Source organism: Neofelis nebulosa, chromosome 9 (assembly GCF_028018385.1).
Source record: "Neofelis nebulosa isolate mNeoNeb1 chromosome 9, mNeoNeb1.pri, whole genome shotgun sequence".
Lineage (NCBI taxonomy): Eukaryota > Metazoa > Chordata > Mammalia > Carnivora > Felidae > Neofelis > Neofelis nebulosa.
The window spans coordinates 106,732,955-107,886,387 of NC_080790.1; the positions used below are offsets into that span (position 1 = coordinate 106,732,955).

A 1,153,433-nucleotide genomic window follows, 5' to 3' on the forward strand; every position below is an offset into this window, starting at 1 on the left:
GTAATCCTTAAAACAATCTTCCAAAGCAAGTGCTATTATCCCCCCCCTTTTTTTCTCGAGGTTTAAACTGAGCCACAGAGTAAGTGGTTCCAAAAAGTCCTCCCCCAAGTGCAACCTCAGAGACGCAAAACCCCCAGACTTTGGTCCCTGGAACGCCGGGGCTCTGCTCCAGCCAGTTCTTGGCTTGCCTCTGTCCTACGACGGCACGCAGTGGATCCGGGTCCCCTTCGCACTCAGACCCTAACAGAGCAGAGTCTCGCATCACTCTTTGTGTGGACCCTCAACGCGTTGCTCCAGAACTCCCGGGAGGGCTCCCTCCTCCCCCAGGCCACTCCACCTCCTCCTCCCGGCCGGCGGGCACCAAAACCCGGAGACGTGGCACCTGCGCATTGGGGACTGGGGCCACGCTCGCAGCTAAACTGGGCATGCTCAGCCGCCTAAGCAGGTCCGGCTGGCTAGGAGGAGAGAGCGAGCCTGGCTGCCCGTGCAGTGTGGGGAATGGACGGGGGGGTGGGTGTCCAGGCTCTTGATGGGCAGAAGCAGTTGTAGATACCAAAGTCTCCTTCCTCCGGCACATCCTGGCCTTTTCCAGGCAGGGCTAAAAGGGGGCTGGCAGCTGGGGGGGCGGGGGGGGGATCAAAAGTTTATCAGCTGGGTATCCTTAAGTGGGAGGGGGCTGAGCGCCCACTGACAACTCCCCAGCTGAGCGGCTAAGCTGGAATTTTAGCTGAGCCCTGAAACAAGCGCCTAAGTGAGCTGAGCCTGTCTGCTTGTGCACAAGCCAAGAAAAATAGCCTAAACCAAGTTTCCCAGCCAGTCTGGAAAGGAAAGGAAGACAGATCCCAGGGAAAAGCTGAGTGGCTCTTCACTGTGCAGGGGTCTTCAAGATGTGGTGATGTTGAGTGAGGCCAGGGTACTCCAGCAGCTCTACTCAAACTGTAATGTGCACACAGATCCTCTTGTTAAAGAACAGGTTTCGAGTCAGCAGTTCTGGGGTGGGACCTGAGATTCTGCATTTCTAACTAGCACCCATGTCACGCTGATTTTACTAGTTTTCAGATCAGACTCTGAGTAGCAAAAGGTTAGGGCAGTATTTTTAGGACTGTTCTCTATTTATATTTATGAAAACTAAGGTTTAGAAAGGCTAAGCAAGTTGCCCTGGGTCACACAGCCAATAAGTAGTGTAGCTAGTGTCAAACCCAGTGCCTCCAGGACATCCTGTTGATGTTACTGTATTCCCCCAGTATCACTCATACACAGATGAGCTACAAGCTATCATCTATGTGTCTTGACCATTTTTACAGTGGAATTTCATTGAGTATGTAGTGCACTTAAACATATAGCATCATTTAGCCTCTGCTGTTTAAAGCCACACCAAAATGTAGTAGCCTGAAACAACTATTTATTAGCTCACAATTCTGTGAATCAGCAGTTTGGGCTGGAATCAACAGATCAGTTACACTGTTTTCTGCTGGGCCCACTCACTCTGTTGCAGACATGGAAAGCTTGGAGCCTCATCAGATGGCTGGGAGGAAAGAGTGTTCTCTCTATATGGCTTCTTCACATGGAGAACTTCTGGTTTTCAGCAGCAAGGCAGGGCAAGCCTCAACTTAAAATAGCATTTCATACTTCCTTTGGCTGATGTCCTATTCACCAAAGAAAGCCGCATGGCTATGTCCAGATGCAAAGCATGAAAAAAAAATAATAATAAACTTCATTCTTTGATGAAAGGAGATGCATGATAAAAGGGTTTGTTTGTTTTTCCAATCTACCACACACACCAACTTCCATAAAACTAGCCCTTTTGCCCTAGAGTTCACTCAAGGTTGCATAGATTAAGCTTATCTTTAATTTTACATATTGCTAAACCATGCCATAGCAATCATTTGTTGTTATGCTTAGGCCTTCAATCTAATAGTGAGTTTATTAAGGAATCTTACTTAACTCAGTTGTACTTAGCACAAAGTACTGAGTTCAATTCAATTCTAAATTCTCTTTCCCTCCCTTTAATGCTATCTTAGATAGCCATTCACTCAAGAAACATTTTTTGAAACTTTTAAATGTGCCACGTACTGTTCTTTGCCCAGGATACCAAGGTAAACAAGAGGCAAAATCATTGCCCCTATGAAGTTTAGATACTATTGGAGGAGAAAGACAAGAAGTAGCATATTATATTAAAAGTATGTTAAGAGCCTAGGTGGTGCAGTAGGTTAAGTGTCCAACTCTTGATTTCACGGTTCATGAGTTCAAGCCCCGATCTCACAGTTCCTGAGTTGGAGCCCCGCATCAGGCACTGTGCTAATATTGTGGAGCCTGGTTGGATTCTCTCTCTCTCTCCCTCTCTCTCTGCCCCTCCCCAACTTGTGCATGTGCTCTCTCTCAAAATAAATAAGTAAACTTAAAAAGTATAAATCAATCAATCAATCAATAAAAGTGTATATAACATCTAGTAGTATTGAGAGTCAGGGTAGAAAGGATAAACAAAAGCTGCATGAGGTGACTAGCAATGGCAGCTATTTTATCTTATTATTATTTTTTTAATGTTTATTTAACTTTGAGAGAGACAGAGACAGAGACAGAGCAGGAATGGGGGAGGGGCGGAGACAGAGGGAGATATAGAACGCAAAGCAGGCTCCAGGCTCTGATTGTCAGCACAGAGCCTGACGTGGGACTCGAACCCACACACCATGAAATCATGACCTAAGCCAAAGTCAGACACTTAACTGACTGAGTCACCAAGGCGCCTGGCCGCTTTTTTAGATAGGGGTCACAGACAGCTTCTCTGAGGATGCAGCATTGAATAGAGACCTAAATGAAGACAGAGATCTGAATATCTGGGGAACAGCATTTTCAGCAGAGGGAACAGCAAAATCTCTGAGATGAGAATGTGATTGGCATATTCAGGAAACAGAAAGGAGGCCAGACTGGCAGAGCAAGGGATAGAATGAGTGGTATTGGGGTCACAGAGGCAGCAGGGGTCAGGACCTGGAAGACCACAGAAAGGACTTTGGGCTTCAGTCCGAGTGTGATATAAACCCATTGAAGTATTTTGAGCAAGCTCAGGACATATTCTTATCAGTGGTTTAGCCAGCTCACGTTGAGATTGCCTGTAGAGACAAAAATTCAAAAGGGGAGCTGAGTAAAAGGACACAGCAGCGGTTCCACTTGGACAGAGTTTATCACTTTCAGGATTAAAACTCAGACTATGCTCGGGCACCTGGGTGGCTCAGTGGGTTGAGCGTCCAACTTCAGCTCAGGTCATGATGATCTCACAGCTCATGAGTTCAAGCCCCGCGGCAGGCTCTGTGCTGACAGCTCAGAGCCTGGAGCCTGCTTCGGCTTCTGTGTCTCCCTCTCTCTCTCTGCCCTTAACCCACTCACATTCTGTCTCTGTCTCTCTCAAAAATAAATAAACATTAAAAAAAAAAATTAAAAAAAAAACCTCAGACTATGTTAAATCTTCAACTTTAAACTCAGTTTAAGTCCAGTCTTCTCTTTATGCCTTGCACACTCTAACTGGGTCCACTGCTCCTTGAACCAGAAGGCTGGTGCTACAGGATCTAGTCCTTAAACACTTTCTCTCATGCCACCTGCCCTTCAAGGTCTAGCTCAGCCAGCATGTTGGGCAGGAAGGAAGAAGAAGGAAATGAATGATTGTATCTACTCTTGACCTGTGGCCACTGTGGTCCTCTCTAAGTTCACTGTAGCTGCTTCTCTAAGACACCAGTGACACTGGGGCAGTGCCCCATTGCCAGTACTCTGCTATAAAGGACATAAGTAAGGCCCTTGGAGGGTCCTTCTGGACCCCACCCCCAGCACTGTTCCTTTTAGTCCAAGCCCACAAACTGTCCACGGTGGCCCAGCGCAGTGCATCTTACTGCCAGGACTCACATGCCATCCTACTGGGTGCGCCTACTGGGTGGGCCACCCACAAGAAAGTTAAGCTGAGCAGCCTTCCACAGTGCCCACTGGAAGCACCAGATTGAAAGGCTGGTAAGAAAGAAGGTGGGTAAAACGGAGTCATTTCTGCCCTGAGGAGGCAGAAATTATGGGGCTTTCTCCAGAGTAAGAGACCCTGAGCACCTCTTTGTGCTCAACTGCAGGTTCTGGTTATCAGTTTCAGGGCCACATCTTGTTATGAGAATTAACATTCACCACCAGAAAGGCCCAAGCAAACTGTCAATGCCACCAGTTCCTTACCATTTTCATAAAGTCTTGTTATTGTTGCTTTATATGAAAGGAGGACAGTAGATAATCAGGACCTTCAGGTTAATAGCCACAACTGTGCTGGCAAAAATCACATTGTATTCTTTTTAGAGAAAGGGCAGCACATCTCTTGTCCTGATTTAAAGTGATACATTAATCACTGCTTCCTCCTAGCTTTTTACATGCTGTCCTTTGTAAATGAAAAGATCACCACTGGCCCATTTGTCCAGTTTGCCTTAATTAGGGACATACAGCTTTGAAAGTGGGTGGCACAGGACCAGCCTGACACAGGCGGTCTTAGCCCCAGGGTATCTCTTCCCTAACCTGCATCCTGTTCCTCTGTGTACTGAAGGAAAAAACAACTTGTTAGAGGCATTGAAAACCAAAGAAAAAGGTAATGGGTAAAATCGCCCAAGGATTAGGTTTATGTAGAATATGACGTCACCAAAAAACCTAGTAAAGTTCCTGTTAAATCAATTGTTGATTGGGGTCTAAAGAAAGAATAGAAACAAAAGCAAAATAAAGAGGACAGTTTAATTCCATTCCAAACAATTTAGCTTAAGAATGGAATGGGGAGGGGGGGGCGCCTGGGTGGCTCAGGTCAGGATCTCACAGTTCCTGAATTTGAGCCCCACTTCAGGCTCTGTGCTGCCAGTTCAGAGCCTGGAGCCTGCTTTGGATTCTGTGTGTCCCTCTCTTTCTGCCCCTCCCCCACTCGCACTCTGTCTTTCTGTCTCTCTCTTAAAAGTAAACATTTTAAAAAATTAGATTAAAAAAAAAAAAAAAGAATGGGATTGTCAGGGCGCCTGGATGGATCAGTCTATGGAATGTGGAACTCTTGATTTCAGCTCAGGTCATGATCCCAGGGTCATGGAATTGAGCCCCGAGTCAGGCTCCATTGGATTCCACACTGAGAGTGGAGCTTGCTTGGGACTCTTTCTCCCTCTGCCCTTTTTCCCGCTTCTGCTCGCGCTCTCTCGCTCTCTTTCTAAAATAATTTTTTTTTGAAAAAAATGGAATTTTCTACCTGTGAGCTAGGCTTAGAATATGACTAGACTGCAAAAGTTCAAAAGCACTGGTGTGATGATGATGATGATTGATATTATGAAGATATAACATATATGCAATAAAATATGAAAATTCCAAGTGAGAGTGCAAGGAATTTTTACTTCCATAAACTCCTATGTGATCACCACTTGAATCAAGATATTTTCAATTTCCAAAATTTCTCTCATGCTCTTTCCCAGTCAGTGCCACACACACACACACACACACACACACACACACACACAGACACTCTGCCACCACCACTAACACCACCACGGGTAATCACTATTCTAACACCATAGAATTGTCTTCTCTGTTTTTGAACTTCATATAAATGGAATCAGGTACAACGTACTCATCTGTGTCTGGTTTCTTTCATTCATTATTATGTGTGTGAGATTCATCCATTTGTGGTTTGTATCTAGTGTTTATACCTTTCTATTGTTGTACATACACTGCATGAATATATCAAAATATATTCATCCGATCTATGATGAGGGTAAAATTTTGCAGTTTTTAAAAAGTGCACTGGAAGGTCCTTGAAAACTGGCCCTATATTCCCATACTACTTCTTTGTATTTCCCATTACTAATACAATATAGTATATTAAGTACTCAGTACTTGTGTTGATGGGTTGTTCTGTGAAAATAAAGGTTATTCTTTGTCATGGTGAATTTCTAAGTGTTTCATGCATGAAACACAGTAAAATTGTGTCCTATAACTGGATAAAAAAAAATAAAGGATTTTTCCCCAAATAATTCAAAAGGCAAATTATTTTTTCTGATGCCCAAACATTTGTAATCATTTCCTTGAAGTGTGATGAATTCGTGCTGTTAGATGTAAATTAAAAAGCCTCACACATGGATGTCAGCATGTAACCTACAGGATGTGATTTACAAATGAGAACACTGTTCCTACTTACCTGATGTTTATGGCAAGATTACATAAACTGAAATGAGAGCGTATGGAAAATATACACACTGCTTAATGAGGCTGCCACACTGCTGGCCTAATTGCATGGCTTTATATTTCTCTCCACTCTTTAAATGTGAACAGATCAGTTTTGTAAATACAATGATTTGTTCTTACCATCTCTGTTATGCTGCAGCAAGATTAGAAAAAATACATTAATTTACAATATAAATATCAATCGCACATTCAGCAAGACTCAATGTTCTTTTCTTTCCTTCACTGACTCCATGTGGTTGGAATCAAAACAGAAGTATAATTCAGTTAAATTTACTGGTCCTCTGTGTCTCAGGAAGCTCAACATTTTCATCCATGCACAAGAATGAATTTCTCTGACTTTTTCAGTCACGTCTGCCATTGTGATTCATGCAGGTTGAGATTAAAACGATGGATTCTTACAATTTCCACCTAGAAGTGACTTAGAGGATCATGTGATCCAGTCACTTCTACTAATTGATGAATGTGTTAAGTCTCAGAGATGCTGTGTGGCTTTTGTTCAGGTTAAATGCCCAGCTGGTAACGTGTTCAGTCCCCAACTTCCATTTCAGAAGTTGTAGGAACATCAGTTCAACAAAATCCAATCACATAACAAAGACAAGTTTAATTGAATATTGACAGAAATCTATAAAGCCTAGAATTTACCTCTTGATCAATTTTTTTTCCTCCTTGTATTTTTAAAAATTTTTTATTTATTTTTGAGAGAGAGACAGAGTACGAGCAGGGGAGGGACAGAGAGAAAGGGAGACACAGAATCCAAAGCAGGCTCCAGGCTCTGAGCTATCAGCACAGAGCCCGACATGGGGCTCGAACCAATGCGCCATGAGATCGTGACCTGAGCCAAAGTCAGATGCTTGACGAACTGAACTTGTGAACTTGCAAGATCATGAGCTGAGCCAAAATTGGATGCTTAAGCAACTTAGCCACCCAAGAGCCCCTCTCCTTGTATTTTATAAGTGTTTCCCCTCTCTTTGTATTTTATAAGTGTTTCCTCAAAGAAGTTTCCCTTTATAAAATAAGGTGACAAATGCATTAGCATAGAATTAATGAGAAGACTGAGTTTCTGGCCCCAACATGAGCTTCTGATACTAAAGAAAGTACTACCTCGGATTTAGGGCTACCACTATGATAGGCCAGGTTGTCCACTGCACAATAATGCAGGGGCAGAGGGGCAACTGGCAGCTGAGGTGCACCCTTTTCCATGCCTTCTCCCTGACACAGGGCTGTATTTACCCATCAGAGAAGGGATACATTTTTCTAATTTCCAGAAAGTCATGGCATAGGCCAGACCCTATAGGGCACACGCAGCCGCCAGACTCCCCTTATATGTATAATATTCTGCTAATTAAAGCAGATTTGCAGGCAAATAATTAACAACAAAGGATCTGTGTAATATTTGTGCTTCCCTCTGCCCCACTCCTATTTCAAAATAATGTCAATGCAACCAGAAATGACTGTGTCCATCTTGGTGGATCACATATTATTCCATCTCAACTTCATGGTGATGACAGAGTAACAGAGCAAGTGCCAATGCACAAGTCCATTTCACACTTCTGTTAGTGCCATGTCTGCTAACATCTCAGTGCCCCAAGCAAGTCACGGGGTGGGGCCCAGTGTTAGGGACAGAGGAGGGTGACCTGAACACGGTGGAAGGGTGTGGCAAAGGGAGAGGTGAATAACTGAGGCCATGATTGCCATCTACCACCTTGTATTATCCAAATTTTTGCATTCCTTAAGGACATGGGCCATTTCTTTTTTAGCTTTTAATCCCCAGGGCTCAACCAGGTGCTTGGAACATAGTGAGGTAGTAACAAATGTTTGGGGAACTAAAAATGAATGGCCCTGCAATCCACTGAGTGGCTGAAACCAGAACCAGTGTCAGTTTTTACTTCTTCCGCAGCCTCATGTTATACTTACAGCAGCCATTAAGTACTATTGATTGACTCCATTTATTATTTTTTTTCAACGTTTTTTATTTTTTATTTTTTTTTATTTTTGGGACAGAGAGAGACATAGCATGAACGGGGGAGGGCCAGAGAGAGAGGGAGACACAGAATCAGAAACAGGCTCCAGGCTCTGAGCCATCAGCCCAGAGCCTGACGCGGGGCTCGAACTCACGGACCGCGAGATCGTGACCTGGCTGAAGTCGGACGCTTAACCGACTGCGCCACCCAGGCGCCCTGATTGACTCCATTAAAAAAAAAAATATCTCTTAAATCATCCCTTTTTCCATTCAAGACACAGGACTAAAGACCAAACCCTCCAGGAGAAATTAAACCTCTTATAGCTCCCCAAAGCACCCTGTACATTTCTATTTTATAGCACTTGCCTCATTGTTGTAGACTTCTCCGTTTGTCTGTTTCACCTGAAAGAAGTGTGAAACTCTGGAGGGCAAAATCAGGATTCAAGCTCATTTTTTTTCTTGCCAGAGAAATAACGGTATATATTTTAAAATAGGGGGTACGCGCACAAGATTCAAAATTCCAAAGGCATAAAAAAGGGTATGTAGTGAAAAGCAAGGGCTGCCTCCCACCACCAAACCTTCGAGTACAGAGAGGAACTCATATTCCCATGCCTTATTTATTCTGCCTGTGAATTTACCATACCAACTTACAATATGTGTTCCTCCCTTTTCTCACACACTACTCTGTTTTTTAAACTTATTCTATTTTAGAAATTATATCTACACATGTAAAGCAGTCTTAATCTTTTGAATAGCTTCATGTCATTTCATTGTATGGATGTGCCAAAATTTATTGGATCTGTGGGATTGGTTACCCCCCCTTGCTAGAAGCAATAACGAAAGCAGTAAGTTTGCACTTCCTTCCCACTCCTCTTACGCCTCTTTTCCATCCAACATTTTAGCTGTTTGCATTATTTTTGTAATATTTATGTTTATAGCTTTTAAATATATCTTCACTTCCTTGGCTTGCTTTATTAGGTGTATAATAATATCTTGGACATCTGACTGATAAGGTTATCAGTAGACTTATACCACTTTTTACCTCCTCCCTTCCTTTCCTGAATGCTATTTCCATTATTCCTACATTTTCAGGGATTGATTGGCATTTGATTTAGTCCTATCCTTAGGAGTAAATGGATTCACCAGTGGTCTATTTGCTCTATTTTTCTTTTCCTTTCAAGTTTGCTGACATTGGCCTTGAAGAATTTCTTTTTAAAGGGATTATAGGATCCATATTCCCTAATGATTGTATGTCAATATGTCTGTCTGTTCACTGTATACTTAAATGATTGTTTGCTTTGTATAAAATTCTTAGTTATCTTTTCCTTCCTTAAGACTTTGTAGGTCTTGCTTCTAGCATCTGATGTTTCTGGGAGGGAGTCTCAGGCCAGCTTGATGATTTCCTCCTTTCAGGTGGTTAATTTTTGTACCCACATTCCCAAAGGAATCTTGATCTTTGAAGTAAAACATTGCCAGAATATTTTTGCATCAATGGTTATATTTAAATGTGAGAGATAGTATGACTTTTCAAGGTGTGAATTCAAAGTTATTATGTCTGCAAGATTTTCCTGGATTATATCTTTAAATATTTTATGTTCTATTGTTTCAGTTCACTATTTCAGAGATGAGTTATATATGCATTTGATTGTCTTGTCTGGTCTTCCATTTATCTTTTTAAAATATTTTTTAAAAGTTTATTTATTTATTTTGAGAGAGAGAGGGAGTGAGTGAGAGAGAGAGCATAAGCATAGGAGGGGCAGAGAGAAGGAGAGACAGAATGCCAAGCAGGCTCCACACCATTGCCATCAGCACAGAGAGGCATGTGAAGCTCAACCTCAGGAACCCTGAGATCATGACCTGAACTGAGATCAAGAGTTGGAAGCTTAACTGACTGAGCCACCCAGGCACCCCCCATTTATCACATTTCTATTCCTTTTTAATTCTTTGTTCTTTTATGTTCTATTCTGCTCGCTGTGTCTTAATTCCATCTTCTTTGTTAACATTCTCTTTCATTTTTTCTCATATCTGCTCTTCTTGTTATGTCTCGTATCTTCTCTGAGATCTTTGTGAAATAAGTTTACATTCTCCTCTTTTCAGCCCACAAAAAAGGCAGCTTCAGGGCTATTCCTGAGGCAGGGTCTCTCTCCTGTCTGCTATAAGAAACTGCTTCCTCCAACTGTGTTGTGTCTGTGTGAATCTTCATCAGCCTTGACTCTCTGGTAACAAACTTGGCCCAGTAAAGCCCTCACCACCAGCTGATAATCCGCCTTCCTGTTGTTCAAAACAAAAATTATATGTAAATTACATCAAAAGAAAAACAAAACAAACAAACACTCCTCCCACCCCACCCCTCCCCCAGTGTGGGCCAATCTGCTTTGGAGAGCTGTCCTCTACTGCCTGTCTCAGATCTATTGCTGGGGTGGAGGGGGAGGGTGGGGGAAGGTGGAGGGTGGGGGAAGGTGAAAGGGGCTGGGGGAGGTTGGAGGGGTCTTCTTTCAGCATTTTCCTGTACCCCTATTTGATCTTCATTGGATGTGGCAACCCTTAGTAACATATTTATAAAGAGTTATGGAGTCATGTTTCTTTTCCTCATTTTCTTTTGTTTTAGGGTGATTTTGAACAGGAAAGGGACATAGCATTTTCTTTACTAGGACATTTTAAAACAGGAAAAGAACAGCAATACTTCTGTTAGAGTAGGCAGTTCGATAGACATGAGCAGGAAGGGAGAAAGGAGGAGGACAAATGGACAATTGCCAGAGTCCACCCAGTTTCCACCCAGAGACGCCCCTTCTCTCTTAGACCGGCCCCCTACGCGGTTTGGGACAGAACAGGTGGCGGGGACAGCCCCAACTCTGGAGCATGCGCACCTAAGACCGTGCTGGCTAGTAACCCTTGAGGCTATTATAATGTCCTTATAATACCATTTGTGCTGTGGTTTGGGCCCCTCCACCGTGGGTTGCACTTAGGCACTCGTGGGAAGGTGACTAACACAAACTTGCACAAAAGGTTGGAGGGGAGGAAACCAAGGTGGGTCCAAGAATGGGAAGGAGGAGACCAAATAAACCCTCATAAAAGGATCCAGGGAGAAACTCATCTGGCTTCCCCATCCTGGGGTCAGCCTGCTCCTCTGCCTCTAGAGTGTCCTGTGACTTGTTGCTAAATGAAAACTCTTTGCTACTTTAAATCTCCCCTGGGTCTCTCAGCAAGACAAGAACCACTGAGGAATTCCACAATCCACCCAGGTAACACTTCCAATCTTGTAACTCATTTTTCTTCTATTTTGTATTTAATAAATACTTGCTAAAAGAAAAGGAAGAGAGGGAGTTATATTAGTTTTCTCTTGCTGTTGTAACAACTTATAAATGTAGTGGTTTTAAACCTTTATTTATTATCTCACAGTTCTGTAGGTTAGAAGTTTGAAATGGGTCAGGCGCCTGGGTGGCTCAGTCGGTTAAGCGTCTGACTTTGGCTCAGGTCATAATCTCCCAGTTCAGGAGTTCAAGTTCCCCAAAGAGCTCTGTGCTGACAGCTCACAGCCTGGAGCCTGCTTCAGATTCTGTTGTCTCCCACTCTCTCTGCCCCTCTCCCACTTGTGGTCTGTCTCTCTGTCTCAAAAATAAATAAACATTAAAAAAAAAAAAGTTTGAAATGGGTCTCACTGGGTTAAAATCCAGATACCAGCAGGCTGCCATACCCTCCAGAGGCTTGGCGGTGGTGAGGGTGGGGGCAGGAATCCATTCCCCTCCCTGTTCTAGCTCCTAGAGGCAGCTGGCATTCCTAGGCTCATTCCTGGGCTTCTGAACCCTTTCTTCCATTCCCAAAGCCTAGGAAAGGGTCAAGCACTTTCATATGGCATCACTAGTACTTCCTTTTCCTTCTCCCTTTTCCACTTTTAAGGAACTTTGTGATTACGTTGGGCCCGCTTAGGTAATCTAGAATATTCTCCCATTTCTCAAAATCCTTCAATTTATTACATAAGGCAAAGTCCTTTTTGCCATGTAAGGAAACACATTCATAGGTTCTAAGGACTAAAACATGGGCCCCTTTGGGGGGAAGGGCATTATTCTGTCTACCACAAAGGGAAAAAGGGAGTGAAAGAAAAGGTAAGTAAGTTCCCTGTTCTTACACAAATTTAATTCTATACTGTAATAGTGAGGTTCTATTTGACATTAACAAGGCTTTAAATTTTCACAGTGTTCAAGCACCTGGCCTACCTGTGAGGTAAGTGAAAACATCTTGTGCTTTCCTGAGGGAAGTTGAAAATTATATTGTGATTCGTATAAACAAATATATGCCTTGATTAATCTTGTTTTTAGGAGAAATAAAATATATGATTTAAAACATACTATTTGAAAATTCTGTTAAAGCATTTCCTAGATGTCTTGGTTGCCAATGTAGTAAACAGGATAAGAGGTCAAATATAAATATAAAATTGACCTTAAATAGAAAATAGTGTATCTAGTTTAAATATAAATATGATATATAAATTAAAATATATCATAGAACAGGTAGAAAGGCAGACAGATATAAAAGAAAATGATAAACAATAAACCTTGAGAATAAATGAGGAAATATTTCAAATTTATGAAGATAAGAGGCATTCCTAACCGTACCTTTTGACATCTGAATTTATCATTGGGAATAAGATGAAACATATGGGAAACTGTACAAAAATATTAACAAAAGTGACAGTCAGAAATTATGCAAATGAAAACATCTAGAACCTAGCTGTAAAATATATTGAAAGAAGTAAACTACTGATTACAACTTGGATTAACTCCCTGGCATGTTATTGAAATAGATAAATTTATTCTTCTAAAAAAGGGAATGAGGAATAGTTCTGAGAATCTCCATGTAGATTATTGAAAATCCCAAGGCAAATCATTTCTCTGAAGTTGCATATAGCATGTGGAAAAGGTTCTTAGTTTTGTTTAGATTCTATTTGAAATGCCAGTAGCTTCTGTGCTGTGCCTGCTTGCTTGAAGAATACAGATCTAGAAGCTTGGGGTGACACACAGCTTGCGCATTGCTCCTCACTATTTTCAATACTGCACTGATGCTTTTTTTAAGTTTATTTATTTGAAAGAAAAAGATCACATGTGAGCAGGAGAGGGGCAGAGAGAGGGGGAGAGAGCGAATCCCAAGTAGGCTTCACGCCCAGTGGAGAGCCTGACGTGGGGCTTGATCTCAAGAACCCTAGATCATGACATAAGCCAAAACCAAGACTCAGATGCTTAACTCACTGAGCCACCCAGGTGCCCCTGCACCGATGCTTTTATAAGGAAGTATGACTCTACTTTCATCTGTTGAATATCCAGAACAGCTCTGGGCACATTTTTCTTTTGCCTACTTCAATGTCATTTCCATGAGGGCACAGCTACACTTTTTCAGTGAGCCAGACCCAACTGATTATGAATATTAAGGCTGAGTGGATTCAGCCCTTGGGCTAAATTTAGAAAAATAACAATAAATAGAAGCAGAAATAAGTAGATTTAAGTAGGTACAGACAAGGGACTCACTAGTGCAATGGAGTTTTCCAGGTGCCCTTTTGGTGAATTTTGGTAATGACCATCAAGGTAGCTTCTCTCCAGTTTCTCTCTCTCTCTCTCTCTCTCTCTCTCTCTCTTTTTTAATAAAACACTTCTCCAAATCACTGTTTTTCCCTAATTACAGAAGGAATGCGTGATTACTGTGAATAGTTTGCAAAATAGAGAAAAACACAAAGAAAAACAACACAAATCGTCTGTGATCCTGCCATCTTGAGATACCCAGCATCCTTTCTCCAACGCCCTCTATACTCTTATCCTGTCTTATATTTGTTTATAGTCCTCTTATTTCATTACTACTACTATTTATTGTCTGACCACCTCAATTGAACATAAAGTCCATGAAGGCAGGGAGTTTATCTCCCTGAGCACCAAAACAAGACCCAGTAAATAAGTATTGGCTTAATAAATGTTTTTTACATGAATAAATACACACTTTGGTGTATCATCTTCCAGTCAGTTTTCTTAAAAAGACATACACACACAGGGGTGCCTGGGTGGCTCAGTCGGTTAGGTGTCTTGATTTCGGCTCAGGTCATGATCTAGAGGTTCGTGGATTTGAGCCCTGCATTGGGCTCTGTGCTAACAGTGGGGAGCCTGCTTGAGATCCTTTCTCTCCCTCTCTCTCTGCCCTTCCCTTGCTCTCTCTCTCTCTCTCAAAATAATAAATAATCTTTCAAAAAATGCTTAAAAAACATGTATACATAAGTTGTTTATAAAGTACTATTTTTGTTAATTTTTTTGTTTTTAAAATTTTGATTCCAGTATATTGAACATACAGTATTATATTAGTTTCAGGTATACACTCCACAGTTTTGTCGATATCAGGAAAAATGTTGGTTCTTTATTAGATGCTCGGACTGATGTTGAGCTCTGTGGTGTAGAGGCAGCTTTTAGGCAAACAGGCTTGAGTGATGGAATGTAAAAAAGGACCACAGTGACCACCTGGCTGAATACAGACAGGCCCATCCGGCGACCCACCCCAAAATATCCAGAGGCCCTACATGCACCCTAATGTTTCTAGCAGCTCTATCAACAATAGCCAAAGTATGGAAAGAACCCAAATGTCCATCAACAGATGAATGGATAAAGAAGATGTGGTTGGTATATGATACAATGGAGCATTACTCACCAATCAAAAAGAATGAACTCTTGCCATTTGCAACTATGTGGATGGACAAATATCATATGACTTTACTCACAAGAAGAATTTAAGATACAAAAGAGATGAACATAAGGGAAGGGAAGCAAAAATAATGTAAAAGGGAGGGGGACAAAACATAAGAGACTCTTAAATACAAAGAACAAACTGAGGGTTGGTTGCTGGAGGGGTTGTGGGTGGGGGGATGGGCAAAATGGGCAAGGGGCATTAAGGAAGACCCTGTTGGGATGAGCACTGGGTATTATGCATAGGGGCTGAATCATTGGAATCTACTCCTGAAATCATTATTGCACTATATGCTAACTAACTTGGATGTAAATTAAAAAATAAATAAATAAGTAAATAAAAAATAATCCAGAGGCCTTAACTGACCAATGGGCTACTTACAACCAGGCACAGTTACCAAGAAAGGGAGAATTCCAGGAGTGGCCATACCTCCTCATCTTCCCTCTTTAAAATACAGCCCCACCCACTGCCTCCTGGCAGACAGCCTCTCCTTTGCTGTCCTGCCCCTGCTCCCTTGGCGTGTATTTACTAAACTTCTATCTCCTTTGTTCTGCCTCAGGTGAATCCTTTCACCTCTTGTGCCACAGGCTTCCACCCAATTGTCACCCCACATTTGGGGGCCCACATCTGATGGGGACAGACACCCCATTATCTAGACAGTGCAAAGCATGCCTCAAAAAGATTTTATCCTCAAGAGAAACTTCATCTACATATAACATTGCTTGATTTATTATTATTATTATTATTATTATTATTATTTTATAATCTGCAAAAGACCACAGTGTCTTTTTTTCCATTTACACAAGAATTCCTGCTTTTGCACCTCCCTGTAAGCTTCTTAGGGACCTCAGGCAGGGCAGTCTGCTGGAATCCTTGACCCACAGCATTCCCCCCCTCCCCATTCTGCTGAGGTCCTCTCGAGGAAATGCCCTTTCCCCTCCAAACTGCCTTTTCACATTCTTGTAGGTATTTCTTTCTTCTTCCATAAAACCAGAGGCTGCTGGCTGGCTGGTGCTAGAGACAAGCTCACCTGGACCTCTTTCTAGCTGGGTGACCTGAATCATATGTAGCTTGCTCATCTGTAAGAGGGGGATAATGAAATCACCTTACTCATCAGGTTGGTTTGAGGTTTAAATGAAATAAAATGCTGTTTTAGTAGGGTTATCCAGAGAAACAGTAGATATACAGAGAAAGAGGGAGATAGGTAGAGATATATAAAGAGATTTATTCTAAGGAATTGACACACATGATTATAGAGACTGAGAAGTCCCACAGTCTGCAGGCAGCAAGCTGGACACCCAGGAGAGCCAATGTGTAGTTTCAGTCTGATTTGCAAGGCCTGAGAACCAGGAGAGCTGATGGTGTCTGGAAGCCACTTTGGAAGTTCAGCAGGCTTTTGAGACCCAAGCTCATGTTTCAGTTTGAGCCTGAAGGCCAGAAAACACCCAGCTCAACGGATCAGGCAGGAGGAGCTGCCTCTTACCCAGCCTTTTTGTCCTGAATAGGTCTTTAAGTGAGGGGATGAGTCCCACCCACATTCAGGAGGGCAATCTGTTATATTCCCTCTACCCATTCATCCAGAAACACCCTCACAGGAACATCCAGAATAATGTTTGGCCGAATGGCTGGGTGTTCCATGGCCCAGTCGAGTTGACACATAACATTGACCATTGTAAGTGCTTAGCACAGTACCTGACACCCATAAGAATCCAGTGAGTACTACTCAGGAGCCTTTGTACTGCTAGTTCTCATGATCTCTTTCCTCCTCTGAGATGTCACTTTCCCTATAACGTTTTGGTGGGAGTACTGTGAAGGAATTATGCTGCATAGTACATGTAGCACAGTAATACATTTTATTGACTGTTTATGTCCATTTTATTTTCCTAGATATGCTGGGGAGGAAAAAAAAGAAATCATCAGCATCTTCAGCTGCTGAATGAGTGAGGAGAACTGGGGCTTTTTCTTCCCTGCCCATGAGAGAATGGAGAGGGGACCTTACCCCACATCAAACCAAGGAAAAGAAAATGCTCTGAACAAACCATGATGAAAGATTTGGATTTGACCATTAGAAGGGAAGACTCACTTTGAGCTACTTACAGTTAAGTGGGGTTTGCGGAGGAAGTTCATGCAAGCTTGAGATGTAGCCCCAGGGTTTGGGAGACTGAATGGACATTAAGTGTATTTTCTGCTTCTCACAAGCAGATAGATATCCATGACGAGAACCAAGGGCACAGAAGAAGGGAGCCAAGTAGGAAGGGACTGTGATGTACTACAGTGATATGAAAGTGGGGCAATCTTCAGCATCCTGTTCTCTGAGACCCTTAGAGGGCACCCAGAAAGCCCTCAGCAATACCCAGGGCTCTACTTGAAGTATGGACAGAAAAGGAAGCAAATCATGTGGCTGCTTTAAGCATTGCAATGCCTGACTGAGTGAAGTGGCTAGGGACAGAGGGAGACTTGCTACTCTCCAAAGGTACCTCAGTGGGTCAGAGACAAAAGGATGCTAGATATCATCCCAAAAAACAACACAGCACCATCCTAGTGAAGATCCCCTCAGTGTAGACTGTCAGCAGCATACCCAACCTGAGTAAGACTGGGCCACATTCCACCATCAAGACAGCCAAGTCTGTATTCCATTTCTCCTTTTTCCTCATCTTCCCTATAAACTGAAGGATTTGAAAACTAGAAGGAGGAAAAGGAAACATTCCCCCCAAAACTATTTCCTTTCCTCCACTTTAGGGTGCTAGTTTGGGAAGAGAAATTAAAGCTTACCATGATGCTTCTCTCTCTCCAAATCTCCAAATCAGGAAGTAAGAAGATACTCTATAAATCAGGTTTAAATTAAAAACAATTTCAAATAGAGCTTTACATTGGACCAGTCTGAATTATTTTTAAATAATAAAGTATAGTAGGATATCACTAGTGTACCACTAGTATTGAGTTTTCTCTTTCTGAGTACACAATAAAACTGTATTTCTCATTCATCCAGGAATTATGCAAAGCCGTGCTTTAATTTGGCCAATTCATTATGAGCAAAAGTTACAAGCATTGTTTCCAAACTGAGAAAGTGAAATTCCTTGGAGCCCCTATAATGTCTTCTTCCTGGGCTGTGGCTCCTTGAAACATACATATTAGATTAAAAAGTCCTAAGAAGTGGGGTGCCTGGGTGGCTCAGTTGGTTAAGTGTCCGACGTTGGCTCAGGTCATGATCTCACAACTTGTGAGTTTGAGCCGCGCGCCGGGCTGTGTGCTGACAGCTCAGAGCCTGGAGCCTGCTTCAGATTCTGTGTCTCCCTCTCTCTCTGCTCCTCCCCTGCTCATGCTCTGTCTCTCTCTGTCTCAAAAATAAATAAAAACATTAACAAAAATTTTTTTAAAAGTCCTAAGAAGTAAGCAGGCTGGATCTCTCCATCTCCTCATGGAAGGGAGATGCGTAGAGTTCTGGGCTTACAGCAGGTTTTTAATGAACAAGAAATAAGTCTTTATTGGAGTCACTGGGATTCCTAATCAATCTGTAACCATGGGATGACAACCTATTGATACTAGAAATGGGGTGCCACCATAACAAAAAACTTAAAATATTTGGTAAAGGCTTATTAGTCAAGTGGTGGACAATAGGTTAACATGTTTCACTAGAAAGATAGTAAAGCATGCATGTAAGAGCAAAATGTTTGTTAAAACATTTATCAGAGGTAACTTGGGGGATATATTAGATTTCTATTATTGCTGTAACAAATTACCACAAACTTAGGCTTAAAACAAGTCAAATGTATTATTTCAAAGTTCTATAGATCAAAAGTCCCACACAAATCTCGCCAGGTTATAATCAAGATGGCAGCAGGCTGCATTTCTTTCTGGAGGCTCTAGGGGAAAATCTATTTCCTTGCCCAGTGGGTTGTTGGCAGAATCCAGTTCCTTGCAGTTGTGGGATTGAGTTTTATATTTTCTTGCTGGCTGTGAACTAAGAGTTGTTCTCAGCATCTGGAGGCCCCTACATTTCTTGACTTGTGGCCCCCTCCCTCCATCACCAAAGTCAGCAAGGGTAGGTATAATCCTCATACTGATGGTCTCTGATTCAGTCTTTTGCCTCCCTCTTCTCCCTTTAAAAATTCATGATTAGATTGGGACCACTAGGTAATTCAGGATAATTTCCCTAATGTAAGGTCCAGGATTAACAATTTTATTCCATCTGCAACCTTGATTCCCCTTTGTCATGTAAAAGAACATATTCACAGTTTCCTGGAATTAGGATGTGGACATCTTTTGTAGTCATTGGTCTGCCTAACCCAGGTGGCATATGAGCCTAATGGACTTGTGCTCCAGAGGTAGAGATTGGAAAACAGAACCCTAGGAGTTGATTGCTATTGGTTGCATTTGGCAAAGATGTTACAAGAAAGACATGAGCTCAGAAAACAATTGGCAATTTGCAACTAGAAATTAGAGAAAATGATTCTAAAAATTCACGACTTTGAAGATTTGGAAAATATTTCTGCTTCCACTCCCCAAAGAAAAAGATGGGATCTAAGAAAGAGATGTTATGCAACAAAATATTAGGATAAACTTCCAGTTGTTTTGCCTCAAGGCAATGAAGACTCTAAGAGTATGGCACCCAGTAAAGCTTTTCAGCTGATTAAAATGACTGAAGGCAAAGATAAGAGTAAGTGGATAGCCTTCTTACTGAAGCCCTATACCTTCAAGATAGCCCTGTTGAGCTGATGATGAGACTTGGCATTGAGTCAGTGAAGTGAAATAGGCTTTGGAATCATAACCAAGAAAACCTCCATTATGGTCTTCTGTCACATGGAACTTGATGCAGACAAATAGATCATAAGGCTGCTAGGTTTTTGAGAGAAATTTGTTGCCAAGAAAACATAAATCTTTAGGTATTAAGCAACCTTTGAGCCCCTAAGGACAGTCTTCTCAAATGTCAGTCTCAAATGTGGCTGAAAAAGATGCTAGAATAAGAACCTTTAGAGGTCAGAGCCCATGGCCACAGTTCTCACGGACATGTTGCCTATCTAAGAACATTCTCCACCCAGGACAGGGCTGGGGCTAAGGCAAGGCAAGTGGTGCACTTGCTTCCGACACCAAATTTAGAGGGATGTCAACAAACTCGGTAATCAGGATGACTAACGTTTTAAAACATTTTTAAAGTATGTAATATTTATATTTTATTATTAAAATTTAATATTTAAAATTTGAAGTATTTAAAAAAATTTTAAATGTTTTATATATTTCTTGTGAGATAGTGAGTGCAAGTGGGGGAGAGGCAGAGAGGGAAGGGGACAGAGGATCTGAAGTCGGCTCTGCTCTGACAGACTGACAGCAGCAAGCCCAATGTGGGGCTCAAACTCATGAACTGTGAGATCGTTACCTGAACCAAAGTTGGACACTCAACCAACTGAGCCACCTAGGTGCCTCTGAAGTATTTCAAATTTTTAAAACATTTTTAAAAATGAAAATTAATGTAAAGAAACCAATAATAAAATATCACCATTTTTTTTAAGTTTATTTATTTTTGAAAGAGAGAAAGAGAGGGAGAGAGAGAATCCCAAGTGAGCTCTGTGCTGTCAGTGTCAAGCCCGATGTGGGGCTTGATCTCATGAACGGTGAGATCATGACCTGAGCTGAAATCGAGAGTTGGCCACTCAGCCAACTGAGCCACCCAGGCACCCCAAAACATCCCCATTTTTTAAAAAAAATTTTAATGTTTATTTATTTTTGAGAGAGAGAAAGACAGAGTGTGAGCAAGGGAGGGAGGGGCAGAGAGAGAGAGAGAAACACAGAATCCGAAGCAGGCTCCAGGCTCTGCACTGTCAGCACAGAGCCTGATGAGGGGCTTGAACCCACAAACTGAAAACATCACCATTTTTAATTAAGACACCATCCATGGACTGAGGTGAGGGTGTGGTCTGTGAAACACTCACTCAGGGAGCTGTGCAAAGGCAAGCCTCTCTCCCCTGTTGGAAGCTTCTGCTGAGAAGCACAGTGCAGAGGCACATAGATTCCCCAATCGCCACTTGGACCTCTGTTGCCCTGAAGAGCCATCAGATTCGTAATACAGTTTGAGCGAGTAAGGATATGTCCTTGACGTGCTACACTGCTGAGATTTTAAGGTTAATTTATCACCTTGGCCTAACCAAGTTTACCCTAAGCAGAAAGTGGGCAGTAAGCTTTCGAGAATTTCCAGGATGTCACTAGGAGTAGGGGTAGCAACCCAACCCAGAACAGTTGGGGTTGCAATGGGAAAAAATAAAAATAATTTCATATTTGTACTCCTATTTGAGACTGTTTAGCTACATGTATATATTTTTAAGGGACTTGGAGGAAAAACCATAAAAATGAACATTTGGATTTATTACATAATGTTTGAGAAATACAATGGTACTGATGAACAAATGGAATGTGTTTCTTGTGAACCTCAGGATTCAAACAGAGTCAAGTTTCTTTGCGAATAAATCAATCGAGGTCTTGCCAAATATCAGCCTTTTAATTAGTTATTAAATGAACTACCCTCTTAAAGAATCTTGGTTTGAACAAGGTGATGGCCAGAATTGCCCAACATATTACTTCATATTGAGATGATTGAGAAGCAAGTGGAGAAAGGTTAATTTTCCTTTTTTTAATCACTTTTCATTTTATAGGTAATTATCACTTGTGATTCAATAATTTGTTATTAACCTCAGTGCAAAATTAGCCCCAATCTTCATTACTGAATTTCAGTTCGTAGGTGTAACTCACATTACTCAGTGATATAGCGCTGAAGTTTTATGAAATGTGATTTTTTTACTGTTAAATTACATTTATTTATGTTTTGGAGCTCTTTTATCTTCTCCTACTAATAATCTTCAAGTGGTAGTATCTTTTAAGCTAATAAATTTCTCTGGATCCTGGTTAATCTGCTAAAAGTTTAAGGATCTAAGTAAACATTTAGATATACTAGGATAATTCATCTATGTAATTCAATCACTGATCACTGCTGATTTATTTATCATTATTATTAGTTTTAGTTTTTGTATACCTGCAAACTTTTTTTTTTTATTTTAGAGAGAGAGTGTGTGTGCAAGGTGGCGGGGGGTGGGGGGAGAGGAGCAGAAGCAGAGAGAGAGAATCCTAAATAGGCTCCACACTCAGCACACTCAGCCTGACTTGGGACTTGATCACATGACTCAGGGATCATGACCTGAGCTGAAATCAAGGGTCGGATGCTCAAATGACTGAGCCACCCAGGCACCCCATGTATACCCATAAACCTCTTAAGAACCTTTTAGCACTTAGAAACCCAGGAACAGAAAAACTGGGGGGGGCAGTCCCTAAAGATCTGGGAAGTTGCCCATGCAATTATCCAAACAGTACCTTTTTTAAAAGCATGTCTCTGAATTCAAAAGAGAAAAAGCCTCTTTAAAGGGCTGGCTTCTCTTGAATATGCTTTTCCAGTTGTTTGTAGCCTTGGAAGATCTATAACTTAGAAGGCCTCATGAAAAACAAATGTTATCGTTTAAAAAAAAAAAAGGACAAGGACAGACAGTTTATAGAAGAAATAAACAAAGAAAAAATGTTCAGCCTCACTTGTGGTAATTAAATAAATATAAAAATTTAAAGCAAGATAGTATCCTTTAATCATTGAATCAGCAAAGGCATTCTTTTTTTTTTTTTTAAGTTTATTTATTTATTTTGACAGAGAGTGCATGCAAGCATATACACTGGCGGGGCAGAGAGAGAGGGACAGATAGAATGCCAAGCAGGATCTGCGCTATCAGCATAGAGCCCAATGTGAGGCTCCATCCTGCAAACCAGGATGGAGTCAAAATCAAGAGTCTGATGCTTAACCAACTATCACCCAGGTGCCTCAGCAAAGACGCTCTTCAATGACCATACTGAATGCAGATGAAATACTGTAACCTGGCTGGTGGGAGTATAAACGTTCCTGACAATACTTTGCAATAATTATATACTCTGTCACTGTAAATTCACTTATAGTAGTCTCTTCCAAAAATATCATTAGTTCTGAGGACAATGACTTATGCATTAAAATAGTCATTTCAATGAATAATGATTTCTGAAAAAAAAAACCCAAAAAACAACAACCATTAGAGCAACATGGATTCTTTGAAATGGCCAGGACTTGATTCGCTTCCTAGCTATAAAACCTTGGGCATAACAGCCTCTCTGAACACCACAGTTTCTTATCTGAAAAATGGGAACGATAATACCTAAGATACATGGATATTGTATGACAAAGGTTTTAAAAAAACTTTCTCCACTTTCCTTTTCTCTAAGTTGACAAATTTCAATGTTTTGGAGCTACGCTCTCCAATACAGTAGTCACTAGCCACATATAGCTATTTAGATTAAATTTATTAAAAGTAAATATAATTTAAAATTTAATTCCTTAGTTGCCCTAGCCACATTCCAAACTCTCAGTAGCCATGCCTTGATGGTGGTTACCATACTGGACACAGTGTGGATATAGAATATTTTGTTATCTTAGTAGTTTCTTTTAGATACCACTATTCCAGAGTCTTTCTGTGTTTAAACTAGAAAAGCCCACTGAAAACACTAAGACAGGAGAATATAGTAGTAAATGGCAAGAATGCTTCTAATGTAGATAAAACATAAAACTTGTGCACCCTTTTCAGGCATTTATGTTTTGACAATATACTTTGACTTCTAAAAATTACTCCTGAAATTCATTTAGGAAAAATTGTAAATTCGACTATAGCAGAAGAATGATCACATTACAACCACTAAGCCATACATGTGATTATAAAACTTTCATTGCTTCTTACTTGGGTTTCCTCATTTTTCTTAAGTTATATTAGACAGAGTCACCTCTTGATTCTTCCGATTTTCAGTCAATTCTTGAAGAAGTTATTGCCGGGGGCACCTGGGTGCCTCAGTCGGTTGAGTGTCCAACTTTGGCTCAGGTCATGATCTCACGGTCTGTGGGTTCCAGCCCTGAATGCTGTTCTGCACTGAGAGCTCAGAGCCTGGAGCCTGCTTTGCCTTCTGTGTCTCACTCTCTCTCTCTCTGCCCCTCCCCTGCACATGTTCTGTTTCTCTCTCTCTCAAAAATAAATAAACAAAAAAAAAAAGAGAGAGAGAGAGAGAGAGAAAGAGAGAAACAAGTTGTTTAAAAAGAAAAAAAAAAGAAGTTATCACTGAATTAGTCACAATCAACTTAGCTTGAAATAATCTCCCTTACTTCTTATTGGATATATTGCTCTGCTTGAACAATTCTATGAATTTGGTTCCCCAATTAATATAGAATTTTCATGTCACCTCAGTGAATAGAATAGATAGAATGGGAAAGATTTTTAAATAATAAGGATATTTGGTGTATCTAAGATTTTAGATGCTTTCTTCCATGTGATTGACGCATACCTTATAGGGTTTGTGTGTGTGTGTGTGTGTGTGTGAAGTATCTTTCCCCCCAAAACCTAAAATATCCTTAGACATAAAAGAATACCATGATAATTCAATCCTTGATTATTCCATTTTATTAAAATTATATTTTTATAGTTTTTCATACATTTTTAAGAAGCTCAACTTAAAATTCACAAAATAAATACAGATAACAACAATTTCAAAACTAACAGTTGAGAGTAGAGATTCATTTCTAGAGAACTTCCAAATTGTCTTCTCTTTCCCATTTGTTTTAAGCTGTGAGGTGGAGCAGGACATGGGTGTTGGGAGAGGCTTTGTTTCTTTCTCTTTCTTTTTTTCTTTTGCTAATATCATTATTATTTTTATTATTTATTTTTTCCAATTCACCCAAATAATTTTCTTGAGCATAGGCAGAACACAACACATGTATAAGTAAATGAAATATGGTTCTTTTGACATCAGTGCAGACCAAGAGCATTTCTTTATTTTTTTATTTAATTTTTTTTTTTACATTTATTTATTTTTGAGAGACCTGGAGAGACAGAGTGTGAGCGGGGGAGGGGCAAAGACAGAGGGAGACACAGAATCTGAAGCAGGCTCCAGGTCCTGAGCTGTCAGCATAGAGCCTGATGTGGGGCTCGAACTCATGAGCTGCGAGATCCTGACCTGAGCCAAAGTCAGATGCTTAACTGACTGAGCCATCCAGGCACCCCGAGCATTTCTTAACCCACCAATTTTATACAGTCAACTCAGCCTTCAGATCCACACTTGACTATTTGGTTTACTCCTGGACGTGTGTCTGGCTGTCTTCCCTTCCCTTTGTTTGCTCACATCTTGCCCATCTTCACATGTCTAGATCCACCTCCAGGTCTTCCATGCAGCCAGAGAGGGTTTACAGACTTACCTGAGTTTGAATTTGGCTCAGGCTCTTTCTAGTGCATTGACCTGAAGAAACACTTCAATTCTTGATAACTTACTCATCTGTTACAGAGATATATAAAAAAAATCACCTTGTTTGTGGATTGTTTTGAGAATCAAATGAAAAATAAGGCACTAGGGGCTCCTGGGTGGCTCAGTCGGTTAAGTGTCTGACTTCGGCTCAAGTCATGATCTCATGGTCTGTGAGTTGGAGCCCCACATCGGGCTCTGGGCTGACAGCTCAGAGCCTGGAGCCTGCTTTGGATTCTGCATCTCCCTCTCTCTCTGCCCCTAACCCACTCACATTCTGTCTCCATCTCTCTCAAAAATACATAAACATTAAAAAAAAAAGCGCTCAGTAGGGTTCCTGGCACCTATGAGAACTCAATTGTAGGTGTAAAGATAAGGATTTCTTCACCACTCATTTCCACCAGGCTACCATCTTGCTACTGATTTGACTGCCCAATGATTCTGAATCTAGGAAGCCGGTGTGCCAACAGTGCCTAAAATATTATACATGCTAGAAAGGTCTACCTTTCATCATACTCTTTTGAGTTTGAGAACTATGAGTCAGTCTTTTGAGGCTGATGTATTTTATGCACCAGCCAAACTGAGTTTTGGAAAATGCACACTTAGGACTAGCCCCTAAAATGGAATGAGCAAGTAAGACATTCGCTGTACTATTAAGCAAAGAGATCAACCTTCCTGGAGAAACCCAGTCTCTTGAGTTGCATTAGCTACAGCTGACACAATAGCCAGTTTTATTATTCATTGCTATCCATCATCCTGTATGCTTAGTGTCCTCCATATACTGACTGATTTTCATCGTAAGGATGCATCCATACTTCTCATTAATTCTTAGGCTTTCCAAATGTTTTATATCACTCCATCACAGAAATAACTCAGTAAGAGTTAAATCTCAAACAGCAAGGCAAAACAAAACAACAACGAAAAACCCAAGGCTAAAAAAAGAAGCACCTGGAATCATTAGTCACGCTAAATGCTCCAGACAAAACTGTGAACAAAAATTCCCCCCCTTGTGTCCTTTCCCTGTCTCCAGAGCCATCCGTCTGACCCTCTTACATTTCCACCTGGTGTTCATGCTTTCTTTATTTTTCCCCGACCCCCATCAAAGATTGCTGTAAGGGGGAAAAATCCAATAACCTCATTCACATTGAGATGTAAATTAGCTATTGCCTGAAAGATTTAATAGGGTCTCTCCCATGGGGAGTTTATATTTTCATGTAAACTAGAGGACCACATCTATAAAAATACAATTTCAGAGATCAGAGAGTGAAGTAGAGAAGGTGGCTGTAGGCATTTCTTGAACCTACATGTGTGAGAGCCTTCAGAGTGGAGCCCAGCGAGGTCTGTGAGGAGCAGGCCAGGGGCTGAAGAGCAGTGGAACATTGTGGGTGTTCCTGGGTGAGGCAGGGCACACTGGGAGGTGGAGCACAGGATGGGAAGGCTCAGTGACAGTTGGAAGGGGTCCGTACAGGAGAGGCCCAGCAAAAGCAACAGCAGTGGGGCCCTTGGCAGACAGGAGGGGAATCTGGGAACAGGCAATATTCGGACATCCCGACAAGGAGAAAGCAGTGCCAGGGAGCACAGACTTCCCTGGGCTTTGGGGTTTCAGACAGGTTCAGTGTTCCAGAGGACCGGGGTGAAGAGTTCTGAAGTCGCATGCCAGAGGTATCGGGGCACTAGCCAGGATAGTGTGGCTAGTGGTCTAGTGACTCTAGACCAGAGTCAGGAGTCACCATTGTCCTTGTAGCGCCTGGCAGCTTAGTGATACATTCTCCCAATTCCTTGGCTTCAGGGCTCACTCAGAAGCAGGTGGTCTGCAGCCCAAATGGTTTAGAACAAGTGGGCCATGGCTCTGACCTGAAAGACCCTTACCTGTCTCCTTTGGCACATGCAGGCCTCACCCATTCTCCAGGACTGACCTCCATGTGCTTCTCAACTCCGGATCTGTTTTTTTCCAGTGTGTGGTTTTGGAGCATTTGCTGCTGCTCTGACTGAGCTTCCTGGGCTCGGCACTTTCGATTCTTGATTCTTGTTGTTCTGGCCTCGCATACCTATTCCTCACCAGCTGACTTCTCTCTGTGCTCCGCACGTGCCACTGCTTCCAGCTTCTTGAATTTGCTTCCCGTGGAGTAATTTATGTTGCACACAGAATAATGAAGAGATGCCTCCGATAGCGTCCAAACTATTAATTACCTTCTTCCAAGCCAACCTTAGGCCACTTTGTTTCAATTCCCGTTACTGGGAGTCCCAGAAAAACTTGCCGTAGGAAGAATCTGCACCATGCCTGGCCGTTAACAGACATGAAGAGGAGGTCTGTCTAGCAGCATGAACCTTCCACCACTTAGAAGATAATCAGCTGCAGAATCCCAAATCCACAGGTCCAATCAGCATCTGTCACTGTTTCAGGGCCTATTCCAGATGCCATGGGTCTTTGTGGACCCTGAAACAAACTTGGGGAAGACTCAGGTTCTATTTGTTTTGTTTGGTTTTTAATTCTATTAGTTTTTGCTTTTTTTTTTTTTTTCTCACTCCATCATGCTGCATAACAGTCTCCAAATCTCAGTGACTTGAAGGAATATGCATTTTTGCAGTCAAATTTCTCTCCTGGAGCTTGCTGGACCAGCTTTAGACAGCAGAACAGCTTTAGATATCCTCCATGTGTCTATCATTCTAGGACTCGGGCTGGAGGAATAGAGCAGACTCAAGGCACATTGTTCTCGTGGCAAAATACAGGAGGACAAGAAAGCAAGCCAAACAAGATGAGCACCTTTCAAACCTTTGAACAGACATGGTGTAGATTATATCTACTCATATTCCATTGGCCAAAGTGTGGCCAAGGTCAAAGTCAGTAAGCTGTGGAGTAGTATTGTCTCCTCATAGTGAACCAAGGCATGACCCCAGAGCAAAGATAGAATTGTGGAGAAACAATACAATCGGCAACACTGGCCTATACAGTATTAAGAAAATAATACTAAGAGGAAGGGAAGGAGAAGGGCAAAGAGGAGGAGGGGGGTAAAGCCTTTGTTGGATGCCTTCTTTGGGCTAAGCACACCGCATGCATTATGTTATCATCATCCATCCTCTTGACAAATCTCAAAAGTAAATGTCTTTTTATCCTTCATGTGATAAATGAGGCACCTTCGGAACACAGAGGCCAAGTAAACTGGTAACAACAGAAACAAAAATAAAGATGAGTTTGTAATCATTAGGCATTACATCAATTTTGAAACTTTTCTGCTATAAATACTGGGAAATTGAAGTGAACTCAATTTAATCATGCCATTAATTACTACTGTGCAAGAAGTCCAGAGGTAGGGGACCCTAGGTTTGATTATTTCAGTAGTTCATCAGTATCATCAAAGACCCAGGGGCTTCTTTGTTTCTGTCCTATGATTCTCTGAATCTGGACATTGTTCATCAGTTTTTTTTTTTCTTTTAATTAAAAAAATTTTTTTTAAATGCTTACTTATTTTTGAGAGACAGAGACAGAGCACAAGTGAGGAAGGAGCAGAGAGAGAAAGAGACACAGAATCTGAAGCAGGCTCCAGGCTCTGAGCCATCAGCACAGAGCCCAGACTCTGTGGGGCTCAAACTCACAAACTGTGAGATCATGACCTGAGCCAAAGTCAGATGCTTAACCAACTGAGCCCCCCAGGCACCTATTGTTCATCAGTTGTTAGCAAGATAGTCACAACAATCCCAGGCTTCACATGCAGGCGACAACTTCCAAAACCTCGCTTTTATGTATCCCATGATTCAAGTCCTCACAAAACACTTTCCTTCATATCCCATTAGCCATAATTATATTCTATATCTATGCTTAAAGCAATCACCTGACAAGAAGGAAATAAGTCAGATTGACTTAGGCAAATTATGACTTACCACTCTTCGGATTCAGGAGAATCCTGGACTTCTAATGGACATGGAGCTCTGAGGCATGTAAATAAAATTGGGGGTCTGTTAATGAGGGAGAAAGGGGAAGTAAGGCTGTTGGGTAGGCACTCAAAATGCCTGTCACCATCTCTTATTATGTGGCAGCCACTGTGCTGAGGGGATCTGAGGGTGAGATGCTTCCAGCAGCTCATGGGAGGGCCTCTTGATGGAGTCCATGGTGCATTTAGTAGTATTTGTGTCCCTTTAATGCTCATGCAGAGTCTTATCTGCTACCCTCCCAGACACTCCCTGCCCCTATGTCATAATTCAGTAGTCTGTATGGGGTGACATAGAAATGGCCCATTTTGGCAATGTCCTGTATAACTAGGGAAGCTGGGCACTCGGTCTTATGCTCTCACTTTCCCCCCATGGGAGAAATCACAGGCTGAGAAAATCTCGCTTGACCCTGAGCTGTGCTACATTGGGGGAGGGCTGATGTGGGTAAAGGCAAGTCATTCCTCTTACCCTCTCCAGCGAATCTGAACCCATATATGTTTTTTTTTTTCTCCAAGAGTGCACTGGAATTTCTCCCCTGGAAACCTGGATTTCCACAAAGACTCTGTAATCTGTGGGTGATTATCTGGGACAGTGTTCTTCAAGGTCTCCCATACTATGGCCAAAGGGGCTGAGCTGCTTCATAGGTCATGGCAGGGTCCACAGCTGAGACCAACATGTCTATGCCTACTACCTGATGCACAGAAGGGCGAGATTCCTCCCATATTGGCATACTGTGCTGGATCCTACAGCTCCCATTTTGTCCATGGATGGATGCCAAATCTTTGTTGTTGGGATGGAGACACAATCGTGGGATGTCTTATTCTGCTGTGTGGCTGATGCCACTCTTTCCAGCAGTTATCTCTCCCAAAGTCAGAGCTCTGAACCAAAGTCTAGATATTCCTGCATTATGTTGGTTGTAAGAGGTATCTTTTTATATTTTATTATCTCTGGAATCATAATGCAACTAACAGCCAGTGACATGTTAAAGCCTCCCTGCCAGCATTTTCCCCCCCTAAAGGCACATAAAATAATAATGTAACAAAGTATCTTAAAAACAAAAGCATACCTTGAAGAAATATTAGACCCAGGTCAAGATAGTGTTTCAAAAAGTGACACCAAATTACCCAGCCCATGTCTCCAAATACCAGTGCCCTGATTCATTAGTACTGGGTATTTGTGGGAGAATTTCCAGAGGCCTCTTTGGTTTGCCTCTTGTCCCTTGTTGACAAGGCATGGAGAAGTCCAGAAACAAGTCATAGTTTATACCCTAATGACACATTCTTCCTTTTATGAGTCTCAACTTAGGATGACATCGTCTCATGGATAGTTTTCTCTTACTTTATACTATACCCTGAAAACCCATGGGGGAATAAGGCAGGGAGCCATACCAGTGCCTGCTGTCCCCAGCTGGCCTCACCAGCCTTGAGACCATGGTCGCTTTCATCTAGAACCTAATTCTGATCAGGATCTGAGTACATTCTGTCCATCTAGTGAGTATAGCCACCTAGTGCCACTATTTTCCTATCATGTGATTGACACAGGAGAAGACTTAGATCCCATCTTCCTATACGGTAAAAGCCTTCTCTGTCCATGAACATATTGTTAGGCTCTTGCAAATCAGGCTTCCCTCTCGTCTCCCCCTTATCCTGTCCCCTTTACCATCAGGATCTCCATGGCCACTTTAGGTGAGTTCATGTCACCTGATTCTTCTGCTCTTCTCTGGGCTTTTCTTCTGGCCAGCTCTGCTATAAGCTAGGGGAATGTAAAGGACCTTAAAGCTATAGCAGAGCCATCCTTACCAGTGCATACTATTGGGTTGCATCCTGAGATGCACGAGATGAGACATGAATGAAAAATAAACTCACTTCTCAAATAGGACATGCATGCTCACACATAAATATAATAACAGAATATTCTAAGGGTCAACACAGAACACTTTATAAACCTAGAGGGTGTAGGCATGGGAGGGAGTATTCGGATGGACAGTATAAAATCCCTTAAACTCAACCAGGTTCTTCAAAGCATTTTAGTGGGAATGCAATGCACTAAAGTCAATTATTCTGTACAGGGAAGACTTGGGTTGTGCACCTTGAGAGGTAGGATGAAGGTAGTTTCATTTGGAATAAAAAGGAAGAGGTGGATATGAAATATGAAGGGTCTAAAGATGATGTCTTAGCTCAGATTCCCTAGAAGCAGAATATGAGATGTTCTCATGAGAAACCTTCAGGATAGCACCAAGAAAGTAGCTAGATACGATTAGCTTCACTGAAAGTCTAGACTCAGCCTAATCTTATGGGGAACTCTGGGGCATGAATACCACCACAGAGATGTTCTTTTCTTTCTTTCTTTCTTTTTTTAAGTGTATTTATTTATTTTGAGAGAGAGCATGTGGGAGGGGTAGAGAGAGAGGGAGAGAGAGAGAATGCCAAGAAGGCTCTGTACTTGTCAACAAGAAGCCCAATGTGGGGTTTGAACCCACAAACCATGAAATATGACCCAAGCTGAAGTTGAACGCTCAACCAACTGAGCCACCCGGACACCCCAGAGTTGTTCTTTAAAGCACCTTTCCTACCACCTTCTCAGGAACTTATTGGAGACTCCTCCAGAAAAAGGCACAGCTTCCCAAGCTATTCCAGATAAAGTGACTCCCACAGGCCAAGGGCAAGTCTCCAGAGAAGGGTGTACCTATGATGTGTAAGCAGCTAACACTTGCAACAGTTGGGCCTCTGGATGGGGCACTAAAATCACTAATAGCAGAAGAATTTTGATAAGACTTAGTGGCATACCACTAAACCTAGTGGTTTTTGTAAAATGAGCTTCTTGTGTTTACATTTTCTGTTTTTATTTATCTATACAACAAATATATGTGTTTTAAAGCTATAAAGAAATATACAGGGAAAAAAAAAGAGTGAAAAAGACTTACTTGCTTCAAACTCAACTAAAGATGCCTTTTCTCTCCCTTTCCACTCTAGTGGAGATATTATAGATGAATTTCTATGACTTGATGATAAGCTACATCAGGAGAACAGTCAAGCATTTCATCAAGGTTGTATATATCAAGACTCAATTCAAACTTGCTTGAGAGAAGAGAGACCTTACTGGCTCAAGTCACTAGAAAGGATGAGTTTGGAACTGATCTGTAGGGCAACTGATGCAGGATTCCAGACAAACTCAAGACTCACTTAGTTGTTTGGCACAGATTTTCTTTGTGCATTGGGATCTTTTTCTTACTCTGTGAGTAGGATGGAAAGGAACAGTATTGGACATACAACTTTAGGCTTATCCAAACTAATGACCTTGAATTAAAACAAGACTTCTTGGGTGCCTGGCTGGCTCAGTCACTGGAGTATGCAACTCTTTTTTTTTTAATTAGAAAAAATTGTTTTTAATTTTTATTTATTTTAGAGAGGGGGAGGGGCAGAGAAAGAGGGAGACACAGAATACAAAGCAAGCTATAGCTCCTAGCTGTCAGCACAGAGACCAAAGTGGATCTCGAACTCACAAACTGCAAGATCATGACCTGAGCTAAAGTCAGACGCTTAACTGACTGAGCCACCCAGGTGCCCCATGGGGTATAAAACTCTTGATCTCAGGTTGTGGGTTCAAGCCCTGCATTGGGTGTAGATATTACTTACAAAATAAAAATCTTAAAAAAAAATAAAACAAGACTTCTTATACTCCATTTCAGTATACGTAAATCTCAGGGAAGAACTCTGATTGGCTGCCTCGGGTCACATGTCCACAACGTGACCCAATCACTGTGAGTGGGATATGTAGACTGCTATGGGTTGACAAAGATCTTTTCTGTTTACATCCTGCCACATAGCCAGGCCTCCTTTCTCAGCTTCCCTTGTAATTGATGCAGCCATATGACTGTGCTCTGAATAATGGAACATGGAAGGAAGTGATGAGGTCACTTCTAGGTTTTGCCTATGAACACCTCCCATCCAGTCACTGAAGGCCCAAGATGGAAGGAAATTAGGTCCCTGATGACTGTGTGGATGGCTGTGTGCTGTCCAGCAGCATTCACCCTGGCTCTTGCATGAGCAAGAAATAAATTTGTGTTAAGGCACTGAAATTTAGGGCGTTACAACAGCCAGTATTTCTTGCTCTAACTACTACAGGATATATAAACAGTGAGACTGGCTTTATACTTAGTTTTGTGAACAGATGAGCAGACAACTGTGACCTTCATTGCCAAGTATTAGTTATTAGATCTGATTGCATTCTAACTGACTGCTTGAGTCACATACTAATTGCTAATGACACATGGATAGTTTACCAGATGTAGCCGAGCCTGAGTCATAAACTTTCATTTGTAACCAAAGGTGTGGGATTCCATGATTGACAGTACCCTTAAGACCACGCACGATGGGAACGGAACCGATCCTTAAAGGAAACAGGAGCACTCTACAATGACATCATCTAAAGGGAACTCATTAATGCCAACTGCATGCACAATGACTGCAGAAGAATAGGAGTATCTTCAAAGAACCTATAATTCTTAATTTAAAATACTGGGGTTGGGGTGCCTGCGTGGCTCAGTTGGTTGAGCGTCCAACTTCAGCTCAGGTCATGATCTCACGGCTCGTGAGTTTGAGCCCCGCATCAGGATCTGGGCTGACAGCTCAGAGCCTGGAGCCCACTTCAGATTCTGTGCCTCTCTCTGTCTGCCCCTCTGCTGCTTGCATTCTGTCTCACATTGTCTCAAAAATAAATAAACATTAAAATTTTTTTTAAATAAATAAAATACTGGTGTTATTTTAACACCCATGAAACATGTTAGAAACATGTTTATAAAACCATGTTATTTTTCTCAATAGCTGAACATAATCATCTTAACCTAATAGTTGATTGCTCTTCTTTCTCTGTGTGATTTTGTGTTATTCTTTTTAAAATTTTTCTTACTATTTATTCATTTTTGAGAGAACTAGAGAGAGACAGTGCATGAGTGGGGAGGGGCAGAGAGCCAGAACGTGAATGAGGGAAGGGCAGAGAGAGAGATGGAGACACAGAATATGAAGCAGGCTCCAGGCTCTGAGCTGTCAGCATAGAGCCTGATGTAGGGCTTGAACCCACAAGACGTGAGATCATGACCTGAGCCGAAGTCAGATGCTTAACTGACTGAGCCACCCAGGTGCCCCTGATTTTGTGTTATCCTACCAGCAGCAAATATTCCCTGTTCCAAGCAGCTAAGTTTCCACCTGTCCTAACATGGAAGGTCCATCCCTATAGCTGTAGAGTGGTGGCACTCAGGTTCAGTGTGCATCAGACTCAGCTGGAAAGCTTGTGTAAATGCAGATTTCTGTGTACCACATCTCAAGATTTTGGTTTAGTAAATATGGACTGAGAATTTGCATTTCTCACAGCTTTCCAGGTGATGCTGATGCTGCTGTTCTGAGGAACAAATTATGAGAGACACTGCCTTATGGAAAATGGATGGAAGAGTCGGCATGTTTGTGTGTTGACAACTGCAGATGGATTTTAGCTGGACATTAGAAGGTCACTGTAGACCTAGACGAGAAATGGCTGGCCTCAAAGCAAACATCAAAGGAAATCAAAAGAATCTCTGTTACAGGGTTGGAACCTCACATAGTCATGGATAGAATTGAAAAGGCTTTGATTGAGAAAGTTCCAGGAGGACTTCATGATTGAACAAAGCAATTCAGCCAAAGACAAGGATCACATAAATAGCCTTACCTTCTTCCCAGTTAAGCCCATGGCTTCACATGTCCTCAAAGAAGCTGCCATTAGCTAAAGAAACGACGCGGGGGCTAGCACAAACTAACAAAAAACAGATTTGAGATCTATGTTTAGGATCAGAACTATGTAATGACGTGAGTGTACTAAATTTTTGAAGCCATTGCATTGCCAAAGAAACTGTGAGCCAGGACTGAAAAAGTTTGGCTTGTTTGAACTTTAAAATAACCTTCTGTCTCCTTCACTTGATTGTAAAATACATGAAAAGAGGGACTTTTTTTGCCTGTGTCTTTAAGCCATTGTACCCAAGGTTCCACTGCACCACAGGGGCTCACACAGAGCATAAGCTTAGTAAATATGTGCTGGGGAAAAATGAAATAAAACAATGCAAAGCTTCAGAGAACTGAAAGTTGTACCAGCTAGAATCAGGCTATGAAAGCTGTGTATCCTAAAGAAAAGCATACTTGCTGTGCACCCTGGATATGGCCATGGAGGCATATGGACAAGACAGAGACACCTTGAGGGCAGATCTGGGGACTTGGGGAACAAGGACAAAAGGGCTGCTCCCAGACAGCAGAATCCAGGCTCTGTCAACATACCCCCTCCGCTTTAGGGTACTTGTGGGGAAAGGGAGTTCACGGTGTCCGCCTAGTAGGATCTCAGATTTGCTACGTGTGTATCTCCCATAATTTCCTTTTATGAACTGAAGGTTTATTTGGTCTCTACTGGATCATTGTGCAGCGTATGTTGTGGGAATTTGCAGATGATTTGTCTTTTCAGATAACAGGGCATTGGACTATCAGGAGCCACATCTAGATGGGGTGGTCTCTGCCGTCACCCATGATCCTAGAATTGGGCTAGAGGTAGGGGATGAGTGGAGCTTTGAGTTGTCTCCCTTGGGGTCGGGATATGTTCTTGCATGGGAAGAAAAGCGGCCAATATTTGAGAACCACAAAGAATGAACTGTGAGTTCACCTCTCTTTTCTGGGCTCACGGATAGCCTGCCTTTCACAGGCTCCTTTGAAGGAAGGTGTGGCCACATGACTGGAATGTAGTTGTCTTAGTTCGGGCTGCTGTAACAAAGTACCATAGACTGTGCAGCTTATAAACAACACACATTTATTTCTCATTGTCCTGGAGGCTGGAAGTCTGAGATCAGGGTGCTGGTGTCAATCCTCTCCCAGGATGGTAGACTGCTGGCTTATCTTGTATCCTTACAAGGCAGAAGGAGAATGAGCTAGCTCTCTGGCCTCTTCTTATGAGGGCACTAATCCCATTCATGAAGGCTCCAACCTCGTGACTCAATTACCTCCCAAAGGCCCCACCCCCAAATACTATCCCATTGGGGGTTAGGTTTCAACATATGAATTTAGGTGAACACAAACATTCTGTCTATAATAGTAGATGATAGAACATTCATGAAGGTTTTCAGGCTTAGAACATAAAGATCTCCCATGCGTGATTCTCCATGCTTTCTTGGTATGTGTACTATGTGGAGGTTAATATGCTGGGCACCCCTCACAGCCACCTGTTGAAATGGCAGCACTTCCATCAGTATGAGCCTCTGAATGATGGTGTAAGGTACCTACCACCTACTAACCATGGACTTTGGGTTTTATGAAAGGGAAATAAATTTTCATAGTGTGAAGTCACTGGAATGTAGGGCTTATTTGTTATAGCAACTAGGATGACCCTTATTATTCTCCTTTAAAATTTTAAACTTTTGCTAATGTAAAAGCAATCCATCCCTGCCCTGGAACACCCTTCAACATTCAAACTAACAAAATCTACCAATTATCTCAAGGTCAATTCTACCTCTTGCCTCAATCTTTTCCTTTTTTTTTTTCTTGACACTGCCTTGTATTAGTTTCCTGTGGCTTTAATTAGTATCACTGGTCCAAAATCAGTGTGTTGGCAGGGCTGTGCTGCCTCTGGAGATTCTAGAATAGAATCTGTTCCTTGCATCTTCTACCTTCTGGGGGCCACTCCTTGCTTTGTGGCCAGGCTTCAAGGCCAGCATCTTCAAATCTTTCTCTGCTATCTTCCCACTGCCTTCTCCTCTGCGTGGGGGTAATCTTTCCTTGCTTCCCTCTTATAACAATACTTGTGATTGCATTTGAGGCCTATGTAGATAATCTAGGATAATCTCCCAATCTCAAAATGCTTAACTTCTCACAGCTGCAAGTACTTTTTTTTTTTTTTTGCTTATTGCACATATTTCTCATAGAATACAAGTTGGAAGCTAACTTCATCTAGTTCAGAATTTTATTATATATTGCTTTGTATTGATCTTGGTTTCACATGTTTCCTATCATATGTAATGCTTATACCATTTAATAATTTATTCATTTATTCATTCAACAATTATTTATTGAATATGTTGTCTATGACCATAATATGAGATTATAAAGGTAAACAGTGGTCAATCACACCACCTAAAGGAGTTCACAAAATGGTACATATTACTATACAGACTCTGGCAACATGGTGTGATGCCAATAGGAAGTGAGTGAAAAGTACACCATGTACTGTGACACATAACACAGACAATACCAAGCTGAGACCTGAAAGAGCTACTCTGGTAAAGTGGGCAGTAACTGGGTGAGTAGAATATGCAAAGGCACTGAGGTTCCCAAGAGGATGTTTTGTACATGGAAGCGCAAGTGGCTCCTGATCCAGCTGGAATACAGAGTGAAGGCAGTGGAAGGTCACAGAGAGGCAAACAGAGGCCAGACCATGAAGGGACACCCTTGTATATCCTGACAAGGATTTGGACTTTATCTCAAAAGCAAAGTGGAGGGAAGGGTATCTGAAAGATGTTAAATGAGGATTAAGCAAGCAATCACATTGGAGCTTTAGAGACCTCACTGTGGCAAGGTTTAAAGGATGGACTGGAGTTAAGCTGCAGTGGTCTCAGGAAGAGAAGCTTCTCTTCTCTAGATACTCCTGGCTTATTTCAATATCAAAACCTTTCTTCAGTACTTCCTATGAAAATTTGGACACTATTTTGAGTGGAATTAAGTTTTTCAGTACCAAATATGTTCAAATAGCAAGATACTTCTGTCATGAAGAAGCGCTGAGCTTGGACTGAATTAGCCATCAAAAGATAAAATGTCAACACTATCCAGTAGAACCTTCTGTGATGATGGAAATTCTCTACATCTGGTCTATCCAACACAGAAGCCACTAGCCACATGAGACTATTATTGTATGCTGGCCCATTTACTGAGGGTAAGTCACAGCTAACTTTGATCTAAACTTTTCAACAAATAGGTACACACTTGAGTGCATGCACAAGTGTTCCTTTCTTTCTTTTCTTTTTTCTTAAGTAGGCTCCACCCATAGCATGGAGCCCAATGCAGGGCTTGAACTTGCAGCCACGAGATCAAGAACTGAGCTGAAATCAAGAGTCAAATGATTAACCAACTAAGCCAACCAGGTGCCCCCATGCGTAAGTATTTTTGAGCATTATTATGTATTGCAAGGGAAGCGACAGAATAGGCACAGGCACAGAGACAGTGGAGGCTGACTGGGGGGAGACCATGGGGCCAAGTTGGAAGCCAGGGTAGGGACCCAGATCCATAAGTCAACCAGTAGACCAACGGGCCTCTTTATGACTTCTTGCAAGTGTGGAGATGTTTAATGTCCTATCTGTGTTTGTTAACCTCTTTCCTCCAGTGGTTGTTCAGATGAAATGTCAGAATACGTGTAAACTGTAAAGTGCTACACAAACTTGAGGTAGGTTTTAATTATTGCTGTTATCTTGGAGTATGATATTAAAAGATTCTTCCACTTGTGCTTCCTTCTGCAGCACATATACTAAAAAAAAGATTCTTCCGCTTGAATTCCTTTAGACTGTCACTTTTGTCATTCAGTTGGAAACTTTCTGATATCCACTGTGATTCTCCTTTGACCTATGGGGTTATTTGTAAGTGTGTTATTTAATTTCCAAATATTTGACTTTTTTCTAGCTATCTTAAGTTACTAATCTAATTCCATAGGATTTCAAGCTCTTGAAATTCATAGAGAGCTGTCTTCATGCCCCAGCAGTTGATCTACCTTGATGAATTTACTGCTTCTACTTGAAAAGAATGTGTATTTAGCAGTTATTGGGTAAGGTGGTTATAAATATCGATTAGGTCAATGTGGTTGATACAGACTCTTTTGTTTTAGAAAAAAATTAAATGTCCAATCGTCTGAGGAATGGAAGTTAAATATGGTACATTCATACAGAAGACTATTTTATTCCTAAATTTTCATGAACAATTTCACCCTGGATATTCTCAAACTTAGAAAGTTCTGTAACTACTCACCATAACTCTGGATTTTTCCCTTCAGAAAAATTCCCTGAGTAGATGAGAATGACAGACAGTTATTGATGGCTAACTTTGCACAAATCACAATGAAGTATTTATCATCAGAACTTCTGAAGCCTCAGAACCCTTCAAGCCTCAGCTTTCCAAGTATTTACCTGAAGGCTTTCCAAAGCTAGTGACCCAGGAATCTGGAAATGGTTACATTTTGGTCTACTTCATGATTGAGCGCACATTCCAATGCATCAGCTAATTCCTCTAAAAGGGTGAGAAGCTGGGGTGGGGGGGGGTCTGAGCAGTCTATCTTCTACAGCTGCTGTTCAACTATGAGCTGTAGCTTCCATATAAGCTAGAAGGATGGCCTGATATTGAAGGTTCAGTATAGACAGAAATACAGGAAACATTCATTTAAAATCAAATGGAGTTTGATGAATGGTGCATTTTATGACTCAGAGTTTTTGGCTACAAGCAGCAGAAATGAACTCTGGCTGATTTGAGTTCCCCAAATTAGGAAGAGTAGGTAGTGCCTGTAAAGAGGAGGAAAGATAGATAAGTGGGATTTGGAAATGGGCAGGAAACAAGGTGAGTCCAGGTGTGAGGACTCCTCTGCCATATTGCAGTTGCCGTGGCCCCTGGGAACATAAGCAGCTGCTGCCTCCCAAGTAGGAAAAGGATTCAGAAATTAGCAGAAAAAAAGAGATAAATGCCCACTGAATAATAGTTTCTTACTGTCTTTATGATAGAATATATTCACATCACAAGGCAAAAAGAGGGCTTTTTTTGTTTTGTTTTGTTTGTTGGTTTCATAGTTTGATTTATCAAGAGAAGTAGGTAGCACTTTAATAGAATACTTACTCTGCACATTGGCCCGGACGTCGGAAGAATGGATTCAGTACTGGATTTCTTACGTACGAGCTGTGTCGTCTCTGTCAAGTCCCTGTTTTCTTGACCCTCATTTCCTCACCTGTAAAGGAGCAGATTAGAGTAGATAAACCCTAAATTATTTATCAACAGAGAAACTCTCTCTTAGCACTATACAATAGAACTTTCTATGATTGTAGAGGTGCTCTACATCTGATCTGTCCAACATGGAAGCCACATGAGACTCTTGAGCACTTGAAGGGTGGCTAGTGTGACTGAAAAGCTGAATCTTCAATATTAATTAATTTTAACTAATTTAAATAGCCACACATGACTAGTGACTATCAGACAGTTCAACTCTAAATTATACACCCTGTAAAAGCAGGGCCTTGTCTGCCTTGCTGATTTATCTACCGTTAGGGCCAGGCACAGTAACTAGCTGAGCATCTGGTAAGTAGCAAGATTCCTTTAAATATTCATTGGGCCACAACGGTGCCAGTCACTGTGCAAGGTACCGGGTGTCAAATGTGAACCCACCCAACACGAATCAACGTTTTCATGGAGCTTACATTCTACTGTGGAAAACACACAATGAAAATATAAGTAAAATTTTTAGTGTGTTGGATGGTGTTAAGACCCAAGGGAGAAAAATAAATCAAGAGGTTGATAAGGAGTATGAAGGCTGGAGCAGGGGGGTTGTTATTTAAATAGGGAGATTGAGCAATAAGAAGGTGACATTTGAGTAAGGACTTGCTAAGGCTAGAAGTTAGCTGTGTAGCTATCTGGGACAGCACACTCTAGGCAAAGGCCCCAAGGTGAGATCATGCCTGGAATGCTTCAGAAACTGCTAGATGCCAGTATGCCTTTGTTGTAGGAGGGAACAAGTGGAGGGATGATAAATAAGGGGATTAAAAAAGTAATGTGGTATATGAGAAGGGTGGGTGGTGGAAAGTGGTCCCTGTAAAACCTGGTAATTTTTTTAAAGACTGATGGAAATTATTGGAGGCTTTTGAACAGAGAACTGTGATATGATCTGATTCATGTTGTAAAAGTCTCACACTGGCTGCCCAGTTAAGAGTGTTTAGGCCAAGGTAGAAGGACCACGCAGGGAGCTATTCCAAAGATCCAGGCAAGAGGTGGTGGTGACTTGGAACGCAGTAGCAGGGGATGTGGTGTGAATGATCAAATTCCGGTTTTAGAGGTAATGCCAGCAGCACTAGCTAATGGGTTGGCCATGGGCTATAAGAGACATGAGGCAAAGATGATTGGAATTATTTTGCCCTGAGCAACTAGACTAATGGAGTGGCTGTTCACTGGGCTGGGCAGGACTGTGGACGAGGCAGATTGGAGCACTGACCAGAAGTTCCACTGGCATCTGTTGAGTCCAAATCTAGAATGAAGAATGAGGGTACTCTCTGAATCCTCCAGCTCCAGGGATATAAAAGTCTCTCATTAGACCAGAAGGTATTGATTGCCCACCTTATGGGACCTAGAGTAGCATGGTCATCTGGACCTTGCTCTGCTGTTGTGCCAAGGTGTGGAGATTTTCCCCAGCCCCCTCCCCTCCTCCTGGAACCCTCAGCTGTCTATGACTGCCCATTTCTCAAAGGGCAAAGCATCCAGCCGGCCACTGTTTATTCTGCCTGAAGGAAGTTGTCTAGACAATGTTTCACTCCATGCTAATAAAGTTTTGCTTTTTTATTTTAAATTTAATTTTAAGGTGGTGAATAGATTGAATACATTGTGTTTGTTCCCCAAGTTGCTTCCACTTTGAGGCTAGAAACCATTACACAGTTTTAACACAAAAGAGACTTTCAAAATGTGTATATCCTGGGGATGGACGTGCCTTATTGTTAGGACATTTAAAAATAAATTTGCCTTTATTTTACAAAAGTTTGCTTAAAACCAGAAATGTATGATATAGAAAGTAAATGCAATTAACTTCAAAATGCATGGCACTTGGGTTAAAAAATACAATTGAGGGGTGCCTGGGTGGCTCAGTCGGTTAAGTGTCTGACTTCGGCTCAGGTCATGATCTTGTGGTCCGTGAGTTTGAGCCCCGCGTCGGGCTCTGTGCTGACAGCTCAGAGCCTGGGGCCTGCTTCAGATTCTGTGTCTCCCTCTCTCTGACCCTCCCCCGTTCATGCTCTGTCTCTCTCTGTCTCAAAAATAAATAAAAGTTAAAAAAAATACAATTGGAAAAGCTTGCTTCTTTGCTTCTTCCTTTCTTCCTCCCTCCCTCCCTCTCCTTTCTCTTCCTTCCTTCCTTTCTTCTTTCCTTCCTTCCTTCCTTCCTTCCTTCCTTCCTTCCTTCCTTTTCCCTGGAAAGGATTTTCTAGGTTTTGGAGTCTTTCATTTATGAAAGTCTAGAAGTCTGGCATTTGTGTGTTCTTGGGGTGGTGCCAAGAAAATGAGATGATAAGACTGAGGGCTCTTTGATTTCCTGAGAGAGCACGAACTTGGAGAAAGAGAAGCCTACAGGAAGGTAATTGGAAAGGAATCCCCCATAGAATGACTACATTCTGCCAAGCTTTCTCTTGACAAAGCAACTGCTGAAGAGGGACTGCATTGTTAGGCCAAGAAGCCACTCAGGACATCTCCCTATTTGCTCACTGGTGAGTTCCTGGCTGATGTTCCAGAATTTGCACTTTTGACACGATTCCTCAGAACATTTTTACACACATGAAAGTTTGAGTACATTTGCTCAAAGATGTCCTGTTGGTGAGTTTTGCATGGTTGAAAACTGCACAAGTTTGAAGCTGACAGTCCACAAAAACTAGAACTCAAGGTGGAATGAGAGCTCAGTTATCTGGAGGTCATTTATTATCTAACTTGAACTGCCAAGAGCAGAGCCTGAGAAACCGAAACAAATGTCAGAAAAATCATAAACCAAAACTCACTTATCTTCCAGAAAATCTCTTTAGACCCTCTTTTAGTGGACATTTCTTTTGAGCTGTGTGCTCTAAAAAGGTTATCTGATCTTAAAGTCTTCTGGAAATTTGAAAGAGCCATTAAAATGGGGAAGTGATTTTCTGGAGCAGTGGTTCTCAAAAAGTCTGATTCTGGTACCAACAGCATCAGCATGCCCTGAGGACTTGTTCAAAAAGCAAAATTCCTGGGACACCCGGGGCTCGCGGGGGGGAGGGGAGGCGCTCAGTTGATTTAGCTTTGGACTTCAGAGCCTTGGTGAATTCAAGCCTCACGTGGGGCTCGCTGCTGCAGTCAACCTGTCAGCACAGAGCCTGCTTCAGATCCTCTGTCCCCCTCTCTCTGCCCCTCCCCAACTTGCGCTCTCCCCAAAGTAAATAAATATTGAAAAAAAATGCGAAGGTCCCATCTAGCCCTCTCCTACGGGATTAGAAATTCTGGGGGTGGGGCTCAAACTTCCGGAGTTCAACAAGCCCTCGAGGTGATTCTGAGGCAAGTTCTAATTTTGCTTCTGCTGTCAGGGCAGAAGCAAAGAGCAAAACTGATGACAAGGGAAAGGACGGGTAAAACAAACATAGGACCCAACAGGCAAAGAGAGGTCTTAGGATCCCATAGGATTGCTTAAAGGAGTGAGGAGGGGCAAATGTCAGTAAGAGGGGCCAGGATGAGTAAAAAACACAGTCATGAAACACTTAATTGTATAGCTGAGGCATAGATTTTAAAAGGATGGTAGAGAAGATTCTAGAAAGGCAGTGAGGGGGGATCATTACAGGCTATATAAAGAATTTGGCTTTTTTACTTCAAAGTAATGTAGAGCCACTGAATTTCTAATGGTAGACTAACATGGTTAAAAAACAAAAAAAAAAGTTTTGTAGTTGAAGGGAAGATTTCATTTCTCCAGAGATGCGGAATAAATGAGGCACTATTACATTCAGTTAAATGGTGAATAGTGCCCTGGGAATAACCCTGAAGTCACAGACCCAGAGTTCTGCTGTAACAGGATCTGGTCTGACCAGTTGTGGTGTACCTGGAACTTTATTTTGAGACAGGAATCTTGGCAGAAAATGAAAACAGTCATGTTAACATTTCAGAGTATCTTTCAGTGTTACGTAAATATAACGATCTTTCTTCAAAAAAGCTTCCATTTCATTCTAACAATATTTCTACAATGTAAAATTTGGTTTCCCATTTTCTCTTCACACCTTTGAGCTTTTACACACAATTTTATTATTCATACTAATAAATGCTAAAATGAAACCACAGTTTTAATATTCATACCAACTGCAGTGGAATTCAGCCTATGGAGAACAATTACTCATTAGTGGTCATGATTTTCTTTCACTTTCTTCAGTTTTTTGCATTTCTTTTTAATGAGTTTTGTAGACTGCCACAAAATTACATGCCATGTTGCTCTGCCTAGTTGAAAGCTGGGTGGAAATACTAAAATAAGATACCCAAAATGTCCTTCAGAGGGGAGAAATACAGTAGATACATTAAAATATATATTTCTATGAGCATTATTCAGTAGCTGCATTGCTTGGTGCTCTATGTTTAAGTTATCAAGCAGTGGGGCACCTGGGTGGCTCAGTCAGTTGAGTGTCGTGCTCTTGACTTTGGCTTAGATCACGATCTCACGGTTGTAGGATTGAGTCCAAAGTTGGGCTCCACACTGACAGCGCAGAGCCTGCTTGGGATTCTCTCTCTCCTGTCCCTCCCCTGCTTGCACTTGCTCATGAGGTCTCTCTCTCAAAAAAGAAAAAACAGGGGTGCCTGGTGGCTCAGTTGGTTGACCATCTGACTTCGGCTCAGGTCATGATCTCACGATTCATTAATTCTAGCCCAGCATTGGGCTCTGGGCTGACACTCCAAGCCCAGAGTCTGCTTCAGATTCTGTGTCTCTCTCTCTCTCTGCCCCTCTTCTGCTTGCGCTCTCTCTCTCTCTCTCTCTCTCAAAAATAAATAATAAAACATAAGAAAAAAAAGAAAAAAAATCAAGCAGTAAAAAAAAAAACCAAATAACACCTTAGTGGCTTTAGGAAGTTAAGATATCTCATTTAAATGCTGTGTCAAAAGGAATAACAGTATTTTAAAACAGTTATGTTAATTTGAGGTAGACTGCTGTCAGGCTAGATGAATATCTGCCCTGCCATGGGTGAGAGAATGTGCACTTTCACACCTATGAAATCCAGCTCTTGGGGTTTCCATTTAGTGCCTTGGCCCCTCTGCCCTAATACAAAGAGAGATTCTACTTCCGGTGACCAGCACAGTCTCAAATGTGTTTTAGTTCTTGCTGGTGCTGGTCTTTTTGAAATAGAAAAGAAAGATGCAGGTTGCATTTGATGGCCTCTGCTAAAACTTCTAAAAGCATTCTTCTAAAATTCACAAAATGTTCTCTGCAGTTTTTCTATCAATGTGGTCTTTTGTTTATTGCAAAATAAAACATCTACTTATATAATTGAAACAAACAAAAAACACATTACTAGCATTTTTTGTTTAATGTTGGTTGCATAGAGACATGATGGATGTTCCTTTCATGATGTAAAAAAGAATATGTATGTGAGTTATGTTGGGGAAGAATGCCTTTAATTGATAAATCTCTCTCTCTCTCTCTCTCTCTCTCTCTCTCTATATATATATATATATGGCTTTAAAAATGGGTTTTGGTCTTAGAGGTTAGTATGGTTTTAAAATGGTGTTACATAGGGGAAGGGAAGCAAAAATAATATAAAAACAGGGAGGGAGGCAAACCATAAGATACTCTTAAATATAGAGAACAAACTGAGGGTTGCAGGAGGGGTGTTGGATGAGGGGATGGGCTAAATGGGTGATGGGCATTAAGGAGGACAAATGTTGGGATGAGCACTGGGTGTTATATGTAAGTGATGAGTCACTAAATTCTACTTCTGAAACCATTATTATACTATATGTTAACTAACTTGTATTTAAATAAAAAATAAAAATACAAAATATAAAAATATTCCACAAAATCATGACAATAAATGTTGTTTCCTACTGCAAAAGAAAGAAAGAAAGAAAGAAAATGGTGTTAAAATTCTCATAGATCTTGAATAACTCACTTGCAGGCACACACACACACACACACACACACACACAGATTTATTTCACATCTTAAAGTGCTATAGTCTAAAAATAGGTAAGGAAAAAGTCATCACCATTTCATACTCTTTACTATTCCTATGTCCCTCCAGAATGAGAAGGTAATGGTTTTAACCTTATTGAATCCAATTTAAAGTAATGGGCACACATATTCAATATGTTCAAAACATTTTAACTTTTTTTATACATGAAGGGAAGTGCCTGATTCATGTGCTGCTTTCTTTATCTAGATTTTTTTTTCACCTTTCCAAAACTTGCCACCCTTCAACTTCTGTTCCATAAAGTCTTATATTCTCAGGATCTCTTGAGGTCACCTCCTTCAAGAAATCTTCCTTGATTTCCTTCTAGCAAAAAAGTCTGAATCAAGAGCCTCTCCTTTGTACTCCCATGAGGCTCCCTCTTGGCATTTACAACTCTGTTTTTTTTTTTAACTTTTATTTATTATTGAGAGACAGAGCATGAGCATGGAAGGGGCAGAGAGAAGGGGAGACACAGAATCCAAAGCAGTCTCCAGGCTCCAAGCTGTCAGCACAGAACCCGACCTGGGGCTTGAACTCAAGAGCTGCGAGATCATGACCTGAGGCGAAGTCGGACACCCAACTGAATGAGCCACCCAGGCACCTCTACAACTCTATTTTAATCTTTAGTTTATCTATCCATCCTCCCTGAAAGACTGAATCCCTTTAAAAGTTGGAAGAAAGTCTTGTTTGCTATGACATCTTCAGGGCTCAAAACAGTAGTTAGTAAGAATTGAATTATCACTTGAATGAATTCCTATATTACTGGGAGGTTTCATCTGGTCATTATGTTCAGGCATCCAAAAAAATCTCCTGAATGATCTACTGAATGTAGCAGTTTGTAATATTTGACTCATCTGTTTCACAGATTTGTAATGAAAACCTTGTCAATATATCTACAGTGGTTAAGAGAACAAACTTTGGAACCAGAATGCTGGGGTTCAAATCACAATCCTGAGACCTTGGAAATTTTGCTTAAATACTTCATGTCTCATTCTCTCATGAATAGAAATTTGTTTTGAGGAGTTAATCAATATATATGTGTGTAGCAATTAGAAGGGTTCCTGGCACATAGTAACCACTGCATAAGTGCACACTGCTATATTTACTATTATTACTATTGGTAAAACAACTTAGTAACTAAAAAGACAATTGACTATGTTTGGAAAAACTGGTTGTCTAAATATATATATATATATTATAAATATATATTACATATCGTATATATTTATATAAATATAAATTTATATTATATATTATATATAAAATAAATTTATATTATATTATAAATGTATATATTCTATTTTATACATATTATATATATTTATACATAAATTTTCTTTATTCTTTTTACTCTGTATCAGTGGTGAGATAAAAACAAGGATTCCAAAATCCATTTACAATCATATTTATAGTTCCTATCTACCAAAGGCATTTTTACTTAGTTTTCTGCAATCATAAAATCTAGGCCCTCCCTAGCAATCCCCTCTGTACTGAAAAGAATCTCATGCTTTGACACAATTTGAAATTCAAACTTGACACAGGTTCCACAGCACTGTGGGCCGTGAACAAAGAGGACATTCCTTATGTCATATCTTTATATGAGCATATGTCTTGTCTGAGTCTGAGAATGAAGTCTGTTACTATTATGCTCAACAAAGTATAAAGCAAGTATTTTGCACACAGGTCGTGTCTACTTAATTCATGCTGTCCATGTGTAAGACATTTTCCCTGCACTCTTTTTGGCTTAATATTCATACAAGGAGGTCAGAGACGATTCATACATCAAAAATACTCATCTTCAGAATTTCCCTATATAGTCCTAGCCTTAAACATTTAGAGACTCCTATTGCTTTGTTTTCAAACTTTTTAAAAAATAGTTTTTGAATTTATTTTTGAGAGAGAGAGAGCGCAAGCAGGGGAGGAACAGAAAGAAAGGGGGACAGAGGATCTGAAGCATGCTCCACGCTGCTGACAGCAGTGATCCCAATGCAGGGCTTGAACTCACAAACTGTGAGATCACGACCTGAGCCAAAGCTGGACGTTCAACTGACTGAGCCACCCGGTGCCCCTGTTTTCAAACTTTTATTCACCTTTTACAGGTTTCCCGTTGACAAGCATTAAAACAAAACTGTCTTCTGATATAGGAGAATATAAAATAACTTCTCTCCTGTATCTAGTCATAGCTGAAATATAACTCCTGCCTTGAGGAACACGGCATGTGTGTTGCCCATAAAATGATCACAGAAACACCTGCTTTCCTAAAGCTTTAGTTCCAGGGCAACAACGCCTATCTACTCACTGTAGAGAAGCCATTGTTCCCGTTTGATACACCAGGAAGACAAAGGCAGCAAAACAGGGACAGAGGGTTATTTTTTTTCGAAGTCACAGAAAGCATTGGAGGCAGAGAGAGAAAGGGGAGGCAAGCTCCTGGGGCTTCCCTTTGTTAAGTGACTTCCCTTTGTTCATCTACTTTGTCAGTTTTCAATAGTAGCATTATTTTTGTCTGTATAAGTGGGACAGAGCTTTAGCCAAAAAAAATAAGGAGCAAGCCTTGAAAATTGAGAAAAACCACTTAAAAATGGATTCTACTTGGAGATACGTAGCTATCACCTCACCAAATACCTGCGTATAGCCCAGGATCAAAACACTGAATAAACGCTCTAGCGCCACCCCATCAACGTTCCTGCATTCCTCCATTCTCCCGTGGATGCACAGGGAAACTTCTGAACAACACAGAACAGAGGGCCACTTAAAATCTTAAGCATCACTTGAGTAGAGACGGCTTTACAATCTATGCTTGCAGGACAGAATTCTAAAAATTAATGTTTTGTGGCTCTGATGTCACTGAAAGAAAACTGCAGCATGGGCATACATTTTCATGCCAGGAAAACGAACATTTTAATGTACTTCTTGAAGACCTTCTGCAGTGCAGGAAGACAAGCTGCTGCCGGAAGAAGACGATACGATGAGAATGTCACCTGGAACACCAACAATCTTATCCAACAAAAAGCGTAATGAGAACACGCTGTCAAATGGTAATTATTACCTTTGGATAACTTAGGCATCTGCAAGCCGTTTTATCTAGCACACCTTTTATGTGTGGACTGTGGTCTCCATGTAAGGCTCTCTGATATAAATTAATGCCTTCTTCAGGAATGTGTTGCATGGTTCAGATGTCCAGCAGCTCTCATTTGCTTGGTTGCGGATCCCCAGGGTAATAATGGCTAATGTTGACCAGGCACTGTTTGTCAAGCAGGGTGCTACATTTACGTGACTTTTCCAATTTTATGCTTATTACGAAGGTACCTTCAGAATTCCTGTTTTGTGAGAAAACAGTATTACTGAGCACGAGCAGCTTGTCTGAAGTCTTGCACTTATGAAATTTCACAATAGTTTTGAAACCAAGTGGTTTGTCTCAAAAAAAAATCTACACCACTAACCACTGGGTAACACTGTCTCACAAATATTACTTTAAATCAAATATGCATGGGGGCACCTGGGTGGCTCAGTCGGTTAAGCGTCCAACTTTGGCTCAGGTCATGATCTCACCCTTGGTGGGTTTCAACCCCGGCTCGGGCTCTGTGCTGACAGCTCAGAGCCTGGAGCCCACTTCAGATTCTGTCTCCCTCTCTCTGCCTTTCTCCTGCTTGCACTCTGTGTCTCTCTTTCTCTCAAAACTAAATAAACATTAAAAACTTTTAAAAATCAAATATGCATAGTATTAAGTCAACTCTAGTTTGTTTAAAACAATTGTGGATTGCTCCCAAATTGCTAATTCTAATATCATTTGCCTCACTTGTTTTGTACATAATATATGCTATATTCTGAGACAGTGATGTGAGGTTTAAGAGTTATGCTTCAAAATTGCCATTTACCCCTAAACGTAAGACAGGAAGCCATCAAAATCCTAAAGGGGAAAACAGGCAAAAACCTCTTTGACCTCAGCTGCAGCAACTTCTTACTCAACATGTTTCCAGAGGCAAAGGAAACAAAAGCAAAAATGAACTATTGGGACCTCATCAAAATAAAAAGCTTCTGCACAGTGAAGGAAACAATCAACAAAACTAAAAGGCAACCACTGGAATAGGAGAAGATATTTGCAAATGACGTATCAGATAAAGGGTTAATATCCCAAATCTATAAAGAACTTATCAAACTCAACACTCAAAAGCAAATAAAATCCAGTGAAGAAATGGGCAAAAGACATGACTAGACACTTCTCCAAAGAAGACATCTAGATGGCTAACAGACACGTGAAAAAATGCTCAAAATCACTCATCATCAGGGAAATACAAATCAAAACCAGTAAGATACCACCTCACACCTGTCAGAATGGCTTAAATTAACAACTCAGGCAACAACAGATGTTGGCAAGGATGCAGAGAAAGAGGATCTCTTTTGCTCTGCTGGTGGGATGCAAACTGGTGCAGCCACTCTGGAAAACAGTATGGAGGTTCCTCAAAAAGTTAAAAATAGAACTACCCTACGACCCAGCAATTGCACTACTAGGTATTTATCCAAAGGATACAGAAATGCTGATTTTACGCTTATTACAAAGCATACGGGCCCCCATGTTTATAGCAGCACCATCAACAATAGCTAAAATATGGAGTCCAAATGTCCATTGACAGATGAATGGATAAAGAAGATGTGGTATATATATATATATATATATATATATATATATATATATATATACAATGGAGTATTACTCATCAATCAAAAAGAACAAAATCTTGCCATTTGCAACTACGTGGATGGAACTAGAGGGTACTATGCTAAGTGAAATTAGTCAGTCAGAGAAAGACCAACATCATATGACTTCACTCATATGTGGAATTTAAGATACAAAACAGGTGAACATAAGGGAAAGGAAGCAAAAACAATATAAAAACAGAGATTAGGACAAAACATAAAAGACTCTTAAATATAGAGAACAAACTGAGGGTTGCTGGAGGGGTTGTGGGTAGGGAGATTGGCTAAATGGGCAAGGGACATTAAGGAAGACACTTGTTGGCATGAGCACTGGGTGTTATACGTAGGAGATAAATCACTGGAATCTACCCCTGAAATCTTTATTGTACTACACGCTAACTAACTTGGATGCAAATTAAAAAAAAAAAAAAAAAAGATCTCCTTCTCTCTGAAAAAAAAATGCCATCACTGACCATTTACTTTGCTAATCGCTATTCTGATTATCTGTAAATCACCAACTCAACCTTAGTGTCATAAAACCACAGCTGGTTTTCACCGTGATCCTTCCTGGTTCTGAGGTTGACTGGGCTCAGCAGGGTGGTTCCTGATGGCATGCAGTTGCAACCAGATAGTGGCTGGACAGTCGGGCTGACAACATGTCTGGAGTCATCCTCATAAATTCTTTGTTTACATGCCTGATGCCCAGGCTGGAAGGATACAAATAGCTGTGGGCTGGAGGAGGCAGAGCTCCATGTCTCTTTATCTTGGTGTGGTCTCCCCAGCATGGCGGCTTGAGGTAGCTAGACTTCTTAGATGGTTCAGGGCCCCAAAGATGTGTGACCCGAGAGAGCCTGGAAAGTCATGCAGGGTCCCTTCTGCCACATTCTATTCATGAGAAGGGAGTTGTGGAGGCTAGCTTATCTCCAGGGGAGGAAAACTAATCTCCATCTCATGACAGGAAAAGTGAAAAGAATTTGCAGACATGTTTTAAAACCACGACAGGCACAATCATGAACAATTTGCAATTTCCTTTATTTAAGTATCAAGTTATCAATTCAAAGCAGACATTATTTTCCCAGTACAGTGGAAGTTTCAGACATTCAGCTGGGAAGTGACAGAACTCAGATACAAGCTCACATCTACCTAAATGCACGTCCCTTTCTCCTATCCACTGCATTCTTAGTACCTTAATCCAAAAGTTTCCAGCAGATTTAAAACAGAAAATTTAGGGATAAAAAGCAGGACCATTCCAGGGGAATAGAGTAAACCAGTATATTGATCATTCATTCATTCATCCATTCAACAAACATGTATTAAATATCTACCATGTGCCAGGTACTAGGAATACAAGGATATACAAATAGGATCCAAGCAGAATAAGGATATAAATTTCTGTGTGCATGCATCAGTATCAGAGTATTTTCCACACTCCTACTCTCATGGATGTTAGTGTCTAGAGGAATGGTATTTAACAGATAACCAAGAGATAGTACTCAGAAAGGAGTGAGGACTATGGTAAACTTCATGGTGGATGTTCCCCATTCCAGGTGTTTCTCTGGAATCGACAATCACCTACCCTCACATGGAAAATAATATAGTTCAGTCTAGGCCACAAATAGTACTCTGTTGCACTGGCAATAGTGATAGGTCCAAGCAGCTGACATGTGATTTAAGAAGGATCCATTGAAATGCTATCTGGAACTCACACATACACAGAAGAAGAGACGTTTTCTTTCTGCTAGGGTCACCAAGCTGGGAGAATATGCATATGGGCGGTAGGTGGCCACATTGAGGAAGCATATTTGGCCAAAGGTAGAATGATGCTGACACAGAGAGAGGGAGGAAACACTTGTGGGGTGGGGAAGAGGAGAGCACAAGACAGGAGAGATAAAGAAGGAGAAGAGAGGAGAAGGGGAAGGAGAGATAGAAAACCAATGTCACCCACTGTACTTGGTTGGGTTGCGAGGTGCCACTGTGTTCCCCAGAGCATGCCTACTTCCTCTCAGAGACCACACTGCCATTGCCTGTACCCTTTCTGCAAGACCCACTCAATCATGAGGTTTGAGAGGTTCTCTCTAGTCCCTCATTTATCTGTATTCCCTGGTACAGAATCTGAGACATACTTGGATTAAGGGAGGGTGCATGACTGGATGACTTGGGAAGGAGCAAGAAAAAGACCCACGGGGAGAGAGTTTGCTTTCCTCTATCTAACTGAAGCTGAACCTGAGGAGTCAGGAAATAGTTTAGCATTTTCATATTTTAAAAAAACATTAATTAATATAGAGTTTCCTCCAAATATTAAAAATAAAACTATTACATGACCCAGCAAACTCCCTTCCAGGTGCATATCCAAAGGAAATGAAAGCAGGATATTGAAGAGATATCTGCACTCTCATGTTCCATGTTGCCTTATTCACCATAGCCAAGACAGGAAAACAACCTAAGTGTCCATCAGTGGATGAATGGATAAAGAAAATGATATACATAAACAATGGAATATTACTCAGTCCTGAGAAAGAAGGAGATTCTGCCATTTTTGACAATATGGACAGAACCCTGGGGACATTCTGCTAAGTGAGATAAGCCAGACAAAAGAATGACAAATTCTGCATCGTATCACATATATGTGGTATCTGAAAAAAAAAAGTCAAATTATAGAAAACAAAAGAAACAGAGAGTAGAAAAGTGGTTATCAGGGGCTGAGGGATGGGGAGAAATAGAGAGAGGTTGGCAAAAGAGTCCTGACTTTGAGTTATAAGATGAATAAGGTCTGAGACTCTGATGTAAAACATGGTACCTGCCATTGATAACACTGTATTGTATAACAGAAGTTTACTAAGAGCTGCACTTAATGTTCTTACTTTGGGTAAGTTCTTACTTGAGATGGTTCCACCCACCCCAAAGGTAAATCTGTGAAGTGAGGGATGTGTTAATTAACTAAGGAGTCCTTTCATAATGCATATGTATATCAAATCACCATCATGTACACTTTAAATATCTTATAGTTTTACATATCAATTATACCTCAATAAAGCTGAAAATAAGAATTAATTTAAAAATGTAGAGTATTGGAGCACCTGGGTGGCTCAGCTGGTTAGGCATCTGACTCTTGATTTCAGCTCAAGTTTGTGGGATCAAGCCTTGTGCTGGGCTCTGAGCTGAGAGTATGGAGCCTGATTGGGATTCTCTCTCTTTCTCTCTGTCTCTCCCTTGCTTGCTCTCTCTCTCTAAAATAATAAATAAGCTTTAAAAAAATAGATTATTGGGCCACCTGGATGGCTCAGTCGGTTAAGCCTCTGACTTTGGCTCAGGTCATGATCTTGCAGTTCGTGGGTTTGAACACCATGTCGGTCTCTGTGCTGACAGCTCAGAGCCTGGAGCCTGCTTCAGATTCTGTGTCGCCCTCTGTCTCTGCCCCACCCCTTGTCTTGCTGTCTCTCTCTCTCTCTGTCTCTCTCAAAAATAAACATTAAAAATATTTTTAAAAACATTAAAAAAGTAGAATATTGATTGTGTTGCCCTCTCTCTCTGCCCCACCCCTTCTCATGCTCTCTCTGTCTCTGTCTCTGTCTCTCTCTCTAAAAAATAAACATTAAAAATATTTAAAAAAAAACATTTAAAAAAGTAGAATATTGATTCTGTATTATCAACAGCATAGATGAAGAATTATAGAAGAAAGTATAATTTCTCTTCCACATGGAACAAATGAATACAACTTAGGTAATATAAAAAATATCCCAAACTGTCAAAATGCATACAAGTTTTAGGATCCATTTAGTTTAAGAGTAGGTTGACAGGTAGAGCGCAAAGTCATGAAAAAATTAAGAAGCATTTAAGACACATAATTCCTAGCTTTCCATCAAGATAGGCTACAAGCCTGTAAAAATAATGGAACTTCCTTCAGAATCAAATAACCCCTTGAGTTAGTACAATCAGAGGAGACTCAGGAAGCTAGGGCCTCAGGACCAAAACATAACCAGATTGGATGTGTCTTCATGAAACCTCAGAGGTATAATTTAAAAATTACTGGGTTAATTTGCTTCTATTGCAAATGGTCCCTGAAAATGGTGGTGTAATTTATCATCTAGGCATGAGGATGAAAAGTTCCTGGTGGGTAGCCAGGCCTTGTCTAGTCTCATAAATTCTGGCATTGTAAGATTTCCTCCATCCCTCACGAGTTTATGGACACAGTAGATTTCCATGCTCTATCACCTTTCACTTCCAGCTCTGGCAATCCAAGCCCTTTTATTAAAAAGAAATAAAAACAAACATAAAAGCCAATAAACATCCAGCGATAAAAACTCACAAAGCATCCAGACATAGGGGAAGTTAGCATCTATTGTTGCTGGTTAGTATATTCTAAAGTCTTTCTTCTTTTCCACCCACCTCAGAAGACTGCCACCCTTACAGAGCTTTCTCCCTCAATCCCTCCTAAAATAGCCTAGTTGCTGAAGGTGTTTCTCTTCCAAAGTGCATTGGTGACACGAGTGAACAAAGAGTCAAGATAGAGCAATTTCTGATGGTGAAAACCTCAGTACTAGTGAGGAGATAGAGGACCTATTTGGGGCCCTAATGTGTTTTTCCAGATGCCTCTCTGGCTTTGTGGAAGAGTAGGTAGGTTTTGCAAATCAGCCCAAATGAAGAGGCTTGCTAGATTTTCATATAATAGAGAATAATCTCTCTTCATTGATTCATTCGTCTCTTTGTCCAATTATTTTTTCATTTATTCAACAAATACCTGGGATTCATTCTTGATTTCATCCCTTCCTAGTGAATAAATTTGGTAGTGAAGTAACCACTTTATGGCTCAGTTTCCTCTTCTGCAAAGTGGGGGTAATAATGGTATTTACCTCACGGGGTATAGTGGGGTGAATCAAGTTGATACACACACAACTCTCAGATTTGTGCCTGATACCTGGCGGTAAGTGTTCTGGATTCATATTAATTAATGAGTAACGACCGTGTGCCAATGACTCTACCAAGTACCAGGTGAATAAAGAAGGAAAACAATGTTACTGTACTCAAATGTCTTCCAGTCTAGCTGGAAAACGGTCATGTTGACAATGACAAGAAGTGCTTTAATATGATAAAGGTTGAGACTGGAAGCCAGGAAAGTACATAGGCTTCCATTGCAAGGGTCAAAGAGAGGAATGTCACAGGTATGAACTAATGGATAAAAAAGAGAAGGCTTAGTGGGGTAGAGGAGAGGGTGGATTCATCCTTCTTTTAGGAAGAAGAATAATGAGGCAGGGAAACCCATTGGGTGTAGGAGGGGAAAGAGATAAAGACCTATAGAGTTACTGCCTTGGGCAACTGAGCTGGAGGGGATTGTTCCCCAAAGATACAAATAAAGGAGGAGAAGGAGGATGGGAGAGAGGTTCAGTTGTGGATACTTGTGTCTCAAGTAGAGGTGTTGCTGAGGAATTGGATATACAGATCTGGAAAGGTTTAGATTCTTGACTGAGAATTAGGAATTTTCAGCTGGTGGGCAGGAGAGAAAACCATTGAATCAGATGAAGTGGCCTAAGGACATATCATTCATTTACTAAGCATGCTACCTGTATCGTTTTAGTTATCATTTTACTTATAACAACCCTGTAAGTTAAAGGCATTAGTTAGAACATGGTTTTAGCCATATGTGGTTGAGGCCAAAAAACAGCATTGACTTAAAGGAGATACACATTGATTTTTCTCTTGTGTAAAAATCTGAACTGAAGGTAGAGGCTCTTTTCTAAGTATGACGCTGCATGGCATGACGGACCCAGGGTCTTCTGTTTTGTTGTGCGGTTCTATTCTGCTCAGATTCACTGCCATGCTTCCACCCAGTCAGCAGAAAGGGGAGAAGGAAGACAGAAGAACAAATCCATCCCCTTAAATCTATGACCCAAAATTGACTATGCCATATCCATTTATAGCCCATTGATAAGATTTAGTCTGTGTCAATACATATCTCCAAGGAAGGCTAGTCTTTCTTCTGGGTGGTGCTTCTACAATGCCCTGTGAAAGCAACATTGGAGACAACACATGTCCATCAGTGGGGAACACGGGCTTCTATTGAAGAGTCCTGTGCAGCTGTAGGAAGGAATGAAGACTCTGGCTCTATGAACTCTTATGGAAAAATCTCTGGGATGAATGGAAGAGAGCACAGTAGAGAAGAGTATATGCTACCATTTATGCAATACGGGGAAAGCATATAAATACACATTTGCTTATACGAAAAAAATTGGAAGATGAACTGTCCAGTTTAAAAATTAGTGTCTTTTTTCTTTTTTTGAATCTTTTATCTTTTTCTTTTCTTTTTATATTTTAATTTTTTTAATGTATGAAATTTATTGTCAAATTGGTTTCCATACAACACCCAGTGCTCATCCCAAAAGATGCCCTCTTCAATTCCCATCACCTACCCTTCCTTTTCTCCCCCCCCATCAACCCTCAGTTTGTTCTCAGTTTTTAAGAGTCTCTTATGTAAAAATTAGTGTCTTATAGAGGGAATAAAGGAACAGGGTGGAAGAGACCAAGGTAGAAGCTGACTTTTCTGCATATATTATATGCTAATTTGAAACCTTGTAAATATTTTATATAATTATAAAAGAAAATTAAAACTTTAAAGGCCAATTCCTAAAAACCAAAAGCAAAATGAAACCGATAAATCTGATTATAAATTCATCTGGTCACATATGACCCTATTTTGCGTGACTTTAAAACATAGGAATTTGATAGTATCTTCCTAGTGGCTGTACCCTGTGGACAAAAACAAAACAGTAATAAAAATTATTCTCATTAATCATATATTGCTGGTGGTGATATTGTCATTCCGAATCTATTTGTGGACAGTGAAATAAAGTAATGGATAATTTTTTTGAGTATCATTGAGAACCAGCATTTTTAGATAGAATGAAAGGGCATAGGGATATAAAAGTCAATATGACCAAAAAGTCTGTAGTACTGAATTTGAATTAGAAGTTTAACTATGAATTTATGACATGGTTTTTTTTTTTAATTATTATTATTATTATTTTTTTAACGTTTATTTTTTTATTTTTGAGACAGAGAGAGACAGAGCATGAACAGGGGAGGGCCGGAGAGAGAGGGAGACACAGAATCTGAAACAGGCTCCAGGCTCTGAGCTGTCAGCACAGAGCCCGATGCAGGGCTCGAACTCACGGATCGCGAGATCGTGACCTGAGCCGAAGTCGGCCGCTTAACCGACTGAGCCACCCAGGCGCCCCTGACATGGTTTCTTTAGAAACAAATAGATGTACACACACATGCACACAAATGTTTTCTGGATCTCTCCCCTGAAAAGGTCTGGGTACAGTGACAAACTCAATAACATAAGCCCCTCTTGTGCCAGAGTCTTATCTCTCAATGCCTTTGCATTTAAGGGACCAGGAATTGTTGGTTCTGGGTCAAGGGCAGGAAATGTCCTCGATGTGCCTGGAACAAGGAAACTATTAAAGCTACTGAGTGCATGTCAAGAGGTCTCTGGAGTGAACTCAAAGAGTCACTGACCAAACATGGGAAATTCAGACCCCTAACAACGTTAGTAACCGTATTGGATTGAAACACATGAATTAGTTTGAACTCCAAAACCAAACAACAACAGAATAAAAACCATCTCTTTGGTCACCTTTGGGGGATGCTAAAGAACAAATTACTATTTTGAAAACAAGTTATATGAACTCTATTTCAGGGTCACCAAACAGTTGCTTACAAGAAGCTTCGCTTTTTAGATGTATTCTTGCTAACATGCACTAGCTAACAAATAAAGAAAAAATCATAGAATCAGAATACTGTCATTCCGCGGTCCCTAAAAATTATATACATGTTGATGTAGTTAATGTCATCAGTACTTGCTAACATCATAAAGAAAAGCAAAGTATTATGTGCTTACTATTTGAAGACCACACCACCACTGTGAAGTGCTCTTTTAAAAAAGTCAAACCTATTTTCTTTTTAGACATCAGCTCTAACTACCAATTCATAGGAAAAACAAAGCAGCATGTTCCACAACACCGAGTTGATATTGGTCATCAAAATCAAGACTCTGGGAAACTAAACAGGACAAAAGACCTGGTTTATTCAATTAAAAAAAGTCAGGGAGCAGATTATGTCAACCAAATACAATGTATAAACCTTACCTAGATCTTGATTTAAACAAACTAAGTTAGGAAGCACTGAGGAAAAGTCAAACACTGCTGGAGTATTAGAAGGTATAAACTATTGTCACTGTTTAAATATGACATATTAGACAAAAAGCCATGCCTTTTAGAAATGCATACAGTTGTAATTTTTAATAAAATGACATAATAGGTGACGTTTCTGAGCTTGGCTTCAAAATAAGTTGGTGGCGTTGGAATGAGGGATGGAACCAGATCCTGCCATGAGATGACAATTGTTAAAACTGAGTGATGCATAGGGGTTATTGTACTAATTTCTATTTTTTAGTACATATTTTAAAATTTTAACATTAAAAAACTTTAATCAATTTCTGTGGAAGATAGAAAGAATGGATATTGGTAGGAAACTAGCAATTTCTACCACAGTGTATATAACAATATGTATCCATTTTGTAGAAGAAACTGACTTAGAAATGAATGGCATCCTAGGTTGGTATCCATAATGGGTAGATTTAGGAAGAGGCACATAGAAGGAGTCAGAGAAGGAGGTGAGGGGCCAATGAAGAGGTCAGGAGAGAATGGCCAATTGATATTAAGTTGGAGGGAGTTTTAAAAGGAAGGATCTCTGTGCCCATAAAAATGAGCTGATTTTTTTAAGTTTATTTTACTTATTTTGAGAGAGAGAGGGAGAGAAGGGGAGGAGCAGAGACAAAGGGAGAGAGAATCCCAAGCAAGCCCCACGCTGTCAGCACAGAGCCCCTTGCAAAACTCGAACTCACCAACCGTGAGATCATGACCTGAGCTGAAACCAAGAGTCAGATACTTAGCCAACTGAGCGACCCAGGTGCCCTGAGCTGATTTTTTTTTCAAAAAGAAAATTCATTAACCAAGAATTATTAAGAATCCATTGTTAAAGCTCACTGACCAGAGCTCCTGTGGAACACACCCTGGGTCAAACAAAAGATTTATTTAGCTTGCTGCCCCGAAAGAGAACATGCTGTGAGGGATTGTGGGGGCTCCACAATGGAAGGGGCTTCTTACGGGATTTAGGTTTATGTTGGACAGTCCCTAGGCGGGTGTAAGGAAATAGGGGCTAGTTCTGGGCGGATGTTGTCCAAGCGGGGGTTTCTGAATAATATTTCTCTAGGAGGTGGGAATAAAGCAGGGCTAGATGTATTTTGTTGGTAGTCAGAAGGGGACCATGGTTAATTGTTTGTTGTGGGTGCCAGGTGGCCTTGCCTCTGTCCTGTTTATTTGCTGTGAGCATTGTTCATGCTCAGTGAGGAACATCGTGGCCTGGTGTTCAGGAGGGCTATTTTTCACTCTCTTAATACTTCTGTGCAGAGCTTCATGCTGGAATTGCAAACCTGGGTAGCAAGGCTCTAGCCCCTGAGGGTATCAACATCAGCTTTATAGTTTCAAGGTCAGTCGGGTGTGTTAGGAGGACATCTCAGCATCTCACGTGGTGAACAAACTTTATTTTTAATTTTCCCCTTTTAGAAGAGCACCCATTAACATCTTAAATGATAAAAGGAAATGGCAGAGACAAAAATGGTTTCCAAATGGCTTCAACAAGTATAAATTTCATGGCCACAACGTGGAATGAAAATAACACAATCAATTACCCAGAGAAGTCCCATGTAGAGAGAATAGATAAACCATTAAGTAAAAAATTAAAAGGAGTCGCATTAGTGGTTACAGCAATCTTTTCTAGACTGTTTTTGAAATTGTTAAAAGAAATCCAAGTTGTATTTCTTTAATGTACTTCACACCATTAACTTTACGTAAAGAGCAACACCATCAAGAAATAAATGAAACAATTCAACCAGCACTGAGTACAGGATTATTTAAGAAAATTACCACTTAAAAACAAAAACCTTAGGTGATTTTGCATTTATATATTGGTATTGGATATATGAAGCAATTTCGGCTGAAAGAAGAAAGAGCAAAGTAATTAAAATAACTTCCCTTGATACTGTAGGTATGTGGGTGCAGCTGCTAGACATTTTTATCTCCTTACACAGAAATGGTTTTCAAATCACTTTCTGTTCTCTACTTCTTGGTATTCAGAATACTGCATTTATAATGGACCTTTCGTCCCTGGATGTGAAATGATTCTAGAAGCCCCGTGTCCAGAGAAAAAGAGGCCCTCTTTCTCCACTTGTCACTGCAGTGTGGACCTTGCACTGAACTCTTTAGCAGGTGGGGGTGAAGGCAGAGGTTAATTCTAATCCTGGATGAAGCATCGTTTTTTCTCAGGAGGAGCTGAGCTCATGGGTCCCTGAAGTGTGAGCCCCTTGAAGCAGAGGCAGGAGAGAAGAGCGCAGAAACATGAAAAAGAAGAGAAACAGAACCGAGACTGATTGTACCTTCAGTGTGCCAGCCAATTTGCTACACACTTTCGACCTGCTAACCCCATTCACTCTTACAACCACCTCCCCCCAAAGTTACATGTTATCACTTATAATTTAGAGGTAATAGAAACAGACAGAAGTAAAGTAACTTGCTCATCCATTATATGGCTGAGACTGTTGGAGTCTAGAGCCTGTATTGCCTAAGGGTTGATGGGGAGGGGGCAGGGTGGATTGCAAACTCAGATTTCCTAAAAGGATCCAATTGGTAACATGAAGTTGTCACTTGGGTTGAGAGTTAAGACTGTGGCCAAATGGAGGATATTTGCCCCAACTAAAGGCATTCAATTAAAAAAAATTTTTTTATCACACTGGTGGCTTCTCAAAACCATTCTGGGTGTCTGCTGGCAGAACTTCAATTTAGTACCTGTGGATAATACTGCTACTCCTATGTTTATTTCTTGTCATCCTTGTTCTTCAGTTCTCTTCCTCCTTACTGTCCTTCCCAATGCTGTTTCCTTCCTTGTCCACCTCTCCTGCCTCTCATCTCCAAAGGTTCATTCCCAGTTAGGATCATTCCTTTTTTCTCTTAATCCACCAGAATGCCTGGGTCGGTTCCAATTCTGTCTGCTTTATTTCTTAACTTTACCAACGTAAATAGTAGATTTTTAACTTGTTGCAGTGAAAGGCCAATTTATTTAGAATCTGAGTGATAAAAGAAATCGTAGGAATTCAAACCTAGTGCAGTGATTTTTACCTTGGAAAAACGTAAGGGCTAGAGCACAGGTGGCTTTCCCAAGTTCGCGTAGGTTTTCCAAGGTCACTTGGCTTTTACTGACAAAGCCAAAAGTTAAAGTTGAGTGTCCTTATTCTTCCTGCAGAACTGTTTCTTCTATCCTTTTTTCAGGTAACAGAAAATCCCTGCTTATTCATTCATAACAATTAGGAAAAGGAATTTGGGTAGGAAATACATAGGAGGAAGGGACAACATGTCATATTTGTATAAACCTTCATAGTTTAAAATCAGCTCATTTGCTCATCCCAATAAGCTTAGGAAATGGAAAGACAAAAATATTATTTCCACTTTACAGACAGAGAAACTGAGACCAAGACAGTATGAGTTATTTTTCTAAAGTTCTATCCTGGAAATGTTAAGATGAGAAATCCAGTCTCTGATGCTTAATGTAATGCCCTTTCTACCATGCCACACTATTTCTCTTCTTCATAGAGAAATCAATACTCACAGGACTTAATACTGTTTCATTTGTTTTGTTTACTTCTTTTTTTTTAATGTTTTATTTTTGAGAGAGAGAGAGAGAAAGAGAGAGACAGAGCATGAGTTGAGGAGGGGCAGAGAGAGAGGGAGACATGGAATCTGAAGCAGGCTCCAGCCTCTGAGCTGTCAGCACAGAGCCTGATGATGGTCTTGATGCTCAACTGACTGAGCCACCCAGGAGCCCCATTGTTCTATTTAGTTCTTGTTTGCTATTTGTTAATTTGTTTTAAGATCATAAGAACTACTCAGTTTACTTATTGCAGTATCTGCTATCTCTCATGGACCCCCAACATCAGTATGTAAACAGTCCAGGCTAGTTGACTAGAGGACAGATTGCGTGGAAGATACTTCCCTTTTACCAGCTAAGGCCATCCTAGACCAGCCTGCAGCCACACAGCCCCCAAATATGTGAGAGATCCCAGCCAAGATCACCAGAACTGCCTCCTTGATCAGCCACCACCCAGAGAAGCATGAATGAGTCCAGCCAAGGCTACAAGTACAGCCAGCTGCCCTGGAGACATAGTCAATAATAAATGTTTGTTACTTCAAGATGCTGAATTTCATGGTAAGTTGTTATGCAGCAGTAACTAACTGATAGGATACTTTATTTTAGCAGCTGGTGGTAGAGGTTTGACATGGACAAAACACCACAATGTCCTCCAATTTCCCAGTTGGGGTCCGAGAATGGGGAGTTTGGAATTTGGCTTCCAAACAAAACTCTAAACCTTTTCTTTTTTTAAAGTTTATTTATTTATTTTGGGAGAGAAAGAGAGAGAGAGAGAAGGAGATAGTGAGCACGGGCACATGAGCTGGGGAGGGGCAGAGAGAGAGAGAGTCAGAGAGAGAGGGAATCCCAAGTAGGCGCCACACTGTCTGCACAGAGCCCGATGCGGGGCTGCACCTTAGGAACCGTGAGATCATGACCTGAGCCGAAACCAAGAGCCGGATGCTTAACCTACTGAGTCACCCAGGTGCCCCTCCCCTTTTTTAATTTTCAAGACTGCTTGCCTGACAATTGATCATGTGCTTCTGCGTAAAGTGAAAATATGAAGAAGTGTTGGTTGCTAGGGCAATGTCTGTCACCTGGCAGAATATCATGAAACTTGAAACCTATCTGGCTATTGATATATTGATAGATAGCTGTGGATTATTTTTCAAATATCTGGTAATTTCACTAAAACAACTCTTAATTTCTTCCTGGGAGAAAATACATTCCATGTATTTCAAGGGATCCAAAAGTTCTGAAGGCATGGCCCAGAATATAGAGTCATTTATGTGCTATTATCATAAAGCATGAATTCCTGCTTTGGTCAGTATTGTCCCCAAAGAGAGGAAATTGCTTCTGGGATGGGTGGTGAAAAAAGATGCTACAATGGCTAGTTGTCCTTCAAAAGCAGTAATACAAAAACAGATATGATGTATCTATTTTAGTAGAATTTCACGGGGGATTGGAGGTAAGATCAATATTTTAAGAAGTCTAAAAGGTCTCCTTTAGGGGAAACGACAATAAGAAGTTGAGAAACACTCTTATAAGCAGAAGTCAGCACCACATTGTCATGGTCAATAATTTTTTCATCATGTCCTCTCACATTGTTTATTTTTCTCTTAATTTTTATCCTTTAACACTTCTGGTTACTATTTTCCATTTTCATTCAAAATAAAATCCATCTCTCCTTATTTCCGGAATAACTTTCATGGTAGAGTCGTTACTAATATTTCCATCATCACCCCCATCATCAATTATTTACTTTTTCTGAGATGCCACTAGCAAACAATCTCTGGATAAATATAGTCCATCTGCCACGGAGTTCCCTATCCTTGTTACCATGGAGTCCCCTAAGATACAAGTCCCTTACACCTGGCTACCTTAGCAGCAGATGTTAGAGAAACCAGCTGATTGGTGTACCCAGAGGAGGAGGTAAGAGAGCACTTTCAGAGTGCTTGGGTGGCTCAGTTGGTTAAGTGTCTGACTCTTGATTTCTGCTCAGGTCACGATCTCACCATGATCTCACCCTGCACTGACAGCGCGGAGCCCGCTTGGGATTCTCTGTCTCCTTCTCTTTCTGCGCCTCCCCTCCTCTCAAAATAAACATTTAAAAAAGAGAGCACTTTCATATTGTGGTCTGCTGGGGCGGTGAACATCTCTACTAGAGTAACACTCTGGCCTCTCTCCACCCTCTTGCCAATTACTCTTGTAAAGAGGAGCGAAGACTCAACTCCAGGGTTCAGAAGAAGCTGAGCATGTTTGGCTCAAGTCTCAAGTCTCACCAGCAAAGAGCATTCATTCACATTTCTTTCATAATGTAAGCTTTTTAGGAGCACACCCCCGTGGGGGGAGGGGCTGGTGTTTCCTCAGGTACCTGCAATTCATATGTAAATTCCAGTCAAAGAAGCCATATTAGATAGCATATAGAAGGCACTTTTTTGAAGTAGCATTTTTTCATTCATAAAGTTATATTTTGATCTCTGTCTGACTCATGCCTGCATCTATCAGTTGGCTCCAAATTTGGGCAGATAGAAAGATGGGAACTAAACATTAGCTTCCTTAAACTCCCACATGAAGTTTCCTTAGAAGAAGCTTTCCTAAAGTTGAGATAACACCCTTGGGTCCAAGATCTATTCATAGCCCTTTAATTAGACCACAGAATGGCTGGATTCTATAATTTATACCCCTTACATAGCTGACCCCCATGTCCGATAAAAATTTAAACTCATGAATTCATGGACTTTATTAGGATTGCCACAAATGAGTCATGTGTGACAGTCTTCTAAATAACTCCATGATGTTCCTAATGTGAGAATCAAGGATTCTTAAAGGAGGAAGTTCAGTATTATGTTTTTTATCTGAAATGCAATTTATCTTACATATGTATTCAGCAAATATGCATGCAACACACATAACAAGCACTCTGCTATCCTGCACTCTTGCAGCAAGGGATGTCCATGAGTCACATTTCTAAATTATGCACAGACTTTTGCTGTGCAACTTATGGAAAGACTTTTGCTTTCATGGAAAACAAAAGTATAAATCTAGCTAGTATTTCCTTTTCTCTTTTCCTCACTTAATTGTAGACATGATACCTGGAAGCACCACCACCATCTTGCACTCACACATGAATAATAATAATAATAATAATAATGAAATGAAATTGATTATGAGCTAAGCATGTTAAAGCAGGAAGACAGAAAGAGCCAGAATTCCTATGAGCCAGAATTCCTATTGGCAATGAAATGATATGGATCAAAACCAACAAGTGTCTTACTCTAGATTCTGTTTTACTCTGAGGGGGCAGAAATCTTTATTTCTTAGGGCTCTGCTAGTCAGGTGCTGTTCTTGCAATCAAATGTTTTCCTAACATTCAATGTGCAACAGTGGATTAGACATACTCCTACTCTGAAGCTACTCATATTCTAGAGTATTTATTTTTTTAAAGATTAAAAAAAATTTTTAATGTATATTGAGGGAGAGAGAGAGAGGGAGAGAGATAGAGAGAGAGAGAGAGAGAGAGAGAGAGAGAACAAGCAGTGAAAGGGCAGAGAAAGAGGGAGAGAGAGAATCCCAAGCAGGCTCCATGCTGCCTGTGCAGAGTTCAACTCAGGCATCTCATGAACTGAGAGATCATGACCTGAGCTGAGATCAAGAGTTGGGCGTTTAACTGTTTGATGAACCCAGGCTCCACTAGGTGAAAAGCTTTATGATGAAGGTAAATACAGGAAAGGTATAAATAGAAAGTGGACCACTAATGTAGTTTAGGATGGGCTTTTGGAATAGTGAAATCCAAGATAAAACCTGAAAATAAAAAGGAGTCTGGTAAGGGGACCAAAGCATCAAGTGGAAACAACAGCAACAAGACAATCAAATTAGAAGTAGGGAGGGGAGGGGCGCCTGGGTGGCTCAGTTGGTTGAGCATCTGACTTCGGCTTAAGTCATAATCTCACCGCTCCTGAGTTTGAGCGAGCCCCACGTAGGGCTCTGTGCTGACAGCCCAGAGCCTGGAGCCTGTTTCGGATTCTGTGTGTCTCTCTCTGCTCCTCCCCTGCTTGCTCTCTCTCTCTCTCTCTCTCTCTCTCTCAAAAATAAATAAACATTAAAAAAAACTAGAAGTAGGGAGGGGAGTAAAGCCAAATGAGTATAGAAAGATAGATAATCAAAGACAAGATGGTAGTCAAAGTAAACCCACCCCTCCATATTCCCCCATGAAAATAGTGCTTGCTTATTTTATGCCAAGTGGCAGAAAGGTATTAGAACCATTATATATTATACACAAGGGGTTATGTTCAATCATTATTTATTTCCTACTGGTCTCTCTCTCTCTTTTTTTTTTTTTTTTAGAGAAATTCATCTCCTTACATATACTGAAAATTCTTTGTGATGATTTAATATACAAATCTCATAAGCTTTCCTTAATCTGTGCTGGATATAATCCAAAATACCAAGCTTTGTATCAGATGCTTAACAATAAATATTCTATTCAATGTTCTTCATTAAAAACAGGTTTTGGACTCAAATCTGTGCTATATAACTTCTTTGAAGTTCTCCAAGCTCTTTTGGCTTTCATGGTCCAGTTCCCTTTCTCTCTTTGATGGTAGTTGAGTGAATCAAGAGACTTGTGGAAGGTACTGGGAACTGGGTATGATTGCCTGAAAGGAGAGAAGGAGGAAACTCAGAACATCCTGGTGAGCTGAGCCAAGCAAGCCCGAAGCTAGGGATGTCTGGAACAATCTCGTTGCCTCAATGATTCTTCTTTCAAGGAGTCACCATTGACCGCAAACAATATCTGCTACCTCCCTGTGATTGCTTAACAAATTCCCCTAAAACTTAGTGACTTAACACAACCACTATTAAACTCACCGTATAACAGGTCAATTCTTGGTTCAGGTTTGGCTAATCTCGGTTGGGCTTGCTCATACTTTTATGGTCAGCAAGTGGGTTGGGACTGGCTATGTTTTTGATGATCATGGTTGTTATAGGTCAACCTAGGTCAGTTGGGGCCTCTCTCTCTATGGTCACTCCTGGGCTCACCCTCTAAGCTGCTTTACGTGGTGTCTCAGGTTCCAAAAGCAACCAATAAATAAACACAAATGTATAAACACTTTCCAAATCTCTGCTTCTGCCATGTTTGCTACCTATCCTAAGGTCGTATTCAAAGGACTGGAGAAACAGAATCCTTTTAATGAGAGGAATGACAAAGACATGTTACAAAGGGTATGGTTACGACGAGGGGCAAAATTTGTGGCCGTTTTTGGCAATTAGCCCATTGCAGCTGCACATTCAAATCAACTGGGGGACTGCACATTCAAATCCTCGGAGTGGGACTTGGCATCAGTGTTTATTCTTTATTTATGTTTAATGTTTATTTTTCGTCAATGGTCTAGAGTTCTATGTCCAGCTCTGGGATGTGAGTTTTTAGAGGAGAAATGGGTTCCCTGAGAAACTTCCTTTACAGTTGGTAAACTTTGCAATAATTCAGGACTTTTTGATATGCAAACACAATTTTTGTCGAGCTAACTTGGCAGGTCACTTCAGTGAAAACAGTGAAAATTGACTGGTTTTCATAGACTGGAGTCCCCCCAAAAGTTAGTGTGCATCAGAATCACCTGCAAATCGAACGCAAATCTCTGAACCCCATTCCAAGAGACTCTGAAAGGGCCCAGTGTGGGGCCCAAGAATGTGCATTTCTGAGACGTTCCCAGGTGTTGCTGCAGCTGTTGACCAGAGATAACGTTTCAGAAACCACTCACTTTGACACTGCCTCAATTAAATATTGTGTATGACCAGCTTGGTCTCATTGCCCTGTGATGGGGCTGTGGTAATCGCTGTAAGCCAAAGTGATTTTTGCAGTCATTTTCAAAATCTTTTACTCTAGTGCATTTTGGTACAGCCAGAGAGTAAGTAATCACTACCACAGGGGAAGGGTCCCCCCATAGGATGAGAGACCGTTCCAACTGCCCAAGTGAGACATTTAAAGTGACTCTACAGGACACTCACTTGGCTAACAATCCAGTTCTCTACCTTCCTTCCACACTTTCTATTAATGATCAGAAAAGATGAGAATTTGGAAGAGCTTCAGCAAAGAAGCCTGGAATCTTTAGTCCCCAACAATGAAAGTCTAAGACTTTACAGTGAACTCCTTCATCCACCTAACAATTATCAATCAGAACTCACAAAAGATCTCCAATGAATCCCTGGGAGTCTATGAACCTGACCTTCTACCAACAGGGAAATAGTGGTAATAGAAAAAATGACTTGCTCTTTCCTTGATAAGAGCAAATACTTTTTAAGTGCTGTTATTTGCAGCTCAGGCCTTGATCATAAGGAACCAATACTCCAGTTTATCCTGATAATTGAATGGAGAATGAAGAGGTTCTTATCAGCACTGTCCAGAAAATTATTTTCTATTCTTTAATGTAATCACACATCTATTTATAAAATTCGCACTCCATCTAAGTATTCCCATCTAATTCTAGGTAACATGAATTCAGCAGTTTGTGAGACACATGGCCCACTCTCTATGGTATTCTTCAAAGAGAAGGATGGTTTTATATAACATAGCATCCTTTGCTTGCTACTCTGTTTTTCTGCTCATTGTGACATTACCAGCTTTGCCAGACCTTGACACCTTAGCCTTTACCCGATCTAACCAGTGCTTACCCTGGGCCACTGAGGTGAGTATCACCTCCCCTTGGCCCGTTAGTCATTTTTTTTTCCCTTGCAGTTCTTGCTTTTCCTTATCCCATGTGCACCTTAATCTGTGTTTGTTTCTCTCTGTGGTCAGTCAGGACACACTTTCTCTTCAACTCCCCTTATGACACTAAGACCTTATAGCAGAGATATTTGGTTCTCAAACCATATGGTTATTTCAGTTTTACCATGTCGCTCTCTCCTTCTGTGTGTATACAGCAATGCCCCAGGGGCACCGGTTCAAGTGCATGCTCATGTAACAACAGCAATTGTTATTAGGGAACACAATGAATTCTTACTGGTCATCATGCTTCACATTAAATTAATATGTTTGGTCTAAGACTTAGAGATTATTTTTTTTTCTATTTTATAGATGATGAAACAAAGCAGAGAGGGACTCCTAGTTTTTCATGTTTCCTGTTTACATAACCACTAAACTTAGGCCCCCTGCCTTTTTCTATATTCAGGACCTGCTGCATGTAGGCTATAGTCTCAGATTATTGCTCAATTAAGGAAACTGCTCTCAAGCTGCCTTGTAGATGTTATAGTGGAATGGCAGTGAGGTTTATGGAAAAGTGCCAACAAACTCAGAGGATGAAATATTTCTTTAAAGGCAAATTGGGGCACCTGGGTGGCTCAGTCAGTTAAGCATCTGAAACTTGATTTCAGCTGAAGTCATGATTTCATGGGTCCATGGGATTGGGCTCCACGTTGGGCTCTGCACTGACAGTGTGGAGCCTGCTTGGGATTCTCTTTCCCTTTCTCTCTGCCCTTCCCCCACTCTTTCTCCCTCCCTCCCTCCACTCTCTCCCTCTCTCAAAATAAATAAATAAACTTAAAACAAAAGAAAGGAAAATAATATGAAAACCTCTGGAGGTGGTGATACTAGACAGGAGAAATCCCCAGCGAACTCCTCATGGAAGATGCGGACTTCTGAAATCCCCAAGTCCGTGCAAGCATCATCCGCTGCTGCTCTGACCCCCGTTATGGCGGGTTCCACCAGGGCCAGCAGATTCCCTTTGTTCTCTCATCAGGCATTTTGATATCTCCCTGCATTTCTCCATTGGTCACTCCACCTGTTTTTTTCCGGAGACTGTTTACCAGGTGTAGTACCCGAGACAAAATAATATCAGCTCATTCCCAAGTGTTTAAGGTTAAAGCAACAGAATGGAAGATCAAGTACCTGGGCCCAGCACCCATCAGCAAGGCCAGATTTAACCCGATTTAATGTTTTCCTGCCCCTGCAGCACGGCCCATCCCCATTCATCCTTGCACACCATCTCCCTGTTTCCTCTCTGTAAGACTCTCAAATATTTGCATATTTTTAGTTGCGAAGTTTCTTTTTAAAAATTTTTTAATGTTTATTTATTTTTGAGAGTGGGGGAGGGGCAGAGAGACATGGAGACACAGAATCCAAAGCAGGCTCCAGGCTCTGAGCTGTCAGCACGGAGCCCAACTTGGGGCTCCAACTCGTGAACCTCGTGATCATGACCTGAGCCGAAATCAGACGCCTAACACATTGAGCCACCCAGGCACCCTGCGAAGTTTCAGTCTAGAAAGATTTTAAATGATTTTCTTCATGGTCTCACTGGTTCACACACACATTAGGAGATGTGGTTAGATGCAGAGGTGGTAACGGTGGCCGCAGGGAGGGTGAGAGGGATTCAAATGGTTACTGCTTCTTACTATGGTATCTAAACCCCAGAGCTGACACCCCCAAAAGCCCCAAGGTGGCATCTTGCTTCAAATATGTCAGCCTAATAACCTGTGACTGACACAGAAATTAAGCCAAACAATTAATAACATTAACATTACTGACTATGCACACTGGCTTTGTGTGGAAAGACCATTTGTAGAGGGAATGAATAAGCATATTCACTGTGGGAGAATAAATAAACAAATATGAGCCAGGCTCTCATATTTATCTCAAACAGCTCAGCTTGGAGCTATTTGGATATTCGAGTTTCATAGAAGCCACATTGCACAGAACAAAATGCTGAGGTTGAGTAAATTGTTTCAAGTGGGCTTTCTAATTCAAAATTTAGTCAATGTCTCAAAAGAAAAATAAAATTCAATAATTTGCAGGACCTGACTTTACCACACCTTTCTTTCTGGGATTTTCAAATTCCATATTTCTTCTGTTTGTCTCAAGCAAGTCAGATGTGACTGACTAGAATATTTAATTTAAAAATTTAGTAATCTTTTAAAACGTGTGTATTCTGATAGTATTTGTGGATTACTTGCAGAGTTAGTTCATTACCTTTACTGTCATTCTTAGTATATTGGAACTAATTGATTCCATTTTATTTTGCTCTTTCTTCTTGAACTATTTTTAAACATATAACTTTCTGTTCTCCTTTCTTGTTTCAAATTGATTTTCACCAAACTCTAACTTTTTCTTTCTACTAGTTTTCTCCTTACTAAAAAAGAAATAATTAATTTCCTTTCTTTTAGAGAATACCCTGGAAATTTTAATAATCACTATTTAACCATAATAATAGCCTAGAATGAATATCAGTATATTCACCTGCCTCCTGAACAATGTAATCATTTTAAGATACTTTAAACCTAGTGACCTATGTAAGTTATATGTACTGTTGTCCAGGATTTTGAGTCTGTCATGAATTTTGTATTTTTAAATTGTTTACACTTTGAATATTTGTTTGGCTTTTTGCATATTTATCCATTTTCCTTGCTCACAACCCTTTTTTGCATCTCAGATCTACCTTTCTAGAATCATTTGCTTTCTTCCTAAAGCACATTCTTTAAATCTTTAGATAGGAATCACTGTGAGTAGACTCTCTCACCTTTGTGTATGTCTCTCTCTCTTGAAAAATGACATGAGAGTATATAATCAATACGTGTAATTTAAAGTATAGTATCAAACTAACACCCACCCAGTTTAAGCTTTCCTAGTTTCTTTTTTTTGTTGTTAAGTTTTCATTTAAATTCCAGTTAACATACTGTGTTTTATCAGTTTCAGGTGTAAAATATAGTGATTCAATACTTCCATACAACACCTGATGCTCATCGTGACAAGTGGACTCCTGAATCCCCATCACCTGTGTCACCTATTCCCCACCCCCTGCCCCACCCACCTCTTTTTTTGTATCCATCAGTTACTTCTCTACAGTTGAGTCTTTTTCTTCATTTCTCTCTATTTCCCCTTTGTTCATTTGTTGTTTCTTAAATCCCACATATGAGTGAAATCATATGGTATTTGTCTTTCTCTGACTGACTTATTTCACTCAGCATAATACTCTCCAGCTCCATCAATGTCGTTGCAAATGGCAAGTTTTCATTCTTTTTTATGGCTAATATTCCATTGTATATTTATATACACCACATCTTCTTTTTCCATACATTAGTCGATGGACACTTGGGTTGTCTCCATAATTTTGTTATTGTAGACAATGCTGCTATAAACATCAGGGTGCATGTGTCCCTTTGGATTAGCATTTTTGTATTTTTAGGTAATTACCTAGTAGTGCAATTGCTGGGTGGTAGAGTAGTTCTATTTTTAACTTTTTTAGGAAACTTCATGCCATTTCCCAGAGTGGCTGCACCAGTTTGCATTCCCACCAACAGTGAAAGAGGGTTAGCCTTTCCCCACATCCTCACCAACATCTGTTGTTTCTTTAGTTGTTGGTTTTAGCCATTCTGACAGGTGTGAGGTGCTATGTCATTGCCCAGTTTGTCTGAAAATATCTATATTTTTCCCTTTTCTTGAACGATTTTCTTATTGAGTATAGAATTCTAGGTTGACCAATATCTTCTCACTTAAAAAAAAAAACAGGGTAGTTAACATACAGCATTATATTAATTTCAGGTGTATAACAGTGATTCAACAGTTCCACATATTACTCTGCTTATCAAGGTATATCTTCTCACTTTGAAGGCATCGCACTTGTTTCTTTCTTCCATTATTTTTTAAAAGAAACTGACTCTCTAAATTTTATTTCTTTGTAGGGAACGTGCTTTTCTTTTCTGGCTGCTTTTAAGATCTTTCCTTCTGTACTTACTAAAATATGTCTAGATGCTAAGAATTTGTTGCACTTCATAAAATTTGATCGATTTTGGAAAATTATAACCATTATCTCTCACATATCTCGTCTCCACATCACTTGGTTTTCTTCTGAAACTGACGTGTGTACTGGAACTTCTCATTCTACCACCCACATTCCTTAACCTCTCTTTTATAATTTTCATCTTGCTCTTTGAATTGTATTTTATATAATTTCTTTGTATCTGAATCTTCAGCTGTGTCTAATTGGCTGTTTAATCTATTCATTAGATTTCAGGTTATTTTTCAAATTTGCCTGATAAACATTAATAGTCTTATTCCTTTGTCATTCCAGTATCCTTTTGGTTTTTTAAAAATAATATTAAACAAATTCATTTCCTATTCCATATACATTAATGTAAACATTTTGCCATTTTTATAGGTTTTATTCTAGTGATGTCTGATCCTACTTTGTCTTACAGTTTGTGAGATCGAGCCCCATGTTGGGCTCTGTGCTGACAGTGCAGAGCCTGCTTGGGATTCTCTCTCTCTCTCTCTCTCTCTCTCTCCTTCCCTCTCTCTGCCCCTCCCCTGCTCATGCTTGCTCACTCTCGTGCTCTCAAAATAAATAAATAAACATAAAAAAAGATCTCTTTACCTGAAGTGCACATCTACCTGGTTAACCTTACCACTTGTAGGGCAGGAGGCCAGAACAGAAAGAGAGTATGGAAGTGTCGTCACATGGATTGTCTGGTGTCCCTGCCACACAGAGTCAGAAACATGGTGCCAGTCACGACTAAGCTGAGGAGCAAAAGCACAGGCAGGAGGACCAGTTGCACTTGAGTTCCACCAGGTTGGTTAAAGAGAGAAAATACAGGTAAGATTCTGGGGACATAGTGACCTAGCCTACCAGTGAAATGGGCCTAATGAAGATCAATATATGCCCAAATGGGTTAGTCCATATTCTTCCTCTGGGGAGAAGCAAATGAGGAGTGAGGGGGAGTGGGGAGAAGCCAAGGGTCAACAGAAGTCCCCTCTGGAAAGTGACCTATAGAAGACATTTTGGTTTCCCACATCCCACTCTCTTGTCTCACCCCTGATTCCAGCTGCAGCTCTGGTGGCTTATTCTGTGTGAGTTCAGCCACCTTGCTGACATTGTTGCATTGGACACGGGTGTGTCTAGCTTTCTGCTTTGGAGCCTTGTCTGAAGCGTCAGGAAGCTGTTCAGCCTTCCAACGAGATGATAACACCCAGGGCACCTGGGTGGCTGAGTCGGTTAAGCATCCAACTCTTGATCCCAGCTCAGGTCTTGGTCTCAGGGTCATGAGTTCAAGACCCACATAGGGCTGGTAACACTCAATCCACAGGGAGGTGCCACTGGCAGGGAATCTGGCTGTTCCTTTAGGAAACTATCAGCAATGGTGTCTTTGGGTCTTTTTTCCTGGGCTGTTAATATTCCCTGCAGACTGTCTTCTCTTCTCCCATCTGGTAGCTGATGTAGGAAGAAGACAAAGTTCTCCATATTGAATACATGTTTATGTAATTTTCTGTTTGCAATTGGGGAATCAGCCACAGCGATTACAAAAATCTTCCACGTCCTCAACAACGTTCACAAAAACCATCCATGGCCAGAACAGTTATTGAGAATTTTCCAGGTGGGAGTTACAGCGTTAGTCTCTGTGTTTCTGTATGTAACACCAAGATATGGGTCCTTATTCTGCATGGCTGGCTATTTATTTTGAGCTTAACTCATCCTCTGAAAAAATGCAGCACATTTATTACAATCACAGTGTAGGGAATAGTAGTTTAAATTCAACCCAGATATATGTGAAAACAGGTTAGTATCATTTCTCTAGCATCAAAATTAATTGTCAACTGTGCTGATGTTTAAAAAGCTTTTTTATAATAAAAAAAGACCTGGGTGGTCTTTTATAATAAAAAAAGCCTGGGTGGCTTGGTCGGTTAAACAGCTGACTTCAGCTGAGGTCATGATCTCGCAGTTTATGGGTTCAAGCCCCGTGTCAGGGTCTGTGCTGACAGCTCAGAGCCTGGAGCCTGCTTCAGATTCTGTATCTCCCTCTCTCTCTGTCCTTTCCCCACTCATGCTCTATCTCTCTCTGTTTCCAAAATAAATAAACATTTTTAAAAAATAAAAAATAAATAAAAACTTTTATTTTGAAAAAATTCAAGTATTCAAAAAATAGCAGAATGAATTTGCATGTATCCACTTGAATCCATCCATCAGTTAACATTTGCCACATTTGTTTCCCTTCTCCATCTCTGTATCTCTGCTTCTCTGTCTCTCTTCTCTCTCTGTATATATGTCTGAATGTGTGTATGAATAGACACACACACACACACACACACACACACACACATTTGATGAATGGTTTGAGAGTAAGATGCTGACATCACCTTTATTCCTAAATATTCCTGCATGCATCTGCACAGAGAAGTGTATTCTCTTACATAACCACAGTACAATGATAAAAATCGGGAAATTTAACATTGGCACATGTTATTATTCAACACAGAGCACATATTTAAATTTTGCTAAGTGCCTTAATGTCTTTAACAGCAATATTTCTCCCCATCCATAATCTATTATAGGATCAGGTATTTTATTTAATTGTTATATCTTTTAGTCCCCTTTAATCTGGAAAAGGTTTTTGTTGTTGTTGTTGTTGTTTTTGTTTGTTTGGTCTCTCATGATATTGATATTTTTGAAGAGTACAAGCCAATTTTTTTAATGCAATATGCTGACAAAAAAAATAACTTAAAATAGCTGATCTCAGAATGGGTAGTGCTTCAAATCTGCAGACACAATAGCAGTTTCTTTAGATTGTCAGTTTGTGGCTTGAATTTTCAAAACTTCCTCATTCTTTGCCTTCAAAGTACTCTGTACTATATGGGTGTATATATATATATATATATATATATATATATATATATATAGTTCAATTAGGAGAAAATAATGAACTTAGGGCTTTGAGACATTCCCTGACATAATTGAGGTCAATCCTGTGGTGCCACAGAGGTGTGGTTAGGAATCAATGGTCTATCGTTAAACAGACCATGCAGATTTTAACATGTTTGGCAGATCAATTATCTCAATGACTTATCCTAAGAAGCCACACATCTGGAAATAAAACTTAAGGTAATATATAAGATTAAAATTGTATCAAGAAAATGATTTTTTGGATCCTAAAATCAAAACATATTTGCATACTTAGAGAATAAGATTGGCGATTCTATACAGTTGGCACGAACAATGATATATGGTAACCTACTTTTTATATGATTTCCCTTTAGAACTAAAATCCTAGTTATGATGAAGAAAAAGGATATTAATTATTTAAAAAATGTTCCAATATCCCAAACCCAGAAGGTAAGCTACATTTATATAGAGCAGTCCACCTCCCTGAGCTTTATCATTGAGTATGTTCCAGTTGAGCCAAAGCTCATTGAGGAACAGTCTACAGAAGGATTTTCCCCTTAAGGATTCTGATTTTCAGAACAAGATGAAAGACAAACATGAGACCAAAATGGATAAGGAAGACAAAGAACTGTCAGCGGTGTTTCATCTCTGGACTCCTACAGGTTAATGGACCGGGAAGCAGGAATTGCTACAGTTGAGGGGAACAGGTAAGTTTTTTATTCTATAAGCCTTAAAGTGTGGAATTTTCTTATTTGTTCTGTGTTCTGTGTAAGTCTAGTATACTCTGATTAGAAAGAACCAAACATCCATTCTTGTCTTTGAGTAACGTTGAGCTCCAAAGTAATTTTTCAGACACAGGTAATGTTTGCGTATTTTAAATATTTCTATCTACCCCTCAGCCCATTGTGCTTTCTGAGTTACATTATAATAATAGCATTATAATTATGTCTCATTTCAGGACATTTCTGCTTTGTTTTAAAACTATACTGATTACTCAAACTCTTCACTGAGTGCCTCAGAATTTGTTTCTGTTAATGGTACTAACTAAAGTCAGCAACTGAATTATCAAAGTGTTTGTCAGACTCAGAGAATTGGAAATAATAATTTGCACAGCATTCCAGATCAAAGGAGGGAAGGAAACTGTTATTCGCAGCCACTTCTCCGGGAACATTATTATTCATTTTGGATTGAAACCATAGGAAGATGCTATATAACATCTGTTCGTAGAATGTGTCATTTAACATGAGATATTGTCATAAAAAGGAAATTACAAAGTTGTGTTTAGCTTCAGGTGTTCTTATTAATCCTTTTAACCCTTTCTTTCATTGTTGAGTTTCTACATTAGGAAGAAAACATAGGTAATTTTGAATTCTTGATTTAAATGAAAAATAGTGAAACCATTCACAACAATTTAACATTTTTTATGTGACACATGTGGAGACAGTGCACTCGAATAAATGACTGTGGTCACATAAATGAATGATTCATTTGATTACCTCATTCCTGTCCTTTTTATAATCGTAATAGAATTATAGAAACTGAAATGTGACTTCTATCTATCCAGTGGGTTTAAAGCCTTTGAGTGAACTAAAAAACAAGTCACCTATAAAATATTTTTGGTTTGTCTGTTTGAATAAAAGGATAAAAAAAGGGAGGAACTTAAAATTGCCTCTTTTTTTTTTTTTGAGAGATTGGGAGATGAAACTCAAACATTGAAGGGTTTTGGATACCTTACAAAGACAACATCAATAACAGAAACTCCACAGCCTGCCTCTATTTTCCATTAAATGTTCTTATTTTTGGAGAACTTTTCTTCCTGTTATAGCAGCAGCATATAGCTTAGAATAAGCTTTTCCATGAGGTCTGACAACTGAAGCTTTAGGAAAGTATTTATGCACTAACCTCTTAAAACTGCTCTCCTAGGAAAGATGAGTGGTGAATTAAGAGCAGGGGAAAGAGTAGGAGGAGAGGGAGATCGTGTAAAAAGGTATTTTTCAAAACTTTTTAGTTTGAGACTCACTTTGTTTAGTTAAAATGCTTTCTTTCTAGATAATCTTTTCTAACTAACCTCTTCTCTCTTCCATTCCTGCTGTATGATACTATGTTGACAATGTTTGTACACACACACACACACACACACACGCATACACACACACCCTGGTGAAAGAGATAGGCCAGCTGAGTATTGCATGGGGACTGTTGTGGCTGGAACCCAGTATGGAGTGATAATGGAAAATGAGGTTAGAGGTCCTACCTGAAGAATCTTTACCCCATAAGCCAGAAGTTGGCAAACTGGCAAACTACAGTCCACTGGCTAAATCCTGCCCTACTTCCTTTTTTTTTAAGTAAAGTCTTATTGGAATGCAGGTATCCCCATTTATTTACATATTGTCCATGGTTGCTTTTAGGATACAGTGGAAGGCAGAGTTGAGTAGTGGTGACAGAGACCATATGGTCTGCCAAGCCTGCAATATTTATTATCTGGCCCATTATGGAAAACATTTGCTGACCGCTGCTAAAAGCCAAAACATTAGTTCACAAAGGGTGGTCCCAAACCAGCTGATCCAGCATCACCTAGAAATTTAATTGAATGCTAATTTTCCAGCCCCATAGCAGATGTAAGGAATAAAAATACCTCAGGGTAGGGCCCAAAATCTGTCTTTTGAGAAACCCTTTGGGTAATTGTGATGCACTTGCAAGACTCTCCAGGGTCACAGCAACCCAACCAGATGTGGCTAATGGGTTGCAGGTGTGCCAAAGATATTGGTGCACAGGCCATGGCTGGCATATCATGTAGGATCACACAAGATCACAATCTGGGGCAGGACATAATTCAAATTATGTTTTAGAACTTCATCTGAGGGGTGTCTGGGTGGCTCAGTTGGTTAAGTGTCTGACTTTGGCTCAGGTCATGATCTCACGGTTCGTGAGTTCAAGCCCCGCGTCCAGCTCTGTGCTGACAGCTCAGGGCCTGGAGCCTGCTTCAGATTCTGTGTCTCCCACTCTCTCTGCCCCTCCCCTGCTCATGTTCTGTCTCTTTATCTCTCTCAAAAATAAAATAAACATTAAAAAATTCATCTGAGTAGATAGATGATGATTTCCATACATCATCTCAGAGATTTTTCCTATCAATGAATTTCTTGTCAATCTCAGAGATTATTTTATAATAACAAAAAGGAGCACCTGGGTGTCTCAGTCGGTTAAGCATCTGATTCTTGGTTTCTGCTCAGGTCATCTCACCATTAGTGAGTTAGTGCCCCACATCTGACTCCACAATGTGGAGCCTGCTTGGGTCCCTCTCTCCCTCTCTCTCTCTCCATCTCTCTCTCTCTTTCTGCCCCTCCCCCACTTGCTTTCTCTGTCTCTCTCAAAATAAATAAATAAAAACAAAAAATTAAAAAAAAGAAAGTTATTGTTATAATAACAAAAAGAACATTTTGATAATACTTTATAGTTTACACAGTAGTCGAGAATGATCTTAAAAGTCATTTCCAGATTGAAAGTGTTACTTGAGAATGCACAAAACTTCTGGATAGAGGGCATGTATCTATGTGTACTGTGTTTGTGTGTATTTAACATCTTTTCTTCAAGAAAAATAATTATCTTTGAGGTGGATTCAGTAGAAGGATATATAAATTTATTTTTTAAAATATCCCTAATGCCCTGTTGTATCAAGCTTTAAACAGATATTATCCTCTATGAAAATCTAGATTGGATCAGTTAGGCAGGGGATCATTCTGAGGATATTCAATAAGTAACTTACTTGAAATGTTAATCTCCCTGCCTGCTTGCACCTATGTAAGATTCCACTGACAACAACCCATTGCAAGTCATGATTTTAGGACATTTCTCTTGCTTTCAGCAAGGCATGCCTGTAGGCTAGCCCACTCATAACTGGCAAGTGCATGCTTAAATGTCAACTAGCGAGTAATAAACAGTGGCTGACTGCCCATCCATCATAAAGATAAGAAATGTTGACTTTTAGTGGTTTTTAGATGAGGGCCGAAACAGAATACTGGCCTTGAAATTGGGCCTGTAGCCTGTTGATGCTAGGTCTTCGGATTCCTTTCTGCAAATTTCTGCCTTGGAATTTAGACTGGTTCCAGAATGCCCAGAACTATCTCAGATCAGTTGGATCCAGGATGCTTTGAAAGTCCCCTGTGGTTTTTTCTATTTAGGGATTTCTGCCACATGCAGAGTCCTGCCCAATGGGTTGCTGTGTTTCTTATTGGTCCAGTTTGGTCTCAGACAATATTTGGACTGGCATGCCTGGCTAATCCTGTCTTTGCCCACCAAATACACGCATCCACACACATATCATGGAAGCACTTGGACATTTGCACCCCCAAAGCCTGTCAGGATGTGAGATAGTGCTGTAGGCCCTCCATGGGATAAATTGATCAGACCCACTTTGAATCATTGCATGGTTAGGCCAAGATCAAAAATGGAGTTTGACCCCATTCCCTGGCTCAAAATAATTCCCACCACTGTGAGGGGCTTTTTTGTACATGCACGTGTGCTCCAGCTGGCATGCATCTTGTTGGGCTTAGGGGTATATGCACTACCAAAGAGTCTGCTATAGGGAGGCAGAAAGAGGCCCACACTGGCTCTGTGCAGGTATTTCTGGGATCCTGGGTACCCACAGTATGGTCTGAAAGTGTGGGCTTTTAGAAGAGATGTGGGTTCTGGGTGAGTCTGTCCCCTTGGCCTAGACTTCTTGCTTCATGGGGAGCAGAACAACAAGAGGACTAACAGACCTGCTGAAGCAGGGGTCTGGACAGAGGCCTGAGATGATCAAGTCTACATGTGGCTCTAGATAGGCCTCTTTAACCTTCTCACCTTGACATCGGCAGGCAGATCATTCTTTGTTAGGGGGACTGTCCTGTGCATTATGGAGTATGTGGCAGCATCCCAGGCCTCTACCCACTAGAAGCCAGTAGCACCCCAACTGTGACACCAAAAATGTCTCCAGACAATTTCTGGTAGATGTGGCCAAATGTCTCTGGAGGACAGAATCATCCTTGGTTGAGAACCACTGTTCTACACCAAATACCACTGAGTCCCAGCACATGGGGGTCTTCCCTGATCAACTCAAAACCAGATTCTCCTTCACTGGGCTTTTAAAACAAGAATGAAATGCAACATGAGGCAGCCCCTTTACATCACAGCCTGTGTTATCAGCGTGCATGATGGCGCTTCCCAGCCTTGCAAGACTTGCTCATGATCACATTGGAAGGTAAAGTCAGAAATCTGCATCCTCAACTTTTGGGGCCAAATCCATCATGCAGATGGTTGCTACTTCAGAATCAAACATCGAAGAAAAACTGTCATCTCATGCACTGATTCTATCAAATGCATACAATGAAACTACAGACTTTGATTCCATTAACGCAGAAGAAAATCTATTTGGTGCTATAAATCCAGAGGGCAGAATGTAAATGTTCAGAATAGAAATGCTCCCTACTAAAATATGCCAAGAATAGTGCACATTACATTCATTTCCAAAGTCAATATGCGTGTAAATCTCATAGACTTGGGTCCAGTTGAAATTACATTTCTATCATTCCCCCAAATGAAATAACATAAAAGTACTTAACAAGTTACCTGCTTATTCCAAACCATCTAAATTTAGATTATTGAGTTTTGCTTGTCTTTTTGTTTTATTTTTGTGTGTGTGGACATGCATATTAAAGAAGAAATTTTGTTTCAATTAGGCAGGAAAAGTGAGGAAATTATATAGGACAGTAGTCAGCCTGTGGGCCAAATCCAGCCAGTTTTTGCTTTCTACATAAAGTTTTATTGGAACACACATGTGTTCATTTACTTACATGTTTTTTACGACTGCTTTCATAGTACAATAACCAACTTGAGTAGTTGTAACCAACTGAGACTTTATGGCCTGCAAAGTTGAAAGTATTCATCAGCTGTTTACATGAAACATTTTTTGAGCTTGAATACAGGAGATGCAGGCATGTGGGATATCTCTTCAGAGGGTTCCAAATATTTAAATTCATGCTTAAGTCACTTCAAGTCTCAGTCCCTTTCTTTGTACATTTAAATTCTTATTTCATGTTGATAAGGGTTACAGCAGTTATTTCTGATAATTTTCTGGACATGCCATAATGTGAGTGATCTAATTTCTGTTACAGCTGCTTGGGCACCAACCACTGGTTGAGGGAGAAGATACATTTCCCAATGAATTCATCCAGGTTCTTTTTACCCTAGATGGTTGGTCACAGAGGGATCTTGGGTAAATTTACTGTTATTCTGATAAAATTATCTCAAATCTAATTACGTCTCCTTTAAATGACTGAAAAAGATATTAAATGTTGAAATGGACTTTGGAATTAGCAATTCTCTTCCTCTATTTTTCTTTTAAAAATTTTTTTTGTTTTTTACATTTATTTATTTTTGGGACAGGGCACAAGTTGGGGGAGGGCAGAGAGAGAAGAAGACACAGAATCCGAAGCAGGCTCCAGGCTCTGAGCCGTCAGCACAGAGCCCAATGCGGGACTCGAACTCACAAACCATGAGATCAGGACCTGAGCCGAAGTCGGACACTTAACCGACTGAGCCACCCAGGCTCCCCTCTTTCTCTCTTTTTCTTTAAAGCCTTCCTAATATTTGGACATTGCTCATGTTTTCTATTTAGTACCAAGAAGTACTTTCAGATGGGTTCTTCAATGTTGCTTATATGGAGGGATGCTAGGTGGTTATTTTGAGGCCTAGCATTTGTCACTAAGATGATTGTCCTGTTATTTGGTGGAATTTTATATTCTGATTTGTCTCTCTGATTCAGGGAAAGTCAGTGGTAGAATTCCACTATGATGCCTTTTGCATTTGTGTTTGTCCCAGTTCATCTGTAATAGTTCGTGAATACTATGTGTGAGAGGATCAAACTGTGGAAAAAACTTAAGAATTAAAAGAAGTCTTAGGGCGGGGCACCTGGGTGGCTCAGTTGGTTGAGCATCCAATTTTGGCTCAGGTCATGATCTCATGGTTCATGAGTTCGAGCCCTGCGTTGGGCTCTGTGCTGACAGCTCAGAGCCTGGAGCCTACTTGTGATTCTGTGTCTCCCTCTGTCTCTGCCCCTCTCCCACTCATGCTCGGTATCTCTCTCTCTGTCTCTCTCAAAAATAAATATTGAAAAAAATTTTTTTAAAAATCTTAGGGCCCCAGTCTTCTTTATAATAAATGTTATATAATACTTACATATCATAGACATATGGCTCTAGTGTACTTAATATATATACCATTATTAGTATTATAATATGTAATAAAATATTAAGTAGCTTTACTATATGTGTGTGCAGGAGGGTGTGTAAACTCTGTTTGTAGGTGTGTGAAGGTATGTGCATATCCTACAGTGCGTGAGAAGTTATAATCTACAAACAAAATTGAGGCTGAGACCTTGAAGCAGGACACTGCCTGTCAAGGTCAGATGTTTCTTGATGTGACTGAACTTGTTTATATTGACTTTGTCATCCTTGCGTCACTTAGAAAATGCTGATTATGTAAAAGGAAACATTCATTTCTGTGTGGGCTTTTAACTTTGAGAAGCAGATTTCTTCTTTTCTTTTACATTTTATTTTTCACTGGATTTTCTCTTTGGCTCACTCCCTAAAATATCGTTCATCGCCTCCAATCCCAAGTGTTCCTTTTCAAGTGTTCAGTGACGTCTCCCACAAAGCTTACCTTCAAGGCAGCACTGTCATCCCCTGGTTGGAGAGGACAGGCCTCAGGCCTCCTCACAAACACATTGTCCTTGGTTCTCACTTCCTTCTGTCTGTTGACTAGTTTGCTCACTCGAGCACAGACAGCTTGTCCCAGGTCACAAAGAGAGCAGCTAGACCAGCCCAAACTCACCACCTCTGATGGAAGTTTCCTGAAATGCAAGCCGAATGTTGATGCCGTCCTGGTTGCCCTTCTGATGAAAGCACCTCCCTCAGACCTCTAGCATTACTTTGTCACCTTGCTTGTTTATCCCCTCCCCAGTTCCCAGACTGTGAGCTGCCTGTGTGGAAGAACTATGTCTTTATTATCTTCATAGTCCCCAGAGGAGTGTCTCTGGACACAGTCAGTGACAAATGAATATTTATTGAGTGAAAAAAAATAACAAAAATTAATTTTAAGCAGTTTCTAGCAGAAAGAGAGCATAACTAAACAGTAGATTCTGTTTCATGCCAATGTAACTGACCCAATCTCTGATACTAAAACGTAACAGAGGTTGTGGAATTTCATACCTGGGGAGGAAACTTAGGTCATACACAGTTGAGTCATCTCAGTTGACTGTTGAGAAGTGTGAGGCACAGAGAGGAAAGGAGAGACAAACAATTATAGGGCACCTGCTGTATGCTGGTCAGTGCTTTGCAATATCTAATCTTCATGGTAACCCTTTGCATACTCATTATTTTCTCTGAGAAGTAGGAGGGTACTATGAGAAGTCATGGTGCTTCAAGTGACAGGTTCAAGTTCACAGACACTGAGCAGAGCTGGTTCTTCCGAGCTTTGAAGTCACTTTCACTTCCTCACAGCCTGTCAAGGCAGCCCCTAAGTACTATAATTTTTCATTGCCTGATATTAACTTAAAATCACATAATATCTAACTAGCCACTTATAAGAAATACAGAGATGGAGATATGTTACAAGGTATCACAAAGAAACCATCAGCCTTATCCAGGATTGGAGAAATCGGATAGGGCAAATGACCCTGCTTCTTCAAATAAATGACATTAAGCCACCACCACCACCACCACCACAACTGGTAGGAAATTATTACAGACAGGAAGTTAAGGGGCATAGTTTCCAAATGCAACCTATAGGACCTTGGCAGCATCCTGATTCACAAACTAATTGTGAAAAGAAAGAAACATTGAGAACTCAGGAGAAATTGAACATGAATGGATACAAGATGATATTAAGAACTATTGTGGATTCTTTTTGATACGAAACTATTATTTTGATTATGTTTTAAAACTCCTGGCATGTTAGAGATTCATACTTAATTATGGGTAAAGAAATGTGATATCTTGGATTTACTTTAAAATATTCCAGATGAATTCATCTACTAATTATTTAATTAAAAGGCATGTTTTTAATAAAAACTGTAATACCCAGAGCCGTTAATTTGGTCTGACTGTCAGGTCAGATATCACTTCTCCTCTGGAGTCTGAGGCAAGATTAAAATTCCTCATATACACTTAGCATGCCTCTATGTTAAAATCAAATTTCTCTAAAATCAAAGTGTATGTGGACTGATAAGCTCAGGTATAGTTGAAACTTTCCACTCCTCCTCTGGGAACAGACTGTCATAGTGAGGTCAGAATGGCTCACGTTCCTTGAAAACCCTTCAAGGTCATCTGACATCTCCAACTTGGAGACATCCCTTCAAACCAAAGCAAGGGCATCCTTGGGGTTAGAAGTGGGCAAAATCCATGGGCAAAATTACAGCTATTTTTGAGAATTTTTGAAAAGTTTTCCCTTGCATAGATGAGGAATGTGAGAACTCACAGCTCATTTTACATAAGTGCTGCCTGAAACCCCTAAGAAACCCCATCTTCCTCTTGGTACTTCTTTCAAAGAGTCAGTGGAGAAAGAAAGGGCTCCTGCTCGCCTCTGCCCACGGAAGTCCTGTAGCTTCCCAGCTCTGTGTTAAAATTTAAAGAGACAGGAGTTGATGAAAGGGAAACAAGAACTCCGTTGTTTGAGGGTGGTCTAGAACCTTCTCTGTCAGTGTGAAGAAAGGAAATCCCTAATTTCCATACCAAGAACAATCTTTTATTGCTCTAAATACTGGTACTTTCTCTGTCTATCGTGTACACACAAAATACCCTGGACATTTTGTTAAAATGTAGATTTTGATTCAGCTGGTCCTGGTAGGGCCTGAGACTCTGCATTTCTAACAAGCTCCCAGAAGGTGTGCTGCTGCTGGTCCACAGACCACACCCTGAGTAATGATCACACGGTCACTTTTATTAAAAAAAAATTTTTTTTTTGTTAATGTTTATTTATTTTTGACAGAGACAGAGACAGGGACAGAATGCGAGTGGGTTGGGGCAGAGAGAGAGGGAGACACAGAAGCAGAAGCAGGCTCCGGGCTCTGAGCTGTCAGCACAGAGCCGACGTGGGGCTCGAACTCATGAGCTGTGAGATCATGACCTGAGCTGAAGTCAGACGCTCAACCGACTGAGCCACCCAGGCGCCCCCACATGGTCACTTTTAATGGTGGGATAGAATTTTATCTTTTTCTAGGGTCCCATCTTTATTACGCAGCATTTGTGAAAACGAATCTGTTAATCCATGTGAGTGCTGTCCGAGAGTCTAATGAAGACTTAAATAAGTGGTGACTGTTTAAAACCCAAAAAATTATGGGACGTGTGGATAGCTCAGTCGGTTAAGCATCTGACTCTCGATTTTTGCTCAGTTCATGACCTCACAGTCTGTGGGATTGAACCCCATGTCTGTTGGCATTCTCTCTCCCTCTCTGCCCCTCCCTTATCTTTCAAAATAAATATGTAAACTTAACACAAAACAATAAATTATAAACCTTCAGAAAGGATTGGAGGAAGAAGTGGTGAATAGGGGTTGGGGACAAACATTTCCTATGTTCTGGGCTTTTGTCATATATTTTTCTCATTTAAGTCTTCTAAAACCCCTGTGAGGTGAATGTCATTGTCCCCATTTTATAATAATAAGAAACTGAATCACAAGCTTAAAACTATCCAGAGCAAAATGTGGGAAATTCTACAGGAAAAATGACCCAGTTTCTTAAAAAAATAAATGGCATAAAAAAAGGAGGGGGGCAGGAACTGTCTCCGATGAGAAGAAACTGGAGAGACATACCAAGCAAATGCAGTATCCAACATCTTGCCTGGTACCTGATTTAACCAAAAAGCCTTCTATAAATAGCATTTTGGGAACGTTTGGTAAAATAGACCATGGGCTGAGTATTACATATTAAGGAATTGTTACTGATCTTGTGAGGTGTGGTAATGTTATTGCAATTATGTTATAAAATAGAATTCTTATCAGTCAGGGACTGATTGGTGAAATTATATCCTGTTTGGATTTGCTTTAAAATACTCTAGCAGAAAAAAAAAAGTGGGGGTGGGTTGGGGAAGCAGTAGAAGAAATAAGAATGAGGGAATGTTGTAAATATTATTTTTTTAGACATTCTTTTGGAAACAATTTTAGATGTATAGAAAAGTTGGGCTATTTTTAGCATAGGGGGCCTGACTGCATATTGGCTAGCTTTCCCTAATGTTGCCATCTTATATAACCGTGGTACCATGGTCAAACCTGGAAATTAATATTGACAGAACACTAGTAACTGACCTAGAGACTTTTATTCTATTTTCTCCTCTTCTCCCCAGCGTCCACCAACTCATGTTCTTTTGTTACTCCAGGTTTCAACCCAGAGACCCCCCCCGCCGTGCATTTAATTGTCATGTCTCCTTAGTCTTCTCGAATCTATAGCCGTCCCTCCATCTGTCCAGTCCTTCATGCCCTTGACACTTGTGAAGAGTACTGATGAGTTATTTTGTAGCATGTTTTCCAATTTAGGTTTGCCTAATGTTTCCTCATGGTTAGATTGAGGTTATGTTGATAATTATTGAAGCTGGGTGATATATACTACTTTGGGATATGTTTGAAAATTTCTGTAGAAGTAAAGTTTTTTTTTTTTTGTTTTTTTTTTTTACAACAGAGAATAAGTTTACATAACTTCTTTACATTATCTTAGTTATTAGATGAACAGATCTGGGATTAGAACCCAGATTAGTTTGACTAAAAAATATGTCACCTTCACATTACAGAGCATGATACAAAGCAAATATCAAAGCATGATATTTGGTTGTTAAGGTTGTATTCATGGGTGAGCCCTGCAAAAGAATTTTTACTGCCCTGAAAATAATTAATCAAGCCACAGGTAATAGGTACATACTAATAATGGATATAGTAGGTCAAGATTGAATTGTCTTGCAGGATGTCTCATTATGTATGAGAAACTAAAAGCCACACAATTTAGCTAAAATAAATATTGAATATATGGTAAAGAGATGGGACATGGAATTGAAAATCAGGAAAATAACAGGCTTCCCATGCAACAAGAATTGGGGAAAAACAAAAGTATAGACATTTACTCTGTCTCTATGTGTCCCTCTATTTATCTGTAGGTCTCTCTGGAGACGGATCAGGAGAGGGTGGGGTCAGGCTAACTTAAGAGGAAATAGGAAAAGTAATACCTCATTCCATAATATTGGCCACTGATGAAGCTTATCCACTTTTTCTTAATTCTAAACCCTCAGAAGAGGTTACAATTTCTGATTTCTGCTTTTTACTTGCAGAAGGAAAAAAAATAATCTATTAACATCAGGTGATGTGATTTTCTTGAAAGTCTGCGATTTTCTGTCAAAGAACAGGCATGATACTAAGTTCTTTGGGTACAATGGCACTATCCTTGTCCTTCAGGAGATCAGTGGCTAGTAGAAGTGAGAGATATGTAATTTAAAAATGACAATACTGGGGTGCCTGGGAAGCTTAGTTGGTTGAGTGTCCGACTTCAGCTCAGGTCATGATCTCATGGTTTGAGCCCATGTTGGGCTCGCTGCTGTCAGTACGGAGCCCACTTTGGATTCTCTGTCCCCCACTCTCTCTCTGTCCCTCTCCCACTCACACACACACTCTCTCTTTCTTTCTCTCTCTCAAAAAAAAAATAATGACCATACCATGTGATTAATGCTACAGTGGAAGTATATACAAGGTACATAGGAATAACATACAAGGAAATAATTAACCATGCCTGTGGAGGGTAGGATGAGAAAGTCTTCAGAAGGAAGGGGACATCTGAGCTAGAATTTGAAGGCCAAGTTTGGAGATGAAACATTTTTCTAAGATGATTCTTCTTGTAGGATAAGCTCTCAGTCCACCATCTTTAATTTGTAAGGAGAACCAAGACATAACCCTCCTCCTGTGCAGGAGAAGTGGGCTTAGTTATTCAGACCTCTCCTGTTTTCTGCTGCCTTAGCTTTTAAGGATTAAGTTATGGGTATTCATATGTGTTCTGCTTTCCTGATTGCTGAGGTATTTGAAATTCACTCCCATTGATTAGGCTTTTTTCCTTGACTTCTTAAAAACAGGTAGTTTCAGGGCACCTGGGTGGTTCAGTCAGTTAAAGCATCTGACTTTGGCTCAGGTCATGATCCTGTGGTTTGTGGGTTTGAGCCCTGCATTGGGCTCTGTGCTGACAGCTCGGAGCCTGGAGCTTGCTTCAGGTTCTGTATCTCTCTCTCTCTCTGCTCCTCCCCTGCTCACGTTCTATCTCTCTCTCTCTCTCTGAATAAATAAATAAATAAATAAACAAACATTAAAAAAATGTTAAAAAACCAAGTATTTTTATCAACTATTTTGGTCTTAGGAAAGTAGATACAAGAAGAGAGCTAGCCACTATTGGCAGTAGCCAAAGTATGGAAAGAGCCCAACTGATGAATGGATAAAGAAGATGTGATATATATATAAATCTATATATTTATATATATAAATATATATATATCGATATATTTATAAAATATAAATATATATATCGATATATATATATACAAATATATATATCGATATATATATATAAAAATATATATATCGATATATATATATACAAATATATATATCGATATATATATAAAAATATATATATCGATATATATATAAAATATATATATATCGATATATATATATAAAATATATATATATCGATATATATAAAACATATATACATATATATAAATATATATCGATATATATAAAATATATATATATCGATATATAATATATATATACATATATATATCGATATATATATACATATATAAATATATATCGATATATATAAAATATATATATCGATATATATATACATATATATAAATATATATCGATATATATAAAATATATATATCGATATATATATACATATATAAATATATATCGATATATAAAATATATATATCGATATATAAAATATATATATATATCGATATATATATATATATACACACATCGATATATATATCGAGATATATATATATACACACATATATATATATATGTGTGTATATATATATATATAGGCATAATGGAATATTACTCGGCAATCAAAAAGAGTGAAATCTTGCCATTTGCGACAACATGGATGGAACTAGAGTGTATTATGCTAAGTGAAATAAGTCAGTCAGAGAAAGACAAGTATATTATTTCACTCATATGTGGAATTTAATATACAAAACAGATGAACATAAAGGAAGGGAAGCAGAAATAATATAAAAACAGGGAGGGAGACAAACCATAAGAAACTCTTAAATACAGAGAACAAACTGAGGGTTGCTGGTGGGGTTTGGGGTGGGGGAGGTGGGCTAAATAGGCAAAGGGCATTAAGGAGGACACTTATTGGGATAAGTACTGGGTGTTATATGTAAGTGATAAATCACTAAATTCTATTCCTGAAATCATTATTATACTATATGTTAACTAACTTGGATATAATTTTAAAAAATAATAATTAAAAAAAAAAGAAGAGAGCTAGGTATGGTAAAGTGAAATAGGTGTATCTGAGCCTGTGAATTCTAAGAACCAGAATGGTTGGCATGGATCTTTCATTGTGTCTCAAAGCATCCATTTTAACCACCAGGCTGTTGAATTTCAGGGTGGAGGATGGATTTGGTTACTTACCAGGAGCGTTGTGTGGAGATGTGTGTGTATATATATATATATATATATATATATACCTACTCCCCTTGTTGTCAATCTGTGTGTAACCAGAAGTCACAACATTTAGATTAACAATATGGGTAAAACACAGCTGGATTATTACAGAACAAGGTAATAGCCACACATCTTTCCCTGGAACATGCACAAGCAATGCCAGAAAAGTGCTAAACAAGTTAAGTCAAGATTTAAAATGGGCCTGTCTATTTACTATCCAAGGATCCATTGGCCATCTGGAACATACAATAAAAGGAAATCCATTAGAAGGAAACTTCTGAAACATTCAAACGTTATAACTTGGCTTTGGAAAGCTTAAAAGAAGGGGACAGCGGAACCAGTTCCTACTTGAACTGGAGTTTGTTTACTTTGCTTGTTTGAAATCAGAGCCAAAGGCCCTAATGGTTTTGACTAGATCTATGTGTTTGTTTCTGTACTTTTGGGCTGGGCCAGTTTCTGCAGATGAGCCTTTGCAGACAGCACATGACTTTCCCTCTGGTTTTAAGAACCTTCAACATTTCTGGGAAATCATCCATGAAATTATGTCTTCTCCAGAAAGCTCCCTCTGCATCATGAGAAAAAAAAGCATTATTTAATTTATAACCATTTACAGGGTCCCTGTTGTGGGAAGGTAGGATCATTGTGCTATGGAGTGGAAAAGACATGTGAGGTGTGGGCAAAAGAGTAACCCTGATTCTCGAAATAGCCTGTCTCCACTTGGACAGACAGGTATCTACCCATGTACCTTGACTTGACCAAGGGAGAGAGGGCGAAAAGGGAGAGGTGGGAAACCCAGCAGTTTAGCGATCTTATAAAGAGGAACATTAGCATTAGGAACAGTGCACTTTTCCATCACATTTTAGGGACAGGGTTGAGCACAGACAGCCTTCTTCACCTGAGTGCTGACAACTCCAGGTGGAAGCCTGGGTGTGCATTTCATCCCCTCGGTGTGCTCAGCAATGGGAGAGCCTTGGGACTTAGGGTGCCGGATGGACCCTTGTCCATGTTGGTGGATGGGTGTCCAAGGTGTCTCTGCTAGGAAATGCTAGAGCTGGGATTAAAAATCCCAATCTGGTTGACTTCAAATCCCACATCTTGGGTGCTGGCACAGATACAAATAAGCAAGGCGTTTACCCTCTCACCCCATATTCTTCATTAGCAAAATAAGAGACTTGGAATCAGTTTCTTTCTCTTTTGAAGCAATGGAATACTTCTTTCAAATAAAATATTACTCAAACCTAGGACAGAAAAGAGATCAAAGTCAAACTGCTTTGGTTGACATTTAAGTGGGAGCCAGAGCCCTGACTTCCATTTTGCCCCAGAGGAGTCCAGCAAATTCTGTTGCATTATTGTTCAGAAAATACTCCCTCTCCTCTACCCCTTCTGTGGGAGAGTGTATTTACCATCCTATTGATGAAGGGCTTGCCTATGTGACTTGCTTCAGCCAATAAAATAGAAGCAGATTTGACATCCTTCCCATTCAAAATGAGCTTCCATAATCAAGATGGCTTGACCTCTTGCACTTCTGGCTCCCATTGTGAGAAAAGTGTGCTCCAAGGAATCAGTGCTCCTGAAGCCTGGAAGGAGATAGATGGGGCACATGTGCACTTTGCTTTCAGCCTCAAGCAGACCCTCTCTGGTAACCCCATGGATGAGAAGTAAAGGTTTGCTTTTGCAGGTAAAATGAGATTTTGGAATGCTTGTTGCACAGGCTAATCATAGCTAAGGCCGACTAATGTAACATCCCAAAACACCTCTCAGCACCTGTGTGGCTCAGAGTATAGATCTAATTGGTGGAGAAAAATGAGAATCTGCAACATGAAACAAAAATACAACAAACACCACCACAACACAATCCCACACTTATTCCCCTGATGGTGACCATACCGGCTAACGTGAGTAGTTTTTGTGGCTTCGATGCCTCGTGTTGCTGTTTTCCTGTCCTGTTTTTCAGCCCAGTTCTCCAGAGTCTGGCATGATTTATGACCTTCTTGTATTACTCAAAGTAAGTTATTCATTAATGAGTCACAAAGAGGTGGCTTCTGTAACTTGAAACTGACACATACATGCTCACTGCTTTGGTCACTATAGTACCTCTATCTATAGATAGACGTTATATGTAAAGAAGAGGAAATTCAGAGATGAGGAAGGTGGTCATATTAGCTCATCCGATTGGCAATTTCACTCCGGCAAAGCTTGAAAAGCTCACTACTGTGTACTGTTGGTGTTTTGCCTTTATCTCCATTTCCAAGCCCTCTACCCTCTCCCGGTTGCTGTGACAGTTCGCTGGACGTGACTCACAGTGGCCCCTTCTCTAGAGACTGGGGCTGATGGAAGTGGCCTCACCTTCCCACCTCTAGCAGCCTGCAGATAGTGACTAACTCACACAGGAAGCTATGAGGCCAGTGCCGGGGTCAATGTGAACCAGCTCTGTGAGGTTGCCTGGGCTCCAGAGCTCCTGTGGGATCAGGCCCAAGCTGAACTCCAACTGTGTCCATATCATTACTCAGCTCTTCCCTCTATCCCATACCATGACCCTCGTCCCCCTTCCCCTGAGAACACTCCCTCAATAAATCACAGACTCCGGCACCCATGTCTCAGGCTCTGATTATGAGGGAAAAAAACGAAGATGCTCTCTCTCCTGTGAGTCACGCTGCCTCTGTGGCTACAACTCTCTTTATGGTAAGCACTCATTTTATAGTGAAACTTTCAGGGCAAAAGGGGATAAGGTATCATAGAGACCCTGCAAGTAATGGACATGCCCCTCATCATCCTTATGGCAGCATCTAGGCCACTGCCCCCGAGGAAAGGTGGCTTTTAGAAGAGAGAGTGCAGACTTGAGAAGGTGGTCATATTTGCTCATTTAATGGACAGTTTCACTCTGGCAAAGCTTGAAATGGTTCAGTTGTTAGCGGCTTTCACACTTCGAGACCAAGAGGCTCCATCCAAGGGGTTCCTATTATCCTGCTTCTGTGGGCTCTAATTTTTTCTCAAATATATGCTGAAAACCAGTCCCTCACTGCATCTAAGTGGATCAGAAAGGGATCCTTCAAATCTTCTCTGCCATTTATTGACCACCTACTGGATGTATCACTGTGCTCTGCACTGAGGATGGGGTCATGAACCCAACCTAGCCTTGCTCTGTGAAAGTTACAGTCAATTGAGGCAATGGCATGTTAGTGCAAAAGTTAGAGAATTATTTTTTAAAATTACAATAGAAATAATGGTTTCCAATGAGAAGAACCAGTAACTGTATTGTGGGGCTCTGTAGTTCTATATGGATCACAGTCTGTACCTGGGCCCACAGCACCCTGGAATTCCTGCTTGCAGCAGCCCATATGAATTTGCCAAAATATGGACCCAAAGAAATGTGTACATGTAATCATAGCCTTCTCTGTTTAACATTTTAAAATTGAATACTTAGAATTTTTATCAGTGCATGTTCTTTCAAACAGCAATGTCTTTGGACATGCATTCTGCTGCTGAAAATTTCATTCTTACTCTCTTCTTTTGTTTTTTAATGTTTATTTATTTTTGCGAGAGACAGAGACAAAATATGAGTGGGTTAGGGGCAGAGAGAGAGGTAGACACAGAATCCGAAGCAGCTCCAGGCTCGGAGCTGTCAGCACAGAGCCCGACGCAGGGCTTGGACTCACAAACCGCGAGATCATGACCTGAGCCGAAATCAGACACTTAATTAACTGACTGAGCTACTCAGGCGCCCCAACTTGTTCTCTTCTGACATGTGAACTCTTTACTTAGCCTTCAAGAAACATTTCAAATCACATGCACTCCGAGAATCCTCCAGTCACACCACAGCTTGCAATGCATTACCTGGAGTTTTCCCTTCTTCTGTGTTTACCTCTACAAATGAGCTTCTCTTCAGGACAAAGATCAGCTGAGGGTGTAGAACCTCAAATAATAATGAAGATAGATAATTATCATTGAGCTCTTACTACACAACACATACTGTTCCAAGATGGTTACACTACCTCATTTAACTTTCTTAATCATTTTATTGTCCCTATTTTGCAAATAAGTCCTGAAGCCTGAGGAGGCTAAGTAGCTTGCCTCAGGTCACAGAGCTGGGAGCTGGTAGGTGGCTAAAGCAGGTTTCTGACCTAGCAGAGTGCCTGTCGTGGCTTCCAAGTCCAGCACTCCCTCTTTTTTCTTTTTAAGTTTTATTTATTTATTTGAGACAGAAAGAGACAGAGCACTAGAGCCGGGGTCTCGGGGTGTGGCAGAGAGAGGGGGAGAGAGACAGAGAGAGAGAATTCCAAGCAGGCTCCACACCATCAGCAGCAACGTGGGGCTCGTACTCGTGAACTGTGAGATCATGACCTGAGCAAAAGCCAAGTGTCACTTAACCAATTGAGCCACCCAAACCCCCCCCACCCCAACCCCAGTCCAGCTCTTGATCTTACTAGGGCATCCTCGCCTGGTGTCCACACAACCCTGAGTCCAAGAACAGAATTCAGGAGGATCCTTACACACGGATGGGAAAGACATCCCACCCTTTGGTAATTTTCAGCTGAATTGTAGCACTTCCTTTGATTGGGAATGCAGGCAACAGACCGCAGCAGTGTTTGCAGAATCAGTGTCGTGGTCACGAGCAGACATCACAGATAGTTTCTTATCACACGATAGTCGTGGCTGCTCTCTTGAGATAGTGTTTACATTCTTCACTACTTAGGAATCACAGTAGTTATCGTACCTACCACTGCATGATGTTGTTTATAGCATTAATAAAATATAAATCACACATTGCTTAAAAATATTTTAACCATTTCAATAAATTATCTTCTTTTATAATCTACGTTTTTAAAAAACTTTTTACATTTAAAACATCATTCTGAATGAAGTACTGATACCTGCTGCAACATTATGTTACGTCAAAGTTCTGAATCACACAGGACCACTTATCACAAAAGTGAGTCCATTTATTTTATTTTATTAAAAATATTTTTGTAATGTTTCTTTATTTTTGAGAGAGAGACAGAGACAGAGAGACAGAGTGTGAGTGGGGAGGGGCACAGAGACAGGGAGACACAGAATCCAAAGCAAGCTCCGGGCTTTCAGCTGTCAGCACAGAGCCCAATGACAGGCTTAAAGTCATGAACCGTGAGATCATGACCTGAGCCGAAGTTGGATGCTTAACTGACTGAGCCACCCAGGTACCCCAAGAGTCATTCCACTTATGTGAAAAATCCAGAAGAGGCAAATCTGTAGTCGCAGGAAGTGAATTGGTGGTGGCCAGTGGCTGGGGAAGGGGATCTAGGGGGTAGCTACTCAACAGATACAGGGTTTCTTTTTAGGGTGAAGAAAAATGCTCTAAATTTAGATGCCAGTGATGGTTGTACAACTCTATAATTGTACTAAAAACTATTGAATTGTATACTTTCGATGTATGAACTTTATGGTATGGAAATTCAATCTCCGTTAAACTGTTTAACCAAAACATTATACTGAGAAGGGGTTCGTAGGCTTCCCCAGGCTGCTGTGGGTCCATCAGCACAGACACAAAGTTTCAAAGCCCTGCTTGTGGTTGTGCTTGGTAACTATGCAGAGAGCTTCTGATTTAAATGAAAAAAAAAAAAAGGGAAGAAGAAAAGGAAGAAGAAAAAAGGTAATTGTGCTAATTGTGCTATTGTGCGTTTAAGTGACTGAATTTATATCATGAAATAAAGCAATGTTGAACTGATAGCAGGGAATGCAAGTGTCAGGGAAAACTTTTCTGGGTCACTTTCAGAGGACTAGAGTAACAAAACAAGGGGCTTGGAGGTCAACATGTGATCCATTGCCCCTTATTCTAGGGTATCACATTTCCTCCCATTTTTCCAATTAAGTCCCTGCTCTCAGGAAACCCCAGAGCAGGAAACAGTAACTTGCTTTCATTTTCAGCTCACCCGCACCCCACAAAGAAGCCTTTGTGAGGAGTGCAACGGATTCCTCTTCTGCCCCTTTCATGGAACCATCATCTTTGCCCACAGAGTTCTCTTTTGTAGCCTGTCCTCTGGGGTGGTTGGTGGTGAGGCCTGAATGAAAAATAGTTGTTTTTGGGGTGCCTTTGCTTCAGACATCTCTCCCTGGAAGGCTCCTTCTCCCTGGCAGGGGCCTTGCCTTTTCCACGACGATTCTTTGATGACAGGTCCAGGCTGCCATGGCGTGAATGGTGTCCTCCTCTCCTCCTTCATGCTCATGGGGGTTCCACAGTTCAGCATTACAGCAGGCCCTGTTGGTGCCCTTCCTGGGGTCCCTGCAGCTTTGGGGGACACTTTTTTGAAAACAGTTGAGTATAGTTGACACACAATGTTACATTAGTTTTAGGTATACAATGTAGTGATTCTACAAGTTCATATGTTGTATGGTGCTCACCCCAAGTGTAGCCACCCCCGTCACCATGCAACGTTATTGCAATACTGCTGACTATATTCCCTGTGCTGTGCCTTTTATTCCTGTAATCTATTCATCCTATAACTGGAAGCCTGTACCTCCCGATTTCCTTCACCCTTTTTGTCCAACTGAGGGACGCTTTCTATTCATGCAGATAGCTTTTTATCTCAAGCACCTGCTTTGCTGTTGGTCTGAAGGGTTTCCTTGGCCAGAGAAGGATGATCCAGGGATTTTAAGAGCACAGGAACAATCTGCAACCAATGACAGATGGGAGTTAGTGGATAAATACCTCATTTTCTTCACCATTCAGGGGGATTATTCTGGAGTGTCTTTACACGACTGAGTCCCAGGTGTCCAAGTGGTAACCTGCTCATCAATTACATTATTACCCTGGCTTCATTTGCTGTCTCACTCCATCACCCCCTTGCTCATGCTTGTTGAAATCATACTCCAGATACACTTGTTGCCCTCATGTTCTTGTTTCAGACTTTGACTTAGGGTGATCTTAACTTAGGCAGGCATGCATGAGATATGGCTACAGGAGACCTTTAAATATGATAAATATCAGAGGGACCCATCATGTAACAAGGCCAGGGCCAAGCAGATCCACCAGGATGCAGGCTTCTTATTCCACTACTTCTGACATTTTTGGAGCTCTTCTTTTTGAACTGCCTTCAGTGCCCACAGAACATTGGATTCCAATCTCCAGAAATTTTCACGTGCTGAGCATGAACAGAATTGTTTTAAACAAAGTTTAAATCCGGCTAAAGTTAAATCAGGCTAAGTCTAAAATGTAAGATTGATTCGAGCAGGTGACAGGACTCTCTTTCCTCCCATTGATCAAAATGACCCCGGAAGGGAATTCCAAGAATGTGTTATCCAATTCACAAGAGCCATAAGGTTGAAACAATCCAAACAGCCCTCGCATGATGAACGGGTAAACAAATATGGTCTAGCCATATGACGAAGTATTACTCAGTCTTAAAAAAGAATACTGGTACATGCTACAACATGGATGGACTTTGAAAATGTTAAGAGAAAGCAGTCAGGCACAAAAGGCCACATCCTGTGATTCTATTTACCTGACACATCCCAAAGAGATAGACCCATAGAGAAAGAAAGCAGATTAATGGTTGCCAGAGGATGGGTGGAGGTGGGAATAGGGATTGGCTGCTTAATGGGTGTGGGGTGATGAAAATGTCCTGGAACTGGGTAGAAGTGGTGGTTGTATCAAAGTGCGAATGTACCAAATGCCCCTGAAATGTGCACTTCAATCTGGCTAATGGTTAACTTTATGTTACGTGAATTTTACGTCAATTAAAAAAAAAAGGTACATATTGAAGTATGTATTACTCAGATGGTAGTGTCCTTCCATTCTTTTCCTGCAGGCAGGGGTGATATGCTAATTATTTAGCAAGCTTCATGTGAACCAGCTCTGGTTCTGGAGAGAGGGTCTGAAACGGGCCAGAGGGGCAGGACTTCTGCGGCTGGATCAGAGAGGCTTGGGAAGCTGGGGCTGTGAAGGGGACTAGTGGTTTACCATGTGGTAGGGAAGTGTTTCAAGATCTTAACAACTGGACAGTCTTTCTGAGCTCTACCGAGCATCAGCTCTGCCCACAGGGGATGACTGGGAGACTGACCTCTGTGTTTGCCCAGTGGGATCTTTGTCCAAGAACCATTCCCTCTTGCAGCTCCATGGTCCAAAATGGGGCAGGGCTGGCACCAGTGACCCCACCAGCCTCTTACCTGGCAGTCACTGCCCTGATGCATTAGGACAGACACTCTGGGGCACGATGTTCACATCCTGTCCATCCTCATCCCCTTCCTCCAAGGCTGGGAAAATCCATATTTTGGAATCCTGTGGAAGTGCAGGTGAGAGGCTGGTTTCTAAAGCCTCGCTATTCCAAAAGTGGTCGGGGGGCACCTGGGTGCATTAAGCATCTGACTCTTGGTTTTGGCTCAGGTCACGATCTCACAGTGCATGGATTTGAGACCCACATCAGGCTCCGTGTTGTCAATGTGGAGCCTGCTTGGGATTCTCCCTCTCTCCCCTCTCTCTGCTCCTCCCCTGCTCTCTCTCTCTCTCTCTCTCTCTCTCTCAAAATAAATAAATAAACTGAAAAAAAAATTAAAAAGTGGTCAGGAATCAGCAACTTGAGTGTCACTTGGGAGCTTGTCTGAAATGCAGAAACTTGGAACTTACCCCCAGTCCTGCTAAATCAGGACCCCTGGGTAATTTCTATGCACATTAAAATTTCAGAAGCTGAGCTTTAAGAAATGATGCCTTCGGACCTCTTCTTATTTTGTCTCAAAAAATGTAGGTTTCTGCCTCCCTCTCTTACAGTTCTCTTACTGCCACAATTTGGAAAAAACATGCCTTAGATCTCTCTGGATACTGTGCAGGGCTTTTCTGGACGGAACCAAACATAGCTCACAACACTCATGATTTCTTTAAAGTCTCTTGTTTCATCTTAGAAATTCATATGAATTTTGCACTCTATTTCATGGTTTATTGATGTTAACCTTAATATAAAATTGTTTGCTTTTTACCTCTCAAATCTCTGAATGGAACTGAAGCTTCAGGAAGATGCAGTGTATTTTTATTCCCCATGGCTTTGTATCTCCCAGAATCTTGTCCACCCTGTAGAAACCACTGGCCATTTTAGGCTTTAATTATTAGGGTAAACACAAGGATGCAGAAATGTGATTAGAAGAGAAGACCTTTCTCTGAATTCTTTTTTTTTTAAGTTTTATTTATTTATTTATTTTGAGAGAGATAGAGCACATGAGAAGAGGTAGGAGTGGGGCGGCAGGCGGGGGGGGGGGGGGAAGGAAAGTGAGAGAGAGAGAGAATTCCAAGCAGGCCCTGAGCTGTCATTGTGGAGCCCCATGTGGGGCTCAATCTCACTAACCATGAGATCATGACCTGAGCTGAAATCAAGAGTCAAATGATTGACCAACTGAACCACCCAGGTGCCCTTTTTTCTTTGAATTCTTAGCTCTGGGTACTGACTACAGAACAGAAACAAAAATTCATGGGAGGTCTTTGCTTAAATCAGGAGGGAATTGGAATAGCTCCATAAAAGATCTCTGAACTCAGTGACTGTCTTAGGATGAGTACTCTTGAAGCAGAGCCTGAGTCAAGGATTTGGGTATGTATGATTTATTGAAGGGCCTCTCAGGAGACAGGAAGCAAGGGAAGCAGGAAGGGGCAAGGGGCAAGGATTGGAGCAAGGATGTGGCCTTAGGGAAAACCCAACTTTGGCTTGGTTCACAGGATGCTCTGGAGCATGAACATACCACAGAGTTGTCTCACTGGAGGCAAGAGCACTGGCGTTTTGCTTCCCAGTGTCAGGCAGTCATTGGTGCATCTGGGCAGCCTGGTTTCTGTTCATCCCAGGGCAATTCTCTGCAGAGAGGGACCTTCTTCGTTAGCAGCAAATCCTCGTAGCAGCCAAGTAAGGAGATCTGGGTAGGCCAGAACATCCCACCATCCGTGACAGTATCTAACATTGATTCCCTATAATGTCATTCTTTCCCTTAGAGACTGTATTCTGCTTGATTTATATATCACTGTCATTGTTTCTTTTAAACTGTGACTGGGCATGAGCACGGTGGACAACCACTGGTTTCTGCTCTTGAAAACAAAATTCCCAAATGACCGTGGTGATTCCCACCCAATACCTCACCCACTTGTCATCTCATTCAGGTGAAGTTCCTGGGGTGGCTCCCTTCCTTCCCACTTTTGATTTCTGCGCAGCCCTGCCCTGGCCACACCCATCAGTCCAGGGGAGCTTTTTCCGGAGCACAGAAGCCCAAGGAAATAACAAAAGAGCAGCCCTGGCCTTATCATTCTAGCTGATTATTTAAACAGCTGTCAGAGAGCTGCAGCTGCCTTGGCAAGAGTCCACAGTAAGGAAGGGAGTGAACCAACATCCAGTGAGCACAGTCACTGCCTACCATGCAGGAAGTCACCCTTGAGTGTCAAGTGGCCATTAGACATGGAGATTGCAATCATCTTGTAACCACCTTGAGCGACTGGGTGTTGGGGAAAGTGGCCTACTTTCAGACTGTACACAATCTGGCAATTGACTTCATTAGTGCAAAATTTAATCAGGGTTCTTATATCAAAATTATCTGGAAGGCAGACACAGTACTTCTCTTTACTCCCATCATTTCTATCCCACCCAGTTCTCCTCTCTGTGCCTTTTCCACTCCCCAAGCTGGGATTGCAGGTGCCATAACTGTTTGTTTACATTCCACGAATGGAGCCTGAAAGAGTCAAAGCAGACCTATTATTCAGAAATAGTTCTGAGATTTACAGTAAAATTTACTCCCAATGCAACAGTTTTATTTTTTATTGTTCCAAGAGCTAACTCTAAGTGAGAAACAGTATGTTTGTTGCACATGTAGATGTCCTTTCTGGGAAGAGCAGCGGCTTTTTTTTTTTGTTTTTGTTTTTGTTTTGTTTTGTTTTGTTTTGGTTTTTAATCATAGATCCAGGTTCTTTGCTCTGTTGACTAATAAGTAATAACACTTGGTCAGAGAGTTCTTTTTCCATGGGTTCTCTCATGAGATCACTGCTTCACAACACCTTTTGGGAAGCCTTGGATTTTGAATCAGTCTGGGTTCTCCACAGAAACAGGACCAATAGGAGATAGATAGATGAGAGATAGATAGATAGATAGATAGATAACTATACGGAATTGGTTCATGCAGTTATGTTGGCTGAGAAGTCCAAGCTGGAGACCCAGGAAAGCTCCAGTCTGAGTCCGAGGGCCTGGGAAATAGGAAAGCCCATGGTCCCATTGGGAGCCCAAGTCTGAAGGCAGTAGACCAATGTCCCAGCTTGATGACAGTCAGGCAAAGAGAGAGAATTCTTTCTTCCTCAGCCTTATATTCTATTCAGGCCCATTCTCATTGGGAGAACAATCTTCCTTACTCAGTCTACCAGTTCAAATGTTAATCTCATCCAGAAACACCCTCACAGACACATCCAGAAGAATGTTGAACCTAGTATCTGGACACCCCATGATCAGGTCAAGTTGACATGTAAAATTTATCACCACAGATCTATTACAACCTCCCCCAAGTTTTAATACCCTGAGGTTTGTTGCTAGTCAGCTCTGTCTGACTAGGAACATAGACATGAAAGTCCACATTTGGGGCCATAATTTGTTTATCTGTGAAATAAAAAGCTTGAATAAAGCAATCTATGGGATTCCAACCATATGATTTAAAATTCTTTCACAAAATTCATAAAAATGCAGTCATGATCATATTTTTTTTAATTTAAAAAAAATTTTTTTTAACGTTTATTTATTTTTGAGACAGAGAGAGACAGAGCATGAATGGGAGAGGGTCAGAGAGAGGGAGACACAGAATCTGAAACAGGCTCCAGGCTCTGAGCTGTCAGCACAGAGCCTGACGCGGGGCTCGAACTCACGGACCGCGAGATCATGACCTGAGCTGAAGTCGGACGCTCAACCAACTGAGCCACCCAGGCGCCCAGTCATGATCATATTTGATCTTTCTTTGGGATATAAAGGTTTGACCCCGCTTTATATTTGAAATTGTGTGTATTTATATGGTACCGGGTCTGGAACTGTGGTGGCAGAAAAAGTAAATTGCCTCTCAATAACTGTAATTTTAATCTAAGAAAAAGACTGTATTCCCAACCTCTCTTAACTATGAGTGGTCAAAAGATATAAGTGGGAACTGGTGGGTGGGACTTGTGGAACAATTTCTTCTTTTTTTTTTTTTAATATTTTTATTTATTTTTGAGACAGAGAGAGACAGAGCATGAGCAGGGGAGGGGCAGAGAGAGAGGGGGACACAGAATCTGAAGCAGACTCCAGGCTCTGAGCTGTCAGCACAGAGCTGGATGCGAGGCTCGAACTCACAGACAGTGAGATCATGACCTGAGCTGAAGTCGGACGCTTAACCGACTGAACCACCCAGGTGCCCCGGAACAATTTCTTTAGATGGATACAAACAGCTAGGGTGGACCCTACTTCTGTCCCCCTTTCTCCCTCTTCTTACCTGGAATAGAGGTGTAATATTTGGAGCTCCAGCAGCCATTTTGAACCATGAAGACATGTGGAGATTGAAAACCATACACTAAAGATGGCAGAGTAGAAAAATAGAAAGAACCTAGGTTTCATCTGACACCACAGAGTCTTCATAGTAGCCAGAATATCTACCTCTGAACTTCTTTTGTATGTTGGTGGAATGAACTTCCTTGTTTAAGTCACTGTTACTTTGGAAGTCTTTAACAGGAAATTAATTTAATTTTGAACTGCTATCAGAGCAAGCCTTGCTTCTGATTTCCTCAAAATAGTATTTCTCAAACTTGAGCATGTGTCAGCTTGTTAAAGCAGATTATTGAGTACACCCCAAGAGTTTCCAATTAAGTAGGTCTGGGGTGGAGTCAGATAATCTCCTTTTTTAAAAAAAGTTTATTTATTTATTTTGAGAGATAGAGTGCATGGAGAGAATGGGGGAAGGGGCAGAGAGCGAGAGGGAGAGACAGAATCCCAAGCAGGCTCTGAGCTGCCAGCACAGAGCCTGACATGGGGCTCAATCCCCACAAACCATGAGCTCAGGACCTGAGCTGAAGTCAAGAGTCAGATGCTTAACTGACTGAGCCACCCAGGTGCCCCAGGATATTCTCCATTTTTAACAAGTTCCCAGGTGATGCTGATGCTGCTGGCCCAGGAAACATGCTTTGAGAACCACTGTCTCAATACATCTCTAATTAATTTGGACAGAGGGAAAGATTATAGAGCGTCATTGAAATGCTGTCTTACAAAACACATTTAAACTTTACTTCTAAACTCACGACGAATGGCATCCTGGGAAGTTTTCATTTAAAATGCACACGAAATGATGGGTCCTGTGTTCTTTTTCGAGAGCAAAATGCTGAGAAGCAGAATTGACATTATTTGGCCTCTGAGTACATGGGCTGAGAAATGGCTATATGGAATGTTGTGTGCATCGCCATTTTAAATGTGTGGTGTTGCTGTTTTCTGCTATCTCAGAGAAATGTCTATCAATGTTTATCATAGTCTCAAATGCTCTTTTTATTGATATCAAGTTCTGAAGCATGTTTTTTCCTGCAGAATGCTGAAGAAGATAAACAATCAGGCCCAATTTAACCCAGTGTTTTGGAAAAATCACCTCATGATGTCATTCAGCCTGAGGAAATGTCACTCTCCCAAGTCTCCACAGAGCAGCACTTTGTCCCATGTTTCCTGAAGGGAACAGTGTGGCTGAGGGTGTTTCCTTCTCCCTCTGCTCCAGCTCACCAGGGAAAACTGGGAAACTCAGTAACCTGTGAAGAAGTCCATGACAATGACCCTGGGATGGGGAGTGCTGCCTGTTGGGGCTCAGAGAAGCATGTTTCCTTCAGAATGGCTTCCTAAGCTTAGCATTTCATCAACATTAGTCACAAGCACCTTCCACTATGGTTGTGGTGGGAAATCTTGGGTTTCCAGGCTGTGGTTTTGTGTTTAGGTTTTTGAGGAGAAAAAGAAGTGTCAGCACAGGTGGGTTCAGGTCTCAGAATCCCTGGTCTTTCCAGTCCCTGTGTCCCTTTGCTGCCTTTTCAGACCTTCCCAAGAGCTCCTTCATGCCAGGCAGAAGTAATCTCATCCAGGTCTGAGCTCTGTGTGTGTTTTTTTTATTAAACATTTTTTAATGATTGTCTATTTTTGAGAGAGAGAGAAAGAGAGAGAAAGAGAGAGAGAGAGAGAGAGAGAGCATGAGCAGGGGAAGGGCAGAGAGAGTGGGAGACAGAATCCGAAGCAGGCTCCAGGCTCTGAGCTGTCAGCACAGAGCTCGACACAGGGCTCAAACCCATGAACTGTGAGATCATGACCTTAGCCAAAGTCGGACACTTAACTGGCTGAGCCACCCAGGTGCCCCTGAGCTCTGTGTATTTAACCTTTTGTTTCCATTCTTTTGCTCTCTAGCCACCTGGCACAAAGTAGGTGCTCAATAAAACTTTGAGGAACAAAGAGGTAGCAAATGTGCAGTGGGTATGGGCAGCCTGAGGTAAGCAACTGGTTTCACCCTTATTTTCTTCTTTTCTTCCTCTCGGTTTTCCTTCTTTTCTTCATGGGATGCTATGGGAGCTCCAAGTCACTACTTTGTCGAGACATAATTCACATACAGTGAAATAGAAAAATATTGGGCGGATTGTTTGGTGTAACCATCACCTGGATTCAGAGAAGAACGTTGCTATCACCCTAGAATATCCCCTCATGCCCCTTTTTACTCATTTGCTTTCCACCTCAAGCCCCAGAGAAAACCTCTGTTCTGATCTCTATCCCTGTGGATTTCCTTGTTTTTGAACTTCATATAAATGTCTGACTGCCTTCACACAGCATAGTGTTCTTGAGATTCATATGGCACCTTTCTTGATTTTCTTGGGAATTGAATTGCCTGACCTTGGGTCCCTGTGACACTGAGCTGCTGCACATTCATCTGTCAATGCAAGGGCCGTCACGCTCAGCCTCAGCTACAAGGTCATGGCAAATCGGTAGTAAGGAGGAGGGGAGGTCTCTGGTCTCAGACCTCAGGGTGAAGTCCCTCCCTTCCTCTTTCCACACTGGTTGGCTCACTGTCTGAGCCTGTTTGGAAACTGAGAGCACTGGGAGCCCTACATTCTGAGATGACGGACCTCTGCTGGGGCTTAGGGCTCCAGTGCCCACAGAATGCCTCCTAGATACCCTTACAGCTGCTGCCTGGAGGTTCTGCTTCTCAAGTCTCCATCTTGGATCCTCAGTAGTGGGGGCCTCCAGACCTCCATTTGCTGTCCACTCTAGGGGAATCTCCTCCCTCTTCCCTTCCTTCTGCTTCTCCCAACCCCAAGAATCTGCCTCTGTGTCCCCTCCCCCTTCCTTTTATAAAAGCCAGGATGAGATTGTCTTTCTCCCAGCAGCTTCTCTATAGCCTGGCCTGGGTCTGAGAAAAAGGAACACAGGCCATCTCTGGTGGATACTCCTGGGAATAGTACTCCAGGATTCCACTTCAGCTGCTCTTTGACCTCTCACGAAAAGTCTCCGGTCCACAATAAATCCTTCCCTTTGGTGGATTCTTAAAGCCACTCCCTTGTGAGCTATTTAAAAAATTTTTTTTTTAACATTTATTTATTTTTGAGATAGAGAGAGACAGAGCATGAACGGGGGAGGGTCAGAGAGAGAGGGAGACACAGAATCTGAAACGGGCTCCAGGCTCTGAGCTGTCAGCACAGAGCCCGACGCGGGGCTCGAACTCACAGACTGCGAGATCATGACCTGAGCCGAAGTCGGACGCTTAACCAACTGAGCCACCCAGGCGCCCCCCTTGTGAGCTATTTTAATTGGTGCTTCTTCATACTCACCTGGCGAAAGAAAGAAAGAAAGAAAGAAAGAAAGAAAGAAAGAAAGAAAGAAAATAACCCAACGCAAAACCTTCCTTTAAACTAAATACCTGCCCAATCCACACCAGACCAGAACCGCAGAATGTTTGTGAGGAAAATGTACAATCACGCTGACTGGTCTTACTTCAAAGTTAAGGCCACAGAACTCAAATGGGTCTGGAATACTTTAATGCTTTCCAACACTGTTCAATTTCCTGATTTCCAAAACAACTGCTCCATATCTTTTTCTCTCTCTCCTCAAGCCTCCTCCCCCATTCCCTTCCCACCACCACACACCATGCATCTCCACCCCCTCAGCCGATAACCTGCTTCAGATTCCTGTGAGAGAAAAAAAAAGCAGCCAACCACAACTCTCACATCTTGCTATTTCCAAATTTGCAAGGCACTGGCACCCACTCCCTTGGCCTCCTCTCCTCCTACCGAGGAGATCCCACGTCTTCTGGATCTCTTGTCTTCCCTTCCTTAAAAACTCGACTTCTGAAATTGAGTCTTTTTTTTTTCTTCTGCATCACTGATTTCTCCCTCTTTACAGGATTAGTCTCTTCAGAGCAATTTATCTTAACAAACATGTTCTCCTGGAACGACTGTATTTGTTTCCCAGAACTATTACAACAAAGTACCACAAATGGGGTGGCTTTGAACAACAGAAATGTATTCTCTCATGTTTCTGGAAGCCAGAAGCCTGAAATCCAAGTGTTGGGAAGGCTGAGCTTCCTCCAAGGGCTCTAGGGGAGCCTACTTCCTTGCTTTTCCCAGCTTCTGGCAGCCCCAGGTGTTTGTGGGCTTGTGGTAACAGAAGTCCAGTCTCTGCTTCTGTTGTCACATGGCATTCTCCCCAGTGTGTGCCTGTCCTCGTCTCTTCTCCTTTTTAAATTTTTTATTTGTATTTATTTAAAAAATTCTAATTCCAATATAGTTAACACACAGTGTTATATTAGTTTCAGGTGTAAATATAGTGATTCAGTAATTCTATATAGCACTCTGTGCTCATCATGATAAGTGTACTCTTTTTTAATTTTTTATTGTTTTATATTGTAGAGACAGAGAGAGCATGAGGGTGGGGGAGAGGGGCAGAGAGAGAGAGAGAGAGAGAGAGAGGGAGAATCTTAAGCAGGCTCAATGCTTAGCATAGAGCCAATGCAGGGCTCACTCCCATGACCCTGGGATCATGACCTGAGCTAAAATCAGACATTCAACCAACTGAGCCACCCAGGCACCCCAGTAAAAAGCGTACTCTTTTTTTTTTAAATGTTTATTTATTTTTGAGAGGTGGGGGAGGGGCACAGAGAGAGGGAGACAGAGGATCTGAAGTAGCGTCTGTGCTGACAACAGAGAGCCCCATGCAGGGCTCAAACCCACAAGCTGCAAGATCCTGACCTGAGCTGAAGTCAGATGTTTAACCGACTGAGACCCAGGTACCCTGATAAGTGTACTCTTAATCCCCTTTGCCTATTTCACCCATCCCCCCCCCCCCCCCCACCTACCTCATCTCTGGTGACTAACTGTTCTCTGTAGTTAAGATTCTGTTTTTTGGTTTGTCTTCTTTTCTCTGTTCGTTTGTTTTGTTTTCTAAATAACACATGAGTGAAATCATATGGTATTTGTCTTTCTCTGACTAACTTATTTCGCTTAGCCTTATACCCTCTAGATCCTTCCATGTTGTTGCAAATGGAAAGATTTCAGTCTTTTTGATGGCTGAGGAATATTCCATTGTGTATATATGCCACATCTTCTTTATCCATTCATCTATCATGGACACTTGGGCTGCTTTTATAACTTGGCTCTTATAAATAATGCTGCTATAAATATAGGGGTGCATATATCTTTTTGAATTTGTGTTTTCATATTCTTTGAGTAAATACCCAGAAGTGGAATGACTGGATCATATGGTAATTTTGTTAACTTTTTGAGTAAGCTCCATATTGTTTTCCATGGTGGCTGCCCCAGTTGCATTCCTACCAATAGTGCATGAGGGTTCCTTTTCCTCCACATCCTTGGCAACACTTTGTTGTTTCTTCCGTTTTTTATTTTAGCCATTCTGACAGGTGTGAGTATCTTATTGTGGTTTTGATTTACATTTACCTGATGATGAGTGATGTTGAGCATCTCTTCATGTGTCTGTTGGCCATCTGTATGTCTTCTTTGGAAAAATGCATGCTCATGTCTTCTGCCCATTTTTAACTGGATTATTTGGGTTTTTTTTTTTTTTTTTTGGTGTCGAGTTGTATAGGTTCTTTACATATTTTGGATACTAACTCTTTATTAGATGTATCATTTGCAAATATCTTCTTTCATTCAGTAGGTTGTCTTTTTGTTTTGTTGATTGTTCTTTCCCTTTTCTTAAAAGATACCAATCATACTGGAGTAAGAGCTCACCTTACTTCAGTATGATCTCATCTTTTTTTAAATTTTTTTATTAAAAAAATTTTTTTAAATCTTTATATATTTTTGAGATAGAGGCAGAGTGTGAGCAGGCGAGGAGCAGAGAAAGAGGGAGACACAGAATCCAAAGCTGGCTCCAGGCCCTGAGCTGTCAGCACAGAGCCCGATGCGGGGCTCGAACTCATGGACTGTGAGATCATGACCTGAGCCGAAGTCAGATGCTCAACCGACTGAGCCACCCAGGTGCTCACCCAGGTGCACACCCAGGTGTATGATCTCATTTTAACTAATTACATCTGCAAACCCCCATTTATAAATAAGTTCACGTTCATAGGAATCAGGAGTTCAGACTTCAACATGACTTTTTGGAGGGCACAATTCAACCCAAAACAATCACCTATCTTCCTCTAGCTATTGTACGATACCTCTACAGTGTCTCCCCTTTGTGGAAGAGTGGTTCATTGTATCCCCTCATTGAACTCATTTAACCTTCACACCGAGTCCACACTTGCCCCACATTCCATGGAATATTGCTCTTGTCAAGGCTACCACTGAATCCAGGTTGCCAAATCCAGACTCCTCTGATCCTGAACTTGGCCTCTCAGCACCATTGCACTGTTAACAACTGTTTTTTCTGGTTTCCCATGCCATAGCACTCTCTTGACCCTTGCTTCCCACCCTTGCCTCTCTTTCTCAGCCTTCTTTGCTGGCATATCTTCCTCTTCTGTTTTTTTGTTTTTTAAGTTTTTATTTATTTAAGTAATCTCTACACCCAGCATGGGGCTCAAACTCACAACACCACTGAGCCAGCCAGGCGCCCCTAGCATCTCTTCATGATTTCTATAGGTTAAAATCCCCCAGAGATCAGTACCAGTCCTCTTCCCTTCTCCCTCAATACATTCTTCTTAGATGACTCCATCCATTCCCATATTTCTAACCCCCTTCTATATCCATAGCCTACTTTGTTTTCTGGACCTCTGGACTCACATAACCCACACATTTTTTTTTTTTTTACATGTCTACTTAGATTTCTAATAGGCATCTTGAACTTAACATGGTCAGACTAGAATTCTTTGATTTTCCTCTTAAACCAGCCCAGTTCTTCCCCCATTCTTCCCAATAAAGGGCATTACTATTTACCCAGTTATTCAAATGGAAACATCTAGGTTTGAGTTTCTTTTTCTTGTACCTCTCTCCCCTAACAACCTCTAACCCACCCCCATGTTCTACCTACTCCATATTCACAGTTTATATTTTATATGTCAACCTTTCTCTGTTCTGGAACAAGCTGTCATCATCTTTTACCTGATGACTAATACAACCTCCTAACTGGTCTGCTTATTTCCAATCTTGTTTTTCAGAATTCACGTTCCTTAAGGAAACCAGAGTAATTTTTTTTAAAGATGAAAATGAAAGGCATTCCCAAGGCACTTTAATGAAAGCTCATCTCCTTGTTGGTTTACAAAGCGTCTTGTAATCTGGCCCGTCTTCTTTCTGGTCTTATTTTGTGCATGTCTTTCTCTCACTCCCCATATACCAAGCCCTGTGGCCTTTTCTCTAGCTAGCTAGTCCTTCTGTCCAGAAAGCTATTTTTCCTGATCTTTTGCTGACTCTTTTCATTCAGACTTTAACCTAAATGTCACCTCTAGAAAAAGGTCAAAGTAAAGCAGCTATGCAGGCCCTAACTAGTCCTACCTTCCCACTCTGCTTTTAATATAATTCTCTGATATCACTTACCATCAGGATTTTTTTCTAGTCCATTTGTTCATTCATTCATTCATTCATTCATTCATTGTCTCTTTGACCCACTAGAATGTAAACTCAGGAAAGCAGAGATCTTATCTGTCATGTTTACTATGTGTGTCTGTGATCTATTGCCACAATAAAACCGTATGACAAATAGCCAAAAAAACTTGTGTTAAACAAATAGCATTTCTTTTCATGCATTTGCATGTTAGCAATTCAGGCTATTCTTGGTGGTGCATTTCTTCTGTCTTTAGTTGGTATACCTCTGGCCAGTGGCTGGCTATCACTTATGACGATTCGGATGACTGGGCTAACGGCTTGTTCACAAGGCAGTGGTAGGGGTGCAACAGTGAGAACAGGCCCCAGTGAAGAAATTCTTTATAAGTTTCTCATTATTTCATGGTTGCTAACATCTCATTGGCCAAAGCAAACCATATTGACAAAGCCAGGGGACAAAGCAGATGCAAAGTTATATAGCAATAGAAATAGACACAGGGGAGGGTGTGGTAGTGAGACCACTAATATAATCAATCTACCCCAACATGATATTCCCAGACCTTGGTATCCACATTTTGTTTAATGAATGAAGGAATTATTCTTTCACAATGAACAAAAGAGCAAAAAATTAATGAAAAAATATTACTCTGGCACACACTGTTGTAATACCACAGTCCCAATGAAGGATTCTCAACTATATAAATTCTCATTTATAATAAGTGTTTCAGAATGGGTTTCTGAGGGCTGGAGGGTCTCTTAAATAGTATGTAAAATTAGGAAAAGGTTGTCCTTCTGGGCAGACAGCAGTATATATTACAGTCCAGGCCATATCCGCTCCTTTGCCTGGGTGCCATTGTGCAGTACACAAATCACACAACTGTATGTAACAGCTGTGAGCACTAGCATCTTAGGATAATTTTGAGCCTTTCTCTTCTATCTTTAGAGTAGTTTACTAGCTTGACGAAGGCTGTGTCTGGGTGTTTGGATGTCCCTATCCTCCTACTTTCAATGTAGATTCTCACAAGTCAATCATTTCTTGCCATAACTATTAGAAAAAAGTAGAAACTCATTCTGCCTGGAAAACACCCAGCCTCCTGGTGTTTCCCCTGGGGCAACTCCTTCTCAACTTCTACCTGGAAATCTACCTGCATCTTACTGTGGCCTTTTAGGGAAATTATTCTTTAAGCCATGAACATGGATCAATTTGCCTCATCTTGAGAAGGTATCTTTGGATCAATACCAATCCCAAATTAATCACAAAGATAGACGCAACTGAGGTTACTATAGGTAATGTCAATCAAACAAGGTGCCTCACATTGGCCTCCCTAACTACCCCATCTGTTTAAAACATTTTTTTTTTTTACAAATTCAGAAAGTCCCTAAAATGACAGATCCTTTTTTTGATCAAGAGAAGTCTCATTCCTAAGGAGATAGTATCTAACTTATTTCTGTGGACATCATAAATGATGTAAAGTCATTGTCTTCTCATTTATAATAAGTGTTTGTGGAAACTCTTTTCCAGTTTCAAAGAGAAGGAAATCCAAACCATGGTAATAGTACAAAATGGATGTTTCTACAAATATGACCATATCTGTATTTTCATGTAGTTTTTAAATTAAATTATATCATGGCATCCTTCTTTTAAAATATTTTCTTAATTTGTTTGGAAACTCTAATGTCTTTTAATCACAAATAATCCACATCACAAGAAAGTATAAATAAAAAAAAGGCAAGAAAAAGTAATACCATTGATAAACATACCAGCTAGATCAGCCATCTGATTGTTGTAGTATTAAGTATAGAGTTCAACTTCAGAGAAGAATATTTTTCTAGGTGGTTTTACTCTCCCTGAGTTCTTCATGGCCCTAGAATAATTATGGCTATCGATTATTCAGGGTGAATCTTGGAAGCTGCAGAAAATAACCGTTTAAAATGCTAAATGAAGTAGCAAATGATGAACTGAGTTCTCCAGGGTCAAGTGGTGGATAATGTGTTTATGGAAAACTTTCCATGAAAGAAGACTGGGGTGTTGCTAAGATGTGACTTCAAAGACGCGGCAACTCTATTAAAATTTCCAATGCTAATCCTGGGATTATCAACCTAAACCCTTTTAGATTATTGTAAGCATCCAGCAGCCTTGAATGCCTTGTCTGGAATTCTAATGTTGCTGATTATTGTGATTTGTTGGAGAACTGACTCAGAGAGTGATCTGGAATCAAAGAAAAAATTATAGGTTTCTTTGGACCACTATCTCACATCATATCCCTAGATTAACTCCAAATAGATTAAAGATTTGTAAGACCTGCAAGTATAAAATTAAAAGAAAACATAGGTGGCAAGCTCCTTGACATTATCTTGGCAATGAACTTCGGGATTTGATACCAAAAGCAAAGGCAAAATAAAACAAACAAATGGCCCTCATCAAACTAAACATAAAAAGCCTCTGCACAGCAAAGGAAGCCATCAACAAAATGAAAAGACACCCTACTAAATGGGAGAAAATATCTGCAAATCATATATCTGATAAGGACTTAATATTCAAAGCATAAAAAGAACACATACAACTCAATAGCAAAAAAACCCAAAAACCAAAAAACCAAAAACCAAACAATCCGATTAAGAAATGGGAAGAGGATCAAAATAGACATTTTTCCAAAGAAGACATACAAATGGGGGTGCCTGGGTGGCTCAGTTGGTTAAGCATCCGACTTCTGCTCAATTCATGATCTCGTGTTTCATGGGTTCAAGCCCTGCGTCCTGCTCTGAGCTGACAGCTGGGAGCCTGGAACCTGCTTCGGATTCTGTGTGTCTCTCTCTCTCTCTGCCCCTCCCCCACCTGTGCTCTGCCTCCCTCTGTCTCTCAGGAATGAATAAACATTTTTTAAAAATTGTAAAAGAAAGAAGACATACAAATGGCTAGAAAGTACATGAAAAAATGCCTAACATGATTGATCATCGTGGAAATGCAAGTCAAAACCACAATGAGATAGCAGCTCACATCTGTTAGAATGACTAAAATCATAAAGACAAGAGATACCAAATGTTGGCAAGGATGTGGAGAAAAAGGAACCCTTCTGCACCGTTGATGGGAATGTAAATTGGTGCAATCACGATGAAAAACAGTATAGAGTATGTAAGTTGTGGCAATATATTATATGCCCACATTGTTTTCCATATATTTATTTACATATACATATTTACACAATGGAACATTGTTCAGCCATAAGAAAAGAACGAAACCTTACCATTTGTGACAATATGAATAGATCTTGGAGCCATTATGCTGCATGAAGTCAGACAGAGAAAGACAAATACCATGTCATCTCACGTATCTTTGGAATCTTATCTTAAAGACAAAACAAGACAACCAAGCTCCTAGATAGGCGCTTGCCAGAGGTGGGGCATGGGTGGTGGGTTAAATGGATGAAGAGAGTTAAAAGGTACACGTTTCTAGTTATAAAATAAGTAAGTCATAGGGATATAATGTACAGCATGGTGGCCATAGTTAACAATACTGTATCATATATTTGAAAGTTGCTGAGAGAGTAAATCTTACAAGTTGTCATCACAAGAAAAAACATACGTAACTACGTATGGTGACAGGTGTTAATGAGACTTACTGTGGTGGTCATTTTGTAATATGTTCAAATACCAAATCATTATGTTGTACACCTGAAACTAATACGTCGTATGCCAATTATACCTCAATAAAAAGATGTTAAAAAAATTATCAGGTTTCGGCTTCATGGTTCATTTTTGAAAAGAGTGCAGAAAATATTGATAGACTTTGTCCCAGTTAAAACTTCCTCTCTATTTCATCTCTCCAGAATTACAGGTCATTACCAGCAACAATCCATGTGACTGAATCTCCACAGAAACACTTGGTCTGAAAGCTATGCTGTTTTATGAGACAATTTTTCCAAGTGACATAAAGTAATTAAAAGTTATGACAGAAAATCACTCTGCCCAGCTAATGTTACCTCTTCTAAACTCAGAACAATCTTCACAACCCCTTGTTTCTAAACCATAGCCATCAGAAACAGATTCTTACAGATCGGGGATTGGCAAAGTTTTTTCATAAAGGACTTGAGAGTAAATATTTTTGTCTTTTTGGGACATATGGCCTCTTTACTACTCAACTATACCTTTGTAACCCCAGAGCAGCTGTGGATAATATGTAAAAGTGTGGATGATGTTGGGCTCACATTTAACTTAGCATAAACTGGGGCAGCCTGTAGGCCTTAACACTAGAGCTGCAAATCCTTCTTTTAGAGTCCTCTAAACAAATGACCAATCTCGGGGGGTTCTTTGCAGGGAGAGACAGAGAGAGAGAGAGAGAGAGAGAGAGAGAGAGAGAACATCAAGGTTGAAAAAGACAAAGGTAAAAGTTTTGGACAAAAAAATGAAGGCCCCACATCAGCCAAACAGCCAAGCAACCAACCAACCAACCAAACAAACAAAAAATCCCCTAAAATGTCAAAAGCTATGCTGGCTTTACCAGAAAAGCAGTCACTTTGCAAACTTACTTTTTAAGTCAATGGAATTTTTTTTTCTCAAAAAATTTTATAGAAAATCTCAATGTATAAAGGAGATTAAAAGGGAGTTGCTGTATTTGAAAGGAGGGGGATCTGACCGTTCACCTTCTGTTTTGCCCTTTTGGCAACTTCCTATTATATTTCCAGAATGTTTCAGGAACTCTTGAATGGAATTTAAAATCCACTGCTTTAGTATAATAGAAAATGCATCTTGCCTCTAATTAGGGTTACAAGATTTAGCAAAAAAAAAAAAGGATGCCCAGTTGAATTTGAATTTCAGATCAACAGCATGCACTGTTTTAGTAGAAGCATGTCATATGCAGTATTTGGAACACACTACAAAGTTACTTGGTGTAAATCTGAAATTCAAATCAAACTGGGAATCCTGCACTTAACTGGCAACCCTATGTCTACTTTTTTATTTAAGCTTTCTGTGCCTCAATTTTCTCATCTGTAAAGTGGGGGACATGATAGCACCTACCTAACAGGACTTTAAAAATAAGTTACTATTTGTAAAGCAAATAGAAGAGTTCTTGGTACATAATGAGTGCTATATTACTACCTATTAACTATTCTATTGTTATATTATTAGCTAATTAACTACTTTTAGTACTGGTATTGACTCTAAACAGTTGTAACAAGACTAACTTGATGTAATTGTTAATGGACTGAATTGTATCTCCCTAAAATTCATATGTTAAACCCTAACCCCCAATGTGACTGTACACAGAGATCAGACCTTCAAAGAGGTAATTAAGGTTAAATGATGTCCTAAGGGTGGGATCCTAATGCAATATGATTGGTGTCCTTATAAAGTAGGAGAGACACCAGGGATGTGTGCACACAGAAAAAAGGTCACTTGAGGATGTAGTGAGGAGGTCGCCATCTACAAGCCAAGCGTAGAGGTCTCAAGAGAAACTAAACAGGTTGACTCCTTGATCTTAGACTTCCAGCCTCCAGAACAGTGAGAAAATACATTTCTGTTGTTAAAACCACAGAGCCTATGGTTCTTTGTTACGGAGGCTCAAGCAAACGAATACAGTGATCGTGCACATGACTTTTTTTCTTCTGAAGCCAGAAAACTTATTTAATGATTTTAACAAGTATTTATTCTTCAAAGGAATAGTACATTAGGAATCGGGCTGGAAGATAGGCAATTTTAAAAATTCCTTGCAGGGAACTAACACTTTTAGAAATAGAACAAAAAGTTCAGTTGAATCTCTTCATTTCTGGTGGAGAAAAAAGGTATCCTACTGAGAAGGAGACCCCAAAGCAGCCTGACTTCCACTTGAGAATGAGCTTATTGGATAATTCCGAAGCCAGTTTCACAGGAGGAAAGGATTCCTCTGGACAGTCTTCATTTCTCTAGTATGCACCTCAAGGATGCAGCTTTGCTCCCTCTACCTGAAACGGAGAAGGACATAGTCACCCAAGAAAAGGATGTAGTTAAGGAAGGCTAAGGAATGCTTCATAACTGAACAAGTCATGAAAGTCAGTCTCCAGTTCACTTTATGGAGAGTGTACACATCCAGGTACTTCATGAAGGCTCTGTACTCCTCCACAGGCATCCCCATTCTCTAGGCCACCTGCTAGAGAGATTCATCATCCATACCGAAGAGTGAACACTAAGCGTTCAGAAACGACTCCAAATCATCTTCATCCTGGATGTCAAGGGTCCTGAAGACACAGTAAGGCTGTTCTCTTCTGCAAGGAGGTTTCCTTGTCTTTAATGATCTTCTCACAGATGTGGGACAGGTTTTCTAAGGGAAATGGCACCCAATGTCAGAGAAGTCCCTATGCAAGGTGTCCTTAAGCTCTGGATAGTCATGCAATAAGGGGTCAAGGCTAAAGACCAGGAATGTGTTGTGTTTACACACCCACTCATTCTGGAGAGTTTCCTGGATATTCTCCATACTTGGAGAATACTCTGCAGGAGTTGTTTCTCCCCAAGGGCACATGTGGTCGGGTCCCTCTCCAGTGTGGTCCAGACAGTGTAGAACCTCTCTCAGGCCCTGAAAGGTTTTGGCAAGCTTCGCGAGATTCATGTGAACTGTGTGGATGCAATGATGATGATACTTGCTAAATGGCATCTCCTCCAGATAGTTCTCCAGGCTTTGGGTGGCAGCTCCTGTGCCGGAGGGCAGGGGGGGGGGGGTATCCCACAGCACCACACTGGGAAAGAGGAAGAAAGAGTAGCATGTGTGAATCTGGGTGGTCCTCACCACCCCAGGAGGAGCCAAGGCCTCATCCTCATGCCCGATTCCCCACGGTGCATTGATGAAGGAGGACATGCTGTTGCCAGAGTCCACACTCATAGTGATGCTCACTTGGGCATTGGACGCTGTATCCAGGTTCCCGTTGACCAGGTTCCCTCTGGACTACCTCCAGAAACTTCCCTTCTCCTAAAGCCTTTTCAAGGTTCATGGGACCTGTCTTGTATAAAAAGATCTAGCTCATACAGTATTGCACAGCAGAGATAAGGATACAAATAACGGGGTGTGAGGGGACAGGGCTGGCTACAGGACACTGCTGACCAGTGAAGTAACCTCACAGGACTTTAAAAAATATATTTCCAGGGCTCCTGGATGGCTCAGTCAGTTAAACGTCTGACTCTTGGTTTTGCCTGAGGTCATGCTCTCATGTTTGTGAGTTTGAACGCCCACATGTTAGCACAGAGCCTGCTTGGGATTCTCTCTCTCTCTCTCTCTCTCTCTCTCTTTCTCTCTCTCTTTCTGTCCCTTCCCTGTTCATGCTCTCTCTCTCTCTGTCCCAAAATAAATGAATAAACTTAAAAGAATATATTTCCATTGGCCACTTCAGAAATTGAAATGGTATTTTAAATATGAGTTAAAAGTGATACTTTAATAAATTGATGTGATGATTCGTTTCATTAAACACACTCTGAAATATTTCTTATTTCTGTACTTTTTGAAGTTTTGTGCCTCTTTGACATTTGTAACTCACTTGAGGTTTATTTTTGTAATTGTCTCATATTATAAAATGTTCCAATAGATGAAAATAAAATATCTCAAGGAAGTGAAGCTTTGGCCAAAAGTGATACAATTCTCATGCACAGATAAAGTAACTGGTTTGCATCTCAAAATGCTGTTTTTTCAAATTTTCTTTCCTTCTTCTTCCTCCTCATCTGTTGCTAGGATTCACGAACTAGTTAAACAGTAGGCATTTACTTTTAGAATTTGGTGGTATTCATTATTTTAGCTAGACCAGGCAGTTAAATATAAAATACATCAATATTCAGTGTAAAGTGCCCATGACAGCATCTTGGAATTGACTCTCAGTATTGTTGAGTATGTTCTTATGCTTTATTTCATATCAAGTTGACTTAATAGTTAATACCTTTCATCGTTTTGTCAGTTCTTTGAGACCTAAATAATTTGCCATATCCCGCAAAAATATAGATTTACTTTCTTTCCTTAAAAGACATCCATGATTTGCTTCAAAATAATGAGGGAGTGAGGGGGAGTGAAGCAAGATTAGTAGTGAGATGACTGTTGTGGATGCATGATCAGGATTATTATGACATTCTGTCTACTTTTGGCTATGTTTAAAAATTTCCATATTGTGGTAGATTTCCAATTCTTCTCTCCCTTTAAGTAACAGGATTACGTATGCATGCCCTTGGCCATTTCTGCGGTGCCTCCCACTCCGCAAGGCAGAGTATATGTCCCTTCTCCTCAGATGTTGCACTTGGCCCAAGGACATTCTTTGGCTAATGGTATATGAGCAGACTTGACATGGGATGTCCAAACAGGGCCTTTAAGTGTGCTTGCATGGTTTGTCTTGGCCTCTTACATTCCCACCCTTTGCCATGAGAAGAGTGTGCCCTGGGTAGCTGTTGTTTCTTCAACTGTAAGTCCCCCAAAGAAGAAGGTAGAGCAGACCCAAAGCTGATTCACAACTTGGGGTCCAGTCCAGCTTAGCCCAGCCCTGCTGAAAATGGCCAACCACAGCCAACCAGCATACCTGTGACCGTAAAATCAATGTTTGTTGTTTTAAGCCACTGAAATTTTGAATTTGTTTGTTATGGAGTGTTATCACCAGAGAAACAGAAGTAATTTTATACATATGTAATTTTTCTAGATTAAAAAACACTATTAAAAAGCTATTCTACTTTGAGAATTGTATGCTACATGGTAGATTGCTATAATTAAACTTGATCTAAGTTGTTGAGCTGGTTTCTTATCTAGAGTTCATCAGTATCTGTTTAGCAAAATTTAATGCTAGTAACTGATTCTACTGTTGACTCCAAGGGTCCTGCCCTATTCATAGCAATTGAGAGGGTCACTTAGGACTTACTTGGTCGTAGCTTTGAAAGCCAGAGATCCACTCAAGTTCTGCTTAAGGGCAGAAAGAATACAGTGGAGATTTTCACCAGAATCCAAGGACAGAACCATGGTCTAGTTGATTCTTAGGAGAATAAGAATTGAAGTTGGAATCAAAGTAAAGGCAGAATCACCACCTATATGGTTGTGAAAGTTGGGTTGTCTTTCACATCTTAGATATTATACATTTCTATATTTATTATGACCATTTCCTGACAAATGACAGTAAAATGGTTGTCCTACATTATGAAATGTTTCAGTTAATGAAAGTAGAGTGTCTTGAGGCAGTGAGACTTTTTTGAAATCTTCAAAAGGTAGCATAGAGGCTTGTAGGGGTTCTGGCAAGTTGATTTCTCTCCTGATCTCTTATTAATTGTTTTTTTTTGGGGGGGTTATACAGAATATTTATTCTTTCTTAATTTCAACTTGTACTTGATGCATCATTTTAGGTCAAAGATAATAGACTGTGAAAAGGGATATGTTTTCTCACTTAAACTTATGTCTTAATTTGGGTTCCCCCAAAGACAGATTCTAAGACAAGGACCTATGCACGAGCAGTTTATTTGGGAGGAAACTCCAGGCAAGTTCAAGTGAAGGAGTTAGAAAGTGAGGCAAGGCAATGAAGAGGGAGTGTTAGCAAGTGATTCCTGCTATGGGCAACCAGAGGTCACCTCACTGGGTGAAGTGGGACTGAATAGACCATGCTTCAGATTTGTTTCCCGTGATGGTTAATGTCATGTATCAACTTGACTAGACCACAGGTTGCCCAGATTTTTAGTTAAACACTATTACTGGGCATATCTGTGAGGGTGTTTCTGGAGGGGATTAGCATTTGAATCAGTAGACCAAGTAAAGCAGATTGTCCTCCCCATTGTGGAAGGGCCTTGTCCAACCCATTCAATACCTCAATAGAAAGAATAAACAGGTGGAGGGAGGGAGAATTTGTTTTCTCTGTCCAACGGTGAGTTGGGACACTGGTCTTCTCTTGACTGGGACTTAGAGTGGCCCTGGGTCTCAATGAGAGCCTTCAGACTAAGACAGGAGTTAAACTGCTCACTTTCCTGGCTCTCTAGCTTGCAGACAGAAGACTGTGGGACTTCTTAGCCTCTCTGATCGCATGAGCCAGTTCCTTATAAGGAACATATATATAAACATAAAAACGTATCTATATCTGTATCTGTATCTTCCATTGGCTCTGTTTCTGGAGAATCTTGACTAATATTCCCCAGGAAATGAAGAAGCTGAGGTATTTATCTTCTGACTTCAGGTTCTCATTGGCTGAAGGCTGCTCCTGGTGGCATTAAATCCCCAACTTCCAGCTGCATTCCAGGTGAGCTGAGCAAGTTTCTCAGGCACTGAAGAAAGCCCTCAAACAGTTGGAAAGAGAGAAGCACCTGCTTGATGTGGGGTGTTGATGGAGCAGTCAGGAACTGTCCACAATGCAGCTGCAGGTGACTCAGTGGTGGGCTGAGGGTACATGTACTGGGGCAAACAGCTGTTGTGATAATTATCTGGCCAGACCCAGAATGGATGTAACTTGGGAAAATACTCTTGTACCCAGTGTTTCAAATGAGTTCACATTTAGGCTTTATATTCTACCACCCGCAAAGTATATCTCAAGTCCTGAGGGAAAGAGAAAAAAAACCAGAAAGGTCAAAAACAAAAATGATAGCATTCATTCCCCCTTGCCCTCCTCTCTTTCCCTGGTGTCCCTCTGCCTGGCAGGAGCAAATAAACAAAATGCAGGTCTATGCAGGGGGAGGCATGGCTGGGATCATCTTCCACACCCACACCCAAGTACATGTTAGGATCAAGTAAACACATCATGGGATGTTTAATCAATGAAATGGGTTCCACTGGGCACCCATCATGACATTCCTGAGTCTATTTGTCATTTCAGCATTGGCTGTTATCCATCAACAGAGTTCAGAGATACTCTGAGAACTGTTTCTTGGCCCCCAGGTGGAGAGACCAGTGGGATGGATCTGGGTCAGAATCAGGTGTGGCATTTCCCTGCAATGCCATTGCTGGGGTGAGGTATTAGAAAGAAGGCAACAGGAAGGAGCCCCGAGTGGAAAGGCTGAATTTATAGTGTTAACAGAGGAAGCTATTGACTAGCCCAGGTCAAGACAGACCAGAAACCAAGGGGTGGACTGTTATGAGGATCCTTGAAGGCACAGATCCAAAGATGAGCTCATACTGATCCCAAGAAATGCCTCTTAAGCATATTTCAGGGGTGCCTCCTACAGCTATGTATTCCTCTTCCTCAGTGTTGATTTACTGATTGCTTCAAGAACCTATACGTGGCCATAATTCTTTGTATTCTTCCTTCTTAGACCTCTGATCTTTGCCTCTGTATAGATAAATGTGTTGGAAGTGAGACTATAGCCACATGCTCTGCACAGAAACTTTCCAGGAAACTTTCTAATCAGAGCATTCAATCAAACTGTTGATCAAGTCTGTCTGTAAGGTGGAAGGGTCAGCAGAAAGCACAAATATTGGTCTCCCTGATGAGATCACAAATACAGAACCCTGCTGCCAATTGGTTGGAAAGAAAGCTGTGTCTGAAGCACTTCCGTCAGAATGCACAAACGTTGCCCAAGTGAGGTGTTCTTAAGACCCATTCATTATTCCAGGGTCTGGACTCTCTTACTTTCTTTATCATGTTATCTGACATGCAACGTTGCATAAGCTTAAGATGTACAACATAGAGTTGAAACATTTTTATTGCAATGTGATTGCTGTATGGTGTTAGCTAACACCTTTGTAGGGTCACGTAATTATCATTTCTTCCAGCACTGGGAAAAATTAAAATCTAGTCTCTTAGCAAGTTCAATGTCTAAAATATAATTTGTTGTCTACAAACATGGAACCATGTATTAGGTCTCCAGGACTAGCTCTGTTTTTAGTTTAAGAATAATCTACTAAATTATTCACAATGCACCATAGACAGATGTTGAAAGTTCTTTTGGAACAGTTGAGTGGATTCCATTTCTGGCTCCCAATCTAGGGGGCCTGAGGCCCCCACTCTAACCTCTCCAGTTAGGAAGGAAATTGCTCTGCAAAATAAGTCCACTCTGAACACTATCTGTTGAATGCCTGAGTCAAATTTCTTTTTTCTTTTTTTAAAAAAATTTTAAATGTTTATTTTTGAGAGAAAGATAGAGACAGACTGTGAGTGGAAGAGGGACAGAGAGGGAGGGAGACACAGAATTTGAGGCAGGCTCCAGGCTCTGAGCTGTCAGCATAGAGCCCAATGCAGGGCTCAAACTCATGAACCGCAAGATCATGACCTGATGCTTAACTGACTGAGCCACCCACACGTCCCAGAGTCAAATTTCTAAAAAGACACTTTCTTCAAAGTCAGGATGGCAGGACCTTAATTTCCTAATCTGTACAGCAGTTACCAGTAAAGATCTTATCTATTCAAAAACAAAATTTAAAGTTAAATTAAAGGATTAGAAAACAGATAAGTCCAGAGTGCTGTAAAAGTATGACATCTTATGGGATCTGCTCCCTAGAGGAGTCTTTTGGGGAAGGCAATATTTTCCCCCAAAGTAATTCACTAATAGTGGAATTTCAAGATGTGGAAATAGGACAGCTCCAATAATTCTTCAGATTGTGCTATAAACCTGAACTTACTTGTTCCAAGTATACTTATAGTTGAGTCTGATATTCTCATGACTTAAAAGACCACAGGCATACTGATTATCTTTTTTTTTAAATTTTATTTATTTATATGAGAAAGACAGAGACAGCGTGAATAGGAGAGGGGCAGAGAGAGAGAGGAAGAGAGAGACAATCCCAAGCAAGCTCCTCGATGCCAGTGCAGAGCCCGACATGGGGCTCGACTTCACAAACCCTGAGATCATGACCCGAGCTGAAACCAAGAGCCAGACGCTTAACCTGCTGAGCCACCCAGACACCTCAAGGCATCTCATTAGGGCAAACCAGAAGCTACACCAGCAATGCCTTGGTCTGCTTCACAACAAAAACTTGCACACTGACTTTGAGTCCAGCAAACATTTTTTTAAGCACACCTTCTATGCCAGATATTATTCAGAGGCTATCTGGGCTGGGAAGTCAGGAGTGGTTCTCAATGATTTTTCCTTTCTGGCTTAACGTAGGCTCCTACCAAATCTGTTGGAATAGAAATGAGTAAGATAATGTCTCATCAGACTGTATGTGGGAGAAGAGGAGATGAAGCAGAATGTAAGCACGAGCCGAGGTTAAGGAGACGTCTCTCATTTCCGACACCAGCCGACACTCTCAGCTACTGACCCCTTAGGGGTGCCCACAGCACATGCCTTGGTGCCCACCCAGCTCTTCACAGACTGTCTTCCTGGCTTGGATTTGATGGCAAATTTAGGTTAGCACCTCTGACAACTAGAGAAATATGAATTCATTTTCTGAGGTCTTGCTAAACCTTTCATTGCCATGGCTGGAACATCCCACAAAAGTCCATGCTCTTAGTAGATGCCCTATTTATGATGACGGAAAATCCTGGTTCATCTTCTTACTTTCAACATTGAAGCCTTAGCCATCACAAATTAAAACTAACCTGCCCCCACAAATCTTATTAAGAATAGATGAGATGTGCTGTTTGTTATGTGAAGCTGTCAGTTATCCTTGGCAAGGGTGGCCAAGCGGGGGTGGGTGGGGGGTGGCGGGGAAATACTGAGTTAAGTTTAATCAAAGGCTGATTCCTGCCTCTTGTTTGTGTTTGGACTTCTTTCCCCACCAGACCTCTCACAGCAGATGCTAATAAGTAGTTATTTTGGACAGATCTTTCTTTTCACGGCCTTTCATTGCTTCTGCCTCTTTTCTTGTTCCATGGCAAAATGGGGCAGGCAGAGAACGGAAGCTACAGCAAGGGACTTATATAATTCAGAGACTTGGAGAAGAGTCGATGGAGTTACATGACTCTATTCTAATAATTTCCCCCTTGGGCTCCAATTATGTGTTAGGAACTTTCAGACTCTCTACAAATTTATCATCTTCAAATTCCCATGGATTATAAAAACCAAAGGGCCTGATCCTGAAGCTTAACATTGTTCCCAGTGCCAGCAAAGGCTTAAAGGATTAGATCACAAGGAGCCCAGAGAGGATAGTTTCTGTCTTAAGTGGGTAAAAAATGACCTCAAATTTGGCAGGGGCTCTCTTGCTGGAAAATCTCCCCTTTCTCATCATTGTCAAAGGGCCTACAGCATTATTATTTCTTACAATGACACTGTGACCTTTGGACACAAGGCAAAGGCTGCCAGTGATCAAAATTATTGCTGCACACACATATGGCCACTTTATGTTAGCATTTTGCAGAGTCCTAACTTTCTTATCCTCTTTTGATGTGTTCTTAAAATATTTGGGGGGAAATTAGGATACTCCCCTCCCCAATATGTTTTCAGTGTGGGGTCATAGACAATTTCTATGAAATGGCACAGATCCAAAACCAAGTCTTACTTGGATAACATTCACTTCTGTTTATTGAGTGCTGATTTAGGGCCAGGCATTGCTTTAAGGTGCTCTGGTCAAGGTGCATTGTATACTTGAAATGGGTAGTTGGAGGATATTTAGTGAGGGGATTATTTGGGGGGAAAAAACGATTGGAAGTTACCCTGCTAGCAATAGCCTTTACCACTCATTGGCCTGAAGGAGATGAGGTTTTATGGCTTATCAGGATTCTAGGAGGCACCAGGCAGCAGAAGTTGGCAACTGCCAAAACTTTGGGACCTCTAGTCTCCTGGATGTGCTTCCCCTTACTCAAATCCAATCAGAAGCCAGAGGCAAGGGATCTGGGTGGTATAGTCATCAGAGATTAGCTGCCTGGGGCACATGGCTAGGCTAAGCTGGATCTCATATCCACTTTATTGTTATCATCATGGTTATACACCACAGAAGAGAGGTTAAATAACCGGCCTAGGTTCACCCAGTTAGGGAGTGGCACTAGAAGTAGAACACAGAGAGTCACTTTCTAGAGCCTAAATTCCTAGTTACCATGCTCTCCTGCCACTGGGTGCCTCTGGGCACAAAATACTTCAAGAAGCCCAGAGTTCCTCTAGATCAATGCTGTTCTACTTATCACTTAGCAATTGTACCTTTGTCTGCACGACTACCAGGCCTCCTAACAGACCCTATGTTACAGGAAGTCAAAGACCAACAAGCATGGAGATCTCTCCTCCCATCACCCTCTGTTCACCCATGGTGCTAATCGTGGGCTGCCTCTCCTCTCAGGGATGGATGGGGCAGCCCCTACTGCTGCTTCTAGAAAGGAGAGCACATGCACCCTGCAGAGGATTTCTGTGTTCAATTTGCTGGTGCCTTTGTTTTCTGCCTCTTTCTTCCCACATTTGTCTTTCTTGGCTTCTACAGCCAAAGAGTGATACTCCAGCTTAGGCTAGACCATATCTGGTCTTTATTTCTCACATTTTTCCAAACTGGGAATATTCCAGCTTATTGAGCAACCAGATTCAGTAACCAAGGCTTGCAGGCTATTGGTTGGACTTTCAGGAGGAAGCCAGCCAGGGAGTACGGAGAGCTTCCAGGGGTAGATTTATCTGCCATAGAACAGAATACTCAAAAACATAGATGCTAAATCCCTCATTTCCATTAGCATTCTGTGTGGGTAAAGATGTGATTCCCTCCCCCACCTTGAGAGTTAAGAAAATCTTGCAGTTCTTTGACGCATTCTGGATTATTGAGGGCTTTCTAAGTATTTCCAGAAAGAAGAATCCCTTGCCCTTTGTTTTGAAGGAAATCCTTCAATTTCCAATATAGTGCAGTAGAGCTGGAAAGTGTGCACATGTGTGTCAGGGAGATGGATCTTCAAGTGTCTTTTGGTCCATGTGCCTGTCTCTGGGCCATTCTACATCATCCAAGATAGGTCTCTTTCCAGTTTTCAAAGAATAAAGTGTCCCAAAGCTTTCTTCAGAGCATGCATGATGAACTGGCATTTGTCGAAGCAATTTAATATGTTTAAAATCTAATTATTTTAACCATACAATATAATTTTAACATCATCTTTTTCTTATGAAGTTTTCCAATATATACAGGGTAGAATGAATAGTACAATGATCTCCCATATACCTATCACCCAAATTCAACAGTTACCAAGATTTTGCCAAACTTGCTTTATCTGTTTCTTTTTTATTCTTAAAAAAAAGTTTTGTTGTGAAACTATTCTAAAGCAAATCCCAGAAATGTCATTTAATGCCTACATACTGAATTATACGTCTATAAAAACTATGGCCATTGGCTTCCATAGCAATGATGCCAATTCATAGTAATTTTTAAAGTAGTAGCAAGAACAATCGTTACATAGTTAAACAATAATTAAGTGCCAGAAACTTTGCTTTTTGGTTTATTCAGAGCATGTTTGTGACAAGAGACTAAAGTCCATTAGAATGAATTTTAAGTTTTTTTTTTTTTTTAAAGAGAGAGTGAGATAAAGAGACAGAGAGAGAGAGAGAGAGAGAGAATCTTAAGCAGGGTTCACAGTCAGTGCAGAGTCCAACGTGGGGCTCAATCCTATGAGCCTGGGATCATGACCTGAGCCCAAATCAAAAGTCGGATGCTCAACTGACTGAGCCACGCAGAGGCCCTGAAACTAGTTTTATAGAGCAGGATTAGCGCACAAATACCTCCCTGAATGAAGGGCACAAAGGTAGTGAGTTTGAACTCAAGGTAATGAAACTTGGAAATGGAAAGTTGTTGGCATTAGGGGCTTCCCTAAGCTGTCTGTGTGTTCCTCTAACAAATCTGTAACAAATCTGTAGCAAATCTTGGGGCCCCTCGTTTCTTTCCTATCTTTTACATTCCTGCACATATCCCACTCTTGCACAGCCACCGGAAAGGCTCAGGCATCTGAGGATACGCAGCCAGGGAGTTACTTGATCTGAAGCACCATTTTTAACAACATGTTCCCAAAAACACTTTCTGAGACTTGCTGGTCTTGATGTTCAAGTTCCAAAGTTCTGGTTTAACTGGACTGGGGCTGCCCATCCCTGTGCGTGGTTGTTTTCTTTTCCAGTCTCATCCTCTGAGGCTGGAGGATTCCAAATAAAAGGGTCTGCAGCACATATCGTGGAATACAAGGGATCCTTTGTCTCCCTGCTCTCTGGCTTATCCATTAGGAGGTGTGGATGTTTGAGAGACGTGGAGGTGGGATAGCTTCATGGGCAGGCCTTCTGACTTTAAACAGTTACTCATCATCAGAGAATGCTAGCTGCCATGCAGAATTGGTGCAGAAGGGCTCCACTCCAACACAGGGGGACTGTTTTCATTCTCTCCACATAAATATCTTGCTATGTGTTCATTATGCTCAGTCTGCAAACGAATTTCTCCCACTTTTCCTCGTGACCCAAACAGGTGGCTCAAATCCAAGTTTGATTTAAATGCACTAACTGGAGTTTCTATGTTCCATTTTCAATTAATTCAGGAGGAAAGATCCAGCTGGCCCAGGACAGCTTTTGCATCAGGTATCCATGCTTTGTCCAGTCACTTGTGGCCAGAGAAGAGGAGATGAAAAGGCCTGCACAGGTTGCCCGTGGAGTTGGGAGAAGAGTTCTCACAGAAAGGATTTTGGGATAAGCAAGCACACCCAAAAAGTGTCTATCACATCTAATTTAATTACCAAAGTATCCTACAAGGGGGATAATTTTATTCCAATTTTACAGGAAGGTTAGTTGAGGTTTAGAGAATTATACTGCCTAAGATTACATATCTAGAGGATGGAAACACAGCTCTACATGACTCCAAACCTCATCGTCTTGCTAAAGCCTGGTCTACAGGATTCTCATTTTAATATTTATTGATTCAGTCAATAATTGTTCCCTTAATTCTAGAGAGGTGAGTAGTTTCTTTTTTATAATCTTCATCCTTTTAGAAAACAGAATGACTATTTTGTATGTTTTGATGTAGGGGCCACAAAAATCACTTTAACTATTAAGTGTCAACCAGAGATTAGGAATATGTCCCCCATTTATAGGAGCCTAAGAATGATAAAAGGCACATTTTACCAGGGGGTCAGCAAACTTTGCCTGACCAGGTAAAGGTAAAGGTCCAGGTAGTATTTTAGACTTTGTGGACCACACCATCTCTGTTACAACTATTCAATGTTATCATATTAGCACAAAGTCACCGAAGCACAAGCACAAAAGTAACATGTTACATAGACAATATGTAAGTAAATGAGCATGGTTGTGATCCAAGAAAATTTTCTTTGTGGACACTGAAATTTGAATTTCATATACTCTTCATGTCACAAAATACTATTCTTCTTTTGATTTTTTTAACCATTAAAAAAAGTAAAAACCAGGAGCACCTGGGTGGCTTAGTCGGTTGAGTGTCCAACTCTTTTCAGCTCAGGTCATGATCTCACAGTTGCTGAGATCAAGCCACATGTTGGGCTCCATGCTGACAGCGTGGAGCCTGCTAGGGATTCTCTCTTCTCCTTCTTCTTCTTCTTCTTCTTCTTCTTCTTCTTCTTCTTCTTCTTCTTCCTCTCTCAAAATAAATAAATAAACTTTAAAAATGTGAAGAAAAATTACAAAACACTCTTAGTTCACAAGCCATACAAAAACAGATGGCAGGCCACATTTGGGCAGTGGGCTATCATTTGCTGACCCATGGTTTACATTATTCTCATCCTAGTATTCATGTATTCTTCAATAAACACTGAGAAGACACCAGCTATATATTAGGTGTTATGTAGGCACTACATGTAGATGGAACCAGATCCCGCACTTGCATTCACAGAATTAAGGATATTTGTCCAATAATCACACCAAAATTTTAAAAATTGCTGTAGTGATAAAGGCCACTAAAGAAGAGGTAAAGGAACATTGGGTGTGTATTACAAGGAGAGGTCATCTAACTAGGGGAGGTCAGAGAAAGCTGCTCCATATTAAGGGAATACTGTCTAGTCATGCCCATGAGCTCCAAAGCTGAAGTTAATATTACTGCCATGATGCTCACCAGCGTTGGTATGAGTGTCTATTATGGTCGTGTCCCGCCAGTCTTACTTACCTGTGCAGTCATGTGGATTTTCACTGCAATGAGCCATCCTACATTTCTTCCCCCTGGGTTTTATCTCCTTTCTAACAAGCTGCCTTTTTAATTTGTTGAGGATCATCCTGAATTCTAGTCTGGTCCCTTGAGCCCTTCGGAACTCCATCTAGTTTCATTTTGCTTGCCATTTCAATCCTTATTAATCCTCAATTCCTTCAGCCAGGCAATCGATAAAGACATTCTATACTCAAAATAAAATCTCCTTCTTTCCTGGTGCACGGTTTTGCTGCAGTTCTAGGGTTCTAAAGATGGTTGATTCCATTTTCTTTGCCCAGTAGAGCAGCAAATACTTCCATCAGTTGGCACTAGTACAATGCCCAACTTAAACAAGTGGGTCAGAACATCTCAGCATACAATGCTAGAATATAAGATATATGGCTGTGGTGATAAAGGCCACTAAAGAAAAGATAAGGAAACGTTGAGTGTGTATTACAAGGAGAGGTCATCTAACTAGGATGAGGCCAGATAAAGCTGCTCCGTATTAAAGGAATACTTTCTAGTCATGCCCAATGCATCCAGGTACTTGATGCAGAATATGTCACTGACATGACTGGAGTTCATTTAAGCTCTAAACTCTCAGAGTCATAGTTGTAAACATTGGACTTAGAGTCAGAAAACCTAAGTTCAAATTTTAGCTCTGCAACTTAAACAGCTAAGTGACTGCAAACACTGCTAGCTTTCAGGGTCTTCACATGGAGCTGGTGGAGAACAATGTTCCTCTGACAAAATTATAGGGTCAAGGTGCACAGAAATCAGTTTTTGTTGGATGGGAGCATCTTGTGGTTTCTGCGATAATAGATCTAGCAGAGCAATTTGATTAGTTGATATGCATTTCTATGACTACTTGTAACATTATGGGTGAAGACCTCAGAGAACATCAGTATAAGGAAGGCAATCACATTTAATTTGCTTATTACGCTGGTCACAGAGTCTGGTGGTTAAAAGATGGTAGAAATATCTTTGCTATTCCTCCCACTGAAAGGTGGGGTCTAATCCCCTTTCCCTGAATTTGGGTGGGCTTGTGTGTCACTTATAGCAAATAGGACACAACAGAAGTAATGCTTCATGACTCCTGAGGCAATATCAGTTCCCCTGCATTCTCAGGGAATGCTCACTATGGGGAAGCTAGAAGTTAGGCACCTTACCTGTAAGAAAACCAATTACCCTGAGACCACTATGCTGGGGAGGCGTGTATCAGTGCTCCAATCATCAGCCCCAGCTGAGCCCAGCTGACACCCTGTACCACCTGCCAGCCATACCGAATGAACCAACTTGGGTGTCCAGCCCAGTTGAGCTTCCAGGTGACTGCGACCCAGCCAACATCTGAATGCAACTGCATGAGAGGCCCCAGGAGATGATTTTCCAGATGGGCCATTCCCAAATTTCTGATCCCAAAAACCAAGGCAAAACAATGGAAGCTGCTATGTTCTGGGGCAATTTGTTATGTAGCAATACTGCCAGCAATAATAACTGGAATCTCTGGTCACAATAGCAAATAAATATGACCGTAGACCAGGGTAGTTGCTAAAGATGCTCCTGGTGGTGACATAAAACAACTTTAAAATGTTAGAGTTACAGATACTGATTGTAACTTCTTTGTGTCACTAGGACAGAGTCAAACGAGAGGACAAAGGGAGTGATGGGTTGAGGTCCAAGCCTTGGTTATCTCCCATTGCCAGTGGGGTGTTAGAGATGACATTTTAAGTGTGATATTGATTCTTTTGAGCATGTAACAATCATAACTGCTTAACACCATCAGGCAAGGGCTGGTTTCACTTCCATATATTATCTATGAAGGACAGACCACATCTGAAACTTAGTCAACACTTTAAAGTGTGTGTACATTTGCTTATGATAAAAAACGGAAAAGGCTGAGAAAGGAAGAGTTGAGTTAGAAATACAACTACCCAAATCCCATTTTTATAAAACTATTTTAACCTGGTTGACTTTAACTGGCAGCATATGACAAAATCCAAGATGGAATTTTTTCATGAGAGTATGTAAGGCGTAATGAGATCTCTCAACTTTGAAGGATCTCTACAGGGGTCCTCAAGTGTTTTGTTTGATTTATAAGTAAGTGTTTTATTGAAGTATTACACACATACACACACACACACACACACACACACATACACCCACACACACAGAAAAGTGCACTAAGGACAGTTCAGTGTATTTTTTACAAGTTGACTACACTTAGGGAATGAGAGTGCAGGTCTGAAAATGCAACATTACCAGCTGTCCAGGAATGCCTTTGTACCCACCTCCTGTCACAACCCAACCTTCAAAGGTAACCATCATTCTAAGTTCTAACACAATAGATTGGCCTGTTTTTGAACTTAAAAAAAAAGAGAGAATCATATATTATGTATTGTTTTGTTCTGGCTGCTTTTGCTCAATATTATGTTTCTGAAATTTTCACATGTGGTCAGATGTCATTGGAATTTGTCCATTTCCACTGTGTTGATATGCCATAGATTTACTTATGCATTCTTCTGTTTGTGGTCTCAATAATATTTTATTCAACTTAATCAAGAATTTGCAGCTCTAGTTGGAACCAGTCCACTGAAGTTCCTGAGCATCCAGTGTGGTAGTTTTTTGGAATATGGTCTCACTGTGGTTGAATTGATCTTCCACTATAGAGACTCTGAATGGCAACCATTATCTTTGATGAATTTTTTAATGGCTAAAAAAAAAACATGCAGAGTTGTCTCTGTACCATGTTAATGACTTCAAGTGCGTCATTGTAGTCCTTTTGGGCTGCATCCTTTGGGACGTGGCTCTAAAAAATGTCAGGGGCATCTGGGTGGCTCAGTTGGTTAAATGTTTGACTTCCACTCAGAAGCTGTGCTGACAGCTCAGAGCCTGGAGCCTGCTTCCAATTCTGTGTCTCCCTCTCTTTCTGTCCCTCCCCTGCTCACACTCTGTCTCTCTCAAAAATGAATAAACATTAAAAATATTTTTTTTAATGTCAGTAGTTCTTGTTGAAGGTAAGTTTACAGCAAGGAAAATGTTGAGTCAAGAAAATCATGCTCATGAGGTTTCTTTCAAAGGATCAAGCAAATCAAATTTCTAAATTACAGTTTATAGTTTTTGTGGACTTGTGAAGAATAAATTCATGTTAGCTTCAGAAGCCATGCCACAAGGCAACTCTGATTATGTGACAATATCATGTGACATTAGACTCATATTAGGAAATAGAATCCATGCAATTCACACCTGTTTGAAAAAAGCAAGCTCATTGACACTTTCCGACAGCAATGATAACTGCAGAAAACAAAGGCAATCAACAAGGGTTTGGGGTAGGAACAGGCTATGACATCTGGCTACAACTTAGAACCCCATCTGACTAGGTGACTCTTCTTTTGTATAAAACTTGGGAACTTTGTGTTAAACCTAAAGATCCTCTGCACATGATTCTTTACTTAGATTCTTTAACACACACCTTTATGCAGTGTTATTTTAGGGAGAATTCTACCCCCAGAAACCTCTAATTCACCCAGCATCGACTGTACATGTTGCTGCAAGGTGAATTCTTTTTTTCAGGAGTTAGTTTCTTAAAACCTAGACACTACTTCTTGCTTGGCTCATTTTTTGTATTTGTGGTGGTGATCTTGCATTAATTGAGGTAATAGTAACTGATATAGCAAATAATCCCCCAAATATCAGTGGTTCAACATAAGACATATGTATTTTTTCCTCATGTAACAGTCTAACTGGTCTTCCTGGTCAGAGGGCAGCCTTCCTGGTGACATTCAGGAGTTCAGTTTCTTTTCATTTTGTGTTTCTGCCTCCCCAGAGCCTCAGGGTCCTTTGCAATTTAGATGGCAAATGAGGGAAGAGAAAATAGAGAAGATACTTAGATCTGGAAAGGACACATATCACCATCACTCACTGGGTGGGAACTAATGATGTGGGCCTGCTTAGATGCAAGGGGTTCTGGGAAAAGTAATCTCCTTCTGGGCAGCTGCTTTCTGGGGAACTACCTGATCACAGTGTAAGGAGCAAACATTCTGGTGGAGAACCAACTGTCAACTGCATTATTTTACAAGAAACGATATGACAACAACTGACACTTGTTTGATTTTAAGTAAAGTACGTGACTCTAAGGCTTCAAAATTGAGTGTGCAAAAAAATATAATTTTAGATCCTATGACTTGAAACAATTTGCATTTTGAAACTCTTATCCTTCCAGTACAGCAGGATGATTTGAGTTCTCTACGGTGTTTCTTTTCCAGAATTTATTCCAAGGTTCTAGAAGACATCACTGAGATATTGGGGGCAAGACAGGAATCTGTCACTGGTCCATCTGTTGATATAGGTTCTCATGAGATGTCTACTATAGCAGAAGTCATGTACTTTTATTCTATAGGTTTTGTCATGCTATTCTCAGGGCATGGAGATCTTCCCATGTCTTCCCCCAGATGAGTCATCTAGAAAAGAAGTATTTAGGTCATAGCGTGCTGTTTCCCTTTTTTTCTGAGACCCCAGATCCCTCTCCAGCACCACTCTCTGAATCCCTACCCCAAGTGGAGGAGTTTAGCTAAAAATTCTAATTTTTTTACTGTTTATTTTATTTTGGGGGAGACAGAGGAGAGTGCAGAGACAGAGGAGCCACAGAATCCGAAGCAGGCTCCAGGCTCTGAGCTGTCAGCACAGAGCTCAATGTGGGCTCAAACCCACGAACTGCGAGATCATGACCTGAGCCGAAGTTGGACGCTTAGCCGACTGAGTCACTCAGGTGCCCTAGTAGCTAAAAATTCTAATGAGAAAATTCCTCTTGTTTCATGTTTCTGATCAAGATGTTTTATCTAACGCCAAATCCTCCTTCTTTTCCCTGAAGTTCAGACTATTCCTCAAACATGCAAGATATATATTACTACCTCCAGATGTTTGCATATTTGATCAGTTATGGATCTCTAGCACTTAAAACAGTACTTAAGACATAATCATCACTCAATAAATATTTGTGCAATGAATTGCCTTCAAGACAGGTGATATACTATGTTTTACAGAACTGAATTTTACAGAAATGAATACTGTGATTTAGAAAGGCTAAGAAATCTGCAGAAGTTTCTAAAGCTAGTAAATTGGAATGTCAGGATTTTAACGAAAACAGTCTACTTTCATATTTGTTAAAAAATAAATATGATATAAATGTTCTACCTTGTTCTAATTCATCTATAGTGCATTAGGAAGAGCCCTGGACTCAGAGTATGAAAACTTCTTGGTTTGCTATATTTGCAACTTTGGGCAAATCACTTTATCTGTCTCACTTTCCCCATCTGCAGAGTAAAAATAATGACACATCTCTTGCAGATGATTGGCAAGTTTAGATGATGATGAATTGAGCACTAAGATGGTAGATAATTATGTCAGTGATCTGTGATTGCAACAATACACACAGTGTAACAGATGACCACACAATCACAGTGGCATACAGCAATAGATTGATCACTAACACATCTGAGGTCAGCTGGGATTCAACTGGGTATCTCAGCTGATCTTGACCGGACTATTTTATGTATTTGGGGTTAGGCTGTCTGTCAGCTGATCTAGGGTGGCCTTGGCTGGGATGACTGGGTGATTCAGCTCTGTTCCATCTGTGTCTCATCCTCTAGCAGGTTAGCCTGAAAGTGTTGTCATGGTGATAACAGAAGCACAAGAGAGCAAGGGAAGCACATAAATTCTCTAAAGGCAAGGCTCAGAACTAGCACACCATCACTTCTCCTGCATTCTGTTAACTGAAGCAAATCACATAGCCTAGCCCAGATTTAAGGACTGGGGAAATTGACTATCCTTTTTTGTGGAAGATATTCAAAGTCACATGGTAAGGAACACAGAGATAGGAAAAATAATTGGGCTGTTAACACATTCAGTCTTTCACAGTGATCAATACATTTTAGTTCAATTTGAGGTACATTTGGGCATATTAAACACCAAATCCACTTAGCAATCCCTCTGGAATAAATTTCATCAACTCAGCCTCTTCCTCCTCTGTCCCATGGGACAAATTTCTAGCTACCTTATGGAAAGGAAAATGATGGATGAATAGTTCTCAGTGGAGAAAGGCCTGCTTTCTAACCAGAGATGGTCCCCTATTGCCCAAATGTCCATTATTAGCAGATTACCTTCTGGTCTAGCTCACCTTCTCTTCTCCCCCAGCAAAAGGAAAGTTACCCTCTGATCTCCTAGTTTAGCATTTTTATATTCAGAGGGACAGGCAAAAAAATTCCATTAACATAGTGATCTTGCATACCTACCAAGGTCCTTCTAGTATGGTCTCAGGGTATAGTAGGCATGGCCTGGTGTTCCCATGGACCTTCACTTCCCAACTTTTGTCCATTACACTGACTCTGAGGATGAGTATAGGGTTAGATGAGCTCAGAAGTCATGGTAGGATGGGGGAGGCAGTCTGTTGGGACTTCTGTTTGTTTTCCTCCAGAATATTTGAAAGAAAACACACCCTACATTACAAAGCTGATTTCCTTCTGAAATTCCCATCTGGTCTTCCTGTGGTATTGACAATCCTTCTAGTAACATATCTATGACATTTTTCTCATAAACAAATTGCTCTGGCCCTGTTTGCTAAGAGAGTATTTGCCTTCTACCTGTTCTAGGTTTCAGTATAAAGTTTTTCTCACATTAACTAATTTTTCTAATAGTCTTGAGGTCTGTGGGTGAGTGGCCTTGGTTTATAGCCTTCCCATAAAATTCATTTCCATATGGCAAGACTTCAATAGATACGTGTTCCTGTTTAAAACTTAACCATATCTTTTTTTCTTTACATACTCCATGATGTAATTTATAAGGATATGTCTTGATGTGTATGCCTTTGACTTAACATAAAATGAACAATTTTCCTTTCCATTAAGCTTACATCAAAAATGCTGGTTTGGGTCCTAATAAAACATCCCATTGCATATATGGAGAGAAATTTATTTAATGGAATCTTTTTGTTGAGAAACTCAGATTATCAACATTCTTAGTTGCTTTCTAGTTTGTCCTGTTCATAAACAAAGGAGAAAGCACTAGGTGTCATATTTCCACAACAGATTCTTACTGCTATGCTACTGTAACTGTATTAGATATTTCCACCATGCAGGTGACAGACTTTAGAAGCTATTATAACAGACACTTGGTTATTATCCCAGAGCCTCAACTCATCCTAACCATGCTGGACTATAATCCTCTACACAGGGGAGTCTTGAAAATCTATATCCATGTGAAGAGAGGGCAGGTGCCTTCCAGCCTAGTTCTATGGTCAGAGTTTTCAATAATTGTACCTTATTGGATTCCCACAATGGTGTTGTGAAGACTGGGAGACAGATGTTATAAGCACTTGGTCTAAGTCCCATTTCTATAAAGTGGGGTCTGTTCTCCAGCTCAGGCTTTCTGACTTGTGGGCTGGGATTTTCCAGTGCAATACACTATAAAAACCTGTTTGTACTAACAATAATAGTGATAGATACTTTTTATTGGGCTTTTATTATATGCTAGACTGTATTCTCAATGCTTGACATGTATTCATTCAGTCAATCTTCAAAACAGGTATATGTTGTGGGTTTTATAATTATTATTAACGTCACCATCATTGACATTTTACTAAGGTGGAAACTGAGAGAGATTAAATAATTTGTCAAGGTTGCATGGCTGGTGAATAAAAGAGCTGCAATTTGAACTCAATTAAAAGCCAACGCTCTTGACCCCTGCAATACATGGATGAATATTGACTGATGTATATGACTTAAGGTGAACACAAAGTCAACCTGGAACCTTACCTATCGATACCGTTGCCATGTTAAATCCTAGTACATTCATCATCATCTTGTTTTTTTCTGTAGGTCTCCTCTGTGCATGCTTGTGCCCGTGCACACACACACATGGTTGGAGTATTACCCAACCTACCTCCAGATTGCAACCCAAAGAATGTTCTTATAATCCAAACAAAGTAATCCCTTCTGGTAATCCTTCTCTCCCACTACTCATCTCTTCTGTGCCAATCTCCTTCAGGCTTACTGTCTTCAGCCATAAATGATAAATTAATTGTTCATCTGGATTTTATCTCTACTTTAAAATACCATTTATTATTTCCTTTTGATTGCAAAAATAGTATACGCTTACTGAAAAAATCAGGAAAACAGAAAAGTAGAGAAAATAAATTAAAACTACCCATACTCTTTCTGCTTCCCTGAGATAAGCACTGTTAACATTTTTTTCTATCTACTTCCACACATCCTTCATATAAGTAGATCATACCACAGTACTATTTTGTACCAGCTCTTTTCACTTAAGGTATCATGAACATTCTCATGTTTTGTTAACTATATGGTGATGTCTCACATCTACATAGGATCCCATTGTATTAATCAGTATAGTAACTTAAGTAATACACTTGAGGGGAGCACCCTTTCACACACATACATGTCCCATTCCTGGTAATTTCTTTAGGAACAAGTCCTAGAAGTGACATTGCTAGATCTAAAGTGTCTGTTTTCAGGGTCTTAGTAACAGTTGTCAAATTCTACTCTAGAAATACATATCATTTGACACTTCCATGAGGGTTTATTTTTTTAGGTTTATTTATTTATTTTGAGAGAGAGAGAGAGAGAGAGCGCACAAGTGAGGAAGGGGCAGAGAGGAGAGACAGAATCCCAGGCAGGCTCTTTGCCATCAGTGCAGAGCCCGACATGGAGCTCGAACTCACAAACTGAAACGGTGACCTGAGTCGAGATCAAGAGTCAGATGCTTAACCAACTGCGTCACCCAGGCCTCACTGACCCTTCTATGAGGATTTAAAGGGAATGTCTGAACGTGTTTTGAACACACCTCTACAAGGACCAAGGCTGCTGTGTACTCTCCTAGTCTACCTCTGGCTGTCCCAAGCCGAGATGACCTATGTACTCACTGTGGGATCACTGATACCCACCTCCCCAAAGGCAGATAGATTCCTCTCTGCTCAGTCTGAGGTTGTTATCCATCCCATTTCACAACAATGGGAAACCTACCTCGTAAGAAATAAGCTCCCTTCTACAGGTTCAGGAGTCAAACCCTCTTTGCTACTGTCTTGGAAGTGACCAGGTGATTCTATCAGTGCCACGCAACCAGCCTTTGATTTTCCTAAGAACACATTCCTCCTGACTTGACTTCTTACAAGTTTAGAAATACCTATGTAATTAGTTCTTCTTAGAACCTACATCATAAAAACTCTGCTGAAATGAAAACTGGCAGTAAAGATGTCAGGTAAATGAAATTTAATCTTCAATTGTTCACTAAAATATTTCTTGGTATGTTAAGATGGTAAGACACAATGTGTGTTTTCCAGGAGGTCACAGTCTAGAAGGGGAGGCAGAGAACTAGACCGATACAGAATACTGGGGACACATGCAATAAGCAGAATGTTACATAGGGCTTGTCTGGTGTCTTTAAACGATCACCAGTGGGAGATAAATACAACCCAGTAACAAAAGTGTTGTTAGACACATTTCCAGACGAGATAGGATGAGCTTTGCTTCTCTAACCATCTTATTCTCCTACAAGCCTATATAAAAGGACTTACTGAGGTTTGTTAGAGAGTTTGGGATTGAGGTTTTGGTGGAAAGTTGCTCCCTCTTGGGGGAAATGGGAAGGGGGTGCTTTCCCTTCCTGCCAGCCAAGTGAGAAGGGCTCATAAAGCTAGTTACCTGGAAGAAAGAGGGACTCCCTCTCTGTGTCTGACTGCTCTGTGCATTCATAGTTCTTCTCACTGAACCTTTTGAGCAGGTTAGAGTAATTGGTGAGAGATGGCAGGGAGAGTGGAACAGCCCCAACTTCATTTTAGGTACAGGGAAGGTTGTTGGGTTTCTGGGTAGGCCAGTTGCACAGTAGAGCCTGATCTGGAGCCATCTTTTCATGACCCTAAACACCAAGGAGGCAGAGAGACAGCAGCAGCAGGATGCTGTGAAGTATACCCTTGGGAGCTGGAGATGAAGGGATGGAGGTGTGTTGATGAGGTCCCCTTGAAGCAGAGAGCTTCTTCCTGCCAGAGAATTGTGCCCCTGAAAACATCTTCATGGGTACCCCTCCAGGAAGTCAGCATTTGGAAACCTAACACAATAGGGCAGGAACACAGCAGCATCAATTAAGATACCCCTTGACCCCACACCCCAATTCTCTGGGTTTCTGGATCACTGGTTGTATTCTCCACCATTCTACATGACTAAGCAGGAATGACTCATCTGAACTATGTATTTCTATGTCTTGTCCAAAGCTATGGCTGGAGACATCATCCAATCTACAGATTTCCAGATTTGGTTCCTGGGAAGAATTTGTTTCCTTTTTTGTCTTAACTGCCAGTAACCTCAGGACCAACTCCTTGCCCAGTGGTGGCAATTAATCTGTCTCTTGTATCTAGACACATCACTGTGTGCTCCCTTTAAGTGGCCTCTGCCCTTTTAATTGTGTTATTTAACAATTCATTTCATTTTGCAAACTACCTCGGGCCACTTTTTAAGTGTTGAGGCAAACCTTAGGCGGGGAGGTGTTTCCCAATGTGAGATGTGAGAAGTCACATACTGACTGTGGTCCTAAAATCTAGAACAAAGGAGATCTGCTATCCAAATAAACAAATGACTGTAGCTGAAAGCAGAAGAGTGTAAACAGGACTCTAATCAGCGGATTTGCTAAGCAAGCATAATTCCTGTTTTTAGGAAATTAGCCAGTTTACTCATATATATTTTTATGTGCTGAGGTCTCCAGTTAGAAAAAGTCCTAATTTGTGGTGCTTGTTTTAGCTTTAACCAAAAACATTACCACTTAAAGCCAGTCAGGCAATATTGTTATTTTTAAAAATTTTTTTTCAATGTTTATTTTTGATAGAGAGAGACAGAGACAGAGTATGAGCAGGGGAGAGGTAGAGACAGAGGGAGACACAGAATTCCAAGCAGGATCCAGACCCTGAGCTGTCAGTACAGACCCCCACAGAGGGCTCAAACTCATGGACCGTGAGATCATGACCTGAGTCGAAGTCAGACGCCCAAACTACTGAGCCACCCAGGTGCCCCTAGTTGTTCTTTTTTTTTTTTAATGTTTATTTATTTTTGAGAGAAAGAACAAGTGGAGGAAGGGCAGAGAGAGAGGGGAACAGAAGATCCAAACTGGGCTCTGCACTGACAGCCCTCAGCCTGATGCAGGGCTCAAACTTACTAACTGCCAGATCATGACCCTAGCTGAAGTCAGATGCCTAACCACTGAGCCACCCAGGTGCCCCGGTCAGAGAATATTAGTAAAAATTCATTTATTTCTATGATTTTTTAATCACCAAAGATTATTTATTTGAAAGTATAAAGCAATAAGAATATTTTTCAAATTTTTGCTTATTGACTCAGTGGGCACCTGCTATGGGCCTGACCCTGAGGATATAAGAAGAAACACAATGGATGTGGTTTTGCCCTGGCAGACTTTACAGTCTGGCAGGACTGTTTGCTTGTTGTACAATGGTTGTTCCCATTACTATTAATTAATTAACAATAATACCTTTGTTTTGTCTCAATACCTCAGTAGCAAATCACCACAAAATGTAGCAACTTAAAACTGCTTCTTAAAATTTTTGCTGGCAAATTTGTGGGTTGGAAATTTAGGCAGGGCTCTCTTAAATGGCCAAAATCAAGCACTGCTGTAGCTCAGGTAGGCTACCGATGGAGGCCCCTTTGCATGGCCTCTCCAGCAGAGTGGTCTCAGGGTAGTTATGTTTCTTGCATGGTAATTGGCTTCCCCAGAACATGCATCCCAAGAGAAACAGCACAAACCACATAGGTTTTCTGCTTGGCCTTTTTCTTTTGTGACCCAGCTTTGGAAGCAGCATTACTTCTGCTGTATTCTAGTGGTTACAATCACATCACCGGGATTAGCTCAGATTCAAGTGCAAGGGACAGAGAACAGATTTTTTTGATGAGAGGAGTCCCAAAGAATTTGAGGTCATGTTTTAAAACCACCACCATCATAATCTGCAAGAGAAACTTTTCAAGGGCATCTGGTCCTGTGAGATTTATGTGATTATTTAGGCGACTCGCTGCAGATAAGGCTGAGGCCATTCTTAAACATGACTGGGATTTGAATCGACACCAATAAAGCCTCCTCCACTTTCCTTCCTCCTACAGTTTCTGTGAAGCTAATTGAGGCAATGGTTTCCCTGCCCCCATTTCCCTATTCCGTTTAATATCAGGCTTCTTAATAGCTATTTTGGGACAAAAGCTTAGGCTGTCACAACCAGTACCAGCATTAATAACTGTAGTATGTTGGAAAAGGAGAAATTTTTACTTTGTTCAAACAAGAGCTCTCTTGTTTGGATTTGCCGGTACAATAGCCAAAATGAACATATTTAGTCTTGGTCCTGGCACAGAATTAAGAGCAGAAAACTTTAGGTTATTAAGAACAGCAGGTGTCATATACGGATCACAATACAGAAACACCTCTGAGACATAGTTACTGAGTCATTAATCTATTTCTACCTGTAAACTTTCTGAGTTCCTTTCTTCCTTTTCCTCCCTTTCCCTCTCCCTCTCCCTCCCCCTCCCCCTTCTTCTTCTTCTTCTTCTTCTTCCTTCTTCTTCCTTCTTCTTCCTTCTTCTTTTTCTTATGCTTCTTCACTTTTCTGAATTTCTGAAGTGTAGACATCCTTGCTGCCACCTGACTCTGGGAGGATTTTACTGAGGAACAAGATGCTCCCTGGTCCAATGTTGAGGATTCTTGCTTCCCCTTAAAAAGATATTTAAGGAAACATTTTGTACCTAACAACCTTCTGAACTAGCTGACGGTATAGATATTATTATATCACTTTTGCCGTGGTCCCACTAAGCAAGAAATCTCTTGATGCCTCTCATTCCTTCCCAAATTGTCCAGACACATAATGCAAGTACAGACACATAATGTTGTAAAATGTGTTTCTTCTGAGGGTCTTGGTAAAAAGGTTAAAAGCCACCTGCTATAAACACCATACATGACTTTCAGAGACTAACCTGGTGCACAATGCTAGTGCCTAAAAGATTCAGACCTGCAGCCCACAGCAGAGGGCAGGTGTTCATGGGGCTGTGTGAGACCCATGTTCAACAGCAACATTATGTGCTAGCTTAGACTGGCTGAGACCTCCAGTCTCTCTGCCTGGTGGTGGGAAATAGTGTTGACCCTTTTGACCTGTCTGCCTTATGAAATTGTACCTCTCTCCTTTGTGTAATCTCAGCACCCAAATTATGCTAGAGGGAACCTGCTTGCAGAGTAGAAGCTGTCCTTCCTGAACTGTTACAGGCAAGAGAAGCTGGTGTCAGGCGAGGGGGTTCGTGTTTCTTCATAAGCCACAAGTGCCAGTGTGTTGCTTCAGCGGTAGAGGTTCTGAGTGTGGCCTGTCTCTCAGGAGGGAACTCGCAGCAAGCTGACCAAAGCAACTTGGGGTCAACCCAGGATTGGGGAGACGGGCGAGACTGTGGTGCTTACTGCCTCATAGGACAAGATGGATGAGGGCTATGTTGAGAGACAGTGGTTTAGGAATAAGCTGGAGGTGTTGTTTGTCAGTTTCTCCAGTGAAGGCTGGCCCCATTCTTGCTGGCAAAGCCATCTGTAATTTTGGGTCAGGACTGCTGGCAGTGGCATCTAAGTCCCAGTTGTCCAGCTGTGGTGGGGGTGGTGTTTCTTAGGCCAAGGACTTTAACTGTTAGATTTGTTCCAGAACCAAGGGTGAAGCTACTTTCACACTGGAGTAGTACCAGTCTCTCTTTGGGATCTCAACCACGCCTCCCCTTTATCTCCTACCGCAGGGCACATGGGAATCTCTCCTCACTACCTTTTAAAGCTATTCAAAACACAGTAAGTCTTTTTAAATCCCTTGCTTTTAGGACACTGGTGCCAACAGATCTTCATTTATATAACTAAAGGCACCACTTATGTGATTTTCTGCTGGTAGAGGAAGACTTGCTTCGTGGTGCATTTTTAGGTCTATACTCAAAGTAGCTAGAAACATCTCTCATTTAAGAGAGAAAAATAACTAAATAATCTCTAATAGTCCATGTTTCTGGTGAAGGCTGCTGCAGCATCCAAATCAGAAGGTTGCTGAGTAAGCAAGAAAACCAAACTACAGTCAAACTCCAGGAGAGCTAGGTTCAGGTTTGCTATCTTCACCAGCCCGAGCAGTGTTTGACGTGGTAGGTACTCAATGAAATTTGTCATGTAAATATATGACCAAGAGGAATTAGAATTAAAGGCCCAAGTCTGGAAAACCTGTCCCTGTTACACACTAGGGAAGTTTCTGGCCTTGGGTTGGACGACAACCCCTGTGTTCATCACAAGGGTTGTTGATCCACTGGTGCTAAGGGGGACACTGCTAAACTTGATCATTATATGGCTATTTCTTCCTGTGTGTCCAGGGCTGAGCTACCTCTGTTTTGCTCTTCACATCCTTCCTTCTGATATGGTAATACATTTAATCAATCCCTCATGCCCTCAAGCTAGTCTGTTCAGCTCAGGTGCCAAGATGAAATTTCCTCTTCTGGAGTTTTGTCTGTTCAGAAGAGCACAGCAGAAAGCAGAACTCAGGTTTAAAACCTAAGATCTCAAGCAGAGGCTATGAATAGGTTTTTAGGGACTTAACAGAATTGTACACAGACTTCCTGATTTGTGTGAGCATTTTTCTAGGGACAGAGTCCAGATTTAATTAGATTCTTTAAAGGATCAGTGACCACAAACTAGTTAAGTTTATAGGATTCTGTTTCTTCCCATATAGTCTCCAACCCATTGGGTATATTGTGTTGCTTCCTAAGAATTTCAGCTAAGAACCACAGAATCATTTGGGATTGATTTATTAGGCATTAATTAAACACCTACTGCATACCACCCACAGTACAAGTGTTTTAGCCAGTTTTCGCTGCTATAACAAACTATCATAGACTGAATGGCTTATAAACAACAGAAATTTATTCCTCACAGTTCTGGAGGCTAGATGTCTCATATCAGGCTGCCAGTATGGGCAGACTCTGGTGAGAACTCTCTTCTGGGCTACAGATTGCCTACTTCTCATGGTATGATCACATGGCTGAAAAACAGTGAGCTAGCTCTCTGGCCTCTTCTGAGACACAAATCCTATTTATGAAGGTTCCACTCTCATGATCTAATTACCTCCCAAAGGTCCCACTTTCAGATATTCTCACACTGGGGATTAGATTTCAACATATGAGTTGAGGACAGCATGGGGCAGGGCACAAACACAGCATAACAACTAAGCACTGAGGTATGAATGCTAACATGGTATGGTCGGTAAACAGCTTGCACCTGGGTAAGGGAGGAAGGCAAATAAATTAACTGATACTGCTTAACATTCAATTAGAGAGAAGTGCAATTAGAGATTAGAGAGATACTGGGTGCAAAAAGGAGAATTGAAATTATAGCACGTGGTCAAGGGAAGGCTTCTAGGAAGAGTAAACTCTTTGGAAAATCTTTTACAGTGTTACAGAACATTATTTAGTCTCAGAAACAGGCTTGAGGGATGAAGGCTATTCTGGAAGAGAAAATAATATGTATGTGAACATGGAGTTGTGAAATGAGATGGCATGTTTTGATTAGGGCAGTGTGAGATAAAGTCACAGAAGTAGTTTGAGCTTTGTTTGCAAAACTGAGTTTAAGCAGACAAAGGTATGATATGAAGTGTGCTTTAGAAACCTCATTCTACAAGCACTATTAGACAGATTGGTTGGAAGTGGAGTGGATGGGGTGGGAACACACCAGTGGTGTAGGGATGGGAAGGAGGAGAATGGAGACAAATGCAATGTTTAGGCAATGTTGACAGAGAAGGAAAAATGGACTTGGAGATTCTTTGTGTGTGGGTGAAGGAAGTTTTGAGTCCCAGTTTCTTTTCTTTTCTTTAAAAATTTTTTTAAAATGCTTTATTTTTGAGAAAGAGAAAGAGAGAGAGAGTGCACACAGGTGGGGGAGAGGCAGAGAGAGAGGGAGATACAGAATCTGAAGCAGGCTCCAGGTTCCAAGGCATCAGCCCAGAGCCCGACATGGGGCTCAAAGTCACAAACCATGAGATCATAACCTGAGCCAAAGTTGGACATCCAACCAACTGAGCCACCCAGGTCCGCCTATAGGTGAGTCCCAGTTTCTACGTGGAATAGTTTGGATGATAAGCAAAGATGTCATTCTATTAAATAGGTTTGGGAAAATATTGTGAGTTTAATTATAAATATGATTAAGGAGGTTGAGGAGCACATGGATATTCAGGTGAAGAGCTATTCAGTAGACATTTGCATATGGGTCTGGAACCCAGGAGACAACATAAATATGAATCTTTAACATATATGTGAGAGTTCAGTTTCAATGAAGGACTCAATGAAAATCTATAGTGAGACTAAGAAAGAACCAACAGAGAGTCCTGAGGAATGCTAGAATTTAGAGTTTGAGGGAAATATGACGATTCTAAAAAAAATAGTGAGAAGATACCCAAAGATATCTAAAGGATGATGGGGAACCAAGAGGCCAATGGAAAAGGAGACATCGATAATGCAGTGGTCAGCCATGTCCAACCTTGCAAAGATATCAAAAAGCCAAAGGCAGAGACACTGTGGGACAGGTAACTAACCTACTGGCACTTATCAGGAATATTTTCTTTTTTCCGGCTGGAGCAAAAGCCAGACTAGAGAAGGTCGAGCCATAAATGGGCGATGAGTAAGCAGATAGAATGAAGAAGCTTGGCCAGGAAGGGAAGAAGAGAGCAAGAACCAGTGGGAAAAGTGACTGATGGAAGGAAAGAGTTTTATTGTAAAGACTGGGAGGGATTGAAAGACATCTACTAATGGAGAGGAGCCCATGGAAGAAATGGCAACAGTGGGATCAACTCTGGGGCAAAGGGTTTATGGAGGGAGGAGGGGCTGGTCCAAAGAAGGGATTCAAGAATTCACCCTGAACTTGAAAACTTATGTTAGGTGAAAGAAGTGGGGGAGCAGATCCCAAAGGCCACACATTGTATGATTCTATTTATATGAAATGTCTGGAATAGACAAATCCATAAAGACAGAAATGAGATTAGCAGTCAATCTGGGGCTGGTGGGAGGAGAGACTGTGGAGTTACCACTAATGGTACAGGGTGATTCTTCTTTGTTTTTTGGTGTTAGACAGTGGGGATGGTTGCACAGTTTAGTGAATATACTAAAAATAACGTAATTTTATACTTTAGAAAGGCGAATTTTATGGTATGTGAATTACATCTCAATTAAAACAAAATTTGGAAAGAAAAAAGGAATGCCCCTTGAGTAGGAGAGACCTCTTAATACCCAAGGTAGAAATGCCAAGAGGAATAGAAATGACGTTACCACTTGGTGGGAGGTGGCAGCCACATGATTTGTGGGGCTGTGTGTTTACAAATTATTAAGAATTTCAAGACAGTTACAGCAGAACATTAGACCAAGCTTGGCACCCTGTGTGATTGAACAGGTCACACACCCATGAAACTGGCTCTGCAGAAGGGAGATCTCACAAGAGGGATTTTTCTCATGAGAGTTGGAAGTGGAGGCAGTGGAGTAGCTAAAATGAGGGAATGGGTAGAAATTTGGAACGGTCCTTGAGGAGAATTGGAGAGAGAACTGACTGTGGACTTGAATCACTTGGTCAGAGACCAGGAACTTGTAGTAATATGATTGTGATTTTTCACTGTTGGATCTCAAAAAATCAGCCATAGAGCTTACAGCAATTAGAGTTGTAGAGGTGATGTTTTTTGAGGCAAGTGTTACTGAAGATCAAAAGAGCAAAAGAATGAAAGTTAATGATTAGACTAACTGTGATTGCAGGATCCCTGAGGATGGGTTAGGGAAATCACCATGCATAGGAGGTGCTCATATAAAGCCGGAAAGTAGAATGGTCTATGAGTCATGGTCTAAATGAAGTGCAGATACAGAAAAGTGAGGAGAAAGAAAGAAACATTGAAAGACTGTGCACTGCTTCGGGGTTATTGGAATTTAAGATTTTAGGTGTGGAATTCTGGGTTTTGCTAAGTCCAGGATCCAAATCTGTTGAGTTGAGGCTGCTTCAAATGGTAATGAGTTGACTCACAGAGCGTCGGGCTTCAAAGCATTTTAATCTTAAGATCTAATTGGGGCAAGTTATTCTCCTACATGGAAGGAATGTCCTCAACCACATACAGTAAATTGAGTGTTGATAGAAACTGCTGCATATGGCGTGACAGATGGGAAAAGTGGGGGAACATGTTTTTCCCTTGTCACAGAAGTGTTTTCTCTTGATGGCTTTGCTCCTTTATGGGGGTAGCTGTGCTTCTCACAGTTCTCACCTCTACTACAGAGAAAGGACTTGCCAGGCGTAGCACTCAGAGGGAGGCAACAAACCTGGCCGGCTTACAACTATCCAAAGAACCACAAAACTATTTCTACTCTATTTTCTTTAAAACACTCTTTCATAAAAATTTATAGGGGTGCTTGGGGGGCTCAGTCAGTGGAGTGTCCAATTCTTGGTTTCAGCTCAGGTCATGATCCCAGGGTCATGGGATTAAGCCCCACGTGGGGCTCCACAGTGAGCACGGAGCCTGCTTGAGATTCTGTCTCTCCCTCTCCTTCTGCCCCTCTCCCCTGCTCACACACTCTAAATAAATAAATACATAAAGTTTGTATCTGTGCAATTCTATTAAAAAAATGTATAGGTGTGTGTGTGAACCAGGAGCTTACACACCATGGAGTTGATACAGAAGGTCCCCATATCCTCTTCTGGTCACAGCTCCTCCACAAAAAGTAATGACTATCCTGATTTCTAACAATATTTTATATTTTTCAAATCAAATCATGTAATATGCACACTTTGGTGTTTGAGTTCTTTTGCTCAGTTTTATGTTTGTGGGACTTCTGTTATTATGTTAACCGAAGCTCATTCATCCTCACTGCTGTATAATAATTCATTGTATGGATACACTACAACTTTTTTATCCATTCTACTATTGCACATTGGAGCTGTTTCTAGTTTAGGTCTACTATGAATAATGTTCTTTTAAACTTTTTTTTTTGAGAGAGAGAGCACAAGTGAGGCAGGGGACAGAGGGAGAAAGAGAGAGAGAGAGAGAGAGAGAGAGAGAGAGAGAGAGAGAATCTTAAGCAGGCTCAATGCTCAGTGCAGAGCCTGATGAGAGGCTCAGTCCCATGAACTGTGAGATCATGACCTGAGCCCAAACCAAATGTCAGATGCTTAACTGACTGAGCCACCCAGGCGCCCTGATACAACTCCTGTTCTAATGATGTAGCTCAGGTTGAGGAAGGAGCAATTCCCCACAATGAGAAGGATAAACACACGTGGTCCTGGAAGAATGCCTAACAGCCAGGCCAGCAATGCTTGGTAAGTTATTCATAAAAATGGATGCAACTGTTCTCTCTGTATCCATTCCCCTTTGCAATGTAATGTTGTACGTCCTCCTATTAGTAGATAGAGTCTATATCCTCAGTCCTTAGATCTAGACTGGCCATGTGACTTCCTAAAGCATTTCCTTTAGAGTATAATTTCTTTAAAATAAGTAGAATGCAAAGAAGTAACAGTTCTGAGCCTATACTCAAGTGGAACTATGAGCTTTTCCTAATTACCTTGCCATTTTTCCCAGTTGTCATGTGAATAGGCCTGGGCTAGCCTGCCGGACAGAGAGAAAACACCCAGAGCATAGATAAGTCTATCTATTTATCTCATAGGAGACCCCAGACACGTGAAAGAGTACAACAAAGTTAGTAAAGCCCACTAATGAGAGAGTCTGGCCAAGATCAGGTAAATTATCCAGCTAAGTCTAACCTAAATTGCCAGCCCACAGAACTGTGAGCTAAATATATGATTATTATTATCTTCTTTACCATGTATTAAGTTACTTAATTTGGGGATTAATGTTGAATGATTCACAATACTGTTATTGTTAAGTTATTATTCTTGTTAAGTCACTTAATTTTGCGGTGGACATTGTATTGCAGAAGCTGATGGTGACACCATCTCATTTTGTGATTTACTCTACAAAAAAAAGTGCATGTTTCTTTACCTCAGAGACTTAAAGTTTTGGTGAGAAAACAAAGCATCCACAAATGAAAATGTTAAAGAACAATGTGAAATAGTGCTGAAGTATAAATAAAGAAAAGAGCAGAAAGCAGGGGCTAATGTCATGAGTGTGGTGAGAATAAGTTTGGTGTACCCAAAGAATGCTTCATGGAGATAAATTTGTTAGCCTTTGAGGAACTGAGAAAGTGAGGTACAGAAGAGGTGATAAAAGCCATTCCAGGTGGCTATTCAAAAACGAACATGAGCAGGACAGGTATGGGGGACAAATGAAAGACTTGCATGGAAGTGTCTGTGTGGCCATTGGGTTAAAAGCAAGAAGGAAGGGGAGAATAAGAGAACAGAGTAGCTCCACCAGTAAAAGCAGGTGACCAAATGAAGGCATAGAGTTTTGGATGTATTCTTTTTAGCATGAACAACATTTTAAAGTTAAAAAAATTATTTTGGTAGAATAGGAAAATGGGCCTAATTCTTTTCTCCTTTCTGTATCCATTGACTTTTACGATGTAATGTATCTCCTGCCATCAATAGATGCAGTCAGTGTCTTTACTGGTGAATCAGAGCTAACCTCATAATTTGCTTTGGACAGCAGAAAGCAGAGGAAATGATTGTGTGCCAAGCTTAGGCTTCCAAAGGCCGTACAAGTTCTCACTCTTGGAGCCCTGCCTCCACGGTGTGAGCAATCCCAGGCTAGCCTGCTGGAGATGAGAGACACATGGAGCAAAGGCAAGCCCCAGAGCTGATCTCATCCTAGAGAAACTAGTTCCCTATGCAACCTGGCATCACAGCGCAAATCCAAAAGGTAGCCCAGCTAAAATCAGATAAACGACCTGGATGAACGCAGCCCAAATTACTCATCTGAAGAAATGTTAACTTAGCTAAAGACTGTTGCTTTAAGCCACTTAAATCAAATTGGTGATTTTGACAGATATCTGGAAAAAAAAATCATACGATGTGGAAATACTGGCCTGCATTCCTGCATAGCAACAACTGGGACTTGGGTGGATTTACCTCTGTTAGAATGAACTGCAAAATTCAATCTGTTGTAATTGTCACCGCTTCCTATTTTCTTACATCTGGCCTGATTGACTCATTTACATGACCTGACTAGCCTCCATCAGCATATTGGTTTGCAACACTAGTTTAAATAGTGGGAATGTTTTGGGGGTGGATTTTGGGTCAGTAGAATAACAGAATAAATGTGATTTTAAAAAAATGCTATCTGGTGGCAGCAAGTCAGATCAGGAGTATGGAAGGCAGGAAGCTAAGAGGCTGAGGTTGTTAGAGAATTTTAGCAAGAGGGAATTTAGAAGACGATGCAAGTATAAAGTATCAGAAGACCTTGGTAAGTGAATGGTTATTCATGATGAAAATGGAGAAATTCGTCAAATTAGTTATGAAGGTAGAATGATGTGTTTGGTTTATGAGCAAAGGCCAAATTCCTCCCTTAGGAAATGGAAGGTGTTACAACACAGCCTAAAATTAATAGCATCTACTACTAATGATGAATTAATTATTTAGGGCAGAAAATTCAGTTGACCAATCAGGATCACAGTCTTCTGTCCTAGTTAGCACAATATATTGAGTATTTTATCTGTTGCTATTCAGTAAAAATAAACCCCAACATTAGTGGCTCAAAACAACCATATGCATTATCTTATTATCTCTTAAAAGGTTGACTGGGTTTACTTAGAGTGGCACAATGTCTCATAAGGCTGTTGTCAGACTGTGACTGGGCTGGAGTCATTTGAAGGTTTCCTCGGGGCCATGTCTGGTAGTTGATACCATTTGTTGGCCAGAAGTTCAGCTGGGATTGTCAGCTGGAACACCCGCATGTGTATGAACTTCCTCACAGCGTGGCATCTAGGATCCAAGAGGAAATGTTCCAAAAGACCAAGGCAGAAGTGAATGCCATTTTATGACCTAGTTTTGGACATCTTACAGTGTCACTTCCTCCATACTCTGTTGGTCAAAGCAGTCACAAAAAATCTGTCCAGGTTCAAAGGACATAGTTCCACTACTTGATGGGAGGAATATCATGGTCACACTGTAAGAAGAGCACACAAAAAAATGGAATTTGGTGGCCATCATTGGAAAATATAATCTGCCACATGCCTATAGTAGGAACAGTTTGAAAATAAATATGGTTCCTATTTCTTCCTATATCAGTGTGTTTCTAAGAATTGACAAGATCATGAACCTGTATGAGGGCCAAATGAATGGACAATGGAATGATCAGAAGTTTGGATTTGTTATCAATGCAATTTAACTTAACAGGTTTGTGATTCTGAACTGAAATGGCTTTCAACCTGAGGAGAAAAAAGTGAACTCAGAGTCATAGAATTACTGTAGTAGTCAGGTCACTAGTGAGTATCTAGACATTCCTTTGACTCCAGACAAAACTAATTTAACACATTTGCTTTTTTTTTTTCATTCTGCCTAGAATGTATCCATACAAGGAGACTCTTCTATGAAATTTCTTGGTTATATGTTCCAGATTCTTCAAAGAATTCAGAACCTTTAAAATTTTTTTTAATGTTATCAGTATTGGTATTTCCCTCGTCATATGTCATGGTATTACTGAAACCTAGGTCTGAATCTGAAATATGTTAACAACTCTACCAACCCCCATGGATGGAAAAATATGCATCAGATCAAAATATAGTTTTTCATTCTCTAAAATGTTTCTCTTTCCTTTCCAGAAAAATCTCAATGCTAAATATTCCAGGATCTAATAACTTCAGGATCTAAACAATTATTTAGGCCAAAATCTGCATACATAGGAGAATATTATGTCCAAAGAAAATTTATGTTAAGAAATATCATCAGACCCTAGGGGTACCTGGGTGGCTCAGTTGGTTGAGTGCCCAATTCTTGATTTCAGCTCAGGTCATGATCCCAGGGTCGTAGGATGAAGCCCTGCATTGGGCTCTGTGCTGAGGGTGGAGGTTGCTTAAGATTCTCTCTCTCTCTCTCTCTCTCTCTCTCTCTCAATCTCTCACTCTCACTCTCTCCCCCCTGCCCCCAGCCTCTCTTTCCTGCTTGCTCACCCTCTGTCTCTCTAAAATTAAAAAAAATAATAAAAATTACCATCAGGCTGTAATACATAAAAGCAATCAAAGCAAAGATAGCTGGGGTGACTAGGTGGCTCAGTGGGGTTGAGCCTCAGACTTCAGCTCAGGTCATGATCTCGTGGTTCGTGGGTTTGAGCCCCGTGTCAGGGTCTGTGCTGACAGCTCAACGCCTATAGCCTGGTTTGGATTCTGTATCTCCTTTTCTCTCTGCCCCTCCCCCTCCTACACTCTCTTTCCCTCAAAAATAAATAAACAACAACAAAAAAAACTAAAAAAAAAAAAAGCAAAGATAGTTAAGTTTCTGTTACCCAACCTCTAGGTATTAACCTCAGCCTGCATGGATATGCCAAATCATTCGTCTGTCTCCCCTCCACCTTCCTATCTCTCTGCGTTACCTAAGACAGAGGGCTCACCAGAACTTGGCTTGAGAATCACCGGTTACTTAGCATTCTGAGCAGACTGGGGAGCATGATTAGAAGAGAGGTTTTGCAGTGCTCTTAGCATAACATTACCATCACTGTCATTATCATTATTGTCATAATCTTTAGAAAACACAAAAAAACCTGAATGTTTATAAGTGTTCTGTGCAAGGTCAAATATAGAGTAAGCTACATAGTTACTTTATTCTAAGAAAGACAGCCCAGGCTGACAAGGCACAGAAAATGAAGCACAGGATGAAATAATTTCACAAATTCCTAGAAGAGTCAGTATTTTTTGTTGCCCCTTCTATCCAAGCACTTATTTCAGCATAGCCAAGTTTTGAGAGAAGAGAATAGGTTTGGGAATGGACTGCCTTCTATCTATTTCAAATTCAAGCAGAAAAATTCAGGAGCTGGGAAGGGCTGCAGGGTGGGGGGTCTCCTCTTCATTAGAAGTCAAACTTTCTTGTCTCAGGCATTGGCTACTTTTCCAGGTATAGCTGAGTAGTTCGTTGTGGAAGCCTATGGACTAGAATCTTGTTAAAATGCAGATTATGATTCAGTAGGTCTGGGATAGAGACAACATTCTACATTTCCATCAAGTCCACAGATGATATTCACAGGCCACACCTGGGGAGGAAAAGTCTAGAAATACATTCATATTGTGTTTGAAGGTGTAGATTTACATCTTCCTAGTTAGGAAATATGATATTTAGGAACTTCTGGTTCATCAGTTGGAAGTAATGACAAATTCTACCTACTTTTCAATACTTAATGGTGGCTAGAAAAAGCTATTTATTTGTTATGGATGCTGGTAAAGAAATGGAAAGGGGAGCCTGGGTGGCTCAGTTGGTTAAGCATCTGACTTCAGCTCAGGTCATGATCTCATGGTCCGTGAGTTCAAGCCCCACGTCAGGCTCTGTGCTGACAGCTCAGAGCCTGGAGCCTGCTTCCGATTCTGTGTCTCCCTCTCTCTCTGCCCCTCCCCCATTCACACTCTGTCTCTCAAAAATGAATAAATGTTAAAAAAAGAAATGGGAAATATTCTTTATTATATATGTGTGTTATACACACATATACATGATATATATATACACACACATAACCCACACATATATAAAGCATATAATATATAATGTATAATATATATCAAGTACACACACACATGTGTATATACAAAACATTTTTCATCCAGCAAGAATATATTATTTAAACTTTCCTGTTCAACTACCACAGAGCAAATCTGACATTGAGCTTTGAAAAGAAAAACTATGGGGGTACCTGGGTGGCTCCTTGGTTAAGCATCAGACTTCGGCTCAGGTCATCATCTCACAGTTCGTGGATTTGAGTCCCACATCGGGCTCTGCTGACAGCTCGGAGCCAGAAGCCTGCTTCAGATTCTGTGTCTCCCTCTGTCTCTGTTCCTCAACCACTCACACTCTGTCTCTCTCTCCCTCTCAAAAATAAATAAAACATTAAATTTTTTTTTAAAAAAAAGAGAAAAGAAAGACTATATAACTTCTTAACTTTGGTTCATTCATTCATTTAAATCAACCAAAAGTTTTTGGGGTATTCGTTGTTTCTCAGTCATTGGAAGAGAAGTAAGATAATGTTTTACTCTGGAATGAAAGATGGTGATTCAGAGTCTACTGCAAAGGACCAACATAAATTTCTAAGCAATGTGGCAACTTTTATAACAGATATCCTTACTGAGGTTTTCTTTCTGCATTAAAGGAAGAATGTTGACTCATTATCAAGCCGGAGAAGACATTTCTGTTTACAAACTTGTTATTGAAACTTTCAACAATGCAAGTGCAAAATGAGAAAGAATTCTTGTCCTGGTTAGCATATGATTCCAACAGATAACTGGTTTTTTATTTGTTTTTTTTTTTTTTGGTTTTTTTAAATAGAGGAGATTGTCTGACAGTGAGAAGTCAGAATTCCTGTTATGTTAAATAGCTTAAGTGAATGAAATGAAACCACCATTTCTTGACAACCTGCCAGATTGAATTTCCTGTGTTTCAACTGATTTTGGTGTTTTTAAAATGTTGACTTCTTTTTTTCTGAAGCCCTCTGCTCAATATGCGAGTTGGTCATTAGCCTTCTCTTGGGTGGGCAATGGCTTCTGTGAAATTTTTGAAAGCAGTTACAGATCTAGTCCACATAATAGCATCTTTCCTCTAAGGAATGCTTATAAGTTTCAGTCTCCCGCTAAGATTCTCAGATCAATATCCAGAAAGTGTATCAAATTCCCCAGGACTGTGGCCAATATCTTTAGAAACTTTGTGGGAATTAAACAAAATTCACCTCCTCCACACTGTTGAGTTACGAAGATGACATCCCTTCTGCCAACCTGCAGCCCTGAGCCATGACTCAGGGCTTAATTTCATCCTCCATTACTTTCTCGGTGGGGGCCACATGCCGCACAAGCCCACGCAGCAGTCCCGAATCTCCTCAGTTCAGAAGACTTCCCTTTGGATTTGACACCAAGTTGGATAAATGGCAATCTATTCCATACTCCAGAGAGTTTGGTTAATGCTCTTAGGGGACCAGACATTTCTGGCACAGTTGAGATAGTCAATAAAATCCGGCAGAGACAAACTGAAGCTCAATTAAGTTTATAACAGCCACCAACATAGCAAACCTCTGAATGGGACTGAGGGATGAGTAGAATGTCTCAGAAAGCACATACTTGGTTCCTTGGGGTTTGCTACACTTTCCTGAGAAAGGATGATCTAAGGTGAGCGAATTCATCCTCCATCATCTTTTTAACTCCAATTTGTGCTCATGTAGGTAACACAGAAAGCAAATCTCCAACACTGGATGCTCTGCCTGTAGAAACTGTTCCATTTCCCAAAGACCACTTCAGTGGACTGGCACTATATTAGTCAGGAAGCTTTCATATTTTTCTAGGAGACAGGACATAAATGAGGAAAATAGGCCCTTTAAGGGATCAGGTACTTTCTCACCCTGACTGCCTTTCAGAATTGGCACAGGCTGTGTGAGTACCCATTTGTGTCCAGATTTTCTTTTCATTGTGTCATGTAATCTTGACAACAATACTGCAAAACTAGATTTTTTTAAATCCCTGTTTGATAGTTGAGAAAACAGGTTAATAAAAACAAAGTAACTTTCCACATCCGAAGAACTAGTTAAGTGATGGGGCTGAGTTTTGAACCAAGGTCTCTAGGCCTTAGTTCTGCTTTCTTAATCACACAGTATGACTTTGAAAATACTACCAGACCAGGAGAACTTTAGAACCAGTGTGAGAGCCAACACCTGTCTTAGGTGTGGAAATTGACTGAAGCAAAGGTGACCAGGACAGAAATTCTCCTGGTATGTATCCCCTGCCTCTGTACCTTCCAGGGCATCCCTTGTTTGTCTGCTTCAGCTCCAGGTCTTTTTTGTGATTTTTCTGAGAAACAGAAGGGAAGAGCTGGGAAAAATCAATTTGGTTCAATAGTTGCTATGATATACAGGACTCTGAGGAGGTAGATGAAGATGAGTGTTTCAAGTTATGCAATAACATTTACTTCTACTTCTTACATCTCTTTGAGTCTTCTTGGAAGATTTAAATTACTTTACTTTTTCTTTTTTAATGAGGGATTTGTATTCCTTTGGAATGTGACCACGTACCAAGATTGGCCATGGGGTAGCCCAGTTATTTCTGAGTCTACAGTAAATGAGAAATCAGAGACCCTGGGAAGGTCTGTCCTATCTGCGAATCCACTTCTGAATAATATTTACTTTCCAGGTTTTTCATACACCTAGGTTTCTCGGTCTGCTACAAAACATAAGGGTGTGTGTGTGTGTGTGTGTGTGTGCTTCTACTCAGGCTTGACTTGGCAACAAGTTCACCTTGCATCATGGTTTCTTCAGAAAAGGATATTTCAAAGGAATTTGTGGCCTATCCCCTCATCCCCTGTGGCTCTGCCTGAAAGAAATAACTCACCATAACAGTGGTTGACGTTAATCCTTACTTGGCATCAAGATAGCAGAGTAAATAAGCAATATTCATATCAAAGAAACTTCCCAAAGCACTACCTACTGCAGATTTCTCACATTAGATTGGTGTCTGTTAGTATGCTTGAGAAGTTTGCCTGCACAGATTACAACTGCAGAACTGGCCTGAGGAATGTGTTCTGTGAAGTCCAGCCTGCATGGGAATAGGGACCTAAGACAACAAGGGGAAAGACAGACCTTAGAGGCAGGGCACAGATGGAATGGAAAAACTGTATGGTAACTGTGCCCAAGTAATTACTAGAACATCTTAAATGAGGCATTTTGAATGTCTTCACCAAGGTCATTAGCTGTGTATGGAGCAAAGGCTTATTTTTAAAGTTTGACGTAGCCCAAGGAATGCTTTGTTCCTAATTTAGAGCGCTTGTACTGAGAGGTTCCAAGCCTTCAGCATCTGTTGCTACCCACCACGTGCTTTGCACCAGGCCAAAGTCCACTTGTGGTGAGGTCCCGGAGTCTGTCAGCTCCATGGGGAGCCAGCAAGGCCTGGGAGAGAGGTTGTTTGAGGGATTATTTAGAAAGAAAACTAGTTTTTAAAAAAGACATCTTGGGTATGAGAGTTTGGATTCTATTTCAGTAATATTCACTTCTCTGCTCTTTCTATTGTGGGTAGAGTGTACTTCCTGGTCCTTTTGATTTTGGGTTTGGCCATGTGACTTGTTTGCACCAATAAAATATTAGCAGATATGAGATGGACAGAGGCCTTAACTGAGATTTTGCCATTGATCTTGCTCTTGCACTCTGGTGATCTGCTGTGAATTCTGGGTAGCTGTTTCTCCTAGGAAGAGCAAAACTGGATTCAATCCACAATCTAGCTGACCCACAGCCCAAAACAGAGTGATCCAGCTGAGCCCAACCTAGATTAGCCAACCCCTAGATCTGTGATTATGGTAGGAATCTGTGATTTTTGTTATAAGTTGCTTGGATATTTGTGACACAGGATGATTATAACAATAGTTGGATAATACATGGAGTGAATGATTTGCATGTTTTTTCCGCACATGGGTGGACATTTATGTGAATCAACATGATAGAGTTCAAGTTCCTTTAGCACAAAGTATAGAAAGGGAGCTTCAATCAGCTTCAATTTGCAATTCTGAGACAAGAGAAAGGAGTGGTTTACTCTCTAACAAAGAGGACAGCTACTCCCAAAGTGAGCCCATGGAGAGCCAGAATTAACAGAGACCTAAGGGTGGCAGTAATATGTGTATGTTAATTTTCACCTATAAGCCTGAAGATTTCATTGAAATCCTGTAGCCCATAGAGCCTACTTTAAAAATTGTCTACAAAGTTTTGAATTTAAATTGAAGACTTTAACTTATTTAAGTTAAATTTAAGTTGAAAAGTTCAACTTAGATTTTCAGATTTCTAGCTTCTCTTGAAAAAAATCAGAATGTCAGGAAATGAGCTCACATTTCTTTCTGATAATAAATATGGGAGCTGAGCTGTTCCCTCTAGACTAAGTGTATGCCTTTCAGTTTACTGAGGTGTCTGCCATGTTCTGTTACTCACTTTCAGCTGTCTGTGTGTTTTGTCACTTGCCCTATCCTTAAGCACTGGAGTTTGTGACATCTACTAGGTCAACAACTCTCCTCCCATTTTAATGAAATCCGCAGAGGTAAAGAAAGACCAAGGTGCCCAGAGTAGATGCTCAAAACTGATCATGCATCCGTTTTGCCCAGGACAGTCCTGGTTTCATGTCTTTTGTCATGGGCAGATTTATCAGTTGGCATCAAAAAATAACAGGGTCCTGTTTGGCAGTTGATACTGACTTTCGGTGCCCCAGGAGCACCTCACATGGCCTCTCCATATGGCCTGGGTTTGCTAACAGCATGATGGCCTCCAGTAGTTAGACATCTTATGCCATGGCTCAGGGTATCCCAGGTGACAAGACAGAAGCTGTATTACCTTGACTGACTTGGCCTTGGAAGTTCCATAGCATTACTACTGTCGCATTCTATTAGTCACAATGCTGCTCAAATTCAGAGCAGAGGATGTAGATACCACCTAGTGCTGAATGACTGAGTAGTTAGTGGCAAAGCAAAGACTAGAGGCAAGTCTGTTTACTTCACCCAAAGTTAATTCTTCCATTCCACGAAGCCCTGTCTCCATTCATCATCCAATTTTTTTAATTTTTAATTTTTTTCAAGTTTGTTTATTTATTTATTTTGAGAGAGACAGAGACAGTGTGAGTGGGGGAGGGGGAGAGAGAGAGAGGGAGACAGGGAATCCCAAGCAGGCCCTACACTGCCAGTGCAGAACCTGATGTGGGGTTTGATTCCACAAACTGTGAGATCATGACAGGAGCCGAAACCAAGAGTTGGACGCTCAACTGACTAAGCCACTCAGGCACCCCTCTCTATCCCATTTTTAACCTCTCCACCTGTATTATACCATTATACGTATCATATTATTAATGTGTGAACACCTATGTATTCTAAGAGAGCTAAGCTGTTAATCATCTTCTGGTGGTCTTACAGAATCTAGGAATTCTGTGCAAAATGTATTTTTTATGCATGTATCAGTCAGAATTCTCTGTTGAAGACATAGTTGAAGAATTTCTTAAAGGTGTTAGATAGTTCACAGCATCCCTGAAAGAGTCTGAGAATCAGGTTTAGAAAAACTCCAGAGTTATACTGTGGACTATTCCAGGGAAAAACTGCTGCCTCTGCTCTTAGACACCCATGGCACCTCGCCCAGCTGCTGTGGAGCATAATGTGCCAGAACATGTGCTAAGAAGGCAAAAAGCATGAGAAAGCCTACTATGTGAATGTGCGCATATGGGTACTTTTCTGAACCATGGGTTCCTATTTTGATCAGATCTTCAAAGAGGTCCCTAATCATCACATATCAAGAATCACTGATGCACCAACTCTCCTTATATAAACACAAATCTGTATGTTTGAGTCCATTTGTGTGTATATTAGTCTGATACACTTTTCAGAATTGAGACTATGAGCTCCAGTGATCTATATCTCTCTGCTCTAGTAATGTAATCAATAAAGCTAGATGGTCATTGAGAGGGTATTTTTGTTTCTTTGTGAAATCTGTTTTGTGTCCCTCTTTGGGATGATGCTAAAGAACAAAGTTCACTGAAGTAGTGGTTAATGAGGGCACTCACTTATTTTAAAAGACCTTGTTTGTTTGACTTCTACTTGGAGGATAGGATGGTGAAAACAAAAGAAAACAAAAATCGTAGAAAACTCTCAACAAAAAATTGCTCTAAAAATGTAATTTGAAGAGTGGCTTAGAGTAAGAACATGTTCAACTTAACTTTCTATACTTAGTAATACTTCATATACAAGCAAATTCCCTTGATAAATGCCTAACATGGAAAAAACACAAACTTCTGTCAGGAATGTAGAATAAATCATTTTGGGGGATTCCACACAACATATAGGATTATAACTTAAAGGAATCTCAAATCTGATACAGAGAGGGGATGAAGTGTTTTGTGCAAGATTAGCAAGCTCATGGCAGAGACTAAACTGGAACTGAGGACTTATCTCCAGCTTGGCACCCTCTCCTCTTAAACACCCTCAGGAAGGCTTGCAACAAAGATTTTGTACAAGTTAGTTACTGCTGTGTAGCAAACCACCCCAAAATTGAGTGGCTAAAACCAAAACCATTTATCATGCTTACAAGTTTGCAGGTTGGCTTTGGGACAGCTCTGCTGCCTCAATTGGGCAGCTGGGTGGCTGGGTGGCTTAGTTAACCTTGACTGAAGTCTATCATACATCTGGTACTTCAGTTGGGGAAATGAGGTCTACTCTGCTTTGTCATTTTCCAGCAGGCTAGTATAGAACCGTACTCATGGTGGTATCAGGGTTCCAAATGATGGAAATTTAGTCTGGGAACTGGAATAATGGAGTTATCTCACTCTATTGGTCAAAACCCATCATAAGAGCAGCACAAATTCAAGGTTTGGGCAGAGACATGACTTCTTGATGGAAGAACTTTGTCAAGTCACATTATAAAAGTATAGAGAGGCTCTGAAGAATTAGTGCCATTTTTTCAATCAACCAAGGGTTAATTAATTCATTCAACCTTTATTGATTATCATCTATTGCACCTGGCTCAGTGTTACAATAAGCTGTGGGGATAAAGTAAGGAATAAGAATCAACCTTGTACTTATTTCGTAGTGAAAAATATGTAACCAAAACGTCTGTTTCCTCAGGCAATTTGGTGACTAGGATCAGGTTTTATCTTATTGTTTTGAAAGCCATTAGTCCTTCAATTTGATATTATACCTTCTATTAAAAATCACATAAGAAATCCAGAAGTAATTTAGCATGCATAAATTAAAATTGGTGTTGGTGAGAATAATTGACTTCTCAGAGGTGCAGCCAATAGGGAACTCTCAGGCTAGATGAATTTTTACACATCTCAGAGAGAAATTGGAGCTCTAAATGCTAAATTTAGCTTAAAAGGATATCATAATATATTTAACAACTTGAAGGTCTTTAGACTATAGGGAGAGTTTTTGCCATCTCTACTGGACATTTCCCTATTTGATTTTTATTTCAGCTAAAATATGTGAGTTAGGCTATACATCGTCCCCAATAGCAAATGAACCACTTCATTTTTAGACTTTGATTGCCCATTTTCACAGGTTATTGATAGTAATATATTCATGCTATCTAGTTGAAGGAACTGGTCTAAGAAGCATCAAAGGTGTTCTTTGGGAAAATAGTTGAAACATTTCAAAATACACCCAATAGAAATTGAGTAACTGTCCCGCAGAAAACAACTAAAATGGTAGATGAAATAGAAACCTAAATACACACACACAGACACACACAGACACACACACACACACACACACATATATATGTGTGTGTATATATATATATATTTTTTTTTAAAGTTCATTTATTTATTTTGAGAGAGAGATCATGAGCAGAGGAGGGGCAGAGAGAGAGGGAGAGAGAATCCCAGGCAGGCTGCACTGTCAGTGCAGAGTCCGGCATGGGGCCTGATCTCGTGAACTGTGCATGATATCATGACCTGAACTGAAATCAAGGGTTGGACAGTCAACCAACTGGCCACCCAAGCTGCTCAAAACCTAAATATTTTCTTAAAGGTAATGAAGAGATGACAAGATAGCAAGTAATTAATGAGCTAAAATCTAAGAGAAAGCTGGAATCCAGAGGAGTAAGCACAGAACTCAAGCTAATTTTATCATGAGAATATTTACCTATCCAGGCAAATTTGGACTTCAATTTTGATGGCCTTACTGAGTGAGCCAGATAAAAATGAAAATGTAAGAAGTCTATTCAAATTAGAGGATCTGATAGGAGACCCTTCACCCACTAGGCTGGGGCCCCAAAAGGTTTGTTGTCAGAATAAAGGAAAACCAAAACTAATTCTAATACTGTATTTATTACAAGGTCTCAAAAAAGTTTCTTTGATTCTCAGTTGGAGGAAAACTATCCTAAAGAGGTTATATCTTCAAACAAGCCTAACAAGAATTTTCATCTTTAAAGTAGACCATCACATACATTAGTGGTTCAAAACATTAAAAAGAACACTAAATGTATCTGGGTTGGATAATTCCATAGGCACCATGCAGAAACAAACACCAATTCTTTCTTTCAGAAAATGTCTCCTTCCTAGGTCTCTGAGAATTCCCATAAATAATTTCTTCAAGGAAAAATAAGCATTATACAGTAAAAATTAATTAAGCACACAAGAAAATGAAGTACCAACAGAAGAACCAGAAGAAATCAAACTGTGAAACTAACAGATATAAAGCAATTTACTACACATAAAGAAAAAAAGACAACTAGAAATAATCTTCAGAGAACAGATACCATGAAAAGTGTCCTTAACAGTTTTACAAGAGTACCAAATAAAACATCTAGATATAAAAAATGCAATAGCTGGAATAACAAACACTCAATGGACAGATTTAATAGCAGATTAGAACCAGATGAAGAGAGAATCAATGAACTGGAAGATAGGCCAGAAAAATTGTAAACTAGAAAGTTAGTTGAAAATGAAAATGATAGTTTTCTCAGAGGTGCTTATAAGATCCATGTATTGAATAGGATGGGAAAAAGAAAGAGCAGAGAGGATTTGGGAAGGCATAGACAGCTGAAATAGCTAATTTTAGCCATGTGGTTTTTCAAACTCCCTTTGAATTATATAGGGCTTAGGAAAGTAATAAGTAAGGTAAACAGCATAGAGCACAGCCTTATATCTCCAAAATTAGAATCCAGCACCTGATAAAATAGAATAATCCAATATATTGAACCACAGCCCACCATGGACCATTGGAATAGAAAAGACAAAATGTGGCCTTGAGTGTATTTAAGTGAAAATTCAGGTATGCTCAGTCTTAGAAGCAGAGAAGAGCAAATTTTGGGATTAAAGGAGAAATTATCACTGAAGTTTCAAGCAGTGAGAACATAATGGATCTCTAAGGGAATCTCTTAAGGAAACTCTTTCTTCACCACAGTTGGCCAGTTGAACAACTTTTTCCTTGCATATCATAAAAGTAGTGTGGTCCTCTAGTCTTTAAGGACATTTTAGATGAGCTTAGGCTTTTTGGGTATAAATAATTATCTTAATTAATTCAGAAGCCTTTGGTAGGGTGTGCATTATTTTTATATAACTCAACTTAGTTCATTTTTTTTGAGTATCCATCTGCTAAATATTCTCAGTTAATTGTTTTCAGTGACAGCTATGTTCCAGAAGGCTTGTATAGTGCCAAGATATGCCAGAAGGAGGACCCACCTGATCTTCAGTTCATCTTTCTATGCAGGCATCCTCTGAGTCATCTGTTGTCTTGCTTTGTTCTTGTACTCCTGGTCCATTTATATCCAATGGTTCTGCTTCATCTGTTCCATCCTAAGGAGTCCTGGAATTCTTTTGTTGTTTTTATGCTACTCTAGGATATGGGAATTTCTTGAAGCTTTCAAAGTGCAATTTGATAAGATTGCACTCCCTCTGGGGTCTTGTTATTTCCTTGGTACTTTGCATTGGAGGCAAAATTCCTCCCTTATTATTCCTCTGACATCTATACTATTAATACATCTGCTAAATCTCTTTATTTCCCTCCAGCTCAGGGAAAAGCTACTTTGTCTCATTATTTCTCCCAAATGTTTTGTCCATAACTGGAATCTTTTCCATTCTGTTGACTGTACAGGTTTTTGAATGACAAAGCCTAGGAGAACAGAACCAGACTTCTAGCTTTCCACCTTGCTATCTCCCTTCCCTGATTTATAGAATACAGAAAGGCTTACCCTTCTAAATAAAGGGAAGATCAGTTGGGGGAAGTATTGGGGAAAGAGATTACATTATTCTATATTTAAAAAATTATCCAGCTGCTTATGTTTGAAAGCAGTACTACTCTAGATCCAGCCAAAGAGAGTCCTTGCTTTGGGCTTCATGATTTGGAGGGCCTCACTCTGGCTGGTTTTCTGGCTGTGCCACCCCCATAGAAGGCATTTGATGAGTGTACAGCACCTGCCAAGCTGGAGGCACCAACCCCTTTGCTTGGCATTCTAGAATTCCTTGCCCAAATGCCCTCAAGCCCAATTCTAGAGCCAGCATAGGCCTCTTCCATGGGTCCATCCCTTTGAGGGTGGACCAAGCTGAGAATATGTTCATTTATAGGTCTGAAACATGGAGAAGAGGCAGTTCAAAGTTTACCAATTAAAAACTGTTATAATTCTGACTCTATAGGTAGCTTTATAGGAATCAGTTCACTTTCTCTTCTGTGTATGTTACTTATAGATGGAATGGGGCCTGTCTTGATGTGCTGAGTGTTAGGAGGTAGTTCTTAGCTTGTCCCAGATCACCTGAGATCATTCTCTATCCATAACCTAAGAAGTTGCCTCTGCCTGAGGATGCTTTTTGGCCACAGGAGCATCTTTGGCCAACAGATGGGACAGGCTGGAAGTGCTAAGGAGCTAATGCCTCAGAAGAGACTCGAAGTTGATGAGGGATGGGCATTCATGGGTAAATATCTCAGATGTTCATGCCTGGTGGGTCGATTCTGAGGAGGGTCCATGGGGAATGATTCCAGTTGCTCACAGTGATAACCTGCTTATCAAAAATAACTTTCCTTGGCTTTCCTCATATCCTTGTCTCACTTTTAAAAAATAGAATAAAGAAAGAAAATAGATTAAATCAAGTGGGAATTGAGAGATATTTTAGGGGCAGATATTTTATCTGTGACAATCGTATACAGGGAGAGAAAAAATGGGAAAAGTATTTTCATACACTTTGTACTATACTGTGAATCAACAACTACTTTGCCATCTTTAAAAATGTTTATTTATTTACCTTTGAGGTGGGGGTGGCGGTGAGGGAGAGAGAGAGAGAGAGAGAGAGAGAGAGAGAGAGAGAGAATCCCAAGCAGGCTCCGCTATGTCAGTGTGGAGCTGGACATGGGGCCCCATCTCAGGAACCGTGAGATCATGACCTGAGCTGAAATCAAGAGTTGAATGCTTAACTGACTGAGCCACCAAGGTGCCCCTACTTTGCCATTTTTAATAGAGGTTTCAGCACAAGTTTATCTCTCAAATAAACTACTTGGACTCAGATTTTCTCTCAGTGGCATATGAACCATATCTTAGGTTCAACAAGTTGGGGTTGCTCCTTGCTGCAGGTAAAAGGGGGATGATTTAGAGAGACTACTCTTGGAGGATAAAAGGGTGTTACCTACCTTTTGACGCTGAAGACCCTCTGTCTAGGCTAGGTATGTGCATGCATGCATGCACATGTATAATTGTAGCACCACCATGATAAAAGGGAAATGGACCTTTCCTCTTAATTCTGTTGGGGTAAAGACATGCAATATGAGTCATTTTGAGGGGGTTGCTTTGAAGACCTCTTCATCTGGGTGTGGTTATGACCGAGAAATCTGGACTTCTAACCTGATTGAGCCTGGGGTAGAACCAGTGCTTGGAACATAGTAGGTATTTATTAAATATGCGTTAACTGGATGTATCACTGGAAAATGTTGACAGGAGAATATTTATAGCCTCTACCAGTAAAAGGATAATTATGTTTTTTTCTGCTTAGCTTGTGAGCTATTTGGGGGCAAATTAATCAAAACTAGAACATTCAGGAAGGATAGAATGATTTACTTTGGAAAAGATAAAGAATTTAAAGAAAATATAATAAATCCAGAAATGAAGATAAGGGGGGAGAGAAGGCAAAAGTCTGCACAGACTGAAGTTTGAAGGAGATTTGGGGGGACAGTGACCTTATTGTGACAATCACATACAGAGAGAGAAAGAGAGGGAAGAAGCAGTTTTAACAGACTTTGTAATATGTTATGAATCAAACCCTATTTTGCTACACTTTTTAAATGTTTGTTTTTTGAGAGAGAGAGAGAGAGAGAGCACAAGTGGGGCAGGGGCAGAGAGAGAGGGGAGCAGATGACCTGATGCAAGCTCTGTGCTGGCAGCAGAAAGCCTGATGTGGCACTTGAACTCACAAACTATGAGATCATGACCTGAGCTGAAGTCAGAGGCTTAACCAACTGAACCACCCAGGTGCCCTATTTTGCTACACTTTACAGAGATTTCTGTACAAATTTATCTCTTGTTTTCAACTACTTTTCTGGTCTTGAACTGGTGTTGTTAATGCTTCCTGGAGATTTGGCTTTTATTGGTTTTAAATAAATTAATGTATAACCTTAAGTTCTCATGAAAGAGATATTTCTTTGAAATTAAAAAAAAAAAGGAAATTATAGTATTTCACTGATTCTAAGATTTACTTTTAGCCTGTCTGAAATCAGAATGTGCCTTTATGTTTGATGAGGAGTCATAGTTTAATTGGCAACATTTTTTTCCTTTGTTATTAATACATTTCTTTTGGACACACTAAACTTTTTGACAGTATAATTTCAATAACATGTTCTGTAATTCATTTCAACTTTCAAAGGCTACATGATGAATATTTCCATGACAATATTAAAAATTTCACTTGTTGTTAGTAAGTTTCTTTCCATAAAAAAATACACTGGATTCCAGTGAATTCAGTCTGCATTGTGAGACTTATTTTGCACCCTGTTTTGAGGAGGATGAAAGAAATCTGGAAAAATAAACAAATATTTGACATTTAGTAAAAAAAAATTAAATAAACAAATGACTTTTTGGATTCACAGAGAAAATAACTAGTACCATTTTCCAAACAACCTCCAAATATTCAGTGGCCCAGGGGAAAATGATAATTGTGAGAGACTTTGTAAGACAGCGATTTGGGGTGGAGAGGACAAAAAAAAGGCAAAAGGGACTAGAGGACAAAAATCAAGAAAGGGGGCCTATATTTTAAAATAAATATTCACCCAATTAAAAAATGGGCAAGGGGAGCCTGGGTGGCTCAGTTGGTTGAGCTTCTGACTCTTGATTTCGGCTCAGGTCATGATCTCACAATGCATGAGATTGAGCCCCACATCGGGCTCCATGTTGACAGCACAGAGCCTGCTTGAGAGTCTCTGTCCTTTCTCTTCTCCTTCCCCCTGCCCTCCTTCTCAAAAGTAAACAAACATTAAAAAATATTTAAAAATGGGCAAAGGATTTAAATAGACATTTCTCCACAGAAGATATGTATGTGGTCAAGATACACAACATCATTAATTATTAGGGAAATGCAAATCAAAACCACAGTGGCATACTACGTTTTACTTACAAAATGATTAAAAAAAAACATGTTGGCAAGAACGTGAGAAATTGGAACTTTCAGACTTTGCTGGGAACGTAAAGCAGGTGCAGCCACTTTGGAAAACTTTTTGGCAGTTCCTTGAAAAGTTAAATGTGGAGATACTATGTGAACAAACAATTCCACCTCTAGGTATGTACCCAAGAGGACTGAAAACATATTTCCAAGAAAAACTTGTACATGAGCATTTATAGCAGTACTACTCATAATCATAACAAAGTGGAAACAACCCAAATGTTCATCAAGTGGTGAATGAACAAATAAAATATGTACACACTGACCTATTACTCAACCATTAAAAGGAATGAAGTTCAGGTATATGTTACAACATGGAGAGACCTTGAAAATTTCACGTTAAACAAAGGAAGGCCATATATTGTATAAATCTAATCATATAAAATGTCCAGAGGATACAAATCTACAGAGACAGAAAATAAATTTATGGTTTCCAGGCGCAAGGGAGGGAGACAGGGGAATGGAGAGTGACTGCTGATGAATATGGGGTTTCTGTTTGGGAAGACAAAAATGTTCTGGAATTAGAGAGTGGTGATTGATGAGCAACTTTTTTTTAATGTTTATTTATTTATTTTGAGAGAGAGAGAGAGAGCGCACAAGTGGAGGAAGGGCAGAGAGAGAGAGAGAGAGAGAGAGAGAGAGAGAATCCCAAGCAGACTCCATGCTGTCAGTGCAGAGCCCAAAATGAACCATAAGATCATGACCTGAGCTGAAAACAATAGTCAGATGCTTTAACTGACTGAGCTGCCCAGGCACCCCGGACGACTGATGAGTAGCTTTTGACTATTAAAAATAACTGAAATGTGTACTGTAAAATGATGAACTTTATGGTATGTGAATTATAGCTCAATAAAAGTGTTATTAAAATATATATGTGGAGAATATTCCAAGAAACAACTGCACTGTGTGTGGACTCCAGGGGGAAAGAATGGCTCCTGAGTTCTCTCTTGTGGGAAAAATAGGCTGTTGTTATCCCTGGAATGTAAAGTAAGCCTAGCTTTCTCTACTCGTGTCCCAGAACATGATATTTGGTGATTGACCTACTTTAATCACTCATTTGCTGTTTTGTGTCTTGGGGTTGGTCCCATAAGTCAAAGGCAAAGAATGTGGGTTCTGTGGTTTCACTATTACAGAGTTGCAGACCCGTGAGGTGCTTAGACAAGACTATAGCTTTTAGTTAATGGCAGTTATTATGTATATATTAATGGTTTACTGTTTTCTATCCTAGAACTAATAGCTAGATGAGCAAGTAATAGCAGTAATAGGTAGGCAAGCAAGCAAATTTATTCAACATAAACTCAGAACAACTGGCCTCAAAAGTATTGGTGGAGTATGCATTTAAGTAAGAGGGTCATTAAATCAGAGTTGACATGTACTTTGTATGTAAAAGAAAGTACAAAGTGTTTGGTGGCTTGATTGCATTAGTGGACACCATTCACGACCACCTTGTGTCCATATCCTTTTCCCTATAATATTGTAGCATCTTTCTATTCTTTATTAGGACTGGTCTTATGACTTACTTTTACCGATAGAATGTAGTAGAAGTAACAGCGTGCCAGTTCTGAGTTTAGACTTCATGAAGCCTGAACAGTTTGCTTATTCTCTAGATCCTGCTTCTGACATGTGAGAAAGCTATTGCTAGCCTGCTGGAGGGTAAGAAATCATAAGAGCAGAACCATGTCACCCCAGTTACTCTAGCCACAGCCTCAGACATGTGAAAGAGTCCAGGTAGGATCAGCCACCAGCCCAGTCATAGCTGACTGCAGATGTACACATGATCCCAGCTGAGATCAGGCCAGCCCAGCCTAGATCAGCAGAAACATCCACCTTCCCCTAGACTCACAAAGAATAGAAAATGATTAAGGCACTAAGTTTCATTAGGTAGTGATAGGTAATTGATGCAAGATACAATGAAAGCACAGATGATGAGGCCTGAAAAACTTGGGTGAATGAAAGAAGGCTTTCTAGAGGAAGTAGCATTTATGCTATAAATCCAAAGATGAATAGGAGTCAGTCAGGGAAAGGAAGAAGAACCCGAGTGTGTGTGTGTGTGTGTGTGTGTGTGTGTGTGTTGGGGAAGGGTTCAAGGGAAAGAGAAACAGAAAGAAAGGGTCTATGTAGTTGAAGGAATGCTATTCAAAAAGCCCAAGAAACGACATGGCCCATAAGGCTGGAATGTGGTGTGGGTGAAGAGTACTAAGAGATAAAGTTAGAGAGTCAAGTAGAAACCAAATCATGTAAGATCTTGAACATTTATCAAGGCGTTTAGTCCTTAGCCTGAGGAAAGTTGGGGTCAATAAAGGCTTTTAATCTCATTTTTTCTTTTGTATGACCAGTCGAGCTATAGTATGGGGAAATAGTTACACAATTTGGGACTAGTGGCAAGGAGACCATTTAGGAAAGCCTTGGCAGGTGGTAGGGGGTGGTGGCCTGAACTTGGCTACTAGGAGGGAGGCCAGAAAGTGAATGAATCTGAGGGCTGTCACAGGGTCACAATTCACCCGATTTGGTGATTCACTGGAAGGGGGATGAGACAGCTGTCAGAGATGATGCCAACATTTTGGTTTGGGTGACTGAGTTGATATTGATTTTGTTCACTGATGTAGAAAACAAAGGTGGTGGAACAGGTTTAAGTGTAACTACAAATTCGGCTGGGTACACACTGTATGTGGAAGATTGTATTTTTCAAGTAAGGCCATGTCTATGTATTTATCAACACTTCATATTCTTCAGTGTGATCCATGCTACTGCCACGGTGAGATGGGATCTATGTTTGTTCCCTCCTCTTGCTTTTGGGCAGGGGCTTGTGACAGCTCCAACGAACGGGGTCCCACATAAGTGATAGCATGTAACTATGAGGCTTGGTCATACAAATTCGGACACAGCTCCTGCCTGGTTCTCTCTCAGGAGGCTCACCTTTGGAATTCAGCCACCATAAAGTGGGAAAACCCAGGTCATTTGGGGAGGACACATGTGGGTGTTCCAGCCCAGATGCCTGGCTAGTCCCTCATACCATCAACTACCAGCCATGTGAATAGTCTTCAGAGGATTCCAGCTCCCAGTCTTCTTCCTTTCTCCCTTCTTTCCTTCCTCTCTCCTCCCTCCTTCCCTTCTTTCTTTCTTTCTTTCTTTCTTTCTTTCTTTCTTTCTTTCTTCCTCGTTTTTAATGTTTATTTATTTTTGAGAGAGATCAAGCATGAGTGGGGGAGGGGCAGAGAGAGGGAGACAGAGGATCCAAAGCAGGCTCTGCGCTATGAGTGCAGAGCCAGATGCTGGCTGGAACTCCCAAACCATGAGATCGTGACTTGAGCCGAAATCAATGGTCAGCTTCTTACCTGACTGAGCCACCTGGGCACCCCAGCCCCTAGTCTTCTAATCTTCCCATCGAGGCCCTGAGTACTGTGGAGTAGAGACATATCATCTCTGCTCTGTCCTGTCTGTATCCTGGACCTACAAAACTGTGAGAGACAAGAGATACTGATCATTTTTAGCCACCAGGTTTTGGACTAATGTGTAACATAGCAGTAGGTAATGGATATATTGCATAAGGTGTGCCTATGGGACATTCTCGTAACACACATGTATATTCCTTTTTAAAAAAAATCAATGTGGCAAACCCTATTTATGTTTCATAAGAAAACTTACACCAAGTACTCTGTCAGTTCATCACTATTTGTCAAGAAACCTTGACTTTTGCTTTCCTTAGCTTTGGTGAAGGAAGGAAGAGAGGATCTCTAAAATGAAATTCATGGGCAGGTGAATGCCACTCCTGGATGGGGTGGTGGAGTGATACAGTAATGACAACTGTGCCCTCTGGCACATGCACTGCAGCATCCTGGTTTCTTGTGCGGCCACAGAAGGGCTGTGTCAGGGTGGGCCTTATGTTCCTAATGACTGATACTAAGCCCACTCACACCATCTTGCCTGTCAAAAAAAAAAAAAAAAAGGTTGGCCCTGACACCAAGAAATAACAGCTGGGATGTGTTAAGAAATTTTTATTGTTTCCTTTGGATTTGTGATGAAAGCACATAAAATTACAAGTGGAAGAAACATCATGCCACAAAATTGCATAGAATTATTACAAAAATGTGAATTACGCATTTTAAATAATTGGAGATAGAAGAACCAAAATATGTACACTTTAAGAGTTTCAAATACTTTGTCCTATATTTTATTGTCTTCTGAAAAGGCAAAAGTCACAATGTCCAATCTGTCACAAACAATATTTATACAGTGCACAAGCGCAACATTAAATTCAAAGTAATGCAAGCAATGGCCCTTTCTTTCAGAAGGATTTAACGACTGCTTATCAATTACAGGAGTATTCATTAATGTATGGCGATGTTGAAATGTTCAAATGAAACGCTGAAAACCAAAACCACGCAGCATGTCATTAGAATTTTGAAAATTGGTTTTCACGGCCAAAACCACGCTAGTCTCAGTAGTGTAAAGGTACCAGAGGGGCACAGTCTAATTTACTACACAGCTCTCTCTATTATAGGAAAGACCACAGTACAGAATTTCACACATTCAACACAGAACAAGGCAAATACATAAAGGCACAAAACTGCACATCATATAGACCCTTTTTCTTTATCTTACTCTATTTCAAGTAATATTAATATTGTTAAATGATAGTATCGCTGTAGTAGTTTCGATGATGCAAGATGGACAGTGTTACACACTACCCCACAACTGCAAAAACTGTCATTGTACAGATATAAAAATGTGATTACAGTAAATGGCCAAATACAAATGTATTGCAAAATGACTATCGAGTCACTAAGATCATGAAATCCAACTACCAGAACAGTTTGTGTTAAGTCAAGTTTTTTTTCCACTTTTGTCTGTCTCTGGCCTAAACTGTGATACAAGGTTCTGTAATAATCATCATTGTGTTTGGTTATGAATGCTATTATTATTTCACTCTTCTGCAATGTTAGACAGTCTGTAATTTTGTTTATAAAAACGCAGCATTCAATTGTGCCCTTTCTTGCTTCCTTACGATTAATGCCTTTCTTTCAAAGTGCAAAAGTAGAATGCTTTACAAAAGAATTCTCTTTCAGTGGAAGATAAGTTTTATTAAGTGTCTAATTAATACCCCAAATCTTTCACATCAAAATATAATCATCTCCAAAGAGGATGGGATTTTTTCCCCTGTGTCTTGCTAGATGTGTGTGTTTTTTTTTTAATCAAACACTCTTGCCTAATGTTTGAACTAAGCCTTCATTTTGATTAAAACTTAATTGTGATCCCTAGTTATTGCTTAAAGTTAAATAAAATAATTTGCATAAAAATATTAAATTCTTGAAACACAATTTTCAGGACACAACTGGTTTTTGCATTTTAGAATGTTTCGCTAAGCTACAATCAGACAGGTTTATTTTAAAGTAAAATAAAGCTGTGAGCATCTTTCTTCAGGGCTTTAACTTCAATGTTCTTTGTGTTACTCTCTAGATTATATTTTCTTCTATATAATTACTCTCTCTTACTTAAGTTCTTTCAATAATACTTTTGATCAGTTTTCCCACAATATAATTTGTTTTTCTTATGCCACCCAACATAGAAACTTAACAAAAGACATAGTTAAGTGCATTAAATGTACATAGTAGATATATAATGAAAGATTTTTTATGTTAGAATAAAATTGAAATCTGTCAGACTTAAAAATTATGAAAGATACTAATAAATTTCCATATTGCTGCCCTATACATTTTGTATATTCTATTAAAACAAGCTTAAAATCTGATACTTAAAATCCAGTTTTTGATCCTGTAAAATATATATCAAATTCATATTCTAAGTTCTAAATCTACCTCCACTCGTATCAATGGTTCCATCAATTGTTTCTTAGAATTTCAATATAATTTAATAGCGACATAATACAGATGTTTGACCGTTTTCTTCTCTAGGTATTTATCCCTGAATTTGGTTTTAAGTCTTGTAGAAGAGACTTGGGTCATTGCCAATTAAAAAACACACAGCCATACTTGTGTATGTGTGTGTGTGTGTGTGTGTGTGTGTGCACTTACATGGCTGAGTGTGTACATATATACATGGAGATAATATATATCATTTATATGTGGGTTTGTGTATTCTCTAGATAAATATTCAATCTTTATCTCTATAGTAAAAATAAATGAACCATATAAAATGTGAGACAGCAAAATAACCACTGGAACCTGTTCAGTCTGATTGAATCTCTGCTCAACATATATCAGCTCAACTATTTTTATTCAACCAGACAGACTCTTTGTAGTTATGTAATAATTTCAGGCCAACAACCAATGACTATCCAGACTTTTTCAGTGTAAACGGTCAACTCAGAAAGCACACTGTCTGGAAGTGTGTGGTCAGTTTGCCCAAGTAACCAAATGTAGGAGCCATATTACTAAGTCTTGGGATAGATTCACTGGGTGAGGATACAATCAAGTGACTTTTTCTCAAGAAAGAAAACCAACTTATTTGAATCACTATGGTATCTAATAAAGCCACGTCAGCAACAAATACACTGATGCCTCTACGATAAATAAATTAGCAAACTGCAAGCCGCCAGTGCTTGCAAAGCAAAGGATGGAACAGTTTAATATGCATGTTACCTTGAAGATATGGTAGTTGAGGGGCAGTTAGGAAAACAAATGCTCTAAGTTGACTGTTCAATAGTGTTAAATAGTGCTATGCATTTCTCAACCTATTTCTATTACTTTGAAATACTTTACACCAGAGCTTCAAATAAAAACATGAGCTTGATTTTCTTCAGAAAAGACACTGTCCTTCATTAAATGTCCCAGGGAGCCTGGAAGTTGCCTGCTTTGAATTTACTATTGGAAAGAAAACAAAAGCCCCACATACATGCACTCTCCATAAGTAGACCTGCGGTAGTGTCCATATAACGCATAGAGCCTGGGCATGAGGGTGTCTGTATGGATCTGTCTAGAACTCCCCCTTTGGTGTGGATTTTAGGCTAAGGGATGCTTCTCAGGAAGATGCTCCTGGGCAGTGATCTTTGTAGTAAGAGAGAGTCCGATGAAGTGGCCATGCATGTTTTGAAGGCCTGGCAGGAACAATCACAGAGGAGTATCAAACTCTTTTCCTGGGTTGTCCCCTTCTAGCTCCTCACTGGAAGGAGGCCTGTGGTTCAGTTTTCCAGGGTCTGAAGCCAGGGAGGGAGGGGCAGAACTGTGATTGCTGTCTTCACTGATCTTCCCTTTCATGGCTTCCTGCACGAACTCCAAGATCTCCAGGGGCAGCCTTTTGAACTTGTCTTGGTACTCTTGCTCCAGATCCATCTGCAGCTGGGAGACATCAAGAGAGGAGAGGATTTTACGTCATTTAGTTTTCTATAACCACCCACGTAGGACCTCTTTGAAAGAGATGTACAAAGATGGGGGAGAAATGACTTAATGTAAATACCATCCACTTGGTTATCTATAGAGACGTAAAACAGAGTGTAGTTGGACACATTGCTTGTCCATAGCTGAAAATCAAGTTTCGGATTCTGTGTGGAGGAACAGGGCTAAAGACCTGCAACATTATAAATAAATCCCATACCCACATACACATACACAGAAGTGAATCTTTCTCTTTTTAATTTTTTTGTTTATTTATTTCTGAGAAATAAAGAGAGACAGGGTGTGAGTGGGAGAAGGGCAGAGAGAGAGGGAGACACAGAAGCAGAAGCAGGCTCCAGGCTCTAAGCTGTCAGCACAGCTCAAACTCATGGACTCTGAGATCATGACCTGAGCCGAAGTTGGACACCCAATCGACTGAGCCACCCAGGCGCACCACAGAGGTGAATCTTTTGAAAAAGTTTGCAGAAGTAATATGCAATGATCTGAAGTTCTTAAATATAAAGGCTGGAAGCTTCTGATAGCTGGGAGTGCCAAGGTCAACCATGCATCAGGCTGGGGAGAGGGCAGAGGCTGACTGGAGAGGACAGGGGAGATATGTGTGGGCTTCGTGAAGTGTGGCCTCACTCAGATGCTGGGAAGCCACAGCTGGGTACTTCTAGAGAGCAGATCCACGCATTTTTACAAAGTGAACATACTTATGTAACCAACTCTAACTTCTGTTTTGACTTCTTTTATCACCTCTTTATTTTGATTCCCTTTTTTTCATTCTAATTTTATTTGCCTTGTAAATTGTTTTAGCTACCTAATAAACTGTCTTTTAATTTACCTCTTTAATGCTCTGGAGAATGCCCAGACTTTTAAAAGGCACAGAACCCTTTCCTCAAATGCAGACACAAATGGAAGCCATAATCATAAAACAAGTGAAAGCTGGGTGCCTCTGTAGATTGGGTGAAGGGCGGGGCTGGCGATGGGTACTGCCTGCTAAAAAGCTCTGCTGTGTTGAGCCCTATCAAAACCCAGAATTTTACACAAAATTTTCTTTCCTTATTGAATGGTAAGCAGGAAGTATAGTTTTAGAAACAGTCTGTGAGACAGCATGCTTTTTCTCCTCTTAGTAGCCTTGAGACAGATTTTCTTAAGACATGTCCTTAAAACCATTAAGGAATTGCTTTTTGTGCTTCTCAAACTTTTAAGGTGCACACAGATCACCTGGGCTCCTGACTTTACTTCTGATTCAGGAGATCTGGGTGGGGTTCAAGATCCTGCATTTCTCAGTGGATCCCAAGTGATACCAATGAGGCTGGTCTACCTTGGACACCTTGGTTATCTTCCTGGCCTGGCTCACCTCGGAGCTCCCCACTTACTTTTTGTTATGATCCTGGCCATATGTCCTCCATCTGTGGCTTCATCTGAGGCTTCATGCTGTCTCTAGTGCCTGTCCTGAGCCCTGGCCCACCCAGGGTCAAGACAGTGCTCAGGGCGTCTGACCCTCGGTGCTGTGACCCCCCCTTCTTTACCCACATTCTGGACAGTGTCAGCAGCGTGACAACACCCTCTTTAGTTTAACTCCTTTTGCTCTTGCTTCTATGCTAGATAAATTCTGCCAAGACTTCGTTCTATAATGTGGGTTCATAATCCCCTATCTGCAATTCTAAAACCCTCAAAGTTCTGAAGTCCAGAACTTTATTGTACATTTGTGGCAAACACATAGACATTAATTGAAATAAACCTATTTATAATCTTTATATATTTCACGGAATGTGAATATCCATGCATGGTACTGTAGACATATTAATTTGTGTGATTATGAGGATGACCAAGCACCCCTCTGGAGTATTATGCTCACAATATATGCATTATATTACACTTTCTAAAATCAGAAAGATTATGAATTCCAAAAAAAACCATGATCCCAAGAGTCTCAGATAATGGACTGTGGATCTGTTTGAATGACCTTTTTTTTTTTTTTCCACATCAAAAAGTGCCTGATAAAAATGGCTTGGCCTGAGTACTGAAAGTCAAGTATTCCTCCCAAATATAAAATGTAGGGTATTTATGAATATGTCATGCTGGCATATGAATTCTAATAAGCCAAGGAGGAAACAAGCTATGAGAAGGGCACCCATGGGGCTCTGAGATTGACATTGCTACAATAGAGCAAAGGCACCTTCACATACAGCTGCACCCTCACTGTTGGGAACAGGCGAGCCATTGGAGCATCGCAGACAAGATGACAATGGCCAATGCTTGCCCAGGTGTCTCAACAATTTGGAAGGGTGTGGGGCTTTTACAAGAGTGAAATCTCAGCCTGGTGTTGGGCAGTTTCCATTAACTACCATCCAGGTCTCACCATCAATTTGTCTCAAGTTTAATTCAGGAATGCATGCTGTTAAAGTTTTGTTTCTAAGGAATATAGGGAAAGGAAGAAAAGCAAGGGGCCCTGTGTTTAGGAAATAGTAGATTTGTTTTTCTTTAGGTTAGTGTAGGGGGCCTTCAGCTTTAGATACATTTTACATAACCAGAGTCAATTTCTCTGAGGTCACTGGTGGACAAGACCCCATAGTGCTTGAGGGTGATGTTTCTTTTTTAAATTTATATGTAAAAAAGAAAATGTGGTATGTGAGACAATGTCAAAGGCTTAAACTAACACTTTTGAATATTTTTTAATAACCTGATTTTTAAAAATAATATAATCTTAATAATTATGATTCTGCAGCCAATTCCAGTGTGTGAGCCTCCCCCGCCCCCCATACCACAAAGCAATTCCCTAGGACACTGTCTGTGTCCTATAATTTAACTCAACTCTGATATCTACCTGGAGAGAGCATCAGATCCCACAAGTTAAGAGCTCAGTCCTAGAAGACTGTCCCTGACCCTCATCTTATTTCATATGTCAATTGCAAGTCCAGGTTGTCACCTGTGATTCTGACCAACTGGATATAGATTGGCAGCTCTAACAATCTCCTCATTGGGTTCGATTAATTTGATGGAGTGGCTCACAGAACTCAAACATTTTACTTACTAGGTTACTGGTTTATTATAGAGAGGTGTAACTCGGGAACAGCCAGGTGGAAGAGACACATGGCGCAAAGTATGTGGAAAGGGGTGTGGAGCTTCCATGCTCTCTGAGCACCCACTCTTCCTGCATCTCCCTCGATATGTTTACCAACTCAGAAGATCTTCAAACCCCATCGTTTTGGGTTTTCATGGAGGCTTCATTACATAGGCATGATGATGATTAGCCATTGGCCATTGATTCAACCTCCTGCCTCCCTGTAGGTTAGGGGTTGGCACTGTAAGGTCCAATCCTTTAATCCCACAATTGTTCCCCCTCCTCTGCCCCACAATTAGCCCCCATCTTTCCAAGGGGCTTTTGAAAAGTCATCTCATTAACATAATAAAAGACATCTTGTTGCCCATTATTTAGGAAATGTCAAGAAATTTCAAGAGTTTTAGGAACCCTGTGCTAGGAACTGGGAAGAAGATTAATATAAATTCCTTATTATAAATCACAATAATAATAATTATTATTATCATTATTCAAAATAATTTTTAATTATTGACCCAATTGTGGCTAAGTTATAATTTTAGTGGACTTTTCTTTTATCATGGGTTAGTGGTAGATTGTATTGTTATAATCAGTTATTAACAAATTAATTACAAAATATCATTTATTATTAAATTTCAAGTTAGAGCTTTCCTTTTATTTATTTTTTATTCTTATAAATGGAATACTTGTTCATTGTAAGAAAATATGAAGGGTAAAGTCTGGCTCTGTTCCCAAAAAATCCTATCCATCAGGAGTCTGGAATTATTCTAGCCTAAGGGTTGCAAACTCAGATGTTTGGGTGGGGGTGGAGGGGGCAGTCAAATCATGAAAATAAGTAGGAGTGAAGGGAGGGCATGCTCTGTCTAACGGGGTGCCAGAAACTTAGCTTTAGCTAATGTTTGCAATTTTCATGAAAGATCTCCTGATTTTTTATTGTTGGCAGTCAAATTGAACCACACTCATGAGTTCTATTGGGCTTGTGAAGGGTTTCTAAATTCTGTCCTAGCAGATTTAAATCTGGCTTAGACCAGAAAACTCAAGAGATTGGGTCTGATGATGGATTTTGCATTTGGATCCTTCCTAGTTATGCCTCCCCACCATCCTGAGCTTCAGATGGTCCTTTACTGAAAACCAGGGCTTGATCTTGAAGATCCTTCTTCTGGAGTTCAGTGCCATCCAATCTAATTCCCTTCTACTTCATATCCTCAAGGCTATTGAATGTCTACTTTCCATAACTCAAGCTGCAAGTTTTATGGGAATGGTAGATTAATTGCACAAATGATAGCAATTCCTCCCCCCCCTCCTTGTACTCATGGCCTTGGCAGTATCTCCCATCAAAGAGTAGAGTGTATTTTTCATTCCCCTGAAATTAGGGAAGGCTTGTGATTTGCTTTGTCCAGTAGAATGTGCCAGCATGCAGTTCTGAGCCTAGACCTCAAAAGGCTTCATGTGCTTCTGCTCTCACTGTTGGAAGTTTACTGAGCCATTATGTGAAGAAGCTCAGGCTAGCCTGCTATAGGAAGAGACACAGGATCCAATTATATCCCTATCACTTCAGCTATGACATGAAAGTGAAGCTGTTATAAACCAGCCAGTCCCTAGCTGACCCACCAGCTAAACACAGGCTTGAGCAAGGCTACTGAGATCAGCTGAGCCTGACTCAGACCAGAAGAATCACCTACAGTTCATAGACTCATGAGCTTAGTAAGTGCTTATTGCGGTATGCTGCTCAGTTTTGTGTTTTTTTAGTTTTTTGGTAGGCAGCAGTATTGTGGCAATAACTACCTGATCTAGTAGGGAAATTCAAAGGAGTCTCATATATGGCCTGATATCACAAAGCACTCATAATTTAATTCAGCTGGCCCCATCTTTTCCTTGCTGTAATCTTAAAACAGATTTTTTTTTAAATTTTTTTTTCAACGTTTTTTATTTATTTTTGGGACAGAGAGAGACAGAGCATGAACGGGGGAGGGGCAGAGAGAGAGGGAGACACAGAATCGGAAACAGGCTCCAGGCTCCGAGCCATCAGCCCAGAGCCTGACGCGGGGCTTGAACTCACGGACCGCGAGATCGTGACCTGGCTGAAGTCGGACGCTTAACCGACTGTGCCACCCAGGCGCCCCTTAAAACAGATTTTTGAGGGAAAATCACCATAGGACTGATAGATCTTCCTGAAAAATCTAAATTTGAACAATATGCTTTGGAGCTTTTCTATAACATTAGCAAACATGAGCTTGCTTGATAAGACCTATTTTTAGAAAATGGGCAAAACAGAGGGAAGAATATGGTGAAATTTAATCTCTCTTTTTAAGGCAAATTATTACATTGCACCCAGTTATTAATAAATAAGAGCTTGGGATGCCTGGGTGGCTCAGTCAGTTAAGCGTCTGACTTCAGCTCAGGTAATGACTCATGGTTAGTGAGTTCGAGCCCCATATGGGGCTCTGTGCTGACAGCTCAGAGCCTGGAGCCTGCTTCGGATTCTGTGTCTCCTGCTCTCTCTCTCCTCTCTCTCTCTCTGCCCCTCCCTTACTTCCACTCTGTCTTTCTCTCCCTCAAAATAAACAAACATTAAAATAAATAAATAAATAAATAAATAAAAGCGTTGCCAGAATTTGTTTCATTTTAGGCTGAGTTCTCCAATTTGACTAGCCAGACTCAATCTCTAAATTTCTCAGTTAACTTGATTTTCAGAAGATGTTGCTTACTCATAGCTTCTGTTTACTCTGGATAGTTAAGCAGGAAAAGACAACACAGTCAAGTTCAAATGTTTTTAGCTCTGCCTGAGTATATTGTCTAAGAGTTTTGCACTTGGGATGCTATTCTGCCTCTGACATTTTTTCAATTGCCTTAGAAAATAAGGTAGAGATTTGATCTAGTTATGCAAGGTTTTGAGATTCATAAATTTAAAGAGGAAGACCAAGGAGAAAGTAAAGTTACTTACGAAGGTTAGTTTACAAATGGGGGTGTAGGGAACTCAGTATAATGTAAATATGGTATAGATATAAAATAAGACAGGTTACTGAATTAGTAAAGAGATATAATCATAGCCAATTTTCTAAGGAAACAAACTGAAATCAGAGTATAATAAGCTACTATAGGATAAAAAGACAAAAGAACTGCTAAAACTTAAAAAAAAAAAGCTACAGAAAAAGCACAGACAGATATTTAAGGAGATTTTTCAGTTTGACCTCAAGTCCGACTCAAGTCATTTTGCCCAAAGGAGTATATTAAAGACCTTAACATAAAACAGGAAGCAAACAAAAATCTTAGGAAAAAAAATCTAGGTGAGTAATTGCATAATCATAGGGTAAAGAGACCTTCTCAAGCAAGGTAGAAAAACTGTAAGCTACAAAGAAAAATTTATTAGGTATATGGTTGATCCTTAAACAATGTGGGGATCCAGGATGCCAACCCTTATAGCCAAAAATCCAAGTCTAATTTTTGACTCCCCACAAATTTGTTAATAGCCTACTGTTGACTAGAAGCCTTACCAATAACATAAACAGTCGATTAATACATATTTTGTATTTTATATGTATATTATATTAACACATATTTTGTATTATTATATGTATATATATGTATGTATATATATATGTGTATATATGTATATACTTTAAGTAAGCTAGAGAAAAAATTCAGAAAAATTAAGAAAATCATAAGGAAGAGAAAACACATTTATTTATAGTACTATACTGTATTGAAAAAAATCCATGTATAAGTGTACCTATTCAAACTCATGTTCAAAGGTCACTGTATGTATCTAAATCAAAATAATCTTTTTTTGGTGAAAAAGATGGGCAAACCTCAAGCAATTCATAGAAGAAGTGCAAATATAGACAGTTGAGAAAATGTTCACTCTCATTGACAAAAAGGGACATTCAATAGCACATTTTTTTAAAGGGATATATTGGTAGAAAAATAGTTTTTTCAAAGGAGTAATAACATCTGGTGAGAAATGGACTTTTTCAAACATTAGGCAATAATCTGATATCTATAATATTTACTAGAAAGAAAATGTACATAGCTTTTCACCCAGCAACTCCACATTTGGGAAGGGAATCTGGCCCAGAGAAGAGAGCACATCAACATATAAGAGGGAAGCACCACCAAGCTTATTGCAGCATTGTTTGTAGAGGTAAAAACAAAAACCACCATCAATATCCCACAAACAAACCCCCCCCAAAAAAACAAAACACAATGACAGCAATGAGAACAAAAGCCCTAGAAACAACCCTAATAATCTTAATATTTTGCCACATATGTATTATTATTGCCTATCACTCTTTTTTTTTTTTGGTGAATCACTTGAAAATAATTTTCAGATATCACAACACTTGACTCATAGATAGTATACCACACATCTCCTAAAAATAAAGACGTTTTTCTACATTATGGCAATATCCTAATCATGTCAAGGAAATTGATAATAATTCCTTAATGTTACCTAACATCCATTCATGTTCAAATTTTCCCAGTATTACATCTCCCAAAATTTCCAGCTTTTTTTTGGACCAGAATTCCAAGTTCTTATATTGCATTCAATTGTAATGTCTTTGTCTTTTTTATTTCTTCCACTTGAATTATTTATTGTTTGAAGTTTTATTATGACTTGGAGTTTTGGAAGAGTCCTGTTCAATTTTCTTATAGAATGCCCACATGTTGAATGTGTCTGATTATTTCCTTGTGGTGTCGTTTAAGTTGGTCCTGGAAAACTGCCTTTCCTGTAAACTAGAAGTTAAACCTGTAAGTTTGATTAGATGGGGATTAAACATTTGCTTGAACAAGAATAGCCAATAGGTATTCTTTTATATCTCATATTGTAATGTATCAGTGAGTGCTATTATTGTGTGGTTGCACTATCAGCAATGCTAAATTTGATCACTTGGCTAAAAGTAGTAAATACCAGACCTCAACTTTGTTAAGACATGTTTTCCTGTGGCTATTGGCAATTATTCTGTAGGAAAAACTCTGGATCTATATAAAGTTTCTTTAGCACCTTTTCATGAAATTGATGATTCTTGCCTATTTTATTAGGAGAAAATTCATTTTTCTATTTTTTTTAAATTTAGCTAGTATTCTTCTGTAAGGAAGAGCTTTCCCTCATCATGTGGAGAGGAACCAGAGTTCCTCCTAAAAAGGGAGAGTAAACATTTAATTCTTTTCCTTTGATTCACAAATACTCTGAGTAAGGAGTTGGGGCAACAGTAATTTCAAAAAATAGCAAATGAGTCTTCTTTTTCTTGTCTTTCTTTCTCTGAGAATAACTACAGACAACACATATTTATTTCTATTTATTCCTTTTGTTTAAATCAGTTACAGCCATTAGTCTTTTTTGAGCTCAAATTGTCCTATATAATGCCAGCAGAAGCTGTTGAAGGGCATGCTCCTGGGTCCTTTTGACATGCTGTCATCAGTTTCTGAGCACTTGCTTGCTTTTCTAGGTAAAATAAGGTAACTCAGGCACCTCTTGTCCTTTCTCTGCCTCAGACCTGGAATCAGCTACTTTTCCAAGGTGCCTTTATTGGAGAAGCATTAATAACCAAGCTTGGGTGCTAAAAGTGCTCACTGCTTTCCAGACTATCATTGTATTTAGGCTCTCAGGAGACAATAGGATGTGTATTTTTGAAAAATCGTTAGTACGTGTTGATATTTCAAATTTAATATAACATTATAGAATTTTTTTCTTAATTCTTTGATTCTATATTGGTATATCTTTTTTATTCTGTAATTAATTTTGTATATTTTGTTTTTTGATAACAATATAACTTATTTGCTTTACATTTTCTAATATATGGAAGTAGTTTCAATATTATGCCCTAACCATACAATAACCACATGAAGCTTAAGACATTTTTGAGGTTCTGTTTTTCATAGAATAAACCCCACCAAGAATGCACAATTATATTACTCTGTAAAAATTCACTTGAAATAATTATATTCTTGTATAGTTGTGTTACTTTTGATATACACATAAAGCCATTTGTTCCCATTGGTTTTCTCATTAGACATTTTAGATCATTTCGCTTTTTTTTCTTTCTCCGGAAGTATCTGCTGTATTTTCAATGTTTTTATTTATTTTTGAGAGAAAGAGAGAGAGAGACAGAGAGACAGAGACAGAATGTGAGTGGGGGAGGGGCAGAGAGACAGGGAGACAGAATCCAAAGCAGACTTCAGGCTCCTAGGTGTCACCACAGAGCCCAACGCAGGGCTTGAACTCCTGAATCATGAGATCACGACCTGAGCTGAAGTCAGATGCTTAACCGACTGAGCCACCCAGGCGGCCCAGCATCTGCTGTATTTTTAAAAATGTAATTTCTGGGGCGCCTGGGTGGCGCAGTCGCTTAAGCGTCCGACTTCAGCCAGGTCACGATCTCAAGGTCTGTGAGTTCGAGCCCCGCGTCAGGCTCTGGGCTGATGGCTCGGAGGCTGGAGCCTGTTTCCGATTCTGTGTCTCCCTCTCCCTCTGCCCCTCCCCCGTTCATGCTCTGTCTCTCTCTGTCCCAAAAATAAATAAAAAAAACGTTGAAAAAAAAATTTAAAATAAAAAATAAAAAAATAAAAAAAAATAAAAATGTAATTCCTCCTAGTCTTGTAACCCTTTTAAAAATATCTCTGGCCTTTGGGAAATGCGTGTGGTAATATGGTACTGAAATCATCTTGCTCAAAATATTTTAAAATTTACTGCTAAGGATTAGGGAAAATAATAAAACTCACAAACAAGCAAAAAAAATCCACTTAAAACAATACAACAGAGTTTCTGTAATAGAAAACATAGGCTTCTGCTTAAAGAAATGTAATGCAGCCAATAAATGTAAGACAATAAATGGCTGTGAAAATGGGGGAAAATAATCATGTGACTGTGATAAATGAAGTAGGTCAACATATGATTTTAGATGTACTATGGCTACAACTATGAGAATATTTTCTAAGAATACAGAATTACTTTGAAAGAAAATGCTAAAATATAAGCTGTATTGGGACTGAGTATTTTTACTTTTTCTATTTCTCATTTTTATGGCAATGTGATTATTTCACTTTTAGCATAAAAATAGCATTCCAAAATAAGAACAAATATTTTTTTAAAAAATCCCAAATAAACAGGAAAATGCAAAACCCCTGAGCATGGGATAGAGTGGCCAGGAGAATTTTATAAAGAATTAACACAGGTATTTTAACCTCAACATCATCAATCAGCTGAGAGATTACTGAAAACAGCGGGAAAAGCATTAAAATACACATATAGAATGGGTGGTTTCAAAATCAGCTCGAGCCACCTTGCAGACTCTTTTTTTTTTTAATGTTTATTTATTTTTGAGACAGAGACAGAGCATGAACGGGGGAGGGTCAGAAAGGAAGACACCGAATCTGAAGCAGGCTCCAGGCTTTGAGCTGTCAGCACAGAGCCTGATGTAGGGCTCGAACCCACGGACCACGAGATCAGGACCTGAGCTGAAGTCGGACGCTTAACCAACTGAGCCACCCAGGCGCCCCAAAACTCCTCTTATTTTTAGAATAATCTCATGAAGTTTTACTTTAACCAAGAACAGACATAACAGGATCATATAAAAATTACAGAGGTAGGTCAGTCAGGTTAAGAGGGGATTGTAGGAAGATCTCATGTGGGAAAATGGAACCACATTACATATCCCAGCCATTACAGATTGCGTTGGTTTATTTGTTTTCCTCTGAATTTTGATAAATTGCAATGAGAATTTGAGTCAAAATGTCTGAGTGGAGATTCCATCTTCTACTCCAAACAGGGAAATGCTGAATCAAGTAGAACACATACAATTTTTATAAAGATTTTATTTTAATTTTATTTTATATTTAAAGTTTATTTTGAGAGCGAGAGAGAGGGAAAGAGAGAGAATGAGCAGGGGCAGAGAAGAGAAGTAGAGAGGAAGAGATGGAGAATCCCAAGCAGGTTCCACACTGTCAGCACAGAACCAGACATGGGGCTTGAACCCATGAACTGTGAGATCATGACCTGGGCTGAAATCAAGAGTTGGTTGCCAGACTAAGCCACCTAGGCGCCCCTAGAACACATACATTTAATTTAAATTGATAACAGAGTTTTAATATGAGAAAAATAAGTCCTTAAGTCACAGGAATAACAAAGGAACACAAAGTCAAAAGGCCCATGAGTGGTAGAGAAAATTCTCCATCTTAAGAAACTGGGGTTTTAATGTTCTAAGAGAATGGGAAAGAAGGCCTAAGCATTTGGGGTATTGAAGTGCTGAAACTATAGTTCCTGCAGAAAGCCACTTGTTTCCACGCTGGATATGCAGACTAGGAGAATTCAATCCATAATCATAGGGACAAGGTGAAGAAGCTAGTGATTCATGGGGCCCATTGAAGGAAAAACTTCAGCCATGAAGAATCAGGAACCCAAACCAGTACCATGAGTGACTGCAGCTTCCAGATTGATAGTACCCTTATAGATGGGTATCCAGTTCCAATAAATCAAAGAATAAACTTAAAAATTGATAAAACCCATACAGTCCCAGCAGAAGCTTGACAGCAGATTCAGACTGTTTGGATTTGCCACGTGCAAGGCAGTAGTGATTCCTATAGGTAAGCAATTCTCACGGAACATGAACTCAAAGTTCAAAGTTACAAACCACTCAAGGCAAATGCAGCATTTGCTTAACCTTGTAATTCCAGGTTGCCAATAGCAACTGAAATCTAAAGAAAATGAGGAAAAGATGATCAATTTATTTCTAGGTCAAAATGGAAAACACCTCAGACCCAAACAGAAATAAATTGGACACTTCATGCCAATGTGGAGGAATACAGTTAATTCACAATGGGTATAAATTCCTGACATTTTTTTTTTTTTAATTTATTTATTTTTGGGACAGAGAGAGACAGAGCATGAACGGGGGAGGGGCAGAGAGAGAGGGAGACACAGAATTGGAAACAGGCTCCAGGCTCCGAGCCATCAGCCCAGAGCCCGACGCGGGGCTCAAACTCACGAAACGTGAGATCGTGACCTGGCTGAAGTCGGACGCTTAACCGACTGCGCCACCCAGGCGCCCCTAAATTCCTGACACTTTTAACCAAGTCTTGGATTATGTTGCATCCTTATAGTTTTGGCAGATTTTCCATAAATTATTATATTTACTTGAAAATGAAAATGACTTTCATCTTTTGAACAAATACCAACTAGCAATAGAGCCCATTACAAAGGGCTAGGAAGACATTACAAATTAAACTGTTGCCATCGATTTATCCAATTGGATAATTCATGAAGGGATAGACAAGATTCTCTGTTCATGAAAGGTGCTTGCATTTTCCAAATATGACCGTGGGCTGCTTGTTTACTCTCTTGGAATTGAAATCTCCTCATATGTAAAGTAGGGATTATAATGCCAGTTTCCACAGGTTGTTGTTAAAAGATTTAAATGACATTACACATGCTAAAGTAATTAGCATATTGTGCTTGCTTATTAATTATGTATAACTTTATTTCTTTTTTTTTAAATTTTTTTTATTTTTTAATTTTTTTTTTTCAACATTTTTTTAAATTTATTTTTGGGACAGAGAGAGACAGAGCATGAACGGGGGAGGGGCAGAGAGAGAGGGAGACACAGAATCGGAAACAGGCTCCAGGCTCCGAGCCATCAGCCCAGAGCCTGACGCGGGGCTTGAACTCACGGACCGCGAGATCGTGACCTGGCTGAAGTTGGACGCTTAACCGACTGCGCCACCCAGGCGCCCCTGTATAACTTTATTTCTAAAGAGAGACAAACAAAAAACATTAACTTGCAGCTGAGAACATATGGAATCCTGTCGAAGTGGTTTTTGTTCTTTCTAGCTATATCATTTGAGTCATTATTAGGTCAACGCAGCACAATTATGGAATGTGTTGGATCTCTCATTTAGATTATGTTCTGGGCTGTTGTTGACTTTGAAGCATTTATCAACAAACAATGTTTTGAACACTCTGATGGGTGCAAGGTCCTGTGTTTGGCACTGTGAAGAACGAAAACTTTAGAATCTTTCCGGGGTGACAAGTGATGTGTATGGTGAAAATAACAAGTTGGGCTGAATGGGTGCTAAGACAAAATATACTATGGATGTTGAAAATGAAGATTGTATTTTAGCCTTGAAGTGATATGGGGAATACTTTATAGGGGAGGTGAGACTTAAAAAGTTGGGCCTTGGGGTGTCTGGGTTACTCAGTCAGTTACTCATCTGACTCTTGTTTTCTGCCCAGGTTATGTTCTCAAGGGTTTTTGAGTTCAAGCCCTGAGTCAAGCTCTGCACTGACAGCACTGAGCCTGCTTGGGATTCTCTTTCTCCCTCTCTCTCTGCCCCTCCCGGGCTCATGTGTGCTCTCTCTCTCTCTCTCTCTCTCTATATATATATATATATATATAATAAATAAACTTAAAAAATTTTTTTTAGGTTGGGCCCTGTAGGATTTGCCAACATCCTTGATATTGGGCAGAATCTTTCAACCTTCTCTTTAGGATACATATAATAGACAACATTTACTAGGGAGATGGAGTTCTCTAGCTGTAACTTCCTTCTTCCTTGCTCTTTTTAATAGTATAAAGTACAAGAACATATCTTTGAATCTGCTCTAATACATAATAATTAAATCATTTCCAATTTCTCTCCTCTATAATTAACTACAGATTACTATCAAGGGGACCTCACAGTCTACGGTTGAGAGCACTTCTTTAAAAGATGGCTGTGTTAAAAGTGACAGGATATGAAAACTTTACATCAGTGCTTCTCAAAAGTTAACATAGATATAAAGTACCTGGTGGCTTTGTTAAAATGCAGATTCTGATTTGGTAGATCTGGGGTGGGTCCTGAGATTCTGCATTTCTTTTTTTTTTTTTTTAATTTTTTTAATGTTTATTTATTTTTGAGAGAGATAGAGATAGAGCACAAGCGGGAGAGGGGGAGAGAGAGAGGGAGACACAGAATCCAAAGCAGGTTCCAGGTTCTGAGCTGTAGGCACAGAGCCTGATGGGGGCTCAAACTCATGAACCATGAGATCGTGACCTGAGCTGAAATCAAGAGACAGACAATTAAATGACTGAGCCACCCAGGCACCCCGAGGTTCTGCATTTCTTTTTTTTTTTTTTTTTTTTTTTTTTTTAATTTTTTTTTTTCAACGTTTTTTATTTATTTTTTTGGGACAGAGAGAGACAGAGCATGAACGGGGGAGGGACAGAGAGAGAGAGGGAGACACAGAATCGGAAACAGGCTCCAGGCTCCGAGCCATCGGCCCAGAGCCTGACGCGGGGCTCGAACTCACGGACCGCGAGATCGTGACCTGGCTGAAGTCGGACGCTTAACCGACTGCGCCACCCAGGCGCCCCAGGTTCTGCATTTCTAACAAGCTCCCAGGCGATGTTCATGTTGCTTGTCTAAGAACCATTTTCTGAATAGCACCACTTTAGACAAAGGAATCCCAACGAAGTCCTCCTTTTGTGTGTCTCCCCCTCAACATTACTTCAGGGTTTGATTTATATAATAGATTTCTCTTTGTAAATCTCATCTTTCCAGACCTCTGGAGTTTGCTAATGTTCAGGTTTGGATTGAAGGTGTTTGTTGGAGGCTGTTGGGTGAAGGTAGAATGAAGGTTGTTAAGCCTGCAGAGATGAAAGATGAGGGATCCAGGATAGGTAGGCAGTGGATCCAAATACTAAATGCTAAGTAGATTCAAATACTGAATCAATAGAAGAGGAAAGATAGAAGCTAGAGATTATGTGATTTATCAAGCTTAGTTCCTAACATGCATTTATTTGAATTTTAAATTTTATTTCAAGTCAAAAGCCAAATACATTCGGACATAGATCTTATGTGTTAACTCCTCTATACACCCATATACTCCATGAAATTGCCCAAAGAGGAAATTTTCTCTTAATACAGCAAAGAACATGATCAGATTCCTGTGACTTTTTTTTCCTAGCTACATCCCCATTCTTTACTCACTGTCTTTTTCCCAATATACCTCTCTTGAAGTGCTTCAGTATCCTAGCTTAACCTATAATTTATACCTCCTTTGATTCTTAAGATGTATTACAGAATTTCTTTTGTGATCATCGTACAAGTGTCTAGCAATTGCTGTAGAAACCTTTGAAAGGGACATATAGTCAACTTCTCCAAAAGTTAGTAGTACTGGAAAGGGATTTTAGAAATTATATAGTCAAACCTTTTCCTTTTACTCACTATAAACCTGTGGCTAAAAGAAGTTAAGTGGGCTTCTCAAGAATTTAGCTTGGTAATAGCAAAATGAGTTCCAGAACCTAGTTGATTCTACTCTGCATTAAACTGGATTAACGGCTTCAATGCTTCATCTCTATATCCACAGCCTTTGCCTTCTGACTTTAAGTTCCTCTTACTAAAGTGGTAGAGGCTAGCTCTCTGCCTTTTGAATATGAGGTGGTCATGTGAGTTATTTGGCCAATAAAATGTTAACAGACATGGCCCAAGTAGAGGCTTGAAAAAGCACTTGTGCATTTCAGCTTTCATTCCCGTTACTCTGCTATGGTCGTGGGAACATGCCTGGTCCAGTCTCATAGAGAACAAGGCACGTGGAAATAACTGATCATTCCAGTCATCCCAGTCACACAGCCTGAATTGTCCAAGATCAAATAGCAGGTGGCTGCTATCCAGATATGTAAGTCCAGCTGAGATCAGTAACGTTACCTATCTGATCCATAACTAACCACAGATGTATGAACAAGCCCAGATAAGATCAGCTATACCCAGCCCAGATTGGCTTAACCTGAAGATTCATGAACTAAATAAATATAATTGAAGTTTTGTGTTTTAATGCAATATTTTTGTAGTTTTTCCCCCATGACCTCCATAATTTCTTTCAAAAAATGTGCATAAAACTCTGTGGCCTTCACATGGAATGAATTGTTTGTCATGTCCCAGAGCCTGACCCTTGCTGCTTTGTATACATATCACTACCATTCAGCATCTAAAAGCAAATTATACTATAATAGAAGGCAATAATTTTGATACTTGGCAAGCCACTTCATCCCAGTGAATGTTGTGTTCTAGGCCTTGAAATTTTGTGTCTGCACTGGAGTATTCTCCCCTTAAGGTGCCTACTATTAAGGCCTAAGAGTTTTCTATTTTATGTAGGTGCTTTCTTTAGGAAGACTCAGCAGGAGGGGCTATCATAGCTGGGAATAAAAATGATTATGAATGAAGAAAGAAATTTGATTTTATTAAAATGAATAATCATAATTCAGTGACACCTTGTCACACTGAAAGTTATCACTGTACTTAAAATACCAAAAGATGGTTCAGATCTCTGAACACTTGTGCTCTGGAACAAGGAAGCTAAGAGACTTATTTCATAACCTTTAGTGAATACACATTTATTGCACTATTAACCATCATTCCTTAAATAAGGAAACTAAAGCCTATCACTTAAGTGGTTTAGTGCATAATCAAGATATGAACACCAATTCTTGCCACCTGATACAGGGCACTATGCCCCCATTCCAAAACCCCTCCACACTCTGTAAAAAGAGCATTTGTGATGATCTCAGTAATCTAATGGCTGTATGTTGAGAGAAGAATCACAGATAACTCCAATGTATTTTCCTTGCATGTCTAGGATTTCAGAGTTGCTTCCACAAAATAATTGGAAAGTGTCTTTTACTGAAAAGTGATGCTGAGGAGGTGTTTTATGGCATAGGGTGTTACTCATATGCTGCCCTCTTAGTAACAGGATACAGGCTCATGGAAACAATAAGGATTGTCACCCAGCTGACCAATAGACCAGTAGAGCAATAGACCAATTAGCCTGGTCTATTTCTAAGCCTTCAGTGGGTTTTTCTATTTGCATCTGTCATGCTTAGAAGACATTGGCTTTTCACTCCCTACTATGTAATTCTTCAGCTTAGGATCTGTTATTTGGTCAGCCGGCTGTTTTCCTGTTTGCCATTTAGCATAGTCTAATTTAACCAGATTATTTCTGTAGAGTCAGATACTACAGGAAGGAATAAGCAAACGAAAAACTGGAAGAAGAAAAACACCCTGGTTTATAAGAAAAAAAGAAAATCTCTTGGGGTAGAACCAATCTAGTAAATATTGCTAGTAATCTACAATGAAAGAACAAGAAAAATAGTAGTGATTTAACTGTAGGTTACTGAGTGGTTATTATGTGTCAGGCACTGTTCTTAGGACTTTTCATGTATTCACCAGTTTAATACATGTTCATTAATTTCAGAATCTCCAAATTCAAATATCTATGGGCCCCAAGAAACAACACAAATCTGTGAATTAGATTTGGTAGAAGTTAGTAGTGAGGTACGAATACCTGTGGCCATCTGGAATTGTATTTCATACTTAAACGCTCACCCATTGGTGAGAGGTAAGAAAGACCACACTAGAAGAATCTTATTCTCTCAGCCACATAAACCCTAAAAGAATCAATAAAAAGCCTCAAGTCAATTGAAATAAACGGTCGTTCAAAGGCTAATTATTTTTAGATGAAGTGTGTATTTCTTTTCAATCAAGTGGAATGCCACCAGCAGGGAAGAATTGAATTTACATTATGAATTCAATCTCTATAGTGAGTCACATTAGAAACTAATGTCTGTGGTGCAGGTGGTGCATACAACCATCTCAGATAAGAGAGACTTCCAGCAAAACATCCTCTGTGGGAAGTCTTGGGCTGGAATACTTTGAGACATCCCAGTAGTCACTGACACTTTATTCTCATGGAGGGTCCTGCCCCTGCATGGGTCTGCCAGGGATCAGAGCGTCCTCATCTGCATGCACCTTTCTTCTCTTAACTCCTTTTAAGACTTACAAAGCATTCGGAATTATCCAACTTGAGCCTTAGCTAAAAAACGCTCTCTCCTGACTTAAAGCCTATGCATTTAAAAAACAAGAGATGGGCTGTGTCAAATGTCCTGGAATGAACTCAGCCGTGTCCCTGGAGAACGCCCTTCTCCTGATCACCTAAAATTAGTTTTGGTTTTTCTTTTTCTTTTTATAAATGTATATTTCAAGAGTGGTTAGCTGTGCTAGGGTTTTATCAGGATAATTGATTTTGATTCTTAGGGAGCAAGTATTTCCTAATTATATACCCACTCCTTCTAAATATAATACTTCTGTCTTCTGCTTAAATCATTGTGGTTTTAGGTTGCCCATTTCCAACTTGATCTGAGAATAAACTAGACATTTGTTGTCCTGGCCTCAGGGGTTTTGAGAAGTCTGATTGTTAATCCTGAATTCTCCATCCAAGGTGAAGTTGGAGCCCATACTGGAATTTCTCAGAGAACAAACTGACACAGGGCCAGGGAAAAAGGTAAATGAGTGGCTGGGGCTGGGCAGGAATTGTGGTGATCTACTAACTAGATTGCTGCCATGTATATGCTTGAGGTTGCTACATCTGATTTTTCAAAAGAAGCTAGCAATCTGGATTTTCATGTTAAATCTTACGGTTTTTCAGTATTGGCACCTACGCTAGAAATTTTAAAAACACTGTGCAGGTCTGGAATGCCTGGCTGGCTCAGTTGGAGGGACAGGTGACTCTTGATCTTGGAGTCATGGGTGCAAGCCCCACATTGGGTGTAGAGATTACTAAAAAAAGATAATTAAATGTAAAAAAATAAAAACACTGTGCAGGTCCATTTACAACCTCTGAAATACCTGGGTAATGTATTCCATGGGTTTGTATTTGGACTTGATCTAAAAGTCTGCTGAGGCCTCCCTACCCAGGGATTAACTTCCATCCTCTTTGCTGAATGAATGGAGACATAACTGCATTGTACTGGTGTCCTGAATCTTTGATAAGGCAACAATCACTGGGAAGATGACACTTCACTTAGCTTTTGAGCCAAGCAGCTACTCCGGAAGGCACTCGCTAAATAATTTGGCATGTCCCTCTATTCTCCCATTTCCTCAGTTATCATTGTGTGGTGATGTGACCGTGCTAAACCTGTAGGGTTTAAAATCAGAAATGGGATAAACCTAATTTCAACGTGTTTTTATAGAAATGTCTTTTTTAAGTGGTCTAGTCTAGATCCTTCTGCTGATGGATCCCTTTTTTTGAGAGGTCCGCAGAGGTGATTTGGAACATAAAGTGGTTACTCTACTGACTTTATCTTTGGGGTCTTATAAGAGTGGCAGTCAATTTAGAGTCATTCTAGACATAGCAGATTTGAATTCCATTGTCTTGATCTACATTGCAGAAAATGACTAGTTATCCCCTAAATTTACATTCACACTCCCATGGTGTCTGCTGTGTCTACATGGCAGCTACCTAGACAGGAACAATGCTTACAAGCCCTTCTCACTATCTTTGCCCTCAGGGGTGGCCATTTGACCGGTTCTTGTCTAGGAGAGGTCAAGGCAGGACTTTTTAGAGACATATGAGGTATCTCTGCTGTTTCCTTCCCTTTTCCCAGCAAGACCCAGGGGGTTGATGGAGTCACATTATGAAAAGAACCTGGTTCTCTGAATTAGCATGTGAAGCAGGCTATGCACCAACCAGAAACACTCACACCGGACTTCGTTACATGAAAAAGAAATAAAATTCTATCGTATGAAGCAAATGACCTTTTGGTACTGCTTGTTACAGTAGCTAGTGTTATGTTAACCAATACATTCTTATATATAATTTAAGTTTCAAAGTTTAAGGTTAGGGGAATGCTGAATATACACGTAGATATTATAAGTGCTTTTCCTATTTATAATTCATCTTTATTAGCCAATTTTTATACCACAAAGATGGCCTCTTAAGGTTGCTTGGGGGCTCATTCGATGATTCCGGATTTAAAGTAGCATTAGAGAATAATCCTAACAATAAATCTTGAATGTTTTATAAGAGAGAAAGAGCTAGTGTTATGAAACCCAAGGGTATTATTACTTTCCATCACTCTTCATCTATTTCCCTTCTACAAGGAAAATGCAGGATTGAAAACAAATAGCCCTTTTCTTCTATTGTTATCACTGGATTTAAAAGCGTATACAGAGCTTAGAGTGTACTTGTGAAGTTACTTTTATAGAGACAGAAGTGGGTGATTTCAATTAAGTACTATCGCAAATCAATTATAAAATATGATTCCTTGGGGAGCCTGGGTGGCTCAGTCGGTTTAGCGCCTGACTTCAGCTTAGGTCATGATCTCGCGGTCTATGAGTTTGAGCCTCATGTTGGGCTCTATGCTGACAGCTCACAGCCTGGAGCCTGCTTCAGATTCTGTGTCTTCCTCTCTCTCTGCCCCTTCTCTGCTTGTGCACGCGCTCTCTCTCTCTCAAATAAATAAACATTAAAAAAATTAAAAAAATATTTTTTAAATAAAATATGATTCCTTTTTCTTCTGCTTAGATAATAAGGCAGAGCTAGTTATCTACATCTTACTTCCTGCTTCCCCCTTCCCATCAACTAACAATCTCCTGGCCTGGGGCTTCTTCCAAAAATTTGGGCGATTTCTTCAGATTATCTAATATAGAGGACTGAAAACCCTTCTGACAGATCATAGGCATCCTTACTTACGCACTAATAATTGGCTTCAGGGAAAGCTACTGGTGACAGAAAGTCTACTAAGTTCTATCAAGTTCTGGTTCTCCATTGGCCTTGCCAGCCAGAGAGCCACAATAATTCCAAATCATGAAATGCAACCTGATACTTGCATTACTGGACTGGATGGCAAAAGCCACTGATTCATGGCTCATTCTCTACATTTACCTACATTTTTGGCCTTTACTGACTCAAACATGTATTGATTTATTCACTCATTTATCTAAAATGTAGTGAATACCCTTCCAGGTACTGTGACTAATACTAGGCATAGAGACATGGATGAGACATCATTCTCGTTTCAAGTCCCCAGATCAGCAGGAGGATACGAAACATAAAATAATAATGTGATATGCTGAGATAAGTACCATGATAAAGTTATAAGCAATATACAATAATAGCACAAAAGAGTTTACCTGTCCCTGGTGTCACAGAATAGGATTATCTAAGACCTGACATACCGGATGTCATTAAACTCCAGTCCTTTTGTATATTTGTCTAGGTGGCTTCCACTTAATTTTATCAAGGCTCCACCTGTGTCACATTCCTCTTACTCTTGTGGCACATCCAATTACATTACAAAATGATTTAAAAAGGAAAAATATGAGAACCCTGAATTACATTTAAAAAACATGACCATTTTGTCTAATTGTATGCTAAGTAAAATAAAACACCTAAAAGTTACAAATATCCCATGATGCGGCAGAGATCACTAGCCCAGCAACAGTGAAAAACATTATTACATATGTAAATTTTCATAGTGCAATACAAAATCCCACTCAGAAAATCTACCAATCTAATCCTCATTTATGAGTCATTACCATGAATGACCATGTTTCAATAGATGTCAATCAAAAAGATATGATAAAATTTTCAAATGTGGACAGAAAATTCCAACCTTAAGTTGTCTGACTTCTTCAGAGGTAGAAAAAAGTTCCTCTGCTGCACTCTTCCAATTAGAATTAGACTGAAAATGTATTTCAACATTTTAGCATTTTTTTAATCTGAAGAATATAATATTCTTCTTTTGGTAATAATGGTAAATACAGAAATGATTAGGGTAAGGCAAGCAAAGTGTGTGAGGTTACACAGAACATTGGTATCACCTGGATCTTGTTAGAAATGCAAGTTCTCAGGCCCACACCAAATGTACTGAAGTAGAAACTCTGGGGTTGAGGGCTCAGTCATCCATGTATCAATAACTCTCTGGCTGAGTTTGAGAACACTTGATTTAGAACATAAAGAAGCTTTGCAGGCGATTCTTACATACATGGATCATTGAGAATCATTCGTACAGTTACCTATTAAATTTTTCCAAGACAGTAGTGTCAGATTTAGAAAATATTTGTAAGCCTAAATACATTTGACTATTGTCAAGGTACATGTACCAGATACAAGGTGCTGGGTTCAATGCCATCAAAATTTGAATTATTAAGGCTGTAATATTAGAATCGGGGTGGGGAGGGACTTCTCACTCAATTCTGAAGCTAACCATAACAGTGACTGTCATTGCCCAGCACAGAACTCTGCAGAACAACCACTGCAGTGCAGACTGCCCTATTTCCAGCTGCCTGCTTTCTCGGGTGCAGAGGCAGAGGGCTAGAAGTGCCGCCCAGTAGTTAGCATATGTGTACCCAGCTCCTTAACCCTTGGGTAGAGTAACTCTAGGGTGCGTGTTCCAAACACTCCTCCGGAGCTCCTTAGCAGGGTTGAGCACCAGTTGCCCACAGTTGTAACTTGCTTGATAAAAAAACAAACAAAAAAAACACAAAAAAAACCCCACGTTTTATTGGCTGCCTTAGGCTTTCCTGCCTCACTTTCCTATCCCCTACTAGTTTCCTGGGATCATTTCTCAGGTCATCATTTGTATTGTCTTTTATTGTTTTAATTTAATTTTAATTCCAGTATAGTTAAAATACGGCATTATATTAGTTTCAGGTGTACCAGATCTTGAGACAAGGAGTAGAGTATAAGGAGTGTTTCTGGGAAGTGAGAAATAGATCCTATTTGGGATCACTTCTCAGAAACACTCCTTGTATTCCAATCCTTGTCTCAGGGTTTGCTTCTGGGGGAACCCAAACTAAGACATCAACTTAATTTGAGTTTATTAGCTGGTATATTTTTTTAGGTATATGTGAATTGCAGGGGTTTTCAGATTGATGTGCTCTCATGTCTGATGCATATTGATATTATTTGACTTGCTGATAAACTACATGAGCTGAAGATCTATCATAAATTATCTAGTGCCTATATTTGAAATGAAAAATATACATTCCTTTCTAAATCTACATAGATCTAATTGGCCTTAAAGCAGACTAAATTCAAGCAGCAATCCAAGTAAATCTGAATGTGGCTATCCTTTGGGCCCCACTGTATAAACCTTAATCTCAGTGGTCACATAGAACATAACAGGAGTCCAAACTGCCCTGAAATTATTTCCATAAGAAGAGAAATTGTTGCACAGGAGAAAAGAAAGGCTGTGGCTGAAATGTGCCCAGCATAGTGATGATGCCCATTCATCCAGGAGCATATGGAATAGAGGGATAAACTCGAATGCCAATTGGTTCTGCTGTTTTTGTTACACAACATTTCAAGTGAAAGAAAGGCTGTCAAGAAAAATTATGCTGAACATGGAGATGAATAAATAATGTATGATATAGTGAGCATATTCTAAAAACAGTTTATCCCATCAAAAGAAGAACCAATGTATTCCACAGGAGGAAATATGTTGCTGCACTGGATTTAATAGTGAAAATATAACAGTATCTTTAAGAAAATTGCTTTTGCATAATAATTGAATCATAATATCAGAGATACAATTAATGCATATTTAAAAGAAAAGGCTTTTGCTTTAAAATACATATTTAATATCTGTCAAAATGCATATTTTCAATGTTTTTCAAATGAAGCAAAAGTTAATTGGCATTTTCCCTCTTTAGCCTACCTTTTAATCAAATGCTCTGTCTCAAAGAAGATGGCCCATCTCAACAATTAATGACTTTTCCATCATTTACATCTCAAACAAACATATTATGTGCATGATTCTTGACTAACAGTTCCTGTGCCTTGATCAAATGTCATTAATACAAATACACAAATTAAACTTGTTTGCTTTATACAAGCATGTTTGCATTTCATACTTGTGGGCCAAACGCAATCAATATTTTCAAGTAGAAATGTCACTGATCAAGACATGAAATCTGATTTAAAATATAATCTTTTGGATTAAAATACAGTCAGAAAGAGAATTGGTGATCTTTGCACTTTACTCGTCCACAAATTTTTGTTCACCTTCTTTTCCTCCTTCCCTAAAACATTTATTTTTATGTCTAATAGTTATTTAATAAGTCAGTAGCCAACTTCCTTAGAAACTATATACCAGAATACAATTGCAAACCTGTCTGTCAAGTCAAACATGGACACCATGATGGTATGGACTTTTCTAGGAAGGTTGTGTCTACTATGAGGTCAAAACAATGTATTGAAAGTCAAGCAACTCGCTGGGATTATTTAGTTTCTAATTGAACTTGGAAACTAATTAATGACTATCCTATCAGTATATGGAATCTTCCTGTGAGTTCTCTTAAAACATAAGGAAAATCATGTTCTAGAAGCAAATGTGAGCACACTGATGCTATGCCAATTTCTTGAAGAGAATAAGCCTTAAGATGCTTTTCCTGATTCACCCAGCTTGGGTCGCTGAGGACATATGTGGATTACTTCAACTAATTATTGAATTGATGAATGAATACTTATTGAGCACCTACTAATATACATGATTGGCTCTGAGGGAGTTGCTTGGGGGATTCTGAATAGTATCTAAGTTGTTTCTCATGGGTTAGAAACTTAAAACATAATTGGTGAGCCAAGGTAAAATTCTATAATAACATGAACTAGTCATGCAAGTGAACTGCGAAATCAGTGAATGTTATTGATTCGGGAATTGTGAATCACTGTGTGGAGACTTGACTCTGAGTTATTCCATGAAACCCAAGTCTACAGTTACCAGACATGAAAAGAAACTAATAGCCAGTGCTTTAAGCACAAAGGTTTTCTTCCTCTAGGCCCTTAGCAACTATTCTGTAATGACTAGGACTATGAATATTTATTGAACATTTATTATATGCTGGGTACTAGGTTAAGTGACTGGCATGGATTCTCCCTATGGATTGCCTCACATTATTCTAGGCAGTAAATACTATTATTATTTAATGGCTAAGTGACACAGCTAGTCACACAGCTGGTAAATAATGAAGTCAGAATTGAAACTCAGTTATTCTTACACGACAGTCTCCAATTATGTATAACAACCTCCTCTTTGACCAAGCATTAATGAGAAGCTTACATATTTGTATTCCCTCAATGACTTGCTAAAATAGAAAGTTAGTGGGAGATTTTTGTAGAATAAAAGGGGACCAAGGGCAAAATAGATATATATTATCATGGTAAGTAGACTGGAGAACAAGATATTATGTTGGTTTTTTTTTTTCTTTCCTCTCCTATTCCCATTGTATTATCCAGGTCTTATCACATTTAAGTAGATATTTACTCACTTGAATAATCCATAACATGTGAATGAAAATATTTCACTTGGTCTAAGAGATTTCAACTTGAGTCTATACTGGAAAAAAATTTTCAACAAGAAATACCTAACACTCAGAATTAGGAAGGAATTTTGAAAATGTCCAGCGAGATTAAAACAAGCAAGCAAACAAGGTTCTTGAATTAACAGAAGAATGAGGTAAAACATTCAAAATGTTTTCAAAAGATAGCCAGCCGGATGTGTGGGATAAAATCACTTTATGAAGTTTTGATACTCAGAGTATAGTCCTAGGACCAGCAGCATTGTCTCATGTTCACCACAGACCCACTGAATCAGAATTTGCATTTTTAACAAGGTCTCCAGGTAATTCATACACATATTAGAGTTTAAGAAATGTGGGTTTAAACATATTTGTTATGCTTTTCATAATGTGGATATAAATATGAACAAGTATGTAGGCTGTGCTATTTTAAAGTATTTTTCTATTTTTCAGCAGATGATATTTATTAAAAAGTTCCAGATCTGGTGCTTCTTTTACTGAGACAATCAAGGATGAGCTCACTATTCCTGAGTGCTGGCCTTAGAAGTACATGAGCCAGTTAGGAATAGAGAGGGGTATATTATCAGATACAGGTCGTGTTATGGGGTTACGGTGATCAAGAGATTGGGGCACACACAAGGCTAGACAAGTTCACCAATGGAATAGACTATGTAGCCCAGAAATTGACCCATGCATGTATGAAACTGATTTATGAACATAGTGGCATGGCAGACCAATGGGAAAAACAAAAGAAATTATTTAACAGATAAGGTTTTAAAAGATGGTCAACTATTTAAATAAATATAAAATTAGATCCTCACCCCACACCATGCACAAAGAAAAAATCCTGATAGATTAAAGATTTACAGGGCAAAACTAAAACTTTAAAATTTTTAGAAGAAGTATAAATAAATATATTTCAGACCTTGGGGTATTTAAGAATTGCTCAAACAAGCCTTAATAGTTAACATTAAACATTAAAGCCAAAATTAAATAATTAAAACTAAAATATTAAAATTAAGAAATTTGTTAATCCAATGACACCTTCGATAAAGTGAGAAACAAGTTGTGAACTGGCAAAGATGTTCACAACACGCACACCTGACAAAATCATAGTATTGAGACTATGTTAAAAATTGCTATCAAGCAATAAGAAAAATAACCCAGCTTAAAAAACAAGCAAAAGATACAAGTAAGTATTTACTTAAGAAACATATATGGCCCAAACCTACACAACAACAAACAAACAAAAAAACGCAAAAGGATGATCATTCTCTTCATCACAGAAAGGCAAATAAAGACCACAATGTGATACTATCTTACGCTTATCTTAATGGAAAATATTAACATGACTGACTTGAATATCAACTGTTGGCAAGTGTCTGGATCAATAGTGCCTCTCATATACTACTGAGGGAAATGTAAAGCAGTACAGTTACTTAGGAAGATAATGTAGTATGATTTTGTAAAACTGAAAACTCATATTCCCTAAGACACAGCAATTCCATGCTTTGGTATACAGCCAAGAAAAACTCTTGAATGGAGTTTGTGTACAAGGGGATATGTGCAGGAATGTTCATAGCAGATCTTATAACATTGACAACCTAAAAATCTCTAAAAATGCCCATCAATAGGAGAGTGGATACACAAACTGTAATACATTCATGGAATAGCGTTAGAAGTCAAAACAACCTAGAGCCACATCCAACAATATAGATAAATCATATAGAGATATAAGTTATTAAAAATTTTTCTTAGTATATACATGGAGAAAAGTGCATAAACCATGTGTATTAGATTGATTTTTTAAAACACTGCTTTTCCTCACTCCTCACTTGTGCCTTTTTTATGTGTGCATATAATATGGCAAAAGTGATACTGTTGCATTCCTCAAAGTGCCTTCTGGGTTCCCGTCCACTCTTGCTTTTTGAGACCAATTACTAACATGTGAACGAGCCTAGGCTTGGCTACTTGTAGATGAGAGACCATATGGGGAGATCTGATTGTTCTAGCTGAGGCCATTTTAGACCAGCCTAAAGCCAGCTGACCCTCAAACTTGAAAGAGGGTCCAGTGAAGATCAGCAGAGTTGCGTACCTGACTCTTAACTAAAACATGAGTGAGTCCAATCAAGAACAGAACAATGCCCCAGCTCACCAACGTGTGACTAATATTGAATATTTATTGTTTTAAGTCGCTGAGTTTTGTGGATGGTATCAACAGTAACTGATATAATAAATGTATGGATTTGTGGGGTTTTTTTCTTCACAAAGTGAACACATCCATTTAACCAGCATCCAGATCAGGAAAGAGAACAACACTCCAGAAGTTCCCCTCTTACCATCTTCCAATCACTAGCCACCCTGTCCCCCACTCCAGGTAGCTATCTTTTTTTTTTTTTCTTTTTTCTTCTGGACGGGAGAGGGGACTGGGGTAGCTATCTTTTTAACTCCATATAAATGCAAGAAATTGTGTGTATTTTTTTGTGTGTGGCTCCTTTCATGCAATATTTTGTTTGTTAAAACCATTCATTGTGGAATGTCCATTTTCATTGCTGTACAGAATTAAATTGTATGAATATATTACATTGCATTTACTGATGTAACACTTGATGGACATTTGCCCAGTTCCAATTTGGGGCTATTATTAACACTGCAGCTATGAACACTCTAGTGCATATCTGTTGTTGAATATATGTGTACATTTCTGTTGGGTTTATCAATATATTTTTAAGTGAAAAACGTAAATGTCAAAAGATTAAATACAGTATAGGGGTGGCCTAGGTGGCTCAGTTGGTTGAGTGTCTGACTCTTGATTTTGGCTCAGGTCACAACTCCAGGGTCATGGGATTGAGCCCTGTGTCAGGCTCCATACCAAGGGTGGAGCCTGCTTGAGATTCTTTCTTTCTCTCTCCTGCCCCTTTCCCCCACTAGTGCTCTCTCTCTCAAATAAAAAAATTAAAAATAAATAAACCTAAAAAAATTACATACAGTACGATACTACATTATACTATATACTATTATACTATTACATATATTATAGTTCAGTATGATACTTTTAACTTCATATGATGCTATTTTATGAAGTTGAAAACAACTAAAACCAAAAAATAATGTGTCAAAGGAATACACATGCATATAATGTAGATATATATGTATATATGTATAATGTACATGTTTGCTTAAAAAAATTATACATACAATATTCAGATTTATTTTGGAGGATAAGAAGGTGGGGAGAGAGAGGCAGGGGTACCAGACCAGGAAGAAACCAGTGTTCTAGTTTTTGTGTTGTGTAATTATATCATTGATATCTATTATATTACAAATAGACCAGTATAGTCTTACATGGACCTATGAGAAGGGTGTATCATTAACTAAGGATTACTATTTATCTAATTCTGTATGCCTGATGTCTATTTAAACCTATGCAGGGCTACCAAAACAAAGTAGATGGTTAACACTGAGGGGTCCTGAAAAGTCACCAATCCATGTGGCAATTTTATATTTGAAAAGACTGAAGACCTTAACGTTTAAGTGACTTGGTCAAAGTCATTGAGATATTTTCATGACATGAATACAGTGTGAAAAAGTACATTTTAAAGGTAGTTTATTTTTTTCTCCATGCTTTATGCTTGGCGTGAATTCTGTTTCCTTACAAATGCCTAGTTCTGATGCTGAAAACATTGCCATCATAGTCTCGCATCATAGGTTTCTCACTTGCTTCTTAAAATAAGATGTTCTTCCTTTCTCTCACTTGAAAAGTATTCTTTCTTTGGTTATGTTCTGAATTTTCCAATTAAACTGGCTAGAATGCAGAAGGAGGAAATTAGAAAGGTGGGGTGTTTTGTTTTGTTTTGCCAGTAATGTCATTAATTACAGAACATTTCTTGCATTTCGTAGAAGTTGGAGGGAATCCTGGGTCAGGAAGAGCTGATGATTTGGAATAAGTTCTGTTGCAGCTGGGTGAACTTGGCCTTTATAGACTTCCCTCCAAGTTAAAGAGGGAATTTTGTTTGTGAAAACCATCCATTGTGGAATGTCCATTTTCATTGCTGTACAGTATTAAACTGTATGAATATATTATATTGCATTTACTGATGTAACACTTGATGGTCATTTGCCCATTTCCAATTTGGGGCTATTATTAACACTGCAGCTATGAACACTCTAGTACATATCTGTTGGTGAATATATGTGTACAAATCCTCCTCAAGAGGGGGATTTGGCCACAGAATTACAATGGAAATAGTAGCATCATTTTCCCATTTCTTATTGCTTACCTAAGAACACAACTTGAAATATGTCCTGGCCTTCATCTCGTATGAGATAATCCTCTAGAATTGGTTGGGGTGGGGACGAAGGACCTGAACCCTCCCTTTGCTCCCCATTTCTGAAATGTCTGAATCTTGCTCTGTTCCAGTCACATGCTCAAGAATGTCAGTAGGGAAAGATTTCCAGATCAATTCTACATTTTGGTCACATCCCCTTATTAATCAGATGTTTTTGCTACTTTCACAACAAAAAAGAAATTCAAAATTCACTGTGCACACATCACTTAAAATTTCCCCTTTCTCTGTTATGTTATTTAAACTTTTCCTACATATCAATTAGTTTGAAATAATAAGTCTTTAGGCTATCCATTAATTGCTGCACTGTAGACATGATCTGTATTTAAAATTATGCAAGGAAAATTAAGCTGCAGCAGGAAGGAGCCTTGGCTAACACCGAAGGCTTCTTAGCCCTTCAGAGAAGCAAAAGGAGATAATGGGGACAGGGAATACACAGGAGGCTCCTCTCTGCATTTGTCATTCGCCAGCGTGGGATGTGAAAACAGACTGCTCCAGCTGTAGACTCTTCTTCCTCGCTTTTCAGTTTTCATTTTGAATTCTTACTGTATTTGGTCATGCCCAGGCAGAAGAAAATGGTTGTCAGCCAAATGTCCTTTTCTAGTAGAAATTTATTATAAATAGTCCGAAGGCAACTGGCTTCATAATGAATTTCTCTACCCTGCTCCCCCCACCCCCGCACTACTCCCTCCCCCCCGCGCAAAAACAACACATCTCAGTCTGTAATGTTGGGTAAGTTTGTGGGAGGTGAAAGGGGATGGATAGGGGGAGAGGAGGAGAGACAGGAGAGGTGTTAGAGCTGGCAGCCTTACCCATGGGTGCCTTGACTTTAGTCAACACTGTGGTTTCATTGGAAGAAATATGACTAGTAAGAAGATGATGTGGCAGGGCTCCCTGTTGTTTGCCCAAAACCCCGTGGGGTTTGAGAGTTCATAAGCTTCCCTCCCTCCCTAATCAAGGCTCTGGGCCATGCTGAAAACATCCTCTAAGATATGTTTGACCCAGTCCCACCCCACTGGTGGTTTCAACAAGTTAGGATCCTAGAACTGGTTTTTAAGAACTGGAAGGAGAAAGGAAAGATGGAAAGAAAGTCAGAAAGTGACTCATGGGCGACATTTTTCATACCCTCCTTACCCAGAACACTTTAAGACCATGGGTGTTTATTTTGCCTATGTGCACTCTTCCCCTTTTCTCCCTGGCTTCTTGTTTTTACCCAACCATGATTAATCATTTTGACTGCAAGTCTGGCAAAGCCAAGCATTGTGGAGTCATTCTTGCCCTCTAGTGGTGAAATGGTACATTCAAGTACTAGAAATACAAGTACAAGTAAACATTTAGAGCTTGGGGGAAGCCTTTTCTTTGTAGAATAATGCTTTGACCAGAGCCCACTCAATCATATAAAATGTCTCAGCAGAGGAGATCGTTGAAGGGGCAGAAAGCATCCCTTCTGTGTGTCATCATTTAGGAAATTCATACAGAAGAGAATGTTTCTTGGGAAATGCATTCTTTTCTTTGCTTGAATTGAATTTATATTTCACAGGAAGTTGTTTTTAAGTCTTTACCTTTTTCTCTGCAGTACAAGTATTCATAATATCACTACTCATAATAGTCAAAAGCTGGAGACAATCCAAGTGTGTATCAACAGTAGAATGGATAAATTGTAATGTATTCAAATGCTATATAACAATGAAAAAAACCCAACTATGGCTACATATAACAACAAAAAATGAAGCCAGATGCAGAAGACTACAGACTGTATGATTCTGTTAAATATAGTTTTGAAACTTCTAGAAAAACTAATCTCAGTATTGACTAATATTAATATCTCTAATATTAAAGTTAGAATGGTGGTTACTTCAAGATGGAAGTGGTATTGATTGGACTGGAGCATAAAGGGAAGCTTCTGTGATGCTGATAACCTTCTGTATCTTGATCTAAGAGGTAATTTCATAACCTTTTATTAAAAAAAATAAAAAAAATTTAATTTGAGAGAGAGAGAGAGAGAGCACAAACAGGGAGGGGCAGAGGGAGAGAGAATCCCAAGCAGGCTCCACACTCAGTGAGGATCCTGACACAGGACTTGATCCCACAACCCTGGGATCATGACCTGAGCCGAAATCAAGAGCTGGACCCTCAACCAACCTTTTAAACAATTTGTCAAGCCATGCACTTAATGACTTGGGCATTTAATTTTTTTCTCACGGGCTTTCACCTATGGACTAATTACTCCTACTCTACTTTACTCCTTATCATTCCTTTGATAAATGCTTTTTTTTTTTTCTTGGATAAGCCACTTCTCAGAAACTTCAACATGTAAATGAGTTTTTGTGTTGTGTTTAAACTCATGCAGTTGTTAGAAGTTGTTATTAAGGACACTTCCACTCAGCAGCTGGGTGATGCTCACTTTACCTCCCAGGCCCTTGTCTCCCCGTTGTTCATAAGGACTGTGGCAATATAAAGACCCTGTAACTTCTGCCCACCACCCAGGAGCAGTGAGAAAATCAGAGCCCACCTCCAGGACACTGGGGATGACCAGGGACATGATCATGCTGTTATGCTAAGCTACCATTACCTACAGTATCTAGCACTGGGGAGATAGAAAGGGCAAGTGAACAACATTATAAGAAAACAATAAACATTAAAAGTGATGAAAGAGCAGTGGAAATCAGATAGAGAAAACAAAGCTTTTGGGGGTTTGTGGTGACTTCTAGCACGTTCTAATCTTAGGCTGTAGAAATCACCCTGTCCACACGTAACCACACTTAACCAGAAAAGGTAAATGTCTCTTTCCTCATAGTTTGCTCTTTGTCTAAGACTGATCCTTGGCTGATATGATTTCTGAAGGCAATGGAACAGTAAGAGTGGGTTTCTTGGCCCCCCAGGCCCATCCTGAGAACACGGAGAACATCAGGATATGGCTGCCTGGGGTCCTGCACATTGAGGATTACCTCCACTTCTTGGGACAGGCCTCAACATCAGTTCCAGAGCAAGGGGAATAAGGTAGTTAAACAGAGTGGGCAGAGAGGCTGTTCTCACTTCCAGGGGAAGAGCCCAAGGCTGGCAATCGACTCTTGCCTGGTTAGAGGGGGTTGGATTTCCTCGGCTCAGTCCTGGAAGATGGTTTCATTGTTCATGAGGAAAAACACTTTGCAATGGGGCGATTTTCTCAAGTTCTTCAATTAGAGGTTAGAAAAACAATCAACCAGTCTTTTGAGAGATGTAACGAGAAGATATTCACTAATGTTGGTAGCTACAGCTTAGAAGCGACACTTAGTAATCCAGATGTGGCTGAAACCTGAAAAATTAAGAGGTGGAAAAGAACTACAAAATGAAGAAAAAAAGGAAGTGGGGATAGAAGCACAGGGCTGATGGCAGCAGTGCAGTGACCATGGCAGACATCACTAATCAATCATGGCAGTCTTTCAGGATGAGCCTAGGTAGCCACGGAATCCTTATCAAGTTAAAGCCCCAGGCATCTACCACCACATGTTGGAACTGGCATGGATAAAGCAAACCATACATGCCATTAGGGTAAAGCACTTAGTGACTGCAGGTCAGGTGGGCACTCAGGGTTATTTTGCAATCTGGTATAAGTCCCCAAGCAATAACCATCTACTAGGCTGGTGTGACCTTTTGAGGCAAGGCTTATACAAGCAAATAATAGGTGTCATAAATTACAAGGGGCCTTGAACAACAGGAAGTTAGCAGTTATTAGTGCTAATGCCTATAGGAGGAAGAGAGGTGAATAAGCAACAGTGATGGTGCTGTGTGGCTATAAGGCAACAATGAGTGGTGGTGATTGTGGCTAAAGGGAGCACATATGCCCATTTAAAGGGGAGCTCACTCCCCAGGTCCAGAGATGTACTGCCAAGTGGGAACTTTTACCCAAAATGGCTAGGTCTTCCAGTATTTCAAAAGAAGCCTGGAAACATTTTAAAATAGGAAATTTCCTGATTTTTAAAAGTTGGAAACCAATTTAAACAGAAAATAAAAGAATAGCAAAGAAAAAAAAACCCACCATAACAATGTGTGAGTCAAATAAATTGTGTCCGCTGGTTATTTCAGCCCAGTTGCCAGTTTGTAACCTTAGGTTTATGGATTTTTGCTTGGAATAGAATTGCCAGAGACTGGGCTCCTGGAGCAGGCTGGGGAATTCTCATTCCTATTTCTTCAGATATTTAGGATGGGAATCATTGAGTGGCTGCCCTGGATAATTTAGCCTTTTGTCTTTTCCTGACCAAGTAAGGAGAGTCCAGTCTGGTTTCTCAGGAATATTGGCCCCTGGGAGCTCCTGCATATCCATGATTCATGAGCACTATTGATACAACTATAGCCCCTTAAATGCTGAGCACATTTCCTGGGTTTGTAAGCAGAAGTAGAAAATGTGCCCATGGGTATTTCTGAGTGGTTTGGTTTGCCCTGAGGCTACAGGGTCTGCTAAGGCTGTGACAAACATGAAATGCACAGTGCAACCTCCTTTGCACTCAAGAAAGGAAACTGCTGGGAATCACACAGCTCTCAACTTGAATCTGGGGTAGATTTAAAACATGTGTGTGTAAGTTTTATTTATTTTGAGAGGCAGAGAGAGGGAGAGAGACAGAAAGAGAGAGAGAGAGAGAGAGAGAGAGAGAGAGAGAGAGAGAGAGAATTCCAAGTGGGCTCCACACAGTCAGAGCAGAGCCTGATGTGGGGCTTGAACTCATGAACAGTGAGATCATGATCTGAGTCAAAGTCAGATGCTTAACTGACTGAGCCACCCAGGTGCCCCTAAAACACATGTGTTTTATAGAGACCATGTAGGCTAATGGGTTTGAGAATAGGAGTTCTAGGGCCAGGTGTCTTGCTTCATATTCACCTCTGGCCAGTAGAGAGTTGCATGAGCGTGGGCCCATGGCCAGTCTCTGTATCTCAGTTTCCTCACATAGCATCAAGATGATAGAGTCAGCCTCACAGACACTGCTTGCACACCCAGAAAGAACTCAATCAAATCAGCTCCTGTTATCTCAAAATCCTGAAGCCAGGGCTAGATTTACTTTCTGGGGGAAAACCCAGCTGGATGCAGTGCCTGCTTGAGTATCTGGCTTCTCTCTTATTTCTCAGACCACATATGACAATAGCATTCTAGCAGAAAAAAGCTCCTAGAAGCAGAGGGTGCAGCCAGCCTAAATCTCTCTAATTTTCTCAAAGCCTGCAGCCATTCTCTCCTGGGATAGACTGTTTGAAGACTCCAAGTGTGTTTGGCTTCCAACTCCCCCCAAACATGATCCATTTGCAAAAGCAGGACAAATTCCTAGCTTGACGTTCCAAGTGCAGTTTCCAGGATCTGACTGGTACTGAGAACTGTTAAGCAGAGGGAGAAAGGGGAAAACTTTTCTTCTTTTGTCTCCCCCAGTGAACCCTGTGCATCACCTGCTTCAGAATCTCCTGGGAGAGACTGTGAATGAGACTCTCCGGCCCACCCCTGACCTTCTAGAAAGCCACCCTTAGATCTGGGCAAAGGGCCCATTGGTTGGACCCTGATGGGCCCTTTCTAGCCTCCTTCACACACACATTCCTCACAGGGCAAGCTCATCTGGAGACACGACCTCTGGAATGTGGAGATACCCAGGTGGAGTGTCATAAGAAATGATTTGGTCTTTGTGTCTAATTCCTGGCACAAAGCTCCTAAAACCCTTGGAATTTCCTAAGTGATAGGAGTGTTTTTTTGTTATTCATAATGAGTCCCTTTCATCACATTTGAGCTTTTGTCAATGAGGTGACTTAAGGTAAGGCCCCTGGATAGCCTCAGGATGAGCTGATGGCCAGAAAGACCAAGTGATTAGAGCATTAGAACTTTCAGCCTCTAGTACCACCTTCTAGAGAAAGGGGGTGGCTGGAGACTGGGTTATAAAAACTCTTGAACAACAGCATTCAGAGAGTTTCTGGGTCTTAGAATGCATTTACATGCTGGGAGGTGGCACAACCCCAACTCCTGGGGACAGAAGCTCCTTTGCTCGGTACCTTCCAGACCTCACCCTGTATACCTCAATAAACATAAGTGCATCTGTTAGTATTGTGAGACATTCCTAAAGCAGGGGGTTGTGGGAACCCCTGATTTATAGCCAGTTAGTCAGAAGTATGGGTGGCCTAGCATATCAAGGGGGGTAGACTCATGGGACTGAAGCTATAGAGTGTGTGCTAACTCCTGGTAGCATCAGAATTGAATTGAATTGAATTGTAGGACATCCAGCTGGTTTCAGAAAATTGGTTGGTGTCAGAAAACACCCCACCAGCTTACCACAATTCCCTTATAACTGGCCCCAAGCCACCTTTACAGTCCCTCACAGTCTGCTTCCCATGGTCAGTCCTCCTGAGAGCAGACCTTGCAGTCATTTTGCACATACTTGAGTCTGAGGGGTTCCCTAAGGGTGGACGTTTATAGGAGAGGAAGGACAGACCTTGGATATATGGGCCTGGGTGTCCACACCTATGCACAGATGATCCTTTATGGCACAGGAAAGAACAGGGGTGGAGTGGGGGTGGGAAGAGAAAAAGGTTTTACTTTTTGTTTTTCTGGTCCTGCAAATATTAGGGGATGGATGGTCCTGACCTCCTAAATCAGAATTTCTGAAGATGGCAGCTAAGAATCTTGCCACAGTGGTTACTAAATTAATTTAAACAGAAGTTCTCTTTTGGTTGAGTGGCTGACTCTTGATTTCAGCTCAGGTCATGATCCCAGGGTCATGGGATCGAGCCCCAAGTTTGGCTCTGCACTGAGCATGGAGCCTGTTTAGGATGCCCTCCCTCTGCCCCTCTCCCCTGCTCACATGCTCTTTCTGTCTCTAAAACAACAACAACAACCGAAAACCAAAAATCAAACAAACAAAAAAAAAACCCATAAAAAACAGAAGCTCTCTTCTTGGCTGCATATTAGAACCATGTGAGAACTTATTGAATGCCCAAGCCTCACCTCAAACCAAAGACATGAAGATCTTTGGATAGGGGACCCAGGCAACAGTATGTCTCAAAGTTTCCCCAGTGATTCCAATATTTAAGGCAAGGTTGAGAGCCCTTGAGATTAGGATGGCAGAAAGAACAAGTGCCAGGGATGATGGACAAGGGGTCAGGGTGATAGAGGTGGGGCTTATGGCAGAAGGTAAATTATGGCCTTCTTAGGGTGACAGCCTCTACTCCTCTCCAGCTAACTGTTGCCATGCATGGAAGCAGGCCCGTTCTGGCCAGCACTTCCTGGATTTCAAGGGAAGCTTCACATGCTTATGTGAAATTTCACACTTCATAAATGTTAGCAGCTAATTCCACACTGTGTGCACCAACACTGCACAAGCCAGGTGTCATGATTTGGTATTTGGGCTGCTAGCTTGGACTTCTGAGTTAGAATCTTCCTACTCAATGTGGTCCATGGACCAGCAGCATCAGCATCATCTGGGAGCTTGTTATGAAGTCAGACTATGAATGTGGACTTCTTATAAAGTCCACCCAGATGTACTCACTTAGAACCTGCATTTTATTTTATTTTATATTTATTTATTTTGAGACAGAGAGAAAGGCAGAGAGAGAGGGAGAGAGAGAAAATCTCAAGTAGGCTCCATGCTATCAGCACAGAGCCTGATGTGGGACTTGAACCCACAAACCATGAGATCACGACTGGAGCTGAAATCAAAAGTCAGACACTCAGCCATCTGAACCACCCAGGAGCCCCAGAACCTGCATTTTAATAGGATCCCCAGATGGTCTGCATGCACACTAAAGTTTGAGAAGCACTGGTGAGTAGGTTACACCAGTATGGTGGTAGCCAAACCCAGACTGTAGATGCGATGCCTTTGTGTGCTCCCAGTTCTGCTGAGCTCATGATTATGGAGGTACATGCCCCCTGAAGTGTGCCTTCAGTAATCAAAGCCTCCCCCTGCAGTGAGACTTGGTGTCAAGTGTACTCGTTCTGTCCCCACTGTTAAAACCAATATTTGTGTCTTGTCAATCATTTTCTCCTACCTCTCTGAAAGGTGAAATAGGGGGGAAGCTCTTTTTTTTCCATCTTTTAAAAAATTAATACTTAATTGTCCCTCCCTCTCTACACTGTCTGTCCTTTAGAAAGACTCATTTTAATGTCACCTCCCCTGTGCTCCTTGTGTTCACAGATTTGCTTTCTCTCAATGCTCTGCCTTCCTTCAGTACTTTTATTATCCTGATTATGCTCTTATATCATTATGCTTCAACTTAATGATGAAAAGCAGGCTTTTAAAAAGCCTGGCATAATGGAAAGCGAATGGATGTGGATGAAAGTTTAGCAAATTATGGCTTCAAAGAACTTACCTGAGCAATGATTGCAATTAAGTTCATTAGAGATAAATCAATGTTACAGGGGGTTTTATCAATTGTAATAACCATTTTTGACTAATAAAGAAAACTTTTTGCCTTCTGGATTTTTTGTATTATTGCCTATTTTCTTTTCTTTTTTTATTTTAGAGACAGAGCATAAGTCAGGGAGAGGGGCAGAGGGAGAGGAAAGAGAATCCTAAATAGGCTCCATACTTAGTGTGCTGGAGCCCCATGCAAGGCTCAATCTCATGACCCCAGGATCATGACCTGAGCCAAAATCAAGAGTTGGTTGCTCAACGGAGTCACTCATGTGCCGCACCTATTTTCTATTTCACTGATTGCCATTCTTGTTTTTAGTACGTGCTTCCTTCTACTTTCTCTGGGTTTTAATGTGCTGTTTTTTTTCTACTTTTTTGAGATGGAAGCTTAGGGCACTGAGTACCACCCTGTCTTCTTTTCTAGTATATGCATGGAAAGCTAGGCATTGCTCTCCAAACATTGTATATATTTCATTTCATATGTGTGTGTATACACACACACACACACACACACACACACACACATATATATATATATATAATAGGCTTATTTTCGATAGAGTGTGTGTGCTCTATTGTGGGAGAAGCAGAGACAAAGGGAGGGAGAGAGAGAGAGAGAGAGAGAGAGAGAATCCCAAGCAACCTCTGCACTGACAGCACAGAGTCCATCGAGGGGCTCAATCTCACAAACACGTGATTGCAATCTGAGCTGAAATCAAGAGTTGGATCTTAACAAACTGAGCCACCCAGGCACCACATTTCATATGTTTTAATATGTTGTATTTTCATTACGGTTCAGTTCAAAATATATAGTTCTCATTTTAATTTTGATATCTTCTTTGACCCCTGGGTTATTTAAAAGCATGTTGATTATTTTCCAAATACTTGGGGATTTTCTACTTTCTTTCCATCATTGATTTCTAGCTTAATTCCACTATGGTGAAAGAATATACTCCACATGATTTTAATAATTTGAGGTTTTGAGACTGGCTTTATGACCTAGCACAGAGCCTATGTTGGTAAATTTTCAGTATGTGCTTAAAAGAATATGTATTATACTGTTGTTGGAGTTAATGTATTAAATGTATGGATTAGATTATGCTGGTTAACTGTGTTATTCAAATGCTCTGTATCCTTATTGATTTTTTTTCCTGCTTTTTGAGGGTAAGCTCCATCTATGATTGTGGATTTTTATAATTCTCCATGCAATCATCAACTAAAAGAAACCAAGTGTAGTTGTTTTAATTTCAGATGAAGTAGCTTAAGCCAGCCTTGTCCAATAGAAGTTTCTGGGATAATAGAAATGTTCTTTGTGCTATACCATAGAGTAGCCACTAACCATGTGGCTCATGAGCACTTGAAATGTGACTAGAGCAACTGAGGAACTAAATTTTTAAATCTGTTTATCTTTAATTTAAAATGAAAATTTAAAATTAAATAGACACACTAGGCTAGTGGCTACTGTATTGGATAGCATTACATTAAGGCAAGAAAAATTGAAGAGGGACATTTTGTATTGATAAAAAAATCAATTTAGTAGGGAAACATAACAATACTAAATAATGTATGCACCTAATAATTATATCTTCAAACTACATAAAGCAAAAATTAACAGATATAATATGCTTAGATCTATTCAAGGAGATAATGCTTACAACATGGGCACTTCAAGTATCTTTCCTGCCTCCCAAATACCAGAACTCTCTAAGCACCAAAAGAACTCATGATCTGTTTTCTCGAGAAGAAAAAAATGATCTAGTATTCTAAACCTGTACCCTCCAAGGAGGCATGTTTATGCTCAGAATATACTTAGAAAAATGATCCAATGGAATATGGGAAAAGAATACTAGGAAACTCCACCTGCAAGAAATTTAGCTTTACTCATACTTATTATAAAGTTTGATGCTGGTGTTTGCCAGATGGCTATGGGTGCCACACAGGGCTAAAGGCCTTCTGAGGAAAGAGGAGGGTCTCACATCTTTGAGCGCTGAACAGTGGAACCCTTGCTTATATGTTCAGTTTTGGCACCTTGCAATATGTTCAGTACCCATGTGGCCAGGTTAAGTGGATTTACGGGCTACTTTTCCTATTTGAACCAAACCAACCCTACAAAAAATGGAGATGGACCATACTACCAATTATACGTGCTAAACATACATACAATTATAAGTGCTAAACAATAAATAACTGGCAGAGTTGACTTTTCCCTTACTATTACATCATGAGATAACAATTAGATACCACAGGAGGATCAGTCTAAAAAATAATATTATTAAGAAAGCTCTTTGAAATATGAATTACTTCTCTTAGTCAACAACAAACCTTGCCTTAAGTGTAGAGCATGTTAACAAAAGTGTGAAGCCAGTATAATTAGCAGAGCACTTAAAAGTTAAGCATCTATTGGTGGATAGGAATGAATGAAAGGGGTGTAATGATGCAATAAACATAGCTGAGATGCATTCTTCCATTTCAATCTTCAAATCTATGTGAGGAATCTTTTCTTCCAGCAGGGACAGTTATTAAACCAAGCACTGAAAAAATACCTACACTTAGAGCCAATGCTTTAAATTTCTGAATCAAAGTGTTAAACTAAGACTGGAAATCATGAAGTCTGTTCAAACACATGTGCTCTCACTTTGAGAGCCAAAGAGGCATTTGAATATTAACAAAGAAAACACTATTTTCATCCTTTTTCATGATTATGTCATTATAATTTTAAAATATATTCTATATTCTATATACTTTTATTCGTAATGAATGTATATGTTAATGTAATATACAATGAGGGGCGCCTGGGTGGCTCGGTCGGTTAAGCGTCCGACTTCAACGCAGGTCACGATCTCGCGGTCCGTGAGTTCCTGCGTCGCGTCGGGCTCTGGGCTGACGGCTCAGAGCCTGGAGCCTGCTTCGGATTCTGTGTCTCCCTCTGTCTCTCTGCCCCTCCCCCGTTCATGCTCTGTCTCTCTCTGTCTCAAAAATAAATAAACGTTAAAAAAATAAAAATAAAATAAAAAAAAATAAAACATACAATGAATAAATAAGTGAATATGCCTAAGGTGGGGGTGAATGTTTGGTTTTTAGGCATATCAAAACTTGTCAAATCAAAAAGTTGGCCTGAAACTACTGGCCTAATATTAAAGTTTGTTCCAGCAGGAAAGTAGAAGTCACTGGGTTGCCAATGTCTAATTTTAATTTTCAAAAAATGAAATTTTCCAAAGCCAGGATGTCCTAACTTTGAAATAATGCCTTACAGAGGTTCTCTATATTCACAATATGGAAGTTCCTCAAACTTTTTGTCTAGATGATGCTATCAGGTCATGATTTAGCCACAGCTTGGTAAAATACAAAAGGGTGAAATACTGTCATTCTCCAAACTCCAATACTCACAGTTTCATTTTGGTGAATTGCGTGTGGTTTCTGATATTAAAAAAAAAATACTTCATGTGTGATTAACATCAATTAAAGAATATATATTCAGAATTTATGATTTCTTCCTTTTCAGATTTGGCCTGTTGTTTTTCTGTAATCATTTCACTGTCAAGTCCATGAATTGAACCTGTTGGGTACTAAATCCTCACACTTTCTTTAGTTCAATATGAAATAATAAAAAATACTTCAGTAGGAGATTTTGCATTTCCACAAAGCACTTTATATGATTCAAAACCACCCTTCTGAATCACTTGTAAGTCTAGACAAATAGTCAAAACCAGTAGTCATTAGCAAGAAATGATAATAAATAGCTCTGACCGTTTATTTGATCTAAAGTTCACGAAGAACACTAAAATTGATCCAAATATTAAAAATCTGCATTAAAAATAACATCATTCACTTTCTATGTAAGCATTTTTACTGATTACCTACCTATCCCTATGCATGAGTAAGCTGGCCCTTACCATTCTCTCCAGGCTTTAAGAATATTGTAAAGCATGGCATTTGCAGTGGTCACATTTCATTCTATTTTACACTGATGTCATCATTTCCTTGTTCTGTTCCAATTTTATTACAGTTTGCAACCGTGACCACGTAAGCCAAGATGCTTTCAAAACTACAGACATAGGCTATTAATTCTAACTTTGATAGCAATTGGACAAGGCTAATGCCTTATTTACATTTACTCCCTTCTTACTCCAAACCAGAGACCACATCAAATAACTAGCTCTTTGCACAAAGCTAAAGAATCAAATTAAAGCCCCTCCAAGCAAGTTCAACATCCCTAAGAAATGACTCCGAGAAGTTACCGCAAGTATGAATCACACATTCAAAGACATGAAACGAGAGTCAGTAGAGAATTTGAATTTGGAACTGCAGAGCCTGTTAGTTCCATGCACAGGAATAAAACCGTCAGAAATTGTGATCTGCATGGTTCAGAACTTATTTCCTTTATTAGCATCTAGCCTGGAATTCCGATTTTAATATCAATTAGCACAAGCATAAGAGCAGAGATTATAAATCAGGAGTTGCATGCACATGCGTACCATGCTTAGAGCCCCTGCCAGCAAAAGGATTTGTCTTATGGAAGGATAGAGCTAGAAAGGCAGTAAAAGCTCGAGATTCAACACAGAATGAAGAGAACTGCTGATTTCCATTAATGTGACTGTACTTATCTCCTTTTAACAAAGATCTATTTTAGAAGGAAAAAGGCAAACACATTAGCCTCATGATTCCCACAAGGGGAAAAAGAATTTGTCTGTATTATAACAGTTATGATAAGGGGTTCTGTTCTTTAAAATAAAGCTACAGCTAAAGGTAATTAAAGTAACATGACAAAGCATATTGTTTTAGAAATAACTCCATAAAATGACTTAATAGCCATTACTCACATGTTTTAAGGAAGGTGCCATGCGAGATAACAGTAGACTACTTCTGCAGATTGCAATAACAGAAAATGCTTATAGAAAGTGTTTTATTGTTAGTTTTTTTTCACTTATAATTATCGTGGGATGCTATGCCTGCATATAAAATAAAATCTAATATCAAATTTAAAAAGGGGTAAATCATTGAGGCACCTGGGTGGCTCAGTTTGGTTAAGCTTCCTACTCTTGATTTCAGCTCAGGTCATGATAGTGAGGGGTCTTCTTGGAATTCTTTCTCCCTCTGTCTCTGACCCTTTCCTGCGCATGTGTGTACGTGCAAATTCTCTCTCTTAAAAAAACACACAAAAAACCATTCACAAAGGCGGGGGGGTAGTCATTCAGTACGATGGGTGAATCAGGTCACATTATTCTTGATGAGATTCAGTATGAAGTAGTATCTACCAAATAAAAAAGAAAATCAAATCAATGAAAGATTACATGCTGAATTTGCTCTTATAGCATATATGAATTTATTGTCTCCAAAAACAAAGAAAAACATACTGGCTAAAGTTATTAAAGTTATGAAAACTTGGAACTTGTGAAGAGGGAGTCTATGATTTGCTCTAAGATAATTTGCTCAAGCCTGTCCCTTTACAGACTTTCCACATTCCCTGGACCTCTTGTAATATCTTTTTCCACTCAACTCACAATTTCCTTTCCCTGGGTACTTTCTGCAGACCAAGTACTCTTTTTTTTTTTTTTAAGCTCCTGTCTACTTATGTCAATGTCACAGAGCCGTCATTTCACTTGGTTGTATCTCCCTAATGAGATTACCAGTGAACTGAAAGCAGGGACCAGGTCTCTTTCATCTTTAGAAGCTCACACTATTTTTGGACTGGCTGATTGGGGTGCAGGGCTGTGCTTGGGCTCATACAGGAGAAGATCCCATTATTGCTACTTCAATTCAGTTTTATGGGCTCTCACAGCAGCCCTACAAATGTTGGAGAATTCTCTGTGGTTCTATGAGGTGTGAACAGAACACTGGGGAAAATATGTTGACCTCCCCACCCCACATACACACCGATCAGCCCTGAATCTTTGGGAGTCCACAGCTCCAGCACATTTTTTAGAAGTACTGAAAAAATTTAATAAATAAATGAAAAGAAAGTAGACTTTAGAGTCTACCATATTCATGTTTGATGCTTAGTTTCTATTAGTGAAACTAGTTACTTAACTGTTTGAGCTCCATTTCTTCATTTATAAGTGAGTGTGTGTATGACACATAATATTAAACCTAGCTACCATTGGATCTGCTGGGTCATCCAATCAGTTGAATAGAACAAAAGGCTGACCCTCCTACAAAGAGAAAATTTTCCTAATGGCCTTTGAATTGAAGTGTTTTCCTGGTTCTCCAGCAACTTCTGGCTTTTGGACATGAACTGGGACATCTGCTGTGCAGATTTTAGACTTTCCAGCCTCCACAATCATGTGAACCAGTTCCTTATAATAAATCTTGTAGCTTCTATTGGTTCTGTTTCTCTGTTCCATCTCTTAAAGGTCACCTTCTCAATAAAGCCTTCCCTGACCATCCTTTAGGAATAGAGAACTTCCACTCCCTGTCCCCCCTTCTTCTTTGAGTTTTCTCTATAGTTTTATTTCCTCCCAACATGCTACATATTTCATTTCTTTATTTTACCTGTTGTTTGCCTATGGAAACTTTACGGGAGCAAAGTTTTTTGCTCATTTTCTTCCCCACCGGATTCCCATTACTCAGAATAATGCCTGGCACATAGTAGATGTTCAACAAGAATTTGTTGAATGAGTGAACTCAGGAAGGAAACAAATCACTAATTCAAGGGTTGTTTTTGATCAAATACTTTTTAAGGTCTGCAGATTTCACACATACAATCTATAAGAAATGTGGTTGTAATGGTTTGTACTACTACCATAGAGTATATTCCAGAAGGATGTGCAGGAGCATGGAAAGGGAAAGACTTTTAAGATACCTCATGCAGAAATGCAGACACTAGGAAAGGTACCAATAAATGGAGGGAATTGAATGTACTACTGGTGTATTAGTTTCTTGTGGCTGCTATAGCAAATTACCACAAATTATGTAGCTGAAAATACTAGAAATCCATTGTCTCACAGTTCTGGAGGTCAGAAATCTGAAATCAAGGTGTTGGCAGGGTCTTCCTCCTTCCCAAGGCTCCTGGGGAGAACCAGTTCCTTGCCTCTCCCAGCTGGTGGCTGCCGGCATTCTTTATTGTGCCTGTACCCCTCCAGTTTCTGCCTCTGTGGTCATATTTCCTCTTCCATTTCTGCTTGTGTCAAATCTCTCACTGCTTTATTCTTAGAAGGACACATGCTATTGGAGTTAGAGCCCACTGGAAAATCCAGGATGATCTCCTCATCACAAAATCCATACCTTAATTGTATCTTCAAAAGCTCTTTTTCCAAATAAGGTAACCTTCATAGGTTCAGGGAATTAGAATGTGGACCTGTTTTGGGGGGGACCATCACTCAACCCACTCCAGCTCTTATAAAAAAAATTGGAGTTTGCTATGATTCCACGACAATTCTTGATTGTGCTGTCCAGCTGCCAACATGGGGTACTTTCTGAGGAACATGGGCCTTTGTCATCAAATCACTAATCTCCATTGTGCTTCCCTAAGAAATCAGACTAATCCATGTGGTAAAGTTTCAAACAGTTCCCTTTTATAGTAAAGATCTTTGCTCAGGAAGCCATCCACTGAAAGAAGGATCAGACATTGTCTTTAAACAAGGGAGTCATCTGTGGGTCAGGCTTTCAATCCTGATACTTTCCTCTCATTTCTCACAATCTTATGATAGGGATTTTTATAATCTGGCTCAGGAACTATCATGAGCTTGAATCCACGGAAAAGGAATCCATCTCACTTTGCACTCAAGCTTATAAGATGTCAGTGGTCATCAAGATCATCTTTTAAGCAATGATGCAGCACAAGGACGTGCAATGAAATCCAAGTTCATAATTTCTGGCTATTTTTCCTCGTGCCAGTCTCTATATCTTACGGCTGCATTTTCACCTTCCCTGACACTCAGGAGACCTGAAACTTCTAAATTAAATTTAATTTGTTTAAAGTATCATAATGGGCACTTTTCAGGACCAAGTGTTCCATGATTTATTTAAATTTCCTATATAACTCTCCATTTCCCTGAGTAAGTATAAACAACTGTTCTATTTAAAATTTAAGGCCACAAAATTTTATTACAGCCAGTAATAGTTTCTTTTTTGCTGTTAGAAATGGAACCAATTACATTTCTGTCCTTACATCCTTAGGTCAATAAAATGTCAATTAAAAGGTCATATGCAAAGGACAAACAATATCTACTAGGTGAATTCATAAGTCTGAACCTGACTTTGAAAATTAAATTTTAACTGGAAGAATAGGGAATAAGAATAAGGAATAATAATAGAAATAAATTTGTGAAATTTGTTTCAAAAAATTCATTTATCAAAAAATAAATTGCCATTTCAACTTTTTTGTTTTGGGGCTTTGCTTTCAAGAAGAAGAGGCATATTATGATAAGAGGAACTGGTGGGATTTATTCAACATCCCAATGTCTAAGGTAAGTCCTGAGGGCATTAATATGACCCCACTCTTTTATAATGATGAGAACATTATAGTGATGATCCTAAGGCACTGGAGGCCAAGGGCAAATCATCCAGCTAGAAACAAAAGCAGGGAAATTTTAAATGAATATCGAGAGACAGAAAGGTCACCATTGAACCTGTGGTCAACATTCTAATGAAATATGATATGACTGTCCATCATGTGGCAGATAGTTGTGTGGGCCAGAGAAAAAGCAGGGTTACTTTCATCTCCCCTTCCAGGTTTCTCTGAACATGAGTATATATTATATGCTCTGAATATAGTGGAGGGTTCTACCTATGGAAAACAGCATTGCTTCTAAAGGCTGTGTCTGGGGTTATCCCTGTGAGATCTGGGCTACAATATATGCTCTGCCTATATGTCAGTCTTTAAGTAGATTTGATTACAATTAATACATGCAGACACACATTCAAGAGTTTCTCGTGAGGTTCAAATATTTCTTTAAAAAAACAACTATAAAGTTAGTTGCATTTAGACAGGGTACTTGATCTGATACATAATTTAAAAAAATGCATGTGATGGGTTAGTGGTCCTGTTTCCTCTATCATCCTGAACCATTTGATAGGGAATATTTTTATCTATCAAACATGCATTGGGTGATCCTTACCTATGCTTTCTTCTCAAGGACATAAATGCAGAATATCACTATTTTATGGAGTAGTCTTCTGTTTTCCTCATTCCCCTTTCCAACTCAGTCCCCACATCACAGAGTAATTCTACTAAAACAGAAATTGGACTATGCATTGAGAATGACTGCTATTGTCCTATGAATAAAGCTCTAAGCCCTTATTGCCTCTTGAAAGGGTCTGCCAGTTCTGGCCCTATTTTCTTTCTCAGCCTCATCTCTCTTCCTTCCTTCCTTCCTTCCTTCCTTCCTTCCTTCCTTCCTCCCTCCCTTTCTTTTCTCTCTGTTTTTTTTTCTTTTTCTTTTTACCCATCTCTTTCTCTGATAAGACTTCCTTCATTTTCTCCAATGGTCCACTTCCTTACATCCTCTAGAAATGATGCATGATGGAGCTAATACCATTTCTTGGTCCAGTGGTTACAAATCAAAGACCACTGACAGTATAAACATTTAAAAAGAAACTTTGGATTATATATGTAGACAATTTGAAGCAATTATCAAAGACAGACGGGCTTCATGATATTTTCTGACAAGACCATCTATCTGGCATTGGATCCTCTATGTGGTGAAAAAATACCTTTTGCTCCCCAAACTGCTGCTATATGCTTCAGGGATCTCCATCATAATTTCAAATCCCATTCAGTAACGCAAAATTTTACTCCAAGAATCTTTTTTTTTTTTTGGTTTCGTTTAAAAACCAAATGGTTTATATGTTCCCAGTTTGCTCTACCCTTTCCATTCATTAATATTAAATTAAGTTAAATAAATCAGATGCATGTCAGCAAGAAAACTAAATGTTAAAAAGGCTGAATTTTAGCTCCCTTTACTATGGAATTACTGGTCCAATGACTCCTTCCAGGCATGCATCAACATGGAATTCTATGTTGATCAGATGTCCTCAAATCTGCCTACAGAACATTCCAAAAATATCTATTTGCCCCAGGATATAAAGAAAGACAGTACAAACCAAAGTAGGTGGATAGGAACCAGGCTCAGAAGTCTTACAGACTGGAAATATATGAGCTCATGTTCGTTCTATCATATCATGGTATTAACCTGAAAAACCCCCTAGCACCCAGTGATTGGAACTGCCACTGGGAGGTCAAGGGTGCACACTCCTGAGGTGGGGATTTGCATTTGTGCCTGAATTTAGCCATGCCCAAGAAAACCTGGACAGCATTTTGTTGGCGACATTCCCTTGGGTCACAGATTTTCCTGATGATTTACTCCTTTGAAGTCACTTAGGCTTAAGGCTAATGCTGAGGACTTAAGAGATTTAAACAAGCAATGCATTTCCTGAGGGTTTTTTTCCCCCAGATACAATCTTGTACAACAACATTATCCAATGGGTGTTGGCTGAGCTTCCTCAGGTACTTTGTCACAGCACCAGTCAATACACAGGTACAAAAGATGCAATCCTGTTCCTGCAGAAATTCTCAATAGCCTTGTGGCATTCTGGCAGGGAATGGCTCCACGAAGATCTTGCATGTATTTAATCCTGGCCCAATAAGAGGTGGCATATTCTTAATAGTGAGCCCATTCTCAAGAGATGGGGAGACATGATAATAATGAGAACAGATTGATGCTGGCTTGGCTCAGGTCCCACTCAAAATAATTTTTCATTGTTTCAGCCATTCCGCCTAAGAGAAGGTTAAGAAGATAATTGGCAATGCCGTCAGGAGGGTAAGTGAATTTCCTTGTTTCATGCTGTCAAGCCTTTGAGAGAACTTAATTTGTGTTTTGACAATGGGGAGGATAGCGGGTTCTAGACAGAAATGAGCTTTCGACAGTATCTTTAAAAAATTACAGAAAGACTCTGAGAAAGCGGAGGTTTTGATGAAGCCCTTTGGATTCATGTTAAAAGCTACCTCCAGCATTTCTGGAGCCCTTACCCCAGTCCACCATCAAATCCTAACATGTAGGGTATCCTCCAGCAAGCAAATCAGGGCATGAGCTCTGAGGACACTATTCCTTCCTCTGATTTCCTTTTCCAAAACCACACAGAATGGTCTCTTTCAAAGTGATTTGTGACACTGCTACGTTCCCTCCTTTAGCTCAAGCATTAGCAAACTTTTCTGTAAAGAGTCGGAGAGTAAACATTTTAGACTTTGCAGACTATCGGGTCTGTTACAGCTACTCATTCTGGCAGCTGCAGTGAGACAACAGTCACAGACAATACAAAAAGGAATGGGCATGGCTGTGTTGAATAAAACTTTATTTAGAAACCCTAAATTTGGAATTTTGGATGATTTTCTTACGTTCTAAAATATCATTCTTCCTTTGATTGTTTTTCAATCATTAAATTTTTTTTTTAACATTTATTTATGATTGAGAGACAGAGGGAGACAGAGCGTGAGCAGGGGAGGGGCAGAGAGAGAGGGTGACACAGAATCCAAAGCAGATTCCAGGCTCTGAGCTGTCAGCACAGAGCCCAATGCAGGGCTTGAACTCATGAACCATGAGATCATGACCTGACCTGGAGTCAGACACTTAACTGACTCAGCCACTCAGGCGCCCCATGTTTTTCAATCACTTTAAAATATAAAAGTCATTCTTAGTTCATCAGGCTACGCAAAACTGGCAGTAGCCTGGATTTGATTCCTACTTTAGTCAGAGACCTTTCAGTTGAACTTTCTGGGACGGTGCAAAAGTTACATACTGGCACTGTTCAACACTGTAGACACCAGCTACACAGCACTATTGAAATGTGGCTGCTGTGACACAAACACTTAATTTTTAAGATTATTTGGTTATTTTAAATTCTAATTGCCACTTGTGGCTAGTGGCTACTGTGTTAGACAGTGCAGCTCCATAATTATCTTTCATATTAATTTGAAAAACACGTTCTTGCCTTTTGCCTACGTTAAAAAAAATAAAGAAACAAATAGATTCTTCTACTTACTGCTTAAGTTATACAGCTACTGTTCCTTCTGAAAAAATCATAGTTGATGTCTTGGTTTTAATTACATAAGAAATATGGGCAAACACACACAGCATGTGCAAATACATGCTCACACATGCATGAAATGCAGCTCTTCACTGAAATGTCATCACTACCAAATTCAGCAAAACAAAAATTGTGGAAAGATGGGGCGCCTGGGTGGCTCAGTTTGTTAAGCATCCGACTTTGGCTCAGGTCATGATATCACGGCTCCTGAGTTTGAGCCCTGCATCGGGCTCTGTGTTGACAGCTCAAAGCAATGAGCCTGCTTCAGATTCTGTGTCCCTCTCTCACTCTGCTCCTCCCCCATTCATTCTCTCTCTCTCTCTCTCTCTCTCTCTCTCAGGAATAAATAAACATTAAAACAAATTTTTTAAAAAATTGTGGAAGGAAAACTATGCCTATCAATAAGGATAGTATCCTCTTATTCAATATCTACTATGAAAACCCAATATTAGACAATGAAAACTACTGTATAATATGAACTTAAACTTTTCTACTAGTTTCCTCGATTATTCGTTTCAAAATCCTATACTTCTATTAAACATAGCTTACAATAATGAGCTTGCAAGACTGACCCAAGGATGTCATGTTCTAAAATAAATGAGGTGGTCATTTCTAAGTAAATGACTGTGCGTGAACCCCCAGCCATCTCAAATAAAATCTCAGACCATCTATGGCCAGTACCTCATGCTAATCCCACAGGTCAAGGCCAAAGTAATTGACTAGTAAAAGACAAACGCATAAAATCACTAACGCTTAAACGGTTTTGGTAACAAGCATCATTTAGCACACATATAAAGTCCTGTTCATTAAAATCTAACCCAATTAAAAAGTATTCTTCATCTTGATTAAGACCATTTATGGTGAAACTTCTATCATTACTGGCAGAGGTAATCTAGAGTTACCTAAGGAAATTCTAAAGCAAGAAATGGGGATGGTTGTCTATCCTTGGTAAAACAAAACAAAGGAAAATAATAGGGAAGAAAGTAGAAGTTCGTGGTGAAAAAAAAAAAAAAATTCTTGCCCCTACAATTCTAATGCTGTGTTCAGAATAACCTCAGGCCAAGATGCTCCTTGAAAGTGCTCCAAGGCTCCATCTGAGGCCTTTTCTTTCTCTTGCTATATTCTGATCCTTGGGAACCTCATTCATGCTCATGTCTCCCTTCCACCTTTATACCTATACCTGTATTTACATCTGATTCACAAATCTTTACTTTCCAGTGAACTTGTCTCTTCATTCTAAATTGGTATACCTCACCATCTGCATGACTTCTCTCTTAGATGCCTCTAAGGCATTTGAGTCATGCCATGTCCAATTCTGCCCTCATGGCTCCTTCCATCTTTTACAGTTTGGCTGTCTTCTGAAATTCCCTGGGCCAGTGATGGGTGACAATAACCACCCAGTTGCACAAACTTCAAATCCAGGTAATTCTAACTCTTTCCCTCCACCTACCACTGACCTAGCACCAAATCCTACTTCTTACATCCTTCTACCTCTCTTTTTCTCCGTTGTTACAAACCAAGTCCACACGGCTAATGTCTCTTGACTGCACTAATAGAATAGCCCTAATCTTTTACATCCTGCTTGCCCTTTTTATCCTTTAATTTGTTCTCTTCAATCAATAGGATTTTTTCAAAACTTAAATCTGGTCATATCACTATCTCCACCCAGGCTTAAGACTTGTTAAGATAAAAACCAAAATTGCTAATGTGTGGGTTTCACTTCTGTCCACCTTTCTTTCCCCATTTTATATTTTCTTCTTTGCTTTGTGTGCACTCTCTACCATGGCCTTTCAGTCCCTTGAACACATAATGGTCCCTCCTACCACACATCCTTTGCATGTACTATTTTTTCTCTCTACAAAGATTTCCCTTCATCTATATACTCTTCCTCACTCCACTGGACCCCACATCATTTATTTACTTAGTTCCTACTCAGCTTCAGCACCCAATTCAAATATTACTTGTTCTAAGAAGTCCTACCTGATCGGGGCGCCTGGGTGGCACAGTCGGTTAAGCATCCGACTTCAGCCAGGTCACGATCTCACGGTCCGTGAGTTCGAGCCCCGCGTCAGGCTCTGGGCTGATGGCTCGGAGCCTGGAGCCTGTTTCCGATTCTGTGTCTCCCTCTCTCTCTGCCCCTCCCCCATTCATGCTCTGTCTCTCTCTGTCCCAAAAATAAATAAAAAAATGTTGAAAAAAAAATTAAAAAAAAAAAAAGAAGTCCTACCTGATCTTTTACCCTTTGATACCTACCCCATCCAGACTAGTCTATTTTTCTGTAATAAATTTTCCTGGAAACATCATCCTTTCCTTCAGAGAAGGTATGTCAGTTTGTAGCTACACATTCCTTTATGTGATCATTTGTTTTCTGCCTACCTCTCTCACTTCTCCATTAGTTCTGCTAGAGGAGGGACTGTGTCTACTTTTATAAACAATGCTTTCCCCAGAACCTGGTATGGTACAGACACATTAAATGAATATAAGAAATGTTTGAATGGAGAAATGTACAACAACAAGGATATGGGGATAGTATAAATATATGGAAGCATCTGGGGACGGGAAGTATAAGATGCCAACCTTCTATGCAAGCCCAAGCTACTCCAGGGATATTTCCTCTCTACAGCTGGTTTTGACTTACAGACTCCGTGGCTCAACACCAACTAATATACTTGCTATTATGGGGTGTGTGTTGTGTGTGGTTTACTAACTTACTCCTTCCTGCCTCCATGTTACATTTCTGTTTTTATTTCCCCCACATCTCATTTTCCCCATTTATTCTCTATTGATTTTTATCTTTCTATTCTGTGTGCACTATTGTCAGCTGCGTTAGCTGTGCAAACAAAGCTACCTCTAAATAAGTAACATTTATAATTATAATAATTAATCCCAATCCTTATCGTACCTTTAAAGCTCTGAAGTCCAAAACCCTGAAGACACATTAATTCCAGTGGCTTTGTGATAATCAAGCAGCCAGTTGGTTACTGGAAAAATAGCCAGACAACCTTATTGTCTCAGTATGATTATTTATTTGCCCTTGAGGCTACATATAGTTTCTATCGCATGCTCTTCCATATCCACTTCATGCTGTCCCTGAATCCCTCTGAATTTATGGGCATGTAATAAAAGTAAGATAAATGAAGCAAAGACAGAATCTATTCAGACTCTAGCATCCAATGAAAATAATAGACAGTGAAATCATATTTAAACTTGTGCTGTGATGCCTTTGGATTTACCTTGAAGACATTTTTCTGGGACAGGTAACTGTCCTGGGGTTTGTGGCTGGTATATCAATGCTGTTTTCCAGGGTCTCTTCTCAGAGATATATTTGCATCCATCTGACATTGATTCATGTAGCCAGATGGCAAAGGACAGAGCTGGGTCATTCCATACAAGGTGTGACCTACTTACAGGTCCAACAATCTGTGGTTTAATACTAAATAAAAGTATTGAGCTTTTGAGTTAAAAAATGCAGTTTGATTACTGTACATGCAGCATGAACAGTCTGAGTGCAGGATGCATCAGGTGCAACAAACAAAGGGATACGATGCTAAACTGATTCTCCAAGGCTGGGTGATAAGGAGTGTGGTGGGTGTCATTGCCAACTCAGTGAGGTGCTGACAAAGCCGTTAAGAACCAGGAATGAACACTGAGGCAAAATGTCAAAGTGAACAAAATGTCACTAGCATATAATGGTGATGACCTTATGACTTGGTCGGAAGTATTCCAGGATATTTTGAATGTGTAAAATCTTCAAGGGCCTTCTGAACTATCTAAGAGGTGGTAGAGACCAAATGCATCCCTGTGTAAAAAGCCTTCCTGGCTTGAGCCTGTTCTCTGTTGAAACAAGGTATGAACCCAAAGGATAAGAACTGAATCAGAGCATCCCATAGAAGCAAAGACGCAGTTAGGGCCTTTGCCCCTAACACCAAGACATAACTGGTTTAAAATGGCCTTGTTTGAAACTGGCCACAGACATGTCAAATCAAATATTAATATTTCAATATGATATAAAACTGGATAAAGTATATATTAATTGATTAGGAAGCTAATATAATGTTGTTTTAGGAAATAATATCATCTCTGTTCTCCCCAGTTCACATACTAATTTTATCGCAACAGATCAAAGGTAGAACTATCATTCTTTTAATTAGTCTTGGAATTCAGAAGTGTTTTCCCAATAGGGGATTTCAATGCCATTTCTGAGAAGTGTTCAGGGAGATGCAGGACTGTTGTTTAGGAAATTTATCCAGCTCATGTGTAGCTGCCTTTTATTTGCTTTCTGGTGGAGACTCTGACTTTGCTACAATAATTGGATTTGCATCCTAATACCCTTCTTACCACTGATCTCATCCTTCAATCTGCACGCTGCCTATAGGCATCGCTATAACTCTATAGTTAAGAGAAATGCCCAGAATCCCACTCCTACCTCTTTGGTAAATTGGCCTCCAAATTGCTCAGGTCTTGATTTTACTCTGACCATTTTAGGCCACTGCTCCTGACAACTGGGAGGCCAGCCCTCTGACATATGTTGACCTTAGTATCAATAGTTGATACTAATGGATTCATTTTTTTAAATCTTATGTTGTATTTTTTTTTTTTTTTTTACAATCTTATTGACTATATTCTCTATGCTGTACTTTTCATCCCTGGGACTTATTTATTTTATAACTGGAAGTTTCTACCTCTTACTTCAAGTTTGCTTGTACTTTTTTTCTTGCTTTCTTTTGGATTACTTTTTCCAACCTCATATTTTTTTTTCTCTCAAACATATGAAGTTATATATTCTTGTAATACTAGACATTTCAATATTTATCACAATCAAGCAAGTGTATATCAATATCTTTACACTCTTGCTGAACAACACAAGGACGTAGGATATTTTAATACCAATGACCTCTTCTTGAATGGTATAGAATTGTTTTATATGTCAGTTCTAATCTAATCCCATAAGACATTACTATCATTTTATATAATCAATGTTCATGTAGAATTATCTACCTATTTACAATTTTCTTTGGTCTTTGTTCAGACTGTCCATCTGGATTGATTCTTCCTCTGACTAGCATAAAGGTTTATGATTTCCTTTAATGAAGGTCTGCTAACAGTAAGCACTCAGCCCTTCCTGCCCCCTCACCCCTACCCCTCATCTTCTGTCGTGTGGGTTGGACTAAAAATGCCTTTAGTGCTGTCACTTTTAAGTGATAAACTCTAGACTGGCAGAACTTCTCTTTCAGCACACTGGATACTAGCCCACTGGCTTCTTGCTTCCATTGCTACTGCTAAGAAGCCAATTTTGCATTTAATTGTCATTCTCTAAAAATAATTTCTCCTTAGCTGTTTTTAAGATATTCGCTTTGTCCCTGGTCTTCTGAAACTGCAATATGATGCATATAGATATGGAATTGTTTAAAATGTATCTTGTTTGGGATTACTGAATCTATGAATTTGTACCTTTCATCCACTCTGAAATACAACCCCTTCTCATATTCTCCTGTCCTCATTGTCGCTCACCTCTTCTTCTCATGTTATCCATCCTGGCTCTTAATCTCTCTACCATATTTTTCATCTCTGACACTCTCCTTGGTATTACTCCTACTGAGTAATATTATAGGTCTCTTTCAAAATCTCCTAAGTCTCTCTCTATTGCTGGAATCTAGAATTTTAAATGTAATTGTGTTTTCATTCATAAAAAGTCGGTTTGTTTTCAAATGTACTTCATCTCCCTTTTTAGTCAATTGCTTTTGAAGCATATTATCAATTCTAAAAGCACTTGTTTAACATTCTGTTCTCATAATTCCAAAATACAAAGTTTTATAGTGCTCATTCTGCTGTCTTTTGTTTCTGCAGGTTCTCATTCATGGACTTTCTTTGTATTCATTGTAATTGCTTTGATGAGCTGATATTTCTTGGAAATTTAACTGTAGTAATGGCATAAGGTCTGGTTTGAGGACGGGCTCCTTTAGAGACAAATAGATTGATTACACCAGGAGCCCCAAAGATTTCTAGGATGAGACATATTTAAATGAAATCCTGAGTGTGTTAGGTGGTGTGAATTGAAGTTTAAACCCACATGAGGGATAGCTTGTGATCATGAATTCTAAGGGAGAAATTTTCCTCCTCAAAACACTAAGCTTTGAGACCAACGATTTTCTTGCAGTTCTTTGAAATGATGAGTTTATTTTTTATTCATTAATACTGTGATGTTGTGTGGTCCTCTGAAATCCCAAGTTTATGTACTGGGGCTCTTATTAGATTCCTCACTTTGTCTACATTTCCTGTTTGTCCACTACCCACACATCATGAGAAAAAAAAGTAAGTTCAATGTCAACTTCACAGATACTTTCAAGGTGAAAAGCAGCTTTACTTCTCTCTCTGCCTCTCTGGGTACCTGCTTTCACTTGGGCTTTGTGCTTTGAGCATTCCTTAATTTCTTTCCCATTTGCTGATGAATTTAAACATATTTTGAAAGTTATACAGAGTTTTTATTGGAAACTCAGGTCTCTACAGTTTGCTTTTTGATGTTTTCAGAGCTTAGATCATCAGCAACAGATGTGGGTTTCTATATGGCTGAGGAACAGGTGACTTTAGGATTGCTTCAGAATCACTGTAATTCTACTAAAAACCAATCAAGTTTGAAGGGCTAATTAACAGAAATGCAGTGATATCAACGAATCATAACAGCTTCTTTTAGGCTAAATTGGACTTTTTAAAACCAGAAATAGAAAGAAAGAGGGCACTTGAAACAAGTGGATCCAGATGAACGGTTAGAGAAAAGCCTCGATTTCGAACAATCTCCCATTTGAAACTAACTTGTAGCAGTAATAAAGTCTTTAACATTAAAATTTGGAATATTTTTTGATCACCCAGATCATATACAAATACATTATTTCTAGAAACACATGCCAACACACAATATAGTTAGCTGCAAAGCATCCTTTGACCACTTCGCCAATCCCAGCCGCCTCCTTCAACTTAACCACGGTTTAAAAGTTTGATGTGGGGGCGCCTGGGTGGCTCAGTCGGTTAAGTGGCCAACTTCGTCTCAGGTCATGATCTCACGGTCCGTGAGTTCGAGCCCCGCGTCGGGCTCTGTGCTGACAGCTCAGAGCCTGGAGCCTGTTTCAGATTCTGTGTCTCCCTCTCTCTGACCCTCCCCCATTCATGCTCTGTCTCTCCCTGTCTCAAAAATAAATAAACGTTAAAAAAAAAAAGTTTGATGTGGGGGCGCCTGGGTGGCTCAGTTGGTTAGGTGTCCAACTTAGGCTCAGGTCATGATCTCATGGTTTGTGAGTTCGAGCGTCGTGTTGGGCTCTGTGCTGATGGCTCAGAGCCTGGAGGCTGCTTTGGATTCTGTGTCTCCCTCTCTCTCTGCCCCTAACCCACTCATGCTCTGTCTCTCTCTCAAAAACAAACATTTAAGAAACTTTTAAAAAGATAATAAGCATTTAAATAAGCATTAAAAATAAAGTAAAAGTTTGATGTGTAAAAGTCTAGAACTTCCTATATATTATTCTTACTTATATTCATATCTATGCACATACACGTAGACACCGAGTTTGTTTTCCATTTTAGAAAAACATGTAGAAGGTATAGTATTCTGCACATCCAGACATGTTTTTGAGTTCTACTTTCTTGCCTAGTAGTTCAGATATAACAATCCTCCATTAAATCATTTCATAATTTTGAAGATTTGACTTCTAGATTTTCTGTAGGAAATCTTGATCCCATCTGACTGTCAATTTGTGACTGGGAGTTTCCTTTCTGGAAATACTTGGACATTTATCTTTCTTCTTAGTATTCCAAAATTTCCCTGCTTTGGGCCTTACTGTGGACCCTTTCTCTCATGTTGCTGGGCAATCAGTTTGGCTCCTCTGTCTGGTAACTAATGTTCTTCAGTTGTGAAAATGTTTCTTACCAGATTTCTTTGATAATTTGTTTCCTTCAGTTTTCTCTTTCTGGTGCCCCTCTCAGTTGGGGGCTTGTGCTCTGGTCACTTAGTTTTTGCCTTTCTTTTCTCCAAAATCAGTTACCTCTTTTCTGTTTGCCTTCTACATTCTAATGATATATTGATCTCCTATACACTATTAACGCTTGTTTTGCATTCTTTGACTCTTTTCTCCCCCTTAACTATCATTCTGGGAGAAACCATTTACATGCCACTTCTAAGAATCTGTCCCTTGAAGTGCACAAGACTCTTTAAGAATACACATAGGAAGGGGTGCCTGGTAGCTCGGCGGGTTAAGCAACCAACTCTTGATTTTAGCTCTGGTCGTGATCTCACGGTTGATGAGTTTGGGCGCTGTCAGTGCAGAGCCTGCTTGGGATTCTCTCTCTCTCTCCCCCCATCCCTCTACCTCTCCCCCACTCATGCTCTCTCTCTCTCTCTCTCAAAATAAATAAGTAAACATTAACAAAATAATATACATAGGTTATATAAATGTGTTCCATATTTTAAAGTTTCTGTTGTTTTATATTATTATATATAATTATATGCTATATATTATCTATATATGAGTGAGAGAGAGGTTATTTCTACTATAGAGAAAAATTTGTTGCCTTTTAAAATTTAAATTGCATCCAGGACAGGGGCGCCTGGGTGGCTCAGTCGGTTAAGCAACCGACTTCGGCTCAGGTCATGATCTCATCTCACAGTTCCTGAGTTCAAGCCCTGCATTGGGCTTTGTGCTGACAACTCAGAGCCTGGAGTCTGCTTTGAATTCTGTGTCTCCCTCTCTCTCTGCCCTCCCCTGCTCACACTCTGTCTCTCTCTCTCTCTCTCTCAAAAATGAATAAACTTCAAAAAATTTTAATTGTGTCCAGTGCATAATGAGACCCTTTTTTTTAGTATATAAATTTTTAATTCTTTTGTAATCAGCAGATAATTTTTAATATTCAGGCCTGTATAGGTCTTATTTCTTTTTTTGTGTTGCATTGTAATTCACTAAAATGGAATAGGGCTGGGAGAAGAGAGTAGCTGGGGGTGAGGTTGGGAGGACAAAATAGGACACTGGAGACTAGATGTCTGGCCTGGTCCTACCACTATCTATGAGTGGACCTCTCTGGGCCTCTTTTCATATCTGCTAAATGAAGATGTCAGCCCAGCTTATTTCAAAGTGCTTTGCATTTCTTATTGTATGTATTTCTTATTCTGTGTAATTTTTCTTTTTTGTTTTTTTAAAATGTTTCTTTCTTTTTGAGAGAGAAAGAGAGAGAGGAGGGGCAGAGAGAGAGAGGGAGACACAGAATTCAAAGCAGGCTCCAGGCTCTGAGCTGTCAGCACAGAGCCCGACATCGTGACCTGAGCTGAAGTCGGACACTTAACTGACTCAGCCACCCAGACGCCCCTGTAATTTTTCTAAAATTCTCTACCTTAGGTTTCTCAGGGTTAGCAGTGGCGTTTACCCCATCTTTGGATGAACGTAAATTCAATTTGCCCATGGCTCAACACGTTTTTGCATGAATAAGGAAGCTAGCAGAGAACGCACTGTAGCCTGAACACAAGACGTTGTCAGGAGTCCAGTGGAAAAATCCCCTGTTAAGTCAGAAAGGATAACGCCCTTCCTGGACACTGGAGGTAATGAAAACAAAACCCTCAAGGTTACATAATCAATTTTTCAATTAATAAGCTTTCTCTTCCCTTTAATAGTGTATACATTAATCGCAGCTGAAAATGAGTAAAGGCAGGAACACAAAGGAAAGTAGACTGGAACGAACAATGCAAAAGAGCAGAAATTACATGTACCTGACATCTGCACAACACACAAGGGAAGCCTGTGACCTGGGATCAAAGGGGACTGGATCTCTAAAATGGTGGGCATTATACCTGGATAGCTAGTGTGGAGGTGGCTGCGCACCAAGACAATGAGGTGGGCTCACTTAAGACTGTGTTCCCCGGGACATGGTAGAGGGATGTGTAGTTTGAAAAAAATATCTACGGATTAACACATTTGATAGGTAATGCACGTGGTACAAATTTCAAAGAGGACAAGACGCTCTCATTCAGGGGTGCCATACAATTTTACTGCCTATAAGCTGTTATGTACCAATATGGGTTTCTTTAGATTAGAGATATGGACCAAAACTATGAGTGAATCTGGCTTTTAAATATGCTTACTTATTTAATACTTATATATTTTATATTTCTATATTATCTTATGTTGATATACTTGATATATAATATATATGTATATATGTACTTGTATATGTATTTTATATGTAATATATATGTATATATACTTACCACGGATGGATGAGGATGGGGAGCTACTTTCAAATCCATTGCTCTCCAATTTCAAGAGAAAAAATATTTTAAAAAGAAAACCTATTGTCTATTCTACTTTGATAAGTGAGTGAGTGCTACAATTCCAAGATTAGAAATCTAGGTGATAAAATAGTTCTCAATATTTAGTTTCGAGGCTTTCCAACTAAATTGGCTTTAATCTTTATATGGAATGCTCCCTAAAGACCAAAATCCTGGTCAAAACAATGGCAAGTGCAGTGCAGCTGATGGCCTCCCTAGGTACCTTCACTTGGCATCTTGGGTCCTGTAAAATCACACATAATAGCTTTTTTCACGTTTTAGTTTATCAGGAGGACTTAAATACGGAGGAATACATAGAAGTGTAAATGATTTATGAGAAAACTCTGACCAACACACCAAACAATATATTTAGGCACCAGATTTAAAGAAAAGGAAACAACGATTTCAGAGCCCAAATCTGGCAGTCATATCAGGATGGAGAGATGTGCAGGTCACAAGGAAAGCTTTGCTGACTCTGTGCCCTTGCGGGGGCATACATTCACTTATGAATACATCTACAGGATAAATCTACTGAAATATCTTCAGAAAAGTGGCTGTCAAGAGCCAGTCTCATTAATTTTTCTGATACGAATATTTTATTTTATAGCTGATCTTGATAGAAAGGTACTCTGAGCAGTTACAGATGAAATACACCTTTCAGAAAAACCACAAATTTCAGGTTATAGCTCAGCAGAATTGAGCATACTTTTCAGCCATGAGATAGTAAACATCTCTTTTACAAATGTGACTTTAAAGGCTTTGACTAAAAATCTTGTCAAAGCTTTAGACAAGAGTTGTGTTTGGTAGAGAAAATTATAAGAGAAACCGGGAGACTGGCCGCACCTGCGCAAGTGTGCTTTTTATTCCCCTGTGACCCAACCTTGGCAAAACTGTTTGTTATTCACTTCATCACAAACAGCTCTGTCACAGCAGGTGTTGGGTTTGGAGGGGACACGGTGTCCAGGAAACCTGCAATCAGGTTAGCAAACTCCCAGGAGACCCATTCCCTTTCAGTTGACTTGGAGTTGTCTGGCACTGCCTACCACAGCCCCTGAGCTGTCTGCCCAGGAAAGGGTGTCATGTGAGTCACAGCGGAAACACTTCCCCAAAACCACTCTCCCTGGAGGTGGAGGAGCCACACATCGAATGACAGAAAGGAAAGCTGCCCAAGCCTTTCTAACTATGAAAGAAAACACCATTTCCTTAGAGTTGCTTCACAATTCCACTTCCCTATAGAACCGGATTTAAAAGCTTCTTGTACAACTCAGTCTCTTTGCATAACGTCCAGCTTTTCAAATATGTCCTTCTGACTTTTAGTTCTTCAAAATGGTGGCTCAGTCTATTTCAGAACTCAGAGTGCTTTCCAAGTGGGAGAAGAGGAGTCAGCAGGCTCAGACTTTCAAGGCTTCCTTCTATATCCTCACAGGTGTCTGCTGTGAAGTGGCTGGCCTAGACTTCTCCACAGATTAATGGCTGCTGGCCATCCAGGGTGATTGATCGGTAACCACCTCTTGAGTCCATGGTCCAAGCCAATTGGCCTGAGGGAGACTTGTCTTGTTCTTAGGCTTCCACCAGCCCCCTCAATACCACCACTTTTTATCACTGGGGCACACAGGACATTTCCTTTTCCCTCTCAGATGTACATGATATGGGAACTTTCCAGATTTGGGCCCAGAGAGTAGAAGTGACAGAGGTACATACAAATATCACCTCCTGCTCTCTTCTCTCTCCCTTCTTTTCCCCACAGTTCTCAGGGTTGAAAGGGACACTCTCCTTTTCCTCCAGGGCACACCCTGAGTCCTGTGATCGCTGGGTGTAGGGTAAGACTCCAGCCCCTTAGGCTATCTGTGTTCAAAGAAGCTAAAGGAATTTGGAGAAATCCCTTCCTCTCTTCAAATCTCTGTTTTTCAAGATTTCTGCCCTGCTAATGAGGACCTTCTCCCTCAGGGAGTCCTGTCCTTTTTCTTTCCTGGAGCTGTGATTCAGGAAGGGTGGGGAGGGAAGGAGGATGCTTAAGGAGAAAAGAAAATATATCGGCTTATTATGTGCAAAGTAGTTTCATTCCTACACAAGACAGAGTGAATTCTAATCACAGCAGGGTAAATGTGGAAATCTCTTGAACTACGGGTACATTGTGTAGCAACCATGCAGGCTTTATGCCCTCGTGGATCAGCTCTGGAGAATCACTCTGTAAGGTGTATCAGAACTACTGTTAATGTATTAAATAGCAAGAGAAAACAACCCAAACATTTAAACAGTGTCTAGGGAAACCCTTTATTGTTCTTGAGAGTTCTGTCTAGGGAAACCCTTTATTGTTCTTCATAGTTCTTGAGAGTTTATGCTGCACACTCATTAAGATATTGTTCTTTCACTGAATACTGATTCATCAGAGAAAAACACAACCCTGCCAACAGTTAAATAGGTGAGGTCCCTTTTTCTCTATTCTTGCCTGGCAATCATTTTATTTAGTAGTCTCATTATAAACTAGACTGGACCAAAAGTTAGAAGTACTGATTCATCTCTTCTCAAATGGATTTTCCTTTATTCCCTACATCCCCCATGACTATTCCAGATTTCTGCTTCCCTTCAAGTCTGGACTTCTGGAAGAGTGTTAGATAAATAGTTGTCCATTCCTTGCCTCCTGTTTATCCCACTCTTATCCAGCCCCCACTCCCACCTTTCCACTGACTCATCACTAATACCAAGGGCACCAGTGGCCTCCTGGTTATTAATGTCAAAGGTGCCTTGCTGTACCATTCAGTCACTGTAGACACTATGCATCATTCCCTATATATTGATGCTGTTTTTTCCTCTTGGTTTCTCTGACAGTCTTGGTTTTCCTCCCATCTCACAGTTGTATCTTTTCTGTCTCTTTCAGGCTCTATCTCCTTTACCAGACCTCTTAAAACTACGAGTTATCTGGAACTAAGTCTTGGGATCCCTTCTCTTTCCCCTCTCTATGCCAAGGATTTTGTCTATTCTATGCTCAAATTCATTCTAGATTCAGGATTCTCAGATTTTTGTGGATGTAAGTTAACCCGGAGAAAGGGGGAAAACTTCAAATCACTTAACCTTTTCAGCTTGAATTTTTTCTTTTATAATTACCCTCATAAGAGTCTCCTACAGTGCTACAGCAATAAGAGATCGTAGATAAACAGGATTTTCATCACAAAGCAAGATGCATTGTGGTGGCAATTTGAAGTGTAGACCTGGGGCAGGAAATCAAGTCCCTTATTTGCTCTGTAAACTTAGGTACTTTCACTTACTGGGCTTCACCTTTTGGAGACCACAGGCATGACTTAATTGGAATTTTAATCAAAGGTTGAACGTGAATTCTGCCAAATGGCATTTCATTTTCAAAATCTGAGTCTCTCTTTACTTGTTTGAAAGTGGTATAAAAGGGTAACAGCAGAGAGAAATGTTTCCAACAGAATATAAAGCTTAATCTGAAAACTGCTATTTACCCCAGCAGTTTTCTATTCTATTTCATTTACTGTCACTTAAAACTTTCAGTGGGAACAAAAATGTCCTCTTTAAAATGAATGAGGCAAGTATAAGCTTAGTATTAGCTGCAGGGTAGTATTAGCAGTGGGAGGGATATTATGTTATAGCTGAGGCAATTTTCAGGTAGAAGACATTGCTGGGTGGGTTAGAAATATGTTAGCAATGCTAAGTGTATATTTCAGGGGATTCTTCTGTTGCCTCAGAATGTTTTATATGGAGGTTCTGAGAGTCCATAGGTCAGCAAGGCAGGACTGCCCCTTTATGGTGAAGGAAACAAAGAAATAAAGGCTTGAAAAGGCAATAAATTAGATCTCAGCAGAAAGCTTTGTTTTGTTTATAAAGGATGGGTAAGATTGTTTGTAGCTGTGGTAAGCTGCAGTAGGAAGGCTGCATAAACCCTGGGAAAACCACATGCCATCAAAGTAAGGTTTATGCCAGTGGTGTGCTACTAAATGTTTAGTACATGGCTCTCCTAGAAAAAGGAAGAGCCTTGCTTGTAGTGTTTCCTGATTTCCGTGGTGTAAATATTCCCATTATGATCAAGTCCAAGCTCTGGAAGCGAAGATCTTGAACGCTGACTTAGTGGAAGGTAAGGTACTCCGTATCACTCCATCGTATAAGTGACCACACAGATACGACAGATGGAAAATACCTTGAGGGCACAGACAATCGTGAAATGTCTTAGCCAGCATGAGCTGAGTTTGGGGTGTTTGTTACCTTTGTTTTTAATACAATTTGTTTAATCGTAAGTTTATGTAACTTACACTTTTATAATGGCCGCATTTAACAACTAGTTCACAGAATCCCTGAAAAATTTAAAAATTAGCTTGTGAGCGAGTTTGTCCAACTGCAAGTTACCATTGGTTTGTCTTCAGAGAAATAAGGAAAATTAATATTAATATTTGCTGGAGCAACATTTAATTACATTTGAGTTCTGAGAGGTGCTCACTTTGCTTTCAGTGTTTTTGTACGTTTTTCTACAACTCTCTGTATCTGTCAATAGGTAAATCAAAGGCAATGATTACAATCATAATATGCTAGGGGATTCTGGGTGGCTCAGTCAGTTAAGTGTCCGACTTCGGCTCAGGCCATGATCTCACTGTTCCTGGGTTCGAGCCCTGTGTCGGGCTCTGTGCTGACAGCTCAGAGGTTGGAGCCTGCTTCGGATTCTGTGTCTCCCTCTCTCTCTGCCTCTCCCATGCTCGCGCTCTGTCTCTGTCTCTCAATAATAAATAAACATTAAAAAAAAATCATCATATGCTCGATCAATAGATGATAGTTTTCTGCAAATTTGTGTGAGCTGAGTGTGAGGTATGTATCATCTCTTTTGAGAGAAAAAAAAAAAAAAGGACCCAAAGAAAAAGATATTTGCTTATTGAATGACATGTTTTATGGACAGAATTGTATCTCTTCAAAACTCATACACTGAAGCCCTAATATATGTGACTTATTTGGAGGTGGGGCCCTGAAGGATGTAATTAAAGTTCAGTGATGGGGCGCCTGGGTGGCGCAGTCGGTTAAGCGTCCGACTTCAGCCAGGTCACGATCTCGCGGTCCGTGAGTTCGAGCCCCGCGTCAGGCTCTGGGCTGATGGCTCGGAGCCTGGAGCCTGTTTCCGATTCTGTGTCTCCCTCTCTCTCTGCCCCTCCCCCGTTCATGCTATGTCTCTCTCTGTCCCAAAAATTATTAAAAAACGTTGAAAAAAAAAATTAAAAAAAAAAAAAAAAAAAAAGAAGAGGCAAAGGGGCGCCTGGTTGGCTCAGTTGGTGGCTCCGCCTTAATTTAAGCTCAGGCCATGATCTCAATGGTTCATGAGATCAAGCTCCATGTCAGGCTCTGCACTGAAAGCACAGAGCCTGCTTGGGATTCTCTCTCTCCCTCTTCTCTGCCATCCCCCCTTTCACTCTCCCTTTCTCAAAATAAATAAATAAATATTAAAAAAGAAGAAGAAGAAGAGGAAGAGACACATGAGCTCTCTCTGTGCAACAAGGGCAGGTCAAAGACCATATGAGATTACAGCAAGAAGGCACCATCTGCACGCCCAAAAGAGACACCTCACAGAAACCAGCCCTACTGATACCTTGATCTTGGATCTCAGACTGCACAAGTGTGAGAAGATGAGTTTCTTTTGTTTAGGCCACGCTGTCTGAGATACTTTGTTATGGCTGCCCGGGCTGACTAACATACCATGCAAATAATGCAATTCCTTGCAGTTCCATAGCAGGAACATGATGCCCATACCTCAGGCTCTGGCACAATGTCATAAAGAATTCCTTCCTGTCTGCTCTTCTGCTGTATAAACTTCTACTTAACCCTACAGGCCAAGGGTTACCACCTCTGGGGAGCCCCTCCCTGGTTTCCCCCAGTATGTGTCAGACTGTAAACAGCTCTATTACAATGATGATCACTATACTGTTTTAGTCCTAACACAAATCCTTTGAATCATTTAAAGAAAGGTAGATTACATATTAGAAATTAAGATCCAGCATGCCACCTACCTGTGCTGCCCATGTTAGCCACTAGCCACCTGTGGCTAGTTACACTTAAATTTAAATAAAACTTAAATATAATTAAAAATTCAATTCCTCAGGTGGACTAGCCACACTCCAAATACTTAATAACTGCCTGTGGCTAGTGGCTACTGCATTGGGCTCTCAGACATGGAACATTCCATCACTGTAGAAAGTTCTATAGCACCGAGCTGTACTGGACTATAAGCAATTTGAGGTGGGGGCAAGCTTTGCATCTCTTTGCATTGTCTTATTGTCCCAGCATCTAGCCTAGTGCCTGCTAGACAATAGGCATCCAATCAGTATTATCTGAATTATTAAAAGAAAAAAATAACACTATTTACCTACTTGCAGCTCTTTAAAGCTATTTATGGTTCCTAGAGATCACAGAAATAAACACACATACATAAATTTGTTTTTATGATTGGCAAGTAAAATGCTAAAAATGAGCAATTATCATTTTTCCTGGGGTGAGAACACAAATGTGCATTAAGATGTAATTATAGAATTCATTTCAGGTGTTAATATAGCAATCTATAGTTGTTAATTCCTAAGGACAATATCGATTCTAATTTAATTTTTTTTAGGTCATCTCTGCTTCATTGCTCTATAAGTGACCCTATGGACTCATTAAATCTTTCAGCATATTTATGCAACTCTATTTAATGAGTCCTCCAACACCTTGAATTCTCTGGATCTCATACCTATTATTTCAGTGGTAAACTTCTGAGTTTAATTAATCGTATTCTTCCTGAGCTCAGAGGAGGTCAGAAAAAGGTCACCCAGTCATACACAACTCTGCTGGCAGACAACCCCTTTGTTGCCACATTTAAAGATCTTCAAAGAGACACACAATAATAGCCCTTGGGAATCTAAGGTATTTAGATGTTCCTATACTAGAAACTTTTCTTTGTTTCTTTAGATATTGTTTTAATGTTTATTTTTGAAGGAGAGAGAGACAGAGCGTGAGTGGGGGAGGGGCAGAGAGAGAGGGAGACACAGAATCCGAAGCAGGCTCCAGGCTCTGAGCTGTCAGCACACAGCCCGACGAGGGGCTTGAACCCACGAGCCGTGAGATCATGACCTGAGCCGAAGTCAGATGCTTAACTGACTGAGCCACCCAGGTGCCCCAATTTTTCTTTGTTTCTTGCTTAAATGTTTCTTAAGTTAGCCCAAAGCAGTTTCCCTCACTCTCTCTGGAACAAAAGGAGAAACCCTGTCCTGTGATATGAACGAGACTTAAATGCCATTTAAATAAAGATGCTTGTCTTCCAAGATGTTTTCCTGTAGATTTCCTCGTAACTTCAGGGCTAAATAGTAGGGCTGAGTAAATATTATTTGAATGAATAAATGAAAGCCATAAAACAACCCCTTAACCCTGGTGCAAAGCCCAATGTGTACCCTAACTTCTATCTCATAGAATTCAGGGCACAACTTTCCAAGCGGGAGAAAGAGTGTGTTCTAGAGGGGAGTGTGCAGAGAGAAGAGGGAGACAAGGAGATCTTCAGGGAAGCAAAACAATTTAGTCTGTGGTTTGAAGTCAGCACCAACATGTGCAAGCTGGATGGTATGGAGTAGAGACGAAGGAGGGGGAGGAAGAAAGTCAGGGTTGGGAGGGGGTGAGGGTGTCTGTCCTCAATCTTCATGTTTTATAGAAGGGAGCAGTGAGCCTTAGCAGCCGTGGACAGAGAAGGTTGTGTCAGAATCCTTTAACCCTTTTGTGCGGGTCACATGGGTCAGTCTCCCCTCTGCTCGGTTACTTGCCCACAGGATGTTTTGAGCACAGAAAACAGCTGCCTGCCTCTCACCCATGAGATCTGCTGCCGATGGTGGCCTCCTGGAGGTGAGTCCTGTGTTCACAGGGCTGGAATTTTTCTAACATCTAGTCCTGGGAGATGTTCTTCTCTAAGACATTAGTTTAAAAACAAATGATTTTGAGAAACTTGAACATCCTGCCTATGAGATTTAATTCCTCTTGCTGTTGTGATTGGTTTGGGAACTAAATTCCTGGCCAGATTTGGTTGTGATCTTATGAAGGCTACAGTATATACCACCAGGAAGGAAACAGCATCTGGTGTATGTGACTGATGTCTATCCCTTGTAGCCACTCAGAGAGATCTGCTTCCTTCGACAGTGAGCCCGCTAGGTAGTCTCCCCATTTTACAGATGTGTGTACTGGGGCACAGATGGTGAACCCTTATTGCTTACTCGTCCGTGAAATAGGAGAAAGAGGTATCACAGCCCTGACATCTAGATCATAAAATCATGGCTTCAGATATTTACTGAGAAAGCTGGAGGGCACAATACATGCATGGAGTCTCCAAGGTTGGACACTCTTTTTAATGACCTCAGGAAAGCTTAGCAACCTTTTTGAAAATTATTTTCCTCAACTGTGCAAAGGCAAGAATAGGAAGATAACACATGTGATGTGCTTTAAAGGGGCTTGGCAACATAGTAAGTGCTCAATAAATGTTAGTTTGTCATTACTTAAGTGTCAGGGAAAAAACCTTTCTAAAGCACTTCTATGGTCTTAAATTGCTCTTAATTATTTAAAAGCATGTATGAACAGTGTTTTTGCTCTTTCATGCTCCCTGTTGAAATTGGCACAGCCCAGAATAAGGAAGGCAGGCACTTAGTATATACTTGGCATAGACTGTTAATTTTCCAGTGCTGTATCATTGTCATTTTTAGGCATTGGTCACTATATACATATATATGTATATATATATATATATATATATATATATATATATATACACACACACACACACACACACATATATATACATATATAACACATATATATGTATATATACACACATATATGTATGTATATATAAACATATTTTATATATATATTTATACATGGGTCATTATGTAAAAGTTCATATATACACAAAATAAGCAAACATTCTTTTTGTTTATTTGTAATCGTGCTATACAGTGATTTGTATTTACTAAAAAATAGACATTACTAGGGTTAAAAGTATGACCTTTATAACTCTATTTATAAATCTCTAGCAGATAATAAGAAATATACTTTTCATCAATGAAGGCTTGCATTCACAAATTTCAGGCACCTGTGTGGCTGAGTCAGTTAAGCGTCGGCTTCGGCTCAGGTCATGAGCTCTCAGTTTGTGAGTTCGAGCCCCACATTGGGCTCCATGCTGACAAGGAGCCTGCTTGGGATTCTCTCTCTCCTTCTCTCTCTGTCCCTCTCCCCATCTCTCAAAAATAAGTAAATAAACTTAAAAAATACATAAAAATGTGAAATTTCAAGTATTTATGTCATGAGTATTCTTGGGATCAATCTTAGAATTAAAAAAACACTCTTCTAGTAAATGCACGATGGCTTTATGTACTTTTTATTCATTCGTTTTGTGTTTAGCTGTAGTCTATCAATGGAAATGTTTGGGGTGAGCAAGAAACATTTGGGGGAAACATTAAATGCAGCACAAAAGTGTACCTTTCATATACTGGTATAAAAGGACTTTTTGTTCTTTTTCAGATACAAAACAGTTTAATTTTTTTGTTCTGTTTTAGCAATGAGACCTATTTTTCCATGGAATGTGTGAAATTGGTTTATTTTTATATTGCCTTTTATATGTGAAAAGCTAAAGGGACCAAACTAACTATGTGATTAAAGACGTTTTTAGTGTCCAGATATGGTGGGAATATCTGGTGGGAAACAACCATTTTTGCTCAGCAGGAGGCTCAGTTGATCTTCTACAGGAAAAACAAGTGGTAGACCAGATACCACAAGCCTGACAGAACATGGCAACCAAAACGTAACACTCAGGTCTCTATTGCATTTGTTTTGGAAAACAAATGTGTTCTGAGCTTCACGGTCATTTACCTCCCTGGAGATAATTCAATAGTCTATCTGTGGTATTAAATGTTTCACCGTAACTTTCAAAAGCACCAGGACAGTAACAAGTGCATTAAAAAAAATCCGGGGTGCCCGGGTGGCTCAGTCGGTCGAGTGGCCGACTTCAGCTCAGGTCATGATCTCGAGGTTCATGAGTTTGGGCCCAGCATCGGGCTCTGTGCTGACAGCTCAGAGCCTGCTCTAGATTCTGTGTCTCCCTCTCTTTCTGCCTTCCCCTGCTTCTGCTCTCTCTCACTCTTGAAAATAAATAATAAAACATTTAAAAAAATAATAAAAAAATGAAATTAAAAAAAATCCAATAATGTTTATAATTGATGACTTGAAAGATACCCTGAACATTTATAGTCAAATGAAGAAGATATTGCCAAAGTCTCCCTGATGCCTTTCTGGAAAAATTACTGTCACTCGCCCCCTGCCTCTCCACCCCACCTTTCCATGTGAGCTTTATTTATCACAAGGTCACCACAGGAACAAGATTGTCACCCCTGGGAGGACATGGAGGGAATTCACAGCCAGGCTATGGCTTTGCTCTCAAATGGCATTCTCTCCTTTTTTCTAGTGTCACAGTTCGTAGTAAAAAATAAAAATGTATTCAAGGGTCAGGGTCGTGATTAGGTCAAAAACTTAAAATACAACAAAAAACTCCATGAAAGCAGCTTGAAGGTTTTTCCTTCCAGGTGTTACAGCCAGGAGGTAGGAATGTACTAGATCCCTGCTTGTCAAATGCAGTCTTTGGAAATGTGGCAGCAAGGGCATCCCCTGGAAGCTGGTTAGAAATGCAGACCTCAGGTCCCACCCAGACCTCCTGAATCAGAATCTACATTTTCATAAGATCTCCAGATAATTGATACGCTCATTCCCGTTGAAAAATGCTGAGCTAGAATATCACTGCTTGTAGTGATTGATGCAGAGGAAGAGAAAGGAATCATAGCTTTTTTTTTTTTTTTTGCAGTAGAGTTGTTTTCACTGATTCTTTGACACGTTTCTAAACTGTACTGCTTCACAGATCAACAAGTGTTTGAGGACAAAAAACATCGTAAGCCTCACTGTAGAACTTTACTTTCAATCCATCAGAATAGATGTATTTTGCTTTCTTTATAATCACAATAACACCTCTTTTTTTTTGAAATGCATTCGCATTGGAATGGCTTAGGGCAGTTCTCTTATTAGCTAAAGGAATACAGTAGATTTCATGATGCATTTAGTCTACCAAGTTAAAGTCCTCTCTAACATCTGAGCTGCATTTTGCTTCAACCAGCAGCCCTTGGCTCAAGCATCCCTATTAGTGAGGTATTTTCAAGAGCTCTTGATTCTAGAGAATCAGGAAATCCTGAGCTATCGCCTTAATTCAAAACATCATGTGGGAATACAATGACTTTTGCTGGATTTTTAAAAGGAGGGGTATAGTAAATTGAGTGGAGTGGGTCAGGAAGACTCCCTGAGAATTAATTTAATCCCACTGGATTTTAAGATAATAAAACTGTGGGCAACCAGTGCTGCAAGAAGCAGGAACTTAAAAATGTCTCAAAAGCAGAAATAACAGTGTGAGTGTAAGAGAAAGATTGAGTTCAAAAAGGAAGTCAGTTTTGCAAATAGAGAAACAAAATGAATAAAAGGGAAGAAGACAATAAGGAAGAATGGAATTTATGTCAAGAAGAGAGAGAAGAATGGTGAAAAAATAAATACCAGAGAAAGACAGGTAAAGATGAGGGCACATCATGGATGTGGCTGGAAACTATAGCAGGAAAAGGATGGGTATGTAGAGAAAGGGGGGTAGTGAAAAACAAAGGAGCAAGTCCATGATGCCTGTAAACCTGATGGCCACATGCCACCCCTCTCTCAAAAGCGACCCCTCCCATCCAGTCCTACCTGGCCGGAAGGATGGTAGTCACCACTTGAGAGCTTGAGGGTTGGGGGGAGTAAAGTTGGGGGAAACAGAGGGATCCTCATGGCAAGTTTCCGACAAGAATGAGGAGGAACCGTCCCCCTGTGTGGAAAAAAAGGGAGGCTGTCATTTTTGTGGCATTGAAATTGATTTCTAATAATCTGTTGTTTCAAATTATTTGTCTGGGAGCTCTCTTGGAGTGCCTTCTAGAATGGAGATTTAAAATCTCCAACTCCTTTGTGTATTCCAACACTTCCGACCACAAATGCAATGGGACTGGCAACTGAATTATCTTTGGTTTCTTCCCATTCTTCGTGGGAATTAGATGCTAAGTATGATTGTAACTAGCAGTTTTGAGAAATTCTCTACAAAATCCCACTACTATCAAGACTTGAAAAAAGATTGTAATGAATCACTGACAGCAGTTGAACAGTGTGGCCCAATGGGACTGGGCTTAATGGCTATGCTTTTCTCTCTCAAAGAGAGAGGATTGAGTTTTAAATGCATCGAGCTAGTTTTGCTAGCCCTCTACATAAGTCACGTGCCAGGCATTGTTTCTGGGTGCCTAGAACTCAAGAGCATCAGTGAGCAAAACAGTCGAAACCCTTGCCCTCCATGTAAATCCACTGGGGAGGGAACACTGAATGACACACCTAAGAAAGAAGTAAATGACCTAATGAGGGAAGGTGATATATACCGTGAAAAACAGGAAGTAGAGCCGAATAAAAGGAAGAGGAGATGCCAGCAATGGGGGAGTGTGGAAAGTGTGGTCATGGAGGGCCTCTTTGAAAAGAAGTCTTTGAGCAAAGACTTGAGCAACAAGAGGGAGTCGCCCAAGTGGACCCTTGAGAGATGAGCATTCTGGGCAGAGGAAATACTCCATACAACAGTCCAAGGCGGCCCCTGTCTTTTTGGGGCCCAGCAAGGAACCCAGGATGGCTGGAGTGGAGAGTAGGTCAATGAGAAAACAAAGAGGGGATGCCACAAAGTGGAGTCAGATCATGTGGGACCTTATAGACTTTTATTCCTGACAGAGATGGGAGCCATGAAAGAGTCTTGAACTGAGGAGCGACCTGATTTATGTTCTAAAAGATGACTCTGGCTGCCCTGTTGGGAATAGATATGTGGAAGTGGGAAGACCAGTGAAGAGGCTATTTAGAAATCCATTTGAGGACTGATAGTGGCTTTGGCTAGAGTGCTGCACTTGGCACCTTAACAATTATAAATAAGTCTTAACTGTTTTATGATACTTTGCAAGTCTTGCGATAGTTTTGATTCCACCTAAAACAAAGTCCCAATAATACATTTAAGAATTGCAAAGCTTATTATGTATTTCATAAAACCTAAGAAATACTTAAAAACAAACAATATGTAAGGTTCAAAGGAAAAGGAAAAGAAATCCTTTTTAAAATATTTTTTTAATGTTTATTTATTTTTGAGACAGAGAAAGAGAGAGTGAGAGTGGGAGGGGGGCAGAGAGAGAGGGAGACACATAATCTGAGGCAGGCTCCAGGCTCTGAGCTGTCAGCACAGAGCCCAACACGGAGCTCGAACCCGCAAACTGTGAGAACATATCCTGAGCTGGAGTTGGACGCTTAACCAACTGAGCCACCCAGGCGCCCTGGAAAAAAATCCTTTTGAACCAAAGCTAGAAGACAAGATATTTCCTATTTTCTTTATGTCACCAAAAACATATAGGTGCTGCTGGCTACTGTCTTAGACAGGATTTCCCATATACTAGCATAATTAGGGAGGGCAAAATCCATGTTGATGCCAAAATAGTTAAACATGCTAAGCTTCCCCCAATTGTATAGGGTTGTTTGGGTGTGAGTGTGTGTGTGTGTGTGTGTATGATGACCATAAAAGGTATGTCATTAAGAATCCATGCAAACTATCAGAATCATCATGCCCTGTTTATTATTCCATCACAAACATCAGCAAAAGTTAAAGCCACCTCTACTGATAAAACTCTTTGAAATGTGGAATTCTTTGAAATACAAAAATATTACTTGTCTTGGCTTCAGCCACAAATTCAAAGATCTCCTTGTCAAATTCAAAGATTATCCTCAGCAAATGATTATAATAAATGCAGAAGACTTGTATCAATTGATTTTTATTGACAGAAAATGCATAAGCAGGACTCGACATGGTAGGTGTTACATTAATTTGGCCTTTGGGCAGAATACGTGCACAATAAAGAATGTGACTCTTGCTCTTAGAAACGGCTTTCCTAGTGTGGACTGAAATTTTCTTCAGCATTGTTCAGTTCAGTGGTCATGGATTTTTTCCTTCTGCAATAGCTTTTCATCTGGTCTCTGCATGCTGCTTCAACAAATGTTTCAAAGCACCAAGACATTTCCCATTTGGATATTCTATATGTAAATATTTCTCTGGGTTTTCCTTTGCCATCTTTCCCCTGAAAATGTTGAGGGCCATGGCAAAATCAGGTAGTGGTTTCCCGAGGTCAATGAAATCTTTAAATTCTTTGTTTTAAAAAGTATTTAGGACGTGTTATGTTCGACTATTTTTATTATTCTAGTTATACCAAAGCAGGGCTTTAAAAACAAACTAGAGGGGCTCCTGGGTGGCTCAGTCGGTTATGCATCCAACTTCAGCTCAGGTCACGATCTCATGGTTCATGAGTTTGAGCCCCGCGTCAGGCTCTGTGCTGACAGCTCGAAGCCTGGAGCCTGCTTCAGATTCTGTGTCTCCCTCTCTCTACCTCTCCCCTGTTCATGCTCTCTGTCTCTCTCAAAGAATAAATAAACATTAAAAAAAATAATAAAATAAAATAAAAACAAACTAGGGATACATTTGGAATAAAACATCTAATTAGTATTGGCAAAATTCACATAATACAAGGGCAGGCACACAGAGTAGAAGTCAATTCAGAAGTTTTCGTGGGCCATCTATGGTTGTATGGACTCTGTTGCTTAGGTAGGTGGGCAGATGAAAGTTAGTGGGATTAAAGTCCATCTCATCCTATTCCTAATGTTAAACCTCAGTTCTTTCTGGGAAGAGTCCAAACCCCATCAACATATACAGTCTCTGCTCTAGCAGGTCATGAGTATTTGCTTTGGATCTCCTCCCCTCTAAACTATACACCCATCACGGCACTCCCACATTTCCTAATCTTTAGGAAAGAAAGTAAAGACAAATGAAGGGGAAAGAAAGGTAATAGGGTAGAGAAAAGGGGGAGGAATCAATGGCAACCATGTGAACCTCCATTCCGATTTTGTTTAAATCTCAAACGCAGTTGCCTTACAGGGGTTAATAGATAAAAGAAATCCATGAGGGGAATGCCATGTGGGCCTAAGGGGAGCCTCTTCTCAGACCTAGGGATTTGTCTACAGGTTGGTTGTCTGTAATCATATAATCTAATTTTTAAAGAGAAATTGATTTTTTTAAATAAGAAAATTTCTGAGTATTAAATATTAGTGTGAGGGTTTTGTAATGTGCCAACTTGGGTAGGCTGAACTACATTTCCCAAAGTTCTGTTTCTGTATTTTTCCAGGGTGAGTTACAAGGGAGACTTTCCCAAGAGTTGGAGGGCTGAGGAGGGAGGCAGCGACCATTCTGTAACACACATGTGTTGTTGCAGATCTGCTGAATGGGTTCTGGAATCACCTTCCCTCCTCTTTGGGTTTTCCTTTAGTTGTTCTGACTCCTGGGCCAGGTGTGTGTGTGTGTGTGTGTGTGTGTGTGTGTGTGTGTGTGTATGTGTGCACGCGCGTGCACGCACAGCTCTGTGATAAAGAGTCTCCTACAGGTTCTGCTTCTCCAGGTGAATCCCAACGAATACAGATGTTAACTAATTCAAACATTTTAGAAACACCATGTGGGGATTTTCTATTTCTGGTAATGTTTGGTTAGGCCACTTGGACCATCCTTCCCACTGAAAATGCCTAAAAAGGCTGGATGTGATATTAAAACTATATTCTTTAAAGAACATAAGAGCCTCAAAAATTTAAAGAACGATCAGGCCCAAACTGCAGGGACATCAAGCCTAGACAGGCAAGCCACTTTTGCCCTGAGGGCGTTTGCTAACACTGGAAATTTTGAATTCATTTTTTGAAGGCCTCGTAGGGTGGGGCCACAACTCCAAGCCTATGGCTTGTACAGAATGAGGAATCTCACAGGAAACTCTCCTTATAATAAGCCAGGCACACAGATTGTTGATTTGAAAATAAACCAGGGGCACCTGGGTGGTTCAGTCAGTTGAGCATCTGACTCTTGATTTCAGCTCAGGTCATAATCTCACAGTCATGGGATTGAGCCCTGCATCAGGCTCTGTGTTGGGCATGTAGTCTGCTTAAGATTCTCTCCCTCCCTCTCTCTCTGCCTCTCCCTCCCCCTCTCTTTCTCAAAAACAAAACAAGCAAAAAACCAAACAGAACTTACAGAATTAAATAAAACACAAAAGCTGGAATTAAAAAACTCTGTGGAAAAGTGTAAGAGCAGTGTACACTTTTGTGAATTTGTGAATTCAAAAAAGGGCCTGAGAAAAATTGCCCACAGGGCAGCACAGAGATATGAAAAGATGGAAAATACTGAAGAATTACAAATCTGAGATGATGGAGTAAAAGGTCCATTTTATTTTATATATAAATAACATGATGGAAGCCATTTTTGCTGACACTATGGCTGAGTTTCTGCAGAACTGAGGAAAGTTATCCATTCGGTGACCTCAAACACATATTTAGACACATTTTAGAAAAACTGCACAGAATAGAAGAAAAAAGTCCTAAATGCAATAAAAGGAGGAAAAATACAAGTTATTATCAAAAGAATTACACTGAGGCTAACAGCTTCTCAATAACAAGAGAAGCCAGAGGACAGTGGAATTTTATTTTCAATACACTAAAAGCAAATAACCGTCAACCTAAAATACGCAGTGAAAGTATCATTTCAGAATGGAGGAAAATATAGACATTTTCAGATGAAAATGAAAACAAAGCCAAAAACCTCAAAGAGTTTGCCACCTGTAGACTGTATAAAGGAACTTCTAAAGGTGTAGAAGGTAATGGTCCCAAATGGCCAGTCTGAGACATAAGACAGAATGCTGAACAAAAAAGTCTTGTGAATATATAGATAAATCTAAATGAACACTGACTGTGTAACAAAGAATAAGAATGTCTCATTTGTTTAGAAATGTATAGAATCGTTAATACATTTCACAAATAAATCAAAAGGAGACAGAGTTAAAACTGTTCTATTGCTCTAGTATTGTGCAGGAGAGTCAACATAGCCAAGTTTTACATCAAGAAAATAATAAATAACTACATTTTTTAAAAGACAATTATTCACATTGATACAAATGACAAAGAAGTTCCTTCCACAGATAAAAACAAAAAACAAACCATTGGGTGGGTCTACCAAGACTTGACAATGAGCAAAACATAGTCCACTGGCAGCCAGTTTACACTCTGTGGTCTGGCTTCTATGAGAGGGTCCAATGGGTGATGGCAGGGAGAATCCACATTTCCCCATCAAGTTGCAGAGGATCGGGGGACACACAAATGAATTGTGTAAGGAAGAAGCTTTTACTTTAAATCTCCTAGTCTCTTTCTCCCTGAACACTGGGAAGACAAGACTACAATCACTACATTGAGAGTTCTGTCTCAGGGCCCAGTGGTCGGTCTGAGAAGACTCACTTCACCCAGAAGGATGAGTCACTCACCCTGTTGGTTCTAAAGATGTCAGAGGAAATGAGGAAAATCAGTCTCTATTCCCCTAATGGAGGGGAAAAAAAGGACCAGTAAACTACATGATGAAATGTTCTTTCTCTATAAATTAAAATGCCCTAAAGCTTCCTGGAATTCTCTCTTATTGATGAGCTCAATTAAAACAGAAAACCTGTGTTCTAAGAAGCATCAAAGACAAATTAAGTGTCAGAGAAAAAGTAAATTCCACATTTATCGACTGTTTTATGAGGTTATGGAGATGGTTCATTAAAAAGTCCCCTCAAAAGACAATTCTTCTTATAACGAGAGCCGGTAGCTGCAAAGTGATCAATATACGTTGGAATATTTGCAGCAGATTCAGGGCAACTCCTGATTAACGATGCTTCAACATGTTAAAATAAATCTTTCTGAAGTGTTCAAGAAAAAGGCAAGAGGTCCTTTTTATAATGAATCCGTTTAGACTTGAATGTGACCACAGAAGGTATGGTTTCTCTCTACCGGCAGTTGGGGTGTGAGTTGCTCCTATCACCTTTTGTACACATATACCCTTTTCCTATTGGCTTTGGCAACCTCAGGTATGGAAATCCCAAGGAAACCAATTATGTCACCGAGAGTTCAAAGACTGGCTGGGGTTTACTGCATCCCTCTTAAGAACTCTGAAGCTATAGATTTCATAAAAAGACACACCTTGAACAAAGCTGAAAATAGCATACACTTAGGGACTGAATGAAATGTTTCACTGCTAGGAAACAGGCAACTGAACATTTCTCCAGAATGTAGAACTCTACTGAAAAGGAGCTGAGTATTCTCTTTCAAGGACGTCTACTGTTGTTTGCAACTTAAGAAATTTCAGAGGGACCTGTGTACAGGAATACACAGTGTAATTTTACATCAAATCGAGGGCCAAGCTATTTATCTATTGTATCAGTTGCCTCTAGAACTCACCTACTTCCAGTTTCCCCAATGCCCTCAAAAATGAATACAAAAGAAATAGACTCATTGATCTCTTTTTTAGTGGGAAAAAAATGGACACTATATATGAAAAAGGTCTGGTACATGTCACAAAGTTGGACGTTCCAAAATAAACTTTCACACTGTGGCTGGCCAAATTTGGTTCCCTACCAAATATGTGCCAGTAGGATGGAAATTCTTGGTCTGAGTATGGAAATGAAAGGTTTTTTTTCCTTAAAAAATTTTTTTTTACCATTTATTTATGTTTGAGAGAGAGCAACAGAGTACGAGCAGGGGAGGGGCAGAGAGAGACACACACACAGAATCCAAAGCAGGTTCCGGACTCTGAGCTGTCAGCACAGAGCCTGATGCAAGGCTTGAACTCATGAACGACGAGATCATGACCTGAGCTGAAGTTGGCTGATTAATTGACTGAGCCACCTGGGCATCCCTGGAAATGAAATGGTTTTAATTGAGGCACATTGTCCTCTGACTGTTCTACTGGAAGGTGGGAATAGTTTTAGGAACTTGAGTTGATACTTACAGATCATAAGCACGCGGTTGAGTAAAAGGTTAGAAGGTTGCACTTTGGGTTAATCTTCATATATAACTTGCTCTAAATCCAGTCAGAACTCCCTGCCATTGAAGAACTGTTGTCTTTCAGCAATTGGCTTTTAAATTTCCTTTGTTAAAAAAATAATTGTTCAATTTTGAAGGAGTTGTTTGGTTATCACAGGCTTGAAAAATTATGCAGCTTGTGATTGTGGTTCAGAATAGCTCAAAACAGTAATACCAGGAGAATATAGGAATGTAAATAGCTTCCTCCCTGTTTAGGAGGAGGTTAGGAACACTAAACACATTATTACATTAGTTAGAATAACTGGATGAAGAGGGACTAAATGATTATATTTGACGATATGGTGAAAGAAACTGACAAACAGGAAGAAATATGATGCCATGTGGTGTATATTTTTGTTGTAAGCAAAAGATTAGCCATTATTGGTTTCTAGATAAAAAAACTACTTATTCCACTTTAAAATACTTGAAGAAGGAATCTGTTACCCTCAGTAACCCTTGGTGAACTTTGTCATGCTTTCTTCTTCATAGGAAGGTTGCAATTATCTTTAATATTACCTACTATAGAGTCAACTCAATTTCTTTGTCCAAAATTCAGTGATGGAACAGCTCATAAATTTCTAGATGTCATAAAATCATTCTACCTTCTCATCTTTCTAACCAAATGGAACTGACTCAGTTAACCTCTTTTATAAACACTGCTGGTCAGTTTCATTCCCTTGAGTTACTGCACTTTCCATATTGTTTCTGCTTTTGTTACTTTCCTTCATATCTATGTCAAACTTCAAAGCTTCATACTGGATGTGAAGAGGGATTATTTCAAAGCTGGTGCTATCCTATTTCTGGTCCACATCCAGCAATTACAGGAGCGTGAATGAATGCTATGTTGGCCTGGACTTTCACTTGCCTACATTTGCTGTCCTGTGCTTTGTTCTTTCTCCACATGACCTGCACTTGATCTTATTCACGTCACTGTTTACTATTGCTCCTTCCTACCATGGACATTTCCTTTGATCAGCCATTGTGTCCTACAATATTAACAGTCATGATTTCTTATTTTATTATTAAAGTCATGGTTCCGAAGCACAAAATTTATCAGCTCTGAAGAACATCCCCTAATAAATGCTTTAGTTTGACATGAAAACAAAAATCTCCAAGGGCAACCTTCAAATCCAGACGCAAGGTGGTCATAAGGGCAACGTGGATGAGAAACAAAGAGATATCACTTGTTCCTATTTACAGTAAAAAATGAAGGCAACAGATATAACAAGTGCTGGTGAGGTTTTGGAGAAAAAGGAATCCCCATGCACTGTTGGTGGGAATGAAAGTTGGTGCAGTCACTGTGGAAAATAGTATGGAGGCATCAGTACATCCACGACTGGGTATTTACCCAAAGAAAACAAAAACACTAGTTTGAAAAGATACATGCATGCTTCCCTATGTTTACTGCAGCATTATTTGCAATATGGAAATATTATAAGATATGGAAGCAATCCAAGTGTCTACCCATAGATGAATGGATTAAAAAAAGAGGTATATTTATATAATGGAATATTACTTGGCCATAAAAAAAGAATGAGATCTTGCCATTTGCAACAACGTGGATGGAGCTAGAGAGAATTATGCTAAGTGAAATCAGTCAGACTAAGACAAATACAATATGATTTCACTCATATGTAGAATTTAAGAAACAAAACAAATGAACAAACAAAAGGGAGACAAAAACAAACGTTAAATACAGCAAATAAATTGGTAGCTATTAGATGGTAGGTGGTTAGAGGGATGGATAAAATAAGTGAAGGGGATTAAGAAGTACATTTATCATGATGAGCACTAAGTAATGTATAAATTGTCAAATCATTATATTGTACACCTGAAACTAATATAACACTGCATGTTAATTATACTTCAATAAAAAATGAAAAAAAATACAATAAATAAACATAACACCTCCCAAAGCCCCTTCTTCATATATCATCACATTGGGAGTTAGGGCTTCAACATGTGAATTTTGGGAGGACACAGTTCAGTTCATAGCACTGTTCGATTCTGATTATTAGCTATATTTGGACAGACTAAACTGATCATGTGCAGACAGGCTCAGAATTTTGCAAAGAAAACAAAACAAAAGTGAAGGCGAAACAACTACTAAAAATTCATAGAAACACTTCAGATCTCTTGCTAAAAGTCCAAAAAAGAAGAAATGGGAAATTGCTATAAATATGGCAGTGGCACACACAATTACCTACCTAACTGATATTTTTATATCTTTGATAAGAAAACATCAGTTTTGTTCCGGTGCCTGTTGACTATGAAACTGAAGAGGAGCTGGACTCTCTCCACCCTTTTGAGCAAGCTTTAATACTCTAAGGCAATCGTGAAGATTACACTCTACTACCCATGACTGGTTTAGTAATGGGTATATGGTACAATCCTAGCCAATGAGGAGAAAGCTACTGGGAAGACATAGGAAGCTTTTCCTTAATCTTATAAATAAAGGGCTATAAGATGAAGACATTACCCTTTTTTGCCTTTGAATGATTTATGTAATGTGATGCATGGAGCTATGGCAGTCATTTTAGGACTGTGGGTTTAAAGCTTAGGCATGAAAGGCAACAAACTGAGATGGCATGGTGCATTCTTTTTTTTTTTTTTTCTTTCTTTTTTCTTTTTTTTCTTTTTTTTAATATATGAAATTTATTGTCAAATTGGTTTCCATACAACACCCAGTGCTCATCCCAAAAGGTGCCCTCCTCAATACCCATCACCCACCCTCCCCTCCCTCCCACCCCCCATCAACCCTCAGTTTGTTCTCAGTTTTTAAGAGTCTCTTATGCTTTGGCTCTCTCCCACTCTAACCTCTTTTTTTTTTTTCCTTTCCCTCCCCCATAGGTTTCTGTTAAAGTGCATTCTTGATGAAGTTGCTGAAGTGTTCAATTAACCATTCCTCAGACTACAATACATCTGAACTTCCAGGAATATGACTTACTAAGTTTACTATTGTGTAAGCCAGTTTTAATTGGGTTTTCTGTAAAACTGCTGCAGAATGCACCCTGACAAGTTATCCAACAGTTATTCTTGTAACATTTACCTATGTCCAGTGCATAAGTTTAAAAGCGCTTTAATACCTACCAAAGTTGATTTTAATCCTGATGACCTAGAGCAGTAACTGAAAAGCCTCGTAGGGGTTTTTATACTGAGAGTTACAGAATTGAAACACATTTGTGATTGCATTGTATCTATGAGACAAGTATGAGACATTTTTGGACCAAAGACAAAAACAAAGTAAAATAAAACTCTATGGGAATAACCATATCTCACTAGAGAGATTTTCTTTTAGAAATATAAAAACTGGCTAATAAGAGATCAATCGTAACCAACGTATATTATGTCAGTGTACAAAGTAATGACATGTTTGCTTTCAGACAGCATGGATTGAAAATGTATATATCTGAATATATCACCTGGGACTGATTATTAGGGTGTTAATGTGCCACTTAAATTCCAGTTGGACCTGAATCTTTTGCTCCAAACATTATAAAAGATCCATCAGTGGATCAATGGAAGGTATAGCCATTTCTGAAATCATCTTAAAATTTATTATTAATGTATAATCAACCTAAGATGGTGGCTAAGAATATTTAAACTGTATGTTTACGTGAAAAACAGAAAAATTAGCAGCATATTTAAGTAATTATTAATTCTCATATTTTCATTACTGCTTCATCTATATTGCCAAGCCTAAAAACTTTAGGAGTTAAAAATATTAAATAATTCTCCTGTCTAATAAATACAAAAGGAGAATCGCAGAAATAACCACAGGAATATATTTAGAACTAGCTAAAAAATTTCTATAAAAAGTAAATTGATGAATGGACTATACAATGAAATGAAAGTAACACTTTTGAGCTTTGCAGGTTTAAAGAGTACTCGTATGAAATAGCTGTACCTTTTAGAGTAGATATTTTAAATGCACATAGGAGAATAATAATACTGAAAAGCATATTTTTCACAAATACTCAGTGATGAATGAAAATATATGTAATGATCTAAAACTAAGATGCTCTTTGCCAACCTAAAAGTATTTGATTTACTGATAATCAAAGTTAATATTCATAAAACAATTGATTTTGACCAAACAATAAGCATAAGGTAATTTGAAAGAGGAGACATAATAAACTATTATTATTGGGGGAAAAAAAGATTTGTTTTTTTCTGGTTTATGAGAACATTTTGTTGGATTAAAAACCAGGGTGATTTTGGTACAGGGCACCCTCTGCTGGACAGAGCCTGACATTACAATATTTTATTCAGTACGCAAGAGGCTTGGCTAATTTCTCTAATTTTCTCTGTTCTGGCAGGGAGAGAGGGGAAGTGCTTCAAAAACCATATCTCAGACCAATTGAAACCAAAATTTCAAGAGGTGAGTTCCAAGCAATTGCAACGTTTAAAGCTCACTGGGTGATAATAAACCTGTGTGGAATATTGCTATAGAAAGATCTTTACCATGGTTGAGAAAGATAACATGAGTTTTACATGTAAGAACTGATCTGAGACTGTGTGCAGGGTACACGACCTACAGAGGTTTTATTGTAATTAAATGGAGGAAAAGTGAAGTTACTGTGTTTTATTATTCGGTTCAGTTTACCTTGGGCTTTTCATCCAGGATCTGCTGACGGATCTCCTTGTGTTTCTCTACAAGTTTTTCTTGCCGTTTACTTTGTGCCTCTTCTAACTATAAGAAAGTTACAAAGAAAGTTATGTTCATCTAACATTAATAAGTGAGTGGTTTTCAGAAAAAAAGTGGAAAGCTTTTCAGATCGATGTCATACATTTAATTATCTCATATCCTGATCAAGAACTTCCCTTACAAGTGTAGGAGACTGTTGGTAAGTGTCAGACCTGGGTGATGGGTACACAGGGTGGGGGTGAGGTGATCAATAGATTATGCTATTCTTCTATTTTTGCTAAAGTTTGAAAAGTTCCATAATACCAATTTTCAAACACTAATATGAATAAGTGCCTTTGGAGATTGCCGTCTTCCCTAACATTGATGACAGCTACAGGTTCTTTTGGGGGATCCCCTATTGATCCTGTGTTTCTGGGCTCCTCACTTTGAAAATGATTCTTGACATTTATTTTTAGATAAGCCTTTTTATACATAGGTTTGCAACTAAACTTGCAGAAACCTTGATTATGGAATGCCTGCTCTGTGAAACAGCTCTTCTGGGTGGTGGTGATAAATAGATACAAGGCCTGGCATTTTCCTCCAGAGGCTCACATTGTGCTTGCTGAACAATCATACGTGGTGTGCAAAGCAGAGAGAGATTAAGCGACATACCCTCTTGATGTACTGTACCACCTCCTGGATGTATGACCGGATCATCTCTGTCTTTTCCCTAAGAGCAAATGACAACTAGATCATTATATGAACTCATCCAGCATCAACAAAGAGGTGAGCTTCAGACTTCCAGATGAAAGTTTACAGAACTTTCAACATTCTTACTGCTGTGGCAAGAAAGGTACAATCTGCTGGTTCTGGACAAAAGTCAGGTTCTGCCCAAGGGCAAACTCTGTGTTCACTAAATGCTGGGAAGTTTGCCTGACAGCAGGGGAACTGAAGATTTGCTTTTTTCCTAAGGGACGCTCCTTACTCAATCTTTAACTAAAAGGCCCTGGGTGCACCTCAGTCCATTATTGAAAGCCCTTTGAGTTCCCTGTTGAAAAATTTACAAAAGGGATCTTTTGAAAGGTTAATTAGAGGAGAAACATCAAAAATGGGTCTTTGTATGTTTGAGAAGCTGTTATTCTAACAGAATAAAAGAATCCCCAGGTAAAAGTTGGGGGAGAAGGGGTTCTTTTTCCTTACTCTTCCATTTGACTTTTGTCTTTGGATTTAGCTTCTGTGATCTTCTCCTGCCTTTTTTTATCCATTTTCTTCTTTAATTCCTTCTTCTCCCTGAAGTCAAAATGGAAGTAAAAGAAAAAAAAAAAAAGACAAATCAAATGGCAATTTGTGTGTAACACATTTATAGGCACAAGCCCATTGTAAAGAGAATGCAGGCTTACTTCTCACAGATTTCTTTGAGCTTCTTCAGCTGATTGTTCTGACATTCTTCGGCAACATCCGTCAATTTCTGAATAAGCTGGGGGAAGAAAATGTGTTTACTGTTTTACACAATCATAAACAAAGACTCTCTCCCCTTGAGCCCCCAGACAACGGTATCTCTAGTTAGGAAATCTGTGACTGATGTTTAACAATAGTTAAAATTACCAAGCATCTCACAGGCAATGGGGAAGTCACTGAAAACCATCACATTATCTAAGCTTTAATATGAAAGTCTTCTTTGGATCCCTTTTGAATTAAACAGGATGCCTTAGACTATTGTGCTGGTTACTGCAGCTTGGCTCAGTGCAAAGGCAACTAACAGTGGAGGGGTGGAAGGCTCAGGTTCCATTCCTCATTCTGTGATATCAAAAATACCATTTGAGTCAATGGTGCTACATTTTCTGAATCTACATTTTCTTGTAATAAATGGGATTATTAATGCCTTTGTCTCTTGGAGGTACAGTGAAGCTGAAAATAACACGAGTATGATACAAATGCAAGTTATAATCAACTGTGTATTTTAATTCTTGGTTTGCGCCTAATTCATTGTTTTTTTTTTTCTTAATATTTATTTTTGAGAGAGACCAAGTGTGAGCAGGGGAGGGGCAGAGAGAGAGAGAGAGAGAGAGAGAGAGAGAGAATCTGAAGCAGGTGCCAGGCTCCGAGCTGTCGGCACAGAGCCTGCTGTGGGGCTTGAACCCACAAATGGTTAGATCATGACCTGAGCCGAACTTGGATGCTTGAATGAGTCACCCAGGTGCCCCCAATCTGATTCATTGTTTAATTGCTTCAAGGACCATGAGTTGCCCATCTTAGAAATCGATGGCTGTGTCCTTGTGTGGGTAACTTCCAAAGAATGTCAGAAATTCTCTTCTATGGTACAGTGCCATTGAATTTTAACACATGCTATGAAAGCAATTAATTTATTGTCTTGCATTCATTATCAAACCAAGCTTCAAGAGGGCAGTGACTGTGTTTGTGTTTGCATATCCTTGGCCCTCTGCACAATTCCTAATATTTAGTAGGTGCTCAGTAAATACTTCTCAGTTATATAAAGGTACATAAGTCCCATCTCTTTCTCTTCCACATGGAGAACCTATGGAAACTTTTGCGATTACTCAGACAGCGGTAGTAATTGGACTCAACCCTTCTTACTGGAGCACCACGTAGACAGCGTGGGCTTCCTATGAAAGACCCCACTGCTGTTCACCCGTGATGGAGGCTCTCAAATACAACTGGGTAAGTTGACCAATTTAACATAAGTGGTTACTGCCACAGTGATAAGGCAACATAATCAGAGTATGGCAAACTTTTGTCGATAATTTATGTATGTCTGGCACAGTTTGAAGAGTTTTAAATGTATTCGATTCCTATTTAATTCTAAGAACTGCACTGTGAGGCTGTGCTTTTATCTTTGTTTTACATGTGAAGATCCTGACACCTGTGGATCAGGTTCTGGGCTCACAGACACAGAGGTGATAAGTGACAGAGCCGGGGACAAACCCAAGAAATCAGGTTCGATGGCTTCCCCACTTCCCCACCTCTTTTCATTATGATTTTAGAAATTGTTTTTGAAAAAAAAAATCCTTCTCATGTAAGAGAATAAAACATCAAAGGAGAAATTATCTTAGAGAATTACAATAAAGAAAGTACATTAACTTAACATTAATGTGAAATTTGATGCATTTGTCTGTGAAGTGGACTAAATCTGAACAACTATTAACTGGGACTTCGGCCAGCAGAAAACCTATTTGATCACTCAAAAGAGATTGCTTGATCACGACCATCACAATGAAAGAAATCATGAAGGGGAGCCTAGGTCCGTTAAGCATCTGACTTCAGTTCAGGTCATGATCTGGAAGTTTGTGAGTTCGAGCCTTGCATGGGGCTCTGTGCTGACAGCTCAGAGCCTGGAGCCTGCTTTGGATTCTCTGTCTCCTACTATCTCTACTCCTCCCCCACTCATGCTCTCTTTCTCAAAAATAAATAAACATTAAAAAAAGAAAGAAATCATGAAATATTACAGCTTTGTAGTACTATTTTTGAAACTCTCTAAATGTAAAATTCTGGTGTGCAAAGACTCTGGAAATTTCCTTGAGGATTCCTGCAATCCCGATTCTAGCTGAGGGTGTGCACTCAGCACCTTTCCTTCCCCAGAGCATCTTTCTTCTTTCTCATTCACCCTGAGGAGTTATAGAGGGTTATGCAAGGATCCCCAACCTTGGTTGCAATATCAGAATCACTCCTGGATAACTTCCTAAAAATGCAGATTCCAGGGCTCGTGCCTATGCATATGGACTCCAAATGTCTCAGGGCAGGGCCTGGAAATCAGTATTTTCAAAACCTCCTCTGGTGATTTGGAAACTTTGCCAGATTTGGGAAGATGTCTGTGGCCCGTCCTCATTCTGCTCAACATGGCAAAACCTCTCAGCAACGCTTTTAAATTCAATGGCCCTCATACTTCTGTTTCCACTTTGTCATCTGGTGTATCATTCACCTGACTTCAGAATGTTATTTTCTGGGTTATGCCAGTATCTGCTCACATTTCCTGCTCTCCTTCCACCTCTTGCCCTCATCCTTAGCCACCTCACCATCCAGTCACTGAAGTCCCTGACCCTGAGATCCCACAGCCCATCTCCCCATCCAATTCTTTAAAAAAATTTTTTTAACGTTTATTTTTTTTTTTGAGAGAAAGAGACAGAGCACAAGTTGGGGAGGGGCAGAGAGAGAGGGAGACAGAGAATCCGAAACAGGCTCCAGGCTCTGAGCTGTCAGCACAGAGTCTGATGCAGGGCTTGAACTCACAAACTGCGAGATCATGATCTGAGCCAAAGTCGAACTCTTAACCTACTGAGCCACCCAGGTGCCCCTCTCCCCACCCAATTCTGACTTTTCTTTTGATTTGGTATCATACCTGACGCAACTGCCAGCCTGCACTCTCTCAAACTTCCACAGAAATTCCCTGGCTGCTGCGTCCGCTGGCCTCCTCCTTGTCCCTCCCTCAGACCATCTGCACTTGCTCTTTACTCTTCTCTTGAAAGAGTTCCCACCCCCTTGGCTCCCAGAACACGCACCTTTATCTAACTATTCATTTTAGCCACAGTCCAACAAATATTTATCAAGTACCCTAAATACATGTCACTATTCTACAAACTCTGGGCCAATGACCTGGTTTTCTAGATCTTGCTACTCAACGTATAGATGACCAGCATGGACCAGCAGCATTGCCTGGAAACACAACAGAAATTCAAGGCCCTTGCCCAGATCAACTAAACCAAAGTTGGCATTTTTAACAAGATTCTCAGGACATTTGTGTTCATGCTACAGTTTGAGCGGCATTGTCTAAATTACTGAGAATGATGGAGACAATTTAGAAGAAGCCCTCTGTTATGGACTGAATGTTTGTGTCCCCCCCCCCCAAATTTATATATTGAAATCCTAACTCCCAATGTGACCGACTGTATTAGGAGGTGGGGCTTTGGGAGGTGGTTAGGTCATGAAGTTTGAGAGCTCATGATAGGATTAGTGCTCTTATAAAAGAGATCCCACAGAGCTCTGTCACCCCTTCAGTCATGTGAGGACACAGTGAGAAGACGGCCATCTATGAACCATGAAGTGGGCTTTCACCAGACACCAGGTCTGTAGCCTTAATCTTGGGCTTCCAGCCTTCGGAACTGTGAGAAAATACTCCCGAAACCAATACTGCACTGTACATTAACTAACTAAAATTTAAAAGAGAGAGAGAGAGAGAGAAAGCTGTAAGAAATAAATGTTTTTAGGGGTGCCTGGGTAGCTCAGTTGGTTAATTGTCCAACTCTTGATTTCTGCTCAGGTCATGACCTCACAGTTTGTGGGTTTAAGCCCTGTGTCGGGCCCTGCACTGATGGCACAAAGCCTGCTTGGGATTCTCTCCCTCCCTTGTCTCTCTGTCTCTCCCTCAAAAATAAATAAACATTAAGAAAAAAGAGAAATAAACATTCATTGTTTGAGCCATTTAATCCGTGGTAATTTGTTATAGCAGCTGAAAGAGACTAAGACATTCCCTTATATTCCCTCTTCTCTGTCTCAAATGATCTTTGGAACTTTATCTACATTCTCTTCATTATCCCAAACTCAGCTTCCCCACTTCTGGTGCAAGGGTAACATTTCTTTCCTGGCATGGCTGTGAAAGCTGAGAGGAAAAACACGCATGTGAGTCCTACTAGACCACTTGGTAGCTTCCTAACTTGGTTTCCTCACCTTTCCTTCCAAGAGGAAGGTTCTTGCCCTGGTTTCCCAGACCTGATCTACCATTTTATTTTCTCCTCTCAAACTTCCTTCTGTGCTGGACACATTCCCTTTGCATAAAAACACATCTCTGTTTTCCTCACCCTCCCAGAACCCTGAAATTTTGTTCCATCTTGGACCTTCCTTTCATTTCTAACCCTAAGATGGAAGACCAATTACCGCTCCCAAAGCTTCAATGTCCCAGCTCCATATTTCAACTCCACCCTCTCACTTCCACTTCAACCACTGGAATTCATCTGATTTTGCTTTGAGATTACAAAAACTTTTTTGTTATTTATATTTACTGGCCATTTCTCAGGACATAGCTTTTATTATTCCAGAAATTTGAAAACTTTCTTAGTTCATAGTGACCTTAGGATCTTTGTAATTTTTTTCATGGTATCCTTAAGCTAAAAGAAATAAAAGGAGGGGCACCTGGGTGGCTCAGTCGGTTGAGCTCCAACTTTGGCTCAGGTCATGATCTCGCAGCTCATGAGTTCAAGCCCCGTGTCAGGCTGTGTGCTGACAGTTCAGAGCCTGGAGCCTGCTTCAGATTCTGTGTCTCTCTGTCTCTCTCTCTCTGCCCCTAACCCACTCGCATTCTGTCTCTGTCTCTCTCAAAAATAAATAAACATTAAAAAAAAATTAAAAAAATAAAAGGACAGTTCATTTGTGAAATAATTAGGTCCAATCTTAATAGTAATACTTTTCACAGCGTCCAACAGATGTTGCTGTTTCCTTAAAAAATGTAAAATATACCATCAGTCCCCAAAGAGTTCAACATGGTACCTCAGTGCCTTTACCCACAGCTAGGGATGATGACTTTATCCTATCCTTCTGACAGTGTGCCAGCTGCCAACCACTCTCACACAAAACTCTCTTTCCTTAATTTATAGTATCTTCAGTAATTAACACAGTTGCTTTTTTGACTCTTTAGTTCATTTCAGCATTATCAACTGCCTTTGCCCCACTCTACCTGAGGATGGCTCACCAGCATCTCAACATTTTATAAGCAAGTTTAGGTTTTGTCTCTCATAGAAGATAGGTCATCGTATTTTCCCACTAATTATTATCATTCAGTTCAAAAGTGGACACTATGTTTGATTTCCTTCTTAGGTACTTTCCACATCTAGTGAGTCATGGAGATTTGTCAATTATTCCTGTTACGATGTATCTCATGGCTTTGTGTTCATAGCATTCTGGTATAGATTTTCACTAACTCTGGTCTGGACTCAGTGAGAATTCCCTTCCTGCCCTCAGTTTCTCATCAGTCTTTCCACTACATCCCAAATATTCTTCCTTTTCGTATGTACCAAAGCCTTAACTGGCCCTCTTTCCTCAACTGCTCCAGCTCTAAATTTCCTGACTAGCATTCACCATATACAGATAAACTAGGCAGTATTTTGTTCTCAGAACTGTCCAGGCACACACCTGCTTCTATACTTTGTCTCATGTTATTCTTCTACCTTGATAATATTTCCATTTGAATGGGAGACAGCATGATGTAGAACATTCCCATGATTGTAGAAAGTTCCATTATACTGGGCTACTCTAACTGCTTCTGATAAGGGAGTGGGTACCAGCCAAGGTGTCTGCCTCTTTTTGCCTCTTCCCTTTGTAAGCCAGCCTTCATTGATACACCCCTTTGACGGCCCAGATAACTCTAGGTTTTGACCCTTTACTGGCTTTTCTGTAAAATATCACTTACAAAAATAAATAAATGAATAAATAAATAAATAAATAAATAAATAACTTACAGATATTTACCTTTGTGTGTATATACTTTATTATCGCTCCCCAAGAGAATGCCACCACTGCAAACTCCTTTTCTTAATATTTTTTCTGGAACCCCAGACACTATACAAAATAGGTGCTCAGAAAATGTGAATGAACTCTTTTTTAAAAAGCTTGTTTATTTATTTATTTTGAGAGAGAGAGAGAGAGAGAGAGAGAGAGAGGGAGCACACGATGCCAGCAGGAGAGGGGCAGAGAGATAGGGAGAAAGCAAGGATCCCAAGCAGGCTCTGTGCTGTCAGCGGAGTCAGGTGCACAATTGACTGAGCCACATAGGCACCCCAAGAATGAATTCTTTTAAGTTTTAAAACCACACTGACCCTGACGTTGATGATAACAATGAAGCATCATGTCTAACGCCATGGACTGTCTTATTAGAAATACTATCAAAAAAAAAATATATATATATATATATTTAACAAGCTAGGTTTTCTTTGGGAATAAATGCCTTATAATGAAATGTTTTTTAAAACATGGCTTTTGCATGCAACTAATGAAAACAGTGTTTCCATAGAATCATAAAGAGTATGTAGTTATAAAACGACAACATCTCTGTGTTTAATATGGCAAATATGTAAATGTCTTTCCATCCTGCTCAGTTCCCCTTGGTCTTTCCCACTCTTCCATACTACAGACCCCTCCCTGTAGCATTCTGCCCTTTCCAGCTATTTTCAAAAGACCATCACTCTCACTGTAATTCTGCCTTTTCGGCATCTACTGTTTTCGTTCAATCTTCCTCTACTTAAGGTCCAGGAGGCAGAATGATTAATATTATGTCTTTGTTAATAATATGCCATTATTGTCAGACTCCCACAAAACTGGCAATGGGATTATATGTATATAATATTTACATATCTCTTTCCTACACTAAAAAGAGAGTTGGGGTTTACCTATGGTTTTCTCTACCCAACACTACTCCAGGAAGAACTTCTGTTTTCTGAGAACTGGTTCTATGCCAAATCAGCTTCCTATGGGAGCTACTGTATTTTTTTTTTACCCCCATCCCTTGGCCAAAGTAACTGGTCTAGGGGAGGCATTGATCCAAGCTGGACCAGTCATACCCTGACTTTAGCCACAGATGATTGGTCTAAGGTTGCAAGTTTGGTTGATCACATGACCTTAACAAGGCTTTTCCTCCAGATTTTTCCAACCTGCTATTGGAGAAAGAATAACTTAGAAGGGTTGGTGCCTATATTTTCTAAGAAGGGGAAGTCTATGTGCTGCTGGAAAAGAATAGTGCTAATACACATTGAAAAGCAGGAGAGAGAGAGAAAAAGAGAGAGAGAAAAGGAGGGAGGGAGAAGGACACACAGAAGAACAGAGAGAAAAGGAGAGAAATACAGGTAGACAGACAGGCAGACAGAAATAGAAAGTTTTGCCAGTCGTTTCTGGCATCTAGTTCTCCATACCTTCCCTTTCCCGGTTTGGATGGACAAACTTTTCTCATGTGATCTACTTTGTATCTTTCTTGTATATAAGTTAGTTCAATATTGATTTCTGTTACTTGCAACCAAGAGAATCCTGACCAAAAAAAAAAAAAATAGAAATAGGAACCTCCAAATAAGATAAAGGAACCTCTCCGAGTATTGAGTCCAGGATTTCTATTGCATAAGATGTGAAAATAGGACCCAGAAGAGGGATTTTTCACACAATAATTGATGTGTTTTTTTAACTAACCTAAGGTACGCTCATTTTTGGTGTATTTATTAGCAGATAGACTCTACTCACAGAACTGTTCAATCACGTATTAATCACAAAACTCACTGAAGATAGGAAAGAAGAAAAGATTAGTTTAGAATTCTTAGGGAAAAGAACCCAGAGAATACATGGTTAAACTGAAATGCAGTAAACAACACTTAATTTTAACTTTTTATATGATTCTTTTTCCTGGCCCAAAGGAATAGACACATTTCAGTCATTGGGCTTATTTGTTTACCACTCATGACAACTCTTCTAGTTAAATGTTCCAAACCTTTTAAGGAGCGAAAAAGGAAAGCCCTGGGGGAATATAATTTCATGCTTATTTTCAGCTCCGTGCTGAAATTCACTAGGGTTAGCCATTTGAGGGTGAGAGAATGGTTTCCATGGAACAGAATAGTTCCTTGACTCTAACTCAAAAGGGATAAAAAAACAAACGTGGACAGAAATTGTCATGTTTGGAGTCTCTTCTCAAGAAGGACAATTTGGAAAATGAACAAAAAGTCAAGTATAGAATGTTCACATTTCAGGCACAACCCATCCTCCTTCCCCTTCCAGGAATATCCAGAAAAGGTACCACCCTCTTTTCCTCTCAAAGCATCCACTCTGAATTTTCATTATAATTTGTTTTTTTTGTTTGTTTTTTTTTACTTCTACAAAGAATTTATTCACTAAGTAATGATCTATGTACTAAATGCATTATTGACACTTTAAATTTTTTTAATGTTTATTTCTGAGAGAGAGAGTCACAGAGAGACAGAGCATGAGTGTGGGGAGGGGCAGAGAGAGAGGGAGACACAGAACCTAAAGCAGGCTCCAGGCTCTGAGCTGTCAGCATAGAGCCTGATGTGGGGCCCAAACCTGCAAACTGGGAGATCACCTGACCCGAAGTTGGATGTTTAACCAACTGAGCCACCCAGGCACCCCTGTTAGTGACAATTTAAATGCAAGGTGAATGTTCACTCTGGTATGTATCCTAGCCATTCGAATTGAGAAACATTCATTCATTCATTCAACCAATATTTACTGAGCCCCTATGGTGTACTGGACACTGCACCAGTATTGAGGGTCTAATTGTGAGCTAACAGATAGGTCTGATCCATGTGGAACTGATATTCTACACTAGCTCTCGATTCTTTTCAGAATGAGCATAAAATCTTGGACTAAAAGGGCAATGATCGTTCTCTGAGATATTCTTTCATACCTATGAAATTATTCTTTTTTAAATTTGCATAGCCACATAGAATTTACAGTAGCTTATTTGGGTCTAAACGTCTAAAGGATCTTTGGAAAATTTTCCTTGTTGGGCTAAATAAATAAATAAATAAATGGGAAAACCTGACCAAGATTCCTAGTTCAATGTCAATAAGTTGGCACAATGAATTCATAACATTTAAAATTATTTTTCATTTTTAAACTATGCTGAGGTAAATATCAGCTTTGCAGCTTTCTGAAAATATAAATCGATCATTGTAACATACTCCCTTGAATGATATTTTGGTATTCTTTCATGAGGTTATCAACTGAAAATATTTTCAAACTTTTTAAAATATCAAGAACTTTGATAAAGGGAGCTCTATTTAAGGTATGCTAATGATGCTTGGGTTTGCCAGTGAGTAAAGTTTGCATTTCATCAAGTTAGTTGAGATTATTATATCTGATTCAATCAATGAAGAAAACAACCAAACCACCACAGTTCTAGGGTAAGTCTTCATAATTTTGAAAGATGTCAAAATCATTTAATGTAGAATAAATAAAATAAATAAATATTGGTTACTACTTACATGTGGGTAAGTAGCAAAAATGCTCAGACTGGCGGTTTTCAAATAATTAGCAAAGGAGATCTGATTAAAAGATATGTGATTTGTCCTGTGGTGTGTTACTAAAATAGGGCAATAAATCATGGGTTGAATATTTCAATAGTCCCTTTGGAATATAGACTCAGAAGAGCTGCCTGTGAAGATAAATACCACAGCATGTCACCTACTTTTTTTCTTAATGCAAAATATATCATATCAGCATCTTGACTTGTCAGGGGGGGAGGCAATGAGTCTTATAATTCCAGAGGGCACAAACTAAATGATCAGACTTGTGGGTTCTATTTTAGAATTTTCCTTTGAGCAGATTCCCTTCTGTTCCCTAAGCTTCTTTAAGTTGACATAAGTCAAAACTATTATTTTCTTTGCCTTTGGGGATGGTTCTGTTTACAGACTTTTTTTTCTTAATGTTACCTAAAGAGTTGCCAATTAACACATAGAAGTACATTAAGATATATTGTGCACACACACAAAATAAAAACCAAAGTTTATTTATTGCTTTAAATTAAAATCCTCATTATTATTTTTATAGTCCCAAGAGTTGGATCATCTCTGATTTTATAATTAAAGGAAACTAGCATTATTGTCAAAGGGAGAGTTTACAGGCATTCTTGTACAAAATTTTTGTTTTAGAAATGAGGATACACTCAAAGAGGTGAAATGGTTTAGCTAACATTATGCAACTAAAAATGGAAGTCATGTCTTCTCACTTTAAATCTTGTGCAAATAGTCCTTTGGTAAAGAATGATGACTATCTTCTAGGCACTGTGTTAAGTGTCTTTGGATTATTTTATTGCACCTCATATCCAAATTATGACAGCTGTGTGTACATTATTGTTCTACTTCTCCACCACTTACTGTGTTCACGCTCTTTGTCATATGACTTGCAGCTCCCCTAAATAAAAGATAGAATCTATTTCCCTAACCCTTAAATCTGGGCAAATCTTACAATTTGCTTTGACCAAAGATGGAGAAAGAAGTTTATGAGACCTCTCAGAACACCTTGCCCATTTCCTCTTGCTCTCAAGTGGAATTCTTTTCTTTCCACATAAACAAGCCCAGGGTAGCCTGATGAGTGATGAAACATGTGGATCAGTCATCTGTCTTGACCTAGCTGACAGTCTGCCAACCTTCAGAAGCAGAGCCCCTAGGTGAGGGGCAGCTGAACCAGAGACACATAAATGAGCACAGCCAACACTAGAGGAACCATCCAGTTGAGTCAAGCTCAAATTGCTACACACAGAATCATGAGCTAAACAAATTGTCATTTTAAGGAAATAAGTTTTGAGGTTGTTGTTATGCAGCAAAGCTACCTAATAAAGATGGGCATTCTATTAGTAGATCTGTCTGACTTCACAACCTGTACTCTTAACCACCTTAAGCCCCTAAGGGCAGGGACTATAGTTAGGCTTGGTCCACATGGAATTCTCCCACCAGTATGAGGCCTACAGTAGGCCTTCAATAACTTTTGATGAATTGATGAATTAATGATTATATAAGTGTATTTCATACTCTAACTTGCCCAACCTCTGAAAATAATAAATGCAAAGATACCACATGAATTCTGTGGGTCAAAAGGAGACAATCCAACAGAAAAGTAGGCAATAGATGTGAATGGGCAGTTTGTAAAAAGAAAAAAGGACTATAATCTGCAGCCAATTAAGCTGAATACGCTCTATCCCCCCTGGGGGCCTGGTGTGCAATAGTTGCAAACAGTGGCCTCTGTGGTAGTGTGTGCAGCTTGTTGTTTGTATTGGTTGCCCTAAGGGACCATGGAGACAGCCCTTTCCAGTGGACACTCATGTCTGATTTGCTATCCCCAGTCGAAGCTCCAGACAGTTTTGCAGGGTGCCTTTGGAAAGCCTCAAGTCACAGTGACCAGGGTCCACATTGACCAAGTCTTCATGTCCATCTGTACCAAGCTGCAAAACAAGGCGTATGTGATTAAGGCCCTATTCAGGGCCAACTTCAAGTTCCCTGACAACCAGAAGAGTCACATTTCCCAAAAGTGGGACTTTAACAAGTTAATGAATTGAGGAATGAGCCAATGATGCCTAAAAAGTGGCTCATCCCAGATGGCTGTGGGGTGAAATACATTCCTAATCATGGCCCCCTAGACAAATGGTAGACCCTCCACTCTTGAGAGTCTTGGTGTTCCCCTCTTCTTGCTCATGCCCACCAATAAATCCTAACTCCTGTCAAAAAAAAAAAAAAAAAAAAGGAATACAAATGGCCAAAACAAACATGGAAATATACTCATGTATGTGCATAATTACAGAAATGGAATTTAACATAAAGATAATTTATACATATATATGTACATATATACACGTGTGTGTGTATATATATGTATATATATATATATATATACACACACACACACACATATGTAAATATATGAGAACAACCTCACTCTAGGGTTACTCAATGATGATCAAAAAAATTTACAAATAAGAACACATTTTGACAATTCTTTCATTCTTTATTTCATTACTAAAGTCTTTATTTGTAATTTCTTATTAGGTGGAAAATGTAAAGTTTTTAGGAAAGTTATTTATTTATTAAGAAAAATAATCCCATGTTAGAGTCAGAATATTGGAGGAAGACAGATAACACTACCACGACTCAGTAGAGTTACTTTCTTCCTAACACTGTAATTACTCCTGGCCCATATACTTTAGCTGGCTGGCCATAGAAGGGAGAAAATTCAAGGTTGGCTTCTGTAGAGGCTGTAACAGCAAATGGTGCTCATAGAAATCATCAAAAGGAAGACAATGATCTCTATCAATCTGTAGCAAGATGTCAAAAATAGCAATACACATTTATAATAGAAGTCAAGATTTCCTAGTCAATTCATGTATTATTTTATTTCATTAATAGCCATGATTTGTGGACATTATCTTATTATTCCTCCTTATAGTTCTATGAAGTGAAGATTATTCTTAGTTCCATTTGATAGATGAGAAAATGGAAATTCAGAGTCATCACATAGTTACTCAGTGCAAGAGCAGTGGCCAGAAATGACATTTGACTCTAGACCCTCATTCATCACTACTCACATCCTGATGGGCCATCCATTAGTAGCTGGTCAGTATTCAACCACAGCTTTTACCATGAAACACATCTTTCAATCTCTGGGATCAGCAAGGACTTGGGGAACTCAGGTGGATGGATACTAATGTTGGTTTGGGTCCATTAAATGATTGCTGGTGAGATAAGCGGGACTATGTAAAAGAAGAATACCAGCCATTAAGGTTGATGTGAAGGGAGAAATGAATGGGACTGGTACATTTGGGAGACCTAAAATATGAGAAGCAAAGCAAAGCAAAACAAAACAAGCCTCTAAAGAGGATAAAGAGTGTGGTGACTGTGAGAGAAAATGAAGAAATCTTTTCTTGAAGCCATGAGAAAGAAGGAAAACAGAGAAGACTAAATGGCAGGCTAGGTACCATTGCAGTTGAGAAGTGACCCCGGCAACATCACCATGTAATCTCCTCTCACTAGGCGGTTTTTCTGCTTGAATGTGATGCTAGGTCTCATTACTGACAGTGATCAAGAGTCCCCAGAAAGACTCCCTAAGACTTTCTATCACTTACCAAAGTCACTTTTAAAATGAAAACCTAACTCTAACGGTATGACCAAACTCAGGGTCAACCAATGGCTGTTGATGAAAAACCGATTAAATTAGAGCAGATTCCCCAATCCTATAGTTGGAACAGGGGTCCCCAGCTAGGGTTCACAGATCCTCACAGTATCTATGGAGAGATTTCAGGGAGTGCAAGAACTTGAATGGGGTTGGGGAATTTATATCTTTATTTTCACTCACCTCTACATGGAAGTAACTGTTTTCTTCTGTTGCCAATATAGGCAGGAAATCACATGAGTGATTTCCACAGGCCCTGTGCTTTTCGCACCAATAGGTATCTCCATCCAGCTTGAGGATCAAGCCGTGAATAATGGAGCACATGCTGTATTTCCCATTTCAACCAAAGGGAACTTTAGCCTTATTCCAAAATACATTTTGAGCAAAGATAAGGATCCACGGCTCTAGAACCCAGCTTCTTTAATTTGAATGTGTAACAAGTCACCTGGGACACCTATTAAAATGCAAACTGTGATCTAGCACGTCTGGGGTGGGGCATGAGACGCTGCTTGTCTAACAGGCAAGATCCCAGGTGATTTGGGAACCACACGTGGGTAACCAGGCTGCAGAGCTATTTGGATACAGAGTTTTAAGGATAAAGATTCTTCTTTGGACAGGTATAAAAATTTCTTTGAAACTATTGAGTCTATGAAGTTTGGTGTGCATTTTACACCTCCTGTGAATAGTGACCTCAAAAATATTGTTGGTATTTATCAATTTATGGAGTTATGTGAATTGTTCCCACATCTAGGGTTTCGTATCAACTTGCTGATACCTTTATTATTTCATTTATCGTATGCTATTGTAACTGTTTGTGGTACCTGCTTCCTGAATGTGTATGATGACCACATCTTCTTCATCTCCATCTCCAGGGTCTATCAGAGTGCTTTGCAAATATTAAGTTTTTAATGGTCATTTGGCAGGGAGTTTATTGATGTAATGGTTTCTTTCTTGATCCTTGAACTGTGGATTCTGACATTTGAAATGTATAATCCTTAACCTAAACACATCTGTATTTAATTCCCAAAGCAATTTTGGGAGATGAAATATCCTGTTTAATTTTCCTCATCACCCAAATAGTCCTTTTTACCTGGGGCCTACTTGCTTTTTAATTACACTTCCGTTTGTCTAATTTAGCTTGAGAGGCCTGTTCATAACTCCGATCCACAACCAAAGATAGAACTGACACTTCTGGGTGCTTCTCGGTCAAGAGATTTCCTGGCAGAACAATTTCTGGTTGAAACAATTGGAGTGATAGAAAATGAAGAAAGAAAGAAACAATTGAAGCTGATACACGCCAGCTCAAGGCATGTGGTATAAATTGTGGATACCCCCAAATGGCCATAAAGTAAACTTCATGTGGTTCTAAATCCTAGGTGTTTGGGCCTTAGCCTTCTTAACAAAAGGATACAGGTTTTGTTCAAAGGCATCAGAACTTTATCTGAAACCCAGACCCACAGTCACAAAGGTGAAGAGGTGAGTTTTTTTAGTATATTTGGCTTGAAAGGGCCAGACTGGGTTGGACATATATGTAGATTTTTTTGAAAACTCTTCAAAATTTTTATGGACACACTCATTGCTTCTTAGGGCAAAGGGAGTTGAAGCACATGTTGTGGGATTGCCACCCACAGTGGGATTTCCACTACCTCTCCTGCTCCGTGTCTCGTCAGGTGCGATTTTTCTACCTATAAGCTCAGCTTGGTCTTCCCTGGTTCCCAGCCAACCATCTCATCTGGGAGAAAATCTTTTGAGCAGCTCTGTGCCCTCCTCTAGTGGGATTTGATATGGTCCCTCCTGCTCAGGTGTTTCTCCTGTGATGAGTTTGTGCTGCACTTCCCTCTGATTTCTGCACTCATTTGTACAGTCACCTACTCCCTGAAAGCTTTTCTGGTATGTCTGGGCTTCTGTTTTCATCCACACTCTGAATTCTTGTTTTGGGACTCTTCCATGAGTATTGGGTTTCCCTTTTACTCTGCCGTGTCTCTCTCCTTGGGGAATGGAATCTGGAACTGGGGCTGGAACTCTGGGGAAACTCCAGATGATTATGGCTGGATTGCCTAGTCCTCAGAGTTATATTCACCCTGTTTGTCAACTGCAGTCATCTGCCAGAGGACCCCAGGACTTCTAACCCCTTGGACTACCATTCATCTGAACTACGCTTTGGGATGGCCCTTTCCTGGGTCCCTACTCTTCACCAGGTACTAGAAGAGTGGTCCATGTAAAGGTTACTTCAGATCATGTCACTCCTCCACTCAAACCCCTCCAGTCATGTCAACTACACTCAAAGTGAAACGCAGAGGCCAAACAGAGGCCCACAACCCTACAATATCTGTCCCTAACACCAAAAGTCCCATCTCTGACCCAAGACCCTATAGTCATCCTCAGACCGAGCCACTCTGCTGGTCCCCCAGCAGACAGGCCCATCCCTGACCCAGAATCCTTGCATTTGCTAATCCTTCTGCCCAGGAAAATCCTGTCCCATGTGTTTACAGGGGTCATTCCTTCACTCCTAACTCAGGTGCTGCCTCTCAGTGAGTCCTTCCCTGGTTACTCAATTTAAAATTTCAAGGCATGCTCCTCATCCTTCCCTCCATCTCCATTCCCTGTTTCCCGATTTTTCATTGATTTTTCTCCTAAACCCTTAGCACCACCTGACATACTATATCTGTTACCAATTTATTTTGTTCATGGTTTGATCCCTCTTCTAGAATGTAATCTCCATAAAGGCTAGGGTTGTTGTCATTTTTATCCTTTTCTATTTTATAATATTTACTGAGTAGGTATCCACTAAATATTTGTTGAATGAATGAATAAATGAATGAGAGTTTCTTTGTGAGGTGATAAAAATGTTCTCAAATTGTGCTGACGGTTGTACATATCTATGAATATATTAAAGGCCATTGGAGTATACACTTTATTTTTATTTTATTTACTTATGAATGCTTATTTATTTTGTGAGACAGAGGGATGGAGAGCAAGCAGGGGAGGGGCAGAGAGTGAGGGAGAGAGAGAAAGAATCTCAAGCAGGCTCCACACTGCTAGTGCAGAGCTTCAGGCAGGGCTCGAACCCACAAATCATGAGATCATGATTTGAGCTGAAACTGAGTCAGATGCTTATCTCACTGAGCCACTCAGGCGCCCTGGAGTGTACACTTTAATGAAATGAATTTCAAGGCATATGAAATAAAGTTGTTGAAAAGAGAGGGAGAGACTGTACTGCATCCTAGTCACTGTAATGAAGGAGTTGGTTGTACATGCCTGGGAGACCTGAGGTCATTATGATAAGCTTGGCTTAAAATCTGAATTAGCAGAGGTATCTGCACAATAGTTACAAGGCAGGGGCTCTAGAGTCAGAGGACCAAGGTTCAGATCCCAATTTCACCACTTTCTAATTGTAGAATCTTGGGAAAGTCACTGAATTTCTCTGTGGTTTTTTTTTGTTTTTTGTTTTTTGGTTTTTTTTTTTGCAAAATAAGCCGACAGTAGTACCAAACTCTAGTGGTTGTTGTTGTAAGGATTAAATCAAACAATTTCTGCAAATGGCTTAGAACAGGATATGGCCCCCATGGTGAATGCTCAATACATGGTTGCTATTTTAATTTTTATTATTGTTATTATTTTCTGGGATAAGCTGCTGGAGAAAATCAGATGGTGTGGTTATAGTGAGGTCTCAAAGCCATTATCTCTCACTAAGATTTACTTTGACTTTCTCTGGCCTGACAGGCAATCCCTTCCTTACACCAAACCTTATCCCTGTCATACTATACTTTCATGGCTTAGATCCTATTTTAGTAGTTCACAAACAAGGTGGCCCACCAAAATTGAGTAGAACTTGTTAAAATCCTCAAGCCTCACATTTAGGAATGAAGCAGGGGTCCTCAAAGTGTGGTCCTGGGACCTGAAGCATCAGCATCACCAGCCCTATAGGAGGCTGGATTAATTGGAAATTTGGGGCAAAGACCAACAACCTGTGTTTTAAGGCTTCCAGGTGGTTCTGATGCATGCCGAAGTTGAGAATAATTGGCCAAGTGGAATCTGATGTTCAATAAGTTCCAATGTGATTCTGACCTGCTTGTTTGCATATTATCATTGTGGAACCAGTGCTAGGTCAACAGCATTACACTGAATCACCTATTACATAGGGATGGCCAAACCATCCACTAATGGCTAAACCAGCCACTGATCTCCAAAGCAGAAACAGCCCCAGAATTCTCTTACATGGACAGGCTCTCGGCAAAGAAACAGGACAGCTCAGACAAACACATACAGACTCTGGCTACACTAATTTCTATTAGCTTACTTACTTGTTTTATTTGGGGAATAAGCTTTTGTTAAAGGCTACTTTATTGTTTGATTCATTTAATCTGTCACCAAATATTTATTATAACCATACTACGTGTCAAAGCATCAACAACAGTGGAGGGAATGTCACAACATGTGAGAAAACATTTTGGAGGACAAAACTGATCACTAATAGAGACTATGGCATTTCCTCTCACAGGGAGCCTCAGCAATTAGGTAGACAACATCCCATACTGGTCACGTAGAAACTGACTCTTAAATGTAGGAGAGAGGACTATAAGCTTTTTTTTAGTGCTCGCAAGGCCCAGGGACACCAAAAAAAAAAAAAAAAAGGTGAACATTTATTTGCAGCATGTTCTTAATTTTCTTGAAACAAGATATGTGTTTTTTTTAATCCCTTATGAGAGTTCAACGACTCTCCCCCCCAAAACTGTTATAACCCCAAAATAAGCTAGTGAAAATGAAAACAATAAAACATAGCCTCATTGGGGAACAGAGAGGAGCTTGGTAAAGGTGCTAGAATAGTGGAACTTGTAAAATATTAGTGTGGTAGACACTAGGTGTCCTTAGGCAATTTCAAGTTCTAAGAAATGATTTTGTTGTATTTTAAAACCCAAGTAGTAAGTTTTGATTGTGCTTTTAAGCATGCATGAAATCACATGTCACAATATGGATCTGAGAACTGCATCTTACTTCTGTCTATACCCTAGCTAATAAGATTATTAGCTAAGGAAACAAGAGGAAGGTGTCAGTCAGACCTGCCACCATCTCTCTAAAGTTACCCAAGAGCATCAAGAATTTTCTATAGAAAAGAGGGTTCCAGCTGTACAATCATAATTCTCAGGCTTACCAGTTTAATATGTTCTCGCTTCTGGTATTTCTCACTGTAATACTGTTCTTGTCGAAGATTAAGCAGCTGCTGCTGTTGTTTGTCCTTCAAGTCTATTAACTTTTGGGTCATTTCAGCATCTAGGGCAGCAAGATCTTGCTCAATTGTTGATGAACCATGGTCAGGACTGCTGGGTTCTGATCTGCAGAGACACAGAGCTTGACTCAAAACATGCAGACCATAACAAGGTGGAGGGAAAGTTGTACACCAGCATTCCTCCTATATAGAGTGCTGTGTTTGGAAACATGTTTTGATAAAATACTCGAGATAGAGGGTGATACCCCAAGGACAAGCTTAGCAGAGGAGGGTCTCCAAACACAGAGAGTGGATGACATTTGTGAGATGTCAGGTAGTGGCAGAAAAGGAAAGCCAGGAGGCTGGGGGTCCTATCGTGGTGGTGGAGAGAATGATAATCCTCCCTTGGGAAAAACAATGTCTGATAAAGATTTTTAAGGCTTTTATCTTTTAATTTTTTTTTTTAAAAGGACATATATAATGTAATTCCCAGTTGTTTATTTATCTCTTATAACAACTTGAGTGGACTTTACATCAGTTGGACTCTGTCAGGAAGGTTGAAGAGGTGCTAAATGTTGTATCCGGGTCATATGGGTAGAAAACAGAACATGTGCAGACACCACATGCTAGCAGACCCTCCCACCTCCACCACCCCAAGCTGACATGTTCTGTTTCTTGACATCTTTTAATATCAAAGATGTATTATTAACATAATTTTCTTTGGGGGATGTACCAACTTAATGGATATTTCTACCCAAAATGGCACTTTCCTATAAATGCTTAGGTTACAAGAGAAAGGGGGATGCATGAGTTCATTGAAAAATATTTATTGAGGGGCGCCTGGGTGGCGCAGTCGGTTAAGCGTCCGACTTCAGCCAGGTCACGATCTCGCGGTCCGTGAGTTCGAGCCCCGCGTCAGGCTCTGGGCTGATGGCTCGGAGCCTGGAGCCTGTTTCTGATTCTGTGTCTCCCTCTCTCTCTGTCCCTCCCCTGTTCATGCTCTGTCTCTCTCTGTCCCAAAAATAAATAAATAAACGTTGAAAAAAAAAAATTTATTAAAAAAAAAAAAAAAGAAAAATATTTATTGAGTGCTTACTCTTGCAGGGTAAATTTCTTTGAGTTATTCATAGTCAGAAAATTATACAGATACTGAGAAGTTTAAGGGTAATATTGAAGTAAATCAAAGCAATTCTCACTGACTTGTTATTGTGCTAAAACATATGGCGTGATTCCTTCAAGTTTTGTGCTCTTTTTTTAGAACACACAGAAAAGGAGAATAGTGTTGAGAATGGGTTACCAAGAGCAGGTCTGTTTTCTTCATTCATATGGAAACTTCTGCGGTAAGAAAACTAAACCACCTAAGACATCTAGCCTATCAGATTCTGCCTCCATGTTTTTCACTTGTGGCCAGGTGGAACAGGTAGACATTTTTAAATCAGCCGGCACTAATCCTTGTTGCTTTCACTTTGATTTAGGTCACCATTGATGGCATTACAGGAAGAGTCAGTTGGTTAGGATCCTATTTTGGCAAATAAGGGATGCAGAATTCCCTCAGAAGTTTCTATTTGTATTTTTATGTGCAATGCCAAATGAGAATAAACACTCTGCAAGGCTCATGGAGCCTGATACATCAGAATAGCATGGCAGCATAGAGAGTGGATGACATTTGTGGCCCTCCATCCTGGCAGGAATACAAGTTTATTTGCCAATATCACTATAAGTAGCATTGGTGGGGTGACCTCCATCTTGGCATGAACATGAGACACATTTATTATCTTTTGTAGCAAGAAGTCAGTGTAGCCAGAACAGAAAGGTGTTTCTTCAATCAGCCACAATCACTACACCCACCATGGCAGAGGCAACAGGGTCAACATTTATTGACCACTCTACACGCGCCAGGCACTCTCTCCTTTTGGCTTTCATAGTAACCCAATAAGTAGGTATGACTATCTCCAGCTTACATTTGAGGAAACTGAGGTTCAGTGAGACAGTTTGCCTAAGGACACAGTATGGGGGGAGTCCAGAGCAGCTTATCCAAGGACAAACATCCAGAGGAAAGTAAAGTCTGTGTTTTTAAAAACAATGCAATCATTGCACGCCAGTGTCTGGACAGAAACTATCTTTGAATAATCTGCTCTTGCCATGATGTGGAAACCTCAGTTGAGACAGTGGATATTTGGATAAGAAACTAATCTAATGGACATTATTTCCATTTATTATTCTGAGGTATTTTCAGGATTTTAATGTGTATCAAAGGTGACAGGAGATAGATGGACATAATAAGACCTCAGTGGCTTTGCCTCTTAAAGAAAAGTTTCTCTTGATGTATCTTTTGATACTAGATGCTTAGGGATTTTTGTTTATTTTTTGAGGAGAAGTATAAAAAAATAACCAAGGGAACAGGGTTTCTGCATCTGCTGTAAGAACAAGGTTGAAAACATTATCCCCTGTTGCCTAACATTGCCTGTATAAGAACCATGAGATGAATTCTTTTGTAATTCGATACTGGGAAAATGTTTGTCTCTCTTAGAATAACAAGAAAGTTTGCTTTACTCCAATAAGGAGAATTATCTAACCCATATTCCCTTTCTCAGAAGCTAAGAGCTAAATTCAGTATTCAAGGACAGAAATTACATTAAATGGTGGGTACCGTCCAATAGAAACGTAACACAGGCCATGTATTCGATTTTTTCCACATATGTGATTTAAAACTTTCAGTGACTACCTTGAAAAGTAAAAAGAAATGAGTGAAATTTATTTTAACAACATATTTTATATAGCCTAGTAGATCTAAAACATCATCATTTCAACATGTTATGAAAATAAAATCAATAGAAATCAATAGAAATACATTAGCTATTTTATATTCTTTTTAAAAAAAATGAAGTCTTTGAAATCTGGTAATTTATGCTTACAGCACCTTTCAATTTTAATGAGATACTTTTGAAGGGCTCAATAGCCACATGTGGTTAGTGACTTCCATATTGGACAACTATTGGAATATTCCATATTGGACAGGTTTAGATAACTCTTAGCCACTCTATGTATGTGTGTGTTGTTTTTCTTTTTCTATTTTCATAGGATTTTTACATATGTGTTCTTTGGTAAATTACTTCAATACTCTGTTAGAAGTTTTCTGGATATGACTTTTAAGTAAACAAATAGGTGAATAAACAAAGGACCACATACATATCACAACAACAAAAGTTTAGAAGTTTTAGGCCAAGCTTCACCTGAACTCTTTGTGTACCTGTGGGTAAATGTTAATGTCTTTAGCTTTTGGTTTCCTCCTTGAAGAAGTGGCAGAAGTTCACCTTGAGAGCTTCTAAGACCACTCTCGTTCTACGAAATGGTGATGTTGTTGCTTTTTAAAGCCCAAGTACTGGGTTATGATTGTGCCTTTCAGTTAAGCACATGTTAAATCATATGTCACAATATGGCTCTGAAATTGCCTCTTACATCTCTCTATAGCCTGGCATCAAGGTAAGATTATTTTGTAAAGAAGTGAAAGAAAGGATGGAGTAGACTCAGCTCAATGACAATGGCTTGCATGTTCCCATAGTTCCCCGCATTGCCATGTGAGCTACTTATGGGTGATAATTGTGTAGGTCATGCTCACTGCCCATGACTCCCCAGGGCACACAGTAGGCACTCAATAAATGTTGTTTGAATGAGTGTGTGAGAGATGCTTCTCCCGGTCAAGGTCTGGGTATGCGGGGCTGGGAGGACCTCTAGACCCAAACACAAGGGTTATCTATACAAAGCGTTGTGGGTTTCAACGAGGCCAGCAAACAGTAGTTGAGACTTCTCTTTGCTATAACAAGTCACCTCTTCAACTAGGTTACAGAACACAGCAAAATTTCATACCTGCCAGGTTGGCAGCTATACTATGGGAAGTCAGCCAACAGGTATTGGGCCCACAGGCCAGAAAGCCAGGAAAGGATTCCTACATATCTATTGTTAGGATGTGGGCAAATAAAGAAATTCAGTCCACAAGTAAAACTGAGCTGAGGTGGCTTTCATTCTTGCAGTGTATCCAAAATGTGGCGTAAAAACATCAAAAATCCATGTAACGGACTCTTTCCCTTCATACTATAAAACAATCTGGAAATACTCATTCAACTTACTTTTTCTTACTATCCTTTTTGGCTGTCTTTTCCAAAGCTGCCCTCCTTCTCAAGTAGTCATTCTGAATTTCATTATATTTTGTAGTGTGTTCTTTGATAAGGTCAGTGGTTTTCTTGTGGTGTCTTTTCACCAGGTCTTTCATTTCTTTGTAGTGCTTCTTTTGAAGTTTCACAAACGGTTTCTGTTGCTTTAGCTCTTCGATAGTCTGTGCTTCCACTTCTGCAACAAACGAGTATAAGAGTGAACAGACGTGGAATGACTGCAAACACAGATGTAAAGAGGGGTAGCAACCTGCCTCTTGAGCGACATTTGTTTGATCCCAGCCAACTGGAGCTTATGAGCAGAGCTTGCATGTCAAATGTATCTTGGTTCCAGTCTGGCTCTGTCACTGCTAACTTTTGCGATTAAGTTATCTAGTGGATAAACACACTCAAAGACCCAATCTCTTCACTCACAATTTTTTTTGAAAGTTTAGGTTCCCTAGAAACAGAGCCCAAGATGGGGGGGTGGGGTGGCGGGGATTCAGGTGTATGTGATTTACTGAGAAAGGCTCAGGTGGAGGAAGTGAGTGCAGTGGACAAGGAAGAGGAAGGGGCGGAGGGATGGTGTGGTCTTAGCTGGAGCCTAGCTTCTGCCTGTCCGATGGGGCGCTCTAGAGTACTATAAAGTGCATCTCACTTTGAGGCAAGAAGGTCAGCCTTTTGCATATTTGAGAAAGTCAATGATGGGAGGCATAACCTCCTAGAGAGGTCTTCCTTTAGGCTGAGGGAAATTTCCAAGAGAAGGGGAAGCTATACTCTGTTAATGGCCAACACTCACCACAGCTGGACATGGGTGCATCAGATTAAAAGGAAACCTAGATGGGCACCAACAGGATCTACTTCAAGGACCTCAATATTTCCACTACTTTTTAGGGTTGTTATGATGATGAAATAAAAGAATCATACAAAGTATTTAACAGTTTCTGGAAGTGTGCTTGTAGAGGCTTAACAAATGATCATACAGGTTGTACAGCACCCTCTCTAAGGGGCACTATTCACATTGTAGGTTTGGATTTATCACAAGTGTTTCAGTAAAAAGCACTTAAAGAGGGGAAAGTCCCTTGATATGATTTACCCAAAGGCGCTATAAGGGTTAGTGGTAGCATACACTACTACATATTTTTTTAATGTTTATTTATTTATTTTGGGAGAGAGAAAGTGCGCAAGTGAGCAGGTGAGGGGCAGAGAGAGTGAGAGAGAGAATCCTAAGCAGGCTCTGCGCTGTAAGCATGGAGTCCAACAAGGGGCTTGATCTCAATCCAATGCTCAGAAAACAATTAATGCTTGACTTTAAACCATTCTGTATTTTACTGACATATTTCGCCAATTCTAGAATATGCATCTTTAAAGTATGTTAACCTTTCTGAAATTAAGAAGCTTTGTATAATTGATGGAGTGTCACAATTTGTTGATGTTTTTCTTTCTTAGCAATCCATGAATAGCAGGGTGACTTAAAATGGATGGTGTCTTAACTTCAATGAATTATCATATATTTGGGCCCAAATTAAGTCATAGTTCACATGTTTCCATCCTTTCATTTGAATTTTCTGCTTCTAGGAACAAAAATATGTTATCATAAATATTTAGAACTGTCAAAAGATTCAGAATTAATATATGCCACGAAAAACAACAGACCTGAATAGAAATGAGTTATCTAATGGATAAACACTAAAATCAGAATAATAATTTATGTTCTTCAATGCTAAGGTCATTAAGCAATTGAAACATGCTCCCCTTTTTTATAATGTGTCTATTCTGCTGACATTCGATTCCTTTTGAGAAAGAGGCCAGGAAGAGAATCAGGTACATTTATCTAATGGTTTCCCTCAGGCCCAAATGGACTCATTATGGTTGCATAATAACTTATTATATTAAGAATTTATAATCCTAAAGAATTGCTGCATTTTTGGTGATAGATTATATCCCACTTCATTAAAATGGTATAGAGCACTTCAGTTACAGCAAGTTTAGCAACAGGGTTTGAAATGTTCCCACCTATGATAAAAAAACAAATTTCCACTGGAAGTACTAATTGTTTTTTATTGTCTGTGGCTGAAAGGCTATTCTTTGAGTATGCTGTTAAGCATAGATGTAGTGTCCATTTACACAAAGAAACAAGCTACCCAGAGATAATCACTGCTAACATACTAGCACACACCCACTGCCTTTTGTCTACACACTTATGTATTCTAAACAACACTGGAACCATGTTGTATTTACATTCCTGTCTCTTGTTTTATGTATTAACATCATATTGTTTCCCATGGAATTAAATCTTTAAGAACATGTTTTAATACATTCCTCAAGTAGTTTTTCTATGCATAGTTTACATATTTTGGGGGGGAAATACAAATACACACGTAAAATACTTAAATCATAAATCCATAGCCTTATACATTTTCACAGAGTGAACATGCTTTAGTAACCACCACTCAGATCAAAATCAGAACATTATCAGTGCCTTGGAGATCCTCTTTTTGGTTTCTGCATCCCCTCTGCCCGCCCAGGTATAATTCAAATCCGTGTTTCTAACACACAAATTAGTTTTGCCTGTTTTTAGCTTTATGTAGTGGGAATTATAAAGAATGTGTTCTTTTGTGTCTGGCCTCTTTTCCTCAACATTATTTATGCATGTGAATTTTATCCATGTTGTGTATGATCGTAGTTTATTTATCCCTACAGCTGTACCCCATTTTATTCTGTGACTGTACCATGATTTATTTACCTGTACTAGTGTTTATGGACATTTGGAGTGTTTACAGTTTTTGGCTTTTACCCATAGAGTTTCTTGTGGTGAACATGTGCTTGCATTTCTTCTGTTTATTGGGTCACATATTGTAAACATTTCCAAGATTCTACTATATGCTGCTCATTGTGTGTAGTATGTACCAATTTTAGTCCCACTAGTTTAAGGAGCTAATGAAATAGAAATTATCCTAACTGTATCATAGTTCTTAAACACGCCATACTGTGTAATCGCAAACGGTTCACATTCTGCATTGCTAAAATATGGCTTATTACTCTGGAAAACAGGGTGGAGGTTCCTCAAAAAATTAAAAATAGATCTACCCTGTGACCCAGCAATAGCACTGCTAGGAATTTACTCAAGGGATACAGGAGTGCTGATGCATAGGGGCACTTGTACCCCAATGTTTCTAGCAGCACTTTCAACAATAGCCAAATTATGGAAAGAGCCCAACTCATGAATGGATAAAGAAGTTGTGGTTTATATACACAATGGAGTACTACGTGGCAATGAGAAAGAGTGAACTATGGCCCTTTGTAGCAACGTGGATGGAACTGGAGAGTATGATGCTAAGTGAAATAAGTCATACAGAGGGGGCGCCTGGGTGGCGCAGTCGGTTAAGCGTCCGACTTCAGCCAGGTCACGATCTCGCGGTCCGTGAGTTTGAGCCCCGCGTCAGGCTCTGGGCTGATGGCTCGGAGCCTGGAGCCTGCTTCCGATTCTGTGTCTCCCTCTCTCTCTGCCCCTCCCCCGTTCATGCTCTGTCTCTCTCTGTCCCAAAAATAAATAAAAAACGTTGAAAAAAAAATTAAAAAAAAAAAAATAAGTCATACAGAGAAAGACAGATACCATATGTTTTCACTCTTATGTGGGTCCTGATAAACTTAACAGAAGACCAAGGGGAGGGGAAGGGAAAAAAAAAGTTAGAGAGGGAGGGTGCCAAACCATAAGAGACTCTTAAAAACTGAGAATAAACTGAAGGTTGATGGGGGGTGGGAAGGAGGGAAAAGCGGGTGATGGGCATTGAGGAGGGCGCCTGTTGGGATGAGCACTGGGTGTTATATGGAAACCAATTTGACAATAAATTTCATATTAAAAAATAAAATAAAATAAAATAAAATAAAATAAAATAAAATACGGCTTATTGTCGGCACTTTGGGAAGGCATGGATTCCTGTTCATTGGGTCACACTTACAGTATGAAACTATCTTTTGATTCTAAAATAGTTATCTTGTGAAAATACATTAGTTTTATACCAATAGAGTCCTATCTGCCAAACACAGTTACTTCTCTGTGATGATATGATTACATTGTGTAATGTGGCTTTAGCTAGGACTGCATACTTGTAGATGTTTTTAGAGAAGAAATATGATGTTATTTTTCAGAGATGAAGGGAAATCTTCTCTCTCTAAATACTTATATTGTATAATATTCAGCTGCCTAATTCCATGGGGGAAGATGGTGACATTTACCTGTTAAAACACTCTGAATAAGATCTTCTGTTTTGGCAGGTGCCTTTACAGAACCTGAAATAAAGAAAAAAAAAAAAGAAACAGTCCCTTTAACTTTAACTTTTAAATTATATTCTTCCCGTATAACAATTAAGTTTGACTCTTGAGTGTAAATCTCTTTATGGATAAATAACAAAATGTAGGAGAAAATAATTTGCAAATAAATAAATAAATAAATAACCCACGACATTCCAAACAAAGTCTTCATTTTGTTACTTTGAGGCAAACCTAAGTAAATGTGAATTTATATGCTTCATAAACACACAGAAAGGACATCCTTCCACTTTGAAGCAAAACTCCTGTCAACAAACTCCATTTCAGCAATGCTATTGCCACCTTTTGGCCAAATCACGAATGGCAAGTGTTTTTTGTTTTTGTTTTTGTTTTTTTAAATCAACTGCTGGGATGCCTGGGTGGCGCAGTTGGTTAAGCATCCAACTCTTTATCTCAGTTTAGGTCTTGATCTCAGGGTTGTGAGCTCAAGCCTCACTTTGGCTTCCACCCTGGGTGTGCAAGCATGGAGCCTACTTAAAAAGAAAAATCAAATGCTGACCAGCAGGCAGTAATAACTGTGGCAGGCAATAGGTGCCTGGGTGGCTCAGTCAGCTAAGCGTCCAACTTGGCTCAGGTCATGATCTCGCGGTTCGTGAGTTCGAGCCCCGTGTTGGGCTCTGTGCTGACAGCTCTGAGCCTGAGCCTGCTTTAGATTCTGTGTCTCCCTCTCTTTCTTCCCCTCCCCTGCTTATGCTCTGTCTCTCTCTCTCTCTCTCTTAAAAATAAACATTAAAAACAATAATTGTGGCAGGCAAAATCCATTCATTGGTGGATACCAGAATGACTGGACAAAAGTTTAAGGAGAAAAAGGGTATTTGCATAGTCTTGAAGAATATCCTCTAAGATGACTATTATCTATAAAGGAGAAATCATAAATTTCAGTTTAGAAACCTGGCAGACTCCTCCTTAACCAAGTGATCCCACATCACCGATGATGAGAAATACTAACATCAGGCTTCCCTGATATCATGCATGGAGAAGGGCACAGCATTGTTTCTGCGATATGCTTGCCAAAATTGCAAAACTTCACTCTAATCATGAGAAAACATCAGACAAACCCAAATTGAGGGATATTTCACAAAATAACGGACCAGTACACCTCAAAAGTGTCAAGGTCATAAAAGACAGGATAGATGAGGGACTGTCATAGATTCAAGGAGCCGAAAGAGACATGACAATTAAATACAATGTGGGATTCTGAGTTGGAACCTGTAACAATAAAAAGACATCTGTAGGAAGTGAGTGAAGTTCAGTTCCAAGTACTGTGCCAACCAGGTCTGTAGTTCAGTTCCAAATACTGTGCCAACATTAATATCCTGATCTGGTAACTGCCACCATGACTCTGACAGATGTTAACACTAGGGAAGAGGAGACCATTTTTGCAATGTATTCTGTTCCATTTTAAAAATGATTCTGTAAGTCAAAGTATTTCAAAATATCAAGTTAAAAAAATCAAGTGCTAAAATGCCAAATTTTCTTATACTCTCCAAAGCATAAGACTATATTTACTCACACATTTCAATGACTTATTATATTCCAGAAGTACTCAAAATGTTTGTATTTGGTATATAAAAATCTTCATTTGAAAATATCACTCTTTATGATCAAATCTTCTCAACCATTATTGATCTCAACAAACTTCTTAAAAGTACAGGCCACAGTTCATGAGCATTTGATACAAATTCCATAGTATTTGTTCTTTTTAAAATCTCACTCTCATGAGAGATACACCTCCCCTCCCAAATCAAAGATCTGGATTTCATCACTACCATGCTGTAGTAGGACAAGGAGGGAAGGAGACGGGAAGCCATACCTTCATAAAAAGAAATTCTTCTCCCTTTTATTTACTTTAATATTAGCCCATTCAATAAAAAGTTATTAAGTACATGATATTCCTCAGGTCTGTGCAAAAGAAGCATCAGATTGAAGCCTATCCTGGGAAGCCTACCATCTATTGGTAGATAGATAGAAAGAGGACATACAAATGACAGAAAATTGCCTAATGCAGTCTTAGATCAAGGTCAAAGTTAGCTGCACTGAAATCAAAGGATTTTTCTAAGAAGTGAGACATGAGTGGACTTCTGGGAAGGAGCAGAATTGCTGAAAGCAAGAACTGAGTTCACAGGGAGCTATGCCCTGCTGGCTTCACTCTTCACTAGCTATGTGGCCTTCAGGAAGTGCTTCTTCATCTCAAAACCAGTTTCAAAAACAAACAAACAAACAAAAAAAAAAAAACCCAGTTTCTTCATCTGCCCAATGGGGACAATGACAGAATCTACCCTTATAGCCCCAGTCTAAGGGTGAAATGAGTCAATCCATTTGAAGAGCTGAGCAAAGTGCTCACCACATGATTGACACCCAAGGTCATTGAAAAATAAGTTGAAGAAAGAAGGAAAGGAATTCTTGGCAGAGACCTAATTGGTGAGGTAGAAGTAAGAAGATGCTTGTAAAGCGTAGCTGTTTAGGAGGTACATGAAGAACACTTCACAAACCCTGCCAGCACGTGGGTTATAAATAAAGACATGGAAATCTGGGTGATGCTTTGTTGTAGCTTTGTAAGTTATGGTCAGAGCTAGATAAGCACTCATGAGTCTCTTGGCATAAATAAATACATTCATTCATTCATTCATTCATTCATCATACATTTCTGGCATTCATTCATTCATTCAATACACATATCCTCCTAAGTCCATGCATCTGTGCTCACTTGATGCTCTGGGGAGCCAAATTGTGCTATCTCCTTCAGTGTCACAAATAAACTGGAGGCTCTCTTTTCAGAGTGTTTACCTGGAGCTGGTTGGCTGTGGGGAGCCTGGGAGGGTGGTTTGGGTGCTAGGGATGTAGTGTGATTCACTCCGTTTTCTGCTGGGGTTGTCCTGGCTTCACTTGGAGCTTCTGATGGTGTTTCCCCAGGATCAGCCTGTAATCATAAACATAGTTTCACTTTTCACATTTTTTCCCCTGTTCTTTTATGACCTTCCTAAACCAACAAGGCTACATTTGATAGGATTTTCACAATTCATTTGGAATCTGAAATATCCAATTGAAGCTGTCTAGAGAGCAGGATAAAAACAGCATGGTGTTTAACTGTGACTATGGTAGGTTAATTGTATTAAAAAGCCCCAGTTTGTACACCTTCCAATGTCTATGCCCTTTTGTAGTGCCCTCTCACATTGACTCTGGATATGATCATGTGATTTGTTTGGGCCAAATAAGAGAATAGCAAATTTGATGCAAGCAGATTGAAAAGGCACTTGTGATTTTTTCCCGTCTTTCTCAGACCCCTGCTACAGCAGTGAAGGGTGAGACTTTGTAGAGGAAAGCTGAGTCATCTAGGTAAGGATCTCCTAGACCAGCCAGCCCCAGGTGATGACAAACATAGGAGTGAGTCCAGCTAAGATGAGCTGAGCCTGGTCCAAAGCAGCAGAACCGCCCCACTGACCAAATGACTCATGAAAAGTAGTACGTAGACGTTGATGTTGCAAGCCGCTACATTTCGGAGTTGTGTGTTATGCAGCCATAGCTAATTGTTACAATGGTTACAAGCATAGAATTTGGAGTCAAACTTACCTGGGTTCAAATTCTGGCCCTGCCACTTAATAGCAGTGCAAGTCACTTAACTCTCTGCCTCAATTTCCTCATCTTTATAGATGAAGATATGTATGTACTGGGTGTCCTAATATTACTTACACTCTAAGATTGTTTAAAGGATCCAATAAGTTAATTAAAAAAATTTTTAGGTGTTTACTTATTTTTGAGAGAGAGAGAGAGAGAGAGAGAGAGAGAGAGAGCATCAGTGAGGGAGGGGCAGAGACAGAGGGAGAATCCAAAGCAGGCTCCAGGCTCTGAGCTGTCCGCACAGAGTCCAATGTGGGGCTTGAATCCATGAACTGTGAGATCATGACCTGAGCTGAAGTTGGACGTTCAACCAACCGAGCCACCTAGGCGCCCCTCAAATAAGTTAATATTTACAAAATTCTTAGAATAGTTCCTGGCAAAGAGTGAATAGGTGTGTGTAAACTAAATAAAGCTTTTAAGCTTGTGCAATACTATCGTTGAATAATCATAATTAATGCACTGGAATTTATGAAATCTCCACTCCATTCCCTCTGGCAGCTAGTCCACTGTGTCCTATGTGAAATAGACTTTTAATAAATGTTTGTTGAATAAGTGTTGTTCCTTATAAAATAATTGCCTCAGTGGTCATCACATACCATTGCAATGAAGCTTTTCAATTCTTAATTGCTCTGCAACTCTTTTCTTAGAACTGCCTTCCAGGTTCATGGCAGACATTACTGACAATGGCTAGCCCAGTGTTCTACTTTGTAGTACAAAAATATATTAGGAAATAGCCAGAAGTCATTCAGAGCCTAACATTATGACATTTTCTCATGTAATTACAAATAGTGGAAGGTCCTATGAAAATATTTGTATAAAATGTAAGATGAAAATGACTGTCACAAGTGGCTTTTACACTGTCCCCCAAAGCATCGTTAAAACATGAGTTCCAAAACTGCTTTAAATGAGAGCAGAACTTATTTTAATTCAGCAAATCATCCCTATGTATCTCCCATGGCCTGCTCATGACTAGTGTTATTGAAATGGAAGAGATAAACCCTGGGACTAGTGGCTGGAAGTGAAGGGGGAAGGCAGGAGCCTAATGGAGAGGCTCAGCCAGCCTACAGAACTCACCATGCTCGAACTCTGCCTTTTGAAAAACGGCTACTTTGGATGGGTAAATTCTGGTTTGGCTGCATTATTAAGTTACATCCATCAGGAAAATTATCCCTAGCATCAATATGCCAAAGAGAAGGATTGTATATTTTTTCTTTACCAAGAAATTGCCAACTGGGGGCACCTGGCTGGCTCCGTCAGAGCACCATGTGACTCGTGATCTCAGAGTTGTGAGTTTGAGCCCCATGTTGGGTGCAGAAATTACTTAAGTAAATCTGTTTTAAAAATTGCAAACTGGAGGCATAGGGTCCAAACAGAGCACATGGAAATATTTTCTTGGGCTCACCTAATTTTGCCAAGTATTTTAATTAAGGAGTTTCTATGTTAATAAAATGAATTTCTTACTTTTCTTGAAAAATACAATTGGCAACACTGTGCCTGCATTCCCCGTGTTGGGCTAGAATCTAGTGGTTTCTGCCCCTCTGTGGATCATTTCCTCTTTACTTATTTAGACTTTTCCTGCCTCACTCCTGCAGGTGTTTGGGTTTGTGGGACACTTGAGAAGGCTGAAATGCCATAGGTGTTTGCCCACAAAATTCATAAAGGATATGTATTTACAATGCACAGGAGGGACTGAATGAAGGGGAAGGTGGGAAACAGCATTGGGACATCAGCAAAGTCATCTTCTGGGCCTTGTTCCCTGGTTCGAATAAGGTAGGGGAAAGCTCCCCAGCTTCCCAGCCACAGGAGGTGCCCATGGTCACCAAACTCAGCTGCCTGGGAGACAGGGAAGGAAGGTGCTCCTGTTCCATGGGCATCTGACCTTTCCCATCGATAGCCTGGTAGGTTTCTGGAACCATGTGGGAGATAAGTCACATTTTCCCCAATGTGATCACTGGCTAAAATCAGCCCTCTGGAGAAAGCTAAGGTAAAAGAAAATTTTGATAGAGGAAAGAAGGAGGTGATGGCAAGCCAGCTTCCATGAAGGCAATGACGTGTGGTTTTTTTTGGCAGCCAAAATTAGTGTCTTGGAGGTATCAGGCTAAAAATGTGCTCGAAATGAATCCAGCCAGCTTATTTTTGCCTTGTATCAGGTTTGCAGACATTCCATGTAGCTGTATGCCCTTGGGAAACCAAGCTCAGTCATCAACTTGAGTCAAGTTGAAGGAAAAATAAATCTTTGCTTATCAAGGTTATGAAAGACAAAGCCCTACATCCCAGAAACTGACAAAATGTATGAATTCAGAGATTTTTTTTTTTAAGCAGATAAATGTTGAGTAAACATACAGGCACACACTTTATAGCTGTAATTGAGGATAAAGAGACCAGCAAGGTTTGGTGCTGGATTTTGAGGTAAGCTTTGGAGAAACGCTCACTCAGTCCAGCGGTCACACAGGTAGATGCCTTCCCAGGCAAGGTGGATTGTATTGCATAATCCCCAGGGGGCGCCATTCTCACTGTACATTAATGGACAGTTAATGGAAATGGTAGAAATGAGCAAAGCGGACCAGATTTAACGCAACAGGACAAAGTAGGGCCATGCCCAGAGCTGGAGAGGGGGCTCCTGGAAAGGGGGCAGCTGCCACTCAGCTTCAGCCTTTAAATGCCCAGGCTTCGAGTAACGCTGGAAAACTTTTTTGCATGAAATCTGCTAATTTTAAATCACTGAGGCCAAACAAACCACATCTTCAGATCGCATCTGGCCCCAAAGCTGGCCATCTGTACACTCTGCTTGGAGGAGCAGAGTTTGCCTGGAATTCTGTGACTGTGTCAGGGCGGGCAATGCACCCACAGTAACAGTGGAGCGAGAAGGGTGTGCTGGAAAGCCAGTGGGCCAGATGATCTGCAGCCCACCACATCCCACCTTCTTGCCCCAGTGGCCGGACAAAGGTGTAAAGAAAAGGATGGGTGAGGAGAACTAAATGTTGGACTAAGGAATTTGGGGGCTCCTCGACATTTTGTTGTTTTTGTTATTTATTTATTTGTTTGTTTATTTTTTGTTAGTTGACACTTGTCAGGTGTCTCTTACGATATTCTGAAAACAAATTTTATTTATTAATCTAGTGAGAATCTATAGCGGCAAATTGAGAAGACTGGTGTTTAAAGTATTTTGCTAACCAGGGACACTACATACAAATTCTAATTGACCCTTCCCTCATGGAAAGTGGTAACAGACAGCCTACAGAATCACCAAGTGCTTAATTACTTAATTAATCACTTAATTAATCACCAAGTGCTTAATCTTGTTAGACACACCAGCCTCACTGAGGCCAATGTAGGCTGCCCTTTTGACTCCACTGTAAAGAAAAGAAATCCAAGGTGTTATTAAAGGTCTTTACTAAAGACTTTATTAAAAGTCACAAAACTTGCTAAAGTCCACCAGCAGCGGAATTGATGTCTGAATATGTGTTAGAGTCTAAAGCCTGAATTTCACTATGGGTCTCCTTCACTCTGTATTCTGCACTAACAGCAACGTTTACAGAACTACAATAGTAACTTCACTTGCTGCTGAAATACAGAGATGTATAAATGTAAACATCATTCTCAAAGAGCTTACTCTGTTACACTGAAAAGGCATTCAGGTATAAAAGGCTAAATGAGTTAAATAGAACAGCTAAACACAAGAGCTGAAAAATTAAAAATATCTATGGTAATATAACATTATAAATGTTTTGACATCATCACTGAAAGGTTGAGTAATTCCCCTTTATAGATATGTAAGCTGAAATGCAAAAGCCAAATTCCTTATCCTGCTCAAAGAATCAGTGGAAGTCAACACCCATGACTTTATTTCTCCCCAGGCTTTTCCCAAATATTTTTTTTTTAGGAGTTCAAATAAAATGAACATGAAATCCTTTCATATTGTAGTGAAAATTACTATAGAAACAAAGAACAAGAAATGTCTGCTTTTTCAGTTTAATGGAGAGATTCCTGGGATCCAATGAAATAAATTCCAAAGAAAGAAGGTTCAGAGAGTTGCGCTGGATACTGCTTAGTTGGGTGGAAACAATTGTGCAGCAGAAGTGGGTGCCTGCCCTCTAATGGCCAAATTGGAGAATTACATTTTTTTCCTTCAAAACATGGAATAAAGGACTTGTTAAAGCCAAGATTTTATGTAAAAAATAATATCCTTCCTATTTCCAAAATGAAAAGAAGTAAGTTTAAAATATAACACAAGTAGGTCAGTAAAAGGATAATTTGAAAAGCCATTTTTATAAGTGTTGGAGGAGATGCCATTTGGTACACTGGTTGAAAAAATTTCCATCCAGGACATTGCAAATTTGGATCTGACAAACAGTAGAAAACTAGAATTTGGGGCATTTATTTGAGTGGCTGATATAGTAAGTAAGGGGTCTTCCAAATACGAAATATTTACTGTACTATTGGAGGTGTTGGGTCATGGGCCACCTAAAGGTATTGGGTGCTGAGTCACCTAGAACATATAGTCCTTTCCATGTAGTGGTTAGAATGACAGTGTCTTGATGCAGATACCAGATGAGGAAGATGCGAGGTCATCAGTTTTTACAGAACATCAAGGGCAAGGCTTATAATGTCATCATGTGGAAATCCAGTCCACTCAGGACAGATAAGGGCAGTGAGGATGGCTTTGTCAGAACTAGCTTTTTCCTCAAGAAAGAGCTTTATTAAATAACATGTACAATTCATACCTTGAATTTATGCCACCTGAATGAAATTAAGTAATGTATCTACTACACATTTCTTTTTTAATTTTATTTTTAATTTTATATTTATTTATTTTTGAGAGACAGAGCACAAGTAGGGGAGGGACAGACAGAGAGGGAGACACACAGGCTCCAGGCTCTGAGTTGTCAACACAGAGCCTGATGCAGGCTTGAACTCACAAACCGTGAGATCATGATCTGAGCCGAAGTCGGACGCTTAATCAACTGAGCCACCCAGGCGCCCCTCTACTGCACATTTCTAAGGAATCAAAAACATTTCTAAAAACCACTTCCCGATGTATGTATTTTGAAGCCTTTCAGGATGAGTATACTAATATTTGAAGACTATTCTGAAATGCATCAAAAAATAAGATAGAATAATGGATGGATAGAGGGATGGATGGACAGATAGCTATAGATGTCATAAAGGAAATGCATCAAAATTTAAATTGTGGAATCCAGGTGATTGATATATAGATGCTCATTATATAATCCTTTCAACATTTGGGTACGTTTGAAAAATTTTATAATAAATGATGGCAAAACCATACTTTGAAAAATCTACCAGAGTGAGTTAGAAGGAGAAGACAGCTTTAAGGAGCTGAATAAATTCATCTGGTGACTTCAGTTTTTGTCGTATCTGTGATCACAGAAAAAAATCATCAGTATTCCCAAGGTATCTTTCTTGAAACATTTATGACAGCTGCAAGTTTACATGTATATGCATGAATTTTAATTGTTAGCTTCTTCCTCTAGATTATATAAGACCTATGACAGCATCTGACTTTTCTCATCATTATATGTATATAGTATATAATGCCTAGCATGGTGACTGACAAAGTTGTGTTGAAAAAATTTTTTATTGAATGAATAAATGAAGAAATCCACATTTTGTTTTCTGCTTGTGCATAATCACTAGATATCTATCAATGACAAGTTCCTGAAACTAAAGAACCACCTAATTGTTATGCTAGCATAAGGAAACAATTTTTTTGAATGAACGAATCACTGAGTGAATGAAGATGCTGTTCTCTTGTCTGTAGAGAATTTGCATCAATTCATAACGACAATAGTTTATTCAGAAAGATTAAAGGGAGATAATATTTTATATATGTGATATATGTTATTGTTCCTGCCAACTTTAACTTATTAGAAATATTTGATATAGTTTCCAAAGAAATCAGAAGAAATGAGCTCTTTATAGGTGGGCATAAATCATGGACTCTTTTTAAAGCGTATTAGACCAACCGCCCTTAACATTCATCTTGTGGGAATGGATCTTTCCAACTAACTAAGCCAAATCATGTGGCAAAGACTAAGGTCAGTTGCTCACAGAACAGATCCTGGACAACTCCCCAAGAAGAGAGTTTCTCCTGGAGCCCTAGTTGGGTTTCTGTGATGAAGCTGACATTTTAGAGTGCCTGGAATAATGGCTTTTTAATTCCACATGGGGAGGGCCCCTTGTAAGACACAGATGTAGGGCTCCAAAGCATTGGTTCTCAATCAGTGGTTCCTTCACCAGCAGCATCAGCATCACTACAAACTCATTAGAAATGCAAATTCAGGGACACCTGGGTGATTCAGTCCCTTAAGTGTCGGCTTTGGCTTAGGTCATGATCCCAAGGTTCACGAGTTTGAGCCCACATCCAGCTCTCTGCTGTCAGCACAGAGCCCATTTAGGATCCTCTGTCCTCTCCTCTCCCTCTGCCCCTCCTTCGCTGGGTCTCTCTCTCTCTAGAAATAAATAAATAAACTTGAAAAAAAAAAAGGAATGCAAATTTGCCCCAGACCTAGTCTATCAGAAACTCTCAGGGTGAGGCCTGGCAATCTGTGCTTTAAGAAATGGGCCACCTGGGTGGCTCAGTCGGTTAAGCCTCTGACTTCGGCTCAGGTCATGATCTCCTGGTTTGTGAGTTTGAGCCCCTGCATGGGGTTCTGTGCTAACAGCCCAGAGCCTGGAGCCTACCTTGGGTTCTGTGCCTCCCTCTATTTCTGGCCCTCCACCACTCACACTCTGTCTCTCTCTCTCTCTCTCAAAAATAAAAATTAAGAAAAAAAAAAGAAGTGATCCAGGTGATTCTGACAGATGCTTAAGTCTGAGGGCCTTGCTACTCAAAATTTGGTCCATAGGTCAGTAGCATCAGCATTACCTGGAAGCTTGTTAGAAATGCAGAATTTTGTGCCCTGCCTCAGACCAATTAAATCTGAATCTGCTTTGTAACAAGATCCCCAGGTGATCTGTATGCACATTAAAATCTGACAGGCCTTGCTCTAGACAGTGAAAAAACTGTCATTGAGAGTCACACTTTTACAGCCCCTATGGTAGGGGACATGGCACGGACTCCAGTATTGAAATTTCTGGATGTATTGCTGTTTTAGGCAGATGAACCTAAAGCTCCTTATTGAAATTCATCAACATTTAAAAAATTGTTAATGGAGGAGGTTTGTGAAAGCAGTGAAAATGAATCAGTCATTGAGTAATTTCACATCAAATGCACGTAAGGGTCTTCTCTGGAGAACTCATTTAAAAAGACTCTTGTTCCTCTATTTTGTGACTACTGATATTAGGCAAGTCGATCTACACTTATAAGCAACTGTTCCCTCTTTTAAAGTTGGGGATTACATGTTATGTATTACGGCTCAGTTTTATCCAGGGCACCCAATAAAATGCCTTGTAAACTCCAAACCTGCACAGAAATGAAAGGGATGGTGTTATTATCTAAAGATCATCTCCAAAAAGGCAAACTTTCTCTTCCTACTTTATTGGATGCTTTAAGTTCAGGGATTGTGAGCAACTATTATTTCTATAAATTGGTAATTTGCTAAATTATTATTTGAGGAATAAATTTTTCATTTAAAGAGATTCCAAAATGTCACGCAAACCTCATCTTTGATTTCAGCACCGAATTCTTGAACCATGGATGAGGTATCATGCTTCTGTTTTAGAAGTATTAAAAGACATTCCAGGTTTTCTTGACTTAAACACTGTAACCTTATGAGAGTACCACCTTGAATTTTTTGCTGTTGGGTTTTGCTGTTGTTATCTTACTGGGGAAATTCACACCAGACCATCAAAACTTTTTCTTGTCAAATAATCAGATCTCATCGAAGATGCCCACAGTGTCATACACTGAAGAAGGAAATAAATTATTTTTGATATATTCCAACTCACTTATAAGAACACATGAGTCTGACAACTTAAAACATAGGCCTCTTGGAATAAATGAAATTTTGGTATTACTAAACAACTATCCCTTTCAACATCAAAATGAGATGAAGGCCACTCCCCCACCTTCACTTGTATAATACGCACAGATGACAGAGAGAACTCTTCAGAACAAAAATTTTGGCCCTGAGGGTTGAGCAAGGTTTGGGGCATCATGTACTCTGTCTTAGATCATAACTTTCTCCAAGGGTGGAAATGAACACTTGGTGAATGAATGCAGCAGCCTTTATAACTTAGAAGGTTTGAGTTGGGGGGTAAACGAATTTTGGAGAAGCCAATGTACAAACTACTCAAATAGAATCTACATATATAAACTTAACTTATTGCAGAACAGTAATATCGAGTGATTTAAAGTGGGGGAAGGAAATCTTGACATTTGATTCAATAAAAATTCAACTCAAAGGATGTTACTATTTAAGGTAAAGGTCTTCTATTCTGTGCTCAGTTAGCCAAGGAACATGCAATAGAGGGCAAAACAATGAATGAAGGGCTAGTTCTTGTTAAAGGTTGCTAGAATATTTCAGTTTTGTTACTGAGCTAGTACAACAGGGTGTAGTATAGACCCTTGCTACTCAAAGTATGCTACATGCATTACCCCATGACTTACTTATGAGAGATGCTGAGCCTCTCCCTACCCAAGACCTACTGAACCAGGATCAGCATTTTATCATAAGGCCCTGGTTTACACATTGGACTTCTAGAAATGCTGGTATAGAATATGACTCCTGGAGCTAGATTGCTTGCATTTCAACACCAACTCTGCTTCTTACTGGTTTGTGTGACACTGGCTGAGGAACTGAATCTCCCAGTGCCACAGTTTCCTCATCTGTTAAATGGGGATAATAATAGTAACTAAGACATATGGATATTTTAAGACATAAGTGTGTTAATAAAATAAAGGGCTCAGAACAGTGCTATGTACATAGTAAGCACTCAGTAAAATGTTTCTGCATATCCTGATGTGTTAAAACAAGACATGTTTAAATATTGCATTTGGACATTAATAATGTCACATAACATTTTGTAATCAATATATTGGATATTTACTTCTTTCTCTTTATAGGTGTATTTTAAAAATAAGAAAGAAGGAGTATTACTGATGTCTCATTAGGCATTTCTATAAGCACATTAAAACAGTAGGGTTGTGAAACCATTTTTAAAAATTAATAGTTTTTTTTAAAGAAAAAAATATATACATAAAAATGTGCTATAAGGATATACACCAAAAATGTTAACAGTTTCTGCAAGACTACTGAGGGCCTTTGTGTGTATGTGTGTGGTTTATTATTTAAAAAAATTTTTATATACTTTTTTAAAATAAAGAAATAACTATGAATATCACAAAGCCTTTGTTATAATTAAGATTAGTCAGCTTTTCACAACCTTATTAACCCAGCATCCTGAATGACAATTGTTTTTACAGAAAAAATGAATCTAGCCATGCAAATCTCTATTATTACATAAATATATGTTGGATATCTATCTATCTATCTATCTATCTATCTATGTATCATCTATCTATCCTTTCACATGATCTGAGACAAATGTGTAGTGTTCAAAGCATGGGGGAATTTTCAACTTGCCTACTTATTTGGTTTGCAAATTACTCTATGAAGATAATTTATTAAAGTCTTACAAATCTGGGAATATTTTGCAGTCCAATGAAGTCTTTAATTTTCAAATAGAAATGACCTTTATAACTACCAAGTTAAAAGGATTATACTAAAAAAGTCTTTGCTGCTAAAATAGTGTCTCCAGTGCCTGCCATGTCCTAGATAGAATTTTCTTTTGAGAAAACCACAGCTACTTATTTTCAGTGGCCTCATTCAAACAAACTTACATCATTACAAGACAAGATAAAGGGCACACTGGTGTTCAAAGGTGTGAAATGACTTTTCCTTCCTACCATTACATGGTAAGGGCAAATGATTTTTTCCCTCCAGCTTCAAAAATGAGGTCACTTAGGGTTTTGACATTTCAAAGGAAGAAAAAATTATATTTTCTCTGTTGGACCATATGGAATTTATGGAATTCAATGTCTCTAAAATTATTTCTAAAACTGGAAATGTCTAAATATCTTCTGAATTAACCAACATTATACATTTACTGAAAATCCTTGCTGATCACTATTGCTAGAGGAGAAACAAAAATAAAGTTGATCTAAAATGCTACTTCTGTATATTTTATATCCATTGGTGTTGCATTCTTTCTACATAGATTTTTGATATGTGATGTCTGGTGCAAAAATAAGGCTTTGAAAGGATGGCAGTGTGAAAGAATCCATGACATCTTGAAGGCCGTGGATCTCCTATTTGTCAGAGTGACATTTTTTGCAGTGATTAGAAAAATGGTCTCTGGTGCATCAGTAAAATACTCCATTAGGAGACTTTTACGTCAATTTTTGTATTATATAAGGAGAAATTGGTAGTGTCTTGAAACGTTCTCTTCAACTGAGTGTTCACTCTTGGAGAACCTAGCTAGTGAATAGATAGAAACTGATGATAGAAAAGTATTGTTTCTAGATAGTGATAGTACATGCAATTTAACTTGCAAATGCTTTCTTTGAACTTCTATTACCTAGAAAATAAAACATATCCAGTTGATTAAAGAGATTCCTGTTTTTCTAATTGAAGGAGAATATTATTAATGATTATTAACATCTACATAAATTATCTTTACTTTGAATTATCTTTTATTTATGTTATATTATATTTTATATTTTATGTTAGAAAGCCAAAGAAGGTAGAAAAGAGTTGCAAAGTTTCTTGTAACTTTCTAAGGAGAGCCTCTACTTCCATATTGGTGTCTACATGAGCAAAATGAGAAATTAGTTGAATCTTTCTCCTCTTAATCTTTTCAAAGACCATCGCGGGGGGAGAAGTACTATGATCTGTGAAGAACCACCAGAATTAAAGACATACTATTGCCAAACATTCAAATTCTGGTTCCCAGGCAAAAAATTCAGAAAGGGCATTCATCCTTGACTTCAAGTATAAAGCAGCAGCTATCTGGCATTGTTGCATTCCCTATAGTCAGAATTCAACACGGGGTGCTTGAACGCATGATTTATTGAGACACTGCTCTCAGGAGAAAACTGCAGGAAGATGAAGAAAGCAGGGTAAGACAGGGAAAGAAGATTAAGTTAAAATATGGTCTCAGCTTAAAAAAAAAAGGGGGAGGGGCGCCTGGGTGGCTCAGTCTGTTAAGTCTCCGATGCTTGGTTTCAGTTCAGGTCATGATCTCACGGTTTGTGAGTTCAAGCTTCGTGTCAGGCTCCATGCTGTCAATGCAGATCCTGCTTGGGATTCTTTCTCTGACTCTCTCCCTTTCTGTCTCTCTCTCTCAAAATAAAAGGATAAACTTAAAAAAAAAAAAAAAAGAATATGGTCTCAGCCTGAGTCCTGCCTTAGTCTGATCCAATGGGGGCTCAGGAGTGTGAACTGCATCACAGAAGTTGTCCACCCAGAAGCAAGGGACCAGGGCTTTTATTCTCCTAGATCTTTCAGTTGCTGGGCATGGGTCACCGCCTTCCCAGAATAACCTGCCAGACATCTCCAGGAAGGTAGCTCCTTTCAGCCCAGGCCAGTCCTCTGGAGAAGTCTATGGCCACAAGACCTTTGTAGCCCACACCTGCAGCAGTGGGTGAGGCAGCCCTTGAAAAGAAGATCTGGGTAGGACCCCAGGAGCACCTGCTTGCAGCATGTGAAGACCCATCCAGATGTGGGCCCCACACGAGCAGTGAGTGCTTGGACTAACCCCTCAAAATTCAAGCAGGGGGCTCAAGTGTTTCTCACTGTTTTGTTCCCCCACCTCTGCAGATGCTAAGAATAGATGTTACAGGCACAAATAACTTTGGAAGCACATTCATATCTTCTGTTAGGCATAATTTTTTGGCAGTGGAAATTTTCCTGTAACCCTAATTATGGCATACGTGAGGTATGTGGCATTATTTATGAAACTTACTAGTCTAACTTTAAATTTCACTGTCTATCGATCCTATAGAATATGATGCCACCAGTGTAAATAAGAGCCTGGAAATTTTTACTTTTTTTTTTTTTTAATGTTCATTTATTTTTTTTTTTGAGAGAGAGAGAGAGTATGTGTGTGCATGTGTGCATGCGAGTGGGAAAGAGACAGAGAGGCAGAGAAAGAAGGAGAGAGAGAATCCCAAGCACACTCTACACTAGTCGCAGAGCATGACATGGGGCTTGATCCCATGACCCTGGGATCATGACCTGAGACGAAATCAGGAGTTGGGACACTCAACCCACTGAGCCACCCAGGCAGCCCTGGAAAATTTTACTCTTATGTTAAATATTTTCCTTCCCTTCCCTTCCCTTTCATGTTTAATTAGCTCAATATCAAAAGCTCAATTATTAGCTCAATAAATCAAAAATTTCTAAAATTCTATACAAAAAACAAGTAAATAACCATAGGTGTGCTCAAAAATGTATTTACATATATTCACTGAAGGTCTGTTTAAATAGTGGAGCACTTCAAATATCCAATAATAGGGGACTGGAAAAATAAATTATGATATGGCTATATGACAGAAGACTACGATGAAGTCATTAAAGGTTATGTCGTATGCAGTATGTGAAAATAAAAAGTTGAAACACAGATTGTGAATATTGTCCCATTTTATGAAAAAGTAATAGTTGTGCATAAAAAGACTAGGTACGTATACACTCCATATATACAGTGTTAAGTCTGGGTGGTTTAGGTGTTTGAATTGTAGGTAATATCTTTAGGATTTTTCTTTTATCATTTTTAATTTAAATTTTTTTCTATGAGAAACCCAGGTTTCTTTTGGAATAAGAAAAAATCAATTTAATAAATAATATTAACTTTAATGGACTTGGTATTATAGTTATCCAAACAATTTTCAAAATGTTTTTCCCATTCTGATAGTTCTCCCTCTACTTTTTCCCATCTTTTTCCATGAATTTATCCTCTGAATATTCAAGTGAAATGTAAAAAGAACTCATTTCCTTCACTCTGTTTAATATTGGTATCATTCCAATCATTAAATCATATTTCACTTTTTTAAAAATTAAAGCTTTGTCAGTCTACATAGAGGCCTTATATTTTTAAATTTCACTTCTAATATTTATAGAACTTCCTTAATTATTCTTTGCATTGTGACATCTAATTTAGAAAAATATATCAATTATTTGGAAATATATTATAATATATAAGTATAAAATGAAATAATAATAGTAAACATTTTATGGCCCATACTATGCACCAAGTATTTGTATTAAGTACTTTATGTATTCTAAGAAGTCACAAAAGCACTTTGAAAATCCTGCACTTTAGATTAAAGACAAAAGAAAATACTAAATGACTTGAGATCATCTTCTTTTCTAAGTGCTTTAATCACCTTTAATCAATATGAAATCAGTTAGAAACTTTCACCTGAAATGGCAAGATGTGGACTTTTCAGTGTAGTCATAAAATATGATGCTGATGTTGGCCACAGAATACCAGAAGATAATGAAATATGAACGATTCAGTCAATCATGTAGATGTTTTATGAGTTAATGCTGAGCTCCATCAAAGTGGTTTTCCAATGTGCTATTTTCTTCTCCTGAGGTGTGATGTTACATAAGCAAAGCCAGCCAGTGGGTGTGGAAATCATGCTTAATGCCATGCATAAGATTAGAACACTCTCTCACCTCTTTCTTTACTTCTTCTTCATCTTCCAGTGTCAAAGCAGCCAGTTGCTTTGCTCTCTGTTCCATCAGATTCACATATCGTATTGGATTTGACAAAGCTTCAATCACATCTAAATACGGAAGAGACATTTTAGGATCAAAGGTCCTAGATATATTGATTATCCACCATTCATTCATCCATCCAGTCATCCATCCATCTATCCTACCTACCATCCATGCATTTACTCATCCATCCATGCATTCATTCATCCTGTCTACTCACCCACCCATCCACTGATTCATCATCGATCTTCCACTATTCCATCTAACCATGTAAGTACCCACTCATCCATGCAATATTTTGGAAATGGACAAGAGTCAAGACTCTTTGCTACAACCTCAGGAAGATAAAACTCAAAGGAGTTCAGCTCTGACAACCAAACTGGACAGACCCCAACCTGGGATGCCTCAATGCTCTGTATTTTTTTTTTTTTCTTGAGAGGTCCATCCATTCCAGCAATGGCCCACACACTTGTTCTATTTGGCCCAAATAGGTCTTTCATAAATGAAGACCTTTCACATAAAAAACCTGCTTTCCAGACTGTTTAAACAATCCAAATGTTTGGCAGTACGAGACTCATTCACATGTGATTCTGTCTACCTGGAGAGAGTTATGGTTGCCATCTTTGGATGGACATGTGCTCCAAGTTTGCCATAGTCTCCACCACTCCCCAGTACCTTACAACTAGGCTACTTAACATTGTAAGTATTTAAATTTATGATTCCTGGTTGACATTGTCACAAGTTAATTCCTCTAAACTTAGAATCTCACCCACGAAAAGGACCTGGCTTCTAAAACTGGCTGAAGATAAATTCATTGTACAGACCTAGATACACTGCTGTAGTACCAGGTAGCCTGGATTAGAAAGTGCTGGCCCCAAAAGAATACTAATACTAGTAGATAAATATGCTCAATACTTTATTGGGACTTAAGTGAAATTAAATTAAAACTTATTCACAAAGTTTTGAGCAATTTAATAAACATACATACACAAATAGAAGCGATTCTGAGGCCAGAATTTCCTGCCTAGTTTTGGTCCAGTTTTCCTTCCACTAACCCACAAAAATATGGATGGCCCCATATGGAAATATCCCCTCGAGTCAGGTTTTTTACCTGCATATGTATCTGGGACATAGTCTTTCACCTCTATGTAGACAAAGACAGCTGGGAGCATCAGAGGCTGGTTCCTCTCATTCCGCAGACAGATGTAGTGATAGCCTGGAGGGTGACATTAATACTGTGCATTGCATATTTTATCCACAATGTTAGTTACAACACAGGAACATCTATGTGATGGAAGCATTTATCTTAGATGACTCTGGATGACAAACAGGTCACTTCTTTCTCATTTTAATTTGCATGGTTTTGAGTGATATTCTTTTTCTCAGCAGACAGGAAAATAATGTCAATTCTGATCATTTTCCTTCCCAGTCATGTTTTTCCCCACAAAAGAGAATTTAAAACTGTATGTCATAGACTGAATTATTGGTCCAAATTCTTTTACATGATATCTTGACTTAGGGCTTAGCCATATGCTTTGCTTTGTTAATGACGTGGTGCAAACAGAGACTTAAAATGAACTTGCAGAGTCAGGCTTAACTTTCTGCATTCCAGTGGGTTGCCACAAAAGTCCACACTGTGAGTGCCACTGCTCCTTCAGCCTGGGCCCCTGAATGAGCACATGTGGAACAGACCTAACTCCAGACCACAGCCTGAAGCTGTGGCTGAGCCCAGCCACACCCTGTGAACCCACAGACCTGTGAGCATAAAGATAAAACACTTGTTATAAGGCATCGAGTCTTCAGATAGCTTCCTAAATCATGCTTTAATAATCACAGATGGCAGTGATGGTTTTCTTTACAACTTTGATAAATAGTTTCTCACCACACTATTCGTACCTGGCCGAATTGCCTGTACAGGCAAGATCCGGTGACCGATAAATTTACCTCCTTCTTCATAAACTGCTATCCTCAAACAGGCCAGAGAAGGAAGAACCACCTAGAGGGACATTAAGGACACTTGTGGTTACAAGAAGGTACAACTGCAAGGAAGGATTAGAAAGGGAATATTCTAACATGCCCTGTGCTTCCAAATTCACATAGAAGTTTCTACTTAACTAACTGATAAAAAGGTAAGTTGTTGCTCTATAACTTTGATTTTCAAAAGGATTACCAGTGATATGGCTTCATCTATGTCTCATCACCTTGTCCTGATGAGGAATTTGTTCATCATGTACACCATTTACTTTAAAAAAAAAAGTTTTTTAATGTTTATTTGTTTTTCAGAGATAGAGAGAGACAGAGCACGAGCGGGGGTGGGGGGTGGGCAGAGAGAGAGGGAGACACAGAATCCGAAGCAGGCTCCAGGCTCTGAGCTGTCTGCACAGAGCCCAATGCAGGTTCGAACCCACAAGCCGTGAGATCATGACCTGAGCCGAAGTCAGATGCTTAACTGACTGAGCCACCCAGGCGCCCCTAGACCATTTACTTTTGACATGAACATTCTCAAGATGGTAATGATAAAGGTTTAAATATATGTTTAAATATAAAGTTAGTAGTCTTATCACTATTTGAGCATTGACTCTTACATTTTCAAAGCAAATTACTTTTATACTTTCAACGCAAAAGCAAAAGTACAAAAGAATAGCTTTTAGGAGAGCTTTCAGAGTGAGATTGCTTTATAAATAATTCCCAAATAATCAACAAAAAATTGCTCATTTTTCCTCCTTCAATGTAAAACATGTGTCAAAAACATAGGGCTAATTGTACCCTTAAAAACTTACTTTTGGTAAGAAGAATAAAGTAACATTTATTGACTATTTTCAAAGTGCCAGATATTTTATAAATGTCTTTATTATATCAGAAAAATTCTTATTGGGGTACCTGGGTGGCTCAGTCAGTTAAGCATCCGACTTCGGCCCAGGTCATGATCTCACAGTTTGTGAGTTCAAGCCCTGCGTCAGACTCTGTGCTGATAGCTCAGAGCTTGGAGCCTGCTTTGGATTCTGTGTCTGCCTCTCTCTCTTCCCCTCCCCAACTAAATAAATATTTTAAAAAATTTAAAAAAAGAAAATATTAATAACTCTATGAAGTAGACACTGTTATTAAATCCAATTAACATATTTAAAATAGTGGGAGCACAGAGACCTTTAACACAAAACTCTCTTCACAGAAGATGGCCTTTGTAGATCTTTTGGCCAGTTAAAAGCAAAGGCATGGTAAATAGTCTATCCCACTTTTTACTGGACTACTGTCCTCCTTTATGTGACAAGCACGTGTGAAGAAGATTTGCTTTTTGGTGAAGGCAGTGAGAAGGCCCAATCATATGAAAAAGGTTTTAACTCTATCAGACAGAATCCAGACAAGATAGAATGATCAGCTACCAGAGGCTAGAGATTACATGAAGTTTAATTTTTTTAATATTAAAAATTTTTTTTAATGTTTATTTATTTTTGAGAGAGAGAGACAGAGTATGAGTGGGGGAGTGTGAGTGTGCGAGAGAGAGGGAGACACAGAACTCGAAGCAGGCTCCATGCTCCAAGCTATCAGCACAGAGCTCGATGCAGGGCTTGGACTTGCAAACTGTGAGATCATGACCTGAGCCAGATTCGGATGCTTAACTGACCGAGTCACCTAGGCGCCCCTAATTAATATTCTTTTTTAAGAAAGTACAGACTTCCTTCTCTCTGCTACCATATTATTCCTTACTTCCCACTTCATTTGAGTTACAATGAAAATGTATCATTTATCACTTGTATTATGAGAGGATATGAGTTAATTTATATGTTTTTCTGGTCTTCCAAATGAGGTATACTAGAATTGATTCACAACACAATTCTGAAAATCCAAACAAGTGATTCACAGAGATCTTGAATAGCTTTTAAGATAGTCCCCCAAAGTGCTATTGCTTTATAAATGTGTAAATTCCCAAATGAAGTTACAATTAATTCTTCATGTAATTTTTCCCTCAGAGTGAAACACCTAGAATATGCATTTATATCTCATATCCAGGATATGTGACCAACCTTTTTGAACACAATGGGCTCTTCTTCCCAGACAGGATTTACAGCATTTCCTTGTGATGTTTTGGTCTTAAATGCCTTCCTCCTTGTGTCCACAGGCAAACCAAACATATCCACTTCCACATAGGTCCCAACTTTCTTATCAGAAAGAAACTGACCTGAAATAATCTAGAAAACAATAAAAAAGGAAGTCTTGATAAATGAATAAGTGATATAAGAGAATACTTTAGGGAGGTACAAATGCTGGTTGGTAGAATTAAAACCAAAATGAAATAGAGGCAAATGTACAAATATAATTTTTCATTTGGTTAAAGAACTGGTAGAGGAACCTTGAAAATGGTGAGTTTAAAAGGAGTCAGTTAATAAGACAAAGTTGTATAGGAGGAAATAAATGAACAAATACCAAAAATTTGATGAGATTATACTTTTTGTACTTGAGATACATCTGTTAAATATTGAAGATTGATCTTCAGAGCCAACTAAATATAAAGGTTTTTCTAATACTTAAAGAGGTTACAAGAGGAAAAACAAAAACCCTCACCTTAGCAAAGCCACAATGATAATAAAAACAAAAACCAAATATTAACTTAAACTGTCTAGTCCAGCTTATCATCACTCCTAACCCCAACCTGTTAGCCATCCACACAATTATGGGTATCCTTGCCTAGCTACAAAATTTATGGATATTGTAGAGTTAACAGAGAGTTTAAAATCACATATTCTGGTGGCCAAGAGCTTTCTGAGCTCAAGTTTGTGAAAGAGAACAGAATTATCAAGATGACAGCAGGGCTAGAAATGGGACACAATGGTGGCCTGAGAATGGCCCTCAGTGGCTCAGCAAGGCCAGTAGCTACATGCTGATGTGGTCAGAAATTCCAAACAGGTTAGAGAGAAAAACAAGGAAGAAGCCATTTGAATTTGCCCAAGATAACTCATTTTTCCTGAATGTTCTCTTTAGCCTGAATGTGTGGGACCTGCTAGCAACATTCTCTGTTTAATTTGAGGTTCTACATGAGAACAACTTAGCAGACATTTTATATATTTGAAACTTCCAGGTTATGTGAGTCACACTGGGAAATCAGATGCACCAAGGATTCTGTGTGCTTAAGATGTTCGATTAAAGCAGAGGTCCTTAGCTAAATTAATGACACTAACCCTCAATGTTCCCATCAGTAACATAGGATGGTGGAACACCTCTTGAGTTCCCAAGTCCATTCTGGCACTATGACTTCTATGTCAAAAGGTCAAAACAAAGGCGCCACTGGACGGACATGAACCAGATCTTGGGTCTGGCTATCATGTTAAAGACAGGATGGGCTGTCCATTCCAAGGACACCAACAACTGCAACAGTGTCTCCATTCTGGACTTGGGCAACGGTTCACATCCATTTGGGTCTCAACTGTTTTCCCTCAACTCACTTTCTATGTTATTTTTATAACTACTTACACTGTCATGGTAGAATTTAAAAAAATAAATAAGCAAGAAAACATGCACAAAACAAGATGAATTGGAGGACAAGAACAAAATTATTAGTTTGATCCAACTACACCAACAATTGACAAGGGTTCTAAAAATAGCATTTTGTCAGTGTGTGTTGCTTACGAGTTTATCTTCATCAAACTCGGCAGGAATTAAACATCCTTTGCTGAAAAGAATTTCCTAAAATAAACATAATCTCCAAGCTCTAATTCTGCCAACTCCACTCTTCAGATACATGGTGTGAAGTAATTTCAAAAGATATAATTTTGAGACACTTCATTGAAATTTTATTTTTGATGTTCAGTATCAAGTGACATAAATTTTAAAGTAAAAATGGGCTCAATAGGCTTAGGGTAGATATAAATTAGTAAAACTGTTACTTTTTTTTTAACAAAGTTTTTCATATGCCTTTGGTTTAAGGTCAGTCTGAAAATTGAATTTATGTCCAATAAAAAACATTTCTTAGTTCCACAGTTATCTAGCTAAACAAGGAAAGAAATAAAACTTTAAAGAAGTAAATGAAACAGCCACAACAACCAAGAGCTTATAGAATTCATGTATAAATCTCCTTATAAAGATGATTTTTCATTCATAGTATAAAATATTTTCTTATAGCTAAAAACATTATATCTGATATAACATCAATTTCAAAGACTGCAGAAATCATTTTGAATTTATATTTTAGGGTCAGGTATATATCTAATGAAGCAATTCTTTTACTTAGGATCATTACTATGTGTTTTAAGTCCCTGATTTTCAAAATGGTAAATTGAGAGCTTTTATTCAGCCTTTAGCGATTTAATGAGAGAATACTTTTTCTCTAATTTTTCTCAGTGTGGATATTTTTCTAGAACTAATGGAGAAATAAAAGACCAGAAGGTTTTTTCCAACATAGGTCAATGATCTTTACATCAAAAGAAAGGACCGACCATGGAGACTCTCCAACTTGGTTTATTGATTTAAGGTCCAATTTATCCTACTAAAGAGTAGGGCTTAGTCCCTTTATCCCATGCGTGGAGCTTCTGAAACTTGTAATTTGGAGAGAATTAGTCCTTAAAAAAATGCAAGAAGGAGGTGGAGATATTGCTAGCAACTAAGTTTTTGATGACTTACTTCTTTTTTAAAATTTTCAACGTTTTTATTTATTTTTTTGGGACAGAGAGAGACAGAGCATGAACGGGGGAGGGGCAGAGAGAGAGGGAGACACAGAATCGGAAACAGGCTCCAGGCTCCGAGCCATCAGCCCAGAGCCCGACGCGGGGCTCGAACTCACGGACCGCGAGATCGTGACCTGGCTGAAGTCGGACGCTTAACCGACTGCGCCACCCAGGCGCCCCGATGACTTACTTCTTTATGCAATGTGGGTAATGTTCAAGACTTTTGTTGGTGACAGTTTTGTAATAGAGAGGTACCTACCTTCACAGATAAAGTGTTGGCCACTATCCCATCTACGATGCCTTCGGTGAATGGATCAAAGTGCTTGTCGGGTCTCCTCATGAACTCTGGCTTTAATCTGTAGCCACTTTTCCCATTGTATTCATACATCCCCATATTTATTTGCATAGCCAGGTCTGAATATCAAAAACACAAACCTTATTGTGATGATATTCATGTTTAGAGCAAGAAAGTAAGATTGTATTATAGTCCATTTTTACTACCCCTTTTAAAAAGAAATATTTCTTCATTTGTAGAAACTTAGGAAACACAGAGAAGAAAAAAATCTAGCTGTACTCCAAATCTAGAGATGAACCACTGCCAACTGGTTGGTGTATATTCTGTTTTTCTCTTCTAATATGTTGTGAAAGTGTAATATGTCCATTTCACTAAATATTTGTCTGCTTTACTTTTAACAGCTGTGCAAACTCTTTTTGAATAGATTCATTTGCTAAATCATTTTGAAATCTTTGAATCCATCATTAATGGCAGTCTTAGGAGTGAAATTTCTAGGTCAAAAGATGTGTTGTAGGAAAATAATGTGTACTTTTTGATGTCCTGCCAAGATGTCCTTCAGAAAGCTCATGCCACTTTACGCCTCTAATCCATGCTTTTGAGCATGGACCTCCCTGCACCTCACCAAAAAGGAAAACATTCTTTTTTTTTTTAATTTATAGGAAAAATGATTTCTTTAAAAAATTTTTTAAAATGTTTATTTTTAATTGTATTTATTTATTTTTATTTATTTATTATTTTTTAAATTTATTTTATTTTTATTATTTTATTTTACTTTATATTTTATCATTTTTCTTAAAAATTTTTTTTTAATTTTTATTTACTTTTGAGAGAGAGAGAGCATAAATGGGGGAGGGGCAGAGAGAGAGGGTGACACAGCATCTGAAGCAGGCTCCAGGCTCTGAGCTGTCAGCACAGAGACCGTCCTGGGGCTCAAATCCACGAACCATGAGATCATGACCTGAGTCAAAGTTGGACACTTAACCCTCTGAGCCACCCAGGCGGCCCCAGGATTTCTTTTTTTTAATTTGCATTTCTTTTACTTACCACCTGTATCTAATTACACATTGACTCCTTTCTAATGAACAAAACTTATTCTTAAAAGTTTTCCTAAGACTCAGTCAGTGTATGAAATGAATGTCCACATGAATTGCAATTTGTAAGGTTAAAAAAAACCACATTTTAAGGTCATAGGGAATCTGGGAAGCTGCCATTTGTTCTAGATTGTTTGAGTCATGACTCATCTCTATTTAGGAGGATGGTAGAGAGGTAATGGTAGGATTATTTCAAAGTTCCATGTAACCAATCATTTTTAGAGCAGGGAAAATAAGTGAAATTTTATCTCTCAATTTATTAAGCTATGGTAACTATGATACTAAAATTGGGCAAAATACCAAAAAAAAAAAAAAAGGAAAAGAAATGATGGATTTGAAAAGATAATTGACATCAAAAGTGTAAAAAAATTACAATAGCAAATTGTATGTTCTAAAAAATAACACACAACAAGAAAGTAACATTTATCCCAGGAACAAAAGGATAATTACTTATTGGGAGATATATTTACTCACAAAAGAAGAAATGAATATATCATCATCCCAATAAATGCCACATGGCATTTAATAACATTAACATAAATTCCTAAAACACTATTAGTCAATTAGGACGGTGCATACAGTAGTCCCCACTTAACCATGGGAGATATGTTCTAAGACCCCAGTGGATGTCTGAAACCACAGATAGTACCAAACTCTACATATATTATGTTTTTTTCCTATACACACATAGCTATGATAAAGTTTAACTTATAAATTAGGCACGATAAGATATTAACAATAATAATAAAATAGAACAATAATAACAATATACTGTAATAATGGTTATGTGAATATGGTCTCTCTTTCAAGATATGTTTAAATTTTTTAGTGTTTATTTAATTTTGAGAGAGAGAGACAGAGTGTGAGCAGAAAGGCACAGAGAGAGCATGACACAGAAGCCAAAGCAGGCTTCAAGCTGTCAGCACGGAGCCCAATGCAGGGCTCGAACTCACGAACTGTGAGACCATGACCTGAGCTGAAGTCAGACGCTAACCGACTGAGCCACCCAAGCACCCCTCAAGATGCTGACCTAATGTACTGTACTCACCCTTCTTTTTGTGATGTTTATGAGATGATAAAATGCCTACAGGATGAGAGGAAGTGAGGTGAATGACGTAGGCATTGTGATGTAGATGTACTGTTAGGCTACTTTTGACCTGACAATAAGTCAGAAGGAGGATCATCTGCTTCCAGATCCTGGTTGACCACAGGTAACTGAAACCAGGATAAATGAAACTATGGATAAGGGAGACTACTGTACTCCTTTAGTGTGTGAGAGAATATCTGTCTCAGTCATAGCCAACATCTACTCAAAGCTGCCCACTCTTAATACTATTATTTAATACGATTGTAGAATGGTCAGTCCAAAGCACTAGGAAGGGAAAAAAAAACATAGATGTGATTACATTGTGATTGTGTATCTGAAAAAAAACAACAGAAGCTACCAGCAGAATAAGTTATTATGAGGGTTTAGAAGGGTGATTATAAAATGAACTTATTTATAAAATAAATATACAAATATCAATATCCAAAAGCAATCTGTTAAAAATATAATGTTAAAAAAAAGGCTTTCATCTAAAACTATCTCTCAGATGAAGACAAGTGATTTTGCTGAGACCTAATGTAAGAATTTTTATTTATTTATTTATTTATTTATTTATATATTTCTATTATACAAACTTTTTAATATTTATTTTTGAGAGAGAGAGAAATAGTGCAAGCAGGTGAGGGGCAGAAAGAGGGAGACACAATGTAAGAATTTTTTTTTTTTTTAACGTTTATTTATTTTTGAGACAGAGAGAGAGAGACAGAGCATGAACGGGGGAGGGGCAGAGAGAGAGGGAGACACAGAATCGGAAGCAGGCTCCAGGCTCTGAGCCATCAGCCCAGAGCCCGACGCGGGGCTCGAACTCACGGACCGCAAGATCGTGACCTGAGCTGAAGTCGGACGCTTAACCGACTGCGCCACCCAGGCGCCCCACAATGTAAGAATTTTTAAAGTGAAGAGAAAAACATTCTTTCTGTGCTAAGAAAAATAAAAAATGAAAGGTGTCAGTTTTCTTCATACTTCTTAAAATTCAAAATTGAATGTGATTTTAAACAAAATATTTTTTTCAGTGGGGAGAGGGAAACAATACAACAATTAAACTAATGTAAATTTAATATGATTTTATGCACAATCCCATTTCTTTCTCAGTGAGGGCAAGGGAAATAACAGTAAGTAAATTAAATTCATTTGGAATAGGGATCCCACTGGCAATGGCAAGACAAGTACTAAAAATTAATAGCCATGAAGGAGAATATCCACTTCCAGATATTAGACCATATAATTAAGCATTACAATAATAACAGTGAGCTATTGGCTCCGGAAGGCAGACAAATTTATTAGTAGAGAAGAATATAACTGGAAAAAAATGGACCCAAATTAATCACCTGCCAAAAAGCTACATCTACTAAGTAATTTCAGTTTAGTGTAAAAAAGAATTGATTTCTTACTGAGATTATACACCAAAATTAAATTTGGATGGTTGAAAGAGTCAAATTACAAATTAAAAGGAAAAAAAAAAAAACATGAGAGAAACAGAAGTAATCTGGGTCTAATCCTGGGGCGGAAAGACTATAATAATAAAAGTAAACCAAGACTCCATAAAATAAAACATGAATCAACCCAATCTCTTCTGTTTCATGAAATATGACAACATGCCCATTATATAAAAAGCGCTGTTGTAAGTGGATAGAAAATTGACAATAGTCCTAAATACGCAGTTTATAAAAACACAAATATAAAAATGGAAACACATATTTAAAATGTTCAACCTAAATAATAATCAAAGAAGTAAAATTAAAGCAACAATGAGAAAATATTTTGTCTGGAATATTATTAGTATTATTATTATTTAATTATAACACTTAACTGAAATCTCAAATGAGAGAGAATACTTCATATCATACACTGCTGATGGAAGAGAAATCCAGTGGAACATTTTTTTTTTGAATTTGTTAAAGGCACAGATTTTTAAAAATCATTTTATTTTTTTTCATCATGATAAATGTACTCTTAATCACCATCACCTATTTCACCCATCCCCTCACCCCTTTCCCATCCAGTAACCATCAGTTTGTTCTCTATAGTTAAGCATCTGTTTTTTGGTTTGTCTCTCTCTTTTTCTCCTTTGCTCACTTGTTTTGTTTCCTAAATTCCACATATGAGTGAGATCATATGGTATTTGTCTTTCTCTGACCAAGCTTATTTTACTTAGCATTATACTCTCTAGTTTTATCCATGTTGTTGCAAATGGCAAGATGTCATTCTTTTTATGGCTGAATAATATTCCTACATACATATATATATATATATATATATATATATATATATATACCGTATGTGCCTTATCCATTCCTCTATCAACGGATGCTTCCATAATTTGGCTCTTTTAAATAACGATGCAATACACATAGGGGTGCATGTATCCCTTTGAATTAGTGTTTTGTATTTTTTTGGTAAATGCCCAACATTTTTGATGGACGATTTTGTATATTATACGACGATTCTTGAAACATTCACATATTTTAACAGAGTAATTCTATTTTAGGAACTTTTCCAAAAGAACATTAGGAAATACACTTGACAATTTATATTCAAGATGTTCTCTGAGAATTATTTATAGTAGAAAAAAAATTCCCTAATGTCCAGAGATAGGAAATGGGTTGAGTGAATTGTGAAACGTGCTTAATATACAGCTATTAAAATTTTTATCTCTGTATAGCATTTAAATACATACAAATTTTAAACAAATGAAAAAGCATGTATATACATAACCCCAAATCCTTACAGATTACAAAGCTGAAAGTTAAGTGTTGATTTTATGAGTGGCAGTGTTCCTGGGCAGTTTTATTGTTTCTTTATGCTTTTCTGAATTTTCCAAATTTCCTACAATATATACATATTACTTCAAAAAGCATAAAAATTTTTGTTTGAAAGTAATATGGAACCGCTAGAAATAAAGACTTGGTTATAAACTATTAAAGATAATTTCTCCATTTTCAAAAGCTATTTTTCTTTTGCAGTGATATTTTCCCTTCATTGAAATCTGCTTCTGTTTGCTTTCAGTCAAGTCTGGAAATACAGCTTTCTAACAGAATGGAAATGAGCTTTAACTGTGCTACTTACCCACAGTTTGAAAATTAAGTGCAACCATTTGGCAACCAGCATTCCAGAAGAGCTGAGGCATGTAGTTGGATGAATCCACACGGGTTCCTTTTGGATATATCCTGCTGAGCTGCATTTTGTTATATCTGGACCATCATGTTAAGTAGTGAATACAATTATAAAAATAATTAGCCCATACCATTAACTTAGAAGCCACCTTCCTTCTTTCTCCATTGGGAAATGAACTAAATATTGATGATCTCATTGGGCTAGTGGATGAAAAATGTCAAAAACTTCTGAACACACAGAATAAATGTGGTTTTATAATATAAATGTACTATAGCACCCTTGCTGAGCCTTGTGGGTGAAAACTAATGAGGAAGAAAAAACGGTTAAGTCAAAGTCAGTGTAATTTGGGGGAGATTTTATTGAGGGTAGACTTAACGATTAAGGACACAGGAGTAAACTCAAGTGTGCCAAAGCACGTGACAGGATGATAACATCTTTGGCGGAAGCAGATAATGTGAACTGCATGGTTGTTTTTGAAATGCTTTCTGCTCATTTTTTAACCTTCTCTGAGAAGGTTATTTGCTATATGCTATTTGCCAAGACTGTGGTACTCTTTATGATTGATAGCAAGGTCAAGATAGCACAGAAGGTTCTGACCTTGTTTTGTATGTTAGTTCCTACTGTAATCAGTTTTCCATCTTGAGAACCTTTTAGTTACTGAGTACTATGTAGCTATTAAACAATGCTATGTTCTTAAAACACGACCCTATTACCAAATTTGGTGGAAGTCAGCTAAGATTTTGAGCTCAGGCAGGGAAATTAGGCGTAAAAGGACCTGCACCTTATTTCTGGAAGTTGCTAGCTATAGGATCTAGGGCAAGTCATTTTGCTCTTTTGCGAGTGAGTTTCCTCCTCTGCTTGATAGACTGAACAATCTTTACATCCCAGGCTTATTGTGAGGATGAAATGTGATCAGACATCTAATGTAAGGTCTATAAAACAGTCGATGCTTAATAGTGTGACTTTGTTTATGGAGTTTACATTTGCTCCCTCTCCTCTTGTTGATGAGTTCTAAAAGTCACTTTTTTTTTTTTTTTAATTTTAGGACTTGTTTCATGAAATTGGGCTGTTTGAGGCATTTACTATTGCTTTCATAAAAAAATTTAAAGACGTTTCATTTTTAATTTATGGATAAAAATCAAAGGTTTTTGTTGTCAGAATTATCAACAAAGCCATTGTTAGTAATATATATTTATATTCTGTTTTTTAAGTTTTTGTTTTGTGTGTGTGTGTGTGTGTGTGTAATCTCTACACCCAGCGTGGGGCTCAAAGTTATGACCCCAAGTTCAAGAGTCACATGCTCTTCCAAATGAGCCAGCCAGGTGCCTCTATATTTATATCCTTGTCATCATTCCAACTGTTTTCTGATTGGACATCTATTACATGTATGTGTATACACTGTACATATATCTTATGTATGTGTAAAGTACATTACACACTTTACACATGCTGTCCCTAACCCAATGAGCAAACTGGTGTCACCATATTCAGAAGGATTAAGCCAATTGCCAAAGGACAAAGATGGTGTGAAAATACCCTTGAAACCTGAGCTTCCTTTACTGCAAGACCAGTTCTCTTTTCCATATGCCAGCCCCCGCCTCTCAGCCATGCATCTGAAGCCAGAAACTGTCTATCACACCCAGGTATCAGACATAAGCCATTTCATACATCTTCTCCTTTTCAAAACAGAAATCAAACAAATGGCACGTGCGGCTTTGGCTGGGTCATTTCAGCAGTCAATCGTCAAATCAAGGATACTCCACAAATTCCACTGGAGACTTTGTCAGTTGCTCGAGTCCTTTGGTTTCCACGAAGGAAGACATTTCAAAACTTCTATTTCTTTCTGAGTTAACGACAACAAAAAAGGGTGAGGAGTAAAATTCAATGGTACAAGTTATAACGTGTAAGATGGAGGCATATGTTCAGTGAAGTTAGGGCAATGAATCCTCATTGTATAACTTTATATATGTATTTCTTCAGTCAAAGCTGAGTCTTCTAAGAAGCTGTCTCTTCTAATACTACCTGAGTCAGATTTGCTTATGGTCATGCAAGTTAGGGATACAATGGCATTAGGATGGGGAAATGGATTTTAGATATGGCTAGAGTGGTCAATGAAAGCTATTTCAAAAGAGGAAGAACCCTGGGGGGACTCTTTTGTTCTAAATCCATTCAGACTGATTTTTCTGACTCTCTCTTTTACACCCCACCTTGTCATTGCCTCAGTTTATACACACCCCCTCAGTTCAAGTAACTAATGTGACATTAAGATTAGGGTATTTCAAAGCAGAAGGATCCTTGGACCTTTTCTAGTCTGATGGCCTCATTTTCAAATTGGATAAGAGAGGCTGGAGAGATGAATGTGTTAGATATCTCAATATAATACAAAAGCAATATTTTGAAAGTGGAATCCAAACTTCTGATTAGAATGGAAGAAACAAAACAAAGTTGTTTTAGTTTGTAAAGTCTAAGAGTCCGACAGCTTCTCTGTCCTCTTCCCAACTAAAATTCAAAGTGTTACACACAGTACTGAGGCAAATGTTATTCAGAGTGGTTGCACAGTTCTCAGTTTTTAAATGGAGTTCCCTTTGATGCATTTCCCCCTCTTTGATGCCCACTTTCCATGAATAAAGCCTCACTGTTCTTTCTAATATAACCTGGAGTCTTTTATGCATCTATCTCCTTGTCTTCCCCAATTTTTAATCAGCTCTAAAGGAAAACCTTACTTCTCTTATTTTGGCCCATCAAAAACCTATTTTCATATGACTAATTATTTTAAGCATTACTGCTAATTAAAATTAAGTCAATTCAGTAAGTGCTTTGTAACATATGTGCGGTATTATTATTATTTTTTTTGATGTACAGTATTCTTTTAAAAAAATAAAGTGATACAATGATATCAAACACAAGGAGAAACGGACTTGTTTGTAAATCTTTGGTCCATGCTGTCGTTACCAGGTTTGAAGGATGTTCTTTCTCAATCTGGCTAGTTGTTTAGGAGCTTTTGACTCATAAATTAGGCAAACTCATTTTACAGCCAACGAAAACTATAGAAATATAAAAATTACTACTTTAGGATGTTTCAAATTGAACAACTTGTGGTAAGATGCACCAGCAATTACAGAAATCAAAAAAAAAAGTTGGAATATTTATATATAAACTGTATTAGAAGTTAAATTCCTCATTGTAGAGATACAGGTACCATATACTACAAAGTATATTTGAAGCTCTTTGGGCAAAATTATACAGTTATACATTAGTGTGTACGGTAGAAGCTTAGATTTTGATGTATCTATAAAACTATGCCTTATAAGAGGCTGTTATATTTCAGCAAAAATTCTGCCTTTAAAAGCACACTCATAAAAGCAGCTAAAATGTCTCAAGGATTCTCTTAACCTGATAGCATCTTACATTTCATACAAAAAAGGGGGGGGCAATTTCACAAAAGAGCTCTTTTCTTCAGGTGGGGGAAAGATGCTATTTTTTTTTTCTTTGCATCCAGTATGGATGTGTAGTTGGAGGAAGAGAGAACACAAAATGATGTGAAGTTAATGTTATAAAACAGGCTGGACAAATGGAATGTGTGTGAAGTGATTGATTTGGTTCTATTTTTCGTTATGAGGGTTAACCACGTCTCTGGCTGCTCCCTGCTCCCCCCCTTCTGGGGGGCGAGTAGATAGTTTATTTCAACACTGTCTCTTATATAACGGAAGGAGCCCATTATGTTGTTGAACAAAAACGACTGTGAAACTCTCAATCAGCTGTACTCTGGCCTAATACCTTTCAGATAACTGTGTGTGGCCTACAACCCCATGACGAATTTTGGGGTAACATCGTGGAATACTTTCTTACGTGGTTTTAATCGTCAACTCAGGCACGTATTCAAGACTTCACAGAATAGTTCTGTTAAGGGTAACATTCTTTGTTCTAACTACCTTGTATTTAAGATATATTCATTATAGTCTCCCCCTCTGTCTGCCCCACCTCCACTTACTCCTTCTCTCTCTCTCTCAAAATAAATGAACATTAAAAAACAATTTAAGATACACTCATTATATATCACATTAGAGGTTCTTCTCCAGGGAAAACTTACTTTTTGAAGTTTCAAAGGACTCAAACTTGACTGGCTGAATATAGTTCACCAGGTTAGACATCTCTTCTGTGGCCATGGCCTCACTGCCAGCAGTACCCTGGAAGCAGAAATAAAATGACATTCCCAGAGTCAGCATTACATTACCAAGGATTATGTTCCCAGGGCAATGATCAAGCGGCTCACGAGAGAGAACACCATCCCTTCTCTTCTGAAAATGATTATCGCCAATAGGAAAATTCACCACAGGAGAAAATTTACTTGTATTTTAGGCAAATATGGGGTGGCATATGGGGTGTTTAGGGGCAGCTCCCAGTGTGCTTGGTGACCAGCAGTATCAGCCTGCAAGCTTATTAGAGACGTAGCATCTCAGCCTCCACCACTGGCCTCCTGAATCAGAATCTGCATTTTACTAAGGAGATTCAAATGCACATTACAGTTTGAGAAGCACTGAGCTATATGTCACTGGTCATAGCAAAAATTCCTTAGCTGATGTCTAAGGTTAAGAAATCAAGAAATCAAGAATTCACTGTACAAGATGAAAATTAGTATGTAGCTGACCGCCAGTGAACCAAAAAAAATTTGTTTTTAAAAAAAGGTTGCCTTGTGGAAATAGGTTGGGGTCGGTGAACAATTATTAGTTTTCTTTATAAATGTTCATCCCTCCCTGCCTTCTTGGTTCCTGTGTGCCTATCAAGCAAGCAGTACAACACAGTACAGGGGTTAGTAGCTAAGATTCTAAAGCCAGATTGCCTCATTTCAAATTCCAAGCCCACCACTTAGAAGCTGTGCAATCTTGGGCAAATTACTTAACTGCTCTGTGCCTCAGTTTACTCACCTGTTAAATTAGAATAAAAACAGTCCCAATAGCATATTGAACTTTTGCGATCATTAAAAGAGATAATTTATGTGAAAGAGCTCAGAACAGTACCTGGCACATAGTAAAAACTCATGTTACTTTAGTATTACTTGCTATTACATATCACTTTGATAAAGTTTTTAATAAAGGAGGAAACCGATACTGCAGTATTGGCATGGACAGACCTCTCTCTGTAGACTGATCTAATATTCTCTCCCATTTTTAGAAGAGAGAATACATGCAGACATGATTTCTTTTGAAAATGCCTGTAGCAATATTTAGGTTAAATGTTAATTGGGAAATATTCATTTGCAAATGGGCCATCCAATTAGTAAGGCAGTTTTGAATGGACAAGAATCAGTGATAAAAGTTATGCACAATTGAAATAATTACCAGGAAGAACTACTTTACCAGGCCTGTTAATAGTTTTCTTCCTGGACACTAACTTGAAATTTAGTGGAGGAACATAATTAATCAAAACTTTAGACAACATTAAAGGAAATAAGTGTAAGAGGAAGAACATTATGTAAGAACAGCTTATTATTTGTTATTTATACCTGAGACAGACACTTTCCAATATATTTGAGGGAATATTCAGTGTAAACTTTTGGATTAAGACTTGCTAAAACAAAGTTTTGAAATTCCAATGGACTTATCTCAGATTCACTTCTAGATCTTGTGCAATTAACATTTCTGAGCTGATGAAGTTATTTGGGGTGTTTTAGCTTACATCATAAGTAAGGAGCTCTAGTGATTTCAAAATTACAACAATGGAATTAATGTCATATTTCTGAACATTTCTCCAAAACCCCACGTTTTCTCTGGATTTGGGGCCTTTTGACCAACAATTTAATTGCCTCAAAAATTGAAGCAGGCATTGGATGTCACAAATTTTGAATTCACCTTCCAGAGACCCCATTTGATGGAAAGAAGTTTTGGCAGCATTGATCATCACAGAGAACTTTTGCTCAATGCTGTGCTTATTCCTTTAGTGACTCAAGTGCACATTTTTAGTGATTCAAGTGCACATTTTCATTTTCCAACAGGGTAGCAGGTTTAAAATGAACTGTGACGCTTTTGACCACTAGATGGCAGAAGGAGACCATGAACTATATATCCAGATGGCACAGCAGGGACTGACAAACTAGGGGATGAGCTTCTGTGACCAGAAGTCAGTTCCTAGACACCTACCTCATCCATTGAAGATTTTTTACAGTCGTCATCATCATCATCGTCATCACTCTCAGTATCAGCTTCCCCTGTCAAATTTTAATAACAGATCATGAAGTAAAAAAACATTTACAAGTTTGAAGCACATGTTAACAGGTGCATTACAAAAAATTTCCTTGGAAATTGGCATAACACTGTTTTAAAATTATTCATTTGGATATTTAAATTTTGTAAATTATATAGAATTGTATTGAGATTTGGAATATGGATATTTTCTCTAAATTTACTTTGTGAATACCATTTGAAATGTCCAAATTCTATTAAAAACTCTTAACATTTTTATCAGTATGTTTAAGAAAATATGGCGTCATCTACATTTAACTTTCTATTGTACACACATCCTATATGGACGTGTACGTTGTCTTTGGGGGTCTCTAGGACTCTGAAAGATAAACTCTCTTTTTCCCACTTTTCCCTCTTTTTCTGAGCCTTGATTCTTCCATGTGATGCTTGCAGCACTCAGTGACTTTACTGCTACTTTTCTGAGGCCATAGAGGACCTCACAGTTAAGGCTGAGTATTTGATCTGGGACAGGAAAAGCAGGGCTGTGGCAGCACACCTGATTACACAAAAATTGTAAAGTAACTATTGTATCTTACGATTTGCCTGCAGGCTTATTTGATGGATGCATTGTCATTCATTTAAACAATGCATGTATCTTAGAAAACGGTGACATTCTGTTTCAAAAAGCAGGATAAAATGCATGAACCCTTAAAATAATTATGCATAGAAATCTGCTTTGGTCAGACATAATTTAGCTGCATATTTAGCCAACACACAGTCATTTCAATGGATTATTTTTCCTCTCTGAAGATTTGGTGGATGATTCCTCTCCTTAAAAATTCACACCAGCATGAAGTATTAAATTCTTCCACAGCCTTGGGTCTCAGTCTCACCTGATAATATCAGTTTTGTAAAAAGATTTTCAAGTAAAATACTAAAGAAGGCATTATATGATTTGACTACTATCTTTCAGCGTTCACACAGTGCCATAACAGTACAAGCCCAGTAGATGGCTATATTGGCTCTACAATGAGGTAACTTGCACTGGCTAGGTCCTCCCCCCTCTCAAATCTTGTGAAAGTTAGCAACCCTGTTCAATCTATGTAAATGACACAGTGTCCACAGCATGTCTTCCAAAAAGCTTATAAATGTTTTCATTTGACTAGCAAAGGTCAATCAATTACTGAATAGTAGCAGTGAGCAAAGTATTCATGAAGTATCTTTAGAGGGAAAAGATTTCCAGGACCAGTAAGTCTTATTATTTATGGCTCGTTTATTGAAAGAAAGCACATGCAACCACTTTATGATACTTACATTGTGTTAGTTAATACAGGGAATCCATTATAATTTGGAAAGAAAACATATCTCATTATATACCAACACATTCTTTTGGAGGTTGGCACTTAATTGTTTTTTATAATCAAATGTGTTGCCCCAAGTTCTTTTTACTTTTTTTTTCTTGCTTTTTAATTAGAGAGGGGATTCTTTTTTTTTTTTAATTGAGTAATTTCAAAGGTTGTTTGGCAAAAGCAAGTAACAGTGCTTCATGTGATATAACAACACACCAATAATTTCATAATCCTCCATCAGGTAATTCTTTAGTTTATGTGGGAAAGAAGTAATTTGTCTTCCTTTACTCTATGAGCAGGACCCTGGTTTCTCCCTCATAAGTCTTCTGAGAGATCTTGGAGGAAACTTAAGACCATAAAACCTTGAACCATAAAAAAAATCGACTTTATCCTAGTTCTTTAAGACAAGTGTACTGGCAAAGGGCTGAATCTTGGAAAAGGTACCTGGCCAACAAGCACCATGATAAGTAAATTAGTTTTGAAATAAGAACCATTCCATGTTTTTCAAGTTACTTGAGTTCCCATTACCAGAGAACATCTACAAACCAAATGGCAAATTAGTAGGGCACATTATTCAAAAGACTACCTACATATTAAAATGTCCAAAATTTTCCATTGAAATAAATAAAGATTGCACAACAGACCATGGGGCTAGCTTAGGAAATCTACCGAATTACTAACAGATTGCTGTTCTTCTCTGTATTAAGCAATAATGTTCAATGCCTGTAAAAATTGTTATTTGTGTTATGCATCCAGTTAATTAAAAGGGAGAGAACTGGTAGTGGGAAAGGGAGATGGGGAAACAAGTTCCTGTATGCAAAGGAAGACTTGGTTTCTTCCCTAGATTCAAGGGTTTCAAGAACTGTAAACCTTCAGAAACAACATTCTTACTGAGAACAAGAGTTAGTTTTGAAAAAAGAATCAGAATAATGTATTAATGCTTGAAATACACACTCAAAAACTACCGCCCCAAAAAACCTTTCAAATAATTATATATTTGTTGGTAAGAATTTTGCTCTAAACCATAAAAGAAATTGGCCATTGAGATGGAAACATACAAGAAAAGATAAATCACCGATTTGGTTAACCTTTTTTTCCTCACCAGATTGCTCTAGAATTTACATTTTAACTTAAAATTATTTTGAAATCTTTTTAAAAATGTTTTTTAATGTTTATTTATTTTTGAGAGAGAGACAGAGTGCAAGTAGGGGAGGGGCAGAGAAAGAGGGAGACACAGAATCTGAAGCAGGCTCCAGGCTCTGAGCTATCAGCATAGAGCCCAACTGACGCAAGGCTCGAACTCATAAACCATGAGATCATGACCTGAGCCGAAGTCATATGCTTAACTGACTGAGCCACCCAGGCGCCCCTATTCTGAAATCTTTTAATTGGTATACAATAGATATGCAGAGAAGTACACATACCATATATATACAGAGTGATGAATTTTCACTGACTAAACAGACCTTAGTAACCAGTATCCAGATCAAGAAACAAAATAAAACCAGTGTCCAGAGGCCCCGTTGGATGCCCTTCCAGGCATTTCTTCAAAGGTAACCATTTCCTGACCTCTAATTTCATAGGATAATTCTGTCTGTTTTTGTACTTTATATAAATGGAGTCATACAGTGGATTCTGTTTTTGTATTTGAGTTCTTTTACTCAACAGTATGTTTCTGAGCTGTATCCATATTGGTGTGTGCGATTTTAGACTGTTATTGCTGCATATTAATCCATGGTGTGAATATATCACAACTAATGATGGCACTCGTCATCCAGTTTCCAATTTTTGGCCATTCTGTGTAGTGTTGCTCTGAGCAATTCTTGTGCATCTCTCTTGGTGAATATCTATACACGTTTCTGTTGGGTATATACCTAGGAATGGAATCCCTGGGACCGAGGGTGTGCATATGTTCAGTTTTGCAAATACTGCCAGTTTTCCAAAGTGATTGTTCCAATGTGAGTTAAACTTTCCATTCAAGAACTTCCTAGATTCAAGCTTCAAGTTTCCTCCACTTACTCACCCTCCAATCAGGAGAGCCCTTTTCAGATTGCCAAGATTCTGATTAAAGCTAAAAAAGAAATCAGACTAAATGACAAATAATTCAAAGGAAATGGGGTGACCACTTGAATTCTTTTCTCATCATCCGTAAAAATCTATTTCAACTTAAATCTAAAAGGAAAATTAATGATACTAAGCATCACCTAGAAGCTTTGATAGATAATTCAATTGCTTTTACCTTTTTACATTTTAAAAGAGATCTGTAAAATATGGATGAGTTGAATTGCCCAGAACTCTTCAGCATATCATCAGTGAGAACACATTCAGTGAACATCTTGTGCCCAGACCCAAGTTAATGTTAAGGTATCATTGCCCTTGAGAAGCTTAAACTCATGTGGTCACTCCAAACATTATTTGGCCGATGTAGTAGACAGACCACAAAACCATACGGCTCCCCCAAATGACCATGTCCTGGGGATATGTTCTGTGCCCTGTGAATATACAGCAAGAGGGGCTTTGCAGATAGATTAAGATTGAGCTGGGGAAGATTATCCTGGTTTATCCAAATGGGTCCAATGTAATGTTGTGAGTTCCTAAAAGCAAAAGAACTTTCTTGCCTCTGGTCAGAGGCAGGTATGATGACAGAAGTGAGATGGGACATTCCTGGCTTGAAACTGGAGGAAGAGACCATAAGCCAACAAATGTGAGTGGCTTCTGGAAGATGGAACAAGCAAAGAATAGGATTCTCCAGAGCCTCCAGAAAGGACAGCAGCCTTGCTGACAACTGGAGGTTGGCCCAGTGAGACCCATGTGGGCCTTCGTACTTACAGAACTGGAGATCATACATTTGTGTAGCTTTTTTTTTGGTTCATTTATTTATTTTGAGAGAAAGAGAGAGAGAGAGAGAGAGAGAGAATGAGTGGGGGAGCGTCAGAGAGAGGAGAGAGAGAGAGAATCCCAACCAGGCTCCACACTGTCAGTGCAGAACCCGGAGTGGGGCTTGAACCCACAAGCTGCGAGATCATGAGCTCAGCCTAGGTCAGACGTTCAACTAACTGAGCCACCCAGGCCCCCCCCCCCCCCGCCATTTGTGTCGTCTTAATGAAGCCACCAAATTTGCAGCAGAAACAGAAAACCCATACCATTTAAAAGTGTGTCCAAATAGGAATGTAAAAGTCCTTCTAAGTTAAATTAGAGCAGCAATTCTTAAAACCACACATAATAGGGAACAAGAGCCTGCCAACCCCTCACCGGCTCCTGGAGATGAGGGCTCAAACACGCTGGAGGAGTCACTGTACGTGTTGGAGGCTTGTTCTGAGAGCTTCTTTTTGCCACTTCCTTCTGATGACTTATGCGATTTCTTCTTATTTTTCACCAAAATTTTGTACATTAAATCCATAGGGCTTGGAAGAGGAACTCCAGATTCCAGCTAATGGAAAAGAAAAGCACCTTCCTTAACAATACTGCCCCTTTCTTTCAGACCCCCTCCCCAAACCCCCAGCACAGTGTTGGACACCAAGAGCTTCTAGATTATTAGTTGCTACGTTCATTACAGCTCATTAGACTGTTCTAAGCGTGTGTCCTGCATGGGGGCTGCTTCATGGTTCTTTATTTTTTCATGAAAGGAATATTTTAATTACAGAACTCTTATTTTTCCACAACGAATCCCCATGAATCAGACCACAGAAATGTACTGGGAGATTTGCTAACCCAAAGTTTTATGAGTTTTCTGATGGACCATAAGTCCAACCGTTTTGGTTTGAGGCAGATAGGAAGGCTCTGTCCTGGATTTTCGAAGAAGGGAAGCCAATTAGTGTGGTGTCTGTCAGGAAGGGTTGGTAAAGAAGGGCATGAGCTTCCAGATGAGCCTACAGAACCAACCTTTCAGATGCATTTTAAAAAGAGCAAACCCCCCATCTGGAACTAGGTAGTAAGCTGCACATGTCCTTGGCATCAGCCCAAGTGGGCTGGTGGTTTCACATTTCCTTGTAGCCCTGAGATTCGAGCTACCCTTATTTGCAAGCATTATTGCCAGTGTTTTCAAGCTTGCACATCTAATGGGAAAATCAATTTCCCATGAGAAGGTTGTTAGATATTATATCAGAGATTATGTGTGCAAGTCCCAAGGTGAGTTATTTTCAGCAAGTCTAGTGAACTCCCCTAAACTGGTCCTTTATTCTTTGCTTACAACAAGTCTGGGGATTGGTATGAAATTGTGTAAGAATGTGTGGAGATGAGGAAAAAGGGTTGAAGAGGGGAAAGGCTACTTTAAGATGTTCCTACTGCTTTTCCTTCCCAAAGCAGGGATGCTTGGCAATAGGAGGCCTGAGTTCTGTTCCACCAAAAGGCACATGCAAGGGAGTGAAGAGTGGATGCAGGGCCAGGTGGGGATCTCATTGTACCACCTGCAATGTCCCATTTTGCTGAACCATGTCTCTCAAAGGGTGTAACGAGGTTCCATGGGAGATGATCAGAACCCTGTCTGGCCCGGAATGTCTCCATGGAAGATATTTGTGATTCTGGGAATTCTGTAGTCCTGCCTGCCAGTCACGTCAGGCAGTGGGGGAGGGACAAGACAGTGAGCAGAGGAAGAGGACAGATGCATGTCTTCCACGCTCAGTGGGGCACACTGCCGGTTTCCTCCTGGTCAGGCTTCATTATCAACTCAATTAATCTTCCCGAGAAACACAAACTTGGAAAGGATGTAAGGAAGTCTCCCCCTAACTCCAGTCATTAGTATGTACATTCCTTCAGCGATAAACCTTGAAACTGCTTACTGGGTATTTTTCCAGTGGTTCCATGAGAAGAGCATCTCCAAAGATCAGTCGGCAATACTCTGCCATCTTGGCTTGCTGCTTTGGGCTAAGGGAAATGAGAAAAAAAGCAAGCAAGGGGGCTTATTTAAAGGGGTTGGACATGATTACTTTGTGTTATTAATTACAAAAAGAAGTGATTTCTTCAACTTACCCTTCAAGACCAATATGTATCACTCTACATCCCTTGTTTACTATCCTGACTTCTGTGAATTTGAATACCACATGCAGAGAGACAGTGAAGGCTATTCCTATGGCTAGCCTCCATAGACACAGATGGAGAGGACAGCAGGTCATTTGCCAGTCACTGGATTCTTGAATGCCCCAGAATTATGGGCTCAGTCCCTTTTGTTCAATTTCCTGATTCTAAGTCAAATGCAAGATGCTTGGGGGCAGACCTCAGCCATGACTCCATGTGAATTCTTGGTTGAGATTTGTCTAACCCACAAAGAGCTAGCTGTAAAGGAATGTTTTTAAGGAGGTGAGGGAGGAGAGGAAAGGAAAGGAGAGAGGCAGACAAGGAGGGAGGGAGGAAGAAAGAGAGAGGAAGAGAGAGAGAGAGAGAGAGAGAGAGAGAGAGAGAGAAAGAGAGAGAGAGAATCTTAAAACATAGAAGGGCAGTCAGGCCGAAGTGTGTTCACTTGGGAGGGGATTCTGGAGGGAAGATAAGAAGCAGGCACCATGAGGAAAGGTGTCTGCAACTCTTATGTGCATAATAGGGCAGCAGAGGTGGTGTGAGCCTGACTAAGTGCTGGTAAGAATCTGATCTGAAAGAGAAAGGCTGGAGCTGTAGGGCTTGCTGAATTGAGCTCCAGGCTCTCAACCACTCTGGATCTATAAAATGAGGATAATCACAGTTCTTGGAAAAGGACAGAGGATGCCAAGAAGATGAAGCAGAGTAATGGATGCAGATGCCTTTGAGGCATTAGGAGAGTGGGGCGAATGTAAGAGGATCCAGAGTTACCAGGCAGCACCCACCAGCTAGACTGGGCAACTTGCAGTCTGGCTACCACATAAACACAGTCGGTACGAGGGAATATCTGCCATCTTTCAATACTCCTGATTCCTTTGACCTTTTAAAAAGCAATAATATTTTTTTTCTCGTTCTGTAGAATGTTAAGTATCATTATAAAGGTATCCAATTCCATTGGGTTTTATGGACTGTGAGTTTGATCTACAGGCTCTCAAACTTGATTTCCAATAGTTGCCTCTACATGCTGCAATGTTAATACATTTTCACAAAACTGGGTTTGCAGTAAGAATAAGTAAGTGATAAAAAGCCTTATTTACCACAATTCAAAACAATCCTAAAGTATGATTCTTAATTTTCTTTCTCTCTTCCATAACTGTTAAGCCTGGATCATGGACTCCCCACCCCACCCCGCCCTAGATGGGAGATGTTCTAGGGATTCAAATTGTATTGCAATGGTCCCTAGGGAAAACCACTATATCCTTTTTAAAAGGCGTATATTTTGGGGGTCAAATGAGTTCTCCGGGTTTCAACTAGAAGCCCGAGGTCACTGCTTCATTGAAACTGCAGGGAGAGGCAAAGAAGAGGTTCACAGAACTTGTCAAACCCTGTACAACAACCCCCCCCCCCCCCAACACACACACACACTTGCTCATTGTCCTTTCTTGACCTGGAGGAGGCTTTATTGTGTGGCCTGTGTGGTCCTCAGAATATTCCTCACCAGTGTCAAGGCGAGAGGGAAACCTGTCAGTCAGAGAACGGATCGTGAAAAGCGTAGGGGTAGTTGTTTCAGAACAACTCATTAGAGGCTGGGGAGCAAGCAGAGAAGTAGCTGATTTGGCAGAGCAGCCCCGGGCATCTGTTCAGATGCTGTTGCTCAAAGGATAACCAGCCCAGGGGCTCAACCAAGCCTACAGGTTCCTCAGCTGAAGCGGAGACAAGTCCATCTATGCCGGGCCCACATGCTCCAGGCTACACAGAAGAAACTGTCCAAACCCTCTGACTTTCACGGATGGCACTACCATGTGTCACAGAGCTTTGCTATTCCAAGTGTGGCCCATGGACCGGTAGCATCCACAGCCCCTGAAGCTGGTCAGAAATGCAGATTCAAGGCCTCCAATGCAGAATCTAAGTCAGAATCTCTGGGGAAACAGGACTTGGGGGTCTTCACAAACCCTCTAGGCGATTCTGATGCACCCTTAAGTTTGAGAACTGTTCTGATAGAGTAAAAAGAGTCAACAGGTGCTGCTGTAGCTGCTGTTTTTCTAGAGTATTGGAACTTGGGGTTCCTTTGATCAGAGACTTGCAGTAAAGAGGGAGACTTTCACCTCAATGCCCTGATTTAGGATTTTGAGGGGAGCCACATTTTCATCAGTGGAGGGATTTTGAGGTGATGTTACAGGTGTTGCTAAGCAGGTAGCAGGCAGAGTCCTCTGTCCTTTGTCAGGCCGTCCCCAAACCAGGCTTTAGGAAGGATTTTGCTGGAGCAAAATCTGACTTTATTCCAGTAAAAAATCACTGAGCTGTTAGTGCTGCAGGTGTTGGGGCCTAGGGCCAGGTCCTGATTCACTGAATTGGGAGAGGAGTCCTGGAACCTGCATTGGTAACAAGCCTGTGGGTAGTTCTGACATGGATAGTTCCACAGTGTTTAAGGTAACACTCTGACACTTCACCCAAATAACCCGAGGTCTTAAGAAAATGTTGCTTCCTCGGCAGCATTGGTATGGGGCCTGAGATTATGGATTTCTTTTTTTTCCTTTTAAGTGAACTCTACCCCCACCGTGGGGCTCAAACTCATGCCCTGAGATCAGGATTTGCATGCTCTATCAACTGAGCCAGCCAGCCGCCCCAACTCTGCATTTCTGACAAGCTCCTCAATGATGAGGCTGCCGCTGGCCCACAGATCAACCACACTCCAGGAAGCAAGGATCTAAGTCTGACCTAGACATTTTAAAATCTACCTCAAGATCAACTGAAATGAAGAGAACAAGAGGCAGTTTTCCAAGAAGAAGTAATATGTGCTACTTGATAATCAGGCTATTCACATTCTCCCCAAACTCACACACCCACCTGACAGGGAACGGACTCAGAGCAGAGAGCAAACTGAATAGAAAAAGTCAGAGGAAAACAAAGCAACTTTGTGGGTCAGAGCTGTGGAAGTAAAAGACATTCACACTGCAGTTACAGAGCAAGAATAAAAAATTCCTGAAGCACTCAGAGCATCCACATCAGCTACCAAGGAGATGAAGTGACAGGAAATACTCACAAATACATTTGGAGTTTGGGCCGTAGCAGGCACATCTGGATATATGAAATACCCCTAAAATGTAGGAACCTGGCCAGGTGGTCAGTTTTCTGACAAAGGAATGCACCCCATGAAATGTCATGGTGTAAACCCCCCACGTTGAACTAAACCAACCTCCTTCTCTATAGATGAGGAAGCTCTTACCCACGGAGATTAAGGACCTTGTCCAAAATCTCACATTATCTGTGGCTGACCCAGAACTAGGGGTTACTTCACTTGAATTCAGTATAGAATTCTTTTAATGAAAATGCTAGCTTACAAATTAGGTGGAGCATCGGAGCTGGCTAGGGCCTTTTTTTTTTTTTTTTTTTAAGATTTTGAAGTCTCATTTCTACAAATTCAAAATCAGGTGTGGGAGTGCAGTTCAGGAATCTGCATTTTATGGGATTCTGATATAGCAGGTGGAGAAGGAAAAGTTGCCAGCAGCTCATGGCAGACTTCCCTTTGTTGTCCACAGATAGGTAATTTCAAGTATTTGGAGAGAAAACCAGAAGATCTAGTGGATTACTTCCTTTCTTCCAGTGTGAGTTTCTTTTGTAACCTGAACCAGAGTTCTGAATCTGGCATTTTGTATACACAGCACACAGGAAAATAAAATGGTCCACTAGAAATGGCAAGCAGGTTGCAGATGTTTTTGGGAAGTGTGTCCCAGGGTCACTGGGTTGAGCAGGATTCGGAGGTTAATTTCTAGGGTTAGTAGGAAATAGGGCTGCAAGTGAAGAACTATGTCTGCCGCTGGGTTCAGCAATGAGGTGAGTGGCCCACACGTCAAGCACAGGGTTGTACCAGCAAAGGGAAAGCTTATAAATTTTCTTTGGGTGTGTGAGTCCTCCCAGGAGAGGACTGAAGCAGAGCAATTTTGATATGTGAAGCTCAAGGCAATGGAAATGGGAAGCAAACAACTGTCTCTCACGAGAGACTCCAGGATCTTAGTATTTCACTGCCATCAGATTATCTCGATGGTTTGGGGTAAATATCATGGTGTCCTTGGTTTTCTTTTGTTACATATGAATTATTAATAAACTTTTAATAGCTAAATTTCTCATTTTTTAAACCAGAAAGGGCAGTATTGTGGTACTATCTTTTGGCTTTTGTGTACAATGCAGGGATTAGTTTTCAAGCCCTGTTTTGGTTCTCTGTATGTTTGATGTTGAAAACCACAAAAAATATCCTGTGGTTAAGGGTCACAAACCACATAAAAGTGAACAGTTACAGGCAGTTGCCTTGTGGATGCTCTGGTTGCCTTAATTCGATGTTTTGAAGGCTCCTGATGTATCTGCTTAGGCACAGGGATAGCGTTGGTTAAATGTGTGAGTTTTGAAGCCAGACCAACCAGGTGTGAATCCTAGCCCTGTCACCTCTTAGCTGCATGGCCTTGGGTAAGTTACTCATTCTCTTCGGGGATGAGTTCCAACATCTGTGAAATAGGGATTATCATAGTAATATTTATTCTTAGGAGCACCTGGGTTTGTGGTGAGGGTCACATGAACTTATATGTGGAAGGCGGCTGGGCACAGAATATAAATTCAATAAATATTAGCTGTTATGTTTCTGGTGGTAGTGGTTGTTGATACCTCTCTGGTTATCTTATAGCAAAGTTCAATGAAGCAGATGTGAGAATCAAGAATGGAACTATAGCTTTTCATCTTGTCTAGTTTATACAAAAACATTTCTCGCAGAAAATAAATGTGCTAGATTTAGAGATATTTCTCTAAAAAGGACGCAATACATCAACAGGTCTGGGAACGACAGTGCCTGAAAGAAGGCGCTGAAGCACTGTTAGAGCTCAATTACAAACGGACTGGCTGAGATGAGAAAATGCTCATGCGCAAGTCAGAGCTGTCAGAGCAAATGAGGTATTAAATACAGCAACGAAAGGGAGGCGCTCCCTTTAGTTCCAAGAGAAATAGCAGTGAAACAATCAATTATTTTCTCTTCAATTGACCCTCAGAAGTGTTAGAAAAACTATCTGCCAAATGATTAAATCATTCATTGGATGACTGTTTCCCAGTGAAACAGAACCAAGAGCTGGTAAATGTAATATGGATTTCCTGAGGGCAGACTAGAAATACAGATAATTATAAAATTGGTTACTTCAAACTAAGGTCTCTCTCCATGTATACATTAACAAATAATCACATTTAAGTACTTGGAAATTCCTCAAGCTGAAATTTGTGCATGACCAAACTGTTTCTTTTAAGATTTTAGTGAATTCTTAAATAACTGGTGAGTTAATGCATGTGTCACAAACTAGTTGGAAAAAGGGAATCAATAAGTGATCTGGGAAAGACTTTCAATGAGAAGGGGGGGAAAAAAGGAACCTGTGAGCCAAATTAGGACAGGTGCTGTTGGCTTTTAGTTGAGAAATCTAGCTTAGGTCATTGAAATGAAAAAGAGGGCTTCACAAATATTCTTTTGAGCAATGGTATACACTATACCAGTCTTCAGACATTAATTCCATGGACTAGAATTTTAGTTTCTTGAATTTTGATTCAATACAAAGAAGACTCTTTCATTTTGGAGGACTTTAAATTGGGCAACTATAGGGTAAACTCATACCCATATTTTAGATATAAATGTGTCTTACTCTGGTATTTTGTGATAAAATGAATATAAAAGACTTTAGGCAAACTATCTTTTCTTTGTGTGGCTTAGCGATAAACACAAGCTATTTTGAAATAGGAACAACTCACAAAAATTAGCAAACAAGGGCAACCAATGGGAAGACGAAAGAGGAAGCATTTGGTGGTCTGAGTTCTGCATAAGTGCAGGTGACAAAATAGAATTTATAGCTTTCCCTCCACCAGCTTCAGCTTGTATGGAACTGGTCATTTTCATGTGGCAAAATGGACTATAAATTTGCACGCAATAGAAGGAGCTAATGAAGGAGGATTATAAAAGTGGCCCATTGAAATAGAGACATGTATTATTCCCCTGCATTGCAAAAAGAGGAGTCCTTAATTTAAAATCCTATTGTGGCCTGAAAAAAGATTCCACAAGTCCAGTGGATTATTATGTTAATGAGATTTGAATGAATGAATCCCATCATATGCAGATGAAAACATGACACTTCAGATACAACATAATTGAGGAACACCATTAATAATATCAAATGGTCTTAAATCTGATGAACAATTATTAAACATGCCCTATTTGGGAAAAAGACTCCCCATTGAATGTGTGGAATACTTACGAATCTACGTGGTTCTCAAATGAAAGCAGAATTGGAAAAGGTGACGTCTTAAATGCACACTCAGCAATTGCTTCTATCACTTCCTAAAAATGAGAACACATGTATATTCAATATGCCAGAATGCTACTGTGTATATACATTTTCCCTTAATGTGGCTGCCTTTTTCATTCATAGAATTGTATGGAATGGCCTGAAATCACCAGGAGGCATTGCAGGAGCTGCCAAACTATACATTTTCTGACTCTGGACTTTAAAAAGTGGAAAGAAAGAAGACTGATTTGGTGGAGGGGGAGACACAATTGTAAAAGAGAACAATTCTTCTATTTGCTAGTTATATTCAGGTATTTTTCTTTTTTAAAAACATTTTTTTTTATGTTTATTTCTGAGACAGAGAGAGACAGAGCATGAGTGGGGGAGGGGCAGAGAGAGAGGGAGACACAGAATCAGAAGCAGGCACCAGGCTCAGAGTTGTCAGCACAGAGCCCGATGCGGGGCTCGAACTCACAAACCGTGAGATCATGAGCGAGCTGAAGTCGGTCGGTCAACAAACTGAGCCACCCAGGCGCCCTATATTTGGGTATTTTTCTTATGAAGGAAATCTAATCACATTATAAAAAATTTGGACTAGAGAAGGCAACAGTTTTCACCCATAAATTCACCCTGGGAACCAAACGACTGTTGGCATTTGGTTATATTTACTTCTAGTGGGTTTTTCATTTATTAGTATAACTTGGTTTTCATTATAGTAAATAGTCTACTTGTATTTTTTAAGCATTGTTTTTGAGATATCACTTTACTTAAAAGCAACCATTTAAAGTATACAGTTGAATGGTTTTTATTATATTCACAGAGTTGTGCAACCATCATCCCCAACTAAATTAGAAGATTTTTATCACCCCCAAAAGAAGCCATGTACCCATTAGCAGTCACTCCCTATTTTCCCATCCCCCTCCCATGCACCTGCCCAAGGCAGCCACTAATATACTTTCTGTCTCCATAGATTTGCCTATCCCAAATATTTCATATAAATGGAATCATACAGTATGTGGCCTTTTTCATTCTGGCGTCTTTCACTTAGCATGCTTTCAAGGTTCATCCATGTTGTAACATGTATCAGTACTTCATTCCTCAACCTGTGTATTTTAAAAAATGTGTATGTCATAAGGTTTAAAATCTGTATAAAATTCTAGGGAGTAGTAGTATTAATTGATTTAACCATTACCCAACTGTTGGACAGACATATTTAAAGAGCTATCATTCAGATAGTTCTACAAAGAACATCTCCATTTTTTCCCCTAGTATTTTCAATTATTTTCTGGGAATGGATTCTCAGAAAGGAAATTATTGAATTAAAGGATATGCATATTTTTATAGTCTCCTACATTTGTCCAAATTGTTTTTAATCTTTGGTTGCATAGAGTAATGTATGAAGGACCAGATATCGATGCATATCCAGCAGCTTTGGGCATCAGTTTTTCAGTATGTTTTCCTTATTGAACTCGTATACTCATACCTTTGTCTTTTAGTTGCATTTAATCTTTTCATAGTCTCTTTTCAAGTAAGAATTTCCACTCTCATTCCATATGCCCAAGACTTCTCCACTATCTTCTCTACCTCTCTTAAACAATGCATAGCTTTCTTGATATCCATGTGAGAGAGCCATTTCCCTGGCCGCAGAGTATAAATAAGACTTTCTAATTCTGTACTACATTTGCATGTATCTTCTGAGACGAATTTCCCTGTACGGAGCAAAAGAATCACTCTCACTGTTTCTTAGAAGTGAATTCACAGATTGCCTTTCATACATTATCAGTTTAACTTTTATGATAGTTGATGCCATCAAAAATAAGTGCACTATAAATAGCAAGCAACACCAAGACTTGAAATTCTTGATTTATTTGAGCAGAAGCTTCAGATTCAAACAGCTTGCATTTGGATCCTACTTCTTGGCTTTACAAACTGTGTGACCTTGGGAAAAATGACTTAATGCCTCTGTGCATTGGCTTGCTGATATGTAGAGTGAAGGTGATAAGCCTCAGTCCACAAGCTTGTTGTGAGGATGCAGGGAGAAAAAGGAAAGGACCCATCTCATGATGAGCATCTATTCTCAGATCAACTCAGGTTACTTACCTTGCTGGTGCCTCCCTCCTTACCTTAAACCTTCCCTCTTAGACTCTTATTAATACAAATAAGAGTTGCCATTAAATGAGCATTTATTAGGGTGCCCAGGTGGCTCAGTCAGTTGAGCATCCAGCTTTGGCTTGGGTCATGATTTCACAGTTCATGGGTTGGACTGCTGTGTCAGGCTTTGTGCAGACAGGGCGAAGCCTGCTTCAGATTCTCTGTCTCTCTCTCTCTCTTTGCCCCTCCCCTGCTCATACACACACACACACACACCCTTTCTCTCTCTTTTAAAAATGAAAAATCATTAAAAAAATGAGCATTTATTATGTTCCAGACACATATTTTAACTCATGCTATAAGCATTCTCTAAGGAAAACATTATCCACCATTTTACAGATTGTAAAATGGAGGTTCAGAGATATTAGCCAATTTGCCCAGGGTCACAAAAAGGAGAATCCAAGAAACCCCAGGAAAATATATCTGACTCTAGACTTTATGCTGTTACTATTGCAGTAACTCTCATGCAGCCAATGATCTTAACCACCAAAGATTAAAGCTGTAAAAAGAACTGCAAATAGATATTATAAAGAAAGTAGGTGTTGAGTGTGAATAAAAAAGGAGCTAGATTTTGTTGATTTCATAAATTTGGCCCCATTGTATCAGCTAAATGCAAAACATATTAGAGCCATTCTTGACTTCTCTCTTTCTCTCATATCTTCTAATTCATCAGCAATCCAGTCCCAAATTTATCCAGAATATAATCACATCTCAGCACGTCTACCTCTATCATCCTGACCCAAAAATCTTTGCAATAACTGCTGCTGTAGATTTCATCATCATTACCACAGAGTCACTATCCTTTCCTGTGAGATCTGTTGGCAATAGACATGGCCATGTCCTTTGTTTTGGCCAGTGAAATGCGTGTGAAAATGACCTGCTGAACATGACATCTTTAAGAGCCATCATGTGATTCTGCCATTTCTCTTTCTCCTCTGCCATGAGCCCAGTGATATTACACGTTGGGCTGTTCTTTCCACATGGATTGCGGACAATATTCATCTGAGCAACAGCCAACATCTAACCTGAGTGAGAAAACCACTGAGCGGCTCTAAACCACTGAGATTCTGGGGGTTCTGTTATTGCAGCAAAACCTAGCAGAGGCTTCTATGTTTACCCCCTACATTACATATCACAGCCACAGTGATTGCTCTTAAACATGAGTCAGATGATTTTACTCCTTTGGAGTAAAACTTTCATTGGCCTTCCATTTCACAGAGTGAAATCCAAATTCCTTATTAGATCTGGCACCTGCTATCTCTCTAAATTCATCACATTTCCTTTCCCATTGCTCACCCAGATATAATCCATTGACCTTTTCTTGCTTTTTCTCAAATACACCAGGCATGATTTTATCTCTGTTCATCTCTTTCATTTATTTGTTCATCTCTGTTATTTCTGTTAGGAACATTCTTATCTGAAAGCAAAGCTTACTCCCTTATTTTTGGGTGGGTGGTCTTTTCTCAAATGTCATGTTACTAAAGTGTTTTTTCCACCACCCTGCTGAAAATAGCATACCTTAGCCCCCTCTTTCCTTCAATACTTACTAATGTTGCCTTAAAGGGCATGTCTCCATGTACCATATTGTGTATTTATTTTTGTCTATTTCTTTCCACTAGACTATTAAGAGCATTTCTTTCCACTAGCTTCTTGAGAGTAAGCACTCAGTTTGCTCCATGACTCTGTTCCTAAGGCTTAGGAAGTGCTAAGGCATATTCTAGACACTCACTAAATATTTTCAAATAAATGAATGAACTCTTAACATTCTTAACAGAAGAGAAGTACCATTTATTCAGTTGTGTTCCAATTCAGTCTTCTATTGATATTTCAGAGGTCAGCATACTTTCTATAAAGGGTGAGAGAGTACGTAGTTTAGGCTTTGCTGGCCATATGATTTTTATGGCAACTATTCAACTCTGCCTTTGTAGACTCAAAGCAGCCATGGATGATATGTAAAGCACACATGGATGTGCTTATGTTCCAACTAAACTTAACTCATAAAAATAGGGGGTAGGTTGAATGTGGCCTGTGGAAGGTAGGTAGTCAACCCCTGGACTAGTGTGATCATTGGCATAAGCAAAGCTTAAAATTCAATGTAACCACAGGCAAATGCAATTTTTATTAAAGAAGTTTGAATATTAATTCCATACACAATAGCTCAGTTAACTTGAACAATTTCATGGCCAAAATTTCCAATCAAGGTTGAGTGCTGCATTAAAGAAAAAAATCTTTCAAATATAAAAGTAAATAAAAGTGTAATCAGTCTTTGATAACTTTCCGAGGATGACTGTTGCCTTTGGCTATTTGAGAACCACTGCAACTGTCTTTATTAATGAAGGCTGATTGTAGACGTGGCCCATCAGGTCAATTTGGGCCAATGAGAGTCAGGCCTGAAGGTGAGAACCCCTCTCTCTTAGGGTGTTTTGCCTCTGGCCAAGGGCCTGTCTCTCTTTACATTTGGCAAATGAGATGTGAGTGTTTTTCTGGGCCTGCGACTTGTGAGGACTTTGTGACCCCCTCCAACTTCCTGGCTCCCTGGGTCTGGTTCTCTCTTCCCACAGCTAGGCTGCTGAGATGACCTGAACCACAGCTGGGCTCTGGGGGTTCCTAGACCATCCAATCTGTGTCTCCTATTTCTCCTCTTTGCCTGCCTCAGACATCCTGGTCTTGTGCCCTTAACTTAGGACACCTTTCTCAGCTCCCACTGGGCTTCTAACAAAGGCTGGGCTGTATTTAGTTTGAACTTTCGGTTTCTTCCTGGAAGTGAAGTGAATACCAGGGGTTTTGTGTGGAGGCCATCTACAGCCTCTAACATAGCAGCCTTACAAATGACTTCATTAACCCCCAACCCTCACCCTGACTTATAAGAATTCTTTGCATATATAATACCACAACCATTACATTGATAGAAACAAAAGCTAAAGTGTGGCCTTTATATTTCAACCATAATGTCAATATCTGACACAGAGCACTCACTACTTGCTATACATGGTTCTAGGCAATGTCTGTGTATTGAGTAGGGTCACTGAATGCATACAACAACCCTAGAAGGTAAGTGCTATTGTCATTTCCATTCTGCTCCTAAGAAAGAGAACAGGTCTGACAGGGGAACTTCTCCAAGATCTTGTGGCCAGTCCAAGGGAGAGCTGGTATATGAACCCTGGCACCAGCTCCAGAACTGCATTCTTAACTTCTACAGTCTCCTTTCTCTTTTCCTCCCATCCTCTCCCCCTTCTTCTGTCCATCTCTCTCCACCTCTACCATAATTTTAGCCACCAGCTTAGGGAACCTTTTTTGAACCTTCAAAGCCAAAGAAAACATTTACTAGATTTCATCTAATAATTTTAGCTGGGAACACCTGAAAAATCTATAAGTTCTTCTATAGAACTTTCATTTTTTTTTTGGCTTTGGAATATTTTGTATGGTGTGCATGATTATCAAGGATGAGAAAGCCAGTCATAGGCTTTAAGTTTTGTTCTTACATATGAGCTATCATTAGTGGACACTGGATGTGAAAGTACCTTACTGCTCAATTGCTCCTTATTGAGCCAAAACTGTTTTTCAGGGACTTCTAACACTGGATTCAATAATCTATAAACCATATGGCTCAATTACTAACCTCCAGTGGGGAAAACTGCCCTTGAAATCCTTTATCCCTGACAGACAACAGCAGGATGTATTTGGATATCCATTTTATGTGAGCATTTATGTAGCTGTTAAATTGCATCCGAAATTATTATTTTTCTCAGAGCTTTATTTTCAGAAATGCTCGATTTAACCACATACTCAAATTGAATATATTTTCATCATCTATTTTATCACATTACCAACTTTTCCATCTTATACAATTGCTGGTAACACAGGCACTGCCTGAGGGGAGAAAGAGGAGCAGTTTGGGGATGAAGGAGCCCGGGGGTGGTGGTGGTCAGTGTGGGGAGAAAGAAGATTGAGTGGGAGCACAGAGAATGCAGGCCAAGTGGCGAATTATTATGTCATGACCATCAGAAAGGCTAAGGCAATGAGGCAAGGAACTAGAACAGCAGATATATGAGGTAAATAATAAATAAATCTGGAGTGCAAAATAAAAAGTCCTCCATGAAGACACTGAATTATAGCATGTCCCTTTTCCCAGAACATAACCTTTTATTTTGGCCCATATAATAAATAAGCAGTAAATGCCAATAGGAACTTTTGCTTTTGGGGATAGATCACACAGAAGTTTCTCAGATTACATAGATTGAGAGCAGATAAACGGTAATGACATAAAAATGATGAACTTTTGTAATCAGTTTATTTTGCTGCTGCAATATGTGCTTTGGCTACAGAACACAGTCTAATTGCACCATGAAGGTCAAGTCCAAATAAATGGGATATCTAAAACTGGCAAACATTTGGAAAATCTTTTCACTGCCCACCAATATATCATACATGGAATGTCACACGTGAAAGTGGAGAAAGACCAAATTCATTTATCCGATGAACAGAGGCAAGGAAGAAAATAGAAAGCTGTGCTGTAATTTGTCTTTTTGCTTTGGGATGGGAAGATTCATTAAAAAAATACACATTTATTCAGCACCTACTATTCACCAGATTCTTTTCAAAGTGCTTGGGACTGATCAGGGAACATAACCAAGAGTTCTACCTTTGTGGTGCTTACATGCTAGTAGAAGGAGAGAGACAATGAACAAAAAGCATAATCATTAAGGAAATTAAGCAGAGTGGCAGGAGGGGATAAAGTGCCACTTGGTAAATAGAAAAAATAAAGTGGTGGTGTGGAGTGTATCAGGAGTGTGGGAGTGGGCAAGGTGGCTTGTTACGGTACTGAAGAGAGTAGTCCCAGTATGCCTCACTGAGAAGGTGGCATTTGAGAAAGACTTCAAAGAGGTAACAGGTGAGCCATGCAGATACCTTGGGGAAGAACATTCCAGGAAGAGGCCAAGAACCTGTGCAAAGGCTGTGATGTGGGACTTGCCTAGCACGGTCAAGCAATCGCAGAGCCCAGTAGAGTTGTAGCCAAGTGAGTGACGGGGAAAGTGGTAATGGGGGATGGATCACACAGGATCTTGTCCCCCATTTCTCTTTTACCCTTTCTTACAATGTCACATACACAGTGGTTTCTGGAAAAGCAGCCTACCTACCAACAATCATGCAGAGCAGGCTGGGACTTATGGTGAGGCAAGTGGGGGGCCTAAGTGCAAAATGTAAAGACACACTCATTGTTAGGTGCCAAGTCTGCATGTACATGACACTGAGAGCAAATGCTTCCTTAAATTTTGCATGTGAGGTACCTCACGAGTCTCACCCCAGTACTACCTAGTCCTGATTCAGAGAATTCCTGCTCTGTATATTTGTGTACAAAACAGGTTGGCATCTCTACTACCCACAGCCATACTAGCCTACCCACCACCCACCCACCCACATCTCAGCAAGATTAATCTATCCTGCAAATGCACATTAGCAGGAAGCAGGGCTGGACAAACCAGCCACCAGGGAAATGAGTTTCCTGCTCTCTTTGGTCATTCCCCAACCCCAACTCTGTCAGGCAGAGAGAAGAAGCAGTATTCTGGGCTAGATTTCGTTTTCTAGTTTCTGTATCTGTCAGAAAATGTGTGGATGTGTTTACTTCCAGAGACCACGAAAAGATGTCCAATAAGCCCATGATTCTGGGGTTATAGATGTGACTGAAGAACCACTTGTATAGACAGGTGCATAGGGAGAGCCACTCTAAGCCAACTTAATGGCTGAGATCAAGAGGCCAATGCTCTACATAAAATAAACATGATTTAAAATGTGCTTGGTGTTTACCTATCTTCCCATCCTGGAACTCAATGACCCTTGAGGATTATAAATTTTTAAGAGTATATAATTGCTCCCCATATGGACTCTGAGGGGACTGTGGGCAGGGGGGTGGTGGGAGGGCCCTCCTGTAGTGGTTCAGTGCAGTGACTAAGGCCTTCATCCCTTAGCACAGCAAAGGCTCCATTAGGATGCGTTGTCTCCATTCCCAGGATTCTGTCCATCCATCAACAGACAGATGAGCCCAAATTGCACTCACTGTGCACCAGGGTCATCTGTCCCCCAATTTTCTCAAAGAGCCCAACCAGGTTAGGATTGGATCTTAGAGAGCTGACAAAGGACAATGGCAGAAGCTGGGAGAGTGGGGGATTATGGAGATGAAACAAAAACCCATTGATTTTTCTATTAAAACCAAGAGAACTTAAGAGTTCTCCCTTTCAGGAGCAGATACAAATTTAAAGATTTGATCAGAATTAAGGTCACTCTCATACTAAACTTTGTTGTAAAATTTAGTGAAGGGTGCTATTTATTTCTAACTATTGTATTGTAGCCTAAGTTTAAGAAATCATGAAAAGTCAAATTCCCTAGACACATCATAGCAAACATATTTTAAGGTGCTAATGATATCAATTCTGAATGCATTTTTTTACTGTCAAATATGATACCTTTGATTAGTAAATCCATTTGTCTCAGTCAAAACCTGGATATCCCTTGAAAATCTTGCTTCTCTTTTGCTACTCTCTTTCAAGTGATAGCTGTTTATTTTCTCACATCCCAGGTGTCCTGGGGCTAAACACTGGAGAGTGAGTTTTTTGTTTTTTTGTTGGTTTTTTTTTTTTGCCCCCAATGCTACTTTTGAGTTTCCAGTTCTCATAAGACAGCCCAACCAGCTTTTACCACTTCCTCTCTTGTGCCATCTGCTAAGCTCTCTCTCATTCAGCAAAGACTTTGGCAAATGCTTCACTGCCTTCTTCGTCCAAAGCTTTGTCACCAATCTTAGTGACATTAACATATAATTCATCCAACATTTTGGTGTCTCAGCACACTGACCTCCCCGTTCTCAATGGCCTTGTCCCCATTCTTCCTTAGCTAGCCACATAGTTGCTCTGTTTCCTTGGTTGCCTAGGGCAAGGGTTAGTGATCCAGACTCAGTTCTGCCCTGAGACCCAGTTAATGCAGGCATGGGGCTCATGCCTTGGGAGTTGTGCCTTAGAGGTTGTCTTCTGGCCCTTCTTTTCTGGTTCACTTCCAAAGAGGTGAGAAGCCTGAGTCAGTAAAAAAACACATGTCCCCTACAGTCCATATACCCTTTTCCCAGATGGTTCTCTGGGTACCTAGGACCCCAGATTTTGTCCACCCAAATGATTCCAAGCTCCTGGGGATGGCTCTTTGTAGGGGATGTGAACATAACTTGAATAATTTGGCTTCTGTGCCCATATGCATGAATATTAGGCCCTTTATGATGTAGGATGGAGCCATGTGTGGAAAGAGAAGGGAGATGACCAAACATACCCTCATTCCTGCTAATAAGAATGGCTGAAGTTCCTTATAAAATACTGCTGTAGTCTTGCTTTCTAGATAGGATTTATTACGATACACAATCACAGGATTATTTCTGCTTATTGGCAGTACCCAATCTATAGCAAAACCTTACTTTCTTGAATCCTCACCCAAATCATCTAATATAAGCCCAAATCCCGTAAGTCTTCTCTATGGCAGTACTTCTGAGACACCACAGTTCTCCATGACATGATGCTAATTACCCATAAATACACCGCTAAATTTTAGCCTCTGAAATTGCAATTAAGTCCATGGACTTAATTGTAACCACTGGGAATTTCTACCTTAGGAGGCTTTATCCAAAAGGGTTTAGGTCTTTTTAGCTTCTTCTGTTTGAAATATTCATTCACTCTACCTTGAAGGATATTTCAGTTGTCATGGTGAACCCATGGGTGATGACTGGTTCCTCTTCTGCAGTCCGTCCTTTCCAGCAGTCCAACTCCACACAGCGACAACCAGACAGGAGCACTTGGCGATACATCTCAACAGAGGAATTTCCAGCCAACTGGCCAGCTGTAAAACACCAACAAAATTATACTTAGACTCCTACAAAGCAAGGAAGACATTGGTGGCTTCCTAGACAATCTTTTCAACAGTGGGAGAACAAGGAGTTCAACAACTTATGTGGTTATTCTCAACCTTCTGCCTCAACATACTGTAAGGTAGTGGCATAATGCCAAATGTAATTGTGGCTCCCTAGCAGTCATTTTAGGGAAGAGAGAATAGAAGGAGGAGAGCATTGGAACAATAACAATAACTGCTTACCAAGTGCCAAGTGTAGTTCTTCAGATTTTACATGTATTACTACATTTAATCTTCATAAAACCTCTCTTATATAACTACCTTTATTTTTTAAATATTTATTTTCAGATAATGAAAATGGCAGAGAGTATGATTATAACTTCACAACTCAATCATTTAAGTCTGAGTCTTTAAGGCTATTCTGTTGTATAAATCAACCTTTCTGTCATGTTTGTCCAAGTCAAAAATGTTTAGAAAAGCTAAGCATTCTCCTTTCAAAAGTGAAATGAGTTTGTAGGAATAAATTCAAATTTAACAAAAAAAGTGCAAAAGGTATTCTCTAATAATTATAAAGCATTAATAATAAAATAATTAAAGAAGACCTTAAATGCAAAGATAGTCCATGTTCATGGAACAGAAGACTCAACATTCTAAGATAGCACTAGAACCCAAATTTATTTACAAGGTCAATTCCTATTGAACTCCTACTTGGTTTCTTACATAAATTGACAGGCTGATCCTGCAATTTCTATGGAAATGTAAAGGACCTCAAATGGCCAAAAAATCAGAACAAAGTTTGAGGACATACATTTCCTGATTTCAAAACTTACTTGCAAAACTCCAATAATCAAGGCAGTATGTTGATGGCATAAGAATAGACATAGATCAATGGAATAAAATTGAGAATACAGAAATAAACCTTCACATTTATCCTCAAATTGACTTACAACAAGGGTGCCACAACAATTCATTGCAGAAAGCATCATATTTTCAAGTAATGGTGCTAGGACAACTGGAGAGACATGTGTAAAATAATGAAGTTAATCCAACCCATCTCACATCATACAAAAAAATTAACTCTAAGTGGATTAAGCTCCTATATATAAGCGATCATACTATAAAACTCCTAGAAAAAAAAACATAAGGCTAAAACTTTGTGACCTGGATTAGGCAATGGTTTTGTAGATATGATGCTAAAGCACAAACAACAAAGAAAAAAATACATATACTTCATCAAAATTTAAAACCTTTGTGAACAGAACTGAAATACTCTAGTAAAGTGATAAGAATTGTAATAATCAAGGCACTTGAGAAGTCTGAGAGCAGGAGTGGAAGCCAAACTATTCCTATTTCATTTAAGTAGTTATTGGAAGTACTTACTTCTTGATAAGTTTTTTTTTGAAAATTTTTAATGTTTATTCACTTTTGAGAGAGAGAAAGAGAGAGAGGGAGAGAGAGAGAGCACTTACGCATGAGTGGGGGAGGGACAGAGAAAGAGGGAGACAGAATCCAAAGCTGACTCCAGGTTCTGAGCTGTCAGCACAGAGCTTGATGCGGGGCTTGAACTCAGGAACCACGAGATCATGACCCGAGCTGAAGTCCGATGCTCAACCTACTGAGCCACCCAGGGGCCCCTTGATAAGTTATTTTTTAAAAAATTAATAATAAATAACTCTTGAGACAGGCCGACCATCAACACACAACGGAAGCTTTGGTTTTCCACATTAAATATTTTCTCTGATTTCTACTCTGTAAGTCTCCACCATTTTTTAAATAGTTAAAAAATGACAAACTGATGAAAACAGTCAAAATAACTTTGAAATAGACAAGATCTGCCCAGGGAAAACATACAGGACAAAGAAAATGGGATAAACCTATTGGCTTAATTTTATTTTTATATGCATGTCACAACACCCAAACATCAGCATAACAAAAGGATGACAGTCTTGAATTCTATAGAGTTCTAGTAAATGCATGAAAGGCTGATTAAGTAGGTTTTCATAATCACTTTTCTCTGCTGGAAAAATAGGGCATTTTAAACACACAAATGTCTTTGTGAAGGAAGAAATGCTGACAAAATATTCTGGAAAGTTCCTGATGCTAGATAATCAATTTGCCATTTATAATTGCCTGAAAGTTTATTGTAATAAAGGTTTTGCTGCATTAAAAAATGGGGGTGGGCAGTGACAGTGAAGGAGAAAAGACAGTTATTTATATGATTTTTAAGCTTAAGGGAGGCTGCTTTAGCTAAAGAAAGTGAAGAATGCAAATAATTATTGGATAACTCATTAAAAATGCTAGCTCCTGCAGAAAATGGTATGCTATTAAAGAGTAGAGAAGATTTTCTTGTGTGCTATCTAGAAAATTGTTTAAATGTATTACTGACTATCCAATACCATTACATAATGTGCAGGTTCTGAGTCTATTTCATGAACAGTTCACTGAGTGTTACTAACTTCAGGAGGGAACTTCCCATGGATACATGAACTAGATAAGATTTAATGGTAGACTCTAGTAGATAAATACCTCAGTCACACTAAAGCTTTCTGTCATAAAAGTTTCAAAAAATTTCTAGAAACATTTCTTTGGATTTGCATGCAAAAACAATTTTTTTTATCACTGAAAGAACAAATTAGCTGGTATTTGATGTATTTTTTGAATGTTAATCAGTTAATGTTTCTAAAGACCTGGTAAGGTATGGGGTTGGGTTTGTGAGATGCAGAGGAATCTGAAGAAAAAAACACCAAAGAATGGAAGATGAGAGACAGAGAGAGAGAGAGAGAGAGAGAGAGAGAGAGAGAGTATGTGTCTATGTTATGTTTATTCCCCAACAACCTAAGCCCAGAAGAATCCTTCAAAGGTCAACTTGTTCAATCTTAAAATGAATACTCTTTATTAGAAATGGAAGCCTCCCAAAGAAAGCATATTTTTAGAAATTCACACTTACCCATAATTGTTCTATTCCTTGGAATGCATTTTAGGTTCCCTGTGTGTTTTCCTTCATTTATGGAGATTTTTCTTCCAAATATGTATATTAACATTCTCCATTATTTCATCTTTTTCTGCCTAAATCCTCAAAGCTAGTTTATTTTTCTTCCCTAACATTCCTAACTCCTCATTATTATATCCCACCACCCATTTTATTTCCATTTGATTACATCCAATAAAATATAGCTTCTGGGCCAGGGGATTGCCTGGGGTTGGGATTAATGATATGTCATGAGTCACTCAACCCTTGTTATTTCTGTAACTAGTATCTGACATCATCTCTGCCTAGCTGTGAATACCCTCTGGAGTATATTCCAAGCCCATGATTGAACTGGAGAGCTGAAGCTCCATCTCAGTTCAATTCATAATACTGCCCCAAGTCATAGCTCTATAACTTCTCACTTGGCTGCATTCATTTTGGTCAGCTGGCTACATTCACTTGTGTTTTGTCTAGGATTACTCAAGGCATCCATGGATGGAAGAGATCAGAAAATGGAAAATAACAATCCTTCTATTAACATAGGCTTCTGAGAAATTGTCTATATTTATAGTTATCATTATGTATTGTCTTCTTTTCAACCTCTATGGCAAAAAATTTCCAGAATGTGATGCATTTGTTAATTCAGTGGCCTTCTTCCATAAATATGATCTCTTTCTGTAAATGGAGACAGGAACCATATCGCCTTTTGCTTTCAATGCTGTGTCAGCCGTTCAAGTCACCTAATTCCACAGTTACAGTTGAGAAAACTGTCCAAAATATAAATTCTATGTTATTCATCTTGACCATTTCTAAGGGCATCATTTAATCTGATGTCTCTCCCAAAGTGTCTGCCTCTTGCCCCAGGGAGACCATGAAGCTGTCTTCAACATGAATCCAATTGTGACAAGATGGCTTAGGTGAGAAAGTGGGGAAGCAACTTTCACCATATGCCTTACTGATTATAGAAGCTTCACCATTAGTGTCTGTGCACATTCTCAAACATGTTCTCTATGAGAGGCAAATACTGGTTCCTGGGGATGCACAAAGGACACTAGACATGTTCCTTACCCCTACCCATCTAGGCAGGTAGGCAAGTACAAATAATGGAGAAGTTCTTAAGTGCCAGGGAGTTTAATTCTCACCCCAATCTTACACTTACACCCGGTTGCCCTTTCTTCCTCTTCTTTCTCTTTCTCCTTGCCAACAGAATATTCTATTTAGGTTCTGGTATGCTTCATGGTCCCCTCCTCAGCCCTGGGGTAAATCTTAATTCTTCCTAATCATTCACAATACTTCTGTGGTCCACGTTAGTGGTTAATGTAGGCATTGCTATGTGGTGTATAACTCTGGGCTGTATCTAATACAGCATAAAGGAAAGTCTACTGGATAGGGGTGGGAGACCTCACTCCTACAAAGGGCCATAAGACAGACCTTTGCCCTGTGCCACATGTGGATCTTATTTCATAGGGAGGCAATGCTCAGGGTGAACAGGCATCTTGCAACCATAAGGAGAGCAAAAAGATAGAAAGTGTCTGGGTCTCTGATGACATCAGTAATTTCTAATTTAATCAACCCTCGACTACTCTGCTTCTGGACTTCTTGCTGTGATTGGTAATAAATTCCTTAACATTCAAGCCATTAAGTAATAGTATCTTATTACTGATGGCCAAAAATACTCTGGCTGTTTCAATTTATCTTCATTTTACAAATGAAGAAACTAAGGCTTAGAAGAGTTAATTTACTTAAAGGGAGATTTAAATGCAGTCTGTTTATTTGCTAAACATGATCTTTTTCCATTCTGCCACCAACTTTCATAGGTTTGTGTGTGCTTTAAACAAAAAATAAATTACAAAAGGTTACACATGGTAAGGGTTAAAAGAGTAAGAGAGATGGAAAAGCAGAGAGTAACACTCAGTCTGGGCTGGTAGTGAATAAATGACAAGGGTAAATAATTTCTAGAACTTTTTTGCAGCTCAGAGCATATATGTGAGGAGTTGAATAATTATTTGATACATTCAATCAGGTGTTTTAATTCATTGGAAGATAACTAAAACCTCAAATCTAATGTGTGTGTGTGTGTGTGTGTGTGTGTGTGTGTGTGTGTGTGTGTTTTAAGCTGAACGGAGATGTTAATTTTTCAGAGACATAACACTTTTCTTGTCCATGAATATGGAGCCATTATCTCCCAAATCGATTAGAGTACAGATTTATGAAGAGCTGAAAAAGTATAGGTTGAAATGAGTGCATACTGTTCTGAGAGAATCTTGTTTTGAGCCATAAGGGTGGGTTCCTCAAGGAAAAATAATAATTTAAAACATAATCACTACTTGATGTACTGCCAAGACTATCCAAAACCCCATGAAAAATGACCATCATAATTAAAAACCAACTCATTCTGTTGATGTGCATACACTTCTTTCAATGATCCCATTTACGTTTCCTTCTGGGCATCCTGATGGTCAACAGAAGGGCAATAATGAATAATGAAATAGACATAATAATAATAATAATAATGCATTTCTAAATTGATTGGCTTTCATATTGTACATTTAACTTTTATAGTTCCTTTGAATGCTCAAAATACAACATTCCAAATATCAAAATTCTCTTTATTTGAATTTAGACCAGCATTCTCAGGAATATAGTTCTTAATGTGCTCCAAGAAAATAAGTAAGGTGGTGACAGTGGGGGAACAGGGTTGATCATAACCTTAATGATTGTGCATCTGTAAGCTTTTTTCCCATATGTTCAAAACATACTGTAATAGGTGCCAACCTTTGTTTGTACCTAGCATTTCTAAAACTCATTTGAATAGGAAAACTCCTTTTTCCACCAAATACCCTTTGTATGAAATAACATTTCTATAGAAAAAGTTTCTACTTGTTCTGGAAATGCCTATAAAGTATAAGATCTCATTTCCTAGGTATTGATTTTAACATTTAATTGGATTTTATTGGGTTTTACTTTGGTTTTAACTTTATTTTGTAATATTCTTAATTGGCTTTGGGAAGTTTGAATTTCTGTATCATCAATGTTTATATCTTACCCAAAGGCCTCTGGGACAGTTCTACATTAGGTTTATCTATAATTAAAGTGAGGATACTAATAATATCATATGAAGTAAAACCAAATTCTCAAAAGAGAATTTCAGACAAAACGTCCAGAGCCTGTATTAGAATTTATATGTAAATTTTTTTGTTAACTATGGGGAATCTTCCTTAATTCACCTGTAGTTAAATGAAAGACTTTTACTAGTGTTGGGATAAAGGAACATAGCAAATATGTGGATTTATATAATGCAAACCTCAGTAAAATAATGTACAGCTCAGAAAAGTAAGCAAGTTAAGACACAAAAAACCTGTAAAGATCATAACATGGTTTCACATAGATAACATAGCTTTAAAATCTGAATATTCAAAAATATGGGAATTCTAATAGTACTTTGGAAATTAAATAATTGGCAAGAGACCTGGTTTACTTGGTCAGAAATCCTGTATATCAGATGGTGGTGATCTGAGACCTTTGTACTGCAATTTGGAGACAGCTCTTTGAATTCTTTTTTTTTAAATTTTTTAATGTTTATTTATTTTTGAGAGACAAAGAGAGACAGGGCATGAGCAAGGGAGGAGCAGAGAGAGAGGGAGACACAGAAGCTGAAGCACCTCCAGGCTCTGAGCTGTCAGCACAGAGCCCAATGCGGGGCTCAAACTCATGAGATCATGACCTGAGCCGAAGTTGGGACACTTGACTGACTGAGCCATCCAGGTGCCCCTGAATTCTTTCTTCATCAAAAAGTAGAGTGGACCCTTCTCTCTCTTAGTAGCTGAAAGCTTCAACTTCTGATAACTATCAACCATTAATTGCTGACACTCAAAAACCAAGCCGACACAACGAAGCCAAATTCTCTACCGCATCTCTACCAAGATATTCAGAGGTAGGGCAAATGAGTGACTCTGGAAGAAATTCAGTAGACTCAAAATCCTTGGTGAAATGCAGTTTAAAAACATCCACAAAAAGGAATTACAGAGAAAAACTGAACAGTATTTTGTAGTTTTATAGTTCCTATTGATACTGAACAATTTTCTTGGAGCTATTATTTTGTTGTTAGCAAAATAAGTGAATTAATTACATAAATTTCATAGGTATCAAGATTGCTAAAGGAAGCACAGTTATAGACTCAGGAATTTAAATAAATTGGAAGATAGGAATGAAGATATTTATATCAACTGGCACAGTTCATAAACAAATGTATCTTTTCTTACTTTGTTCACTGAAATGGTCCAGAGACAATGTTCCATAGTGCAGGGTTCAAATTGCTGTTACCCAATTTTTTTTCCACTAAAAGGAACCAGAGGTCATTCAGGGGAAAAGTCTGATTTCCACGTGTAGTGCAGAAAGGAACAAAGTAAGCCTGGAAGATCTTGATGTGCCAGAAAGCAAGGACATTTTCAAAGATCAATGGGTTGTGTCAAGAGAATATAGAAACCAGCCTAAGAAATGTTTCCATTGACCAAAGCTGAGACAATTCGACTATCAAAAAGAGAACAATGGCTGTGGTTGGTGAATCTACATAAAATTTAAAAACCATAAGTCCATAAAGATAAGCAGAAAGAGAAATTAATGTCCTCGGAGAGAAGGTAAAAAGGATATAGACTATATCTCATCAGTCTTACTATTCCATCATTTTGCTACCATTGCCTCATTTATTATATGGCAAATAATATAGATACCAATGGATGTAAATACATCAGTTGAAAGGCACTTTTGGAGATAAGAAGGACTATTGGTAAAATTATTGCATACTGTGACTTCCAGGCAGATGAAACCACATATAATGTCCAAAATTTAACCGAATGTATGTTTACATATTTTTAAGAATCTTGTAGTCTTAAATGCAAGATTCCATCATGTGTCAGTATTTACAGTTATATTTTTTTGGATGCTATCAAGTGAAAGATCTAGACTCTTTTTTTGTTTTAAATGATTATTTATTTTGAAAGAGAGAGAAGAGAGAGAGAGAGAACGTGAGCTGGGGAGGGACAGAAAGAGGGAGACAGAGAATTCACAGACTCCACACTGTTAGTGCAGAGCCCGATGTAGGGCTCGATCTCACAAACCCTGAGATCATGACCTGAGCTGCCATCAAGTCAGACGCTTAACTGACTGAGCCACCCAGGTGTCCCAAGATCTAGACTCTTAATTTGAGGTTCTATTGACCTCCTCAAACTTGGATGAGAAACCAAGATTACATCTTTAATCTAAACTTCTATGTTAAATTTAACAATCTCTTATAAATGCAGGTCACAAATCAAGCAGTACAAGCAGAACTGTGAAATTATAGATATTTTCACATCCTATTCCATTATTGCAAATAGTCACATCATATTATTTATACTAATTTTTAAATTGTGCTCATTGAAATACATATTATTTTATCACAAATTTGTTTTTTAATATTTGATAAAAATATTTCATTGGAAATTATCTCTTTAATCCTATATACTTTATTTTATGCACTTAATACTACTCTTACAAGGGTCCATAAACTTCACCAGAATGACAAATTGGTCACTGGTACCAAATAGGATTAAGAATCTCCTGAGAAGATAACAAATTAAAAGTATTTTGACACTCTTCCCAAGGAGGACTATGGTCTATGTTTTCTCCCTTTTAATCTGTGTAGGTTTGTGACTGTTTTAACAAATAAGAAAGTGACAGCACAGAACTTCAGAGGTGATGTACAATAAGGCAGTTAAGCTTCCTCCTTGTTCTTTGGGACACTTGTTCTGGCAGCCATGACCTGCCATGTAAGAAGTCCACCTACCCTGGGATGGTCATGCTGTGAGGAAGCCTAACCTACATGGTGAGGCTTCTTATAGGCAACTAGGTCAGGAGTCCTAACCGAGCTCAAGTTCCAGACACGATGGTGGGGAAGCACCCAGACCATTCCAACACCCAATGTGTTCGCATTACCCCCAGGTATTTATTTGGCAGCTGGAGCTCAAGACACCAGGAACGAGAGACAAGCCATCTCCTCTGTGCCCTATCTGCATTCTTGACATACAGAATGAGGATGAAAATAATATGGTGGTCGTTTTATGCCACTGAATTTTGAAGTGATTTGTTATGCAGCAAGAAATGACAAAAATAGAGTTTAGGATGAGCCAAACATGAATCTCATTACTTTTTGGCAGGAATCTCTCCTAGTAGATAATGTCAGTTGAAATAAAACAGGCTGAGAGTAGCCTGATAGCCACCCAGTTTTTATGAAGAACATACAAGTTGCAGTTTAACAGGCTAGAACTCAGACTATCTGGTTCTGATTAGATGCTCTCAGAGTATACGGAATAATCCTGGGAACAGCCCACTCTAGCTGTCTGGAGGCTACTTTGCTCTCTCTATAGAAGGGTCATTTCTATTCTAAGCCATTTTTTCACCAAGTGTGGGATACCGGGCCAATGTTGCATTTGATACCAATACAACATACATTTGTACTGGGATGGATGGATCTCCTTAAACAGTTTAGATGAAAGAGCTGCTTATTTGCTGTATAACTGAATCCTGTAAAATTCTCTTGGACACCCATGAATAATGCCCCTGTCATTATGTTCATAGCATCACTGGTCTACCCTGCAACACAAACCGCATGCCCCTAGACAATGAGCCATGGGCACATCAAAACCTCTCTCAAGGCATGGTGGGCATCTACAACTTATACGTATCAAATGAGACCCCAGATTTCAGGTACATTGTGGGTCTTAAGGTCTGGCTATCTTCTATTAATTTGGGTGAGGACTATCTGAAGTAAGATAGTGATATGGCTTTTTAAAAAGTCTTTTTTTTTAATTAAAAAATTTTTTTAAATGTTTATTTTTGAGACAGATAGAGAGAGAGATAAAGCTCGATCAGGGGAGGGGCAGAGATAAACCAGGCTCCAGGCTCTGACCTGTCAGCACAGAATCCCCCCATGCGGGGCTCAAACTCACAAGCTATGAGATCATGACCTGAGCCAAAGTCAGATGCTTAACCAACTGAACCACCCAGGCACCCCTGAAAAGCCTTTATTTTTGTAACCAGTAGATTTTTTACAAAGTTTTTTCAAGGCTGGTATTTAGAAATCTGCCATATAGAAAGTATTCTTCAAGAAGTGTATTTTGATTATACAAATGTTTTTAGCTTTATTAAAATCTGTATTTATTAAAAATGTTAATTTTAAACTAAGTTGAGGTGATATATATATCTTTAATGTTTTTCTGTTTAATAATCTACTAAAAATATGGCAATGCTCAATTTAGGATCACATTTGGAAGCACATTTGTTTTTTCCTTCATTATTATAATACTTACAATGAAGTATAGATTGTCATTCAGGGGTAAATTTGTTTACATCTAAAGCCCCATTGCACCTTGAGCAAAATTAGCTATTTGCCTTGAAAGTAAATTATTTATGCTTTAGAAATTTTTCTGGGGCCCATGGGTGGCTCAGTCGGTTAGGTGTCTCAGGTCATGATCTCCCAGTTTCGTGGAATCAGGCTCCATATCAGACTCTGCGCTGGCAGCCCAGAGCCTGCTTGGGACTTTCTCTCCCTTTCTGCCCCTCCCCTATTTGCGCTGTTTCTCTCTCACTCTGAAAATAAATATACTTAAAAAATCTTTTTAAATAAAAGAAATTTGCTGTATATGAAAAGAGTCCAGAGAACTAGGTAGTATTGCCAATGGTTTGAAGTCCACTAAAGAAGGAGGTCAAATCCACAAAAATTCCATTGGCCCAAAGATATTAGACAGGATACATTTTAGAAGACTTAAAAACAGGAAAAGATATGTTGTGAAGAAATGATATTCCTCTTACAGGCAGAGCCTCTGGTCCTGGAAGTCAGTTCTCAGAGGCATCTTACATCCAGGAAATGAAAGAAAACACGCCTTCCCTTCTGATCAACAGAAAGTAGAGGTTGATGAAATTTGGTGAGATTGGCTAAAGTCATTGTCAAAGAACTGTGAATTCGTACCTGTGAGGTAGGTGTTGTGTGAGGAATTGATGAAATAGTGAGAAAGGGGCTGAGACATATCTTCATTCAAATCCAGTTTCTCAGGAGAAACGACTCCATTTTCTTCTCCACTCAGATAGCGCATAAAGCCATCCACTGATATCTGTCCTGGAGGAAATGAAGAGTTAAGAAGAATGTGAATGTGTTCTTTTTATGGGTTGCTGGTATCATGGTGCTTTAACTTTTTTTTTTTTTTCCAGAAAACTCTGGTAGCATCCAAGGTAGAAGACAGTAAGCACAATTGCATTTTAACATGGATAACAGTCATCAAGTATTATGTCATTGCACTACAATTATCTCCCAATGCCACAGATAATAGAGAAAAAGGTACTTACATGAGTCTCACTGACTTTCAGAGCATTTAAATACCTAAACACCAATCTTTTGTTCTTAAATTAAAAATGGTTATCAACTTTATGAATGGACATCAAAATGTTATGAGCGCTTCTCTCTGGGTAATAGAATTAGGGTTGAATTTCCAAATTTCCTATTATGAGTATATGTTACTTTTATAATCAAAAAAGTTATTCAAGAATGGGTTTATTATTTAAAATGAAGTGGAAGTGTTTTCAAATAGTGATTTTTTTTCTCTGAAACATAAAATATAGATGACCACAAATGAGTCTTTCCTAGGAATAAAAACTCAAATGCTCATAAACAAGGAGGTCTTTAAATTTCTTATTTAGAATGGCTTTACTTCAAATGGAAGAAATATGACTCACACTTTAGCTTACTCGGATCTTATTTAGAATTTTGTTTTTGTTGTAACCTTTCTGAGATGACTGATGCTAAATATTGAGATAATTCTTTATCTTTATTACATTAATCTTTATGGAATTCCCAGAGAGGTCATCTTCACTATTTTGATCATTACCACAGTTTATTTCTTCAACCTTAACAATAAGAGCCTCAAAAACCTCAGCACATTTGTGAGTAGTAGAGACACTGCTTGTAAACATTGGAGGGTAGCATTTCTTTCTTCTTGCTGAAAGAGTTTTGTATTAACATAAAAGTGGCATATGCTCACTGAAAAAAAAATTAGGAAAAGAGATGAGCAGAAATAAAAAGTAAAATTTTTCTGAATGAGTCTAACTCTTTCTTCAGAACTAGGTGCTGTTAAAATCCTGGTGTGTATGCCCTCCAGGAAAACAAAAAAATGTTTGTGTGTGTATGTGTGTGTGTAATTCTTTTATGAAGGTGCAATCATTTAGTAATTAGACTAACCTTAATTAGATTTAGTGACCTTTGTCTTAGCTGAACAATATGTTAGAAACATTGTCATGTAATTTATAATATTTATATTTTATGTATGTAAGATATGTAACCATAGCACGGCTAAGTAATCTTTCATTGTCATTGGATGTTAAAGTTGTTTCTAATTTTTCACTAGTATAAATAACTTTGTGCTGAATATTCTGATAGTTAAATCTGTGCACAAACTCTTAATTATTTCTTTAGGATGAATTCCCAGGAATAGAACTGTTGGTTTAGAGGCTATACCCATGTTTAAGTCTTTTTTTAGTACACATAACCCAGTGTGCTTTCTTTTCAAGTTCTAGCAATTTACTCTTTCACCAATGGCTTTTCCTTCTCTTTACCCCTATCCAAACCCATAAGTACAAGCATGATCTCTAATAATTCTAATATTTATTGGTTTGAACAATACTCTTGAATGATAAAATGTTGTGTGCCATCCATAAGTGACAAAGCTAGTTTTGACTACTGACCACAATGTAAATCTTTTTACATCCAATAGGTTTCTCAAAGTAACTGATGAGTACTTTTCTCAATTCTGGAAAAATTATAGCGAAACTGCCTTTAATATTTTCTAGGAATAAATACATTTTAAAAGTAAATTCGGTTATTGGTTGTTGGTGAGTGAAGCTGAGTTTTATGAAAAGAAAAATCTCCTAAACAAACTGAAATAGGAATAATTTTTTGCACTATGAACTTAATAAAAACCAGCTCTAATATATACTTTGATATGTTAAATAATGACAAAAGGAAAAAGTGTTAAGAAGGTCTTATGCATTAGAAATGACATAAAGGTCAACATACTGGTATGTTTGTGTGAATTTTAATAGATGCCATAGTTTGTACCATCAAATAAGCATCAACTAACAAAGAAATTGTTCCAATCATGCTACCATTTATGAAAATATTTTGGTTACTGCTCTTGAAGCTTCGTTTTAAATTCATTTATGATGAAATGCATATATCCTTTCAGACTGGTTTCATTTTGGAAACAAACCAAAATCAATGCCACTTAGAGTCAAAGCTATTCCAATAGATAGTTTAAAAAAATATTTTGGAGTCTAGAACTCATTTAGAAATAAATATTTAAAAAAAAATTAATTTCTTCATATTCTTCCTTTTTTTTCCCCTGTGACAAGTCCATCTTGGCATCTTCTCAAACTAATGCCCATTTCTCCCTCCCTCCTTCTCTCCTTTCCTTCTTCCTTCTCTCATTACCTTCCACTTTGTTACCATTTTGTTTAACAAAGATTTATTGAATATCTGCCTACTTGATGAGTACACAGAAAACTGAAGCACAGCCTCTGCTTTCATAGAGCTCATGATCTAATAGAAAATAAGATCATTCACACTTTGAAAATCAGGCATGAGCTCTTCCAAAGCAGGGTGTGCCTTGATATCTTTGTCGTCCCTGGCATCTACCCCAATCCTTTGTGCACAGTAGGCGTTAAATCAGTCTTTTTATTTTGCTTATTAGTGATTCAAAATAGGAAATAAATTCATTTGAAACTGGAAGATCATGAAGGATAGAATAATTTTGATTCTTTTATCTGATTAGGTCAAATCATATGAAATTGCTAATTTTGGCAATTTTAACCTATGCAAATGACAATTTCATATAGCTCAGTCTCTAACTACAGCTATTTCTCAGAGGACACGAGTAAAGGCAAGTGTCTTTAGGGGCCCAGGAAGGAAAGTAATGTGACCAATGGAATAATGTGTGCACCAGGGAGCCATGGAGTGTGGAAAACTCACAAGTGTATGCTCCTTCTGAAGGCATGCAAATGACAGCAATATAATGTTGTGTGGCTAATCAAACCACTTTTATGGTGTTGGTGACTCTAAGGCTGTCAGTTTGTGTCTGTTATCTTGCAGGAATAAATATCCTTTGGCCCGATCAGCAACTTTAAGGAGCAATTAAAACAAAACACACCAATATGGTGAGGATGACTAATTTTAACTTTAGCATCAATGCCCATTTATTGTGTCTAGTGCCTTCTGGGTATATGTTGAGAAAAATTCTGAGCCATGCTTCTCATTAATTTTGATGTCTTTCATAGGTGCAGGACAGAGAATCTTATATGTATAAGCTATATATTTGTTATTCCCAAAGAAGGATATTATAATTAAGGCCAAGTTATACTTTACAATATGCCAAAGAACATGTGTCCAAGTTTCATTTAATTCATTAATGAGAAAGCCAAAACTTGAATCTCAAAGAAGGCTGTGAGACACCAATGTATGCACACATGTGTGTGTTAGCACATCACCCAAACAAAACCCCCAACAAACCTATAAAACCCCCAAACAAAATCTATAAAAATATTGCTAAACTGAATATAAAGCTGGTTAATATTCTATACGTCAAGCAAACATAACCTTTGGGTTATCTTCTCTACCTTTACACTTTACAGGAGTTGAAGATTTTAACATAATTTTTTAGCTTAGATTTAAATCAATAATAGTAGGGGCGCCTGGGTGGCTCAGTCGGTTAAGCGTCCGACTTCAGCTCAGGTCACGATCTCGCGGTCCGTGGGTTCGAGCCCTGCGTCGGGCTCTGGGCTGATGGCCAGGAGCCTGGAGCCTGCTTCCGATTCTGTGTCTCCCTCTCTCTCTGCCCCTCCCCCATTCATGCTCTGTCTCTCTCTGTCTCAAAAATAAATAAAGGTTAAAAAAAATTAAAAAAAAAAAAATAAATCAATAATAGTAAAAAAAACAACAACCCAGAGTTGGGTGAGTCAGTATTTGTGAAGATTATTTACAATTAATTATATTAAATAATTTAAAAGTTCCCAGTGAAGGAATTTACCTAACCTTGAATAACAACAATGAAAGAGTTTGGAAGACAGTTCAGAATATGATTACAGACTGCAGGTGAACAGACACCTGGGAGCAACTTTTCAACCCCAAAGCTCTGCTTTGCTAATAAAGAGCAAATGTGGGGGCGCCTGGGTGGCGCAGTCGGTTAAGCGTCCGACTTCAGCCAGGTCACGATCTCGCGGTCCGTGAGTTCGAGCCCTGCGTCAGGCTCTGGGCTGATGGCTCGGAGCCTGGAGCCTGTTTCCGATTCTGTGTCTCCCTCTCTCTCTGCCCCTCCCCCGTTCATGCTCTGTCTCTCTCTGTCCCAAAAATAAATAAAAAATGTTAAAAAAAAAAAAAAAAAAAAAAGAGCAAATGTGGAAGACTTTTGATGCACCAAATGACTAAGCAGACATATGTCAAAGTCAAGAAAAGTCAATGAAATGGTAAGGATAAGGAATAGTAGGTTTATAAGTTGTAAAGCGTCAGCTAAGGGATCAGCAATTCACTGGGAAAAATGCAGATGTTTTTGGCATAATGAATTAGCTTAAAAAATACTTCTGACTAGTAAAAGCTTTGGGACAGAAAAGAGACTTTTAGAGGATTTTTCTTTTTTGCATATAACCTATAGCTGGATAATTGTTGTTGCTATTGACCTAAATGTATCAGTCCTTTCTCCATCAACCTTGCACTACTTTTGCAAAACTGCTTACATTTTTTTCCTGGTATACTGAGGAGCATAGAAAAATAAAAAACCTTGAGAATTAAGCTAGGAAACACTGTTTTTCTAAACAAATTAGTAACAGAATAAGAAATCTAGCTTCCAGGAGCACCTGGGTGGCTCAGTCGGTTGAGTGTCCAACTTCAGCTCAGGTCATGATCTCACAGCTTGTGAGTTCAAGCCCCGTGTCAGGCTTTGTGCTGACAGCTCGGAGCCTGGAGCCTGCTTCAGATGCTGTGCCTTCCTCTCTCTCTGCCCCAACCCACTCTCATTCTGTCTGTCTCTCTCAAAAATAAATGAAAACATTAAAAAAATTAACACAAAAAAATCTAGCTTCCATTTCTGCCAGCAGTAACTGATAAGGGGCAAATTCCTCAACCACAGGATGGGTAAACTATACAAGCTCTTAAGTCTCTTCTTCCCATAAATTCTGAGTTCCAGTGATTTAATATATTAGGGATGATTACTAGCTAAATCAAAAACAAACTGTCCCATATTAGGATGACATTAGGAAACATCAAACTACAACTAAAAGCAATGCTACAGCTTTCTGGAATAAAACCAAGAAGATAAGTCCAGAAGGATAAGGCCAGCTTACAAAGCCTACAAATAAAGCCCTTTACATATTTTCTTGTTAGAAGACTGGTATGTTTCCAATTGGATATGCCACTCATATAATGACACCTAAAGATCATAGTAAGTGTATGTAGCCTTTGAACCATTCAGAACCAAAGTAGGAAAAATTGAAGTCCCTTAAGGAACAGAAAAAACACTGCTCTATGAGGCTATTTTGTTCAGAAGTTCAGGTGTTCAATGAAAAGGGAAACCAGTGATGCAAGAGTGAAAAGATTGGACTTCAATGGGGAGAAACGATCTTGAAAGTAATAGAAGAGGTGAGTGGCATGACAAAATGATGGTCCCAGTGGCCATTTAGAGGTCTTATAATTCTTCAGCAATATCTTTGCTGCAAAGAAACTGTCATGTGGTGTTGCACAAATGCCATGGCCATCAACTGTTGCTCTGCCTCCTTCTGCCTCCTTTGAAGCATTTCATGAACTATCTCTATGATAATTTCCTCTGTTCTCTCTTTCTGGAACATTATTTGGTCAAAGTTTGCATTTTAATACAACCTCTCTCAAATTTTTAATTTTATTTCTTTGTTCTACTTTCTGGGAGATTTCCTCAGCCTTATTTCCAATACTCTTTTAATGTTTTTGTTTCTCCTGCCCTTCTTTTCAATCTAAGGGCCCTTCTAAGGGCCAGTTTGTGTTCTCTGGTATTTCTTAAAAAATAGCATTGTGTTCTTTTTTCCTTAGTGCAATATGTTCTGTTATCTTTCTAAGGATATAAATAGCACATGTGTAATTAAAGTTTTCTTCTCACTGTTTTCTCCAAAGCTACATTTTCCTTATTTCTACTTGAAAAAAAAGTTTTTCATTTGTCTAGAAATTTTTAATTTTCTGTTCATATTTCAAAACGGTAGACTACAAAGTTTCACTGGATTTTTGAATGCATCTGGATAACTGACTATAAACTTGAAAATAAAATATCATTGCAGAGAGATCAGTCTTTGTCTCTTTGGAGTGACTGCTAATGTCAATACTTTTAGGACTTTCATCCCGGGCTGATCAGAGTCCTGAGAGAAGATCTATTTAATCACTTGCCAGGAGAATACAGGCCTGGATATCAGCCTTCCAGAGCAAATGCGGAAAGAAGGCTGGAGAACTCAGCACTCAGTACATTTATGATCACTTTATCTCCTTGCTTTCAAAATTGTAGCTCTGCCTTCACCTGGGACTGTGTCATCCTCAGACCCTCTGTTTCCTCATCTCCAGAGAGTAAATCTTTAGTCTTTATCCAGGGAGGAGTTCTGACTATCCCTTAAACAGTAGTCAACCTTATTTTAGGCTGTACTCCAAAACCTACTTCCAGAGGAACCTGACACTATCAATTTTTAAGACTTTTAAGGTTTCATGGAGTAATGCAGATTAGTCCCCAGCTTTTTACATGGCAGATGTATGATAGGTTTCCCCAGTCTGTAATAGCAATAAGCATATAACTAGCTGCTGACATTATGTAATTATTGTCTCTTAGCCTATTGTCTCCACCCTTGCCAGATTACGCCTTTAAAAAAAAAAAAACTCCTTTAATTTTAGTGTAGTTTCAAGATAATTTAATTTAGTTGAATATATTCAGACCATCATATTTATCCTGATATTTCATGAGTTTTCTTTTATTTTTTTTAAAGTTTATTTATTTTAAGAGACAGAGAGAGCATGCACATGAGCAGGGGACAGGTAGAGAGAGAGGGAAAGAGAGAATCCCAAGCAGGCTCCACACTGTCAGCACAGGGCCTGACCCAGGGCTCCATCTCACAAACCATTAGATCACGACCTGAGCTGAGATCAAGAGCTGGACGTTTAACCAACTGAGTCACCCAGGGGTCCACCCATGATTTTTCTATTACACCAGACTGTTAAATTTATAAAGTCAGATTTCACATGCTTTGCCCTTTGATCCTAGCATTTTTAGGGAAATCGAATCAGATGGGAGGAGCTGAAGGTCTTCTGTCATTGACCTACTTTGCCGGGTCAGAGACTTATCATAGGCCTCCCTGGTTTTCTCTTACTTACATCTTTCTAGTGAAGAGTAAGCAATGACCAATATCTCACCAGAGAGGGTGCTAGATGGGTAATTTGTCAGTTGGCTGTTCCTTGCTATATCTTTTCCCAGGTAGAGTGTTATCAGAGTCACAGAAGCAGTCTCAGCACTCAGGTACTTATCAGGAAGAAAGGTTCTTGGTCCCCTTTGCTTCTCTTGCCAACCTCACAAGGCTGCTTGTATGGAACAGGTATGTTAATGTGTGTAAGGAGGTGCCAGTGTCTACATGCTTCTAAGGCAGTCATTACGGAGACAAGCCAGCCTTTGATTTTATGGGTGCCAGTGAATTGTCCAACTCCCCTTATGGTGGTCATGGGATGTGTTCCTCATGACTTAATTCAATCAGAAGAAAATACATCCAGATTTAATTTGATGTCATGTAATTCTTTTTTCCAAGTCTCTCATGTAAAATTATAATTTGAGTTCAAAGCACTGCCTGAGAAATTTTCTGATTAAATCTAAAAAAAATTTAAGGAGACTTCTAGAACTAAATTCTAGGGCAGCTGAGATAAATTACATATTCAATTCAGGTGTAGTTGGGAGTATTCAGATGAGATATTTCCTCTCTTCCTTTCCAAGTCCTCTCACTCTTCTCCAATACAGTAGGAACAAAGCATTCTAATTTTGCCTCAGGGAAGGGAGGGGTGGTAGAGGAAAGGATGTTTTTTCTTCTTGGTTCTGAGGGCACTCCTCCACTAAGACTTCCTTATCCCAAGTCTAGGGGAAGTTCCAGACAAGTGTGTCCTGAAGAGAAAAGGTTGTGGCTCCTTTCCCAGGAGATGTCCTTAAAGTTCCAAGCCCTGGTGTTCCCCAGTGGCGAGAAACAGCAGAAAAGTTTTATTTTTACCCTGTCCCTCTGCCTAGCCCCTGGCAGAAACACTAATTAGATTGGCATTAAATGTCTAAAGCCATCAAAATAGACCACAAAGGGGGGACTATGATAATTCAGAATAGGGCAGATCAATTCTTAAACAATAGAAGACTTGATTCGTCACTACATTGCAATGACAAGTCACCTGCCCTATTCAATACAGGGCCTCTTAGCCTCTTTGTTCAGCCCTGGTAGAATTTCTTTTTAAATTCACAAGAAGTATATCTGAAATAAATCCATAAGCCCTCATATTCTACCTATAAGCTTATGAAAGTGACTATCGATAAGGTCAGTTACCACAAGCTGATGTTCCCCTGTGCCCTGAAACTGCTGAGGTTGGTGGTGAGTCCTCAGCACCACACTTTCTCATGATACTTTACAGGAGCTGCATGACCAGAGGAGAAAAGTACAGCAAGGCATGCTCAGAAGCTGATCTCTAGAATTCATGGCACATTACCAAGGTGCCTTGAAAGTCCCGCTATCAGGTTCTTTTCTATTCAGTATGTGTTTTTTACCAGGATGGTGACCTTGGAAATGACCCAATCATGGCATCAAAGCACTGGCATGGAACTGCTCCTGAGGTAGTCCTAAAAGCAGATGTAAGCTGGAGCAGCAAAACGCTAAAGAAAAACATTATGCCGTGGAGGCTCAGGGAAAGAAAATGTAACTGGCTGTATTTACAAACACAGTATTTTTTTTTAAATAATGGATTCTGACTTGAAAGGAAATGTATTGTAAAAGTGCAAGCAGGATAAGAAAGGAAGACAGAGAAGCTCTTTGAAGAGCTTCTTGAGATTTATCTATTTCCAGTATGTCATTTAATGAACTTTTCTGTACTGTTTAGTATGTGCAAATGTTAACTCATTTCATCCTCATGATAACTCCATGGAATGGGTAATACATTTATGCCCCTTATGTGGATGAGAAACCCAAGGCAAGTAGCTTGCCCAAAGTAACACAGTTTACAAGTGGATAAAATGGGATTGGAACCCAGGTAATCAGGCTTTGTGTTCCGTGCTCTTAACTATTATGCTATCCTGCTGTTGAATACCATACATAATCCGGGAGAAGGTAAATAATAACAATGATAATCGCCATCATCATCCTCATCATCATCATTGAAGGAAGTGTTACCCTTACTTGAGCACTGACCATGTGCCAGGCACTAAAATCCTATGAGAAAAATCCTATCCCATTTTTAGTTGAACAAACTGAAGCTTAGAGAAGTTAAGTGGCTTGTCTGAGGTCACAGGGGTACAAAGCGTGAGTGGGGCAATGGAGAAGGACAGATGGTGGTGTGTGCGACTGATGATGTTTGTCCACATAACGTTCCCAGCACTGGGCTGGATAAGGGACACAGATGATGAAAAGGAGAGGGTCTTGCATCCATGGCAGTTGGCTTTAATCTGGGCACTCTGGATTAGTCCTAAAAATAGCCCTGAATGTGACCAAGGAGCAATTTTTCCCCCTGATTTACTTATCTCTCTAAAACGTGTTACTTTAATCTGTGAAAGAAGCTGGGCTCAGGCAGCACAAGTGACCCATCTGGCAGAGGCGTGAGGATTAGCTCTTTGATTCGGATTTGTCTATCAAGGACTAAAATTCTTTTCCAGACTTAATTTACATTCTAATCTCTGCATGTGATTTAAAGGCATCCTCTAACATTTTTATTCTCCAACCCATGAGTCTGACTTTTAGCACGAAAAATAAAATACAACGAGAAACCTGTTATACCAACATGAGGACCAGAGAAATGCTAAACAGAAGATGTGACATTGTTTTGTGGGTTTTGCAAAAAAACAAAAAACAAAAACCCAAAAAACAACCAAACAGCAAAAAACAGGTTAGTTGGCTTAAAAAAAAGTAGCCAAACACATGCAGGTAAAATCTTTTAAAGCTCACAAGAACAGAGATTTCTACGAATGCAGCCTTGGAAGACAGATGGCCTATAAATCCACACAAAGTCATCACACAGTTGAGACGGGCAAACTGGACCATGTGTCTGCCAGCTAGCATGGCCACCAGCCTCATTCTGTGGAGCCAAATGCCAATTAGGCAGGCTCTGGCACTCAAATGTTCAGATGTCCATGGGATTAGGTGGTTGAGAATCCATTCATCATCATTCAATCCCCACTTGTAACGTAATGATATCAGAGAATGTTGGAATGCTACTGGCCCAATGGCTTAACACCTCCTAAGTCCAAGCACAGCACAGAAAAGCTATTTCCTTGGCTCATGTTTATTCCTGGTGCTGTGACCCTTGTGTGAGTTCTGCTAGACCAGCTCAGGGAAAGTAAGTGCAGATGGCTTTCATAGTCCATGGCTCACCAAAATCTATTTGTCTGCTTTCAGAAATAATCTATTAAATGTCCCCTTTTCAAGCACCCTTGCTTGGGCACAAACTTTCCAATTACAAATGTCAACTAACTGTGCTTTTGTAAGAGTATAATGAACTTTGCTGGTTTCTTGATTTTATCTGTTTATTTTCCAATCCTGGAGTCAGTGTTACAGATTCTTATTCATCTTGATTGCGTATCTGTTCTATTACTTTAATCACATTATTGTGTGATAGTGTCATTAAATGGCTACCTGCTCCTCTCAAAGCCTTTGCCGATTAACCTCTCAGCCAGCTGTCAGGGATTCTGTGTCCCTGCCGTCTCCCCTGCACTCAGTTGAACTTGTTGATATGGTTTGTGTGAAAGTTCTTAATGATGACACCTAACTTTGATTTAACACTTTCCCTTTACCAACATGTTCTCACATCTGCGAGTTTATTTACTCCTCACTGTTCTGTTTGGTAGGTAGGACGAAGTTTTATTATTTGACACAATAGATAAACAAGCTCTAACCCAGTGAGATTTAATAGTCCTTTTAAATGGACGTGGCTAGGTAAGGAAAGAATCCATATTAGAATCTTGATCTCTTTTTTTGTTTTGTTTCATGTGGTGTTTTTCTTGTTGCTGTTGTTGTTTTTCTTTGTTTTTTGTTTCCTATTTTTTTTTTTGCAGAACTGTATTGTATTTATTCATTAAAAAATCCATGTATAAGTGGACCCACACAGCTCAAACCCATGTTTTTCAATTGTATATGTATCTTCTCTATCCTAGAACTTGATCTTTCAAACACAGGCTTGGAGTCTTTACACTAGATTTATGTAAAAGGTTAATGGTTAAAGGTTAGAGGTTCTCAGAGGGTTGCGAACAGTTTGTTGCCTTTTATTAGTGTACTGTCATCTTGCTTTATCAGAAAAGACCCTTTACAGTGGCTCCTGACCAGAAGGTAAAGGAGGCAAAAATGTTCTAGATTCTTAACTAGAATGTCATGTTCCTTGGTCAGGTGCAACATTGGCTTTCTAAGTGCAAAGATCACAAACTTCCCTTCATTTATGTCTCTTCCAGTGTCTAGTGTAAAGGCAGGCCTAGAATATGTGCTCACTAATGCTTTCTGAGCTACTTAGATGTTATCTCTTAGTGCCTTATATGTCTCAGCATTCCTGAAATACAGTTTGAATGTCACTTTCCTCTTCAAAAGCCTTCCCTTCTTAGAGCAATTCCCAACACTCCCAAGAACCTCAATAAAAAAAAACTTCCCCTTCCCTCCAAGCTTCCCTGGCACACAAAGGACACTCAATAGATACTGGGTGAATGAATGGAGGTGTATTACATTCTATCTTGTATTATAGTTATTTGTATATATCATTTCCCCTTCAAATTATAGTCTCCTTAAGAGCAAAGACTTTATCTTGAGTTTGTTCCACTTCTTTGGAGTTCTTAAGCCACATGGATAATACATGTTTGTCAGATTAAAGTGTCCATGCAATTACACCAAGTATGTGTGAGAATAAAGAAAATAGTTCAGAGAGCATCAGGTACCTTGGAGGATTTCTCCTTTGACGTGCTGGAGATTCCTGTTATAGTTGCAGAGTTGGATGGAGAATTCTTTCTATACTATTGTGATCATGGTGAATATGGTTTTTGTCTGTAATGACATTGTAGCAGCCTGTGTTGGTGCCCCAGGAAATATGGTTGGGCTGGACTTCCATGTGCAACTCTTTGTCTGGTGGCTTTATGTGATGCAGGCCGGAAGTGCCTGAGGATTAATATTTCCTAACAGCATCTGCAGTGACAATGCTTGGGAAACTCAGGTGTGTGTTCTACATTGGCTTCTAGAATTCACCTCCGGACTGAGTCCCAGTTACACGCATGGATAACTTGCTTGGTTTCACAACCTTACTATCTGCCTTCCCTTCCTTGTTCTCACTTTCTTTTGTATCACCTCTCAAACTCTTTGTACTTGAATTCTCCCAGAGTTGGCTCCTGGGGGGAACCCAAACAAAGACAAATAGCAACATTAATAAGAAACATCTTTGGCTTATTTTCTACATGTAAGGTAGAGTGTTAGGTGAGAAGGTTGATTTTGTCAAACATCCTCAGTTAAGCCTTCATCTTAAAATAATCTTTACTCTGTTTTGCTTTCACTCTGGACTCCTAGAGACCACAGTGGTTCAGAGTTAAGACAGAATTTCTAGAATGTCTATAACGAATTAACGAAGTTATAGATCATTCTCTGCTTCCTGACATTATTTCACCTATTGCCATGGCACATTTTTTAGCTGGTAAGTGTTAGGGTAAACAGTCCACATCTCATATCATCTGGGTTCCTTGTAGACACAGTTTGTTTTCCATGGAGTTGATTCTCTCTGCATTTGAACTGTTTCTTTCCCACTTATTTCGTACAAAACCAACTATTAACAATACTAGGCTATGGGTAACGCAGATGTTGGGGGCCAAATGCCTATGACTTAGTGGCTTTTCTCCAGCAGTGTTACCTACTAAGGCATTCTTTTTAACTGAGCCATAGTCCCACCTGACTTCTGCTGAGAAGGGGGAGGTATCATAGTTAGCAATGTTAATGCTACTTTCAGGAAAGTAGCCACTATCTGCTTTGTCCCTTCAGCTCTCACATGAAACTACAAAGCACCTTGGGAAGAGATAGCTGGCTGAGGGAAAGAGGTTTTAAGAAAACTCAGCATTCTAGAGTGGATTAGGCTACCCAACTCATTTCCCCACACCTTGGAACTGGCATTTGACTTAGTCTTTTACAACTTATTTTTTTCCTGACTGTTTTTTTTCCCAATAAAAGCTACTTCAGCTATGAATGGACATGGCTGTGACTTTCTGGCTACTGCCATGCTTCTCAGCAGACATGGAGGTCACTGAAAGAATGCCTGGAGGAGGGAAAAACCCAGGACTCCTAGGCCAGGCATTGGCCTCTCCTCAGGCCTCAGACTCCTGGGAAAGGAGGAAATGCAATCAAGGAAGGGAAAGGGAAGTATGTTACCAAGTCAACTAATGAACAATGGACTCATAATGGCAATATTGAAACAATTTTTTTTTTCATTTGAGCCAGACTGAAATACAGAGAAGTCTATGAACATAGGAAACACAAAGTTAAGAGGAGTTTGAACACACAGTTGATAATGTCATTCTTCTGTGACCTTCCACAGAAGGCTAGAAAGTCAATAGGTGGAGTTTAAATGGGATCTTAATCAATAAAATACTAGAGTGGCTTTTCAGCCGCTTTCTCACTGTAGTAACTTAATTAAGCCATGAAAAGAACTGAACACGTCACCCAGTTTTCATCTGCCTTTGTCTTTGAGGAAGAGACTCTATATTGTTTGAGTTGACTGTGTACATTCATTCCAATTCTTTTATTGTTTGGATTGCTCAACAGGTAATCTATATAGAAATATTTAAATAGATGCTGTCTTAATTGTGAGGCAGATCTTTAAACCTGTCAATATTTCCTCCAGATGAGTGGTTTTTAAACCTAGCATCCTGAATCTCCTGGGGTTTTGACAGAAGCGCCTGCAGAGAATGAGGTGGAGGCGAGGCCACCACCAGCTCTATTCCAGACTCCCCCTTTCTTCAACCAAAATAGTGCTTTGAAAGGTTTCCCTACACATTGGCCTTCCTTGTGAAACTTTGTTGGAAGAAACAAACACAAATAAAGTAGGTTATGTCAAGGACAAGTTTGAAAACGACCTTTGTGGATGCCAACTGCTAACTTCTAAACAGTTGACCTGTATCTCCTTTCTCAGCAAATCCTGGTGGTGGGCCCCAAGTGAGAGCCGGAAGTGCTAGGGAGGACACTGCATTGGGGCACAGGAAATATGGTCCTAGTCTCAATATTGTCCTTCCTTAGCTGCCTCGTCTTTGGTCTGAGAGTTTGGGCTAAGTAGCTAGGTCCCTCATAGACAGGAAAGCCCAGGATTTGAGGCCGCCAGCCAGACCTTCATGAATGGTAACAATAAACAGTCCTATGACAGGTTGGAAGGGACAGGCCGTGGGCACTGCCTCCTCCCATTTTTTTTTCTTTCAATGCTCAGCTACTCTAATCTTGTCCACTTTTCACTTCTGACTCTGAGGGCGATTTATGAAAAGTGCTTATCTTAGTTAGGGTTCTTCTACAAGTAGGCTTTGAGACAAGGATTTCAGTGCAAGTAACTTATTTGGGAGGCAACCCCAGGAGATAACAGTAGAGGAGTGGAGAAATGAAAAGGGAAGGAAGGAAAGGTGACCTAGTAAAGGGAACATTATCAACCAAGTTACAGTTGTAGGCAACTAGGGTCCAATCCCACTGGGGAACTCTGGGAGAACAAGCATCAAAACCATCCTGCATAAGGGGCAAGGGGGATAAGGTACTACTTCCTGAATGAAAACCACTCTTGGGACCATGAAGTCTCACCCCTTGTAGGCTGACTGTAGCTGGGCTGTGGGAAAGTTCTGGAGAGTTGTAGTGGGACTGCTGACTTGTTGGAACCATGAGTGTCAGGGGAATGGGAAGAGCACCTAGTTCTGCTAGGTTGGTATCATCCCACTTCACAGATGAGAATTCTGAAGCTCCAGCAAGTCAAGTCATTTGCCTGAGGTTAACTGGTTTAACAATTAACACTATGCCAGCCTTTCCCTTTAATTACGGCATGTTTGATCTTTCAAGGATAGACAGTAGACATGAATAAAAATAGTCATTATTTTTTAATGACTTCTACCTAGACTAAAGTGAAATGGTGCTGGGAAAATAATTGTTTTTTAAAAATCTACCAGGAAGGGGCTCCTGGGTGGCTCAGTCAGTTAAGCATTTGACTTTGGCTCAAGTCATGATCTCATGGTTCATGAGTTAGAGTCCCACGTCGGGCTCTGTGCTGACAGCTCAGAGTCTGAAGCCTGCTTCGGATTTTGTGTCTCTATCTCTGTCCCTCCCCTGCTCACACTCTATCTCTCTCTCTGTCAAAAATAAACAAACATTAAAAACAAATTACCAGGAAAATTAAGTTATGAAGTAAATGGTAAGATTCCAGTGTAAATCTTCACATTTTTAACTGTAATTTTATTTTAATAAAAATATTTATGAAAGAATGATTGAGTCAGAAATGAACATTTGTGCACAGATAGGACTTGCCATATTTTTTCAGTTTTCATCTTCAAAGATTCTAATTTATTATTATTTGAAATAAGTGAAATAAGCCTGTTAGCCAAGAGACAGCAACATTCAGGAATGCCGCTGCCCAATGCTGTGAATCGCACTTCCAGATTAAAAAATAGTTTGAGGGGCGCCTGGGTGGCTCAGTCGGTTAAGCGTCCGACTTCAGCTCAGGTCACGATCTTGCGGTCTGCGAGTTCGAGCCCCGCGTCAGGCTCTGGGCTGATGGCTCAGAGCCTGGAGCCTGCTTCCGATTCTGTGTCTCCCTCTCTCTCTGCCCCTCCCCTGTTCATGCTGTGTCTCTCTCTGTCTCAAAAATAAATTAAAAAAAACGTTAAAAAAATTTTTTTTTAAAAAAATAAAAAAATAAATAAAAATAAAAATAAAAAATGGTTTGAAATAATTTGTTATAAATACCAATTACCACTTTTCATAGTTCAAGTCAGCAAAGGTTTTGTGGCCAACCGTTAATACATGCAACCCTCCTATCACAAATAATTTACTTAATTCTCCCAGTAATTTCTCAGGGATTTTTTTTCAAAAAATGAGAAAACTAGAGGGTGGGATAAGTCAAAGAGGTTAAATGGTTTCCTAAGGTGAGGTAAACAGTGATGATGATTTGTTGATTTCTGACCCAGTTTTAGGGGGATCTGCTGTGTTTATCCGCCCGGTCAGGGAATTTTTGCTCCTTCTTCGGGGAAGCACACCAGGACTGAATTTCAGGGAACAACCTCACTCCTACTGTCAGTCCAAACAAACCATGTGGTATGGGTAGTGGACCCCTCATTGGCTCTAAAGAGAGTCATGTGACCTAAGTCTGTTTAATTATTGCACTCTATTCTCCAGGCCATGATGATCCTAGTTCAGCAGTGGCCTTGGGTGACTTAAGACAGACTCTGGTTTCTGGTAATTTTGTTGGAAATATGAGTAAAAGTAACTTCAGTATAGGAGCTACTGGTGGCCTTCTTGTTACTTTAGGAGAGTGTGCCCACGCTGGTATATTACAGCCAGTAGAGAGAAAATGATTGGAGAGGAAGAAAGACAATTCTTTATGACATCATTGGAGCCCTTTGATGTAGTCATGCTTGAAGTCATTAACACCTTGTAGTGTGTGAGTCCTGATAGTATTGTTGTTGTTATTTACTTTTATTTTTTGTAGTGCAAGTGCCTGACTTAAGCTTTGCTGGCTTAGGCATCCATTTCAAAAAGACACCCACTTCAAAGACAGCTATCATGAATAAACCAATTGACAGCCACATGGATAGATAGGGAGCCAGGTCACCTCCCCACACTGACACTCCTTTGATTTAGAAAGTTTGCTTAATTTCAATAACTGGCCATTTAGGCCAGTTGTCTTTTCCTGATCATATGTTTTAAATTCACCAGTAAAGAGTGAGCCCATGAAACCCCAGACACCCACCCTCAACCCCTAGAAAAACAGAACCCAGACTTGTGAGTGTGCTTTCTCTATAAGTGATCTCCCTGTGGGGCCCCAAGTGCATTGTGTGATTTTCAGGTCTTATAAGTAATAAACATCTATTTTTTTCCCAAATTACCTGATGGTTGTTGCTTACGGGCATCTTGAAATCATAATAAGAACCATAAGTGCTGGTCCTACCACAATATTGGTTATTGATAAGCTGAGATCAACACGAAACACAGCTTGACTTTTTGTTCATATGCAACAATAAATTTCTTTCTGGGCTTCAATTTGAGTTAACTTTCTGTCATTTTTCTACTAAAGGAGTTCCACCTAATACTATGGTTGCAAGACTCCCAAGTCCAGTGCTACTTCTAGCACATTCTGGGTGCTTCTTGCTATTGACAATAATGATATAATATAGTTCATTTTTAGGAGAGTCTAATGGATACATATATATTTGTGTGTGTGTGTGTGTGTGTGTGTGTGTGTATACACAATAGTTATTTCTACTGATGTAATCATCAACATAGGTCTATTTAAGGCAAAAATGCTCACTATACCTGAACTTCTATTTGCTTTGCCTAAAGCCAAATCCATTTGCTATTATTTTGAGTTCATTTTAACTATTAAACTATTAACCCAGTGAGTACTGATCAACTACTAAAAGAGATTATATAGCTTCATTTTGATGACTTAATTGCAACAAAGCAGGGAAGCTTTTGTACAGCACACCTTATAAAAATTTAAGAGGAAGAGCTGCTGATAAAAAGGAATGTAGTTAGAAACATCTGGTAATATTATAATCTGATATATTAATTCAATTGCTTAACACATACTCATGAACACCTGCTCTTCACAGAAGGATAAAAATATGAAAAAACTCAACCATTTTCTCTGGGTTTGGTTTTTTTTTTAATGAATTTTTGCCTTCTTTTACAGACAGAACAGTTAAATCTAATCTTTAGTCTGTTACCTAAGGCATCATTTTATTCTTTTTCATGCTAATTTTACTCAAAGCCTTCCTTCTACAGAGTGTAAGTGATTTAAAAAAAAGAAAAGAAAAGAAAAGAAAAGAAAAGAAAAGAAAAGAAAAGAAAAACTCTGGGAGACATTAGTCTTCCAACTGACATTCAGGACCCTTTGGTTTGGAAGAGGCAGGGGTCATTATGTATTTCTGTGTTAAGCATGGGTTAGCATTAAGCATTTTGTTCCAGTGCAAACAACATGGTTAGGAAGAAACATTCCTTGATCTGGGGCCATGGCATTCTTCAAAGTGTGATTTTCAATAGTAAAAATAAATTGAACTCCCTTGAGAACAGTATTTTCTGCAACAAGATTTAAACTTTTTCTTTGTGGAACCCAAATATGTGTACATTTGGCCTTACACTGCACAGAGACCCTGTGATTATTTATAACCAGTATATACATCTGCAGAAACAGAAATTCCAGCATGGAAATGTGGCCCACATGCCAATGACAGCAGGCCCACAAAGCGTCAAAGTCCATTATCCCTTCTGGAGTTTCATTTCACACATCTATGTTTAGTTATCTAACGTACGGTTTAAGCATTTGGGCTTTTGGCCATATTGGAAATTTTTCATTTAATTTTAGATTACCTTCTATGTAAAAATTACGTGAAGTGCATATAAAAACTAAACATTAGCATATGTCAACTTTGTGTAAAGTTTACTTGTTTAACACCTACTTAAAAATAGTTTCTCAATAGCAGAAAATTTATTTATATTATTATTTATGTATATTGTGGATGCATCTTATTCTTAGCATTTTATAACAAATATAAGCAATATGGAAGTGCTTTTTTCAGATAATTGGAATTGAATCTGTAGGTCAATTTAACTAATGCTTGTGCACATTTGAGGAACCAATCAAAACAAAAGTAGCAGAAAAAATTATAATGTAATACACTGATTTTCTATCTTATTCTACCATATTTATGTTAAGTATACTTAGTAATATAAGCATATTACAATGTACTATCATAATATGGTAATAATTAGTAATTGTAATAATTATATCCTACTAATATAGTACTTATTTTCTTACATGTTTATTAATCAAAATGTATTAACTCGTTGACTGGAAGTTAAAAACTCTGCTCTCTAGAAGAGCATCTTGGTACGAGATCTCAGGTAAGTCATTTAACCTCAAAATTTTGGTTTGCTTTTTACAAAATAATAATGTACATTTTGAAAGTCACATAATGAATGCAAGTTAATTTTCTTGCAGATCCGTACCAGTCATCATATTGAAATTAAACAATACTTTCTTAAATTGTACTTTGTTAGATTTTATTTGCAGTTACCTTATAAATAAAGAAGATGCAAAAAAAAAAAAAAGTTTCTGAAAAACTCCTAGTCAGACATCCAATATTGTGAACAGCAAAACCAAATGTTAAAATTGATTTTCATCTTTGGAAAAAAATAATTAAAACTCTTAGTTATTAGCCAACTGAGGTCTAACTCGACAATTTCTTAGTCCTACAAATAAAGATTTCAAAATCATTATCCTTTTGACAATGAAATAATAGTTAACACAATAAAACACTTTTCTCTAGTCTTTGTTCACATAGAGCTGAAGCAGTAAACAAAAAGACTCTCAAGTTCATTTTCTTACAGGAGTTTTTGGGCTAAGAAATGAAATCCATGATGAATGGATAAAGAAGATGTGAGATATATATATATATATACACACACACACACAATGGAGTATTACTCGGCAATCGAAAAGAATGAAATCTTGCCATTTGCAACTACGTGGATGGAACTGGAGGGTATTATGCTAAGCGTAATTAGTCAGCCAGAGAAAGACAAATATCATATGACTTAACTCATTTGAGGACTTTTAGACACAGAACAGATGAACATAAGGGAAGCAAAAGTAATATAAAAACAGAAGGGGGGACAAAACATAAGAGACTGTTAAATATGGAGAACAGGGGCACCTGGGTGGCTCAGTCGGTTATGCATCCGGCTTCGGCTCAGGTCATGATCTCGCGGTCTGTGGGTTTGAGCCCCGCATCGGGCTCTGTGCTGACAGCTCAGAGCCTGGAGCCTGTTTCAGATTCTGTGTCTCCCTCTTCCTCTGACCCTCCCCTGTTCATGCTCTCTCTCTCTCTCAGTCTCAAAAATAAATAAATGTTAAACATGGAGAACAGAGAGTTATTGAAGGGGGTGTGGGAGGCGGGCTGGGCTAAATGGGTAAGGGGCACTAAGGGATCTACTCCTGAAATCATTGTTGCATTATATGCTAACTAACTTGGATGTAAATTAAAAAAAAGAAGAAAGAAAAAAAAAGAAATGAAATCGATGATTAAAAAAATCACATCAGGGCTGACATGGAGGCTTATAATCCATATCAAAGGAAGTTGTAGAAAAAACCAAAATTGCTATTTTACTTACTTATCGATCTATCGATCTATCTATCTATCTATTTTAAACAGTTTTTTAGGTCTTCTTAATGTTTATTTATTCATTTTGAGAGAGAGAGAGAGCACCTGTGTGAGTAGAGGAGGGGCAGAGAGAGAGAGAATCCTAAGCAGGCTCCATGTTCAGTGTGGAGCCTGACAAGGGGCTTGATCCCATGACCCTGGGATTATGACCTGAGCTGAAATCAAGAGTCAGATACTCAACTGAGTCACCCAGGTGCCCCTATGTGCTGTCGTGATTATGGAATTCATCGCTAGTGTTTCCATAAGACAGCACTAAATAAACTTGCAAATGCTAAGACATATCATCTTAATTTCCATTAGAATCTAAATCAGTTCTTCTAGGATTATAGAGTTTTACAATAATCTGTCATAAATTTTTCTCTTTGAGTCTTTTACTGCCTTCAGGTCATCAGAGGGTGATGGATGGAAGTGTCATATGCAGGCTGAGGCACGGACCATCTGCAGTGTGGTGTGAACAGTGGAGAGAGGGGCAAAGTTTGGTCTCTGAAGTGTCTCACTGGTTTCACGAAAGCTATTTGTTTCTTCTGTGTCACAGGCTAACCATTTTTAGAGGTCTTGTTGGCTTTGTTATAACACTGTGCTAGTTATTTTTGGTGAAGTTCAGATTTCAGAAGGGAACTGTCAAGCTGCCCGGGCAAGAAATCTGCAAGGAATTAGTCTTTGCATAATGATAAGGAGAAATCCCATCTTTGTGGCTCTGGGGACTGAAGGGTGTCAGGAGTAACTAGGTTCAGGGGGGTGGGCCTGGCAATGCCGACACACACTGTTGATCACTAGTTTCCATTAACAACCTTACCTTCATGGCAGTGACAGGGATGATGACAACAACAAAGGCAAAGTGCTTGACCAAGAAAATGAACAAAAACCACCCCCCCCAAAAAAAAATTTCATCTGTAAGTTCCCAACTAGTAACATGCAGAATAAAATTAATGATAATAGTTTACTTTTATACTTAATTCATGCATTTTATTTTCATTTCGAGGACTAGTTCCAGAATAAATACAAAGGTTAAAAGACTTTTTAGTCTATTTTTATGATAACCATACTTATTAATGACTCTGAGCTTGCTAGAGCTGTTTCTGTTACTTATGAACTGCCTGCATATTAATATGCAATTAATTTCTTCTTAATAGTTGGTTAATTGTACTTTATTTTCCTCTCTATGGAATATCTAGGCAATGCACAATAACATCAGTAATAACACACCAGTTTTCTCGGTGAAGATATTTCAGTCCAGGTGAGAATTGTTCTTGGTAGTAAAGAGAAAGCCGAAGGGCCTATTCAGGGACTGTGATGCCACATATAACTGAAAACTCCCAGCAAGTAAATCGTCAGAAACTTATTTTGTCAATTCATTTCTCCAGAGTCAAAAACATAAATTTCTTAAGAACTTACAGGCAACGTAGAACTATCTTTCTGATCAATTATTAGACTAATAAATTTTGCTATCAACATTGATTAAAACAAATTTTTTTCATGTTTATTTATTTTTGAGAGAGAGAAAGACAGAGTACAAGTGGGGGAGATACAGACAGAGGGGAAGACACAGAATCCAAAGCAGGCTCCAGGCTCTGAGCTGTCAGCACAGAGCCTGATGAGGGACTCGAACTCACGGATTGTGAGATCATGACCTAAGCCAGAGTTGGATGCTCAACTGACTGAGACACCAGTCATCCCTGATTTTTTTGGTTTTTAGATAAAAGGCCAAATTTTGTATTTCTATAAGTGGAAAAATTCATCAGTAGGGTAAATTAGAATAAGACAAGGGTCTAATGGATTAAAGAGTCTCTGTAGTTTTAAAGATTTAGGAAAAGTTATGGGTCGTTTTACAGAACTTCTAGAAATAAAGCCAAAAAGACAAACTTAAAGATATGGGATTTCTTGTTCAAGAAATATGCATTCAGTCACTAGGTAAATTTAAGATAAAACAAATGACATTTAAGAAAATGTTTTATGTACACATACACATAACCAGACATCGAAGTTTTAAAAAATTCTATCTCTAATTGAACCACTAGTGATTCAAGACAGAAAGGAAAGCAGGCATATAAACATGGGACCTAAATAGTCCTTGTTGTGGATACCTACAAAAGGTGACCCACTGACAATTCGAAACCAGCTTCCCTACAGTGTGGGGCAGACTGACCTTTTTTGGCAAGGCTATCGTTGGGCTCATACTTCTCAATCAGTACTTGGACTTGCTCTTGCTTTAAAGGTGGGTAAAGTATTTCATTTAGCCGAGGATCTCGCTGCTTCAGGTTGATAAAATCCATCATCTGATCAACCGTAAGGTATGGTTTGCTTTTGGCACCACTAAAAGCAATTAAAAACCAAGAAATTAGAAAATTTGTCTACAGAGTTTCATTCATGTATTTGCATTTAGCTACAGGGAAATAAAACCCTGCCATACCTGGAAAGAGCAAGCTATCTTAAAATCCTATCTTGCCCTAAAAACGTGCTGCTCTGTCACAATTGCTGTATTCTATGGGATGCAAGTATGTTTTGCAATCACTGCCACTAAATCGCAATGGCCTTGAACCATACTGGATTCATAAGAAAATTCTGTTGCTTTTTCATTATAATTTAAGCTTAAGAGTTTTCTCCTTCTAAAGGGATTTTAAGGCAATTTTTAAAAAATAAAACATATTGAAAGTATGTTTTGCAATCACTGCCACTAAATTGCAATGGCCTTGAACCATACTGGATTCATAAGAAAATTCACAGAAGGAAAACATTGCATCTTGTGCTTAAGGATGCACCACTTTCAACTGAACATAGAGGTATGGGTGTTTTGGTTTTTTTTATTATGATGCTAAATGTATGGTTTAGTCATCAAATTCCCATATCCCATTTAATTGTTTAGAGATGTATGTATTACTCATTACTAACAAAAAAAAAGGTAAACAATCTGGGTACATTTTTCTTGTCAAAAGTTTTGTTTCAGCAAAAGTCTATAAATCTTCAACATAGTACGATTCAAACTCCCTTTCAATCCTTTTGACAAACCCACAGCAAGTTCAATGGTGCAAATATTGCTGATGTTCAATAAACAGTTAATGGCAATAAACATCACAAAGTGAGTATATCCTGCATCATTCTTAGCGCTGTTCGCTTGTCTTCCACATAAAAAAAATCCTTATTTTGTCAATCAATTTGGGATTGATTTTCTATTGTCATGCAGATTTCAGTATACTAGGAAAGGTGAATTGCTGCTGCTCTGCATTTGCCCTGGTGTTTTGGTTTGTTTCTTTTATTTATTTTTTTCATTTATTTTTTTTAAAGGAATGCCTATGAATTTTCTAAAATAGAAGCAAATGATTTTCAGCTGGGGCAGTTCTTAGCAATCCAAAGTTCTCATTTCACTAATGTGATTCAGAGACGTGACCTGACCGGTTCCCAGGTAAGAGTTCTTCCTGCACCATGGATATACTTCCACTGAGCCAAGATGCTGTGTTCTAGCCATAATCTTCAAACCAAACAGAGCCCCAGATGATTTGTAAACTAAGAACGCCCAGCAACAAATCACAGCAACTTTCACTCATTAGAAGCAGGGGTTGCACATGAGGGGTAGAAATGTTGGTGGTCTCCCAACAAATTACACACAAGAGCTGTTATCGTACACGGTGCATAAAGAGTTCTTCCATATCCCTCTATTGCTCAAAATCCTGCCTGAGCCACCCCGAGCACCTCTGCAAGCCAAGAAAAAGTGGGTTAAAAGAACGTGTTCTCTTACAATTCAGAAAAGATGTTATCAATTTCAGGTCGAGGGCAAAGGTTGTTCAGGAAAACTCTGTACACTTCTGGAGTGAAATCTTCTTGAGGTATTGAATCATTCTGGGAAATAAAGCAACATGGTCAGTAGAATGTCTTATTCTTTCTCTATCTTCCCCCCTCCCTGTTTTCTTGTCTCTCTTTTCCTTCCTGTTTCTCTCGGAGATCAGGGTGAACATTCAGAAAACATCATGAGGTTAGCTGTAGAGTTCATTTGGACACTGGCTTTGAGGTATCAAAAGTCTAACTTTCTGTTGCTTTTTCATTATAATTTAAGCTTAAGAGTTTTCTCCTTCTACAGGGATTTTAAGGCAATTTTTAAAGTACATTTACAAGTAAGTTAGACTTAGCACAAACAGGGTCTGTTTAGCAGATTTTCCTTTTAGGCATTTTTTTTCTTTTTTACTTTTAATCTTTTTAAAAAACTGTCATGAAGTATACATATCATAAAATTGGTCATTTTCACCATTTTTAACTGTTCAGTGGCATAAAGAGAAGTCACATTGTTTATGTGCTGTTTAGCAGATGTTTGAATGAATTCTTTTTTTTGAGGAGCAAAGAAACTCGAGACAGACATTTTCTTTTTTTTTTTAAAGTTTTTATTTTTTTTTAATTTATTTTTGAAGGAGAGAGAGAGACAGAGCATGAGAGGGGGAGGAGCAGAGAGAGAGGGAAACACAGAATCTGAAGCAGGCTCCAGGCTCTGAGCTGTCAGCACAGAGCCTGACGTGGGGCTCAAACCCACGAACTGTGAGATCATGACCTGAGCCGAAGTCAGTCAACCAACTGAGCCACCAGGTGCCCCAAGACAGACATTTTCAAAATGAAAACATAAATTCCAATTTTGTATCTTTTTTTTTTTTTCAAACAATGTTCCTTCTGGCTTAAGTAATCTGATAAATTGTAAAACAGTTTTTGTAAGTAGGACAGCACCAGTCATTATTTCTCACAGACTTTTCTTGGTCCTACTGTTTGGGAACCAAGTCATTGAGATAAAAAGTCATTTCTATGACTTATTTTTCTGTTTAGTCGGGCTGCCATGGAAACCGGAAGCATGTATTCAAGCCTTTGTTAACAGGAAGGACATTCTTCATGCTGCTTTCCTATTTCAGCTATGTGTTTGTATAATTATTTTTATTTTCAAACCCTTAAACCAAAAACACCCCTTCCTTTTACCATATGCATATGTTTTGAAATGTACTTTTATTGAAATACCTAAAATTGTTGTCTGAAATTGTACACTGCTTGGTAACAGATAAGAGACCTTAGCTCACTACTTGGCAGACAGCAGGAGTCTCATATTTGTGGAATGAATGAATAAAATAATATTTCCTTTAGTAAATCCACTTATGGAGCAGGAACAAAATCTATTTTGCAAAACAGAACTTTGATATAACCAAACAACACATACAGCATTACACATAGCAAGGTCCATTAAGCAGCAATGATCCAAACCTCTTATTTTTTTTCTCCTTTCTTGCGTTAGTTTAAAAGCTCTTCCTCCTGGACTGGGTTTTGTCTTCCCTTCTGTGCTACCATTATGTTTCACTGGTGTCATATTTCAACACTCTTTAACTGTATTGTGCTCCCGGCTGTATGGTTCGATTTCTTTCTAACCTGAAGAACTACACAAGCTAGGACCTGTGTGTTGTTTGTTAACTGCTGTGATTGCAGTGTGTAACATATAGTAAGTACACAATAAATATTTACTAAGTAAATAAATGTAATTTATGAGAAAGGTGGAAGTTGATAGAATAGAATTCCCGTAGGATAATCAGATTCAACTGAAGTCATTTATATAAGATTCCATACACATAATTTCAGAACACAATATGCTTTCCTAAAACTCTGACCATTGTTTATTTGCCAGCTCTGAATTAGGACTTTCTATTAAAGAGAAAATATTAATGAGATAATCTCAATAAACACAATATTATTTTCATTGCCAGTTAGATGTTAGCACATAGGGGAAAAAAACCCCATTCAATACAGCTGATTTTCTTTGTCTCATTTTTCTTTGCCCAACTTGACTGATGAGGATATCCTAAAGTCTTTGGTGTCAGTATAGGAAAATGGGAGAAGAAATAATTTGGAAACATGAGTTAAAATGAGCATCTATGAAAGCTAAACTGAAAGAATATAGGGGAGTAATTTTTGGAAAAGCTATGGACAAGTCTTACTTCCTTACATCTTAAACAGGGCTGAAATTCACAAATCTCATTCACATATTTTCTTTTCCTGGATCTCACAATTTGGTAAAGTGGATGTAACAGATTCATTTTGTCCTATCTGAGCAGGAGGAAGCTCTCGGCCTAACATTCTAAAGATCATTCCCACTATTCAAATACTCTTCTGCAGTCTTGCTGGACCACACTAGCTAGAGATGCTGCATTCTTTTTTTGTTTTCACAATCCACATTTATATATCTTCATTATAGCATCTATCATGCAGTTTTCCCCATATTTTTTATATGTTTGATTCTCTACTAGACTGAGTTTTTGAGTGGAGTGACTATCTCTTATTTAACTCCTTTGTGTCCTAAGCACACTGCCAGGCATTTAATAGCCACCTAATTAATGTTTGCTGGTGAACCCAGGATATGGGACCTGACCTTAGGTCTCCTGCCTTGTAGTCCAAGACTTGGCCCTTCACATCATGCTTCCAATACAAAACAGATCATCACTGATTATCTTTGCTATTGTTATAAGAAATTTTTGGAGGTAGGGGCATCTGGGTGGCTCAGTCAGTTAAGCTCCTGACTTCGGCTCAGGTCAAGATCTTGTAGTTTGTGAGTTTGAGCCCTGCGTGGGGGTCTGTGCGGACAGCTCAGAGCCTGGAGCCTGCTTCAGATTCTGTGTCTCCCTCTCTCTCTGCCCCTCCCCTTCTCATGCCACCTTAAAAAAAAAAGAAAGAAAAAGAAATTTCTGGAAGGAAAACTAAGAAGGGTAATGTAGTCTGAATCAGGCCCATTTTTTCCAGAAAAGTATTGCAAACTTTAAAAATGAAGTTGCTTCAATTCCATGCTTGTATCCAAAGAATCTCAAAAGGGAAATTAAAAAAAAAACAACTCAATAGTAGTACTGGTAGCATTTGCATTTCCAGATTCCTTAGACATAGTTATCACATATTCACATACCAAATTAAAAACAGGAAAAGGAAAAAAAAAACCATATACATATGCATGTGAAAAAATACTCAGAGGATAATAAGAACTAATATATATTGAGCACTTACTGTGTGCCATGCATACAGAACTTAAAAATTTTTTTAAATTTTTTAAATTTATTTTTGAGAGAGAGAGAGAGAGACAGAGCAAGTGGAGGAGGGGCAGAGAGAGAGGGAGACAAAGGATTGAAGCAGGCTCCAGGCTCTGAGCTGTCAGCACAGAGTCTGATGTAGGGCTCGAACTCACAAACCAGGAGATCATGACCCAAGCCGAAGTCAGATGTTTAACCAACTGAGCCACCCAGGCACCCCCATGCACACAGAGCTTTACTTGTATGTTTTCATTTGATCCCGTGTCAACTCTATATGTTTGGCATGGCTAGTGACCCTTTTCAGATACAAACACTAGGGACATGGCAGGTTACAAAACTTGTCTAAGGTCCCAAGTGTGTGTGTGTGTGTGTGTGTGTGTGTGTGTGTGTAGGTGCTATGGCTTTGAACCCAGGTCACTTGATTCCATAAGTCACACTGTAATCCAGCAAACTAAATGTTCACATCAATTTATTCTTAATATTTTTGTTCTAAAGTTATAAGGCAAAAGTTGAGTTGGCCATACAGTACATGAAATAATCACAAGTAAATTACTCATAATAAACCAAATTCTTAGTGTAATTTTAAGACAGAATTTTGAGACAGAGTCACAGCTACATAAATGATTATATTTTTTATTTATAAATGAGGATTAAATAAATTTTATTTAATCATGAGGCTCAGGTCATGATTTCGTGGGGTTCGTGAGGCTGGGTATAAGTCATAGGAGAAAGACAACACATTACAGTCATCCTGGGAGAAGTATTTTTACATTTTATTTATTGTATTCTCCAGTAATATTTATAGTATTCTTTAAATCCAAAATAGTTACTGTTTATCTTAGCATTATATGTAAGTTCATAACTATAGTCAACTTTATTATTTAAAACTAATACAGTTGATCCTTAAACAATGCAGGAGCTTGGGGTCCTGACCCTCCATCACATGGTCAAAAATCCATGTGTAAATTTGACTCCCTGGCAAATTTTACTAACAGCCTACTGTTGACTGGGAGCCTTCCTGATAACATTAGCAGTCGATCAACACAGATTTTGTGTATTATATATATTCTATCCTGTATTCTTACAATGACATAGCCTAGAGAAAGGAAAATATTACAAAGAAAGTCACAAGGAAGAGAAAATACATTTATAGTACTGTACTGTATTTACTGAAAAAAAAATCCACATGTAAGTGGACCAGTGTGACTTAAATCTGTGTTGTTCAGGGATCAACTATCCATTATTTATTCCTATCTTGTTCATTACAGTGTCAGTGCTAGGGGCACCTGGGTGGGTCAGTTGGTTAAGCGTCCGACTTTGGCTCAGGTCATGATTTCGTGGGGTTCGTGAACTTGAGCCCTGCGTGGGGCTCTGTGCTGACAGCTTAGAGCCTGGAGCCTGCTTCGGATTCTGTGTCTCCCTCATTCTCTACCCCTCCCCCACTTGCACTCTGTCTCACTCTCTCTCAAAAATAAACATTAAAAATTGTTTTAAAAAAGTGACAGTGCTATGCAGTGACTATAATACAAATCCAAATGTCACTGAACTATTTTCAAGTTAATAAGTCTTCAGTCAAAGGGAATTTGGTTCAAGAAAACCACTTTGAGTTCTCAAAAAGTTTGTGGGTAAAGTGGTAATTTTCTGAATATGGAAAGGTGTTCAAAGGTCTCCCTGGAAAATATGTTTGGGTTATTAATAGAAAGACAGTAATTGCTTTGTCTCTCTTTTTAGATACAGTGCTACTTTTTAACAATTAAGGTAACTTTGGCAAGCAACTGTAGTCTCTAAAGGAGTACCCTCTAAAGGAATGTGTTATTCCAGGGATCCAGTTGGCCAGGATACAACTTCAAGTGCATTAATTATTCCTAACAATGTGCACAAAGATAATGTTTAAAAAATCTCAACAGGATATCCACTGTGTTTCTGGTAAAGTACCTATTTACAGAACACAATTAAATCTAGTCTGAACAACCACTGGCTATGAAATGAGGCTCCCAGATATGCGGCCCTATCTACCATTTATGTAGCCTTTTCTTCTGTGGGGTGTTTGAAACACCTCTTGTCAGTATATCCAGAATCGTTTTGCTAATTAGTGTATTTTTTTTCTAGAATCACTGTTCTGTAGATATGAAATTACAAGGCTTTAAAATATATCAGTTCATGGAAACATTTATTTCCCAGCTCTTAACCTGTCTTTGGATTTTAGATCTTTTTAAAGCATTCTAATTCTACAAGTCCCCCAAGTAAAGTATACTTTACTATACCATGAATAATGATCTTTTAAGACTTCATTATAGAGGCTGATTGTTTTTTTTTAATCTCCAATTTGTTTTCAGGAAATTGTCATAACATCTAATTTACTAAATATAAATATTTTTTTCATTTTTAACAAAACTCTTATTTGAATCTCATTTTCTTTTTGGAATGTCTCCAGCTGATATTGGTCTGAAAGCATGATCCTATAGTAGACATAGTGGATTGTAAAAACTCAATTTATATTTATTGACTGAATTTTCAGTATCCAATTGTTTAGAAAATTGCAATTTACAGAGAATTGCTTGATGGATTTGATTTTCTATTCAGCTTCAATTTCTATTCTTTCTTTCCTTTAGCTAGACTTATAGTAAGTTAAAATTTTTGAGCATTATATTCACAAGATGTTATCCAGTAAAGGTAAAATCAGGAGTAATTGCAGAGGAAAAAAAAATTTCATGGTTTTCTAAATTCATCTTTCAAGGTTTTTTTTGTTTTTTTGTTTTTTTGTGCTTAAATGGAGAAGTCTTTGTCATTGTTATTCAGACCAGTAAATTCGTTCCAGCCTCAGGGTTTTAGCACATATCCTTTCCTTTTTCCTTTTTCTGGAATGATTCTCCCTTATTCACAATGGTAGCATTCCATTCCTTTTGCTCATAGCAACCCCCCAAACCCCCCCCCCATTTACATATATGTCAATCCACGTGTTTGAGGAGCACCCCCGGAAACTGTATGGTCCTTGGATCCTAGGACTATGTTTTGTTCACTAACACATTCTCAGGGCTTGAGGGCAGGTGGTATAAGAGCTCAAGAAATATTTGTTGAGCAATGATGGGACCTGAACTGGCACATCTTTCCTACCCCAAAGCATCTAGGAAAGAGCAACAATGAGCAAATTCGATCATTTCAGTTTACATATTCAAGGTAAGGTTAGCATGTTTGGGGGAGCCTTTCCATGGCTCTGTCCAGGTTTGTAGCATCACCCACTTTTTCCACCTATAGCAGGAAACTCAGAGTGGGGGAACACTCTTCTTTTTCTTTCTGTTACCTATTGAAGTTCTTAATGAACTGCATTTTCCTAAAAAGTATTGACAATAAGAATGGGCTGTTACATTTAATAATAGCACTCAATACTTTTTCATAACCTAACAAGTTTAGGAATGGTTTCTCAACTTCATTCAGTGCAAACTGAACATTTCCAGAGTGTTTCAAGAGGCTAGAAGGTTCTTCCTATAGTTTAAGTGTTATCCTTGGGAAAGAGCTTACTTGTTGCTTAGATACTAGGATAAAAATAATTTGCAATAGAAAGGCGAGTTCTGCATATAGCCTGAGAAAAAGATTTTATATAATAGACTGCTCTCCCAGAAATAATGGTAACAAATCATTTTAGAGCCAGTTATATAGGACTGCACTGAAATGAAGGCAAATTATTTTAGGTGGGCAACATACATTGAGTGCCTTGAATGTGTTGGGTCTCTTCTCTCCTCTATCTTATCACCTTATGAGCAAAGTAGGCAGTCTCCAGATTCATTCTGCACCCCTCCACGCAAAAACTGTGTGAGCACAGCCCAGCAGAGAATGTAGATATATTTATTTATAAACATGTACTCTCATGTTAATTTCTTATTAACCTACAAGTCTTAAAACTAGACATTTTAAATGGTTAGAATAAGATGGATCGATATTTTAAATATCTTCCTAATCACAATCCATACTGATTAGCTAACATCTCAATGGACATCAACAAAGGATTTGTTAATATGAGAAGTTTAAATTCTTAACAATAATACTTTTTGGCCCATATCTTTTTATATTAGATGTTTCTAAAAAATTACTATTTACAAAGAACAAAGATCTTTGTAGATAAAATATTGGGTTTATGGGAATGAAAGAAAATATAATTACAGTGGCCCCATATATTGTAAATATTAATATTAAGTCCTAAGGACTTCTTAAAAAATGTTTGGGTAATATGAGGGCAAGCTATATTTCAGTATGATTATTACAGCTGTTTAATACTACTAATTCCAGAAAAGCAACATGCTCACCCTTGAAGATGGAAGACTACAAGCCTCTAAAGCAGTTTCAACTCGCTTCCGGTCTGCTGAGAACAAGCGGTATATGCTGTGAAGTGAAGTCACAACACATGAGATATGGACCACACACTTACCGATGACACCCATTAGAAACATCCCATTGAATCAAACCTCCTCATCATTCATCTTTAAAGAATTAAAATATATCCATTGCTTCATGCATCTGCGTATATGTTCTAAAAAAGATCTATGTATGTGCTTTTCAAAATCACAACATCTAATATAAAATCAACCTTTTGAGGCAAAGGTGATGACCCAATGAAAAACCATGGCACTAAGTAGCCTCTAATATTAAGTACTTAAATAAATCCTTGATAACTCTTTCTCTTTTGCTGCTACCTATTGCTCTAAAGGTGTAGGTTATTAATATTATTAGTAGATAATGAATTACTCTTAATAATAATAATAATAATAATAATAATTTCACATTGTTATGAATAAGAGCCTACCAGTAAGTCAAAGGTTAAAGACTAAGGACGTATTTCCTTTGGTCAGTAATTTGGCTTTAAAAAATAAAATTTATGTGCATCAGCTATACTTCAATAAAAGAGAGGTCAATTTATTAACAAAATAATATTTAAGCACTGCATTAAAACTAGATTTTATTCAATAATTTGAACTTATGGGTTCTATTTAAACATGACAAAATCTAGCATCCAGAGCCCACTGGTCCCACAAGGAATATGGTAGAGGTGAGCTGTCATTGTCTCCTCTAGATAAGTTTTACTCTAGTTCTTCCCACTCCTGGCCTGCATCATCATGTAAGTTCCCTGCCTGGTTTCTGTTGACATTTGAGTTTGCAGGTCCTCCTTCAAGGCTAGCGTCATCTTGGTAGAAAGAGGCATTGAAGTTGCCCAATTTCTATTCCTAGAATAGATCTGAATCTCAGATGACCTTTTGGGTTTAGCAGTAAGGTTTCCCACCCTTTCTACCCACTTCCTGCTTTGTTGTTTCTTGAAAATGATGCCACAGGAAAATCCCTATGAGGAAACTAGCTGCATTGACATGAACATGGAGCATGAGGGAGAACAAGGTTACCATGCATTTTCAGGCTCCCATTGGGCCAGTGGATAAACAAAACAGAGCCATGGCATGGAGTCAAATCTTTGAGAAAAGCACATGAACACTGGGAAGGGCTCCCGAAGCTTACTTTTTGAGAGGAATGCGCCCTTCTGGAGTGACTTGCAGCTTAAGCTTCGTATAGCTGTTGGAGAAGCAGAAAAACAAGTGTTTAATCTTTAAAATGCTTTCTATTAAGGAATAAAATACACAGAAAAGGGCTGATGCCTATGTACAGTTTATTGAATCTTACAAACTGTTTAGGTCTCTGCAATCAGTACCCAGATCAAGAACTAGAACATGATCACCTTAGCAACATCCCAGAAGCTCCTCTAGTGCCCCCCTCCAGAGCCCAGTCCCCAAAATGGAACCATTATTGTGACTTTAAACAACATAGATTTCATTTTAGCCTGTTTTGCACTTTATATAAATGGAATAACATTCTTTTGTGTCTGGCTTCTCATATTTTTAAAAAATTTTTTTTAACGTTTATTTATTTTTGAGACAGAGAGAGACAGAGCATGAACAGGGGAGGGGCAGAGAGAGAGGGAGACACAGAATCTGAAACGGGCTCCAGGCTCTGAGCTGTCAGCACAGAGCCTGACGCGGGGCTCGAACCCACAGACCATGAGATCATGACCTGAGCTGAAGTCGGACGCTTAACCGACTGAGCCACCCAGGTGCCCCTAGCTTCTCATATTTTTGAGATCCATCCTTATTTTTTGCTTATAGTTGTAGATCATTCACTCTCATTGTTGCAAAGTATTCCATTGTGTCAATACAACTACTGTATTTATCTCTTCAACTGCTTATGGACATATGGATAGAGAGAGAGCAACAGAAATTTTGACTGCTGCTCATGGGTGTGTGGATTGGGATTACCACTTTAGGAAACTGCACATGCTATGACCCATCAATCCCATATCTAGATATATATGCAACAGAAATGGTTATAACATGTTCATCAAAAGGCATGTTCTAGAATGCCCATAGCAGCTATTCATAGGAATAAACTTGTTTGAAAGGGATATCCGAAATAGATAATGATTAGCCAATTAGATGTTTTACTAGCTATATATATATATACATATATGTATATATATCATGCTATGTTTCAGATACAATGTCTTCTTTATCTGTGTCCTCTTCCACTAACTCTACCTGGCACATGAGATGTTCTAGAAAGTTCTCATAGATGAAGGGCGATAAACTCAAAGACAGTAAAAAGAGAGAAGAAAGGCAGCGGGTAGGGAGAGGCATTAGAAAGGTCATCAAGGTGACAAACTAGAGAGGAGATGATCACATGAAAAAGCATTTAAGTAATGACCTGTGCAGTATTAACAGTAAAAGCAATTCATAGAAGAGTAAGAAAGAAATGTAGGCTGGAGTCTTAGGTCTGGAATGGTGGGTATGTCTTACAGAAGAACAGGGAAAAGAGAAAGTTAATAAGTAAACAGAGGACCACCTAGTAATGTTTCTGCTTGTGGTTTTGATTTCAAGGCTTTCCAACCCCCTGGACATCCATAGCCTCCAAAATGAACACAACAAATTTTCCTTGCTGCTCATCTGGCAAAAATCATTATTTTCCTTGGTCAAATTATTTTTAGAAAGACTGTGTAATTCCAGGGTGATTGAGTAATCTTGTTTTGCTTGTCTTTCCTCCTCCTTTTCATTCTGTGCCTTCCTCTGCATCTTTTCTCTTTCTCCTTTCTTACTAACACTTTCTGGGATCTGTGGGCAGGAATCAGGACATCAGTTTATGACTTAAGTAGGCAGGGAAGTTATTATAGAATCTATCAGAGATCTAAGACTCTAGAGAAATGAGTACTGTATGTTGTTCTTTTCCTTCTTCAGATAAATAATTGATATGACACAGGCATATGTATGTAGAAGCAGAGGACCCTCTGAAATTAATAATTTTTGGTTCTGAGCACACCTGCCAGGATTTGGACGTGTCTCCTTATTGTGTGTCAAAGGCACTGACATTCAGGAGAGCTCAGCCTAACACGGATGTGCAGCTTGGAGGAAAGAGCAATCTTTCTTGGAAGTTTACCAATTCTAAACACTGGAGGTATCAGTTCTCTAACAAATCCCAAAGGGAAGTTTATGTTTATTAATGTAAGAAGCCAGTGCAGCATAAACAAAAAACTCACAAAGGAGAAAGGAAACTGACTCAGAAGAAGCAACACCCTTAGCAATAAAATTAGGGCTACTTACACTTTTTCCAGAAATGCGTCTCTGGACATGTTTTGGGCCAGCAGGTTTGTTGCCAAACTGAAAACCTCATTTGTCCATTCCTGAAAGATGTAAATCACACTTGCATTAGCTTGCATACTGTACAGCCTCTAGACACATGTTTTTAGCTAGGCTACCAGGAAGACAAATTAGTTCAATCTGTATGCCTTAGGGACTTTTTCTTTTTCTTTTTCCTTTTCTTTTCTTTCCTTTACTTGTCTTCTCTCTCTCTTTCTTTCTTTTTTATAAAAATGGCATAATTAAATTTAAATCCCTGAGTAACTGCTCCTTTTGAAGGAAATGTTCTTATCACATAAACAAAATTTTGTCTGCTTTTAAAAATCCTTACTGATAGAAAACTGGTATGTTGCCTTTCAGTAACCAAGTACTTTTTACTAGTTTCCTAGCATTGTAAAGAGAGAAAGAGTTACCGAAGAGTTTAAGATAGAGTCAAATATATTTTCAACGCACCTGCAAATGTAATCTTCCTACTTTGCTACTCAAGCCAAAGCAGCTATACCAGGGAACTTTAAAATGTTATAGTTCTACAAGTTCTTAAAATAAGTTGCAGTCACAAAGTCATACTGTATACCATACTCTGTCTCCCCAGCAATTCTAGCAGCCTCTCACAACTCCCCTAATCGAATCCCTACCTCACACTGCTCACCAGTGTTCTCATTTGGCTTCCAAGAAAACAGAAAAGAGTAAATCTACAAAAAAAGTTGAAGTTCCATTCAGGGTGATAATTTTGAACACAGAATTAACATTGTGCCTCCACTCTACACCCCCCCCCCCACCCACCCAATTCTTTAAGAGAAGAGGACATGAGAGCTAAGAAACCATGTTTTTTTAGTTCAACAGCTTTTCCATCTAGTTTATTTCTACTTTGTTTTGTTGGTCTTCCGTATTTTGCCTTCTGACTTAAGGTATTGATAATATACCATCATGTAATGCAGTAACATTTTAGATAGGACTTGGGGTATAGAGTGGTGAAGAAGGAAGAAGGAATTCTAAGTAAAGAAAACTGTCTGGGAGAAGAATCAGAGGTAAGACTTAGAGAGAATGGTGAGTAGTCTCATAGGAATTGCAAAAAATAAGGGTAGTTGCAGTGAAAAAAAGGAAAGTTGGGTCAGAGTATGGAGAGCATTTAATGTCTGTTGAGGTATCCAGAGAAAATCTAGCAAGAAATTCCATAGCACTGAAGGCCTTTTTTAGGGTGAGAGAGGAGGAGAGCTGAGGCTGGATTGTGCATTAGGGGGATTATCTCTTTCTTGGCCATGTGGAGAATGGAGTCGAGGCTGAGAAACCAAAAAGAAGGAACTCAGCTAGGAAGCTATCCCAGTTTAGGAGGTAATTTTGGAGGCCTTGAACTCTATACACTATTGGTGGAAGACTTGGAAGATGTGACCCAGAGTAACTGTGAGGGAAGCAAAATAGCTGACCACGAAACTTCATGTATAAGCAAATAAGCACTGGAATAACTCTTTAATAGCTTTAAAATAAATTTCCTCAAATTTGATCATTTTAAACTAAGAGTAATTACCTACTGGCCCTGGTTTTTACAACATGCTTCTTGTATAATATTTTCTGAGCTAAGGTCAGACTTTAGACATTTCTACCTCCATGGCAACTTTACGCATCAGTGAAAGTATCTGTAATTGAGGTCAATGTACCATATCATATGTTTACTAGGGGCCAATTCCATACCGGAAATAGGTACAGTGAAGGCATTATGAAGAATTGGGGAAACTTAACTGGGTCTGACCTTTTAGGTTGAAAGATAAGATCTCTATTATAGCCAGCCCAATAGAAATACAACATCAGCTATGTATGTAATTTAAATTTTTCTATTTGCCACATTAATAAATTTAGAAACAAACAGGTGAAGCTAATTTTAAATAAATATTTTTAATGTTTTTTTTTATTTTTGAGAGAGAGAGAGACAGAGTGGGAACAGGGAAGGAGCAGACAGAGAGGGAGACACAAAATCCAAAGCAGGCTCCAGGCTCTGAGCTGTCAGCACAAAGCCCAGTGTGGGGCTTGGACCCATGACTGTGAGATCATGATCTGAGCCAAAGTTGAATGCTTAATTGACTGAGCCACCCAGGCACCTCAAGCTAATTTTAGTAGTATATTTTATTTTAACTAATATTTCAAAAGTATTAATCATGTAATCAACATAAAATGTAGCTATTTTATATTCTTTTTTTAAAAAAGTGTTTGTTTCTTTATTTTGAGAGAGACAGAGAAAGTGTGAGCAATGGAGGGGCAGAGAGAGAGAGGGAGAAGGAGAATCCCAAGCAGGCTCCAAGCTCAGTGTGGACCCTGACATGGGGTTTGATCTTATGACATTGAGATCATGACCTGAGCTGAAATCAAGAGTCAGATGCTTAACTGACTGAGCTTCCCAGGTGCCCCTTGTACTCTTTTTGTGTACTTAGTCTTTGAAGTGAGGTATTGGTTTTACACTGATAGCCCATCTCAATTTACATTGACAACCTTCCAAGTATTCACTAGCCACAGGTAGTGGGTGGCTGTGGCTGTGGCTGTGGCTGTGGCGGTAGCCTTTGGTCAGTGCCCATCTTCTAGATGCTTAGCTTTTTATGATGGGTCTTTTATAAAGCCAGCCAAAGGACAGCATCATCACCACCCTCACTACACAGCCACGGTTAGCTAATTCAGAAAGTAAAGCACAATTTATTTTCATCACATTGTCAGAACGTGAACATCTAAATTTCCACGTGTGGAATTCCTAGAATTCATTGGCTTCCTGCAGCTCTTTGAGATATTCAAAAAATCTGACCCAGGCTAAACCAAAGATTCAGGGACTAAAGCAGTGACCAAGGGAACTTTAGAAATAACCCAACTCTTGCCTGGGTACTGGTTTCTGTCTCTATCATCCTGAGCTAAAACAGCACGTATCTTACTTTGGATTCCCCGGAAGCAGACCCTGAGCCAAGGATTGACAAGGAATGGGTTTATTATAAAGTGTTCCATGGCAAATTTATAGTGGACTGAGCAGGACTGAGAAGGTAAGAAGGTAGAAGGGTGTGACACCAAACAAACTCAGGCACATGGGAACTTTGGCCTTCTTCATCCTGATGTAGACCACACATCAAAGTTGAGTTTTGATGAAGAGCATAGAGCTGGAATGTGGCAGTCCCTGTGCCTGTTACTCTTGGTTAAGGGCTGCTGGAAGTGATGGAAATCCCCAGGTACTTCTGCTTTTCTTGATAGTACACAAAGGGGATTCCAGCATTCAGAAGGAACAGCCAACAGAGGCAAGGGTGCTGGCTGCTGGAAGTGAAAGCCATCAAGGTATTGTGTGTGAAGATGGAAAAGGATTGGAAAGGATATGGGCAGAGCACTGCTAGAGTCGGCTATGGCAGGATAACATATTTCAGAACTTTTGGGTACCAGAAGTAGCTACATTGTGTAGAGGATGTGCAACCAATGCCTTGAGGGAATTGATTCCCATATGTTCAGTGCTTCTGAAACTTGCATGTACATAGAAATCTCTTGAGGGTCTTGCTGAAATGCAGATGCTAATTCAGGAAGTCTGGGTAGGAGACAGAGAATGCACATCCCAAGTGAAGTCTATACTGATCCATGCTGTGGGTAGCAAGGTTCTAGAGTAGACTTGCAGCACTGAGGGAAAGTTTGGTAGAAATGAAGGACTTTAAGCTCCACACCAGATCTTCAGACTCAGAATCCACATATTTTTCGAGAAAGCCTTGTATTTTTTAGGCATACTGATGTTTGTTTGAGCATACTGCTAGGCCAGGAAGAGTATTTTGAGTAGTAATGTGTGCCAGGACCTGGTTTAGGAAACATTATTCTAATCTTTGTCTACTTGCTCCCCAAGCAAATAAAGAAATTATTTTGGTTATTTGTTTTAGAATAACCAAAGAGATGTCACAGCTGCGCTAAGAACAGCCTGCCTAAAAAGACATGGCCAAAGTCGCTGAAAGCAGCCTTGGCTCTTCCTGAGATACGGCATATGCTTTGCTGCAGGATAGACTGATCCCACCCTGGCAGTGTTCTCATAAATTCAACACTGGGCCCTGGTGAGTTTGGCACTGGAAGGACAGCTTCTAATTTTAATCTGGAGGGTTTGTTTTTCCACTTTCATAGACAAGGTTCTGATGATTGCCACTAAGCTTGGCCCAACTTCTGCTGTTTCAACCCTGAAGCTTCTTAAATGATGTTTTCTGTCCTATGATCAATCTTTTCCCATGAAGGGGACAACAGAGACCTGAACTAGATAGAGATCTGAACTAGTTGATCTGAAGGTCAACTTCCATGGAATTTCATCTGGAGTTTAAATGCAACTGTTTGTGTCTTAACATATGCAAGACTGTTTCTGAAATTCCCTCACCATCCCCCCCTCCACACCCCACCCCTGCCAGAGGTTCTGGTGCACTTACTGTAAGCACCAGTCTTGACACCATTATGGATACAAAGTTTCCCTACCGGGTCACAAAGTTAAGGCACTTGCATTTCTAAAGGCATTTCAGTTCTGCCATTCTTGGCACAGGATTTAGGTGTTTGCTTAATGCTGCCAACAATTGTTTCACAATTGTCCATTACTCTTAAAAGTACTGTTTGAGTGTTTACTATGCACTGACCTAGGTCCCTTGCAATAATACTGTCATTAGTTCTCACAACAATTCTCTAGGAGGTAGGTACTGTTACTAGCCTCATTTTACAGAGGAGGATTCAAAGTTACAAAGCACTTGTGAATTACATTCTCAGGGCTAATAAAAGTCACAGTTTGGGATTAGATCACTAGTTTCTTGGGCTCCAAACCCCGTACTCTCAGATATTGTGCTCACTGTCATTTTGTTCTAGAAAATTTTAAGGTGGCTGATACAGTTAAACAAGATGAAAAAGACAAGTAAATCCACTTAAATGTATTCCATATAAAACAGTGACTCAGCATTTACCAGGGGCTAGTCTAGGCATTTGGCAAATAATTAGCTCACTGAATCCTCACAAGCACTGTAGGAGATAAATTCTGTTACTACCACCCCATTTGTATAAATGAGAAAGCTAAGGTGATCAATAATTGGCATAAGGTCACACAGCTCATTATAGGCACCCCTGAGATTTGAACCCAGGACATTTGGCCCTGGAATCTGTATACCTTACTGCTGTACTATGATGATGAAGCAACCTATGGAGTTTATGAAGTAAACGCCTTATCGACATGCTATAATGATGAAATTAGAGGAGAAATGATAAGATGGAGACAGGGGTGAGCCCAGTCACAGAGTACAGGTCTAAAGTCTTGGAATTTTGATAGAAGTGGGTCACAAATTCTACTCACACTTGCTTTAACCAATGTAAGGAGAGATCCAATCACAAATGCTCGACCCTTGCCCTAGATGCAAATGCCATTCATGAAGCAATTCAACCATAATGACTAGTTCTGAGAACAGAGAGAAATTTCTCCCTTTGGCATTCACACTCAACTTCTTGGCCTAACTTTTGCTGCAAGGGATATACAGGCAAAGACAGAGTGTTCTGGAAGAAATAGAATTCTTGGAGATGTTTCTCCTCCCAAGGTTCTGAGTTATGCTATCTTTAAAACTTTAATGTATTTGTTCTAATCTTCTTTTTCAGTATTATGTATTTTTCTTACACATAAAAATACAGAGAATAGTTTAAGTAACACAGATCAAAATGTAACAAATGTTAACACTGTGCCATATTTACTTCAGTACTTTTTGAAAAATATATCCTTAAAATTTTGCAGTACAGATTAATTCCACGCTGTGCTTCTCTCTAGTTTTATTCTTCTCCCTTTCTCCAGGACCAGATTCTATATTGATATCTAGATGTCAATACTACATCTATTTTCATGGGGGATAAATTAGGATTCAGCAAACTGAGGACTGAGGGCTAAAGCCAGCCTGTCACCTGGTTTTGTAAATAAAGTTTTATTGGAATACAGCCATGCTTGTGCATTTACTTATTGTCAATGGCTGTTTTCAGGCTACAATAGCAGAATTCAGTAGTTGTAAGAGAGTTTGAAAAGGGCAAATTATTTACTATCTGGCCCTATACAGAAAATAGTTTGCTGGTCCCTGGTATGTACCCTTGTATATTTAAAATATTACATAAATCATATCATACTTTATGCATCTTTGGCCAGGGACTATTTGCAACCAATATTATATCTTTACATGTATCCTTGCTTCTGCATGTGGGTCTAGTTACTAATTTTACCTACGATACTATTCCACTATAGGAATGTATAATTTATTAATCCGTTTTTTTATTGATGAACATTTACAGTTTTTTCCTTCAGAAAGTCTTGTTTGTACAAACCTATTTCTTATTGCTTTAAGCCACATCTGGGAGATTCTCTATCAATACAGAATATTGAATATATTCAATATCATGAATTCCTAGAATCCATGGATCTTCATCAGTACCAGATGCTGATACTTGCTCACCAAAATGATAAGGACACAATGTTCCCATTGGCAGTGTAGGGGAGCTTGCATTTTACCAAATGCTCAAAAACACCTGCTATTATTAGGCTTTCAGAAAATGTTCACAAATCTGATGGATGCAATGTGGGATCTTGCATGGTCTTAATAAACACCCCTGATTTACCAGGATAGTGGAGGATCATTTTATATGTGTTGGGGCTGTTCTACTTTTTCGTTTCTGCAAATTTCCTGTTAACATTCTTGTTTTTAAAGTTTATTTATTTATTTTGAGGGAGAGAATCCCAAGGAAGCTCAGCGCTGTAGTGCAAAGCCTGATGTGGGGCTCAATCTCATGAACCATGAGATCCTGACCTGAGCTGAAATCAAAAGTTGGATACAACCGACTGAGCCACCCAAGTGCCCCCCTGTTAACATTCTTAACCCATCTTTCTTTTAGAGTATTTGTGTTCATTGTCTTTAAAAAGGGGAGAGATTTGTTTGTGGTTTGAGCTCAAGCACAGGCCAGTGGTCACTATCAGCCCTATTGAGAGAAACAAAGTGCCACACAGTGACTGCGTGTTGTAAATGGCACTCAGGGCATCATGGCATGCAAGGCATCCACCCAGGCCATGGCTGTGACCTGATACCAAGCAGCTGGAGTCACACAGAAAAGGCAGACTGTAACCTCCGCCCTCTGAAACATGTCTTCATGCAGTGAGTTCTTTGGGAAAGAAAAATATTCTAAAAGGAATACTGAATACACATAAAAGTTATGAGTCAATGGTTACCCTAATAAAGTAAAAGGACTGACAAATGATAATAATCTAAAAGCAAGTACTTCCAAAGGGCCTCATTCGGATGCCTCAATCTCTCCATCTATTGTATTTAATCAAGTTTTAAAAGGTTTCTGGAATAAATAATACTTTACATAAGATATATTTTATTTGTGAGATATATGAAGGTCCTAACAATTTTAAATAGCTGTCCACCTAGTTTTCATTTTTTGGCAACCCCCCTACTGCCATCACTAATAACAGTATCATTCCCATTACCTCTGTTCAGAGGCAGGTAACGGTTTGGGATTTAAGTAAGAAGGGACATTGTGCAGCTCATTCAGAGTTGCATTGCCTGGCTGAGCACATTTCTCTCACTTACTGGCATGCATCAGAATTCATATCACTGAGCATTTGTCTTAATGGTACAGTAAAGAATCTTTTCATGGCAAAAGATGGTCTATGGGTTACAAAGGCTTTCATTAAAAGCAAAAAGGGGGGCGCCTGGGTGGCTCAGTTGGTTAAGCGTCCGACTTCAGCTCAGGTCATGATCTCGTGGTCCATGAGTTCGAGCCCCGCGTCGGGCTCTGGGCTGATGGCTCAGAGCCTGGAGCCTGCTTCCGATTCTGTGTCTCCCTCCCTCTCTGCCCCTCCCCCGTTCATGCTCTGTCTCTGTCTCAAAAATAAATAAACGTTAAAAAAAATAAAAAAAAATAAAAGCAAAAAGGACTATTGGAGAAGTCACTGCATTAAATGATAGTATATCGAACATTTAGAATTTTGGTAAAATTTCTGGTACAGTTTCTCTTTCTTTAGGTGGCAGTGACAGTCTTATATCTTATAGTCAAAGTGTTCATCTCATCCTCAGCAAGAAATTGTTGTCAAATAAAATATAGCTATCAAAAGAAGACAAAAGATAGGGAGCATATTAGGACCCAGTATTATCACTATTGGGACGCTAGAAAATTATATTACTCAAATGATGTAATATTAAGGAAAGATGCATAATTACTTTCAAAAGACTATGTGATTCAAACAACTTTATGCTGCAATTGACAAAAGCTCAGGTCAAGCTAGCCTAGGAAATAAGAGAATTTATCAAGGACACTGGGGATTTCCTGCAATTGAAGGAAAAATTGTGCAAACTGCAGCAAAAAAAAAAGATACATATAAGACATCAGGAACCTGGGGCCTAAAAGCCAAGATCGTCTTTATTGCTTTTCCATTGCTCTCTACTCCTGGTGGCATTATTTTTTCTACTGATATTATTTTTGTTCCCATGGGCACCAACTGCATCAAAAGTTGTGGCACACGGTACCTCCCACCACCAGAGATAGTCTGACGACCTCACTGTCAGTATGAAAAATCCTGACAAATGTCTCTGATTGGTCTACCTCTAGAACAGTCTAGTCAGGTAAGAACCTAGTAGTATCCATGAGGCCAAATCGTTGGAACTGGAGGAGAAGCAGTGAGCAGAGAATGGAAGAGAATAAGAACAATACATATATCCATTCATTGGAGTACTGTGGAAAAGCAGGTGGAAGAAAAGGATATGTGTCGTTTACAACTTGGATCTCATAGTTCTGCATCCCATTCTTTTTTTTTTTAATGTTTATTTATTTTTGCAAGAGACAGAGACAGAATGCCAGTGGGTTAGGGGCAGAGAGAGAGGGAGACACAGAATCCGAAGCAGGCTCCAGGGTCTGAGCTGTCAGCACAGAGCCCCACGCAGGGCTCGAACCTACAAGCTGCGAGATCATGACCTGAGCCGAAGTCAGACGCTCAACAGACTGAGCCATCCAGGTGCCCCAGCGTCCCATTCTTTTTATAAAATAGGCAATAAACCCACACTTTTGACTTGGGATGACTTCATGAATGAATTAAATGTGTCAAGGAAAGTGAATGACATCCATGCTTTATAATTAATGCCTTTTAAAATTAATTTTTATGTCTTTTTCTTTGTTATGAGTATTCAATCACTATTCCTGGCTACAGCATTTGGGTAATTACTTCATATATTTCTTAATGTAACTTGAACGATGCTATAATAGGTTGTAAGAACTCAGAGTACTGTGTGCAACATTGAGCTCAGGAGGCTCCCCAGTTAGTAAAGTAGAGAAGCTTTAGTGTTAGGGCTTAGGGCATCTACATCGACTTCAGAGACATGCTTTATGTTTTGCTTTATGCTTTGGGCTCTATTCCGAAGAATTGTTTCCCAAGTATCTTTCTCCAGATAAGTGAAACACTGCTGTAGTACATGGGTACCCTGATGACCTAAGGAAGAATTCACACGATTGAAAGTGCAATGCTCAAGATGTAAATATGCAAGTATGCGCATTTTGAGAGGTAACAGGCATAGTATGTCCCTAGTCTTCTTCCAACACCTGTTTGACATTCCCCCGCCCAATGGTAAAAGCTTAATGTGGTGAAATCAAGTTAAAATGAATGTTAAGAGAGTTCTTCTAAGGGAAAAAGAATAAAGCCTCTCAAAAGAACAGCATCTGTGGCACAGTGTGAAAGAAAAGAGAAAGATACTTGGTTTGGTGACGTTCTCCCAATGATAGGTTTTTCAGCTATACCATTGTGAATCTCAGGTGTGTGTTGAGCCTCAGCTAAGGGACATTCTCCTCCCCCTCCAGCTAGTTTACTGAGTCATTGCTCTTTTGTACAATAAAGAAAATGTTGACTGAGTGCCCTGATATGAAACCCCTAAAGCTTCCTTTCCATGGCTTTCATGTCTACCCACCACATTCTGGAAATGGTTCTTTCCAAAAGCCTCATGGCACTATGACGAAAACACTTGCTATTATTTCTTGTAAGCCTAGCAGTATTGATGCTAATCGTTACTTTGGTTTGAACCTGCTGGAGTGCTGTGCACTACAGACAGCAAGTGGGTGTAAGCAGGGTCTGTAATTATAATTGATACCATTGTTTATTTGTTAAAAAATAATTCCATTTGAGGAGATCAAGTGAAAAAAAAATTTAAAGAAAAAGACAATCCAGCTGATTTTTTTGGTAAGATGTATATCAAGCGGAATAAAAGGAACAATCATAATTTCTTGGGAGTAAAGTAGTGTTGCTTTCTCCATTAAGTGAAATCTCACAAAATTAAAACTGCATTCCTTGAAATTTGATTAGTAAGCTACACACAGGTACTTCCTCGTTAAATTATAACAACCTATGGAATTTTGCTAAAATATAATTTTCTCGTTTGGAAATCAATTTGTTTCAAATACTGTAATTATACCTCCCCATCTTTAATTTTTTTGTTTTTCTTGAGAGAGACAGAGACAGAGTGTGAGCTGGGGAGGGGGAGAGAGAGAGGGAGACACAGAATCCAAAGCAGGCCCCAGGCTCTGAGCTGTCAGCGCAGAGTCCGAGGTGCGGCTCGAACCCACGAACCGTGAGATGATGACCTGAGCTGAAGTTGGCTGCTTAACTGACTGAGCCACCCAGGAGCCCCTAAATCTCGCCCATCTTTATTTCAAATCTTTTATAAGCGGGATTTTTTCCCCTTTAAATGCAGGGGTATTTGGCTCTCGGTAAGGACTCTATCTGTCAGCCCTTCCTATACTGGGAAAACTACTCTTTGCATGTGGTTCCAGTTGCCTGATCTTTGGTCATTTTCTTACTGCTTTGGAAGGGTGAATCTTGAATACAACTTGTGTTTGTCTACTAATTTAACATTAAAATACTGTTATTAGTTTATGTAATCATTCTTACTGACTCTCTTATTATTGATGCTTCTGCTAGTTTATTTAAATATAAATTTTATTGGATTTCAGACCCCACTCTGCTACTCTCTAGCTGTGGGACCCATTGCTTAGTACCACCTAATATCTATTTTCTCCTTCTCTCCTCACTGAAACCTGACATTATTTAGGCCAGCAATATATAATAACTGAAAAATCTGTAACTCCAGCGGCAAGGGTGGCAATGTGACACAGGAAACCACATGTTAGCAGAAGTCTGGGAAAATGCGGTTTCTGCTGTAGAGGCTCGTTTCTTTTTGCTGTTGGGAACACACATGTAATGGCTGGAGCCGCAGAGGCATCTCGTCTATGAGGAAATGGCCATGGGAATCACAGGGTCCAGAAAACCTACCTTTAGTCTTCTTGCTGCATGAGCGGAAAAAAATAAAAAAAACAAAAAAACCCAAACCAAACAAGACAGTAATAAATGAAAAATCCTTAATTTATCTAAGCTTCCATTTGGTTTGCTTTTCTATTATTCAAGGTCAAATGTAACCCCTGCCTGATAGAATCATCTTGGACAAGTTTTTTTTTTTGTTGTTTTGTTTTTGTTTTTGTTTTTTACTTGTCTAATATCTAAATAGATAAAAAGGAGGAAATCATAGGTTTTATTTCATAGGCTCTTGTGACAATTAAGGGACATAATGTATATTAAATGTTTAGACCAGTGACAGCCCCAACACATGCCTAGTAAATGGTACTAATCTAAAAATTTATTATTTATTTGGGCACCTGGGTGGCTCAGTTGGTTAAACGTCCGACTTTGGCTCAGGTTATGATCTCATGGTTCGTAAGTTCGAGCCCTGCCTCAAGCTCTGTGCTGACAGCTCAGAGCCTGAGCCTGCTTCAGTATATGTGCTGCTGAAGCGAGCACAGCCTGAGCCTGCTTCAGACTCTGCACCTCCCTCTCTCTCCTTGCCTCTCCCCTGCTCATGCTCTGTCTCTCTCTCTCTCAAAAATAAACATTAAAAAAATAAAAAAAAATTATTTATCAAATAAGCACATACATTGGTTTAAAAAAAAAAGTGTCCAGAGGGGCTCTAACAAAAAGCAATGATTGCTTGTGATACTCTTACCCTAGTTTTGCTTCTTGACAGCTATTTTCATTTCTACTCTTAAATTTCTGGGAGTTAATTCCATATTTCCAAATGATCTATTTGTACTGCTTTCTCTCTTGATTGACTGATTTTAGAATTTAACTATCAATATCCAACTCTGATCTGTTGTCCTGTCTCTCTTCTTCCTTCCTCCTGATAGAATTCTGTTACCACTATCTTTTCTCCTGGTCACCTCTACAACCTTAGCAACATGATTAAACCATTTCTTAATCCACCAGTTAAAGACAGCATCACGTGGCTTCCAAGAAGAGAACATTTACCTGCTAATACTTTTACCTTCAACTTCTGTTAGCTTAAATTTGCTTGTAAAATGATCAAAGTTGAAATGTTTTTATCTTGCTTACTGTTCATAATTGACTTCAATTATTTGCATATAAATTGATTCTAAAAGTCTAAAACCGATAAAATAAAAATTTACATGATTACAAAAATGCAAATATAATTTTCTGCAGGGTCACGTATTAGACTCTGATTATCTTTCTTGTTATATTCCCACACCATGAACTACATGGCTTTCAAAAGACAAGTCTCTTTAGCAAATGGTGCTGGGAAAATGAGACGGCAACATGCAGAAGAACAAAACTGCACCACTTTCTTACACCATACACAAAAATAAATTCAAAATGGATCAAAGGACTAAATGTGAGACAAGAAATCATCAAAATGCTAGAGGAGAACACAGGCAGAAACCTCTTTGACCTCGGCCACAGCAACTTCTTACTAGACACATCGCCAGAGGCAAGTGAAACAAAAGCAAAATGAACTACTCGGACCTCATCAAGATAAAAAGCTTCTGCACAGCGAAGGAAACAATCAATAAAACTAAAAGGTAGCCTATGGAATGGAGAAAATATTTGCAAACAACATATGTGATAAAGGGTTAGTATCCAAAATCTAAAAAGAACTTATCAAACACAACACCCAAAAAACAAATAATCCAGTTAAGAAATGGGCAGAAGACAGAGACACTTTTCCAAAGATGACATCCAGATGGCAAACAGACACATGAAAAGACACTCAACATCAGTCATCATCAGGGAAATACAGATCAAAAGGGAACAATCTCATTACCAACATAGCATACATCCTTTTTGGACTGCTCCTTCAGTTGTTGAAAATTCTGCATGCTTTTAGCAGCGCTTATATTTGTATAATACTTTTCTTATACATTTATCTCTCCTTTTACCTTTATTTTCTTTGGGGGAGAAGAAACTTAAGCTGTTTTCATTTATCTAATATTTTCCATCTTCCTACTCATATTGCCTAAACCTGGTCCATTCCTATGTGTGCTATTTAATCTTCAAGACAGTATCTGTTCTTAGCTCTCATGTATTTTTTTGCCCTATGTCTTTCATATTTTCCTCTCTTCTGTTTTCTCCTTCTCTCTTGCACTCTTCAGATTGATTGCACCTGTATCTCTTATCTTTTCTCTCTCTTCCTGTGTGTGTGTTTTAGTAATCTCTATACATAACATGGGGTTCGAACACACGACCTCGAGGTCCAGAGTTCCATGCTCTTCCCACTAAGCCATCCAGAAGCCCCTTTTCTTTTCTCTCTGAAGGCTGTTGTTTTGTCTTTCATGTTTCCTTGTCTGTTTTCTGCCTTCACTGTGGTTTTTGCTTGGGTCCACACTCTGGGAGATTTCCTTCATTTCTTCTCACTACAGTTGTGTAGAACTTTGACTTTTATTCCATTATCTTATCTTTAGATTTCAAAAAAAAAAAGATTTTATTTTTGTTTCCTATTTTTCATAACATCTTGTTATCTTATGAATATAATATATTCAAAATTCTCTCTGAGGATGGTATCTATTTTAATTTTTTAGTTTAATTATTTGTTTCTTGAATTACCCCTGTATCTTCTGTCATCATTTCTTATTTTGTTCTTCTTGGCCTCCTTCATCATTCAATAATGTAGGCTTTCTCAGTAGCGTGTGGACATTTTGTTGCTACTTCACATTATAGGGGAACAACAGAGGGGACAACTGGGAGCTCTAAGTATGTGAGATTTTCCAACTTGTAGACTTCTCCTTCAGGTGAGCACATGGGGGCCAGCCACTATGGTGTGGTATCCACAAGAGTTTTACTCTGGATGCTTGACTCCAAAGCTGGCTACAATGATGTTTTTCCTTCTTTCTTTCTTTCTTTCTTTCTTTCTTTCTTTCTTTCTTTCTTTCTTTCTTATTTGTTAATGTTTATTTATTTTTGAGAAAGAGAGTGAGAGACAGAGCATGAGTGGGGGAGAGGCAGAAAGAGAGGGAGACACAGAATCTGAAACAGGCTTCAGGCTCTGAGCTGTCAGCACAGAGCCTGACGTGGGGCTCAAACTCCTGAACTGAGAGATCATAACCTGCGCTGAAACTGGATGCTCAACTGACTCAGGCACTCAGGCGCCCTCTGATTCTTTTCTAATAATTTGTTCACTTCCACAAGAAAACAAGTTCTCAGCTTTTTGGTCTGGGAAGTAATTGGTTATCAATTATTCTATATGCAGAGCAAGAGGAGAAGATGGAGGAGCTGACAGTTTTGGCCATATTCCTTTAATTCCTCAGCCTTTCCACCCCTAAGTCTTGCTCCGTGTTCTGCTGGGCTGGTAGTTCTCAAGTTTGGGGGCATGTCTCCACTGCTTCTGAGCGGGGGTCAGTGACCTCATTGGCTACAGTTCTCTATGGAACCTAGACCGTGCAGAATTCTCTCCACTCTGTTTCATAGACACTCTCCTCACAATCTTCCCTGCAGACTTACTGAAAAATGTCACCTTGTAGTGCCATATCTCATTCTCTTCATCACTGCATACTTATGTTCCTTTACCATAATTTTCACAGTATCTCAGGAGAGGTAGCACGTCACACCTGTGCTTATTCTGCTGTTTTGGACTAATAACCATTTTGTATTTTATGTCCAAAATTTTTTATTTTCACTCCCTAATTAGCTCTCCAGCTCAATTAATGCAATTCCAGAGAACCTGACATCATCTTTTGTTCCCTCTTTCTCTCATGCCATGCGTCCAATCCATTAGTGCATATATATATATATATATATATATATATATATAGCTTTACACTCAGAGTATATCCAGAACCCAGCCATTTCTCACCATTCTACCCCAAGCACTCTGTTCTCCTTGTTTCTGCTTCTGCACCCCTACTATGGCTTTTCAACAGAGCAGCCAGGACAATCCTGTGAAAATATATTACACCAAATTAATCCCTTGCTCAAAATAATGCAATAGCTAACTGTGTCACTGGAAGTAAAGCCATATTCTCACAGTGGCCACCCACCACTATTTGGGTCACCTATCACCCCCTCCCCCAACCTCTCTGACTCATCTCTCGCTGCTCTCCTTCTTCTTCATCCCATGCCGAGTACACACCTGTCTCAGAGTCTGCTGTCCTCCATGAGAATTACTTGACCCACTCCATCATCTTCAATTTTCTTCAGCAGTCATCACCTCAGGGTGACCTTATCTGGCCAATTTATATAAAATTGAAATATGCTCCCCCCCTTACTTCCGGCATTTTCTATTCCCCTTCCCTACTTTATTTGTCTCAGCATCTGGCACCGTCTTATTGTGTTTATCATCCACCTACCCCCACCTTTATGGAGGCTTCATGAAGACAATCATTTTTGTCTATTTAGCTTATCCCTGGCACTCAATATCTTGCCTGGTACACAGTAGGCAATTAGGTATCAGTCGAATGAATGAATGAATGAATGACTATTATCATATAGCCATTAGGGAAATCATTGACAAAATATTAAAAAAAATTATTCTCAGGGACGGCTTGTTCATTGAGAAAATTTAATGCATTAGCAACATAAAAATGACAGGTGATATTAAGGCAGTAGATGACGCAGATCAACCTGCCACTCTTATAGGATGCCAGGTGTTTTCCCCCAGTAATTAAACAAGGAAGCCAAATTTTTTTAGAGCTCTTCTCCCTTCCAAAAATATTATGGTTTTGTTTGTCTGTTTGTCTTAATCGCTGTGCCTGCTTCAACGCAATCCACACAAATAGACAATCGGGATTTTACTCAGCTTCAAGGCTCAGAAGATGGAGGCATAGGAACAAGGGGGAAGCAGCTAACTTCTGTGTTATGGGGTGTTCGGAAGGAAAGGGGAGGCATTGCTGCTTAAGCAGTTTTCTGCCTTTCTTTTCTGGGGTAAAGTGGGTTTGTGCTAAAAGCAGCTCATACTCTGAAATCACAAGCATTTCTGTGTCTTAGGGTATATATCTTCCCTTCAGTTTGGCATTCATTCCTTTACGTGGATCCTGTGAATGCTGCCCGGTTCAAAAGAAGCTCTTGCTTAAGGAATGCAGAAAAGACACCCAGAAGATGGAGGGCAGAGCACTTTCCTCCACAATCACAAAAATAGCAATTGCTGGTTCTTATCTACATGTAAGGAAGAGATTAATGTCCAAAATGCCTGTTCCCCCCTCTTTTTATTATGAATGTCTCTCTGTTGACTTTTGAACTTTTAAACTTTTGTACAGTCATTCCACATGGGTGACTTTTTCAACAATTTGAAAGTTTAAGCTGTGCATCTTTCATACTCCTCTAAAACAAAACTGTAGCATGTGGACTGAGTCTCATTTGCCAACAAAAGACATCACGACTACAAAATCACAAGACTAATAGTGCAGTATATTGACTTGGTAAGGCCTTGGCCCTTACTTAGAGTTGGGTAGGGGAATATCTGAAGAAAACAACATAGGCTTTTTGGCTAGCATGAAGAGGTCAGGAAGAACAATGAATGAAGATCTCATAAAATGCATCAATCCAGAAGGCTAACTTTTTACATTTGTAAACGACTATCTTTTTGGCATATATATTCTACCCCCAAGGACGTCTTGCAAAATGTTCTATTATGTGTCAAAATACACTGCTAAAAACAATACATGGTACTTCATTCTATTTTTCTTAATCATTTCTGTTTGAAGAAAATCAGACCTATACCCATTGCTCACTCAACATAAATTGGTCCCAAGTTCAAAAAGGAAATGGGATAAATGACACATTTTGTACAAAGTATATTAGTGTTTGAAAATTCTTTTCTCAATGTATATGTTCCAGAATAAAAAGAATATATATAAGAAACTCATGTCTCTTGAGGCCAGTTTTAAATACACTGTTAATTTGGAGGAAGGTCTAAGAGAATTCCCAGTTTTTGATGAATCAGGTTCTACATCAGAAACAGCTAGTGGTGGTGCTGGCAGGTCCCTTCACTGGATCTTCCTTCTCTTCTCTTTCCCAATTTCATTTTCTAGACTATAATTTCTTTTTCTTTAAAAAAAAAAAAAGGCCCCTTCTCTGTGGCTCCTTTTCTCATTCTCTTCACCTAAAAGGCCTCAACTATTTGGTCATTCAAAGCCATCAGGATTTGGCCATTCAAAGCCATTGTTGGCGGGGGGGGGGGGGGGGGGGTGATAGGGACAATGACTCTCTGAGTAGGAACAAAGCTGAATTTGGGAAAGATGAATAGGATAAAAGCCATTGTGGTTAGTGTCATCCCTTTCTCCTACTGAGAACGTTGGCAAACCATGGAGACAGATCCATGCTGGGAAGAAGGGGCCTGCAGCAACTAGCTAGTGAGTGGGTCTCAATTTCTTCAGCTCTAACAAATGAGAAGATCAGAGTACAAGACGTTCAAAGCCTCCATGGCTTAATAATTTTCATGATCTATCAGTTTTTTTCAAGGGCTCAAATTCCCCTTCTTCCCTTTCTCTCTCTCCCTCTTTCTTTCTTTTTTCCCCAAACACTCACATATTGAAAACCTACTACACACTAAGCTAGATCTTGGGAACACAGAAGTGACTAAGCTGTTGTTTCTGACTTTAAGTAGCTCACAAATCCAAGGTAGGCTGTCAGACACACTAACAGATAATTACAGTGTGATAAACGATGGAGAAAATATGCATGGGGTTCACCAAAGAGCAGAGAAGGAAACTCCATTATTCATGGAAATCATGAGATGGAGGGGGAGATGGATGAGCTGTATTTAAGCTGAATCCCCAAGGAGGCTTCAAAGTTCTCCTGGTGGACAAACTGGAGAAGGGAAGTCTAGGAAGACACACGATTCTGCAAGCACCAAACTTAAAATTATAAAGGTAGAAAGAATCACAAGTAGTTAGGAACTACTGGAGCAGAATTGTGCAAGGGTCCAAGAGGTGAGTTACCAGCACATGAGAGGAGGGGCTATGTTTGTTTTGTCACTAATCTATCCCCAGTGTCCACTGAAGTGCTTGCTACATGCTAGGCCTTCATTAAATATTTGTTCACTAAGTGAATGAATGAATGAATGAATGAAATAATCAGGAAATTTATTTTTTTTAGGTAACAGGCAATGCAAAAGATTTCAAGGAGTGCCTGGGTGGCTCAGTTGGTTAAGCAACTGACTGTTGATTTTGGCTCAGGTTATGATCTCACGGTTTGTGAAACTGAGCCCTGCATCGTGCTCTGTGTTGATGGTGTAGAGCCTGCTTGGGATTCTCTCTCTCCCTCTCTCTCTGCCCCTCCCCAACACACTCTCTCTCCCTCCATCTCTTAAAACAAATAAATAAACTTAAAAAAAAAAAAAGAAAAAGATTTCATGCATGATCAAGTTTAGAGTTTTTTAAAAAGATCATTCTTATGCAGGGGGACATGTATATAGTTGGAGAGCAAATAGAGGGTTCAAGGAAAGTAGGTAGAAGGTGCCTACAAAAGAGAAGGGTCAAGAATTTGAACAACATAGCAGGGGGAAGAGGGAGACAAGGCAGAGATGTGAGAGCTAGTTAGGAAATTTGGAGAGCCTGCAAGTTATTTGGATGGTAGGCAAGCATCTGGTGTGGATGAAGGTAGGAAAATTTCTAGGGAAACCCAGGTCATATCCTCAAAATGAGTGAACTAGATTCTCTATGACATTCATAGCTGCAGAGGTTCCCTGAAAAATCTAAAATAACAGCCATTAAAGGCTGATGTTCAGTTACAGAGCATATTTTTGGAAAGCTCATTATTCTGTAATTTCAAAATGCAATCATTTAACATACAGGCATCCTCGATTAAACATTTTTTTCATATGTGAATTAGTGTTTAAAATACCAATGGGCGCAACCAGTTTGGTAAAGTGCCATTATCTATCAAAGCTGAACATATGAAGATCTGTGATCAGCAATACCTATCTCACAGAAAGGCAAGTTTGTAACAACACTATTTGTAATAGCCTTAAGCTGGAAACTGAATGTCCATCAACTGTAGAATAGATTACGGTATACTATAATTATGGTATACTATTTAGGAAAGAGAATGAACTAAGCTATAACCATATGTAAGAATTATAGTAGGATTTCATATATCTAATTTGAATAATAGAAGTCAGACCAGAAAGAAGACATGTTTCCAGATTCCATTTAAAGATTTTAAAGATAGGTAAAACTCATCTGTAAAGTTGGAGGTCAAAATAGGGGTATGTTAGTACAATAGACATCGGGGTGTTCATGATGCCATTTCTTGATATGGGTGTTATTTACCTGGGCATGTTCTCTTTTCAAAAATCTTTCAAGGGGTGCCTGCGTGGCTCAGTTGGTTAAGCGACTGACTGCAGCTCAGGTCATGTTCTCATGGTTCATGAGTTCGAGCCCCACATTGGGCTCTGTGCAGACAGCTCAGAGCCTGAAGCCTGCTTCAGATTCTGTGCCTCCCTCTCTCTCTGACCCTCCTCCCCGCTCACACTCTGTCTCTCCCTCTCAAAAATAAATAAATATTTTTAAAATATTTTAAAAAATCTTTCAAGTTATACAGTTATAATTGGTGCTGTTTTCTGTGTATATTATATTTCAATCAAAAGTTAAAAAAAACAATGGGTGCCTGGGTGGCTCAGTCAGTTAAGCGTCTGACTCTTGACTTCGGCTTAGGTCATGATCTCACGGTTCATGGGTTTGAGCCCTGTGTCAGGCTCTGTGCTGACAATGCAGAGCCTGCTTGGTTCTATCTCCCTCTCTCTTCCTCTCCCCTTCCTATGAGCACACGCGCCCTCCCTCTCCCTCTCTCGAAATGAATAAACAAACTTAAAAAAAAAGTTTAAAAAACAATTTGGCTGAGTTCCTGCTAATAGCATGGCTAACCAAGAAAAACAAATTTGTTTATTTTGCTTTTCCTATTTATAAATGCTTAAGAGAATTTAGTGTGTGCAGAATTAGGGATTGAAAGCAAAGGCATCTGCCAATCCTTGCGCAGAGAAATGAACACAGAATTTCCCCTGCACAGCTCTGCCATTAGCCATCTCATTCTTTTTTTTTTAATGTTTATTTATTTTGAGAAAGAGAGAGAGTGTGAGTGGGTGAGGTGTAGAGGGAGAGGGAGTCATAGAATCTGAAGTTAGCTCCAGGCTCCAAGCTGTCAGCACAGAGCCCCACACGCGGCTCATACTCACAGACCATGAGATCATGACCTGAGCCAAAGTCGGACGCTCAACTGACTGAGCCACCCAGGCACCCCAGCCATCTCATTCTTATAACCCACTGAATCCTTACTGTTTGCACCCACTGCATCTTAACACACTGGAGCAATGCCTGGGTTGGAATTTGCCAAACTAGGTAGTGGTTCAACAATATGTCCACTGAGGGGGGTTATCAGAGTGTCCAACTATTTAGGACTGAATATGAGAGCCTGGATCTCTAATCCTGTTTCTCAGCGTGATAGGTTATGTCACTGATGTATTGCACTGGACAAAGACTGGAGATAAGACTTGGGGAGGTAATGGAGGGTGTGAGCTTCCAGGGACACAGCCATGGAAAGGGACCAGAACCCAGAGGGAAGATGTGGTGTCTTTGCACCCTGGGATTCCTCTTCACTAATCATGAATCAGATTTCATTCCTTGTTGAGTTTCTCTCAATGAAGAGTCATCTCCCAACAGTTACACACTGAATACCTGAGACCTGAAGGTAAACACTAGCATATGGGAATCCTGTGAACCCCAGCCGTTGGCTTAGAGCAATTTGTTTTACTACCTTCAGAATGCTGTTTAGACCATAGGACTGCAGGAGGTAGTATACACAACTAGAAGTCTCTTCCTGTGTAGCCCTCACCTCAGAGAAAAACAGAAGGGCTAGAATTGGGCAGGTAGAAAACAATTATTTCGTCTTCAAGCTACTTGACCAATGGAAGAATTTTCATTGATCCGATAAATTGGTTAGTATGCTCAAAACGTTATTTTGGGGGCTGATATAAACAATCTGTCTTTCACAGTTCATGTTAACCCTACCAGTTAGATCTTCAAAGAAATGCACTAAATGGTACTGAAAAAAGCTTGAGAGTTCAGATCATCTTTACTTCCAGATGCTGACATCTGTGTCCTTTGTCACTGAGAAAGTAAAGGCAATCAGAAAATGTCTTCAATTCTCTCCACAGCATGTACCCTTTACTAGCATCCTAACCAATATGCTCTACTTTTTCTTCTCTTATTGATTAAATGTCCTTGCTCCTGTCTAAGCCTAGCCACTCTATTTCTGAACTAGGACAGGGTTAGCACACTTTTTAAATAAAGAACCAGATAGTAAATATTTAAGGCTTTGTGGTCTGTATGGTCTATGTCATAACTACTCAAATTTGTCTCACAAAAGCAGCCATAGACAATATGTGAACAAATGGAGGTTGCAGTGTTCCAATAAAACTTTATATAAACAGGTGGTAGACCAGACATGCCCCCAGGGTATAGTTTAGTGAGATCTGCACTAGATCCTACTGCTTTCTACTCAAGGACTTGTTCCAGCAATTCTCCTTATCTCCTAAATTGGCACCTTGTTTTCTCTCTATGGGACCATTCCAATTAGCATATATGTACATTGTTACTTCTCCCATCTGAAAAATCATCTCTGGACCTCACTTCTCATTTCTCTGCTGTCTTTCACATCAAAACTTCTCAAAAGAGCTTTTGGCTTCTTTTTTTCTCTTTACCAATATTCCCCAGAGCCCACTTCAATAGGCTTTTGACTACACCACTCCACCAAAGTTACTCTAATCAAGGACATGAATGACCCCCATGTCACTAAATGTAATGGTCAATTCTTGGTCTCCATCTTGGGCAGCATTTGACCTTGTTGTTGATTCTTTATTCTCCCTGAAACATTTTCTTCCCCTGGCTTCTGACAACACACACCACCTTATTGCCTTCTCACTGGCTACTCCTTCTCAGCTTCTTTTTCTGATTCTTTCTTAGCACAGTTTCTTCATGTTGGAGTATCAATGACTCAGGCTTTGGGCATCCTCTCTATCTATAGTCACTTCCTGGCTGATCTCATCCAGTCTCATTAAATATTATCTGTAACTTGATGACTTCCAAATTGATGTATTAGATTTGGCACTTAACTCCAGGCTTGTATATCCAACTCAACATATCCACTTGGGTGTCTAATAATTATCTCAATCTGAACATAATCAAAACTGAACCTTTGCTATATACCCCCAAATGTATGCTCTACTTTAAATTTTCCCTATGACATAAGTGGTTATTTCCATCCTTCCTGTTTCTTGGGCCAAAACTTTAACGTCATCCTTGATTCTTCTCTTCTTACATGCAACATACAATTTATAAGCTTATGTTCTCAATTTTTCTCCATATATATATATATATATATACAGACTTCCTTTATATATATATATATATATATATATATATATATATATACCCCTTCTCATCTTTTACATAACTCTACTTTAGTCTAAGTCACTAACAACTCACTGCAAATATTTTAGTAGTTTCTTCACTGGTCTTCCCTGCTTCCATTATAGCTTTTCCCCATATGGTCCATTATTGACTAAAAGGTTAAGTCAGGTCATGTTCATCCTCTGCTCAAAACCCTCCAATGGCTTCCATCTTCCCCACAATAAAAACTAAAGTCGTTCAGAAGCCCACACTATAACACAAGGAATGAACTTGTTTCCTTAGCTGGTTTCCTTTGCTGATACCTCCAACTCTGCCACAAGTCATGTAGCTGTGAGTGGAGAACTATTAGAAGTTAATGGTAGAAGAGTAAAAAGGATGGGTGGTGATATTCACTTCCACCCTGTGGTTCCAGGGAGTGGTCAGGGCATCCCAGGGAAGGTGGGGGGGGGGGGGGTACTGAAGTACAGGAGTTCCTGAGGATAGCAAATGTGGATGTGGCCATTGGTCCTTACGGGAGTAGGAGATTCAGGGAGAAGTATTTGACCCAGAGGGCAAACGTGAAACCACCTATCCCTGGCATTAAAGGGAAGTGCCCCTCTAGGGAGCAGGGAAAGCTGATCCTTAGAGTACAGAGTGGTTGGCAAATCAAACTGCATAACAAGAAGTATGACTGAGATATGCAGGAGACACCATGTTTTTAGTCCAACTGTGGAGAAAAAAAGAAAGACAGTGTTCACCCCACTTTTTTAAAAGAGTCACTTGTCTTAAAGGATAAATAAAAGGTTCAAATTCAGGTAATTTATGTAAGAAAGAAAGCATGCAAATCTGGAATAATATATTTAGGAAAGTTCAAGTCCTACTTCTAATTATTTTTTTAAATTGATCCAAGAGATTTCTCAGAAATCTGTGATATTGCTGTAACTGAGCAACTTCCTTCAAATTTTTTTGCCTTCTCTGTGCACCCCATAAAGAAATAGCTTCCTTCTCCCACCCTCATACCCTCTCTTCCTACTTTATTCTTCTACACAGATCTCCATCTGACCTACAATATGTTTATTTCATAACTGTGATTTATCTGTTTATTTCTCCCAGAATGTTGGCTCTGAGCATTCTAGAATGCTGTATCCATAACACTGGAATTGTGGTTGGCACAGAGAAGGCAACTGACAAGTATGTGTTGAATGAATGGATGAGCCAGAATCGCTTTGTAAATAATTTCTTCTGGAGATATTTGAGTTTCAAAGAAGCTCCGGTTTCTGTCAGACATTCTACATAATGAGAGAGGCTGTCTCCTTTGGTGTTGACACTACACAAAGCATCATGTACAATGGCCTCAGAAATTAAATAAAAGGTGTGATGTTATGAGACAATTCTGACAATTAGAAGGGGGGAAAGTAAATTTTCAGAGTAAAATGGTGTTTGCAAATCTTAACATTCCAGCGAGCAATTTCAGTGGGGAAAAAAAATACCCTAAAGGGAAGGCAAGGGAGGCAAAACATTCTGTAGCCTCATTAATTATACCAGGAACATCAAGTTGCTGCTGGAAAAAATGTCTACAGATGCAGTCCTGATGGAGAATATTACAGTGTTCAGAAATCAAAATCCCTAAAGAAAATTAGTGGGAAGGAATGCACAGAGAGAAGGAAATTGAATATGTTTTAAACCTAACTGCACAAAGGTTTAATACAGTATAAGATATGTAGATTGACTTGTAATATAAAATCTATATTCATTCTTAGTAAAAGCCTCCCTGAAAGTCACTGCCATTTTTTGAATGTTTTTGAGAGTTCATGAATCTCGTGAATTGGTTATTTTTTAAAGTGAATATGGTTGCATTTAAGGAACGATATTTCGAAAATATTTTGCAGGTAGTTAATATTTAATTATCTGTATTCATTCATCCAACCATCCAACCAACCATCCGTCTACATTCTGAGAAATGAAGTATATACAACTCACAGATTACCAGCAGTATACCAGAATAAGAACTCATGGTAGGCAAATTAATGCTGTCATGCAGTGTTTCACAGAACTGAAGTCTCTCCAAATGTCTAAGTTATACTACAGAAGCAAATGGGTGACTTGGTTCTTAAAGAGAGAAAATAGATTAGGTCTGTAACACGGTTTTGGAGAGTAGTTTCTAAAAACCTCAGACTGTTAAAAGTGGTTGGCACTTCATTCATTCCATTATAAGAAATGAAGTCGATGTTTTTGTAAATGTTGGAAATAAGCCTCTACCATAATCACTAAAGAATAGAGGTCAGGCCATTACTTCTGGTGTAGTTCAGGGAACTGTCAGACCACTGAGGGTTAAAAATTTATAAATCACAATGATGACTGGCTTGACAGAACTTCATAGTTGTGGTCCTTGACATGAGAAGTTCTGTAAGAGCACAGATATGACATACAAACTTAAAAGTATTTTTTGACTCATAATCTGAAGTCTTGAAGGAAATGTATGAAGGGTAAGAATCATCACTAGTATCCTATAAACTATAAACATGAAAAAAGAAAGTTCTTTCAATATTTTCATTTTAGCGCTCTTTTCATGGCAACTGGACTATTCAAGAGAAAGCATCAAAGTTGAGTCCAGGGTTCCCAGAAGTTCACAGCTTCCTGTTTGATAGAGCTTGCTTATATTATAGTTGTTTCTGTATGTATCTGAAAGGCCTGCTATGTTAGTGAATTAGCAACTCCTTAATGGAGAGGCCCTTTCTAATTTGCCATTCTAGTGCATAACTGAATAATTGTTATTTACTGGTATTATTTGAAATTTTTATTTTAAAATCATTTCCTTCCTTAATTGAGCAGCTACTATGTGCATGGTGGTGAGCTAGGTGCTACTCAGCATAAAAGAGGTTAAAAAGGTGCTAAGGATGGTTGGAAAAGACATGGGGCTGGAAGTGACATGGGATGAGGCTAAGAGAGAATGAGTTGGGATAAGGTGTTTAGGTACAATAGAAAGTTGTTTCACCTGTATTTTCTTCTGCAAAGAAATTGTATCAAATGCCTCATTCTTAATGAAAAATCTCCATAATTCTTAGTAGATGCCATTATTTGGAAGTGTTTGAATTACACCTCCACTTGGCAGCTGAATTATTTTTAGATGTAATTTTAACACATGTTAAATATGACAAAAACCCAGTCTTTTGCAGGCATCAGTACAATATCGTAAGGGTTCAGAGTGAGATGACAAGCATCAGAAGTTTCTATCCACCATACCTTGGCCACTTCTTCTTGGAAAGCCACGAGATTCAAATGGGAGATGTTAACTAAGTCAGGCCCGTACACCACCGTTATCATGCGATGCTCCAAGCGTCCGATGTTCCCCACATCCAAAAGTTCACGTAATTTGGGGTCCTGGATAATAAACGTTGAAAAAGGTTAGTCTATAGCTAGAGATTCCAACATGGTAGCATAGTTCCAAAAGTGTTACACCTACAATGTCTTCAAAACAAAACTGCCTTTTATTAGTACTAGAAAATGGTATGATTGAAGTCCCTAAGCCCATGATGGACTAGAGAGGTGAAGTAACTTGCCAAAAGTTTGTGGAAAGAGAATTTCTGACTCAAGACTTATGGTGTTCATGTCATTATATGAAGAGAAATGAATCAGAGAAAGACAAACACTGTATGATATCACTCACATGCATAATCTAAAAAAAGCAGAATTCATAGAAACAGAGAATAGAGTGGTAGCTACCAGGGGCAAGGGTATGTGGAAAATGGAGAGATTTTGTTTAAAGAGTACAAACTTCCAGATTCAAGATGTAGATGTTTTAAGGACCTAATGTACAGCATGGTGATTATAGGTAATAATATTGCTGGAAAGATGCTAATAGAGTAGATCTCAAGTGTTCTCACCAGAAAAAAAGAATGGAAATTATGTGATATGATGGAGGTGTTTGCTAACTTTATGGTGACAATCGTATTGCAATATATACTTGTACCAAATCATCATGTTGTACATCTTAAGCTTACACAATGTTACCTGGTAATTATATCTCAATAAACCTGAAAAAAGAAAAAGACTTATGGTCCTTGGTCAATGGCTCTTTCTCATACATCATTTAGTAGCAGCATATTTTTATGTGCCATAATTCTCCCTTAATTTCCTCCAATCATCCCATGACTCACATATTGAAATACAAAATCTCATCTCTCTCTTCAGTTCATGACACATTAAGACGAAGAAGATGATTCTTATGGAATCAAAACATGATAATGCTGTCTTGAGTTGAGGCAGAAACATGGCTGAGAATCACAGTTGTGGACCCTCTCCAACACTGAGTTCATTGTAAAGAAATAGGCTGTTAGCAAGATGGTGGCACCTGCCATGAATATGTTCATTTCAATTCTATCCTCAGAATGTACTGGGATTTGGACATAGAGAACTTTTGCTGTCTTTTCAGAGCAAGTTTGATTCTCTGCGACACCGTAAGTGTGGATCCCTTGGCAATCTAGTCATGATGGGAAATGGAGGTTTCTAAAACCTCCTGAATTCAGAGTAAGACCTAAAATAAAACTCGTTCATCTTGGCTGAATTTATTTTCGTCTCATATGAGATGAGAGATCCATGCAGAAAATTAATCAATCCAATCACTTAGCAAACTGCAGCCAGCTTCAAAGCAAGGAATAAAATTGTATTCTTATTTATTTAGCAAAATGCTGGACCAACAAGGCCTGGTTATTCTGACCTCCTTTCTAAGGTTTTAATTTATAGCATCCTTACAAAGAAAAAATGGGCTTAAAAAAAAAAAAGAAAGAAAATAAAATCTTTCCAGCTAAATAATTTGATTTGGTGCCATTAATTATGTCTTAAAAGGTATTAAACGTTTCTCCTCTGTTTGGCTGTGTAAAAAGGAACATTTTCAGGTAAGTTATGAAGAGAGAAAAATCCATTTCAAAGATGTGCCTAATATAATTAAAACCTCAACTCCACTAACAAGTTGAGAACTTATCAAGTACATCAGGCCTCCGAGAAAGATCAAATGCTATTACAAGAACATCAGTTTGCATGCCCTAGAAAAGGAGAAAACTAGAGTAAGTATTTTATTAAGTAAACAACAGCAAAAAAGGAAATTTTTAGCATTCTGGCATTAATGAAAGATTGAAGGAAAATTGTCAGGAAGAATGGACTTTTTTGTGAAGGCTAATATAGAATGATTCTATCTGTTCTGTGAAATGAATTACATCATGATTTTTGAAAATTTTTATTTATTTTTTTTAATTCAAGTGTAATTAACATACAGTGTTATATTAGTTTTGGGTGTACAATATAATGAAGAAACAATTCTGTACATTTCTCCGTGCTCATCACGATAAATGTATTTTTTGTCTTATTCACCTTTTTCACCCATACCCTGACTACCTCCCCTCTGGCTACCACCAGTTCATTCTCTGTTTAAGAGTCTGTTTTGTTTGTTTGTCACTTTTTTTGCTCTGTTCATTTGCATCATAGTTTTTGAAAACTGCTTAGGCAAAGTTAGAAAAGAAAATGATCAGTCCTTTTAATTTTGTGTGTGTGTGTACTTGGAAGAGAAAGATAATTCTCAGAAACCATCTGAGACTTGTAATTATAAATCACAAGTTTTGAATCAATGAATACAGAGTCTATCTGCGATATTGTGATTTATAGGAAAAATAGATTTGGTCATTCAGATGATGAAAATATATTTCTCATAAGTATTTTGTCTTAGTCTGAGGGTCCTGGCTCACAGTCCCTAAAACCCAAGCATTTTCTGTTCAGTCTGCACTACTTTACCACTTGATTCCCATGTCTTTTTGCTCATTTATTAAATAGTAACTGATCAAAGAGTGCCACCTCTGAGAACTATAGAGACAGGAAGTGGGGATCAGGATGTTCACCTGAGTTGTCCTTGAGCTATAGGAATGCAAGGCAAGTAGAGAGCACCCAGCAGAGGTGCCAGAATAGAAGATAATTCTGGAGGGGTGTGTGGTGACTCATTGTTATGCATCCGGCTCTTGATCTCAGCTCATGTCATGATCACATGGTTTGTGAGATGGAGCCCCACATCAGGCTCCATGCTGACAGCATGGAGCCCGCTTGGTATTCTCTCTTCCCCTCACCTGCCTGTGCTCTCTCTCTCTCTCTCTCAAAATAAATAAATGAAACTTAAAAGAAAACAAACTTGTTAAAAAAAAAGAAAATAATTCTGGAAAAGGACAATATTGTTAGGTACAGTCAACAAGAATTTATAAGATGATCTGCTCTTTGTGGTGTCTCTGGAAAAGTTATCTCACTAATGGCTATTAATATATAATTAAAAAAATAATTGACATTTATGTAATTAAAAATGTGGAACAAAGTATTTGGAGGTAATGTCTGGATTTGGGAGGATGAGAAAGGCTAGCAAAATGAAGATGTTATGATTGAATCTGATAAGAAGATATCTGAGAAACCATCCTATAAGTCTCTCTACATCTGAGATGGTTGTACAATAAATAATAAAGAGTATTGAACATGAACTGCAGGCACAGTAATATATGGGAAATATCCCTTCAATATTTAAAATTATGTAATCTGGAAGTAAAGAGAAATTGTTTAAAGTATATATATAATAAGCAAGGTTCTTACTAATGTCCTTTTTGGTGATGGAGTATACCAATTTTTAAACTATATTTTACTGTGTTTGCTACCATTAATAATTTTATTTGTCTTTATAACTATGTCTTTCCTTTATCAGCATCAAACTTGGGTTATGTTAGAATCCTCTCCCTTAAGAAATGACTTTAGGGGCGCCAGGGTGGCTCAGTCGGTTAAGCGGCTGACTTCGGCTCAGGTCATGATCTCGCACTCCGTGAGTTCGAGCCCCGCGTCGGGCTCCGTGCTGACAGCTCAGAGCCTGGAGCCTGTTTCAGATTCTGTGTCTCCCTTTTTCTGACCCTCCCCCGTTCATGCTCTGTCTCTCTCTGTCTCAAAAATAAATAAATGTTAAAAAAAATTAAAAAATTAAAAAAAAAAAAAAGAAATGACTTTACTTTTCTTTTTACCTATACTCTGAGTTTTCTCAATTTGAACACAATATCCCAAGCTGATATGGTAGCTTCAAACCTCGGTTTCATTATTGAGCATGTTGACATCTGAGGGATATACTGAATAAGATATTTGTCCTTTCAAGTACCAAAAATTGCCCTCAGCTGTTTACAGCAGAAGAGACCCTCAGAGAATTATCTGGAAGGGGGATTTATCTGGAAGGATAAACAGCAAAGTGCCATTTGGAAAACTGTACAGGTAGAAAGAGTTTAATGGAAATAGATGTCCAAAAAATGTCTGCTTCTGGGGTACATCAGTCTCAGGTCTGGGAACATGAGTGGCTGCATTTCAAAAACGAATGAATAAAATTAAAACAGGAATAATAAATGCCTAGATACAATTTGCATGAAAAACACCCCCTTGTAAAAACCTATTCTACAAAGGATTTTATGCCTGAGGTTTTTCTTATTGATTGAACCTCCTGACCAGTTTTCAGAGAAGTACTTAGCTACTCAGATTACTACCAGACTCAAACATATTTCTGGACCCCTGCAGTTGATACACATTACTTGAAATTTTTATAAAGAAAGCAAGCTATCTTTACAATTCTGTAAACAAGTTCATGGTCTCTGTTGAAGCATACTAAAGAATATAGCTCACAAAAAAATAAGAGGAGCGATGAACTTGGAATTTCATATTTTCACTAAGTTGACACTCAAGGACTGCTTTCTGCAGAGAATATCCTAGATATGTCTCCACAGTTCGAATTAACCAGAACAGCTAAGAATCCTGGCAGCTATAATTTAACTGCACTGTGAAAGGTAAGTCTTAGATCACTTCCATTTCCCTAAGAGTTACAAAATGGAGACTGTCTCACTGAATAAGTTCACTTTCTTTCAATCGTTAAGATTCATGATTAAATTACTTCATGTCTGTCGCAAAGAAAGTTACTCAACTTAATAATTCTCCTTCCAGGTAATAGACCACTGAAGAAAGTAAAGGCCATTCTATATCTGAGACACAAGGACTCCATTACAGCACGTGTTAGTGTAATTATATCTTTAAAATTTTTTAAATTAATGGAAGGGATAAACACCAGCTACAGGATGATTTTTCAAAGAGGTAAATGCCAGTTTCAACTTTCATTCCTTAATATGACTTTTAAAGAAAAGCTGTCTTATTTGTATCTTTGATATCTACAAAATAAAATACCTTTTAAAGACCTGTACATTTCATTTTTGACACCAGAAACATTTTGGTACTGAAAATATACCTTACTCACCCCCATGAACTAGATCTTTATTGGATTTTAAGTTTATGGAGTAATTTGTATATTAGGTTAATTTTATTCTCGGTACTTAATGCAACATTTTCAACCTGAATTGCAGTTATATGGATATAACTGTAATCCATCATTTATGTAAATGATCAGGGAAAAATCTTTCCCTTAACACTCAATACAATAGTCAAAAATAAACATGACAGATTCCTTGTTATACTCAAGTGACCTTAGTACAACCAAGCTTTGTAGGTATAAAGCTACCTCTTCTTTGAAAGCAGAGCAAACTCTTTTTTGTTCAAATTTTGTTGTAAAAGAAAGATATTAACTTATATCCAGGATGGTTCTTCATCGAGTTCCTGAATTTAACATTTGCCTCTCAAAAAAAAAAAAGACTAACAAATTCGCTTGGAATCAATACTTATCGTCACACCTTTCATTTTAAAAGTTTCTCTCTCCTAGATATTTGCAAATGACATATCCGATAAAGGGCTAGTATGCAAAATGTATAAAGAACTTATAAAACTCAACATCCCCAAAATGAATAATCCAATTAAAAATGGGCTGAAGACATGAATAGACATTTTTCCAAATAAGACATACAGATGGCCAACAGATATGTGAAAAGATGCTCAATATCACTCATCATCAGGGAAATGCAAATCAAAATTACAATGAGATATCACCTCACAACTGTCAGAATGGCTAAAGTCAACAACAAAAGGAACAACAGGTGTTGGTGAGGATGTGGAGAAAGGGGAATCCTTTTGCACTGCCAGTAGGATGCAAACTGGTGCAGTCACTCTGAGAAACAGTATGGAGTTTCCTCAAAAAGTTAAGAATAGAACTACTCTATGATCTGGCAATCGCACTACTTGGTATTTATCCAAAGAATAAAAAAAATACTAATTCAAAGGGATACACTCACCCCAATGTTTATAGTAATATTATCAACGTTTTTTTTTTTTATTTTATTTTTTATTTTTTTTGGGACAGAGAGAGACAGAGCATGAACGGGGGAGGGGCAGAGAGAGAGGGAGACACAGAATCGGAAACAGGCTCCAGGCTCCGAGCCATCAGCCCAGAGCCTGACGCGGGGCTCGAACTCACGGACCGCGAGATCGTGACCTGGCTGAAGTCGGACGCTTAACCGACTGCGCCACCCAGGCGCCCCTATAGTAATATTATCTACAACAGCCAAAGTATGGAAACAGCCACTTGGCTGAAATGTCACTCAGCCATAGAAGAAGAATGAAATTTTGCTGTTTGCAACGACATGGATGGAGCTAGAAACTATAATGCTAAGTGAAATAAGTCAGTCAGAAAAAGACAAATAGCATATGATTTCACTCATTTGTGAATTTAAGAAATAATACAAGAAAAAGGAGAAAAAAAGAGAGGCAAATTAAGAAATAGGCATTGAACTAAATAAAACTGATGTTGCCAGAAGGGAGGGAGTAGGGGGATGAACTAAACAGGTGATGGGGATTAAGGAGGACAGTTGTGATGAGCACCCTATGATGTACGGAAGTGTTGAATCACTATATTGTAAACCTGAAACTACTATTACATTGTGTGTTAACTGAATGGATTTTAAATAAAAAACTTAAAAAAATAAAATAAAAGTTTCTCCCTCCTTTTAATGAATGTGATGAGGAATGTCATGCTCATTAGGATGTAGCTCAGGCAGCTGACACAGCCAGCAAGCCTTTTTAGATAAAACACTACCCACTTGCATGGGCAACTCTGAAATACAGTGCTGTGAACATTCTCCTATGCAGGAGGAAGACTTGGAGGATGTGGTTTATGCTTTTCTTCCTGCAAGTGAAAGATGAGGAGGGCTTGAATGTTTTTCAGCTATTCCTTTAGATGGAGGGAGCAAGAGGAGAGCAGACGTACTATGACAAAGAAAAGTGACTATGGGCAAATACTAGAAAGAAAAAAGAGCAGGTAGAATACTGTCCTTCATATTTCACAGCGGTATTATCATAACAAGATCATTTACGTTTGTTTTGGACAGAGTAGTGATGAATGTATAAAGACATTCTCCATTCCACTCATGGGGAGCCTCAGTGTACAAGTGAATCTACTAATGGAAAAAGAATATAGTTGGCTTGCCTAGGCACCTCCATCCAAAATAAAATAGCTTGAAGATGCCAGGCATGAATTGTGCTAAAATTAACATGCTTTTCAAATCTAAAAAGAAAAAAATAGTTTGGAAAAATGTAAAGGCAACCATCCTGTAAAATATTCCCCTTGAATGTGGACATATCCATGCAGCTAAAAATTTGGTCATCCTTGGGAATAGCCACAGAGAAAACAAAAATAAAATTCAAGGAGAATGTCCAAATAGCATTCTAGTGTCGAATTAAAAAATTTAACTGTTTGATGTTTTTCTCCTTTCCTTACAAGCTCAGAGTGTAGTTTCCTGTATTTTCAAAAGCTAGAAGGAAAAGAAAGAGAAAGAGGATGCTGGAGGCATTTCAGGTGGCTGACACTCAGAAGTAGCAGAAAAAAGGAATTAAAATGAAATGCCTGGATTCCTGGGAACAAGTGAGTTAGTCCCAGAATGTGGAGATGTTCAATGGACATTATCCAAAGCTGGACCAATGTGTCTGTTTTGAGAAGTTGCATTATCTGAGCTGGGTTGGATCATAGAATGTTTGGCTTGGATAACAGAATGTTTGTCTAATAGACAAACTTGGCTTGGCTAATACAATGTTCATCTTGATGCTCCAGAAGCCGACCTGAGTCAAAGATCTGGGGACAAGTAGGTTAATTTGGTAATTTGGAGGTAATAACAAGAAAGGCCATGAGGAAGTGGGAAAGTAAGACAGGAACAGAGAAAGCCAATGAATGATGTGTTAATGACAGGTTTTACCACTTTGAACAACTGAGGCTCAATTCATCCAGGGTCACTCCAAGGGACTGTGAAGAACACACCTGAGAATGTTCCCCAAGGAGCCTGGAAACCAGAGCATTGATCTGTTCAATCTCATCTATCATTGGTGGGGGGTCTCTCCTGGGGGGCTCTCTTGCATTATGGCCAGAAATTCCGCATCCTCAGGACTATATGGGAACGCTGCAGGCCACCCCATGGGCCAGTGGAGTACAAATGCCCTGAAAATGTCCGTTACAGTGTTGAAGTAATGACTAAGAAATAAGAAAATGTTACCCTGATACTGATGAATCTCCATGTATTCTATGGGATCTACTTTTGAAGAAATTTCCGCAGGGCAAATAGATAAATTCTTATCTATTCAATTCTCTAATAAAAATAATACATGTAATGACAATAGGTTTTTAAAATTAGTAACTTAGTTATGTGTCAAGCAGCACTCTCACTGTTGTATATTGCCCCCTTTGTTTAATCAACAAATTAACACCGAGAAGTAACTATGTTGTTGTTGTTGTTTCTTCCCCTCAATTTGCAAATGAGAATTCTGAGGTTTAGAGGAGTAATTTGCCCAGTTTTATAAAATAGGGGGAAGGGAGATTTGACTCCAAGTACATCTGATTGTAAAGTCTAAGCTGCCTCCATATCATATTGTGCTAAAGGGGGTAGCCAATTGGATGGGGTTTCTATAAAAATAGTGCAAATAGTTCAACTAGCAGAAAAAACTTAAATTTAAATGAATCAGCTTCTATTCAAATCATCTCCTGTAGTGATATTTTAGACAGCTCGTAAAAATACAAAATAAACCAAATGTGAAATTAAAATAGGAAAGAAACAGGGTCTAATGACACCACTTGTCTTCCTGGGGAAGAGTGGAAGCTGAAAGGCCAGATTTAATCATCATTTGTACCATCATCCTTACTGAAAGTAAAAGTGCATGAAATACATAGCAGGGGTTTTTTTTTTGTTTTTTTTGTTTTTAAGTCACTGGGAAAAAGTAGTTAGCTTCTGCCTCCAGATCTAGTCAGTATTTGTCAAACTTCAAAATTCTAAAGTATACAGAGCTTGTCACTCATGTTTCAAACTATCCCCCAGCTTTCTCTGACACATGCAAGCATTGAACCACTACGAAATTCATAGGTGCAGCCACTCTCACTCCGGTACATAAAGGTCCATAAGCCCCTGTGGGTTGTGCTGTGTGCAAACCAGGCACTTGGACGTCATTGTTTCCTTCTTATTTAACCCTCTTACTGAGATGGTGAAATGCGTTTCCTTTTCCTTCAACTTTTGGGGAGGGAGTTGGTGCTTCTAGATAAGTCTTAATATCGCTGTGCCCAAATTTGGGAAGAATAAAGAGGCTTCTTTGTTGAAAGAATGCAGCTATATTTACTAAGTTCTCCCTGGTCTGTGCATCCTTTATAGGTGAGATTTTTTTTCTTCCTATTTTGTTGTGATGTCTACTTCCTCACATGGTATTTGATATATGGTACCCCCTAGATGGTACCGAAGGGGCTTCTGGAAGTTAAAATCAAGTATATCAGAAAAGAAGGCCCAATAATTCCTTAATAAGGACAAATACAAACAACATTCCCTTTGCAGTTTCTGGAAAATCCAAGTATACCCATCCTAAAGACTTTTGGCACTTGGAAGGAGACTGTAGAAATTTTGTCCTACCTGTCTGGAGTTTTGGTTCCACCAATTAAAAGGAATGAGACCTCGTGAGGTTTCCTTAACCTTTCTATGCCTCAGTTACTTCATCGGTGGGATAAGGATACTAATGGTGTCCTCTTAAAAAGTTTGTTATGGGAGGGGCACCTGGGTGACTCAGTTGGCTGAATGTCCAACTTGGGCTCAGGTCATGAGCTCAGGTTTGTTGGTTTGAGCCCCACGTTGGTTCCATGCTCACAGCTCAAAGCCTGGAACCTACTTTGGATTGTGTGTCGCCCTCTCTCTCTGCCCCTCCCCTGCTCGTACTGTCTGTCTCTTTCTTTCAAAAATAAATAATAAACATGAAAAAAATTTTAAAGTTTGTTATGGGAACAAATGATTAATTATAAGTTAAGTGCTCTGGGCAACATATAACAAGCTGTGATTACTTGAAAAAATATACTAATAGCTCGAAAATGAAAGACAATTTGGGGGTATCTACTGAATAATTTAATCTCTTATAGGCACCAGAACATCTTGCTGTATATATTTATAAATATTTGCTTACTTTATGACTTATCAAGCAAGACATACATTTGTATTTACATTTATACGTTTATGGCTTGTGTATATTTGGTTGACTTATTTAAAAAAGTATTGTAATTTTTCATTTTTTCATTTTTTATATTTTTATTATTTATTTATTTTTTTAATGTTTATTTATTTTTGAGACAGAGGGAGACAGAGCGTGAGTGGGGAGGGGCAGAGAGAGAGGGAGACACAGAATCTGAAACAGGCTCCAGGCTCTGAGCTGTCAGCACAGAGCCCGACGCGGGGCTCGAACTCATGGACCATGAGATCATGACCTGAGCCGAAGTTGGACGCTTAACCGACTGAGCCACCCAGGCACCCCAATTTTTCATTTTTTTAAATTTACTCTCCCATGGGAAGCATAATTTAAAGAGTGCTAAAAAACAGGTCATTTCTAGAACTTTATGTGTCCGGCTCCTACATTTAACTAGCTTTGGAAATTAAGCAACTTGGTTTTTTCAGAGCTTCAGATTGGTTTCCACACAATATGGGTGATAGTAATGTCTGCTCACCTGAAAGCATTAGTGTGGTGACCCAAACAAAATCTGCAAACTGTAGTGTAACACATAGACAGAAAAACTCATATATATTGTGATCACTGACATAATTAAGTATGACGTGAAAAATTATTAGCTCTGTAGCTTTTTCTTATTTACAATTATAAAGGGTTGTAGAGGTTTATTTTTTTTTAATTTTTTTTTTAACGTTTATTTATTTTTGAGACAGAGAGAGGCAGAGCATGAACGGGGGAGGGTCAGAGAGAGAGGGAGACACAGAATCGGAAGCAGACTCCAGGCTCTGGGCCATCATCAGCCCAGAGCCTGACACGGGGCTCGAACTCACGGACCGTGAGATCGTGACCTGAGCTGAAGTCGGACGCTTAACCGACTGAGCCACCCAGGCGCCCCTTGTAGAGGTTTAAAGTATAGAAATTTTCCTTTCAATTTTCTGTAAATAACTGCAGGAGTTTGAAGTAAATGGATAATTTATCTATAACTGTCTAAATACACATGTGAATATGTATTTTCTTTTCTTTTTTAATTTAATGTTTACTTTTGAGAGAGAGAGAGAGAGCACGAGTGGCGGAGGGGCAGAGAGAGAAGGGGACACACAATCTGGAGGGGAGAGAGGGAGGGGGACACAGAATCTGAAGCAGGTTCCAGGCTTTGAGCTGTCAGTACAGAGCCCAATGCAGGGCTTGAACTCTTGGACCGCGAGATCGTGACCTGAGCAGAAGTCAGATGCTTGACTGAGCCACCAAGGCACCCCAATGAATATGTATTTTCTAAAGCTGCTAAAAATATTCAAGATAAAATATTATTTGACTTTCAGATTGATCTCCTTGTTTTATTTACATCTCTTTTCCATTACTCTAGATAAATGAGTTAACTATATTCCATAATGCACACAGATCAATAATGTAATTATTCCTTCAGAAACACAAGGATACAAAGCTCTTTACAATTCAGAGTCTGGAGGTGGTCTCATGTGTACTTTATAAGAAAAAACTAGTAGCATCTAAATAAACAAATAAGCCCTGTCTTAAACATGCCTTTTCATGTGTTGCTTCTCTTTGAAAGTAAGAAAACATCTTCAGAATGCTTTACTATTCAGGTATCAAAATAATCCAACATTATATATGAAGATCAAAATTGTCAACTTTCAATGAGAAAAAATTATCTCGAAAGTTATACAAATGTCATCTATTTCATTATAATTAGGCAGGTTAACTAGATCTCCATGCTGTTAACACCATCACTGAAATTCTCAGTACAATTCTAAATAAGAATGAAAATGGAATTCAAGGAGTTTGAAGTACTCTTAATTTGATAAAAGCTGTGCAAAAATGAGTAAGTATTCGCAGGACATTATTAGCCTTTTCTTTGCATTTTTACTTGTTGACCTATGCTAATTTAATTCTTAAGCAATTGTTTTTACCATTGTTCTCAAATATCACTTTCCATCTTTTCAGCTTTTTCCCCCCTTCTCACTCTTCTCAGCCATCTTTTGTCTTCCTTATCAAAGTTTTCCATAGGGGATTTAGTAAATCCTTTACAACCTGGCAAGTCAAAGGATTTTACATCACCCCAAGAAGACAGCATTTAATGCATGAAGTGTTTCAGGTTGAATTGTAATGTCACCCAGTTTCCTATCAAGAGAACTCAAGTCATGCTATTATCACAGACTAATTCGAATTATTCCACTTCTTGAGTACTCTAATTAATTCATTCAAATATTAGCTTTATGATCAAAACAAACACTGTCCTAGGTACTCAAGAAACAGAGCAGTGTATGAAGTGGGAATGAGAGGATTCATACCTTTTCCTTTTTCTTTAGTGGTTCCTCCTCAATACTTTTCTTGTGAAATATAGTTTAGAAGATATTGGAGATTGGTTCACAGTTTCATTTCTATCTAGAGAATTCCTAACATTGCTGGGTAATTTCAACAATTAAGGACAAAAAAAAAATAGATTGCATTGAACCATGAATAGGTTGCTTCTCATGGTTTACTGGTACATATTTAAGGCTTTCAAAGGAAAAAAAAGAATCAACAAAACCCCAAAACACAAGCAAACAAATAACAAGAACAAAAACCTTCACAGCCCTGAATTGTAGCATTTACTAATTTTCATGGTGTAAATACTTCCCACAGCCAACTTCAAGCTACTCCAATTCCGTCACTGAATTGGGAAGTGGAAGGAGATGTACTGTAGCATGCTATTATGTAGTATTTCACTCTACAGGTATAAGAGGTATAAATATCCTTAGGATCACAGATGGTGGTAAAATATAGCAAAATAATTAGAAAATGATGAGTTCTCGGGGTGCCTGGGTGGCTCAGTCGGTTGGGCGTCCGACTTCGGCTCAGGTCACGATCTCATGGTCCATGAGTTCGAGCCTCGCGTCAGGCTCTGGGCTGATGGCTCAGAGCCTGGACCCTGCTTCTGGTTCTGTGTCTCCCTCTCTCTCTGCCCCTCCCCCGTTCATGCTCTGTCTCTCTCTGTCTCAAAAATAAATAAACATTAAAAAAAAAAAGAAAATGATGAGTTCTGAATACTTATTACCTTTGTTTCTAAATACAATTTTAGTTGTAAATTTATGTTATTTTATGTATAATAATGATTGTGTTTAAAAACCAGTAGCAGGGCACTTGTGTTGCTTAGTCAGTTGAGTGTCTGACTTCCGTTCAGGGCATGACCTCATGATTTGTGGGTTCCAGCCCTGTGCTGGGTTTTGCCCTGACAGCGTGGAGGCTGCTTCAGATTCTCTGTCTCCCTCTCTTTCTGCCCCTCTCCTGCTCATGCTCTCTCTCTTTTTCTCTCAAAAATGAATAAACATTTTTAAAAAATTAAAAAAATAAAAATAAAAACCAGTAGCATATTTACCAAACATTTAACAATTGGTTATCATGACCTGGTATGAGCTGGCTTCTGCACCTCACTGGTCGTGTCCAGATGTGGTCTGTAAAAGCTGAAACTTAGGAGAGAGACAGCTATGATGCTGGGAAAAAGGGAATGGTGTCAATTTGAACAGCATGGCCCCAAATCTCTGTAAGCATCAATTTTTCCATTTTTATGTACCTTCTGATTTTCTTCTTCTTGGCAGAAAATTGCTTCCCAATTGCCTTATTGTCACAGATCTCTCTACTCAGGCCTATTCAGAGATATGTAAAAGGCCCCCACTCTGGGTACTCCAAGAATGGTTCTGTGGGCAGATCTCAGCTTCCTGGGCTCTGTAACAATAGAGTTGGGTCCTGGACTATCACCTTCATATATGATATAGTCCAACTCAAGAGGAAATGTAATAAGGGCATTTCACTCCAAAGTATAATGACTTGCATGGCTTTCTCCTCAGTAGAGAATCTGTTTCTCTAGGGGCACTCTGCAATTGACTGATGTTCCAAAGGCTCCTTTGGAGAAGATCATTTAGAGTTTTTCTAGTGTGTGGGCCATCTGCCTCATGCTCTTTATCGAGTGAACAAATGTTTATTAAGCACCTACTATTTACCTGGCATTGTGATAGTTGATGGAGCTACACTGGTAAACAAAATGGATATGATAAACCCTCACGGTGCTTACAATTTGGTGAGGAAACAAAACATTAATCAAATAGTCTGTAAATAAATGTAAGAGAGCTTAACGGGAGAGCCTAATATAATTAATGGAATAAGGAATAATGGAATACTTCCTTAAAGAATTATTAGATGAATTGAAATTTGAAACATGGGAGAGTCTTAACCGTATGAAGGAGGGGTAGTGAAGAAACACTACAGGCAGAGGACTAGCATAAGCAAATGCCCTGTGGTAGGAGAAAGAGCAGCAAAGTTCAAAGCTAGTAAGAGAGCCTGGGTGAAATGAATTTGAGAGATACATAGGGGACCACACTATACTAAGAAATATGGTCTTTCCTTGTTAAGGAGTTTTAAGCCCTTGAGCAAGGAAGAGGAATGGTTTCAAGCAGAGGAAGGACTAGACGTGATTTGCTAGAAGTGGACAAAGATTGGAAGGGAGGCACCTGGCAGCATTTCAGGAGGGAAGGGCTGGTAGCATGTTGGTGCAACTGGACAGAGCTGAAGAGGTAAAATTAGCTTGAAGTGTTGGACCGTGTCCTGGGATTGAAGAGATGCCGGTATCAGCGATGACTCCCAAATTCTGAACAACTGAGACAATGGTGTCTCTTTCAGGAGAGACAGTGATGCCTGAAGGAAGAACAGGTTTAGAGGGAGTAGATGGAATGATAACGAGTTTGGTTTTTAATCCACTAAATCTGAGGTACCTTCAAGGCTATTCCTATTTGTTGATCATAAATCTGATTGCAAAGGTCTTATCTACCAGGGGAATGGCTAGAGAAAACAAAGTCCCTGGTTTCAGTTTTATTCTGGATAGGATGCTAAATACAGCGCGCGCGCGCACACACACACACACACACACACACACACACACACACACAAAAACCCAAAAAACCCTGCCCAGAAAGATGTCAAGTAGATTTGTTACCCTTTCTCTTCTTCCATGCATTTTGGGCCATTGTTCTTTAATCCCTCAAATATTTTTCCTTTTATTCCCATGTTAAAGTCATTTTGTATTTATCAAAATGTAGCCCAAGGAAGCCAAATGAAGCATGTACATTTAAAGAACAGTTTTTGAAGGGGCTTAATGAGAAGTGACACATTTTGGATGTGTCATGGAAGTCTCCACAGAGACAGATATTAACAAAGATTTCTGTGTATTGTTATACTCAGTAGTGGAAGGGGACACTTGAGTTATATGGGTACTTTATGAAAGCATTGATTTCTAAGGCTATTCTCTTTTATGAGGGTGGTTTTAAATAGTGATTTAGAACAAAAAAAGCATCTTCAAATTGTGATATATGAGAGGTTTCTCTACATAGTGCTTCGTAAAAGTATGAGTCACTGCTTTCCTTGTGAATTTGATTTCCCCAAATACAAGCAATTTGCAAAATTCTTCAATATTTTAGTAGTATTTTCAGGCCAACGTGTAAAACAAAAATCATTTGAGTACACAGAATGGAATAGTATATAAAGCTTTTAAAACTGATATTTATGAGGAATTTTAAAGAATAAGGTACAATACTTATGGTATAATATTAGCTGTAAAAGCAACACTAAACCCTTGTACATGTGGTGTTATTTCTGTGAAATCATAGGTAGAGAGAGCAAAGACTTCAAGGAAATACAACAAAATTAGCAGTGCTTATTTCTTTTTTTTTTAATGTTTATTTTTGAGAGAGAGAGAGAGAGAGTGGGGAGGGGCAGAGAGTGAGGGAGGCACAGAATCAGAAACAGATTCCAGGCTCTGAGCTGTAAGCCTAGAGCCCAACAGGGGGCTTGAACTCATGAGCTATGAAATCATGGCCTGAGCTGAAGTCAGGATACTTAACCAACTAGGCCATCCAGGTGCCCCTAGCAGTGCTTATTTCTATGTGGTGGATGATCGGTGGTATTTTTTTTTCAGATGAAAGAAACTTCTGAATATGAATATATTGCATACTCTAAATTCAAGTAATTTAGAAAAGTATAATGAAATGAAATTAAGCCTGAATTCTACCAGCCAGAAGCAACCACTGAAAACATGTTGGAGAACATTTTTCGAGACCAACATTGTCTAATAGAACTTTCTATGGAAATGGACCTGGTCTATATCTGTGCTGTTCAGTGTGATAGCCATTAGCCACATGTGTCTACTGAATACTTGAAATGTGGCTAGTGCAACTGAGGAACTGAAATTTTAATCTAATTGAATTTAAATTTAAATAGCCACCTGAAGCCAGTGGCTAGTAAGTTCTAAACATTTCTAGTGTTTAGTGTAGTTCTAAGTATTTCCCTACATAGACACACACACACACACACACACACACACACACGATTTTAAATAAATAGGCTCAAACCACATATAGTTTGATGAAATATTTATAAACACAGGCATATATTGCTTTTAATTGATTCTGCAGTATTCCATTGTAGGAATTTATTTGATATATCGTTAGATAATATATTTAACACCTCTCTTATCATTGCACAGGTTTTACAATTACAAGGAATGCTTCAATGAACATCTTTGTGAATACATTACCATGTACTTTCACATCTCCTTGGGGTAAATTCCCAGGTTTGGAACTTCAAGGTCAAAGGCAACTTGAAGTACCTATTGCGAGAGGCTCACTAAAGAGGCTTCACTAGTTTATGGCCCACAAATAGCACATAAGGTCCCAAACATGGGTTATTGGCCATTTTTTCATCTTTGGCAGGCTGTTAAAAATAATATCTTATTATTTTTATTTGTGTTTTAAAAATTACTAGTGATGGTAAGCATGTCTTCTTGTTTATCGGCATTGACATGTCTTTTACAGTATGAACTGTTCATCCTCCTATTCTATTAGGATATTTCTCTTACTCTTATTGATTTATAAAAACACTTTGTTTTTACTGACTAGAAAATATCTTGCAATATTTTCTCCAAAGGTATCACTTTCCTTAATGTTTGTCATCATGTATTTTTCCTCTAAGAAAATTTAAAATTTTTTGATATTCAAGTCTATCAATATTTTAAATTATCTTTTTAATTTATTGTTATGTGTGGAAAGGTCTTCCTTATCTTGGCATTATAAAAATATTCCATTTATAAGAATGTATTTTCTCTTCACTTTTTACCTACCTTGCAAATGGTTAGGTATAAAGACTATGTACTCTTAATACATTATTGTATTATTGTGAAAAGTATAAAAAAGGTACTTGAAGAAATAACTGTGAATCAAATATTCCTTTAAGTGGAAGTGCTAATAGTTTCTTTACAATCTATAGATGAGGATCTACAAACGCTCGACTTTATGGGAGCATCTTATATTGATTGAAGGCTATGTATTATATACCAGCACAAAAAGGAGATAGCTACTAGTCTGTGTTCTGAATTTCTCCTTGTGAGATTATTACAATACTCACAAGTATGCTTAATTAGGGCACAGCTAATGTCCCTGAAGTTTACTCAAATGTATGTTGTTGAATTTATTACTCTTAGAAGACCTTGAATTGGCTCTGCAATAGTTGTGCTCTGACACATGAACGAAAATGCCATAATTAATGGTGGTCAGTGATGTCACTTTACATGATTGCTGTTTTGGCTATGTGTATGACACATAGCTCTATAATGCACAGAGAGGTTATAAATTCAGCTTTGTGTTATACAGTACTGGACACTCCTTGAAGAGTCTTTAAATGTCTTCTTTTTTCTTCTAGAGAAGTAAAGAGATGCACTTTCAGACATTTAATATATGCAGTAGAGCCAACATTCACAATTCCAAGCTCTATTGCTTTATAGTTAAAAAGAAAGTAAAAAGAATGGCTTTGGCCTACACATCTCACATCTGGATCCACTCCTATTTGACTTGTGTGTGAAGCTGTGTCATGTACAATAGATACACTTGAATGTGATCATCCATTTAGAACCCCCAATTTTTTCTGGAAAGTCTTTACAGACAGTGACTTCTTCCAGATTGTCTCAGAAAATGTCTCTCATACAGAAGGGAAGCATGGCCATTTCATTAATTAGGTTGGTAGTTTTGTTTATGTGTAATGAACCTCTGTTGGGCAAAGGCCACAGGAGAGGGCACAGAGGAGGCTGTGGGAATCCAAATAAACTGGGACATGTGATCCAGTCAGTAACTGGGGCAGAAGGGTCTGTGGTAACCTACCAATCTGTGGAGTTTAGTGTGTTCATGATAACCCTATGCACCTAAGGAACATAGGACATGCAATGCCTCAGGGACATTTCAACCAGAGGGTATGGAGCCTCCTGGTGGGGCCTCTTGGTGAAACCTCTGCAATTCCACTAGGTTATGGTAGAGAAGAGGCTGTTAGGCAAATAAAGCTGCAAGAAGATGTAGAAATGCGACAGGCCACTGAATTGAAGAGGGACAACTACCTATCATTTCTATACCACTCTTTCCCTGCTTGCCCACCCAATGAATAGCAAAGATGACATCTTAAGGACTACCTTCTTCCAAACTGTCTTTTGGATCTCTGCATCATAGAATCCCAAGAAAGCTCTGAATGATTCCTTAAGTGACCTTCAGTACAAGAACCGATTTGCCTATAGACGAATGACTATTCTGGGAGCTTTATAAATAAATACCACAGATATACTTCTTTCATGTGTACCTTTCTTTTTCATTCATTCATCTAACTTTATACTTTTATTTCCATTCTCTGTGCTAGGGTTAAATTTATAAATGATGCATAATCTTTGTCCTCAAAGTTCTAATGATCTGGTAGAGGAAAAACATACATAGACTCTTTGAGTGTAATGAATGGGTTAAGTGCTTTTGGAACACTGAAGAAGGCCACCTAATTGTGTTTAGGAAGTGAAAAAGGGTGAGCTATAAAGCTGGTTAGTTTCCCAACACAGAAAACTTAAGATGACTATACCTTTTAAGAATTTGCAGACACAAGAATAGGGCAAAGGAAACGTTCCCCAAACACCGGTAGTAACACTAGGACAGTTGATCAAAGAGTTGTTGAATATTCACTGCATGCTCAACCAACACAACTCCAACTGTATTTGGCCTATAAAATTTCTTCTAGCCCATGTTACTAGCCCTCCTGAAGAAGTTGTTTTTACAAGTTCTGGAAGTGAAAAACATGGAAATCAAGTTTTCTGGGATTAAGGAGCTCTTAATTTTTTTTATTATGAAAATAAAGTCTTAAGACTTCTAACATTTTAAGATAGTCTGTGCAGGCTGACAACTAGGTAACTCAATGTGAATGAACTGGCTACAGTGGAAACGGTTCTAGGAGATCTCTTTGTTAAAGACACTGATTTGTTTTTAATTTTAATCTTATATAAGAATTTTTAACACTAAGGCTTAACGTTAATGAAGCCAAATTATTTCCCTGTATTTTATAATTAAAAATTCAAGAAGTTGGACCCCAGTGGGCTCATTTTTTGCGTACATCTTTTCTTAACCTTGAAAACATAAGGGCTTAATAAATTTCTACATTCATATAGAGCTTGGTACATATATGGATGTCAACCTCCATCCCACTCCCCTAATTTTATCCTTACTCTCTATAAATTAAAATAAAAATAAAAGTAAAAATTTAAGTGTAAATTTGTTCAGTAGTATGGAACTTAGAGTGATATTTCTGGAAAGCCTGAAAAAAATCATGGCATATTTCCTCAGTGCTTATAGTTTAACATTTATTTAATTTTTTCTTTAAATTGACAAATTTCTTATATTAAAATACACTTAACTTCAAACGAGACATTATCATCATCATAATGAAGCTGGATCCAAATTTCAGACTACTAAAAAAAAAACAAAACAAAACTCAAAATGAACCATAGGGCTAAATAGAAGAGCCAAAGTTACAAAAAATCTTAGAAGAAAAGGTGTAAATCTTTGCAACTTTGCATAAGCAATAGTTTCTTAGACCAAGAACATGTGCAACAAAGAAAAAAATGGATAGATTGAATTTCATCAAACTAAAAACTTTGTGTTTTAAAGGACACTATCAAGAATGTAAAAAAACAACCCACAGAATGGTAGGAAACACCTGCAAATTCTATATGATAAGGGACTAATTAGAAACACTGCTGATGGGAATGTAAAATGGTACAGCCACTTTGGAAAAATTTTTTTAGTTTCTTAAGTTGTTAAAAATGGAGTCACCATACAACTCAGCAATTCCACTCCTAGATATATGCCCAAGTGAAATTAAAACATATCTATACAGGGGCCACCTGAGTGACTCAGTCAGTTAAACGTTCGACTTCTCAGGTCATGATCTCCAGGTTTGTGAGTTTGAGCCCCAGGTCAGGCTCTGTGCTGACAGCTCAGAGCCTGGAGCCTACTTCAGATTCTGTGTCTCCCTGTCTCTGACCCTCCCTCACTCATGCTCTCTGTCTCTGAAAAATGAATAAACGTTAAAATTTTTTTTTTAAATATCCAAACAAAAACTTGCACGTAGAAGCTCACAGCATTAACATTCAAAACAACCAAAAAGTAGGAACAAGCCAAGTGTCCACCAATGGGTGAATGTATAAACAAAATGTAGTACAGTAGTCCCCTTTATTTGCAGGGCTGTGTTCCAAGACATGCGTTCCAAGTGGATGCTTGAAACTGCAGATAGTACTGAACCTTATATACACTATGTTTTGTCCTCTACATACATACCTATGATAAAGTTTAATTTATAAATTAGGCACAGTAAGAGATTAACGACAATAAATAATAATAAAATAATTATAATAATATATTGTAACAAAAGCTATGTGAATGTGACCTCTCTTGCTCTCCCAAGATATCTTACTGTACTGTACTCATCCAACTTCTTGTGATGTTGTGAGATGATGAAATGCTACCGGATGAGATGAAGTCAGGTGAACAACATAGGCATTGTGGTGTAGCATTAGGCTACTAATGACCCGACTGTAGGCCCAAAGGAAAATCATCTGCCTCTGGGCCCTGGTTAACTATGGTAACTGAGACCCTGGAAACCACAGATAAGAGGGGACTCATGTAGATCCTTACAATAGAATACTACACAGTAATTAAAAGCAATCAAGTGGGGCACCTGGGTGGCTCAGTCGATTAAGCATCTGACTTTGGTTCAGGTCATGATCTCATGGTTCGTGAGTTCGAGTCCCACGTCAGGCTCTGTGCTGACAGCTCAGAGCCTGGAGTCTGCTTCAGATTCTATGTCTCTGTCTCCCTCTGCTCCTCACCCACTTGCACTGTCTCTCAGTCTCTCTCCCTCTCTCAAAAATAAATAAACAAAACAATTTTTTAAAAAAGCAATGAATTAAACTTACATGGGTGAATTTTGAAAATGTGATGCTAAGTGAAAGAAGCCAGTTACTAAATACCACATATTTATGATTCCATTTACATGAAATGCCTAAAACAGTCAATTCCATGGTAACAAAGAGTAGGTTAATGGTTACCAGAGTCTGGAGGGAGGTGGGGTGAGAAGTGATTATTAATAGAGTGACGAAAATATTCTAAAATTATATAGTGATGATGGTTGCATAACTCTGAATATACAAAAAATCACTGAACTTTAGAAGGGTTAATTCACTGGTGTGTGAATACAGGTGTTCATCCATCTGTCCCCCAAAGTACTTTTGAACACTCACCAAGGTGTGAAAGAAGCTATTCTATGTCTCAGACAGAAGACATGGGTGAATCACGGAATTCAGTATTTTTGGAGAAAACTTCAAAATATTTGTACTTTTGGTAGGTGATTGAGTTTTCCTGGCCTAATGATAGGTGGTGAATTGAAGGGAAAGAAAATGCTTAAAGCAGCAGAGGCTGACTGGATGGATGCGTTGGAGTCAGCATTTATAATATGAACGGCTTTTGAAGGATACATTTAGCTTAACAAAATAATTTTTAATTTTTAACTCACCAGTCCCACTTCTTCCAAATGCTGGGGAGCTTCCAAACTTTTAATAGCCTCATTCTTATGCTCTAATACAAACAGAAATGCTTGAGCCACAAATAAACTGCTTGAGCCAGCTTCTTTAGGAAATGTATAGTTATAGCGGATGTCCTTCTAAAATCAGTAACTTAACCCCCAGTAGCCAACACTATCTTTGCTCCAGTGACTTGCATGCTGTGTAAGTAGTGGGGGGATCGTAGTGGGGGAAAAGTGAGTGAAAGCAGTGGGGGAAAAAGTTGGAGGAAAAGAATACCTTCCAATCAGTAAAGTCTTTCTTGTTTTGGCAGAGAATAGAAGAAAGGTATTTAACTTCCTATAAGCTGAAAAGTCCCAGAAATCCTGGGGCCAGTTTTTTAGGGTACACTTAAATGATTAGGATGTCTGGGGCACCTGGATGGCTCAGTCTGTTGAGTGTCCATCCAACTTTTGATTTTGGCTCAGGTCATGATCCCAGGGTACTGGGATCAAGGCCCATGTCAAGCTCTGTGCTGAGAATGGAGCCTGCTTAATCTCTCTCCCACTACCCCTCTCCCCTGATTGCAAATTCTCTCTCTCTCTCTCTGTTTCTCTCTCTCTCTCTCAAAAAAAAGTTTAGAGTGTCTATGTTTCAGTATCTCAAAGATTTTAGGAGCTAATAGTGCTAAGTGACACAGCCCATCACTACTATGCAATTAATTGATAGTTGTTACAGCCTTCTGATTATGTAAAGTAAAAACAGAATTCATTCAAATATTAAAATCTGAAAATAAAATAAAGGCTTCTTTGGAACCTTAAATAATTACCTCTAACATTTTTATTTTTTATCCTCATTCATTCATTTATTTGGAAAATATTTGTGTTTCTACATTGTGCATGTCACTATGCCAACTGACTCACATTCATGTTTTTATAAAATGCATTTATGAAGTGTTTTATGAAAGGGATTAGTGTCCAAAGCATGAAAGCACCCTTTAAATCTAAGCATCATTTTCTAAATAACAGAAAATATTTCGTATTCAGATATTCAACAGATGTCACATTATAATGTAAAGCTATCTAATTTAGGTGAGAATGATAAAATGTTTTTGGAGCTGCAACAAGTTTGCCCCATGGCCATACTCTTTTCTTTTAAGCCAGAGATGATTCTCAGCTAATTTTGAGGTCCATTTACTACCTTGAATAAAGAGAGCAATTTTGTTTACCAACCACATGGTAGAGCCCCAAATCTTTATGAAATCCCAAAGCTCATTTCAAAGAAATTTTTAATTTGCATGTGATATTAGATCCTAGCCTATGTGAAAATGGAAGCTTCTGAGTTAGGCATATGATTTAAGCTTTGCACTCTCTCTAGCTGGCTGTTACCTATGGATAACATACATGCATTAAAGAACACAGAGCACATGAATTTTAATTGTACAGCTTGGTATACATATATTCTAGTCATTTTTATCTCTAATTTAAAAAATTCTCATTCTTCAATTTCTCAAATCCATGCATTTTAAAATCATCCTAACTTCATTCATTCATTCAGAGTATATTTTGTGAAGGTGAATGTGTGCCAGACACATGTGAGCAACACATGTAACGTTTACATTGTAGAAGAACAAACAATTATAACAAACAAGAAATTTTCAGAAAGTGATAAGAATATTCATATTTCTTCATATTTTCCATTAAGAAAATAAAATGGGGGAAGGTGAAATAGTGAATGGGTTGGGAGAAAAGACAACTTTAGACAAATGGAGTGGTTAGAGAGGGACCCACATAATAAAACCCAGATAACAGACCCACAGTTTGGAGAAGAATGTTCCAGGCCTGCGATGGGAATGCATTGACTTCTTTAAGGAACATAAAGCCCAGACAGTCTGGAACACAGCAAGAGAGAGGGCAATGATTTGTGATGAGGTGGGCTTGGGCTGAGCCAAGTCACATGGGCTCTTGAAGGGATGGAGTTTAGATTTCTATTTGAAACACAGAAGAAGGGTAGGGTTTAACACAAGGAAGTGACACGACTTGATTTATATTTTTGGAAGTTCACTTCGAGGCAGCAGGGTAATTAGGAATCTGTTTCAAAGTCTATTTCACGGTGGTTAGACAAATGCAGAATCCATGGAGATGGAAGTGGATGCATTCTGGATGCAATTTAGACATGGAGCCAATAGCCTTTGTCAAGGCATGGGATGTGGGGATAGTCCTCGGTGGTGCTGGGGGAAAGGAAAGACCTAAGGAACACTCCCAGCAAGTCGTCCAACAGGGAAGATGGCATTGCCATTTATTGCACCTGAGATTAATTGGGAAAGAGGTGAACTTAAAATTGGGCACTATCATCTCCTGTATAGACTGTCAGAACCACTTCCTTATTGGTTTCTACCTTCAGTTATCTTCTCAGCAATCATTCTAGAAAAATCTCACTTGCCCAAACTGATCCAAAAGAAGAATTTTTTTTAAACAGGTCAAAAAAATCAAAGAAAACCCTGAAATGGTTTTCAAAGCCTTGTCTTTCAAAAAGGTTCAGGGCTCATAAAGGTTTGAGAGAAATTCTGTCAATGTATCACAGTGAAGATAAATTTTACACCTAATAAGATAAAAATAAAAAGATATAGAACTTTTAAAAAAATGAAATTAACAAGTCTTTCATGCAAAGCCTGGCAAAGTTAACACAAGCACAGGCAACACAGATCATCTTACTTATGAATATAAATATAAATACCCTAAAAAAAATACTAGCATATTGACTTGGAGAGGACAATGATAATTAAATAGTACAAATCCTAGTAGTAGTAGTAGCAGTAATGATCTAATGCTGATCGAGTGTTTATTTTGTGTTAGAGACCTGTTAAATGTTTCCCATATATTAACCAGTTGAGGGAAGTGTTGTATCTTCATTTATTCAGAGGAGGAAACTAAGGTACACAAAAGTGAGGTAACTTACTCTACTCCACACATCTAGTCTGATAAGCTTTTGTTTCAAATCTGTGAAAAAAGCATTCTATTGTTCAATAAATGGCGATGAATTAATTTTCTAATCATTTGGAGAAATTATGTTAGATCTTCTTAACATCTTGTAGATCGTAATAATGTTCAAATAAAGAGTCAATGTAAACAACAAAACCTTGGTGATGAAACACATGGGGTTTTTGTTAATACACTATTGGGATAGAAAGTCAATACCCTGAAAGAAAATGTCAAACATCCATTAGATCCTTGCCCCACAAAGGTCAATATCCAAGACCTTTGTGTTGCACAACTGCAGGGGGCATTCTCAGACCATATTATGAAATATATTCTACCTATAGAATATATTTTCTATAATGTATTCTACATTATATTCCCTAAGGAATAAAACTAGTCATGAAATACAGCATGAACTGACCTCCTTAGGTTTTGTAACATGAAGGTGGGGGTGCTATAACACATTTCCTAAAGTTCAATTTTAAAAGTCCGGTTTTTAGGGTGCCTGGGTGGCTCAGTCGGTTGGGCATCATCTGACTCTCGATTTCAGCTCAGGTCATGATCTCACGGTTCATGGAATCAGTTACTGGGATCGAGCCCCATGTCCAGCTTTGCACTGACACTATGGAGGCTGCTTGGGATTCTCTCTTTCTCCTTCTCTCTCTTGACCCCTCCTCCTCTCTATCTCAAAATAAATATTTTTTTATTTTTTATTTTTTTAATGTTTTATTTTATTTTATTTTCGGGAGAGACAGAGCGTGAGAAGGGGAGGGCAGAGAGAGAGGAAAACAGAATCGGAAGCAAGCTCCAGGTATTGAGAGTGTCTGCACAGAGCCCAACCTGGGGCTTGAACCCACGAACCCTGAGATCATGACCTGAGCTGAAGCTGGACGCTTAATTGACTGAACCACCTAGGCACCCACAGAATTTTTTAATCTATGGGTTTATTGTCATAGACTGACATGTCTAAAGTTCTTGATTTCCAAAGTGCTTTCACTTACATTATACCTCTAAAAAGTTATGGTAAAATTCACATAACATAAAATTAACCATATTTTAAAGTGAGGAATTCAGTGGCATTTAGGATATTCGCAATGTTGGACACCTACTACTTCTATCTGGTTCCAAAACATTTTCAACGCCGCTAAATACCTGGTGTGCATTAAGCAGCTGAGACCATTCACTTTTACCTGTACAACATAAAAGATCATAAAAATGAAAGCTGCTAATTTTAAATGGTGGAATTATTGGTTAGTGTCAGTTTGAAACAAGCTACAAAACCAGTTCTCAAACCTTAGTGTTCATCTGAATCACCTATAGGGTTTGTTAAAACACACATTGCTGGGCTCCATGTCAGAGGTGTTGACCTGATAATTTGCATTTCTCCCAAGTTCCCAGGAGATGCTAATGTTGGTCTAGGGACTACACTTTGATAACCACCGATCTATGAATTCAGACTCAGCTGAATTGATGAGCATTGAGTCTATGTTTAAGACTCCTTGCTCTTAGTAGAGGGGGAAATGGCTCATTAGAAGCCAGCTGGTGATGCTAAAACCTACCAGCAGGGAAATCTCAAAAAGTTGTTTGAACTGCATCTCAGAGTCCCACTTCAGGGAAAATGCAAATGTTAACCCGATTTTGGATCAGAGCCACTTTGAAAACCTTAAACATTGGGCTTAGCCATAGATTTAGAAGGATATATACAAAAGGAGGGCACATGATTCCTGAAGTGTATTTTTAGTGAGAGGTTCCATTCATAGTATGTTCAAGTCAATGAGCAAGAAAAAGAAGAAAGAAGAAAAAAAGCAAAGTAAAGCATTCTGGAGCATTTCATTTCTTTAAGTAACACAGGCATTAAGGGGTTAAACCTTGAGTGAAAAATCAAATTTATTTTTCCTAGCGTATTTATCCTATTTCTCATAGACAGTAGATCTTCCTTCATTTTCTGTAGTTTTAGAGTCCTGAATACAGTATAGTGCAAATGGCCGTGCTCTATAACAAGGTAAGACTTTAACAGTGAGTTTTATATAGCCACGCTTTTTGAAAGCAAGGTGTACTGGGGGAAAATGCTGGATATTGGACCCCTAACAGAGAAGCACTCACTGCTTTTGGACCCCAGCTCCCCCTATCAGGCAAACATTGAGAAAATTTCTATTGCTTGGGAAAAACAGGGGAAAATTCTCAGCTGAGATATCAGCTTTTAACTGTGCTTTTGGCTTCTCTGACTTTCATAAACCACAGAAACTAAACTCTCTCTCTCTTTTTTAAGAAGGGCCTACATATTTGACACTACTGTAATTAAAGTAGTCTAACGTGCAGCACACGGTTTTTCTAAATCACAAGAACAATAGATCAAGAAGGGAACAATTAAGCGTAATTTTGAACACTTCTTTGGAAACTCACTCCTCTTGCCCTTTCAGCAACAGAAGCTTTTCTGTTAATATTCTTTGACCTGAATGCATTCGTCTATTAGAATTCTAGAGAATGTGATTGGGTTTCAGCTACAATCCATAACCTCTGGTTAATTGTCATGTATTACACATTTAGTGGGTAAAATACATTTGGACAGGGATAGATAAGTCTATTCATGTTAATTCGCCATTGACATTCAGTGTTAAATTTAATTTTCTGAAGTGATGATATCCCTGGCATTTCAGTAAGTCCATTTTAATTAATATCTCTACAGCTCTTTAAACACCATTTTGTATTCTATATGTCTGCTTTAAATTAAGGCAATTTAAGGTCTGTTAAAAGAGCCCCTCTTTTGGGATTTCTAAGAATCCACCTTGCCTTTGTTTGATTTAAAAAAAAAAAGAACTTGGTGTCAAACATGTCCTTTATGTTGAACATTCTTGTGGAGATTGGAAAATTATACTTTGTTTCTTATGATCAGCATTAAATTAGTCTCATTAGAGAAATTTAATTTGTGGCTAGAAAAGGTAGTGCCCTGTGTAAACAATTGTTAAAAATCCCCTTAAATCTGGACCTTATACAGTCCTGGGAGATGAATGGCACTGGTGCTGGATCTGGTTGGGAAGAGGGAAGGAGGGTGGGAGAGAGAAACACAACTGTGAAGGCACACAGCTTTTGTGCCTCCACAACAAGCTTTGTCTCAAAGCGAGGGGAGATCACACCAGGTAACATTAGGAGGTTTAGATGAATTTTACAATCCAGACGTGGCTCTTCCTTCCTCCCTTCCTTCCTTCCTTCCTTCCTTCCTTCCTTCCTTCCTTCCTTCCTTTCTTTTAAGTTTATGTATTTATTTTGAGAGAGAGAGAGAGAGAGAGCAGGGGAGGGGTAGAGAGAGGAAGAGAGAGAATCCCAAGCAGGCTCTGTGCTGTCAGTGCAGACCCTGATACGGGTCTTAAACTCATGAACTATGAGATCATGACCTGAGCCAAAATCCAGAGTCAGACCTTAACTGACTAAGCCCCCCAGGCATACCTGGACTTGGCTTTTTCTAAATGTCTAAACATTTTACAAAAAATGTTAATTCCTCCACTTTACTCAGGTGCATAGGAAACTTGCACAGAGGCATTCTAGCTCAGGGACCAACCATCCGGTAAGTCTGGCTATGGAAGTGGGGACAGTTGTTCAACTTCTCCATTTCCTCCTCTGAACAAGGGGCAGAGAGTATTTAGCTCAGAGGCTTGCTGCTCAGGGCAGTCATTAGTCCATATTAATACAAAGGAAGTGCTCAGTAGATGTTAGTTTTTAACTCAGCTTTTGACAAGATGCTGTACGAGACCTAACTAGACGGACTCATCCAAGCCCTGTGGTCCTTGACTGGGGCAACCTCTTGTCCAGTCTGCATCACCCGGTTGTGGCAAGCACCTTGCTAAGTCAGTTCAGAGAAAACTCCCCACCACTGATAGCTGGTCACCCTCAACCTTTGATCAAATTCCTCATCTCCTACCCTTGGCATGTCTGCAGCCAGAGTCCTGTCAAATCAGATTAGCCAGAATTCCCCTTTACTCCTGATGCTTCCTCCTCTTGGCAATTTTCCATCCACTGGCCCCCACCTGCTGCTCAGCTGAATGTTCCCTCTTCTCCTTGCTCTGCTCAAATTGGATCCCGGTCCTACATTGAGGTTTCTTTCCCCCCACTGCAGTAGTTCCTGAATAAGAGCTGCTTTTGCCACTTTAATCTCTGTTGGGTTCTTTCTTTCTTTTTATTAAAATTGCAGTTATTACCAGTATTATTTTAAAAATCTGTGGTTATAAACATTGTCACGTTGGGCATCACAAGTCTGGGAAATGAATTAAAATCCAACTCAGTTTTCTCTTTACTTGTTTAGGTATATTTAGGTTAGTTTCAGTCTCATTAAAGGTCTTCTTTTTCTCCATGTATGTTGTAAAGGCTTAATTAATTATCTTTAAAAACAAAAAATCTGTGTTTTTATTTTGCACCTACAAGGTTGATATATACTCTTGAATGAAAATTCACAGATGCATCCTAAAAAAAGTACCTAGGTGTTAGAATATGGAATATAAAATGCAAGACCCACTTTTAAAAGCAATAAAAGATTAAGATAAAATATTTTTCTTTTAAGAAATGCCTTTTTAAGAGCCTGATTTGGGTGAGGACTCTGTTTTCTAAGAATGAATCAGATGCTGCCTTAATGTCTGATGGATAAAAGACACACTAGGTTAAATGTTTTATTCCTAAAAGAGGTAATGTATTTGCTGTTCTAGTTATAAAATTCATTTAAAGCACTGAGCTCTATGTTTGTTTATTTTTGAGACAGAGAGAGACAGAGCATGAGTGGGGGAGGGTCAGAGAGACAGACAGGGAGACACAGAATCCTAAGCAGGCTCCAGACTCTGAGCTGTCAGCACAGAGCCCGACATGGGGCTTGAACTCACAAACCACAAGATCATGACCTGAGCTGAAGTTGGATGCTTAACCATTGAGTTAATGTCATTGTCTACAAGATGCTTTTTTGTTTGTTTCCTCAAAGACATACTAGGGGATTCTTACAAGTCAATGTACAAAAACAGGACACTACATGGAGTAAAGAGTGTTCTCAGAAAGCTTAATTTAGTCAGCGACACCATGTTGTGACTCAAAGTGTAGTTTGTGGACCGGCAGCATTGAATGTCCTGGGATCCAGGCAGGGAATCTCGGGCCCAGGCCTGACCTACTCAATCAGGATCTGCATTTTTAACAAGATCCCCAAGTGTCTCATACGCTCATGAACTTCTGAGAAGCCTTGACCTAAGGCAACATACTGCGGTATGGCAGAGTAAACCTGGAACACCAGGGATGGACAAAAGCTAAAATTCTAGATTCCTGAGTCCCAGTCTAGACTACCTAGTTCAAATTTTCAAGAGGCAAACAAATTGCTTAAGAGGAGTTGATTTTCAGTCAAATTTAGAAAACTAAATGGGGTTGGGGTGGGGTGGGTAGAAGGTGTTATTCTGAAATAACACAGAACTGGGCTTGAACATCAGGTCTGCCCCTTGGATACAGTATCACTTTGGATAAACCAGTCTTTACTCATAATAATAGGACCTTCCCAAAACGATTGTCAAGAGGCCATGCAAAGACCATCAAAATTCCTGGCATATAAAATAACTTGCTAAATTTTTAGTTAATAGAATTAATTTTACAACATTACTGGTGCTATCAGTTATAGAGATACCCCTCTTCCAGAAAATTCTTCCAAACCCAAAATACCAGTGACAGTAAAGTTCCTATTAATACCTACATTCATTTGAAAAAACAATAATCTCAGGTAAGCAAGTTACAAGTTGGGACAGGATGGTGAGAAAAGAATGACTATGCTACTTCTTCCCCTTACAACTTGCAGGATGAATGCAAGTACCCGTGACAATAGAAAGAAAGATCAGAAAAGAGAAAAACAAAGACTCAGGATGTCTTCAGTAAGGAACGGCTTTGCTCTCACCTCTGCTTTCACGTTTTTTCCTTACCTCCCTGGAAGGCCAGTGAGGCCTCTCTTAGATGGGCTAGTATATACTCTCGTTAGAATTCCCCTGTGTTTGGGCCACTATGATATTATTATATAAGAAAGCAAAGAGTGAAATTGCCATGCACCCTCCTAAGAGGGTCCCCAGGCAGGCCACATTAAGAACGGTGCTGTACATGATCTGCTAATTGTTTTCTTCCTACTAATTAATAATAACCCAACTCATTTAGTATAAGCCTTGGGAGAATTCTTTATTGGTGCTGCTCAAAGCTAAGTAGATCCTACATCATCCCCCCTTTTGAGTTCTAAACAGCTTTTTTTTTTTTTTTAATATTTGATAGCTTGGGCATAGTCCTCCAGAGTAGCAAAGAAAGCAGATCATTTTTTGTTCTTAAAAATTTGGCACAACTTTATAAACTATTATAACACTTCTGGTAGCTAAAAATACTTTCATCTAGTAAAAGATATTTCTAGACCTGCAAATTTAATAAAAACATCATCATTATATAACTTAAACCAAAAACTCTACCTTTTCATGTGCTCTGAAACTAAAACATACCATCTGATGTCAAGGATCTCTATCTTAGAGATTCCACGATATACGTATATGAGGGTTCCAGCTTTTACAGCTCAGACTTTTGAGTTAATTCCACAGTGTTGGATTTTAAAATCAAAATTTGTGAGCCCAAATATAAAGGTATAGAGTGGTTGGGAGCAGCACTACATTTATAGACTACTATATACATCTATGGGAAACTTAAATTGTCCCTAACCTAAACAAATTAAAACAATCAAAACAAATTTTGCAGAAAATATGCAAAGATGATGCTTTGAATTTGCAAATTTAATAATCCAAGTTTTTTTTCCTATTTGTGAGTGACCACTAAGGTCTATGGCATGTTGGATTTGTCGTTGTGAATATCAGACTTTACAAGGCCATTAGGGAGTGATATAATTAGCAAGCCTGGACTAGCCACTGGCCCAGTATCTGCTTTTAAATGCAAATTTGTTTTTTCTCTACTTCTCATCATGTTGACAGTAAATCTGCTACCTCTACTAACCAACTTTGTTTCTTTGTGAAAAATGTGCCTGGAACAAAAAGCCAAAGGCTAGCTTTGGTGATGTGATCCAGAAAGATGATTCTTGAGACACAGCCTTTATGATTATGAAGGGCATGTCAACTCTGTAGGTCATATTGCCTTCCCCAAAGTCAGATAATGAAACCAATATAATAAAATGTCTTTGACCCAGTTCAACCAATGTGATTAATCCATCAGGCTTACTTATTCACTCAGGTCTGCCTGCATTCATTCAGTGAGCACTTATTGCATTTAGGGTACTGAGCCGGGTGCTGGAGTGGACTGTAATCCAATGTTGAATAAGACATGGTCCCTCTTCTCAAGGACTTTTCACAAACTACCAGGAAAGATAAAATCTAAGAACCAAGAAGAGTAGTAACAAATCAAATTTGAACAGAGAGGAAGAAGTAAGCTTTGTTGGAGAGGAGCTGCAAAGATTTTTCATAGAGGCAGTATCCTCATTTGAATTTAAAGAATGAATGTACTTGGACACTTGGAGATGGCAAGGAGCAGGGACCACCTCAAATTCAGGAAACAGGGGAAATAATGCTGAAGGAGCACATTAGCATGGGACACAGGAGAAAGGGACTTAACTGAACTTGAGATTCTGGGATGTGACAACTCAGCTTAGACTTGAGAGAAGAAAAAAGCAGCCAGGTCAAGAAAAGTAAAATCTACAGTTCTAAAAAAAGGCAATAAGATGACCAATGGCAGGGAGACAGGAACCAACATAGTAGGTTGGGAACTAAAAACTGTTCAGTATTAATGGAGTAAAATGTGTGTAGAGCATCATGCGAAGAGGTTGCAGTTTTTCCCAAACCCATCATGTCGTGAACAATTCTGCAAGAAGCTGGTACAAGGATGAGCCAAACTGTGACATTTTCTGAGCTGTGCACATGTAAGGTAGGTGGACTGGAGATGTGGCAATGGAATCTGTCCTTCCCGTATGACCCAACTCATATGACAGAATGGAGGCCTTGACTCCATGGCATACACAGGGTCTTACCTCTGGGATGTGAGAGATATTTGAAAAGATCTAGACACAGGTTCTAGAACATGCATCTAAATATGTACCTAGAACAGCAGTGCTGTGATCCTTGGAAACATTTTACAACCAGAAAGTGGACAAAAGATCCAAGGATCACACTGAGAACATGGCCATAGCATGGGTAAGGGTACCCAGTGGGGGCAATGGGAGCATCAGTTTTTCTGCAGAAAAGAGGCAAAAGGCTAGTGATTTCTTGGGATCATGGTGGCCTAAGGGATGCTTTAAATGGGCAGCAAGGGGTGCTATGACTGGATTACTCCTGCTGCTATTTAGGGAAACACTTCTTCCACAAAAACAAGAAAATCCAGGAAAACCTACCATGTAAAGTCAGAATGGTGGTTACCTGTTGATTGGGAGGTAATTGAATAGGCTTTCTGGGATATTAGAAATGCTCTATTTCAGGGACACCTGGGTGGCTCAGTTGGTTGATTGTCCGACTCTTGATTTCATCTCAGCTCATAATCCCAGGGTCATGGGATTGAGTTCAGTGTTGGGGTTCCTGCTGAGTGAGGAGCCTGCTTAAGATTCTCTCTCCCTTGCCCCTCACCCCTGCTTGCACTCTCTCTGTCTCTATCTAACAACAACAAGAAATGTTCTATTTCAATACCTGTGGTGACTTCGCGCATGCCTGCGTGTATCTATAAATTCATCAAGACGTACATCTAAGATTTATGCACTGTACTCAATGTAGATTATACCTTAATACAAAGTAAAATTTAAGAAAGAAGAAACTAAAGGTGAGGGATTCACAGTTTTGGTACTGAATCCTATTGTTGACATGATTTTTGTATCTGCCACATATTTATAGAAGGCAGGACATACCAGTTGCTCTTTCTTCATATTTAGATATTATCAAATATTTTGACTTGATTATAATCCCTATATGATCTTTCCTCATTTTTAAAAACATGAAGAAGTTATCTGAAATGACTATTATTAATAAATTAATTCCAGAAGTGTTCTTCTTGTAGTCAGTTTACAAATGCAGATGGAAACCAATATTGTTTTTCTCTGGGAGAGCGCTTCATTTCATTTCTCCAAGGTTCTTCTATTTGTGCCCCGGAAACACTCATTTAAATGCAGGTGTGAGGATGCATAAGCTTTTTAGCAGTGACTCAGAATGCTGACGGACCCCTTTTTATGATTTTTCCAGACAGAGAGGAATGGTTCAGAATGTTAAGTAGCTACAAATGGTGTAATTCAGCCATAAATGGCTGCTCCACATGATTGCCTACTGCCACTAAATATCTCTACCTTAAATGTCATGTGAATACACTGGAATTTCATTTCTCCTTACAACTTAACTAAATAAAGGAATATCCAAAGTTCAAAATGCAAAACTGAAAACTCCCCTTGAAAGCATTTTGAGGTTTCTACTAGGTATGCAGAAAGTAATGGGAGAGAATTACATCATAATATTCCACCAAGCTCAAGAATCAAATGGATGCTCTTTGCTCAAAGGAAGCATGGAGATCATAAAGTTCTCTCAATGATTTGTTAGTTCTTATGTGAAGATATACTACAGATCATATGTTCATGCCATAGAAATCCTCCGGGGCTTGGATATGTTAGTTCATGTACCCTAAAAGTAAAGCCTAAGCTGGAGATTCTTAAGCCAGTGATTTATTGAGGGATGCTCTTGGGGAAACATAAGGGAAGAAAGGAAGCAAGATAGAGAAGGGGAAGCAGGTGGGCAAGGATGTGTATCAGCTGGAGACTAGTTTCAGCCAGATCCCAAGGGCAGTTCTGGAGTATGCATGGTACCACGGTATTTTCCCAACATGAGATAAAATTTATCAAAGGTAATTTTGATAGCACTCTATGAGTCAATCATTGGCTACAGGCCACTACTGGGTATGGGATATTACTACCCAGGCATTTCCAGGCAAGGTAGCTCCTATCAGCTGAGGACAATTCTCAGAAAGGGGTGGTTATGAATTGTTAGCAGTCAACACACATAGTATCCAGGGGATAGATGCACTGCTTTGGTAAAGGTATGGAATGGGGCACCAGCTGCATCTACATTTGGTTTTCCCCACAATGCAATATCTGCCAAACTTTTTCAACTCAGCTTATGGCAGTGTTGTGTTGGTAAATGCTTTAAAACCAGCTTTGAGGCAGGGGGGGGGGGAGACAGAAAAAAGCCATGATTTATAGTATTGCTGGTTTCCACCATGTACATTCTTCCACCATGACTAATTTCAATCTATAAGTGTGGCCCACTAAATGTGGAAGGGAAAGAAAAGAGCAGAATCAGCTCTTGAGAATTGGTTCCAGCAGAGTACTGGCCTATAGTATCCATACCTTCTTGCCTACTCTGGTACATCAGGATTCATTGTCAACATAACTGAGTGGTAGTTTAGATATAGAAGTTTGGAGAAAAGGAGTCCAGATCTCTCCAATCCAAATTTCTAAGTCCAGAGGAGAAATACTCAATAGCTGTTCCTTGCAGGCAGTAAGACACAGCAGACCAAGGGGGACCAACCGTCCTGATTTGCCTGGGGCTCTCTTGGTGTGGGCACCAAAAGTCCCTCCTGTGTCCTGGGAAACTCCTCCACTCCTGGATGGGCAAACCTGGATGGTGGGCCACTCTAGTAGACTCATAAAGCACTACATGTTTTAACACTTTTTCATCCTGATTGCCCATAGTGATTAATGCCTGTATCATATGTTGTAGAATTAGCTCTATTCCACTTACAACTTCACCCCATAGTCATCTCGAAGGCAGGATATCCAAAATTGAACCAATCTCTGATAACGATTTCTGAACCACTCAAGCAAGATTTTGAGTCATCTTACATTTTGAGAGACTCATCTCTCATTTTCACCTCCTATATCCAAAGAGCAAGCAACTTACTTCTGCCTACAGCCATTGGCCAGAACTAGTCACAAGACTCCAATTTAACCACAAGGAGAACTGGGAAATATAGGGAAGCATAGGGAACATTTAGTTAGCAAGATGGCCTCTGGTCCATGAAAACCAGACTTCTTACTGGGGTGGAGGAGTGAAAAAGACAGACAGGATCCCTACCCTCAGAGAACTTATGATCCTTCACAGTGGAGTCCAAATGACCTTTTAAAAATGCAAGTTGTTCATATGTTTCTCAGCTTACAGCTCATAAATTTTTCCTTATTGTTGGTAGAGTAAAACGCCAACTCCTTAATATAGCATTTAAGATCCTCCCTGAACATGAACTGCTTCCTGTTTAGCCTTGTCTCTTGCCATTTTTTCACAAGTATCCCAGGTTCTGGTCATACAAGAAGTGTTTAAAGTTCCTTATGACATGTTAATTTCAACCTCTGTGCCTTTGCATATACAGTTCCCTTTGCCTGAAATGCTCCCTACAGCCATATGTCAAACTCATCCATGAGGTCCTATCTGAAGGATCTTCTCTCTGAAGCTGTCTGTGACTCAGTTCAATAGAATTGACTTCTAACTGTAGCTCAATCATTTGTTTTCCTATAATTCATGATCACTAAACTATGAGCCCCTTGAGGGCATAAATGGCATTTGATTAAAATCCTCCAGCACCTATCAGAGTGCCCTGTACCTCGTAGGTGCTCAAAAAATCATTGTTAAAGTGCATTAGGTTGACACTGCCTTCTTTTTATCTCCAATTGCTTCCCCTGAAGAAATTCAGAGAGCATGGCATACATTTTTCACACAAATTTAGAGTGGGCACTCAGCAGAATGCTAAGATAGTCCTACATTAATGTTGAACACTGGAAAGGAAATCCTAGAAAGGAGACAGAATAGCAAGAAGTTACTGCTATCAACCTCAGATAAGACTGAGAACTCCTTTAAAAAATATTTTGAGGAAGTCATGGTCATTGTATCATCAGCAGGCCCAATTTCCATGATTTTCTGATATAAAGTTTGGACTCCCCAAACCTCCTTTTCTTAGAAGAGTAATATTCTATTGCCTTAAGAAGATATTTTGAAGTAGGGGTTGAATTAATCATGCTTTTCTATTTTCTGTATTTCTGATGCTTTGAGATCTGGGGCCTTGCTGGCCCTGAAGAGCTTACCCCTCCTAGGGCTAATAATTCCTAGAATAGCAACTCAAACTAGTCTTGTATGTAAACCAATCCCAAATCCATCCCCTCACTTTTCTATTAGTATTATTATATGCCTCTGCCCTAATTACCCAGGGACAGCCCCTGTACCCAAGTCTGCTGAAATTATTTAAACCAACCAATTCTAAGCCTGCATACCCTGTCTTGCTCATTCATTCCAGTGGAAATGACAAGAAAGGCTATTGCCTACATTTTCCCCTCACTCCCTCTGTCTCCTGACTGATCCTGCTTCTTCCTGCTATGTTTCTTCTGTGGTGTAGTGTGCCCCCTCCTCTTGGGAACTGTGAGTGGCAAATTATCTTTTCAATGGCAGTCTTCTCTGATCTGTTGGTCTTACCACACCTGAATAATAATAAAATCTACATTTAAAAAAAAATGTTTATTTATTTTTGACACAGAGAGAGACAGCATGAGCGGAGGAGGGGCAGAGAGAGAGGGAGACACAAAATTGGAAGCAAGCTCCAGGCTCTGAACTGTCAGCACAGAGCCCGATGTGGGGCTCGAACACACAGACCGTGAGATCATGACCTTGGCCAAAGTCAGATGCTCAACAGACTGAGCCACCCAGGCACCCCAATAAAATCTACATTTTAAAGTGGGTGGAATCAGGGGCGCCTGGGTGGCTCAGTCGGTTAAGCGTCCGACTTCGGCTCAGGTCACGATCTCGCGGTCTGTGAGTTCGAGCCCCGCGTCAGGCTCTGGGCAGATGGCTCAGAGCCTGGAGTCTGTTTCCAATTCTGTGTCTCCCTCTCTCTCTGCCCCTCCCCCGTTCATGCTCTGTCTCTCTCTGTCTCAAAAATAAATAAACGTTAAAAAAAAAAAAAAAAAAAAAAAGTGGGTGGAATTGTCTTCCATGCTTAGCTTGTAGGGCTTATTGAATAGCTTGGAGAAATGGGCTTGTGAGGATTCTGGTCTCCCACTGAGAAGATGTAAAGGTGACATAAGAGGAAGACTGTTGGCAAAATGGTGGCCAATTTTGCCTTTATAAGCACCCTCACCCCATGTCTCCCCATACTGATTTTAGCTTTGGCCAATAGGACAACAGTAAATATGATACTAGCAGAAATTTGAAAAGTTTTTACTCATGGGGGCTTACGTCTCTTGCTGCTGGGAATGCTTCTGCTATCATGTGAAGAAGCTAAAGCCAGCCTACTATAGAATAAAAGACTTTAGAGCAAGGTCTCAGCTATCCTCGCTGAGGTCCCAGACATGTGAGTGAGGCTATTTTCGGCTATCAAGGTGCTATTAAGCTATCCCAGACCAGATCTGCCTAGTCAACCCACAGAACAGTGAGAAATGGTATACATTTATTGTTCTATCCTATTCTCTATTCCATGCAGCTGAGCAGATTGCCTTTTAGAGTGTTATTAAAATGTACTGTCATATTATTAGTTGGAAAAATTTTATGTAATTCTAGAAAACTCAAAATGCAGGCCAGGTGGATCCTTCTGTAATTGCTCAATTCTTTTTTTATGGAAAAAAAATGAAGAGACCATAGTTTGAACTTTCTCAGAACTTTGTAGAAAAAAACCCCTCATTTTATGCTTAATTTAATTTGATACCATATCTGTAGAATAGAAGCACTGACATAGTCAAGGAATTGCCATCCATGTCCATACACTTCTATACCTGTGATTAATAAGTAACAATTAACTCCACATTTGAATATTGAAAAATTAAGTTATATCACTCAAGTATTGTCACTTTAATGCCATGTTAACACATTGCCTCAACATATGATGGCTTAAAACAATAGGTAGCTATTTAGCTTACACTTTTGTGGGTTGATTGTGTGGTTCTGCTGGTCTTGACTGAGCATTCTCATGCACATGCAGGTAGATATGCTGATGGCTGACCTAGGATGGCCCTGGTTGGGACAACTCCAAGTATCAGCTCTGCTTCATGTGTTTCCTCCTCTGGCGGGTGAGCCTGGGCATATCCTTTTCATGGAAGTTCAGAGAGCAACTCTAAGAGTAAGCCTAATTACACAAATGCTTCCCATATATCTGTGAATGTCACATTTGCCAACATCACATTTGCCAATATGAGTCACACTGCCGAGCCCAAAGTTAGAGCAGAAAGCAATTATATAGTTACATGTCTCAGGGCATGGTTACAGGGGGCTGGTGATAGTGAAGAACTGGGGCCAGTAATGCGATTAATCTTCCAACAAAGTAAATACCAGCACGAATACCTAAAAGAAAATAGGTGCTCTGAAAACTTATTAGATTAATATTCTATCATCTGTCATAAAGCTCCAGAATCCAGATGTACATTTATTAAAGGTATTTCCATTGAACTAATATTTATTCATATCAAGATGTGACTGTTATAAGAAATTTCCTTTGGTCTGTATATGAATACCCATCTTATTATTGATTCACGCACTTGTTATTACATATTAGGGGCTTAAAGAAGAGTCTGAATCATTGCTTCAAGTTATACTGGAAAATGATAAGAAATAGTGTGATTTTTTTTTTTCTCAAGAATTCAAGTCATGGTTGATTTCTTTTTGATGACCCGCAGTGGTAATGTACAAAGAAGAAAAGTGTAGTGTTTAAAAAACCCAGAGAAATAACTGGGGAACAAGGAAGGGCTGTTTCACCTAAGAATTTAATATAATTTTTGTACTCTGGATAGTTCTTTAAACAATATTGGTTGGAACAATCTTTGCATAGAACTTTCTATCTATAGTATATTTATTCCTCTTATAAATAGTATAGACATCAACATCATAAATTCTAATTGTGGCTCTTATGACCAAACAACACATCCTTTATACTCAATTTCTTGTTTAAGAGAGGTAATTTTTTATTAATTAATTTTTACAGCTCAACAGCTCTGTTTCCTTAACTCACTGTGATGCAACAGATCAAGAACTGTTCAGATGTGATCATTTATTATCTTAATATAATATTAAGATATTATATTAAATATAATATCTTAATATTATTTATTATTATTATTTTAATCCCCCTGGAGGGAAGACTGTATCACACAGAAGTGGATAGCTCATGTCCATCCAAAGGAACTTGGCTCATTCAACAAAAATATTAATAGCAGATATAATAATGCACTGAGTTGGTGTCTGGAACACCCACACACACAAATGCACAAAGTTTGCATTGTCATTGCTCTAACTAAGCCATTAATCAGTGAAGACAAATAAAAGAATTTAGCAAAAGTAAATTACAAAGGCATACAAAGGTTAAGATTATGAGTTAATTGTTAGTAAGTTTTATTAGGATACAGAGATGAAAGAGATCCCTATGGGCTGAAGGGGTCAGGTTTATTAGTTACTGGGGCAACTTTTTAAGACATGTTCACAAAGGCAGAGGCCCCACAGCCCATACTGCTTAAACCCAATTATAATGAGAATCTGGTATACATGTAAATACAAATGGGATTTGCAAGACAACCAAATGCAGTAAATAGTAATAAGCTCCTTGACATTTTAAATGTGAAGATGGGGAGGAAAGCTAAACTTCACTGATAATCTATAAATTAGCTAAGAGAAACAATTAGCATCGTTTATTGTTCATGCATTTACCTTTAGCTTTTTAAATTTATTTTAAAAAACTTTAAATGTCAGTTTTCATCAGATCTTTTAGATACTAAGTCTTACACTTGTACACCAGTAAGGACACCATATCATGAGGGAATTTTTATTTTTTTTTTCTTTTGCCAGGTTAAGATTGCATCAGGGTATGTCAAACTGTCTTATGACACAACATGGCTGTTTTCAAGACTGAAAAATATTTATCTTTGATATGCCTACCGATAACGCATGGTTTGATTATTGGTTTATGTCTTTAATAGTATTTACTATTGACTTTCATTGTTTCACCATCCAGCTCCTGTGTTGGAGTTCTGTACTCACTTTCCATGACCTGGTCCTAGAATAAACGTCAGTTCTGCAATATTACTTCTTTTATTTTTATTTTTTAATGTTTATTTTTGAGACAGAGAGAGAGAGAGAGAGAGAGAGCAAGTGGGAGAGGAGCAGGAAAGAGGGAGACGCAAAAACCAAAGTAGGCTCTAGGCTCTGAGCTGTCAGCACAGAGACAGAACGACACAGGGCTCGAACCCACGAACTGTGAGATCATGACCTGAACCAAAGTCTGGCACTTAACTGACTGAGCTACCCAGGTACCCCCGGCAATATTACTTCTTTACTTCTCCAGAGACCTCTGTTTACTCCTCATCTTAATTACAGGTCTTATTCACCATCACACATAGCTTTTAAAATACCTGGTAGAAATTTAGATGATATATGGATTCTTATGTAGTTATTAATTGATGGCTACAACTTAAAAATATGAAAGCAAAAATGTGGCAGAAAACACAGACCCATATTTAGCTTTAGTTCAGCTAGATAAAATAAAAAAAAAACAAATGAACATTTGAAAATATTAGAAGAGATGAGTAATGAAGTATTTTCTGATTCTTCATTGATACATATTCTACAAATATTTCCAGAATCAGTTTCCATTATTTAAACACACACACACACACCCCTACTGACATTAAAATTTGGAAAATGATACATTTAAATTATGGTCTGGAAATATCTGGAAGGATGTTAATGTTAAGTGTCATCTCCAAACTTTTTGTGAAAACTGAAGAGAGAAATTCTTGAACTATATTTAGAATTAGGAATGTTTGGTCAGAGAGAATTACTCTATTCTCCTTGTTCTCTTATTTATTGCTTTATACTTTGTTCATCCCAGACTGGAGGAATTTCATCAATAACAAAGATGTGCTCTTAGGAATGCCTTTAACAGCATAGCACAGTCTCTGAACTCCTAACTAGCATTCTTTTATTAAGATATGAAATCAGGGTGTTTTCATGGAAATTAGGCAGAAATGTCCACCAGTTATCAGATGTTTTTCAAATATTAATTTGACCAACTGTGAAGTATAAACTTAAAGAAGTAATTATATTTTTTAGCATTTTTTAAAAAGCATACTGCACTTGAAAATATGTAGGCTCGTGTGATTTTAACTGGGATATCTTTTATTGTATTATATAAATTAGTCTATTGTATTTATGACTTAATTAATATGCAACTGTTTGAAGACCACGTGCCCTCCATGAGACAGGAGCACTTGTTTCTTCCTCAACTGGATCAATCAGTTTCAAGTGGTGACTGATAAACATCTCTAAGCTTGTTACTGGTATAAAATAAAGGGATGGAATACATAGCATAGACCACAGTCTCTGGAGGTGGGGTAGATATCAACTCTTATGTGACGTTGGGCCAAAGGGAAATCAAATCAAGATGATTACAGATGCAAATTCCACTTTGAAGTTTGATCCAGCCTTACTATTTAAACAAGTCAGATCAATGTGAATCCCTCTGATAGCACTCTTGGGTGAGAAAAAAACACCACTCTTGGGTGGGAAAAAACAGCTAGGATTTTTCTCACTAATGGTGAATCAAACCTGTCCCACAAAGAGATGATCAAAACCCCAGAAAAGGAGAATTTATCTTCAGATAACTCCTTAGATGGGAACACTACTTGATCCTGGTCTAGTTCAAATGACAAAAGGAATGTCCTGCCCACTTCCCATGACTGTCCTTTGCCAAATTTATGTCTAAGTCAAGAAAGAAAACATGGGCGTCATAGGGACTGTATCCACAGACATATTATGTGGGGACAATAATTAACTTCTGTGGCAAAAGGAAAACTTTTGGGATCTTGATTGTTGTCTAGTCTAATGTCCTTGCCTTTTTCTGAGTCTGGTTGGGGCTACATATAAGCTAAGCAAGTTCCATTTTGAAATGCTTTGTTTGAATGTCTAAGACAGCTATTTCCTTCACCTCTGTCAAGATATTTGAAGACACACAATTTATTGATGATGTTCATCAGATTCATATATGAATACATCAAGATGTCTGATTTCTCTGTTGCATCTGTGCATCCTTGAGCAAGTCACTTAAAATGTCACTGAGCCTCAATGTTTTCATATGTCAATCAGTGGATTAGACTCAATAGCTGACTTCCAAAGTGTTTGCAGGAGGCTGCTTTGTTGTAGTATCAGAAACAAGTACTAGAGGAACACTGTTGTAACTACTATGATGTCTTCCAAGCCTAAGCCTCTGTTGATGCCCCATTCATGGCCCTCTCTTATCATTTTATTGCATTTAGACTTGACTTCCTACTGCCAGCCTTAGGAACTTTTTGGCTGGAGCCTTCTTAATGCCTACCTAGCATGCTGAAAGTGCCACCAAAATAATATTCCCTTCAAAATAATGTTAGCCTTCAACCAGTGAGTAAAGGAGTTGGTGCATAAATACCCCAGCTTCCTTGCAGCTCAAGTGGAAAAACTATCTCTTATTTTCCAAGGGAATTGACTCTGATTGCCCACAATGGTAACTGGCTTGATAACATATCTTTGGTTGACTACATCCCTTCCCTGTCTCACTTCCCCACACCTCTAATGTTATTTCCTGGGAACTCCATCAAAATATACTTTCATTCAGGGGCACCTGGGTAGCTTAGTTGGTTAAGCGTCTGACTTTTGGTTTTGGCTCAGGTCATAATCTCACAGTTCATGAATTTGAACCCCGTATCAGGCTCTGCACTGACAGCATGGAGCCTGCTTGGGATTCTGTCTCCCTCTCTCTTGGCCTCTCTATCTCTCAAAATAAATAAACAAACATTTAAAAATACATATACTTTCATTCAAATCCTTGACTTAGGACCTATATCTGGCTAACTCAAACTAAGATAGTTCCCATCATTAAGCGTTTTGTGATGGAAAATGATTAAGAATCAAATATTTATTATTTCTATTTTTTCTAATGACTCTAAAGAAATATGATCTTAGGACTCCCTAGTCTTAACCTTAGCTGTTTAATCCAAGCACTCTCTGGATCTTGATTCCTTCTCTTTTGCTGTGTAAACTGATTGCTGGGAACTTTTGAGATCTAATCTATATGCTTCAAACGTGAATCAGACTTTAAAAACAAAATCTTAGAGGAAATTCTAAAAAGATCTACATTTCTCTTATTCTTCTTTTGCCCATGAAGTGATGTTCCTCAACTGCAGACTGCAAAATGTACATGCTCAATTACCCTGAAATAACAGGCTTAAAGAGGCATGGAATACTTGCCTTTTGTTTTGTTTTCATTTGATCATGGCCTGAAAGCCATAAAGGAAACTATTGCTGTAATCACCCATTGCTAACCCAGAGTCCAGCTCAGAAACAAGAAACAAAAATCTAAAAAGTTCTCTATGCCTTTGAGAGCTTAGAGTAGAGTCTGATTAGCAGAGATCAAAGTGAAACTCAAAGTGAGATCATTTAGAATATGGGTTTTTATAGAGAGGTCTGAAGGATCATTTGACCAGATTCTCATACTCATGAATTAGAATGTGAATAATTGGGAACTCTTTTCTCTGTTGATGGAGTTGTGAATTGGTACAATCACTTTGGAAAACAGATGTATATATTAAGATTCATGAAAATATTGTTTTAAAATACAAATATATTTAGAAATAGTCCAAATATCCAATAATTTGAAAGGGTATATAAAACTTGCAGTAAGTTCATAGAATGGAATAACTACTACATTAAAATGAACTTCAATAATACACATCAATATCACTCCCTGGATACCTCATCTTTCTGCAAACACAGCCCCATTTCTCTGCTCCTTTTCCTAGCAAAAGTCCTCAAAAAAGCTGTCTTCATTGCTGTCTCTTTCTCATGGCATATCATCTCCTAAAGGTTTAGTAAATAGTTGTTTGCACTACACCAAAGACATCGCTTCCGTTGAGACTGTCCATGACCTCCATGATCCTGAATCCAGTGAGGACATTTCTGTTCTCATCTTACTTAGCTGCTCAGTACCTTTCAATATAAGTAACTCTACTATAAATATTATCTTCCAATGGCTTTTACCATGCTGAAATTCTTAATCACTTTATCTTTGAACATGTGTTTTGTAGCTGAAGTCCAGTGGGACAATACAGAAGGCACACGAGCAGAGGAGGTACATGTGATATGCATGTCCACAGTTCCTCCTTGCCCCAATCACATATAGCATTTGCAATGTCCACAAGCACACAATTCCTGTGGATCCACGATACATGAGAATTCAATGAGACTCAAAGTGAAACAAGGTAAGTTACATCCAGAGGCACTGACAGCCATGAGAAACCATGTTTTCCATTAGAATCAAAACTTGCTTCAAATTCAGAATAAAGGCAACAACATTTTAAGAAACATGAATGACCAAGGAGCCCTACCTTATTTGTGTCAGTAGGAGAAAGGTAGGGCAACCAAAATATATATGTATATATGAACTATGCAATATGAATGCCATAATTTTGGTGATTCTATATATGAGTTAAATGTTCCTATTTGGTTTAAAAACATTGTACGATATAAAGATGAAGGACAAACTCCATGCAAATACTGTACAATCTTAATATTTTAAATTTAAAATGATATTAAATGGCAATTAAAAAATTTTAAGTTTATTTACTTTGAGAGAGACAGAGACAGTGCAAGTGAAGGAGGGGCAGAGAGACAGGAGACAGAGAATCTGAAGCAGGCTCTGTGTGGCCAGCCTATTGCCAGAGGCACGGCTTGAACTCATGAAACCACGAGATCATGACCTGAGCCGAAACCAAGAGTCTTGCTTAACCAACTGAGCCACCCAGGCGTCCCTTAAACAGCAAATTTAAAAATCCCATGACAAGTCAAGAGTAAGACTATAGAAAAAAGAAAAAAAGCTTTATATTTTAGTACCTTTAATGGCACTATTTTCCCTTGCTTTTTGAATGAATAGCCCTCATTTTCATTTTTGCATTGGGCCTGAAAATATATAACTGACGCTGCATGAATGGTGAATAGACATCTCAGGCTTCAAATTTTCATGAAGTGTTCTTAATTCTCCTCTTCCCTCCCTTTCCAAATCTCCTTCACTAATCTTTCTCAGCTTAGTCTCAGCTCATTAATCCACCAGTTGTTCAAGTAAAAAAAAAATTACAGTAGCCTTTATTCTGTTTTCTCCATCTATATGACATATAGCATTACCTCCACAAAGTATATCCCAAGCTGTCCACTCCTCTCCATCTACTCTCACCTCTTAGTTCAAGTCACCACCATCTCTTGCCTGGACTAGTAGAGCTGCTTCTTTTTTTTTTTTTTTTTTAATTTTTTTTTTTTTTTAATTTTTTTTTTTTAACGTTTATTTATTTTTGAGACAGAGAGAGACAGAGTGTGAACAGGGGAGGGGCAGAGAGAGGGGGAGACACAGAATCTGAAACAGGCTCCAGGCTCTGAGCTGTCAGCACAGAGCCTGACGCGGGGCTCGAACTCACAGACCGTGAGATCATGACCTGAGCCGAAGTCGGACGCTTAACCGACTGAGCCACCCAGGCGCCCCTAGTAGAGCTGCTTCTTAACTGGGTCCCCTGTTATTTCTCCACAATCCATTTTATAAGCAGCCAATAAAGAGATCTTTTAAAGACATAAATAGATATTTATCTTTCTCTACTAAAGATATTCCCACGCGTCTCATTGTTCTTTGCATGAAACTCAAATTCCTACAGTGGTTTCCAAAGTTCTACATGACCTGTTATCTATGTACCTGTCCAAACCCTTCTCGGCTGAACCTATTTTCTTTTTTTTTTTAATTGTTTTAATGTTTATTTATTTTTGAGAGACATAGCATGAGTAGGGGAGGAGCAGAGAAAGAGGAAGACACAGAATCTGAAGCAGGCTCCAGGCTCTGAGCTGTCAGCACAGAGCCTGACACAGGGCTTGAACTCACAAACTATGAGATCACGAACTGAGCTGAAGTAGGATGCTTAACCGACTAAGCCACCCAGGGGCCCCTCATTTGAACCTTTTCATACCCAAATCTCTGCCTCACAGGATTTCTTGTGTTTTCTCCAGAATTCCAGGATGGCTTGCACCTTTAGATCTTTTGTACCAATGGGCCTTCTTAGTGTGCTCTATACCCTGATTTCTGCCTGAGTGGCTCTTCTTTTCATACACGTCTCAGCTTAGATGTTTCCTCCTCAACAAGTCCTTTCCTAACCACTGCAAAAAAAAAAAAAATCCATCTTATTATGCCAATAAGCATCTTGCTTTAATTCCTTCGCATACTTTTTATTTTGGTTTATTCATTTATTTGTTTATTGGTGGTCTCTCACTGAGATGTCAGTTCCATGAAATCAGAGACCTTATCTGTCTCACTTGATGTTGCGTCTGCAGTGTCTAGAATAGTATCTGGAACAAGATGGGTGCTGAGTAAATATGTGTCAACTGAATGAGTAAATGAACAAATGAATCATTCAGTAACTTACTTTTGTTTTTTCTGTAGATGGGTGTGTATGTATGCATGTATGTATCTGTGTATATACATACCCACATGTACAAACACATATATACATACATATTTATATATCATTCTTCCTCAACACTCATGCTATGCCTCCCTCAAGTAGTCGCCAGGGATGTACTGTGGAAATGAACTACCCACAGTTGCAGAGGGGTGCCCAAATTGGCTTAAAGCCAATCTCAACCTCTGGCCATAGTTTTTGGTTCAGTGATGGGCACATAACTCAGGACTTTGAGATTTTTGTTCAATGTTTGAAGAAGAGAAGCACTTATTTTGACCCTCAGTGTGACCAGTACAGCATCTAGTTCTAGTTTCTGCTGTGTCAAAGTCACAACCAAGAGGAGAAGTTGCTTGAAAATGAAACAGAAATCACAGAAGGCAGGATCAGGAGAAGGAAGCCAACTGGTTTTAATGACCTAGCTGAGCTGCTGATCAAACCTGAAGCCTTACTGCTGGGTCCCCAGTTACACAAGGCAATAAATTCTTTCACTGCTGAAGCCGCTATGAGCTAGATTTTGTTACTTGCAAGTAAAACATTGTAATTGACACTGGTACTAAATTCTAATCACTGTTAGCCTTTTAGGTGTATTTTCCTCCAGTAACTTCTAATGCTGCTGAAAGTTAAGATAGTTGTAGCCAAAATACATGTATACTTTTATCATTTTTTTTCTATATATAAGCATTTATTTTCATGAAACTCTTCACAATCATAATCTTGCTGGTTATATAAATATCCTTTGATTGCATACAATGTATCTTCATTTTGTGTATATGTATCATTCTTCTCATGTTTTCAGTAATTTCTTTAATACTTATTTCCCAGAAAATTAGTTGAAGGTCCAAGTGTATGGAAATTACTTTACTTATTGAAATGCAGTGCTATTGTGAGGAGCACTGGGTATTACTTGTAATTTAATGATGAATCACTAAATTCTGAAACTAATACTAATTCCTGAAACTAATACTACACTATATGTTAACTAACTTGAATTAAAATAAAATCTTGGAAGAAAAAAAAGAAATACAGTGCCAAATTGCTTTTCAAAATGATTTTAATATTTTTAATACCTCCAGTACCTGACACATTAGACTTTATTGCAATTTTACTTTTTACAAAAATTTGACAATACACCAATAATTGGCTTCATGTTGTCTTTTAATTTGTATTTCTCTGATTACTACAGGGTTTGGAAAATATCTTATATGAATTTTACAACTGAAATTTATTCTTTTGGGAAATATTTGTCACTTTGTAGCTGGAATTCATATTCAGCTTTTCAGACTCATTATGATAGATGCTATCAATGTCCTACAAATAAAATTTGGGTTGTCTTCATTCCTATGTACTCAGACCTATGACTTTCACAGAACACAGTTGAAGTTCTCTGCCTACACGCTTTGTTGTTGATGCCCACCAGGTCCAAGTATGCAAGTATGAGTCAAATGCCCTCTCCTAGAAACCAGAAGCATTACTCAATCAAAGACTGATAGGAGTTTGGTGTATAAACACCCCAGCTCCCTTGCTTCTCATGTGGGATAACAATAAGGTCTGTGTTTTATATTCCCACCCTGAACCCCCTAGTGGGGTTCAGTTCTAGCTGTCCACAGTGGTAATTCACCTGATGAGTTGCATTATATTGCCTGACTTTATTTCCATGTATCACTCCTGCTCCTATATTAGTCCTTGCTGACATCACCTTTCAAATAAATTCTCTACCTAAAACCTTCCCTCAGGCTCTGTGTCTCTAGGGAATCCAACTTAAGACACCCATCATACCAAGATTTACTATAGTGTAATCACTTATGCTTTAAAAATTACTTATTGAATATTGAAGTCTTCCCTACTCCATGGAAAGAAAGAAAGAAAGAAAGAAAGAAAGAAAGAAAGAAAGAAAGAAAAGGGGAGGGAGGGAAGGAGGAAGGAAGGAAGGAAGGAAGGAAGGAAGGAAGGAAGGAAGGAAGGAAGGAAGGAAATCAAAACAAAGCAGTTCATTTTTCTTTGGAAATAAACAGAAGTACTTTGTACATTGTACACTGAGCTTTAAGATTCTTAAAACACTTTCGAGAAAAAGGAGCAGAAATAACTAATGATTTGCTATGATTTTTAAGCCAAAAGGACTATTTATTCGTTATGTATGTGGCTTTGGGCACTGTTTTTTCTGTGGGGTACTTCTTAGAGCTTTTGAAAAGTACAAATTTCTTTCTCCCTAGGCTTTAATCATTATGCTTTAAGGAAATCTTTTGAAATGAAGGCAGCATATGTTGCAATAACTAGGCCCTTTCATTAAATTTATCCCTTAGGAAAAGCCCACACAGTAACTGAATTTTGACCTCAGTTCAAATAGAACTTTGGCTAGAAAATTCTCAGAGGTAAAATACCAAGAGTAATGGGAACTTTTCATATTTTAAGATTTTCCAACAACCACAATATGCTTTATCCAGCATATATTTTGTTTGGGCTGTTTTAAGTTCACTTGGAGTTTAGTTGGTGTTTTACAGATTGCATGAATCGCCTGTTTTCCAAGCATACATGAACTCCTGTTTTAAGGATTGATAACATAAGAAAACAATCTTCTTTTGAAAGCAAGTTCATTGCTAATACAATATCACAGCTATACATTCATACCCTTTCCAAACACTGCATTTTAGAACTTCAAACTTCTTCAGATTTCCAATTTAGGTATGAGATCTGAAACTCAACTGATGATAAATTCCATTTAAAGTATAAATTTACTTCAAAGCTACAGCTTTGGTTGCTAAGTCACAAGTCCTAAATAATGTCTTTTTAAAAAATTTAAAACTCCAAATGGGCATTTCAACACTGGTTGCTTTTAAGCAGAGTAGGAGCCAACACCATGTACTAATAATGATTATTGCACAACCTATTCTTCTGACGTACCATAAAATACTTCTGATGCAAAAGTTACAGTTTTGTGCCTCATAATGTTCACTCAAAATATTTGGAATTTGGAAGGAAGATTTTGCCATCCCAATTTAGATCTCCCATCAAGATCTTGATATTACTGTAGAATATTCAACTTATGAACATCATGTCCTCAAGAGTCAGGCTGTCTGTAAGGGAAAAATGAAGTGGAGATTTGGGGGTCTGGATAAATTAGGGTAAAAACTTAATGTGATTGAGTTAATGTAATTGAGAAAGGGTTCACGAAAGTGGTGAGACAGAATTAAATCACCACAGACCTGTATCAGAGTCACCATGTTAGTAGTCCTGCTATTTTTACTTTAACTGTGGTACCTTTCCCAAGCTCTACTATTACCAGACATGGCCCACCCTCCCTGAGGCTCAAGGTTAAGAACATACAAATCAAGGGGTGCCTGGGTGGTTCAGTCAGTTAAGCTTCTGACTCTTGATTTCGGCTCGGGTCATAATCTCACAGTTCATGGGTTCAAGACACACAAGCAGCCCCACAAGCTCTGTGCTGGCAGTGCAGAGACTGTTTGGGATTCTCTCTCCCCCTTACTGCCCCTCCCCTGCTCTTGCCTGTGTGCTCACTCCCTCTCTCTCTCTCTCTTTCTCTCTCATTCTCTCTCTCTTTCTCTTTCAAAAATAAATAAATAAAGTTAAAAAAAAAAAGAACATACAAATCAAGAGACTACCTTGGAAGCCCCTTTCATTGCAGCTGGCTGAAAGTGCTACTACTTTTCAATGTTTATGAGACCTATTTCCAGGTCAATATCATATAATGACCCAAAATGTCAATAGTATCCTCAGTGAGAAAAACTAAATGTGGTCTGATCAAGTTACCCATCTAATTAGCACAAGGCTAGAACTGCAACTTTTGTGTTTTTTTTCTTCTCCACTTAGCAATTCTAAATTAATTGTCTATTACATACCAATCCAAGCAATCCCTAAGTACAAATGACACTGGCAGAATTGTATTATCAATATATTCTTGTGCTGATAGGATCACCAAAGGAGTCTTATGTTATACTTCCTGAATGTGCAGTTTTTAAAAATCAGAAGCGATTTACAGTTTCAAGATACCTCAAGCTAGATAAGTGAGGTACAGAAAACCTAAAACTGGTTTCATCACCCTTAAGTACTATAGGCAAATGGTCATGTATCATAGCCAATTGTACACTAAATTTGTTACATCAATATGAGCATTCTAAGAAAATTCAATAATGTGTATTTATTAAATTTAGTACTAGAATGACCAACCAAGCAAAACAAAGCTAAAATATATTCCATGGAAAATCCAACTGCTTAAAAGGTGTCCAACGGAAATGTTATGTTTACTTGGTGATATTTAAATAATGTTAATCATCTCATTCATATTCATGTGATTCCTACGAAATGGTGCCTTTCACTTTTCCAAGGATAAGTCACGCATCATTTCTCAGCCTTGTTTGAATTTGAGGGTGCTAGGTTGTCTGTTGTCATATTTATTGGAAACAAGCAACTTTCTGATGAAGTATGCAGTTGGTTCATATGCTGAAAAACCAATGTAAGTTAGGGTGCTCTGTTCATTCATTCACTTGATACATTAAGCAGGAATTCTTTATATTTAGTGATGTCTCCATCTATTGATAAGGCACAGACTTCATCTCAAATGAATGTAACTCATGAGCAGACACTGGCTATTTATAAGGAGGCAAATATATTTTGTAAAATTAGAAGCAGATTGGAGCTTAAAACTAATTTAAAAAATTAAAAAGTAATGATTTAAAAATACCTACATCACATTTTAATTGCATAATTAATATCAAATAAATAATGAAATATATTTTTAAGGGTTTTTTAAATTTACTTTTGAGACAGAGAGAGACAGAGCATGAGCAGGGGAGGGTCAGAGAGAGGGGGAGACACAGAATCTGAAGCAGGCTCCAGGCTCTGAGCTGTCGGCACAGAGCCCGATGCGGGACTTGAACTCACAGAGTGTGAGATCATGCCCCGAGCTGAAGTCGGACGCTCAACCGACTGAGCCACCCAGGCGCCACTGATTTTTTTTTTTTTTTTAAGACAAGGATTAATTTTCCTTCTTATGGAAGAAGCTCAGAGTAGGGATCCAGGGCTGTGTGGTGGGTCCAATCACTAGAGACTCAACCCCTTATTAATTTCTGCTCTATCATCCTTAGCAATGACTTCCAACTGCAAGGTTGCTTCATCCAAATGTCAGTTGAAGCTTCAATCTTCACCTCCCCATTATAAGCATCAGGAAGGAGAAAAAAGAAGGAGGATAAAAAGCAAGCCCAGCTTTCTATACCCACTTGAAACTTTCTTTAAAGTTTCACCTTCCAACTTTTGTTTACAGCACATTGGTTAGAAATTAGTCATATAGCTAAACCCAGTCTTTTAGCCGAGTACATTGCTACCATGAATAAAAATGGGGCATGTTCCTGAAGGAAATGGAGGGAAAAGGATATTGATGGAGCAAATTCCTGATTGCCCATTCAGACCCTCTGTCCAGGCTTTCCCACCCTGTTCTGTCCCCAGGGGACAGATCTCTGTGAAGAGCCTCAGCCAGCCTCAGCCTTTGCCTTCCCTTTGAGTTTGGACAAGTACACCCACCTGAGTGGTCGGGAGGGAAATGATGATGCTTTTATTCCTTCTGCTCTAGTTAAATGACCAGAGCTCTTGTAGATGGAAACTAAATTATTTTTGCAAATGAGACTTTTCAACTTGATTTGTTTTTCTTGATAGAGCTATAGCTGCCACCACACCATTTTAAGAAAATCTACTATTTGTTTGCTAATTCTTAAGCAAACTTTTTAATTTGTTATATGAGTGCAAGTCTTTTGCCAATTCGCACTAGGACTGTTCCAACTGAGAATTATTTACAAATTGGCTACCATCCTACTATGACTTAACATAATATGCACATTCCTTGATTGATTGATTGATTGATTGGCTATCAGTCTCATAGGTCTCTGATTTATACTCTATAAGCCACCAATAAGACATAGTTTCATGCAAGTGGTAGATGTGATGCCATTAATGGCCCCTAGATTGGTCAGCAATATATAGCTTATGAAGATGAAAGGTTATTTAGTTCAAAGTGTCAGTCCTCGACCATGTACTTTTCCTGGTTTAGAATTTATTCTAGTTAGTAAAAATGGTCTATTGACCAAAATGTTACCAAAGGTAGTAATTTGAGACTAGAAATATTCCAGAAGTTACTTCATTTTGGGTATTATTAATGTTCGTATTACCCCTAGTGAAACCACATTGCCTAATTGCTTAGAATTTCAGTTGGTAATATTTAAAATGGGGTTATGCTTATTAAAAATGCCAGACATTATTATTTTAAAGGGCCGTTTCCAGGACACAGGAGTCCACGTACTATGTGGCAAAAAGACTGCACACCATTCTTCTAGGTAGGCTGGCCTTCATAGAAACATTATTAGCATGCAGCTGGAGCAAACACGATTGCCTTGGCACAGTTACTACTTAAACATGCAACAAGACAGAGAAATATTTTGACCAGCAAGGAACACTTAGCTTGCTTTTTGGTTCTTATCGAGACAACCACTTCCCTTTCCTAAAGTCCCCAGGCACACCCTTGCTTTACCTGGCAACAGGTATAACACCATTTCCTATAAAGCAGCAGCTCTCAAACGTGGCCACACATTTAGATTTCTGGGCAGCTTTTCAAATTCCCAGTGCCTGGAGTGCATCCCAGCCCAAGGACATCAGAATCTTAGAGTGGGAGACTAGAATTTTTAAGGCACTTAAGGTGATTCCACTGTATAGTCAAGGTTGAAAAATACTGACGTAAAGAGACAACTCAAGATGTTTTCATAAAAAAGGGCATTCAGAGGGTTATAAACAATGAAACCCAGGGATGGACAGTGAATCCCATTAGTATAAGACTAGGCTCATTCTCTTTTCCACATCAATCCTTATGCTCTTAGTTGAATATATGTTTTCAATTGTTTTATATTCTTAATGAATTGACCCTTGTATCAATATATAATGTCCTTTTTTTGTTTGTTTCTTACAACAATTTTTGACTTACAGTCTATTTTACCTGAGAATAGAATAGCCATGCCAGCTGTCTTTTGGAATTTGCATAGAATATCTTTTTCTGTCCTTTCACTCTCAATCTGTGTCTTTGGATCTAAACTGAGTCTGTTGTAGGGGTGCCTGGGTGGCTCAGTTGGTTAAACTTCCAACTTCGGCTCAGGTCATGATCTCACAGTTCCTGAGTTTGGGCCCCACATTGGACTCTGTGTTGACAGCGTGGAGGCTGGAGCCTGTTTCGGATTCTGTGTCTCCTTCTCTCTCTAACCCTCCCCCATTTGCTCTCTCTCTCTCTTAAAACTAAACAATAAACATTAAAAAAAATAATAATGTGAGTCTGTTGCAGACAGTGTATAGTTGGATCTTGTTTTTTTCTTTTCAAAAATATCCATTCTGTAAGTCTCTGCCTTTTAATAGGAAAGTTTAATTCATTTACATTTAGGTAATTATGGATGAAGAAAGATGAACAAAATGTTTTCAATTATATATTTTTTCTTCCTCAATTCCTCCATTATTGTCTTCTTTTGTTCTTAATTGGTTTTGAAATTAATTCCCCTCCCATTTCTTTTTCTGTATTTTTCTTTTTTTTAGTTAGATTTTTAGTCCTTATTCTGGGGATTGCAATTAACATCCTAAATTTATAATAATCTGGCTTGAATTAATACCAATTTAGCTTCAATGGTATACAAACACTCTGCTCCTTTACTCCTTTATCTGTCTTCCATTATACTACCACCAAGGAATTATACCCAGAAGTTCAGTTCCTGGATCATATGGTAATTCTATGTTTAACTTTTTGAGGAATCAGAAAGTTTTCTACAGTGATTTCAACATTTTACATCCCACCAGCAATGTGTAAAGGCTTCCATTTCCCCATATCCTCACCAACACTTGTTATTTTGTTTTGCTTATAATAGTCATTCTAATGGGTAGGAAGTGGTATCCTGTTGTCATTTCGAGTTGCATTTCCCTAATGATTAGGGATGTTGTGCATCTTTTTATGTGCTTATTGGCCATTGGTATATCTTCTTTGGAGAAATTTCTATTCAATTCCTTTGCTCATTTTTCTAAACTGTTTTTTTGAAAGACTGTATTATTTGTCATGTGTGGTCTCTGAATCTCTTTCCCATTAGCTTGTGATTACTTAGAGGTTTGACAGAAATTTCTTTGAATGCCTAGAGAAAAACAAAAACAAAATCAAGCAAACAAACAAGAACTATCTTGGACTTTTGTAGATAGGCTTTGTGTTGGGGCATTCTTTCAATGCCTAGAGGGGCTGTTTATAACTGTCTTAACTAGAACTTCCTGCTGGTGTGGAGCCTAAAGATGAGCTGAAGATGAAAATTTTAGGTCTTCTCAAATCTTTTCTGAGCTTGAGTCCTACATTGGGCATGCGCATGGCTTTTTAGATTCCTTTATATTGGGATGTTTTCAAAACCATTATTTCCCAAATAATACTCCCTTCACGTTTTCCTCCTAGGTTTTAAAGCATGCCTATTGTTTGCCCCAACTGTAATCTCTTGTCCCCTGTGGCAGCAGCTTGTTCATTTGCCTTTCAAAATATTTGAGGAACACCCTCTGCCTGGCTTCTTTTCTGCCTTGATAGAACTCTGAGTTACACAAAAGAAAGGAAAGCGTCTTGTGTTATTCCTTCAGGGAAACCTCAGACACATCAAAACAGACAAACACAATTACTTGATAACAAAATTCACTCTGTTACTTCTAGAACCAGATACCCATATTGGGAACATGGGCTGCCATCTTTGTCACTGCTGCCATGCTGAGGAGAGAGTGTGGCAAGGCTAAGTTAAAATGCCACAAAGCTCTTTTATAATGTTTAAGTGACCTTTTGCATTTGCTTGTCATTTTAAGCCATTAGCTATATTCCAGGGTTCTGATGGAGTTATTATGGCAGTTTTTGCTTGTTTCACTGGTGTTTCTCTGGGGAGATAGACCCCTGGAGCTCCCAAATTTGCCATTTTTGCTGACTTCACCACCAAACCTCACACTCTTAACCCTATATCCTTAATAGGGTTGAATGGGATTCAAAAGGCAGGGCAAGCAAAGGACCATAATGCCCAGTCAGGGGTCTTAGCTCTGAAGTCAGAGACATTTCTGAAACAATCCGGACACACATTCCCTCTTTTCTTCCCTTCCCTCCTACACTTCTATAACCAGAAGCATGAGGAAAACACCAACTCACAGACTAACACCATCCACTGCAACCTGCAATGCTATACCTCACTCAACATGGGACCTTGGTTTGAGCTTCTAGAGGTAGCTTTTATGATTCAAGCACCTCAGAAGGCATACTTTTTTCCTTCTTGTTGGTTTTAAGCTTCTCTGGAAAGGTGATACATTAGCATTCTATAAATCCCTGGCTTTCTCTCAATTCTTAAGTCTTTCTTCCAAATGTAACAAATAAAAAGCAAGTGGAAACATTTTGTTTTAATCATAAGGAGGGCCCAATGTGTATGTCAGTGTATAATATGGCATGTGCTCTTATCATAAATGTTACAGGAGCTATTTGGTTGTCAGGGCTTCATCAAAATCATCAGAAAATTGCTAAGGTTGGAAGGGAATAGACTATAATTTCCATATCTGCCCCAAATAATCCATCACTGACAACTTAGACAATTCTTACCAATAAAGATGGAGACAATTTTCTCTGTTCCATTAAAATAAGCATATTATTTTCAGAAAGAATTAAAAAAAATCATTTTGAGACCTAACTAAAATTACATGAAAGAGATAGTGAATCATAGGAATGATTTTTAAATGAAGAGAAATTTAATAAATGACCATGAATGTATTTGATATGCTGGGCAGCCCATTTTGCATGATCAAAGACCTGACTAGTAATAAAAAAAACATCTAGGTTAATATTGAGATTAGAAAATTCTTTCAGAGTTTGTGGGTCTGACCACTTGGGTGTCATTGATTCAGCTTTTGTCAACATGACCCTGTGATCACATTCATCTCTTCTCCTTGAGTTTAATCATTTTGGTTTCCTCCAAATTGCACCCATTAGTGGATATTAAGCAACAGGACTAGAGAAATGCACAAGGGAATTATGGTATATTCCATACAGTGAAAATCTTTCTAATATGTGAAATGCTCTAATGCATAGAAAACACTTGTCTGGCTGCCTTGAAAGAATATTAAATATGTGGGAAAAATTTTTGTCAATGTCACATGAGATGACCAATATGGGACCCTACCAAAAGAAAAAAAGGAATCACTGGAGACTGCCACAAAATTGGTTAATTTATTAAAAAAAAAAAAAAAATTAAGGTTGGTATTTGAATGGGGAAGTTTTAATTTTCTGGAGAGTTTCCTTAAATGAAACAGTACATGTCCCAGTAATTGCACTTAAATTACATCCTGCCATATGGTGAATTTGAATTTAGCTTCTAAGCTAATGTAGAAAAATAATGGATAATATCAATATTGTTAAACAGGAACTTAGAAGCTTGATGATAGCTTTTGTTAATGTTACAGAGCTTATTGAGGTATAATTTATGTTCATAAATCTTTAGCCAACAGATCCATGTAATTTGGCAATTGTATATGACATGTAATGATCACCAGACCAATGTATAAAACATTTCATTTCTCAAAAAAGTTCTCATGCTCTTTTCCAATGAATCTCCCTGCATTTCATAGTCAACAATGCTGTTTTGGTTTTATCACTATAGAGTATGTTGTCTGTCTTTGAGCTTAATAAAAATGGTACCACAGAGTACATTCTTTTTTGTATTTCTTCAACTCACTTGAAAAACATGATTTTGAGATTCATTCATTTTGTTTAATGTATCATTAGCTCATTCCTATTTATAGCTGAGTAGTATTCCGTTATCTGATATACCAAAATTTGTTTATTCTTTCAGCAGTTAATGTACATTTGGGTTATTGACAGTTTGGAATTGTTATGAATAGAGGTGCTATGAATAATCTTTTACAAGTCACTACGTGGATGTATATTTTATCTTTCTTGTCTAAATACCTAGGAATGGAACTGCTGGGTCAAAAGGTAGGTAGGCATATATTAAATTGCCAAATTTACAAACAGAAACTGCCAAAACATTTTCCAAAGTAGTTGTATCATTTTGCATCACCACTGCATAAGATTTTAGTTATTCTGTATTATTAACACTTGGTATTGTTAGCATTTTTAAAAATTTTAGCTATTTTAGTGAGTATATCATTGTAGAATAGCTTTTTAGGGGGAAATTAAATGATTGTATTAAAGCTCCAATTTTTTTCTGAATTTATTTGCATGAAATTTTCTTTACTTGGTTTTCCAATTTTTAAAACATTATCACACCCCAAATGCTATCAGCAGTTACAGATGACAATGAAATATTTTAAAAACCTCACTGTGTATGTGTACAAAGACTGCATAGAAGAAAAGCTGTATGTGGTTTACATATACAAGGATCTGTTTTATTTGTTTATTTTTTAAATAAAGAGATTTCAAGGGCTGAGAAGTTTGTACATCTTTTTTTTTAATTTTTTAAATGTTTATTCTTGAGAGAGAAAGAGAGAGAGAGAGAGAGAGTATGAGCAGGGAGAGAGAGGGAGACACAGAATCTGAAGCAGGCTCCAGGCTCCGAGCTGTTAGCACAGAGCCTGACGTGGGGCTCGAACTCACAAACTGTGAGATCATGATCTGAGCTGAAGTCGGAACACTTAACCGACTGAGCCACCCAGGTGTCCCAGAAGTTTGTACATCTTAAAACAAGATTTCTGGGCACCAAAATCTTGCTTTATTTCAAGAAATTATTCCACCTTGAACTTGGAACTGTGTTGACATCGTTTACCAACACTAACTGAAAATTTTGGCATCCTACAAAAACTTTAATAACAAATTTAAATAGTGAGAAACTGTATCTAAATCCTGCCTTGCAACAGCAGAAACCAAAAGGAACCCTGAAATTGCCTTTTTCACACTTGTAAGAGTGTGCCTTTTGAATTTTGTGGTTACTGTGTCACAGGAAACTATAAAATGCATGCAGATTATAAAATGACCCTGATTCTGATACCTGGCTCATCTGTGGGCGTTTGCAACAAAACTCACCTTCTGAAGCTTCTGCCCTGCTCTTTAGAATGCAGTTATAGATGTAAATCAACTGTTTTCAGGGGTCATCAAATCTATGAAGGATGTAGCTTAGAAATAGCTGTCATTTGGACACATGCTTCTGCTCAACAACCCAAGTTTATCCTGAATTGTTAATAAGTCCCTGAAGTGGTTAACACATAATCACCATAAAATGAGCGTAAAAATGTTTTTCCAGTTATAAAACTTACAACCTGGCCAGGGAGCTGGGAGTATGGGGCCAGATGTTACATGTCTGATGCCTGGGGGTAGCAATGTGGGTACTGATTCTAGCATCTGGCTCTGGAATGTAATCCACCACGCATATCTGGCCAAACTGCAAATGTCCACTATGAAATTGTGTGTGTGTGTGTGTGTGTGTGTGTGTGTGTGATGCTTGGTCTTATATTTCTTTCCTCATAAACTTTTTGAATCTGGACAAAAGTAGAGGCAGGAACATAAGTATAATCTCAGGGAAGTCCAATCCATTGTACTCTGGTAGGCATCCCATTGTTTATAAGTACAGGGGGGCTACCAGGCAGGAAATGCCCTATTTATAGGGCCACCTCAAGTTGAAATGTTGGCAAGTTTCCCAGAAGATCATCAGGTATTGATTTGTTCTCTCCATTCTTCCTTCTCTTGTCTCTTGTGTCTATTCCCTAAATATCAGTTGGACAACGAGAGCCAGAGGAAGTCTATACAGAGAAGTAACAAAGACTGAGTTAGGGGAGTAGAACTTCAAGGTCTTCTCTACACAGTCATCAAAGGATAAACTTTACTTTAAGTCTGGACCTAGCAGGTATCAAAGTGACCATAAATAATATTGAAACATTTGATAACCCACATGGTAGATCTACTGATCATTCAAGCCAGGTGGTGCTTCTGATACCAGATGAGTGTATTGGAAAGCTCCCCATTATGGCAAGCATTAACTGTTAATTGCTGAATCAAGGGAAGGAACTGATGACCAGGGCAATGGTCATGCCCTCTAGAGACTTTGGGGAAGCATCTCTTTACTAACTGGCATAACAGCATTTCAATGTTTTAATAATAGTTAGACATAACAGTCTTATAAGCCTGGCATTAAGCCTCAAATCTCATTTTAATTATAGACTTTCATGAATACCAAGGCCTTCTCTTTTAGTTTGGGTTCCCACTCCAGAATCAGACCCTTTTATAGAAATTCAAAGTCATATCCTTTTATGAGACAAGGATGCTAGCATAAGTAGTTTATATGGGAGGTGATTTCAGAAAATACTGGTAGGAGAATGGAGAAGTGAGAAGGGGGAGGAGTCAGTACTACAGAGCACTTACCACTGTGGGCAACTGGGTTTTCATCACTCAGGGGTTCTCTAGGAATGGTGTAGTCATTCACTTAGGGGATAAGGAGCTGGATGTTACCCACCAACCCCTATAGATCGTTGTTGAAGGCTGCTTCTGGGAGTTATCACTCCCCAGCACCCAAATAGTCAATCCATCATCGATAGTCCTCAGGCTAAGGGGTCTAGTTAAGGGGCTGGAAAACAGTGGGTGTGCATAATGACAACCATTAAAAAGGAAAGCTGAGGATATAGTGTATCTAAAGCCAAGAAGGAGAATAAGTATCCATGAACACACACAAAAAAACCATTTCTTATAAATTACAATAAAAGTTTGAGGAGATTTACTTTCTTCAAACCAGTCTGTACTACTTTGATCTTCCAACAGAAAGACACCTTTCAGTAGAAAGGTCTTCCCCCCATATTTTTGGATATAGCCTTAAGGTAAAATTATATACCTTAAGGTAAAATTCCTACCTTTCAGTTATACTAAATTGAAAACCCACAATTTAGCAAGATAAGAATTTATAAGTGGTTTTTGCAAAATGCAGTCACTAACATCTATCATATTACAATCAATTCAATTATTCCTGTTAATCAGTGAAAAGGGCCATGGGAACAGAGGAAAATTAGCTTCAGACCTTACTTGATGCAATGTCTTAATGTCTGTTCTTTGTTCTACTTGGCATTCCCTCTTATAGAATCTATAGAAACTACAGAGAGAGAGAGAGAGAGAGAGAGAGAGAGAGAATGAGTCATCAGCTCGATTCTCTAACCTTTTAACCTATGTAGAGAGTTGCTCTTTCAACTCATTATATGAAGTTTAATTGTAAGGTATGCAGGAAACCATAGGAAAAACTTAAAAGCAAAGCATTGGTTTAAAGTTTGATTTTAAAAAATATACTCAAGGCGTTGTGATAGCACAGAGAATGAAGGGAGGTTTGGGGAAGTACCTGAGCTAGGGCTTGCTTCAGGAATCAAAATCAAACGTTATACAGTCCCTTGGCCATCTGGACTTTCCAATGGGTCCTAAATTGGTCCTCCACTGTTTAATTACTAGGTGCCTAAAAAAATGAAAATACTTAAAAGCAAGTACTGGCATTATGGGCCTAGACAGTCTTCTTTGATTGTACTTTGTCTATTTCCAATATTAGACAAGAGTTGCGGAGAAAAGACATTTATTTTATGTGCCACACAGGCCTCTTCATTCCCTTTTTAATTTCTTTTGGTCTTCAAGAACTATGTCTTCCCTTTCTTCCCTGCTTTAGTGAAAACCATTTGATAAGAAGTACCTCATTTTCTTGAAATCTAATATTTTTCCATTGGTTACTGCTTCTTAATCGACATTCAGAGCTTGGCAAAACACTTCAATTTATTCTACTAATTTTTATTGAGAACCCACCTGGGCCTGGCATTGAACTAGGTGTTGAGCATAGAGAGTTAAGCAATACCAGGGGCACCTGGGTGGCTCAATCGGTTAAGCATCTGACTTCGGCTCAGATCATGATACCATGGTTTGTGAGTTTAGGCCCCACATCAGGCTCTGTGCTGACAGCTTGGAGCCTGGACTCTGCTTAGGATTCTGTGTCTCCCTCTCTCTATGCCCTTCCCCAGCTCGCACCCTCTTTCTCTCTCTCTCTCTCTCTCTCTCAAAAATAAATAAACATTAAAAAAAAAAGAAAAGAAAAAGAAAGTTAAGCAATACCAGAAACAAGCACTGTTCTCATAGAGTTTAAAGTCTAGTGGTAAAGACTGTGGACATAAATAAATATAAATTTATAACTGGAAATAAGTGTTCTAAAGTACAGAGATTCAGTCTTGTTGAATATGTACATATAAATATAGATAGGTAGATAGATAAAGATTGCCCCTGGAGGAAGGCATGTAGGTGATTAGGTAGAATTCTCTGAGGAAGACTTCTGCTGTCTCTTTACTTGACTCGAAATATAAAGGCGGAGAAGAACCAAGAGAGGAACCAAGAGAGATCTCTTCCTTCCGGAGAAGAGGAGAATGATGACAAATGATCTGGAGAAGTAAGTGGTCCTCAAACATTCAGGGCTTTCAGGGTCATGATAAGGATTTTGGTCCTGATAGTCAAAGCAAGGAAAACTGTTGAAGGGTTTTAAACCTGGGGCTTACATGATATACTAGTTAATCTGAAAATAATACTTTAATGCGTGCAGAAAATACTGGGAGGAGCATAAGTGAGGGGTACAGAGACCAGTTAGGAGGCCACTCCAAAACATCAAGGTAGACTGACTAAGTGGGAGCAATTGTAAAAGAGAAAATGAGTATATCCAGGACATCTAGGATGGATTCCAGAAGTAAAACTTCAGAACAGAGTGGGTTGGAAATGGGTTGAACGAAGAAGAAAATAAAAGAATTATTCCGAAGTTGCCAGATTATGAAACTGGATGGATGGAAGTGACACCATTTACACCAATGCTCTTGTAATACATTTGATATGTGTTCCCAGGCAGGACTAATTTCCTGAGACTTAACCTTAGGTTTCATGTGGAATAACTTCCTGGTCCAAATCTGTGATAGAATTAGATCCTTCCTTTGATAACATTCTATTCAAAGGTGCCATAATTGCTTATTAAAAAAATAAAAAAAGATCATCAGCCGTAGGGCTTCAGTGCACACAAGAGCGAACGAACCATGAGCAGACAGAATGAGCACAGAAAACAAATTGCTTGATGCTTAGTAGCCTGAAGAAACAATGAGCTGGCTTTATTATAAGTCTGGGGAAATGAGAAAGTTCTGTAAAATGACAGCCTGCCGCTTCAGATTCTTCAAAGAACGGAAGTTATTATTCTAGAAATGTATGCATTTGTTTTTATCAGTTGGCTATTTCACCAGTAACTTTTAATTAATGCCAAACCTTGGTTTCCAACTAGAAGGTCCAATTATAAATTTTTAGATACATGTGGTGAAATATACTATCTGGAAATAGCAGAGTAGGGGTAAGGCCAAGCTATTACCAGAAGATTATATTCAGAAAAACACAGCTGAATTCAAAAGAACTCATTTATTATGCTGTAAAAAACCTTTTATTTGGAAAATAGAAATGATTTTTTTCGGTGAGGTTTATGATACTAGTCATTTCTTACAAACATGTAACTTGAATAAGGAACAGCCAGAACACAACAATGGTAATGGTGTTTATTTTAATATCATCAACTGAAAATTTCAGCCACAGATCTGAGATTTGTCAGCCATACTCTGAATATACTTGTTTTTGTAGCAAGGTCTGTTTAGGGGATGATTGAGCTTTGAAACACAGGTTACATTACATTACCTCTCCACCAGATCTTAAGTGTATGTTATGGGTTTCCATGAAGAATCAGAGTGGTATTTTGGCAATTAAGAAAATTTCTGGATCATGATGTATTCCCAAAACACAGTTTAGAAACTAATTTGTGATTGTATCATATGTTAGCAAAATGCTATTAAAACATTCATTGGAATGATTTATTGATATCCATTAGAAATGATCATCGAACTAAGAGATCACCCCTACTTCTTCTAGACTTAGTAGAGTATGCAGACTTACTGACATTCCCTGAAATATGTCAGGGAAGGGAAGAAACTAATTTTCCCAATAACTTTAGGTAAAACCACTATGTGCATTCCATGTCCATCTGTCTGCTAGATTTTTTGCAATAGTGATATACCAAGAATATAATATTTAAATTTCTTTTTGAATGATAATTTTGCCACTTAGGCAGATTAATTTACTTCTTGAGCTTCAATTTCTCTATCTGTAAAACTAGTATGATCTTCCTCTTCTCACAAAACCATTTTGAAGATTAAATAGGACAATACATGTAAATGTGTAGAGTACAGAAGGTACTCAATGATATTAGCTGTACCCCCCTAGCACTGCTAACTAGTCATGTCTTAAAAGTAAGTCTACTATCTTTTACCCAATGCACTCTTCCAAGGTTTTTCATTTTGGCTGGAAATCTAGGAGTTTTCTTCAACACTTTCTTCTTTCCTACCTCCCACATCCATAGGTTTTAAAGTCCAGTCAATTTTTTAATACCGTTACTTATATTTGCACTTATCTTCCTTTCCTTATACCTATGATGCCAATTCAAATCCTCATTTTCTCTCCCCTTGATGATTGCATTTGTTTTGTAGCTGGCCTCCCTAATATTGGTCTCTCCCAACATGAATACATACAGCAGCCAGAATTCATTTTCCATTGACATACTTTGAGTCATACCACAGTCCTGCTCAGAAACCTCCAGTGGTTTCTCATTTATAGCCAAGAAAGGCTGGCACAGAAAGCCTTCCATGGTCTTGTCCTCAATTCACCTTCTTCAGCCTGATCTTCCAAATTAGTGCCCCAAACATAAGTTATCCTCCTGCCAAAGGGCCATCACATTATTTCAGAAATGGCTTGTATTTTCCTGATACTTGGCTCAATCCAATCTTCCACCTGGGATCCTTTTCTCATTCTCAATGGATACCTACTCATTTAGTACTGCTCACTTCAAACACCAGCTCTCTCATGAAGGCTTCCAAGAAACAAATGTTTACTCCCTTTTCCACCTCCACTGCACTTAATTTTTTTCTTATTACGTTTTCCACACATGGTTTTCCATTCAAGTTATTTTTAGACCTACTTCCTTCTAAATTACCAATCTCCTTGACAATGAAGATGTTTTATTTCTCTTTGAAAATCTTTCCAAGCCTTCCTCAGTGCCAGATACTCAAGAAGATGTTATTGGATGCACGAATGTGACAATCCTTTTTTTAAAGTTTATTTATTTATTTTAGGAAAGAGAGAGTGAGCATGTGTAAGTGGGGCAGGGGCAGAGGGGGCGGGGGAGAGAGAGTCCCAAGCAGGCTCTGCGTTGACTGTGGAGCCTGAAGCAGGGTTTGAACTCAAGAACCATGAGATCATGACCTGAGTCAAAACCAAGATTCAGACGCTTAACCGACAGAGCCACCCAGGTGCCCCTGAATGTGAAAATCTATATCAAATCTGTTTTGTGACTTTCAGTTTTGTTACATACGCTCTTTACAAAACACATTTTTTTGTCTTTCAGCATTTTGTCTTTTATTGAGAATCCTCTACCTAAGATACATGAGAAATGCGTGTGCTGGACATGTTTTGGGAATACAGCACACATATTCATAATTTTGCATGGCAAAAGTTGACCATGTCCTGAAATTGTGTCAATGTCAGTGATGCCTGATAACTGGAGTCCTTTTCCAGCTTTTTGGTCTCATTGATATGAACGCAACTCAAAGAAGGAAGTCTTAGTAACCACTTCACAATTTTTGAGTGCCTTCTAATTTTTTTTCATTTTTTTTCGTTTAACTTTATTTTTTAGTCTTTAAAATTTACATCCAAATTAGTTAGTATATAGTGAAGCAATGATTTCAGGAGTAGATTCCTTAATGCCCCTTACCCATTTACCCATCCCCCCTCCCACAACCCCTCCAGGAACCCTCAGTTTGTTCTCCATATTTATGAGTCTCTTTTGTTTTGTCCCCCTCCCTGTTTTTATATTATTTTTGTTTCCCTTCCCTTATGTTCATCTCTTTTGTCTCTTAAAGTCCTCATATGAGTGAAGTCATATGATTTTTGTCTTTCTCTAATTTCACTTAGCATGATACCTTCCAGTTCCATACATGTAGTTGCAAATGGCAAGATTTCATTCTTTTTGATTGCTGAGTAATACTCTATTGTGTGTGTGTGTGTGTGTGTGTGTGTGTATATATACACCACATTTTCTTTATTCATTCTTCATCAATGGACATTTGGGCTCTTTCCATACTTTGGCTATTGTTGATAGTGCTGTTATAAACATGGGGGTGCATGTGTCCCTTTGAAACAGCACACCTGTATCCCTTGGATAAATGCCTAGTAGTGCAAGATTTCATTCTTTTTTTATGACTGAGCAGCATGCCATTGTGTGTGTAAGCAGCACCTTTTTCATCCATTCAACCTATTGATGGACACTTGGGCTGCTTCTATAATTTGGCTACTGTAAATAATGCTGCAATAAACATAGGGGACCATATATATTTTCAAATTTGTATTTTCATCTTCTTCAGGTAAATGTCCAATAGTGGAGCTACTGGATCATACAGTAACTCTATTTTTAATTTTTTGAGGCATCTCCATATTGTTTTCCACAGTGGCTGCACCAGTTTGCATTCCCACCAACAGTGCAGAAGGGTTCCTTTTTCTCCACATCCTCTCCAACACTTGTTGTCTCTTGAGCTTTTGATTTTAGGCATTCTGACAGGTGTGAGGTGACATCTCGTTGTGGTTTTGACTTGCACTTCCCTGATGATGAGTGATGTTGAGTCTTTTCATGTGCCTGTGGCCATGTGTATGTCTTCTTTGGAAAAATGTCTATTGGTATGTTCTGTCCATTTTTAATTAGATTACTCATTTTTGGGGTGTTGAGTTTTAGAAGTTCTTTATACCTTTTGGATACTAGCCCTTTATCAGATATGTCATTTGCAAATATCTTCTCCCATTCAGTAGATTTTCTTTTAGTTTTGTTAATTGTTTTGGATTCTCCACTCTTCTATTCTGACAACTCCCAAACACTTTGAGGTCCTGGAATAATCTTTTGTAGTGCACAATCTCATATATGCCACACACATCTTCATCTCTCCCCTACTTTGCAGAGAAGTTTGGTTTCGGTTGTTACATTTTGCAACAGCTCTTCTCTCACCTGCTTTTTTCTTTCACATAATTTGTTATATCCTGGTTTTGATGTGCTTAACATTTTTTTTTCTCTTTATAACTTTTGGGGATGATTTACACCCAATAGAATGCATGCACTCTTAAGTGCACCATTAGATGGGTTTTGACAAGTGACACCTTGATATACTCTGCACAGTTAAGATATAGAATAGAATCTATCACCCTCAAAAGTTTCTTATGTCTCTTTGTAGACCATCCCCCCATTGCCACGCCATTACTTATCTATTCTCTGTCTGCCTAACATGTAAAGCTATGCTACATATAATTTGTAGCTGAGTCATATTATGCCCATACCTTTGCTCCTCGGTTCCAAGACCTCTCTAGGCTTCCCTGTTCCCTCACAACAAAAGTGCACATCCTTCAAATGGCCCACAGAGCATTGGGTACCTTGCCTCTACATATCTCTTTTATCTCATTTCCTGATTGTCCCTAAACACTTCCTATGTCTCTTCCTTAAATTATTTTTCCTATGTCTTCTCAACTTCAATATGCATAGGAAACCCCAGAGGATATTTTAAAAGGATATTCTGATTCAGTAGGGCTGAAGTGGAACCTGAGATTCAGCATTTCTAACAAACTCCTAGACACTGCTGACACATTTTGACCAGCAAGGAGCTGGGCGTTTATCACCCACATAAGGACAAAGACTTGCTCTGTTTTATTTACCACTGGATCCCCAGTGCCTAGATAGTGAGTGCCTGCCAACAGTAGTTGTTCTTTCTTCCTGCTTTAAGCAATTTCTAGTCAGGGGCTCCCAGCATGTGATCTCAGAAGAGCTGTCTGCTGAGGATTATAAAAATGAAAGGGCCCAGACTATATTCACAGCCACAAGGAATCTTAAGCAACTAGACCTTATACCCAGTGAGACTTTAAAAAAAATTTTTATGTTCACTTATTTTTGAGAGAGAAAGAGAGAGACAGAGTGTGAGCAGAGGAGGGGCAGAGAGAGAGAGAGAGAGGGAGACACAGAATCCGAAGCAGGCTCCAGGATCTGAGCTGTCAGCACAGAGTCCGATGCAGGGCCCAAACCCATGAACCTCAAGATATGCTGAAGTTGGACGCATAACCAACTGAGCCACCCAGGTGCCCCTACCCAGTGAGACTTTTGACAGATATGAGCCGTTCATGTGGAGAATGTGGGGGGAACACTGATATTACCTAAAATGATCAAAGCCGGCTGCCAGTTCACCAGCCTATTGCCAATCTTCACAATGACCCCTGCTTTCGCATTTCACTTGGTGGGGTTCAGGAAGTTCTGCCCTTTCCACTTAGACAGAGACTAAGGGAGTACCTGAGGCAGAAGCAGATTGTTGCATGGCCAGGTTCATGTCTATGACAGAACAGGTCATTGAAACACAGGAGCCTGGGGACCATTCACTTCTGGCTCATTTACCTGGCCATTCAGACAGAGCACAGCACTGCAGAGAGAAGACGAAGGGTGTCTGTCTGAGGCCACTACATGAGTTAAATAAATGAGTGCCTGCATTGACAGAGCATCCTGGACATAGTGCTCCTGTTCCATACAGAGCGTGCTTTCAGTCTATTCAAAATTCTACCTCCGATTGGGAGGAAAATTACTCACAGCTGGGTAACGAAGTCGCATCTGTGTTCTGCAGCTAGCTGAAGCCACCTCATTCCTCTTTATCTGATCTAAATTGTACTGCTATTTCAAAATCTTATGCAAATGTAAAAGGGAGGGAAGTTTGAAAGGAAAGTTACATCTAAGAACTTCTGGTGGCTTCTGGATTTGAGACATTGCTCCAAGGGTAGTGTTGATTCAATATTTGATTATTAAACTATTATGTGAAGCATGGAGCAAATATTTTAATCAGCTAATGCTCATGAAATGAATATAAATTATTCAAAAGAAAAGCAAATTATGCACCTCTCCTGAACCCTCATCAGTCAGTCAGCATGTACCCATTTCTTCATCTTTTGTTCTTTACCCGGGGTTGCCCATCAATCATTCAATCATCAGTCATATACAATACTGTTTATAAGAGTAGGAGGAGTCAGACAGCAAGCACTTCTACGTGTCCAGAAGGAGAGCAGAGCTTAGTGACTTTCCATTGATACCTCCCCTTTGCAACTTATCCTGAAGTTTTTTCCCTACCATGTTACTCTGCTGCCCCATGACCTTCAAAGGCTCTCTTCTGCCAGTGGAAGAAAGTCTAAACATCTTGGAATGGCATTCAGAAACTTCCTCGGTGTTTGAAGGGCATAGTGGTTTGCTGGCAGTCATAGCACTACTACATGGTGGGGCCCAAATACCAACCCAGATAGGGTCTTCTCTACAGGCTTGATTCCTAATTTCTAGTCATACAACCTCTCATACATTCTATGCTTAATCCAGGAATGCTTAACCAAGGTAAGATCCTCAATACCTAAAACAGAAGAGACAGTGGGAAACAATTTTGGTGTCCTTCTCTTCTCAACTTTAATGCAAGATCTGTGTGCCTTTTCTCTCCATGTGTTTGTGCAAATGACACACATCCACTGTGCAGAGCCAGGCGGTTGTAATAATAATAATATGCCTCATTGCGTGAGCAGTGGGAGAATTATTTAAAAAAATAAATATAGTGAATCAGGGCTCTAATTCATTGGTTTAGAACAGGCTGGAAAAAAAGGTTGTATTTTTATAAGTGAAAAACAAGTCCTAACTTCAGTAGATCAATTGTAGGTGTAACAATGTCGCCTTTATTCACTGTCTGTCAACAACATGGGGAAGGTGGGAATAATCCTAATCATTAGTTATATCTGACACAACCTCCATCCTACATTTCATCAATGGGGGTCTATGATGAGGTGTGCTCCAGTGGTTTGGAAACATTTCAAAGGGAAACTAAGGTTTGTGGAGTAATTTGAAAGATGGGAGGGAGAAAGGGAGGGAGTCATCTGGAGGCTCCAAATGAATTGGGAAACTTTGTGTGAAAGGACCGTTCAGCCTGACAGGTACAAGGGGCAGGCATTGTGAGATATAATGTGCTTCTGATTGCTGGCTGACAAATTATTTTCTTTTCTGTCTTCTGAAATATGCAAGACTTTTTCCATGTTGTGATTTACAACTGGGTTAGGTTTCTTCCACCTGTGGGTCTCTGCAAACTGTGTGGTGTGTTATTAGTGAGAGACCACGTTTTGAGAGAAGCTTTACCACGTCAAAAAAGCTAGAGAAATGGGAAGTCTGCCCCTGCTTTCTAGATGAGATAGTTATTGACAAAGCAAGAGAATATCAAATAATAACTCATTCATCAGTCACCAAAGCTAAATGAGGACTTCAGTATAAATGAATTTTCCAGATAAATGAAAAAAAAGAGCTATGAACGTTGTCTCTTGTTTTCCTGAGTAAAGTATAAAGAGCATGATTTAATATTCTTGACAAATTGATAGCATCCCTACGAGCTTCAACAGCCACATTGTCCTATGTGGACAATATATCAAATCATTTATTTTGATATCAATTATTAATTGATTACCTCTTTTGACAAGCCACTGGGCTAATAATGCTGGAGGTTCAGTGGGAAATAAGACTGACATAATCTCTAGCCCCATGAGCTCTACTAAGGTATGGAAAACCATCTGGGCAAATTCCAGCCTGCCAAGCTCTTTACGTTCTTACTTCCGTTTATTTCCATCCGTGTTTGTGTTTTTAAAATGTCACTCATTTAAACAACAAAAAAAGAATGAAGGACAAACAGTAGAAAGAAAGATAGGAAGGAAGGAAGAATGGAAGAACATTCTGGAAGACCTACTCTGTGCCAAGCATAACCTTAGGTACTGGAGACATAACTGTCTAACAGCAGAAAAGACAGGTGAGTTCTTCCTCATCCTCTAAGGGAGAGCTTGTAACTAATCATCATTAATTCTATTTTCCTAGTATCAGCATTGCACCTAGAATAGCCAATAGGTCAACTGGGTGACTGATTTGATGAATGATCTTGGTAAGTGAATATGAACTTGTTACACAAGTTCATTTACAATACATCCAAAATCAAAGGCAAATGATTTTAAATTATTTCCCTAAAGAATTTCCTTATGTAGAGTCTTCATGACATCAGACCCTAGCACTCTTAGTAATGGCTCCATTTGCCATCTTAGTGAATGAAGAAACTGTTCTTTATTAATCCTAATTGGTATTTCTGTTAGAGCTGGGATAAACTAAACATGAGGATTAAGCGTATGGTGTGAATATGTGATGACATTTCTTAGAGACAGGTGGTTAAGAAGTTAGTTGTAAAAATTAAACAGGGACTGGGAAGTGTAAGATGGTCTTAATTTATTCTCTCATTTTCTAGTCACGAATTGAGGCATTGTACTTTGATATTAAGAAATAGATTGTTTGATGTCTTTGACATAAAACGTCAGATGTAGCAGGTAACATTCCAGAGAAATGTAAGACAAACAAAGTAAAATAACGGTTAGCGTTGGTTAATGTGGCATACTAGTATGCTTATAATAAGTGGATTGAATCTTTCTGTGTTGCTATTTGCAAATATCTCTTTACTTACTAAATTATATACATATTTTAATTATCTTGACTATTTATTTCCTCATCAATCACAGTTAAGACTGACTGGGTCCATGAAATATCAATCCAACGATGCAAGTAACAATCTGGTTATTTACTCATACATTTAGAAAAAGAGTAAGAATTTTGTTATCCAGCAAAGAGGTACATAGTCAGCAATTCTAATTAATTTAATGCTGATTCAAGTAGCCTTTATAGGGAGTTCTACTTCATTCACTTCTTAGTTGCTCTACCAACCACTCTGCCATCATGGAAAGGTAGTCTTCTTGAGACACATTTCTTCACTAGAAAGTAGTTTGTATCTTTTTAAGAACATCTTAAAAATGTTTATTTATTTATTTTTGAGAGGCAAGAGAGAGACAGAGACAGAGAACTAGCGGGGGAGGAGCAGAGAGAGAGGGAGACAGGGAATCTGAAGCAGGCTCCAGGCTGTGAGAGGTTGGTGCAGAGCCTGACACGGGGCTCGAAATCACAAAGTGTGAGATCATGACCTGAGCCCAAGTTGGACATTTAACCAACTGAGCCACCCAGGTGCTCCTGTCATTAAGAAATTTTTAATTTCTTAGTTACTGTCCATTTCAAAACATTAGTGTCCATTTCAAAACTACAGAAAAATGATATTATTAATAAGTATTTGAAAATTTTAGCTAGAGGTAATGATTGACTCATTTCCATGACAGAAAATTCCACTGGAGGATTTTAGGAAGGTCCCTTTTAAAGAACATTCTAACTAGCAGAATGCTACTTAAGAGCTTTTACTTTCTATTTCTGCTGTCAGAAATGCTCATTCTCTATGTAGATGTTCTGCATGTCGTAGGTATAGATATGTCTTGATACTGTTTTTTTTTGGAATACAATTCAATTCCATACGTAATTATTCCCAGGTGAATCTGCAAAAGCCTTTAGTCAAAATTCCTCATGCTGTTAAACTGCTAAACGCTTTGGGGGAAAGGTAATTATAAATTCCTGTGTTAAGACTCTCCCATTTTCCTTTCTAATAGATCCATTAACTTTTAAAGATTTTTCATATGTGATGAAAGTATAACACAGACTTAAGAACAGAATCAATATGAAGGACAGGAGTAGAAGGGTAAATTTTGACCAGCTGTGGAAAGTCATTTACTAGCAATGAAGACTTTATGTTGAGAAAAGAGACATAGGGACGTGCAGGATGCTAAGACAAGTAATGTTTCAGAAGGCCGGCCATGTAAACTTATTGAGAAGTAAGAATGTCAAAGCTGGACATCTGTTGAGGTTATTCCCAATCCTGTGTGTTTTTCCTAAGAAATGTCCCTCAATTTAAAGAAAACAAGTTTTGAACTTCATACACTTCTAGTTCATGGGCATATGGATATAGCCATATGGTCGGCATTTTTATCACATTGTATTTGTAGGGAAGGTGTCCGTTTTCTATTGCAGACCCTTTCCTACTTAATGATAGTTCCAGAAACCAAATGTTCCTTGCTGTGGCAGTTGTGTTTAAAGATGGCCACCATCAAGTCCTTCCTGGTGTGTGCATGACAGTCCTCCTTGGAGAGAAGCTGTCTATTCTTCTACCTGCTACCCTCTCCAATCTGGAACGGCTTGTGACTATGTGGAACCACAGAATGGGGTAAAGGTGATGGGCTCCCAGTTCTGGGTCTCATTGTTAGGAGAACTTAAGAGGAATGGCACTTCTGCTTCTCGCCTCTGGAGTACTAATTTGCCGTTAGGGAGGCCAGGCTACTCTGCTGTATGTGCAGACAGACCACAGGCAGGAGCACTGAGACACCAGACATGTATGTGCAATCATCTGGGAGCCTTCAGATGACTTCAGTTCCAACCACCATCTTATTGCAATCTTGTGAGAAGCCCCAAACAATCACCCGGCAGAGCTCAGTCAACCCATTAAGTCATGCTTTCTTAGTGAAATAGCTGAACCCTGGAACAAAGGGGAGAGCTGTGAGACCAGGGTGAATTACAAAGCCAGAAAGCACAGCATAAGAACAAGATTTAAATCACAAAAGCTCATAAGAGGGCTTCATCCAGTGGGTTTTCTCCACATTTTTTCTTCTTGTGGATCTATAAACTTTTTCTTAAAAATAATTTCTTTCATTATAAACTAATATAACAGCTTTACAAAATATTTGGGAATGAGAGAAAAGAAAAATGTTCTCCCTAAGCTCACCATCCTTACATATTTTAAGTTAGCTATTTGGTAATTTCCCAGCAGATTTTTTTTTCTTGATCAAATGCATTATGTTTCTCTTCACTAAAATTATAGCCAAAGGCGGATCTGGTTCTGTGGTGCCTGAAGCTTGCATATATTAAGGGGAAAAGAAGAAATATCTTACTTCAAGACAAAATTTAAATAGTATCACTTAAATTTTTTTGTACAAAAATCTATAACCATATGAAACACAGTACTACAGCCTCTCTTAAGAGACATGGAGAAGCTTTGTAAGTGGAGACCCCACAACTTAAGTTTCAATAGCTTTCATGGTTAATTACTGTTCGCCACAACATAGGTATAAATTTGCATCCTGTTATTTTCTTTTATAATGTGAAAATAATTTCCCATGTTGAAACCTAGCCTTTCTATACGAGCTTTAAAGTTTCATATTTCTATACTGAGTATGCTCTAATTGCCCTAATATAGGTTTTTTGAACCTTGACACTACTGACGTTTTGGGTTGAGTAATTCTTTGTGGGGAGAGGGGGCTGTCCTATTACCAAATGTCTTCTTGAGAGAGACTGCCCTAATAAATCCTCTACTCTGGTTACTTATGTCATTTCCTTTTTTATCGCTATGAATTGAAGAATATTTTCATAAATATGATTTTCTTCAATTCTTAACTTTTTTCCCCTTAAACGCTTAGAAATGGAATCATTATGTTAAAGAGAATGATTATTGAGATGGTTTTTGGTGTATACTGCCAACTTCCTTCCCCTAAAGGCTTAGTTTTCTGAAGTATAGGGCAACATATTTTAACTATAGAGGTAGACATATTTATTATAATTAAATATTATAATTTAGTATAATAAGGAAGTAAATTTAGAGAATATACTTAGAAGATATTATAAATAAAACCATTTCTTTTGCTAATACACTGTAATTATTGTCTGAGACTCTACGTTCCTATGGAATGGTCACCAAAGAAATTCTAGGTTGACTTTTTTTACCTTTAAAATTCTAAAAATCATATTTTGGGAAAGAATTGTTCTATTTCCACCAACCATGAGAAGGGGTTTGAAGATACCATTCTGGTTCATAGTTTTTCTTACTCTCTGCCTTGTTTAGGCCTTCGCAGGAAAAGTCTGTATCTGGATTCAGAAAGCAAGTTGTAAAGCTGTTTCAACATAATCGACTTGGAGAGATAGGAAAACCATAGGCTTTCTGCTCTAGTTATGTTTCATGAATAGAGAAGACAGACCAGAATTCCCAGTCTGTGTCTACACCTGTCTGGATGGCTAATTAACTGCAGCTCTCTTTTCCTCTTGTCATCACTACAAAAGCCAGATTATCCACACACACCCCCCAAATAAACAAAGATATCAGTTGTTTTGTGTCATGAATAGAATCTAGAAACATGGCTTTTTGTTCTTGCTGATGCCTGCTGTGAACATCCTGCCTCTTTGAGGGAAAGTTCTCCACCCTCCATCCCAGATGGTTGAAAATACTGCCTTCTGTTTTATTTCAGTTCCACAATGTTTAAGGTGTAGAACAGATTTCTGTCACTTGGCAAGCCCAATAGGCTTTGCTTTCAAGGAGTCCACAAGCCCCTCTTTTTTTTTCTCAATGTTTATTTATTTTTGAGAGAGAGAGAGAGAGTTGAGTAGGGAGGAGAACAGAGAGAGAGGGAAACAGAATCCAAAGCAGGCTCCAGGCTCTGAGCCGTCAGCACAGAGCCCGACACAGGACTCGAACTCACAAACCGTGAGATCATGCATGACCTGAGCTGAAGTCGGATGCTTAACCAACTGAGCCAACCAGGCAACCCCACAAGCCCCTCTTAAAGGACTGCCTCCTCCAGGGTATGATAGCCAAAGCTCTAAATCACTAGAAGGGTGGGGTTTGTCCCTGCTGCAGGAATTGACATAGTACAGGTAGCCAACGAGCTTAAAAAAGTCTGTTACCCAACAGACATGTCTGTTCATGACAGTTCACATTCACATGTAAAGTTTCTCAGGGCTATAAAAAAGTGCAATTTCTCCTTTCATCAGTACCTCCCTTTCTCTCTTCCTTCCTTTCTTCCATTTTTCCTTTCCTCCCTTCCTTCCCTCCTTGAGTCACTATCTTCCCCACTCTCTCTTCCACTTTTTATTCTTCCACTAAAGTTTTTTTTTTACCCAATTTCATGAAAATGGAAGTATAATACAGTTTGTCTCTCTTTTTTAAGGCTTTATTTTTTTATTTTTTAAAGTAAACTCTATTTGTAATGTGGTTTTGAACTCACAAACCAGAGATCAAGAGTTGCACGCTCTACCAACTGAGCCAGCCAGGAGCCTCAAATATGAATTGTCTTTTAATCTTAATATATTCTCATCCACACTCTCAAATTCTTCAAATGACATTATGGTTTTGCTTTACTTCTGTTTAGTGTGAATCTGCAGTATCAGTTAATATAAATCTACCAAATTTAGCTCCCATAACTGTCTCTGATTAAAAGTTAACACACAAATGGATGTGGTCATGAGAGGGAAATGAAACGCCAAGGAAGAAACATAGGAACCTGGGAAGTTTGGGGAGGTTGGTGTAAAATGCAGGTGTCATGAGCCACAGGTCCAGAAAGATCACTTCCCCAATAGATGCCTACCAACCAAAATGTGTACCTGATCTGGCTTTTAATGGACAACATCATGTACTTAGTAACTGATAAATATACAACTCATTCATAAAATATTAGATCGACAAATAAGATATTTTCTAGACTAAGTTAGGAAACAAAACACTAATGTCCCAAAGAAATTTGTTTATAGCCTCTCCAGACCCCAACTTACTTATTACTTGAACTTTGAGAATGAGGATAAGCGGAGCCCAGTGGATCAGATTTCACCATTAAACTCACTGTTATTTTTACATTGCTGTATATGTTATTTTTCATTTTTAGTTTTTTGAAGTTTATTTATGTACTTTGAAACAGAGAGAGCAAGCAAGCACAAGTGGGGGAGGGGGAGGGAGGGAAGGAGAGAGAGAATCCCAAGCAGGCTTCTCATTCTTTGCCCCTGAGCCCGACATGGGGCTGGATCCCATGACTGTAAGATCATGATCTGAGCAGAAATCAGGAGTTGGTTGCTTAACCAACTGAGCCACCCAGGCACCCCATTTCATTTTTAGTTTTTAAAATATAGAAATTAAACTAAAATTATGAAATAAATAGACTTATGCTTTAAAAAATTCATGTCCTAAAATCTTGGATGAGTGGTAACAAATTTCATTTTTTTTTTAATTTTTTTTTTCCAACGTTTTTTATTTATTTTTGGGACAGAGAGAGACAGAGCATGAACAGGGGAGGGGCAGAGAGAGAGGGAGACACAGAATCGGAAACAGGCTCCAGGCTCCGAGCCATCAGCCCAGAGCCTGACGCGGGGCTCGAACTCACGGACCGCGAGATCGTGACCTGGCTGAAGTCGGACACTTAACTGACTGCGCCACCCAGGCGCCCCAACAAATTTCATTTTTGATATAACATCATCATATCTCCAAGATATATATTTTTTAATTTGGAAGAATTTATAAAATCTTGGCAAACAACTTTTTTCACTCTCTTTCCCTTTTACCCACAACTTCCTGGGGTGATCAAGATTCAATTTTTGAATACATAAGGTGGGAAAATCTAGAGGTGGAAGAAGCTTTATGACATTTTTGTTTTTTGGTTTTTTTAAAGATATTTTTAAAATTTATTTTTGAGAGAGAGAGAGAGACAGAGTGCGAGCAGGAGAAGGGCAGAGAGAGAGGGAGACAGAATCTGAAACAGGCTGCAGGTTCTGAGCTGTCAGCACAGAGCCTGATGCAGGGCTTGAACCTACCACCTGCGAGATCAAGACCTGAGCCGAAGTCAGATGCTCAAATGCTGAACTGACTGAGCCACCCAGGTGCCCTGCCTTGTTGACATTTTCTAAGTGAGCACTAATTTGTATTAACTCCCCATAACCTGAAGAAGAGATTACAAATACAAATATAGAACACTGGCTTAATCAACTAGCAGGGAATGTTTCAGATATGAAGAACATGTATATTAACTTTAACATCACATTCCAAATGCAACATTGTATCTTGCCATTTCTGTTCAAAAAGTAAATTTCTTTAATCTACTTGGTTTAGACTAAAGTAAAAACACCACAGAACACACATTAATATTCACCCATTTCTCTGGAGACATGAGTAAATACTGCAAGTTCAATTTAGTGTGAGGCTTATGTCCATAATATAATGCTTTTACACAGCAAAGAATTACAGAGTGCTTTGTTACATGAGTTTAAATGATTGTTAACAGGGGCACCTGGGTGGCTCACTGGTTAAGCATCCGACTTCGGCTCAGGTCATGATCTCCTGGTTCATGAGTTCCAGCTCCGTGTCAGGCTCTTTGCTGACAGCTTGGAGCCTGGAGCCTGCTTCGGATTCTGCGTCTCCCTCTCTCCCTGCCCTTTCCCTGCTCACAGTCTGTCAGTTTGTCTGTCTCTCTCTCTCTTAAAAATAAATAAATTTTGCTTTGAGAAAAAAAACCAACAATGATTGTTAATAATGTATACTCCCTCTGTTGAAACCTGCATTTTCAGTCATTCTTTGTATACTCCTTTTTAGACATAAAGACCATGACCTTATCCACCCTTCTTAAGTCTCTGCTTCACTTTTTTGACTTGAGTCCTTCAGTATGTCATTACATTAAAAGCCCAGTTTCAGTTTTCATTACTGATTCTTATCTAATTTAAAAGTCCCAGGGGCGCCTGGGTGGCTTGGTCAGTTAAGCTTCCGACTTCGGCTCAGGTCACGATCTCCCGGTCAGTGAGTTCGAGCCCCACGTCGGGCTCTGTGCCGACAGCTCAGAGCCTGGAGCCTGTTTTGGATTCTGTGTCTCCCTCTCTCTGTGACCCTCCCCCGTTCATGCTCTGTCTCTCTCTGTCTCAAAAATAAATAAACGTCAAAAAATAAAAAATAAAAAAAAAGTCCCATCCTTACATGAATACAGATCAATAAAATAGGATAGAAATCGACAAGTAAACCAAAATTATAATAATTTTGAATGTAATAAAGTGACATAACAAATAGTGAAAAAGATGAATTACTCAATAAAAGCTATTGTTACAACTGAATACTGAAGAAAAAAGAAAGGTGGATCCCTACCTCACACTTTGCATCAAAATAAATCCCAAATAAACCAAGTGTTTGAATATAAAGAATAAAAGCATTACTTATATTAACAACAGACAAATAAGACTCTTTTGTAATTGGCAGGTCAAACAGTAAAGACATAAAATAGTTGAAAAGTATAATCTATATTTTTGATTTAGTAGAGAATATACATTATGTTCCAGCACATGTGGGTAGTTATAAAATCTTGACCACATCTTAGCAATAAGGCTTATAGGATCAAATTTCAAAGTACTGATATCATACTGAACACATTCTCTGACCACAATGCAATTTAATATAAATAAATAATAAAAATTATAAGAAATACTTGCTCTTTTTTATAAATACAAAACATACTTCTAAACGATTCATGGGTTGATGTGGAAATAATAATGGAAATTAGACTATTTTAAGAAATGAATTATAGTACATATAATAAGCATAAAAATCTGTAAGGTGATGTTAAAATAATCTGTAAAAAATTAAATAGTCTTAAGTATTTACATTAGAGAATAAGATTTGAAATTAGGTAGTGCTGCATCACATTTAGGGATTTTAAAAAACATAACTGGGGGCGCCTGGGTGGCGCAGTCGGTTAAGCGTCCGACTTCAGCCAGGTCACGATCTCACTATCCGTGAGTTCGAGCCCCGCGTCAGGCTCTGGGCTGATGGCTCGGAGCCTGGAGCCTGCTTCTGGTTCTGTGTCTCCCTCTCTCTCTGCCCCTCCCCCGTTCATGCTCTGTCTCTCTCTGTCCCAAAAATAAATAAAAAACGTTGAAAAAAAAAAATTAAAAAAAAAAAAAAAAAACATAACTGAAGGGGCGCCTGGGCGGCTCAGTCAGTGAAGTGTCCAAATCTTGGCTCTTGATTTTGGCTCAGGTTATGAACTCACAGATTTGTGAGATCGAGCTGTGCAGGATCGAGATCCCTGCTTGGGATCCTTTCGCTCTCCCTCTCTGTTCCTTTCCCGCTTGCACGTGTGCGCACACATGCTCTCTCTCTCTCAAAATAAACGTTAAAAAATATGCATATATAACTGACAAATACCTTGATCTAAAGTGTGTGGGGAACATTTTATTTGTCAATAAGAAAAAAGAAAATTACGGACAACCCAACTGAAAAAATAATAGACTAATTGAACAGGCACTTCACAGAAGTGAAAACCTGAATAACCATCTGACTAGATGGTAAATTTTGTTAGTATCCTGAACATGCACATTTTAATCACCATGAGATATGATTTCACAGTCACTTGACTGAAAAGCTGGACCAGGTACTATGGAGCAAGAACAAACGTCCCCCACTCCTAACGGGGCGGTAATTAGATACTTGTCCGGAAAAAAAGTTAATAATTACACAAGAGCTGAAAGTACCCATAACACAGAACATAGAAATTCCACTCCTAGGTATATGACAGGAGTTAACAGAACTTTTGAAAATGTGTACATTGGGAGACATTGTCAAGAATATTCTTAACAACATTTCATTGTTTGAAATAGTAAAAAAAAAAAAATGAATCAACACAAAAATGTCTATCACTAGAATGGATAAACAAATTACAGTGTGTTCCTACAAATGACACACCACTCAGGTGAAAAATAGAACTACCGTTGTACACATCACCCTGGATGATCTCAAAATATAGTGTTCTGAGGAAGAAACACATTACAGAATAATTTATACCACATGGCTCCATTTACATATGGTTAAAAAATAATATCCTATTTAGGAATTCATACATTGAGTGGGAAGAGCATAAAGAGAAAAAAGGGGATCATAAATAAAAATTCAGCACAGGCGTGCCTGGGTGGCAAAGTTGGTTAAGCGTCCTACTTCGGCTTAGGTCATGATCTCACAGTTTGTGAGTTCAAATCCCACGTCGGGCTCTGTGCTGACAGTCCAGAGCCTGGAGCCTGCTTTGGATTCTGTGTCTCCCTCTCGCTCTGCCCCTCACCCACTCATGCTCTTTCTCTCTGTCTCTCTCTCAAAAATAAACATTAAAAAAAAATTCAGCACAGTGCTTACTTTTGTTAGAGATGAAAAGAGTGTCAGGAATGGGTGTTTGGAGGGGCCCACAGGCAGTGTCTAGGGTTCTGGGGATATCCTTTGTTATCACACAATCTCTTACAGAGAGCAAGTTGACAATATTTGCTAAAATTACCGAAGCACATACCCTTGTAAGAATGTATACTGTAAACATAACTCCACTAATAATGTATGTCTAAGGTTATTCACTACAGCACTCTTTGCAATAATAAATACTGGACACGTTCTAACCTTATTCTAAATCCTACTTCTAAGGGATTAGTTGAATAAGTTAAGATTTATCCATGCAATGGAATACAATGGAATTATACAAAAGATTGGTTTTATGAATTGATACATAAAGCAAAGATATTAAGTGAAAAAAATGTATAAAACATTGTGTGTATATTGTCATATTTGTATAAAAATAAGATGAAGAATATATATTTTAAAATGTATGTAAGTTCAAAATAATATATTTTAAAGCACATGCAAAATTAAAATTATTGTTTGAGGGGACGTAAACATGGATAAGAAGGGGGATTTCAGTATCATTTCATACACTTTCTAGGTTTAACATATGTAAATATTACTTCTGGGGAAGGGAACAGGATAGCTGGAGAAGGGTGTGAGGGAAACTGTTTTTTATTATTCATCGTTTATGTATTACCTTTGTATTTTGTGACTACAGGGGCACCTGGGTGGCTCAGTTAACTGGGCACCTGACTCTTGATTTCATCTCAGGTCATGATCTCATGGTTCATGAGTTCAAGCCCTGCATCAGGCTGACAGTGTGGAACCTGCTTGGGATTCTCTCTCCCTCTCTCTCTGCCCCTTCCCTGCTCTCTCTCTCTCTCAAAATAAATAAATAAACTTAAAAAAGATAAAGAATTTTCTTGTAAAAATTTTTTAACATTTATTTATTTTTGAGACAGAGAGAGACAGAGCATGAACGGGGAGGGTCAGAGAGAGAGGGAGACACAGAATCCGAAACAGGCTCCAGGCTCTGAGCTGTCAGCACATAGCCCGACGCAGGGCTCGAACTCACAGACCGCGAGATCATGACCTGAGCCGAAGTCGGACGCTCAACCGACTGAACCACCCAGGAGCCCAGGTAAAGAATTTTCTGACTGCAGTACAATGCTTATATTATTGATAAAATAAAACAAATTCCTGTTAAAACAATCAACACAACCACCCCGGTTCTCATTCACTGGGACTCTGTCAAGAGTGAACTACAAATCTGTCAATGACTAGCCAACGCCACAGAAATGGCACCTCCTGAAAAGATGGAACTTTTCCTTCTTTATAAAAACCTACCACAAGAAGCAATTAAAACCCCTACAAATGGTCCTTGGGCATATGTTGCAAGTTGAGGGGAAAAGCACTGCTCTTTATACCATCTGGAAGAAGGAGTAATAAAATATATTTAAAATGCAGGAGAAAGTTAAAATGATCTATTTCTTCTAGCTATATGAAACTGTTAATAATGACATAAAGAATACAGAGGGACCTTTTGGTGCACATTGCAATCTTTTGGCAAATGACAAGTAGATACATAATTAAATATAATCATACTAAAGATTTTCATAAATTTCTTGATGAGAACACAGCTCAAATTTTATTGTCAAAACCTCCTGAAATAGAACAAGAACAAACAGGTAAAAAAAAAGTTGAGGAAAAGTAAAAACATCAAGTGTGAGTGTTCGGGATATGATAAACATCTGATATTGAAGGGACTGTAAGTGCGAACCACTTACACAATCACAATGAGAAATCATTAGGAGCCTCTTGTGAAGAACTGTATTTTCACTGTCAAAGCCATCATCTCTTCAGCAGCTTCTACTCAAGCTTTCTTATCTCATATTTTGTGCTTTTGAAGCATTGTATAGAAAAAACTCAGTTTCTCTGGGAAATACCACAATCCTTTGAACCTCTTTTCTCTCATTAAGGAGATGGAGAATTGGATGTATGTGATATAATCAAGACACATAACCTCTCTGAGCTTTAGTGTCATTTTCTATAAATGCGAATGCCCCTCGCAAGCCTATCATTCTAGAATGCCACAGCGAGTGCCAGAAGGCTTCTGTACTTCTGCAGCTTTCTCCATGGACACAACTCCTTTCTCCACTGATACAAATTAGACCAGCGTTTCTTTGAATCTTCTCTTAACAGAACGTCATCAGCTACAGTGGTTGGACAAATAGGACTTTACCTTCTTTTACATAAGAAGTATGGAAGCATAATGTGCGCTGGCATTGGTTCACCAGGTCAACAATTTTAGGACTGGTATCTTTGCAGTTCTACTGGGCAAGACCCTCAAAGTCACAAGAGGGCTGCTGCAGATCCTGTCCAACAAGACAAGGACTCTCTCCATCACCAGGTATTCCCCACCTTCTTAGTGGAGGCAACCACTGTTCCGGTATCTACCATCATAGACTAATTTTGCCGCTTTTGGAGCCTCATGTAAATGGAATCGCACGGTATATATCTATTATGTCTGGCTTCTTTCATTTAACATGTTCTTTTGGCAATTCATTCATGTTGTAGTAATTGCTGAGTAGTAAGTCATATGTTATATGAATACACCGCCATCCCTTTATCCATTCTCAATTGATGTGTGCTTGAATCGTTTCCAGTTCTGGGCTACTATGAATAAGGCTGCCATGAACCTGCAAGTGTAAGTCTTTGTGTGGACCCATATGTCTCCATTTGTATTGGGTAAAAACCCAGAAGTAGCATTGCCAGATTATAGGGCCAGTGTATGTTTAGCTTTATAAAACACTGCCAAGGAGTCCTCTAAAACAGCTCCATCACTTTGTAGGAGTGTATAATTCTGGAATTCATGCATCGTCTGCCAATTATGTATTTTTTTTCCGATTACTGGACATTTAATTGATATTGTTTTCATTGTAGCTTCTTTTTAATAGGAGATGTGACAATGAATGCCTTTATGCAAATAATTTTATCTGTTACTGGAATATTTCTGCTGTTGGAATATTTACTTGAGATGATAGGGGCAGAGTTACTGAGTACTGTCACGATTTCTTAATTTCTCAAGTCTGCAGTAGTTTGTATTTCCTCAATAAACTTGAGAAATACTGTTTTTTAAGCCTCTTCTTTCTTTTTTATTGAGTTGTAATGGGCACAAATTTTAAGTGTACAGCTCTATGGATTTTTACAATGTGAAATTCACTAGCGATGGCCTAAATCAAGAAACAGGACATCTTCTGCACCTTAAAAACCCTCATGTCTCTCTCAGACTACTCCACACCTCCAGAAGGACCTGCTATTCTCATCTGAATAGCTTGTGATTGTTTAAGCTTCATATAAATTGAATCACAGTTTATATTGTTTATTTTCATATGCATGATTTGAAAGACAAAATAGAGTTTTCATTCTGAATACAATCTTTATTTCTGATATTGATGGAAGTGAGCTATAACTTTTTTAAATAAAAATAATGATCACCACTTGTTGAGCTCAGGAATGCACATCAGCTCCTACCTAAAGAATGTACATTCATAGTTTCACGTAATCTTTTCAATAACCCAATAAGAAAGATATAATATACTTTCTGGATAATAAATATGAGGCTAAGAGTTGAAGTTAGCTTGCCCAATCTCCCAAAGCCTGTATACCCCTCAGGAGGAATGCATATTCACAGCCCATGCTTTAAACTATTATCAGAGACCAGTCTTTTTAGAATTACAAATGCTCAGTCACCAGATAAAAGATTTAAACAAGCATCAGAGGATGCTTGTAATTGGGTGTGCTTTACTCTTTAATAAAAGCCAAAGGCAAGCTGCTAGAGGTGAAGGATCAAAAGTCAACTTGATAGATGCAATTGCCACGCAGGATTTCCACAATTACCCATGTTCCTCAGTCATTATAAGCTTTACTAGAAAATTGAAACAGTAGGTGTATATTATTAGCGTTGTAGCCCACAGCTGGTCATATTACTGCTGATCGGGGTGATTTTTTCATTAAAATGCAATTATTGCCCCCCAAGACATCACTATACAAAATTATATAGAATGTAATGAACAAAGTAGCTAATGATGGAAAAACAGCATGGATTCACAAAGTATACTGTGAGTAAAGACAACTCTGACAAACACTGACCATTTTACCATATTGGAGGGTAATGAGGAAGCTCACTGCCTAGGAAAGAAGCAGAGAAAGATAAATCAACGCCAGGGCATATTTCTGAAGGCAGCTGGAAGCACCAGGCACCATTTTACCCCAGTGATTTTCTCATACCAACTGGGAAGAAGATATTAATTTGCATAATATATTGGAAATTACAAGTAGATTTTTGCATTACACAAACAAGATCCCAGGAAAAAGAAACAAAGAGAGAAGTGAGGATACATTTAATTAAAATGCATGCATCCAGGAAACACTTCATCGTCAAAGAAAATCATGGCCCCAGTATTTAAATGAATAGAGGAACCCAAGTGGTGTATTATAAATTCCTTTAAAAACTTTTGGAATATGAAAGGCAAAATTGTATGTGCAGAAATCATAAGCACAAAAGTCAAAGAAGTTTCATAAAGTTAACACACTGGGTAACTTCCATCCAGATCATGATATAGAACATTTACTGTGTCCCAAGAGCCACCCACATGCCCCATCCTTGATACTAGCCCACTCCAAAAGTAATCACTATTCTAACTTTTCCTAAGGATAATCATTCATATTAGGTAAAACTTCAACTAAATGTATGATGCTTTAGAAACAAATAATGAAAATTGTTATCTAATCCAATTTGCATTTGAGGCATTGAACAAGTGTCCTAACAATTTAACAAGCTAGAGCTACTGGAAGAAAATTCAACATCTCCCTCCATCCCCCAAGCAAAAAGAAAATTTCATTTTTCCACATTTGTTATTGATTTTTCTGAATTTCATTTTATTTAATTCAGGTGTTAGTAATGGATAACACAGAGTTGATTTTCTTTGAAGTCCTACTTTATCTATATGACAGCAACACAAATGACTGTTGGTAAGACATGAAAATTAAATTTAGTTTTTCCAGTGTCTGTGTGAAGTGATTTCCCTGAGGTCTGCTTTCCAAGATATCCTTGGTGCCCAAAGGCACAACATGGTCAGTAGAGATGCAGTGAATTGTGTCCTCTAGGTAGTGGTTTTTAGTGTGAAACTAACCAGCCTAATTGCCACCTGAACTTGGCCTTATCAACATCACAATCAAATTAACTAGAATATTACCATGCAGACAAATATTGATGACATTTCAACTCTTAAAAATAATTGCAAACCTTGAAAATGCTTTTGAATACACAATACTAATTATAATTGAAGAGCATGCATTTCTGCCAAGGTTAAGCTTCTTCCATAATTGGTCTGCAGCTAGCTTCCTTTTTTCCTATCTATGTAGGGGTTGAGAGGATATTTTATAATAAATTTATGTTCTCCTTTCCATCTGCCAGTCTTCAATCTGGGATTGAAAACCTTACTTTTTTTTTCCTTTACATAAATGACATTACCAGCAGCTTCCTTGAAGACACTGGAAGGTTTTGCAAAAGCAACTGAAAGGATATAGGTTACTAATCATGATTTTCTTTTTATCTATCTATCTATTGTATTTATTTATTTACTTTTATCAAAGCAAGTGGTCAAACATTTAACCTCTGCTTACATGTCTCCAGATATTTCTAACAAGCCCCAAAGGTGCCTACGATGGTGCTGCCATATTCATGGCCATGGCACTCATCACCTCCCTCTCCTACATCCCATCCCTGTTGGGGAATAGTAAAAGTATTCCTGGACAAAGTGCAGAGGCATGAACTACTCAGATAGTATTTTTAGATGACTTATGAACATTGATTAATAAATCTTAGAAAGCACTGTTCACTTACACCAAACAACCCAACTCTGGCTTATAAATAGTGCCCAGGAAAAGTTTTATGACTCCAACGTTTTGTATCACTTAACTAGACCCTGAAGCATGACACTTGGTTTTACTTCTTAATTGCATCTTCTGTTCCATTTAACTTTACCCAACTGGACTTATAAATATTTAATCAGACCATCGCTGTTGGCTTAAAAAGGAAAAAAGAAACCCTGGCTCATACTCTTGGCCAAACATGACCTTGAAAAGACAAAGACACACTTACAATGTTACTTTCATCCTGATTTCCATTTAAGAAGGAAACAGGCCGCACAACTGATTAGCAAAATTGAGTTATTAAATAAGATTGAGCTGGGCTTAGGTAGCATGGGGGAAACTTTTTTAAAAAGCAGTGTTTTTGTCTATATCTAGGGGGCACCTGGGTGGCTCAGCTGGTTAAGCATTGGACTCTTGATCTTGGCTCAGGTCATGATCTCAGTTTGTGAGTTCGAGCCCCACATCATCCTTGCACTGATGGCAAGGAGCCTGCTTGGGATTCTGTCTCTCCTTCTCTGCCCCTCATCGACTTGTGCACTCTTCCTCTCAAAATAAATAAATAAACTTAAAAAAAAAAAAGCAGGGCTCCTGTCTCTACCAGAAAACCGCAGAGAGATTAAATTTTCTCATGACTTATTGAATCTGCTGAATTGCCAAAGTCACAGAGTTGTATTTAAATTTTTTTCTTTAAAATTGTGGTTTATATACACAATGGAATACTATGTGGCAATGAGAAAGAATGAAATATGGCCTTTTGTAGCAACATGGATGCAACTGGAGAGTGTTATGCTAAGTGAAATAAGTCATACAGAGAAAGACATATACCATGTTTTCACTCTTATGTGGATCCTGAGAAACTTAACAGAAGACCATGGGGGAGGGGAAGGAGAAAAAAAGAGGGAGGGAGCCAAACCATAAGAGACTCTTAAAAACTGAGAACTGAGGGTTGATGGGGGGTGGGGGTGGGGGAGGGTAGATGATGGGTATTGAGGAGGGCACCTATTGGGATGAGCACTGGGTGTTGTATGGAAACCAATTTGACAATAAATTTTATATTAAAAAATAATTTTTTTAATTTAATATCTTCTCTAATATTAGTTTATAGATTATTACAGTTGTGATGGAAGTTTATGAATATAACAACCCATTTTTTGGGATATGGAGGTTTCTAATACAAGCCACTGAATAATGAATTTTTTATCTTTTGTATTTTTACTGTTGTTGTTCTCATTTTTATTTTTCAAATTTACATCAAACATTGAAATGTATGCTGATTTTTTTTCTATTTTAAAATTAATTAAACAACTAATTAAGTACCTATTGCAACATCTTGAGTACCAACACTGCCCAGCCTTATTCCATATAATAAGTGCTCCACATGCTGGCCTCTGGGCACAGGAGCCACAAGCATAGCTTTCAGACCCCTCTGAGCAGCTTCTTCCATATCACTGGGCATCTCTCAAGCACTCAGAGTCTGTAGGTCTTACCACAAACTCTCATAATGGAAAAGCATCTCCTTCCCTCTTACTCCATGTTGATCTGGGACCCGTCTTCATCCACTACATGCTGAGTAAATTCCCCTTGTCCCCTTTCAGTGGATCTAAAACTGTGGTGTATTAACTCAAAGGATATTCACTGACATCATCACTATAGCTGAACATTCACTAAATCTCACACCTTCCTGGGACTTTCAATTAAATCCTCATACTATTCAACTTGTTGATGACCATATGTTTTTCCTTTGGAGGTTAGGAGATATCTGTATCTATTCAGTTATGTATGTAATTACGTGTAAACAATATACACATATGCATTTAGTTGGATTAGAATCCTTTAAAAAGCTTCCTCTTGAATCTGTTATTGTTCCATGGACATGCTTATCTTTTTTCTGAATCCTCACTAAATCACAAGCCTCCTGGGACTTATCCATCCTCTTGCTTACCATATCTCAATTGTCTCAACTAGTATCTGGCATAGAGGAGGGACTCAATAAACACTAAGTAAAGAGATGTTTGTATGGGTGGATGAATGAACACAAGCAAGGCAACCAGGCTTACCTTCTTTGTCCAGATACTATATGACACTTTCAAATATGTAAGGCAGTAGGATATCACACTGGACCTATTTTCTTCTGGTGGAAGATGGTGAGAACCTACAGTGATCTCATCCTGAACTGTCTATTCTACTGAGGACCATAAACCATGCTCTATGACCAACATTCAGTTCGATAGTGTGGCTTGCACGTTTCAGCCAGTTAGACTAAAATGCCAGCTTGACTTGGCCTTGCTTTAATTTGAGACTTCCACATTTGGAAAGCAGAGGTCTTCCTCCAATTTTTTGCCTAAGTACATTTGTGTCAAATAAATACAAGCCTTCATTTCATATTCTTATCTTACTTATCCTCCTATGTGTCAAATAATGTATAAGAATATTTTTGAATGTTCTGTGTGGTTTAGAACATTTATTTTGTCAATTTTTTCTTATTCTTGTATTGATTGTGGTTAAGAATTTTAAGTGCCCTGTTTTTCAATTACTCATACTTAAAATGGCAGTGTCTGCTTTCCATGCACTGAGACTATTTCTTTCATCATTGCAAACTTGTTTTCTTGAATATGCCTAATCCCAAGAAAAAGATATTGTGGTGTACTTTGACAGTGAGTATATGATAGAGGAGGAAGTATGGAAAGTGGGGCAGTGGAAAAATAAAAGATGTTGGATTTTATTGGCCCATGGAGAGTGACTCAGTAGATTTATCTCAGTAGAAATTATACACATAATATATTATATAGACTACTCTAGAAAAGTAGTGTTTGCTTATATCTGCATTTCAAGGGTAAAATATTGACTTAGAGGTGAATTATAGAATGTGGCTCATGCTTAAGTACCAGTGTATCTGAACTAACACTCCTCTGGATATGTGGCATTCTGTGTATCACAATTTACTGAAAGATTTATTAATATAGGAGAAAGCATGCTGGACCACCAGCACATTGTAGATTTCAGTACATTTACTTTTTCTTTTCCTTCCCTTTCTTAGGTCTTAAGATGACTCTCCAGAAATTCACATACACATTTGCACCTTACTAATTTGTACACATGAGAAGGAGGGCCTGACTGCATTAATGAAAAATTCTAACTGATGAGTGAACATTATTGAAAAATGAATTTTTGAAGTAACTGATGTAAGGTTAATGAAGCATTGCCTAGAACTGACCCCTAAGGGAGCAGCCTTAATAAATGAGTAAGAATAATTTATAAGACTTTTCTTTTTGCAGTTGAGAAGTCCTTAAAAGGAGCTTATCTATAAGAAGGTTAAATATATCTTCTATTGCCTACAATTTTGTTTCTTTAAAAAAAATTTTTTAATGTTTATTTATTTTTGAGAGAGGGAGAGACAGAGTGTGAGTGGGTGAGGGTCAGAGAGAGAGGGAGACACAGAATCAGAAATAGGCTCCAGGTTCTGAGCTGTCAGCACAGAGGCCGATGTGGGACTTGAACTCACAGACTGCGAGATCGTGACCTGAGCCTAAGTTGGACGCTCAACCGACTGAGCCACCCAGGTCCCCCTGGGAACCCCTTGCAATTTTATTTATACTGTTAATTTGTTACAGGATAGTTTTCTTCAACAGTGTATAGTTAAACCAACATACACTCTTCTTAGAGTCAACTTTCTGGTCAAGAACTGTTAGCTTAATTCTGACAGGGTTATGATAGACAAAGCTGCATATCCATCCAATGTTTACAGAAGCCCTGGCCTATCCTTCACACTGCAGAAATTCTTAAAATGAACAGATTTTGAGTAAAAGAAGCCAGACCCAAAGGACTACATACTGTATGATTCTATTGATAAAGTTCAAGAACAGACAGAAGTAATTTATTGTCACACAAAATTGATAATGACTGCTTTTGGAGGCTGGAGGTTGGTTAGCGGGAACAGTGCAGGATGGAACATAGAGGGGTGGTGTTCTATATCTTGACTGGGTAATTTTTATATGGGTTTGCACATGTCAAAGTTCTTTGCATTGAACACATAATGTTTGTGCATTTTACCAAAGGTAAATTATACTTTAATAAAGTATGATTAACAAAAGAATGCATAGGTTGTTACTTGGATCTTGGATCCAACTTTAGAGAGGAGATTAACGCAGAACAAAAAATGGATATGGAAAACTGGAAGAGCAACTAGATACAAGTGTTTATGCTTATGTGATTTATCCAAACTCTGGTATTTGTCCCACCTGCTAGTATGAACTTTAGATATTGATTAGGATGGGAATTGCAGTTAACAGTCTGCTGTCTTAACAAACTGAATGGTAACTTTTTTTTTTTTAGGATTTTATTTTTAAGTACTCTCTCCACCCAAAGTAGGGCTCAAACTACAATCCAAAGATCAAAAGTCACATGCTTTGCAGATTGAGCCAGCCAGTCTCCCCTGAATGCTATCTTTAAATTAACCAATGGGATACATTAAAATTCCTGAAATTAGATTCCAAAATAAATGCCTCATTCACTAAGTCTTGGTTTCACCAAGAACTTCTCAACAGCATTGCCTCCCCATGTGGAAAATGTTAAGAAGATCCACTAATGGTTCTTCTTCAAGCAAAGTGCTAATAACCCTGAGGTGGACTTTTCTTGTCACTTTGTCACCTAAGTGTGATTTTCTAAGTAGCTTTTCTCTGTGTCTGCCAGGTTTGAGAAAACCCAAATTCCCTCTTGATGAAATCATGAACTCTAAAGCATTCATGATTTAAAAAGGAAACTATATATTAAATAGCTGAGTCAGGCTGTCTTATGATAGAGAGATATATTAAGTATTTGTTCTGGCCAAATTGCACGTCCTTGTTAACGTTATGGATCAGGAAATATCCAGCAAGAAATCTGAGAGCTAAGCATTCTTCAGGATTTAATGAATGATGTCCATGTAGTGCCTTAAAATTATTGAGCTAACCCAGAGTACAGACATAGAAAATTAATTTTCACATGGGGGTTTGAGGAATAAAAGCAAGACATTGGTATAGTAATATTTGTATATCATTTTAATGGGGGTTTCTAGGGTTGTAGAGTTCTATATCTGGCTCCCAGTGTGTCTTCTGTCTTTATCTGCTCTGGTTAAACTAGGCAATTATAAAAAAATAGAAGCAATTATACAAATATTCACATCCCTAAAAGCAACTTCCTTTCCCAAATGTTTAATCATCATTGGATGGGAAAGGGGTTGCAAAGGATGAAGAGGGCTTTGTTACTACTGATGACATTTTATATTTTGTTTTGTTTTGTATTCTGTACCTCCGACTCCCTTTTTCCCATCCTGGTTCATCTAGTTTACTTTCACTCTTTTTTTCAGCTCTCAGCTCAAAGTCCTTTCATCAGAGAAGCTTTTCTTTATCTTTCCCTCCCATAGATTTCTCACCCACCATCCTAAATGCACTCACTCATTTGCTGTCTAGTTCTCCTGTGTAGTACGCAACACTGTTGTAGTATCTTTCTTGCTCTGCAAACTATAAGCTACCAAGAAGACAAGGATTGTGTCCTTTTTTTGTTCTCTTTGCAACCTCAGCTCCAGGTATATTGCCTGGCACATTGTAGTAGATACTGAATAAGTATTTACTGGATGAATAACTGTACAAATAAACAAATGAATTAATGAAACCTGCCTCTGAAACTGACAGAGTTCTGAACTTGAACTGTGAGGAGAATATGAACTTCCCTTAGTGAACAGTGGAAATGCCATCTCATGATAGCCAGTCTCCACTTGCTGTTTTTCTCCAACTGGATTTTCTTTCTTCAGTCCTATCCTGCCTCCCACCTCTTTGAGAGGATCCTTTGTGAAGTATGAGAAAGTTCTTTATCCATAAACACAATAGTATTCCTGAAACTGGGAGAGAAGGTGATAATATGAACATATCTGTAGTGTAGGCTAATAATGCTATGAAACAGCCCCCAATCTATGTGACACAATGGAAATTCATTTCTAAGCTCACATAATAGTCCAAGCGGGTTGAGAAAGGGGTGGTTCTCTCCTACACACAGTTATTCGAGAACTCAGATTCCTTCCATCTGGCTCCTCTGATCTTCTCTAGATGGGCTGGAACTCAGGTGGGCTCCACTGCTTCCCTTCACATTCTGTTAAACAGAGCTCAGTTAGGTGGCCCCCTACCTACAAGGCAGGCTTAGAAATGCAACCTATCGTATGTCCAGGAAGAATAGGAAAGTATATGAATGTTGTTGGAGCTGCTGGAGCTCTTTCTACAACACACGGGATTGTTGGATCCTCTTCTTCATTTCCCTCCAACCTGAATCAAACAAAGATACTCACAGAAAGGTAAACTTTCTCTTGTTGTCAGGCTTGAGTGGCTCTGACACTCCAATGACTGCTATATCATCAATTGGGCAAACGTAGACAATGCCTCTCAGAATATCTGTTTCTTGTCTTCATGTGATGCAGTAAATCATGTCTTGTGTCTGTATCTTGACCAGGCTCTAGACCCACTACATAGGCCCCTTCAGGGGCTAGCACCCCAGGTGTAGGATGTCAGGGAGAATGTACCAGACACAAACAACACCTGCCAACTTCCTGCATGGAGCATGTCATCTCTCTATGCAGAATATCCAACTCCTCTATCCTCCTGGTGAGTTTTCCCTCATGTTTCAATATTCACATCTAGCACCCTATCTTCTGTCAAGTGGCTAAACTTAAGTCCCTTGGGGAAGCAGCATATGCCTAGTACACAGAACTTCATTTGCCTGTAAGCATAAGAATGGTAAAACCTGGGACTGGGCTGGGTTCATCTCCATGGCTATACCAAAGGGCACATGGAAAATCTTTGAGGAATGTTTTTTGTTGTTGGTGAATGAACACCTTATCACCTTGACCATGACTCTACTACCACACTTATTTTGCCTAAGACTTTATTCACCAGACTTTTTAGAATTTAAAATCCTTACATGTGACTAGTAGTACATACAACCAAACAAAAAATAATGCAGTGGATGTTAGGACCATAATTTTTTCACTTTCTATAAAATCCTGAGGTTCTTGAGGAAACAAAGCAGTACCGACATTTCTAATTTGGCTAAATATAGCTATGGTTATTTGGCATGTTATAAAAACAAGAATTCACAGCTTTTAGATACTCTTTGTACTTACATGTATAAAAGGGGAAACTGGCTCTGATAGAGTCAATTGTTCTGAAATAATCACTCATTCCCCTTCACTTCTAGGAGAGGATGACACTTCTCTGATCCGTTCAAGTTGACTTGCTTTGGCCCCATTGTGAGCAAAGTGAGTAGACCCTGGGCTCAAAGGTCTGACTGGCTATGACCATGGTAACACTAGCAGATGTAATTCATCAGGGGTTTGAAATGTGCTCCCATGGCTGAATGTGCTCTAGTATGCTTGGGCCACCCGATGAGGAGATCATGGGCTCAGAGGAGGGGCATGAGATATATGGGGAGCAGAATGGCCTCACCCAATCTACCCAGCTGAGCACTACCAGCTGATTTGACAGGAGTGGTAATAATGATTTTTGGTTTAAGCCACTGCACTAATCAATATTTAATGTGCATATTTCTGCTGTGAACTTTTTTTTTTACATTGTACCTCCCTCAAAGCCATGCCCAACTAGACCTCGGATTATTTCTGATTAAGGCACTAAATTGAATTGGTCCAGTCTGTGAGAAATAAGATTGAAAAGGAAGGGTTTTTTTTAAGTTTATTTATTTTGAGAGAGAGAGAGAGAGAGAGAGAGAGAGAGAGAGAAGGAGAGAATGAATGAATGTAGGAGGGGCAAAGAGAGAGGGAGAGAGGCAGAGAGAGAATCCCAAGCAGGCTCCACACTGCCAGCACAGAGCCTGATGCGGGGCTTGGACTCACAAACCGTGAGATCATGACTTGAGCTGAAATCAAGAGTGGAATGCGTAACCAGCTGAGCTACCCAGGGGCCCCTGAGAAGGAAGAAACACAAATTTCTGGACAGATCTCACATAAGTTTGAATAACTGTATGGGATACAGGAAAATAGCTACATTTGAAAGTGTCATACACTAACACAAATTCACAGAGTATATGTGACAGAAAGAAGGCTGCTGGAGAGGTAATAGGGTAAAATTTCTAATAATTGTATACAACCTGAGTATATTCAGTGCCATAATTACAAAGGTAATTTAGAGTAATAGTGTCTTCATGCCAATAGTTCTCAGCTTAATAAAACGACTGCTGTAATAAAGCAGATGCCATTACTGAAACAGCTCTCTAATTGAAAAGCTACTATTGTAGTCACTTTAAAATAGGAACAGTAAATAAGTGGCGGTACTTTTAAAGTGTGGGGCTTTACCTCCAGGGCTGAATATATTGAAACTTCTACCATTTTCTGTATAGCATTACTTCGTGCCCTGACCAATATTTTGCCTACCATTCTCCCCTGACTTTTATAAGCTGATTAATGTCAGTGAGTCTAAATATTTTAAAATCGAAGACCTTGTTAGTCACAGTGCAGTCTGTGGGACCACAGTGGCAGCAACCCTGAGAACAGTGAGAAATGTCAGATCCCAGGCCCCAACCCAGAACTGTAGAATTAGAATGAGAATCCGATTTTAGCAAGATGCAAAGGTAATTCATATGCACATTAAAAGTGCAAAACACTGCTGTAAAAGAGAGTTCCTTCATATGATACAGAAGATGTATTGTAACCTAATATCCAAAATTCTACGGTAAAAACTTGAAGGCATTTCCGTATAATTAAACGAAAGTCTTGTTACTCCCAGTGCAGTCTAAGGACCAGCCGCTTTCGTGTCACCTGGGTCTTTGTTAGAACGCCGGGATCTCGGCCCACCTCTCCACTAGTGTGGAATCTCGATGTAGCAAGATCCTCAGGTGATTCATTTAAATATTAAAGTTTGAGGAGCACTGCTCTAAGGTATCCTTTCTAAGGAACCACATTGCATATAAAGCAAAAGATAACGATATTAGAATATTCCTTCATAAATACTCAATGGGATACATCTTGAAGCTAATGGGAAAATATCGCTTTAACTTTTTGCCATGATTTTCTTCGTTAGGGCAGAAACAACACTATAAACTAATAAAAAAGGCTTTACTGTAAGGGGCACAATGTTGTTTGGGCATAGGACTTCTTGCCTTGTTTGTTATGGTAGTCTTTCTTCGTAATGAAAACGTTTAAAATGCTTTTGTTTCTTCCACTCTGGTAGCCCTCTGCCATTTCCTCTGACAGTATTTTTGGCACTATCCTGATCTAGTAGGTTTTAGGGAACACTATCTTATTTCAGGAGATATTTAATGATAGCAGGTGGCAGAAAGGGAATAGAATTCTAACAACACTTTAATGGGGATATAACTCTTTGGCTTTCAGCACCTGTTGTATATATTGTATATGTCTTCATTTTGAATTGTTCAATGAATTCCAACACACTTGGTGCATTTAAATGAAGGTAACTGTTTACACTGTAAGCAAATGTAATTTGTCTTACTGCAACTTGCCATGAAAACTGATCATTCTGTGCCTTGATGTCACTTCAGACATTATCTTTCTTGTGTGCAAATGAAGGAGCATATATCATTACTGAACACACATATATAGCCAGGGGCTCTAATACTGAGCACATAGCTTAATGAATTTGTTCACAGCAATATCCCTGTGTGACCTTCTCTGAGATTAAAGAGTATGTTTCTTCTTGTCCTTTCTCTTTGATTAACATTTACTGGTCTTGTATGTCATATACATGGAATAACATACCATGTACTCATTTGTGTCCAGATTTATATATTGAATTATTTTTTTTTGAAACACAAAAGAAAGAAAGAAAGAAAGAAAGAAAGAAAGAAAGAAAGAAGCTACAAAGTAAAAAAAAAAGGAAAGAAAAGAAAAGGACAGTAAAGTTGACATCACGTAAGTTCTCCAAGAATCTTAAACACTTGATTAAAAATAATTTGCATGTTTTAGTAGGCTTATATTTACAAAGGTTTAATACTTTTTTAAAGTTTATTTATTTATTTTGAGAGAGACACAGGCAGTGTGAGTGAGGGAGGGACAGAGAGAGAGAGAGAATCCCAAGCAGGCTCTGTGCTGCCAGCACAGAGCCCAATGTGGGGCTCCAACTCCTGAATCCATGAGATCATGACCTGAGCTAAAACCAAGAGTCGGATGCTTAACCAACTGAGCCACCCAGGTGCTCCAATATTTACAAAGCTTTAATCCCTCCCTCACACACAACCACAGAGAAAAAAGATGTTAAACCATTTAATAGTTACTAGTTTGAAACTATACAAAATATATTAAAAGAACATAAGAACTGTGAAATATAGCACTTATGTCTAAATTTTGATTTTTGATATTGAAATACCTATTTACAGCTTATTTACATAATTTTTCCCCATACACTTTCACACTATCTCAATGAATCAGAAATGCACTGAAAGTAATGATTGTGCACTTGAGTATAGATCTTACTTCTTTTTTAATGTTTACTTTTTGTAGAGAGACACAGACAAACAGAGTGCAAGCAGGGGAGGGGCACAGAGAGAGAGAGAGAGAGAGAGAGAGAGAGAGAATCTGAAGGAGGCTCAAGGCTCTGAGCTGTCAGCACAGAGTCTGAGGCAGGGTTCGAACTCAAGAACTGAGAGATCATGACCTGAGCTGAAGTCCGGCACTTAACCAACTGAGCCACCCAGGCGCCCCACGTACAGGTTTCTGATTAAAACTTCATCATCGTCTTAGTTCCAAAGGAACTGATCATTTAATCCCCAATTCAATAACTCATTCAGTCATATGGACAGAAACTTTGTAATGCAAAGCTTTTTTCCTGCTTCTATTTAAGATAATGGTTGTTCTATCTGAAAGAGTTTAGGTGAGTAGACAGAAAAAAAACCCTCTTCTTTACAAATAGTACAGTTGAGGGGCGCCTGGGTGGCTTGGTCAGTTAAGCATCCGACTTCGGCTCAGGTCATGATCTCATGGTCCGTGAGTTCGAGCCCCGCGTCAGGCTCTGTGCTGATAGCTCAGAGCCTGGAGCCTGTTTCAGATTCTGTGCCTCCCTCTCTCTCTCTGCCCCACCCCTGTCCATGCTCTGTTTGTCTCTGTCTCAAAAATAAATAAACTTTAACAAAAATTTAAAACAAATAGTACAGTTGAAGTTTAATTAACTTCTGCAGAACAGTAATTACAAATCAATTCACTTCTTCTGTGAGAACAGTAAATTTTGAAATTACAATTTATAAAAGATCAGTAATATCCCCCCAAAACAACTCAGATATTTCGTTATCAATATAGAGGACTGCATGTGGCTAGTGGAAAATTTCTAACATGGAAATAACCTGTCCCCAGTTGTGAAATTATTTGCTTGATAGAATAAACAAGCCCCTCACTCTACAGTGATCAGTACAATTATCTCTGGGTTTCATACATCATAGAAAAAGTGATGATTTTACATTCCTAGAAAATCTTAGACTCTTTGCCCCTTATTATCCACAGAATTGACAGTAATCAGTCCATCAATCAAAGTACTGTGCAGGCCTCCACTATGGGTCAGAAATTATAATCACTGTCAGAAATGATGATGAATAAGTGTTCCACAGTGTAGTCCCTCAAAAGAAAGCAGAAATATAACCAAGGATGCAACAAACAAAGCAGGCTTTTTTGTGCCTATGCCAGTCCTTACATGGCCTAATGTAGCAATACCATTTCAAGCAGTGACTTGTAAAATGGACAATTACTTCTGAGTCTTCAGAAGGAAGCCTAGATAGGAGTCACCTCAACGGTCTTCATATTGCCAGAGTAATTTTTTACTGAGCTCTCATATCTTTAATGGCTTTTCTCACACCAGTGTCGTTCCTAGAGGGTGCCTCTGCCTAAACACTAAAACAGTGTTAGGTTAATTTACTGATATATTCACTCTCTCTTTCCTTTCTCTTCTCTGAATTTTATAAGCAGAAAGAATAATATAGTTTTGACGAATAATATTAACTAGCTTTCTTTTGGAATACAAACAAAATGGTAAACATTGGCTGACTTTGCTTTCTAGCCAATTGATTGGTTCTCCTTGAGGGATCTTTCATTTGAATTTGTGTTTATTTCCAAAGCATGCAGAAAATATAATCTCTGTTTCAACTAAAAATGATGACTTCATTTCCAAGTTGTCTTACAAGGATTAGTGCTCTCTCATGTGAAATGTGTTTTGAAAGCACTTTGAATGAAGGTACCATATCTCTTTCCTAGCCAGACACAGGAAGAGGACTTGTGTGATTTCTTTCTGCAGGAGAACCATGCAAAGACCGAAGATATTATTGGAGATCAGTGAAGTTTTAACACTGAGATGCTACTACTGCGAAAAGGCTAGGCTTTGATGGCCAATGGATTATAGTTTTTTTTAATCAACATTAAGGGGAAAGTATAATTAAAACATTATTATATAATTAAAATACACAGTAATATATACCAGACGGAGTTGTCTACACCAGGCGCTGATAACAAGGGAATATATTATTTAAAAGAATTTCTAGAAAAATTATAACTAAAACTTGGTTGTTTTTATTATCAGCCTCCCTGGTAGTTCTTAATGTCAGTAATAAAATACTCCCACATCCAAAAAACAACTTTTTTTGTTGTTTAAAAAAAAATTTTTTTGTTAATGTTTATTTATTTTTGAGAGGGAGAGAGAGAGGGAGACACAGAATCTGAAGCAGGCTCCAGGCTCTAGACTGTCAGCACAGAGCCCAACATGGGGCTCAAACCCAAGAACTGTGAGCTAAAGTCGGGCACTTAACCAGCTGAGTTACCCAGGCACTCCTGGTTTTACTTTTAAACAATTGCTAGGGTTACTGTTGAGTTTACATATATATAAATATATACACACACCCACATATACATATACATCAATTAGAACTTTATCTATAAAATATATTTATAAGTATATATTTCAATAATATGTACATATAATTTATGCATTTATATTATAACATTTATATATTTATACAATTTAAACCTTTATAAATATATGTTTATTAAAATTATATTTTTGTATATTTAAATATATTTATTCGAATTAAATATATATACACAAAATATAAATTCTATATGTATACATATATATGTCTTAAAATGAGAGCATTTTTATTGTGCGTTTTTATTTTAGAGAGACAGCACGAGTACCAGCAAGGGAGAGAGGCAGAGGAAGAGAGAGAAAATCTCAAGCAGGCTCCATGCTCAGTGCTAAGCCCCATGCAGGGCTCAATCCCACAACCGTGGGATCATGACCCAAGCTGCAATCAAGAGTGGATGGACACTCAACTGACTGAGCCACCCAGGTACCCTTATTACTTATTTTTTGATAAGCATTGCTTTCTATGTGCAAGTTCTTTCAGAGAACTTCTACTTATAGTTGATCCCTGACACACATCTGCCATATACAGATTCAACACTCTACATTTGTTTTCAAGACAAGAAACAAGTAACATTTTGGTTTGAATTCACTCAATTAGGCCAAAGGCCCCGTCTCTGGCCTCTGTGGTATTACAGATACCAGAGTTTAAGTAGTAGATTGGAGATAAGCAAGGGCTGGACAGCGATGATGAGAATGAAGGAACAGAACTTGAGTCACTTCAAGTCTGTCATTCGATGTGACCACTTGGTATTTTATCTGTGTTTAAAATTTAAAGCAGTGAAAGAAAGTATGAACTTTGAGGTGTTATATATTTGTTGGGTAGGTCAAATTTTATTTTTTTAATGTTTATTTATTTTGAGAGAGGCAGAGAGACGGAGAGAAGGAGAGCGCAAGGCAGAGGGAGAGGGAGAGAGAGAATCCCAAGCAGGCTCCCCATTGTCAGTGCAGAGCCCGATGCAGGACTCGATCCCACTAACAATACCATGACCTGAGCAGAAATCAGGAGTCAGATGCTTCCCTGACTGAGCCACCCAGGTGTTCCAGATAAGTCCAATTTTAGTTCATATATGAACATATTTGTTGCATTTCAGGTTGCTATTTTTTTCTCCTTTCTTTTCTCCATTTTTTTTTTTTTCAGGTTACTATTTGAATTTAAATCCACATATTGTTTTACTTACAACACACTCAAAATCATCTTCCTTTTTGGTAATGTAGTCTCCATAAACCTATGCTAGCCTTACTGATAGATGGGACTAGTTTCTAAAATGGGGTTGAAAGTAAATACTCAACCATTTGACATGTCTTTAAATTATGTAAAGAGATTTTTTGTTGTTGCTAATTTTGTAATTCTCTAAATTACTTCTCTTTTCTGGGATGTTTTCAAATTAAATTAATTTAGAAACTTTAAAATTACCTTGGACACCACAGTTTGCCACTAACAAAAGATGTCTGGCATAACTACATTCCTTTTCTTTTTTTTTAATTTCTTCTCTTTTGAAATGAGTTGTCCACAAATTAATATGGAGGCTACAGTAGATGCTGCAAGAGTCTACTCTGAATATGTAAATCTCAAAATTACAAATAAAAATTCTGCAAATTCATGGCTTTATAAAAAAAGATACACAAAATTCCAATATTCAGTAAGGGATGTTTGATAATAATGCATTTTCATTAATCCAATCCTTGTGTACTGTATTTGTCAATTCATATTATGAAAACATTTATTTTCAAGTACTACATTCTAAACCTCTTTATAATTGCTTGATTAACTTCTCTACCTAACTTTCTGGTACCCATGTTTACAATTCTTTCCTTGATAGGAAACATACAAATAGCCCTCTGCCTACCCCCATAAGGAAGCTCTAGCATGTCACTTACTTGTGGCAAATTTTTATTGCCTTCATTCTAAATCTGCTATTTCTCTGATATCCATTAAGTCTTGCTTCTTGGCTTGAATCTTAAGTTGATGGGCTTGATCTCTGTGATCTCCATTCTAGCTGCACTTTGATCTTTACTGCTGATTGTGGCATCTGGGAAAAACATACACCTTAAAATTTGCACTGTCTTAAAAGTGTTTGTAATTTATTACTTACTCTGATCCTTGACAACTATTATGTCTCAGTTACTGTTACTTTCTCAGATCCTGAGAATCATAAAGTAACCCCGGATTTACTGAAATCAACAAATTCCTATCTAGTGTAACCAATGTGACCTTAACTACTTATTGTTGGAAACATGACATTTGTGAGACTGAAAGGCTTTTGTAAGAAATTGTTTTTTTCTTAATAGTTTTATATAATAGTTACATTAAAATTATTTTAAAGATATAACTCCAAGAATAATATCCTATTAAGAATTTAAAATGTGGGGCAAATGACAAAGTGGACAACAGATACCACCTGAGATGAGATTATGCCAGGTAGAGTGGTGTAAAAGGGCACTCTTTCATAATTTTTCTGGACTTACAGAAAGTATTTTTAGATTAGTTGTGGTTGGTTAGATGAACTGATTATTTGAATTCCATCTTGTTTGGCAATTCACTCCCAGCCAACACCTGGAAATTCATTTACAATGGGCCTAGTGTCCTTTTAAACACATATACAATTATAGCTCCATTAAAGCTCTGATTTCTGTAGCTATGTGCTTTGAGTTATTAAAATGTGTAATTTTCAAATTCATTATTCATTTTTGCTAGTTGTTTGGCATGTTAAAAGATGGAGTTTCCATGTTCAATATAGAAAACACCATCAAAAAAGTTATAAAGGTAAATTCACATTGAGAAAGAATGATTTGCTTATAAAATCTTCTAGTATCTCAAGACACTATTGGGAAGATAAACAGATTTATCATTAGGTAAGGAAGTTCAGTTAAGTTCAAGTCCATGGAGCTAAAAATGTTAAATTAGAATTACTGAGCAAATGCCAATTAAAAAAAAAAACAATTTTTTAAAATCAAGCTTTTTATTTTAAGGCAAATGATTGCTTCTAAAATTCTTGTAAACCAGAGAAGGTAACCAAAAACCAGATAAGCTGTGTAGCTTGTTATATTAAAGCCAAATTATGAATGACCAGTACCTGAGTAAGAAAGGAGGACAGAGAAATCAGGGAAATGCGCAGACTGAGGGCAATGATCTCCGTTACACAACAAAGTTAAAATTTACATCCACAAAAAGCAAGTTAAATTTTCCTGCTGTGCTGAGTTATTCCCTGGAGAAAAACAGAAAACAGTGCTTTCCCAGTTGTCCATTTTGACAGATCCCTCCAATAATAATAGTAAGTAATTTGCATGTAATCTAACCCATCTTTAATTAAATTGTTACCCCAGTCACTTCCTTAAAAGCCAACTTGTTTCTCCAAACAGATGTGGCATAATTACCAGCTCCAAAGCATTACTTCTCAATGGAGCCAACTGTATTTTTTCTTTTTTCTTAGATGCTAAAATTTCCAGTGGTCTCTTGGAGAAGAGTTAATCTCACGGAGCAATTGGACAATTTCAGAAAATTGTCTCCATCACATCTAGCAAAGCAAGATACAGTTTATGGAGCATTTCCCTTGATATCACAGTAATGAGAAATCCGTCACTGCAAATATTTTAGAGACCTTTATATTTATACTTGAACACCAAATGGATAAGTATGCTGTATTTCTTCTTTCTTTCTACTCCTTTCCTCCAGTAACTGGAGAAGGACATGGCCATTTGATTGCTGCTTTATTCATCAATTGCATTAATTCAAATGTCTCCGGTGGGGTAACTCAAACCAATATCCATTCCCTACATCCCAGTCTATGTTTCCCTATTAGTCACAGTGGGTTGACATGGGGCAAGTTGCTGAGTCTCAGGAGTGTTCTCTGCTTGATCAGGAAAGAAGCAACGGCCTGAAGAAATGGCAAGAGCCCTAGTAGGAACACTGCTGGAAGCACAGTGCAAAAAGAACCACCATTTGTCCTCCTCTGGATACAAGGCTTGCTGTTTCTTTGTGACAGTAAGAATGTCCCAACATCTTCTTTCTTATTTTATTTTATTTTATTCTATTTTATTTTATTAACAATATTTTTAATGTTTATTTTTGAGAGAAAGACAGAGACAGAGAAAAAGAGAGAATAAGCAGGGAAGGGGCAGAGAGAGGGGGAGACACAGAATCTGAAGCAGGCTCCAGGCTCTGAGCTGTCAGCACACAGCCTGATGCAGGGCTTGAACCCACAAACCACGAGATCATGACTTGAGCCGAAGTTGGACGCTTAACCTAATAAGCTACCCACACACCCCTCAATGTCTTCTTTCTGAAGAGAAAAGCTGCAAAAGAACACAACTGTCCACATCTCAGTGCCACACTGGCAATATTAGACAATTCAGTGGTACTTCCAATATTTCTTAGGAGCAAGATATTTCAGACGGCACTCAGGTGGTTTTATTTTATTTTTCTGGTGACTTATGGGTTAAACTGTGTTTTTCAAGGGAAGTCAGAGTAAGACATAAGAGAAACAGAAGAAGAATGCAAGGAAAGAAGAGGAGAAAGTTGGGGTGCAGAACTGAAGCATGGTCATCTACTGTTTTTTAGTTAAATGAAATTCATGTGTGACCCAAAACATCTTGTGGTCCAGATTATGACTAAATCAAAACTTACAAAAAGTTCTACTCTTGACTTATATTTCTCAGAAAACATTTATCAGTAGTATTTGCTAATTTTTTGTGTTTCTGGATATATGGGGGCATTGTCTACTTTGAAGATAGGTATGACTTTGTTTTAGCCAAGGGGATATTACCTGAAGTGGCCTGTGTCACTTCTGGATGGACATTTTAAAAACCAGTACAATGATTTGTCACATGCCCTTTCCTTCTTTTTTTTTTTTTAATTTTTAAAAATGTTTATTTATTTTTTAGAGAGAGAATGAGCATGAGTAGGGGAGGGGCAGAGAGAGAGGGAGACAGAGGACCCAAGCAGACTCCACTCCTCCAATGCAGAGCTGGATGGGGGTTCGAAATCACAAACCGTGAGATCATGACCTGACCCAAAGTGGAATGCTTAACTGACTGGGCCACCCAGGTGCCTCGCCCTTCCCTTCTGCCACAGCAAATGGCAATGCAACAAATTGTGGCTGCCGCATCACACGGACCTTGGAGTGAAGGTATAATGAGGCATCCACTGTCGACACTGGAGCTGGACTGAGAAATACACTTTTCCCATTAAGCTCTTCTGTCGATACCTGATTAAAACTGGGCCTTTCTAATCGTTATCTTTGAGAGAGAGAGAGAGAGAAAGAGAGAGAGAGAGAGAGAGAGAGAAAGGCAGGGAGGGGCAGAGAGAGAGGCAGACAGAGAATCCATCCAAAGCAGGCACTGTGCTGTCAGCACAGAGCCTGATGTGGGGCTCGAACCCATGAACTATCATGACCTGAGCTGAAGTTGGACACTCAACTGACCGAGCCACCCAGGCACCCGTAAACTAGGCCTTTCAAGTGAACTCTTTATGTCATTTGACTCTTCTCTTTATCCCCGCTGCACACTAGAGATGTCAGAAGCGTCATAATGAGTGATGTAGGAAAAATATTAAGACAAGAGGTGGAAATAGTGACAAAGCCAGTCACATTCTTTTCTCCTCTGCAAGCCTATCACTCAGGTAACTTACAAATTAGTTGAGTGAATAGCAGTAGGGGCGCCTGGGTGGCTCAGTCCCTTAAGCATCCGACTTCAGCTCAGGTCATGATCTCACAGTCTGTGAGTTTGAGCCCCACTTTGGGCTCTGTGCTGACAGCTCAGAGCTTGGAGCCTGCTTTGGATTCTGTGTCTCCCTCTCCCTTTGTCCCTCCCCCACTCCCACTCTGTCTCTAAAAAATGAATAAATGCTAAAAAAATTAAAAACCCAAAACAAATTACTGGAGTGAATAAAACTTTTACATTTGACTTTCCTAGACTTTAAAAATTGTATATTACATGTTTATTTAAGTTACTTAATATTTGAATGAGAAATATACTCCTGTGATTCAAAAAGTAAAAAGTAAAAACAAAGTATCTGATAAAAAGTCTCTCTCCAATGCCTGATCATATTAGCCAGGCCCTAACCTCTGATTCCTAAGCATTCTTTTCATTACACTCATGCATGATTCCAGAGGTTTTTAGATGAATGTATGAGAAGCACAAATATATATCTTTTATTTTATTTTATTTTATTTTATTTTATTTTTTAATTTTTTTTAACATTTATTTATTTTTGAGACAGAGAGAGACAGAGCATGAACAGAGGAGGGGCAGAGAGAGAGGGAGACACAGAATCCGAAACAGGCTCCAGGCTCTGAGCTGTCAGCACAGAGCCCGACGCGGGGCTCGAACTCACGGACCGTGAGATCATGACCTGAGCCGAAGTCAGACGCTTAACCAACCAAGCCACCCAGGCGCCCCTCTTTTATTTTAATGGTAGCTACCGTCTACACTCTCATTTATAGTTTTAAATATTTCTAAAAAGACACCATTTTATAAATATGTGATGATCTAATCATTGCAATTTATCAGGGAAAGGGGAAAAGTAATCAACAGAACCTGATTATAAATTTGTGAGATAAGAAATAAAGTACTTTCTTTTCACTCCATATTCATTTAATAAATTGTCCGTGTGACTATATAGGGTTCAATAGGAAAGAAAGGAGAAGGGACAAAAGCTGGTATTTTTTGAAGACTTATTCTGTTAACTGCAGTTCAGGTACATTCATGTGGCAGACAAAAGGGAGTCTGCCAACCCTTCAGGTAAGAGAGATGTAAAAGCGCTTGGAGAGAAGAATGGATGTCAAGGTGGCAATGATGTTGAATCATGTGTAGGAGGAACACAGAAGGTACCTTACCAGGAATCTCAGGGAAAGGAAAGTTCATGTGGAGGGTCTCTAAGAAATAAAAGAAATTGGGGCGCCTGGGTGGCTGAGTCGGTTAAGTGTCAGACTTCAGCTCAGGTCATGATCTCACAGTTGGTGGGCTCAAACCCTGTGTCGGGCTCTGTGCTGACAGCTCGGAGCCTCAAGCCTGTATCTTCCTCTCTCTCTGTCCCTCCCCCACTCACACACACACACACACACACACACACACACACTCTCCGTCTCTGTCTCTGTCTCTCTCTCTCAAAAATACTTTTTTAAAAAAGAAATAGCTGGTCCAAGCAGCCACCAGCCATAGTTAGAAACCTGGTGTCATTCTAATGAGTTTGGGCACACTGTATTGTTAGAGGTGTGTTGAACGAAATGCTTATCTGATTGATGACTAGAAAGATTACTTCCTAGTTCTCTACTACTGGTGGTGGTCTTTGTGGTCCACTACCCACAAAGTAGATGCTTTAATATTTATATTAACTATTAACTACTGCTGCTTTATTAACTACTTTAATCTTCATATTAACCTCTAAGGTGGGTCTCATTCTGTCACGGTCCATATAGTGGTCAACTCAGGTGTCAAAGATGTCACAGCATATAACTGGTCAGTGGAAGGATCACATCCTCCCTCCTTCTATCTACTGCTGCCTAGGATTGTGCAAGGGAGGTGATTAGTTGGAGTACAGTAGAAGAGGAGATTAAATGCGTCCAAGGCTTATGGATTTTCTAGGACTTGGGGAAAGGAGACGGGAAAACTTGAGGCACAGGAATAGACTAAAGTTAAACTAATTTTATAAATCTATTCTCTCTAGGAATTATCAGCAAAATGCCAAAAGTATTATCTGGGATTGGAGTTTTGTATAGCTCTTCTTCCTGCAAATTTTCTAAGGACTCTGCAAAGATGCACGCCAAACAAAATATTTCCTGCAAGGGTTACACACTAGCGTTTGGAGAAGTACTTGGAACCAACAATGGAGTTACCACTTACCAGTCAGCAAAGCTGTGGAAAATTTCTTATCTATGAGAATGCAGTTGTTCAAAGAATTACTAGAACTTGAAAATGTTCAATGGATAAATGAACTTAGGTAGGAAAAAAAACCTGTATTTAATTAATGCAAATCCATGCACCAGAAAATAAATAAGCATTTTATTTCCTCCAAACAAGGACATATGTATATTAATATCTATGCAAATAATAGAATGAAAGATTTTAAACTGTAAACATGTCCATCTGCCTTGTCATTTGAAAGATGTTAGAAAATTAATTTTCAGAAGAATGTATGGCTATTAATACTACCTTTATCATTGACTGTGACAGTGCTGGCAAGAATAAGAAACGATTTAAATGTCAGAATATTTCATGTCAAGTATTTTTCCTTTCTGGAATACTTTAAGAACATGCATTTTTAATAGTTACACTATCTTTAGACCCTACCTGTGACACATGTTAAATTTTTGTTATCAGTTTATGTAACAGCATTTTTTATGCCATATTCACTATCCACATTAAAAAGGAAAATAACTTTAGTTGTAACAATGATATATGTTAAATACATTTAACTACTGATGCAAAGGCATTAACTATACATTTTATTTTTTTAATTGATTACTTGTTTTTTGGAATGGCCTTCCTCATACCCTTAGAAGAAAGTACCAACCTTAGGAAAAATAAAACACATGCACAATGGAAGCAAGAAAAATTTGAAACATGCTTATAGATATCTTTTCCCCCAAAATGGTGGTATATGGTATATAGTGCTGTACTTCTTAATATCTTTTAAAAAGAAGACTATTTGTAAATGCATGTTAAGACCTTAAAACTGCACACTGCAAACCAGAAGCCACTCTCAAAGCCTCAGTTTCCTCCTCTGTAAAACCAGGAAAGCAATAGCTTCCAAGATTGTAGAATGTCTACTGTGTGGGAGTTGAAAACTCTTTCTTGATGTGATCACTCACTTTCTGGTTAGAATGTCTGTGCCCTTGACTCAGTAACCTCAGAACTGCCTTGGTCTAGTCTTAGATAGTCACTGAACTCATCTCCTAACTAAGACTCTCACTCCAAGAGCCCTTCATTTATTTGTAAGGCCCTGTCCAGTTCAGAAACTCTTTGATTCTGTGACTATTATATTAATCTATCCTTTAAAAAAAATTAGGGGAATCTCAAGTCTACAGGAGAGTTATGCGGCAGGCCAGAATCATGGCATGAGGCTGTATCCTATGATTTGTTGCATGGAATTTAGCACAGACTGGTATTTCCCTTCATCCAGTCTGAAAAATCTAGTGGGCCAGGGTTGCTGTCTAGTACCTCAGGGTGGACTGTGCAGCTAGCTGGCAAAGGTTTCTTTCCAGAGTAGCTACAGGTAGGGGGCGGGGGACAGATTTCGGCATGCCCTCATGGAAGACACACTGGAGGTGACTTGTATCCAGCTCACTGTTTCTGATGCAAAGAGCACCGCTGTGTTTTAGCTCCTTCATCAAGCACACACTGAGTGCCCCCGATGCATCGGTGCTGGGCACCTGAGGAATGCTGGTGTACAAGGCACTGGCTGACAGAGTCCTTCTCAGTCTGGCTTCACTACAGAGGAGGGGGTTACTGAGCCCCTAAGTGAAGAAATGAATTTGCAGTTAGAAATTATGCCACGTGGTATTGGTTTGGCAGTTGGTCTTTGTTGTTGAAAAGGCATTATCTGTCCCAGGCCATGAATGCAACACGGCCTCTGTCTTGTTGGTCCACGCCTCCACACTAGGTTTCTCTCATGCAGCTGGCAGTGCGAGGAGAAGGCGGGGGGGGGGGGGGGGTGACTGGGGATCATTCTCAGGCATACTAAAGGGAGTGTCTGGATGGGAACTGTCAACATTTCTCAGAAATCTTAAAAAGACAATACACATTGTGGATGAAGGGCTGGGGCCTGAACTTAGGGCAAGAAATCAGAGAGGAAACCCTTCTTTCAGGCTACATGAGGAAACAGTGATGCATTTTATGTTTATTTAATAGAGGTGGTGCATATATGGACACAAATATGAATAGGAATACCAATAGCCAAAATCTGGGGAATGCTCCAGGCACTGCTGTGAACTATTTTAGGCATGATCTCATTTAAGCCTACTAGAGAGTTAGGAATTACCTCATGAATCCCTTGTTGCTGAGGAGGAAACTAAGTCTACTGAAGGGTGACTCACTTGCTCAGGGCCATAAAGAGTGACTCCAGGACTCGGATTCAGGCCAATGACATCTGAGCATGGGCTCGTAATCACTAGCTAGGGGTGTATGAAAAACGATGAAGGACAAAGATTTGATAAAAGTTTACCTTCTCAAACTGCAGAGAAAGCAATGCCTGTGGACTGTGAACTATTTGTGCACACAGTAACCTCTCAGGCATGACTTCTGTGATTGTTATCATTCTGTGATTGCTACCATCGTTGCTCATATCAGTGGATCTTGCCAAGCTCTAGACTGTCAGCAGCGCTGTTAGCATCTTAGGAACAACTGGTTTCTGACGTGTCTTAAAGATCTTTACAATCCTAAAGACTAGAATAGCATACAGAACCCAAAGTAAAAAATGAGTTGTATTGGCTATAAAATATTTGAATGCTCCAGAGAACAATGTATATGGTAAGAAAGAGAATTTAAAGGTATCTTAAATGTTCTGTGTACTTCCTTAGACTCTGCTTCTTTCTCCAGCTTCTTTTTTACCTCATGGGCTGATTTTATAGATGTTTCCATTCAAAGTGACCTGTTCTTGAATTAATAAACTTATAAAAGAATCACCAGCATACCGAATCCAGTTCAAATGTGTCATGTAATGTTTTCTGAACCCCTTTAGTAAGTTTCTTACATCATGGTTTTCATTAAAACTGTTATCAGCAGGTTGTTTTTAAAAAGCAAAAGACTGAGTTATCTACCTAATATCTAATAGACTGTAACCTCAAGGAGAGCAAGGATGCAGCCTGTCTCATTTATCAACGTGTTCCTACCACCCAGAACAATGTGTAACACATATAAGCATTTAATATATATTTGTTGAGTGAATTAATGAAAAAAATCACTAAAAAGAAAACTTTGTGAACCACATAGAAATCTTCACAAATATTTACCTTTAAGTGTGCTTCCATTTTTATCCAAAACACAGCAAATTAACATACCTATTCCATTGTTAGAAATACAGGAGAAGTAGATCTTTTGAAATATTATAACATAATAGAGATATTGACATGCATACCAAAAAATACACACATACCAAAAAAGATTGTATGAATTAAAATAAAAAAAGAGGTTAGAGTGGGAGAGAGCCAAAGCATAAGAGACTCTTAAAAACTGAGAACAAACTGAGGGTTGATAGGGGGTGGGAGGGAGGGGAGGGTGGGTGATGGGTATTGAGGACGGCACCTTTTGGGATGAGCACTGGGTGTTGTATGGAAACCAATTTGACAATAAATTTCATATATTGGAAAAAAATAAAAAAATAAATAAAATAGCAACCCAGATACCCTACATTTTGTGAATCAAAGTCTAGAAATATGTTTCTCTGCTAGACAACTTCTTTACCTTCTCTTCCATGAACATATGACACAAAATACTGGGCATTGATTCTGTATGTATTTCTGGCCTTCTAATGACAAAACAAAACAAATTGTATAGTTGTTTGACTTCCCCCTAATGCAACTCCTGCTGAGTATTCTGCCTTCATGTTGTGTTAGTGTTCAACAGGCCAGGTGGACAGATGAGAACGCATCTCTGCATGATGTGTGCAAAAGAAGAAAACAGGAAAACCCCATGAAAAAAGGCAATGCCTGTGCCTTCCTCAGAATTATTATTTTGTTCTTTTTTTCCCTTACCTAAAATATCCTGTAAGTGCCTAAGCTATTGTAGTTCTTACTCGTTAGGGAGGTTGTAGTAAAATACATATTTTCTGAATGAAAATCACATACTGGTTCAAAATTAGATGAGCATTCATCTAAGCACAGGGGTAGACTCCAAAAAAAAACTCACGAATACTCCATCAGCCATATGAATTTGATTTTTCTCATTGGTTTCCAACCCTGACAAGGGATACCAGAAGGGTTATGGATAATCTGGTCAATTTTTATATGGCATGCACTTACAATAATAAAACAGAAGCCAGAATGTTTGCTTTCCAATGTCCCCTGCTGTATTGGGATCCCTGCCACTACCAACCACCATGTGAAAAAACTGGGCTCAACAGCTAGAACATGAGCATAGGTTAGTCACTATAAGAGGACCATATGTCCTTTATAATGCAGCACAAACAGTAACTCTCTTCTTTATTGGATGTAATCTCTATGAGGACAAGGACCTTTGACAACCTTATTTTAGTGTGGATCCCCAGCTCTTAGAAGAGTTCATACTTATCAGTTACTCAATAGCTATTTGTGGAGTGAATAAATGAATCCATTTCACAGAATTATTTTGAAGGTTAAACAAAATAGTCTATAAAATGAATATTTCAATTCTTGGCATTAAGTTTATTATAAGAATATATTTTTGTTATTGTAAGCTGTGTTATCCACCTAAAAGATAAACAATGACCAACAAATGAAAAGCTATTTAGACAGTCATTATCACATAAAAAGACAAATGTGGAACATAAGTACTTGTGAAGAGTATGATGTGCTAGACAAGCAAATGAATGTAGTGATTAAAAAGAAAAACTCACTAATAAATAAGGCTAAATTTCTATAGTTAATGTGCTTCTTGACTATTTGCTATTTATTAACTGATTTAAAAAATTCATAAGAAATGCAGATATTTTCCATACTTGGTTTTATTCAAAACAAAGTCTGCATCTTTACCAAGAAAAATATATTATTAATCTTACATTTTTTTGATCATTCACACAAGTAATCCTATTAATCACCAATGAATTAAAGTAATGCTTGAATTTACATAAAATCATCTAAAACTATAATCCAACAGCCACAACTGATCCTTTTTATGGTAAAATGCATGGTTAAACCTTTTATAATTAAGTGGTTTGTAACTGCTGTGAGCAGCCTTCAAAAACTTAGAAAAAAATTGACTTGTTTTTCAGAAAATGCCAAGGATAAGATGGGTATTTTGGATAGTAATTTTCTTCTCAAAACATATTTAATAATTGCTGGCAGAATTGTATTCAAATATTATCTTCTGAATTGCTTTCCAAAATTACTTTAGACAGACGGTATTTACCTAAATCCTCATATATTATTTTTAAAGTTCAGTAACAAATATCAGATGGGTGTTTCAAAATATTCAACAGTGCATTTAGTAAATTAACAAAATTTAAACATTTTGCTATTGATATATAGGCAGTAGTTATACACCAAATAAGATGCAGATTTGCTGTTTACTTCCAAATATCAATTATTTTTCTACATAGAGTACATGAGCCTAAATAAAAATTTTGTAGATGTTCCCTTCATTTCCAAGCAATTAAATTCACTAGTACATCTAATGTATACTTATCAGATTCATCACATACACATACATTATATGTACCATTCACTGTAATCATAGTAGTCCTTTAAAATTTTATGTTAGGGCACCTGGGCAGCTCAGTCGGTTAAACTTCGACTCATGATTTTAGCTCAGGTCATGATCTCACAATTAGTGAGATCGAGCCCCACACTGGGCTCTGCACTGACAGCTTGGAGCCTGCTTGGGATCCTCTCTCTCCCTCTATTTCTGCTTTTCCCCTGCTTGTGTGCACACTTTCTATCTCTCTACCTCAAAATAAATAAATAAACATTAAAAGAAAGTTAAAAAATAAGATTTTATGTCAAGTAGGCTTTTAATATGTTCAAAGTAGTTCAAACCTAGTACACAGAGACCCCATATAACCTAGTCTTTCATTTCTTTGACTCAGTTCTTCCATCTATAAAATAAGAGCATTATCTCTTTCATTACAATCAGCTTTATTATAACAAATGAGCATGAAGGCTAATAAAGTATTGACAGGAATATAAAGGTTTGGTGTTAGATATACCACTGACTAAATGACTATATTTTGTGGAATACAGGCCAACTTAGTCAGTGCCAAACTTAGGGTCCATCTACACAGTCTTTCCCTGACCAATTTCCAAGTCACACCAATGGTAGATCACATTTAAGAATGCCCTTAGCGGGGCGCCTGGGTGGCGCAGTCGGTTAAGCGTCCGACTTCAGCCAGGTCACGATCTCGCGGTCCGTGAGTTCGAGCCCCGCGTCAGGCTCTGGGCTGATGGCTCGGAGCCTGGAGCCTGTTTCTGATTCTGTGTCTCCCTCTCTCTCTGCCCCTCCCCCGTTCATGCTCTGTCTCTCTCTGTCCCAAAAATAAATTAAAAACGTTGAAAAAAAAAAATTAAAAAAAAAAAAAAGAATGCCCTTAGCAATCCCATGCCAAATAGTAGCCCGAGAAGAGAATCTCTCTATAGGTGGCTTTAGGGTGTGGCCTGTTTATCTAGTCCATCAGCATTTCCTCAAGAGGCCCATAAGAGGGAACTGAGAAAATCTCTAGTTATTACTCATTGCAAAGTTGGGATGCATATGAAGTATCCCACATTTTTGGAGGATCAATTCTCTTCACTTATTTTTTAAAGTTTATTTATTTTGAGAGAGAGAGAGAGAGAACCAGCAGGAGAGGTGCATAAAGAAGAGAGAGAGGATCCCAAGCAGACTCTGTGCTGTGAGTGCCCCAATGTGGGGCTCAATCCCAGGAACTGGGAGATCATGACCTGAGCTGAAATCGAGTCAGACACTCAATCGAGTGAGCCACACAGGCGCCCCGGATAAATTCCCTCTAGATGTTATCAATCTGGGACATACCTTTATTACAATACAATGTAAAAGCCTCTCATTCAGTTGTTTACCCTGAACATTTATAATGTGTCAGGAATCATACTAGGCACTGAAGATAAAGCAGCAAATAAAAAGGCAATATATATGTTTTGTTACAGCTTACCTCCTTCAGGAGGCAGACTGGAAACAAAAAATAAAACATAACAACTAAAGATGGTAATATCCTATGTGGGAAGTATACTGAAAAAGCAAATAATGGAAACATAAAAGTGGTATGTAGGAAAGGATGCTATTACTTTCAATAAAGATCACAAAAGGTTCTTTGGGGAAATGACATTTTGCTGAGCTGCGAGGATCTGGAAAAATTGCAGAAAGGAATAGCATATACAAAGGCCCGGAGGTAAGAAAGAGGTTGGTTATTGAGGCCAATGTAGTTCGGTGACAAGACTGGTGAGAAAGGTAGGTAAGACCAGATCAAATGGGGCCGGATTGAAATTTCATGGGTATCAGTCCTGCTTCAAACACCAACCAAGCTACAAATGCAGGGTCTGAAGCCAAAATGTTGAGATCTACATTTTGACCCCATTACATACTGGCTGTGAGATCTTGGCTTAATGTCTCTAAGACTTTGCTTCCTTAAATATAAAACAGACATAATGATAGCATTTATTTCATAAGATTGTGAGGAGATTAAATGGATTTATGCAAATGAAGGGCTTAACATGGCAAGCAGCCACAGTAAGTGCTCAATAAATGTTGATACTATCTATCAGTTCATTGTTGATGGTGGTATTTTTCTCCTTCTGCTCATGGGTTCATGTCCCTTCTTCTTCATAAATTTTTTAAAAAACAATTTTGAACTAAATCTCAGAGTAGTTGGAAAAAAATCTCAGAGTAGAACAATAAAAAGGAAAACAAACATACAGTTTGACTTTCTCACATATTGGGACTCAATCATTATTATAAAAACCCTGTGACATAGAGAAGTACCATTTACAGATCAGGAGACTGAAAGGCAAAAGTTAAATTCCAAAAAAGTTAAGGTCCAAAAGAATCCAATGGTAAAGCTAATATTGTAAACCATAGGTAATGGAGAAGGAAGGAGGGAGGAGTAGGAATAAATTTTGTTGGAGGGAAAACAATTCTAAAAATTTTCACACAATAAGGGAAGAAGTAGAGATTTACACAGAAAGCTGATAAGGAGAGCATTTTGACACATTTAAAGAGCACCCACAATTAGACTGAGAAAAGCCTATTTTCTCTCCTTTTTTAGTTCCTAAAGTACTTCATTCAATCTGGCAGCTGGCTTTCTGACTAAAGATCAAGCTAGCTTCTGATGTGAAAGAAAATGTTCAAGTATATAAAATACATTACTAATTTTAAAATATTGTGATGGATCATAGCATTTTCCCCACTACAACAATGCTCGACCTATCTTGTCTAGAATACATTCTTATGTAATTTGAGTTAATTTCCTGGTAATTTTTGTCTTAGAATTCTTAAACACAAAATAATTCAACCTGAGAAACCTCTGAGCATCTACAGAAAAATTTGAGAAAAAGATATATAAACTTTTAAAAAGCAGAAGGAAAACAATGTTCCCAAATGTTTTCTTATAACCTTCCAGTTTGTCAAATGCTCAAGATATTATTAATTCTTTTTCAGAATCTTCTAGGGTGTGAATGTAGACTCTTCTATCTGAGGTTCACCTCTGAATCATGCTAAAGCATGCAGCACTCTGAAAACTATGAGAAACAAAGCATTATAATCCTATTTGCTAGGTTTTAAAAATTATAAGATGTAATAACTTCTCCTGATACCCAAAGCAAACCAGAGCCCTTCATCGATCCTAAATAGTATTACCTTTGGAAGCTGCCATAAAATCAAACCATTAGTTAAAATCCAATGGTCTAAAATTAGGTGAAAATTGAATTCATTGTACAACCTAGACAAGAAAAATGTACCCTATAGTATATTTATTTTGGTTCTGAATTCAGGGGTTGTTGCTGAAATAAAGCTTTTTCAAAAGTCGGTATTCATGTTCTGCCATGTTGTCATCCAAATGATAGAACGAGAAATGGTGTCTTTGACGAACAGAAACTGAGCAGTCATTGAAAGATGGGTGATGCAGGATTGACTGAAACAAAATCACAGTGCAGGGGTAGACTTTTACAAAAAGAGGGAGCTTCCCATGAGTATCCAAGCCTCACAGGTGTCAGGTATGGGGTGCAGAAAGGGATCTTGGAGCCATCATTAGGAGGTACTCACATCAAACTCATTTTAATGACTACCTCTCTCCTAGGAGGTAGATTGGACATAGAGAAGGTGATACCAGGGGAGTTTTATTTTATCTGAATTGTTTGACTTCTTTATAATAAGAATGCTAATACTACTCATACATTTATGTAATTGAAAATAATTCAAGAAATAAACCAAAATAATGGGCATATATAAAATACCCTTTGTGTTTGAGGCATGAAAACAAATTTCCACATTCAAGACTAAATCATTATATGAAAAATCTACCTCTGGGAATATTTGCATTTAGGTTTAATCCTATTATATATTCCAAGGCAGACATTCTTAGTTCCTGACTTAATGTCTACATTATCATTTGTGCACAGAGGAAATGCATCATTTTCCCCCCATTTTATCACACTGAAACTATAAGCCAATAAATTATTCTCCAACAGAGGTGCAGGAGGAAATCTGACTCAACAAAAACAAACATTTCCTGCTTAAATTATTTAGAATTATGCCATGTTATTTTTTAAAAACCAAGAAAAGACACCTAATTATGCCAAACATTTACATAAAACTTTTTTGGTGCACACTTACAAAAGACCCATGTGAACAGTTTATCAACATCACTAGAATTCCACTTGGAAGATGCAGTTAACCATTCAAACTACATAAAAGAGGGTGACTCACACATACAAATAAGTTCTTTATACATCAGAAGGGCCAGGAGCCTAAACAATGAACCCTATGTAAGTAAATAAAAGTGGGCAACAGTTGGGGGTGGATTGTTTTTTAACAAACAGAGGGGCTGGTTGGAAAAAAATGGTTGGCAAAACAAGCATTCATTAAAAATGACAGGTCAGCTAAGTAAATGATGTGGCCAAGATAAATAGTACAATTTGGAGACAACTTCTTTAGCCCACCACACCTTGAAAAAGATTATGTACTCATTTCTAAATCAATTTAGTTATTTCTGCTTCTAGCCATAAAGGAGTAATAAGCATCAGAATTACCCTCCTACCTGAAACAACAGCCAAAATACATGAAACAACCATTTGCAAGATATAGTGAACTCTGGATGAAAGAAGTAAATGAGAATGAGTATGAGAATGAGACTATATATATATATATATATATGCACACACATACATATATATAAGATATAACATATATATACATACATATATATATGATATAACATATACATATACATACATATATATATGATATAACATATATATATACATACATATATATAGATATACATATATATAGATATACATATATAATATAACCCAAATACAGGCACACCCCCCTGGTTTTACTGAACTTTGCTTTATTACCCTTCACAGATAAGACATGGTGGCTCATTTGTTTGTTTTGTTTTATAAATTTAAGGTTTATGGCAACCCAGTGTTGAGCAAGTTTATAAGCGCCATTTTGCCAGCAACATTTGCTCACTTCTTGTCTCCAAGTCACACTTTGGTAATTCTCACAAGATTTCAAACTTTTTCATTATTATTATGTTTGTTATGGTGATCCACAATCAGTGATTATGACTCAGATGATGGTTAGCATTTTTCAGCAATAAAGTATTTTTTAAATTAAAGCAAGTACATTGTTGTTTTAGACATAACGCTATTGCACACTTCATAAACTCCAATACAGGTAAACATATGCTATATGCACTGTGAAACCAAACAATTCCCTTGACTTGCTTTATTGAAATATCCACTCTATTGTGGTGGTCTGGAATCAAACCTGCAATATCTCTGAGACATGCTTATATTGTCTAGAGAAAGCTCTAGTGCAGGAAGAAGGGATTGCAGAGATTCCCTGAGTTGAGGAAATGGGGCTGAGAATCAAGGCAGACTAACACAGGAGTACTAGAGAAAAGAGAGCTGCAGAAAGAAAGAACTCTGGAGATCTGCACATGGCCCCTTCTGGGTATTCACCTGAGTAATACCAGACCATGTGTATAAGGATTCCACCAAGGCTGAGGCAAGAACAACTCATAAGGATTAAAATGATGGTCAGCACTCACACAAGCTGGAATAGTACTTATTCCCACCAGCCAGAGTGGAAAAGCTCATTCGTAGGATATTGGGCAGAGTAGACAAAATGGTATTTTCTCAGTAATGTGGAATAATCAACAGTAGGCCTGACCACCACTGTAGTCTAAAAAAAAAAAAAAAAGCCCTTAAAAGCAGGACTCAGAGAACTAAACAGTTTTTTAGTAGCTTAACTTTGTCCAGAACAAAGCCAAAAATATTGGAGTAGAGAAATATCCAGCATCCAACAATATAATATGTACAATGCCTGTTAATCCATCAAAAATGACCAGATTTTCAAATAAGTGGGAAAATACCATACATAATGAGGAGACAAATCAGGCAATTGAAACTGACCAAGAACTGATACAGATGTTAGAAAGAGCATACAAGGACATTAAAGCAGTTTTCATGACTATCTTACATATGTACAAAATGTTAAGTAGAGACATGGTGATATAAAAAAAGACCCAATCAAACTTCTAGAAAAAAAAATTACAATATGTGAGATGAAGACTCTTCCTACAAAGAATACTTCAAGCCCAGATGACTTCATGGGTGAATTCTACTAACCATTCAAGGGAAATATAATACTAGTTATTTATAAACTACCTTAGAGAAAATTCAAAGACAATTGAACGCCCAACTCATTTTATGAGACCAGTTTTACCCCCATGACAAAATCAGACAAAATGAAAGAAAGCCACAAACCAATGTCTTTCCTCAATAAGGGTGCCAATTTGGAAACAAAATTTTAGCAAATTGAATCCAAAAATACATGCAAAGAAGAACACTGCGTGATCAAGTGAGGATTTTATCCTGGGAATGAAAATGTGGTTTTAATCCTTTAAAAACTCATCAGTGTAACTCACCATAATAATACATTAAAAAGAAAAGTCATATTGATCATATCAAGGGGTATAGAAAAAAAATTGACAGTATCCAACACACATTCCTGATAAAAACTCTCAGCAAAATAGGAACTTTCTCAATTACTTAAAGGGCATCTATGAAAAGCCTGTAGCCAGTACCATGTTCAGTCATGAAATACTAACTGATTTCCCTTTAAGATCGGCAACAAGACACTTGTAGCTGCACTTACACCTGCTCCTCAACAATGCTCTTCTTCTAGAAAAGAAGAACACGGTTATCTTTGTAGAAAATCCAGTGGAATATATAAAAAGTTATTACAATCAATAAACAAATTTAGAGAAATGACAGGGTTCAAGATCAATATACAAAAATCAACTTTATTTCTATATGTTGGCAACAGATAACTGGAAATTGAAATGGAAAAAGCAATAGTGAAAAATATGGAATATTTATGGATAAATCTAAAAAAGAAAGATGTGAAAGACTTGCACACTGAAGAACAAAGAACATCACTGAAAGTATTGAAAGAACTAAAAGATGTGCCATGTCCAAGTTTTTAAACTATACATTTTCTCCAAATTCATCTACGTATTCAACACAATCTCAATCAAAATCCCAAATTCTTTGCAGAAATTGACAAAGTGATTCTAAAACCCCAAACTCTGGGGCGCCTGGGTGGCGCAGTCGGTTAAGCGTCCGACTTCAGCCAGGTCACGATCTCGCGGTCCGTGAGTTCGAGCCCCGCGTCAGGCTCTGGGCTGATGGCTCGGAGCCTGGAGCCTGTTTCCGATTCTGTGTCTCCCTCTCTCTCTGCCCCTCCCCCGTTCATGCTCTGTCTCTCTCTGTCCCAAAAATAAAAAAATTAAAAATAAATAAATAAATAAATAAATAAATAAATAAAAAAATAAAACCCCAAACTCTGGCTGAATGACCCAGGAGATTGCCAGGCAGAACCACTCAGTGTCTCTGAAAACTTCTGCTGGGAAGTGGATTACATTGTTTCTATTATATATCATTGTTCAAAGCAAGACACAGTATTCCAGTCTTACAGTAATGGGGCAGGAAGGAGGATACTTTTGAAGAAAGAGCCTCATTAAGAAAAGACAGATGGGAAGGGACAGCAGATATTTTGACAATATTACAACCTACCAGAGTTCTAGAGTTCTTTCTTGCCTGGTTCAAGACATTTTATATAGTGTGCAACTGGATTACTTCTTTGTTGCCTCTAGAGATGACTGAATCACTGTGAATGAGCCCTCAGATGCCGTAAGGAGGAAGGGTTCTTCATTAAATAAGCCAAGGATCTAACCTAATGGAACCGCTGTGGCACTGGAAGTCAACAGGGAATCCCAAATCTGCAGACGGGACACAGCTCCCCATTAGATTCAGATATGGAAGACTCCAGGGTGACCACGACCAGGCTACAAAAGTCTCTTTCAAACCCGTACTTCGAAAAGTGAGAGCTTTGATCTATCCAGGCACTGCTGCTGGCTGCATGGCTTCTGTTCTCTGGATGACCTGAGACCACCAGGACACTGCCAAGCCCTGTGCTGTTTCCATGTCTTGGACCCACCTGAGTTCTGGAGGCAATTACAGTTTTCATCACTTCCCTGACCAAAACCAGAACTTGCTACAACATAAACATTTGAAAAACCTCCTAAATCAAAGACACCTTTCAGACTCCCAAGAATGTAGTGGAAGAAGGAGGTGAAAGAGAAGGTGTGGAGCCAAGTTATGCTTTTTAAAAAATGAACAGTTATACAGATATGAAGACATTTACATTTCTCATAACTGCTTATCTCTCTAAGTAATCCAGGTGGAATACTGTAGCTATGTAATAGTCACCTTTAATGAGAATAACAGTATTCAGCTCCTGGCAGAGGTTTTCTCTAAATTCCTTTTGTACTTGGCTAATTTCACTGCCAAAATCATACCTTGTATTCTACCATGTGGTAGGCAGGTCTAGTGCACAGATACTTACTTATAAATTATTTACAGATCTGAGCTCACCTTCAAACCCCATCCCCTCCCCATAATAGATTATGGTATCCTCTTGGGAGCAAATTCCATACTAAATTCTATTACTTTAGGTTTCCAGCCCTTAGCAGAGTTACACTTACTTTTCAGGTACTCATTAAATATATGAGGACTAAATTATTTAATCTTGTAAACACTGCTTATCAGCACCTCATAAAATGAGGTATTTTATTTAGGAAAATGTTTCCAAATCTCCATTTGTCTTCTTAACATGCCACTGCTGAGATTAAACAGGACTATGAACATTCCCCATGTATATTTTTCACAATATAAGCTATCAATTAAATGTTGATCTCTATGTCAGCACTGTCCAGGACAAAGTCATTAAGTCTAAAATTTACATAGATTTACTGAATACCTCTCTTTGGAGTTTTACTGTATTAAACTGTGTAGCAGAAACAGTTACCAAGTGCAGTTCAATAAATTTTGGTACTATGTTATGATGAGAAGTCAGAAAAATTCTAAAAATGCCCATTTGTTACCTTCCAGAGCAATTAAGTTTTAAATGATCTGGGTGGGTCTAGGAATTTAAATACTAACCATTGCTAAAGCGAATTAAGGGTTCCTTAGAGAAATTTCCATTACTCAAAAAAGTAAGATAGATTGCTCTAGTTCGTTCAGGTCATTCCAAGCATGAGCCTTTCAGTTGACAGGCAGCCTTGGTTGTAACCCGGTGTCTGATGTTTCCATAGGAGTCATTTTATCTTGGTTGGGTTTCCTAGAATCAGAGGCTGAGATGGAGATTCTTGATTGATGGAGATTGTTGATGGATGGAGATTCTCTGATTTCCGATGGAAAGCTCCCGAGAGATACTTGTAGGGGAGTGAGTGAAGTGGGACAAGTAGGGAAGAAGCTATGCAACGATTTGGAATCTATACCAAATCCTTGAGTAGTTCTGTAGCAAAAGTCCCAAGTATAGGTAAAAGAGTTGCACATTTACACCCTCGTGTAAGTCAGTCATTGCCTGTGTTACCACCCCTTGGTGGAATATAACGTAAGGCAGCTCAGGGGTGAATCCTTAGCAGCCGAGTACATCATAGCCGAGGACTGGGTGCACCAGCCTAGTGACAGGGATATGGGCAGGGTACCAACACTTCTCATATTAAAAAAATCTCTGGGGTGCCTAGGTGACTCATCTGGTTAAGGGTCCAACTTGACTCTTGATTTCGGATCAGGTCATGGTTGGTGAGACTGAGCCCCTTTTTGGGCTCTGTGCTGACATCTCAGAGCCTGCACTAGATTCTCTCTCTCTCCCTCTCTCTCTGCCCCTCCCCTGCTCACGTGTGCAAGTGCTCTCTCTCTTTCAAAAATAAACAAACATTAAAAAACAAACAAACAAAAAAACGCTTCCACCTTCTGCTTACCACAGTGCTGTTTACAACAATAAGGAACTACCAACAACCTAAATCTTTAATAAACTTCTAAATTCAAATATAAAGTAAGCACTAAAGATAAGGTCTTAAATAGTTTTATTACAGAAAATGTCAACTGAACGAAAGTATACAGAAGAAACACATAAAGATCTCATAAGTACTCATCACTCAACTTGAACAAGTATCAACTAAACACTACCTTACTTTATCTGTGCCTCATTTCCCCTCCCTGAATTACTTTGAAGTAAATCTCAAACATCATATCTTTTCATCATAAATATTCATGTAAGGTTTTAAATAATTTCTGATCAAAGGTTAAATTTGCATGTTATAATAAATAAAAACTCAACTTACAAATATCTACATGAAATATTATCCTAATTACTTTTTTGAAGTATGCAGTTTGATGTATTTTGACAAATTCATATACCTGTGTAACCATAAGATATAAGATGTTTCCATTACTCCACGACATGCCCTCACATTTACCATCCAAAGATAAACACTGTTTTTATTTCTTTCTTCATGGTGTAGTTTTTCAGTTCTAGAATTGCATAAATGGAATAAAAAAAAATGCACTGTCTTGTGTCCGACTTCTTTTAATTGGTGTATTGTTTCTGAGATTCACTTGTGTTAATTTTCATATCGGTAGTACATTCCTTATTTACTACTAAGTAGTATTCATTACAAATGATCACACCACAATTTCTTCTTCCATTCTCCTCTGGATGAGCATTTTGTTGGTTTCTAGTTTTGGCTATTATTAATGACGCTGCTCTGAATAATCTGGTAAAGGTATTTTTGTAGACATCCTTTTTTATTTCTTTTGGGAAAACACCTGCATTACTAGGTAGATATATATTAAACCTGATAAGAAATTACCAAACAGTATTATGAAGTGTACTTTGCACCATTTCAAACTTCCACTCATGGTGCATGAGCAGTCTAGTGGCTCCACATCCTCACCAATGCCTGGTATTACCAGTTGTTTTAATTTTAGCCTTTTGAGTGGGCATGTAGTACCATGTCACAGGCTTTTAATTTGCATTTCCCTGATGATTCCCTGTTGAGATCTTTTTCTTGTGCTTAATGGCCATTTATTTATGAAGTGTCTGTTCAAATCTTTTGCCCATCTTTAATTGGGTTTTCTATCTTTTTATTTTTACATTGTAGGAATTCTTTATATATTCTGATACAAGTCCTTTGCCAGATATGTGATCTGCAAATGTTTTCTTACACTGTGTGAATTGCCTTTTCTTCCTTCTTTTTTAAATTGAGGTATAATTGACATTATGTTATATTAGTTTCAGTTATACAACATAATGATTTGGTATTTATATACATTGTGAAATCGCCACAAGAAATCTAGTTACCATCTGTGACCAGTTATATATTTTTTTCTTTTTAAGATTTACTATCTAAGCAACTTTCAAATATGCAATAAAGTATTATTAACTGTAGTCACCATGCTGTACATTTCATCCCCATGACCTATTTTGCTTTGTAACTGGAAGTTTGTACCTTTGGATCTCCTTCAGCCATTTTGCCTACCCCACTTCCCTCTCCAGGCTGGCAACCACCTATCTGCTCTCTGTGTCTATGGGCTTGGTTTTCTGTGTTGTTTTTTTGTTTTGTTTTTTAGATTACACTTATAAGTGAGATCGTATGGTATTGGTCTTTCTCTGTCTGATTTATTTCATATAGAAGAATGCCTTGAAGGTTCACCCATATTGTCACAAATGGCAAAATTCCATTCTTTTTATGGCTGAATAGTATTCTGTTGTATATATATACACCAAATTTTCGTTATTCACCCATCCATCAGTGGGTCCTTACATTGATTCCATATCTTAGTTATTGTAAATAACGCTGCGATAAACAAAGGGGTACACATATCTTTTCAAGTCAGTGTTTTTATTTTCTCTGGATAAATACTCAGAAGTAGAGTTGCTATGGTGGTTCTATTCCTAATTTTCTGAGGAATCTCCACACCATTTTCCAGAATGGCTATGTCAATTTATATCACCATCAACAGTGCACAAGGGTCCCTTTCTCTCTTCATCCTTGTTATTTGTTATCTTTTTGATAATAGCCATTTTAACAGATGTGAGGGGGTATGTATATATAGATCTGCAGAGGGAAAGTGGTGGGAACAAGCCAAAATTTTAAGAAAAGTCTATCTGAGAATTGTGACTTTTATACTTGTTATTTTTCAAATTTTCCACAGTAACTACGTATTTCCTAATCAATCCTCAAATGTTCTTACAAAAATAAATGTTTATGAAAGTTATACCTTAATAATGCCTTTAAAAAACAAAATAAATGGTTATCTTACTTTTTAAAAATTTTTAATATTTATTCATGAAAGAGAGGACAGAGAGACAGAGTGTGAGCGGGGGAAGAACAGAGAGAGAGGGAGACACAGAATCAGAAGCAGGCTCCAGGCTCTGAGCTGTCAGCACAGAGCCCAATGTGGGGCTCGAACTGATGAACCCTGAGTTCATTACCTGAACCAAAGTCAGACCCTTAACCGACTGAGCCACCCAGGTGCCCCTAAATGGTTATCTTAAAACAAAAACAAAAACAAAACAAAAACAAAAACAAAAACAACAACTCACTTTCCTCAGATCCACCTCTGAAGTGGATTATATTGTGGATAATTTCATCAAGGCACCTTATTATTTGAAGAGACAGACCTGGGGTCACTGTAGAAGTTCTCTGAGGAGCTTAAGAACACACCAGACCTAGAAGCTCCACATGTCCCTTCTTCTCCTCCCATTCTGACTCAAACCAGCAAAGAAAGACTTCATGCCTCTTCTGGTGTTGAAGAACCCAATCATCCCAAGAGAAGTAGAAGACAGCCAATCTCACATTACAAAACAGTGCTCACAAAACCTTCTAAACCTGGTTAATCACCACAGATGATTATTATAAGGCAAGTGCTAATCTCCTGCATGAAGCCCAGTATAAGAGTATTTGGAATCATTTCTTCATCCTCTGGAAGCACTAATACAGATGTAGCTGGGAAACCTCAACTCCTTCCTTTCAGAAATTGGCCAAACCAGTATCCAAGGGATAAAAAATATTGTGTATCACTTATTTTGCAAACTCTAGGATTTATTCACAAAACACCTTTGGGAGTCATGGGGGGCTCAGTTGGTTAAGCATCTGGCTCTTGATTTCAGTTCAGGTCATGATCCCAGAGACCTGTGTTGGGCTCTTTGATGGGCATGGAGTCTCCTTAAGATTCTCTCTCATGCTCTCCCTCTGCCCCTCCCCTGCTTGCTTGCTCTCTCTCAAAAACAAAACAAAACAAAACCCCCAAAACAAAAGCAAAACAAACAAACAAAAAACAAAAACAAAGAACAAAAAAACCCACAAAAATTTTTTCAAAATGTTTTGAAGAAGTATTTTTACTTAAGTGTAAAAAAATATGAACCAAGAAAAAAATAACCTGAGAATAGCCAGGACTCCATCCACTGATTTTACCTTGTAACTGGATAAGCCTTTGAATTCTCTCATTCCCCCCATACCTCTCTCTCTCTCTCCCTCTCTATCTCTCTCAAACACAAACACATACATGCACACACTCAAAGTCACATAGCTCATATCTGGTAAGGTGAAAAAGAGAAATGTTAGGAATAAGTTGTCTACACAGAACACACGAAATATTCCCATTTCTGTCAAGATCTGTATTACTGCATATCCAACAAGGTTCTTTTCCATGATAGAGTTTAAAGGGCTGAGACCTCATGAAACAGTAAACCTTATGTCACTTGCATCTTATTTGTGTTAAAATTCAGTGAAATATTTCTATTGCTCAGAAGTACAAAAGTGCCTATACTTTGATATAGAATGTCAGTGAACAAACACAGTTTTACATACCTGCAAAAGTTTCAGCAACTCTGAAGATTTTGGAATAAAATAAGTTGAGAGGAAAAATGAAAAATACATTTAATACATAGCTGATATTTTATCTTTCTGATTCTCAAGTGCTTTTCCAACTTGAAAATCTAAACCGGGGAAAGAACTGTGGCGTTTGACAAATATATATGTCTGGGTGGGTTAGAATCACAGATAAAGGGGAAAAAATGTTAGAGAGGGAGGGAGGCAAACCATAAGAGACTCTTAAAGACTGAGAATAAACTGAGGTTTGATGGGGGGTGGGAGGGAGGGGAAAGAGGGTGATGGGCATTTGAGGAGGGCACCTGTTGGGATGAGCACTGGGTGTTGTATGGAAACCAATTTGACAATAAATTTCATATGTAAAAAATTTTTTTAAATAAAAATAAATAAAGTAAAATTAAAAAAAAAGAATCACAGATATCTGAGATACTCTCAAAACCAATTTGACAATAAATTTCATATGTAAAAAATTTTTTTAAATAAAAATAAATAAAGTAAAATTAAAAAAAAAGAATCACAGATATCTGAGATACTCATGGTGGGATTCACCTTTTTACCCTGTTTTTCTGTCATGAATGGATTAAGATTTTGAAAAATTAGTGGACCAGGATAGCTTGATCAATTTATCATGCATCATCATGCGGTAGGTAAATTATATAATTAGAATATGAATGCCCAGAGTTTGCCACCTCTATGGCATTGAGTTTAATTCATCCATCCAGTAAATATCAAACACTTATTATGTGTCAGGCATTGGTTTCAGTTCCAGAGATACCACAGTGAAAAAAATAAAGAACCTGCTTTGATGGAGTGTGCATTACAGTGGTTTGTTCAAAACACATTAGGATATATTATGAAATTTCATAACAAACTTTCTGCATTCTTAAACAACCACTCAGAAATTCCAAATAATGGGTATATCCATGAAGCTACTTCTCTTTTATTCATTTCCATGAAGAAGAGAAGTTTCACTTCTTTACTCATCAAAAGAAGGATCCTTCTACAAATGCTACTATTGACAAATCTCAGGACCAAAAGCCTTTAACATTTCAAGTAGAAGGTCTTTGAAAGGATTGTAATAAATATAATCTGATACCCTTTCAACACTTAGGGCAATGGGTTTAATCAGTCAATTAGATACAATCCCAGTTTGTTACCATTTTCTTTGGAGAGAATGACACATCTGTCAAGAACATGTTTAGTTTATGCATTAAAGTGAGTAATAAATTAATTTGCCTATTAGAAAGAAACTGATGGAGAAGGTGGTAATATAAAAGATTTTGGGGAAGCCAGTTAGAGAAGATGGATTTGTTATAAATAATAGAATAATTCAAGCTTTAACAATCAAGATCTTACTGTATTTGGCACCTATTCCTTAGCAAGTCAGTTACATATTAACTCTTAGCACATGTCCTCATTTAAAAAGCCATCTGCATTACAAAATAGCACAATGTCATTTATTTCCAAATGGCGAACATTTGAAAATAACACTTAGAACAGCTACTTTTAAGAAATAAATAATAGTACACAGAAACTTCTTGTATGTCTCCCATTGACTGAATTTCCAAGGGAAACAATGACTGTTTGGGTCTTATCCACTTCAGTGCTTCCCATCTGGTTTTTACTCTCAAAACCACACAGTGAGCCTCTGCCAGTTACAAAATCATTAGTATTCAATGTAAAACAAAACGATATACCATACAAGTCACCTAAAGTTAAAGACAGTAAAGGTCTAAAAGTGGTGAGTCAGGCACTTAACTAGGAATTCAAGAGTGCTCCAAATCATGTTCTTAATGAAAGAATTGAAATATCAACTACAAAAATCAAAACATAACCTCTCCATTATAGATGACTACTCTGATAAGAGATTAAAGTGTGAGAAAGTGGACTACTTTTCAATTAGTTAAAATGCGATGGCAAGGGGGAAACCATGGGCTACCTAATGGAACCCTTTGCTGAGTTAAAAGCATTCTGCTTGTTTCTATTAGGTCAATGATGCAAGCCTGTGAAAACTGACAGTTTTGGCTTAAGATACAGTTAGGTAACCGGGGATGATAAAAACAAATGCCAGCAACAAAAGCAACAACAGCATTCTCATTCTCATTATCAAAATGCCCTGGAAATGCTTGGGGCATTTTATTTTCAGCATAAAATACTCCAGAGAATTCTAGGCCTACACTGAAATTAATTTTTCTAACTCCACCCAGTTTTTTACCCACTTGACACTGATAAACATTAAGTGTGCTGACATTTGCATTCAATTCAGTGAAGTTTAATTGCTATATTTTCCTTCCTCATAACAATGGGGGGGATTAACAACAATAGGAAACTTCCTAAAATAGCTACTTTAACATAATTTATATTTGCTAATACAACATTGAAACATCATGTTTTCTGCCATTAAAATGTTTCTTTGCTACATATTCAAATAAAAATTAATCTATAATAAGTTAACATAAGATTAATTTATCCTACCAATCCTATTTAATATACATTTACAAAAAAATGTTTTAAGCAAGCTTTTCTACCACTGATTTTAAAACCATTTCCAATCCATTCTGCATATTCTAGGGTTTGTGGCATAGACTCAGTATTTTGGATTGTTAGAAAACTTTTCAACTCTTCCTCTTGATTTGGTAAGCTGGAAAAAAAAAAGTACTGCTAAAGTTAAATCAAACCAGGATTTCTTAAGGCCTCACTGATTTACTATCCCAGTGGTGGATTACAGACGCTTACAAATCCCTTGACACATCTCTAATGGAAAGAAGGGGTCTATGTCTCCTCCTCTTGATTCTGAGTGGGCTCTGTAGGTGCTTTGACCAACAGAATGCAGCAGAAGTGATGCTGTGCCAGTTTCTGGGCCCCAGTCTTGGGACATTGACAGCTTCCTTTTCCCATCTCCTGGAACAATACCCTGAGCCACAGGAAGTCCCACTACCCCGACCACTCTGAGGTCACCACAGTTGGAAAGGTCATGTAAGAGATTCCTACAGGAGGTCTGAGACCAGGGAAGCAGATACGCTTGACCAGGTTCAGCGGCTTCCAGTTCCTGGGTCACTATGGAACAAACACTGCAGAGTCAAGTCTTATAGACCATGCTTTGTCCATGGCCACAGCAGTAACAATGATAAAATGGTTACGTTAAGCCTTTAAGTTTTAGAGTAGTTTAGTATCTGCAGCAGACAATTGAATAGCTCCATTTTGGTTTCTCTACTTCCTCTGGATATTTCATGTGCACTCTTTGTTTTTCAGTGTATTTCTTCAACATCAAGGGAAGGTTTAGACAATACCTCTGCAGGTTATAAATCTGTGAGTTTGGAGCAGAGGCCAAACATCTACACTTTTAATACTTTTCTTTGTGATTGAGACTCACACCAACATTGGAGAATGACTGGTATAGTATAGTTAGCTGTGCTCATTCAGGCCCAAGTTCACCTGATGAGGCCATCTGGCTCTGACCTCCTGTGCCACACTCTGGCTAATGTCTTTCCCAACTTACCTTAAAAGAGTTTGGGACAATAAAATTTATTTATGCACATAATGGATTTCTGTGTGACTAATGAATCCATATAATGCCATTATCATCACCAAAACCTGATTCTTAGTGAACATCTGCCATGTCCGGTGATTATCTTATGTCCTAGGAATGAGAAGAAATATTTAAGTATGCTACAGTTTCTGCCCTTAAGCAGCTCACAATTTATTTGGCATGTTAAAACTAATCATGAGACTAAGAACAAAGGAAAACTTCTAAAAAATTAAATACTTTATTAAAAAGCTTCCCCCTGCCCTTCACAGTTCCTATCAAAAACCCAATAAAGAGAAATGAGATGTGTGTTGGAACAATTGGAACATACACAATTAAATCTACTCCTTTTATCTAAGTTCTGTGTTTGCATGAATCCAGCCTAACATAAAGTTCCAATGTAGACCATGTACCTTTGTGCCCTATACAATGTTCTATTTCACAACTTTGCCTTTCATTTGCTGGGAGACTTGTGTTCCCAAGTTTGCTGGCATGGAGGCCCTGCTCATTGTGTGAGTCAGTATCCAACTGAATGGGCTCCTGGGCAGTACTATTCTGATAGAGTTAAGTGCTTGTTTTCAAAAGTCTTCTTCCCGGTGAAGCACTGGGAAACACCCTCCTGTCACATTCCTCTCTCTTCATTTTGACTTCCAGCAGTCTGAGGGCCATCGAACAAATTTGTAAGAACACTTATTCACTTGAAACTATTTATCAAGTGTTTTCTTATATACCAGGCACCATTTCCAAAACTGAAGGAGGCAGAGGCAAGCAAGCTCAACAAGACCCTTGCTCTCCTGGCACTGGTATTTGAATTGGGGAAGAGAGGTAACAAAACATAAACATACAGGTGAACAAGAAACTACTTGATTTTGATAAATCCTCTGATGAAAATAAAGCAAAGGGAGGTAGCAAAGATGACTAGAAAGTTATTTCAGACAAGGTGGTCAGTGAGAGCATCTCTGTGAAAGCTGTATCTCGGAAGAGCCACACATGACAAGAAAGAAGCCATCTAAAGATCTAGGAAAGTGACTCTTCTAAGAAGAGGGAAAAAACACGTGTGAAGGCCCTAAAATGGTGAGCCCTCGTGGCTGTTAGGTCTGTGCATTTGTGTTTTATTTTCCTCACTCTTGGTTTCCTAATTTATTTGGTTCCAACTCCTATTTTACCATTGTTTTGTTGTATATAGTTTGCCTCACGTGCCCTTGATCCTTTATGGAATGAAGAGAGACAGTCAAAAGAATAAATGGTTCAAGATACAATTCTTCACCTGAATTGCGGTAGCATTCTGCAACAGTGTTTACCTGGAAAATTTCAAATTGCATACGTGGCTAGCTTTATATTTCTATTGGATTATTTGTTCTAACTTGAACTCAAATCAAATGCCCCAGGGCTGCTTATAATTTTAAGGCATTAACTCAATGCTTTTAATTAGAAGGACTCCAAAGAAGACCTATTTGTTCATATACTTATGATTTGAGGCAGAGAAGGGCTAATCAGGCAAGTTACTTGCCTGACAGGAGGATGTTACTGAACAATACGTCACTGTAAAAAAAAAAATGTGTTGGGGCGCCTGGGTGGCGCAGTCGGTTAAGCGTCCCACTTCAGCCAGGTCACGATCTCGCGGTCCGTGAGTTCGAGCCCCGCGTCAGGCTCTGGGCTGATGGCTCGGAGCCTGGAGCCTGTTTCCGATTCTGTGTCTCCCTCTCTCTCTGCCCCTCCCCTGTTCATGCTCTGTCTCTCTCTGTCCCAAAAATAAATAAAAAATGTTGAAAAAAAAATTTAAAAAAAAAAAAAAAAAAAAAAAATGTGTTCAATCCATTGACTTTTGAGAACCAATTAATGTTAACTGTAATGATTTGATAAAACAATGTGAAGCTGGTATGTTAGCATGTGGCATGTGATTAATGAAAGTATGCAAATATATGTGCATTTATAATGTCCATATGGGTGCCACATTATGGAGTACAACAGATCAGCAGTGGGAAAGAATGAAATAATCAGGAAATTGTATGCTGAAGATGGACGGTTCATCAGTTATGGAGTCCTGCTCTCTGCCAGGTATTTTGTACCCATGAGCTTGAATACTAACTGCAGGTGGAATTATTATCCTCAGGGTATGATTGGAGAGATTGAGGTGCAAGGATAGTTAAATAAAGGTCAAGGGTCATGCATTCTGGAAGAATTAGATCAGTAAACTCAGCAGAAAACGTTTATGGAGGTTTCTCTCTGGACAGAATATGATATCAGCTGTTAGGAGGACAAAACAGGAAGAGCCAGGTTGTCTCAAGAAGCTTATAATAGCACTGGGGAGAGAAGAAATATGTTTTTACTTATTTGAGTTTAATGCTTATTAGATAGGAAATGGGGCTGTTGTACATTCAAATAATGCTGGCCTGGTTAATCAGTAAAAGCTTTATTAGCTCTCTTTATTTCTTATTGTTTCCATAGATGACTAGAGCCATAGTAAAGATTTTGGAGGAGTGGAGAGAGAATTTCTCCCACATTTTTCCTCACCACTGTGTCCCCACTCCCACATAGCTTTCCATAGTTCAGTAGAGACCTTTAGAAAAGTGGTGAAAACGGGGTGCCTGGGTGGTTCCGTCGGTTAAGCATCTGACTTCGGCTCAGGTCATGATCTTGTGGTCAGTGAGTTCGAGCCCCGCATCAGGTTCTGTACTGGAAGATCAGAGCCTGGAGCCTGCTTTGGATTCTGTCTCCCTCTCTCTGCCCCTCTCCAGCTCATGCTCTGTTCTCTCTGACTCTCAAAAATGAATAAACGTTAAAAAAAAAAAGTGGTGAAAAAGAAAGAACTGCCTGCCCTATTTATACCTGCCAAACATCCCTTTGCCACTACACACTCTGTGACTTTCTGATTATGTTTTGAGCGTAAGTTTTCAAAACCCACTTTATTACACACTGTCCCCCTTGGCAAGCATTCCATATTTATTTATTTTTTATTTTTTTAATGTTTATTTATTTTTGAGAGAGAAAGAGAGAGCGAGCGAGCATGAGTGGGGGAGGGGCAGAGAGAGAGGGAGACACAGAATCTGAAGCAGGCTCCAGGCTCTGAGCTGTCAGCACAGAGTCTGATGCGGGGCTAGAACTCACAAACTGTGAGATCATGACCTGGGCCAAAGTCAGACCCTTAACTGACTGAGCCACCCAGGCACCCCAATAAGAATTTTTCTGATATAATAAAAACATTTATAAAATATCTGGCACTTTGATATTCGGGGCTCAAACTCACAAAACACAAGATCATGACCTGAGCTGAAGTCAGATAGATGCTCAACCAACTGAGCCACCCAAGCGCCCCTAGCAATCCACATTTATATATATATTTTTCCTAATATATAAAATCGAGTCCTTTGTAATTAAATTGTTTTTTATTTTTTTGAATGAAAATGAGAAATATAAGTAGCATTTTCAAAAATGGAACACATTTTCCTATACTAGAGAATGTATGGGGTTGACTGGACACTAAAATAATTTTAAAAGTAATGTTCTTTGCTTTCAATAAAGTGGTTATTATAGCATGTTATACAAATATGTTTTTTGAGATTTTTTTTTAATTTAATGCTATAGCTTAATGGGTATGCCACCTTGTGAAGCCAGACAAAACACACAAATTTCCTCGTGGGCTTATAGAATACAGATTTAAAATAAGGTCCTTCAAGCACAAAATAAATTGAGTTATAGAAAAACACAGATATTAGAGTGCCTGGGTGGCTCAGTCAGTTAACTCTTGATTTCAGCTCAGGTCATGATCTCAGCCTGTGGATGGAGCCTCACATTGGGGTCCATGCTGAGTGTGGAGACTGCTTGGGATTCTCTCTTTGTCTCTCTCTCTCTGTCTCCCTCATTGTCTCCCCCCACCACCACCGCCCCTGTTCCCAGCAAGTAAGCTCTCCTTCTCTCTCAAAAAAAAAAAAAAAAAAAAAAAAAAAAGACAAACTGAAAAGGAAAGAAAAGAAAAGAAAAAAAGAAAAGAAAAGAAAAGAAAAGAAAAGAAAAGAAAAGGGGCGCTTAGGTGGGTCAGTTGGTTGAGCATCTGACCCTTGGTTTCTGCTCAGATCATGATTCCAGGGTCGTGGGATCGAGCCTATAATCAGGCTCCATGCCAAGTACAGAGTCTGCTTAGGATTCTCTCTCTCTCCCCACCTTGGTGCCTCTCCCTAACTTGCATGCTCTCTCTCTCTTTCTCTCTCTCTCTCTCAAATAAATAAAGTGAAAAAAAATAAAAAAAAGAAAAGAGAAACACAGATTTTATTAAGCTATGAATAAGTGACACACTAAAACACTTTTTTAAGCTATGGATGTTCATGAATACTCATATCACTATTAAGTGTTTTTTAATTCTAAGCTTGCAAGTTTTCCCAATATTTAATATTTCTTCTTTCACAAAGAGGAAGAAATACTTAAGTAGATGCCAACTCCAACTCTGTAAAATCATTATTCACAGAAAAAATTATTCACAGAAAAAAAATCATTATTCACAGAAAGCATCGACTTTCAGTGGCTTTCATTATCTATGAACTTAGGATCAAAGAACCAATTGAAATTATTTATTTGTTTAAGTGTCTACTAAATGACACTCAGTGTGTTATTGTCAAGGTGAGGGATAGAGAAGAATAGAGAAGGCACACGCATTTTAGTGGGGAAAAACCAACTTGTATATAAAAATAGTTCTCTCCAAAATGGTAATTAAGGGCTAATATAAATGAGCTAGTTTCTGATTAGTTTTGAGATAATTAACTAAATGTACTAAATTAGGCATACAGTGAAGGAAGAACAAATATGAAATGTTTATTAAACATTTAGTTCGGTTAAACTAAATGTAACCATGGACTAGTAGTAAATAGGCTTCCTTATGCCCTACCTTATAAGTGCAGGACAAATAACACACAAATAATCATCTATAAATGAAAGATAAATGGACACAGGTCACACCCAAAGGCTATACTCCGTCCACACCAAAACTACCTAAAAATTGCAGGCAGATCCAAGAGCACCTATTCAAGGATAAATATCCCTTTCTTGGTACTCTACTTTGGAACAACTGTTCCCCTGAGCAGTTTCAGGACTGATGTTTTCCCCATGCTTCAAGTTTATTTCCTACCCTTTACATTCCTTGAAGTAGTACTTGTCAACCAACCTTGTGTTGATGTTTTCCTGTTCATTTTCTACTGCTGGATATGGGTTTAATCGCACTCTTGATTTTATCCTCTGCCTAGCTTGGACATGGGACAGGACCTTGGCTCACAACACACTCATGCACCAAGTCATGCTTATAGAATCTTTTGGTAGTGCTTGAATCTGCTGGCTTCATAAGCCATGTCCTAATGTTGCCTCTTTGTATCTCTGAGCTTCCTTGAATTACTACCTAGAGGCTCTAGAGATAGGGAAGGCTTCTGGTCTACCCAATTTCTCCTCTATCCATGGCTACTCCGAAAACCCACTACTCAGAAAACCTCTAGAAACCAGTATCTAGATAGTTCACCACCACCATCATATGCTAGAGCTCAGCTCACGGGACACTTGTCCCCAGAAACCCCAGAACTGAGACATGACAGCAAGCAAGGTGCTTTGTGCCTATGGACTGGTATCTGCGGGACCTGTACTATTATTGGGTCTACTATTGTTTACTCCACCCACATTCAATCGTAGCAGAGATGGGGAAGAAAAGAATTGTGAACACATTAACACTATCTATATAGGTGCTAGGGATAAGAAAGTGAGTAATACCTGGCTGTGTTGTAAAAGAATCTATAGTCTATTAAGATTTGTATATCTATAATGTTTCATATTAGTGGAAACCGAGATAGAGCACCCAACCATTTCCTCCTAGAACTTTCCAGTGTCAGTTAATAGCTGTAGATTTTATAATATTTAAACTTATATAACCTGGAAATTACTTCATGTAAGCTAGTGTTTTACAAATTCTTCAGAGTTTTAGAAATATTGTATCTTCTATGATACATTTTGGCGCTATCTTATTATTGAGAATACATGTATCTATAATCTAAATATCTAAATTTTCTAAAAATCATAAAGAATGTTCATATACAAATGTAAAATTTGATGATGTACATCTATTCTATAATGATGTAATATCTTGTCAATTAGCATCCTAAAGTAGATAAGTTAAATAAGCAAGTGGAGTTGATAATAAAAAGTAAAGATATTAAACAAATATGTGAATTTATTGGACATATCATTCTACACTAGTTTGAATATATGCACTTATTAACACATTATTATTATTACCTCAAAATAGAGAATACTTGTTTAGATAGAAGTTATAAATCCTGTTTCCCACATTGAAGAGTTAATGACAACAGAAATTCCAAAAAACATTTAAAGAATTAGGCATGACTGCTAGACTGCAAAATTAGCTCTATAGTTTTATAGTGAAGATTTTACAAGTGTGATAAGATGAAGTTCATGAAACATCAGTACATAACATCCAAGCAAATTTGAGCATCTTTAATTTATGGTAAGAACTTGCTCAAATTAACACTTTACAATTTTTGGATCATTACTAGCAGGAAGACATTTTTTTTCCAGAATTAATATTTCATAAAACCTTTATGCTTCACATTTTGAACTCAGCAAAATTACCAGGAAACACCATAATCCATACCCTTGAGGAAACAATAATGAAAATTACAACTATTTAAGATACATTTATTTTCAGAACTACCGTCCTTAATAAGAATTTGAAAAACTGCTACAATTATCCCAACATATGTAAAATTATATGGCCAAAATTAAAAATGTAAGCTATAAAATAGCATTACATGTTTAAGAGCAAGATCTCATACTATTTGTTCATTGTCATCTTTGTGCCATTTATTTATTTTATTTTTTTGGCCTTTGTTCAACCTGTGGCCTCTCAACGGAATGTCTTACATCTGCTCAACTCAAGTTCCATTGGCTCTGTGAAGCCTCAAACTGACATCTTCCATCTCTAATTATTATTATTGTTATTATTATTATTATTATTATTATTATTTGCTCAGACTATCTATGCCCCACTGTTAAGCCTTTTGCTTTTTCACTACTTCAGAACTTGATAATGTATTTGTGTATTATTTGTGAAGTAAATGCATGCACCTTCCACAAGTTTCTAGCAACTAACCCTTTATATGTGTCACCATTACCTTTAGCATAATGCTAGGCACAAAGGAATCGTCCATAAATGCTTGATTGCTTGCTCCTTCCCTTGAGTTTTAGAGCAGTGATAGGAATGCATCACTGCAAAGTAAGCACCACTGTCACTATGGTCCAGCAAGTCCAGACTGGAATTCTTGATTCAGTTCCTTCAGGTAAATGTCTACTCAGTAGACTTAAAGCTGGAAGCAAGTGGTAAAAGTTTCTGGAAAAAAGGCAAGGCATAATAAAGAGGAACCAAAGAAACTGCTGGTATGAAGCACTAGGGACCTAGAACTGGATTTTTTTCCTGTGTCTTGTCCCTGTTATTTTACACCTTCCCAGATACATTAGAGCCAGTCAACATACCAGGCTTTGCATGGGCTTGATATGTCTGTCTTCTTTTGGTTCTAATACCAGTCAAAGGCCCAAACTACTAGAGTGGAAAAGAGGTGTTTAATACAATTAAGTTGCTATGGCAACTATCTAGGTTTGCCTCCCACTTAACAGTGTCTTTTGAAATTTGAATGTGCATTGGAATGCTTGGGGATCTTTATAAACTGTAGACTTAGATTCAGTAGATCTGGATGGGACATGAGATGTCTAATAAGCTTAGACATCTAATCTCTAGACCAGAAGGTGCTGCTGATGCTGGTGGTCTAGAGATTGCTCATTAGATCCATGCCCAGAGGCTGGGATTTAGTTGGTCTTGGGTGGGCCCTTAACATTTATCCTTTCTGCTCTTAGAATCTGCTGAGTGATCTAGAATACAGCCTGATTTCAGAAAAACTGAAAGGGATCATCATCTTACTGACAAAAATCCTTTTTTATACATCTAGTGTTGAGAAGTCCTTCATGGTAAGGAAATGTGATTGTGGAATCTTTGATCACTAGCCTACGTGTTGAGGCAGATGCCTGGTTTTCGTCATTTCAGCTATTTGTTAATATATAATTTCCTCACTACTTGAATATCACACACACACACACACACACACACACACACACACACACACACACAGAATACCTTCTTAATGCAAAGTAGGATCAAATGGTCCAAGGCCTCTGTACTCAGAGTTGCCCAAGGATCTGTTATATCAGACTTACCTAGGAGCTTTTAAGAAATGCCAATTTTCAGTCCACACCCCAGTTCCACTGAATCAAAATTTATATTTTTAATAAGATTCTAAGGTGATTTGTATGCTCATTAAAACTTCAGAAGCAATGCTCTAATGAAGAAATTCTCTTGTACATCTTCAAAAGATTCACACTAAGCCATTTGATGAAATGGACAATTTTAATATAGTGGCCAAAGCATTTAAGAAAATTAACATTAGTATCCAGCCAGAATAAATAATACAAAGGAATGCACTATTGGATTCTTTTTGTTTTGTTTCAGCAAGATAAAACTGAGGTTACACCAAAGAGCAAAATAGTAATTTCTCAAGGTGGTCAATGGCTTTGCTGTATGAGGGCCTGGGTCTTCAGGTTGAAGACCCGAATCAGGTTGACCCTTCTAAACAAGTAGTAAATGATTTGCTTGTGGTTTCTTTAGGAAAAAGGTGCAGAATTCATTATAACATGTTTATTTCTTCCCTTTTGTCCCTTCTACCATGACTTTATACCTTCCTTAAATCCTATAAGCTGCTCCACTAGGAATGTCTGCTCAGCAAACACTCCTATAAAAGTAACCAATAATAGGGATGAGGCCCAAGATACAGCTTTTGACTGGTGCCAGAAATGACTATAACTGCCTTAAAGTCGAAGTGTGCCCACAGACCAGCACCATATGTATCCCCTGGGAGCTTGTTAGAAATGCAGAATCTTAGGCCCCACCTCAGACCTTTGAATCAGAACCTGTAGTTTATTAAGACCCCCAAGAGATTCGTATGCATCTTAACATTTGAGAAGCCGTGGTAAATGACATTGTCCCTTGAGAAGTATGGAGAAGTAGCCATATGCATGATGCTAAGTCATGGAATTATTCACATAGTATACCACAGGTGGGAGACTTATTCTTAAAGAAAAAACCATATATACTCTACCAGTCATCCCAGTGCTACTTAATTTTGTGTTACCAGATTCTACCTTACATTCAATTATCCTCTTAATTTTGTATATACTGCAAGCAAACTTTGCTGTTGAATAAGATGTTAATTATATTTTCTTAGATGCTGTACACCTACCTATGTCATTCCATATGGATGGAAATACTTTATGTATGCCAGTATTCTCAGAAAATTAGTAACTGTGCAAGTATCTGGACTTTGTTTTTGTTTTTTCAAACAAGAGACAAGATTGAGAAGAAGCTGCATTTCTGTTCCAGATCTTTATTCCCAGCTGTGTGGATTGAACCCAGTTGAGCTCCTCCATGACTCAGCTTTCTTGCTTGTAAGACTGGAACAGTCATACCACACTGTGTGGTTTGTTGCAAGTACATCTCTCTTGCTCTTCTTTATATCTTCACTAGCACAGGTAAGTCCCACAACATGGTTTTTGAACAAATGAACAAAATGCATGGAAAAAGCCCTATTTGGCACATTATAGCTACTGCATAAATATTTGTGCCTCTGTCTTAATGATTTAACATTTTCCATGTAGGATCTTTTGATTCCAAGTATATCATCCCATTTAAAATGCATATACTTAATGATTTGTCCTTGTTAAATATATTGAAGAATATATAATGTATGTATATGTGTGTATATATGTGTATCATGTGTATACTCTTCTGTATATACTGTAGAGTGATATATATATGTGCATATATATATATATATATATATATAATCTTCTATATAGACTATATATATATAGTCTTTTTAAATAACTATATATAGTTACTAGATATCTATAGGCATTTGTTTTACTCACTACATGTGTGCACCAAAGCAGTGGTGTACCAAGGGGAGATGAAGGTGGTCTGGCCCTGGGGAGAATAGTATTTTATCACTGGAATTATTTAAGTATTATGATAATAATATTATCATATATGATAAAAAGTAGAGCAATTTTGGCCACACATTTTTTTTTAATTTTTAATGTTTATTTATTATTTTTGCAAGACAGAGTACAAGCAGGGGAGCAGAGAGAGATGGAGACACAGAATCCAAAGCAGGCTCCAGGCTCTGAGCTGTCAGCAAAAGCCCGATGCAGGCTCAAACTCACAAACTCTGAGATCATGACCTGAGCCGAAGCCTGACACCCAACTGACTGAGCCACCCAGGTGCCCCTGGTCACACTTATAAATGGTGTTTCAATTTTTTTCTGGACAAGCCACCTCCTTGTTGCCTGAACCTGGGACCTCCCAACCTTCACTGATCGCCAAAGGCCCAGAAATGGCAAGTTTCAGTCCCCAGCCCAAATGCGGAGCCCAGTGACTACGAAGCATCATTTGTCTGGTGCTCCACATGAAAGAGAAGCTTCGAATAGGGAGGCTTGATGGTTCTATGGGCAGTCCAATAAGATGGTCAACAGCAGTGCTGTGCAAGTGTGGTGCCATCCCCACCATGCCCTGCCCATATTCCCTACACTCTCCCTCTCAGTCACTTTTGCTGGTCTATAAATTTGTCAAGCATGCTCCTCACCAAGGGCCTTTGCCCTTGCTGTTCCCACCAATTGTAATCTTCTTCCTGCAAATTTCCACACGATCTTCTCTCTCATTTCTTAAGGTCTCTGCTTAAATGTCACATTCTCAGACCACCCTTTCCATGACATGCCACTACCCCATCCTTCTCTAGCACTCCACCCAGCTTTGCCTTTCTACATGGCATTTAACTCTACCTGGCATTAGATTGTATCTTTATTTGCTTATTATCTATGAGAAGAGAAATTTTATTTCATTCATGGCTATATCTCCAGCACCTAAGTCACTACCGGGCACACAGCAGGTACTCAGTATTTAAAAAATAAATAACTAACGACCATCTCCAAGTGGTCAACTAAAGACCACCTCTTCGGCCCTTGGGATTGAGAATGAGTGAAGGCAGTAATGATAGCCCTGCCTCATCTATAGGGCAGTCCCGGAGAGACCGATGGGAATCAAGACCACAGCAGAACCTTTAATTCACAAGTTCTCCTAGAGGCATCAGTGGTGCTCTGGAGCACATGATCATTACTTGTTTTTAAAAATAACCCGCCATGTTTCCATTTGAGAAGAAAGTCACGACATTGTGCAAATGAGATTAAAGTTCTACACCAGGTTTATGTACTGCTGCTGGCTCAAAGAATCAGGCTGCTGAGTGTCCAGCTTCTTCTTGGAGAATAATGACATCATGCCTTTAACTCATCTGAATCACATTTTCACCCACTGAGCAGTTCAGACAAAACCAATTACATGATGTCATTTTCTATTTCAAAGGGAGGCTGAGATGCGTGGATGGTATTTACTTCCCATTAGCATGCTAGAGCTATGGCAGGCAGCTTGATCTTTGTGCTAATGGTACCTGTTGAAATGATAACTAACAAGGCTGGGCTGTCAAAATCTATTTCCTAGCTATGTGTGATGCTTACTCAGTCACACATTGTAAGGAGATATAAATAAGAACAGATTATATGTTTTGTAAATGAAGAACAGATCTTTGGCTCAATAAAATTTCCCTTCCAGGAATGCCCAAAATATCTTTGAACTAATTTGAAGTGAAGTTATTAAGGAAATTACTTAAAATGTGGATACATTAATTATTAGTCTGGGATTTAAATGCATAATTAATGTGCGTATGCCATTTTGTTTCCTTTGGAGATAACCAACTCTATTCCATCACTCAAGTTAATTTCAACATCATAAGTATAAAAAGGCAACTATCTGGAGACAGTTGTAACAGAAATAGTTGCATATTCAAAAACTCATTGCCTTTTTTAGGCGTGTGGTTGGACTCCATGTCCCAGAAGTAAGATGTGGTTATATGACTGACTTCTCACCAGCGGAGTAAGAGCTAAAGTGTATATTTATGAAAACCCTCCACTGGTGAGCCTCCATGCTCTTTCCCTGTTGGCTTGCTGCAGCCTAGTAGGGTAAACTAGAAGTAATTATTTTAAGATGATGGGCCTACAAAGTGGAAGGATTCTAGGATGTGAATCATGACTTGAAGAACAGTCCGCCATAAGGAGCATTTTATAAACAACAAAACAAACCGATAGTGTTAAGGTACTGAGATTTGGGAGCTTACCGTTTACAGCTTCTAGCACCAGGGAGGATGATGGCTTCATCCTGGACCCTCTCTTACATCGTATCTTTATTTATTAAAATAATTTGCTTAACATTTATTTATTTTTGAGACAGAGAGAGACAGAGTACCAGCAGGAGGAGGGGCAGAGAGAGAGACACACACACACAGAATCCAAAGCAGGCTCCAGGCTCTGAACTGTGAGCACAGAGGCCGACATGGGGCTAAAACTTACAGACTGTGAGATCATGACCTGCCTGAAGTCGGACGCTCAATCAACTGAGCCACCCAGGCACCCCTTACATCACGTCTTTATAATCTAGAACTTTGATCCATCATTCTTCAATTATCCAAAATATTTGAGGGATCACTATAAGATCTCAAGGATAAAGGGAATTTTATGTTCCAGAGAGAGACATTTAAAAAAATTTTTTAAAATGCTTATTTAATTTTGAGAGAGAGAGAGAGAGAGAGAGAGAGAGAGAGAGAGAGAATGTGTGGGAGAGGACAGAAAGAGAGGGAGACATAGAATCCGAAGCGGGCTCCAGGCTCTGAGCTGTCAGTGCAGAGCCTGATGAGGGTCTCGAACTCACAAACTTAGAGATCATGACCTGAACTGAAGTCGGATACCTGACTGAGCCACCCAGGTGCCCCAGAGAGAATCATTTTTGAGGTAAAGGTATATCTGGGGTTCAGACTAAGTGTTATTACATCAGTTTGGCTGGTTTTATCACATCACTTTAACTGTTATACCAGGGGTAGGCTTATTTATACATCATCATCTGACTCATTTTAACAATCAAACTAAGTAATCACCATCACTGGTGCCATGGTCCAAAACAATAAATAAGTAAATAAAATGAATAATGAAATACATAAATAAAATAAGTAAAATGAAATAAAATAACAACGAAAGAAGTTCTTTTGATTTATATGTAGTGATTTAATTTGGCCGCAAATAAATTCCACAAAGATTTGCAAATAGTAATATCTTCACAATCAAGTTATCTATTGTTAATTTTGCCTTGAAATAAAAGTTCAACTACTTTACCAAAATAAAGCAAAAAATAAGAGCTAAATTTTGTAATGAACACATTGTTCATATCCTTAGGGAACAAGTGTTTAAATGATCAGTTTTGCATTTATTATGAACATGTCTATCCTCAACCTGAAGCAATGGGAACTGACAAAAGCTATTTTCTGCGTTTCTGGAGAGGACAGTAAGAGAGCCACGAACAACTAAAGTCTCAATTCTTATTTCCACAAATAGCTCCATTCCCTAGAAATTTATCAGAAAACATCACATTTACCAAAATACTACGTAAATGAGAAGATTCCCCAGAATTAAAATGGCCGCATTGAAGAAGTTCTTGTTCTAATTTAACAGAGATGGAGAAACCAGCTGGAACACAGCCTATAAATGCAGGCTTTCCAAACTCGCACCTTCAAGAGGGGCCTGTGTTAAATTTAGAGCTCTTTGAAATAACATAATAAAGCAAGCTAGCAAAATCCAATTCACCAATGAAGGGGGTCATTAGGGGCTCTAGTGAAAAATAAGCACATCAGGTAGCTGAAAGGAATCACCAACTGTCTCAAATCTTCACAGGTTTTTCCCTTTTTTTGTTTAATTAATATTAATTTTCATTTGGTAAAATGTCAGGCTCCCTTCAATGTTATTTCTGACTATGTAACAGGCAACTTATTAATTGCTGCTTCTCCATCAGCCCTCCATCTCTGTCCTACTGCCACTAGAGAGCTCTCTATGGCAATGCTCTTTCTTTTAGGGAAATTAATGTTTTTAAAGCAATGCTTCCCAAGTGTGCTCTGTAGAACACAATTCTCAAGAGTATTGGGGAAAGAAATAGGGTTTCATATTCATGCCTGGCCCCCCTCTGGAACACTTACAATGTTCATTTACCTATTAAAGGCTCAAGGAAGCCCTTTAGTTAAGACACTGCATTCCATTTGTTGAGTGTAAAGTTTCCCAGACTTGTTAAGTCATACAGAAAGTCTTTTGGTATATCACCTATTAATATTCAATGGAACAGTTTGGGAAATGTTAATATTAAGTATGGCCCAAAAGATATGAATTAATTGCTATATGAAAACCAATATGTAGGTTGCATATGATTGATATCTTCTTAACTAATGATGGGGTTCAGGACACCCTACCCTAAAGTATTACACCTTGGCATTGAACATATTCAACTGAAGGAGTTTGAGAAAACAAGAAACAGAAAGGTCATTCTGACCTTCCCCTTGTTCATCTCCCCTGAAGCAGGTTATAAAACTCTCATGGAAGAAATGTCCTCCCTATACTTGAAGGAAAGGAGCATCCTTATGTCTGAAGACAAAGGGATGCTCAAAGGAACTGCAACAAACAGGACTTGCCAATTTCCCCCATTTATTACATTTACCAGGTACTCCTTGACTTCTTATATTTCTCCAACTATCCACTCATCAACAAATTAAGCATAAAAATACTCAGGCTTAACTGTTTCTTTGAGCGTTCATTTTCTTATGAAGGCTTGTGTCATATAAAACTTATATTAAATAAATGTGTATGTTTTTGTCCTGTTAATCTGTCTCTGTCACCCAAATTTTCAGGTCTGGCCGGAAGCCCTAAGAGGGTAGAAAAACACTTTTTCCTCCCCTACACTAGTAAACCAAACTTTAATCTATTATACTCAGTGAAACTTGGTTATCATATTTGCAAATATTCCATACTATTTCATTCCTATTCCTTCAAGCCTTCCTTTTTTATTTCATTGTGGCCATTTCAGTAATTACTCACTTTAACCAATAGGAAAGGGTTAATAAAATAAAACAAACCTACAAAAATGTGACTCAATTTTTACAACTCAATTATAAAAACACAAATAACTGAGTTTAATAAATGAATAAAGGGTCTGAATAAACGTTTCTCTAGGGGAGATATACAAATGGCCAATAAGCACATGGAAAGATGCTTAACATCACTAAGATTAGGTAAATGCTAATCCAAGCCACAAGGAGATACCACTTCACACCCACTGTAATGGCTATAAACAAAAAGACAAATAATGACAAATGTTGACAGGGATTTGGAGAAATTGGAATTCTCATACGCTGCTGGTAGGAATGCAAAACTGTATGATTCTTTAGGAAAATAGTCCAGAAAATCCTTACAGCTAAAACATAGAGATACTGGGAACTCACTCCTTGGCCTATGCCCAAGACAAATGAAATGGGAGAGAGGCAGCGAAGGATTGGCCTTTGGAAATGCTTGAGAACTGCTTAATTCAGTCACCAAATTAGGAAGTCGAACAAATCCTGCATGGGGTAGTGAAAAAGAAATCCATACCTGAAGACATTGCAGTGAAACCGCAGAACACCAAAGACAATGTGGAAATATCGAAAGCGGCCAGAGGAAAACAGAGCTTAAAAGGAAGAACAATTGAACTGAGAGCTGACTTGTCAACAGCAACTGGGAGCACCAAACTGGAGGATACTGTTGCTGGTGTGCCAAGAAGCACCAACTGTCAACCCGGAACTAAAACCGGGTGAATCTTTCACTATAAAAGAAGGCCATTTTCACTCAGACAAAAAATGGGAAGTGTTAAACAACAGATCCTCACTAAAGGAAATCCTATAGAATGCACTACAGGCAGAAGGAATGAATTTAAATTATTAACAATAAAAACGAATTTAAAAATTTAAAGTATTAAGAATATCTACTCTGTGTGGTTAAGAAAGATATAATTAAATACTGCACAATAATAGCTGAAGCTTAAATGTTTATCATATTTCTACTATTCAAGAGAAGTGTTATCCATTTTGATTAAATAAAAATTAAGCATCCATATTAAAATCTCTGGGGCTAAACAAGAATTAGAAAAAAAGAGTACAATATGTAAGTTCAAATTAGTTCAACAGGGAAAAAAGAAAAATACTAAACTTGGAAAAACTGAGACACATATAGAGCAATGAAGCATGAATGAGTGTAGCTAATTAAACCAACATTAATAAATTTCAAGTAATGTTATTGAATGAATAATCAAATTTCACAAGAATGTATATAACATTATTCCATTTACATTCATCGATTCTTGTCTAAATCTCAAACACATAAAATTTAACACTATATTTTTAGAGCTGTTATTACGTGGTATGATTATAAAGAGAAGGGTGGGAGAGAATAAGAACAAAATTCAGAAGAGTGGTTACTTTGGTGGGAAAGAAAAGGAAGAGATCAGGATGGGGTACACAGAGGATTTCTAAAGTAGGGCAAGCTGGTGGTAGTTATATGCAGAATCATTTTATTGTCATTCTTTGTATCTTTTGTAAACATTATAAACACTTCAGCATATATTCAATCCACAATGAAAAGCACGTGCATACACACCACATACCACACACACACATGCACACACACACACTAGTATGCTGCTCTATGCCAGGTCAGATTGCTGCTGTAAAAATGCATCTATTTGTGGAAACCTCACTTTAAGGAGACAAATGAGCATGATCTGAAAAAAATCATCAGGATAGCCAGGTGCCTAGAAATCAGAGAGCATAAGAAATAAATGGATGAATTACAATGGTTCATCAGAGAATGGAGAAGTTAAAGAGCTTCAAGATAACGGCCTTCAAATCTCTGGGTGCCTTTTACATGGCCAACTGGTTACATGGATTGAGGGGAAAAGTTACTACGAAATATGGAAATTTATGGAGACGGACAGACTCAGGTTCATTAAAGGGAATATATTTTTGCCCTCTTTCTGAGACATAGCCCAAAGATTAAATCTGATGACTCAGAAGGGGGTGAAATCTTTGCACAAGGACACATTTAAGCTTGCTAGGAAGATTCTGGTATGAGATAAGTTTCAAAGCATAATCCTCAGATATTGTAAGAACTTCCATTTGGGTCACTTTATATTTCATGGAAACATCTCTCTTACTTTAAGGAGATCATGTTTTCAAAGGCTGTCCAGGACCTTTTTATTTTTTTACATTTTTGATTATGTTTTACATTAATATGGTCATTTTTTTACAACATATGTCTACATTGACCCTAATTCTCTGGTTTCTTCTTCAATTGTGAAAGTCTTAGTTATAGATGTTTGGCTCAAGTAACAGAAAACCTGACTAACAGTACAAATGGGTGGTTTTTGTTTTGTTTTGTTTTTTTGTTTTTTTCCTTCATAACATGTCTGCAGATATGTAGGGCTGTTATGGCTGTTAAGATTTGGGGCTGCTTATGTCATTATGCTCTGATATTTTCATCCTGGGGATTTTGTCTCGATGATCACAGGATGGTTACCACACTTCCAATTCTCATTTATTCAAGGTTAGAATAACACAGAAAGGCTTCTCTTCCTTTGCCTTTTACTTATGAAAGGAGGTTCTCCCTTGTTGTTTTCTGCTTATTGGCCAGCCTTAGATCACATGGTCTATTGCCCAGGGTGATTAGGAAAATCAAGTATTTTGCATCCAAACCTTACTGTGGATGCAGGTGAGTGAGACAGCATGGTATAGAGGAGACAAGAGAATCAGTCTAAACTCTAATCGGTTTCCCTGCCCTAAGAGCTACTCCTAATTAACACAGCTTTGATTCAGTCTCAAGAAATTGTTAACAGTTAACATATCACGTTGGCTTTTACATTTATCCATATTGGTTGATTTACTTTTAAATGTAATCTAGAAAGAGGTAAAATGTCTATAAAGAAACATTGATGAATGCAAACAGGAAGGTGAATTCACAGCGATATCAAGTTTTAAACAAAATGTTTTAAGTCATTTAATAAAGTCTACGGAGTTTGTTTAAGATTATATAAAAGCAGGCAACTGTATTACAAGCTATAAACACTTTAACCAAGAAACATAAAATCAATTTGTCTTCTTTCAGAAATGCCTTGATTTGTCTTAATCAATCATTCTTAAATCATTCTGGTGAAGTTCCCAGTTCAACCCATTTATAAATCATGATTGTACAAAGGTCACTGGATGGCTGCTCCATGCCATCACCAGTAAAAAGAGGACTATCAATATTTTCAGAACTCAACATATCAGCAAACATTAAAAGAGATTAAAGCTTTACTTAGTTTCCATGGCAACCCACTGAGTTTATACCAGTGACATGTTTAGAATAGTGCTCTGCATATATACTTGCTAAACGTTAGCTATTATGATTTTTCTTAAGTCCATGAAGCTGGCAATGCTTGTGATTAATATATATACATATGTAAAGAAGATATTTTAAAAAAGCAAAAAAGCTACCCCAAACCAAATCTGCTCAAGAAAAACAAAAAGAAAATGTGTCCTCTATTTGTCTCATCACTGCAAACAAGGGGAAAATTAGGTATTTAGCAAATTAGAATGGGTTATTTTCAAGATGATGCAAATTATTCAGTTCCAATCACACGCAGCAAAACATATATGACACATTTTTTATGAAGGAATTAAATCAAATAATACAAAATCCCAAACAAAAAATATGTTTACTTCCACATACAATAAAATGCAATGCAGTGAAATAACAGAAACTTGCTAAAGTCCTCCTCCTTGGCCATCAAAACTGTTTTCTCCATAGGAGGAAAGATACAAAACTGCACATGGGTTTGTGTTATTATTTAACCACTAAACTAGACTACAATTATGTCCACATAAGGTATCTTTCTATATTTTTCTGCCCCAAATATAAATATTTCAGAAGGAAAGAACACACACTAACATTACAACAAAAACTAGCATTCACAGAGCAGCTATCACTTGAAAAAAATGGTTTGGCAAAATTTCACGTGCATGATGCAGCAACCCTGTGTGGTAGGTATTACCATAATCATGATGGCTATTTGAGATGACAAAATTGATACTTAGAGTAAATGACTTGCCAGAAATTATCCTGTAATTGGTGGAGGCAGAATTACCTACCTCCCAAGTCTTATAGTTTTAAAGTCAAATATTTTTATTATATGAGAGCTCAGTGAATCTTCTCCCATACCTGTAGACTAGATTTCTTAATAGAAATGCCACTTACTAGATATATATATAATGTTCTTGGCCCTATGAAAAATTCTGGAAGTCCAGAGATAAGTACGAAGAAGCCCTCGTCCTTGAAATCACGCTTCTTGAAAATGGGGGAAAGTCAATAAACTATAAAGACCTTACATTAACTCTTCTGGCACAGTCAAATAAGCTATTTAAACTTAAATAAATTAATATTCAATGACATTTAATTTCAATTCCTCATTTATACTAGCCACATTTCAAGTGCTCAATAGCCACATGCAGTAACTGGCCAATGCTTTGGATGGGACAGATAAGAAACACTTCCACCATTGCAGATAGTTCTATCAGAGAGCACTGTTCTAGAGCCTTGATACTCAATGTGTGCTCTCAGCATCATCCTCATCTCTGGGGAGCTAGTTAGAAATGAAGACTCAGCCACCAACCTAGACCTAGTATATCAAACCAATGACAAGAGCTCCCAGTGATCCATATGCACACTGAAATCTTAAATGGCGTGCTATAGAGAAAAGCTTCAAGAGCTTTCCCAAAATACTCAAAATCATTAAAATACGTGGGCTGGTGAGTGGGTGAAGGCAACACTATGGAACATTTAGCAGAATATAGGGAATTTTATATTCAGAAAAAAATAACTATTTTTAAGTCAATATAGCCACTAATGAAGATAAGGTCAATAATGCAGATAATCACCATCAAATACGGATGATCTGTATGGCAGGCATAACATAGAGAGGGACTTTACATGTTAAAGTATATACTTCTTTTGGACACAGAATGCTGAACAGTGATTAGTGCTCATAATAAATTCACTTTGTGTTGTGATAAATGTTTGGAAAGAGGGAGTATTTCCAGTGAAACTTAAACAGGCAGTATAATATATAAGAGGAGTTTACAAAGCTCTGAGTGGGGTGTACTTGAGGCAGGTTCACTGAGAATCAGCAAGCCTTTGCTCATATATCTGAAAATGATATTCTAAACCATGTATAAGAGGATGACTTCCCAGCTCTTAGACAAATGCCAGGAAAGTAGTTCTGGAGTCCTTTTGATTGATATTGGATGATGTCAATATGTAACCATAGCCAAGAATTCTAGAAAAACGCTATGAATTACCAAGAAGGATTCAGGAAAGTACCAGAAAACAGAACTCATGCTGTTAATATCTCTGTCACAGCCTAATTCCAATCTTAAGTTTGGTAGAATCATTTCTACCATTTTCTAATTAACAAAGAAGAACAACAAGTTCTCAGATCTGCACAAATAAATCTTTTCCATTCAAAGGGACCAAACAAAGTAGTTCAGGAATACAAAACACTAGTTTACAAACCATTTCAGAGCTTAAACATGCTGCCAAAATTGGCATAACACAAACACACATTCAGCTCTCACTTATTGACATTCATAATTTGGGGGGAAGATATTACACAATAACTTGATTACATTTCTTCCACTAGTTCTGGGGAAACCTACTGGGGAACATGCCCTCATTTATCATTCCCAGATAATTTCTAGAAATCTTGATGGCTATGCCATGCAAGGTGGCAATTTGTGAAATGACCTTAAATACAGTGGGGAAATGAAGAATGCCCTGGCCTCCACGACTGATCATGGCATGCAATGGTTTCAATGATCTGAGGTCACGTGAGGTTGCTGGAACAACCCTACTAGATAATTTACATGGTCACATTTGTTCATGAGTGTCACAACCATCACATTAAAAATGTTGGTTTAAACAACATCATGTGCCTCTTTTATATTAAATATATTTGATTATCATCCTTTAAGAATATTTGAAGACCTACACTAGTGAAGGCTTCATCATTACCTAAATAAAGTCCATACATACAACTCAAGAGGCTATTGTAACAACAGTGAAGGCAGCAACAACACATTGCTGCCCCTAGTCTGGGTCTCAGGCACCAAGTTATAAAAAAAAAATCACAAGAGTAATTAAGCATTCAACATACATAATTAACTTATATATTGATTCTCTAGGAACTATATTAATCCCTTTCCAAACAATCTGATTGAAGGAAAAAAGATTATTTCTGTGCAGATGCACATTCAGATCCAATACAAGCATTATGCATATGCATAAAGACAAAATTAACTTGCTTAGCCAAAACTTTCCCTCGGAGATGAGTAGACAGATTTTCATGATTTAGCTACATAACTGTCATAAATGCTTTTTGGTTCATATTGTAGCCCATTGTCTTTCTACAAAGATGGATATGAATAAATACCACCATCATCTCCTCCTTCCAAACCAATCACATTCTTCAACAACCAGCTTTTAAGCTGTCTAATGTGATCAATGTAGCCTTATGGGTCCGTGTAAAAGCATGACAAGCAATTCACATTTTATTCTATGTTGGCTTTTAATTCTATTGAAATAGAATCTAAACATTTCATAGAGTAGACACCATGTTATTAGAATATTTGGTAGAGTGTCAAGCTACCAAACAACGTTGGCACATTATTTCATTAGTACATTCATCTGCATGAGCTCCTTTCTGGAGTGAATGATGTGTTATTATTACTGTTTTTTAAGTGGGAAAAGTTAGCTTTGAAAGTCAGCTTCCTTACCTGTAAAGGAAGAGCTTACATAAGAATCCTCAAATGTTTTTCATCCCAGGCATGTATAAGGTAAACAGGTCAAATTGAATATGTAATAGAAATAGACTGTGGAAGATGAAGGAACACACGATCCCAAGTTCCTGTGTCAGCTAAGGATGGTGTCATAGCACAGTGTTCAGGGTAAAGACTTGGGAAATTTCTCTGGGCAAGGAAATCTGCTTTGTCTTGAAGTCAGCACTTTGAGACCTGTGTAGAAGCTCCCTTTTCCATACAATGGGAAAGAAACATATAATTTGTTGAAAGATAAAGAAGTTGGGACATTAGAATTTTATCATAAATAGAAGAGGAAGGAATGAACATTTACTAAAACGAAATGTTTATTTACTCCTTCAACAAATATTGATTGGTCATGAGAAACTGAATATGGAAATGGACCATGGCCAAACCATATGTGACAAGAGAACTCTGACCACAAGCCCTGCACTAACCAGCCAGAAACCAAACTACAACCTCTCCGGCAACCAGACCAGGAAACAAAATGATAACCTCTGCAGCAATCAGCCCCAAATAGTCATAAGTTGATTCCCCCACCCCCTTCCAACTCAGAACCAACCAGAGAAAGCTAAATATGCTTTTCAAATCAATCACATCAGATAACCATTCCAACTTAATTCCAGTTTCCCCATGTCAACAACCTCCAATCAGAGCAAACCTGAAATTTTCCCTTCATTTTATTATAAATTCTATTCCTTTGCCTGCCTTTGAGTCTCTGCCAAATGTAAATGATGGTAGCTCACTCTTTTGTAAGCTATAAATAGCCTCTACTTATTCTCATTTGTGTGGTCTTCATTTATTTCCATGAGCATATATTTTATTTTATTTTATTTTATTTTATTTTATTTTATTTTATTCTTAAAATTTTTTTTAACGTTTATTTATTTTTGAGACAGAGAGAGACAGAGCATGAATGGGGGAGGGTCAGAGAGAGAGGGAGACACAGAATCTGAAACAGGCTCCAGGCTCTGAGCTGTCAGCACAGAGCCCGACGCGGGGCTCAAACTCACGGACCGCGAGATCATGACCTGAGCCGAAGTCGGACGCTTAACCGACCGAGCCACCCAGGCGCCCCCATGAGCATATATTTTAAAAAAATACTTTATAAATTGATCCAGTTAGAGGATGGAGAGGAAGATTTCACAAAGAGGAAAGGCACTGAGAATTATGCACAGGATGGCACGTGGTAGATGCATATGAGTGTGCTAGAGGGCAGGGTGTGTGTGTGTGTGTGTGTGTGTGTGTGTGTGCACACGCGTGCACGTGCCCACACGTGCACATGGGTGTACACGTGTATTTACTTGGGATTGTAAGCATGAGATCAATTTGAATAAAGAGGCCAAGAAGATCACAAAGAGCATTAAATGACAAACTTAGAAGTCTATAAATTTATCTTCCAGTGATGGGCAACAATGGAAAATTTTAAATAGAGGAGTAATAGAATTTAACTTGGATTTCTGAAATGTTACTCTAGCAGCATGATGGAAGATAGATGGATGGTAGGAAATTCATGTGGTGAGTCTAGTTAGGAAACCATTACTCCAGTCACATTAGCTATTTTCCCATGTGTGAATCAACACACCTGTAAAAAACTTTTTGGAGGGCAGATCATTCTGTAAGCCACTGCATAAAGGCATCAAGAGCTCCTTTTTTTTTATTAAAAAAAATTTTTTTGGTCCTCATGTGCCTAAAGACACACATCAAAATCTTACTACTTAACAAATAAGTCATAACATACTAAGTTTCATGAGACAAATTCATAATATGTTCCTCTTGGCCACTTATAAACCAAATCTTTGATGCTCTCCGCATCAATCACATAAGAGATCAGAGTCATTGATTAAACCCTAACACATATTCCTATAATTTACTGTGTGGCTTTGATTTTGATGTAAAAAGCTTTGATTTTGCTGTACACATCATTCTGATTACTGCCCCTGCTTGATTACGGTTCTTGAACACAGATGGGAATTAATACTCAGCACAAAAATGAGAGCCTATGAAGGAAGCAGGAAATCTGCATAAGTGTCCATTTGTGTGACAGTGGTGACTGAGCAGCTCTGAAAGGAGGCGGTTGGGTAGCAGCTACTTCCCTCACTGCTTTCACCCCAACCACATACCCAGAGAGCCACAGAACCACAGGACTAAGAACCACGGTCTTAGAGAACGTCCACCAAAGTGTAGTAAGAGGTAGATGTAGTGCGCTCACAAATAGAACAATAATACTTATAGTATAATCTAACTAAGTGGTACATACAATATTAGCCATTGTATGTCTTATCTCATTTAATCATACAGGCAATAGCCTACTAGAGGTTTCCACTTGACTGTTTAGTAGGCTTCCTGATAGAATTTTTGAGTTCCATTCCCCAGGATTCACCCATTGATTCACCTATTCATTCATTCATTCATTCATTCATTCATCCGTATGTGCAACAAATATTTGTTGATCACCTGTTATGTGCCAGACAGTATTTTAAGCACAATGAACCAAAAAACAGTGAACAAAACAGACAAAAATACATGATCTCATAAACTGTCCACTCCAGAAGACAATAAGTAAAACTGGTAGGCAATTTATATTATATGCTAAATGGGGATAAGTGCTATAGAGAAAAGTACAGTGTGAAGGGAAATGGAAGAGGCAGTGTGGTTTTAAGTAGGCTGGCCAGGGAAAGCCTGGATGCGAAGGTGACATCTGAGTAAACACATGGAGGAGGGGTAAGTGAGCTGTGCCAGATCTGGAGAATGGTGTTACAGACGCGAGAAGAACAGCAATCTCCAAAAAACACCATCATTCACCCAGCTGCTCAGTCCCATGACCTGTGAGTCATCCCAACTTACTTCTGCCCACTTCACTTCCAATCCATCACCAAATTCTGTCAGCTCCATCTCCAAAATTGATCTCAACCACTTCCCACCATCTCTCTGGACCCACTCATCTCTACTCTAGAGTCAATTTTCAACATAGCAGCCAGATTGATCTTTTAGAAATATGTCACATCATTTCACTTCTTAAAGCATATCTTCCAAAGACATCCATCACCTTTGGTATCAAATCCTGACTCCTTATTCTGGAGAAGGTGTCCTGGATTCTGACTCTTCTCTACCTGATTTCCCAGCTTTCTCGTCCATCACTTCTTTGCTGCCTCCCTGTGTCAAGGTCATTTCAGCTTCAGAACCCATAATAGCCTGCTTGGGCTGCCATAATACAATCCCACAGGCTGAGCAGCTTAAACAAATAATCTTCTTTTCTCACAGTTCTGGAGGCTGGAAGTCCAAGATCAAGATGCCATCAGGGTTGGTTTCTGGTGAGACCTTTTTTCCCAACAAATAGATGTTTGTTTCCTCACTATATCCTCATATGGCCTTTCCTTTGTGTATGTGCGAGAGAGAGAGACAGAGACAGAGACAGAGAGAGACAGAGGCAGAGAGAGAGATCTGCCTTTTTATAAGGACATAAATCCATTGGATTAGAGTCCCACTCTTCTGACCTCATTTAACATTAATCTCCTCCCTAAAGGCTTATCCCCAAACACAGTACCGTTGAAAGTTAAGGGCTTCAATACATGTACTTGGGAAGGGGGCACAATTCAGTCTATAAAAGAGCCTTTGCGCTTGCTGGGTTTGCTGCCTAAAATGCTCTTCTTTCAGATTTCTGCATGTTTTGCCCCTTCACTTCATGCAGGTATGAGGCCTTCCTTGACCACCCCTTACAATATAGCTACTCTCATTCTCTTTCTCTATCTTTCTCCCTTTATCCTTTGTTATTCTTCTTCCTGCCTCCAATCCTGATAATACATTATGCAGTCAATTACCTGTTTTCTTTTCTGAATCCCAGGAGGCAGGGACTTTGTTCTCTGTTGTATCCCCAGGACCCAGAATAATAACTTGTATATAGCAAGTGTTCATATTTGTTGAACGGAAAGTCTCAGGGCAGTTCTACCAAGTAGGTACTACTTGCCTCACCATACAGATGAGAAGTTAACTTGACTTGGCTTCCTCAATTAGAGCCAGGATTTAAATACAACTCTGTTAACCTCCAAAGTGAACATATGCTCCATATGTTATCACCTCTGTTCCTCACAACAGCCCCATGAGGTAGCTACAGGAGCTAATGCTATTGTTCAGTTTCCATCAGAACATACAGAGCACTATGCTGGCTTCGTAAAGGAAACACTGGGACTCAGAGACAGAGGGATTCCTGCCCAAGGCCTAGAGGTGAAGGCTAATGCAGGAAGCAGCACCCTAGGAAGACTGCTGTGCCAGAAACGGGGTTACCATTTTCAGTTGGATTATCACACTCGTATCTGTTACTTGCACTGCATAAAAATTTGTCAAATGTTTTAATCAGATATAAGCCTCCTCTATAGCTTAGCAGCAAGGTGATGCACTCTAGTGTGAAGACATCTACTAGTTGGTGTTTGTTCTGACACCACAGTCATTTCACAAGACTTTTGTTAACTGTCCAAGGTAGCATTAGCTTCCAGGAACCAGTTCTTATTTTTAGCCCGATTTTATTCAGATGGTCATATGCCATGAATGGAGAATGGTAGACTCCCTCAAATAAAATCCTACAGCTAGGTTAGTTGTTGTTACAAAGTGTGGAATTTCTGGTGGATACTCTACTAAAAACAGAGTCATTAAGAAAGATCCTGCTTTCCATTAGGCAAAGGAAAAAAAGGTATACCACTCTGGTACTCTGCCTGAAGTATGAAGAAAAGTCACACAGGTATCTGAGGAGCAGAGACTAAAGACAGCAGAGATGAAAAAAAACAGTAGTACATTGGAAGAGTTCTGATGTGACAGCTGGATGCAAGTCTCTAAGTCCAGAATTGTACTGTTTTCACATGTAACACACCACCTAAGAATGGTCCCAACTAATGGATACTTCTACCTGTCCTTATTTTCAGAGAATGACGAGAAATTGAAAGAAAAATGAATGTGATGACTTTGGTCATTGCATTCAATAAAACTCTTCTCCAAATCGATGTGGCTTTTTTTTTAAATTTTTTTTAACCTTTATTTATTTTTGAGACAGAGAGAGACAGAGCATGAACGGGGGAGGGGCAGAGAGAGAAGGAGACACAGAATCAGAAGCAGGCTCCAGGCTCTGAGCCATCAGCCCAGAGCCCGACGCGGGGTTCGAACTCGCGGACCGCGAGATCGTGACCTGAGCTGAAGTCGGACACTTAACCGACTGAGCCAACCAGGCGCCCCTCGATGTGGCTGTTTTAATTCATTAGAGCTAAATATTAGGGTTGGAGTAGATGGAAAGAGATTTGGAGTGAAATTTTCAAAAGGAATGAGAACATAATCATTTCATCTACAACCTCTGACTCATCTAAGACCACAAAGGAAATTAATAGCAGACACTTCCAAGAGTGGGATGGGAGGAAGGCTTAGAAAGATGATCTTGAAATATTCATGCAAAATCATTAGGTATTTTGAAGACTTCAAAGTCATGGTAATGTGTGGTGGAGCTTCTCTTTTATTTTATTGAATAATTGAATTCCAAAGAGCAAATTTCAATCTATTATCATTAACTTCCATTGTATAATTAGAGATCTGATGCTAGAGAAATATTTCCCAATAAACTTAGCCTTTGTGATAGCCAACCCCCTGGTGCAACGGACGTTGTAGTTCATTTCTGGGATTATGCTCATAACAAATATAGCAGTTACATATTCCTAGGGAGTGTCTTAGTTTGGCTTCCTCTCAAAACAGCACCTTAGACAAAGACATGAGTGCAGGAAGTTTATTTGGGAGGTGATCCCAGAAGCAGAAAAGAGGAATGTGGACAACAAGATAAGGAAGGAAGAGTTACTAATAAAGGATACACAAATAAGTTTGTTAGTACTTTGCATTGAATGAGGGCTAACTCTTGCTAGGGGCATTCTGAGGAACCTTGTCTCAGAACTGTTCTTCCAGGAAATAACGAGGCCGTGTATTTGCCCAGAACCCCCCCCCCATCATTCCATTGAGTTGAGGGCTGGCCCTTGAGGATGTTAACTCCCCTGTATTCTATGCTACACCTGCCCATGGAGTGTTCTTCCAGTTTCTCTCCCACATGAACTTGAAGCGAGGTTCTGGCAGCATGCACTGAACGGTCTATGACCAACACTATGAAATCTGGTGGGCCAAGGAGATGTCCTATGTGGTGAATCACTCATGTATGCTTTAGGGAAGCAGGATGATATAGTTGCTGGGAGAGTATTTGTTAGTGTCACCTTCATGACATTACTTTAGATCCACAATCCTCAGTTTCCTCGTCCATAAAATGGTGAGAATAATAGAATCCATAATGCATATAAAATGCCTGATAGAGAACCTGGCATATGATAAGCATTCAGTACAAATAAATTGTTTTCATTTTCCTAAGTACATATTTTTAAACATCTTTTTTGCCGCTGGCAATGCTCACTGAACCAAAGAAATATATCCAATTTCTGTTAGTCTTTTCATTGAATTTTCATTTAAGAATATTCTATTCCCCTTCTCATTTAGGTGGCATTTGGAATAGCCAACTGATGCATTGTGAGATGTCACAGGCACTGGTATTGCTGTGCTCAGGGAATCAGAAAATGCCAGGACTGGAAGGGGCCTCCAAGTTCGTCCCATTCAATCGGCTGGGCCATGCCTTTTGGCAGATTTTGTTTCAGCAATTTTATTTCTTAACTAGAAGCCACCTGTTGACCTCAAACAACTGAGACTCATTTGAGTGAGATGATTTCTTTACTTTGTTGTCATCACCACTCATACAGACAGTTAAAATCCAGACAAGGGAGGAAAGTGAAGTTTGAAAAGCTAACATCATCCCTCCAAAAAAGAGAAAAAAAAGTGGTCAGTAGAAAGTATGCTCATTTTTCAAAAATGAATAATCCCTGAGATATTACATTGACATTTTCTCCAAATTTGCTCAGAAATGGTAGACGTTGCTATTTCCATCCCAGTAGGAGCTCTGATGTCGGAACAAGTTTTTATAAGACAGGGTTTTCACAGTCTTGGGCACACTATTTGTCTTCAGTGGCGCCCTAACACAGCAATTACTCTGCCAGCTCAGACTTCTTCCGCTGCCTTCTAAACATAACACATCCACAGATTTACTTAGAAGTATGTCAGCCACTTTTCCACACAAAGGCTCTGCTCCCACCAAACCATGGCATGTGCTGAGTATCTTTGAAAAGCTATAATTATCAACTACCAGTGGTGCAATCAGAGGTAGGCACAAGACTGATGTGTGCTCAACATTTCCAGAACCTACTCAATTAGGGTAAAAATACCTACCTGGCAGAGCCAAAAGAAAAACACAAATACTGTGAGGTTTCTTGCCCTGCACAATGCATTTTTCATTCTGGTCAAGAAAAGGAATCCCTTTTAAGGGAAATTTTGTCCAGTTAGTAAGCTCCTATCCCCAAAGCACAGTTTCTTAAAGATGTCTGCAAAGCTGGTGACATAGAAACCATTGTGTGCCACCTAAAATGTCTCTGGCAGGCAAAACTATCTGAATGGGGAAATATAGGTGGGATTGTCAATATCAACTTGGCACAACATGTCTCAGGGCTAGTGCCAAAGGGCTGATTTGAAAAAGGCCAACCATGAACACAAACAAAGGTTGCAGCCATTTTCCGGATATTCTGTCCAACATACACATAGAGTCCCAAAGGGAAATTAAAGGTCATTTTGTTACCTTTCCCTCTTCCTGCCCCTCCCCCACCCCAATACTCATTGCAGGAGTTCCTGCTAAATCATATACCACATAACAATTATCTAACTTTTGTTGACAAATGACTTAAAAACACATTGCTCATTAGCTTGTTTCCTTGTTGGACATCTAGAAACTAGAAAGGTATTTCTGATATTGGGCCAAATTATATATCCCTATGATTTCCACTGAGAGTTTCCTTCTGACTTCCTAGGGCAATTCTCTTTTCTACTGGACAAGCTTTCACATTTTTAAAGACTACTCTCTTCTTCACACATCTTCTCTCCCACAAACTAAATTGTCCCCAGTTTCCTGGACTGTTACTCATGTAACTTGTTTTCCAGACCGGTCACACCCTAGTTAGTAGTATTCAAGGTATTGTTTGTACAGTATTTGGAATGTGCTGGGCATCCCTTTCTGTGCATTTAATGAATATCCACAAAGTCTCAGGAACCTCAGTTCAGAGAAGAGGAATATGAGGTATGTAGCTGGTCCAAATTTCACAGCTAATAAGGAGCTGAGAGTCAAGTCCAGGCCACTAAAATTCAGCACTCAACACCCTGTGCTAGGAACCACTTGCCACACAGGTCTCTTGCTTGTTTACTTGTTCATGGTAGTGCCCCAAACTGGAAACATGGCTCTAGATGAGGTCTGATTGACACAGAGTATAGCTGGTCTTTGATCCTTTTAATGGTGTCTAAAATGTGATGGATATTTCTAAGTAGCCAAATCACAATGTTGCATCACACTAAACTTATGATTTTAAAAAATCATGCAGGGAATGTACATCCCTACATGCATATTGTGGTTTGTATGCAATTTCAAGAAAACTCCAATTCTATATATCCAGGATTCCAGATCATTAAGGCCTTTGTGAATCTTGATGATATTATTCAATGAATTAACTACATCTCCAAATTGTGCATAGCATAGAATTTGAAAATAACATCTTCTAAGATGGCTTCATGGAATTTCTTGATCAGAAAGAGAAGAAGGATATAATACTGAGACATAATCCATCATAAACACTCATTCATTGGGGATGGCCATAGGCAGACACTAATTTGACTAAATAACCTCCTCATACAGACTTTTATTGCTCACTTTGTTCTTCTATAATTGTTCCCCAAATGGAAGACTTAAAAATCCTGTATCAGTCATGGTCCCAGCCCCACTCCATCCTTTCTAAAATTCAAATCATATAAATTGGGCACAGAGACTTTAATGAAAGGAGAACTCCGAGATTTAGGCAGGTTAGAGGAAGCAACAAGGGAAGCTGGTGCACCCAGTATTAGCCACTGGGGAGCTATCATTACCCTTAAGCCTGGGAAGATGGGGTGAAGTGAAAAGTAGGAGTGTGATGGGAATAGAATCCCTGTAACTAGTGAGAGTTGAAGCCATAAAAAAGGGCTGCCTGTTGGGAGCCACCGCCAGAAATGTGGTGCTGAAGGAGAGGGGGTGGAAGATAAACACCTCACATCTCCTTCCCCCTGCCCTCCAATAGCCTGGTAGTGCCTCCCATTGGCCAAATTCACACTGTCCATGAGCGTCACCTTCCTAGGGCAAATGTGGAAACTGGATAGGAGTGGGAAGTGACATGGGCAGCAAATAGAGCAAAATAAGCATATATTCCTTCTCTGGCTTGGCTAATGGTTAATAGGTTTTTTGCCAATTTCTTTTCCACACTGGTAAATGTTATTTTTAAATTCATACTGAATGGTATACTGTTCCATTGCTATATAAAAATCCGGGGTCTTGGTGAGCCTGGGTGGCTCAGTACGTTAGCATCCAACTCTTATGGCTCAGATCATGATCTCACTGTTTGTGAGATCGAGCCCCATGTAGGGCTCTGTGCTGACAGTGCGGAGCCTGCTTGGGATTCTCTCTTTCTCTCCCTCTCTGCCCCTCCTCTGCTCTCTCTCTCTGTCTCTGTCAAAATAAATGAATAAACTTTAAAAAAAAATAATAAAAAATAAAAATCAAGGGTCTTATCAAGATGGCTGAGCTTCCATACCAGTCAACAATTTTTTTTTTTTTTTTAGAAAAATACAGCCCAAGCCAGGCCCAAAATCAAGTGCCATTTGCACTGAACTTCACAATATACTTTTATAATCAAAATGTCAAATGCAATTTTCTCAACTTTCCAGAAAACTGGGTTTTACTGAGGCTTTCTGATTTGTACTAGTGTTCAGAAGAATAATAATGACTCAGTGGTTATTTCATAATTAAATAGTATTATCCTTGGTTTTCATGCTTGAATGTTTCACTGGTTTCTACAGCATGGGAAAGGTACTTCAATCTCTTTCACTTTATCAACAAAATCAAGAAGAACTGAATAGATGGTATTATAAATCTAGATAATTTATGTCATGAAAAATCTATCTGAATCACTTGCAAAAAAGATAATTTTGGTTTGGGGCTTTCACTAAACTTTTAGTGTAAATATTCATTCAACTGGGCTTTAAATTTTTAAAGATCATGGGGCGCCTGGGTGGCTCAGTTTGTTGAGCAACGGACTTTGGCTCAGGTCACGATCTCGTGGTTTGTGAGTTCGAGCCCCGTGTCGGGCTCTGTGCTGACAGCTCAGCAGATTCTGTGTGTACTTCAGATTCTGTGTCTCCCCCTCTCTCTGCCCCTCCCCTGCTCATGCTCTCTCTCTCTCTCTCTCTCTCTCTCTCAATAATAAATAAATGTTAAGAATTTTTTTTAATTTTTAAAGATCAGGAAAATTCTTTTAAAGATAAAGAGGTAAAATGAAGTACTTAAAACATATACAGAGTTTCTAGATGATTTTCAAAATAAAAATAAAAAATGACCACAGAATCATTAAAACATGGTATATACACACCTACACACACAAACAGAATGCATTTGGTTATTTTCTTTATATAAATATTCTAGATTCAATTATACTCAGCATGTCTTCTCCTGTTTTCCTTTATGTGAAATCAGAACTAGAACAAAGTGTATTTCTTGAAAACCAAACTCTTATTCCCCATATTTATTTATCTTGATACAAGGCTTCTTTATATTAATTATATGACAGCTCCATGGTAAGGTGCTGTATTGTGATTGCTCATTTAACCCTCCTTTACTGATGTTTAAACTGGCTTAAGGAAATTTTCCAATAAAAGATGATTCACAATTGAGCAAGCAGCTGGATGATCATTCTTCCTAAAGACAGTCTTAAGAGGATCCTATTTCCTCCCCCTCCCTCATCTCCCCACAGGACTTCTTCTCCTGGAAGCATGAATAATTTTAGAGATATCTTCTATTGCGATCAGTCATTACTCTTGTTCCATATCTGCCTGGTTCAATGGTAAGCAAACAGTGTTTCATTCAGTCCCTAGTGTTCATGCAAAACTATCTGTATTTAGAATAAATATTGTCATTCAGCAAACTTCCAGAATAAGTAATATTTATTTCCTATTGATGTGAGTTGGAATTACAATGATCGAATTTCTTTTTTTGTGATCAGATTATCTTACAACTAGTACACTGCAAGGTATCAAAGCCTTCGTTGGAAAGTGCATTCAAAGCAATTCTTTCTTATAGAAAATCACTCTACCTTTCAGAACTTCATATCATATTCAGGAAGCCTTTGGCTGATGGCCTTTTTTTTAATCAGCTTCTTCTGTAAATATCCTATTATGATCTACAAGTTTGAAACTGATTTTAAATTTAACTATAACCATGTAATTCTTGACTTATTTTTTATTAAAGAGAATCATACAAGAGAACTGATCACTCAAATTCTGTATAGCTAACCATAGATGCTTGATGTCAGCAAAGAATTGATACTGCTTTAGTTGAAATAACACCAGTTAGAAACAATGACTTCATTATAACTGTAGACAATAGTAATAATTGGAACACTGTCAAGAAATGTACCTACTTACTTGCAGGGACATAACTAGATTTCTTATGATGACGTTTTTTGGAAAAAAATACTCTATTGAAAGACAGCAATAACGTTTCTTGAAATTGTTCTACAAGTCTCTCTATTGTAAAATAGTGAGGTGGGTTAATTTCTTAGCTCTGTGTCAGCTGTAATATACAAACATTCCAGAAATATGGAAACATGAGTAAGCACCAAAAAGACAAATATTTTAGTGGTTGAAAGATGTGTGATGGAATAACATATAGCAATCAATTTCTGCAGCAAGTCCAGGAAACATCAAGAATCACTGCTCTGAGTTTCCCTTCTTTCAGTTTTCCAGCTATGAATGTTATGCAGTTTTCTTAGACAAAAATGTGAATAAAAAAGTTGAAAGGTGTTTGAAGAATGAAAGCATAACAATATAAAGAATACATCCTCATTTCCCATCACCCATATCACTAGTAGCTATAGGACTCACAAATATTTAAATCTTTTTTTTTTTTTGCCATCAGAATATTGGTTAACATAAAATGATTTTTCAGCCTTAGAGATATGTTTTCCAGCCACTGATGGACTGCTGGCTTTCAAGCTACAAGTTATTTATATCTAAACACAACTAGTTTCAATCATCCCATTTATGGTTACTTTGATGTATTCAACTTATATTCCAAATGCTCTTACGAAAGAAGTTCTGAATATGTGAAATTCTATTATTTAGGAATCTTATTATTACTTTAGTTCAACATTCTTTGAAACTAACAATCTCTTAAGTGACTCACTCCCATGCACTTAAGAAGATAATATATATGCAACCACAAATAAGCCTGCAAATCTATAAGATATTATTAATTAAGATAAAATAGAAAGTAAAGGTGATTATAGCTTCAAAAGGGGACACAAGATGATTTTAGTCAGAGGGAAAAAAAATTTTTTTCGTTAAATTCAAGTTAGTTAACATACCTTGTAGTATTGGTTTCAGGGGTAGAACCCCATGATCCATCACTTACATATAACACTCAGTGCTCATCCCAAGTCTCCTCCTTAATGCTCATCATCATTTAGCCCATTCTCCCACCCACCTCCCCTCCCGCAACCCTCAGTTTGTTCTCTGTAGTCAAAGGAAATTTTTAAAAATTTAAGAATTTGGCACATGATAAGAGGAGTTTTCTAGGCCTGTAAAAAGATCAATAATTTAGAAAATAAATTTAAATCTAACCAATCAAAAGAAGGGAGAAAAAAGGTTTAAATCAAATACAAGGCAGAATTTAGAAAATATACTAGATGAAGGTTAATATTAGAGATGATCCAAGTTTTAGTGACAGATCTGCTATCCACATATCATCCAAATAGCATCAATCTAAATACCTAAATGTCATGGATCTAAATATCCAAATACCACACAACTTTAAAGAGTGATATATGCCCATCTGGGATGTTGTCTGAATAGTATGAGCCATATAAGCCTTCAAAAAAAATTTGACAGAAAATCCAGCTCCCTTGGTTAAGTATCTGAATCTTTCTATAACTCAGTTTTTCTCATGAAATAGTAACAGTTTATGCTACTTTTATTTATTGATTTTAGAGAAAAAAATACATCCTGCCACCTTTTGAAGCCTTTAAAAGAAGTTTCTTCTTAAGATATTTTTTAAAAGGGGCCAAGAAATGAATTTCTTAGTCATAAGAAACACTTCAGTGTGCTAATGCCTACTAGATGCCTCACAGCTTGGCATCTTTACGACAACTACTTCAGGCACTGACCCTGAACCCTGTGGATGGAAAAGATAGAGGAAATCAGCAATTTGCTCTGTTGACTGTGAAATCATTTGCTCACTCTTGCCAAAATATTTACTGAATGCCAAATTTGCACAAAGCACTGGGGATACAAAAGTAGATTAAGGGAACCCTACAGTGTAGAAGTCTCTCAAGAGATGCTTAAAAATAACTGCAAAGAGGAGGATTCTGAGAAGACAGCCTTCTGAGAGCATGTTCCTGACCCTCTTTTCCTCTCAATTCCCTTCCCAGAGTAAAGTCAACAACACAAGGGCAAAAGGCAGTGCCTGGAGGTCACATGCTATGCCAGGTGTGCTGTCCATGGCCAAGGAAGAGCAAATGTGTGGTTTCCCTTATCTTGTGGTCTGGTGAGACAGTGGCCATGAGAGTCAGGTGAGATAGCCAGTGCGCAGTTATTAAGGAGAGAGTCTTCCTGTAGCTTAGGATGAAGACAAAATTGTGTAGCCGTGTCCAGAAGGAAAGCAAAGACCTGGGTCCCAGGAAACCCTTGGGCAAGGGACTGCACCTGTCCAGTTGCTGTACAGAAGCTATAGAGAGGAACACTATCCGGCAGAGCCCAGAGTACCTGGCCAGGGGATGTAGTCATTGATTGCTGAAGCACTCTAGACTTTGTGGCCAGGAGAAAAGTAAGGCTTTATATTCAAAGATGCCTGAGAACCTTGTTTTCTTATTGACTTGTGAGAGCCACTTGTATGTTAAGGATGACATGTATGTAATTTCTTTCTGATATACCTTGTGTTTTCTTCCAACCTGTAACTTGTCTTTTACCTTTGTCAATTTTGTCTTATGCCAGACATTTAACAGTGCTAAGTAGACAATCTGTCTCTGTTTTCCTTTCTGGTTTCTGGGTTTTGTATCATGTCTAGAAATGTCTTCTCCCACTCTGCTGTTATAAAAAATATTTTTCACATAGTCTGGTAATTTTGGATTTCCCTCAAAGTTTTAGATATTTATTCCATCTGGAGCTTATTTATTTATATAGTGTGATATAAGGTGACAAAATTACTCACAATACATATGAATATCCATTGTCCCCAAACTCTTACAGTGGACACCATTTCCTGATTAACTGGAAATGTCACTTATACCTGATGTTTAATTACCAAGAATAAATATATATGAAATAATGTATAAATATATGAAATAAATATAAAAACATATAAAATAAAAATTATATAGATAATATAAAGACATAAAATATACAAATAAAATAATTATATAAACATAAATTAAACATAATAAATAAGATATAATCATAAATATATAAATATATTCACATATATTTATTCATGTTTGAGGGAATTATGCCTCATCATGGTATCATCTCTAAGAAGATGTATTCTCAGTATCACTTATTGGCAACTTTTTTCTTTTCTTCAATCTTCAAAAGCTGCAGTTATGTTTATGAGCCTCACTAAGTTTTCAAAGATTTCTTCTAATACCTAATAACCATGTAATTAGTAATTTTACCTAACATTCCCCTGAGAGCCCCCAGATCCCAGTAAAAGTGGCATTTTAACATCAAATAGGGTATTTTTCTTTGCCACTCTTGTGGACCCTGCCAGTGCTAACATGCACACATTTTTGTCAGCCATCTTGGTTTAGAAACATTCATAATAATACAAAACACTGGTAGAAGTAGACAGCACACCAGAGAGAACAAACCAATGTTGAAAACAACAGGCTGTTACTCTGTTATGCTGCATGATCGGCTATTTGAGAAATACACATTAACTACATTGCTCAGTACTACTATAAGATTTGTGTTCATGTGTTTGTACATAGTTTAATAGAAAAATTTCTCTTTTTTTTTAAAGTTTATTTATTTATTTTTGAGGGAGAGACAGATAGAAAGCATGTAAACAGGTGGGGTAGGAGCAGAGAGAGAGAGAGAGGGAGAGAGAGAATCCCAAGCAGGCTCTGCACTGTTAGCACAGAGCCCAACATCTGGGTTCAATCTCATGAACCGTGAGATCAAAGCCTGAGCTTAAATCAAGAATCAGATCCTTAACTGACTGAGCCACCCAGACACTCCCTAAAAATATTTCTAAAACAATAGCAGTATAGTGAAGGCTGCATTTCGTGCAGCCATTTTAAATAAGTTATGTCTATCTGAGAAGTTTCTAATGTCTTCTCTTCCACTAATCTGATTATCTATTCTTGTTTCTAGTAGATGATATTTTAGTAAACACGTGTTTTAAAATTTTCTTTTTTCTAGCCCAAACTCCCTCTACTTTGGTGGGGATGATTCTAAATTTGTTTCCCAACTTCCACCCTAGGAAAACTTCCTTTTTTTGGGGGGGTGGGTGTTCTCAGTAAAGGAAACTTTTCATCCATTTCCCCCACCCCCTTTTTTTCCTGGAAACAGAACTCCAGTCCACAAGACTCTGATAGACGGACTGTGCTCTTGGCTATCAGAATGGGCATGAATTCCAGGTGTGGGATACCTGAGCATCAAAGCCCATGGCCACAGTGACTAGGTCAAGTGTTGGCCCACTATATAAGTTGGTCCAATGAAAGGTACACCAGGGGTTTTGCTGGAGCAAATGGAACCAGACATCCTTCTTGGATTTGGAGCCAGAAGAATGAAACCCTACAGTCAGGATGGGGGGTGGTTTACATGGAGTGGGGAGCTAACAGATACTAAGATTCATTAAATGATGGGGAAGAAGGGGGAAGAAGAGAGGGAGAGAAGGAACAAGAGCATTTTTAGGTGATAACATTTCTTAAAAATCTCTTTCCATGTAGTGACAATGTAAAAGCATTACTTTTACATGTTTGCCTGTTTGTTTTACTGAAGACAAAATGAGATTTCTATATTTACTGAAGCAGAAATAGTCATTGCTCTAAAGTTAATGTATGAATACACATATTCAATATTTTTAATGATGGAACTTTCCAAAGAAGCAAGGAACATATCATTGTCTTCCACATGTGGAGAGGAAATTTAGCACATCACCTAGCATTATTCTAACTTACCCTTAGAGGTACTTGAAATCTCATTATAGTTCATCTTTCCACTTGGAGGTTAGTCAGCCACAATGATGGTATTTCAAAAAGTACTTAAACTAGTCACAGCTTCCTTGGAAAACTACTTGGCTTTTTATTTATTTATTTTTTTAATTTTTTTTTTTCAACGTTTTTTATTTATTTTTGGGACAGAGAGAGACAGAGCATGAACGGGGGAGGGGCAGAGAGAGAGGGAGACACAGAATCGGAAACAGGCTCCAGGCTCCGAGCCATCAGCCCAGAGCCTGACGCAGGGCTCGAACTCACGGACCGCGAGATCGTGACCTGGCTGAAGTCGGACGCTTAACCGACTGCGCCACCCAGGCGCCCCACTACTTGGCTTTTTAGTTTATCTAACAAGGGGAAATGAGCTATTATCATTTAATTAAATCCAAAAGCTTGCCTGTGAGAAATGGAGCCACAGGAATAAGAATGGAAAATGGTGGCACTGGTTAACATGTTGAGATTACAACTGATATTTCCCCAGGCACAAATATTAGATTTCTACTGCTGTGTAATAAATTGTCAGAAATCTAGTAGCTTACAACACACATTATCTCACTGCTTCAAAGGGTTAGACATCTGAGCATGGCCTCCCTGAGTCCTCTGTCAGCAGCTCATAAGGCTGCAATTAAGGTGTCAGCCAGATTGTGTTATCGTCTGGAGACTTGGTTGGGAGATAATCCTCTACTAAGATTATTCAAGTTGTTGGCTAAATTCAATTTCTTGAGGTGTATGACCGAGGACCCTGGCTTTTTTCTGGCTGCCTTTGATACCAGAGGCTGCCTGCAATTCTTAGAGCCTACCACATTTCCTTACCATATGGGCTCCTCCAACATAGCCACTAACTTTATCAAGTCTGTGAAGATAGTATATCACTTTAGGAAGGACCCAGTCTACACTTTTTTAAGGGCTTCCACCTACTTAAGTCAGACCAACCTAAGATGACCTCTCTTTTGACTCCCTCAAAATCAATGGACTTGAGGCTTTAATTATATCTGCAAAATCCCATTCACCTTTGTCAGATTCTATTAGTTTGAAGTCCTAGATTTTTCCCACATTCAAGGAGAGAGGATTATAGAGGGCATGGACAACAGGGGTTGGGGGTCATGGGGCTATCTCAGAATTCTGTCTACCACATCCACGTTCCATAATTTTATAAGACAAGGACAAACTCTGCCTTAATGTTTTATAGTACATCCACATAAAAACTAAGAAGTATAGTGAAGAGTGATGAATTCAATCACTGGGTAGCTTGTAAGTATCAAGCCAAATTTCATCCCCAACAGGTAACTTTGTAGCTCAATTCATTTTAGCAGGTATTCTATTATAACCATGTTACTTGCCACATAATCATGGGCTATGGCTACATAACAAGGTCTTAGTGCAATGTGTAGACTTTTGTTAGAACATTTATATGGCTAATTGTCTATGCATATGAGAGGCTATGTGGTAGACTGAAAGAATGCACCCTTTGGAGTCCTCAGAGCATCAGTTTGAACATACCTTCCACTAAAGCAGGTCCTGTCTCAGGAAATCCATTTCCTGAAGTGGGGGAAGCTGTCCCTTTACCTCTGCAGTATTAGGATAAGACAGTGCAATAGATGAAGATATTGGTTAAGGGTCTGGGCTGTGGAGCAAGGTAGACCTATGTCTGGCTCTTACTGTAAGTTGTGTGACCACGGGCAATTTATATAATCTCTCTAGACCTCAATGTTCATTTCTGTTTCATAACATTAATAACTGTTTCTTATTCCTGGTATTGTTGAAATGTTCAGCACAGTGCTTGTCATATAGATATGAGTTGCTTATGAGTAAATATTAGTTTTAATATTTTTAATTTATGTAAACTGCCTGGCACAATAATTTATTGAAGAAATATTCCTTGAGCATCTGATCTGTTCCAGGCACTGTCTTAGGAATGGAGATAAAACAGTGAATGAGAAAGGAATTACCATCTTCCTGATCTTACATGTTCATATACATGATAGATATTATTATTATTATTATTATTATTATTATTATATAATTGTGCCCTCCGCCTTATGCTAGCACCATTAAAGGTAGACACTATGTCTTATTTTTCTGTGAAACCTGTCTAGTATGTTGGACACATGTAGGCATTCAGTAAAGGTTTATATGAATGAAAACATGAAAAATAACAAGATAGAGACCATGACTTCAAAAATGTTTCAAATCCAGAAGAAAGAACAGATATAAATTAACTGGAATGAATACAGGAATTAATCATTTGTCAACTAACTTCATGCTTCATTCTAAAAAGTGGTACATACAAACATATCTAATGTGTTTTTTAGTTTAAGGATAGCATATTAAATTCATATGAATGAGAAAGAAATAAACATATTAGTCACAAAAACTAGTAGTTACTGTGATTGAAAATCGCCTTGTAATAATCTGTAATAAGGGCAAAAACAAGAATATGATGGGTTGACTGATATGTATTTTCCAGTAGAAAGAAGTGTACCATTCTTCCAGAGAAACAGCTTATCCCCTGGTGCTACCCATGACAATTCTAGATGACATACTGTTAGAATCAAATACTTTCAGCATTTACGTACAAACAGCCTTCATTCACACCACTCCCAGGGCAACTAGCAGTGGAACATTATCAGATGGATACAACCATGATCGTCTGATAAAACTCATTGATGATGATGACGATGATGGTGGTGGTGGTGATGATAATATCCATCATTTACTGAAAAACCACTTGGTGCCTGCTCATTCTTTGTGCTCTCTCTCTATTTTCTCATTTAATCCTTGCAAAAATTCTATGAAGTAGTTACTTTTAGTCCCCCTCCCCCCCACCATTTACAGATCAGGACACTGAGGCACAGGAGATTAGGGAAATTACCAAAGGTCACACAGATAGAATATGACACCAGCAATTTCACTCCATAGCCTGCACTTAACCTTGCAATTCATAGGTCCCCTTTTTACGGGAGACCCACAGAAAGCATGGGCATGAACTGCTTCAGTGTTGCAAATCAAAATAACAATATTCTCCTCAAACTTGAAAAATCATTCGGCTTTTCATTAACAATCTTCCAGAGATTTTTCTAGAATCCATTGTTGCTCTACAGGTATTAGAGAGTTAAATTTTACTTTGCAGTTATTAGAAAGCTTACAGTGAAAACTTTACAGTTGTTAAAATGTTAAATATCCAGATGTTTATACTCATACTCCTGATTCTGAGGTCTGAGGCTTTCCTTGTTGATCAACTAACATGTGCAAAAAAAAAGAAACTGTCTTCTGTAAAGCTAATTGCATTAATGAACCTTCCTGGGTCTAATTAGAAGTTTGGTTAACCTCTGCTGATTATGTCCATAATGCTGAATGTGTTCCCTCCAAGAACCTGGTTCTTGTCAGGGCTGGTGAATGGATCCCATGTGTAACGGAGAAACCTACAGACGACAAAGCCCGAGAGGTGTCACACTGTCCTGCCCCCGTGGGCACAGCTGGGAGAAATCATCCAGGCATGGTGGGTTCATCGCTAAATTTAACTCAGGACAGGAAATGTTTTCCATGCCAGCTGGATTTCTGTACCTCTCAGTTGTGATTTTCGATGGATGAGCGATACGTCTCCTTGTTCTGCCAGCCACTAGCCTTGATCAATCAAAACTTTAATGTTGGCAACTTCAAATGCCACTTCTAGTTCCTGTAACTTCAATCATGTGGGAATGAATTTCTTAGGAAAAAGCAAACAAACAGAATTGGCAGAAAATAGGGTTTAAGAAAAAGGCCACAAATTACAGAACATAATGATCTGGTAAAGTAGTGAGAGACAGTTCTAAATTTTAGCATTTGCTACAGATTGATTGTGTCTCCACCAAGTTCCTAGGTTGAAGTCCTTACCCACAATATGACTGGAAATGGGACTAATAAGGAGGTAATTAAAAGCAAATGAGGTCATAAGAGAAGAGTCTTGACCCGACAGGAGTAGTGCTTTTAAGAAGCACCAGAGAGCTCTCTTTCTTTTTCTTTGCTTCTCTCCTTCTCTCCTGGTGCACACAAAGAAGAGGTCATATGAGCACACAGAGAGATGGCAGCTGTCTACAAGCCAAGAGAAGAGACCTCCAAATGAATCCTACCTAACTGGCACCTTGATCTTGGACTTCCCAGCCTCCAGAACTCTGAGAAAGAAATTTCTGTGGTTTAAGCCACTGTGTGGTATTTTGTTCTGGCAGTCTGAGCAAAACGATACAGCATCCACGCCCTTTAAAATCAAAGTTTTAAATTAAATTTCAGCTAATATTTTGTTCTTTCCAAGATCCTCACATGAAAACTCAAGACTGCAAAGTAACCTTTATTGGCACTAAATTATCTGGAGGACTTTACACAATTGCATAGAACGCACCTACAAGTAGAGAAACCCTGAGACGTGGGTCATCAGAATGAATGCTGAGGACCCCCAACACTGCACATACTAAATGCAGGGCTTTAATCTCTAACTTATAATTTGGAAATACTAAAGCCACCAAAGGCCACAAGTCTGGCCATGAGTTTGCAGCAAACTTGTTTGGTGGCAAAACTTACTGAATAAGGATGTGAAACAATTTGTAGTATTTAACAGTCACATGTGGATTCATGCATTCACTGCATTTTGTTAGAAGGCATTCTTCTTCTTGTCCTTGTCCTGCCTCTCACTGCTTTTTTCTCTTTTGTTTTGCTTTTTCGGGGGGGTTCCCCCCAAAAGTAAAAAGGGTGGTATTTCCATCCAGGTAACCATCCTTCTATGGTCAGATCGTTACCATAATCCAGGCTTCAAGCATACCAGGTAACGGTGAAAACAGCCTCTTGATATTAATCTTAGAGGTTTTGTTAATTAACATCCAGAACTTCAACATTTGGAGTAGTGTTTGAAGTTGAGTAGTTTTTTTGAGAGTTTGTTTTTCTTTTCTACCTCAGATGGAGCTTAGAATTAGTTGAACAAGACAACAATAAAAGTTTATTAACAATATATTAATGCATACTAAATCAATATATAATATGATTAATAATTTTATGTAATAAGAATATAACATAAACTCTTTCTATGTCAAACCAATAAAAATTAAACTATGGGGTAAGAGTTTTTTGTTAATTTCTACTGTCTCTTCTCTCTGCTTTTTTTTTTTTTAATGTTTATTTATTTTTGAGAGAGGACAAGTGGGGGAGGGGAAGAACAAGAGGGAGACAGAGAATCTGAAGCAGGCTCCGCAAGGTCAGCTCTGAGCCCAACGTGGGGCTCGAACCCACAAACCCTGAGATCATTACCTGAGCTGAAATCAAGAATTGGATGCTTAACCGACCTACCCACCCAGGCTTTCAATGAAAAATAAAAATAGGGGCAGCTGGGTGGCTCAGTCAGTGATCTCGTGGTTTGTGGGTTCGAGCCCCGCATCAGGCTCTGTGCTGACAGCTTAGAGCCGGGAGCCTGCTTCAGATTCTGTGTCTCCCTCTCTCTCTGCCCTTCCCCTGCTTGTTCTCTACCCCCCGCTCCTCTAAAAAATAAATAAATTTTAAAAAATAAAATAAAAATAGAAATCTCCATCATCAGCACTGCTGTAGTTTTGTTCGCTTATTCTTTGAAAAGGAAACTTTCACATCAGAACCAGTTTGGGTCCTAACATCCTTAGCCCCCTACTCTTCTCAGCTAGATTAATTCAACATTCACCTGCAACCTGCATGCTCAGCCCAGCTTTGGACTATCCTGTTCCCAGGGAGGGTGATGCTGAGACCAGTGGTCCAGGGACTCTCAGCCTGCTGTTTCCAACCATGTACTCAGTTTTCCTGAAAAATAATTCTGGCCTTAAAACCGACCTGGCAGAAACTACCTCCTGTTCTTGCTTCAAAACACAGCCTCTCTCCAGTCACCTAGGTCTTTGATGATCACCTGTGTCCTTTCTACCTTAAGGAGGTAGTCTTTCATCTTGGACTCAGGTTTGATCTTTTCAAATATAACTCAAACTTGTGGCATACATTGCTCTGTCTCCCATGGACTTATCTATTTTCAGACCGTTCACACTCTTAGCGCATCCAACCACAAAGCAAATAACCCCCAGCTTTACTCCAGGGTTCAGGCTCACAGCCTTCCTCATGCAGCATGCATGTATTTGGAATATGCTCCCAGTTTTGCCATCTGTTCTGTCGCCTGACCTTGAACTCTGACAAACATATGTACTTGGTGTGACTAATGCAGATCCATGTTCAAATTCAGGCTCTGACACCTATAAGCAACTGGGAAGACTCAAGTTAATTTATGTTTTTAAAGCACTGAAAGTTCATTCACATTTTAAATCATTGTGGACTCATCCATCCAGAAGCCCAGTGAAACATAATGCCTACTTCAACTGAAAGTTGAAAGGATTAAAAAACCTGTACAAAGTAGACCCTTAAATTTTTTAGTGTTCTTCCTTTTACCATAAAGAGCTTCATTTTTAAATATAACAGAGATACATTGATGTAGATCAGTAGTTTTGCATTATTCTGAACATGGTCGTCAGGTGAAAGGCACTCTATATCATCACTCAGTACACTCATATGGATATGTATACATGCTACTCAAAATAACGTTTCACAAACCAACATTTAACTATATTATCTGTGATCCACTCTGACATTTTCTACTGTATCGTACATGACTCCATTATATTCTGTTTCATTTTGTTAAACTGTAGTTCCAAATCCACAAAATTAAATTCATAACCCACAAATGGGTCACGACCTGTAAAGCAATAATAAATAACATCATTGTATCACCTCAACCACCAATGGCACTGAAATCTATTAGCTCTACTCCAGATATTCAGGCATGAAATTCTCTTGTTCTTCCTACCATGAGTTATTTCCTTTAGTTATTAAGGAGCTTAAAAAAAATTTTTTTTTGAATCCAAGTCAGTTGGCACTATTCTGGAAATCAAAATCAAATGAATAGATCCTTTTGGCAGTCACTTTGGTGTTCCCGACCCATACCTAAAATGTCCAAGGCTGGCCCCAATGTGTGTCTGGGTCATTTCCACCTGGAGTATGTTTGCAGGACAGAGAAGATAAGAAACAAGTAAGCAAAGGGATCCACAGACACCACTTGTATAGACACTGGGAACTCCCTCTTCTCTTTCTGGGCATAATATTGGTTTCCTGAGGACTTTTAAGAAACCCATCTATTTCAGGAACCACTGGTGGCACCCAAATCACACAACTGATCTACAATCCACAAACCATAATAATCTCTACTAATTGCCATGGGATAGAATGAAAACTTTTTTCCCATTTTAATCCTAATGTTTTGGAGAACTATTTGACAAAAATGCCAAGCACAATTCTAGATGGAAATCACAGAAGCTCCTAACTTCTCACCCTTTTGTTCTCCATCATTTCTCAAAGACGGTCTGGTCCTGCTGTGCCCACAGTTACCTGCATCCCTGAGATTTCTGAACTCATCTAACAGGATGAGGTACCTTTTTACTTAACTCATCACATTTCCTTCTTCATGAAGCTTGGTATGGCTTTGCAGTTGAATTGTGTTTTTTGGGACAGAGAATACAAACCAGGAGTGAATAATCCTGCCCGTTCTATTGACACTACACATTTTTTTCCAGTGCAATTTTCTTTTCTTTTCTCTAAATATTGCCATTAAAAACCCTTACCATTGACCTCAGATTTATTTTTTGAGACTCAAGCCATGGAAGCTCTAGCTGAGGATATTCCTGAATCATCTGGGTCCTTCCCTGGTTTTATCCTCTTTCCTCAGTTTAATTCAAAGCAGTCTCTTTACCTGTCTTCCTCAACTGACCCACCATGTACAGCTTTACCCATTGAAGCTCCATCTGACCCTCGTATTTTCCAACACAGCTAACACCATTTGTCACTGGAGAATCAAAATTCAAGGTTTCAATCTTCCAATCCTCAGAGGTGGGGTTTCCTTTTAGACTTTCTGGATGGGAGAACAAACTGGACTTTCATCTTTCATGAGTGTAAGCTACAAACCAGGGTATGTCCAGATCCCCACTCTTCATTATCATAAAATCATCCTGTTATAATAATCTTCTTCGCTTTTGCTGTTTTCTCACTCTTATCCACTTCATTTTTACCCTCTGTGTTCTGAACATCTCAGTCTGTAGTTTTGAAGGTCTAGAGCTTAGACTGTGAAAGAAGGGCTTAAATTTAAATTCCATTTTGCTCATCAAGTTTCTATTTTGAGTTTCAAATTTGTGTGTGTTATGTGTATGCACATGTGTATGCAAACAAACAGAACTAGTTAGCGTGTTTAGTTTCCCATGAAGTGAAAATCAAACTCATTATAATGAGTTTCCTATTTTCTCAAAAACCACTGGAAAGAAATACAACTTTTCTTTCCTTAGGATTATGATTTATTTTAGACCTTGTCCAGAAACTATGAAAGTTCAAGTACCACATTGCTCATGGACTCGGCCCCCGGTGAAGAATGATCACGGAACTATGTTCCATTTTTCACCAATCATCTTTCCACGTTTCAAGGAAAGAAATGACACTGTCAGTAGTCTCTGCTTTTCCAGACAGAAATGAAGCAGTTCTTCCCATGGTCCTTTCAATTCCACATAAAAGTGGGAGCTGCTAAGGATGATGCCAGAAAAGTGTCACCATAAAGCTCATAGTGAAAGAGGGATGAGCTTAAGCAGGTTTCCCCGCTGCCCTGCTGGAAGATACCAGATGCATGGGAAGGAAGTTTTAAAAACAGCACAGAAGTGCTCTCTCATGAAGAAACTTGCAAAAACTTTTTTTTTTGGCCTAAAACGTGATGTAGGCATACTATGCCAGCTCCCTGCATGGGCAAATCCAGAAATTAGGCCTCAAATATAGTGCACATTGCTGCTGATGGTGGGTACTATCAGTTTGTGCTGCACTCATTGCTTGGGGGTTTATATCCACCCACTTCAGAGGCAAAGGGTATGCAATTATGTTTCAAGGATGAGGATGAGATTCCTTGAAAAAGAAAAAAAAAAAAAAAAAAGGAAGTGTATCCAAAAGAATGACAAATGTATTTTCCTCTAGACCTCTGCTAGATCCGTTATCACCTGGGACCTTGTTAGAGATACAGAATATGAGTCCCTGCCCAGACCTGCTGAATCAGAACTGGCCTTTTAAAAGTTTGCCCAGGGAATCTGGACACACATTGTACTTTGAGAAGCACTGTCCTAGATTACTTGATTCGGTCTCTCTGAGCACAGGTCAGTGTTGAGGAAGAACCTTTGTGGGGAGTGCTAGGCCATCTTTGCTCAAATCGGGCCCTGGAAATGATGTGGGGGAAGGCAAAAGACAGCCCAGAGGCCTGATGTATCCTTATGTTAGAAAAAAATCAGAAGCACAGGTCATTGGAGATAGTTGAAAGGAGACACTCATTTAGTCTTGTATCAAATATTTTTCCACTGAAATGTTCGTGAATGCTAAAATGAGCCACTCCATATTAACACAGTGCCGCATGGTGGGAATCAGAGGAAGTGGATAAGTCCTAACAAAATAATAAATACTTAATGTGTTATTGAACAAATACCCTGTTGTCTTTCAAGTGTAAATGTGTGTTATCTGAGAAATAAACATTTGAATTGCCGTCCTATGACTCAAACATAAACCCTCAACACAACATATCTTGCAGTCTTGTAGACTCTTGCTCCAGGCAGCCTATCTTATAACTCATAATAAACCAAGGAAACCCACTGTTCATCACTACGTTTTGATGGGTTTTTTTGTTGATTTTTGTTTATTTTTTTTATTTTATTTTTTAGAGAGAGAGAGAGGACACGTGAGCTGGGGAGAGGGGCAGAATAAGAGAGAGAATCTCAAGCAGGCTCCATGCTCAGGGCAGAGCCTGATGCAGGGCTCAATCCCAAGACCCTGGGATCATGATCTGAGCAGAAATCAAGGGTCAGACACTCAACCAACTGAGCCACCCAGGCGTCCCATTTTTTGTTTACTTTTAAGTTTAATTTAATTTTTTTGTGTGGGGATAAACTGCAGGCAGACTTAGCAAGGTCAATAAGAAAATTATGTTACTGCAGCATTATTTACAATAGCCAAATTCTGGAAGCAGCCCAAGTGTCCATCAGTAGATGAATGGATAAAGAAGATATGGTATATATACATAGTGTGTGTGTGTGTGTGTGTGTGTGTGTGTTACACACACACACACACACACACACACACACAGTGGAATATTATTCAGCCATTAAAAAGAATGAAATCTTGTCATGTGTGACAACATTGATGGAGATAGAGAGTATAAGGTATAAATCAGAAAGACAAATACCAAGATTTCACTCATATATGGAATTTAAGGAAAAAAAAACAAACAAAGGAAAAAAAAAGAGAGACAACCCAAAAACAGACTCTTAACTATAGAGAGCTAACAGATGGTCACCAGAGGGGAGGTGGGTGGGGGATGGGGGAAACAGGTGAAGGGGATGTAGAGTATACTTATCATGAGGAGCACTGAGTAATGTGTAGAAGTGTTGAATCACTGTATTGTACACCTGAAACTAATATAACACTGTATGTTAACTATACTGGAATTGAAAAAAAAAAAAAAAGAAAGAAGGAAAATTGTGAGATATTTACAGTGGCTTAACTTCTGGATTGTGTGGGTGACCTCTCTGTCTTGCCAGCAGACAGAGTCTTAGTAAAATCCTTTCTTTAAATCCTGGCTCTCAAGCTCTTGTGCACGTGGTCTACAATCTGAAATTCAAATCATGTAACTTGATTCTATATTAACTATGCTTATTAAGTACAAGGCATTCTGGGAAACTTCTAACAGATACATAGATGAACATAATTAGGTCCTTACCTCATGGAGTTTGAAGCCAGATGCAAGGGTTAATGGAAGTAGAGAGTTTGCCAAACTTGAAGGTCAGCTTTTTCTGTTGTGAGTTTGGCTTTACTCCCAATCATAATATAAATTGCTTGATCTTAGTTGATGTACTATCTTTTTTTTTTTTTTTTTTTTAATTTTTTTTTTTAATTTTTTTTTTTTATTTTTGGGACAGAGAGAGAGCATGAACGGGGGAGGGTCAGAGAGAGAGGGAGACACAGAATCGGAAACAGGCTCCAGGCTCCGAGCCATCAGCCCAGAGCCTGACGCGGGGCTCGAACTCACGGACCGCGAGATCGTGACCTGGCTGAAGTCGGACGCTTAACCGACTGCGCCACCCAGGCGCCCCTGATGTACTATCTTAAGAGGGTAAAAGGTAAATCTACCATAATTAGATGGCATAATACATATCTTAGCTATGCTGCTAAGTACTCTTAAAAGCAGTTTTTATTTCTCTAGAGACAAACTAAAATCTTCGTCCAAGCATCAACATGTGTACCTTCAGATTCTGGGACATGCTACAGCTATTCAATTCTCAAGGGTTTGCACTGGCAGTTCCCCCTACCTGGAATGCTCTTGTTTGGCTTTTCTAATTACTGGATTTTTCTCATTATTTAAGGCATTTCTTTGATCCTATTAAGCCAGACACCTCAGCCCCTGTAAGGTGTTTACTTATCACTAAGTAAACATGATAGGTGCACAGTAACTTATTCAGTACTTAAGAAAATGACATCTCAGGATTCACTTCTTTAAGAACTGATTTTGCTTAAACTTTTTTTCATTTATTCATTCATTCAATATGTCAATAGGTCATTAACTATGTGTCAGGCACTGTTCCAGTACCTGGGTGGGGCAGTTACATTGTGAATAAAACAGATCATCTCTTTATGTCCTAGGGCTCTCCAAGTAGGTGGGTGGATAACAGGCAATAAAAATGCAAAAATATAATTCACAACAGGATCATTTTAAATAGTGATAAGTGCTCTTAAAGAAATTAAACTGGATGAGATGATAGTAATAGTGGTTGTAGCTTCTTTATCAGAGACTTTTTATTTATCCAGTGAACACACGTATAGTATTTGCTCTGTGCTATGACTATTCTAAGTTCTTTACAAATACTAAATAATTTAGTCTTTGAAACGTCATTGCCATTTTACAGATAAGGAAACTAACACACAGACAGGTCAAGTCATGCCCTGGATTGAAGGGGACAAGAGACAGATTTGAACACTGACAGTCTTTACCCAGAGCCCACGTTGCAAACCATTATGCATGGCTTCTCTGAAGAGCTAGCGTCACTGATTGGCCTGCTTATGAGATCAATGTAAACTAGCCTACCAATGCACATAGCCATACCCTCCAATAAAATACTCTCCATACACCAATTGAAGGGCATTTTCAAATGCATGATTTCATCAAAGTATTGTTGACAGCCCATCTTGATGCATCTAATATCAGTCTCACTCAAATTTCTTAAGACTTTCCTAAGACTTACTATTTCATTAAGGTATAAGTAACACACAGTAAAATATATAGATCTTATATGAACAATTCACTGAATCTGACAAGTGCATATATCATGCAACCTCTATCAAAATACTATTTCTATCACCCCAGAAAGGTCCCTTCTGCCCTTTCTAGGTCACTTGTATATGTTTTAGTTGCTCTTGTAGAGATAGTTCTGCAGGCATTTTGCATAATGAGCAGTGTTTTGATTTAGATTTGATTTTCATTGTGATAAATGTTTCACCTGTCAGAACAAACCAATAATCACCTTTGAAAGTTGTAATATCAGTTGCAATTTTCAACAGCAAGCTCCAGTTCTTTACTCCCTTGCCCTTTCTGTGCATATGCAAATCTTCTTCTTGAAGTGTTAGTCATGCCCTGTCTTCTGTTAAATACATCTAGTTCTATAAACTCTACCGGCTGACACTGTGCCTGGGCAAAGGCAGACATAGGCTCATTTGTCTGCTGTCTGTAATCTAGAGGTTCATCTCTCAGAACCCGATGAACAAATGGAGCAGGTTGTAAAGGCTAGCTCAGTCCTCTGAAGACATCTCCTAACATCACAGAAATGGGAGAAAATATGTGCAGACTCTACATGGGCTCAACTTCTCAGAAGTTCCCAAATTATTTAAGTTCTGTGCATTAAATATTTTCTCAGCAGGTCCCTAACCTCACTGAAGTAAAACTGGTATATTGGAATGAATACTATTCCTGTGCTTCTCAAACTTACACATGACTATGAACCACCTGCGGATCTTGTGAAAATGCATATTGGGCCCAAGACCATGCATTTCTAACAAACCTTGGGTGATGCTGATGCTGCTACTCCAAGGACCACAGATGGAGTACTGGGGACAAATGCAAGTTTAGATTTAATAAATGTTTCCCAGTATGCAAAGGTTTTAGGGCATAAAAGGGATTTCTGGTCAAATCAGTTTGGGAGTCACTGGGTTAAACTTAAAATGGTTTCATTAATACACGACTAATCAAAACCTTTAACATGTTAATATGGATCGTTAGTCTCCAAGAAAGCAATATGGTATACGAGGATTGCCCCAGTTTATTAGTGGTGGTTTATTAGTGATGGAACACTTTCTTTGCAGAGCATTTGATGGGTCCGTGACCTCTTCAATAGCATGAGAGGAACTTGTAGATCTTTCCTGAACCTAAACTTCTTTATTTTCAAGGAAACTCCTCAAGGGTTTGATTATTGGAGGGTGGGGTGGGAAATGAAAAATAAACCAAAAACTTCCCATTGGTTTGTACTCTTTATTTTTGCCTCTGTTTTTCTGAAATGACAGGTTCTACAAACTTTCAGAGCAAGAAGGCGGAGTTTGTACGTTATTGGCAATTTATTGTATAAATTCAAGGAAAAGTGGGTACATATAAAACTGTGTAACATATACACTATGTAAACAAATTCATCACATCAATGGGTTTCATAAGTAATGATAAAGTTATATGATTAATTTTCCCCCCACGCTGTAGCAATGCTGTTTTATTGCTCACAGTAGCTTAACTGGGAAAGATGAGTCCTGTGTCTTATTTCTCTAACTTGCATCTTTACCTCAGTCTGTCTCTTACTAGGAACATGATATTTGTCCGCAGCTGAGTTTTCAAATTTGTTTTACAGATTCTCAAACTGGTCTATTGCATCAAGAGATTTAAAACAAAAACAGACCTTAAAACTATCCACTGCCAGTAAGCATAAGAAATCCTGAATGGCGATGGTAAATTTTTCTTTCTGGTTTGGATCTTGTGTTACTCTTACAGATGCAGTTGGAATTCCTGAATTACAGCCTTGCATTGTGTCACGACATTCTTGTCTCAGCTACTTAGGTACATTGATCTAACATACAGAGCCGAAGCTTTTAAAATTGTATTTACTGAAAAAGGCAACATTTAGAAAACACTACTATAGCCATTCCGTAGAAGCTTGTCACTCTTAGATTTAATATTTATGGTTTCAGATAATCCTGAACAAACCTGAGCATTCACAGAATATTTAACAATTAGAAATTTGAGTCATTTCCTCTGTCAGCAGCAGAGGCAGGGGCAGGTTGCTTCGACAAGCAAGTGGCTAGCTGACCACCCCACATGTGTATTGTAGCTGTGCTTGGCTGTTCTCCTTGAGCTAATTTAGGAACTTCCCTCATATTCATTAAAATCCATAGGGCAGATATTATTATCCATACTTTACAGGTAACGGAATTAAGGACATTTTCTGTTATGAAAGCATATATTTATAAATGTCTTGGAAGTGTCCTCAGAGCTGTCAAGAGTCAGCTCCATTAATCAGCATTACTGCTGTGACCTTATTTAATAATGGAATGTTTGCAGGCTCATTCCTACTATGCCAATTCATTTATTATAATTGCAGATACAAACTGCTGCTCGCATAGATATTTGAGGCCTAGAAATCAAGGACAAGGATAAACCTACCACAATTCTAAGACAACTAATATAGTAACCTTAAAATATTCATGCATTGTAAGTAAATTGGATACATAAATATCTGAGGTACAAATAGACTATACTTCACAAAAATGGTCCCATTTCCTACTACTGCCTCCATATAAAATTATCCCCATAATCACTAACAACGTGGATGCTTTTTATAGGCCAGGCACAGTCTCATGCTACATTTTGGAAAATATAAGCTGATTCAATAAAAAGACCTTTCCCACTGATGAGGTTTTGGAGTGGTGGGGAAATGTGGAGCTGATGGCCAAGAAAGAATTCCTGGAGACATCGTTGGTTCAAAAAGGTGATTTTATTAAAGCACAGGGATGGGACCCATGGGCAGAAAGAGCCGCACTGAAGTTGTGAAGAGTGACTGGTTCTATCCTACGGAATTGGGGAGGTAAAGACAAAAGGAGGCCTCCAGAAGGACCTAGATATGCCCAAGAGGACTCCTAAGATACCTGCAGCCTAGCTATTGTCAAGCTAGGGTTGTTCTCCCTCCAGTAAGGCATTAACGTTACGACAGTTGGGCGTTCCTGGAGAAATGGTACACTCTGTATTTGTCTCAGGTATTTGTCAAAGGGCTGCAGGTTATAAGGAAATTTAATTTTATCTGCCATTTCCTTCTTGCCTTTGTTCCCACATCACTATGGAGAGATGATGTGAAGGCTCCAGAAAACAGAGTCCATAGGTTTCTGGAGATTAGGCTATTGATAAGATTACCTTTTTCTTGTCGTTTACTAAGACATTTGAAAAATGATGGAGACTCCAGTCTTGTATCACTGTGATATCTAACAGTTAACCGTTTTTCTTTTCTTTCTTTTGTTTTTGAGCAGCCAGGAGTACCTGAGGAATATCACACCTCGGGCGGAAGTGGGGGGGCAGGCAGGCAAGGGAGTGCAGGGGGCTAGCTTGCGTTTTGCCCTCAGCTTGCATTATGCAACCTCATCACCATGACAGATACAGGAACAACATAAAAGTATTACAAAATACTGTTGAGCATTGTTTGAAGTTCAAAATGTGTCATGCGTTTAATTTTACACACCAAAGCCATGTTACTTTTGATTTTCAAAAGATTAAGGAAAAAAAAGTTTTCAAAACACAGACATGTTATCAACACCCATTACTTACAATATCAGTGTCAATATTTTCATTTAACATCTTTTCATTTTCCACATGATCAGGGATGCTTACATAATCATTAGCTGCAATAATCACTGCAAATTACATTAATGAGCTTATCTGTAATAGTCAAATGAAAATTACATTAATGAGCTAATGGAAGCATACAAGAAATATTTTATACAGACTGAGGGGTTTTTTTGTTTTTTGTTTTTTTTTTTTTAAGTTCTTTTGGAACTCAGAATCTCAGGGCTGTCCCCTCCCCTCTGTGTAGGCACTGGAGAAAGAGTATCATTTCATGTAGCTCTTTCCAAGACAGTTGGGTCACAGGATAAAGACACAGACACAAAGTCATCAGTGTGTCTGAGGTCACCTATGCATCAAGGGTACTTAGTAATTGTATGAAAATTAGACTATAATTAAATAAGAGATTCACAGACAATGGAGTTACCTGTTTTCTAAAAGTGTAAAGATTTTGATTTTTTCATTTTAAGATGTTTGCAAAACCTCAAAGATCATCCTTGAAAAAATGATAGAGAACAAAGAAAGCTTTTAGAAGGTGTTCCACTGATACTTAAGAGACTGCCATTCATTACTCACTACAGATTTGAACATAGAACCTACATATAATTGTGTGTTCATTTCTGAGGACTTTTTGGGACAGGTGAATAAAAAGCCATGATCTGCAGGCTCTGAAGATAATTCAGTCGCAGATTGGCACCACGCAGTACGTAATGCCCGGAGGTGACATGATGGCCAGGACAGAGCAAACAGCTAATTCAGCTGGCACACGTTTAGGGAAGCAGAGCCACTCAGAGTTATGTGGAATAAGAGTTTATGGCAGTGATTTTTTCTCACTGTACTGTGGGAGCTAATGCAGAAGTCTATGGAAGATTGGTGCTGATGCATCCCCTGGTGGGACCCAAGTGACCTACTGGTGGGACCCAAGTGACTGTAGGTCAGGGATGGCAGTTGGGAAAGAAAACTGCACATGAAGCGAAGGAGACTAAGGGCAGAGTCGTAAGTCTGCTCTCACCACCTCCAACCCTGACAATGCAGTTGACCTGCAGAAGCCCCTGGCACCCTTTACCAGGGAACTGCCCACAAACTTTGGCTTTATAAAAGAGATCTAGCTGGAGCTTGAGGACTGCAGGTTACAGCCCCATGCTAACCAGGTGACTATGGATTTGTGACACCCTGTTTGTGATGCTTGTAAGAGGCCTGGTTTTTCTAGAAGATGGGTCTGTAGGCCCATTTAAGTATGCATCAGGACATCCTGCTAGACAGAAGTATTATTCACAGATAAAAAATGGGCTTCTAATATTTGACAAATTAGATTTTCTCTCATAAGATTCTCCACTCAGACATTCTGTCTTCTTACAAAGTATATAGGACTCCATTGAAAATAGGAATTAAATAACAAATGGATTAGAGAATCTGATTAGACTGTATATAATTTCATGGGCACATCTATTAAGATTTATTGCATTGAATAATAATCATTTGTCTACCTGTAGGGTGAGCTCTTCTACAAGAGATAGCATGTCTTGTTCACTGTTGTAGTTCTAAAACAAGGTACTCACCAAAAGTAAATAAATATAAGAACTCATTAATGAATAAACCCAAACACTATTTTGATATGGAACTGAAAAGAAAATGAACTGCTGGGGCAACTAAGTCCTGTTGCCATGATCAATTCCAGAGAGAGAGAGAGAGAAAATCTGGTATGTTCTGCTGCAGCAGAGACAGCAAGAATAATGCCCCTAAAATTCTATGTTTGGCTGTCGTGTTCCTCCCTGGCTTTTCCAACCGCATTACCTCTTATCTTACTATTTTCTTCATGAGGCTATCTCCATATGGCTCCTAAACCCAATACAATCATGCCCAGTTTTATTTGCATCATTTCCGAGAAGCTTCTAAACCTACCTTTAATTCTTCAAGACTCGAGTCAAATGCTCCCATCTCCACAGGAGCTTTTACTGATCATCCTAAATTACAGCACTGTGTCCTCTGCTCTTTCTCCCAAATATCCACAGAATCTCCTTCCAATCCTACTCAAGTGACTATACATCAAATGTGCCCCACTATAAGCTTATTTCACTTGTTCTTGGGGACATATCTCACCTTTCAAAAGAACATCAAGTTGCTTAAGGTAAGTGAACATATCTTTGCAGCCTGTATAATTAGTATGACCTTATGTCTTAAATTTTTTTGTAGACTTTAGAATTTTGTTTTATGTAGGAAAGTCAACTTGATAACATGTAAATAAACCTGATTTAATAATATTTTGATATCTAAAAGACCTTTCCTATAAATACTTGGCTTTATTTTCTCTCCATACAGAACATCCTATACTATACAACTATGTAAGTTGTTTTAAATGATTCTTGAGGTAAACATAAATAAATGCATAAAAAGAACAGAAAACCTCCTTTGTCACACCATACATTCCCATTCTCTTGGTTTTGAAAACATAATTCAAATACTCAGAATACCTTGAACTTAGAAGTAGCTAAATACACATGAGCCAAAGGGAATTTCCAACAAATCATACTTGTGTTCTGGAGCTTCATTAGCAAGTTACTTTCATTGTAGGTTATTTTTAGTATTCTCTCAAGGGATAATGAAAGAGAGGGAAAGGGCATGTCTCAGTAAAATAAAGATACAGATGCTAGTGAAAAAGGGTACAGAAGAATATGGACAGGAAATAATCTCTCTGGTTACAAAGTCCAACAACTCCACTGTGCTCTGTGGCCCAGAGCAATTTACCTGAGCCAAATAATTAAACAACAGGAGACCTAGGTCAGATTTGGGTGCCATGGTTCTTGGTTTCGCTTCCCAACAGCCCTTTCCATCTTTCTGCAGGGTGGTATCCTATTACATAAGAAGAGTCTATTATGGTGTAGAAGACCCTGCTGGTGTCCCACATTATACCCACCACTTAGGCGGTCACTTGAAGCTTAGGTGGGCAGTCCCCAGACGTGCTGGCATCCTCCTCCCTCAAACACCCAAAGTCTCTCAGATGGTCCTCAAGAGGGACTGAGCCCCACCTACCCACCTCTGTGACAAACCCAGCAATGTCCCTGTATTGACCTTTGTTTCATTCTCCCCACTCCATTCACTGGGGTTCTTGAGACCACTGCCAAATAGACTTCTTGTACCCAAATTCTGATCTTAAGGTCAGATTTGGGGGGAATCCAAAGTAAGACATATGGTAAGAAGCAGAATGCAATAAACTGTTCTATCAACATCATTCTCCAATTCTGGCTCTTATGGTATTTCCTTGCTTTAACAATTTTGAATGCTAATTTTTAAAACCCAGCCCAAGACTGAATTCAGTAATCTGTTTATTTCCTTCTCTTTCCTTTCACTGCAGAGAAATAAAGCACATGGTCGAATTTAACAGGAGATACCCAATAAACCACAGGCAGCACATGTTATGTAGGGACTCTTTCGTGAATGGATGGATCGATGGATCAATGAGGCACGTTTGTTCACATTTGGAAAAGATTTAAAGTAAGCAATTCAAACACTATTGCAACTCACCCCTACTGCCTCACATACTTATCTGTGGACAAAATAAATATGTTGCTAATGTTCATTAGCCGTGATAAAAATAGAGGATTCCCAGCTCTTCTCAATGGGTGATTAATTAGCAAATGAAAATTGCCCTGGGGCAAGGCCTCTCAAACTTATACCACTCGCTTAGGGATGTTGTAAAAATGCATATTCTGAGTCAGTAGGTCTGGGTGGGAGCCAAGATTCTGCATTTCTAATAAGCTCCCGGTTGTTGGTACTGGGGCAAGGACCACACCTTCAGTGGTGAAGCTGTGAACCTGTGCTGTCCCATAAGGCAGCCACTAGCCACCTACTTCCTTAGTTACACTAGTCATGTTTCAAGTGCTCAATAGCCACATAGAGTATTTCTAGCAATGCAAACAGTTTTATTGGATAGAATTGCTTTCGACACTGGAGAAACGTTCTCAGATATTTTACTTTTCTTTGATTTTTCACTCTTTTAACCTTTCCTTTCTACTTTCCCTATTCCTCACATCCCTGCAATTACCCACACTCTGTTAGGGAAGCTTTTTCTTCTCTTACATTTTCATCAGGATTCTGAAATGGGGGTCCTCTAAGGCTGCTTGTGGATACATTTCTTCTAAAAGAGTTGGTTGAAACGCCGTAAGCTTTCAAGACAATGTACCCACCATAACTACCCTTATTTTCAGCCTGTTTTTTTTTCCTTCCTTCTTTCCTTCCATTCTTTCTTTCTTTCCTTTTTTGTAGATTTGGTAAATAATAAGTATTCAGTCAGATAAATAGTCTGGGGCAAAAACATTAAATTTGATGTGGCTTAAATGTCCTCAGAATACTAGCTATAGCAATAATCTTTACCAATTTTATTAACTAAAATGAAAATATTTGCAGAAATCACTCATCCTCTTAAGTGTCAAGTTTGAGAAGACAGGGTACTTCCAATAAAAGATTCCTGGTTTCTGTCCTGATAGTGCTCTCCCAATTTGTTTCCATAAAAATGACACTTTTTATTGATTCACATAGTAATTTATCTTTCTAATAGCTGAAAATGCTTCAAAAATATACTTGTTTGTTTCTCAGTTAATCTGTAAGCATCTCAGAAAGTCAGAATTGGCTATTTGGTAACAACCTTCCTGGAAAATAAAGACCCATCCATAGTTCAAATGCAGCATGAGTTGCTTGATTATAATTAAATTCAATTCAGTTTAGGAAACCACAGTTGATGACAGAATACACCGTAGGCAACACTTCTCTGGGGGGCCCTGGAGATGGCACCAGTTCCATCCTCTAGCTCTTGAGTTTTAAAATATAATTTGAGATGGAGAACTTTGCAAAAAATAAAAGATTCAGAACATGTTACAATGCTTCTGCAACTTCAAATACACAAGGATCTAAGAACTGGGCTACCAGGTGTCCCTTACCTACATGGTCAGATAGCAGTGATGGGAGCCCTCTGGGGCTAGTCCTTTTGTATTTAGTTAGAGCATTTTGCATATTTAGCTAGAGTACTTTGGAAAGGTATCTGAAAAGTAGCAATTAGTGACTGACTCAACTCTAAGATCTGTACCAAATTCAGCAGAATACTCAGCCTATTTCAAATATTTGATAAACCTTCTGTACATTCCTTATCAAGACCACTAGTGGAAGGAGAGCCTCATATTTTAAAATTGCCTTTACTGGGGTGCCAGGATGGCTTGCTGGTTTAGCGGCTGGTTAAGTGGCTAGCTCTTGGTTTTGGCTCAGGTCAAGATCTCATGGTTTGTGAGTTCAAGCTGCACCTAGGGCTCTAAACTGACACTGCAGAGGCTGCTTGGAATTCCCTGTCTCTCCCTCTCTCTCTCTGCTCCCTCCCCACTCCCTACCCCCACTTGTAGTCACACATGCCCTCTCTCTCAAAATAAATAAATGAATAAATGAATAAATGAAAATAAATGAACCTGGGAGACCCTCCATATAATGAGGGTTTATTGTGGGAGTATGCCTTATCTTTGGCCATGAGAGGAAATAAAGTAATACTTGATATTTAAAAAAAATATCTTTGTTAATGTTTATTTATTTCCGAGACAGAGTGTGAGCGGGGAAGGGACAGACAGAGAGGGAGGCACAGAATCCAAAGTAGGCTCCAGGCTCCAAGCTGTCAGCAAAGAGCCCTCCATGGAGCTCGAATTTGTGAAGATCATGACCTGAGCTGAAGTCAGACACTTAACTGACCAAGCCACCCAGGTGCCCCATCTAATACTTGATATTTTAAACAACAATTGGGTAGTGCAATAAAGAAACGGATGATTTTATTGGTTACTGAGTTTAAACAGATGTAATGCTGAATTAAAATTTGTATCAATTATTGGAAATCAAATTCATAAATATATAAAAAAATTAAATACTTCTAGAAAATTCCAGGTGAAAACTGTGAAAACAAAATAAACTTTAATGTTCGCATAATTACCTACATAATTTGGTGAAAATCTTTAGTAAACAAATATTGGAGCTGGAATTTCTCAATTTAATCTAATACACTGGGTAAATTACCTTTTAAAATGTTTATTGATATTTTTTTTAAAGTCACAGATGATCACTGTAGAAATTTTAAAAGCCACCAAACTGCATAAGGAGAAAAAAATGCCCTTCATTATGCCAAAACCCAAAGGTACCATTAACATGCTAATGTGTTTCCTCCATGTTGTTTTTCTTTGCAATATATAAATAAAAATATAGATCTATTTCATTTTTTTAAAATTAAGGTTAAACTGCGTAACTAAATGGATGACTACATAGGCAGATACAGACAAGAGCTATAATCTTTATAATCTTTCTGTGTCAGGTGTTGTGCCCTTCATATGTGTTACCTCATCATTCTTTGTGATGACCCTATAAGACAGGCAACAGTGTTATCTCTGTTTTACAGATGAGGAAGCACAAGGTATTAAATATTGGCTATTAAAATACAAAGTATTCTCTGTTAGACTATAAAATCCTATAATGCAAGGAACATAGGAAAGAAGAGGCAAACCAAAAAACCTTTAAGTACAGAGAACAAACTGATGGTTACCAAGGCGGGGTGGGTAAGGGGATGGGCAAAATAGGTGAAGGGGATTAAGAGTTCACTTATCTCAGTGAGCACTGAGTAATACATGGAACTGTTAAATCCAACTAAAACTAATATAACACTACACTTTATATACGAGAATTATATTTTTAAAAAAAATCCAGTAAAGCAAGATCTGGTTCTTTGCTCATCTCTGACTTTCCACTTTTCTCCTAGTACAGAATTTGATCACATGTTACATAGTCAATCAATGTAAACCTGATAGAAAGCAAAGTCAGTTAGATGAGGAAAACAGTGTTTTCTTGTATGGCAGATGGGACCATTGTTCTCAGTTCTTTACCCTCTCACAACTGGGACCCTGTGGTAGGATCCAGTAGGAAGAACATACATCCCTGCCCCACTGACTTTGGGGTGGGTTATCTGACTGGTTTTCACCAATTGAATTTGGGGGAAGTAGGAGTGTTCCAGGCATGACTCAAGGTCTTAAGAGTCAGAGAGGATTGTGTTCATCCTTTTGACTTCCTGCCTGTCATGGAAAAGGAGCCTCAGGTAGGTAGGTGCTTCATCAAAGAGATTATAAAGACCAGAAGAGATCATCTGAACCCAATGTTGAGTGAAAAAAAGCCAGATACGAAAAAGTATAACAGTATAAATTTATTTCTATAAAATTCGAGTTTTTGTTAATCAAAGTGTACTAAATCAGATTCATGGGGTAGATCCCATACCCCATCCTTCCTGTCCCCTTACTCTGTTCTATTCGTTTTCATAGTACCTGCCATTCTCTTAATTGATTTTATTCATTTGCTCACTTATCTATTGTCACCTCTTGTTCAACCCCTAGTCTTAATAGAATTTTAAGTTCCATATGAGCAGCATCTTCATCCCTCCTCACAGATGTCAAGTTTGGTTCAAGGGTGCAATATTTGTAGACCTCTCTGATTGTTAATGTAAGTTAGTTTGGAATGGGGATGTAAGTCTACCATTAAAAGGTTTATAGCACAGCACGTTTCAGTTATGCTCTTTAATTCTGTCAGGATCCTACTCGTGCAAAGAATATGATGGGCAGTTCCACATCCTCAGAGGAAAGTCCTTTCCCTACCAGTTTAATTAATTTTTTTTAACGTTTATTTATTTTTGAGACAGAGAGAGACAGAGCATGAACGGGGGAGAGGCAGAGAGAGAGGGAGACACAGAATCGGAAGTAGGCTCCAGGTTCTGAGCCATCAGCCCAGAGCCCGACGCGGGGCTCGAACTCACAGACTGCGAGATCGTGACCTGAGCCGAAGTCGGACACTCAACCGACTGAGCCACCCAGGCGCCCCTCCATACCAGTTTAAAACACCACCAATATGCATTTCTTCTACCTCAGTTCCAGCTTCATGTCCATTGGGTTCTCATGTGTCAGCTTGGGTAGTTGGAAGCGCATGGAAAGTGGATGAGGGTATGATCTCTCCAAATTGATCTCTAACTTATTAGAATAGAATGCTACTTGTTTCTGAAACTTTTAAGTTTCAAAGCTCGACACTATATAAAATACTGAAAATTATATTAATTTGATAGAAAATAAACTGTACTTTGAATTCTGGAATCCTTATTCAAACAGAACATGAAGTATTAGCATTAGTAATGAAATTACATAGTTATTAACAGCAGAAAGATAATTATTATGAGGGTTACTAGGTATATATAGCTATCAAGTATCCTGAACAGGCAGGGATACATGTGTGGCCTGGGCAGAAAAGCTGATGAGTGTGGGATGTAGTATTTTTTTCAGTTGCCACACTGGGTAGTAGTGTAGCTAGAAATAGACCTTAAGACAGTTGACTTCTTTATAAGTGTGATTTCAGCTACTTAGATAAAAATGCTAATATGCTTAGAGATGTGAAGCTTTCCAAAATTAAGAATCATTGTACTAATATGGCTGTACTGCAGTCTACTACCTACAGATTTATACTTCAGACACTTGACTTTAAAACTAAGCACCATAATACATCCAAGCATCTTCTAGACATTTTAAGAAAATTTGGTAAGAGAAGTATAATACTTATGTCATTTACCTTTAAAAGAAGATAAATTTCCTTCACAATATATACAAATATCAAATCATTATGCTGTACACCTGGAACTAATATGTCAGTTATACCTCAATAAAAATTTAAAAACAAAATAAATAAACTTCTAAAATGGAATATTTTCACAGAAACTCTATATTAGCTTTCTGTCAATAGATTTACAAAAAGTTGCAAACATAGTAGAGAGAATTCTCCTACACCCCACCTCCAGTTTCCTCAGCTGTTACTATCCTGTATATCTAACACCTATGCTGTTTCAACTAAAGAACAAATAAGGATATATTATTTTGAACTTATGTCCATAGTTTATTAATATTTACTTAATTTTAACCTAATCTCCTTTTATGTTCCAGGATCCCATCATGGAAACCACATTACATTTAGTCTTTGTGTCTCATTAGTGTACTCTATACTATGAGTGTTTCTTATACTTTCCTTGTTTTTGATGACCTTGACTGAGAGTTTAGAGAAGTACTGTTCAGGCATTTTGTAAAATATCCCTTAATTTGGGTATGTTTCATGATTTTCTCATGACTAGACTGGAATCATCAATTTGGAGGAGGAAGACCACAAGCTGAAGTGTCATCTTCATGACATGATATAAAGGCTACTTACCATCATCATGACTTAATACTGACATGTTGACCTTGATCACTAGACTGAGACAGTGGTTATCAAATTTCCCCACTGTAAAGTTACTCTCTCTCCCCCTTTCCATAATGTTCCCTTTATTTTTTTAATTAAAAAAATTTTGTTAACGTTTATTTATTTTTGAGAGATAGAGACACAGCGTGAATGAGGGAGGAACAGAGAGAAAGGGAGACACAGAATCCAAAGTAGGCCCCAGGCGCTGAGTTGTCAGCACAGAGCCCGATGCACGGCTCGAACCCACGAACCGTGAGACCATGACCTGAGCCGAACTTGGACGCTTAACCAACTGAGCCACCCAGGTGCCCCCATAATGTTCTTTCAAAAGGCAGTCAACCACGTGAAGCCCATACTTAAAGGCTGGAGTTATGTTCTACCCTTTTGAGGAGGGTACATAAAATCTACATAAATTATTTGGAATTCTTCTGTTTGGGAGATTTGTCCATTCTCTCCCATTTTTAAAATTTATTCAATCATTTAATTTTGTCAGTGTGGATTTATGGATATTTATTTTATACTTTGGATTATAATACAATATTACATTGTTTATTTTGTTGCTCAAATGGTTCCAGCATAGCCATTGAAAGCTCTTTCAATTGGCTCTGGTATATCTTTGATGTAACCTCAGTCTTATGTTTTTTGAGTACTTCCTTACTGGTCTGGAACTACAAAATGATCCAAAGTCACCTTGTTAATCCCATGCCACTACCCTAGAATCAGCCATTTCTCCAAGGACCCCTGGTTCCTTTTATTGGAAAATGGTATCAGAAATCAAGATCTGGGCACTGGATGTGTTTATTGCTATGCAGGATGTGGTTGCTTCCAGGTTCTGTTAGTGGGCTGAGAATATATGTGTGTATACTAACCTGTGTGTGTATATCTGCATGTATTTCCATATATATATATATATATATATATATATATATATGGAAATATATATATATAATATATATTTATATAATATATATAATATATAATATATATATATACACACACACACGCACAATAATTTCTCTGTTTCTCCACTTGTATCTATATTAAGCTAACCGTGGTTCACAGTGATGTCTCATTCTAGCATCCCATGATATTCCAGCTTTTACTCCTTGGTTATCTGAAGTAAATAAAATATCCACAGGCTATGGATTGAAAGTTGAGAAAATGACTGTATTAGAGCCAGAGGAGCTTGGAAATATATAGGTACCAGTATCATTTTTCCCACTCTGAAACATCACATCATCTTTTCTAAGTTCCCACAGTGCAACACCATATTCCAACAATTCATTAAAACATCCCTAATAAGTGGATTTAAAATAAGAATAGCCCAGCCAAGAGGACTCCTCATATAAAACTGCTCCAACTCTTGCTTTTTTACCATGAAGTTGGTATAACCAAAGAACAGAATTTGAGCAGCCTTACTCTGCATTTTCTCTACTTTCTAATGTTTCCTATGTGAGTTTTCTTTCTGAAAAGACTCATGGCTTGGCGGGTCCTTGTGTAGGTTGAATGACCTTTTGCTAAGTTGAAATATTGGAAGACAAACATCTAACCATCTGGCTCAGAAAAATGAATAAGCCCTGGTCTCCATTAAAAAGGAGGTAAAACATTGTGCCTCACGTGCCTTTTGTTGCTTTTCAAGACATAAAACTCATCCTGAAATTATTGTGTTGAAGACACTAAATATAAGACCACTTTTCCCTGAATGTATGCACACTGTTTTACGACTATGGCTGTCATTGGAGATATTAACTGCCTTGTCTCCCCAGATTTTCTTAAGGTTAGGCAAGTACCTTAACACTAGGGAAGTTGAATGAATTTATGTTTTCATTTAAAAAACGTTTGAGTTTTTTGGGGCACCTGGGTGGCTCATTTAGGTAAGAGTCTGACTTCAGCTCAGGTCATGATCTCACGGTTTGTGAGTTCGACCCCCGCGTCGGGCTCTGTGCTGACAGCTCAGAGCCTGGAGCCTGCTTCAGATTCTGTGTCTCCCTCTCTCTCTGCCCCTTCCCTGCTCATGCTCTGTCTCTGTCTCTGTCTTTGTCTCTCTCTCTCAAAAAATAAACATTCAAAAAAAAAAAACTTTTGAGTTTACTAAAGAAATAAAGAAGCAACTGTTACCACCATGTTTCTCACTGGTTTAAAACTGCACTATTAGGAATTTTAAGTTTTGCAATTACTCCATATTTTTCCTACTTAAAGCAATAGAACAGACAAAAATAAATAAGGTGAATTTGCTACAACATGGAGGGACCTTGAGAACGTTATGCTGAGAGAAATGAGTCAGACAGAGAAAAGACAAAAACTGTATGATATCACTTACATGTGGACTTTAAAAAAAACAACAACAAGAAACAAACTCATAGATACAGAGAACAGATTGGTGGTTGCCAGAAAGGAGGGGAGTAGAAGAGTGGGTGAAATGGGTGAAGGGAATCAAAAGGTATAGACCTCTAGTTATAAAAAGTCCCGGGATATAATGTACTGGGTGGTGACTACAGTTAATTATATCGTATTACATATTTGGAAGTTGCTAAGAGAATATATCTTACAAGTTCTCATCGCAAGAAAAAAAAATTCTGTAACTGTGTATGGTGATGGTTGTTATCAAGACTTTTCATGGGAACCATTTCACAACATACACAAATGTTGAATTGCTATGTTTTACACCTGCAATATAATGGTGGATGTTAATTACACCTTAATAAAAAAAAAGAATAAGTAAGGTAAGTCTGTAACTCATGCTTCAGAGTGGAGGAATGACTTGATGTGAGCCTCCAAATCCTCCTCTTACAGGCAGTGATGTTTCGGTAAATGTTAACAAGCGGCCGTGAGAAAAAAAGAAAGAACAGCCCTAATTAGTCATGTTTGCCAATTTCAGTGGTGTACCTACTCCCATGGTCAAATTCAAGCTACCAACATGATATCACTGAGCACAGATTTGGGCAGAGATATGAGGCAGTACATCATTCATTATACAGCATTTCTGCCATTCAGATATGATCATTGTAAATGACCTCGAGAACACAGATAATAATAAAAATAACCAGGAAGTGATGGGTTTTAGTAATACTACCTTTTTTTTTTCTAATGAAGTGCAATTACTTTTCAGTGTATGTAATTTAACAGTTGTGTTTAATCACTGGCGTGAGCTAGTAAAAGTCAACTCTAAAATACTAACTACAGGGAAGGTTTTTGGTTATTTTACTGTCCAGGTTTCAAATGGCTTTGATTTTGGTGAAAGCAAGGAGCTTCTGGGAAGGTGGAAGTAGATGGATTGCAAAAATGGCCAAAATTCTCCATCCTTCCTGTATCTATACCATTTTGTAATAGGACTTTGCAACTCCTTCTACCAGGAGATAGTCTGTTTCCCCAGTCTTGAATCTCAGCTGACCATGAGATTCGTTGTAGGCTAAAGAAAGTGGCATAACTGATGGGATGCCTGTTCAGAACCTAGACCTCCAGAGGCCCTGTGTGCTTACAATCCCTCTCCCTTTACTCTTCTGCTTTCACCTTGAGAATACTCCCAGTCTCCCGTTCTTACACCCTAGGCTCCAGCATGAGAACACGCCCAGGCTAGACTGACTTGGAGGGAATGGTATGCAGGACATACAGAGAAAGGGTGGGTTAGACCATATCAGCCTACAGCCAAGTGAGTCCAAAACACGTGAGAGAACGAACTCAAAATCAGCAGGGCGAGTTTGCCAACCCACAGCTGACCACAGACATGTAAGAGAAGCCCGCCTAAACAGAAGAACCACAGAACTGATCTGCAGATTCATCAGCAGTAATGAATATATCCTTTTTTATGACCCTGTGTTTTGGGAGGTTTGGCAGATCTTGAGGATAAAACTGATTTCTGCCTTCCTGTATTGAGACCAGAGCAAAAAAGAATCAGCATTTTAGTATTGCTGAAAGTGAGTAAAGGGCTCCTGAAAGTACCAGAGGAAATTGTGCTGGCAGGTAAAAATTAAGGGTTGAAAGAGAGAATACTGCTGTTTTTGCTCATCTGGACACATGTGTCTTTCAAGAACTGTAGTCAATATATGGATTAGATCCCAAGCTCTAGTTATAGTCAGCAAGAATTCTATTTTGAATGCTAGAATCATATTTCTAAAATATACTTACTATGTTTTATGGATTCAATACCTGTGAATACATCTTGAGAAGAAATAAGATTTGCTTCAAAAAAAAAATACCACTGGCAAATACTAATATTTCTGCACAATTAAAGGGATCTTTGCATTTTTAAATTTAGAAACTTCAAATCACAGAACGGTACCCCAGCCACCACATCAGGCTGCCAACTGAAGTATGAATTACTGTCTCACAATGTATCATTTTCCTCAGTAACAGTAAAAATGATATAACAGTCGGTTAAGCATCTGACTCTTGATTTCAGCTCAGGTCATAATCTCACAGTTCATGGGTTCAAGCCCCTTACTGGGTTCTGCACTGACAGCCAGAGCCTGCTTGGGATTCTCTCTCTCCCTCTCTCTCTACCCTTTCCCCCAGCTCTCTCTTTAAAAATAAATAAATATTAAAAAAAATTAAATGATATAAAAGCCAGGGAAATATTTCATTCATACTTTTTTAATGCAATAAGTGTTTTAAATAGTATAACTAATATGATCTTATTCATGGAATATAGATTTTCTTACCCTGAGGAGTATTCAAAAGGACAGGAAACTAAGTGATAAGGCATTTTAATTTATCCCAAGGAAGAAGATTCAACGGCCTAAGCTTTAAAATAAAGAGTGTGATGGGGAAGAAATTCAAATATCTAAAGACAAAATCCTGGAATATTCAAGGTCCCTTCCATGATTGAGTCTTTGTGGATTATTCACAGTCTTGCTAGGGCATCTTTCTAGAGAAACACAAAGTGAGTTTCTAGCCAGGAACAAAAGTGAGAAGGCTTCATCACCAAAACAAACAGGTGCTGTGAGGAAGGTTTAGAGTCATGTAATAAACCTAAGATAGAATGGCAATTTACGTTATAGAACTTTAGAGTTTCCCAAAGAGCTTGATATCCTGTTTCTCAGAGGAGTAAGGGGAAAAGAAAGGAAGAAAAGGGAATGCAAAATAAGCTTGAGAATTGTCCTTTTTATCCTCTATGCTAGGTACTTATTAATTCTTAAATGTTTTAAAATACTTTGTTTGTTTGTTTGTTTGTTTGTTTGTTTGTTTTGAGAGAGAGAGAGAGAGAGAGAGAGAGAGAGAGAGCGAGCATGGGAGCAGGGGAGGGGCAGAGGGAGGAGGGGCAGAGGGATTGAGAGAGAATCCTAGGCAGGTTCCACAAGGTCAGCGTGAAGTCTGACTCTGGGCTCCATCTTAGGACTGTGAGATCATGACATGAGCCAAAATCAAGAGTTGGACGCTTAACCAAGTGAGCCACCCAGGCACCCTTTAATTTTTTTTTTTTTTTAATTTTTAAATCATCACCAGGAGATGTGCTTTATATGGAGAAGTACCAGGCAAAATTGAGATTGGTTAAAACCAGTCTGAGGACAGAAGGAACCTAGGAATTTTGTGATCCAAATCTTAATTGTGCACAATAGGAAATTGAGGACAACCAGCTTTGCACTCACAGATAGGCAGCTATTTGACCAAAACCCTGAAACAAAAACTTAGGTCAGTTAACTCTTAGCATGGGGTATTCTTTCCAAAATATCACAAAACTCACTGCTTTTAATGAAGGCCCACTGGCAGTATTCCTTAAATTAAACTTGCCTACAAAGAAAAGATTTTATTCTTGCTACAAAATTAATGTCACATTTTTCACTTATTAAACATACATAAAAAGCAGACAATTTCTGTCCATACTTAAACACTTAGAGCCCCCCACCCCTCCAAAATGCCTGACTTGTAACTCAAAGTCTAGAATAGATTTTGAACAATCAAGGAAATTAAAGACAGCCCCACTATGCTTAACTATTGAGAAAGAAATGGTCCTAAGTTCTGATAGAATGGACACTCAAATTTCTTTTTTTTTTTTTTAATTTTTTTTTCAACGTTTTTTATTTATTTTTGGGACAGAGAGAGACAGAGCATGAACGGGGGAGGGGCAGAGAGAGAGGGAGACACAGAATCGGAAACAGGCTCCAGGCTCCGAGCCATCAGCCCAGAGCCTGACGCGGGGCTCGAACTCACGGACCGCGAGATCGTGACCTGGCTGAAGTCGGACGCTTAACCGACTGCGCCACCCAGGCGCCCCTGGACACTCAAATTTCAAATTAAATCGTGTATAAATGAGTTACTAGTATCCCCTTCCCACGTAAGTGCAGTCTCCGAATAATATTGAACATCCATGGGCAAGATGATTCTAGGTGCTAAATAAAATCAATCTTTAAAAATAAGTCTAGATTGGTTCCTGGCACCTGGAACAGTGACCTGAGCCAAGCACTTCCTGTCTCATTTCTGAACATCTATCAAGATTCTGTTTACCTGCTACCTTTGTATGAAGCCAGGCACATTCCTGCTATCCCAGCTCCTAGCTGCTGGGGCAAAATTAAAATCTTTTTATCCCCAATCATTTCCTTTGCATCCCACTTGTATCATTTTCATATTTGACTGTGAATTATAGACATCTGCATAATTTCTGTGCTTTCTTATATCAAGTATAAGAACTATGAGAGCAAGGACTTGTTTTATTTATTTTTACATCATTTGGGACAAAACACAGGGATTTTCTCATGGGAGATGTTCAATATTTTTGTGGAATTAAATAGTTCTAATTCACAAAGAGTTCAGAATCGAAAAAAATGACATCATATAAAACACGAATTAATTTTTGCCCAACCACAAAGGGATGAGAATTTTACCAAATTATCAAAATACATAAACTTAAGGTCAAAGAGAAAAAGGTATAAAATTTAGAGGCAAAGGGACAATATTATCATTTGTTATGCAGGGCATGGTTGAATACTTGGTAGGATGAAGAAAATCAACTGAAAAATGTTACAAAGAGATTCAATGAAGTTCTAAATATACAATAAGAAATCAAAAATTAGTTTTCCTTTATTAAATACAAGGCACTCAGAAATCTTCACCTAGGACTGCATCAAACTGATGGAATATCCAGGTAAACTTAACTTTAAGTGTGTAATATCTATATGATGAAAATTTTGAAACATCAAGAGGGTATATAAAAGACAATTTGGATACATATATCTTTACATAAGACATACTGTTTATTAAGCATGGAAATACTTTGTATAAGAAGCATATGAACTGTCACTATGTTAATCTAGACGTTTAGAGTAATATCAATAAAAATCAACAGAATGTTTAGAAAAATAATATAAATATATTATAATAGAAATTGATTCTCAAATTCATATGAAAGTATAAATAAATGAAAAGAAAAACTAATGAAGTAGGACTATCTCTACCAAATAATTTATATTATAAAGCTATTATAACTAGTCTAAAATATATAGAAAGGTTGAAGATATGAAGGGAAAGAATGGAAATATAGAGGAAATTTCAGTATATAATTAAGACTACACTTCACATCAGTGACGAAAAAATGGATTATGCCATAATTTACGTTGGACAGCTGGGCCACCATCTAGAGTCAAATAAAATTAATACTGTGGTAGACATTACCAGTGCAGTAATATTTGGTTCCACTTTCTTTCCTGAGCATATTGAAGACTATATTTTCCAACCCCCCTTGCAACTGGACTGGGCCATATGACTAGATTTGGCCAATGAAATGTGAACAGAAGAAATAATGTATTGCTTCCAGGCTGATGCATTGAAAAAATCCCTGTTGGTTCAACAGGTGTTCCTGTCTTCTCCTGCCACAGCGAATGAAAAGGTCTCTTATTGGGATGGCAGAGCCCACGTTAGAAATAGCCTATATTGCTGAGGGTAGCTTGGAACTTTTCAAACCTTCAGCTGACTGAACAAGAAAAAAACTTTTGGTGTGTTATTTCACTGACATTGAGAGTTTGGGTCATCATGGACTGCCTTAGTCTATCCTAATAAAGATCCCTTTGTTACTGTCATAAAATAAGATCCAGATGGCTCAAAGATACAATCATAAAAATTAAAACATAAAACAACTGGAAGAAATCACAAAATTATCTTTATTATTTTAGAATGGATAGGTCTTCTAAGCAGCACTCCAAATTAAAAACTCATAATGAAAAGAATTAATAAATTTGGCTACCCAAAAAACTCTGAAAAGCAAAAATTCCACAAAGTCAAATAAAACTGAAAAGCTGTAGATAATACATGATGAACAGGTGTTAATATATCAAAGGAGGCAAAAAGAAAAAGTACAACAATCCACTGGAAAATGGGCAAAGGATATGGTTGGAAAGACAAATATATTGCACAGGAGAAAAGGTTCCTCTCTACTCATAACTAAAGAAATACAAATTTAAATAATAAAGAGGTAACTTTTTCATCTATCACATTTATAAAATTCAAAAAATGGTTAATGAAACATGGTGTTGGTAAGAATGTGAACAAATAGGTGATTTTGAATGCTACTACTGAAAGTGTAAATTGATACGACCTCTTTGCAGAGCAATTTGGTAATATATTTCATAATTTAAAATGGACATGCATTTGGATAAAGGAATTTCAGTCATAGGAAATTCAACTATACTCATATTATGTCCAAAGATATATGTAGTAAATATACTGAAACATTCTTTAGAGCAGCAAACCTGGAAACAACAAAACACCTGTTAAGAGGCAGCTCAATAAATAAATTTTGGTGTATTGATAAAATCAAATAGTCTACACTCTCCAAAAAAAGAATGAAGTAGATATATGGGTGCTAATATAGTGCAATTTGAGGCATATTGCTGATTATATACTACTTGATAGTATGCCATCATTGGTGTAGAATCAAAAAAAATTTAATGGGCTGGTATATGCATAGGTTTTTTGGGAAATAAAAATAAGAATACGGAATAGGAATAAGAATAGGGCTATGACTTACTGCCTCTGGGAATGAAACAGAAAAAAAATGAGGGTGGGAGAGTATACTTTTTAATGATAACCTTTAACACGGTGAGAATTTATTTTTTAGTAGATGCATGAATTACTTTTTTTTTTCAAAAAATAAAACACTTTAAATATGTTAAGCCAGCCAAATTCCACTGCTATCCAAATGGCTAATATCATTTGTATTTTTCACATCCCTGAGGTCATAAAATGGCAAAAATGGTTATGTTCCTCGTAATCACTGTCAAGGAAATTTCTGTCTCAAAGAGGAGTATAGACAGGTCGCAGACAGTTGCTACTCCTGGAATTCATTTAAAAGAAAACTTACTCAACTTGGAACCTCATTCTAACAGTTAGGAAGTGAAACTGGCAGCTCTCACCCTCCTTAGATAAAAATCCAATCATGCAATGTGACATTCTCACCCACGTAATGCAGCTAAGGTACTTCCCTGCCACCACAGGCAGCTGAGAATGTAAGAAAACTTCTGACATTATGCAAGATTTCCCTCCCATAAAATTGATAGACTTAAAAAGCACAGGGCAGATGCAGCATTAATGTGTTCCCACGTGTTTTATGGCTATTTAAAGGGCCTGTTAACATGAATAATGCACCAGAGTTATTTTTATATTAAATGTGCTCAGAAATTATAGAATGAACACTTGATGGCATAGATTTCTAAGAATAAAATTTATAAGATAGACTAGCCACAAGTGTTCTTTTCTTATTTATTTATGTATTCATTTATTCATTTATTTATTATTTATTTCTTTGAGAGGGAGAGAGCAGGCACGGGGGTGGGGGGCAGAGGAAGAAGGAGAGAGAGAATCTCAAACAGGCTCCATGCCCAGACAAAGCCCAACGGGGAGCTTGATCTCTAGACCCTGGATTCGTGACCTGAGCCAAACCAAGTTTCAAATGCTTAACCGACTGAGCCATCCAGGTGCCCGCCCCTCTTTTCTTAAAATTTTTATTTCCTGACACTTGTGATTAAACTTACAAGAAAATTTCAGTTGCTTGACTGATAATGATTTTGTTTTCTATTTTCTAATAGTTTTTTTTTAAAATGAAATTTAAAAGATTAGATTTTTAAATTAGAAAATGGAATATATATATATGAAACCAAAAAAATTGCCTTAGGAAAAAATAATTTTTTCCATGGGGGGTGACTGTTAAGAGAAAAGGAAAGAATAGTACTGAAAACAAAATTTGGTAGATCTAATGGGCTCATAAAAACTTAATTCTATTTGTTTTTTGTTTTGTTTTGGTTTTTTTGGTTATTCTGGAGTAGAAATCCAAAGTGTTCTGATATACATGAATAAGCCAGCCTGAACAATAAAATAAAGTACATGGCTAGAAATAGACCTAGGTACATAGGGAAAGACTGTATATGAAAAAGGTGGTGTCTTAACTCTCTAGGACAATAGCTGGACTTTTAAATAAATTGTGCAAAAGATGAACTTTTTATATAAATGGTGTTGGCACAACTGAATAGCACACTGAAAATGGGTTCAGTTGGATTTTTAAATTAATGAAATTAGAACACTTAGGTACAAGATTAGGACAAAAGACAGACTTCAAAAAAATAGTGTTGAAACAAAAGGATATCAAGTAAGAAAAAGATAAAATGAGATGCATACCTCATAATATACAACATAAGAAATCCCAGAAGATCATAAAACCATACTTGAGAAAAACTGTGGGTGAATTTCTTTATGAACTAGATATAGAAAAAGAACTTTATGTGACTCAACATACAAAGGCAATAAAAGAACATTTTAATACATTGACCGCATAAAAATACAAACAAAAGCTTCTATGGCAAAGAACACTGTAAGGAAATTCAAAAGGCAAAAGACAACCTGGAGAACATTTTCTGTGATAAAGAACTAATTCTCCTAAAAAGCTCCAAAAAAGATCAAATACTTGATAGAAAAGTGTGCAAGATACTCGGGCAGAAATTCATAGAAAAAAAAACTATAAATATATATACATATTTTCTCTTAAACTGTGAAAGGATGCTTAATTTCATGCATAGTAAGAGTAAAGCTATAGCATTTCTTACCAAGCTGACAAAAATAAAAAAGTTGACAATCCATTATGTGGTAAGGCTGGAGGTGAGGGCACCAAGATCATCTTATATATTGCAAGGAGAACAGAAAATGATCAAAACAAGGCAAAACAGAGTAAAGCACCTATGAAAGAGAAATTAGCAATCAACCCTAAATTAGAAGTTAGGAATTTACCCTAAAACTGGACCTCTGCACAGTAGGGCAAAGCATGCATAAAGTTTGGTTTTGGTTGTTTTTTAAATTCAGCCTCACACAACATAGCACAATATTGGAAACCACCTAAATGTTTGTGCACGAGAGACTGACTGAACAAAGTACAGGATCCCATGCAGGGGAATAATGGGCAGCTATATAATGAAAAAGATCCCCACACCAGTATGGAGTGGTTTTGAGGTTATACTAAATGAGAAAAGGCAAGCTATAAAAGCATACAGAAGGAATGCTACATTTTGTGTAAGAGAGATAGAAATGTTTTATATATATTTTGAAAAAGTGGCATCTCCGATTACTGGGAAAAAATGACATGAAGGGACTAGATAGCTGTGTGTGTGCGCGCGCGCACACGCGCGTGTGCGCGCGCGCATGCGTCCTCATTTTTGCGAACAGAAACACAGGAAGGAAGTAACTCTACGGTGGGTAGGAATCAGTGAAAGGGATATGGATGGGAGTGAGCCTTCTATGAGTATTCGTATATACTGTATGTATTAACACTGGGTTTTGAACCACATAAATATTTTACTTTTTCAAAATGTAAACTTAAGAAAAACAATGAGGAACAGTAATCTCCAAAATTGAATATAACTATAAAAAAAAGAAATCATCTCATTATGCAGCAAATTAGTATAGCTCTACAGAAAATAATAAATTTTAATAAATGTGGAACCTATATTGTGAATGAAAAATGTTCTAAGAAATAAAGAGAACTGCAAAGAAATGTTGAATTTTCACTACTAGATTTGTTATTAGTGACACTAGTATTTTTATTTTGGAATTATTTTGTGTAGGCTGTAACAAAGAAGTACATGTATTAATGCAGTAAGGAAATACAACTGCTACCATGAGAATAAAGAAATACCTACATGGGGGCACCTGAGTGGCTTAGTAGGTTAACCGTTCGACTTTGGCTCAGGTCATAATCTCATGGTTGGTGAGTTCAAGCCCTGCATTGGGCTCACTGCTGTCAGCACGGAGCCTGCTTTGGATTCTCCATCCCCCTCTCTCTGCCCCTCCCCTGCCTGCTCTCTCTCTCTCTCTCTCTCTCTGTCTCTCAAAAATGAATAAACATTTTTTGAGAAAAAATTTTAAAAATACCTATGTGAAAGAAGAGAAAATGAGGAAGAACCCTGTAATAATAGATTAAATCAAATGTATTTAGACAGGTAATCCCAATGCCAGGACTGTTAATTTAAGGAAACAACAACAAAGAGGAAAAATGATAAATGAAGGCAGGTATTTGCTTCAGGGTTACTTACAATAGCAACACTAAAATGAGAATTGTGTCACTATTACATAGTAAATAGATGGTAAATAGTTAATATGATTTCAAATTAATGATTATTATTCCGGCATAAACTGATAAATATGAAAAATATTTAACATCATGGCTGTGATTAAGATACGTTAAATAAAAGAACTTTAAATATGTCATGTGTGTAAATGCATAGATGTACAGTTTGATCTCTTGGAAGATAAAAGCATGACTGGGATTTTCCTTTGTGTATCTGGAATTATTCAAGCTCTAAGGCAATTTATTTAGTCTCCAATTCTTTCAAAAAACATTTTGGTAGTAGCTTCAGATGCTGCCAACATTAATGACAGAACACCCTTCCATTGCTCTCTCCACCTTGTTCTTAACTGTTCTTTGTGCAAGCTCCCATTTTGGGTGACAGAGCCTTTACTGAGGCAACAATTCAAGACTGGCCCCCAAAATAATTGGTTTTCTCTTGTCAGTCATACAGCCAAAAGGATTTATTTAGAGCCAAAGATGCATAATTCTAGTGTTCCAATGTAGTGCTAGAATTAATAGTGTGTGAAATTTTTGCCACATGCAACTAATACCAACTAATGCTATTAAAGCAGTGTGTGTTGTCAAGATTAAAAGAAATATTTTGAATGGACTTAGATTCACCACGGTCTGAATTTCTGCCCTTGAATTCACAAAGCCACACCTTATTAATTGTGGTGAAGAGGCCATCAACACAGTCAGATGACACTCTTGAACTTCCTTACTTTCCTCTGCCTCTGCAACTATACGATTTTAGATACATGATTTATTGTCTAACATCTTATTGCCAGAGAAACTAGCTCCAGCTTACAAAGGCATGATTCAGCTCCATATATTAATTCTCTTTTACAACTTCATGGTTTCTCAATTCATCTTGAATTGAGCATGAATATTGGCAAATGAAAAGCAGGACATTTAAGGACATGATTAAAAGAAGGTTGATGAATTTATAGTTACTTGGAGCATTTCTAAGAATTTACTTAAAGAATTTAGAACAATGTAACACAGTTAAGTATCAGGGGAAATATTGGCAGAGCAGAGAATCTATCTCTTATGACTTTTTGTAATTTACACACTAGAATAATAATTTACTTTGGGTTTTTTTTTTCTGTAAGAATGGAAAAAAAATAAGGGCTCTAGTCAAACTTCTACAGTATTTCAAATGCTCTACAGTATCCTTGAAGTAAATTATTTGACTTAAGATTTATCAACTGGAACCATGAAATTTTGAGCAGCTAGCCATAAAATTAAATATCGAGCCTACTTGCTCTTACTTACACACTTTATTCAGCATAGGTTCGAAAGGTTATATCAACTACTACCTCATATAAAATACCTACTCTTTATTTTAAACATTCTAAGATCTATTCTTTTTCAATATTATGCACTAATTTATTTGAAGCATTATTGACTTTAAAACCATGTAAACAAAAATTTTATTTGCATTATTCAACTATTCCACATTCCTAGGTATATGTGTGGGACAGAACTAATATAAGATCTGAAATTAATTTTATTCAGATTTTCATCCATCTGGTATTCACATACGTAAGTAAATATATGGAGACAATGCCTTTTAATAATCTTTAATCTTCAAACAAAATTGCACGAATGGAAAATGATTACTATAGACTTACGCTTTCAGACTCCCCTAAAATAAAATAAATCTCTCACTAACCTCTATTTTTGACAGTAGAGATTTGCCTATGGCAAAAATAATCAAGTGAGTAGTTAATTTCCCAGATCATCTGTATGTGTCCCAACACACAAAACTTCTTGCTTAAGGGTGCCAGGGTGGCTTAGTTGGTTAAGCATCTGACTTCGGCTCAGGTCATGATCTCATGGTTTACAACTTCAGCCCAGTGTAGGGCTCTGTGCTTACAGCTCAGAGCCTGAAACCTACTTTGAATTCTGTGTCCCTCTCTCTTTGCCCCTCTCCCACTTGTGTTCTCTCTCTCTCTCTCTCTAAAATAAATAAAACTTTAAAAAAAAGCCTTTTTAAAGTCTTATTAAATTCACACTAAGGTATTCTAACAATGAAAGTAACTGTAATTCATACACAGATACCAAATGACTTGTTTATTTAACTTCAAATAAAGACAGTGAAATTTAATTTTTAATTAACACTGATAAAAAGAAAAATTATGTTTGGCAAGTAATTTTTAATCAGGTATTACAAATCCCAGTAAGGAAATGCTTAATGTAAAATTTAAACATTACCTTAGTATTTTAATAATACGAATAATGAACAAAGCTCTTTTTTAAAAAATGCTGTTCAAGATATCATGAAAAATGAAAACTTGGCCAGAGAGTGAGAAGCATAGGTAAGATAGATGGCAAATGTAAATATCTAAGAGAAAAAAAATGACACTACGGCTGATGCAGCAATTTGTCTAATTTGTCAAATAATGACACTGATCGCAAGTCTATTAAAGCTATGAACTCGTGACTTCAAGTTTCAGAGGAACAAGCTACCATGCACAGAGGCAGGACTATGAAATGTATCATAGCCGATCATCCTCACAAAAACTCTCTGAAATAGCATTATGAACTTCATTTTATGGATGAGAAAATCTAGATATGAAGAAATGAAGCAATCAACTGTGGCTACAAAGATAACATTGGTGGAGCCTCTTAACCACTGCTGTCCCCTCCACATGAGGGGACAGAGTTCAAGTCTCACTTTCAAGACATAAAGTCAACTCCTGGAAACACTCTTCTATAGGGAATCAGGAAGAAGCTACAGCTTTTGAAAACTGTTGCTCCCAGAGTAACTTCCAACCACTTTAAATGTAACATCAACTCAAGCTTTATCTCAACTTAAGATCCTTCCAATAAAACCATGTGGCATCAATTTTACACTAGTGAGAACTGGGAAAGCCATTGGAAACTGGTCCCTAGAAAGAATTCAGTGGACCTGGAATTAACCTGTAGTGGTATACCATGCATTAAGCTGGCCTAAATGCCAAACTACATTCCAGCTACCGTGGAAACAAATTAAACTGTTATGCTTTGAATGATATACTAAAAGTGCTGATGGCTTTCTGTCAAAGCCAAGGTCTAAATTTGGAAGAAAAGACAAGGCGGACTAATGCTAATACAGTTTAAAATTAATAACGATCCATGATGGAGCACAAGATAAACCTCTGCCGTATATTACCAATGGATTTTTACATGAAGAAAGACCTTTCTGGTTTAGATCACCCAAGAACCTGGTCTTTGAACATCTTTAATTAGGTATCTGCACTATTGTGGGAATAAGCATCACTCTTAAACTGGTGTTCCAATCCCAATATGGTGTGTGATAGACATCTTAAGAACCGACTACAGAATCATTTACCAAAGTGATTCAACAGAACGTTAATCCTGTGAGATGCTTGACAAAGACGCCCATTGTCAAAAAAAAAAAAAAAAAAAAAAAGGAAACTGGCCCCAATCCATGTCCAACACATCAGTCTATGAGAAGTTCTGTAATAATAATAATAAAAAAAAAAAAAAACAAGCATCTTCCCAACATATTTGACCAGACAACACTTTTATCGGAAAACACCTGTTAGTATTCCAAGGAATTCACTTGGAGAAATGTTGAGTTACTGTTTTTAAAAAGTATTCTCTGTTCTTGAGAGAAGATAAAGTGACTCTTCACAGGGTTACGCCCATTTATGGTTAACAGTGATCAGCAAATTCTTCCAGCGCCACTGGTCTTAACCTGAAATCGGTAATACCTGGATACAAATTAAAATGTCAAGAAACATCTGAATGATGAAGTACCAAAAGGCACAGAGAAAATGTCTTGGTAAGTGAAGCTGAAAGGTGAATTCTGACCTGTTAGACCCAGTGATCCTGTTCACAGTTAAACACCAACAAATATTCTGCTTAGTTCGGTTAATCCATGTCTTAGAAATCTCTACACACATTAATTTTGGCAGTCTTAGAAAATTTCATTTCTACAATTAGCAAAGATCTGTGAAGAAGCAAATTTTACAACATGATTTTGACTTTTAATTGGCACTTTTTAAATAAGATCAATACTATTTCTCTGGGTACTTGAAATTTCACATTTTAGACAGCTACAGATGTTGTGTTCACATTCAGAAAAGAGGAAAAAAACCAAAAAACTATGCTGCAAGTCTTCTTTCCTCCCGAAACATACCTACTTTGTGTCAGGTATCATACCCAAAGTGTGCAATGCAGGATTTCATGTTTTTATGGTAAATAGAATAAACGTAAGAATTTTCAGCCATTTCCCATTCAAAGATGATGAAAATGAATTTCTCAGAATAAACGAGCACATACTCTTAAGTTTCTTCCACTCTACCAAGCTGCCTCACAAATTAATACCACTCTATCACACTTTATGGCTGGCAAAGCCATTTCAGGTATGTATATTATTTGACTGTCACAATAACTCCATGATAGACATAAATATTACCGTCCCTCCCCAGACTTTTTCTCCTGTTCACATCACATGTCAAATTGCCTTCCAGTTTTTTCCCCTGTTGAACCAGGTGTCAAACTGCATGCCAAATTACTATAGGACATACTCTTTGAAAAGGAAACAATTTAAGTTCTATATATGCTTAATTATCTATCAGACACTACAATAAGTGCTAAGAAGAATAAATTGAAAAGTGAACATAAGGCAGATAGTTAAGTAGCCATGAGTGAGCTCCCAAAGTATACGACACTACGATTTGTGTCTTGTTATGAACCATAATCCACCTCACCAGACAACCCTATCCTTGCAGGAGTTATCACTGCATAGAGAAACTAAGAAACCTTCCTGGCATCTCTCAGTTAATGTGTGCACTGGGATTTGAATCTGGGTCTCTTTGACCCCAAATTGTGTTCTTCCATTTCAAAATACTGTTTCAGATTTTGCTTCCATGGCTTCATAATGTAGAAAAATATGTCAACATGTTCTCAACTGTAAGTAAATTGCTCTGAAATTATTTTGATGGTTGAGAAAATCTATTTAACCTTTGGAAAAATCTAGACAGTTTTTAGAAAAAAACAAAACAAAACAAAACAGTAAGCCTTTTTTTAATGTTTTTTTTTTTTTAAACGTTTATTCATTTATGAGAGAGAGAGCGCGCGAGTCGGGGAGGAGCAGAGAGAGAGGGAGACACAGAATCTTAAACAGGCCCCAGGCTCTGAGCTGTCAGCACAGAGCCTGATGCGGGGCTCAAACCCACAGACTGAGAGATCATGACCTGAGCTGAAGTCGGCCGCTTAACTGACTGAGCCATCCAGGTGCCCCCAGAAAAACAGTAGGTCTTAATGCAAATAGATTGCTGATGGCCCTCTGTGGGCAGGTGTTTGGCTCCAATGATAAATGTGCTTCAATTTTGTATTTATACAGTTAACATATAAAAATAGATTTCCATTGGTAGGTATAAACACCAGAGCTACAAAGGTGTAAATCTGTCATTCTGAAGCAATCCAGAGTAGTGCATGGAATTCCACCGTAAATAGGTAAATTATCCAACTCTACCTTGGCTTTGCTACTACAACACATCATATGAACATCAGTGATAGATGTATTTTATTCACTTACTAAAACTCATCCATAATGAAAGGTAAAATGTATTCATCATATACAACAGATGTGAAGGCTGTGGTATTTTAGATGCATTTTATCATTGAGTCTTGCGGCAAGCAGGTAAGGAAAACATGGAGATTCTTTCCATAATTCAGACGGGCAAACTAAGTCTCAGAGGTGTTGAATAACTTGCTGAGTTCGATAGCTGGTTATTGGCTTTGAGTCTTGGCCATCTGACCTAACAGCTTGTGCACTTAATGACTATACTTTATTAAACACTTACAATGCACAAGGATACATGTTGGGTGCTCTGGCATACAAAAAAATGAGTATGAATGTGCGGGTAATAAGAAAAAAAACATTCTGAAATAAAGGCACTTCTAAAAAGCAATAATGCCTATTTCTGAAATGATTCCTACTGCCCATTTTATCCACTTTGACAATCATATTGATTATAAAGAACAAATCTATTTATATTAGATCAATTTTTAAATAATCTTACAGGAGTATTCCCAATACAGAAGTAAATCATGAACTTGGCTTTGTAATGCAATAAGGAAATGCTGTCATAGGCTGAATTGTGTCCCCACAAAATTCATGTGTTGAAGTCCTAATCTCTGGCACTTCAGAATGTGACTCTATTCTGGGATAAGCTCTTTAAAGAGGTAATTAAGTTAAAATGAAGCCTTCAGGATAGGCCCTACTATGATAGGATGGGTGTCCTTACAACAAGAGGGGATTAGGACATTGATTGGTTTAGAGAGAAGACCATGTGAGGACAAAGAAGGAAGACAGCCATCCAGAAGCCAAGGTGACAGACTTCAGAAGAAAACAACCTTGCTGATACCTAGATCCGTTCCAACCTCCAGAACTATGAAGAAATACATTTCTGTTATTTAAACCACCTAGTCTGTGGTACTTTGTCAGAGGAGATTAATACAAGCACCTTGACATACTTTATGTTAACTAAAGCCAATCAAGTTTAAGGAAAAGTATACTTAAAACTAGTCTTTTTGACAAACAAATACTCTAGGAAAATTCTCAATACCTTACCACATAAAATCCCTATTTTAAAAAGAGAGACCATCCATTTAACCTGGTGCTCTTTTTCCTTAGATTAATTGTTTTCAAACTTTGCCAAACACAGGAAACTCTGGGAAATTTTAAAGAAACATAGTGGTGCTTGAGCCCCACACCAGACATTTTGATTCAACTGATCCAGGGTGTGGCCTGGACATGGAGATTTTAAAAGCTCCCCAAGTCCTTGTCATACCTCTGCGTTAGAACTCAAGATTAAAAACCCTTCAGAGGGCAGTTCACCGTGCAGAATTAATTTAAGAAATAAATATCAGATATTTCCACAAGATGGCGTATTATTGCATTTGAAAGAAATAAAATTGAGTAACATTTTCAAAATGCAACTCTATACCATTACATGTAGAACAAATTGGGTTTAGACTGAAATTATTCCAGATAGGAGCAATGATAAAATGAATCACAGCCTTCTGAAAAGACGTGGGGTTTAAGTAACATATTACTAACCTTGTCTTCAACAAGGGGTCCACCCTGGGCCAATGAGAACGTCCATGGCTGCCATGCCCTTAGCCTGCTCTTCCCCCTTGGCAGAACTGTGGTCCCCTGTTCACTCTCCACAACCCGTCAGGAAACTTTCGAACTCTTTGACAGTGGGGTGCTAAAGACACACACTTGCTATTATATAAAGCATAGAATCTTTATTCAGCCACACACATGTTCAGTTAGTATTTTACAGATGAATATACATATATACTGAGTTATGTAGCCATTGCTCAAATGTTCAAATCTAACTTAACTCTTGATAACAGACACACTCTTCTCCAATTTGGGAATTTACACCAACATCCCAGAAAAGACTTAGCCTGTCTGTGATTGTTTGAAAATAAAAGTAAAAAGCTTTTAACCATTAGAAAAGATATTCTATACTTTAATGGTAGCTTTTAAAACCTCCTCTTGTTCACTATTGAATGGCCATAAGGGTGAGAGGAACATGGAAAAGGCAGAAGAGTTTTAAATGCAAATATGTATCTACCGAAGGAACCATTCTTTACCCCCCTCGGCATCCTGATATTTCTGCTACCAAATCTCTGACTAGTTATATAAAGGTTTTTGTTTCCAAGGAAACCAAACCACTGACATCTATGGAATTTAATGAACATGAAAAAGGAACCATGCCATATAATTTACATCTGGAGATAAATGTGACTGGCTGTCAAAACCATTACACATACACAGATAATTCTGTGAAGTTTTAAGCTCTATTTTTGTCCATTTAGTAAAGATGTAAATAAATACTTTTATGGAAACAGGATGACAACAAACAAACAAAAATTCTTGCATCATGTCAGGTAAGTTGAGAAATAGTTAGAACCAAGAATATATGGGCTGAAGGTAGAGCTCCTTAGCGATTGAGAGAAAAAGAGAGAAACCTTTATTTTATTCTACAAAAGGTTTTCTTCTTCCCTCAACTTCAAATATCTGTAACAAATTTTATGACCGTGGCTTCACACAATGGTGGAATCTGTACAAAGTTAGGGAAATAGCTTATAATCAGCAAAGGGGGACAATAAATAAAGCACTCATTTCAACTCCCGGCCTCATAGATGATTCATTGAAACCACTGTTGTAGAACATCCAAATAACAGCTCATTATGAGATTTATATATTGGCATCCGGATCCTATGATGAGCTATTTGGGATTCGACAACCCTTAAATAAATAGCCTATTTTGGATATTAGCAGGGAAGGCTGATAATATGTGGGAAAAAATAAAGCGTATATAAAATGGTAACTTCAATAAAATTAAAAGTGTACAAAAGTGAGAAGAAAAAGCTAGAAGGAAATTCCACCATTTTATGTAAATGACTACTCCCTCCTTGAAATCCTTTTTTAGATGTCCAGAAAATACTCTCCTCTGATTCTTGTCCTCACTGGTTGTTCCTTCTGTCTTTTCCTTTTTTCCTTTTTTTTTTTTTAAATTGTGGTAAAATATGTATGCCATAAAGTTTACCATTTTAATGATTTTCAAGTGTATAGGTTAGTGACATTAGGTAATAGTCATTGTTGTGTTATGCAATCATTAACCACCATTCACCTCCAGAACTTTTTAATGTTGTCATAACCAACTCTGTACCCATTAAATAATAACTTCCCATTCTCTCATTCTTGCCTCCTCCCAGCCCCTGGAAACTGCCATTCTACTTTCTGGCTGTATGGATTTGCCTACTCTATTTACCTCATATAAGTGAAATCATACAGTATGTGTCCTTTTGTGTCCGGTTTATTTCATTTAGCATAGTGTCTTTAAGGTGTACCCATGTAGAGCCTGTGTCAGAATTTCATTTCTTTATAGGTTAAATAATAATCCACTGTGGTACATATATATTGTGAATAATGCCACTATAAACACTGGTATACAGATACCTGTTTGAAGCCCCTGTTTTCAGTTCTCTTAGTTATATACCATTCTTGGCCTCTTTCCTGACTCTTTTTCATCCATTTTTTAAAATGTTTTATTTATTTTTGAGAGAGAGAGAGAGAGTACGAGTGAGGAAGGGGCAGAGAAAGAGAGGGGGGGGACACAGAATCCACAAAGCAGGCTCCAGGCTCTGAGCTGTCAGCACAGAGCCTGAAGTGGGGCTCGAACTCGTGAACCATGAGATCAAGACTGAAGCTGAAGTCGACGCTCAACTGACAGTCACACAGGCGTCCCTCTTTTCCATTTTTTAAAAGTTTAAGTGCTGGAGGTCCCAGGGCTCAGACATCACCCTGCTTTCTTCTACACCTACATTCCTTAAGAGTCCTCATTTAGCTTTGAGATTTAAATATTCACTTACAACTCCATGGCCAACCTTTCCCCTGAACAGCAGATCTGTATATCCAAATACGACATCGTCAGGTATAAGTGGAACAGACACCTCAAACATTAAATATCCAAAAACAAACAAACAAACAAAGAAGCAAAACTCTGAATTTTTCTATTTAAATGTGTTTCTTTCTTCCTTCCCAGCTTAGGACACAGCAGCTCAGTCCTTCCACTTTTCCAGGTCCAAACACTAAGCATTGTTCTTGAATCCTTTTTTCATACCTCACATCCCACACATTAACAAACCTTGTGGTGCCACCTTCAAATTCAGATTCTGACATTCTTTCTCCCCCTTACCTTTACATCTCTCAGTTAATATAATTATCAGCACCACTCAGGATATTAGCAATAGCCATTTGGTTGGCGTCCCTACTTCTTCTTTCTCTTCTATGGTCTATGCTCCATGCAGTGGCAAGTGATGTTTTGAAAAGCAAAATCAGATCTTGTCACTACTCTATTCAGAACTCTCAGATCCCTTCTTCGTTCTCGCAGAAGAAAAAGCCACAGTCATTAGCCTGGTCTACAGGGCCAGAATAATGTGGTCCCTGGCTACCTCTCTGATTTCATCATCCTTTCTCTCTTGCACGCCACTGTCGACAACTGGCTTCCTTGCTATTCCTCAAATATACTAAGTATGTTCCCACGTCAGCACCTTTACTCTTGCTCTGCCCTCTGCCTGGAATGCTCTTCCTTTTCTTAATTAGTATCTCTACTCCTATCACCTCATCTTAAAAAGAGAACATACTCCATGATGACTCTACAAAGCAGCAAGCCTCTCCACCACTCATGGTCAATGATCCCTGTCCTGTTTTATGGGTCCCAGTGGGACTGATCTGTTATCTGCCCCCCGCCCCCCCAGTGGGATGCTGGAGTCTGCTTGTAGGGCTAGGCACTGTGGTGTATGTTCCTTTCCAAATATGCTTTTAATTATTTTATTTTATCTTATCTTATTTATTTTTTGCATTTAATGATTTTAAAAGCCATCATTTTCATTTGGGGTTTCAGAAAACTAAAACTGATCAATTTTTAAAATTTCATTTTACTCTAATCTGCCTTATGTGGTTGTAGTGATACTACTTGCCACATAGAACTTAATTGTAATCTAGATATTTACCAGGAATCTGTATTCCAATTAACATTACACATCTGAAATAAACTGCCCTTTATCAATAGAATGAATTGGTTAATTGTCAGCAAAGCACATGAAGCAGTCTTCTTTGGATGAAACACAATTTGGAAGTTAAACTATAGAAATATTTTTCAGTGGCATTGCTGCAAGTATTATTGAGAGTGAATGTCAACAACAGAGTTTTCATGTTCAAAGCCTAGGAGAGCCTCCTTAAGTACACAGTCTCTATGGAGTCCACAGCAATCCTACAATTGCTTTCGAGAAGCCACGTGCAAAGTTCGGCATAAATCTTTCTTTCTTCCTTCCTTCCCTTTTTTTTTTTTTTTTAACTTTTCAATGTTTATTTATTTTTGAGAGAAAGAAAGAGTGAGAGTTGGAGAGGGTCAGAGAGAGGGAGACACAGAATCTGAAGCAGGCTCCAGGCTCTGAGCTGTCAGCACAGAGCCCGACGCTCAAACTCACGAACCAGGAAATCATGACCTGAGCTGAAGTCTGGCGCTTAACCGACTGAGCCACCCAGGCGCCCCTTTTCCTTCCTTTTATTTTTGTTTGCATTGCACCTTACCTTGGTTAGAATGTGACCTGATTTTTTATTAAGTGCACCTGGTTTCCTATGACCAATGCAAGAAGTTTTAGTTGATACAAACTTGTTCAACATTAATTTTATAATCTACAAGACGGAGTGCCTTGGCTTGATTAACTTCTCATTTTAAAAGTTGGAATCAAGGGTTAACCCAACTTCCACACCTAAAACCCTGTGGCCCCCACATGCCCCATTTCATCGATGAGGAAGTAGAGGCACAGAGAGAAGTAGGTTACTGACTGAGCTGGCATCCAAACCCACATCTCCAGTTTTCTGGCTCCATCTACTTTTCAAATACACCTATAGATAAAATACATCCCGAGAATCCTGAGGATAAAGAAACTATCTTTCTCAGCAGCATTTTTAAACCTTTATGACATGGTGTAGAGTAAAAAATGCACTTTTTGTTGATCCAGAACACACATTCACATGCATGAAAGAAGTTTCACCAAACAAACTTATTCTGCACAAAACGCTGATATTTTTCATTCATTCTAGCCAGATCTATTTCATTTTATTAATGCTGTACATGTGCCACTAAACTGATCTGCTGGGTCAGCAACCCAGAGAAACCACAGGGATAAACTTTACTTTTTTAAAAAAGCTCCTTTTGAAATGAACATGCAGAGAATATGTGTACCCAGCACACGCAAGAGGCACATCCGAGAGCACCTTGTCTCTACACGTGCTTTATAAGCCCGGGAGGCAGGGAGAGAGAGAGCAAAGAAGGAAACATAAATACATTTTTTTAGATTTCAAAGGACAAGATGTTTTTTTTTTCTTTTACGTTTTTATATGTGGATAAAAATCTTCCAATTTCTCTCCAGTGAGAAATTTTGAAACTGATAACTAGGACAAAGGCTGTATACAGAAAAGCCGATCTGGAATTTCATATACTGTGCTGGGAGTCGACATTTAAAATTCATTAACAGGGCAGCACATAGACACTTCTCCATTTCTTCTAAATGTTATTTCCAATCACAGCAGGCATAGAAAACAGTTCGTCTTCAGTTAGATTGTGAATTTTTATGTAATGAGATGCTGTGGAAAACAAAAATAATATGCATGCACAGATAAATATTTGAGGGGTGCCTGAGTATTTTGATAAATAATATCTGCTCCACACATGTTCTTCCTTCCTTGATGGTCTGTAAACCCCTGCAGAAAGTCTTCCACTCAATCTGTCTTCATGTTCCATTGACTCCTCATCCTTACTGGGCTTGTCTCACTCCATACTGCTATCCTGACACTTTTTATTCTTATGCCATCAGTCCTACTGCTTTTGTTCCAGCCAACACTATGGTCTCCTCTTATTTAGTTTTCCTCCTCCAGCCATAGGCCTCCTTCTACAAGGTGGTTATACGTGGGAAGCTTGTTTCTCTTTTGGTCCCCATACTGAACTGCTGCTAATGTGGGGGACCCGGGAGGTGCCAGTGATGGTGAGTGGAGGATGGCCACCAACGGGATCCTGAGGATGGAAGAGGAATTGCCTCTGGCACCTTGGAAGCCAGACTGGCAAGAGAAAGAAGTATCTGTTCCCTGGTGATAGTCTTTGAGCAGCTGAGTGAGACTTCCATTGGAATTTTCAATACATTGCAATCATTTCTAATAAGTTTTCTTTTTAATTATTTATCCAGTTTGAGCTGGGGTTTTCTTTTGCAACTTAAAGACTTTTTTTTAAAGTTTATTTATTTTGAGTGAGAGAGAGAAAGAGAGAGCAAGCAAGCAGGGAAGCAGCAGAGAGAGAGAGGGAGAGAGAATCCCAAGCAGGCCTCATGCTGTCAGCACAGAGCCTGATGTGGGGCTTGCTCCCACAAACTGCCAGGTCATGACCTGAGCTGAAATCAGGAGTCAGATGCTTAACTGACTGAGCCGCCCAGGCTCCCCTTGCAGCTTAAAGACTTCTAAACTGAGAGTCATATCAACTTCTTTCTCGCCTATCAATCCACAAAGCCACTTTCATCCAAGCCCTGCAATTCAATCTCTCTTTACAACATAAACTTTTCCACATAAAGTGAAATTAAAACCTGACTTCCTGGAAATATGATTGAATTTTTTTAATAATATTAAATATAAAAATAACAATGATAATACCAACAATAGTGGCTAATATTTAATGAGTGCCTATTAAATATCAGTGATCTGTTAAGTCAGTGGTGCTCAAATTTTGCTACAAATCTGCTTTTCAAAAGCCCTGATATCCACACTACAACACCAGTTAGAATCTTGTAGCACCAGAATCTTTGGGATTAGGAAACAGAAATTACCATTTTTTAAAGCTTTTGAGGTGATTCCACAGGCAGTCAAATTTGAGAACTCCTCTGCTAAAGATTTCCTAAGGAATTATTTAATTTAGCCATTATAGTAATGATACGAAGTGCCCATTCATTATTATCTTAGTTACTATTATTGTTGTTATCATTATCATCATGTAGCCAATGAGGAAGCCTGAGTCTCAGGAAGGTCACACAACAGAACCCAGGTTTTAAAATATTAAAGTAGACTGAAGTTCTTGAACACCAGCAAGGAACAGAGTGGAAAAATGCCAAGGACACAGATAATCCACAGAGAAAGCAATCTTAAGGGGGGTCGGGGGGACAAAAGAAAACAAAACAAAACAGTAAAGGTCAGAGTATTCCGAGTATCCAAGTCTGTCCTTAAGAGAAATATTTTAGGACCTAATAGTGGTTTATCAGCTGAGCATAGCACAGACCCTAGTTCTATTCATTTATCCTCATTCAATAGACACGTATCCAACCGCGTCCATAAATGAAACACTGAACTGATCAGCAGGCTGAATGCTACAATAAAAGAGAGAGAGGGAAGCCAGAAAGAAACTCCAGGTGGCAGAGATGCCAACTCCACCTCTGATGCCTGCAGACAAAGGGGGCTCTACGGGAGTGTAGGCAGCAGTAGTCTTTATCATCAATATTGATCATCAAATTTCAAGTTAGGCCAATGAACTTGCATTTAAAGGCAAACTTTATAACTCTGCTATCAATGCAGTTCTTGGAACTAACAGGCTTACTTGAAACATGGTTGGAATGTTTTGGGGGAAAGAATAAGAAAGAACTTCTTTCCTCCACTAAACATTAAACAATTCTGAATCATCAAGGAAGCACTAATAATGATAAGCTTGCTACAAAATTAAAAGACCAAACTACTAAAATTTGATTATATTATGAAGAGAGCAACACAACTAATAGACTATTTGCACATGAAAACAGATCTAGAAACCTTCTTGAAAATAATTCAGATTTTTCTGTCTTTTCATTTTTCACATTTTCCTATAGATCAGCTTAACTCCTACAGCAGTAAAACCAGTATTTGGGTGTTCATTCCATGGCAGAATTTGCCAGCAAATATTGCACTGTTATGTATCTGAAGAATGATCCTTCCAGGTGATTTTTTTTTCTTTCTGTTTCTCCACAGCAACAGATAATTTTTGATGTCAAAGAAAGTATTTTGACTTTTAAAGAATAAAACAAAAGTTGCAGGCAGATACTCAAATAGAAAATCGCTAGTTTTACATCAATTTTGGTAAGAGGTAAGAGTTCCTGAATGGCACCTGTACTTCCTTATTTGACAATATTATCTTTGCTAGAAAGGAAGTATTTAACGTACTAAAATTTGAATACAATAAAGAGTAGTTTCCCACTGTACAGGCAAGTCAATGCAGTTTGTTACTATACTCAACCAGAATCTAAGTTTAAAAAAATTTGTATATTCTTTACTCAACATTTGTTAAATAATCTTCAAAAAAAAAAAAAAGGAAATAAAATCACAAACACTGCTTTGAGTATTTCTTCAGTAAGGTTTTCAGACAAAAACAAATTGACAGGCCACACAACTGATCCCAAACTTTGGCCTCATTATATATTTTTCAAGCAACATGAAAATTAGAGGACAGAAAGCAAGTCCCCGTGTCCAACTGCCTATATTTTTACTCACTGTTGCCTTCTTTGAACAAAAGTGGAAATGTTTAGGGCATACAGGCTTCTGGAAGGACTGGCTGTTTTATTGTGTTTTACAACATCTACAACAGAGAAACTTTTAACTGGGACAATTAATTGATACCATGACACGGCCAAATCCTCAAAGCAGCATCTGGCGGGTGCACAACACTCCACTTCTTACCTTGGGAGCTTTGGCATGTTTCCCACATCTGGCATCCTTGACAAGGCTGAGATCTAACAGCTCCGTCTCCTGGAAGGCAAAAATGTGAAATTGTTAAGCATCCCCACAGATCTCCTTTCATTATTTTATATCATTGTCATCTCTTTAAAAAAAATCATGTTATCTTGAGACCTGCCTGAAGATTTCTCTGCAGTTAGGATATTTTTTCTTTCACATTCTTTATCAATCGAATTGGAGTGGAAACAACAAGATAGCTAACCGCTAACTGCTCAATTTAATATATATGCTGAGACATTTTGAAAGTATAATGGGCATGGTCAGGATCCCTGGTCTATACTATGAGCTGTCCCTAAATCATCATGAACCATGCCTTCCTGCCCCGTGGTCAAAAAATAATCCTGAGAGTCAGTCTGAGTGTGAGGACATGTGAGTGGCATGGGAGATGGGGATAGGGGGTGGTGGAAAGAGATGTTCCCATCAGTTCACCTTGCCAAGGGAAAAAGATGAATCTGCCTCACCTACCTGCCCCCTCTCCAGCCTTTAGCACTCATATCTTATGCCTCGATCTTTTCATTTATTCATTATATATTACTGAACACCCATAATATGCAAGTTACTCTAGGATACAAGATACATAAAATGTGATAGCTCCTCTGGATGGACTTGCTTTCAAACAGGGGAGTAAAGAAATGTATATGCATAAGACAAGGGAGGGTGTGTTAATGCCAACTATAAAGTTAACTGCTATGGGAGTCAACAGAGAAAAGAAAGTTTTTCCCCCAGGGCTCAGAAAAAGTCCATGAAGGAGTCACTGAGCATGGAGAAAAGGAGTTGGAAGGCATAACACTGGAAAATATCTAGACAAGAAAGGACCAGAGGTTTGGACAGAACCTTGAGGTATGGGTGCTTAGAAATGCTTAGAGATGGAGAACACTGCAGGGGAAAAGGGTAGGGAGGCAGAAGGGGACAGAGAGGCACCCGGGAAGAAGGAACAGCACAGGGAAAATGTAATGGCAGCGTGGGAGGGGATTTTCACAGGCAACATTCAGTGTTCCATTACTGGGGCCTAGAACGTATGAAGAAAAGTCATGGGAGATGATACCAGAAAGGGATATGGGCAAAAGGATGGAAACCCTGAGAGTCCAGCTAAGGACACTGAGCCATGAGTGTTGTGACAATGCACATCGCCAAGTTAACAGGAGACTCTACGCTGGCGAGATGGAGCTGCATTGCAATGAACAGTCATGCATCTGACTCATGCTGACAATGAGACAGCTGGACGCAGGCCTCTAATCCCCTTCTTCTTACAGGAGGCAATGCAGCATCATTCTGCTGCTCGGAACCTCTAAACACGAGTGGGTGTAATTTCTTATGGTCCCTAATATCCCCAAGTACTTGTAGTTGGGGTTCTCAGACAATTCCTTCAAATAGCTGCCACCAGTTCCAAATGTTCCATGTAAAAGGGTCTGATTATTTTCCTGCACTTGAGGTTGATTTCATGATTGCAGTCACAGGGGTGGGGGTGGAGTCTGTCCACTGGCATGAAAGACCACACAGCAGGTCCAACAGAACACGTGGCTCCAGCGCACTTATATGTGAAGCCCAAGCTTCACAGCTTGTTCTTGTGAACAAGAAACAGGGCCTTCTTTTCTTTTGCTCACCCTGGACTTATAAGTTTGCTTGTCCCCATTTTAGTGGATCCCTTAACCCATTCCTTGCCAGGTGTGACTGTTGGAAATCCTCCCAAACCCTGGGGTGTGAGGAGAGCAACCCAGCAAAGATCTTGCAGGATAGAAGATCTGGTACTATAATTCCTCTAAGGCTGTACCGTCCGCAATAGTGAAGGTCACCTTATCAGTGTTAGAAAAGAATGGTATCAATGCTGGACTCAATGATTCACTTAGGCAAATGCATAAGGAAGTCCTCAGACTCGAGGCGATGGAACAGCTGGTCTGGGTCTGTTACCTCCACAGCAAGACAACCAAAACCCGTGCTGGAAGGAGAGAAGCAGGAAGAGCACTAAGCTTGAAGAAGCTTCAACCAGAAGACCAGAACCAAGTGGACATTTGAGAGACAGGAGATCAAATGAAGGTAGACGTAACTGGAAGAAAGATGAAAGCCATAACATGGAGGTAGAATTGTCTACAGGGAAGAGAGGAGTCATAAACAGCCCTAGGGTTTCCATATTCCCCATTGGGACTTGGAAGTTTGGGCAAAATGATAATGAATTTTGGAGATGTTGGTTTGAGGGGTTCATCCAAGTAGAAATGCCAGTCATTAGTTCAATGGTGCATTATTTGTCAAATGCTGCTATGTGGCAGGTACCGGCAGGTACATTGTTGGTACTGAGGAACAACACCAACAATGCAGAAACAGCTGTTTTGATCAGCTCATGCACAAAACCACTTATTATACTTTAAAGGAGACATTTCAAAGTACACTGAGACATGGGCTACAAAGGACTATGGCATCTTTTCAGCTAATACACGAGGGTGAGAAACAGTTTGCCAGCCTTATAATTCTGTGTTCTGGTCGGGAAGGAGGGTTAGAGGAAGAGGAAACAGTAGGTGCAAATGCACAGAGGCAGGAATTGTGTGCAGAAAACTACAAGCCATGGGAGACACACAGCAGGGATGCGTGGACAGTTATCACAAACGCTTGGGACTTGGTAGTTATTACATGTGTGTCCTCTTTAAAATTATCCATAAAACGCTGACATTTATGTTTGTCACACTTTTCCATATATGTTACATGATGTTTTCCATATATGCAGAATAAAATCATACACACATACATAACACATTTACCTCATCTTATATCATGGTTTTCTATCGAAGGAAATTCCTTCCAGTTGAGCAAACAAAGCCTTAAACTCTACTTGTTTATACACACAAAACCCAAAGTGACTTCACAAAGAACTAGATCTTAGCAGGAGTCATTATATAGACTTTTATATTACAGATAATGAACACTGTTTTCTACTCTCAGCTCAAGAGGAAACGTTCATTCCCCAAGTCACAGAGGGGTACTTAACGCTAGCTGCCCTGGGGATTCATTCCGATACCACAGCGTCTAAGAAATTTCTCTCGCCTGTGTGTAAAATTGTGTGTGTAGGAAAACCACCGCAGGGCACTATCAACGTGGGTAATGTGGCATGGGAAAGACCCAGGTGGAAAAGCTGTCCAATGGACTCATTCGAGTAGAAAGCAATGATTAAAATAGTGTCTCCCACTTCTATTAACACGCAACAGCTACCCCCCTGGGGTTTAACTACATTCTATTCTCGCTTCCACTAAAAAGAAAATGAGGAACCCAATGCACAGGACCACAATATGTTGCTTATGTCATTAAAACTTTTTCTAGGTTAATTTTCTCCAGTTAATAGTTTTAACAATTTACTCTCATTATTAGAAAGCAGTGAAATGGTCCCTTTCTCGGTTCATTTAAGAGATACTGATTTCCGGCTTTATGGAATTCACTATCTTTTACTCATTAAGAGAGGAAGGTCACATGATGTTTAAGTAGAAAACCTGAGTTTGAGGAAGGGCCCTAAAATTAACTGGTCATGTATCCAACCAATCATGGGACACATCAAGCGTCAACTGTATCATCTATAAAATGAGTATGATAACACTTTCTATACCCATGGCTCTCAAAGCTTAGCTTGCATGACAGTCATCTGGAAAACTTGTTAAAACAGACTGGCTGGGTGCCATCCATCAGTTTCTGGATCAGCCGGACTGGGATAGACCTGAGAATCTGCATCTCTAATAAGTTCTCAGGTGATGTGGATGCTGTTGGTCCATAGACCACACCAGTGCTTGTCAAAGCACTGATATATACTCATTCATGGGGTTATTATAAGGCTTTTTAGGTGAACATGATTGATAAAATTATACATTACTTATATGTTATAATATGTTGTATGAAGAATCGACATCTGTCATTTCTTTATACAGATAAGTATGAAATAAAAATATTTTACCTCCTGAGTGCAAAAGTGTGCCTCGTGGTGAATCTAGGCTTCAATTTAATTGAAGAAAAACTACTGAATGACAAATGGCATCAACACCTACTCTAATAAGGGTTCTTAGCATTAAATTTCACCCTATAAAAGCAAATGTCTCTGTTCAAAAATTCAAGCAATCACTGAAATTGCTCTATGTTTGCTGAAAATGCTATGCTATATAACCTTTGCTTTATACTTAATAGCATTAAAGATATCTTTAGAAAAGCAAAAGAAGGAAATTGGTTCTCTTTCACCTCTAAGCCCATCCAACAATGAAAAGAGGATTGGGGTGCCCTACCTTGGCCAGTAAAGGAAGGATGGACTAGTAGACCCGCTTTATTTCCAAGGCATACAGTGGCCCCCTACAGAGCTTGGAGACCACACTCCTAGGACCCCCCATCCCCATATATCCACTAAAGTGTTGACAGATGTACCTTCTCCCTTTGTCAGTACAGAGGAAAGTGAATTAACAGTAATCAAGTACTTATTTTTGATATTTTGAATGAGTGATGAGAAACGCTAAGGGAAGACCAAATTATCTCTGATGTTTACTATTCAGCAAAAAGATTTCAATCCATCAGCCATGAACCCACTGTGAGGTAGATGAGCCATGAAATGCACTGCAAACTCAGGAAAGAATACAGTTTAAAAACCAACTCTTTTCCAGAATACCAATTTCTGTGCATTGTCACCAAATTCCATTAGTCACCCGATATAATAACGTACTTGAAGTTCACACAATATATAATCAGAGCAGCAATTACAGTCACAAACATTTCACAGAGAAGATATTAATGGCTGGGCATGTGGGGAGGGTGATTATGGATACCTCCGCATGTGGTATATTCATTAAGTTCAACTTCAATCTACCAAAAGTAGAAGACATTAATATGTTTTATTGACTGTCAAACCTCCCTAAAATCCCCAATGTTAAAGAAAAAAAACTATTTTGGAATCCTTTAATGAAGGGTTTTAATTTAAAGAGAAGCAGATGAAGCAGAGTCAATTCTTTGTTCCTTTACTTTATTCCACTTCTGAGGGAGTAAAAATCTGTGTAGTGTACCTCTCAATAAAAAAAAAGAAAAATCCCCGCACTCTCTCCCACTCTCTTATTTCCTTTGTTCTCTAGCCTTCATTTTTGTCTTTTTTCCCCAAAGTCTGTATTGGATCCTCAGTGTATGGAACACCAATGGAAATGAGGTGCACAGGTTATCAAAACCAACCACAGCAGAGAAAAGAGAAAGATGATACATCTGGGTTTCTTTATTGAAACCAAGCTAGGTTTAAAATGGTGAAAATGCCATAAAACTAGGGAGCAGAAAACTTGGAATTATCATTTGTAATCTGTGCATTATTAAGCCCCTTACTACAGATGTTTGTGCCTTGTATCTTTGTCTGTCAAACAGAGAAGCAGATGCCAGCAACACCTTCTTCATCGGGCTGCTATTAAATCAAGTGAAGTATTAAGCTAAGATCTCCACTTAACAGGAAAGAACTATTGTGTACATATAACATCTTATGCTTGCAACATTTCCCATTCTGGGTGAAAGAGAAAAGATGCTAGTGGAAAAGGCTAAAATGGATAGGTAACGCATCTAGAAGAAAAACACAGAATGCAAATAAACAAAAGAATAGTATCTGAAAATCTAAAACCCCAGAGATATTTTATAAAACCTTGAAACCAAAATAAGAAAGACCACTTCTAGAGAAAACCAATTTTCACATTTGTGTGTCACAGTTAAATGCAAAATTAGATTAACATTTGAAATGGAGAAGAAACAATGACATAGTTCATGGGTTATGGGTTGTATTGTAATTATTGACATAGTCTGAGCCAATAAAACAAAAACTGAAAAATTACAGTGATTCAGTGAGAGGTTCCTATCACTAAAGGAGGCAAAGTCAAAGTAATATACTAATAATAGCAATAGTAACCATGACTATTAACAATGGACAACCAACAATATGCCAAGAATTGTAAGAGATAATATTGGCATACATTATCTCATCAGTCTCTGCAACACCACTGTGACATGAGTATGACAGCTTCCATTGTGCAAACGAGAGAACTGATGGAAAAGTTGAGTGACAACTGTTGTTCAGTTCTACAATGGCATCACAAATCTCAGCGTCTTGCCTACCTGATGTAAGCAGAACTCCTAGGTGGCCACCATGATTCCTGTGCCCTGATCCAGGCCTTTGTCCAATCTTCACCCTTTGAATGTGGTCAGCACCCAATACTTGCTTTCAGCCAACAGAATATGGCACAGGTGAGAGGCTATCATTCCCGTGATGATGTTACTTTATATGGCAAATGTGAAGATTTTGCAAGTATAATTAAAGTCTTCAATCAAGTGCCTTAAACTTAACCAAAGGGAGGTATCCTGGGTGAGTCTCTCCAAAGAGGATTTAGGAGTGAGAGACCTGAAGCTGCAGAGATGATCACCTGTTTCCTGTGTTGTGTGTTGTCTAAGAATTAAAGGGCAGAGTCTGAACAGAATTGTGTCAACAACCTGAATGAGCTTGGAAGAAGAACTCCAGCTCCAGATGAGAACACAGCCCAGTAGACGCCTTTAATGCAGCCTGTAAGACTCCAACTAGGTGAGACCCTGAACTACTAAAACTGTAAAATAAAAAATGGTTGTTGTTTCAAGCCACTAAGTTTCCAGTAATGTGTTTTGCAGCCGTAGATAACAAATATGCTGCCCCCATTGTTTCCATATTTTAATGCACTTAATTAAAAAGGGATGTAAATGAATTCACATACCTTGGCACTCCACCCAGCATAAAAATGATTGCAATACTGTCATCATTTTTTAATATGACCTACAGGAAACAATTACTCTAATGGAATCACAGACTTATGGTGCTGGGACAGATTGCAGATTAGGAAACTGAGACCAAAAGAAAACATATCAATTACCCCATATCACTGAGACTGAGTAAAGAATGGAAAAAGAATCCCCGTTCTCCCAGACCTATTTTTTTCTTCTAAAGAATTATTTTTCAATATTGACAAAGTAGCAGGAATATTAACTGAGTGATCCAATTTTAAAAAGAACACAGTTTTGTTCATGTACAAGGAAAAAAATATTATGATACATAGAATATGGCACTAATTTTAACAGGCTGTGTCCCCACGAGGCAGTGTGAAATTTATTGGCAAATATCTAATTTTTTCTGTGGAAAACCAAAAACATAGTTTAGCCCCTAGTTATGAAAGAGCCAAATTTCCTTCTTACTTCCTTCTTTAGCTCCCTGAGAAACTTCTATATATTCATGTAATAATAAATATTGTTTAAGTTAAAGCTGTTGTAAGTCAACATAAAATTATATCCATAGCACCAAAGCTTTATTAGGACATAAAATTAATAAAACAATTCCAACAGCATTTATGTCTATAACTGGATGCATATATAACCTAATGCATCAATGGACTAGGCAGGTCAGGGGAGGGAGGTCGCGGATGGGGTGGAGCAGGGACAGAAATGCCACACATGATTCCAAGGTTCTAGAGCATTAGTATCTTCTCGCAACTGTTTAAAATGATGAATGAAAACGGGTATAATTTAAAACAATACTAATTGGCTTTATTTTAACTTTACATCGCTGACACTATTAAAAAAAAAACAGAAAAACCTCTGCATAATCACTGTGGAAACCTGTATATGCTCTAAAGTTGAATAAAATCAGGAACATACTGGATGCTTATAACCAATATATTTTATTTTCCTATGTCTAAGTTATTAACAGGCATGGAGGGATTCACCACATTCTTACAGAGAAGTATGGTATCGCATTTGTTACGGACTGAAAATATTTTTTTTAATTATGACAACAGTGATAAAGATTGCATTGTCACAGTTTTCTATTATGCCTGTGCTCAACAAAAGTCCTCATTTCAGGCCAATAAGATTAATTAGAAAGAATATCCATCACTTGGCAAATAGTTTCATAAATGCTTAAAACTCTCTTTGTGGATATTTTGTGGGAGCCTACAATCTGATCTCCATAAAAAGTCACTTGCAATGAAATATGGAAGTGATATACATTAATCAGGCACATAAGCTGTTTCCACTTGAAAAGTCCAGATGATGTACATGTAGCCAGCTTTTCCCTTTAAATCGTCTAAAATGTTATCTCTGGTCTACACCTATTTCACTATGGATAAACAGCCACCTAAGCTTTTTTATCTGGTAGTGCAAGCTACTTTAGTCCTTTAACCTTACCTTAATGTAATATTGGAGCATAGCACCTATCTGCTTATATGAATTAAATTCTTTCATTTCCCTAACTCCGTGGTTCTTAAACTGTGGTCCCTGGAATACTATCAGCACCAATAACACCTTGGAATATGTGAAAAACACAAATTCTCAGGTTCCACCATAGACTAGCTGAATCAGAACCTCTGAGGTGGAGCCCAGAATCTATACTTTAATTAAGCTTTGGGGTGATTCAGATGCAAAGTGGAATTTAAGAACTGTGTCCTAGATATTAAATGAAGACAGCAACTGCCCATAGAAAAGACAAATTAACCAGGGCTACAGCTTATTGTAGGACAGTCTGTAGGACACTGGACATGCTACCCAGATCCATTTAAAAAATAACTGCCTCGGAGTCATATAAGCAATTACAGATCTGATAATATAACTGAAAAAAGTCTTCTTCGGACTAGTGTCTTCAGCAGTACCATCAATATCACTATAGACTGAAGCAGTGATTTCACTTTGGACCCTAGAGACTAGAAAAGTCAAGGGGAGGACCTAAAGATGCTTGGCCTATTTCCAGATGTGTTGATTCAACCCTATGCATGACACATCTGGGCTGACAACTGAAATATCCTTTTTCTTTTTTTTTTAATGTTTATTTATTATTTTTGAGAGAGTACAAGCCAGGGAGGTGCAGAGAGAACAGGACAGAGTATCTGAAGTGGGCCTGGACTGATAGCAGAAAGCCTGATGCAGGGCTTGAACTCACCATCCGTCAGATCATGACCTAAGCCAAAGTCAGACGCTCAATTGACTGAGCCACCCAGGTGCCCCACGCCCCACATTTTCTCTTTTTTTTTGAAAAAAAATTTTTTTTAATGTTTATTTATTTTTGAGAGAGAGAGATAAGACAGAGTATGAGTGGGGGAGGGGCACAGAGAGAAGGAGACACAGAATCTGAAGCAGGCTCCAGACTCTGAGCTGTCAGCACAGAGCCCTACACAGGTTCAAACTCACGAGAGTCTTTTCTCTTTAATCACATTCTCATGGCATGCCTAGTGACCTCCAAATTTTCTTAAGTATGTGAAAATGGTATTTATTCTTGCCTTCCCTGGTAGCCACTTTGTAAATTCCATGCAGATAGACTCATTTTTCTCCTTCAGCTATTTATTCCAACATATATCACATATTTTTCTGCCTTAAGGTATGTGTTTTATCCTGCCAGGCTCCTCCCCATGTACTAGCAACTAAAAGATTTTTTTAAGGCTTAATAGAAATTTACTGCTTCATCAAGGACATTCTAAGGCTTAAAAAAAACCAAAAAACTATGATTCATGGAAATTAAACAGCACACTCTTGAAAAATGAATGGATCAAAGAAAAAAAATCAAAGGGAAATTAGAAACTATCTTGAGATAAACAAAGATGAAAACAAAATATACCAGAACTTATGGGATGCAACAAAAGCAGCAACCACAGGATTTTGATGACCTTTTAATCTCACAGGACATCCTGAATATAAGGAGTTAATCTACCTTCCAAAATGAGATTTTAAGTTGACATATATTTTTTAAGTTGACATATATTAAGTTGACAATATTTTAAGTTGACAGGTATGCAATAATATGGCACTTATTTTTTTCTTTTCAAAGAAGACTTGCTTTTTCAGATCACTTGTGGTTTTCTGGTAAGACAAAGAAATCCAACTGAGATTTTCCCCATGCTAATTAATAGGGATAAGGCCTGGATATGTCTAATGGGGAGTGTTTTCCCCAGAAGAACATTCACTGAGTTGATCAACAAATCATCCTCAATGTCCTGCCTATGTGCTGTAAATTCATCAGAAGTAAACTCCTTTTCATTCAACTGTTGATCAATCTCAACACTAATGCAAGTACACAAAAGAGGCTAGCTCTTCATATCAAGAACTATAAATGATTGAATAAGCTCACTAAATCAAGGCTCATTTTCCAGTTACTCAGAAAATTTTCATAAAGCTCCTCTAGAAAGTCTGATGCCCACCTGGATCATTGCTGGTCCCCTTTACCAGTTAAATACACCCCCCACCCCAGTGTTTGCACACTTCTTTCCTAACAGTTGACAGCTATAGCCTTTGATTACCTTTGGCCTAGTAGAGCCACTAACCCAGATGCAGAGACAGCAGGAACTGTCCTGGGAGACTATTTCCCCTCACAGAGCTCCTATCCCATGACAACCAGGTACAGAAGCATAAAAGCCCAGCAATCTTGCCTTTGGGCAGAGCAAACCCCCAGGTTGAGGTGGGGACTTCAATTCAAAGCTCACCATTGGTTGGCTTCTTCCTCTTAACTCTCCTTTCCTCCATTCTCTGATGGCTTCTCTAGGAGCCCTTGCTTAATAAATCTCTTGCAAACAACCACTTACATTTGGGTCTGTTTGGAGAATATGACCCAAGACAGCTATCATTTACAAATAATCAACTTAGAAAATAACGTTAAACTTAAAAATATTCTGAATCATGGTTTTTAAAAAATCACATTTTTATGTTAATCCTTCTCTTCAGCTTTTGATAGATTTTTGTATATTTCTGGAATTCTCAAATTTTCTGTAAAAATAATCACAATCATTATAAATCCACTAAATGAGCATTCTTTCAGAGAGTTCTCAGTCACTGTATGCTGTATTTTATTTTGTATTATTCTTTTTTTTTTTTTTTCAACGTTTTTTATTTATTTTTGGGACAGAGAGAGACAGAGCATGAACGGGGGAGGGGCAGAGAGAGAGGGAGACACAGAATCGGAAACAGGCTCCAGGCTCGGAGCCATCAGCCCAGAGCCTGACGCGGGGCTCGAACTCACGGACCGCGAGATCGTGACCTGGCTGAAGTCGGACGCTTAACCGACTGCGCCACCCAGGCGCCCCTATCTTGTATTATTCTTAATCAGATTTTAAAATACTTTGTTTCCTGGGAAATGGACATATGAGTATATATCATCTAATCTGATGTGTAAATAGTTTTCTCAAAGGTTCTGCCACACCACATCATAATCAAGAGTCAGTGCCTGATTCTAAAGGAGAAATATTTCTTCCCTGAAAAAAAAAAAAGTAAAACTATAAAAAGCATCAGCTTACCTAATTCCCAAACCAGAGTTCATTTTTGTCATATTCAGAGCTAAAAAGAAGTATGTTCTTATCCACTATATTTTAGGTCACTTTCCTTTTGGTAAAGATTTATTCCAGTTTCAACCACCTACTACTCGAGCTTTTTTTTTTTTTAATCGGAAACACACAAATTTTACTCTAAAGATGGATAAAAAAGATTCATTTCATAATTCCATCAAAACTTTGCTGAAAAATGAATGAAGATGACTTTTCACAAAGCTTTCATATAGACAGCATTACTTTTCTAGGTATTCTCACAAACAGTATTAATTTAGAATTACCACCTCTTTGTGAATGGAGAGGGAGTAAGTGAAACACAATCAGAGTTGGACTCAGAGTGGGATGAGGTCAGATTTGAAAGACAACACATGGGAAGACTGTGAAACTGAAGAGTTACAGTCCTTGAGAGGAGAGAGCTGTAGGAAGAAGGGAAAGAAAAGACCTGGTAATCATTAAGAGATCAAGCTAATATTTACTGCAAGGCAAAAGTTCAAGGACAAGTGACTACAGAAGACTTACCCACCAGGAATTTTGGGCTAACTCAGAGTTGGCCCAGATGTAGAAGAGAGAGATGAAATTGGGAGTTAAAATTGTCCATACACAAATAAGACTTCAGTTGCTAATGTGGAAAGGAGGGAATTTTTATGATCTTTCTATGAGTTCATTAAAAAGTGAAATGTTTTACAAGAGAGTGAAAGATTTTGTTACTAGAGTAAGATCTGGACAGATCTGGGAGGTGGGCAGTGGGCTACTTGTCAAGAGGAAGTTTGAGCAAATGATCTTTTTGGAGTTCTTGAGCTTAGAGCCAAAAAGGGAACAAAGGAGCAATATAGCTATACGTTTCACATTTGTACTACATAACAATGAGAAGGAAAATATCGTGTAAAAACTCTTTTACAAGGCCTTATGTTTACTCCAATTTCAGTTTCAGAACAGTAGGCAGGAACAAAGCAAAGAAAGACAACTAATAAAAGACATTTATCTCCTTCCAATACATCTTGGTCTTGACTTTCACAAGAAATTCCCTAAGGGAACCAACCATTTACTACCTTTATTAAAAAGGTTGCAAGGTGGCAACACAGTGAAGCTTATTTCTATCAATTGGTGAGAAATATAGAATCTCTCAAAAATTCAATGACAGGAAATTTGAAATGAGAATAAACAAAGATGGAGTTAAGGAAAGAGAATGCTAGTACAAGTGACAGAGAGACCAATGTATAAGTTGAATTAAACTGCAGCCTGGAAACAAAAATAAATGAATTAAGTAGGTTCTTAGCTAATGTGAACAAATAAGGCAAAAGCATTTAAAATATTTTTTTCTGTAATAGTCTATAGTTTTCTGATATATGTCAAAAGATATTCCTGGAAAGAAAGCTCGGAAGGAAGGAAGGAAGGAAGGAAGGAAGGAAGGAAGGAAGAAGGGAGGGAGGGAGGAAGGAAAGGAGGAAAGGAGGGAGGGAAGGAAAGAAGAAAGAGGACAGGAGCAAGGTGGCTAAGGAGGAACAAAGGAGCATGCCATCTCTCCTAGCTAGTGAGATTATGGCACTAGAGTACACGGAAAGCCAATACACTGGGAACATCTCCTAAATTGGCCATTCCTATAGGGAGTCAGGGCAGGAAGGAGGGACACAATAGTGTAAATGGGGAAGAAGGGAAAGAAACAGAAGGGCCCCATCTGCTCCTTGATGATGATGGCAGTTGTAAAGAGATGATTCCTTGAAAAACTGAGGGCACTGACCTTGAGTTTCTATACATGCTTACACATGAACTTCACCTATTCAAAGGCAGAAGAATACTCTGAAAACACACAGAAGCCATAGAATGGTGCCAAGAAAGACAACCACAAAAGTCAGTCTTTGGATAACTTTTCTGAAATATTAACTTGGACAATAAAATAGGGAGCAGTTGAGAGTGGAATTGCTCTAAAAGAAAACTGTCTTTGGCAAAATGCTCGGGAGAATTTCTTTGTATCCTCTTCTTCCTTCAAATCAAGACATTCTCATGTTTAATGCCTCCTTTGTAAATAGGGTTAAGAAAAAAAAATAATTGTACTAGACTTTTTCATCAAGGGCAAAATAGAAGAAATAATCATTAGCTTCCTTTGCTGCTTGATTACTACCTTCCTAGTGTGTGAGGGATCTCGTTCCAGGTCATCTCCTCAAAGAATCACATTATTGATCAACATCATTGTTCGTCTTTGGAAGTGAGTCCTATTTGCCAAGTCCATACTTTCAAAATGGAATCCACTGTAACTCTTGTCCCTTCATTCCACAATTTTTCATTTTATGATAAATTAATTTATTCTCTAGAGTCTAGAACAACTGAATTTCATAATCTCTTGTGAAGCCTAAATTTTGACCAGGTTCACTATCCCTGGGTATATAATCTTTCTGAACAAATAACTCATGAGTCCTTAACATAAGTATTGAACATTCAAGGGACAGATCATTTTTGCATTATTGCACATTATATTTCTTCTTCTTAGATAAAAATAAATAAATCTTTCTCAGAATTACTTACTCTGTAAGAAAGTAAATACCCAGGACAAAATTCTTAAGTTTGTATAGCTCAAATCCTGGATTCATGTTTAGTGAAAATATTCCATATTGTAATTTTCTTGCTACTTTCCATAATGTGTGAGCAACTTATTCCCTATACACCTTTGGCCTAATCCTTCCAATCACTCAAATAACCAATTTGTCTTCTTTTGGCACCATTATAAACACCTATTGTGTTTCACAACCTAGGTTATTTGGGTTTTCAATTTTGAGTCAGATGAATCACATTTGCTCTATGTGGGTCAGTCAAAATTAAGTACAGAAGTCTCCACGTACTAAAGTTGGTACTACTCTGCCTTATGATTATGGAATTAAATTAACTTGAGTCTTAAGCACTTTATGTCTTTCGGCATTATTATTTTTTTTTTTTAGTACAAAAGCTGTGACACATTAAATAGTCCAACCTTTGAGAAATTGCGTGGATATGATACCTTTATCATTACCTTTTTTGGTATTACTTCATAGGAACATCAGTGGTTCTCAAAGAAGGGTTCCTGGAACAGCAGCAGCAGCATCACCTGGGAACTTGTTAGAAACACAAATTCCTGGGCCCCATCCCAGACTTACTCAATTGGAAACTAGAGGGGAACCCAGCAATGTCTGTTATAAAACACTCCAGGTGATTGTGATATACTCCGAAGTTTGAGTACCACTGCAATGGACACTTACAGATTGGAAACAGCATGTGGAAAGAAATTCCAGGCTTTCTGGTTCTTTTTTTAAATTTTATTTTTTACTTTTTTAATCTTTTGAGAGACAGAGCATGAGCAGGTGGGGGAGAGGGGCAGATTAGGAGAGAGAGAAAGAGAGAGAGAGAGAGAGAGAGAGAGAGAGAGAGAGAGAGACCCAAGCAGGCTCCATGCCCAGCATGGAGCCCAACTCAACTAGATCCCACAACCCTGGGATCATGACCTGAGCCGAAATCAAGAGTCAAACGCTCAGCTGACTGAGCCACCCAGGTGCCCCCAGGCTTTCTGCTTCTTAATAGTTCCCTTGCTTATAAATAGTCATATTTATATTAAAGCACTCAGAAAAGTTATATAATGTCATCTAAATAAAATATTTTATTTTTATGACTATCAGATGCTACTTTTTAAACAAAATATGTGAATTACTAAAAATTAAGAGGCTAGAGGAGAAAATAAGCAACGGTAGAGAGACTATATCAGTGCAAATACAAAGTAAAATATATTCCAGACACGTTTCCACTTTATCTCTTATCTATTCTGCAATTCTATTTTTTTACTGTTTATTTATTTTTGAGAGAGACAGAGACAGAGCACGAGCAGGGGAGGAGCAGAGAGAGAGGGAGATACAGAACTGAAGCAGACTCCAGGCTCCAAGCTGTCAGCACAGAGCCCACCACGGGGTTTGAACTCACGAACCGTGAGATCATGACCTGAGCCGAAGTCGGACGCTTAACCGACTGAGCCACCCGGGCATCCCTCTGCAATTCTATTTTTAAAGTTAAGAAAAATAGAGTATTAAAAGGCTCTTTTGTTACATGAAAGATCATTTAAATCCTGTGACTGTATGTAGGTAGTGGTTTTCTTAATATTATTTTGGTAATACGTAAGCATTCCCAAGTGCTTTAAAAACATTTTCTGATGGAATTATTATTAAACCATTGAAAAGGCACACAAACGTAAAGGGTTCATGTCACCAATTTACTTGGTGATGACCAAAGAGGACTGTATTATAATGGTACCACTCTTTTCTTCACACAGGTGAGCGGGTTTGTGCAGGTCAGCATTAACAGGCGGTGCAGACCTTAAAGCAGAAGTGGCTAACTCCACCAACTTTTACACTTTGCCTTGCACAGTGTAGACAATTGCAGAAAATCACTGCCTAATCATGAACCACATTTCACAGCACCCCTTTCTTTTAAGGAGGGTCCTATGACTAATTCTCACAAATGGAAAGTAATGGAAGAGATGAGGGTCATTTCCAAGTCGTTTTCTTTCCCATTTTTCTTCTATCTAGTGGTCAAGGAGACCCTAAGAGATATCAGAACCACTACATTGAACAGACCCTAGGTCTCTGAATTACCACATAAAAGAAAGCCATCTTCAGACCAGAAACACATTCACCAGACTCTTAAGTATGTGAAAAATACTTGTGTTAAGCCATCAAAATTCTGGAGTTTATCTTTTATAGGAGTATACTCCAGTTAATATAGGGCTAATAAGGCCTTTTGTTTTAAAGGCCAAATTCCACTATCTCAGATCATAAAACATCACAGAACATTGTGATGGGTATTTTTATGTGTCAACTTGACCAGGCCACACTGTATCCAGATACTTGGCCAGACATTAATTTTGGGTATGTCTGTGAGGGTGCTTCTGGATGGAGATTAGCATTTGAATCATTAGGCTGAGGAAAGCAGATAGTTCTCCCCAATGTGGATGGTCATCAACCAATCCATTGAGAACCTGAATAAAACAAAAAGGCAGAGAAAGTAAGAATTCATACTCTGCCTGACTGTTTGACCTGCGAAAACAGTCTTCTGCTCTCAGATTAAGTCTTATGCCATCAGCTCCTCTGTTTCTCAGGCCTTTGGACTGGACAGGGCATTGTGGGATTTCTCAGCCTCCATAACCATGGGAGCCAATTTCTTGTAAGATAGATAAATAGAGAGAGAGAGAGAGAGAGAGAGAGAGAGAGAGAGAGAGAGAGAGAGATTATTTCTCTAGATAACCTTGAAACATACATGGAAAGCTAAAAAAAAGATAAAAACTGTGAGAACTAATTTAATCTCCATTTTATACATGGTAAAACTGAAACCCCTAGATGACTGCGGACTCTGATATCTCAACATACCTGGCTTAACCCAGTTCTCTGATTTAGGCAGAATATAATTACAGTTACAGCAAGCATTCACTAGTATAAGTGTGTTGATTACTGTGGCTTTACAGTGAGTCTCAAAATCAGAAAATGGGAGTTCTCCAACTTTGTTCTTCCTTTTTAGTATTGTGTTAGCTGTTTTCAGTTCTTTTCATTTCCATATAATTTTTTTAAGTTTGTTGATTTTTTTTTGAAGTTTTCTAGGATTTTAATTGGGACTGCACTGAATCTAGAGCTCACTTGAAAAGAACTGACATCTTTATCACATTGAACCTTTCCATCCATGAGCATAGAATGTCTCCCAATTTATTTCATTTTTTTATCAGAAAGATTATTATCAGATCTTTGACTTTGTTCATCAGTGTTTTATAGTTTTTTACTTGCAAGATCCTTGACATACTATGTTAAACTTAATCTTAAGCATTTCAAATTTTGGTATGATTATGAATAGAGTTCTCTTTTTTTGGCAGAAAGAGAGAGGGTAATAGCAAGAGAGCGAGTGGGGGAGGGGCAAAAGGAGAGAGAGAGACAGAGAGAGACAGAGATAATATATTTTTTTAAATGTTTGTTTATTTCGAGAGAAAGAGTGCTGCGAGCAGGGGACTGGGGAGCAGCAGAGAGAAGGAGGGAGAATTCCCAGCAGGCTCCATGCTGTCAGCATAGAGCCCGATGTGGGGCTTGAACCCACAAACTGTGAGATCATGACCTGAGTTGAAATCAAGAGTTGGACACTCAACCAACTGAGCCACTCAAGTGCCCCAATGGAGAGAGAATCTTAAGCAGGCTCCACACCCAGTGCAGTGCTCAATACAGGACTTGATCTCAGGGCTATGAGATCATGACCTGAGCCAAAATCAAGAGTCCGGATTTTTTGGTAGATACTTTAGGGTTTCCTACATAAAATATCTTCTCATCGTGAGTAAAGACAATTTTATTTCTGTTTCCTATGTTTCTTTTTGATTCTCTGATTCTCTTCCTCCTCAACTGGACCGTGTTTGGTACTTTTCCCACAGCCCGTTCCAACCTCCCTATTTTTTTCCTCAGTGTACTGATCTTCCACCTGGTCTTACCAAACCTCTTTGTCACATTTCTCCCTCTTCCTTAGCTCCTCTCGCTTCACCTTTTCAAATGCTCTAACTTTTCCAATTTCCACGAGCATTGCAGCCAGCAATAACGAAAGCGTGCTGCCGAGCTTTCCTCCTTTCCAGACATGGTCACCACACTGCAATCATTCCCTCATCTCTTTGACCACAGAACTGCAAGTGGATATAGACAAAGTCAGGATTCTTCATAGAAAAAAATGCAGACACTAACTGCATAGTTTTCCTGAAAATGCCACCAGGGGAACTGTGTGGTCTGTCATGGCAGCTTATGCATTCCATTGAGACCGACTGAGAGAAATGAATGTTAGCAAAAGATCCTTTAACCAGAATTTTGACTGCAACTATGTCATATTGAGATAACCTAAAATTCTTTCATTTTGTTGACAATATATTCACTGTATCCCATTTCCCCTTCTTGTCACCTGTCTAATCTTTCCTTCTAATCTTCAAAACCTAATTCTCTGCCAAGACTCCCTAGTCTCTTTGAGCTGTGTCCTCTGAGCAGCTGAGGATTTCACTGTGTGTGCTAATCTTTTGCTCCTTGCTCCACTGGTTCTATTGTATTGAACTGCTACACAATGTAATGTTCTACATTGTTTTGCATGTGTGTATGTGTGTATATAAATGTATATGTGTGAATGTGTGCATGTGCGCACATTTTTTAATGTTTTGTTTTTTTTTAATTTTTTAAATGTTTATTTTATTTTTGAGACAGAGAGAGAGTGCGAGTGGGGGAGGGGCAGAGAACGAGGGAGATACAGAATCTGAAGCAGGCTCCAGGCTCCGAGCCATCAGCACAGAGCCCAACGCAGGGCTCGAACTCACAAACCGTGAGATCACGACCTGAGACAAAGTTGGACGCTCAACCCACTGAGCCACCCAGGCGCCCCATTGTTTTTTCATTTTAAAGAAAATCACTCGAGGGCCAAAATTCCATTTCATGCTTCTTTGTAATTCATACACGTTCAAATACATTTGAGTGATTGATATCTGTTTTTAAGCCAAGATATTGCCCTAGTTTTAGCACAAACTGAAACAATAATATAACTTTCTAAGTAGTAATTAAATGTCTTTTAATCCTACTTTAATCATAGTGGATGTGTATCAGTTAAGTTTATGTTCAAGTAAAAGGGGATAAAAAGGCCAAGATAACAGTAGTTTATATAGGATAAAGACTCATATCTCTCCCCCTGGAAGGGTGCCTTGGTGACTCAGTCAGTTAAGTGTCCAACTTCAGCTCAGGTCATGATCTCATGTTTCGTGAGTTCGAGCCCCACGTCAGGTTCTGTGCTCACAGCTCTGAGCCTGGAGCCTGCTTCAGATTCTGTGTCTCCCTTTCTGTTTGCCCCTCCCCTGCTCATGTTCTGTCTCTCTCTGTCTCTGTCCCTCTCAAAAATAAATAAGCATTAAAAAAAAAAAAAAAAAGAGCCTGGAGATAGGAGTCCAGGCTGGGTAGGGTTGTCCCAACTTTTACGATGGGATAGTTTCTCAATTCTCCGCATGTGGTTTCTACCTCCTGGTAGGGATGGCTGTTCAAACACAACTCATAATGGTGACGGAAGAGAAGGAAGATTGAAGGAGTACATGCCCTTCCCTCTAAAAAAGTTCTCCCAGACACACCTAGCTGCAAGGGGGGGCTAAAAAGCATACAAGGAGAATGGACACTAGATCAATTGCTAGCAGGCTTTCTCTATCTAGAGGAAGAACATTCTCTCTGTGCATGTGTGTATCACCAGGACTTGTATGTTCAGTAGTAATCAGATGAGCATTGGTAAAAGACGATAGAGTCCCTGCGCGAATAATTCTCCTTCTCTGAGAGTGCTTTGTGGCTTGCTCCAGAATGTTATCCCCTACTCACAACTGCGTACACCTCTTCTTCAACAGAAGCTCGCAGTGTGTCCTCCCAAAATCCTCCTCATCTTTTTCTCCTGTGGCATGAGATTTACCATCTTGCCACCGGGCTACTTAAGGAGCCAGGTCCTTTTTTTCTTCTACCACTTCAAACTAAAGCAAACCTGATATTTCATAGATATCTCTTCATAGAATTAAGTTGAGGTATAACTTAAGAAATTCACCAACCTTATGCTTTGTCTTAACTTTAAGGTCTAAATCCATCCATTGTAATAGTAACAATGTAAGAATCTCTGAAAGAAACAGTAGGTATAACAATATTTTGATAGACCACTCCACTTATATTTTTGGACCATTTCAACTCCTCTAATAAAGCCACATTCTCAAATTTACAGCAAATAAACTAAGACTTCTGTCCATTCTGTGCCCAGTCTCACTCAAACTCGTGGAAATTTCCATGAAAACTGAACCAAGAAAATGAAAAAGAGAAGCACACATAGAGTGTACTTTAGACACATCATCTAGCTCCAATTAGATTCTCCCTTCATTCTCTCTTCTGCCTTCTGGTTTGATTTCGGCCCTGCTCCTCAGAGCTCATGTCCAAGGTTTCTTTACTAATGAGCAAGCATGATTAGAATAAGGCACCTACCCTTTCAAAGGTTGCAACAGATTATGCAGTAGACATTTCAAGACAATGGACTCTACCCCTTTTTTCCTCCAGACACTCCAGAATTTTAATTATACAAAATGCTTGCTCTGACATTCTTGCCTTTTATTCCATAAATAGTAAAATCCAGAGGTAAACCATGTTTGTTTCTCTTAATCAGCATATTCTTAATCCTTTCCTGTTTATAGCTTTACACAGGAATCCTTTTGGAGCTGTTTTTGCTGCTTAGCATCAAAGCTCAGGCTATCCAGGGACCTAGGGCTATTTATTTCCATGGTTTCTATATTTAGCTCTTGGCTTTGTTTACAGTCATCTCTCCTACACCCCGCAAACACTTTAAAATTCCACTTTTTCTGGGGCGCCTGGGTGGCGCAGTCGGTTAAGCGTCCGACTTCAGCCAGGTCACGATCTCGCGGTCCGTGAGTTCGAGCCCCGCGTCAGGCTCTGGGCTGATGGCTCGGAGCCTGGAGCCTGTTTCCGATTCTGTGTCTCCCTCTCTCTCTGCCCCTCCCCCGTTCATGCTCTGTCTCTCTCTGTCCCAAAAATAAATAAAAAACGTTGAAAAAAAAAAAAAAGTTTAAAATTCCACTTTTTCTGCCATTCTGCATCCTTCTTCTATCTCTCCAGCTAGCGAGCTCTCTACCTAGCTGAGCATTTTCTTCTTGAGTTCTTGTCCAGAGGATGTCTGTCTCGCCTTCTTTGATTTCTTCTGGAGAGAAAGGAAATTGCCTTTCGGAACTGGAGAAGCCTTTAGGGGCACGACTGCTACCGTTGCCCCCCTTTTTGGGAGAAGGAACACACTTCTTACTGCGATTCAAAGGCAACTGTCGAAGGCAATTTGAGCTCCTGGGACAAGACAATGCTTTTCACCCCAAAAGCCCGGGGGTTGGTTTAACAGCTCATTTAAAAGCACATGTTAGTTTTACTATAAGGCAGATTAAGAGTTCCGGGACTAAATCGTGCTTGTCACTGCCTTGATAATTTAAGAACACAGTACCAGTTTAAGGAGGTGTGTGTTTAAGAGCTCAAATAATAACTAATGATTATTTGGAGAGAAGGCTCAAAGTGGGCGGTGTAAACTAAAAAGAAGAGAACGTTAGGAAACATAAATGACATCTTTATCACACTAACGGCCTTGCTCTGATGCATTTAATTTTTATCACTGAACAAAGAACAAGGTCAACAGAACATTCTTAAAATGCCAAAATCATAGTTATTAATTATTCAAGCCTTAAAAATCTGACTGGCTTAATTATCTTTATCTTATGTAGGCCTCCGATCACAGACAAATACGAAGGAGTTGGGAGGTCAGGCCAAATTGAGGAAGAACATTGGAAGGGTGAAGTCTGTCAGCAGGAAAAGGTTTAAATTCGCTTAGTCAGGCCTATGACTGGGGGGTAACCATTTGAATAGTGTTCCTATCTCCATCTTCATAATTCCAGGAAGTTATATTCAATAAATTATTTTCTTCTTGAACAGATACCAGAAATCTGGGACACTATTAAACCTGCTTTAAAATTGTGTATCCTGCCACAATCTGACATAAAACATCCATGTGCTCAGCCTTACTTTACAGGATAATTCTTAACCTCACTGAACTCCTCAAAATAGAAACCACGGAGTCTTTCCTCTTTTGCTATTTTAAATATTGCGTTTGTTGTTGTTGTTTGTTTGTTTTGAGAGAGAGAGAGAGCAAGTGCAAGAGGGGAGGAGAAGTGGGGGGGAGAGAGAGAGAGAGAGAGAGAAAGTATCTTAAGCAGGGTCCATGCCCAGCACAGAGCCTGATGCAGGGCTCAATCAATCGCACTGCCATGAGATCATACCCTGAACCTAAATCAAGAGTCAGAGCCTTAACTGACTGAGCCACCCAGGCTCCCCTCTCTATTGCCATTGTAGATGCCTGAGGAGCACTTCATTATAAAAGTCTGGCTAAAATGAGGGGGAAGGGAAACGGTGATATCATGAAAAGAATGTGGTCTCTATGCTCCAGAATACTCGACTTTTCTTCATGGTTGGACAAGTTTCAGGGACAGACCTGGCTGTCACCCATCTCACTTTTAGACTCTCAATAGACCAATGGTTCTCCACAGGGAGCCATTTTGCTGCCAGTGCTCTTCCCTCCAGCCCTGGGCATTTGGCAGAGTCTGGAGACATTCTGGTTGTCACTCTGGTGAGTGGTACTGGCATCTAGTGGGCAGAGGGCAGGGGGCTGCTGCTGAACATCCTCCAATGCCCAGGACTTGTGTCAGCACCTGTCACAGCAGGAGCTGGGAACACTGACCCCAAAGGTGGTCTGGTCAGGTGACTGACCTCATTGCTACTCAAGGCTCCGGATTTCACAGCCTTGATGAGGGAAGCTTCCGTTCAGTAGTATGCTTGTAATTAAAAATAAGCTATTTTTTTAAATATTTATTTATTTTTGTTTATTTTCGAGAGAGAGAGACAGACAGCAAGCCGGAGAGGGGCAGAGAGAGACACACACAAAATCTAAAGTAGGCTTCAGGCTCCAAGCTGTCAGCACAGAGCCCAATGCAGGGCTCAAACTCTCAAACCGAGAGATCATGACCTGAGCCGAAGTCAGACGCTTCAACTTACTGAGCCACCCAGGCGCCCCAAAACTAAGCTATTTTTAAACATCAGGTCTGATGAGGCTTTAGCTCCCTTTTAGGTATATGGACATTCTAAGTGTTTACTGAGAACATCACAGTTCTAAATGGGGATTTGTCCCCTGACATGAATAATATATAGTATCAATCAAGGATACCTATGGCTGAAAACACAAAAGACAGTAAAGAGTAACAGGAACTCAAGTTTCAAACTGTAATCCATTTCACATCCTTCCAGTGAACCTGTGTCAACGCATAAAAAAAAAAAACAAAAAAACAAAAAAACAAAAAAAAAAACAGCCCAGCTCTTTCCTTTTTTCTACTGGAGGGTAGTGAACAGTGAAGGAAGAGCTGACTCTGTTGTCGAATCTTCCTCACTTTCAAAAACTCTAAAAATGTGAGGAAGGAGTATACCATGTACCAAGTATACCAAAAAAACAAATGTCAGGTTGGTTAGAGTAGTTTTTTACTTTTAATGGCTCCCGGTCTTACAAACAGCAAGCAGAGATCATTAGGGGCAAACATTCCTTTCAACATGCCAACTCTGCATTGACTATGCCCGCATTTAACCAACCCTCATCTGCTTCTCCCCCCGAAGTCGGCCTGAATGTTCAAACATTTGCCTGCAGCAAATACCTCCTTCCTCCCTCACACACATTCCTATGAAAACCAGACCCAAAGGAAAAAAAAAAGAATGAGACAAGTTAGAATCCATTGCCTTTTGGGGACACACCACCTGATTTTCAATGGGCTCAACAAGATTCAGTTCAAGATCTGGGTAGGACTGCCTGTGTGGGTGTAACCAGGTTGGAATGGAGATCGGGAGAGGAGACACCACAGAGGGCATTTTGGGAAGGGAGCTAAGTGAGTAAAAGTAGGAAGGCACATGACTTGATGGCTGCTTAGGCAGTGGCTATAGTAGAAGCACCACCGTGCCGGGATCTGAGGCTGAAAAGGAAGACCAAAGCCACAAAGGCCTCAAATGCTATCAGAAGCCCCAGAAGAACCTGGGCATGAAATGACAAAATAGTAATGGAGGTGGATTTACCAAGAAAGCCAGAACATTGTGCAATGAGGAAATCAAATTTTAGCTCAGACTCCGTAAATAACGTGACTGTTCTGATCCAAGGGAGAGGAGTAATAGGTTCCCTTTGGTACTTGTGTGCAAAGAAGGTGGACTAAGGACATTGTGCCCTGCTGGCACAAGTGGCGAGACCAAACAAACCCACAAAATCCATCTCTCCGATCAGTTAGCAAAACTGGAAGCCAGCATCTGGCAGTGCATCCTGGAGGCAAGTCAAGGCTCTTTATGGACTGCACTTGGAATATTCACAGATTCAAAGAAAAAGAATTAGGACCCAAATCCCCACAACAAAACATACAGCAGCAGCAACAAATAACCCTTGCATCTAGCGGCTGGGAAAAGAAATGCATGGGTCTCACAGTAGACACTTAGAAGAACTATACCAGAGCAAAGACAAGTTCGGGTCACAACAGAATAGTGCAGATTCTCTTGCTGACGCGGGCCAATTTCTCAAGACAATGGCTTTGGGAGTTGACAGCAGAATTCTGCTGTACAGCATGATGAGTTCGTAGTTGATATTATGTCTTAGTTATGGATCACTAAAACGTTGTAGACGTCATTCTGGACTGTATGCTTATTCCTTCTCGACAAATGCTTTTGTAATCTGCCTAAGTCGCCGAAATGAAGAACCACTTAAGGCATTGTTAAATACAGATAAAAGTGCACTGGGTGAACTGTATCTCACAGTTGCCATTAGACAGACAGGGTCCTGACAAAAATTCTGTCTTAGGGCTGCTGATTATTAACCATGTGTTACAACATGTTAGAGTCTAGAGGTGTATTAAGTGACCCATCACAAACCATTAAGCAGTTTTATAAACAAGGTGAGAAAAAAAACACAAAATTATCATTTGGAATTTGAAGGATAATTCTGGTGGTAGGGAAACAACAAAGTAGAGGGAGAAGAAAGACAAATCAGGGGTTCCTGTGATAATCTAGGACAGTGGTTCTCAAAGTGTGGGTCCCAGACCAACAGTATCAGCATCACTGGGGAACTTGTTAGAAATGCAAATTCCCGGGCTCCATCCAAGATCTACTGGATCAGAATGTCTTGCAGTGGGGCCCGGAAATCTGTATTTTAACAACCCTCGGTGCCTTCAGATGCATGCTCAGGATTGAGAAGCATCAGCACCCCACACACACACCTCCCAGTGATGGCTCCACCTCAGACCCAGTAAGTTAGAATGTGTGTGCTATCCAGAGCCCATGTGTGTGGTGGGTACATTCCAGTCCAAAAAGCTGGACAAGAAGATTAATAAGATCCTCAAAGAGGGGGTCACCATGAGAATAGGGAGGAAGTACAGACAAGAGGAACATTTTGGGAAGGTTAATGAACAGCTCCAACACTTTACTGGGAATCCAGTTGTATAAAGCTAACCCTCAGATACCCAGATGGACTGGGTTACTGGCCGGTTGGGATTTGAGGGTTCTCAAAGTCTATTGTAGCCAAATAATAAAGACTTTTCACCTTCTGTGGCTCCACATCTGCCTCTGTAATTGTCCTCTTCCTCAAAATGCAAACGATTCTGGGAGGGGCTGTCTATGAGTCATTAATATAACACTTCCAAAGAATTGTTGGTCTCTTTTTGGGGGGAGAAGCAGCAGGTGGGAGATGAGGATGCCTTAGGGAGTCACTCAAGAGGCAGAGATGGGATTTACTGGAAACAGGTTAGGCCTACGTCATGGTTTCTGGGTGGGTTGGCTCTGGCTCAGAGCTATGCAGTCTCGGCAGCAACAAGCTGACAGTTTACAGGAGCACTAACAAGCCCACGGAGTGTGCTGTGGATTTGTGGAAAGAAGGCAAAGTTCAGCCTGGGAGTTGAAACCGAACAGGTGGGAAACACCTGCTCTCTTTAGCTACGAGATGTGTTACAACCTGCTTTCCCTTGCCAACAGTCCGTGAAAGCTTTGGCTTTAATGATTAAGTGGAGTCAAAGAAAAGAAACTATAGACCAGCTTATCTTTCTTATTTTGTTTTAACTGGGAACTACTTCTGGCTCGTCTTAGATTAATGATTCATGAACAAGTAAACTAACATATATCTTATTTATAAACTATGAGGTTTAGAAATTTATACCCCTATTCTAAGACTTATGCAAGACTTACCATGCACTTTATTATTTCATAAACGCTTGCCCCACTCAATGCAAATTGAGATGAATACCTCACTGTGTATGATCTATTACTTCCTAAGTCATCACAAAGCCAAACCTTGAAATTCTCAGGGCTCCAGAGGAAACATAAAATGTTAGTTCTCTCCAGTTGGTGTCATTTTAAGATGTTCTGTTCCACCCAATTTCTCAGTGTACTCTCGGAAAGCCTGGGGGAGCAGCATAACCCAATGGCTTTCATCTTGGTAACGTTTATCACAGATCTGGCCACCAGAGTGGCCAGGTCTGAATTCTCACGCTGGTACTTACAGCTTTGAGACCAAGTGCAAGTCACTGAACTTCTCTGTACCTCAGTTTCCACATATGTATAATGAGGAGCCCAATTCCTACTTTGTAAGGTTATCATGAATTTTAAATGAGCTAATGCCTGCTTAGTGCAGTAACTTGCAAATGGCAGGTCATCAATAAATGTCAGCTATCATTTTTGCCAAATGTGTGATTTGATAGTTGCAAACTCTCCTATGAAATAGTAATATGTATATAAGTAAATGAGAACATCAGGAATGGACAAGTGTTGTTTGTGTTGTTGTTGTTGTTGTTTTAAGTAAAAAGTGAAGCAAGGAGGTGAAGGTGGCTGTTTTGGTTAGGACAGTCTGGAACTTGGAAGGCCTCCAAAAACAAGTTCAGTCCATGAGGAGAAGTGACATCAACACGAAGATCTGGGAGAAGAGAATTCTAGCCCAAAAAGCAGCAACTATGGTGTCCTGGAAACTGCAGGGCCAATTTCAAGGAAGAAGGAGACCCATCAGCCACAGCAAGTGATGCTTAATATTTTTTAATGTTTGTTTATTTTTGAGAGATACAGAGACAGAGCAGAGAGGGGCATAGAGAGAGGTAGACACAGAAACCGAAGCAGGCTTCAGGCTCTGAGCTGTCAGCACAGAGTCCAATGCAGGGTTCGAGCCTATGAACTGCAAGATCATGACCTGAGCCAAAGTCGGTCGCTTAACTGACTGAGCCAGCCAGGCACCCAATGCTTAAAGAGCCAAGTGAGATGAAAACAGAAAACAACATGTTGGACTTTGGTAACTGTGATAAGAACTTTTCAGCAGAGTATGTGAGTGGAGGTGAGAATGGGAGGAGAGGGAGATTCTGTGTGAAGACGACTCTCTGAAAGAGCTTTGGTGTGAAGGGAGCAGCAAAACCAGGGAAAGAGCATTTGGCAGTGCTTTCAAGTTGGTGAGAGGAGGTCCTCACTAGCCACAGGGGTGCCGGGTATAAAGGCACAGAGAAGAGAAGCATGGGATGTATGTATGTATGGCGGGAGGGATCCCATGGGGACAGGACAAAGAGGGATGCAGGCTGAGGGTACCAAGCATAACGCCGGAGTGAGGCAGCAGGGAATGAGAGCGAGCAGCTAGTCTGGCTGGGTGGGGGGTGGGGAGAGTCCTGCCTGAACACTGCAGAATGAAGAGCTTGGAAGAAATCGTGCAACTATTAGATGACAGTTTAAACCCTCTCTGTTGTGAATAAGAAAGGCACCTGATATCATAGGAATATCAGGAATGAAGAATAACAGTGTCCAGGTCCTCCACATGTGCTAACAAGTTTTAAAGGAAGATGCTCTTTATGTGTCAAAATTAGAGTTTAATAATATATTAAAACCCTTGAAAATGCACAATGGAGATCTATATTCAGCATACAATCCTTAAAATTTAATCTTCATCTTGGAAATATGGCATAGGAAATCCACAGGAAATCCAGATCAAGCTGGTAGGAATTTAAAGTTTGCAGTAGAAATGTTTCCTGTGTCCTATTAACCACTTCTCAGAGTGACACTTTGGGGCTGAGCCTTGGAAAGGGGGACACCTCGGCAAGAATTCCTAGGGCAGTTCCAGAGAGGGTCTTTTGCCAGAATTATCCATTCAGGAGACCAGGGCTGTGGAGAGATGGTCATATATAAAAGTACAGCCAGAGGGGCCATGCTGGGAATAGAATAGTCAGCACTCACTGAGCATGCACTATGTGTGCTGGAGCCTGTGCAAAAGCCTTTTTAGGCATTCCTAGCTGTGATAACTTGTTAATGCTCATGGCATTCTTATCCCCATTTTATAGATGAGGAAACAGAAGCTGAAAGATGTTAGATAATTTGCCCAAAGTTACACAACTGTTATTAAGTGGGAGCACTCGTGACGAAAAGTCTTCAGTGATAAAGAGGACCAACCAGCTAATTGCCAAAAACAGAAGGGCAGACTTTGTAGAGCTAGATGAATGCAGTGTGGGTGTGAGAGAGAACAAGCAGAGATGAGGTCAAGGTGCAGGTGGGCTGAAAGCCAGTCTCGGAGTTAATTCTGTAACACAGCCAGTCTGCTGATAGTGGAACTCTTAATGGAAGGTTGGCAGGCATCACTGGGCTGAGTAGTAGTTCTGGGAGCAAATGTGCTCGGCCTGCTGGCAGTGGAAGGATGAATTACCTCTCCAGTGCACTGGTGCTCTAATTCCATTGCCTCCCCTCCCCAGCCTGTTACTCCCTCCTACTCTCTCCAGCTCAGTGACATTTCAGACTGAGGAGCTGCCCACATAAGGAGCAGGTGACAGCTTCTCATTATGATCAGGAGCATTCTTGGTCACTCATTCACTGCTGGTGAGAATGTGAAATGACACAAACACTTTGGAAAATTGTTAGGAACTTTCTAATAAAGTTAGATGGACACCTACCCTATGACACAACAAGCCCACTCCAAGGTAATTACCCAAGAGAAACGGAAATGTATGTCCACAAAAAGACCCATGCAAGACTATTCACAGCAGATTTCTTTATAACAGCTCAAACCTGGAAACAACCCAAATGTCCATCAATTGGAAAATGGATAAACTGTGGTAAAAATCATCGAAGAAATAGTACACGGCAGTAAACAAGAATAACACAGCATGAAGCAACACAGATGGATCTTAAAGCATTATGTTGAGTGAAAGGAGTCAGATGTACAAAAACATGCCCTGTGATTCCACTTAGATGAAGGGCAAGAATAGGTAACACTGAGCTGGGTGATAGGACGATAGTTGTCTGTGGGTATTCATACACGTGCAGGGCTAGCCAGGAGAGACACTGCCTGGAAGAGGGAAAAAGAGAACTTTCCGGGGCCATAATAATGTTCTTTCTTGACATACTTTATGGCTACACAGGTGTATAATCTTGTCAAAATTCTTTCAGGGAGATATTTGAGATTTATGCATTTCACCCTGTATAAAATATATCACAAAGAAGAACCATTAGTGTAGAAAATAAAAATTTTAAAAACCACCCTTGTTCTGACAGCTGGGTAAAGAAAATTTCTTTGTTGGTGGCTTTCAAGTTTACCATCCTCGTTCCAGCTGTCGAATTGGGCTCTTGACCATCACATCCCTACACATCACAAAGTGCAAAGGGAATCAATACAACAAAGAACCTGTACCACAGCTACACTCGACTCGACAAGTATCCTGGTACTGGGCTATTTTATTGCTTTTCCTTGCAAAAGGGTATTGATTAAAAAAAAGGCCTACATGTCATGAACATTAACAAAATAATGACAACGGGCAGGATATAATCCCATGGAGAAACCGGATAGTACTTGAGCTTTTCCGATGAATGTGCCAAGTTCTGTAAATAATTGTCATTGTTAAAATCCTGTCTTTCATATTTTAGAATCATGTGAATGTATTATCTATTAATAAAATTTAATAAAATTAAGTATTTGAGAAATAGAAACAAACAGCCACTGATAATTCTTAGCACTGTGAATTGCTCCGGAAGAACCACCACTATCCCACATCACTGACACTCTGGAGCCTCTAGTTTCTTGGGCACTAGAGCCTTAGTAAAAGACTGGACACTGACTGCCCTTATTTCACTGCTCCCCTTCATCTGTAACTAAGCAGCAATAATCACAATGTACCAAAACAGGCAGATCTCCTTGCTAAGGACACCTGTGTGGCTTGAGGTGCCAGGAACTCACTTTTACCCATGTAATTACTCTTCCTCATCTTGCGGACAGAAAAAAAAAAATATTAAAGTGTAAATATTAACACTTAAGCATAGTTTCCTTACTGAGAAAATAAGTATCTTTAAAAATTATTTTATGTTTATTTATTTCTGAGAAGAGAGAGAGAGAGACAGAGCATGAGCAGGGAGGGACAGAGAAAGAGGGAGACACAGAAACAGAAGCAGGCTCCAGGCTCTGAGCTGTCAGCACAGAGACCAGCTTGGGGCTTGAACTTGTGAGCCACAAGATCCGACCTGAGCCAGTCAGATTCTTAAATGACTGAGCCACCCATGTGCTCCCAGAATAAGTTTCTTTAGAAAATAAAGTGTATGTCTGAATTAATTTCCCGCTTAAGAACGGTATGGAATACTTCAGGCATTAGGTGTAATTTTGCCAAAAAAATTTTTAATTAGTCAATTCAGTACTTAAACTCAGATATCCTTTACTTTTTAGCAAATGGCATAATATTATAATTATGAATCTTAAAAAGTCTCATATGCATTTTATAAATTTTTAAGTCTATTTCATGGAATCGGTTACTCCAGTAGATTCCATGTGTTTAAGACAATTCCATAAATAAGTTAGAATTTATAAAATGCAGCACAAATGCTTTCAAAGCCTAAAGAAATGCATGACTTAGTTATTACCAAAAAAGTTATATTCATGATAATAAAATAGAAACCCACACTATGATATAAGTTTAAGTTAATATCTTGTTTCATATCATCCTATTTAGTTTTCCCAATGTGGCTATGAGATTGCCAACTCAGAAGCCTGGGTTCAAATTTTGCCATTCACCAGCTGGGTGACCTTGGGCAAATTACTTAATTTTCTTGCACCCCACTTTCTTTTTTCTCTATAATGGGATAGTAATAATGACTATTTCATAGGTCTGTATTTGATCAAATACATTGATTAAATCATCTGATGCATAGAAAATCCTTAAAGCAGTGTTTAGCATGTAAGTTGTGGTTAATTGTTCTTAGCCATTGTTATTTGTTATTTTATTATTATTATTCTGGTTCTGTCTATTAGAATTATTAGGGACATCATTTAAATACAATGCTTCTAGGAGACGGGCCAAGATGGAGGACAAGCATGGAAGTTTTTTTTGCATCTCTCATCCCTGAAATAAAGCCAGATCAACACTAAACCATCCTGTACACCTAGAACACTGATTTGAAGATTAAAACAATAATCTTTACAACCTGAACTACACAACTCAGCAGGTATGCACCGCAGAGAGGTGAACTGGGGGAAAGAGAAGCCACGGAGGGTAGGGAGCAGTTTTTGCTTGTGGAGAGAGTTTGGAGATGGGGGCAGAGTACAGGAAAGCAATCCCTCCACCAAAGAGCAGCTGGAGACAAAAGAAAGAGTATACAAGGGACTGAACAAAAACAGGGAGAAAGTAGAAAGGAGAGGGTATAAATTCCAATCAGACTCTATAAACAGGGGGAACACAGAGTCTGAAACTCCACAGCTTGATACCTGGCGGTGCTCTGGTGGAAAGAGAGAATCCCCAGTTGCAGAGAGCAAAATCCAAGGAAGCCTCGGGCCACACGGAGAGAGGCAGTTCCCCTGCTGGGAGGACACTTGGTAGAGGCTATGTGGCCTCCCCAAAGGCAAAGGTCCCAGCGGACCCTGGAGAGCAACCACATCATTGGTGTTGGAGCATGGACATTAAATGGGAAGCCTGGTGCCAGATGTGTGTTGTGATTTACAATAATCCCTGAAACGTTGCCACTACATGATCCTGTAAACTTTTTCTGGGGCGGGCTGGCACCCAACCACAGTCTCTGGGCATCGGCAGCAGCATGGTCCCACAAAATTTCTTGGGGGTGGTAGGGTACCCAGCCATTGCTTGGTGAGACCCTCTCCCAGAGGATCAGAACAGGTCAAGGCTGCAGTAACTCGAAAGTGAGTGGTTGGGAAACACAGCACACAGTTTTATCCTGAGATAAAACTCAGGAGGGAGGTGCCACCTGGCAACTTGATGGCTTAGTAATGGATAATGTAAAAGCGGGGAGTGGACGGAAGCTGGAGACAAAGGAGGGGTGTGCAATTGCTGGTCAGGGAGAACAGAGTTCTGATACTAGAGACTGGGTAGCTGGGTGATGCGATTTTCAATGCTCCTGTGCAGCGCATGCGTGCATTCATACCTACAAATGCCACAACAATCCACCCCAATAAGCTAAGCAGTGCCATCTAGTGGAGAACAGAGCCATTACACTGAGCCCCACCCAACTGAGCCAACCAACCTCTTCCAGAACACAAGTCTATTCACCTGCTTAGTTTACAGACTTTAAAGTGCTTCTTAGTTTGACTTCTAGGGGAAACCGATGTAATTTCAATTGTGTTTCAGTCTTTTCACTGGTCCATATATTCACTTTTTAAAAATCTTTTCTTATTCTTGAATACAGAAAGAGAAAAAATTTATCTTTATTTATTTTCAATTTTTATTAACAATATTTTTCTTTTTTTTCTACTATATATTTTACTTTTTAAAAAATTTTCAAATTCTATTTTAATTCCATCATTTCATTGTTATTTCATTGTATTCATTTTTATAAATTTTCAAATGTTTTCCTTTCTTTTTTTTTCTTTTCTTATATTTCTCTTTTTTCTCTGATCTATCAAGCTCCTTTAAACAACCGTACCAAATACACCTAGGATCTAGCATCTTTTATTTGATTTTTTGTGTTTTTTAATTTTTAAATTTTATTTTTTTTACCTTATTAATTCCTTTTATTCCTTCAAGCTGATGAAATGAAGGAATTCACCCCAAAAGAAAGAACAAGAAGAAATGACAGCCAGGGACTTAATCAGCACAGATACAAGCAAGATGTCTGAACCAGAATTTAGAATCACAATAATAACAATACTAACTGGGGTTGAAAATAGATTAGAATCCCTTTATGCGGAGATAAAAGAAGCAAAAGCTAGTCAGGATGAAATAAAAATGCTATAACTGAGCTGCAATCTTGAATGGATGCCATGGTGGCAAGGACAGATGAGGCAGAGCAGGGAATCAGTGATATAGAGGACAATGTTATGGAGAATAATAATAAGCAGGAAAAAAAAGAGGGAGACAAAGGCAAAAGAGCATGATTTAACAATTAGAGAAATCAGTGACTCATTAAAAAGGAACAACATCAGAATCATAGGGGTCCCAGAAGATGAAGAGACACAAAGAGGGGTTGAAGGGTTATGTGAACAAGTCATAGCAGAAAACTTTCCGAAAGTGGGGAAAGACACACATTAAAAATTCTGGAAGCACAGAGGACTCCCATTAGATTCAACTAAAACAGACCATCAACAAGGCATACCATAGTCAAATTCACAACATACTTAAGCAAGGAAAGAATCATGAAAGCAGCAAGGGAAAAAAAAAAGTCCTTAACCTACCAGGGAAGACAGATCAGGTTTTCAGCAGTCCTATCCACAGAAACTTGGCAGGCCAGAAAGGAGTGGCAGGCTATATTCAATGTGCTGAATCGGAAAAATATGTAGCCAAGAATTCTTTATCCAGCAAGGCTATCATTCAAAATAGAAGGAGAGATAAAAAGTTTCCCAGACAAAAAAATTAAAGGCATTTGTGACCACTAAACCAACCCTGCAAGAAATTTTAAGGGAGACTCTCTGAAAGGAGAAAAGCTGGAAAAAAAAAAAAAACCCAAAATCAACAAAGACTAGAAAGGACCAAAGAACACCACCAGAAAATCCAACTCTATAGGCAACATAATGGCAATAAATTCATATCTTTCAGTACACACTCCAAACGTGAATGGATTAACTTCTCCAATCAAAAGACATAGGGTAACAGAAGGGATACGAAAACAAGATCCATCTATATGCTGTTTACAAGAGACCCACTTTAGATCTAAAGACACCTTCAGATTGAAAGTAAGGGGATGGAGAACCATCTATCATGCTAATGGTCAACAAAAGAAACCCAGAGTAGCCATACTTATATCAGACAATCTAGACTTTAAAGAGTGTAACAAGAAATGAAGAAGTGCATTATATCATAAGGGGTCTATCCACCAAGAAGACCTAACAATTGTAAGCATTTCTGCTCCAAATGTGATAGCACCCAAATATATAAATTGATTAATCATAAATATAAAGAAACTCACTGATAATAATACCACAATAGTAGGGGACTTCAACAACCCACTTAGAGCAACGGACAGATAATCTAAACAGAAAATCAACAAGGAAACAATGACTTTGAATGACACACTGGACCAGAGGGACTTAACAGATATATTCAAAACATTTCATCTTAAAGCAGTGGAATACACATTCTTCTCCGGTGCACATGGAACATTCTCCAGAATAGATCACATACTGTGAGACAAATCAGCTCTCAACAAGTACAAAAAGATCAAGATCATACCATGCATATTTTCATAGCACAATGCTATGAAACTCGAAATCAACCACAAGAAAAAAAAATTTGGAAAGATAACAAATACTTGGAGACTAAAGAACATCTTACTGAAGAATGAATGGGATAACCAAGAAATTAAAGAGGAAATTAAAAGGTACATGGAAGCCAATGCAATGATAACACCACAACCTCTGGGATGCAGCAAAGGCAATCATAAGAGGGAAGTATATAGCAATCCAGGCCTTCCTAAAGAAGGAAGAAAGGTCTCAGATACACAGCCTAACCCTACATCATAAATAGCTGGAAAAAGAACAATGAATAAAACACCAAACAAGCAGAAGACAGGAAATAATAAATATTAGAGCAGAAATCAATGCTATGGAAACCAAAAAAAAACAAAAAACAAAAAAAACCAAAAAACAGTAGAACACATCAAAGAAACCAGAAGCCGGTTCCTTGAAAGAATTAACAAAATTGATAAACCCCTAGCCAGTTTGATCAAAAAGAAAAGGTAAGGACCCAAATATATGAAATCAAGAATGAAGGAGAGATCACAACAAACACAGCAGAAATACAAACAATAATATGAGAATATTATGAGCGATTATATGCCAATAAAATGAGTAATCTGGAAGAAATGGACAAATTCCTAAAAACATATAAACTACCAAAACTGAAAGAGGAAGAAATAGAAAATTTGAACAGACCTATAACCAGTAAGGTAGTTGAAGTAGTAATCAAAAATCTCCCAAAAGCTAAGTCCAGAGACAGATGGCTTTCTAGGGGAAGTCTACCAAACATTTAAAGAAGAGTTACAACCTATTCTCTTGAAGCTGTTTCAAAAAATAGAAATGGAAGGAAAACTTCCAAACTCATTCTATGAAGCTAGCATTACCTTGATTCCAAAACCAAAGACCCTACTAAAAAGGAGAACTATAGACAAATTTCCCTGATGAACATGGATGCAAAAATCCTCAACAAGATACCAGCCAAGTGGATCCAACAATACATTAAAAGAATTATTCACCACAACCAAGTGGGATTTATACCTGGTTCAATATCCACAAAACAATCAATGTGATACATCACATAAATAAAAGAAAGGACAAGAATCACATGATCCTCTCAATAGATGCAGAGAAAACATTTGACAAAATACAGCATCCTTTATGGATAAAAATCCTCAAGAAAGTAGGGATAGAAGGAGCATACCTCAAGATCATATAAGCCATATATGAAAGACCCACTGCTAATATCCTCAATGGGAAAAAACATTCCCCCTAAGGTCAGAAACATGACAGATGTGTCCACTCTCACCACTGTTATTCATCATAGTATTGGAAGTTTTAGCCTCAGCAATTAGATAATACAAAAGAATAAAAGACATCCAAATCGGACAGAAGGAGGTCAAACTTTCAGTCTTTGTAGATGACATGATACTCTATATGGAAAACCCAAAAGATTTTAGCAAAAAACTGTTAGAACTGGGGCGCCTGGGTGGCGCAGTCGGTTAAGCGTCCGACTTCAGCCAGGTCACGATCTCGCGGTCCGTGAGTTCGAGCCCCGCGTCAGGCTCTGGGCTGATGGCTCGGAGCCTGGAGCCTGCTTCCGATTCTGTGTCTCCCTCTCTCTCTGCCCCTCCCCCGTTCATGCTCTGTCTCTCTCTGTCCCAAAAATAAATAAAAAACGTTGAAAAAAAATTAAAAAAAAAACTGTTAGAACTGATCCGTGAATTCAGCAAGTTTCAGGATATAAAATCAATGCACAGAAATTGGTTGCATTCCTATACACCAATAGTGAAGCAACAGAAAGAGAAATCAAGGAATTGATCCCATTTATAACTGTACCAAAAACCATAAAATACCTAGGAATAAACATAACCAAAGAGGTGAAAAATCTATACACTGAAAACTATAGAAAGCTTATGAAAGAAATTGAAGACACACACAAAAAATGGAAAAATATTCCATGCTCCTGGATTTGAAGATTAAACATTGTTAAAATGTCAATACTACCCAAAGCAATCTACATATTCAATGCAATTCCTATCAAAATGACACCAGCATTCTTCACAGAGCTAGAACAAAGAATCCTAAAATTTGTATGGAACCAGAAAAGACCCTGAATAGCCAAAGCAATAGAAAAAGAAAACCAAAGCAGGATGCATCACAATCCTGGACTTGAAGCTGTATTACAAAGCTGTAATCATCAAGACAGTATGGTACTGGCACAAAAACAGACACTCAGATCAATGGAACAGAATAGAGAACCCAGAAATGGACCCACAAATGTATGGACAGCTAATCTTTGACAAATCAGGAAAGAATATCCAATGGAATAAAGACAGTCTCTTCAGCAAGTGGTGCTGGGAAAACTCAACAGCAACATGCAGAAAAATGAACCTGGACCACTTTCTTACACCATACACAAAAATAAACTCAAAATGGATTAAAGACCTAAACATAAGACAGAAAGCCATCAAAATCCTCAAGGAGAAATCAGGCAAAAACCTCTGTGACTCTGGCTGCAGCAACTTCTTACTCAACACGTCTCAGGAGGCAACGGAAACAAAAGCAAAAATGAACTATTGGGACTTCATCAAAATAAAAAGTTTCTTCACAGCGAAGGAAACAATCAGCAAAACTAAAAGGCAACTGATGGAATGGGAGAACATATTTGCAAACGACATATCAGATAAAGGGTTAGTATCCAAAATCTATAAAGAACTTACCAAACTCAACACCCCCCAAAAAATAATCCAGTGAAGAAATGGGCAAAAGACATGAAAAGACATTTCTCTAAAGAAGACATCCAGATGGCCCACCAACACATGAAAAAATGCTCAACATCACTCCTCATTAGGGAAATACAAATCAAAACCACAATGAGATACCACCTCACACCTGTCAGCATGGCTACCATTAACAACTCAGGCCACAACAGATGTTAGTGAGGATGTGGAGAAAGAGGATCTGTTTTGCATTGCTGGTGGAAATGCAAGCTGGTGCAGCCACTCTGGAAAACAGTATGGTAGTTCCTCAAAAAACTAAAAATAGAACTACCCTATGACCCAGCAATTGCACTACTGGGTATTTATCCAAGGGATGCAAGTGTGCTGTTTTGAAGGGGCACATGCACCCCAATGTTTATAGCAGCACTATCAACAATAGCCAAAGTATGGAAAGAGCCCAAATGTCCTTCGATGGATGAATGGATAAAGAAGATGTGGTGTATATACATATATAATGGAGTATTATTACTCAGCAATCAAAAAGAATGAAATCTTGCAATTTGCAACTACATGGATGGAACTGGAGGGTATTATGCTAAGCGAAATTAATCTGTCAGAGAAAGACAAATATCATATTACTTAACTCATATGAGGAATTTAAGATACCAAAAACATTTGAACACAAGGGAAGGGAAGCAAATGTAATATAAAAACAGGGTGGGGGACAAAACATAAGAGACTTAAATATGGAGAACAAACAAAGGGTTGCTGGAGGGGGTTGTGGGAGGGGGATGGGCTAAATGGGTAAGGGGCTTTAAGGAACCTAGTCCTGAAATCATTTTTGCATCATATGCTAACTAACTTGGATGTAAAATAAAAAATAAATATAGTATTTGAAACATTCCAAAAAAAAAATAAAAACTAAAAGAAATAAATATAATGCTTCTATTACTGTGGGAACTTAGACACACAGAAATGATCTTAAAATTTATAGATACATATTTTTCAAAATAAAGATACAAGGAACCAGTGGAAGTTAAGGACTACAATGTTTGCTCAGAATGTTATTAATCACAGTTAATCTAATAGTGTTACAGACTGTACTAATGAACAGAGAAAAAGAAGAAAAGAACAAACTGGTGAGTAATGGTATGACTGTAAATGAAGACACTTGTATATACAACATCCTTCTCCATAAATGTATATGTCATAAAGAGAAAATAAATCGTTCAAGTTATAAGGGAACTTAGAAGGATTTTATTCCAACCCAAGACAGGCATCTCTTCTAAGGGTCCCTGGAGATGCTCAGACTCTTGCTTCTCAAGGTGTGGTCCTAGGACTAGCATCACCTGGGAGCTTGTTAGAAATGCAGAATCTCATATTCCACTCCAGACCCAATGAATAATATTCTGCATTTTAACAAGACTCCCAGGGCATCTGCATGCATATTAAATATGGAGACATACTTGCCCACACTATTTTAGTTACTTGCACTCATGGCAAACTCACTAGTCATGATGCAGCTGTTTCATTGTGAGGTATTCCCAGTTCTTAAGATGTTTTTATAATATGGAGGCCAAGTTTAAGAAAAATATACAGGCCACAATCCCATTTTAAAATGCTGATAGGCATGATATAAAATATGTATATATGCATGTATGTATATAGACATAGGTTTAGGTCTACATAGAAAAACTTCTGGAAGGATAATACCCAGTTGTTCACACTACTAAGCAATCCCTCAAATGTGTTGTTGGAATTTCTGACTGTGACTCCTTTTTCTTGTACTGTCTAGTCTTAGTTTGGTCAGCTGGAGAATTCAAGATCAGTTTTATTAACTCTGGAGCTAAAAACAGCTTCCTGCCTCCCCCTGGACTTCTTTTCTCCAGGCTAAAGGCTCCAAATGTTCCCAGCAGCTCCTGCTGTTCTACCACCCTTACCTCACCCTTCCAGATCCCTCCAGGCTATCAACAGGTCTCCTGGAAGCAGGGCCAGAACCCAGTTCTCCATGGCTGGCATGAGTAAAAGCAACCACTTGATCTCCTGGAATGCTTTCTTTGTTGATTAATAACTTCTTAATTTAAAAATGTCATTTGAAAAGTCATGGCAGAAATTAGTTCTTAAGTCACATAAATTATTGTAGTGCTTTTCTTCTGAGATGTTCTGAATGTATTAGAGATGTTAGGAAGGGCCCTGCAATGGCATTAATTGCACAGAACTCAATATTCATTCCTGAAGCAGAAGAATAACTATCATGTGTATAGTGTTTGAAGAATGACATTGCAGGGACACCAAGCAATTACCAAGACAGGAGAAAAAGAACTGATCAGGAAAAGATCTGTTCATGTGCATAAAAAGACACTCAGTGTAGCCAAGAGGGATAATTGTGAATCTTGAATTGAGCTCCTACAGATAAGGTGACAATTGATAAATAACCCAGAAAATAAGAATAGAAGACAAAGCTTTAATGGAAACTATGTAGGAGATTGAAGGTAGAAAGAAAAACTAGGTAGAACTTTGTGTTAATTTTTTTAATGTTCGGTCTAGAACAGAGTTCCCCAACAAGTCAAAGTGTCAAGAATGTGTATAATGAGTCTGCCTCTTGGCACAACTGGGTGAAGCCTGGCTAATAGAAGACCTCAGCTGGCCACCTCTAGCACCAACAGCTTACAAACCCAAACCTATATATTTCTCCTGTGTTATGTTGTGCTACTGGTCCCACATTAAAAAAGGTATTTATTTAGAACCACTGGTATAAAAGATATCCCTTTTCTGTCAACTTCCAAGGCTATTTGGAAAACTTACATCACAGCAGTGGAGCAAATACAGCATCTTCTAGGCAAAAGAAAAGACATTTATAGTGCAAGCATTGATGGGCACACTCCCATTCGTTAAGGCTTAGCATTGCATTAATCTGTGCTGATACCATTTGGTACAGAAATAGCTATGGTCATAGGAAAGTTGGTGAAGACTCTGTCACTCCATGTCTGGATGTTGAGCTATTGCAAAGAGCACATGAGAATGTTTTGCAATGGTGTATCAACCTTGATACAAGGACATGAGAAGTCACATGTAGAAAAGCATAGGTCAGAGGTAGGTGTGGAACATAGCTTAGCATGTGAAAGCAGAGCAAAAGAAACAACATCCACACACAACCAGAATGACCAAAGAAGAAAGAACTTGGACCTGTATCAGGATAGTCACATTTCCCTAAGTCACTGGCAGAGGGATTAGCAGTTCTTTGTTGTGAAGGAACTGGAATTAAAACTGGAACTGTAGGAGCTGGGGTTGAATATTAACTTTAGTTTAGCTTTTTTTTTTTTGAAACAAGTTATTTATTCAACCTATAAACTGACAACATATAAATATATGGGTGAGCACATTATGTCACTCAGTAAATTATTTCTGATTTATTCCACTGTATGATTTCAGATCTTGTTAAGTTATTTTTGTCCCATTTATGAAATCTTGGGAAGGAAAATAGTATTTATACTGAATGCTTATTATAGGCTGGAGATTATAACAAATGTTTTAGTGCGTGTCATTCCATTTAAAGCTTATAAACCTATGAGGTAGGTAGGTTGTAGCAAACTTGTGATATTATTCTCTTTTATAGATAAAAGAAGTGAATCTTAAGGAGATTTGTTAATCTTCCCAAACTCATAACAGCTATTAACAAGAAAGATGTAGCTTTATAGATAAAGTTTTCTACTCCACCCAATGTTTATTCCACCACAACCTACTACTTAGGACTGAAAGAGTCTTGTTAAGACTGAATGATATACCTTGTGAACGGACCCCAACAGATTAGGGCTGGACAGGATCACTATCAGTTCTTATGCACAACACGTCACAATAGCACTGTGTTGGTATCTGTGGCTCCAGATATGCTTCTAAGGCAGAGTTTCTCAATGTTAGCACCACTGACATTTTGGGCCAGATGATTTTTCTTTTGTTGTAAGGAGCTGTCACATGCATTGTAGGATATTGAGCACTATCCTTGGCCTCTACCCACTAGATGCCAGTGGCACCCACCCTCAAATTGTGACAACCAAAAATGTCTCGAGACATTGCCAAATGCTCCCAGCAGGGAGTAGGGCAAAACTGTTCCCATTTGAGAAACATCGCTCTGAGGCCATGAAATAAATATTTTCTTTTTAAAAAAAAAATTTTTTTTAACGTTTTATTTATTTTTGAGACAGAGAGAGACAGAGCATGAACGCGGGAGGGGCAGAGAGAGAGGGAGACACAGAATCAGAAGCAGGCTCCAGGCTCTGAGCCATCAGCTCAGAGCCTGACGCGGGGCTCAAACTCACGGACCGCGAGATCGTGACCTGAGCTGAAGTCGGCCGCTTAACCGACTGAGCCACCCAGGCGCCCCATATTTTCTTTATTGAAGAGTAACACAAGGCCTTGCTAAATTCAATGACTTGCTCAGCAATTTAAAGGCTGGACATTAATAGAATCTTCACTTCTTTACTTTGGACCTTGATTGAAGCAACAACACTTCCGTACTTTGCTTTTAGCAGTAGTTAGGCTAAGTAACTCCAGCTGCTATGACAGATAGACTCTCAGTGCATCAAATCATTGCAAGATTATTCCTTACTCATGTTACAATACAATGTAGATGTGGCTCCAGGTGATCATTCAGGAACCCAGGCTACTTACATCTTTGACTCCACCACCTTCAACCCATGGCTGGAATTTCCTCCACTCAGTCAGGGGTGGAAAAGAAAAAAAAAAAAAAAAGAAAAAAGATGGCGAGGAGAACAGATCATTTCTGAACCACATCAGCCTAGAAGTGTCACAAATCACTTCTTTTCACATTTCCTTGATAGTCCTTCACCGGGAAGATTTTTTCCAGCAATGATCCTATACTATGGAAGAAGTGTATGCAATTTTAGTGCTTTTTTCTAGGCATCTGTGCCACAGTTCTATACATTTCAAAGCAGGTGCATAAATATTTCAGCCTGATAAGAAATTTGCAACATAGGCAAATATAATTCTAATTGTGTGTGTTATTTTCCCATTTTATAATGGGAAAGTTGGACACAAATACTTCCTTTAACTTGGGATTGATATCTTAGGATTAGAACCCCAGACTCTCACTCTTGAGTTGAGAGTTCTTACCTAAGAAGGCAGGTGATGCATATTCAGAAGAATAGAGAGTGCTGTTAGCCAAAGATAGGGACAATGTTATAAGCATTGTCTCTGGAATCTGATCAGGTCAAGTCTTGGGCTTTGCCATTGAGTAGTTGTATGTGACTTTAAACAAAAAATTTAGTCCCTCATAGTCTCTATTTTCACATCTCAGGACTGCCATAGTTACCATACTATAGAGGGCAATAAAGTTTAAATGAGATGATACATAGAAAGTACTTAAAAACAATGTTCAGTAAATTTTGGTTATTGATATGCCACAAGAAATAACTAACATATGATCTACATATTTACAAGATTCTCTTGCTACTCTACATCACACTTAAGTTCTATCTATTTTGGAGTCTATTTACGTTTCTCCACGTTAGCCTGTTTACAAAGAACAAATCAATTCTCATTGACTTCAGCTGATTTGCTCAATTCTACAGTGGAAACTGGGAGAGGAGTCATCTGGGAAAGCAAGTGTTGATGAATCAGCATAAATCCATACCCAATCCTGGAAAGCAGCCCAGAGTGAGAGCCCTAGTGACAGCAAGTCAGTAGAATCATGTTCATTGAAACACCAAGGGCAGCACAGGGCATTATGAAAGATGGAACCAAGGTCAAATGTTTTGTGTGTTCTTCTGCAGTTTAGCTGCCAGTGACTCTTGGGCCAAGAACAGAAACCCAGCACCAAACCTCACTGTCCAGTTTGTGGTTTTGAATCATCTTGTCTCACAGATGAGAAGACAAATGCCCAGCAAGGTTGGTGGTTAAATAGGAGACATGAGTCCCCAAACCATGTTTTTGTTCATTCTTGGGTCAACTGTCTTACCTGTGTTGCCTTCACATGTGTTACTTTATATTCCAGAATTCTATAGCCATGCAGTGATATCAAGCCCCACGAGGGAAACGTGAAAGTTTACAGAGTATCTTTCTGAGAACTGCCAATTTTTCCCATACACAAACACCTCTTCAAATTTCTTCCCAAATGGAAGGTGAGTCCCACCTTCTGTGAGGACTTTGCTTTATTTATTTAATAAACAGAAAGAAAGGGGGGAAACACTAAAATTTACCACTTTATCAGCAAGCCCTTTGTTTGCCACCAAAATATTTCACAGCCCTTCTTTCAGACAGGTGCATAATAACAGAAGATGGAATGGTTTGTTGCACATGGACACCACACCTCAGTAATTTCTGTCAAGAGGCTGGAGCATGAAAACCCACACATATCAGTGCGGCACAGACTTCCCCCCAACCAGAAACCCCTCTGAAAGGCATCAACCTGACAAAGGAAGAGGTTTCGCCTTCAACGGGCTAGTGTGAAAACAACTCAAAATGTCAGCTTCGGGTAACACGTTTCTACTGATTTTAATAAGGAAAAAGAAATTCACATGGATTGAGTCTCATTCTTTGAGGTGTAAATTATGCTTTGAGAACATGACGTTGGGCACAATACTCCAAAAACATGTCTGTGTTGGAAACATTCCTTTATTATAGAAACCTAAGAGTGGGTTCTTAGAACCACCTTTTAATTTCAGTTACGCAAGATTTTAAAATCGCCTAGAAGCTAAGTAAAATTCCACTGGGTAATTTTGAGCTTTGTCTATTTGTTTTACCTACTGAGTTGGCAGCATAAATACATTTAGATATATATGTACATGTGAGTCTGTGTACATCTTTGCGTGTATATAGATGAAATTTCTGCTAGTCAACTGTTTTTAAACTACAAAAATGTCTATTTCATAGGGTTCAACCTCATATATTCAAGAAGCATCTAATTAATATTAAACACACAACATACAGAAAACATACTTTATGACATCTTACTTCCTACTTCTCTCCTTAATAGTTCATTCCATCTTTCATCCATCCATATGACACAGCAAAGGACCTAGATTATATTCCTTCAACTCAACCAATAACAAATGCTATCAAAGTGCCCAGAAATTGTCTTTCAGAATCTGCTATGCGCCAATGAATGTCCTCAAAATAGACTTGCAGAACACTCTGCTGACTTTGCAGGAAACCCTGAATGTTATCAAGAAAATAGAAACTCTGAACTAGTCTTTTCTGCAGAAACAAGAAAGCTCCATAGACTGACATATGTTCCTCAGGATTACAGAACTGAGAGCTGGCCACTGGATATGAGGTATGAGCACTGGATGTAGCTGAACTAGCAGAAAGAGGACATAGAATCCAATCCAGTAAGCTAAAGTAACTTTGGAGAGCCTTCTAAGCAACACTCTATGTTTTTTTTTTTGTTTTTTTAAATTTTTTTTTCAACGTTTTTTTAAATTTATTTTTGGGACAGAGAGAGACAGAGCATGAATGGGGGAGGGGCAGAGAGAGAGGGAGACACAGAATCGGAAACAGGCTCCAGGCTCCGAGCCATCAGCCCAGAGCCCGACGCGGGGCTCGAACTCACGGACCGTGAGATCGTGACCTGGCTGAAGTCGGACACTTAACCGACTGCGCCACCCAGGCGCCCCACAACACTCTATGTTAATACAGCATGACTCTTCTATGGCTATACATTGCAGCTTCTGGAACATTTATATGCAACATTTGGAAAAACCAGGTCCTTGTTCCAATAATTAAGCACATAGTTTCTAGAATCAGACTGTTCAAATCTCAACTTTATAACTATAGCTGTGAGGCCTGGTACAAGTTTTACTGTTTAACTGTAAAATGTGTTCCAGCTTCCCATCTAAAAATGAAAATGAAAGAAATATCTGCCCCTATAGTTGCTACATTATAGCAATCATTAATTGAGTTAATACAGTGTAACGTGCTATAAGGCCCAGCACATGATAAGCAATTAATAAGTAATAGCTACTATTACTGACTCAGTACCATTGTATCCACTCATTTTAGGGTCCCATAGTTGTATCCTACATTTTTTACCAGAGGAAGGGGAGAGAGATCTTTGACTAAGTGAATTTTTCCTCAGGAAAGAATTATTCCTGAAGACCTGCTTGTTACCTGCCTATTTTCCTATTTGCAAGTACAAAATATGTCAGCATTTAATGACAAGAGGGAAAGCAGAAACACAGCTCCTTTACAAATATTTAAGTAATACTTATTTTAATGTGCATTTCTGTTATGTAGGAGATTTCATAAAGCAGGATCTTCATGAACTTGCACTGTGGTGGGCCAGTGTGGGGTTAAAGAGATCTAACCCTCATTTAAGAATGTGCTGGGGCACAGCTCTGAGTATTGCAACATGTGGACTCTCTAAGTGAACTACAGCTCATACCAAATGATGATTTTAATAACGGAACAATGCTGAATAGTCTCATTGTAAATCTAGCAGAGGAAGATGCCATTGTCATTAGTGGTGCTATTGTTGCACATGGGACAAAACATGGTAGCTTCAGAAAGTAGCCTGGGTCACTGACATTTCTGACAGCCGACAGGAAGAAATGTTCCAGTTGCCTTCATGCAGGGGTGAAAAGGAAACAGCGGCTGTAAATGTGGCAGATAAAAACAAGTCTCTATTTTAGGCTGATGGGACAAAATACTGACTGCACTCAAAGGACCTAGCAGCTCTGGTTGAAAGGCTTTCAACCATTTCCAAACGAATTTGGTAGAAAAGCAAGTAAACATTTTAGAAGTCTTGTCTGGAAGAGGCGAAGGTTAATGGGGATGCATGTAAAACAGCTTCCCCAAACGTTTCCTTTTATAGAATACTGGATATAAATGCAGGAATACAGACTTAAATGTTGTCATTTAGGATCTCCCAAAGCTAACTGGTTGAGTAATAGTAATGAGTTAGATCATCCCTTGAATCCTGCATTCTTACTTGACACTAGACTGTGAAAAAATTGGGGCTGTTCAAGGTTGGCAGCTTGTCCTCGATTTTGCACCCAGCGCTGTGTCTTAGGCATATCTGGCTAGTCAACTGATTAGGTGTCCATGACTAGCTGGCCATAACACAGTATTATGGTTGTGGTTCATTTTCCTTTCTGAGCAATCTCCCCAGTCCCTCCTTTAGGGAGTCTTCTAGAAACCCTGAAGCAGCAAGCTCTCTCTGAGAGATTATATTTGGGGACATCTGTCTTCAGAGCACACCAAAACTCAAAACAGCATCAACTTTAATATGCCCCAAGTAGTAGAGTAGTAGTGAACTGTTGTTTTGTATGTGTATATACTTTATTTAATTCATAGAACTACGTAATCCCTGTACAATGATACCTAAAAGGTACATTTATACATCTTTCAAGAATGAAGAAATGACAAAGAAAACATATTAACTCAAATAATGAAGAACAACAAATATTAAAATTAAAATGGAATGGTTAGGACCACCATCAGGTAATGCTCCAAAAAAACACTACTTAGATGCTTTAAAATTAAGATAAGCAAAGCTAGCACAGTGACAAGAGACACTGGTGCAGACACTAACAACTCCTGCTTCTGCCTCCTCTTTCCATTTTGAGTACTCTGCAAAGGCCACAGAGGTCAAATTTATGACCAAGGAATTCCACAAGAGAAATGACAGAAAAAAGATTCGGGGAACAATATAAGAAAAATTACCCTTAGTCATGGAACCTTTAAGTGTTGGTTAGATTCCTGGGCACTGAGATAGAGACTATGTTCCCCATTTTCCCTTTCAATGAAGCATGGTCATCTAAGTTCTGGCCAATGAGAGGTGAGCATCAATGATGTAATGACATTCTACATCATGTCTTTAAAAGGAAACCACTTCCCCTCCACATTCTACCTTCCCACAGTTGGAATCAGGACATGGTGTCCCGGCCCATGTTCAGCCACGTGAACACTCTGGCATACATATGCTAGAACAAGATAACGAAACCAGGATATCAGGAAAACCACACAGAGTAGAGTTAAACTGCCCGCTGGCTCAGATGTTAACATGGAAAGAAATAAACCGTACATCTGTTTAGATCTTCTGTTTCAGTACTGTGAAATAACCATGTTAACCTTGTGGCATATATCAGTTTGATATCATATTGTGTGTCAGTCTTGAAAACCAGGTAAACCTTTGAGAAACTTCAGGAAGACCACAGAAGTAAATTGAAAAATAAGATAAAATCTGGCTCTGATATTTTAAAATGGTTGTTTTTATAGAGGACATTAGCAGATGCTTTGACAGAAGATCTGATTAGTAATAGTTACTTTGTAGCTTCAAAATTTCATGGGTTAAGTCACTAGCCAAAATTTCATAAACAAAGTCACTAGCCAAACTTTGAAGTAAATAATCTACAGCAAAAACAATCTTCTGAGTCAGGAGAAAGAAATGTCTTTTCAAAGTCTGGTGAAATCATAACCTATCATTCCTAGAAAGCTTTAAAACAATTGGAAATTTCCTACTCCAGTGCGTCTGGGTAGTTCAGTTGGTTAAGTGTCTGATTCTTGATTTCGGCTTAGCTCATGATCTCCCACTTTGTGAGAACAAGACACACGTTAGGCTCTGTGCTGTCAGCTTCAGATTCTCTCTCCCTCCCACTCTTCCCCTCCCCTTCTCTCTCCTCTCTCTTCTCTCTCTTCTCTCTCTCTCTCTCAAAATAAAGAAAATTGCCCACTCTGGCCTTCAGGATTGTTCTGCTATGCCACAGGAGCTGGGCAGGAATGCAAACATTGCATACTCAGTACATGAGTGAACTCTTACAAGCTAGACAAATGAGCGGCGACACAAAATTAAAGCCACATGTTATCTTGTATTAAAAATCTATTCTGTAGAGGTCAATCATCACTCCATGTTTCCCAGAGAATTAATACGTAGTGTCAAGAGCTGGAAAAAAATGGGTTAAGAATCTTTCTGATGTTGGAGAGACACATGTAAACACATCAGCAGATATTTACACTTCCAAGTAGGATCACTTAACAGACAGCAAAATATTTACTTAGACAAACCTAAAGGGTGAATCTCTTTTAAAATAATAAACTTTTAATTACTCTTAAATAGATTACAAAAGTGGGTAGAAGTGCTTGTAGCATCATACAGATTTTAGAAATATTCTAAAATATTTTGTTCCCTGGAAACAACAGCTTGTCCGATGAGCTATGCCCTTTCCAATTCAGGTCAAGGGTGCTGTCCTCTGTGGAGCTTTCAAATCCCCCAGGCAAAGTCAAGCCTTTCATATTCTGCTTTCTAGCACTTCCTGAACATTCTATTGCACTGCTCAATCCTGTTAGCATTTGTTTGCTCGTACTGCTTTCCAGTTAACTAATAATTCCTAGAGAACAACCACAGGTGGAGCCTCACATATGCCAAGAGTATGGACTCTAAAGACTAGCAGGGTTCAAACCCTAGCCCAAATCATATGCACATACCTTAGGCATGTTACTCTACCTTCCTGAGCCTTGTTTCTAAAATAGGTGAAATTTTTTCTTAAATGAGCTTCTGAGGATTAAATGAGGAAATACATGATAAATGTATTGGGCTGGCTGAGTGACTCAGTCAGTTGAGTATCCACCTCTTGATTTCAGATCAGGTCATGGTCCCCGGATCATGGGATTGAGCCCTGTGTCAGGCTCCTCACTGAGTGTGGAACCTGCTTGGGTTTCTCTCTCTCCCTTCCTCTCTGTCTCTCCGTCTCTCTGTCTCTCTGTCTCTGTCTCTGTCTCTCTCTCTCTCTCTCTCTCTCTCTGCCTTTGCCTCTCCTCATGCTCACTCTTTCTCAAATAAAAGAAAATTCAAATAATACATGATAAAAGTATTAGTACATGGTAAATTTCTCAGACCTGTGCCCAGCCCACAATAAATGCCACATAACTGTTTTTTCAAGTCAGTTCCTGACTCCATAGGTGCCTAATAAAAAGTTATACAAACAAATGGTGGGTTAGTATCATGGAGGCCAACTTCAAGAATGGTATGGATTTTATAAAAGCAAGTGTTACTTGGTAAAATATTTGAAACTTTCCAATGAAAAGATGACTTCATAAAACACTGGGATCATCACAACTCAACAAAATCATCTCAAGGGCTTATCAAAGATGATTCCAGAATATTGGTCTAAAATGCACCAATGTAACTCAGAATATTAGTCCCTCCTTTGAAAATCTGGAACTTGAAATAAAAAAACACGGCTTTTCAGAATATGCCATTCATCTAACCAAGAAAATTTATGTTGCAGTTCTGAATTATTCATTCATTACAGAGAACGCCTGAAATGTCCCTTCTTTTCAATGTCACCTATCAACTTCCATGACTTCCACTCCTGTGAATAGCTGGTGTTTTCTAATTGCTTGTAAAACATCTGTTTACATGCAGCATTTCACAAGAAAAGTGCCTAAAACTCTGTCTGTATCTTTACCGTATCAGTATCCAATATTATCAAAAACTTTCATTTAACATTTCATTCTTTGAAAATTATTTAGAAATTCTTCCCAAGTGAGGGATGTCTGGGTGGTTCAGTTGGTTAAGCATCTGACTTCACCTCAGGTCATGAACTCATGGTTCATGGGTTTGAGCCCCATGTTGGGCTCTGTGCTGACAGCTGAGAGCCTGGAGCTTGCTTCGGATTCTGTGTCTCCCTCTCTCTCTCTGCCCCCCCCCACCCCCCATGCACTCTGTATCTCTATTTCTCCCTCTCAAAAATAAACAAACATTTTTAAAAAAAGAAAAAAATTCTTCCCAAGTGAAAAGTCCACATAACCACCTGGAAAATACCCAGCACTACAGTCACTGTCCCTTAGTTTGGGTTTCCTCAGAAGTAGCATTTGTGACAAGGATGTGAGCTAGGAATTCTTTTTGGAAGGTAACCTCAGAAAATCCTAGCACAGCAGTGGAAAAGTGAGACATAAAGGGAAAGAAAGCCAATGAAAGTATGGCATTAAGAAATGCAGCTCTAGGGGTGCCTGGGTAGCTCAGCTGGTTGCACGTCCAACTCTTGGTTGTGGCTCAGGTCATGATCTCATAGTTCATGAGTTCGAGCCCCAAACTGAGCTCCACTCTGATAGCTCTCCCTCTTTCTCTTTCCCTCCCCACTTGCTCTCTCTCTCTCTCTCCCTCTCAAAATAAATAATTAACTTAAAAAAAAGAAAAGAAATGCAGGTCTGTATACCCTCAGTGAGGTCATATCAGAACTCTGGCAGATTAGAACATGTGTCCAAGTTTTCATGTCCAAGGCAGAGGAAGCCAAGACATTTATACACTGATTCACAGAAGTCATTGTTTGAGGATTGTTTCATGGTTATAAACATTCTATGGCACATGGGCTGCCACATGCTCTAGCAGAGCAGACTTTAGAGTCTCAAGAAAAAATAAAAGGAGCAGCATTCAGGCACGCACTGCAGATCGTGGCTGGGCTGGAGCACAGTGATGGCTATGAGGGATATGGGTGGAATACTGACAGCATTTTGCTACACCCAGCAATCCTATGTCCATGTGTAAACTCAAGACAGTAAAATCGCTTAATAATTACAGGAAAGATCCAAACAAATGAACACAGCCTGTGTGAGTAAGTAATTCTGTAAATAGGTTGGGATGCTGATGTTTATGTATTCATGAGCACAAAATAACATGGAAAGCTATTATAATGGTCTCTTAGCATTGATTACATTTTTCATAAAATAAATGACAGGAAATGAATGTTCTTGATCTCCTTCAACACCTCTACCTCAAGATAGTTCAGGAAAATCTCCAGTCCCTAAACCTGTGGATGTCAGGTTTTGTCCAATGATACTACATAAAGTCTCATTCATTCAACAAACATCCGGGTGATATTTGTCACACAGAAATCATAGTTTATAGTATAGAAAAAATATCAACCAGGTCATTATTGCCTGATGTGATCAATGCCCTCTCTACTCCATACAAAGCCTGTGGTTTATAGTTTCCTTTGGATGGAGTATTGATAGTATGGATGTGGGAGAATATTGGAAACTGTTAGCTGACACTTCTGTAGAACATCAAAACTAAATACATGTCCTTCAGTGATATTTCATTATTGCTACCTCTGTAATAGCAGAGGTAATAAATTGCACACACACACACACACACACATGCATACACACATGCATGCTCTTTAGGGATTATGAGCTCCTGAGAGAGCCAGGACTGAGTTCTGTACATAATTCTAAGGCCTCCTATACCTAGCTGTATTAATCACAGCCACCTGGCATAATGTTATGTTTATAGCAGTCACTGGCAGGGTCAGTTAAATTCAAAGAAAAAAAAGCAATAGTGCATATTTCTTCTTGATTTAGAAGTCAACATTTTCTTTTTTAAAAATTTTTAAAAATTTTATTTAATTCCAAGTTAGTTTACATGTAGTGTAATAACAGCTTCAGGAGTAGAATTTAGTGATTCATCACTTACATACAATACCCAGTGCTCATCCCAAGTGCCCTCCTTAGTGCCCATCACCCATTTAGCCCATCCCTCATCCAATACCCCTCCAGCAACCCTCAGTTTGTTCTCTGTATTTAAGAGTCTCTTATGGTTTGCTGCCCTCTCTGGTTTTATCTTATGTTTCCTTTCCTCCCCCTATGTTCATCTGTTTTGTTTCTTAAATTCTACATATGCTTGAGATCATATGATATTTATCTTTCTCTGACTGACTTATTTTGCTTAGCATAATACACTCTAATTCCATCCACGTTGTTGCAAATAAGAAGATTTCATTCTTTTGCTGGCCAAGTAATATTCCATTGTATATATATACACCACAACTTCTTTTCCATTCGTCAGTCAGTGGACATTAGGCTCTTTCCATACTTTAGCGATTGTCGATATCACTGCTGGGGTGCATCTTCCCCTTCAAATTAGCACTCCTATAACCTTTGGATAAATACCTAGTAGTGCAATTGGTGGGTCATAGGGTAGTTCTATCTTTAATTTTTTGAGGAACCTCCATACTGTTTTCCAAAGTGGCTGCACCAGTTTGCATTCCCAACAGTAGTGCAAAAGGGTTCCCCTTTCTCCATATTCTCGTCACCATCGTTTTTCTGAATCTCCAGTTCTCTCACTTAGCCCATCCTTCTGGATAAATATGTTTAAAAGAACAGCTGGACAGCATATAAAAATTAGCAACAGTGTTGCTATATTACAATTTTGACATATTAAGCCACCATTTTTTTTCATCTATGACTGAGTGAGCTATTGGGACAGATGCAGCTCGACTTACAAATATGGATTAAGGTGCTGTAATGATGAAAAGAAATCATTATTAAATATAGTGGTTTAAAAAAAAGCCTGCAAATTCTTTGGCAATCCCCCCACCAAGAGGTGGAATCTGTCCCTTTTTTAAACACAAGCTACCTTAGTGGTTTCTTGCTAACTTACAGAAGCCTAGGTCTTAAAGGGCAACATAGCTGTTACTTGGTACTCTCTCGAGACATGCCTCTTTGGAGCAATGAGGCACCAGGTGAGAAGCCCCAGCCATCCTGAATCCACTGTGCTGAAAAGACCACATGGAGAGAGGAGACAGAGACCCAAGTGCAGAAGCACCAGGTTTCCAGACCTCAGTGATCACTCCTTAGCTGGCCTACTTGACCCACAGAACCAGAATAGAGAACAGTAGCAAAAGATAGTGCTGTTTTACAATATCAAGCTTGGGGTGGCATGTTACAAATCAATTGATAACTGGTACATTATGTACTTTGTAAATAAAGTTCCCCACAAAACCTTACCTATGATTATATTTTAGATGGGACATAAAACATATTAGAAAGAAAAGAATGGCCAACTTCTGCAAACGTGTGTAGCAAAGTTCATTCTGGCATCAAATCCCTCTTGGCACTGTGTTTCCAAAGCCATTAGTGAACTGGGTTTGACTGGGAACCCTTCTCACCCTGTGGGATGGTGATCTGGCTGCAGCAGGTGGCTTTTTTGAAAAACTTCACCTCTCTAATGAACAAGAGTTGTTCCTACAATTCCAGCACAATGTGAGGTATATTTTTTATGTCAGTTCTGTCAAACCTTGACATGCGATACAGCCCCAAACAATTCAGCACATGCCTGGTCAGTAATAGCTACTTCCTTTCCTCCAACAGTCCACGTAGGCTGCCCGCTCTATCAGGCGAAGAATTTTAAGGACGTTTTTCCAGATTTATGCCTTTGTCTGTCATTTTTAATTCAAAACACTGGAAGTAAATTTGGGGCTCTTCTGCTTTCTGAGAAATACCTTGTGTTGATCTAGATAAGTGGGGTTTTTTTTGGTTTTTTGTTTGTTTTACTTTCTGATGATGTACATCTCTTTAAAAACTAATTTAAGAAATACTCGTAGAATATCGTTTTATTCTATATTCGTAAGCATCTTCTATCTTGAAATTTAATGAGTTTTTTAGGGCACCATCCACAAGACCTGTAAGATTCCAGTATTGTATTCCACAGTGTTGTATTCTACTTATTACTCTCTTATTTTATACTTTATTCCTTAGCTGGTGGTGTTCCTTATACATTATTCCAAAGAACTTTGCTTTGTAGGATGGGGCTATATAACCTTAGAATTCAGAGGGGAAAGGAGAAATGGAAAAGGGTTGACAGAGGGGGGAAAAACAGAAAGAAAATTTTAATAAAGTAATTAGGATGGCTTCTGTAATCTAAGTTTTGGAATATCATGGTAGATATTTTCAGCAGGATTCTCCTAAAAACACACCTGAGATAGAGGCTTAGGTGCCAGATGTTTATCTGGGGAAAGCGATACCAGGAAGCAATGATAGTTGAATGACAATGCAAGGCAGAATAGTGAAGGAAGCCAGAAAAGAGTGTCTAATTAAACAGATAACTGTGGCTGGCAACAAGGCTCAGTCCTGCTGGAGAGGACATATCTCAGATCTGTCCCAACTAAAAGCTGAGGGCTCAGGGTCCTGTGTTACCAAAACCCATCTGTAATTGGTAGAAGGCTGCTTCCAGGGGCTTTAATTTTCTGACACTTTCAGCCTGCCCAGCACATGGCTGAGAACATTCCAGAGGCCAAAGATATCTCTTAAACAAAAAGTCACAAGTACTTGTAGCAAGAAGCTAGCAGCATAGACTGGATGCTGAGGGAACATGACTGGGGCACTAACATGTCTGCCGTGGTAGCTGAAGTTCTCCCCAACACCATGCTGGGGCAGAGCGGATACATGGTGGTCGTCTTTATTTGGGGATAGTTACTTACTTAGATACATCTTGATGACTTAGTAACAGAGTTTTAGACTTTGCATTATTATCAAAGCCAGTCTAATTTTGTTGTTGATCCCATACCACCAGAGTTTTTTAAATGTGATTTTTTGAGAACTACAGAGTATTGGTAAAATATTTAAGGACCCCTTGCCCTCTTTGGCTTGTTATCAGAAACCTACTGTTCCTGGGGTGCCTGGGTGGCTCAGTTGGCTAAGCGTCCAACTTAGGCTCAGGTCATAATCTCATGGTTTCTAGGTTTGAGCCCCCCCCCCCCCCCAACCTGTGCTGACAGCTCAGAGCCTGGAGCCTGTTTCAGGTTCTGTGTCTCCCTCTCTCTGCCCCTCCCCTGCTCATGCCTTCTCGAAAGAAAGAAAGAAAGAAAGAAAGAAAGAAAGAAAGAAAGAAAGAAAGAAAGAAAGAAAGAAAGAAAGAGAAAGAAAGAAAGAAAGAAAAATAAACATGAAAAAAAAAAAAACATAGCAGCTTACTGTTCCCATCCCAGGACCCATATCACCCCTCTGGTTTTTTCAAAGTCTTTCCTAAACTCCAGGGCAGCAAAAATGTTTATTTTAAAAGTCAATATTCATTAACATATACCAAACACATAGGCAGCAGAACATGGAAGTTTATATGAGGAAACATAGGACCAAAAAACACATTTATGAAGTGCTTGGGGGAGCAACCATAAGGAGTTTGATGAATAGCAATTAGGAGCAGGAAAAGAGCCACCTGGTTTAAAATCTGCTTTGAATCAGAATTTTTCTCACATATGTTTACATTTTGCTATAAAAAAGAACAAGTACACATCCATACAAATAAAAAACACCAAAGAGAATACTTTTATGAGTTGCAGGAATTGGGTACCATCTTCTCTGAACACTGAAAAATTAGCTTACTACCTAAATAATTTATATCAATAATGTGTGCTAAAAGAGAAGTGCAGAGGGATAAGCGGATGCACCAAAAACTGGGGATGAGAGAAAAATCTAGCAATGCACAATGCTTGCTTTATTTCCTTTCTTGTCTTTTCCTCTCCCTTCCTCCCTTCTTCTCTTCCTTTGCTTTCCTTTTATTCTTCCCTTCTTTCCTTTTTTATTTCATTTCCTTCTTTCTTTAGAGTAGTGGTTACCAGAGGCAAGGAGGTAAAAGAAAAGGATTCCAAAGGGTACAAACTCTCAGTCATAGGCAAATAGGAGACCTAATGTACAGCATGGTGAGTACAGTAAATCATAATGTATAGTTGAAGTTTGCTAAAAGAGTAGATCTCACATGTGTTCACCATTTTTAAAAAGGTAATGGTGAGGTGATGGATTTGTTAATTAGCTTGATTGCAGTGACCATTTCACAGTGTATAAGTTTATCAAAACAGTATATTGTACCCTGTAAATATATTCAACATTTGTCAACCATACCTCCGTAAAGCTGGAGAAAAAAAACCTATTTTTCATTAAAACCATTCTACATTCCTTAATAGCAGGTATATGGATGGCAAAGGAAAGTCTCATTAGCTAGGTACAGAGTGGGTGTCAGGACAAAGCCAGAGTGGGATGAGAAATGCCCGTGGAATGATATGCAAGTCACGATTTGGTTTCCCTGAAAGCCGGCTTAAAGGAAGACAGCCAGAATAGCAAGAGTGACCACATATGGAAGTCCTAATTGAAACAGCAGCACAGGGCAATGGTTTCTAGGGCTCTGAGCCTGGGACAATCCTGCCTGAAGGCAAATCTCCTTGTCATTTATTAGCTGTGTAATGCAGAGCAAGACAATGTCTATGAACCCGAATTTCCTAATCTACAAAATGGCGGAGTGCATCATGCCTAATGCCTAAAAATCAAAAATCAAATGTGCTAATAGAAGGATCTTCTAGAACAGAGACTGGCATACAGCAAACGCTTGGTAAATATCAACTGCTGTTCCATGGGCTCCCAGATGTTTTGTATTTGATTCCCACAATCTTCAATTTCTTATGACATGTGTCTATGCTGCTCTGAAAACACACCTACTTTATTAATTACAAGAGAAGGACATTTATTCATGTATAGATAATTACTGAAAAACTTGTGTGCATCATGTTAAACCTTGCTATACACAGGCAGCCAAGGTACTGTCATGTATCTTGCACTTGTTGCTGAAAAGCTGGTGCTAACTTTCAATGACACTGCTACTTCCATCATAGCATGGCACAGCGGCACCACGCATGTGGCTCATTCAGTGCCATGGCTGTGAGTGAGCAGGGTGTTTATTTCACTGGAGAAATGTATCATCCATGGAGTCACAATAAGGAAAAGTGAAGCTTTAGGAAATTGCTCAAAGTTGGCTTGTGAATAGCTCTGGTAGCCTGCATCAATGGTCCCCAATTCACCACCTTCTTTGTACTTATACCCTTTGCCATCAAGAAACAGAATCTCTTCCATAACCCCTTGAATCTGGCTGGCTTTGTGATTTTACTTGACCACCAGAATGCACTAGAAGTGACAGCATGTCATGTGGAGGCTAGACCTGTACTACTTTTTCCAGCCATCATATGACCACACCTAGAGACACATGCTTTAGCCTCCCCTTTTATTACAGTCACCCAACTGCCAGACATGAATGAGTGAGCCTAGAAGACTAGAAAAAAATTGCCCATCTGATCCCTGTCCATCCCCCCCACACAGATATGTGAGCTAAGTAAACACTTATTGTTTTAGCCTATCAGGTTTTGAGGTAATTTGTTTTGCAGTATTATTTGGCAACAGACAACTGATATAATAAGGAAGTGAGATTCCAACACTAGATTTGGGGACTCCAAGACTTATGTTTTTGAGGCTGTAAAAAGTAGTCATAGAATAATTAAAATATATGTGTATATGTATCCATATAAAATATATTTACACTATTAAAATATGTTGTGTAGATACACATATCATAAGCTACTTTATTGTGAGTAGGGATTGGCCGTAGGAAGAAATGGTAAAAATATTTCCCTTTGGCCAAACAAACAATGATCATTTTATAAAAACAAGGAGGGAGCACCACTCTCACTTTTAATACTTAACAAGATTATAAGTTATAAATTATTTTTAAGGCTTTCACTCTTTGATTCTCATACTAAATTATGCCACAAAAATATCCACAAAGAAAAGCATCAGACTGGCTTACCGAAAACATCTATTTCCCAACTTTTAAAATTTGCTTTTCAAGGAACATAATGTCATGGAAACCTACAAAATACACACACAAGAAAATATAGTGCCCTTGGGTAAAGCATAATAATAAAACTTTGCTAATGGCAATCATTCAATAATTATTTACTGTGCCTCTACTATGTAGAAAGCACTGTAGTAACCTCTGGGAACCCAGAGATGAATAAAACAAACTTTACCCTTGCCTGTTTATCTATGTAACTGAGTAGCACCACCAATGATTATTATTTTTTATAAAATGAGCAGTTTCTATAAAATAACATTTAGTTTAATACATTAAGACTGTTCTGAAATGAAAGGTTCAGAAGACCTAAAAGATCTGCATTTGACCAGTCAAAATGATCTTAATTCAGATGGTTTGTATTCATTAAAAGTTTTCCCCTTCCAGAAAAATCAAACAATGACTTCATAATGTACTCAAAGTACCATAAGATCAGAAAAAAATATACACAAATACATGTCTCTGATGTGGCTAAAGAATTTTTTTTAATCCTGGAGGCCACATAAACTTTATAAAAATTTACAAAAAAAATAAATAATTAAAGACCTAGTATGAATGCTAGGGTGTACTGCAGAGATAAGGCTTTAGAGAAATAATGTCTGGCTATAAGTCTCATTTTATTTATGAATTCCAAACTTGGTATTGGTCTCTGCATTCTAATATAGCAGTTGAGATGCTAAATGAAAAAAAAAAGGAAGAAGAAAAGAAAAAGAAACATTCATAATGTATCCTCAATGGAAGAAAAACAATTCCAATAGTGCTCAAGAGAAAACAAGGGGAAATAATGAGCATTTCACACAAACTAAAAAAGACAGATGAACAGGTTATTTAAAATTGCCTTCAAAACTATGGAGTTTTGTTACAAGGTAAAGACTAATATTTTGCTTTACTTCTATAATGAAAAAATAATCAAAAACCTTACTAAACTGAACCAAGATATTGAATAGCAGGTACCAAAAGAGGCTTCAACAATAACTTGGGTTGGGTGTCGAACTCATCTTTACAAATCAAATCTGGTGACAACTGAGAGATAGGAATGCCTTAGGATTTGCATTTTCATTTTATGAAATTTCATTTTCATTTATGAAGAATTTGCAAGTTCTCCAATTTCACACATTTGCGTGGGATTTGGGGGGGTGTAAAACTGCTCATTTATAGATACTTGCTGAGTACTCACTTGTGCCGAGCATTCCAGTAGGTGATTAGAGATGGTTTTTGTGCTTACAGTGAGGCAGCCCCTGCCACCAGGGAGCTCATAGTCTAGGATGGTAGATGTTCCTTAAAGACAGGATTACCCAAATGAGGCTCTGATTACAGGATGCTTATTGCAGTGACTCACAGAGGGTCCTATGCTAGACTGGGAGGCCCAGGAAGTCTTCCCCAAGGTCTTCCCAGGTGAGCTGAGATCTCAAAGGTGTAAGGATCCCAAAGCCTAAGGAAGATAAGGAGAAACAGCACATGCCAACTGCCTTATTCAGAGAGGACCTTGATCAATTTGCGGAACTGGAAAGAGACCTTAGCGAAGGTAGCAGGGTAGAAGGATACGGCTGAAAATCTGGGAGGAAGCAGAGGCAAGTTCTTCTAGGCCATTGTGAACCCCATATGAGCTGGGCAACATCTCCTGGGAACATGTTAGAAATGCAAATCATCAGGCTCCACTCCAGACCTCCAGAGTCAGACACTCTGGGTGGAGGGAGGAGGGTCCAAGAATCTGTGTCTTCACTCCTCCAGGGGATCTGATGTACCCTCATGTTTGAGAATTTTCTGTGTTTTTTTTAAAGCACTTCTGTGTAGTCTACTTGCCCCAAACCCTTGGAATCACTTCTCAATTCTATCCTGTCATGTCACTAGCTTCTATTGCCACTCACTTTCGTTGTTATCACAACCTCCCGACTGGTCGCCCTGCCTGTATTTGTCTTTTCACTCACTAGTTTGTTCAGTGATTCAGTATTTATCGACACCTACTATGTGTTTTAATACAGTAGTGGACAAAACAAAGAAATTTGTCTTGGTGGGTTTACATTCTTGTTTGTAGGTATATGGGCAAGGCAGAGAGTGGACAGAAAGTAAGCAAAAAAATATAAAACATAATCAGTGAGCAAATTCTATGGGATAGAAAGCGATAAATGCTGTTGGGGATAAAAAGAGAGCGTTTACGACTACAGCAGAGACTGGAGATCCGTAGTCACTGAGCTGCCTTTAATCTACTCCTCAATATCCATTTAATAAATGGGGAAAGAAACTCAATTTCCCAAGATCTAAGAGTTAGTAGGCTGCTTCCACCTCAGATGTTTCTGCATCCCAACCATTGATCTCCCTTCATGTCATTGCACGGGCACCTTTGGTTACCTGAAAAATAGTCACCAAGATAGAATTTTTTATACAAGCATTTATTAGGGAATGCTTATGGAATAACACCTATTGAAGTGAATGGATGGGAAGGGAAGGGAAAGGCTGGGGCAAAAGGAGAAGCTAGATAGGCTCTGATACTGTTGCTAAAGAAGTCTCAGCCAACCCCGGTGGAGTTTTGAATTGGGATGGCCCTACAGAGTCTTCCTGAATTGGGATGAGGAGCCTGGGTCTTACAGCTGGAATCAACACTGTATTAGATGTGTGCTGCAGGAAGGAGGTATGACTATAGGCAAGCTAGTTCTCTGCAGGCAACATCAATTGCCAGAGAGGAGACTGTCAAGAAAAGATTGTGAACCTGTACCTAGTACCTTACCAGGACTGGTTAATTCACTAATTCTAGGAGGAGGGCAAAGATATGGATAAGAATGCAAATAAATCAACACCCTTCAGATTTCTTGGAATCTTCTGTTCCAGAGTAATCCATGATAACATCTTCCCCTAGAATGCTCAGCAATGTTGATCTGTGACTCCAGCACTTTGTAGAGTTAGAGTCAAAACCATAAGTGAGTCTTTGCATGGAGGGAATCAGCCCTGCTAGATATCAATAAAGTGTACAAGTGCTTATTCAAGGAGAGTAAAACTGCCAAGATTATAATTGCTTGTAACTGGAAGTAGGCAAAGAAATTAATGTTGCTGAATAGCATTCAGCCCCCTGAGAGCTGACAAATTTAGTCAAGATTGCATATCGTTAGAAAAAACTGGAGTGAAACATTTCAGTCAATATGGTCTGCTTTCTCTGAAATCCACGAGTGGTCATAGTTAACACGGTAAATATTTAATTCCATCACTTACGATTGCCCTTTGCCCCCAGCATTTGACTTGGGCAGCTCTGGGAGCTTAGGCAAACACTTGCAGCTCCTTTTACTTGCCTAGCACTCATTCTGCCTTAGCTGACTGCCTGGGGACAGAATCACAGGAAATACATGAGTAAGACTGGCAGGCACAGGAAATTTAATGAAGTGGTTAGTAGAATGACTAAAGTATGCACTCAGATCTGGAAGGGATCTTAAGGATGAAAAGTCTACCCCGCACTCCCTATTGTACATGAGAATATTAAGACATGAAACCCAGAGAGACAGACAGGGTCGCACAGACACACCTTCCAATGTGAAGGCCAGTTCTTTTTCTGTTGTAACACATGGTCGCTAGGGGTATGTGGTGACTCTGCCTTGTGGTGACTTAGCTGAATGGAACAAAATTTCCCAGTTGCCTTCCCTGTATGTGTCTGACTAGGATGGGCCACAAGAGATGTTATTCAGGAGAGCTAGAAGAAGAAAGTGAAGAGGAAGCCATATTATTCTTCACACTCAGAAGGTCACACAGTATTTTGTAGTCCCTGCCCATTGTTGCTTCTTTGATGGCTCCCTTATTGGGAATGCAATTGTTCCACTTTTTCCTGCTCTCTCATGTTCTCCACCTCCTTGATCATCATGTGTTCAAATCCATGGTGAAGCTTCTCTTGCAGGGTACCTGTTCTGCCAAGGTTGGAGGAAGTGAGAACTGACATTGAGTCCAGTCTGTTTTAGTGGGGTCCAATTCATGCTTGTCCTTGTTCTCACCCCCACTTTATGCCCATCTTCCCTCCCCTGTAGGCTTCAGACTCCAGCTTCAGATGTGAAAACAGCAGATCATTCAATATCTCCCACAATTGCATACAGTCAAATTCCTGTAACAAATCCTTATTAATGGTTCTCCATCTCAGACTGAACTGGACCGAAACAAGGTGCCTGCAGCTGATAGAATATTTGCTCTAAATGGTTCCTGGTATTTCAGGAATGGCCTCACCCACTGTTAGACCCAGTGTCACTAACCCTCCATTCTTCTCATCAACCATCATCTAAGATCTCCAAATTCAGGAGTTATATTTTATTTCATTTTAAAGTTATTTTTTGAGAAAGAGAGAGAGAGAGAGAGAGAGAGAGAGAGAGAGAGAGAAAGTGCACATGTGCACATGTGAGCACACAAATGGGGGAAGAGCAGAGAGAAAGAGTGAGAAGCCACTTGATGCAGAAACCATGAGATCATGACCTGAGCAGAAACCAAGAGTCAGATGTTTAACCCACTGAGCCACCCAAGTGCCCCTATTTTCATTTTATTTATCTTTTTAAATTTTTTTAATGTTTATTTTTGAGAGAGAGAACCAGAGTGTGAGCAGGGGAGAGTCAGAGACAGAGGGAGACACAAAATCCAAAGCAGGCTCCAGGCTCTGAGTGTCAGTACAGAGCCCAACGTGGGGCTCAAACTCAAGAACTGAGAGATCATGACCTGTGGTGAAGTTGGATGCTTAACCAACTGAGCCACCCAGGCACTCCCTATCTTCATTTTAAAGTTATGTTTTATTTATTTGTAATTTTTCCTACTGACTAATAATAAATAATATTTTAATAATAAAATAGCAGCTAGTATTTACTGAATGTTTACTGAATGAACCCACGACCAATGTTAAGCATTTGTGTCATATAGTTGCATTTTTTTAGCATAGGGGGAAACTCAGGCAAACAAAGTTATATAGCTTTCCTAAAGGTACAGAGTCAGAAATCAGCAGAAACAGAATTTAAAGTCATGTTGGTTGACTGAAGGCCCCAATCTTTGCACTATACTTCCACTTACAAAGAGATTTTGCTTAAATGTATGGTTTCTCACATACCTTATATTTTGGCATTACCATAGTTTTCCTAAATGAATATCACTACTATTTTCCTCCAGAGTTTAGAAGATGTAATGCCACTCAAAGAAGAATTAAGAACTACTTTGGTACCAAATTTGAATGGCCTATCCCATTCTTTTATCTATGGCAGACATTACTAATCTATGAGGGTGCTCATTCTAACTTTTCCTAGTTGTGACTGCAGAGGTGTTCTCAAAATGCAGCTGTTATTAAATGACTTAACTGAACATGGCACTCAAGATGCTAACTTGGACATAGAAGAATATTAATGTTGGTAGAGACAAGGATGAGGAGATTAGCATTGAATGTGGAAAACAAAACACCAGTAAATCAGCATACTTATTCAGCTCTTACTGTATAACAAGCACACTTGGGGGATACAAATAATTATAAGGCATGATCTCTGACTTTAAAGAACCTATGCTATATCAGAGTAGTAAAACATTTATACACACAAAAATAATCATTAACATAAAGTAGTTTGTAAGTGTTGAACAAAGACACAAGCATCAGGTTTTCAGAAAACTATGCATTTGAGTTGTGTTTGGGGAAATATTTAGACGTTGGATAGATAAAGGGAAAATAATAAAAGATATTCCAAGAAGAAGAATGATGCATGCACAATTTCTGATGATAAATGAAAAAGGTCAAAATGAGTAGGGCAGGGATCTGGAAAGGAAAAGACAAAGAGAAATTAAGAAGTTACAACTGGAGTTTTAGGGTTCTAGCTAGTAAGGTTCATATTTCACTTGATAAAATTCTATATATATGCCTCAATGTCTCCAATTATTTGTCCCTCCCAGTATTCATATTTCTGACTATTAACCTTGCAGTATTCTCCTGCAGTGACCCTCGGCTTGACTATGTGACATGCTTTAGCCAATGGAATCTTAGCAAATATGATACAAGCAGAGGCTTGAAAAGTGTTTGGGTAAGTGGAGTTGCTTACTCTCATCCTTGATTTTCTGCCACTATCATGAAAACATGTTCAGGCTAGGCTGCTAAAGAATGAAAGAGAGGAGGGTCAGTTGTCCCCACTGCCCCAAACAATAACCAGTTGACCATCAGGCACATGAGTGAAACCAGCCAGGACCAGAAGAACCTCCCAGTGAGCTTAGTCCCTATTGGTGAGCCACAGACTCCTGAACTAATTAAATGAACTGAATTCGAGGGGGTTTTTGTTACACACCACTGTTTTGCAAATAGATCACTGGACACAGTTCTTTTTTGTCACTTTCCCTTAAATAAAAAACTGCTAGTGTTTTCTGCTTTAAATAAAATTTAAAGCTGCAGGCAGGCTGAGAGGCCTTCCATGGCACCAAAATTTTACTCTAAAGAGAAAGAAATGGTTTTTCCTTCCTCTCACATATCATCAAAAAACAAATACACATAAACACCATTCTCAATGTAAGTAAATAAGCAGTGTAAATAGTTATATTTTTTTGTGACTCTATAATCCCAGATATTTGGAAGAGAACAGTCACTCTTCAGGAAATAGTGCCACTGCTAGGAATTTACCCAAGGGATACAGGAGTACTGATGCATAGGGGCACTTGTACCCCAATGTTTATAGCAGCACTCTCAACAATAGCCAAATTATGGAAAGAGCCTAAATGTCCATCAACTGATGAATGGATAAAGAAATTGTGGTTTATATACACAATGGAGTACTACGTGGCAATGAGAAAGAATGAAATATGGCCCTTTGTAGCAACATGGATGGAACCAGAGAGTGTTATGCTAAGTGAAATAAGCCATACAGAGAAAGACAGATACCATATGTTTTCACTCTTATGTGGATCCTGAGAAACTTAACAGAAACCCATGGGGGAGGGGAAGGGAAAAAAAAGGAGGTTAGAGTGGGAGAGAGCCAAAGCATAAGAGACTCTTAAAAACTGAGAACAAACTGAGGGTTGATGGGGGGTGGGAGGGAGAGGAGGGTAGTTGATGGGTATTGAGGAGGGCACCTTTTGGGATGAGCACTGGGTGTTGTATGGAAACCAATTTGACAATAAACTTCATATATTGAAAAAAAAAAAAGAAAGAAATAGTGCCACATTGAAACACAGGAGAGCCTACCGAATGTTGAAGCCATTTCCCCCCCTAGAGAGAAAACATGGAGACACCTGGCTCCCAGGTGCTACAAAGTCTCTAGCATATTCTAATGACACAAGAAGAAATAGGGTTTCTATTTCTTCTGTATGGGTCCTTCCCACTGAAAATTCTACATGACTATAAATTATGACCTTTTTCACATGGATGGAGTAAGGAAGCAAGAGGAGAAAAATGTTTAAAAACATGCTTTTTTCTGTTATTAACATGTGGGACGGTAATTACTCTTGATTCTGTTTCATGCAAGAAGAGTCACACTCTACAAACACAGCATACCACTGGTTTCAGAGCAGGAAAAACATGAAAATAGCCAATACCTAATTACATGTCCCAAATAACCCACACTTAAAGTCATTTTAGAGGCATTCATTGTTGCATTGTTACCTAGGTCCCTTCGAAATTCTGCTGATGATCTTCATCATTTTCTTGGGGAAGATAAACAGGAAGACAAGTACTTGACTGTAGTCTTTAGCCTGATCCCACAGGGAGCTCTGGAGCATAAATCACACCACAGAGTTGTCCCTACTTGTAGCAACAGGACAGGCCTGTTGGCTGGGGCAGAGGGGAGCATGAATGTGTGTGTGTGTGTGTGTGTGTGTGTGTGTGTGTGTGTGTGTGTGTTGGGAGGGTGGATCTGTAACCATCCTGATTAGACATTTTCCACCAGCCAAAGGTAATTTTTTTGAGAGGAGAGGCAGATGTGAGCCTGAGAAACCATTCCTCACAGCAGTTGAAATCTATGAAAAGATCTGGGTGGGCTACCTACAGTACCTTCTAGAGTTTTTTTTTTAATATAATTTTTTGCAAAATTGGTTTCCATACAACACCCAGTGCTCATCCCAACAAGTGCCCTCCTCAATGTCCATCACCCACTTTCCCCTCTCCCCCACTCCCCTCAGTTTGTTCTCAGTATCCACGAGTCTCTTATGGTTTCCCTCCCTCCCTTTCTGTAACTTTTTTTTCCCTTCCCCTTCTGCATGGTCTTCAGTTTAGAGTTTTAACTATTGTACAAAAAGAATCATGGACTCAGAGGTTCAGTGATGAGAAATGAGAGAGAACATCAACAGAGAAGAACATCCACAAAGAAAGTGCAGAAGAAGGACTCATTCTCCTCCTGCATAGACATTATTAATGTTGACTCCATTGCTCTCATTCTAAGCCTACATACATCTGTACATGCATGTTTCTGCCAATCACATAATACAGACCAGCCATGACTTTAGGACAGGGACTCAGAGCCACCTTCCACAAGGTGGAAGCCCCCTACCCAAGTTCAAGTGGCAACTTAGAAAACCCAAAGCATTTATAAGGGCAAAAGATCACTCTGGAGTTATGATAACATTTGCCAAGACATGCCAATGTCTGAGAACTGATGCGTTTAACAGAGTCAAAAGCTAAACTTTCCTTGAGTAACAGTATTGTCAAATACCTCCTACTCAAAGGCAAAATCACAGATGCCTTTCTTCTCATTTCAAAAAAGGAAGATGGATCAAAATGAAGTCCAAATGATCCACTTTCCAACTCCAGCAAATAAGTGCTGACCTCACAAAACTAGAAATCAAGGCAGTGCTTTCCGGAAGCAGATACCCTTCCACAGGTATCTAGAGATGCAGGTAAATATTTGAAGTAACACAATACACATATCCACATATAATTTCCAATATTGCTGATGGAACTGCCACTAATGATACCGTTTTTGGTCAGTGTCTAGTTTTTCTAAATCTCTGATATAATAACCCTGGATTTTACAATGAAGAACTCTATTTTTTACTCTTCTGAGGTAAAGTTTATATAGGTTGAAATGCACAAATCTTACATGTACAATCACGACCTATGAATGCACACACACATCACTCAAACCTCATCAAGATATGGAACATTTTCATTACCCTAATCCTTGCCCCCAACACCCAGAGGCAAGCACTGTTCTCTTTTTTTCACCATACATTTATTTTCCTTATTCCAGAAATCCATCAAATGGAATCAAACAGTATATACTCTTTGGTAAATGGCTTCTTTCACTCAGCATCATGTTTTTGAGATTCATCCTATGGTTGTACCACTCTGTCATTCCTATGTCTTGATAAGTATTATTCAATGGAGAAATTTTAGAACCAAACATCTTGCAGCTTTTGTTCTGATGATTAAAGCTGATTTAAAATGCTGATTTAGATAATGGATAATTTATTTGAAAAAAAAACATGATGTCTTTCAAGAAAATATTTCTTGGGGCACCTGAGTGGCTCAATCAGTTAAGCATCTGGCTCTTGATTTCAGCTCAGTTCCTAATCTCAAGATTTGTGAGTTCAAGCCCTACATCGGGCTCTGTGCTGACAGCATGGAGCCTGCTTGGGATTCTCTCTCTCCCATTCTCTCTGCCATTTCCCTGCTCACATTCTCTCTCTCTCTCTCTCCCTCTCTCTCTCTCTCTCTCTCTCTCTCTCTCTCTCTCTCTCTCAAAATAAATACATAAACATTAAAAAAAGAAAATATTTCTTAGTAAATGAGGCAGAATATTCCAGTAGACACCCACAGCAACAAAAACAAACAATATCTCCAAAGCTAAGCTCCAGAAATCCATTCCTGCCCCACAATAAAACCACATCCACACATATAAAAGTATCTTTTAATCATTTACAAACTGCTTAAAAGATATAGTAAGAAAAAACCCACTACAGATCTTACTGTAGACATTTTATATTTAAGACTCAGTGCTGGTCTAACAAAACCAATCAACCATGTTGTCAGTTCTTGGACATAACAGCAACAAAATAACCTGAAGAACAATTCCCTGGGTGCTTTATTTCTGGCAAACTCTCTTAATTGGCTAGCATGCTAATCCCTTTCTTAGAAGAACACTTAGCACTGGAAATGTGTGAGGCAAACACAAAAATACAAGTCCTGGTTTGGTATGCAAATCAGCACCATGGAAACTGGCATAGCATTGCTGAGCTCAGGGCAATCCACAGGGAGCAGATGAGCTATGAATCAAAGCCTGAAGAAAAGTGCTGTCAACAGGATTATGGACACAGATTGCTCCTCACCCTATGGCTTCCTTTAACTCTGAACTAGGAGACTTAAACTTGACACTTCAATGGACTACATCATCATGGGGCCTCTATTTGTCATTTATAGCTCCCACTAACAAAACTCTTAGCCATTTAGAGTACAGATATCAAAGAATGACATATTTTAGTTACTATTCCCAATTATAAGTAATATTTGTAGAAATCTTCAAAATACTATGTTTTCTTATTCAAACAATCAAATGAATGTTTTTCTGTGTCAGCTGTTAGGTGAGCACAGGAATTCTCTTGCCCTTGTTTTATTTGCAGGACTTTGTGGTCCAGAAAGGTCTGGGGCATTTGTCTAGGGGCAGTGAGAATTTCACTCTTAATGTGTCATGGAGGGATATTTCCAAAGACTAATCAAAGTGCTCTTAGAAAGCCATACTCCCTTGTTCACAAATCTTATTCCATGCGCCTCACCTAGTCCACTCAGAAAGATAGCCACAGGCAACTTAACTGATCTATGAAACCAAAAACTTATGAAGACCTCTTGGCTATCAGTTCCCATCCACGTGTAAGACAGGAGGTGGATGGATCCAGTTGTTCAGCCCCCAAAGATTGTATTAGAGGTTTCAAAGGCCAAAAATAGTGAGGGAATAGCCAACGAGCCACACAGCCAGGAGAACCATCCCATGTAACAATCACATAGTACCAGAGTTTACAACATAGTGCCCATGGAATTCAGGGGGGTCTGTGAACTAGAATGACAAAAATATCTTTATTTTTACTGGCTGCTAACTAAGGATTTTTACAATTAAGGATGTAAGTAATAAACCACATTAATATTGGTAATACTTGTTATTTTGCCACCATGGAAAAATGGCATTACAGATGTGACAGATGTCCATCACATATACTCATTGCTACTTCCAAATTACAGTAGTTATTAGACCTACTTCTCGAGCTTGCTATTAATGTATTAATAAAGAAGCACACATACTAACCTATACAATATGTTTTCTAGAAGTATGCTGACAACTGTATTTCAAAATAATTAGTTTCCCCTGTATGTGTATACTTATATACTTAAGAATTTTATTCAATTATGCAGTAATAAAAACAACAACTGATATGTACAATAACAGGATTAAACTCAAAAATATTACAAGGAGGGAAAGAAGCTGTATGCAAAAGAGTCTCTATAGTAAGGTTCCATTATATGAAGTTCAAAACTATCTATGGTGATAGAAACTGTGTAGCAGTTGCCTCTAAGGTAGGGAGGGTTGATTGGGAAGAGAATGGGGAAACTTTCTAGCACGATGGAAATGTTCTTATTTTGGTCTGGAAGATGATGGCTATGTATACATTTGTCACAATTGAACTGTATTGTCAATTATACGAGACAAGTCAATGTGATAACCATCAACCATCCATCTTTTAAAAAGACAGATGCCACCTCTCTGCCAAAGAATGGATACTACTTGCATCTACCAACTACTAGGTCCTGGGGACAAATAATGAAGCTGCTTGGGAAATATAGAAAAGACCAAAGATCACAACAGATTCAGACTTCAGTATATCCTTGGCCTGTCTTCTGGGCTGTGATGTTGGAAGGTATTTCAGGCAAATGCCTCACACACTAGGAGCCATGTGTCCAGGTAGAGTGATATCACCTGTGCCCTGGTCCAGCTTCTCTTCCATCACCAACTCAACATTCTTCATCTCTAAAGATAAAGGGATGAGAAAATCCGGAGCCTCCTAGCCCTAACAGTTGATGAACTGAAGGACCACACTCATTTTTTCTCCCAATAAATGTTTGGTTCTAGGTCCACGCTTTTTAAAATTTCTATTTGGATTTTAATTTCAAATCACCAAATTTGAGACATTGTTTTAACATTAAAAAGAAAGAATATGAAAGTTTCTATCTGGGATTCAAAATGAACAGCACTAAAACAACAAAGGAGGTAGAAGGCTAATGTTGGCAGGCTTTATTTTTGTTAGTTTATTTTTTAATTACACTTAATTAAAAAGTAGACAAAAAATACTGATAGAGTACTAATTAAGCTCACAGACAGAGCCTGGGTTCAAATCTCACCTCTTCCACTTACTAGCTACACAATATCAGGCAAGTTACTCAACTTCACTGTGTTTCTGTTTTCTCATCTATAAAATGGGAATATTTGTAATGCTTTACTTACAGAAAGACATTATGAGGATTAAATTCATTAGGGTTTGCAAAGAACATAAATTACCCTGCAGATGCATATGTTCAATAATAAATTAAGATCAAGTGTTTTGCTCAGAAAGAATTTGGGTATGGTCTTCCGATCTTGTATGGTTTTTAATTGCTGGCTCTTGAAAAGCTCTCCCCTCATGAGAAGGTCTTGTGCATAAAGCACATAAAGCAGTAATGCATTTTGATTGTTCAACCCACATTAAAAGTGGATTAACCACTTTGATATTTAAAGCTCCCTTAATACATACAATAAATAGCTCTACTGTATAATTTGTAGAAAAGAAATAAACCACCATGAGTCAAGTACACGTGTTCTTAACTAACAAATTAATGATTAATGGGGTGGGGGGGGGGATTGCTGAGCCAAAACAAAAAAACAAACAAAAAAAAGAAAAATCCGAAAAACTTATTAATATGCAAATACTCTCTGAAGGCTTAAGGGGAGCAGTCAGGTCTTGGGCTGACTATTACACGATAGATACTCTGTAATAAATCAATGGATTGTTCAATTCCTCAGCTCATCTTATCTCTACAGATTCAATCTGTAATTTATTTGAAGATGACACCAGGGAGGGAAGGAAGACCATTTTTACTTCATTTTATGGATCCAATTAAAATCAAATCCAGAGACAAAGAACCTTTTAACTGACCCTTCAGAGTGTCCCTGCCCGCAAGCCATTCACCCATCCCCACTGGCACCCATCCCCACCCTTAAGTTTCCAGGCATGCGGTGACTAAAATAAACACTACTTTTAACCACTGAAACGTGGTTGCTTTTGTTAATTCTATTTAGAGACCATGCAAGATGCCAGCAAAATGTCCCATTTTACATCATCCCTCAACAGACCTGACAGTTGGAAAAGCTTAACTCTGCTCTGCTTCCATTGTGTTTCTGAAGCCATTTGAATGATTTAAATCATAGATAAGTATTTGCAAATGAGGTGGAGAAAAAAAGAAAAAGATGTGTCTGAAAACTCCAAACTGCCTTGTTAAGAATGCACTCAGTTCTAGTTTAATTCTTGGAGATTTGGTTAATGCTTGTAAAGTGCAGTAGCTGTTCTCACTGATGGTAACATCTCACAGTAGAACTTTTAAAGATTCTGTTTCCAAATCAAGTATGAAAAAAAATTCCATAAAATATGGGAGAGAAGACTGTATAAGAGGAGGGCTCTTTATTCACTTTTCAATAAATCCACAAACTAACATTAAAGGAACAATAATTTTAATCGTATCCTATTTTATTGAACATCTATTATGTGTCAGCACTAGTCTGTTCACTAACACCATGAGACACTAGCAGATTTAATTCCTAAGATAGTCTCAAAAAGTATTACTAGCTTCACTTTCAGATGAAAACACTGAGGATTGCAGACATCAAGGAATTTTCCCAAGCTGAGAAATGACATAGGATTCAATCTAAAACTTAAGTAAATTTGACCCCAAAGTAACAAGTTTCTTTCTAATACTTGACTGTGTAGAAGATTCCACACTTGATGTACGGAAGTATTGAATCACTACATTGTACTCCAAAAGCTAATATTACACTGTATGGTAACTAACTGAGACTTAAATAAAAACTTGAAAAAAAAAAAAAAAGATTCCACAGTTGGACATAACCAATGAACTGCAGGTGGTATTTCTGGGAAACTCCTTCTACAAGTCACTAGGAATCCAACTGAGACCTCCCGTCATAATGAATTCATAATTAAGTTGGAGAGGAAAGAACTGGAGAAAGCCAAGGGAAGACGTGCCTGAGACATTGAGTCTTTGATCTTTCCACTCTATTTTGTTCCTGCTTTTCCAACAAATCACTCATTCCCTGCAGGCAATCTTTGCAAACTGCAACCCAATAAAGCAATTCATTCTATAATGAGAACTGTCCACCGGCTTCACGTCCTCTGAGAGTGTTTAAACTTCAAAAGAGGAACGCATTAATCTCCATAAATCCTTAAACATCCCACTGGTGGTCGATGTAAAAGAACAGGCCCTCTCTTTTGCTCCTGGAGCTCCTTTTAGGTAGCATTCCTGCCCACTTTCTGCTTCTACCCCCTCATCATTAGGGTGCCACATATATGCACTCAATTTACTTTAGCAGCCCGCAAATCAGGCCTCCTACTCTGAGACCCTCTCTTCTTTGCATGCTGCTAGCTCTATAAAAACCAAAGCCAACTACTCCATTGGCACAGAAGTGAGCATTTCATTACATAATTCTGTCAATTGCTAAGGACTGAATCTATATTGTAACAGATGTGAGGAGAAGGCCTCAGAATTGAGGAAGAGGTAAACATCAAGGTTCCCTACTGATTTTGCCTCTGAAGGCCCTAGGTCAACTAAAATCAAAACTCACCTGACCCCTTTTCTCATACCACTAGAGGGCACTAGTCATGGACAGCAAGGCTCTGCTTCTCAGGAAGCTCTGATTCATTCACCACAGGTGGTTGGCAGCTAGAGCAAATCTCAACTGAGTAAGGCTCTTTTTTTTTTTTAATATTTATTTTTTGGGTAGAGCGCAAGCGGGGGAGGGGCAGAGAGGAAGACAGAGGATCTGAAGCAGGCTCTGCACTGACAGTCTGACAGCAGTGAGCCCGATGTGGGGTTCAGACTCATGAGCTGTGAGATCATGACCTGAGCCAAAGTCAGATGGGATGCTCTGACTGAGCCACCCAGGTGCTCCTCAACTGAGTATGGCTCTTAAAGCAGGTTGGTAGAATGGAAGCTCCATGCTTTTGATCCAGAAGTGACTGGGTTCAAATCTTGATTCTGCTGCCTTCTGTTATCTTTAACCACTTTGAGTTCATTTCTTAACAGAAAAACAAGGCAGACATTTGCTGAGGGTTGAGAGGATGAATCCAGACAGCACATCTAAAGTTGCTAGCACATATCCAGTGTAGAGTAGATGTTAGAAATGTCAGTTTTTCATAGGAAGTTGAAAATGACTCCTGCCTTCTGCACAGGCATGGTTGAAATAGACAAATGAGGACAGGAGAGGCTTTAAAATGTGACTAGGACTGCGAATTCTTCAATCAAATCCCAGTAAGCAAGTCGCTTAAGCTCTCTATGCCTCATTTTTCCTCATCGGCAAAATGGGATAATCCTAGTAACCAGCTTATACCCTTGTGAGGATTATATGAGCCCTTAGAACACTGCCTGGCCCACTCCAAGCACTCTATAAGTATTGGCTATTTCTGATTATTATAGTTATTATTATCATTTGCCCAAGACCAAGTAGACATACACACAAATCATGCCTCAATGAAGCATGTTTAAGAGATGTGGGACTGTTTTGCCTATAGGAGAAGTCCCTCAGGGGGGAGGTTGAGACCTGCCTTCCCTTTTATTAAAAAGCTATCAAGCACAAGGTTTTTGACTCACTGTGTTAGGTCCTCAGGGATAAATCAGCCTCAATGGATCAAAGCAGCAGGGGATTTGTTTTGGCTCAATTTTAAGAAAAAAAAAAAAAAAAAGGAAACTGGCTGAGCTGCTTAGAGATGACACAGGACATTCCTGAAGGAAGGGAGTTTCTGGTCCCGGGAGAGTTCAAGCAGCACTTGGACACAGCTCGGCATTAGTGGCCCCTACAAATATTGACTGAGTAATGGGAACAGCCAACTTTTGAAAAGCTTCCCAAGACAGAAGTTCATGATGATAAGGGAAATAATGGGGCAAGGTAAATAGATGCCCCATAAATATTATAGCTTTAGTTCTGGGGACACTGAAAAAATGCCTGAGCCCATCAGATTTGGCCCCCATTTTCCCCTGGGCCAGAACTTACTGCTCTGTGATTGCCCATACTGTCCACCCCTTACAGTCAGAGCTGGCTCCAGAACTTGCTCACCTCTCAGTCTGACATGATCTTGCAAGAAAACAGCAAGAAAAGCCATTCATTTGGGATGAGAACCTGGCCTTTGGTGCACTGTTCCATTTTAATTCATGGCTTATTGGCAATCACTCATCTCCTGCTGGAAATTAATTAAGGCTTGTGTTCAGCAGGAGCTGGTATTTGCTTTGAATCTTAGACTCTACTGTCGAAACTTTGAAATGACAAAAACATGTCTCCAATTTGGGGCTCGATGAGGCATATTTGAAGAGCCCCCTGTCGTCCTTAGCTATTCTGTTCTGAACAATGTGCTATAAATGTTCTCGGCAACAATGCACAGGGTGGATTTCAGCCACCTGCAAGTTCCTGCTGATTTTGCCAGGAAAAAAAAAAAGTCTACCTAGGACTGGACATAAAAAGCCAATGTAAAGGAAAAAAAATTAGTATTTTCACTGGGGATTTAAAAACTACCCTCCTCATATTGTGCTTCTCTGGTACTTTTATAAAGTACTTTTATAAAAGAAGCAATGCACCACATGTAATAAGGATAGTAAAAAATTAATAATTTATCACCCATGAATTTCTCTTGTTTCTCTCCCAACCTCTTTTAAAATCTATATCCGTCTTTGTGGTATTCTTCTGGCATCCATCTGCTCAGGAGGGAAAGTACAGCCCTTCCAATAGTGACAAGAACTAACAGCTCCTCTTGCCGTAAAGGCAAACAGGGCGCAGAGACAAAACAACTGACAGGATAACATCATGACCTTGACTCTGAAACCCCAGATCTATATAAAGAGTAAGGTGACAAAGAGGGAACAGGACACCTTTCAGCCCAGATGCTCTTCCCGTGTTTTTAAGAACTGCTCATGGAAGCAGACATTCTATTTCAGGGACACACACAGGACATTAAGGTGGGGTCAACCCTGCATTTCCAAGGAAAGGCTATTCCTCGCCTCTACTCCTTCTCCTAGTAGAGACCACCAACTCTTTCCAAGTGCACCAAGCTTTGGAATAGATTCCATACCTCACCACATAGCAGTGTAACCACAGTAAGTTTCCATAATTCTATTTGTCTATTTACAGTTTAATCTTTTCATACCAAGACTGTCTTCTACCATCTTCAAGTCTATATCCCAATGGCCAGATGCCATGTTATGACACCATAGGGCATTTGATAGATGAAACTGTTCTTTAGGGGGGAAAAATCCTCATTTTTAATCAAAACAGAAGAGAGAAATAATTGCTCTTCTGACACAGTTTGTATATGGATAAAGAGACACGCTAAAAAATGAAACTTAATAGGGTAAAAAGGTAAAGCAGCATTAGAGCACAAAATAAGCAACTTCTATCAACAGCAGTGATTAGAATGCTCTTAAAACAAAGGGAGAAAAAAGCTAGATAGTCACATTGGGAACACACAATGAGAAGATGCGATGCGGTGCTATTAAATTTCTAATTGAAAGCCAAGGTTTTAAATACCTAAAGTACAACACTGACTACTCACATTAGATACAATATAATTAAAAGGTTAATTCTTACCCAACTGAGTCTATTTAAACAATGGGACTCAGCTAATTTAAACTGGCCACCTAACTGAGTCATATTATCAAGTTGCCAGGGTCTTGAATAACTGTCATGACATCTGCAGATGGCATCATGAAAGAGAAGCAGCTCCCCAAATTAGAGACTTGGCAAGGGTTCTCCTGAAAGAAATGAGTTTAGTTTAAGAACCTACATTGCTTTTCCTGACAAGTTAACGATTGTTCATTGAACATCTCTGCTAGCTAAAGGACCAGGAAAAGATTGCAGAGAACACAAAGAAAAGAGTCTAACTCTGATATCAGCAACTGCAGCAAGAAAACAAGAAGAAAAATCCACAGATAAGGAAAACAGTAAGTGCTTCCATGTACAGAGTTCTTATTGGGTGCTAGGCACTGTTCAAGGTACATTACACTTTACTGACACTTTCAATCTTCCCAACATGTTTAGTGGATAGTTGCTAATATTAACTCCATTTTATGCATGAGACAGGTGGGGCAAAAAGGTTAAGTGATTTCGCCAAGGTCATATAGCCAGCCAACAGTGGCGCCAGGATTTGAATCTAGGTAATCTGATTACAACGCCACATTCTTGACCTCCAAATTCCAGCTCCTGAAGACAACATAAATACTGCTAATGTTTTGGAGTATTGCCATGCAGTCTCGAAGCACAGCTCCTATTATGTCCTTAGAATAAATCATTCAAACAAATGTACTGGTCAAAAGGTATGCCCATTTTTAAGTTTCAGTTATACCTGATGCCTAGATGTTGAGTAGACTCGACTGGCAGGAAAGGTGCAGGAGAGTATTCCAGATGGTGGAAACAGCATGAGCAGCAGGAAGGATGGGCATCATGATCCAGCAGCAGCGGGAGCTCCATTTGTCCCATGTGTGGAGGACGGGAAAGAATGCATAATGGCAGGTCTTGGTAGAGCAGTGGATGGGGGCTCTCTTACCATCATTCTGAATGTTTTGTGTTTTTTTTTTTTCTCAAAGGATTTAGATTTCCCTTGAATCCATGCAACTGTCCCCAACTGTATCAATAAAGCTTGCATTAGTTATTTGGCAGAAAGAAAAATAGGATTGTGGATCTTTCAGTGCTTTTTATTCTTAATGAATTATTCTGAAAACTCTTTACCATACAGCAAATGATTTCACTATTAAATTGTGAGTTACTGAGCAAAACTCTTTGAAAGGGCCTACTTTCTTTGAACTGCAAGAAAGTTTTACTAACAATAATGCTGCCCTTTGAATGGAGGATGATGCCATTGAACATGACATTAGTAGGATATACTGTGCCTTAGGTTACGTTCTTTGAAGGAGAGTTGAATTTCCAGAAGCAGTTAGGGTTTCTCCCAATCCTTTGACTGGTTCCTGTGAATCTAACAAGCAGAAAACAGGCAAGAAAGGCTTCTTTGCATACAGTGTTATAGCACTGACTCCTGCCCCCAGCTTTGATCCAGGGAGAGAAGAAATACATCAAAGTCACAGTATCAGGAACTGGGACATCTCTCAAAAGGCTCAGGGTATCATGGGCCTTATGGTAGAAAGGCTGATTCATTAACCTGATGTCCTAATCTCTGGGGCAGATCTTTGCAGAAGCATAGTATAATACCCTGCCCCTTTACCCCAAGTTCAGAAATGTGATTTGCTTCAACCAACAGGATGTTAGGAGGCGTGACATACTACAGCACTGAAAAAACACTTGGTGTCTCTACTTGTGCTCTTGTGCCTCTGCCTCCCCCATGAGAATATTCTCTAGCTAGCCTGTTAGACAATGAGATGGGGAGCAGAATGGAGTCTTCCCAGGCTTCCTAGCAGAAGGCATCCTGATTCAGCCAACAGATTGCTGAGCACCAGTCCCGCGAGTGAGCTCCTCCAAGACCAGCAGCCATCAAGTCAACCCCACCCCACCAAATGTGTGAAAAACAAATGTCTACTGCTGCACTGTAATGCCAGCAATGTTTTGTGGTTGTTACACAGCATTACTGTGGCTAGAGATAATTGATACATAAGGTGATATTAAAGCTGATCCCTGATGGGGCGTCTGGGTGGCTCAGTCAGTTAAGCGTCTGGCTTTGGCTCATTTTCTTGCAGTTCATGGGTTCAAGCCCCACATCAGGCTCTGTGCTGACAGTTCAGAGCCTGGAGCCTGCATGGGATTCTGTGTCTCCCTCTCTCTGCCCTTCCCTGCTCGTGCTATCTCTCTCTCTTTCTCTCAAAAATAAATAAACATTATGGGGCGCCTGGGTGGCGCAGTCGGTTAAGCGTCCGACTTCAGCCAGGTCACGATCTCGCGGTCCGTGAGTTCGAGCCCCGCGTCGGGCTCCGGGCTGATGGCTCGGAGCCTGGAGCCTGTTTCCGATTCTGTGTCTCCCTCTCTCTCTGCCCCTCCCCCGTTCATGCTCTGTCTCTCTCTGTCCCAAAAATAAATAAAAAACATTGAAAAAAAAAAAAAAAAAAAAAATAAATAAATAAATAAATAAACATTAAAAGATAGTTTTTAAAAAGCTATCTTTAAAGCTGGGCCCTGAGGAAGAAGCATCCAACTAAAACAAAGGAAGTCCTTGAGTCTTGGGAGAAAGTTAAGGTAGAGAGAAGTGGGTGTATTTTTAGATGTATAGTAGATATAAAATCAACAGGATACTGTAATAGATTAGCTAGAGTGAGATAAGGGTCTAAAATGTACTCAAGGATGACCCATAGGTATCTAGTTTGGGCCACTAAGTAGATAGCTACAGAATTTATCAAAAAAGAAGGATAGAGGAGGGGCCAGTTTGGGATGTATGAAAACTGACAGTTCAACTGTAGATGAATCAAGGTGCATGAGAGACATGTAAGTGGCAGCATCACACAAAGAGCCTCAAAATCAAAAGTGGCATAGAAAAATGGTCATATGAATTTGGGAGCGGACAACAGGTGTATTTCCTTCAATGGGATGGAATGACATGACCTTGAGCAAGAATATTGACTGAGCATGGAAGACGACCTGAGCCCAAGTAGTGTGAGTGTGCATGTATGTGATACTTATTTGTACGCGATAACAGATAGGTTTCATTGTGACCTCATCAGAAACAAACAGACAAAACCAAATGAAACAACAACAACAAAAAATTCAAAAACACTGTTCTAAGGTAAGTTATTGCATTCCTTGGTTCCTAAGCCTCTAATTCAGGGTAATGGGCAGAATAGTCTAGAAAAGGAGACTAGTCTACGAAGAGAGTCCAAATTGTTTTGCATTAGAAATGACATGGAGACACTACTGGAAGAAAAGACATCTAGAAAGCATAGCTGTGGGATGAAGCATGTGAAAACTAGCTGCTCTAAGAGTTGGACTTTGCCTGAAGAGGATTTTAAGAAGTTTTGCAGTCTCTCTTTTGCTACCTTTTCAGTAAAAAATAAATGAATAACTATAGTGCTTCCCTCTTCCTCTGTCTCTCTGTCTCTCTCTCTCTCCCTCTCTAATTTAATTAAATATGTTTATAGTTAGAGTGGTACTTTAGATATCTTTTCTATTAGCATAACATATGCCCCATGCATCTGCTTAGTTGTTTTGGATGCTTCATGGCATTTAAATTCTCGTGTGTTATATAATACCATCAGAGCTTTGAATTAAAGAAATGCTAAATAAAGGCTGAAATTAAAGAATAGATAGTTGTTACATGCAAGTACTTGATTTTCTGAGCAATAAATAAATAACACACAAACAAAAAACAAAAGCAAAACAATATTCAAATATTCAAATGAATAATTTTAGCCAGCATTTTACACTGGCTCATTCCACGGTGAGGCAAAAAAACTAAGAAGTCCAGATCCCATACTTCCAAACAGAACTTCTCTGTTCAGTCAGTAAACAAAGCCTTTCTCAGCACATTTATTCTAAAGTATATCACTTTAAAAAATAAATATTAAAATAGAGCCAAGGTAATATTTCTTAAAATAATGAATGGTTTGAGAAATGCGAATGCAAAATGTGTGGATTTTCTTCCTCTGCACCTGTGAGCTGCAAGCGTTCTTGAAATGAGAATGTAAACTCTGGCAATGACTCTTCCAGGTTTTGAGCTTTATTATCTTGATTCAAATTCTTACTTCATCTTACTAGAAAGAAGAGACATTCGGCGGTACCATGATTTAAAATGGCAAGAGAAGAGCATGGGAGTCTGCAAAATCACACAGGGCAGCTTTTGGTAACAAAACTGAAGAGAGAGCTCCTAAGCTAGTTAAGACAGCAAATGGACATCAAGGCTTAGGACTGAGGGTGATCCCTCAGAGTGCTGCTCAGGAGGCACTGAAATTAACAGCTCTTGACCAACACGACTGCCATGAACATTCCTGAAACATCATTCCTTCTCCTTCTAATGGCAGTGTCTATATCCCACCTTTTAAAACCCTTCACAACAGTTGTGCACCAATGATAGGGACTTCCTCAGAATCCCAAGAAAGCTTTCTTTTGCCAGTCAATGGTATCCACTCTCAACCATCCCTCAGTGGTTATAATTATTATGTCTTGGCATTAAGGCGCTCTTCCCCATTTTTTCCCATTCCCCTTTGGAAAGTTTATCAATAAACAATGAAAGAGAACATGTTATTTTAGCAGCTTTTTCCTATGCTGCTTTGGTACGATTGCCGTCATCAGCACTCAACTAAATCTCTGAATATTGAGCATTATTACTGCTAATGTGACTAATCACCTTTTCTGAGTTTAAATTTATCTTTCTTGCAGAAAATGGAGAAGGCTAATGGTTTTCAATACAGGAAGAAAACCAAGATCATCTAATCCTTGATTTTATATATACAATTTATGCATAGATATATAATATACATTTACATATACACATAAGATATGTATATATCATATATATATGTAAACTCACTGTCACCCAAGTTCTTTTAAAACAAAGGAAAAGATGGTATTTGGGTAGAAATTATTTCATTTCAAAAAATAAACTTTTAAATTCTCATTTTCCATGTAAATGGCACTCAAATATGGTTGCTTCATCATATATAAATAATGTTGGGATGAAGCTACAGCAGGTGCAAAGCGATTGTGCACCTTTACAGCCTTCCTCAGTACCTGCCCTACACTTTATGAAGAATCCTCAATTGCTCCAAAGCTCTTCCATCTGTGCCACAATTTGCTGGTGAAAGAGAATCAATAAAAGGCTGGGTATGCCTTGGTTGACTCTACAGAACACTCAGAAGAAGGAACACAAAATAAGGAGTCATAATTCAAAAGAAAATTACTGTGCACATGTTACCCCCCCCCACTTTCTTCGCCCATTTTCCTCAAATCATCTTTCCTCCTAACCTCAAGACAATTGTTTACAACTACAAAGTTAATGGGAAATGGGACCAAAAGGAGGTTTTCTGGGCCAATAACCTTGTTATTATCTCAGATGGACAAGATGTAGAGAACTCCCAGTTCTTGGTGAGCACATACCTGTTCCAATTCCCCTACCGTCACAATTATATGAAGGTTTAAGGGGGCAGGAAACAATAAAGAAATGAGGACAATGATAAGCCATAAGATTCCCTAAATAACACTGATGGGCTATGGGAAATGACTCCAGATAATTTTGCAGGATGGGTAGATACACTCTACAGACACACACAGACATACACATACACTCACACATCATTTAAGATACAACATTGCACTAAATGAACTTGTAACTTGCTCATATCAAGCTACCGCAAGGCTTACCTGATGTAATTAAATTAACATATTAATGGCTAGTTACGGACAGAACACTACATATTTGTTTTTTAAACGTATTATTCTGACAGCAGGTCTTAACATGAAAATAATCATAGTAACTATCTTAGCATAGATGTCAGTTCCCTGTATTATTTGGTTGAAGCAAGTGCACTTAATAAACTAAATCAAAGTCAGTTCAGTAAACTTTCTATTAAAAAAAAGTAAAATGTATTCATTGTCTTATTAAGTTGAACACATATTAAACCAAATACAAAAAGACATTACTTCTGGTTTTGTGTGAATGTATGTAAATTAGAATCCTCAGAATATTTACCTAAAAGCCTATATAGAAAAAAATAATTGAGGATTGTACGTATATTCTAATGGTCAAATGATAGCTAATGTCTTCACATCAAAACATATATGAAAAAAATCAGTAAACTGTTTGGCTATAGATCAATCCAAAAGATAGATACATTTATTTGTGTATGTATGTACATATCTATGTATGTATGTAGGTACACATTGCTTATTTATTTGAATTCATTTTGGTAAGCAAAGACTTGGTGCATAATATATCCTAGGAATTATCTTTTTTTAATGTTTATTTATTTATTTTTGAGAGAGACAGAGACAGAGAGAGCATGCATGTGTGCACACAAACCAGGGAGGGGCAAAGAGAGAGGGAGAGAGAGAGAATCCCAAGTAGGCTCCATGCTGTCAGCCCCGAGCCCAGTGTGAGGAACCCACGAACTGTGAAATCATGACCGGGGCCAAAGTCAAGAGACAGATGTGTAAGCAAGTGAGCCACCCAGGCATCCGTTCTTTTTTATTTTATTCTGTTTTAAAGCGGGATGTAAACATGGGTAAACTAAGGTTTTTGCCATGGAAGTTCTCATAATTATCAGGAAACATGCAGATAAATTCATATTTACAATACAATGTATAAAATACAAAAAAGACTAAATACTGAAGTAAAGCCTTGATGAAGAAACATTTCCTATTATATTTTAATATCATCTTGTTACAAATACAATAGGACACATGATCTGTCATTCAAATGTATATTCTAAATCATTATAATAAAATAAACACCCATTTATCCCCATCCCCAATTCAAAATGCAGAAGATTACTAATATCATTGTATATTCCTCCCATATCACATCTTTCTGTCTATACACCTGCCAGAAGAAAGCACTTTTTTTAAATTTCTGGGTTGATTGCAGGCCTGTTTTACTTTTGTATAGTTTTATCAAATAGGCATACGCCCATAAATAACATTTTAAATTGTCTTTGCTTTGAACTTTATAAAAAGTGGATCAGACAGTATGCAATCTTCTGGAGTTTTCTTTTTTCTTTCAAGCTAGTAAGATTTCCAGATTATTATTGCATATAGCAGTTCATGCATTTTAATTTTAGTACAGTACTCCAGTGTTGGAATATGCCACGATTCATTCTCCAATGGATGGTCATAAGATTGTCCCCCTCAACGTTTTTTTTGGCCATTATAAACATGCTATTATTCACCTTCTTGCAGAGTTATCTTGGTGTCCCTGCACTAGACTTTGGGTAGAGTATATCCCTAAAAGTGAATTTTCTGGATTGCAAGAAATCTAATGTTCAATTTTGCAAAATAGTGTGAAATTGTTTTCAGAATGGCAGTACCAACTTAATCTTCCCCCCAGGAGACAATAAGCCCTCTTCATAATGCACTTCATTCTCAACCTTTGATTTTTGTCAGACTTTTAAATTTTCACCAATCTATCGAGCAAAAAACATTTCACTGTCATATTGATTTGCATTTTCCTGATTACTGATGAAGAATATAACAACCATGTATATTAATCTGACCGGAGATAAAGGGTGGATGAAAAACGATAAGTCACTGCAGGGGGCAGGAAGGAAAATGTCACCTTTGGCAAGCTAAGATAACATTTCATTGTCCTGCACTGTGATAGGCTCATAAAAAATTTTTCTTCTAAATACATGATTTAGGTTACCTTTAAGAAAGCTTAAAATTTTACTAGGAAAGTGACTTTTGCATGAAAAAAGTTTAGAATAAAATACATTCTTTTTTTCTGAAATACATTCTTATCATCCCAGGCACATAGTGGGTGCTCTTTAAATTTTTTCCAGAATGAAAATTGCACAAGATGTCCTAGGATAAGCAATTCAAATAAGATATCTTCCACCTGTCTCATGCCCTAAAATAGAAATAATCTACCCCAAACTTACCCTTTCTCTAGTCTTCCCGTCTAGTGGCATCAGTGCCTGCCCACATTCTTAGAAGGGAAAACTATGTCATCCTTGACTCTGCTGTCCCTTTCACGTCTTCATTCATTAACAACAGCATGCCTCCAGTTTTACCTACTGAATGTTTCCACAGCTCAGTGATTCTCAAAGTGTGTTCCACAGATCATTGTGTTTCTCTAAGACCCTTTCGGACCCTGCCTAGGGTTATTCCTCTTTTCAGTATGTTGACATTTGCCCTTTGTACAAGAGCAATGGCAGATAAAACTGCTGGTACCTTCACATGAATCAAGACAATGGCACCAGAGTTCTAGTATACCAGAAGTCAGTCACTGGATTCTTCATTCCCACACACTCACTGTTAGAAAAAATACACCTAAGACAGGTGCCTGGGTGGCTCAGTCAGCTAAGCGTCCGACTTTGGCTCAGGTCATGAGTTCGAGCCCCACAACGGGCTCTGTGCTGACAGCTCAGAGCCTGGAGCCTGCTTCAGATTCTGTGTCTCCCTCTCTCTCTCTGCCCCTCCCCCATTCATGCTCTGTCTCTCTCTGTCTCAAAAATAAATAAACGTTTAAAAAAATTATAAAAAAAAGAAAAAATACACCTAAGAATATTCTTCTTGAAGCAGTAAAAATGGTCAATTTTATTAAATCTTAACTCTTATGAGCATGCTTTTTTAATATTCTATGTAGCAAAAGAGGAAGCAGGCAGAAATATACTTGCAGTATAATGAAGCACTTACTGGGTTGTTTGAGTTTTGAACTAAATAAGTCATTTTTCCCATGTAACATGATTTTTCCTTAAAAGAATGAGTGACAGGCAAAGTAGGGTTGTTCAGACTTGGGTACACGGCAGATATTTCCTTGAAAATGAATGAAATGAGTCTGCCACTTCAAGATAAATTACTGGCAGTATTTGTTGCCAATGATAAAATTAAGCTTCCATGCAGAAATTCAAATTTTTGAAAACCTGGGTCCATCATCATGAGCTTGACAGCTTGTCAATATTTATAGACTTTTCTGATTAGTCGTAACATAAATGTATGTGACCACATATGAAATTAATTCATGCTAAGACCAAATAATATGTCTTTGGAATTATAGTATCAATGAAAAGATGACACTTTAATGTGAAAAATTCCTCCCTCCTGTGGCTATTGAGTTCATTCACCCATTTCACCATCAAATATTCACTGAGCATCTACCCTGCACTGGGTTCTGGGATGGAGCAGTGTTAACAACCAGACAAAATTCCCAGACACCATCTGAGAGGCTTTGCATGTATTAATGAACTTAATGCCCATAACAAACTTATGAGAAAATATCAATAACCTCATTTTGCAGCTGAGGGAATGGAGCCATAGGGAGGTTGAGTGATTTGATTAGGTCACAAGCTTGTAAGTAATGGAAACCAGCACTTATTAAGTATATTCATCATGGTAGTATTATGCATGATGACAATATGATACAGTTGAATGTCATCAAATATGCTTTAAATTAGCCCCTAACTCTATAATAATAATAATAATATCTGACACTGAGAGCATCCTTACTAAGTGCAGGATACCCTTTAAAGAGCTGTGTGAGAATTAATGCTGGTATTAATCTTAAAAAGTAAGTACAGGGGCGCCTGGGTGGCGCAGTCGGTTAAGCGTCCGACTTCAGCCAGGTCACGATCTCATGGTCCGTGAGTTCGAGCCCTGCGTCAGGCTCTGGGCTGATGGCTCGGAGCCTGGAGCCTGTTTCCGATTCTGTGTCTCCCTCTCTCTCTGCCCCTCCCCCATTCATGCTCTGTCTCTCTCTGTCCCAAAAATAAATTTAAAAAGTTGAAAAAAAAAATTAAAAAAAAAAGTAAGTACAGATTATGTGCCATTTTAAAGATAAGGAAACTGAGGTCCACATTTTATAATTTATCAGTGTTAAATAGCTAAGAAGGGGCTGGAACTCAAACTCAGGCTTCCTGCTCCTTAAGATCCTTTTCTTAACCTATGAGACTACACTTCTTTACAAAGCACAACTGCGCTTGAGTTCTCATTCTCAAAGTTAATGAATAAACCAATTACCAGGTATTAAGATTTTAGAAGCTTGATGTGAAAATAGAAAGAAGATGACTTTTCAGGCAATCAAAACCTTTTTGATTCATTCATCCGATCCTCATTTATCCTTAGGGATTTGAGGGCTATCTTAAAAATTGCTGATTTGAAAACCCAAACATCCGTCTAGACCATCTTCTTGTTCCTTTCTTCCGTCAAGTTCTGTTGTTCTAGAACTTCGGCATCTTTAGAATTACCACAGATGGTTACACACATTAAAATCACAACACAGTGTGGAAATCTGGAGGTGTGTGAAAGCACTGCCAGGGGTAATTTTGACTCTATGGCATTTTTTCATTTAGGTACTGACTGTTCCACCTATTGTTTCCTGTCACCAAACCAGGGCAACATTTTTCTTATACGAATCCAGAGAGAAGACAGATAAACCCTCTAATATGGATTGAAAAACATTCCCAAAGCCATCTGGAGTGGGAGCGGAAAGGGGCAGAAGGATTCATGTAGGAGTCAAAATTCGTTAATTTATACATCTCACCAATCTTAATGCTATTTTCATGAGCGTACCACCATGACAATCTAGGTGCTTCCATTTTCACATCTTTAAAATGGGGATAAAAACAGCACCTACCTCATGGCCAAGTTATAAAGACTAAAGAAGATTAAGTTGCCAAGTTCTTAGGATATTGTCCGGCATATGGTGAACACTATGCTTTGGTAGTTAAAAAGGAAACGTGTTCATTGAGTTACATAATGAAGCACACAGAGATGGACATACATCTCCAAATATCACAGAGGAAATCAGAAATGGGCTTTGATAGGTTCTCTGGTCTGTAGTGCTTATAAAGTCACATTATTCCTAAGGAATTGGTTGAGGAATACAGGGTGCTCCTGGGCTTCCACAAGGAGCTTCACAATGGAGAAGAACAGAACCAGAGGGGAAAGCTCTTCTCAAACACTGAGCCTGTTGTCAGTGACAACACTGCTTCTGTTCTGTTTTCCTTCCCGGGGGCAGGAGGAAGGCCCACAGGTGGGCAAACAGCAGCAGGGCTTGGAGGTGGCAAGACAGCCCATGTGGTGCCAGTGAGAAGACCTAGATAATGACACCACGGACAGCAGACCCCGGGAAGGAGCTGGATATATTTCTCTTTGGCCTGGGATGCACTTTGCTATTCCTCCTTCGTCTCTGACAGTGCTAAACATAAATGTTGTATTTTCAAAATTAACTCTTAAGCCCATTAAAAATGACTGCAACACAGAAGCTTCTATTCAATTTTCTGTTTGGCTAGGGATTCTTCCCCCCCCCCCCCCACCACACACACAAAATGGTTACTGAGGGTCCACTCAAAGCCAGATAACCACCATGATGGGCATCCTGAAAAAACTGATTAACAAAAACCCCAAGCACTATAAAGTGTTTTATAATTTTTTAAGAGAGAGAGTGTGTGTGTGAGCCAGGGAGAGGGGCAGAGGGAGAGAAACGGAGAGAGAGAAACACACACACACACACACACACACACACACACACACAGAGAGAGAGAGAGAGAGAGAGAGAGAGGATGAGAATCTTAAGCAGGCTTCACACTCAGCCCAGAGCATGATTCAAGGATCACCTCCACCTGAGCCAAAATCCAAAGTCAGATGTTCAACCAACTGAGCCACCCAGGCACTCCTGCGTTTTGGTCTTTATAGTTTGCATAATCTCATCCATAGTTCTAGGTTAATTTATACTCTTCTAAATTGGGATACACTATTGTATTATAAAATGTAAGATGAATAACTGCCTTAGTTAAATGTCTTCACGTGAGGGGCATAGGTTGGCCAGACGATGGCTCCATGCAAGGTCAGGAGCAAGAGGCTGGGAACTGCAGGGAAAGTTGCTGGTGTGAAAAAGAAGATCAAAGTGACACAATTTACAGATGGGTACTTTAATAGATGCTATAGGGGCCCTGTGCACACCCCTTTGACATTGATCGTCCCCATGTGCCATGTAGGCACACCCTACAGTTACAAGTGCAAAAGCACTTTTGTCTCTGGCTGCCATTGCCTGCCTATGCCCAGAAATTCTGGGGGTTAATGCCCTTTCACTCAGGGAGGAGCCCCCCACCCATGACTGATGGGAGCAGTGAATAAATATCCCAGGTGACTTACTTGTTCCTTAGTTGGAATTGCTCTGAAATGCAAGATCTACAGTGTCTCCCAGAGAAGCCCAGAGGCAGAGCTGTCCCAGTAGTAACTAGTTCGGTAATGTACTATTAGTGTTGTTGACTCTCCCTTCCCTGTCTCTTTTCCCATTCCTGGCCCCACCTTCCAGAAAACTACTTGCACAGAAACCCTTGTCTCAGAACTCCTCCTAGGGGAGCTCAAATCAAGACAGGATAATCCAGGGTACTCTTCTGAGTTTTAGCATCAATTTTCCTCCTTTATGTCTGAACCTCAACAGCAAAATCAATTTCTATTTACCTGCCAAATAAAAGGCAAGTCTCGATTTTTCATAAACTGTTATATAGCTGCCTTCTAACAGCCTTTAAGAAGTCTTATGCACCATTTTAGGGTACACAGGAAAAATTAATTGGACCCAAGGAAGCCAAGAAATCAATTAGAGTGAATCAGGTAATAAATCTCCAGTTGCCTGCTGTTTTACATCACATGTTGAAATATCACAAAAGACCAATCAAATGATCTTTGAGAAATTATAACTGTTGGCATTTTCCTCTATTAGGCCCTGGCACTTGCTCATTAGTTACTTGCAAGCAGTTGGGAAACACTGTCAGAACACAGCAAGGCTAATGGTTCAAAGTCATGGGAGGCTGGAAGAGAAACAAGGTGGAACAGTCTCTCTGAGTCACACACGCTCAGTGACTAAGTGTACTGAGCAGTATCTAGACTTTATTCATTCTGAGATCAACCACAGTAATGCCCAACTTTGTTTATTGGCCTTATCAACCTCACTTAAAACTTCGCCTTCCAGCAGAGACTTCATAGCATTTAAGGTGCCATACTTGAGAGCCAGCTGTCTGGGTTCAAAGCCTAGTTCCACCTCTAACCAGCTGTGAAATTTTGAGCAAATGACTTAACCTCTCTGTGCTTCACTTTCCTTACCTATAAAATGGAAATTCTAGTAGAATCTACATCTAGGAGCTGCTATAAGGGTTAACGAGTTACCCCCTTGCAACTCACTGGAGTTACAGTGGAGACACACAATATCAGTATCCCCAGTGGGGCAGGGTTGGGGGAGATGGGGAGTTAGATAAAAATACAGTTCTTCAGGCCTTGTGACAGATCCACTGAGAGTCTGCATGTTAACAAGATCCTCAGGGGTTATGTGTGCACATTAAAGCCTGAGAAGCACTGACTTAACACACGTCAAGTCCTCAGAGCAGAACTTGACAGGTTGGAAATGCCCCATCAATTTTAGCTATTATTATCTCAGCTAATGAGACACTTCCCCAGGAAAGTCTTCAATGATCTCCAAGAATCAGGTTAAGTATTTCCATAACACTATTCATGTTATGGCACAAGCCACAGTCATACTTTTACTACTTCTTCTTCTTCTTCTTCTTCTTCTTCTTCTTCTTCTTCTTCTTCTTCTTCTTCTTCTTCTTTCTTTTTTTGTAGTTACTTGATTCGTGTCTTTCTCATGTTTTTATTTCATGGAGTCCCAGAAGCAGATTCTTGAGGGGAAGGTAGATCAGCACATGACTTTTAACAGAGTGCTCAAAGGAGAATCAGATAGGGGAGAGGGGGACACCAAATGAGATAGAGAAGAGAAAGAAGAGAAAGAGAAAGAAGAAAAGCAAGTTATGACCTCAGGCAAAGCCTTGGTCTTACCCTGATCCTATAGGGAACTCCATATCTTATTTTTTTTTTACATGTTTAGGCTCACAATTTTATTTTATTTTATTTTATTTTATTTTATTTTATTTTATTTTTTTAATATATGAAATTTATTGTCAAATTGGTTTCCATACAACACCCAGTGCTCATCCCAAAAGGTGCCCTCCTCAATACCCATCACCCACCCTCCCCTCCCTCCCACCCCCTATCAACCCTCAGTTTGTTCTCAGTTTTTAAGAGTCTCTTATGCTTTGGCTCTCTCCCACTCTAACCTCTTTTTTTTTTTCCTTCCCCTCCCCCATGGGTTTCTGTTAAGTTTCTCAGGATCCACATAAGAGTGAAACCATATGGTATCTGTCTTTCTCTGTATGGCTTATTTCACTTAGCATCACACTCTCCAGTTCCATCCACATTGCTACACAATGCCATATTTCATTCTTTCTCATTGCCACATAGTATTCCATTGTGTATATAAACCACAATTTCTTTATCCATTCATCAGTTGATGGACATTTAGGCTCTTTCCATAATTTGGCTATTGTTGAGAGTGCTGCTATAAACATTGGGGTACAAGTGCCCCTATGCATCAGTACTCCTGTATCCCTTGGATAAATTCCTAGCAGTGCTATTGCTGGGTCATAGGGTAGGTCTATTTTTAATTTTCTGAGGAACCTCCACACTGCTTTCCAGAGTGGCTGCACCAATTTGCATTCCCACCAACAGTGCAAGAGGGGGAACTCCATATCTTAAACTATATTAGTGTCTCCAGCCTTGAGGCAAAGGAGCTGAACATTCATTATCACGCCCCAGTCAATCACGGACTGAAGACTTCCCCATGAGGAAACTTGCAGGCACTCCTGGCACCTTAGAAGGGTAGCCCAAGGAAGGTCTTCTGAAGAAGAGAGCAGGTATTAGGAATGAAGCTTGCAATGCTGGGGGATGGGAACCCAGGATCAAGAAACAGGAATCTGAGGCCATTTGGGCAAGGCACTGAAAGTGTCCACTATAGTTGGGTACTACACACACGGTCTCAAATGGGTCTCTTTGCCATCCTACCTCACCGCACCCCCACTCACTCACTCATGCATTCAACAAATTATGTCCTGAGTACTTGCTATGTGTCAGGCACTGTTGGTGATACAGTATTGATGAGATATGGGGCTTATGAAATCTAGTGGAGAAGAAACAGTTAAGAAGCAGTAAACAAATCAGAGATTTCCAGCTAGTGATAAGGACCGTGGTTCCTACAAAACAGGCTAATAGACTTCATGCGACAGGAAAAGGAAGGTCAAACTGGTAACTGGAGTTGATGCTTCAGTGCCCCAGTCAGTCCCCCTGCATGGGTTGGCGCCCCTATTCCCCAGATGCTGCAAGTGCTGGATAACAGTTCCCATCTAATCTTCTCAGGAGAACTGCCTTTGGCTGAGGAGTACCACTTTGGCTAGAGGTGGCTGGAAGGTGATGTACTCACTCACCCCTGGGAGGGGGAAGCTGTTGGTGGCCAATGACATGCTGGTGTACTTGTGTTACAACTCATACTCCAGAACTTCTTATGGGGCCAGGCTGAGGCGAGACCTCTCCTGCTCCACCTTTTCTTATCTTCTATTGTTCCCCTATTCCAATTCCCTCACTCTCATTCTTCTGAGAGCATTTCAATAAATCACTTGCCCGAGAATCCCCATCTCTGGCTCTGCTTCTAGAGAATCTGACATAAGATAGTATGTTTTCTCTCCAGAATTTTCTTTCCCTTCCAGCATCCCAGGACCAGAGTTCCAGCTCTCCAGATGAACAGCCACTTCCCATTTCCTTGTAGCCTCTGGGCCCTCCAGGTGGGAAGCAGGGTAGCAAAAGGCCCTTTTCCCATTTACATTGGCCTCCTGATGGAATCCAAGAGTGGAGAAGGACAGATCTAAAACATAAATGTCATGATTTGTTGAAAACACCCTAAGTCCTGGTTGGAACATGTCCCTATGTCCCTATGTCCTGCTGTCCAGCTGGCACTAGCCTGAATCATGGAGACACACACAGTTGACAGTTACATCTTGAATAGAGAAGTCTTCTAGTTTATAGTGCACTTAATGAGCTGTTGCCAACCATGAGCACCAAAATGGCCAAATTCACCACATACCTTCTTCTGTTTCTCAATGAAAACATCTAGAATCTTTCTTAAGGGTAATATCAGTATAAGCTACCGAAACCCTCAATGCTTAATTTTCACTGGTTATAAATAGGTTTTTAACTGCCCACTGGTTTCTGAAGCTGTAATGAAGCAAAGATCATTGTCACATGTAAATGCCATAAATTCCTTGAGCAATTACTAGTCTGTGTAGGTGACATCGAGGTGATGAACAAGCCAGAAGGGTCCATGCTGATTCTTTGTACATCCATCAGGCAGATGCTATGATTCTGTTGGCTTAATTATTACACCTTGTAGAGATGAATGCAAGGAACATGCTTGCCTTGTCGACAGCCTCCCAGGGGACTGGTACTGAGTAATTGCTTTCCATCCCTGTAGGAATCATCGACATGGAACCACAGGAACCATCTGGCTCTCTGTCCCTCCCCGCATGCCCAGCAAGCCTCCTAGGGACTGAATGAAGTGTTTTGGGTGACAGTTCTCATCAATACACTGATGACATCTTGTCTCCTTTACTCTAATCACAAACTCTGTATTTTTAAAGATCCCTGACACTTGAAAAACTGTGCTAAATACACATATAAAATTATATTTGCATTATATCTAATAAGATGTAAATAATATTATATAGCAGCATCATGAAGAATTGTACCAATATATGTACACATAAATAGAAATATATATTATATATATAATGATGGAATGTTGAAGTGTGATCCTTTGGGGTATAGATAAAGAAACTCACACAAGAACATGTAAGAAATATTTAATAAACAGCACTGTAAAAATTGGCTGGTGATCTCTGAAGAAAATATATTCATTTGAGTCTCACTTATCACAAAAAATCAAACTAAATTGTTGGATTAAGAAAAGATAAATACTAAAGTAAGAGATAAAAAGCATGGATCTGAGTATCTATCAGCTTTACAGATGTCTTGCATGACTTTGTTTGGACATAAAACAAATGGGAGAAATATAGAAAACTTTACTGGTAATTTCAAGAGAACAAGGCTTTCAACCTCTTCAGACTAAAACCATCTATATAGTCACAAGGAAAACAGAAAACTAGGAAACTATTTTATTACAAATATAATAGATTAAAAAATGATAATGGCCTAATTGTAAAGAGATCCTGTCCTTAATATAAAGAACTCTAAAAAATGAATCCCTGGAATTTCATTAAAAGAAATCTAATAGAAACATTCAAGAGCTCTAACATTTAATAGGCAACCAGTAACTATCTGCTCAATAACTAACAATTAATTAACAATTGACAAAGGGGAAAATGGGTAAAAAGTATACACATGCAATTCACGTGGAAGGAAATGTACAGAATTCATACATGGGATGCTGTGAATGGCGATCCCCATTCTCTAGCTCCTCAGAGTGTTGGCTGCTAACAGCTCAGAGTTGCCTTTTCTAAAAAACTGCCCTCATCCAAATGGGAGCCACCTCACCTGGGAACCTACAAATCTATCCTGGGGCCAACCTCAGCAAATCACTGACTGTCGTGAGTGGGAGAGAGCCAGACAACAAGAAGAAGTAGAAAAGTAATATATGATACTTCCATGTACTGGGGGAAATCATTAAAATAATTTTTGCCAGAACACCAAATAATATTTAAATCACATCATCATATACTATGGGAATTACAAAAGTATATATATAAACTTGGCACTTACACATAAGATGGAAGCCTGAAAAAAACATTATATTACCATTTTGTGCTATGCCTCTCAGATCCATTCTAAAATGGCCAATAGACTACAAAATCGACTACAAATGCAGAGAATACTACATCAGCCCTGACACAATACCAGCAATATTCAACATCAAACTTCTGCTACATATAAGTGAGAAGGGAAACATTAAGGGCTATCTTGCACACCTCCATCTTGAGAAATAAACACAACATTATTGGAATCAATCTTTGCAGGATCCTAGGAACCTTGCCTCCCCTAGTTGGTGGGTACAGGTGAGGAGGCCATGGGAGTAGCATGCCCCAGCAGAGAGTCTTAGGAAGAAGCTATTCAAGCAAACTTTTGATCATCTTTCTGAGATGGAGTGTATTTTGATGGTGTAGCAGGATGGTGTAGCAGGTACAAGGTCATACATGGGTCACACTATGTACCTGATAAGGAGGACAGGCCAACTAGAAAGTTAAATACAGAAAGCTACCATGCCCTTCCAGCAACTAAGTCACTGAACTAGCAGTATAAATATATTAATACAATATCCAGAAGATTCCTTAAAAAATAAACAAAAAAACCCTTTTTTAAATATAGACACATTCGGGGCACCTGGGTGGCTCAGTCGGTTGGGCGTCCGACTTCGGCTCAGGTCACGATCTCGCGGTCCGTGAGTTCGAGCCCCGCGTCGGGCTCTGTGCTGATGGTCAGAGCCTGGAGGCTGCTTCCGATTCTGTGTCTCCCTCTCTCTGACCCTCCCCCGTTCATGCTCTGTCTCTCTCTGTCTCAAAAATAAATAAACGTTAAAAATTTAAAAATAAATAAATAAATAAATAAATAAATATAGACACATGAAAAGATCCAAGAATCAAACCATTTTTTCATGCTTATGGGTAACGGTCAGATCTACATCAGAGACAACTCTTTGTTCAAGAATGAGTAAATTGAGTTTCCTGGGTGGCTCATTTGGTTAAGGGCCTGACTCTTGATTTCAGCTCAGGTCATAATCTCCCAGTTCATGGGATCCAGACCTGAATCAGACTCCAAGCTGAAAGCACCGAGCCTGCTTGGGATTCTCTCTCTCCCTCTCTCTGTCCCTCCCTGCTCAAGCACTCACTATTAAAAAAAATAAACAAACTTAAAAAAAAGAATGGGGCATCTGGGTGGCTCACTGAGTTAAGTGTCTGACTCTTGGGTTAGGCCCAGGTCATGATCTCATGGTACATGAGTTTGAGCCCCGCATTGGGCTCCATACTGACAGTGCAGAGCTCACTTAAGATTCTCTCTCTCTGCCCCTCCTCCCCACTCTCTCTCTCAAAATAAATACAGAAACTGAAAAAAATGAATTAACTATTGAAAGGTATAATTTTTTTTTAAAACCTTGAGCCCTAAAAACACAGCATCATGTATATTACAAAAAGGCAGAAAAACCAAAACAAGGAGAAGGAGCATACATTTGGGGAAATATTTACTAAAGCAAAATAAGTGAAGCATCTGCTTTACAGGATTAATAAAATTCCTTAAAACAAGAACGATATAAACAATGAGAAGATAAGGCCTGAGAATGCGATAAATCAGGAGCTAAGACATAGGCAGAAGCAAAACAAGAGCTGGATAGGCTAGAAATACAATGTCAAGAAAGAAAAGTACCATAGCAAAATTAAGATCTTTGTTAGAAATAGGACACACAATTGTCAGAGCAGAAAAATCAAACCATTGGTGCAGGAACAAGCCTTTTAAACTCTTCCAGAATGGGGGAAAATATATAAAGATGATGAGAAAGTAGATAATACATACAAAAAGTAAAAGTAAACCCAAATAGTGTAAACTGATACTCCAGAGACATAGGGTCCAGACAGACCCTATAAAAATAAAAATTAAAGACAGAATGGAAGGGAACATTTCCAAGTCTGTCTATAAAAACTAACTCTTGAGATTCCAGGAGAAAATTATGAAATATTATTAATATCCACACATGTCATATTGAGTTGGTTTCTTTTTTTAATATTTCACGGAAGAGAAAAAAATCTAAAAGCTTTTGGAAAGACAAAACAAAAATAGCAACAGTATCTAACAAAACAAAAATAATAAAAATCACCTCTTCTATCCCATACCAGAAGGTAAAAGGTCAGCAGAGTTCTGAAGGCAAACAGCTATAATGAAGGATTCTATACAATCACCCAAGCATGTGGGTAAAGTCAAAGAAGGATATTTTGATATGCTTGAGCACCTCAAGCATAACATAACATATATGCAACCTTTCTCAAAAGTATCATTAAAGTATCTACTCTAGTCAACCAAGATACAAATCAAAATTAAAGCTTCAGAATAGGAGAGTCTTGATTAAAGAAGAAAAAGCTAGCAGTAAGCATTAAGTACAGTAAAATGGGGGAATAAATCTTAATTGTTAACTCTTTGATTTTCTCATTAAATGCACATTGAGTGATTGCTGAGTGAATATAAATAAAATCTTTGTTGTAAACATGGCAACAGAATACATTTCCAAGAATACAAATATTTATCAAAAGAGAAGACTAACCTCCAAACTGGGAAAATATTTAAACATATTTAAAGAAATATAAATTATAATATATGTAAACAAATTATAATATCTGTATCACACAAAAAGCTCTCATAAGTTAGTAAGTTGTAAAAGAGAAAAACATCACTTAAAGGAAATTCAAACCAGATGCCCAAATTGTCAAAAACACATTTTTAAAGTTTCGATATTTTTCACTATCAAGGGAATTGAAATTAAAATAATAATAAGACACCACTTGTTAACTCTCAAGTCTTAAAAAGTATGCTATTGAGTAGTGGGAAAAGTTTAGGGCAGTAAGTACTCTTGACTTAACTGAGGGAATATAACTTTGTATCACCTTTCTGAACTTATTAATAACCTTACAATGTTCATTGTATCTAAGTTAAGGAACTTAGCCACAAAAACATTTATAAATATTGGTGTCTTTAGAAAAAGTTCTTAATATTCAAAATTATGAATTTAGTTAAATATATTATGATATGTACATAGTATGTAATATTATTCAACCATTAAAATAATGTTTTGAAGGTTGTTAAATATTGACAGAAATATTCAGGGTGTGTTAGTACATTAAACAAAAACAGCATATTTTAACATATAGTGTAATACGGTTTTACAATACTGAATGCATTAAGATAATGGAAGGAAATATGCCAATATTTGGTCTTCCTTTCTTCCTATGGTACTAGTACACTACTTTGACCTGAGCACATGACCATATGAAATTAAGACTAGATTTTCCAGTTTTCCTTGTGTGACTGAGCCCAGAATAATGGAATTTAGATGGTAGTGATGTATAAGACTTCTGGGAATGTACAGAATATTCTTTTCTTTTTTCTGCTTCTTGCTGGAAAGCTGGAGTTGAAGCAGCCATCTGAGACCATGAGGTTAAAGCAATGCTTCAAAACGGCAGCATAGTAATAAGAAAAGAGCCCAGGTCCTGGACACCGTGGATACCAAATCAGCCCTTGACTGCTTATCTCAGGGTAAGTAATGTGGGATAGAAATAAACTATAATCGGGGCACCTGGTGGCTCACTCAGGTAATCATCCAACTCTTGATTTTGGCTCAGATCCATGATCTCACGGTTCATGAGATGGAGCCCCATATTGAACTCCATACTGACAGCACAGAGACTGCTTAGGATTCTTTCTCTCTTCTCTCTCTGCCCCTCCCCCCACTCGAGCTCGCGCTCTCTCTCTCTCTCTCTCTCTCTCTCTCTCGCACGCACGCGTGTCCCTCTCAAAATAAATAAGCATTTTGGGGCGCCTGGGTGGCGCAGTCGGTTAAGCGCCCGACTTCAGCCAGGTCACGATCTCACGGTCTGTGAGTTCGAGCCCCGCGTCAGGCTCTGGGCTGATGGCTCGGAGCCTGGAGCCTGTTTCCGATTCTGTGTCTCCCTCTCTCTCTGTCCCTCCCCCGTTCATGCTCTGTCTCTCTCTGTCCCAAAAAATAAAATAAACGTTGAAAAAAAAAAATTTAAAAAATAAATAAGCATTTTAAAAGAAAGAATTAAATTTTGTAATTGTAAGTCACTGGGATCTTTGTTACAGCAGCCAGACTCATATTCTAACTAACATGCACACTTTCCAAAATTTCTACCTTGATCCCTTATTATTTCATGGGAGAAAATAGTATTAAACAAAGAGAAACAGGGGTTTAATTAAAAGCAGTTAAAAAAAAAAAAGGAGTCGGGACAAGACCTAACTTGGACATACATAGTCAAAAAACAAAGCAAAACAAACTACAACCCTTGCCATTGATTATATTCCTTTATTTTGCTTGTTTTTTAAATAAGCGAATTTAAGGCAATAAAAAAAATATTTACATCCTGCCTCCGTATTGTGGCTGTCATTTTTTTTTTTTTTTTTTTGCTGGATAGCACACAAAATGAAAATTATTTCATCACTGACCAAAATCAGAACAGAGTTAACTTATTAAAATACCTTCCTTCTAAAGATCTAGAGGAAGAGTGAATGTTTGTGATATTCCTTCATTGCCTTCCAATGCAAATCTGAAACACCAGACAGCTAGCTTTAAAGCAGAGAGCCAAAGAGCTATCTTTTGCCTAACATGGCCAGCTGACCTAATCTAGGTTTAACAGTGTGGGCACATACAACCTTGTTCCTCAATGAGGCAATAAAAGTCAAGATTAGGATCACAAGGAGAGAAAGCACGATTTACACACTTTAGATTACTTCTGTTTCATCTTTATACCCTTCCTCTTTTTATTAAAAATTAAAACCAGCAGGAAGTGGAACATTAAATGCTTGACATACAGCTGATCCCCATAGCTGGTATTATCTGTGTTGTCAGAGAAACTGCACCACATAGAAATAGCACATTCTAATGGGAGACCACGCTGACCCATATGAGACACAAATCAATATATACAATAGTTACAAGTTGTGAAATGTGAAATGACATATTGAGTGCTGAGTGTTTTAATTGTATACATACAGATATTTATTTAGAAAAATATTTTAATATTTTTAAATGTTCCAGGTCAGATTTTCCTATGAGAGTTTATCCAAAGTTTCCCTTTTAAGGCAATGAGTTGCTGCAAAATATATTAGATATACCAGGAATATGTAACAATAAAGTGAAAAACATCCCTAAGTTTCTGAATGACTAGGCAGACTGCATTTCAGGCACGCTGTATCTTCCTCAACTAAAATTATAAAGGATAAAAGAAAGGCACATTTATTTATTTTTTTTTAATTTTTTTTTTTTAACGTTTATTTATTTTTGAGACAGAGAGAGACACAGCATGAACAGGGGAGGGGCAGAGAGAGCACAGAATCGTAAGCAGGCTCCAGGCTCTGAGCCATCAGCCCAGAGCCCGACACGGGGCTCGAACTCGCGGACCGTGAGATCGTGACCTGGGCTGAAGTCGGACGCTTAACCGACTGAGCCACCCAGGTGCCCCAAGAAAGGCACATTTATAAACAAAAACACATATTTGTTGAATGATAAGCACATTAGCTTTATCTGTTAATTTTAAAGTAAATTAGGGAAAACATAAAAGGCACAAGTGAAAATACAACCATATGAAAAAAATAACACTATGAAACATCTTCTACCTACACTTTTAAGAATTTTTTTAGGCCAAAGTCACAAAGTCAATTTGGGAATGAATTCAGAAGCATTACCTTATTGAACTATCTGTGTAGATCTCTGTCCTTTAGTTGTGTAAAGATTTATTGATAAAAAGGGCCCGAAAGTTTAAATAGATCTTATAAATGAACACCTTCATTTTCTATGCACTTTTAAATATCTGATCTTTGCTGCTGTATTATTTACTGAAGGGAATTCACGGTTTCTACAATAAGGTGTTCAAAAATTATTTAATCAAAAAAACAGCACAGGAAAAACAAATGCTTTAAAAAGAATATTAGGTTTGGGTGCCTGGGTGGCTCAGTTGGTTAAGCATCTGACTCTTGGTTTCAGCGCAGGTCACAATCTCAAAGTTTATGAGTTCAAGCCCTGCATTGGGCTCTGCACTGACAGTGTGGAGTCTGCTTGGAATTCTGTCTGTCTGTCTGTCTGTCTCTCTCTCTCTCTCTCTCTCTCTCTCTCAAAAATAAATAAATAAAACAAGCATTTAAAACAAAAAAGAATATTAGGTTCACTTACATGACTTCTTATTTTAGTACAAAAAGAGGTCCCAGTGATTTCAAGTGAAAATGGATGCCCAGAAATAAACCACAAGCTCCCTAAAACATATCTTTTCCTAAACTGACCCTGCTTGATAAGCTGTTCTGGACTATGCTTGATAAGCTGCCCTACAGATTCCCAACATCCTTGTGCTTTGATAGCTAAACACAAAGTCTCCAAAGAAACAGGCTGACATTGTTTATCCCAATTCTTACTCAATTTTCAATGCCATGTTGCCCCCAAATAAGATTTTACTCTTAGGCAGGGTTATTAATTTTTTGTGCAGTCATAAATAGAGACACCTGAACAAAGCCCATGGACCAGGGAAGAAGTTGTTGCCTAATGAGCCAAGAGTAACAGGTGATATTCTCACAGAGGAAGCTTAATCTTCTTGCCCACAAATGCTTCCTGATTCTCTGCAGGGAAACGGCTTTATTCAGAAATTTAATGCATGATCCAAACAAGGAAGTTAATTTGGCTTGCTGGGAGACTTCTCTGTGGGAAGAACTGCTACCCAGATTAAGCCTTGGCCAAGCAGTGTTAAGTCTCAAGATGGAACAAATGAATCCATTTTCCTCCTTTTCCTTCCTTCCTTCCTTCCTTCCTTCCTTCCTTCCTTCCTTCCTTCCTTCCTTTCCTTTTTCCCTTCCTTCTTTATTCCTTCCTTCCTTCCTTCCTTCCTTCCTTCCTTCCTTCCTTCCTTCCTTTCCTTTTCTTTCTTTCTTTTTGTAATATTTAAATGCCTGATTTTGAATGACCTAGGTTGGATTCTGAAGATAAATTTAATTTAATATTTGTATTTAAGATATATTGGTTTTGATACTTACTCAAAGCAAGTCTTTGTATTTTCTGGAAGGCTGTATAGGTTAAATATGTAAAATCAACATTTTTTTCTCCAGTTATCTAATCCAGGTCATTTGATAGCTTACTGGTATAGTATTTCAAATAAAAATAAACAAATGTAATATAACCTTAGAGTTAAAAAATGAAATAGAAATGGCATAAAATTAAAATAATCATGCTTCCTATATCTGGTTCTCCCACTAACTTACTCACGACCTAACTGCCTTTATTACTTTTTTAAACATTTTATTATGAAATACAATACCTACTGAAAAACGCACTTAAAATGTACACTTAAACAAAGCATTATACAGTGAATACCTAGATAAAGAAATGGAACAGCACCAGCATCCCAGTAGACCTCTCGTTGACCCCCTGATCTGTACCCATTCCCAGCCTTGGACCTGCCTTCCATGGTGGTTGTTTCAGTACTTTCTAATGTAATCACTTCATTCTCATCCCAATACTCTGTAGTTTAGTTTCACCTATTTTGTCATTGATATGTATGTACTTACATCCATTTAATGTTATGCATTATTTTGTGTATAGCTTTCATCAGTAAATTTGAGACATTCATCATGTTGAGTGTAGCTGTAGCATGTTTTCATCACCATACGATATTCTTTTCTATGCACATAGTATAATTTGTCTTATTTTTTATTATGGGAAAACATACATAACATAAGATATACCTTTTTAAACATTTTATGTGTACAATCCAGTGACATTTAGTACATTCAGTATTGCAACCATCATTACAATTTATAGAACTTTTTCGTCATCCCAAAGAGAAGCTCTGTACCCATTAAATAATGACTCCCCATCCTCCCTTTGCCCCAGGCCCTAGTAGCCACTATTCTACTTTCTGTCTCTATGAATTTGCCTATTCTAAATAACTCATATAAGTGGAATCATCAATATCTGTCCTTTTGTGACTGCCTTATTTCATTTAGCATAATGTTTTCAAGGTTCATCCATGTTGTAGCATGCATTGATACTTTATTTACGTTTATGGTTGAATAATATTCCACTGTATGGATATACCACATTTTGCTTATCCATTCATCTGTGTGCACACTTGGGTTGTTTCCACATTTTGGCTATAACACTGACAATGTTCGTAATAACACTATGAACGTTAGCATATAAGGACCTGTCTTTGCTTGCAATCTCTTTGTGTGTATACTTAAGAGTGGCACTGAGGGATTGTATAGTAACTTTATTTTGAACTTTTTGAGGCACTGCCACATTGTTTTCCATAGATGCTGCACCAAACTTTTACATTTTCACCATCAATGCACAAAGGTTCCAATTTCTCTACATAATCTCCTACGCTTATTTTCTGTTTTTTGGTTATTATTGTTTTCTTTGAGATTTGTTTTGTTTTGTTTTTTTGAGAGCCATGCTTATCTGACTGTTGTTGGTATTTGTGTTGTTTCCAGTCTGGAGCTATTGCAAATAAGGCTTATGCCTGTTTCCTAGAGTCTATAAGAATACATTTCCATGGGGTATATACCTGGCACTAGGATTGCTCATAGGAATGTGCATGCTCAATTTTAGTAGAAAATGTCAAATAGTTTTTCAAAGTGCTTATACCAATTTACACTGGACCAGCCCATTTCTGTGTCTGGTAACTTGCTGCTGTGAAGGTTTTTAATTTTGGCCATCTGGTAGGTGGAGACTGATAGCTCTTCTTGGCTTGAATTTTCATTATTATTATGAGGTTGAGCAGTTTTTCATCCATTTATTGTCTATTTGATATTCTCTTACATGAACATCTTATTCAATAATGAATGGTCTGTTCAATGATCTTGTCCATTTTTTCACCAATACACCTGTCAATTTTTTATGGAGTTTTAGGAGTTACCTATAGGTCCTGTCAAGCTCTTCAACAGTTACATGTATTGCAAATACCTAACTTGTTGCTTATGTGTGCTTGCAGAGTTGTTGTTGTTGTTTTTTTAAATGCTCATACAGGCTAACTCAAATATTTATTTTTGGTTTTGTTCCTTTGTTCACACAAAAGTAACAAATACTATATTTATTTTTCTGCATCTTGCTCTTTTCCCACCAATTCGCCAATTCCCAGCAATGTGAGTGTGAGTTTCCCCACAGTCCACAAGCATATTGTCATCCCTTTGCATTTTAACCAATCTATTAAGAGTATTTAGTTGTAGTTTTGGGGCGCCTGGGTGGCGCAGTCGGTTAAGCGTCCGACTTCAGCCAGGTCACGATCTCGCGGTCCGTGAGTTCGAGCCCCGCGTCAGGCTCTGGGCTGATGGCTCGGAGCCTGGAGCCTGTTTCCGATTCTGTGTCTCCCTCTCTCTCTGCCCCTCCCCCGTTCATGCTCTGTCTCTCTCTGTCCCAAAAATAAATAAAAAATGTTGAAAAAAAAAATTAAAAAAAAAAAAAAGAGTATTTAGTTGTAGTTTTAAATTGCAAATTTTTATCATGAGTAGGGAGTTTCTGCTTCACATGTTTAAAGGCCTTCTATGTCCATGTTTCTTTTGAGTGTTATGGTTTCCCCTATCAAAGGAGGCCCCAGCTACATCAGTACAGTGACATTAAACATTAATGTGCATGTAAAATTCTGGGGGATCTTGATAAAATTCAAATTCTAGTTCAGTAGGTCTGGGCTGGGGCCTGAGATTCTGCATTTCTAACAATCACTCAAGTGGTGCCAAAGATGCAGGTCCAAGAAATATTCTTGATTAGCATGAAGGCCATGAAATAGTCATAGCACCTTAAAGAGAAAATCCAAAGCGAATCATCAAGTAAAATAATCGTTTATTTAAAATAATCTAGATTTAGGATGTTATGCTCGAAATACTTTCGTATTCGAAATACTTTTGTGGGTGGCTCGTGAAGATGGCCTCGTCGTATAAAAATGACTCAACATAATTTTCATGTGTGCAAAGGGAATAGAACTCTTGGAGAAATGCAACATAGTGCATGATGAGCTCCACAGGAGCTCACAGAAAGGCCACGGATATGCTGTTGCATATGTGATTTTCTTAATGTCCTGGGCCGGGAGACACAGACTCGGAGAACTGTTGCAAGAACTGTTAGGAAGGCCTGTCCCCATCAGAGTTCCAGTGACTTCACTTATATCAACTTTTGACCCAATGAAACCAAGACATCCCAGACTAAAGTTCAAATGGAAAACCCAAAGAGTTTATGCTTTAAAATGCTATGCAAAAATCTCATTTAAGGTGTAAGTTACCTCAAAAGAATGTTCAAGAAGAGCAAAGCCAAATAAGGAAATTTCCATTGGACGATACAACTACAACAGTTGCTGCTATAGGTAATACATACTAAGCATTCACCAAGTGCTCTCTCTCTATTTGTTCACTTTTTCCTTACAACCACATATGAGGCAGGTTTCTCAAGCAGCACTCCACACAGTGAAGGATACGGCAGGGAAACCTAATTATACTTTGTGATCCTCACACATGAAAAGGAATGTATGCCCAGAAAAAAATATTTTCGATAATTTTTCAACTAATAGTGTTTCAAAGTAAAACACGGAAAGGTAGCTCTTTATCTGGAGACGTTAATCCAATGTAATTCTACCTTTCCAATCAGTGAGAATTCCTACAGACACGCATATTGAAAGGGAAAAGGCCTTCAAATTTTAAGCATATTTTACTTAAAACTACTGGCAAGGGGGGTGTTTGTTAAGTTTTTTTTTTTCTTTCAAAACATTAAAGAGGCAGGAGTTTTAAAACAATCTTGATAGTGATTCTTATCTGAATATTCCCCTCTCCCTTCCAATTTGTGAATCTCCTCAGAGCAAGGAAAAATAAATCCGGAGGGAAATAAGAATTTCCCAACAACAAGAAAGTCAGTGAGGTGTGAATCATCTTATTTGGCTTGTAAGTGGTAACAGCAACAACATAACAACAAAAAGCTTGGAGAAAATACAAGATCCTTGACACCAGCAAGAGCTAAGAGTAAGAAAATAAATGACAGAGTGTTCAGTTAAATATCCTTCTCTTAAGCTTGGCTCACATGCTCACACGCTCACACGTGGTTCTACGCCTCTGGACAGTTTCCCCACAGGGACAACACACTATCTTCAAAGGCCAAAGAAGCAACTTTCTGGGCTTACCTCAAAATCCTGCACTGATTTTCAGGTTAACATGGAGGATGAAACTGTCTTGCAGAATACATTTTAAACAGAGTAAAAACAGTTAAACATGAAACAAAAGAAAAACAAACAAACAAGAAATGAAGCTTGACCCGATGCAATAACTCTGACAGCTAAGAAAATAACAGAAGTTTCTGGGACAGAGAGTTGTTGTGAGTCACTGCCTTCAAATACGGATCCCTCCCCCAAGCCGATGGCTGAGTACAAACTCACTGAGAATTCTCATCCACAACCACGAAGTGAGAAAGAAACAAGATGCAGAGGTAGGTGTCCTCATAGTTTTCCTTGTCCGAAGAATAGCAGAAATGCCTCTGAGCCAGGAAAATGGGAGAGAATGATTCTCTTTGAAGCAAGGGCAGAATCCATCAATGCTTCATCTGAATCGAGAAGGCCAACTAAAGTCTAAGGTTGCCTCCCTATGGGAACAAGAAGCACCCCTTCTCCCCTACACATGCACATGCACACGCATATATACAGTGATATAAACCTGGTAAACCTGGTCTAGGACATTTAGCAAAATGTCAGAAGAGAAAATAGACCCTGGTATTCTAAGAAAGAACAAAAATGACATCAATACTCCCTCCAGCCTTCCTTTCTAAGCAGAAAAAACTCAAAACATTCAGGTTTCAAACCATCACTTGTGAAGGGAAAACACTTTGGTCTCAGATAAAGAAAGAAAGTCAAGAAGCCACCAATACTTTATTAGAAAAACCATAATGTTTGAAAAGGGCCATTCAGGCAAGATGAAGAAAACGGCAAAACAACTATGCAAAATATCCCAGTCTAGAGGAAAACAAAGAAAATAAATGCTTTTTATTTATTTTATTTTATTTTTTTGAGAGAGAGCAGGAGAGGGGCAGAGGGAGAGGGGGAGAGAGAATCTTAAGCAGATTCCAGGCCCAGCATGGAGCCTGACCCGGGGCTCGATCTCAGGACCCTGAGATCATGACGTGAATCGGAATCAAGAGTTAGACGCTGACTGAGCCACCCAGGCACCCCAAGAAAACAATTTTTAAAGCATCCGCACATAAACAAACAACCCATTTCAGGGAAAGATTAGGTTCTCCTTAGACTGGTGCACAGCAATACTTGGTGCTAGAAGACCATGAAGCAATGGTTACAAATACACCCTAAGAATACTGCATTGAACTAAAGCATTATTCAGCTTCCAGGTAAAACAGTGATGTTGGCAAAAACAAAAGCCCGCGTGAAACACATGTGCCTATCAAACTTTCCTAAAAAAATCTTTTTAAATAGACCATGAGAATGAAATACAGTGAATTCAGAAAAGATGCAAGATAAATATTTTGGGCATGCAATACCATGGTACATGGTGGATGGATAACATTGATTTCACTGAAATAGAGTGCTGATACTAATCACATATGGAAATTATGGTTCTAGGACATTGTGAATGTGTTAAGAATACACAATGTAAACACAAATAACAACAATTAAAACATGGAGGCAGGTGGAGAGGGAGAGACACATTAGGAAGTGAATGTTCTTGTGCTTTATAGGAAGCCAATTAATATAAAATCCAAAATCTAAGGCTCCATCTTAAAATAATAGCTGCAGATTAATCCTATTACTATAAAACTATGTTTTAATCTTTCTCCCTGTATTTATATCTGCATATATGCTTATAAGTATACTTGGAATGACATTAATCCAATGTTCATGATAGATATTTCTGGGTGGTAGCATTTCAGATGACTTTTTAAAAAAAATCCTAATTTTTGTTTTTGTTTTCATTATGTGACATATAAACAATACATACATATATAAGTGTGTGTTTTACAAAAACAGTGCTGTGCTTTGAAATAAGACTGAAAGCAAATATGGAAAGTTGCTAATACTGATTATCCATCATTTCAAATAAGTTCTTAAATTGAAAGTCCCAATCAACTTTTCTTACTCTTACTTATGATATCTGTAATATTACTAATATCAATATGATGAGGGTTTTTTTTTTCTGTATTTCCCTTTATATTGCTTTCAACAGTGTTTATATATGGAGATATACTTGCATCTTCTAGGTTATTACCTCTGTGAACTCTTGTTATCTGAACATTATAAATCAGGAAACAGCTTTGTCCAAGTACGCCTCATACAGAAGAGGTGAGATCAGAACCCAGATCAGTCTCACATCAGTGCCCATGGTATTCACACCATAACATTTTAGGAACAATTTGTGAGAGATAAATACTATGAAATGATTAAATTACCTACCAAATGTCTTTAAATGCGGACTTGGGTTATTTGCCAAACCACTGCCTCCCCCCAACTTGTGAAAATTTAGTTCATCCAACATTAATGATGGTTACTTCCACAGAGCAGAATTTGAAGCAATTTCTTCTCAGCTGTTGGGCAATTTTTGTTTTCCACTTATTACTACCTCTTTAACTGGGATCAGCCCATGTTTCAGGAACCATTGTTACATGTCTATGATCACTGCTTACCTCTTGTTTGTTCTCTGAGTTCCACAATTCTATCCCTGAGAGAATAACTACATTGAAAACAGGGAAGTTACACATACACAGTATCTTCACCACCAGATGTTTGGTATTCAGAGGGAGCACAGATGCAAATGGTGGCAGAGTAGCTATATGTTGATTATGATGTTGGCTGTTTCAGCAATTACATTTAATTTAGCAGAGACTTTATTTTTTTTTTTATTTCTTGGACTAAAAGTTGTCAATTTAAATTTGAGACAAGCAAAGGCACTAAACTTTTGGTGCCTCATTGAATTGGTATGTGGACATATACCTAACTGGTTTACCAACCTCGGTTGGTTTCTCCAACCTTGGAGAAAACAGTAGAAAACAATCTGGGAAATGATTCAGAATTTTTTTTTTAATTTTTTTTTTAACGTTTATTTATTTTTGAGACAGAGAGAGAGACAGAGTATAAACGGGGGAGGGGCAGAGAGAGAGGGAGACACAGAATCGGAAGCAGGCTCCAGGCTCTGGGCCATCAGCCCAGAGCCCGACGCGGGGCTCGAACTCACGGACCGTGAGATCGTGACCTGAGCTGAAGTCGGACGCTTAACCGACTGAGCCACCCAGGCGCCCCTAGAATTTAATTTTCCAATTTGGGTGTACTCAAAGAAAGAAAAAAAAAAACACGTCTTAATCAAGAATTACTGTTGTTTCAGATTTAATAGCACAGGAATGAGTAAAGTCTTACCAAAACTGTTGTTGAATGAGAAAAAGAAACAACTGTAATAATCATGGCGGTTGGAATGATTCTGCTAGATTGATTGCCCCTATCATAACCATTGATTACCACAATAAAGCCCCTTGTTGACATCTTTCTTTTCTTTCTCTCTTTTGTATCTTCCCATGACATTGTTGGTAATGAAACATACCACATTATCTGCAACAGTGATAATATTACGAAGTCTAATCTTCTGGCTCACACACATCTCAAGGCACACAGAATGTGTTTGTTCTCTATACACCGAAAAACTCTACTTCCCAATACTGAAAATACTTGAAAACAATCCAAATATATGTTCTTAGTTATTGGCTCTTGCCCTCTTTCTTCAGACTTGGTTCTTAAGGGGCAAACACTGGCTATTTCCCAAATAGCAGAGCTATTATTTTTGCCCCAAAGACTGGCTTGATCAAAGCTTTTAAAAAATAAAACCATAAGGTCATAGGCACCTGAGTGATACTGTGCATGATAATATAAAAAAGTTTGAAAGAATGATACCAATGCACGTATCAAACTGTTCTTAGTCATTATTCCTTAGAAATCTTTCCCTGCCCACCTCCTCCCTCTTTCTTCAGAGCCTGTGTAGGTGGAATGTGCTACTTGATAAATGCAGTCTAATTATATAACTTCACTTCTTCTTTTACAAGATGTTATAGCAGGGTTACCTTATTTTGTCCCTGTTATATAATTGGGTTGTAGGACGCTTAAGCCCATACACCTACATAAATATTAATTTTATTTCTATCTTCATTCCAAGATATTTAAGCTCTAATTTTACACTTTTAAGGACAACTTTATCTTTGAATACAAGACACTCTGCCTTGACTCTTTTCTCTATTAATCAAACAGTTTATAAGTCAAATTCTCTCATGCCCCAGCTATTCTATATGCTGTAAGTCTTGGACGATCTTGTACAGAAGCTTCCCAGCTTTCAATCAAAAGAAAGTCAGGAAGTAATAACAATGTAGGGAACAACAACAAAAAAATTAACCACAAACTCAAAGCATTATAAATTGTTTTCCTTAAACTAAATTTAATCTGGTTTTAAGGTTTTCATTAATTTTAAAACATGGGCTTCTAGTTCTATCAAGGGTGAAAATGAAATAAAGGGATTTTGTGATGATACCGGGGATGGGTGTGGACCACAATTGTATGAAGGCACAGAGAGATTAGTCAGATGGCCAGCAGCTTCAGTCACATAACCTACTACTGAAAGCCTTACATGTTAATATAATAAAATTAGCCCAAAAAAAGATGAGGAGAATAGACTAAACTTCAACGGGAAAACATGAGAAGAAGTCAGAATGTAATCTTCCCCATCTTTTTTATTCTGACATTTATTCTAAGCAAGCCAAAAGTGAGAAAGGGAATGATGGTTACCACTTTCAGTGAAACTTATTGTAAAAGAAAAAGTTTAAAACAGCAAACAAAACACAATGGTATGGCAACAAACACACGGTTAAAGGAATGTTCAGTATTTTCATCTTGAGTTTAGGTACAACAATGCATTCTACTGTATGACCCGGGGGCTGGTATCTGCTGTGGATAATTTCTTCCATGTTTGCGTGGGTTTGTTTTGCTCTATCAGCAGAAGGGGTACAAAATGTGATTGAGGCAGCTGCTGTCTAATTTTTAAGTGCTGCTATAAGACTGAGGCACTTAATCAAGACAGATCACTTACTCCAAACATTATTGACAGAAATGCACAAGAATCTCCCACCAGTTTTCACTATCGGAGTAGAAAAGCAAAAGTTGGATTTTAATCCCAGACAGCAGAATTAGCACACACCAGAGGGCAAATGCCGAGGAAACAGGAACTTAAGAACCTTCATCTTAAGAATTCTCATCACTCACGAGGTTTTATTTGCAGAATTCCATCCCCTTATTTTTCTTCAGATTAATCAATCTGTTGAATGATCAGTCTATTTAAAAACATTATTCCCTCATTATACGAAGATGAAGTAACATATGTGCCCAAAGTTCTCCAAACATTGGCAGTATCAGCAATCTCAGAAATTACCACACACCCACCATTACATCACAATCAGTGTCAACCTTCACTGGAATGGAAGTGTGCTAGCATTTTTCCAGTTTCCTAACTTTGTCAAATTCCTGAAGAAAATATTTCCAACAACAACAAAAATTATTTAAGGAAGAAAATATAGTGTGTATTTCAGCAAGTAGAGGAGGAGGAAAAGAAATGGAGTGAAAAAGTAAATACAATTTGATTAGAAAGGTGATTTCAAGAGAAAATCTGTTTGCACACACCAGTGTTCTAAACCTAAGTGTGTGAATCTGGTTTAAAATGCTTTGCAAAACCCCCAGCAGCATTTGATTTTAGTATTAAATGGTTGTTTTGGTGGAGGTTGGTTAGTAACCATTCTGGCCATGACGCTAAAAAGCATTACTTTCAATTTGAACCTGGACTGACCCAAAATACAGGTAAATTTTACCACTGATTTGGTACCAAAACAAGTGTCATTTTCAACTTGAATCTACAATCATAACATCCAACAACTCATAGCTCAGGAGAATTAAAAGCTGAATTTTTTCAGAATATTTTCTACATTTCACAAAGAAAGAATGTTTAAATCATTATTTATTCCTCAAAGCCTACTAATTTTGAAAGTTTATTTTGCCATATGCCTGAAGTAGTATTCAGAAGAGGAAGTCAAAATATAATGTTAAAATGAAATGAACATTCCTTGATCTTACTGAGCTGATGTGATGAAAGCCAAAAATCTGTCTTCATATCCTTTGGATAGAGATACAAAACATGTTTCAATTTTGACTAAATGATAGAAATAGTAAGCAACAAAATCAGCTTTTGAAAAAAAATAGTAAGCAACAAAATCCATTTTTGAAAAACCAGTAAGCAGAAAATCCATTTTCTTTATTACTCCACTGCTATATTTTACTGTCATTCTACAAATAAAAATAACAGCTCTGTAGTCTCTTCACAAAGCCCTTTGATGTGCCTTATCACATTTAATTTAATTCTCAACATTCTCCCACAACAGGAAGTATTATTCCCATTTTGCATACAAAGATATTGAAAGTAAAGTTGAATGATCTACCTAAGTGCTCAGAACCAGTAAGTGGCAGAACTAGACCTGAATATTTCTCCTTCCTCTTTTGTTATGTGGTCACCATAAGAATATGACTAGGCTGGGGCGCCTGGGTGGCGCAGTCGGTTAAGCGTCCGACTTCAGCCAGGTCACGATCTCGCGGTCCGTGAGTTCGAGCCCCGCGTCAGGCTCTGGGCTGATGGCTCGGAGCCTGGAGCCTGTTTCCGATTCTGTGTCTCCCTCTCTCTCTGCCCCTCCCCCGTTCATGCTCTGTCTCTCTCTGTCCCAAAAATAAATAAAAAATGTTGAAAAAAAAAAAAATTAAAAAAAAAGAATATGACTAGGCTGGCCGTGAGGCAGGGGCCATGTGAGAACCCAACCAAGTTCAATGACACCACCTAGCTAACCCATAGCCAACTGCAGATGCATGAATGAGCCCTACTGAGACACGTTTGGACCAGCAGAGCCACCACAACTGTGTTGAAAAAAAAAAAAAACTGTAAGTGGTTGTTTTAAGCCATGAAGTCTGGGAATGGCATGTTACATAGCATTGTTGTGGTGATAGTCAACTTGATACACAATTTAAAGTTGTCAACACAAAGAGCCTCAGCATTGGCACTGACTGAGCAAAAAGAATCCAGAGGCTCAACAGCACATAAACACATCATTTGATAAATAAAGTAAGGGACTCAAAATGTTAGGCAATCTTCCGTAGATTCTACATAAATATCCAGGTCAATATGGTTAATTTTACAATAAAAAAAAGTAATTTTGCACCCTACTCCAGTGATTTATTTCTCCCATGACACATGTATGATTTCTTAATAATGATTATAGGGAAAAAATAAAAATAATAAACAAAAGTTCAAAAATCACTAAATACTGTTCCTGCTACCTTGGCACATGCTTTTATTCTTAAGAAACTGTTGCCTGAAAAAATATTATGCCTTTGTTAATAATATTGTAATAATTTAGCAAATGTGGTTGCAAATAGAGATATGTACTTAAGCTCCAAAATTCTGTTTTAGAAATGACTTATGTGAGCACAGTACAGAATCAAAAGCAATGTTAAGCACAAGACAACATTAAGATATACACTTGGGAAGGGCACCTGCGCTGCTCAGTTGATTAAGTGTCCAATCTGACTTCAGTTCAGGTCATGATCTCACGGTTCGTGGGTTTGAGCCCCATGTCGGGCTCTGTGCTGACAGCTCAGAGCCCAGAGCCTGCTTTGGATCCTGTCTCCTCTCTCTCTGCCCTTCCTCTGCTTGCTATCTCTCTCTCTCTGAAAACTAAATAAACATTAAAAAAAAATAATAAAAAAGATACACACTTGAGATATACCCAGCTAATAGTAGTGCTCCAAAAACATTTTCAAAAAGCATACTTAAAACAATGAAAATGCTTTTGAGAGTCTGGCCTCTACATTCCACCAAACTTCCCTCCTAGCTAAAAATGTGTAATGACCTCAACTTAGTTAGAAATTATCAGTGATATCATTATTTGGATATTAAATAGCTCCGCCACCCTTTGGCACGTCTTAAATGATACTTCATCATTCTGTTGTAAAAGGAAAATTTTTTTTTAACTAGACAATTCCAACAGTCACAACTACACTAGTGCTATCATGTGCCAGATTCAGGGCCAAGTATTTGACATGCATTTGTTCATTTAATCCTCACAACTGTCATATGGGATAGATATTGCTATTCTCATTTTATGGATAAGAAAACAGAGACTGTCCAAAATCACACAGCTAATAACTTGTGTAATTTGTGGAGCTAAGATTGAAGCCAAGTAGTATGCCTGCCATCAAACCCCATGCTCTTAAACTTTTAGAATCACACACAGCGTCAGGCAAACACCAAGTTATTCTCAACATGGCCAGGTCCTGGACATAAGTCCAGGGGAGGAAGAATCTCCTCTCTGAGAGAAGAGTTGGAGAATCAGGATCCATATCTTACAACTTCCTCCTGAATCATCCCCTGCCCCTGATAATGCACCCTAACCACAAATGTTGGGCACTTACATTGAATTGCTTTATTTCCCAGAGCAACAGGAAGAAAGCACCAAAATTTTTTAGAAATTTTATATCTGTCCCTTGCTAAGGTGAAAACACCCTTTGATGCCAATAAATATTGACCTTCTGTATCAAATTAATGAAGAATCCTGATCAAGCACAAAAAGGAAATTAGATATAGATATAGATATAGATATAGATATAGATATAGATATAGATATAGATAGCTACCCATAACTTAGTTAACAAGCATTGAATTCTCAAATTTTGCCTTATATAACATAGACACCCAAACTTCTACTGAATTTAACTGAGTAAATCAATGCTCTCATTTTCGAGGAAATAACCTCAGCATTTAAAATCAGACTTGGGGCGCCTGGGTGGCGCAGTCGGTTGGGCGTCCGACTTCAGCCAGGTCACGATCTCGCGGTCCGTGAGTTTGAGCCCCGCGTCAGGCTCTGGGCTGATGGCTCAGAGCCTGGAGCCTGTTTCCGATTCTGTGTCTCCCTCTCTCTCTGCCCCTCCCCCATTCATGCTATGTCTCTCTCTGTCCCAAAAATAAATAAAAAACGTTGAAAAAAAAAAAAAAAAAAAAAAAATTAAAAAAAAAAAAAAAAAATCAGACTGTTTAATGTTACAATTTGAAATATCAGACCAACTGAAAATTTTGTTGACAATATAATACTCAGCATCTCCTTACTAATGAAGTGATTTTGATTTCTCAATTACCCCAGAGTCTAAGCTAATGATTAAGTTATTGAATATATCAGGCACATTTTTAGGCGCTATAGACATTAACTAATTTGTCCCCATTTAACAGGTGAGGGAATTGAGGCTTAGAGAGATTAAGTAACTTATTCAAGTTCACCTAGGGCAGTCAATTTAAAATGCTAAGTCTAGGGGCGCCTGGGTGGCGCAGTCGGTTAAGCGTCCGACTTCAGCCAGGTCACGATCTCGCGGTCCGTGAGTTCGAGCCCCGCGTCAGGCTCTGGGCTGATGGCTCGGAGCCTGGAGCCTGTTTCCGATTCTGTGTCTCCCTCTCTCTCTGCCCCTCCCCCGTTCATGCTCTGTCTCTCTCTGTCCCAAAAAATGAATAAAAAACGTTGAAAAAAAAAAATTTAAAATGCTAAGTCTATTACCTCTCTAGCTCATTAGTGCCAGAAATTTGGAGGAATACTAGAAATTCAAAAAAATGCAGCTAGGCACTTAGGTACCTAAAAGGGCCCATCACACTGAGTTTTCCAATGAGTGAAGGCAATTCTAAATTTGATTCTTTCCTGCTTAGTCCCATGCTCTAAGCTGTGTCTTGCTGTTTCTCTTCCCTCACTGGAGTTTTCATAAAACGAGGACATCGTGGATTATAAATTCCCCTTTCCTCTAGGAATCTGGGTATTTCTTGTGCTAAAAAGAGAAGGAAAAAGATCCAGCTGCTACCAGGAAGAAAGCAACTTCAGGGTGCCTGGGTGTCTTGGCCAGTTAGGCGTCCAACTCTTGATTTCATCTCAGGTCATGATCTCTTGTTTCATGAGTTTGCGCCCCGCATTGAGCTCTGTGCTGACAGTGCTGGGCCTGCTTGGGATTCTGTCTCTGTCTCTCTCTACTCCTCCCCCCGCTCACAGGTGCTCTCTTTCTCTTTCTCTCAATGAATAAATAAATAAACATTAAAAGAAGAAGAAGAAGAAGAAGAAGAAGAAGAAGAAGAAGAAGAGGAAGGAGGAGGAGGAGGAGGAGGAGGAGGAGGAGGAGGAGGAGGAGAAGGAGGAGAAGGAGAAGGAGGAGGAGGAGGAGGAGGAGGAGAAGGAGAAGAAGAAGACGGAGGAGAAGAAGAAGAAGAAGAAGAAGAAGAAGAAGAAGAAGAAGAAGAAGAAGAAGAAGAAGAAGGAGGAGGAGGAGGAGGAGAAGGAGGAGGAGAAGAAGAAGAAGAAGACGAAGACGAAGAAAGAGAAGGAGAAGAAGAAGAAGAAGAAGAAGACGGAGGAGAAGAAGAAGAAGAAGAAGAAGAAGAAGAAGAAGAAGAAGAAGAAGAAGAAGAAGAAGGAGGAGGAGGAGGAGGAGGAGGAGGAGGAGGAGGAGGAGGAGGAGGAGGAAGAGGGGAAGAAGAAGAAGAAGAAGAAGAAGAAGAAGAAGAAGAAGAAGAAGAAGAAGAAAACAACTGCAAGTGCTCTGCCAGTGATTCTAGTTAATAATACAGTCTTGTATACTTGAAAGTTGCTCAGAGATCTTCAGCATTCTCACCACAAAAAAAAAAAAAAGAGGGTTAACAATACGAGGTGATGGATGTGTTTGTAATCTTGATCTTTGCAATTATTCCACAGGGTGTATGGAAATCAAATCATCATGTTGTGTGTTTCAAATATATATAACTATGTCTGTCAATTATCTGTCCTTGACAAAGCTAGAAAAAATAAGAGTTCCCAGTCAGAGATATCTGGGGGGCTACCAGGATGACCAATACTTAGATATTTGTATTTTGACATAATATGTTTACTGATGAATCTCAGTGACTGCTAACTAATTCATCTCAATACTAATTAGAATATTCATACCCTCTGCATCAGAAGGAAAGCAAGTTTTCTGTCTCAAGGTTAAGGACAGAGATGGGATCTTAGAGGAAGGAAAGGGGTGTGATTGACGTATGCTCTCTTGCCCTAACTAGTTTGGTTAGACATCCCCTTCCTACTCTGCTAGCATGGTTTCTGACCCTTCAACTTAGTGAAGAGATAAGGGGAGGCAGGGAAGTTCTATCCTGACTGCTCTAGCAGTAAACAAAATTACACTCTGTATGCTTGCAGGTATTTAAAATGAGGTCTCTGTCTTTGTCTTTATCTCCGTCTCATTCTCCATTTTTTCTCTCATGCTTTTGTGGGTTCTTCAGAGACCTCTACCTTGGGTCAGGTCTCAGAGGTAAAGCCTAAGACAGTGATTCTTGTGCAAATGATTTTTGGGAGAGAGCCCCTGGAAGAAACCTCAGAGGGACTAGGAGTACCAAGTTGGGACAGGAGAAAGAGCTTGGCAAAAATGCTGTTTTGGCTGAAGTTTAGAGTTCAAGTTCAGTCTCAGTCTGATCCCGTGGAGAGTCTGGAGCGTGCACTGCAGCACGGAGGTTGTAAGGCCTTGAGGCAACATGGCTCCTCTGCGCTTTCAGTCACTGGCCATGGCAGCCTCCAGATTGGTGGCAGGCATGCACTACAAAGCCTTCCTGGCCGCGGGGGCTCCTGTCAGTCAAGGGCAGTCCTCCAGACAGTGGGTACAGCTGTGAGTGGCTAGTGGCCGGTACCCACAGCTGCTTGAGGATGGTAAAGAAGACAGAGACAGAGCAATAATGGAATCTGCTAACCCCACTCCCGTGACTACAGCTGTTTTGCCTGCAGGTCTTTTGATGGGCTTGATGCCATTTTCCTGTAGCTCATCTTTTATTCCTTCCCCAGCACTAAGGACAGATACCCTACCTTTGCTCTGCTCTGCTCTGCTCGCCCCTCCTGGTAGCCCTTTGGAAATGATATAAATAGACCCCATGCTGGCTATAGGCTAACCTGAAAATGGTCCTATTGGACTCTGCCTCATTACACTAGAGGTGTATGATAGGGATCAGTACCAACTCTCCCCAAGGGTCCTTCATCAGGCTCCACTCTCTACTTTCTCAGCCTCTCTAAGCCTCTCAGCTATGCTGGGTGATCTTCAGGAAAAAATGCAGCAGACATTGTCTTCATGCCTTGACCAAAACTGGCACAAGAAGAGTCCTGTTGTGACTTCCTAATAGGTTAATTTGAATATTTTCCATACAACATACTCTTTTTGAGTGATGGGGCACCTAGGGGTTACATGATTGTGTGGTACACCCCCAAAATTACTATATTAAACCTCAGGAAAATCAGTGTAATGATTTTGTGCTAAAGCAGGTACCATTGTAAGCTCTGCGAGATACCAGAAACTTAAGATTTGGAAAAACGGTATGTATCAATGGTGAAAAGTTGGAAAAAAAAACAAACTGGCTAATCTTGGATTTAAGCAACAACAGAGCAGTGGTGACTGTTGGGAACATAGTCTGAGAATTATTGACATGTCTGAGTATACCAGTTGGCCGCAGATACTTACTCTAGTAGTACCTTTGTACCAAGACTTCCCTACCCTTCTCCACCTACACCCATAAAAAGTACACTTTTCACCATTTTGTTGGACCTTTTCCGAAACAAATAAAAACATAGAGTGACTATACTTGTTATTACCCAAAATTAGAAACAAATGTCTCTCAGCTGGGAACTGAATAAATGGAGTATGGTGTATCCATGCAATGAAATACTACTTAGCAGTAAAAAAGGAATGAACCACTGACAAATGCAACAACATGGATAAATCTCAAATGTGTTATGCTACATGAAAGAAGCTAGATTCAAAAGGCTACATATTGTATGATTCCATTTTTATGAAATTTTGGAAAAGAGAAAATTGTAGGAAAAGAAATCAATCAGTAGTTGCCAGCTACTGAGGGAAAGAGCTACAAAAGGGTATGTGTGAATTTGGAGAGTGATAAAATTATTCAAATGTTGATTACGGTGATGGTTGCAGGACTACATACATTTGTTAAAACTTACAGAACTGTAGACTTAGAGGTAAATTTTATTCTCTCAAATTATACCTAAATTTTAAAAAGAATGCATGTCTTAGTAATAAGCCTATTGTTACATAAACCAAAATAATACTCATTAAGATCACAGCATAATTAGTATATTTCTTGATCACTTTAAAAAAACCTGCCCACTTTTTTTCCTGACCACTTTTAATTTGCAAGCATCAGAATCCTGAATTCTAAGACAAATTTCAAAATATTTTCTCAAGAAATTAATTTTAATCTATGATAAATTCCTCTTTATGAATAATTAATCCCAATTCATATAGATCAAATTGTTAATTTATTGAAAATCCATTTAAAGCAGCTCTCCGCACCAAAAATAATCAATCCAACTACATACCTGTTTTAATAGGTCCCAATGATTCTTTATTTTTAAGTTTTTAAATGTTTATTTATTTTTGAGAGAGAGACAGAGCACAAGTTGGACAGGGGCAGAGAGAGAGGGAGACACAGAACCCCAAGCAGGCTCTAGTCTCTGAGCTGTCAGCACCCAGCCCGATGCAGGACTCAAACCCACAAACCATGAGATCATGACCTGATCCAAAGTAGGTTGCTTAACCAACCGAGCCATTCAGGTGCCCCTCAATGATTCTTTTACAATGAAATTGCTCAAACTGTGTGTCAGACCTGTTCTAATGACCCAGGAGCAGGGGAAAGCCAAACTGAGCCCATCCTTTTCTGATTTCTTTCTTATGGGAAGTCTTTATTTTATTGTTTTATGGGAAGTCTTTATTGAATCTACATTTCTGGGACTGAGAAAGGAGAGCTGGCACTAGGCAGGAAAAGGTTGAACCCAAGACCTATCTCTTCAATAAGTGAATGAAATTCATACCCCACACTTTTTCCTATGACTGAGCTCACCAGTTCCAAAGCAAATGTAAATTCACGGTAAGAGAAAAGGATAGAACCGGATCAAGAGTACCCAAGTCAGTAGCAAAGATTTTATGGTATTGACACAGTCTGTTCTCCAGGGAAGCTCCACAACCAATCAATGCTTTTCATGGGGTCCAAGGATCTATGAAGAGAATTATAATCACTTCCTTTGCTTTGTGGCAGAGTTCAGTCAATAGCACAGAGGGACCATTTTCAGGAGACGATGAGAAACCACCAAATGAAGATTAAAAGGCTCAAATACTGCAACAGTGAGGAATGGGCCATTTTTCTAAGCCTTAATACACTCTTTGTAAAAAGCATACTTTAATTAATATGGGGAAATTTCAGTATAATGAGTTAATATATTTAATAATATAATATTTAACAATATAATGTCTGTATATATATGAGAAATATAGAGATTGCATATAATAAACTTTTTTTAATGTTTATTTTATTTTTGAGAGAAGGAGAGACAGAGCAGGGAAGGGGCAGAGAGACGGAGACAGAAGATGGGAAGCAGGCTTTGCACCATCCGCACACAGCCTGATGTAGGGCTTGAACCCATGAACTGTGAGATCATGACCTGAGCCGAAGGCAGATGCTTAACCAACTGAGCCACCCAGGCATCCCTAGATTGAGTATAAACTTGAGTAAATCCAACTTACACTTTACTTAACAGCTGAAAAGTATGCACCTTGGTTCAGGGAACTGTATGGATAAAAATCTTTTTTTTTTTTTTTTAACAAGTCTGATGGGCGTTCTGAATGACCTTCAAGCTTGATTCCCTTTAATGAGTGGCATCACCTTGTGCATATCTGTGTGTGTGGTGGGAGGTACTCATCCAATATTGCCAGCTACTTGGGGGCCATACCTTTGTCTTTTTTTCTGTCTCCCAAACCCCTCACACAGGCACATAACACATGAGTTCCAACAAGTCTGGAATGAATCAGTGAAAATGCAATGGTTGAAATAACCCATAAGTATTGATAGTGGGAGTTAACATTTATTGAGTGCTTGGCATGCATGGTCACTGCCCTGCACATTCCATGCATATGGTCTTACTGAATCCTCACAGCTTATGAAGTAGGTACCATTATCATCCCCATTCTACTGGGAGGTTAAAAGGGTTAAGTACACAGTGATACATGATGGAGCTTAAATTCAAACCCAAGCAGTCTGTCCTTGAAGTCAGTTATCCTAACTACTACATAATATTATCTCACTAATTATATTAGACTACAATATTCACAGACAACGTAGATATACACAAATGTCACATTTTGCCCAATTCTTATAAAATGACTACCATATGAGTACATATTTAGTACTATCCTTTCTAATTTTCTTTCTAATTTCCTCTAATTTTCTTTCTAATTTGTCCAAAATGAAACAAACTATTATGTAAAGATCACTCGAGTACCTGGTTATTTCGAGACTTAGTTGATGAACCTATTCTCAGCAGATTTTATTCATTTTATCTGCAAGTTTTAAATGACATGTTAGCCTTTCTGGCCCACGTTTTGGGCTAAAGATAGCAATTATGCTCTACAGGTGAAGGTCACTTCGGGGAATGCTCCATCTAAAAACTAGGACTTTTAGAGACATCTGGAAAGAGAACACATGGCTGTCTTTAGATTTTAGGCTCAATATACAAAATCTGGTTTCAGTTACAATTCTATTTGTCCACACCCTTTCAGGAAAGCATTTATTCAGTAAGGCATCCTTCTTAATGTTCTCAGAACAAACATAGTCCTTCTGTTAGCAATATTAGACTTTTCAAAACACAATATTTGTTATAATCAAATTGAGAGAAAAATTGACCCGTTCAAATAAATGTTCTATTTATTAATGCATAGCTTACATTAATTTCCACATTAATCTTCTTTTTACTAGAAACTCAGAAGCAGGAATGAGAGTTATTATGGGCATTTGTCTGAAGGATTCCATTATACTGCTCCACAGAAAAGGATGGAGGGGAAAAAGCAACTGTGAGGTTGACTGCATGGATGGTCCCATGTATCTCTGTCTTTTGCCCTGTGATGACTTTGCCATTTCTCCTATCAAGAGAGAGTCTATTCCTCCTCCACTTAAATCTGGCTGACCTGTGACTTGTTTTAACCAGCAGAATGCATCCCAAGTGACACTGTACCAGTTCCAGTTTAGGACTCAACATGCCTACGTGCTTTCCATACTTTTACTTTCTCTCGCTCTCCCCCTCCTTCCTCCCTCTCTGTGTCTCCCTCTCCCTCTCCCTGACTCTCTCCCTCTCCTTCTCCCTCTGTGTGTATGTGTGTTCACTCAGAGCCCTGTCTCTGCTTTCTGAATAGTCTATTCAGTTTAGGGTGAGAGATAATTAAGTTAGGGAAGAGCTGAAGTATTCCAGCCAACAGATAACCAACCCTTTAAACCAGAGCTGCTTAGCAGATTCATGGCTGACCATATACAGAAGGGAGTCAACCAAGGCCAGAACAACCCAGGCTAGCCCACCTTAAATTACTGACCCGGAGAATTGGCACCCAATAAATGGTTGCTGTTTAAGTCAGTATGTTTCAGGATGGTTTGTTACCTAGCAATAGCTAACTGATAAAGTCTCTGTTATGAGAAATATAATAACAATAACTCAAACAATATTTTTTAATGTTTATTTATTTTGAGAGAAGGGAGAGGCAGAGGAAGAGGGAGAGAGAACCCAAGCATAAACCATGAGATCATGACCTGAGCTGAAATCAAGTCAGACTTTTAACTGGCTGAGCCACCCAGATGCCCCTGAAACAGTATTTTAAAATTTGTATCGGTCTTTTAAACACCATTTATGAAATATTCATATCCCACAGAAGAAACTATATTTTCATTTAACAGAAAGTATACTAATGTAATCTTAATCTATTTCCTTTGATATATTATTTATATATTCCTAATTCTCAAAAAATGTGTTGCATTGAACTGGATATCTCACAGTCTTTAATAACACTGTTTTATGAGAAGAGTATTAATAGAAAAAAAATTTAGGCTATGTCTGGGTTGAAGAACAATAAGCATATTTTATTATAAAATCCTTAACATTTTTTTACAAAAAAATTAATATATTAATTGCAAAATCTAAGGACAACTATCATGTTCTTAAAAGCATTAATCAAGGATGCACCTAGGTAGCTCAGTTGGTTAAATGTCCAACTCTTGATCTTAGCTCAGGTCATGATCTCACAGTTTGTGGAATCGAGTCTTGGATCTGGCTCTGCACTGACACTGAGGTGCCTGCTTGGGATTCTCTCTCTCCTTCTCTCTCTGACCTTCCCCAACTTGTTCTCTCTCTCTCTCTCTCTCTCTCTCTCTCTCTCTCTCTCTCTCTCTCTCTCTCTCTCTTTCTCTCTCTCTCTCTCTCTCAAACTAAATAAATTTTTAAATAATGTTAAACAAGTTTAGGGCAATGGCATTCATTGTTAATGGCTTTATTTGGGGGGTTTTTTGAGCAGTGATTTGCAATAAGAACATTTTATATTTCTATCCAGTATTTGTGTAAATGTATACATATTTATATACATGTATACCTGGAAATCATCTCAAAACAATATTTATCCTGTCTCTAGTATTTCCTAGTACAATCTAGTATAATCTATTCTGTTTTTGTTTTGTTTTGGTTTTTTTTTAATACTGGTCTCCAACCAATAAAATGATTTCACAACCTACTCATGGGTCAAGACCTCTAGTTTCAAAAACACTGGCTTATGAGTTAGTTTTCATCTGCTATGAATCACAATCATTGGGAAATATTTTCATGATAAAGTACTTGCCTAAGGGTTGAGCTGTTCTTTGCTCACTGTTAAGACTTTTTCTTCATTCTTGGTGGTCACAGGTAGTTTTTCCAATACAGCAATGACAACGATTAACAACTACCTTGAGCTTCTGAGATCACAAAGCATTTTTCTTTTTTTTTTTTTTTTTTTTTTCAACGTTTTTTTTTTTTTTTTTTTTTTTTTTTAATTTTTGGGACAGAGAGAGACAGAGCATGAACGGGGGAGGGGCAGAGAGAGAGGGAGACACAGAATCGGAAACAGGCTCCAGGCTCCGAGCCATCAGCCCAGGGCCTGACGCGGGGCTCGAACTCACGGACCGCGAGATCGTGACCTGGCTGAAGTCGGACGCTTAACCGACTGCGCCACCCAGGCGCCCCGCATTTTTCATATTTATTACCTCAAACCTCCATTGGGTTAATTGGCAAAGGAAACACAATGTTTCACAATTAAGTTCAATTCTAGGTAGATTGGTAATTTTATTATCCAAGATAAAGTGAACCTTCAGCAAATAAGACACATCACACCATTTTCCCATGTCTTGGTAATTTGGTTAGTTTTGAAGGTGTGATATGCAAGGATCTTCTGGAAAAGGTGCACATTATTTGAACCAAAAGTCTTCTCCTGGTCATATAAAATAAGTTAACCATGTTAGATTGCAGTTTTCAATTTGCTGTAAAATTTGATCACCGTTGAACAGTGATCAAAAGATGTTACAAAGCCAAATTTCTATAGTCGGCAAACAATTATAAGCCTACATATAAGTACAGACTTTTCTTTCTTAATAAGTAAGACTCAGAAGAGAGGGGTCTGATTTTCAGCCACATCCTCACAAATTCTACCAAGCCACTCATGTTGCCAGTGTTTTCTTGATTACTTCATTTTGAACAACAGAACAATAATTGGGGAAGATATCTTACCCTGAAATTACCTCAATTAATCTAAGTTTAGATAAATTTAGAGATCCTTTACTTAAAGAGAAATAGTATAACAGCATAAAAAAGTAACATAGATTTAGGAAGTATTCCCAACTGAGCAAGACCTCACAATTGCATATGCTTTATATAAATTAAAGGGGCCTTTTCAGGATCACTTTAAAAATCAACATAATAAGTGGTTTCACAGATTCCGCCCAATATATGCAGGATTAATGGCAAAAAAAATCTTATCCTACTTTATGCAAATGATACTTATAGCTTGGGCTAAAATTTCCCATGGTTGTATCATACAGGGTTTCTAAGATTGGAACATCTCAAACAATATAAGCAGAAGTGGATAACATTTGTTCTGGAAAACTCTATTAGATGACTCCCAAAGATGCTTGAGTGGTAACAAAGGCAGTGTCCCCAAAAGTCATTTGAAGGTTTGAGGGTAAAATGTTCTCTGAAACGAGTAAGATAAAAGCTATTCATTAAAAAGCTATTGCTTGAGGGGCGCCTGGGTGGCGCAGTCGGTTAAGCGTCCGACTTCAGCCAGGTCACGATCTCGCGGTCCGTGAGTTCGAGCCCCGCGTCAGGCTCTGGGCTGATGGCTCGGAGCCTGGAGCCTGTTTCCGATTCTGTGTCTCCCTCTCTCTCTGCCCCTCCCCCGTTCATGCTCTGTCTCTCTCTGTCCCAAAAATAAAAAAAAAAAAAAAAAAAAAAAAAAAAAAAAAAAAAAAAAAAAAAAAAAGCTATTGCTTGATATTATACATGATTCAAATACATATGTAACAGAAACTGCTTCCTGTCAACACTCATCTCTTCTTTGTGAATATAATCCTAATTTCATTCAGATCAGCAATACATTCAGCCCCTGCAATAAATTACAATTTGTTCAAATTGCTGATGCTCAGCCATGATGGCAAATTATAGTCACCTGGGAATAATTAGGGTGGTCTGGGATTGGTGGCAGTGTAGCCCAATGGGTCCAAAGAGAGTCCAGAAAAAGACCCACACATATAAAGCTACTTAAACAGGGCTGCCCAGATAAACCTGGACATATGTTCACCTAAATATAACCAACACGGAACAAAAATATAATGTCACCATAGATAACTGTTTTATCTTAAGCTTATCAAACTGATACTAATTTTACCCTTGAGAGGAAGACCTGGAATAAAGGTTGGTCCCTCCATTCACTCCTCCTTCACATAGTAGGTGTCCTGGCCAATAAATTTCTACACTCAGTGCTCTATACTACAGAGGTAAATGAGGGATAGTGAGAGGGTTAATCAAGTGAGGATTCAATTGGCCTTGGAATGCTAATGAGATATTATTAAAAGCAACCTTAGAAACAGTATAGTCTAGCTGTGTCGCTTATGCGTGAAACAGCTATTTAATAAAACTGAAACCTTCTTCAAAGCAAAGCTCACATTTATTCTAATGTTATTTTAGATCACTAGATCCGAATTAGCCATTGCCCATTTAAAGGACCTGCTTTTCATCTTTTTTTCCTCTATCCCAATGCTGTGCAGGTAAAATAGAAAGGAGAGGCCGTATATGAGTTTCTTGGCGTTAGTGACCCTGCACAGCTCCAACACAGGATTCACTAAAGGGTAGACATAGTTTTATCAAGTGAAACCAGCAGTTCCACACCATCTGAGAGACCCAGAAGACAGGAAGGGCTACACTTCCACTGGATACTGAGACCAGAAGCTGCCTGATGCCCTGAGATGTCTCTTGGGAGTCAAGCTTGGCCAAAAACAGTGTCTCCATGATTATTTGGGCAGCTGTATCTGGAGGCCCCCAGTTCCCTTCAGAGTTTCTTTCCTTTCCAATCTGTGATGGATGTACCACTGTAACCTCACTCTCTCTTCTACCTCCCTACTACCTATTTTCCAGTCTTGAGTATCTAGAGCTGCAACTGAGTCTTCCAGTAACATTATGGAGCCCTTCAGAACTTCCCGCCTTTTCAAAGTGCTTGCTAAGGGCAGTTATCAGCATTGACCTACCAGTGAGAAAATATTCACAACTACGTTCCTAAGTCTAGGGCAATAAAAGTCTTTCATTTGTGGACATTCTCAATTCCAATCATCTTTGCTGCAACAAGAAAATCACATCACCTCAAACTTCCTCATCATAAAGTCTGTTCCAACTCTGAAATTCCTAGGGGTGAGAAAATCTGGCTTTTAGTCCCACAAGTATATAATCTGTATGGTTAGAAAATTCTCTTTCCTGTTCTCTTAGCCATAACAGATGACTCCATGAAGGGTACATGCCCTTCTAACAACTCAAGTAAGATATGACCCACTTTGAACAGCATATACAGCTCTTTCTGATGTCACCTCCACCAAGGAGCTGCAGCCAGTCCCTGCTTTGTGTTTCCAATAACGCAGAATCACTGGTAGATCCTGGAGTTTGGCAAGCCTTTGGGCCTTTGATCGTATTGTTCCCCTATCTTGAATGCTTCTCCAAGCTCCTATCCACCAGGTAAACCCCTTGTATGCACTGAGCCTCAACTTCAAGGCCACCTTCCTTACTTTCCCAGCCTAGCCCTTCATCAGAGTATGCACCTTATCTCTACTACATTGCTTTTGTTTGTATCTCTTATATAAATTTTGTAAATACAAGAAGGAACTACGTCTTTCCAACTCTGAATCCCATCAGCTAGCAAAATCCTTGACATATCATTCAGGCTCAATAAATATCTGTGAACTGACAGCATCAGAGTAAGATGAAATACATCAGTGCCCTTGCCCCTCTGACCAGCAGCCAGCAAGGACCTTGGCATACTGTTGGGGTCAATAGGTATCTGTTGACCGACAGACAGAAATAAAAAAATGAAATGCATCAATTCACTAAAAGTTTAAGATGGAACTTCTGTAAATATAGGTTATTGGTAGTTTTTCCTACTTTGATTAGGCTGTACATTAAGGGATTTTTTTTTAAAAGTTATAAAGGGCATTCAAAGATGACAAAAGATATGATGATGAGTATCTAATTACCAAGTACCTTACAGATGCAAATTCATTTGAAGCACAAGGGCACAAAACCAACAGATCACAAATAATAAAGAAAAATAAATGAGATATTGTAACTTAGAAGATGAGGTATTTATAGTGGCAATATATGCTACATGATTAGTCCATGGTTTTCTCTTTAATCAACTAATGAAAAACTGCAAACCATTAAATGGGGAACATGAAAGGAGTAAGACTACCTTTGACAGACCCCTGGAAAGCATCCTTCTAAGCCTGCATCTCACATCCTAGGCATCAGAAGTTCACAGACAGATACAGGGGGATGCCCATCAGATACGGAATGATAGGCTTAAGCCTAAATCCCAGTTTTCAACAACTCCTTGCATGTTTGATTTTCCAGCTGTGTTGGAGAAAATGCACTCATTCTCAGATAATTCTACACTAAATGTACTAAGCCAGACACTGAAGTGACTTGGCTTGCCTGTTAATACTTTGCACCTAAAACAATGACAGCAAATCTCTGGCGCAGATTTAAGCCTCAATTCCTCAGCCTTCTAATCCCCGGTCCTGATGGTCATAAATTTCACATGGGTAATGCTGGAAGTAATAATTAGGGGAAGGCATAGTTAATACACTCAAACAGTCACATGAGAGAGGTGGTGCAGACAGCAACCTACCTGTAATCAAAAGAAACAAATTGCAGCTCAAGGCCTTCTGGTTACGGGACTGAATAGAATCACATCCACAGACAGAATGTCTCATCTCTGCCACTTCAGGCTGACATGCATGAAGCATGGCTTCAGTGAAGGCACAGATTTCAGAGTGGATGTGACACAGAGAGGCACACAGCAAGGGGAAAACCACGCTCTCCATTTATGATACTTTCTGTCCGTCAAAATAGGTTAAAAGATGCCATATCCTTTCAATAGCCTCCATAAATAATTTTGGAATCTTGCCACCATTCACCAGTTATGATTCTGGTTCCAACTCTCATGCAGCTTCAGGCAAAATTTTCTTTCCAATTGCTTCCACGGATGGACAGGTCCTTAGCCCAGACAGGAATGTAAGAAGGATGAAAAGCGATGCATCACAGATAAAGCGTTTTACCAACTTACCTCAAAAATACTAAAAATTTCTTATCAGTAATTTCTAATTTCTCATGAGACCCCAAAATGAGGAACATTAGAAATAATTACATCTTAAAGTAGTACACTTTTTCACAAATATAAGTACCCTGTTTAGTATGTCAAAGACCATGAATAGCTTTTTGGAAATTTGCTATTTCTAATAACTATTTCCTATTTAAGTCCAACCCTCACATTTTTTTCCATATTACATTTCCTTAACTAAAAGACTGTAACGGAAGATTTATGCCACCAGAATATCTCATTTTGATTTTGGCAAATACCCAGGCAACTCTAATATTTCTCAAAAGAGGAATTTCAAAATTCCTTCTGAATTCTGAAAATTACCTAAAACCCTCTTTGCCTTTCCCCCGTAAGCTGCTTATCCCTGTAAGCTGTCATTAAAACAAAAAGACTACCCCCTTTGAGAAGTAAATCACTGTTTAACCATTCTTTTAGAAGGAATAGTCCTTCTAAATTAATCACCAGTTGTTTCCTTCTACAGGGGATAACAGTAAAGCTGATTCTTGAACATGGTCCTCATTCATCCCTAATGCTCTAATCAAATGCCCATAGCCACATTCACCTCATCTCTAGCGGAAGATTAACTGGAAGGACCGAAGCTTGACACAGATTTCCTGCGTGTCTGATCTTCACAGACAGACTTGTTTCTGTCCGTGGATACTGCTTTAATAGCTGCTCACAAACATAGTGCATGACTTTGACCTAAGTGCTAGCCTTTCCTTTCCACCAAGAAGGTCACCATTTAACAAGAGATTTGCTTATCTGATCCCTATAAACTCTGAGAGTGTGCAAAAGATACTGTTCTTGGGGCATCTGGGTAGCTCAGTCAGTAAGCATCCAACTCTTGATTTTGGCTCAGGTCATGATCTCACAGTTTGTGAGATCAAGCCTTGCATCAGACTCTGTGCTGACAGCATGGGACCTGCTTGGGATTATCTTTCCCCCCTCTCTCTGACGTTTCCCTGCTCTCTCTCTCTCCTCCCCCCTTATTTTTTAATAAGGGAGAAAAAAAAGATACTATTCTAACCTACCCAGATCTGCCACCTCCAACCCTTTTATCAGTTCCATGTATCCACCGCTCACTTCTACATGCTTTATTCTCAAGAGCTTATACCTGCAGCCTTCTTTGAGGGGTTTCCTTGGTCTCCTGAAGCTGCTGTATCAGCATGAAGAGCTGGAAGTGCCTGGGAAGTTACCAGGCAGCCCATAGCCAATGACAGACAGGTGCAAGATTATGAAAGGAAAGCTCCCTTGAGTCAAGGCAGGATGTGTTCTGAGGTAGGGTTATGCCCTAGAGCACCCCTATGGATCATTCAGAGGTTGGGTCTCCTCTGACATGGAGTCTTTATTTGGCTTCTTCCCCATCCCTTACCTGCTCCCACCACTCCCTGGTCATTCCCTCCTGGGACCCTTCCCAAAAACTCATCTGAACACAACCCACTTCTCAGGGTCTGCTTCTGGGGAATCCAGACTAAGACAGAGGGCTGGTGTAAGAACTGTTCAGTCACCAGGAGGAGAGGGAAGGCAAGAAGAAAAAAGCTAGTATTTACAGTGTTGACTTTTTCCAGACCTTGCAAGAGGCACGTCACATATATTATCTCATGGGATCTTACCCAAGGGTAATGCAGGTATCATCTGGACACTTTATAAGAATTTAAGAGCTAAGGTTGAAAAACCCCAGGAAGCCCACACAAGTGATCTTCTGTCCTATAGTGCCACTTCTGATCTAAGAAGTTCATTTTCCCGCTCTGCCCTCTTGTTTTTCTTGTTTCCAAGAGTAATACTAATGATTTTTTATTGAGCATTTACTACAATATGCCAGCCTGCTGTGTGTGTGTGTGTGTGTGTGTGTGTGTGTGTGTGTGTATGCGCGTGCGTGTGCACACGCATGTGTGGGTGTTGTATTGAATTGCCTGAGGTCACACATCCTATAAATGATGGATGTGTAATATGAATCCCACTCTGGCCAGTTCCTGAATCCATGCTTTGATTTACTGTGCCATGTGACTACATACAAAAAAGGAACATGCACTAAACACCTATTAACATGGTTTCCAATGACTTCTTATGCAAAGACACCACGACTTCTCCGTAGCCAGGCCTCCTAGAAGGAATGTTATGTTGAAACAATGAGTTAATGAATATATCACTTTAAGTCTTCAAAAAAATTAAGAGATGTTTCCTAGAAAAACCTGAAACAACCTGAAAATCAAATTAGATGATGTACAGGGCTGAGGGCCAAGAAATTAGAAACTCTCATATCTTAGTCCAGGAACCTATATGAAACATGATACTTTCCTGTGCCTCAGCAGACTCACTTACTAAATGGGTGTCGTTCTTTAGCACAATGGAGCAAGGATGCTGAGAATTGATGTATGAAGGGGTAGGATGCCGAAGGGTAGGAAGGGTACCCCTCTTGGAAAGAAAACATAGCATGCTCTTCAGGAAGTGTACACCTTACACACATTAACAGCCAACTGGGTTTTGATACATTGATTATGTAGCCAAACACTCCCGTTCCCTTGAAAAGCCACAACACAATGTCATGTTCTCTGGCTGCCGGAGAAATAGAGATTAAAATCAGTCAGTGCAGGAGTACTTCAAGAACATGAGAATAGCTCTAAAGCATGGGGAGATGTGGTTCAGCTTAAATATTCAGAGCAAGTGGACCACTATTTCAGAAAGAAATATATCCCCCAAAACCACAAGCTGTTGGCATACTAAAGGATAGATGTATAAAAGATATCTCAGAAGAAATCAACACACACTAACACACACACGGTACTAATAAGAAATCGGTGTCAGAGCTCTGTGGGATGAATTAAACTAATAGGAATTGTTTTCTTTTTGTTCCCACACTGAATGGGATAGCTGCAATTATTCATTACCCTATATATATGCCTCTCTGCCATGTTTCTTGGCAGCAATTCCCAGAAAGTGGCTGAATCTGGGTTAGCCTTGTGACTTGCGTTGACTTCGAGAATGTGGTAGAAGCCATGATGTGCCGGTTCTAAGTGCAGGCCTCCAGAATTCTCATGTTTCCACTCTCCCTCTAGAAACCAAACCACTGCTATTTGCATGAGCTTGCAAAGCCAAATGGAAGATGAGAGTCTCATGGTCTAATCGCCCCCATTATCCTAATTTAAAGTCAGTAGATCTCCAGAGCAGCCTTACCAACTGACTCGGCAGCTAACCACAGATGCCTGAGTGAGCCCAGATAAAACCAGAAGAACTACCTAGCTGAGCCCAGCCCAGATTGCTGACTCACAGAATCATGACCTAAATACATGGCTATTGTCTTAAACCATGACTTGGGATGGTTTCTTACACAGAAATAGCTATCTGATATAATCCTTTCTTTTGTTTTTAAATTTTAATATTGTTCATGATTTACAATGAAATTACATAATTTTCTTATTATATGTTATATTATCCATGCTAATCATGTATAAAATAAAATGACCAGGGAACATATTTGAGAGGCAATGGTGCATGAAAGATAAAATCACAGGCTGTCAAGTGAGATATGCAGGATTTGAATCTGGGATCTCCTGCTGACCTTGTGTAAGCTATCTCAGTTTTTCTCAACTAAAAAATGGGGGGAAAATAATACATAGTACCTCATTTGGTGCAGATTAAATGAATATGCCAAAAGTTCTTGGAACAATGCCTCCCATGCAGTAAAACTGTGACAGTTAACAATGGCAAAGCTCTCCCCATCAGGCTTGCTACTCTAACCTCTATCACCATCGATTAGTTTTGCCTTTTCTTGATCTTCAAAGGAGAGGAATCACATCTATCTTTTGTGTATGGCTTCTTTCCTTCACCATGATATTTCTGAGATTTCATCCATATTGTAGTATGTATAAATAGTCCATTCTTACAACGTGTTTACAATCTGTCCTCTTGTTGATAGACAATTGGATTTTCTGCAGTTTGGGGTGATTGCAAATAAAATGTTCTGAACACCTTCTTTTTGATTCTTAGCACTTGCCTGTAATGCAGAGAAAGACATATATTTATCCTGCTTTGATGGATGAAAAAACATGGGCTCAGATAATTTAAGTGGCATAACTCTGGTTGCTGTTTCCTAGTCTAAAACTCTCCCTGAAGGTCACTAAAAGACCATGCCCAGTCAAAACTCACACACAAAGGGTAACTGAAGAAATCACAGTATATCCAAAATTATTAAATCACGTATATCCAATTGGTATATCCAAACCACTCTTAGGCCCCCATGACATAAAAATTGACTTACAGGGATTTCCATGGAATTTTGTTGGGAGGATAAAAATAAAATGCAGAGAAGTATGTATGATATACCATTTTTTTAGTGTTTATTTATTTTTGAGAGAGAGACAGGCAGACAGAGTGAGTGGGGAAGGAACACAGAAAGGGAGACACAGAATCTGAAGCAGGCTCCAGGCTCTGAGCTGTCAGCACAGAGCCCAATGCAGGGCTTGAACTCACAAGCAGTGAGATCATGACCTGAGTCCAAGTCGGATGCTTAACCAACTGAGCCACCCAGGTGCCCCTATGATATACCATTTTTGTAGCACAAAGAAACTTGCACTTTTCTATGGATGTGTGTGTGTGTGTGTGTGTGTGTGTGTGTGTATCCATACACATATCTCTCCATGTATATATAATAATTATGCTTTATTATGTGAGCTTAAAGAAAATTATGTAGGGCACACAATAGGTTGTCAATAATACGGGAAGCAAAATGGGTAGAAGAAACAGAAAAAAACATCACCCCCAAAAATCTGCCCTAAAAAAACCCAGGGGTGCCTGGGTGGCTCAGTTGGTTGAAAGTCCAACTTAGACTCAGGTCATGATCTCACGGTTTGTGGGTTCAAGACCTGCATCGGGCTCTGTGCTCACAGATGGGAGCCTGGAGCCTGCTTCAGATTCTGTGTCTTCCGTTCTGTCTTCCCCTCTCCTGCTTGTTCTCTCTCTCTCTCTCTCAAAATAAATAAACATTAAAGATTTTAAAAAAACAGAAGCATTCCTATGACCTATTTACAGGAATGGTTATATAGATATAAAAATTTTTAAGGATTAAAAAATACTTAAAATAGAATTTTTTTTCAACTCAACTGATTTAATGTGGTATAAAAGATAAAAATATTATTACTTGTTTTACAAGCCAAAAAAAAAAAAAAAAAAAAAAAACAGACCTCTGCTAAACCACGTGATTTTACTACCTTCACAGTAAAACAAATTTACCTCTTTGCAATAAATACAAGTTAAAGTCCCTTTGTATTTCTCTCAATACTTGAATTGCCTCATCTCCTCCCCCAGTTTGGCCCAGGATCAACTTTCTGCACTACAGTTAACCTCTCCCTTCCCTGAGGAATCAGAAAGAAGACAGTAATTTGTTGTGAATCATTTTGTGTCATGAAATGCATATTCATACATTTACTGAAGTATAACAAACACATGGTTAAGTACACTAACCTCAAGTTCACAGTTGAGTGAATGAATGAATGTTTACATCCATGGAAGCCCAACTTAGACTAAAATCTAGAACATTTCTATAGGACCCCAAAATTCTCAGGTGCCGCTTTCCAGCATTACCCTCCCCAGGAGGAAAGTGGCTTACTACTCTGACCTCTATCACCATCGATTAGTTTTGCCTTTTCTTGAACTTCATACAAGAGGAATCACATCTATCTTTTCTGTATGGCTTCTTTCCTTCAACATGACATTTATAAGATTTCACCCATATTATAGCATGTATAAATAGTTCATTCTTACAACGCGTTTACAATCTGTCCTCTTGTTGATAGACCATTGGATTTTCTGCAGTTTGGGGCGATTACAAATAAAATGTCCTGAACATTCTTCTGAATATCTTCTGAAGAACATATATTCTCATTTCTTTTAGGCTCATACAGTAGACATGTGCATTGCTTTAATAAATACTAATAAACAGTTTTCCAAAGTGGTAGCAACCAATTTGCACTCCCACCAGCAATACATGAGAGCTCCAGTTATGTACATCTTTGCCAAAGCTTTAAATTGTCAGTCTTCACAATTTTCCTCATTCTGATGAGCGTGCAGCACAGTTTAAAGTATTTACCATTATGTTTGCTACATTAATTTTTACCATAAAAATTCTCTGATACAAAGCAGCATGAATCTGGTCCTAATTAGTCAAAACCAGGTCTTTTAATTCTTCAAAGATTAGAAAACTATAGCATTTGCCACATTTAATTTTGAGGTGATATATAAAAATAATGAGGAAACTGAAATTATAGTATACAAATACATTATTAACAATACACTACATTTTGGGTATGAGATAACATTTGCTTTCAATTCTAAGAGAACAGCTAAAAACAATTATTATAAGCTTTTAGTAGTTGACCTTATTACAGGTTACAAGGAGGAAAATTTTCTTGGTTTTTGATTCCACAGCCAAGTTACAAAGCATTCTTACGGGCAATGCATATTGTTAATGAATAAAATAGAGCGGTTTTTAGGAATTAAAGTGATTGTAAATCAGATCTGAAGTTAAATTAAGTAACCACTACAAAGCATATGGCTTGTCTCCTTAAAGGTTCTATTTATATCCCCTGGATGACAACCATTAGGCAGTACATAGTTCCCTTAGCCCGAGTTATAGAGGTCTAAAAATATATTTCCTGGCTTCCACCAGGAACTGGCAGAGTCTCAAAACGGAGTTCGTGGCTTGGCCAAAACACAACCATTCTTTCAGACCAGTGTTGTCTGCATTTGGGAATGGCTAGATCCCATTAGAACAAGAGGAAGAAATATTTACCCCGTGATTGAAAATTTAACCTTTTCTTGTTTGCCTTTGTGGTCTAAGGCACACTTTGGGAATCGCTGGCCATGAGCCAAGCATGGGCTCTAGAGTAGGTTAGTTTTATCCACAGTAAACACTGGACTAGCTTCTAGGATCTTCTATCACATTATTAAGTCAGGATTTTTTTCAGGTGTTTCAGTCTTGAACCACCATTTCATGACTTGACTTACCCATCTGGAAGTTCATTAAAATCCCATCACAAACTCAGAGATGGCATGTGCCACAATGATGTAAATTTGGATGGAAGATGATCAGCCATTGACTCCCCCATTTTCCTCCAAAGCCCATCCCCCATCTCATTTCTCTAACTTCAAGCTAACACGTCTTCATGTCTTATTTAACACACTTTGCACACCTCACCTGTAGCCTTATGGCTGGTATTGACTTACCATGGTGGAATCTGAGACATTTCCCCTAACAGATACATCCTCTCTCCTCACAATCAGATTCCTTCTCCCTCTCCATTCTTTATCTCCCAAAGGCACACAATTTCATCCTTATCCCTGAGGCTACAAGCTCCCCTTTCTTTATAACCAGTTAATGAATGCTGCTTGTCCTTCTTTCCAAGTATCTCCTGTCTCCTCTCAAATCACCATTTCTCGTCAGAATCTCAAAGTCTAGTCATTTTGCCCTATGCTACTATGCCTTAGCTCACCTCCGTGCCTCAGTCTCACCACCCTTTCAACTTGCCTCACATGAACACCTTCATCTTGCAACCCTTCCGCTCTCAATAAGAGAATCAAGTAGATGTGTTTCCACAGGGCCCTCAATATACTCCATAGTTAGTCTGACCATATGGACTGCCTACTTGCTCCTTGTGATTCAAATGCCAATCATTTCCTTCTTAGAGAAGCTGCCTATGCCACACAATCAAAACCCCTGCTCCCAGGCAAAGGTGAATGAGCACTCAAAGTCATTCCCCTCATCACATCTGATTGGACCAGGGATGGACATCTGGCCCTTTGAATCTTGCATTGAGGTTCAGTGATACTAGTGCATCTCTGCCATAGTGAGGTGGCCACACACTGGGCAAAGAAAACAAACGATTCTGCAGACAAACCAAAATGTATGCAGCAGTAAAATCAAAAGAACTAGGAAAGAGACACTAAGTTCTCTAGAGACACATGGAGAGTCATCTGAGCTCCTGACTCCTAATTTCTGGCTGCTGTTTTTCATGAGGCCCCAGTGACTTTCTTGCCAAAGTCCTTTATCCTCCAATATTACACCTTCTAAAGCTAGCTGGACAGGGCTCTGTTCCTTGTAGATAAATCTGAATAAGCTGTATTTGAGCACCATGCCTCTCTTGTACAGATTCTCTTCCCTTCCTTAAACACTATCTCCTTCCTTCTTCGTCTTACTCTTGGCCACATTTTTGGAGTTAACTCAGGCTCTGCTTCTTCCAAGAGGCTCTCTTGCTCCAGCTTTCATTGATTTATGCAAAGGTGGGAGGCAGGGTGGTGGAAAGAAAGAGGCTTGGAAACTTCACTATTTACTTGCTATGCAACCCTCCCCTCTCTCAGCCTCCATTTCCTGATAGGGAAATTGAGTAAAATATAATTTAGTGTATAAGTTTCTTGTGATGCTATACTAGATAGCATACATGAAAATGCCTAGCCCAGTTTCCACCCTCTACTCAGTGCCCACTGAATATTTCATTGAATTCTTGTATTTTTTTTTTATTTTTTACAGAATTTTCATTCATTTCTTGTATTCATTCATTACTGCATGTTTTTATTCTTACAGAAATTTTCTTCAATATCAAGCTGATACTAGCTGGCTACAAAGGTATAATCAGTTATCCAGAACTACAATGATGTAGGCCCAATCATCCGCAAATATGGGAGAGTTCAAGAGATGTGTTCTTCCAGTTCAAGGGGCAAACAGAACCCAAATGAAGTTAAGTGAATGCTCAGCCTGGATCACCACATGTTTATGACCCAACCTGACCTCAGGATATGGAAGGACCCTTGGAGAGTGAACCCAAACTCAATTAAAATTATTTTTTCTAGAAAATAAAGACTCAATTTTTCAAGTATATTACTTGTATTTTTTTCATCAATTTATCTGCATATTTTTTTACATTTGGAAACACATCAAGGAAAGAAATAAAGATGATTCTGTTGATAAGTTGATGAAAATGAAATTTCTAAGCCAGGAGAATTTCAATTACATTAGGAAACACTTGAACCATGAAAATTTTAGCAGATGTAAGAGTACAAGATCACACAACCTGGAAAAATAACTTAAAACAGACAAGTAAAGAATCTGTGTTTATAATCATTTCCCATAACCCCTAAATTGACAAGTATACTTCTGTTATTCTTCAACTCGTGGATTTAAACGACCCTCAGAACTGGTTTTGCAAAGTTGCTGAAGGATAGAAAAAATACAAGGCAAAGTTTCAAGGTGGTTAGTCTCATATATTTTTTCTCTTCTTCTATAAATTTGGAGAAAATTTGGTGTAGGCATTAGAAATATATCAGAATACCTGATTTCCATTCCTTAGATTATTATGGTATTTGGCAAGCTATATAATCTCTGTGTCCCATTTTCCTCTTTCCTTAAATTGAAAGGTTGCTGGTGGGAAAGAAAAGTAGTACCTTAATACAATCACTTTGGAGGGTACTTTGGCAATGCTTATTAAAATGTAAAATGCATACACATTCTGATCCAGCATTTCCCTTCTCTGTGTATCTTGAAGAAAACCAGCACAAGGAAGTATATGCATTTAGAAGCAACAGGAAAATTTTTGAAACAAACCAAATGTCCATCCAAAGGGAATGACATGAAACAAACGATGGGACATCCGTAGGATGAAATATTCTGCATTAGCTAGATACAATGTATGGAGTAAATTAATGTCTAGTAGTATGCAAAGGTCTCTAACATGTATCATTAAAGATAAAAAGCAAATTACATAAAATGCAGTGCTATTTATAGAAAATACACTAAACAACATTGCATATTTTCTGCAGATACATATATTTGTATGTCAATGTTCACGAAAAATTTGGAAGATTGCACAGAAAACTGATAAAACAGTTAACCTGTGTACTCATTTGGGAGAACAAAAAGTGTCAAAGGGGACACTGATTTCATTTGTACGGTTTTCAGTTTTTCACAAAGAACTAAGGAGGTATTCACAGATTACATCTGCAATTGCAATTAATGTTTTAAAAATCAGAGTCATAATCTTAGTCCTTTCCTAGTTCTATTTATATTGGAAAATTATGGATAATTTATTATTTAGAAATCTTAACTTATATGATATATATTAACATATGTAAATGTAACTAGTATCCTTTAGTCTACCAAATATCCCTTAGTCTATGATTTTGTAAAGCCATACCTGTTTTATAAGCAAATCGTTGGGAATTACCTATCATCTCAAAAGGAAGTAACATAAATGGGAAATGGCTTTATAGATTTGTAGCCAAATATTTAGAGCTGTCGACAAGATATTTAACACAGTCTCCAAGTAAGAATCAATAATGAACCCGTTTTACAGAGGATCAGTGGCTACAGTTCTGGGGCTCTTTTGAACTGAAAGAGCTCAAAGCATAGTGTTGTCACCAATTCTATCACAAAATTCTAAGGCATAGAATAAAATGCTATGTGTTTAATAAAAAGGATCTGCTATAAGGCATCATATCTTTCTAAATGGTTAACCAGCAACCCCACCAGTATCCCATTCAATATTCTTTTCCCAAGAGCTAACTCCAGGTATGCCTGGACACCTTTATATTTTTCCCCCAAGTATTAAGAAGAGGAAACGCAGTTATAGAAAACAAGGAAGCACTATTTGGTAAAACTAAATACAAGTTAGTGGAGGCAAAACCTTATACTTTTGCCGACTGCATTTGGCACTATCTCCAATTTATCCAAAGCAATCACTAGCCTATTGACCAAAACTGTTAAGATGGTACCCTATTCCTTACATCTGATGATGACTTTACTTAAAGCATATTATTAGTACTGCTACTCGAATAAGATGACTTCAAATAATTTCTGTATCTACACAGGATAATTAATGACTATGAAAGCTCATGAGAGGGCTTTTAATGACTTGGGGTCTGTCCCTTTATTTCACATTCCAACAAGATTTTAAGTTGAATTTGAAAATATTATTCATTTCTCTTCTGGAAGGAGTTAGTTCCTTGTCCACCTCAGTCTCATCCTGAGAAATTGGCATTCCTTCCCTTTTATAGGGCCAATCCTGGTCGTGGCATATCGATCCCACCCTGTCCTGCCTTCCTCAGGACTCTCTGTTTAATTAACCATCCCCTCTTCCACTTGCTTTTCCAATTCCCCTCCTTTTCCCTGATTCCTTTTGCTCTACACAGCAACACACACTCAAGTTTCCCCAAACAGAAATAAAAGTCCTTCCACCAATGATACCACACTCTGAACCCAGAATCTTCCATTCCTCCCCAGGCACCGGCTTATGCTTCCAGATGCCTTGATTTCTTCTTCTCCTTTACTCAGTTAACTCCACCATCTCCAAGATACAGGTTTCTTTAACTTTTAGGTCCAGTAGCCTGTCTCAGTTCTCACTGCCTTAGGTCTGTCTAGAACATTCGACACCATGGGTTATATATTCCCTGAAATTTTGCCCCCTATCATTCTTCCTCTTTTTACCAGTTCATTGACTTTCACTTCCTCCTTTTCCTGTTTACATGTAAACCTGAGTCTTGTACAGCCCCTGTATTCCTTCTCACAGGCACATGTAAGTGTGACTCTTTCTACCTCTACCCTGCTGAGAGATCTCATCTAGGTTTGTGCCACCTTGCATGATGAAGGGATGGAAGGGATGTTGTTATTCATGTAGTTTATGTGAGTGATTTATGTGAGTTGCATAACTCCAGGAATAGAACAAGAAGCACGTTCCCTGGATTGAGGCTGTGCAAACAAGGGGGTTCTGAACTCACCGGGAATGCATGCTTTCAGTTGTTTCAACTGTCACTTCTGGCAACTGACTCCCACATCAGTATCATCACCACCAATACGTCTGATTCAAGGGTCAATTCCATATTCCCAAAGGCCTGCTAGACATTTTCACCTGGGCAACCTGCCAGCTTCCGAGGTCAGTACTGCACTCAAAGCTGTCTATCTTTCAAAGGTCATCCTTAACTTGTATATTCTAAATCTTTCCTCGATAGATTACACGGTGTTTTACAAGTTAAAAGGATCAATTTTAAAAGTTGGTACTTCACTGGTTTTGTAAAGAAAAAGACGTTCTTTGCATAGGTATGAATGTTGAATCTGGATCCAATTTACATAATTAGTTAGTTAATTAATTCCATAGTTGGTGCTTAGATTATGCTGTGGATGCTGTTTGTGTCTGCCTTGGAGTTAATGAAAAATCTACATTATCCAATTAAGTGTAACAGAGAAACCAGTTAATAGAGACTCCACTTTCAAATTCTGAATTAACAAATTATTCTGATCATTCAATTTCTGATTCCTGTTTTTAAAAACCAAAACAAATCTCTAATAAAATAAAATATAATATGATTTTATTGTAATGAATTTTGAAAGTTATGTATGGTCACTGTAGAAAAATCCTAACTGTGAGGCAAGTACAAATAAGCAAAATGAAATCATTCATAATTCCACCAGCCAGAGAAAACCACTGTTATTTTGGTGCTTATCCATATACTTCTAGGCACTTTCCCTTTTTCAAATATTTTTGTTCATTTTCCTTCATCATCTGCATATTTTTCTTGACAGCGGAACATGAACATTTTTATGTATGATTTCATTTGGCAACATCATTTTTAATGCCTGCATGGGATTCCATTATAAACATACAGCATAATTATTTAACTGATTTCCTACTGTTGAATAGTTTAATGTCCAATTTGTCAGACAGCTGATCAGTATCACGATGAACTTCTTCATAATTTCTGCCCATTTGTATGATAATTTTTTAGAATAATGCATTAAAAGTGAAGCTGTAGGATCAGAGGACTTGAGAACTTTTATGCTTTTGATAAATATGCCTAAAGCCACCCAGAAAAACCTAAACAATTAAATTCTCTTCAAAACAGGTTGAGTGGTGTTCACCCCCACCATTGTCAACCACCGGATCTCTTAGTTTTGGAAAAAAGGAAACTTTCTGGGTGAAAATAATTTTTTTTTAATTTACATTTCTTTGGTTAGTAGTGAAGTTAATAATTTTCTTATATGTTTTTTGTGCTTGTATTTCTTTTTTTCCCTTCTTTGTTTTGTTTATTTGCTTGCTCACTTGTTTTAGTTAATGGTACCTTCATATTCTTTGGTCATTTTTCTGTTTTTCTTATGTTCTAGTTATGGAATAAGGATTTAAAGCTTCTAAATGTCACCTGCTTTGTTTGTTGGGGCACCTGGGTGGCTCAGTCGGTTAAACATCTGACTTCGGCTCAGGTCATGATCTCACAGTTTGTGAGTTCAAGCCCCACATTGGGCTCTGTGCTGACAGCTCAGAGCCTGGAGCCTGCTTCAGACTCTGTGTCTCCTCCTCTCTCTGCCCTTGTCCTACTCGCACTCTGTCTCAGTCTCTCAAAAAGTGAATAAACGTTAAAAAAAATTTTAATGTCACCTAGTTTGCAAAAATTATTCCTAGTTTGCTTTGTTTTGTTTTGTCCTTACATTTGGTCTTTTAATGTGTGAATTATCTTTTGTGGAAGTATTTTTTTAATAATGTTGTCAAGTTTATTTTTACTTTCCTTTTCTAGATTCTGCCTCTTTTAGAAAAATCTACTGTTCCCAACGAATTTAGTACCTTTTTCATATGTTCACTTTTTTTAAAAATAGTAGTTAGGTGGTGTTTATGAACCTTCTGTTCTGTTTTACTGATGTGCCATTTCCATGTCAATAAAATGCTATATTAATTGTTTTATACTCTTTTTCAAATTTGATTGGCAAAATTCCCTCTTTGTGTTTCTCAACTAGTTTTTTCAAAAAAAAACACATCAGATTGACTTGAGTTATTTTCCAAATTTAAAAATAACTTTCCAATTTTGCATTTGCATTAATTTAATTTGGGAATAATGAGTATCTTCAAACTGTTATTATTCTATTTAGAAATACAGTATATGTATTTATTTAAAACTATTTTTTGATTCCCTTGAGAACATTTCAGATTTTTCAGAAAATATGAATTATATATACTTCACCAGGTTTTAAAAATATGTAAGTATTTTGTATTTTGGGTTGCTGTCTTGAATGTCATCTTTACAAACTTTTCATTATCAAACCTAAGGAAATGTCTCCCTTCACAAATTTATTTTGGAAATACTCTACTTATTGAACGCTGCATTAGGATTATTACTTATTTTGGAAATATTCTACTTATTGAACCCTTCATTAGGATTTTTTTTTAGTTGATCCCATGTTTTTAAAGTAAGCAACCATGTCATATGTAAATTATAAAATGGCTTCTTTTTTTCTAATATTTATAGTGCTCATTCTCATTCTATTGAACACTGTTCACTAATACAAGTAACAATGAAAAAATCTTGGCTTTTTCTCAATTTAATAGGAATGCCCGCAAAGTGTTACTATCACGTATGATGATATTGGTGTCGGCTTGAGATAGTACACTTCCATTCTTAATTCCTAAGATATTTTAAAAATTACTAGGAATAGATGTTGAATTTTATCATGTCTTTTGTCTCTTTATTAGTATAGCCATGTGGTTTTCCTCCACATGCAGTGGAGTATATATATAAGTTCTCTAATATTTCAATATTCTTACATTTCAGGATCAATTTCTACTGTATTACATTGTATTTTTATTATACTGTTAGATTTTATCTATAGACACTTTCTTTTTCTTAATGTTTTTTTTTCGTTTATTTTGAGAGAGAGAGAGAGAGAGTCTGCACGCATGCAAGCAGAGGAGGGGCAGAGAGAGAGGAGAGATGATCCCTAGCAGGTCCTGTGCTGTCAACCACAAGCCCGACACGGGGCTCAATCTCACCAACACTGAGATCCCCTAACCTGAGCCAAAATCAAGATTTGGATGCTTAACTGACTGAGCCACCCAGGCGCCCCTATCTATGTAGATACTTTCAATCTTATTCATTCAGTAAAATAATTCTATAGCATGGTTTATAAATAGAATGCATTATATGAATTAACAGGAAATAAGGCATGTAATATTTTCATTTTCTCAAAACTCCACATATATTTCTACACGTTTGAAACAAAGTCTACAAAATTATCTTAGGTAATACTTTTCAAGAAAGTTGCATATAAAGCCTATATATATTCAGGAATGTCTAATGGGGCGTGGGACTCTCCCTCTTTCTCTGCCCCTCTCCCACTCATACTGTCTCTGTCTCTCCCAAAATAAATAAATAAACAAAAAAAAAAAAAAAAAGAAAAGAAAAAAAAAGAAATGTCTAATAAACGAACCCTTAACTCAAAAAGGAGTTACATCCATTCGGCTGAGCAAAATGGCACTCCATTGCTACCTTTTAGGGAAAATGACTGACTTAGAAATCACTAACTCATCAGACACACTCACTATGTGGTTTTGAAATGCCTAAATGTATATCCTAACAAGAAGTAAAAATTAATTCTAAGCATAATATCATAAACAAAAAGGGTTAGACCAGTCAGCATTATGTTCTGGTTGATACACTAGCATTGTGGTAAATAGAAACAGACGCTCACTCACATTGTCTCTTGAGACACTGGTAATCAGCCAAGAGATCTATTTTTAGTAAAATACTGTTTTTAATCTAGTAATCTTCTACTCCAAAACAATTTATCAATTGTCGCCAGATTTACAAAGTGGAAGCAAAGACAATTAAGGCCTCCCCCAAAATCTGGATTTTCAAACAAAAAATTTCATGATCCCTAGATCTTCCCATGAAAACAAGTAAGTGTATGTCTTTGAAGAGAAGGAGCATTTTGAAGTATTATATCCGGTTCTAGGAACAGTATTTAATAGGACGTGGAAATTTTACAGTTGACCTTTAAAGTGGGACTGCGTTGAAAAGGAAGAAGTTCAAAAAGGGTAAAGTGTTACATTCCATTAGTGGCTAGAAATTTCAGGCAAGAATAAGCAAGGCGAACCCATGGCAGGGTTTCAAATACATTCACATGGCTAAACCAATAACAACCAATTTTGACAATCATACACTGCACATTTCTGGAACTCCCTTTCCTGCTGTTTTCTTCTTGTTATCAACATTCTGGATAACTTTCAGTTGCTCCTTACAACTCAGCACAGGGTAAAACAAACTACTTTAGAAAGCTGTTTGGTAGTACCTATTACAGATGGCTATACCCACTGCCTATAACCAGTAGCATGCTGAACAGACTCCCATCAGCTCGTTGAGCTGATTGTACACATCTTTTCTCCCCTCTGCATTCCAGCACGTGACTGCTTATAACTCAGCAATTTCACTGTGAGGTACATGCCCAGCAGACATGCCTTCACAGGTGCAACATAGATGTGCACTAGAAAATCCATAACAACACCATTAATAATAGCTCCGAACTGGAAACTATCCAAATGTCCTTTACAGTACAATGGATAAATACATGTTGGTACATTCACACAATGGAATATTACATAGCAGCAAGAATGACAACTGCATGTGACAATACAAATGAGTCTTACAACACTGCAGTAAGAGAAAGAATCCATATGCAAAGAATCCATAAAGCTCAAAAGAGCTAATCTATACTATTAAAAATGAAGAGATTATTCTTGGGGGGAAGGGAAGTAACACCTGGAAGGGAGCACGAAAGGAGGACAAAGCTAAGGTTGGGGGAGTGAGGACTCTAGGACTCCATTGAAAAAGTCCTGTTTCTTAATCTGAGTATCAGAGGGCTAGTTACATGGATGTGCTCAGGTTGTGAAAAATCACTGAGGTATACACTCAGGAGCTATGTACTTTTCTAACCATATTTTATATTTCAGTAGAAAGTTAAAAAGAAAACAAAGAAAGAAAAAACTCAGTCAGGTATCAATTTCTGGAGGGGTTTCTCCTACTAGAGATACTTGTCCACCTAACCAAATGGTTATGAGACTTTATTATTTTTTTAAGTTTATTTCTTTATTTAGAGAGAGAGAGAGAGAGAGAAAGTGCAAATGGGGAGGGGCAGAGAAAGAGGGAGGGAAAGAATCTCCAAGCAACGTCCTGACATGGAGAGCCCAACACAGGGCTCGATCCCACAACTGTGAGATCATGACCTGAGCCAAAGTCCAGGGTCAGACACCTAGCTGACTGAGCCACCCAGGCACCCTCTGTGAGACATTAAATACAAGTGTAAAGTATATAAACAAATGACCCATGCGGTGCCTGGCATAAAGTACACCCTTAAAAAAGTATATTTATTCTCATCATCATTCTCTTATCTGAGTTACCATATCACTTTGTATATTCATTCTCCACTGTACTGTAATCATGTTTTTGCTTCACTTCCGTTCCCACTAGATGACCAGCAGCTTGGAGCACAGAACAACTTCTTAATTATATCCACAGGGGCTAGAACAGAGTGGGTACTTGGTAAATATTTGATGGAACTGAATAAAAGCCTGTCACAAAGCTCCAAGACTCTGTGATTAGCAGGGTCCCAGGTGACTTGGTGGTCATTCCCTCCCTCCATCTAACTGACCATGTGGTTGAGTCACAAAGGAAGTTAAAAACCGCTGCCCAAGGCCAAGAGTGTGCTAGCACTGAGGCAGGCATCTCCTGGGGTGGGAGAGAGAGCTTATATTTTGTGGTAAAGAAATGTATACATGTTTCCTTCAAATACTGATTGAGATCCTTTAGATCTCAAAGTGAACTTCCATGTTCACGGTAATATTCTTCACAATAACCAAGGAACGGAAACAGCTTAAATGTCCACTAACAGTTGAATGTACAAAGAGAATGTTACATGCATACATGCACACACAATGAAATATAATTTGGTCTTTAGAAAGAAGGAAATCCTGGGGTGCCTGGGTGGCTCAGTCGACTAAGCGTCCTACTCCGGCTCAGGTCATGGTCTCGCGGTTTATGAGTTCGAGCCCCATGTCAGGCTCTGTGCTGACAGCTCAGATCCTGAAGCCTGCTTCGGATTCTGTGCCTCCTCCTCTCTCTGCCCCTCCCATGCTCATGCTCTGTCTTTCTCTGTCTCTCAATAGTAAATAAATGTAAAAACAAAAATGTTAAAAAAAAGTTAAAAAAAAAAAGAAAAATCCTGCCATTTCAACAACATGGATGAAATTGGAAAGCATTATGCTAAGTGAAATAAGTTAGACACAGAAAATCAAATACTGAATGATCTCACTTATATGTAGAATCTTTAAAAAAAAAAAAAAAGCCAACCTCATAAAAACAGGAGAGCAGAATGATGGTTACCAAGGCTGGAGGGTGGGAGAAAAATGGAGAATAGGAAAAAAAAAAAAAAAAAGTAAGTATGATGGTGGTTGCCAGGGGCTGAGTGGAGAGTGTCTTGGGGAGCTATTATTAATGGGTACAGAGTTTCCATTTTGCAAGATGGAAAGAATTCTAGAGGTGGATGGTGGTGATAGTTGCACAACAGTATAAATGTACTTAATACTACTGAACTTATGATAAAGATAGTAAATTTTATGTTATGTGTATATTAGCATACACAAACAAAAAGAAATATATATACACACTTCCATTTACAACAGACCATAGCATCATGGCAGTGTCAGAGAGAGATACCAGCATAAGCTGCTGGAAGGTCATCAGACAACACCTGCTGGGATCCAGGTGGATAAGGTTCTAGGAAGGTCACGGAAAAAGTACTGAACCAAGGCAGGAAGAGGACTTAGCCATATTACCATCAGTCTAAAAAAGAGATGGACAATATCTTGACAATCAGAGCCTGGCATAAAGACACACATGGGAAACCTCTGGGTAGAAGTGGTTCCAAGCATGAAGGACAAATGTCATAAGGTATAGGTTTTCAGAATGTGGAGAGGGGGACTCGATCATCTGAAAGGATTCCAGAAAGAAGAGCAAAGCAGAAAAGCAGACCTAAAAGCCACTGCAGATCTGGCAATAACTTCTGGGTCCTTTCTACATACTTGGCTGGCGAGTACTCGAGTGCCAAGCTGGGTCACCTTTCCATAACATTGCTCTAGTGCCAAGGGGCTTTCTGGTAGGCAGCAGACTACAAAGCATAGGGTTTTCAGACCATGAACATCACTGTCCTGTAACTCTGCATTTGGTGGCTGTAAATAATGCAGCCTCCAAACTGTACATTCATCTAGGACACTAATAAAGACTGGAGCAGGACCTAATGAGAGTACCCACATGTAGATAAAATGGGGAGGCAGGAATGTATAATCTTTTAGGTTTCCTACAAATTCTGAAATCCTGTGCTGATAACTAGTTGAAAACATGGTAGGTTTAGAAACTCTGGCTCTTAGTTAAAATAATAAAACTAAGCATCACAGAGAAACTGTCACCTCAGACTCATTTCCATCCAGTCTTCAGTTTAGGAGGCTGATTTTGTCGGTCTATCTACCTGTGGATCAGCCAACCAAACCAACTGGCCATAATAGATGCCTCTGACCAAGGATTGTCCTTTTGGTGAGGCCCTCTCTTCTAGAGTGGATTCACTCAGGAAATCAAATTAGATATGAGAACATGTTGCTCACTGTGTATAGAAACAGAATGAAAGAAAGAAGGAAAAACAAAGGAAGGAAGCAAGGAATGGAAACATGTGATGATGACATTCACCATTTGTTTGTGGCCAACACAGTGCCATTTGTGTGCAAAAACTGTTTTAAGTGCTATGGATTCAGTGTTGCATAGACCTTGAGAGACTCCCCTTATAGAGTATGTAGGTCTAAACTGGTCGTTCTCAAGCATTGGGGATTTTGATCCCCATTTGACAATATCTGAGGCCACTTTTTTGATGGTCACAACTGGGGATGTGATTGGCATCCAATGAGTAGAGATCAGGAATGCTGACAAATATCCTACAATGCACACAGCAGCTCCCTCTTTCCCAACAAAGAATTATCTGGCCCCAAATGCCAAGAGTGCTCAAGTTGAGAAATGATGATCTCAAGGGAAAGAATAAATCAACATTGACAGAAAGTGCAATGCATGTACATATAGGCTTCTACCTAAGTAATGAAAGGGGACAATCCAAAGTGTGTGTGTGTGTGTGTGTGTGTGTGTGTGTGTGTGTGGTGTATGAATGGTTTGTCAGAAAGTTTTTTGGAGCAGCTGACCCATGACATGAATTTTGATGCAGATTATTTGAAAAATATGGGGAGGGGGGCGCCTGGGTGGCTCAGTCGGTTAAGCGGCCAACTTCAGCTGAGGTCATGATCTCGCGGTCCATGAGTTCAAGCCCCACGTCGGGCTCTGGGCTGACAGCTCGGAGCCTGGAGCTGCTTCGGATTCTGCGTCTCCCTCTCTCTCTGCCCCTCCCCTGCTCGCACTCTGTCTCTCTCTGTCTCTCAAAAGTAAATAAACATTAAACATTTAAAAAAAAAAAAGAAAAATATGGGGAGATAGAGAGGGAAAAAAGAAGGAAACAATTTGTGTTCAAGACGAAGGAACAGCATATGTGAAGGCACATAGGAACTATGTGTTACCATGCTGGAAAGAGGGCCAACCTGAGTCACCATGGGATCTGAAGTTTGAGAGGCAGGCAGGGGCTAGATGATGGTGAAGATGATGCTGAACCAGAGTCTAGATCAGCACTGTCCAATCAAACTTTTTTCAGTGAAAACAAATGTTCTAAATCTTCACTTCCCAATATGGTAGCCACTAGTCTCATATGACTACTGAGTACTTGATATGTGGCTAGTGAGACTGAGGAAATAATTTTTCTGTTTTATTTCATTTTAATTAATTTAAATTTAAATAGCTACATGTAGCTAATGGTTACCATTTTGGACAGAGTTAATCTAGACATCTTTGAAAGGCTAGAAAGGAGAATGGTCAGATTTGGACTTTTAAAAAATTTTTTTAATGTTTATTTATTTTTCAGACAGAGAGAGACAGAGTATGAGCAGGGGAGGGGCAGAGAAAGAGGGAGACACAGAATCTGAAGCAGACTCCAGGCTCTGAGCTGGAGTTCGACACGGGGTTCGAACTCATGAGACATGAGATCATGACCTGAGCCAAGTCACACTCAATCAACTGACCCACCCAGACGCCCCTCAGATTTGGACTTTAGAAGATCTGGAAACATCCTGGAGTATGGCTTCAAAGTTTAAAGTACATATGATTCATCTGGGAATCACCAAACTCACTAAAATGCAGGTTCTATTTCAGAAGGTTTGAGCCTCAGATTCTACATTTCCAATGAGTTCCCATGTGAAACCAGTATCACTGGTCCAGGACCACACTTTGAGCAGCAAGGACCTTCAGCAACATTGTCAAATAGAACTTTCCACAGTGCTGGCAATCCTCCATATCAGAAATGTCAATGTAGTGACCACTAGCCACAAGTGGCTACTGACCATCTGAAATGTGACTAATGCAACTGAGGAAGTAAATTTTTAACTGATCCAATTGAATTTCAATTAATTTAAAATTTAAAAGTCACGTGGGCTAGTGGTTATAGTGCCAGATTATGCAGATCTAGAGCCCTGCTACCCAAAATATGTCAAGTTGTTTACCCAGTCCACAGGGAAGGGAGTATAGAAGTGAGAGTAAACATATAAAAACTTTCATAACAAGTTGTGAGGGTAATTTCAGGTCCATTCAACCTAATAATTTAAAAACTGGATGTATAGTTTGCATGTCTAAGGTTTTTTTTCATTTAATTTTTCTAGTAATTCATTTGTATCACATTTTATAAAAGTATTGATCTATGATGGATTGAGGCAAAAACCGGTCTCGTCCAAGGAGAGTTTGTGAAGCACAGCCTAGAGGACAAACGTGAAGGTAGGGTTGCAAACAGAAAGCATGAGATGTGCTAGGAGACCATTCCAGCAATCCAGGTGGACAGTGGGGGCAGAGAGGAATTAAAAGACATCATCCACAATGTTTGGTGACTGAGTGGATGTGTGTGTACACGCTCTCATTCGTAATCAACGTTGGTCATTAAGCCCAACATTCGGTCACTGGAGCAGAGATACAGGCCAATTGTTATTCACCTTTTATCTTATTTTTTGTGTTTTCTATGTCTCCAAAAGTTTAACATTAGAGTAACACTTCATTCATAAGGGATGGAGAAGCAGATTTACTTAGATTTGCTCCACTTATTAGAATACATTTAATTGGAATGATCACTTCTCTATAGCACTGTCATAGATCATCAGACATACTTTTCAATAAGATTTGGAGTAATGCTAGCCTCATTGTTCTATTGGTAAGTCAACTTTTCAACAGGTTGTTCCAGCAAGTTTGCTAATTTCATATATTTTATTTTAATTTTCATGGGTGTTGAAAGTCAAAGTGACCATTTCTGACTCTCATTCCTAAATCTTTGGACCATGCTTCATATGAGCCCTATACTTTCACTTTTTATCTCCCAGCTTCCAGTTTTCTTTTGTAACTTCAAACCCTGCATAATGATATGATGTTCTTAAAGTGTAGGTATATTGACCTTCAACTAAAAAGCAATTCGAAGTTGTATGTGTTGGCACAGAGGGAAGGTAGTATTGGGGATGTGCTGTCAGATAACTAAAATGTATTCACAAAGAATAAGAGCTAAATTGAGCAGCCAAAAGTGTGCCATTCTATGAGTTTAGTTTATTTACTATTTTATTTTTCTTTTAAAGTGATCTGGAGGCTTTCCTATATACGACTTTGGATTGTCTAGACCTGCATCGCCCAATATGGCAGCCACCAGTCCTGAAATGTGGCTGGTCCAAACTCAGATGTCTTAAGTGTTAAATAAACATACCAGAATTCCAAGAATCTGTACCAAAAAGAAAAAGAAAAAAGTGAAATACCTCAAAAATTTTTTTACTGATTATATGTTGAAATGACAATATTTTGGATATACTGAGTTAAATAAAAATATTTTTAGTGTTTTTTCTTATTTCTTTTTATTTTTCCAGAATGTAACACCTAGAGCATTCAACATTACCTATGCAATTAAAAAATGTTTTTAAGTTTATTTATTTATTTTTGAGAGAAAGAGGGAGAGAGAGCACAAGCAGGGGAGGGACAGAGAGAGGGAGAGAGAGAGAATCCCCAGCAGACTCCACACTGTCAGCACAGAACCCAATGCAGGGCTCAAACTCATGATGTGAGATCATGACCTGAGCTGAAATCAAGAGTTGGACACTTAACAGACTGAGCCACCCAGAAGTCCCAACATTACCTATGTAAGGCATAGGCACTGAATAGATCCTGAAAGATGGAAAAGCACATTTTTGCAACAAGCCAAAGAGAAATAGGAGGTTATGAGGCAAAGAAGATAAAGACAAAAGAACTCAAAGAGTCCTGGTAACTCCTCCAGGCAAAAGCCAGAAGATACGGGAAAAGCACTCAACTATAGTTTAAGAATTCCAAAACCAATGCAACTGGTCCCCTACTTCTCTGTATGTAATGTAAGCTCAGCCATCACAGCGACAGTGTGCTCAGTATGATCCAGGCACAATACAGCGGCAAAGTTGAGGGAGATGACTGGCCTGATGAAGTCTGGCACAATGTAGAGAGTGAAGAGAAAACAGCCAGAAGTGTGCATGTTCCAGGGAAAGCTACAGGATCAATGGACAGATGAAGGTCTGAGGTTGGGGCAAGGAGCTCACAGAGAAAGGTGAGCTTGTAACCAGAGGCACTGGTGGAGGTCATCAACAGGGGGTGCCAGGAGAACCTCCAAATGACACAGAATTCTCAGTGACTGCAGAAGATGTGGCTTGACATCAAACAATACCAGAGCCCACCAGTCACCAACCAGTGACCATTGCAAGGACAAGATGCCTTCCTGTGCACCCAGCTCTCAACTTGTGATGGGAAGGACAAAGAGTACAACTCTTGCACGGGTCAGGTAAGGCAGCGGAAACTTAAGAAGACCAATGGTGACCTGAAGCTTTAATCTGGAAAAGACTGAGAGTTATTCAAATGAAAACATCAAACATTTTCTGTGGTCAGAATATTAGCAGCTTGAAAGTAAGGTAAAATAGAAAAGAAAAATCATTTTAACAAACACTTGATTAAGTCAGCTTTACTGTTAGCTTCGTAAGGTTACTCTCCAGCCCCACTGGCAGAGGTGAGAATTTGAGGGTGAGAACACTTTGGCTCTCTCTACACAGCGCCTTTTAAGGAACATTCTCAGGTCTTAGTGATGAAGTGCTTCACACAAGCTGAGCTAAGATAGCCCATTGTGCTTGTCATTTCGGAGGAAAATCAAATAAGTAAAACAGCAAAAAAGATTAAGCTAAAAGTTCATCTCCAAAGCACAAAAGGGATTTGAAGTATGCTGAGACACAAAATGTCAGGAAATTAAAAGACTACCCCAGTTTTTATGATTCTAAGGTATTGTAAACCTTATGTTTACATACCAATGACAGATCTAATTTGAAAATCTGCAGAATTTTTCTCTCCATATATATGTGTCATAAAGAATGGCACTCCCACTCAAAATATTTGGCAAATATAAATAGAACATAGCCCCCAACCTTACGACTGGTCATTTAATTTTTTTTTTAACGTTTATTTTTGAGACAGAGAGAGACAGAGCATGAACGGGGGAGGAGCAGAGAGAGAGGGAGACACAGAATCGGAAGCAGGCTCCAGGCTCTGGGCCATCAGCCCAGAGCCTGACGCGGGGCTCGAACTCACGGACCGTGAGATCATGACCTGAGCTGAAGTCGGATGCTTAACCGACTGAGCCACCCAGGCGCCCCACAACTGGTCATTTAAAAGAAAGTTGTACATACTGTATTCAGACTCACTTGTGAAAAATTCAACTGGAAAAAGAAATCGCTTCTGAGACTATGGGGAAATGTTCATTCCTGACAGGATATTGATATTACTTAATTACTTTAATATTTAGTTGTGACAAAAAGAATCCTTTTCTTGTCAAGATACATACTGAAATATTTGTGGGTGAAATGATAGAATGTTTGGGGAAAATCATTCACTGCTTCAGAGGCAGCAGAGAATTAGGTGAGTATTTCCATAAAAGTATTTATGAGTTAGGATGGCTTTACATCATTACACCATTAAATCATTTACACCATCACAGTGGCGGACACATTCTATACATTCATTGCACTTTCTCTTTCTTTGCATAGGTTTGAAATTTTCCATAATAAATACATTTTTAAAAATGAATATCATGGGGCGCCTGGGTGGCGCAGTCGGTTGAGCGTCCGACTTCAGCCAGGTCACGATCTCGCGGTCCGTGAGTTCGAGCCCCGCGTCAGGCTCTGGGCTGATGGCTCCGAGCCTGGAGCCTGTTTCCGATTCTGTGTCTCCCTCTCTCTCTGCCCCTCCCCCGTTCATGCTCTGTCTCTCTCTGTCCCAAAAATAAATAAAAAACGTTGAAAAAAAAAAAATTTAAAAAAAAAAAATAAAAAAAAATAAAAAAAAAAATGAATATCACAAATATGCTGAATATCACAAAAATGCTGAGAAGAAGAAACAAGACATAAGAGAGTGCACACTACATGATTCTAGGATTATAAAGCTATAAACAACAGACAAAACTAATCTAATGTATGAGAAGTCAGGAGTGTGACAACATTTGTTAAAGCCATATAATTAATCGAAGGAAAATGTGGGTGTTTTGGATGGGTGCTTGGAATATCCTCTATTTCTTGATCTGCACAAAGGTTACCTGGGTTTGTTCAGCTTGGGAAAACTAGTTTGAATTATATACTTTCTATCTGTGTATTCTTCTATATGAATAACTCCACAAAAAGATTTTTTAAGGTTTTTTTAAAAGCTGATATATTGAGTGATGGTTACTATGAAATTCACTAGTTTCTACATGTATGGTTTATGCCTCATATGTATGGTTTATATGTAACAATAAAATGATTTAAAAATGTATCTCAGTTGTCTCAACCCAGCAACACTACTATGAAAATAAGGTAGTCTAGAAATTATTAGTCATAAACAAAATGCTTTCATTTTCTGGTCTTGTCTATTTTTTTTTTTTTTTTTTTTTTTTTTTTGGGACAGAGAGAGACAGAGCATGAACGGGGGAGGGGCAGAGAGAGAGGGAGACACAGAATCGGAAACAGGCTCCAGGCTCCGAGCCATCAGCCCAGAGCCTGACGCGGGGCTCAAACTCACGGACCGCGAGATTGTGACCTGGCTGAAGTCGGACGCTTAACCGACTGCGCCACCCAGGCGCCCCTTGTCTATTCTTAATAATAACAGCATTTATTGAAAACACACTGGGTGCTGGTTGAATCTCTAACCCCCTAACCCACCCTAGAAGATAGATATTCTCTCATTTATAGAAAACAAATTTGTTGGGGCGCCTGGGTGGCTCAGTCGGTTAAGCAGCCGACTTCAGCTCAGGTCATGATCTCGCGGTCTGTGAGTTTGAGCCCCGTGTCGGGCTCTGTGCTGACAGCTCAGAGCCTGGAGCCTGTTTCGGATTCTGTGTCTCCCTCTCTCTCTGACCCTCCCCCGTTCATGCTCTGTCTCTCTCTGTCTCAAAAATAAATAAACGTTAAAAAAAATTAAAAAAAAAAAAAAAGAAAGAAAGAAAGAAAACAAATTTGTGGCTCAAGGAGTTAAGTGACTTGCCCCAAGCCACAGAGCTGATCAGTCAGGATTCAAATCCACACCTACCCAGCTCAAAAGTCTATGTGACTATTTCCATTTCACCATGACGGTTTGCAAACAAACATCCAACAAATGTGCAAATTAAGTTAATGTTTATTTTACATTAAGCAGGCTGTTTGTTTCAATTTTGGTTTCTGTGATTAACCAAAATAACTCCAAAGGAAAACAATTTGAAATTGTAAGCAACCATTTACTTTTTTAAAAATTCCATTAACCTCACACGTGCCAAATCTCTCTAATTCACCTACTGATTCTATTCCTCTTGTGCTTTCTAGAGCTTGCTTTGCCTCTTTTTAAGCAGGGACATTAGGGATGATATTAATTCTCCCACCTAAACATCAGGCATATTTCATTTTGAAGAAAGGGAGTTCTTTGAATCAGTCTGGGAAAAGACATTTTCAAAACTATTAACATAATATCTTCTTGAAAAGAGGTTTAATCCACATGCATGTGTCTGAATTGAGTCACTGTTAAGAATGTATGATCTTTCTAGATTGTACAAGTATTTGGCTGGATGTTTATATACCCAGAACATAATACTTTCCCATGGAACTTAACCAAGATTTTATGCCCTGGGAAATAAAGAGACCTGGACTTAATTCAACAAAAGCAAATGTGCACAGTAAAACAAGTTTAATGTTCAACTGTTGAATTTCAAATTTAGATACATATTACAATCAATAGTAAGTAGTCATTCTTCCATTTTCTTAAGAAAAAGAAAAAAAGAAAAAGAAAGACTAAAAGGTCAGTGTTGGGACTCTACCAAGCCTTCAGGCTTGACTGTTCAATTTGGGTTCCTCCAAATGGCTGGCTTCCAGGGTATTTGCCAATGTGATGGTAAGAATGAGTCTTTAAGTCTTGCTCAGGACAGAAAAGTCTTACAGCCTGTTCTAAATAGAGCTGTGAGGCAATATAAATGTTCAAAGAAGGCCTGGGTTTGAGCAACTTATTTGAAGAACAAATTCCCTAAAAGGGCAAGACGCCTTAGAACTGCACTATGGTTTCTATAATAGAAATGGAACCAAGTCCTTATACGGCTCATAAACAAGAAAGCATAAACAAGAAAGAAATACTGTTCAGAACCACATTAAGGTTGGAATATTTACCTATGAGTAGAAGTTTGCTCATTGTAACTGGATAAAGTTGTTTGATTTGGAATAGCTAATAAATACTGAAGTATGTACATTGCTCATAAGTAAAGATGATTTAACTCACCAAACACAATAGCTATAGTAGATTTACATAAAAGCCTGGTCACACATACTTGCTGGGTAGTTGAACAGTATTTTTTTAAACAAACAAATAATAACTTACATATACAGAATATAATGAAAGGATTGGGTTTCTTTCAGAGAATACTAAAGCAACAAAGGTCGAGAAAGCAAATTTATTTGTATCTGATTAGAACATTGAAAATGCACGTGGAAATAAAATTATTAAAAATAATATAAATTGGGGCAGCATTTAAAAACCTAACATACATATAATTGGAGTCCCTAGGGGAGAAGTGAAAGTGGGACAAAAGATATTTAAAGGTTAACAGTCAAATTCTTGCCAAATTTGGTGAAAGGTATGAATTTACAGATTGAAGAAGGTCAGCAGAACCCAAATAGAATAAATACAAAGAAAATCATATCTGGACTCATCCTATATCGACGTTAAAAAAGAGATAAGATAAATAGGGGTGCCTGGGTGGCTCACTCGGGTAAGCATCCAACTTTTGGTTTTGGCTCAGGTCATGATCTCACAGTTTGTGGGTTCAAGCCCAACATTGGGATCTGTGCTGACAGCAAGGAGCCTGCTTGAGATTCTGTCTCCCTCTCTCTCTCTGCCTCTCCCCTGCTCACATGCTCTCTTTCTCTCTCAAAATAAACTTATTAAAAAAAAAACAGAGATAAAGAAAAATCTTGAAAGCTGCTAGAATACAAGATATTTACCTACAGATGAACAGTGATTTGAATGACCACTATGGGAACAAGAAGTAGATAAACATCATTAAGGGGTCAAAAGGAAACAAATATGTCACCCTAGAATTCTATATCCAGAAAAAATACCATTCAACAATGATAGTAAAACAGAGTCATTTTCAAAGCCTACGATTAAGAGAATTTTTCTCCAGCAGACCCATACTACAGCAATCCTGAAGAAAAACCTTCAAGCTGAAGGGAAATTACACAAGATGGAAGTTCAAATCTTGAAGAATGAATACCAAGCATTGCAAATAGTAAATATGGGGGGCCGTTTTTTGTAAATTTTTTTAATGTTTATTTATTTTTGAAGGAGAGAGAGACAGAGACAGAGACAGAGCATGAGTGGGGGAGGGGCAGAGAGAGAGGGAGACACAGAATCCGAAGCAGGCTCCAGGCTCTAAGCTGTCAGCACAGAGCCTGACGCGGGGCTCGAACTCACAGACCACGAGATCATGACCTGAGCTGAGGTCGGATGCTCAACTGACTGAGCCACCCAGGTGCCCCTGGGGGGCCGTTTTTTAAAATGGTTTTCCTTTTAATTTCTTTAAAATGCATAATATTGTGGCACGCCTGGGTGGCTCAGTCGGTTAAGCATCTGACTCTTGATCTCGGCTCAGATCGTGATCTCACGGTTCAAGCCCCGCGTTGGGCTCTGGGCTGACAGTGCAGAGCTTGCTTGGGATTCTCTTTCTCTCCCTCTCTCTGCCCCTCCCCCGCTCTTGCTCCCTCAAAATAAATAAACTTAAAAAATGTTTTTAAATAAATAAAATAAAATGCATAATACTGTTGAAAGCAAAATAATGACACTATCTTGTACAGTTCAGAATGTATGTAGATATATAATTAACATACCACTACTATGGGGCCAAGATGAGGTAATGGGCCTATATGGTTGCATGCTTCCTGTATGATGGTATAGCAGTAATGCTCTTTTGCAAACTTTCATAATAAACTTGGAAAAATAACAGATAGCTAAGCCTAAATTTCCAGGTATTTGATCTTTCTGCTTCAATTCAGTCTAACAAAATATACAAGTAGACATTTGGGAAGTAAAAATTAAATACACAAGCTTATGAAATATGGATTTTTTCAAGTATCTTTAAATATTGAAACTCTTTGTGAATTTTAACTTTGACCTTGAACTTCTCCAAAAGCTTCTCTTAATACCTATTTTGGTAATGTATTTGGGTTCCTATTTGAGATTTTAAACCAAATGAAGAACCATTCATTGATCAGGGACAAGAGAGCCCAGCCTGAGCTCACAGGGCAGTGACTGTGTGAGCATTATATGGCCTGCTCATATCAAACAAATGCACTGGCAAACAGCCAGTCCAGAACCTTCTCACGATAAGTAACATTTACCTTGCCTTTATTTTGAAACATAAACTGAGTCTATAAAGCAATTGCATGGCTCAAGAACTTTTTTCAAACTGTTCATAACTTTCCATTTCTAGGTTCTTACTAAATAGTGGCAAAATGTTGCAGTTATTTTAAAAATTTTTTTTTCAACGTTTTTTATTTATTTTTGGGACAGAGAGAGACAGAGCATGAACGGGGGAGGGGCAGAGAGAGAGGGAGACACAGAATCGGAAACAGGCTCCAGGCTCTGAGCCATCAGCCCAGAGCCCGATGCGGGGCTCGAACTCACGGACCGCGAGATCATGACCTGGCTGAAGTCAGACGCTTAACCGACTGCGCCACCCAGGCGTCCCGCAGTTATTTTAAAAAATAGGAAAAGATATCTACAATTGGAATGGAAGTCAGCTAAATGAAGTTAATTGACCAATTCTGGTAATCACCTTCATGACAAAGGTGAATTCAGATGCTCTGAGGAAGATGTGATCAAGAATCCTGAATCACATATAGGTGGAAAAGAAAACTATTTGGAATTATACTATGGTTGCCCCAAGTTACATAGTCTGCATTGTCTATAGTCATAACCAATAACCTTCAGAAGGCATTATTCCAAGTTACACGTATGCATATATGCCAAGCTACATATATTACCTCATATAATCTTCAAATATATAAACAGGATACAGCTATTATCACCTGGACTTTACCGCTGGGAGGTAGAGTGCGCTCAAGCTCCCAGTGTCGCCAATAGTGGAACAAGGTTACCATCTAGGTCTGTCCCAAAAGCCCATGCTTTTGAACCTTATGCTGCCTGCTTCTCTTTCCATAAAGGTCTGGCCAGTAGTAATGATGCCAGGACACCAGGCAAATTTCCAGAAGCATTATTTCACTTCTCATCTTGTCCCTTTCTTCACAAGGAAAACACAATTACCTTCTGCAATGGTTTCGTAAGGCTGTTATAACAAAGTATATTTACAAAGTAAAGCCACCCCATGGCTTTAAACAGCAGAAGTTTATTCTCTCACAGTTCTGGAAGCTAGTGATCCAAAACCAAGGTGTCAGAGGGCCATGCTCCTATAAAGACCCTAGGGAAGAATCCTTCCTTGCCTCTTACTAGCTTCTGGCGGCCCCTGGCAGTTCTTAGCATTCCTTGGCTTGTGGTTACATAAAGCCACTCTGCCTCCATCTTTACATGAGCTTCTTCTTCTGTGTGTCCTCTCCTCTTTACATAAGGACCCCGGTCATTGGATTTTAGGGCCCATCCTAATCCAGTATGACCTCATCTTAATTACATCTGCAAAAAATGTATTTCTAAATTAGGTTACATTCTGAGCTTCTAGGTAGATGTGGATTTTGGTTTGTTTCTTTTTTTAACTTTAATGTTTTTTTTTTTTTTTGAGAGAAAGAGAGAGAGGGAGCGGGGGAGGTGCAGAAAGAGAGGGAGACACAGAATCTGAAGCAGGCTCTAGGCTCTGATCTGTCAGCACAGAACCCAGTGTGGGATTTGAACTCATGAACAGTGAGATTATGACCTGAGCCAAAGTAGGATGCTTAACCAACTGAGCCACCCAGGCTCCTGGTAGATGTCGATTTGGATACTAGTCAGCCCACTACATCTTTCATGGATCACTATTCTTCTATGAATAAACCCAAATCTGACTCCACACTCTTTGTGGGAATTATGAAAACTTCCATTTGGTTAGAGTTGTTTTGGTGTTTACATGGTTCTGCCTTCTCTCTTTTGCTCTTAAGAACAACTTTATACCGGGGCACCTTGCTGGCTCAGGCACGCAACTCTTGATCTTGGGGTTTTAAGTTCGAGCTCCATGTTGGGTACAGACACTATTTTGAAAAATAAAATAAAATCTTTAAAAAAAGAACAACTTTATATATAGTCTGGGCAAGCATTATTAACCTCAGTTTTTGGATGATGATAGCAAGATTTTAAGTCACTTGATCCAAGTTCAAAATTCAGTTCAATGACAAACCTGGAAGTGAAAACCAGAATGCATGACTTGAACTCGGTTGATTTTCCCAAGTCCACCAGCCCCCCACACAAGCGTTCACCCACTCATCAAAGATGTATTGCATTCTTGTTCTATGCCAGGCGCTATTTTAGTTATCAGGGGCACACAGTTATTCAAAATTGACTCCATGTCTGCAAGCAGTTTGCAAACTAGAAGAAAAAAATCACTCGTTAAACTCTCAGGTTGCTTAAACTGGCCATATATACTTATTAGTAGAAACAATAAATTGAACTCGAAAAGAGGAAGTTTTTAGCATATAATTCAATTCAAAATCTCATCTATCCCACCAATCATGGCACATTTGTGTGCAGATGGAAGGGATCAAGGAATAAACACTCTTACATTAGCAATCGAGCTTAACTCCAGAAGTGTGTGAGTATTTAAATAGGTTTGGACATATCTGAAGCTAGTTTATGTGTAGTGACTACTTTCCATCAGAAAGACATTAACTTCAACCTTGTTTATAAAAGTTTAAAGAAAACTGTCAATACCTTACAGAAGTAAACAGAGCTTGGCAAGCCAAAACTACACTAAATCCCTCATGTGACAGTTTGTGCCCATATTAACGAATACCTTTTTCACGGACAGCAGCCACTGTCCAACCCCAATGAACACCCAGGGTCCATGTCTCTGACTGACACTTGTCACAGGGCATTTGCTTGCACCAGTGATTCCCTCCCATATCAGTCGCAGCTTTGCCACTGTCTAACAAATATTTGTAATAAAATAAAATCCACTAATCATATAACTTATATCCAGTGATAGAACGTCTTTAAAAAACAACATAGTGCCATAAGTGTAATACAAAAAAAAAAAAAAAAAAAGGAAAGTAAACTCCTCTAAAAGTACATGTGTTTCATTATATCAGTGCTTGGCCACAGCTTCACTGGGAGACATGGGAAGTCTTGGGATTCTTGTACAAATAAGGAAGAACCACAGTGAGGGCCCCACACTGACGGAGGTGCATTGCATCGGGACTCGTATGCTGGGACTGGTGTTGCATTAGTGGCATTCTGAAACGGTGAATAATTCTTGGTAACGTTCTGAACAAAACAAAGTATAATCATCCCTCAATTTACAAGGCAGCAGCAGTCCTGGAAAATTCAGTGTATAATAAAACCCTGTGAAAATATCTAACCCTTGTAAGTACATGTAAAATGGAGTTATAAGTAGCTTCAAACATTATAAACTGCTTTCCCCCCCACCGTTATGGATATCTGCTAGCAGATTTGAAACTTGTGCAGGATGTGCTAGCCCATTCCCACCATATTCCCCAATTAATGGAACAACTATTCTCCCACAAAATTTTAAAACATATTCTATGGAATGGTACTATCCCCCTTGAGGGCCACTGGTTCACGCTCTCTGTCTAACTGCCTACTTTTATTTGTCAATATTTATATAGTATTTACTACGTGCCGAGACATTTTATACATAGCAACTTATTTAATTTTCAAAACAACTCCACGAAGTAGGTGTTATTAGTTTATACCCAGTTTACGTAGGAGCAAACAGAGATTTAAGACGCTTGGCCCCAGACCACAGAGCTAGTAAGCCTTCATTGGGATCTGAACCCAGGTGGTATGGCTCTAAGGTCAACATTCTATCCCGCACCAGTGCTTCTCACTCTTAATGTACGTAGAGATGCTCATCTCTAACATTCTCCGAAGGGATGCAGACACTGTTTATCTACGCACTGGACTTGGAACAGCAAGGTAACACACTAGATTCCCCATTGATGAAAATAAGGACAACACCTGTGCTACAAGAGCCTTGGGTTTATAATGAAGAGCAATCTAAATATTGTTGAATGGATGGATGAATGCATGCAAATTTAAAATTCACTTCAATAGTTAGCCCAGCCCTTTTCAGTTCTCTTCCAGACCTTCAGCTCTATGCATCATGCTACTGGCAGATGACTTCATTTCTTATTTCGGGAAGAAGTTGAAGGTCATTGATCTCAAATTGCCACAATTCCTTCTTATCTCTTTCAGGTTGTTGCTCAGGTCCACCCGTCTCTCCACCTGGAAGTTTCTCTGTATTGTCCTTCTATCTGCTCTCCTTCTTCTTCTTCTTCATCTCCTTTGAACTTTCTTTCCTGCCAACTAATCCATCAGCTTACTTTTTCTTTAACTCTACCATCTTCTAACACGCCAACCAGTCACTTCATCCCCACCTGTTTTGGACATCCTATCTTAACACTAAACCTAGACACCTTATAGCTAAAGGGATCTTTACTAGGAATTACATGACATACTTTGACGTCTTTGTTAAGGTTCCAGCTGCCTTAAAATGAAGATGTGGATAAGGGATGTTTTCTGGGAATGACAGGGAAACATGTCACCTTCAGTCAAGTGGATTTAAACAAGGTTTGGAATGAAACATTGTGTATTAACTATACCCCAATAAAATACATACCTCACAACCACATCACAGCCTCATACTGGTATATGATAAACCTGCAATTAATGACTGCTGCATGAATAAATACATGAATGTTAATACAAAAACTAAACTAAACCAAACCAAACTAAACTAAACTAATGTAAAATAAAATAAAATAAAGCAGCGTTTCAGAGAGGTAGATCAAGGATTCACTGTAGCCATTCACTTTCAAGTAGACTGAAATTATATAGAGAAAGGGAATGAGTCAAAACACCTCAGCAGTGAGTCATATACAGAGGGCACCTTTGGGAAAATGTATCTGAGGAGGCAGGAGGACAGGGGACTCTGCTATTAATTGTGTCGTGTCAAGGAAACTGGTTGACGTTACCATTTTGGTTTGTTCAGGCCTCTGAATGTTCCATCAGGAAACTTTAGAGCTCTAAGTAGTTTGGTTTCTATACAGCCACAGTAGATAGCAAATATTTTTGTGTTCACATACAGCAAAGGAAATAGTCTGAATTTCTCTTATGCTATATCATTTTTTGGGTGGTTCTGTAATTTATGTTTAAATATAGGCATCTGTGAGACCCTTTCTCTGACCTCTGTAAGGGCAAGGATCTTCTGCTTCCCAGGAAAACTGCCTCGAGCTGAGTGGACCCCATGAGTCTTGATCAGATTTCTGTTTCTACTTAAATATACCCACTTTCTATATTTACTCAGAATTTTATTTTTAAGCTCAAATTTATTTCTGAATTCTGTCTCTGTTTTACAAGTTCCTCTCAAACTGTGGAGGCCAAAGCAAAACACAAGAAACTCTGCCTGGTCTCTAAGGAAGAGAACTTGACAATTCCAGCCACAGTCCCTGAATCCCATTTGTCTCAAGGTTTGGAAATGAACCTTGCAGACTGGTGATCCATCTGAGATCCATAATGCCTTTAGCTCTGAATTTTTACTCTGTATTCTTTCTCTAACTTCAAATTCCATATTGCCCAAAAGCTTTGCTAAATTCATTCTGTGACTACAAGTCCATGCACAAAGTATGGTGGGTGCTTTTAATCCCATTATAAAGATGCCCTAAGTAAAAAGCATACAGTTTACATAAAACTCTGCCAAGAACTCCCAAATATGGCAGTTTTTCAACTGTGAGAGCCTTCCAGTTTTTCTGAACTTGTGTCCCCATGTCCTATAATCATGTAAAATGTCAAAAATATCTTAAAATATCAGCTAATTTTAACAAACTCCTCAAAATCATATAAATAGCTTTTTAAAATAAAAAGAATAAAAAGAAGTAACGAAAGTTCAGCACTGAATTATCAAGTGACTAGGGTATCATCAAAAAAATTCTGCATAAAGTAGATATTTCTCTTACGTATGGTGTGTGTACTGCTCCCTTCTTTGGATTTATATATATATATATATATATATATATATATATATACACACACACACACACACACACACACACACATATATATATAACACACATATATATGTATATATACATACATATAAAAATTTATATGTGGGAGATTAATATTTTTTCCCATTTAAGTACTTTTCAAAGATCTTCAGGCTGCCTTTCAGGGCTGGTCATTTCGTGCAAGTTTTGGATCTGAGCCCAGAGTACTTGGTCTGTATAGCCAAAACAATACTGCTGACAGTCACAGAGCATCCAATGAAGTCAAGTTTGTCAAGAGAGACCAAAAGCTCTCAGTGTTCAGCACCCAGCCTTAGCCTCAAACTGGACTGCAGAAGGAGAATTCCAAATGGATTGCATAATCCATGACTATAGAACTCCAAAGGGGGACGGTGGGGGGAGAGGAAGCAGTGAACTGTCAGCTATTTGAAGGGGAAAAAAAAACTGGCCTTCACCATTTTAAGAAAACAGACTATAGCTCCTGATTGGCTATAATTCAAAGCAATCCTGTGTCCTGCTCCGTGACACGATTTTGCCACTTCTAATCTCTCAACAAACAGCAAAGATGCTCTCCAAACATTGTAGCTTCAAAGTCATCCAGGAATTGGTTTTACTTTTTTTTCCCCTCTGTTAGCTATTTAAATGTGCAGGTTTTTATGGCCTTCTGAGATTAACAAATTGATTCAGAAATAAAAGAAGCAGATATAACCTGGGGGGTGTATGGGTTGGCTTTTATTTATAGTGAAGTGATAGGTGAGAGGAGAAAGGACTCATGGAAGTTTTCAGGACATCAAGAGATCAGAAAAATAAAATAATCTTCTAAGTGGCCTCAAACACACATGGTCAACACAGAGCTTTTGTGTTAGGACTAGCTAACCAAATCCACCTCAGTCCTGAAGAAGCTGGGGTGGCTCTGGGAAAGAAAAAGACTTTCTTGAGCCAGTAGTAACACAGAGGAATTAGATGCTGGGAGGATATATTTCAGCAATAAGTGCACCATTTTCAAGTTAGCTTGGCTTTGTCTATAGACTTAGCGCCACAGACACAATCCTCAAGCAAGAAAGGGCAAACAGCACCCCCACCCCTGCATGTTTAGAAGTGGTTCCTGGGCCCTTTATGTATCTGAGAGGAGAAAAAGAAAGTTAAATAGCACATTACCACCAAAACCACCATCCCAAACCCCAAGATTGCTTAAGGGGCAACTCTTGTCCACATCAGAGGATACTGTCACATTAAGAAAGAATGAGGCTTCATTAGTCCTTGAAACAAAACACATTAGTCCCAAATGGAGGGAAAGCAAGGCTGCAGAAATGCAGTCCCTGGTATGTTTCAGTAGCTTTTTTAATGAATGAAGACACAGCCACTTTCATCAGCACATACTGAACTAATTTCCACGAAGACGTTATTTGTACATCATTCCCAAAACTGAAACATTGCCTCGAAACCTGCTGTTTACTTCAACCGCCTTTGTTTAACTTTTGCTTTTTTAGCAGCCTTAATAGGAAGGATTTTTAAAACACATCGGCTACTCAACCTTCCTTTGGTTGAGTAGTTAAGGATTAAATCATATGGAAACTGTTAGTTGTGGATGCTAAATTGGACTGAGACCCTCTGCCCAATAGGAAAATGACTTTATTAGTATTTCCTTCCTGAACTCTAGGTCATAACTGCACTGTCAAAGAGAACCACCTCCAAAAGAATTATGAACCATTTATAGGGGTGGCTGGTACCAGGTAAGCAAAATCCTAACTTTTAAAAAAACTTATGGGAAGGCAAGCTGGTGCAGCCACTCTGGAAAACAGTATGGAGGGTCCTCAAAAAACTCAAAATAGAACTACCCTACGGCCCAGCAATTGCACTACTAGACATTTATCCAAGGGATACAGGTGTGCTGTTTCGAAGGGACACATGCACCCCCATGTTTATAGCAGCACTATCAACAATAGCCAAAGTATGGAAAGAGCCCAAATGTCCATCAATGGATGAATGGATAAAGAAGATGTGGTGTGTGTGTGTGTGTGTGTGTGTGTGTGTACTCCAATGTATGTGGAGTATTACTCAGCAATCAAAAATAATGAAATCTTGCCATTTGCCACTACGTGGATGGAACTGGAGGGTATTATGCTAAGCAAAATTAGTCAGTCAGATAAAGACAAATATCATATGACTTCACTCATATGAGGACTTTAAGAGACAAAACAGATGAACATAAGGGATGGGAAACAAAATAATATAAAAACAGGGAGGGGGACAAAACAGAAGAGATTCATAAATATGGAGAACAAACTGAGGGTTACGGGAGGGATTGTGGTGGGGGGATGGGCTAAATGGGTAAGGGACACTAAGGAATCTACTCCTGAAATCACTGTTGCACTATAAGCTAACTAATTGGGTGTAAATTTTCAAAAATAAAACAAGTTAAAAGAAAAAAGAAAAAGAAAAAAACTAACATTTTGGGGGCACCTGGGTGGCTCAGTCTGTTAAGTGTCTGACTTCAGCTCAAGTCATGATCTCATGGTCCATGGGTTCGAGCCCTGCATCGGGCTCTGTGCTGATAGCTCAGAGCCTGGATCCTGCTTTGGATTCTATGTCTCCCTTTCTCTCTGCCCCTCCCCCCACTTGTGCTCTGTCTCTGTCTCTCTCTCTCTCTCTCAAAAATAAATAAACATCTAAAAAAAACTAAAAAATTTAAAGATTCTTTTCATATTTTCTGACAATTAATGTTAATGCAAAGGTCACTGTATTGCTTGTGGGTGGAGACAAACACACCCCATCACACCTCTAGTCCACCTTTTGCTTAAATTCTTCACCCCCTTCCTATGCCTCAAAGGTGTAATCAGATCTGACCAACAGGGCAGGCTTGACTCTAGCCCATGTTCTGGCTTTACCTTTCACCAAACTTCACCATCTGTTCTGGGCTCAGCCACATGGCCTCTTTTCAGCTCCTCAAATTGGCTTTGCTCTCTCCTGCCACAGGGCCTTTTTGCATGTTCAGTCTCTTCTGATTAAAAAACTCTTCTTCCCAGTGCACTTTCTACCCACGCCACATTGGGCAGTTAGCTCTTCTTTAGCTTCAGAGCTAGGATCACTTCTCAGTGGGTCCTCCCCTGAAGGCTCTCTCTCACTGCCACCTACCACCATCAGACTGCACAGGTCCTCCTGTATTCACAGGTCTCTCTCCTCACATGTTAAATGTACATGCATTCCTGCCATTATCTAAGTTACATTTTCGTTCCTGACCTGAACTGTAACTCCATAAAAGCAACTGCGGAAGACACCGTTTTATTCACTGTAACTCCATTTTGTTCACTACGGTGGCCTCAGCCTCCAGTACAATCCTGAGCCCAGTAAATTCTTGGGAGAGTTAATGAATACACTTGTTATCCCCATCAAGCTTTGAGATGATAGAGTCCTTGAGTAGCAGCAGGAAACATGGGCACCTAGAGAGAATTTAATGAGTGGAGGAAGAGCCTCAAGAAGGAGAGACCTTGTTTTCCAAATCCCAAATTTGCAAAGAAATATTACAAATCCATAATGTCCATTTTTGTTATAGTTTTCACGGTAATACAGGTGGAAATTTGAATTTTCACATACTTTCAGGAAGTATTTTCACAAAAGAACTCTAAAATATATGCAAGAATGTTCCTTGGGAGTCTCTGTATGGGGTGGAGGGTGTGTGACTGAAATTTGAAAGTACTCCAAATGTCCTTTAATAAGTAAATAAATAATGGTATACTCATGCAAGGGCATATCATTCAGCCATCAGCAAACAGCAGCAAACAGTGCCTTTTGCCAAGGCTTCAAATTGAATGAGATATTTTGCCCTTTGTGTCATGTATATTTTTATGACTTCTATTTTATATTACTTTTATAAACCTAAAACACAATGGCAATAGAAATCACTACTCCATGAGGACCTAAAATACAGAGCTTGGAATGAGAATAATCACCGTGATTCAATCATTTCATTTCATGAATTAGAATGAAGAGACTCAGAGACAGGTTTATTTAGCAAAGGTCACAGAGTGAAAAGGAAAAGTATGTCACTGACTCTTACTCTAGTGCTCCTTCCACCAATCATACATTTCCTTGATGTGAATTTGATTTAGAATAATGGATATAAAATATTTAGATCTGGTTTTTGAAGAAACTATATAGCAACTAATATAATGAACAAAAAAGTCAGACACTGTTCTGAACTTTTTTAAGTTGGCTTCGTATTTATTTATGCTCAAAAGGTTTTTATGTTCTTGAAAATAAAACAGAGTAAAATTCCAGTTTCTCCAAATGTACCAATAACTGAGTGTCCTTGTGACAATTCTTGAAATTTGTTTCCATGATAAATTAGAGAAAAGAAGTAAATCACCAGAAGTAAAATTAAAACATAAATATGATTCAGTAAATACAGACTTCATACCTCTGTATACTAGGATAACGGTTGCTGACATCAGAGCAAAACCACTGAAGATAATTCAAATTTCAGTTAATACTCAAAGCAATAGTATCATATTTCAGCTGCTCACAGTTGCTAATAAAGGAAATTAAGAAGTCTTATAATATGAAAAGGATATTAATAGCTTAATGAAGATTGACCTAGAAAGCAGATTTTTATTTTAACTCAGGATAGAATTATAGATAATGAACTGCTTTGAATAATTTATTTTAGGAAAATTGATACACCAAGAGATTTTGCAATCTTTTCCAATCATAACTCATGGAAGAATGGCAATACGTTTAAATAGAGATTGGAATGAACATGTCTTCAATATAAAATATAAATTTACTTAAAGAATTTTAGCAACAACAACAAAAAACAGAATTTTAGCAACCAAAAACACAGTTAATATTTTCTTATTTTACTTCATCATTAATATCCATAGTTCTGATCTTTTTTTTTTTTTTTTTTTTTTTTTTTTTTTGGAAGACCTTTATAGACCTATCCACAACCTGGACAATTTCATTCTAATATAATTCTAATATAATACAGAGAATCTAAAAGTTCAAAATCAGTAAAATTTATTAATGCTCATCACTGTTATTTTTCTCATCGTAACCAAGTAATTCTTACACTTCAGTGATCTAGAATGCTATTACTCAAATGGAGATATGAGGGTCCACCAACACTTTCCAAGAGAAACACAGGCATGGAGGGTTTTAAGGGAATGGGATCATGGCAAACTGTCAATGTTTTAAGTCTGATTAGCCTCAGGCACCTTCTCACCTACCCTTTCTTTGGCACCCTCTCATTCTTCACAAAGCAAACAAAGCCATGCACCTCATCCAACCAGAACCTTACAAAGGGGACATTATTCCAGAGAATAAAATCCTCTGAGGCACCAAACAAAGTGGTATAAAAACCTCCTTCGGGGCGCCTGGGTGGCGCAGTCGGTTAAGCGTCCGACTTCAGCCAGGTCACGATCTCGCGGTCCGTGAGTTCGAGCCCCGCGTCAGGCTCTGGGCTGATGGCTCGGAGCCTGGAGCCTGTTTCCGATTCTGTGTCTCCCTCTCTCTCTGCCCCTCCCCCGTTCATGCTCTGTCTCTCTCTGTCCCAAAAATAAATAAAAAAACGTTGGAAAAAAAACAAAAAACAAAAAACCTCCTTCATCCCAGCCATCATAAGACTGTCTGGCACTCTGGATCTTCCCTGCATCTGTTTTAAGTATGTTCTGAATCCAGATATACTGCAGAGTAAGACAGCGGGAGAGTAAATGATTTTCACGTACACACTAGCCTCTTCCATCCCCTACACTTAAGGAGTGCGTCCATCCTGACGGAGAGTCCCATAGCGTCAAATGGAAAGAAAGTGGTAAGACATCTTGACAGCAGCAAGAGTATTATTTCACCAAGACAAAAACGCCTGGCGAGGCTTCGTGCGTCTCGTGTCTCACATTCAAAACACCGAAATAAGACGAAGATCATGGCGTGTTATTAACATGTTTATTTGAATTGAAAAACAAAATCAGACTTTTTCTCTCAATGAGGGATGGGTCCCAATTAGGTTCTATGATGAATATTCCCCATAAATCGAATGAGTTAAAACTGTAGCTCCAAGGTTCAGCTACACATAAAATTTTGATTAAAGTTTTTCTCAAAAGAAAATGTGGCATGGTTAAAGTGTATTGAAGTCACTGATATTCTGATTTCCTAAAACCTTTCTAAGTTACACACACTTCCTCTGTGTGAACTCACTGGTGTAGATAATGGTTTCTTGATGTCTTTCCCAGAAATTGAGAAAGTAAAAGACCTCAATACTGGTAAATGAATCCTTTTTACAAGTCAGGCTGTCTCCAATTCTTTAAACTTAATAAAATTGAAGGAACGCCTAATTAACTCGTCAGCTAACAGACTGATGAGATGACTTTTGGTGATGTGTGAATGATGATATTTTTTGGTATCTAACTTAATATTTCAAAGATGTGAGGAGCACTGCTATAAAAAATACTTCCATTATCATTCACTTATTGATGTAAGCATATGTCTCAGCATATATGTTAACAAAAGGAATACTATTGACGTCGAAGCTTATTTCATTTTAGAGAAGCTGATTTCACACCAGACACATGAACTTTTAAGACACAGCCTTGTTCATCTCATTAAGAGATGTATTTCCAAAAATGTTAGACTCTTTATATTAAAATTATTATAATATATAAAGCACAGGATACTTAATAATTATTTATCAAGAAACACTTGTTTCTGCCGATTGTAACTAATAGTAATTGAAATATTCCATCCAGAATAATGTTTTCAACACTAAGAGACTACAGTTACAAAAATTTTTTTTCTAATTCCCATATAAACACACACACATGCGTGCGCACACACACACACACACACACACACACACACACCCTGTTGCAGAAAAATATGATAAAATAATCAGTACAAGAATTTCAGGCACAAATATGCTAGGTTAAAATTCTATGGTAGAAGTACTGTAGAACATTCAAGTTAAAGAAAAATCAATCATAAATCACTTTTTAAAAGAAAACTGACATGTTTTCTAATTGGATAATGTTGGCATGAAATGGCTATGGCATTTGGATTCCATTGGATATGTTAAGGGTGATGAAATAGTCTTCTTTTTCGAATGTTCGTATTAATACAGCTAGAAGTTACACCTTTTGCAGCTATGTCAACTTCAGATTTAAAGGTGTATTACATTAACTGAAACATTTCCAAAGGGATACATAGATTTTCAAAATTACATTCAGGGGTACAGTTAAAATATTTGGTCACCTTGAATCTAAAAGATCAAGCTAAGGGAGGTTCAAGCCTCTGCTGCCCATATAGTGTGACCTTAGGAAAAGTAGATCCACATTAAGAGACCACAAAACATCATTAATTGTGGACTTGCTTTCCTGCACAAATTGCCTGTATCATTTTGTGTGTTTGACATCTATAAATGAATTGGAAGCTTCCAGTAGGAAAGTATCATATTTGTTCTTTTCTGAAAGCATTTCTGAATGCATAGCATATAACTCAATCATTTCTTTAATAAATGATTATATTACTCTCGGATCCTCCTATTACACAGTGCCCTTTGGGTAGGAATGTAAACTGGCAGAGTATCTAAGCAGTATTTTTCACAATTTCTAATCAACATGGTTTTTGATCAAACAATTCTACCTCTAAGAAAATACACTACAGCAATACCTCCATATGAGCAAAATGATGTATATAAAGTAATGTCCACCCCTCTTTGCCTAGGACTAAAAGAGAAATGATCTAAATACCTTCAGTAAAAGAAAGATCCCTAAAACAAATGATGGTATATACAAACTGTGGAATTATTAAAAGTCATTAAACTTAGTAACAATAAGATAGAGCCATATACATAGACATGGAAAGATGGGCTTGATTTATTGTTAAGCAAACCAAAAGAAAAAAAGGAAAATACAGAAGATACACAGAATGGCCTTCATTTTATAAACAAAAATTCTATACATCTGGAAATACATAGATATTCAGTTTATTTATTTGGGGTTTTGTGTGGTAACTGGGCATTTTGGCTCAGAGATTCCGGTTCGAATCTCAATTCAACCTTTTACTAACTATGTGAGCTTGCACAAATTACTTTTAAGTTCTCCCTGTCATGTTTTCTCAGCTACAATAGGAGGTTGAGAATAGCACCTATAATCTAGAAGGTTGTAAAATTTAAATACCTAATGTGTGCAAATGCACTTAAATACAGGCAGGCCTAGGATAAACACTCATGAATGTTAGATATGATGACTAGATATAGATATAGATATAGATATAGATATAGATATAGATTCAGATATAGATATAGATATATAGATATAATGTTTTCCTCTTAGAATAAAATGCATAAAAATGCTATTTTTTGAATAAAATACTATGCATAGCAACACATCAAACTGATTGATCATAATGATGGCCTCTGGGTAGGTCAGGAAATGAAGAGAGAACAAATACTTTTCATGTCACATATTTCAAATACAGGTATGCTTGACTTTTCTTTTCCAACAGTAATTATGATTTTGGAACTTGAAAATCACCACCTACTACCAATTAGCAAGTACTACTTTTATAATTTAAAAACATAACAAAAAACATGCTTTTCCATTCAGAGAAATAAAAGTGTAACACACCAGTAAACTCACCATAAGAATTCACATTCCTTTCTTTTGCTACATTCCATTTACATCTACCCATTGTTTTAAGACAACAACTCACTCCTCTGAGAACAAATGCCATATTTGCGACCGCAAGTTATTTCCTACTTTCACTTGCAATGGAAATGTCATTTGTTTGCTGAACTGAAAACCTGCATACTGCTTTGTTCCTGTAAACTGTTCATTTTATTCTATGACTGTTGACAATTTCCAGGTTAAACACATCGTGTAACCTCATTATTTATTTCAGAAAAAAAAAGCCCTTTTCTTCTGCCCTCAAGTTTAATTAAAATAGCAATCAGAGTTTCCTCTGGTCACGGTGGTCAGCCCTTGAAGACCATCTGTACAGTCACTAGAACCAGTTTTTCTTTAATGTGATCTCTGCCCCTACTAATCATCCTCTCCAAAGATAACTGCCAGCCAAGCATTTTTAGAAACGAACACATTAATTCAATCTTGACTACCTGATCATAATCTTCACTAAAAACGCCAAGACAAAAACTGAGAAAAATTTTAATATTATTCAAGACCCAAATTCTCCATTTCACTTAACTAATCTGTGGCTTGGGGTAAACAAATTAAATTCATCAATAAAATGCGTGTTTCACATACTATTTATGTGAAATGGTTTTCTCATATTTTATTAAATTATTTTTAATAACCTGTTGAAATAAATGAAAACTAGTGTTTTAGTCCTCACTTCTCATTTGATTTGCAAATTTCCTCATATCTGATAGCTGTACAACATGGGTACCAAAAAGTATATATCAACCCCATGGAACATGGACCATATTTTTATATCCCAAGAGCATTCCACATGACATCTACAAAACAAACTCAGAGATCAATACTTTATTAAGACTTCTGTATGTTTAGTAAGATAATGCTTGTTAAACCCTTTAATTAACTTAAAAAATGCACTACATAAACAAGACACACGGTAACACAGCAACAATATGCCAATAATGGAATGAACCAAGTATGTCTACAGTTTACAAATATATCGAAAAATGACTACTTCTCCCTTCCTCTTCCATTGCCAGTGCTTATCAAAGATCGTGTCCATAATCTCCTTTCAAAAAGTAGCCAGTTTTCCAGTTTCTAATTTTAACTTAATTGTAGAGTAAAAAGGAATTAGCTAACGAAGCACCCCATCCAGTTACATGATTTTGCCTTCTGATCCCACACTCCAAGAACGTCTTTAAGTCTATGAAACAAATCATTAGTATCAGTATATCAGAAAAAAAGAGCAAAAGAAAAAAAAAGTTACCTACGTTGGTTCAATACCTGTCTTCTCTTTGGGATCCTAACAATGGGAAACAAACATCCAGATGTTCCAGAAACCCCTCCCACTGCAATAACCCCCAAGAAAAAAGCCAACTCCCTCCCAAACCTCCTCCTTCCACCAGCATGCAAATACCCCCTCAAGAATATTGGAAAATGTGGGACACCTGCCTGGCTCAGTCGGGGGACCATGGGACTCTTGTTCTCGGGGTTGTGAGTTTAAGCCCCATATTGGGTGTAGAGATTACTTAAAAATAAAATCTTTAAAATAAAGAATGCAGGAAAATTATGATATAAAGATGTGATATATATATATACACACACACACAATGGGATATTACTCAGCCATAGAAACAAATGAAACCTTGCCGTTTGCAACAATGTGGATGGAGCTAGAGAGTATAATGCTAAGCGAAATAAGTCAATCAGAGAAAGACAAATACCATATGATCTCATTCATATGAAATGTAAGAAACAAACAAATGAAAAAAATGAAACAAAACAAATAAGCAAAGGAGAAAAAGAGAGAGACAGACAAACCAAGAAACAAATTCTTAACTATAGAGAACAAACTGATGGTTACCAGAAGAAAGGGGAGGGATGGGTGAAATAGATGAAGGGGATGGAGAGGACATTTATTGTGATGAGCACAGAGTAATGTATGGAATTGCTGAATCACTATATTGTACACCTGACACTAACATAATGACTTAGTGTCAGCACAAGAAAACATTTATCTACAATTCTAAAGTTGGAGGAGAGAGGCAGTTGTTGAAAAAGGAACTCAATATTAAAGAGAAATAAAGTGTCAGAGAAAATACTGCTTCTGGGAAGTACTGATTAGGAGATAAGGGTACTCAACAGCATCCCTTCAATCACTCCAGTGATGTTTCTTAAGTGCCTACCTGGGGCCAGGCACTGTGCTGGACACCAGGTCATCACTGAGAGGAAACTGGACCAACCCCATCTTTTTAGGATGCAATGATTCATTACAATGAGGGATTTACTGTGCCATTTCTGTCCGCTTAAGAACAGACCCATGAGATGCCCCACGTTGTCTATTATAATACAAATGAGACTTTAAAATATGTGCCAGTTCACTGCAATTTATTCACTGCATTTCTTAGTGTTAACTTAAAATTAAACTTCCATTTTCTTCCTTTTTGAACTGTATTTTCAATACAATTAGAGCCCTCTATGGCAGAAATAAGTTTTCTGCCTTATTTTATATTTTATAAATATCATTATACCAACAGAAGGGAATTTTAAAGAAAAAATAAATCACTCTTAATATCACCATTATAATGCAACATCTGGCTTCATATTTTAATATCCTCTTTCAATATTTATCTATAAACTAATGTATTTCACATATTTATTTTCAGAGTGAAAGCATAACTTTCTATTCTGCTTGTATTTTCCTAATTTTATAACTAAATATTTCCATATTGCTTCAGTTCTTGAAATTTATTTCTCATGGCAGTTGAATAATTCATTTTGCTGAAATACCATTATTTACTTTTGTTTTACAACTTTTATTATCCAATTCATGTCTAATAATTTTAGTCTTGGAAATAGTCACTACAGAAACTATTGTTGTGCATATTTATTTTTTTTTCTTCTTTTGAAATATTTTCTTGGGATATATTTATATGATGTGGCAAAACAATTCTGATAATTCTTAATATTTACCTTTCTTAGGAAAGAAAATAATTAAAAACTCAATTGTTAGCTAAGACACAGTACAAGGTATTATTTATTTTGTGGTTCATATTATTTTAGGCAGAAGCAAAAATCTAGCTGTAATACCAAAAGTAAATTTTATTAATTTTACCAAATGATTGTATCATACAAGAGATTGTAATGATTTCCTAGTCAGACTAAGGTTATTTCCTTTAAAAATGTAACAATGGTGATGATACCTTCATCTCTATTATTAAATGACCTATCATCGCTTCTCGGCCTTTTGGCTAAGATCAAGTGTATTAAATGACCTATCATCCCAGCCTCGTTTTACTGAATGCTACAGTCCTGAAATTGAGCAAATCTAATAGAGGGGCAGTAATAGATATCATATTCAAAATACTGTCAATATATATTAATGATTAAAATATAAAGAAGGATAACAGGAAAAGGGGTAAATAACACTGGAACAATCTTTAGCTTAAAAAAAAAACCCTACTGTACTAACATCTATACAACTCACAGAAGGGAAAGAACTTGGACAAATGTGTTCTTTTCATATTCTCTTCCTCCGCAAGCAAAGGTGAAAGCTTCAGAGCTGGATTTGCAATAAAAGTTATTACAGGATGATTTTAATTGATTCTTGAACTTGTTTAACCTTATATCTATTAAATAGATGAATTTAAGAATTCATGGTATTTTATAATAAAAACGTTTAATAGATACATAAACCATGTTCTGTTCATACATTAAATGCATCATTAATTTATATGTTATATCATTTATAATTATATATTATATTACACTATATATTATTAATTTAATGTTCATGCTTTTTACCGTGGATAATTTTTAACATACACAAAAGTAAACAGACTAGTATAAAAAACACCCCAGAGCCATTCACCATCCTTACAAACCATCCACCATGGTCCATTTGCCCTATCCATAGCCCATCCTCTTCCCCCACTCCTCTGTTTTAATTAAGTCACAAATATTATCTAATTGTATCCGTAAATAATTCAGAGTACATCCCTAAAGGTGTGGATTCTTTCCTTTAACATAATAAAAACACGTTAAAATTAGCAACGATTCCTAAATATTATCAAATATTCGATGTTCAAAGTAGCTCATAAATGTCACAATTCTTTTTTTTTTTAACTGCAATCTAAATAAGGGCTATTCACTACAATTGGTTAAAATGATTGGTACTGTATTTTTTTAAGTTTATTTATTTTGAGAGAGAGAGAGAAAGAGAAACATGAGCGCATGAGCAGGGGAGGGGCAGAGAGAGAGGGAGAGAATCCCAAGCAGGCTCTGTGACAGCACGGAGTCAGACACAGGTCTCCATCTCACAAACCTCAAGATCATGACGTGAGCTGAAACCAAGAGTCAGGTGTTTGACTGAGCCACCCAGGTGCCCCAAATGACTGGTACTTTATAGTTTCTCCTTCTGTCTTATTTTTTTTTCTTGAAATTTATTTGTTGACAAAAACACGTTGATTGTCTTGAAGTTTCCTGTTTCCCATACTGTGTGTTATGCCTATCGTATCCCCATGAACTAGTCACATACTTTTTAAGTATTTCCAATAAATCAGTAGCTGGACCTAGATGCTTCATAAATGTCAGGTTTTTTCTTTTTCTCTTTCTTTTTCTTTTGGCAAGACTACTTCATAGGTAGTGCATCAACAAGCCTTTTATTTATATAAATGCATTATGTACATGCTAATAAACATGAAGCCAGAAAAGAACCAGATAAGAGAGTCAGACAAGAAAAAAAATCACTTTGCTGTATTTTAGACATTTTAGAACATTAATTAACTTCTATAGTCCTGCTGTATTTCATAGTGAAACTACTAAATTGACTATCCTAAGTAACTTTGTAAAATTTGTCTTTACTGAATTATTATAATCAATGGATTTCACCACAAAGAAATTAAGGCAACTTGAAGATGAATATTCTATGTCAGGTTCAAAACATATTTCTAGAATAATAACTTACTATCATAGATGGCAAAAGCAGAGCAAGATTAACTGAGTTCAATGACGGCAAAGTAGAAACAACCAGCGCTGTCAAATCAGGGACAAGGAAGTAAAAAAAGATGATGAAAGGGAACCCTATTTTCTAAGACAGAAAATTGTAAGTGTGACATATAGTGGAGCATGTGCTTTATAAATATTTTTTTTTTAATTTTTTTTTCAACATTTTTTATTTATTTTTGGGACAGAGAGAGACAGAGCATGAACGGGGGAGGGGCAGAGAGAGAGGGAGACGCAGAATCGGAAACAGGCTACAGGCTCCAGGCTCCGAGCCATCAGCCCAGAGCCCGACGCGGGGCTCGAACTCACGGACCGCGAGATCGTGACCTGGCTGAAGTCGGACGCTTAACCGACTGCACCACCCAGGCGCCCCTATAAATATTTTTTAAATGAATAATGACAGTAGACTTAGGATGAATGGACTATCCCAGAGGTGTGCTCGTCTCCTTCTGTGGGAAATGATAGGATGAATGATCAACAATGAGCACACCTCAAACTTTATTCATTCCAATCTTTTCTCCCCTCGTGGCTCAGAGGATGAAGAGTCCCTCATCGTTGTCAGTTCTAATTACTTACTCAACTGTTTCTCTTTCCCATCACAACCAAGTTCTCTCTTTCCAATTTATCTTCCGTTTAACCCATGCCAGGCTTTCATTTTTTAGGACGAATGAAACAAACTTCCATTTTGTCTCAGGTTTGTTTCCTCCCAGAAATAAACCCTGATTCAAGCATGTGATTGCAAGTAGGTCGTCCTGAGCTGATCCCAGGGAGAGGAGCTGAGAAGTGAGGCAGGAAAGGGAAGAAAGGTAATTAGGGATGTTCTTTTTTTTTTTTTTTTTTAATTTTTTAATGTTTTTATTTACTTTTGAGAGAGAGAGAGAGAGAGAGAGAGAGAGAGAGAGAGAGCACGAACAGGAGAGGGTCAGAGAGAGAGGGAGACACAGAATCCGAAGCAGGCTCCAGGCTCTGAGCTATCAGCGTGGAGCCTGACGTGAGGTTCGAACTCATGAACCATGAGATCATGACCTGAACTGAAGCCGGACGCTTAACCTACTGAGCCACCCAGGCGCCCCAATCAGGGATGTTCTAATGAGCAAGTTACTCACTGTGGAAAACTGGAGCTGAATCCTGCAACGTAATTTTTGAAGGGTGTGTGGAACTTGCATCAAGGTCATACCAATGGAAATGCAACGAAATTAGGGGATTTATTTTTAAAAACTCCCATCTATGATCTTGCTGACTATTCGCTTTAGACACACGTGCTCTTTGATCTTCAAGAAAATATTCTCCAACTTTTCTCCCACTTCTCACTGACTGTTCTTTAGCAAGGGCTGGCTCCTTCCCATCACACCCTTCAGAAGCTTCTATTGATCAGGAACCTGGCTTTTCTGTGCATCTCTCCCTGGACAAGGTGACCCTCTCCTTTGTCTACAACCATTGTCACGTCCTGGTGATACACACTTCTCACTCTTTCCCAAGCTGCAAATACATCTACCCCATTGCAAGCTGACATCTCCACTTAAGTAGTTAGGCAGGCTCCTGAACCCTGTAGGCTCAAAACAAAATTCACAGTCTTTTTATTTTCACTACCACACTGGAAATAATTTTACAAATAAAACAAAACAATTCTTCATGCCATTTAGGACTTCACCTTCCTTCTGGTTACTCAAATGAGACCCACCCATAATCTTTGCTTCTTTTTCCACCTTCTTCTCCAGATTAAACTTGTCATCAAGTTTATCTCTGTCATGTCTCTTCCACATTCCTATCACTACTACCATTGTTCAGACTCCAAAGTGCATGCTCAACTCTGTAGTGATCTCATTGCAAAGGATACTTCATACAACTGCCAGATTAATCTATATAATAACATTGGATATGCCCATCCAGGATAACCTTTTCTGCTCCATAACCATCATTCACTGTTTCACACACATCCTATATTATTTACCATTCCTAAAAGAAGCAAAGTGCACCCTTGATTCAGTGCTTTGGCCGCCTTCTACCTGAAATAAACCTCCCTTCAAGAACTAGGCCAAATTCTACTTTCTCTGTGTGTCCCTCATCTCTGCTCCCACATCCCTCTCAAGCCTCTGAAAAACAGATTGATTTGTCCCTTTTGAAAAACAGATGGATTCCTCCCTTGTGCTTCCTCAACACATTATTCATGATATGGAATATCAATCATTATATTTTCTGATGTAATCACTGTAGACTGTCTCTGTTATGAGGATTTCACTGTATTTGAAAACCCAGAATGCAATGTATTGCTTAGTATACAAGGTATTGTCAATATAGTCACTGAATTACACAGAAAATCAAGAAACCTCCCACGTGTGATATCCAAATTATCTAGACCAAGAAATATTTGAATATCTTCTGCATTTGAATGTCTGCATATCTGTTATAAATACCCACAGACATAGATATCATTGTAGTAAGAGACTATATACTAAATGTAAGCATATGCATGCACATACAATACATACAATGGCTGAACTCCTAAAAGTATAATATTGACATTAACACAATAAAAAAAGTAGGCAAATGCCAAGAAAACAACAACAACATCCCAAATTGCTGCCTTCCTGAATATACTGGCTAAGGAAAACAATTAATATTAAGACTAATCATGCTGGAAACTGCCATTCTAACACAGGTCCTAAATATGGGCAAGAATCAATGATTTACAAAACCCAACATAGCTAAAAGCTCCACAGTTCTTCATGCATACTATAGGTAAACTGGATTGTTCATGTCTCTGCTCATTTTTTTAGAAAGTTATTTTCCTTTAAATTCATTCAACATTAATCTAAAATCATGTCATTGATTGAAAAATCTAAAATTTTGCTACACAGGTGCAGAACATCACATTTTTTTGAGCTCTTCACCTTGCTTTTGTATGCTTGGGAATTCCAACTCCTCGCTGAAGTAAATCCTCAGCTCTGGCTGAGTAACAGTCTACATGAATTGGAAGGATTCTTGAATTAAATTCTCTTCTCTAGTTATATTTTGAGATTAAGGCTTACTTCTGCATTGAGTACAGAATCACATTGTTGAATTAGGTGGAGACTTGGATTTATATGAAGCCTGAAACCTATAGCAATTCTCTTAGGCACCCCAGCTGGTACCATGAAGAATATATTTGAGATTTCTTCTAAAAACAGCTTTGGAAATTTTTCTCTGGTTTTTAAATATGAATTGCATAACTCCATCTTGGTCATATACATGGAGAAGCAAACCCTAAGTTATCTACTCAAGATTTAAAGGCTAACAGAATACAATATATAATATATTAGAAAGAAAGAGGTGACTATTTTTGTAATGTTGGCAGGGGAGCCTTTTCTTAATAACACACAAGAAAGGGACAAAAGTAAATAACAGAAGATTTGAGAACATAAAAAACATTAAATCCCTAATAAAAACAAACAAATAAGACAACTTCTCCAACTTATTTTATGAAGCTATATTATCTTGATATTGCATACAGAAAATACAAGAAAGAATAAGTCTAGGGCTGCCTCACTTGTGAATATAGAAGCAAAATAAAATACTAGCAAGCAGAGTGCACAACGCACAAGGTAGGGTACATCCTAACATATGAGAAGAGAAAAGCTCAACTTTAGTATATGCAGAGAAGTCATTTCACAGGACATAACACCTATTTATGATTGTTCTAAAGCCCCTGGTAAATCAGATACAGAAGAGAACTTCTTTAACTTGTTAAAGGAGTATCTTCTCCATATTTGAAACAGACATCACACTCCAAGAATAGAACATGAGAAGCAGCCCCTTTAAGATCAGGGAAAGTACTCAGATCCAGCTATCTCTGCCTTTATTTAGTATTGTATGCAAAGCCCTAGGTGATTGAAGAAGAAAACAAATAAATAGTAAAAGTATTTCAAAAGAAAAATGTGATTACGTACATATTACATATTTATTACTTTTCTACATAGAAAATCCAAGAGAATCTTCAGAGAAACTATTAGAATGCAAAAGATAGTTGATGTCACACAGGACATTACCAATAGGGAACAATGAATGAGAAGTATACAAGAATGCTCTGTACTATTTTTGCAACTTTTACATAGCTCTAAGTTACTTCAAAATAAAAGGCTAATAAGTATTCTTTTCCAATCAATTAATGACCAAAATACACATTATCCATCCTATCAGTTTCATTCTAATTTTTTTCTCAAATATGCACTTTTATTCCATCTCTTCTGCCACCACCCTAGTTCAACACCACCCCTACCTCCTACCATTGTTAATTCTCTCTACTAGTTTTCGGCATCCACTCTGTTGTGACCCTTCTGGCTCCCATTTTCTGACTCTACAAAATCTTTCAATGGATTCCCATTGACTACAGAATAAAGACATCCTTAAGGGCTTAAATGGCCTTGCCCCACCCCTCTCTCCCCCTTTATCTCACTTCTCACCTGTTTCCTCTTCTTGCTGTCTAAGCTCCACCTACAGTGACCTCACACTGTAAAGCTCTGCAGGTGACAGAGATAAAGTTCCCCCACAAGGCAAAACTCTGGAACTCTCTCACCCAGAACACGAGGTACACCCCACCGGCATCCCCCCAACATTTTACAGAGACCTCAGCTCCCACTTGCTCAGTGTACTCTGAACCCACAGCTTGAGGCATGTTCCTTTGTCATTCACTTGCAGAATGGCCTTCTCTCCCTCCACACCACCTGTCAATTGCTAATCACCAGGGTTTACTGAAGAATTCATTCATTGTAAGACACCTTTACAAAGCTCTACCATATCAGGGACCAACTCTATTATCTCTAGCTCTGATGTCCTGGCACAAAGTAGATGATCAATCAATATTTTCAGAATGATGAGTACAGAAATGAATGAATAAAGACTATATTTAGTATAAAGGGTCTATCACTTCTATCTGTATAAATTAGTGTCTTATGATGAGGAGAATTAGCCTTATCTTGAACAACATAAATGTAAATTATTAGTGTTTCTTCCAAGCTTCTTTCAAAACATTATTTTCTTTTTTGCACAGTTTCTTCTTTCCTTTCCTAAAAGATTTTCTACTTAATATCATGTGGGAAAGCCCTTCTCCATAATGTAGAATAATTATGTAAAATGTGTTTTAGAATATTTTTTTCTACTGAAAGCAGAGAAAGAGGCTGCTAAATTGGGTATGCAAATTAGGTTCAGTACAAGGTTCCCTAAAGAAGCCATCCCAGGTCTAAAAGAAATTAGCTATTATGAAACACCAGTTGAAACTGTCTGCTTTTTCTATATATTAAGATTGCTCTGTAGGCGTTCCTTGGTGGCGCAGTTGGTTAAGCATCCAAATTCAACTCAGGTAATGATCTCGTGGTTCATGGGTTTAAGCCCCGCGTTGGACTCTGTGCTGATACCTCAGAGCCTGGAGCCTGCTTCAGATTCTGTGTCTCCCTCTCTCTTTGCTCTTCCCCCGCTCATGCTCTGTCTCTCAAAAATAAATAAACGTTAAAAAAAAATCTTTTAAAGATTGCTCTTCAGTGGGGTTAGTATATTACTTCAATGAACAAAAGTTGGTTTACACAGATGGCACCATGTCACCATTGATGGAATTCTCTCATCCGTCTAATATGAAAATATGTGAGTCTTCTTGCAATGGGATAACAATACCTTTTGGTATCGAGTCTTTTTTTAAAAAAAGGCTAATATTTACATAGTGGATATAGTATACTTATTACAGTCACATTAACAGATGTCTTGGCTGAAAATACATCAGCCTTTCCTACTACACTTCAGCAAATATCCCATGAATCTAAAAAATAAATGTCTCCATGTCTCCATGTCTTTTCCTCTTCTCATCATACTTTTGTTGCCTAAATTATAGGTATAGCAATAAAACAGACATACACCTTTCCTAAAATCGATGTATTTCCACATCTGTAAGTCCATGATTGAAAATCTGAACATTTATTTTGACATGGCAAGTATGGTCATTTAAAGTGCTTATTAACCATTAAAAATTCAGCTGTATATCTACATTCAAAAGAAAACTGACGGGGCACCTGGGTGGCTTAGTCAGTTGAGCGTCTGACTTTGGCTCAGGTCATGATCTTGCGGTTCGTGGGTTTGAACCCTGAATCGGGCTCTGTGCTGACAGCTCAGAGCCTGGAGCCTGTTTCAGATCCTGTGTCTCCCTGTCCCCTCCTCTCCCCTGCTCATGCTTTCTCTCTCTCTCTCTCTCTCTCTCTCTCTCTCTCTCTCAAAAATAAAAAATAAATAAAAAGAAAATGAAAAACAAAACTGACATGATGCACATATGGGAATCTTTCCAACATTGACACTTAGGACTGTAAAACACAGTGACAGATAACAGTCATATCTCATGATTCTTCAGAAACATGTAAAACAAGCCACATTGTATCAACCCAAAGAAGGACTAGATTTCAAATAAGGTCAGAGGCTTAGAAGGCCCTAGCAAAGGGAAGCCAGTATATCAGCTCCATAACATTCAGGGATTCATGTTTCTATCTTTCTGCCCTGCTGTCTTAGTAAAAGATTTTCAATATCAAGGTCATTTCATTATCTGAGATATCTGCTGAGGCTCTGTACATCGAATCCATATTTAGGAAGAAGAAAGCAAAGTAGAAAGGCCTGCATGCCTGAATAGACTCATGTATAAAGTAGCAAGATATCTCACACAACACTTCTCACACTATCTCATTGATCTCAGAGCCACATCTAGCTGCAAGAGAAGCTGGAAATTTTTATTTTAAGCCTATAGGACAGTGTTTCAGTTTAAAATCAAAACAATTTGGAGGGCAGATGTTGGGGTGAAAAATTAGCAATCTCTGTATACATGAATGCAATAGTCCTCTTTTTAATTTCTTGCACTAACTAGTACATGAGCACAGAACAAAACATTTTAAATATAAAAAGGTTTACATGGTGAAGACTTTTACACCCACCCCTGTCTCCATCTGCCAGTTTCCACCCACCATACAACATTTTTATTCTTTTTTATATATCTCCTTCTAGTTTCTTTATGCAAATACATGCAAATGAGATTATTCTTATTTTCCTTCCGGGACTTAGTTCCAAATCAGTACATACAGCAGTTCTTTATTCTTCTTCTCCTTTTTTTATTTTTTTATATACAGCTGCATAGTATTCCATGGCTGGATCTACCAGGGTTTATTTGATTGGGTCACACTTTCAAACATTTTTTTGAGTTTCAATCTTTTTCTGTTACAAACAATGTACCTAAGTTCTTCTGCATTATGCATTAGTGAAATTGTAAGAAAAAAATACAGAAGCTGGACTGTCAGAGCAAAGGGCAAATTTGTAATTTTGATAGATATTGCCAAGTTGCTTTCCATGGGTGTTGTAATCATTTACACCCCCACCAGCGGCATATGAACATGTCTGCTTTCCCAAAATCTCTCAAGTAAAATGTGTGTCAAGATAATAGTCCTTTTCATTCTGGATGTTCTTTGTCAACTTCTCATTGTGTCTTATTATTTAAGCCATCAATTCTATATGCAAAGGCAGAAGTTCCCAGACTGGATTTCATTTTTGTAAGAGGTACATGATCAAATATCTTACTCAGCTATAGATGTAATTGAATATTTGAAAGACATCCATCTATAAGGGCCAGCTTGTTCTCCTAACTGGATGTTAGAGACCATTTCCTTAGCATGTACCCAATTTTTGTGAGAACAGGCAACAACACATATTAGCCCCCAGGCCCCAGTGCATTTGGCTGTTACCTGTTTCTTTGTAGTCATAAAATTTATTTACACCACTCCTTGGAGCGTATTATTCCCACCTTTGTGCATATCCAATTTTTCTTCAGTCTTCTGCATTTGTCTAAAAGATACTCTCCTCGTCCCCTGAATCCACAGGCACTTAAACACTGATGCCACTCATCAGCAGCATTTGCTGCCGTAAATGACATGAGTACAGTCCTGCCTTCATATTTGGCTTAGGGCTTAGGACGCCATAACATACTTGATGATGGTGCATGTGACGTTACATTTATTTTTCTAAAACTTCCATGCCATCCAAGAGGCTTAGATGTTAAGGTACTCGGGATGTATAGCTGAAAAAGGGGTCTCCTCCTGTATATCTAATCTACTGAGTGATTCTACTCTGATCCTATTCTTCAGTGTTCATCTTAACCCCACAATTTAGCAATCTACAGTTCAGCCTTATACTTGTTGATTTGGCTTCTAAGGCAATAGAAGTCCATCTGGCTTAATATAATTTCTTGAAACAAAGGCTGTAAAAATGAACATGAGGTATTCAAGTGTGAATAAATGAGTTTAATAGACAGGCATCTCTCGAAAGTCTTCAGGAAGAAGGCTTTAACCTTCTTAACTATTGCTACAATAGTGCTACATTAGAAAGTCTGAATAAATTGGTGACATTTAAAAAAATCTGACATCCAATAGCATGCCTGTTAGTATTACTTATAGTGTTACAATGCCTCTCCTGCACGGTGTGTTGTTAAATGAACAGTTCTCTTTCTTTTAGATGGATTTTATCAGCCTCCTATTGTATCTTAATTATATTTGTACTAAATTCTACACTTAAAACCAGAAACCCAATAAGATGGTGATCAAGTTCAAGGAGGCCAGCAATGAAGTTCACCTGAATATTCATATCAAAAAAGTGTAGTTATGGCTGAATATTAAGGTCAAAGCCAACCTTCCTGGCATTTTTAATTGAAACTTGCTTTACAAATGCGATGTGAAAGCTTGAATAAGTGCCAATAATCATCTCCTTGGTTAGTCACTGGGGAAAAAAAGAAACCTTCAAAGTGACTAAAATATGCACAGGAGTTATTGAATAAGTGACCCTTATCTAATTGGCATTTGGATCATCTAGCAACTTTATAAGTGAAATTTAGCCTAACGTGACCATTAAGTAATCGAGCTTCACTTTACAGTGACGTAGCATAACAATCTGCCCCAGAGAAACTAATGTGATGGTATTTTGGAATTGAAGTCATTCATTTCCACTTTCTTGTTTCTCTCCAAATAATTTCTCAAAAAAAAAAAAAAAAAAACAAAACCAAAAAACAAAACAGAGAGAGACAGAGAGAGAAAGAAAGAAAAAAGAAAATACCCATAGTCGTGTAATAGTATGTATATATCATTATTGTAGTAATCATTATTAAATTTCCTGATTTCAATAATTATGCACTGTGTTTATGTTTTTAAAAGCCCTTGTTCTTTGAATATATACACTGAATTATTTAGGGGTCAAGGGGCATTATGACTGCAACCTACCCCCAAATGGTTCGGGAAAAAAACATTTTATGTGAATCAGTAGCTTGGTAGATAGAAAGAACAATGAAACAAGTGGGAAAAATGATAAATAATCAGTGAATATGTATAAGGATGTAAAGCTGTACCTTGTTTTAATCTTGAAAATTTTCTGTAAGTTTCAAATATATCGAAATTAAAAGTTACCAGAGAAATATCCATAAATGTATTTAAATAAAACTCCTTATGCATACATACACTCTCGTCTAATGAGGTTGTTTTTATCATATATCAGCTTTATTTTAACCTCTCTGAACCCCTACTGTATCTGTTGATCAGCTTTTCCTTGCCAGAGTATAATAATTATGAACTTGATTTGCTCACTAAGGACTGGCTGGCTACAAGTAACGAATCGGCCCCTGGTCTACCAGACCCGGGTCACTCACTTGGGAAAGGACATTAAATATTTGAAAGTGTGGAGTGACCTTCAATGAACTGCACCAGTAACAAAACCAGGGCATTTAAAGAAATACATGAACATCTCCAGGCCTTTAGTTACTTATTAAATGGTTCCCTGGTGACCCACGAGAGTTAATGCTCACTCTTAAATACCCAACTTACACCAGCAAGTGACTTGGGTGCTGAGAATAGAAAGCTATCGGAGCATTATGTTCTTCACAGTTTGCTCATAGCCCAGCGTCCAGCTTGCTTTGCCTATAAACACAGGAGCCAGCAGACCTGGAGGCCTGACTGTCAAGATAATTGTTTGAATCTTCCCTTTGTTGTATCACCATAAACACAGAGCTGCCTGCGGGTGTTGAGCTCACTGACTACAAAATTTAACTTGTCCATGATGGGGAAGTTTAAGGCATTTCAAACTTCAAAATCACCATATTGGTGCTCAAAAACAATTTGTTTAAAAAGAAGGTGTAAAAGTGAACAATTTCACATAATCAAGCAAAAACAATGCTAACAGCAAATAACAAAAAGAAATACAAAAAACTATTTACCCGAGAATTTCAGGTGGTGTGTACACTCTGACCTGTTTAATGATTAATCAGGTTTCACAAAAGGGGGATTAAGAATGTGTGCTAGAACAAAACAGGGAACACAGACCACACTGAATAACACACTGGTGTTGGTGCCACCTGCCATTTAGAAATCAGTTTTTCAAAGACTGGACGTTACATAAGAACTCTGACTTGAGTGCTTGATATGGAATCCATATCTCTCATATACTTATATATCAGTATATGGGAAAAAGAAAATCAGTGAAGCCACATGTTCTCTATTAATTCAAGATATGCTCAGAACATACTATACAGTTTTCACATCATGACCTTTTCTTGGATATTCTATAAAAATTCTATTTTTTCTTCTCCTCCACACTTGTGCAAAATTTGTTTTCCTAGTGAAGCATTCCCTTAAAGCATGGTAAATGGTTGAGTATTGAGGTTTCTAAGGGAATCTGAGGGTGACAAATATCAAAGAGGTGGGAAGCTGTCAGTTCCTAAATCCTTCCAAGTTGAAACAGAAATTTGTTGAATGAATTTCACCATGAATAATACAACTGTAGAAAATGAGTGACTGAAAATTAAATTCATTATCATATCCATGTTTCTTAAAAAGATATTGATGATAATGTATTGCAGTTTTGACAAATTTTACAATTTGATAAAAATTTCTAGTACATTCAACCACAAGTTCATTGTATTTCCTATGATTGGATAAAAGTATGCCTGCCAACGTTTCTAGTATAAAAGTAAGAGACCCATTTTCTTTGTCCCCTCCCCTCTTTTATCTTTGTTTTTCTTTATCTTTCTTTATCTTTGCTTCTATATAAAATTAAAATAGAAATGTCTTGCATCTACATAGGCAATTACAATTCTCTTAACACTAATAAAAGAAAACTTACATCATATTCATTTAGGTAACATTATTTTTAAATATTACAACTACTCACCTATTGAGACACTTCTCATTTTAATTTCTTTTTTTTTTTTTTTAATTTTTTTTTTTTCTTCAACATTTTTTATTTATTTTTGGGACAGAGAGAGACAGAGCATGAACGGGGGAGGGGCAGAGAGAGAGGGAGACACAGAATCGGAAACAGGCTCCAGGCTCCGAGCCATCAGCCCAGAGCCTGACGCGGGGCTCGAACTCACGGACCGCGAGATCGTGACCTGGCTGAAGTCGGACGCTTAACCGACTGCGCCACCCAGGCGCCCCTTCATTTTAATTTCTAAATCATTTGCTTTACACAATTCTCCTCTGAAACATTTATAAGATATTTTAATTACCAATCCAATCACAATAGCACATTCATATACTAATTTTAGCAGTCAACTACACAATACTTTAAGAATTACAAATTCACCTCTGGGAATCCATTTCCTGATATACTGAATGTTTATGGGTTAATGTTTGACCAGCTCATTTTATAAGATCCTAACAGGGTTAAGACTAGTGTTAGAAATAAAAAACAATACACTATACTTCACTCTTTGAATATGTCAGAGATAACAAATATGAATGAAAATGGACAATTCCCAGGAAGTTTCCAAAAGAACTGTGAAAGTTGTTTACAAGTGGCGTGGTTACTCTTATCAGAGGATTAGCATGCAATAATGCCATAAATCTTCTGCTTAGAAATCTACATTACCCTTCTGTTAGTTTCCAATTTAATATTAGCAGGAATATATGCATCTACCTCCCCTCCTAATGAGATTAAACATACAGTATGAAAAGTATTCATACACAAGAGGGCCCAGGTATTTTTATATTTGTTTTCTTTTTATGAAAAGCAATCATTACAATTGTGTTAGATTGCATTATTGTTCCCAGTACTTGGCCCCTCCCTGTGTCTACTTCCTTTGTGGTTCCTCCCACTAGACTCTTTGATGTTGGGCTTGGCCATGTAACTTGCTTTGGCCAGAGGAATGTTAAAGCAAAGACTTTAAATGTATTTATGCAGTTGGTCTTGCTTTCTAGCACCTCTGCCATCACCACAAGAAGAGCCTCTTCTATCTAGATGGCTTTTGGCTCCTAAGCCTGGAACACACAATGCATACATGTTGGGAAGGCCAGAGCCTAATCCACAGCCAGAGCCTGGAGCAAGCAAAGCCTAGAACATAAATCGAAGTCAAACCCGAATGAGCCAAGCCTATAATCAGCCAAACCGCAGCCAACACACAGGCAAGAGAGCTGGAAATATTGATCACTGTTGTCTGCCACAGAGATTCTGTGGTTGTTTCTTACAAAAGTAACTTACTGAGGCAGTAATCAATTATGCCTTTATTATGTCTATGTATTTATACACACACAAGTACACCACCACCACCATAAAATGTGTAACAGTCCTATATATTTACTGATTTAGTTACCTACTTTAGATACTTTTTGTATTACTATGTGGGCATTAGGCGTTGCTGGCTCTGGTACTGGAACTTCCCCATCATAAGAATGTGACTAGAAGAGGTGGGAAAATGGCCACTAATTTGCCAGCGTCCATCACTACAGATTTTGACCATTTCTACAAGCATAAGTGCTGAAGAACTATGGCAAAGGACAATACCAGCAAGGGAAATTCTAAGAAGAGAAGAGATGCTTACCAGTCACTACTGTTAGAAAACAGAGTGGCAGACCCCATCCATCCCACTTGATTCATATATGTAGCAACTTAGGAAATGGAACACTCATGAACCCTCCTTTAAAATTAGCTGGATGACAAAATCCAGCTAGCCAAAAAGTGAATCAAATTAAGCTAACTAATTTAATTAAATCTATTAATTATGAAAAGGAACCTGTGGACCTAATTAGGAAGAAGGGACCAGAGTCTAGAATTTTAGATACATGCAAAGGACATGGTGGCAGGCTGGATGTTTGAGGTGAAGGGGAGGAAAAGGGACAGATGACTCCAAAATTTTTAACTTGGGAAGAGGAAGGAAAATGGTGTGGTAAACTAAGACAGGGATAGACAGTCATGAATCATGAAGGAAGGATAGATCATGAAGGATCACGAGTTAATTATGGTGTGTTGAGTTTGGAGAGTCTGCAGGGCAGCAAAGTGGAGACGTACAGAAGGCAACTGGGAAATAGGTTTGGCATGATCGGGACTATAGCTGGAGATTAGGTGACGGTCCACATGCTAGCAGCAGACGAAGTCATCCAAGAACAAATACACAAATACCAATGTAAGCCTTGGGAAGATGCAGGCTGAGCCTGCTCATCTCTGAAAGCCGTCACCACACTTATGGCAAGGGCACAGCCTCTACTGGTGCTCCCAGCCAATGACTAATCCCAACAGAGACGAAGGCAGGCCCATTCTTGGCACAAATGGGACTCCTCTAGTAGTTGACTTTGACTCAAGGATTTTCCTTTAAGTTTACTGTACCTTCCTTAAAATGCGTGCTAGTCTGGGACACTTCCAACCAATGTCAAACTTACATCACAATGAGAAGGCTATCTCAGCCTCTCCCAGCCCCGGCTATTTTTACAGAGGAGCTTCCCCAATAAAATCTTTGCACCATTGATGCTATCTTGACATGAGCCCCTCAGAGAATCTGGACTACCAGTTACACAGAGGTAACTGGATGACTTTCCTCCCCTATTGTTTCAGATTGATTTACTATCATGGAGGCAAAGTCACAGAACTTTGCAAGGCATTTTGTACCTTCTGCACATAGAAAAATTTTATATACACAGCTTATATCACAGTCAATAAAGAATAAAGCTATCAGGTAGCCTGCCTCCCCTTTAAAGAGCATTCATCCAATTCAAAATCTAAACAGCAAAGAGTTAGGAAAATTAATACCATTTGCATGATACATGCAATTAAAACATGTACAAAACTTCAGGTTATTCCTACACTTCACTCACATATTCATGGAGAACATATGAATAAGTTCACATACACACACAAAAAAGTGAGTTAAATCTCTCAAGAGCTAAAATTCCTCCCTGAATATATGCCACAATACAAAGTTAGAGATAAAGTTAACATCAACAAAATAATAAAACATTAAGAGATAATCTAAAAAGATACCCAAACTTCTGGGTAAGATTAAGGAGTGTAAGCCATTTTTAGTGAACTCCTCCACTTTAAAAAAAAATCACTAAAACAACAACAACAACAACAACAACAACAACAACAACAACAAAAGTAAAGGGTAAAAAAATCTCCACTTTGATGCAAATGCCATAATCCTAGTGTTAGGGCAGAAAGAAGTGAGACCAAAAGATTTTTAAAGGTTTTCAAGTAAGGATTCACAGACAAAATTGTGATAGACAGATATTCTCATTCGTGCAGAAATTTAAGACACAGAATACTCATGAATCCCCCTTTTAAATTAGCTGGATGACAAAATCCAGCTAACCAACTAACCAAAAAGTGAATCAAATTGAAGAAGTCACAAATGGAGAGTCCAAGACAAAAAAAAAGTGCTGTTGAGAGTGGAATCCATTTAATTAATGCTTTATCTTTTTGTAAGTAATCATCACTGATTACTAAAATAATTCAAATAGCTAGAGTCTACCAATGCCCCTTTCTCTCCCAGCCCCTACTATACTAAGTAAACACTTTCTTTAATGTCATATATATTTGTCTATATGCAAATACAAATAAGTATATTCATTAATTCCTTTTATTACACATTTTCTGGACATGAATATTTTACTGATCAGATCTTAGAGATCTTTCTACATCAATACAAAGATGTATTCTACCTTCCCTTCCTTCTCCCCCTGCTTCTGCTTTGCTACAAAATACTTCCCTGTAGCACTGCTTCGAAATTTATTCAACCGGTCCCCCATTGATGGACACTCCAGTTGTTGATAAGATTGGCTTTTATAAGCAACTCTGAAATGAATTACCTTGTAAATAGTGTCACTTTGTACATGTGCAGATACACAAAAAAAAGATAAACACCCAGAAGAGAAACTGTTGAGTCAAAAGATAAAATGCATCTATATTTCTGGTAGATATTACTAAATTACCCTCCATAAAAGTAGTGCTTAATTGCCCTTTTCCCAGCAATGCATGAGAAGGCCTATTTCCCCACAGCCGTACCTTTAGAAGATGTTGTCAGACTTTTAGATGGTTGACAATCTGATAGATAAAAAATGGAAATTCAGTGTGGTTATAATCTGCATTTTGACTATGATAAGTGGGTTCGGATTTCCTTTCTCATATCTAAGCACATTGTGTTTGCCATTTTAATTGGATTGCTGGTTTTCTTATAGAATTAGTTTTAAACAATTTCAAGAATTACTACAACAGAGTATCATGGCATGGTAGAAGCCTTCAATAAGTAAAAGTAATATTATAACTAATGCATTTAGGGGATGAGATAGTAAAGTGGAAAAAAAAGCATACATACTCTAATTTCCTCATCTTTCATAGCAACAATTAAATATGGTTAAAAGGTAAAATTTTAGTTACATAAGTAATATCTTGAACTTCAAGTTTTTTACAATCATTACTTTTTTCTTAAGAGAGATCCTTTAGCAACAACATATCCTGGTAGTGACACTGGGATTCAGCCTTTTAGAATATATTCAGTTTTGCTTTTTATGCTTTTTAATTTCCAAGTGAAATTAAATCTAAAATGTTAATTGAATTAGTATGCATGATATGTTCCAGTTGTTCCAAAAGTATTTCTATTTATGCATTATCTTTCTATATGTATAGATGCATAGACTGGTATCTGAAATTATAGTCTTTGAAAGTTAACAGTGTGTTTTCTGGGTGAAGGTATCCAGAGAATGTTGTAGTTGTTGTTGTTGTTTTTTTAATGTTTATTCATTTTTGAGAGACAGACACAGAGTGTGAGCAGGGGAAGGGGAGAAAGAAAGGACAACATGGAATATGAAGCAGGCTCCAGGCTCTGAGAACAGAGCCAGAAGCAGGCCTTGAACCCACGAACCAGGAGATCACGACCTGAACCGAAGTTGGATGCTTAACCGACTGAGCCACCCAGGGGCCCCTGGAGAATGTTGTATTTTATTTTATTCATTTATAATCTCTTTATTACTTCAAATTCTATAATGATTATATATCATTATTATAAAAATACACATTATTTTAAAATTAGAAATATTCAGAATTTTCAAGATAATATATGCAAAGAATGTAATCTACAGGCAAACCAAGAAAACCATTTTCCTTTCTTGGAAAGATAAAGACAAAAGAGTAGTACTTTTGGTTATTCTAATAATAAACTAGTTAAAGATACCAAGAGTCAACTTTTATCTCTGTGACTGCAAATGAAACAACTCTGAATGTTGATGAGATTTAATTTAAGAAATTCTTTCTCATATTTTAAAGTCATACAGTGATCTGTAGGCTGCAAAACAAAAAGTGCAAATGTATTTAAATAGAGCCAATTTGTAATTAATTACCTCTTTGCACATGCCATTACCCGATTAGAGCATGCAAATTTTACTTCCAGGGTGCATCAGGTTCACACCTTGATGTGCCTGGAGACTCACAGTCATATCTGACATTCTGCACTAAAAAGTTGTTTTGAATAAGTCAAAGCTTGTTTTGCTTCATTTAATTTAAATACCCCTTCTGTAAGTCATATTTACAAAAACCAAAAAGTTTTGTTCTCTACTTAATTTCAAATTGAATATTGGACTATAGAAATATGCCTGGATTAATTTCACACTGATTGTCACGGCCTTAAAAATGTTCTTTATGTTTGTTTTATGTAAACTAAAAGATCAACTGCATTGGAAAGAACTTAAACATGGTATGTTGTTGTAAGAGAACAGAGTTTTAAATAAACTGAATTTGAATTGTACTTCACAGCTACTAAATACTTTCACAAATATTTCATTTCCATCTAGCAATTTTGAGTTAGGCAGAAAGTCACGTTTTTCCCCCATTTTACATACACCGCTCAGGTGTGTATGTAAACCCTAAAGGCTATATAGTTCATATCTTTCTGTACAATGGATGAAGCCAGATGTATCTGTTATCTGTCACCACAAAAATGCTGTGTAACAAACAACTACAAAACTTCAGTGACATGTAATAACTATTTAGCTTTGCTGATGAGTGTATAGTTTAGATCAATGGATCTCCTGATTTGGACCAGCCTCAGCTGAACTCAGATTGTCTCTTCATGCACATCTGATCAACTAGTGAGTCAAGGGCAAGTGGGATGGTCTAGCATGTCTCATCTCTGCTCCATGTGGTCTTTCATCTTCTATCAGGCTAGCCTGATCTTATTCTCTCAACAGAGGATGAAGCAGAAGCACAAAAGACCTCTTCAGGTCTAGGCTCAGATAAGATACATCATCACTTGTAACACTGTTTTGGACAAAGTCACAATGCCAGCCCAAATCCAAGGGGTGAGGAAATAGTCTCTGCCTTCCGATGGGAGGATCTATAGGGTGAAATGACAAAGAGATGCAGATACAGGGAAGGGAAAAACTGGGGCCGCTAGTCCTCCACACCAGACACTGTATGGCTTACTGCACACCTGGTTCACATGGTTTATTTCTCCTAGAATGGCTAGTACTGTACAGCTTTTGACCTGTGGTTCCGATGAATGATATGAGACAAACTCTGTGAATACCATTGCTTCTGTGTCTTACAGAGATATCAATGCAGCCATCACTCACTAAAAGAAGAGATGGCATGATCTTCTCTATAGGGACACTAGGAACACACTGGAGAAATGTCTTAGGTGTCAGTATCAATAGTAGCTGTATTAGTAGATACGGTAGCCATGAGACTTCTGAACACCTGGTCTGTTTTCTCTAATCAACATTGAGAATCTTTGTATGTGTAGCCAGAAAACCCAGAGCCAACCTGGAAATCTCTGAGTAATTATGCAAGCCCTTTCGATATGCCAGCTCTACCTCTGACTTCATCTTTTTTCTCAAATCTTCGTTTTCCCTTTGCTCTAACTTATTTCTTCTTTAAAAATAACACTTACTGTACTGTTTTCTGACTTCAAAAATAATATAAAGTCATGACAAGAAAATCTGAATATACAAAATAGTGTAAGAAAGAAAATAAATTCCACCCATATTTCTATCAGCACTCAGAGCAAAGCAGGGCTAACATTCTGGCATATTGCCACGGACTGATTGTTTGTGTCCCCCTCAAATTCACATGTGGAGACCTTTTTTTTAAGTTTTATTTAAGTAATCTCTACAGCCAACGTAGGGCTCCACCTCACAACCCCCAGATCAAGAATCACATGCTCTTCCAACTGAGCCAGCCAGGTGCATATGTGCAAACCTTAATCACTTATATGATGGTATTTGGAGATGCGGCCTTTGGAGGGTAATTGTGTCACGAGGGTAGAGACTTATAAGAAGAGACAGGAGGGAGTTTGCCTCTTCTCCATTTCTTCCTCTGCCATATGATGACACAAGTAGACACCCATAAACCAAGGAAGAGAGCTTAACAAGAAAGATATATAATCATAATCATAATAAAGATAATAGTAATACATGGGCACTGCATGGTACTCTTCATAAGCAGTGGTTGGAGGTGCTGATTTCTGCCCCAGTGTTTTATAGAAGAGTGTAGCAGCCCAGAATAGGAATACAAACCATAAAGCCATATTTTCCAGAATCATCTCTCATAGCAGTTATATTTATCTGGATTAATGTCATTCTTTCTCTAAAATGTAAACATCCCCCCTAAAAATTAAATATGCCTGTCATTTGCACATTCATGTGAAATTATTTTAATTTGATTATAACTAACACTTAGTGATACACCATGAGTTATTTTTCTATGAACATCATACTGATTATTGAGAAAGGAGTAGTGATAATATCACATTATGAAAAACTCCTATTAAAGGGACACTCACTCTATCATTTTTGTTTAGAGATGTTCTGGGATCAGGGATATTACCAAGAATCCTCAGGTGCTAATTTGAGTGGTCCTTTTTATTTCATTGAAATTTTTATTGAGATCATTATAGAAATAATACAGAGAGATGTACTTGCCTAGTTTCCTCTAATGGTAGTAACTTGCAAAACATAGTACAAATATCACAACCAGGATATTGACATTGATACTATTGACTGATGTCATTCAGATTTCCCCAGTTTTACTTGTATTCATATTTATATGCACACGTGCATGCACACACGTCATGTGTGTGTGTGCATTTAATTCTATACAATTTTATCATGGGTAGGTTCATGTACCTACCACCAGAGTCAAGATACAGAACAATATCTTCTCCACAAGGATTTCTTATGTTACCTCTTTATAACCACACCAAATTCCCACCCTCCCTATACCCACAACTAATATCTACAAACCACAAATATTTTACCCATTTCTATAATTTTATCATTTCAAAACACTTAAATAAATGTAATTATACAGTACATAATCTTTTAGGATTGGATTTTTTCACTCGGCATACTGGAAATTGTCTAGGTTGTTGAGTGTACAAATACTTCATTCTTTTTTATTGCAGGGTATCATTCTATGATATGGATGGACCACCATTTATTTATTCCTTCACCCATAGGACATTTGGGCTGTTTTCAGGTTTTTGGCTGTTGTGGATAAAGGTCTATGGACATTTGTGTGCAGGCTTTTTGTGTGAAAATACATTTTAATTTTTCTGGAATAAATGCTCTAGACATTGACTTGTCATATGACAGTTACATCGTATATAAGAAACTGCCAAACTTTGTTCCAGAGTTCTGTGCCAGTTTACATTCCCAGTGATCCAGGAGTGATCCAAACTCCACATTCTTGCTAGCATTTGGTAATGTCACTATTTTCATTTTAGCCATTCTGATAGGTATGTAGTGATATCTTACTGAGATTTTAACTTGCATTTCCCTAATGGCCAATGATGTTGAACATCTTTTCATATGTTTATGTGCCTTCTGTATATCCTCTTGGGTGGATTATCTACTTATGTCTTTTGTCCATTTTCTAATTGGATTGCTTGGTTTTGTTGAATTTCAACTATTGAGTTTAAGGTTCTTTGTGTATTCTAAATACAATTCCTTTATCACATATGTGGGATGCAAATATTTTCTCCCAATCTATAGCTTGTCTTTTCACCCTCTTCTCAGAGTCTTTCACAGAATACATTTTAATTCTAAGGAGAGTCAACTTTTCTTTTTATGTATTATGTTCTTGGGGTCAAGTGGAAAAACTCTTTGCCTGGTCCTAGATCCAAAGATTTTCTTGATTCTTTTTTTCTAAAAGTTGTATAGTTTTGTGTTTTACATTTATGTTCATGATCCATTTATGTTCATGTTGTATAAAGTGTGAGGTGTAGGTAGAGTTTCATTTTATTTATTTACTTATTTATTGCTTACACATGTCCAATTTCTCCAGCATCACTTGTTAAAAGATTATCTCTTCCCCCATTAAACTGGTTTTGCTCCTTTGTCAAAAATCAGTTGGGCATAATTCTATGGGTCTGTTTCTGGGTTTCCAATGCTATTATCTTTAAGGTGATTATTCCTATGTTAGAGCTGGATTCTGCCATATTATTATTTGTTTTCTATTTGTTTATTCTGGTCCTCACTACTCTATTTTCCTTTCTTCCCTTCTTGGAGGTTACTTTACACTTTAGGATTCCATCTTTATTTTAAGTGGGTGTCTATACAGTTTTCAGAGTGGTTGCTCTGGCTATTACAACATATATATGTGACTATTATCAAAATGTGCATTTTTCAGTTTCATCGTTCCTATGAACGATCGTTCTTTTTTAAAACTTCTTTTTCTTTGCTGAGGTTTTCTACTTTTGCACTTGTTTCAAAAGATTCTTCAGTTATTGAAGTATTTTTATGATGGTTACTTTAAAATCCTTGTCAGGTAATTCCAACATCTAATTTCTCTCAATGTTGGCATCAGTAGATTGTCTTTTCTCATGCAAATTGTGACTTTGCTGGTTCTTGGTATGATGGGCAATTTTCAATTATATCCTGGACATTTTGTCTATTACATTAGAAGACTCTGAATCCTATTTAAATCTTTTATTTTAGCAGGCAATCACCCTGCTTAGTTTATCACGTGGGCCGTGGTATACTTTTACAGGCTGTGGTTCCAGTGACAGTTCAATTTCCAGAGACTTTGCTGTTATTTTGGTCCAGTTGGTTTATCTGATCCCACTGGGACTCCCACAGGTCCTTGTGTCTGAGGGGGCAGAAGAGGTTTCTTCAGTCCAGATCCCCAGCATCTCTGGGCAGGGGAAGGAAGTCTCAGCCTCATGGGAACAAACGGTTCCCCAGACCAGGTTGCTTGTGGGGGGCTCCCTCTTGCCAGAGCCACCCAGCCACGCCCACATTGTGTCTCTTAGTAGCGAGGTTTGAGGCCTGATGAGGAAGGACAGCACTGTTTCCTGGCCACTTATTGTTAGCTGAGATCTCAATTGATCCCCCTTGCCAGTGGAGCTGGGCTCTCCTGGTGACAGCGGAAGGGCTCCCATTAGATCCATGAAAGGAAGGCCACCTTCTGTTTCTAGGTAAGGAGTCATGAAATGCTGGGCCTGGGTTGTTTGTTGTTTGGGGGGAACAGAAGACGACCCTGCCTCCGTGTTGTTCCTCTAGACCTGAAAACAAATTTGTTTGCCTGCCTCTTAGGGACTTTCAGAGTTCTCTGCTGTTTGCCGCTTGCATTACTTCCAGGATTTATAGTGGTACTTAGTGTAGAAGAGCAGAGAGAAACAAATCTATGCCCTCTTGTCAAGATCATAAGTTTGAATGATCCTTTTTTGAAACACAAGTTACTTACATCATTCCTTTGTTTAAAACCTTGTAACGGCTTCAGATTTTTTTCAGAGAAAAGCCGAAGTCCTTAAAATGATCTTAAAAAACCAACATAATTTGTCCTTGCCTTACAGTGACCTCTCTGACCTGGTCTCCTGTTTTTGCCCCAGCACCCCATTTACTTTCCCCAGCCAAATGGCCACTTTCCTGCTCATCAAACTCTCCAGAAATCACACAGCTTCACACTTATTAATTCTTTTGCCTAGAATAATCTTCCTCCCGATAGTCACATGGCTGGTTGCCCCGTTCCTTTAAATCTCTGCTCAAAATACCAGCTTTTCCGAGATGCCTTCCTGGAGTACCTTCACCATCACTCCCACCTTTTTACTTACTTACTATGCATCGAGGCAGCTTTGTGTTGTCTAGAAAAATGCCTGACACTTAGTAGGTGCTCAGTAACATGGCACTGAACAAATAACAGGATGCATATTCATGTGCAGTGACCCAGCTGTCACTTACCGTGGTTCAGAATGCTTCTGTTGTGGGAAAGAAATCACCCGGAAAGAAAGTGTACTTGAACCACTAGAATTTACAAAAGGCAACAGCCGGTGGGCCAGCTCCTGGCCAAGTGAACACAGAGAAGCACTTTATGCCCAGCGAGCAATCCTCAGTAAATGTAAATCCACTAAGGAAGCCCCACCCTACAGAGTCACCTGGCTTGTGTGGACTCTATGTTGACACAGTGGTACTCCCCATGGATGAAGTTCTGGCACAATAGGAGAATTAGTATAGGTTCTCGCTTTGAAAGACAGTAGTCATTCTTCATAGACCATGGACACAAATGACATAAAGAAGACAATAATGAAAAATAAAAATAATAATAATAATAATAAACATAGAGTGCTTCCAACATGATAAGCACTGGTCAAAACATATTCTATTAATTTATGTACTTTTCACAACAACCTTTCAAGGAAATGCAATTATCATGGTCTTTTTATATATGTGCAAACTGAGGTACAGAGAGGTTAAGTCACTTGCTCACAGTGACACAGCTCACAAGCTATAAGGCGAGGATTTGAACCTGGCAGATGGGTTTCAGAGTCTGTACTTTTAACTACCACCCTACATTGTAAAAGAAACAACCTAAATTTGTTTGGCTCCTACACATGAAGAAGAAAGAACTTAACTCATGAGCAAATAAAATGATAAATATATGTGAACTTCATTCCAAATTCATTTTCTCCAAACTTGAAGTTGAAGCTGACCTCTTAAGTAAAAGTTATACTTGCACTCAACTAAATGCATACAATTCAGAAGAGGAGCCTATAAAGATTTTTAAAGGTAGCATATTGTCTGTTATTTATGAAATGTCTACGTATACCAATGCAGTAGAAGAAAATCATATCCATTAACAATAGAGGAAGTTAACTCCCATTTGCCACATCGTTGTCAGGTTCCACATTGTCACTGTGAGAAGGCCAATTTAGCAAAAGCAACACTTGCTCTCTATGTCTGGTTGAAGCTATGTGAAACTGCCCTGTTTGATCGTTTTTTTTGACCTACAATTATGGCAATTTCACATGGTTCAGCCTAATAGATACAGGCCTCTTTTTCTTTTCCTTCTTGAACTAAGTCTTTTTTATTCATGTTTTTATGTGTATATAGTCAGAGATTAAAGGTCACCTTGCTTCTATGTACCTGGCATACCCTTTTAATATAATATGCTTCTTCCAGATCAGAAAGCAGAAACCAGAATAATGCTCACTGCATAGGCTATTTTCTCCTGGTGTATTGATTTGTTTTCCTAAGAAGTTCAAAGCAATTATACTCTTTTTTCCACCCAGACTTTGCATGACTTAAAACTTAAATAGGATTTAAAATAAATCTGCAAATGGCATTATTTCCTATTCCAATTTTCCCACTTACATTTGAATGAAACTGTGATTTACTCTGAAGTTATACTTTCACATGCTTCCCCCTTCTTACCTCTGTTTTTATACAGAGTTCATTACATGTGTTCTGTAAATACCTAAGTGTAACTACTTTAGGCTTTGAGATACTCTCTGAAAAAAAAAAAAAAACATGCCATTTTTTCCAGGGTCAGTAAGATTTTCTATCTGTCGTTAGGCAGATAGAATCATTTATTAATGTGAGCAGGACTCTCCAGCTAGAGTTCTCAGATAGAGTAAGGAAGAACACATGGTAGGCACCCCAAAGGATGGGTGCATAGGGATCCCGGGAAGCCTGGGTGGAACACTGACACTGAGTAGTAGGGTGACAAAATCAGAGTCCCTCTGACTGTTCAGGCCATCTTCATGGCCATTCTTTTATTGAAATTAAAAAAATAAATGTTTATGTATTTATTTTGAGAGAGAGAGCATGTGAGGGGCAGAGAGAAAGGGAAAGGGAGAGAATCCCAAGCAGGCTCCACACTGCCAGCACAGAGCCCAATGTGGGGCTCAAACTCACGAACTGTGAGATCATGACCTGAGCTGAAATCAAGAGTCGGACACTCAACTGACTGAGCCACCCAGGAGCCCCTGCCATTCTTTTAATAAAAGAAGCCTTATTGAAAGCTACCAGACACATGAAGAAAATCAGACATGGCTCCTGTTTTCAAAAAGGTACAGAACTTAATCTCATTTTCCAGAGCCAACCCAGCAAGTGGGCCCATCAAGACTGTCCAGAACCCTGGTTTGGGTCACCAACTGTTTTTCCCCCCCTCAGCCTTCCATTCCTAAGGTTCACTGACACAGGTGACAGGCTCCATGTCCTTGCTGGGTTCAGGCATCTAGATCTGTATGCCAGAGCTCTGGGAGTCTAGTGGATATACTAGACTATTATAGCCACCTGATCTTCACTTACTCAGGAATACATCTGCAATCTGAGGCACTGGCGTTCCTTGGGCACCCCAACTTTTCAATCAAATTAGGTACAAAAAGATTTAAAACATGAACCAGAAGTACCTGAACACCTGTCATAGCTCAATAACGCACACAATATATATGCATTTGAATTTTACTAAATTTGATTAAAAATAGCAAGCAGACATGGAGCATTTATAGTCTATGCTGTGCCAAATGTTTAACATGCGTTATCTCATTTCATGCCCACAAGATTCTTATGAAATAGATGTATTATTCCCACTTGCAGAAGAAACAAAAGCTCAGAGAGGTTAAAGGCTTCCTCAGGGACACATACAGTGTTTGAGCCAGGTTTTAGACCCAGGGAGTTGGATTTCAGTGTCCGTGATCGTACACAGGGTATCTCACAAAAGAACAATTACGGAGGTTATGCACTGATTCTACAAAGTAAGTAAAGAGATGGTAATGAACTGAACGTTTTAACCTCAGTGACTCCCCACCCAATATACATTCACCAGATAATGGCCTTCCTTCCCTTTCACTGCATGCTCTGTTGGCTCAGTGGGATATAAATACGCTGATGCCTGCATCTTCCCAGAGCACACTCAGCTTAAAAAAAGATGAGCTCAGAGTAAGGACTGATCCCTTCCCGTGCTTCATTGACAAAACCTACCGAACTCTCCCTCAGTCAAACTCATGTGTTTCTCATCCCAGAAAAATGCACGTTGCGGCCCAGGCTAGAAGAAGAGATCTGGAATGATTTCCACCTCTCTACTATGGAAAATTCCCCATGATCATTTTCCTACAGTGAAGAATTCTGAGGTTTAATTTCCACTTTCCCAGTGTTCCTACAGATTTTGAATTGTTTCCATGTTCCCAACATAGGGATACTTTCAAAAAAGAAAAAACAGACTACATCAGGTACAGAAAAATCGCTTAGGAAAATTATTTAGGAAGAGAAAAACTAAAAAACATAAAAAGTGAGAGTGACATGAGCAAACTCTAGCCTTGAACATGGAAGAGTTCCCTCTTGTATTGCAATGGTCCTCAGCCAGACTCATCCTCAACACCTGTGAAAACATGTTTTGGTTTGAAGAGCCATTGCTAGGAGGGTGCTGCCCAAGTGCATCCTGGGTTGGAATGTGGCTCTACCTCCCCAACACCTCACAAGGATCTTTTCCTCTCTGAACATCAATTGAGGACCCCAAAGTCTAGGGTATGTTAAAAGACCCCCTATCTCACAGCTGTATTACACAAATAACACAAACACTTGGCTAACATATTTAGCATTGCCTCGATACTTCAGGAAGGTGAAGAACCCATTGGTTAGTTCTGCCCCATTGAGACACTCCACTCTTACAGAGAGAACCTTCCCTAGTTTGAGGAAACAATTCCTTTTCTGTATTTAATTGCAAAAGCAACCGCAAATCATTCCCTTATGCATATCCATGCCTCTTTGCAATGTGACTTTGCAGACCTTGTTATCAAGAATTAGCATCTGTTTCCCCACCCTATGAATGATTTGATTTGGCATGTACAATATGGCAGAAGTGCCGATATGGCCATTTTGAGTCTCCGGATGGGCAACTTACATCCATTCTCAGAACTCTACCAATCCACAAAGCTGGACTACTCTGCTGGAGAATGAGGGACCACATGGGCCAGATTCATGTCAGCCTAGCCATCCCAGCAGCAGCCTCAGTCATGAGAGGGCAGCCCTGATCAGCAGAGCCACACAGCCATTCCACAGCTAACTGTAGAAGCCAGAGGTGCCCAGCAGAACCAGAAAAACAACCTACCTGAGCCCACACCAATTTACCAACCCATACCGGAGTGATCTAAATAAATAGTTGTTGTTTTAAGGCACTAAGTTTTGGGGCTGTTTACTACACAGCAAAACGTTGGCTAATGTACGTATTCTATAAATAACTACAGCAGATAAGGAAGGTGGAAACATGATACGGGGGAAATCCCGCTCAGCACACAACTTAAAATTTATTAAGGAATGAGCAAACATTGCTCTTTCTTTTGTAAAGTAGATTTAGTTATGATATGTTCAACTACACCACTATATAACAACACAACTTGAATTTAATCACAAGTATTAAAAAAAAATTACTTCCCTTTAGAAATGGCAATGTGATATAAGGGAATGAATGTTGGTTGGTAATGAAGAGATGTGCATTTTAACTTGGGTTCTTCTACTAGAAGCTGTATGACCATGCCAGATCCCACTCCCTGACCCTCAATTACTGGAGACAAAAATGAAGGGATTGGACATAATAACATTTAAGGCCTGTTCCGATTCTAAAATGAAGGGGTTTATGGCATTTTTTTTGTCTGAAACATGAGCATATTTTTTATCACTACATTTCTAAGATGGAATAAGAACACTTCATTTAACCCTCCAAATAAGCCATTATCTTCAACATGCTCAGCACTGCTCCCAGTCATGAGGATATGGCAGTGAAGAGGACGGACATGCTTTAGTGTTATGCTGGAGCTTTCTTTTAAGCTCACAAGAACCAATTGTGTCCTTCTGTTCCCAAATCTGTGTTCAGTGATGATGCATTGGTAGCTTGAAATCAGACACTGGGGGGTAAGAGGGAGAGGATATTTAAACCACGGAAATCAGCAAATGCTACAAATCGGTTTTCCCACCAGGACAGCCAGCCAGTTGTTAAACATTTACCAGGACAACAGTGGACTCTTCTCTCATTGAGTCAACATCCTACTAGGGGAGCTAGACATTACATTACGAAATATTTTATTACACTCAAGAAGTATGGTGAAGCAGCAGAGGGGGGAATGCATAAGGCGACCACACGTACTCTCAGCAGAGGGAGGATACTGTAAAGACTTCATACAGAAAGGAACATATCACATGGGAGGAAATGGAGGAAGGCCAGTGTGGTTAGCGTGGCTGGAGCACAAGAGCTTGAAGGGAAGGTGGAAGGAGGTGTTAAGAAAGACTTCCAGGATTCAGACTGTGCAACTCTGTAAAGGGGGTGCCTTTCATAAGGCAGCAGGACCAAGGCAGGGGTAAGGGAGGAAGAAAATGAAGCCAATCTTAGCACTGGGTTTCAGGTATCTCAGGGACCAGGTGTGGGGTGGTGAGGTAAAATGTGGGCTGCTGCGTGCAGGTGGTAAATGCAGCTGGAAGTACAGATGAGATTCTGGTGAGTGGAGGGACTGCAAGTTCGAGCCAGCCAAGCAAACTGAGTGGTCATGGAAGTGGGAAAAAGCATGTGAGCAAAGAAGTCAAGAAAATGGGGCAAACAATGTAAAATTCTAATAAAAGATCAAGCCCACAGAGAGCTAATATGGCCGATAGGTTTTACCATATGAAGGTCATCGGTGGCTTTAGAAAAAGGTTTGGAGCAGTGATGGGGACAGAATGCATACTGATACGGTCTGAGGAGCCGGTGAAAGGTGAGAATAGAGAACAGAGGCAGAGCGTATAGGTAAAGTCTTTAAAGATGTTCTCTCTGAATGAAAAGGAGAAAGAAAGGAAAGCAGCCAGCTAGGGTCAAGAGAGGGTATACGGTTTTCTTTGAAGAGAGGAGAGGCCTGTCGTGTTTAATATTGATTGTACAGATCTGGTTAAAGGGAAATAGTGACAACACAAGAAAGGGAAGGGATTAATGTTAGTGTCAAATCAAGTCAGGGTCCAGGGCCAAAGAGGTAGGGATGGTCTGGGAGAGCAGGAGGGAAACAGGAGGAGAGAACAGCCGAAGACCAAGGTGGGCTGCCTGGGTTGATGTCAGGAAGGAGGTAGAGATGTCCTCCAGGACTTTCTCTCTCTTATAAGAGGTAGGAAGCCACATAAACTACTAGGAGTGAGGCAGCCAGAGACTTGAACAAGGAGAAGGTTTTAGTGAATGAGTAACAGTAGGACAAGTCATTATCTTTCAATCCTGACAGACCTGGGTTCCACCACTTGGTAGCCTGTAACCTTAGACAAGTGATACCACCTTACTAAGTCATACCCGTTTGGCCACCAATGGTTGAACAAGTACTATATACTAGCAGTGTACTAGAAATGCCAACAAAAATCTGATAAAGTCCTTGAATTCAAAGACTCCATCATCAATTGGGTGAGTAAAATAAGTCAGACAAAATTAACACAGCATTAAAATGGCTAAGGTGAAGGGAAGCATAAGGTATTCAGGAGCACAGAAGTAGGGGGGCATTCTAGACTGGCAGGGTTAGAGACGACCTTCTAAGGAAAGAACCACTCTAGCTATAGCCTCAATTTCCCAAAGCAAAATGGAGAAAACAATCAATTGATTAATTAATGAGATAGTCAACGTAAGGCACGTTGGCATGATGTCTACAACACAATTACCAATAAGTTCTACTTTCTTTCTCTAGAAATCCTTCCGGTATGATTGAGACTATTAGGCTAATCTATAGAGTTGTTACAGACTTCCACTCTTTGCACACATTTTCAATTTTCTCGAAACGTATTCTTCCCTAAAGATGGTTAGAAGCCATTAAAATTATTCCTCATAGCGAAACTCCAACTTAGAAAAACATACAAAACAACTAACAATAATGTCTTACACAGGGAATTGTAGACACTAGGCATATAAAAATTTTACAAGTCCTATCTCTTCTTTTATTTCTCTTTCATGTTTATGAGCCAGATGCAGCTGGATTCTCGATACCTGAGTCCTTGCCTTCCTTTAAATAAATGAATGCTCAATGTATCAGTTAGCAATCTTGACTGTAAAAAGACAATATGCCATCTTAAACTGACTTAGACAATGAAGGGATTGATTAGCTCATGAAATAGAAATGGCCTGATCTGGCATCTCAGATGACATCAGAAGGATTTGGTTCTTCCCTGGCTTCTCCCCTGAAGGGTTAGTTTACCATTTAAGCTCCCAAGGTGACAATCAAATTATCCCAATATCTGTATTCATGAGAAGAAAATAACAAATTTGGGTCCATGTAACATCCTTGCAGCACACGATCCAACAAAAGAGAAAAGTTCTTTCCCTTAAAGTCCAAGGAAACTTTCCCTTACTTTGGACTGGTTCTAAACAGACTATTCTGGAGCCAATCTCGATGCAGTGACCTCCATAGAACCTTCTGTAATGGTGGAAACATTCTCTAACTGCACCTGTTCGCAGGTAGCCACTGAGCACTCCAAAATATGGGTAATGTGATAGAGAAACCGCTTTTTTATTCTATTTTAATTAATTAAAATTGAAATGTAAAAAGCAACATGTGTCTAGAGGCTCCTGTGTTAGACAGCACAGTTCTACAGTGAGGAAAGGGTGAGTTACACTGACTGGCTAAACTTGTCAGTGCCCACTGCCTTAAATTGGGGGTGAAGTTAATCCCATTCATTCCACAAAGGTAAGTCATTCTGCCTGGTGTCCCAGAGCCCACCATTTTTATTTCCCAGAGATTAATGGCCCAATTCAACGTGAAATCCTTTGCCGAGGAGTCATCTTTATAAATCTTACCTAGGACAATGCCACGTGAAAGTCACTTTGGAATAATAGCCTTTTAAAGCTGAGAGTGACCTCAGGGCTTGCACACTTTAGATCCATATTTCACAGAGAAGAAATGGGCTTGAAGCATCAATTGCTTTGATTATGGCAGTTATGAGAAGGGCCTGGATGTGCTGACCTTCAGCCATTTTTTTCACTGTAAAATCCAGTCCTTATGCTACAGCACTCCAAAAGGCCCACTGTGACAGAATTAACTTCATTCTACATGAAGCTTCATAATCATTGGTGTATTGAAGCTTCCGGGAAAGATTGTTACCACAGAGGTCTTATATTTTACACTCAAAAGTCTGAAGGAGCCTAAGAGGTAGTATAAATAAGGTGGGCCAGCCAGTTGTGAACTGTGGCTGAGTGGACACCACCACATGCTGTGTCTAAAGCAGGCAGCCACCACCCACTCCAGCCAAATGTGGCCATCGGGGTGGGTCGGCCAGTATTGCCATGCCTTCAGATGAGAAATCCAGATTTGTGTATGAACTCTCCAGATTTTTTTAAATGCTGGCCTCTCACAGGGCTCCTGGGTGGCTCAGTTGGTTAAGCGTCTGACTTCAGCTCAGGACACAATCTTGCGATTCATGAGTTCAAGCCCCACATCAGGCTCTGTGCTGACAGCTTGGAGCCTGGAGCCTGCTTAAGATTCTGTGCCTCCCTCTCTCTCCAGCCTTCCCCCGCGTTCCCTCTCTCTCTCTCTCATTCCCTCTCTCTCTCTCTCTCTCTCTATAAAAAATAAATAAACATTTAAAAAAATAAAATAAATTGGGGCGCCTGGGTGGCTCAGTCGGTTGAGCGTCTCAATTCTACATCTATAAAATGGGGGCGGGGGGTGCCTGGGTGGCTCAGTCAGTTAAGCGTCCAACTTCGGCTCAGGTCATGATCTCGCGGTCTGTGAGTTCGAGCCCCGCGTCGGTCTCTGTGCTGACGGCTCAGAGCCTGGAGCCTGCTTCGGATTCTGTGTCTCCCTCTCTCTCTACCCCTCCCCTGCTCATGCTCTCTCTCTCTCTCTGTGTCAAAAATAAATACACATTAAAAATTTTTTTAAATAAATAAAATAAAATAAAATAATAAAATAAAATAAAATAAAAAATGCTGGCCTCTCATGTTTTACATTTTTAATGATTTATGCAGGCTAAACAAGATCTGTGAATGGGTTTAATTTCCAGTGTGTACCCTGTGATAGAAATTTATGAAGTCTGACCTGCTGAAAATGCAAGCCTTCAGAGTAGTTGCTGCTGGAGTTGTCCATGTGCTCCCATGAATGCCAGCTGACAGCTTCCAACTACAGCTATGTCTGAGGGCTTTCTTGAAGCCTGGGGCCCACTGCTGTAAAGCCCCCTTGGCCATGGAGAAGGGCTGGTGGAAACTTTAAGGCCCTAAGAGCCCAGGGGAGAGCTGCCTTCAGTCACTGACAGTTGAGAATTGGTGGGTAAATCCCACAGCTCCCAGGCCCCTCAACTGGGACAATTCCGAGGTGTGCTCTGCACTGTCTCCCAGAATTCCTCAGTGGTATGGAGCTTCAGATGCCCAAAGTGTAAAGTGGCATCTACTCTGGTATTCAGATAATTCAATATTCACAATACGGTGCCGAAACTGCTGCCCTCTTGCATAATGATGCCATGCTATAGGAACAAATGTTCGTCTAAAAATAGAATCCATTATGTATACCAGCAGAGTCGTTAGTTTCTTAGCATAGCAACTAGTTCTGCCCCATAAAACTTTTCATGGAGGCATTCTCTTCAAACAGGTGCAGTTGGCCGTGCCGCAATTCAATTTCCAGACTGCGGCGCCTACGTCAGCCGGGGGTTGGGGGGGGGGGGCGGTTTTGCACGCACCAAAGAGAAATCTCATGCGAAATCATTCTCATCCCAATCCATGTTCTTCATAGAAGACAGAACTGAAAGCGAAAAATTCTATTGGGAGACACATGAATTTTACCACTCTCAAATGTATTATGTAGGGGTGATTAAATCACAAGCTTCCTGTCACACCTGCATAGGATCTGGTTCTCTGGTTTCCCTGGTGGGCTTATGTGTCAATAAAGGAAGAGCCCTCCAAATTAATAAGAAATGACACGATGTTATAATTTAACAAGGTGATATCTGTTTTTGTATCGGTAATACAAATTTAAGTTATAAAATGACATAATTACATAAAATAATTTTTACAACCACATTTGCTTATTCAAGAGGGCAGAGAATTTAATTAAATATTGAATTCCAACAGCCACTTGGTCTAACAGAGGATCTAGAAAAACAAAAACATAAAGGTTAATAAACAGGGCTTCATTGCTGAGGACAGGTTTGGTAAGGATAAGACAAATAGCTCATACCTGGAACATTCAGAGAATGTAAAATGAAATGAATTTTAATCAACTGAATATAAAAAAATATCTATTTTGATTCAATCTTGGATACTGAGATTCTAAAAAATGCTAGTAATTTCCTGGCTTCCTAAGTACAGTATAGGGAATATTGTTCAATCATAGACAAATAATTCAAAATCTTGTAGGGCCTCTGGGTGCTCAGCTGAATATTACTTCTGACAAAAATTAGGCCATGGACAGGAAAGGTAGAGTGAACGCAGCCTCTCAGGAAGTTTACTGACTTAATTTGTGATGTCAGCTTGCTTTCTATGCTTTCTATCAGTGTTCACCTTGGCTGCACATTAGAATCAGATGACCACACCTCAGAGCAATTAAATCAGAGTCTTTGGGGAGGGGCCCAGGAACCAGCATTTTTGAAGCTCTCTGCATGATTTCAATGTGCAGTCCAAGTTGAGAGTCACTTCATACAGGCTGCCTCTTCTCCCGAATGTAAGAAGCCTACTGAGGTTTCTTTTTAAGCAAATTTTCCCAGAAAAATTAACTTTATACATTAAACAGATTCTTTAAAAAGCCAAGACATACAGCCCAACTACCTGGGTTCTAATCCTGCCTCTGCTAGTAACCAACTGCATGACCAGGGGTCATCATTGAAACTTTGTGTGTGCATGTCAAGGTCAATACCTATAAATGGGGCTAATAATAGCACTATCCTCAGAGGCTTTTGGAAAAGATTAAATGAGTGCATTTGCGTGCATGTGCGTGTGTGTGTGTGTGTGTGTGTGTGTGTGTGTTAGCACAGTGGCATGTGGAAGACATTCCTTATGTGTTTGCTGTTACTGGTGATGATGGTAGCCATGATAATAACAACAAGAATCCAAAGGTGTGTGCAAATTGAATTAGTGCATATTTAAAAAAATGTATTTATACAGAGAACAAACTGAGGGTGTATGGGGGTATGGGGGAGAAGGGAAAATGGGTGATGGGCATTGAGGAGGGAACTTGGGATGAGCACTGGGTGTTCCATGTAAATGATGAACCATGGGAATCTACCCCAAAAACCAAGAGCACACTTTATACACTGTATGTTAGCCAATTTGACAATAAATTATATTTAAAAATTAATTAATTAATTAATTAATTAAAAAATTTTTTTTTCAACGTTTTTTTTTTTTTTATTTATTTTTGGGACAGAGAGAGACAGAGCATGAACGGGGGAGGGGCAGAGAGAGAGGGAGACACAGAATCGGAAACAGGCTCCAGGCTCCGAGCCATCAGCCCAGAGCCTGACGCGGGGCTCGAACTCACGGACCGTGAGATCGTGACCTGGCTGAAGTCGGACGCTTAACCGACTGCGCCACCCAGGCGCCCCTAATTAATTAAAATTTTAAAAATGTATTTATAATATTTTAACACCAACTTCGTAATAAATTGATTGTTCAATGTTGGTTTGTGTTTTCGTCTTTTTAAATAAGTTAAATAAAATAAACGATGATAAAATGGGAAAAAATGGGAAATAACTAATCATATTCTTTAGTCTATTTTAAGTGCTTAAGTGATTCAAACTACCCATCTAAATTTATTTTACCAAAAGGGAGAGAAAAAAAAATTGTCTTTCTGATTAAATATCGAAAAGGCTTGATGAGGACCCCATCTATAGGATCAAACCATCTTGGACTGACAAGCAAATAAACCAGAAAACAACCAAAAATGCTCATTCTATCTAAAACACCCATGAAGCGCCTGGGTGGCTCAGTCAGTTGAAGAGCCGACTTCAACTCAGGTCATGATCTCGCAGTCTGTGAGCTCGAGCCCTGCATCAGGCTCTGTGCTGACCGCTCAGAGCCTGGAGTCTGCTTCCGATTCTGTGTCTCCCTCTCTCTCTGCCCTTCGCCTGCTTGCTCTCTGTCTGTGTCTCTCTCTCAAAAACAATAAACATTAAAAAAAAAATTTTTTAATAAAAATAAAACGAAAATGCTGGTAATTCAAGCAAAGGAGCAAGACAAGGATCTGGGAATTCTATCCATAACAAAAGCAAATGGGGTTTTTTATATAACAGAAAATAAAATTATGAACAATGTACCAAATGCATTTCCTCCACCCAATCCTCCAATCCAGTGTCTCAAACTAATTTTGGTATCAAACAATACAAATATCCCATTTTATAATAGCTTCATAGCATGGAAAGCATCCAATTTAATTTTTCCTTACAAGACTGGGAAGAGCTAAATATAAGCAACTCATAAAACTGAGGCAAAATTTTTAATTAAATTATATTAAGAGTAAAGTGTTTTGAATTAAGGCCAGAGTGTTTCATATTTCTAAACTCCGATCACAGTGTAGTCAAAAGAGCATCGCTGTCGTTATTGGTATGATGAAGTGAAGTGAAGGTGACTTGAAAATCATGTCAATGCACTTACACCCTACAAATAATCCCAAAGAAACTGCAATGATGCTGTTTCATAACCAGCCTGATTTTAAAAGACATCTTGAAGAGGTTACATTTCAGTTAGCAATCTTGCTGAAAATCCATGAATCACAACCTCCAAGAAGAATTTGTGAAAGATTCCATCATAATAACATTTCTTCTTACGTTGCATCTACATAGCCTAGGCAATCATAGTATTTGGTTATTCTACACTAGCTGGAGTTACTGAGGAAAAACCTTTGGGCTCAAGGCAGTAGCAAGAAGGTAGTGTTGAGAATACATGGAGCTTAATCTGAAAGTGGATTTGATGAGGGGAGATTCGTTCCTCAGCAATCAGACAGACCAATGACTAAATTACACTTGAAAACACTACAAGTTTAATCTCTAAGGATCTGATCAGTATGGAGGAGGAGAAGCTGCTTGATGTCAATATAGCTGTGATAATCCAAAAGTGATTTATATTAGGAAAAAAGACACAGACAGCCATGGTGGAGTCCAATTCTTCTTGTGAATAATACCTTTTTCTCTTATCCAAGACTTTAAATCATCTTAAAGCTTATTCCATGAGATGCTTTAGATTCCCGCGGGCCCGAGAAACTTTCATCTATGATGGAGTATTTATTAGTGAATTATCCTCAGAGGAAAATTATTCTAAACAATAAATCCCTTCTTTTGCCTTCCATGGCTCTGTTCCCAAAACATTATGAAATACATAAATAAACATCTTGTGTGCCCAAACAGACCTAAGCTTCAGTGCTTCAGATCAAAAGACCAAAGCTGAGTCTAAACAGAAAACAAGTCACTAACACCTTGAAGACGAAAAAAATATATATTTAAAAATATACATAAATAGATGGTCAACTGGTTTTTGAAACAGCACATTTATGGTCCTTAAGAATTAGTTAGAGACTAATTGCTTAGTCAGAGACTAGTTGTTTATTATATACCAATAATAAAAAGCCACCACAAATGACCTGAGGGTGTTATGCTAAGTGAAATAAGCCATGGAAAGACAAATACTGCATGGTATCATTTATACACAGTATCTTAAAAAAAAAAAAAAGTCAAACTCTAAACTCCTAAAAACACTACAAAAGTGGATGCCGGGGCTGGGCGTGGTGGGGCGCGGAATAGGAAGAGGTTGGTGAAAGGGTACAAGCTTTCAGCTAGAAGGTCAATAAGGTCTGAGGATATAACATAAAACATGTGACTATAGTTGAAGACGCTGTAGTATATAACTGAAACTTGCCAAGAGAGTAGAACTTAAACATTTTCACACAAACAGAAAAATAAATAAATCTGTGAGGTGATGGATGTGTTAATTAACTCCATGGGGGTTATTTTCACAATGTCTACAGATACCAAATCCCCAAGATGTACACTTCAAATATCTTACAATTTTATTTGTCAGTAAATTATTGACTAATAACTCTGCCTCAATAAAGCCAAAATATTTAAAACTAAAATGAAATTTTAAAAATTAAATTAAAAAAAAAGACCCCACAAAGGATCTAAAGTTTACAACGCGCTAGGCATTGTGTTAGGCACTTCACATACCAAGTTTAACAACAGTCCTAAGGAAGTTATACCTCATCTTACAGCTGAAGAAATCGAGGCTTAGCTTGAGAAGAAATTCACCTGAGGTCACTCTTAATACAAGGTAAAGCAAGAGCTCGAACCCACATCTATCTGACTTTGCAGATGATTTTCTTAACTGGCTTCCAGCCTCCCAAATTAGGGTTGTTTTAAGAAAACTGCTTGGCTTAAAACAAAAGTATTCTTCTAATAGTTTCAGTGCCTCTTATGAAGAAATCTTTTTAATGCCCTTAATTAGGGGGCATCTATATTAAGATATCAAGCATTAAGCATCTATATTAAGCAGTTCCTAGAGACGGATTCTAGTAAAATTAGCTTATTTTAGAGGTGGTTCCAGGACAAATCAGGAATGAGGAATTGAGAGAGGAAGGGAAGGAAGGCCATGAATGATGTATTTGCATGCCAGTTACTGCTGTGGATGGTGGCTTAATCCCACCAAAGAATCCTGGGGAAAAAAACATAAAGCTTGCACCTTTGCTTTATCCCACCCAAGAGCTGAAGGAACCGTGGTATTTGTCTATCAAACTCCTTTGCTTGGGGTTGTTGTTAATTCTCAGGAACTTCCAAGCAGCATCATGGGTAACAAAGTGAGCACTAGTGATCAGAAAAAGCAAAAGAATACAAGCGCTGGCCCCTAGGGTCCAATATGTGGCTTCTGGAGTCATAAGGATGTGGGTATAGACTTCATACCACATCTACTCTATGAATCTCTTCAATAACGGGAATCGAATTCAGAAAAGTGAAGAAAAAGATTCAGTCCCTAGATGCTGCTGGTTAGTTAGTTGGCGATGACTGGTGTACTGCTCCAGGCCAAAGAATGTTGCCAGCCCTCAGAAAGCAATCCTCACATGCATCGTGCTGTTTTCTAAGGTAATTTCAGTTATTGTTTCAGGCTTAGGGGAAAATTACCAAATAAAAATGAATGGAACTCATCTTTTTTAATTTATAACCACATCATTATGCTCAATAGACTGCTGAGTATCCTACCTCATTTACCATACACGAGAAAGGTCAACATTGATGCTTCTGGAATACACTAGAGAAGTATGTCCCAAAGAAGAAGCACCAATGCTAAATGATTAATGAAACAAGCGGTGCCTGGGGATTTTTTGTGGAAGCCAGACTAAGTTTTTAATAGGATATTCCTAGAGTTTCCTATGGAGGTCTATGGTTCATCATTTATAATATTTGTGAACTCTGGACTCTCATGCTGAAAAAAATGTCATTGAGGCTTGTGTAAATATTTAATTTTTGAACTTTGCTTTTGAACTCTGTATAGCAATTTAAGATTACCGTAAGAGAATGCAGTCTATACTTGCCATTAAAAGAAACATAATTATTGCTCTGTACAAGGATTCCAAATGGCGTCTCATGCAAAATCACAGATCAGAAGAAAATGGCAGATGAAAAGATAGTAGAGCCAATTGCTCCTGTCTTAGGTCCCTCAAAATGACTCAACATGCAGATATTAATTTACATCTATGAACTAGGGTCATGGGTAAACAAACGGGGTTGTACTTATTAAATAAGAAAGTATGAAAGGCAGAAGATAAATGGAACAAAAATGAAGGGGGAAATAACATCTCAGAAGCCCACAGGCATTAAAACATAGGAACAGATCTATGGGCCATCTAACCAGGTGGTGGAGGTGTCTGTCAGTAGTAGGAGCACAATGGGAACATCATCTCAGGTCAACCTGACACCTCAGCTCCCTCCTCCCGCAGCCTCCACACCCTGAACTACAAAAATCCCACAGAAGAAAGGGTGCCATCGTAGCTGGCGCCAAACAGAAAGAACAGGGAAGCACCAACACGTAAGGCTACCCATTGAAAGAAATTAAATTTAGGGGCGCCCAACTGGCTCAGTCTGTTAAGCATCTGACTTCAGCTCAGATCATGATCTCACGGTTTGTGAGTTTGAGCCCCGTGTTGAGCTCTGTGCTGACAGCTCAGAGCCTGGAGCCTGCTTTGATTCTGTGTCTCCCTTTCTCTCTGCCCCTCCCCTCTTCACGCTTTCTTCCTCTCTCTCTCTCAAAAATAAATATTTTTTAAAAAATAAAGAAATTAAATTTAGAGCCCCACCTCACACTAGTCCTCAAAACACATGACATGACTACTACAGTCTGAAAGTTTGCGTCCTCCCCACCCCCTCCCCCAAATCTATACTTGGAACACCTACTGTCCAAAGACAAGATTAGGAGGTAAGGTCTTTTGGAGGTGCTTAAGTCTTGAGAGCAGAGTCCTTGTGGATGTGATTAGTGTATAAAAGAAGCTCCAGAGACCTCCCCAGCCCCTTCCTCTCATGAGGATACAAAGAAAAGGCTCCAACCCGGAAGACGGCTCTAACCTTGGACTCCAGCCTCCAGAAATGTAAGAAATAAATATCTGTTGTTCATAAGATACCAAGTCTACGGTATTTTGTTATAGCAGCTTGAAGAGACTAAGATCGAAAACTTAAATTAATAATAATGATGGCCATAACGATGAGGAATAAGAAAGTCCTTAAGTAAAGCAAAAAGAAAAAAAAAGGAATGAAATGTGAACACATCAAAATTGAAAATGGGAAAGTCATCTTTTGCCATGCATAAGTTAGAAATTAAGAAATTCAAAGACAAACCACAAACAGGAAGAAAGTATTTGCAACATCTATAACAGCTAAAGATTACCATCTAGAGTACATAGAGCACCCTCAACAAGGAATATAAGCAAGGGACACAAGATTCATGTAAGAGAAAACAGGAACAGTCCATAAAGGCATAAAAAGAGACACATCTTACCATCAAGGCAGACACTGGCAAATCAAAACAGAGATAAAATAGCTGCATCAATACATGCAAATATACATAAATGCAAAAATAAAAGGTTTCTTAATAATGTTGGTGAGGCCTGAAGAAACAGTTCCTCTCACACCACTGATAGGGCTATAAAATGATGCAACTATTAACTAAAATTTAGGATATGTATAGCCTTCAATCAGCAATTGTAGTTCTGAAAATTTACCTCAGGGAACCCCTGACCCATCTACCCAGAGAGGGCTATGCAGGCTGACTATTACCCTGTATTACTGGATTGTTCCCTGTAGCCCCAAATTAGAAACAAACACCCACAGTCCACCAGTGAGAAATTATTATTAAATAAAATTTGGTAATCCATTCCACGGGATATGACAGGGAAATTTAAAAGTAAGAGGTAGATCTACATGTACTTACATGAAAAGTTCTCTAAGACAAACTAATAAAGTAAAACACAAGTTGGTGAAACAGTAAAAATGATATGATGGTATTTAGGATACAAACAGATATAAACAAAACAAAATGAACTATTTCCATAGATATGCATGTAAAATTCCTTCAGAGGAGACAGGGAACGCTACCATGGAACTGTTACCAGTGGTTGACCCTGGAGGGTACACTAAGATTGGGTCAAAGAAGGAGGGGCTAAGGGCATTTACACTACTTTATTCTCTAATGCAAAGAACACATTTGTGTGTTATTCACAAAATTAAAAATAAATAAAATCTGTAACAACAAAAAAGAGAAAGTAGTAGGAGTCCTACATTTAAAATGTGTCTTTTTCCTCCTATTCCTTTTTGATGTAATGTAATTATGTGCTCCTCTCCTCTCTCCCTCCAAGCTCCTGCTTTAGGGATACAAGGAGGAGTCTGCTGGGCTGGACTTCTTGGATCTGAACTAGTAGTAACTAGTTTTATTTTTACACCAACCTTGGCACAGAAGCAGGGTATCGAGTTGCAAAGCATAGGTCTACTTTGTTTCATCTTCTAGCAGAATAGGTTTGTATTAGCTCTTTAACATTGACTTCCTTTTTCTTCTTTAGCTTTTCCTCCAAAATTGTGATGCAGATACTTCCTGTAGTTACATGGTTTTCATGGCTGATACTTCCTGTGTTGGTTCCTTGTCCCAATCTGGCATAGCTCCAAAGAAAAGTCATAGACTGATGCCAGCAACCCCTTACATACTCCAGCCGTGCAGGAGCCCCTCTCACCCACAATTACAGATAAGCTCATCCTCTTGACCTAACAGACACTGACATAAGAAAAACCACCGTGCTTAGAACAGTCTTATTCAGAAACATGCTGTTGCTACTTGCAGTCAATAAGATGTACAGAGCCAACAGTAAAGAAGAAAGTGATTAAAATAAGTCCAGAGCTGGTACGAAGAATGAACATATATCCCTTAAGATCATGGTCATGTTTATCTGCTTCCCCCAACCTCAAATATTTTTTCAATGTTTCACCAAAGCACATGTTTGCTACCTAAAAATGACTTGCTACTAGCTCTAGTTTTTTAATTCCTAAATCTATCATCTGTGCTGTCTGTCTTCTTTGCCACCCATCATTTCTATGATGAAAAATCAAAGGGGGAGTTAGAGGAAGGGAGCATGTCACTGTCTATGGAGGATGAATTCAGTGGCGCAAAATCAGTGGCTGTGGTCTACAGTAGAATGGATAGTAAGGTACAATGTATAATTTGGGGTGGTATCATGTAGCCGCTACAGGAGAGATGACATGGGTAAGACATTGAGTAAAATGTGAGAATTTTCCTCCAGTGCTATAAAAAGAAAGATCTTGTAACAAGAGCTTCTTTCCCAAGAGCTTCTTAAAGCCACTCAGCTGGCCTCTGAGCAGACCAGGCGTCGTTTTGGCACAGGCTCCGTGGACAAAGGAGAAATTAGGTAGGAAGAAGCCCAAAGGGAGAAGAGAGGTACATTATAATAAATGCCAACGCACACTTCCAAACCAATGGAAAACACAGTGTGTAAAATCAATGAATAAACTTACAAGTATTTTTTTTTCTCTGAGACATCTCTGTAATATATGTGATAGATTCACATCACTAAGAGTCACTGTTTGAAAAAAATATTTTGAAGAAAGTGGGCCTCTAAGTAACATCATGATTGCACCTCTCAGCCAGGTACCATCAAATGATCCTATGCAAAAACAGCGACTAAAAGCTTGGCTTCCCACCCCTCATTTGAGAGCACCATCTTCTAGCATACATTTCCTCTAATATATCACTTACACCCGTCCATCTCCTAGAAGGGGATGTATCACTCCTTCTGGCTCCAAGACCGGGCGTAAAGCCAGAAGAAAATGACAAACTTGGAAGCAATGAAAGTTTAATTCTTTTTTCTTAAATCCTCTCATCTTTTGTATACTGATATATGATCATTGACTAAAAAATAAACCTCGTAACTCTGATCTATGAAAATGGGATGACTTCGGTATTTAAAGAGTGAAAAATGAAATTTACTATCTTCTTAGGTAGAACTGTAAGATTAATATCCATGAGAGGAAAAGTAATAAAGAGATAAAAGCAATTGCTAACATATTATCTGTTTCAATTGGTCATAAACAGCACTACAAGCAAGAGAAAACAGTTGTGGTAAAAATCTGAAATAAATTTTCCCACATCTGAAAATAGACATAAGTCAAAATCCTGGGTTCTCAGAACAATAGACATGCATCAAAGAACCTTCGGTCCTAAACCCTTTCTCTTTCTTAAGCAAAGAAATATTTATGATTGGTCTTAGAAGGGAGTTTAACTGAGTTGCCATGAATTATTAAAAAACCCCAAAATACCTTCTGTTGCTTTTATAGAAGCTTGATTTACAAGCTGAAAAATCAAACTGACAGTTAAGTCCCTTGTACAAATACCCAACCTTTAAAAATGCCCTAGGCATTATAAATATATCTTTCATGAATATAGCTGCAACAGTTCTAAAAATAGCTTTTAGAAGGAAAAAAAAAATTATTTCAAGCCATTGTTTTATACATAACAGCAGGAAACCAAACAGAATGTCAAACCCAAAGTGATTAACACACCCAGTAATAAACATGAACATTAAGTAGCAAGTCTTGCAAATGAAATTCATTTTTTTGACATTAGCTTAGAGTCTATGGTTTAGCCCTAGATCTATGGCCAGAGATGATTCCAGGGCACCCATATTCAAAAAGTAATTCGAGGGCTACAGGGCTAAAATTCGCCTTTTAGATGAGTGTAAACAGACACGTTCAGGACTGGCCCTGGGAGGGAGGTATTACCATCCAGCACCCTGAGAGTTTCCTCCAGGCTCCACCCTGACCCCAAATATGCCATTTCACACAGCCAGTTCCAGACCACTGCTCACAGGTGAAGTCCAGGTTGCCCCAAAGGCAGAAGGAAAGGCCAACAAATTCCAGTAACTTTGGCAATAGTGACCTAACTCAAGGATGTGAAAAGACTTAGAGCCCTTCACAATGTGGTACCTGGTATTTTATTGGTTTAAATATGTATTTAGCACTCTCAATAAAGCTTACCCATCTCTCCAAATAACAGAGCTTATAGGGTCACAACATTCTGTGTTCTGTGGCCTCACAGGTTCGAGTCCAGAACCACTGTTTCTTGAAATAATAACTACTTTCTATGAATATTTTTCTGCCCATTAAACCCCAAATAAATCTTGTGATTTGCAGACATTCTATTTAATAATTCAATATGGAATTATCTCAATTGGCTTCATAATAAATGAGATCCTAAACTCATGAAATGGTAGACAGAAAGCTAAATATGAAAAAAAAATCTTGAAACACTGAAGGTATAAGCTAAAGGAATCTTATTCTTAATTTTCTAATGTGAATAAATGATCAAGACCAAATTCCTGTGCCAAGGCCAGGCGAACCCTTAATAAGCAGCAAAGGGGAGAAGGAAGAGAAAAGGAAAGCCAAACTTATAATGTGGGTCACAAGTGATTTTCTCATCATTTTTCTTTATTCTTTATGAGTAGAACTGGAGGGGGGATTTAAGTCACTAATACTGGCTAATTTTCTTCTACAACAAATGTAATTCACATTTCCACGTTCTTGTCCTGAAAAAATGGCAATTGTTCTAGGATTCAGCATATCTAATACTTTGGGCTAGAATCCTTGGAAACTCCTAAGACATTTATTTCTAAGTAGAATCTTTAAATAAATTACAAAGGGTCATGCATGAAATGGATATACTTATGGAGGTAACTTAAATACTTTGCAAATCAGCAACAAACTAGAAAATGTAAGAAAGACATATCTCACTTTTTACCTTATTTTGATCTGTCCAGTAAAAGAAAAATCCCTGAGGGTCAGTCCTCAAAATAATTGGAGTGACAATAGTGGAGTCCTAGAAATATAAGAAAAAACACAAATATCAACATATATCATTGTAGGAAGTCCTACCCAGGAGTTACTTAGCAAGTAATAGTTGTTACGAGTTTCTCAAGGGTCAGCAATTATTAGTAAAAGTTTCAAAAAACTAGACATGACATCCTCACTTCACAGCATTATTAATTACATAACTAAGCTTCTTTACTAATAATTAGAATATCTGTGCATTACTTATAAAAGAAAAGCCCAGGTACGCACATATTTATGAAGACAAATTGACATGTTTTCTATTCAAAGCTCTAATTTTCCAAATAATTTTAATATTAAACATCATTACATATTTTATATGATTAAAATTAATTAAAATCCATGCTTGAAGGTAATATTTTAAATTTCATCTGTTCTATAAAATTATTTTTTATTGTACTAAAGAGAGTAAACATATTATTTGGGCATTGCTGTTTCCAAGGTAACAATAAATAAGGCCATGGTCTACATTTTCAGAAAGATATACACAAAATTGTTGCAAATTTAAATTTCACAGATGAAATAAAACATCATAGACAAATAGTCTTCGGGAGTTTAAAGCATGTACATTATAAAGCAAAAACAGCATGCACTGTAATTATAATATTAAGCATTTCTAAAATATGTGTTCTTTTCTTTTGGCAATTTTCAGAAAGGCATACCATCTGCACAAGAAAACACATGTCACTGGATATGGATTTTTATACTGAAATACTTGGTTGGGCCTTTGCAGGAATTACATTTTTTAAAGGAGACATAAATTACCTGTTTATTTCAACTGTTTCATACACATTGTAACTAAAGTATGGCATATCGTCTATCTGATCAAAGATACTTATAATGAAAATTAGAACTTGCAGAAATAATTTTGGAATTGGGGATTGTTTTCCTGATGGGAAGAGTAGATCAATGTTTTTAGTCCACATGGTAAGTCTTATTAGAAAGCTCGGTTCTGAAGGCCATCCCCTTGGGGATGCCTGTCCCCCCTGGGTACCTCATCTTACACAGCTACAACTGAAAAAAAAAAAAAAACCATAATAATACCTACCTTAGAAGGTGTCTGTGTGAATTAAAAAGGAGAATTTGGGTAAAGTACTTGAACCAAATGCTTGCCTCATAAAAACATTTATTGTTATTAACAGATTATGCTTAAAAACTGACTTATTAAAATAGCAAATGAAAGTTTATCATGGCATTCTTTTTTTATTATGGTTTTATTATACCACTAACATAAAAATTCCTTTTTTTAAGCATAAAGTTCAGTGGCATTAAGTACATTCACACAGCTGCACAGCCATTACCACCATCCATTTCCAGAACTTTTTCATCTTCCCACATGAAATTCCACAGTCATTAAACACTAACTCCCCATTCCCTCTTCCCCAAGCCCCTGACAATCACTACCTACTTTCTGTCTCTATGAATTTGACCACTCTTGATGCCTCACATAAGCAGAATCATACAATATTTATCATTTTGTGACCGGTTTATTTTGTGACTGGCCTAATGTGTTTAAAGGTTCATCCATGTTGTAGCAGGTGTCAGAATTCCCTTCCTTTGTAAGGCTGACTAATATTCCTTTGTATGTATACATCACATTTTATTCATTCATCCATCTGTCACTGGACACTTGAGTTATTTCCATCTTTTCACTATTGCAAAAAATGCTGCTATGCACAGATTGACAAATATCTGAGTCCCTGCTTTCAACTGTTTCATACCCAGAATGATCATACAATAGTTCTCTGTTTAAGTTTTTGAGGTCCTGCCCTTCTGTTTTATCCTGATAATTTTAAGATTTATTCTTTTTTAAAAAATTTTTTGATGTTTATTTATTTTTCAGAGAGAGAGAGACACGGAGCGTGAGCGGGGGAGGGGCAGAGAGAGAGGGAGACACAGAATCTGAGCTGTCAACACAGAGCCTGACACAGGGCTCAAACTCACGAACCCCAAGATGATGACCTGAGCCAAGTTGGACACAACCGACTGAGCCACCCAGGTGCCCCTTTTAAGATTTATTCTTATTTGCAGTTTGAAAAATATCTTTTAAAAGGATGGTGCTGTGGCACAGAACTTCGGCTGGAACTTCAAATTTTAAAATTACTCCTGAATGTTAAAAAAAAAAAAATTGAAAACTAATTTAATACGATAATAAAAGAACAATTTTTAAAATAGTTTAAGTTTCACCTATGAGATTATATGCATAAATGTTCAGAGCAATATTTGCAATAAATCACAGCAGTATTTTCAGTTCTGTTTCATTACCCATCATCCTCTAGAGTCGGGCAAAATGAAACTTTCTGACAGGCTGCACACAGCACACATCCCCACTTCCGGTGAATCTGGAATTAGCCTGTAGTTTTAATATATCATCCTCAAATCAGTTCCTTTTCTTATCATGGTGTCTGACAAGAGCATCTGACAAGATTCTAATCGAAACCTTGGTGACAATTCACTGCAAGGGTCGCAGACAATCAAATATTTAAAGTCATCAGGGCAAACCTCAAATTTATATTTTAGAACACTGTACTAGGCTGCCTCATTTGCTTCTGATACTGCTATTTCTAGTTTATTCCTTCTCCTCCTTCAAAATTAAAGCTGCCTTGTTAAATATTTTCGTGACCTCACTCTTCCGGCCATGGTTCCTCTGTTAAATGATCTTTTATCTCGTCTACCTGCTTACTTCCTCCATAATCACCCCTAACATTCCAAGATCAGCTGGAACTTGGCATTCTTGCCATCGAAGGCAGGATTTGACCCAGAAATACATGAATATCCATTTTCAATTCCACCTGCTTTTTTCCCACCTCCCACATAGCTGCAATGTCTATATTCTCCCGTACCAAAGTAGCCACTCAACCCATATCACAAGTATTCTTAATTGTCAGAATATAAGCTCTTGTTTGAAGTTTGAAATGTATGGTCATCCTTCATTTTCAAGGGAACCGCTGATGGACTGTAACTCTTTAAGCATTTTACTGCCAAAAAATGGAGACAACTCTCGGACAGTCTGTTTCTCTCCATCAGCATCCATAAGATATGTATTCCATATAAGATGGTGGTTTTCAAACTTTTGGGTCCATCAGATTTACTAAAAGGACTTGTTAAAACACAGACTGCTGGGACCCTTCCCCAGAGTTTCTCACTTGATAGATCTGGGCTGGAGTCTGTAAATATGCATTTCTTTCTTTTTTTTTTAATTTTTTTATGTTTATTTATTTTTGAAGGAGAGAGAGACAGAGTGTGAGTGGGGGAGAGGCAGAGAGAGAGGGAGACACAGAACCTGAAGCAGGCAACAGGCTCTGAGCTGTCAGCACAGAGCCCGACACGGGGCTTGAACTCACAGACCTCGAGATCATGACCTGAGCCGAAGTCGGACGCTTAACCGACTGACCCACCCAGGCACCCCTAAATGTGCATTTCTTACAGGACCTTAGTGCTGCTGCTGCTGCTGCTGCTGCTGCTGGTCTGGGGACCATACTTTGAGACCCACTGACATAGGCCTACAAAGGGTGAGGTTTTGGGTCAGGAACACAATGATGTAAAGGCACCAGTGAGCTTAAAAGGTAGACAAACTTGTGTCTTGTAAGTATATTGTTTCTAACTAAGAATTCAACTTTAATTTGTTTATTTCAAGTTGTAAGTTTCTTTTTTCCCAATAAACATCTGCCTTGAAAAAGAGAGCACTGATAAACATACCTGTCTTAAGTTAGTAATAGTGGATAATGCACAGTAAGTTTCCATTTACTTCTCTTCGTTTGATAGAAACTTACTCACATCCCTATCTCATCAATATATCAATAGTGAGACTAATATGATATAAGAAGCTACTGCTTTGCAATTTACTTTTTTCATTATTGCCCCATGAAGGAGCCCTTTTAGACATTTATTTTCCTAATTATCCACAATGAAATTTTAATATCACAGATGTCCTATCTATTTATATGCTGTACGTGTATCTGTGTTCTATACAAAAATTAAAAAAAAGAATAAGATATTTTTGTCCCTCAAGACCATTTTTCATTTTTTGGAGGTGATTTGGTCCCAACTGAGAATGTATGTTCTGTGCCTGCATGTCCAAGATGGACTCATGAGCCACCTGTGGCTACTGAAAACTTAGAATGTGGCTAGTTCAACGGAGATGTGCTGTATAATTTCAAAGACAAGGAATGAAAACAAGAATATACAATAGTTCATTAATAATTTTTAATATTGATTATATAATGAAAACAATATATTGGGTTAAATAAACTATATTGTTAGAATTAATTCTACCTGTTTCCTTTTACTTGTTTTACTATGGCTATTAGAAAATTATAAATTTCCTAAGTGGCTTAAATTATATTTCTACTGGGTAGTGCAGCTCTAAACTTTAAAACTCTAAAAAGGTTTCTTCTTAATAGGGAAACGTTTTTCACAAAGCAAAGCACATTTGGTCAGATAATTCCATTTAGCAAGTTTTGGGTTTTTTCCATGCATGCAGCTACCATCCAGTTTTAACATCTAAGTAGTACAAAATAAATCTAGTTGCTTCTCTAAGTGTCAATTCTTCGAATATCTGAATAAAGCCATTATGTTGCTGCCCTCTGAGGCCATATACTTTGCTAGGTTGAGGTATATTGTGGGCTGAATTGTGCCACCCACAAAAAATGTATATGTTGAAGTCCCAACCCCCGTACCTGAAAATAACTGTCACTTTATTTGAAGACAGTCTGTATAGAGGCGATTACGTTAAAAGGCAGTCACAAGGGTGGGCCCTAATCCAATAAGGCTGGTATCCTTATAGAAAGAGGAAATTTGGACACAGACACGTACAGAGAGAAGATGATGTAGAGACCCTGGGAGAAGACAGCCATCCACCATCCAGAACAGAGGACTGAACAGATACTTCCCACATGGCCCTCAAGGAAGGAACCAGTTCTGCACCCTGATCTCAGATTTGTAGCCTCCAAAATTGTGAAAATATACATTTCTGTTGTTTAAGGCCCCCCGGTCTGTTGTACTTTGTTACAGGAGCCCAAGCAAACTAGTGCAAAGAGTAACCCTAAACCTTAAGATGAATGTCAAGGACCAGTCCACAGACCCACAGCTTATTCCTTAGTACCATTAGCAGAAAGTCTATTGGCCAGTGTTGACCACAATCCTCACTCCACGGTGATTCTATGTTTTTATGCTGTTACAAGAGAACACATAGGAATAAAGACCTGGATTTCTAAATTAATCAATATTACAGAGTCAACAAGGAGAAATGACAAGCAATGTTCCACAGGGAGTGCCCAAGACCTGCATTAGGAAAAAGTAGAGCGGAAGATGGCAAATATATACATTGTAGGGGAAACAGTTGTGTAAGGAAAAAGAGTCCTAAGGGTCATAGAAAAGCAGATGTGATCGATCCCATCAAACATCAGCAACGCAGCCCTAACTATGAAAACAACAATTAAAATAAAACAGTAGAAATGCTAAGGTGCTGGCTTAGGATCAGCGAGGTTAAACTTCTACATGCATCTGCACTGATGAGAATTTTCTTCCAGGGGTCTATACAGTGTGAAATTTCCCCCAAATAAATGAAAGCAAAGCAAGTAACGAGGTCCAGAAAAGAAGACGCAGAACAGTAGAGAGAAGCACCATTTTAGTATTTGCATTTCACCGATAGGTATGAAAATCTCTCTTAATACAATACAGGGAAAAGTTGGAAGCATATTTCTTCAAATATCACACAAGGGAACTTAAGACACTATACTACAGATTCAAACAAGAGCCCAGATTCCCAATTATCCAAGGTGCTCATTGCTTAGTGGGGACATCAGATGAGGAAACTGACCATTTTAGCAAGATACAGCTCTGGTGGGTGTAAACTGGCATCTCACTGTGGTTTGAATTTGCATTTCCCTATGACTAATGACTAATGATGTTGAACATCTTCTCATGTGCTTACTGGCCACGTATGCGTGTGGCTCGTGTGCGCGCACGTGCGCGTGCCTTTGCACATGTGGTAACCCGGTCCTTTTTAAAATCAGCTAAGATTTAAATCAGTAGTTTGAATGTGAATCAGTGGTTCTGAACTGGGGCAATTTTGCAATGTCCTGAGATAATTTTGTTTGTCACCCTGGGGTCTTTGCTACTGACATCTAGTGGGTAGAGACCAGGGGTAGCGCAAAACATCCTACAATGCACAGGCCAGTCCCCTACAGCTGGCGCAAAACATCCTACAATGCACAGGACAAGTCCCCTACAGCAAAGAATTACCTAGCCTCAAATGTCAATAGCACTGAGGTTGAAAAACACAGCTTAATGGCTTCCCATTGACTTTATGATAAAACCTTGCCGTGGCCTAAGCAGGCCACTTGCCATTTTGCCAGCATCACCTGAGCAACAAACTCCCAACCTGCTTATTCTGCTATGTCCTTCAAAGGACATCCTTTGATCCTTGGAATGTCCCCATGTGCTGTTCCCTTGGCCTGACACACACACACCCCTCCTCTTGTTGACCTAAGTCCTAGTTATAACCCAGGTCTTTCCATAAATAGAATGCCTCCTGGGGACCCTTCCACATTTCTTATGCTCACATGTACTTCTGTACCTTTTTCTATAGCACTTACCACCATTATAATGAAATAATTATACTTCTATTCCATTAGCATCTCTCTCCCACAATAGAATACAAACACCATGAGGGCAGGAGCCAAACCATTTATCATCATAACTCTGCAACACTGACAAGATGTCTACCTTGTAAGAAGCATCAATGCTTATGTTCATTATGAATACTGAATGGGTGGATGGAAAAGAAGCTAGGTACATTCTGAAAAGTATCAGTTGAGGCTGACATCTCACAGGTTGCCAGTAGCCGTGGCAAGAGAATTTCAAAGCAGTGGTAAAGGCAGAACAAGGCTTTGGAGGATTTTGTTGCGGCGAGAGAAGTCAGAGGAGACAATAACTATGTGTTGAAGTCTGGAGAACATTGTGCTGGAGTCTATGTTGGAATTTCTGTGGCTAAAAGGCATATATTGATATGTTTTTAGAGGAGCTTTGGCAGAGGGAAAATGTTCACAGATATTATCAAAGGCAAGCTAATAATAAAGTCAGCATCCAGAGAAACTGGGCAACATGGACTCCAGAACACAGAGAAGATGTGCTTTCCCAGGGACCAGAGGGAAGGTGGGAGAGTGTAGGTGGCCCCAGTAATTAAATGAAGAGTGGGGAAGGGAGGAAGTCTTTGTGAATCATTACCATAATAAAGAGAATGTTTTCACAACTATCAGTCTTTCATCTGTCACTTCCAACACATCTGAATTTCTTTAAGGAAAATTTTCACAACAATACCTGGGTACTCATGTGAGCATCTTTTTTAGAAAACGGAAGCCACTGGTAACATTCAGAAGATGGGATGTAAATACATTAAGCATCACAATTTTCAACCAATATCGAATTGCAATTTAGTACACACTCAACCTTAATTGGTCCCGCAACAGCATCAGATCTGTACTGACAACAAACATTTTGCTTCTCCAACTCACACTGAGAGAAACTAAGGCCACAGAGTCCCTTTGGACTCTGGGAGATTTCTGAGAGAATGGAAGGATATAGAGCAGGGCTTTCCAACCAACACCACAGACAGTGCATCAGGAAGGTCTCTTCAGAGCATGACCACCCTCCAGGTCTGCCTCAAGATGACATGTTCCCCTGTGTGAACCCACTGTAACCAGACACACACCAGACCACTTCCTTCATTCCACAAACATTCCCTCAGTACCTACCGAGTGCCAAGCCTATGCTCTGCCCTAGGGAAAGAAGATAAATAACATAAAGCTATAGTCCTCCAAGTGCTGTGGTCCAGTTGTAACACAGACAAGGGATATCCACCTGCCTGTACACACGTTCCTGCACCCGGCAATCTGGATCTGGCCTCTCGACTGATACTACCTTGAATTCAAGCCATTCTGCATCTTGCTTCAGGTCAGGTCACTCATCATCTACACTCCCATCATGCCTACCAAATTTCCAAGATCAATGATTTCTGTAAGAAGCCACAGGACCAGTCTCAACGGGAATCCAACAAAAGACAACATTTTGCAAGTATGTTGGGAAAGAAAAAGGTGGAGAAGCACATGTAATGAGTCTTGCTAGATACAAAAGTGTCACTTATCAGGCAATGGAAAAAAATGACCTTTGTTTTAACGCCACTCCTGAATACCTAAATATACCATGTCTCCCTACTGAATGACTGATAGAGAACATTTGTAGACTATAATATACACTGGCCTCTGTGCCTCAAAGTAGCAATGAGGCTTTCCTATGTTCCCATGTAACACAATGTAGACAAAAATGAACTCTGTATATACACCATACCTGTTTTTGAAAACAGTAGCCAAAAGGGATAAGTTTGTAGGGACATAAACCCCATTTGTATGAATCCTAAAATCAGGGAGATTTTGTAGAGAAGCCAAGGAATCTTTTTTAACTTGTATTGATCTGGATGGTTAAGTCTTTTATTACCAGGATGCCTGGGTGGTTCAGTCAATTAAGTGCTGGCTCTTGATTTCGGCTCAGGTCGTGATCCCTGCATCGTGGGATCAAGCCCCTGCATCAGGCTCTGCACTGAGCATGGAGTCTGCTTGAGTCTCTCTCTCTCTCTCTCTCTCTCTCTCTCTCTCTCTCTCTCCTCCCTCCCTCCCTCCCTCTGCCTCTCTCTCCCACTTGTGCACTCTCTCTCTCTCTCAAAATAAATAAAATGAAAATAAAAAGTCTTTTGTTACCTAAAGGATCCTGTTTGGGGATACCATGGTAGACTGTAAAGAGAATATAACCAGAAGACTTAGTTTTAAATTTAACCAACTAGTTGTACGTCCTTGGGCAAGTCACAACTGACTAGCCTCTGTTTCCTTCTACGTAAAATGGGAATAACACTTGCCTTTTTCCTACCACTAAAGGTGGTGTTGATGACTAAACAGGGGTGAACATAAATAAATAATAACAGTGCTTTACAAGTATAACTGCCTGTGATTAGGATTCAGTCTCGATATTGAGCTCCAAAGGCAGCATTATAGCAAAACTCCATTTTACTCAAATGTAATATTGAAGGAGCAAACTCCATGGGATATAGATATTTGTTGCACATAAGGACTGAAAATCATGAAATCTTAGAACCATAAAAGACAGATCAGGCAGGGGTTAGTGAGGGAAACAGAAACCTCTCTGGAAATTTTGAACATAAAAGGATTTAATTACAGGTAATTGGACAGAACCACAAGGATTGGTGAAGTGGGCTTCAGGTTAGGCCTCCATGAATGACCCCAGAACACCACAGCTCTGACCCTTGAGGAAACCTATTGCTTTCACCACATTCAGAAAGGTAAGAATCAGGAAGGAACTCCTGGAGTCAAAAACCCAACAGCTTAGCCCAAGGCAAAGGAAGAGTAATCTGAGAACAGTGAGCAACCCCTTTTGCCATTGCCTCATTAGACCCATGGCCCTGGACATAAGCCACTTATGAACAATTACAGAAAGTAATGCTTCTGCCTTCAACACCTCACATTTCTACGGAAACAACCCCAGGAATACAGAAAGGTGGTCTCTTTCACATCTCTGCCCTCTAAATCTCATATGACTGCTTCTCATGCTGGTGGAACTTAATTTACAGCCAGAATATTAGATGCTTCCAGAGAGTCAATGTAGCTTTGGATTTCCAGATTCTGCATTTTAAAAAATTCCACTAAGAGGATGTGAAAATTGATGCTAAGTGAGACTCAACAATATCTGAGACAGAGCACCTGAGAATGCATCATGGTTAGCATTTTTTTTTCTTTAGTCTATTAGCCCACTCACTGACTTGTTCTGTGGTCTTCTGTCTCTTTTTAAGTCCATGTGGCCTCTTCTATAAAATGAATCACATTAACTTTCTCTTACCTAATTTATAAACAAGTTCCAAAGAAAATTAGATTTTTTAACAGCAAAATAATCTCCTAATTTTTTAAGTATCAATGTTATAGACTGATGTCCACTAGGACTAGTTCAGGTAAAAGTGTTTCTCTTTGCAAACTGATCCATTTTCCCTGAACTTGCTCATAAAACTTTAATGCAATAAAAGAAACAAAACATGGAACTGAAAGAGCCCCTGAAATTAAAAAAAAAAAAAAAAAAAACAGATATGGGATGCTTTTATTCTATTTTAATACTAAATGTTTTCTTATTTTATATAATAGTCTGTTTCTCCATTTACAATAATTTAGTTTCTTGACAAATATACAGATTTAGTGAACATCAATGAAGACATATGCCTAAGCATTCGTTCAGAATAGAAATTAAAGTTAAAATTTCCAAAAAAAATTCAAATTAACATGTGAAGAAGATAATAAAAAAAAATAAAATATCAGATCAGAGGGGAATCAGAAGAACTCTTAAAGAATCTAGTGTTCTTTACGTGATATTTGTCAGTTTTTTACAGAAATTGATGGCTTCCTTAGGAGCTCGTGTGTAACTGATCTCAGAAACGTGTCTCCAGAGGTGCCTGGGTGGCTCAGTAGGCCAAGCCTCTGACTCTTGATTTCAGCTCAGGTCATGAACCCAGGGTCCTGGGATTGAGCCAGCATCGGGCCTCCGCACTGAGCATGGAGCCTGCTTAGGATTCTCTCTCTCACCTTCTGCCCTTCTTCCCTGCTCTTTTTCTCTCTGTCTAAAATTAGAAAAATTTTAAGAAAGAAGTATGTCTCCAGTTGCTTTCCCTGCTGATGCACAGGGGCACATGGCTTAGATTGGGGCATCAGACATGGCACAGACAGGGAAAGAGAAGCATTATGAAATCTGAGCAGGTGGAACTTATGATCTGAAAAGGCTGCATGAACCTAACATTAGCGTGGGTAACAGGAAAAGCAACATTTTCAGTCACCAAGGATGTGTTATTTAGGTGAGACCCATAGCATTAGTCAACAATTCACAATCAATCTTATTTCATTTTCTGCCGGCACTCCTTGTTCATGATAACATGAAACAATCCTGATAAAGAAACGTTTAACCACAGGTCACCAAGTTCAACATAAAAAAGGAAAATGTTCCTGTCCCATTTAAACATCATTGCAGGTAAATATAATTTGAAGCTATTTATTGATAGACTGAACTTTCAAGGGAAGTATTCAAGATATGCTAATAGCCAGAGCACATTATCCTAATACACCACAGGTAGGAATATCAAAGTCAGGCAAGATAAGAGAGAAAATCTAGAAGAGAAAAATAGATTCCACAAACAGCACTCTGCTGGTCTCCTTTCCTATGCCAATAACAGCCTGTAGGCATTACATTTCCTTGTTAAACTACCAGAGTTTTGTTCAACTATTTCCTCCTTCGGGGCATTTACACCTGCTCCACTTCCCAGACTTCACCTTAGGACAGATAAGGACCTAATCAAGTGCCATCTAAACAGAAGGTAAGTCACTTCTGTTGTTATTATGCAAGAGGGTTCATTCAGCAGTAATAAAAAAAAAATGCCTTAGCCTGAAGAGGGTTTGTTTTGTTTTCACTGAAAATTAAAAAATCATTTTTTTTAGATCAAAAACAGGCAAAACCAACCTATAAAGTTATAAGTCAGGCTGACTGTTACCCCTGGGAGGAGGTGTAGGGACTGGAAGGTACCACCTAGAGAGGGCAGTGCTGTTCTTGATCCAGTGCTGCATACTGGGTAGTGTTTATTTTGTGAAAACAGATCCAGCCAGACAGAAGATTTTTGTGTTTTACAGTATGCATGTTACGCTCTGATAAAAAGCTTAAAGTAGCTTTATTGGACTAGATTTTGGAAACGTTAATACTTTTATGTTTAAAGTAATTACTGTCGATGAGAAATTCACAAACGCTCTTTGGGCATTAAAAATGGACATATCTGGGCATACGTATGTGGCCCTTTAGAGGGCATCTGCCAGCTTTTCAGTCTAAAACCTGCCTCTCCCTCTGTGGGGGCCCCGTCCAGATCCACCACCTACCAGCCGGAGCCTTTTCTTCTCTATTTCCCATAACCTTTCCAGAGTGAGTGCTGCTGAATGCCCATCTCATAAGCCATTCCCCTCAGCTCCCTCATTAATCTGGTCAGTGCCCTCCATCATTCTGCTGCCATCATTTTGGAAACTGTAACTGCATATTCTACATAATGCAAATACTCTACCCAAGCTTCTGTGTAGGATGCTGGGAAATGTGCAATATACAAGCATGTTTATTCTATTATTATTAGTGATGATGATTACCTGTTTTAACTGCGGAGGTTTTGTTTGAAAGGGAGAGAATGGTGGAGAGGGGGGAGAGTGCTACTTGGTTCAAAGCCATGGGGCATTAATCCAAATCCAAACCTTTGAGCTTCCACAGCCTTCTTCTCAAACAACTTAGGCAGTTGCAATTGCAACTTTTGGCTAGATTATGCTTGTGAGACAGAATGTACAAAGATTAGTTTTATACATATTTATTTTAAATATATATTCTTGCTACATTACAAGAGTTCTGTTTAAGTGTTTCCTTCTTCCAGGTGGAATATATATATATATATATATATATATATATATATATATATATAATTTCTTTTTTTTTAATTTAAGTAGAAATAAAACTTCTGGATACTTTGTAAACTGACTTGCTTTACAGAGAAGGTGTCCTGCTTTTTATGTGGATTCACTTTCCCTGAAACACCTGAATTTTTTTTGAAACAGGTAAAACACTGATTTTTTTTCTTTTTCCAATTATAAAATATTAAAATCAAAGCACATAGTAAAAGGAATGAAAGGAAGGTCTGGATGTTCCCACTTGTAGAATAAAGGAGGCATCTAACATATACTGGCCACTGTGGAAAAATTCATGACCCTCTAACTATTGAGGGAACAATAATTTTTAAAAACCGTGTTTTATTAAGGGTTCCTGGGTGTCAGGCACTATACAAAACAATGCATATGCCTTTGCTCACTTAATGTTAACAGCTGTTCTGTGCAGCAGGAAATATTACAATCCTCACATTACAGATGAGGAAACTGAGGTGGAGATGTATTAAGTAACTTACAGTGACACTGGAACTTGGAGGGGGAGAGTAGAGAAAAAGAAAGAACAAACAAATGTGACACCTTTCATGTCCTAGAGGTTGTAGAACAAAGAGACAAGGTCCTGGGAGCTTAATCAGGGACACATCAGGGGCTGGGAAGAGGGGTGGGGGGGAGCCAATTGTATGGTTTTTATCCTTCCTCTTTTCCTCCACATACAAAGCAAGGCCAAACACTAGGAGAGAGAGGGCCTAGACTCATAGTCTCCTAAGCTCCCTACCTCAGATGCAGAAAGTAACCCCCCTCCACTGTCCATCTCACCAGAACTCTCCCACAATGTCCACAGTCCTTTACACCCACCTCCACCACAGGGGCTGATAATATACAAATGCAAAATAAAAGCAAGGATAAAGTTGCATCCTTTGGTATCACTGGTAAAACAGATAACCACGATGGGTCAGTCCTATATTTGCTGATCAAGTTCTGGAGGACAAGGTTTGGCCTTGATCTCCTAACTGTACATGCTACCACTAGTCGTTCAAACACTGAAGTAATTCTATATGCTCCACAGACCCTGGGGACTCGCAGCCCTCCTCATGATCAGGCAAAAGAAAGGCCCGCTACTGTCTATTGTGATTGGTTAGTGCCTATGTCAAAGCTTTTGACTACCACTCTTAAAGCATCCACAGCCATGATGCTGGCATGTAGCCAACAGATTATGCAGGGCACTGCACCCTCTAGGTGACATCTTCCATTCCAGAGAGTGGCCAGAAAAACAGAGTAAGTGATTGTAGTGTTTTAACCACTCACAACAAGAGATAATCTCTCTACAATTCTAAGTAGCCCCATACTCATCATTTCAAATGTATTATTATGCTTTCTAATGGGCTACTCAGAATCTATTTTATGAGTTTACCCATCCCTCTTCTTAAAGACCAGAGGGCAGGGTTCTACAGTTTTTAAGTGAGATCCAGTATTTGAGAGATTTTAAAACTATTTCCAGCATTTAATTTTCCTCTAAACAAGGTGATGGGGATGCACCCCTGGTGCAGGGGGCAGAGGATATTTCCCAAAGTCAAAGCCAAAAGGGAAAACCCAACAGTCTCCCCTCCTCAAAGACAGACGAGACAGCCTCTCAAAAATTTTCTCTCTTCCCTTTCCCTTTCTACTAACCCACTAGAAACAGGTGACAGTGCTGAAAATTGTTCACTGCATATAAGAAATTCAAAAGGCACATATGAATGCAAGTTAAGCTAGCCTAGGCACCAAAGACACTTGGTAAAATACGCCACTAAGATCTAAAGATTGTCCATGATTTTGTCATTGAGGTCCTTCTACTTCTTAGATAGAAAAGTAACAGCTGGATGAATTTCTCAACATGCAGAGAGATCAAATTAAAATCACAAACTTGCAATAATGTACATGGGCTGACAAGACCCTGGTAGCTATCTGCCATACTTTTTAAGTCACTTCACACACCTTATCTCAGTGATTTCAAAGTATGGTTCCCCAGACCAGTGGACTCAGCAAGACTCTGAGATATGCATTCTCAGACCAATCCTCAGACCTTCTGAATCAGAAACCGACGGTGAGATCAAGCAAACTACGTGTTGCCAATCGCCCAGATGTTTCTGACACTCAAGTGTGAGAAGGGCTACTTTATCCTATTGGCTACTTCCAACTATTACAGGTGAAACAGGTAAAAACAAACAAACAAACAAACAAAAGTGGCATTCTCATAGTCTTGCTCAAGAGGTCGCAAAGATTCAGAAAGGTTAAGTGATTAACCTAAAGTTACACGGCTGACTGACAAGAGAACCAGCAGGTAAACTCAAGCCTTTAGATTCAACATGTAGTTCTCTTTGTCTTTGGCACACAGTATCACTAGGATGCAGTATAATTAGCCCGATCACCTAAACTGGCTTGATTTTGGAAGGACAGATATGAAACAGCAAGAGTAGAGGGGTGACTCCTGAGGAGGATATGGGTGACCTAGGAAAGTCTGCTCCTTCTCAATCCACAGATCACCATGGAGACAGAGAGCCAAGGAACCTGCAGGAGAGTTCACCATATTCCAGGTAACCTGACTCCTGGATGCAGTCTGGGTTTCTCCCTACAGAAGATCTGAGATTCCACAGGCCCTCCCTTTAGCGTGTGCACTAAAGTAAGGCTTCCCAAGAAACTCACTGCTGCAGTGCTCAGGGAGAGCGCTTCCCACCTTCTTCAGGTAGTGTCTGACTGATGACCTCTCCAATACTCTCCTTGCATCACTTCTAATCTCTACATCACTGGTGTTCTTGATAATTTTCTGTCTCCTCCACCTACCATGTAAGGCCTATAACAGCGGAGATTCTGTCCACATTCATCACCACCCCAGAACTAGTGTATGGTCTGGCATTAGCAGGTAAGGAAGAAATACACATGCCATAAATGCACAAAATAAAAATCATCTCCTTAGATGTTCAAAACTTGTTCCACAGAAGATCTCCATTTTCAAAGTGATGCCGGCTATTTTCTTCCAAATAAGATATTCTGGAGCACCATTTAAAAGTATCACTGTGAATAAATGCAGAGCTTATGCTGGAATACCCTTCTTTATTCTGTAAAGTCTTTCTCCCTTCGGCCCTTTATTTTCTCATCACCTCAGTTCTCTCTTTGAGACTTCAAGATGGGCAAAACTGTTTTATTTGTTGCTGAACTGCATTATCTTTTGTTGTTATTGTTGTTGTTGTAAGAAAGCGGTTCATCTGTGTCCAAATTTATTGTTTAGATTCTATTCCATTTACAAAAACATCTGGTCCTTACACTGGGATGGAAGAAGAAAAGTGTAAAGTCCTCCGTAAAAGGACGTATGTTTCTATCCTTGCCTACAACATTTAATAATTGCCATTAGCTTTCAAGGAAGCTGTGGCTCATACTCCCGAGTCCCGTTTGCACTTCCAACTGGACAAAATATAGACACAGACTCACTCAGCTAAGTAATTGGATTCGGTACCTGGAATATTTAAATTGTTTTTCAGACACTGGAAAATGGCTTAAGAAGATTAAAGAAAAATACCCTGGAGGATAACAGGCTATAATTTACTAGGTGGAAAATCTTTTCAGGAGGATGAACACCTTATTCGCCTATCATTCCTCCTGTTTGAGAGATGTCTTCGTCATTTGGACCTAAATTTCCCTAGATCCTGGCAGCTCAGGTTTATCCCGGTGGGTTGTCTTAACAAACCTTTTGAATTACACCCAGGACATATAAATTGATACGATAATGCCCTCCATCTGAAGAGTCCCATGTTTTCAGCAAGATTATTAATTTAAGTGTTTGAAGACAACGGGTTGGGGAGCGGGTGTCACTTGGAGTCCTAGGTCCAGGGCTCTTGCAAAACGCTAGAGATCCGGGTTTGGGCAAAGCTCTGCCCCACTTGGCAAAAGATGTAATAAATAAATTGTGGGGAATGCCTTGCCGGTTCTGCTTCAAGCTGCAGACTCCAGCCAGCTCAGTTCTCAAAAACTAGCCCTCCCCATTTGCCCGCAGGTCCGCTGAGCACTCCTAGACCCCCCAATGCCCCCGACTTCTGCCCTCTAGCCCTTCACAGGAGTGTCCTCCCGGGCCCTTCTCAAGCCCCTCACTCCGGAGCCAGGCGCTGAAGTTTGGCATCAGCGACCACCTGTCGGCTGGACCGCTGTGTCCTCTGCCGCGTGGGCTCCCATACAAGTGCCAAGAGGCTTAGCAATCACTGAACAGGCTCGTTCTTCGGGGCTGTCCTGTTCCTTCTGGAAAGGGAGCAATAGAGGTAATAGGGGGTGCGTCTGCGGGCGGAGAGGGGTGCGCCTGGGTCACACCCCAGCGCTCTCCAGATGGTCCCAACTTCACACTTTCCAAAAACTCTCAGGACCGTTCCCTGGCAAAAACTGCCCCTCAGGCCCCCAAGCCTGAAGAGCCTCAGGGGGCGCCTGCCAGACCCGGCAAGGATGGCAATTCCCTGACCCGGAGAGACAGGAGCGCGCGCGAAGCCGCTGCTCCCGGCCAGCCGCCTCGGCAGTGGCCACCCTGCGCGCCCCGAGGCGGCCCCGGCCGGCTCCCGTGCGCCCATTGCATAACGCGCCCCTCGCCCCACCCCCACGCCGCCCGCCCCGCGCCCTGCCCGGTGCCCCGCGCCCCCAGCCCGCCGCCTCCGACTTACATCATCCCACTTGACGAATTTGGTGCCCTTCTTGAGGCTGTCGGACACGCACACCGGTTTGAGTTGCAAAGCGTGCACTCCGGGCTGAGCCCCGGCCATCTGGGCTCATCGGGGCTCGGGGCGGCCCGGGCGAGCGCGGCAGGGACGGGGCGCGGGGCGCGGGGCTCCTTTCTCGGCTCGCGAGGCGCTTGACTCTTCTCCCCCGCCGGCCTCCCCCGGCCTCCCGGCCTCCGCACCTCCTCCGGCGCGGCTCAGCAGGCGGGGCGCACGGGGGCCAGGCGCCCGGCCATGCCTCGGGCGGGACGCGGGGTCGGGCGCCCGCGGTGGCTGCGGAGCCTCGGAGGGCACAGGGAAGCCGAGCCGGGCGGCCGAGGCTGCCAGCCGCCGCCGGGTACTGCTCCTCCTCCGCCGCCGCCTCGAAGCGCACCATTCAGCACATCCTCTATACACAGAGGGAGAGCGCGAGTGACACACGCTCCGCGCCCCCCCCCCCCCCCGCGCTCCTTCCCCTCCTCCTCCTTCCTCCTCCCGCCCAGCTTCCCCGCCACCCTCGCTGGCTCGGTCCCTCCTTCCCCCGGCGGCTTCCAGCCCAACTTTGCGCGCTGGGTCAGGCGCCGGGAAGCGGGGACGCAGCGGCACCTCCCGGCTCCTGGGCCCCACTGCAGCCAACGCCTGCGCCGCCCGCGCGCCCTCTGAGCATGCCCCATGCCGGGGTTGCAGGGGTGCCCGGGGTGCCCGCGAACCGCGCGTTCCCTGGGGCTTTCCGGGGAACTTGGGCGGGAGCCTGGAGTGCCTTCCGATCCAGATTGGGTGGGGAAAGGGAGCGGTTGGGAGGGATCGGAGAGGCAGCCCCTAGCGGGAGCTCTCTAGCGACGGCCACAACCCAGCTCTTTGCAAAGACATTATTTATTAGTAGATAAGAGAGCAGTAGAGAGGCTCGGCAGGAGTGCTCTTTGGGGAAACCTTGCTGCGCCTGAGGGTTTGCAGCGCGCTGGTCTTGGAAAGGGGGTGGGGGCTACGGTTAAGTTGTGCTTCTGAAAAAGAAAGCCCACCCTGAGAGAAACAATGGTTTTTTGTTTCCCCCCCACACGCACAGAGACAGAAGGCCCCCTCTCCTCTCCACGTGTTGTGTGTGTGTGTGTGTGTGTGTGCGCGCGCGCGTGTGTCAGACACAGAGACACAGGGAGAGAGAGGAGAGACCATAGAAAAAGAGGTATCTTATGGATAGTAGACTCCTAACTTGCTCATTTAGTGACATAGGTCTAAGAATGTTTGCCCTCGCTCATTCAACAAACATTTCTCATTTATTAAAAGAGAGAGAGAGAGAGAGAGAGAGAGACACCCACCAGAAGGGGTAAAAATTAAGATTGATAATACCATTGTTTGATATAGAGCAACTGGAACGCTTATCCATTGCTGGAGAGAGTATAAAATGGTAAAGCCATTTTGGAGCAGTTTCCTATAAAAAGTTAAACATTAACTTATCATAAAACTCAGGACTTTCCCAAGAGAAATGAAAATAGGTTCACATAGACTTGTGTGAACAATGTGCATGGCTTTCTTCATAATAGCCCATACTGGAAACTGCATATGTCAATCAACAGGTTAATAGGCAAATAAATGATGGTATGCCCAAATGATGGAATACTATTCAGCAAATAAAAGGGAATGAGCATGCACCACAAGGATGAATGATACAAGCTTCAAAACCTACTGACAGAAACTAGATGTTATGCTGCAGGATTCTGTTTGAGGAATTCTGGAATAGGCAAACTAGCCTATATTGCTAGAAAACAGGTCATCAGTTGCTTGGGGTCAGGAATAAGCAGGGATTGACAGGGAAGGGGACCTTTGGAGGTGTTGGAAATGTTCTATATTATGCAGGTACACCCTTGTCAAAACTCACAGAACTAAAATGAGTATATTTTATAGTACATAAATTTTATCTCGATGAAATTGATTTCTTAAAAGAAGAAACAGAATATGAACAAAAAAGAATGAGAAGAACCTTCTTTTCTCTTAAGCATTTGTCCTTGACCCCTAGGGCTTTCCCAGGCCCAGTGTTTATAAACTAAATCAAAACATTACCAAAAATGCAGTGGGGAAATTTGCCTCTTAAATACTTCAGTGCATTCAAAAAATATGTATTGATCACCAGCTATGTATTAGGCACTATAATAATCACCATGGATAACCTGGTGACCATGACACCTGACTCCTGCTCTCTGTGGGGGGAGTGGGGGGAAGGTTTGCCTTGTCCTTGGAAGCCACTCTATAAACACTGATTTGTTTCATCTGGTCACATGTCCCTAAACTAAAACCTGAGTATCCTTTTCATAGACCTTCTAATCCGGAAGCTCTGCTTGCCAGTAACATTGCAGAAGGCACCAATCACATTCTCACAGGATTGCAACAAGACTCTGCTTCCAGGGTTCCTGGCCTTCTCAATTGTCCTTCCAATGGATCCCATCAGAGTGGTTCTTTTCTCTTTCCTATTCTGTCTTTACTTTTTCTTTTCTCTCTTTTCTTTCCCCTTGCAATCTCTCCATTATCTACTGGAAGTATTATTGGTCAAATAGGTTTTACCCACCAGAGTGGCTTAGGAGGGCAAGACAGATGAGACGAGACATGTGCCCCCCACCCATGAAGAGGAATTTGGAAGATTAGAGGTGGGTTCTAGTCAAATGAGAAGGTAGATTGAACTTCTTTGTGGTGCCTTCATCGTTCTCTTTCCCTTGCCCCTTTGTGTTTCCACACATTTTACCATGTGACCTTGCTATTTTCAACTAGATGCCTGTGATTTGTCCACCCCACTTATGTTAGACTGTAAGACTTGATTTGGCCAGTGGGATGTTAGGAGAGGTGATATGAGCAAAGGCTTGAAATATGCTTGTGAGCTTGGGTTTGCCCTGTTGGGTCTCTTGTCATTGCCACGAGATTAACAACTCAGGGAGCCATAAAGGGCAGACCAAGGCCTAATCTCCAGCTTGGAGGAAGATCCAACAGAACCCATCCTATTTGCCAGAATCCAGCCAACCTGAAGACTTATGACCATGATAATAGATGCTCATTGTTGAATGTTACTGAGCCAGAGAGTCATTCTTTACATACCATTACGGTAGCAATAGATGGTGGAGTCATTCATCTGGTATTTTTGTTCCTTCCCAGCTGTTGATGTGAATGTGACTATAAGAAGGAGAATAAAGCTGTAGAATTCTGAACAGCGTTTGTCTTCAAGACAGACATAGGCTCCCAGAGCTTCCTCTGCCATCAAGAGGATGCCATTTGATCCGGGAAGGCTATGGGATAAATCCTTTCAACAGATAGAATGAGGCTCGAGGCAGGTTAGTTCAACCTCCTCATTTTCCACACCCCTGGGTAAGGATACAAGGCACAAATACTTTTAAAGTGTGGGAATTTTTGCCATGCAAAGGGACCTGTAAGGACATCCAACATCGTGTGAGCCAGGCCTATGATCCATCAAGTTCAGTGTTCTGTTCTACTTTTAAAACAATAGAAAGTTCTGTTTTTTGTGAGAACACAGAATTGCCCTTCAAAATATCAGCCTCAGGGAGTTGGCAAAACTAACCTTTTCTGAGTACTCACTATAGGCCAGAGCGCTAAGCTAAACACTTCCCAGACACTCAATAACATACACTTACTGTTCAACAGCACCCTCCCACCCACTTTTTCTTGTAAGCAAACCTTGATTTGGTTCAGATGCTTAGGGAAGGTAGCTCCTCCCTCTTCCCAGGGAATGAACTATTACTGGTCTATTGGTCGACACCAGTTATAGAATCCTATTCTCCTTTGTCCTTGGTTGATTTAGGAGGTGGTTGAGAGACCCAAATCTTCCCAATGGATTAAAAATGTAGGGGTGCCTGGGTGGCTCAGTTGGTTGAGCGTCCGCCTTGGGCTCAGGTCATGATCTCGCGGTCCGCAAGTTTGAACCCTGCGTCAGGCTCTGTGCTGACAGCTCAGAGCCTGGATCCTGTTTCAGCTTCTGTGTCTCCTTCTCTCTCTGACCCTCCCCATTCATGCTCTGTCTCTCTCTGTCTCAAAAATAAATAAATGTTAAAAAAAAAATTTTAATGTAGGGCGTTAGGGAAACATTTCTCTCCCCTAACCCTTTCTCTTGCAGTATATTACTGCGTAAAGAGGATGGCCAAGTAGAAATATATGAAAAGATCCTTGGTCCTTCATGAGACTGCTGTTAACCTTTTGAACCATTTCTAGACTTCCTGATAAGTGAGGTAATAAGTATCTTTATTACTTAAGTCATATTGTTACTCTGAACTGATCTAATAGAAAATAATATTATCCCCCATTTTACTAATTATAAAGTTGAGACTTGGAGGGTTGAATTAACCTGCTCAAGGTCACACAACTTAGAACTGATACTGAAACCAAAGAATACTGACTTTAGAACCTGACTCTAAATTACCATGCTAGCCACTTCTAAAACCTACAACGCAGACCTGAGACCTTCCCCCTGCTTTTAACCACAATATGATATAAGTATACCCAATTCCCCTAGGAAACTGTGGTTTCAGTCTCTTATAAGTTCATAATTCACTCACAGCCTGCCATAGTGGGAAGAGCAGGTGTTTTAATTTGAATACACATACTTTCTGTCAGTCAGTTCTACCAATTGCTAGCTGTGTGACATCAGGAAAGTCTCTTACCCATCTGACATCCAACAGCCTAATATGTTAATGTGCCTCTGCTGATAATAATGAAAACTTATTATGTGCAAGGCACTGTTCTAAGGGCTTTACACTTTCAATGCATTAATCTTCACAGGAACCCCATGAACAGGGCTACTGTTATTATCTCCATTTTATAGTGGAGAGAACTGAGTCAAACAAGGGTTAAATGGTTATCCAAGATTTTTCAGCTAGTAAGTTGGAAGAACCAGAATTCAAATCCAGACAATTTGGCCCTAGAGCCAATGTATGCTATCATGAAGGCTTATTGTGAAAATCAAATGAAATCATGTATGTAAGCCTTTGTCACATAGTGTTAATCAGTGGTAGTTAATGCATTTATAATTATTCCATAATTGTACTCTCCTGCCTTTATGTGCCTTCGAGTAACTTTTTATGTGCAGTATTCAAAGACAGCATACTAATTCTGTGTTCTGTGATCTAGTCAACCTTTTTTTGCCTGCATTGATTCTATAAACTTTAATCGTATGCATTTTTATCTCTAACTTTCTAGAATTCAACAGCTCTTTTCCATTATGAACAAATGAGTTCTAATTGCATGTAAGCGTCAGATTCCTCTAACTCTACCTTTTTTTTTTAATTTTTTTTTTTAACGTTTATTTATTTTTGAGACAGAGAGAGACAGAGCATGAATGGGGGAGGGTCAGAGAGAGGGAGACACAGAATCTGAAACAGGCTCCAGGCTCTGAGCTGTCAGCACAGAGCCCGACGAGGGGCTCGAACTCACAGACTGAGGGATCATGACCTGAGCCAAAGTCGGCTGCTTAACTGACTGAGCCACCCAGGCGCCCCACTACCTTTTTTGAAATAACAGAGAGATATGAAGAAAAACTTCCCAGAACGAGGTCTATAATAACTACATCTGGGTTACATTAGATAGTCTTTGGCACACAAAACCCTCCACATCTGCTGCTCCATACCCTTTCCCTGCCTGGCTGCCTGGGATGAAGATGACCTCCATGGTGACCTTGGGAGTCACACGTTAAAGAAGGCAGAGGCTCTGTTAGCCTGGGTCGTTGGATGACTGCAAGATGAAGGTCACCCTGATCACCTGCCCAGTACAGTTATGTGAATAAGAGTATGTAAGCCAAGACATAAATATCATTTACCATTAGAATCATCTTTACGTTTCACATCAATATGAGAGATAAAGTTTGTACATCTTAGATGGTAAATAAGAACATGCATCGTGATGAAATTGCCAAGTTCTGACTCAGTGAGATCTGTTATCAAGTTAAACACTGAGATAGGCATAGACTCAAAAGAAGAAACTTAAAATTATCACCAACACATGGGAAAAAAAAAACACTATACTTTTTCTTCCCTGGAGGCTCTTATTTGAACCCTTTCTTAAAAGCACAATGCATTTTGTCTAAATTCTACTGCGCAAAAGTAAAAAGCTTTTAGATTGATTTACTTATGTTACAAAAATGGTGGGATTTTTTTTTCTTTTGGAAAAACAAGAAAAACGACCTGATGTTCATTTAAGCTCCATTTTATCCTTCATGTAAAGCAAAAGCTTTCACTGAAAGCTGCTGATCGCCTTAAACACCATTTTGGAAAAAAAAAAAAAAAAAAGAAGAAGAAGAAGAAGAAGAATTTGGAAGTACAGCTCCAAAAATGTTTAGAGAGACACTCTCAGCCGAATCTGGCTTTCACAAAAATACAGACGTTAGGGAGTGAGGACCGCAGAAGCAATGCCTCAGGACAGATTGGAAGCATTGAAGAAAGACCTCTTCACCTCACCCTACTTCCCTCCTGCCATCTCCAGAGCCTCCGGAGTGTCAAGATACAATCTTCAAGAGTCAGTTTATCTTCCAGACATGTATCTGCACTGTTCTATAAAAATAAACGTCAGCACACCCGTAATCCTCTCTCACTTCAAATATAACCACCAAGCTTTGAGTCTCTAGCGATATCTCAACAGAATTTAAAGGAAATTTCTTTTTATTTTTGAGCTTTTGAACACAATGAATGGATTCACACTTTGAAAAAAATCTTTTGGCCTATTGACTGGTGTCATGTGGTATACACTTCCTAATTAAAGTAGAGTTAAATTCTTCAATTTTGTCCCTTTTCCTCTTACACAAGGATTTCAGTCACCATTAACCAGTACAAAATATGGAGCCCTCTGTATCAGCCCTTCATTTTCCAAGGGCTTTTAAGCAAACAACAGCATGGCTTTGTTTCAGATCAGGACTTTTCTTTTCTGGCATTCTCTCATTTCATTATAGTTGCCCCACCCTAGCAATGGAAGAGCAAACGCTTTGATTATAACTATTCATGTTATTATTTAAAACATACAAAGGCAGTGAGGGAAAGTTATTTTTCTAAAAGGGTCTTCTGTGAGGTTCAAGTTGCTCATCCTGTATCCATTCTCTTAGAACCCATTGGCAGTAGGACTCTCTTGATTGGAAACCTCCCGGAGTTTCCTCAGGAGAAATTTGAAACTGGCCCTTTGGTGGAAGGGTGGGGAGAGGGGGGCCAAGGACAGACCAAGGAAAGAGGCAGACCTTCCGATTGGTAGGTGGTAGGTTTAAAAAGCAAAGGAACTTATACAAGGCTTGTCCTGCTGGCAGCAAGACAAATAGATCTCTCTACCCACCCACTAGAACCTTCGAAGTTTATATAGAGGCCTTGCCTTGGTTCAGTCACATATATGGTCCAGGTGGCCTCAACAACACCTTACTCTCCAGACTGCATCCTTGAAAATGTCTCCCACTGTGGGAAGGATTGGCAGAACATGCATTCAGGGAAGGGAGTGAGGAGATTCTGATTGTCTGGGTCCAGGTCCTAGGTCAACCCATGGTCACATCCTCTTAATGACCTCCTCCAACAGACTTCAATTCAATATAGAATAGACATGTGCTTTTTCACTTTCCTTCCTTCCTTCTCCTTGTTCCATGGAACCTTCACTTGATAGCTGAAGTGCCAACCATAAGGTGCTTTTGAGAATGAAAACCAGGAGCTAGACTGGTAGAACAGAAAGAAGTCCTTAGGTCTTGTAACCACCAAATCACCCTGAATTATCTAGATTTTAAATGAGAAAAAAGTTTCTGTCTTTTAAAAATCCTTATAATCTGGGGGTGGTCAGCCTAGGCAGCCACAACTAACTGATGTAGAAACAAACACCAAACACTCTGGTGGCTTCTAGTGCTATTGTTTTGTTTCACGTAAGTCTTCAAATGCCTTTCAATGCTTGGTGCTAGCAAGTTAGAAAAAAAATGTCTTTTTTTTTTTTTTCTCCCCATGTATTTCCCCAGGGTTTTTGTTCCTGAAGAAGTTGCTGGTTCTCAGTCATTCCACCAATTCAGGATCAGTATAGAAACACTGGTTTTCATAGAAAAGAATTGTTCTCAAAGTATTTGTGAAGGTAAGTAATGAGCTGCATAGTGATGCATTTTATTAAAAATAAGTCCCAATGCCACTATAGCAGCTACATAATTAGAGATAGATGTCACCATGTAAGTCAAGCTACGATGATTTACAGAGACCATGAAGTTTTGCTTTTTCTCGCTTAAAAACCATCTTTTACATTAATGTTGACATTATACTATTCTAGGGAATTGACAGAACAAGGGTTTGACAATTTCATTCTTCATCTAACTAAATAGCATAACTCAAAGGAGAGAAATACATTCCAGTTTCCTTCTGATTTTAAAGACTGGTATAATAAATAAGCCCACATCATTATTGACCAGGCTTTGCCATTCCAAACTGAATCATATAGATAGCGAATAATGTTGAGCTGGGATTTTACATTCACAGAAAAAGAGTGTCAGGTTAGCACTTCAAGCAGATAAAAAATTGAATCAATTTGTACATATATATGTTGGGTAAATATAGATATTTTATAAATATATATGCATTTCCCTACTGTATATTACCTCTATTGGTACATATTAAATATCAGACTCCCATATACAAATATGTACAAAGAGCAGAGAACAGCTAAGCCAAGCAACAGATGGCAGTGATTATGTTACAAATTAAAAAAGAAAAATAACTTGGAAAATGGTTTACTTGGAATTGCAGGGGGAAAAATCAGTATGAAGAAGCAAAAACGCCCCTTTTCTTGACTGCAAAGAGAAAAATGAAAATGCTTTAAAAACAAGTTGTTGCTTTTGTTTTGGGGAGTAGTTGAAAAAGAAAAATTAAGTTGCAAATAAACACAATGGAGAGAACCTCCCCCACCTCCAATAAGTTACATTCTGTTACTTGAGCTGTGTTGTCATTACATCTTCCAAAGAATGAAACAATGCAAGATTTGCAACCATTCTATATTCTAATTCTAATCTGGACAGTTAAGATAATAATGATCTCACTTGTTACCTATTCAAATTAATTTATTAGAAATAATATCATCTTTAGTTGTATGGCAGGGATAAGCATACCTTTAAAGTGAAGGTAGGGGAGTAAATATTTTAGGTTTTGCTGGTCATATGATCTGTACCCCAACTATTCAACTCCACTGTTGCAGACTGGAAGTAGCCATAGAAACTATGTGAATGAAAGAGCATGTCTGTATTCCGGTAAAACTTTATTTATAAAAACGAGCAGCAGCCTGGATTTGGCCCGTACGTTGTAGTTTGAGAACTACTGTTCTATAGGAAGAAATAAGGTCAAGATTTCTAGAAACTGTCTTTCAAAGTAAATGAGCATGCATTGCCTCATAAATGTGTCATTTCTTTATTTCTCTGTGGCATGGAATGTGTAACTTTAATTCTACTAGTATACTATAAACAAGTAAAGTGCAAGATACAACAGATTTGAAGCAAGATATGATTTACATATGAGATCAAGCAACTGTCTGACTAGGTGAATGTAAGTGAATATAAAATTTTGGCCCACAACAACCCAGTTGCAGCAAAAACAGCCTGGCAACAGCAAAATCTACACTAAAGAACCATCTAAGGAAATCATCTTGCAAAATACATATTCCCCATAAGATAATGTTTGGTGTATCTAATTTATAACTATTCCAATTAATCTTTCCTATAACTGTTATGCCCAGATTTCGTGATCCCCAAAGACCACCAGGGAGCCAAGTCCGATGCAAAAGCAAAGAGCCTTTATTCGAGCTAGCTGGAGCTCAACCCCCTACCTGCACCAACGCAGCGGTAAGATACTGGAGAGAGAGTGGGTTTCAAAAGCACAAAGGTTTTATAGGGATCTTGGCCTTAGCAGATTGGCTGGGGAAGGGTTGTCTCCTCAGCTGATTGCCTGGGGAAGAATAGAACAATGGCTTCCAAGGTGTGGTCCCAGATCAGCAATTATCAGCGTCACCTGGAACTTGTTAAAAATGCAAATGACCTGGTGGTCACAGACCCACTGAATCAGAAACTCTGGGGGTGGGGCTCAGCAATCTGTGTTTGAACAAGTCTTCCAGGAGATTCTGATGCACTTGAAGTTTAAGAACCACTGTGTCTGAGGATCTCTAACATGTTTGGCCTCAGTGTATACAGAACGTTTCTCACTGGTCACCTATTAACCATTGGCTGTCAGCCTTGCTGTGCTATATAAATACCTAGCACCAAACACCATTCCCAGAGACTCTGATTTAATTGGTTTGGGGAGGGGTAAAATGCTCCCAGGTCATTCTAAGCCTGGACAGGGTTGAGGGCTCCTGCCTCTGGCCCCTACCTGAGAGAAGCCCTCCCTCTTCTACTCACACTTTCCACGCCTCTCACACTCCCCTTCCTCCCACCTTAGACTTCGGAAGACTGCATCAATCGGTAGCCTGCTTTCTTAGAAAACATAAGGTACTCAAGGGGAGGAGGCGTGGTCTGAGGTTTGAGTGGGAACTCCTTTCTGAGGCCATGTCAGGGCAGAGTCACTAGTGGGCCGGCCTAGGTCTGCTCTTTCATAACCATGTGAGAAATGCAGTTATTGAAATAGCATTCTCATTAGCATTATTTGTATAAATGAAATATAAAACTGCACCAATCATATAGATAATAGACTAACTCTTATTAAATATGGCTAAGATATGTTCTCTGGAATTTCTCTTCAACTCCATAGTTGTCCAAGGATACCATAGTCCCTCAAAAGATGTTAATTGAGTTCCTACTGTGTGATAGGCAACCTATTAAACTCTATAATTAGTTTTCTCTCTCTCTTTTATGCCAATTACGAAATCTACTAATTTGTAAATGAGAGGTTTATGGTATCATTTATCATCTTGCTACTCAATCTGTGGTCCACAGACCAGTAGCATCAGCATCCTTGGGAGCTTATTAAACATACAGAATCTTGGGCCCTGTTTCCTACCTGCTGTATCAGAGGGTGCATTAGCCCAAAGCCCAAGGGATCAGCGTGCACACTGGAATTGAGAAGCACCCACATAGTATATTAGAACCACAGTCAAAGAAGTGCTTCTCCAATGTCTTGGAGTCCTGGTTCCAACTTCCTTAGGAAATAATTTCGTATCAAGGAATATCTTGGCATTGAGTATAGACCAACTCTTAGTTTATAAAATAATCAGAGTGTCTTCTAGGCATATATCTTAAGCCTCATCTCCTGAGATGTATTACTCTTCACAAGAACACCTGAAGCCAAATCTGTAGACTGGAGTAACATGCTAAATTTTGATAGATTGTTGAAGTTGAGCAAAAAAATCCGTGTTGGCTCTACACTCCACGGGTAACCCACTGAGCAGCCAGTTTCCCACATTAGGATATGCTTCTGTGTGCTATGGTGGAAAGTTAAGATTGAGCCACATGAGAAAGCTAATATGTTACTTAATGTCTATACCCAGAACATTCATTTGTCTTAATGCCTTCCCTCTTCCTTTATCTCTGAATGTTGGGAGAAGTGATTTTTGTCCTCATGGTGCAATGACCAGTGCTACTCAGAAAAAGGGCACTACATGATTCTGAGTGGCCCATACTTGATATTTGAATTTTTAAATATTGAGATCATCTGTTGACATAATTACTTACCTCCTTTGAATGTATTTCATTTTTTATCTCCTTTAGTCAAAGACTTGTACAAATTTTGATGAGCCCAGTTATCATCTTGGTCCCTTTTTGGATGAATAGAGTTTTAGCAATGAGGTATATCCTATATTTGTATATTTGTTTTTTATTCCAGAGGAAGGGGCAGAAGGTGATAATTGGTCACTGCTTTTTTGTTGACTAGCCTTGTGCTGAAAGTTGCTTGACAGGTTTGGGTTCTCAAGAATGTGAGATTAAATCAACAGATAAAAGTTAGAAAAATAGCTGTAGTACTCACACAGGAAAAATATATTTCACATCTAGAAAATAGTTGCTTGGTGATAGTGATGACTTCAGTGTGTGCACATGCATGCTTGCATGCCTGTGGGTGGGTGTAAATGTGTCCATGTTTAAAAGCTCTCCCAAATTGTTTGTTTGGAGAAATATTTGTCTTCATTTTTCTAGAACGTTTAATCAGTAAGAGCAATGTCATAGATACATTGTATTTCACATATATTTACTTTCATTAAATTACATAAACACTTAGTTTTTAAATGCCAAATAAATCTACAGGCTTCTTATAAAGAGAAGCAGCCTCCTGTCCCAACCCTACCCAATTTCCCTCTCTCCAAACGTAACTACTTTTAATTATTTTACCTGATTATTGTGGCATTTAGTTCCATGTCATTAAACAATATATTTAGCTTACTACCTAATGATTCACTCTGTTCACTGTCTGTTAGTTTCTCAATATGGAAGATAGGAATTTGCTCTTTGTCAACATCTTTTCCCCATCTTTTCCCCTGCCCTTATTATCCCACCATGGATGTAGATTTATCTTAATTTTGGTTAGCTCTTATTTCATATTTCAAATATGGTTAGCTTTGATTTCATATTCAAATACATTCATCGATACATATTTACATCACACATATATGTATATGCATACATATATATACATAAAGACATATAGCACATATACATAATAATAACAATGTGTATATAGATACATTCTGTATGGGTGTATATATATATATATATATATATATATATATATATACACACACTATTCATAGGTAAGTCATGCAACTGCCAGGATTATCTTCCATTCCTCCACACTGTTTTATTCTCTATACCTTGTTTTATTATTTGATCAGCTTGTTTTGTATTTACCGCTAATTCCAACAGATACAGTCTCAGCTGTTGAAATCTTCTGTGATAAGCACAAGCACGTTGAACACTCTCTCAATCTCTTTTTCTTGAAGACGTCTTTGCCCCGGGGCTTCTGACCCTCTCCAAGTTCTGCACCACCATCTTCTGGAGTTTTCCTTTCCTCAGACTGAGAATTTCCTTTATCTCATCACTGCGTTGGAACTCTCAATTCTTGTTTGTTTCATTCTTGCTTAACCCTTTTGTTTTCAAAGGTTTTATCCTTATGTAACCTTGCTGTCAGTGTGCTAGGGAGGTAAATTATTTGACAGCTGACATATATAAAAATGTTTTTATTCTGCCCTTCACAATTAATTGACATTTGGCTCAACAGAAAAATTCTGGTTTACAAATCATTTTCTCTTAGAATTTAGGAGGCTTTTGTTGTTGTTGTTGTTGTCTTTTTGCTTTCGGTATTGCTTTTGAGAAGTCTGACTTTCTGTCTTGGTCTTCCCTAGAGAGACATTTTTCCCCCCTCTGGAAATTTGTCCCCAATGGTCTGAATTTACATTAATTTTGGACTTTGGGTTACTTTCATTTATTATAATGGGCATTCATTGGGGTCTTTTTATTTCAAAATTTGTGGGAAAAGCTCTAGAATTCTGGGAAATGTTCTAGAATTATTTCATTGATTGCTTCCTCTTTTTAATATTTCTCTTTCTGGGACACCTCTGTTTTGGATTTTAGACCTTCTAGATTGTTCCTCTAATTTTCTTTTCCTTTCTGTCCTCACATCCTTGTCTTTTTGCTCTACTTTTGGTGGCATTTCTTCAGTTAAACTTCCAACCTTTCTGTTTCAGTTTTCCTCTTTGCTATCATGTTTTTAATTTTGAAGAGCTCTTTTTTTTCTCTGAATGATCATTTTTATAGCATATCTGGCTCATTTCCAATTCTCTCCATAATGCTAATTTACTTGATTTTTAAAGTCTCCTTCTAATGGCTAGTCTTTGTTCCCACCTGTTTGCTCTGTCTTGCTTGCTTTGCCTCTATTTTTATCAGCCACTTCCCACATATATCTGGTGACCTTTGGTTGCTAGTTTATTTTAAAGAGCAGAGCAAGGAAAAAAGCTGATTGAAAGCTCTAAATACACGGGCAGCGCTTAAGAAGTGTGGCTCCTGCTGTAGCGCGATCAGGACAGGCTGTTTCCTTGGGTTACTTCAGTATCAATATATCTAGTCTTTTCTCTCATTTTCCTCAGCAAAGATTCTCCCACTGGTGAAGATATGGCATATTTTAAAATAAGTGTGACTTCTAGCTATCATTATTTAGAAAAAACTTACAAAATATTGACTTCATATGACTTCCCATGTCACTATAATAATCATATAAGTAACATTATTATCTGCAATTTGAAGGTGAAGAAATGAGACTGAGGGAAGTGAACTACCCCCTTACCAATGCCATAGGAGGCAGGATTTGAATCCAAAACAGATGTCTCCAACACAGGTTTAACAATGATTATTAGTTTAGGATGTTATAAATATCTCAGTTAAATAAATACATGCATTCCATGAACAAGAGGCTACAATAGATAACCAGTAATTTTGGGTAAAGATAAGCCAAGCAGAAACCAGAGAATGGCACAAGACTTTCATCTCTACTTGTAGCGTGGAGATTTGCACAGGCCTCTGGGTTCAAAAGCAGTTCAACAGGCTGAAGAGAATGAAAACTCAAAACAAGAATTCAAATTAAAACTTTGAAGGGTGAACTCCTGGAGTACCCATGGTTTTCCTATATGACTCTCACTGTATACATGCTCCGTATATTAACTGACATTTTAAAGCCTGACTAAAATATTACAGGCAAGATTATTTTTCTACTTCATGACTACTTAAAAAGCTGTTGCCTGCTCTAAATGCATTACTCCAACTTATAACTTCAAACACTTTCTGAGGGGTAACCGTGGCGAGACAGATGCCCTGCTGTATCCTGAAATATCTAAAACCATTGATTCGGTTATAGTCAGTGTTTCAGTTTTTCTATTGAGACATAATTGACATATTACATCAGTTTCAGAGGTACAACATAATGATTTGATATTTGTATATATTACAAAGCGATCACAACTAGTCTAGTTAACACCCATTACCATGCATAGTTACAATTCTTTTTCTTTTAAACAAAAATTTTTTTTTAATGTTCATTTATCTTTGAGAGACTGAGAGAGACATGGCATGAGTGGGGTAGGGGCAGAGAGAGAAGGAGACACAGAATCTGAAGCAGGGTCCAGGCTCTGAGCTGTCAGCACAGAGCCCGACGCGGGGCTCAAACCCACAAACTGCGAGATCATGACCTGAGCCGAAGTCAGACACCCAACCAACTGAGCCACCCAGGCACCCCTACAGTTCTTTTTCTTAGGGTGAGAACTTTTAAGATACACTCTCTTAGCAACTTTAAAATGTACAATACAGTGTGATTAACTACAGTCACCATGCTGTGCGTTACCTCCCTATGATTGATCGATTACACTAGAAGTTTATACCTTTTGACCACAACTATGCATTTCATCCTCTCCCCTCTGATTCCTTAATTATATAATTTTACATTTTCTGTAGTGATTTAAGTGATTTCATTGTAATTATCTGGTTTTACCTTCCCAATGACACCCTTTTTTTTTTATTATTTTTTTTTAACGTTTATTTACTTTTGAGACAGAGAGAGACAGAGGATGAACGGGGGAGGGTCAGAGAGAGAGAGGGAGACACAGAATCTGAAACAGGCTCCAGGCTCTGAGCTGTCAGCACAGAGCCCGATGAGGGGCTCGAACTCACGAGCCATGAGATCATGACCTGAGCCGAAGTCGGACGCTTAACCGACTGAGCCACCCAGGCGCCCCCCCCAATGACACCCTTTAATTTTATTTTCTCCATACTCAATATCTATACAAACAAAAAACTTCCATTATTAACAAAGGCCAAGCAAAAAAATGTTATTGTCATTCATCTAAATTCCTCTTTGAAGCTCTATGTTTAAAGGTAGAAGTTCTCTACAGAAACAAAGAGCTGTGATTTCCTTCTTTCACTCTGCTACACACATACTTTGTGGTATTTAAAGGCATGAATAAATATACATACAATTGTCTTTTGTATTAGGACTCATATTTTCAAACATGGTTAAGTAAAAATAACTTTCCTCCCTCTAAAGATACAAGCAAGTGAGATGAAAACCTTCAGAAAATGACATGTATTGATTCTGTAAATTAAATCCAATATGTAAAATAAATAGCAGTTTAAGAATTATCCTGTTATAAGGGTAGCTGAGAAGGGTTTCGCACCACCATTTAATGCATCTGATATGTTTGCTCAAGTAGCACAAATGGGATGTTTCGCATATTAGAAAATGTGTGTCAACCAAACTCGTGCATTTATAAAAATAGGGGCGCCTGGGTGGCGCAGTCGGTTAAGCGTCCGACTTCAGCCAGGTCACGATCTCGCGGTCCGTGAGTTCGAGCCCCGCGTCAGGCTCTGGGCTGATGGCTCGGAGCCTGGAGCCTGTTTCCGATTCTGTGTCTCCCTCTCTCTCTGCCCCTCCCCCGTTCATGCTCTGTCTCTCTCTGTCCCAAAAATAAATAAAAAACGTTGAAAAAAAAAATTTTATAAAAATAGTTGGCATGTCTTACAGATCCCTCTCCGTACAAATATGTCTTTCTCTAGGCAAGAGGCTTGTTTTAATAGCATGCTGGTGTAGCAATGTCTATGTATTTTAAGCTTCCTGGATGTTTACAAGCCTTTAAGTACTGCTCCTAAGAAAATTCAAGTAGAGTCGTGTGGTAGACTGAAAGCAAAGAAGCTTCAGTTCTCTGTCTCTCCCTGTATTTACACTTTTTATAATGTCCTTTTGCACCTTCTCCCATCTAGCAGTGGAGTCCATGCTCCTCAAATCTGGGCTGATGTTGTGACTCAGTGTGCCCAGAAAAATGGTACAGAAGTGGCAATATGCCAGTTCTGAGCCTAAGCCCCAACCATGCCCAGCCACCAGGATGTAAGCTGTGGCTTGCCTGCTAGAGGGATGCGAGAAACCAATGAAGAGCAGAACTCATCCTAGACCAGCTTAGAGTCAGCTCACCCCCAAATATGTGAGAGAACCCAGCTAAGGTCAACAGAGCTGCCTTTCCACTCATAACTGCAAATGTCTGTGTGTGTCCAGCTAATACCAGAAGGGCTGTCCTGCGAACCCACATACCCATAAGCAGTAAAAATGTCTGCTGTGTTAAATCACTAGGTTTGGGGGTGGTTTATAACAGCATTGTTTCAGGAAGAGATAAATGACATGAGTACGGATATCCCTAGCTATTAAACCAAAATGTTATGAACCTCATAATAGACTTTTAAAAAATCACTTCTTTAGTATCCTTTTTCTTTGCAAATCCAGAGTTTGCTTCCACTTGACCAAAATCATTCAGGTCATGACTTCAGATATTCTTTTTAGAAGTCCTAAAACATTCCATTTGCACAGATTAGAATTCTGACTCTAATATTAGTCAGGAGTAACAAAACACTATTTACGTAACATGAAAATAAATTGACGTATTAAATGTTATGACTCATCACTACACTAAACTAAGCAGTAACTTTCATTTTTATGACACTTTATTTTTTAAGTGTGTATTCTTTTATAATCTTATACTTCCAGAGATAATTCAGGAGGTAAATGTTCTTATCATCCCCATTTCACACATAGGAAATCTGAACCTTACAAACCAATAAGTGCCTTTCCCATTTTCATGCAATTTTTCATGATAGGTTGAAATACAGTACCTTTTTCTAGTATAATTAAGACATGCTACTTCATGAGGCCCATGAACTATTCTGCAGGAATAAAAGGCAAATGTAAACCCTTTCAAATATTTCATATTAATATTTATGTTCAATGACTATATATTATGTGGTTATAATAACTTATAATTAGGTAGCACTTCAGGGATTACAAAACCCTAATGGTGCAGGAAGGAAAGTTAAAAGTCTCTTTCCACAGATGGAAATACCAAAGTTTAGAAAGGTTAATGAGCTCACCAGGGTCATACAATGATGGGACCAGATGTGGTTCATCCTAGTTTTTCTACACCAATACCAGAAGCCTGAGTCTGACCCTTTGCTTGAAAGAGATTTATTAAGGTCATTTCCTCAATATTCTGCATGTTACAAGTTGCACACCAACACAGCTGAGATCATCATGGCCCTAGAGGAAAAGCCATGCCAAGTAAGAAGACTTGGGTGAGCCATGTGGAGACTTTGCAAGTCAGGACTCACTTAGAGCACACAGAAGAATCCATTCATGAAGAAATAGACCAAACTAATTCATTGGCTTCTGTTGTTTGGAGTTCATAGTCAGAACAATCTCTGAATCAGTATTTTGTTCTCTAAAAAAAGGAGGGGTAAATGACCTGTCACATTCGATTAATGAAGAATATCCTTTGATACTAGCAGTATGGATAGATTGAGCCCTGTACTCACTGTGCAAAGAGTATGCCAGTTGTTCTCTGGAGGATTTTGGATACAAATTACAGCCTGCAACCCTCTGGAACCCAGGACTATAGCCACAACTGACAGCTGCACACAGTGTAAGTGGTGAGTTAAACCACGGACCCCATCTGTTTATGCTTCTTGACAAGAACAAGTTACTCTTCCAAAGATTGGCAGCAGCCCCGTTAGCACACCAGGTCCTTTCAAGTACATTAGCTTCCTTAGTCTCCAGTCAAGCGTAGGCTAAGTACTCAAGTGAGTTTTCACTTCTATCACTTAAGGCTTGGGGTAACCAACTCTCTGTGTAGGTTGTCTTCTGTTGACCCCTCCACATGCACTCTCCATCCTTCTACATTTTGCTGTCTTCCCTGGCCCCTGGGATGCCAACCTGGATGGGTTTATTAAAGGAGTATCTTGCTCTCTGTCTTCCAGTTGGCTTCAGCCATGGGGTGCCCTAGGATGAGATGAAGGAAAGAAGGAAGGAAGGAAGGAAGGAAGGAAGGAAGGAAGGAAGGAAGGAAGGAAGGAAGGGAGGAAGGAAGGAAGAAAGGAAGGAAGGAAGGAAGGCCGAGTCAGGGTATTTATTATCCTGGCACCTGGCCTGTTTGATCTCTGTAAGTTAGCCAGTTCCATCCACTGAGCACAACAGCTCCTATCAAGTTGTCTTTACAGCTCTCTCCATGGGTTCTAGAAACCACATCTCCTTACCTCTTCGGGTCTAGGAGTGATAGTAATGACTCCCTGTCATTACTACTAGTCCCAGGGTCCTACACTATCCTTTGTTTTCTTCCCTAACCTTTATAATAGTCCTTTTATTAACCTTCTTCAATTACCGGAGTGTGTCATCTACTTCCTGCTGGGACCCCTGACTCATACTTTGTTGGATAGCATCTCACTGGACCCACTCAAGGTTATTGTGTTCATTTATTTAAAAACACATGTGACACATTGATTGCATTTTAATGAGCAGTCTACATGCTGTATTGAAAGCACAAGACTTGGTTTTCATCCCAGCCATATGTGACTTAGCTTTGTGACCACAGGCAATTAAATTCTATTCTGAAAACTGTTTTATTTTTTTGTCATTTGATATATGCCAGGCACCAGCTAAGAACTGGTAATACAAAATAAATAATACAAGATATCCATCCTCATGGAGCTCATACTCCTTACAGATGAGGTAGAGACATAAACAAAGATGGCTAATACAATATGATAAAAGCTATGTGGTGATTTATATAGATGTTTTATTCACCTACAGTGACCTTCAGTTTTCTCATTTGGTAAATGAGCACAATGATATCTGTCCTGCTGATTTCATGAGATGAAAAAACAAGTGATTCAATGATACTGGTAAAATATTTTGAAATATTTAAGAATATTCAACAGTAAAGTTACTATTAGAAGAATTACTATAATGTTATTATTATGTTATTATGTTAACCTGCTTTACTCCTTACTGTTTTAAAATAAATTAATTATAGTGTTTGTTCCTCTCTGGCATTATGAGAAGCTTAGGCATTACTTTCCTCCAGGAAAAAATTTTTTAACATGAATTTGAAGAAATAAGAATAAATATCTTGAACATCTAAACTTATAAATTTAATCTCATATTTAGCAAGTGATATTTATGGATATACTATAATAATTAAGTCACAAAGACAGTGGAATCCTGATGATTCCATTCAGCCATAAATAACTGCCAGAGTGGAGTTGGAAGATACTGGCTTCAACTAGTTTAAAAAGTATTTAATAAAATAGTTTTCTGGTTGTACCCAGGTGGCTTTCCTTGAAGATAAATGATCTTCTGTATCTTTATCTAACCTTCTAGCTGAAGCTATTGATCAAAAAATAAGAATCCATTGTTTTCTTCAAAATGTTCTGGGATTATGTCTGGTACACAATTTTTCTCTCCCCTTCTTACGGCAATAAAAATCTCATTCTTTGTTTTGGGAATCTTTATTCACGTAGTTCAGGTGAGGCTGCTCATATTTTATCTCTTTCCACCATGGGAACAGGACACTCAAGTCTAAAAATTCTGAGCTTCCCAAACAGATGGCCATAGAGTTTGACTTCAGATTAGTCATGTGACCCAAGGTAGGCCAATAAGAATCTTCACTGACACTATGCTGTTGCAACTACTTGGTGATACTTCCATGTATCACTGGGGTTGGTAAACTGAGATGGACATCTTGTCTACCATGAAGAGAGAGCCTATCCAAAAGATGGGGAGATTCAGCCATGAATTAAGACAGATATACCTATGAACTTTTTAATTACATTAGCAGAAAAAGAAAGAAATCCTTTCTTTGCTTAAGCTAATTTGACTTAATACCTGGCACTGACAATAAAATCTTGGTTATTTCATATTGGCATATAACTAAAACTGAAAATGACTGAATGGATTAGAAATTAAGATTTACCTTTTCTCTTAAGAAATTCAAGGAAAAAATACCTTAAAATATGTGAGGTACTATTTACAGAACAATATATGATGATTTTACAACTGTACAACAAAAAATAGGAAGCTATGATCAAGAAACAACTTGAGATAAAGAAACGATTCATGCACATTTGAAATAGAATTACTAAATAAAATGTTTAATTGAAAAGTGGATATCCCAGAAAGAGAAAACAGAAATTGGGGGTGGGAGGTTGGGGACTGGCGGAAATAATCACAGACACCATAGCAACAAATTTCCTATTGCCAAATTAAAACATAAGTCTGTTGCCCAAAAGGCTCACTGAGATTTGGAAAGGAAAAAAAGATCCATATCTGAAATCAATTTATAAAAAGAGCCTAGAAGCTTTCAAAGAGGAAAAATACCAATAAGGCAATTATCTATGAAATTAGAAGAGAATGACATCAGACTTCTCACGAGTAATAATAGATGTCAGAAGATGATATAGTAATACCTTCCAAGATTAGGGAGAAAATTACTTTGAATGAAAATTCCATATTCATTCCAATTATCGATCAAGAGAGTGTAAGGGGGGAAAAAACATGTTTTCTGACATGAAAAGATTCAAATAGATTTTCCAAAAATCCTACTTGAGAATGTACCTGAGGTAAATACAGAGGAAATTCAAAAACACTGAGGGACTTTGGAGCAAGAAAATAATAAGAAGTAGGATATGTGTATTATTGACATTACAAAGATAAGCAATGAAATAATCAAAAATCAAAACAAAACTAATAGAAGTTGAAATGAGAAGGAAATACACACAGCAGGAATAGAAATGGGGTAAATTACTTTTATTACTCAATGCCAACAATTTAAAGTGTGCAAAGAGAAATCAAAGATTTAACATATTATTTAAAATTACAGAAGTAACTAGGAGAAGAGTTGAAATTGGTAAAAGTATGATTCTTCACTGAGAATTGGGGAGTCAGAAGGAAGGAGGCGATCACTTTTCATTCATCCTGTTCTATTTTATTTCAACTTTTGTTTTTACATGTATATACTACCTTTATAAGAAACTAACAAAAAATTTTAGTTAAAATTTTTTTTAATATTTAAAGTTGTTCATTATTTAAATAAATTTTTTTTTTATTTTAGAGAGTGGGGAGTGCATGCATGAGTAGGGGAGAGGGGTAGAGAGAGAGAATCTTAAACAGGCTCTATGCTCAGCATGAAGCCTGACACAGGGCTTGATCCCACGACCCTGGGATCATTACCTGAGCCAAAACTGAGCATTGGACACAACCAAATGAGCCACCCAGGCAACCCAGAAATTAATGAAAATTTTAAATGGTGGTTGTCTCATTCTCATTTTCAGTGAAACTTAAAAAAAAAAAAAAGTAGAATCTCTTACAAAGAAATCCAAAATACCATTCATGGGTGATGTGCAATATCTCAAGCATGACTGTGACAGCAGCTGATGAGCACCAGAAATGTCACCTGTTATAATGGAATGGAAGCACTTGAATTATTGGAAAGACTGTATATTAAAAAGGCATATCTTTTTCCCAAAGTTAAGTTGCTGCCTAGAATATGAAAGGCAAGCAGGGAAGACATAACTAGCTATTTGAGCTAATGAGTTTTTAATTCTATAATTAGTCTATGAGGTTGCAACTAAAACCACACTGTTTTAAAAGGTACACATAATACTCTATCACATATTATACTTGTCACAGCTAATTGTAGAAGATAATTTCACAGAGAATAACTCCAAACATCATTGAGTTGATAAGATCAGGAATAGAGAAGATCTTTTCAAAGTTCTCACTTGCCATGTGTCAGCCACTGTGAGGGAATTTGTCAGCATATTTTTCACTTTTCCATTAACTTTGTGTAGTATTTACAGAGTTAGGTATTTAGATATTTTTTAAATAATTTTTTAACCTTTATTCATTTTTGAGAGCATGAGTGGGGGAGGGGCAGAGAGTGAGGGAGACACAGAATCCAAAGCAGGATCCAGGCTCTGAGCTTTCAGCATAGACCCTGATGAAGGGCTCAAACTCACCAACCATGAAATCATGCCCTGAGCCAAACTCGGTCGCTTAACTGACGGAACCATCCAGGTGCCTCTAGGTATTTAGATATTTTACAGATGAGGAAAATATCGGCTTAGAAATAAGTTCACTAAAATTGCAAAAACAAGATGTGGCATCTGCAGGGTGAGCACAGGCTGAGGTCTGGAATCATCTGAAGGCTTCTTTACTCATATGTCTGGTGATGAGGCTGGGCTCAACTGGGACTTATGAAGGATCATAGTGTCTTGTGGGTTGGGCTTCCTCACCGCATGATGGACTCAGGGTATTTGGACTTTCTATAAGTTGGCTCAGGGTTGCCAGGGCAACCTTTTCAGCAAAGTGAAGGTGCTTACGACCTAGCCTGGGAAGTTACATAGTTTTCCTTCTACCATAGTCTACTGATGCAAGTAAGTTCAAGTTGAAAAGAAGGGGACAAGAACCTACCTCTTCATGGGAGAAATGTCAAAGAATTTATGGCCATGTCTCAAAATTCTGCAGGAGCACATTAAATGCACTCAAGAGATAAATTTAAAAGCATGAGATAAAAATAAATGTCAATATAAGTGACAATATTTTTTTTGCCACACTGACTCATCTTGCTCATTCCTTTGGGTATGTACCCCACATTGGAGATTGGTCTAAATAAGTGAGACACAAGATTTCCCTGCTGAAAGCCTTAATAAAGGTTGGTATTAACATATGGGACAGGCTGTCATGGAAGTATCAATCTTATGTACATTTCTTAGCACCCTTATTACAATTCTACCCTTTTCTCTCCTGCTCTACAATTTATATTACAACTCAAAGAAGTAGGAATGATTATTATGGGAGTAACCTTAAATGTGTTCTCCTTTATTATTTTTAAATGTTTATTTGTTTATATTGAGAGAGAAAGAGCATGAGCGGGGGAGGGGCAGAGAAAGAGGGAGACAGAGAATCCCAAGCAGGCTCCATGCTGTCAGCACAGAGCCAGATGCTGAGCTCGATCTCACAAACCATGAGATCATGACCTGAGTCAAAATCAAGAGTCATATGCTTAACAGACTGAGCCACCCAGTCTATTCTCCCTTAGTAATAAATATTATTCACAGTATGATAGCCAAAAATTACTTGCATCACACTTTAAAAAAGCTTGTAACATATCAATGATCAATGTAGTGACACAAGAATCAACAATTGTTATATGAAGTACCATCATATAGGTCTGGAATTGCCCTCTCTTTGTCCTGGAATTCACCTCTTTGAAAAAATTTCCCAAGATAGTAGGTGATTGGTGCATAATCTTGAGAGAGATTGACATATCACCATAGTGGAAGTTCAGGGACATCTAAAAGGAAATTCAGTACAGAGACAGATAAAGACTGGGGGGATGTAAGAATAAAGGTCACAGGATAGTAAAATATTTCATTGTAAATATCTACTTTTCTGCACTATGATATAACACCTCTCCTTAGCTGTTATCATTATCTACACGACACTAGTGCCCCATGTCCTTCCCTTGGGTGGGCTCAAGTTAAGAAAAGAGAACCCCTGCAGGATGGCAAGAATAAACAAGATAGAGAATTTTACAAGAGTAAGGAAGTGGAGGGGGAGTTAAGTATGGGATGTAAACCTCCCTGGAACTTGTGGAAATCTTAGAGAGGGCAGGAAAATTTGCACAGGACTCGGGGTGGGGATTCAAGCCAATTTTGTAAATCTCAAAGGACAGAGTGTAATGTTTGGTTATGAAAGCATTAAGCTAGCAAAAGCACTGGCTGGCACTCAACCAAGAGTCCAGTTTCCTCCAGTCCTTGCTGGCAAAGTAAAGGAACCTGACTCAGCTGCCTATAAAATGAGATCAGGAGAATCTGTCACACCACAAAAATGGCCAACACAAAGCAGTGCTAGTCTCTAGCATCAACTGCTCTGCCTCCTTCAAACCCTACCATCACACAAGTTGCAACAGGAAAAATGAAGGGAATGTACACCAAGGAATGTGCAAGATGATCTATTGGAACATGGCAAGAAAATATTAGAACCCGTACTTCTATTGGTTTTCATCTGTGTTTTAAAATGTGTGAACTGCATTAATGTAGATAGAAGTGCATACGTATCACTTGTAAATGCATTTTTAAAATGGTATGCATAATTATTTCCACTGATGAGCACTTGGGGAGCAAAATATTGGATATTAAAGATTTGGAGGGTGAGGGGTTGTTTCAGGGCGTCTACAAACTAAAGGAGAGTTGAATGAGAGCATGCTTCTAGAGTAGGTTGGCAGAGTTAAAATATTTGCTGGGCTCTGGGTAAACCATTACATTTTCTTACACGTCTCACAGTGGTTAGCTGCCTTCAGGACTGCGATGGGTTGAGAAATACTGAGATGAATTATGCAAGTTTCTTGGGGGAAAGTCTGCTGTGAGAGGACAAGATTACTTATAATATTAAGTTGGCCCACACATCTCTGCGAGCCATGATTCCTGGCAGATAAATATTGATACTTCCTGATTCCTCTACCTCTGGTAGTTAACAAGATTCAAACTCACAGTATTGTGTTTTACCGTGAAAGCAAGGAATTGATATTTACTGTCAGGCGGTTTACATATGTTAATCCATCTCACCTTTGTTACAATTCTGTAAAAAATAGCTAATATTATTTGCATTTTACAGGTAAAGGAACCAGAGACTATGTGACTTGCCTAATATTCCACAGCTAGGTAAGGAAGAGCCAAAATTCAGGTCCAGTTTCTCCTGATCCCAATGCCCTGTTCTTAGGCTGTGGTTTTCCTGATGTAAAGATAAAGAAGTTTTCTGAAGCCCTCGGGTTTTGAAAAGATCTTTTCCCCTGTGCTTTTGTAGCAAAGGAGAGGCGCTTCCCCCAGGCCTAATATTTTGAAATGGAAGAAGGCATGTTAAATGAACATTGAAGTTCATTTTAAAAAAGAGAAAGTGAGATTGTTAAAACCCCAGTCACGGCATTTAATTGTTGACCCCTGAATGATTTGTGGAACTCTCTTTGACACTCAGCAACTGAATGTTGAATTAGAGAAATGATCATCTGAAAAAGTTAATTGTCCTCTACTTCTCATTAAACCAATTTTGTGAGACAATTCAAGAGAGTAGATGGCTATGCAATTTCCATGCATCATTTGTTTGCTAAGTCACTCAGCCTTGGATACCATTTATTTTCCAATTCAGAGCTAAATACATATATGGGGAAAAAAACCGGGTCTAGAAAAAGGGTCCATGAGGGTTTGATGAAAAGGGTCAGCATCCTCATTGCAGAGAAAGCATATCTCCCCTGAAGGTGTATGCACTTCAAAGCATGCTATTAAATGATAAGAAGGAGGAGGAAAAATGTAATTTCTCCAGAATAATTTTTGCAACCACAGAAATATCCTGCACAAGTGGGCACTCAATTCTTTCCAGTTCATTCCTAAATGTACATTGCTGTGATCTGTGATGAAATATTAAGACTATCTAAGGAACCGTGTCTTCTGGGAGTTGCAGATAACAACCCATCGCCTGCAATAATCACATGTCTGTTGTCTGAAAGTGAGGAAAAAACACAAGGGGACTACAAATGTGAGTGAAAATCAACTCAAGATGGTGGGCTTGGAAACAAAACTACAAATAAATTTCAAAAGAAAAGAGCATATCTCAGCTGAATAATTACATGACAGGTGGTTATATGGGATATGGGAAGGTAGGTCTTTTTTTTTTAAAGGATAAAATAGGAAAATATTCACTGTATAAAATTGTTTGGTAAAGCATGTGAATATTCCATTGAATATTTGTAGCTTTTTATATACTCAATTCCTGTTTCAATGATGTTAAATAGGCAAAATATACATATGTTTAAAATTTGAAACATTTAGTAAGCAAATCAGAATAAAGCCACTAGAGTCAGCATGAAATTACCAAAGATGAGGAAACAATATAGTGAGGGAAGCATTAGTCTTCTAAGCCTGACTTATTTATCCTGAAATATTTACCTCTAACATATAATTCCACTCTCTTTATCCCCACAACCCTGTTGAAGCGTTCAGATTTGCATTTCTTTTCTTGATTCAGTAGTCTCAAACCCCCCTCAAACTTTTACAACAAGTAAAAGTTGTTCCAAGTGTTGGTTGAAAGGTGGTAAACCGTGCTTAATGAGCACTTTGTCACTTTTAGAGCCTATGGACAACTTGTTAACTTGGCCTTGATCTGAAAGAAAAATGTGATTGCTTATGTTCTTTATTGTTTTATCTACACCTTCTACCTATCTTTTTATCCCTGAGTGGGTGAAATTTATTCTCAGTGCCATGTCACACTGTCCTCCCTCATTCTTTCTTTTCCTTGCTTTCGAGTTCCACATTATTTTTGCCCTCAATGTATTTTTATCCCCAAAAATGTCTTCATTCAAAAAACATAAGGTGCCAATTTATTAGGCACCTACTCTGTACCAGGCACTAGGCCAGGCTCTCTAGCAGTATGGAGGTAGATATAGAGGATGAAGGGGAACTATTTCAGTATTTATTCCCACTTCCAGGTTTGCAATAAACATCAATTTCTCAGCTGCCAAGTGCAGAGTATTACCTGCCAGCTACTGTAATCCATGAGAAATGGTTAGCATTCATTAGATAGAATCATAGGCCTGGAAAAGATTGTAAGGCATCACTTCTGGGTTTATCAGCCTTTTGTGGATTGGGAAATATATAGACTAGTTCAGTACATACTTTTATGTATACAGAAGATACAAACTGATAAAGATGCCCCTGTTTTTTAGATATACAAAAGCTGAAAGAATTCACCTCCATTATACCCATGCTATAAGAAATCTTAATGCAATTCCTTTGGACAAATGAAAAATGGCACCAGACAGAAATATAGATCTACACAAAGGAATAAAGAGCACTGGAAATATTAACTATACCTGTGAATAGAGAGGGATCATTTTTCTTATTATTGAAATTTCTTTAAAAGATAATTTACTATTTAGACAAAAATAATTACAATGTAATATAAGGTTTACAATATATGTCTAAGTAAACGTGTATGGCAACAATCACAAAATCTGGGAGTGGAGAAATAGAAACACACTATTGTAAGATACTTAAACTCTCTAAGTGATATAACAATTGACAGCAGAATGAGACACATTAAAGATTCCTGCTATAAATCTGAAAGAGATTACTAAGTAAACAAAACAAAAAGTTATCAATAATAAGCCAACAAAGTAGATAAAATGCCGTAAAAAGTTACTCAATTTATACAAAGGGACAAAAGAGAACAGAGAACAGAAGACACAAGTGGAAAACAAACAGCAAGACAACAGTCATACAAGGAAGCTTACCAGTCATCACATTCAATGCAAATTATTCAAACACGACAGTTTAAAGGCAGAGTGTTAGATTGACAAAAAAATCAAGACTCAATTATATGTTTGTATACAAGAAACAAAATATAACTTAACACAAAATAACAAATTTAAAGTAAAAGGATGAGAAAGAATATGCCATACTAATCCTAAGCAAAAGAAAACTGGAGTGTCTATATTAATATCAGACAGAGATGTTACAGTAAATAATATTATAGGTGTGAAGATCATTTTATAACAAGAAAGGGGTCAATCCATCAAAAGGACATAATAATCTTAATTACTTATGCACCCAAAGTGTGAACATATATGAAGGAAAACTGATAGAACTGTAGCAAAAAAAAATGATAGATCCACAGTTATTCCCAAAGGTTCCCTATATCTCTCTCAGACAATGATAGAACAAATAGGCAAAAAGCCAACAGCAATATAGATTTGAACAACACAATCACCCCACTTAAACAGAATCACCTGTATATCAACAACTGATTTTAGGAACAAAAGCAAACACAAATCAGTGGAGAAAGGATAGTCTGTTAATGAATGGTGCTGGTTCAATTAGATATTCAAGCAAAAAATAAACTTTGATGCATATCTCTGGACCATATATGAAAATTAATGCAAAATGAACCTTGGACATCAAGGGTAACGTTAAAGCATTAAAACTTTGAGGAGAAAAATATTTGTGACTTTAGGTTAGGCAAAGAGTTCTCAGATAAGATGCCTAAAGCATGATTCGTAAAAAAAAAAAAAAAAAAAAAAAACATTGATAAATTGGACTTCGTCAAAATTAAAAATTATTTTTTTCAAAAGACAGCATTAAGGGAATGAAAAGATAAACCACAGGCTGTCAGAAAATATTTGCCAATCACATATATCGGATAAAGGATTTGTATCCAGAATAAGTAAATAACTCTCAAACTCAAATGAAAACACCAAACCAAACAAAAATGGACAAATTATTTGAACAGACACTTCCCCCAGTGAAGATATACACAGAGCAAATAAGCACATGAAAAGTGCTCAACATCATTAGTCATTAGAGAAATGCAAATTAAAACTACAATGAGATACCATCACACTTGTCAGAACTGCTGAAAATAAAAAGCCTAACTGTAGCAAATGCTGGCAAGGATATGGAAAAAACTGGAATTCTCATACATGTTGGTGGAATATAAAGTGGGACAATGGCCATTTCTTACACTGTGACATACATTTACCATACAATCCAGTCATTCCACTCCTATTTACCCAAGAGAAATGAAAGCCTATGTCCATATAAGATATTGTACATGAATGTTCAGATTTGTAATAGTCAAAAACCTGGAAGGAATCCAAATGTCTTCAAACAAGTGAATGGATAAACAAATTGTAGAATGTGCATACAATGGAATACAATCAGTAAAAGGGAATGAATTATAGATGTACACAATAATATGGATGTATCTCAAAATAATTATCAGTGAAAGAAACCAGACAATAAAAGAATAAATGTATTATTTTATTTACATAAGATTCTAGGAAATGCAAACTCATTAATAGTGACAGTTTCCCGAGGAAGGCAAGAGGAGAAGACATAAGGAATGGAGAAGGATTATAAAAAATCATGAAGGGGGCGCCTGGGTGGCTCAGTCAGTTGAGCGTCCGACTTCGGCTCAGGTCATGATCTCACAGTCTGTGAGTTCGAGCCCCGCGTCGGGCTCTGTGCTGACAGCTCAGAGCCTGGAGCCTGCTTCTGATTCTGTGTCTCCCTCTCTCTCTGCCCCTCCCCCGCTCATGCTCTGTCTCTCTCTGTGTCTCTGTCAAAAATAAAAATAAAACATTAAAAAAAAATCATGAAGAAACTTCTAGGGGTTATGGATATATCCATTCTTTGGATTGCGGTTATAGTTTCATGGGTGTATACATACGTCTAGAATTATAAAAAGTATACTATAAATATGTGCATTTTTATGTCAACAGTCAACTTGTTACAAAAAGACAAAAAAATTACAGTAAAGGCAGTAAAGTTTAAGGTTGTTTTGAGTATAGAATGGGTAAATATGTATGAAGCATTTAGCACATTTCTTGATCCTTAGTAAATATTCAGGAAGTTATGACTATTGTATTATCCATCTTTATGAACCCATAGTTTTTTCTTGTGTTGAATACTATTTTTTACCTTCTAATTCTTGAAAGTTTGGAGACCATGTTGCAAATCTCTCTTGTAATAAAAGTAGACAGACAGCTGGCATAACCTCAAAATTGTAGATAGGGAAGAGAAAATGTAAGCAGTTGATTAGACACATTAAGATGGTGCCCCAGGTCTGGTTTTGGTTCCTGATTCTAGAAAATTTGCTGGATTTTGTGTGCTCAACTGTGAAGCATTTCGGTCGATATGAAACTCCCCCAAAGTCTTTCAGAGTGTAATACCTAATTTAAATGTGCAACTGCCCAGTAAGTTGTCTGAGGTTGGATTTCTCAGCCATGATTTGAACCCAAATAGCAACTGAATTGAGACATGGATTTGAATACAAATACATACTTTGTTTGGGTGACCCCTGAGACACTGGTAGTTGTTAGAAGTGATTTCAGGAAACACTCGTGGTAAAGTAGGGAACTAACTTAGGAAAGAGAAATTAGGCACTACGGGTTACGTCATCAAGTAAGTTACCAGTGTGGCCAACTACAGCTAAAATTTGGCTGGCGAACTGTGGGAGACAATGTAGAACATGCATTAAAGCCATGCCAACACAGTGGCAAGGGAGGATGTGTATCTGTGGTTCAACCTCTGCTCCAACGTTGGTTGGAGTTTGCCTCCAGAACATTATCCTTCTTCCAGCATTTCCGGTTTGCCCTGGGCACACGCCAGAATTAAAGTTCACAGGCAGAGAGCAGCAGGTGTTTGCAATAAGCAGCCTTCACAGTGTAGGGGTGAACCCCAAGGGGATAAGAGCAGGCTCTCAATAGCTGTAGTTACATAAATCATGCAGGAATGCAGCCTTTTTTAAAATTTTCATTGCCAGTTAAATTATCTTTAGAGTCTTTCACAGCTGCTATTGAATGGATTGCTTCACCACACTGGGGTGTATGACTTCAATTTGTTAGCGATGGAGTTGGGAAAGGCTCAGAGACTCAAGATGCACTGCAGCTGTGCCATGCTTGTTATTAATAAAGAGAAGTTCATAAAGTATTTTATGGTTGGATGATCATTGTACAGATTTCCTTCCTAGAGAAGCCGAATCATTGACGTGTCTATGCAATTTGTCACGAGTTTTATCTTAAAAAAATTGTTGTATTTACTACAGCTCTGGTGGTCCTTTATTTTTCACTCTTCATTATGGTTTCTGAGCACTATTGTGTCCCCACTTTCCATTTAAATTTTCTGAGATGACAGGTTTTATACAGGAACCTTGGCAACAGAAAGACTTCTCAGACCAAACATGTGACCTTTTCCTAGATACCATGCTTTATCATGCTTTATCTTTTCTATCAGTCTTAAACAATAACATAATTTTCCTTATCCCAAATGAAAAATTGATATTAATGATAGCTGGTCACAGAAACATGAAAGCTCATCATTATCAAGTGACTATTACAGGAGAAATTTCCAAACCCAACTGAAAATTAACTGTATGAAAATGTTCAGAATATGGGAGGTGTTCAAGTGTGACTTGACTACCATTAGGGGGAATATTTTGAGGGTCTCAAACATCTAATGGGATATGGAGCTAGTCAATTGTCAAATATCTCCCAAGTCTAAGATTCTGTGATTCCTACAATACCCACAGAATGTTCTGTTGCGAGGTGGCCTATATTAGTTATCTATGATACATAACTAATTACCCAAAATTTAGTGACTAAAAACAATAAATAAGATTACCTCCCAGATTCTGTAGATCAGGAATTTGGTTGTGGCTTAACTGGGTCAAGTCTTCTCACAAGGTTGTTGTGATGGCATTCAGAGTCCACTCGAAGTTCTATCTCCTTTATTCTGCTTTGGGCGAACTCCACTGGGGGAGAGTTTGCCCATGTGATTATTGACAGGATTCAGTTCTTCAGAGGTTGCTGGACTGGGGGCTCCTTGAGTACTTTGTCATTTGGCCTCTCTATAGGACAGTTTAGAACATGGCATTGACTTGCATTAAAGTGAGCAAGAGAGAGTCAGAGAGAAGAGCAAGAGGAAAGCCAGTCTTTTGTAACCTAATCTTGGAAGAGATATCTCATCATTTTGCCATGTTGTGTTTTCTGTAAACAAGTCATTAACTCCAGCCTACATTCAAGAATAGGGTGATTATATAAGGTGTTAAAACCTAGAGTAGAAGGGGATCACTGGGAGCCATTTTAGAGGCTAGCACATGAACTTGAAATTTTCTTGAGACAAAGCATAGCTTTTCCTAGGTTGCCCCAGAATCTTAAATTTTCACATACTTTCTAGTAAAGGGTGTTCCATCTCCCAACCCCCTCCAGCAAATTATGTTAAATGCAAATGTATTTCACAGGAGGGTTATGTTCAGGAGTAGCCATGATAATCCAGGAATATAAATCATCTTTAGATTTATTACACATGTGGTAAAGGCTTTTAAATTTTTCCTTGCAGGCTGAGGAGTAGAGAAGAATATTTAGTATTTCTGAAGTAACCAGAATAAAAAAGGGTACTACTACAGGAGAAAAGGTCACCATGATGACACTGAGTACCTTGGGGGAAGAGGGAGCTCCACAAGGAACCTTGAGGTAAAGATGGCAGGTTTTTGTCTAGGACAGTCCTGCCTTTGAGGTTTCCAGGGCCATTAGTTCTCTGAAACCACACGTTGGCCATGTCCTTCTTTTGGGCAAAAGTTTCCTTTTACTTTCCCTCAATTCATGTAATGTAGAGGCTGCTTTTAAGCAACCAACCTGAACAATGGAAACCTGAGTACGTTAGAAGGGTCCACATTGACCCCCATGCTCCTGACTGAATCCAAACAGGCCCATTCGGTGACCCACCTCAAAGTATCCATAAGCCCTAGCTGACCAATGGGTTACTTACACCTGGACACAGGTACCAAAAAAAGGAAATTCCACATATTCCCATACCTCCTCACTCCCTGTTTTAACTACAGGCCCCACTCACTGCCTCTTGTCAAACAGTCCCTGCTTTGTTATCCTGCCCCCTCCCCCTTACAGTGTATTCAATAAACTTCTATCTCCTTTATTCTGCCTTGGGTGAATTCTTTCACCAACTGAACCAATGGCCTCCACACCATTAGGTCACTCCACATGTGACCTACAATCTAATTTAGATGTAACATACAATCTAAACTTCTTAATTATTTACAGCTCTCTCAAAACTCTGTCTATACTTTTTCAGTTTATTCTCTAGTGACACATGCTCCTTTTTTCCACTTCAGTCAAAATGACCTAAAGAAATGAGAAACTCCCCTGATCAAGAATGCCTTTCCCTTTATGTCTACTTAATTGCCACTCCGTTAGGTACGTTCAGAGTCTAGCTCAGTCTTTCCACATCACAGTCCCTCACACTGCCACGGTTTTTATGGCTTATCCTATTACTTTGAAAATTAATGCTGTACTCTCTCAAAGCCTCTCATTTATTATTGCTTTTGTCTATATCATACCTTTTTGATTGTTTATGTCTCATTTCCTTACATATACTTTAAATTTTTTTGAAGGAAAAGAACCTCTATACTTTTTCTGTACTTTCAGAGTTTTGCATGTTGATGGTCTTTGATGTGAAATTTAGAAATGGGTCAGTTAAAATAAACATACAAAACAAAACAAAAAATACTTTAGGTAGTCTTTGGTGTAGTTAAGTGGATCTAAATTCTCTAACACTACATAAGAGTAGATCAAATATTTCTACACTTGACATCTTAGAGGTCAACTGGACCATACCTATCGGTTGTGTGGTGTTCTCCAGTGCCCACCCCACTCCCATCCCCAATACAGAATATAGTAGCCATGAGTGCAGGGACTTGCCTTGTTTGGTTCACTGCTTTCTACCAGGGCCTAGAATAGTGTGACTCGCACATAATAGGTCCTCAATAAACATTGTTAGATACATGAATATCATAATTCATTGTTGCCAATAATAGTTAAATTCCTGGTATTTATTTTATTTTTTTAAGTGTATTTATTTATTTTGAGAGACAGAGAAAGAGAGAATGGGCAGGAGAGGAGCAGAGAGAGAGAGAGAGAGAGGGAGAGAGAGAATCCTAAGCAGGCTCCATACCGTCAGCATGGAACCTGATGTGGGCTTTGAACTCACAAACCCGTGAGATCATGATCTGAGCTGAAATCAAGAGTCAGACATTTAACTGACTGAGCCATCCAGGAAGCCCAAATTCCTGGTATTTATAAGTGAACTAATTTTTATTTTCTTTTTAAGTTTATAAGTTTATTTTTTTAGTAATCTCTACACCCAATGTGGGGCTTTAACTTGATCTCAAGATCAAGAGTTGCATGCTTTTCTGACTGGGCCAACCAGGCTCCCTTATAAGTGGCATAATTTTTAAATTTAGAAGTGACAAACTAAAGATACAAGAGCACATAACGTATCTATGAGAATTCCATGTAGAATTAGGTAGAATCTCCTATCAGTGAGGAAATGAAAGATTCACTAAATGGTATTGGGACAACAGATTTTCCAGCTGGAAAAATGAAGTTCAAACCCTATTTCCCTCTCACCACTCATAGAAATTAATTCCAGATGGATTAAAATCTAAATCTAAAAACAAAATCTAAACAAAAATGAAGGAATGTTTTTATGACTTTGGGAAAACCCTGGAAATGTTACAGACAAAAAACTTGATAAACTTTATTCATAGAATTTTAAAGTTAATTATTAAAATAATTATAAAATACATCATTATCAAAGTTAAAAGACAAGTAATAAAATAGAGGAAACCACTTGTAACACAAATTCAAGAGATATCCAGAATATATAAATAACTTTTCAAATTCAACAAGAAAATACTTCTATAACATGTAGCTAAAAGATTAACATGATGATAAACTTCAACGAAACCACTGCATTTCTTCCTTCATAAACATAAAATTCAAAGCCCAGAAATGTAACTGACCAATAACTATATGGAAAATATGTTCACTTGCACTCATTACCCACAGAACTGAGAATTCAAACAGATTTGATGCAATGATTTGTGTCAACTTGGCAAATCTTAAAATGTGTGTTAACCTCAAGTATTGGCAAGGGTAGGAGATACATTAACTTTCACACATGACTGGTGAGAATAATTTAGCACAGCCATTTTGCAGGAGAATTTGGCAGGGTTTCCTAAAAATTAAAATTTGTCTCCCCTTTAACTGAACAATCCTGCTTCTGGTTATGCTGAAAAGACATGAGAGTTCTGCAGAGAGGCACATACAGGGAATGGTTAAATAAAACTAGTTAAATCTCTCCTGTGGAATGATTATGCCAGTAGTTGAAAAGAAATTCATAATTCTTGTATGTTCTGACAAGGAAAGATCTCTAAAACATTTCTATGTGAAACATACAGTAGTAATACAACCATATGAAGCCATTCTTATATCAAAAATCTATATATATTTCTAATTCTATATTTGTATAAGTTCTCTAGATAGGAAATTTATGGAAGAAGAAATGCATATGGCCGATAACTGTATGAAAATATGTTAAACTGCATTTCTTACCTGTATTTTTGTAAATGTATGAATGCATACACACACGTACACACACACTCACATACCCATATATATGCATAGCAAAAGAGATGTCAGCATATACTGTGAAGGGCCTGAGCTTAGTGGCTATTTGTAATATTGTGATTTATAAGAACAATATCAATAACACATATATAACTATATATGTAAATATGTGTATTGGCCTCTGCCCTCAGTTTCTGACACAGAGTTCCTAAAATCCTTGTAAATTCCTAAATGATGAGAGCACTGAGGGCATCTTTAGTTCTAATATTTGGCCTTCAGCCCCAGTTCCTGACACAGGGCTCCTGAAACCCTTGTAATTTCCTAGGTGATAGGAATGTCTTTTGTTTTAATGAGGCAGCTCTGGGTGGACTCCTGGATGGTCCTGGACGAGGACTGCTCACTGGAAAGAAAATACCATGCTTAGAAGCTTGGAATTTTCAGCCCTGCCTCCAATTGTCTTGTGAAGTTATGGATAAGGGCTGAAAATGGAGTTAATAATCCATCATGCCTCCATGAGGATGCCTCCTTGAAATCCCAATAGTATGGTGTCCGGAGACCTTCCAGGTTGGTGAACACATCCAAGTAGTGGGAGGGTGACACATCCCAACTCCATGGGGACAGAAGCTCCTCAGCTCAAGATTCTCCCAGACCTTGCCTTATATATCTCATCATCTGGGTGTTCATCTGTATCCTTTATCATATCCCTTAATAAATTGTAAACATAAGTGTCCCTCTGAGTTCTGTGAGCTGCTCTAGCAAATAAATCAAACACCTTGAGGGAGGTTTTGGGAACCTCTTATTTATAGCAAAATCAGACAGAAGTTGTAAGGAACCTGGGGACCTACTTCTTGTGATTGGCATCTGAAGTAGGGTGGGAGCAGTCTTGTGGGACTGAGCCCTTATCTCCAGGTAGATAGTGCCATAATTGAGTTAAATTGCAGGACGCCTAGCTGCTGTTGTGGAGAATTGCTTGGTATGTGGAAAGACCTCCATGCATTTATTTGGTGACCAGAAGTGTCAGAAGTGAAGTGTTAGCTATGAAAAAATACAGGAGGTTTTTTTTTTCCAATATACTATTCAAAAGGGCTTTTGTGTTATTTGCTATTTTAATCACAAAATTTGGCGATAGAATCCATGCATTAACCTACATAACAAAAATAAATAAAATTAATTTAATTTAAAAACCATGGGGGAATATAAATGAATAAATTAGTTGGAAGTGTTATTTCTACTAAACAAAGTTACAAATCCCTGTTGCTCATTTTCCTCCCAAGCTTGCCCATGGGAGATCAGACAGACATTCCAGAAAGTAGGAAAGATATGTATGCTCATGACATCAGATTTTTTCTCCCCCCAGTGTTCAAGGCTCTTGATAACTCTCTGCTCATGATTCAGACTTCAATCGGTGGTCTCCTGGGGCTGGACAGACACAGGAATGCAGCCGCTTGACTTCTCTGAGAGTCAAAGAGAGTTCATGACCAGTGATCTCCAGCAGAACACATATTGCCTGGTATTTAACAAGAAAATTGACAATTTTCAAAAAGGGACTTAGAATGCCATCTTTTCAGTTGAAGATCTAGTTTTACAATCTTTATATAGTAAAGGAATGTCTTCAATGACAAAAATTTATCCTGTGTAATGATTTAGTTCCCAGTATTCCCATTGCTTGCTAGAATAAACAGTCAGTGATAACATTTACTTTCATCCTGTAAAATTACCATATGCATGAAAATTTTGCATGAAATATCAAACCATGTATTCAAAGCCCCTCTAAAAATGTACTGCTTAGCATCCTAAAAGTTACTGCCCCTCCTGACCACAGAAAGCTGCCCGTGTTTGAGTAATGTCAGCCTTGTTTGTTTGTTTGTTTGTTTTAAATCATTTTTTTGCCAAGTGCATTATCAGTTGTTGGGAGCTGATTTATACCTGTTCCCAATTCCTTAGATGTATGCTTTTAAATACACCATTGAGCTTCAGTCCTTTAAAATAATGATGATGATTGGGGCGCCTGGGTGGCGCAGTCGGTTAAGCGTCCGACTTCAGCCAGGTCACGATCTCGCGGTCTGTGAGTTCGAGCCCCGCGTCAGGCCCTGGGCTGATGGCTCGGAGCCTGGAGCCTGTTTCCGATTCTGTGTCTCCCTCTCTCTCTGCCCCTCCCCCATTCATGCTCTGTCTCTCTCTGTCCCAAAAATAAATAAATAAATAAATAAAATAAAATAATGATGATGGACTCTTTCCATATATCAAGGGCCACTTTAATGAGTGGGAAGAAAAGTTATTTCCTAATAATATCATCAAAGAATTAAGTCTCTACCTTTGGAATCTAGATAGGAAATTTGTTCCTTGTCTCGCTCTCTCTGTCTCTCTCTCTTACTCTGCCTCTGTCTTTTTTACATTAGGTCTGAGTATAAATTATAGAAATTGGTATTGCCCTATGTTGGAAATTATTGAAAGGGAAGTAATGTGCTAATGCCTAATTGTTTCTATAGTTGTCAAACTTTGCTGAAGGTAAAATCATTAATGGGACAAAAGGGGGAGATTATACAATAATCATTTTACTTCTGAATGTAGATAGCAGTTGAAAGGACACTCCATTATTTAATAATTTTACATATGTAGAATTTCCAGAAATATAACTTAGAAAAGGCACAATCAATGAGGACCCAAAGAGGCAGTCATCTCTGCTAAACTCAGGTACATGTCTTTTCTCCAAAATGGCTACTTCCAGTTGGCATTTATAAAATTTACCAAAGTAGAAGATATAAAACTTACACTTCATGATAAAGAAAATGTGTTTCAAGGCCTGTCGGCTATTTATAACTTTGGCAAAATCACAGTCATCTGAATTATATCAAAAGAAAAAGCCAGGAACTGACTAACCTTGGTTATCTCTTCCAAGTATGCAATAGGCCTGCTTCTGATAAATTCCGTTCTGAAACTTTACTTAAAAAATTCCTGCCGGTCTCCAAACTGTGTTAGCTTTTTGAATTGCACAAAAATTACCCATGTTCTTACTCTGAGCTCTGATAATGAACAATGTGTGTTTAAATTTATGTAAAATTAGAAACAATATGCTCATGGCAAAATTCACGTTTTTATTCTACATCTTTCCCTGCCTAAAATTGTACAGGAGTTCAAGAACAACATGTTTGTCATGTTGGTCTAACTGTCCCCAGTACCTAGCACTGAGCCTGGCACAAGGCAGCTACTGAGCAGAGGGCTGCTCATGAATGCGTTAATGTTGAATATGTGTTATTCATATGCATTCATGTGCATGGATTATTATGTGCACAGCTATTTTTTAGAGAAAGTAGGATAACTCAGATTTACAGGTGGAAATGTGGGACCACATCTACAATGGGGCTAACTTTGTAACCTGAATCAAACAAGCTCTGCAAGTCATATACTTAAACTTCATAGAGCCTGCACTTGCTTTTCTCTGCTAATTCAATGCCCGGGATGTTAACAATGGTTTTTTAAAAGTGTGTTTTAGGTACTGATCGTTTAGGCAAATATTTACTGCTCAAAGGAAAGGTGCTGCAGGAAGGGAATCACCTGGTTGTCAGAGCTAGTCACAGATGGAGGAGGTAAACCAATTTGTGTAAGGAATCCTGGATCTCCTTGGGAGGAAGGAATCCGAAGATTTCCTGCTAAGTGAGGTCCAAAATTAGAGATTTTCATTCACAAGTCTGAACCACAATGATAACCACTAAGACTCAGTAGGAAGCTACAGAAAAGTTGAAAGTTACAAGTCTGCAGAGAAATGGATTTAAAGGTCAGCTCCAACATTAGAGTTTATCAGGGGATTGGTGGGGGCACCTAGGATTCTGGACTAAGAGTTACTTAGGTTTTTTTTTTTTCCATTTTTTATTTATTTTAGAAAAAGAGAGAGAGAACAGGCGAGAGGGGCAGAGGGAGAGAGAGAGAATCACAGGCAGGCTCCAGGCTCGGTGCAGAGCCCGACTCAGGGTTCCATTCCACAACCCACAACTGACTGAGCCATCCAGGTGTCTCTGGGCTAGGAGTTATTTAAAGAATAGAATTTGGTCTTTCTCAAGCCAGAGAAGCCACTGGGCATACACTGAAAGGGCTAGTCACTGAGGATTCTAATAGCCAGAATTATCAACTGATCCTTCCAAGACAAGAATGTTCTCAGCTATAGATTTGATGGTACCAACAGAATAGGAGCCTCTCCTCACCAGATTTCTCCCCAAACAGTAAGGATCCTTTCACCAGTGTGAATAGCACCTCACTTGCTTATAGAACATCTTTCTGCAGAGACTATCAACTAAAGCCACGGCGGACCCTAGCAACTTTGTTCCATTGCAATCTCAGTCTCCATTAAAGAGCAGCCAATAGCACATCTGTCTCTCCATCACTCTGGGGCTAATGATACCTGGAAAAGAATGTTTGAGTAGGAGGCTAAAAGAACACCAGCTCTCCCTCCTGAAGTCAGTTCGAACCTGAGCAAAATCTAGTACCAGGCAAGGTGTCACTATACCACCTGTGGTTGCTTCATGATTAGAAGATAGCAACTTCTATTGGTAGCCAGCATCCCTCCAACACTGTAAGGTCAAATGGACAGAACCTCTCTCTGTTCTATACTTATGAGCACTCACAGATTTCTGGTCTCTAATGGGGTGGACTGGAGCTATGAAGGGGAGTAAACTCACCTTCAGAACTTCCATTATTGACAGGTGGAGAACAAAATATAATAGTCTAAGGACTGACTGAAGAATGTAATTTGCACCACACAATGGTAGATGAGTTCTGTTAATATCCCAAATTTTTAATACTTCCTGGCAGGCACACACTTTGGGAGTGCTCTGCTACACCGATTGTAGCTTTGCACAGGTGGTTTTTGACCCCAGCAGAACTCTGAAAAGGCACTTGGGTATTTTCACTTTCTTTCTTGGGTGCCTGCCACTAACACAAGAACACATTTGGATGAGCCTGCAGAAGCATGAGATATGTGAACTGTCTCTGAATTGTCCCACTGAAGGCATGCTAGATCATGCAGTCCTCAGCCAACCCAGAAGTCGATGGCAGACACAGGGATGCACCTGAACAAGATCAGCGGAACTACCAAGGTGAGCCATATACCCATAAGAAATAACAAGTGGTTGTTGTTTTAAGCCACCAAGATTGGGAGTAACTTGTTGCACAGTGTTAAGAGGTACAGCATATCATCAGATTACAGCAATGAACTAGGAAGTTGTTAAATAATAAAAATAGATGGTGAGGATTGCTGTTGAGTGAGTTAGTATGTTTTCATGTGAAGAAAATTACTGTATTAATGTTAAAATAGCCAATACTCCTACCACCTTTACAGTGTGACATACAACATGTGATAAGAATTCAAACAAGATTTTCTCAGACATTCTTGCTGACAGTAGTCAGAAATATTGTCATTTTTACTTTAGGCAGTTCGCCAAAAATCTTTTAGTGATTCGACTCTCCTCAGCATCACTCACACAATGAGGACACAATTGCCACACACAACCATTTTTATTTTTGATACTATTTCTTAGTTTGTAAAATAATACCAAAAAAACAAGGCAAACAAATATTTTTGTATCCACCACCCAAAATTTAAACATGCTTATATTTTGTATAAGTAATTATATCTCATTTGAAGAAATAATATAATAAAAATTAGATACAAAAATAAAATAGTGAATGGGCACCTGGGTGACTCAGTTGGTTAAGCATTTGACTTCTGCTCAGGTCATGATCTCACAGTTTGTGGGTTCAAGCCCTGCATCAGGCTCTGCACTAACAGGGAGCCTGGAGCCTGCTTCCGATTCTGTGTCTCCCTCTCTCTCTGCCCCTCCCCCACTCATGTTCTGTCTCTCTCTCTCTCTCTCTCTCTCCCTCTCCCTCCCTCAAAAATAAAATTAAAAAACATTTAAAAAATTAAAAATAAAATAAAAAATAAAATAAAATAATGAAATTTGGTTTGTCCTGAGACTCTCCTCTCTTTTTTCCCAAGGTGATCGCTACCAGGTATTTGGTGTATATTTGAACAGTTTATATGTATAATACATTAATAATATATATAATACAATGCAATATCATATACATTTATATGTAATAATATGTAACATATAATTGTATAATATATTTCAATGTAATATGTTATTATATAAGTATATAAATAAATATTATCACTGAACCCATATTATTTTTGAATAATGTTTTAAATTACATTATTAATGAATCACATAAACAATATCATACTGTATGATACCGCTCTTCAACTTGTGCCTTCCTTTCAATGGTCTTTTTTGAGATATATCTAAACACTGTAGATCAAATTCACTCATTTTAAGTACTGGATATAACTTCAAAACATGACTATAGCATTCTACTACTGATGGACATTTAGACTGTTTCCTATTTTTCATTATTACAAAAACAACTCTAAAATATGTATCTTTGTTCACATCTTCTTTTTTTTTAAGTTTATTTGTTTTGAGAGAGAGACAGAGAAAGAGCATGAGCAGGGGAGGGGCAGGGAGAGGAGAGAGAGAATCTCAAGTAGGTTCCACACTGTCAGTGCAGAGCCTGACATGGGGCTCGATCTCACAAACCTTGAGATCATGACCTGAGCCAAGATCAAGAGTCAGATGCTTAACCAACTGAACCACCCAGGCACCCTACACATCTTTTAATTTTTACAAAATGGCACTGAAGTGATTTTCAGGGTAGTTGTGACATTTTACCAGCAATGTGTGTAAATTCTCATTTCCACATACTCAGGCCATACTTGACTTTTTCAAACTTTTAAAGAATTTATCAACCAAATAGATATAGAATATTATTTGTTCTTTAAGTTTCATTTCCCAGAATTCTAGTAAAAATAATCTTGTTTCATATGTTTATTGTCAATGCAAGTTTCTGTTCTATGAATCAGCTGATCATTTCATTCACCCATTTTCCTACTGAGTTATCTTTTTTACGTTAACTTATGAGTTTCTTATGTAGTATTTTTTCTGAGTACTAAACCCTTGACTATTTTATGTTATACTGTCTTGTCGCATTCTGACTCATGTCTATTTATTCATACTATCTGTATTAATTATCTATTGCTGTGAAACAAATTACAGAAATTTAGCAGCTTGAAACAATACACTATTATCTTACAGTTTCTGTGGGTCAGGAGCCTAGACATGGCTTCCCTGAGCCTTGTGCTTCAGAGTCTCTTACAAAACTGTAATCAAAGTGTTACCCAGGGCCAGGGTCTCATCTGAAAGACTAACTGAGGAAGCATCAGCTTCCAGGTTCGTTTGTATGGTTTTTGGCAACAGTTTCCTCTGGGCTAGACTGAAGGGCTCACTGAGGCTGTTGGAAAAGCAACATGGCAACTTGCCTCATCAGAGCAAGCAAGGGAAAGTGTGTGCTGGCAGGATAGTAGTTAGAATCTCTTTTAAACTAATCACAGAGATAATGTGCCTTCCATGTTGAGGTTTTTTTGTTTGTTTGTTTGTTTTTTGTTTTTTGTTTTTAAATTTTTAAATTTTTTTTTTTTAACGTTTATTTATTTTTGAGACAGAGACAGAGCATGAACGGGGGAGGATCAGAGAGAGAGGGAGACACAGAATCTGAAACAGGCTCCAGGCTCTGAGCACTCAGCACAGAGTCTGACGCGGGGCTCAAACTCACGGACCGCGAGATTGTGACCTGAGCCGAAGTATGACGCTCAACCGACTGAGCCACCCAGGCGCCCCATGTTGAGGTTTTTTATTGGTCAGAAACAAGTCACTCCAGAGGAGGGGAGGGCCCAAGGTCATGAATATCAAGAGAAAGGGGTAATGGAGACTATCTTAGAACCTGCCAACTGCAGTGTCCTGTTTGTACAGAAGCTTTTAATTATGATGCAATTCAATGTATCAATCATTACTTTTGATAAGAACATGTGTTTATGGTTTTACATTTCTCTTTATCTCTTTAGTCAAAAATCATTCTATATTTTGAGGTACTAAAGGTAATAGGCTATACTTTTATCTTATAGTTTTACTTTTTTTTAAGTGAATCTTTTCTAGTTTTGTTGCATTTTATGAGGTGAATTGTGGATCACTTTGTTCCCTATAGGAAACCAGATATCCCAATATCATCCTTCCCTCACAAATTTCAAAACCTTTTTATTTTCATGTATCAGTGTTCCATGAATGATTTTATTTTGTTTTATTCTATTGCTCTATTTATTTAGGCACCTTTACTACACTATTTTTTAAATTATTTTAATTATTACATCCTTATTATGAATCTTTTTAAAAAAAACTTTTAGTGCTTATTTATTTTTTGAGAGACACAGAGCGTGAGTGGGGGAGAGGACAGAGAGAGAGGGAGTCACAGGTTCCGAAACAGGCTCCAGACTCCGAGCTGTCAGCACAGAGCCCAATGCAGGGCTTGAACTCAGGAGCCACGAGATCATGACCTGAGCTGAAGTCGGAGGCTTAACCAACTGAGCAACCCGGGTGCCCCGTGAATCTTGATATTAGACAATCAGGTCATCTTTCTTCTCCTTTTTCAAAATGGTCTTGGTTATTCCTGTGTTTTTCCTCTTTTCCTCATTCCTCTTAGAATGAATTTGTCAAATTCTTTGATGAATTTTGTTTACTACTTTATTGGAATTGACTGTATTCCCTGTTCTGACTAGAAAGGAGAGAACAGACATCTTTTATATTGAATTCTTTTATCCAGAATGTGATTTGTCTCACCATTTAATCAAGCATTTCTTTTGATTCTTTAATTATTTTTTAAAACAAATTTTTTCCTAAAACAGCTTACACAGCTTTTTTTTTCAAATTTATTACTAGGTACCTGGTAGTTTCTGCTACCACTCTGAATTGTATATTTAAAATAAATATATTTATAATTGGTTCCAATCCTCTATTTGAGTAAGTCTGGGTTCTCACAATATTGAGTTACAAACATGGAAAAGAGATATTGCCTGTATAAGGTATTGGATCTCTTCAGTTTGGCCCAATTTTCTGGCATAAAAACACTGATTAAACATAATCTCTTCTATTAACTTGGCAAAAACATGTAAGAATTGTTCCATGACGATGTGGGTGCAAGGAGTATCACTTTAATTTATTGCTAAAATTAAATTAGAATTTGCTTAGCCCTTCTTTAATGGAGAGCCAGTATCAAATTCTTGTGGCTTCATGCTGCCTCCCACATCTGAGCATCCCAGAGCTGTGGATCTCAGACTTCTACTCCGTCATGGGCAAAAATCTTCATGTCTTAAACTCTAATTCGGCTCTCGCTACTGTGTCTCCTTGATGCAGAATGCACCCATTTGTGAGATCTTTTGCTGATTCCGCTAAGCCATGCTGCACTGGGATTCTCTCGGCCCTGGCCCTGCCGAGGCCACTCTCTTTCTATGTTCAGATTGACTACAGGATCTCTTAGCTTAGGCCTCCAAGGATTCAACCTATAATAGCCAGTCCTTCTCCCCGAAGGTCTTGTCACTGCAGAAGTGATTACCTGCACGCACCTGCCTCTTAGAAACTCCAAAACATTTTTCCCCTATCTGTTATAGACAGACATGAAAAATTGATACCACTCTCCCATTTAGACTCTCTGAGGGTTTATGAGATTCCCATCAGACTTCAAAGCATTATTTGATGGCCCAAGTGGACAAGCCTGACTTTAGATATGCTAAAGACTTGCCCACCTTTCCAGAAGATGCACTCATTGTTTTTTTTTTTTAAATTAATGTTTATTTATTTTTGAGAGAGACAGAGACAGAACGTGAACGGAGGAGGAGCAGAGAAAAAGGGAGACAGAATCCAGAACAGGCTCCAGGCTCTGAGCAAGCTGTCAGCCCAGAGTCCGATGTGGGGCTCGAACTCACAAACCAAGAGATCACGACCTGAGCCGAAGTCGGATGCTTAACCAACTGAGCCACCCAGGCGCCCCCAAGATGCACTCATTCTTGATAATTCCCCTATCTCTGCTCTTAGTTCCTCACACCCAGAGCCAAGTGTGGGATGATCCTGCTACAACACACACACACATGCACACACACACACACACACACACACACACACTCTCACACTCACAAATTGAGTTTTCACTGGGTCTTCTGTCAACAGTTTTAATTTTTCCTATTTTTACCAATGATCAGTGATTTGACACATTTTATGAAGAGAACCTAATTCTTGTCAAAATTAGCATGAAATGTTAGAGACAACAGACCAGTGTCCCAAGAAAGTTCATGCTTGTGGAAGACTGCTGTTGCTTCTACCAATAGATACCTGTTCACTCTCCTCTTCTATTTAGAAAACTTTTGTGAAATATTTGTGAATCACTGGCATTAATGATCTCATGTTCTTTATCTAAAAATCTCAAACAACACAAGGTGAAGCTATTGTTACTTTTTTTTACAGGTGAGGAAACTGAGACTTTAAAACTGTTAACAAAATTGCATGGGTTAGTTAGATTTAAGGGGTAAAATCAGGGTGTAAACCCATGTCTTCCTGACTCTGAAGTCCATGTAAATAACTATTGTGTTACAATGTTTCCTTTGCTCATATGGTCTGAAATATATTAAGCATAAACATATTAAAAAGAAAAAATATTTATTATTATTTTTTTATTAGAACCTTAGTTATAAAGAATTGGATTAACCATAATTCTTTGTTCATGGCACTTATGCATAGCCTACTTTTGTGGCTATATTGTTTATTTAATTTATTTAAAAAATATGTCATGTACTCATCAGAGCAAAAGTAGCAAAACAAATGCTGAAGTTTTAATAATAATCTGTCTAAATCCTTCCCACCCTACTGTTACCTCTCATCACTGTAGATAAGCATTATCTTGAATCCTATGTTCATAATTTCCCTTGGTTTCTTCTACCTGATCCAATATCTAAAAGATGTTTACCTATAGTTTTTTAACTTTTAAAAACTCTTAAGATCTTAATCCAGCAGAAGCTTATTTTTGAATATGGTGTGAGATAGAAATGCAACTTCATTAGTTTCCAAATAACTAACAACTTTTCCCAGTTCTATATTGAATGGCCTATCTATTTCTCCTCCTACAGACCAAAGTTCATCACTTACTGAGTCTCTATCTGCATTTTTGTTAATTCCTTTGTTTAATATTTCTCTCCCTATATCATTATCTTCCTATTTTAAATTTCATATCTTCATAATATATCTGGACTGCTGTTATAACAAGTTTGTTCTCCTTGCTTCAAGGGGTTTTCAAGAGGGTTCTGACTATTCCTGTCTATTATACTTTCCTATATCATAGTATTATCTTATCAGTTTCCAAGAAAAGTTCTGCCAGGATCTTAATTGAAATTGCATTAAATCTGTAGGTCAGTTGGGGAAAAAAGTCAAAATATTCACAACATTAACTCTTCTTAACCACAAAAAACTCTCCATTTATTTATATCTTCTTTGATAAATCTTTTTTTTTTATTTTTTTTAATGTTTATTTATTTTTGAGACAGAGAGAGACAGAGCATGAACGGGGGAGGGTCAGAGAGAGGGAGACACAGAATGTGAAACAGGCTCCAGGCTCTGAGCTGTCAGCACAGAGCCTGACGCGGGGCTCAAACTCACGGACCGTGAGATCATGACCTGAGCCCAAGTTGGCCGCTTAACCGACTGAGCCACCCAGGCGCCCCATATCTTCTTTGATAAATCTTAATGCAATTTAAAATTTTTTTCCACATAGATATTATGCATATCTTCTGTTAGATTTATTCCTAGGTCCTTGATATTCTCTGATGTTATTGTATATAGTATGTTTTTCTTTAATTCTGTTTCCTAGGTGTTTTCACTGTTGTATAAGTATACAAATGACTTTTGATTATTAATTCTATAACTAGCCAAATTAATAAACTCTATTACATCTAATAATGTATTTATGAATTTTTAAAACTTTTCTAGGTCAACAAACATCTCATGTAAATAATGAGAGATGCTGTTTTTACTTTCAAATTCTTATGTGTCTCATTTCTTTTTTCTTCTCTTACTGCACTGGCCAATACAATTAATGTAAAAATGATGATAGTAGAAATTCTTAAAATTAATGTTAAAGAGCGTATTCTACATGTTCCTTCACTTAGAATGATATTTGGCCTACTTTTTTAAGTTTATTTATTTTTGAGAGAGAGAGAGGACACGAGTGGGGAAAGGACAGAGAGAGAGGAGACAGAGAATCCCAAGCTGATAGCACAGAGCCTGATGTGGGGCTCAAACTCACCAACCACGAGATGATGACCTGAGCCCAAGTCAAGAGTCAGATGTTTAGGGGGCGCCTGGGTGGCTCAGTCGGTTAAGCACTGGACTTCAGCTCAGGTCATGATCTCACTGGTGTTGTGTCTCAATCTCTCTCAAAAAAAAACAACTAAACATTAAAAAAAAAATTGAGGGTGACTGAGTGGCTCAGTCAGTTAAGTGTCTGGTTCTTGATGTAGGCTCAGGTCATGATCTCACAGTTCACGAGTTTGAGCTCCACATTAGGCGCTGCACTCATAGTGCAGAGCCTGCTTGGGATTTTTTCTCTCTCTGTTTCTCTCGTAATTGTGCTCTCTCTCTCTCTCTCAAAATAAATAAATAAACTTAAAGAAAAAAAGAGTCAGATGTTTAACTGACTGAGCCACTCAGGTGCCCCAATCTGTTTTTTTGTTTTGTTTTGTTTTTTGTTTTTTGACAGGACATAAAATTTCCTTCTACTTTAATAAGAATCATGAGTGGGTATATATTTTATAAGTGTGCATTCTACAACTACTAGAATGATTATATATTTTTCTCTTAATGTGATGAAATATGTTTACATATTGTTGTAACTTACATTCATCTTGGTCATGGCATATTATCATTTTTTTTATACACATACATTTTGTTTGGGATATTTGCATCTATAATCATGAGCCAAATGGGTCTGTAAATTTTCTTTTTTCTTTTCTTTTCTTTTTTTTTTTTTAACTAAACCCCACACCCAGCATGGAGCCCTACATGGGGCTTGAACTCACCAGGCTAAGATCAAGAACTGAACTGAGATCAAGAGTTGTATGCTTAACCAACTGAGCCACCCAGGTGCCCTGGGTCTATAAATTTTCTATATTAAACATTCATAACAGAATTTACCAAAATGTTCCCATGAATGTTAGTCTTTAAAGATGTCCCCCATGGTAAGGGTTACACAATCATTTCAGTATGATAATTTTGAATTTTTTTAAATTTTATTCATTTTTGAGAGAGAGAAACAGAGCGTGAGCAGGGGAGGGGCAGAGAGAGAGAGGGAGACACAGAATCCGAAGCAGGCTCCAGGCTCTGAGCTGTCACCACAGAGCCTGACGTGGAGCTCAAACTCATAAACCGTGAGATCATGACCAGAGCTGAAGTTGGATGCTTAACTGACTGAGCTACCCAGGCATCCCTCAGTGTGATAATTTTGTATTTAGTATCCCCCATTTGGGGGATTTACAACATACATTAACAGTACATTAACAAATACAATACATTAACAAAATGTCTTGAAGTGGAAACATGTGTATTTAACTCTGTTTCCCAATCCAGTTTGACTCCAAAATTTTCTTTCTTCTAAAAAGTGTCCTGTTGAGGGGCACTGAGTATCTCAGTTGGTTGAGCATCTGACTCTTGATTTTCGCTCAGGTTGTGATCCTAGGGTTGTGGGATCTAGCCCAGTGTCAGGCTCCATGCTTGGCATAGAGCCTGCTTGAGATTCTGTCTCTGTCTCTGTCTCTCTCTCCCTCTGCCCCTCTCCCCCACTTGCACTCACTCTCTCTCAAATTAAAAAAACAAAAAGTTAAAAAGTGTCCTATTGAGAGAGTTCAGGAAAATGCAGTATTAATGGGAACAGAAAACTTTAGAAAAGAAATAAAATGGATTCCTCTGACTTTATGAACTGAATTTCTATTTTTGCTGCTAAGGGCAACACCCTAGCAACGGGGGTAAAATTGTCAATTTGCTTCATTTCAGCTTAGGCAGAAAACCCTGGTGTTCAGTATTAACAGCTATACACCTGTGCTGAAAGTTCATTTTATGCCATTTATCTTGATCAGGAGGCATGGTCTGAATCCAGCACTTGCTGAAATAAGATAGTTCAATTGGGTTTCTTATTTAACCAAGACAGCAGTCAGTGTAGCACAACTAACCCCAAATATGAATGGACGAAGGGCAAGTATTATCATGTCCAACATGCTAGAACTGAACACTAGTATGTGTAATAGGAGTTGTCGCTGTCCCACCTCCAAAACCTCAGATCATCTGTATTGGTTCTGGGTGTCCATTCCTCTGATTTTGTGTGTTTTGTTCCTAAGAACTTATACCTATAACTTTCCTCAAAGGACCGCTGTCGGTCTATTTCATTGGGTTCTTGGAGAGTCAGAAGTAGTTGCATTTTCATATTTCCCTAGAGAAAATCTGTGGCCAATGATCTCCTGGCACAGCAGTATAAAAACCATTCCTTTCGTCTTGAGCAGGGACAAACTCTAATGTGTGACTTATGCTCCAGAGTTCCCCGTGGGATCAGGCCAAGGACAGGACTTCACCTGAAATCATGCCATTGCTTAGCTTTCTCACCTTCCTTATTCTGTTTCTACCACTTTCTTACTGGCTTCCCCTGGAAACACTCACTTAATAAATCATTTGCATATGTACACTGGTCTTAGGGTTTCCTCTGGAGAAGACAAGCTAAGACACCATGTATATGTCAAGTGTCATTAACTAATAGGATTCAGTATCAGTGCCCATTTTTTTTAGCCTTCTGTCATTTGTCGATATCATCACTTAATCTGAGATGTATTCTTTGATCAGAATGGAGATACAAGGACCTTTGTGACTGGTCTTCCTGTCACTAGGGGGAAGAAAGGTACCAGGAGAGAAGGTATATGAAATCATTTCTATTTTAAAGACTTTAATACTTTTCATTCTTGGGTGACTATCCAGCTGCCACTAGACAAAATTACCTAAATTTGTTAAAACCTTGTTATAGCTTAATCAGTAGATTTGCACAATGTGACTACAGTCTATTGCTCTTTACAGAGACTGAATAATAACACTAAAAGATTTACAATGCATTTGGCTTATGTTTCTTCCCACTTACTTATCTTTCAAAGGTACAGCCAAGTAAACAATGGAAGAAGAATAGAACTAAATAAAAGTATGAGCTACTGTCCCTTTTGATGACTCATTAGATACTATCACAGTCGATTCATTAGTATAAAAACTCCCATATGATGAGATGACATTTTGCTTTCAAGAACTGACCTTAAGTTTGAAAAATAACTGAGCAGAAAGCTTCTGGAATGAGATTGTCCTCCCTCATTTGTGTTTCCCACTAAACATAAAAAATTGGCCACAGAACAAAGATATGATAAATGAAGTAAAAATGCTTCCTATAATTTCAAAGGCTAATAACAATGTCTGTTTTGAATTTTTATTTCTTTCATAAATTTGAGAATGGTACATAAATTATGAATAGTCTAATGAAATTAAGACTGGTTTCTTCTCTGTTTAAAGGAGTTCCAGCAGCCTATGAGTGCAGTAGTTCATGTTCCCAATCACTTTTTCAAATTACCAGATCTTCTGTCACATTTGTCCTGGGTCCTGTGTCTCCTTGGATATAGCCTAATGGTAAAGGGCAATTTCTAGTTCTGGCTTTGAGATTTGGGGAGACTTTCTTAATTTCTCCATTTTATTTTCTGTAAAATGAAACTTCTTATAGCAACTTTAAAAATTGGACCTCTCACAGACACTGCTTAGTTCAAAAGGTAATTTTGTTTTATTAGGTTATGCTATGTACAAGTTACTAATATTTGCAAATTTTTCTTCACAATTTGATTTGGTGTAGGCTTTACATTTTACAGCTAAGGAAGACACTAATCTAATTTTTGACAGAAGTACTCTCAATGTTCCCGGGATAGGAAGGAAGTCATTGCATTTTTTATGGATCTTCTTTTTACTCCTTCCTTTGAGGACAAGAGTCATACTTTCTTGAGTCATTTTAATGAGTATCTGTTTTCCAGTACTTAGTAGGTCCATTCATTACACACTACTTTTACATATGCTTGTGTAAAGGGATCTGCAAAGTTCTGGTTAAAAACTGACTTGAAATGAATGGAAGCTTTATTCAGTAAGTAAATGTAATTTGGGAAAAACAATTTGATGGGGTTAATTCTTGAACTAAAAGTCTATTGTCTATCCATTACATAATCTTTAATTAATAAGTTTTAGTTAACTGTGAACACCTACTATGCCTTCTCATGTCTGCGCCTGTAATAACTTCTGCCTTTAGTTCTGTTTCCTTTTTCTTAATTTTAACACGAGATAGGAAACTACTATTATTCCACAGATAGTATATATATGTATATCTATATACATATATATAATACTGTTACTAAGTGAAATCTGAAGATATTCTTATAAAATCAAATTTGTACTTTTCTGGAAATCCATTGTCTGAAAGACAACAAAATGAGTCAAATACATGGAAAATAACCTTTACTCATACTAATAATTCTCTCTCATCATCAATTATTAAATAGATCTCATTCAGGCAGCATATCCTACCTTAAGCTTGGTAATGCCTGGATAACAAAAATAATACAAAGTAAATTGTGTTTGTTTAGAATACATCTTTCTACACTTAAAAATCCCTTTTATGGGGCGCTTGGGTGGCTTAGTTGGTTGAGCAATCGACTCTTGATTTCGGCTCAGGTCATGATCCCAGGCTCCTGGGGTTGAGCCCTGCATCGGGCTCCATGCTGAGCGTGGAGCCTGCTTGCAATTCTTTCTCTCCCTCTGCCCTTCTCCCCTGCTCATGCACTCTCTCTTTCTATAAATTTTTTTTAAAACATTAATCACTTTTAGTGCACTTTGATTTTATAAGAGTGAGCTAAAATGGAATACTAGTGAGCAAAAAGGGTAACATTATTGTAATATATTCATGAAGCTAAAGCAGAGCCCTAAGCATCGTAAGAGCAAAAATTGATAAAAGTGTGAATCAACAAGGCTTCTGCATTTTAGTAGACTGTTCTCTAGTCATTCCTATCACTTATGTGTACACACAACATTGTTTTCAGAGCTCCCCAAACATGACTCCATTGGCTAACACTAAATCAATTAAACATATCCCATCTGTCTCCTTTGGGTTCCTGCATCAGCAGACTCTCAAAGATTTGAGTGCAAGACACATATTTGGGACGTGATCCAGAAAGGATCAGCAGGAGAATGGGGAAGTGAGACAAGGAACACAAAAAGCCAATAGAAGGTGTCCTAGAAAGTCAGCATTATAAGTTTTTTGGAGCTCAGTCTTGCTGGGGTACTCTGTGAGGTCATGTGGAGCACACACCTGAGAGTTAGCTCTATGTATACACCAGTTCTCGCAGTCATTGGCTGAGGGCTGCTCCCAGAGGATAATTCCCAGTCATTTCCAGCCTGCCATGTGCATGGGCAGTGAGTTGAAAGGACATCAGCAGCTTCAGAGAAAGCTTTCCAGAACAGTGACACAGGTAACTTGTACTTGAAAGTAGTCCAGTAGACTCAGAAATGGTAAGACCTATGGGGTACAGACAGAGGGCTAATGGTATCCACTCAACACCCCAAACAGTTGTGTCTTATGATGTCCTAGAATAAGTACAAATGAGAAGTAATCCTAAATTCCAGAAGTATTTACTAAAAACTTAATCCAGCAAGACTTCTCTGATTAGTGATGCCAAAACTCTTATACGTACCTCTGTCACATAAAATTATTACAACATATTTTAATTATTTGTTTTTTTCAGTTACCTTCTTTTTCTACCTTTCATAAAACATTCCTTGACTGATCTCAAGAAATCGGTCTCCTTTAAAACTGAAGACACAAATAAATGGAAAAACATTCCATGCTAATGGATTAGAAGAATAAATATTGTTAAAATGTCAATATTACCCAAAGCAATCTACACATTCAATGCAATCCCAATCAAAATTGCACCATCATTCTTCACAAAACAAGAACAAACAATTCTAAAATTTGTATGGAACCACAAAGACCCCAAATAGCCAAAGTAATACTGAAAAAGAAAACCAAAGCAGGAGGCATTACAATCCCAGACTTTTAGCCTCTACTACAAGGCTATACTCATCAAGACAGTATGGTATTGGCACAAAACAGACACATAGACCAATGGAATAGAATAGAGAACCCAGAATTGGGCACACAAATATATGGCCAACTAATCTTTGACAAAGCAGGAAAGAATATCCAATGGAATAAAGACAATCTCTTTATCAAATAGTGCTGGGAGAACTCGACAGCACCTGTAGACAAATGAAGCTAGACCACTTTCTTACACCATACACAAAAATAAACTCAAAATGGATGAAAAACCTAAATGTGAGACATGAAACCATCAAAACCCTAGAGGAGAAAGCAGGCAACAACCTCTGACCCAGCTGCAGTAATTTCTTACTTGACACATCTCCAAAGGCAAGGGAATTAAAAGCAAAAATGAACTATTGAGACCTCATGAAGATAAAAAGCTTCTGCACTGCAAAGGAAACAACTAGCAAACCTAAAAGGCAACTGACGGAATGGGAAAAGATATTTGCAAATGACATATTGGATAAAGGGCTAAGTATCCAAAAATCTATAAAGAACTCACCAAACTCCACACCTGAAAAACAATCAATGAACAATGAAAAAATACAATACAATATATACAATGAAATATTACTTGGCAATGAGAAAGAATAAAATCATGCCATTTGCAGCAGTGTGGATGGAACTGGAGGGTATTATGCTGGGTGAAATAAGTCAGTCAGTGAAAGACAAATATCATGTGTTTTCACTCACATGTGGATCTTGAGAAGCTTAACTGAAGACCATGGGGGAAGGAAAGAGGAAAAAAAAGCTACAAATAGAGAGGGAGGGAGGCACACCATAGGAGACTCTTAAATACAGAGAACAAACTAAGGGTTGATGGGGGTTGGGGGAGAGGGGAAAGTGGGTGATGGGCATTGAGGAGGGCACTTTTTGGGAAAAGCACTGGGTGTTGTATGTAAGCCAGTTTGACAACAAATTTTATTAACAACAACAACAAAAAGAAATCTGTCTCCTTTATTTTTTTTAATATGAAATGTACTGTCAAATTGGTTTCTATACAACACCCAGTGCTCATCCCTACAGATGTCCTCATCAATACCCATCACCCACCCTCCCATCCCTCCCACCCCCTATCAACCCTCAGTTTGTTCTCAGTTTTTAAGAGTCTCTTATGTTTTGACTCCCTCCCTCTCTAACCATTTTTTTTTCCTTCCCCTCCGCCATGGTCTTCTGTTAAGGTTCTCAGGATCCACATAAGAGTGAAAACATGTGGTATCTGTCTTTTTCTGTATGACATATTTCACTTAGCATAACACCCTCCAGTTCCATCCACATTGCTACAAAAGGCCATATTTCATTCTTTCTCATTGCCACGTAGTATTCCATTGTGTATATAAACCACAACTTCTTTATCCATTCATCAGTTGATGGACATTTAGGCTCTTTCCATAATTTGGCTATTGTTGAGAGTGCTGCTATAAACATTGGGGTACAAGTGCCCCTATGCATCAGTACTCCTGTATCCCTTGGGTAAATTCCTAGCAGTGCTATTGCTGGGTCATAGGGTAGATCTATTTTTAATTTTTTGAGGAGCCTCCACACTGTTTTCCAGAGCAGCTGCACCAGTTTGCATTCCCACCAACAGTGCAAAAGGGATCCCATTTCTCCACATTCACACCAGCATCTATAGTCTCCTGATTGTTCATTTTAGCCACTCTGACTGGCGTGAGATGATATCTGAGTGTGGTTTTGATTTGTATTTTCCTGATGAGGAGCGATGTTGAGCATCTTTTCATGTGCCTGTTGGCCATCTGGATGTCTTCTTTAGAGAAGTATCTATTCATGTTTTCTGCCCATTTCTTCACTGGATTATTTGTTTTTCAGGTGTGGAGTTTGGTGAGCTCTTTATAGATTTTGGATACTAGCCCTTTGTCCGATATGTTATTTGCAAATATCTTTTCCCATTCTGTCGGTTGCCTTTTAGTTTTGTTGATTGTTTCCTTTGCAGTGCAGAAGCTTTTTATCTTCATGAGGTCCCAATAGTTCATTTTTGCTTTTAATTCCCTTGCCTTTGGAGATGTGTCAAGTAAGAAATTGCTGCGGCTGAGGTCAGAGAGATCTTTTCCTGCTTTCTCCTCTAGGGTTTTGATGGCTTCATGTCTCACATTCAGGTCCTTTATCCATTTTGAGTTTATTTTTGTGAATGGTGTGAGAAAGTGGTCTAGTTTCATTCTTCTGCATGTTGCTGTCCAGTTCTCCCAGCACCATTTGTTAAAGAGACTGTCTTTTTTCCATTGGATATTCTTCCCTGCTTTGTCAAACATGAATTGGCCATACTTTTGTGGGTCTAGTTCTGGGGTTTCTATTCTATTCCATTGGTCTATGTGTCTGTTTTTGTGCCAATACCATGCTGTCTTGATGATGACACCTTTGTAGTAGAGGCTAAAGTCTGGGATTGTGATGCCTCCCGCTTTGGACTTCTTCTTCAAAATTACTTTGGCTATGCGGGGCCTTTTGTGGTTCCATATGAATTTTAGGATTGCTTGTTCTAGTTTTGAGAAGAATGCTGGTGCAATTTTGATTGGGATTGCACTGAATGTGTAGATAGCTTTGGGTAGTATTGACATTTTGACAATATTTATTCTTCCAACCCATGAGCATGGAATGTTTTTCCATTTCTTTATATCTTCTTCAATTTCCTTCATAAGCTTTCTATAGTTTTCAGCATACAGATCTTGTACATCTTTGGTTAGGTTTATTCCTAGGTATTTTATGCTTCTTGGTGCAATTGTGAATGGGATCAGTTTCTTTATTTGTCTTTCTGTTGCTTCTTTATTAGTGTATATGAATGCAACTGATTTCTGTACATTGATTTTGTATCCTGCGACTTTGCTGAATTCATGTATCAGTTCTAGCAGACTTTTGGTGGAGTCTATTGGGTTTTCCATGTATAATATCATGTCATCTGCAAAAAGTGAAAGCTTGACTTCATCTTTGCCAATTTTGATGCCTTTGATTTCCTTTTGTTGTCTGATTGCTGATGCTAGCACTTCCAACACTATGTTAAACAATAGCGGTGAGAGTGGACATCCCTGTCATGTTCCTGATCTCAGGGGGAAAGCTCTCAGTTTTTCCCCATTGAGGATGATATTAGCTGTGGGCTTTTCATAAATGGCTTTTATGATGTTTAAGTATGTTCCTTCTATCCTAACTTTCTCGAGCGTTTTTCTTAAGAACAGACGCTGAATTTTGTCAAATGCTTTTTCTGCACTGATTGACAGGATTATATGGTTCTTATCTTTTCTTTTATTAATGTGATGTATCACATCGATTGATTCGCAAATGTTGAATTAACCCTGCATCCCAGGAATGAATCCCACTTGATCATGGTGAATAATTCTTTTTATATGCTGTCAATTATAAATGTCTATGCTCCAAATACGGGAGCCCCCAAATATATAAAACCATTAATCACAAACATAAGCAACCTTATTGATAAGAATGTAGTAATTGCAGGGGACTTTAATACTCCACTTACAGTAATGGATAGATCATCTAGACACAGGATCAATAAAGAAACAAGGGCCCTGAATGATACATTGGATCAGATGGACTTGACAGATATATTTAGAACTCTGCATCCCAAAGCAACAGAATATACTTTCTTCTCGAGTGCATATGGAACATTCTCCAAGATAGATCACATACTGGGTCACAAAACAGCTCTTCATAAGTATAAAAGAATTGAGATCATACCTTGCATACTTTCAGACCATAACTCTATGAAGCTTGAAATCAACCAGAGGAAAAAGTCCGGAAAACCTCCAAAATTATGGAAGTTAAAGAACACCCTACTAAAGAATGAATGGGTCAACCAGGCAATTAGAGAAGAAATTAAAAAAATATATGGATACAAATGAAAATTAAATTACAACAATCCAAAAGCTTTGGGATGCAGTGAAGGCAGTCTTGAGAGGAAAATACATTGCAATCCAGGCCTATCTCAAGAAACAAGAAAAATCCCAAATACAAAATCTAACAGCACACCTAAAGGAAATAGAAGCAGAAGAGCAAAGACACCCCAAACCCAGCAGAAGAAGAGAAATTATAACAATCAGAGCAGAAATAAACAATATAGACTCTAAAAAAAAATTGTAGAGCAGATCAATGAAACCAAGAGTTGGTTTTTTGAAAAAATAAACAAAATTGATAAACCTGTAGCCAGGCTTCTCAAAAAAGAAAAGGGAGATGACCCAAATAGATAAAATCATGAATTAAAATGAAATTATTACAACCAATCACTCATAAATACAAGCAATTATCAGGGAATACTATAAAAAATTATATGCCAACAAACTGGACAACCTGGAAGAAATGACAAATTCCTATGCACCCACACACTTCCAAAACTCAAACAGGAAGAAATAGAAAACTTGAACAGACCCATAACCAGCGAAGAAATTGAATCAGTTTTCAAAAATCTCCCAACAAATAAGAGTCCAGGACCAGATGGCTTCCCAGGGGAATTCTACCAGACATTTAAAGCAGAGATAATACCTATCTTTCTCAAGCTGTTCCAAAAAATAGAAAGGGAAGGAAAACTTCCAGACTCATTCTATGAAGCCAGCATTACTTTCATTCCTAAACCAGACAGAGACCCAGCAAAAAAGAGGACAAAGGCCAATATCCCTGATGAATATGGATGCAAAAATCCTCAATAAGATACTAGCAAATCGAATTCAACAGCATATAAAAAGAAATCTGTCTCCTTTAAAAGTCACATAGTACTTACTGTCTGCACCAGTTTTTTGCAATAACCATGGCCCAGTCCCATTCTGTAACATGATTTATATATTTATGCACTCATTTTCTTCGCATTTTGATATATACTTTTGCATCCCAGTACCTAGCACTTAGTGGCCATCCAAAAATGTCTTGCTTATCTTACTGTAAATAAAGGAAATAGTTGATTCCTAAAATTTAATATATAATGATTACATATTTACTTGTCCTTAATTTTTATAGAGTCAGAGTCCTTAGAAAATAAGAAAGAAACCAATATAAAATGAACAAAATTAGTAACACTATACATTTTTCTTTGAAAAAATAAAAGCGTTTTCAAAAATTAAGAATGCACAAATATATTTTTGAGCTATGCATTATTTGTTTAAAGCTTCCAAAATAATGCATCTTAACTACTGGCTGAATTGTTTACCTGTTTACATAAACAGTTAAAACTAAAAATGTTGTCTTTTATACTCAAATTTATTTCTTCTAAAGTTTTACATTCCAATGGAAGAAAATCTTCCACTCCAAAGTCATTTTCTTTATTTACCATATTATTTTATGACTTTCTTGCTTTGGTTTCCACACTCTGGTAAAAAGCAAGCCTGAAAGTTTGTATCTATTGTGATGCAGTCAAAAATACGACATTATAGCTTTCAGAAGAAAAGTGAAAAAAGACTTCCCCACCCACCCACCTCCCACGCCCAGCTGAAAGCCTGTGATTTTCTCCTTGTGGAAACAAGTAACTAGATTATTATTGACCTACGTCTTGCAGCCTGAAAATATGGTGGCCTCGCAGGAGCAATAAACTATGGAACCACCTTCCCAGCAGCTTCAGTTAACCAATGTGGTTGTTTACATCAGTAGGGTGGTTTTAGCTCACTCCTAAAATCCAAAGGCAAGGTCAAAAGGTACATGCCTCAATATTTTTCAGATACTTAAAGGAACACATGCAATCAAGTTGTTTTTAAAAACCATGGAAGTTCTGGTCATATGATTACTTCTCTACTCAGAGAAATACCACAGTCCTGCCTGTCTTCACTGCACTCTTGGTAGTTTATTTTAAAAAAGATTTGTTTATATCTTGCAGTCTTGAGTAAAGTGAGAAATAAATTCAGAACTTCAGCAAAGTGAGAAATAAACTTTGAACTTCAGTAGAGTAAGAGAGAAATTCTGCATGCCATTCCTTTAATCAAGATCATGCAACTTTTTTCTATCATGCAACTATCACATACAGACATGGTGAGCCTATAAAGATATATATGGTATGGTGTTAAAAATAAAAGTGAACACAAACCAAGTCATATGTTTTGAAAACTAAAGCCAATACTTCAAACAAGATCTTGGAGGTAAAGTGTATAAAAAGATTCAAGATCTAATCTGAAGATGGTCGGATACATAATGAAATGGAACAGATTATGTAGTGAATGTATGACTAACACTGAAATGTGGTTAAATTCCTTTCATCTTGGAACACACTATAGAGGAAGTTTTTCATGCATAATAATTTTAGCAAGCTACCTTATTTATAATTTTATTTTATGATTTCCCCTACTGGAACCTTTTCAACAGAAACTACTCAGTGTTGGGAAAAATAAAAATCTATTCATTCCTTTTTTTCCCCTCTTTGCATACTTATTTAAAGCATACTTTCTCAGGAATTCCTGTAGATATTTAACTTTCTTCATATTCTCTTAGAAGAAAAACATGTATTTCAAGGCATGTGTAAAAATCTATAAATATAATGAAACAGAACATGATTGAATAAAAATGATGTTCATTCAAGGTGAGACCATCTTCCTAAATTCCGGATTTCTTCCAGATGGCTATTGTGAAGTGTTTTGCTTTATTCCAGTGAAATTTTAGTATTTCAGGCACTTGTACAACTGTAAGCCTGGAATTTTGTTAATCAAAGCAACAAAAAATAAAAACAATGAATTTTAAAAGCAAGATTTGTAATGCACAGTGGCCATAGTTCAAATAGGACAAAACATGTCTGCATATGTTTTTAAAATAAGTGTTTACTAACATATCAGTAGCAAACATTTTGACTTTTAATAACAGTTGAAGAAAAGTGTATCTTTACTTTCAAATCCTGGGAATTTTTCTGGGACTAAGATAAAATATCAGCCAGTTTTAACAGTGTGAGGCAACATTATATAAGAGAGCTTCTCACAATGATGAAGTGCCCCAATGCCTTCTATTTTATGATTTAACTATGTGGGATTCCAGAATCAAATTCTAAGGGGAATAATAGTTAAAAGCGACAGTAGGGTTTATTTAAAATATGCCTTTTATCTTTTCACAATGTAGACCACTGAGAACAAGATCCATTCTTAGAAGATGGAAGTAAAAAAGCAGAAATGAGCCAAAGCCTATTAATACAATGAGTACATCCAAATTTTCGCAGTGACAGCAGAGCTAGTTCACTCAGAGGTTAGTTAAATAATTATTTTAAGGACTCACTGTCCTTTCTGGGAAAATGAACTGTGTAATGTCAAAAGCTCTCATGATATGAAAAATTAGAATGGTCATGAACATGGATTAATATCTATTCATAAAATACTGACTTCACTTACTGAATTATAGGAGGCACATTTAATGTTTATTTAGCATTTTACAGTTAGCATAGTTGTGCTTAAATCACAATATCCACTTATCTCTAGTAGACAGATGTCATTAGACCCAATGCAACTGCCAAGTCTAACACAGGTTGTATATTACAATCATGGGTATGTTTGGCTATCGTTGCCTTTGAGGGGGTGGATGAAAGTAAACAAATACAGAAGTTGCTGTGAATTGGTGGGAGAAATTTCTTTCTGGGTAACCATTAAAAGGTTCTAGAAGACTGAGATTTTGGGTTAATTTTGTTCACCGTTAACATCCCAGTGCTTATGTTGGAAATATAGTAAGAAATTTAAAAAAAAGACAAGTTTTGAATAAATGAATTATATCAATATGAAAGATTGGTGGAAGAATAACTTAAATAGACAATGCATTTGAAAGATCTCTTCTCCACAGTTTTAAGAGTATTAAAAACATGGATGTTAATTACTATGATTTCTCTTAATCACTCTCATTATGGTGCTGATGACTCCCCATCCGAATTAGGTTGGAGTGAATATACCAAAAGTGGAACTATGTATTCATGGAAAATTCTGTTATGGTTTAGACTTCTAGCATAAATCATGTCATCTATATAGGATTTCAATTTTTCATTTCATTGTCCAAACTTGTTAGTCTCATAAATTTACTCCACAGTTGTTACTTTTTCCTTTCTTCTGCCTCCTTTATTTTTTCCCCTACAAATGCTCCCACCTTTGATTTTCCACCAGTTTTAGTACTATTTACATTACATTAACAAATACAAAGGAATGAAATTATTAACATCAAAACTCCCAAACTAAACTTTTTCTCATCTTTCCAAATTTGGCCTCAATCCAGTGCTGTGAAGACTTTATAAAGTTAGAAAGTACTAGTACTAACCCAGATTTCTCAATGTCCACTTAGACCAGTCTACAATCCTTTTCATCCAATAAGTCACTGGGTTTAACTGAACTTGTTTCAAAATGTATTTCAAACAAATACATTTGTTTTGCCTCTTTTGCCTTTCTCTGTTATCACCTATAATCAGTCTCTCCTTATATACAAATTCTTCTCTGCAAAAGTCATTAGGGTTTGGTTTCTCCCAAACCTAATGTCACTTCATTCATTCTTCTCAAGCTTTCTAAATTATGTTCCTAGAATACAGGCATGTCATTTCTCAATTTAGAATCATCTCACAAGTCCCTAAAGCTTGCAGAACCAAATCCAGCATGACTGTCAAGACTCATCATAATCTACGTAGCATACACTCACTTGCTGTCCAGTTGCATATCTGAGTTTCCAGACCTCATGATCCTCTGAACATTGTATGCACAATATTCTGTCAGTTTTTTGTTGCTATTATTTTAACGGCTTCACATGTCCTTTTTGCCTTTGACTCCAGTAATTCTTACTCATTATTTAAGGCTGAGATCATATGCTAGTTCAGTATTCACATTCCACCTTGTTGATTTCTATTTCTTCTACCTATGCATTAGGTTGGCCCTCTATTCAGTCCAGACTCCCCTTAATGACTCAACTGATACTTAGTGGTGACAATTGTGAAAATAAACCTCGGATGACTTGTGCTGAATATAACCAAATGCATTTTGTAGATCTTCAAAGAACATTAATTCACAAGCCAAAGATGAAAATATCTTGCTCAATGAAATGTGGCAATAATCAAACCTAAAGTACATACAAGCTGTTAAAGATGACGCCTTTTAATGTCATTATTTTGACCCACACTTTGATGTTGACTGTATTTATCATTAAACGAAAATAATGCAGCCTCTGAAGTTACTTTGATTAGTTTATTTCTGTCCCAGGGCACTTTTTTTTTTATTCGCTCTGTGAAAGTGATTCATCTTGTCTTCATTTTCACTCAGCAGTGCCACTGGATTTTGTCTTCAAATGGAATATTTAGTAACAAAGATCATCACATTTTTAGGCTATCTTTGTTTATCACCTAAAATAATAATGGTAATAATACATAATACTAATTGTGCTTTTACTCTCTGCCAGGCATCCTACAAACCCTATTGAGGGTTTGGACACAGATCCTTTCACGCAATTATTTCCCATCCTGTGATGCGGGTACTGTTAATATCTTCTTTTATAATTCCCATAGCTACTTTTGGAATGACTTATAAGCTGCTTTTAAAATATAAACATTTAATTCCCAGCAAAAATATAAAGTACTGAACTTCGTTAATGATCAAGGGATTATAAATTAAAACCATGATCCAACACTTCCATTTAGAATGGCCAAAATGAAGGCAGACAATACCACTTGTCTGATATGGACCAACTGAAATTCTAATACACTGCTGAAGGGAGAAAAAAATGGATCTGGAGAGCTGTTGTTCTGGAGAACTGTTTGGCGGAGCCTACTAAAAGCTATAGAGATACATATTCTTTAACCCAGCAATTTGACTCTGAGTTAAATGCCTCCCAACATTGTGCAACAAAAGATAAGTACAAGGATATTCATAGCAGCACTATTTGTAGCTCAAACTGAAAAATACTAAGGCCCATCAATATCAGAGTGGATAAATAAACTGTAGTATATTCACCTAAAATAATTCACACACTGCAAAGAGAATAAGCAAAATACAACTATATGCAACATAGTTGTATCTTATAAACATGATATTGTTGAGCAAAGGATGTCAGATGATGAAGCATACCTACTATTTGGGTTTTTTTTAAATGTTTATTTATTTTTGAGAGAGAGAGAGAGGGAGAAAGACACAGAGTGCGAGCGGGGGAGGGGCTGAGAGAGCAGGAGACACAGAATATGAAGTGGGCTCCAGGCTCTGAGCTGTCAGCCCAGAGCCTGATGGGGGGCTCGAACCAACAGATCTGAGATCATGACCTGAGCTGAAGTCAGCCACTTAACTGACTGAGCCACCCAGGCACCCCTGGTTTTTTGTTTGTTTGTTTTATGAAGAGTTCAAAAAGAAGCAAATGATATATAATGGTAGAATTAGAACAGTCCCCTTGGGAAGCTGAATCATGTTGTATTTCTTGATCTGGATGTTGGTTACATGGATGGATGTGTTCAATTTGTGAGATTCATCAAGTTGCACACTTACGATTTTTGTACTTTTCACTGTGTGTGTCATTCTTCAAAAGAAATTTTACATACAAAGGCAAGCATTTGCTGTTTTGCCTAACACTGTGGCCTGAGGCTGGAGGACAGCGGCCATCTCGTGACCACGAAGCAACTTCATCATAGGGCAGATCCTCAGTTATTGAATTATTGCCAGAGTAATTGCCTCGAGGTCCATGAAGGTGATTTGGAAATATGGAGAATTCACATTGCACACCAGAGGGTCCTTGCTGTGTCTCTGGTCTCACCTCAGCTCTCCCTCATGTCTCTCAGCCTCAGTGTCCCTGCAGCTACTCAAACATACCAAGCATGCTCCTGCCTTGGAGCTTCTCCCCTGAACTATTTCATCTGTTTCAAATGCTCTCCCTCCAGAGATATCTGTAGGTCTTGCCTCCTCATTTCCTTTATGCCTCTGCCCAAATGTCATCTCATCAGAGATGGCTGCTCTCACCTCCACCTATGAAAGGGCAGCATTTCTCTCTACCCCCTTATCTTTATTTTCACCATTGATATTCTTAACTGTGCCATTTTAAAAATTTGCTCACTGAACTGCGTCTGTCCACTCAAATATAAGCTCTATCAGGGCAAGGGTTTCATGCTGTTTAGTTCATGGCGATAACCTCAATGCTTAAAAAATTCCTGGAAATATGTGAAAGGTGTATGACAACTATTTTTGATTGGGTAATGCTGACATGTGAATTTATCAAAGCCACCCACCGACAATGTCCAGGCTATCTGATTGTCCCCTCTCCTGCTACGTGGAAGCAGAGAAAGGTCGGTAGGAAAATACTGCTGCATGACTGCAGGGGGGGAGGTCTTAGGTTCCCCCTGCTCCTCTGTCCTCGTGCCCTGTAATTTAATGAGGGACTTCTCTCACGATGTGAAAATCTGGACGGCCTCTTCTCTCTCAAAAAATCCTTTCAAAAGTGAAATCCTCAAATTAAGATGCAGTTTTTACACATCAATTTAAAATCCCCAAAATCCCAAATTGTCTTTTCACTTCCTCCATGTGCCATTCTTTTTTCACTTTGATACTTGGACCCCAAGACAATAAAGAGCTTTCCTATACTGGGAGATGGGCAGGACCTCTTCAGATATCCAAATTTTATTCTACCACATACATGTGCATACATTACTCATTCAACAAATATCTATCATGTGCTTAACCTGTGCCTAGCACTAAGGGAAGGGTATACAATGATGTATATGTGAGCTTTTCCTGCTTTTAGTGGAGCTTATGTTCTAGCTGAGAGTGTCTTAGGTTGGATTCTTTCAGAAACTAACCCTGAAACAAGTATATGGGCACAAACAGTTTTCTTGGGAGATGATGGGGAGGGTAAGGAGGGGAAGAGAAGTAGGGAGGAGAGGGAAGATTACACAAGTGTGTTAAAGAGCTCTTAGTGCCATGCACGGTGCCACAATAGCAGCGAGTACTGCTCTGGATTGCTGGGATATTTACAAAGTGCACCTCAGCGTTGTCCCACCTGAGGGTCCATCAACAGTCAGCTGTCATTGGTGGAGGGCTCTTCCTGGGACATGAACTCACCTGTAATTTGGCCTGCTCATTCAATAGGCTGAGCGTGCTCCTGCGGCCAGAGGAAGCCCCCAGGCAGAGAGGATTGTGTGCTTAGAGTGGGATCTGCAGGCCTGAGAGGGGCCCAGGGAAGGAGTGATGAGAGAGGCATCCACCCTGTGTTGCAGGACAGACTGCATGCTAGTTAGGCACAAAGAAGAAGCCAAGAGGAACATAAAAGAATTGGAAGGTCTGGCTAACAGTGTTAAGTTGGCTGACAAAGTTTCTGTGTCTGCGATCTGCAAGATGAGAGCCTCTTGGGCCTGTTTGTATCAGAGGAAGAGCTTTCTGGGGCCTAAAGAGCATCCAGGACAAAGATCAGGGTGCAAGGATTCCTTTGTGTGTTTAAGAAACTAAGAGGCCCATGGGGATGGAGTAGGGAACAAAGGGCAAGGAAAGAAGGGTGAAGGATGTACTCAGAGGAGCACAGGACCTGGGGCAGGTTTGGCCATGGGCAGGATGCCACTGGAGGTTCAATCATGTGAATTCGGTTAGCCTGCTTTTATTTTAAAAGTTATATATGCATTGTATATACATGTCTCTATATACAAATGTATTATTAGATATATGTTTCATAAATATATATTTACATAGTTACTTATGTGCATTTATTTATACCCACCAGTTTAACAGGTGATGAAAATAGTGGACTTTGTTTCGTTTCCAGTCACTGGGCACAAATGAATGGTGTGGACAAGTAAGTGTGCATTTTGTGATCCTTGTCGAAATATCTGTACATAGCTCTATAGGTGTCTAGTAATGTATAACCAGGACACTGGTTACTAAGAAAGCAGCATCAGTGGGGAGCTAGCAGGGAGAGGAAGAGGTAAGACAGGTTGGCTGGCATGTGAATCTAAATGGATATTCATTTTCTTTTTTTTCAATGGAAACTCCTCAAAGGAAAGGACTACTATAAAATGAAAGGGACTGAAAATAAAAAACAAAAACATGTAACTTGAGACTTCAAGCATGATGGAGAACTTTTCTTTTCCTGTTATTTTTCTTCTTTTTTAGAAATCTTGGCTGTCATAAAACCAGAGAAATTTAGAACTGAGTGACTCACTCCAGGGCCCATCTTCTTTCTGATCTTGCTTTTTTTAGGATTCAAAGTTAGCGGGAAAGGCAAATGCATTATTTGACTTAAATTCAGAATGCATTGGCATTACTTACAGTGATTTTGAGAGCCTCTGAACAAAGGAGAAAAGATTACTGCATTGACAGTGAAATTAGAGAATGGTGAGGGTGCATTATGTTGAGTTGGCAGTGAAGCGTTTGCAGCACACCTGTTTTATGCAAATGATACAATAGCATGAGAAAATCAGCGAGGCAGCATTGTTCTCAGTTGTTTTAAAGGCAAAGGGTCATGGAGACAATGCTGATATGGGCTCATTTTTAATAGATTTAAAATTAGTTTCTAACCTATTGGAATCTTGCACAGCATGTGAAATAACTCGTTCTGAGTTATTGCTGAGAAGGAGCTGGAAAATGGAAAAAACAGAAATATACAAGTTCATTTTCCATGGAGCCTCCCACTGCCTGGCCTCTTCACTCTCCATTCTGCAGCAAGCCCATGATTGCCTAATGGACAGCATCATTGAGGACCTCAGCCCTAAAAGTCATTCAAAGAGGATGTTCCTTTCTCTAACCCGGCTCCTGGCCTAATTTTCAGAAGTTATACACTTGGATAATCCTTTTGTCATCCCATTGCTATGAAGCCAGATGTTACCCATTGGAACATAATCCACTTGAACACTCTCCATAAACAAGCTGGTTGAGAAACAGGAATAATTGCATCAAACCAGGATTTCAGTGGGAAAATGATTGATCACAAAGAGACAATTGCTCTCCCCACAGAGTGTACGATTCCCATCAGACTGATGATTTCTAACTTTTGCTATTAGGAAATTCAGGATGGTGTGAGTTGAGGGGAAGATGGCTGCGTAGGAGGACGCTGAGCTCACCGCGTCCTGCGGATCACTTAGATTCCACCCACACCTGCCTAAATAACCCAGAAAATCGCCAGAAGACTAGCAGAATGGATTCTCCAGAGCCCAGTGTGGATGAGAGGTCCATGGAAGAGGGTGGAGAGGTGGTGCGTGCTACACTGGCGGGAGGAAGCCGGGGCAGAGGGGCAGCCCGCCGGCCAACAGAGCCCCTGAGTCTGGCTTGCAAAAACGGAGGGGCTGGATGGAGTGTGTTCTGACAGCAAGCAGGACTTAACATCTGGAAGGTTATAAGTTAACAGATCTGCTTGGAGAACAGGAGGGCTGGAGGACAACGGGAGGGAGAGTTGTTGAGCCCCGGACAACAGAGCGCAGCTTGGAGGGGAACAAAGGCACTCGCCAGCGCCATCTCCCTCGCCCATCCCCCAGCCAAAGTCCCAAAGGGAACCAGTTTCTGCCAGGGAACTTGCTTGCACCGCGCAAACACCCAATGTTGTGCTTCTGCGGATCCATCCCTTCGCGGGTCTGACTCCCTCCCTGTGCCGCAGGGCCCCTCCTGAAGCAGATCTCCGAAGGAAAAGTGAGCTGAGCCTGCCCTTCCCGCCCCATGCACCTTGCCGATCCACCTCAGCTAATACGCCAGATCCCCAGCACCACAAGCCTGGCAGTGTGCAAGTAGCCCAGACGGGCCATGCCACCCCACAGTGAATCCCGCCCATAGGAGAGGGGAAGAGAAGGTACACACCAGTCTGACTGTGGCCCCAGTGGTGGGCTGGGGGCAGACATCAGGTCTGACTGCGGCCCCACCCACCAACTCAAGTTATTCAAGACAGCACAGGGGAAGTGCCCCACAGTTCCACACCACTCCAGGAACTATCTAAAATGACGAAACGGAAGAATTCCCCTCAAAAAAACCTCCAGGAAATAACGACAGCTAACAAACTGATCAAAAACGATTTAAACAATATAACAGAACGTGAATTTAGAATAATAGTCATAAAAATAATTGTTGGGCTTGAAACAGTATAAAGGAGAGCAGAGAATCTATTGCTACAGAGATCAAGGGACTAAGGAAAAGCCAGGAGGAGCTAAAAAATGCTATTAATGAGCTGCAAAATAAAATGGAGATGACCACAGCTCGGATTGAAGAGGCAGAGGAGAGAATAGGTGAACTAGAAGATAAAATTATGGAAAAAGAAGAAGCTGAGAAAAAGAGAGATAAAAAAATCCAGGAGTATGAGGGGAAAATTAGAGAACTAAGTGATGCACTAAAGAGAAATAATCTACACATAACTGGTATTCCAGAGGAGGAAGAGAGAGGGAAATGTGCTGAAGGTGTACTCGAAGAAATAATAGCTGAGAACTTCCCTCATCTGGGGAAGGAAAAAGGCACTGAAATCCAAGAGGCACAAAGAACTCCCTTCAGATGTAACTTGAATCGATCTGCACAACATATCTTAGTGAAACTGGCAAAATACGAGGATAAAGAGGAAGTTCTGAAAGCAGCTAGGGATAAACATGCTCTAACATATAAAGGGAGACCGATAAGACTAGTGACGGATCTCTCTACTGAAACTTGGCAGGCCAGAAAGGAATGACAGGAAATCTTCAATGTGATGAACAGAAAAAAATATGCAGCCGAGAATCCTCTATCCAGCAAATCTGTCATTTAGAATAGAAGGAGAGATAAAGGTCTTCCAAAACAAACAAAAACTGAAGGAATTCATCACCACTAAACCAGCCCTACAAGAGATCCTAAGGGGGATCCTGTGAGACAAAGTACCAGAGACAACACTACAAGCATGAAACCTACAGACATCACAATGACTCTAAACCCATATCTTTCTATAATAACACTGAACGTAAATGGACTAAATGCATCAACCAAAAGACATAGGGTATCAGAATGGAAAAAAAAACAAGACCCATCTATTTGCTGTCTATAAGAGACTCATTTTAGACCTGAGGACACTTTCAGATTGAAAGTGAGGGGATGGAGAAATATTTATCATGCTACTGGAAGTCAAAAGAAAGCTGGAGTAGCCATACTTATATCAGACAAACTAGACTTTAAATTAAAGGCTGTAACAAGAGATAAAGAAGGGCATTATATAATAATTACAGGGTCTATCCATCAAGGAGAACTAACAATTATAAATATCTCTGCACTGAATCCGGAAGCCCCCAAATATATAAAACCATTAATCACAAACATAAGCAACCTTATTGGCAAGAATGTGGTAATTGCAGGGGACTTTAATACCCCATTTACAACAATGGATAGATCATCTAGACACATGGTCAATAAAGAAACAAGAGCCCTGAATGATACATTGGATCAGATGGACTTGACAGATATATTTAGAACTCTGCATCCCAAAGCAACAGAATATACTTTCTTCTCGAGTGCATATGGAACATTCTCCAAGATAGATCACATACTGGGTCACAAAACAGCCCTTCATAAGTATACAAGAATTGAGATCATACCATGCATACTTTTGGACCACAATGCTATGAAGCTTGAAATCAACCACAGGAAAAAGTCTGGAAAACCTCCAAAGCATGGAGGTTAAAGAACACCCTACTAAAGAATGAATGGGCCAACCAGTCAATTAGAGAAGAAATTAAAAAATATATGGAAACAAATGAAAATGAAAATACAACAATCCAAATGCTTTGGGATGCAGCGAAGGCAGTCCTGAGAGGAAAATACATTGCAATCCAGGCCTATCTCAAGAAACAAGAAAAATCCCAAATACAAAATCTAACAGCACATCTAAAGGAAATAGAAGCAGAGCAGCAAAGGCACTCCAAACCCAGCAGAAGAAGAGAAATAATAAAGATCAGAGCAGAAATAAACAATATAGAATCCAAAAAACTGTAGAGTAGATCAATGAAACCAAGAGTTGGTTTTTTGAAAAAATAAACAAAAGGGTTGTTTTAGAGGTTGATAAACCTGTAGCCAGGCTTCTCAAAAAAGAAAAGGGAGATGACCCAAATAGATAAAATCATGAGTGAAAATGGAATTATTACAACCAATCCCTCAGATACAAGCAATTACCAGGGAATACTATGAAAAATTATATGCCAACAAACTGGACAACCTGGAAGAAATGGACAAATTCCTAAACACCCACACCCTTCCAAAACTCAAACAGGAGGAAATAGAAAGCTTGAGCAGACCCATAACTAGCGAAGAAATTGAATCAGTTATCAAAAATCTCCCAACAAATAAGAGTCCAGGACCAGATAGCTTCTCTGGGGAATTCTACCAGACATTTAAAGCAGAGATAATACCTATCCTTCTCAAGCTATTCCAAAAAATAGAAAGGGAAGGAAAACTTCCAGACTCATTCTATGAAGCCAGTATTACTTTGATTCCCAAACCAGACAGACACCCAGTAAAAAAAGAGAACAAAGGCCAATATCCCTGATGAATATGGATGCAAAAATTCTCAATAAGATACTAGCAAATCAAATTCAACAGCTTATAAAAAGAATTATTCACCATCATCAAGTGGGATTCATTCCTGGGATGCAGGGCTGGTTCAACATTTGCAAATCAATCAAGGTGATACATCACATTAATAAAAGAAAAGATAAGAACCATATGATCCTGTCAATTGGTGCATTTGACAAAATTCAGCATCCTTTTTTAATAAAAAACCTCGAGAAAGTCGGGATAAAAGGAATATACTTAAAGATCATAAAAGCCATTTATGAAAAGCCCACAGCTAATATCATCCTCAGTGGGGAAAAACTGAGAGCTTTCCCCCTGAGATCAGGAACATGACAGGGATGTCCACTCTCACCGCTATTGTTTAACATAGTGTTGGAAGTGCTAGCATCAGCAATCAGACAACAAAAGGAAATCAAAGGCATCAAAATTGGCAAAGATGAAGTCAAGCTTTCACTTTTTGCAGATGACATGATATTATACATGGAAAATCTGATAGACTCCACCAAAAGTCTGCTAGAACTGATACATGAATTCAGCAAAGTCGCAGGATACAAAATCAATGTACAGAAATCAGTTGCATTCATATACACTAATAAAGAAGCAACAGAAAGACAAATAAAGAAACTGATCCCATTCACAATTGCACCAAGAAGCATAAAATACCTAGGAATAAACCTAACCAAAGATGTACAAGATCTGTATGCTGAAAACTATAGAAAGCTTATGAAGGAAATTGAAGAAGATACCAAGAAATGGAAAAACATTCCGTGCTCATGGATTGGAAGAATAAATATTGTCAAAATGTCAATACTACCCAAAGCTATCTACACATTCAGTGCAATCCCAATCAAAATTGCACCAGCATTCTTCTCAAAACTAGAACAAGCAACCCTAAAATTCATATGGAACCACAAAAGGCCCCGCATAGCCAAAGTAATTTTGAAGAAGAAGTCCAAAGTGGGAGGCATCACAATCCCAGACTTTAGCCTCTACTACAAAGCTGTCATCATCAAGACAGCATGGTATTGGCACAAAAACAGACACATAGACCAATGGAATAGAATAGAAACCCCAGAACTAGACCCACAAAAGTATGGCCAACTCATGTTTGACAAAGCAGGAAAGAACATCCAATGGAAAAAAGACAGTCTCTTTAACAAATGGTGCTGGGAGAACTGGACAGCAACATGCAGAAGAATGAAACTAGACCACTTTCTCACACCATTCACAAAAATAAACTCAAAATGGATAAAGGACTTGAATGTGAGACAGGAAACCATCAAAACACTAGAGGAGAAAGCAGGAAAAGACCTCTCTGACCTCAGCCGCAGCAATTTCTTACTTGACACATCCCCAAAGGCAAGGGAATTAAAAGCAAAAATGAACTATTGGGACCTCATGAAGATAAAAAGCTTCTGCACTGCAAAGGAAACAATCAACAAAACTAAAAGGCAACCGACAGAATGGGAAAAGATATTTGCAAATAACATATCGGACAAAGGGCTAGTATCCAAAACCAAACTCCACACCCAAAAATCAAATAATCCAGTGAAGAAATGGGCAGAAAACATGAATAGACACTTCTCTAAAGAAGACATCCAGATGGCCAACAGGCACATGAAAAGATGCTCAATGTCGCTCCTCATCAGGGAAATACAAATCAAAACCACACTCAGATACCACCTCACACCAGTCAGAGTGGCCAAAATGAACAAATCAGGAGACTATAGATGCTGGTGTGGATGTGGAGAAATGGGATCCTTTTTGCACTGTTGGTGGGAATGCAAATTGGTGCAGCCACTCTGGAAAACAGTGTGGAGGCTCCTCAAAAAATTAAAAATAGACCTACCCTGTGACTCAGCATTAGCACTGCTAGGAATTTACCCAAGGGATACAGGAGTACTGATGCATAGGGGCACTTGTACCCCAATGTTTATAGCAGCACTCTCAACAATAGCCAAATTGTGGAAAAAGCCTAAATGTCCATCAACTGATGAATGGACAAAGAAATTGTGGTTCATATACACAATGGAATACTACGTGGCAATGAGAAAGAGTGAAATATGGCCTTTTGTAGCAACGTGGATGGAACTGAAGGGTTGTATGCTAAGTGAAATAAGCCATACAGAGAAAGACAGATACCATATGTTTTCACTCTTATGTGGATCCTGAGAACCTTAACAGAGACCCATGGGGGAGGGGAAGGAAAAAAAAAAAGAGGTTAGAGTGGGAGAGAGCCAAAGAATAAGAGACTCTTAAAAACTGAGAACAAACTGAGGGTTGATGGGGGGTGGGAGGGAGAGGAGGGTAGGTGATGGGCATTGAAGAGGGCATCTTTTGGGATGAGCACTGGGTGTTGTATGGAAACCAATTTTACAATAAATTTCGTATATATAAAAAAAAAGAAATTCAGGGTGATCTGAAAATATGAAGCTTAAGATTGTATGACAAGATTAGTTTTTACCCTTTTCTGCTATTTTTAAAATTTTGTGTGTTGAAATCAACCCAATTTCCCTCACTGGGTGAATGGATAAAAAATTGTGGTATGTTCTTATAATGGAATACTATTAAGCAATAAAAGATGAGCTGCTAATAAATGAAGCAACATGGGTGAACCTCAGATGTATTACAAGAGAAACAGTTGTACATTGTATGATTCCATGTACATGATCTGGGAAATTTTAAATGATAGGAAAAAAATGAGATCAGTAGCTGCCAAAGGCTGGAAACAGGTGAAGGGAATTAAATGTAAAGACAGTAGGGAATTACTTAACATAATAGAATCATTCTCTATCCTAATTGTGACAGAGGTTACATTATTATAAGTACATGCTCTATTTTGTCAAAATCATAGAGTGGCACAGAAGGGTAAATTTTACTATATATAAACTACACATCAATAAACTTTATTTTCAAAATTGTTCTTGGTGAAAATGACATTTCCTTCTAATTTTCATTAAAAGAACAGCACACCACCTTTATTTTTCTTCCTGGAATACACTGTGATGCCTGTCTGCTATGAGGTGCTATGGCCCGATGTTCCTTCTGAGTTACAGGTGTTACATGTTTCTTCGATTTGGTGACATAAGAGGAAGTAAAGGTCATAGACTTTTCCTGCAACAATAAGGGATATTTCTGTTGAAGACCAACCTGCTAGTTACCAACACAACATAATTAAATTTTTGAAATATTTTCCTTACTGTTCTAAGGTCTTTTAGTTTTAACTAACAGAAATCTGTTTTAAATTAGAGTTAGGAAAAAAAATCATAAATCTAATAGGACAAAACATGAAAGCCACAGTATGACATGATGGTTAGAAAGCTATTTAACTGGCCTGGAGTCTTCAAAGAGATCAATGATATTCTGGTGGTTTTAAAACATGGTGTAAATTCTTTGGTACTATTCCTATTAAAAGTGGGTGGTCTGGGGCTCCTGGGTGGCTCAGTTAGTTAAGAGTCTGACTTCGGCTCAGGTCATGACCTCACAGCTTGTGAGTTCGAGCCCTGCATCGGACTCTGTGTTGATAGCTCAGAGCCTGGAGCCCGCTTCGGATTCTGTGTCTCCCTCTCTCTCTCTGCCCCTCCCCCACGCATGCTCTGTCTGTCTGTCTGTCTGTATCAAAAATAAACATTAAAAATAAAATAAAACAAAATAAAATAAAATAAAAGGTGGGTGGTCTGTGTCCCCTCTTCTGTGACTGTTTTGATCCATATAGTACAGCAGAAGGGACACAGTGTGACTTCTGAGGCAAAGTCAGTAAAGGGCTTGCAGCTTCTACAATGTAGTGCTAGAACATTTGGTCATGGAATTCTGAGTCTAACTACCCTAAGGCCACCATGTTGTGAGGAAGCCCAACCCACATGGGATGACCATGTATAGGTGTTCCAGTTGACAATCACAGCTGAGTCCAGCCTTAGGGTCATCCCAGCTTAAGCAACAGATATGAGAGTGAAGAAATCTTCAGATGATCCCAGCCCCCCAGCCATTTAAATGCTGAGGCATCAGGCATCATGGAGCAAACATAAGCTCTCTTCATTGTGCCCTGTTCTTTTTTTTTTTTTTTTTTTTTGATCTGGTGATCTGTTATCATAATAAAATGGTGATTGCTTAAGGGAATTAAGTCATTAAGTTGTAGGGTAATTTTCATGCAACAGTAGATAACTATGTACAGGCAAGGGATGAAACCAAACCACACCAAAACAAACAACAACAAAAATCAGGGACTATTTTAGAACAAAGGAGACTAATGAAACCTGACAACTAAAGGCAATACATGATCTTGATTGCATCCTTGAAGCCACAAATAACTCCAAAGAAAATATTAGAGACAAAAGGAGACGTTTCAAAATAAAAACTTTTTGGGGAAAAAAGAAACAACATTAAAATAAAAATTAAAAGAGAGAGAGGAGTGAGCAGCCTTAAGCTCTGGAGTCATCCCCCTGGGTTCGAATTGTTGCTCTTCTAAGACCATAGGTAAACTCTCTCTTTAAATACAGGGTCACTAAGAGTATGTAGTCCTCTGACTTACAGGGATTGAAAGAAATAGTATATCGTATGTAAAGTGGGTGGAATAGTTTCCAGCTCAGTAATGCTCGATAAGAGTTATTACTAATAGTGACTGTTTTCAACACAAGAAAAGTCATTATGATTCTAAGCACCTGCTCCCTGTACCCCTTTCAGCTTCTCTTTCTGTGCCTGCTTTAATCTCCCCTCGACTTTGCAGCATGGCTTGCCCTCCTTCTGAATGCCTGTGTCTAGCATTGCTCTCCTGTCTCTTTTGAGTTTCCCTGTCCTCTGTTCAAGCAACAGGTTCAGATGCTTTCCTGTCTCTCAGTCTCACTCCTAGATACCAGGGAGAGATAGTCTGATTTGATCTGCGGTCACATAAACACTCAGATCCTACCGGCTTTAGAAACAAGTTGAATAGTGTTCTGCAGTAGAAAGATGTCTGTTGAGACCCACCATCTCTTAGAAAACAGCCCTAAGAGAGGGGAAATGGGCTCGGCAGACTCCTTCTTAATTAAAAGACAATTTTAATATAGACCGATTGTGGAAATAAAATTATTTTAATTTCAAGGCCATGGAAACCATTTTAATTGCAAAAATTAGAATTTTATCTGATGTTTACAATCTTAAAAGATGACCTGGTGAAACTGGGAAAGCAAGGCTGGAAGGAGTATCTTGACCTTCTAATTCTGCCAATTTTTAATCGTTTGCCTTGCAAAAAAATGATTGTTTAGAAAGTGTTGCTTATCTTCTCTGATGCTTAGTAGCATGGAAAAGGGCAAAAGAGAATGTACTGGTGACATCATTTTATGTCTTATGAAACAAATGTATTTCTGTACCTAAGTTATTGTAAAACAATAATAAACTAGAATGATCTCTTAAAAATATTTTAAGTGCACAATATATTCTTGTAAAAATAGGAATATATTATTGTAAAATTTCCAGTAAGGCATAGGCTGCAGAGATAACTTTGATAGTCACAAATCAGATGTGTACAAAAATAAGTCTCTATTTTACCACTGTGCATATTTTCTTGGTCTCTGATGGTGCATTTTCACTCATCACTGGAAAACTTAATATAGTTACTTCTGGTAGAATTGCTAGATTGAAAAGTATAAGGGTTTAAAATTTTAATTATATAGCCAAATTACCCTCCAACATTTTAAGAGTCCTTGTCAAATTACCAATTCACACTCCCACTGGCAACGAATGAGAACATACATCGCCCCACATCTTTGCCAAACTAGATGCTTCAACCTCTTTGCATATGACAAATGTCACTTGAGTTAAAATCTATTGTGGTGATGATCATTGAGTTTGAACACCAAGCTTTGTTTAATTGTCTTTTCGTATTTGTTTTCAGTGAATTGAATGTATTGATTTGTAGAAGCTCTTTATATTTTTTAAATGTGTATTATTTTTTTATTTTTTAATGTTTTATATTGAGAGAGAGAGAGAGAGAGCATGAGCAAGAGAGGGATAAACAGAGAGGGGGAGAAAGAGTCCCAAGCAGGCTCTGCACTGTTCAGCACACAGAGGCCGATGTGGGCCTTGAACCCACAAATCATGAGATCATGACCTGAGCTGAAATCAAGGGTTGGACGCCTGACTGAGCCATCCAGGCACCCCTTTAGAAGCTCTTTAAATGTTCTATATATTAATTGCTTTTTTTGTTTTATATTGTGATGAGATGTTTTCAAAAATGATGTTTTTGAACCTAAAACAAATGAACAACTTTCTCCACAAGGGGTGGAGAAGATGGGTGGGGATTTGTAAGAGATTTCTGAAGAGAGCCTCTGTCCAGTGTGAGTACCATCCCTGCCCCACCTCTTGTCCCATGTGAACTGGAATTATCCTCTCCTCGCTCACACCTAGTGAACAATGTTCTACATGGGGTTAGGGAAAAGTGGACTGCTGGTTGTCTCTTGCTCAAGATGTCTAGAAGATGCCAGACTAGTGAAAGATGGTAAAGGGTTGTATCTTGGAAGTAACTATCTTCTCCTCACAGTGGGTCCAGGAATGTGGGTGTCTTTCCTAACTGTGCCCTCACACTATCTAAGAAGATGTGGGGACTCTAACAGTGAAAGTCTGAAGAGTGGTTCACCAGTTACCAGAGGCATGACCCAGAGAGACATGAATGCTATGGTTAGGGTTTAGATGGGTCACCTAGGTCTCTAAAGACCCGACTAAATTTCTCATGAGAGTCACCTTCAAACATTAGCCAGGCCCAGAGGACAAGAAGTCAGTTGTGACAAAGACTATCCTCAGCTAAGCATAAATCTTCCTGCTTTATCCCTTTACCTCTACTTCATTCTCCCCACCTCTGACCACCAAGCAGAGTCCAAACTCACAGCTAGCAAGAGGTTATGAAGTGAGAAGAGATAAAGAACAAACGGAAACCACCCACATCCCCTTCCCTAAAGGCTAGGAGCCTGCAAAATGCAACACAGAGCTGGAGAGAAGGAGGAGAAATCTTATCTTAGAATGAAGTTTGAAGTGTTGATTAATATCTTGAACTGAAATGAGGGTATGTTTTTGACTTAACATGAACTTAGCACAGAAAAGACATGGGCTTATTGAAGGTTCCTCCACTTAAATAATTTGTAGAATGTCAGCTCAGAGGCAAAAGTAGAGTCACTTTTTGTTATGTTCCAAACATCAAGGATTGGTTAAAACACATTGCAGATATTTTTTCCCTGGCCTGGCTTTCTTTATGCTATAATGCTTTTGACTTTGTTTATGTTATAATATGTTTATAGACCTTCTCAACTCTAACTTATCAAATCCATCTATTATTAGAAGGGCCTTCTTATCCTATCCTAAGATTATAAATATATTCACTTTTTTTTTAACTCACATCCTATATTTTAGTTTCCTACAACTGGTTTTGAGATGCATCTGGAATTCATTTTGTGAATATTGTTGTGGTGTCAAGCCTCTCTGGAAAATTGCCCTCAGCTGGGAAGAGCTGCCTCACTCGAGGTCACATCTCTTTCCCCAGGGGCAGCCCACATCCAATGATTGATTCATGTGGTACTAGAACATGAGGGCTCCCTGACCACAAGGCTGACAGCTCCAAAGGATACCCCGGCTTCAGAATTCCCCTTCTGATTGGCTGAGGCCACTGAGACTAGATGGCAACCCAGCTTGTCCCTTTGCCCATTGACACTTCCTTCACATTCTCCTCAGGTATCGATCTACAGAACAACTCCCCAGTAAACTTCCCGTCAACCAATCTCTGTCTCAAAAACTCTTTCCTCAGGAACCTGATTTGCAACCTTCACTAGTTAACTATTTGAAGTAGTTAACTGGAATCTATTTTTCTTCCGAGTGCAGAATTCACAATCTCAGTACATTTTGTTGAACAATTAATCCTTTCAAAATGTCACCTTTATCGTACACTGACTTTTCCATTAAACAAAGGTCTGTTTTTGGTCTATTCAGTCTACCTGACTCCTTTGTTATATTTTTCTGAAATTATTTCCACACTCTTTAATTCTGTAGATTCATAAAAAACTCTTTATCAGGCAAAGAAAGCTACTCATTATTATTTTTTAAATAAAAAGTATATTGGCTGTTCTTTTGTTGATATATGTATTTGTTTTTCCTCTTCAAGGTGAAATTTAAATGTATTTTCTCTAGCCCAGATAAAAATTCTGATGAGGCCTTTATTTATTATTGCATTGAATTTAAGGAATAATATGTGGAGAATTGAAATATTTATAATATTGAATTGTCGCATCTAAGAATTTTGAACATTTCTCTATATGTTCATGCATTATTTTCCCTTTTGTAGAGGTTTCTTACATATATTACACTTATCTCTTGGTAGGTTTGTTTCTAGATGTTTTAGAATACTTATTACCATTTATGAAAGGTATTTGAGATTTGTAGGTTAATTTTACATCTGATTTTGTTAAATTCCCTTATGAGTTCTAATAATATTTTAATTTATATTCTTAGATTTCCTGGGCAGATAACATCATTTGCAAATAATGCCAGTTTTGTCTTTTCCTTTCTAGTTGTTATATTTAGTTTCTTTCTTGTTTTATTGCATTGGCCATGATTGCCAACACCATGACAAGGATAGCAGCTACCTCGTGTTGCCTAAGACTTTAATAGGAATTCCTCTTATATTTTATGAATAATATGATTTTTGCTGGAAGTTTCTGATAGTTACCAAATACCTATTTAACGCTGAGTCTTAAGGATAAGTGTTCCATGAGTAAATGGTAAAATAACAATAAAATGAGATGTACCTGAAAGTCAGAGAGAGGGTCTGACTGCCCTGAATAGGTGGCTTCTAGCCAAAAAGAACTACTGCAGGAACCAGATGGCAACTTGAATGAACCAACTAACTAACTAAATAAAGGGGTGTCATGAGATTCAATTATAAGACATAAAAATCTTTTGGGAACCAAAAAAGTGTCAAATTTTATGACTCAGGGGAGATATTGATAATGGAGAGTAGACACTGCTGAGCCCAGATACATTAGTCAGGAAGACCCTGAGTAATAGTACTATTAAACACAAACAAAATTACAAAGATTTTGAAAATCATGAAGTAAACCAAAATCTAACATGCTATTAACTAGTAAGAACTCCAAGTAGAGATAAAGAAACAGAGAGGTAATAAATAATGGAATTTATTGTGAGTGAAAGAAAAGGTCTTCAGAGTTAAAAGACTGAATGAGTTCCTCACAGAGCTGATGAAATAAGAGAACTGGTATATACCCTTGCAAAATTCCTCAACTTCAAAAATAAATATTTAGACAAGACTTAGGAAAGGAAGAAAGTATTCTTTTTAAGAAAAGGAGAGATATTCATTTTGGCACTATAGCTCCAAGGCAAACAAAAATGTAAGGAACTTAGTTTTATGATATAATATAAGGAAGGAGAATTTAAGATTCAAAGCACTAACAGGATAAAGGAACATTATGTGACATAAAAGGCACAATTACTGAAGAAGGTATAAAGATGATAAATCAATGAATATGGCAGTTAAATATGCAAAACTAAAGCAATTAGAAATGCATGAAGACCATTATAAAAAGTAGAACTATGGTGAGATATTATAAATATTACTTGAAGAATCGGTCAGTTGGTGTCCGACTTTGGCTTTGGTCATGATCTCACAATTCATGGGTTCCAGCCCCACGTCAGGCTCTGTGCTGACAGCTCAGAGCCTGGAGCCTGCTTCGGATTCTGTGTCTCCCTCTCTCTCTGTCCCTCCCCTGCTCACACTCCATCTCTCTCTCTCTCTCTCTGAAAAATAAATAAACATAAGAAAAAAAATCAGTAAGCCCTTGAACAAGGAGTAACACAATAAAAAAATTGATTTCATGATACAGCAAACATTTACATGGCGAGCATGTGCAATTTTCTCATATGTATGCATCATTAATAAAAATTAATGATAGAGGTGCCTGGGTGGCTCAGTCAGTTGAGTGTCTGACTTCAGCTCAGGTCATGATCTCATGGTTCATGAATTCAAGCCCTGCGATGGGCTCTGTGCTGACAGCTCAAAGCCTGGGCTTGCTTTGGATTCTGTGTCTGCCTCTCTCCCTGCCCCTCCCCATCCCCCCCAAAATAAATAAACATTAAAAAATAAAAAAAAATTAATCATATAGTTGACCTCCCAAAACTAAAAGAAACAATTTTATAAGTCACATCTTCTCAAACTCTAAACATAAAAAAATCTAAAAACTGAATAATTGAAACTATTAAACATAATACCAAATGACCTGTGAGTTAATTAGGAAAACAAAGTTAACATGAAAATCTACATATAAAGGACTATAAAAAGAATACTTCACATTAGTTGAGACATAGCTAAAGTATAACCACAGGAAAATACATATTCTGAAATACCTTTATTATCAAGAGAAGAAGAGAATAAAGAAAAAAATCTATATTTCAGAATCTTAGTGTATGCTAGAAAATGTTCTGTGTTCTTTATGCATATTAAATTATTTAATTCTCAAAAAGACCTTATGAGGTAGATATTATCATCCCTATTCTTTAGATGAGGACACTGAAGCACAGAAAGGTTAAACAGCCTGACAAATGTAACACAGCTAGCAAGTGGTGGTACCAGTCTTTAAAACCAGTGAAGTCTGGGGTGCCTGGGTGGCTCAGTTGGTTACACAGCGACTTCGGCCAGGTCATGATCTCACAGTTTGTGAGTCCGAGCCCCTCGTTGGGCTCTGTACTGATAACTCAGAGCCTGGGGCCTGCTTCGGATTCTGTGTCTCCCTCTCTCTGTCCCTCTCCCGCATTCACGCTGTCTCTCTCTCTCTCTCTCTCTCTCTCTCTCTCTCTCTCTCAAAAATAAATAAACATAAAAAATTAAAAAAAAAAACAGTGAAGTCTGGTTACCCAATATGTTAAACTCATCTTAAGATGAGTTGGGAGAACACATTACTACTCATCCATAAAAAATAATGAAATCCTGCCATTTGCAATAATATGAAAGGATCTAGAGAGTTTAATGTTGAGAAAATAAGGCAGTCCAAGAAAAACAAATACCATATGATATCACTCATATGGAATTTAAGAAACAAAACAAATGAGCAAAGGAAAAAGAGAGAGAGGGAGACAAACCAAGAAAAAGACTCAAGTACAGAGAACAAACTGATGGCTACTACTAGAGGGGACGTGGGTGGGGGATGGGTGCAAGAAATGAAGGGGATTAATGAATACACTTACTATGATGAACACTGAGTTATGTATAGAATTGTTTCTTGTTTTAATTTTTTAACATTTATCCATTTTTGAGAGAGAGAGAGAGAAAGACACAGAGCATGAGCAGGGGAGAGGCAGAGAGAGAGAATCTCAAGCAGGCTCTGAGCCCACATGCAGGGGCTCCAACTCAAAACGTGAGATCATGACCTGAGTTGAAGTCCCATGCTCAATTGACTGAGCCACCCAGGCGCCTCAACATATAGAATTGTTGAATCACTATATTGTACACCTGAAACTAATATAACAATGCATGCTAACTATATTGGAATTAAAATTTTTAAAAAAGAAGTGGAAAGAATATAGACATCAATGAAAATGGAGAGAGGTAATGAAAAAATGATATATAGTGAAATTTTAAAAACAGAAATTAAAAAATATAGCATAATGGATAAACAAATCCTAGACCTAAAGTATTGAAAATATATTTTTCAAAATTTCAATATGTATAAAATATTTATTTATTTATTAATTTTTTTTTTAAATTTTTTTTTCAACGTTTTTTATTTATTTTTGGGACAGAGAGAGACAGAGCATGAACGGGGGAGGGGCAGAGAGAGAGGGAGACACAGAATCGGAAACAGGCTCCAGGCTCCGAGCCATCAGCCCAGAGCCTGACGCGGGGCTCGAACTCACGGACCACGAGATCGTGACCTGGCTGAAGTCGGACGCTTAACCGACTGCGCCACCCAGGCGCCCCTGTATAAAATATTTAAAACATGTAAAATAAATATGATTAGTAGATAAAAAGTAAGTAAAAAACATTCCCCCAGAAGAATGATAAAGAAGGTATGTAGGTGTGAAGAGATGAAAGAAATGAAAAGAAATAGCATATGTAATCCTGATATAATATTTGAAAATTTAGAAAAAATACATGCTTTTTTTAGAAAAATGAAAATTAATGAAATTGACCTCCAAATATGTAAAACACATGAAAAGACTAATTGCTTAAGAAGAGATTGAAAGCCAAATTGTCTTTAAAAAACATGAAAATAGTACCCAAACTAAATGACTATTGTTTTTCAGAATAATCTTAACATTATCTCCTTAATACAGGAAAAATCTTGGAAAGCTACCTCTCTTCATTATATAAATTTAGGATATCAAACTATACAGTATACACTAAGAGGAGCGTCTGGGTGGCTCAGTTGGTCAAGCTTCCACTCTTGATTTCAGCTCAGGTCATGATCTCAGGGTCATGAGATCAAGCCCTGAGTAGGGCTCCGTGCTGAGTGTGGAGCCTGCTTAAGATTCTCTCTCTCTCTCTCTCTCTCTCTCTCTCTCTCTCTCAAAAAAAAAAAAAAAGTATATCTATCAAAAAATAGGGTGGGTTTCAGGAATACTTGGACAGTACAGTATCAGAAAAATCTCTCCATTTATTATTATATTAAGTCAACAAATTAAAGGGAAAGCAAAAACATTTCACATAGATATTAAAAAGAGATTTGAGGAAATTCAGCAGCCATTGAAAATAAAAACGTAAATAAAGTAGAGAAAGAAGCTAATACTCTCAAACTTCAAAAACTCACGGACACCATTCCCACTCACGAAGCACTAAATCTATCACTATTAAAATAGTAAGACAGAGATGCCTGTATCGTCATTATTCATCATTGCCTGAAAATTCTAGGTAATTCAAAAAAGCAATAAGCTTATATATTATATTTAAAAATATGTACAATGTTTTTTTTCTTATCTACAATGCAAAAGAGGTCTTATTAAAAATTAACATAATTACTGAGGAAATTAGAATGCCAATAAGAAGATAAATTTATGATAATCCATAGAAATAGACAACTGGAAATAGAAGTAAAGAAAGTGAGGGGTGCCTGGGTGGCTCAGTCAGATAAGCACCCGACTTTGGCTCAGGTCATGATCTCATGTTTTGCGGGTTCGAATCCTGCATCGGGCTCTGTGCTGACAGCTCAGAACCTGGAGCCTGCTTCAGATTCTGTCTCCCTCATTCTCTGCCCCTCCCCCACTCATGATCTGTCTCTTTCTCAAAATAACTAAACATTAAAAAAATTTTTAAAAAGGGGTAAAGAAAGTGCTACATGCATATTAGGGGCAAAGATTAATAATATAGTTGCAAATAATTTTGGAAAGAAAGGTAAAGGATGTGTGTGAAGAAATATATAAAATCATATTGAGAGGTATAAATTCATGTGACAGAATGGATATTAAAAACAGACAGGAAACTATGACAAAAACCCAATGTTTTAGAATGTGATTTCTCAAACAATAAAACCTTCAAAGCCACTATGATCAAAATAGCATACAGAATAGAATAGACTGGAAATCTCCCACATATATCACTATATATGTAAGAATTAGATAAATGACAAAGGTGATATTAAACATAATGGGGGCAGGGGCGCCTGGGTGGCTTAGTCGGTTGAGCAACCGACTTTGGCTCAGGTCATGATCTCACGGTTTGTGAGTTCGAGCTCCCCGTCGGGCTCTGTGCTGACAGCTCAGAGCCTGGAGCCTGCTTCAGATTCTGTGTCTCCCTCTCTCTCTGTCCCTCCCCTGCTCATGCTCTGTCCCTGTCTCAGAAATAAATAAATATAAAAAATAAAAATAAAAAAAACCTTAATGGGGGAAAAACATGGTCCTTTTAAAATACAATCATGAGTTGGGGCGCCTGGGTGGCGCAGTCGGTTAAGCGTCGGACTTCAGCCAGGTCACGATCTCGCGGTCCGTGAGTTCGAACCCCGCGTCAGGCTCTGGGCTGATGGCTCGGAGCTTGGAGCCTGTTTCCGATTCTGTGTCTCCCTCTCTCTCTGCCCCTCCCCCGTTCATGCTCTGTCTCTCTCTGTCCCAAAAATAAATAAAAAACGTTGAAAAAAAATTAAAAAAAAAATACAATCATGGGCTATTGATTAATATATCTGAGAAATAATAGACTGAACTTCAACCTCATATCATGGGGTCAAAAATAATCCCAGCTGGATTAAATACAGAAATTTTATTTTATTTATTGATTGATGGTTCCTTTTTTTTTTAGTTTCATATTTTTACTTAAATTTCAGTTAGTTAGCATAAGTGTAATATTAGTTTCAGGTGTAGTGTAGAATTTAGTGATTCAGCACTTACGTACAACACCCAGTGCTCATCACAAGTGCCTTCCCTAATACACCTCACCCATCAAGCCCTATCTCTGACCCATCTCCCTCCATCAACCCTTAGTTTGTTCTCTACTGTTAAGAGTCTGTTTTAGGGTTTTTAATTTAGAAGTGTTAAAAGAAAGCATGAAACAATATGCATCACAAAAAGAAGTTTTGGAAACAATTTGGAAAAAACAGGGGTTATGGAAACCTTTTAAAACAAGATGGGAAACCCACGGAGCTATAGAAGAAAAGATAAACATATTTGACTATATACAATTTTGAAATCTATGTAGTTATACTACATAATATTCAAAGAACTCTTACAAATTAATAAGAAGCAATTCCTAGGAAAAATAGACAGGTGATGTAAAAAGGCAGTCTGGGGGGCGCCTGGGTGGCTCAGTCATGATAAAATGTCATGGTAAAATGCTCAATTACTCCAACAGTAATTGAAATATAGGAATTGAAGTATAGGTATTGAAATATAGGTATTCAACAGGAATTGAAATATAGGTAACAGTGGCACCACTTTATAATTCTCAAACTAGAAAAAAAAAATGTGAGTGTGATTACACCCGCTACTGGCAGGGGCATGGGGGAAAGGGTATCCTCTCACTTGGTGGATGTGGATGTGTACTGTTTAGGGCCTTTCTGGAATGCCATCTGAGGATGTTTATTCAAAATCAAACTGCACATATTCTTAGCTCCTGAAATCCTACTTTTGAAAATTTATCCCCTTGAGATAAAAATGTCTGGTACATAAAAATGTATGCACAGGTGTGTTTACCGTGGCATTGTTTGAAATGCAAAAAAGCTTAAAAACAAAAATTCTCATCCACGGGGAACCTGACAAACCTAGGGACATCAATGTTATGGAACATTATGAAACCATTAAAATAATAAGTCAGATCTCTAAGGTGGACTAGGAGCCATAGCTACACTATCTTAAGTGATATAAAAAGCCAAATGAATGGGATTGCATGTAATATTATCACAGTTGTACATGATTAGGTCGATTGGAGAAAGTAGTTGTTTCAGTTGGGTCCTCTGGGAAGCAGATGTTCAGATGGGCTTAAGAGTGCAAGAAGTTGGGGCACCTGGGTGGCTCAGTCGCTTAACTGACCTACCCTTGGTTTTGGCTCAGGTCTCAGTCTCACAGTTTCATGAATTCCAGCCTTGTGTCCAGCTCCATGCTGGCAGTGCAGAGCCTGCTTGGGATTCTCTGTCTCCCTCTCTCTCTGCCCCTCTCTCACTTGTACTGGCACTCTCTCTCAAAATAAATAAATAAACTTAAAAAAAAAAGAAGGAGTGCAAGAAGTTTGGGAGGCGAGGGCTAGCACCTGTGAAAGATAAAAGTGGAGAGACAAATAGGATGCGAGGGGGGCAAGCAGGGTAGAACAAGCCATAGACTATGCTTCAGCTCTGGCACAGTCATGGCCAACCCAATGGGAAGCTCTGGAGCAAAGATGGCCCACTGGAGGAGTCCCACACTGGGCTCAAATGGCCTGTCATTGGCTGGGGTCTGCCCCAAGAAAAGTGCAGCACCAACTCAACACCTGAGGTGGACCGTGAAGGCCCTAATCACTGGAGGATGTCAGCTAACTGCATATTTCCTTCAGGTGAAAGGCGAGTTCTTTATTGAAGGAAGATCTGAATGGCGCACTTTCATGGAGGCACATGTGCCACGATGTTTGGTAGGGAGTGAAAATATGAGATTGGAGGGTGTGGGTGAAGGTAGAGGTAACAACAAGGAAACATGTTAAGATGCTTTATCACTCTCTTGCTTTTGCTGATAGATTAACCACACATCCCTCAACAAAAGTTTCACTTGTTTATCATCTTCATAAAAAATGGAGTTATATTTATATGTAATTCTTTGCAACTTGCTTTCTTCCTTCAAAAATTGTGATCCAAGTTTCATACAAGCTAAGGGACAGAGTAGTTTATTCATTTTCATTGCTGTATAATGTTCCAGTTATGACTACACCACAATTTATTTCCTCCATGCCTGTATATGGACAAATGTGTTGCTCTCTCTTTAGGCATATCCCTGTATGTCTCCTGTGGCACATGAACGAGAGTTTCTCTGGTGCATAAACCTAGGATTGGAATTGCTAGTTTGCAGGCTACGATTAACACTAGCTTTATAAGATAATGCCAAATAGTTTTACAAAATAGTATAAAAATAGTTCCTATCATAGACTTTTACATAAAGGTATGTAAAGTAATGTGAATGCATATTGAGATAGGGTGAAGAGATTTCAGATGACTTTTACTGTCCTCAATATAGTTTGATTTATCTTCTGATGGGTTTGTTTTTCTTTTGAAAAGCAAGTAATATTTATGTAATCTGGGCGGAGGGGTGGAAACTCAGTAAAGGTATGTTCATCATGAGAAAAAAACCCTGAATCGTCAAAAGTACAGTAGCTATGGTAACATAATCTGTAATAAGAAAAGCAAGCTAAGACATCTCATTAAACAAAACAAAACAAAATAAACTGAGCCATTTCTCCTAGTCCATTTTCTGGGAGATGTTACAGATAAACAGAAGCTATAAAAGTAGATAAGAAGTCATAATCCTTGAATCTTAATCCCAGTTAATTTCATTTTCTTCTGACAGAACTCCTTCCCAATTAACCCATGGCCACTCTTTGGGAAAGGTATGCTTTTGCACAAGAATGACATATGCAAATGGTTTTCTTCTTCTCTGAGAGCAAGAAGTTATATAAAACACAAGGTGTTGTTGCTAACTTTATGGACAACATAATAATATTCCTTAAACATATCCGGTTTTCTTTCATGATTTTATATGGATTACTGATGCTTCCCAGTTCAGGGTCAAAGTTTCTCCCCTTTTTTGAAGTTGTTGAATTGCATTTTTCCAGTTAGTTTAACATTTTTAACCATTTGTTTTTAACTGTAGAATCAAGGTATATACTTTGCCAAAATAACTGGCATGTTTGTGCAGTCTCCCTTTGTGTTTTCCTATCCTGTCACTAGGAGTCTCTCTTATCTTTAATTTCAGAAGAAAGATGAATGTTTACTAAGTATTAGTTCACTTCTTATTATCTTGGCTGAGAAATTTACCCAGATTTTAATGGAAGATTCTAAGAGCACTCAAACCAACAGAAGGGTTTATCAGTCTGAGAAGCCATTCCAGTTTTGTTGACAATGAGAATTTAGTACAAAGAATTGTTAACCCAGCACTAAAGAAATAAAATGTAGAACAAAGAATTGTTAACCCAGCACTAAAGAAATAAAAGGTAGGAAAAAAAGTATTATTGAATTAGCAATTGCAGGAAGCAACCAGCATGCAAGGACTAAGGGAACAAAGGGAAAGTGTTGGACTAATTAAAATGAGCAATTTACAGAAGGATTCTGTGGAGGTGAACCTCAGACCTCTGCAGAGGGGGCGCTGGCCAGATGGAGTCAGATGAGGGGTCTGGGGAAGGGGTGCTGGCACCCAGACCTCTGAGGAGGACCATGGCAGCTGGTGCTGGTGTCTCTGGGCCCAGAGGAGGGGCACCATGGAGTGAGAGGAATTTGGGCATGTATTAAAGGTTCACTCTGGGGGCGCCTGGGCTGCTCAGTCGGTTAAACGTCTGACTTGGTTTCGGTTCAGGTCATGATCTCGAGGTTTGTGGTTTGAGCCCCATGTTAGTGCAGAGCCTGCTTGGGATTCTCTGTCTCTGCCCCTCCCCCCTTCTCTCTCTCTCTCTCTCTCTCTCTCTCTCTCTCTCTCTCGGAAAATAAATAAATAAACATTTTTTAAAAAGTGCACTCCAAAATTCATGACTAGGTGAGAAATGGCTTACTCTCTGGGGAGGAGAGGACAATATGGGAACATACAACCATTGACAGAAGCATTCTACACACCCCTTACATAATTAAGAAAGCCTCTTTTGTTATATGGTTATTAAGTAATGTTAAGTGACTTTTCCAAATTACACAGGAAGTCACAAGAGCCAAGCAGATGTGGAATTAACTTTGTCTCTTATTTATACTCGCATGTCCAAATCAGTTTCATCTGATGTTAGACACTTGAGGAAATATAGCTTCTTTTTGTCTCCCTGTGTGTTTGATGACTATGACTGGGCAACTTTCAAAAGAAATGTGGGAAATTATGATTCTTTTAGTAGATGCCACAAAGGTTCAATTCAGTATAATTGAATTTGATACTGTTACAACTGTCAAATTCAAATCATTTAATTTTGATTTTAAAGAAATAGTATATTTTTGAAATGATGAATATTAGCTTAAGTAGAATTAAGAAGAAGAGGAGAGCCAAGTGACTACATACGTTCATTCAACAAATACTTATTAGGTCCTTGCTGTTTGCCACTCTACTAAATGGGTAAACTAATAATTTCTTATTCAAGTGTGAAGGTCAGCGAGTCCTGGGATCAAACTTTGTAAGATTGTGAAAAAGGTGCATATGTTGCTGTTAATTTAACTTTGTTGTGTGTATACACACACACACACACACACACACAAATTTGTGTTAGATATTTATCATTTAAAATACATATAATACTTACATCAGGTATTAAAGATTATGCAAAGAAATAGAGACAAGTCTATAAAAATTCATACTATCTTGCAGTTATCTCAGCAGTAATTATATTTATATAATAAAGAATTTAAATCAATCAAATGCATCAATAGTGGAGCCTTGAAAAGATGGCAGTCTACAATTGATTGCGTAGTTAAACATCTCTATCGCCATCTAGTGGCATAAATCTTAAAAATCAGTTGAACCCATCAGCAGGGTAGCCTTAGAACACCCCCTGCCTGAGTGCCTTCAGCTTTGTTCATTCTCAGGAACCAAATGCCACAGAATGCGATTTTCTCTCTTTGATCCTGGCCACTATGCGGTAGAGTGAGTGGTATGGGATGTTAAAATTCCTTGTAGCTTCCTTATTTAGACTCTAAAAGAAAAAAGTGGAAGGAAATTGTGTCACTGGAATATAAAATGTGTTTCTCTATCATTTCACTTGGTGAAAAAAACTAAGTTATCATTTGAGGAAAACTTGATTTTCCTCTTAGCATATAAAGGTATTAGTTCCTTCAGAAATATTTTAAAACACTTAATTTTATTTGAAAATTATCAGTGACTTTTATTTAAACTACTTGAAGTTACAGAATCTTTTTTCTAAGCATTGTTTTCCTGATTTTGATAACAATTAGAAGAATGATCATCAGATTCAGTGAAAATGACCAAAAAAAGAAAGGAAGGAGAAGTAATTTTTTTAAAAGGTTATCTTGACATCCTATAAAGAAGGCACACCAATTAAGCTTTGGAACACCTACAACTCAATACTGTGGAGAAGGCCATGTAACATGAATGAATAAATATGTTTATACTTGGTTTTCTTAAGTTAAAATTACAAACCTGTGTGTTGATGGTTTTAATAAAAAATGGCTTAAAATTTTTTCTGAGTGTAAATACAGATGTATAGGATATAAACTTGTGTTAGCCTTGGCCTTAATGTTCATCTATGCAAATCATCTATGCAAATGCTGGACTAAAGTGTAGGTTAAATAAGACACAATGAATATCTGCATTGGAGAAAAATACAGAGATGTTTAGTTTGGTTTGATTTAACTGGATGAAGAATTAAAATGATCATGCACTCAATTCTGGGGACCGTCATGATTTTGTACAAAGCCTCTCCCATATTTCATCTTACTTTATTCATCCCCCATACAGACACACCATGGACAGTATTTTGTTCTAGATCTCCTTCCACTTCTTGTGTTAACCCCAAACTCTTTTTAGGACCCTGCTTTGGTGTTTCTCCTTCTGGTTCTTTGTGTCTAGTACTACACAGTATCCATCACTTTTTTGGTTTCCATTTTTTCCTAGTGATAGACAACCAGATTGCCTCTTACTCTTGGTACCACAAGTAATATTTAGATAACCACCCTTGTATAGGAGCCTCAGGCAGAAATTTCTCTGGTTTCTATTGTCAGGGGTAATTGATAGAGATTTTATAGATATAATTTCATATAATAATGAGTCATTTCTCTTTTGAATGCTGCACTGTCCAAACTTGTACCTGGAGAATATGATGTCTCCCATATCCCCAGAGCCTTGCTAACCTTGATATAATATTATTATTTTCTTATGGTGTTTTGTTTTGTTTTGTTGCCAAAAAGTTAGGGTCATTATTGTTGCATGCTATTAATCTGACTTCTAGTGTGGTAAAGTATCTCTTCATATGTTTGCTAGCCACTCTGTTTTGACTATGAATAGTTTATTCATGTATTTTGCTTATTTTTCTATTGAGTGTCCACTTTTTCTTTATATCCTTTCATATTATTGATGTTAATATCTTAAGATTTTTGGTGGAGCATTTATTTTATTTTTAAAAATTTTTTAAATGTTTATTTGTTTTTGAGAGAGAGAGAGACAGAGTGCAAGTGGGGGAGGGGCAGAGAGAGAGGGAGACACAGAACCCAAAGCAGGCTCCAGGCTCTGAGCTGTCATCACACAGCCCGACGCGGGGCTCAAATTCATGAACCGTAGGATCACGGCCTGAGCTTAAGTAGGACGCTTAACTGACTGAGCCACCCAGGCGTCCCTGATGGAGCATTTAAGATTCTCCCAAACTTTGTCTATGATGTCCTACCCCATGTTGAAGATATCGTGTAAGGAAGGGATCCAACTTTATTTCCACAAGTTTTTCCATTTTTCCTCACACCACACTGTCTAGTAAACAAGTCATTTCCCTTTGATGTGAAGTGCCACCTCTATCCTACACCACATTTCCGTATACACACAAATCTGGTTTTTGAGATTTCTTTATGGTTCCAGGACTTTATTCTTTTTTTTTTTTTTAACGTTTATTTATTTTTGAGACAGAGAGAGACAGAGCATGAATGGGGGAGGGTCAGAGAGAGAGGGAGACACAGAATCTGAAACAGGCTCCAGGCTCTGAGAGGTCAGCACAGAGCCAGACGAGGGGCTCGAACTCACGGACCGCGATATCATGACCTGAGCTTAACCGCTTAACCGGACGCTCAACCGACTGAGCCACCCAGGCGCCCCCAGGACTTTATTTTTATTATGATGGCTTTATAGCATGTCTTGACTTCTGGTGAAATGGGATTTCACCTAAAGCCTAGGGTTCTTGCCCTCCAGAGAACTCTTGTCTAGAACAGAGGCCCTTTTTAGGCTGCAGACACTAGACATGTTCTCCCTCTTCCCTCTTCTTTTTCAAAATCTGTGTAATCATTTGCATGTGTCAATTCTCTCCTGTAAATTTAAGACTAAGTTTTTTAGTTTTTTAAAAATATCCTGTGGGGATTTTGATTGGAACTTCTTTGAGATTTTAGAGGAAGTTAGAGGAGATGAACATTTAAACAAAATTAATAGAGCTTTTTTCTTTGAAAGAAAGGAAGAAAGGAAGGAAGGAAGGAAGGAAGGAAGGAAGGAAGGAAGGAAGGAAGAAAGGAAGAAATTATCTCTTCACTCAAAATGCATACAACTCATTTGAAAGCCATGGGGCATTTTCTGTGCTTCTTAGTGGTTATTTTTCTAGCCAAGTTTTCTATTTGTGCTAATTTTGACCTTTTGTATTTTTTCCAGAAATGTATCCATTTACAAGTCCATTGGATGATGAGAAGCATTCGGCCCCCCTCACCCCATTACCTCCAGTGACAGCAAACACTGGTAGTCAGATGAGGCAATGGTAGGGCAACCCCAGCTGACCAGCAAACCAGTGCAGAATTTCCCAGCTGACCCACATACTCACAAGCAATAATGAACAGTTGTTGTCTGTTATACACCAAAATATAGCTGATATGCTTTGTATATTTCCGAGATTTCTGAGATTTGAGGTTAGTTTTTCAAATCCATTGGTCTTACTCTCTGCTATGCTCAAGTTTGATTTGGGGGAATGGGTCCAACAAACCTTGCTAGTTTGATTGTTTTTTTATATATACGTTTTCTCTCTGAGTAGAATAGAGAGGAACCTGTCCCTTTTTTAAGATTATTTTTTAATGTTTTTTAAATTTATTTTTGAGAGAGAGAGAGAGCACACCTGAGCGGGGGAGAGGCAGAGTGAAGGGGACAGAGGATTCCAAAGCTGGCTCTGCACAGACAGCAGGGAGCATAATAAGGAGATCAAACGCAGGATCCATGAGATCATGACCTGAGTTGAAGTTGGATGCTCAACTGACTGAGCCACCCAGGTGCCCTGAACCTGTCCTTTTATATTTCAAGTGATGCAGAAGGAAGACAGGATTGCATTTCACCTGGAGCCTGGTGAGAAGTCTGGTCTAGAACAGAGACGCTGCAGACACAGAGCTGGGAATGCAAAACCAACCCCATCCCATCAGTTCTCGTGAGTGGAGATCAACACCAGCTCTGGAGCCCAGAACTAGAACTTAAGATAAATGCCTTTCACAAGAGGACAGAAAGCACAATGCGTGGAAGCTAACCAACACTTGGCATTGCAATTGATAATAAAGAAAGGGCTTATGAAATCCTCTGGCCCTTATGTCTCCTCCAACAATTTTTTTTGAAAGAAAAAAAAAAACAATCGAAGTATGTTCTATCTCAGAGAACAGAGCCATCCACTAATTTAAAAAATTCTACAACCAAATGAACCTAAGCAATAAAAAGATTGGAAATTTTTATATTTCTCAAATTTTATAAGTGTTATTAGAGCAACCGAAGTATTTAACATTAATATGATAAAGTGTCCAAATGTCATATATACTCAAATGTGAATCGCTCTTTGTTTAAAGTCTTCATTGTACGCACTTCTCTTTTTCAACGACTTGTCTGTTTTCTGTGTATTGTGGTTTAGAGGCATCTGAATTGAGTAAGTCTCTCTCTCTGCTCCCACTTCCTTTGCTTCTCTTCTCGAACTCACCAGTTCAAGACTTGTCCTTTTCAGTGCTCTTCTGTATGTGCTTTTCATATTTGCCTCTCAAAATCTGCCATCTATTTTAAGAGATTAAATCTTTTTTTTAAAAATTAATCTCAATCTGAAAATCTTTTTTAATCTTAAGAGCTTAATTCCTTTTTTCTTTAGGATCATTATTTGGCTCTTGTACATTCTAATCCTTTTTTATTAACCGCATGAAAAATCCTTTTCATCTTACATTTTTAAATGAGAGGAAATAGAAGATTTAATTTAAAAAAAATATGAAATGGGCCTGCAATCTCTTGTGGCGCCAAAAAGTAAGGAAATGCTCAGCAAAGGATGTGAGCATGTCGGAAAGACATGGGCACCGATTCGAAGAGGCTCCCAGCAGCCAATGCTAGGTCAGTTTGAGCAAATAAGTAAATAGAGGTGCCTGAGTGGCTCAGTTGGTTAAGTGTCCAACTGTTGGTTGGGACTCAGGTCATGATCTCACGGTTTTGTGGTTTTGAGCCCCACATCGGGGCTGAAGGCCTGGAGCCTGCTTGGGATTCTCCCTCTTTTTCTGCCCCTTCCCCACTCACACTGTCTCTGTCTCTCTCAAAATAAATAAATGAACAAAGAAATAATAGTTACAACATTGGATTAGAACCCATAGAACAAGACATATCCATACATCCATGCTGATAGAAAAATAATTGAATAAGTGAATTAGTGAGGGAGAATAGAAAGCTGTACCTTGAGGAGAATTCTAATTAGTGTAGAAGGAATGAGGGAATAGAAAATCGTCATAAGGCAAACAACAGAGTTATTACAGGCAAGATCTACTGATAAGTGCTAAGAGTAGTAGGTGAAAGTTTGAGAAGGAGGGTTTCTGCCCTCTCTCAACATGTCTTGTCCCAAGGTATTAATTCATTATAAGAGAAAAAGCAGGAAGTTTATGCAGCACAAACCTGGCAGACACCACCTTGGCTGTAGGACAAATCTTCATCACAAACCACCTGATAGGATGCTCTGAGAAGGACATGGCATCGCTTGTGCAATGTTCTTGCCAAAAATGAAGAACCTGAATCTTACATGAGAAAACATCACACCAACCCAAATCCAGGAATATTCTACCTGCCAAAGTCATAGAAAACAAGGAAAGATTGAGGAACTATTACAGATTAAAGGACACCAGGTAGACCTGGCAACTAAATGCAGTGTAGGACCTTGAATTAAATCTCGGAACAACAGCAACAAAAATGGACATTAGTGGAAACACTGCTCGGCTTCAGATGAGGCAGCTTAGTTGATAATGTTGTGTCAATATTCCTATCCTGGCTTTGGTGATTGAAGGCTGTGAACATTAGAAAAATCTGAGTGAGGGGCAGATGAGAACTCTGTATTATTTTTACAATTTTTCTGTAAGTCTAAAATTACTTCAAAATGAAAAGTTTATATTTATATGTTTATATATGTATGTGTATGTTTTAAGCATTGGTTTTCTCTGTCTTAAAGTTTCATCCTGTACTTATGTTAGCTCTGTTTCTTTACTGTTACAAGTAAAGAAAAGGCTCTTCAGCCTTTTTTTTTATTACCCTTAAGCAAAGGTCCATATTTGTGCGTTAAGACCCTTAAGCAAAGGTCCATATTTGTGCGTTAAGAACGACAACAGCAACCACTGAAACCTTCTAAATACGTATTATCCGTAAGTGTGTAGCAAATTTTCCTGCCCACACCAGAGAACTAAGAAAGAGGTTATAGTTTAGAGTTTTTATGGCCGCCTTGATGTTCTATCATTTTTTTTGAAAACTGATTTAATAAATAATGGAAAACATTACCCATGTCTCCCTGAGTGGGGCAAACTCCAGCCTTTCCCTGAGTGCTCTGTCCTGTGGGTGGTGTTGTGTCAGTGGCTGTGTCAGGAGAGGGATGGGGCTAAGGAAGTGAAGGAGAAGTTGAAGAGAGGACAGAAGCCCCTCGGGGAGGGGTGGAAAATCTTCCCCTCAGCATCCTATTTGGTAGTTCCACTTGGCTGCTCCAAAAGCCCCCTATGCTGTTAGGTTTTGATACCTACTACTGTGCTTTGACTAACTCCCTTGCTCTCCAATAGTTAAATATCTCTCACTTAGCATCTCCTGAGGGCAGTAGTCCAGTTAGGTGACAGTCAGAGCACTATTTATCTTTGTTATAAATGGGTCAAAATGTAAATACCTATATATTTACCAGCAGGGGTTGTCAGACCAGGCAATTTTGCAGCACCCCCTGCCAGGAACATTTGACAACGTTTGTAGAAATTAAAAAAAAAAAATTTAAGTTTATTTATTTTTGAGAGAGAGAGAGAGAGAGAGAGAGAGAGAGAGAGAGCATGAGTGGGAGAGGAGCAGAGAGAGAGGGAGACACAGCATCAAGGCAGTCTCCAGACTCTGAGCTGTCAGCACACAACGTGACACAGGGCTTGAGATCATGACCTGAGCCAAGTCCGTTGCTTAACTGACTGAGCCACCCAGATGTCCTGGCGATATTTTTGATTGTCAGAACGGGGAGGTTGTACCAGAAGAGACCAGGAAGGTTGATAAACTTCCTACAATGCATAGGACATCCCCTCACCAAAAGGATTACCTGAAAATGTCAATATTGTTGAATACCCTAATGACATAAGTTTAGTTGTTTTTAGGAACTAGGTAAAGAACCCTATCAGAGTTCTCTAGTCCTAAAACCAGCCTATATCTAATATCACACACACACACACACACACACACACACACACACACGTCACCACACTGCTAACTTCCCTTTTTAATATGTTTGCATTAATAATGCAAGCTGATCCACTGCTTCAGCCTTATTTGACTATAACAATAACAATTAATATTTATATAGAGCTTTAAACTACATCAAGATTTTCCCATGTGTTACCCCATTTGAACCTTGGGTCAAGATGCAATCACGGTGAGGTCATTCCAGGGTAGAGCTCATTAATCTTGTGTGGTAATATCCAAATGCATGTATCTAGGAGTCTTAGCAAAAACAACCCATGTTCTCACAGAGGGCACAAGAGCAGACAAGTAAGTTAGCTGATTCTCGGAACCAGCCCTCCAAGTCCACTGTCCCCTGGAGTAAATAGACAAACTATTAATGATCTGGATTATGTATCTAATTAGATTTTTGGCAGAAAGCACAAGAAAATCAAATCAGGTTGTTGCTGTGAAGGGACACAATAATGTTTACTCTTTGATTTTTCCATTTTAAGAAAAATCAAGAAAGGAATGATGACTACTATTAAGAAGGAAACTATTTTCTGTTCTTTTTTGTTGTAAGTATAATGCAGCTGTATTTATTAGATGGGAAGAGGGTTTTAAATTTTCCTAAAATTGTCTCATTTTAATTTTCATTATACCATCTTTTCTAGCTACCACTAAATGCGATTGGTTTCCAAACACACTTCCCCAGGTAAGAATCATATTAACCACCTCAAATCCAACATCCTCAGAAACCAGGAACAGTTCTCACTCCTTCCCACAGTCCCTTCCCCTACTTCCTCTGTGCACCATTTTGACAGCACCAGTAGTCTGACAGCCCAGAAAAGTTTAGAGGGCTCATGGGTTCCTTTCCACTTCCTCAAACCAATTTTTAAAATCTAAGTAAGGGCACTGTTTTGTTTTTAATATTCATTTTTAATTGTGGTAAAATACACATAACAAAAGGTGCCCTTTTAATCATTTTGAAGTGTCCGATTCAGTGCCATTAATTACACGCTCCAAGCTGTACAACCATCACCATTATCTAAAATCAAAATTTTTCTGTCACTCCAACCAGAAACTCTACCCATTAAATAATAACATCCATCCCTCTTTCCCCAGACCCTGGTATCCTCCAATCTACTTTCTGTCCCTATGAATTTGTCTCTTGTCAATATTGCATAAAAATGGAATCTTACAAAATTTGTCCTTTTATGCCTGTCTTATTTCACTTAGGTTAATGTTTTTAAGGTTCATCTACAGTGTACCATGTATCAGAACTTCACTCCTTCTATGGCTGAGTAATAAATGTGGATGTACCACATTTGCTTATCTATTTACCTATGGATAAATGGGTTGTTTCCACGTTTTGGCTATTTCAATCATGTTTTTGTGACCATTCACATGCAAGTAACTGTTTCAGTCCCTGTTTTAAATTTTTTGGGTATATACATATGAGTGTCATTGCTGGGTCATACACACACAAAGAAAATAATTCTTAGCATTCTAATTGGATGAATATATTTTACAGAAATAAGGAAAGTGTGTACACAGTTATTTCCATGTTATCTGCAGATATATTGAAGCATGTATGAATTTCTGGGAATTGTTATTTTTAAATAATTTTAATATTTTATTTTTAAGTTATTTATTTGTTTACTTATTTAATCATTTATGTTCTTTTTAAAAAATGTTTATTTATTTTTGAGAGACAGAGACAGAGCATGAGCAGGGGAGGGGCATAGAAAGAGGGAGACAGAGAATCTGAACCGGGCTCCAGGCTCTGAGCTGTCAGCACAGAACCTGATATAGGACTTGAACTCACGAATGGTGAGATCATGACCTGAGCCAATGTTGGATGTTCAACTGATTGAGTCACCCAGGCACCCAATATGTTTTTTTTACTTTGAGAAAGAGAAAGGTGGGGGAGGGACAGAGAAAGGGAGAGAGAGAATCCCAAGCAGGCTCCGTGCTGTCAGCACAGAGTCCTTACATGGGGCTCAAGCTCACAAACCGTGAGATCATGATCTGAGCTGAAATCAATAGTCAGACACTTACCCAACTGAGCCACCCAAGCACCTCTCTATTCTTCTTTAGTAATAAATATTATTCATAGTACGATAGTAAAAAATGACTTATATCACACTTAAAACAGCTTGTGACACACCAATGATTAATGTAGTGACAAAAGGATCAACACTTGGTATGAAGTACTATCACTTAGGTCTGGCATTGGCCCCCCTTGTCCTGTAATTAACCGCTTGGAAATAATGCCTAAGATAGTAGGTGATGGGTGCATAATCTTGGGAGAGATTGACATATGACCATAGTGGAAGTTCAGAGACATCTAAAAAGAAATTCAGCACAGGACAGATAAAGTCTGGCAGAATGTAAGAGTAATACAAGATGACAGGATAGTAATATTAATGTCCCTTAATTATATCACATAGGTCGGTGTCTGCTCTTCTTGTGGAAGGAAAAAAAAGGCCTACTGTCAGCACAAAATATTAGGGTGAATATGAGGTTCACCTCCAGGAACCTTAGCCACCTTCCATGTCATACCAACTCTGCCCTGGCTCATGCCCCCTTCTTGGGGCTGATAGTTACTTGTCTCACGAATGCTGGGATCTTCCTCATGGCTACCACAAAGCAGCCAGGCAGGCCCATCTGGAGTTCTGACTCCTCCAGCTACCTGAAGATTTCAATAAAATATCACGCCTCAGGGCTTGAGTTATGGCATCCCAAGAGGCAGCTGAAATAGCCAAATGATGCCACTTGGCAGCATGGCGGGTTATATTCCATTGATACACACTTTAACCAGTGGGGAAGATATGTGTGAAGCCCAGCCTATGTATTCCCTTCTCTTTCTCCCTCCAAGGGACTGGCCTGATGCATGGATTCTCTTTTTGGCAATCCAGGATATCCCATGCCAGGTAGATACATCTGCTGATTACCATGGCTTTGTATCTCCTTGTGCCTCATGTCTCTTCTTTCCCTTACCCTTACCACTCCAGATTTTCACCCCCCCCCCCACATTAAGTATCATTGCTTTCAACCTGGCCTCAGGCTCTGTTTTCTAGGCAATCTGGGCTGAGATGTTTGGCATTGATATCCCCATTTTACAGATGAGGATAATATTAGTAAAACTCAAAGAAGTTGAATAACTTTGAAGTCACATAAATAGCAAGTGGCAGGCCAAATCCAGTCCAAATGCTAGGTCTGTAACATACTCCATCTGCATCTAAGAAAGATTAGTTATGTCTTGCAAAGGCAGTAAAGTGACAAACACAGAACTATTATGATAATGTCCTGAAGCCTAGCCATCACTTTAGAAAGCCCAGGAAAATACAACGCTTGAACTTAAAAATGGAAATGTCATTAATACATTCAGAAAGAAAAAAATCCACTAATATATTTCTAAGGAAAAAAAAAATAGGCTGTTTTTAGGCAGAACACCAAGACCAAACACAAGGATCTGTACTGTTCTTAGCCAAAGGATTTTAATCTTGTTACACTCTCTTCCCAATCTTCTCTGTGCCAAGTATTCCATTACCAAAATTAAACTGGCAATGTTTAAGTATAGCATGAAAGCATTTTCTGTGAATGTGGACAAAATAAAAATCCAGATATATCACATTGTGCTAGTTACAAGCTGCATGTGTCTCATTTATCACTTTTGTGCTTTGTGTTTAAATCATCATTTTTAATCGGTAATACGTTCATATGGACCAAAAGGATATTCAGGTTAAAATCTCCATCTCACTTTGTTCCCAGCTGTTCAACTTCCCTAAGACAGTGTAGTGTATCCTTCTGGGATGAAGAAGTTAAATTAACTGCTTGAAATCTACATAGTCCTTGACAGGGGACATGCACCCAAGGGAAGGACAGGGGACCTGGTCTAACTTCTGGCATCTGGACCTCTACCTATAAATAGACTTACTAATAGATGTTAGGAGGAAGAGGCATTGTCTCAAAAAGGTTTTTAGCAGGCAGTCCCTGGCTAAGGATAACCTATGGTAAACAGAGCCCAGAGTCACTGAGGTGGGCCTCCTGGGTGAACGTCAGGTAGGATATACCTGGGTACAAAATAGAGATGTATCATAATTAAATGCTCCTACTGTGGGAGGTGATTCTGTGAACCACACATAGAGAGCATTTCTGGATGATGGGGTGTCAGCCTCCATAACTTCACAGACTTCCCTCTGCTTCATCTGAGCATTTTGATCATGTGGGCCCTCACCATTCTTAATAAAACCTGATCCTGAGAAATATGTCTGTGATTCGTGGCAGTCTATGTGCTGCCTCACCCTCTGAGAACTTCTATGCATATACACAATACATATTTCTATCCTAACATTTTTTAACCAGTGTAGTATATGATACATACTGTTCTGTGACTGGATTTCTTCTATTAATTTGAAAATTCAAAAAAAGAGCAAAGCCAAAAAAAAAAAAAAGACAAAAAGGGAAGGGATCACTTATAATACCACCAAACTCTATTTGTCGTGCAGTTTTTACATGTTCTGGTTAAGTCAGTCTTGGGGAAAAGAATGGAGTAAACACAAGCTACATTGACAGGGGTGGATAGAAACAGGTATTTTCATACATCACTTATGGGAGTGTAAATTGAGACCATCTCTGTGAAGCACCTTTGGGCCACGGCTGTCAAAGTCATATACACCTCTTTCCTTTTTCTTTTTAATTTTTTAAAAATGTTTATATTTACTTTTGAGACAGAGAGAGACAGGGCATGAGTGGGGGAAGGGTGGAGAGAGAGGGAGACACAGAATCCGAAGCAGGCTCTAGGCTTTGAACTGTCAGCACAGAGCCCAATGTGGGGCTTGAACTCATCAACTGTGTGATCATGACCTGAGCCAAAGTCGGGTCATGACTTAACCAACTGAGCCACCCAGGTGCCCCTACACCTCTTTCGTTTAAGTCAGCAATTCTGCTTCTAGGAAACCGTTCTACAGATGTACTTGCATATATGCAGCGTATTAAGCGTACAAGATTATTCCCTCCAACAACTGCTTAAGAAAGTAAGTTTAGAAACAACCTAAATTCTGTCAACAGAAAACTGATTAAATTTGCATAATACTGAAGCTGTAAAACAATGAGAAGGCTCTTTATATGCTGCTACAGCATTATCTACAAACCATATTAGTTACAGCCACACATTGCAACACTTTTTTATTAACTGCTAAGGAATCTGTGGTATATATATTTTAAGGGATTTTTGTGTGTGCATGACCACACTGATATATTTTTCCAATATGGTATCATACTACACATGCTATTTTATAACCTACCTTTTTTGTTATATTTTCTAACATGATAAACATTAATTTATGTTAAATAAACTTCAGGGATATGATATTTCCAAAGCCTTTAAAAAAAAAAAAAACGTGTCTGCTTATTTTGAGAGAGAGAGAGCAGGGGAGGAGTAGAGAGAGGGAGAGAGAGAATCCCAAGTAGGCTGTGTGCCGCTGTCGGTGTAAAGCCCAGCGTGGGGCTCAGTCCCACGAACTGTGAGATCATGACCTGAGCCCAAATCCAGAGTCAGACACTTAACTGACTGAGCCACCCAGGCACCCCTCAAATGCTTTAATTGAAGTAACATACACATATGGGAAAGCATACAAACCACAAGTGTATATACTGCAATGAGTTCTCCTGAAATGAACAAACCCACTTGCAAACACCAGTGGCAATTTCTATCCTCACTGTTCTGACTTGTTCATGAACTCATAACCTTTTTGGAACAAAATCCCATTTTAGCAAGTGTTCTCTCTATATTATAAATTTTGCAATGTAAAGATGGCAAAGTAGTTTGCACTAGCAATATAGAGCCAGTTATGACTAATTTCTGACAGCAAATCAACTAAAACGTATTTTACAGTGGCCTTCCTACTAAAAAAAATCTGAGCTTGTGAACGGTCTCTGATGTGATAATACATCTCAAGCTGAAACTATTTATATTAAGCTCATGGGCTGAAAGTATTCAAGTATTAAAGTTCTTTAATGAATTAAGACCACTCTTTCTGAATATCTTTTCTGTGGTTGATACCAACCTATTACCTACCAACTTTGTTATTAAATATGCTTTTAATAAGGACATATGTAAATCACCATAAAGGTGGTAAATGATTATAGGAGACATTTAAATACTAAATGATGCTTTAAAAACCAGTAAATTTTGTGACAATTTTATTTCTTGAAAATGTAGTATTCTGTGGGCACTTGGGTGGCTCAATTGGTTAAGCATCGTCTGACTTCAGCTCAGGTCATGATCTCAGAGTTTGTGAGTTCGATCCCCACATAGATCCTCTGTCCCCCTCTTTCTCCCCCTCCCCCACTTACACTCTATCTCTTCCTCTCTCTGTCTAAAATAAATAAACATTTAAAAAATCTTAAAAAAAAAGAAAATGTAGTATTTTATAGAAAATACGTAAGTGTATTATTGGAAGAAAAAAGTCAAACATAGGAAACTTTTTTTCCTAGAGGTAATAATTTTATTCACAATTGGTAAATAATAATTACCAAGTTCATAGATATAAGTGCTCTTGTTGGCATGTTGTAATTGTCATTTATGACTGGTGTGGCCTGACAGTGTGTATGAGAAAGCCCATGGTGCCCATGGGCTCTCTGGGCCTCCTGATGTGAAGTTGGCCTTGTCTCTTCCAGTCTTGTTTTCTTTCCTATCCTTGAGTGAGTCTGTAACTTTATGGACTCTTGCGAAGGAAGAGAGGAGGAAGGGACCAAATCTAAGAAAGAAGGATATGTTTTTCAGGTATGTGTGTATCAGAGAAACACTTGAGAACAACTTTGACATATGAGGAATTGAGGGGGAGGAGACCAAATCTTATTTTCATTTTTACTTTTTAAAATTGTTTCAATGTTTATTTTTGAGAGAGAGAGAGAGAGAGAGAGAGAGAGAGAGAGAGAGAAGAGGAGGGGTGAAGAGAGGGAGACACAGAATCTGAAACAGGCTCCAGCCTCTGAACTGTCAGCACAGAGCCGGATGTGGGTCTCGAACTCACGAACCGTGAGATCGTGACCTGAGCTGAAGTCGAACACTTAACCCACTGAGCCACCCAGGCACCCCTATTTTTAATTTTTAAAGAAACACTATGTGGCTCAAGTTTCCCTTTCATAAGACTTGAGAAATACAAACAGGATTATTTTGACATTACTTTTGGGTGTGGCATTGTGCTCTTGCTCCATACCTGAACCATGCGGCTTAGCCATCTACATGAATCCTGAATGCAAAAGCTGGGCTTTACTGTAAATGTAGCATTAACTAACAAATCTTTGCCAATTTAATATCTAAATTCAGCATATATTTGTCACATCATTGAAGATATAGTGTATGTGAAACACTATACTATATGAATTCTTTTTCTTGGATCTTGACTGAAGGGTCTAAATTTACAAAACGTACTCTATTTCACAAATAAGACTGAAGCAGGTGCTGATGACATTACATTTCTTCACCGGGGTGCATTCATATATGTGGAAATGTTTGGGTATAATGAAAGGTTTCTATGACATTTTGGGTCTTTAGTGGGAGGCTGTTGTGTGCATTGGAGAATATTTAGTAGCACCACTGGCCTTTGACAGCTATGTACCTATAACATCTTCCCCTCCTAAGTAACAACCAGAATGTGTCCAAACACTGCCAAATGCTCGCTAGGGGACAAAGCCACCTCCATTCTCCATTGAGAACCACTATTACAGTAATTTTCTAACGAAAATCTCCACTAACAGGAGAATGCTTGTCTACTCCATCACAATAGCCAACATGATTTTTACTTGGACCTGCCTCCTCACAACCTAAGTGAAAAGTGGTGTGGTGTTTGTTTCACCTTCTCCTAGGAAGAATGTTTTCTGTCACTTTTCCAAATCCTGGGTTTGAGTTTGCTTCTATTTCTTAGTTCTTTTATCCAGTGGTTCATACAGAAGAAGCATTTTATTTTATTTTGTTTTATTTTATTTTATTTTATTTTATTTTATTTTATTTTATTTTATTTTATTCCAGTACACTTAACACACAGTGGTATGTTAGTTTCAGGGTTACAATATTGTGATTCAACACTTCTGTACATCACCCAGTGCCCATCACGACAAGTGCACTTCTTAATCCCCATTACCTATCTCACCCATCTCACCACTCACCTCCCCTCTGATAATCATCAGTTTGTTCTCTATAATTAAGAGTCTGTTTCTTGGTTCATCTTTCTTTCTCTCTCTTTCTCTCTCTCTCTTTCCCCTTTGCTCATTTGTTTTGTTTCTTAAATTCCACATATGAGTGAACTCATACAGAATTTGTCTTTCTCTGACTGATTTATTTAGCTTAGCATTATACTCTCATCCATGTCGCTGCAAGTGGCAAGACTGCATTCTTTTTTTCTAGCTGGATAATATTCCATTGTATATATACCACATCTTCTTTGTCCATTCATCTATCAATGGACACTTGGGCTGCTGCTTCCATAGTTTGGCTATTGTAAATAATGCTGCCATAAATAGAGGGGTGCATGTATCCCGTTGAATTACCATTTCTTGTATGTTTTTTAAAAGTTTATTTATTTTAAGAGAGAAGGAGAGAGGGCGTGAGTGGGGGAGGGGCAGAGAGAGGGGGAGAGAGAGAATCCCAAGCAGGCGCTGCACTGTCTGCCCAGAGCCCCACTCAGGGCTTGATCTCACAAACTGTGAGATCATGACCTAAGCCTAGATGGAGAGTTGGATGCTTACCTGACTGAGCCACCCCTGTTTTGTTTTTGTTTTTGTTTTTGTTTTTTAGTAAATACTCAGTACTGCAATTACTGGATCATAGAGTAGTTCTATTTTTAACTTTTTGAGGACCCTCCACACTGTTTTCCACAGTTCCTGCACCAGTTTGCATTCTGAAGAGGACTTTTTAATCACCTTTAATGATGTGATGAAAATTCTGTCTTTTGTACAGCTTAGAAAAAGATCAATCAAGGAAGTCTTATACTTTCAAACTAAACATCTGAAAATAAAATTAGTTTACTATTTCTGGTCCATTAGTATGGGAAAATCAAGTATTTGTAGGTGTTACTTAGATTTGTTTCCGTTTTTATTGGTAATAAAAGGTAGAAGCTGAAAACTTGACAACATAATGCACATTTAATATTACAGATGTTTTCAAGTACATGTTGTCTTTTTTTTAATGTTTATTTTTGAGAGAGAGACAAAGAGAGAGAGAAAGAGAGAGAACAAGCGGGGAGGGGCAGAGAGACAGGGAGACACAGACTCTGAAGCAGGCTCCAGGCTCTGAGCTGTCAGCACAAAGCCCGACATGGGGCTCAACCCATGAACCGTGAGATCATGACCTGAGCCGAAGTCGGACACTCAACCAGCTGAACCACCTAGGCGCCTCTAATCATATATTTTTTTAAGTATTTTATTAGAGTTTTTAAATCCGTACTTTTAGTATTTAGAATATTAAGCTAAGGAGATGCATTTCGTTAAGTGGTAGTATAGTATCATTTCTCAGTGTTTGCAGTGGGGTGCTGGAGTTATCTTGTATCAGATTTTACAGAACAAATAATATGTTTTCAGAAATTTTATCAGCTGGAGGACATTAAGCTGGTGGTCTGAAATCAGCCATGGTGGCAGAACTTAGAAACTGGCAAACTCAACAAATCAAGGCTTCCCAGCCTCAGAGATGTGGGCTGTTAAACATCTACCATAATACCTCCTGGCTTAACCTAAAAGGACGTTATATAGAATCTATCCTACTACATTTATAATTTTAAAGTATTCCGTTTATTCCTCAGTAATAAATTGTTCTAGTGATTTAGGTGAAATACAGACTCCTGTTTTAAGTTACATTTTAGTTACATTTTCTCTGATAGCACAGACTTTGACTATTTTTCCAATTTTTATCAGGAACGTATAAATTATTCCCTAGCAGTTATCCCAAAGCATTTTCTTAGGTAAAATGCAAGATATTGAACTCTAGACCTGCATTATCTAATATTTTAATGATTACCTTTGTCTAATATTGGATTTTAGAATTTTATAGAATGACAAAGGAAGAGGAGCTTAAAATAGGGACAGAGACTAAACATTAGGAGTATAAAATTAAGTTTATTCAGTGGTGAACAGTTGTTTCCTACCTTCACCAAAATGTAAACAAAACAAATTCTTTTAAAAATCATAATTTAAGTATCTGGGGAAATATTTGCTTCATATATCAAGAAATATTTACCAAAATGAGATATGTACAGTGAATTCTTGTATAGACACACAAGAGATGACAGTTTAATTAAAATGTTTTGTTGCCTTGGAGCAGAGCAATAAACTCAAAGGACATCTTTGTTCCTTCCAGTTTCTTCTCTACAATAAAAATAAATACTGACTTAATGTGTTAAGCACACAAATATAGTTTCTAATTTCCCAGCCTTCAAATGCCAAAAGATAACAGATACTTGTTCATAATAAACGTGGTTTGGATTTTTTTTTTTAAGGTTGAGAGTTGAACTTTGATGTTCTTAGACTTTCATGCCGTTGTATCATTTTCTCCATCTGCCCCTCTTTATTCCTATGTCTTTTTCAGAGTAGCACTCAAGTTCATTATGTTCACTGGCGTGTTCTCAGCCTTCCTATTCTGAAATGCTCTACACCATCTAAAACTTAGTATTTTCTGAACATTACTTAAATTTTATTGTTTAATGTGTTATCAGTCAATGCCTTGCACATTAAGAACAGAGACTCATGCCTCTCTTGCTCTCACAGAATCTAGCATAAGACCTATACACAATATATGCTCCATGAAATTTGTTGAATGAAATCTCTGGGCCCAGTGATTATTAGAGATCACCAAGCATTATAGGCAAGTGTTATACTTGGATTCATTAATGTTATTTTCCCTTTTGTGTACAGTTTGCTAGATTTGTGGCACACAACTGCTATAGAATAAACATTATGCATACCTCTTTCCCAGTTTTCATTTAATCCTACTTTAAAATTGATACAAACATGCCAGGTTCCTGAATATCCTGTAATCAGAGAATATAACTGAAAAGTGAGGAGGGTGAGGGGCACCTGTGTGGCTCAGTCCATTAAGCGTCAGACTCTTGGTTTTGGCTCAGGCCATGATCACAGTTTCTGAGTTTGAGCCCCGCATCAATGATGTGCCAATGATGGCTCAGAGCCTGCTTGGGATTCTCTCTCTTTCTCTCTCTCTCTGTCTCTGTCTCTGTCTCTGTCTCTGTCTCTCTCTCTCTCTCTCCCTTCCCCTTACCCACCCCCACTCCCCACTGAATCTCTAGCTCTCTCTCTCTCAAAAATAAAAAAATAAACATTTCTTTTTTAAGTGAGGAAGGCAAGTAGTTACAAAAGGAAAGTATTTAGAGTCCACTGGGGAGTTTATGAAACTGGCGTGGTTTATTCTAATCACACTTGATTGAATCCAAAGAGGAATCATTGGGAATCACCAAATAAACTATATTAGTAACTATAAAATATACTTTCCTGATGAGCATTTTGCTCAAGCAACTCTTCATATTCATCTGCCATTTTCATTTATTCTTCTCTGGCTATTTATAATCTTTTCTATTTTCCTCTTGGGTTGTACTTCTTTTTCTTAATTATTAGTAGAACTTCTTGAATTTTAGGGATATGAAACCTTTGTGTATATTTCAGATCATTTTGCCCAATTTGGCTTAATTTTATATTTACTGTGTGGCAAACTTATCAGAATCCTTTTATGACCTCAATGTTTCATGTGTTACTTAAAAAGACTTTGCCCACCAATGATTCTAGAAGTATCCTCCCAAAACTTTTTAAAGAGCATTTGTTATTTTGTGCTTTTTTCATTTGTGAATCTGAAATCTATTTTGGTGTTTAGATTATGATAGAGATGTATATATATATATATATATATATATATAGAGAGAGAGAGAGAGAGAGAGAGAGAGAGAGAGATGAAGAGGAAGTTTTCCTAGCACTACTGTTCATTAGTCTAATGTTTCTCACTGATTTGAAGTGCCATTTGTGGACATTATTAGTGTAACATTAATCTTCAGTTTCTAAGGACAACCACCATTCCTAGAAATTAGGCTGTCTTATGATTAGTCCTGGCCAATGGACTATGAGTCAAACTGTTATGTGCAGCTTTTGGACTGAGGAAGCCAAAAAAGCTTCTTGAAGCCTTTTACTTTTCTCTTTTTCTACTATGATCATAGAGGAGGACTCATGTTGAGATGCAAGAGCCATAAGATTGAAGCAGCTTGTATTGTGTCAACCCTGCCCAGGGTTCAGCTTCTCTAAAGAATCTCTTAGATCCAAGATGGAATTTGTGTGGCAGAGACATGAGCTTTGTGAGTTAAGCCTTTGAGATTTGAGGGACTGTTTGTTACTGCAGCCTAAGTATACTTTTTCCTAACTAATATATCACCTTATACATATATATTTGTCTATATATAGTTGTTTCTTGAATCTTTACTCTGATTCATTTGCCTATTTGCTATTACCTATTTACCTCCATTTTATTGTAACTTGATAGCATACTTTAATACCTGAAGGGGCAATATTTATATCATTGATCTTTTTCAAAATCCTGTGCCCAGGATTAACTTTTTAAGACAAATTTTTAGAATTCTGTATAAAAGATCTGTATAAAAGGCTGTTGTTTGAATCATACTGCATTAGATTTACAAACTAATTTGGGAAAATTGACATCTCCATAATATAAAGTCGTCCTGTTTTTTTCATATGTCTTGCATGTTTCTTTAGCTTTTTTTTTTTCTGGTAATTTTTATTGTTCTTCAATAAGATCTTTGTCCATATTATCTTTTTATTGTCCATATTATATTATATTTTATTTATTTATTTATTTATTTATGTTTAAATATTTATTTTTGAGAGAGAGAGTGTGCCTGTGAGCATGGGGGAGGGGCAGAGAGAGACTGAGACAGAATTCAAAGCAGGCTTCAGGCTCTGAGCTGTCAGCACAGAGCCTGATGTGGGACTCAAATCCACAAACTGCAAGATCATGACCTGAGCCAAAGTTGGAGGCTTAACTGACTGAGCCACCCAGGCGTCCCAATTTATTTATTTTTTAATGTTTATTTTTGAGAAAAAGAGAGCACAAGCAGGGAAAGTACGGAGAGACAGGGGGACAGAGGATCCGAAGGAGGCTCTGCATGGACAGCAGACAGCCTGATGTGGGGCTCAACCAGGCTCAAACTCACAAACCATGAGATCATGACCTGAACCAAAGTCAAATGCTTAACCAACTGAGCCACCCAGGCTCCCCTTGTCCAGATTACGTTTTAAAATTAATTCTTACTGGTGTATAGGAGGAGAATTGGTTTATATATATCTCTCCTGTATGTAGCCTTCCTTAGCTCCAAGAGAATCGGTTGATTCTCTTTCCCCAAGTGGTGGTCCTGGGATTGCTATTTTGTAGAGATTTATCCTTTTTCTGAATTCATTTCTAGTCACTAACCTGGGATAATTCAATGTATTTCCATTCTTCATGGTTTCTCCTACCATCTGTTCTAGGAAGTGTCCTATTTAAATTTTCCCTCCACCTCTTGTTCCTGTAAGGCATTTAGCAAATCTGTTTGTGTAATTAAATTCCTGTACTATTATTACCTCATGGGCTAATTTTACAGCACTACATAGCTTATTTAATATTTCTATATTGGTTTAACCATCCTCCATAGGAAACTGTTGTATATTACTTACTTACCCTATTATTATAGAGTTCGTAATCTGAATATATTCTCTTTATCTCTCATTGCATTATCTTCTTGATATCAAGTCCTGAGGTGCCAATTTAGGAAGGTCTTTGCTTGCTATTATGCATTAAAAGTTTCTAAATATATGTGCAGATATGGATTGGAATATATACTTTTATCTCACTTGGTAAATTGTTTTCTTAAATTAATTATTCAATGTGTAAAAAGAGTTCAGAGTATGAAAGATAGCTCACCTTTATGAGTATGTTTATATAAATCTTACTACATTCTTTTGAATCTTTTTGGAATAAGCCCAACAAAAATCCTGCGAAGTCCCATGAGTACTTAAATAAAACGGCATGAAAGAGTATAGCTTCCCAATACTTAAAAGCCATTTTTTCCAATACATTTTTTTTTGCAAATAAATACCTATTTTTTTTTGCAAATAAATACCTAATACAACTTTAACAAAAGTTAAAAGGGAAGAGGTAGTTCCTATGCTGCGTTCTGCAAATATCACCCCAAAACACCCCTTCAGCTATTCTTGACCAAGTCCTAAAAGGAAGATACTGGGTTAGTCAGAACTGGGTTACATGATCCTTCAGTGATAACTCCAAGTTTTCAGGGTGACTTTTTGATAGATGAAAGATGGCCACACTTTATTTTCCTGCTTCTTGTTATGGGGTAACGTCTTCTTCCCTTTAATCTGGGCTGGAGTTAAGTGGTTTGTTTAACCAATATAGTGTAGTGGACTGACATTCTCAGACCTCTGAAGTGAAGTCTTAAAAAGCAGTGCAGCTTCCAGTTAGGTCTCTGGAAACTCACTCTAGAGAAAGTATGACAGCGCTGAGACTGTCATGATGAAGGAAAGCCTAAGTAGCCACAAGGAGAGGATGTATGGATAGGAGAGATGTCTCATCTGTCCCCAGCTGTTCCAGCCATTCTGTACCAGGTACCAGATATGAGAGTGCAAAAGATTTCAAATAACTCTAGCCTTAGCTTCCAAATGTCTTTCACCATATGCAGAAACCCAAGCAAAAACAACCCAACCATGCCCATCAGCCCTCAAAACCATGAGACTTGATATTGAGGTAGTTATGGAGTAATAGCTAACCTGAATAGGTTTCTCATAATTTTCTCATAATGACAGTGTATTTCTTGCCAATGTAAAATCCACTGAAAATCCAGGGGACCTTCAGGGGCAACAGTTCTCCGTGGGGCATTTTAGCAACCTAGGCTTCTCTGGTCTTGTAGATTCCTAGAATGTGTCTTTTCTCTAAAAGTTTGACAGTAGGAGCTTCCTGCTTCTACTGGAGGGTCTCACATTAGAGATTAAATGCTTCAGTCTTCAAGTGGTATATACATATCCTTTTGGCTTGCAGCCCATTAGCCAGAACTTTTACACTGCATAGGGGGTGTAGAAGCATACTCCTCTGCAGGCTGAGAAAGAGAAGGGAATTGGATAGGCATCTATCACATTCTTCCTCTCTCTCTCTCTCCTGCTATAGTGTCCCCTCATCACAGTCCAAAAAATTCCTTTTCTTGGTAGGAACCGTATACTTCATGTGACTATAGCTGCCCCACAGTATCACCATTTGAACTGCTCTAGTGGTAAAAGCTCTTTCTCCCAGTACCAGGGACCAAACTTCTTAAAATTGTCAGTAGGTACTTTACACATAAAAAGGATTGAGCACTGATCTAGTTCCCTATTGCTGTGTAACAAATTACCCCAACCAAATCTTGGTGGCTTAAAACAACATTTATGGGGCACCTGGCTGGCTCAGTCAGGAAAGCATGCAACTCATGATCTAGGGGGTGTGAGTTCAAGCCCCATGTTGGGCATAGAGCCAACTAAAGAAAACAAAACAAAAACAAACAAAGAGAAAAACATTTCTTCACACTCTCTGTGGGTTAGAGGACCTAGTTAAGCTTGTCCCTCTGGCTTTGGGTCACTTATGAGGCTCAGTCATCTCAAGGGGAGAGGAAGGATCTGCTTCTAGGTCACTTACGTGGTTATTCATTTGCAAGATTAAGTTCTTCCAAGCTTACTGAATCGAGGACTCAGTTCCTCATGAAATGTTGGCTGAAGGCCTCCTTTAGTCACATGGAGCTCTCCATACAGAGTCTCAGAGTGAGCAAGCCAGAGATAAAGAGATGGAAGTTCCAGTTTTTGTAAACTTGTCCCAGAGATGATATCCCATTATTTTTGTCATTTTTCTGTTTATTAGAAGTGAGTCACTAGGCCCAGCCCACACTCGAGGGAAGACAATTACACAAGGGCCTAAACACCAGGAGGTAGAGATACTGGGGCCATGTGGGAGGCTGCCTACTCCTTCACCCATAGGAGATGGGTATTCTGCTGTGTGGGACACACAAAGATAAATAAGGCAAAGCACTAAACTTTGGAGTAGTGGGGAAAGAGGGTCATAAGTGCATGTAATTATAATACAAAAGACGGGTGTGGCCAAGTTATATGGAAGAAAAGCTATTGGATCTGAGAAGAAATAGCAGCTAATTCTCTATGGCTATGGAGGTAAAATGTGAGCTACATGATAGAGGCTGAATAATGATTCGCTAGGCTACTAGAGAAGAGGGTTCTGAGCAGAATGAAAAGCAACAAGGCATACAAGTACATTATTATTATTATTATTATTATTATTATTATTATTATTATTATTTTAGAGGTCATGGATATAATGAGACAGTGGCTGTGGCATCATTACTGCTGGGTACCCCTCCCTGCTCTTCTGGGAGGTGCTAGTCATGCAAACTTTGGCAGGTTCTCGCTGCTGGGCCATGGACTCAGAAAGATCCACACATGATTCTGTCGAAAGACTTTGTCATCCAGAATGGGTAGGTGAGGAAGGGTGTTGAAAGAGGAGATAACTGGAGTGAAGTTACAAAAAGGGGCAGGCAGGGAGCTAACTCTTTGCCCAAAAAATGCCAGCATACCGAGGTTTTCTATGGACACAATGACTATAACTAGATTAATGTGATGTTGATTACACAGCAAATTGAGGAATGGCCAATATCCTGTGACAGAAATGTGATGCATGGGTGAGAAATGTGCAGATCTGGGGAAGGAGACAAGGACACTTGGATTTTAACTCCCTCTTCAACCCTAGAAAGGGGAAGCAGGTTGTCAACCTGACCTCAAGTCACACTCCAAAAGACTTCAGCAGATTCCTGATGTGCCTGGAGAATGGGGAATAGAGCTATGGGGCAGAGGATTGTGGGAATGGCAGCATGCAAAGTGGGCAAGACTGAAGCTGGATTGTGAAGGCTTTTGTGTACCATGAAAAGCAAATTTGACATTAATCTAGGAAAGATAGACTTAGAAGTGTTATAGTATGTTGTTGCCTCCAGATAATAAGACATAAACTTTATTAATCATACCATGTTCTAGGCATTATATTTACCCCATGTAAACTTCACAGCCACCTTATGTGGAGGTTCTATTATTACCTGCATTTAAACAGAAACCCCGTGGTAACTAGTTTTAGCCCCAAGTCACATAGGTAAGAAGTGTCAAGGCTCAGATACCAATCACTGGACAGCAGTTGCCTTTACCCTGCTCTGTGCAACCCTTTTGCTCCTTTGCTCCCATACATTCTTGCTATATTTCTTCCTACTGACTTACTCTGAAAGCCAGGAAATGCAATCCTTGAATACATGTCTTATGTTAGAAAGAGAAAGAGCTTCAGCAATGAGTTTCCTTTGTGCCTCCAGATACTCCCTTTAACTTTAAATTTTGCAAGTTTTCCAGCATACACAAAAGTAGAGAAAAGCAAAAATGAACTTAGCTTCAGCACAGATTGATGTTGTATCACTTATGTTTATCCATCCTATTTCCATCCCCCAAATTTTATTTCTGGAGTATTTTTAAGTGAATTCTAGACACCAGATTGTTTCACACATAAGTATTTTACTATCTGTAACCATAAAGACTTTTAAAAATATAGTTATAACACCATTATCACACCCAACAAAATTAACAAAATTGTTATTTCTTTTTTTTAAATTTTTTTAAATGTTTACTTATTTTTTGAGAGAAACAGAGCACAAGCAGGGGAGAGACAGAGAGAGGAGGAAACAGAATCTGAGCAGACTCCAGGCTCTGAGCTGTTAGCACAGAGCCTAACCCAGGGCTTGAATTCATGAACCATGAGATCATGACCTGAGCTGAAATCAAGAGTCAGATGCTTAACCAACTGAGCCACCCAGCTGCCCCCAAAATTGTTACTCCTTAATAGCAGATTCTATTTTTAAGACTTTTTTCTACCAATCACATATCATATACAAAAGTTTCACTGAAAAGAATGATAGAATTCCTGTGTACGAAATTTCTTTTTATAAGCAAAATATTTTCTAATGAGTTTATAGGATTGATCTGTAGGCAATAACAGTGATTCTTAGTAACATTTATTGCAAGAACATTTTCCAAATTTACAATAGATTGTAAATGTCTTATATTTTTATAAGGGCTAGCTCCACATAGAATTGAGATACTACCAATTAACACCTTATTAAAGTAAGATCTTCTCTGAAGGCAAAATTAAACCTCTCTCTCCTATAAGTACTGATTGGAGATTGATCTCATATGCCCTGCAGTACTGTTAGTTTTATAGCTGTCTTTGTTGTAAGCCCAGGATAGAAATCACACTTTTTCACCATGTATTGACCACATTACTCAGTTTTATGCTTTGCACAGCTAGCAAATTTTTATAAAGCACACTTTGAAAAAGCTCAGTCACCTTCTAATTGTAACTCAGTCATACATACTCAGGGTGTGGTGATCTCAAGGTATAGATGCATCTAATGTGTATCTGCAAAGAAATTTGGAAATCATTTAGGCTACTTTCATTTTAGATCTGATGACCTGTAGCCAAGAGCCGTGCGAGACCCATGTAATTCCAACTGCCAATAGTCTTTTATTCACTGACTCACTTTATGTTAGTACTCATGTTTTAATAGTTTCTTTTAAAATTTAAATTAATAAAAGATACAATTGCAGAGTCCGGTTTCACTATTATCTCCAATAAGGTAGTGATACTTCAATATACACATGCAGAGAGTACTTAAATTTTCCTCTCCCTTCCAGCAAGAGGCCACGGCCAAACACCCTCCCATCTTCGCATTATAAATAGGTTTACTTTGCAGTCCATTCTTGTTATTCTCGCTGCCACTGAATAGAGGGTGAATTTTTTAATTACTGGCCGCGATTCTCTTTAGAAAACCCCACGCGCGCCAACCTCAGTACTGGAGCCTGGGTGCATGAGGCGCCTGTTCTAACTTAGGCAACATTGGGTCATCTGTTTATTTTCGGGGGGGAAGGGGGGAGTGGTGTCAGAAAGAAAGGGCGGCCGTTGCCCAGGCAACCGACACCCGGGGCAACGGCAGGGGGAGGCGGGAGGGGGCGTGGCCTCGGCGGGACCAGGCGGATAAGAGGCGGCGCTGACTGCCCGCCTTCTAAGCTGGGACTGTTCGTGCGGCGGGGCGGAGGCGGGGCGGCCCGGCACCACCTCCGACTACCTGGAAAGGCCCGGGCTTGCGAGCTAGCGAGGCTCCGGGCCCATCGCTTCCTCTCGCCACGTCCCCTGCCGAGGAGGCTCGCTCCACGCGCCAACATGGCGGGCGGGCGCTGGGGCCCGCTGCTGACGGCGCTCCTGGCCGCCCGGGTCGCGGTGGCGGAGGAGGCCGGCCCCGCGCAGGCCGCGCTGCCGGAGGAGCGGAGCTGGGTGCGGCCCATGACCGCCTCCAACTGGACGCTGGTGATGGAGGGCGAGTGGATGCTGAAATTGTGAGTGTGCCCGCACGTCCCGCACGCCACACTGCCCCCCTGGGCCCCGCCCTCCCAGAGCCGCGCGGGCCGCTGTGGAGTCTGCACCGCCCGCTGGGCTCCGCCACTGCTCGCCTCGCGGCCCGCCGCGCGGGGGCCGGCTGCTCACGCTGCGCATGCGCGCCAGGCCCTCCGCGGTGACAGCTGCGGATGCGGAGCATCCCGCCTCTCTCCGCACCCGCCGCCCCCCTCGCCTGCTAAGCCCCCTGCCTTTGGTGGTGGGGGCGGGGGCAAGAGTTGAGGGATGGGGTGGGCAGCGTGCCAAGGGGAGTCGGGGGAAATGGAGGAAATCTGTGAGAAAATCGCGTGCTTTTGGTACAGGTGTGTACGAAGAGAAAAGGGCTGCCATTCAGTGAAATTAACGCGCAGTACAAATACGTAGCACGGGCTACGCAGGATATTTGTTGAATGGATAATTACAGACCGTGAAGGGCACACCAGCTAGTGCAAAGTATTTTGGTTTTCATTTTGAATTCTCCGAGATGTCATTGTGAAAAATAAAACAGGAAGATGGGGGTGTTTTTGAAGTTTTAGAACAAGATTTCAAATAAATGTTGATATTCCTTATCATTTTTAGAGGTAGAGATTTCTGGGTAGATAATTGTGCTAGTGTAATAAAGAAAGGGACATTAGTACATCGCCCCTTTTGAACAATAGAAGGTAAACTGTGGATAGTGTCTTTGCTTGAAGGAGATGGGAAAATACAGTTTTGAGTTAGGAACAGGCACATGGCTTAAAATTAACTTCTAGGAAGAAAGTGATCCTTTGGAAAAAGCCTTGAAGGAGACCATGGGAGGATGTTTGAACAGGCTTCAGAGACCATCACGGTGGGCCTGTGGGGAGTATGAAGAACATCTGGAGAAATGATACCTTATCTCCTTAAACTGTAGTTTCAGATCATGTATATATTTGATCACTACTGTTTTGCCATTAATCTTACCTTGAGGACACAGACACACAGAATTGGATCTTTCCTTTATTTGTCCAAGACCACATTTTGATTTTCTCAATTTCAGTTGCAAATAGATGCGTATGGAGTGAAAACCTCAGTGTGAGATCAGGGCCCAAAGTTACAAGTCCCTTAGCAGATTACGCTGTTCAGAGAACATAGTACACATTACCCCTTCAAACATGCATTTACCTTTTGTCCACAAAGAAGGTGATAGAAAGACCTGAAAGTAAAATGCCTTTGGTGTCATAATGAACCAATGAAATGATTAAGGAAATATGTAGTCATGAAGCACTTATTAAACTACTTAATGAGTTTAGTATGAGGAGGATGAAGATGAAGAGGTCATTTTCCATTTAAGAGAGAAGCTTTTAACGTAAGTGGAGCTTTATTCAAGACTGTCATGTTTGTAATAATTGTAAGATTTTAGACTGCATTTTGTCAGCTAGTACTACAAAGAGTTCTTTTTGAGAGTAGGTGCTTATACGGTGGAGCTTTCTAGATGCCAGTTTTCTGATTAAAACCGAGTTTGTGTATGTACATGATGAAGGTCAAAACAGAAAGGCCTCAACTCCTTTATAGCTCCTTTTTGGAATAACCATCTATTTTTTTTTTTTTTTCTTAGTAAAAGAACTAAACAAGCTAAAGCTCAGGTGAGTGTAAGCCATGTGAAGCTTGTAAACGTGCAACAGCCAACAACTCCTATGTTTGGCTACGTCGAGTGTCAAATTAAACTTTTCATAAATGTTCAAGCCCAGACATAGTAACCAATTGATCTAAACTTGCCATGTGTCCATCGCATGGAATATGTTGGGCTGTGATGAAAGACGGGACTTAGAACCCAGAAGTAAGCTGTATTGTGCCTAAGATCATTTTAGAAGTTCCCTTTTCATTGGGTACACTTCAGAATAAGTCACTATGAAGGGAGGCTCTAAAGGAAAGAAGATTTAAACCATTGTATCCAACTTTTTTCTACATAATAGAACCTAAGTCCTGAAGAAATATTGTTGCTCGTATCTGTTTGTGATACCCCCTTTCCTCCCTTTCACAAAGGGAGGAAATTTTCTATTTTTTCTTATTTTCTATTTTCACAAATTTTCTATTTTTTCTTAAAAAAATAGAAAATTCATTATATTCTCAACCACTACAGGCCTACCATAAATTTCTAAGAATTCACTCAAATAGCCTTATCAGAATCTTTTTGCTGATGTATAGAACAGAGAAAAGCCAAATGTGTTAATTCTAGCTACCGTTTCAACACTTTTTTCAAGTAAACAGATCATAATAAATGGAGATTGTGAGGGGTCTACAGATGATGCATTTAACTTTTCTAAAGAAGCAATTAGGAGACTTTCTGATAGTATGAAAAATTTGACATTACTGTGAATGACATTTCTTTATTTGTTCATTTGCTTATATCCTACTTCTCTTCTGGGATTTTTTTCTCATATCCCACTTCATACAAAGCTCCTATAATACAATTTTTGGTTATACTGGTATTGATAATTTCAGTTGTTTTTAAGGACCTAGCAGTGTTTTCTACTCCTGTTATGAAATTTAATTTGTTATATTTTCTTTGTTTTAAAAACAGTCAATTGTTTTGGAAACTTGCAATTGAATTTTCAATGTTTTTTTTTTTTTTTATTTATTTTTGGGACAGAGAGAGACAGAGCATGAACGGGGGAGGGGCAGAGAGAGAGGGAGACACAGAATCGGAAACAGGCTCCAGGCTCCGAGCCATCAGCCCAGAGCCTGACGTGGGGCTCGAACTCACGGACCGCGAGATCGTGACCTGGCTGAAGTCGGACGCTTAACCGACTGCGCCACCCAGGCGCCCCTTCAATGTTTTAAAAAGCACTTCTCTGTTAAGGGGAAATATCAGTTAAAATATATTTGTAGTAATTCACCATTTCAATTCTGAAAACTTTTTTTAAAAAGTCTGAAAAATTATCCCATTATTATTTGCATTTTCTTTAATGCTTGTTGTATATTCAGTTTTTCTCTTCTTGTTTGCTTTCATATATTGTTTTATAATTTTAATCCCTATTTCTGCCATGTCTCTATGATTGGCTTGCTGTACTTTTCTCATCCTAACCTCTGATGAAAAGTTTGCCCTTTCTCAGGATTAGGAAAGAGTACATATAATCTTTAGAATACCTTCTGAAGTTTTCTTTTTTTCTATTTCCATTGTTTCATACTATCCTTTATTCAGTTACTTTGTAACCTTTTACTATTTTAAACTTTTTTGGTTCCCATTGTATCAGTTCTTGAGAATACCACTTTTGTTCTTTTGACACACAAAAATGTACATTCTATATATTTTTCTGGTGTTTCCCCCCCACCCCAAAGAAATAAGTAGATATCCAAGTAGCTTAATTTTGATCTGCCTTCTTTAAAAAAATATTTATTTTATTTTATTATATATATAGTGAGAGCACAAGCAGGGAAGAGGGGCATAGGGAGAGAAAGAGAGAATCTTTTTTTTTTTTTTTTTAGTTTTTTAAATGTTTACTTATTTTTGGGAGAGAGACAGAGTGTGAGCAGGAGAGGGACAGAGAGAGAGGGAGATACAGAATCCAAAGCAGGCTCCAGGCTCTGAGCTGTCAGCACAGAGCCCAGCGTGGGGCTTGAACCCACTATCCATGAGATCATGACCTGAGCCGAAGTTGGGACACTCAACCGACTGAGCCACCCAGGTGCCCCAAGAGAGAATCTTAACTGGGCTCCACACTCAGCGTGGAGCCCAACTCAGGGCTCTATTCCATAACCCTGGGATCATGCATGACCTGAGCTGAAATCAAGTCAGACACTCAACCAACTGAGCCACCCAAGGGGCCCTGACCTGCCTACTTTTAAACTGATATCCAGAAGAAAAGTATATCTTTGGGTTAATTTACCTCTGTAAAGCTTATAGATCTTTATAAAATACTACCTTTTCTGACTTGATTCTAATTTAAATTAGTCACTGTGATGGAGGGAAGCCTCATTTATATCCTTAGAACCTCTAAGTTTTAGTACTTTTTTTCCAAAATCCTTCTTATTCCCGAAGAGAATGTCTTCAAGCAGCATCCCCTTAGCTTGTCAGATAGTCATAATTTTTTGAAGTTTAATAGAGTATAGTGATGTGTGGATTGAATGTTTAAGAGATAGTCATTACATGCTTGTTATGTTTCAAGTTTAGACTTGGGGGTCTTGGAAGATGAAAATGAATGAACGACATTCTTTGATTTCAAGGGACAGTCAATCTACTGTGCTCTGAAGGAAATAAATAGCAGATACAGCATTCATTTATTTAGCAAATGTTTCCTGAATGCTTCTTCTCTGTCAGGCATTCAGCAGTGGTTCTCATCAGGGCACTGTTGGCATCTTGGGTTGGACAGTTCTTTGATATGTGGGGATGGCCTGCCTGTTGCAGAACCGTCAGCATCACTGCCTCTACCCATCACATTCTAGTGTTCATGTGACATCAAAAAAATTTTAATCATCTCCATTCCCTATGCACATTCCCAAATGTCTCTGATTGAAAACTACTGCCCTGGGTACTGTTATGGGTATTTAAAAACACGAAAAAGAATAGCTCATAAGTTAACATAGAAGTATTTAATTTCAGATTGTTTCCACAAAGGGTTATCCACATTATCACCTCTATGATCATCATCATCTCAGTCACAGTAAACAGTTACATTGCTTCCATTTCATGTCCTGAATGCTGTCTTATTTCATCATCCCAGCAATCTGGTGCAGAGTTAGCATTCTCATTAACTAGGGGAGATGAAACTTGAAAAGGTTAAAGCTTTGGCCAAGGCCAGATCCTTAGGAAGTGATTGGCAAGGCTAGAACTAGAACGCAGGCCTGAGCTTTGCAGTTCCTGCTGCAAACCTAGGAGAATAGCAGGGACCTAGGGGAGGAAGGTACAAAGCCTGGCCAGTTCATGCTTAGGCTGTCAGCTGGCCAGCACCATAAAGGGTGCACCATTAAGGGAGGCCTTTTCCCTGTGGGATTCAACAACCCACCCATGGTTTTATCGTCTCTAGATTCTCCAGATGAGGAGCATTATTGCTATATGCTCATTCCTGACACTCTTCACCACTCATACAGGTGCTCTGCCTTTTCTGCACCCCAACCACCCAGGAAAATTCTCACTTTGCCTTGTTTGTACCTAGCCTGGCCCTTATCACAACTCGTAATTATAAATTAATTTATATGCTTCTCTGATTCTTCCTCTAGACAATAAACTTTTCAGTAGAGAAAGAAATTTTTTTCTTTTTCCTGTTTATCTCCAGAGCCTTAATAACTATCATATTCAATAAATACTTTAAGTAAACAAATTACTGTCTATTACAGTCTATTATTCAATAGACTAGTTGTTCCTTTAATCAAGAGCTTCCTCAAGTGTATCACTGAGGTAACACCTGTATATATTGTCTTAGATACTAAGGAGAGTCACTATCATCTCCCATTTGTTCATTAATGTATTAAATATTTACTGTGGTCCAGGACCTGCCAGGCTCTGTTCTGGCTCGGTATAAGCAATATACCAGTCCTTGCCTTCATTGAGGGTTTGTCTTTTTTTTTTTTTTTCCTTAATTTTTTTCTAACATTTATTCACTTTTGAGAGACAAAGTGTGAGTGGGGAGAGAGAGAGAGGGAGACACAGAATCTGAAGCAAGCTCCAGGCTCTGAACCGTCAGCACAGAGCCTGACACGGGGCTTGAACTCAAGAACCTTGAGATCATGACCTGAGATGAAGTCAGATGCTTAACTCACTGAGCCACCAAGGAGCCCCCATGGAGTGAATTCTATTTTCTCTAGCACATAACATGATTTTTGTGGAGTTATCCATTTTTATTTTTTCTCTACATTTTATGATAAAATGCCCTAGAAATGATCTTCTAAAGAAATCAAATTAAATATAAGCCTTCCAACTCTTGGATTATTATGAGTTTTCCCATGTTTTCCAGATATAAGAATGACACTTGATGTAGTTAAGTCAGCAGCTAAGACATTTTGATTTAGTTTCATGTATTAAGGCATAGAAAAATGACCCTAGTTTACCTTTTCATCTTCATTATCACATATTCTTTTGAGCATTTGGGGCAAAACAAGTTCTAAGTGAAAATCGACTGTATCGGTCATTGTCCATCTCATCTCTGCATGGATGAGAAAAGAGAATGTATGGGGACACACTGGTGAAATTTGAGCCAAAACAGAAGAAGAAAAATTGCACATTATTGGGAGAATAAAAATGTAGTTTTAGTAAAATTTTATTTCTACGAAATGTATTTAAGTTAACTCCTTTCTCTGATGTGTTTCATGTACTTAATGAAATCTCACACCAAATTCAGTTGGTTCATAAAATCAAAGTAATCACAGGCCTTCAACTACCTTACATATAACAGAAACTAAGTATAATTTATGCATGAATTGCATAACGTGGATGACGAAAACATGCTTTAGAATTTTGTTTCCCAAAGTGGTTAAAAACCTTGGATTAATATTCAAGTCTGTGTTTTAGCCGTATGGCATTTTAAATGTGTTTATGAAGCTTGCTAATTTTATATACCCCTGGCACCTGGGAAAAGCCTAAATAGATAAGATACTGTCATATAGTTTTCATGACTGTAAAGGTTCTAATTCCTTTTGGAGGCTCTTACATGAAAGAAGGATTAATTTGAATGTAAAAGACAGTTATGGCAGGTCAACCCTTTTATAGTTCTTAGAAGATTGACATTATGAACTAGTTTTAAATAATATAAATAAAGATCATGATCAGTCCTTTCTGATGATTTTCATCATGCGTTTTACAGAAAGATTACATTTATATACACGTACTTACACAGACACAGAGAGTGCATTAGCACATGAAAGTCATGACTTTTCTTCTTTGTATTCGTTTGGTCCCTGAAGAACCTTCCTGTAGTAGGTTCTCAATTACCATCTAAATCATCGTCCTTCAGATACAAAAGAATACTAATAATTTGAAAAGCAGAAACAACAGTGGGCCAATTCCCACACCAGAGACTCAGAGCTGCCTTATTTCTACCACCAAAGAATGCACTAAGTTAATGAATGATGTTGGTGCACTCCAACACAAAAAGCTCTGATTAAATCTCAGAAATAATGGCATTCATAGTCCCTCAGTCTCCAGTGGGTAGCAGCTACATAAAAAATGGAATATCTAAAATAACCTCAGTGGCATTTTTATATCTAGGGATCAATGTTACCCAAATCTCACTTTATATAATAGCCTGTCTAGAGACTAGGGACTGGTATGTAAAAAATAAAAGATGGGGGGAGCCTGGGTGGCTCAGTTGGTTGAGCATCTGACTCTTGATTTTGGCTCAGGTCATGATCTCATGGATATGAGAACAAGCCCCAGTCAGCCTTTGTGCTAGGCATGGAGGCTCCTTGAGATTCTTTCTCCCTCTTCCCCTGAAGCACCCCCCCCCCCCCCCGCCTCAAAAAACAAAACAAAAACTAAATGCTCCATCTGGGTTCTTACTCTCTGTGGTCTTAGGTGACCTTAAGCTAGGTCCTTTAAATCTGCATTCCCTGTTTGACAGTGAGGTTGTAAGGTTCAGATGAGCTAATGTATCATAAAAGTGTCTTGGAAACCAAACAGTGTATTACAAATGTAATTGGTATTAATAATTGTTCTTAACATGTACCTGTTTTATATAAGTCATCTAATCCCCCAACAACCTTCTAAGGTAGCTGGTGTTATTATCCCATTTTGCAGTTGAGGAAGCTGAGGCATGGAGTGAGTATTAAGCTGCCTGCCCAAAGTCACATGGTTAATTTGTGGTTGGTCTTGCTGAATCCTCTGGCAGTACTCTTATCTAATACACAGAAATGCCTGTCAAAGTATACTTAATAATAAAATGTCCTCTTTTTTCCTAAAGTTAACAACTGCTTGTCCCAGTAACATCTGCCATATGATGGTTTTTTTCTAAATTTATTTATTTTTGAGGGGGGGGGGAAGAGAGAGAGAGAGAGCTTGTGCACAAAAGCAGGGGAGGAGCAGAGGGAGCAGGAAACACAGAATCTGAAGCAGGCTCCAGGCTCCAAGCTGTTAGTACAGAGCCCGACGTGGGGCTCGAACTCAAGAACTGCAAGACCTGAGCTGAAGTTGGACACTTAACTAAGCCACCCAGGCACCCCTGAATGTTTTTCAAATATACAGAAAATGACTTTTCTCAAATAAAGACTATATATGTTTTTTAATTTTTTCATTTATTTATTCAGCAAATATTTATTGAGCACTAACTGCACCAGGTATATACAATGCCCTGGAAATGTAGAGATTCACATGTTTATAATCAGCTATGTTCAAAGATGTCAGTGGATTGTTCTTGGATCATGTCTTCTGGTCCACCTATATCTCTGGGATCTCAGGGACTAGACAGTGAGATGTAATGAGAAGATTAATGACCTTTTAGAATCATCTTGGAATTGGCTATTCTACCCCTCTAGAGAAGTATGAACAATCCTTAGAGAGGGTGAAAAATTGTGCTTAAGTCTGGTTGCATCTAGGGGCCTGGCTGGACAGAGAAATGTGTGCCTTGCTTTGGACAGCCCTTTCTCTTGCTGGGCTGGGCCTAATCTCAATACTTGTCTTGAAGTAAATGCAACCCATCATGTTGACTTTTTAACCTCCTGTAACCTCCTCATAATGTGAAAGATCAAAATATTGCCCACTTTCAGTTTGTTACTGTTTTTCAGGAAAGTTGGTTTGTATGCGTCATTGCATTGAGTATTGCATGGCATTTACAGGCATGCTTCCGCCCAGGTTGAGATAAAAGGATTTGTAAATGATGACCTAACAGCACCTTTGTGCCTAAATCTTATTACAGAATTTGATCATTTAACACTTTTTCCCCTTTATTTCCTTTCCTAAGGCATTTTTTTCCCTGTGTGTGCATGTGTGTTTGTCTTACTCTTTTTTTTTTTTTTTAATGTTTATTTATTTTTGAGAGAGAGAGAGACAGAGGTGGGTAGACAGGGGCAGAGAGACAGGGAGACACAGGATCCCAAGCAGGCTCCAGGCTTTGAGCTGTCAGCACAGAGCCTGACGTGGGCCTCGAACTCACCATCTGTGAGATCATGACCTGAGCCAAAGTCAGACGCTTAACCGACTGAGCCACCCAGGTGTTCCTGTCTCATTCTTTGGCAGACATTCTTTCCTACCTCTCTTTCTCCCCCACCACTTTCTTCTCCTAACATAAAAATAATAGATGCCATATTTTGTAAAAATAGTTCGGGAATGGAATAAAATGGAAAATAAATCAGGGGTAAGAATCAACATTTTCACAATGTTGAGCCTGCCCATCCAGAACTTGGCATATCTTTCCATTTAATCAAGTCTTTTAAAAAATATATTTAATCATTATGTTGTACCTGAAACTAATGTAATGTTATATGTCAGTTATACTTTAATAAGACGACAGACAAAAGCTATTAGGAAAATTTAAAAAATACACAAAAATAGGGGTAGTACAATGAACCCTCATCATCCATAATCCAGATTTATCAGTTGTATCAACATACAGCCAATCTTGGTTCATCTATATCTCCTGCCCTCTACCCCTTGGTGGAATAATTTACCTACTCTAATATTCACCCATTGTATGTAAACAATCAGTGATATCAAGTCTTTTAAAAATACCTATTGCATTTATTCACTCAGTATTTTGACTTGAGTTGAGGATTTTTAAAGTGTAATTTAAACAGATTTAAGCAGATTTTTAAAAAAATTTTAATGTTTATTTATTTTTGAGAGAGAGACAGAGACAGAGAACGAGCAGGGAAGAGCAGAGAGAGAGAGAGACATAGAATTTGAAGTGGGCTCCAGGCTTCAAGCTGACAGCACAGAGCCTGACACGGGGCTCGATGTCACAAACTGTGAGATCATGACCTGAGCCAAAGTTGGATGCTTAACCAACTGAGCCACCCAGGCACCCCATTTAAGCAGATTTTTAAAGTATGCCTAGTTGGTGGCATCCCAAAATATTCAGTGTCCAGTGATTTTTTTGTGAGCATTGTGAACATTGTGTCCTATTTTGTGAGCATTGATTAATTTTATTTACTGCTTTTTCCATCTGGGTATTATTCAGCAAAACAAAATATCTCTCCATTTGTACTAATGTATTTTTGTGACATTATTCTGTAAATATTTTCCTTTTACTTGTGTCCTATGTTAGTACTTTAAAATGGATTTCCAGCACATGTTACTGTTTGTTAACAATAGTTTATAATAAGCATAGCTCAACCAACTCTTAAAATCTTCATAAGGCATATTTGATCTCAATCTCTTCTTATTTCAAATTTTATCTTCCTTTCTGTATTAGTTTCCTTGGACAACTGTAAATTACTACAAACTTAGTGGCTTAAAACAATGGAAATTTACTCTCTCACAATTCTGGAGACCCAAATTCCAAAATCAAAATGTTGGCAAGGTGGCTTCCTCTGGAGGCTCTGTGAGACTGTCTGTTCCATGCCTCTCCTAGCTTCTTGTGGCCAGCGTGGCTTCCCTTGGCCTGTAGCTGCATAACACCCATCTCTGACTATGTTTTCACATGGCCTTCCTTCTTCTCTGTGTCACACTTCCTTCTTCTTATGAGAACCTATCCTAAATCCAGGATAATCACACCCCAAGATCCTTAATTTAATTATATGTATAATGACCCTTATTCCAAATAAGATCATATGCATAGGTATGGGGGTTTAGGAGTTGGATGTATCTTTTTAAGAGACACTATTCAATCCACTATATTTCTAAACAGGAATCTTTTCTGGATTCCTATTTTAACACCTGCATATAAAATCTTGGCTGTGTTAGAGCTTTATGACCTATTAATGATGTTTTCTAGGATCATAGGAACAAAGCGAGGCCCTTAACATATTGCCAGGATGACAGCCTAACCTTCCAGTTTGCTTCCTTCCATCTTATCCTTCCCTGATCCATTATCCAAAGAGCTGCCAGGTGACTTTTCCAAAATGTAAATCTGATTATGATTCTCACTTTTTTAGAGTAGAGGTAATGGAGCTTTGAATAAAGTTCTAACTCCTCATACAACATTTTTAAAGGCTGTGAATGATGCCTTCATCCTGTCCTGTCAGTACTCTGATCCTTCACACTTACTGTTCTCTCTGCTTAGATTAGAACATTCCCTGAGCCCTCTCTGGCCGTTACTCTTACTTTAGATCTTAGCATGGATGCTCCTTTCTCTGTGGGCCCTCTGAGATCACCCAGCTCCTGAGTGTCCCATAGCATCCACATTCTGAGTCATGGCATTTGCCACTTGGAATGTCGTTACCCCTATGTTTACCTCTTTTCATCTGTGGGTGATGCAGTCCACAAGGAGGAAGGAGGTACCACGTTTGTCTTGTTCACAGTTGTGGCCTCAGTTTCTAGAATGGTGCTTAGATCATGTTTGTTGAATGAAAAAAATAATGTAAAAAAACAGTTCTGGTTGAAGTCCCAAGTGTTTATTTCTAATTCCTCTTCTATTTAAGAAAGTGTCATTTAGCCAGCTTAGCCTATAGCTTCTACTTTCTGAGAATGCTTCAGACTGCCACATATCTTTGGAAATGATTTGCATTTGGGGGCACCCACTGGCAATACATCTTCTGTCCATCAGATCTCACATTGATGGGTCTGCAACTGGTTTGCCTAGTTTAAAGAGGCCCTTGTGAAAATTGTCTGCCGTTAGTGGGGCACTCAAAATAGTTTGACCCTGGAAAATCATAACCTATCTGGAAAGTAGTATAATTTGGGTTCGTTGTAAGAATAACTTTGAAATAAAATATCTTATGTATTATAGTAATTTGTGAAAATATTCTTAAACTTTGGCTAAGTTTTTCCTGGGGAATTGATATTCATACATTAGGTTCTAGCAGGGAAATATGCTTCTGTTTATCTATATCAAGTGTCTTTGGAAAAGCTTGCTCTTGTGCTTCCCTTTAGTTAAAAACTTATTTCTCTATTTTGTTTTACAGATTTTTTTCGTATGTTGATGATATTGATTAGCTATTCTTCTTTTATAGTTATGCCCCTTGGTGTCCGTCCTGCCAGCAGACTGACTCAGAATGGGAGACATTTGCAAGGAACGGTGAAACACTTCAAATCAGTGTAGGCAAAGTGGACGTCATTCAAGAGCCAGGTGCTGTACATGTTGGACACGAAATGCAAAAGCTTATTACTTTTAATTTTGAATTTTTTATTTAAATGTATTTATTTATTTTAAAATGTATTTTTGAGAGAGAGAGAGAGAGAGACAGAGAGACAGAGAGACAGAGCATGAGCAAGGGAAGGGCAGAGAGAGAGGGAGACGAAGAATCCGAAGCAGACTCTGGGCTTGGAGCTGTCAGCACAGAGCCCGACACAGGGCTCAAACTCAGGAGCCACAAGATCATGACCTGAGCTGAAGTCACACACTTAACCAACTGAGCCACCAAGGTGCCACCCCTTTATTTTGAATTTTTTCAAACAAATAGAAAAGATGAAAGGCTAGGATATTGAGTACCCGTGAACTGACCATCTAGAATCAACAGATAACATGTTAACATATCTGGGTCTGTCTATGTATGCTGGTGTTGACATACATATATTTTATATTGTTATTAATTTGCTGAGTCATTTGAAAATCAGTTGTAGACATCATGATACTTCACCCTTCAGTACTTAAGTATATTAAAATCTTTTTCATTATTTCCCATTTTGAACCAGGGTATAATCAGGGTTCACCAATTGAATTTGGTAGCTATGCTTTTTAGTCCTCTCATTCTAGAAAATAGTCCCCCATTTTTTTTCATGACATTGATACTCTGAAGAGAACAGGCTGGGGATTTGCCTAGGTGTTTCTCTGTAGGAACATTTAATTTATTCTTATATTTTCTGCAACTTGAATTTTGGTCTAGAGACATGATTCAGGTTAGACATGTATGGCCAAGAGTACTTCATAGGTGATCCTGTGACTTAAATTGTATTCTACCAAAAGACAAATATTATCACACATATTAAGACACATTAGTGATGTTGAGTTTGAGCACTTGTTTAAGGTGATGACATTAAACATCTCCATTGTAAAGAAAAGACCCCATTTTGTGATTAGCATATAATCTATGGGGTGATATATGGCGTTGATGATCTTACCTGAACCAAATGATGATCTTACCCGAACCAAATATTTCACAGTGTGTTCCAGAATGGTGAATTTCTAATTCTGTTGTTTCATCTACATTTATTAGCTGTTAATGATATAATTTTTCAAAAGAAAGAGGGAAATAGAGGAAACTTTTAAATTCTGAAAAGATACACACAAGTAGTATTTGTAGTTTGAAAATAACTGTGTAAGGGTTTCCTGAGTGGCTCAGTCGGTTGAGCTGCCGATTCTTGATTTTGGCTCAGGTCATCATTCCAGGGTCGTGAGATCAAGCCCCAAGTCGGACTCTGCACTGTGAACAGAGCCTGCTTGAGATTCTCTCTCTCTGTCTCTGCCCCTCCCCCAATGCTTGTGCATACTCTGTCTCTCTCTTCCCTTTACAAGGGAAAAAAGAAGGTAGGCATGGAGGTGTAGCAATTACTTTTCTGAAACAACTGTGAGTGCAAAAACACAAAGTAATGAATTATCAATTACTTGGACAGGAAAACTGATGGCGTCTGTTAAGATGAATGTGTTGACAAACCCCTGGAGAGAGATTTCTGTTAAAGCCATTACTTCTCAAGCCTCCACCTTTTTAATCATTTGAATCAAATCCATTTCTGCCCATCTGCTATTTAGAGCTGGAAATTATACTTACTAGTTCATGGTTTGGGCTATTAGAATGAGTTATTCCATTTGGAAGTCATGTCATTGCAATTACATTTTTGCTGTAAACTTGTTTTTGTCTTTTAGTAGTTTGAGTCCAGTGAAATCAGGTGTAAGCCTTGCTAATTAGTGGGCAGGAGACACATTTGATGATGTGTTTCTTGGAAATGCAGCTGGCCTATTCACATTTCAGTCGTTTGGTGTACCTGCCGTGAATTCACAGCATGATTTGAGTTAAAAGAATTAAACAATTAACTTTGTGATGGATTCACAAATCTAAAGGTTAACTGAATATAGTCTTTCCATCTAAAATGTAGATTTACAGCTACTATTTCCAGTGTGAATGGATTGAGTGCTTTTTTGATAAGGTAGAGAGAAATCTATTATAATGAAATATTTTAAAAACAAATTTATCATTGACTCATACTATTTATGTAAATGTAAATTATATATATTTGAAATATTAATCAAAGAAGAAGGAAAAAAGTCTTTGGTCCAGTATTCTTTAGGAATAGCGAAGAAACAAAGTCCAAAAAAAGGAAAAAATGATTGTTTTATGTATTAAAACAAGTTTTAAAGTATAGTTCTAGAATTATTTTAAATAGTAAAAATTTAAAAACTGTAACTCATAAATAAAAATTATGAGACAAAATTCCACACACATGATTGAGCAGCCTAAAGAATATTTCACTTCAGATTATACTATTTTATTTTATACTTTATTAAATCTAATGCTGTTAGGGCCCCTGGGTGGCTCAGTTGGTTGAGTATCCAACTCTTGATTTTGGCTCAGGTCATGACCCCAGCGTCGTGGAATTGAGCTGCGCTTCAGGCTCTGCAATGAGCATGGAGCCTGCTTAAGATTCTCTCTCTCTCTTTCCCTCTCTCCCTCTCTCTGTCCCTCCACCCCTCTCCCCTGCTTGTGTGCACACTCTCTCTCTCTCTCTAAAAATTTTTTTAATCTAATGCTATCAATTAATCTTTTAAAAGGGTTTCAGAATAATGTACTTATTCAAGAAATATTTGAGTTTCTACTATGTACCAGGTCTTGTTCTAGATGGCAGTGATACAGGGGCGCCTAGGTGGCTCAGTCAGTTAAGCATCTGACTTTGGTCATGATCTCACGGTTCATGAGTTTGAGCCCCATATCGGGCTCTGTGCTGACAGCTCAGAGCCTGGAGCCTCTTCACATTCTGTGTCTCCTTCTTTCTCCCTGCCCTTCCACCACTTGTGTGTTCACTCTCTTTCTCTCTCAACAATAAATAAACATTATAAAAATTAGATGACAGTGATGTAGATAAATGATACAAGTAAATAAGGAATATAAAGACCTGGCTGCCCATTGAATTTACATTTTAGTGAAGGAGATAAATAGTAATGAGAGTAAAATGGAAAATAAGGTCTGGTGGCAGTAAGGACTTGAAGAAAAAGAAAGCAGGATAAAAGTGTAGAAAATTGTGAGAGGCACTCTTTTATATAGGATGTGCAGGGAAGGACTGTTTGATTAGATGTCTTGACAAATTGAGAAAGTGAATTTCAACAAGCCATAGAGGAGGAGCATTCCAGGCAGAGCAAATGGCATGTGCAGGCAGGGGTGTATTTGGCTTATCTGAGGAATCATATGATAGCCAGTGAGATACTCAAGATAAACAGAACTGGAGGGGTGGCTAGGGACCAGACCATGCAGGGTGTTCTTGGCCATGACAAGGAATTTAGATATTAGTATGATAGGAAGGAAGCTACTAGAAGGTTTTGTGTAGGGGAGTGACATGATATGGTTTATGTTTTGAAAGAATTGCTTTGGCTGCTACATGAAAACTTGTCTGTAGGAAGTCAGAAGTGGAAACAAGAAGTTAAGAGGTTAATGTAGTAGTCCCAAGTGGAGATGATGGTGGCTCAGACAAGCAGCAGCAGTGATGAGTGATTGGAGTTGAGATACTACATTTGGCTGGAATATCCAAAAGGATTTCTTTATAGATTGGCTGTAGCATTTGATGGAAAGAAAGAATATGGAGAAGACCAAAGGGTTGAAGTTTAAGATGTTCAATAGAAAACCAAATAGAGCTGAGCTAGAGATATACATTTGAGGATCATCACTGTATATGGTATTTAAAAGAAGGGGAAGAATTGAGATCGCCTAGGGACGATGTGCCAGAGAAGTGTTTTGGGGATTGGGAACCAGGGAAGTCTAACATGTAGAAGGAAAGAGCTAGTTCCAACAGAGGAAAAAGAGAAGCAGGTGAGGTAGGAAGGAGCTGGAGGAGTAGGGGGTCCTGGAAGCCAAATGAAGAGAGACGCATCTTAGGTTGTACTGACTCATTGGCAGACCTCCAGGGCAGCTTGACCCTATTCTTGAAAGTTCTTTGGGTATTTACTTCATTTTTACAAAGTCTAACATCCTGAGTACTACATTTTCCCAATTTGAACATTTTACTAGATTTCTTTTTTTCCAGAGACAGAGAGGGCACAAGTGAGCCAGGGGCAGAGAGAGAGAAGGAGAGAGAGAATCCCATGAGAAGGAGAATCCCATCAGAGAGAGAAAAGTGGGGCTCAGGCTCACCCGATGTGGGGCTTGAACTCACCAACTGTGAGATCATGACTTGAGCTGAAGTCAGATGCTTAACTGGCTGAGCCACCCAGGCACCTCTGGATATTTCCGTATACAGATTGGTGTTTGGTCACAGATCTCCATTGGTATATACTTTCATCAGGGCTGCCTTGCCAACACTGCTAGTAAGGCATAATTTCATTTCTTTTCCTTGCAAATAAAATTTAAAAAGAAGTGAAAGCAAGAATTTCTGAAGTGTTTATGCGTGCGTTTAGTCATGCCTGTAACTCTTCCAGGGGTATATCTCAGAAGAGATTTTTTTTTGTAGGTATTTTGAACAGAAAATAAGATTTCAGAATTATCAAGATTGGGGATCATAAACACATTGCATTTTACAGCTGAGATGTAGAAGTCAAGGAAAGGAAAGGCCTTAGATTAGATCAGATTACATCGTCTGTGTAATACTACATAGGCCAGGCGATAGATATTTCAGTTGCATGCTCTTTGGGAAAGTGAGTGTAATGAGTATGTACTTGAACCTTCTGTTCCAGGCAGATGAGCTTAGTTGTCAAGGGCAGGAAAACAGTAGCTGCTCATAGAGCATCCATGGGTGATGGTTTTTCACTAGACTAGAGGTAAACCAGACTCCCACCACAGTCAAGAATAAGCATTATGTTTAAGTCACTAACAGCAAAAGCTGTTAGTTGACTGTTAGTTAACTGCGTTTCAGTTAATGTTCATATCTTAATTTGATAATTATAAAAATTAGTCTTTTGTATTCTATTATATTGACAACTTTATTTCCGTCTCAAAGGTAAGGTTAGTTCTTTTTTTTATTATTGCTTTCCTTCTGCTACTCTTTTGGTGATAATAACTAACATTTAGTTAAGCATTTACTTCAACCTATAATTGTTAGGCACTTATATACATTTTAGTTTCATAACAACTCTGGAGAGAACTATTTATCTCTATGTTACTAAGAAACCTGAGGCTCAGAGAGGTTAAATAACATGCCCAAAGTAGCACAGCTAATAATGGTAGAACAAAAGCTGGTAGCTATCTCCATTTTTTAAATATTTAACTTAAATAATTTCTATTGTGTTTTTGCATATCAAAATACAGTTACCTGATGTAATTTTTCTTTCTATAATCTTTTAATTCTTTTTTTCTTTAAGATAAGCTTTCATGTTTAAGATAAGCTTGCTAATAAGAAATTAAAATTTTTCCTGAATTTTGGATTAATGCCTCTTTTATGTTGCAATAAATCTTCATTTTAAAGTGGAAGTTTCCCTTAAAGTAAAGAAGACATGCAGAAATGTTGGCAGACCTTGTGACCAACCTTTATCTCCTTTAGTTAAAGGTTTAGGGTACACTTGTTTCTTGTACACTTTCTGAAGTTTGTTGCAGTGAATCATTATGCAGACTTTGAAATGAGCTGCTGATCTGTTGTTGTAATCCTTTGTTAAGATCCACACTTTACTTGTTTTAAAAATTGAAGTTCACAACCTCAGCTGGTACTTCTCCGTTCCAGGGTGGTCATGTTTTAACTTTTCAGGTAATGAAATGTTCCCTTGATACTTGATGGTATCAATACTAAATACATTTTTGGAGCACTGACATGAAACCCAAAGCTTTCTGACATTGTTAACCTCTCAGAAATGTCATTTATTTGAAGTGATTATCCTATGGTGTCAGATCTTCAAGGAGTTAGTAATGTGTCATAATCTCAGGGCTACATTAATTGTTCTTGATTTTGTGGTTGATTGTCCTGAATACAGCCTCAGTGACGATATATTATCCCAGACAGCAAACTGAACTCATATCTCAGTTAGGAGCTATGATTTTATTAATAGTATCCTGCATGGGTTTTCATTTAAAGGAATACTGACAGAGAAACATAAATGAAAGTTTTGAGGTGTTACAATTTATTAATAATGATCTTTATTTTAATTTTTTAAGTGTTTATTTAATTTTGAGAGGAAGAGAGGGAGAGACAGAGAGAGCACGCACATGCACGCAGGGGGAAGGGCAGAGAGAGAGGGAGACCCAGAATTGGAAGCAGGCTTCAAGCTCTGAGATATCAGCACAGAGCCTGACACAGGGCTCAAAGCCCATGAGATCATGACCTGATCATGACCTGAGCTGAAGTCTGATGCTCAACCAACCAAGCTACCCAGGCGTCCCAAAAAGGATCTTTATTTTAAATAAGCCTTAACTGATGGTCTTATAAATTGGTACAGTAGTTCTGGAAAACAGCACAGCAATTCATATCAAGAGCCATAAAGTTCTTATACCCTTTATTCTAGGAATTTTGGGGATGAGCATCCTTCTAGCCTGAACCAGAAAAATGCAGAAAATTCTCAGAGACTATCTGTCATTATTTTCTCTATTGTGTTTTTTCATGGGCACATTTATTTGTAAAGACACGTTATCCAAAATAGTGTCTGATTTCCAAAGCACTTAACACTAAGTTAGTTTATTACATCCTATTTTATCCTAACTTTTAACCAGAGATTTAAATATACAGCATATTAGTTCGGATGTATTTAGTACTTATTCTATGTCAAACGCTGCATTCTGTTTGCTTTATAAATAAGAAATCATTTAATACTAAAATATACTGAGATAGAAATAATGATATCCATTTATGTGAAAACTGATGGTTTAAATTTACTGCCCCAGATTAAAAACTAATAAGAACCAGAAGTGGGATTTGACTTCAGGCAAGCTGGCCTGTGAATCTGGAAATACTGTTTATAAATACTGTGTAAGTTAATGTGTTTTATGAAATATTTCTTATGTTTGTTTACTTTTAATTTATTGCCATGGCCAATGATGACCAAGAATGTATGAAGGATTTTAAAGAACAAGTAAAAAATATTGCCTTCAGTGATGCCTGACATTTGTTAGAAATCCTATCTATTTCTTCTGATAAAAAAAAAAAACAAAAAAAAAAAAACACCTAAATAGAGACTTGAAATAGTGATGGGATACTAATTTGTTTATGCATTCCATTTTAAAGGCCATGTAAATAAAGCATAATTCCCTAACACTGTAACTCCGCTTGTACAAAGTTTGGAGCAGTCAAAACAGTCTGTAGCTAGGGAAGAATTGAAATATGAAACTTTGTAATAAGCAAAACATATAATAATCTTCAGGTCTTTAGGATTACCAGTACTTTTTCTTTGGCAATTTAGATTTGGAACTCTACTTAAAAAAGCCTTTTCTCCTTGATAAAGGGAGTTCCAAGCTTGTTACAGGTGAGAATGCCCTGTTGACACAGACGCTTGTTAGAGTTCTGTTACTGCCAGTACAACCTTTAAAAAAAAAGGTGCAGGGATAAATGTATGAACTTTATGTTTCTTTTTGTAACATTGACTTTTACTGCCTTCAGAGTACTGTGTTTGCTTTTAGGTGCCATAGGGGATGTTTTAGAATTGCTTGGCTTGGTATGAGAAAAAACAGAGAACCCTTCTTTGGGAAGACTCATCATTAATGAATAAATTATTTTGTTGAGTATAGATTTAGTTTATAAAGTAGGTATCGACAAATATCCCTTGTTGTTAAAAATAAACCTTCTGTGTTTCAAACTGCAAGTTATCCCAGAGATGTAACATTTGAGCCACATTATTTAAATAGGCATTTGATTTTGTCCAGACTGTCCTTCAGTGGGAAAGGCAGAAGTGGTGAGAAATGAGGAAATGCTGTCTCTGCCAGCTTACCATGCTGGCCAGTGGGGTCCTTTAGTTTTCTCTTTGCCAGAACTGGGCTTACTCTCTTGTGGTGCCCACATCAACATTATTTATTGGTGAACATTTAAAGGGCAGGGATCTGTTCTTTACTCCTAGTCTCATGCAAGTTTTTGTTGTATGCCCCTTTCCTTCATATCATGCATCTCTGTTTCTGGTCGTGATTACCTGATTAAATTCTATCCCTCTGCCACTAGACTGTGGCAGAACAGTCTATGTCAAACGCTGTTCTTCCTTATCTATGTGTCTTGAGCCATTATTACAGTCCCTGAAACAAAGAAGATGCCTAGTAAATATTGGATCAGTGACGAAGGGTTTTATTTATCTTTATTTTCACATGTACCTAGGAAAGCATTTGATATGTGGTTATCGTTTTGTAAGGGTTTGCTAAGACAAATTGAAACAATCCATTAAAGTACACAGAGTTCCTTGACAGAAATTACAAATTTTATAAATGTGCAAAAATTATAATGACCTTATAATTTCATATTCTTTGTTGTTTTTAAACCTATAATTGATTTGATATCTATAATTTATATTTAATATGTACTATTTTTAATTATGTGCTATTCTATTTAATATGTGCTAAGCACTTAATATACTTACCTTAACTTCAGAACAATTCAGTCAGGCTTTCATATACCCATTTCACAGAAAGGTTAAGTAATTTATCTAAGGTCACAAAGCTAGTAACTGGAGAATTTAGTATTTAACCCAGATTGCATGACTCTAAAATCTATCCTTTCAGCCACCATACAGTTCCAAGCAATGCACAAGCCAGAAAACTTTAGTGTAACACATCAAAGATAAGCACATTGTCTGTCAGTCATCAGAAAGTGGTAGGTAAATAAAAATGGATAAAAATAAGATATCTTTAAGTAAAAAAAACCCAAAAAACAAAAAACAAACAAAAACAAAAAAAATAGTAAATGTGATTAAATAACTGGAATGATTTTAATTACATGGCTATGAAAACAAGCTCAAGGCTGCTTATTCTTACAATGTAAGTTAGGTGCTTGGGGTAGTCTGAGTTTGACTTGTAACTTTTTTTGTTTGTGCCCCTTGTAGGTTTAAGTGGCCGCTTCTTTGTCACTACTCTCCCAGCATTTTTTCAGTAAGTTTAAATAATTTTCTGGTTAGACACTAGAAACATTAGAAAAGATTCGAAAGCAGTAGACGTGTATCAAGAATTCTAAGTTGCCTTCCATAACCATTGCTCATTCAGCTTAAAATTTGAAGAGAGAAATACTGGTGTGTGTATTTAATGATAGCTGGAAGGAGAGAGGGATACCCAGAGTACAGCAGGGGAAAGGCACCTAGTGTCAGGCAGGGAGTAGGACAGGGGTGGTCAAAGATGATTTCTCTGATGATATATAAGTTAGGAATTGGGCTAAGCAGACAGAGTGGAGAAAACCTTTCCAGGTACAGGAGATATGGAAAAGTCTGGAAGAAAATGAGATACCTTCTGAGGACTGTAATTTGTTCTGGCCTATGGAGTGCATTTGGATCATCCTGGGTGATGAGGTTAGAGAGGCTCAGGTAGAGTTACAGGGAAGGGAAAGGAAGGGGGACAGATCCTGGAAATACTTAGGATGTGAGATCATTGGAACATGGTGACTAATTAGCTGTAACGAAGGAAGAGCCTGTAATGGGTACCATTAAGCCATGTAGAATTTGTAAAAGCTATTGAGGAGCCATTAGAATAAGATGAAGTTTGGAAGATAGAGGCCAGAATGGACAAGATAGTGTGAAGTGCCTCTGTTAATTCCAAATGGAGAAGTTTAGGTGCTGGTTTGATTTCCATATCTAAAGCTCAGAAGAAGGATCTAGACTGAAGACATGTATTTGGGATTCCTCAACATTGAGGTACATAAAAATGCAATGTATCTAGAGAGAACGTATACTGTGGAAGGAGAAATAAGTTAAGGATAGAACCTGGTGTTGACCAATTTTAGAACATCTGCAAAGGAAGACAGGGAGTGAGGAACTGAACAAGGGTGGTCAGAATAATAGGAAGAAGCCAAGAGAGCTCATGTCATAAAAGCCAACAGGAAGGAAGGGATTTTCACAAGTGGGCAGTGCCAATGAGCATAAGAGCAGTTTCTCTGGAGTCATGGAAGCAGAACCACCAATCACATGAGTAGTGAATAAACAATACAGGAGGAGAAAATGGCAAGTGTAGACTCTTCCCTTAAGGAAGCTGGACCATGGCGAGAAAATGAGAGGAAGGCCGAGGGGCCTGGAGAATACAAGGTGTTTTGTTAATTTTGACAGGGGGGATTTGAATGACATAAATTTGGAAGTGTGGATGCAGTTTTTTAAAGCTTGATAACAATTAATGTTTTGCTGTTGTAAGAGAAAAATTGAAATCATCTGTAGCAAAAATAATAAAAAGAAACTTGGTAGATTAGACACTGCCAAGAACTTTGCTTGTGGTCCCAAACTGTGCAGTGATAAAATTACACATAGAATATATTGTGCTTGCTGTTTTGGAATTTCTCAGCTGTAACAGATTAATATAATGCATACCTTCTGATTTATGCTTACCTATAATTGTTTTCTTCATTTGAGCCAAGTTAAAATTCAAAGTAGAGTTCACATGTAAAATTAGTTGTTGTTTTGGTTTCTATTACCTATAACACTTATCATTTTAATAGATTTATTTTCTATTTGTTTTTATAATTTATAGTGCAAAGGATGGAATATTCCGCCGTTACCGTGGCCCAGGAATCTATGAAGACCTGCAGAATTATATCTTAGAGAAGAAATGGCAATCAGTTGAGCCTCTGACTGGCTGGAAATCCCCGGCTTCTCTGACGTAACTTGTTATTATTTTTTTTTTTTTTTCAGGGTGTTTTTATAAAACAGAGGTATCAAGTTAACAGTCCATAGGCATTCAAGGTCTACATTTTTCTTCATATTCACTTCTGATTACCCAGACTACATACTGACCACGCTTGGCCTGTGTTGTGTTTCTGGTTTTATGACCCACATATGTTTCAGCCAGTTGTTAGTATACTAGGAATTAAGTATTCAGATTCAGGTGGATTACAAAAGCCTTTCCTCTAGCTTTTGCACTAAGGCATATCAACTTTTTTGTCTTTACAAAATATGATACTGAATATCATTTACCATTCTTTCTTCTGAAGCTATCGTATCTATGTGGAAATAAAACCTATGGTGTCTTTGGCTGCCTCGCGTAACACTGCTGGGGTAACTTTTGTTCATGATGGCAAACTGTATAATTCTTGGTGAAGTACATAATGCCAGACCATATTAACTTTTTTCCACAGTTGGTTTTAAATTTGAATGAATTGTGATAATTGCAGTTAATATTATGTTAGTTTACACAAGCATAGGGAATATTCCTGGTGAAATAGAATCAAATCATGCAATATTTCAGGAATAAATCATGAAATAGTATTTTATAAAATACCCAAGAAATACATAGCTTACTGTAAAAGCAGTTCATCTTTGGCATTTCATTCTACAAATATTTGAGTACTGATTTTATGCCAGATGCTATTCTAGGTGCTAGATATTTAACAGGGAGAAAGACAGAGTTGGTCCCTCTGCTCTCCTTATGAAACTTAAAGTAAGACATATTAAGAAAAACAACTAGGGATATAAAGAATCCTAGTCTGGATAAGGGCTATTAAAAACAAACCCTTACTAAGACAGGGATGAACTATGGGGGCATGGGCGTCCATTGGATGACAGGCAGAGTAGCAGGCAGATCTGAAGGATAGAATGACCTAGCTGGGTAAAGAGCAGGGGTAGGAATATTCTCAACAATGGGTATAGCATGGCCAAAGGCCCCAATTTGGAAAGAGCTCATCGTGCTGAGGAGCAGAAACAAGGTTGAGCACAGGGAAAAGGATTAGGGGTGGTATACACCGAGAAAGAGAGGCAGGAGCCAGATTTTGGCTCTTGGATGTTATCAGTGCATACAATTAGAAGATGGCTCTTAGGAGGAGAGGTTGGAAGGGGCACAAATAGATGAGGGGAGACAGTTAAAAGCTGTTGCAGTGTCCAGCCTAGGGATGGTTGTAGTACCTATCAGTGTGTCAGCAGTGGGAATTGAGAGAATGGATGGATTTAAAATAAGTTTGAGATGCAGACTTCTTTCTAGAGCTCTCAGGTTGAATGTGTAGAGATGGGTCTCCATAGAGAATTGAGGAACAAAGTGTGTGGGTGGTATTTAAACCTTAGAAGGGAGGGGATCACCTAGAGAGAGGTAAAAAGAAAAGTGCTTGGGACTGAGCCAGGAGACACCCCAAAATTAAGATTAGAGAAGAAGTCAATAAAAGGAAACTGAAAATGAGTACCAATGAGGCCGGCAGACAGTTAAGGGTGTACGATTTCCTAGAAGCTAAGCAAAGAGTGCTCAAGAAAGAGGGAGTAGTCACTTGTGTCCTGTGTTACCAAGGTTAAAAGATCGAGTCCGAGACATGGATGTTTGGTAAAGCAGTGCAAAGTCATCATGGTCTTGACAAGTAGTGATAATGTAGTAGTGAGGATGGAAGCCAGATGTGATGGTTAAAGGTATGGTGAGGAGAAGAAACAGTAAGCATAGCTACTCTTTGGAGACATTTGTGAAGTCTAAGAATGTGCTTTTTAAAAGAAAAGAGGGGATAGAACATGCTTTCATGCAGAAGAAAATGATCCAGCAGAAAGGGAGAAATTACTAATGTAGGAAAAGGAGTGGCAGAAAGAGCCAAGTCATTAACAAGACTAAAGTGTCCAAGACTAAAGATCCAAGACGCAAATCGAGGAATTAGACTGTGGTAGGGCAGATCAACTTTCTCTGCTGTAACAGGAGGAGGTAGATCAGGTGTACACCAGGCTCAGATTTGATGGTGGGAAGATAAGAGAGGTCACATAATGGCTTCTGATTTCACAGGGACATACAAGGAGTATTTGTTAGCTAAGCATGCATGGAAAGGGGAGGGTGTGGAAGGTCTGAAGAGAGGGAAAAGACATGAGCTATCATCTCAAGTGGAGCCTAAGACAATGCAGTATTGAGTGCTTCCTGAGGTTTGTGACTGGGAAGGGGGAGCAGTCAGTCATGTGGTTTTCTCCAGAGACACGCAGCTGCCCCGGGTTGGGGTTTTTGCCAGGTATGTACAGTGGTGGGAGAAAGGGCCAGGGGGGTTGAATGTATTTATAGCAGAGGAATTGAAATGAAGGCTATGAAATCTAAGCTTTATGGGAATGGAAGTTAATCCAGGAGAGAGGACAACATATTGCAAAAAGTGGAGGGGCAGATCCTTATGACCTAAGCTTTGTTTTGGTTTGTTTCATCATAGTATATATCACCAGTGGTTCTCCTTCTCTTCATTTATTAATTTTTTTTTAGGATGTCTGGAATGGCTGGTCTATTTAGCATCTCTGGCAAGATATGGGTGAGTAATTAAATATACCTTTTGTGACTATCTTGGCAGAGAGGTTTTTAAGGAGTAAGAATGTAGCTTCTAAGCAATAGGAAAGTAAACACTTATAAGTACTTTTATAATTCACTTTTCTCCTTACGGCACACAATTGCTCTCATGTGGAGTCCCCAGTAGAAACGTGTCTCTGTGTAGAAGGGCATAAATTGAACAAGGACCTGTAACTACTGTGTCAAAGTCCTATTCTGTGTGTCAGGGATCAGCAAACTATATCTTGGGGACTGGCCACCTGTTTTGATAACTTTTATTAGAACACATTAGTTTTCATTCATTGCCTGTTGTCTAGAACTACTTTCATGCTATGATGGTAGAGTTGAGTAGTTGTGACAGAGACCATGTGTCCCACAAGCCTAAGATATTTACTCTGTGACAATTTAAGAAGAACTTTGAGTGTCCCTTGTATATGTGATTTTATCATTTCCCTGAGTCATTTCAGTGAGTTAGAACTGTTATTTAGGTTAAAATTTGAACAATTATATAATCTTGAATGTGTTACGTAATCTTTTACTTCCATTTTTGTGTAGGATGGGCTAAATTTTGCCAAATTTAACAAACTTGCTGTGGAATTAAATATATATCCTTAAAGTATTTCAAAAAAATCTTTAGAAGTGTGTACTTATATTTGTCTTTTCAAACTATGATTCTAAGTCATGATGTCATATTTGGAACTTAACATTCAAGAAGTTCATAAGACTCTTCTGTTTCTCATGCACATCAGTGTATGTTTAGGAAATTTAAGAACAACCTTTTGCATCCTAGTTTTTCAGTTATATTTTATTTTCTGCCTTGTGAGGTAGAATAGTAACTTCAGAATTTTTTAAAATCAGAAATTAAGTTTGTCACTTGGATTCAGTATTTCTTAATGTTTGTTAATTATTTTTTGGCGTTTGTGTATGATATTAAATAATAACTTGGATTTTCCCTCTCACCAGATAGCATGATTTTATATGGTTTCCTTCTACTATTTTCTTAACACTGGTGAGAAGTTTATTCAGGATTTGAGAATTATGAATTGCCAACTGGGAATTGAGAGTAAGGATTTTACCTTTTGCAGTATGTTGACACTGAAGGTTGTCAGAGTCATATATTCTGATAGCCATCTGAGAACGTTGTAGCCTTATAATGTCTAATTGAACAGGATACTCATAATAGATGGATTTCAGGAATCATGAGAGCAAGATCTTGGCATTGAACCTATAATAAGTGCAGGTCAAGAGATGAATTTGTTTAGTTGTTTAAGAAGAGCTTGGATGGAAGTTGGTCATCAATTTCACACATTGTAAAAGAGATGTATTTTCAAATACAGTATCTGGGAAGAAAAATGTAAAATAAGTTTATTTTCAAATACAGTATCTGGGAAGAAAAACAATTACTTTGACCTCATATAACTTGGCATTTGTGCTTTGATAAGCAAGAGTTTAGGTAAGGAGTTACAGTTTTTCATTTTATCATGCAAATAATTACAATATGTGGCATTGTTGTGTCAAGGCCAGGAGTGGGTATTTTATCTTCATACACACAGTGCTCCAGCCATGGGCAAGCATGGAAAGATTCTGTGTGGATGTGTCAGACTGCAAAAAAAAAAGAGGGGGGGCATTTTGGAGAATAGAATATGATCTGTCTCTGAATAACCAATTGAGATGTTCTTCTTAGTGATTGAGGAGTAGAGTATATATGATATTTATATACCCATGTATATTTAGAATATATTTCCCAATATTTAAAAGGGGACAAAAGAAGATAGTTTTATAGAATAAACTTAAATTTGACACACAGTTACATTTTACACTCTACAGAATCGCCTTTATCTAATATTAATACCATATTTTTTTTCTTTTTTGTCAGTATTTGCCTGGAATGTTTTTCACTTTCAACCTTTTTAATTGCTTTTTCTGTTTTGAATGAGTCTTGTAAAATGCATACAGCAACAAGTAATTCTTTTAAATGATAAATTTAGTCCATTTATGTTTATTAGTATCAGTAATGTATTTGCCCTGACTATAGGTTTTGTGTGTGTGTGGGGGGGGGGGGGGGGGGTGTGCGCACGCGCGTGCACGTTGGGGGTTAACGTGACTAAAAGAACATAAATGGTAAGTCTGTAGATTATTTTGATTTCTTCGGATGTGTATTCATTACCTTAAAAATCTAAAAATCTTAAAAATAGAAATCATGTATCACCCTCTGTATCAGCATCTAGGTTTTTCAAGTCTCTTGGCAACTTTTGTAGTTTCTTCTTTTCTTAGAAACAAGTTTCCAGACTTGCATGAAATCTCTGGGAAGGGCTCTCACAACCTGTTTCCAGAATTGAGGCCTGGCCCTCTTATTCAAAGAGGGTATGATTTTCAGCCTGGTTCCCCCCTCAGCCTTCAGGTGTAGTCTTGCCTTTTTACACCTAAAGAACCACTTACTGAGCCAGTCCTCCTAGCCGATTACCCAGCCCACTCAGCATATTTAGCCAGCCCATCTCCCCTGCCCAAGATCCTTTCATCAGTTGAATGTATAATTGTGGGGAACATAATCTGTTTATAACTCATGTCTAGACAATATAAAACTATAGTGCAATCATATTAACAGTGAACAAAATAAACAGCATGTAGAGAGAGAGGGAGGGAGAGGGAATGGCAAGAACTAAATGAGTATAAAGTCCTTAAGGAAGAAGATCAAAACAGGAAAGAAGGAAAGACACAGAGTGGCTAATACCAGTGAGACAAGATTGTTGATGCCCACCCACAATCTCTTATCCTACTGAGATGTTGTGGCTACATAGACAGATAGAAGTCAGTGTTTCTTCAGCGACAGTCTAACCATGCATGAGTGGCTGATTATGTATAATACTTTTATGGGGGTGTTGCAGAGCGCCTGGATGGCTCAGTTGGTTAAGGCTCCAACTCTTGATATCAGCACAGGTCATAATCTCACAGTTAGTGTGTTTGAGACTCACATCAGGCTCTGTGCTGACAGCGTGGAGCCTGCTTGGGATTTTCTCTCTCCCTCTGTATGTGCCCCTTCCCTGCTCACACTCATGTGCAAGTACTCTCTTTCATGCTTTCTCTCTCTCTCTCAAAATAAATTAAATAAGCATTAAAAAATACTTCTATAGGGAAAATTTTATGTTATTAAGTGGGGGAAAAGATAACAAAACAGTTTGTGTAAGGTTAAATTCATATGGAGTTTTTATGTGTATATAGGAAAATGCTTGGAAGGAGATTAATCAAATGTCAACAGTAGCTATCTTTGATACTGAAATTATGGCTGATTTTTTAAAAATCTCTTATCTTGCTCTGTATTTGTCTTTTTTTCTGTAATGAAAAGATAAAATAAGAAGAGCAGCATCTATAAGATCAGAGCCTACTTAACTAATCCTTAAAGTCCTTGAGTTTCTGCTTTAGTGAAGCCAGCCTGCGGGGTCTGGCAATTTGGAAATAAGAACTTGTCCTCAGGATGTCAGAATTGCTTGGTGAGGAGACACCCACACAGCTGAGTTCCTATGAACTCAAGGGTTTTGTTGTGCTCTACATTTGGCTTTCTTAACTCTACACCAACCTCCCATATGTTCTTGCTTGAATAAACGCTTGAGTGAAGAAGTTACTTGAATAGTGTTATAAGCCAGATCCTGTGAGCTTCCTGCTGTCCTCTGGAATCTGAGGGATGCTTGGTAGGTAACTTGTACAACAATGTGGGAAAAGTGGGGGAAGGGGTGGTTGATAATCTCAAATGTTCTGTCCAGTCACTAAAATTCAGATTGTCTTTCCAATCCAGTGATGATGGTATCCACCTATGTATTTTAATTTTTATATAAACTCCTAGAAGTCACCACCACTTTAACTATAACACTTATCCTCACATGTAGTCTTGACATTTGCCTACCTCATTAGAGTCACTGAAGCCTGGAAGATGTACAACTCAAGGAATTTCTCAAAGAATGGATAGACATTTTCTAGATATGGAATTGGTACTGATTATATATTTTTGGTAGCAATATAAAATTTCTTTGAAGTTTTTGAACTTATAAAAAGTCACTCAAATTAATGAAAAATATTAACAAATATAAAAGATAGTACAAGGTGAGACTAATGTCATGAAAGCAATGTACAGGAGATTGAACTTGGGAAGCACTGTCGCTGACTCTGGGGCCACAGTCAGGGTTAGGAATCCTGGAGCTGTTGTCTGTGACACATGTATGAAGAGACTTTCTAGTCTTTTGTCTTTTCATCTCTTTTCATAGTTAGCAACAGTGGTGCAGGTAGGTATTAGCTTTCTGTCTTCCAGAGAAGCAACTCCTTGTTCTCCACCTTGTGTGTGTATCTCTGAACCCATTAGTTTCCCCTGCTATAAACTGTTGTCACTAGAACACTTTGAGTGCTTAGCATAGAACCTGGCACGTAGTCAGTACTTGGTAACTGTTTCTTGTTAGTTGTATTCATTAATCATTTGTCATCATGATTTTACTTTTTACCTCTGACTAGTCAGTAAGGAATACTTTATCTTTTTATTCATTTATGTTTTAATCCAGGCTGATAGCAGGATTAAAATAGGATTGTATGCCAGTTGTACAACATGTACGTTTGTGAACTAGGTTTAGCATTTGCATGCATTTCAGTAATTATTTGATTTGGTGAATTTTTGCTGCTTGCTGAGCTAATATAGTATGTAACTTACTTCAGTGTTATGGTTGTTATGCAAGGATGTAGGCAGTAAGGTATGCTGCGTCTTTGGGAGGACAGTCTATGATGGAGAAGATTTAACACTCTGAATCCCTCGCAATGAGAAATAAAGGCCATGAGTATTTAGACTGGAAAATAATGAGAGTGTTTTTTTTTTTATTTTCAAAGTGGGACTACTTTTTCCAAAATTTTAATTCTAGTGTAATTAACAAATAGTGCTATATTAGTTTCAAGTGTACAATATAGTGACTCAGCCATTCTATATATTACTCAGTGCTCATCATGATAAGTGAACTCTTAATCCCCTTCACCTATTTCACCCATCCCCCACCCACCTCCCATCTGGTAACCATCAATTTGTTCTTTACGGTTAAGAACATGTTTTTTGGTTTGTGTCTTTTTTTCTTTGTTTTATTTCTTAAATTCCACATGAGTGAAATCATATGAATTTGTCTTTGATAACTTATTTCACTTAGCATTTTACACTCTAGATCCATCCATGTTGTTGCAAATGGCAAGATTTCATTTTTTATAGCTAAGTAATATTCCCTTGTACATATGTACCACATCTTTATCCACTCATCTGTTGATGAAACTCAGGTTGCTTCCATAATTTGGCTCTTATAAATAATTCTGCAAAAAAAATAGGGGTACATGTATCTTTTCCAGTTGGTGTTTTCATATTCTTTGGGTAAATACCCAGTAGTGGAATTACTGGATCACATGATAGTTCTATTTTTAACTTTTTGAGGAAACTCCATATTGTTTTCCACATTGGCTGCACCAGTTTGCATTCATACCAGCAGTGCCTGAGGGTTCTTTTTCTCCACATCCACACCAACACTTAACAAGAGTATATTTTAAAGCTCTCAAAACATTTCTCTGTGTTTTAGATAGTGGCATCTCATCTCTTACTGTTTTGAGGTTTTTTTTCCTTGTGAAGTTATCTAGAACCATGTTATAGTGGGATGGTGTACACCCACAAAATACCTCTCTCAATGCCTACAAGAGGCTGCAAGATTGTGTCTTGTTGCAAGTGTGAGAGTAAAACATCGCAGGTGAAGTGAACCCTTGGCCATTACTAGAGAAAGTCTTTCTGAGCTGCTCCCATGTAGGGCAGATGTTTTGCGGATTCTAATCTGTGTTTGAAAGGGATATTGAGTTTGTCCCAAATGTCCTCAGAGTATATCCACATTGATGGGATCAAAATCCAAAAGGTTCTTGTGTAATTCAGGGCCAGCCCAGCTCTGAATGAGACTGTGCAACACTAGGCTGGATGGGTGCCCTTGGGCAGTATCTAACCTGACTTGCAGTGGTTCTGATCCCAGATCAGTTACAGATCTCTATAGAGAGAAGGCTCTAGCTCTGATCCATGGATGCCTTGGCCTTACTCCATTCCTTAAATCCATCTGACCACAGGGTAGAATGTTCTTCTCATTTATTCTACTGTAATGGTGTCTTCATTAGTCCTCTCAAATCTGTATCTAGCCAAAAATTAGCTCTAATTCAGTTATTTATTACAATAGTGCAGTATAAGTCATCAGGCTCATTAGATGATATTTTTGTGCTTTTTAAGGAAACAGTAAGATGCTTCCTTATAATGAGATATAATATTGAGCAAGGATCAGTATTTTCCACAAATGAAAACTGTCACTTTGGCAATTAAAGAAACAGAAATATAGGAATCTAAAACTGAGATCAGTTTGAATCAGTTATTACTTGAAAAAATATATATATCAAAATTTCAAGTACTCAATACCACAAACCCCAACACTCTTAAGGTGTTCTAAAACTATTGTGGACTCAGACAAAGTAAACAGATAAGGATTTATGTCTGCAATTGTGAAAACACAACTTGGTTAATGAGGCTTTAATATTAATCAACTAAAAGATCACAAGATGGCAGGGTTTCTCTAAGAGGCTCAAATAAATCCTTTAAAAAGTAAGTGAGGCTCAAATAAATCCTTTAAATGGTAAGTTAATACAAGAAAATTGAAGCAGAGCTTGCTACAATAAGAAGATATTTTGAATGCACTAAGAAATGTCTGACTTGGAATGCAATAATTCAAAGGCAAACAATTCACTTAATCCTAGAAAATAACTTAGAAAATTTCTTGAAGGTTACTTTAATCATTTATTTTGCAGAAAGGGCCTAAGGACCTAAAGTCTAGAAGTACTAATAACTGGACATTATTCATTCCAGCCATATAGACGGATATTATTTATAAAGCAAGCTCCAGAATGCGTATTTCTATGGGTCAGCACAAAGCCAGACTGACTTTGCATATCTTTTAATTCTTTGGCACATTTCAGAGTTTAATCCTGATAGTGGCACTGAGTCATCCAGAAAAGCATAAACTATGAAAACACAGAATTTGTATGATACATTTTAGAACTTACACTGAACAGAATTTGAATAAAGCAACCTTTTGCTATCCCAAATACCTCTTTTGCCTACTGGGCAGCACAATGTTAATTTGTTTAATTGTTTATTTATTTTTGAGAGAGAGACAGAGTGTGGGCAGGGGAGGGGTAGAGAGAGAGGGAGACACAGAATCTGAAGCAAACTCTAGGCTCTGAGCTGTCAGCACAGAGCCTGATGCGGGGCTTGAACTCATGAACCGTGAAATCGTGACCTGAGCTAAAGTCTGACACTTAACCAACTGAGCCACCCAGACACCCCAGATTATTTTTAATAAACAATTGCCTCGGCTGAAGATACAATGATGACCAGTTCCATCAACAGAGCACAGATGATAGTTTTACAAATCACAAGTTGTTTGCATTTCCTATGAATAATTGAAGGATTTGCTAGTATCTTTTTTTGTTCAATAAGTATTTGTTGAACACTTTGCACGTATCAGTATGTAAATTACTCGCTGGGTCTTTAGATCTATCTCTTCTAATGAATGAGAAATTGGGAGAGAGGAGATCTCAGATTATTCTAGACCAGTTAACTAGCTTTTTTGTTTGTTGGTTTATCATTCAGAATTAAGCCAGAATAAAATATATTATTTAATTGTATTGGCATTTATAAATGGGAAAGCCAACAGGAGATACTTGAGTAATTTGGATTTTGAGAAATATTAAAATAGAAACTAGGACTCATTGTCACCCACCTCATCAGCTCTAGGCAAGTCATTCAGTTGTTACCTCTGCTTGCTTGTGGCATTTAGCTCGGGGCCATTTCATCTTGTGTCCGGTAAGTGCTTGGATTGTAGTGAGTGACTGCTTTGGAGCTGGAAGGGCCTAACACAGATGATCACTAAGCCATCATGGTGAAGCATGGCTCCTACAAGCCCACATTTAAAAGGGCCTTGGCACCAAACTAGTAGGTTCATATTTGTATGACTTAGCATGTAAATAATTTCTAGCAAAAATGGTATCTCTTCACTGATTTTTTAAAGTATCTGACATCAAATAGGGTCTGAGGGAACAGTAAGAATGAAGGGATGTGAGCTCTACTCAAAAGACTGATGGAATCTCATTTGTTCATAATGAATTAACTGGAAAAATTTTTTCTGTTTAATATTTTCAGTTTTATGGTGAATTACGAAAGTTATTAAGGATGGGTGGGGTAGAGTAATGGTCTGACTAGAAAAAAGGAAGTATGGAGACATTTTAAATGGTTGATACTCTGTAAGTAGTAATTTAGTTTCACTTAAAAATTGACAAAGGGCCAAGAAGTTTAATTTTTTATGGATGCCATATGATGAGTAAAAATTGAGATACAGAATTATTAGGGGAGAATGACCAAAAAGAATCTATGAAATGATGAAAGGAGGGACTAGAAAAACAATTCTGCCAGAGTTCTACCAGATCATGAACAAAGAAATAGAACTCAAAGAAATATAACTTGAGAACAAAGGTCAAGATATGACCTTGATTATTACTCTCAGATTTTCAATGTTGTAAAATTTGACTTGTTCTTGAAGAATCATATAGATGCAGACTGGATGACCTTTGTGGGAGCTCATACATGTAGAAATAATTTGCAGACTTGAGTAATAGCTAGGGGGGGAGATTCAAACATATTTGGTGATAAGTAAAGATTTTATTTTATATTTTTCTTCTGATTACAGCATCTTCACAACTATTTCACAGTGACCCTTGGAATTCCTGCTTGGTGTTCTTATGTCTTTTTCATCATGGCCACCTTGATTTTTGGCCTTCTCATGGGTCTGGTAAGAAATAATGCCATTTCCCCCCCTTTCTGTAAAGCCACATGGATTTTATGCAAAACTAGAAAGCAACCAAGAAAGAAAAGATGCATAAACAAATATCATTTTGTGTATAATCTAAGAAGTTAAGTAGCATTTACTTGTTTGATATTGTCAGTGGTAATTTGAGATATAATGGAAAATTCATTTAATTGTTATCTCCTAATCCTATCCTGAAATATCCTGAAGATGTGTGCTGCCTAGAATATAGGCGGTAATGAAAGAATTGGAGACCTTATGTGAATTCATAGTCAGTTTCCAAGACAACCAAGTCAGCTGTGATTTCACACATTGCCTACTTGATTGGAACACTGTGGTGATAAGGCCAAACCTGTGAATTTGTTCCTTGAGTGAACAAGATGACTTTTTTCTTGTTCATATCCTCCAGTTGAATCTCTAATCCTGACCAGCTACTTATACATAGACTCTAGTTATCCCAAGGTGGATTTTTTAAGATAAGGTAGACAAAAAACACAGTCATTATTATGGGAAAAAATAAGATGCAAAGCACATTACTATGTCTTCTTTCGGTGTAAAAAGTGGTATCTAATAGGTATCTGTGCATTTTCTTCCTAGATGTTTTAGGTAAGAATTGAAATAATAAATTTATTTATTTAGCTGTATAGACAACTGCAAGGGTTTTGGCATGTTTTACTCTTTTATATAATTTTTTAATCTTTCTTTTTACCCACACTTGATCAATTTGAGCTTTAAGCTCTAAGATAAGTTCTTTTTTTTTTTTTTTAAGTTTATTTATTTTGGAGAGAGTGCACATGTGCGCAAGCCAGGGAAGGGAGAGAGAATCTCAAGCAATCCCCAGTGTCAGCACAGAGCCTGACACAGGGCTTGAACTCATGAACTGTGAGATCATGACCTGAGCCAAAATCCAGAGTCAGATGCTTACTGAGTCTCCCAGGTGCCCCAAGATAAGTCTTTAAAACCATTGTGCTATATATTTATCACACAGCTCCTAAACGCTATATGATAGGAATAATTGATGATTATTAAGAATTTATGTAAAAAGGACAAACATTTAGGTAGGTCTGTCCTTACACTGTATAATGCATTTCAGCTCTTTAGCAAGTTCTTTTTATTTTATTTTTTTACCTTTTTTAAATTAGCAAGTTCTTTTTAAAAAATTAGCTTAAAATGTTAGCAGTTGCTTTTATCCATATTGATATATAACTTGGGATGACAAAGTCAGACTCCCAAGAAGCCAAGGAGGCTTTTATTTGATTCGATTTGGTTTTGCTACAAACATGCTTATTTCAAATTATGGTATATTTGATTTGTGACTGCTGGTGTTAGCTTCACAGGTGGGGATGGAACTCAGATATGTCATTCATTAGCTTGCATTAATCCTAGAGCTAACTAACATGTCCCTGACTGACTGGCCTAAAAGTATTTGACTTTGTATAAAGCTGACTGGATATAAATATGCTTCTCCTATCTATGGTCTAGTTCTGGATTGTTATGGTGGTGTGTTTTAGGGCCACATGAGTGTGAGGCTTTTGTAGGGGGAGCACCATGAGATACTGGGTGGTTCTCAAGTGGAGCTATGGAGAATGTAGGTTGAGTGTGAGCCTTTTGGAAGACCATTGGAAACTCTTCTCAGCATAAAGGCTTTTTGAAATTTATCTTTGAGGTCAACTTTAAATTCAAGAAATCAAGTCAGGCTTGTCTATGCCCTAACTTCATTTGGGAACTTAGATTCAAATAATCAGTACAGGAGGGTTATTAAGATTTGGCCTGAAGAAACAAGAGAGTTGATTCTAGACTATTCAAGTGATTAAATGATATAGAATATCATTCCTTTATAAGAAATTGGGAGAGTAACTATTTAACAAAATAGTAATAATTTCAAAGCAGTAATAAACTCAGAAATTTTCCGGTAATACATTTCCATAAAATACCAAACACATATCTCTGATTCCTTTTCTACAACTGTAATACATACCAAAAGAAGCACACAACAACCAGAATTGTTGCCTTCAGGGAGGTCTGCAGGTGTGCAGTTCTGTCTTGTATGTCACCTTTGCCATTAACTGAGGGCTGAAAGCAGAGCCCAGGCATGCAGTCACCTGAGGCTTGGTCCTGGTGACCCTGGAAGTTCTTCCCTGTATGAATTCTTATGGAGTTTAACTTCTACAGTGGCCAGGAGGGCAGGATGTTTTCCATAGAGAAGTCATTTCCTGATCAAGTCATTGTTTCCCATAAGCCTATTATGTTTTCTACTTTTTCCTAATTTTAGAAGATGAGAAGTCAAAACAAGGCTGCTGGTTTAGATTTTTGTTTGTTTTCGTGATTGAGCCTCACGATAGCTGAAATGTTAATACTAAATGTTATTTTGCACATGTCAGCAAAGGGCCCAGTTTTAGAAATCAAGTACATATTTTACATTTTAAATCAATATGGGAAAGACCCTTAAGTGTATCATCTGTATATGAAATCACTCTGGCAGTGTCGTTTTCTGTCATCAGTGACTCTGCTCTGAAGGATAAAAGACAGCAAAGCTCTAGGCAAACAGAAGAGCAGTGGAAAACACAGGCAGCGATCATATGCCTCTACTCTCCCGTCTCCATTTCAGTTGGTATATGTGGTGACTGTCTAAATTTTGGTACTTGGGTAGATTATTTTTCTGTGTGTTGCTCCCCAGTGTCTAGCACAGAGCCTCCCTCAGAGGAGGGTCTCTAATATCAAGAGGCCTAGATTTCACTCTCTGTGAAAGGTGGCAAATCTGTCTCCCCTCCTCATTTAGTTGCATGGCTATCTGTATCTACCTGGGTCACAGCTGGAATGTGAAAATATAACCCTGGAAGGGAAGAGGAAGAAAAGGGCACTACTCCCCTATAGACCCTGCTTTTAAATAGTGCCATTCTTAGTGGCTTAGGAAGTGGACCATTCCAAGGGAATAGTTCTCTAGATGAGAAAATAGATCTTGAACTGAGAGAATCTGGGAGAATAAGAGGGTTTCCCTTCCAGTTTCTGAATTAAGGCTATATGATGGAATTGTGTACTATTAGATATAAAATAGACTTTGATGATAGGTTAACCCAAATCCATCCTTTTGAGAGAGTTCCAGTGAGAAAGTAGTTAAATGACTTGTTCAGGGTCACACAGTTAATGAGAGACAAGGTTGAGGTTAGTATGCCTTAAGTCTTTTTCTAGGCCCTCTATACCTAGCCCTCTAGCTGGCCCAGGGAGCTTGTTCCTCACCAACCCACAAAGCTTTATGCATCCCACTGTCCTACCACACTGGTCTCCCCAGCCTTGCATTCAGGGCTTCCTCTGGATATAGGAGCCCCCATGGTCCAGTTTGGTGTAGCTTAGACGAACCAGGCAGCTGGTACTACCCATCCGCTCTGGACTATGCCCAGGGCCTTAAGTGATGCCTCCTTCAAGTGGTCATTCTTGATCCTTCCCAAACCCATAACTGGTTGTAATATCTGAATCTTTGAAATATCTGTCAAAGTGTTTTATTCATTTTTCTTATGAAATTCATGTTCCATATTGCTTTATGTTTAAACTGCCATTTTTTCTCCTTTTTTGAACTTGTCCCCACAGAAGTTAACACGATACCTTGAACCTAATGAACCAAATTTTGAGTAAAGTGGTAAATGAATATACAGATGGTGATAATCCTGAACACAAAGTACGGTACTCATTTGATGTTTATGAAACTGAATCAAAAGAACTATGATATCAGGTTCTTTAAAATTTTAGAGCATCTTTAAAACACTAATGTATGAAGTAGTATTACTATCTTAAAGGCCAAGTCTGGGAGTCAGCTAGGTACAAGAAGGACACTGTCCTTCTAAATGGGCAGCTTCTTCCTGGTTGTATCTTTATGTTGTGTGATGCTGCATGGGAAGGTGTGAAGAATGGCTGCAGCTTATCCTGGGTCCAGCTAACTGCACCCCACACCCATAGCTTCATCACCGTGGCCCATGCCGGACTAGGCATGGAACAGGGACTGGGATGGGCCTAAGGAGCTTGTAGTTTATCAAGGGAGAGGGATGTGTCTAGCAAGTAGAAAATGATTCATTCATATTTTATTAAGGTCGGAGATGAAGCCAAGTCAGTCACTGTCTAAAATAGGGTTTAGTTCATATCACTGATAACTTTTCTTGCAATTTATTTCTGGAGAAATTTCTTATGGTACTCTTAAGAATTCTAGACCCTGAAATAAATAGCCTTTTACTCAGGCATTGGTGAGAGGCAGCCATATACAGACTAGTTTTGTTTGTCCAGAGGGGTGTTTTTAAAAAGGCTGCTTTAGACTTGACTGATAGTATCCATTTTCTTATACCTGTTTGATTTACCAGTTTTTGGTGGGATCTCTATAGACATTTGACTTTGTGACCCCTGTTATAAATCAATATTTTCCTACATTGTTACATTGGAAAAATTGGAAAGTCTTAATTATGCCCTTGTCCTTTTTGAGGACTTTTGACCAACTGCTAATTATTTGTCTGTAAATATCTGATTATAGATCCAAGACCTAAATTTGAGGCTCTTTGGTAATAAATGTCATATCTATTCACTGTAAAATCACTTTTTCCCTTCAGGTCTTGGTGATAATATCAGAATGTTTCTATGTACCACTTCCAAGGCATTTATCTGAGCGCATTGGTAAGTATGATAAACTCATGTGATAGAGTAGTTTTGGAATTCTGTGGCATGCCCTTTTGTGCTCAGATAGATACTGGAGTTTCCCCCCCTGACTCGCGAGGTGACCAAACCATCACTACTACCAAATTCTTTGAAATATGTTTTCTAGGTCAGATTTGAACAAAAATGATTTTTTTCTTCCCTTAAATTAGGTAATACTTCATTTTGGTCATTGTTTTTCCCCTTGAGTATATGCCCTTCATTAATTAGTTGACACCTTTTCCTTCATTCAAACTGGAATGAGGGAAGAGAACTCACATTTATTGAGTCTCAACCGTGTATCAGTAACTATTCTAAATCCTATAAAAACAGTCTTCCCAAATCCTTGCACTGCTCCACACTGTTTGTGGGACTAAACAGCCCTGGGTTTTCACGTTTTTATTCCTAGTTTTGAGACTTTGCATGAAGACTTCTTTGAGGCTTTATAATTGCTTAATTTTATGTGGAAGTTTAACTAAATAAGCTTATATTAGGAAAAAAAGGAAATTTTATTAACTCACATAACTGAAAAATCTAGGGATGTTCTGGTTGCAAGCTCAGCCCAAGGGATGTTAGGTTTCTGTTTCTATGTGGCTGATTCAGTGGCTGTCAACAGCCCTAACTCACATTTTATCAGTTTATCAATTCCTGTAGAAAGAGAGAAGGCTTTTCTTCTTGACTCTGGCCAAAAAACTCCTGGGAAGTCCTGTGATTGGCTTGGCTTAAGTCACATTTCTTAACTAATCACCATGACTAATGAGTGGGTCACTGAGTAAGCCAGAAGGAACCTTTACCCTCCCTGGCTCTGTGCTCTATCAGTCAACACAGTTAGTGAACTTTCCAGAGAGGAATGTAGAAGCCCTGGATGGAGGTAGGACACCGCCAGACAGAGATCTGTGCAGTGTGATAACATAGCTTCAGACTGGAGAAAACGGTCACGGCCCCACCCTTTCATTTCACAGCTAAACACACTCAATTGACTGCTGAATGACCAGTTTATTCAGAGGATGTTCCCCTCTCTTCCCTCCACAGAGCAGACTCGGAGGTCAGAGGAGGCTCACAAAGCTGAACAGTTGCAGGATGCAGAGGAGGAAAAAGATGATTCAAATGAGGAAGAAAACAAGGACAGCCTTGTAGATGATGAAGAAGAGAAAGAAGACCTTGGTGATGAGGACGAAGTGGAGGAAGACGAGGAGGAGGACAGTGCTGCCACTCGCGTGGATGAGGAGAGGAACGACGCCCAGGACCAGGGGCCCCTGAGAGAAGTCCAGGAGGATGGAGAACCTGAGCCTGAAGAAGACACGCCTGTGCAGCCCAGCCCAGCCGACACAGAGGTGGCGGAAGACACATTGAGGCAGCGCAAAAGTCAGCATGCCGATAAGGGCCCATAGGTCTAGTGACGGTGTTTCCAAGAATTCAGACCAAAGGACTGTGTCAGCTTCCCTCTGGTCTGCAGTGTAAATCAAATCCGTACTTTTTCCTGAATGAGCAAGCTTCTGTTAAAAAATGATCTCTAGTCATGTAGTCTTATGGCATTAAGCCTCATGTATATTAATGAGAGTCTTTCAGGCATGACAATCAGGAAACAGAAAGACAAACATTGTGTTAGGATCTGTTTGAGCACTTAGTATGGGCACAAATTCATTTGCTTGGGGCTAGAGAGTTTTGACCTGAGAAAGCACCCCGCAGGTGCCATAAAATGAAAGCAAAGCAACATGAGCCTCCTCACAAGCAGCAGACGTCTTGTGGAAGTCTTGTGTGTGAAGTATTCGTTTTTGTCAAATGTAAGAAACATCAGCCACCGCGGTGGAGAGACACTTTTTTAGAGGTAGAAATTGAGAGGGCCCTGGATTATTATGGTAGAAAAGAGCTTGAACATCATCCCAACTCTCTGAATCTCTTTTGCTGTGATTTATTTCTTACCTTTAGTATCTCCAACCTTCCCACCACAGGCCTGCAGGCGCCCCACACGCTTCACAATACTTCCTCAGTGATAGGCCACAGACAGCGGCCAGTTGACATCAGCCGCTTTCCTTCTTGACTTAAGGGTTTACATAATCCGGAACCAAAGCCCGTGACTGCCAAGCATCTTGAATGAAATGTAACCTTTGGAGATTCAAAAGGAAGTAAGGGTTTTATAGGAGTGATTTTTGTTTGTGTTTTTTGCCAAAATGTAGTAATTACTTTTTTTCAAAAAGTTCCTTAAAGGAACTTTTTGAAGCCAGAAGTGCCCTAAGTGTTGCCAGTACAAGGTAGTCTTGTGAAGAGAACTTGAATACTTTGTTGTTTTGCTTCCATCTCAAGGGGTTCCTTGGCTCTTGAACCACTTTATTATTAACTGCAAAACCATTTCTGGTTTTCGTTCAGTGATGTGCTTTTGGTGAAAGAATTAATGAAAGTGAATATCTGGAAATGAAAGATTTGGTTTCGTTTCCTTCTTCCTTAATCTTGTAGAGAATTTTATTCCTGTAAATCTCTCAATACTCAGTCCACTAAAAGTACCCAGGGGGCCTGATTTCTTTTAAAGAATCCATCCATCTACTTCTGTCTTACCTGATTTATGTCTTAGAATAAATTCATAAAATTAGATTCCAAGCTTATGAAAGATGTCTAAAGTTGATCCTACACCCCTTGGATCCAGACAGAAAAACAAGTAGTACAGGTTTATGAAATTCGAAAAGTTTCTGTCATCTTTATAAAGAAATATGCAGTATACTCCTGTCTGGCTGTTTAGATAACCCTTACCTCATATTAACTTTGAACAGGGGCTCATTGGAGGAGGGGGAGGTCTGAAACTCTACCCTCGGTTGGATGAATGGGTCTGTTGCAAGCCTCACACAAAGGGAGTTTTTATTCTGACAGAAGCTAGTTTTTAGAGATGGTTATTTTTCATCCTTCCAACTCAGTTACCTGACAGGCTCATCCCCTAGTACGGTGAGGTTCATTAACAGTCGCCAATAGTTTTTTGCTTCAGACAGCTACAGAATCTTGAGTTTGAAGCCATCACAGAACTGAGGGACTGGGGAAACCTTGACTTTGGCTCATTTCCTGCCCCTCCTCCCATGTAAGTCTCTGATACATCCTCACCCCAAGCACCATGGTTCTGATGGTGGCAGTTATGTCTCCCTAATACTGGGAAGCTTTTCTAGATCATTCTCTTCTCTTCTGTCACTGGATTTCTTTCTCTGAAACAAAGTTTTCAAAGATCACTAAGTTCAAGTTCAGAGGTGTGGAATAAAAAAGGTTTCATTATTTGACTTTTTTGTTTAAACCTCCCCCCTTTGCCCATTCCCCTATATTAAAACTTTTTTTTTTTTTTTTTTAAGTGTAGTGTTTGACCAGAAGGGAAGGAATGAAGAAATAAAATCCACTTTGGCTTTTTATAAATGTAAGGCCAATTTCCAATTGGACCCCAAATAGTATCTAATTATAATAAGAAAAATATATGTTCTTTCTCAACAATACTTGTAAAAAATTGGAGGAAGAGGAGAAAACAGTTTGGCGAAGAAGGTCCATTAAAAGTTGGAGCATCGGGGCGCCTGGGTGGCGCAGTCGGTTAAGCGTCCGACTTCAGCCAGGTCACGATCTCGCGGCCCGTGAGTTCGAGCCCCGCGTCAGGCTCTGGGCTGATGGCTCGGAGCCTGGAGCCTGTTTCTGATTCTGTGTCTCCCTCTCTCTCTGCCCCTCCCCCGTTCATGTTCTGTCTCTCTCTGTCCCAAAAATAAATAAAAAGCGTTGAAAAAAAAAAAAAAAAAAAAAGTTGGAGCATCTGTGGCTACAGGTACCATTTTTTTTTTAAACACCCCAGCAAAAGATGGGGTTTTTACTCAATGGACTGATAAGTACACATCTAATTTAATCTCTTCCCACTTGAGGCCTTTAGGTTTGTTTTTAGTATTTCCTGAATATAAAACTAAAGGGAAAAAGTCAACCTAAAATAATTTATGATTAGATTAACACCTCAATAGGATTTTGTGGATTTTTCATGTGGATAATATATTTAATCCAGGAGCCAAATCATGGAAACACAATTTTGATTTTAAAAATTAAAAAATAATCATGCTTCCTTATGTTGCAATATCAGTTACTTACAGAATAGTGTTTTATGTAACTCAAATCAGGAAAATTAAATAAAAGTGTCTCTAGATTTTGGAATAGAAGTGAAATACTTTACGTGGGAGCAGTTGGAGCAGGGTGTCTTTTCACTGATTAGAAGGAAAATTTGAAACTTCTACCTTTTTCTTAGTTTCTTTTATCATTCATCTCTTGCTAGATCTGCTAAAGCACCCCAACTTGCTTAGAGCTCTCCCATTGATGCAATGAGTAGACAATCCCACTTCTTTCCTTCCCTTTGAAGTGTAAGCACTGAATGGGGTGACAGGCAGGACTCCTCTACTTCACAGGTCCCTGCACTGCATGGGTGCATACTTACCACCTGAACTGATGCATATGAGCCCTGTTAGCCACAGGACTCTTTAACTACAAAAAGAAACCCAAAATAATGACTGTAATAAAAAGTAAACAAGCTTTAGAGAATGCCAAATTTTGACTTTTTTATGGCCCCAATCCTTGCTGATAGCTATGGCATTGCTACATGATTTGAGTTTATATAAACCTGCAGAGTCCACAGTGCATAACACCTTTGGGGAAGGATGATAAAAAATGTCTTCTGAAGTGAGCACTTAGCATATGACTTTTTATGACCAAGTATTTAAGACTGGAGCCTGTATGCTGCTTTACAGGATGGCAAGCATTAAAGAGTCAAAAAAAAAAAAAAAAAAAAAGTAGAAACAATAGGGTACACCTAAGATTTCAGTATAAAATGTTAAATTGGCATGAAGTGAGAGAAGGGAAAGACTGGTGCTTTTGCTAATGTGTATCACCTTATCTCTGTCCAACTCAGTGTTGAAGTGTTATCTGCCAGTATTATAAATGTATAATTGACCCATCCCATCAATTATAACAACATTTTGAAAAGTATTCATGTAAATCTTTTGTGCCAACAGAAAACTTCCTCCTTGTTTAGTATCTTTACCTCAGTCCTACATTTTAATCCTCTTCAGAAGATTAGTTTGTCTTGAAAAACCAAACACGGAGTCATCAAGTCTGATGAACCTTGATGGGGCAGCTTTTTGAGTAGCTTTTCTGAACCAGGAGATTTGGTTGAAAGGCCTTTGGTAGTTTCAGACCAGGACATGGCCTTCAGATGGCCTCTTCTTGGTCAAGTTTCACGTGAACTGTGCCATTGTTTCTATGTGCCTCAGACCATTTTAACATGTTTCCGATGTAGTGTGATTGTATTTGTTCCTAATTAGTTTCTTTGTGCAAATGCAGTTTTTACACTAAAAATACTGTTTATTTGTACTGTAATACATTCTAAATTTGTTATTTATATTTTTTGTAATAGTCATAATTATTTAGCTCAGAGATATTTAATTATTTTTCTCTTCATCCATGTGTTCTTTGCTTCCTCAGATAGCATCTGCAGTAACTGGAAACAGTAATAGAAAATCAAGATATAAGCCTCAAGCATTATATTGCTTGAATTACAAATCACCTTATCACAAAATTGTATAGAATCTTTGATCATATACCTTTTTATTTTATCGTAAACTTCTATTTGCAGCCAAACCTAATGATAGTGATAAGTAAAATCAAAACAGTGTATGGCTTTTCATAGAACTATTTTCACAAAAGTCATTCACCTAGGGAGTGAAAAATACTGCTTTGTTAAAAAATAATTTTCATCTGTCCATTCTGCATCCAATCTGTTTCTGCCCCCCGCCCCTTTCTTTCTGTCCTCTTTTTGACTTGGTGAAATGCAAACCATGTGCCTTTTAGCTACTTTGGAAAGTGCACAAACCAAGGACAAGTGCAAAGATCCAAGACTTCCTCTTTGCTATAGCCATTGTGTTGCCTATAGAAACTCATTTTACTCATTTGTCAGGTCTCCCTTGGCCCAGCCCTGAGGTGTGGAGGTGGCCAGGGCTGGTGAATATGGCAAAGGATGCTGCTAGTCTTTCAAGACACTGTGGACTGACCTGGTCTCCTGGGGCATTCAGAAGGCTCTGGTCTACACCTAATCCTTCTTATCATGGTAGCATTGGAAAAGCACAAAGGAGATGAGGTGACTTTTAAATGCCCTTAGGGACTGAACTATGGATATTGGATTTTTCACTTTTGAAAAAAAATTTTAATGTTTATTTATTTTTGAGAGAGAGAGAGAGAGCGAGTAGGGGAGGGGCAGAGACAGAGGGACACACAGAATCTGAAGCAAGCTCCAGGCTCCAAGCCATCAGCACAGAGACCGAAGTGGGGCTTGAACCCACAAACCGTGAGATAATGACCTGAGCTGAAGTTGGACGCTTACCGACTGAGCCACCCATGTGCCCCTGGATTTTTCACTTTTGAAAGATGGTAAGTGATGTGCAGTTAGAAGAAAATGATTAAACTTCCATACTGCCAAGTCATTCCTTCAGAGAAACTGCCTCAGAAGGCTCTTTTGTCTATGTAGAGAAAAGTATCCATTATGCAGTGTCGCAGCCTACATGAACTTGGTCATACATCCTTGGTGGGAGCAAAGCCTGCAGCTTCTGAAGGCAAAAACACCAAATCTGGAACATATTCCACAGTATTTGGAATTCTATCTTAGAACATGTGAATTTCTCAAGATTGGTGACTGTATTAGGTCAGTCTAGACTGTGTTTACAGACTCCCAAATCTCAGAGGCTTTAAGAACAAGAATTTTATTTCTGCTTCACTTAGGTTAGATCAGTCAACCCAGATAATAGTTGCTCCGCTTCATGTAGGTTTTTCTGGGACCCAAGAGAGGTCAGGAGAGGCTTTGCTGTCTAACATGTGGCTTCTAAGGTGGCTATGGTCATTTTCATCCAACCAGTCTAAAGGGGAAAGAGCATGGAGGAGTGTTTCTGGGAGATCTTAAAGCCAGGCTGCCAGGAGGCACATACGAATCACTTTTCTCATTCCTGTGAGAAGACTTAGTCACGGGGTCACGCCTAATCAAAAGGGAGGCTAGGATGTGTCACTTTGCCACGTGCTTAATAAAAAATGGAGATTAGAGAGCTGGCCTCTCTGCCACAGTGATGTCATTTTCCTACCTTTGCCACCTGAGCGTCTCACAAAGAGCAAGCCCATGTGAAATGTTAGTCACATGAATGCACTGGTGGCAGGAGAGGGAAGAATGCTTGTCTTCCTTCTGGACTTTGTTATATTTGATCTTCAAGATTCCAGACTTTTCAAACTGTGAATGGTGTGTTCTTAGAGAGTTTATATTTTATTTGGGAAGATGGACATTAGTAACCAGGAAAAGAATTACAATGTGAGTTTGTGAAAAAGGAACCCAATCTAGGTGAGAGTTTAGGTGGTACATGTGACCAGGAGGGCATGATCAGGGTTGCTGATGCAGAGATAGATTTGGGACCCCTCCAAAATACACACATAATCTTTACACTGCACATGTGGAAAAACAGGACTAGCATTTATCTCAATGAGAGGTTCTTGGCTGAGCCATTGGGATAGATTCTGGGCCTCCTTTTCCTTTTGTATAAGGGAGTGATAGAGAAACAGCTTGTTATTCATCTTTTCATGAGCTGTTTCTTCAACTTTGATATCTTTGATATCTAATCAGTAATTTATAAACTCCATAAATCTCCCTAAATGGAATTCTAGTTGATAGACATCTGGTTAAACGTGTTAACCTAAAAATGACACTATAGAAAGATTGATACTATCAGAATTCTTTGTGTTCTGTTGTTACTGGTGGGGCATATAATTTCTAAAATTACTTATTATAATTAGTTACTTTGGTAGTGCACATAGGATAGACCAAAAGCACATTTGTATCCCAAAGGGACAACCTGCAAGATTCACAAAATTACACAGCTGCCACTCCATGGGATTGTCTTCAAATTCTAGCTGTCTGTGCAATACATTTTAAGCATGAGTCTCAATCTAATAGTATTAGAAGCCAGCAGGTTATGAGTTGGCCATTAGCTTTTAATTATTTTACTAACAGCAATTTTGTATAGAGTATTCTAAGACTTTTCATATCCTTGACTACTCCATAGTATGGCATCAAGTCACCCGGCCCTCCTTCAGAGCCTTTACTCTATTGATACTAAAAAAGGTAAGAATTACCTCCTAACAGAGAAAGTTGTCCCAATAAATTGCATAGAATAGGATGATTTCTTTTTTCTTCTTTTTAACACTTATGAATATAGTATTGGTATTTGTTTTAAAATGACAGTTCTGCTCTCATGCTGTAGCAGAAAGATAGGCCCCCTGTTCCATGAGTACAATACAATCTTAGTGACAGGTTAAAGTAATGACCTTGAGAAACAGGCCCATCAGTACTCTAGAGCAGGGAGAACTGCCTCATTTATAATATGCAAACAGAATGGTGATTTAGGGGCAAACCCATCAAGAGAGATCTTAGTGTACATTTTTCCAAAAAGGGTTAAATTCTTGGCCTTTAACAGGCTAATGATGTGACTCCCCAAGGAGTTTAATCTAGCATTTCCAAGACTTTTTTGACAAGCAGTGTTGGGGAACAGAAATTTGAAAATCCCACTTTAAAAACTCAAAGTGTTGGCAAAATATAACTCCTCTTTTTAAAGGCAGAGCTAACTGCAAAAGAAAGAATTCACAGGGACCGAAAACCATGAGGTAAATAAACGTGATGTGGTTCTGGGGCTGCCTCAGTGGGTGATGGTGGTGGTGATGGTGGTGGTGATGGTGGTGGTGGTGGAGGTAGAGATCTGTGCCCTAGGTAACCACAGAGCACGCATTTTACTGGCCACATAGGTATAGATAAAAGGTCTTGACTATAGCAAGGTCAGAAGTTGGAAATGAAATTGCAGAAACTTCCTAGCTACATCCTCAGTGAAACAAAAAAATCTGCTCACTTGCACATGGAAACTACCATAAAGCTTCCTGTCTCAGCCTGGTCTGTGTGTTCAAAACTAGCTTCCCAGAGAAAGCGTGCATAGCCATGGGCCTAACCTTTACATATAGAAGTTTGAATTTACACTAGTTTCATTGTCTCAACAGGCCCCAAACTAAGAAATTAATTTTTTTTACGTTTTTATTTTATTTTTTGAGACAGAGAGAGAGCATGAATGGGGGAGGGTCAGAGAGAGAGGGAGACGCAGAATCTGAAACAGGCTCCAGGCTCTGAGCTGTCAGCAGAGAGCCCGATGCGGGGCTCAAACTCACGGACTGCGAGATCATGACCTGAGCCGAAGTCAAACACCCAACCAACTGAGCCACCCAGGCGCCCCCAAACCAAGAAATTATAATAAAAAGGCTAATGGGGGGAGGGGACATACTAGCAGAAGGAACCACAAAACTAAGTGCTCTTGAAAACACCCTCAACCTGGCATTAAGATTTCCATAGATAAAGCCCCACTTAAGATAAACTCGCAATCAAAATTACAAAGTGTGCAAGGAAACCATTAATCAGCAGAATTAGATTTGCCCTAGTCCTTGAAATAATATCAGATAAAAACTTTAAACTTCTAAAAATGATTAAAAACACAGAAGAAGGAACATAAAACACAAAAGAATAATGTCCTTTTTTTCTTCAGAACAGCATATTTTAGGTTTGCTTGTGCCACATATATCATCAGTATTTCAATCCTTTTCACTAGTGTATAGTATCTCATTCTATGTGTTGTTTGCCCATGCAGAGTGTTTCCAGTTTTTGGATGGCCCTTTGAATCTTCTTTTTTTTTTTTTTTTTTTTTTTTTTTTTTTTTTTTTTTTAATTTATTTTTGGGACAGAGAGAGACAGAGCATGAACGGGGAAGGGGCAGAGAGAGAGGGAGACACAGAATCGGAAACAGGCTCCAGGCTCCGAGCCATCAGCCCAGAGCCTGACGCGGGGCTCGAACTCACGGACCGTGAGATCGTGACCTGGCTGAAGTCGGACGCTTAACCGACTGCGCCACCCAGGCGCCCCAATGAATCTTCTGATTATGAGGCATTCCCAGAACTACTTTATAATAAGCTTTGGTAGAAATACTGGAATGAATGTTAGAAATATATTCCTCAGGATTTTCCAAGATTTGTTCTTATATCACCAGAAAGCAGTGTGCATCACCCTTGCAGGGAACAGATACTTGAGAAAATAGATGCTGGTGCAGGTCTTCCTGGGTTGAATCCCAGGTCCACCATTTGCCTGTGGTATGAACTTGAGCAAGTTACCTAACTTCTCTGTGCCTCATCTTTACAGTGGGGTAGTAAGGGATTTCCACATCTATTAATGAAGTTCTAGACAATTTTAACCAACCCTCCTAATTAAGGCAACTAGAAAACATACTCTAAAATATACATTTATATGTGTATGTTAAAATATTAATATAAATTTTAGACACACACACACACACACACACACACACACACACACACACAGTGCTTGAAGGCATCAGAGTTTACAAGACAGTGAAGGATTACCAGGCCAGGATCTAGGGGAGATGGAAAGGTCAGGAATGCCATGCTGGTGTGTTCTGAGCTGCTTTTCTGGGGGCATTTGGTGTTTCTAGGAGCAGGGATAGAGAGTGTGCCGTGGGGCTGAGTGTTACTTTTGGCAACTTTGTCTGGTTGAGGGAACAGGGATTGGCTGAGGATGGGAGGACCTATGAAGCTCCTTGTTTGGGTTGGGTCTCTTAAAAACTCACACTAGGAATAAGGATGAACCAGAATTAGGCCCCACAGCACAGCTACGATCTGCCCAGCAATGGAAAACAGGATGAGGTGACCCTGAAAGCAAGTGCAAATTCTAGGAAGAATGAATTTGGTAATGATTGAGTTCTTCTTAAGTTAACTGGTGGGTTCCCTTGCCTCTTTTACTTTGCTACAATGTAGGATACCAGGGTCTAAATAAATCCTGAGGCTTATCTAGCCTTGTCTTTGTGGGTCATTGTGTGCAACCCCCCCCCCCATAATCTAGCAATCCAAAATAAACATTGATTTCTTTATATTATTTTCATTATCTGCCTCTTTTTGTCCCCAAGGCAATCCCTTCCCCAAGCCAGCATTACTCCCTCCTTTTATATTTTATATATCCCTGAAAATTTCTCTATGGTATCCCCAAAATATGGTATTAATTGCTGTCTTTCCCCCTTCCATTTTCCTCTTGCCTACTACCTCTCCATTTTTACCCTTTCTGGAGAAAGACCTTTCCTCCACCGATCCTTTCTAATACAGATAACCCATCTTGGCTTACAAGTTTCTTTCACTGCACAATTAGACCACAGAGCTCTAGGAAAGTGGAAAATACCAAAATGACATTGCCAGAAATTTCCTTGATTGGGAGACGAGGTGGGAGGGAGGCCATGAATGCCCATGCCTATGTGCCTATTAAACTTTCCATCTATTGCCCCTAACTTCTCTAGTTTACTCTGGACAGATCAAAATCCCTGTCAGATATCTGTGACAGGAGGAACTGTCAGGTTCAGCTGCCTCTGCCAGAATTAATCACTGTCCTTTCCCAAACGGAGGCAGAGAATGGGAAAACTCTCTAATGGCCAACATGTCAGATTTAGTATTTAATCCCTCCCCTCTGCCCCCAAGAATCTCCCCTCCTCTCCTCCAGTTCCCATTCCTCTTATAATGAAAGATTATTCATCTAATAGACACCTTGAGATAGAGGCTGCCACGAGAAGTTCCTCTTCTCCACAACAGAAGCAAATATTGACTAATATTGACTATGTCCAGTACTCTACGTTTGGCCAGCCCAAAAGGCCGAGAGTGATCCCTACTTACATGGACTTACCCATGCTGAGTTCTTTCAAATCTCCTTTCGTCATAGGATACCTACCTGCACTGGAGCAATTTGGTGCCCAATCTGCAAGAAGATCTGTCTCTCATCGTCCCTGATTGGGCTTTGGATCCTATTTATGATCACCTGGGAAAAATTCAATAGGATGGAGTATCCTTGCTATAACTTCTAGTTTCCTAAATCTGCTCAATGCCTCTGGTGCCAGCCCCGTTAGATGATCCTGAAGGTCATTAAAATTCATTCTTTATTCTCCTCAAACTGAGGTCTGCTTCACCAGTAGTGAGAATTCGTGAGGCTCTCTCTTTGGGATTAAAACCCAGCAAACCATGGCTCGCTCACCTAGTTGCTCCAACCAGTAGATTTGCCAAGCTTCATTCCATCCCTCCTGGCAGACAGTCTGCTTTAGGAATTCTTCCAGCCACTTACTTCTTATGGGCACATCCTCTCAAAACCATTCATAACATTAATGGCAGCTGTTTTAGCTTTGACTTCATAAATCACCCTGGTGTAGGATGTTAGATGCTAGCATCTCTTTTTTGTGTGTGTCTGTGCATCTTTGTATCATTTTGGTGGATGATCAAATCACAACTCATAGCTTTTTATTTGGCCCTTTCTTAGCATGGTATTTCCCATAAATGTCTCCAGTTTCTGGGAGCTATTGTTCTGTTCCAATGGTTCCAAACCCTGCTTGAAGTTGACTTCCACAGCAGTAGCCAGATCCTTCTGGAATGAATCTATTCACCACCAGTGGAGCAGGGCAGCTTTCGACTGCTCCAAGCAGGATTGAAATAGGCCTTCTTTCTCTGTTGACAAAGGAATATAATTTCTTAAGAAGTTAGATAGCCATTGAAGCTGTCTTAAAGCTAATGTCCAGTTCATAATTTCACAAGGGAAGTCTTCTTTTTTAAAGACAATGTCGATTTAATTCATTATATGTGCTTCATAAATCTGATTTCCAAGTTGGAGCTATTTTTCCTTCTTCCCCTCCCAATTGGAGTTCTCATTTCAGCAAAGCATGAACCACATTGCTCTGGCTCTCTCGAGTTATTTCGAAAGCCACTCTCCAGTTCCCACTTCTTTATTTCATTGTTCCAAGAGTCTGGCCTTCATACCAAAATGCACCATTGACTCAGGTGATCATTTAAATCAAGGTGCACTTGGATCACAAAATCCAAAGACTTGGAAATTCACTCCCAAAATGTAACCTGTCTACATTTAGTGACTCTAAATGGTTCAGTTTTCTAGCCAACACAACTCAGCCCAGAAGCTGGAACATGAATAATCCTATCTCTGGAAAAATACTAAGGAGAGTCCAGTTCATTATCCATAATGGCATTTTTAAAAAGCTCATCCCATCTCTTTGTTTTGACTATCCTTTAATTCCCACCCCTCTGCTCATTCTTCAAACTTTTCCCTGGACCCTTTTTATATAAGCTCTCATTTTTTTCCCCCTGTTTCCCTTTTCCTTCCATGTGTCCTTTTTTTTTTTTCTTATTTTCACAAATCTCATTTTTTTCTGCTCCAAATCTTTTTATCTTCTATTTTCCTTTGGCCCCTCTCTTCACCTGGGTGCTTTGAATTTGTATAATAAGGTTTAGGGGGAAGGAGGAAGGCAAAGGAAGAAATAGGATATAGCTAAGCTGTTCCTCACTGGGCAGTGGTGGTTATCAAATACTCATAAATTAATGTTGTCTCTATCACATTACAATGAAATAATAAATTATAGCTGATATAATTTGTTGCCTCTATGGACCATATTCTTACCCACCACCTCCCCCCACCCTGCTCCCCCTTTTTGCTCTCTGGGTTTGACACTTTGAGTCTTTTTCTAAAACTAGAAATAAAACAATTGTTCTTTCTTTCTTCTGCAACATTTACTTATAGCAATTTTCACATTTGAGTGAAAGATGTTCTAACGAGTTCCCAAGTTAGCAGAATTAATTCAGTTCAGTTCTTTTCATTTGCTCAGGGTAAATTGGGGTGTAGAAAAAGAAAACTCTCAAATTTGCTGCTCCAGCACAGGAAGAATTTTGCCTCTACCTCTCTGCTTCTCTCCCTGTTTCTGTCTTAAGCTCCCAGCAAAGAATGTGCAACTGCTAATGTTTGTGTGTTTGTTTTCTGTATGCAATTTAATTTTATATGTAAAAACCTCTCCAGAGGGCTACATTCTTCACAGCATGACACCACTGTCAACTCAGGGAAACAGGCTCTCCATCAAAGGAAGCATCATTAATTAGTTTTCTTTCAGAAAAATAATGCCAACAGGAAATTAGAATTTATTGTAAAAGTTTGCAAAAAGTTCTCTAGTTTAGGTAAAATTCAACAGACTTCTATTATTGACCTAGCTCGGCGAGCACAGAAAGATGGGGATTTCTCATAAAAACTTCTAAACCACACATCACAGCCTATATGAAAAAAAGAAAACAATTAGACTGAGCGACTGGATATGTTTCCATTTACAGTAACAGCCATGAGATACTAATGAACCCTTCTCAAATCTGATTCCTGAACCAACTCAGTATTCCCCAATACACACTTAACTAGAAGATTTTGAGATACTTTTCCTATGTGTGTGATAATTTCAAAATCCTCAAAATCATTCTTATAATTTACCTTTAGATTTGAAAACATTAAAAGTTAGTACTTTGAGATTTTCTGTTATAAAGCCTAATTGGAAGTTATTATTTCAGTTTTCCTGGAAGTTTAATACCTAGTACAGCAGATACTGTTTTTGAAATATGTTTTGTGAGAATTCTGAGTGTAACTCAAGAGGTTTTAATTAAATGGTTGTACCTCCCATGTGTTCTATAGAATTGCTTCATTAAGCAAGTCTCTATTAAATATATCTATATCAGTTTTGTACTGCTGCTGTATGTAACAAATTACTAAAAATTTAGTGGCTTAAAACAACATAAGTTTATTGTCTTACAGTTCTGGAAGTCAGAAGTTCAAAATGGGTCTCAAGGGGCTAAAATCAAGGTGTCAGTGGGGATGATTTTTTCTGGAGGCTCCTGGAAAGAAGCCATTTTCCTCACTCTTCCAGCTTCCAGAAGCCACCGGCATTCTTTGGTTTCTGGCCACATCATTCCAATCTCTGCTTTTGTCATCACATCACCACCTTCTTCTCTATTGGCCTTATGACCTCTCTCTTGTAAAAACTCATGATTACATATAGGCCCACACAGATCGTCTAGAATAACCTTCCAATTTTAATGTCCTTAATTTAAACACATCTGTAAAATCCCTTTGCCATGGTAACATATTCACAGGTTCCAGGGACAAGGATGTGAACATCTTGCAGGGGATGAGAGGAGTCATTCAGCCTACCATAGCATCTTATATGGCCCACTCCATTCAGGACACTGGAGATGCAACTGTGGAATAGAGAGACGAGCATATGACTTCAAGGAGTTTACATTCTAGTGGGGACACCAATACTAATAAATAGACAAATGGGAAATGACTTAAATTTCAGATTCTCCTAAGTGCTATGAAGAAAATAAAGCAGGATAAGGGGTGGGGTTAAGGAAGGAGAATGCAATTTTAAATAGTGTTCAAGGAAGTCCATTCTGAAAAGGCAACATTTAAATAATTTCTTGAATAAGGAGAGAGAGCCAACTCTAGAAAAATCTAGAAGATAACTGTTTCTTGGAAAATAAGAGCAATCACAAAGGCTCTGGAACTAGAATATATCTTCAAGTAAAAGTAAACAGAGGGTGAATGGTTGTTGATGAAGCATTCAGTGTGTGTGTGGCGGGAGGCGGCAAATCCTGTAACACGTTGAAGGCCACTTGGCAACAAGTATGGATCTTATTCCAAATGTGATGAAAAGTCATTGTAAGGTTGAAAGCAGAGGAGTGACATGATTTGACTTGTTTTCAAGTTCATCTTCAGGTCATCAGCTCCAGTGAGAGAAAATGGTAGCCTAGACCATAGTGATTGAAACACAAGTATTGATTAGTGATGGGAATTGGGATATAATTTAATAAGAAGCCACTAGGACTTTGCCAATAGATTGGATGTGGAAGGTGAAAGGGAAAGAGAAGAATTAATAATGTTTCCTAGGTTTTTGGCCTGAGCACCTGAGTGAATGATTCATGAAAGATGGAATTATTGGATTAAGCTACAATTATGGACTGAATGTTAGTGTCCCCCGCTTCAAACTCATATGCTGAAGCCCTAGCCCCTAGTGTGAATGTATTTGGAGATAGGTCTTGTAAGGAAGTTATAAGGTTAGGTTAATTCATAAGGGCTGGGTCCTAATATGATAGAGCCAGTGTCCTTAGAAGAAGAGGAAAATATACCAGAGTGCTCCCACTTTCCTCTCTCTGCCATGTGAGGACACAGTAAAGAGTCAGCTATTTGCAGGCCAGGAAAGCTCTCCCTGGAACCAAAGCAGCTAGCACCTTGATCTTGAAATCCCTAGCTTCCACAATTAGGAGAAAATAAATTTCTGCTGTTTAAGCCACCAATCTGTGATATTTTTTTATAACACCCCAAGCTAACTAAGACTCCTCCCAATCATTAAGAGTGAAGACAATTCCATCTCTTAATCCCAGAGTGCTTCCTACTGGCTTATATGTTAGCGGCAAATCTAAAGATATGAAGTGAATGCCTCTTACATTCATGAACTTGTAGAAAAATTCAGAGACCTTATTTTAGTAATTGCTTATGCTTTAATGTGTTGATCAACTGTTTGCATTATCAGTAAGGCTTCTGGTCAACAGTAGGATATTAGTTGTCAAGTTTTTAGGGAGTCAAATGTTATCCTCAGATTTTCAACTGTGCAGAGGGTTCAGCTCCTCTAACGCCGTTGTTGCTCAATGGTCAACTGTATTGTCATTTTATAAGACTTCTTGAAGTAGATCAATAGTGAAGGAGTGGCTCATTTTAGGAAAGCTGATACCCAAAAATGTATACAGACAAACACCTTAATGGGAGATGCTCATTCAAAATTACTACTCATTTTCTTGAAGTAGTAATTCATAGTGGTGCATTTGACCAAGGGTCTGATTTCTAAAATTTCAGACCAAGCTCAATATTTCTGAAGAGCAATATTTCATCAACATACAGGCATCCCCCACCTTGCTCCCTTCTAGAAATCCACCTTTTTGGAAGTCTGCTTTAAGCCACTTGGCTTTTACAAAAGACCTACATTAATACCTGTTTTCTCTAACAAAAAGAAATTCGAAGAGGATTGTTGGTTTTACCAAAAAAAATGTGAAAATGTGAAAAAAGCAAATAGCTTCTAGTGTTTGTTTTGCAGCAAGCCCTTACTGAGGCAGAGCACTCTCCAAGCACTGAGTGGCCCCACCAAACTCCTTCCATGGACCTACACTCAGCATCTCAGCATCAAGCCTTTATAGCTTTGAACCGTGTCTGTGAGCATCTGTGTTTGATTGATTTTGTGCATCCCTCAGCCAAGTATGTCCTAAGGTCTCAGAAAAGCTCAAGAAAAGCTATTTTTTGGTTCTGAAAACAGTAAAAAATTCTTGCATATAAAATGGTAATTGCTTCTTTGCTTTATGCCATTTTGGCTTTCAAAGTGTTCATAGGAACACTCTACTTTTGGATAGTGGAGGAAACCTGTACCCCTGAAAATGCACCTTCAAACAGTATAGTGGAGTTAAACACGTGTTAGATATTCGGTCTCTCTTTGCCAAAGAAATTTTGTTCAGGGGCAGAAGATGAATTGCCAAAAAGTTGCAATTTTTTTTTAATTTTTTTTAACGTTTATTTATTTTTGAGACAGAGAGGGACAGAGCATGAACAGGGGAGGGGCCGAGAGAGAGGGAGACACAGAATCTGAAACAGGCTCCAAGCTGTCAGCCCAGAGCCCGACGCGGGGCTCGAACTCACGAACTGTGAGATCATGACCTGAGCTGAAGTCGGACGCTTAACCGACCGAGCCACCCAGGTGCCCCCCCCCTTTTTTTTAACGTTTGTTTATTTTTGAGACAGAAAAGTTGCAATTTGAACTGAATATAACTGCATATGTGATGACTTAGAGGAATTTTTGTTAGATTTTTATGTAAGATAATGGTATTGTGGCTATGACTTTTTAAAAAGAAACTTTATCTTTTAGAGATAGACGAAATAGTATGATGTCTAGAATTTGCTTCAAAATAATCCCACAGCAAGCTGTGGGGAGAGAATGGAAGAGATAAGATTGGCCATGAATTGGCAACTGTGAAAGTTGGGTAGTGGTTAAGTGGAGAAAATGTCATTATACTGTTCTCTTTGCTCTCAAATCTGTTTGAAATTTTCCACAAGAGAAAGTTAAAAGGTGGCCATCCCATTGTTAATGGCAGTCTGGGTAGGGACTCAGGTCTCAGAGTCTCAGCTCAGTGCTCTGTCCTCATTACCAGCCTTTCCCAAACCTGTGGTATCTTTCCTAAAAAATATATACACATGTTAAAAGACAATTTCACCCAGGGGTAAAATGACTGACATAGAGATATAAAAATGAGTATATGTTAAAGATTTTATTTAACTCGTAATCAGTGAAAGAACCAGACAGAAAATGTTGACACATTTCTAGATCAGGAGCAGTAAGACAAACGTGCAAATGGAAGCAATACTGATGTTTCTATAAGACAGGAAGGGAAGTCTGTTGAACGTCTACAGCATGGGACTAAATCTGTTTGTTTCTAGACGAGAGTGATATTGCATTTCCATCAGATGTCTATGACTTACAGAGTCATACAATAGCTCAAAGACAATGAGGGACTAAAATCAGATAACCTGGAAGGTTGGCATCTAAACACTTATAATTTTCAATGAAACACATGTTTGTTCCTATGTGTATTTCTGTCAGGGGTTATCTATTAGGGATAAACAGAACACACTTTGGGAAATGACTTTAGAAGCTGCTGCCTTTCTGTGTGTCAATCACAGAAAATGGGAAAAGACACACACAAGATAGATTGTGTCTCATTAGTTGAATTTGAATTCCAGGTACTGCCCATTTTATATGTATCCAAACATTTTGAAAACTTAGGTATAATCTATGGGCAGGAATTATTTAACATTATCAGATATTGATTTTTGGAGCGGTAGGGAGTGACTCCAGATTGGAAAAAATAATAAAAATACATTTCATTTCTATTGAGAAACATTGGCCAAAAATAAATAACCTGCCTATATGACCGTAATTTTAAATCTGCTGTTTTATATTTCCTGTGCTTTTTGAACTTGAGAATTGTTTCCTGCACATTGAACATGATGCCATCTCCTTTCTGGAAAATGTTGATTGTCTGTCAATACTGAAATCTCATTAACAGACACTTTCCTGCTACTGAGAGCTGAAAAGGCAGAATAATGTGTATGACCCATATCCACATGACTTCTCGGAAATCCCATTAAGATAAAGAGCTGAGAATTATGGAGCTGGCCTGGTTCCCACTGTTGTCTCACTGAACTGTAGGGATGGGTGTGGATAGTAAGAGGAGAAAAAGGTAGACACAGGTCTGCTGAGGACTTGTGAGAAAATACCACAGGCTAATTTATCATCATTGTCTTCAGAAGTGACATAAGTGCTCACTGGGGACAACTTTGAAAGCCACTTCATAGAGAAAATATGAGATGGATTTTTCCAATTGTCATTCTGTTGTAAATTCACCATATTCTTTTCAACAATCCCTACCTCTTTTATTTTTAAAGTTTTTTTTAATGTTTTTTGAGGAGAAGGAGAGGCAGAGAGAGAGGGAGTCAGAGAATCCCAAGCAGGCTCCACAGTCAGTGTGGAGCCCCAATGCAGGGCTTGATGTCAAACCCTGGGGTCATGACTTGAGCCAAATCAAGAGTCATACATTTAACCAACTGAGCCACCCAGGTGCCCCAACAATTCTTACCTTTTTTGTGATGTTTCTCTTAAATAAAGAGTAAAAATAGGATTCTTAACTACATATATATTTAACTTTCAAGAGATAGTCCTTCTGTCAGTAAAGCATGGCTCAGGAAAAAGAAAGAGAGAGCTGTAAGGTTTCATTATAATATTATCTCGTTCTAGCTCAGGAAGAAAGTCAGCCATAAAAAAAACCCTGTGATTTGTCTTTTTGCTCAAGGGACTGAACACCTTGGACACCTGAGAAACTGCTTTTACTTACTATGATGAGCTGACTGGTAGATTTCACTCAGGTGCTGCAAAGAAGTTGAAAGTGGCCTTTGTTTTCCTGATTATGAGGCTGTTGGCATGAGGTAAGTTTCCAATAACCCAGAGAACCTTGGGAGCATCTGTTATTTATTGTTGAGGAGAGAGTTGAGATAGTAAAGGTCTCCTTCAACAGATTGAAAGAATCTCTGAGCTTGAGAACTGCTAGAAGTGTTCATTAAAAAACAAGAGCCATTACTCAGGACACAATACCATTAGCACTACCCTGCCTCAGTTATCAGGGTTAATGGGGGTGCTGGGGTTCAGGGTTAGAATATATGTCTTTTATCTATCTTCCTGTACAGAACAAAACATTTCTTCTGTTGGGATTTCTAAAAGCTGAGTGCCCTGGCTTGCTGGTTGTTTAGATATTTTATCTGTTTCCATCCTAAGAAGAGGCCCTCCAGATTTGGGTCACAAAGCTTTTAAAAAGTAGTTTAAAAGAGCACTAGAGAGGAATCAATAATTCTACTCTTGTGGCATCAGAAGCTACAGTTGGGCACTATGATGTTCTCATAGTTTCTGAATTCCCTCATTGATAGTATTTGATTATATTGGAAAATTTCTGTTGATAAGGTCTAAAACAGAATCCTCTAACCCAGATTTTTCTATTAATGTTGAGGGTCAAAATCACAACACACACACACACACACACACACACACACATGCACACATAATTTTGCCCCTCCTAACAAATTTGTAGAAAAGAAAATAACAACAACCAACATTTTATTGAGTGTTTCTGGGATTACTCTCAGTAAAACTAATTGCAATGACTTCTAATATCTCGAGTTCTGTAGATTATGTATTAAGTTACTTTTAGGGGCGCCTGGGTGGCTCAGTTGGTTGAGCATCCGACTTTGGCTCAGGTCATGATCTCGTTGTTCATGAGTTCGAGCCCTGCATTGGGCTCTGTGCTGACAGCTCAGAGCCTGGAGCCTGCTTCAAATTCTGTGTGTGTCTCTTTCTCTGCTCATCCCCCGCTCATGCTCTGTCTCTCTCTCTCCTTCAAAAATTAAAAAAAAATTTAAAAAATTTTTTTAAAGTTACTTTTAATTCTCAGTTAACTATAAACTATAGCTAATCTTGCATGTATATAAGGTAAAGTACAATTTCATATATTTGTATATATACAAAATATTGTGTATATATAATTATAAATATATATATATATATATGTATATATATGTGTGTATATATTTGCATATATACAAGTTATACATCTTATTTGTACCTTATTGCATCCTTTCCTGGGCATTCTGATGAACTGAGGTCCGGTCAGCAAAGAGCTGTGTTTTGATTCTAACAAAAGATACTCTGTGTATAAAGAACTTAACTAAGATAAAGAGTTATGTTCTCTTGTGTGAAGGAAATCGGGAGGCAGGTGGTTTGGAGTTGGTATGGTGGCTATGTGGGCCTCAGGACCCAGGCTCCTTGTGTCTTTCCATCCTGCTACCTTTAGCTCTGGTCTTCCTCCTTGGGTCACCTCATTGTCTCAAGATGACTGTTGGAGCATTCTAAGCAGAAAGAGGAGAAAAGGCGGGACCCAGCAGCTGAGTTATCCTCCATAGAGGAGTATTTAAAAGGGAGGGGCATGGGGAAGGTGAAAGTCAGTAGGTTTTTCTTTTAACACATAAAGCACATACCAGTTGGGCAGCATAGTGTATTGATATGAAATTTAACCATTGTTTCTGTTTCCTAGGACCTGACCATGTAAATCTTGATAAGAAAGACACAAACACTTGAAAGTTCCCTGTGGCACCTATATTTAACATTTATTTAAAAAATACTTCTTGATGATATACTAATACTGGACTTACACAGTGGAGGATGTTGCTGAACCACTCTACACAAAAATTGTGTGGTACCTCTGGTTTTGCACGACTGAGAAAAAGAGGTCTCATTTATTTTGTCCATCCTCCTTCACACTTGGACCCAGTATTTCTAGAGAAGTGACCACCACAAAGAAATTGCCTTTCATAAGTAATAATGTTTTCCAATTTTGCCTAGCCTAAGACTTGTAAAACTTTTGATAAAGTTTATCATAATATATTAAAATAATATAATATTAGGCATGCTAGTATAGCACATGATATATATAAAACGTATCAGGTAACCAATATAATATTATGTTAAGCAAATATATTTACAGTGAAAAGCAAAGATACTATACTATTGTAGCTTATAAAAACAGGTAAATGCAGGACTTCCATTAGAGTTTGAAAAGCAGAGAATTAATTCTCACATAACTTAACCTATGTTGACCTGAAACCTCACACTGAATTGTTCATTTCCACTGGCCCCAAAGCAGGTAAAAGAAACGCCATTCCTGCCAAGCTATTCCCTCACTGGTAATAAGTTATTTAAACGTTCTTTCTTTCTATGTTATCCTTTGTGGATGGGCGACTACCTTGCCACAAGGGATATTGTGACAGTAGTGAGTTGAATATCATATTGAGTCGAAGTACCAAAACATAAAAAAGCATTTTATAACTCTTTGTAAAAAATGGGCCATCATTATTTAAAAAAAAAAAAATCTATTACCCTTACCACTATCAACAAAACCAAGGAGGAAGGATGAAAATTCATTCAGTCTGCTCTTTCCTCCAAGTCCATTTGCTTTTAATAAATTTGCATGGTTCCCACACACATTTCTCATAAAAATATTCTCTTATTTTAGCAATTTCCAAGAGATTTTAGCCCCAACAATTTTCCAGTTTTCAAATATACTAACGGGAGTTTTTCATTTGACATGTACATGAATATGTGACTAGGCCTTTGGTGATTGGGAATGATTTATAAGAAGCATGCTTAATTAATATTCATCTGTAACATCCTAGGAGTCATAGAGTTGAATATGTGCAGCAAGATGGCATGCATCTCTGACTCCCCCTTTAAGGTGCCTACACATGAGAATCTATGCCAGGATGCACGTCCGGGTGCAGCAATTGCCTCTCAACATCATCTTTTAGGTAGGGTTTTCTTTCCTGGCTAGTTTCCAATGATCTCCTTGAAGAAATTACATCTTGTTTTCAATATCCAGGGCTTTTCCTCTTAGAATGAGACTACAGCTTAAGCAAAACTGCACTGATGAAGGTCATTTCAGTTCTGATTCTTAATCTCTAAAATCAAAGAGTGTGAGAGGCACCTGGGTGGTGCAGTTGGTTAAGCCGCCAACTCTTGATCTCAGCTCAGGTCATGATCTCACAGTTTGTGAGATAAAGCCCCACATACAGCTCTGTGCTGATGGTGGGGAACCTGCTTGGGATTCTGTCTCTCCTTCTCTCTGTGTCCCTCCCCCACTTGTGTGCTTTCTCTCTCTCTCTCTCTCTCTCTCTCTCTCTCTCCCCTTCTCTATGTCTTTCAAAAAGTAAAAATAAACATTAAAAAAATTAAAAAATAAAATAAAATCAGAGACCATAACATCTCATTATTAGCCAGTTGGCTCTCCCTCACTGGCCGCACATGCAGCTGTGTTTTAAGAACATTTTAAGAACAGTGCTCTCTGGAGATTGCCGGCTTACCTTTTCTCCACACTGCTTACCGAAAACATAATTTCTAACACTTACTATCTATCTTGTTTCATCATTAACCTTGGGAATATCTTTATAGCTACATAGGAAAAATTGTGGCATAAAGTTAGTTTTTGGTTAATCAAAAGAACAAGTTCTAGATTCTAGTGGTTATATACATAGTATGACATATTCTGCCTTATAGAATATTATTAAGTGAGTGGGGAAAGATGAGATATTTAGTAAGTGACAGTGAGACAATTGGGTAGTTATTTGAAAAATAAATTCATATATATATGTATGTATATATCAGTGAGATTGGGATGCAGTAAGTGACCAAAAACAACAAAGGTATAATTTGTGATCACGTTATGTTCCCAGTATGTGCGGCCTGGGACTCTTCACTGCCTTCAGTCCATGAGCCAGGTTGACCAGGCAACCACCGTTAGAACATGGCTGGCTGCTGTGACGAGGAAGAGGTAAGAAGGGTCTTACTGGTGATTCAGTGTTCCAACCCCAAATTGAAAATCATCACTTCCATGAACAATTCATTGACTGGAACCAATTGCATGGCCCAGAACTAGCAGGGCCTCATCCACAATGGAATCAAAACATGCACTATCATCTTGTGCCTTGAAGGCAGGAACTGGATATATTTGTTAAATCAGATATTTGGGCCACTGTGCCTCCTTCAAGTAAAATGAACTCATTTCCTCCCCATTAAAGAGGAACAGAAAATATCACTTAATAATGGCATTCAGCTCAGAGTCCAGGCTCTCCAACCTGTGATGGGTGGGAGTTCTGACATCAGAGTTGAGGTGTAGGAATCTGCACTGGGTTGGAATGTGGCTTCTCTTTATCTGGAGACTTAAGACCTAAAAAAAAAAATGTTTCCTAACTTCTATAGAAGAATTCTTCAATTGTGGACCAGCATGAATAAATATTTGAAATGTAAATTCTCAGACCCCACCCCAGACCTGCTAAATCAGAAATGCTAGAGGTGAGCCTAGTTGCTTATGCTTAATCCCCAGGTGATCCTGATAAAAGGTTGCTAAGCACTGTCCTATATGGTTCACAGCTATAAAACAGGAATAGAATAACCACAATAAAGGCGAAAGAATGAGAGACTTCAGTGGGCATTTGTCTATGGCAATTCTGAAGTCCTCTCTTGCTTTTTAATAAAACACATTTTGGTTCTTAAGATTCACAATTAAAACACACATATAATTTCAATTATTTGGACAATTTTAGAAGTCAAAATGTATATTTATGTCCCCCAAATGCAACTGAACATTTTAAACAAAATTATGTGGGTAAAAGTCTTGCATTACGTTCTGATTACAATTTGTAAAAGGGCAGAAACACATGCAGATGTTTTGAAAAGTGTGCTGAGGGTCTTCAGGGATGTGACCTTGTTAGCGAGTACAAAGTAATTATATGTTAACCACGTTTTAAATTGATCATTAGAAAATGATGTGTCTTTTGTTTTGTTTTGAGACAGAGAGAGAGTGCGCACGCACAAACACAAGTGGAGAAGGAGCAGAGAAAGAGAGAGAGGGAGACAATCCCAAGCAGGCTGTATGCTGTCAGTGTGGACCCCTACATGGGGGGCTCGAACCAACGAACAGGGAGATCATGACCTGAGCCAAAAGCAAGAGTGGGACGCTTAACCGACTGAGCCACCCAGGCACCACCATCAGGAAATGATGTTTTAAGTAAGCATTTTATATCCTGATATGTAGTTTAGACTTTCACGTAGATGTTCTACTTTGTCTCTGTTTTTAGGACATTGGTTGAGGATTGAATGTTGGCATTTAATGTATTATATTTTTCCCCATTTATATAATGAAGTACGTTTCCAATTTTTATTTTCATGTAGAATTTCTGATTTTCAAGAATAGATTCCTAAATAGTTAAGGGGAAGTATTTCTTTACTTTCTTCCCCTGTGCTGTTCTGTCTCTCTTTTGACCTCACTGGGAATATGTTGGTTTTAAAATGTGACTACCAGTTCTTAGACACACAATTCATTAAGAGTCGGGGTTTCTGTCTCCTTCCCTTTGATCTGGGTGGACTTGAGACTGCTTTGACCAAAAGACGATTTCTGATGCCGGCTGATAAAAAGCCATGTAGCTTATGCATTGTTTGCTAGAACATTCACTCTTGGAGTGCTAAGCCATTGTCATGTAAGAAGTTCAAGCACCCTAGGCTATCATCATGTTGAGGAAGTTCTAGCAACCTGAAGAAGCTTCATGTAGTAGATGTTCTAGATGACAGTCTCAGCTGATCCTAGCCTTTGAAACATCCCAGCCACGGTGCTAGATATGTGAGTGATCAGCCTTTTGATGATTCTAGCCTCTATCCATTCATGTCATACCATCTGAGGCCCCACATCACAGAACAGAGTAAAACCATCCTTGCTTGCTTTGTCCAAATTCCTTACACTCAGAATACATGAGCATAACAAAATGGATCTTGCTTTATGTCATAATTTGGAATAGTTTGTCATGCAGCATTGGCTATTTGGAACAGTATATCTTGGGTATATTAGCCACATGTTTTTATTCTTTTCCCCAAGCTGTCTTGTTCCTTTAAAAGGATTTATTGAGCATCATATTCTTATTTGGGTCTTGCTTTGAAATGGCATCACTTACTCAGTTGTGTTAACAAGGAGTGTGAGAACTGTGTCCTAGATTTGATCCTTGCACAAAACCAAATTTGAAATGGCCTTTATCACTCATACATCTTTTAAATTTTATATTTTATTGACAGGGTTGGGAACCACTAGCCTCTTCAAGCTTTTCAAATCCCAACATCTCTGAGCTCTTTCTTTGAAGAATCTTTTGCGTTTCTCCATTGGAGAACCCGGCCAAGACTTTGTGAGTTGATTTATTTTTCTTGTAGTAATTCACCCAATGAAGTCAATAGCAGCCAACTCATGATGTATATTTTTCTTCCCAATTCCTTCCCTTAATGATACATGTTCATTAAGTACATAGTCTATCTCCAAGTTATTGCAAATGACATGAATAATAATGGTTTTGCCACTGCATGACATGCATTTTTACCTTTTTTTTCCCCTCAACAGTTATCCTATCACATATCCCCTAACCAAATACTTAACATTTTTCCTTTTTTTGTTACTCCTTTTCTAATACTATGTTTTAAGTTTGTCAGAGTGTGCTGGATTCTACTTCAACAATAAAAATTCAAAATTTCAGGGTCTTAAAACAACAGAAGTTCATTCTTGCTCATACTACATAGCCATTTTGGTCTGGCTAGAGGTTATGTTCTATGATATTCACATTTGGAAACTCAGTCTGATGAAACAGCCACTATTTGGAATATTAGTAGTTATTGTGGCAGAGGAAAAGGTAGCCCCAGATGGTCTCAGTTGGCAATTAAATTCTCAGTTGACAAACTATACTTCCACCTGTGATTCCCTGGCCAGAACAGATCTTATGGCCCAACTGTACCACAAGCAATTCAGGACATGCAATCCCAAGATGGGCTTAGGAGACAAAGAGACCTATTTGCCAAAGAGTAGTAATGACAGCTTCAGTGCACAAAGATCAGTTCCAGATGGAAGAAAATACAGGAAAATGCTTTTATGACCCTTAGAGAGCTTTCTAAATAAGACAAAAGAGCCCACAACTAATGAAAAATTTGATTACATTATAAAATTTAAATTTTTGTACAACAAAAGATTCATAATTAAAGAAAAAAAACACAGACTCCAGCTTTTTGAAAATACTGTGCATTAGGTTTACTAAAAAAAGTCTTTCACAAAACACCTACAGATGTGAAAAAAATATTGAAAGCATATTTTACAATGTGTTGCTGAAATGGCAAAAAGGTAACGTATATTCTCAAGACGCCAAATAAGTAAATGAATAAACATATCCAAAAAAACACAAAATAAAAAACTTAAAGCTAAGCAAAAGCCCAACAGACTGGTAAATGACACTGAACCTGAGGGTTGTCCAAAGGACATCTGTGAAACCCTGTCCACTGAGAGTCTGTGTGTGTGGGGTGAGGAGACAAAGCCATGGAGATTCCTGTATGAAGAAAGGAACTAAACAGGCCACCCCCTCAGTGAAGATAGTGGTGATGCGCATGAGTATGGGCGACATCCCTTCCTGCAAGGAGAGACCCAGAGGAAAATGATCTGTTTACACATCCTAGACCTGGGAAATTAGGAAAAACAAAACTGAAATTAATAATTCATGACTATCAGTTAGTAGTCAAGTGAGTTGTCACCCACATTTGTACTGAGTGATCTAAAACATGTCAATACAATTATCCTGCTGAAGATAATTTATAGCCATTTTAAATATAACACATATTTCTAAATGCATTAAAATGTTCATAAAATAGTAAGGAATAAACTGACTAAAAATTGGGTGAGAGCAAGAGCCCAGAGAAGAAAGCATAGAGACTTGTCCCCCAAGGGTATGTGTTGATCCCAGTATTGGATCTCTATTTTAAGGGCCTCATGGACACTGGGAAACAGAGGACAAACCATACCGCTTTAAATGTGGATGGGGCAGGGGAGAAACGCAAGTAAACTCTTCACACCCCTCATCTCCATTTTCAGAACACCCGTAGGTGACTGCTTACAAAGTCAGCCCTACTGCACAGCATGAAAGAGGGAACCTTTCCAGAAGTTTGTAATGATTGCATACCCTTTCATCCCAGCTTAAAGCCAGGACCTCAAAGGGCAACACATTTAGTGGGTGAACCAGAAAAAAAAATCCACCTAGCTCAAGGCAACTTGCCTGTCTAGGACTTGGCTCTAATTAAACAAGGCGGGAAAAATAAAGACGGATAATAAGAGAAGGAGGAGAAGGAGGAAGAAGAGGAGGAAGAGAAAGAGGAGAGGGAGAATGGGAGGGAGAGGAAGGGGGGAGGGGAGGAGGAGGAGAAAGGAGACAATGACAAAGGAAACTAAGTAAAAGGTGACACAGAGAAAGAGAAGAGAGGAAAGGTGTGGAGAGAGAGTAAAGAAGAAAAAGAAAAGGAATGGAGAATATCTAACCACATGCTATCACACAGCTTTGAGGCTGACATTAGCATTTTTCCTGTGTGAAAAAAGTCAAGAGCTTAGTAATAATGTACTTCTATATGTATACTTACAAAGGATCTGTCTCCAAATTTTATAAAGAAATTCTGTCACTTGGTCACAATAACAAATCTAATATAAAAAATTGCCAAAGACACAAGCAAGCATTTCACAAAGTGGGAAAATAAAAGGTCAATAAATGAGCTCATAAAATATTATCAAACTCATTAGTAAGCAGGAGAATGCAAAGTACCACCATCATGAAATAACTTTTACCCTTGTGAGAAGCACTCTCTCCAGCTGCCTTGATAGGTTGGCGTCTTGCTGGCATTGGTGCCTAGGACACTGTAAACACAGCTCCTCCTAGTGCCTAGAGAAAGGGGAGAGACTGAGATTCCACCAACCCTACACCTCATTGAAGATGAAAAGCCTCTAAAAGGGATAAAAACAGGAAATAAGATATTTTCCAAGCAATAGTGTAAATGACACCTTAAGGCAAATGAGAGTGAAGACCAAGGTAAGGATATTGAGTTCTCTACCAGTTCAGGCTCGAACTGTCCTTGAGATGAAGACAGAACAGTTCCCCATGGGTCGGAAAGTATCTAAGTGTTGTGGAGATGGCGAGGCATTATTCTGCTGAACATTTTATTGGAGCATTAGGAAGGGCTGGAAGTGAATTAAGATTTCATTGAGTCTAGTATAGTATAAGAAAAAAAATCTCTATTCTTTGGCCACTGTGAAGGAGAGTGCTCAAATCCAGCAGGTGCCATCAAGCTGCAATTTACAGTTCTGATCCCAGACTGGGGGCTGAGGAGGGAGGTGTCATGTGGGCAAGTGCAGCCTGTAGAAGCTTGAACAAGGCCTGAACTTGTTTGGTCACCTTCCACTCTCAGCATCTCACTGCACAGAGGCCTAGAGAGGAGTGCATGTCTCCAAAAGAATGTGAGGTATTTAAACAATGCAATTATCACAAATTAAGAAAAGCTTTCTAAGCTCCAACTGCTTCTTTCCCCCAAGAGATTAATTAAGCAACATGAGGACTATATTTTAATTTATTCATGAAGATGGTTCTCCAAAATGAGCTGTTGGCCTGCCATTGTACAGGATGAGAGTAGATTTTTTTCAACCCTAAACAAAAAAATCTTCCTTTACTCTCCATCTTGCCAAAGTGGTGGTTATCAAACAATATTATTCCTAAGAATCACTTGGAAGGCTTGTTAAGGAACAATAGCTATAGAATTTCTGATTCAGCAGGACTGGAATGGGGCCTGAGAATTTGCATTTCTTTTTTTATGTTTGTGTATTTATTTATTGAGAGACAGGGAGAGAGAGAGTGCAAGCAGGGGAGGGGCAGAGAGAGAGAGAGGGAGAGAGAGAACGCCAAGTAGGCTCCATACTGTCAGCACAGAGCCAAATGTGGGACTCCATCCCACCAACCATGAGATCATGACCTGAGCCAAAACCGAGAGTCAGAAGCTGACTGAGCTGACTGACTGAGCCATGCAGGCACTCTGAGAATTTGCATTTCTAACAAGTTCCCAGGGGGAGGCTAACACTGTTGGTCCTGCTGGTTCAGGGCTACACTTTGAGAAGGACCGGGCCTTCTCTTCCTTAGTTTCACCAGAACTTGGTCTGCTTAAGGTTCACTCTAGAATATTAAGTTGCCTATGTGCCAAAATTACATTAGTTGCAAGGTGCTTACAGTTTTACTCTTTAATTTATTTATTGTTTAATTTACATCCAAGTTAGTTAGCATACGGTGCAACAATGATTTCAGGAGTATATTCCTTAATACCCCTTACCCATTTAGACCATCCTCCCTCCCACAACCCCTCCAGCAACCCTCTGTTTGTTTTCTATGTTTTTTTTCAATATATGAAGTTTATTGTCAAATTGGTTTCCATACAACACCCAGTGCTCATCCCAAAAGGTGCCCTCCTCAATACCCATCACCACCCTCCCCTCCCTCCCACCCCCCATCAACCCTCAGTTTGTTCTCAGTTTTTAAGAGTCTCTTATGCTTTGGCTCTGTCCCACTCTAACCTCTTTTTTTTTTTCCTTCCCCTCCCCCATGGGTTTCTGTTAAGTTTCTCAGGATCCACATAAGAGTGAAAATATATGGTATCTGTCTTTCTCTGTATGGCTTATTTCACTTAGCATCACACTCTCCAGTTCCATCCATGTTGCTACAAAAGGCCATATTTCATTCTTTCTCATTGCCACCTAGTACTCCATTGTGTACATAAACCACAATTTCTTTATCCATTCATCAGTTGATGGACATTTAGGCTCTTTCCATAATTTGGCTATTGTTGAGAGTGCTGCTATAAACATTGGGGTACAAGTGCCCCTATGCATCAATACTCTTGTATCCCTTGGGTAAATTCCTAGCAGTGCTATTGCTAAGTCATAGGGTAGGTCTATTTTTAATTTTCTGAGGAACCTCCACACTGTTTTCCAGAGCGGCTGCACCAATTTGCATTCCCACCAACAGTGCAAGAGGGTTCCTGTTTCTCCACAACCACACCAGCATCTATAGTCTCCTGATTTGTTCATTTTGGCCACTCTGACTGGCGTGAGGTGATATCTGAGTGTGGTTTTGATTTGTATTTCCCTGATGAGGAGCGACATTGAGCATCTTTTCATGTGCCTGTTGGCCATCTGGATGTCTTCTTTAAAGAAGTGTCTATTCATGTTTTCTGCCCATTTCTTCACTGGATTATTTGTTTTTTGGGTATGGAATTTGGTGAGCTCTTTATAGATTTTGGATACTAGCCCTTTGTCCAATATGTCATTTGCAAATATCTTTTCCCATTCCGTTGGTTGCCTTTTAGTTTTGTTGGTTGTTTCCTTTGCTGTGCAGAAACTTTTTATCTTCATAAGGTGTTCTCTATGTTTAAGAGTCTTTTATGTTTTGTTCCCCTCCCTGTTTTTATATTATTTTTGCTTCCTTTCCCTTATGTTCATCTGTTTTGTATCTTAAATTCCTCATGTGAGTGAAGTCATATGATATTTGTCTTTCTCTGACTAATTTCGCTTAGCATAGTACCCTCTAGTTCGATCCGCATAGTTGTAAATGGCAAGATGCAATCTTTTTGATTGCTGAGTATACTCCATTGTGTGTGTATATGTATATATATATATATATATATATATATATATATATATATATATTGTGCCAGTACCATATATATATATATATATATATATATATATATATATATATATTTTGTGCCAGTACCATACGTAGCATATGTAGATTGCTTTGGGTAGTATTGACATTTTAGCAATGTTTATTCTTCAAATCCAGGAGCATGAATATTTTTCCATTTTTTTGTGTCTTCTTCTATTTCTTTCATAAGTTTTCTATAGATTTCATTGTATATATTTTTCACCTCTTTGGTTATATTTATTCCTAGGTATTTTAAGGTTTTTGGTGCAGTTATAAATGGGATCAATTCCCTGATTTTTCTTTCTGTTGCTTCGTTATTGCTGTATAGGAATGCAACCAATGTCTGTGCATTGATTTTGTATACTGCAACTTTGCTGAATTCATGGATCAGTTCTAGCAGTTTTTTTGTGGAATCTTTTGGGTTTTCTGAGCATCATGTCATCTGCAAAGACTGAAAATTTGACTTCCTCCTGGCTGATTTGGATGCCTTTTATTCCTTTGTGTTGTCTGATTGCTGAGGCTAAGACTTCCAATACTATGTTGAATAACAGTGGTGAGAGTTGACATCTCTGTCATGTTTCTGACCTTAGGGGGAAAGTTTTTTTCCCATTGAGGATGATATTAGCAGTGGGTCTTTCATATGTGGCTTTTACGATCTTGAGGTATGATCCTTCTATTCCTACTTTCTTGAGGGTTTTTATCAATAAAGGATGCTATATTTTGTCAAATGCTTTCTCTGCATCTTTTGAGAGGATCACGTGGTTCTTGTCCTTTCTTTTATTGATGTGATGTATCACATTAATTGTTTTGCGGACATTGAATTAGCCCTGCATCCCAGGTATAAATCCCACTTGGTTGTGGTGAATAATTCTTTTAATGTATTGTTGGATCCACTTGGCTAGTACCTTGTTGAGGATTTTTGCAACCATGTTCATCAGGGAAATTGGTCTATAGTTCTCCTTTTTAGTGGAGTCTTTGTCTGGTTTTGGAACCAAGGTAATGCTGGCTTCATAGAAAGAGTTTGGTAGTTTTCCTTCCATTTCTATTTTTTGGAACAACTTCAAGAAAATAGGTGTTAACTCTTCCTTAAATGTTTGGTAGAATTCCCCTGGAAAGCCATCCAGCCCTCGACTCTTGTTTTTTGGTAGATTTTTGATTACTAATTCTATTTCCTTACTGGTTATGGGTCTGTTCAAATTTTCTATTTCTTCCTGTTTCAGTTTTGGTAGTTTATATGTTTCTAGGAATTTGTCCATTTCTTCCAGATTGCCCATTTTATCGGTATATAATTGCTCATAATATTCTCGTATTATTGTTTGTATTTCTGCTGTGTTGGTTGTGATCTCTCCTCTTTCATTCTTGATTTTATTTATTTGGGTCCTTACCTTTTTCTTTTTGATCAACTTGGCTAGGGGTTTATCAATTTTGTTAATTCTTTCAAAGGACCAGCTCCTGGATTCATTGATGTGTTCTACTGTTTTTTTTGGTTTCGATAGCATTGATTTCTGCTCTAATCTTTATTATTTCCTATCTTCTGCTTGCATGGGGTTTTATTTGCTGTTCTTTTTCCCGCTCTTTGAGGTATAAGGTTAGGTTGTGTATCTGAGACCTTTCTTCCTTTTTTAGGAAGGCCTGGATTGCTATATACTTTCCTCTTATGACCGCCTTTGCTGCATCCCACAGATTTTGGGCTGTGGTGTTATCATTTTCATTGGCTTTCATGTACTTTTTAATTTCCTCTTTAATTTCTTGGTTAGCCTATTCATTCTTTAGTAGGATGTTCTTTAGTCTCCAAGTATTTGTTATCTTTCCAAATTTTTTCTTGTGGTTGATTTCGAGTTTCATAGCGTTGTGGTCTGAAAATATGCACAGTATGATCACGATCTTTTTGTACTTGTTGAGGGCTGATTTGTGTCCCAGTATGTGATCTATTCTGGAGAACGTTCCATGTGCACTGGAGAAGAATGTGTATTCTGCTGATTTAGGATGAAATGTTATGAATATATCTGTTAAGTACCTCCAGTCCAGTGTGTCATTCAACACCGTTGTTTCCTTGTTGATTTTCTGTTTAGATGATCTGTCCATTGTTGTAAGTGGGGTGTTGAAATCCCCTACTATTATGGTATTATTATCAATGAGTTTCTTTATGTTTGTGGTTAATTAATTTATATATTTGGGTGCTTTCATGTTTAGAGCATAAATGTTTACAATTGTTAGGTCTTCTTGGTGGATAGACCCCTTAATTATGATATAATGCCCTTCTTCATCTCTTGTTACAGTCTTTATTTTAAAATCTAGATTGTCTGATATAAATATGGCTACTCTGGCTTTCTTTTGTGACTATTAACATGATAGATGGTTCTCCATCCCATTATTTTCAATCTGAAGGTGACTTCAGGTCTAAAATGGGTCTCTTGTAAACAGCATATAGAGGCATCTTGTTTCTTATCCATTCTGTTACCCTATGTCTTTTTATTGGAGTGTTCAGCCCATTGATATTTAGAGTGGATACTGAAAGTTATGAATATATTGCCATTATGTCACCTGTAGAATTGGAGTTTCTGGTAGTGTTTTTTCATCCTTTCTAGTCTTTGATGCTTTTGGATTTTGGGGGTTTTGGGGTTTTTTTTTGGTTTTTGTTTTTGTTTTTGTTTTTCATCTTTTCTCCCCTCAGAGAGTCCCTCTTAAAATTTTTTGCAGGACTGGCTTAGTGGTCACAAACTCCTTTAATTTTTGTTTGTCTGGGAAACTTTATCTCTCCTTCCATTTTAAATAACAGCTTTGCTGGATAAAGAATTCTGGGCAGCATATTTTTCTGATTCAGCACATTGAATATATCCTGCCATTCCTTTCTGACCTGCCAAGTTTCTGTGGATAAGTCTACTTCAAACCTGATTTATCTTCCCTTGTAGGTTAAGGACTTCTTTTCCCTTGCTGCATTCATGATTCTTTCCTTGCCTGAGTATTTTGTGATTTTGACTATGATATGCCTTATTAATGATCAGTTTTAGTTGAATCTAATGGGAATCATTTGTGCTGCCTGGATTTTGATGTCTGTGTGTTTCCCCAGATTAGGAAAATTTTCTACTATGATTTGGTCACATAAATTTTCTACCATTTTTGGTCTCTCTTCATCTTCTGGGACCCCTATGATTCTGATGTTGTTCCTTTTTAATGAGTCACTGAGTGCTCTAATTTTTATTTCATCTCTTTGCCTTAGTCTCCCTCTTCTTTTCTGCTTCATTATTCTCCATAAGTTTGTCCTCTATATTGCTGATTTGCTGCTGTGCTTATCCATCCTTGCCACTGTGGCATGCATTCGAGATTGCAGCTCAGTTATAGCAATTTTTATTTCATCCTGACTAGCTTTTACTTCTTTCATCTGTGCAGAAAGGGATTTTAATATATTTTCAATCCCAGCTAGTATTCTTTTTATAGTGATTCTAAATTCCAGTTCAGACATCTGCTTATATCTGTGTTGATTACATCCCTGGCTGTCATTTCCTCCTGTTCTTTCTTTTGAGGTGAATTCTTTCATTTCATCATTTTGGAGGAATAAAAGGAATTAATAAGGTAAAAAAAATTAAAAACAACACAAAGAAATCAAATAAAGGGTACCAGATCCTAGGTGTGTTTCAGTCTGGTTGTTGAAAGAAGCTTGATAGATTAGAGAAAAAAGGGAAAGATAAGAAAGGAAATAAAAGATAAAAGAAAAAAGGGAAAAAAGGAAAATGTTTGAAAATTTGAAAAAATAGAATAAAATAAAATGATGAAAGTAAAATATAATTTTAAAAATTTACAATAAAGTAAAAAATGTAGTAGAACAAAATTAAGGAAAAATCTTTTTAATAAAAATGGAAGATAATAGATTTTTCGCTTTCTGTATTCAAGAATAAGAAAAGAAAAAGAAAAAAAAATTGAATAAAAGGACCAGTTAACAGAATGAAGTACGATTGAAATTACATCTGTTTTCCCATAGATGTCAAGCTATGAAGCACTTTATAGTCCATAAACTAAGCAGGTGGAGAGACTTTGTCAAGAGCATTGTAGGCCCAATTGGGTGGGGTTTAGTGCAATGGTTCCATTCTCCACTAGATGGTGCTGCTTAGCTTACTGGGGTGGATTGCTGGGGCACTTGTACGCAAGTATGCGCATGCTCCGGAGGGGTGAAAATGGCATTACCCAGCTACCAAGCAGTGTTTCAGGGTTTATGGAAAATCACAGCACACATCTGGTGCCAGCTATCACCCTTGACATCCTTGTTCCAACACCAGCGAATATGGTTGTTCCCTGGGGTGTGCTGGAACCTATGATTGTGGGGTGGCCACACAGCCTCTACCAAATGTCCTCCCAGCAGGGGAACTGCCTCTCCCCATATGGCCCAAGGACCACTTGGACCTCATTCTCTCCTCCTGTGGATTCACCCTTCCCACCACCAGGTATGAGCTATGGACTTTCAGACTCTGCACTCCCCCTGTTTATAGAGTCTTAATGGAATTTAAACCCTCCACTTTCTCTTTTCTCCCTTTTTTTGTTCAGTCCTTGTAGCTGTTTCCACTTTTCCACTTTCTCTCCAGCTGCTTTGGGTTGGGGGTTGCTTTTCCCATACTCTCCCCCACCCCCCACCCTGTCTCTGTTCTCTTTCTGCAAGCAAAAACAGCTCCCTGCCCTCTGTGGCTTCTCTTTCCCCCAGTTCACCTCTCCCCACTGCATACCTGCCGAGTTCTATGGTTCAGGTTGTGCAGATTGTTGTGTTAATCCTCAAATCAGTTTCCTAGGTGTGCAAGATGGTTTAGTGTTGATCTGGCTTCATTTCAGGGATGAGAGATGCAAAAAAAAAAAAAAAAAAAAAAAAAAAGCAAGGTGCTTACAGTTTTAACAATTATTAAAATTGTAATGAAAATGTGTTTTAATCTGCAAATTTTGAATTAATTCTTAGCAGAAGTAAGATTCCTTAGTCAACTTTCTCAGTAACTTCAGTAACTATAAAATTGAGTTATGTTTTGTAGGACTCTCTTATCATATTAACAGATGTTTACATTCCAATAGCAATTAAAAATTTTTTTAATGTTTATTTTTGAGAGAGAGAGACAGAGCATAAGAGGGGAGGGATAGAGAGAGAGAGGGAAACACAGAATCTGAAACAGGCTCCAGGCTCTGAGCTGTCAGCACAGAGCCCAACGCAAGGTTCCAATTTGGGAACAGCAAGATCATGACCTAGGCCAAAGACAGATGCTTAACCAACTGAGCCACCCAGGCATCCTGTTCCAATAACAATTTTAATGTCATTTTACCTATTGCCACACTGATGCAAAAAGTACTTTGGGAATGAACCTATGTTCAATTCAATGCCCAATCCTGACAGCTTAAAGCTTTTAATTAAATTAAGGGGTAGGAAAGTGAGCCCACAGGGTGGTTTAGCAACCAACTCATACTGTGGGCAACTGAAGGCTGCAACAGAGAATACACACCAAGGAGGGATATTTATGGGTATTTATGTACCAGCTCCCTTGAGTCTTTGATTGAAGACTTGGTGGAGGGCTGTCCCTTAGAGCATTGACTCCATAACACTGTGGTATGACAAGTGGATAGAAAAGTAGGGTCCAAGTCGAAGAGAGCATTCTTGTGCAGAGACAGGCAGTTGGAATGCAGCTGCTGAATGGCTGGTGAGCAGCTTAAAGTGGAGACTCCTGGACTGAAACCCAGGTCTGACTGATGTCAAAGCCATTTTTTCTAATTCAAATCTTCCCCCAAGTATTCCATGATTGAGTGAAATTTTAGATGGAGACCACAAGGTCTTTGGAATGGCACCTCTCTACATATTCCCCAGAGTGAGACAAGACTCTTTAAAATTAGCTGTAGGAGTGCCTGGTGGCTCAGTTTATTGAGCATCCAGGTTTTGATTTCAGCTCGGTTGTAATCTCAAGGGTGATCTCAACGTTCATGGGATGGAGCCCCCTGTTGGGCTCTGTGCTGACAGTGTGGAGCCTGTTTGGGATTCTCTCTCTCCCTCCCTCTCTCTCTCTCTCTCTCTCTCTCTGCCCCTCCCCCACTCACACGTGCATACTCTTTCTCTCTCAAAAGAAATAAATAAACATTAAAGAATCAGCTGTTAAATGTGGGCTTACTGTTCCTTGCTAAAGCCAAATTTTTGTAATCAGCTGAAATCGTATTACATAGAGACCCTATTTTTACAGATCCTCCATTCTATAAGCTCTTTGTCACATGATATGTTCATGGTCCAAATGTGGAAGAAAACTGAGCCAGCAGCCCATTCTAGGTTCCAAGCAAAGTGCAAACATACATATTGTGTGAAAGAAGCAGCCTTAGTTAGAACTGAGCCAAGAGGGGTCATGCAAGTACTTCTCTAGATCCTTCAGTTTTGATATAACAGCTAATCCCCTTCTGCTCCTCCCCAGGCCCTCCTCATGGCTTAGATGTGGCTGTTCTTTGGCAGACAGCTGTTACATGAAATTGCAAAATCTAAGCACATATTTGCTCACTTAATGTAAGCAACAGAGAAATAAATCTGAACTTTGGAAAAAGTCTATTAATAATTAACAGATAGTGAAATTATCAAGATATAGAATGCTATGCAGGAAAAAAAATCCCAAATCTTGGGTTTGGAATAAACTGTGAAAATGTTTACCCGGTTGGTTTGTATCAGTGATTATGAACAACATGCTAAATCAGTACTTCAGAAGTCTGTATATGACTATTACAGGTCTGGGGCAAATGATCAAGAAACATTGGCTGATAATGTTGCAGCATTTTCCAGGTAAGAAAATTTATTTATTTTTAAATCATGTTTTTTGTAATTACACGAAGACATTCTACCAAAATAAGACCTCAGGTTTTAATGTTGATGATGTGAAATTATCTGTCTAGATAGATGCTTAGTAGAGAGGGAACAATTCTTGGGCCTGTGAGAAATTTTGGGCTATCAAACTGTTTAAAAATATCCCAAGCCTGGGAATCTCAAACCATTGACTGAAAAAGCCAACCCTAATTGTCCTCACATGGAATTATGTGGATAATTAATTTGACTACGTATAGAAATAGTGATGTATTCTAAAGACTCTATTTTCTTTTTCTCTGAGTTGGACAGTGAGGGTCTATGAGCATGGTGTAGGAAGTGGTTAGCACTAGGTTCAAGATAGCCATCTTATCTGGTTAAACCAGATCGGATTTTGCCTCAAATGTTCCCATCCTGCTGGCTTTCCCTTATCATTCATTTTGATTATTGTTGTCTCAACTTTCACTTTAGATTTCAATTTGTCTATATAACATTAATCTTTCAACGTTGCTGTTTCATCCATCATCCAAAGTGCTTCACCTACCTCTGTTTCCAAATTAGTTTTCCCTTGCCTTTCATATTTCAAAGCACAAGATGGTAGGTGTCACGGTTTACGTTTTCTGTTTGTAATAAAAACAATAAACAAAATAACTTTAAAGGAGTGTTTTTCTCTCAGCAGTTACAAAACGGTTTATTTGCTGGAGTAGGGGAGGAGAACCCCCCATACACTATACTCTCTCAGGCTCATCTATCTTACATTATAGCCTTTAGTAAAGCTAGTGAATATTGTGGGTGTTCATTGATGGTGATAAATTAAAGAAAAAGGGTAGAAAATATCCAGAAGAAAGAATCTGCTTTCCTGCTTGGCTTCTTCTGTCTAGAGGAAAATCTCTCAAAAATCACTTTTCTATGTGTAAATTAGGAAAAATGAGATGATTCTAACCAAGATGGTCCCTGGCAAACAGCACCAATGTACTCTCAGGAGTCTGAGAATGAGGTGAAGGATGGGGCCTCCCCCAAACTTCTCTAAGCCTTGACTTTGTCTCAGTCCTTCCCTGGAACCCACATGAGCTCCACCAATGCTGGAAGAGCCACAGAAAGGGAAAATTTGGCTAAGAGTGGAGGGGCTTAAAATTCTGTATGATCTTTTTCAATCATTTAACATTCTGGGTCTCTCCAAACTTTTCTGTTCCTGGAAGATGTCCCTTCCTGGGCCCAATAGCAGCTCCGTTCACCGGGTAATACGGCTTACCTCCTTGTAATTTCCTGAAAACAACACTTTAACCCAAAAAGGTTATTTTAACCAAGGAAATTTCAGGCCCTTGACAGGTGTATGGAGTTGGTGTCTCCTTGCATTTCTTATGTCATAATGCTCAGGTGACCATCTATTTCCTCAAACCCCCTTTAACACCCTTCCGCTCATGCTACTTAATTAATGGACTCATGCTTATTAGGAATCTCTATAGGCTAGGTTCTATACTACATGCTGAGGATAGAGCAATGAGCCAGACAAAGCTCCTGTTCATAGGTGCTTACATTCCAATGGATGCACATTGACCTTTGACTTCCATAATGCTGGTGGGTTGAATTGATGCAAAATGTACCCCAAACAACTGGCCAAGTAGAGGCCTTAAAGAGAGAGCAAAGGGGTGCAGCACATACAGGCACCTCTGCAACCCTAGAAATTCTGGAAACTTTGTCAGACATAGAAGGCATTGTTGACTTCCAAGTTGTGGACTGGAAGAGTGCCTCATGCTTGTGTGGGTTTCATGATACTCCAGTAAGTATTCCCACCCTGTGCATGTACTCAGTAACTTCAGGACAGAGCACAGATAATGAGAAAGTGTTTGCAATGCAATCCTTTCCATGAACCTTGATCTTTCCTTTTTGTTCAGCTTGAAAAGGAAAAAAACATGGATTAATCAACTTTCTCTGGAGGTTGGCTGATGCTATTTTATGATCAACCATTTGAAGAGTTTTTATATTGCAACAAACGTTAGCGGCCATTGCTTATCTAACACCTCAATTCCTCTTTTCTTGTGTAACTTTCTGGGTGACCCTTCATTCCTCACCTTGTATCATTGAGCTGATCACATGGAACTAAGAATAGATTTTCTGCCAGAGTTGTGGTGGCTTTGGGTTAACGGGATGAAGGAAATCAATCTGAACTCTCTCATTCTGATTCAAATGAAGACTGCAAAACAACCAGACCTCAGATAACCTGTTGTGACACAGTGTCAGGGCATTTTAAAGACATTTATGAAATGTGTACACTTTCCCTCCCACAAGCACAACAAAAGGTCATTCACAGTGACAGCTGTTATCTCTCTGTGCTCAGCTCTGACAATCACATTTCGGAGTTTTGGGGATATGGCTCACTTATGTGACCTAGAAGTTGCTTGTAAACGTTTCTGGGGTAAGACTTGCGACTCTAATGTTATCATGGCTAAAAACTGATAAAATAAAATAAAATACAAAAAGACACATGAAGTCAAATAGATGGAACCATACTGAAGAACAAAGTTACCTACTGTAAACATTTCGAGAACAGTAGGTGTTAGCTTGCAACATTTTGCATGATTGGAATCATCATGACCTGATTGGAGTTAACTTAAACACACACACACACACACACACACACACACACACAGTATGTTGTTTCTCTTACACATTAACTCAGTGTATCCTTCTCAACCATGGTCTGCACTTTGTGGCTCCTGGTGAAATCATCACTAGTGGAAACTTAATTCTATAATTTGGGTGTCTAGAAGTCCTGATGAAGTTAGAAAATGAAGCTCCTTTCTTTTCTGTTGTGTCACTTACTGACACTGAAAATGGGGTGATTTTCTTTTAGATAACAGGTGATAAAGTGATGTCATTATTCCTTTATTGCAGTGCTTCACAGGTTGATAGTGATCCAATTAAATGTTTTAAAGATGTCACAATATTAAGAATTAAGGGTAAAAAATAAGATTACAGGGGCGCCAGGGTGACTCAGTCGGATAAGAGTCGGACTCTCAATTTCGGCTTGGGTCATGATCTCAATGTTCGAGAGTTTGAGCCCCAAGTTGGGCTCTGTGCCGACTGTGAAGAGCCTGCTAGGGATCCTCTCTCTTTGCCCCTCCCCTGCTCTCCCTCTCTCTCTGTCTCTCTATAAAAAACTTAAAAAATGTTTTAAAAATAAGATTACAAAAATTGTGCTGTTTTGTATACGTATTTACATACATTTTATTTGCTTTAAATAGTTTAGAGTAAACAATTAATGTGAAGAAATTGGACTGCAGTATAATCATCTTACAGGACTTATGAAACATTAATTCACTGTGTTCAGTTGATGGGATTCAGTAACAGCACTTGGCTTTACAGCTGGGTGGTAAGTGTCTTCCTTCAAATACAGTATCCCATCTTGGGGAGTGTGTATATCACCAGATTTTTTTGTAAATTAAATGTGAGGCTTTTGTTGGATGTGAAGTGTGGGTCAAAAGTTCTGTGAAAAGATCCCCACCTTTACCCCCTACTTCCTTTACTCGGTCATCTTATTCTCCATCCTTCGAAAGAGGTTTATTATTTGATTGGTTCAATTGTTTTGTCCATCTTCATATCCTTTTTCCAAAGGGGAGGTCTCACAAGAGCACAGTCCAAGGTTACATTCAGCTACTATTTGATGTAAGACTGTGAAAAAAAAAAATCACTTCTATTGGGGGTGGAGTCAGGTGGGACTCGGAAAGCTATTGGAACTACTTGACAAGGTTAGTTGTAATTGTTCTTTGGAAAATATCAAAAAATGGAAAACTTTTTAGAGAACATACACTTCCCACTCCATTGATCTTATATAATTTTGCCTGAAACTTGCATTTTGTGCATTGGTTGGTGAGTCTCCGTAATGTCACCGTCAGAACAGAAAATAATGTGTGTGGGAAAGCCAAGAACACAGTTATTAAAGGGACTGCGCCACCACGTGGACAAGCATAAATAAAGCTACTGTCTGGAGATAGAAGGGTTGAGCCTTGCCTTCTACATAGGAATTAACATTTAACAATGTCCTTTCTCACACACACACACACACACACACACGATGCCCAGCAGCTCTGTGTGTGCTCTTCATAAAAGCTTTCATTGTTTCCTCAGCTCTAAGTAAATATTAATGCCTTCCAAGGCCAACAGCTGCTATTAAAATCGTTTTCTCTCATTCTCATAATACACTTAGAGATGATTGGTAATAAAAACTCTCTTCAAGGCTTCTGCCTTTCCCCCTTCAAAATGGAGATCAAAGAAGCATGCTGTGAGGGTCAGTCCAAAAGAAAAGACTTCCAGCAGCAAAGCATGTGGTGTGACAGAAAATAATGACAATTATGATGTTCAAAGGAATTGCAGAGAAATCACACAGTAAAACTTCTTTATTATGCTTTTCAAGGGCTGGATGTTTTTACTTTATTATGTGGGGAAGGGTTAGATTACAGACCCAAAGCAACATGAAGGCAGAATTTCTTCTTCCACTACAGGAAGTAGGCTCCAGTTAAGACCTTGGAGATTCAATTTATTTTGGTTACTACATTTCTAAATCACACTTAAGTATATTAACTAAAAATCTTGTTCTCTCTGGAAGCAAAGTAAAATCTAGGTAATAAAAGGTGAGGGCTGGTTAGGTATGTATGTATGTGTTACACACATTTTTGTTTCTTAGTGCTCATTAGAAAGACGGCTGTATTTTCTTCAGTTCTAATGAGTTACTAATGAGAAAAATAATCCTGAACAAATAGGACATATAAATTTCGCTGAGAGGAAAGAGAACTTGTTCTCCTATAAATTTTACTAGTAAAGTTTTTGGTTCTTGGTTTATTGATAGTTTTCATTACAACACAAAAGAATTGCAGGAAAAGTCATTTAAGATCGTGTTCAGGAGTCAAAAATTCTTCAAGCCAAAAGTCCAGTTTCTGCCAAATACCCTTTTAGAAGAAAATGCACAATTAAACTAAAAAGAATTATCTTCCCTCATCACCATACTTCAGTGGATACTGACTTCCGTTTAAGAATTTTGAGGAAACCACATTATAATTTTATTTTTTAAGTTTTTTTAATGTTTATTTAATTTGGAGAGAGAGAGAGAGAAAGAGAGACAGTGCGAGTGGGGGAGGGGCAGATAGAGAAGGAGACACAGAATCCAAAGCAGGCTCCAGGCTCTGAGCTGTCAGCACAGAGCCTGACCTGGATCTCAAACTCACCAACCATGAGATCATGACCTGAGCCGGCATCAGATGCTTAACAGACTGAGGCACCCAGGCACTGCACCACATTAAAATTTTAAAAGTAATTACCTGAAGTTACTGTCTGTAATTTGAAAAGAAAAACAAAAAACAAAAAGGACAAACTGTACATAATATATCTTTTTTTTAATTTTTAATTTTTTTTTTGAGAGAGAGCAAGTGCACAAGTTGGGGAGAGAGGCAGCAGGGGAGGGAGAGAGAGAGGGAGAGAGAGAGAGAGAGAGAGAGTGTGTGTGTGTGAATCCTAAGCAGGTTCCACTCTCAGTGAGGAGCCTGACTCAGGGCTCAATCCCACAACCTTGGGATCATGACCTGAGCCAAAATCAAAAGTCAGATCCTCAACCAACTGAGCCACTCGGGTACCCCTCTTCTTAAATTATAATCTAATCCATGTTTTTGTATACCATCTTCAAAATGACCTGGAGGAAGTGAAATGAAAGCTATGTTCACACAAAAACATTTACATAAATGTTTACAGCAGCTTTATTTAAAATTGCTTCAAACTGATATTTGCAAATGACATATCGGACAAAGGGCTAGTATCCAAAATCTATAAAGAGCTCACCAAACTCCACACCCGAAAAACAAATAACCCAGTGAAGAAATGGGCAGAAAACATGAATAGACACTTCTCTAAAGAAGACATCCGGATGGCCAACAGGCACATGAAAAGATGCTCAACGTCACTCCTCATCAGGGAAATACAAATCAAAACCACACTCAGATATCACCTCACGCCAGTCAGAGTGGCCAAAATGAACAAATCAGGAGACTATAGATGCTGGAGAGGAGGTGGAGAAACGGGAACCCTCTTGCACTGTTGGTGGGAATGCAAACTGGTGCAGCCACACTGGAAAACAGTGTGGAGGTTCCTCAGAAAATTAAAAATAGACCTACCCTATGACCCAGCAATAGCACTGCTAGGAATTTACCCAAGGGATACAGGAGTACTGATGCATAGGGGCACTTGTACCCCAATGTTTATAGCAGCACTCTCAACAATAGCCAAATTATGGAAAGAGCCTAAATGTCCATCAACTGATGAATGGATAAAGAAATTGTGGTTTATGTACACAATGGAGTACTAGGTGGCAATGAGAAAGAATGAAATATGGCCTTTTGTAGCAACATGGATGGAACTGGAGAGTGTGATGCTAAGTGAAATAAGCCATACAGAGAAAGACAGATACCATATGGTTTGACTCTTATGTGGATCCTGAGAAACTTAACAGAAACCCATGGGGGAGGGGAAGGAAAAAAAAAAGAGGTTAGAGTGGGAGAGAGCTAAAGCAAGAGACTGTTAAAAACTGAGAACAAACTGAGGGTTGATGGGGGGTGGGAGGGAGGGGAGGGTGGGTGATGGGTATTGAGGAGGGCACCTTTTGGGATGAGCACTGGGTGTTGTATGGAAACCAATTTGGCAATAAATTTCATATATTGAAAAAAAAAGAAAAGAAAAAAAAATAAAATTTCTTCAAACTGGAAATGTTCCCAATATTTCTTAGCTGGGGAATGGGCAAACAGACTGTGGTACTTCTGTACAGAAGAATACTGTTCATCAACCAAAAGAAACAAATTATAGATGCACATGGCAACATGGATGAATCTCAAATGCACTGTGCTAAGTGAAAGAAGGCAGACTCAAGAGGCTACATACTTTATGATTCCATTTATATGTTCTTGCGAAGTAAAACTATATGGACAGAAAAAATATCGGTGGTTGTGAGGGGGTTGGTGGGAGACAGAGTTTCACTGTTAAGGGAAATGGGGAAATTTTTAAAGATGGTGAACTGTTCTTGATTGTCTTGGCACTTATACGACTGCCTGCATTTGACAAACCTTCCCAAACTGGACACTCACATGGGTGAATCCTACATATGTTAACTACACCTCACTAAGAAGGATAGCTTGTGAAATTCATTATTATCTTATTGCTAACACGCTATCTTAACAAGCATTGAAATTGCCCCTTTTCCTTCAATTTTGTTATTTGCTGGGTGGGAAAAATACAAGAATATTTTCTCTTTTTAAACTAAAATGTACTGTCAAAGCTTTGGTTATGATTTTAAAATTCTGAAACTCTTTTTAAAAAATTCTAGATGGAAGCTGTATCCGCGGATGCTCCGGAATGTTGCTGAAATAGACCTGTCGACTTCTGTTTTGGGACAGAGGGTCAGCATGCCAATATGCGTTGGGGCTACTGCCATGCAGTGCATGGCTCACGTGGACGGGGAGCTTGCAACTGTGCGAGGTAGGAAGAAAGTCCTCATTCAAAAGGACAGAAGAGCACTAACATTTAGTGACTCTTTTCTGTGTATGCATCAAGCAAGCACTTCCCTAGATATGTTTATACTCACAAAAACTAAGCTCATTGACTCTGCCATTAATATACCTGTTTTTGCACCTTCTGCTCCTCTATTTTCTAGCTGTATGACTCTGGGCAAGATACTTGTGCCTCAGTTTTATCAGCTGCAAAATAGGGATAAAAATAGTACCCACCTCCTCAAGTTACTGTCAGGATTAAATGAATTTGCACAAACAAAGCACTTAAAATAGTGCCTTGCACAGAGTGGTGGTTCAATAGCTTTTAGTTATATTATGTGTATTAATACCCGTATTTCAGAAAATGGAGGTCTGAGAAATTGACTTGGCTCACCCATGGTCATACAGCAACATAGTGGCAGAGATGGGATTCAACCCCATGGCTACCTTATTTCAAAGTCCTTCCTGCTTCCCCAAACCATGTGAGTCTCACAGGGAAACAGCAAATGCAGTGACCTGGTTGGTTGCATTTTCTGCCATGGCTTTGGACCATGATTCTGTTTTACGAATGGGTTAGATTCCCAATAGAGCATTTCTAACTGCCTTAGGAGAGAGATGAGAAATTCAAATATGATGTAAAGAAATTCCTTCTTAGGGCTAATTTATTAACTTTCAGTCCCCTAGCAACCATGAACATTTGAAAAGGTATGTACAGTGATAAATCTACCCACCCCCCCCCCCCCAACTTCAAAACCTCCTATAAAACTCCTATCTGACTTCTTTTGATACTAAGCAGGTCAGGAAATTCAGGCCCAAGGAGCGGGAACTAAATACTATTTTAAAGCATTTCAGTTCTAAGTATTACCGATCTTATGGATTTACTTCCCTTCTTGAAATGTCTACCATAGAATTCTGCTAGGGACATCAGCATGACAGAGTGAGATTTTGCTGGACAGACTTAGGTTAGAGTGTAGAACTTTTTTTTTTTTTTTAATTCTAGGACCACACACAGAGAAGTGGCCTTAGGACCCAGCCATTTGTCTATGAGAAACCTGAAATATGGGCAGGGAGAAGGAGAAGGGAGGAGAAGAAAACCAGTATCTACAGTTGGAATAAGAAAGGCCTTTCCTTTCTTATGGCTTTCAAAGGCCATAGACAACAACCATTAAAACAAAAGCCAACAAATCAACACAAGAACCCAGAAACTTCTATGCTGTCAAAGTTCTACAAAAATTGATAAAACAAGTGGCAAACAAAACAAATTGAAATTATGAGGCTGCAAAGCGTTAATGACCTTTCTGTGTGAAAAGCCCCTATACTTGAATAATAAAATAACATCTAACCCCAAATAGATGAAGAGATATAAGTGGAAAAGGACAAATAGGAGATTCATAAATGGACACATAAAAATGGCCAATAAACATATGAAAAGTATTCAATTTCCCCAATTATCAAATGCATATAAATTATAACTATATGTTTTATTTTCTGAATATCAAATTACCATTTTCAGGTTATACAGTGTGATGCGGTTGTTTTCAAATATTGATAAGAAGAGTGTAAGGTGGAATCATATTTCTAGAAAATTGTTTGACAATTGTTTATCAAAATTTTAAAGTATGAATTCCATGTGATGCTGTAAGTCCTCTTCTAGGCATTGCAAGGAAATAATTATGACTTTGAAGAATAACATCTCTGCATGGATTCTCCTGCCTTTGTTATTTTTAATAGGAGAAAAGTTAGAAAAAAGAAAAACCCAAATGTCCCCATATTTGGAGATTGGTTGTAAAACAAAATAGGGTGCATTAAAAATGAAATCAATTTTTTTAGTGATATGAGAGAAAGAGTGTGGTGGTATGGAAAAATGTTGTGGCATGTTTTTTAAAAAGCAGTTACAAACAATAGTCAGAAAGATAAATATATGATTTCACTCATATGTGGAATTTTAGAAACAAAACAGATGAACAAATATTAAAGAATCCATCCTCAGAGCAGCCCAAAGAATAGTACTATATTAAGCCCATTTTACACCTGGGAAACTGAGGCATGCAGCAGATGAATAACTTGCCCAGAATCACACAACTCATAAATGGTAGAAACAGGATTCAGACCTAGACAGCTTGGCTGAAGAGTCGTGGCTCCTTACCTCCCTGTACTGCTTTTAATTTCCAGAAAATCCCATAAAATGTCATGAGAAGAAGCCCATTTATCTGTCAGTTACAATTCCCTAAAAATAACTGATTTATCATGTTATGCACATGCAAAGCAGCCCCCCCCCCCCAGGGGAGTGAGATACATGATAAACATTGGGACAGGGTGGAACAGTAAGAACGAAGAGGATGTTGTGACACTGAGGACACAGAGGAACTGGCAATGACATGTTACACACAATGCCCTTGAGAATCTAAGACCCTGGATCAGGTTGCTGTGAGGGCAGTGATATCACAGTTTAGATCTAGATTTGTAGTAGAAATCTCCTGTAAGGATTTTGACATTCCTAAGGTTTTTTTCTATGGTCCAATTACCATCTATGGATTGATGATTTATTTAATATTTAAATTAACCCTGGGGGTGCCTAGGTAGCTCAGTCTGTTAAGTGTCCACCTATGGCTCAGGTCATGATCTCACGGTTGGTAAGTTTGAGCCCAGTGTAGGGTTCTGCGCTGACAGCTCAGAGCCTGGAGCCTGTTTCGGATTCTGTGTCTTCCTCTCTCTCTCTCTGCTCCTCCCCTGCTTGTGCTCTCTCTTTCTCAGAAATATGCAAATAAACTTTTAAAAAGTGTAAAAAATTAAAAATAAAAATGTATCCTTAAATTAACCCTGAAAGACGATGGTGATCCCCCCCATAACCAAGAGTACTCCTTGGTTGGTATGTTTGGGTTGTGAGATGGATAGGTTACTTGGAAGGAAAGAAAGTATATGTACCTGGAGCAGATGCTGTTGGTGTTCAGGTTATATCCCCTTGTTACTTATCATTTCTATAAGAACTTACAACTTTTTGTCTGTATTTTCTCTGGCAACAGGAGCTGATAGATGGGTGGGTTGGGGGTTACCTTCCCATTAACACACCCTTCCTTGACTGCCTTCCCTTCCTTCTTTCACTTTCCTATTCTTCAACTCACCTTGTGATTATTCCCAAATAAAAGACTTGCACTCATATCTTTGCCTCATTGTTGGCTCCTGGAAGAATGCAAATCAAGGTGAGGACCATTCAAATCCCCAGGGAATGCTCAGGCTTGAATAATTAGAATGGACATCCAGAAAGTTCTCAAAGCTGCCACAGTACCACAATCTTGCCTTCTCAATTGGCTCTCTAGACTTCACAGCACCTTGCTTAAAGGGTCTTTTGGGCTTTCTTTTCACCACTGTGGAGCACATCCCCAGTATAACTGGGCCTGAGAATGGAGCTCTATTTTCTTATACAGCTTTGTGGTTGTAGAGTGACCAATGGAGCTACTCTTTCTTTGTTTTCAAAATGGCAGTGAATATAAAGTTACCAAATAAAATGCAGGGAACCAGTTGCATTTGAATTTCAGATAAACAGCAAGTCATTTGTAACTGGGTCATCCTATATGTTTATTTGCTGTGTCTGACAACCTTAGTTGAATAAGAGCTCTTACTTCTAAGGGTCCTTTGAAAATTACCTGAGAATAATACTAGGAAAAGCTTCCCAAAATGGGGTGCACTTTTTATTTACCCCTCAGAGTCCCAAAAATGTCTTCCAAATATTAAAAAACTTACTTTCAGAAAAGTATACTCCCGGGGTGCCTGGGTGGCTCAGTCAGTTAAGTGTCCAACTCCTCATTTGGGCTCAGGCCATGATCTCAGGATTTTTGAGTTTGAGCCCCATGTCGGACTCTGTGCTGACAGCGTGGAGTCTGGTTGGGATTCTGTCTCCCTCTCTCTCTGTGCCTCCCAAGCTTGCTCTCTCTCTCTCAAAATAAATAAAAATTAAAAAAAAAACTTAAATAAAAGTATACTCCATTTACACTTTAGTGGGAATGAAAGTTGCTCTTTTTACTTTGCTAAAGATATTTTTAATTTAAGCTTTATGCAGGGACCTCAAAAATGACTTTAAGGGTCAGATTGGTAACATAAATACCCAGAGAGGGATGAAGTTAGGAAAACAACAATGCAGGCTCGATGGTGGAGACTGCAGCAAACCTGAGATTGCAGGTTCCATAGAGGGGGGCAGCCACATTTTAGTGCTAGCTAACTACTGTCCCAAGGGATTGAGGATGTTGGGCTGCCAAATCTCCAAAAACTTTAAGAGAAGCCAAAACCCTTGATTTTTATGTGTAATCTCCTGGTTTTTAAATGTTGGCAAATAAATCAAAAATTCTCTAAAACACTGTTTGGGGCAGTAATGTGTGGGCCAAAGCAAATACTTTTGCGGGCTACAACTGTCCCCTGGGCTGTCAGTCTGGGACATCTGATTTATGTGGAATTCACCACTAACTAGTTTCACTTCTGTAGCAGGCCATTTTCACTCTCTAGGAGGATTACGTTTCCTCACTGATAAAGTCAGCTGCTCAAGCAAGATCAGTGGTTTGCTTATCATGTCCCAAAGAGGTTGGGATTGTTCCCAAGAGTCTTGGGGAAGTGAGGTGTGTCACCAACCACGGAGCTACTTGCGTTGCATGTTGGGGTTCAAAAAGACAGTTAAAAAAAAAGAGTTCTGCTGTGAAGGCAAGAATGCAGACAAAATCTCTACAATGAGAAAACTCAAAAACCCAAACCAGAAAATTCCTACCAGGAAGATGATTTTACCTTTTTTTTTTTCAGATTAGAAATGAATGGTTCTGTCCTTCTTTAAGATTTCATGAACTAGAGAAACCATTCAAGGTAGAGAACTGTCCTTCTGAAATCCCACCCTTATCCTCTACCTTCTTCCTCCTGTGCCAGCCCTGGAGAGTGTAGACGGTGGAGTGAGCATTTATATGTGATTGCTTTTCATTTCTCATAGCTGCATTCTTGGGATAGAGGAAAGCAAGTAGACATATATATTTCCGGCTCTTGCTGAAAACACAAATAGATGTTTAATAAATGCCACAGAAATTAACTGTTGTGAAAAATGATGATAGCCAACATTTATTTGGCAATTCATGTATGTCAGGCAATTTGCATTTATTAACTTATCTATGTCTTACCCATCCTAAAACATGAGTGTAAAACTCTAAAGATCTTCTTTTTTAAATGTTTATTTATTTATTTTGAGAAAAAGAAAAAGTGTGAGCAGGGGAGGGGCAGAGAGACAGGGCAGAACCCAAGTAGGCTCCACACCATCAGCACAGAGACCGATTTGGGACTCAAACTCACCGACCACAAGATCATGACCAGAGCTGAAATCAAGAGTCAGACACTTAACTGACTGAGCCATCCAGGAGTCCCAAAACTCTAAGGATCTTTTTCCAATTCCTGTGGTTGTGGAAACTGAGGCTTGCAGAGGTTAAATACCTTGTTCAGGGATATTAATCACTTTCTCAATGCTGTGTATAAGATCCTGATTAGTGACTGATATTTCCAAGTATCATTAACTACAGCAAGAAGCCTAAGGCAAACTCTATGTTATAGTCTCAGAATATTAACTGCAATTATGTTTTGCAAATATGTTAATTATGCAAATATTAACTGCATTCTATGTTTTTATAGTTTTATCCCTTTGATTTTGAGAGGATGGACTAAGCCACCGAATATGAAACTTATTAGGAAATATGAGCCTTGAGCAAAACTCAGGAGCATAAATAAAGGGGCTTGAATTTTAAGCAAAAATTAAAACTCCTGAAAATCTTTTAAGATGGAAGGAAACTAACCAAGAAACACTGAGTGGAGAGCAGTTTGTCATGCATTGTGTTATGAATAAGGGATTTATTGCAGTAGATGATTTAGTTAACATTTTAATAATTGACAATTGTTATAATATTTAAGGAGCCATATAAACACCTCTACTCATAAACAGCGCATCCATCTGAAACCCTATTAGATTGGTTTTTGATTTACGTTTTATTCTTCTTATGAGCTTCAGGGATGATTACAGAATCATTTCTACAAATACTTAAAGTAGTGAAGGAAATATCAATGATAAATATAAATGCTAGTGTAATATAAAACAGGTAGTCTCATTAGGTGAAATTTCCATCTTGCAAGAGAAGTAAAACATCTCTGACTTCTCACAGAGCAAATTAACAAAATGCTTACTATGCCACAGAGGCTTTTAGGACATTATCATAGAAATCTCTCTGGTTTTATGCACAGTGGCTGTAATGAAATTTTATTTCAGCCTCCATGGCTCCTTTTTAGCTCCTTTGCTTCATTTAAACATGAGAAATAAGAGGAAGGAGGAGATTGAGTTACTAATTCATCCCTTTGCTTCTGACTGTTATATGTCCACGCGCCACATGAGGGAGTGCCAGGACCTCAAATAGAGAGAAATTGAAACCACCTAAGGCGTTCTAGGAATGCTCAGTATATTACAAATTCTTAGTAAAGTGTCAAAAAAAAAAAAGAAAAGAAAAGAAAAAAAGATTTTAAAAGAAATTCCTGCCCCTGGATGCAATTAGAGGCTACCACACAGGATTTGATAGGCCATAAAACCATTAAATCTAAGCACTTTCTTTTTGAGCCTAAAAGGCTAGAACATTCCAAAGTGAAGTTTTGGGACTTGGCTATGACTTGACCACCTATTAAGACGCAGGTGGAAGAGATGGCAGAGTAGCACAAAGAGCCATACAGACCCCAAAGAACTGAATTAGGGCATAGGTGAGAGCTTTAGCTGTTGGATTTTCTGGATTTTCCGAGATTAGGTGATCGATTTTGACATTGAGTGAAAGACCATTCAGCAAGAAAAATTGTCATTTCCTTTGCTCCAGACCCAAATGATATATTTTTGAAAGCTTTATTGATTTATATATTTATGTGTTGTACTAGGTGACTGAGCAGATATACATTTCAGCATACCTATGAGGAAAATATCCCATTATTCTTAATTTTACCTAAATACAGGAAAGCGTGAGATTTCTTTATGGAGCTTTTTTTTTTCCCCTGAAGTGAGTGAGTGCCTTTTATGCACCAGATACTGGACTTTACAGCCCCATCATTAATCCTCACAATAGACCTGTGATGTAATTATCATTTATCATTCCCCTCATTTGACAGTGGAGGAGAAGGACGCCCTTGACCAAAGTCTAGGGCTGGCCCATGATCAAGATGGGGCTTGAACAGCAATCTGCCCTCTAGAGTCTGATCCAGTTATTTGTCTTAATCCATTAACAAAACTAAGGAGGAATAAGAAGAAAGGACAGTTCACTAAAACTTTGTCCAAATTATATCATTAAACATTTGGAAGAGAATACCTCTTTGCTTCATTGTAGTAAAAATCAACCAATTCTCACCTTTATTTTCAACCTATTTCAGCTCAATTTTATGTTTTGGACATTCTTTTCCCACAATCAAAATTCAGTGGACATGCCTATTCTGCACACACAACTCACACACAACACATAAGCATAGACACACACACATATATACACATATACATATATATACATTCACACATATTAAAAGATTATGGACCTTTTTTATATATATACATAGGTATACAAAAATATATAAAATGTATATATGTGCATAGATATATCAAAATTTTATATCTAAAAATTTTCCAAGAAGTGGTAGATTCGGGGTTGAAACCACTTTGCAGTAGGATAAACTTCAATCAAAAACAGCTAGTAAAAAATTAGCCTCCTACTACATTAAAGACCAACATCAAGTGGTATGATTTTTAGTATCTCGCACCAGAATTTAAGCTATTGGGCAGCTTTCTTGAGAGCATGAGATTGCTTCTTCTCAAATTATAAGTGTGCCTGATGACATTAAAGCATGATAATCCAGAAGTCAGAGGCTCACGTGTGTGTTTCAACACCGAGGTTGTTATACTGAGGGAGGTTAATTGAGGTCAAGTGCAGGCTTGATCTGCCTTGAAACCATCATAAAAGGCATCTCACTATGGTGTGGTCTCCATGTGATCTGTCAGTTATATGCCAGGACCTGACAACTTAATAAAATGACAGAATAATAACCTGGGGATCATTACAGTAAAGTTAATGTTTTAGTCTAATGCAGAGTTCTACCCCAGAGACACAGTGGAAGCAAGAAAGGGAGGGCACAGATGTCATTGGGACTAGTTATTTCTTGGAAATCTTTCGATGCAGACAAAAAGAGCTCTCAAAGTTAGTGACAGTGTGATCACTCAAGGTTAAACTGCTCCGGATTTAGACAATGGACCATCTTGAAAGCCCTGGAAAGGTGAAATCTGGTTTTCTGGCCTTTCTTGGCAGTGTTGAAATTGCTTAAGTTCCCTAAATCATAAATTAAGATTTGTTTGACCACTTCTAAGTATTTCACAGATAATTATAGTGGAAATTTCAAAACATTATTTTTCTAAGTAATCTCAAATTGTAATTTTAGACGTGCAGACAATAAATAATTTTTACTCCATCTTTAACAACTCTGTAAATGGCAGTTCCTGTGTGAAGAAAGGTGGGCACACCCAGTGGATGTTAGGGTGCACATTTATGCAAACACCTTAGTGTGTCAGACCCTGAGTTTTGAACCACACAACTGTTTGGTACTTTGTCATTGCATATTTTCCCCATTGCACAATGACTTCCTGTGCAGAGGACAGAATGCGTTTTCTCAACATTTTCAGCACAGCTGTCTTGGTGACTAAGTTTTGCAGGAGCTTTTTAATCAAATGCACCTAAAAATAACTTTAGTCACTTTAATCATGTTATCCTTTTTTCCTTTAAAAACACAATTTTGGAAACATAACTCACCTTTCCCATAAAAGAGAGCTATTTTCAAAGAAATAATTTGGACCCAAAGTAGCACATTGCTTAACCATTCTGCTCTAATCTAGAAATATGATTGACCCACATGAATTAATGTTTCAAATAATAGACGTTTACTGCCACTGGTAACTACTAGTTTACAATTTACTCTGTGGTGGTGGTGGTGGTAGCTGTGGATGAACATCATCCTCAAATGTATTATAATTCCCCTCCCTGTCAAGCCTAGCATGATAAGCTTTAGTTTTACTTGGTGATGCAGCATCTTATCTATATGTGTAAGATTGTTGGACAAGACATTAAACATTTGGAAGCTATTTTATAATTGGTGAACTATCTCATCTTTCAGTAACTTCCCTCTCTCTTATCTTCTGCAATTTTATTTTTATTTTGTTGTTAATATTTGTTTCTAACCCCAAATCTAGGAAGCTGGGCAAGTCCTAGATAAGCAAGGTTCTAAGATACGTCTGATGATGGGGCACCTGGTGGCTCAGCTGGTTGAGTATCCACTCTTGATTCTGGCTCAGGTCATGATCCCAGGGTCATGGGATGGAGCCCCTAGTTGGACTTCATGCTGAGCATGGAGCCTGCTTAAGATTCTCTCTCTCTCTCTCTCTCTCTCTCTCTCTCTCACTCTCCCTCCCTCCCTCCCTCCCCCTGCACCTCTCCTCTGCTTGAGTGCTCTCCCTCACATGCTCTCTCTCTCTCTCTCGGTATATGTGTATATATATCTATATCTATATCTATATCTATCTATATATATATAGATATAGATATATAGATATATATACATACGTATATCTATATATACATATACGTATGTATATATATGTGTATATATGTATATATATACATATATATGTGTTTATATATGTGTATATATGAGTCTCTTGGCACATTATGTATATATATGTATATATTATGTATATATATGAGTCTCTTGGCACATTTAACCATTACCATATATATATATATATATATATATATATATATATGGTATACCACCATGGTGTATATACATACATACCATATATGGTGTGTATATATATATATATATATATATGGTATGTATGGTATATGGTATTTGATATATATGGTGTATATATGGTGTGTGTGTGTGTGTGTGTGTGTATATATATATATATATATATATATATATGGTAATGGTTAAATGTGCCAAGAGGCTGTTAGTATAATGCAATTTATTCCTTGACTTTAAAACTAGTAAGGGATGGGGCGCCTGGGTGGCTCAGTCGGTTAAGCGGCCGACTTCATCTCAGGTCATGATCTCACGGTCCGTGAGTTCGAGCCCCGTGTCGGGCTCTGTGCTGACAGCTCAGAGCCTGGAGCCTGTTTCAGATTCTGTGTCTCCCTCTCTCTGACCCTCCCCCGTTCATGCTCTGTCTCTCTCTGTCTCAAAAATAAATAAACGTTAAAAAAAAATTAAAACAGGGCGCTTGGGTGGCTCAGTCGGTTAAGCGGCCGACTTCGGCTCAGGTCGTGATCTCGCGGTCCGTGAGTTCTAGCCCCGCGTCAGGCTCTGTGCTGACAGCTCAGAACCTGGAGCCTGTTTCAGATTCTGTGTCTCCCTCTCTCTGACCCTCCCCTGTTCATGCTCTGTCTCTCCCTGTCTCAAAAATAAATAAACGTTAAAAAAATTAAAAAAAAAATTAAAACAAAAAAACTAGTAAGGGATGAATGTATAAGAAATAAGAAAATGTGGCAGATTTACCTGTGCCCTCCTCAAAGGGACAACAATGTAGAAGACAGACAGATTCATTGGCAAGATGTTTCTGGCAACTGGCAAGCTGGGAGCCAGACACTACCCACCCTACCACCACTGGTCAGTTTGCTGTAAGTCCTAGCTTTACTTATGCCATCAGTTATATCCAACTAACTTGAATGAGTCCTTGAGAAAGAAAACATCCACCTCATTGTTCTAAAAGTATAGTCCACAAAACAAAAGCATTAGCATCACTCAGGAGCTTGTTAGAAATGTTAGATTTCACATCCCACGCCAGAACTACTAAGCCAGAATCTGAATTTTATCAACATCATCACATGATTTCTATGTATATCTGAACTTGAGAAGCACCGGACAGAGCCTAGAATGAAAGTCTTTGGTGGCTCCCAGCCAATGATGTAGTTTAAATCCTCAAAGATGAAACAGTGTTGGATGTAGCATGAATATCATTCCCACCTGAAGACCCTATAAGATCTTCTGAAAGCCTGTTGATATCAGGGTGACTCGAAACCAAGGAGAGGAATGTGTACAAAGTGGTTTTTGATTAAAGAATTTGGACAGGTAGGCTTAGTGTCCCCTAAAATTTAAGTCCACAGTAGGCTTCCTGTCTTCTCTCCTCTACATCCAGATTTCCTAGATAAGAAATGAACATTTTTATTAAGGCTTGCTTGATGGAGAGCAAAACACTGCCAAGATGTACAAGCGCAATTGCATTTCTTAGCCATACAGGGGATTCTGCCAGTTCATGCCACTTTGCAAAGCTACTTACTTGTTCTAGCCCAATTAAATCACTGTACATTGGAGCTTAGGGTTTGTATCAACTCCAGAAGTGGTTGCATTGATATCTAAGATGAGTTGATGTAAATAAACCTCAGTGGTTGATTATAGGTTCCATAGTGTAGGAAATTGAGTTAGATCTACTGAATGGCAGTTTGGGGAGGCAGAACTACATTTGACTAAGGTCAAATCTTATACCAGATTATTGAAGACCCTTGTAGCATTTCCCCAGACTAGGGCATGTGATTTCACTCTAATAAGAAATTTGTTGTGGGTGGGTTCTAGGATAACTTTTATTCTGTTAACCAGAACGCACAAATGTTTTTCACTGGCCCATAGCCAGTGTGGGAGGGACGGGATTGTGGGTGACAGTAAACAATGATATTAAATGCATTTATTTCCACATTATTATACTTATGGTTTTATTGCAAATAAAGCAAAGAAAAAAATATAGTGAGAATTTCTTCCAGGTATTGCTGTTGTTGTCGTACTAAGGAAATGCTGACAGCCTCTCAGATCTACTCTGCAGACTCTCCTCAGAAATCTGTAGACAGATAAGGGATAGAGGTGGGGAGTGGGGAAAGGCATGTTTTTGTTGCACCTCTCATATTATTTTCTGTTGTCTTGTCCCTGGCTTTTCAAAGGAATGTACACCCTGGGAATGTAGGAAGTATCTGCTTTGATATTCTTTTCTTATATCAGCCCTATCATGGAGTTCCTTGGCCTGGAAAAGAGTCCTCTCTCCTTTGAGAGCTTTCTTGTTTAAGGGAGTGAGCATTTGACACTCTCTTTGCAAAGAGGAATGGGTGTCTTGATCATCAAAACCAATGCTGGGAAAAGCTGGGTATAGAGAAGATGATGAGCAATGATAAGAAATCCAGGTCCTTGTCAAAATTCTGAGTTTATAAGGCTATCTAGGACTTCTTTTCCCATGTAGTGTTAGGCATTCTCTCACTTAACCCTTTAAAATCGCATGGCTTCAGAGTTTACACAGAATATGTTCACAAACCTTGCCTCAGTGTTGACTGTCTAGCAGTGTTATGAAGCAGACAAGATAGCAGCTGTGGTTACAGATATTTTGCAGATGAAGGGTGCCTCATGGATGGCCAGCCTGGGACAGTAGCCCAGGCTTTCTGACTCTCAACCCATTATAGCTTGTTGTTTTTTCAAGAAATACATATTATTACCTAGGTCATTTCCAGGGCTTTATCTTCAATGCTTTATAATTTTTTAAATGTTTATTTTGAGAGAGAGAGAAAGAGAGAGACAGAGCATGAGTGGGGAAGAGACAGAGAGAGACAGAGACAGAGAGACAAAGAGACAGAGAGACAGAGGAGACCCAAAACTTGAAGTGGGCTCCAGGTTCCATGCTGTCAGCACAGAGCCTGACATGGGGCTCGAACCCACAAACTGGGGGATCATGACCTGATCCATAGTTGGACACTTAACCGACTGAGCTACTCAAGTGTCCCTATCTTTGATGCTTTAATGTCTACAACCTTACTAATGTCTCTTTTAGTGATATGTGTGTGTGTATCTCATATGCATTTTTTAAAAAATTTTTTTAACGTTTATTTATTTTTGAGACAGAGAGAGACAGAGCATGAACGGGGGAGGGTCAGAAAGAGGGAGACACAGAATCTGAAACAGGCACCAGGCTCTGAGCTGTCAGCACAGAGCCCGACGCGGGGCTCGAACTCACAGACCACGAGATCATGACCTGAGCCGAAGTTGGCGGCTTAACAGACTGAGCCACCCAGGTGCCCCTCATATGCATTTTTTATAACAATGGCATAATGTACTACTGCTGTCTCTAAATAAAGAAGAGGAAAAAGTTAAAATACGAATACATCTAGAGCATTAAAGCTTTAGGTTTTTATTCTTGAAAATATATCTTAGGGATGATAAAAGAGGGAGTGAGTGAAAGTAAGGAAACAGAGTCGTGGGATGTCATATGGGATCAGTGTTTACTTGATTGTGTATCCTCCTGGATATTGTATCTCTAGGATATGCTGGCTATAATGAAAGCCAAGATTTTTAGACTTGGATCAACATTAGGGACTTTCATCTTGGGCAAGGGCCAGGCCTTGTCTTTACCACCTCAGATGTGATCTCCATTTTGCTAGGAGTTATGAAAATGCAACATACGCTGGAGTCTTCTGTTGCTACACCACAAGCTGGACACACAGCTCCACGCAAGTGAACCACTGTCCCTTGTAAAATGAAATCTAACAGTTGCTGCTTTTGAGAGCAGGTCAGAGTTTCATTGCAGAAAATTAATATGGACTGAAAACGGGCTTCAAAAACATTTATGCACTGGACTAGGATAACTCTAATTAGAATTTTATAACAAAGTCTGACTATGCCAAGTGATTTATAAAATTAAAAAGCTTGTAGTTTTTGTCCTCAAAGAGCAATGTGGGCTAGAAGGGTATTTTCTTTATCAGGCAAAAATGACATTTGAAACATTTAGCAACCAGTACAACAAAAGACTTTAACCAATTAGAAGAGATGCTCAGATGCTGGTTTCTAGTGCTCTAACAGCATTCTGGATGCCCAGCAGCCCTGCCAGGCATTAACATTTGAATTTGTGGGTTGTAGGGGTGGGGGTCCAGGGATTCCTTGAGGAGAGAAGAGAATGATGCCACAATGAAGGGACTCAAGAAGGAGGGTCATTTCCTTCAGAGCCATGGTTATTTGCCAGTTAGAATGGAAGTGTTTCAATATTTTAACAGGAAAAGTTGTGATTGTCTCTCTGAATGGTCCTTGCAAAATCCCAGGGTGCTCTATCTCATTCAACATAAAACTGTGTTGAAAACCATAGATGTAATTCATCCATAATTATCTTTTTTTTATCACAGCATATGATCACAGGTGAATGGGGATCACAGTGGGCAGTAATATATGTTCCAAGGAGCATGAAGCCTTCTAAGTTTTGCTCCTGTTCTCTCCTGGGAGTAATATATAGCCTCAACTCGTAGTATGTCAGCACAGTCTCTGAAATTCTCTCTGCATCCAGCATTTTCTCCTGAAGTAAATTCGTTAAATCACCAAATATTTATTAAATGCCTACAGCTTGAAACATTGGTAACTTAGAAGTTTAAAGGTCCCTGATTCTCAAAATTTCAGCCCCATATGATTTAATCATTGAAAAATAAACATTGAGCACCAATAGCTTCAGGAACCATTAGTATCAAAGCAGTAGACTCAGGAAATAGATTACATGAACTAGCCTTGCTTTTCTCTGGACATACCCATCCAAGGGGACTAGACAAAAGGTTTATGAAGGTCAACACCTCTTGCAAGTTTGATAGCTTAACAATTTTAATGGTCTTTGTGGAGTGTCTGTAGATATTTCTTATGAATTCAAGATCTTTTTGAGGATTCTTGATCTTTATTGACAGAGGAGCCGCTCACCGACATGATGCCTCTGTATACACTACAAAACGGTGTCCTATCATTTGATGGTCCTCTTAGCTGAACCCCTTTGTATAGCCACACTCTGTACTGCAGTATGTGGCAGGCCCTACACCCTGGTTTCCATTTCCATGCCTTCCCAGAGCTGTTGGCATGGTAGCATCCTTCAGGGATATGGCAAACCTACTCCCTTTGGGGATGATGGCTCTGAAGGATTGGGAGAACGCATTTATCTATGCTTGATACCAGAGAGTCTTTTGGGCATCTAAGAATTCTATCTAGAAAGATCATTGCCCTGCAGAAGTAGTCAGACATGCTGGGTCCTCATCCCACTCAGCTCTCCATTTCTGTGCGACCTTAGAGCACATCCTCTTCAGGGCATATTTTCTCTATGATAAATTGATGGTTAAGGGATTCTGACCCAGTCAGCGTTCCCTGGTGTTCCTTCCAAACAGCAGTAGATGACCTGGAGCTATTTTCCATATTTATAAATCTTAATGAAAATCAGACAATGGTCTAGGTGTGCATATGTGTTATTACTTAATAAGATGTGGGTTGTGACAATATTTTGCAACTCATGAGCCTCTTGAGAGCAATTCTCAAGGCACACTTGGAGGGAACAAATTAGCTGCCCACAGACAAGATAATCTCCAGTTTAGGTCTTCTTTATCTGAACTGTCACCTGAACCACAGGAATGCAGCACCTACCATAGGAAAAGTAACATTTGTCCAGAACAAAATCCATTTTATTACCGTGTGAATTTAGAATTTTACTACCAAATGATAATGCTACTACTTAAATTTCAAAGTGTGGTACAGGGGACTGGCAGCATCAGCACCTTTGGGAACTGGTTGGAAAGGCAAATTCTCAGGCCCCATCTCAGACCTACTGAACTAGAAATTCTGGGGGAATGTTTGCACACTATGTTTTCACAAACACTGAAGGGAGATTTGAAAATGCACGGAAGCATTTTAGCTTCTCAAAGTCGTATCTTAAACAGCAGCACATCACTTGATCTCAACATCACCCAAGGAGTGTCACTTGGACAACTACTTTTACTGCCATTTGATATATGTCAGGCACACAGATAAGTTGAATGACCCAGGGCCATATGATTAGTTTACATATGGTTAGAGACATATTGTCTCTTGCCATGTTTGGTATTTGGCGTACAAACTTTGTATCAGTTTCTCCTCCACTAAAGATGACCCCAATTCTACTGCCTTTTACCCTTTTTTCGTTGAAAAGCTTATCCCCCATGTTCTTCCCAGTTCTCTAAGACTATTGGTTTGGTGAATCTATCTAATTTATTACTTATTTTTCACTTTCACTGTGCTCATTTCTTGATATCTTGCTCAAAAGGTTGTGAGGAAGCTGCTATGTACTTGGGATGTCTAGCATACATATTTTATAATATTAAAAAGTACAACACAAACAGGAGAATGCACCCTTAACAAAATGTTTGAAGATAAAAGTTAAAAAGTTAAAAACAAAGAAAAAAATTAAACTCTTCAACCTCTCATTAACAATTAGTTTGTTTAGGTTTATAAACCAATAATCACACAGGTACAAATGTGGAATTATATGTGTCATTTTGTAGACTTTTCAAAAATATATCTTGAAATTCTTTCTGTATCCACAAATAATATTATTCTTTAATAACTGTAATAGAAACAGAATATGTACATAGAAAGAGAGGCAAAGGTAGGGGGATTTATTTGTGGACCCTGGCAAGTCTAAAACCTAAAGGGTAAGCTGTCAGGTTGGAGACCTAGAGAAGAGTTCATGTTGCAGTTTGGGTCTGAAGGCAGTCTGCTAACAGAATCCTCAGGGAAAGCCTTCAATTGATTGGATGATCCCTATTCACCTTATGGAGAGTAATCTACCTTACTTAAAATCTACCTATTTGAACGTTAGTCTCCTTAAAACATACCTTCACAGCAACAAACAGATGTATTTGAGCAAATCCTGGAAACCATCACTTAGCCAAGTTGACACACAAAATTAAACACCACAAACATATTGCCTTTAATGGGTGTGTACCTTTCATTTTATATATGTACTGCAGTGTATCCAATCCCCTAAGGTTGGAGATTCAGGTTGTTCCAAATTTTTTCATTCCTACCCATAGTACATCTTTGGCTATTTGACTGATTTTTCTCTTCAAGATCAATTCGGAGTGTAGAAAGGAAAGCATATTTCTAATTATTTAAAGAATTGACTTCTTATTGCCAAATTGCTCTTATAGATGTTTCCACCCCCTTGAGCCACAGCCTGAAGGCTTTGGAGCGAGGAAGAATGCTGGGCTTGCCTTTATCTTCTTTCTTCCTCAGCCTGCAGGTCACTGGGAACCGGGATGATGCTGAGTTCCTGGTCCACTTCCTCAATTGAAGAAGTGGCAGAGGCCAGTCCCGAGGCACTCCGCTGGCTGCAACTGTACATCTACAAGGACCGTGAGGTCACCAAGCAGCTAGTGCAGCGGGCAGAACAAAGGGGCTACAAGGCCATATTTCTGACAGTGGACACTCCTTACCTCGGGAACCGCTTTGACGATGTGCGTAATAGGTTCAAGCTGCCACCTCAACTCAGGTAACCATGGGTCTCTCATCACCTCGGCTCCTGAACTGATCTTCTAATTCTCTTCATTTTTGTCGTGTACCAGCTCCAAAGGTTTTTTCCCACGTCTATTAAGATAAAAAGAAAGCTTTTTCCAGTGTCTATTAAGACTAAATAGCTAAAAGAATGGAGACAAAAGAAACCACATGTTTGATTCCCTATCTCCTACTCTATTCAGCAATGTTCCTCTTTCATTGTGGTTTATCAATGGGTCAAGATTCATTCATTCATTCACTCACTCACTCATCTAGGCAAAACCAATTTATCTAGTAATCTAAAATTAAACTGTGGTGGTTTTATCAGGTCATTTAGCCTGTCTGTTAGCAAGGAATTGTCCTTTTCCCTGTAATATTTTAGGACTAGACTTATATTGTGTCAAAGCTAGGAACTCCTGGAGTTTATTGAGAAAGAACCCTCGTCTCTTTAACCTGGAGGCCTTTTTTCCCCTTTGTTTTTTCCTTACCCTAGTTCCCGCCAAAATCTGCTCTTAGGTTTTTCATATCAATATGTGACTGATAGCTTTTAGGGATAAAGCTATCTGAAAAGGAATCAAAATATTCATTTTAATGGAGGACGTTTTGATGATGGGATTTCAAGGCATCCATCCATCAGAGTATGTGAAAAGATAAAGGATCCTTCCTAGGATCCTAGACCTCATTTTACAATGGGCCATTGCTTACTCTGTATATGAAGTGAACACTTCTAAAAGATCCAAATCCAAAAGATTCTAAATGAAATCAGCATTCCATATAAGGACAAGAAGATTGTTAAAAGGTAGGAATTCCATATATGGTATAGAGTAACATGTATCTCAACCACCACGTAAGTCCATGTATAGTCTTATCTGAGTGTCACAGAACTATTATATAGCTCTGCTGTGTCTGTATCTATTTGAGTATAAACTACCATGCATAAAATTTTGCCATCATTGAACGATATGTAAATTAACTGTGTGGTGCTATCTCTGTGATACTTCTAGGCAGATTTAGGATATTGTTTGTGTATGTGGTACCTTCAATAACCCAATGACAGAAAGAGAAAGTACTCTCCTTGACAGAGCTGTCAATAAACCTGTTCCGTGTATCCCAGACACTGGGTTACCCAAACACTCTGTCTTTCTAAGAGAACAGAAACAAAAACAAAACTCCTGACATATTCCCACTTCTTGCCAAATCCATCAGAAGTAGACGGCTTCAAATTTCCCTAATATGAAATCTGTATTCACCTTACTTCTCTATTTTGATTACCTTATTTATTAGACTTTCTAAAATAATTAGTTTCCCGCTATTCAGGCTTCTGACAGGAAACATTCTACGTTATTTTCCCTTTGGCCATTTGAAAGAGAATTTGGTATTCCTTTTTCTCCTCCCCTCACAACGACTACTACTGACAACAATAATAAATAATACATTAGGATGTTATACACCCTACTGTATACACTTGTTAATTAATTCTGGCTGATATCGCTTGCTTCTTCGGTGCCAGGGCCACTCTGTCAGGAGCAGGAGGGTTGATTTGCTTTCTCCCCCTTGTCCTTTGCTCCTGGGCTCCTGCCCAGATGACTAGAAGGACCAAGAGACAAAGGCCCTTTTCAGCTGTCCATGTGCTCAGGAGTGGCCACGACTCCCCGGCTTGTCACATCTCCCATCTGAAGATGATCAAATAATGAGCAACACATCCAGGTTACAGGGAACACAGGAAACACCCCACAGCCTGGTGCCCCGGACCCCTGGAGTGCACACTGGCCTTGTTTGTTCTCCTGGGCTTCGGGGCAGGCCAGCGCTCTCTGGTCCGCTCCTCAGCAGCTCACATTCAGCAGTCGAAGGCAGAGTGCACTAATGGGAGAGCCAGGCTTCCGCCTGAGGCCACATACAACCAAAAAGCTCATCTGTTACAGCCTGATATGAAATCAGGTTTTTTTCCGCAACTGACCTGACTCATAGAAGGTGAAGCCGGGCTTTTCAGAAGTGAGGTTTGGCAGGCGGGGGAGGCAGGAAATCCAGAGAAGAATGAGTCTGTAAAGCAGTGGCTCCTTCCAGCCCTAGCTACTTCCTCTGCTGGGGAGGAGAGGGGGAAGGGTAAACAGGGTGGGGGAAGATCCCGACTCTTGGCATGTGAGACCAGCCAGAGTTCAGGAGTTTGGTAGTTTCTGCTTGGTCTATATGCAAAACACATGTATGTGTGTATTATGAATGGCATGGAGCTTCCTGAAACTGAGGGAGAATAAGGGGAAGTCTCATCTGCTCTTGGAAGAAACAAAGAATGGGGCCAGTTCACTAGATTGATTGCTCAGGCTTTGAGGCAGGGGCCTTCTCCTCTCTCTACCCCCTGGAGATGGTTCATTTACCCTGAGTAAAGATTTGGCTCTTTAGTGCAGCACCAAGGCAGTTGAAAGAAAAAAAAAGAAATTTCCAGCCATTGACTAAGATCAAGGTAAATCATGACACCTATTCTTTTGGTGATTTGATTATAGCCCGATAGCCCTAAAAGGACTTATTAATCACACCAGCCAGAACATATCACAGGGAAGAAGATCAGATTGCCATTATCTTCCCAGGTCTGTCATGATAAAAGTGGCCTGCAGGGCTTCCCAGGAGCAGGACCCCGTTATCTCTTTTCCCTTATCACCTGGCACCCTCACCTCCATTCACTCTTCCCAGCTGTATGGGCTTGCCTACTGTTCTTTCAACATGCCAGGCTTGCTGGTTGGTGCCTTACAGCCTCAGAAATGACTCCTCTCTCCACCTTATATGTCTTTCCTCAAATCCATGCACAACTAACTTCCTCACTTATTTTATACTTTGACATCAAGGATGGATCTACATGTCTTTCTAGTGGAAAACCCAAATAAAAACAAACAGTAGAAATCAGAATGGAGATACAGTATGTTTGGGAATCCTGGGTGGGGTTGAGGGGAGAGAAAGATTTGCAAAGGAGAACTTGATACAGGGCCAACAGCCTCTAAATTCTTTGGTTAGGAAAATATTCAAAATGTAACTGTGTTAAACAAAATAATAACCTCCCAAAGACATTCATGTCCTAATCCCTGGAACCTGTGAATATGTTAAGTTACATGGCAAAATGGATTTTGCGCTTGTGATTAAGTTAAGGACCTTGAGATGGGAAGATTATCCTAGATTATTCCAGTAGGCTTAATGTAATTAAAAGTGTCCTTAGGGAAGCAGGAGTGTCAAAAGTCAGAGGAGATATGATGATAGAAGCAGAAATTGGAAGGGTATCATCAGAAGTCAGGGCATGTAGGTGTCTACAAGCTGGAAAAGGAAAGGAAAAGATTTTTCTCTAGGGCCTCTGGAAGGAAAACAGCCTTATCAACACCTTGAGTTTAGTCCAGTGAGATACATTTTGGACTTCTGACCTCCATAAATGTAGTATAATAAGTCTGTGTTATTTTAAAATCCTCATCTGTGTCATTTTAAAGGTTTGCAGTAATTTGCTATAGCGGCAACAGGAAACAAATACAATAACAATGCTCTGCTGATTTCCTCTACCAGGTACCTTCTCAGCAAGGCCAAGTCTGATTATGATATCTAAACTTTCAGTTAAACCTCTACCAGCTCACATCCCTCTTATTCTGCTTTACTTTTTTTTTTTTAAATTTTACATAGCACTTATGTTCTAACATACTTCGTAAATTACTTATCGATTACGTTTGTTGTTTGTTTTCTGTCTCCCCTTGCTAGAATGTCAACCCTACATGGCCAGGTATTTTTGATTGTCTTACTGGTATCTCCTAAACATCTAAAACATATAGCAGGTGCTCAGTAAGTAATGTTGAATCCATCAATGAAAATGTACTAGATTACATGAGATTTACCCAATGAAACATGACTACTAAGACATTGAACAAGAATTTGAGCTCAAACTTAAAATCCATGCCCTGAACATTTCTTCTAAGTGCCCAGAACAATGAGGAAGAAATTAGCAGGGTTATGTTCTTGATATAAATGTTTTCCTAACCAGCATTAAAAGTTAGTGGCCCATGTACAAATTTCTATATGTATTATGAATCTCTCTCCCTTTCATATTGTGTAGATATCATGGGCTCTACTCGTTATTGTTTTATATTTTGTTTCCCACCATGGAGACACAAAGCTTTGTCTTTCATGTCACACCATCAGTACTTACAGTAAATAATATTCTCAGGCATTCAAGGCACAATGAGTTTCTTACAAAGCCAGTTCTTTCCTTTGCTTTTGGGTCATTAAACAGGGTGGGATTTGGAGAATTAAGTCCCAAGTAATTGTGTTATTACTTTGACGTTGCTCCTCTCCTTCCTTGAGAAATGGAACACTTTGGTTATCAGCAGCCACTTTAAGTGTTTCTTGTGTATATGTCATAATTCAAATAAAAATAGTATTCACGGAGGTTTCCTTCAGAAGCACTGGTAAAACACTCCATCGTGGGTCTCTGTCAAGATATCTGAAAACTTTTTCTTGGCTTCTGGCTTTGAACAACGTTTTAGAGTAACAACAAGGCTTCATTGTGCACTGAATTTTCTGTAAGGCAACATTCATTCAAGTGTTGATCTGCATTTCACCATCCAAGAATAACAACAGTTATTTATATAATTTTATCCATGTTTCTGTTTTTTCCTATCCATTTCACCCTTCCACCCCACCTCTGCTGAAACACTGTAGCTTGTTTAGGATGGGGGTGGGGTGCTATGCAGAGTATATATACATACAGATGTTTTTCTTCTTTTCCCCCCTGGTCTTGCTGTGGAACAGACAGACCTAACCTTTTTCTTATTAACAATATTATTTAAAAGTTCGGAATTTAATATCACTTAATACCATTTCTAGGTAATATTCTGGAATAGGTCTTCATAATAAGGGTATGTTTATAGACCAAAAGCTTAGCTTAATTCAAATGAAGATGAGCACAGAATACTAAAGGCTGTGATAAAATGTACAACCCTAAATGGTTTGATAAAAAGAAATGCCTAGCTAGGTATTTCAGCTAAAATCCAAACCAAATCTCAACAAATAGATGGGTACCAGTAAGACTCTCATGAAGTTGGAATTTTCTATGATCCTTAATGGTCAACTGAGTCAATGGTCTATAGGACAAGCTGTTCAATCCTTATTGAGAAAATGTTGCCAATGGCTTGAATAGAGTTAGGTGGGATATGAATGTTCATGTCCTTATGAGAATGTATGCCACTCGAGCCACACAAGGAGCTATTTTAGCTGAAAGTATACTAAAAACATTAAGCCTAGTTTGTATTAAAAGAAGTCTTATGATTCTTTTGAAAAAATTAAAAATAGTGTGCCTATGTACTTTTAGGTTTATATAAAAATTGTTAGAGTCGTTGCTTCAAAATCCTTTATATGTTCAATGGCAGAACTAGTAGAAAGAAAGAAAGTGTTATGACTAAGCCAGAGAATAATATACAGCTGTATTTTATCCAAATTGGAGATTGACTAACAAGGTAATTTATAATGTGCAGAAAAGCAAGGTGAATCCAGGTCACTGTCATCATTCAAAGATACCCTTTCGGAGAGATGAAGTTTACAATTGGATTTGGGTCTGTAGGCAGCTAAGTCACAGGGGGTGATGCCATTGTATATCCAGATGGTCATCTACCCAGTTAGTGATCAAAGGTACAGGCAGAAAAAACTTTGTCCCTGGTTTAGGGAACTGCCAAACTGTAGTGAGGATATCAGGATATTAAGCCAAGAGAAAAGACTTCAGGTATAGAATGAGCCAGTAGCAGAGTCTTACAAGTATGTCAGAGAAATCCTGGTCTAAATTGGTTCAATAAAATTAGACACAGGGAGAAGCAGCAACTCAGTGAGGTTGTGTGTCAATTTGGGTTCCCCTAGGAGGAGACTGTGAGCCAGTGATTTAAATGCAAATAGTTTCTTTGGAAGATGAAGTGAATACTGAGTGGGGAAGTGGTGTCAGGGAAAGGAGGCAATGAACAAAGGGCCTGTTACCAAGACAACTCCAACTGCAGGCAACTGAAGCTCAATCCTGATTGGAAATTCTGGGATATGTAGAACCTATCTCAGGTTTAGCCTGCTTAGGGGTGAAGGAGCTGGGGTATTTATATGCCAACATTCCTGACACTTCAGATCTCCTGTGTGTGTGGTTACTAGGGCTTCAGGAGCAGCAGAAAGTCACATGTATTAGATTCTCCAGAGAAGCAGAATCAGTAGGACGGACACACACACACACACACACACACACACTATGAGGGATCCACTCACATTATTATGGAGTCTGAAAAGTCCCACAATCTGCTGTCTATGAGCTGGAGGCTCATAGACTGGTATACTTCCAGTCCAAACCAGAAGACCTGAGAACCAGGGGAGCCAAAGGTGTAAGTCCCAATGTGAATCTAAAGGCCCAAGAATCAGGGGATGATAGTGTAAGTTCTGGTCCAAATCTGAAGGCTTGACAACCAGATGTTTCAACGTCCAAGGGTAGGAGATGATGGATGTTCCAGCTCAAGCACAGAGAACACATTTGTCCTTCTTCCACTTTTTTGTTGTATTCAGGACCTGAACAGATTGGATGATGCCCACCCACATCGATGAGATGAGAGTTATCATCTTTGCTCAGTCTACTGATTTAAGTACTAATTTCACCCAGAAACATCCACACAGACACACCCAGAAATAACATTTTACCAGCTATCTAGGTATCCTTTAGCCCAATCAAATTGGCACATAAATTAGTGGTCGTACCACAGGCAAAGAAATGAAGATCTTGGTAATTGGAAAGCTCATGCCCTGCCAGGATTGTCTGAAAGATTGGTAAGTTTGAGTCGGTAGGCAGACAGCCTCAGAGGAAACAACTAAATGGAGGAGGAAAAGGCAAGAGCTGAGAACCCACATGCTGGGAAACACTTCCCACCACTCCCTGTGTCCACCATCACCACCAACAACATAATAGGAGGGCAGGAGAAAGAGTCTATAATGTTTGTCACACTTAGTCTGGAATCTTACCTCAAAACATGGGAAATATGCATGCAAGCAACCTATAGATGGTTGAAGAACATCTAATTGATTTGAAAGGCTGACATTTCATTTTTCATTGAATGAGTCTTTGTAAAATGATCTCTAACTCTGGGAGATTCTCATTTTATGTATCTTTATTTCAGAATGAAAAATTTTGAAACCAATGATTTAGCATTTTCTCCAAAGGAAAATTTTGGAGACAACAGTGGACTTGCTACATACGTAACTAAAGCAATAGACCCATCCATCAGCTGGGAGGATATTAAATGGCTGAGGGGGCTGACATCACTGCCAATCGTTGCAAAAGGCATTTTGAGAGGTTTGTGTTTTTCTCATACTGTTCTCATGATTCTTTGTAGATATGATCATGATATTTTTAAGAGAAAATAACCAGGAAAAATTAATGTGGAAATCTAAGGAGACATTCCATCTCTCAATTCTCCATATTGTTGTTTGTGAGTAAATATTTCCTCATTCTTAGGTAATACACTGAAGACCTTGTCTCTCATGAAGTAAGAAGTTAACCTTTTTTAAAGTGTTGGGTTTCCGTTGCCTTATCTTGGAGCCATCACTAAATCATGGAGCTTGACAAGGTCTAGGCAAAATGTCTTGAGTTCATTGTTTTGGCTAAAAGCTACAACAAGCTGCTTCTAGACCAAGAAGAAACCCAAAGATGATATTATGACAGCCAGACCTGTTTTAAGAGCCTTTCCTATTTTTCTCCTGTTCCTTGCAAGTACCAATGACTAGGACTGATTTTTGAGTGTGGTGAATCCCACATGAAGAATGGTTGACTACAACATTAAAATCCTCAAATATCAAGCCATGATTATTAAGAAAACTGACTGCTTCTCCAGTATCCACATGTATTCAAATCCCACAGGGAAGTACCAATGACTTGGATAATTTGGAGTATAAGTATAAATGTATTCTCCCACAGAAATGTTTTCCTGCCTTTGAAAACATTTTTTTTAGTTAATTATATAGAAAACTGCCAAGACCTTATTATTTAAATGTGAATGTTTAAGTAAGTGGCTCTGAGATGAGATATTCTATTAACTTATCTCAGGGTCAACAACAACTTCTTTTTTTTTTTTCAACAACTTCTAATCAAAACATTTTCATCATATTTACTTGAATATGTGAGTCACATGGCCCCTATTTATAAAGCTGTAGACTTGCCCTTGGCTTTATCTATATAATCTTAAGTGTGCAGAAATAAAGTTAATAAAAGTAAAAGAATGGGTCCAGCAAAGCTTTAAAATAGTGGAAATACATTTGAATCCAGACCTATCTTCATTTGTGCTTTTCAAAAATATTGTTACATTCTTTCCTGTTGATCATTGTACTAGTTCAAAATTTCTGTGGATTCCACTTCAAAGAATAGTTCCTAGTGTTATAGACATCTTTAAACAACAGTTTCACTTACTTAACTGGCATACATGTTGTCATCCATGATAGTTGTTAGCACTACTTCCTATACCTACATTCAACTGTAGATACTATAGAATATTAACCCAAAGGTTCTGCCCCATTCATTCATGCATCTATTCAGTTACTCACTCACGAAGGCATTCGTTTTGTAAATATGCATCATGATTATTGTGTGCTGAAGTTAAAAATGATAGTAATTTGAGGTCTTTGGCCAAGAGGAGAGCCCATTCTTGTAGGAGACAGACATAAAAACAAGAATTTGGGGGCAATAAGATGTTACAAGTGCTGAGATAGAAATCTATGCGGTATTAGGGTGGGGTTCAAATAGGGCATGGACACTTATAAAAGCAGGTTAGGGAGTTTCATTTTAGAATGACAGATAATGTTTGAGTTTTGCCACAATATCAAAAGACTCAGACTGAAATAATAGCAAAATAAAGCAGTTCTGAGTAACAATTTATAAAACATATTTGAGAACCACTGAGATTCTTAATCAGGGAAACAACCTCATCAGATTAGTATCTTAGAAAAATCCAGCATTGTATCATGGACCTGATGGATGGAGGTGGCAAAATTGTGGTGAGGGAGACACTTAAGAAACTTGTTGCCTGGGCAAGAGATGATTGTGGCTGACCTCAGGAAACTGAGAAGGTGGAATTGAATTAGAAAATTAATGTAGTTCCAAGTATTTAATTCATTCTCATCACAAGTGTGGCCCAGGGCAAAGGGCTTAAAACACAAAGAAGAATGAAGTCTTAGTATAGTCCCATATTTGTCTAATAGAGAACATATATAAGAATGAGGTTATTTACATTTTAAACAAGCTTTTCAATTTAGGATTCCCAATATATATCATTTTCTCCAACTCTGTCCTCTAGGATATGATGTATGTCTATTTAATTAGACTTTACTATCATGTGTTATGTTGAAAAATACTCTGGCTTCTAGAACTTCCTTCTGTGGTCATCTTACCTAGGACCACCACCCTCACCGTCACTTCTCTTTTATTCTCATCCATGTGAATCATATCATTTTTTTCCACATATTCCATAATGTTTTACACATAGTAGATAGCCCAAATGTTTATTGACTAAAATCCTCAGTGAAAACTATGAGTCTATATAATTAGAGAGACCTCAAAAAGCAAGAGAGAGATGGAGCATTTGGCATTTGAAAGGAAATAGCTTATTTACAAATGTACAGTTTACATTGTCTAGTTTCTCTGTGACTATTTGTTTCATTTATTTAACAAACAAGACTTGTCTCCATGACAACAACTGCATCAAGTAGTGCAAAAGCTCAATCTTGATGGGGGCGGGTGAGGGGGGCAGTTCTGGGAAATCCAATTCTGTTTCACATATCTTCTTCCAGAAGTCACATGGATAGACTGAGCATCACCCATCCTCTTTCGTTTTCTTTTGATGAAAAAGGTATAGATGATGTTTGCGGGAGCATGAATTCACATCTGATGGAAAGATCTCAGTGAAAATTCCCCCCTTACCACCATTTTAAGAATTGCATCTTAATGAACGCAAATTGAAGTGCAAGATGTAATCTCTTGCTGTGGTTAAACTCTGCCCTTGGAAAACTTCAATACAAACTCTAAACATGTATTTGAGACAGGATTTGGTCTTCACCAAAACTCATGCTAATAAACAAATGGCTTTATGAGCAAAGGCATAATGCTTTTCAGAGTTGTTTTAAAATAAAAAAAAAAATTAAACTTTTCTGTGATATTTCCATAGTGGCTTTTTTGTTTCTCAAAACTGTAACTAGCTCTTTTCCTATACACATTTTTTTTGCAACACTCTCAAAGCTATTCAGAGTTTCTAGATTGTGCTCAAAACTGCTGCCATGCAACTAGGATTTAGTTACTAAATTCCTATGAGATAGCAGAGTCCTGAGTCAAAAACTCCATGGACTTGAGGGTAAATCTTGAGTACTTAATTAAATATAAAAATAATATATCAAGAAGATAGCAAACAGTGCTATTCCCCATTGACTATTGCATTTGTCAATCAATTAATGTATTAACTGGCAAATTAATATACGTGGAATGCCATAGCAGTAAACGTTAAGGATTAATGAAAATACCAAAAATTCATGAACTTTTTGCAAAGCCAGAACATTTTCACCCTCCTATTAAGGCAACATTGTTTTTCTCTCTGGATTAAAATAAAATGTGAAACTTTGGACAAGGCTTCATAAGCAGTTAATGAAAGGGGTTCATATCTGGTCATAAATTATTCTTACTTTGCTTCTCCAGATACTCAGGATCTTATCTTCTGAGTAAACCATTCTATCATTTCCCCCTACATTCCCAGCACTGCCTAGAAGAACCTGGAAAACCACTTGAAATGATAGGAGATAACAAACTGTTACTTAAGCAGTGCTTACTTCAAATGAAAGGCTCTTTATAATCATAATCCTGACCAGGATGAAAATTTATTGTTATAAACAAAACTCAAACAGACTTGCCAAAGGCATCCAGCAAACGAATTTTCCTCCACTTACTCATCTGAGTTTATACTTCCTGCACCATCAGATGAAATTAATAGTAACAGTTAATATTTGAGTCCTCAACATGTGTCAGGCACTTTCTAAACACTCATTCAACTACTTTAATTCACAAGCCAATCTTATGTGAATTACTATCCCTATTTTATGACTTAGGAACCCTGATGCACAGAGAGGTTAAGAAGCTTGCCACTTATGTAGCAGGCAAGTAGCAGATCCAAATTCAAATTCAGGTGGTCTAACTACTAACCCTAAGCAGTTAATCATTTTTTTTTTCATTTTGTATAGGATCGGTTTACTGATAATATTCAGTTTCTGAGAACATAGGTTGTAACTACATGTATTTTGATTTTTTTTTTTTTTTACTTTTGATGTTTGGTATCATGCACACAATTAGATAACCAAAGCAAACCTCCCCAATCCCACATACACTTTACATTGTATTAAGGCCATATTTTTAAAGAACCATTTACCCAAACAGAGTTTAAATGATAATATATTGGGTTTCTGGTTCCAAATAATGGACTGAGTAGATATGTACCCTCTCATCAAACCCATTAAGCCACTGAAAATAAAGTAGAGACATACAAAACTGCATAAGTCTTATGACAGCAGAGGAATGAAAGATAAGGGACACACACAACAGAGAAACTTCAAGAGATTTATGAGAGACACAAAATGTAAGGGAACGTGTTTATAGGAGGAAATGCAAAGAAAACTCCCCCTCATGATAGGCCCAGAGGAAGCCCTGGAGGAGACAGGAGATTCTGTAATGATTGTCTGAGAGGCACCCAGGGTCTAGTCTGCAAGTGTGACAGAGATGGAAGATGAGAAGTGGAGAAGAAAGCCAGGAGATTCATGAGAGTTCTGCTTGTGAAGCTCTTACAGAAGCCAGCCATCCTGTCCTCCCTCATCGCTTGTGCAACAATGGGCCACTTCACATGGTAGCTCCATCCTTTCTAAAGAAATGAATGAATGGCTGGGACAACCTATGGGTGGAAAACATTGACAATATGACATGATACTGTTCTCGGCTCTGACACTTAAGGAGCTCACAGTCCAGTAGCCCCTAGTTAACAGTAAAGTTCCACTGTGTGCTCACATGACGTGTTCATTGTTATGAGTGGAGATTGGGTGGGCAAGTAAGTTCTCTGATCTTTTCTTATAAGGGCACCAATACCCTCATGAAAGCCCCACTCTCATGAACTCATCTAACTTTAATCACTTTCCAAAAGCACCATCTCTAGATACTATCACATTGGAGGTTAAGGTTTCAACATACAGACTTTGGAGGGATTCAAACATTCAGTCCATGGACCATGAGTTTAACATTTTCATGTACATATAGTTTTAGAAGAGAAATAATACTAGCATCATTTATTTAAATGGATATACTTAAAAACTAGCACTCAATAAAACACAGGTTCGAAAATGATGGTTTAGCATACAGTTTAAAAAAGGTCAGAATTACAGATTTTCTTGTGAATCTTTTTTCATTATTCTTGGTCAGGTCTGCCCTTGATCTCCATTGCTGGATTTATGAATGTATACAATGTTTGGTATCCATTTGGTTACATTTCCTAAATATGCTTTTCACTATAATCTTAGGCCAACTATTTCTGAGTGTTAAATTTGAGTATTAGTGTCATTTGCCTGATTCTGTTAGCAAATGTGTTTTTATTGGGAGCATGCTGAAAACAATAGTTTGAAATATAAAATATAAAAAGTGTGCTGGGAATTGATTTGAGAGAATGTTAATCAATTTAAAACTGTATTTTCAGAAGTTGATATATTTTGAAGCATGATTAGAGACAGCATATAATTTTAATTTTTGTACATTTTCATATACTTCAATGGGTGAAATACATTTAATTATAGAACAATACAACTTAAGATAATTATTGAAGACATAACTTTGTATTAAACAATGTTTTTGGAATAGATTTGTCCCTTTTCTGTTACACTTAAGGTGCTTTCCACTGATGTATTCTTTTATGCTATGCAAATTGCAAAGGGGTAATTCTGCTAAACACTAAATGGTATTATCTCATTAATAATAATAAAAATGCTTAGTAGGAGTACTTCCTTGTGAGACTAAATAAATTTTAACTGCATATCAATTTGATATCTACTGAAAATTTTATGCCATCATTAAATTGTTGTCAATGCTAACACTTTGGTCAAGAAAACTATCACTACTATTCTAGACCTAACCCTTGGTGTATCCCTATGCTAAAGATTCTGAGCAAGGTATGAGGTCAGCCTCCCTTTGACTGGGACCTTTCAATTTCTAAACCCATGTCTTCTGTTAAATTGCCTTTTCATATACAATGGCTGTCTTTCTCTTTCTAGGTGATGATGCCAGGGAGGCAGTTAAACATGGTTTGGATGGGATCTTGGTGTCGAATCATGGGGCTCGACAACTTGATGGGGTGCCAGCCACCGTGAGTTTCAGCAAATGCTGAGATTTCCCTTTGGAGGTTTCATTTCTATCACAGTTTGGGGTATCTCTGTATTTACCTCTACCCTGTGTATTGTGTGTGTGTGAATACTCAAGGTAAAATATGTGTGAATATATGAGATCTTTGATTTTAAATGTAGTGGCATATAACTACCTAAATTTGATCATTAATTAGTCCAGTACAGTTATTTGTAAACTTTTAAAAGTCATCATTAAAAAATAAGTCATTTGTGAGCAGGGATTATCCTTGTATTCATAGGTACACTGAGAGGTATAATGTAAATTAGAGTATAAGAGAAATGGTTATGTCGTGAGAGTTAAGAGGAGCTAACAGACTCATTGTAATTATAAAAGACTTGGGTGGAGTTTGACATCATTGGTATAAGAGGTCAGGAGGAAGGAAAGACTGAAATTTCCTGTGACTGTGGGAGTTGAACAGCTACAGAGAGAGGTTGGGTGGGTGGGGAAAGGAATAGAAATTCTACAGCCCAGGTGAGAGGTCAGCTGCAAATGGGCTACTTTGCTTGAGCTGTGCATGACCTTGGCTGCATATTAGAATCACCTGGGGAACTTCAAAGACTCCTGATGCACAAGCTGCATAATACATCAATTTATCAGAATATCTGGGGACAGGGGGCATAGGCACCAGTATTTTTTAAAGCTACCCACAAGATTCCAGTATGCATCTATGATTTTTTTAATACACTGTACAAACTGTGCCAGGCAAATCAGAATCCAGAATGTAGACATAAAGTAAACCAGGGACCCTGGGGTGGTTCAGTTGTTAAGCATCTGACTTCGGCTCAGGTCATGATCTCACGGATTCCTGAGTTTGAACCCCACTTCAGATGAACACGAACCCTGTTTGGGTGAACACGAGCCCCGCTTTGGGTGAGCCCCACTTCTCTCTCTCCCTCTATCTCTCTCTGTCCCTCATGGGATTCTCTCTCCCTCTTTCTCTGCCCCTTACTCACTTGTGCCCTCTTTCTCAAATAAATAAATAAATAAATAAATAAAGTAAACCAAATTGGCTTGAAAGCTGTGGGACTGAGTTAAAACTGTGAAGGAGAGCAGTTAGTCCCAAGAGGGCCAAAAGCATTTGACCCCTGTTATCAGAATCACTCAGTCATGGTTATTATATGGATGGCTTTAATTAGGATGACCAGTGAATTTACTCAAACAACTGGAAGTACAGTAGGAGAAATAATTTAGTTAAGTAGTAATGGATTACTCTTCACTGAACTATCAGGGAGATTTAGATAAGTCCATAGACTAGTTGTGTGGGTCTTGGGACAGACTAAATGATGACAGGGGAATACTGGATGTCGTCCATGTTTGTACTCCATTTTTCCTAAAGCATCAATGGTAGGAATGAACTCATCTTTGCACACTGTAGGATCACAGAGTCAAGAATCAAATCACAAAACTGGAAGTTTTCAGTCCTTTCTAATTCAGCTTTACTTATAGAGACCAGTCTTCTTAAATGTTGCCTGCAGGGAAAGGGAGGTGGAGAATGAAGACCCCCTCTGGGCAGGGAGGAGAACCTGGTCACAGCTCAAGGCTCTTTTGCAGATTTATGCCTCTCTTGTGTATGAAGACATAGACTTAGTGTGCAGGCCAAATTAAGTTTGTTTTCTAAAAATAAAATCTAAATCTACTGAAATCAAATCTAACTAGATTTTAAGGGGAAAATATCTAAATGGTGTGGTTTATTTCCCTCTGGCTGAGGGGATATGGAAACTTATCTAAAAGGGCTTTTTGAGCTGTGGTCTCTGAGACTTTTAAAAAAAACAATGACACTCCCCTTCACATGCTGTGTGCAAGAGAGGAGATGCTTGCTTGACTTTTGCCTCATACTTTAGAGCAAATTTAAGGCCCATGGTGGTGAGAGAAATGTGAGATTAGATTCAGCTTACATTGAAGATGTTTTTCCCTCAGTGTGTAGGTTTTGAGATGAAGAGCAAATAGTTACAAATTAAGTTTAGGCCAATGTCCTTACACTCAAGGTAATAATGTGGCCAATATCACTCTTGAAGAGGGGCACCTGGCTGGCTCAGTTGATAGACAATGTGACTCTTGATCTTGCGGTCATTAATTCAAGCCATACATTGGCTGTAGAGCTCACTCAAAAAAAAAAAAAAGAAAAAAGAAAAGAAAGAAAAAAAAAAGATTGCTCTTCCTTTTGAAGTAATTAGAGATCAAAATGACAGCATCAAATCAATTTTCAAAACCCATTGTACTGGAATATCTCAAACTGGGGTCCAAGAACAGATTCTCTGGAGTCTTTGAATTCTAGAAGCATTTTTTTCAATTTTTCATTTTTGTTTTGATGCTAACTGGACCTAAACTACCTTAAGCTTAAAAATATTCTTGGGTCGCCTATGTGGCTCAGTTGGTTAAGAGTCCAACACTTGATTTCAGCTCAGGTCTTGATCTCACAGCTGGGAGATCAATCCCTGAGTTGGGCTCCGCATACATATATATATATGACACTCTTTTTTTGTGAAAATGTTCATCTACAAAAAATTTTCATAAAATAATATTTGGGTTGTTAAGTCAAGTGTTTCCAAAATTGAGTCCTTGAGCACGTTCTATGAGATCCAAGATATATATATATTTTTAAAAGGGATCCATGTAATTCTACCTTTGAGATACGCTGATGTATCAGTTAGCCTTTGCCGTGTAACAAACCACTTGGAAAGTTACTGGCCAAAATTCAATAGCTGTTCCTTCATGTCATAATTTTGTGAGTTGGAAATTTGGGCTGAGATTGGCTAGGAGGTTTTTCTGGTCTCGGCTGGGCTCACTCATATGCACGTGGTCAGCTTCTGGGTTGACAAGGACAGGCTGGGGTGGGGTGGCCTCAGTAGGGACAGCTCTGCATTGTCTCACATTAGGTAGGTTGGTTCTCACAAGATGGCAAGTTTCCTAGAGGGTAATTGCAGACATGTAAGGCCTCTTCAGACTGAAGCTTAGAATAGGCACATTGTAGCTTCTCTCCATTCTATTCTCTCTACATTCCATCGATAAAAGTAGGTCACAAGGGTAGTTCAGATGCAAGGGATGGGAAAATAGACTCTCCTATCCCCATGCCCACCGCCCCCCTCCTCATGATGGGAGGAGTAGAAATATCACATTGCAAGGAAATGAAGTTAGGGAGGAAAATAATTGCAGGCATTCTTGCAATAGTAAATAGTTAAGCCTATAGGAACCAGTGATTTCCTAAACACGCTTAGTAGAAACCCCACCCAGGGCGTCCTGGTATGATGTATGATGAGTGGAGTGGGGTAAAGGGTCAGAGGAATATTTCCAGACAGTAATGTGAACTCTGGCTCTTTTGCTTTTAACTGAATCAGCTCTGATTTTATATGCTTTGTCTGTGTTCAACTGCTTTGGTTTGAGACCTTTAAAGTGTTCCATGCCCCAAACGTCAGCCATCAGAAGTATATTGATGGATGCTGTGGGAAGATAGAAAGGTGAGAGCTCCCTGTGAGTAGAAGTTTTGTGGGACAGGGAACATCCTGGAAAAGTGTGATGTCGGCAAGAATGGGAAAAAGTTTCATTGCAAGTCACAACCCTGTGGGATTCTTTTTGGCTCCCTTAGACCGTCTGCATACTGGTTTGAATAAAGCAGGTCCTCAATAAGGTGTTTAGTAAACCAGTGAATGGATGGATGAGTTAGCAAGTATATTGGGATTTTACCACATTTTCCCTTAGATTAACCCCACCAGAGGTGAGCCCACAATTAGTTGTCTAAAGAACCACTAAGGAAAGAAAAGCCAAAATGAATGGTCTCTGAGATGTGTAATAAGCTGAAAAAAGGAAACATAACAGTCATAAAATAGTGGATTTGTCTACTGTATTTATTTATTTAATCTCCTCTGATCAGAATTATTCTCTGAAATATATACCCAGCAGAACTGTAGCTACTGAAAGAAAAAAGGGGGAAGACAGAAAAACGCAGCAGTGGATAGAACATCCTTGTCCACAGACACACAAAACACCAATCTGGGTTCCGTTATACAGCCCAGAATTCACATTTTAAGTATCTTTATTAGTTTCCTTTTAGGCCAAGTTGGGCATTGGAAATAACGTAAACAGACTTGATTTGCGTGACTTTGAAAATGTGTATTGAACCCAAGCTAGCTAATATTTTTCTTTGGTTTTGGTTTCAAATGGGGAAATACGCTTAATTATAGCTTGCATCATCTCTTGGAAATTGTAGCATTTATATGTTGATGTAACTTGCCTGACTGTAAAAGGAGGACTATGTATAGGTAAAGGGGCATATGTAAATGGATCCAAAGCATGTTTGGCAAGGCAGAAAAGCCAAAAGGAAAAGGGGAAAATCACATTACCTGCCAAACACTTAGGGGCCGCATGCCAAAAGTTGCCTTCACTTCCTCCAAATGTGTAGCCGGGTTTGGTCTTCAGCCCTTTACATAAAACTCTATTTAAGTTTAGCCTCTAAAATTTCAGGGGAAAAGTGGGAAAGCCTTTGAGTGATTTCAGTACAATTATGTCTAGGAAAACTGCACTCGAACATATGGTAGCTTCTTCAGCATACATTTTAGATGTGGATTGGACTTAATTTTATACTTAAATATTTTGGAATGAATGTGGGTTATTTCTACAGATTTTGGCCTACAGGTCACCTTGTGAATTATTTGCATTCTCAAGTGCAAAGATTTACATAAAAATAGACAACTGTATCAGCTGTTAGCTACTAACTGTATTGGCTATTAGCCAACTGCATTAGCTATTACCACATAATACTATGAGACAACAGATTCCAGATTCAGCGACTTAAATCTGCAGTCATTTATTCCCATGAAACTTTGTGTCAACTGGAAGGGGGCAGGGGCAGGCTGTTGATCTGGACTTGGTACTGGTTAGGTGGCTGTGCTCCAAATTTCATGTCCAGCTGGGCTTAGCTGGGCTAGCTTTGCTTCCTGAATTCCTGAATATCTATTCTGGGGCCCCAGGAAAGGGAAAGCATTGCCCAGGAGGTTCTCCTCTCATGGCAAGTGGCACATGTGCCAGAGAAAGTTGAAATGTATGAGGTCGTTTAAGGTCTATGTCCAGGAATGGCACTCTGCCACCTCTGCTCACATGTTATTGGCCAAAGTAAGTTGCAAGGCCAAGGCCAATGTCAAGGAGCAGGCAAGTGCACTCTGTTTCCTTTAGAAGGAAACACTGCAAAGTTACCTTGGAAATGGAGTGGTTTCAGAGTGATGTGAAGGATCAGGAACAATATTGCCATCTACCAGATCAACCTCTATGAGTCTCTTGTGTTCTTTGGTGCTGATATAAGTCCGTCATCAATTGCCAATCCAGATGAGGACCTTCAAGGTGCATGTGGTCTTGGTCCTTTTAAAGCAAAGAAGGGCACTGGGTGGCTCAGTTGGTTAAGTGTCTGACTTCGGCTCAGGTCATGATCTCACGGTTCATGAGTTCGAGCCCCGTGTTGGGCTCTGTGCTGACAGCTCGGAGCCTGGAGCCTGCTTGGGATTCTGTCTCCCTCTCTCTGTGCCCCTCCCCCACTTGCATTCTATCTCTCTTTCTCTCTCAAAAGTAAATTAGCATTAAAAAATAATAATAAAATAAATTGATAAACAAACAAACAAAAAATAAAGCAAGAAAAATATTTTCATGGAGAGTTCCCTAATAGATGGGTAGATGCAAAATATATTGGATGAGGAAATCAGAGACTAGGTTTTTCATTAGTAGCCCTGCTTGCATTTTTATGTACCACTGCTTCCACGGACAATTAAGTATTAATTTTAACAATTGCTTTTCAACAGGTAAATAATATACAGAATAATTTACATGAGCAAGTATTTCATTTGTTTTTATACATTTTATAAAGCATAGCTATAAAAGGTCATTACATGTATTAAAATTATGCTTATATTTTATTAAATCATGGTCTTTAAATTTGAAAAAATTTGAAAAAAGTTCAATTTTGAAATAAAAATAAGCCACTCAACTGAAAATTTAGTTGGTTTTTACTTACTAACATTTGCACCCTACTCTTTCAGGAGGGAAAAATTTTAGTGTTGATTCCAAACCTGCTTAGCTTCCTTAACGCTAAATCCTGTCAGATGGTCAATGGCTGTGGAGATTGAGTTGGGTAACAATTTAACATGCATACCGTCACATTATTGACCACTTCTCCCTACAGATTGATGCCTTGCCAGAAATCGTGGAGGCTGTGGAAGGGAAGGTGGAAGTCTTCCTGGATGGGGGTGTTCGGAAAGGCACCGATGTCCTGAAAGCTCTAGCCCTGGGAGCCAAGGCTGTGTTTGTGGGGAGGCCAATCATTTGGGGCTTGGCGTCCCAGGTAATTGGAGGATGAAGAAATAAATATATAAAACAGAACTACAGTGACATAAATGCATGAATTAAGTCAGACTGACTTACCTGAAAGATCTGTATCTTTTTACTTGCTTAGGGAGAGAAAGGTGTTCAAGACATCCTTGAGATCCTAAAGGAAGAATTCCGATTGGCAATGGCTCTGAGTGGTAAGACTGGCCATTCTCCTTTTCAACTTTCTTTTCTTCTTATGGGCTTTAGGCCAGGCTCCTTGGTGGAGAGAAGTAAACTTGAGGGGGAAGAAGATGGACTCATTGGGCTGTAATTAAATTTGAAGTTGGTTCCATGTTTACATCTCTAGTGCAGAATCCTCTGAACAGAGGAAGTGCTCAGTGTACACAGCCAGCAACAGTCGCTAAGCCTCTACCTTTGACAGTCTCACCAGGGATATGTTGGCGAGTGTGAGTACCTGAAGGGTGAAGCCTACACTATACTCTTCCTTATCTCATAACACGTGAACAAAAAATCTAACTGGCTAGTCAACACCTTCACTGGGATGTCTAAGTGGCATCTCAAACTCTACCCGTCCCAAATGAAACTACAAACTTTTCCTATTGAAACTACTCAACCTGCAGACTCTCCGATCTCAGTTTATGTTAATACCATTGTTTCAAAAACTTTGAGTTATTTTTGACTCCTCATTTCCCTCACACCCTCACATCCACAGGACCTCTATCTGCAAAATGTTGTCAGAACCTAACCTCAGTCGCTATTACAAGAGTTTCTCTGTGTTTCTTTCTAATCAGTCCCTCTGTTCCCTTGATATTGCAGGTCTGTCTGTCTGTCTGTCCTTGCCTACCTCACCCTCCCACCCTGATCACAGCAGTCAGAATGATCTCTTTACACGTTAATTCAGATCATGCCACTGTTCTGATAAGGACCCTCCAATGGCTCTTGGTTTATTTACTCAGTGTAAATGCCAAAGTCCTTACAATGGTCTACAAGACCTTTATGTAGCTTGACCTCTGTCACCCCTCTGACCTCAACTCCTGCTGTCACCTTTGCTTATTCTGCCCAGGCCACATTTACCTCCTGCTGTTCCCTATGTCAGACATGTTTCAGCCTTAAGGCCTTTGCAGTGACCATTCCATCTTTCCAGATGCTGTTCCCGGGTGTCTACATGGCTAACTGCCTCACGTCCTTCAAGTCATAACTTGGATCACCTTTTCTCAACATCCTGACCACCCTATGTAAAATGGCAGTCCACCCTCCACCCACCTGCTCAGTTTCCAGTTTTCTTTCCCTGTTACTATTTCATTATTCTCCCACAGCACATATCACCTTCTATAAACCATCTATCGTTTCATTTACTTTTTAAATTATTTGCATCATGTATTATCTTTAGCTCTGTAGAATACAAGAAGAATGAGACAGGGATCTTTGTTGTATTCAATTCAGCATCCCCAGTGTTTAGAGCAGCTCCTGGCACTTAAATAATATTTGCTGAAGAAATAAGTAAAAAAAATTAAAAAAAATCACCTTATTACTAGTGGCTGTTTTGAATCTGACTCAGAATGGACCTTGAAATGCAAAGAATGACATTGAGTCCAATGATCAACTTCCAAAGGTAATGAGAGTTTCCTTTTCTGTGATCCATGTCACCCAGATTGTCCTCATGGATAGAATTCCTGAGATCAATGGTCTACTCCTACTGTGCTGAGCCTGTGTGGACACAGCCTCAGTGAGCAGCATGCCATTCTGTGAATCCTCACTCTGCATTTTAATTTGCTGCAGACATATCCTAAAAGAGAGCTTTCAGCCACTGACTCTCTATTAAATGTGGCAGAAAGAATATACTCTTTGTGTTAATAAAAATATGTGCCAGTCATTTTGTGTTAAGGACTGTTTAGGTAATAAAAATGGTCTCGTGCCACATAAGATTTGGCAAGCCTACCTTGAATCATAAACCTTACATTTGTCAAGTTTTACATTCCTTGGGAAAGCGATTACCTGCCTGATTATTATTGCATTCATGTCATATTAAATGTATGCATTATTTTCTCAGGGTGCCAGAACGTGAAAGTCATCGACAAGACATTGGTGAGGAAAAATCCTTTGGCCGTTTCCAAGATCTGACAGTGCACAATATTTTCCCATCTGTATTATTTTTTTTTTCCGGCATGTATTACTTGACAAAGAGACACTGTGCAGAGGGTGACCACAGTCTGCAATCCCCACTTCAATACAAAGGGTGTCGTTCTTCTCCAACAAAATAGCAATCCCTTTGAGCTCATTGCTTTTGACTTTTCAATGGGTGTCCTAGGAACCTTTTAGAAAGAAATGGACTTGCATCCTGGAAATATATTAACTGTTAAAAAGAAAACATTGAAAATGTGCTTAGACAACGTCATCCCCTGGCAGGCTAAAGTGCTGAAAAACAAAAGATATCCTTTGGTAAGATTGGAGGTAGCTACCACTGAGGTAAAAAGATAATGATCTCACTGTTTATTAATTTGCATTGTGTTTAGATATCCTTAAGCCAGGTTCTTAAGTTGTAAGCTCAGGTTCGAAAGGTTGGACCATGCCAGGAGAAACAGGAGATTTAGATTCCCAACACGGAGGAGGTAGCCCTTGATAGAATTGGGTCGAGCTGGTGGGAATATGTGACTTTCTGGATACTTTTTAACACCCTGACTTATGCTACTTCTTTGAACGTAGATTTCTGTTCACATCTTTAGTGCCTGCAGGTATCTGAATATTTTATGACATCTATATCTATATCTATATCTATATCTATATCTATATCTATATCTATATCATCTATATCTATATCTATATCTATATCTCTTCTTAATCAGAAAAAAATAAAGCATTTTTGAAAAGAGTGTATCTGGTCTATTCATAACAAGATGAAATTCAACCATTTAATCTCTGAACCCTAGTAACTGCCCTGTTCCCCCACTAACTCTCTTATACCTTCTAGCTCTTTATTCTTTTGCTTCTTTTCCACTTAGAGTCATAAGCAGGGCCAGTTGCATAATTTATGAGGATTATGCCAGATGAAAATGTGATGCCCTTGCTCAAAAAGCAGGAAAATGTCCTTTCTTTCCTTCCACAGTTTTTCTCTTAACCTGTCGTGGTATCCTTTATTTGCTATTTAATGTCCTGTTTCCTTGGGTACGAGGTTACTTACAGAGCAAGTGTAGACCCTCACAGGTGCCTGAACACTGCTCTGTGATATGTTCTGACTCTCCGATGCCTGTTCCCAGGACTCAGCCAGAGGTGGACAGTGGCACTGTCACTGACAGGTGGGTGAGCCAGCTGCCAAGGACTCATTTAGGGGAGGTGGGCAGATGGCAGGAGATGGGACATTGTGTGATTCTAGGCTCCAAGCCCTTAACACATTTCATTGTCCCAATGACTTTTACTTATAAGACACAAACTCAAAGGTAAAATTATTAAGAATTTGAATCCAACAACCACAGAGCATTAAACCCCAGTGTGAGGCCCCCTTCTGAGTGTGGAGGTACTGTGTAGCTGTACTGGCCTTGTGCTCTAGAAGCCCTGGTCATGTGACTTTTAAATTTGTTCCTGAAACCTGGCATTGGCAGATTAGTGGTAAACTTGGTAGCCAAAATAACTTTGAAATTTAATTTTTTGCCATCTCCCTGATTGTTCAACCCCTGTGAAATAGTAAATGAAACAATGGATAGAATCACTAACTAAAAATACAATTTTTATGTTATGTTTTATCACTTTGTTTTATTATTCTCGAATCTCTCTCTCTCTCCCTCCCTCTTTTCTCCCTTTAAATGCTGGGCCATTCCCAAATACTATGGAATGTCATAGTTGGAAAGATGGAATGTCATAGCTCTTTCTTTCTAAAATTATTGACTTAGTCTGATAAAAAATCGTTTAATCTGATAGAAAGGAATAGTTACCCCTCAATATTTTCTCCAAATGCAGAGAAGGAATATCATTGTCATATCATGTAACTGTTTAATGCCTGTACGATTAATGTTACTTAATAGGCATATAATAAGCACCTCTTTGATTCCCACAACTGATTTTGAAATGCCTCTGCTGTCGGGAAAGAATGTCTACTTTGACTACATCATAGTATGTGGCCGAGAGGTGAAAATAAAAAGTTGATAACTTTCCCAGCAAATGGAGATCCACACATGGCATTCTAAGAAAATTTTATGCAACTTATGTGAGACTGGGGATTCGTGGTCTTAATTTTTGAATTTCTGGACACTTTTATGACCTCCTCAGCCATGCTACCTACTTGAATGTAGACTTTCAATTTTCCTACAGAGGTATAATATCACTGAAGCCTTTATGGTATATATTATTTCCATTACCAGAAAGATACAAAGTCATTTTTACTTTCCTTTGAGAGTGTCTCCAGTCCAGGTGTAATAATACTAACACTAAAGCTATCTGATGGCTGAGACAGAAATGGAGCATGTTGGTTGCATGTCTCCTCTTGAGAATTTGTTTCATGAACTTGATAGAAGTTCTCTGAAGAAGCCACATGACATTTCTGTTCTGAGTTTTCTGAAATATGTTGGGAAGGGGTCAAAGGGAATGGATAGTTGAATATAGACCAACCCTGCTTTCCTTGAATGTCACTAATTTAATGTGTATAGTGCTCTAGAGTAGTATTTCTCAAACTGTAGAGTGTATCACAGTCACCCAGAGGACTGATTAAAACAGAGTGCTAGGGGGGTGCCTGGGTGGCTTGGTCGGTTAAGCGTCCGACTTCGGCTCAGGTCATGATCTCATGGTCCGTGAGTTTGAGCCCCGCGTCAGGCTCTGTGCTGGCAGCTCAGAGCCTGGAGCCTGTTTCAGATTCTGTGTCTCCCTCTCTCTCTGCTCCTCCCCTGTTCATGCTCTGTCTCTCTCTGTCTCAAAAATAAATAAACGTTAAAAAAAAAAACAGAGTGCTAGGCCTCATGCCTATATATTCTGATGCAGCAGGTCTGGGGAGGGGCTGGAAATCTGCATTTCTAACATGCTTCCAGGTGAGGCTGATATGGCTCTTCTGGGCAGCACACCTTGAGAACCGCCCATCTAGTTGAGAAGGAAGCATCAAATCAGATTTGCCAGGCACATCATGTAATGAGCCAGTTGTTGGTTGTGGACCATGCCCCACCTATAAAGGGCAACTTCTCCTTAGCCAATCGATTATTTTTGTTGAATCTTATTCCTTATTGAGGTAGAAAGTGCTTCCAGTGAGGTGTGTAGAGGGTTGAAACCTAAGTGCATAGGTGAATGTATTTTACATATACACCCTTACCACCACCACTACCACCCAGATCAAGATACTGAATGTTTCCATCATCCCCAAAAGTACCTGCTCTGCTAGAAGTAGACTTATGCTAACTTCCAACACCACAAATTAGTGTGGGCTGTTCTTAAACTTTGCATAAGTGAAACCTTACAGTGTATGCTTTTTGTTTCGGTTTCTTTTGCACCATGTATGTGAAATCCATTCGTGTTGTTGAGTATATCAGCTGTTAGTTCTATTTATTGCCCTGTAGTACATCCAGTGTAGAAACTACCACAATTTGTCTCTCCATTCTCCTAGAGCTACTTGGTTGGGTTATTTGCAGTTTTTCTGCTGAAAGCCGATTCCAGCTGAATATAAGCACAGTATTATTTTCTGGTTTTTCAAGAAAGGAGCTAGACATCGATGTTGTTACATAAACATTTTAAATGTTGGTGAATATTTAACATTTTGAACATTGAGCAGGTCATGTTAAACATGGTTGCAGCCCATGTCTGGCCCACGAGTCACAGGTTCTCAACGCCTGTAACATCTTGTCCTCACAAATGTTTCCCTCATGGCTAAAATGCCTCTTATGCCCCTGTACAGAGTCATGCCTGAGACATGTAACGCTGATGGGTGCCTGCCAGCAGAATTTCTCAGAATCTCTTTTGTTTAAGCTTACATAGATTCTGCTCCCTGGAAGATTGTGGGTGTGAAATAAACTTCCTTCGCTCCACCAGGCTTGGGGAGCCCAGGTTCACGGTCCTATAGGAATGAATTGAATGGTATTGATGCTTCTTAGCGTGCAGTTTGCAAAGTGCATTCTGTGTCATTGCTGTGTTATTCATTCATTTATTTATCTTGCCAAAACATTAGCATTTGTGAAACAGCTTTAGAGGGTTGTGGTGGATTAGTACAGCATGAAAGGAAGTTGTGGCTTGTTCTCGAACAGGGAGAAAAGACTTTTCATTGTAAAATTCATAATCTATTTACTGTCTGATGGACTGTATTACATGTCAGTTGCATAGCAACAAAACAAAGTATGTCTGTTTAGGAAAATCTGAAGGTTTCTTGTAACATAAAGATAGAGGATGCTTTCTGAACTTACATTTGCTTCAACACGCACTCTGTCACATGCCAATAATAGAACAACATCATGATGAGAGTTTATTTTAGGTAATATAAATGTTAACCCAAATGATGGAAGGCTATTATTATATGTTTATGTGATGGGAAATCTTATCTATTTTAAAAGATGCAATTTCCTGTCTTTATCCAAATCTAACTTGAGCAATAGCTGTCTTCTTTTCTCCCTAATGTGGTTGCCCATAGTTGGTTGGGGGGAATAAGAAATGTTTATTTTTATCCAGTTTATCTTTGTTTCTCTACTGATTTTTTTTTCTGAATATCATTTTAGATAATGAGCATAGGTTCAGCTGAAGATTTTCCAGGATCTTCTACAAATCAAGAATTGTGTTTCCCTGAATAATGTCAAAACAAGGGCTGAATTCAAGCAAACAGTGAATTTGATTTTGTTTGTTCATTTGATTCAGCATCACTGGGGCAGAGATTCTGACTTGGTTTCTCAGCTGTTATTCTCTGGTTAGATCATCCATCTTGAAAGCTGATTTGTTTTCCATTACAGTCAAACTCCTCAGTCTGTTTCTAAGAGTGGGATCTTCTCATTGATCGAGTTGTTTATGGTAATATGCTTCTGGTTATATGCTAGAGCCTCATTACTAACCTCACGAAATGGTCAGGGCCAACCTGCCCAAAAGCACTGGATTAGGATCCTGAAGATCTGAGTGACCTAGCAGAATGAAAGCTGTGAAATGAAGACATAGCATGGTGAACTATGTGAGAACAGATCATGGATTATTGGCATTGCAAGTCTTATTAATAATAATTATTAACAGGAGACATAAGGTAACAAATTCTGATATGTATTTTGTTTTTATATTATTTATTTTGGAAAATTAACATTTTTTTGGTGAAAAATCTTTAAGGATTTCAAACAATTCAACAGAGTAGAAGTAAGAATCATATATTTTACCATGTAGAGGTAATTGTTACTTATGTTAGGTGAGTACTATTTCAGATATTGCTGTACCCATATAATAAATAGCAGTTGGATAGATAGAAACGGCTTCTATAGAATGGGACAACACAATACATTTTACATTTAAGTAAAATATTCAATCTAGTTGTACCTGAATTTAGTAGAAGAGAAAGTGAAATTGAAAGGAATTCTTAAAATCAAGGTAAATGCTTCTTTCAAAAAATAAATGCAGCATAAAAGTGCCTGTTCATCATATTTTTTAAATTATGAAAAACTTAACAGGTTGGAGTAATTTTTTGTTCTGGCACACACATGTTTCATTTGTAGACAGTATCAGTCAACTTGTTGCTATAAAAAATGAAGAAATTATCCTCTTATACCTACTATCCTCTTTTTCTCTCCCTTGCCTCTCAATTTTCTTAATATATTATTAGTCTTATACCATCAAAATAGAAAACATCTTCCTATGTAACAATAATTTCCAAAATTGTTGAATTGAGTACAGGTGCAGCTGGAAAAAAAAATAACATATTTATCAATAGGTTACCAGTTTCACAGCTGGTAGTGCCCAGGAAGAAAAGGCATTGAATGAACGGCAGCCAGACTCATGCTGCAGGGTGAATGAAACTCCTTTGGCATGAACCCTGTGGAGAGGGTATTCAGGAGCCTGGAAAACAACCTTTAACTTTCTTTTAATGTATCAATTTTCATTGAAATGGGTTTAATACTTACTACAATATTCAGAGCTTCCACATTCCCTGGTTCTTGACTTTGATTCATGTGTTCTTGGTTTCCTGCATTTTTTTTGGAAATTGTATTTTCAAAAATAGCTATATACCTTGAGTTTGTGTGTGCTTAAAACTCTGCTGCATGCTTTTACATTTGAATGACAGATGAATATATTTTGGGATCACACTTGCTTTTTGTAGACATTTTGGATTGCCACCTGGCATTGAATCTGATGTGGAGAAATGGACATGGGCTGGCCTTCTTCCCCTTGCTGTTTACTGTGTCCTCCTCCCAAAACAAAACAAAACAGAACAGAACAGAGCCTGGTGTCTGAAAAACTATTTCCTTATCTATGAATTTTAATAGTTTCAGGTGAGGTAATGTGAAATATCACATGACTCAGTTTAAAAAGAGAACTATGCCAGGACACCTGAGTGCCTCAGTCAGTTGAGCATCTGACTCTTCATTTTGGCTCAGGTGATGATCTCAGGGTTGTGGAATCAAGCCTTGCATCAGGCTCCACACTGCTTAGTGTGGAGCCAGCTTAGGATTCTCTCTCTTCCTCTCCCTCTGCTCCTCTCCCATTCTCTCTCTCTCTCTCTCTCTCTGTCTTTAAAACAAAACAAAATAAAATAGAACTATGCCTAGAATGCTGTTTTATTTTTAATTTAAATGTGAAAAAGCCAACTCAACCAATATCAACTATTAACATATTTTTGCAGCACAGCCCTCTATTTTTATGTTAGCTTGACCAATAATGGTATAACAATAGTAATATCAGTGGTTATTATAAATTTTTGGATATTTGTTCCATTAAAACAAAGTTATTTAAAGATTCTTATTATCCAGTCCAGGGCTACTCCATGAATGTTCAATGAGGATGAAAAAGTTTTATATATGTGTTGTCTAACATAATAGCCATTAGCTACATATGGCTGGCTATTGGGCACTTGAAATATACCCAATATTAAATGCTTCAACTTTCTTTAATTTTGATTAATTTAAATTTAAGTATTCACATGTGGCCTATTGGTTCCATACTGGATTGAATACATCTAGACATTCAGAACAACCTGAAGCATCAAAGAAACTTTATCTAATAGACTCAGGACCAAACTTGCTACCTTGTTACCCTGGGCAAGTGATATAAGGACTTTTCAATGCAGCTTTCCCAATTAAATAATAAACTGTTAAAGTAGCTCTTACCTATATGGCAGGGGCATCAATTGTAATAATAAATGTAATATTGTTTTTAAATTATTTTAAAGGAAAATACTCTTTTGATCTGAAGCAGCTTTGTGTTTTGTTTTTCTTATTAATCTTTCAGTTGTGGTTTATGGGAAGATCCTAAGAATTTTGCTTTAAAGTCTTGAATTTATGGCTCAACCCAGCCACTAGCGAGCATATCTTGAGAAAATAATCTTGAATGTTAATTTTCATACTGTAGGCGGAATAGTAATATTACTAGTCAATAAGATGTAATAATGAATAGTGACTCCCTTTTAAACTGTAAGGAATGATATATATATGTGTAAGCTATTATAAAAATAACAGTAATAAGAATATATGCCTTGTAGTGTAATGACTGATGTCTTGGAAATCTGAAAGGAATGAGCAAAGTTTGTTAGACATAGTGAAGTATGTCCTGTAGAGTAGACAAAATCCAGTATCCTAAATAGCCAACTGGCATTAATAAGGAGTCTTTCTCTAAGCAAATTTGGCATCTTCTTGATCCAGGAGCACAAATTTCTTTGCCATATGAACAAGTAGCATTGCCAAAGTCAAGAACACACTTTGGTTCTGATTTTCCTTTATTGTTGTTGATACCAGATTATCTGGTTTTAATATTAATGAGCAAACCTCTCAGATTTTTGGAAAATTTCTGAATAATAGTAGACGATAGGTTTAACATATTCAAGAATATGGTTTTGGTTTCAATATTAATTAACATTATAGCAATGCTTCTTACTTTAAATATTAATAAGCAATGACTTAAATTTTTGAGAATTTCTAAATAACAATAATTTAATATGTGTTATAATGTGAACATTCCTGTTTTAAGTAGTGATTTTTTTATTTTTCTATTTTTTATTTATTATTTTTTTAATGTTTATTTATTTTGAGAGAGACAGCACAAGCGACGGAGGCACAGAGAGAGGGAGACACAGAGAGAGGGAGACACGGAATCCGAAACAGCCTCCAGGCTGAGCTGTCGGCGCAGAGCCCGATTCAGGGCTCAAACCCATGGACTGTTAGATCATGACCTGAGCTGAAGTCAGATGCTGAACCAACTGAGCCACCCAGGCGCCCTAAAGAGTAATTTTTTAAAATGCACTAAAAAAGCAGTCAGGAAGAAACTCTTTTAAGATATTCTTCAATAGTCTAACTGAGTAAGGTTAACATTCACTATTTCCAGCACTCCAACTACACACACACACGTACACACACACACACACACACACACACACACAAAGGCAACAATCTTATAAACCAAGAAAATATTAGAAGATTCAGGCATTAGTAAACTGTTAATCTGCAAAAGAGAAGAAAAGTTTTAATTTATGTGATTATTAAATATCCGTGATTATGGCAAGGCAGTGTATATGAAAACCAGAATCCATAACTTTGAAAATGCAATCATTGGATCAACTGGTGGTTTTGTCTGCACAACTGCATAAACAATTTGCCTACTTTCCACTAAATTGACCAGATGCTTTGTTGTCATGTAAACACAATCTAAATGAAATCCACAGATTCCACCCCCCCACCCACCCAAAACCTTATTTTAGCTAAATGTTTCTTGGCTAATCTTATTCCAGGTCTGTTAACAATTTATCCAGCATGATTTGATTGGCTTTCACTTCTTTTGCCACCTCTTGTCCATCCTTTATTGATGCAAGTGTAAGTAAATAAACATAGAAAGAAAGGTCTTTGGAAAGCCTGACACTCCTTGTTGGCTCTTTCACAGGAAGGGCATGGTTAAAAGGGCATGGGAGGTTCATGCCCAAACTGGCTCTACATTTGAGATGCCTACTCTAAGGAGCTTCTCTCTGCCTCTAAATATCCTCTCTGTTAGCACCCCTACTTACAAAATACTTCAAAGACTTCAGGTAAGTAAAAACGTAGCAACACATATTTTTTAAAATTAATTAATAATGATATATGATGAATTAATTAAGATGATGTAGTCTCTAGTAATTTTCATAAATGTTCACATTCTTGTTGCTTATCCTAACCTTCCTGATGATGAAGGTTCACAGGTCCTGGGATATTTTTTATCTTGCCCAATAGAGGGGAATGAGAGATGATAGAGCTGCAACAACAAGAGAAGACTCGCATCATGCAAGAATCAAATTCTCCATATCAATTTCAATTTATGTTATGGGCTGCTGACCCTTCTGAGTTTTTTAACTCTCATTCAGAAATAAAGCATACATCATGTTTTCTCAGTGGTCCAATCCAGTATAAGAGACAACATTGTTTCTAGTATAGACTCATTTACATTTTTGCTTCCACCAAACTAAGAATTAAGAATGAAACTGAGAAATATGGGACCCTGTTAGAAAATGCTCATAATCATACCTTGTCTGCTATTGAAGCAGTTCAGTAAAATGAATAATTATGCTTGTTACTGGCTATCACATGATAACATATCAGTTACGAAAACAGTATGTTATTAAAAAAAAACTTTTAACTAGCTTTATGTGAAAGGTGTGAAGCATTAGGAGAGTGGAATTTTGTGGACATAACCTTTAATTTCCTAGAGGACCCTAGATGCCATCAGATATTTCTCTGAACATTGAGGTCATGCCATGATGAATACTGGAGTAAGGGATGCCATCCAGATCTCTGGGCTTGTGACAGAGACCTCCTTCTGTTATGGCACACTGCTTTCTGCACTGCTCTTTGGTGCTTTGAATATTCATCTCAGAGAGGTCAGGGTTCTATTATCACTAACTGTAATACTTATTAACCCTTTAGTATGACAGAAATGCAGTGTCAAGAACAATAGACAGTATCTCTCAAATGTGTTCTTTCTACTCATGTAGCATTGCTTCCAGATCTTGCCACACTGAGTGCATTCAGGGGAAAGCAAACAATATGGTAAAGATGTCTGGACATCAAGTCATGCTTATGGAAGGTACCACAGTCTTGGGGTTGACATGATAATCTTTACTTTCTTACATGCTATTAAGTAAATACATGCGTAAACTTATGCCACGTTGTCCTAAGTACAAAACAAACACCAATAAGGAAAAATCATGAGGAAATAGTGCTAGAAGCTAGATTTTCATGTCCATGAGAGCAGAGAATCTCTCTGTCTTGTTTTTGGTAGAATATTATCAGCACACTATCTGGAATTATATTAGATAAATGTGTGTTAAATTAATCATTGAAAATTTTTTGGGGATATTATAGAGATTTTTTTTTAGAACCAACTCTGACATTCTGTGTTTGGCATCAGATATAGCAAATACTTAGTGAAATTTTATTTAGAAATTTAAAATTGAAGTATGTAATGGAAAATTCTAAGAATACTGATTTTACATATATTTTATGATCATGAATAGCTATTGTGAAGTTGTGTTTGATTTTCAAAATAGAAATTAAACAGGAGATATTATACAATTAAGAAGTATAATTTTCTCAAGGATATATTTCATAATTTCAAATTTTTATCACGTTTTATAATAAATAACTACCAAACTGAGTTTGATAAATTGTTGAAATGTTGCAAAGTCATAGAACTTTAGAGTTGCTTGGAATATGTCAGATCATGTGGCCAAATATTAGATGTATTTAGTAGGCAAGCCCTATGATCCACTCTGAATAATGACTCTATAGCCAAATAAGTTAGGTGATGTAGGTGTGCCATATCTCAATCATGCAATAGTTGGACCCTAAAACAGGGTGAGTAATTAATATTTATTTAGTCCTTCTGAGAAAGTGAATTTTTGTTTAATCATCCTAAAAATGTCCTATTGAGATTTTATAGCTCATGACACTTTATTGGAAAAAACAAAACACAACTTGAATTAGGTCAAGCAAAAGGAGGGGTTTTTAAAATCTCACTAAATCATAGGAAGTGTTAAACACCAAGCCACAGGAAAAACATGAGTACAGTTCAGCCTTGAAAAACTTGGGTCCAGGAATTTGAAAGCAACAAGGACTCATCTTGCTTTTTTTTTTTTTTTTTTCATTTTGGTTCTCTCAGAATGTTGGCTTTATTGCTTTCTCACTGCAGATAGGCAACTTCCAGATGATGGGTCATATGGCTACCTGTTGCTCACTAGATTCACATCTCTTGGCTCTGCTACCAAGAAGAATTCATGTTCTTGTTCCAGCTCCAATTCAAGATTATCTGAGAGCAGAATGCTAATTGGGTCACTTGTGCATTCCTTGACCAAACAAACATGGTTAGAGAAAAGGTCCAGTAGGAACATAAAGCCACACTGAACCTCAAATGCTGTAATACAGAGAAGAGGGAAGAAAAGAAGTGCTGCTGTTTCCAGAGTAAGGAAGTTTAATTGGGAACAAAACAATAAGTGTTCCTTTTAGAAACAAATGCTTTCGTAGTATAAGTTTATCCCATGCAGTATTTGTTATGTACTTATCTCAAAAGATTATTTGTTTTTTTATCTGATATTCAATTTCAACTTGGCACTTTGTTTTCTTTGTGTGTGTATGTGTGTGTGTGTATGCATGCATGCACTAAATTTGTGCACATCTTTACAAATTAACAATGTTTTATGGTCATATTTCAATTAAAAAATAGAAACAGGAAACATATGAGTTATTTGACCTTAATATTATGACATCTGAAGGGTACACAATCAATTGGCAACTGGGAAATTTGATGCAGGCCAGAGATTGCCTCGAATCCCACTGTGAGCAGTGTGTTACTTTGTTTGCTTGACCATGCATCAATGATCCAGAACCATACTGTCAGTTTAAGACCACAGAATGTTTGATGGAAATTTAACATGTTATTTCAGAGCTAGTGTGTCCAGTCTTGCAAATTTAACTTCTTGATTGCTTTATTGTTGAAGTTCATAAATTAATCATATAAACTTAAAGTTGAGTCTTGTGGTTTAATAAGACACATCTGCCTATTAATGTATCTCAAGTCTTATGTTAAAGACGTCTAGTTACTTTTGTGAAACTAGGTATTTTCCATAAAAACTTTGTGTATGTCTATAATTAATATAATAAATGGGGCACTTGGGTGGCTCAGGTCATGATCTCATGGTTTGTGAGATGAATCCCTATGTCAGGCTCTAAGCTGAGAGCGTGAAGTCTGCTTGGGATTCCATCTCTTCCTCTCTCTCTGCCCCTCCCACTCTAGTGTGCTCTCTCTAAGTAAATAAATAAATAAATAAACATTTTGAAAAATATATAATAAAGAACTAAAATTCTGTGGAATGCAGTGTAAGAAAAGCTAAAAATCCAGCTGTTTCATTTTGTGTAGAAAATTGACCCAGAAGGATTACAACTCATCCAAAGTCAGTCAACTAACAGTAGCCCAGAGCTAGAGATAACTGATAAGGTTAAAAAAATTTTTTTTAATGTTTATTTATTTTTGAGAGAGAGCAAGTGGAAGAGGGGCAGAGAGAGAGAGGGAGACACAGAATCTGAAGCAGACTCCAGGCTGTGAGCTGTCAGCACAGAGCCCAATGCGGGGCTGGAACTCACAAACTGCGAGATCATGACCTGAGCCAAAGTCAGACGCTCAAACAGCTGAGCCACCCAGGCACCCCATTGATAAAGTTTTAATAACAAAATAAATCAAAGTGTAATGGCAAGAAATTTAAGAACTTGTTTAATGCAAATCTCTGCCAGAATGCTCCTCATCAGTTGAAATAATATTTGTAGACTTCAGGTAATTGTTACTTCAAAAAATTAATAAACTTTGAAGTGGCACACTTTTATTTTCCACATCACAATGCTGAAGGAAGTGCATGAAGCAAGAGAGATAACAGTGATTCTTCAAGATCGCCAAATAGTAAAAGGAATTCACCACAGAGGACATAGAAGTCAGCTGGCATCATGGAGCACAAACCAATGTGTTGAAGTTGTCATTCTATTAAGGTGTCCTTTTCTAATATCTGTGGACACTGACCCCATGAAAGTAGTCCAAGGGCCATTTATATGCTGTTAATTATCTTGATCCTGCTATCAGGAGCTAAGCATACTTCAGTACAGAGAACCAACAGTTGGCTGTCTAGTATACACCAAGTAGTCTGTCAGAAGAAAGGAAAATAATCTGATCTTTTTCTTTTTTTCCCTAAGTTGATTTATTTATTTTGAGAGAGAGATGAAAGAGAGAGAGAGAATGAGCAGGGGAGGGGTAGTAGGAAAAGGAGAGAGAGAATCCCACGCTGTCAGCATAGAGCCTGACGCAGGACTTGATCTCATGAACTGCAAGACCATGACCTGACCTGAAATCAAGAGTCAGATGCTCAACCAACTGAGCCACCCAGGTGCCCCTAATCTTCTGTTTTTCTTTAGATAGTACTGGCCCTACATGCAGGAAGAGCACATAGTTGTTTATGTGATATGCCTTAGAAATCATTAAAATCATCAAGGGGAAGACAGAAAGAGGATGACATCTCCCAAAGCAACTTCAGGGGGATGCAGGATGAGTAAGGTACAGCCGCCAAATAAAGTGGCATTAAATCTCCTAATAGGAAAGCAACTCCTTATCCAGAGAACAGAAGTGAAGACTGAAGGTAAGTAGAGAGAATCAGTTAGAAGACTCTATGCTTCACAGGGTGATCATATGCTTCAGTTTGTCCATAACAGTCCCAATTTTATACTCATTCTCCCAGTATAAATACTCCATTCACTCCCAGAGCCTCCCAGTTTGGATTATAAATTACATGGGCCCATGGATAGAACAATATAAACTATATTATGATATACCTCAACTGATCTGAGGTTCTCTTGTACTGTTGAAAATCCTAGCTGTGTACCCGAACAGATGAAGTATTGATGGGAAAAATGCAGTGTTTCTGGAGAATCCAGAGGGATGAAAGAAAGGCTAGAATGCAAGGAAGTCATTTTTAATGGGTAAACGGTCCTTTAAGAATGAAGAAAAATAAATAAACAAAAACCTTTGCTTGCTTGTGGCCAAAATCAAAACAAGGAATCACTTGTACACAAGATTTTATAGGCCACTATCGAATCGGGTTATATTCTGCCCTGATGACATAAGAATAATGAGTATCTAGTTGGAATCCTTTTTGACGTTGTAATTTGATGTGCTTTGAAAAAAGAGTTTCATAGAGAAAGATAAGCATCTAATTCTCCCCTCTGCTACTTCAAGGTCAGAATCCTCAATATGGGGAATGGATGAGAGGGAGAGGCTTTCCTGCCTGCTCTAACTCATCTGGCCTCCCAAATGTCTCTGGGTAAGTGTGACCATCTATCATTCCTGTCTACCGTCTAGTTTTTCCTGCAGAAGTTCATTGCCTTTGATTCCCTCCAACAGCTCCTCATCAAGTCTTACTCTGGTAAGGGCTGGAGCCAGGGAGAATACAGTTGAGCACTTGCCTCTGGCTCCTGTTCTGGCCCTGGCAAGGCTAGACTCCAGGATGAAGGCAGAAATAGGAATCCAGCCATAAGTATCTGTTCCAGTCAGATTCTCGCCAGACTGGGATCTGGTCCTTATTCGAACACCTGAGGTCCTGCTCTTCAGCTCTATGGTGTGGTGGTTTAGACAATTATTTCCACTGTCAGGTGTGGGTAAGATGGCTGAATACAGAAAAATACAGAACCATGATTATAAAAGATTTTGGTCTGCAATTGTTATTTAAAATTCAGAAATAGAGAACTTTCCCCAGAAGATTCTTCCAAGTACGGCACTTGGAGTAACACTTGTTAAAAATGATCCTCGTGTTCTAGAATAACTCAGCTAATGCATATATGTAGGTAACATTTCTATAGAGACAAGGACAGACCAAATGTTGGGTATTGAATACAATACACTGATGAGCAAAGTAAAAAAAAAGAATATTGTACGTTGACATGTATATCTATAAAAACATGTTTTATTTATATTTATTAACCACTGGGGGATGATTCATCGATAGACTATTTGCTGCCATAGTCCCTTGTATCCATTTACAACTCACCTTCAACTTAGGTTTTATTTGAGTGAGAGAATCCGGAAGATTAAACAACAACAACAACAGATTCTGAAGTGTGAAGTGCTGATTGGTGGGAAATCTAGATTACAGGAAGACCAGCTCCATTCCAGGCTCTGTGACAGGCACAATTTTCACGTTTTTATGTCTCAACGTCAAGGACCTATTTAAAATTTTCATTCAAAAGTATGTTCCAGCATCTCTCTCCAACACCTGCCCAGGTTGGCTAACAAAGCAGCAGAAACAGATCAAAGCTATGGTTATTTTCCCGGTTCTTCACACAATACATGTCTCAGGTATCTGTCTGGTATTTAATATAAAAAGGAAACCTGCCACCATCAACTGTTGATATATATGCTACCAGTACGTTGAGCTACTAACACGTTTGCCTGTTATGTCAAAGCACCCGAAAGTTTCAAGCTTGGCAAAGTAATGTTTTTCTTTTTCTTCTTCTATAATCCTAGGGTAAACGTTAAGCAGACAGCATTTCTGCTTTGAGCATTAAAGAAGAAAAAAAAAGACTGAATTTGAAAAGCCTACTAGTACACTTTGGGGATTTTGGAAAGTGTCGTTTGGCTGGGAGCTGAGTGGAGAAGCTGCCATTTGGTAGATGGGATAGGAGGGAAGCCGCATGGCCTCATTCATAACTTCACAGCTACTGCAAATATCAGCTGATGAATATTTATGTTATCCCTGGCTGAGACCCGAAAGACAAACAAGGGAAAAAAAAACGAAAGTTAGGAAAAGGTCGTCTGAACTCTGTGGGATTTTTTACCAACACTTTCCATGCGCGAGCGGTAGCCCTGAATGAAGTCATTCTGTCCAGGGGCCCTGCACAGGAAAACAGAGCCTGTTCATTAGTGCCCCGCACTTTGTTTGAACCTTGTACATTCATAGGGTCCTGAAAGGGAAACCCTTTTCCTTAAATCAAACATGCAGGATATACAGCTACCTTATTATTAGGTATTCTTTTTTTTTCTCATAAATTGTTGTAAATCGCTCCTCATCATATGGTAACTCTGATGGTTCAAAGAGAGAGCAAATCAGTGAAGGGGAGCCTTTAAATATATAGTTCAATATATATAATATATCTCAATATATCTATTATATATATTATATATATACATATGTATATGTATATGTATATATATATATATATATATATATATATATATATACATATAATATCTCTATTATCAGTTTCTGTTCAGGAGAGGAAGCTTGAAAATTTGGCTAAAAGGAAATTTGGCTGCCTTGAGGATTTCAATGACAGACAAATCCTGTGATTTTCTTTTCTTTTCTGTTTTCTTTTCTTCTATTCTTTTCTCTTTTCTTTACTTTCTTGTCTTTTCTTTTCCCTTCTTCTTCTTCTTCTTCTTCTTCTTCTTCGTCTTCGTCTTCTTCATCTAAATTCAAGTTAGTTAATGTACAGTTTAGTCTTGGCTTCAGGAGTAGAACCCAGTGATTTATCTCTTACATATGACACCCAGTGCTCATCCCAAAAGTGCCCTCCTTAATGCCCATCACCCATTTAACCCATCCCCCAACCCACCTCCCCTCCAGCAACCCTCAATACAGAGAACATCAGGAGATTTTTCTAACACTCACAGAAAGGCAGGTTTTTTCAGAAGGGATACCCAGAAGTGTTTCACTGAGATGAGGAGGAGATGTAAGTGATTTATAAAGCAAGTGCTTCCAGGAGACATGGGGATGTGAGAGAGGGGGAATAAGACATAAAGGGAAAGATACCTGGATCCTGCAAGGAACTTTAGAACCTAATTATGCCTGAACATTTGTACCAACGTTAGGCAAGGGACCTGGGCTTTCAAACTCCTCCACTAGTCAGATATTGGCTAAGGACTGCCCACTAGTGGTATGGGGGCTGTACTTGGTGACCAACGATCTCAGTTTGCCTGAGATTTTCTTGCCTTTGGCAATGAAATTTCCACATCTTGAGAAATGGTCTCAAGCAAACTGGGTTGGTTGGTCCCACTTGAAGGCTATAAATTCCCAGGCATTTCTGGCTCTCTGAACAGCGAAGTTGCTCTAGAAGTCCAAGGTCAGCCTTCTGAAGAAAGTCACAAGTTCATGCCACAGGAAGCAAGGCCCACAGCAGCTTGTGGATTGGCATACAGACAGGGAACATGGAACTCAAGGGCCTCTGGGTGGAGCTCAGCTGTGTCCCCTATAACTGTCACTTCCTATAACCAGTTCTCAAAGCAACAACTACGTATTGATAGTGATTATTTTAGATGGGAGATTGAAGGAAGGAACTTCAGGTAAGGTATTCAGTTCATCCTCCACATAAAGTTCTTTGTTGTGTGAGACATAAGAGCTATGGCATGTAGGTTAAGCCCTATGGAAGACTCACAAGCAGATTCATTGAAGAGAGTATTAATGCTTGAAGGAATTAGGTACCAACCCACAAGTTAGAAATTCATGCAGTGCACTTGAACAAAATACCTATAGATATTATAGGGGGAGGGTATATAAGCAGCTGCAGCCAGCAGTGACTTCCTTTCAACATGCTGCTTCCCATGATGCTGTGGTGTCTAACTCTGAAGGTATATCACATATATGTGGTGAAGACAGGAGTTGAATATTCTCTAGCACTGCCCAAGATTGATGGAATCCTATATCTCTTCTGATTTAACCTTTAAGAGTTAACAATAACTGCCCAAAGTAAATACTGAAAAATCTGCAAACTGTACCATTTTCTTGCATTCTTTCCTTAGGTTGTAAGCATAAAAATAAGAGTATTTTTTCTTGTGTTCCTCCTGGTTTATAAAAATAAAAGAGTGAGTGAGAAGGTCAGTTTACTAACTAGAGTAGGTATATTTGGTAAATGGCGTGAGTGTTTTTGACTTCGTGAGTTGGCAGTAACAACTGCTTCACGTTTCACACTTGGTTCTTGTGTTATTTTTCTCAGCTTTTCAAAACCCTTGTGGAGCAGACCTACCCAGAGAATTTATTATAGGAGTGCTTCCTTCTTCCTGAAGCAATCCATTATCCACATAAAAGGATGTCTCAGACAACCTACTTTGTGTCACTGTTTAAGAGACACAGGGAATCTGAGAAATGGTTGCCAGATAAATAGGTATAAAACTATCTGGCAGAGGGGCAGCTGGGTGGCTCGGTCAACTGAATGAACGACTCTTGATTTCAGCTCAGGTCATGATCTCAGGGTCATGGGATTGAGCCCCTCATTGAGCCCCTTGTCAGGCTCTGCACTGAGTGTGGAGTCTGCTTAAGATCTTCTCTCTCTCTCTCCCTCTGCCCCTCTTCCCCACTCATGTGAGCTCCTTCTCTGTCTCTTAAAAACAAAAGAACTATCTGGCAGAATATTATAGGGGCATGCAAAAAAAAAAATGGGCATCCAACATTGCTTTGTTCTTTGAGAAAACAATTGAGGGTTTGGCTTCTTGATAATTCTCAAACCTTTTCTAAATATCAGCCAGGTTACTGGTTACTGTTTGGTCATGAGTTTAAACTATCAGGGCACTTCTTCAAAAATTGTACCTTAGCTTATTGCCAACTTAGCACCACAATTAAACATCAAAACGGTCTTTGCATAAAGAGGGGAGAAATGAGATCTGATTAAAGGAGAAGGGGACATAACAATAGCAACAACAAAATGTTATACATGAAAAAAATAGGGGTGTGCTATTTCTGAATGATTTAGTGTGAATATTTTGAAAGGGCAAAGACTGATGGCTGAGGATGGACAAATTCACTAAAATTGAGAGCCATAGAACTATGACTAAGCTTTTGAAGCAATAGAGAAGTGAATTTATAGCATGTTAAAGGAATAATATTTATTGAAACTCTATCCTAAAAATGGTACAGATATAAAAAAAAAAGGCTGGATTTGTGACATTTTAGCCATCACTTCATTATAGGTCTTGAGATTTGAGGGAGAGCTTACCTAAGCATTTAAGTCATTGGTTAAGTAATTTTATGTTGATCTTCAGACCTTATATGACTGGTGAGAGCAGTTACCCAACTGCATAACCCAAATGAGGATTCTGGGTCATGGTACAATATGGGAACTAGATAAAGATTTGTTGAATGAATGAATGGATTTTTCTATGAACAATTAACTTTTTATGCCAAGAAATAGTAAGATTAAATGTGCAAAACACATCTGTTGCTGGAAATTCATGAAAAGTAAAAATTAGTGTCAATTTCTAAAATAACATTGATCAGAAATTAGTCTGATCACACCGTACCTCCAAGTGCATACCGTCTCAGAGCTAGGAAAGGTATGGAGACTGTTCAGCGCACTTTGCTTTTCACTCAACTGACAATATTCTATGAGAGGTTAGTTGTCTAGCATAAGTCAGTCTTATGCCAAAATATTTTCCCCAATTAAAAACAAATTAATTATATTATTTGGGGATAGAATTTTCTCCAAGTTACTTTTGCTCCCTCTGTTCCCACTTAGTGTCAATGGATTACTTCAATTAGATACCTACAGATCAGTTAAACAGAGATTTGAATATTTTTTTTTACTGAGTCTTCATATTTTATAAAATTTTTCTTCCCACATGGGAAAGCTTTAATTACATGACTATATAAAGCTACACAACTTCTAAGTTTTTAGGGTTTGCTCATATTTTCTTCTTTTACTCCCCATGTACCCCATCAACCTGGTCAGTAGGCATCAAATGACTTACTGCCCATGCCCTCATAATTTTTTTCCTTACAAACCCTACCCCTGCCCCCTGGTTTGGAGCCTCCTTTGAAGAATTTGTCTTTCCTCCTTTGTATTCCTGGAGACACCAATCACAACTCAGATCCTATTGTGCATAATTTCCAACTTTATTATCTGTATCCTCCCTAAAATGTCCCTTTGTCTTTCTGTTCACAACTATTTCCTTAAGTTTGTTTTTAGCAACATAGCATATGTAACAGACATGCAAGAAATAGTTGTTAAATGAATTAATTGTAGCTAGCCCAAGAATCATATTAGTGGACAAAGGATCTAAAGAGAAGTAGTGATCAAACCACTGATGAAATGAATGTTATTTTGGCAAAATAGTCTTCAGTGCTGTGAGAGTTTTCAGATTTTTTCTTTTTCCCTCCCCCTTTCATTGACCTTTACTCCTGGCATCATAAATTCAATACAGTAACTGTTCTGTCATAGGTGGTAAGCTTTGAATTCTTCCATTTGTAGCTAAGAAGTCACTTGGGTAGTAGCAACAAATGTATGGCTCCAGGAAGACAGATAAAAGTGTAATTTGGAGCTTGAAAAGAAAGGCATTGCATTCAGAGCTGTGTATTCATTTATTTGTATAATGTAAGCTACCAGAAAGAATTTCTGACAGCATTTCACACAGATAGATATTCAGGCTCAAAATGTACTCAAGGATTCCATTAAATGACAATACAATCCACTTTCTATAATGAATTTTGATCATTAAAATGTGGATGATGTAACTGTTCACATTATACCAAAAACTGACCAATTCAGATACTATTATTTTTAAATGCAGGATATCTTAGGATCCAGGATTAGTTTTTATTTAACAATTGCTTTCTTTTACAAATAAATTGATTTGCTTAAACAAATAATGTGCGAGGGTAGAAACCACTTTTAATACAATCCTTTTTCATCTTAAGTTGTATATTGAATTACAGGTTAATTACTTTTTTTTTAAGTTTATTTATTTATTTTGAGAGGGAGTGGAGGGGCAGAGAGAGAGAGGGAAAGAGAAAATCCCAAGCAAGCTCCACACTGTCAGCACAGAACCTGATGTGGGGCTTGATTCTACAAGCGGTGAGATTATGACCTGAGCAGAAATCAAGAGTCTAATGCTTGGGGCACCTGGGTGGCTCAGTCAGTTAAGTGTCCAACTTCTGCTTAGGTCACAATCTCACGGATGCTGGCTTCAGGTCAATCATTGGCTCTGTGCTGACAGCCCTGAGCTTGGAGCTTGTTTTGGATTCTCTCTCTTTCTCTCGCTCTCTTTCTCTTTCTCTCTCTCTCAAAAATAAAAATAAACATTAAAATTGTTTTTTAAAAAAGATTCTGATGCTTAACCAATAGCCACCCAGGTGTCCCTACAGGTTAATTACTTTTTATATTTTTTATCAAGTTATAATTTACATAAAATCTATTCTTTCAATTCTGCATTCCAAGAGCTTTGGCACATGCATACAGTCTTAGAATCACAACCTCAGTTAATATATAAAACAGTTTACTCATCCCCCAAATCTTCCATATGTCCCCTTGCAGTCACCTTTTCCTCCCACCCCAGCAACTAATGACACATTTTCTGTCCCAAATGTTTGTCCTTTTACAAGATGTCTTAGTTGAGATCATACAGTATATAGCCTTTTCAGATCATCTTCTTTCACTCACTTCTTTTAGTGGACATAAGTTTCAACTCCTTTGGATAAATACCAAAGAACATGATGATTGTATCATGTGATAAGAAAATATGCTTAGTTTTTAAGACACTGTCAAATTATACTCTAGAGTGGCTGTACCATTTTGCTTCACTACCATCAGTGAATGAGAGTTCCTTTTGCTCCACTTCCATGCCAGCATTTGGTGTTGTCAGTGTTCCAAAATTTGGCATTCTAATAGGTGTGTTGTAGTATCTCTCATTGTTGTTATCTCTGATAACATATGGTGTGGACAATCTTTTCTTTCTTTTTATTTTTTGGACCATATTTTCATATGCCTTTTGTCATATATATGTCTTCTTTGGTGGAGTATCTGTTAAGGTCTTTGGCACACTTTTAATCTTCTTCTTCTTTCCTCCTCCTCCTCCTCCTTCCCCTTCTTCTCTTTCTCCTTCTCCTTCTTCCCCTTATTCCCTTCTTCTTCTCCTTCTCTTCCTCCTCCTCCTCCTCCTCCTTATCCTCCTCTTTCTTCTTCTTCTTCTTCTTCTTCTTCTTCTTCTTCTTCTTCTTCTTCTTCTTTCTTATCTTCTTACTGTTGAACTCTAAGAGTTCTTTGAATATTTTGGATAATAGTCCTTTATCAGATGTATCATCTGAAAATATTTTTCCCATTCTGTGACTTGTCTTCTCATTCTGTGGATATTGTCTTTTGCAGAGCAGATGTTTTTAATTTTACTGAAGTTCAGCTTATTAATTACTTCTTTCATGGATTGTGTCTTTGGTATTTTTCTAAGAAACCATCACCATTCCGAAAGTCATATAGATTTTCTGCTCTATTATATTTTTAAGAATTTTATAATTCTTTTTATATTTAGGTCTGTGACTCATTATGAGTTAATTTTTGTGAATGGTGTAAGATCTGTATCTATATTCACTTGTTTAAAATGTGGAAGTCCAGATGTTCTAGAACAATTTGTTGAAGAGACTATCTTTGCTCCACTGTATTGCCTTTACTCATTTGTCAAAGATCAGTTGCCTAGAGGCAACTGGGTGGCTCAGTGGTTGAGCATATAACTTTGGCTCAGATCATGATCTCAAGGTTCATGACTTCAAGCCTTGCATCAGGCTCCACACTAACAATGCGGAACCTATTTGGGATTCTCTCTCCTCTCGCTCTGCCACCTCCCCCACTCATGCTTTCTCTCCCTCTCTCTCAAAATAAATAAACTCAAAAAGATCAGTTGCCTAAATTTATGTGAGTCTATTTCTAGGTTCTCCATTGATCTATTTGTTCATTCTTTCACCAAAACCACATCATTTTGATTATGGTTATTTAACAGTAAGACCTGATGTCTGGTAGTGTTAGTCCTCCAACTTTGCTTTTCTCCCTCAATATCACGTTGGATATTTTGGGTCTTTTGCCTCTCCATATAAACTTTAGAATCAATTTGTCAATATCCACGAAATTAATTTGCTTGTATTTTGATTGAGATTTCATTGAATCTATAGATAGAATTTTAAAGAACTGACATCTTGACAATGTTGAGTTTTCCTATCCATGGACATGGACTATGTCCCTATTTATTCAGTTCTTTGATTTTGTTCACCAGAATTTTATAGTTTTCCTCATCTAGACTTGTATATATTTAGTAGATTTCTATCAAAGCACTTCAGTTTTAAGGTGCTAATGTGAGTGATATTCCATTTTTACTTTGAAATTTCATTTCTTTATTGCTGGTTTATAGGAAAGCAATTGACTTTTATATATTAACCTTGTATCTTACAATCTTGATAAAATTGCTAAATAGTTCCAGAAAAATATTTTTTATTCTTTTAGATTTTCTACATATGCAATAATGTCATCTGTTAACAATAACAGTTTTGTTTATTCCTTCCCAATCAGTATACCTTATATTTCCTTTTCTCGTCTTATTGCATTAGCTAAAACTTCCAGCATGATGTTAAAAATTAGTGAGTAGTGAAAAGTAGTGATGTTGAATCATCCTTGACTTGTTCCTATCTTTGTGAGAAAGCTTCTAGTTTCTCAACATTAAGTATGATGTTAGTTGTAAGTTTTTGTGAATATTCTTTATCACATTGAGGAAGTTTTCCTCTATACCTAGTTTCCTGAGAGTTTTTATGATGAAAGAATGTTGGATTTTGTCAAGTTTTTTTCCCGTATCTATTGATATGATGGTGTGATTTTCTTTCTTTCTTTCTTTCTTTCTTTCTTTCTTTCTTTCTTTCTTTCTTTCTTTATTTTTCTAATCAGTTGATAGGATGGATGGATTACAATCATGGTAATATTTTCAAATATTTTTGGTCTTGGTTCACTTGTTGTGTAATTCTTTTTATACATTGTTGTATTTTATTTGATAATATGTTGTTAAGTAATTTTATTTCTATATTTATGAAAGATATGGGTCTGTGGTTTTCTTGTAATGTTTTTGTCTAGTTTTGGTATTAGGGTCTCATAAAATGAGTTAGGAAGTATTCCCTCTGCCTTTCTTCTATGAAAGAGATTGTAGAGAGTTAGTGTAATTTCATCCTTAATTGTAGAATTCACCAGTGAACCTTTATGGACCTGATGCTTTCTGTTTTAGAAAAATTTTGATTATTGATTTAATTTCTTTAATAGATATAACCTATTGGTATTGTCTATTTCTCCTTGTGTGGGTTTTGATAAAATTGTGTCTTTCAAGAAATTGGTCATTTTCATCTAGATTATCAAATTTGTGTTCATAGAGTTGTTCATAATATGTTTTTATTACCCTTTTAATGTCCATAAGATCTATATGCACCTTCCATTTCATTTCTGGTTTCCCTTGATATCTCTTGCTGAGTAGCGTGCTGTCATAGTTTGTTTACTCACTTACCTACTGAGTAATATTTATGTATGTTCCATGTTTTGCTGATTATAAATAAAGCACTATAAACATTTGTACATAGTTTTTTTTCAATATATGAAGTTTATTGTCACATTGGTTTCCATACAACACCCAGTGCTCATCCCAAAAGGTGCCCTCCTCAATACCCATCACTGTACATAGTTTTTTTAAACAGAAATTTTTATTTCACTTTGATAAATACCTAGGTGTAGAATTGCTGTTCCATATGGCAAGTACATATTTAGTTATATAAAGAAATTGCCAAACTATTGTCCAAAATGGCTGTGCAATTTTTTATTCTCACCAGAGATATAGAAGACTTCCTATCACTTTGCACCCTTTGGTATTTTCACTTATTTTTAAATTTTAGACATTTTAATAGGTGAGTAGTGGTATCTCACTGTGGTTTTCATTTTTCTTTTTTTTTTCAATAAATGAAATTTATTGTCAAAATGGTTTCCATACAACACCCAGTGCTCATCCCAAAAGGTGCCCTCTTCAATATCCATTCATTTTTCTTTTGAATACTGATGTTAAGCATTTTGTCTACTCAAGTATTGTGATCAGTTTTAAGTTCAGTTGTTTGCTTTCTAATTACTGTGTTCAAATTGTATTTATTCTAGGTACAGGCTCTTATCAGACATGTGACTTGTAAATATTTTGTCTCAGTCTATGATTTGTCTTTTCAATCTCTTAACAGTGTCTGTCAAAGAATAGACATTTTTATTTTTTGATAGTGTCCATTTTATATTTTTTCCCTTAGTGATTGTGTTCGTGGTTTCATATGTAAGATTTCTCTGCCCAATCCAAGGTCACAGAAATTCTCTCCTATGTTTCTTTTCTGGAAATTTTACAGTTGTAAGGTTCTTTTTCAGAATTATGGTCCACTTATTTAGTTAAATTTTATACAAGGTACAAAATGTGTGTTGAGTTTGCATATATTTTGTGTAATTGTTCCAGCACAATTTATTGAAAAGACTCACTTTTCTATTGAATTGCTTTTGCACCTTTATAGCAAATAATAGACTGAATGCATGAGTCTATTTCTGGTTTCTTTATTATGTTCCTTTGATCTATATGTCTATTCATTCTCTAATACCACAGCAGGCTAATTATTTTTTAAACCTTGAAAATGTGAAAGTGACTTTTTTTTTTTTTTAAATAAGTAGATGCCTTGAGAGTCTTTTGCATCCTTGGTGAATTCAACTAAACGTTCTGAGCTCAGATTCTTTATTAATGGAATGAGGAATTGGATTAGTGGAAATCTAAATCTAAATCTTCCCCCTCCCCCCCTTTCATTTCTTTTTCTTTTCTTTTTTCCCTTCCCCTCCAACCTTCTCCTTCCTTCTCACCCTCTTCCTCTCCCCTGTCTCTTTTCTCCTCTCTCCCCTACGTTCCTTCACCATGTGGACAGTAGATGGTGCTGTGCTGCAACACATCTATTTGCCGGGGTCTTAAAATTTTTAAAGATCCTATTATGTCATCTGTTAAGTCCACGCCTTATGCTTACACTTTGAGAAATGATTGTTAAATCGTTAATGGAACAATGATGTTCACACCTCTGCCCCTTAAAGAAGCAAAACCCCAGGCATTGGATCAGGTCACCTACATGAGGTATACTGCTTCATTGGAAAAGTTGTCAAGAGATAAAAACTTTTGATTAAGAAGGACATTTTTTAAAAAGCAGTGGTGGGTAGTGGCCCTGAAAACCCACAGTGTGGCTCAGGCTTGTGTGACATTTGAGATGGTATTTGTTTATCCAAGAGCAAAAATATGGATGGCTGCTAAGAACATAGGATAGGAAGACCCTTTGCTCAAAATAAAATCCCAAGGTTAATTTGTCTGTGAATCACTGAGCCAGCTGGCTGTCCTGGCCCAGCTATGACTTTTGTGGTGACAGCTGTTTCTACCAAGATTCGATGGGTGGGAGGGAGGGCCAACCTGGTGGTTGCAAGATGGGATGGAAGTGGGAGATGGATTGAAAGAATGGACTATGGTTTCTTTAAAAAGGAAACCCATGGGTCTCAGATATTCTCAATTGAACTCCTATTTCCTTTAGCTGTACATCATGCTTTCACTTCCTGGACGAGAAGAGGTGGGTGTGCATGGTCAGTTGTTACTTCATGTCCCCTTAGGTTATGATTTAATGGTGGGTGTTTAATTTTCCCAAAGTTTAGCAAACTGTGAAGGTTTCCAGAAAGGGCACTCTATTTGCTTCCAAATAACTCAGCCTTTACTCTTTTGGCCCCAACACCCCAAGGGGCTATGGACTCTTGTATGTTTCCTATAGCCTGGTTTTCCAAAGGCAAAATAAAAGGCCCTTCTTGGGCTTGATGGCATCGTTCTGGGGTTTCTGTGTATAAACAGTAATAAGGTCCACTTTATGGTGCTTTATGGTTTCACAAAGCAACTTTACAAACGTGTAATTATCCCTTTCCTTAGAAAATGGAGGTTCAAATTAGGGCATTGGAGGTCCAAGCCAGAGAAGGCCAGTGAGAAAGGCATGTAGAAGTTGCTGATGGCCTCTAACCTTACTTAGATCTCCACTTGGGTGTTGCAGTTTTGCAAATCCAAAACCGAGCTTCTGATCCAGTCCACTCAATTTCCTGTCTTCTCTATCTCAGTAAATGGCAATGTCATCCTTCCGTTCTTAGCGTCCAAACTTTGGAGTTGTCCTTGACTCCCCTCCTTTTTACTCGATACCTGATCTACAAGAAAAACCTGTTGGCTCTACCTTAAATATATATTCAGAATTTGGGGCACTGAGTGGCTCAGTCAGTTGAACGTCAGACTCTTGATTTCAGCTCAGGTCATGATCCTAGGGTCGTGGGATCAAGTCCCTTCTCTCTCTCTCCTTCTGCTTCTCTCTCTCTCTCTCTCTCTCTCTGTCTATGTCTATATCTATATCTATATCTATCTATATATTCATATTCTGACCACTTCTCACCACCTCAATACACCCTGGTCTGACCCATCATTGCCTCTTGCTTGAATCAGGACAAAGTTTTCTAACAGATTTCCCTGTTTTAACCTTTGTCCCCATTTCAATCTGATCTCAATATAGTCACTTGTCACTATATATGCACAATATAGCCATTGTCACTCCTTTGCCCAGAACCTTCCAATGGCTCTCCATTGTATCCTGAAGAAGGGCAAACACCTTACAAAAACCCTGTGTGATGTAGTACCTCGTAACTTTGGGACCTGGTTTTGTGTCACTAATCCTCTCACTCATAGTCTCCTACTGTTTCTCAAACTTGCCAAAAATGCTCCTGCCTTGGGATCTCTTTACTTTCTCTTTCTTCTTGCCCAGATACCATCCTCACTCTCATTTCCTTCACATCTTCATTCAATGTCACCTTCTTATTGTGGCCTTCCCTGGCAGTTCCGTTTAAAATTATACTCCTCTCTAACCACTTCCTATTCCTTTCCTGGTTTAATTTCTCCCTTCAGCACTTGATCTGTACTAAAACAATTTTTTTAAAATATTTATTTATTTTTGAGAGAGAAAGATTGTGAATTGGGAAGGGACAGAGAGAGAGGGAGGCACAGAATCTGAAGCAGGCTCTAGGCTCTGAGCTGTCAGCACAGAGCCCATTGCTGGGCTCAAACTCACCACCCATGGTATCATGACCTGAGCCAAAGTTGGACACTCAACTGACTGAGCCACACAGATGCCCACTTAATCTGTACTTATTAATCCTGCTCACCATCACCCTCTACCACCTAGAGTATAAACTTGAGGTCAGGGATTCTTGTCCATTTTATTCCCTATGTATACCCAAAGCCTAGAATAGTGCTTGACGCATAGGAAGCGCTCAATAACTATGACTGACTGATTAACATTCCCCAACACACTTCCATGGTATGAGGCCTTGGCAGAATCAGCAAAAAAGAACTACAGCTAGATTTCCTGGCTTGAAGAACTGGAGCATGGAATTAAATGCCCTGCAATCATTTTATGAATAATCCAGTTTTGTGGTCCTACTCCTGGAGATTCAGATCCATATATATTTTTTAAATGTTTACTTGTTTTTGAGAGAAGGAGAGAGGGCTGGAGGGACAGAGAAAGAGAGGAAGACAGAGGATCCACAGCAGGCTCTGTGCTGACAGCAGAGAGCCTGATGTGGGGCTTGAACTCACAAACCATGAGATCGTGACCTGAGCCTACATCATACACTTAACCGACTGAGCCAACCAGGAGTCCCTGAGAATCCATATTTTTATGTGTTCCCCAAGTGATTTTAACTTGTAAACAGATATGGAGACCCACGGGCCTCGAGAACAGTTTGCCATTAATTCAGCAAATATTTATTGAACATACTCTGTATCCTGGAAATTATACCAAGGAATGACCTCAGCCCAATGCCTGGTAAGAGAAACAGATGTATAAAGTTATACTTGTAAAGTGGTATAATTAATGCTTTCCTGAGGCATCTATTATTTGCAGGGGTTGCAGAAGACAAAAGAAGAACAGACCTGGAGTATTAGGGAAGAATTCCCAGAGAAAGTGACTCCTGGTAAAGAGGGATGACAATGTATGTGAAGGACAGAGCACACTGTGGACAGTGAGGACAGTCTTGGCCTCTGACTTCAGGGGTTCCTAATACCTATTTAGAAGAACTCAGAGTCCACAGTTTTTCTTATACCCAGTAAAGAGGGAAAAGTTAGTCAATCTTCCATTTTTCCAAGAGGTACCTACATTCCTTTTCAAGGTCTTCCCTTCTAGGTGTATAGAGTTTTAATTGTCAATGAGATCATAACAATATATTTCTTTCTTGTTTATCTAGTTTCCTTTTTAAAAGGTATGTAGTAAAGTCTTTCTTTTTAAAAAAAATTTAACATTTTTGAGAGGCAGAGAGTGAGTGGGGGAGGGGCAGAGAGCAAGGGAGACACAGAATCCAAAGCAGGATCCAGGCTCTGAGCTGTCAGCACAGAGCCCAAGACAGGGCTCAAACCCACAAACCATGGGATAATGACCTGAGCTGAAGTCGGATGCTTAACCGACTGAGCCACCCAGGCACCTCAGTAAAGTCTTTCTTAATATGGAGTAACTAATGATTTTTGATACACTTCTCTGGGATGTTTGTATTTCAACAAAAAGAGGTAGCTTTTAATAATAAAATGACAACCAGACAGACATTAATGAGAAGCCAGCAGGGAGATATTCTTTTAGGACTGAACCTCCAACTTTCCTCAAGTCACATTATATAAGGAAGACCTTAGGGTTGGTGCTAGAATTGGTTTCTGGTGGTTTTATGCCAATTTATCTCATCTTGATATTGGGAGTGATAATGAGTTCTATCTTTTCCAAACTTTGATATATGCTTGAGACCAATGCTTTTATTTTGTACTGCAATTACCTAAATTTGTAATATCTTATTTGTACAGGGTACTCTGTTTTTCCTCTTTAGATTTGTTAAGGTAAATAATTCTGGTGCTGTAGGAAAAACCCCCAGATCGCAGTACTTGAACACAATAAAGTTTTATTTTTCACCCATATCATAGTCCAAAAGAGTTGGGGTAGACTGGTTGTTTAGACAGTCATTTGTGTACCCAAGTTTTTTCATGATGGACCTCTGCAAAGTCAAATCATGGCTTCAAAATTGCCCTGACACCTTCTAGCCAGCAGATAAGTAGAAAAGAGAGTGAGATAGGTACTCAGATTTAAGATGCCTTAAATCAAGTGTTGGAGCACATTTTCTGTAAAGAGATAGATAATATATATTTTAGGCTCTGCTGACCACATACTGCCTCTTACAACTACAGGGTGTTAGCAACCTGGGTGAAAGCAACCATAGACCACCTGTAAATGAATAGAGGTGGCTATGTACAAGAACAAAAACAAAAACAAAAATAAAACAAAACCCTTTATTTACAAAGACTTGGTGAGCCAAATCTGGCCTATGGGCTATAGTTTGCTGATCCCTGCATTAAACCAAAAGAAATATCTTCAGTTCATATTTCATTGGCAAGAACCCATCACATGTCCTGACCTGATGGAGGGTGTCAGGGGGATGTAGTTTGTTTGTGTGCTTAAGAAGAGGAAACTATTTGGTTAGCATCTAGCCAGTCTCTAAAATGTCACATATCAGGGCTAGAAGGTTCATTGATTTTTTTGAAACATGAACATGCTATGATCCAGTCCATTCTTGGTCAATGTCAAGAATACTCCTCTAAAAAACATCATCTCACATGTTTTCTAAGTGGGGATAGCTTGAGATGGTTCTGAGAGTTTCACATGGGAAACTTTCCTTCTAGGCAATACATATGCTCCCCACTAGAATGAAGTAAACCCCCTGCCAATTGGTAATAAGTGGTCATTATTGGATGGCAAGGATAAGGTTAAAGATAAGGACAGCTCTGTGTTAACTTTCAATATCAACTGGGAGCTGAAGATCTTCTGTCAACTGTCCCTCCACCCCACCCCACCCCCGTCCTTCTCTCTTTCCAAAGTCCCCAAAGACAGTGAAAATCTTGTCCTGCAAGTGCGTATTCAAAGACCTAATTATACCAGCAGCAGTTCTGTTAGTGGTAAAGTATTTATTTCTTTGTCTCTCCAAAGGCCTCCCCTTTAATCTACAGTGGAATAAAAAACAAAGTGTTCCTTCATCCGTTCTGTGAATTAAGAAGAGCAAACATTTGGCTAAAAATAAATTTAGTGATGGCTTCCTATATAGGAACTACAAATAATCTCACAATCCCAGCCCTTAAACCTTCATACTCTATATTTATATGATAGATTTAGTGCAGTAATGGCTCCAAATTCTCTGCTCTCCTTGCACCTGGCTAACCTTGTGACTTGTTTTGGTCAACGGAAGTAGAGACCTGTAATGCTCCACTTTCTCTCAAAACTCTACTACTTTTATCTGCAAAAGTCTGGGCTAGCCAGGTAGAGGATGGGAGATAACATGAAGCATAGAACAGTTGTCCTAGCTGAGGCCTTCCCAGGAAAGCCAGCCTACCAGTGCCTCCAGATTCATAAAAGAGCAACGTCCTGCCAAAGAGTACTTGCCAAAAGTAATAAAGCCAGAGATTGATTGAGCAGGACTCAAAGGTATGTCTTCGGATTTCTACCACACCTTGCAAAAATAGAGGCAAGTCCTGTGATCTCAGAATTTCCTGTACATATCTTCTGTATGGCCCTTATCACATTGAAATACAGTCATCTCTAGACCTGAAGTCCATATTATTAGTTGGTGAACTTGTGCACATTACTTAACACCATGGTCTTAGTTCCCTACCCCCACCCCCGCCCCCCAAATGTTGCTAATGGCATCACTCAGTTATCCAGAAAAATCACCTCTAATTTACCTTATGTGAGGTTCCCTACCTCTAATAATTTGCAAAAGCCCATTCATTTTACATCAATAATATCTCACATTAATCCCATTGGTATCAGCCAATTTAAGTTTCCGTGACCTCTCTGACGTCTAGTGCACTAACCTAAATGTTGATCTGTTTCGTGGGGACTTCTCAAATCCATTCTGCATCTGAATTCTGTAAGACTCTTTCTAAAACTCAGGTCAGTCAAGCACTGTGTGGCTTAAGACCCTCTTTTTTTGCACTGCCTCTCCATGTACAGATGCCTGAAAATGACCGCAGACACTTCCATGACTTGCCCTTTAGGGAGACCCCACATCCACATCTGCCTGAGATAGTCCCTCTAAGCCTCTTGTCCTAGCGCTCAGTCCAATTTGGCATTTGTACCACCCTTCAGACTGAACCAGCTTGGATGGTATACTACATGATCACTCTCTCTACTTTTTGTTTGTTTGTTTACTGGCCTTTATCATTGTTTGCAAGGACTGAGCTATTTCTCTGAAGAACTAAAGCATAACATTCTCCCCAATGCCTGAGCTTCTCTCTTTGTAAGATTTAAGTGAAAATGAAGTGTGTGTTTTCACATAGGAAGAGGGGCATGAGCAGTGTTACCTAGTATGCAGGAAACAATTTTAAACTTTTGCCCCTCTGAAGGAGACAAGGGGCATAACTTATTTCTTGTGTAAACTTTGTGATCATCCTGATATTTGCCACTTTGACTCCACATTGGTCCTATTGTTATTAGATGTGAGGAAGAGCCTTGTGATTCTTGGCCAGAGGGAGGGTGTTGATATGCTCACTTCTTTTGGGGTTGAAAAAGAAGGCAAATTGATAGGTGTGGTGGGAGAGGATGATTGGTCCCAGGTCCCTCTTGGGTGGCAGGCTCTGCAAATTCACCTGAGAGATTTGTATTAGCAGGAGTTTCCCACACCTGGAGAGACAAATCTTCTGGAAAGTCTGTTGTAAGTCACAGAGCATGGAGAGCATCCAAGGAGAAGAGTTCCAGAGACCTGGGTTGTTAGAACCCTGAGTATCTCTTCCCAAGTGTGCCTGTTGATATCCATGTGCTTGTAGTATTATTAACCCCTGCTAACTTCCTGAATTTCTTCCTCAATATTATGGATTAAGGAAGGCTAATCACAGTTTATCATTACACAAGATAAAAAGGCATTCTCAGTTCCAAATAACTGAATTGTATCCATCCTGGAGTAGCATATATCTGTCTATCTCAACCATGGGGTAAAGAAACACTAGGCAAAGGTATGACAGTCCCCAAGGACAGACTACCTTTGCAGAGGAGGTGGGCATCCCCACCTGTAGATAAGCTGGAGACATTTAAAAATTATTACTCCCGGACATATATGAAAAATGACCCGGAGGAGTCAGAATCATATCTGGTATTGGAGTTCACCTGGATTAGAAAATTAAGCTTGAATGTAAAAAAACTGAAACTAAGTTGCTTGGTCATTATCTGGTAAGAAATCCCTGCTTTTCCCTACTCCTGCCATCTTTTCTTTTCCTATTTACTTATTTACTAAATGAAAGGGAAGGGACTCAAGACAATCAGAAAACAGATATATGGGAAAGGAGATTTACCAAAGGAACAGATGTTTTTCTAATTTTGTAAAAGTAAAAAGTTGAAACTTGACTTTCAAAGGTAGAGATATACATCGATTACCGCCCTGTATGGGTTATGGGCACTTGGGGATTTCTTGTCCATTTAATATTTTTTGAAGTTTAATATCTCAACAGTGAAAGGAAACAGAAGCAGCTAATTCTGAACCTAAGAGTTCTTTCCTGACCTCTTGGTACCTAGGCACAATAGGGTGAGTTCAGGATTGAGTAAAGTCTTAACTCCCTGTTTCCTGTCTTTTGTTAATTTTAATCTGACACTTAAACATGCTTCAATGTGGACTTTTGTGTAGGAATGCCTTTGATGTATTTTTTCCATTCCCAAGAAATGCTAGCTAAGACAGAAAAATAAAGTTATAACCATACATAATATGTATCTTAAGAAGTGATGCGTGTTTTTTTTTTTTTTAACTTGAGAGCCAGACTATGATATTGCAATGCCCCTCTGCCCTTCTCTTAGAGGGACTCTGACTTCAGTCTTAGGAAGAGAAGGTACTCCCAGTTCTTTAAAGTGTACACATCTCCATGAGAAACCCACACTGCACAGTCAATGATGTGGCTCCTGGGCCACATGCTGTCTTTGGGGATGGAGGCTAAAACTGGAGTACTTGCATTTGGAAAAGTGAGAGCTGTCATGGTTCCAGGGAATGGTGTGGGAAGCCCTACTAAATGCACATATCTGACTGGATAGGTATGTTTGGGGGTGAGGTGGGGGAAGGGCTCCCTGAGTGGCCCAGTAACATGCTTTATTGGCTTAGTAAATGCTTCCCTTGAGGTAGCTGACCCAGTTACCTGGTCAATCATTTCAGTGGATCATCAGTTGACTATGACTAATGGGTCATTAGATTTG

The 1,153,433-nt window shown here is 38.7% G+C and overlaps 3 protein-coding genes, 6 long non-coding RNA genes, 1 other non-coding gene and 1 pseudogene across 16 annotated transcripts; 8 read left to right on the forward strand and 3 right to left on the reverse strand.

Annotated features, from left to right (window-relative positions):
* Positions 1-116,793: 116,793 nt before the first annotated feature.
* On the reverse strand, positions 116,794-117,817 carry LOC131486342 (immunity-related GTPase family M protein 1-like; annotated as a pseudogene).
* A 54,216-nt stretch (positions 117,818-172,033) lies between these two features.
* PLCB1 (phospholipase C beta 1) lies at positions 172,034-878,574 on the reverse strand. 3 transcript variants are annotated; one of them, XM_058684915.1, is made up of 33 exons: positions 878,143-878,574; positions 860,869-860,946; positions 640,764-640,832; positions 418,338-418,475; positions 392,370-392,449; positions 390,244-390,297; positions 389,046-389,121; positions 381,450-381,550; positions 379,863-380,029; positions 356,998-357,144; positions 345,858-346,015; positions 335,966-336,048; positions 329,462-329,546; positions 327,936-328,113; positions 323,293-323,360; positions 321,246-321,342; positions 318,914-318,998; positions 317,108-317,232; positions 311,810-311,964; positions 308,917-309,081; positions 306,791-306,890; positions 306,006-306,110; positions 304,853-304,962; positions 290,379-290,511; positions 287,499-287,552; positions 283,239-283,458; positions 279,058-279,238; positions 260,648-260,724; positions 260,448-260,537; positions 259,920-259,977; positions 259,227-259,313; positions 247,352-247,469; positions 175,237-175,348 (listed from the first exon to the last, which is right to left on the reverse strand). In XM_058684915.1, exons 1-32 carry the CDS (start codon positions 878,239-878,241, stop codon positions 247,371-247,373), a joined length of 3,522 nt encoding a protein of 1,173 aa, XP_058540898.1. In that variant the 5' UTR covers positions 878,242-878,574; the 3' UTR covers positions 175,237-175,348; positions 247,352-247,370. The 3 variants fall into 3 exon arrangements, with proteins under 3 accessions (XP_058540896.1, XP_058540898.1, XP_058540897.1); XM_058684914.1 differs by lacking the exon at positions 175,237-175,348 and adding an exon at positions 218,180-218,509; XM_058684913.1 differs by lacking the exon at positions 247,352-247,469 and having other exon boundaries at positions 172,034-175,348.
* LOC131485432 (uncharacterized) lies at positions 223,645-317,291 on the forward strand. 4 transcript variants are annotated; one of them, XR_009248844.1, is made up of 9 exons: positions 223,645-223,733; positions 223,964-224,015; positions 226,626-226,701; positions 257,471-257,570; positions 259,375-259,467; positions 259,852-260,033; positions 261,781-261,926; positions 312,085-312,155; positions 317,048-317,291. It is a non-coding gene; the product is annotated as an uncharacterized LOC131485432 (long non-coding RNA). The 4 variants fall into 4 exon arrangements; XR_009248842.1 differs by lacking the exon at positions 223,645-223,733 and having other exon boundaries at positions 223,925-224,015; XR_009248845.1 differs by lacking the exons at positions 223,645-223,733; positions 312,085-312,155 and having other exon boundaries at positions 223,925-224,015.
* LOC131486441 (small nucleolar RNA SNORA70) lies at positions 271,912-272,046 on the forward strand. Its single transcript, XR_009249343.1, has one exon. It is a non-coding gene; the product is annotated as a small nucleolar RNA SNORA70 (small nucleolar RNA).
* On the forward strand, positions 318,477-323,463 carry LOC131485433 (uncharacterized). Its single transcript, XR_009248847.1, has 2 exons — positions 318,477-319,022; positions 323,148-323,463. It is a non-coding gene; the product is annotated as an uncharacterized LOC131485433 (long non-coding RNA).
* On the reverse strand, positions 572,389-583,931 carry LOC131485434 (uncharacterized). The gene is made up of 2 exons (XR_009248848.1): positions 576,525-583,931; positions 572,389-576,291 (listed from the first exon to the last, which is right to left on the reverse strand). It is a non-coding gene; the product is annotated as an uncharacterized LOC131485434 (long non-coding RNA).
* On the forward strand, positions 685,247-776,666 carry LOC131485431 (uncharacterized). Its single transcript, XR_009248841.1, has 3 exons — positions 685,247-685,384; positions 737,345-737,475; positions 776,368-776,666. It is a non-coding gene; the product is annotated as an uncharacterized LOC131485431 (long non-coding RNA).
* A 116,039-nt stretch (positions 878,575-994,613) lies between the features above and the next one.
* On the forward strand, positions 994,614-1,036,637 carry TMX4 (thioredoxin related transmembrane protein 4). Its single transcript, XM_058684916.1, has 8 exons — positions 994,614-994,970; positions 1,007,005-1,007,120; positions 1,016,133-1,016,178; positions 1,017,754-1,017,882; positions 1,020,424-1,020,469; positions 1,029,261-1,029,362; positions 1,033,967-1,034,030; positions 1,035,081-1,036,637. The coding sequence occupies exons 1-8, from the start codon at positions 994,798-994,800 to the stop codon at positions 1,035,437-1,035,439; spliced, it is 1,035 nt and encodes a 344-aa protein (XP_058540899.1). The 5' UTR covers positions 994,614-994,797; the 3' UTR covers positions 1,035,440-1,036,637.
* A 1,164-nt stretch (positions 1,036,638-1,037,801) lies between these two features.
* On the forward strand, positions 1,037,802-1,059,313 carry LOC131485436 (uncharacterized). Of its 2 annotated transcripts, XR_009248850.1 has the most exons (4): positions 1,037,802-1,040,175; positions 1,053,915-1,054,047; positions 1,057,894-1,057,991; positions 1,059,014-1,059,313. It is a non-coding gene; the product is annotated as an uncharacterized LOC131485436 (long non-coding RNA). The 2 variants fall into 2 exon arrangements; XR_009248849.1 differs by lacking the exon at positions 1,037,802-1,040,175 and having other exon boundaries at positions 1,044,031-1,054,047; positions 1,059,014-1,059,312.
* Positions 1,059,314-1,072,339: 13,026 nt separating this feature from the next.
* HAO1 (hydroxyacid oxidase 1) lies at positions 1,072,340-1,119,943 on the forward strand. Its single transcript, XM_058684917.1, has 8 exons — positions 1,072,340-1,072,522; positions 1,079,904-1,080,055; positions 1,097,185-1,097,440; positions 1,104,597-1,104,772; positions 1,110,757-1,110,848; positions 1,117,050-1,117,208; positions 1,117,320-1,117,389; positions 1,119,246-1,119,943. The coding sequence occupies exons 1-8, from the start codon at positions 1,072,386-1,072,388 to the stop codon at positions 1,119,314-1,119,316; spliced, it is 1,113 nt and encodes a 370-aa protein (XP_058540900.1). The 5' UTR covers positions 1,072,340-1,072,385; the 3' UTR covers positions 1,119,317-1,119,943.
* Positions 1,119,944-1,128,213: 8,270 nt separating this feature from the next.
* On the forward strand, positions 1,128,214-1,131,033 carry LOC131485439 (uncharacterized). The gene is made up of 2 exons (XR_009248851.1): positions 1,128,214-1,128,353; positions 1,130,489-1,131,033. It is a non-coding gene; the product is annotated as an uncharacterized LOC131485439 (long non-coding RNA).
* Positions 1,131,034-1,153,433: the final 22,400 nt, after the last annotated feature.

What these genes read in the sequence shown, in the direction of transcription:
- TMX4 (XM_058684916.1), top strand. Translation starts at nt 994,798, where the DNA reads ATGGCGGGCGGGCGCTGGGGCCCGCTGCTGACGGCGCTCCTGGCCGCC. An exon ending in AAATCCCCGGCTTCTCTGAC is followed by an intron (nt 1,017,883 to 1,020,423) that starts GTAACTTGTTAT and finishes ATTTTTTTTTAG; the next exon opens with GATGTCTGGAATGGCTGGTC. An exon ending in GCATTTATCTGAGCGCATTG is followed by an intron (nt 1,034,031 to 1,035,080) that starts GTAAGTATGATA and finishes TTCCCTCCACAG; the next exon opens with AGCAGACTCGGAGGTCAGAG.
- HAO1 (XM_058684917.1), top strand. Translation starts at nt 1,072,386, where the DNA reads ATGTTTACCCGGTTGGTTTGTATCAGTGATTATGAACAACATGCTAAA. An exon ending in AATGTTGCAGCATTTTCCAG is followed by an intron (nt 1,072,523 to 1,079,903) that starts GTAAGAAAATTT and finishes AAAAAATTCTAG; the next exon opens with ATGGAAGCTGTATCCGCGGA. An exon ending in TGCAAAAGGCATTTTGAGAG is followed by an intron (nt 1,104,773 to 1,110,756) that starts GTTTGTGTTTTT and finishes TTCTCTTTCTAG; the next exon opens with GTGATGATGCCAGGGAGGCA.
- PLCB1 (XM_058684913.1), bottom strand. Translation starts at nt 878,241, where the DNA reads ATGGCCGGGGCTCAGCCCGGAGTGCACGCTTTGCAACTCAAACCGGTG. An exon ending in TTTGAGAACCACGTAGATTC is followed by an intron (nt 329,547 to 335,965) that starts GTAAGTATTCCA and finishes CATTTCCCTTAG; the next exon opens with CCCAAAGCAGCAAGCCAAGA. An exon ending in AGCGAGAACATATTAAACTG is followed by an intron (nt 260,725 to 279,057) that starts GTAAGCCTGAGA and finishes TTCTTCCCCCAG; the next exon opens with CTTATTCAGAAATTGACGGA.